Genomic DNA, 1,153,433 nt, shown 5'->3' on the forward strand with positions numbered 1-1,153,433 from the left:
AATTCGGAATTCGAACCATGTATGGCCTGCATATGTACCAGTAATGGACAAATAAAAAGAAAAACATGCAGGTGAAGTATTTTTGAATAAATCAGGAATATACTAAGCTGAATTCCTCTGTTTCATTTATGGTGGAGAGGAGGAGGAAATTAAGGATTTCGATATCTGGGTGTTGCAATAAGTGGCTAACATATTATCTGACTGGTCTGTGGGAGAGAAGGAGGTGGAGAGTGAATAATCCCCATCTACTAAAGAGAGTGCTAATAGACCCACTTTTTAATTGAAGGGGTCCACAGAATCTGATGGGTGTTTTTCACACACGGGAACGGTGTGATAAGCACTAAGAAGGAAGGGCACTACAGCACAAATAACGATCAAGAGAGAAGATTTTTTGTCACATGGACTCTTGAGTCGAATACTGCTGTAGGTGCTCTGTAGCATTTGAATGCAGATTAATTATTGCCTTTATATATTTTCACATTTATTTAAATAGAGCACTAGCAACAAGTTTAACTTGAAAGCACAGGAAATTATTACACAGTTGTGTGGTTCAACATTATTCACATGTGCACATTGTATACTGGTGTATGCTATATATGTTTATTTATGCAGTTTATGTTGGTTTATTGATGTAAGGGGCTGTTGCAAATTTGCTCTTCACCTTTTATTTATCAAATCAATGAAAAATAAACCCCACAAAAAATGAAAGTGTCATCAAATTATAAAAAAGTTAATTAAAAAAGTCCAAATAAATTGCTCCATGCAAAGAAACTTCAGAGATGAAATAATTATAAAAAAGTGACATCAAAAAAAGAAATCATGCTCTTCCTCTCCACCAAAGAGATAACAAAGTGCACTCACCACAGCACTCACTGTTGATCTCTTACACCAAACCATGAAGTTCAGCTCTCTATTCCATCCAGCAGAGAATCCCGTACATATGGATAAATGGATACCAGCATGCTTTTATTGACCCTCCTGCACCTTTTAGAGACTCTCCTTGATCTGTCTTTTGCCTGGTGATTGGAAACACAAGAGACAGATCAAGGAGAGTCTCTTAAAGGTGCAGGAGGGCCAATAAAAGCATGCTGGTATCCATTTATCAATATGTACGGGATTCTCTGCTGGATGCAACAGAGAGCAGAGCTCCACAGTTTGGTGTAAAGAAACTGCCAGTTGGGGACCTATAAAGCATTTTCTGACTTCCTTGGAACAAAAGGGGTCATAGATCATTGGTGAGTGCACTGTGTTAGCTATCTGGTGGAGAGGAGGAGCACGGTTTCTTTTTTTGAAGTCACTGTTTTTATCATTTTATTTATCTTTGGAGTTTCTTTGCACTGAGCACTTTAATTTAACTTTTTTTTGAATGGATCTCTTTAGTTTGAATGTTCATTTATGATATGACATTTTAATTCAGTGGTCATCAACCCTGTCCTCAAGGCCCACTAACAGGCCAGGTTTGCAAGATAACTGAAATACATCACAGGTGATATCATTTGCTGCTCAGTGATTGCAGTATTCTAGTCTGGATCTCCCCAAGGTAATACATAAAACCTGGCCTGTTAGTGGGCCCTGAGGACAGGGTTGATGACCACTGCCTTAATTGTTTGTGGGGTTATGAGAGCGTGGTTTTTTGGTCGATTGATCCATAGACTTTTTTTTAAGCAGCTGCCAACCTATACACATCCTATAGCATTTTTTTATGTGACATTTCACCTTTATATATTAATTTGTGTGGGATATTTTATAAGAAAACATTTTTTTGGGTTTGCGCAGGTGTGGGGGATTTTGTTTAAAGTACCTTTTATTTATTGCTTGTTAAATATCCAGGGGAACATTGTGTGTTCAGCGGCTTGAAGGGTCACAGGTTCTTTTTTCTTTAACATAGGCAAAATACCTTGTTTTTAGTAACAGAAAAGACCTGCTGCTCTTAGTAATTCACACTTGGTCAGTGACACCTACTGTCTTTTCTAACAATCTGTGGGAGAACATTTTTGTCATGGGATGTAATTCAGCTCTGCCAGAAGAGAACACTATGGGGAAGGGGAGCAAGCAGCATTTCTCCTGAGAGTAAAAGGCATTTCCAAGCAAAAGTTATAACATGCCAGCGTACAGTACTATAAAAAGATAAAAAAGTGGGAGTCTTCAATTGGGCTTTAAAGCAGGGGTACTCAACCGGTTGTCCACGGAGCCCTCTGATGTGGCCCACAACCTCCAACCTTTGGGATTGCAGATCAGCAAGCCAAGATCATGGGTTGCTGACCCGTAATCCCAGAGCATCAGAGTAGATAGAGCACGGAGGAAGTAAGCAGCTGCAGAAGGATGATGCTTCCTCTATGGAGCTGGCTCCTGTCCCAGGTGAAGTGTATTTGGTATCACTCTGCCTAGGACAGGAACCTTTCTAAAAGCCAGTGATGTCAGCAGAAACAGAAATATAGTCAGTTTATTAAACATCACAGTTTAGAAATGAGCATATTATTTATTAAACATCATAGCTTTGTAATGGGTATATATGAGCACTTAAACAAAAAAAAACGTTATTAGGCTGCTTGCACAGTGATCCGCAGGTGCAGGGCAATGAAAATGCAGCTTTCCTGCGGGTTAGCTGCACTGAGCCATAGAATTATATTATATCCTGCGGGTTTGGTGCACTTTCAGAAAGTGCACCACACCTGCAAGATATAATAGAAGTTAATGGCAAGGCACATCTAACCCACTGGAAAGCTGCATGTGCACTGTGCTGCACCCACGGTGAGGGTAAATCGCAGCACATCAGTGTGAAAGCAGCCTTAGGCCCCCTTTTACAAAATTGCTCCCATCGGGTGTACCTGTTCATTTTCTTTCTGCTATTGTGATCAAACAGCGGGTAAACATCCAACAGGGATTGGTCCATGGAAAATGATGATCCTGATTGTTGCTTAAAATCTTTACTATGCTATTCAAAATAAAAAAAAATAAATTCTGAACCATTTAATTTCATTGTAGCCCCCGACCAGTTGCCAAATCACTTAAGTGACCGTTGCTCTTCAAAAAGTTAAGCATCCCTGCTTTAGGGCTTACTGAAAGCAATATCAGCCAAGGCAAAAGAGGCTTGTTTTAATAAAAAAGTGATAAAAATTGTGTAATTGATCATCATTTGTTAGACCTCTACTTTATTTTGTTTTTATATGCAGTTATACACCATCGGAAAAAGGATCTGATTTTAGGAAAATTTCACAAATGCCATTCTTTTTCTTCAATCTTTCAAACCCTCACCAAGAAAAAAACATCACTCTTAGGACATCTGAATAGTTATTTATTGAGAAGCCACAGTCCTTACACTTTTACAACTGTAGGCTCTTGTAAGGCAAAAGCAAGATGGATCCACTATTTTACACAGATAAAAAGCTTCTTGAGGGACCCTGTTGACATGCAGTTACTGGTCAAAATGCAATGTACATGGCAGATATAAAAACAATTGTGAAACACAAAATAATGTAAATTAAGGTTACAATCTACGGAAATAAGTATTGTATAGTCTTATAAACACAGTTTATAGTCTAAGTCTGTTATTAAAGTTGTCTTTTTGTCTTTTTTTTGTGTTTTTTTACATACACTTTTATTAAAACCTAAACAAAATGTAACATTTAAAGTGAAGACATAAACATAAAACTGTTTTATATATTTTTTTTTCAACAGTAGCTTGTTCAGTTTTCGGATGTCTCATATCTACGACAAGTAGAACAGTTGTAGTTTTTTTTTTGGAATACTAATCCGCTGATATGTAACCTCTAGTTAACTAACAGGATGTTCAAGTAAAAGAGTATAACTTAGATTTCGGGATGAGCTGAATTCGGAATTGAATGGATTGCCATAGTTAAACCTCGTTGGGTGTAGCCTCTTCTTTGAAAACAAAGCCTTTAGATTTTGTTTTGTTTATGATGAGCAGGTGGCATCCACGCAACAAAAATGACATAACTACTCACTCATAGGCACAACAATTTTACCATCAACATATATACATTACAGGAATGAAGCATTGGATATTTTTGCTTAGAACAGGGACATATTTAGCATGTTTCCTATATAGATCAATTAACAGTATTAAACAATGGTGCTCTATATTGCTCATGAACCTATAGATTTGAAGATAGGAAACCTATGAACCAAATGTAGTGCGTTCAGGTATTTTTTTTAATTACACAGCTAGAATGACAATCGTATTGGTAGAGTTTTTATGGGCAGTTGGAGCGGACAGAAAATTCCCTAATGTGGCTAACAGACATGCACTGGGGACCTGGGGTGGCTACATCCCATTGAGCCTCTATTTTCATATATTTAATCATCCTCTTCATCTTCTTCGTCACTGTCCTTCATTGTAATTCCTTGAAGCCCGCCTCCTTCGCTAACAGAAGCCGTTGCTTCCTCCACTGTTAACCGATTCCTAATGGTATCATACGTCTTGCTGTTTAATGTGGAGTCCAAGACACCTTGCAATCGGAAATCGCGATATGTTTTCTAAACAGCATACAAAAATAGATAAAAAATGTAATTCTGAGATACAACAAAATAACAAAATACTTAGAATGGATATATATATATATATATATATATATATCTTCTTGCAGTATTAAATTGCCATTGACATGAAGATCATTGGGTTGACTCATTGGATTACCTACTTCCTAGCTCGTTTTAAAGCACAATTAGAAGCTAATGATATTGGCTGGGGCTAAATTAGGTGAAAATTAACATGATACATTGATAGTATAGGAGATGTTTTAAAATCCTCTCTTCACACCAATTTCCCTGTAACTGTAAATTTTATTTGCAGCTTTCCACATGGCACCACTATAACCTATTTACGTTCCCGACAGGCATAACTTATTAGTGACTTGTTTAATGAGGTGACAATTCTGTGACATTAACCCTTGAAAGCCTTAAAATACTGGCATCAACTGCTTTGTAAGTTGAGAATTCCAAGGAATTCAAACCATTACAAGAAAGAAAAAAGTCTCTGCATACATGGTATGTCAAGACCTTCATGGTAAGCAAATTTTCAGCACTCTTAGCTATAGGTGGACTACTTTTTTGGGCCAAAAAGATAAAGATTGCATTATTTCTTTATATTTATTAGAAAATGATTACAGAGTCTTTAAGCTATATTATATTTTTGAAATGTACTGACAAAACACGAAATCTTTGTTACCTCATAATAAAAGATAATGAATTTATTACTTTAATAAAAAATAAGGAATACCTTTGAAGATGGCAAAGTCATTACATAAATAGATGTGTTCATTGCTACGTCACTTCAGTAACTGACTTTTTAAATAAGCTCTAAACTACATGCTGGAAACATTATATAAGCCAGCTCCCAGGAGCCTCAAAAAAATACACCGGTATTCACATGGTTAGGCTGAAAAAAGATGTGTATATCGTATTCAACCAAAAAATAAATTAAATTAATTAAAAACCTGCATCCTTAGAACCCTAAACCCATAGTTGATCCAGAGGAAAGCAAACAAAACTATTATAAAATATGGTCCAATTTGCTCCAGTGGGGTTAAAAATTCCTTCCTGATCCCTTGGAATCAGATTTGCTCTGGATCAAGAATCTAAAATGGTATTACCTATACAATAAATAAACTAGCAACTGTAGCTGAGAGCATTGCTTCCCTCCCCCTCCACACCTTACAAATTTCTAGTGTAGTTCTCTAATATAAAGATGAACCAATAGTGAGGCAAACGAGAAGGGTGGGAAAACATACAGACTCTTGACCACAGGAGCTAGATGAAACTTGCATACTAGAATGGCCCAACTGTCAAAAAGATCAGCCAGTTTGTTAAGCTGTGACCTAGCTAGAACATCTACACATGCACGTGTTCATGGTTGTGCAAGTAGAATGGGGTTGTGGCCGTGTGCCTCTGCAAAGGCACATGCATGTTCATGAGCATGTGCAGGGCATGCATATTGCTCAAAGTGGTGCCAAGCCTCCATGCTGAACAGTCTTCAGCAGTATTTCTGTGGCCTCTGATCTTGCATTCTGACTATCTTGATTCCTGTTACTGGCTTGTTCCTTGACCAGTCTGCAACTTCTTCTCCGGTCAACTGTTCCTATACTGATCTTAGTGTGTTCTACCGACTGCAATTCCGGCTGAACTCACTAAAGATGGACCGATAGTGCGGCAAAGGAGAAGGGTGGGGAAACATACATACTCTTGACTACAGGAGCTAGAAGAAACTTGCATACCAGAATATCCCAGCTGTCAGAAAGATCAGCCCGTCTGTTAAGCTGTGACCTAGTTAGAACATCTGCACATGCACGTGTTCATGGTTGTGCAAGTAGAATGGGGTGATGGCTGTGTGCATCTGCACAGCCACATGCATGTTCATGAGCATGTGCAGGGCATGCATATTGCTCACAGTAGTGCCAAGCCTCAGTGTTGAACGGTCTTCAGCAGTACTTCTGTGGCCTCTGATCTTACATTCTGACTAACTTGATTCATGTTACTGGCTTGTTCCTTGACCAGTCTGCAACGTCTTCTCCGGTCAACTGTTCCTATACTGATCCTAGTGTGTTTTACTGCCTACAATTCCTGCTGAACTCACTAGTACTTGAATCAGAAAAGGGCTGGTGACTTGGATGCTCTTGAATAAAAGTCCTTTATTTGGTTACATGGGTACATGGGTACAGGCTAGGCTGACGCGTTTTGGCTAAGAAGCCTTCATAAACTTTAATGAAGGCTTCTTAGCCAAAACGCATCAGCGTAGCCTGTACCCGTGTACCCATATAACCAAATAAAGGACTTTTATTCAAGAGCATCCGAGTCGCCAGCCCTTTTCTGATTCAAGTACTGCATTTTGGGGCCTGAACATCATGGCTAGAGCACCGGTCCACAGTTCATAGATCATCATATTGGCAGTAGAGCTGGGGTATCATTTTGCTTCTCTTGAACTCACTAGTACTTTGTTGTTAGCAAGTTACTTACTAGGCCCATCTCTGACTCTGTGTCTGCCCAATGATTTGGTACTGCACTGCCTGCCTATTGCTGACCTTGCTTGTACGCAAGCAGTACGATAGTCTGCCCTTGTTATCTCATGCACTCCTTCCAGGTACATGAAACCAGCCTTTGGGGTTCCCTGAACAAAAGCTGCACCAATGTTTGGAGGTGCTGGCTATAGCATACCATTGGCCCTGTATTAGCTTTTATTTTACCACATATACACTTCAAAGAAAGCATGTCTTAGGCCCCTTCCACGCGGGGCAGGTCCATATAATACAATATAATTTACAATATAAAAGGGAGACAATACAGTTATAATACAATAAAATACAAGAGGATTAAGAGGGCCCTGCTCAGAAGAGCTTACAATCTAATAGGGTGGGGCAGGTGGTACAAAAGGTTGTAACTGTGGGGAATGAGCTGTTGGAAGTGGTAGAAGATTAGTTGGAGACGTGATAGGCTTTCCTGAAGAGATGAGTTTTCAGGGATCGCCTGAAGGTAGCAAGAGTAGGGGATATCCGGATAGATGGAGGTAGCGAGTTCCAGAGGATGGGAGAGGCTCTGGAGAAATCCTGGAGATGAGCATGGGAGGAGGAAATGAGAGAGCAGGAGGTCTTGAGAAGAGCGGAGAGGTCGATTTGGGTGATATTTGGAGACAAGATTGGTGAAGTAGCTCGGGGCAGAGTTGTGAATGGGTTTGTATGTTGTGGTTAGTATTTTGAATTTCATTTGCTGGGTGATCGGGAGCCAGTGTAGGGATTGGAGGAGAAGGTTGGCAGACACTGAGCGGTTGACAAGGTGAATAAGTCTGGCAGCAGCATTCATGATAGACTGAAGAGGGCATATCCTATGGAGAGGTAAGCCAATGAGAAGGGAGTTGTAATAGTCAAGGCGAGAGATAACGAGGGAGTGAATGAGGAGCTTGGTGGTTTCATTTGTTAAAAAGGGGCGAATTTTAGAGATATTACGGAGGTGAATTCTACAAACTTTTGACAACGATTGGATTTGAGGCTGAAATGACAAGTCAGAGTCTAGGATTACACCGAGTACCCTGGCGTGAGGGGAGGGACTGATGGTTGCATTGTTGATTTTGATGGAAAAGTCATGGAGGGGGGGCGGGGGGGAATATTAATAGCTTAGTTTTAGAGAGATTTAGTTTAAGGAAGTGGTGCGACGTCCATGCTGATATGTCAGTTAGTAAGTTAGTAATGCGAGAGGAGACTGAAGGAGTGAGGTGAGGAGTAGACAGATAGATCTAGGTGTCATCAGCGTATAAGTGGTATTGGAAGCGGTTATCAAGTGACCAAGGGAGGAGGTGTAGATAGAGAAGAGAAGGGGTCCAAGAACAGAGCCTTGGGGGACCCCCACAGAAAGGAGCAATGGAGAGGAGGAGACAGAGTTGTAGGTGACACTGAAGGAGTACTGTGATAAATAGGCAGAGAACCAGGATAGAGCAGAATCTCGGAGGCAAGGGAATGTAGTTTTTTGAGAAGGAGCGGGTGGTCAACAGTATCAAAGGCCACAGAGAGGTCAAGTAGTAGGAGTATGGAGTACTGGCTGTTGGTTTTAGCAGTTAGTAGATCACTAGTGAGTTTTAGTAAGACAGTTTCCGTGGAGTGCTGCGAGCGAAAGCCAGACTGTAAGGGGTCAAGAAGATTATTTTCACTGAGGTAGGAGCTAAGACAGTTGTAGACTAAGCGTTCTAGAAGTTTAGAGGTGAATGGGAGCAATGAGATGGGTCTTAAGTTGTTCAGGTTGGTAGGGTCCAGTGAGGGCTTTTTAAGTATGGGAGTGATCTGCGCATGTTTTAGAGGGGAGGGGAAGATGCCACTAGAGAGGGAGAGATTGAAGATGTGAGTGAGGGAGCATAGGATAGAAGAAGAGGGTGACCGTAGTAGTTGTGAGGGAACAGGATCCAAGGGACAGCTGGTTAGGTGGGCATCTGAGAAAAGTTTTGTAACCTCTTCAGTAGTAGCCAATTCAAAAGAGGAGAGTGTTGAATGTGCTGCAAGGCAAGGTATGTTGGGTAGGTAAGATACGCACAATGGAGGTGTCCTCACGAATTGCATCAATCTTGTCTTTGAAGTGATTGGCAATCTCTTGGGCAGTGAGTTAGTGGGTAGAGGGGGTGGGGGACGAAGCAGAGAGTTAAAGGTTGAGAAGAGCCGACGGGGACTGGATGACAAGGAATAATTAAGAGAGATAAAGTATGCTCGTTTGGCAGCATGGAGGCAGGAATTGTATTTTAGAAGGGCAGATTTATATAGGGTGAAGTCTTGCAGGCATTTGGTTTTACGCCACAGTTGTTCAAGAGCACGGCAATGTCTCTTGAGATTTCTAGTGTTGTCAGTTTGCCAGGGTTGTAACGGTCAGGGCCTGATTCTGCGTGTGGTTAGAGGAGCAAGTGCATCTAGTGATGATGAGAGTGAACTGTTGTGGACAGAGGTGGCCAGGTCAGGACAAGACAGGGGAGAGATTATGTCATATAGGTAGACAGTAGCAGAATAGAGAAGGGTTAAAGTGGCGAAGGTTTCTACAAGTAATTGTTTGCTGCTTGGAGGGATAGGTGGTTGGAGGCAAGGATATAGTGAAAGTAATGAGGTTGTGATCAGAGAGAGGAAAGGGGGTGTTGGTGAGGTTGCCAGGGTTGCAGAGATGGGAGAATACAAGGTATGTGTCCATTGGGTTAGGTCAAAAGATGAGGTTAAGTCGAGAAGTTTAGCTACAGTTGGGCTGTTAACATTGACAGGAATGTTGAAGTCACCAAGAATAATGGTGGCTATTTCAGAGGAGAGAAAGTAGGGTAGCCAGGCAGCAAAGTCATCAAGAAAGCGTGATACCAGTCCTGGAGGCCGATAAATTGCTGCAATCCTCAGAGAAATGGGAGAAAACAGACGAATACAGTGCATCTCGAAAGAAGAGAGGGAGGGACAGGAAGGACTTGGAAGGTGCTTTGTGGGGATAGAAGGAAGCCAACTCCACCTCCTTTCTGTCTGTTGGGTCTGGGGGAGTGAGTCCAATGGAGACCACCATGGGAGAGGGCAGCAGGAGAAGCTGAGTCAAATTTTTGAAGCCAGGTTTCTGTTACGGCGAGTGTGTTAAAGCCATGAGAGATGAAGAGGTCATGTACAGATGTTAGCTTGTTACAGATGGAGCGGCATTCAAAAGGGTGCATGAGATTGGTGGGCTGCTTTGAGGAAGCATGGGGATAGACATTATTCCGCTGACATCTGCCTGCCCATAGGAGTCAATGGATGGCCCTCTCGGATCCCCCTGAAAAACGGACAGGCAGATCCAAGCAGGCTTGTGGTGTGAAAGGGGCCTTATGTAAAACCTGAAGTCTGCCATTGTTGACCTCTTGGTGACAATTGTAATGGCCTAATTGTCATACTGAGCTTCTGACTTCAATAGTGTCTAAGTCAATTTAATAAATACAATAATTTATTGTTGCTATTTTCTGTTACACTTCTATGAAATGTGTTTGTGTGAACGTAATTGATCTTTTGAGAGAGTTTTTGGTTTAAATGTAAACTTTATAAAAGAAAAAGTTATCCTCTATGGTGGATACAAGTGTTTGTCAAAGTATCTATAAGTACTAAACCCATGTAAGCAACAGAGTTGGCTCCATGTGAAGTCAAAAGAGACTGGTAAGCTTATACCTTCTCTTCAAATAATTATAATTCAGTGAAGTAATATGGTAAGAATTTACTAATGAAAGTTTGTATTTCCTAAATTGCTCCCAAGCCAACAATAAAGGCAGTGTTAATTTGCCACACAGGGTCTTGAAATTTTACTACTTACACAGGTATGGCCTGCCCATGTTTGTTGTAGCTGCACATGCTTTAAGAATTTGCATATGAAGAGTGAATACAGATTTAGTAAAGGAGTAGAGAATGCTCACTTTGCAAAGTGAAAATTCACTTACCTAAGTGAATGAGGTGAAGATGCACAGACAAAAATTATCCAATTATGTACAAACAAAAATCATCTTCTTTTTTAAATTATTCTTGCACATGATTAAGTATTCTTTGCAAAGTGAATTTATCTTCTGCTTTACCCCATTCACTAAGCTAAATGAAAATTCACTTTGAAAAGTCAATATATTCTGCTTCTTTAGTAAATCAACCCCAATGACAGAGCAGAATTGTCCTTTCAAAGAGAATTGTCCTTTTAAAGAGAATTTGTCACAAAACAATATACCTCTAAGAAGCCTCTAATGAAAGCATCCCTTCTCTACTCCCATAAAAGAGTAGTGAGAGTAAACAAGCACTTAAATTTCAGGAGTGAAGAAAAGCCAGTCAGAGACATTGCATTCTTTGTTCTATTTACAAGCTTTCAGAAATAATACCAAGCAAAAAGTTTTGTGTTTTATCTGTACGCTTGTAAGTAAAATAAACTGAAGACAAAACTGTCCCCAAAGGATTATCTTTACTTCTAAAGCCAGCTATATATGAATTGAAATTTGGCGGGTTCAGGAGGGACTGGCCAAATTTCCATTCATGTAGTATATGGGGACAGTGGTTAGAATCGGTAGATGGACTTCTGTACAACCGCCCTGTCAGATAAATGCCATTTGATCAGCACCGCTGGCTATAGCTGATCATTGTATTCTAACAGCTGAGAAGTCTCTCGATCATTAATACACAATAGCTCAGCAGGAGCCCATACAACTTGAATATGTGGATGGGGGAATCGGGTCAGTTTTCTTGTTCAACCCACTGGTTGAATAAAAGAAGCTGAATCATTTATGGGCTGCTTAACATTTAGGTGCTTGTTTACTGCTTTAGGCTGCAATTGAACATTATAAAACCCTTTACTGAAAATACAGCTTATCAGTGAAGTTTCTCCCATTAGACTTTTGGATTATTACTATATGCCTATATTTCTGTTTACAATAGAAAGGCCCAGTTCTTCTTCCTCATTTTTTGCACTTCTCCAAATCTCAGGTGGTATTCCATTTTTTAGTTCTAGCTCAAGAGAACCTCTTCTTCTTATGCAGCCCAGAAGCACGAAAATCAAAGACAAGAAGCACCCACCAATAGTTGTGAGTTGCAATATTTTTAAATATGAAATAAAACTAGAATATAGAATATATTCTATATATATATATATATATATATATATATATATATATATATATATATATATATATATATATATATATATATATACATTTGGGAAAGCAGACTTCAACAGCTAGTTTTGGAATGAAATCTTGAAACGCTTTGGTTTGTTTCTTTCGAATAAACGATGATGATGAAATATTTGGACTCTCGACCATTGGTGTGGTTTCTACTCTTCTGAATTTCTTCGATTTCCCAGAGGCCTTAGCCTATTTCTAGTCCCTGTATTCCACTTCCTATATTCTACACTGCAAGAGTACAACCACTTTGGATCCAGAGCCTCTAACACATTCCTACAGAGAAGCTGGAGAGTGTCTACTATCATCGAAAGCCTCTCAGACAGGTAATTTGCATTGTGACAAGAATTTTGACAGAAAAATGTAAAGCATTTGTGCACAGACACATATCTGATTTGTTTGTATGAAGAGAGCTTGTATCACCCACACAAGGCTCCAGTCCTTATGGGTTACAAACAGGACAGAATTTTGGGGTAGGCTCAGTCATTTGGCTTAATGGAAAAAAAATTTATTAATGTCTGTTAATTAAAATAATTCAAAAACTGTATAAAAACTAGCCCTCAAGGACAGAAGACAGACAGAACTGACATATGACAAAAATTTAATAATAACTGCTACAGTAAAAACCCAATAAAACACCCCTACAAAATAATAATTAGTCTGCACCCAACGTATTAATTAATTTGGCATTATTTAGTAACCTAAAGAGGAAAAATAGTTATTTTATATTTTAAAACAAAAACTAAGTTCCAAAAATCCTAGACTTTATTATGGAGAAATAATTTATAGTTTCTAAATGTTTATGCGTAGATGTCATACTTGATAGGATAAACTTTAAAGTAGTCAACCCTTCAAAGGAAAACAAAGTAAGCTGCTGGGCAAAAAACGGTTAAATTGCCTTTCTTTACATGGTAACAATTTCAGTTGTTAAACGGAGCTTGTGTATATGTGACACTTGTCACTACCTATCTAGGTGTTAGTTGTTGTCAGCATATCACCCCAATATGCATGCATCTTTAGACACCTATGGAAGCTGCAAGACACGTGGTTGATGTTTTGCCAAATAAGCAAACGTAAGTCTCCTGACATCTGGATATGTAACTAGATCAAGGTGTGTTTCCTTATTCAAGCCTTTAACTGTTTAACATTTCCATTACGCTGAGTTACAAGAGTGACCCGAGTTAGCACACTGTGGGGCATTCTTTGGCTTGATGAAAATATCTATATTTTATTCAGCGTTCTAATGATTTAGTTTTAAATATTTAATAAGCTATTTCTGGTCAAACAAAATGTTGTTATGGAAGTAAGGAGCCTTTATTTGAATTTATTTTAATTTTAACCACTTCAATTCAGGGCACGTATAGCCTCTTTCTGCCCAGGCCAAATTTCAGCTTTCAGCGCTGTCGCACTTTGAATGACAATTGTGTGGCCATGCAACACTGTAACCAAACAAAATTTTTATCATTGTTTTCGCACAAATGGAGCTTTCTTTTGGTGGTATTTCATTACTACTAGGTTTTTATTTTTTGCTAAATAAATAAATGAAGACCCAAAGTTTAAAAAAATAATTGTTTTTCTTTGTTTCTGTTATAAAAGTTTGCAAATAAATAATCTTTCTTCATGAATTTAGGCCGAAATGTATTCTGCTCCATTTCTTTGATGAAAACAACCCAAATCAGTGTATATTATTTAGTTTGTAGGAAAGTTATAGAGTCCACAAACTATGGTATATATCTGAAAATTGATCAATCCTGATGTACTGACAGCCTATCTCATTTCTTGAGGCCCAAAAATGCCAGGACAGTAGAAATCTACCCCAAAAGACTCCTTTTTGGAAAGTAGACAGTCCAAGGTATTTAGTAAGAGGCTTGGCGAGTTTTTTGAAGTTGTCATTTTTTTGTCATAAGTTTTTGGAAAATGATGAAATTAAAACTTTTTTCTTTTTTACATACTGTACTGCACATACCAGTGCAGTACAGCGTCATCATATAACTGCTGTGGCTGTGAACACTGACTGATGACAGTATTAAAAAAAGTTTCAAAATTTGTTTTTGTTTATTATATATTTTTTTTTTTTTGCACAATTTTTTTTTATTACACTTTGACAAGAGCAATATAATATTACCACAGTAACATTGTACTACTCTGGGGAAGTGATCAGTTTTTTTTTTATACGTTATGTTTGCATATAGCTGTGCATTACATTGCTATATACAAGCATTTTACTGAATGAAATCGATTAATTTGATTTATTTTGTTGTGATTAGCTGTGATTGGTAAGAGCTAATCACATGGTCCAGATGGGCTGTGATTGGCCCTGTCTGTTCCATGTAATCACACTGACCAATCACAGCTAGTAATACAATTGTATACAATGGATGGCTTGAAAAGAACCCATCCATTGTTTACAGCTGTCATGTGACCTGCTGTGATTGGTTACAGCAGTCACATGGTACTGGCAGCGGGCCGGTACAGTGATCAGTCAGCGGGTGTGTCCAGTGGATGCAGCTGGCGTCAGATCACGCCGCCACACGGCCCTGTGCGATCTACGGAGGACGTCTGCCCAGATCAACGAGAGGTCCCGCTGGCCTCAATATGCCATAGGCCGGGCTGAAACTGGTTAATTTCTAGCATTCTTGTCAAAGTCTTTTCAGTTACTTTCCAGCCTCCTCAATATAACCAGAAGGGTTATCCTGCTTCACCCAGAAGTAAAAAAACACTGCTCCATACACCCATTGTGACTAGAAATAGATAGGAAAGCATATCATAATTACTTGTTTTAAACTTTTTAAAATATTTCTTCAGTTCCTTCCTGGTTTTCTTGCCTAGGCAAATTTTGTCATACATTCCAGGAGTCTTCAGGGGGGGAGGAGAGGATGAGGGGTTTTCTAAGCTATGCACACTCTCCTGCATGCGTGGTTAAGATAAGGGCACATTGATTCTAGGAAGTAAATGCTACATGAATCATTTGCCCTTACTCAAGATGGCCACAGCCAGAAATGCTAGAGGGGTGTTTTTCAAAGTGATTTCTCAACAAAATAAAGCATAGAGAAAAGGATGGATGGATGGATGGGGGAGTTTGCATTGAATAATAAAAAATTAATTAGATAGTGTTTTTGGTTTGTTGTGCTCAGATGCAGTGAAGAGCTGTTTAACACTGTGCTATACACTATAAACTGTAACCAAAGTAATAGATCAGACTTTCAAATTCCACTCCCTTCAATGAATAGACACAAGTATACATATGTGCCAGTACATGTAATTTTTAGTGATAGCGCAGTTATATTTTAAGTTCTTTTTGATGACTTCAAGTGGATCTTCATTGCATCTGAGCACCACAAACCAAAAACACTATTTCATTTATTTTTGATATTTAAAGCAAACTCCCCCATCCATCCATATCTCTATGCTTTATTTTGTTGAGAAATCACTTTGAAAAACACCCCATAGCATTTCTGGTCATGTTCATCTTGAGTAAGGGCAAATGATCTGTGTAGAATTCAGTTCCTAGAATTCATCTGCCCTTAGATCAACCATGCATGCAGGAGAGTGTGCTTAGCTGAGAAAACCCTTCCGCCTCTCCTGAATACTCCTTGGATGTATGATATAATTTGGCTAGGCAAGAAACCATAAAGTAACTGAAGAAATGTAAAAAAAAAAAAGTAAAAAGTTTAAAACAAGCAAATATGATATATTTTCCTATCTGTTCACTAATGCTAGCAGCATGAGGATTAAATATAATTGAATGTTGATTGGAAGAGTGAAGTTCCACTTTAAAAACCACTTCAATACCGGGCCTATTCTGGCACTTCTCTCCTTCATGTAAAAATCATAATTTTTTTGCTAGAAAATTACTCAGAACCCCCAAACATTATATATGTTTTTTTTTAGCAGACACCCTAGGGAATAAAATGGCGTTCATTGCAACTTTTTATCTCACATGGTATTTGCGCAATAATTTTTCAAACGCCTTTTAAAAAAAAAAAAAAACGGTTTCATGAATTAAAAAATAACAAAACAGTAAAGTTAGCCCAATTTTTCTGTATAATGTGAAAGATGATGTTACGCCGAGTAAATAGACACCTAACATGTCACACTTTAAAATTGCGCAAGTCATGGAATGTCGCCAAACTTCATTACTTAAAAATCTCCATAGGCGACGCTTTACAATTTTTTACAGATTAACAGTTTAGAGTTACAGAGGAGGTCTAGTGCTAGAATTGTTGCACACGCTCTAACGCATGCGGCGATACCTCACATGTGTGGTTTGAGCGGCGTTTACATATGTGGGAGGGACTTACGTGTGTGTTTGCTTCTGAGCGCGAGCTACCGGGGACAGGGGCGGTTTAAATTTTTTTTTAATTATTTTATTTTTTATTTTACTTAATTTTTTTTATTTCTACACTTTTTAACATTTTTTTAAATTACTTTTATTCCTATTACAAGGAATGTAAACATCCCTTGTAATAGGAATCTATGTGACAGGTCCTCTTTATGGAGAGATGTGGGGTCCCCACATCTCTCCTCCAGGCTGGAAAGCATGAGATCGGGAAAAAAAAAATCACCGATCTCATGCTGACAGCCGCGATCGCGGCTTCGTTTATTTCCGGGTACCTGGGCGTGACGTCATATTGTCGCGCCCAGGCCTCTGACAGTCATAGAGATGACTGGTGACCATCTGGTCACCAGTCATCTCTATCGTCTTCATCCGGCGCTGGCCGATTCTTTCTCTGGGCCCCTGATGGCACGGGAAAGCCCGGAGAAGCACTGGATGGCGGCGGGAGGGGGGGCGACGTCCCCTCCTGTCGCCTATAAGAACGATCAAGCGGTGGAACTGCCGCTATGATCATTCTTATCGTGCACAGAATCGCCGGCTGCAAAGAATGATATCTGAATGATGCATCTAGCTGCAGGCATCATTCAGATATCGCGCCACAAAGTAGAGGACATCATTTGACTATAGCCGGGTATTGAAGTGGTTAAGAGTGACATGTTGTGGAGTATATAAAGAACTGCATGTGTATAGAATAAGGCAGTCTAAAGTATGTCATATCTGGCTAAGTGTATAGAGTTGAAGCAGTTTGGAGTATGTCACAGCACTGTGATTGGAAAGGGGCAATTCAAATCATAACTGGAACAGCACAATGTGATAGGGGTATGGTAATAAATATGTCTTTTACAGCACAGAATATGGAGTTGGGCAGTCCAGAACGTTACCAAAAACAAAAGGTGTTTCATGTACAGCGCAGTGTACCAAGTGGGATGGTTCAGAGAATATAACATATGACAGAGCCAGAGCAGGCATACTTTTGCTAGTATAATAGTAAACAAGGACTAGTAATAATAGTAATAATACTATAATAGTAAACTCATAACCTTCACCACACATCCACTAAACTCAGTCATGTAAGAAAGTGTGGAAGCAGCAATTGCTCACTATTAATTCCTGGGTTTCTTTTTTTTTTTTTTTTTTTAAATCAAACTTTTTTTATTGACATGTAAGAAAAAAAAAGTGCTTGTACATTATAGAGTTGAAAGGCATAGATGTCAACCATCAACACTTGCATTGAACATGAAATATAGGACCAAGTAAAGAGCATCACATTATATGTAATGCTTGTCCAATTTTTGTTTTGTTTTTGAAAACACAAAAACAGTAAAAAAAGAAAAACATAGGGCAAAACAAAACAAAACAGGCCAAGTTTATTGTGGGACGTTTAGTCAGTAGTCTCCTTTGTCTACTATCAGATACGCAATGGAGAAATTCCCATTCCTGGGTTTCTTTTTTATAATTACAACATAATTTTGTCCCAGTAGCCTCTAAAAAAGGCAAATATAATGGGTTACCTTTACTGAACAGAAGGTCTGTTTTCTGATCTACTGCCAGCAGTCTCCTAGCTCTGAGTACATTCTGTGCTGTGTTGTGAATAATTTGCTCAAGTGAGACAGGTTGCTCATTCAGTTCAATGCATAGAAAACCAGCAGCTGGTTTAGGCTGCTAAACCAGCTGCTGACAAGATTTGTGCAGATCCTCACAGCTGTGAAAATACCACCCAAGTTCCAGTTAATTATCAATCCTATATATTGTCTTCTATTCCAAACCTTGATGAAGGGGGTGTTTTTGGACCCCCTGAAACATGTTGGCTACCCTTTTGATTATTTGTCTGAACTTTATTGAATAAAACTATATCTGGACTATTGAGCAGTGGTGTGGCCCTTTAATTCATATTTATACTCTAGTATATTACAAACCAAAGCAACTGTGTGATCCTCTGGGGTGTAGATACTGCTGGCCCAGTAAACAGATCACCTACAACATCATTAAAATACTGTTGGATAGCAACGCCAATAGGATAACCTCATGTCAAAGCCTAATTTAAGCTAAAGGGTGATCTTGAGTCTATTAATGACTAATTCTCACCAAAAAGAGACTCGTCCCCAGTAAACTCTGTGGGCAGCAAGAGGGCTAAGCAGTGAGGAGATTGTCTCCAACTGACAACAATCTGCCTCAAATACTTGAGAGCAACTGTGAAGGCAAAATGTGGGCTCTCTTCACCTTGGAAGCCATGTCTCACTGCTATTGCCAAGAAGGTTTGGATTTAGGACAAAGTCATAAGATGTGGCATAATCACCTTGAGGGGTAGTCCAGTGTTTCCTTGGTTCTCTAAGAATGCCCTTCTTCCAGAGATGACTGGGTATTTAAAAATATTAAACATCCACCAACTTTAGTTATTATTTGTTTAGTGGCGCTGCAACAGGACTTAGGGCCCTTTCACACAGGCTGTCCGATCAGGTCCACCTGTCAGTTTTTCAGGTGGACCTGATCGAACCCTCCAGTCTCTTCTATGGAGCAACGGATGTCAGCGGACACATGTGCACTGACAGCCACCACCATCCGATCCTGTTCGCCAAAAACAGATGGATGGTGGTCTTATCTTCGATCCGTCTGGCAGATCTGATCGGAGGGAAACAGACAAGCAGTCCGTTTCCATACGATTTCCCCATAGAGGAGAGCGGGACTGTGTCATCTGTCAGCAGGGATCAGCAAGGGGCTTTATACCCTAAACTGTGTATTCATCCTAATGTGGTCTACATTACAAATACCCAGTTTGCACATGCTAGTTAAACTCCATAACAGGTTATAGTAAATTGAGTTCAAAAGTAATAGAGTAAATAATACACTGGTGTACATAGACCTTTTAAGGAACCCCTGCATTATTATTATTATTATTATTTCTCAACATGATTCCAGTTATCTTCTGCCAATATTATATTGGGCTGCCTTGACTTTGAAGACACTTTTGGCACACATGTGCTCAGATACTAAATACCTATTTTGGAAAATGGCATTGCACATTTTGGCCAAATTGGGCATGCATGTACAGTACTTCTCACAGTATACTATCCATTATTTGTTTTGAACATCCAGTCTATAAATCGACCTATCTGTGCATGGCAAAAGTCACTGCACTTGAGATAGGGCAGTGTAAATTAGCCAACTCTGCGCATGTAAGGCGAACTTTAGACTTGGTGTAAAATCTGATTAATAATTGTCTAATTACTTGAGGTATTTGATTGAACAGAGTCTTTTTGAAATAAAATGGTTATACTCGTACACCATAAAAACATACATATTTACTTCTGGCAAATGTGAAAGATTTTAATATGAAAATGAATAGTCACCTTTACCAAACTTAATGTATACTAACCTTATAGCCTTAAATACATAGCAAAGTCTGGATAGTTGGAAACCAGTTTAGTAAAAGGTTGGGTATTTTAACCTGGTTCAGTAAGCCTTGATATGCATCTTATAATGTCATTGTAATATTACAATGTATAGGTGGATTCCATACTACATGCTTGTTGCACAGGTTTACAAAGTTAACATAAATCATATTTAAGATGCCAGCTTTCCTTTACAAGCAACAAATATGTATGCCTTCAAAATTTTTTTTAGGGATCTGTAAATATACTGCACAGTAATCAAAATTGCCTTTAACAATACCCAATAGCTTACTTAAATATACATTTAGATTGCAGGCTCTTAAGCTAACATTGCAGAAAACTGTGGATTCTACTAACAATGTGTAATTAAAAAGTAATAAAAACAATGGTAAAATCCTAAATTGAGTAAAATACTAAAAAGGTGACTTTTATGCAGCTCAGCAACACTTCTTTTTGTAGAATCCACTACATTAGGTTAATAATAAAGGCCCAGTGGTATTTTTTTTTTTTTAACTAAGGCCTTATGTTTCATCGAGTAAAAAAAATAATAATCTTTTGCAATCTAAGTTTACTAAACAAGGTGTCTTTATTATTAGTTCATACTGTATGTTTCAAAACCCTTGCATAATAAGATATTTCAATGACTGATTCAAATTGGCTACTCACTTCCAAGCTAAAAAGGTTCCATCTTATTTATTTTAATAAAGTTAAAAATACATAGAATTATAATTGCCTTGAAATGTCTGCTTTAAATTAAACATAAACACAATGCTGCATGTTTTTTTTTGTTTCAAGATAAAAATATTTGTACATGTTAAGTTCTTAAAATAGGTCTGAGAGTAAAAAACACATAAAAAAAAAAAAACAACAACAATGAATTATATTAAATTAACCTAAGCTCCCCTCAATCTTATTTCATGGTAAGCCACTGTGATTTCACACTGAAATAATTATCATTAGTCCAAGACACACATACACAGGAATAAAAATATACTTTCCGGGTATGTGATCTCACCTTAGTGATCTCTTATTGTTCAGTATAAACACCCATTGTAAGAGAAACTACTTCAGTTAATTATGAGAACAATATCAATTTGCATTTTGTTTAATGATCCCAGAATACATTAAAACATGCTGCGAAGATATATTTGCATCACTAAAAGATACGGAAGCATTTTAGATGTGATTGAAAACTGCATCACCAACTATTTAAAACATGCTGCAATAAAATGAAATGCAAAACTTAAGAAATAGCTGATGGAATTCAAATATTGTCATGCAGTATATTAGGACATTTTTGCCATATTTTGCAATGTATTTTTTAAATATTAAATTAATGTACATGAAAAAATTAAAATTTACAAAATATAAACCTTCTATTTTACCATGAAATTTGTTTATCCTTCTTAACACCCATTGTCTTTGATGCTAACCATCACCTTTATATTAACAATTTAAAGGTCTAGTCTAGTAGACATTTGGAAATGAATAAGAAAGCTATTAATACAGAAGCAGGGTACCAAAAAATACACATACCTTGACCATCCTAATGAGGGTTTTCAGCTGATAAATATGAAGCTGTAGATCCATACGGTCAGTCAGCCAGGTGCAAACAACATTCATTGAACTGGTGTACCATTGCTGAAAAACAAGATAAAAATTCTCCAGACATGCACTAAGAGAAGCAACAAGAGCTTGATATTAGAAGTAAAAAGGACAGCTGAACCTACAATTCTTAGATGGATTTTTAAATTGAAGATATAATATATATATATATATATATATATATATATATATATATATATATATATATATAAAATTAAGTAATAGAAAATAAAATAATATAGTAATAAAAAATAAATTGTTTATTAAAAATAATTCAGTGATTGTCCAAGGTAAAATATTCAAACAGTGAAAATGTCATGTGCCATTTGAATTAAGTCCACTTACCTCATTTAAAAATTAATGACATTAAAAGACAATTGCCTAAAAAGAAACCACCAGCCTTTAGTATATCCTAAAAATATATATATATATGTTGAAAGTTAGAAGCTATGTGTTTTCTTATTTTGGTGTGCAAGGTAAAACCTGTGATAGAATAAGTGTGGTTTGCATATCTAATGTGTTATCAATTTGCTTTAAATGACAAGAATATTAACAGAACACATACACATACAAATGAGCTTTGATCAAGCTGTCGAAATATTTTTTTTTTCCTCTAAGAGGGTTAATTTTGCTTCTTGCCTGTGAAAACTGCTTGAAGCTGTGTCATTGCAGACTGCCACCCCTGCAGAGCAAGATGTCTCCAGAGCAATACACTTCTAAAATACTGCTTACAGATTCATATTTTCTTTCCACTTAGCAACATTCACAACAGCCATATAGTTCATCATTATGCATACGTTCATATCTATTACACATTGATAACATACCTCCATTATTTTGGCTGATATAAAAATTCTACCCTTGCTGATAAACACACTGAAGAAAAAGCCCAAGTGAGCATACAAACAATGAATTCATTTCCATTGTGAAAATTATTTAGCTAAATGTTGTAGGTTTAATACACAGCTACATGACAAACTAGATCTTCAGATCATGAGATAAAATTTTTGTAACATAAAAGCTAAAGTTAAAGGTAACTTTGGGATTTTATTCCTTAAGGAGCCCAAGATATTAGTCACCTAATCAAGGCATTCTTGGGCAGATTGCATGAGGATCTCATGATTATGTATACAAGCCAGTCTGTCAAGTTGTCAATCTCAAAGTGAAATGACTAATGGACAGGTTAAAGAGCCTTGTACAGCTGCCCAGGACCAGCAATGTCCTTTCTATGCCTTACCCACCTTTCTCAATTTGTTGGCAGCTGTCAAAAATATATGGACAGCTGTAAAAGTGTAGACAAAATAAATGTATCCATAAAGAAAAAAAATAAACGATTGAATAATAATTTTTATGGTAGTTATTCATGAAATAATACATTTTTCAGTCGATGTCCCTACCATATTCCTATTGATGAGGGAAAGCTAAGTGTACAAGTTCATGAAGCATTTTGTTTCACTCTAAAAATGTTTTAACCTGAGAGTGATTAAATCATGCTTGTGCACCCTACAAAGCCTATGGACATCTTTAAGCTAGACATGATCACTGTAATGCCCTGTACACACGGTCGGATTTTCCAACAGAAAAAGTGTGATCGGATTGTGTTGTCTGAAATTCTGATCGTGTGTGGGCTCCATCGGACTTTTTCCGTCGGAATTTCCGACACACAAAGTTTGAGAGCAGGCTATAAAATTTTCTGACAACAAAATCCGATCGGTTAAATTCCAATCGTGTGTACACAAATCCGACGCACAAAGTGCCACGCATGCTCAGAATAAATTAAGAGACGAAAGCCATTGGCTACTGCCCCGTTTATAGTCCCGACGTACGTATTTTACATCACCGCGTTCAGAACGATTTTCCGATAACTTTGTGCAACCGTGTGTATGCAAGACAAGTTTGAGCCAACATCTGGAAAAAATCCATGGATTTTGTTGTCGGAATGTCCGATCAATGTCTGATCGTGTGTACAGGGCATAAGTTCTTATAAATATGGATTCTTTAATTGGACATACTCTACAAGATATAGATAGTCAGATACTCTGACTTTTAGGGCTTATGAAGCGTTTCCTTAAAGGGGAGCTCCAGGCTTCCCCCAAAAAATTAAAAGTCAGCAGCTACAAATACTGTAGCTGCTTACTTTTACTATAAGCACACTTGCCTGTGCAGGGATCCAGCGATGTCCTCACCCAAGCCAATTCTTCAATCGACTTCAGGTGCAGGTGCTGGCATCTCAAGTAAGGGAAACAGGAAGTGAAGCCTTGCGGTTTCACAGCCGGTTTCCTACTGCCCTACTGTCCCATAGTCTTCTGGGACCTGTGATTTGTCCCAGAAGACTGCGGGGAAAGGAGGGGGGGCAACTTCTAGCTCAGATCACCGTGGCGCATCTGACTTGAAGTGGGAGTGGGTACCTGTCAAAACCAGGTACCCGCTCCCCCTTCCCACCCAAAAAGTGGCAAATTTGGCAGTGGAGGGGGGGGTTAGAGGATGCAAACAAGTGGAACTTTAAGTGCCAAGTGACTAATTATACTTTAATGGTAAAAGGCCTTTTCAATCCATTTAAATCTAAAGTTTAAATTAAAATAATGCCTGATAATCCAGTAAGGAAAGTTCTTGTTTAGCCACTATCTGTTATGAAGTGATAATACCCTGTCCTGTTCTTCCAACTGCTCTCCTGTGATGTCACACTGTGCAAGCATTTCCAGAGAAGATGAAAAGCAGCCATACTGATGGCCACTGTGTAAGTATGTTCACAATCAGGAAGCTTGTCCCGAGTTAACACTTTCAGATGCTGCTGGAGCAAGTGCACATAGACAGGAAGTGTCAGCAGTACTGACATGCAAAAAAGATTAAAAAAAGACTGAAAACAGTACATGGCAATTGTTTGGGATGCACAGTGCTTTAGCAAACTAAATGTCATCTCATTTAGGGTGTGCAGCTTATTTAGGATGCAGAGTATTCTGCACCTTATGGTTGAGGTCATGTTTAAGGTTCTGCAAACAATTATTCCGTAAATATCCAAGCATTCAAGCAGATGCCTATGTTGCCAATATCATTCATTATCATTTTACAGCTACTTTAAGATGCAGAATATTCTATACTTTATTGAAGAGGTCATGTGTAAGGTTCTGAAGACAATTATTCCATATATATGGCGATTTAGGCAAAGTCATGTCTATCCTCTAAGCAGATACCCAAATTGCCAATCTTGCCTTCAGGAAAGAATAGAGAATCCCAGGGACAATTAGTTCTGAAAAAGCAGATTTTGTACTGGGAAAGATGAACAGTCCCCACAAAAATACATTGGGTTCATCAGCTCCTGATCATCCACCAATGACTAAAATATTGGTTCTGGCAAGGCTAACACTTTAAAGTAGAACTTTATTCTCTATATCAACATTACCTATTTATAATCCCTATTTTACTAAACTTTGCAAATAGATAGGAGCCTATACTTTGTTGCTGATGTGAAGCTTTTGTTGACATTTCAAAAGTTACTTCCACCTTCCAAATGATGTCACCCAGTCCATCCTGCAGACTTCTGGGATATCATCATCATATCCCAGGAGTCTTTACTAACATTTTTTTTCTCACAAGACAACTTTACATACTTGAGGAATTGCTTTTTCATTTTCAGTATGCCCTCCAGCCGCACATCTGACCCTTGGCAAAGATATTTTCCAGCCAGTGCAAATTGGAACACCCGGCAGCCACAGGTGGATCACCAAGTACCGGTAAGTTTATCAGCCGGCAGAGGAAACTGGATCATCTGTCTGCCTGCAACCATCACAGTAATAGTGGGTAGATTCAAGGAAGAGAATGCTAGAAGAATCATCGGCCCTTATTCAATTTTGTCATGGGGAGAAACACTCTGGGGTGTTTACAAGAGTAATTTCTGTACATTAAAAAAGCATTCAGTGATCGATGGATTGTTGAGTTGACTTTGCATATTAAAAATGAATTAAATGGTGTTTTAAGTTTGCAATGTTCAGATAGAGTTTATCTTTGCTTTAAGTTTAGCATGTTTGAGAATAAGACATCTGCAAGGTTTCTCTGAGATCAGTTCACTTAAGCCGATGACAGGATCCTTCTATCAAACTGAAGTGTACCCCTTCAGGGCTGAGTTAGTAAGGTGTAAGGGAGGGAATCAGACATTACCACATTCATTTTTTCTTACCAAGTAGTAACTATGAAAAGGGTCATAATATAATCTGACATTTGTTATGTAGTAGTGAAGTATTTCGCCATTAGTCAAAGTTCATCCTCTGTCAATGCTTCTAGACTGGAGCAGGTGTTTAACTACAAGCATAAATCCTCCATTTATATCTTTGGTAATTGCTTCTGGCATCCATTAACAAATTATGTTGATCACAGTAAGACTGTGATAATATAAATTTTATTCTCTTAACATTCTTAATATGCGCTCCTCCCCACCGCTAACTTTGGCCACACCATAAGATGGTGTGAAACATCTTCAATTCTGACTATTCTTAATATTAAATAGATATAAAACTATGTGCACATTACATTATTTCAAGTTGGTGCCCTGATCTTAGCTCCGCATTTGTTTTTTATTATGCATTCCAATTTACTCAAGAAATGCCAAACTGGGGTATTGAATTTTACAAAGTTACATTTTTAACTTCAATTCATATCTACAGTTGTGGGGCTTTGTAGGATTGTCAACACATGTCATGAAAGCAAATACTTTTTTATATTTGAAAAACATTACAAAAACCCTATAATTAGGATATTTTTGCTGAATAAAAAAACATCTATCCATCTAGATCCTTGAATATAACACATTCTGTAAAATGGCATGTGTCATACTCAGTAAAGTGAAAGTACTCTACTCCTGAAATTCCCTTTAATGTCAAACTTCAAGTACATGTGTACTATACAAGTAATGTGTAAGTGTAGCACTTACAGGCATTTATTACCTCTCATAGAGATCACAGTATTCATCATCCCCAACTAATTAATCACCGGAAATTTTTTTTTTTCAAAAGCCCATCATTTTTTGCAAAGTCCCTGATCATGTGACACCAAGGGTCTCAACCATTCCTACTTCCTTATTGCAGATTAGGAAGGTCTTTTTTTAGGTGCCCACTTCGCTGCTTGTGGGACATGGACATTTGCTAATGGCTGTACAGCAGTGTGGTCATCTCAGATTCCAGCAGACTGTGGAACAGATGACATCACAATGAGAGGACCAGTTGGTGCAGGCACAGACTGACACACTGGATCATCAGACTTCACAACCAAATGAGGTACTGGCAAGGGATACAGAGGACAAATTGGGTGAGTAAAAGTCTGCTTTAGAAGTAAGTCCATGAATGGCTGGGGGTTATTGCCCCAGACGTGGGCTTTAAACATCATTCTAATGGGCCTATTTATGGAGTAAAGTATTAAATGTAATAATTCACACATTATCTGACATTGTTTATCCACCAAACTGTTTTTTGTGCTATTTATTTTCAACCTCTGTTCACATTCAAAAGAAGTTAATTTCCAGACATCCATTGCTGCTCATACCCGAAGTGATTTGTAGATTTATGTTTGGTGCTATAATATTTCCACCAGTTATAATCAGGATTTGTCAAGTTTAGAGAATCTAATGTACATTCTCCACCTTTTTCCAGACTACATGTTACTTCCATTGGTTAGTATTTACTGCCATTCATACATGACTTGTCAAGTTCCCATTCGGCATATTTATTAGAATGTTCCTGATGGAAATCAAGGGGGTTGATTTACTAAAGGCAAATAGACTGTGCGCTTTGCAAGTGCAGTTGCACCAGTGCTTAGTACATGAGGTGAAGCTTCACATGCAAGGAAGAAAACCAAAAAACGTTTTGCTTGCATATGATTGGATGATGGAAGTCAGCAGAGCTTTCCTTCATTTACTGAGCTCTACAGCAACTGCACTTGCAAGGTGAACATTCTATTTGCTTTTAGTAAATCAACCCCAATGAACGTTCAGTGGAACTGGACAGATCCATGCAGAAAAGTGTTCCCCGAAGTTGATGATTTTATAAAGAGACACCTATGTTTACTTTTAGGCAAGGTTGTATTTGAAATTAAATATATGAGCTATAAACTTAAGCAAAAAATTTATGACACAGCACCCCACAAATGTATTTCTTCCAGCAATACATCTCTGTTGGGAGTAGGGTAGGCATGTGACCTCTTAAGACTGAAAGATTAAAAAAATATAAGTAACACCTTAAATTAAATAGCAGTTTCCCTGCTGTCCCTAAATATGAAGTCACCTTGTAAGATAAGATTGTTACAACACCAATATATTTCAAATGCAATATGCATTGACAAATTTGTTGTCTGGTTTCATCATACCACAATGCATGTGGTAAATACACAATCATTTAAAAAGACGAATTAAAAACTAACATATCAGAAACAAGTTCATTAAAACAATGCAATGGTTTGCAAATTTTTAACAGGTTACTGTTTGTTCTCTACTAGTGAGCATTTGTTGACAGTTCAAACTACTTTTCGAACAGTTCTGGGACAAGCAATGATTGCAATATGTCTTTGGTATGCTGTGATTGCGGTAGACTGTTAACCTATGTGGAAAAATTAAACATTTTTCATTCATGGGCCAGCTGCTGTTCTCAAGATTGAGCTAGTTCAATAGCTGGACGCAGAATAAAAATACATACTTAGTCAAAATAGGCAAAAAAAAAAAAAAACTCACCATCAACCTCCTACTTTTAACTATGGTCTTCTTAAGTTCAGTTTTAAGGAGAACTTAATTGGCAAAAACTATGACATGGATTACTTCAACGTTTCCCCATACATCTGTTATCTAATATAGCATTAGGAACTACTACATTTTTTCTAGTCATAATCGAGCAGGGGGAAAAACATACTAGAAGAGACCTGGGGGAAATTAAAGTCAAATGAGTGCAGTAAAATACAAGGTCTGCTTATTAGATCCAGGCCCTCTTTCACTGTAAAAATCGCTAATAGCACTTCAAAAATGTACCTGTAAAGAATAAATTTAAATTACTCTACATACTTACCTTACCCCTTTTTTCCTCATTGAAGGCTGTGAGATCACTAGCCTTCTGGTAAGATACCTGGGGAATGGTGAGTACCCCAAATCTTGTACGAATTCAAAAGCAAGATCAACTCGGGGTGAAAGTAGCTTTTGTTTGCTTAACTTCAGCTACTCAAGAACACAAAGTGGGGGGACAACCCCACCGAGTTGGTGCCACCTGACGTGAGAGCAAAAAGAGGTGGAACACCACATTATCACACCAACTGTCCATTAGGCTTTATACTTAACTATGAATTAAAGGTAGGTAGACAAGCAGTAGCCAATGACCAGATAATCCCCCTTCATTAGAGCTTGGGGTAGGTATCTAGGGCTCCATCATAGACTATGATACAATTTCTTGGGGACAGATCTCCATAGAAGAGATAAGCACAGTGGCACAAAGGCTAATTACCAGTGGCATATATATCTTTCAAGAGATTCAGGCTGCTCTGCATTGCCCAGGATCTCGTCAGAAGGAACAAATTGGGGGATGTACTAAAACTGGAGTGTGCAAAATGTGGTACAGCTCTGCAGAGGAACCAATTAGCTTCCAGTTTTTTTTTTTACGTGAAAGCTTAATTAAACATACTGTAGTTAGAAAAATGACTGACTACCATGCACAGCTGCACCAGATGTTGCACTCTCCAGTTTTAGGCCTGGTTCACACTATTGTGAGTGGTTACAGGAGCGGGAAAAGCAGTGATTCCCGCACATGCAGTCAAAATGCGCTGCTTTTTAAAAATGTGTGGGGCTGCCATTCATTCTTAGTGGTGTCCTCATGCATCTCAAACCGCAGCATGTTTGTGGGTGCGGGAACCACAGGGAAATTGCCATGGTGCAAAAGCTGCTGCGTTTCTAAAATTATGCATCAATTGAATGGGCTGCCGTGCCCATGCAAACATGTGCCGCAAACCCGTAATAGTGTGAACCAGGCCTTAGTAAGTCATTTACTAAGGCCTGAAGGGGGTAAGGTCAGTATATAGTCGAATATGTTTTTGTTACAGCTACATTTGTGAAGTACTATGGGACAATTGGGTTGATTTACTAAAGGCAAATAGACAGTGCACTTTGCAAAGTTGCAAGTGCAGTTGCTCCATAGCTTAGTAAATGAGCAGAAACTCTACTGACTTCCATCATCCAATCATGTGCAAGCAAAAATGCTGTTTTTTTTTATTTTCCTTGCACATGAGTGGGTATTATTTGCAAAGTAAAGCTTTACCTAATTTAATAAGCTTTGGAGCCACTGCCCTTTGCAAAGAGCACAGTCTAGTTGCCTTTAGTAAATCAACCACTATGATTTTCACTAGGACTGGACATTAAAACTAGCACTTTGCTGCAAGAGCTGCTTAAATGTAATGTTTCAAAGAAGGAAAGGAATGGGACTACATAACTGATAGCTCTAAATAAATTAAGGGTACGAGTAAGGTTCAGAAAGTCAGTATGTTCCATATAAAGTCAAACTCAAAAACATGGGGATCTGAAACTAGTACAAGTTCAAGAGGAATCTTAGAAAGTATTATTTTACTAAAACAAAGTGGATGCTTACTTGGGATAATCATAAGTTTATTCTCAGTCCAAAAAAAGTTTTTAAAAAAAAAACAGAAACCAAAAGTTCAGATTTGATGGACCACTTTCTTTTATCTGGTATCACTCCATGTTTCTAACACTGGCTAATGCTGGTTTCCCACCATAATGTAAGAGGTTAAATAACTAGAAATTAAAATAAAAAAAAGTACATCTACTGGATTTTTCAGTTTTCAGGTCGCTACCGGATATTCATTACCAGCAGGGGAAGAGCGTGCTATGATACATAACACACATAACATACTTGTCTCTGAATATATAAATTACAAATATTGATATGAATAAATCTTCGAGTAGCATGCTGACTGTGGCACATTTTTGTATTATCCGCACTGAGAACCTCTACTCCTAAGGAGGTGGTGTCATTACACATACCCACATAACATCTGCAAAACCCCCTTCACTTCATTTTGTTAGGTCTCAATCGAAACATGACCTCCTTGCTCTTTGCCATGAACCCGCGGTTCACACTCGTATTTTGCAGGAAGCAGCAGCTTACCCCAGGGGTGCTGCAAACAAAATCGTGCAAACCAGATGCAGCGTTGAGGCTTAATGCACCTGAAGCAGTTGTATTTTTTTCATTCAGGAGCTTATATACTTGTAGATTAAGGTCCCTTCAGCTTTTCTAAAGGGGTGGACAAAACCAGGAATGCTCATAGGGCTGGGTTATCAGCAGGGAAGCAGAGGGATTACAAGAAACCTAGGACTCTGCCTCTTTCTGCCTTTGCTGGTAGTTTTTTTTTTTTTTTTTCGTTTTTTTTTTTTTTTTTTTTTTGTATGTGAACAAGTGCTACACAACAGATTGAAGCTTGTATAAAGGCCTGAGACTGTGCAAGAGCGTCCTGCTGAGCCTCAGCTGTGCTTGCAATTAGCAATAAGCATGAAATCATTATTGTTGTAGGAGCTGATGGCAATCTGAAGTGACAAGTTTTACAAGGGAAGTTCTGATGGGGATGTCTGAGGAAGTATTTTTCTTATTATTCTAAAACCTCCTACACAACGGCGGGGTCCGTGTTAATATATATTTTTTTTCGAAACAAAAGGATACTTTTTTTTTTTTTTTTGATTTAACGATGCGATGTTTGTTTACTTTTAGACTGTTAAATCTCCTACTTTATTTATTCGTGAAAATACACATTGGCCTCAAATTAGCAAACAGCGCCTTGTTAAGGGCAGGAGATTAAGCCTTGAAAATAGCTCAGCAGGTGACTGCAGGGTGGATCTAGGGGTTGAGAAGTCTTTAAAACTGACGACAAGACATTTTATACTTCTGACAAAAGGACAAAGTAATCCTACCTGCTTGCTTTAACCACTCTTGTTTGTCTATTATTATGTGCTTTAATGCTCATGAGAACACAACTATTGGTGACACTACTCAATTTCCATAGTAACTCACACGAGTGACCTCTGCTAGCAGCCTTGGCTTCACTGCTCCAGCCAATCCAAGCATTTCAAATCTATTTAAAACTGAGACAGATAATAGCAGGGAAAACTTCTCATGGCCGGACTCTTTGTAGCTGAGAAATATGGGGTTGTTTTCAAATATTTAAGTGATAAGCTGTAACTTTTCTTTCTTTCTGCCAAAAATGTAAATTAAAAAAAAAAGTCTACATCTACACAATCACCTCCAAAAACTTTGATCACAGTGGCAACAGCCGCGTAATAAGTAACTATTAAAAAAAAAATATATATATATATATATATATATATATATATATATATATATATATATATATATATATATAAAAAATTATCATGTATAAGTGTCTTAAACTTTGTAGTATTTATGGTCAATAAAGCAGAGAATGAAAGATCTTGAAAACGTAACAATATCATATCCCCATTGAAGATCTAAAAGTGTTACTAAACCCAGGACCCTGCATTCATATATCTGGTCTTCCACAGTACACAGAACATGGAAATGCAATTATTTTTAGTAACTATAAACTGCTAAATACCTTTTTTCATCAGCAGTATATAACAGTCTTGTGACTTCTATCATGGTCCGGCCGAGCACTGGTTAAACTTGTAGGATAAGTTTTCATTCTCCTCTGAATGTCCTATGAGGCTGCAGGACCCCTGACCCTCTGTCTGGACAGTGCTGGTTGACTCTGTGCACCCTCTCAAGAAAAAAAAAAAAACTCTCTAGCAATACACACCAAACTGAGCATGTGCAGAGTACCTCCAAGGCTCTGTTCTATCAGGATATGGATTGGGGGCTGTTGTCAGTTTAGTAACACTTTAAGCATTATTTCTGTATAAACACTCTATAAAGTGTATACAGTTTGCAAACTCTGAATGGTATAGGGTTCCATTTTCAAGTTGTGGTAACGTCTGTGGTTTCGGTAATGCATACAAACATATACAACATGCATTGAGGTGCTATGCATCTTGAAAGGCACGTGGACAAACTAAGTCAATGCTCCAAAATGTGGTCATAGTGGCAACAACTGCCTAATAAATAACTATTAAAAATAAAAATATAACATTTTAAATAATAAAGACATTTTTATGTAAAAGTGTCTACTATCAGATAGCAATAAAAGTAATATAATGTGGGTAGGGAGCAAAAATATGAATGTAGGGCTACACTGTAAAAAAAAAATTTAAAGTAGTAAAATATAAAATTTATAAAAAAAACATACCCCAGAAAACTATTTGTCAAAAATTCCTTTTTTTTAACAAAAACACTAAAACATGCTCTTGCACAGAGCAGCCCCGATCCTCTTCTGGGGTCAATCGCTGGCACTCCAGACCCTTGCTCTTTGGCAAGTGTCCTCATGGAAAGTAGCTTTCCATGTGGGCACCCATGCGGGCTCGATCCTGAGCCACCCCCTGCGCCTTCATTATAACATTTGAGCCGAGGCGACCTGCACACGACATCCACGGCGACTTGCAAGACGACTTCTGTATAGAAGTCTATGCAAGTCGCCTCAAGTCGCCCCAAAACAAGTACAGGAACCTTTTTCTAAGTTGGAGCGACTTGCGTCGCTCCTATTAGAACAGTTCCATTGTACAGAACGGGAGGCGACTTGTCAGGCGACTAGGTCACCTGACAAGTCGCCCCTGTGTGAACCGGCACTAAGGCTCCGCTGCTCTTGTGCACATCACTGGATCAGATCGGGCTCAGGTAAGAACTGGGGGGGATCCTGAAGTACAGAAGGTTTTTTTACCTTAATGCATTAAGGTGAAAATCCTAAAGTGTTTGTAACCCTAAAAAAAATTAAAAATATCTCCTTATAGCAGGTTAAATAGCAAAGTGTGTGTGCTGTCTAACCTGCCCCTCTCTAAGCTGTAAAACATGGCTGATCCTGCCACTTCCTGAGTCCCCCTCTGTGTCTTGACCACGATAATCATGGCTGCTGAGCCCTGACTACTGTGGTCAGCTAACATGCCTCCGTCATCCGCAACTCTCCTCTGTCCTCCTCTTCTCCCTCCCTCCCTCCCTCCCTGCCTGTCAACTCCATGTCTGTGTCTCAGCTGCCCCCCCTCCTGCCACTATTTTATCCAGGGACAATGCAGTGTAATGTATATTCAGGGATAATGCACTGTATAAGTGTTTTTTTTATAAACAAAGCCTCTAAATACCTTTTTTGCAGCTACATTCAGGCCGGTCAGGTGACTCCCAGCTGCTCTGCTACTCTGATCAAGGACTACAGCGGGAGGGGCCAAGCAGCCACTTGACCCCCGACTTACGTTAGAGGGAGATCTAGGCCCCTCCTACTGTACCCCGGATCGGAGTAGCAGAGCAGCCGGGAGTCACGTGACCGGCCTTAATGTAGCTGCAAAAAAAGTATTTAGAGGCTTTGTTTATAAAAAAAAAACACTTATACAGTGCATTATCCCTGAATAAAACAGAGGGGCTGCCAGTGAAAGGGGTTTGAAAGGTAACAACCACTTTAAGGCTTTAGAACCACTTTAACCACTTGTCGACCATCTGCCGTCATTATACTGTGGCTGGTCGGCACGATCCCTGTTCTGTGAGGAGAGGATAGGCAGATTGTGAGTTCCTACTAGCTAGGAACAATGATCTTTCATCTCCTCTAGTCAGTTCCATCCCCCTACAGTTAGAACACACCTAGGGAACACAGTTAACCCCTTAATTGCCCCCTAGTGTTAACTCCTTCCCTGCCAGTGACATTTACACAGTAATCAGTGCATTTTTATAGCACTGTTTGCTGTATAATTGTCAATGGTCCCAAAAATGTGTCAAAAGTGTCTGATCTGTCCACTATAATGTCGCAGTCCCGATAAAAATCACTGATCACTGCCATTACTAGTAAAAAAAATAATAATAATAAAAATGCCATAAATCTTTCCTCTATTTTGTAGATGATATAACTTTTGCGCAAACCAATCAACACTTACTGTGATTTTTTTTACCAAAAATATGTAGAAGAATACATATCAGCCTAAACTAAGGCTTTAAAAAAAAATGGGAATATTTATTATAGCAAAAAGTAAAAGATATTGGAGGTTATTTACGAAAGGCAAATCCACTTTGCACTACAAGTGCAAACTACAAGTGCAAAGTGCATTTTGAATAGCACCCAAACACACTAAAGGTAGTGCACCTGTGTTGTAGCGTGCCACAATGCATGTCAACACACAGTGGTGCATTGTGTTAGAAAAAAATGGTCATGTGCAATTACAAGCAAGTGATGTTGGCAGCCCATTTATTATGAATGGACTGCCAGAACGCAACACGTTAATGTGCGTTAACATTACGCATAAACATGTCACAAAGATCCAAATTGGCCCTAAAGACAAAATTTAATTTGGAATTTAAAAGGGTTACAATCTTTGTAAGATTTCAATTTTTTTAATAGTTGTTTAATACATTTAATGGAAAGAAAATGAATATAATTACATGTAGACACAGTAATCAGTACTAGAACAAGGAAGGGTTTACCTACAGAAAATGTATAACAGTGAGTAGAATCCCACAGTAAATTTCTGTAATGTTAATCCTTTATTACTGGAATGCAGATTCTACACCTCATACACGTTTCCTTTTGTATAGGTGTATTTGTAAATCCTTCCTTGTTCTTCCATTTAACAACACACGAGAAAATTCTATTACTTACTACAGTGTCTACACGCCATCCTATTTATTTTCTTTCAATAAGAACTATTGAACAACAATTTAAAAAAACCCTCAAAGAGTCTGTAATTCTTCCACAATCCACACAAATGTTTTGCTTTGGGCCCCATTTACTTCTTTGCTGTGAGTTAACATTAATGCATTTGGTTCCTAGAGCCAGAATTTAGTATGGAAAAAAGTGTGTGAAAGGGTTATAACCTCTGTGAGTTTTAAAAAAAATGGTTTTTTTAAAAGCAAATGAATACAATGGCATAAAGACACAGTAATTAGTAACATAATTTTCACAGTTTGTTTACGTTTGCTGATAAATGGAAGAACAAGGAAGGATTTACTTCTATAACTATACAAAAGTCAAAATGTATAACAGTTAGAAGAGGAATTTCACGGTGTCTTTCTGCAATGTTAATCCGTCCTCACTGGAGTGTAGAATGGGTGAAGCCGTGGATACGGTGATTTTGAGCCATTGAGGTAATGGATGTTATGTGTTCTTTTTCTGAAGATGGTGGAGGCAGGTATAATAAAAAAAGCAGATAAAAACATGCATGGGCCTATTCAAGGTCCATGGATATATCTTCAAGGAAAGGTGAGTGTGGAGAAGTAGCATAAAGCATAAATAGATTAAAACATTTCATATAGAGATGTTTGACCACCAGCATTGGTTAAAACTGAATTCCAGGTATTGGTATTTTTCCCTATTTATATTGGTCCAGCTTGGATCAATGTAAAGCCGCGTACACACGAGCAGAATGTCCGACAGAAAAAGTCAGACGGAAGCTTTTCATCGTCTATTCCGATTGTGTGTAGGCCTCATCGGACTTTTTTTTTTCGAAAATTCTGACGGACCTAGACATGGAACATGTTCTAAATATTTCTGACGGAACCAATTCCTATCGGGAAAACTGATTGTATGCTGTTCCGATGGACCAAAAACTACGGATGCTCTGAAGCAAGTATGAGACTGAAGCTATTGGCTACTGAACTTCCTTTTTCTAGTCCCGTTGTAAGTGTTGTACGTCACCGCGTTCTGGACAGTCGGACTTTGGTTGGACTTTGGGTTGATTCCGTTGGAGTACTGTCGGACAAACCTTCGGAGTTTATTCTGATGGCAAAACCGGTCGTGTGTACGCGGCATAAGTATGCATATTCCACACCTGGCCGATGCCTGTGGAAGCAGCATTGTCATTGTAGTGACCACCACTACTACAGTGATCTTTGCAGACTCCTGGATATCATATCCGGCATGGTTGCCATTCAAAGAATGTCTGGTAATTTTCTCAATGATTACAAGACATTCTTTAACAAGGTGGAGGCTGTGACATCACTGCCCTGCCTTTCCACCTCATCCAATCAGAGAAGGCTTTGCATCCAATAAGGAAAATGCAAAGCAATCTGTGAATGGCACCCATACTCAGTAAGTGACTCCCTGTGGTTACTATGCAGCAGGGCAGATGTTCAGCACGGGACCTGAAAGACATTGAGGATCACTTTAGTAGCAGGGGTTACTACAGGGATAGGCTTCCACAGAAATTGGCCAGGTTTAAAATATTCATACTTAAATTGGTCCAAGCTGGACCAATGTAACTATGCAAAAATTATATACCTTGGAATTCAGATTTAAAGCGACATTAAAGTTTCCCCTCCCCCCTTTTAAATGCCCCATAGAGAGCCCCTTGCCATGGGGGCACTCATGCAAACTTGCTTCTGAGCTGGCACTGTGTGTACATTGACACACAGAGCACGTCTTGGCCCCGGCGACCACTCTCTCCTCACTTGTGATTGACAGCAGCAGGAGACAATGGCTCCCGCTGCTGCATTTTTTTCCAATGAGGGGGAGCTGCATGCAGAAGGTTTTTAACCTTAATGCACAGAATGTAGACATGTGCATTCATTTTCGTCCGAATACATTTTCGTCTGAATTTCAGGGATTTTCGTGTTTGTTTTAACAAACGATAACAAATGCGCAGAATCTGAAATCCGAAAGATCCAAAATAAAAAATGCTTTATTTTCGTATCCATTATATTTTTGTATCGTTGCGACAACAGTTTGATATAGATAGATAGAAGATTCGACATGACAGTGACAATAGCGATCTGTGTCTATCGAACCTGTGGTTAAAGGTGCCTAACCGAACTCTATTAGTCCAAGACTATTCAACATAGAGAGAAAAGATTCAACATTATAGAGACATGAAGATTCGACGAAGCAGCTAAAAACATACGATTGCGTAGAGTGGACATTTATGGTCAAATGCTCCACCCATAGACTATAGAAGAATTCTTATGTTGTTTGACTAGTAATAATAATTATTAATTATATTATTACTAGTCAAACAACATTAGAATTCTACTATAGCTTGTGGGCGGAGCATTCGACTGGAAATGTACGATCGCGGCATCGTACAGTTTAGCTACTTCGTCGAATCTTCTTAGAACATCCGACAGACACCATGATCCTTCAATTGACAGATTCAACCTTAATTAATTTGGATTTTCGGACGAATGCATTTTTTAACGAAATGAAATAAATAAACACGACTTTCTGGAGTAATTAAATAAATGTAACTCCGAAAAACAAAATATTTCAGTGTGCACATGTCTAATAGAATGTATTAAGGTAAAAAAAAAAAAACTTCTGCCTTTAGAACACGTTAGCATGGTGCCGAATATACAGATTTCAGATCACATTTACTGTACTGTCCTACAATTATACAATGAAAAGCACTTCAGCGATTTGGTCTATTGCACTATATGTACCGTGTCAGGGTCTCCAGAAACTAAAGACACTGACACTATTTATAAAGTGGGTAATAGACTATTAGAGGGATGCATCACTACAGTGGCAAAACAATCATAAGAAAATGTAACATACTGTAAGGAAACCATGTCACCAGCTTAAAAAATTCAGGTAAAATCAAATATTTAAAATGCATTTTTCCTTGCCATAAATTATTGTGTATTCACTATAATAAGGCTTACCTGTAGGTAAAATGTATATCCCCTAAACCTGTATGGTTTAGGAGATATTCACCTTGCATGCAGCCACTGATGTCAGTGGTGCATGCGTTCTGAAGGTCTGACAGATGCTGCTGGACCTTGTCGGAAAGAGAACTCCCGCGCGCATGTGTGGGAGTGATGTCATCACGGCTTTGGCCACTCACAGCACCAGCGCCGTGAACACAGAAGAAATGCAAAGGGAAGATGTCAGCTCCCTCAGCGGTGACCGGGAGGTGGTGCGGGCACTTCGTTCTAAGGTAAGTATTTTAGAATTTGCTAGTATGTGGTGCATACTAGCTCATTATTCCATTGTCTTAGGTTTTTTTTCTTTTTTCAGGGCATACAACTGCTTTAAACGTGTTACTACAGAATAGGGGTGAGTTTACCCATGCACCAGTGGCCACTAGGTTAAAATTAACCTTTATTAGGATTTTATTAAAAAATGTTTACACAAAACTGTATGTGTGCTTGTTTTGATGAGGAGGGACTTAACGACTCCAAAATAACAAAGGGGGAAAGGATAATCTATTCCCTCTATCTGGGATAACACTCCCAGATTGGTGGTAGCTTATTATAGTTCACTAGTATTTAGCAGCGCAGCACTCTTTTCTGTTATATATAGCCTATTAAATTGCAATTGTCCAGGACAAATAATATATGCCGCGTTTCCCCGAAAATAAGCCCGGGTCTTATATTAATTTTGGAAACCAAAAACACAGTAGGGCTTATTTTCGGGGTAGGGCTTGCCATGCAATGTGCTATCTTCTCTCCCCCTCTCCCTCCCTGCCTGTCAGGAATCCCCAGTGTGAACACAGACAAGTGACTGCAAAATGCCAGAATCCCCTCCACCACAGGACTACACAATGCAAAAGTGTGTGCCCCTGCAATACAACCAAGCAAATACCCTCTTACAGCACTGCATAGTGCTTCCATGGCCTGCCTGAGCTGTCTTCCACCGCTCCGAGCACTACAGAGGGAGGGGAGCTGAGATCCCCCGCTGACACCCAGGAGAAGAGGAGAGCAGCGGAGATCAGCTGAGTGTCACTCGGCGCTTCCATGGCCCACCGGAGCTGTCTTCCACCGCTCCGAGCACTGCAGAGGGAGGGGGGCCGAGATCCCCCACTGACAGCTGGGAGAAGAGGAGATCAGCTGAGCACCGAGCAGCGCCACACTGAAGGCACCTGATGTAACTATACCACCGAAACACCGCCCCCCACACTACTGCAGGGGAGTGGACTGTGGACTCCACCGTTCCACAATCATCCAAACTAGGTTTTATTATCGGGGTAGGTCATATTTTGGGGGAAACATGGTATATATATATATATATATATATATATATATATATATATATATACACACACACACACACACACACACATAGAAAATGAGATCCCCCAACTGCAGACAACTCAACAACTCAAGAGGAATTCTCAACAATCTGCAGTATAGGATCTTTACAAGAGGATCCAGAAACTTATGTCCTCACACAGCCAGTTTTAGGTGTAAATGTTAGTCATATGTAAGTTCAGTAGTATACAGGAGAAGAGGGTTATCTCAAATCTTAAGAAACCACCTGTATGTCAACTTTACTGCACCAAAAATGACAGAACCAAACCAACAATAACTTTTGATGGAGATATCATAATTATGGTTTCAGTGGTTTTAAGGGGAAACAACTTATAATCCTCCTACACACTGTCCTAACTCCGCCAATCAATCTGGACTGTGCAAAAGGCCACTTTAATACAATCAACAAATGGAGTCACTCAGCCCTCCCCAATAAAAGCCATGAGTGCACCAAAATTAGAAAGTGCTCCCAAAAACACCTAACATGTTTCACCCTAAAAAATGCTTTGTTAGGGGTGCTAAAGAGAATAAATAAAAAAGAAGTGAAGCAACTAAAATAAATGTAAAAGTGCAACCTATCACCACATGGCCAAACATGTTAGAAATTAGATTACACAAGGAAGACTCAATTTCACAGCACAGTTCTTTCCCCATTGCATATCATAGCTCTCTCCTTTTCAGGACGTGTTTTATCACTGTTTTTGCTGGCCCAACTACTCTGCCTGTTGCCTTAATTCCCTACATAACCTTTTATGTAGCTGCTGTTGAAGGAGTGAAGGGAAATATTATAGAACGTGTTTCTCAACCAGGGTGCCATGGAACCCTGGGCTTCCTCCTGAGTTTGCTAGGGATTCCTTGAGCAATGAAGAGTTTCTCCCAGTGACCACTGCTGAATCTTATTAGCTGTTTGTAACGGGGGGTCCTTCTATCATTGACCACCAATGTATGGGACCACTACACCCACTGCCGATAAAAAAAAAAAAGCAATTTCTCACTGACCACCAATGTAAGGGGCACTACAATTTTCATTATTATTTGTTTTATTTTATGATTACTACTGAAATATTTTTGTCTTATAAAACAGAGGAATGTTAAAAAAAACTCTGAATGTCAAATATGCTAGATATACAATTTTTTATGTATTATTATATTTACAACTGACGAAAATGTGCCATGAGCTAGTTGTATTAAAAAGGTTGAGAAAACTTGCTATAGAGTGTCACTTGAGTGACAATTTTGAGTCTGCTGGGGTTGCTGACATCACATTCAACATGGCAGTGCCCAACATTAATCTCAGGTCTTTTGGATGTCTACACAAGAGAGGCTTTTGCAGGTAAATAACATGCAAAAATCTGTTTTTTGCATGCAAAAATTTTTGAGGAAAGGAATGCTCTAGTTATAGGGTTTGTTTAAGGCAATTCCCAGTTATAATCAGTAAAATACTTCTATACATGTGACAATGCCTAGGTACCTTCTGTTCTCCTAGCCTCATTGGAGCCTAATATGAGTTTTACATCATCAGAGGAGTATTCCATTCACTTCAGTAATACATTATTAAACAGGTTCTCTGCTTACTTAAACAAAAAGTCGGAAACCCCTTCAGTTGTGGAGCAAGGAGCATGCCTTGTGCCGTGTCTTTGGGCCACCTGAATTATTTTGTTTGGGAAGGTGCAAGTGAAAACTCTTTCCTTGCGTTTATCCATAGCAGATTTTCTCATTCCCTACTTCACTTTTCCTAGGATTCTAAAGCTCTTTTCAGAACTCAGACAGTACACAAATAACAGCAGGCACTCAGCAATACAAAGTCTTCTTTGCATTCTAGAAAAAGTTCATTGGTTCACCACTGGACCTAAACTTTCCATATCACCCACATGCATCCTAAAGCCAGATACGCTGAATGTCGGGAGACATCGGCTGGTTAAAAAAAAAAAAGCTCCGACATTCGGCCCATGTGTGTGCCACCCTGTCCGACAGAAGCAGGCCAAAAGGCTTCTATGAGTATGCTGGAAAACCAGCAGCCGGCCGACTCCAAATCAGCACTCTCCAATGGCGTAGAGTGTTGATTGAAGTGTTCTGGCCGGGGGGCAGATCACAACACTTCAGCAAGGGAGATCGCTATACTAACTTTGCATAGTTAGTACAGCAGCTCCGACCTAGTCTTTACAGACTGTAGGCTCTGTAAGTCAGTGTTTTTCCTATTATCTGTATGTGTATCTTATTGTTATGCCCTAATATTTACTCACTTGTTGCAAGTGTTCCAATGACAATGCTTTCTGGATAAAAATAATTTTAATAGGCATTATGTCAAAATATTTTTAGCTTTAAATGATATCACCAATATATTGGGTGTATCAGCATTTCAACAGCTATATTATTTATAAAGAAAAATGCTTTATTTTCTAAACAAAATGAGAAGGTGTCAAATGCACTAAGGGCCAGTGTTGACCGGTGTTTGCATCAGAAATTCATCCTGTCCCATACAAATCAATAGGAATGCAAAAACAGCTTGAGAAACGTTGATGCAGCTTAGAGGAGGTAAAATACAGGTCAGAAAGAGGGCAACTCTAGGTCTAATGGACTTGAGAATGAACTGTGAATGAGCTCTGAAGCATCTAAAGCTGCATTTACCTATCAATACTAGCTCTACTTTTTTTGATAGTCAAAATTTTTTTTCTCCATGTTATTCTTAAATAGCCCACATATCTGTTTTAACAGCATATTTGCCTATACAGTAAATGTTAAAACTGAAGTTTAGTTTTATTTCCCTGTGGTGCCCCCTTTATAGCCATTGGATACTGTCCTGAATTGATGACATGAGAGTTGACAGTAACTGCTGCTACTGAGAAAAGTTGTACCGCTTGCCCACTCCCCCTTCCCTCCTCTCCATCATTTATACTGCTTACATTACTTCTTTCACACAATGCACCACATTCTATGAATGGGCGGTGCAGTTCCTGTCATTTAACTGCTCCTCCTTCATTCACAGAATGTGATTCATTGTGTGATAGTATTGAGAGCCATATGAATGTTAAAGAGATCAGAAGGGGCAGTCAAGTGATGCAACTTTTCTCAGTAGCAGCACTGAACAGCTGCTCAGATCAGTATCCGGTTGCTATAAAGGAGGCATTGCAGGGATGATTTTTACCAAGCTGCCTGCAAGTAGTGGGGTACGCACTATTACACAACTAATATGTTTGGTGCTGTGTGCCAAAAAGAAAATAAACTTTAGCTTTAAAGCCTATCTGGAAAGCACAAGTCTTAAAATGATTGTTTGGTTTGTCTTAAGATATTTGGCCTTGTATATTGCAAACTTTTATGCAAGCTTATCATTCTCGTTCACCAGCTTTCCCATACTCTCTAAATATACATTAACAATATAATATTTATATGGTTTGGTCAAGCTGGTCAGCTTAGCAGCCTAGAAAGTCAGATCTCTGACAGTTTTGGTACAATAACAAATTTGTAAGATCTACAAACTTAGCTCTTAAAAGAATGTTGATTTCTTCCAGGACAAAATGGAGAAAATTTAACATTTCTGATAGGTCTTTATTACTGTCTTTGAGTCCAGTAAGAAGACTTTCCCTCACTTCCAATTTTCAAAACCCTCCTTCACTTCACAATTTTTTATCCCTATAGAAGAGATTTCCCATCACTTCCTGCTATGAAGGTAGGAATTTTCCCAACAGAGACACAAACAACAATAAAAGAACCTGACATGTGCTTTCTAACATTCACCTGTTCTATCAGAATCAAAATAAAAGTTTTACTGGATTTGATATTTAGAGGTGACTCTTGGAGACAAAAAATCTTTACCCTTGCAGCAAGTTCCCTTCCCCAGTGCTCATTTTGCTTAGGGAAGTATGAATAAGATGATATACAGTACAGTAAATCCCACCGTCTCCTCATACAGCAACATTGCTATAGAAGCTGACCAGGTGGGAAGAAGATGCAACATAAGGAGCACATTTTCTTATAAGGCAATGCAAAAGTGCTTTAGGAGTGATTTTCCTATTCATTTATTGCGTGCTATGAAATTGACATATTTCATTAAAAAAAATAAAAAAAATTCTTAAGTCAATAATAAGAGATTGTGAACAAATGGTATTCCCTATTTTCATGAACAGATATGGCACCATGATGCTATAGGGCCTGGGTGATATACTCCGACTGAGGGAAGACAATTTGTTGTATACAAAGTACAGCTAGAACTCCACAGTGTTTATGAGTGGAGGGGGCACTTGTGCAGAGACTGGCTCATAACAAAGGTCTTATGCAGAATGTTATGAGAACTCTGCAAATTAGCATTGCCTGGATTCATTTCTATGTAATTAAATCCCATTTAATACCTACTTTTCGCTGAACGAGTCTGCAACACATTGCACTCAGCATCCCCTTCGCATTGAACCATTTAAAAAACTGATGGCAATTTAATTGCCTGTTGCACTACATGGGAAACTGTGGCTCAAAGAGACTTCTAGATGTTTGTTTCTCGAGATGGAATCAGAGGCTGTGCTTCTAAAGAAAAGATTAAGTTCGCCAATTTAGGAGGGTCTGTCTGTAAGCAGCAGGATTGTGATACAGGTTCTCTGTTTGCTAACAGGAGCCACTATTCATTTATGAATGGGAATAAAAAGAAAATATTGGGGACCATTCTGAAAGCTCAACTAGGTTGAATAATGAAGGGGAATGGTTGGAAATGACTAATATCAAACATAAACACGTAAATGTGCTCATAGTGGGGAAGTTACATTATAACATCATTTAAATAATAGAAATAAAAAAGGTAAATGGCCTTTGGTCTTCAAAGGTTATGCTGATCTCCTATAATTGTGTTAAGAATTGACCCTTACCCAAGACCCTTTTCTGCCATGTTCACTAAGAAGCATAAGAGGATGGTTTATAGCAAATAGAAAAAAAAAAAAATAACAAAGCACTTTAAAGTGTAACTGTGGCCATGCCATGAACATTCAGACATTTACATACTCATAACAATCAGTAAATGTATCCTAAAACAAGCCCACAATGACCTCTGTAGCTGCAGACACTGCTGACAAATTAATTCTCACATGTTCACAGCAGAAACTGAGCAGAAATTTGTCCAAGTTGTACTTATAGCAACTCAACTTACACTGCTCCCCTTCCAAATAGTGACTACTCATCTCTTTTAACAGCCTTACAGGATTCTCATCTCTTACATAAATACAACAATAGTACTTTGGGATGGGGAAATAGGATGAACTGAGCCGATGAGAGATTGACTCGAGCAATTTCAGTGATTTTGCTGTGAATTTTGAGGATGTATTTCCCCACAATGCCTGCAGTGTTGCCAGGCTGGCCAAAGCGCTATCATTATTTAAAATTTGTCACTACTCTCCATACAGGTTTGCATTAAATTATTTATGAATAGTATGTGTTATCAGTAAACGGTTGTATGGCTTTTATCATCTTTAGACGTTACACACGCAGCCCTTCCCCCCCACAGTTAGAATCACTCCCTAGGACACACTTAACCCCTACAACGCCACCTAGTGGTTAACCCCTTCACTGCCAGTCACATTTACACAGTAATCAATGCATTTTTAATCACACTGATCACTGTATAAATGTGAATGGTCCCAAAATAGCACCAAAAGTTTCCAATCTGTCCGCCATAATGTCACAGTCACGATAAAAATTGCTGATCGCCGTCATTACTAGTAAAAAAAAATTATTAACAAAAATGGCATAAAACTATCCCCTATTTTGTAGACCTATAACTTTTGCGCAAACCAATAAATAAACGCTTATTGCGATTTTTTTTACCAAAAATATGTAGAAGAATACGTATCAGCCTAAACTGAGGAACATTTTTTTTTTTATATATTTTTTGGGGATATTTATTATAGCAAAAAGTAATTTTTTTTTCAAAATTGTCGCTGTATTTTTATAGTGCAAAAAATAAAAACCGCAGAGGTGATCAAATACCACCAAAAGAAAGCTCTATTTGTGGGAAAAAAGGGACGTCAATTTTGTTTGGGGGCCACGTCGCGTGACCGCGCAATTGTCAGTTAAAGCGACGCAGTGCCGAAGCGCAAAAAGTGCCCTGGTCTTTGGCGAGACAAATGGTCCGGAGCTTAAGTGGTTAATTAGGGAGTTCATTTACTTAGGGACTAGGACTTTTAAGGTGACTTAAATCTGCATATACTGTGCATGGATAAAAAAACAGGACCACTTTAACTGGGATGGGGGCATATAGAACAGCTGCCCAAAATTAAATTTTGAAGGGAGTCCTCAAAAAAGACTGGAATGAAGCAGGTGTATTATTACAGGTGTATTAGTAAGCTGAGTGCAGTTTCAAACAGAAAGGAAATCCCCAAAGGGATGAAGAAAGCATAATTCTGCACTGCGCTGAAATGGAGGAGCTCCTCGTAGGCTGGTTTCTGGAGGTAAACAGGAAAAGCTTTTGTCTATTTGTCCTTGTGGCTAACCCTACCCACACTTACCTGTGTCTATCTGACTCTATGTTTATATCTGTCCCTTGTATCTTCCCTAGAGTCTGCCTGCTCCTCTGTTCCTACTGTTTCCTATATTGTCTACCCTACTTGCCCATTTACCCTTATCTGTCTTCTACAGTCCTTTGTTGTGTCTGTTTATCCTTACAGTATCCCTGCTCCTATCTTCCTTTGTCTGCCTTTCTCTTGCTTTGTCCTTGCCTTATTTTATTTGTCCCTATCTCTGTCTGTATATACATTGTCTGTGTTTTGTGTTGTATCTACTTGTGTTTAAAAAAAACAGAGTGTACCTATCTGTGCCTATCCCAAAGTATGTCCTTTGCTGAGTCTTTCTGAATCAGTCTACTTCATTTTTGTCTTTACCAGTGTGCATGCCCCTCCCTTATCCTTTACATGGGTTCCCGTCACTTCAATTCAACCTGGGTTTTTCTTTATCTATTTATATTACTACTCTATCTACCTGTGGATTTAATCTCACCCTGCATTCTTATCTGTAAAATATCTGTGTTCATCTACCCCATTCTGTATTTTCCAGTATTTCTCTGGTTCTGTTCTAACTCATGTCTGCCCCTAGCATTTGCTAAATTATATTTAAAGAGTTGTGCTCTTTAGACAACATTCCAGTGCTCTATTGCACTTGTGCTCAAGGTGCCCCACATAGATGTACACCACAATAGTTTGACCACCTATTTCTAGTGTGGTCTATTACGCTTTGTGGGGTAATCCCCTGGATAATCACCGGCACTTGCAGGACACCATAATCTCTAATCCTCAGGCAGTGGCTCAGAAAGAGGAATAACAGAGAGAGTGCTCATAGCGTAAAACTGTTACTGTTTATTTAATATTAGAGGATGAAATTACACTCACCTGCAGGTGTGCCAGATTATACCTGGCACCCGGTGTGTACAGCTGCTGATTATCTAGTGGATTACCCCACAAAGCGCAGTAGACCACACTAGAGATAGGTGGTCAAACAATTGTGATGAGTGTACATCTATGTGGGGCACCTTGAGCACGAATGGAATAGAGCACTGGAATTTTGTCTAAAGAGCACAGCACTCGTAAGGAGGATCACTGAGGGATCTGTTATATTTGTTTGACAAATGTTTTGTAGCTATGGACTGGTTTACGATGCACTGTTAAGTTTGCAATATTGTTGATATTAGCAATCTGTTTATTGGTTTGTGTATTGATTTGACACAAATGCACTGAAGCAAGTCGGTTACCTTTATATTTAAAGAGACACTATAATTAGTTGTGCCATTCTCATGTGAACTTGCAACTAATGATGGAGCAGGGATGGGGCTGAAGTCAATTGAGGAGCTAATGGTAAGTATCATACCATTAGCTCTGTGTAACTAATGACAGTGTCTCTTTAAACAACTCTTTTTCATTAGTGATACATTTGGCAATTGGTAATCACATAGTTCATTGTGTCAAAGATAAAATACACCAAATTAAATTATTTAAAATAGAAAAAAAAAGCTACTAAAATACACAGTGAGATTTTCTTTTACCATGTCAGTATTAAACATACTTGAAAAGCTTTTAAACATGATACAAGCATTGGCTGTGTATTAATCCATCGGAGTTTAGTGATACAGAATAATTGCTTAATTAAATTAGAGTTACAGCTTATATGATCTCACAAAACAATTCAATTTTTGACTTAATAGTAAGAAGTGTGTACGAAAAAGGCCCACTCCTATCTATACCTTACCAGTGTCTAAAAACAGCTTCAAGTAACATCAACACAACACTATATATATAATCCAAGATTTGATGGAGACCTGTTGCTCTGACAAATCTCTTAACATTCAATAGACTGAGCAGTTATTTAACAATGAGTTAATATTGTGAGTGTTGATCAGCTAGACTTACAATTAATTCATGAAAAAAACAACTCTTTTATCCGTCAGAGTTAAAAAAAAAAATTAAACACTTGTAGGTTCATTCAAAAGACTGAATAACATTGAATAAGCTGCCTAATACTTGAGATTCTCGGTGGGAGCTTGAATAGAGCAAACCTGTGAGGATGAATGGACGGCCTTTTGGGACCAATTTGTCTCCTTGCATTGCCTATTCTTCCCTTTCTGTTGACAGATGTACTAAGGCGGAACTAGACTGTGAGGCTTATCTACATGCATCCACAGCAGCTGTCACTTTTTGTCAAGCAAGTTAATCAGGCAAATGCCACCATATCTTTTTTCTACAAGGAACAACATGTTATGGGCTGCGCTCTCCATTCAAACAGATGACATTCTAACATGCACAAGGCCGAAATGTTTATTTCTTTCTTAAACGGCGCAAGGCAACACATCGTTTTTTTTTCCTCTCCACCAAAACCGCTAATTATGTCAATATATTTAAAAACATGCAATACTGTACAGAGCTGTCCTCTTTTAATTAGAGAATTTGGATACAGAAAGCAAACAAAACTAGTGATTTTCCATCAACGCCAAATTGACACAGCCCGTTGGAGCCCAAGTGCCATCAGCTGGGAGTGAAACTCAACAAACATCCACTGATATAATATGTTTATGTGCCAGTTTAATGTTTTGTACTCTCAGCCTGGCCATATACATATTATGACAGGCTCGTTATGTGCACAAGGTATGAGTCCTATTTTTTTTTTAAGTAGCAGCGTAAATGTGCATATTCATGTTGTGTTGCCAAGTATATATGGCTTGTCAATACCATGAGTATACTTCCAGAGAGTAATCCCAGAGAGATCATAGCAATTAATCAAAAAGCTAAATCCAGAATGTTAACTTTTCCCAATGTATTCTGGGAAGGATGTGCCTGCAAGAGTTGTATAGTGGCCAAAAATAGAAAGATTGTTGCCAGTCTATATTGACTGGACTGATTCACAATCATCTAGTCTTTCTGGGTAAACAAATGATTGTGTTTGCGTAACTGGCAATGAATGTCCTATAGCAGTGATGGCGAACCTTGGCACCCCAGATGTTTTGGAACTACATTTACCATGATGCTCATGCACTCTTCAGTGTGGTTGAGCATCGTGGGAAATGTAGTTCCAAAACATCTGGGGTGCCAAGGTTCGCCATCACTGTTCTATAGGTTTCTGTTATTAAACAGGGGAAGGTCATCTCTTTTGGCCTTCTTGCAACCAGAACACCATTTAGAGCAAAACTCAGGAGTCTACTCATGTTCTTTCTGTGCAATGTAAATCATTAAATGACCAACACTAAATCTGGCCATACACTGATCAAATTTCTGCCAGTTTAGTAGGGACCAGATGAGTTTCGATCAGTGTGTGGCAGAAGTTGATAGTTTCAGTGACTTAGGCGGCAGCCCCTAATCAGTGTATTCTGACAACAGTGGGATCCACTATCAGAATACATGGACCTGGTGAGGAAGATTCCTCTACGGAAGAGGAATCTGTTAGTTTTCTTGTCTTCGGTGTATGGCCAGATTTAGATTGGAAGGGGGTGTGGCTTTTCAGGAGCCCCCAAGGCTCTGCAACTCCTGAGTTTGCTGTAACGCTGTTAAGTGTTAAACAATGAGTACACATTCAAAAATTGTGCACTATACCTCTACCAATAGTGTCTCCGTACTGTGAGAGATATAAACAAAGCCATGGATATTATAACTGTGCTTAGGAAATTGAGGTACAATGGTAGAAAAGTAGTAAAGTGTGCTTTGACTGCCACAGACATGTACCACGGTCTATCTATATGTTTGTTCATTCACTTATAGTAACATCAAGAAATGGGATGATTAAATAAAAACATTAAAGGTCAGCCTATTCATAAACACAATAACTTTTCCTCGGCTAATTTGCCAGTGCTGTTACAGACAAAAGTACAGCATACAGGAGGCACTTTGGAAAAGGGAGGGGTTAGCATGAGATTTCCAAAATTAGTTCATTTTTTGGGGGTGATTTAAATTAAAGTGATGTTTAAGGCAAATTTTTTTTTTAGTTAACGATATTGCACAGAGAGGCCCATTACCTCTGTTTTGGCGGGCCCCTGCCAGTGCTATCTGCTCCTCCTTCCTCCAGGTGCCCCCTCAGCAATTCATGTACTAAGGGGGCATCTGTGCACATGCTCTGTTGAGCCGGGCTGTGTGCGCCATAGACATATACACACACACACACAGTGTGGCTCACCCATACCCTCCCTTTCTCTTCTCACAGGATTTGACTGATGACAGCAAGAGCCTATGGCTCTTTCTGTTTTTAGTGTCTCCTGTGGCACCAGAAAGAGGTTGCAGCAGTGCTGCAGATGGGATATCGATGGACTGGTGGAGGAGTCAAGTAAGTGTTTAAGGAGGAGGGGCACAACAAGTAGTGAGATGCAGGGAATGCATTAACGTAAAAACAGTTTTGATTTTAGAACCACTTTAAGTGTGATATTTTTGGGCAGACCAATTTTTGATGCAAACAAAATGTGTATCCCTTAAAAGCTTATTATGTTTGAATATGCACAATTTTAAACCTAAAGACGTTCTAAAAAATAAACAAGTTACCTTGCCCTTAAAAAAACTCTTAAACTTGAAATTAGGGTCTAAATGTAACAATTAAACCCAACCTAGACTCTAAACCTAATCAAACCAAACCCTATACCTAACCCCTGACTTACTCTAAACCAGAGGTTACCAAACTTATTTGGCCTACCCCTCCTCCCCCCTTTTAAAGAAAAAAAATACTCAGTGCCTCCCTGGAAATTTACCTTTTTGAAGCAAAGAAACAGAAAGATGCAGTCACAAATGTGTATTCTTTTATGTATCTATATTTCTACGCTCATTCATGTTTTTGATGGAAGGAATTTTACTTACTGGATCCTCCGCTCCTCTCCCTACATGACTGGTCCCTGCAGCTCCTGCACCCCAGCACTCTATCAGTCTTGATGTCATCGAGCCCGGTGCAGCATCCACAATCTGGATGTGAGGAAGTCAGGAACAGTCGACTGCTTTATTTTGGAGGAGCACCGTTTGCAGAGAAAGTGGAAGTTCAGGTAAGTATAAAGGTTTCTTCTCTCCCCTAGACTAAACAAGGTCTTTTTTTTTCTGCCCGAAGTTGGGCTTTAAGATCTATTGACGGACTTGACCACTGATCCTTCATAACTTACATTTTGTGTGTTTATTTGGAAACTAAAGTAATCACTACGACATTTACATACATCAAACATATGGTGTAGTACTTTTACATAAACACTGTACCTATTTACATATACCACCGTGCTTCTTAGAGTGTGACACATTCAATAATAAAGTTTCTATGAAAAGAACTTGATGTGCTTCTTTCTGAAAAACTTCCACCAAATACCATACAATAAAATAAAACTCACATTACAAACTGCATTTAATGTTTAAAAAAATGTAAATATGGGACTTTACAGGTGTTAATAGATAGTGTTTGGCTACATTGATAAACAATTCAAAATTTATTGAAATACATGGTTAAAAAAATTCCATACATAAGAAAACAGATAAACCGATACATGGTCTTGTTGTCCTTATTTATACAGCAGTACAAGGATAAACACTCACAACATGTTTTGCCCAGTGGGCTTCTTCAGGGGAAAAAATAACCACTGATATTTTAAAACTGTATTAAAAAAACGAAACAAAATATAAATAACCGATCTGACAATAACATAACATTATATTAGTCACAATACTACAGATTTCAATATTCACAATGTTAGCTGGTCCATGCTTACCCTATGGTTTATCATTCATCAGTTAGAAAGAACTAAAATTGTTGTCAAAGCAAGAGATTCTAATGTGACCACAGGGGGTGTTACAACAGGACCAGACTGCAATAAATGTATATACACCTAAATTAGGTTTACACTGTATAACGGTAACATTTTCCTTCTTCCAAATCTTCTTATGAAGGGATGCGGTTCTGATGATATATTATCATCTACTCACAATGCTTATTGAACTGCATTGAATGTTAAGGAAAGCATGTTTTCACTTATGCATGAGAATCCCAGTGCTTGTGAGTACCTTAGTAATGTGAGTTTTTTTTTTTGTATGGGAGTGAATAAACAGCACATAAAGGTAAAGCACTATGTAGTGTCTTTATCTTGTTTGTGACTAAGTGGAAAGGAAAAAAAGAGGAGAAAGCCAGAGTTGGGACAGAGTATCTTAAAGGGGAAGTGCCCGAGAAATCAGTGGAGTGTTTTGAAACTTATTTTAACCCACAAAGGAGGTGTCCAACCTGGAAAAGATTGCTAGAGGTTACACAGAACATACAAATAGCCCATTTAAAGAGCACACAAGCCTGATAAGGCCTGACATTTTTATGTAAGTCATAAATCCCATGTGAAAGCACATCTGATGGAAGAAGAAGCGGTGGAAGAGGTGTGGAAAAGTGGTGTTATGCACTGATTTGGTGGAAATTAAAAAAAAAAAAAAGCACAGCAAGTTCTTTTCGGAGAGGCTTTATTATTCTTGAATATGGGACACTCTAATATGCACGGTGGTATATGTAAATAGATACAGTGTTTATGTAAAAGTGCTACACCATATGTTTAATTTATGTTACATTTGAGACACATATGAGAATGTTGGTTGGTGGAAGCAGCTGACAATTTGTTTGGTATTGGATTTGATATTATATTTATTTTTTTGGGGTATATCAATTGATCATAGCAGCTCACAAGTTATATATACATATAATCTCTACAACTTTAACTCTGTTTCACAACAGATGAAATGCTTACAAACAGTTTTTCTAAATTTTCTTCTCTTCTTTTTTTGTTTCCACCACCACATTATTTTTATTTAATCACTCAAGGCTACTACTGCCCACCTGGATCTTTCCACTCCCCACCAGGGGGGACGATATTGCTTACTTTGGGAAGTAAGCCTAAACCTAACCTAGCCTTTTAATTTAAACCTAAGCCTTAATTTTTAACATGAACCTACCCCAAAATCTAACCTTGACAATAAAGTCGAGCTAATCTCTAAACTCTACCCTTACGACCCATTCATATATTTGTATAGCGATAAAATACATAACCTGTGCACTGACGCATACTATTACTGCAGTGGTCAAAGCACCCGCACTTCAGCACACATGCTACATTTAGAAAAAGTGGTCAGATCCATTTTTTTAAGTGTGTTATGGTGTTTTGTCAGCCATCCAAAACCTTAAGGCATGAGAAAACATTGTATTAACATGCATGCATTTAAGCAATGCATAGTGCAAATTGGCCCTAAAAGTCAACTTAACCCCAGAAGCCCTAAAATATCCCTGACAAACAGAATTATAAGAAAAATGCTATTACTGAATGAAATGGAAGGTTTGTAATTTAAAGAGCCAAGCACAGTATTTGCCTCCCTCCCCACAACATCCTGTTAGGGACTACAGTACAGGTGCACTTTAATTCAGTCAGTCAGTAAACTGACACGTTTTATGCTCTCTTTTGCCTCTTTGAAAGCTTAGCCATTCCTCACGCCAGTTCCTGCTGAAGTTTCCATCACTCCCCGCTTGCAGTTAATCTTTTTGCTGTTTAATACCAGCAAGCAGGATGTCAGGCAGATCAGTTTCGTAAAACTGAGGTGACCTTAGCATTTTCAGAGCAATCAATGTGGCTTCTCGGAATGATTAAGAAACAATCTTCTCAGAGAAGGATACAAAACAAATTAACTGTCTTCAGCAAATATCTCTCACTGAATGCAAAGCTGCCTGCAAAACTCCACAGAAATCCTCTAAAGAGCTAAAACTGGGGGCGATATTAAACATTTTGCTATTAGAAGAGTTAAATATGATGCATTGAAATACTGTGCAAATCTCCAGGTTTTAATAGAAAAATGCACAGCCTAGAAAAGGGCTCATGTAAATGTATGTCAATGACATAACAATGAAAGAAGAATGATCCATCATTTGTTTCCAGGACCGAAAAGGTCATTGGAATACATAGCTGGTTTAGGAATACACATTGGTTTAAATCAGTGGTTCTCAACCTCAGTCCTGAAGTACCCCAACAGGCCATGTTTTGGGAATTTCTCTTAGTTAAAATAGCTGTCCAAAATACCAAGCCATTGTTTCTGATTTAAACTACCTGTGCAAGATAAAGGAAAACCTGCAAACATGGCCTGTTGGGGGTACTTGAGGACTGAGGTTGAGAACCACTGGTTTAAATCACTAGAACAAAGTAGTTAAGACGAAGCTCGGCCCAAAAGTTTTGGTCATGTAATCACCTCCTTCTCTCCATGGAAAAGAAAAGGTCGCTTTTCTTTTAAGTTACCTTCTTCTAGATGGTGAGTTCCCCCGTCTTTCCCAAGTGACATCATCAAAGGGGCTGGCAAAGTCTTTGATGTCTGAAGCAAAAATACATCATTCTGCCCTACATCAGGTGCAGAGAGTCCTCTTGGCTTACGCATATGATGCTGACTGGCATCAGGGTGAGAGGGTTATCAGCAGGGACAACATCGATAACCCTATACCTCGAAGTATGTAGAGATGCAGCAATGTACAATTGCCAGGGGGTTACAGTGCTCCAGAGTATTCCCTGCAGTGTTGTCACCCTTCTGAAGGCAAACTGGAGGGCCAGTAGGATCACCAATTTTTTAAAATTAAAGAACAGAATTTGGGAAGTGATATTTTGCACTTATATGTATTAGTTTTCTAGGAATCCATTTTTCAGTTAATGGTATAGTTGTATTTAAAATGTGTATCTTTTTCTTAGCTGTCTCACATGATTCTGTTAAGTTGTTATAACAGCGTTTATGTCTTCATAGCAACAAGAAGACAATCTGGCATGTAGCCAAGATTTATTGGAAAATTATAAAAGGTCATTTCTTTAATTCCCTCTCTTTGTTTTCTCTCTTCTCTTCCATCTCAAGAACACTTTAGAATATAGCACTTGATCCCACCAAAGGATATCCATAGTTTTGTACGCTTATGGCTTTGCTATTGTAATAACTGAGAGACTCCAAAGCAAATACCAACTTTCTGAAACTGGTATTTGTGTAGGACTGGACATGCCCCTTACTGACCACATGTGACAGTTTTAGATGTGACAATTTGCATCTAAGGGAGGCAGGTAGAAGTGTAAAATTCAGTTTATACCCAGAGGAAACATTTTTGTACAGGGCTCACAGGGTGGACGGAAGTGCTGGGTGGTGCTGAAAAAGTTAGAAGACTCTCAGTGCCTTTTGTACTCATATGTTACTCTTGGGGAAGTGTTGAGTGCTCTTCCTCTTCTTCATGTGTCCCCCTAGCAAGCTATTTGCTATGGGAGCACACGGTGGTGCCTGCTCGCTCCCGTGCTGTGTGTCTATGGAGCCGTGCTCCATAGATACACACAGCGGGGCTTAGCCCGGCCCCCAATTCCTCCTCACTGCATTTGATTGACAGAAGCAGGAGCTGCATGAAGAGGAAGAGAGGGGAGAAGAGGTACAGCCATGCACAGCGCTGGATCTCTTCTCCCCTCTCCTCCCCTTCACACAGGGAAAATGTTTTTACCTAAGGTAAAAGATGTCTTTAGCTTTAGTATCACTTTAACCTCATTCATTTTCTAGTTTGCTAAAACTACACCAATGTTATTCTCAATTCACTTTTGAAAATCAGTTGAACATTTTTATAGCGTGCTACCCTTTAAATCAGGAAAAACAGTCACCGCAAAGCAAGAAGTTGTAAAACTGAGCCAGTTTCACACCCAAGAATCTTTGATACAGTACCTTGAAAAAGTATTCATACCCCTTGAAATTTTCCACATTTTGTCATGTTACAACCAAAAGCATAAATGTATTTTATTGGGATTTTATGTGATAGACCAACACAAAGTTAAAATGGTACATAATTGTGAAATGGAATGAAAATGATAAATGGTTTTCAATTTTATTTACAAATAAATATCTGAAAAGTACCAAATGCATTTGGCGTGCATTTGTATTCAGCCCCCTTTACTATGATACCCCTAATTAAAATTTTATGTAACCAATTGCTTTCCGAAGTCAACTGATTAGTAAATAGAGTCCACCTCTGTGTTATTTAAGCTCAGTATAAATACAGTTGTTCTGTGAAGCCCTCAGGGGTTTGTTAGAGAACCTTAGAGCCCTTTCACAATTCCAGCGCCTGGGTAACGGCAGGAAAGTGCCGCTAGTTTTAGCTGCACTTTACCGTCGTTTTTGCGGCACTTTTCCGGCGCTAGCGAGACACTTTTAACCCCCGTTAGCGGCCGAATAAAGGGTTAAAAGTGCCCAAAGGGTTAAATAAAGGGTTAAGAGTGCTTTGCAGATGCTTCGGCGGACCTGCCCATTGATTTCAATGGCCAGGGGCGCTTCAGGAGCAGTGTATACACCACTCCTAACACACCTCAAAGAAGCTGCTTGCAGGACATTTTTTGACGTCCTGCCAGTGCAGCGCCCCAGTGTGAAAGCACTCAGACTTTTACACTGGGATTGCAGATGAGGCTTTTTTCAGGTGCTTTACAGGCACTATTTTTAGCACTAAAACGCCTGAAACGTCTTTCCCCCCTTTCTGCCCAAGCCAATTTTCAGCTTTTAGAACTGTCACTTTTTAAATGACAATTGCGTGGTCATGCTACACTGTACCCAAACAAAATTTTTATCATTTTATTCCCACAAATAGAGCTTTCTTTTGGTGGTATTTGATCACCTGCGGTTTTTATTTTTTGCTAAACAAATAAAAAAACAGTTTTTCTTTGTTTCTGTTATAAAATTTTGTAAATAAGTACATTTTCTCTTTCACTGATGGGCACTGATAAGGTGGCACCAATGGGGTGGCACTGATAGCCGCCACTGGTAAGTGGCACTGATGGGCAATGTTAGGCGGCACTGATGGGCACTCATAGTTGGCACTGGTGGGCACTCATAGGCGACACTGATGGGCACTGAAAGGCTGCACTGATGGGTACTTATGGGTGGCACTGATAGGCGGCACAGATGGGCACTGATAGGCGGCACTGATAGGCTGCACTGATGGGCACTGATGGGTAGCACTAATAGATGGCACTGACAGGCATCACTGATGGCACTGGCAAGCATTGCTGATGGGCACTGATTGGCATCTGCCTGGGCACTGATTGGCATATCCCTGGTGGTCCAGGGGTGACATACCAGGTGGGCATTCTTTGTGGGCATCCTTGGTAGTCCTGAGCAGGCATCCGTGGTGGGGCTGCACTAATAAACAATCAGCACAGACCCCCCTGTCAGGAGAGCCGCCGATCGGCTCTCCTCTACTCACGTCTGTCAGACGCGAGTGAGGAAAAGCCGATAAACGTCTCTTCCTGTTTACACTGTGATCAGCCGTGATTGGACGCGGATGATCATGTGGTAAAGAGCCTCCGTCAGAGGCTCTTTACCGAGATCAGTGTTGTGGTGTATCAGACTGACACATCACACCACCGATTGCCGCGCTGCGTGCCCCCCCAGGCGTACAATCGTGGCTTATCCTGCTGGCTGTCATATGACACCCAGTCAGGATAACTGAACCACCGCCCGGCTGTCATTTTGCTATAGGCCGGGCGGGAAGTGGTTAAAGCAAGGTTAGGTTATAAAAAAATCACAAGCTTTGAACATCTCATGAAGCACTGTTCAATCCATCATCCAAAAATGGAAAGAGTATGGCGCAACTGCAAACTTACCAAGACATGGCCGTCCACCTAAACTGACAGGCCGCTCAAGGTGAGCATTAATCAGAGAAGCAGCCAAGAGGCCCATGGTAAATTCTGGAGGAGCTGCAGAAATCCACAGCTCAGGTGGGAGAATCTGTCCACAGGATAACTATTAGTCATGCACTCCACAAATCTGACCTTTATGGAAGACTTGCAAGCAGGAAGCTATTGTTGAAAGAGAGCCATAAAAAGTCCCGTTTGTAGTTTGGAGAAGCCATGTGGGGGACACAGCAAACATGTAGAAGAAGGTGCTTTGGTCAGATGAGACCAAAATTGAACTTTTTGGCCTAAAAGCAAAACACTATGTGTAGCGGAAAACTTACACTGCACATCACCCTGAACACACCATCCCCACTGTGAAACGTGGTGGCAGCATCATGTTGTGGGGATTCTTTTCTTCAGCAGGGACAGAGAAGCTGGTCAGAGTTGATGGGAAGATGGATGGAGCCAAATACAGGGCAATCTTAGAAGAAAACCTGTTAGAGTCTGTAAAAGACTTGAGACTGGGGTGGAGGTTCACCTTCCAGCAGGACAATGACCCTAAAATTACAGCCAGAACTACAATGGAATGGTTTTGATCAAAGCATATTCATGTGTTAGAATGACCTAGCCAAAGTCCAGACCTGAATCCAATTGAGAATCTGTGGCAAGACTTGAAAATTGCTGTTCTGACAGAGCTTGAGCTTTTTTGTAAAGAAGAATGGGCAAAAATTTCACTCTCTAGATGTGCAAAGCTGGTAGAGACATACCCAAAAAGACTTGCAGCTGTAATTGCAGCAAAAGGTGGTTCTACAAAGTATTGACTCAGGGAGATGAATACAAATGCGCATCACACTTTTCAGATATCTATTTGTTAAAATTTTTGAAATTCGTGTATCATTTCCCTTCCACTTCACAATATTTGTGCCACTTTGTGTTGGTCACATAAAATCTCAATAAAATACATTTGCGTTTTTGGCTGTAACATGACAAAATGTGGAAAATGTTAAGGGGTATGAATACTTTTTCAAGGCATTGTATACATTCCTCTATTTTTTTATTTCATTAAATGAACATATGAAATTCCAGATATCTATAAACAAAGGAAACATGATGACTTTTGGATATAAATACTTGGGACAGACAAATGGTATGTGAGCAACCCTTCAAAAGCAAAGCACCAGTTGCTATACTTCAGCTCATCTTCATCCGGCCCATATCACTACATGATTAAGTTCTTACTAGACTTTGCAGTAAGCACAACCAGTTTGATCTGATAACTGCCAAGGACAAGCCAAATGCTTAGAGGCAATCTATAACTGTTTAATCCCTACCAGACAGATTAAGGGTATAATTGACCTATATAATCCTTGTATCAACTCCAGTCAAATGTTTTTTCTGTCTGATTTGCCTTCACAAGGACTCTGCAAGAAAGCTATCAGATGCATGGCATTATTATTGGAATAGTGTTTTTCATTAAACTTGGAGATGGCTTTTTAATCACTGATCTTGGGGACTGCTAGACTTAAGCAGATGAGCCGTCACTAAGCACATCTGTTGTAATCCTTACATTTTCCTTGGGCTGAATCTTGGAGACAAAATAATAATATTTTTCTTTTATTAAACAGCATCTTCTTGGTTCATATGATATCTTAAATCAGGTATATGAATCAGTTTTCTTCAAAACCAAGTTGTAAAAGCTGAAAAACATAGTTAAAATTAACAATGCTTTGGCAGCCAGAAGTGGGTCAAGATAAACCATGGAGATTGTATTCTACTCTAAAAATCTAGCTTCTTGCAAATCACCCTCCTCGGTTTTTGGATAGATTAAGGTTAAGTAAGGCCAATATTTTGCATGGCACTCTGTCATGATAGAAATAAAAGACCTGCAATTCATGACCTCCTTCTGAAAATGCTAGAAGAAAGGTTGCTATCCTGACCCACTGCCTTTCTTGCTTTCCAAGGCTCTGACCCAGAAAAATTATGTAGTTCAGGATAGTGAGAGAAATCCCTTATCTGCATATATCTTCTGAAACAGCTTTCAAAGTGTTGAAGCAAGGGGGTCAGGATGATAGGCATATATCTAGTAATTTCAGGAGAGCCCAGTTATTGCAACTTTCACATATCTCTCATTATAGGTTTTCTTTAAAAGCGTACTTGTCAAATGGTTTAGTGGAGATGGATACACTGAGGCTCACAGATCTCCATTCCCTCTGTCCTAGAACATCTCCTGAGTGTAAACATGAATGATAATTATGCAATCAGTTTCACCTCTTCACTTCATAACTCTCCACACAAAATTTTTAAAGATAAACCCCAAGTAAATGTAAAAGACACAAATTAATGCAGTATATATAAATATGTCTTTAAAATATTTTTTCCAGTGTGTGTGTGCATATATACAATTAGAAAGCTGCTGTAAAAAATGGGTGTGTTAGATGGTGAACCATATAATTTTACTAAGTTTACTTTCAAAGCAACATATTTAAGAAATCTTTCACCTTGTAAATATGTTTTTTTTTTGGTTGTTTTTTTTAACTGTCAGACATTGTCAGTAAGCTAAAAGAATTAAGATATGTAAATATTCAGCTATAGTTGGAAAATATGTTTTTTTTGTCTGTGAAGGTTTAAAAAAAAGGCCACACAAATAAGCAGCTGGTTTTGTGACCCAGATCATGTTAATCAAACCCTTGAACATAAAATAATTTATAGCAGCGGATTAAATGAACATCTTGAAGATTAACTTGTATTTTTTTCAGCACCTGGGCAAATCTTGAATAAAAAAAAAAAAAAAAAAAAAACTTACATGAAACAAAATAACCCCTAATGTAAAAGAAAAAAGCTAAACCTATTAAAACAAATTAATATTCCATTTCATCTCAGCAGGAGACAAAGGTCACACAGCAGAAAATTTCCAGAGTGCTGTTAAGAACGATATGAAATAATAGTACTGGGTGAATAATTTGATCATGCTAAATATGAGTTGTGGCAAAATGAAATGGAAAAAAATAACATTTTAGATGATTTTAAAAAAATTACCTCAAAAATTCTCAGGCACATGACAGAACAATTATCATCCAGCCTTTTCTAAAAGGGGAAAACAAAAGGGGTAAATAAAAGGGTAACGTAAAACAAAATTTTGGGAAAGATAAAAATAAAAAAAGTAATCACTGAAAAAAAAAAAGAAAACAGGATACAACAAAACATTCTGATATGGGAGGTGCTTAAAAAAGGAAGGAAACAAAAACAGAAAATATGAGGACTATAAACCTACTGTTACCTACTGTTACTAAAGCTATTATTGCACTTTTGTCAGCTATTAATACAGAACGCTCACTTACTATCCTGGAAATTTATATTTAAATTTATATTTATCCAAATAAACATAATTACTGGGCATTAGGGAGCCACCTGAATTCAATGAGATTAGGAATGCCTGAATAAAATAAGGCAACAAAATATTTGTAATTACATTTTGTACATTCAACTTAATGGATAATCTTCACACAATCTGTCAATTTTGAAATTGTCTGAAAAGAACCCTGTGGGAGTTTGGTTGTTTATGTGCTGGGGTATATTGCACATCAAAAAACTGTAAGCCAATAATAAAACGTATTTACAATATAGGTAGTGATATCATTAACCTCCCTGGCGGTATTGCCGAGTCTGGCTCGGGGTGGAATTTCAGAACCAAAAGTTGTAACCCTGAGCCAGACTTGGGATCGCATCGCAGGATCCAGGAAGAGCTTACGTACCTTGACCCCTGGATCCTGCGATGTCTCCCCGCAGTGTGAGCGGCTCGTCCTCCGTTCGATTCATCGCAGTGCCGAGCTCTGTTCCCTGCGAGCGGTGCGACGCACGGGGACGGAGAACGGCGCCAAATTCAAAAAGTGAAACACATACAGTACACTGTAATCTTACAGATTACATTACTGTATGCAATTATTTCACCTTTCTTTTGTCCCTAGTGGTTTCTCCAGTGCCCTGCATGCAGTTTTATATTATAAATACTGTTCTTTCTGCCTGGAAAGTGGAGATTGTCCATAGCAACCAAAACCGTCCCTTTACATCAAAAGTGGTTTTAGACCAGCTAGAAAACAGCAATAATAACTTAGAATCACTCGCAGAATTGAGCGATAGTGATTTGTGGGGAGATCCGTCATCAAACACTGAAAAGTAATGACAGCGACAATTCTGCAACTTAGCAAATTTCAGTGTTTTTGATTTGATTACATTATTGAATAATTTTTATTATTATTATATTATTATTTGGTATAATTATTTATAGTTATTTATTATATTATAATTTATGATTTCGTGTTTCAAACTTTATCATACCCGGGCTGTCTACTAGACTCTTGTTTGGACAAATTTAAGTGTGTTATTCCTAAGAATTACAGGCCTACAATATAAAACGCCAAATTTCCATGCAAAATAATTATACCGCTTTCAGCATCAAAAATCTGAAATAATCATACCGCCAGGGAGGTTAATGCATACACTATTTTTACAATATATGCTTCTACTATATTGAGAAATCCATTTTTAAAATTAAGAAGATTATGATATTAAAATTACATTATTGTAATTCTCAAATGAGATCCAACAAACATGGAAAACTTTTGGATATCCAGTAAATTCCTTCTCTAGTGGGTACTGAAAATATACATATGGAGTGCTCTATATTTTAACAATACAAGCTGTTTCAAGTGCACAATACAGTCTTTGCCTTCACTAATCACTAGAGACAACACAAAGGGGTGCAAAGAAAAAAAAAAGGTGGAGATAAAAGGGGTGAGGCTAGAAAAGGCAGTGTAGCCATCAAAAGAACAACCCACAGACAATTTAGCCATGATAATGCTGTCCCAATTGGCACAACATTTTTTTTTTCTTGTGAGTTAAGTCCTACTTTGATGCCTACTGGATGTGTATAATAAGTTTAGTTCTCAGGCTTCTAGAGTTGTAAATCTCAATGGGCACGCATGCATAGAGCGAGGACTACCACTCCATGTGCTGTATGCATGTAGCAGGCATTCTCAGTGGATGTGGGTCATGCTAGTAGATGTACACAGGAAGATTATTTGACTCTAAATCATGCCACTTGACATAATGTGAAAAAACTGTTGACATGAGAGATAAGTTCCATTTCAATTAGAAGGATGTCAGCGAGAGAGTGAAAAAAATTAAAAAAGGAAACAATCATTTAAGGGGGGAAGGGATATGCAAGAAGGGAAACCAAAGATCACGCAGAAAAGAGTTTTTGATTGGGAAAGAAAAAGTTGGCAGCACAGCGTGAAAGCAAGTAAAAAAGCAGAGTAAGCACACAGTGTATGGCATGAACATAATGGATGCACATGACAAATTTGATAAATAGTCCACAGTTAGAGACACATGCTATGCACAGGACCCAGTTAAAAACAGACATGTTTTGTGGTCCTAGCCTTGGCCGCACATTGTTACAAACAAGAATACAGCATGTGTCATACACTGAAGGCGACAGAAACATTAACACAACTATTCTGACTTCTAACGTTCGACCTAATGAGATATGTCACTTATGGGACTGTTTCTACCACTGTCACCACCAAAGGCAGCAAGGGTAATTCACCCTTGATCAAGCTAAACTTGCCCAACCTTCTCTTTCACTTCCTATTACAAATTGCAAGAAGGAGTTTCCTTTCTACAAACTGTAAATGTAGAAAGTGAGGCAGGGCCAATGGTGGTAAAAGCATGGAGGCAGAAATGTGTTCAGTAGTGAAAGGCCAGGACTTAATCTTGGCCTCCTTAAAAAGGAGCTGGATAACAGTTTCTGCTACACCAAAGTATCAATACTCCTATGGACACCAAGAGGCTGATTTACTAACAGAGGTTGAGAATCTTCACACCATAACTTGTGTGAACATTCACACCAATGTTCCCTTGATGCATAGATTATAACATAGAAGTAAGCAAACTTTGAGTCTTTAAAATCTCACTGGCCCTAATGTACTAAACCTTTTTGCTCTGGGCAAAAAAAACAGCTATTTTGATTAAACTCTTATTGTGACTAGATGTGCAATTTTCTGCTGACTGCATGGCTTAGAAATAGTAAAAAGGTTGGATTATATGGCCAGTATACCAAAGACCCAGATTGCAACATGTATTTTACACCCAAAAATGTTAACAAACTAGTATAAGTTTATGTACTGCAATTTAATTTAAGCACAAATAAAAAAAATATCTGAGTATTTTTTCAAGAAAAGTGAAATTAGCATTTCTTTATAACGAACCCTGTAGGTCAATTGTGTTAAGAAGCACAATTTTAACCTAAATAGTTTTTTTTCATTATACTGTTGTATTGACCTGTATTGTTGTGAGACTATATATTTACATTTCAATATTGTTGTCTAAAAATATATTATCTAAATAAAGTCTTGGGGTTTAACTTAATAACTGTCTGTGAACTATAAATTAGCTACGCAAGCAAGGTCTCCCTTCCCCCACTTGCTCCCTCCAATGCCAAAAGGCTAGCAAAAACTGTAGAGAAAAAAGTATATACATACCTACCTTTCCACCAGCTTCTGTACTGAAAAAGTGAAATCATGATGCTCCTTATTCTGGGGAATGCTGAGTAGACCGAATCTCAAATACAATGCAGAAGTGCGTGTTCTCATGAGATCTGAGCTTTTCAGCATTCCCCAGGATCTTGCCCGAAGAAGCATGATGTCACCCTTGCCTAGGTTCTGTGGGTAGAAGCTGAGGGAAGGGCAAGTATATATAAGACAGTTTTCCTACATTTTTATTTTTTTTTTTCATTTTTTTGCAGCATTTGGCATAGAAGGAAGCACAGTAAAAAAGCAGACCATGCATTTTTGGTGCAAATTTTCCACTATTCAAAATGAAAACTTAATTCAGTCAATATCAAAAGTAAAGAAGATATAATTTTAATGTAAAAAGTCTGCTAATCTGCTTTACATCACAGAACGATAAAGATATCATTCCGTAAGTGGAATAAAGCATCTGCTATGGGTAAATTCCAATTACTATAATGCTCCTTGTTACATTTACAAAACATGATACTTGTTATTTATATATTTAACGTATTATCTATTAGAATATATCAATTTGCCTACAAATTTTACAAAATATGCTACTGTTAAATTATTTTATAATACAATAATATCTAATATATTTAGCAATTTTTGACACGTCCTTTTTGACAAACAATCTGAGGTAGGTAAAGGATTTAACTTAGGTGCACGGTAAACTCAAGGCTGTCATGCTGTAGTAAGCATAGAAAACATAAAAAAGAAAACACAAAGGAGTTGTAGATATTACATACACAACATACAGTAAGCTGCTTCTTATTTTCACAAATGTCCAATCAGAGATTAGTATCAGACGCAGACCAAGACAAAAGTACAAAAGTAGAGATTTAAAGCAGAAAAGAGCAAATCAGAGGGGAAAGAAAGATTTGTGAGAAGATTACTTTTTTTTTTTTTCAAAATGTGACTTATCCCCCTGTCTTTTATTTTGTCACATTTTGGGGCATCTCCACCTTGCTGACCAAGGAGGAGAAGGCATTTACTTACATCAAATAACCTTTCTATATATATCTCCTCATTGACCTTGTCACGAAGGACATCCTGAGAGTGACGCACAAATGTAACATAGGCATCGGCGACGTCCATTCCAGGTTTCTGTGGAGTAAAAATAAAACACAGTTAGAGGAGGCCATAATCATTCCTCTCCCATTATTTCAACTATTATTTAGTTTCTCATTATTAACAAGGCATCAGTATAACAAAGTGACCATGTTGTCAGACCATTTATCTTCATATAAGATTGTATGTGCATTTAAAGTACTTTAATGTTATTGACCTCTACAATCCTGTCCTGTGTAGACATCCACATGCCCTGAGAATGCTGTTGGATGCCACCATCTTGAATGTGATGTCAGCAGCCCCAGCAGATTCAGTGCTGTTACTCAAGTGACAGTCAATAGCATTTCTTTTCGCTCCTCCTTTGCAGCTATGTAAATGTTTATGCAGGAAGTGGACCAGCACAGGCAAAAAATAGATGCTCCCAGAAGAGGAAAGAACTATGATGAGGCAGGAGGGAGGGAGAACTGTGGTTATGCTAGGGAATCTATTCTGTAGATTCTGAAGTGATTGCATTTTCTAGCAATTTCAAAAGGCACATCGCCAAGTTAATTAAAAAAAGTATTTATGGTAAGAATAAAAATGCAGTTATAGTGTCTCAAGGCCACTTGGGAAACAAATTCTCAGAGTTGTTGGGGGTCTGCCCTGGGACCTGCTCACAGTCAATGACCAATATTTAAATGTACCATTTTAAATAGACTTTAAAGTCAGCCATTTTTTCACCATGCCTCAATCTGTTACTAGTCATTATTATACAAGCAAACTTTATTTTATATTTAATTATTTACAGTATATGTAAAAAGGGGTACATTTATTTGATGGGGTAGCCCTTTATAAATCTGGGCCAAATAAATATATTGCATGGAATAGACCCTAGGGCACATCTTTATCCATCTGAACTGATCAAAAACTTTAGTACTAGTCTGTAATACACCTTCATTACTAGGTCATTTTCATTTTTAAGTGATGTGATTGACTGACAATTACTTAGTCATGCGACACTGTACCCAAATTTTTTTTATAATATTTATGAGACAGAAATAGCTTTTTTGGTTGTATTATATAATATCTGTTTTTTTATGATATAAAAATGCCAGGACAGTACAAAAAACATAAATGATCCCTTTTTGGAATATACACATGCCGGTCGAAGGGGTCCTGCATAGCCCCAAAACATTGCACTCTTTTGCTGTAAAAAAGATAAAGTGTTTTGACATTAGTTGAAGATCCTAGTGTACTGGCAATATGTACTTTGATCTATGATGGTACCAGTTTCCAGCTGATAGTTGCTGCATCACCCACCCACTTAGCCTACTGCAGAAACCTGTGTGATGGGAATATTTTATGTTGCTTTTAGGAAAGTAGACACCCAAGGTGATCACATTGTTTGCCATCATTTTTGGAAATGAAAAAACATGTTTGTATTGAAGACTTTAAAATATAGAGTGTGGTAATGGTGCACTAAATACAATACATGTACAGGTCATACATGGAAGGAGGAGGAGATAAAGGGGTTAATTTATAGGTTACATAGAGTGGGAGGATGCAGATGAAGGGGTTAATGTACACATGTGCAAGAAAAGGGAGGTGATTGGGGTTATTATACAGGCCACTGCAAAAACAGGATGGAGCAGAGATTTACAAAAGGAGGGTGTAAAAGGGTTAAAAGCAATCTCACAACCTTGAGATCTGCTGACCTGAAACTAATAAATAATTAGCCTATTCATTTGTTTATTTGTTCTCCCCTTCTTCTGTTGTAAGAGGAAGAGGTGGTCTCTCCAATGTAACCACTACACTGTTTACATGTGCAATTTCTGTGACTGGTTATCACAGTGATCACACGGTAGAGAACAGTTCAGAACAGCTCTGTATACTGTGCCTTCCAAAGGTGGCTCAGTTCACAGCCAATAATGGGTGCACTGATTCCCCAAGTGTCATTTATAAAGGACACTGCAGAAATAAGCATCCACCACTTAAAATGTACGGCAGTGGTTAAATTATTTATTTATTTTTGCTTGCCTGCTTTCTTGACTGATTATGTGTTACCTATCTGTGAAATATTTGATATCGTTGTTTTTAAACATAACCTTCAAATAAACTGTGATGCACAAATTCTGTAATAGCTTTCTATGTGTTACATTTTTTGTCTCCTTTAATTCCTATGGTAAAAAAATACTGAACTATTCATTTCTCTTGGTTTTGTTGTGCGTCATTTTTTATTTGGCTTTTCCTACTCATGCCTAAAATAGTAATGAGGTATTAATTACCCAAAAAGTTTCACATTCTTATTCAAGGTAAACTTTAAGATCTTTGGTAAGACCTTTAAACATTATTCATAACAAGGCATAAAGTAAACCCAACTTACTATGCTGATACTCTTTTGGAATAAGGCTCAACAATATGGGGAAGGAAATATTAGCATATCATTTGTAATGGAACAAGATGGTTTGATCAATATTCCATAGTTTAAACAATGAGATTTTCCCTCTGGCTACTTACCATATGGAGTCTGGCAACCACATATAACAGAGGGATTTGCATTAGAGCCAGTCGACTAATGTTTAATACGCGCACTAAAATTTATTGATTAACATGGTAACTTGGGCAAGCTGAGTATGAGTATGTTTCTTTTGTACTGGATTCCATCATTTCCTGACTTACCCTAAGTAGGGTGGGCTGTTTCTTGAACACTGCATTGGCATGCAATACAGTATTACTATTTATGCTGCTTGCTGTTGTGTGACAAAAGTTGCAAAGTCAGCAGCCTTACTTTTTTATTTAGACACAATTCTGATTTGGGTAAAGACAACATTCGTCAGGTAGGAGATCATATACAACGTATGCATCCTTTACTGTATTCATATACAGCAGAGGTCTCCAAACTGCAGCCCGGGGGCCAGGTGTGGCCCTTTACTTGCCTTTATCTGGCCCTTAAAGAGGATGTCCAGCTCCCAATGAAAAAATTAAAAGCCAGCAGCTACAAATATGTCGGCACTCCAGCCGATGTTTCCATCGGCTCTCGGGTGCTGCTGCTGCCATTGCCTGTAAGGGTTCCCTACTGTGCATGCGCGAAGCACTTTGTGAACGACCCGGCGTCAGGGGAAGGAGGAGGGGGGTCGAACTTCCAGGAGACCTCGTCGCAGCCAGGTCTTCCAGAAGTGGGGACCGGTTCCTGTCAAAACCAGATACCTGTTACCCCCTCCCCCCCAAAAGGTGCCAAATGTGGCACGGGAAGGGGGAGGAAGCAGATAAGCAGAGCTTTTCCTTTTGGGTGGAGCTCTGTTTTAAGGCACTATTCACCCAACTGACACCAATGATACAGCACCATTCATCTTACTAACACCATTCATGGGGTACTATTATTTTCATTGATATCACTAATGGGGGGCTATTCCTCCCATTGAAAACAATGATGGGGCACTGATGCCGGGGCATTTTCTACTTCCACTGGCCACAGTCCGGCCCCCCTAAAGCCTGAAGGACAGTAAATTGGCCCTTTGCTTAGAAAGTTTGGATACCCCAGTATATATTGCATATGTTATACATGATCTACTACCCTTATAAATAGGCTTGATATTGTACCTTGGTCTTTGGTACAACTCTATGCACATGTTGCTTGAACAACTAAAGTGGTTGTACATTACTATATGGAGAAATATAGTTATTGTTAGACTGTAATTATAGTGGCTGCTCTTTATATCCATTCTTTGTAAAACGGTATTGATTTATATCAAGAGATTATTTTCAGTTCTTGACACATTACGGGTATTGATTTATATCAAGAGATTATTTTCAGTCCCTGAATTTAAATACCTTAATTGGCAATCAAAACCACAATGTGTAAGCCCTGGTGGAACTAAAGCAGATGCATGGGTTGCTTGATCTTTGGCCTGCTAGGTTTTAGAAAACTCTTTTCAACAAAGGATATGATGTCCTTTGTGCAATGCACATTATTAGAGACATTATTGAAAAACATTTTAAATAACAGAACACAATCCCTAAACACTGCCTAGGGGGCTGATTTGACTCATAAGCCTAGCAATGCTTGCTTATGCTTTCAGGTCTAGAACCTCAACATCCTTGAGGCACATCTAAGATGGAAACCCATGCAGCAAAGCTATTACCTATATTACATGAAAGTTAAAAAAATATTCTTAACCTTTTGCTACCCATGTAACACATATGCAATGCGGCAGCAAAAGGGGTGGGCTTTATTGCCTATATGCCAGACATATGCATCTAGGATGGCCAAGCTTTTTGTGCCGGGAGTGCACTCATTGCGCGCTCCAAGCATAGTGACCGGTTTGTTAAAGACAGCACTTGGTCTCTAGTTATGATCAGGAGCTGGCAGGATGGGCTCCCAATCATGTGACATTTGTGATAGCCAATCAAACTGGTCACATGATCGGGAAGTTTATCCCACCCCCGGGGCTTAAAGTCACATTTAAGGGGATGCCGGGGCTGGGCAGGAAGGGGTTAAAGTATCAAATACAAAAAAACAATAGCCATGAAATTCATTCTTAAAGGCTTTTTTCCCCACTACCTTAGAAACAATACAATAGCATGCTGTTTTTAAAGATTCTGTATCTGAACTTCGGTATGAGGACCACTGAAGGTGTATATTTTTTCTTTTTTTGTACTACCATACAGTGGTTGAAAATTCCATAAACAGCATCCTTTACAACTCATTATGGAGATAGGAATTCTCTGTATGTAGGATTCCATGCTTTCTAGTGTGGGCCATTTTGTCAGTTAGGAAACTGGGTATGGGTATATGGTGGAAGGAGAGGAGACTAAATATTCACGTCAATTATCCAAACATATAAAAAGCATATGCACATGATTTAGCATTTCAAGTGAACAGGACTTTGCTTTTGACATGACTGGAATGTTGAAGTGAATATTCATACAATTTTTGAGTGAAGATTCTCAACTGCCTTAGTAAATTAGCCTCATCATCTCCAAATATACTGTATCATTCTCTAAATGTCTACATGTAGGAGTGCATGATTTTTTTTAAATCTTTTTTTGCAGCAAAGCACGGGCCTCTCATGCTATTTTGCTAGCACCAAGCTACAGACTGCAAATTGCTCATCGTATATGTCATGAACAACAGCTAGCAACTCAGAGTCCGTGAAGAAAAAACTCTAGTTAAAAGGGCTGCTTTTCAGTAGAAACTCATTAAAATTTCCTGACATTACTCATATAAACTGCGGTAAATACCTTTTCATTCCTGAGGTAAAGTATGTTTGCTGACAACTAATAGATCTCTTCATAACTGTTTTTTTACCTTTGATCTCAAGCCATCAAATTTCTGTAATATGAGTTTGTCAGACCCTGTAAATTGAAGTTAGTTAACACTCTAGTGTAATTTCCAGGGTGAAAATTAAGAGCGTTTGGGGAGCAATAGGACTGTAATTTAACATTTTTTTTTTTTACACAAAGCAAACAATTATCAGGCGAAAGGGGGCAACGTGTGGCCCCTGAGAACGTGGCAGCATCTCCTAAAACTTGCTGAAGAATTGACAAGGTATTAATTTAAAAGAAAAATACAAAAATACAATGCTATTATGATAGAGGTTGTCCTTTGTATTTTTTTGTGTGTCTTTTGTACTCTATTTATATAGGAACACATGTAATAACTTATGTAATGTTTGTAACAATTTGTAATCATTTAGGGAGAAATGTATATCAATATCTCTATCTATCTATATATCTATCTATCTAGATGTCATATAATTATTTAGTGCTCATTGCAATATAAAAATAAAACAAATAGCTCACTGTGATTGTTTACTGCTAACAAGTCTAAGAACTTCAAAATAAAGCCATAACAACTGAATTGAATAGGCCAGAACGTCTCACGGCAGCAGCCACACCACGATTTGTAAATAAAGCTTTGTGTGCCTTTAGAGTTATTGTCTATAATAGTTTCCACCTCAGTTCCCCAGTATTATCCAACTGTTATGTTATACACCTACAAGTGAATTTTTTTTTTCAAGTTAAAAGGCAGCTTCATGCCAGTAATTATTTTGGAACAAACAAGGGTAATTGACAGTTCCCTTTAATAGATAGTCTTTCCCCTTTTTATGTCAGGTTCTCAGAATTTCTAAGATTTCAAGTACTAAATTCTGCAAAACAATAGACTGGTAAATTACAGTGTTTTATATCAGCTTTGCTAATTAAGGAAAATACCTTCGAAATTCAATCTAGGTGACTGTGATTCAGTCTGTCATATATCCTATTCTATTAACTCATTGTTACCCACAAGGTATAAGCTTTGTGGCTCAACTGTAGTGTGGCAGTTCTGTTAACCAGCAAAAACAAAAACAAAAACAAAAAAAAGTAAAGTCTCTAAAAATAATTATGATTGATTGAACTGCTGGTTGCTGCAAAATGGAAAATGAATTATGAAACAAATTAGAAAATTATTATTATTGGGTTTATGGAGAATACACAGTTTATGCAGCAATGCACAACTCTGTAAACAGTTAGACTGTAGTAGCAATTCACTGGGTTTAGCATTGCATTACATATATATATATTTAAAATTCATGTGTTTATCTGATCATTTGTTGGGTCTTTTTTGTAATTCATGGAACTGTAAAAACGAGTTAAAAGTTAATTCCTAAGCCAGTGGTATAAAAAAAAAACAAGCTGAAGTTTAAATTATACAAAATATACATAACTTATCATGCATCTAAAATGATTCTATCATACACAGCAATGTTAAAATTCAGCTGTGATACTATTTTTGAATAAATAGCCATTAAAAACTCAAAATTATATTAGTTGCCAATAGACATTAAAGTAATGCTTAAATACTAAAATTCTGTTTGTGAGAATAGGAAACAAACTGTGCTTTATTTAGTTTTTAAATGAATACTTAAAAATGTTTAATAATTAAACAGGTATGACATGCATTCGCGTAACCATTAATAATAACGTACATTAAATAGAAATGTTTCTACGATATGTAACACGTTAGTAAATACGGTAAATGTCTCTTCTGCACATTGAGGTTACAGGATTCATTATCAGCTACTTAAAATAATTACTGAGCATCGCTGCACTTACAAATAGGTCTGCTGATAAAACTAGCAAGCATGTTTAAATAACCCAATATCTATAGCCATACATATGTTTTATGCACATACAAATGCTGTGGCAATTGTATTGACCAAAAGAGTATTTTTTTTTAAGGTTTTGCAAAATAATACTCTAACATGCTCTAGATAGGAGGATTTAGTAGGATCTTTAGACAAGTGCCTAATTGTTCAAGCTAGAAGTCATTGCAGGAGTACAGCAGTTTAAATAATGAATTTTCTTTAAGTATTGTACTTTTCTGAAAGCTAACCATTAAATTTAAATCTTACAGTCAATATTCATGTGCTTAACCTCAATTTAAATGCAAATTTCTCGCCAAGTTTAAGTGTCTTATTTATAAACTGTGAGAGCCTATTTCATTAATAAGCCATGCAGCACTCATAATACTGGTATAAGCATTTACTTCTGTCAAAATGGATATAATGCAATTTTTTTGTAAAATATTTTTTTTTTTCAATTATTTAATTCATATACCTAGCTGCACTGTTCTCCTATAACAGGAGTCTCTTAAAATATTACATATAGACTGAACGTGTTGCAAATTTCTTCACAGTTATCCAATATGTATTCTAAGAACAGCAGTGAAAAAGCATACTAGAAAAAACATATAGCTGACGTACGGAAATACTGAATTCTACAGCATGTAACACGTAACTTGAAAGGAAAAATGAAAAAAAAACAAAAAAGTGAAATAAATCGAAGGCCCTCCACGGCAGAAAGTATCATTACATGTAAAATATTAACATTAAATTATACTTACTGGAACATCCACATACTTGGAAGCTGCTTTGACCTTAAAGGAATAAAGACATTTTTTTTAAATCCATCTCTAAAAATTAGAGAAAGAGATGCACTAACAAGGCATTATGAATGTACACCTATTGCAACAAAAAGTTACATTTATGAATAGAAAAACAAAAGTCTGCCTTTCACATTCATAGTTTTGCTTCTAAAAGTGAGACCTTTTCAAGTGATGGCTGAATATATGGCTTCCAATGAGTTGCTTTCTATTGATGAAGTTCAAAAACAAATTAGCTATTGTTTCAGGAAAACGTACGAGAGAAACTGTATTTTGTTACACACCATTACCCAAGATTAAATGCTCTACTGTGGACAATACCTACATTTTCTACGACTGAAAATATATGATGTACAGATTTGGACAAAGACATTGTACATTGCATATTAGACAAAAGACATTGGAATCAGTACATTGTAGATTTAAACTTATTTTTAACTTACTTTGATATAATTTGGTTCAAAGCTTTAAATAAAAACCTAGGCAGCACAATATTACTATCCTATGTGCAATATAGCAACAGAAAAACATATTGACTGGATTCACTTACAGTAAATGATAAAAATGAAGAAAATAAGGTTCCTTCATCATATCTGGAAAGTTTGGACAGTACTCCTTCTAAAATAGTCACAAACTAATGGGAACAAAAACATACATGTGTTAACTTGATTACAATTACAGCCATAGTATCCAACAACTGGTTACGCAACATTATGGTTAAAATGATAAGCAAGATTGCTATGCAGCACTGGAGTCCTTGGTTCCCTAACCACCAATGGCAAAAACTGCATGAATTTTACTTTTACCACCTGTGTGTATAGATGTACTTTAAGTATTCTGATTATTTTCACAATCCAAGAACACGCTGATGGCTTAATTGGGCCTAATGTGTTATATAAAGTTTTATGCGCTTGGTGAAGGAGTCACAGCATACACCTAAATATCCTTAGTGTTCCTCATATCAATAGATAATTCTACATTATTGAATATTTACCAACACTGATGTTTTACTGTGGGTCAAGACAGACAGATACATTACATGAAAAGGAGGCCCAAATATAATTAAATATTCAAATTGTGTATTTATGTAATTTTTGTTGCTGTATCGGTTATTCAACATTTATTAGAATTCTTTATGACTACTAGAATATTGTAAAGTGCCCTATTAGTACAGTAGACTAAAGCCATAATCTAATATATAACTGTTGTTGCATAAATCATAAGAATCAGTAGAAAAGGTTGCAAACTTTTAAATAAAACGGGTATAATGTAATTAAAGCCTATTCCTCCTTTTAGGAAACAAAGGGGCACAAGTGCATATACTGTTAACGGTAGTATGACCCTCAATAGCTACATACAGAGACTTATAGTATTACTTATAATGCCTGGAATTTGTGCCTTGATAATCTGAAGTATAAAGGTTTTGTAGGTGTATTCAATCACTTTCCCCCTGAAATTAAAATTTAAAGTCCACTGCAACTTTCTGATTTGCTAGTGGGCTGTACTAAAAAAAAAAGCTTTACCTCTGTTATATCGTAACAGAATACAAAAATTAAACTCCCTTGTAAAGGTATTTTAAGACAAAGACATATATTGTCCTTTTGTGGTATAACAATAACATTTTTGATTCAGATTAAAGATTGTGGCTGATTTACTAAAGGAGTTGCGAATCTTCAATCAATAAATTTAGCGAATATTCACTTTAGTTATCTAATCATGTGACAAGCAAATTCATGTTTAGTTAATTAATCTGCCCGTGATTGGATATTCAAAGTGAACAGAAATTTGCTTATCACATTACTGGATAATTAATGCGAATATTCACTCACGATTCCCAACTCTTTTAGTAAATCTGCCTTACCATTTTTGTCTTTGTAGAACACCTGTTAAAATGATATGTATATATAACCGATTAGAGCAGACCAATTATATGCAATTAAATAATATTTTTTTTCTCTCAAAAACAAATGTTTTTTTTTTTTATTTTCTACTGCTAGGCCAATAGGAAGTACATATAATCATTCAGTGGCTCATGCATACATGTTTAACATAGTTTGTAGTACCTGAAATAAAACTTACCTTTGCAACTAAAAGTGTTATCATTTCTTTAACTGTTTCTTCAATTAGCTCATCAATTTTTGAATGGTACTGGTGCTAAAAAGGGAGACAGTAAAAAGGCAAAATATTAAAACACTGAATAAACAATGACACCGGAATAATCAGTCTTTTTTGGGTCTACAAAATTCCTATCTTACTTTTTAATTTTAAAAGTATCAGCTGTGAAAATAAACTGTTAATTAACCAGACTATGCTTTTTGTAGACCTCATACATAGTAACATTGAATAATAACTCATTCAAAGGAAAAAAAAAAAGGAAGAACATGTTATGAATTTTTATAAGTCTTAAGTCAAGTTTTTTTTGCATTAAAATTTTTCCTTTACACTGTGCACTAAAAAAATACAATATTTAAAGGAAGAAGTAATTAAAATATATCTGAACATTCATTTTCACTTGTTTGCATTAATGTCTGTTTAAAATGCTAATTAAGTCAAAACAAAGCGGATGTTGACAGAAGGGATGAAAAAAACTAAAATAAATGCTAATTATACATTAGGGAGTGAGGGGGTGACATTTCAGTTGAAAATGTTAGACACACTTACCCACTGTTTAGCAAACTTTCGGATGGATGGGAACAGAAATAATGAGAAAGGTGCAGGAGACATGAAACAGAAATCAATGAAGGTAAAACAAAAATGATTGAAGAAATGAAAACATAACAGGAGGGAATAAACAGAAATGCAGATTTGGGTGAGGACATTTTTGAGGCCATAAATCCAGAGAGGATTTTTTTTCATCTGGCCCTCAAAAATGTGTTGGCTTCAGACATGCTATCTGGATTAGGGGAGTCTATTTTTTTTTAAAAAACTTCCTTAAAGCTAATTGGGCATTTCAAAATGTCCCACATTTCTATTAAGTGGTGTAAAAATGTCAGTTTTATTACCATTTTTACAATCCTATGATCTGCCTATCATACTAGAAGGAAATATTTTGTACAGTTGAGTGTGTGAGTAAAAGAACAAGTCAACAGAAATGTCTAGAAAACATTTTGTCATGATTGTACCACAGACGCAAAGGGTGTGGTTTACTAAAGGTAAATAGACAGTTTACTTTGCAGGAGAACTTTCCCTTAGCTTAGTGAATGTGGTGAAAATTTTCTTTGAAAAGAATATCCAAAAATATACAAAGAGAATAAAAACAGTATTTTTGCTTGCTCATGATTGGATGATGGGAGTCAGCAGAGGTTCACAACTTATTACTTAACTAGGGGAAAACTTGTTTGCAAAGTGAAAATTCCCTTGCAAAGTGAACAGCCTATTTTCGTTTAGTAAATGAACCATAAAATATCCGTTTGCATTGTGTTCGGCTTACATTAGCAGAATGCCATAATAAACAATAGTATCATTGTCAAAAAGTTGGTCTGTTGTTTTCAGTTTTTAAAATATATATAAAGCAAAAATTGTTGTTTTTTTATTTTGAATAAAGTTGTGGTGGGGATCCATGTCAACTTTATGTCATCTGTTCATCACTGGGGAGATTGCCCTTTTAATTAAAAGACACTTATCAGCTCAAGAATCCAGCACTGCTCTCAGCCAGGCTGATTCTTCGCTGGTCTTCGGGTCCCCAGCACTGTCATGTTGACTGTTGGAAACCAGCTGTGACTCGGCTTTATAGCCAACTCCCCACTGTACATGTGAGAGCCACGCTGTACTCTATGAATGGTCCCACAGCCTCCTAAAACCTGTGACATGTCCCTTGGCACCCCAGATGTTTTGGAACTACATTTCCCATAATGCTCAAGCACTCTGCAGTGTAGTTTAGCATCATGGGAAATGTAGTCCCAAAACATCTGGGGTGCCAAGGTTCGCCATCACTGACCTAGGCGATCTGAGAAGAAGTGGGAATGGGTACATGTCATATAACTAGATACTCACTCCCGGAAAAAAGAAAAGTTACCATTAATGGCAGAGGAGGGGGAGGAGGAGGAAGAGAGACACTTTCTGTAGTAAGTGAAGTTCCATTTAAATTTCTTGTCCTACAGACACAACAGGAAGTGAGGGAAATTATTTCTTAGACAGTTGTCGACAGAACACCAGAGCAGAACATGTCCCCATTGTAAGATTTTACCTATATTTCTGTCCTCCTGACATCTTCGAATTGTGGGTTTGACCTCAGTTACAATCCTAGTGGCAACTATGACAGAGAAAGTGAATCTTTCAAGGAAGGACACAGGCAGTGATAGACCCTGAGAAAGGTTCTAACCCTTCCCCACTCTATCCAAAATGAAAAAAAATGGCTTTAACCTCCCTGGCGGTAATCTCGAGTGTGGCTTGGGGTTAAATTTCAGTACCATTAGCGGTAACCCCGAGCCACACTCGGGATTGCATCTCAGGATCCTGGTCCAGGTTACTTACCTTGCCCTCAGGATCCTGCAATGTCCCCCCGCTGTGTCTGCGGGCTGTGTCCTCCACCGGATGCTCTGTGTGCCGGGCTTCGTTCCCTGTGAGCGCCATGACGCATGGGGCGGAGCCCGGTGGCAAATTCAAAAAGTACAAAAAATATAACACATACAGTACACTTTAATCTTACAGATTACATTACTGTATCAAATCATTTCACCTCTCTTTTGTCCCTAATGATTTGTCCAGTGCCCTGCATGCAGTTTTCCATTATATATACTGTTCTTTCTGCCTGAAAACTTGAGCTTGTCCATGGCAACAAAAAAGTGTCCCTTTACATCAAAAGCGGTTTTAGACCAGTTAGAAAGCAGCGATAGTAAATTAGAACAATTGCAGAATTGAGCGATAGTGAATCATGGGGAAAATCATTTTATTATTATTTAATCATTATTTTTTATAATTATTTATAGTTAGTTATTATATTGTAATTTATGATTTTGTGTTTTAAACTGTATCATACCCAGGATGTCTACTAGACTCTTGTTTGGACAGATTAAAGTGTGTTATTACTAAAAATTACAGGCCTACAATATAAAACGCCAAATTTCTATGCAAAACAATGTACCGCTTTGAGATGAAAAAATCTGACATAATCATACTGCCAGGAAGGCTACATACAATTTAGGTTTTTGACAATTTAAGTTCCAGCTGTATTTGTAGCACAGTGCCACATTTTTTTGATTTTTATGATATACTGTAGGGCTGCAATTGATCCCAAGCGATAATGGATTAATGTGTATTACAATCAAAACTGATAGGAGGAGATAAAGCTGTGAATTAAACTTACCATCATTGCTGAAACACAGATATCTGCTGTTGTAAAATTCAACTCCTGTCAATATGCATCTATTACTTAAGTATTGTTCAGTGGAGTGCATATTTAATTACCGTATTTATCGGCATATAACACGTACTTTTTTCCCCTGAAAATCAGGGGAAAATCGTGGGTGCGTGTTATAGGCCGATCCCCGCCAATTTTGTGTGATCGGAGCGATCGCGGCGATTGCCGCGATCACCGCCGACATACACAGCCGTGTGTAAATTCAAATATGGCGCCGAGACTGCAGGGACTCATCGGAGCCGAGATACACATACCCGAGAGTCCTCGGCTTTTTTAGGCGCCGCTTACAGTCCCGCCCAGTCCCGCCATTGGACCTGTGTGATGTCCATCATAGGACGGGACTGGGCGGGACTGTAAGCGGCGCCGAGAAAAGCCGAGGACTCTCGGGTATGTATATCTCGGCTCCGACGAGTCCCTGCAGTCTCGGCGCCATATTTGAATTTACACATGGCTGTGTATGTCGGTAGGGATCACGGCGATCCCACAAGGCTGCACTGGGGCAAGGCTGCACTGGGGCAAAGCTGCACTGGGGCAAGGCTGCACTGGGGAAAAGCTGCACTGGGGAAAAGCTGCACTGGGGCAAGGCTGCACTTGGGCAAAGCTGCACTGGGGCAAGGCTGCACTGGGTCAAGGCTGCACTGGGGAAAAGCTGCACTGGGGAAAAGCTGCACTGACATGGCTGCACTGACAAGGCTGCACTGACATGGCTGCACTGACATGGCTGCACTGACAAGGCTGCACTGGAGAAAAGCTGCACTGACAAGGCTGCAATAGACACTGGAGCAAGGCTGCACTGACACTGACAAGGCTGCAGATGGACACTGATAACGCTGCATTGATGGGCATTTTAATGTAAGTTTTTCTTCCGTAAACTTTACTCCTAAAAGTTTTTTCCTTAAAATTCCCTCCTAAACTTGGGGTGCGTGTCATACGCTGGCGCGTGTTATACGTCGATAAATACGGTAGTTGACCCTATGGAAATCAATGGGAATGTTCTGCTGAACAAAGTAGGAGAAAATGCCACTGAAACAAGCTGGGGGCCTAATTGTACAGTATGAGATCTCTGGATGGCAACCACAAAGGTAAGTGTAATTCACAGATTTATACTTATGGATCCAGACATGGAGTTTTTTGTAAAAGAACTTAATATGCCACTGTGATTTGGGCATAACTAGCAAAATTTTAATTTTAGTTTATTTTGGTGTAAAAGATAAAACGTTTGGACCAAAACTGTCCGATTGGTGTATATTAGGCCTCCTTAACAATGCGTAAAAATAATGAGGTTTAGCACTTTGCCACCTATTAGCGATCTATTTGTCCTACATACAAAAAGGCCCATGGGCCCCCTTTATTAGGAAAAGTCAAGAATTTGCCCTGCATGAGCAAAGTGACAGTCTCTATTTAATTTTTTGACCATCATTGAAAATGTTACAATATGACTGAATGCATATGGTTAGCTATATAAATATATCTGAGTTTGCCTTTACACTATTGGTATCACTGATATCTTCTAATGTTTTTCAAAAGAAATAGGTGCACAATTTATTAAACACATAAATGCACTGCTTCCTAATGAATAGATAGGTGCTAAAATGCAAAGCTCATCCAGCTTATTCCGTATCACTTTGAGTCTGTGGGGGAGTCCAGGAAACATTATAATGCTCTAAGAAATATATATTTTATGTATGAATTTCCTCCTAATGCATGTGAGTAAGGGGAATGTTAATGCAACCTTCCTTTAAGAAAGGGGCAAGCAACTCTAGGTTTTTTTGCTTGATGGTTAACACACACACACGAGTGTGACTTTCTTACAACCTTCATGTCTTGGTCTGCTAACAACTTTGGGCCAAAATCTGATTTTCACAGGCCGGACATGTAACACATTTGCCAGATGGCAACTCAAGCATTTTATTGACTCATACTTCATTAACTATTGCAATAGAGAGATTGTAAGAGAAATGTAACAACGGAATACACATTCATATAATAGAGAGAGATAAAACAAAAGAATTCTGTATGGGAGGCAAGTGGCTGACCGACACAAGGCATTAATTAACTAGTAATGCATAATTCTCACTTCCTATGATATGTACATATGAAAAGTTTATTTTTATTTTCCATCAAACAACCTGTCATGGATAATTGTGGTGTAAAAAATGGCAATAATATATTCATGAAAAACACAATAATTAGGAAATTCAGATTTGAAATAATTATAATAATGCAAACAACAGGTGGTATTACAGTGTGTTTGTTAATGGCTGCTTGGACGCCATATGAACCAAGGCAAAAAGAGACGTTTAAAGGGAGTTTAATTCGGCAATGAACAGTCGCAAAATAGACCCTACAGAAAATTCCAAAGCTCCAGGCAGATATTTCAGAACTGTCTACAGTTCTCTACCGTCTAGAACCGCAGGTCTAACAGTGAGCTCGGCTGTTAACTTATAGTTGATAAATTATGGGTTTTAGCAAAATGATAATGACTAGATTTGTGCAAAATAATACAGTGTGAAATGTATTGACAGGCATATCATGCAGATGATTTTCAATTAAAACCTTTCTCCTAGAATTTGTTTGCGTGCTATTAAAAAAAAAAAAAATGCAGCAGACATTTATTTCTGTCTCAAAGGCAATCTGACTTGGCTAGAATTTTAACGTGGTAAGAGGAAATTAATTGATCTTTGCTTGTTTGTGTAATTATGTATCTGTTATTATTGTTATGACCAGAAACGCAAAATGTTCCATCTACACAACAGAGTACAAACAGAAAGCATCAATGGATTTCTTCGGACGGAAAGCATTTGTGATGAGAGCCTGAATCCAACTCAACTGCTTCAAATTGATATAAAAATTACGATGATTAAAATAAATTAAACAACTCATTTTTTTCCAATGGTGTATTTATTTTGAATTATTGTAGAACAGTTGGGTATTTTAGGTTACCTACAGTTCTAACAATAACCTTCATTTAACTAATTATATATATTAGCCAAAGCTTTTCTTACATTGAAATGTAATACAAATTTTTGGAATTTTTATGCGTTATGAAAGAAAAAACATAAAACATTCTAATGTCAATTAACCTATGAATTAACCATATTCAATACCACTTTTATATGCAATGTAAAATTCATTCTTAGATAACACGTGTAAAATAAACTATTTAGACATTGCTAAATTATTTGAAAAGTGTACAAGCTATATACAGTATGTTTATTTGTATGGGCACAGTAAGCAATATGTTACTCTAAGCAGTATACTTCATCAGATAACTCTGAGTTTTGACCATGTGATGTAAAGATTGACCATAAAACAAAATTTATGTTTTGTATACTGATTCTGCATCGGTTAGCTTATAAAGGAGAGTTATGCCTTTCAAATGTGGCAAGAGGGTTGATTAGTGTAAAGCAATCAGAAACAATTTTCTTGAATTATATCTCTCTACTCCTCACCTCATTCCTTCAGTCGCCTCGAGCATCACTAATTTACTAACAGACATATCAGTATGAATGACACACCACTTCCTAAAAATAAATCTTTCTAAACCTAAGCTCATAATATTTCTTCCCTCAATGCCCTCTACCCTGTCTTTTCTGTCAAGCCCAATAATACAACAGTATCCAGGTGTAATCCTGGACTCTGACCTCTCTTTTCAGCCCCAAATCAAATCACTGTCTAAATCTTGCCGCCTTTACCTCCATAACATTTCCAGTTTCTTCTTAACCAATAACACCACCTTACTCTCTCTTGCCTCTACTATTTAAACTCCCTCTCCATTGGCCTGCTTCTAAAACTTCTCAACCTTAGGGACACCAGGGCCCGGTAATTTTATCCAAAACCTTCCATGATGATGGCCATGATTATCGGGTTGATCATGAGTGACCTGTTATAGATACCCCTTCTGAACCTTTCCTACTCTATATATAACAAACAAAAAAAAGTTTGGTCTTTAGATACACTTTAAATCATAAAGTTTTACCATAACAAGTTACAGGGCTGATCCATTACAACTGAAAAGAAAAATAGCAAACAATTGTATTTGTAGCCCACTGAATTCTTGTTTAATGTCCCCCCAGTAAAAAAACAGTAAAATCAGATTGGTTACTATCAGGGCCATCTTTAATATTGAATGGACCCTGGGCAAACATTTTTTGGGCCCCCCCCATGCAAATTTTCTCTCCACCCCAACATTCCAAAAAACAAACACACACGTAAACTTTTGTATTGAATTGTATTGTAATTGTACCGTCTGCCCTCATGTTGTAAAGCACTGCACAAACTGTCGGCACCATATAAATCCTGTACAATAACAATGATGTTTCGGGGAGAGATAGAGGAGTCCAGGATGATGGTGGGGGATAGCAGAGTCCAGGATGATGGGGGGGGATAGGGGAGTCCAGGATGATGGGTGGGGATAGTGGAGTCCAGGATAATGGGGGGGGGGAGATAGGGGGAAGTTCAGAATGATGGGGGGGATAGGGGAGTCCGGGATGGTGGGGGGAAGGGGGAGATACAGGAGTCCAGGATGACACACAGGGATTGGGAGTGTGTACTGTTTGTATCATACAGGGCAAAGGAAAAAATCAGCACAAGGGGCAGTACTTGCATATTCTTCCCCCCTCCCCCAAAGTAACCATCTATTTGTCACCTCTGTACCCACCCTCCATCCACAGGTCACCTCTGTACCGGCCCTCCATCCACAGGTCACCTCTGTACCGGCCCTCCATCCACAGGTCACCTCTGTACCGGCCCTCCATCCACAGTTCACCTCTGTACCCGCCCTCCATCCACAGTACACCTCTGTACCCGCCCTTTATCCACAGTTCACCTCTGTACCCACCCTTCATCTACAGTTCATCTCTGTACCCACCCTCCATCCACAGTTCACCTCTGTACCCTCCCTCCATCCACAGTTCACCTCTGTACCCGCCCTCCATCCACAGTTCACCTCTGTACCCGCCCTCCATCCACATTTCACCTCTGTACCCGCCCTCCATCCACAGTTCCCCTCTGTACCCGCCTCCATCCACAGTTCACCTCTGTACCCCCATCCATCCACAGTTCACCTCTGTACTCGCCTCCATCCACAGTTCACCTCTGTATTCCACGTTCTCGTCTGTACCCCTCCATCCACAGCTCACTTCTGTATCCCCTGTCTACCTCTGTACCACCACAGTCCACCTCTGTTTCCCCCGTCCATGTTCACCTCTGTATCCCCCCCATTCACAGCTCGCCTCTGTACCCATCTATCCACAGCTTACTTCTCTATCCCCTGTCCACCTCTGTACCCCCCATCCACATTCACCTCTGTATCCCCTGTCCACCCCCCCACCTGTCAGGCGGGGGTGGGGGCAGGAGGAACACGGAGCGCTGCTCTGTCATTCCCTGTCACTCCGGTCTGCAGAGAAGAGGGCTCTAGCACATGAAGCCTGCAGCTGTAATGCTCTCTTGTCATATTGTGGCAGCAGGGGGGAATCGGCTGCACCTGCTACTCCAGGAAAACTCCGGGCAGCGCAGGGCTTAAGTGGCAGCTGCTTTGAGCCCCACCGCGATGACAGGGCCCAGGGCAGCTGCCCCTTTTGCCCTGCGTTAAAGACGGCCCTGGTTACTATTAGCTACAACTCCAGTTCTCTGCTTATTCAATTTTTTAATAGAACGTTAAGTCCCAGGAGCAGTGACTTGTCACATGAATGCACACCCCAATCAGAATGGATACAAATATGTAACAATTTCAATCAATTTCAAACTGGGTTTTAATGAAGAGCGATCACTAGGACAATACTGAGCCTGCCAGACAGCAGTGGAAAACATACTACAGCAGCAGATCTGCACTGTTATGGACTTTCATTTGCCCCTGTATCGAGGGCAAAGTTGCAAGGCTCCTTCCAGCCAGCTCTGGCTGCAGCTCTGTAATAGTAGAGCTTGGTGTGCATTGCTTGAACTGTGAGGGACCCAGGACAGCCAGAGCTGGCAAGACAGATTCCTGCATCTCTATTCCCATTCCAGGAGCCAGACAGAACACTCCACAGTCACAGCACAATCTGCTCCAACATTTAATGTCTAGCTGTCAGATTGAGACAGGAAACCAGGGCACAGAAAGGGAAAGGCTGTGGCCTGGTACTGGGCCATGACCCAATGGTTGTGAACCACTATTTCAAATATACTATCCCCTATTCACTTAAAATTGCTGCTGTGAAACTCATCCACCGTACCAACTGCTCAGTATCCACAACCTTTCTCTGAAATCCCTCCACTGACTTACGCTTGCCCTATGAATGATTTTCAAAAACCTAATAACAACTTACAAAGCTATCAACAACTCTGCCCCAAGTAGCATTGCCAACCTAGTTTCGAAATTGCACCCGAACCATCCTCCTCGCTCCACCCAGGACCTCCTGCTCTCCCTCCCTACTCATCTCCTCCCATGCTTGTCCCCAGGACTTTTCCAAAGCCTCTCCCATGCTCTGGAGTCCCGTGGCTACTCTGGTTATCTCTTAATCTGTCCTTCTCTGAAAAAGAATCTTATAAGGGAAGCCTATCTTGTCCCTACCTAGCAACTGAACTTTTACTCCTCCTAACCCTCTTACCTTCAATTGTATAATAACTGTACTCCCTTTATATTCTAAAGTACTTTTCAAACTGTTGGTGCTATGTCAGTCCTGTATAACTATAATACTAAACTGGCATAATAGATAGTGTAAGATTTAGCATACAGAAAAGAAAAATTTAAAACAAATAGCATTTTTTTAAAGCTTAGGCATTTATCCTAACCCATACCAAAACATCAAGTTTATTTTAACGCAAACAGTCTTGTGTCTATTTCCTTGTGCTAATTCTCAGCTGAGTTAAAGGTATCTATACTCATGCAGGGGTAGTGCTAAAAAAAATAAGAGCTGAAGGTTGATGATCAGAGTGGGTAGGTTGCCAAGTCAAAGGTGAAAACCCAGGAATCAGGCAGAGACAGGAATAGGCCTGGAAGCATGAACACATGGATAACAGGTTAGACCTAGCACCTAGCCACATATCCAAGAAAACATCAGGGGTTTTGGTATGTGCTTCTGCATATGGGGTCTGACTTTCTTTTAAGGCTCAGTTTGCTTATAATTTAAGTGTACATTACCCTAAATATTTATTTTTTTCTATGTGTATGTTCACAAAAGTGTATTTTTTAAATCATAGTCTCTATCATTTGTATGTACTTCTTTTTTCTGGAGTACGTAGTTGTTCCTGCTAGTCACCTTTCTTCCTTGTTCTAAACTTACTACACAAAGGACAGATGCTGATCTGTTTATGTGTGGTCAGTTTTCATTCTTTGGCTGGTCATTCAGAGGTACACAACATGACTGTATTAGGTATTCTGTTCAGCCACCACAAATCCTCCCAATCATAGCCTGCCTCTTAAACACATCTGGAACCTCTGGTTGTTGGTCAGGAAAAGAGGGGGATCCAACTCCCTTTCCCTTCCTATGCCCAGGTACTTCTCCCTCCCCCCGATCCCTTTTTCTCTTTTCTGTAACCCCCCCCACACACACATTTTTTTTTCCTTTGCACCCTCCCTTCTTTTCATTCTATAAAAGCATCTGCCTCTACTCTTGTAAAAGCTTAAAAAAATTAAGGGAACTGTTAGCAGTATACTGCACAGAATGGCTTCATAATTCCAGATTTCTACATCTATTGCGATGTACACATGCGATGTGTTCACATCTTTCTCTATGTTAAACACCATTCTATGCACACATTTCTGATTCTGTAATCTCTTGGAGACATGACAATGTTGCTTCCCCTATACAAATAATGAATTAAAAAAAAAATTACTGGCTCTAATAAATTTTGAGGATAGATTACTCCATAGTGTCTACAGCGGAGCCAGAAAGGTCAGTAATGACTTGTTGTAAAGCTATTTTACAACTTGTTATAAATCTATGCAAAGTTTAAAGTCAATAGTCTAGCCACATATTTACTTTAAGGTGTTAATTTACTGAAGAAAGGACATTGAGTTTCCGCCTCATTCAGCTGGCAGGTCATGAAAATGTATCATTCCATAGCTGGCTCATTAGAAAACAATCCCTAAACTGGCTGCTCAATATGTGCATCATTAAAATAGGTATACTTACACTAAGTAGAGCTTAATAATTGAAAGGAACTTAGTTGCTAAAAGCTTTCTATTTTTCATTGAACATCCAGACATTCCAATCATAAGATATAATAAGATGCAAATTATATTCCAACAAATGCAAAATGAATTTTCCGTCTTGTGGGTGGTATTAAACAATCTGTTGTCATCATTTAAATTACAGTACGCTAACAAAAGTAATTTTGTAAGAGTTATATTCACATCTTTTAATTTATACGAATATAACAAATGCTTATGCACTTGATTACTATGATAATTTTATAAAATGTGTCTTTAGTCTAGCTGTGTAAAAACAGAAGCCTTCTTAATAAAGTGGAGCTTCACTCTCTTAATCAACACTAACAGTTTTTGAACCTTATGTTGCTAGCATTAGTAAATAGATAGGAAAATATATCATACTTGCTTGTTTAAACCTTTTTTCACATTTCATCATCTACTTCCTGCTTTCCATGCCTAGGCAAATGATGTCATGCATCACAGGAGTAGGGGTTTTCTCAGCTAAGCACACCCTCCTGCCTGCATGCCTGAACCAAGGGCAGATGAATTCTGGGAAGTAAATGCTACATGAATCATCTGCCCTTATTCAAGATGGCCACAGCCAGAAATGGAATTGATGTGTGAGTTTTTTTTTAATAATAAAAATGTATTAAATAGCATTTTTCGTTTGTGGAGCTCAGATGCAGTGTAGTTCCACTTTAAAGTGATACAATTATAAAAGGGGACTAGTTAAATATGGAAAGCTAAACTAATAGAGAAGTGCTGACAAGTTTTAGTGGCTGTCAAGAATGAAGTATGGAGGCTGCCATTAATGACCTCTTCCTCTCAAAGTGCCAATAGCCCGGTTCCCATGCTGATGAAAAAAAAAATGATACTGGCACACACCATCTCCTCTGCTGAAGTATTATTAAACACACATCTTGGCCAAACATTAGGAGTAGCTTACCTGTTTCAGTCTAAAGGGCCTTAGTCACAGTTCAGGTGCATTCATACTGGCAGTTTTAACCGTGACTGGTTCAACCACTTGGTCTGATTTGTTTGTGTAGCGTGAGTGCTCTGAACTGTGACCGGATATGGTTAAGCATACTGTGCCTGGAACCACAAGACGTAGTTCTGGGCATTGTTCACTTGTGGTCCAGAATGGTTCGCCTCTGTGTCAATGCAAACCGTGCCTGAGGACATAACTCTTCATAGATCTCCAATCACAGAAGAAGGGATCACTGTGAGCTGGATGCCGTTAATGTGCATAGGAAGATTTTATTACACTGTGTCAATGAGGACCAGGAGGGGAGTGGGGGACAATGGATATTGGGCATAGTTCAGTTCAACCATGCCCTTAAAGTGGTTGTATACCCTAATTTATAATCTTTACCTACAGGTAAGCCTTATTATACGGTTTAGGAGATATTTCCTTTGAATGCAGCCGCTGACATCAGCGGCGCATGCGCTCTGAATGCCCGACTGAAGGCCCGGCAGACGTATGCGCGGGAGTGATGTCATCGCATCTCAGTCCACTCACAGCGCCGGAGACATGAACCCAGAAGAAACACCGAGGGTAAGATGTCAGCTCCCTCTGCGTGGACCGGGCTGCAATACGGGGGCTTCCAAATAAGGTAAGTATTTCATTATGAGCTAGTATGCGGTGCATTCTAGCTCATTATGCCTTGGCCTTGCAGGGTTGCAGGGTTTTTTTTTTTTTTTTCTTAGATATGCGGGTATACAACCGATTTAATCTCTCTTTACCAAACAATGTTAAAATATTCCTCCACCATACAATGAGCAAGACAAGGTACAATTAGTACATCATAACAATTAAAACCATTATGGTCTTGCAACAAATAAGGCACACTATAAATGAAAAAAGGGAAAACAAATAACATCATGGGAGAGTAACAAAAAAAAAAAAGGAAAAACAAAAAGATAACACTGTAGGGTTATGAAACTTTATCATTTTAAATATAGATTCACATCTCATCTATAATTCACCCTTGGAGGATCCTGTACTGCAATTTTAATATCCACAGAGCCTCCCTTTCCAAAAGTCTCCTGCACATGTCGCCACTCTAGGGAGAGGTAAAGTCCTCTCAATACTTCAATACTATCAAATGTGCAGTGGTGGAAAATAATTATTTGACCCCCTGCAAATTTTCTACGTTTACCCACTTACAAAGAAATTAAGCATCTATAATTGTTATCATAGGTGAATTTTAAATGATAGAGGCAGAATATCAACCAAAAATCCAGAAAAAACACGATACAAATGTTATAAACTGAGTTGCAGTTCAGTGAGTAAAATAAGTACTTGATCCCATACCAACCATTCTGGCTCCCACAGACTGGCTACAGTATGTGCTCATGTGGTACACAGATTAGTCCTGTCAATTTAAGAAGGCACTCCTAATGACAACTCCTTATGTGTATAAAAGATACCTATCCATGGAATCTCTTTCATCCTCTGAAACCACCATCATGGGCAAAACCAAAGAGCTGTCAAAGAACATCAGGGACAAGATTGTAAACCTGCACAAGGCTAAAATGGGCTACAAGACCATCAGCAAGCAGCTTGGTGAAAAAGAGAAAACTGTTGGAGCGATTATTCGCAAATGGAATAAATACAAAACAACCATCAATCGCTCCTGGTCTGGAGCTCCATGCAAGATTTTGCCTCATTGGGTAAGGATGATCATGAGAAAAGTAAGGGATCAGCCCAGAACTACACAGGAGGAGCTTGTGAATGATCTCAGGGCATTTGGGACCACAGTCACCAAACAAACCATTTGTAACCTAATACGCCACCATGGAATGAAATCCTGAAGCGTCCTTGTGGGACCCTGAACTGCAATTTAAATATCCACAGGTCCCCCTCCTCAAAAAGGCACATGTACAGGCCCATCTGAGGTTTGCCAATGAACATCTAAATGATTCAGAGAAGAATTGTGAGAAAGTGCTGTGGTCAGATGAGACCAAAACTGAGCTCTTTGACATTAAGAAAAATGCTGACTATGACTCTAAGAACACCATCCCTACAGTCAAGCACAGAAGTGGAAACAATGTGCTTTGAGGCTGTTTCCCTGCTAAAGGTACAGGCTGACTTTGCCACATTGAGTGGCCAATGGACGGGGCCATGTATTGTAAAATCTTGGATGAGAACCTACCTTCCCTCAGCCAGAACACTGAAGATGGGTCGTGGATGGGTCTTCGATCACGACAATGACCCAAAACATACCGCCAAGGCAACAAAGGAGTGGCTCAAGAAGAAGCACATTCCTTGTCCTCCAGAATATGAAATGATAGGGAAAAGTTTCACCAGACATTGCCAAACCTACCACCTTAGTTTTGGTGTGATCGTTGCAATACACCACATCTGAAAGACCCCTTAGTAGAAAACCACAGAGAAGGGGACATCAGACAGACATTAAATAAGAATGACATTGTTCCACCCCACATGTCTTCCCATAATTATCCACCATGGTGGATAATTCACAGGATTACAATGGTAAGCTAAAGCAGAAAACAGCACACAGCGCCTCCTCCGCTTATGTTTTATGAAACATACATTCTTGCCAAACAGTAGCTCATGCATTTCAGCCTAAAGACCATAATCATAGCTACTCCATACCTCTTACAGTGACCTAATTCCCATCACATAAGGGCAGCCCTCAGGATTGTTATCTGGCTTACGAACCTTTGGAAAGAGATGGAACACCAAGACAATGGGGGAACGCACTACCAAAAATTCAGCTTGTTTTTACCAATCACCTCCTTATATTCATTCTGCTGCACAAGATCTATCAACAATTTTTGAAATCTAGCAGTAGAATGACTTTTTAGTATATGGTAAGTAGTGAAATCATTATATTTGCCTTAAATTCTCAGCCTTTTAATCCCTGGTATTAAGGATGAGAACAGCACCACCCTTCTCAGCATTTCTAATAATAATTTGTTTATTTTCTCATTATCTGAATGACTCATCTGAAAATGTATTATCTGCCCCTCCACAGGTATGCTCTTACTGCTGCAACCCCAGCCATAATTGCAATATTGAAAACTGCTCTCCTTATTTAACTTTGGTATGTTATTTTTTTTTGCTTAACCACCTGTAGACTATCCACATTGCAATGCTTTATTTTTCTCCCTATGCCTTACCTTAAATTATGGCCTATTCTTATCTTTATTACCTGTTCACTTGTAAGTTTGAATTTTGCTCTGTTTAGCCAACCATCCTTTATTACCTCCTGATTAGTTAATTGGAAAACAGCCACCCCATTCCTAACAGTATATAACTTAATCATCTCTTGGTAATGGAACATTTGCCAAGGGGGGCACATTTGGTGTGGGGGCTCTTTCTTAAAGTGGGGGTATTTCTATAAGTGGGAGTACGTCTGACTCTGTACTTCAGCGAATGCACAAAGCAAATGAACACAGGAAAATACTTTGAAAAACACCACACAGACTTCAGGTGACCTTGTTTACCCCTTCAGCTCTTTCTCCCCTTGTAACATGCACTCCCTAACACTCCTTCTGACAGCTGTGTCCTCTATCCTTAAAATAACTCTCCTTTACCCCTCTTCTCCACCCTACAGCTTATATATATCACCCTCACTTCTGTCTTTTCCCCTATTACTGCACTCACCAACTCCTGCTAATTCTAAATCCACATGCACAAAAAATCTCCAGGACACTAGAGCATGTCCCTTTATATAAATCGCACTCCCACATTACCTCCCTCATCTCTTGTAATAGGAATAAAAGTGACCCAAACATTTTTTTAAAAGGACAGTGTAAAAATAAAAAGTAAAATAAATAAGAAAAAAAAAAAATTTAAAGCTCCTTGTCCCGCCGAGCTCGCGTGCAGAAGCGAAAGCATACCTAAGTCGCGCTTACATATGAAAACGGTGTTCAAACCACACATGTTGTGTATCACCACGATTGTTAGAGCGAGAGCAATAATTCTAGCACTAGACCTCCTCTGTAACTCTAAACATGTAACCTGTAGAAAATTTTTAAGGGTAAAAGTTTGTCGCCATTTCACGAGCGGGCGCAATTTTGAAGAGTGACATATTGGGTATCAATTTACTTGATGTAACATTATCTTTCACAATATAAAAAAAAATTGGCTAACTTTACTGTTGTCTTATTTTTTAAGTAAAAAAAATTTATTTTCTCCAAAAAAAGTGCGCTTGTAAGACCGCTGCGCATATACAGTGTGACATAAAGTATTGCAACAACTACTTTTATTCTCTAGGGTATTAGAAAAATATATATATATAATATCTGGGGGTTCTAAGTAATTTTCTAGCAAAAAATTATTTTTACTTGTAAACATGAGTCTGAAAAATAGGCCCGATGACAGAACAAAGCTCTTAATTCGCTCCCTGGTTATCTCTCGCTTCGACTACTGCAATTCCCTTCTTATTGGCTTACCACTACATAGTCTATACCCCCTTTAATCCATCATGAATGCTGCTGCCAGACTCATCCAGTGTGTTTGCCTGCACCAAATCGCATGGTACCATGCGATTTGGTGTGGTGCAATTTTAAAAAATAGTGCATGCACTACTTTTTGTGCGATCCAGTGTGATTTCAGCTCATTCAAATTAATGGGCTGAAAGTCACACCACACTGAGTTGCACGGGAATGTGTACCACGTTCCTGTGTGATTCAGGTGTGAACTGGCCCTTAAACTGGGATGTACAAAACCTTATCAGCACAGAAATTATCATAGATAAAGCTCTTACACATGAAGCAGTGGTCCCCAAACTCCAGACAACTGCAGGCCTTTGGTTGTCCCAAACTGGCTAATGGGGCAATTATTTCTCATTTTGACACTCATAATAGGGCACCATTCCTCCTATGAACATAAATGATGGGGCACTATTTATCCCACCAATATCAACAACGGGACATTATTACTTTTACTGACACCAACCATGGGGCACTATTTCTTTCACGGACATCAACAATGTGACATATTCTTCCACTAACCACAGGTGCTAGGCCACTTTTTCCTCCCACTGCTTATGAACCCTGGGGCTTACTTCTTCCACTGACCACTGAGCCTGGGAGACTGTTTACTGCTAATGGCTCTTGACATCAAGGCATTTTCTGCTCCCTTCTTCCCTCCACAGCTACCCTTGTCAAGATCCTACCTTGCCCCCCCCCCCTACACTTGTCCCGAGGGACTGATAAGTACTCACTTTTTTATCTTATCGTGAGACTTTTACGATCTATACTACAGAACATCCTCATTGTTAGTGTATTTTATGTGTTGCCCATGACAATTCCTCTTCTTCTAATGTGGCCCAGGAAGGTCAAAAGGTTGGACACCCCCGTGTTTGTATTTCTGTATATGTATTTGTTGGGAAGTTCACCTCACTTCCTGTCCTAGTTACACGTTTGTTGTAGGAAATTTCATCAAGGGGAGCCCAGGCCACAGACAGCAGTGGAAACCCACCACAGCAGAGGTTGTAATCCACACCTATGTTATTCAAAACAAAACAAAAAAAACTTGCTTAAAGACACACGTTAATGAGTACACTGTAGTACATTGCAGTGATATTCACTTTGAAAGCCACCAAAATGCATCTCATGATACAGCTATGCTACAGCTCAAAGAAATGCAGCAGGACTTATCTTTTGTGCGTTTATTTTTAAGTGGATGCCCAAAGCAACTCATCTCAACGCACAAAAATTTGTGTTCTGGTATGAATGGGTTCCTATGCTTATCAAACAAGCCCCCCCACTTCATTCTAGCACATTTACTATAGGTTACACTCATCTGCAATCTCATCATTGTGAGATATTTACTGTGTGGTCTGCCTAATGCCACACAGCCCCTGCCCAAAATCTTAACTTGTACCCATACAAGTGCTCCATACCTCCACTCACTTCAATGTGAACCCCCTCAGGAATATGTATATATGGGTATGCGTGTGTGTATGTGCTATTAGGATTAGTTAAAGTGACCCTAAACTCTGGCTTAAAAAGAAAAAAAGAATCTATCAAGTATGCATTTTTAAAGTGGATCTTCACCTTACTGGGCCCCTCTTTATTTTTTTAACCCTGGCTTACCCTATAGCAGGTTCTCCACAGTTCAGATACTCACCCACCCAACGGATACAGCGTTGTCCTGTGGAGACCCTATTCTCAGCAGCCACCACTCAGGTTCTGCGGCACCATGTTTGTGGTTGTGGTTCTTCCGGGTTTAGCCAGGGAGCATCTCCATGATGCACTACTAGGCCCGCCCCCCCTCTTCTGTGAATGAAACACTAAAGCCTCCTGGGATATGTGACGCGCACACAGTACACAACGTTCACCTAGGCGAATGACGTGTATTGAAGGCAGGACTTAAACCCAAGAGCAAGTGGCGTGGAGGAAGGGTGAACAGGAGGAACTTTTCATTTGAGGGTGAAGATCTGCTTTAACTCAAAAAAGGCCCTTCTATTGCCCTCAGCCTCCTCCAAAGTTCAAAATTCCTTTTTGTTTTTGCTGCTGTGATCTAACTTCCTGCTAGAGGGTGACTATGTTCATTCTCCATGGTCCACTGTATGTAAGAAGGTAGCTACCCCCTCTTGCTCACTTCCAACATGGATGAAAGACTAGGATTTGTAGTGTACGTAGAACAGTGCACATGACCACAACTAACATACACTGCTTGTAACAGAAAGTCTCCCTGTAGCCGCACATCTGAACAATTCCTTCAATTGGTGAAGTGTGGCAACCTCAGTCTGGGCTCCAACCAGACCATGCCCTTGGAGCTTAATCATGGGGATAACAAACACTGCTTGTTCTAAACAAATGGAAGTAAGAGGGAAAAATAGATATTTTCCACAGGTTGTTTGTAAGTTCAGGAGCTCAAGGAGGAAGCTTGAAGGAGGCAAAAAAAAACACAGTAAAGCCTCGTACACACAATCGGATTGTTGGCCAACAAAACCGTGGACTTTTGTCGGAAGGGCATTGGCCCAAACTTGTCTTGCATACAAACGGCAAGGAATTGTCTGCTAACAAGTACGAATGTAGTGACATACTACGTTATTTTTCAGCTCTTTAGCGCCACCCTTTGGGTTCCTTCTGCTAATTTCGTGTTAGTAGAAGTTTGGTGAGTGTTGATTCGCGCTTTTCATTCCACACTTTTCATTTCGCACTTTTCAATAAGTTTCTGAACGGTCGTTCATCAACCAGACATGTTGCGGAATCGTAGGAGATATTTATTATTGGCCTTGGAGTTATTGCTTTGACATTATTTTTCTGTTTGAATAATGATTTGATTTGGTATATTTTCTATATTTTTGGATGCATAGAATGCACTTTTTGGTTAAGTTCTATTGGCAGATAGCATGACTAATTTTCTTTGTTTTCTTTTTTTAATGCACAATAAAAAAATTGTGTAGAATAATACTTGGCTAGGTGTTTTACTTCAAATGACAGTTTGGGAGTAGGCAGTTACATTAAAAAAAATACAATGTAAAATTGACAAGGGACACCAACATAGTTGACGGGATAAACTACGGGATAATGGTGTTGTGGTAACTTGCCCAAAAAAACAAAACAAAAACTAAAAAAAAAATAATAATGTTATTCTTGATATCACTAAAAAAAAGCCTTTGAAAATTTGTTTGCAATAACTGCATCAGTATCACCAGCAAAGCAGCTTCATTATTATCCCATTAAAGAAGAAGAGAATTGTGCGCTGCATTTCATAATTTGCCACGTCACGAATGTTAATTCTCTATTACGAATGCTAGTTTACAAGACCGACCACTTCTGGCCCGTCCTTGCTTCTGAGCATGCGTGTTTGTTGGACGACGGAATTGTGTACACACGGTCAGAAAATCTGACAAAAGACGTTTATCCGCGGAAAATTTTAAAACCTGCTAGCCAACATTTGTCCACGGAAAATCTGACAACAATTGTCTAATGGAGGATTTTCCACCAACAACCTGTCATCTCACATTTCCCATCGGAAAATCCGATCGTGTGTACGGGGCTTAAGAGACAATTTCAAGAGAAATGGATTACACAGTCATTAAGTAGTGGAAAGTGTATGGATTATTTTTGGAGAATAAGAATATTGTTTAGTGCCACTTTAATTTAAGCTCACAATGCAATGCAAATGCTTGCTTTGGTTTAGAGTCAAGGTTTTCCCTAATGTCTCAGTTGGTCAGAACATCAGATTTATTTAAAAAAAAATGGCAACATTCAAAGTTGCTTCAAAACATAGTTCAGTGTGAGGCAGTAACTTATGCACTGATAATTTCCATGTGTTTCATGTGTCTATCAACTAAGTTTTTCTTTAAAAATACCATACCACAGCAACTGTCACTTTCCATAGCACTTATGCTACATTACCTCAGAGCTGCTTCTGATAACACATTCATTAGGCTTATTCCCTGTTAATTTGAGTGACAATTTCTTGAAGTAAGTGTACTCTTTGTAGACTACCGAGATAGAATTGACATATGGGTGACATTGTATTCAAATATTTATCAAACTATTTGGTGGTTTTTAGAATGTGCTATCCAGTTAAACCCAAGAAGAAAAATTAAGTATATTACAGCTTACCAGTCCAAAGATGGGGTGACTGCATTTTTTCAAGGCTAAGTACATCTTCTTCAAGTACAGAAAATATCTGCTGATCTTGCCAGGATTTCTGTCCTTGTAAATTCTGTGCACTGAATTGATATCTCAATAATTTATGCTTTCCAAGCTACTATCTTCTTTGAAGTACTCTTATGTTAGGGAGATGAGGAGAGGAGGAGATGTATGTAGTCCAAGTCAGAGAAACAACGGGGGTAACAATGCTGCAACTCCAAAGATACAGTGAAGTGAGGGCTGTCACTCTACAACAGGAAGTGAGTTAAGCCCCATACATACTATCAGATTTTCTGCTGATTTTTGTCTTCAGATTTACCAAAACCATGTAGTGCAAGGGCCTGCCTGATTGCATACAAATTGAAACTCCTATAGTTTGACCTCATATTATATGGTTTTGGTAAATCTGAAGGAAAAAAATCAGCAGAAAATCTGATATTGTGTATGGGGCTTTAGTGTCCTTAAAACAGTATAGAAAAAAAACTGTTACCCCAGACTGCTCTTCTGAATTAGACTACATAATACCTTCACCTCTCTTCATCACAAAGGAGTAGTTCAAGGAAGGTAGTGCCTGGAAACATTTACAACATTGAGGTATTAATTCAGGGCACATGGACTTACAAGGACAGAAAATTTGGTTATATCAACATGTTTTTTTTTTTTTTTTTTTTTTACTTGCAAAACATTTATTTAGCCTACAAAACGCCATATCTAAGGACTGGCCAGCTGAAATATATATTTTTTTGTTTTATGGTTTAATCTACACCTTGAGGTAAAAGTTTACAAAGTGGTATTTTAACAAGGTGGTGGGACCTTCTAGAGGAAAAAAGAACAATGCCAAAAATTAGGCAATAATATACAGTTCTCAACTAAAATATATCATGCAATGGGACTAATTTACTAAACAATACACCCTTGTGCTAGTGCCTACACACACAGCTTACACACAGTGCCTTGAAAAAGTATTCACACCCCTTGACATTCTTCACATTTTGTCATGTTACAACCAAGAATGTAAATGTATTTTATTGGGATTTTATGTGATAGACCAACACAAAGTGGCACATAATTGTGAGGTGGAAGGAAAATGATAAATGGTTTTCAATTTTTTTTTACAAATAGATATTTGAAAAGTGTGGGGTGCATTTGTATTCAGCTGTCTTTACTCTGATACCCCTAACTAAAATCTAGTGGAACCAATTGCCTTTAGAAGTCACCTAATTAGTAAATAGAGTCCACCTGTGTGTAATTGAATCTCAGTATAAATACAGCTGTGCTGTGAAGCCCTCAGAGGTTTGTTAGAGAACCTTAGTGAACAAACAGCATCATGAAGGCCAAAGAACACGCCAGGTCAAGGATAAAGTGGTGTAGAAGTTTAAAGCAGGGTTAGGTTATAATAAAAATATCCCAAGTTTTGAACATCTCGCGGAGCTCTGTTCAAACCATCATCCGAAAATGGAAAGAGTGTGGCACAACTGCAAACCTACCAAGACATGGCCATCCACCTAAACTGACAGGCTGGGCAAGGAGAGCATTAATCAGAGAAGCAGCCAAGAAGCCCATGGTAACTCTGGAGCAGCTGCAGAGATCCACAGCTCAGGTGGGAGAATCTGTTCACAGGACAACTATTAGTCCTGCACTCCACAAATCTGGCCTTTATGGAAGAGTGGCAAGAAGAAAGTCATTGTTGAAAGAAAGCCATAAGAAGTCCCATTTGCAGTTTGCGAGAAGCCATGTGGGGGACACAGCAAACATAAGGAAGAAGGTGCTCTGGTCAGCTGAGACCAAAATTTTACTTTTTGGCCTAAAAGCAAAACGCTATGTTTGGCGGAAAACTAACACTGCACATCACCCTGAACACACCGTCCCCATTGTGAAACATGGTGGTTGCAGCATCATGTTGTGGGGATGCTTTTCTTCAGCAGGGACAGGGAAGCTGGGAGGAGATGATGGAAAGATGGATGGAGCCAAATACAGGGCAATCTTAGAAGGAAACCTGTTAGAGTCTGCAAAAGACTTGAGACTGGTGCGGAGGTTCACCTTCCAGCAGGACAAATGTACAGCCAGCTTTACAATGGAATGGTTTAGATCAAAGTATATTCATGTGTTAGTATGGCCCAGTCAAAGTCCAGACCTAAATACAATTGAGAATCTGTGGCAAGAGTTGAAATTTGCTGTTCACAGATGCTTTCCATCCAATCTGACAGAGCTTGAGCTATTTTGCAAAGAAGAATGGGCAAAAATGTAACTCTCTGAATGTGCAAAACTGGTAGAGACATCCCCAAAACGACTTGTAGCTGTAACTGCAGGTGGTTCTACAAAGTATTGACTCAGGGGGGCTGAATACAAATGCACGCCACACTTTTCACATATTTATTTGTAAAAAGTTTTGAAAATCATTTATCTTTTTCCTTCCACTTCACAAATGTGCCACTTTGTTTTGATCTATCCCATAAAATCCCCCAAAAAATACATTTACGTTTTTGGTTGTAACATGACAAAATGTGGAAAATTTCAAGGGGTATAAATACTTTGTAAAAGAGACATTATATATTGTATATAGTATAATTTACTAACAAGAGCGGTTTGTTATGGAATGTGCACTCCAGTATCTAAATTTATGCCAGCTAAGTCATGGCGTGCCTAAATTAATATGTTTTATTGTTTTTAGGTCTGTCTATGCTGTTAGAATTTTTAAAAGTGCATACTATATACTGTAGCTGTGGCCTGCCAGATGCGGCCCTTTTCTTACTTTTATTCGGCCCTTGAGGAATTGCTACCCTCACTGTCAGCAACAGTGGGGCATAGTTCCTGCCGTTCTATTCCTCCTACTGACACCAATGATGGGGCACTAGTCCTCTCACTGATATCAACCATGGAGCCCTATTCCTCCCACTGACACCAAAGATGGGCCAATGCTCCTCCCACTGATGCCAATGATAGAACACTATTCCTCCCAATGACACCAAGAATGGGGCACTGTTCCTACCACTGACATCAACGATGGGGCACTTTTCCTCCCACTGATACCAATGATGGGGCACTATTCTTTCCCCTAATACCAAAGATGGGGTACTGTTTACTCCCTTTGACACCAGGACATTTTCTAATCCCACTGGCCCACGTCCAGTCCCCCTGAAGTTTGAGGGACAGTAAACTAGCCCTTTATTTAGAAAGTTTTAAGATCCCTGCTATATAGGAATAAAACTGCATCAACTGCACACAGCTTTTACTATAAAAGACTGTACAGTATTTAATTGAACCATGTGCTAAGAACTGTACATGCAGGTATTCTTGTGCAAATGCACAAATTGCAAGCACAAACCGGTTTACAAGATTCCATACAATTGTGGTTAGAATAGAGGTTCCAGTGATTAATACCTGTACATGTGCTGACTTTTCCCTACAACAGAATAGCGCAAAGGGTTTTTGGCATGCAGTGTAGCTTGATGCATGTGCATTGCTTAGCGTGAGTCAGTCACATTTTAAATATTTTATTTATTGGAAAAATTTTTACGTGCATTTTATAGTGTACCAAACTAGGACTGCACTGTACACATTGAACATCAGTGTACGATCTGCTAACTAGGATAACGGAAACCAATCACTATGTGCATGAATGCAAGCCCATGAAGTAACCATATTGTAATGATTTCTCCCTGCTCTGATTCATTTGCCAAGATTTGCCTGCTTAATGACCAGGCCATTTCATTTTTTTTTTTGCGATATGGCACTGCATTGCATTAACTGACAATTGTGCGGTCCTGCGATGCTGTACTCAAACAAAATTGATGTCTTTTTTTTTCCCACAAATAGAGCTTTCTTTTGGTGGTATTTGATCACCTCTGCGGTTTTTATTTTTTGTGCTATAAACAAAAAATGAGCAACAATTTTGAAAAAACCCCAATATTTTTTACTTTTTGCTGTAATAAATATCCCCAAAAATGTTTTTAAAAATCAAATCAGTTTTGGCCAATATATTTTCTTCTACATACATTTGGTAAAAAAAAAATTGCAATAAGCATATATTGATTGGTTTGCACAAAAGTTATAGCGTCTACAAACTATGGGATAGATTTATGGCATTTTTATTATTATTTTTTACTAGTAATGGTGGTGTTCAGCGGTTTTTAGCGGTACTGCGATATTGCGGCGGACAGATCGGACACTTTTGACACATTTTTGGGACCACTGACATTTAGACAGCGATCAGTGCTATAAAAATGCACTGATTACTGTATAAATGTCACTGGCAGGGAAGGGGTTAACACTAAGGGGCGATCAAGGGGTAAATGTGTTCCCTCGTTTGTGTTTCTAACTGTGGGGGGACGGAACCTAGCAAGTAGGAGCAGATGATCTGTCTCTCCTCTCCTCACAGAACAGGGATGCGTGTACACACACACACACACATCCCTGTTCTGGCTCTCGTGCCCGCGATCATGCTTGGCCGGCGGTCATCGCGACCACTGGCCACGCGCATTGGCTCCCCCGCCATGCAGCGCCTGCTATAGGCATTTAAGGGGCCGACGTACAGCTACGACGGTTCGCGGGATCGTGCCGACCTGCCGCAGTATAATAATGGCAGCTGGTCTGCAAGTGGTTAAAGATAGCTAAAGTAGGTCCTGATTCAATTTCTACATAGATATATGTAAATGTCAGAAGTAGCTCTGCTCAAATAAGGGAGCTCATGTATGACAGTCATACTTTTATTTTTAAACATATGTTGAATTAACAATAAAATAGTACACAAGAAAAACAATAGTGGCCTCTTTCATCTCAGCAGTATACAGCATTAAAAGCTCCATGATGGGTCCAGCAGATCACATCACTAGTGATAATTCAGGGAATAAGCTTATATAGTGGAAGACTAACATTAATCAATATCAACCAGGTGTCAGTTGTCGGAGGAGAGGGTAGTTTCCATGATAACGGAATCATTTTTGAAGCGTAGAAGTAGAGGATGCGCAATAAGCATTTAGCATAGTTGGAGGCAGGTAGGTCTGCAAAGATGATAGGAAGACCAAAAGCTGACGAGAGAAAGTATTGTCTTCCAACCAGAAGGAATGGACAAGGGGACTGGACCACAAGCAGTGTAGAAAGTCAGCTGTACCACAGCCACAAAAACAAGTAGCTGCTGGGCACAGGCCCATTTTATATAACCCAACAGGTGTGAAGTGACTGCGCTGAAACAGCTTCAGTTGCATTACACTGTCTCTGGAAGAAATTATTGAGCTTTTATATGTCTGCTTAAATTCCAGCCACTCTAAATCGGTAAATTGTAAGTCTGGCAGAGACCATTTCTGTTGGAGTTGTCAATGAGCGCAGAATAGTACTGGGAAATAAACTTGGTATCATCTCGCCTCTTCAAGAGCTTTTTAAGGGGAGAGAGAGTTATTGGGTTAGTAAGGGATCCAAAGTGTAACCTAACAGCATGACCAAGTTGGTAATAGTAAAATAAAAACTAGCGAGAAGATCAAATTCCTCAAGCCTTAGTTTTATTTAAATGAATGGGCTGAAAATGCACTGCGTTTGAATCACACAGGAATTCCTGGTGTGAACCAGCTCTTAAACTCTTGCATGACATACAGATGACATAGAAGTGTAATACCACAAGAAGACTATCACTGCATATCTGGAACAGTAAGCAATTTAAGAGGGAGGGGGTGGACCATACAGGGTTGTTCGGTGAAGCCAACCATTGGTCAGGCAAAATACATTTTTGTATACAAAGACATATGGAGAGGAAAGAGTTAGGCAGAGTGGGGCCATGAAAGTGGGGGACCTCATTTCTATAGACAATATTATATAGGAATTCAATAGAGGAAGCTATGGCAGCCTCAGTGGAAGTACATGCATTAGCTGGTGATGGACTGAGCCAGACACAGATATGGACCAGCTGAATTCTAACTAAAATACAGATATGGGAGCTGTCTTCCAAAAAGATTGCAATTCTGTCCAACTAGTTCTGAGATTTACCCAGCTGTATCAAACACAGCCAAGATGATGACCCAACTTTTCTCTGCTGTAGTTAGGGAAGTACAGCTTAGTCACTTCCATGCCTCTAGACTGTAATTGGACAATGAAGGTGTGGCAGCAGTCAACCCTCTTTTTACTCTCTACCAGTCAGCATATTACTTGCGAGTGCATTGTGCATTTTGCACAGCCTGATTGGCTTCTAGTGCTTTCCCTCCCCCACTCCCAGCCTCAGTGCTAATGTGCAGAGCATTACGGTTACTTATTTTTTTTGCAAATATACCTTAAAATTGTTCACTGGTGTTATTTTATTACATTTAACTGTAGGGAATACTTATAAGTGCATGTATTACAATGGTTCTTAGTACTTACTATGTGCAATTATAACATCATGATATAAAAATCACCCACTTTAACTAAATTCTCTTGATTTGTAAGGTCCCTTGTACATTCTTGTGCACTGTGTTTTTGCATTAGGCAGCCCATTCAGTGCACTTTCATGTCAGCTGTGTCCGCTTTGGAGCATTGCAAATAAGCATCCCTTTTTTCTTATAGGGCAGTGCATTAATTTGAATAGGCTGTTCAATGCATCACAACATACCAAGAATGGCTGATGTAGCATATTTGGCACTGCATCACATACAGTAGCATGTGGATTAGTGTGTACACTATTGCAATCCTCCTGAACTGAAAGGGGTGAACGGGCCCGAAAGAGACCAATAGTAATCTACAGGCTGCTGGTACGATTTTAAAGAAATTAAAACTATAGTATCTAGCAGTATTTAAAAAAAATTATCTTCACAGTGTCCTTACAACTATTTCTTTCCTAAATCCTTAAAAGAGAAAAATGATCAATTGGTGTACACATAACACAACATTTTTTTTTTAATTTATCCAAAGTGAGACAAGGGAGATCCAATGTCAGTCAGGACAAGTACAACAATTGTTCTGGAAAAAATATACTACCCCTAATGACAGAATTCATTTTAACTCATTTCTCACCATAAATCCCACTGGCACCTACTACAATAAAAACGTTAGCCAGACTGGAGGAAGGAATTAGAAAGCCAGGAATGTGATATTGTGTGTATTGTACATAATTACAGCCCTTTAGAAAGTGTCATATTACTATACAAATGGATCACACAGCCGTAAACACTAACAATTTTCTGTACAGCAGCGTCAGTGTATAGCAATAATACCGTCTCCAAAAGTCACAAGGTATGACATGTCTGTGAGCCACATAGAAGCCAGACAATCGGGCTTCAGTAATCTAGGAAACTCATTGTCTGTGGAGTCATGGGGATGTAAAGGAGAGACGTTGAGACGCAACTTGTGAAAGACAGAAACAAATGAAATGGACGAAAGTGTGATATATGGGGTGATAATTAAAGATCAATGAGACTAGAAAACTAGGAACCCACCACGTTTCCTTGCCTCAAACAGACAAAAGAAATATTGTCTAATCATGCTATTAAAGGCCAACAACTTTGTTTGACAGGCCAAGATTTTTCTATTTGTTAGTACTCCAGTAAAAAATTTATTAATTTTTATAGCAATAACTAACTCAAAATCACTGTTACATTTATCAAAATGCAAGGTCTGCTCATCTGATGGACTTCTACTGCCTCATGTAAAAAAAAAAAAAAAAAAAGCATAGTGTTTAAAAGAAAAAGAAATTAAAAGAAATAAGATACAGTCACTCACCTTATACACAAGTTAGGATGATATCACTGGACCTTTTACTGGGATCCTGGGAATGATAAGGAAACCAAATTCCACAAGAAAGCTATCTGGCACCATGCGAGAGCACCTATTTTGCGATATTTAGGATCCTCAGTTTGCCCAGGATCCTGGTAAGAAGATCCAGTGATGCAACCGCACTATAAGCCAGGGTGTAAAGCAAGTTTTTTTATATTTTTTTTTCTTCAAAATTTATTGTTCTCTTTTATTTAACTGTACTTTTTCACATGGGTGGTCTACAAGAAAAGCAGCCCCTTGCGAAATGCGAAATCCACTTTTCCATTTAAACTGGTCCACCATTACTTGCTACTTTATAGTCTGAATTAATATGTTTGGTGGAGTTCTTGAGATGTAACTCCTCTAAAATTTTTATTTATATATATATATATATATATATATATATATATACTGTATATACACAGTACTCAGTATAGATGAGTACACCCCTTTTGAAAAGATTTTGATCAATATCCCAATGAACACAAGAACAATTTCCAAAATTTTGATAAAACTGAGTTTTATAGAACATTTGTTTAGCTCATTACATGAAAATAAGGTTAATAATATAACGTATGCCGTGTACACACGGGTGGAGATTTCAGCATCAAACGTCCGACGGTCTTTCCGACGGACTTCTGAACGAACAGACTTGTCCACGCACGAACGGACTAAAGTTCGTCCTAAAGTCCGTCGAAAGTGCGTTAATTTTGAACGTGATGACGTACGACGAGACTAGAAAAGGAAGTCAATCTCGCCGCTTTTATTGGCGAGATTGACACCTTGTGAGTTCCGTTGCGGGAGCCAGCGCCGAGCTGCTCACTCATCGGGAAAGAAAAATGTTTTTTCCTTTCCCACTGAGCGACAAGCATTGCTGACATTAAGGCCGGGTTCACAGGGTGCGGGGATCTGACTTGGAGCCCCGCCAATACCAGGCACTGTGTTTGGTATGAATTGTGAGGGGGAACTCCACGCCAAATTTTAAATAAAAAAAACAGCATGGGTTCCCCTCCAAGAGCATACCAGGCCCTTAGGTCTGGTATGGATTTTAAGGGGAACCCCCTACTCTGAAAAAACGGCGTGGGGGTCCCCCAAAATCCATACCAGACCCCTATCTGAGCATGCAGCCCGGCCGGTCAGGAAAGGGGGTGGGGACGAGCTTGTGCCCCCCCTCCTGAACCGTACCAGGCCGCATGCCCTCAACATGGGGGGTGGGTGCTTTGGGGAAGGGGGGTGCCCTGCGGCCCCCCACCCCAAAGCACTTTGTCCCCATGTTGATGAGGACAAGGGCCCCTTCCCGACAACCCTAGCCGTTGGTTGACGGGGTCTGCGGGCGGGGGGGCTTATCGGAATCTGGGAGCCCCCCAGATTCCGGCCCCCCACCCTATGTGAATGAGTATGGGGTACATCGTACCTCTACCCATTCACCTGGGGGAAAAAAGTGTCAATAAAAAAACACACTAGACAGGTTTTTAAAGTAATTTATTAGGCAACTCCAGGGGTCTCTTCCGACTCCTCCGCTCTCTCCTGCTTCTTCTCCCAGTCTCCGGCCTCTTCTCCCACTCTCCGGCCTCTTCTCCCGGTCTCTGGTTCTTCTCCCGCTCTCTGGTTATTCTGCCGGGCTCCTCCGCTATCTTCTGCTCTTTTGCCACTCTTTTGCTAGCATTGGCCCGGTCTTCTCCATCGTCTTGTTCCCTCTTCTTCCGATGTTGACATGATGCTCTCTCCCGCTGTAATGCCGTGTGAACAACGACTTATATAGGCATGGGGTGTGGTCACCGGGTGATATCACCCTCGCTCGCTCGTCCCCACCCCCTTTCCTGACCGGCCGGGCTGTGTGCTCGGATAAGGGTCTGGTATGGATTTTGGGGGGACCCCCTTGCCGTTTTTTCGGTGTAGGGGGTTCCCCTTAAAATCCATACCAGACCTAAGGGACATTGTCGCTTCCCTCTCGCGCCCGCTGTAATAGGAAAATGTGTTTTTCCTATTGCAGCGAGCATGAGATGTACAGTACCCTGTCGCCGAGAACCAGTGCGATAGGATCGTGCTGGAAACATTCTCATGGGCAGGTGCTGTAGCTGCCCTTGCGTCGTATTTGGTCCGTCGGACCAGCATACAGAATAACAGATTCCCCGATAGGAACTGACTCCGGCGGAGTTCCGGCGGGAAGATCTGAAACATGTTTCAAATCTAAAGTCAGTCTGATTTTCGACCAAAAAGGTCAGTCGGAAGTCCGATGAAGCCTACACCACACGGTCGGATTGTCCGACGGATTCGTTCTAGCGGACAAGTTCGGTCGAAAAGTCCGCCCATGTGTACATAAGATGACAAAATCTTCAGTTTTACTCAAATTAGTTGATGAAAAAATGAATACACCCCACAACAAAAACTACTACATCTAGTATTTTGTATGACCTCCATGATTTGTAAGGACAGCACCAAGTCTTCTAGGAATGGAATAAGAAGTTGGCGACATATTGCAACATCTATCTTTTTCCATTCACCTCTTTTAGAGCCTGGATGATGGATGGAGAGTGAGCTCAGAATTCCCCCATAGGTGTTCGATTGGGTTCAGATCAGGAGACATACAGTACTTGGCCACAGAATCACTTTCACCCTGTTCTTCAGAAATGCAACAGTGGCCTTAGATGTGTGTTTTGGATCATTGCCATGTTGGAAAAGTACACAACAACCAAGTGCACGGAGTGATGATATCATCTTTCCTTTCAATATAGAGCAGTACATCTGTGAATTAATGATACCATCAATGAAATGCAGTTCCCTGACACCAGCAGCACTGATGCAGCCCCACAGAAGGACACTGCCACCGCCATGTTTCACTGTAGGCACTATGCATTTTTCTTTGTACTCCTCACCTTTGCAACACTATTTAGTTTTGAAACCATCAGTTTCAAAAACATTTATCTTGGTCTCATCACTTCAGAGTACAGAGTCCCAGTAGTCCTCAACTTTTTCAGCATGGGCCTTGGCAAATTCTAGGCAGGCTGTTTTGTGCATGGGCTTTAGGAGAGGCTTCTTTCATGGACTACACCTATGCATGCCATTTCTCTGTAGTGTACGCCATATTGTGTCATGGGAAACAATCACCCCAGTTTGGCTTTCTACTTCTATTTTCTTCAACTCTTCTCTTCAGAACACGCTCCTGTTGAGGTGTTAACTTCCGTAGACCGCCTAGACATCTCTGTGAGATGGTCGCAGTTCCAGCTTTGTTACATTTTTGTATCACTTTTGCTACAGTTTTCTGACTGATAAGTAAAGCTTTGCTGGTCTTCTTTTAGCCGACAACCTTTCTTGTGTAAATAAATAATTTTCTTTCTCTGGCCTTGTGACATTTCTCTTCCATGTGATACCATTACGGACAGCATGAAATTGGAAGGGGATTTCTTTGTTATGTAACACCCTTTTTTTTCAATCGAATGTCTGCTGGACACCTGTTTAATGAATAATTAGATTCACCGGTAGTTGAATTCTTGTTAATTAGGATTTTGTCTAAAATTTAGCTTTGCTCCTAAGACTTTCATTGAGGTATATCTATTTTTGCAACATGGTCTTGAATAAATTTGTTAAGAAAATACCTTTTTGTGTGTGCCAATTAACAAATCTTGGTTGCAAGCAATGGCCTGCATTTGTGGGAGTGCTTTTTAGTATAGTGTCCCATAGAAAATTGATTGATTCTGAAAGGAATGTAAAGGTTTTCTGACAAATCTGTTGGGGTGTACTTATTTACAGTATGATGAGCACTGTATTTAAAAATATATATACATATATATGTATATAGATAGTATATGGCTGGGTACCTTTGGATTTCTTTAAGGAAATTCATTCTTATAGTATGGTTTTCTCGATTTTTACCTTCAACTTTTTTTGTATCCCCCTTTAAAGACTTTTTCTTGTCTGAGTTCTGTCTAGCCTTGTACTCTTCAGTATGCATTTATCCGCAGAAAACCAACTCTGGATCCAGAGTCTCACACTTTCAGAAATAAAAACCTAACAGAGGCTCCCCTCTTTACCACTTTGGTTTTGTTGCTGTCTGTGTCCTTCTTAGATAGGTATTCCCTCCCCTCAAGTAAAGGTTGATCTACCCAGAAAGTGCACTGACAGCAACAGAACCTCAACAGAGGTTCTAACCCTTCCCTAATCTTTCCAACCTGAGAAAAAAATGTTGTCTGTCATCCCGTGATCACTCCACAGAGAGCCAGAACAGGGATCTGTGAATGTAAACAAACAGATCCGCGTTCTGACAGGGGAGTAGAGAGAGATTGTCTGTTCCTAGTGATCAGGAACAGCGAACTCTCTATTCCTCCAGTCAGTATACTCCCCCCACAGTTAGAAACACCTCCCAGTGAACACATTTAGCCCCTTAATCACCCCTTGTTAACCCTTTCCCTACCAGTGTCATTTATACAGTAATCAGTGCATTTTTATAGCACTGATCGCTGTATAAATGTCCCTGGTCCCACAAAAGTGTCCAATCTGTCTGCCACATTGTCACAGTCCCAGTAAAAATCGCTGATCATCGCCATTACTAGTAAAAAATAAATATAAATAAATAAATCTATCCCCTATTTTGTAGACGCTATAACTTTTGCGGAAACCAAACAATATACGCTTATTGCGATTTTTTTTACCAATAATATGTAGAAGAATACATATTGGTCTAAACTGAGGAAGACTTTTTTGGGGGGGATATTTATTATAGGGATAAAGTAAAAAAATATTGCTTTTTTTTCAAAATTTCGCTTTTTTTTGTTCATAGCGCAAAAAATTAAAACCACAGAGGTGATCAAATACCACCAAAAGAAAGCTCTATTTGTGGGAAAAAAAGGACATAAATTTTGTTTGGGTACAACGTCGCAGAACCGTGCAATTGTCAGTTAAACCGACGCAGTGTCGTATCGCAAAAAAAGGCCTGGGGGGTAAATCCTTCCGGTCCTTAAGTGGTTAAAGATCAATAATGTAAATAAACAGTAAACTTATCAAACTCTTGGGTTTACAATGAGAGTGCATATGTCGTCATAGGTATACATTCTAATCCCAGTACATTCATTATGTCAGAATTAGCATTTCTGTGAAAAACACACATTTTTGGTTAAGGTAACTTTAGGAAATAAAGCTAATGGATTAGTACATAATCATTAAGTATAAAGTCAAGTTTTACCTCTTGTCCCATCTCCATGCTGCAAAGTTTTGTTGATTGCGCTTTTGCATCAACCATAACATTAAACATGGTACAAATGGACTGCGGCACCCGGAAGTCTGTCGATCGGCTGGTTTTCTGTAACTTTACCTCAAATGCAATTCTAGTCCTGTTCAAAAATGAAAAGATAACAACATAAAAACACTGCCAGAAAACACATTGTAACAAGTTCTACTTTTTATTACATTTAGGCCCCTTTCACACGATCGGACTGTTCAGGTCCGCCTGTCAGTTTTGACGGCAGACCTGAACGGGTGCTCCATGCTAGTCTATGGAGTGACGGATGTCAGCGGTGACATGTCCGCTGACATCCGACCCGGTCCGATCCGCTAAAAGCAGACGGATGCCTCTACGTTCAGATCCGTTGCTGGCGGATCGGATTAGGTGAGATCTGATGAAAATGGACATGCTGTCCGTTTTTGTCCGATCTCTCCATAGAAACCAGTGGCGCTCGACAAACCCCCCTTGCTCAGTGAGCAGAGAGGGACCTGTCATCCGGAGAGATCTTCCGCTGAACCGGCGGACCGAGGCGGAATCCGTGGAAGCGGATCTGCCTCGTGATCAGGCCTATTTTCTGCATGTGAGTGGTCAGGTGGAACAAGTACAGCAGCACATGTTCTGTATTCATTCCAAATACATTCTTAGGCCTCATGCACACTTCAGCACAAAAACACCCATTTTATAGGCATTTGACATTTTCTTTTCGGCCTTCAAACACCCCTTCATATTAGCCTATGTGTGCATGCACATATACAGTAGGAGTTTAAACGTGTTCAGAGGCAGGGGTGCTTAGAGGCAGAAAAAAAAACTCCAAAAACTCTAAATGCGTGTACACACATTTAAACATGCTTAACCCTCCTGGCAGTATTCCCGAGTGTGAATCGGGGTGAAATTTCAGTACCATTAGCAGTAACTCTGAGTCACACTCGGGATTGCATTGCAGGATCCTGGAAGAGGTTACTTGTACCCACGTTCCTGCGATGTACTCCAGCTGTGTCCGGCGGCCAGATCTTCCGCCCAATGCTCTGTGTGTCCTGGCTTCTATTCCCTGCAAGCGTCGTGACGCATGGGGGCGGAACCGGCGGCAATTTAAAAATGTATAACACACACTCAATACATTGTAATCTTATTGAAATACATTGCTGTATCAAATCATTTTATCTTAGTTTGTCCCCAGTGCTCTGTCCAGTGCCCCGACTGCAGTTTTACTGTTCTCTCTGCCTGTAAACTGTAGAACATCCATGGCATTCAAAAAGCGTGCCTCTACATCAAAAGTGGTTTATGGCCTGCTTGAAAACAGTGATAGCGATACAGAATCACTTGCAGAATTGAGTGATAGTGATTCGTGGGGAAATTCGTCATTCGTCGATTCTGCAACTGAGCTCAGTGATGTGCGGACTTGGTGCTCTATTGACTATGGTACAGATCACGCAGCGCCCCCAAGATTCTCATTTACTGGAGCACCTGGTATGAAAGTGGACATTGAAGATGACATCCCTTAGCACACCTACAACTATTTCTAACCGATGAGGTTATTGAAAAAATAGTTACGGAGACAAACCGGTACCAAGAGCAACAAGCTACTACGCATAGGAAGTTTTCAAGAAGTAGAAAGTGGGAATCAGTGACCAAAGATGACATTTGGAAATTTCTGGGCTTAATAATACTTCAGGGAGTGGTGGGAAAACCCCTGCAGAAGTGGTATTGGACAATTAACAAATTACTTGCTACTCCATTCTTTGGCACGGTCATGTCAGAGTACAAATTTTCCCTGATAATGAAATATTTGCACTTCGAAAACAATGAAGAATTGGATAAAACTACTCATCCAGCACCAAAACTCAAGAAAATTTGGGAAGTATATCAAATGATTCTGAAGAATTTCCAACAGAGCTATGTGCCAGATAGAGATATTTGCATAGATGAAAGGCTCGGCTGGATACAAAGAATGGCATCAAAGAGAGCACAATTTGGCGTAAAATCCTTCATGCTATGCAAATCATCAACTGGCTACATTTGGAATTCTGTCCTATACACTGGAAAAGGAACAAAATTCAACCCAAAATACAGCAACTATGGAATGGCAACATCTTCCGTTCTTTCACCGACCGAGCCATTGCTAAATCAGGGCTATTGTGTAACTACTGACAACTTGTACATATCTCCTGAACTCTTTGAGTTTCTTCTGCAGAATAAAATGGATGCCTATGGAACCGTTAGGGCTACCCAGCGTGACATGCCGCCAATGTTTGGCACTTAGAAGCTGAAGACTTGAAAAATGGTTGCCTGGCAGAAAGGCAAAATGATGGCACTGCGATGGTGTGACAAAAAGATCTGTGCCTTATGAGTACAGTGTGAGGTGTTGACAAAGCAATGACATTCTATCCAGCAATGCGGAAACAGCAAAAAAAGTACTACAAGATCTTCAGGCATCTTCTTGAGCAATGCTTGTGGAATGCCTACATTCTACTAAAAAAAAAAAAAGCGACAAGCCTATGATCCATTCTGACTTTATTTGGAAAATTACGAACTGATCTTCGTGAACCACCAAACACCAATGGCTGTGAATAGAGCTGGATGTCATGCTGCTGGCGTTGTCAACCCAGAATTCCTGACTGGTCATCACTTCATGGACCACATCCCACCAACTGAGAAAAAAGTCAGCACCTGCAAGGATGTGTGTGCTTTGTTGCTCAAAGAGAGATGACAGTGGAAAGACAATCCGAAAGGAAACCAGGTTCGTTTGTACTGATTGTGATGTCGGACTTTGTGCAGTCCCATGTTTCAAAATTTTTCATACCCGGGATGTTTACTGAACCAATATGACTAGTAATATTGCACCCTTGTTTGGACAAATTTCAGTGTTTTTGATTCCCAGGTGTTATATATATATATACACTGTATTCAGTTTAGCTAGATCCGTTCCTGTTATTATCTTCCTACTGACAAGCAGGCAGGTGTTGTTACAGTATTTGAAGAAAATTGCTGGTGTTCTTCTGATCCTATTAGTCCTATTAGCTACAGTATTTACAGTTAGTGTAGTGCGACCTTTGCACAGTGTTCAGCTAAAGCTACCTGTAGAAGATTGGTGGTGTTTTTCTGATCCTATCACTACCGCAGGCAGCTACATTATTTTTTAGTGTAGTGCGACCTCTGGACAGTGTTCAGCTAAAGCTACAAGTTAGTGTAGTGAGACCTCTGCACAGTGTTCAGCTAAAGCTACAAGTTAGTGTAGTGAGACCTCTACACAGTGTTCAGCTAAAGCTACAAGTTAGTGTAGTGCGACCTCTGCACAGTGTTCAGCTAAAGCTACAAGTTAGTGTAGTGCGACCTCTGCACAGTGTTCAGCTAAAGCTACAACTTAGTGTAGTGCGACCTCTGCACAGTGTTCAGCTAAAGCTACAAGTTAGTGTAGTACGACCTCTGCACAGTGTTCAGCTAAAGCTACAAGTTAGTGTAGTGCGACCTCTGCACAGTGTTCAGCTAAAGCTACAAGTTACTGTAGTGCGACCGCTGCACAGTGTTCAGCTAAAGCTACCTGTAGAAGGTTGGTGGTGTTTTCCTGATCCTATGACTACCGCAGGCAGCTACATTATTTACACGTTAGTGTAGTGTGACTCTGCACAGTGTTCAGCTAAAGCTACAAGTTAGTGTAGTGCGACCTCTGCACAGTGTTCAGCTAAAGCTACCTGTAGAAGGTTGGTGTTGTTTTCCTGATCCTATCACTACCGCAGGCAGCTACATTATTTACAGGTTAGTGTAGTGCGACCTCTGCACAGTGTTCAGCTAAAGCTACAAGTTAGTGTAGTGCGACCTCTGCACAGTGTTCAGCTAAAGCTACAAGTTAGTGTAGTGCGACCTCTGCACAGTGTTCAGCTAAAGCTACCTGTAGAAGATTGGTGGTGTTCTCATACTAATAATACTAAAAGCAGGCAGTTGATTCTGCTAGCTGCAGTATTAGTATATATATATATATATATATATATATATATATATATATATATATGTATATATATATATCCCAGCTTAGTGCAGCTACATCTCACTGCAGGCCATTAGTATGTCTGGAAAGCCAACAAGGAGAGGCAGAAAGTCACAAGCCAATAAAAGAGGGCAAGCAGGCTCTGTGTCTAGAGGCAACAGTGCTGGTCGTGGACACGGTGCATCCTCATTAGCACGTGGCCGTGGGACACGCTTGGACTTTTTTTTCGGCAGCTGGCCGTGTTGAGCCGCAACATGCGGAAGACTTGGTCGAGTGGATGACCAAGCCGTCCTCATCCTTCTCATCCTCTCTCACTCATGCTCAGGGTACTTTGTCTGGCAAAGCATCTGCCAATGCGGCCTCTTCCCTTGGCTCAATGGCATCAGTGACTCGTTCCCTAGCCCCACCATGTCCTCCTGAGGAGTCCCTCGAACTGTTTGATCACAGTGTTGGGTACATGCTCCAGGAGGATGCCCAGCGTTTAGAAGGCTCTGATGATGATACTGAACTAGATGAAGCCAGTAACGTGAGCATGGACAGAGGGGGTGCCCAAGAAGGACAGCAATCTGGCAGTCATGTTCCCCCTGCTGCAGCATACTGCCAGGTTTGCTCCAGTGATGAGGAGGGAGGGGATGATGAGGTCCCTGACTCAATGTGGGTGCCTGATAGGAGAGAGGAGGAGGAGGCACATCACCAACGAGGCAGGATGCCCTCCAGGGGCCAGCCTAAGGGCAGCACACTGACTGCATCACACCTCAGAGCTCCGCGTGTGCAGGGCGCTGCTGTCTCTGCGCGTTATTCCAAAAGTTCTTTGGTGTGGGCCTTTTTTGAGACAAGTGCATCAGATGGCACTGATGCTATTTGCAACATATGTCTCAAGCGTATCTCGCATGGCCAAAACATCTCCCGCTTGGGCAGCACATGCTTGACCAGACATAAGTTGACCTGCCATGCAGTTCGTTGGCAAGCGTACCTAAAAGACCCACACCAAACTACAAAGAGGACCTCTCCTTACTCCTCATCAGCTGGGATCTCCAACCCCACTATACCTTCAGTCCTCTCTGAGACCTGCACTGAGAGTAATGAAGGTGTAGAATTAGGTGTGTCACAGCCAAGTAATTGCGGGCAATCTGCTATCGGTACACCGACGTCAGATTGTACCAGGCAAATTTCCCTGCCCCAGCTGTTGCACCGCAAAAAGAAGTTCACTCCCAGCCATCCACATGCCCAGTGGTTGAATGCTAGCTTGGCAAAATTGCTAGCACTTCAACTGCTTCCTTTTCAGTTGGTAGACTCTGCCCCCTTCTATGAGTTTGTGGAATGTGCGGTTCCTCAGTGGCAGGTTCCCAAACACCACTTTTTCTCACGGAAGGCGATTCCGGCTCTCTACCGGCATGTGGAAGGCAATGTCTTGGCCTCGCTGGACAGGGCAGTCAGCGGTAAGGTGCATATTACTGCTGACTCATGGTCCAGCAGGCATGGACAGGGACGTTACCTAAGTTTCACGGCGCATTGGGTGATTCTTCTGGCAGCTGGGAAGGATGCAGGACAAGGTGCAGTAGTGTTGGAGGTTATTCCGCCACCACGCCTCCAAAATGCCACTACTAGTGATTCTGACACACCTCTCTCCTCCACCCCCTCCTCTTCTTCTTCCTCCATGGCCTCTTTCTGTGCTTTGTCCTCGGGACCAGCGGTGCTCCGTAGGCGTTCAAGGGGCTACGCAAGTACGCAGGCCAAAAGATGCCATGAGATGCTTGAGCTGGTGTGCTTGGGGGACAGAAGACACACTGGGGCAGGGGTTCTGTCAGCTCTGCAGGGGCAGGTTCAGAGGTGGTTGATGCCACACCAACTTAAGGCAGGAATGGTGGTTTGCGACAATGGCACCAACCTCCTCTCCGCCCTCCGACAGGGACAAATGACCCATGTGCCCTGTTTGGCTCACATCCTTAACTTGGTGGTGCAGCGGTTCTTGGGCAGGTACCCGGACTTACAGGATGTCCTGAGGCAGGCCAGGAAAGTCTGTGTGCATTTCCGCCAGTCATATAATGGCAGTGCTCGGCTGGCAGACCTCCAAAAGGAATTTAACCTGTCCAAGAACCGCCTAATCTGTGACATGCCCACCAGGTGGAACTCAACGTTGGCCATACTGCAGTGGCTGCACATGCAGCAGAGGGCCATCAATGAGTACCTGTGCGACTATGGCACCAGGACAGGGTCAGGGGAGCTTGGTTTTTTCCCCACAGCAGTGGGCCATGATCAGGGATGCATGCACTGTCCTGTCACCATTTGAGGAGGCCACGAGGATGTTGAGCAGTGACAGTGCATGCATCAGTGACACTGTCCCCCTTGTCCACCTGTTGGAGCACACACTGCGTGGAATAATGGACAGGGCACTTGAGGCAGAACAGAGGCAGGAAGAGGACTTCTTTAGCTCTCAAGGCCCCCTTTATCCAGACAGTGTTCCTGTGTGCCCACCGATCACACAGGAAGAGGAGGTGGAGGAGGAGGATTGTGTCAGTATGGAGGTGGAGCCTGGCACTCAGCATCAGCAGCAGTCTTTAAGGGATCATTTACAGTCCCAAGAAACACATGAAGTTGTACGTGGCTGGGAGGAGGTGGCTGCAGATCATGTCGTCCTTAGTGACCCAGAGGACTACGGACTGAATGCCTCAGCAAACCTACGCTGCATGGCCTCCCTGATCCTGCAAAGCCTGCGGAAGGATCCTCGTATTCGTGGTATCAAGGAGAAGGAACAATACTGGCTGGCAACCCTCCTTGATCCACGTTACAAGGGTAAGGTTGCGGACCTTATCTTGCCGTCACAGAGGGAGCAGAGGATGAAACATCTTCGGGAGGCCTTGCAGAAAGGTCTGTGCAATGCGTTCCCAGAGACTGGGAGGTTACAAACTCCTGTTTCTGGACAACGTGTTGCTGAGGCTTCGGTCAGTTAAAGAAGGAATGGTGGAGAAGGTGGCCGTCTGACTGATGCGTTCAGACAGTTTTTTAGTCCGCAGCCCCAACGTATGATCGGTTCCAGCAACCATCGCCAGCGTCTGTTTTACATGATGCAGGAATACCTAGGGGCAAGATCTGACTTGGACACCTTTCCCACCAAAAATCCTCTGGGTTACTGGGTCTTGAGGATGGATCACTGGCCAGAGCTTGCACAGTATGCAATTGAGCTACTGGCCTGTCCTGCATCCAGCGTTCTTTTGGAACGCACATTCAGTGCTGCTGGAGGCTTTGTAACCGATCACAGGGTGCGTCTGTCCACCGACTCGGTCGATCGACTGACCTTCATAAAAATGAATCAGTCTTGGATCACCACCAGCTACCAAGCACCTGATGCTGATGTAACTGAATAATTTTTTTTGAAATGCCAGATCCCTTCAAAGACTGCCTATGCTGATGCTGAGTGACTATCCTCTTATGCTGAGTAATTATCCTCTTCCTCCTCAATGATCATGCTGATAGCTTGTGAGAATATTTTTGGTTCTGGGCGCCGCCACCAGTGCCTAAGGCCCAATTTTTCAGCCCCTGTTTAACAGGGGCGTGTAATTACAATTTTTGATGCAATTCTTTGCAGCAGGGCTAGTTCCTGCACTCCAACTAGAGTATCTGTGAGGGGTTGCAGTGTTTTGGCACCAGCACCAGTGCCTAAGGTCCAATTTCTCAGCCCCTGTTTAATAAGGGCGTATAATTACAATTGTTGATGCAATTCTTTGCAGCAGGGCTAGTTCCTGTGCTCCAACTAGAGTATCTGTGAGAGGTTGCAGTGTTGTGGCACCAGCACCAGTGCCTAAGGCCCAATTTTTCAGCCCCTGTTCAACAGGGACATGTAATTAGAATTCTTGATCTAATATTTCACAGCAGGGCCCGTTTCTGCGCCCACCAAGAGTATCTGTGAGGACTTACAGTGTTGTGGCACCAGCACCACTACCACCACCACTACCACCACCACCAAAGGCCCAATTTTTCTGCCCCTGTTCAACAGGGGCATGTAATTACAATTCTTGATCTAATATTTCACAGCAGGGCCCTGTGAGGGTTTACAGTGTTGTGGCCACAGCAACACCTAAGGCCCAAATTTCTGCTGAGTATATAGGGCAGGCTCCTACTTTCAAACATCCAACTTACAAACGACTCTTACTTGCAAACGGAAGGAGACAACAGGAAGTGAGACGAAATCTACCCCTAGGAAGGGAAATTCTCTCCTGTAAAAGTTAATATGGGAAAAACTTTTCTCCTTTACAATGATGCTTTATCACCAATCCTTGTTTCACTAAAAACCCCAAATTTTCAAAAAACATTTGTCATTGGGACAAAAAGTGAGGTGAAATCTTCTGAAGAGGAGCACAGAAAGCAAAACAAATGTCACAGGGGTGATAACCCTTCCCTATGTTTTCCAAAAAGCTTTAAATAGGTTTTTTTGGCTGGAGCTAAACACGTTAAAAATGTACCAGTTCAAAATTACAAACAGATTCTACTTAACAACAAACCTACAGTGCCTGTCTTGTTTGCACCGCCTGTATACTGCTGTGGAGTATATAGGGCCTGGGGGCCCCACACCTTTCCTTTTTTTAATTTGGGTGTGGGGTTCGCCTTAATATCCATACAAGACCCAAAGGGCCTGGTAATGGACTGGGGGGGTGCCCATGTCGTTTCTCTCACTGATTTTTATCCATATTGCCAGGACCCGACATTACATTAAAGCCGCAAGCAGTTTTAAATTACTTTTATTCCTTTAAAAATGTCATTTTGTGCAGGAACTGTTCTAAGCACAGGAAACACGTGCCACTTTACAGGCATGCTATAGACACCCCCCCAGGTACGATATTTAAAGGAGCATTAAAATCACTGCTCACGAAAAAATGGCAGTTTTTAAAACTTTTTTTTGCATTGATCCATGTCCCCTAGGGCAGGACCCGGGTCCCCAAACCCTTTTTAGGACAATACCATGCAAATTAGCCTTTAAAATGAGAACTTTTGACTTCAAACGTTCGAGTCCCATAGACGTCAATGGGGTTCTAACGTTCGTGCAAATTTTCGGTCCGTTCGCAGGTTCTGGTGCGAACCGAACCAGGGGGTGTTCAGCTCATCCCTAATGCTGGTCTGTGTGGAGCTGCTTGGTTCCTTTGCTATTGGAGAAACACTGTGATCCAATTCAGCAAGCTTCTCAATCCTTTCCAGCTATCCGGAACAGCGGTGGGACCCACAGAGCCATGTGGAATTCCAGGACTGCACTTTACTTTGACGAGCATGCATCTTCTATCATCTTTGTAAGTGTTTTTAATCTTATCCTATTAAAGTCATCATTTTAATACTACACTCAGGTCAGTGCTTCCCCGTCCCTGTTTTTTCCTTGAATACTTTTTCAAGGTACTGTATAGGGCAGCACAGTGGCTTAGTGGATACCATGGATTTTCCATGTTCTCCCTGTGCTTGTATAGATTTCCTATGGGTAATCCAAAGACATGCTGTTAGGTTAATTGGTTCCTGTCTAAATTGCCCCCAGTATGTATCTGTATGCACTTGAGGTAGGTAGCTCCTTGACAGTGGGGACTGATATAAATGTACAATATGTAAATATGCCTAAATAATCAGCATTATATAAATACCTGTAACAAATAAATACATAATAGACAAGACACTGTCACAGTGCCTGTGAAAAGACTCCATCCATGACCCACTGCTATGCACATCTCCAGCCACCCTCTACTTCAGCCAGCACACAATTTCCAGTGCTTTTAGATATGTGACAGTGCATGGGTCTAGTAGCCAACTGCACAACCAATGTCACATGACAGAAGCGGTTACATCGCTGCTCCCTTTATGCTCTGAAAGGAACTAAAAATGGGTATTTTGGTGCTAGCTGTGACTGAGAAAGGAGCGACAGATGATTACTGAAGTGGTGGGCATAAGTGAGTCAAGGGGCTTGTCACAAATACTATTAATTTGCTTTAAATGGCCAAAGTGACTGTGTCTACCCAAGAACATCACTGTATTCCTAAAGCAGAAGATTCAGCTATGCTATGAGGAAAGATTAGAGGAACTGAATGCATACTCTCTTGAGAAGAGGAGATTAAGGGGCATATGATCAACATGTATAAATACATAAGTCAGCCCTCAAAAATTACACTCGTCTGCTCACATTTTGCGAGTGAATTTTGAGGACTGGCGAGGCAGGGCTGCCTGGGAGCGAGAGGGGGCGAGCACTTCCGGCTGGCGGGTTGTATTGGAGTACTTTGCATGGCCGCGCAATTGTCAAGTGGATCATTGTCATGTTAGAATATAGTACGTCTGATGCACAGCTTCCTGGCTGATGAATGCAAATGTTCCTGCAGTATGTTTTGATAACATACTGCATTCACCTTGCCATCAATTTTGACCAAATTTCCTGTGCCTTTGTAGCTCACACATCCCCAAAACATCAGCGATCCACCTTCCTGTTTCACAGTAGGAATGGTGTACCTTTCATCATAGGCCTTGTTGACTCCTCTCCAAATGAAGAGTTTATGGTTGTGACCAGAAAGCTCAATTTTGGTCTCATCACTCCCAATGACTTTGTGCCAGAAGGTTTGAGGCTTGTCTGTGCTGTTTGGCATATTATAAGCAGGATACTTTGTGGCATTTGTGTAGTAATGGTTTTCTTCTGGCGACTCGACCATGCGGCCCATCTTTCTTCAAGTGCCTCCTTATTGTGCATCTTGAAACAGCCACACCACATGTTTTCAGAGAGTCCTGTATTTCACCTGAAGCTATTTGTGGGTTTTTCTTTTGCATCCCAAACAATTATTCTGTGGCTGAAATTTTAGTTGGTCTACCTGATCGTGGTTTGGTTTCAACAGAACCCCTCACTTTCCATTTCTTGATTAGAGTTTGAACACTGCTGATTGGCATTATATATCTTTCTATATCCCTTTCCTGTTTTATACAGTTCAACTACCTTTTCCCGCAGATCCTTTGACAATTCTTTTGCTTTCCCCATAACTCAGAATCCAGAAATGTCAGTGCAGCACTGGATGAAAGATGCAAGGGTCAGTCAGGAGTTCAGAAACTCATTGATCTTTTATACACACACACTAATTACAAGCAAACAGGTCACAGGTGAGGATGGTTACCTTTAATAGCCATTCTAACCCCTTTGTGTCAACTTGTGTGCATGTCATCAGACCAAAATCACCAGGGAATGTAAACTTTTGATCAGGGTCATTTGGGTAGTTTCTGTTGTCATTATGATTTAAAAAGAGTAAACACAGTTGATTGATAATAAATGGCTTCAGCCAAACACTAACCATGTATGAAAGAAACGTTTTTGTGTTATCATTCATATTCTCTGAAAAATGGCCAAAAAATCATAAGTCCTGCCAGGGTATGTAAACTTATGAGCACAACTGTAACTATGTAGGAAGACAATTACATACAGTATTATGACCCAAATGAGGTTTATTCCTCACTGAAGAACAGTGGATGGAGCCATGCAAATTAGTCCAGTATGCCCCCATAGCCAATAGGGGCATCCAGTTGCTGTCAGTTGCACAGATCTGGCCTAAAAATGTCAAATACATGACAAGCAGGATCAAGCTTGGATGTGGTTTGCACCACCAAAGTAGTACAGGAACCTTTCCCAAAAGCATGGCATGCTGAGTTGTATTGATGTGAATGGGCACCATTGATAACAATGGGATTTTCATTATCATGCGATTCTGTGTGACTCAAATCACATCTGAAATCACACTAGTGAGAACGGAGGCTAAGTGTCCAGCAGCAGTGAAAAGCTGCAAATGATCACTCTCTCAAACATTCACCACATTTAAAAAGTGCTCTATGATAGGGAAAGTAAAAAAAAAAAAAAAAAAAAAAAAAAGATTCACGCATGCACCAAGATTTTTTTTTCTCAGCAGAAATATTTTGCCCCTAGGGATGTCAGAATGGAGGGCAGCCAAACAGAGGACGCATTAAATATACAGCAGTCGAGAGAAAACCAACTCCTATTTTTGCAAACTATATACAAACAAAAATAAAAAAGGTGTGTGGGAGTTCCATGTCTTGTCAACCAGGAGCATTATTTCCTTTGAAAAATAAGCTATAAACTAAAAAAGGAAAAGGATACAATAAACTAAATGAGAAAATAAACACTGTATATAAACAGCAACAGGATCTCTTGGATCACTTGGTACTCTTTAAAATGTCCCAAATACAGTAATAATTCAAACATTAAGATGAAAGTATCAACAATAACATTTTAAAGGATTAATCTATTTTCTTATACACTAAAAAAAAAATTAATATATTGTAAAGATAAATTTCCAATGTTCAGCATTTTTAATGTCAATACTTGAAAGTTCCATTCTGTTTAAAACAACTAGATTATCTGGATTTACATGAGTCAATGTCCTAACACCTTACTGGGAAATACTTGGGTAAGCAACATCCACAGAATGCTGGGAGTGTTGGTGTCTCAGTGTGTGCCTCCAGTCTGCTGACAGAGGTGCTACCTAGAAAGTGCTTTACTAATTCTGGGCACACACAAGGCTTGAGAGCAGCTGGTGGTTTTTGCTTCCTGTGGTGCTCTAATTGCCTCAATGAAGGCTCCATCTGCTCCCTGCGACTTCAAAGGAAAGTCAGGGTGCAAATGGAATCGATCAAGTGCAAACTGGGCTTTAAGCTTCCGCATGCGGAGAGGATAGGTGTGCCTGAGACTAAAGCCGCTGTAGGGAAGAGGAGGGGGGTTCCCTCTATGAATATAAAGAAGGGGAGGTAGAGGACCCAGATCTGAGAGATTTCAGTGTCCTTGTATGCAAGAGAACAATATCTTCACAGCACTGACGACCACATCACAGAAGGGATCAATGAAACTCTATATCCCTTGTATGGTAATACACTGTATTATCCTCGTAGACTTTTAGATCAGAACTGCAATTAAGATGATTTTTCTTTTTGTGAGTTGTAGCAGTAACCACCACTTACAGATAACTAAACTTATACCTCCAAACTTTTCAACTTGACAAACAGGAATCATTTTTTAAAGAGCAAAATGTAGCGCATGAGGCACCCAGCACAGATTCTCCCCACAGCCCTAACCATCCTCCCAGCCCCATCTCAGTACAAAACATCCCCCCCCCCACACACACACAGCACAGACTCCCCTTTCTAGCCCCTCCTCAATACAGACTCCTCAGTAAAGACCACCTTCCTCCCTACCAGTAGAGGCTACCTCCCTCCCCACCAGTACAGACCCCCATCCACCCCACCAGTACAGACCTCCTCCCTTCCCACCAATACAGACTCTCCTTCCAGTAAAGACCTACTCCATCTCCACTAGTACAGACCCCTCTCCCTCCCTACCAGTACAGACCCACTCTAGTAGAGACCTCCTCCTTCCTCATCAGTAGAGACCCAATACAGACCTCATTTCTCCGCCAAAAGTACAGATACCCCCTTCAGTACAGAACTGCCTTACAGTACAGACCTCCCCCCCTCCAGTACAGACCTCCCTCCTCCAGTACAGATCTACTCCCTCCAGTATGGAATCTTTCTCTAGTATAGACCCTCCAATACAGAGCTCCCACCTCAACTATAGACCTCCTCCCTTCAGTACCTTAATTCCTTTAAGTTCACTTGGCTGGAGCTTCCCCCAGTTTGACATATGAATGAACTGCAGGAGGATTTGCAAAAGAATGAGCCAGTAAAGCTAATTCATATGCATGGGGATTTGCATATAAATAAGCCATGGCCAGTGTACGGGGCAGAGCCTTTGTGGTACACAAGACAGGGTCAAAATTTGGGACAGTCCCGGATAATCCGGGACTGTTGGGAGGTATGTGAAACTCTACAACAAAATGTGATACATAGCAACTTATCAGTCCTTAGATTAGATGTGGTGGCTGCATTTGTTTTCTTTTTTACATCTTCAGCAGTTACAGAAAATACATGTAAATATTGCCAGAAATGCAGTATCCTTGTCACTTCCTGTAAGCTGAACTAAAATCAAAAATGCTAGATTTTTTTTCTGTAAACGACTTATCTTCCCTTCCATGTAAAAAAAGATGATCAAAGGCCAACATTTTTGTAGTCCACTCTCAGTGACAGTTATGGCTCCCTCCTTAGATACAGTAGTGGAGTGTTATTTACAGATTTTTTCCTCTCTAAGTGAGGAAAAAAGAGGAAAGAAGATGGTCCATGAAATCTGCAACAGGACAATGACAAATCACAGCTTCCTTGGCTCCCCCAATATGGAAAACTAATTTACGGTCCCACACCAATTTTCTTTTTATATTTCTATTTACCACTTTATTTTGTGATGTTTAGTCATCTTAAAATAAACACAACCTGCAATAGAAGAGTGTACACTAATTTGTCTCGCCATATGTTTCTCCAACCTTTGTTCTCTTGAAGAGCTACAGGCTGCAGCAGAATTTTTGTTTCCAACACATAAGTGCTGCCCACTGTGGTTCTGCTCTGCACTGTGGTACCATCCTCCTGTCCCTAGAGAGATGATGGAATGCAGGCAATTGACACATCTGGAAGTGTCGGATTTGAAGATTATGGCTGTAGCTCTGCAAGAATGTGAAGATCAGAGAAATGGATGGTGGTACAGGTGAACATAAACACTTTTTCCATTTCAGTTGTTTTTATTAATGTTTTAAAAGAGTAAAAATAACAAAAGCATTGTGCAGAGCAGCAAACAATACTTGCTGGCTCTGTATAGACAAAGGTACATAAGTGGGAGAAACATAACATCTGAAAATCTTGGCAAATAGGTGGGTATTCGCTAAGCTCACCAGTGAGGATTGGACCACCATTAGAAGCGGACCAGAATAACATATTTTGTGCTATAACGTGGGTAGAAAACTGCAAAACAAATGTGGTTACTAGGAAGTGGTATTCCATATGATCACCCCTTGGATCACCGTGTGGGACAACAAGAACCAAGCTATCGAGGTCCAGACCTTCTTGAATCGTAACCCCTGGAAGCCGGCCCATCATTAACTAAAGCCCACATCCAGCGACCACGGCTCACATAGTATTACTCGTTGCCAAGCATTGTAATGGTTCCACAAAGGGGCTCCAGACCCCCAAATATGCACATCAAGAGATTAATTAAGAAGGAAGAAGGAAAAGCTAAGAGGATGTGATGCCAAGGCTGGCCAAAATGGAGGGAACAAGCAAAGAGAAAAAAGAAAAAGTGGGGAGAGAAGAAAAGAGATGGGTCCGTCCTTGAAATCCAGCATCAACTTATTCATACTATATTATTCAGTCATTCGAAACCTGTAAGTAAGCAAGCCAAGGGGACCATATTTTGTCAAAATTGGATTGTTTGTCTCGTAAGACACTCACAATTTTTTCATTCAACATGATCCTTGTAAGTTTTTGTTTTACTATTGCAACGTCTATGATGGGGCTTTTTCCCATCATAGATCAAGGTCTGAGTATGTTGTGGAACATTTTAAACAGGCTTATTTAGTAGGGCGATGCTCGCATCTTTAGTGATATTGACCATTGTGACTCCTCCTCAAGGGTTATGGACAGATCCTTCTTCCATGCCACCTGGTAAGATAATCTAGCAATGGAGCTAAGCAACTGTTTATATAGCATGGAGATGTCCCCTCGCATAGCAGCATCCTGTATGCATCTGTTTTTGAACATGGTTACATAAACACTTTTCTATACTATTTTTCTCTTTGAGGAAATGAGATTCCTGCCTTCCCATCCTAGTTCTATATGCTGGTGTTGATGGGTAATGTTTACAATCCTTACTATAAGCACCAGGGTTGCCAACTTTCAGTAAATTTATGAACAGTTTGTAAAATCTGTAATTTTTGCATCTGTCCATGAATGTGTTACGGACATGCAATCTGCATGTCGGTGATGGACATTTACGACAGATGCAAAAACTACAGATTTTACTAACTATTCGTAAATTTACTGAAAGCTGGCAACCTTGATGAGCACATACACATATACACTTGGAGGAGGAGAAAGGCTGTGGGCCAAGCCAGGTCGGTTAGATAGGGCTGCTCAAACACTGGATTACACAATCATTTTTAACCCCTTCCTGCCAAGTCCCAGCATGTGATTGGCTGTGATTGACTTTTACAGTGGTCACATGATCGGAAGATGGTAGCACCATCTCCAAATGATTAGTAGAGACCAAAAGCTGTCTTTGACAGCTCAGTCTTTGTGCTGAAAACATACGCTTTAAAGTCCACCCTCTTTGCTGCTGCAAATACGCGTTACGTAGAAAGCAAGAGGTTAAGATGTCCACGTACTATACAATCTTTAGAGCTACCAACAACTATGTAGTGCAGGTCCTGCTTAATTTGGAATTTATTGAATGGACTGTTCAGGTTCATCCTCATTACATCGGTACATAGTTCTGGTACATTGAAAAAAGACTGTACAGAGATTGCACAATCAAATTGTACAGTGTATGTCCAGATTACTACACACTAAGCAACACATTTTACAGGAATGCAAGGAAGACTATGAAAATGGAGGTTGATAGATCAAGGTCTATATGACTGTTTCTGTGACTTCAAAGGCTAAGTTCACTTTTTTCTTTTTTTTTTTTTTAATTTCAGCTCCCCTATGTACCAGTATAGCATTAATGTACTTCTTTTGCAAAAATAAAAAGCTTTCCATTTATTCTAACCACACTTACCACACTCTCTTCATGGATGTATAAAAACACTACTCCATTACTTCTGCCTTACTTACTGAAAAGACTTTAGGTCATGACACAGGAAGGAGTTGACCAGCTGATCTCAATAGCACACACCCTATGTTTCATCAGATTATGCGACCCGTCAGATTTTGAAACGGAAGTGACGTTCCGTTGCCACCATCTTGCTACACCCCACACTCGTCCACAGTAAGGCTACAGTGAGAAGGTGGCAAGGGGACATTTTGTTACACCCACCGGAGTGTGGAAATTCACACTTATTTTTACCACTAAACAGAACTCATATAGTGAAATACAGTATTTGGAAATCTATATGACTGTTTTGATGTAGTATTGTAAAATCAGCGGTGTTCTATCAGATCTGCAAACCTGTGAGATCAACAGGCTTGCTGCTGCTTTTACAATTCAACATCAAAACAGTGAGACAGATTTAAAAACACTGAATGTCACTATATAAGCTCAGCTTAGTGGTTAAAATAAATGTGAAATGCCAGAATCTGGTGGGTGTAACAAGATGTTCGCTTGGCACCTTCTCACTGTATCCTTACTGTGGACGAGTGCGGGGTGCAGCACGAAACTTACGAAACACCCTGCATCATCTACCCTTAGCTGGACAACTCCTTCCTGTGTCATGACCTAAAGTCTTTTCAGGAAGTAAGGCAGAAGTAATGGAGCAGTGTTTTTAAACATCCATGAAGAGAGTGGGGTAAGTGTGGGTAGCATAAATAGGAAGCTGGTTTATTTTTGTAAAAGAAGTACATTATTGCTATATTAGGTGAACAAAGGTGAACTTAGACTTTAACCCTTTCGCCGCCAGGTCCGTATGTCATATAGACCTGACAGCTGGGGGTATTACACACAATCTGGTATTGTGTGTGAAACTGACAGGCAGACTCCTGCCTGTCAGGTGAGAGCATTTGTGCGGTGGTGCTGCCGCCGCATCGCTCTCACACATCCCTGGTACCAGCACCACCCCCGCCATGCTCACCGGGCTTGCTTGCCCATCGGCGGGCTCGGGAGCTTCATGGCGGGTGCCAGCAGCTGGAGGGGAAGGAGAAGAAAGGAAACACGTCCATTCTCCTCCCCTTCTTCTTGTGACCCGGAAAGCAACCCCTCTGACGTCACTTCCGGGTCAAGCTCTTGGTGACCCTGGCTAGCTCAGCCAGGAAATAATGTAATGCAATGCGATATGCATTGCAAAACATTTAGTGGAGCACAGGAGAGACATGCAGGGTCTTTTAGACCCTGTATATCTCAATAAAGAGAACCTGTCACCAAAAAAAAATCACATAGGGGACTTTTTGTCCCTTATGTGATAGAAAAAAAAGTTAAGGAAAAAAAATATTTTTTTTGCAAAAAAATTAAGTTACACCCAAGCACATAAAATCCCCCCCCCAAATTTTTTTTGAGCCCCCCCCCACATATACACACGTACAAGCTTAAACGCATGCGTCAGGGTGCCTACACATGCAACCATCTATTACAATACACATTACATCATCGCGCATGCCAGAGTGAGAGCAATAATTCTAACACAAGACCTCCTCCGTAACACTAAACTGATACCTATAGGGGCCTTTTGAAGTGTCGCCTATAGAAAATATAGGGTACTGAAATGTGACGCCATTTCAAGGGCGCACAAAAATTTAATTTGGCATGTTGGTTATGTATTTACTCGGCGCAACCTCGTCTTTTATATTTTTCCAAAAATGTGGGTAATTTATTGTGTTTGTTTACCCTAAAATTCACGTTAGTGTGTTTTTTACTGAAATTTTGCATTTTCTAGACGTTTGCGGTAATATCGTGTGACATAAAAAATTGGAACTACCACTATTTTATTCTCTAGGGTATCTGCTTTCAGAAAATATATAATGTTTGTGGGTTTTGTGTAATCTTCAGGCCTAAAATGATTTTCTAAACATGTGTGCAAATAACACAAAAACGGCGCTGGCAACAAAAGGGTTAAAGCCAGAAACAACATAATGTTTTGGATATCCATTTAGGAGATCCTCTATCTTGCATGTAGGTTATATTTATAACTGCTAGAAATAACTGCAATAAACCAGAGTTTTTCATTTACTATTGACAGGTTTTCATCAATACACAAATGACAAATTAATTTAGCACGGCTGAGTACATATGGAACTTATACTATGTGTGGCTAGTGTGCAGAAGGGAAAAATAATAGTTTTATAATTATAGTATACCATGAAGTAAAAAATACCTTTTTTTTCTTTTTTACTTTTTAAATAATTATACTAATCTTGTCTATTTCATCCAAAGCTATTAATTATAGCAAGGAGATCACAGACACCATCTGTATACTAAGGTGTAAATTTCCCAACTGTCTGTGATCCATTCACAAATGCTTCTTTACTCTGGCTTAAAAAAAAAACAAAATAATGTGACATCTTTGTGAACACTTTTCTCTTACCTATGTTCCTGACCTAACAGGAGTTGCATACGTTGGAGTATTATATAAGGAAAGCTGGATCGCAATAGGCTAACCAATTTAAAGAAATGATGAAGCAGAGTTTTTTTATTTATTATTTATTTAAATTGATATGAAAGTCTCAGTTTTTTTTTCTTTAAAAATAACAAACATGTTATACTTACTTGCTTTGTGCAATGGTTTTGCACAGAGCAGCTTAGATCCTCTTCTTGGGTCCCTCTTCGCTGCTTCTGGCCCCTCCCTCCTGCCCCTACTGCAAGCAGCTTGCTATGGGGGCAACTGAGCCAAGCCGCTGCTCTTTGTGTCCATTCAGACTTCACTGACTTTGATCGAAAGCAGCGGGAGCCAATGGCACCATGCTGCCATCTCAGTCAATGAGGAGGGAGAATCCCGGGCAGCTGAGACACTCCTGCAACATCACTGGATTGAGATGGGCTCAGGTATGTATTAGGGGGCTGAGGGGGCTGCTGCACACAGAAGGTTTTTCATCTTAATGCATAGAATGCATTAAGATAAAAAAACCTTCTGACTTTACAACTTTACGCTGCCTCTTTTTTTCTGTTTTCTGACCTGCAAAGTAAAGGCATAATGTGCTAGTATGCATCACATACTAGCACACTATGTGACACTTACCTGCAAACAAAGCCCTCGTTGTCACTGCTGGAGGCTGCATCCATCTTCGCCCATCTTCCTTCCGGGTCCACGGACTCCAGCTGTGTGACTGGCCGGAGCCACATGACATCACTCTCGTGCATGCCTGCTGGAGCCGCCGGTCACAGCACAGGGCTCTGAAAAAATGGCATAGGTGGCCATTCCTTCACAGTGCAGGCGCTGATGATGTCATCGACTGCATATACTGTAAATATCTCCTAAACGGTGCACGTTTAGGAGATATTTACAGTACCTATAAGTAAGCCTTATTATAGGCTTACCTATAGGTACAAACAATCGATGGAAGTTTAAACGGAGGAGTCATTACATATTGAGAGTCCATGGAGACTTCCCAGAGATTGTAAAGGATACCTCAGCAGCAGTAGGTAGGTAGGAACCAAGCTAGCTGTCCACCAGAGACCTCACCCCCCTGTCATTCAACAAGGTTTTTTTATATAATGTACGAGAGGACAAACGAAAGGTGAGAGAAGAAGAAAGAAAAAAAAGTAGGGGGTTGCGCCATGAATGAGAGGAAGCCGAAATTAGTTATTGAATCAATAGTTGCAGAGGATATAATTAATATGCTTTCTCCCCAGCAAAGAAAACAAGGTGCTTTATTAACAGGAGTTGGACTTTATTCAATTATTTCGTTTGGGTTGAATTAGCACGTGAGAACCTTTAGTAACCAATCGCAGATTACCTGTTATTACACTAAATACATAAACTGTTGAAAGGTAATATCTAACTGGTTGTTGTACTTTAAAGTGACCCTTTAGCTACAGTAAAAGAAAAAAAAAAGGTAGAAGCAGCCTAAGGTTTTTATATGTACCTTTCCAAAGGGTCATGATTTAAAACTTTATTTTCTTGAACAGCTATGGGCACTGCTTATATCTAACACTTCTAGGGTGCTGTCATTCCTACAGGCAGAAAAGTAACAGCTCTTGGGTGAAGGAATCACAGTGCCTATTGGGGTACTGGAGATATGACAAACCCAGAAGCATGTAACTCCTCAAGACTAATAAAAGCTGTGGATGAACAGGATAAAATAAAACCGCCCACACCTGTCCTTCCACCACTGCGCCCTGAATATTAAACCTGTTGTGAGCTGCCACTTACAAAAAGGAAATATTGAAATCTGAAAACACCCTATAGATGAATAGTGGCGCTACTCCGCTGGTAGTGAGAGTGAAATAACCAATACATACACTCTAATCTTGATGAGTGAGTTGCATGTGCTCAAACTGACCCTAGAAAATCCTAAACACACATGAAAATGTACAAATGAACAATATATATATAAATGGCGCAATCAACCATTCCTGCAAAAATAAATGTGAGATTAATCCCCTGCTGCGATATGACACCGCACCAAGGTAACTGGGTGAGCTTAAACTCTAAATGTTAATATATAAAGTGACAATATTAAATAATACACTACGTGATAATTCAATTGAATTACATTGTGATCAAAATTAAACTGCCTTAATAACTAGGCTGCAAGATATAATGATGATGTAAAGCAGTTCTTAAAGTGAAAAGCCAGATGATGCCAGATGATAGTGAATAGTCCACATATATTGTGCAATCGTGCCAAAAAGGAGAAGACGTTTCCAGAGAATGAGTGTCTCTAATTCACAATGCTGTGCCGAACTGTCCAACACACCTCAGTGACGTGAATCCACTCCCTTACGAATGGCAAACTCACCAGCTGTTGAGGCCCTACACTCTCGTGTTTGGCCGGACAAGGCTTTAACCCACTAACATGGGGGTTACCATGCGAGCATAGATATCCACTGTTCAATGCACCGGACACTGTTCTTGGGGTAGTGGTTCCACATAAAGATTAAAAAAAATGCTCCAAATAGTATATTACCGTATAAAAAATGTAATAACAAACTGAAACCAAAACCAGTGCACTCACATGATCCATAAAAACAATGAGCATGACACTTCACAGCAGTCAGGATAAAATGTAGCAAACGCATGCAGCGAAAAATCAAACACCAAATGGTCACGGCGGACCCAGGGAGTGTGGAGTGTGGATGCCTGACGATCACCTCACCGGTTCACCGCTGGCACTTCCTTTCTGCTCCCCGCTCAGTCAGCCGTCTCTCGTACCTCTGACACTAGTATGGGATTGCCGCGTAGCCACGCCCCGACATGTTTCGTCATACGGACTTAGTCATGGGGTTGCTCATGAACCCCATGACTAAGTCCGTATTACTAATTTTTTTAAGTGGAGGGTATGTCCTCCAGTCCTTTAGTAAATCAACTTCAATCAGTGGTGTGCCTGCCTTTGAGGGGGGAGCACATTGCCCTCATGATGGTCTCCACCTGGGTGCTAGTTCTGTAGTGTTGGAATTCCCTGGTCAGGTGGAAAGTACTATGGAATGACTTATAATCATTCATACAGCATTATGTTAATATCAACTTTACTGGTATTATAGTTGCTCTGAATCTCTAATGCTCCTGAGGAAGTGGAAATAAGAAATCCGGGAAACTCATTGAGCTTCAGCACAACCTATCACCACTGCAATAAAAAGAGATGAGCTATGAAGTATATGAGGTTACCCATTGTGTATTGATTTAAGTGTACCCTTAGCAGGGGATAAAGCTTGCTGTATGGGATCAGGGCCCGCATGTTTTGATTTTAATGCGTTTTTATCTTGGGTTTTGTATAAATAAAGTTTGTTTATGATCTATTACCATTTTATGAAAAATATCTGCTTGTTTGTAGTGCCTCAAAAGTCCTACCACCATCTGTGCAAATCCAATCAGTCCAATCAGTTTAATACATCAGTTTAGAAATAGAAAACTTTGTGAGAAGTGTTTATACTGAACACAATAAATTCCAACAGATAGTGAAAAAATGAATATTTACTCCACCCCTGCACATATGTAAATTGCTATTTATGTTATAGACTATAAATTCAGGCATATCATAATATGTATGTAAGTGTCAAGATCATGTTAAATGATTTCTTAGATTTGGCATCACATTTACATTTGGGTATTTCTTTGCCACTGGCCAGTGATAAACACAGAACATTCTGTGTCAACAGCAAGGACAGCTCCTACATAGCTGAGAAATCTTTTTGACCACTAGATTATAATGCACTGACAGCAAATGTGTTGCCAAAAAAAGATAACAAAAAAGCCAACCTGTATAATACCTACCAGTCTCAACTCTGATGGCTCTAATCTTCACTTACTTGCACAACAACATCAGCAGAAATATCTTCAACATCTGAAACTTTGGATGTGCTGGATGCCTACCTCTCCTGCTGAGCGCTGTGGTTCCACCTGCTTGCCACTAAATCACTAGTATGCCCTTTCAGATCTGTACTAACATAACAGCTGGTTGGTGGAACTGCAGTGCATAGTGGAGGAATCCGGCATCTGTCACACCCAGAAGTGTCAGAAGCTAAAGAATTTTTTTTTCCGGTGTAGCTCTGCAGGGCAGTAAAGACTAGAGTCACTGGTGGTTGGACTGGCTATTATGTTTCCTATTTTTTGTGTGACTTTTTTTTTCTACTTTCTTTAAGCATCCAAGTCACTTTATTATTTTAAAAAGCTGCTTAGATACTACACAGCAGCTCAAATCACCCCTCTAGCATTGTTTCAAGCAATCTGTCGACCCACCTTAATATAGTGGAAAGTACACCGATCCCAATCTGTAACCTTTTGTGACTACTCCCTCAACACAGACCCAAAATGAGACATCCTCCTATTCTTCAATCCCTAAGGCAATGGGATCTTGTACAATTTTCTAGCAAATGAATCTCCTCACACTTTCCCCTCACAGGCATCCTTCTTTTTAACCCCTCTTTTCGTCCCACATATGAAAATCCATGCGCTTTCCAATGGTGTCAAACAAAAGGTGTCAAGCATATATATTCTTTTAGCACTAGATGTTATAAAAATCTGTTTTGTATGTAAAAGAACATTGGAAATGACCTCTAACAGAAATTTTTCAAAATTGCCGCTCTTTGTTTATAGCGCAAAAAATAAAAACTGCAGCGGTGATCAAATACCACCAAAAGAAAGCTCTATTTGTTGGGAAAAAAGGACGTCAATTTTGTTTGGGTACAGTGTTGCACGACTGCACAGTTAAAGCGATGCAGTGCCGTATCACAAAAAATGGTCATTAAGAGGGAAAATTCTTCCGATCTTTCAGTAGTAAAAGACCCCTGATTCAAGGGTTTATGTGGCTTTTTGTGAATCCATCCCTGGGCTTTCTGTGACCCCAGTATATTAACAAATGGGAAGGAGACTTACACACTAGACCAAACAGACTGAAAAAAAAATCTGGAAAGTAACCATAAAATCCTCAACCAACACCTCAGTGAAAGAAAACTTATAAAAGATTATTCCACTGGTACATGGCACTGTAATGTATATTTAGAGTTGTTTCGGGCACGTCACCCTTCTGTTTACTGGGGGGGAGTAAACATGGCACTCTCCCACATATTTGGTAGATCCAAGTGTATAAAATGGCGCAAACTGTTAACACAAAATCCTTGGGAAGCCTTGCTACATAGACCAATACTTCACTTTTCCATGATAGAACAATAGCCATTGGGATTTGTGTTCACTGCGGCGAGGCAAATGTTAGCGAAACCATGGAAAAAGCCAAAAAATACACTTCTCTGAAGTTAAACAGTGACTAGTGGAAGTCATGGCGCATAAGAAACTTACGGCAATACTTTCGGATACCCACTCTAAATTCCATAAGATTTGGACAACCTAGCTGGATTACAAGAGCCACATGAGGGCATTGGAATACATATGCGTCCACAATTCAGCCCCCTTACTCCTCTCTCCACTATCCCACCCTGACCTCCTAACCTATTCTAAACTATTTATTCTCTCTACCTCTCTGTATATCAAACTCCTTCAGATGAATACTCACTCACCTTTTCTTCCATCTTCATTTCATCTTTCTCTTTATCACCGTAATTCGACACTCTGAGACTAACTCAAACCTATGTTCACAAACAGCCCTACATAATCTCTTTTTGCTATACTTTCCATTTCACTTATAGAGCAACCATGCACTATACAGACAGTGAGGGAATCCATAATAACCATAGAATCTCAACAATCAAATGTACTAAATATATTACGGTACATGGATGTCTCAAGAGAAAGTGATTTGTTTTATATATATATATATATATATATATATATATATATATATTTTTGTCTCATGACTGGATTAAGAAATGTTTTTTCTTTTCCCCTTCTTGCCTTATTTGCAAACCCCCACTGAATGTAATCCTTGGCACGTCAATTATAACCTTGATGTTTGTTGAAATGTCAGTAAAAATTGTGATAGAATAAAAAATGCTTTGAGACAAAGTATACATAAATAATCCCCAGCTCTAGCTTGCCAGTTAAACTATAATGAGGACCTGTTGGGACATTAAAATTCCACTGAAAAGTATACAGAAAGTAGTGAGCTAAATATAATCCGAGTTACGCAAATGTAAAGCAAAGTGAATTGAACCTTTATTAGCTTTGAACATTCAATTATGTGAAGAACCTCTTTCCACTGCACATGATTGGATATAAAAAATGAACATCACCACTCCTCTTCCCACTCCAGTAATTTCATTCACCACATATGAGCTCATTTGAACTCACTTCACACTTTATTAAATTCAGTCCAATCTGTCCTAATTTATAAAGCTCAGAAGATGAAAATAAAATCTGTAATCAAGTTTCCTGTATTACATGACATTTTGATCAATTTAAAATGTCATTATTTCTTAATAATGGCAGTTTGTGACATTAAAATGATGAGGTCATAGTATATCTGTTTAAAGTAAAATGCTATATATTTTTCTTAGTATTTTCTAGAGGTGTCTTAAAACCTTTAACAGCATTTTAAATTTCCAAGATGAATTGTATAAACTATTATTTATGACTTAATAATTATCACCACTACTCCTGATGTATACTTGTATTATTATTATTATTACTTAATAATAACTAAACTGAAATTTCATTGGAAAAAAGCCTCATTTTATTTTACGTATCTGTAAAAAAAAAAAAAAACATGCCAATAAATATCATTCTTAATCACTGTTTGTTGTACTATTTTGGTTTTAACATTTTATTACCAATAAAAATGTAACAATTACAATTTAAGCTTCTGCTGCTACATAACTGCCCAACATGATTAAATTCAATTAGGTTCCAAGTGGCTAGATTGCCATCTTGTTCTTAGATGCCAATAATAATCATGTAAGTCTTCAGATACTCTTAACAAATCAAATTCATAATATGCCTCAAGAAACAAATGGAAATTTGTGACGGAGGAAGAAAAGCCCGTAGTGTATGCATACTTTTGCATATTTACAATAAATTAGATAATCGTCTTTTAAAAAGATCTATGAGAATATGGTAAATTCTGTATTTTAATATTCTCTGCCCAAATAAATTATCGTAAAATGTGACAGCACCAAGCAGATCACTTACTTGATGATAGAAAGTACAACATTTTTGTGTTGTTTGTGTACCATAAATATAATTTTAAACTCTCAAGGTCTATTCTTCTGTACTGGAAACTGCCTGTTAGCTATTAAAGGGGCTGTGGCTTTCCCTTAGCCACTTAGTGATAAATGATGGATTAAATATTTCTGCTTTGGGCCATTCAAAATATGGGAACACTAATTACTAAACATTATCTGTAAAAAAAAAAAACATTCAGTGCTGTAAGGGGTGGATTAAACAAATAAATAGCAATCTATCTTAAGAGGTCAAAAAAGCATGATCAGAAACTTTAGAAAAGAAAACACATGAAACTGGCAGTTTACCGCTGGCCTTTTTACGACACTGGTAGTTTGTGCCATTTGAATGCTTAGTGCATTTTAACATCATCATGAATAATAACCATAGTGATAATATTTATAAGAAAAATATCTCCACAAATATGGCTTTATGGTGACTTTTTAGCTTGGATCATAGCTCTCTATGCCCAACCATATATATCTTGATAAAATATGCAAGTTTTTGTTCCAAACCCTCCACTATTATCCTGGGAACCTGACAAGGCTGGCCCTTTTGATTCTAGTCTTAGAGTTCCTTGCTGCTGTGATTCAAATGAACCTTTTAATCCGAGGCCACAAATCTTGAATACACACCATATGATTATGTTATATGCAAACAATATCCTACTCAACGTTACTTCTGCCCACATCACCCTGCCCAACTTATTTAGTACAGGTGGCCATCTCGGAACTCCAGGTCAATAAGGCCAAGTCAAAAGCGCTAAGTATATTCCTCAATCTCCAACCCCTCTAAACAAACTATAATTTCACTTTGCCTACAACACTGCCTTATTGAAGTATTCATATCACTCATTCTTTTGACTCACAATAAAAAACAAACTACCCTTACCTCATCAGGAAACTCTCAACCTCCTGGCATTCTATACACATATTGTGGTTTGGCAGAATATATGCTATCCATATTTCTCAACGTCCAAAACTGCTTATTATTTCAGGGCCCTACCAACTATTTGCACTAATATTAAAAAAGGGCCCAAAATACATCCCTGGGAATTACAGACCAGTTAGCCTAACATCAATAGTATGCAAGCTCTTGGAGAGGATGATAAGGGACTATATACAAGATTTTAGTAACGAGAACGGTATCATTAGCAGTAATCAGCATGGATTCATGAAGAATCGTTCTTGCCAAACCAATCTATTAACCTTCTATGAGGAGGTGAGTTGCCATCTAGATAAAGGAAGGCCCGTAGATGTGGATGTATCTGGATTTTGCAAACGCATTTGACACAGTTCCCCATAAGCGTTTACTGTACAAAATAAGGTCCGTTGGCATGAACTATAGGGTGAGTACATGGATTGAAAACTGGCTACAAGGGCGAGTTCAGAGGGTGGGGAATAAATGGGGAGTACTCAGAATAGTCAGGGGTGGGTAGTTGGGTCCCCCAGGGTTCTGTGCTGGGACCAATCCTATTTATTTTGTTCATAAACAACCTGGAGGATGGGGTAAACATACTAAGCTAAGCAGGGCAATAACTTCTCTGCAGGATGTGGAAACCTTGCAAAAAGATCTGAACAAATTAATGGGGTGGGCAACTACATGGCAAATGAGGCTTAATGTAGAAAAATGTAAAATAATGCATTTGGGTGGCAAAAATATGAATGCAATCTATACACTGGGGGGAGACCCTCTGGGGGAATCTAGGATGAAAAAGGACCTGGGGGTCCTAGTAGATGATATGCTCAGCAATGGCATGCAATGCCAAGCTGCTGCTAACAAAGCAAATAGAATGTTGGCATGCATTAAAAAGGGGATCAACTCCAGAGATAAAACAATAATTCTCCCGCTCTACAAGACTCTGGTCCGGCTGCACCTAGAGTATGCTGTCCAGTTCTGGGCACTAGTCCTCAGGAAGGATGTACTGGAAATGGAGCGAGTACAAAGAAGGGCAACTAAGCTAATAAAGGGTCTGGAGGATATTAGTTATGAGGAAAGGTTGCGAGAACTTATTCTCTCTGGAGAAGAGATGCTTGAGAGGGGATATGATTTCAATTTATAAATACTGTACTGGTGACCCCACAATAGGGATAAAACTTTTTTGCAGAAGGGAGTTTAACAAGACACTTGGCCATTCTTAAAATTAATACAAATAATAATTAATAGTAATAATAGTAATAGTAATAATTAAAATAATTAATTAATTCTTTACTGTAATGCCGCGTACACGCGTTCGGAATTTCCGACAACAAATGTTCGATGTGAGCTTGTTGTCAGAAATTCTGACCATGTGTAGGCTCCATTGGACATTTGCTGTCGGAATTTCCGACAACTAAAATTTGAGAGCTGGATCTCAAATTTTCCGACAACAAAATCCGTTCTCATAAATTCTGAGTGTGTGTACACAATTCTGATGCACACAATTCCCACATGCTCGGAATCAAGCAGAAGAGCTGCACTGGCTATTGAACTTCATTTTTCTCGGCTCGTTGCACGTCTTGTACGTCACCGCGTTCTTGACATTCAGAATTTCTGACAACATTTGTGCGACCGTGTGTATGCAAGACAAGTTTGAGCCAACATCCGTCGGAAAAAAATCCAGGATTTTGATGTTGGAATGTCCGATCGTGTGTACGCAGCATAATAGCGGCAAGGATGTGGAATTCCCCTCCACAGGCGGTGGTCTCAGTGGGGAGCATCGATAGTTTCAAAAAACTATTAGCTAAGCACCTGAGCGACCGCAAGATACAGGGATATACAATGTAATACTGACATATAATCACACACATAGGTTGGACTTGATGGACTTGCGTCTTTTTTCAACCTCACCTACTATGTAACTATGTAATTACCACACACAGCCACATTATGCACACTTAACAGAGGAATGTTCTAAAATTCTTATAGAATTTGTGCAGACTGAGATTAACTGCTCAAGTTCTATATCACCATAAACAGACTGACAGACGTAGTGTCTAAATTTTGAGCAAGTACATGGTGGCCCAGATAGCACCCTAAGTGTCCTTCTAAACAACTCATGAACTGCCTAAATGGTTCTATCTGAATATCATAGACAGTTTGACAATCCACATCTACAATATGATTCATAATCTTCCACCTTCCAGACCTTCCAACTTCCAGACCATCCTATCTCAATTTGCAGCAAATCCGGAAATAATGGGACTCAAATACTCCAGCTTGATTTCAGCCCACCTTTTGCTATCAGATATCCTACATAATCTCCTCTTCCTCCCAGATTATTAGAACCCCTTGATCTTTCGATAGTGGACAATGAATAATATTCAACGTCTTTTATTGAAAGACAATATTAAATCCTTCCAATATCTTAAAAAACACTTGCAGATTCCACAGACAGATCTTTTTCCAACATTTTCAAATTAGTGATTAACTCATTGGATTCAGCTTTTACCTACTCAGCAAACATCTCTAAATGTTCTCTTATGCTTAAATGGGAACGTAACCTGGGTGGATCCCTGGAAATAGTTAAGTGAGACGAAATCTGGAATGCCATAACAAAATGTTCAACCAACATTTTGGCTCAAGGAAATGCATATAAAGTGCTTTTTCATAAAAGATTCCTGACCACATAGACAAATATGCCGCCAGCGCCTCACAATTATGTTTTTGGAGTTGTAGGGAATACAGCGAGCTCATATGTTGGTAGTGTCCAAAGGCACAAAGACTCTGGACATGGGTAAATAACATAAACAGCTTCATCTTGTATCAAAACTTGTCCCACCATCCTTGTGTAAGCTTTATTAAACAAACCAACCTCTGCCTTTACAAGCACAAAGCAAAACTAGTAACTAATATTTTTAGCCACCAGGCAAACTATCACTAAAGACTGGAAGCCGCCAACTCCCCCTGTACAAAACACTGATTGGCCTCATCTTGAATATGCGGTTTAGTTTTGGTCACAAATCCTTTCAGTTCAGTAAAGGGCCAAACATTTTAAAAGGGTGATGCAGGACCTCATTACAGTTGTTAACTCTGGGAATACGATTACAATGTACAAATATATGTGGCTCCAGTAACCATAATAAACTGTTTACTCTAAGGTCCCCAAAGAAGCCATGCAGCCATGTTTTGAGGTAAGAAGAAAGAAAGCTTAACCTTAGACTGTGAAATTGCTGTTAGAGCAGTAAAAATGTTGAACTCGCTCCCCCAGGAAGTGGTACTAGTTAAGAGTGTTGGCAACTTAAAACAATTTAGATGGATTCCTCAGGAAGCAGAATACACAGGGAAATGGGACACGTTAGAGAATAAAAATCACACATACACACACACACACATGTTGAACTGGATGCACCAGTATTTTTTTCAACCTTTATACTATGTAATTATGTAACTGTAATCTTCAGCAGAGAATAATGAGCACTATGACACACAAGAAGCTTAGGGCCATTCTGAGCAACACACATTCTGAATTCCTTAAAACATGGTCTCAATATCTTGCTTTTGCTGTGAGTGAGATGCACTGACAGAGTATAGAATCAGGTGCCCAAGCCATGTCCCACATTCTGCCTTCCCATGCCCTCCACTTTTATGTATCTCACCTGTCCTTCTATCTTAATCTGATCCACTGTCTGTCTACCCACTTATTCTTCTTCTTGGCACTGGGCTGTTGGGGACAATAATTATTTCTTGCATAATCTGCACCATGCTCAGCCTGTAATGAATGTGAGCCTGTAAAGCCTGTAAAGCCCATTCTCAAGCAGCGATGCACTGGTTAACATTACTTAGATTTTCACATAGGATCATATTTCTGACCACAAACTGTACCAAACATCGCTCTCCACTTAAAACACTGCCAAAGATAGCTGCAAATGTGCCCTTAATTGCTTGTATCTTTGTCACTGTTACTGTTCATTCACCTTTAGTAGAGTTGCCTTTTTCCTCTGCAGCCGACCACAATACCTAGCACTTCTGGATTCGTTGGAGCACGTAACGTCTTAACCTTGGGCAGTGTTGAGTCTAGTAGCCAAACACTAGGCCAAAGCACTGTCACATAACCAGGAGAGTGATGTCACTTCTACTTGGCTAGCAGACACCCATACTTTTAAATCTGGCTGGGGAGGTGGAAGGAGCAATGACATCACTAGTCAACTGAGTTTAATTTGCTTAAATTTTGCCTACCTTGGTTCCCCTCCCCTCATCCCTCCTTTTAAATAAATCCTTTTTGTTCTCATTACGTACTTTATTTTAGACCCTGTGATGTCATAACTAGGTCCCTGTGAATCTCTGTGCAATGAATGCAGGCAAGTCATAGATGGTTGGAGGGGCTGGCAGGGTGATGTACATAGCTTGCATGTATGCCTGATGCAAGCAGTGGAAATATTAAAATTCCTTAAAGGATGGATGTCAGTCTGCAGGAGTAGACTAGATTCCTTGATAGGCTGCATTTAAGTAATGCTCACATATGACTCCATGGCTGAAAAAAATTGATTTTTATTCCAATGGAAGAGGCTCAGGAGGAAAGGGCTAAAACATGTAGGATATCCTCCGGCCAGGAAATGAGGTAGTCTTTATCTGATTTGCTGCAGCTTCTAATCCACACCATGAAAGGCTCACAGCGTAGAGTGAAACCAAAGTAAGCAGTTTTAGTACAGGAGAGGAACTTGTACAACTGTGCAAGGTAAACCTGGAGTTCAGCTTTAATAATTAATAGCCTGTATCAGTAGTAAATGTAATAAGTAGTAATTTTTTTCTGCTTTGAAGAACTTAGATTTCAATGTGTAGATTGCACATGTTAATTAGCAAGAAAGAGTTTCTTATTTTTTGTGGTTTGATAGGGTTATAGGCCATAAGAATACACATACTAACCCAAACTGAGGTAGGAACAACAGATTGTACATATCCATGGAATTAACTAATAATAGTACAACTGCATCTGGGGAAGTCTGATTAATAACACTTTCAAGGAAATTAAATTTTTTGGATGATTGCCAGTTCCTTTCTGAACAAAAATCATACAATACTTATGGAAAAATGCAAAGGGATTTTTAGGGTGCCAGACAGTTACAATATACTACATCATACTTTTAAATCCATACCAATTTTATTAAATATATTTCAACATTTTTAAAAAAGTTTTAATATAGATAGATCACATGCGATCTAGGTAAACAGTACAACGGTTTCTGCTCAACATGTTTCACCAAGAGACGGCTTCTTCCGGAGACTTTTGAATTACTGTACAAAGTACTTATACAGTAATTCAAAAGTCTCCTGAAGAAGCCATCTCTTGGTGAAACATGTTGAGAAGAAACCGCCTGTATACCTGAATTGCATGTGATCTATATTAAAACTTTTTTATGACAAATTTTTAAAAATTTTTAAAAATATTTCATTAAATTGGCATGGATTTGAAAGTATGATGTAGTATATTGTAACTGTCTGGCACCCTAAAAATCCCTTTGCATTTTTCCATAAGTATTTTTCTAGTTTGTGGGATGTGGTGCCTGTGCTCCCCAGACCTCTGGCTGAGCTAATTTTCAAAAATCATACAATATTGCACAGGGCTACCAGAACACAAGTACACTGAGGATGGTTTGGGGACCTTATTGTTTTGTTCTGAATATTCAAATATATACACACTGTGAAGGTTAAAGATCAGTGTTTTTTTATATGAAATTGGAAATATTTTGCTACCATGTAAGTATTAAAATATACAAAAATTATTGCAATCAAAGGTATACAGAGATTCAGAGGCTCTAAGAGTCTACGCTATATTTTCAACTCCTCACTATGGAACAGACAGTTAGTAGCCAATTTTTCTTTTTTTATTGTCAAAAATAAACTTTTCTGATTGGCCCACATTTCATGCAAACACCCAGAAAAATTATTCTTACCTTTTGACACATGACTCAATCATGTCACTTGCCATCAGTTTAAGGCGTTGTTCCAAGTGCTTCCCAAACTCTTCCTCAGGCCAGTGGAGGTCACGAATAAAAGTTTGTAGGGCATCAAGTTTCCAAAATAAGTCTTCTGATGTGGCTGATCCATTACTGGCAGGGTAACAGGAGAAAACATTTTTAGATGGATGATTAACACACAGCCCGATGTGGAGAGAATTTTCAGTGGAGTCTGTCCCATTATCCTTTGCTATGGCACTTAAATTAACTGTCATCTCCAACATCGGGGCTGCAATTTTTTTTGTTTCTACTTCTAGTCTAAATTTTATTTGGAGCAAAACACAACAAAATTAGACAAAACTGGATAGTTTGTAAGCAATTCTCATCCTTAATTAATAATCACATCACTGTATGTAGTTATTGAAATTAAGGATACAAACTGGGGAAGACAATCCTTGATTGTTGACCACCACGTTAAAGTAAGCAGTTGTCAACAATCAGGGTTCCATGCACGTCTGTAAGAATACTGTTAAAAAGGATTCAAACTAGGTAAAAGGTTGTGCTAACTAGTGGTGAGCGAGGTCATCATTTTAATTGCAAAAAAAAAAAACACCTTAACCTTTTAAGATGAAAAAATAAATAAAAAAAACATGTATAAAGACATTTTGACTTTGGAATTGCATTAAACCAATTATTAATATTAATATTATTATGGTGTTTTGTAGTTACCTCCTAAGCATACTATTAATAAATACAATGATTTTATGAAAATGTTTTAGCATATGCAGAAACTCATGTTCCTTAGCCTATTTCCAAAATTTTTTTTCTCTGCAATTATACTTTCAAAGAGAATTCCCTCCTCGCATACCACTAGCGCTAACACAGCAATTTATCAGATGTTATACACACCATGCAGTACCACTTGTACTGACATCCTCTATAGAAACAGATTAAAGTAGGCGTTTCTATTATGACAGATGCCAGCTGCATTGAGTTAATGCTGCAGAGCAATACATAGCTAAATGCACATGTAGCTATTGCAGGGTGGAAAAAAAAATCATACTCCCAACATGCCAAGGATCTTGAGGTCCTGCTTCAACAAAAGTTATGATTTAGGAATAAGTCATATTACTACTCAAAGAGGTATCTGATAAATGGATAAAAAAATTGTGCCTTGACAGTGAAGGTAATTTAGGAAAACAGGCGCGTCAAAAGATATTCAACCAGGTAGTCTGGCTCTATGATGGTAAATATTTTGCTATGTAGGTGTCTCAGTTCTACAAGCGCATCCTGGGAACAGTTCTCTTCCAAATGAAGGCTTGGAAAAATGTATATTTTTGAAATCTAAATTGAGTTTTGGAACGATAAAGGTTTATGTTTTAAATCACAGAATACACACAAATGTAATAATTGGTGTCTATTGCTACAACATTTTGACACCCATCTGCCTTCAGAATTATTTCAAATTTCTTGCCGTTTTTTTTCCTCTTCTTCTTTATGTTTTTGTAATGTCACAATTGAAATGATTCCCATGCCTAATTTGGATTTCATTGATTGATTAAAGCCATCATATGCTCAGTTTACTGGTTTATATCTTTTCCAAGAAACAGTGTTACACACCATGCACAGAGAGGGGAAAAAGCCTCAGTTACCGATACCTAATCTACCTTTCTCCAATATAGTAATCATAGCATGAACATGAAATTTATTTCTTTGTCTTGGAATAATCACAATAGAATCAATTAAATATATAAAGATTTTGCCACAAGATGGGATGTGTAGCTGATGCCATGTGCCAATCTGTTTAATAAACATTCATGTGATGCTAGTTAGTTTACAATTATTAAAATAATAATTTTATCACCATCATTAATTGTTTATTATAGTTTAAACCTAGTTATATCATTTTAACATAAAAGCTAAAAATAAAGGCTATTTAAAAATGGTAACTATGTAAACAAATGCACTAATGTTGGCATTTGTAACTATTATGTTTATTTTCTTTTTTTTATTAGGGAGGGGGCAGAATATTTCCTAAAATTATCATTACAGTGAATTTTTTTCCAAACGTTAGCATTCACTCTGAAAATGTGAATTCTTTTTAAACAGCCAATCAGATTAAGTTGGGTCATTTTTAAAGGAATAATTTTTTTTTAATCAAGGTAAAAGCCTATTAAAGGTATAGAGGGTTTCAAATATTCATCGAGTCTATCAAAGCATCAATGAATGTTGTGCTACAGGGCCAGAGACCCTCATCTCAGGGTTCAATAAAGTAAAAAAAAAAAATATTAACAAATAACAAACCATGAAGCAACAATTTGTTGGAGTGACATAAGAAAAATCAAAAATGTATGGCACTCAAAATCTCATCATTGAACTAGTGTTTTCCTTCGGTGTATGTCAATCATTGTAAGGCAAAAGTACAATTGTAAGGAAGCTCCAGGCCAGCAAGCTCAATCGACTATTTGAACCATATCACAATAATTGAGCCTACATTTGCAATAATCTATCTAGGGTGAGCTGCGGAGGGGCTAATCCAGGAACATCAAGCCAACACTGCCATATGGACAGAAAATTCTCAGATGAATTTCTATGTAGATAAGTGTTCTTGTCCCTAATAAAGATGTGATTAACCTGCTCAAACCATTATGTACAGCTTGGAGGAAGAGAGGAGAGCCAGAATCGTTCTATAAGTTTCCTTGTTAAATATAAGAGATGGGTAAGATCTATGTAAGTGGACGGAGTGTATTGTTCGGCCTCCAATGCCCCCAGGAGGCAAATTAGTGGATCCATAGGGAGTTATACATCATATGTCTGATTAATAACAGTAATGACCTCTCCCCAATATTAAACAAGTTTAGGGCATTTCCAGATAATAGGAATAAAAAACCCTAGTATGGGCTTTGCATTTAGGACAAATAGGGGAGTCCCCTCTTCCCCAGGTAAACAACTGTTTCGGCGTATGATAGGTGCCGTGGAGAATGAAGGCAATTCCTGTACAGCTGACACCGACACCAATGCTGTCTCCCAGCTATCTATGGGACCTATATCAGCCTCCCATTTCCCCCTACATGGCAGTGAAGCCTGATTCTGTTTTAAAGGAATAATTTTATGCTGGCCCAAAAAAATGGTATTTGCTTCAGACAAGTGTCTGCAGAGTACTGATAGCAAAACCTTGGCCATGCTGCATAGCCAGGAACGTTACCTCACCTTTCTCTAGTACTGTTAAACAGTAAATCTTGGTATCCTAACTGCCTCCAGCCTGATGATTGGAGCATGAAGGCGCAGCAGGACATTGGAAGGGTCATCCCTCTGCTCTTTCCTCCTGTAAAGAGTTTCCTGTGTTTGACTGACAGCACTAAGCAATGCAGCAGAGCTCTAACCGATACATATATCTGCCCATCCCTGTCTTGAGCTGAGTTCTGGAGTACAGGGAATTATGGGATGGGGTTTGTGGCTGGGAATTTGAAAGAGGCATATTACATTTTCTATGTTTTTCATTCTGCAATGGTTGATTTGCACCTATCAATTTTTTTATGAAATACGCAAATCACATTGTATGACACTATGCTTTATAATTGGAATGTGGTTATAAGGTCTCCTGTCTCTAAAATAAATTGTAATCAAGATCTCAAGAATTTCATGATTTAATCTAGTTCACATACCTCTCCCAAAAAGCATGGTGAAGTGCATATGGCTTATTTTAGGTACTTATACCAACAGTATGCTAGCCTCCCTGGCGGTATGATTATTTCGGATTTTAGGTGCTGAAAACAGTACAATTATTTTGCATGGAAATTTGGCGTTTTATATTGTAGGCCTGTAATTCTTAACAATAATACACTTAAATCTTTCCACCAAGAGTCTAGTAGATATCCCGGGTATGATGAAGTTTGAAACACAAAATCATACATTATAATATAATAAATAAATATAAATAATTAAAAAAAAAAAAAATAAAAAAATAAATTTCCCCACGATTCACTATCGCTCAATTCTGCAAGTGTTCTAATTTACTATCATTGTTTTCTAGCTGGTCTAAAGCCACTTTTGAGGTAAAGGGACACTTTTTGGTTGCTATGGACAATCTGCAGTTTCCAGGCAGAAAGAACAGTATATATCATATAAAACTGCATGCAGGGCATTGAACAAAGCACTGGGGACAAAAGGGATGTGAAATGATTTCATACAGTACTGTAATCTGTAAGATTACAGTACTGTATGTGTTATGATTTTTACATTTTTAATTTGCCGCCAGGCTCCGCCCCGTGCATCGCGACGCTCGCAGGGAACGGAGCCTGGCACAGAGAGGCTTCGGAAGAGGACGGAGCCCGCAGACACAGCAGGGGATACAGCAGCTCGGGGTTACCGCTAATAATGCTGAAATTTAACCCCGAGCCACACTCGGGAATACCACCAGGGAGGCTACCACTGTTAGGTATAAAACTAGATTAAAGTGTGCATTTTAAATGTATGAGGTGTTGAGGTTTAAAAAATACTAGAAATTCAAGTACATATGGTTGGAGGTGTTAAGGAAGTTTTTTTGGAACAGCAAAAAACAAAGGGGTTGGTTTACTAAAGGCAAATAGACTGTACGCATTGGAAAGTGCATTTGCACTCTGCAAGTGCTGTTTCTCTAGAGCGTAGTAAATGAGGCAAAGCTTCACTTTGCAAAGAATACCCAATCACCTGCAAGGAAAATGAAAAAAAAAACAGCATTTTTGCTTGCTCATGATTGGATTATGGAAGCCAGCAGAGCTTTTGCTCATTTACTAAGGTCTGGTACAACTGCACTTGCAGGGTTATTGCCTTTATTAATCAACCCCTAAGTCTTTATCAGTTTGCACACAAGAATATTTTTAAAATATAGTACCTTCCTGCTGATGCCATTGGCTACTCAAAAGAGCCACAGGCTCTTTATTCAGTCAAGCTCTTAGAAAATTACCCTGTAAAGCATTCTTTTGTAAGCTTTACTAAACAAGGCAACTTCCTGCCTAGCTAATTTTTAGCTTTAATTTTCTGTAAAGTTTGTAGACACATTTAAAATTGCACAGTGCTAAAAAATTACCTGTGCCTGTGCATGGCAAGCTTAAAGTAGATTAGAAAGAAAATGGCTAAATACTTAATTGAAATATTTTTTGTTTACTGTTTTACCTGCAAAAGGATCCATAATTCTCTTCAGTCGGTCTTATAATTCACACATCTCTGCAAAGTCTTCACTGGTTCAGCTTACTACATTACCTCCTTGTTATCTGGACAAAAATACTGTAATTGTAATGATCCACTGCCCAGTGTATCAGGGAGAGGTGGAAAGGTGACACAGGAAACTGCATTGTTGAACCGTTAAATATGTATCACCTTCCTAGCAGTGTGGCAAATGTACTAAATCAAGAGGCCAGCCAAACAGAAATATATCCTTTAGCAGACAAAACTGTTTTCCAACAAAAAAACCCTAACACTCCTGACCTGTCGCAGCATGGACGCCACTAGACCTCTAAAAGGTATCCTGTGGTATCTGGCATCAAGCCGTCAGTAGCAGATCCTTTAAGTCCATGCATTAGACTTGTTTTTCCAGCACATCCCACAGATGCCACCTTGAACCCGTTGTTGTGTTCCCCAAATCATTCTTGAACAATATTTGCAGTGTGGCAGTGCACAATATCCTGCTGAAAGAGGTCACTGCCATCAGGGAACAATTTTTCCATGAAGGGGTGTACTTGCTCAGCAACAATGTTTAGGTAGGTGATATGTGAAGTAGCATCCACATGAGTGACAGGGCCAAAGTTTCCCAGCAGAACATTGACCAAAGCATCACATTGCCTATGCCAGCCTGCCTTTTTCCCATAGTTCATCCTGGTAGGTGACACACATGCACTCGACCATCCACATAATGTAAAAGAAAACATGATTCATCAGACCAGGCCATCTTCTTCCATTGCTCCATGGTGCAGTTGTGATGCTCACATGCCAATTGTAGGCACTTTAGGCTGTAGACAAGTCAGCATGGGCATAATGACAGGTCTGCAGTTAAGCAGACAGATACACAACAAACTGTGATGCCCATTTTTTCTGCTTTCCACACATCAACTTCATGGACAACATGTTTACTTGCTGCCTAAAATATCCCATTGATTTTCAGATGCCATTGTAATGAGATAATCAATGTTATTAAATGTACCTGTCAGTGAGCTTAATGTTATGGCTGATTGGTGTATAAACTGTGCATTATTCTGGACCAGTCAGCATTTAGTAATCCCCTTATAAGTTTACCAGAGCCAAATAATATCATTTACTTGATGTCCAATGTCAAACACCCAAGTGTCTATAATATATATTACTAACTTCCCCAAAAAGTAATATTTATAACTAATTCTACAGCCCAGAATACAGCCCTTTCCCTAAAGGTGGCAACACACATTGCTGCATGCTGGGATGCCATTTTGAATGGCCACAAACCTTGCTAGTACACCCCACTGCATGTGCATGGCAGTGCACAACAATGCACAGATGGATGGAAACCATCTGTGCATTGTATTGGAGTTTAAAAAAAAGCTCAGTTTTTTGCACGTTGTGTGCTGGCAGCCCAATCAAAATGAATGGTGTGACCTCACTCAACGCATGTCAACATGTGAAATACCATATGTTAAAATGCATGTAGTAATGTACGGCAATGCACCAAAGCAGTATTAATGGGGCCTCATTTTTAAACTACTTTCACCCTTAAGCGATTCAAAATAGGTGCTCGTACAGGCGTGATAAGACCATACGCAAGGCAAACCCTCAATGGAGCTCAACATAGGGCTCTATAAATGTGAAATCGTGGCCTGGCCACTCTAAGATGTATTTTTTAATAGATGGGGAAGGAGAGGCAGAAGAGTGAGAAGCAGGGGTCTGAAACCAGGTTATTAGAGGGGAGTAGGGATTGGTACATTTTTCCCAACCTGTGCATTTACTAGTTCCTCTGCACAGTGGATTGCAAAGTGAAATAACCAAAATGTCACCAAATGACACCATCACACTTGAGATACCGCAACCTCAAATCTATGGGTACCTAAGGACAACATTGACTTTACTGGTTGATCCTGAATCTTGATTGTGTCTTACATGTATCTGAATTTGATCAATATAGAAGCATGTGTCAATGGTACTTTTACACAAAAATTTACATAGGAGAAATACAAGAACTCAGATTCCTGGCCTCCTTCTAAAAATACTAGGTGCTTGGATGTTGTGCTGACCATCTTCCTTTAACACCATCTGATTACTGATCTAGAAAAAGCATGCAGATCATGAAAATCAGGAATGTTGGAAGCCCTTATCTGCATGCTTGTTTTGGGTCAGTGGCTTTAAATAACACCAGAGGATCTCAAGGTAAAAGGTTGCACTTTTAGAAGTCAAGATCAGTAATGGCATTCTCCGTTTATCTGTCATGAAAGGTTTCCCAATAAAGTGGCTCTTTAATAAAAGAACCATGGGGTTTCCATTGCTGGCACAGGTTTGGAAATGCTTTGCTGTGTCTGGCTTCAATATTTTTCAGTCACAGAACCAGAATGCTGTAAATGATAGATATAATTTATTTTTCTCTATACTACTTCCAGGTTAGAGACTCAGAAAACACTGAAGCCAAAATAACACCATGACTGCCTAAAAATTGATATTCCCAAAGGAGTGGTCAACAATAGCAGCCCCAATACTTTTCTAATCGCAAAGTCACTTTAAGGCCTTTTATTTTACAAAAGTCTGCAAATAATTTAAAAGAACATATTTCATTTTTGATTATGATAAACACTTAACAGATGGTGAAAGTTTACAATAAAGTCTTCTAAATCTTTTCCATCTACATACACAGACATATGTTAAGATTTTGATGGGTAATTCAACACCTTTAGAAATGTACATCTTTAAACAATATTACTTTTTTTCTTTTTATTATATGGTATGTCATTTTGTGCTGGGACATGAATGGGCGTACCCATCTATAGGGTGCATATCTATCATTTTTTATATAAAATGTAATTTTTGGAAATATAGCATTTGAATTTTAAGTTTTCATTTTGTTAAAATGTATTTTCAATTAAGGATGTTATGTGCTTAATTGTATTAACCAAATCATTTTAGGTTGTTTTAATACCATTATTTTTATTGCTATTAACATTTTGAATTGAATCTTTATGATTTAAAAACCGTGTTAAAGATGTATAGAGTTAAAAAAAAACATTGCTACTTTTGAAGTCTTGTTAGAAATAATTAATACACATTCATGCTAAGACTGCTGAACATATAAATGAGGTCTAATGTGAAGTGAATACACACTCAGAATCATAAATTGCAGCCATCCATGACGGTGCAGAAAAGCTAGGCATTTGTGGGAGGTTAACTGGTAGGGCTACAGGTACTTTAGGGAGATTCACATTTGGAAGATTCACATTGGGCAGATTACTTGTTAAACTCCTGTGGAAGAAACAGACAGAAAGAAAAAGATACCATAACATGACAATGCGGATGTAGCAAAAGCACAGAGACACTCAGAAAGAAACACGAAAGAAAGATCAAGTGTGTGAAAAGATAACAAAAAAAATTAGAATGCGACAGTTCAAAAAGAAGCATGAAGAATGGAATAATATCTGCTTTCTAGAATCAAAAATGGCAGTTACTAAACAAACACATACATTGCACAATTCACAAAATAAAAGCCACAAAATGCCACAATTACAAAGTTTCATATGCATCGCAAAAACAAGCTGCAAACCTCATCTGTAAGTAATGAATTAAAATGATCTCAGCGTGACCACAGAGGTGATTTTAGCAAACATCAATTACAAAAAGTGTGGTGGAAAAGTATAAATAAGACATGCTGACAATTTTTGTATGTATACTAGAGAAAATGTTCATAGAGAAGTCTGCAAAGATGAATTTTTTACTACTGTTTACCATTATCTGGCCTGAAAAAAAAAAACATTTTCATACATTTTTCATAATTTACAATTAGTGAAGGCAGCCATTTTGTGTGCTGAACCTTTTTTCTTAAACTTATCACTTAAACTTAAATGAGTGGATGCCTGAATATTTATTAAAATTAACCAAAAATTCTATATATAAGCTTATATGGGAGCCTCCACCACCCAAACAAAGAACAATTAATATAGACTAAAATAAATAAAATATTAGAAGAAGATAGAAAAAAAACTCTCACTTCAGACCTTTACTTTTTTGCTACTTTCCGAAGGCACCAGTGACATTGCTGTGTCTCACTGCTGCTCACTGGAAAAGCTGAGTTAAATCTGTCCCAGAAGGCAGCAGTAAGGCACAGTGATGTCACCAGTGCCTTTAGGAAGTGTCCAGAAGCCCGAGTTATTTTCTCTTCTAATCATTTTTTTAAGCCTTTAATAGGTGCCCTTTATTGGTGGGGACCTGAGATACGTGGACCTTGAAGTTGCATACAGGGTCTCCACAGGTTGACTATTACCCAATAAATCACCCGTAAAAGACGCATAGATATATTTACTTTTTTGGTTTTTGGTAGCCCATGCATTAAAAAGCTGCCACTACTCTGCTCTCAAGCCACTGCAAGTATTCTACACTTCTGGTTGTGTAAAATACTTGCTCCTCCACCGGCCACTGTAGTACTTCCCGCCAGCACATATGTCACTAAAGCATGGAACCATGGCAGGCTGCCGGGGAGAGAAAGTATTCATCAGATGGTGGAATACTTGCAGTGGCTAAAAAGTGAAGATGCAGATGGTTTTTAATACATAGACTGCCAAAAATGATTGTGTAAAAGTGTCCCTTTGGAGACAGGATCATTTAAGGCACAATAGCGACATAATTGAAACATGTGACATTATAAATGGTAATACCCACAAAATGGCTCTCTCCATTATGCATAGAGTACAACTCCTGTTAAGAAACATGTTCAAACTGACATTAAAAAAATCACATTAGTACAGTTTAAAATTCCTGCCCCCCTAAAAGAAAAAAAACATTACTAACATATGTGATAAGTATGTGTTGTATGTTACATTCCCTATACCTGGGAATGTGTGTTTTCAATTGCCATTTTAGAAGACCTGTTTTCAGTCAATGATTTTGTGCATGCATTAGTACATTAAACCCAGGTGGTAATTTAAAGGGAATCAACCCCCAATGATGGAAAAATGACAGGAGACATACCTGTCTCCTGTTGGTTTTCCATCATTGTTCCATGGGGTATATCACCTCAGCTCCTGGGACCGATGACTCCTCCCCGGCCAGCTCTCAGTGCTTTTCACCCAGGCTCATAGTTGAGTGGGTGGTTTATTTTTCTATCCTTGTTCCCCCTTCCTCTTTTCTGGATATACCCATTGTAATCCTATAATTTTTTTATAGACACCTACCCCACATCTGCTTCTGATGAGTGGAAGATATCCATGAAACGAGTCGAGCTATATAGATGCTACTATTATGTGTTTACATCTCAAGAGTGCCACCAATATTTTTATCAATCATGTTTTACTGGCTTGTACCAATTAAGTATGGCTTTGTTATATACTATGTGAACATGGATCCAAGCGTTATTAATATGAACTAACATGCTATTAGGTTATTATGTGTTATTTATACAAAATACATTTTACCCATTTATACTCGTTTGCTTGTATTATGCCATGATCCAATGTGTTTAGAAACAATACACTCACCAGACACCCTTCCGGATGCATGCTTCATATAAAGTCCCAAACCCTCTCCTTATGCAGTGTAGTAATTAGGGATGGAGGCACCTGACTTTCTACGTCCTGTGCCTCATATAAAGTCCCAAAACAAACCCCCCCTTTTTTTCAGCTGTACCCAAATAAAACTGATGTCCTTTTTTTCCCACAAACAGAGCTTTCTTTTGGTGGTATTTGGTTTTAAAATGTTTGCGCTATAAACAAAAAAAAGACCAACAATTTTGAAAAAAAACCCAGTATTTTTTAATTTTTGCTATAATACATATCCAATAAAAAAATGTAAAAAAATTGTATTCATCAGTTTAGGCCAATATGTATTCTTCAACATATTTTGTTAAAAAAAATCGAAATAAGCGTATATTGATTGGTTTGCGCAAAAGTTATAGCGTCTACAAAATAGAGGATAGATTTATGGCAATTTTATTTATTTATTTTTTTACTAGTAATGGCGACGATCAGTGATTTTTGGCAGGACTGCGACATTGCGACGGACAGATCTGACACTTTTGACACTTTTTTGGGATCAGTAACATTATTACAGTGATTAGAGCTAAAAATATCCACTGATCACTGTATAAATGACACTAGTAGGGAAGGAGATAACACTAGGGGGCGATTAAGGGGTTAAGTATGTCCTAGGGAGGTGTTTCCAACTCTGGGGGGAGTGGACTGACTGGGAGTACAGAAAGAGCAGAATCACTAGGAACAGCTGATCTCACTGTACTCTCCTATCAGAATGGGGATCTGCTTCGTTTACATAGGCAGATCCCCATTTTGCCTCTCTGAGGAGCAATTGCAGGTGGCCGGCGGACATCGCAGCTGCCGGAGCCGTGCATCGGCTCCCCTGCTGTGAAGTGCCCGCAGTGTCTCGTGCGCAAAACGACGTATGGGTATGTCGTTTAGCGCAATAGGGCTGCCCTGCCGCAGTGTATATGCGATGGGCGGTCCTTAACTGGTTAAACACAACAAATTATATTATTTTATTTTTTTTTAAATCAAAAGTGTTTTTAATATTTATGTGAAGTTCAGACTTGAAAAGTGGTCAGTGGCCAATTTTTTTTTTGCATTAACACAGTGTTTTATTTGCCAGCAGAGGTAGGAATTTATGCATCAAACTGTTATCCCATTTCTAGTTTGGGCAAAAAAATAAAAAATAGTCCCTAGCAACTTAAAAAAACTGAAAAACAGCTGCAGCTAAGTAACCCAACCAGCCCAGTGTCTGAAGTTGTCCCCCAGAGACACACCAATTCTGCCCCACTCCTGTTCTGAGTTGAGTGATACCCAGCATTATTCAACCTAATTCCTGTTATCCAAGGGTGTCAGGGGGCTGCCCCTACCTTTGGTCCCCAGAAGAATTCTGCAGGGAGTGGTGCCTTGTAATGACATGTTGCCACTCTGGCTGGTTTGTATACAGATATATTAAGGGGTTGTCCACTCCTCTGTCCCTGCAGAGGAGTGGACAAAATCGGGGGGGGTGATGACAGGCAAGTCCTGATCTAGTGATCTAGAAGGGTTATGTTTGGAAAGAATGTGAGAATACTTAGTGTTTTTTAAGATCATTTAACATAACACTAGTCACATATTTTAATGCCCCAATCAATAGCCAAGATGTGACTAGAAGAACTCTATATGGCCACCTTTACAAGCCTCCATGTAACAACTTTCAAAATGCACAAATACTTTCTTTGATGTCAATAGTTACTCCTTTTCTTTTTTTAAATTTTGGAGGGGACACATACGAGTGTGGTTTAGAACAAATAAGCGAACTTGTCATTAAGAGACGCATAAGCTCATGAATACATCCCATATGTCCCCTCATTGTTTGGAGGCTCAAGCCATGTTGTAATAAATATGCTTTATGATCTCCAGAATTTCTAAAACACAATACAGAAAGAGTTAGATTTCCCCTCTATTGTCTTATTAAGTGTTTGCTAAACAAATTAATAAAATAATCCATAAGGACATTTCTAACATCCACTGAAATAATTTCTGAAAAAAATAAAAATAGAAAATGTTAAAGAATTAGCTAAATCTATCTATCTATCTATCTATCTATCTATCTATCTATCTATCTATCTATCTATCTATCTATCTATCTATCTATCTATCTATCTATCTGTCTTTATTTGTGTGGCCAGGTCTTGCAGTGTCATATAAACATATAAAAAACAACAATCCTATATTATTACGTAATTAAAAGACCATTCTATTAATAATAAATCATTTAGGTTTAAGTTCTCATCATGTAGGGCATCAGGCATTATAGTAGATATTTAAATCAGACTTCCCAGATTTCACAATGGCCATTTCAAGAGGGTCTAAATCTACCTATAAACAAAAGAAGATCTTTACCTGAACCAGATAATGGTTAGATTGGCAAATGACCATTCATCTAGAAGTAGTCTATGGCTTCTGCAGGCAACCCTTGGTTGAATAACTTTTCAGAAAACAATCTATTGTATAAATTTTTCTAGCTACGTGTTATTGTCCCTCTTTGGGTAACAAATAGTCCTTTGGTGGTTAAATCTCCATTTTGAATATGTCCCTTCTCCCTGATAGATTGCTATTTATTTTGCCAACAATGTTGGAGTGGGAATGAGGGAGTACAGCTAGGAACTCGCTACTGATGCTCCAGGTGGATAGAAGAAACATTAGTTTATTGGACTACCTTCTTAGCAATGTTTTTGTGGAAGTATGGAGAGCATCGCAGAACATCTTCATGGGTAGGTCAAAATTTCCTTTGCTAAAGGTTACATTTCTCAGGGATATGTATCCTGGTCCTGTTAGATTTCCCCAAACTTTCTGTCCTGGGGATAACATTGTCACTAGCACAAGAAGTAAGGTAAAAATCACCCACATGGGACCACAGACAACTTCTCCCCCTTTACCTTATACAAAAAAATTAAAAAAAATAACTCCTGTTTAGATTTGCATTTTATTTGGTTGTCTGGGCTTGTATTTTTGGTAAAGGTTGGCAACTTTTACTTTTGCATAATCAATTATGGTACTAAATTGCTGCAAGCATTAATAATGTATTTACATTACAAAAAATGCAATACTGCAAAATTGCTGCATCAGTGAAGACCAATTTATAGAGAAAATGTCAGGAGCAATCCATAAAGTTAAGTCTAATCTCCTTTCAAAACTCTTTTTTTATTAGGGATAGAACAGGGAAGGATTAGAACCTCAGTGAGGTTTTTTTGCAGCCTGTGTCCTCTTAGTGACAGAAAGTCAGAGGGGAATGAAGAGATGGCAAGTTTATACAATGGGGACAGAGAAAGCAACAAAAGACATTTTGGTTATAAGTTTGGTCATTTTTTTAATGCTGATTGTTTATTCTTGTATTTGGGGTCACCATTCCCCTCACTTTATTGCCTGGAGTCAATGGGTTGTCAATAGCACTCACAGTGAGGGAAAAACTCTCCAGGAGAGTCACAGACAGAAATCTGATAGGGCTTCCTAACCTTTCCTGCATTTTATTCTGCTATGTGTTAATAGGTGAAAAACTGTTTAAACCCAATGAGATAATCTGCATTTGCTAAAAGGAGGTTAGCCTTAACTATATGGGTTCCTTCTGACATTTTTCCCTATAAATTGGTTTTCACTGATGCAGTCATTTTGCAGTATTGCATTTTTTGTAATGTACATACAAGTTGAAAAAATACTAGTAGGCTTACAGACATTGGCTATAGTGAATATGTGAATGTTATATGCAATACATTTGGAGCTCCTTCAGGAGAAGAGAACATATTGTGTGATTTAAAGAGTTGATTTACTAAACCTGGATAGTGCAACATCTGATGCAGCTGTACAAAGAAACCAATCAGCTTCCAGGTTTTGAACAAGCTGAAGTTAGAAGCTGATTGGCTACCATGCACAGCTGCCAGCTGCACCAGATTTTGCACTCTCCAGTTTTAGTAAATCAACCCCACTGTGTTCTACACCGTGTCTATGATATATATATATATATATATATATATCTATATATATAGATATATCTATATATATAGATATATATATAGATATATCTATATATAAAAAAGGTAGTTGGGGGCGTAGAATGGAGAACATTGTAAAACCTTCTCATTAAAGTAGGTTTTGTTTAACATATTTAAAAGCTTAAAGGTCTGAACATACCTGTAGGTTCTTATAAACTCACCCTGAAACTTAGTTTGCCAATTCTTAAAGTGTACATCTGGGCAAAATAATAATAAAAAAAAAATGTGCCAGACATCTCTGTAATGCATGTCCATTTCGGCATGTCTGGTCTCTTTAAAATTGCTGCAAATATCTGCCAGAAATCCAGTGAGCTCCTAACTTCCTGTTTAGGCTGACAACCCTGCCACTGCTGCACTGAGAACCTAAGTGGTGGTATTAGCCCTGCCAGACTACAAAAACCTCCTGCTGTCCCCATCTGCATAACATGATGGTGGGGTGTATTCTAAAGTACAGCGGGGGAGAACTCAGGCAAGGCTGACTCACCACTTAGGATTTCAATGCAGCAGTGAGGAGTGAGGTGTACACTGAATATCTGGCAAGAATAAAGGGTATTTTTGCACTTGCAGTATTTTTATTTGGACAAAACATAGGGAGATATGCATATACAGTATTTCAGGGATATATTGAATACATTTTTTAATTTTTTCTGAAGTCCTAGTATGATAGAAACTGGTTGTTCATTCTGCAACACCTGACTTTGTTTAAAATGAACTGCCACTGCAACAATAGTCAAATGAAGACTGACATATTTACATTCTAAGCACTATGAAATTGCTTGTATAACATATATTTTTCAGCAGTCTAGAAGAACAAACTAACATGTAGCTCTTCTCATGATCAGGTTTTACAAAACCTCATCATTTATCATTCATTTCAGATGTTATCCCCAATAGATTTACATAAAAATACAGATTAAGCCAAACAACGCTAATTTTTTAGCATTGATTTTGATTAGCACATTAAACGTGGCACAAAAATGCTGGCAGACGATTTAGGTCTGGTGAGAATATAGAATGAATATTTCCATTTGAGTAAGAACCTCCATCCATCTGCTACAAAACTCCGATTGTATCAAAGGGTTCCTTACTTTACTGGCTCCCACGATTCACGCTCAAAGCCCCTGTGAATTGATTGTGCAATTGAGGATTCCATGAGGTCGACATATCTGACAACAAGTGGAGCAAACAGGTCTTGGAGATGTTTGTGGAATTTTCCATTGCATAAATTATCTAGAATTATAAGCATATCAGAATGCTGTTAATTAAAAAGCATGCTTAATTCACAAAACAGCACAGAATATGGGCACTGCACAGAAACGGATTTAGCAAGTTTTTTTTTTAAACATAAAATTACATTCTGGCACATTGTAAATTAGAAAATAACTACAACAAATTCAATCTTCTTTTGCAAAAGCAAACCTGTATTTTGATTCAATGCCAACAGAGGGACTAAATAATTAGAGGGTATACTTTTGCTAAGAAAAAGAAATACGCATTGCCGAGATTTCATCAAACTTGACTTCTGGCAGATATAAAATACACAAATTAGTGCAGCTTTGTAAAAATCACAAAAAGTATTTTTTTTTAAATGCCACTAATGTACTAAGAACTTGAATTTGAATCTATACTAGCCCTCACGATCTCCTATACAGCAGCACTTGGACTGGGAGAGGAAAAAGCAACACTGGGAGCCAATCAGTTATTCTGCACGCAAGTGTGCTGACAACAAATATGTGGATAGGAGAAGAGCAGAATGAACAAAGTAATGACTTTATTGGTCTGCTGCTGTTCATTTACTGTCCAGTAGGCAAGCTGAGAGTGGACAAAGGACACTAGTTCATCCCCTATGCAGTTCATAACAGAGAAAGTGGTATCATCCCCCTTGCTGTACATATTGCAGAACTGAATTGACAGAAATACAAACCTTTGACAGGCAAATAGCTCCCATATATGTATTTCATGTGTGTACCTGTTTACCTAGAGTTCAGTATCATTTGCAGAATTGCACTTTTGGTGAAAATGACAATTTAAATCCAATCACTTTTGACCTTCTGGGTGCTAAGTGGGGGGGGGATCTCCCAGTTACAGTCATATGGTTGTTCCCAGTGTCTTCTTAAGGGAACATTTCTGGGAGGAGACTAAACTAATTGCATAACCAGGAAATAATATTTCTGGGAAGTGGGGGGGGGGGGGGGGTACACAATGCCCCCAATGTTCGCATTGGTGTCAACTGGTTTCATAGTTAATCACATCTGGCTAAAGAATAAAACAGAATGGTCATTTTTAAAGTAGACATATAGCCAAAACGTTTTCATTTTGGATAGAGTAAGGGAGGGTTACAACCCCTGTTGTTGTTTTTTTTATGCCACCTGTATCCCATTGGAGAGATTTACCTTCGCTTCCTGTCCCATAGCCAAAACAGGAAATGAAAGGAAATCCCCTCTATTACTGTTCTAGTGTAAACAGGACAAATAGAGATGTGAATCTCCCTAACAGGGGCAGAGGTAGCAACAGGTGTTCTAATTCATCGCCACTCTGTCCAAAACTAATACAAAAAAAGTTTTGCCTTTAGTTATACTTTAATTTACAAAATAAATGACTGATGGAACAATACACATTGTTGTACATTATTTAATTTATTTCAACATCTTTTATGTTCATACAGTTCAAGATGATCTAAAGCAAAGCAGCCATAATGAAACATTTACACCAAATAATGATACAAGACTTGTTATATGTGTAGTACAACGCTTACATTTGTATAGTTTATATTTCTAATAGTACACTAGGCAGTACGGTGCTTAACCTGTATTACCCATTAATGCTTTGGAGTGTCTAAGGTCCCATAGAAGAAAAACCCACAACAAAATAAGAAATTATTCCTTTCTCCTTTCTGTTGCTTTCTCACAGTTTATGTAAGATGAATTGTGAGGTTGTTTTCTATTATTGTGGTTGACGTCTTGTCAACCACGTAAGGTATATGTGTGGCAGCAAAGAGGGTGGGCTTTAACACTCACATTTCACCCATATGCATCCACAGACATTCAAGGTTTCTGTACTGAGAGTGCACTTACTGTGCACTCCCAGCACAGTGACAGCGACTAAGCTGTCATAGATACCTCCTGGTTTCTAGTAATGATCTAGTGGGACCACTAGCAGAAATGAGCTGGTGGGGTCAATTATATGAAAACCATTTAGAGTACTCACATGGTCAGGCAATCCTTCCCACTCCCCGGGCATAATGACCCGGGTAAAGGGATATTGGGGCTTGGAGGAAAGGGGTTAAATACAGTGAAGGAAAAAAGTATTTGATCCCCTGTAGATTTCGTACGTTTACCCACTGAAAAAAGAAATGATCAGTCTATAATTTTAATGGTAGGTTTATTTTAACAGTGAGAGACAGAATAACAACCAAAAAAATCCAGAAAAACGCATTTCATAAAAGTTATAAAATGTTTTGCATTTTATTGAGTGAAATAAGTATTTGACCCCTTCACAAAACATAACTTAGTACTTGGTGGCAAAACCCTTGTTACCAATCACAGAGGTCAGACATTTCTTGTAGTTGGCCACCAAGTTTGCACACATCTCAGAAGGGATTTTGTCACACTTCTCTTTGCAGATCCTCCCCAAGTTTTTCAAGGCTGACATTTGGTAACTCGAACCTTTAGCTGCCTCCACATATTTTCTATGGGATTAGGTCTGTAAGCTGGCTAGGCCACTCCAGGACCTTAATGTGCTTCTTCTTGAGCCTTTCCTTTGTTGCCTTGGCCGTGTGTTTTGGGTCATTTTCATGCTGGAATACCCATCCATGACCCATTTTCAATGTCCTGGCTGAGGGAAGGAGGTTCTCCCCCAAGATTTGACGGTACAGGGTCCCATCCATTGTCCCTTTCATGCGTTGGAGTTGTCCTGTCCCCCAGAAAAAGCAGAAAAACACCCCAAAGCATAATGTTTCCACCTCCATGTTTGACGGTGTGGATGGTGTTCTTGGAGTAATAGGCAGCATTCCCCCTCCTTCAAACACGGTGACTTGAGTTGATGCCAAATAGCTCGATTTTGATCTCATCTGACCACAACACTTTCACCCAGTTGTCCCCTGAATCCTTCAGATGTTCATTAGCAAACTTCATGTGCTAATTCTTGAGCACATGAAGTTTGCCAATGAACATCTGAATGATGTACATGTGCTTTCTTGAGCAGGGGGAGCTTGCAGGTGCTGTAGGATTTCAGTCCTTCACGCGTAGTGTGTTACCAATTTTTTTCTTGGTGACTATGGTCCCAGCTGCCTTAAGATCATTGACAAGATTCTCCCATGTAGTTCTGGGCTGATTCCTCACCGTTCTCATGATCATTGAAACTCCACGTGGTGAGATCTTGAGGTCATGGAGCCTCAGACCAAGGGAGATTGACAGTTATTTTGTGTTTTTTCCATTTGCAAATAATCACACCAACTGTTGTCACCCTCTCACCAAGCTGCTTGGCGATGGTCTTGTAGCCCATTCCAGCCTTGTGTAGGTCTACAATCTTGTCCCTGACATCCTTAGACAGCTCTTTCATCTTGGCCATGGTGGAGAGATTGGAATCTGATTGATTTATTGCTTCTGTGGACAGGTATCTTTTATACAGGTAACAAGCTAAGATTAGGAGCACACCCTTTAATCTCAGCTTGTTACCTGTGTAGAAGACAACTGGGAGTCAGAAATCCTGCTGATTGATAGGGGGATCAAATACTTATTTCACTCATTAAACTGCAAATCAATTTATAACGTTTTTGAAATGCGCTTTTCTGGATATTTTTGTTGTTATTTTGTTTCTCACTGTTAAAATAAACCTACTATTAAAATTTTAGACTGATCATTTCTTTGTCAGTGGGCAAATGTACAAAATCAGCAGGGGATCAAATACTTTTTTCCCTCACTGTACCATGGGGTTTGGTGAAAAATATATAATGACTCTTTGCTTTGACTTTGGAGACATTAATGAACATGAGGGCACGAGGAGTGACAATCCTGGAAGCATCCTTTTTTATTCAGTATTCAGGGGATCATCTCTACTGGACACAGGGGTGTACAGCAGGAATAATTGCAGGAAAGTTAAAATGTATAGTCTTTATTGGTTGTATTCTAATTAGTAGATTAAAAAAAGGGCAGTGGGTGAGCACAGGCACCATTATAAATGTGCTTTAATATATTAAACATTATAAAAATCATCTTTTTTATATTCCATTTATTAAATATGCAGTATGGGCTTTCTTATCTTTAGGGTCCACTAGAGGATGATTCAAACCTAATTACTAAAATCTTATCAAAACTTTATCATGTTTATATAATTTCAACAGGTGTTATCTAAGCTTATCAAATCTTCCGATTTCATTTAAAGATCATTTGCTATGAAGGTCTTTGTTCAGGAACTTCCTTTTTATGGGATGAAAACTGAAACTGTCTCCCATTGCGTGCTCCTTCTCACTCTGTTACAGGCACCCCCGGTAAGACTACAAGTGGTTGAGTTGACACAGGCATAGTCCACTTGCTAATATCAGTAAACCAATCTGAGCCATGATTTGCAGTCACAGCTGGAGCGAGTGCATGTAGACAGAAAGTAGGCAAAAAAAAAAAAGGCTGGAGGAAATCAGCAGCACTGAGATGGAAAGATGGGTAAAAACAGTGAGTTTAGATCTACTTTAAAAAATGCATTGACTTTGCACTGACTACAACTGAACTACTTTTTGTGGCATTGAAAATGATTGGAGGCTCTGCATTTAGTCTTAGGATTTCTTAGTCTTAGGATTTCTTAGTCTTAGGATTTGATGTGACAATACTTTCTGAATCCCAGAAACCTTAGTTAGGACTGTCCCTTGGCTTTATCTACTAGCAGTGCAGTTTTAAGGTGGATTTTTGAGTATTTATCTGTGACAATAACACAATTACATGCTGTATTTTGTAATGATCTATTTCGTACCTTGACAAACAATTTACATAATAAACAATAAAAGTGAAATGTTAAGTAAATCAGGGTACCAAAAAAACACCCCCCAAAAAAACGCCACAGATGCGTTTTACTGTTAAATCGGTTTTATCTTTCCAGTATGTAATACAAGGCATAATTTAACAAATCATTTAAATTAGACATATTTCAGGGGAAAAAAGCAATGGTTTTGAAAATTGGCTTCTGATACTTTCAAGACAGCAGGCAAAAGGCAGCAAATTATCTTTAGATTAGCAGATGGCTTACTTCTTAGTGCAGCAAATACTACCCTTTCCTTTCAGTCTAGCAGATGGAGTTGCTTAGGAGAGAGGAGGATTCTTTATATCGAATCCAATAATTTGAGGTCGCTGTTAGAGGCCATCGCACACACACGCATAATTGGACAGTTTACAGTTTTCTCTATTTACTGCACAGTTGAAAAAAAAATGATTCAGACTAGTGATATTACCATGTATTTAGAAACTTGAAATGCACTCAAACCAAATTATCTGTAACCTTACTGGCTAAAATGTGAAAAAAATTCTATAGCTAACAAAATATGTTCTCTATTTATCTTGATCTCTCTTTTATGTAATTTAATTGTAATGTAGAACTGTAGAACAGTGAAGTAATAGATTTGATAAACAAGATGAATGGCTTGTACAGCCTAATAAATAACTGTATGACCAAATTCTGGTAATTTCCATGGTATTTATAAATAGTTGTATGCAACTGTATATAATTAAATATGGAATATTGGCTTAAACATATAATTCTGATATTTTTGCAGTTTCCATGCAGCAATAAGTAAAATTCAACCTGTGCATAGTAAATAAAGTCTGAACTAGTACAAAGAATAGCATGTTGCCCTACCACCTGTATAAGTGAGACCTTTTGCACACTTATGCCACGTACACACAATTGGACATTCCGACAACAAAATCCATGGATTTTTTTCAGATGGATGTTGGTTCAAACTTTTCTTGCATACACACGGTCACACAAATGTTGTCGGAAATTCCGAACGTCAAGAACACTCTGACGTACAAGACGTACGACGAGCCGAGAAAAATGAAGTTCAATAGCCAGTGCGGTTCCTTCTGCTTGATTCCGAGCATGTGTGGAATTTTGTGCGTCGGAATTGTGTACACACGCTCGGAATTTCCGACAACAAGTTTTGTTGTCGGAAAATTTGAGAACCAGCTCTCAAACATTTGTGGTTGGCAATTCTGACAGCAAATGTCCGATGGAGCATACACACGGTCAGAACTTTGGACAACAAGCTCACATCGAACATCTGTTGTCGTAAATTCCGACCGTGTGTACGCGGCATTAGGGTTAGCCTACCTCAAACTAATATTTTAGCTATGCTAAGAGGGTTGAATATTACATTACATTTATTACATTTCTTTCAGGGACTAAAATGGGATCTTTGTTTTTGACATTCCTGAATCCTTCTACTGCAGATCTGCTTTGATAATGAAAACGAGGGGAACCGGCAGGATCACCAGGTACAGTGGGTATAGAAAAGAATCACCCCCTTTTAAAATAATCACATTTTGTTGCTTTGCAGCCTGAGGTGAAGACAGACACAGTTTTTGCTTTATCCAGCTGGATTTACTAGTGCAATTAACATCCAAGTGAAAGATATAACACCAACATGTCAGGTCAGACAAAATAAAAAACAGAATCACTGAGTTGGAAAAAGGATCACCCCCCTGATATCAGTATTTTGTTGGACCACATTTTGCTTTAATTACAGCCTTTAGTCTGTTGGGATATGTCTCTACTAACTTTGCACATCTAGACTTTGCAATATTTGCCCACTCTTCTTTGCAGAATTGCTGAACTTCAGTTAAATTTGATGGTGACTGTTTGTGGACCGCAGTCTTCAAGTCATTCCACAGATTTTTAATGGGGTTTAAGTCTGGGCTCTGACTAGGTCATGCAAGCACATTCACCTTTTTCTCCTTTAACCACTGTGTGGTAATGTTTGCTGTGTGCTTTGGGTCATTGTCATGTTGGAAGGTAAACCTTCTTCCCATTGACAACTTTCTGGCAGAGGGTAGCAGATTTTCCTCAAAAATTTGATGGTATTTTGCCCCATCCATTTTTCTTCTAGCCTGACAAGTGTTCCAGTCCCTGCTGCAGAGAAACACCCCGATAATAGAATATTACCACCTCCATGCTTTACTGTAGGAATGGTATTATTTGGATGGTAAGCTGTATTGGATTTCCGCCAGACATATCGTTTGGTTTTGGAGACCAAATAATTCAATTTTAGTCTCAGCTTGCCACCTTAAACTCACCTTGTAGATCCTGAGGCCATGTGAAAAAAGGTGTTTTTGTCAGATGAGACCAAATTTGAATTATTTGGCCTCAACACCAAACTATACGTCTGGTGGAAATCCAATACAGCTCACCATCCAAATAACACCATTCCTACAATAAAGCATGGAGATGGTAATATCCTGTTATGGGTGTGCTTCTCTGCAGCAGGGACTGGAGCACTTGTCAGGATGGAAGAATAAAATGGATAGGGCAAAATTCAGTCAAATTCATTAAGCAAAAGGTGGTTCACCAAAATACTGACATAAGGGGAGTGATCATTTTTTTTCCAACTCCAACTCCAAAACTTGTATTTATTTTTTTGACAAGTTGGTGTTATATTTTTCACTTGGATGTTATAAGTTGCACTAGTAAATGCAGCTGGAGAAAACAAAAACTGTGACTGTCTTCATTTCAGGCTGCAAAGCAACAAAATGTGATTATTTTAAAGGGGGGTGATTCTTTTCTATACCCACTGTATATAGCAACTGATGAGTCAATACATTTTTCACAGGCAATAACCCTACACAACAGAAATCCTAAATTTAGGGGTAACATACGCTTTAATTTCCAAGCTGTATCCTGAATCATTTTTAATGTAAGTGTAGGCAAACTGCTAAATGCTTGACAAAATGTTTGTAATGCCAGATTTCTAGTAAATATACCAATGTTAGAAACTATACAATTTCTTGAACATTTCTGATTGAATAGGGAAGGGAAAAAAGCTCACTGATACGGACATCTTTGCCATTTCTTCTCTAGTCAGCGAGACCCATTATACAGTTCTTCAGAATGGTGCAATAAAGAAATACCTGATTGGCTTACAGTTCTGCCACTTTCTTTCCTAGCGTAAATGCAACTATGCAGAGGGTTACAGTAGACCAGTGCAAAGATAGCTTAAGGAACTATTAAAAACACATTTAGGCAATTTTAATGTACACATAATTTGATTAATAAATAAGATTCATTTATATCTACAAACACTTACATTTTAAATAAATTAAATCCTTAGTGGGGTGAGTAGGAATGTCTTAAAAATTGATTTATTAAGAGGTAGAACATTTTGCTGGGTGATTCAACTAGCATTAGCTGCTGAAGCTTATTTAAATTATATTATCTCCACATGCTTATTCAGTACATTTTAACCTTTTTTGAGTTTGTCACCTTCTCCACTCCAGGCATTTTATAATAAACACAGATGAAGGGGGTCCCCTTTGAGCCCTTGAAACATTAGCTGGTTTTCTGTCTAATATACATTGTGCTAATGAAATAATTAATTTGGACCCTGAACATTTGGTGCGGCACTCTGTTATTCTCCAATGAAGTGATTCAATTTGGCAGCATCAATGCAGAACTAAAATATCAGTTTTGAAAAAAAGATCCTTTAAAAGGTAAGTTCACCTTTGCACACTTTTTTTTTCTAAATTCTAGCTCCCCTATGCACCAATATAGCATCCATGTACTTTTTTTGCAAAAATATCAAAGCTTTCCATTAAATCTACAGTTACTTACTTTTCTTGTCCTACTCCACGTTTTCAGAAGTTTCCATTTGTAATGTCTTCCTGATCAGACTTTAGGTCATGACACAGGAAGGAGTTGACCAGCTGACCTAATTAGCACACACCCTTCATCATCCACCCACCCATTCCCAGGTGAACATTTTTTAAATGAAATGCAATCAATCAGTGATCACCCTTCTCACTAAATACACAATATACAATCAGATTAGTTAGTGTATGGCCATGTTTGTACACCTAAAATTACTAGTTGCGCTTTCAATGCCATTAATTGGTTATAACACACCAAGCAAACACACATTTTGCCATTTGAAAAAACGAGGGGCAAATGCTGAAAAATGCACAGTAAAAAACACACAACCCACAAAATGCCAAAATGTCCCATTAACCACATGTAGTGCAGCCAATTGAAATCAACAGGCTGCCCTATGCGTGTCACATGAAAAAACAAGACACAAAATGTGCGCTCCAACTATGCTAGATGTGAATGGGGCCTGAAAGTGAAATTGGTGCGGTAATTCAAGAACAATGAGGCTCCATTCTCATCTGTGCATTTCCTTGCATGTCAGAAATGCGCTGCACCAAAAATCGTAGTAAAAAACACACCAAGCTCCACTCTAAAAAAAAAAAATTCTGAAGCTTTTTTGGGACGATTGCTGTGTGTATCCACATTCAGGTGGATGAGCTGCCCTATGTGTGATGAGTGAAAATGCTCCAACACGCCTCCCCCTTCACTAAACCCCCCCCAAAAAAACGTATTTGGGAATGCAAGTTCCCGCTATGCAGTCCTGAACAGGGCTTGACAGCTGAGTGCTTCAGTCCACTCCCTCCTATGTTCTTTTTATAAAGATGGCCATACACTTTGCAATCTGACTGTGTATTTAGTGAGAAGGGTGATCACTGATTGATTGCATTTCATTTAAAAAACGTGCACCTGGGAATGGGAGGGTGGATGATGCAGGGTGTGTGCTAAAGAGGTCAGCTGGTCAACTCCTTCCTGTGTCATGACCTAAAGATCAGGAAGAAAACCATTACTAATGGAAATGTCTGGAAATGTGGATTAGAACAAGAAAAGTGTCTGTAGATTTAATGGAAAGCTGTGATTTTTTGCAAAACAAGTACATGAATTGGTGCATAGGGGAGCTGGAATTTAGAAAAAAAAAGTGTACAATGGTGAACTTACCCTTTAGTCATATAACAGTTCTGATTCGGAATCTATAAATACTACACTCTAAACATTTTTTAAAAGCTTATGAATTTAATTCAAATCAATGATAAATTGAAGAAAAAAACACCACAACATCACCTAGCAAGGAAGAGTTAAAAAAGAGAAATAATAGGGTACATACAGTCAGCGCGAAGGAAATCGTTTATTAGCTGGAACAAAGGAAAGCTGTCCCAAGTGTCTGGCGGCTGCACCTCCAACGCTGCATCCATGTCCACCGCAAACAGCGAGAGGAATGTCTCTGCATGTTCTACCATAAGGTCTGACCACCAAGCAAATGCCTTTAGATTTGGTAGAGGGAAAGTGAAGAAGAAAATCAGTGAAACTAAACAAACTTTAAGTAGTTTTTTTTTTTTTCTACCCAGGGCTCTCACAATGCAAAATAATCAGAATTCATAAGAAAATGTCATTGTAAAGAGGACAGTAAGGGAAAACCAGGCTATGGCAGAAAAGTAAAAAAAAAAAGAAAACCTCTTCCCTTTACAATGACACTAGGGTTGCCTGAGGTCATGCTCAGAGTTCAAGGTTCAATCATATCATTCTGTAGTCTAGAAATTTAGGAGTTTAACTTGAGTTTCTTCACTGAATTGCCTTTTTATCCTTTTCTTTCCCTCCACAAATTCTGAAGATGACTAGTAGTCCCTGATTGCGTTAGATGTTTGGAAACCCATTAAAATATTTGGACTAGCTAGTTGAAAACTGTCATTTTAAAATAACATCAGAGATATTTTTGGTTACATTTAAAATGCAAAAACTGAACATTTCATTTTGTAGAAATGAACATACTCCAGTGAAGTAACTCAATATCATGCTCATGGGAAATTCAACTAAAAAAATATAGGTTGTTTGTACCAGAGTGCCATTCACATCATACAGTGCAGAGATGTGAATGTGTTGGAGACGCATGCGTGTTTTGTCATCGTAACTGAGTATGGCATGCAGAATGAGTGATAGATCTTCTTGATTAATAATCATTTGTCTGGCAGCCAGACTTTGTAAAGGTGTTAAGGGATAGCACACCCTTGAAATTCTGATAGGACCAGAAAATTATTCAGCACAGCACTTCATCTTTGGCTCCGCAATAGCAGGCCTGAGCCATAACTTGTGTAGCTCAGTAAACAAAGTAAAAAAAAGAAGAAAAACAGAGAAAAAATACCTAAACTTTTTAACAGGGTGAAGTCTGTCTATACGACATCTTTAAAAATTTTGATATACATTTAAAATAAACATTTATGTTTTTACCTGAATATTGCCAAGAAAAAATTGTTAAAAATTATTACCTATATGTAGCTTGTCATTACTTACCTTATAAAAAATACCTACTATTGTCTATCTATTCATTAATTATATTGCGGAGTAGGTCACAGAAGTTGCAGTAGTCAAAGACAAATATACTACCTACTGGTCTAATGTCGCCCTAAAGTGGACCTGAACTTGAAGAGTGAAGTCTTTTACTTTGAACATCCATATATGCTAAATAGTACCCTGAAAAACATTTGTTTTGAATTTCCTCTTCTTCAAAAAAAAGCAATACACATCTTGTGTGTAGGCACTCCTATGCTTTGAGCTATATATTTGTAATGTGAGATCCTCTAAGCACTTCTACCTCTAACTGCTACTCTTGTGAGATTTAAAGTGAGATTTGGTAATGTTGGTACTGCACCGTTCACAGTTCTCCTTTCTGGAGAGAAAGACTTCATTTTTTCTGCTGTTGCTTGAATACTACCACACCAGTCATCAGCTCACCAAGGGGACAGAACTAACACAAGGAAGCAAAGCCCTGTTTCACTACCAAGATGGCCGCCTACACACAGAGAGACTGTGTGAAACAAGGCATGGTAAGTAATTAATAGGAAAATATTAAGCTATAGAGAGTCTATAGGCTATATTGGTGACTAGTTCTGTGCCCACTACCTGCTTTTATGGACACATCTTCCATATTTCAGGTCCACTTTAGGTGGGCATACCAATATGTGTCTGGATTGCTCCAATATTTTCCCCTGCCTCCAGCATTTACAGACACACTATATTGCCAAAAGTATTGAGTCGCCTGCCTTTACACACACACATGAACTTTAATGGCATCCCAGCCTTAGTCCGTAGCGTTCAATGTTGAGTTGGCCCACCCTTTGCAGCTATAACAGCTTCAACTCTTCTGGGAAGGCTGTCTACAAGGTTTAGGAGTGTGTCTATGGGAATGTTTGACCATTCTTCCAGAAGTGCATTTGTGGGGTCAAGCACTAATGTTGGACGAGAAGGCCTGGCTTGCAGTATCAGCTTTATTTCATCCCAAAGATGTTCTATTGGGTTGAAATCAGGTCTCTGTGCAGGCCAGTCAAGTTCCTCCACCCCAAACTCCCAATACTTTTGGCAATATAGTGTATATTCTTTCCAGCTGTAAAGACATAAATAGGGTTGTGTGTTTCTCCCTCTGATGTCAATTATAGAGGGAGAGGCACAGAGGAAAAGGTACTGGACAGCTCTTACCCTGGAGGAAAGAAGTTACATTATAACAGTTAAACTGTCAAGGTGCTTCGTTTTTATGGTGAGGTGGCTTAAAATATTTATAAGAGAGAAACCTAAGGGAAGCCAAAAGCAACCCTTGAATTAGAGCCCATGAAATAGTGTTGTGCCTCTGCTATTTTATACACATCACTATGTATTCTTACATTTCTCAATTTATTTCTATGCACCTATGTCACCTTCACAATTCTATATCATATCTAATATCTACAAACTAACTATTTTATTCTACATACAGTTAATTCTTAAAGTGTATCTAAAGCCGCAATTTGGTCAGGGAAAAAATATTTTGCCACTGGGTCAGGAATAGAGGAGAAACCTCTCAATGGGGACATATGTTCCATGACAACTAAGAGAGGATTACTTTGGAGAGATCTACACTTACTTCCTGTTGTGTCTTGAGACAGGAAGCAAAACAAAAGAAAAGTAACACAAAAGGTTAAAAAAAATGTAAATGGTTTTAACCATACCCTATTCTATCAAAAAATAAAAAATAAATAAAAGATTTTGACTTCATGCGTACTTTCATTTTATGACTATCCATGTTGAACCTGTTGGAACATATCTATCCATTTTTAATAAAATATTATGAGTAAATGGTTCACAGTTCGCAAACATGTTTTCTCATTATAAGGCATTGATTTCAAACTGGTGGCCCTCCAGCTGTTGCATAACTACAAGTCCCATCATGCTTCTGCCTGTGGGAGTCATGCTTGTAACTCTCACCCTTGAAATGACTCATGGGACTTGTAGTTCTGCAAGAGCTGGAGGGCCGCCAGTTTGACACCTGTGTTTTATGACCTATGTCTAACCAGAGGAAAAGCAGCAAACAGAATGAAAGAGCTAATCATATAGCAATTCATAGCTAAGGACGGATTTTGCATCTGTTTCCTTATTTTATTTTATTTGTACTTAGGATTAAAAAGTAAAGACATAAAATATATTATTTTTATATTTAGTATTAATAGGCAGCAGGTGGAGCTTTAGACATATTTACCATGCTAATATTAACTGTTCGGATTAAAAAAAAAACCTTGTTTACAGAGCTGAATAACCAAAAATCAAACTGCAAACATAGTTGAGTAAGTCACCTCAGGTGACTCAATGAGAAGTGACCAATTTCTTTTCCTCCCTGCTCTGCTCAGCTTCATATAGAGTTTAAGTAATTGAAGTCCACTTTTTAAAGAATAATGCTACTGCTGTTTTGTCTATTTAAAACCCAAAATACCCCAAAAATATCTTCTGGAGACCCTGTTTTAAAAATGTATTTTGTAAGGTAAATATTTCATATACAAGATAAAAAGACAAAATATCAATTTTGACCTACATAATAAAAAAAAACAAATGGCCCAAAACCATTGTATTTTTCTTTTACACTCTTATACATATTTAATGGCGTGTTCTGTTCTAGCTTCTGTTCTAGAAAGCCAAGCTCTTGAGCTGGAGTTTATGACATGTCTGAGTTCTTGCCAGAGCCGCCATCAACCCATACACTTGTAGAGGGCCCGAGCTTCCCGGGGGCATGGCCACCCCAAAGGGAAGAAAGAATGCAGTGATGGGTGCAGTTGCCCCGCGTGGCTGTGCTGGCTTCCTCTATACGCAAAGCATGTGCACTCCTCGTTTGTGAGCTGTCTGTACTGTATTCTGGACGGTGCTTGGATGTGTGTCTCAACGTCTTTGTGTAAAAAAAAGTTGGGACTGGGAAGGCCTCCTTTGCAAGTAGGGGCTGTGAAGTGTGTGTGTACAGGTGTAGGTGAGCTATATGAGAATGTCTCTTTCCTTGATTGGGCTGTCTTTTTGCTATATGAGGGTATCCCTTTGCTATATGGAGATGTCTTTTTGCTATATGGAGATATGTCTTTACTATATGGGGATGTCTCTTTGCTATATGAGATGTCTCTCTTGTTCTATGGAAATGTATTTTTGCTGGATCAGGGTGTATCTTTGCTGAATATATGCAAATGTTTCTGCTGGATTGGGATTGTCTCTTTGCTGGATTGGGATGTCACTTTGCTGGATTGGGATGTCTCTTTGCTGAATTGGGATGTCCCTTTGCTGAATATACTGCATTTGTTTTGGAGTTTGTTTCTTTTCTTAGCTAGGGGAAGATAGATGGGGGGCATTGAAAAGGTTAGTGTTAGTGTAGGGTCCTGCCTAAAAGAATCTACCTTGTTGTGGTGGCAGGCTTCATTTTTTTTGGCCAAAATATAATTCCTGCCTGTAAATTTTAAAACCACTGATTCTTGGAATACACTTTTCATTTTCATATATTAAGTTGTAAGAGTGTTAAAATAAAATTGGGTGCACTGAAGGCCTTGATGCGATGGCCAGTGGGCGGACCTGGCGAATGTTAAAGGTCAGGCCCAGGGGGGCCCAAGCTGTGTAAGGGGCCCTAAAATTTTTCATGGCTGCTTTGGTTCTTGCCATGCTGTTGGTAGCAAAATAGCAACCTGTTAGCATGCTCAACAATGCAGTCCTCTAAAAAATACATAGAAGGCATTTAGAATTATATTTGCCATAAGGGCATGTGTGGGCCAGTGCCTTAGACAGCAGGGTGACAGCACAACACCAAAGCCCTCCAATTTACAATTTACTCAGTTTTGTCCCCTTTGGATTATTGTTGGAAAGCCCAGCAGAATAACTTAAAAAGGGGACTGCTCATAATGACACAACTCTATAGCTTCATATAACATTGTATAAAACATGACTATAATTCAAAATAACTTTGCACCCGACCTATCACCACCAGGTGCATCCTGGCACCATAATGGCCTTAGAACATTGCACTGGCATGCCAAGGGCTAAGTATGCAGAGATGAAATGACCATGTATTCCAATTTTGTATTATTTTGGCTGGAAAGTATAATCCAGATATAGATAGTTGTGCTAATCCAGATATAGATGATAGTGCTATTTTTATAGATCGAGAGACAACATACTCATGACATGAAGCATGGTGTATGTTTAATCACAGTACATACTGTATGTATAATTACTCATGAATTATAATTGGCTGGCATGGCTGTGAGCTATTTTGGTGCACTTATGAAAAGGCAATAGTATAACTATACAATGTCACAACTACAGGTTGAGAGAATTTGTACTATAGTGACATTTAATGATATACAGTCCTTATTATAAAGGGACGAATTGCAGAAGTTAAAAAAAGAAAGATAAATCTTTACTTTAACTTTTTTTTTTATCTTCATTTATACAATTCTTGACAATGAAATAGCACAGGATATCTTCAAAACAAATATTTGAAAAAATGACTCTCATGTTGAAGTTAGTACTCTTCTTAACAAGAATTAAAATCAATGGGCATTTCAATGTCATGGCCACATTGAATAACTGCATTGTTTTTAAATTCACAGACAGCGATACATTTACCTAATGAGAGAATAGGGGGGGAGGTCACATGCTCTCCTATACCTTGAAGGTCTACTCCATTAAACTGACATAGCTAGAGCTTCGATGGAGAAGGGAGGCAGCGAGGGAGTACAGTTTGATAAGTATACCTGGCTGCGGGTGTGGGCTATGACAAGGCACTGTCACTTTTTTCAACTAAATTCTGAAATCTAAAGCAATTCTTCCCTGTACAGCAATGTGCTGGGGATGGGAGCAGAAACAGGTACTGATATAGGTACATACAAAGACACTATATTCCAGCAATGCTAGATCTGAAAGTGACTGTAAAGGATTTTTTTTTTCTATGTTATACTTATCTGCTCTGTGCAATGGAATTGCACACAGTGGCCCGCGAACTTTCTTTTCTCAGGTCCCCTGCTGGTGCTCCTGGCTCCTCCTCTTCTCATTGTGCAAAATGAAGAGATCACTTCCTATAGTGGCACACCTGTGGGTTTTGGCCTTGTCCCCCCCCCCTCACCACAGGATATGACTGACAATAACAGGAGCCAGTGGCAGCAAAGCCTGTGGGAGTGGGGAGAGAGGATGCAGATGGGCACAACTCTGGATTGAGTGAGGTATTAGGGCGGGTGAGATACTGATACCTAAACATTTTTTACCTTAATGCATGCATTAAGGTAAAAAATGTTTAAGCTTTAGAACCACTTTAAAGCTTAAGCAGCTCCATTATTTTGGTGGTGTATTAGACTACACCATTTATTGAATGAACTTTGCAGAATACTCAATTCAGCAAAATGTAGGAAAGAAGTATTGTTATTAAAATGTCCTAATTCCCTGCCTCTGTTTTTCATCCCCTTTCTAACACTGTTCTTGTTAGTGTGCCTACAATAAAATCAATAAACATTAATAACATTATTAAAAAGCATAAAGCCCTTTAAAAAAACTGAACAGAGAAATATGTGGGGTGCCATTGAAAATACTAATTGCCTGGTAGGCTGTCGTTTAAATATTTTCAAAGACATTAAACTTGAACAAGCCCGTAGCAAGTGATGTCAGAGTAAAGTCAAAACTTCTGATCTGCAAATTTATTTTCTAGATCAGTGACTCATGGGTGTTGGTTTACTATAATGAGTTGAGACTGTGAATTTCACAGAATTGAGTAAGTAATGTGAAATTTCAATTACTTTCAATACCAAATTATATACAAGGGAAAAAAAAAGGACATCCGATTGCACTTGATTGGATGATTAAAGTAAACACAAATTAATATTCACTTTTCTAAGTAGACAGCCATTTCTCCAATATATTGATTTTGTAATAATCAGTGTGGCAGCCAGGCGACTGTAACTTTCACGTGAAATTTCGCAGGGAGGTCAGCAATGATATATATTTGCTCTTTGCAAAGGATTCCCTACATTTTGAACTATAGCTGTAAGTACATAAATAACAAAAAAACCTACAACTCTGTAATTGTAAGGGCACTGCTGGTCCTGAATTTATATAGAAATTATTCAATGTATTTTTGCTAAGAGGTAATGATTGGTAAAATATGAACTATACATTTTTACAGCTAAGTATAAGTATTTAATTCTAGAGTTAAAAATAATGACACTTCAAGCTATTTATTTCCCTTTCAGATAGCTGAATTTTTTCTTATTTTTGTAAGATAAAAACATTTCTGAATAAAAAGCGAATTTGCCACTAATGAACAGAATGACATTTCCATTCTCGGGAAATATACTCTGTTTGGTAACATGATTAATTTAGTTCTAATATGTTTTACATTTACTTTTCAGCTATGTCACACATTTGTCATAATATGGCATTGCAAGCACATTGAGCAATATCTGAAAATGATTCTTAATAATCACTTAGTTGCTTTCCTGCGCAAATGATTAAACCGAGCATTGAGATTACCCACTGTTTAACCTTTTTCTCCATACGCAGACATTTTTGAGCATGGTACACTCACCTAATTATGAAATTCTACCTGAAAGGTCAACATAAATGCTCTTGCTGCCCCCCTCCCCCCCTGAAAAAATTCACAATGTAATTAATTGCAAAGTAGTTAAAATACTGAAGGGCTTAAACTCTAAGGAGATACATAAAAAAGGGAAATAACACATATATCCAGAAAGAAAAAATAATGTATACAACAATCCATATTGTCAAATAAACATGTTTTTAGATAATCCATATTTGTTTTCATCTAAAAATATGAATATACTAGTTTCAACATAATACATGTTTCAAGTGTTTCATATTGATAATGGCTTTATTTCCAAAATATGTATGGACGGCTACATACAAATAATACCAGAGTGATTAAAAAATATTAAAAAAATGCCAAAGACTAATTTTATATCTGGACAAAAGAAGTTGCTTTGCTAAAGATGTAAATTATTATGCTGGTTTTACTTTAAACACTAGATCAACGGCAAGAGTTTTCTTTGCAAACTCTTCTACACATGCTTGGAGATTTGAAGCAAAACATTATCATCAGGCCAAAAGAATAAAAAAAAATATTTAAGTAAATCAACATTAAATTAGTAATGAAGAAAAAGAAAAGCACTGTAGTCAAAGTGTACCTTATGAAAATTAATTTTAAAACCATTTTGTAGCCTTTTTATTGCAAGCTTGGCCCAACACATTTGTCCTCTTTGTTACATTATGCATACAAACTAACATGGGTAAAACAGAAGGATTAGGAGGGATTAAGGAAGGTTGGGATGTGCTAGGAAACAGCTGCAATGCTTGTATAATACATCCATTGCTGCATGCACGGACTGGATTACCACTGCACACTTAAGTTGTGTGGGGCAACTAAGTTCCACAGGCAGTCTAAATGATCTGGCTGCTATACTACTTAAATTACAACTACAAAGGAAGCAAAAAAGGATAAAATCCTATCAGAAACATGAAGGACATGCACAAGATATGAGAGCAGGTGACTCAGTTTGTTGAGTTTAACCACATACCTCTTTCCCCTGCCAGGACCATCCAAGATAGAAAGAACAGTGGAAAAACAGGGAGGAAATTTAAATATGCAGATCAAGCATTAGTTGGGTCTTTTTGGACTTTTAGAACTGTGAATTGGCTGATGGCAGTGAATCGTGATTGAAAACACACTGGTTGGCTTCTAACATTATAAATGCTATCCAATTGATCAAAAAATGTCATAACAATTTAACAAAAAGAAATGATATTGAATACATAATGTGTAAACAATACTTTTAGCATTTTAAAAAAACTGAACTTAAAGTTTATGACACATAACTGATTAAAAAAACTGGCAGGTGGTAATGTATATAGTTTTCAAGGAAATAAAAAAGTGCAGAAAAAATAATAATTTTGGGTTGCATTTTTCAGTAAAAGTGCTGATCATTGTCATCACTGTGAATATACCAAAGTAGAACACGTATTAACAATAAAAAAGTGTATTTTCGAATTGGCTACCATTATGGTATATAGATATCATTATAATTAATACAAACTAGCAGAAGCCCTAGGACACTGGACAGTTCCTATACAGCTGCCTAGAAAACTTTTTGTGCATTTCTGTTTTTTTTTGTTTTTTTTTTGTTTTTTTTTTATCTTCAAGGTGGAAAACAAGTAAAACATTTGAATTATTTTTACATTCTAGTACTTTTAATTTTATACATACAAACATTCTGTTGAACACCTTCTCCCCACTATTAATAATTAAAAAATAAAAATCTTTAAAAAAAATACAAGTCTAAATATTCTAGAGGCTGCTCTAGAACATATATGTGGAACAAATTCTAGAACATTTCAATTCTCACCTCTGCATGGTGTTCTTCATTTTGCTGGAGAACTTCGATGACCAATTCTGCAAGTCGTATTGTGTCTTCAAGTTTTTTGGCAGGAGTTACTAACCGACCTACATTTTCTGAAGTAGAAGAAGATGAATTAGAACATGCCTGGATGGGTTCAGCGTAGGTAGAAATTTAAATGGTTAGTTAAAATCCAGGATATTCCAAAACTGTATAAATCCATGCATGTTTTGTTAAAAAAAAAAGCTCAATAATTAATATTTAAAAATAAAAAAATAAAAATCACAATCTTTTGTTGAGCTACAGAAACAGTGCTCCAGCTTTAAATGTAAATGTAAAATATACTCTGATTGGTTTATAATTATTTATCAACATAAATTGATATTTTATGATCAATTATTGCTTCAATTATAGTTGTTCATAGTTTCTGTGATTTCACTAACCTGTACATATTTTTTTGGGATCTAAAACCTAACTAAATAAACATGGCAACCTTTAAGATAATGATAAAAACAGTGTCCATTGTATTATCGGAGCACAAAGAGAGCTATAGAAGACTATTATTTCTCGGGTGAGTGATGAAGGTTACTGAGTAGTTTATTTCACACTGGTACCCACTTTGCTCACAAGAGATTTACAAAAACGTATGTTTGGTACATGCTTTACTTAAAACAAAACTATACAAAAATGAACAACTTAGTTACAGTACCTTGCATAATGTAAGGAAAAGTTAAGAAAAGTGACAATTACATTTTTGTTTTAACAACAGAAATATTGCATTGGTCTGGACCCTGGTCAAGTAACCATTGTCCAGGCAGATAGGGAAGATTTTAAGTGGCTGACATAAGAAGCTTGGTCAGTGGGAGGTGCAGACCTCTAATATTAGTCCCTCAAGATCTGTTCATGTAAGCTCTGCAATAGAAAATTGAGGCACTCAAGAGAATTATAAATACCTTGGCACAGGTCATGTGACCAAGATGGTGGGCCAATGCACAATATCACAGAAAAAAGAAAGCCTCTTTCATGTTTCAGTAACTTTTTCAAACTTGATAGCATAAATGCTAAATTTAGGAGTGCCTGCTATGTAATAGGCAAGGTGAAGAGAACACTTACAGTATTCAAGACTGCATAAAGGGGAGAGCTCAAAGTGGGTTTTATAAATATGTTTTTATACTATCTTACAGTCCAAAGATCAGGAAGGAGGTCAGGCAGTGACAGGGAATTTGTAGAACTGACAGTTCTAAAAAGTGTTGTTATTTTCAGCAAGGATGTATTTTAATTTTTTTTCCTCTTTTTCTTGTCTTTTTCTATACTTAATCATGGCCTTTAATGTTTAATTTTTAATGCACACTTGCAATTCAATTTTAATATTTTTCATGGGAACCTATGTTAATATCCATGAATATATTTCTTAATATATTTAGGGTACCTATGGACTTTACAGTATATTTCCATGTTACTAATTGCGGTTCTTTTTTCTCTTCTGTAAATTTCTATGATGAAAACTTTAATAAAAAATATATTAAACAAAAAAGGATGTAGAAGATGTGTATTACTTTTCAAACTTTATGACAGTTAAAACTGTTCATATACATGATTATTTTGACTATTTAGCTGAACCTGATGTTTAGTGCATGTATATCTTTTTGATTGTCCACTTTTGATTTTCTTTATTTCTATTATTTTAACAAATCTTTGTATATCACAGAGCCCAGAAGATATAACTGAAACTAAAATAAATGATTGACATTAGAAATGTTGGGTTAACAGCTGGAGCACTGACACATAAGAAATAAACAGTATATTGATAAAATAAAAAAACTGTTTAGACATTATTTGAAACTCATAAATATTAACATCATGCAGAATGTTATGTAACAACAATGTTATTTTGTGCTGACATTTATATTGGAAAATGTTGCTAGTGCCGGACAGATCTACACAGCAATGGACATATCGAGAAGAAGTGCTTGAAGGCCGATGTTCAAACTATACTATGTTAACTCCTAGAGTGCTGGGAGTAGCCAGCAATGCATTGATGTGTACTGCAATGCATTGTGGGTCCTTACAGCACTGAAGGGTTAGGGGAGGATGGGAAAGAGACTAGGCTAAACAAATCAAATGAAATAAAGCCGATACAGTACTTGGTATTGGTCTAGGCATGCCTTTCAGCCTTTGATTTAACATGTTAGCTTGGGTTTGAATGGATGGAGGCACAGGTGATGGCTTTGGTTTAGGCCGATGAACTGGGCATGCATGACAGAGAAAAGAGTCAAAAGTAAGGCAGCGTGAGTATATACACAAATATGACAGGACTTAGCAGTTTAAACAAAAAGACAACGAAAATGACAAAAATAATAAAACATTGGATTATGTGATCTCTAGTTGCTGAACATACCAAATTACTATATTGGAACAAACTATAGCTAGTAATACCCAAACAAAACAAGAACATACAGAAGGACATTCATGAAACAAGTGCAAAGGTATCACAGACAGCAGCCAATCAGAATCTAGGGTTTGTTATATTCCATAAAAACAGATAAGGTGAAAGGTATAAGATGTTACAAACCAAGAGCTGTCAGATTTTAACCCCCCTGGTGGTATTCCCGAGTCTGGCTTGGGGTGGATTTTCAATACCAAAAGCGGGATCGCATCGCAGGATCCAGGAAGAGTTTACTTACCTTGTCCCCTGGATCCTGCGATGTCTCCCCGCTGTGATCGGCGAGCTGCTGTGTCTCGCTCGATTCACAGTGCCGAGCTCCGTTCCCTGAGAGCGTTGCGATGCACGGGGACGGAGTTCGGCGCCAAATTCAAACAGTAAAACACACAGTATAGATACAGTATACTGTAATCTTACAGATTACAGTACTGTATCAAATAATTTCACATCCTCTTTGCCCCTAGTGGTCTGTCCAGTGTCCTGCATGCAGTTTTATATTGTAAATACTGTTCTTTTTGCCTGGAAACTGGAGATTGTCCAAAGCAACCAAAACCGTCCCTTTAAATCAAAAGTGGCTTTAGACCAGCTAGAAAACATTAGAATTACTCGCAGAATTGAGCGATAGTGATTTGTGGGGAAATCCGTCACCAAACACTAAAAGTAACGAAAGCAACAATTCTGCAACTGAGCAAATGTCAGTGTTTTTGATTTGATTATATTACTGAATAATTTTTATTATTATTATATTATTATTTGTTATAATTATTTATAGTTATTTATTATATTATAATTTTTATTTCGTTTTTCTTCGACTCTTGTTTGGACATATTTAAGTGAATTATTCCTAAGACTTACAGGCCTACAATATAAAATGCCAAATTTCCATGCAAAATAATTGTACCGCTTTCAGCACCTAAAATCTGAAATAATCATACGGCCAGGGAGGTTAACTTGCATTTTCTAATGCACAATGGATAAAATTGGGTTGCTTATTAGCCGTAACACCTCCACTTTTCAGTTCCTCCACTTTTATAGTAATGTTTCTAAGTTTCTAATCGTCAAATACCTAAGATTTCCAGTCCTTGCCTTTACATTGGAAGTATTTGTTAAAGATATATATATATATATATATATATACACACAATAAACTACTAGTGTGTACTAGGCTTAAGAAAAAACAAGGAATGCAGTCCAGAAACCCAAGAATCTTGACTTTGCTTTAGTTTTTTTTCATTCCCCGTTGCTATCCCCTACAACCCAGCATGGGACTATCAACAAGCAATTGAGAGGAGCTCTAAGGTGTTGGGAGATAACAGGGGAGCGAAGGGTGAGCCACAGCTTTCAGTTATAGGATTCCTGGAAGGGTTTGCCATGGTTTGCCTTGCCTCCAGATGCACAATAAATGTATTTACAATTCAGCTACTACCAGGGAACCTGTTACTTCATTATTGCTTTTGCTGATGCAGGTTCATGTTAACGCGAACTTGATTTTACTTTAATGAACCTACACTATGGAAAGACAAAAATAAAAGTAATCTAAAGAAAATTGCAACTATGTTTACATACTTGAAGAATGCCCTGGAGCCTTGGAAACTTATAAGCAAACCTCAGTTTCTGATATTGTGATTGATGCCACCCTCTCCCACACCTCACTACTGGTTTGTTATCATTGGAGGGGGGGGGGGGGACTCCCTGACCAATGGTAAAAACTGGGCGAGGTGTGGCCAAGAACTTCAGAAGCTATTTGCTTAATAAGGGACATAGGTTTAGGCACCTTCAGTTGTCTGTATTACTTTTGCCTGCAGGCAATGTGTTTTAAGGAAAAAACAGGTTAACTTTATATGCCAGGGGAATGTGTCTGCTACAGGTTTCATGACATGCATACACACTTTTTCTAGTTCCTTATCTAATAAAAACAAAAAGGAAAATTCTGATTGGCTGCTCCAGGTTAATGCAATATGTCTGTGTTTTTACCTGTGAACCTGTTCTTGGTAAATGTCCATCTACATGACCTCTAATGGCATGACACTCAAACTGGACAAGAAGATATAGTTATCAATTGGCATGACACTATATCTATATAAAAATGATATTGTGAATTATGACAATTGTGCCATTCACAATAAACCAATACGTCGCAGACAAACAAGAATTCAGATGGAGTCGTTTACTAAGACATCTGGGACAAAGTCACCAGTAGCAATAGATCTGAAGGACAGAGCAGCGGGTTCACTTAGCACCAGGACTTGGCTGCAGGGGCATTTCTGCTAGCCAGCTTCTGGTTGTTAAACTAGAAACCCTCTTAATGTGACTGTGCTTTCAGAATTCTCACACCAACTCCCACGCCAGGCTTGGCACACGTCACTGAGTTGGGTTTGTGATGTTTCTGTTCATTATCTTGCTGACAAAGCCAGTAACCCATTCCTTGCGATAAGCAGTACATGTTAATGTACTGAACTGAAGAAGAACTCTACAGTGGATAAAAATCACCACTAAATTTTTATAATACTTACATTAGTTTACGTGCACCAGTGGTTTTGTTATGTGGAGTGCGAACTGCAGCAATGCCTGAATGGATGCTGCAAATACAGTGTGCAGAGAAGCAGGCGTACAGAAAACAAGGCACCATAACATGAGCCTGGGTGCCTCTAGTTAAATGTAAAGTGTATACTGTTTTTTTTTTTTTTTTGTTTTAGATACAATTTATTTTATGCAGTCTATATCCCACTGGGGAGGTTTCCTTTCCAGTGGTGCCTGAGATGCAACAGGAAAAGAGAGGAAATCTTTATAAAGTAAGTAAGACTCCTCTCTTAGACAGCTGTCACCTGAACAGGTTTCCTTATAGGAAGATTTACATTTTGCTCTGGTAACAACTATAAAATGTTGGATCACCTATCACTTTCTTCCCAGTGACGATGGTCCCCAGGACAAATAAACAAGGCAAATCTACCTAGAAGGGACATACACCTAAATTTACTTGATCAGTCTGTCAATAATTAGACAACTCTATACATGCCTATGGAAATTATTCTCTAGTGGTCTCCACTGGTCTGAACTTACTATGTTGCTGCTGTTGGAAATTCTGAAATCTTTAGGCTGATTCAATGAAAATTCTGGTAGATGCCTGCTCTCTAAATGATGGTAGAACTCTATATTATACCCGTCAACCATGTTGATTTTTCATAAAACATGCTTAGTGTTTCACTTTTGCTTATCCTAATTATTGGCTCCAATGCTAGATTTCAGTTCCATCCCCTAGATTATCATGGTCGTAAATCTTTGTGGCTACAGTGATTTAAAAATTGTATACATAGAACAATTTCACCCAAAATAAACATAGTTGATTTTACTGAAATAGTTTAAATCACTGAATTTAACAAATGTTGCATTGGTTTTCCTCTAGGACAGACAAGGACTTTTCGACAGCAGACTTAATATACTTAAAAGTGTTAGTTAACCGGAAATGTGGAAAGAGGGAGAAACAAAAATACAATTTATCCTATTTTTACCCTAAAGCTGTCCAACAAATATATATATATTTTTAAAAAGGCTATTAGTTCTTTTGATAGCAAATTAAAATCACATAACTCGATATAACAATCATTTCAAGGAAAAAATATATTTTTCAGAAAGGAATTGCTCTAGCTAGGGATTGTGATCAGAGAGGTATAATCTGCATCAAAAAGTCATTTTCAGTAATGGCACAAAACCCAGTCAAGTTTGACCAAATCAAGGTGTTCCTTTGGTATGTCAAACACTTGTTTTATTCATTTATTATTACATACAGGGCCAGAATTAAAAGACCAATGCAGTTTATTGTTGAAAATAAGATGCAATGCATCCCTTAAATAATTCAATGGAAACCTCTACTTTCTATAAACCCCCCTCCATGCTAGCTAGCTGTAGACAGCCAGCACAGAATTCATACCAGCTCTGCCTTTCTAACATATCTTGAAGGGGCAGTCCCATATGTAGGGAAGGAGGATGGGGAGGTAAAGTTTGCAATAGGATGGTTCATAGTAAGAAATGGCCACTTTTGCATAGACCCCATCCCAGCTTTACCATTATTATTGTATAGGTGCCTACATGTTAGAAAACCAGAGCTAATGCAAAGTTGTGCTGGCTTTTAACATCCTTTGCAGGGCTTATATGTGGATCACATTGGTCTACTACAGCCTTGATTTTTAGCATTAAAATATATCTAAAGCCAAAACATATTACTTTTAGTTTTGGACAAAGTGGGGAATGGATACCACCCCCTTTCTTTTGCCAAATTTGTTTTCAATGTATATTAAGGCTCCATGCACACTACCATTTTTCAAAATCTCAAAAAAAAGCTTGAAAAAAAAAAACGCTGGATGAAAAATGCCAATAATAGCATTTTTGTGCTAGCTTCTCGTAGCATTTTAGTAGCTGTTAGTAGCATTTAGAAGCAGTTAGGAGCATTTAGGAGGATTCAGCATTTTTTTCTGCTGAAAAAAACGCTCCAAAAAACTCAAAACAAAAACAATTTTTTTTCTGCTTCTAGATGCTGAAGCTCAAAAAATGCTTAATGCTTAAAGGAGCTTAAAAAAAACCCACTAGTGTGCCTTCAAATAAATTAATAAACCTTTACTAAAAATGTTTAACTTTTTGTATAATTGGAAAGTCAATTCTTCTTTACCTCATCTATCTATCTATCTATCTATCTATCTATCTATCTATCTATCTATCTATCTATCTATCTATCTATCTATCTATCTATCTATCTATCTATCTATCTATTAAAAAGTATAATATTCTGGTTTCTATTTCAATCCTATACTTAATAGACAATAAAACTATTGATTTGGGTAACGTGTTGTCACACCAACTGAATTTTATGAGCACGTGGAGTAAATATTTTTTTTCCACACAGCTACATCTTATTTTTCAAGACTTTCCATATTGCCGTACAAATTACACGCTAAAACTACAGCAGTTGCTAACGTGACCCGTTAAATTGTCTTATATCCCTTTGTCTAATTTAAACATGTATAACATCTGTCACTATTCAAAATGTGTGCTTTCTAATTGTTTCCTGCTTCTTTAATTATTTTCAATGTGAAATACTAGTGGTTCTCATATTGTGGCTTGAATCAAACAGCATCGAAGCATGCCAGCTTCACCAAATATGTTCTCTGCTCTCCCAAATGTTAGAACGCAGCGATCAGTGTGACCCATCTGTCATACAGTTTGTAATATCAGCAAAGCAAAAAGATTTAGAGATGAAAATAGTATTCTTCATAGAATGTGAACACAAAACAAGCACCCTGATCTGTCAGTCTGAGGGGTGTATGTAATCTTGGTGACTAGCGCAAATACACTTAATGGGGATGTCTGTTTGTTTGTACTTACATCCACAGTATAGGCACAAATTATTGTGACTGTAAGCTCTTATGTGCAGATATTGCTACGTTAAACCTTGTCATTACACTATATTAATCCTTTTTTCTCTTTTTTTGATTTCCTGTAATGTCTGAAATATGCTGAAGCCACATAAAAAAGAGGCTGAAGCCACATAAAAAAGATACTAAAAGTATCAACAATAATAGCAACAATATTAAAGCAACTCTTTTTCATTGAAAAACGCACCACCTGCAAACGAAGAGGCTTGCAGGTGTCCCCTCACCCATTCCTCTCTTTCTTGCAGAAGAATTGCCTGCTTACATCTAATGCACTATTCCCAATGCACACGTTCCTGTAGAAATGGCTGTGCGTATATGTGGGCGCTTAAAAGACCACCGGCTGGAACCGCGTCAAGTCAGAGCAAAAGAATGTCACCAGCACACCAAGAATCTCCAAAATGAGTCCTAGACTTTAATCAGCGATCACATCGTTACAGCAGATTGCAAAGTTTCAGAGCCTCGCAAGATCCCTTCATCAGGCATGTGACCAACCGTCACATGCCTGATGATAAGGGGTCCTGTGTGGCTCCGAAATATTGCAATCTGCTGTAACGATGTGATCGCTGATTAAAGCTTAGGACTCATTTTGGAGATTCTTGGTGTGTTGGTGACATTCTTTTGCTCTGCCTGCTTACATCTGACACATGTCTGAAATGGTTCCTTGTAGCATGTTGTAGTTCCTTCTGCCAGTCCCTACGCCTTACTACAGGACACAGTGACATAGCGTTAAAGTAAGGAACCACAACTTGCAGCAGGAAAGAAAAGCCCCCCAACACTACAAGGAATGTCAAATGAGAGAAAATCAGGTAAAGGGCAGAGGGAAAGTTGAGTTTGAAGCCTCTTCTTTAGCAGATCCTGTTTACTGCCATTTTTGTAAAGCAGCGACAGAGTAATTTCAAAATGAATTTCCAGCCAAAACTTTTAGACTAAAGAGGAAAAAGTATAAAATCCCTTGTCAGGGCTCCATTAAGGAGATTTTTCCTCATTTAAGCAGCCCATACATACTTGACTTGATTCCCCCATCCACACATTTGAGCCGAATGCAGGAATAACTTCCACTGGGCTATTCTATTCTGACAGCGGGAAGACTTCCCTGCTGTCAGAACACACTAATCAGTCCTGCTGACTATAGCCAGCGGCACTGATAGATTGGGAAAAACTCAACAGGCTGGTTGTACAGAAGTTGATCATTGGATCAACTTCTATACAACCAGCCTGTCCATACGTGGATTGAAATTCATTCAGTTCCTGCTGAACTGGCTGAATTTTGATCCTTCTATGGCCCGCTTTACTATCACAACCACAAAGGATTCACAAGACAGAAATAGTGAGAATGTCCAAAAGGGACACAGACAGCAATATTAAGCTGACAAAGGCTATAGCCTAAAACTGTGAGACGACACTACAGATTGGCATCTGTAGTGTCGTCTGCATGCTCAAGGCTTATTTTGCAGCCGGCAGCCTGCTCATCTGTTTAATACTGTAAAAATTAGATACAACTACAGCATACATTTTTTTTTTTAAATGTAAAAAATTTTCTTTACAGTTTTGTGCTTATGTCAGCAGGATTTTATTTAATCCCTTCAAGCCGACCACACACATATATGCGGCCGCTTGCAGTGGGCCATAACACAGAGTGGCTGCATATATGCAGCTTTGTTAAAACAACTTACCCTGCTGAGAGCGTGCTCCCAGCACAGTAGCCGGTGGGTACCGGAAACCTCCCGATGCATACTAGCAATCGGGAGCTTTCCAATCATGTGACCGCTGTGACAGCCAATAACAGTGGTCATGTGATCAAAAACCCCGCCCCACCTGAAACCCGAAGCATCTGAAACTTCTTAAAGGGCTCGGAGGCACTGGCGCAAAGGGGTTAAACACTGTACCAAATAAAAGTCTTAAATGTCCCTAAAATATATATAGGATCGAAGTGGGTATGCAATTCGGTCGTAGACTTTTTATCAGGTCAGCTGATACATGTCAGTGCTGCTAAACTTGGACTGGGCATCTAAGCATCAATGACCTATGGTCTCAAAAAGGTTAAAGAAGGCTTACAGTGTCAGTTGGCATTAATTATAAACTGCGTGTTTACTGCACGTTTTTGCATGTGCAGTGACATGCAGTAGACATGCATTTTTTTTTTACAAGCATTTGCTGTGGATTTTTTCTAAGCTTGCATCTCCTTTAAAGTCATTTCAAACGTCTTTCTTTTTTGGGCTTTTATGTGCACTGCATTGTGTTGCAATGCATTTACATGCATTTGTGTGCATTTCTGTGCAATTGCAGGTCAAAGAAATGCAGCTTGCTTTCATTTTTTTCACTGCACAGCATTAGTGTGAATTAAGCCCATAGGGTATCCTGAATATTGGACTGTCTGCTATGCAGCTGAAGTGCAGTCAAAAAATGCATCCCACTGCAATCTGGTGTAAATGGGCCCTTAGTCTGCAAATACCGTTAGTGAAAACCAAAATCTACTTTTTTTTAAACTTTTGAATATGGCGTGATTCGCAGGTGGAAAACTGGATCACTGATTTTTTTTTCCTCTTTCATTGTAATTTATTTTAAAATCATACACGTTTTTGTAGAGTTAAAAATATTTTTTTCTTCTTTATAATAAAGATTGTTAAAAAAAAAAAAAAGACTTCCCCCCACCAGTAACTTCCTGCTCCTGAAACGTGTACACCAGTAAATGTTATTTAACTATTTTAGGTAACCGAGCTTTCACACAATCAATTTTATTGGTCCTTTTTAATGAATGTTTGTTTTTTCAGTAGAAAATCAAACTGATAAACTCCTCAGCAAATAAACCGACACTTGCTAGGCTAAAGGTTTTGCTTACTTATCATTGTTAAAGAATGCATGTTCAGTTAAGTGCCCTGATTAAAAAACTAAGAAAATAATCCTTTTAAATAAATTAATACATTATGTCCGATTACTGCGATGAAAATGAAATTATAAAAAAAGATCTAGAAATAACATTTTTGTTTGTTGTGCAAGCTTACAGTGTTTTCCAACATCTCAGAAACACTTTATATTAATCAGCTCACACCTATGCCCGTTCTTTTCCACTTGCAATGCTAGAATCACCTAGTTTGCTGCAAACATGCTTGACATGGCATATCAACTGAGCAGATACATTTTCGTATGGAGAGAAACACCGACAACGACGGAAATATTAAATTGCCAGAAAATCTTCTTTTCTTTCCAGGTCACAGCTCCTGCGCATTTCTTTTTCAATAATATTTCTCTCATGATTCTCCCATCACTAATTAGAAATTTGTTTGCTTTTCAAAAAATTTCCAACATGCCCGATCACTCAAATTTGATGGCCGCACGAAAATCAGCCGTTGCTTTGGCCCACTAATGGTTCAGAAGATTTTTTGTTACGATTTTTGAAAGAAAATTATTTCGGAATTTGAACTATGTATGGCCGGCTTAACCGTGCCCAATGTGTATGCAAAATCTGGGTCTATGAGAAGGTGGAGCTTTATACAAAGACGGGAATTAACACAGGCAGTGGTTGTGGCATCTTAGTGATGTCTGGGGTAATTCCATAAGTATTACTGTATGGTCGTATATGGTGTAAATAGCTCACTACCTTAGCCAGAATTTTCAAGTCAATTGAAAGCCTTTTCCCAACAGAGATGCTCAAAAAAGCATTTAATGGTCTCTGCCCAGCCCTGGTGTTTGTTTTATGATTGCTGTAGATCTAGAAGTTACACCAACTAAAGTCATCAACAAAAGTGAAATTGGTATAGTGCATAGATTAATATTCTGTCCTATCTGCTTTCAAATATCGGTATTATACAAAAGTGGTTTAATTATGTAAATCAGTGGTTCTCAACTCCCAGTAGAGTTACACAATAGAAGAATGCAGATGAATGGGCAATTTACTACAGTTACCCAATCACACCCTGAATCTTTAAAAAGAAAAAGAAAAAATCTTTATTACAAACCTTAATAATATTCTCAAGATTTTATTTTGCCACAACCTTATGTTGTATTTCAAACTTGTATTTCAAACTTTACCACCATTGTATTTTGCATTCTTAAAAAAATAAGGATAGCTATTGGAAGGGTGGTGGTCATTAGTACTTCAAACTATCTTTGGCTACACAAAGAGAACCACTTGTTTAAATAATAAAACACCTTTATAAAATGACCAGAAAAAGCACATCACATATTTGTGATAAAGGACTTGATATTCTATTGCACTATGTAGGATGAGAGTTAGAGAGTTTTATATGCTTCTCTGTAAGTTGTCTTTTGACACAAGCGCAAGTCGTTCCTACATGAGTTTCAATAATGCAACTGACAGACTACCTCTACAATATTGCGAATGGCAGCCTGTGAACTGAAGTAGATAATGACAAAGCAGTGCAGAGCAAATGAGCACTGACAAATTCACTCTGGAATATGTTAGGCCGTCTTGAATTAGTGGCACTTGTTTCAAGGGACAACTCAACTGAAACAAGAGAAACCTACAAAAGCCCTTAAAAACAAGCATATCCGCTTTTGACATCACTATATTAGGAATTCTACGAGCCATGCAGTAAGCCATATTTAAAAATATCCTTGAGAACATAAAATAAAATAAATGCAAAATGCCTACGGAAGAAAAAAAAAAGTGACATTTTCCAGGTTACTCTAGGACGGCCATTTGGTGGGATTAAAACAGGGGGAAAAAATTGGAGAAGAATGCATATCTCCAACTGTGAAGAAGTCTTGGTGTGTATTTTCACAGTTAAAGGATGTTTTGTGCTGCAAAGGGCAGGACTGTTAAATAGTTGGAGCCATGTATAACATTTCATTATCTTACAAACATAGAGGACGCAAAACACAAGTTTTTTTTCTGACTGTGCTGTTAGTACACATGTACAGAAAACACAAACAGTTTAAAAGGCTTTAACACAAATATGAGAAGGGAGGTGGAGAGTAATTTTTCATTTTGTTTTTTTCAATATTTTTTATTTTAAATTGTCACATACTAAAATGGCTCTGTTATTGACACAAAGGATTTGCAGTGTTTTTTTTTTTTTTTGAGACAGCACAAATTAACTCCTTAAGTGGCAGTGTGATTCCTGTACAGCCCGCAGGATCACATGACTTAAGGAGCTATAAAAATAAAACAAAGGAAAAAAAAAAAAAGAAAACAGAAAATATTACAATCCTATTATTTTGTAAGGCATATACAGTTGTTCACCTGCATCCTTTTGATTCTCTATTTGTAAGAGAAAGCGAGGAGGAAAGAAGAGAAAGAACATAATATGCACGATTAATGAGCAAGTGGACCAATCCGTTACCCCCATTCACTTCTGTTATATGACATTTGATCAAAAAAAAAAAGTGCTATACACCCAAAATCATTAACATATTCATTATGTTATGTTATGTCATTATCAAACAGGAAGTGGAGGCTGCTCCCGATAAGAGGGAAAAAGAAAAATCTGTGAACTTTATACAAAGCTTTTAGACATGAATTATATTTGTCAATAAGAGATTATTCAAGTGTTCTTTTTGTGTCCGCTGCAAAATTGATAATAAAAAAATAAGATGGGTTAAGACAACTGGTGAGTATTGTACGTTCCTCAACGTTCCTCAATGGTATCATTTAGTACACATGGTCGTTACAAGCGCAACCTCTAGCTCTATCACATGTCCCTTGATGAAGAGGTACCCTTGAAAACTGGTTGCAAGCATTTAACAAATTGGCGATACACAGAAGCAAAAGTAAAAATGCATTCAGGTCACAGACATAAACTTACAGACAGGTGCCAGTTTAAACAGACAAATGGCTTAGTTGTTTTAACCTCTTTTAGGCTGATAAAAAGTGACTGGACTTTCACACTGGGTTTCACAGACAGAAGCAACAGACAGGGAGAATGCTCATAGACTTAAAGCAAGGAAAGTGATTTGGTTTGGATCTGAAGGTTTTCGAGGTAATGGCAACAGAGTGGAGACAGCATGGAGAGGAGGTGGTGGTAAGTACTCACGAATGGTTAAATCCATCACTTGGGAGGCCAAGCAGAAGACAGGGTGTTCATACATTTCTCTCTTTTTCCCTATAAAAGAGGATTTGGGCATGCAAGAGGCTTAGGTCAGAGAGGTAAAGAGGTCAAAGGTTAGAGGAAAATGTTACATCAGGTTAAAAGGAGAAAAGATTTAAAGTATTTTGGGACACACAGAGAAGGGTGTTTTTTGTTTTTTTGTTTTTTTTTTTATTCGAATTTTGCTGGATTAACCATTCAGCATGCCCATATGTCACAGATTGGGACTGTGATGTTGTACAGTTTATTTGTGTTTTTTAGGGATTTTTGTACTCTTTGCAAGACTCAAATGATCCAAACATAAAAGGAAAGAAAACTGACGGAATTTGGCTTAAGATACTAAGCATTCAAGCCTTAAGTATCCAAGGCACGTAAAAGTTTTCCTCACAAGCATAGTCTTTGAAAATGTACCACTACCACCTGAATTTGATACCTTTATTTATATTGGTCAATTTTTTTTTTTTTAATGACTCCGTTGTTGGGAGTTGAGATTTTGAACTTGAATAGTAATGGGCGGTAGCCTTTGAGGTAGAAGTAAAATAACCTTACTATGCTTGTAAGAGAAAACCAGACTCATGCAACTGGTGGATGTTGGGTTGTTAAGAGTTAACAATCCCAGCATGCTCTTTTATTGGCATAGCAACCACTTTCAGAAAAGCAGAGGGAAAATGGCTGTGCCAATAACGAGTAAGGAGGGAAAGAAGCGAAGAGCAGGTAGTGTGGGATGAGGAACTTCTCTAAACAGAGAGCTGGAAAAGAAAAGGATTGTTGCTTCAAAGTATTCCCAGACCTAAAAGTCACAGTGCAGAAAAAAAAGGGCAAAGTATTCACACAACTGAGAAAAACTGCGGCACAAAAGAAGAGCTATAGTGTTCTACGTTGGAAATGAATGCATTTTTACTTACAGATTTTTTTTTAAAGATTTGTTTTGCATTGACTTATCTGAAAGAAGAGAGCAGATCTTACCAACGAGTTAGCACTTACTAAAGGAAGAACAGCTCTGACAAGGCAAAGTTTGTAAAGGAGGAAAATTATCCCGGAAACATACTCCTCCCACGTCCAATCAGCCATGTTTTTATATTTTATATAACAAGGGAATTGATGTCTTTGTTTTGCCAACCAAAGAGCCTTTAATTCATCATCCAAATCCACAACAACAACAAAACCTGCATACTTTTATTTGTATCAGTCATCTCTAGGACAAGATCTATTCAAGAGAAAAATCCCTTTAGTGCCCAGTTCTTAAGTGTTTCTCACTGGGCAAAGTTTAATAACTTCTCTTTCAGCCATTCCTTCAGCATTGTCAGGTGGGCAAAGTTAAGACCCACTTGACCTACAAAGGACTTGGACAAAGAAACCCTTTCAAAGTATAAAGGACTGCAAAAACCAACAACACATTTTACCAAACAATTTATAAGCTATACATACTTGTTAAAATGTACCTTTGCAGAGCTATGCCACAAAGCTAAAGCACTTTATTTTTTAGATCAACAAATTTACCTAGTCTGAAATAAACAAAACAATTCATAGCAACATATGTTCACTGCAAACCAATACTTTCGGGTTGACCAAATGGCAAAACACTAAACTCAAATTTCCAAAAAAAGCAAAGTACAGAAATACACATTGACAGGCAGTATTCCAAGACAAAACATAGACAAATATTAAAACCAAAGTACAATGTCTCAATTGCCAATATTTTATAAAACATGTATAAGACTTTGCACATGAATCAACCAGTCATCTTTCTATGCTTTCTAAGTAAACGTTTGGATCAATCAATGAACCAAGTGAACCAGTGAGCTTCCTGCAAAGTTATAAAATGAGTCTCTTACCTTCAATTTTGGCATATTCTGATAGTCTTGTGTAGTTGACTAAAGCAGCTTGCTCCAGGCATTTCCGGATAACATTTTTCACATCCTCTTGAGGAACTGGAGTAACTATATCTTTCATTAAAACCTTAATAACAGGAGATCAGTAGAACAGGAGGTGAAACGTACAGGTCTTTTTAAAGGCAAAAGGACAAACGTCTAATATTTTTAGGAGTTTAAAAAAAAAAAAATGTTATTTTGCTTTTAGAATGTAAGTATCTATAGTTAGGGACAATAGAAGATGCTTTAGCTCAACTAAGTATTATCCTTGTTTATTTTTCTCTCCTAATAAACAATTACCATGTGCTCCAAACACTTTCATGATCTTCAGAGTGGTTGATCAAAGGGTATGACCATAATAAGTTTATTGGTGCAAGAGGGGGAAGTATTACACCTCTGTAAGGAGAAATGACTGCTTACCCTCTCCAACAAGGATAAAGTTGCTTTTAATGCTCCTTCTGGTCGGCCAAATGGAAAGCAATACCTACAAATAAAGGAATATACAAATTTCCTCTGTGTAAATCCTATTCCCAGGGAGTGAGCTAATTAAGTTACATGTTTTTTTTTTTTCACTTTTTAAGAGATGCTTTACCTAAAATGTGTGATTTGATTTTCCAGCAACAAGCGAAGTCTTTCCTTGATTTCTTCAAATCGCTCTTTTTCTTCAACTGTAACCGTTCCTATGCCATCAGGCCTGGAGGACAAGAGGAGGAAATGAGTGACTTGGTTGGTTCACCTACTGACACAAGAAGCAGCATACAGTGTACAGTCAGAGCTGATGGGACTGTGCAGTAAACCTGTCTGTGTGACTCATGCTACATGACAGAGCATCAAAATGTATAGGAATATATATTTGGACAATTAAAAGGGAAAAACTATGTTTATTACTATACTACAAAATTAATCCTACAAATTTCACTATATGGTACTTAGATCCTGAGTAGTAATTTGTTACAACACCTATCATGTTTAGTATTTAATTATGAATAATATTACTACAAATAAAATTGCATTTATGACTTGCTGTGCAGTTTCTAATGCTTGCTGTAAACTCATTGCTGCCTATACAAAAAAAAGCCAGCATCCTGCCATTCAGAAACCTTGATCCAATATAACCACTCATGGGAATCATTCCCACCAAATAGTACGCAGCAGCAGCCCTGATGAAGGGGGAGTCAATTCCAATGAAACACTTTGGCTTGATATACATATTGCTAATTTTTATTAAAGATATATGGACCATATTTTTCCCTTGTCACCGGGCGCTGCTTTCTTTTTATCTGAGTCTACAAGCTATAAACTGAGAGAAGAGAGAAGATCTTACTAACAAGTGCAAACGTAAAGGAGGTAGTTAACTTAAAGTGCGATGCCGCGTACACTCGAGCCGACTTTACGGCAGACTTAGTCTGGCGGACCGGACTCCGTCAGATAATTCGATCGTGTGTGGGCTCCAGCGGACTTTTTTTCCCCAAAAGTTCAACGGACCTAGAAACGAAACATGTTTCAAATCTTTCCGACGGACTCGATCTGTCTCAAAAAAATGATACAGCGTTGCATGACCACGCAATTGTCATTCAAAGCGCTGAAAGCTGAAAATTGGCCTGGGCAGGAAGGGGGTAAAAGTGTCCAGTAGGAAAGTAGTTACATTTCTCTGGCATATTGACTATTTAAAGTGAATCTAGCTTCATCGTATTCCTTAAAGCGCATCTACATTATCTCAGAAAAGTGAGTACACCCCTCTCATTTTTGTAAATATTTTATTATATCTTTTCATGTGACAACACTGAAAAAATGACACATGGCTACAATGTAAAGTAGTGAGTGTACAGCTTGTATAACAGTGTAAATTCGCTGTCCCCTCAAAATAACTCAACACACAGCCATTAATGTCTAAAACGCTGGCAACAAAAGCGAGTACACCCCTGTTGTCCAAAGTGTCAATATTTTGTGTGGCCACCATTATTTTCCAGCACTGCCTTAACCCTCTTGGGCAGGGAGTTCACCAGAGCTTCACAGGTTGCCACTGGAGTCCTCTTCTACTCCTCCATGACGAAATCACAGAGCTAGTGGATGTTAGAGACCTTGCGCTCCTCTATCTACCGTTTGAGGATGCCCCACAGATGCTAAATAGAGTTTAGGTCTGGAGACATGCTTGGCCAGTTTATTACCTTTACCCTCAGGTTCTTTAGTAAGGCAGTGGTCGTCCTGGAGGTGTGTTTGGGGTCGTTATCATGTTGGAATACTGCCCTGCGACCCAGTCTCCGAAGGGAGGGGATCCTGCTCTGCTTCAGTATGTCACAGTACATGTTGGCATTCCGGGTTCCCTCAATGAACTGTAGCTCCCCAGTGCCGGCAGCACTCATGCAGCCCCAGACCATGACACTCCCACTACCATGCTTGACTGTAGGCAAGACACACTTGTCTTTGTACTCCTCACCTGGTTGCCTCTACGCACCATCGCTTGACACCATCTGAACCAAATAAGTTTATTATCTTGGTCTCATCAGACCACAGGACATGGTTCCAGTATTCCATAACCTTAGTCTGCTTGTCTTCAGCAAACTGCGGGCTTTCTTGTGCATCATCTTTAGAAGAGGCTTCCTTCTGGGACGACAGCCATGCAGACCAATTTGATGCAACATGCGGCGTATGGTCTGAGCACTGACAGGCTGACCCCCCACCTCTTCAACCTCTGCAGCAACTCTGGCAGCACTCATACGTCTATTTCCCAAAGACAACATTTGGATATGACGCTGAGCACGTGCACTCAACTCCTTTGGTCGACCATGGCGAGGCCTGTTCTGAGTGGAACCTGTCCTGTTAAACTGCTATATGGTCTTGGCTACTGTGCTGCAGCTCAGTTTCAGGATCTTGGCAATCTTCTTAGAGCCTAGACCTTATTTATGTAGAACAACAATTCTTTTTTTCAGATTCTCAGAGAGTTCTTTGCCACGAGGTGACATGTTGAACTTCCAGTGACCAGTTTAAGAGAGTCAGAGTGATAACACCAAAATTAACACACCTGCTCCCCATTCACACCTGAGACCTTCTAACACTAACGAGTCACATGACGCCAGGGAGGGAAATGGCTAATTGGGCCCAATTTGGACATTTTCACTTAGGGGTGTACTCACTTTTGTTGCCAACGGTTTAGACATTAATGGCTGTGTGTTGAGTTATTTTGAGGGGACAGTAAATTTACACTGTTATACAAGCTGTACACTCACTACTTTACATTGTAGCAAAGTGGTATTTCTTCGGTGTTGTCACATGAAAAGATATAATAAAATATTTACAAAAATGTGAAGGGTGTACTCACTTGTGTGAGATACTGTATATCTAATCACAAAGATGTAATATATTGCAGCTTTCCAGCAATTAGATGCGGTGGCTGCAGTAATTCTTTTTTTTTTGTTTGGGGCTTTGTTTCCTTAAGTTTTTCCCACTCATCCCTTTCTGTTCTAGGGTGCCAACACTCACTCACCATACTGCATCTATGAATATGCAGTGTTGTCACCCTAGGACAACACACCTTCCCCTCACTCATCTTCATAACATAAGGGTAAAGCCCTGTACATACGGGCCGAATGTCGGGAGACATTGGGTGGCAAAAAGAAAACTGCCGACATTCGGGACGTGTGTATGGCATCCTGTCCGACAGAAGCCGGATGAGCATGCTGGAAATTCATCAACCGTCTGACTCCCAATCAGCACTCTCCGCCAATGGCAGAGTGATTGGAGTGTTCTGGTGGGGTGCCATCCTCCTGTCAGAACACAATAGCTTAGCGGGGAGATCACTGTACTAACTTCAGATAGTACAGCGGCTCCGACAGGAGTTGACAGGTTTTTTTTTTTTGTTCAACCCACTGAAAAAAAAACTTATAACGTGTACCAGGCTTTAGTGTTTGGTAGCCCACCAAGAGAACTTGGAACAGTGCTAACTGATAACAGTCAGCAGAGTCAGAGACCACAGGAACTTATCAAACAGATATAAGAAAATCCTTTTAGTTTTATATAAAACAGACCAAAAGACAGCATATAACAGAGTATCATTCTTTGGACAAATACATTTGAACTCCTTTGAGTGGATCTTGAGTGAACATGATTGGCAGCCTGTCCCGCTAACTCCCAATGTTTATTACAGCTTGGTCACTTTGCTGGGAGCATGCTCTCAGCACAGAAACCTCAGTCATCCATGGATAAATGTGTGTGATGTGTGGGCATTAAAGGCCATTGTCTTCTTTGTATGTATATGTGTTATGTGAGAGGGAAGAGGTTGTGAACATTCTCTATACCCTAAATCAACTCCAACTGAATATAAAGTAGATGGATAGATACAGTAGACTGTTTTCTATATACTGATCAGCCATACCATTATGATCACTGACAGATAAAGTAAAAACCTTGATTATCTTGTTACAATGGCATCTGAAAGTGGGTGGGATATATTAGGCAGCAAGTGAACATGTTGTCCCTGAAGTTGATGTGTTGAAAGCAGAAACAATGGGCAAGTTTAAAAATCATAGCGACTTTGACAAAGGCCATATTGAGATGGCTAGACGACTGCCTCAGAGCAACTCCAGAACTGCAGCTCTTGGGGGATGTTCCTTGTCTACAGTAGTCAGGACCTACCAAAAGTGGTCCAAGGAGGGAAAACTGATGAGCCGTTGACATGGTCATGAGTGGCCAAGACTTGTTGGTTGATCTCAATTGGTTGCGTGTCCTGCAGACAGGTCAGACTGCTCATGCTGACCCATGTCCACAGCCATACGCACCTGCAAATGAGCATGGGAGCATCAGATGTGGACTACAGTACAATGGAAGAAGGTGGCCTGGTCTGATGAATTCTAGAATGGCTTCAAGGAACATAACAATGAGTTTGAGGTGCTGACTTGGCTTTGAAATTCTCTAGATCTCAATTCAAATCAACATCTGTGGGATTTGTTAGAAAAACAAGCCCAATCCATGGGGGCCCCACCTCGCAACTTGTAGGACTTAAGGAAGAATTCTTGGGATTTTTTTTTTTGCATGCAGTGGAGCTATGCCCACACTGCATGGGTTAACTGCTTGTTTTTGGGGAGAGCAGAGTGGAGATATACTACCTAATCCACCTATCCACTAAGCGCAAGACCTGTCCCTGCTGCTCCTGTCCCCCCACCGTTTCTGGATGTAAGGACGGCAGGGACAGTCCACCCCTGGACACGGGGGAGCCCCATTTGTCAGATGGATTGGGTAAGTTTAGCATTTTGGTGTGACCCTAGACAAAATGAGCAGATAACCCATGCAGTGTGGGCATAGCCCCAATGCATGGGAAAAAAATTCCCGGAATTTTCCTTTTCAGGGCTGGAAGGTTTACCCCCCTTTCTGACCAGGCCATTTTTTGCGATACGGCACTGGGTTGTTTTAACTGACAACTGCGAGGTCTTGCAACGCTGTACCCAAAGAAAATGTATGTCCATTTTTTCTCACAAATAGAGATTTCTTTTGGCGGTATTTGATCACCTCTGTGGTTCTTATTTTTTTGTGCTATAAACAAAGAACAAACGACAATTTTGAAAAAAAAAAAACTATATTTTTTACTTTCTGCTCTAAATCACATAAAAAAAATGTAAAAAATCTAATCTCTTCATCAGTTGAGGCCAATATGTATTCTGCTACATATTTTTGGTAAAAAAAATCCCAATAAGCATATAATGATTGGTTTGCGCAAAAGTTACAGTGTCTTCAAACTATGGGATATTTTTACTTATTTATTTATTTTACTAGTTATGGCGACGATCAGCGACTTATAGCGGGACTGCAATATTGTGATAGACAAATCGGACACTAACTGACACTTTTGACACTTTTTTTGGGACCAGCGACACTAATACAGTGATCAGTGCTAAAAATATGCTCACGCCCAAAACCTGGAAGTGCAGAATCACGTATATATACAGAGCGGCCACCCTGTAGCAGTAAATCTGCTATGGAGCGGTTGTGAAGCAGTTAAAGGATCTGCTACTGATGGCTTGGTGCCAGATACCCCAGCAAACCTTCAGAAGTTTAGTGGAGACCATGCCTCAACGGTTATGGTGGGTAAATATGATGGGTAAATATGGTGGGTAAATATGTCCACTGAGAGAAGTGTATAGCATCTATCAAATTAGACAATACAATGTGACTTACAAATATAATATTTATATCGTTTTTTTGTCAGTGTTTTTTACTTTATTGTAAAATTTTTGTATGAACAGAGTCAGAAACCTCTACAAATATAAAACACAGAGCAACTAGCCATAGTCACTTACGGACCGCCCGCTGTCATTATACGGCGGTTGTTTGACCTTGAATACCAGGTTTATGGCAGCAGATAGCTGCCACAACCCCAGCATCTTTTTAAACAGCAGGCGGCCTGCTTTCAGATAAAAGTGGTCTCTGTGGCAGATTCACAGCGAGATCACTTTTATCGGCAGCGGGAGAGGTGCCCCCTCCTCCTGCCGCTCCCCAGTGGTCTCCGCCGCTACCGACGGCTTCTTTCCCCTCTGAGGCATGGAGCTAAGTGAGGGAAACATGGTCCCCACTCGGCTCCATACCATTGGACGATGCCCAGTGGTCTTAAAGGGGACATTTATTTTTATTGAAAAAAAAAAGACATTTATTTATTTATTGCTTTTAAGTGTAAATGTGAGATCTGAGGTCTTTTTTACCCCAGATCTCACATTAAAGAGGTCCTGTCATGCTTTTTTTCTATTATAAGGGATGTTTACATTCCTTGTAATAGGAATAAAAGTGACCCAAAAATCTTTTTTTTAAAAGACAGTGTAAAAATAAAAAATAAAAAGCAAAATAAATAATAAAAATAAAATAAAAATTTAAAGTGCCCTATTCCGCCAAGGTCGCACGCAGAAGCGAATGCATACGTAAGTTGTGCTCGCATATGAAAACGGTGTTCAAACCACACATTTGAGGTATCCCTGTGATCTGTAGAGCAAGAGCAATAATTCTAGCCCAGGACCTTCTCTGTAACTCAAAACTGGTAACCTGTAGAAATTTTTAAATGTTGCCTATGAAGATTTTTAAGGGTCAAAGTTTGTACCCATTCCACGAGCGAGCGCAATTTTGAAGCATGACATATTGGGTACCAATTTACTCGGCGTAACATTATCATCTCACAATATAGAAAAAAATTGGGCTAACGTTACTGTTGTCTTCTTTTTTTATTCAAAAAATGTATTTTTTCCCCCCTAAAAATTGTGCTTTTAAGACAGCTGCGCAAATACGGTGTGACATAAAGTATTGCAACAACCGCCATTTTATTCTCTAGGGTGTCCGAAAAAAAATATATAATGTTTGGGGGGGGGGGGGGGGGTTCTAAGTAGTTTTCTAGCAAAAAAAAAATTGATTTTAACTTGTAAACAAGTTTGAAAAATAGGCCTGGTCCTTAAGTGGTTAAAACAGTGCTCTGTGCAATGTGTATAGCGGAATCCATACAACTAAGAATGAAACAGAATGGAGAAACTGTGAGCTGCTAAACGAAAGGAGTATAAGGTGACAGAGTACAAGTATACACTTCCTCTTGCTTTTATCCCCAGGCGGCTACATATTATAGATAGCTCTTGAATATTTACACCGCACCATAATCCATATGAATGGGACAAGAGACAAGTCTAATCCATTCACTAAAGAAATCAGCAGCCCAGACAACCATCGTTATTACTCGCTATTGTTGTCGCGCAAAGAGCGCGGATCCAATGATTACCTACGTCGTTCTATGTCAGCACAGTCTGTTTCTGGTAATATAAGTCTTGTGAAAACTGCACAAATGTTCGAAGTCGAGGCCTCCTCCAGTGAAGGGACTAAGCTTTGCAAATCCTCAGCACTAGTCTAGTTTAGTTACACAAAAGACTTGGCAAAGGATTACAAACCTTTAATGAACCTCCTGTCAGGGGTTAATTGGTTAGCTTTACTTCCCTTTCTTAAACAAATCAAAAGACCTTAAATTCCAAAAATTGCAATCTGTACTGTAATGTTTGAACGGCCTCTTAACAAGAGAGGCCTTTCACAAGAGAATATGGTTTCTTTGTACCCTCCACCGATCTTGCTACTGATAATGTGTGACTTTTGTGGCTGGCACTTGGGAATACCAAAATATTCACATTTCAAAAAGAAACCAATAATATGCTTGAGCTACAAATCTGTCTTATGATATACAGGAATAATATGGATAACTCATAAAGAAAAAAAAAAAACTCCCAAGTTTCAAAAACAACGTACAGACAAAATAAATTTATAAGGAATTTTCAGTCCTTAGATATGGTGACTGCATTCGTTTTCAAGAACTAAGTGCAGAAATAAATACACATTGATCCTACCAGAAACCCAGTGCACATGTAACTTCCCATGCAATGAACTGAAATAACAAACAATGTTATTATTTTTCCCTGCTCTTTTCTGTAAACTACAAAACGACACCCTTATATCATGATGAGCAGTGCTCTGTAGTCCATATGAAGTGGGGGTGTTCTGTAATCCAAGTCAGGAGAACAGCCTGCAGTAGCGGTGATGTTTTTTTTATAGATACACTGCAGTCAGCGAGTGTGGTCATCCTAAAATAGGAAGTGTGTTGCTGACAGGATTGGTAAGCTACAATATATTACGTTTTCTGGTTTGGGGTTTAGATATACTTTAACCACTTCAATACAGGGAACTTTCCCCCCTTCCTGCCCAGGCCAATTTTCAGCTTTCAGCGCTGTTGCATTTTAAATGACAATTGCGCAGTTGTGCAACACTGCACCCCAACAACATTTTTATAATTTTTTTTCCCCACAAATAGAGCTTTCTTTTGGTGGTATTTGATCACCTCTGGGTTGTTGTTTTTTTTGCGCTACAAATAAACAGATACCGGAAATTTTGAAGAAAAAAAGTTTTTCTTTGTTTCTGTTATAAAACTTTGTAAATAAGTAAGTTTTCTTCTTCACCGATGAGGCTGCACTGATGGGCACTGATGAGGTGGCACTAATGATGAGACACTTATATGCAACACTGATGGGCGCTGATAGGCGGCATTGATAAGCAGCACTGATGGGCACTGATATGCAGCACTGACAGGTGGCACTGATGGGCACTCATAGGTGGCACTGATGGGCACTCATAGGCGGCACTGATGGGCACTCATAGGTGGCACTGATAGGCAGCACTGGTGGGCACTGATAGGCATCACTGGTGGGCACTGATAGGCTGCACTAATGGGCACCAATAGGCAGCACTGATGGGCATTGATGGGTGGCACTGATGGGAGGTACTGATGGGCACTGATAGATGGCATGATAGGCAGCACTGAATAGGAGGCACTGACAGGCAATCACTGATGGGCACAGATTGGCATTTCAATGGGCACTAATTGACATTCCTGTTGGTCTCTAGTGGGCATCCCTGGTGGGATGTAGTGGGCACCCACGATGGGTCTGCACTGATAATCAATGCTCTGATTATCAGTGCAGACCCCCCCCATCAGGAAAACAGCCGATCGGCTCTCCTCTACTCTGTCTTGTCAGTGAGAGTAGAGGAAAAGCCAATCAATGGCACTTCCTAATTACCATGTGATCAGCTGAGATTGGACAAAGCTGAGCACATGGTAAAGAGTTTATGTCATGCTCTTTACAGGGATAGGAGATGCGGTGTGTCAGACTGACACAACACACCACTGATCACTCCGCTGAGCGTGCAAGCGGCTTATCCAGCTGGCTGTCATATGGCACCCAGTCAGGATAATGCAACCACTTTACGGCCATCATTCTGCTATATGGCGGACGGGAAGTGGTTAAAATGATATTAACCACTTGCCTCCCAAGCCTATTCTTGCACTTCTCTCCTACATGAAAAATGCATCATTTTTTTGCTAGAATACTATTTAGAATTCCCAAAAATTCTATATATATATTTTTTTTAAGCAGAGACCCCTCCTTTCTCTAAGCTAACAGGCAGACTGTAGAATGCACTTTCCACTGCTCTTTCCTGTGGAAAGTTCAGGGAAACCCATATTCAGCCGACAGCGGACTGGTAGGCAATTGTGCTACAAGTTTGAAAGTTTGAAAATGACTTGCTAAGCTATTGCTAGACTTGCCAGGCTTCACAAGTTTGTTGCATGATTTCAGCAAGTCTGCATTGCATGACTCAATTTTCTTTGCAAACATTCTGCAAGTCTTCTGCAAGTTCTGGTTCTGTTATGTTGTGCAATAGTCATCCCACCACAGGGGGCACTGTGACTGAATTTTCATGCTGTAAACCAGGGATATGCAATTAGCGGACCTCCAGCTGTTGCAGAACTACAAATCCCATGAGGCATAGCAAGCCTCTGACAGCCACAAGCATGACACCCAGAGGCAGAGGCATGATGGGACTTGTAGTTTTGCAACAGCTGGAGGTCCGCTAATTGCATATCACTGCTGTAGACTTACCACTGCAACTTTTCTCTTGCTAGCGACTTGCCATGCAAATTTGCTACAAATTGGAAAAGTGTCAACTAGAACTTGTGCTTCAAATGCTCTGCAATGTACAACTTGCCAATGAAAATGTGTAGCACGTTAACCGACTTACAATTCCAAACTGACACAAATTTGTGGCACGTTATCCATGCTATCTGGGTGTCAATGAGTTGGTCTGGGCTCTAGACTTTAATGTTGGGATCCACCCAGATGCCTGACCGGCAGCTGGCTTAGCCTCTCAGTGTGGTGCTCAGAGACTGAGCCAGCCAATTCTGCCCCGTCAACAGCCTGGCGCTTAAGTAAGTGCTGGATGGGCAGAACAGAGAGCCAGTGACCAACAGTCTTTGATCACACAGTTCTTGGTGTAGAGGCGGTGGGGGACAGCTGCAGTATTGGATCAATGTTGCATCCACCTAATTGAGTATAAATGTTTGTTTTTTAGGATTCCCACACTTCACTTTTAATCAATACAGCTTGGTCAGTAACCTGCCACAGAATGTTTAGACAATGAAGGAGAAGCAGAACACTAATGAGGTCAACACTCTGCACTTTCCTTCTGCAAGCATGTTCAAATTAAAAAGCATTAAAGGGGTGACTGGATCAGAGTGCTGAACTTGTTTCTTTCTCAGTTTCTCATTTTTTTTTATATTTATATTTATTTTCATTTCTATTTCTACTTTCATTTTTCTCCCTTGCCCCCCCATCCCCCCCACCCCTTATGGTATACTTTTCAGCGTTCACCACCCCTCCCCTCTTTTCATTTCTCATATCCAAGTTGTATCTATAAATGTTAAATAGTTATGAGCTTTATTCCAATGCTTTGTCAGCTTATTTTCCAAGATTGGTGGGTTTAGTCAGTACTCACCCACCAATCTCGGAAGTATATTTATACCATCACCTAATATCATCACCTAATGCCTGAAAAAGGACCACGCATGCTCCGAACGCGTGCACCACCCCGCTCCATCTGACATCTACCTGACACCCGGAAGTGATATCGGCGGCTTCTCTCTGTATGTACCCATGGACTAGGAAGTGCTGGGAGCCACCAGCACCGCCGTGACCATCCGTGACCAGACTGACACCTCCACACCACACAGCACATCCTCCCTCCATAGCGGATGAACCCCGTACAGTGTCTCCACCACGCTGACCTTCTTTTATTTACACTGTGAATGTGTATATATTTTTTGTTGCCATTAAATACTTGACATACTGCACTCAGATGGAGCTGCTCTCTTTCCTTGGTTTGTGTTTCTTTCTCAGTAGAAATACTGTTGTGCAGGGGGTGACTCTGTCCAGATTATTAAAGTGGTTGTAATGGCAGAAGGTTTTTTATCCTAATGCATTCTATACATTAAGATAAAAAGCCTTCTGCATGCAGCAGCTCCCCTCAGCGCCCCTAATACCTTCCTGAGCCTCCTCTCTATCCAGCAATGTTGTAGGAGTGTCTTGGATGCCTGGGACTCCCCTCCTCATTGGCTGAGACAGCATTGAGGCACCATTGGCTCCTGCAGCTGTCAAGTCAGTCAGCCAATGAGGACAGAGAGGGGGCGGGGCCGGGCTGCAGCTCCGTGTCTGAATGGACACACGGAGCTGCAGCTCGGCTTGGGTGACCCCATAGCAAGCTGCTTGCTGTGGGGGGCACTCGTCAGAAGGGAGGAGTCAGGAGAGCTGAAGAGGGACCCGAGAAGAGAAAGATCTGGGCTGCTCTGTGCAAATCCACTGCACAGTGCAGGTAAGTATAACATGTTTGTTATTTTTAACAAAAAAAAAAACAAGACTTTACAATCACTTTAACTTTCTATGAAGTAAAGTATTGATGCAAATTTTATATAAAACTAGATTTACTGTATTGAATTTAATGACTACATAACTGGATTGAAGAGCATGCTGTTTCATATTTGCCAAGAGTTTAGCTGTAAGTTGTAAAACTTATGTTGTTAAGAGTATTTTCACACTGTTGCTCGCATTTACAAGCTACAAGTTAAAAATGTGTGCTCAAGTTTTATAAATAAAATTAAACCTTGCAACAAGGAAACAACCACATCACTGCCTCAGCACCTGGTACCTAGAAAGGCTGAGGAAAATTTACCAAAGGGGTGGAGAAGTGTTTAACGTATTGTAGAGACCCACCAATAAAGTATGGGCTGGTTCTGGATAAAGTAGAGAGGTATTAGAACACCTGTCAGGTTTTCATTGCTGTCTGTACCCCTATCAGGGATACGCACCCTCCTAATTTGTCCTGTTTCTTATTATCACTGAAAAAAAAATCCCAAATGTGGAGATGTCCCCAGAACAGGAATAGACAGGAAGAGGACACTAGTTATGGTGACCCTGGTGGAACAGGAAGTGAAGGGAAAACTCTTGAATGAGACACAGACAGCAAAGTTTAAAAAAAAAGTATCTTTAGTTCTACTTTACCCGCTTCTGGACCGCCCCACACAGATATACTGTATACTGTACCTGTACGTTATTTTTGTGCATGGGGTCTGGGGCGCGTGAGCGCTGCCAGCGACCCCTCCCGCTGTGATTGGACATAGTGGAAGCCAATGCAGCGGGACCGGCAGACGCGATGTCCGTCAGGAACCGCCGATTGTTCTAAGGAAAGGCAGAATGGCGGTCTGCCTATACAAACAAGTCAAAGCACCCCCCCCCCACAGTTAAAAAGCACCCTCTAGGGACACACTTAACCCTTTGATCACCCCTGATGTTAACCCCTTCCCAGCCAGTGTCATTAGTACAGTGACAGTGCAATTTTTTTTAGCACTGATCACTGCATTGGTGTCAATGGTGCCCAAAAAGTGTCAGTTAGGTGTCCAATTTGTCCGCCGCAATGTTGCAGTCCCGCTAAAAAATGCTTATTGCCGCTATTACTAGTAAAAAAGAATAAAATAAAAAATTCCATAAATATATCCCATAGTTTGTAGACGCTATATCTTTTGGGCAAACCAATCAATATAGGCTTATTGGGATTTTTTTTTACCAAAAATATGTAGCAGAATACATATTGGCCTAAATTGATGAAGACATTTAGATTTTTTACATTTTTTTACTGGGTATGTTTTAAAGAAGAAAGTATAAAATATTGTTTGTTTTTTTTTCAAAATTGTCGGGTTTTTTGTCTATAGCGCAAAAAATAAAAAATGCAGAGGTGATCAAATACCACCAGAAAAAAGCTCTATTTGTGGGAAAAAAATGGACATCAATTTTATTTAGGTACAGCGTCGCATGACTGAGTAATTGTCAGTTAAAATAATGCAGTGCTGTATTGCAAAAAATGGCCTGGTCATGAAGGGAGGTAAACCTTCCGGGGCTGAAGTGGTTAAACACTTCCTATATTGACAGTGCGTTTTGAAGGAGAAGAGAAGAGGGATTGGCTAGCCACCATCACCCCTGTGCCACCCCAACCAGACCATGGAAGCTGTTTAAAAATACAATTAGTCCTTTGAGTTAACATAGATTTATCTTCCTCTGTATTACAATAATGTAAAACTTAATTGGGTTCTTTAGATCTTCCAATTGATTACATAATCTAATATCTCCTGCTTTAAGCTATTTTTATTTTGCCATATCATAGTGTACCTGCAACCACAATACACATTTTTAAAAGTTTAAAAAAAGTATGTTTAGCAGCATTTATTCTATACAAAGAAATAAAAAAACAAAGTAAACTTGATAAAAAAGGGGCATTAATATAATTATTATTTCTTATTAACATAATTATAATTAATTATGCAATAAAATAACATAATATATTAAGTAGAATAATAAAAAATATTAAGTAATGAATATATTAAAAAAAAATATTCGAATTAATATATATATTATTATTCTTAATATAATTATATATATATATAGCAAAGTTCCGAGGATGAGGTGCACGGCAGACATGTATGTTTGTGCAATGCAAGCAGGTCTTCCCAAGGGCCATAATATAGAAAAAGGAGAAGGGATTGCTGCATAAAAAGTTATTTAACCACTTGCCGCCCGCCATATAGCAATATGACGTCAGCAAAGTAGTTTCAATATCCTGACCGGACGCCATATGACGTCCAGCAGGATATCAAGCCACTACGCGCCCCCAGGGGTTGCGCATCGCGGCGATCGTTGTTAGGGTGTGTCAGTGTGACACACCGCAACACCAATCTAGGTAAAGAGTCTCTGACGGAGACTCTTTACCACGTGATCAACTGTGTCCAATCACGGCTGATCACAGTGTAAACAGGAAGAGCCGTTGATCGGCTTTTCCTCACTCCTGTCTGTCAGACGCGGGTTGATCGGCTGCTCCTCTGACAGGGGGGTCTGTGCTGAAGATTATTAGCGCAGCTCCCCTGAGGATGCCCACACTGGACCACCAGGGACGCCACTAGGACCACCAGGGATGTCACCACCAGGTATGCCACACTAGACCACCAGGGATGTCAATCAGTGCCCACAATGGATGCCAATCAGTGCCCACAATGGATGCCAATCAGTGCCCACAATGGGCATCACTGATTGGCAGGCATTATTGTTTGGCACCGATTGGCATCCATCCGTACCATCAATAAGTGTACATCAGTATCTCTATCAGTGCCCATCCATGCCCAACCGTGCCACCTATCAGTGCCCACCCGTGCCACCTATCAGTGCCCATCTGTGCCGCCTATCAGTGCCCATCCGTGCCACCTATCAGTGCCCATTCGTGCCGCCTATCAGTGCCCACCCGTACCGCCTTTCAGTGCCCATCAGTGCCACCAATGTGTACCCATCAGTGCTGCATATCAGTGCCACAAATCAGTGACCATCAGTGCCGCCTATCAGTGCCGCATATTAGTGCCCATCATCAGTGCCACCGCATCAGTGCCACCTCATTGGTGCCCATCCGTGCCAACTTATCAGTGCCCATCAGTGCCAACTTATCAGTGCCCATCAGTGAAGGAGAAAACTTACTTATTTACAAAGTTTTGTAACAGAAACAAAAAAAATCTTTTTTTATCAAAATTTTCGGTCTTATTTTATTTGTTTAGCAAAAAATAAAAACCCCAGAGGTGATCAAATACCAAAAGAAAGCTCTATTTGTGGGAACAAAATGATAAAAATTTAGTTTGGATACAGTGTAGCATGACTAAGTAATTGTCATTCAAAGTGTGACAGCGCTGAAAGCTGAAAATTGGTCTGTGCAGGAAGGTGTCTAAGTGCCCAGTATTGAAGTGGTTAATGAAAAAATGTAAAATACATCATGATTACCTGGTATTTCAAAGTTAACAGGTTTGGACTTGAACAGATAACGTCCGTCTTCAAAATCCAAATACCTACAAATGACCACATACATGGCTGGATATAGGGCTCTCTCTCACAATTAAGTAATTAAGCAATCTGGAACCAATTAATGATTACGGGCGTTATCTGTTATCCGAAACTGTTAACCTTGAAATACCATGTAATCTTGATGTATTTTTAATTTGTTCATTAAATAATTTTTTGCGCAGCAATCCCATCTCCTTTATATATATATATATATATATATATATATATATATATATATATATATATATATATATATTCCTTTATATATATATATATATATATATATATATATATATATATTCCTTTATATATATATATATATATATATATATATATATATATATATATATTCCTTTATATATATATATATATATATATAATTATGTTACAGCGCACCTGCATTGCTGCAGGAATTATGTTTGCGCTCATTTAAAATGATCTCTAAAAATATCATATATACATTATCATCATATATGTCGATCTATCCACAGGTCAGCTCCTGCCACATTAAAAAGTTGGAAGTCTCATGGATGTCTCGAAGGGCCTGCCAAGCGAGAGCCATCAAGAGTACAAGGACTTCCTGTCTCAAACAGCTGTGGATTAGATCACATCTGACATGACAAGCATCTCTTGGATCTACCTTTCAAATTTTTGGCAAACCATTTTCTCACTGTCTTTCACAAAGTTGACATTTTCGGCAGCACTATAGGAAAGATGTCATGTTGCCTGCTTTTCAAGTTGTTGTCACAGTGCATAGCACCAGTTCTGTCATCTTTACTCGCCTCACAATCTCCCATCTTGAGCCGTGTCACAAATAATAATGCTTTCAGTGGTTTTGTCAAATTTCAGATACTATCAGCCGGCTACATATCTATCGAGTCTCTAGTTATGATCATGTTTAGCTGCTCAACTACATTTCCTTAATATGAATTCTTTAGCCACTTAATAATCACTTATTCATTCCAGAATTTGATTTAAAAAGATACCACTTCTGGGTTTAAAAAAAAATTTAAAAAAATTTTTTCAAAGAAAAAAATGTTTATTTTTTTAGTATATCTTTACATTACTTAATTAAGAAACCCACAAACTGTTTAAAACTATAAAAAAAAGTGCTTGTAGAATAATAAATCAGAGCAATTCCTTGCTATTATTCTAACTGCTCAGTTTTAATATGTAGAGCAAACACTAATAAAGTCATAATAAATAAAATGTGTTTACTAAGGCAGAAATCCTAAGGCTATTGAAGATGCAGAGATGTGAGATGTGTTACTAAATTAAATATATTGGAGTTGATTTACTAAGGGGTACAGAATGTTCACTTAACAAAATGAATGTGTACTTAGCTTAGTAAATAAAGTGAAGCTGGGTTATGTCAACCATTTAAAAAATGTGACTGGCAAATACCAGTAAATGCCTGGTAATTGCAAGAAAATTCAGGCTGGCAAGTGTGCCTATATTGAATAAGGATAAGTGGTTTACCTGCAGGAGTCAAATTCAAGAACCAGGATGCAGGTGGACTTGGATCAGATAAGGTTTTATTGTGCACAGAGAAATAACAAGCGGGGAGTAAGGTGGTAGATATTTTTGGTAAAGTCAGCTGTGCATATTATATGCTCACATTGTCTTCATGTTTTGTTTTTTTTTATTGGAAATTCTGTTCAGCCTGTCTAGTGATCCAGACAGTGCAAACAGTTCCTGGACCTCTCAGCAGACAAGACACCAGCTAAGCCGGAATATAAAAAAAAAACAAAAAAAAAACCACAGATCCAGAATTTGCCCTTTGCCCCTGTGAAATGACAATGAAACAGCAAGTGCACACAAATGAGGCCATCCATGTGTTCCTGTCTGTGCGGGGGGATAGCCTGATATCAACACAGATTGAGTACTTAGTTCTATGTAAAATATATTTAATAATATTATAATGTACCCAACTGGTTTATATAGAGCAGTGGTCTCCAAACTGTGGCCCGAGGGCCGTATGTGGCCCTTTGTTTGCTTTTGTCGGGCCCGTGAGGCACCATTCCTCCCACTGACACCAATGATGGGGCACTATTCCTCCCACTGACACCAATGATGGGGCACTATTCCTCCCACTGATACCAATGATGGGGCACTATTCATCCCACTGACACCAATGATGGGGCACTATCCCTCCCACTGATACCAACGATGGGGCACTATTCATCCCACTGACACCAATGATGGGGCACTATTCCTCCCACTGACACCAACAATGGGGCACTATTCTTCCCACTGACACCAACAATGGGGCACTATTACTCCCACTGACACCAACAATGGGGCACTATTCCTCCCTCTGAAACCAATGATGGTGCACTATTTTTCCCACTGATACCAATTATGGGACATTATTCCTCCTACTGACACCAACGATGGGGCACTATTCCTCCCACTGACACCAACGATGGGGCACTATTCCTCCCACTGACACCAACAACGGGGCACTATTCATCCCACTGACACCAACAATTGGGGCCATATTCCTCCAACTGATAACAATGATGGGGCACAATTCCTCCCACTGACATCAATGATGGGGCACTATTCCTCCCACTGGCACCAACGATGGGGCACTATTCCTCCCACTGACACCAATGATGGGGCACTATTCCTCCCACTGACACCAATGATGGTACACTATTCCTCCCACTGACACCAACGATGGGGCACTATTCCTCCCACTGACACCAATGATGGGGCACTATTCCTCCCACTGACACCAATGATGGTGCACTATTCCTCCCACTGACACCAATGATGGGGCACTATTTCTCCCACTGACACCAACAATGGGGCACTATTCCTCCCACTGACACCAATGATGGGGCACTATTCCTCCCTCTGACACCAATGATGGTGCACTATTTTTCTCACTGATACCAATTATGGGACATTATTCCTCCTACTGACACCAACGATGGGGCACTATTCCTCCCACTGACACCAATGATGGGGCACTATTCCTCCCACTGACACCAATGATGGGGCACTATTCCTCCCAATGACACCAATGATGGGGCACTATTCCTCCCACTGACACCAACAATGCGGCACGATTCCTCCCACTGACACCAACGATGGGGCACTATTTCTCCCACTGGCACCAATGATGGGGCACTATTCCTCCCACTGACACCAACGATGGGGTACTATTCCTCCCACTGACACCAACGATGGGGCACAATTCCTCCCACTGACACCAACGATGGGGCACTATTTCTCTCACTGATACCAATGATGGGACACTATTCCTCCTACGGACCACATATTTTAAATCACACTGACCACCAAGCCTGAGACATTGTGGACTCCCATCAATGCTGGGGCTTTTTTTAATCTTATTGGCCACAGTCCGGCCCTCCTAAAGTCTGAAAGGCAGAAAACTGGCCCTTTGTTTAGGAAGTTTGGAGAACCCTTGATATAGAGAACCCTTGATATAGAGAACCCTTGATATAGAGAACCCTTGATATAGAGAACCCTTGATATAGAGAACCCTTGATATAATTTCTGCCTGGAAGACAACTTTTAAAGACAATTATAACATGACAATAAAACGATGCACTTCTGGTATAAAATACTGTTGATAAGAAATAAAGAAAATCTATACTATTGCAAAGTTTGCATTGTATCATTTTCAATAAACAAACCTTGACTCAACAGTCCCTGTTATAATGTAGTTTAAAGCGGAGCTCCACCCAAAAGGAGAAACTCCACTTGTTCGCACTCTCCCTCCCTCTACTCCCACATCTGGCACTTTTTTTTTGGGGGGGGGAGCGGGTACGTGGTTTTGACAGCTACCTGCTCCCACTTCTGAGTAGGCTCGCCCTCAGCGATCTACAAAATTTCCGGGCCCCTTCTTCTTCCCCCCGCTGCGTTCTGGGACACACACAGGTCCCAGAAGATGGCGGGACCCTTTGGAAAGTGCAGTGCGACTCACACATGTGCAGTACGAAACCCATCAGTGAAGCCGGAAGGCTTACTTACAATGCTGGCGCCTGCACCCGAAGCCAATTGATGAAATTGGCTTGGTGTGCCAACATCGATGGATCCCTGGACAGGTAAGTGTCCTTATATTAAAAGTCAGCAGCTTCAGTATTTGTAGCTACTGACTTCATTTTTTTTTTTTTTTACAGACTGGAGCTCCTCTTTAACGCAAGGGACAGTCTGGTGAAATAAAAACAAGTCTAATTACATTATGAAATATTGTTCTTGCGTCAGGCTTACATTAACATTCGTTTTCAATGAAGATTTAATCTAGCTTAATGTAAATGGGCTATAGTATTACAAACGACATTTTCAGACAGAGATGTTTAGATCTATAAGCCACACCTTACAACACTGTCCACATCTATTTATACTGTTCCTTTTCCCCTTAAGGCCCTTCATGCTGTTCAAGCAAATATATCAACATCACACCATTTTAAAATGAAATGTAGAAAAATAGCATGAAATAAATAGAAATGGAGGTGCATAGTATGCTCTTTGTCTGTGTTTTTATATGTGGTCTATGTGTGCATTTTTCAGTCACAACATATAACAGATTAAACTACAAAGGCAAAACTTTTTTTTAGTTTTGGATAGAGTGGAGAGGGATTAGAACCCCTGTCAGGTTTTACTGCTGTCTGTTATGGAGATTCACACTGTCTATTTTTCATGTTTTCCTATTTTCATTGAAAGTGAACGTAAAGGAAATCCCATATTTTAGATTGTCTCCAGAAAAGTAATAAAGAGGGGAAATCTTCCCATGGGGACACTAGTTCTGGAGACCAGGGGGTCCCCAAGGGATTCCGTTAATTTTCGGGGATTTTCTCTCACATCCTGTTTGGCTATGGGGCAGGAAGTGAAGGGAAATCTCCAACCTGTCCTTGCTCTATCCAAAATGAAAAAAAAAGTCTGTCTTATAGTTCTACTTTAAGGTAAAGTAGTAATTAAAGTGGATGTAAACCTCTGAAATGAACAAAGCATATACCTCTATATTGTGTACTAGCCTCAATCCATAGTTACATAGTTAGTCTGGTTGAAAAAAGACACAAGTCCATCTAGTTCAACCAATAAAAAGGGGAAAAACAATTTTTTTTTTTAACAATTCTCTATACACAATCCCATACCCACAGTTGATCAAGAGGAAGGCAACCCCCCCCCCCTCCCCCCCTCAGCAAAGCATGATCCAATTTGCTCCGGCAAGGGAAAAAAAATCTTTCTGATCCCCCAAGAGGCAATCGGATATTCCCTGGATCAACTTTACCTATAAATGTTAGTACCCAGTTATATTATGTACATTTAGGAAAGAATCCATGCCTTTTTTAAAGTGGTTGTACCCTTACAGACCACTTTGACCTACAGGTAAGCCTAGATTAAGGCTTACCTATAGGTCCAAGAAATATCTCCTAAACCTACACGGTTTAGGAGATAGTTGCAAAAAGACAGGCACCGCTGTCTACGGCGCATGTGCCGTAAACAGCGGCGTGCAGGCGCACCGAGCATGCAGCTGCTAACGAAGATATGCCGTTAGTGGCGGCTCCTGTGAACATGCACGGCAGTGACGTCATCACGGCTCCGGCCAATCACAGCGCCGGAGCCACGATACCCGGAAAGAAGATGGACGCTCCATAGCAGAGGGGACAGAGGTTACATCGCAGGCTCCTGTGTCAGGTAAGTGACACATAATGGGCTACTATGCGATGCATAGTAGCCCATTATGCTTTACCTTTGCAGGGAAACAAAGAGGAAGTAAACCCCATCAGGGTTTACTTCCTCTTTAAAACAATCTACTGAGCTGGCCAGAACCAGCTCTTGAGGAACTCTATTTCACATTTTCACAGCTCTTATGCAGCGTACACACGGGCGGACTTTCTGACCAGACTGGTCCGACGGACTTTCCGACTGACTTTTGACAGATTTCTGATGGACTTTTTTTACGAACGGACCTGCCTACACACGACCGGACTACGGACGGACTTGCCTACACATGACCGGACTTTCCGGCGGACCTAGTTCCCGATGGAGTTACGGCGGACTTTCCAAATGAACGGACTTGCCCACACACGAACAAGTCTGTTCATTTTGAACGTGACTCGGGTACGATGGGACTAGAAAAGGAAGTCAATTTTGCCGCTTTTATCGGCGAGATTGACGCCTTGCGAGCCCCGTCGCAGGGCATACCAGGCCCTTAGGTCTGGTATGGATTTTAAGGGAAACGCCCTTCGCCGAAAACACGGTGTGGGGGTCCCCCCAAAATCCATACCAGACCCTTATCCAAGCACGCAGCCCAGCAGGTCAGGAAAGGGGGTGGGGACGAGTGAGCGCCCCCCCTCCTGAACCATACCATGCCGCACGCCCTCAACATGGGGGGAAGGGGGGCGCCCTGCCCCCCCGCACCCTGCGCCCCCCCACCCCAAAGCACCTTGTCCCCATGTTGATGAGGACCTCTTCCATGTTGATAAGGGCCTCTTCCCGACAACCCTGGCCTTTGGTTGTTGGGGTCTGCGGGCGGTCCAATCGGAATCCGGCAGCCCCCTTTAATGAGGGGGCCACCACTAGCAACAGAGCGGCAGAAGATAGCGGAGGAGCCGGCAGAAGAACCGGACACCGGGAGAAGAGGTCGAACACTGGGAGAAGAGGCCGGAGAGTGGGAGAAGAACCGGACACCAGGAGAAGAGGCTGGAGACAGCCGCGAAGTCGGAAGAAGACCCCCGACACTTTGACACTTTTTCCCCTAGGTGGATGGGTAGGGGTACGATGTACCCCATACTCATTGACATAGGGTGGGGGGCTGGGATCTGGGGGCCCCCTTATTAAAGGGGGCTCCCAGATTCCGATAAGCCCTCCGCCCGCAGACCCCGACAACCAACTGCCAGGGTTGTCAGGAAGAGGCCCTTGTCCTCATTAACATGGGGACAAGGTGCGTTGGGGTGCGGGGGGGCAGGGCGCCCCCCTTCCCCACGTGTTGAGGGCATGCGGCCTGGTACGGTTCGGGGGGGGGCGCTCGCTCGTCCCCACCCCCTTTCCTGACCGGCCGGGCTGCGTGCTCGGATAGGGGTCAGGTATGGATTTTGGGGGGACCCCACGCCGTTTTTTCAGCATGGGGGTTCCCCTTAAAATCCATACCAGACCTAAGGGACATCGTCGCCTCGCGCTCGCCGCAATAGGAAAATTTGTTTTTCCTATTGCAGCGAGATGCAGTACCCTGCCCTTGCATCGTATCTGGTCCGTCGGACCAGCATACAGACGAACGGCTTTCCATTAGGAACTGAGTCCGGCGGAGTTACGACGTAAAGATTTTAAGCAGGTTTCAAATCTAACGTCTGTCGGATTTCCGACCGAAATGGTCCATCGGAAGTCCGATGCAGACCACACAGCTATGAGTAAGCACTCAAACTAGAGTGTGAAACGCGTCAGCTGTGTCTGTACCATCTGCCTGATTGTCCTGTATTTTTGATGATCCTATTTTTACAAGAAAGAAGAATTTTCAACTTTATCCAGTGTGCGGCATCCAGATTCTCTTGTTTCAAACCTTGCAGACCACACACACGGTCGGATTGTCTGCCGGATTCGGTCCGTCGGATAAGTCCGCCCATGTGTACACGGCATTACTGTGTAGAAACCTTTTTATATTTGGAGATGAAGTCTCCTTTCCTCCAGACGTAAAGAGTGCCCCCTTGTCCTCTGTGATGACCTTAAAGTGAATAACTCAACACCAAGTTCACTATATGGGCCACTTCTGTATTTATACACATTGATCATATTCCTCCTTACTCTCCTCTTCTCAAGAGAGAATAAATTCAGTTCCACTAACCTTTCCTCATAGCTGATCTCCTCCATGCCTCTTATCGGTTTGGTTTCCCTTCTCTGCACTTTCTACATTTCCCCAATGAACTTTTTGTGAACTGGTGCCCAAAACAGAATGTTATTCCGCTTGGTGTCATCTGCAAAGACTGAAATGGTACTTTTGATCCCAGACCCTATATCATTTATAAATATATAAAAAAAATAATTGTCCCAGTACTAAACCTTTGGGTACACCTTAGACAAAACACCCAATGTGGTTTCTGTCTGCTTCACTCTGATATCTGCATGAGTCACGTCTGACAGGTTATGCTGACAACACAGAATCCTGTGGGACGGCACCCCCACTCCTCTAGCACACAGCACATGACTGACAGCCTCAGCTCTGCATGTTTCCCTCTGAGACTGTGTAGGGGGGGGCATGTGCCTTCCCTCCACTCAGGTCACAGCTTACACTCAGTTCCCTGCTCTATGCTGTGCATTGTGTGACATCAGATCCCTGTCCCTTGCCTCCTGAAGCTCAGAAATGCTGTGTAAAATGTGTGCTTTAGGAGGCTTTAGGAAAGAGGGCTTACACAGGTATAACTTACTGTATGTAGGAGGATTTTTTTCATCTCTATATATCACCTGAGGCTAGTCAGTTAGTGGCTATATATAAGGGTCTACAACCATTTTAGAGCCCATCTCTAGGCAAGTCTTTTTTTTTTAATGTTAAGTCTCTATAGAAACTACTTCCACAGCACTTCTATGAAGACATAATCGACCGACTTCAGGACATTTGGCTTCCAGCAGTGCCAGGAGCAGGATTCTGCAAGGCACACATGGCTGCAGAGTCTGTACACACAGTCTAGCACGCCAGTGTGCGGGCAGACGCCCAAGTATGCGGTCTGGCAAATGTTGCTGATTCCCCCTGCCCTCACCTTTCCAGAGTGGGCACAGCATGGTCACCACCCAGGACCGGTATCCACACACTTCCGGCTCGCGGGTGGACGCTGTTTGCGCTTCAGTGAACGCCGGATATGTTCCAGTGTCCAAACAACAGTATGGCTGCCTGAGTTAGAGGAAGATGACATTTTGATTAAGGGTAAGATCTGCTCTATTTTTTTCTTATAACAATATTAGTATATCATATTTATTAATTTTTTTTATATATTATGTTATGCTGTATGAATTTATTGTTTTCGCTTTTTTTTTTTTTGCTTCAGTCACCCCCGCCCTCCCTTTGGGTGGGGTTTCTTAGTGTTTCTCTATTTAAGCACTGGTTCTTTGTTACAGTGGTCAGGGGAAGAGGGTGCGCCCCTGAAACATGTCAGCTTGGCTATAGAGTGGGATACAATTGGAGCATACATACAGTATCTCACAAAATTAAGTACATCCCTCACATTTTTGTAAATCATTTATTATATCTTTTCATGTGACAACACTGAAGAAATAACACTTTGCTACAATGTAAAGTAGTGAGTGTACAGCTTGAATAACAGTGTAAATTTGCTGTCCCCTCAAAATAACTCAACGCACAGCCAATAATGTCTAAACCGCTGGCAACAAAAGTGAGTACACCCCTGAGTGAAAATGTCCAAATTGGGCTCAATTAGCCATTTTCCCTCCCCGGTGTCATGTGACTCGTTAGTGTTACAAGGTCTCAGGTGTGAATGGGGAGCAGGTGTGTTAAAACTGGTGTTATCACTCTCACTCTCTCGTACTGATCACTGGAAGTTCAACATGTCACCTCATGGCAATACCTGCATTATCATGGATTTGTGATTTCTACAGTTGGACTTTTATATCACATTATAAGCAATTTTGTTTAGTGCATCACCTTTTTGTATATGCTGTTATTGTGATTGTATCTCACTTTAGTGGTGCGGCTGGACTATATACACTGTAATGGTTTTGATTGATATCCATTTCTTTGTATGATTTTTTTGCACATGCGCTATATTCTCTTTTTTTTTGTTTACTAAGGACATGGATTACTGGAACCATGTCCTGTGGTCTGATGAGACCAAGATAAATGTATTTGGTTCAGATGGTGTCAACTGTCAATGTGTGGTGGCAACCAGGTGAGGAGTACAAAGACAAGTGTGTCTTGCCTACAGTTAAGCATGGTGGTGGGAGTGTCATGGTCTGGGGCTGCATGAGTGCTGCTGGTACTGGGGTGCTACAGTTCATTGAGGGATCCATGAATGCCAACATGTACTGTGACACAATGAATCAGAGCATGATCCCCTCCCTTCAGAGACTGGGCCGCAGGGCAGTATTCCAACATGATAATGATTAGTATCAGTATCGGTGCGATAGTGAGTATTTGCAGGTGTACTTGTACTCGTGCAAATGCTGCCGATGCCTAGTCCGATACCTGGACACTCAGGAACAATCGGTGTGGCGGCAGGGAAGTTATAATCACCGATCTTCCTGTGTGGCTTTCAAAAAAACAGCTGACAGACGCTTCTCCTTCTCTCCCCTCTGCAGTTTTCAGCTGCTTTATTGCAAGCCACACAGGGAGATCTGTGATTATAACTTCCCCCACTGGCACAACGATTGTTCCTGAGTGTCCCCTGTATTCTCCTCCGGCTCCCCTCTTTGTCCTCCTCTGTGCTCCTCCGTGGGCTCCTCCGCCCCCCCCCCCCATCCTCCTCCATTCCCCCCTGGTGTGCTGCTCCAATCCCCCCCTGTCCTCCTCTGGTCCCCTTCTGTGTGCTCCTCCGATCCCCCCCTGTACAAATCTTTTAGGATGGAGAGCAGAGGAAGGAAGCTTTTTCGAATGCACAGAGTCAGTGATTGTCCATTCATAACTGAGCATCACAAATTATGTTTACGATGCTTCAGTTTATGAATGGAGTGGAGCTGCTGTCTCCTGTCCATTCATCTTCAGTGCAGCTGAGGCTGCTGAGAAAGGGACTGGGGAATCTCTATCCTCAGTCCCTTTCCATGTCTCAAAGGGGAGATGTCAGGGGTCAGGTTAGACCCCCCTACCCCCCAGGAGAATAAATTTGAATAAATAGTAATTGAATAATTGAATAATAAGTTGAATAAAAAAACAAGATGTAAAAAAAGGAACACTGTAATAAATAAATATTCTAAAGTAAAATTGTAAAAATAATAAAAAATAAAATAAACACAGACACTGACTGTCCACTCCCCCCCCCCCCTCAAAAAAAGAAGCATTTTGAAAAAAAAAATAAAAAAAAAAAATATATATATATATATATATATATATATATATATATATATATATATATATTAAAAAATATAAAAATAAAAAATTGTAAAAAATGAAAAGCTACTGACACAGTTCACGCCTCATCAGTGCGCCTCATCAGTGCCCATCAGTGCTGCATATTAGTGCCACTGTCACATGACACAAAAAAAAGTATCAGTAATCAGTATCTGCGAGTACTTGAAAAAAGTATCAGTACTTGTACTTGGTCTTAAAAAAGTGGTATCGGGACAATTCTAATAACGACCCCAAACACACCTCCAAGACGACCACTGCTTTGCTAAAGAAGATGAGGGTAAAGGTGATGGACTGGCCAAGCATGTCCAAAGACCTAAACCCTATTGAGCATCTGTGAGGCATCCTCAAATGGAAGGTGAAGGAGTGTAAGGTCTCTAACATCCACCAGCTCCTGGATGTCATCGTGGAGGAGTGGAAAAGGACTCCAGTGGCAAACTGTGAAGCTCTGGTGAACTCCATGCCCAAGAGGGTTAAGGTAGTACTGGAAAATAATGGTGGCCACACAAAATATTGACACTTTAGGCCCAATTTGGACATTTTCACTTAGGGGTGTACTCACTTTTGTTGCCAGCGGTTTATACATTAATGGCTGTGTTAAGTTATTTTGAGAGGGCAGCAAATTTACACTGTTATACAAGCTGTACACTCAATACTTTACATTGTAGCAAAGTGTAATTTCTTCAGTGCTGTCACATGAAAAGATATAATAAAATATTTACACAAATGTGAGGGGTGTACTCACTTTTGTGAGATACTGTATCTTACACTATATGGCATCATGTGGTCTATGTGTTTTTACCAGTTCCACTTCTGTAAGTATTCAATTTTTATCTATTTTATTTGCGCAAGTAAATTTTTTGCGGTAATGCATAAGGTGCTTTTCTGTCTACTTGTTTTTTAAGGCACTTACAGAACTACAGGGAGGCATTGAGAAGTGCCATGGTCAGGCTGAGGCCACTTATTCAATAAACCATTCCTCTACAGCCCAAGCGAATATAGCTAAAAGCTGCCCATAAACTAGTAGATTTTCCATCCTGCTCCTTTACATTTTCTTGTTGCTACTGTTGAAAACAAATGTCAATTTGACCCCAATAACGTTTAGAAAATTGAAGGAACATTTTTAAAAATAAAACAAAATTGGGGGCCGAGGTAGAACCAGCCTCAAGATCCTGGAGACATCTTATAGCGTATGTATTTACAGCAGCAAAAATCACAATAGCGAGATCATGGAAATCGGCTGTGGTGCCGTTCGACCAGCTCAGACATAAACTCTCCTGGATTATGCTTAATAAACGAATGACTGCAACATTAAAAGATAAAATGCAACAGTTCGAAAAGATCTGGAGCCCCTGGATCCAGTACTTGACGGGAGACCCCAGAGCCATATCGCCATAAAATGGCCGGCGGGGGGCGGGAATCGGGATGCAGGGTCACCTTCTAAATCCCTAACTCTTTTCTCCTTTACTTCTTCCTCTACCTGTCATTCTTTATGTTCAACCATCTCTTCTCTTCAACTCTAACTAAACTCTGACAAAATAATGAGGGTCATATTGCAGAGAGCTAAAAACGTTAACCTTGTCTTGGCATAGACCCCACATGAAAAGTACTAATGTAGCAATAACTATAAAAATTGTATCTCAGGTGGCAAATGTCAGTACCATCTTATAGAAAGTTTACATATATTATAATGTGTGATGCTGCAAATATCACCATGAAACTGTTTGTTCACTTTTTATTTTTATTTACTATGGAAATTGTGAAAACTTGAAATAAAAACCATTGAAACATAAAAATAAAAAAAATTCACAAACGAAAATTTTCATATACAGTGCATGGACAGCTTCACTGGAAAAGTGAAACCTTCTTGTCTGCAATGTGTAGCTGCTGCTTTTTTGTTCCAGTGCCTATTATGTTAGCCCCTGTGTATTGACAAAGCGAATGTCAAGATAAAATCTATCAGCCTGATCACCTAGATACACTATTTGATTTAACATTCCACAAAGGTCACAGCAAGGCCAAGGGTCAGCCAGGACACGGCCCTCTTCTTTGCAAGTGCTGATCGAAGATGCAGTGCCAAGGCTGTGCACAGAACAGCACCCTGGACAGCAGCAATCCAGCCGCCTGCCTATGATGACATGTCATGCTGTCAGTCCTCTCCTTCAGGCTGTCCCACAACATCTGAATCGCATCCTCTCCGCACTTTCTCACTGACTGCAAGCTACTTATGTCTAACTGCCTGACCTTCCACATACACGATCCAAACAGACAACCCACCTCAACTCCACCATCAATGTCTCTTTCAAATAAGAGAGATTGATAGCCATGTGGATTTCTCGTTGTGCTTGACCTTCATTACCGCAGTGGCAGATTCTGACTGACAGCCAGCCTCATTTCACGGAAAACTAAACTACTAGTTCTTTTATGGCCATGTAAAAGTGAATCAGCATCTAGTGTTAAAAACAGAATGAATAGACAGCCATGCATATGGAAATGAAGTCTTGTGAGTAAATTGGCCAACTTCCCGCTGCCTGGAACCATCAGTTTTCAGGACTATCAAACTAATCCACCGGAAACATTGTTTCGGCAGATTAAAAATAAACAGAAGTCCACATGAAATTTAAATCACGTGCCGATTTACATAGAATTAGATATTAATTGTGTGATTAAAGTACTGTATAGTGCACATTATTTACATAGTATAAATCTGTTATCTGCCATTTCAGGTTGAGCACAGTCTGAGGAGACACAGATTAAGCAGTCTTGAAATTACACTAAACAAGATCCTTTTTCTCTAAAAATAATCCATACACATTCACTACTTATAGAAGTTGTAAAGGCTTCTTTTTTTCCCCTTTTTTGTAAAATAACAAACAGATATATACTTACCTACTATGTGCAATAGTATTGCACAGAGCGACCTCAAACCTCCTCTTCTGGAGTCCTCTACTAACTACTGATCTTGGCTTCTCCTCTTCTGCGTGCACCACCATAGCAAGCTGCTTCCTATGGTGGAATATCTGCAGGATCGTTCCTGAGCCAGGCTGCGTGTGTCCCCCACCCCCTCCTTACAGGTTTTGATTGACTCTGTGTTCTGCGGGTAGAGAGAGCCCAGCAGACAGGCACAGCACTGGATCAAGAGAGGGCTCAGGTAAGTGTAAGGGGGTGAGGGGGCCATACAAATACTGGAATATTGTTTTACCTTAATGCAGGGAATACAATAAGGCAGGGGTTTCCAACCTGCATGTGGACCAAGAGTTTTGAGCATGCGGCCTGGGGAACGTTTGGAAGAATGCCGTGCAAGTATAGCAGCCACAGTACCTGGCACGGACAAGCCAGACCCATTCCTGTCTGGAGGGATAGCGGGGATGTGGTGTTTGCAAAAGCAGCCGCGGCAACAGGCACTGACAACAAGCCAGGCACATCTGGAGGGATGCCGGGGCTGCCCTAATAAACAGTTTTAACAAAATGCTTTCAATAGTATATTTAACAGGCCAAAAAGGGAGCAAATAAGAGATGTTCATTCTTAGGGTTTACATACACTTCTTAATTCTTCAATTCTTAAGGGTAGTAACCTATAGAAGCCAATCAAAACCATCTTACTAATAATTATTAAACCATATTATGCATCATTACATTTATACTGTACATAAATAATGCAAAGTGTTCTTTGAATGGGCGAGGTGGAGATTGTGATATCACAGCCTCGCCTTTCCACCTCATCCAATCAAAGAACACCTAATTGACAAAATACAAAGTGTTCTCTAAATGGCACCCGCCCTGAAAAATCAACCTCCTCTATTCAGTAAGTATCAGGCCAGCAGCTCAACACAGGACCCAGAAGCTAGCAGAGACTTCGACCCAATAGAACACCTTTGGGGTGAATTAGAGCAAAGACTGCGAGCCAGGCATTCTCGCCCAACATTCAAAAATGAGCTTCTGGAAGAATGGTCAAACATTCCCATAGACACACTCCTAAACCTTGTGGACAGCCTTCCAAGAAGAGTTGAAGCTGTTATAGCTGCAAAGGATGGGCCAACGCAATACTGAACCCTACAGACTAAGACTGGGATGCCATTAAAATTCATGTGTGTGTAAAGGCAGATGTCACAATACTTTTGGCAATATAGTGTAGTTACACTGGTTCAAGCAGAATTAATTCTAATAGGTTCCGTATTCATGAGTTACCATTTAGGAATCAAGAACATTTTATGGAATAATACATACATAAGGTATGAGGGAGCACCTACAACTAGTAACAAAGATAGGAAGCACATCAAGATATCAAGGATGATAGTTTTAAACTACTGGGTGGATTTGGGGTTGACAGTTTTCCACTATAAACCTTACCTTTTAGGTTCAGGATTCGGCTGAGATTTGGAATCTTTTCGTTTTTTAGAATCCCTTTTAGAATCTCTCTTAATCTCTGGTTCAATCCCAGAAGGACTAGGCACTTTGCCTCCCTCACTCTCAGCATTTTGCTGTGAGCCACCAAGTAATTCTGCCATTAGTGGGCTGTAGTGAATGAGTTGTGTGGAGCATACATGCAATGGAAAAGCGCACATATAAAGTTAATAAAATGAGAGAGATTAGAAAGCATGCAGGTAGAACATAACAATAAAGCATAAAGAAAAATAATATCTAATAAAATAAAAAAATAATTATGACAAAGAAAAGCAAATCAGAATTTAGCAAGACAAGACACAAATAAAAAAAAAACATGAAGCAGTGGAAGAAAAAATATTATCACCATGCAAGACTGACTGAACATTCCTTAAAGGAAAACTAAAAAGTTATTTTTTCAATATAAGAACATTTCCAGCAAATATAGAAAATAGCTATTGATTTTGCCAAAAATCTCAGGTCCTTGTCACTTCCTGTGAGCTACACCAAAGAATGTCTGTCTTCCTAGTTATATCTTGTAATCTGCCAATTGCCCTGCCCATGGAGATGAAGAGGTATGGACACGTTTGTAGTTCATATCAGGAGAACAGCCAAGGGTGACAGGCCATGGCTTTTAGTAATATAAGTGGAGGACTGACTTAGCAACCTATGGCCAAGAAGAGTGCCAGTAGGAGGCAAATCACCCGGTACCGTATTTAAGAGCGGACGCTCGGCTTTTATTACAAGCAGTGGGAAGGGATATCCCCCCCTCCAGCCGCCTTCCGCGGCTCGCCCAGGCTCTCCCATCCCACCGGGAGGCCCGAGTGACCAGCCGGCACGTCCGCTGGAGGACCTGAACAAAGCCGGAATCTGATCGGGTCTCGGATCTGGTAACCCGTAAGCGATGTCATGACATCACTTCCAGTTTACTGAAGACTTAGAGGCGCCAGATTTTAACAAAAATGACAGTATTCAAAACAGCCAAACTTGGCGTTTTGAATGCTTTTAAGTGTAAAGGAGATGATTTGGGGTCTTATAGACCCCAGATCCCTCAATAAAGAGTACCTGTCACTGACAATTACTGTCAGAAGAGATGTTTACATTCTTTGTGACAGTAATAAAAGTAACCAAAATAAAACATTTAAAGGGACAGTGTAAAAAAAAAAAAACATTTAAAGTGCCCCATCCCTCCGTTCTCATGCACAGAAGCAAATGCATACATAAGCAGTGCCCACAAATGTAAACAGTGTTCAAACCACACAACTGGTTAGCGTGAGAGTAATAATTCTAGTGCAAGACCTCCTCTGTAACTCTAAACAGGTAAAGGAAAACAGATGTATAGGCGCTGCAATCTTGCCACATAAAAGCTCCGCCCTTGGCTCAGACCTTGAGGTTGCTGACACCTCCAACGTACCAAAATAAGGAAAGGGATGGTCGGCACTCAGGATGACATCCAAATTGGTATTCCTTTATTAAATACATGTACAAAGCTGTAAAAAATCCTATGCGTTCCGGACGTTAGTCCTTAGTCATGAGCCAAGCACTAACGAAACGCGTAGACTGTTTTACAGCTTTGTACATGTATTTAATACAGAAATACCATTTTGGATGTCATCCTGAGTGCCGACCATCTCTTTCCTAACTCTAAATAGCTAACCTGTAGAAATTTTTAAAGCGTCGCCTATACAGATTTTTAAGTACCATTGTTTGTCGCCATTCCACGAGTGTGCGTAATTTTAAATCATGTCATGTTAGGTATCTAGTTACTCAGCGTAACATCATCTTTCACATTATAGAAAAAAATTGGGCTAACTTTACTATTTTGTTTTTTTTTTGTTTTTTTTTTTAATTCTTGAAAGTGTATTTCTTCCAAAAAAAAATGCATTTAAAAAGACCGCTGCACAAATACAGTGTGACATAAAATATTGCAACGATTGCCATTTTATTGGGTTAGAGGGTTTTTGCTAAAAAAAAAAAATATATATATATATATATATATATATATATATATATATATATATATATATAAAATGTTTGGGGGTTCTAATTCATTTTCTAGCAAAAAAAGTAAAAAAATAATAATGCACTCTGCAAGAGCAGTTGCTCCAGAGGTTAGTAAATGAGCAGAGGCTCTGCTGACTTCCATCATCCAATCAGGTGCAAGCAAAAATGCGGTTTTCTTAATTTTCCTTGCACGTGATTGGATATTCTTTGCAAAGTAAAGCTTTAGCTCACTTCCTAGGCTCTGGAGCAACTGCTCTTGCAGAGTGCAACTGCACAGTCTATTTACCTTTAGTAAATCAACCCCAGTGTGCTCTGGGGAATGATCTTGGAATTGTATTTTTTTATTTTTTATTTTTTTTGTTAAAGGCCCCTCAAATGTATCAACAGCATAGTGCTACACATAGACAGCAATGGCATCTTTCTTATACCTTTGAGGTGTAGATGAGTAATATTACAACCTTCTATTACACTCTAATGGGAACTATGGACAGAGAAGGATCCCTGCTGTTCAAGCAGTTGGGCAAAAGAAAGATTATGTTTAAAATGAAAAACAAAAAAAACCCAGTGGAAGTGAACAACTCCTTGGGCTTTTCCACTAGATTACTTTCATTTACCGGTTTGTAATGTGCCTCCGGCAATTCTGAAGTATTTGCACGCAAGAGTGGTTTGCAAAGTCAGACAAATTTAAAAAGTGATCTAATGAAAGAGCACAAGATTATTATTATTATTTTTTTTATTTTAAAAATGAAGAGCTGCTAAAATTACTACTTATAAATGAACTATTTTACCTGTTTTCTTTGCAATGGAAAGGCAACAAATGTGCCGGCCCAAAAACTGAAATATAAAGTGAAAACCTTTTTATCGTTTTGGATCAAGAGTGGAAAAGTTAAAACCCCTTGTCTGTGTCCCACTAGGGAGATTCACCCTCTTTATTTGTCCTGGTTGCTACTGTCACCAGGACATAATGTGATGGGAAAAGTAACATTTTACAGCTGTTGATGGGACATCGCTGGACCACTGGTCTTTACAATCTGAACATGCAATTGCGAAGGGCACAACAGCAAACTCAGGTAAGTGAAAGGCTGGTTTAGGTATAATTCATTTTTTTTTTGGTCTGTGAATATGTGGAAGGGTTTTTTATTTGTCCACAAATAAATTTCAGTTAACCACTAGACCTCCGGAAGATTTACCCCCTTCATGACCAGGCCTTTTTTTGCGTTACGGCATTGCGTTACTTTTAGTGACAATTGCGCAGTCATACCCAATGACGCTGTACCCAAATAAAATGTATGTCTTTTTTTTTCCCCCCACAAATAGAGTCTTCCTTTAGTGATATTTGACCGCCTCGCATATTTGGCAATTTAGAAAAAAAAAACAATATTTTTTACTTTCTGCTATCAAACATATCCAATAAAAAAATGTAAAAAAAATCAAATTTCTTCATAAATTTAGGTCAATATGTATTCTGCCACATGTTTTTGGTAAAAAAAAAAACTCTCAAAAAGCGTATATTGATTGGCTTGCTCAAAAGTTATAGTATCTGCAAACTATGGGATATTTTTATTTATTTATCTTTTTATACACTTTTTACTAGTAATGGCGGCAATCAGCAACTTCTAGCAAGACTGCTATATTGCGGTGGACAAATCGGACACCTAACACTTTTTTGGGGACCAGTGACACTTATATAGTGATCAGAGCTAAAAATATGCAAACTATGGGATATATTTATATTTTTATTTTTTTTTACCAGTAATGGCGAGGGGCAGAGACCTATAGTCGGGCTGCGATACCGTGGCAGACATTCAGACACTAACTGACACTTTTTGGGGACCAGTGACACTAATACATTAATCAGTGTGCTAAAAAATATGCACTGTCACTGTACTATTGACACTGGCTGGAAAGGGGTTAACATCGGGGTGATCAAAAGGTTTACTATGTGCCTAGCTGGTGTTCTTCTACAGTGGGGGAGGTGCTTTTTCTAGGGGAAGAAATGGATCCTTGTTCAGGCTTTGCAGGAACACAGGATCTATGCCTTTCCTCCTGACAGAAGTGCGATCTGCCTTGTTTACATAGACAGACCCCTGTTCTGCTTCTCTGCTGGATCAACGTTGGACATCGAGTCTGCTGTACCCGCCAATCGGCTCTCGCTGTGTGTGATCACAGTGGGAGAAAGCCAGCAGCTGCGGGCATGCATGCTCCCTACTGGGAAGGGGGGCAGAGGTGCCACCCTGTAGCAGTAAAACTGCTATAGGTTGGCCCTTAAAAGAGCAGTATGGGGTTTGTTTGTTTTTTATTTATTCTTACCTAGGTGGATGGAGCATCGGTCCTATGCTGCATCTGTCCCCCGGCGCCTCTAACACTGAGAACCGAGCTATTGAACACTGCTGATCACTCAGTTCTCACAGCTCCCCGAGCAGAGAGCTGGTGACTTTCAGTTACATCTCTCTGCTCTGCCCCCTCCTCGCTCACTGGAGCACAGGGCTATGGAGGGGGCGGGAGCGGCTGGCTCAGCCTCTCAGCGGCTCGCTGGGAGGCTGAACCGGGTGTCGGTCCAGGGATCTGGGTCCATCTAGACTCTATGGTCGTGATGAAGCTGAGCCTGGACCAGCTCTGTGACATCAACAGAGAGCGGACTTCAGCACCGCTCTCTGCTGAAAATGGGTCACAGGAGTGCAAAACGAACTGCACTCCTGTGATCCATAGGAGAAGTCCAGCCAAACAAGCTTTGGCTGGACTTCTCCTTTAAGTGGTTAAATACATTTCAATTAAAGCCCATATCGGGGCAAACACAAAACTCCTTCCCCCAAGTCCATCTTTGGTGGAGGCATTTTTAGTGTATTTCTCACAGTAAGAATTTTATCATAAAAAATGTGCCAAGCTTATTTTAGCTGGCCATTTTAAATACAAAATAGCGCTTAATGGAATTTTGCTGGTAAAATAATACAAGGTAGAAAGTTATTGGATGTTCATGTTTGTTATGGGGAGAAATAAGATGATTATTCTGTTGTACCAAGTCCTAAAGCCTGACCGCCATTGAAAATCCATTGCCAGCTTAGACCAGGCTAAAGAGATTGCAACTATGTTTGTAGAAGGGTTCTCTTTGTGTTGTGTATTCCAAGTAAGAGGTTCAGCCTGAGTCCTATTGTAGTAACTGAGATGAGGTCTATTTATGGGCTAAGCCCCCAGGCACCAGACATTGGAAGTTCATTGTGCCTGTTAATTAAAGAAAGTAATTTACTTACCTTAAGGGCAAGGAAAGTCTACGTGTGTACATTATGTGAACTGTGTTATTGCTTCAACAACCTTACAAATCTCTAGTTGTGTGCCATAGGGCTCAGTGACTTTACTGCTTCTTAACCCCTTGCAGGAGTTAAAGGGCTTTTGTTAAGCTAGCAGGGAGTATAAAGCAGAGCTGTTGGTTTGTTTTATTAGACTTGTAACTGGCAGTTATAGTACAGTATGTATAGTATATCATAATATAAACAGTGAGAACAACTCTGAACCCATTCCGGAGCATTTAAGGAGGCCCTGTCACCAACATTTGCAGGTAAAAGCACCAAAAAAAAAATCAAGTATATTAAATACATACTTGCAGCATTTTTCCTTCTCATAAACATTTTTTTTTTGATTTGCAATATGCTTCTGAGCTTGTTTGAAAACTGAAGAGTCACTTCCCCGGCAGAGCCCCCTTCCTCCTTGGACATCTTAGCCCTCTCCTCTTCTGGGAGTGTCTAATTACTGTGTGCTGGCCCAGCTACACTTATCCCAACCTTGCTACATAATCTTTATGTATCTGCCAGGGAAGGAGCAAAAGGGAAATACTACAGAGCATCATTAAGTGACACCTTGGAACTTGCTGGGGCTGTTGGCATCACATCCAAGATGGCAGCATGCAGCATCAGTCTCAGAGCTTTTGGAAGTCTACACAAGGAAGGCTTTTACAGGTAAAAAATATAAACAAAATACATTAAATGCTCATATAATCTTACGAGAAGATTGTTGTAGAAATGAATGATCTGATGACAGGGTCTCTTTAAAGTATTAAAAAAGACATACTAACATCCCATTCTAAAGAAAGTGTAACCCGCTTGATACATTTCAGGGAATGACTAATTAAAGACGAATGAAATATAATTTTTGAGTTACTGTGGCTTGCTCAGTTTTCCTTATGGAAAGACTTAGAACTTCTAACAATGTTTCTATTGATGTCAGTGCTTTCCTGTCCTGATGACAGCTGCTCTTTCAATTTCTTTTCGCAGTGACAGGAAGTCAGGGAATATCTCCTCATTGGGACAGATGTAAAAACCAGTAGGAAATTTTAAAGCATATATCCTGCCAAAACTATTTTTCTTTTGGATAGTTTGGATAGTCAGGCAGGATTGGAACCCCTGTCAGATTTTTACTGCTATCTGGGTTTCTGGCCTGGGAAAGATTTTTCCTCACTTCCTGTTCTGTTGATAACATTTAACAAAACAGGAAGTGAGTTGAACTCTCCAACAAACAGAAAAAAATAGCTTTTCTATAGTGGAATAAAAGAAGGCTAGAACTCCTGTGTTTTCCAGTGCTGAGGAGCACCAGATTGCTCAATGGGGTTGATTTACTAAAGGCAAATAGACTGTGCACTTTGCAAAGTACAGTTGCACTATGCAAGTGTAGTTGCTCCAGAGCTTAGTAAATGAGGTAAAACTTCACTTTGCAAAAAATACCCAATCATGTGCGAGGAAAAAAAACAAAACAGTATTTTCCCTTGTACATGATTGGATGATGGAAGTCAGCAGAGCTTCTGCTCATTTACTAAGCTCTGGAGCAACTGCTAAAATACATACAAAACAATAAATATAATTGGTCACGTTTTATATCAATGAATCCATTAAAATATTTAAAAAAAAAACATTTTAATCCTTTTTCTGCCACAGACATATGACAAGCGTCATACAGCAACCACGAGTGTGTGTAAACTCCGCAAGCCTTCAGTAAATCAACCTCAATGTATTTTATATAGCCATGAGTTTTTATATTAACGTATTAATTTAGACTGACAGCTGGATTCCTTCTAGGACTTTTATAGAAAATCCTTAAGTCTTCATATACACATAGCCTACTTTGACCGCCAACTGTGGGAAAACGCAAAACATGGCGAAAATCGCGCAACAAATTTACTGCGATTTTTTGCACGTTTTGAGGCCAGCGGTCAAAACGTTCCTATCCTGAACGCGATTCTTCCGTGTTCAGGAGAAGGAGGTTGAGGGAGGTTGAAGCTCCCCTAACTGCAGCAGATCCTAAACTCTGGTAAAGGTCCATTATGTACATGGACAGATAGGCTTTTATGTTGTTGAGTTTAGGAGTTTTGGCAAAAAAAAACCCACCAAAAGCTCCTAAACTCAAGTTTAGGAGCTGCTAGTGTACATGAAACCTTTAGAAAACAAACATACAAGATGAAACATAAAAGCACCACTGCACTTGTAAATCCAGAAGAAGATTTTAATGTGTTATAATTAAGGGAAAGCCATTGTTTTTTAGGGACTGCAAGGGTCCCCTGTTTTCAGGACCATGGACATATATAATAACAAATATTTTCAGGACAATGGACATAAATAACAACAAATATAATTGGCCAAGTTTTATATCAATGAATCCATTAAAATATTTAAAAATCTATTTAATCCTTTTTCTGCCACCGACATATGACATATGTCATACAGCAGCCACGAGTGTGTGTAAACTCCACAAGCCGACTGTCGACTTTTTGATTAAAGCAATTGGGTGGCTGTACAGCCGTCCAATCGCTTTCATGTGAACTCTGGAACTGTGCTCCCTTACCACCAAAAACAAGCATGCACCCCCTGACATGTTTCCAGGCTCCACTGTCCCACCTGTAGGGCTCAGGACCCGCATGGAGGGTTTTGCTGGGTGGAGAGGAGGGAGCCCAGTGAACATCCATTCGCTAATCTCTCCTAGCTGTAAAGAACCTGGAAGCAACATATATACCATTATTTGCAGTTTCTGGTATCATTTTGAGTGCCATTTGAGCTCTGTTAGCTTCAAAGGAAGGCAGGTGAGACCCACATATATGCACACACAAAGGTAGGCACACATGTTGGAGGGTGCCTACGTATGAAAATGTCACTTGAGCTACATGTTACATATCACTGTGCACATTGAAAAAAATAATTCTAGGGCCATTATCTGTGGTTAACTATAAAGTGATGACCTGTAGGTACTTTTAAAGTGTTCTCTCTGGAAAATATAGGGTACCAAAGTTCATCATTTTGTGGGTGCACACAATTTTAAAGCTTGGCATGTTGGGTATCTATTTGCTCGGCGCAACCCTCACTAATATTTTACCAAAAAAGTGAGGTAATATATTGTGTTTGGTTTAAAATTTTGTCAATTTTTTTTACAAAAGATTGGACATAAAAGCTGTTGAGCAAATATTGGGGATTTTAACTAATCTTTGGGCCTAAAATTCATTTTTAAACATGTGTGCAAAAACAGCACTGGCAGTGAGAGGGTTAATGTATTTAATCCAAATATTTTGTATTCTCATCCATGCATACAATGTTAGAGAGGACATGGATCAGTTGATGGTAATATATAAGATCTTCTATTATCAGGCAGCATGAAAAACTGGACTAATCATTTCTGTAGCCCTGAAGGAGGGGGACTGTGTAACTCCTGAAATGTGTTGGCAATCTTGTGTCGATTACAAACAAAATCTTATTCTGGACTTTTACAAGTGAAGTGTCATTTCTATGCTTGATATTAGATTTTATAACTGTCTGTGTCCCTGATGCAGATTAGTCTCACTTCCTGTCTGGTGAAATAGTTGTCGCTGGGAAAGAAAGCGTGAGTAAAATCTCTATAATGGGTCTCTGTATAGCAGGAAACACAGACAGTGGTTCCATTTGTAGTAAGAGGTTGATTGAAAAATGCTTGAAGAGGTTGCATCCTACATCTGTGCTTCCTGATAGTACTTGGGTGGGTTCTGTTTCGGCAGACTTTCCAGAGAACGGGGTCTGTCTGGTTTCGACCAGATAGACCATAGTAAAGTACCTTTGTCCCCGTCTGGAGCTTAACGCCCCGGGGGATCAGGGAATTGGCACGTCTGTGTACCCGTTGCACTTTTTTGTGACCACTCTTTATGTGTGTGCACATTTTTTTGGCACCGGGTGAAGTTTTTTGGGTGTGTTATGCACGCCATAGGCTTTCAATAAAAAAAAAAAAAAAACTGCGCTTCCTGATTCCATAATTATAATAATTAATAAATAATTTGTTTATTATTATTAGGAACACCAATCCTTCCCCACTCTAAATCTTTAGTTATCTATCTTAAATTAACAAAAAATAGCTGACATTAGGTTTCAAATGCCAGAAGTTTAAAATGCCAACATTTGTCAAAAATACCAATCTAAACGGAATGAATATTTCATTTACCTATTGCCATGTACATGTGATGCACAGAAGGCGAAGCTATAATGGAGTAAAGTTGGGTCAACCATGGCTCCATTTTCTGCTCTCTCCAGTAAATCGCTTAGATAACAAAGGTGTCGATGGCAGCCTCTCACTCCATAGCGCGCACAGTATTCATCGAGGACAAACACCTGACCAGGACTGAACCAACCCTACAACAAAACAGATTAACAAAATTATTATTGATAGGCAAACATAAAAATTGTCTTGTGAATTTACCAATGGTGTTTCATAATGACAACCAAAAACAAACTCTATGATAAGCCTATACTGATGTATACCAATAATGGTTTCGGGATGATGCAAGCGTCCTCCTCAGTGCACAAGATGCCTGTTATACCGTCCTGAGGGGAGGGGTCAGGACGGCACGACAGGCATCTTGTGCACTGGGGAGGACGCTCACATCATCCCGATACCATCATTGGTATACACCAGCATAGGCTTATCATAGAGTGCTGCACTGACGCTCCTAATCTGTGTGGGTACCCCTGAAGGGGACTTTTACTTTATTTAATAAATAGTTCAAACTGTATTTGCACTATCAAATCTTTTCCTGTTTCATATCCCGGTTGGTGTATGCTGAGGAATCCAGGAGCCTAACATTCAGGGGCGTAACTAGAAATCACAGGGCCCCATAGCAAAATGTTGTATGGGGCCCCCCTGCAAACAGCCCCCCTCCCACAGCCGCCCTAGCATCAATGCAGCGTGACCTGTGCCCCATACAGAGTGGCCTGTGCCCCACACAGCGTGACCTGTGCCCCACACAATGTGACCTGTGCCCCACACAGCGTGACCTGTGCACAATGCAGCGTGACCTATGCCCCATAAAGCAAGACCTGTGCCTCACACAGCGTGACCTGTGCCCCATGCAGCGTGACCTGTGCCCCATACAGCCTCACCTGTGCAGAGGAAGAGGCAAGCCGCCTGGATCAGCAGAGAGCAGGATTGCCCGCTGTAATATAGCTGTAATCGAGGCCCATTGTCACATAGCCCCACCTCTTGGCCTGATGCCTTTGATGACGTCACATGTCCCGCATTGGACTGGCGTTCTGTCTATCAAAGGTGCCAGGCCAAGAGGTGGAGCTATGTGACATGACCCCCGGGAACACTGGAAGTTCTAATGAAAGCTATTACAGCGAGCAATCACACTCTCTGCTGATACAGACAGCTCGCCTCTTCCTCTCCTCTCTCTTCCCCTGGCTGCGGTGTGCACAGGTCACGCTGTATGGGGCACAGCGGTGCTGTCATCCTCACCGGGCCCCATAGCGGCTGAGGGCCCCATAGCGTTTGCATGGGTTGCTATGGCGGTAGTTGCGCCACTGCTAACATTATTATAAAGCCCAGAGGTGGTTTGCATGTGTGCTTTGACAGCTTAACTGCAAAGTCGCATGCTCCAAGGTGAGCATTCACTACCTAAGGGGGGGCACTTGAGTGATGACACTTTATCACGGCTTGGATCACATCTTTTGGATTACACAGACTTTTATTATTACTGGATTAGTGACGCAGTTGGTCGCTACTTATATGCACATGAGCACTTTGTCATATGACCTATATCACCTACAGCACCGCTTTTCAGCACGGTCATAATTGACTTATTTGGACACTATGAAAGAACAGAAGCACTTTGATATATTGCTGCTTTATTAATATTTTTTTTTGTTTTAAAATACACAGTTATGCACTAGGCACTTTCATTATATTATCCACTCTATGATATATATAATTCACTGGTTCATTATTTTATTCTATTTGAGATTAATTATTTACTGCACACTTCTTATATATACCTTTTTAGCGCAGCATATATATATATTTATATTATAAACAAGATGAAATGATTCAATTCAACTGCCCCTTCTTAAAAATTAAATTAAAAACAAAAAAACAAAAAATATTTTGGTCTTAAAATGGAGAAAATATTCTAATCTTCAGTGGTTAAGAACACTGACCATTTGGTTGTCTGCATTATCAATGCATTGGTTCAGATATGCTTTACTAAATCAGAACCAATGGGGTTGATTTCCTATAGAAGAAGAAACCATTTACCAATCCAAGTTAATGTTCATTAGGCTTACTAAATACGCTGTCCCAATATGTTGGGATGAGAAATAAAATGAAAATTGTGGATGTAAGTGCCACAACTTGAAAATGAAAACAAAAAAAAACATTAGGGTCTTAAAAAGGAGAAATGATTCTAATTCTTCAGGTTTAAGAACCTATCATAAAAAATGCCCACTGTGAGAATACAATGTGGTTGTTATGAGATCAGTGCATGACACACATAAACGTTAATGTTCATTAAAGTGAACGTTCATTGAGCTTTGTAAATAAGTTGCAATAACTTTGAATAAGTGTAAACTAAATAACGGAAATAAAAAAACAGCAAAAGAAACACAGAACTTTTTACTCACACAATATTGGATGATTAAAGTTAACACACTAAATGTATCAGACTTTCAAACCGCTAAGTGAACAATCTGAACTTATTTAGTAAATCAACCCCAAAGTGTTTTTTCTATAAGACCATAATATATTTTGCTCTTATAGTTAACAATTAGCTTTCACTTTATTTGTCTGTCAGTATATGACTTGACAGATGGCTGCTATGAGAATTCTGGACATTGGCACTCTGCAACAGAGCTTGATTTAATTATATCATTATAGATTTCCATTACAAACTGCAGTTATGGTCTTAACTTACGTTTAACCTACTCATAATTGATAGCTATTGCTCTTAGTATTGATTACAAATGGTCAGTACGCAAAGTATATACCACCAGAGGCAAATTAAAGGGTAGAGTTAAAAAAGGTGTCTTGAATAATAGCCATGCTTACATACCCACCCAACACTGAGCTCTCACTATAATCTCTAGTTATTGTGTGGACAAATCCCCTTAAGAAGGATTTTGTATTTTTCCAAATCCTTCATAGTAAAATGTAGGTTTGTATTTAATTATTCAATAACAGGTCAGGACCTTGGTAAACAGACTGGCATCTTGGGAATTAAAACTGTTGTTATGGGAAAACTTAAAGAAATGACCACTGAGTGTACTTGTAAAAATAAGGAATTCTGTACAGTGAAAGGTTTTATGGAGGAGTAATTTTGATTGCTCTTGTTTAAAGTGTAACTAAACCCTAAACCAAATCTTTATCAAGTTGCAGCTTACCAGTAGTTAGATGTAGTGACTTCATTAGTTTAATTTTTTAGGCTTTTTTCCTCAGGTGGCAACGCTTACTCTTTGAGGGTGTTATCACCCTATGTTGCTCTCCTAATTTAGAGTACAAACACCTACCCCTCTCCTCAACTCCATTACATACAGTGAGGGAAAACAGTATTTGATTCCCTGATGATTTTGTATGTTTCCCCACTGACAAAGAAATGATCAGTCTATATTTTAATGGTAGGTTTATTTTAACAGCGAGACAGAATAACAACAAAAATATCCAGAAAAACATTTCAAAAAAGTTATAAATTGATTTGCATTTTCATGAGTGAAATAAGTATTTGATCCCCTAGCAATCAGCAAGATTTCTGGCTCCGATGTGTCTTCTATACAGGTAACTAGCTGAGATTAGGAGCACTCTCTTAAAGGGAGTGCTCCTAATCTCAGCTTGTTACCTGTATAAAAGACACCTGTCCACAGAAGCAATCAATCAGATTCCAATCTCTCCACCATGGCCAAGACCAATTAGCTGTCCAAGGATGTCAGGGACAACATTGTAGACCTACACAAGGCTGGAATGGGCTACAAGACCATCGCCAAGCAGCTTGGTGAGAGGGTGACAACAGTTGGTGCGATTATTCGCAAATGGAAGAAACAAAAAATAACTGTCAATCTCCCTCGGTCTGGGGCTCCATGCAAGATCTCACCTCGTGGAGTTTAAATGATCATGAGAACAGTGAGGAATCATCCCAGAACTACATGGGAGAATATTGTCAATGTTCTCTAGACAGCTGGGACCATAGTCACCAAGAAAACAATTGGTAACACACTATGCCGTGAAGGACTAAAATCTGAATGATTCAGAGGAGAACTGGGTGAAAGTGTTGTGGCCAGATGAGACCAAAATCAAGCTCTTTGGCATCAACTCAACTCACCGTGTGTGGAGGAGGAGGAATGCTGCCTATGACCGTAAGAACACCATCCCAACCGTCGAACATGGAGGTGGAAACATTATGCTTTGGGGGTGTTTTTCTGCTAAAGGGATAGGACAAATTCACTGCATCAAGGGACGATGGATGGGGCCATGTACTGTCAAATCATGTGTGAGAACCTCCTTCCCACAACCAGGGCATTGAAAATGTGAAGTAGATGGGTATTCCAGCATGACAATGACCCAAACACAAGGCCAAGGCAACAAAGGAGTGCCTCAAGAAGAAGCACATTAAGGCCCTGGAGTGGCCCAGCCAGTCTCCAGACCTTACTCCCATAGAAAATATGTGGAGGGAGCTGAAGGTTTGAGTTACCTAATGTCAGCCTTGACACCTTAATGATTGCCATCAAGGGTTTTGCCACCAAGTACTAAGTCATGTTTTGCGAAGGGGTCAAATACTTATTTCGCTCATTAAAGTGCAAAATAATGTATAACTTTTTTACATGTTTATGGATTTTTTTGTTGTTATTCTGTCTCTCACTGTTAAAATAAACCTATAATTAAAATTATAGACTGATCATTTCTTTTTCAGTGTCCAAATTAAGAAAATCAGCAGGGGATCAAACGTTACTTCCCCTCACTGTATTGTGGAGAGGTTATGTAGCTCATAGCTGATAACAATGCTTGATATTTCAGTTTAGTACAAAGGAAGTTACAAGGGTTTTGAATTTCTATCAGAATCAACAATCTACAAAGCCATCCCCAAATCTGTCCCCAGCTACATCACTAACCTTGTCTCAAAATACCAACCACATTTGTTATCTTCGCTCTTCCCAAGACCTCCAGCTCTCTAGTTCCCTCATAACCACATGCCTTGCTCTCCTTCAAGACTTCTCCAAAGCCTCTGTCATCGTCCAGAACTCCTTACCCCAATCTGTCTGACTGTCTCCTAGTCTATCCACCTTTAGGCGATGCCTGAAAAGCCATATCTTTAGAGAAGCCTATACTGCCTCCACCTAAAAACTAAACAAGTCAGGCCGTCTGATTTCTGGATTGTATTGTAACTGTACTGTGTGCCTTCATTTTTTAAAGTGTGCAAACTGTTGTTGCTATATAAATCCTGTACAATAATAATAATCATAATCAATACATATTCTTCTGTACTTGCAAAAATGTACTATGACTGAAAAAAACAAAACAAATGCATCCATCACACCTAGGGCCTGGTAAGCAGCAATATATTACATTTTGTTTTGGGTTTAGAACACACTTTAACTTTGAAATTCTATTTTTTTTTGCAAGTTATACCAAAATTATTCTTATTTTCACTCTCAGAAATGTGGGATATGGTCATCTTGTCAACAGACAGGAATTCATTATCAAATGCGCTATCCCTGCTGCAGTGCAAATGTGTTTTTGTCTATGTCCTGGTTGCAGAGCTCCCCAATATGCAGACAGTAATAAAAAACCTTATAGACACACTAACCCTCGCCTGCTCTATCGAAAAGAAAACTGGACTTTTGTTACTTTGAGTTCATTGACAGACATGGGCATTCCTAGCTGGTATAAACCCCCTTCCTGCTACAATATAGGCAGCTCAGTTATTCACAAAGCAGTACAAGGGAAAAAAACACAAGAGGAGCGGGTGCTGTGCTTGTTAATGAACTCAGAGAACGGACTTTAATTGCATAAACAGGGCAATACTGGCTCCATGGTGCCACCAGAGCATTTTTCGCATCTGTGTCTATCGCATCCACATGAGGATTTGTTTGCTCTTGCCACAAACCTCAGTACTTCCAGTACTGTTGAGATGGGATGACAGTAGATCCACATCCGGCGTGCCCCACTGCAGACAAAGCTGTCAAAACACTTCTGTCTGACAACTGAGGTAATCCCCCTGCCAGATTTCCACGCTTGAAATGTACACCACGGAGATTGTGGGCACTTGAAGCTCTGCCCATCAAAGGATTCTGGAGGCCTCCGGCACCGCTGCTGCACTTTTCATGCCATCTTGATGGTTAACATAGGCCAGTGTCATGGCTAGGGATGGGCTGAATACCCCCCCCCCCCCCCCCGGTTCAGTTTGCACCAGAACATGCCAACAGGCAAAAAATTTGTGCAAACATGGGAACCCTATTTAGGTCTATGGGACACGAACATGAAAAATCAAAAATGCTAATTTTAAAGGCTTATATGCAAGTTATTGCCATATAGGTGTATAGGGACCCGGGTACTGCCCTAGGGGACATGTATCAATGCACAAAAAAGTTTTCAAAACTACCGTTTTTTTAGGAGCAGTGATTTTAATAATGCTTAAAGTAAAACAATAAAAGTGAAATATTCCTTTAAATATCATGCCTGGGGGGGTCCCCTTAGTCTGCCTGTAAAGTGGCACATCTGTATGATGTGTTTTACAGTGCCGCAGCAAAATTACATTTCTAAAGGAAAAAAAATTGCTTGCAGCTGTAAGGTATTGCCGACTCCCGGCAATACAGATGAAAAAAAAAAAATCAAGGAAAAAATTGGCGTAGGTCCCCCCAGTTCATGGTGTGGATTTTAAGGGGAACTCTACGCCAAAATTAAAAAAAAAAAACAGCGTGGGGTCCCCCCCAAAATCCATACCAGTCCCTTTGGGTCTGGTATGGATTTCAAGGGGAACTTCATGCCAAAAAAAAAGGCGTGGGGTCTCCCCCAAAATCCATACCAGACCCTTATCTGAGCATGCAGTCTGGAGGACAGGATAGGGGGCGAGCGAGCGCCCCCCCGACCTGAACCATACCAGGCCACATGCCCTCAACATGGAAAGGGTGCTTTGGGGTCCCCCAAAGCACCTTGTCCCCATGTTGTTGAGGACAAGGGGCTCGTCCCCACAACCCTGGCCCTGTGGTTGTGGGGGTCTTTAGGCAGGGGGGCTTATCGGAATCTAGAAGCACCCTTTAACAAGGGGACACCCAGATCCCGCCCCCCCATGTGAATGGGTATCGGGAACATTGTACCCCTACCCATTCAAGTGTCAAAAAGTAAAAACCACAAAAGACAGTTTTTGACAATTCCTTTATTAAAAAAGAAAAAGGAAAAAAAAAGTGCCCCGCGATGTACATCCATCATAAATCACGCCACCTGATAGACCTGAAAAATAGAGAAAAAAAAGAAGGGGATCCCAAAGCACCCTCCCCACTTTGAGGGCAAGCGGCTGGGTATGGTTCAGGAGGAGGGGGGGCTCACTCGTTCCCTCCCTTCCTTTCCTGGCCTGCCAGTCTGCTTGCTCTGTTAAGGGTCTGGTATGGATTTATGGGGGGGACAGCTTGTATAACAGTGTAAATTTGCTGTCCCCTCAAAATAACTCAACACACAGCCATTAATGTCTAAGCCACTGACAACAAAAGTGAGTACACCCCTAAGTGAAACTGTCCAAATTGGGCCCAATTAGCCATTTTCCCTCCTCGGTGTCATGTGACTCATTAGTGTTACAAGGTCTCGGGTGTGAATGGGTAGCAGGTGTGTTAAATTTGGTGTTGTCGCTCTCACTCTCACATGCTGGTCACTGGAAGTTCAACATGGCACCTCATGGCAAAGAACTCTCTGAGGATCTCAAAAAAAGAATTGTTGCTCTACATAAAGATGGACTAGACTATAAGAAGGTTGCCAAGACCCTGAAACTGAGCTGCAGCAAGGTGGCCAAGACCATACAGCGGTTTAACAGGACAGGTTCCACTCAGGACAGGCCTCATCATGGTCAACCAAAGAAGTTGAGTGCACGTGCTCAGCGTCATATCCAGAGGTTGTCTTAGGGAAATAGACGTATGAGTGCTGCCAGCATTGCTGCAGAGGCTGAAGGGGTGGGGGGTCAGCCTGTTAGTGCTCAGACCATATGCCACACACTGCATCAAATTTGGTCTGCATGGCTGTCATCCCAGAAGGAAGCCTCTTCTAAAGATGATGCACAAGAAAGGCCGAAAACAGTTTGCTGAAGACAAGCAGACTAAGGACATGGATTACTAGAACCATGTCCTGTGGTCTGATGAGACCAAGATAAACTTATTTGGTTCAGATTGTGTCAAGCACGTGTGGAGGCAACCAGGTGAGGAGTACAAAGACAAGTGTGTCTTGCCTACAGTCAAGCAGGTGGTGGGAGTGTCAGGGTCTGGGGCTGCATGAGTGCTGCTAGCACTGGGGAGCTACAGTTCATTGAGGGAACCATGAATGCCAACATGTATGGTATCATAGTGAAGCAGAGCATGATCCCCTCCCTTCAGAGATTGGGCCGCATAGTAGTATTCCAACATAACGACCCCAAACACACCTCCAAGACGATCACTGCCTTGCTAAAGAAGCTGAGGGTAAAGGTGATGGACTGGCCAAGCATGTCTCCAGACCTAAACCCTATTGAGGATCTGTGGTGCATCCTCCATTGGAAGGTGGAGGTGTGCAAGGTCTCTAAAATCCACCAGCTCTGTGATGTTGTCATGGAGGAGTGGAAGAGGACTCCAGTGGCAACATGTGAAGCTCTGGTGAACTCCATGCCCAAGAGTATTAAGGCAGTGCTGGAAAATAATGGGGGCCACACAAAATATTGACACTTTGGGCCCAATTTGGACATTTTCACTTAGGGGTGTACTCACTTTTGTTGCCAGCGGTTTAGACATTAATGGCTGTGTGTTGAGTTATTTTGAGGGGACAGCAAATTTATACTGTTATACAAGCTGTACACTCACTACTTTACATTGTAGCAAAGTGTCATTTCTTCAGTGTTGTCACATGAAAAAAAAGATACAATAAAATATTTACAAAAATGTGAGGGGTGTACTCACTTTTGTGAGATACTGTAAATGGCTAAATACTAATACTAAGTGGCTAATACTAATACTAAGTACTACAGAATGTATTGGTGCTATATAAACACTAAAACACACAGTCAGATGGGCTCATAATCCTCAGTATGGGGGTTAGGTTCCAGGATTTTTACCAAAAGGTCATAGGAAGCATGTATCCAGACAAAACTAGGTCTTGCTTATTGCCAATGGTATATGCTTTAACCATGAATGCTTTAAAAGATGAGTCTGGCCTGTGAAATGGTCCCAATTTGACTGTTCAAAAAGGCAGAAACAATAGGATTAATTTACTCAAGGAGCAGAGACTGTTCATTTCAGAGTGCTGTATGTTTAGAAAGCCACAGACTGATTTGCTTAAGCTCACACAGAACTTTGGGCTTCTTCCACAGTTCCATATAACAGAGCTGGGTAAATTAGGAGGAATCACATGGGAGAAGCTGAGCAAGTGACATGCTCACCTATACCCGGGAATATTAGGTATTTCACCTGATGGTCAAATAGAGTGGAAGGAGAAGAAACAAGTAAATGTTGTTGGTTGGGGGTGGGAGTTAAGTGACCCTTTTATTTTGACCTGCACAGGCAAAGAAAAAAAGGTCAACTGAACCTTATTTACTATGCATAAAAAAATAAATTCCAATTATATTTACAAAAAAGATACATTGCTACAAAACACTCAAGAGACAGCTTACCAAACAGGAATAGGAGTCACTAAGTCTGTGGTCCAGTGTAAGTCGCTGAAGCATCTCAAACAGGGTGGCGTGGTCAAAGTTGCACGGGTTTGAGGAGATAAATTCGTCCATGCCATGTTTTTGGGCTCTGTCAGCATCTGTTTGTTTCCATGTGTGGAAAAAAATAAAGTTTAGAAAAACAGAAACAATTTCTCTCTATTTTGTTTTTTTTTAATCCAATGAGACCTGATAAAAAAAAATACAAATATATCTATGTATAAAGTACAAAAAATGTGTCTCTAGCTCCTTTAACTAGATTATCTAACATGAAATCATTAGCATCATATAAGGAAACATGTTATTATTTATTTATGAACTTTTTAGGTAAATACGGTAATTATTATTCCTTTTTAATTTACAGTAGAGCACAGAACTATATACTCGTTTTAAGTAAGTTATATTAAAACATTTTTATTTGTTTTAGTTAGAGCAAAGGATTGGAGCCTATGTCAGTTTTTTGTTGCTTTCTGTGTACCTGTTGGAGAGATTTATCTTAATTTCCTGTTGGGAACAGGAAGACAGACAAACAAGAAACACATTTTTGGAAGCAATGAAGGGTTAGAACTTGCTGCTCAAGCATTTTCTGTCCCATTGACAACCGCTCCCCTCATTTCTTCTATGGGTGTCACAAAAACAGGAAGGGGGAGACATACGTTACCCAATGGGCTTACAGACAGGGGGAAAAAACCTCACAACATTTGAACCCCTGCCCCCCCCCACACTTTATCCCAAATCAAACAAATGTGGGCTTTACGATGGCTTTAAGTGGATCTGAAATGAAATGTTCAGTGCTGAACACATGCTAGGATGGTGAAAGATCCACCAATTTGTTGCTGTTTCATTGAAAACAACAGCAAAGAGATATTCTGGCTGGAGACTGCAGCTTCTATTCTAACTGCTGGACTATCATTCCCTCTCTACATAAAATCTAAAATGGAAACAGGACAGTAATAGTCACCACAGAATGGCATTAAAAATAGGGAGAAAGTCATTTTGAAAACATACCTTTGTGCATAAATTCAAATCATTCTCAGAATTGTGCAAACTACTAGTGAATAGGGTTGGGTTCAGGCGTGTTCGGATCCTAGTCCTAACTCACCTGAGCAATCCTGCCAGGAAGCCGTCACTGCATATGGTCAATCATGAGCAGCCTAGTTAGGGCGTGTATATGTGCAGCTGCAGGCCGGGAAATGCCTCACTTCCTATGACTGGCGGTGTGCAGTGACGGCTTCCTGGCGGGATTGCTCAGGTGGGTTGGGACAAGGATCTAAACACACCTGAGCCCCTCCCTAGTGGTGAACATAGTCTGCAAAGGACCCTTTGTAAGAAGATTTTCAAATATAGTATATCTAAAGCCAACACTTTTTTGTTTAAGATATGATTAAAGCTCCTGTCGAGTTTTTTTTCTTCAATTCATCTTTGAAGGCACAACAGGAATTGGGAAAATATCTCTTCAAAGCAAGGGAAGTCCTCTTTTGGTCAGCTGGCACCAGAACAAGGGTCCTCAGTGAAGATTTACAGTCTGTTCCTGTTCCAGTCATAAGTCAAACTTTCAATCCCAGTGACAATCTTAATCAGGACAAATGGAGAGGGTGAATCTCCCCAACAAAGGCACATGCAGCAATAAAACCAGCTGTTCTAACCCTTCAACACTATCCAAAACAAAAAAAAAAAGTTCTGGTTTTAGATACACTTGAAGCGCTGGGTAATTGCATTCTTTAATTGATAATCTCCAAAGAGCTGTGCACTATGATGACATGACATAAACGAACAATAAAGAATTCATGATTAATTCATTCTAATCACATTCTTTCCCTTCCCAATAACCCTTGATTAAACTGATGTTTACTGCCTAATTGGAAATCTTCTATTGCTTGTCATCAATCATAGCTTGGTCGTCTTAGAATGATAACCTTATTATTAATTTGTTTTCCATTTTGTTCTACTGTAAATTTAAATGTAACATAAGCAACGAAAATATTCAGTATACACTGTAGTAGAGTTCCAAATATAATATGCTTGTTTTCTTATGAAAAATATCCATCAATGATCAGAAATGGAAAAAATGGGTCAAGATTTTTTTGGCTTAATGGTTGAGCCAATTCTGACAATAATTCAAGGAGTACCCATTTAAAAGTATATTCCTGATTTGTTTTTTTTTTATGTCTATGTAATGGAAATTTGTACGTTCTGTATATAATTGTATTGTATTTTGTATGTATTGCACACTGCCCTCACTGTGCACGGCACTAATAATGTTTTCAGTAAATGTTTACATTCTTTCGAGTCCTGATTAGAATTAGCCTGCCTATGTAACGCCCCTTGTTACCATAAATGTACAATTGTAATATTAATGTGATACCTACGTAATCATGTGCATAAAAACCTTCAATTGCGTCATAATAAAGCAGAACAGTAATTTGGAAAGATGCTGAGCGTATCTTTTGTGTCTGTTCCCTACTGCAGTAGTTATTATTAATTTGGAACCACTAATCAATATGAGGATAGGAGTTGCCTATCATCAATTTAACCGAGTCATGCATGGCGAGCTTTGCCTTAGGAGGGGATTCCAGGTGACCCTGAGTATCCGAAACGAGGAGCTTGAGACGATCCGGGAATTTCTGATAATCAGCCGGCTGAGGTAAGCCTTTTGCTTACATTTGAGTTATCAGACTTCCTTGATCGGTAAGGCATTTTCGGGACAAAGGGTACCTATTTTACTCCCCTTAATCGAACTGTATTGATTGGTGGTTATATGTTATGTTGTCACTGTCTACTGTCCATCGGAGTGTTATAAATAAGAAAGGGAAGAATAGTACTGTTCACAGGTATATGTAGTACATCTGCTAGATAAAGTAGTTTAGAGGCAAGAGGGTATAGGCACAAGTAGAGAAGAGAGAAGACTGGCCAGTCATTATGGGCATTAAATTAAGTAAGGGAATGAAGGGTAAGAGACCCTCAAAAATGCCCAGCGCAAGAGAAGCGCTACATATGAACCGAAGGTGCGGTTCCGCCTATACTGAGCCCCTATATTAATGGTTAAAGTGGACAGAGATCCACAATAGGTAATTGGGTTACCAAGGTCCACAGGGACTAAGACTAATGCAGAGTAAACAGCTAGAGAAACAGTTATCTATGTGAGCAGGATGGATCAAGGGTGACATTAACACTAGACAGAAAGGGACATTTTCATGTTAAGTTGTGGGATGAATTTGGGGTCAGGCACTACTAGTAAAAGTCAGAAACAGAGAAATGAGAGTTAAAACAGAATACTTTATATGTTGTCAGAGAGGGAAGATGGGATGAGCACTGTGGCTCCCCATCTGATCATAGAATCATAGAAGCTAGATATAAAAGTTATTTAAACAAAATAAGGAAAGCAGAATTTAGGCAGGGAAATATTAAAGAGTTAAAAGAAAGTGAGAGAATGATATGCACATGTTGTGTACAAATGGGAAAAATGTATGTGCGAATGCTGGGACCTTTAGTTCTATTGCTTGTGTGTGCCATGTACGCAGATGTGACCCCCTCCTTTGTGCTCTCCTGAAAGAAATGTGGCTGGGATGAGAGGTTAGTGATAAGCTGGAAAGACACCATGCCAATTTCTGTTTTTTAGACAAAACATTTATAACAAAATGTGCCGGGTTAACGAATCTAATGGTAAACAATGTGATCACAATTATTTTGAATCTGTTTTCCAGACATGGTAAAATGAAGGTTACATTTAACCGTGTATTACACAAATTGAATATCCTTTGATAGTGGAAACAGTGCATTTAAAAAAGGGAAATTAAGTAAAATTAAGTAATAATGAGTATTAATTTCTAATATGAGTTTAACAATTATATAGATATATTGAAACTGGTTTAGACAACCTTTGGTTGGAAATGAAATCCAGGTTATTGGGGAAATTTGTAAAAATGGGATTAGTTTAGATTAAGATAACAATTTTGTAATTTTACATTTATACAATAAGCCCTTATTGAGAGAAAAAAAAGATTAAGATGAGGTTGTTATTTGGAATAAAGCTGCCATAATATTTAACAAAGCCAAGATGGATGGGATACATAAGAAGTTCTTCTACAAAAATGATATTGTAAGGTTTTTGATAATAACTTGATGTGCGGTCCATGATGTAAGAGTAATAATAAATAAAATTTAAATATAACAGTCCCATCACATCAAGTCCACACACCCTGTTAGGATAGATGCCACCTGCAGCCAGTTGTGTTATAGTTTTTGATGCTTTCTGGTCCATCATACAGATTCTTGATCCTTTTGTTTTTATTTATTTTTATTTTTGAAATCCAAAGCAGAATGTGTGGATTGTGAAATGATGTGCCCCTTTTTCTTGTAAAGTGCAGTGGTATAAGCAGAAGAATATTTTGGATTTATGGGCATCTCTCCATGACCGCAGGGTATTGTTATCATTTATTATAATATTGCCAGGAAGAAGTTGTCTTTTGAAACATGAAACTGGAGTTCTTACACAAATAGCATGATAGAAAACAAGCCATTGTAATATATTCATGCAAGCTGGACCCAGTAATGAAGGGTTCATCCTGATATATCAGAGCTGTAGCTTTTATGCAAAGGTGCTATTAGACAAAGTTAGATATTGTTTTGGTCAATGGTCCGACATTCTGCGCAGCAAATATACAGATAACTAAATGTTTGTCTAATGAAAGGTTTAAAATATGAGTTTATTTATGTACAAATCTAACAATGAAAAATGTGGACATTTATTCAAAAGAAAGGAAAAACCACATGTGTTAAATTGATGGTGTAGGAATCAGTTGCTGTGAGCCCAGTGCGGGACACACTCCCTGAAGACCCAGATATTACATTTTTTGTAGATTTGAGTATGCAGTTTATCACCCAGAAAGATACTCTGTATTCAAAGTCATTGGATCCTTTTTCCCCAGCTCAAGAAGCAGAGCTCCATGTTTTAGCAAAGCCTGTGAGCTATAAAAAGAGTGTATATTTATATAGATAGTCGAGATATAGAGAGCTTTTGGTTCCATTTGAAGGGCCAGAAGTTTGTTTTTACTTCGGCAGGTAAACCAACCAAGCATGCCAAGTTAATTTGATTGGCTGTTTTCAGCCTTCCAGCTTCTTGCTGAGGTAGCCATATTAACTTTCACACATGGAAGCAGACCAGGTGACTAAGGATGCTGCATTTACAGCCCCGGACACTTGATGGGTCTGTGCAACTCACAGATTCCACCCTAGTTCTGGCCCAGTATAGCTGGGATTAATAATTCAACTTTAAGGACCCCAGAACGAGAAGAACAAGTGGTCCACAGGGGGCAACTTCTTATGAAACAGGACTTTGGAAAAAGTGATCATTTATGTCTGCCAGCCACTCTTTTCCCTTCAGCTTGACACATGGACCGTGTCATCAGTCACAAGCAGTTATGGCTGCCTTAGTAAATGAGCGTGGGATAGAGCCAGGGTTCTCCACAGTTGTTTTTATAACATACCACTTCTTGTTTTACCTGTTACCAAAGGTGTTACCAAAAGCTGAACATCCCTCCCAGAGATTACAAAAAAGATATATCCAGATGCCCAAGTCAGGATCTTACAAATATGCATTTTGTCTGTATGGACATGTTTTTTGGATGTCCAGTGGCAAATGCTACTGCAAAGGCCACAGTAAAAAGTGTTATCAGAAGTAGTTTGTAAGTACAGAGTGCCAGAAAGTACAGAGAGTAACAGAGGAAATCATTTTTTATAGGAGAGTCCTTACTAGAAGTTTTGCGGTTTTATTTTTACACCCCCTACTGTCTACAATGTAGCGGACAAAGTAGAGTAAGAAACTAGAAAACTTTTGCCTGAATGTTTTCTTATATTTTATGAAGCCCCTAAGGGGGATGTTGGACTCTCTCCCTATGGGATTTGGTTTGGGAGTGTGTTACTCACTTGCTAATATTTTGTCTCAGCAGCTGAAGTCCTCCATTCGGATCTCACAGAGAATGTTGCTGATCTTTTAAGGTTTTTTGACAAACTCATTTATGTGTTTTCTCCCCAATTCCAGATCCTAAAAGTTTGGAAGGATCTAAAACTAAAGCCAGGTGACTTGTGGATTGTTAAGAGACATTTATATATAAGGAAAAGTTTGGAGACTCAATACTGCATCTATTTCATGTACAGTTTTTGCAAAACTTGAAGGAAAAGTCACCTGGATCCACACCAGACACTGCAAAAATGACTAAATTAAAGAAATCTCTGTGTTTGATTTGTTTCCCTCTTGTGATCACAGTCTAGGGTACTTTTTGATTCAATTACTTTAATTGTAAGGGATATATATATTTGAAAAGTAGTTGAAGTCATATTTAGCCATGTTGAAGTCATATTTGTCTTTTGTATGTCTTCCATTATATGTAGAATTGTCTGTGTTTACATATGCTGATAAGTCAGCATGTCCACAATTCAGCTAGAAGGCCATTCTGGCCACAGGAGTGTACAGCCAGTACTCTGTAATTATGTCTTATCAATCATTTGTTTTTCACAATGAAAAGTCATTTTGTAATGAAAAAGTTGCTCAGCTATTATTTTCTCCACAATGGAGTTTTTTGCCTCTTTGGCCAGGACTACCTCCACCTAAGCGTGTGGAGGTTCCAGGTTAAAGGTGATAGCAGGTATGGTTAGTGATCAAAATATTGATCAAAAGAGGGGAGACTGTAATGGAAATTTGTACGTTCTGTATATAATTGTATTGTATTTTGTATGTATTGCACACTGCCCTCACTGTGCACGGCACTAATAATGTTTTCAGTAAATGTTTACATTCTTTCGAGTCCTGATTAGAATTAGCCTGCCTATGTAACGCCCCTTGTTACCATAAATGTACAATTGTAATATTAATGTGATACCTACGTAATCATGTGCATAAAAACCTTCAATTGCGTCATAATAAAGCAGAACAGTAATTTGGAAAGATGCTGAGCGTATCTTTTGTGTCTGTTCCCTACTGCAGTAGTTATTATTAATTTGGAACCACTAATCAATATGAGGATAGGAGTTGCCTATCATCAATTTAACCGAGTCAGTCTACAAATCCACATTGAGCAAGAATTTAGCTGATATATATCAAGTGCATTTTAAATGTTACCCCTTATAAATTAATGTTACAAATACATTAACATTTGTATTAAATTAAGAATGTTGTTGTCTAACTATTTGCTTAACAATAAAACACTAAAAAGAATATTTAAATGTGGCATTCACCAAACATTCACTGCAGGTGAATCTTCCTGCCGTATGTGTTTTAAATTACAGTGATTCACCTGCACTAAATGTTTGATGAGTGTCACATTCACTGCTTTTTTATGCCTTGTAATTTTTTTTAATATATCAAAAAACTATTTTTTTCTTGGATAAAGTATGGAATGGTTAAAACTGTGTCAGGTTCCTCTTGCCCTTTGTGTCCCATTGGGAAGATTTCCCCTCACTTTCTGTTATAAAGACCGAACAGAAAATTAGAAGAAATCTTTCCAAACTGAGCAACATTCCCAAATGTTACCTTACATAGATGTCACTGGAACAAGTGTTCCCATTAGGAAGATTTCCCCTTTAAAGGATACTTTGCACGGCCTCTTTATTCTGTTCTGGTGACCACTAAAAATGTTGGACTTTTCTTCAATTTCATTCCAGGTGACAGCAGTTACCAGGAGGAACAAAGAGAACAAGGCCCCTTTCACACCGGCGTGGCTTTGAAATTGCTCTGCTTCAGCAAGATTTCAAAGCCGCACATCAGTGCGATTTGCACTGCCAATTTATTTTAACAGCAGTCTATGCAAGTTGCAATGAAATCTGTAAAAAATAGTAGTGCAGGATCCTTTTTCATAACCCCTGTGACACGAGTCGTGGCGATATGAACAGTTTCATTGCCTGTGACGCGAGTCGTGGCGATATGAACAGTTTCGTTGCCGGCAATGGGGTGTGACTTGTCATGCAATTTGGAAATGCCAAACACTGGCAAAAAAAATGTTTTGGCTTTAGATACACATTTACAAATAATATAAAGATGCTGGTTTTGGAGGAGAGAAGCAATGCCTTAAAACAAAGTGCATGTCAATTTATATTTATTAAAGCTATTGTTATTTTTACCAATAATGTAAAAATTGATTTTATTGATGCTTCACCAGAAACAAGGTTTATTTAAGAACATTACAATGATTAAGCACAAGTTACTTACATCCTCTAGGACAGCGGTCTCCAAACTGTGGCCCATGGGCCGAATGCGGCCCTTTGCTTGCATTTATCTGGCCCTCAGGGCACCATACCTCCCACTGACACCAACAAGCGGGCACCATACCTCCCACTGACACCAACAAGCGGGCACCATACCTCCCACTGACACCAACAAGCGGGCACCATACCTCCCACTGACACCAACAAGCGGGCAACATTCCTCCCACTGACAATCAACAAGGGACACCATTCCTTCCACTGACACCAACGGTGGAGAACCATTGCTCTTACTGACACCAACAGAGGAGAACCATTCCTCTCACTGGAACCAACAATGGGGCATTTTTTTTCTCCTACTGACACCAGTGATGGGGCACTATTCCTCCCACTGACACCAAAAATGGGACACTATTCCTCCCACTGACACCAGCATTGGGGCACCATTCCTCCCACTTATGCCCTGTACACACGGTCGGACTTTGTTCGGACATTCCGACAACAAAATCCTAGGATTTTTTCCGACGGATGTTGGCTCAAACTTGTCTTGCATACACACGGTCACACAAAGTTGTCGGAAAATCCGATCGCTCTGAACACGGTGACGTAAAACACGTACGTCGGGACTATAAACGGGGCAGTGGCCAATAGCTTTCATCTCTTTATTTATTCTGAGCATGCCTGGCACTCTGTCCGTCGGATTTGTGTACACACGATCGGAATTTCCGACAACGGATTTTGTTGTCGGAACATTTTATCTCCTGCTCTCCAACTTTGTGTGTCGGAAAATCCGATGGAAAATGTCTGATGGAGCCCACACACGGTCGGAATTTCCGACAACACGCTCCGATCGGACATTTTCCATCGGAAAATCCGACCGTGTGTACGGGGCATAATACCAATCATGGGGTACTATTCCTCATTCTATTGACTACAATGTCATTTTTTTTACTCCCACTGACACTGGGGCATGTTCTACTCCCTCTGGCCACCCCAGCCCCCCTAAAGTCTGAAGGACAGGAAACTTGCCCTTTATTTAGAAAGTTTGAAGACCCCTGCTCTAGGACATTGTGATATAAAATATATCCTTATAAAAACAACGTAATCAAAGCATACTGTATGTAAAACTTTTTTAGTTTTGGATAGCGCGGGGAAGGTTTAGAGGCTTTGTTTTATTTATTATCTGTGTCCCCCTCTCTAAAGCTGGATACACACTATACAATTTGCTTTTCCTTTCCTTTTTCCTTCAGATTTACCAAAACCATATAATATGGGGTCAAACCTAAACACTTTCAATTTGTATGAAATCAGGCAGGCCCTTGTACTACATAGTTGAAGGTAAATCTAAAGGAAATCGAAACAACAAAAGTTGTAAAGTGTGTATCCAGCTTTAGTGTCATGGTGATCCACATCACTGAGACAGAAAGTAAGTGGAAATCCTACATTTTAGGATTGCCATGACGAGTGCATGAGGTAGGAGGAAATCTTCCAGTGGGAACAAATGTTCTGTTGTCAACTGTCTAAGATGTCAATTCAACTTACTTTAGGGGGAATTTCCTCTTACTTCCCTTTTGCGTCTCCAAGACGTGAAGAAAAATTCCCCCAGAAGGACACAGACATCACAAAATAGCATGATAGGGTTTCAACATTCTGTACTTCATCCAAAAAAATGACTATGCATACACTTTTAAAACAGAACACAAATGAAGGTCACCTATTAACTAGAGCTGCACGATTCTGGCCAAAATGAGATGCTTTTACTTTTTTTCTCACGATTCTCGCGACGTAAAATCTTTCACATTATACAAAAAAAATGGGCTAACTTTACTGGTTAGGTTTTTTTTTTTCATTAAAGTAGTTTTTTTTCCAAAAAAATTGCATTTGAAAGACCGCTGCGCAAATACAATGTGACATGAAATATTGCAACACCCACCATTTTATTCTCTAGGGTGTCTACTAAAAATATATATATAATGTTTGGGGGTTCTAAGTAATTTTCTAGCAAAAAAAAAAAAAGATTTTATCTTGAAACCAACAAATGTCAGAAAAAGGTTTAGTGTTTAAGTGATTAATCTTTTTTCACTTACACACGAAGTCTATTCCATTGACAAATTGTTACCATGTTTATACTTAAGTTATACTGATAAAGAATGTTTTGATTCTTAGTTTTTCTCCTTCCTTTCTTTTGACGGCTGTGGCTTCAGAAGAGCAGAGAGAATTCTTTGCAAAGAAAGAATCAGGAAACACTTTAGTCAAGATCGCGATAACAATTCTTGCCGATTAATCGTGCAGCTCTACTATTAACTAGCTAAGATGTTGTAGTAAAACTGGACTGCGAGGGGTTGATTTACTAAATCAGTGCATAATCTGGTGCAGCTCTGCATAGAAACCAATCAGCTTCTAACTTCAGCTTGTTCAATTGAGCTTTGACAATATAACCTGGAAGCTGATTGGTTTCTATGCAGAGCTGCACCAGATTTTGCACTCTCCCACATAAGTAGATCAACCCCACGAGTTTGAAATAACTCAAATGTCTTTGCTGACCTTGTTAGCTTATATGACTAAGAAGGAGGAAAAAAGGTCTATTACGGTACATAATATTCGTGAAAAATAGTAAATAATTTCTGTGGTTTAAAAAAGTTGTTACTATCCCGTAAACATAAACTTATATTTATTTAGTAGACTTTATTGGTGAATGCAATGAAGCATGAAGAGAGAACATTGAAATAAAGGGAAGCTGTACTATTGAAAATGCCTGGCTAACTTTGTGAGCAGACATAAAAAAAGACTCCTATTCACCGCTGAGAAACCCTCAATCCCCCACTGTGCCTGCTGTTAGAATTGTATAGCTTGAGTACCTAATCTTTTAACATATTTGAATTTAAATTGCAGTGCTCACATAAAACAAGTGCATATATCAGCAACAATGCCTTACTTACAATCTATAATAATCATTAAAATAAGCCAAAAGCAAAACCTTTGCAAAAGAATAAATGATGATACAGCCACTGCAATTTTACAATTTAAAATGCCTTGGTAAAACGTGTTTTACTGAACTGTGAGTTTACAAAAAAAAATGCAAGTCTTAGCTTGCAACTGTGCAAAAGCAAAAATCTTATCAAAACTTTTAATGAGAAGGATTCAAAAATACGAATTTTGAGAAAAAAACGGTGGTTGCTTTATTTCTTTAAAAAATATGGAAAACAAAAAATATTTAAAAAATACAAAATGGTATCAGCACCCCCAGCCAGAGATGCTACAACAATGTACACAAAGTTGGTAAACATATATAGCTCAAGGGTTCTAAGCATGGCCCCAATGCCAAGCAAGCACCAGACTATATACCCTTCAGCATTGGGTGGGGGGTGTAGTTGTTTTAAGGCATGGCCCAAAATATTAGGATCTCTCGTATTAATCACCAGCCTGATGATGATGGGCGCAGGGCTCTTCTAGGCCTGTGTATTCACAAGAAGAATTGACTATTAAAGGAAAAGATTATGTGCAACCTAACTGGCCTGCATATGGGCCAGCAAATTGCATCTGCAAGCTTCCTAATGAAATAATCGATTAACTGATGGTAGTGTGGGAATTAGACCTTGTGAATCCCCCAAAAACCTAAAATCCAGTTATCATTAATAATTGTGAATAGGAAAAATTCAAAATGCCGTTAACTAAAGACATGAAGAGGTTTTCTCAAGATAATTTACAGATGAGAGGCCTGCATGGAATAGGTGAAGCACTATTTGCACTGTATCGTATTGGATTTTTTAATACGTTGGTTAACAAGGCAAGTGGAATTTTGTGAAAACCATACAGTTCATTCTAGAAAAAATATTCACATTGGGTAGATCTGGGGTAAAATAAAACCTCTTTTACATTTCACTGGGGCATGGGTTGCAGTCTATTGAGTGGGGGAGGGGTGATTACCTAAACATAAATTGCCTCAAGGCCTACACCTCTTCCTGGGTCACTGGGAATGCAGAAGAACCTGATACCTGGCCAGTGCTCATCATTTTTGACACCCTTTTTAAAGCACCGATACAATGCTTAAGGAAAAATGGGATGGTATTGGCCCAATGAGGGACCCACACGCTCACAGCCTTCCAGCTACAGGGGGACCAGTACATAAAATTTGTGCTTTGAGATTGCATCTCAGTGGTAGGAGAACATTTTAAAAAATGCCAAAAAATAAAAATAAAAATATAGGCTCAATGGTTCCTCTAACAATGATAGTTGTGAACTTCATATAGTACCTTTCTGCTGTAAGTTTATAACTTATTACAAGTTTACTACTCAACATAAAAGAACTAACTTTTGGAAAACAAGGTAAACAGCCAAACTGTGATCTGTTAGGGTTAATTTCTTATAGAAGTAGAGACTGTTTACTTTGTGTAGTGAATGTTCACTTTATAAGGTGATTATTCACTCAAGCCGGCCATAGATGGAGCGATTTTCTTTCCTGCAACCAGGGTAACAGGAAAGAAAATTGCTCGATTCCCACATCAACACAGTCAGTGTTAAATGGGGAAATCCCTTCCACAGAGCCACTGTGTTCTCTCGGTGGGGCAGGGGAAGGGGGGATCTGTCCCCGCCGAGAGAACACAGTACTTACTGCTAGTAGCTATAAAGTAAAATCTGACAAGCTGGTTGTTTCCACTTGAGTACATTTAGCCTGTCCATACATGGTTCAAATCTCGGCAGGTCCCTGCTGAAGTGGCCGTGATTTGAACTGTCCATGGCTGGCTTTAGTGTATTAAGGTGGGTTACTGCCCAACTTTATCATTCCAATGTGTGCAAGTAAAATTGTTTTCTTAAGTCAAACACCAGTCGGGCACAAAAAATAAAAGAAAAAGTGCCCATATCCATCTCCCATGACCTCAGAAAGGGAAGCGGCTTTAGGGGACAGGTCCCACTGGATAGAAATCGCACTGGATCATGGATTAAGGTGGCACTCTCTATTAGAGACCTCCTAGACTAAATTTGAATTATATACTGTATAAGTGTCAATATTTATTTTTTGGGCCACTAAGAGTTCCACTTTAAAATCCCTTGCACATGACTGGGTACTCACAGCTTCACTAAGGTAAAGTAAATATTCACTTTACAAAGTTAACATTCACTTTGATAAGCCCATGATCCTCTAGTAAATTAGCTAATTGGGTTGTCTTGTGATGGTCAATTGCAATGTTGATTTTGGAGTCAAATTTTGATTTAGTTTTAGTCATAGTCTTTTGACCAATTTTACTTTCAGTCATATTTTAGTCATCTGAATTGTTTTAGTTTTAGTCGTATTTTAGTCGACTAAAATAGTGTTAATTTAGTAGACGAAAATATTTTCTTCGACAAAATTAATGAGTAAGAGAATGTTTATATAAATATGACACACATGCTGTTTACACTAATGTCATTCTATCCCAAAATTATATAAAATTATCTTAAATTACTTGTTTATTTTTCATACAAAACAGCTGAAAAAATATACAATTAGGGAAAAATATAACATATTGGCCTATTATTTCAAATACATTGACATGAAAAGAAAAAAAAACAGGGAAACAAAGGATCTACACACAAAGACACCAAATAAGTTTGCCAACCTGAAAATTAGGTGAGGTCATGTGATGTTTGCTTTTAATATTTCCTTCAAAGTAACTATAAATTCATTTAAAGAACATCTAAACCACAAAACTTATATATTTCAGTTTACCAGTTCTTAAACAGTGTGTCTGAATTAATTTCCTTTTTTTCAGGGCTTTTTTCCTTTATTTTCACCTGCGTTCCTGCTAGTAACACACTTCCTGTCCTAGGGTGACAAGACTCACTCACCACACCTTCTATAGAGGAACAGCTTTGTCACCCTAGACCGGTGATGGCAAACCTTGGCACCCCAGATGTTTTGGAACTACATTTCCCATGATACTTATGCATTCTGCAGTGTAGTTGAGCATCATGGGAAATGTAGTTCCAAAGCATCTGGAGTGCCAAGGTTCGCCATCATTGCCCTAGAGTCTCTGATTTAGAGTACACATGCTTTTCCCCCTACTCAAATCAATGACATGGGGTGTGGGGGGGGTGATAGCTGGGAAGCTTAGTAGGCAGGATCAAAGGGCATTCTTCTTTGTTTGCAGAAAATGTACTTAGCTTGAAAAAAAACAAAAACGAATGCAGCCACCACAACTAGGGACTGGTAGGCTGCAATATATACATTTTTTTTCTCTTGGGTTTAAATATACTTTAATGTATTTATTGAGAACATATATAATTATTACTAGTTTCTGATAATACATATATTTCATTAGAAATATTACAATAGATTTCAAAAACTAAATGTGCATTGAAGAAATATTCATTTAGTAAGAAACCCTTATGGGTCTAAACTTTTCTGCTAATACAATAAACGTTAACGCTGAAACTATTATGTTTAATACATTTTAACAAAATGTTCATGCAAATATAACATCCAAAGCTATGTTTGAAAATGAGAAGCATTTACGCTAAAAGCACTCATAGATATGAGGTAACCGTTGCCTGATCAACACATTTCAGCTGAATAAGGATTTAATTCTCATATCTATAGCCACCAGCAAATTGTCACAGATATCTTTGGCTAAATGATCAGAAGACGCTGCCATTCAGCCATGTTGGATATTTTTTAGCTGAATTTATTTTTCTATTTCAAAATGCTATCAATGGAAGGCTGACATCAGGTTTCATAATATAATTGTAGCTTATGCTTAAGGCGGAATGTACTAAACTCCACGTTTTACGCCATATTAGCAAATTGATTGCTTGAAACACCAAAACGTGTTAAAGAAAAATTTGTTCTCCAGCCTCTCCACCCTATTTTTTTTAGCCCAGCAGATCCAGCAGTGTCCTGCAGAATCCACTCAGAATTCTGCCCCCACGTACACCCGCGCCAACATTTTCTTACGTGAGGTCATTGAAAGGCCTGACGGCTCTTATGTGTTCAGGCACCGGGCCTCTCGATGATGCGGATCTAGGCCCACCCCCTCCTTCTTTCTCAATGAAGGACTATGGCAGGGGGCAAAGTGGGCATGATGCATGTCATTTGCCTATGCAAGTTTTTTTTTCCCACAAAAGTTAAAAAAGAGCACTCTGTATGAAGAGGAGGGGAGTAGGTGTGGAGAGGAGGCAACTTGTATTTGAGGGTGACGATTGGCTTTAAGTTAATGCCCAACTTCAGTGAAAACTTTTTTGTTATTCTGGAAAAGAATGCTTGGGAGCCATAAACACTCTCAGATTTTTAATTCCATCTCACTGGGGAAATTTATCCCCGTTTCCTGTCCCTGTGACATTCAGAGAAGAAATGGGGGCCAGCACAGAAAGCTCAGACAACAGAGAAAACATTGTCAGAAATTCAATTCTTCCTCACTGTACTAAAAATTTGATTTTGTTCTAATTCCTATCACTTCCTATCCTGGCAGGAACTGAGGACAATCTGCCCAAAGGTTATATAAACCACATTCAAATCTGAAAGACATCCCAAAGCTGCCCTACACCTTTTTCTTAGAATTGCCTATTTAAATTCCTCTTAATTTGATTAGGTCTTTAAACCAAACCCACTGTAACCAAAATGTCCAAATAAATATATATTTCAGCTTAGCTGAAAAAGAATAAAGAGTACAACCTTAAAATAAAATTGATATAATTTTGGAGGTCAAGTATTCTGCATTACAACTTCAGTATGTTCAAATATATATATCACCTTAGCACACACATGTGCACATGCACATGTTTTTTCACAATTTTTTTTTTCAATGTGGTGACAAGCTAAGCCTAGTTACATGTAAGCGTCAGTAATATTATAATGTATTCTACACCTAATAATTTAATAGTCCCTTTTATATCTTTATTAACTTCAATAAATTTATCTTAAACAAATCCTGGTAGAGTTTTTGTTGATCCATCGATGAATAGTTTTCATACAGTCTGATGAAGTATTAGAACTAAACCCTAAAATAGCTAACAATTAAGGCTTATCTATAGTATGAAGAATTGCAGGAAACTGCAAAGTAACACACGTAATATGGGTTAACCTGTATATATTATACAAGATATTTCATGAACGACCGGTAATTCATAAACACAGTTCATAAGAACATATGTAAAAAAATTGCATGCTTTGTTGTGACTTGCGCACACTTTTGTTCATGCTATTAATGTGGAATGTTAAAAATAAGTTTCATGCGTTTTGGCGCTTGAAGGCAAGCCAGTTAGAGGATGGATTATAGCAGGCCTACCAAATGCCGAAAAGCTTGAAACATCAATAGTGGATGTAGCAGATACGAGTTGATCATACAATAAAACATAGCAGTGAACTGAATGGAGTGTTAAAAATTTATGTCAAGCAGAACAAACAATCGTCAAGATCTCACAAGATAGCGAATGGTGCAAGTACTGAGATTTCAATCCAAGAAGTCCATTCATTCGTTCTCTCATTCATCCTTTCCCTTTTAACTTGTGTATATATTTGTAGATATTTTTAATAAAAAAATAGCAAACTCCAGCATGGTATCATATTGCAGCATTGCTTGCTGGAGTCCTATTCAGACACTCAAAAAAAGAATATTGTTTCTGCTTGAAGAAGTGGAGATTAAATTCTGCCTGCTATCCAAGGGGAATGTAAGCAAAATAAAGGAGAGAAAGAAAGAAGGAAGGAAAAGGAGTATTGTATTCATGGTCAGGAGGGAAGACATCACCTGCTCCTTCTCATATTGCATTCAAAATACTCCAAATACATATTTGCCAACTCTCATGGCCAGTAGATTGTATGCCTTCTTAAGTATTTCAAAAGGAAAACTAATATTAAAACAAAAATGTAAATTAAATACATAGTTATAGTTGAATAAACTAAATGCCAACATAGGAACAACGGAACTTTGACATAAAACAAAGACAAAATGCATTTTTTTCAATTCTCTCTTTAAAGGCACCCTTACCTCAATTTTCTTGCTGTAGTTTGGACAGCATAGCAGCTATTATTTTTCATAGGTAACAATGTCTGAACATATCATAGTATATGTCAAATCTGAAAGGAATTATTAATGTAGCTGTCTTTCTTTGAACTTTAATATGTTGGGATCCATATAAATAAAATACAAAATGCTAAAAATAAACTGTTATTTAGATCCCTTAAGTGAAAAATACAGGCAATTTAATTTGCGAAGATTAAAAAAAAAAAAAAAAAAAATGTTATGTTCAACACAAGAATTCTTGATATATATTGAAATTAGAGTGCCTTCAAATTTAGAATTTTCAAAATATAACAATAATACTATAAAAGGTTGCATGCAAAATTAAAACACATAAACTAAAAATTGGCCCACTATATATCCTTATATTATTAGCACTGTTTTCAGACAATGTAGTATATTAATATGCTAGATCAGTGTCACCGTTTCTCTTTTTATTATTTTGAAGCAGCAATATAATATAAAAGTTGGAATAACATTTTTGGAAAACTTTAAGATCTATGACTCTTGGGAAACAATTACAGAAATTGGTATACTGTCGACAACATGGCTTTGGCAATCTCAATATACTTTAAAAATACTTCAAATGACTGAGGAGTTGATTTACAAACTGTTCTAAAACATAACTGGGATGGAGAACATTTTTATTATTGAAAAATATTACACTTTATATACCATGAAGATTATTACTCCTTGTATGCACAAAAGACAAGTTAAGTTTTAAGAACTCTAACATAAAAATATATTATTATTTCCTAGGGAATTATATTTATTTTTTACAATATATTTATTGTATTGTATTTATAATGCTAGTGTTTTCACGTTACTTTTCTTTTCAGGCTACTTGCAGGCTTAAAGGGTGATCAATTAAAGATTATCAGGCTTGGTGCAGTATAGAGTAACCATTCACAGGTGCCCAACATTGCCAGTAAAGCAGAGCATGCAAAAGTAGTGCTGTTTGAAATCAAGGTTGCTCCAGCTCAAATTTGGAAAACACATGAAGGTCAAATAATTTTTTGATATGCAAGATGTATTGGATAAGAAGATATTCTTAATGTCTCTATCCATCTCACATACTAAAAGCGAACATCATGTACCACCAGACAACCCAAGTAGAGTTTTTTCTCAGGTTAATGTTAGGTGAACAATTTTCCTGCAGTGGGGTTGACTTTCTAGGTGTGTCTGCTTGGCAGATGTACCTATCTGCCTCTAAAAATTGTTATTTGGTGGGCAAATTATTCATGCACTTTAGACCACCATGTTATGTCTATAGCCATTATGGAAATTAAAGGCTCATATAAAATGAATGTCTTATCAAAAAATGTATTGTTTTTGAATCAACTACTGCTGATCTTTATATGGCCACAACAAAACTCAGGGTGAAACACTAATGTGATTACATAAGAACTGCCGTTTTCTAACAGGATAAGATTAATTCTGGCAAAGACTCAATTTAAGTGAATTGGGCATGTTTAAAATAAATAAATACCAAACACATAAAATCAGTGAGGTCACACAATCCGTAGGATATAGTAGAGAAGTGTGGAGAAGGAATTAACCACCACCGGCAACCCAGACACACTGCCTCTTACCCTCTGCTTTGGACCCTTGTTAAAGGGGTCAAATAGGCACTGAATGAGAGAAAGATCCTTCAAATGACCACAGTCAATCCAGTGTTAGCAGGTATAGCCAGATATAAGCAGGATGGATGTCAGTCCCCACACTTGATCCTCGTATTTAAAACGATAATGGCACACATAAGGTCAACCCATGTAACAAAGGTGAAAGAGCCTCATGGTGTAGTATTCTTATAAAGGTTGTTTAATTGAAATAATCAACAATAGTACACTCACATGCTCTGAGTAAGAAACAGCCATTGAATACAGGCTCTAACCGTCAACAAGATGGCCACTGCGTCCCGGCATACACTGTTGTCACGTCACATACAAGCTCCTGCCTGCGGGTTTCGTCATATACTAACGTTGTCGTGTGACCACACTTTCTTACTATACCCTATGGACTATATGATCACTATCCACCCCTGATGAACAGAGGGTTTATGAAGTGTTTTTATAGCGCTGCATCTATTTTATATATTGTTTAATTTGTTGTTCATTGATATTGTGCTGGCTGCTTGAATTTATTATTCTCATATGATTTTTAGGTTTATTAAGCACAGCAGACACTTTTTATACATAAAATAAGTGAATCTGACTGTTTTAAAAATGGATACAAAATATATGCCCTGTAGTTATCCACACCTTTAGAGTAGAAAGGTGTCCAGGCTATGGGCATTCAATAGTTAAAATAAACTTAACAACAGCAAATAAGCTATTGCAATCCCTAGCTGCAGGCACTATGGAGCAAGTAATCCTCAATGTTTACAGCATAAAGCTCAATGTGTACAGCATACTCTCAGTTTTATTTCAGCAGCTAAGGGCATTCTACTCCCTCTTTCCAACTGAGAGTTGGAAGCCAGCCAGCATTAATCTCTAATGTAAAGACACAGCAGGTGTGCACAGGTAGAGGGGAAAGCAGAGTGCTGAGACCTGACATGAAAAACTTAAAGTGCCGCCCACTTCATTAAAAGTCATGTCAGCATGTAGCTCTGCATGTTGATATTAAATCATCTTACACTGGTTAGTTAAAGCAATGTTAAACCCAAAAGCAAACACTTACTATTTTGCAGCTTAATAATTCTTATATGTGATGACTGTATTAGTTTACTTTTTTAGGCTCTATTTCTTCTATTTTCATCTGGTGATCCAGAAAGCAAGTCTGTTATTTTCAACAGAAAGCTCTCTTGGAGTTACAGGGATGAGACAGACCATTGAACACAGGGGTGCTTAAAATGATCAGCTTAATGTTACTTATGTTATACTTGGTTAAATGTCCTGTCTTCTAACACTCATCACCTGTAAGCAAATCGCTATTTTGTTCAACTAGGACATCTGTCAGTGACCAGTTTTGATTTACCTACCCCCTGGAACTATGTACCCTTTCTTTCTGGAAAATCAAGTATATTTAAAAAAAAAAAAATTGATTGGCTTATATTTATTTATGTAAAGCCTTTATCGTGAAAGGCAAAAAAAAAAACTGCTGTAACTGATTATAAAGTATTATCTGGAGTTCAGCTTCAATTTGTTAGTGTACTGTATTTAAATCTGCAATTACATCTAACACTCCTCCCCCCACCCAGGCTGACAATGGTGCTGCCCAATTCTGCCCTCTGTAGTCCTTCATCCAGAGTGGTGTCTGAATAACACAGAAGGTGGGTGTGTTACTAGCTAGATCACCAGGGGAAAACGGGGGGGGGGGGGAGCTTAAAAAAAGAAAACTAATGCAGCCACTATATCTATCAATAGGTAAACTGCAACATTTTTCAGTTTTGGGTTTAGCACTGCTTTAAACAAGCATGTTTTGCTTTTACCAACAATTACTGGTTCATTCAATTACTTCCAATTAATTCAATTCAATCACTTCCTCATTTTTTGATGCCGTGGCAATGTAACCCTGGCCCCACATATATTTCAAGAGAATGCTATATCACCAGTGCCTTCCCCTTTAGATGATGTGGTCTGTTACGTGTTCCAAAAGTCAGACCCAGAGTTGCAGGAAATAAAGGGAGATAGATTTATGTGTTCTAAGGCCTGGTTAACACCTATGCATTTTTTGTGCATTTTCAGTTTTGCAGAAACACACTACAGTCCATTTATCATGGTTTCCTATGGGTCACGTTCACATCTGTGCATTTTATGGAAAGGGCCAGGGACTTTTTTCCGGTATTTGGTTCTTCAATGGATCAAAAATGCTGTATTGAAAAATGTACCTGGAATATACAAACTGCAACATGCCTAAGTGAAAATGGGCATTGTAAGGACAATGGGGGGATAATGTATGCAAAGAATAAACAGCCTTCAAATATCTACATACTATATATGAGTATCTGTACATTGCCATTACTAAATATTTGTTGTAGCTGTTAAGAATGAAGTTTCTTTTTAACTGCTTCTCTTTTGAACTTTGAGGAAGAATTGCTCCACAGTGACTGCAACTATACAGGTCAGTCAGAGGTCAATGAGGGCTTGATTTAACATTTGTGAAAAATATGTAAATAATGAAATGTCCATAGCTTTCTAATGTCCATAGCCTGGCCACAATTCTACTTTAAGGCCTCTATTATACAGGTGCTAAGGCCTGTACAGCCATTGGAAAAATAAAATAATAATGCGCCGACTAAAACAGAAAAGAGCTGCCGACACAACAATCAGACTAATTGTGATGGGAATATAGGATAAATAAGTGTGGCGCTAAATAGTTATGTGCGTTATTGGGCAAAGCCTGACAGAATGGAAATCCGTGAGGACAACAGCTCAATAAAGTGTATTTAATGAAACACCAAATAGCTTGTGTAATATACTAGTGAGAGTAATATATAAATGAATTGAAAAATGTGTGAATAGATTGATCAGAAAAGAATCTAGTTTGCATTAGAGGTCAACAATGATGGAATCAACTCGCTATAAATAATGTGAAGAAGTGAGTGGAGAAATTCTTCCCCATAAATCTCAAATCAAAAAGTGATAAATTAAACAAAACTTGTGAGTAGTGTAGTGACACACATGAAAAGTATAGAAACATGAAGCACCATAGCAACATATATTGCTGTCACGACCAAAAGTCCAGCAGAAAATTATAGATAACTAGTATAACTGCAGTCCAATGACAAATAAAAAGTCTGTGGCTGTCAGGAGGAATGGTAAAAGGCCTTAAATCCGGGGATGGCGTCCACAGGATAAGGAGCTCTGCATGTATAGGGACGGGATAGGCAAAAATACTCTTACCAGAAATGGTGGACCCCTCGGCCAGCGGCCTGGGGGTCAAACAGGCTTAGGATAAGGAAGAGGGTTCCACAGCAGTTGGAGATGTTGGGAGGAATCCGCGACACTCACCCACCGACCTCTCTGGTTGTAACGACTCCCGGTCTCCGAGGGGTCAATCAAGAACTGCTCACAGGAAAGCCGCTTCCAAAAACCAGATATAGATCCTCAAAAAATGGGGTTCAAAAAGAAGACCTCCCCATAGTGTAAATCCGCTTATTGAGAAGCATTTATTTGAAGATCAAGAGCTATACAGCACACCATGACCTAAACATCACAGTCAGGTATAAAACAATAAAAAGCGCTATAAAATAAAAGTGGCAAGACAGGCATAATCACCCAGGGTGGTTATGCCTGTCTTGCCACTTTTATTTTATAGCGCTTTTTATTGTTTTATACCTGACTGTGATGTTTAGGTCATGGTGTGCTGTATAGCTCTTGATCTTCAAATAAATGCTTCTCAATAAGCGGATTTACACTATGGGGAGGTCTTCTTTTTGAACCCCATTTTTTGAGGATCTATATCTGGTTTTTGGAAGCGGCTTTCCTGTGAGCAGTTCTTGATTGACCCCTCGGAGACCGGGAGTCGTTACAACCAGAGAGGTCGGTGGGTGAGTGTCGCGGATTCCTCCCAACATCTCCAACTGCTGTGGAACCCTCTTCCTTATCCTAAGCCTGTTTGACCCCCAGGCCGCTGGCCGAGGGGTCCACCATTTCTGGTAAGAGTATTTTTGCCTATCCCGTCCCTATACATGCAGAGCTCCTTATCCTGTGGACGCCATCCCCGGATTTAAGGCCTTTTACCATTCCTCCTGACAGCCACAGACTTTTTATTTGTCATTGGACTGCAGTTATACTAGTTATCTATAATTTTCTGCTGGACTTTTGGTCGTGACAGCAATATATGTTGCTATGGTGCTTCATGTTTCTATACTTTTCATGTGTGTCACTACACTACTCACAAGTTTTGTTTAATTTATCACTTTTTGATTTGAGATTTATGGGGAAGAATTTCTCCACTCACTTCTTCACATTATTTATAGCGAGTTGATTCCATCATTGTTGACCTCTAATGCAAACTAGATTCTTTTCTGATCAATCTATTCACACATTTTTCAATTCATTTATATATTACTCTCACTAGTATATTACACAAGCTATTTGGTGTTTCATTAAATACACTTTATTGAGCTGTTGTCCTCACGGATTTCCATTCTGTCAGGCTTTGCCCAATAACGCACATAACTATTTAGCGCCACACTTATTTATCCTATACTGTACAGCCATTGGTTTATGGTGCTGGAGTGCCAGGAGTTGAATGCATACTGAAGCTTGTCCTAAGTTGACAGGTGTGCAGCCCCAAAGCGGCCCCGAACACAGACATTGTGCGTTTGCATTTGCTCATCAGCCCCTGCACGCTTGTCAAATTAAGACAAGCAGCTGTGTCTGTACAGCCTGCACACAGCTCCAGCCACATCAATAAATGCCTGTTTTACACAGCGCCCATGCTAATGAGGCCTGATAGCTATACCTGTATCCAAATGTTACAATAGGACAACTGGGTCTTCTCTTGATTTGTACACTTAAAAAAACATGATCATAGCTGGTCAAGACTGACGGGAGGGTTTTATGAATTAGAAAAGATTTCTGTGAGGTCAAAATCTGAAACCTTTTAATGTTAATAAACCATAAACTGTGTAGCCAAATAATATTTCTCATCAGTCATTTCTACATTTTTATTGTTCATTTGTTTAACCAAAATATAGGGTTAGTATTATTATGCCTTTAATGTTTTCCAACTTGCTGCTGCAAATTACAGGCTTTTGGGTCAACTCATCCATGCAACATACTAAAACAACCAATGAGTATTACAAAACAAAATAATCAAATGCAAATGCCTGGAGCTGTGCAAGATGATCTGTCTGCAAGCATTACACAATCCATGTGATGTACATTTGTGAATAAAAAAAAAACTGCAAAATGAGGTCTTAACTGATAATAGGTCTTGAAGAACGCAAAATACAAAGAAAAAAAAAAAAAAAGGAATATAAAAACCAAACAAATCTGGATTATGCAGCATCATATGATGCTGAGGTACAAGCCAATGAGAGAAGGCAATTATGCAAACATCACATGCATTTAAAATTCAGTATGGAAACTTACAATTCAAACCTAAATTTAGGAAAACATGAATAGTTTTTACTACAACTCTAAACATGAGATAGATTTAAAAGAGAAAAAAAAAAGCACATTGCATATGTCAGATAATCTGGTCAGATTATCTGAACTGTGCCATCTATAGGGAGCACTTACCCTTCGGTCCAGCTAGAAGTTAGCAGGGTAAGAAGAAACAAACCAGAACAACATAAAGACTTAGGAAAGCAGACAGGGGCCCCAGTTTAGCAAGCTAAAATGTAACTGTCACCTACACGCCAAGGAGGCAGTCACTTTAAGAGCTGATTGAATATTCAGTCAATTCTCCAGGAACTAATGGTATCACCGAAACCTTCAACATTCAGTGCTGTGAGCTCTGGTCATGTCATGTGCTCCTTGAGAAGACATAGGCTGAAGTACTTAAAGCTGCAATGATGACACCTACTTCTGGCAACTGAGAAGCCAAAGTGTCCAAATCTGCAGTGGTCACTGGTTTCCAAGAAACATTATTTTTGATATTCAGCAGGCCCACAAAACAACTGCCTCCACTGCATGAAGATGAAAGAAACACTTTAAATACTAGGCAAAGAATGAAAAAGAAAACTGTCAGAAGTGTTTTTTCTTTTTTTTTTTGTAATTTTTTTTTTTTTCTGTTTTTAAACAACATGAAAATATGTCTATGGTAAAAATGATTTATCTTGTGATAGAAGTGCCTGATCAATAAATATATGTAAAAAAATGGCAGTAAAATTCAAAAGGTTCAAACATAAATGCAGAAAAAAATCAACTTATAGAGCATTTTTTGATTTAACAAAAATAGAAATAGATTGGATTTTTTAATGATATTTCTGGGTAGGTGTTTGATTGAATGTTCTACTGCGACAGACAGGACAGACAAAAGGTGCTTGTGGATAGGTGGTCACTTTTATATAGCTTATGCAATTCAATAGTTTGGTGTGTTTTCTCAATGACAGCCCGTATCATTACAATATATGTATATATATATATATATATATATATATATATATATATATATATATATATATATATATATTTATTTATTTTTTACTCGGTACTGAGAAAGATAAAACACAAGACAAGAAACAAACAAACAAAAAAAAAAAAAAATGAAAAAAACATAGGGAAGGCACTGGACCTTTTCCCAGTTAGCCAAATAAAAGTGATTTGTGGAGTCACACAAATGAATGAATAGCAGGATCTGATTTCAAGTTTTCAACGCAAATAATGGAATCCACCCTTAGTTTCAGAGCTGCGTTACCTTAAAAAATACATTTCTTTGTTTGGATTCAAAGTTAGAATTTTCTAAATGATCTGAAAAAGTTTAATTTTGGTACCAAAAAGTTTTTTTTTTTTTTTAAAGTCGACACGGACAGCTCTGAAAAGAAGAGTGAACTGTTTAGTCTTCTGCAATTTAACACATGTTGAAATGCTTAGGAACTGGATTCTAGGTGGAGTAAGCTCATCTACGGTTTTACATTAGTCTGAACACAAAAATAAAATGCTAAATATGTTAAACAGCAAAAGGACAGGGAAATTTAAGTATCACTAATTTAACAGACAGGAACAACAACACTGCCTTACCTTTTGGAAAAGAAAGAAAGAATTAAAGCTTTTAAAATGCAATACTGGATTATGTACATGGAGCCAGAGGTATATGCCATTTGTAAAAACACTGATACTTGATGAAAACCTTAAAAGGACTCATCTCTAACAATAAACTTCTCTTATTGGGTCCCATTTGGTCTCCTAAATATTTCATTGAAAGTGCTTTGTTTAAAATTTGCAAAAAATACCTGTTGATATTTTCAGAAATCTCGACAGCTGATAAATTCCTGTGCTCTCTGCCCGTGCTGCATTCTTATCATTTTAAATTGTTCCAGTTATCTCTGAAGACTACACGACCCTCTCCAACCATGTTATAAGGGAAGAGAGTACACAAAATTATATAGTTGGAAAGGTGGAATAAGGACACCAGTCCAACCTGAGAGATTGAAAATGGTTGGACTGAGGTTTCTTTAGTCCTGTCCTGTTGTCCTTCAATATATTATTATTATTTTTTTGCTTTAGGTATCCTTTGACGGTAGGACAAGGCACTGAAGGTTTTATATATGCTATAAAAATTGTAGATATCTTTTATTGTTTAACCACTTGCCGACCGCCAACCGCAGATGTACTGGGGCAGGTCGGCTCCATTGCGGGAAATTACGTACCTCTTCAATAGCCACTGGGAGGAGCGCACCGCCGGAGGCGCGACAGCACGCTGATTGGACACAGGGGATGCCAATCAGTGGGTCCGGCGGACCCGATATCCGCCGGCCACCCGCGAACGTTGCCAAGAGAGGCAGAGCGGCGATCTGCCTGTGTAAACAAGGCAGATTGCCGTTCGGAGAAGATGGAGATCTTGTGTTCCTGCTAAGCAACCCAGTCAAAGAAACCCCCACACAGTTAGCAATCACTCTGACACATTTAACCCTTTGATATCCTCTGATGTTAACCCCTTCCCTGCCAGTCTCATTAGTACAATGACAGTGCAAATTTTTAGCACTGTATTAGTGTCACTGGTCCCCAAAAAAGTGTCAGTTATGCATCCGATTTGTCCACTGCAATGTCGCAGTCCCGCTAAAAAATGCTGATTGCTGCCATTACTAGTAAAAAAATAAAGAAATAAAAAAAATATATATATTAAAATATCCCATCGTTTGTAGACACTATATCATTTGCACAAACCAAGCAATATACGCTTATTGGGATTTTTTTTTTTTACCAAAACATGTAAAATTAGACTTTTTCAAATTTTTTATTGGATATGTATTATAGCAGAAAGTAAAAAATATTGTTTTGTTTTTTTCAAAATTGTCGCTCTTTTTTTGTTTATAGCGCAAAAAGTTAAAACTGCAGAGATGATCAAATACCATCAAAAGAAAGCTCTATTTGTGGGGGAAAAAAGGACAGGTACAGCATGGCACAACTGCGCAATTGTCAGTTAAAGTAACGTAGTGCCGTATCGCAAAAAATGACCTGGTCATTAAGTGGGTAAAACTTTCCGGGGCTGAAGTGGTTAAATAAAATATAGAAAGTGGGTGTTTTGTAAGATTTATTAAAAGCAGGATTTATACTAGCAAGGACTATAAGGACTCTAGGGTATACCACTCATACAAGCAATGTTTCTAGACTTGTTTCAATACCTACCGCTAGTTTACTTTTGTCCTCTACAGCCATTCTTTTCATCAGAGCTCTCGTCCTCCCCAGTTTCTGCTTTAGTAAATCAACCTCAGTGTAGCTTCTGAAACTCAAGAAAAATAAATAAAGGGCGCACCGAGATGTGCTCCTGGAGGGGCTGGCACCCGAAGCGAGGATAAAACTGGCAAGAGAAGATGCAGGAGGCTTTTAAGAAGGACTGGCTTTCATATGCTGTCACCTGGAATAAAGTTGCTATTACTTTTCAATATTGACTTGGGATTAGTTAGGAGTGACAATGACATTGGGAAACATCCTTGCTCAGGTACCGCTCTGCTTGGCCACTCAAGGTATGAGAAAATGCCAGCACTTCCAGGTATGGGTGAGCATGTGACTCCTTCTCCCTCCCTCATGTGACAGCACCAGTCCTGATTGGCCTTGAACTGTAACATGGGTGTCACATACATAGTCCTGTGTATGTTCTGATAAGTTGGATTGCTTACACATAACTTTCTTTCTTTGGTTCCAGTGGCCAAACAGATGCGTGCTGTAGTGAGGAAAAGTAAGTATGTATTGCTGAAAAGGGGAAAGTTAAGTGATCCTTTTACATTGCTTAACATGGGAGTTATTTTTTGGTGGAAGTGTTCTTGGTGAATGGACAATTATAGAAAAAAGTGCACATAAATAGCTTTTAAGTAATTTTACTGATAACATTCTTCCTGAATAGAAATTTGCTTTAGTTTAAAATCCCTTTGACTAAGTCTAAAAAAATATTACCTGATCTACACTTTTTAACACCCATAAAACAATGAAGGCTGGGTGTTTATATTAAAAAAAAAAGGAAGCACTGTCACCTAGCATGCCTAATTGGAAGTAAGGTCATAGGAGCAGCCAGTGTTCAGAAAGAAGGGCGTGAGAAGGAGAAGTCTATAGGTTGGTGTGTGGGCCTGCACATCACAGAGCTAAGTTAACTCTCTGTCAGACAAATGTCACTAAGCTAGTACCATTATCAATACTAAACCTGTACCAAACCAGTAATGCTGACCACCAAGAACAGAGTTGAAAGCTTCTAATTAAATAGAAAAAACTATGAAAAATACAATAAAGTGAGACGAGAATTCAAATGGACATTATAAATAGTATTACTCATCAATCATTTATTCAAATATAAATGATAAGTATTTATTATATATATATGTATATATATATATATATATATATATATATATATATATAGATATAGATATAGATCTATATATAGATATAGATATATATCTATATCTATATATAGATCTATATATATAGATATCTATATAGATAGATAGATAGATAGATAGATAGATAGATAGATAGATAGATAGATAGATAGATAGATAGATAGATAGATAGATAGATAGATAGATAGATAGAGATATCTATCTATCTAGATATATATCTATATATATCTATCTATATATATCTATCTATATATATAGATAGATATATATATAGATATATATCTAGATATATGTAAATATATATGTAAATATATATATAGAGATATATATCTATATAAAATATTTTTCAAGCTCTAAAGTAAGTCACCTTTGTAGTGTTTGTAAATGTCTTTAAAACATTGCAAGGGTAGCCACTGCACTAATAATTTATTCTGGTCATTAAAATGAACTAGCGCTCAAGCAGTAAGCACGCCTAGCACTCAGTGGCAGCCAGTTGTTTTTGTTTGGGGGGAGGGACGGCAAACAACCACCCAACCCCCCCGAACGCCACCACCATCCCGCTGTTTGCCGGTCAGTCCGGCACTTACCCCATCATGGCAGGCAGCATGGTGCAGCGGCTCGGCTCCGAGTGTCCTCACCTCCATGGCGGCTTCCAGCTCCTCTCCTCCTAGGAGTCTAATAGGATCGCCTGTCCTTTCAGCCAATCGACAGACCGGTGTCAAAACCCGCTTCCTGATTAGCCGGAGGAGGATCAGTGTTACAACAGCGAATATTACATAGTAGGTGAGGTTGAAAAAAGACACAAGTCCATCAAGTCCAACCTACGAATATTGATTCGCTGTTGTAACACACCCGGGTGGGCTCGGATCGCACTCTCTGCAACCCGAGCCCACCCAATATTGAAGCCTATTAGAGCCTCTGGCTCTAATCGGTGCTTCAAAATACAACCTCTCCACATTGGAATCCATGCCGCGGTGTCCTGAAGGGCCGGATGCATGGATAGGGGAGTCGGCGATGGACGGGGGGGGGGCCCATGCCCTCTTAATGGATGCTGCTAGCACTTAGGTGCGTTTACACACGTTTAGGCACGTCGAGCGTTTTTTTTTCTGACAAAACTCTGCTGCTCTTGGATACAACGGCTGTGGGGGTTTTTTCTGCCTCTAAATGCCCTATGCCTCTAAACACCTCTAAAAGCTTATGTGTGCATACCATAGGCTAAAATGCAGGGGAGTTTAGAGGCAGGAGAAAAAAAAAATGCCAAATGACTCTAGAAGCAGCAAAAAAAACTGTCTAGTGTACATGAGGCCTATAAGTGTAACAATGACCCTGTTGATCTTGCAAGAGCTGTCCTCTGCACACTTTGGGGCTCATTTACTAAAGGCAAATAAACTGTGCACTCTGAAAGTGTAGTTGCCCCAGAGCTTTGTAAATGAGCAGAAGCTCTGCTGACTTCCATCATCCAATCATGTGCAAGCAAAAATTCATTTTTTTTTTGTTTTTTGCTTGCACGTGATTGGGTACTCTTTGTAAAGTAAAGCTTTACCTCATTTACTAAGCTCTGGAGCACTTGCACTTGTAGAGCAAAGTGCACAGTCAATTTGCCTTTAGTAAATCAACCCCTTTGTGTTATCTCAAATATACCTTTAAACTCTCCCATTTTTTTTTAATCTAAAGATTACAAAGTCAATTAGTGGCTAAGCTTTGGAGATGGAGTCAGTGGGAGTGGTTGAGTAGTTTAAGAAAAAAAAAACTAGGCAGGGTTGACTCCACTCAAAAAAGCAGTGTGTTGTCAGCTGACAACAGGACTTAGAAGCTGAGTGCATTTCTGTTAGACCAACAGGTATTTTTTTGTACTTTCAGGGTCTTTAAAAGGATAAATATGCATCTATTGTAGATATGTGATGAATTTTTTTGTGCTGACATATGCTTAGACTTAGTATGACGTAACATTGTGCACACCACCCTTTTTTCGAAACCTTTGGCAGTCTCACACTTTCTCCCCCTCCCACAAATGGATGTCTTCTTAACAAGTAACACATTCAGCTATTTCTGCTTATTTAGAAGTAAACAGAGGTGCGTTTTTCTGCTTTTACCTGCAAAAAAGCAAGAGTTTAAAGCAGCGGGTGTGTGGTAAACTCCACTGTCAGGGGTGCCAGCGTGAAACCGTCTACTTAACATGTCTTCATATTTAAGAACGACTGACTTTTGAACTTGATAACAATGTGCTGTGATAAGGGAGAGACAAACCACCTGGGCTTCACACTTTTTTCTCTCGCTCCTGCGGCACCGTGGCAGTAATCTACTGTGAGAATAACACGGCCCGGCAGTCTGCAGCATGGAACTATCAATGCAGCACGTCATTAGAACAATTGAAAAAAAAAAAATTAGTTTTAATGAAGAGCTTATGGGACCACCTCTGATTATTGTGTAAATCCAGTATTGCACTTTCAGATGAACATCATAATACACCTTCACATATCATTTTACTTTTGCTAGTGTTGAAAGAAAATAAAATCAAATTTTCATATGTTTTTGCCTGGTCATAATTTATAGTCATAAATTCATAATGTTACTTATGCTCATGGTGGGCTGTGTAATAAGTAGCCCTTTACTGTTTAATTGCCAATGGGGGCCTGTGAACACAAGCCTCCTGAATGTACGCGTAGGCATCAGAAAGTGGTGCCAGACACACTTCCGGATATCTGATGTACAAAGACAAACAGCTCAATTTACAAAGGCATTAAAATGAATATGGACTGCAGAGTCTGGAACAGCTAACTCAGTTAAATCATCCTGCCAAGGAAGGCACTGAATTCTGTTACTGAAAGAGATTTTGCATCCAATGCCTTTGTGTACATAGCCCAGCTCCTTTGATTTTGAATAACAGGATCTTACAACCTATATGGAGGTCAGTTATGCATTGCACAGCAATTTGTACTCACAATCAAAAACCCTGAACTTATGTTACCATTTTAATTTCATAAATATGTATGCCTATTGCTTAAAACATGACTTGCTAAGGTACCTTTATATTAAAAAATAAAATCACCTGAAAATTATTAAAAAATGTACCTTCTAGTCATGGATGCATAGCTGACACCTTCATAGGCATAAACTACCATTAGCACTTATGCCTGCAGCTGTGACCCTTACTACAACCCCATCAAACAGCCCTGCGTGTCTGATAATAATGCACACTCGCACACTTCCATTGATCTCCACTATGCAGTGCTTGGCACCTGAGCAGCCAATCACTACACCCATATGCTGCAACATGGGTGACAGAAGGGGTGTGCCTAACAGTATGCAAATACAGATTTCCAGAAAAGTGGGTATAGGTCTTATACACTATATTACCAAAAGTATTGGGAACCCAGCCTTTACATGCACATGAACTTTAATGTCATCCCAGTTTTAGTCCTTAGGGTTCAATATTGAGTTGGCTCGCCCTTTGCAAAAGGCCTGATTCGCAGTCTATGCTCTAATTCATCCCAAAGACTGGCTTGCACAAAGTCCTGACCTCAACCCGAACACCTTTGGGATGAATTAGAGCCTTCTTGTCCACATTAGTGCCTGATCTTGCAAATACACTTCTGGAAGAATGGTCAAACATTCCCATAGACACACTACTAAACCTTGTGGACAGCCTTCCCAGAAAAGCTGATGCTGTTATAGCTGCAAAGGGTGGGACAACTCAATATTGAACCCTATGGACTAAGACTGGGATGCCATTAAAGTTCATGTGTGTGTAAAGGCATGCATGTGTCCCAATACATTTTGTAATATAGTGTATGTTTTTAAACTGTTGTCCTATATCTGTTTTACTTATATTATATATATATATATATACCTACATATACACAGCGATACCCCCGAAGAAGCTGTATAGTTTGTTCAGTCCATTACTCTGCCTCTCAACCCCAAAGAACTACCCCAGCCCCTCTGGCACACCTAGCAAACAGTGTATTTGCAAACACAGTAAAACAGACACATACGTAGTGAACAGGAAGTTTGTTTACTGGGAGACTTTGCACAATCAAACAAACAGTGACCAGGTAACTGAGTAGTCAAAAATGGCAAACTGTGATCCTTATTGGTGTAAATCAAAACAAAATGCAGACTTCAAAATAACACAGTCAAACAACTTAAGTAGATCTAGAGTGGCCCATGCACTCATAAAGGCATAAAGGGGAACAGATCTGGCTTAACAATGGTCAGTCTGTTTCTCTCAAATCCTGAAATCACAGACCCAGGCAATGAACATGTGAGGCAATAGGCCACAAAATGGAAATTATTACTTTAACAATTAACGTGAGAGTTCCCCTTTAAAATGTAGTCACTGGAATCACTGAGTTACTGATACTAAAGGAGTGACAGAAAGGGTTCTCACAATGGAGATTTCCAGGATGTTCGGCTAGCCTGGCGTTGGTGCACTTGGTGTCCTGTTGAGCAGGACAAACAAAGTGTACTTGAAAGTATCCTGGTAATGCAAAGTGGAATGTAGGATGCTAGCAGTATCCTGATAGGCAAAATGGAATGTAGGATGCTAGCAGTATCCTGATAGGCAAAATGGAATGTAGGATGCTAGCAGTATCCTGATAGGCAAAATGGAATATAGGATGCTAGCAGTATCATGGTAGGCAAAGTGGAATGTAGGATGCTAGCAGTATCCTGGTAGGCAAAGTGGAATGTAGTGACTGTTCAGCAAGGTGCAATTGTTCCTACAAATGTGGGCCAACTTCCTCTTCAAGCAATGTTGCCTGACTACCGTGTCTTTAAGTTGGGCAACACCCGCTCACCCGTCCTGCGACCAAAGGATCAAGTGACAGGTTCCCCAAAAGGCCAGACTGGCCACCTTGTAACCTGGGGTTACAGGCATACTGGTCCCTCCTTCTTCCTGCATATCAGCTTCAACTTCCTCTTCAACGAAGGATAGGAAGTCTTCGGGGTCTGCTGTCAGCAGGGAAGATTGAGGGTCTTTTAACTCTTTAGAAGGCAGACTTTGAGGCACAAACTCAGGAGCTTTTGAATGGGAATATCCTGGTGTCAGTGACTTTGAGAAGAGAAGAAGGGAGTGTGGCAGGTCTAGCATTTGAGACAGCCACAGCCAATCCATTCTAATTTCTTCATCCTCACTATTCTCATCCTCTTCAGCAAGGTGCACAGACTCAGATCTAGTCACTGGTCGGGATCTCAGAGAGGCCGTGAGTGTAGACTGTAAATCTGGCTGTGGTGGCAAATGAACTGCTTCTGACAGAGGCAATAGATGTTTGCGGTGCCAAGTCTTAAGCGGGCCTGTGCTCCCTTCTGGCCAGATTTTGATTTGATTTGATATGGGATTTGTATTGCGCCGAATAGGCACACCAAGACCCTAAAATCAAGTGAGATTTCCAAAAGAACGTTAAAAAAAAAAAAAAAAAGGATTTGATACACTGGGAGTCCCGGCAGTTGCTTGCAAATGACATAGGGCTGAGACCTCCAGCGGTCAGCCAACCTGTGCTTTCCAGGGACACCCAGGTTTCTCAACAGTACCTTGTCACCTGGTTGTAAGTCCTGCACTCTGAGTTCAAAATGTATTTTGTTCCTCTGTCCTCTGGCATCCTAGGCAGCTTGGGCCTTGTCATAGGCGGTCTTCAGACTTTTCCATAAGTGGTCCACATACCCTCTGTGGGAGGTTGCTGAGGTATGGTCTAAGGACATGCCAAAGGCCAAATCTACTGGCAGCCAGGCCTCCCATCAGAACATCAGACAATAGGGAGAGTATCCTTAGGGATCATTTGCGGTGCTGTTATAAGCATGCACAATACAGGCTATATGCCTGCTCCAGTGCTGCTTTTATTCTGAAGTCAGATTCCCAAGCTCATCTAGGAGGAAAACAAGTGTATAGGTGCTGTAACCTTCCCACATAAAAGCTCCGCCTGGTGCTCAGACCTTGAGGCTGCTGACACCTCCAATGTACCAGAATAAGGAAAGGGATGATCGGCACTCAGGATGACATCCAAAATAGTATTTCTTTATTGTATTCTATATCTATACCTAGGAGGGTTCGGTTGAACTTTTCTGGCTGAGGATCCCCTTGAGGATGGTATGGGGTGGTTCTGGACTTCTTAATGCCTAACAGGTCTAAAAGTTTCTTGATGAGGCTGCTCTCAAAGTCTCTCCCTTGATCAGAGTGGATACATTTTGGCAGGCCATAGATTACAAAGAACTTCTCCACTAAGATCTTGGCCACCATGGATGCCTGTTGATACTTTGTGGGAAATGCCTGGGCATACCAAGTGAAGTGGTCAGTCAGTACCAGGATATTTCCCTGTCTGCTGAGATCAGTCTCCAAGCACATAAAGTCAGTACACACCAGCTCCATGGGTCCCTGACTCTGAAGATTGCCCATTGGGGCAGCTCGTGAGGCAAAGTCTTTCTTTGGATAGATCTGATGCAGGAGTGGCAATAGCCCTCAACTTCAGCCCGCATGCAGGGCCAGTAGAACCGGTCACTCACCAGGTGAAAAGTCCTCTTGGGACCTAGGTGGCCATGGTTGTCATGTAGGGCAGTTAATACTGTCTCCCTATCTTTTTTGGGTAGAAATAACTGCCATTTTCTTCAGGATCATAAGAGGGGCCCCTTCGGTAGAGCACCCCCTGGTGCAGTTGCAACCGCTCCCATTCCTGGGCCTTCTTGACAAAACATCCGCATCTTTGTTCCTGACCCCAGTTGATACTTCAGGCTGAAAGTAAACCCCGATAGGGCAGCCAACCATCTGTGACTCATAGCGTCCAACTTGGTGGTAGTGAGGATGTAGGTGAGAGGATTATTGTCGGTCATGATCACGAACTTGGCTCCATACAGGTAATCCCCCAACTTATCCACCACTGCCCACTTCAAGGCAAGGAACTCAAGTTTTTGCATGGGGTAGTTGTTAATGGCGGGTGCCAATCTCCGATTCACATCAACAGGCAACAGGCCGTAGATGGCCATCATGCTCTTGATACAGCACACTGCCTAACCCATGTCGACTGGCATCAACATGTAGTTCGAATGGCTTGATTGGATCTGCATAGGCCATGACTGGAGAAGTTGTTAGGCTCCATTTCAGCTGCCTAAAGGCCTCTTCCCATTGGGCAGTACACTGTTCCTGAATGGACTCTCTGGGTTTTCTGGGCCCTCCAGCTGGTCTGACAGGCTTAGTCGGATCTGGGTCATCGCCTTCCTCTTCGCTTTTCAGTAGCTCATTGAGTGGGTGAGCTATTTTAGCAATTCCCTCAACGAATCTTCTGTAATAGGAACAGAATCCCAGAAATTACCTGAGCTGAGTCACATTAGTAGGCCTTGGCCAGGAGGTGATGGCTTCTAACTTCTGGGGGTCAGTGGCCACTCCGTCAGCAGACACAATGTGGCCAAGGTAGTTGACTGAGGGTTACTAAAACTGGCACTTCTCCAGAGACAGCTTCAACCCTTTGTCATGGAGTCTCTGGAGGATCTTCTCCAGACGCTCTTCGTGCTCCTTTAAGGTCTTCCCGAAGACAATGACGTCATCTAGATACACCAACACCTCTATCAGGTTCATGTTACCCACTGTCTTCTCCATGAGAACCCCAAAGAACTGTCCCAGCCCCTCTGGCACACCTAGTAAACAGTGTACTTGCAAACACAGTAAAACTGACACAAATGTAGTGAACAGGAAGTTTGTTTACGGGGAGACTTTCCACAATCAAACAAAGTGATCTGGTAACTCAGTAGTCAAAAATGGCACACTTTGATCTTTAATGGTGTAAATCAAAACCAAATGCAGACTTCAGAATAACACAGTCAAACAACTTAAGTAGATCCAGAGTGGCCCATGCACTCAGGCATAAAGGGGAACAGATCTGGCTTAACAACGGTCAGTCTGTTTCCCTCAAATCCTGAAATCACAGACCCAGGCAATTAACATGTGAGGCAATAGGCCACAAAATGGAAATTATTATTTTAACAATTAACGTGAGATTTCCCCTTTAAAAGGTAGTCACTGGAATCACTGAATTACTGATGCTGAAGGAGTAACAGAAAGGGTCCTCACAATGGAGATATCCAGGATCTTTGGCTAGCCTGGCGTTGGTACACAAAGTGTACTTGAAAGGATCCTGGTAATAAAAAGTGGAATGTAGGATGCTGGCAGTATCCTGGTAGGCAAAGTGGAATGTAGTGACTATTCAGCAAGGTGCAAGTGTTTTCTACAAATGTGGGCACTGTTAAGACAATGTTGCCTGACTACGTGTCTTTAAGATGGGCAACGTCCACTCACCAAAGGATCAAGCGATAAGTTCCCTGAAATGGTCACCTTGTAACCGGATCGGCCCATGCCCTCAGGAACACCTGGAGATGCACCCAGGATCCATCCCGGATGGGATGTCCATTACCGTCCGACTCCTGGAACTGTGGCAGGATCAGCTCACCGACCTCTGGAGCTGTGGCAGTATCAACACACCGACCTCTGGAACTGTGGCTGGATGGATCTCCTCCGTGGGTAACAGCAGCCCCTCAGATAACTTCTGCCTATTTCTCTGCCTCGTGGAGAACTCCCCGGCCTTCCAAAATGGAGACCTTAGCCAGCCCTCTGCTTTTGCAGAGCCCTCTGGGGTTTGTAGTCCCGCCCCTTTAAGAGTCAGTTAGGTTGTTTTGTGCTGAGACTTCATATCCCATTATCCTCTGCTGCTGCCTTGCTGCCTCTCATTGGTTCTCTCTCCCTGCCAATGGGGTCACAGGGGAGAGAGCAGAGCGGGTGGATGCCTGTGTGTGTCAGAGGAGAGGGAGGGGAGAATCCCCCTTGCAGATGCTGACAGGCAGGTTTCTCTCTTTCTGCCTGTGTGAGCCAGCTTGGCAAGGTACCCACTACACACACTTTTATATATATAGTATGTTGATGATATATATAATATCTTTGTTTTAGTAAACATTTAATATATCACAAAAGAATCCCAGAGCTGTATGGGTTAGTTAAAGAGACAGCACAGGAGAACTGCCTGCTTTGAGGCATAATTTGTCTGTCTGAAACTTTGGACTGAGCTGTCTGATATGGCAAGAGTTGCTGATGAGTCACCTACAATAAGCTATGTAAACAGCTGTTTTTTTTCATGAAAGGAGCAAACTGAGAGCCTTTGGTGCATTGAAAAGGGCATATAACTCAACCTGATGGTTTAAAACCAGAAAGCAAAATAATATGCTGCATTGCTTTCTATTTAGTTATTAGGTATATAAAATATGTTTTGTTCTGACAGTTTTGTTTTAACTGACCTACTTCCATAAAAAAACAATGCATTACTGACCTCCAGGGTATATATAATTTCTGCTTTAATTTTTGGATCTCATCAGAAGTTTTTGATCAATGTCAACATGTTTCCAGTGAGATATAATAGGAGCATGCTATATACTTAGGATATATATACATATATATATATATATATATATATATATATACATATATATATATATGGAGCTCACAGGAATACCCCAGTTCCTAGGCCTGTAGAATTACTTACAGAACTGAGATATAGGTGCATCAAGCTGTGGTACATTTCCTCCTTTTGCGTTAAGTTTTTGAACCTGAGTCGGCGGCACAGGTTTGTGTGACTGGCCAGTGGCTCGATACATTGCTTGGACCCACAAAATTCTGTCTTGCTCATCATCACTTGCGAAGATCACTGTATCACCTTCCTTAACTGCATTGAAGAATGAGCGGCCTCCTTCCAAGCCTGTCAAAATATTTGTGAGGTTATTAAAGGGTTTTATACTTTACAAGGCAGATTGTTTTTATAAATCACGTGTGTTACTAAAGTGTGAGCCCACTCAAAGACAATTCAGTTTTTGAAAGATGCTGGACAGCTTTTATCCCTTTATGATCCAGCATCTGTTTTTGGATTACAGGATCTACACAGCTACTGTGACCAGTCAAAAGTTTTAGAACACCTAAAATTTTCCAGTTTATTGAAATTTTTAACAGTTCAAGTCCAATGAATAACCTGACATGGTACAAAGGTAAACAGACTGTGTTAATACACCCTCTCTGAGAGTAAACAGCTTGACAGGTGGCTCCCAAGACAACAGCTTCAACTGTGAAGAGAAGACTTCAAACTGCAGGTTTGACAGGTCGAGTGGCTGTAAGAAAGTCATTGCTAAGATGGCAAAATAAGAAAAAGAGGCTTGCCTGGGCCATGAAGCACTGCCAGTGGACTACTGAAGAATGGAAGAAGGTCTTATGGACAGCTGAATCAAAATTTGAGACCTTCAGTTCATCACAGAGGGTTTTTGTATACCACAGAGAAGGTGAAAGGATGGTTCCTCAATGTGAGACACCAACTGTCAAACATGGAGGAGGAAGCATGATGGTCTGGGGTTGCTTTTGCTGGATCCAGGGTTGGTGACCTGCACAGTGTAAGTGGCACCCCGAATCAAAAACACCGGCCACAACATTTTGCAGCGCCGGGCAAAACCCACTGCACTAGTTGGTCAGGGGTTCATCCTACAGCAAGATAATGACCCAAAATATACCTCCAGGCTGTGTCAGAACTACCTTAGAAGAAAAGATAAAGACGGTAGGCTTCAAATAATGGAATAGCCAGCATGGTCTGCAGACTTAAAGCCAATCTAGTTGGTTTGGGACGATCTGGACTGAAGGGTGAAAGCAAAGCAACCAACAAGTTCAAAACATTTGTTGGAACTTCTGCAACAGTGTTGGGAAGAACTTTCCGAACAATATTTGATTTCCGTTGTAGAAAGAATGCCACAAGTGCATTTGGATGTTATATCAAAATAAACGATTCCATGATTTACTTTTTATGTCCAATTGTTTATTTGTTCTATGCTTTATTTTCAGAGTACATTGAGACAACAAAGGGTGAAAAATTCAATAGAAACTGGAAAAATGGAGGTGTTCCAAAACTTTTTTACTGGTAGTATATGTTATACTATCTAGATTGCAACAGGAAACAGAACATACTGCAAGCAAAAGCATTTGTTCAAGCCAATAGCCTACCCCTCCGGAAGGTGACAACTTATTTTAACCCCATTGTTTAATAAGAAAAAAAGAAGTAACTTTATGACTTTTTAGGCAAACTGTTCAGTGATTAAAGTTGAACTCCCACTTCTACTTATTTTAGCACTAAATGTAATTAAATTGGCTTAGGATCTCGGATAGGTTATTACTGCTTTCTGTGTCTCCATTGGGGAGATTTATTCTTATTTCCTGTCCAACATACACAACAGCTGCTGCTGCGAGCACAGTGATCATTCAGCTGTATGTTGTTGTATGTGTATGTTGGACAGGAAATAAGAATAAATCTCCCCAATGGAGACACAGAAAGCAGTAATAACCTATCCGAGATGCTAAGCCAATTTAATTACATTTAGTGCTAAAATAAGTAGATATCACAAACCCACCATATGGGCTTTTCTCCGCTCACCATTTACAAAGAGTAGTAGCCCTGAAGAAGGGGGAGTCTTTTCTCCTGAAATGCGATGGCTTAACCATGTTCTGAACTTTCATTAAATTATCACAAACTATACTCTCCATGCATTTCATTGAATATTGGGCGCTTCCTCCTCTCCTACCCCCACATACACAGCAGGAAGTGAGCAGAAACCTCTCCAAATTCATAACAAACTCAACCTTTAACCATTGTCATTGAAAAAAAAAGTCACAATGCTTATGATAATAAAACAGAAAGGAAATATGTCATAAACAATAAAAATTCCTCTCATTTACTTACCTGGCTGTGGATCTGTGTAATCCACTGTATAGCCATCAAGTTGTAGAAGTTCCTGTGGTTCTGCTTTTTTTTCTCTGTAACTGCACATAGCGAATGTGTACTGGCTAACCTGAAAATCACAGAGACACATAAACATGATATATACATGTACATAGTACATATACAGACATGCCTATCAATTTTAATCCCCCCACTCCCCTTTCTTAATTCAGTAATATTAAGAACATTTTTAAAATCCAAGTAAAGTCTTCAAATGTGTATACAAAGTTTGTTACCATTTTGTAGTGTTGACAATAAGGTAAGTACATTATTCACACAGTATTAAAGAAAGAGCACATTAAAGCTGTATTTACACATTACTGTGTGTATGTTTTCATGCTTTGTTGTGTGCTTTATTAATGCACTTTGACACACATTTGTAACGTGCATTGACATGTGTTGCCATTGTGATCAATAGACCCTTTAACAGGCATTGATGCATCAAAAAGTGTCTCAAACAACACATGGCACAAAGAACTGGGACCATTCAAGACAATGGCTAACCTGGGTACATGCATTAAAGTGTGTAAAATGCATGTGCAAAGGGCTTAGGTACTTGGGCCTCAAATTTTTGGGAGAACTCTCTGCTTTCCATTCTGAAAAGGCAGGCAGGGGGGGGGGGGGGGGGCTTTTCCAATGAAGCAGATCCACCTGCTAGTAGAAAACTAGACTAGAAAATATTTACAGCCAATATTTTAGACTAAAGCAGAATTAAACGCAATTCCAATTTGGAAAGAGTTGATTTCCCTTTACTTCCAGTCCCACAGCTAAAACAGGAATTGAGAGAAAATCCCTCTAAAGTGAGTTTATCCCTGGTTATCACCAGGGCCACCAGAACTAGAATCCTCATTGGAATATATCCCCACTATTCCTGTTTTGAGGACAACCCAAAAGTTGGGATTTTCTTTTACTTTCTTTTTTGGTGATAATAGTAAATAGAAGTAATAGAGAGGGTGAATCTCCCAAACAGGGACACAGACAAAAAAAAAAAAAAACCTGAGAGATGTTCTAATCTCCAATCTATCCAATACTAAAAGAAGTGTTGCCTTTAGTTATACAATTATTTAACCTTACTAAAAAAAAAAAAAAAAGAGAAGCAAAAAAATGTTTTTTTTTAATAAATAACGTTTTCGTCCTAACCGGAAAAATAAAATAAAATACAGTACAACCAGTGCACATTCTATATAAATGGCAAGTGTAGATGTATAAAGCACTAAGCAGAGCACTTGTCCAGTTAGGATGAGTTTTAAAGGATGACATAGACAAAAGAAAGTTATTTTAAACAAAGTACAAGGTTTTAACTGTAGAAACCCAAGCAAACAGAATTCTGTGATCTCATTTCAATGAACCAGAATCTGATTTGCTCTTGAAGATTACTGCACTCAGCATATCAATACACATTTGTGCCCAGTTCTAATATAAAATTGGCTCCTATATGGCAGTCTAAATAAATACCAAATCCAATTACTGTGTTGCTTGGAATGCACATTCCTTGAATGTGCCAAATCCTCCTTCATTTCATTTGTCTCATATGCTCCCCCTCCCAGACACTGCAGCTCACAGTGGGAGGGTATCGGCAAAAGAGGCAGTCCTGTCAATTTATTAAGCAGTGGGTGGGACCAGTGGGTGTGACCAGGTTCTGATTGGCAAACTTGTAAATCACAATGCTAAGGCTGATACCCCGCCCTTGCAACATTTTTTTTAAACTACTATAGTGCAGGCAGGCACAGCTTTGCTCTGGATACAGGAACAGTGCACAATCGTTGCTATCCTAGCACAGGAGACTGCATTACGATTTTACTGACAGGATCAACATGTATTTGTGGGGCTTTACAGGGGGACCAACAGGAAACTGTAAGTACAGATGCACCTATAAAAGTGGTGCAGCACATATTGTTTTATGGAAGGTCATTGTTGCACTTAAAGCAATATTAAAGCCTTGTTTGTTTTTTTTAAATAACAAACGTGTTTTTGCACAGAGCAGCCCAGATCTCCCTCTGCTTGGGTACCACGCCTACGCTTCTGGCTCCTCCCTCCTGCCGGGTGCCCCCACAGCAAGCAGCTTGCTGTGGGGGCACCCAAGCTGGTGCGCTCCCGAGCCGTGGCTCTGTGTATCCATTCACACACGGAACCATGGCTCGGCCCTGTCCCCTCCATCCCCTGATTGGCCCACTGGCTGTGATTGACAACAGCTGCTGCCAAAAGCCAATCAGGAGTGCGAGTCCCCAGAGAGGCAAGGCTCTCATGGACATCTCTGGATCGAGAGGGGGTTTAGGTATTAGGGGGGCTGCTGCACACAGAAGGTTTTTTTTTTACCTTTATGCATAGAATGCATGCAGGTAAAAAAAAAAACTTGTGCCTTTACATCCACTTTAAAACAAGCCAAATGTGCTTTAAACTGTATGTAAAACCGATACTCAAATTTTTATATTTAAAGAATTAAAGATTAGTTGTCGAAAGCCAATGTCATGCTTTGGTGGCTGTGTTCTTGCTAGGTAATTTCACCCTTTTAGTTCATCCTGTTGATCATTGTCTCAGGGACAGAAAGTGTTGGCAAACCAAAACAATGTTAGTTATCACTAGAAGAAAATGTGAAGGTAAATCTTCCAATGGTGATACCTGTTCAGGTGACAAATGTTAGACAGCCATTCGATTTCGTTGGTAGAAATTTCCTACCACTTAACATTTTAAGCCACTGTGCTGTATTCATACAATCCTCTCTGTTTTATAATGTTAGGTACCCCAGTGCATGTTGTTTATAAAAAAATGCCACTATATACCATATTTCAGAGCGCCCCTCGGCGTTCACGTGACCAACCGCCTCTCCCCTCTCTCGATCTGACAGCTACAATAGGAGGGGCTGAGAATTCCCCACTGACGTCAGTCAGGAGGAGAGGTGGAGAGAGGTGGCACATCACGTGAGCACTGAGCGGTGCTCTGAAATAAAGTATAAAACAGCATTTTTTTTTTATAGAGCACATACACTGGGCACCTATCATTATCAGAGGATTGTATGGAAATTCAACAGTATTCTTAGCAGCAGGAGGGGTGGGGTTGGCACTGTCAATAGCTGACAGGCAGGGAAGGGAGAAGAGGACAAAGGAGGGCTGCGGATGAAGGAGGCACGTAAACTGACCATGGTGTCAGGGCTCAGCAGCCATGATAAACTGTGGCCAGTTTACAGGGGGAGGGCAGAACCCGACAGGATCAGCCAGGTATTTTAGGTGATAGAAAGGGACAAATTACACAGCAAAAGCATTGTGCTGTTATGCATGGTTTAACCACTTCCCGCCCGGCCTATAGCAAAATGACGGCCGGGCGGTAGTTCAGTTATCCTGACTGGGCATCATATGATGTCCAGCAGGATAAGCTGTGATCGCGCGCCCGGGGGGGCGCACAGCGCGGCGATCACTGGTGTGGTGTGTCAGTCTGACACACCGCAATACCAATCTCAGTAAAGAACCTCTAACGGAGACTCTTTACCACGTGATCAGCCATGTCCAATCACGGCTGATCACAGTGTAAACAGGAAGAGCCGTTTATCGGCTTTTCCTCACTCGCGTCTCATAGAACCGAACATTGTTTATCAGCGCAGCCACCCCCCCATGGATATACGCCCAGGACCACCAGGGATGCCGCTAGGACCACAAAGGATGCCCACAAACGACGCCCACCAGGTATACCACCCTGGACCACCAGGGATATGCCAATCAGTGCCCAGGCAGATGCCAATCAGTGCCTATCAGCAATGCCTGCCAGTGTCAGTGTCATCAGTGATGCCTATCTGTGACATCTATCAGTGCCACCCCTTAGTGCCCATCAGTGCCGCCTATCAGTGCCACCCATAAGTGCCCATCATGCAGCCTTTCAGTGCCCATCAGTATCTCCTATCAGTGCTTATGAGTGCCCACCAGTGCCACTTATGAGCGCCCATGAGTGCCGCCTATCAATGCCCATCAGTGCTGCATATCAGTGCCACCTATCAGTGCTGCCTATCAGTGCCCATCGTCAGTGTCCATCAGTGCCACTTCATTGGTGCCACCTCATGGTATTGAAGTGGTTAAAGGAACAGGATCCCTTTTATTTTTTTTTTAGGGTAACATACGCTTTAATGTTTAATGGCTGCAACAGAAAGTGAAGGGACATATCCACAATGGGACACAGACATCAAAAATTAAACTGATTGTGGGGGTTATCTAACCCTTACAGACTCTATCTAAAACAATAAAAAGACAAATGTGTCAATCGATTATTTAAATATCCTTTATCCAGAAAGTTGCAGGTTTCAGAATCTGTTCTACCAGCAAACACAGATCTGTCATAGCAAACTTTCAAAGTCAACTTTTTACTCTCTGTGTCTTGGAACCCCATCAAGACAATTTCTTTCCTTAATGGCAGTCAGAATTAAACTGAAGTGATGAAAAATACTGTGTTTTTTTACTATGCAAAAAACAGGTGCTGCTTTGCAAGTATAAATAAAACTGGTATATTTTTTTTTATTTTGGTTGCATACAGGCTTTTTTCAAAGTGCATGCTCTCTCACCCTAACAGATGCAAGTTTCTTATGTGTTAATACGAATCAGAGTATCTCGCATTGCACAAAAACATATTTTTTATTCATACATGCAAAGTAACACATGGTTTTGCTAAGTAAAGTACCACTGATTTATATTAACACTTAGGTTGCTTGCATCTTTAAATGTAAAATAAAGTTCTATAGGAAATAAAGCGTATACAATAGATCCAAACTAGCAGTTTGACATAATCAAAGATCCATGTGATGAATCTAAACTTCAAGTATTTTAAAGTAGACACGTCATGAAAGGAATACAAGGACTGACTCTCTACATGTTCTTCTAAATTATCGATCCAAATAAAAAAAAGGTGCAGATCAGGAGTTGTGACTTGATTTTATTTTTTTGGTGCTTGAACTGGGTCAGTGACTCTAATGCCGTGTACACACGGTCGGAATTTCGGCCCGCAAAAGACCGATGAGAGTTTTTCGTTGGAAAATGCGACCGTGTGTATGCTCCATCAGTCTTTTGCTGGCGGAATTCCAGCCAGCAAAAGATTGAGAGCATGCTCTCAATTTTTCGGTCGGGAAAAGTTCCTATCCGAAAATGCGATTGTCTGTGGCAATTCCGACGCACAAAATCCCTACGCATGCTCGGAAACAATTTGACGCATGCTCAGAAGCATTGAACGTCATTTTCTCGGCTCGTCGTGGTGTTGTACGTCACCAAGTTCTTGACGATCATAATTTCAGCGAACTTTTGCGTGACCGTGTATGCAAGGTAAAATTGAGCGGAATCCTGTCGGAAAAGCCGTCATATCTTTTTCCGACGAGAAAACCGGCGCGGCATTATACCCCTTTCCCCCTAGAGGCGTTTTTCAGGTGCTACAGCGCTAAAAATAACGCCTGCATAGTGCCTGAAAAAAGAAGGTAAAGTGACGCTAAAAATAGCGCCGCTTTACTGCTGACGCCCAGGGTGGCTCAGTGTGAGAGGGGTCTTAAAGACTTTAAAAGTACTGAAGACACAGACAGTTAGCATTTTGAGAAATTGGCAAGCTTATGCACTTCTTTTCCTAAAATTGACCTAAACTTAAAAATAAAGACTTGTTATGTTATAGGCATCATTCAGAAATTAGATTTATCTAAGCAGCACACTGACAATTTTACATTTTGTCTTGAATTTGCCCTTAAAAAAAGTAGTGTGCTTCCTGTGCCTAGGCACTTCTGTTCTGAGGCAATATAGCTGAACAGTATTTCTGCAGTTTAAGATCACCTAAGGAACTGCTGCCTCTGATTGCTAGTCTCAAATGGTTGTTAATCATCAGGGGAACAGCTCTGATGTAAGGGAGCAAAGCTACAACTCTACACAATGTGGAATACACCATGATAAGTCGGTAAAGATCAGTGATCAATTAGCTGCATCAAGCCTACAGGCAATACTAAAGACTTCTGGTCATAACTTCCCATTCAGGGAAAAGAAACAACTGAAATAACAACCTCCATAGGCCCCTTTCAAACCAGTGGACCAATCGGGTCACCCTGCCTGTTTCTTTAAGACGGACCCGATCAGACCACCCATTGTTCTCTATAGGGCGGTGGAGGTCCGCTGACACCTGCCGGGCATCCATTCCAATAAAATCCATCAAAAACAGACATATGGCGATATGTTCGCCATCCGTCTTGCATGTCCGTTTCCATCCCATCACCCCATAGAGGAGAGCAGGGTGTGTCCGTGTCCACTCTGCATAGTGGAGCTGACATGGACCTGTCATCTGCCTGCTCAGCGGGAATCAGCTGAGAGAACCCCGGCTGAGCAGGCAAATCCACATGGACACTTCCGCTTCGTCTGAAAGAGGCCTTACCCACTGATACGCTCCTTTACTATGATATATATAGATAGATATATATCTACACTGAGCAAAATTATAAACATGACACTTTTGTGTTTGCCCCTATTTATCATGAGCTGAACTCAAAGATCTACAACTTTTTCTATGTACACAAAAGGCCTATTTCTCTCAAATATTTTTCACAAATCTGTCTAAATCTGTGTTAGTGAGCACTTCTCCTTTGCTGAGATAATCCATCCACCTCACAGGTGTGGCATATCCAGATGTTGATTAGACAGCATGATTATGGCATAGGTGTGCCTCAGGCTGGCCACTATAAAAGGCCACTCTAAAATGTGCAGTTTTACAGTATTGGGGGTGGGGGCCGGGGTGTCCGAAAACCAGTCAGTATCTGGTGTAACCACCATTTGCCTCACGTAGTGCAGCACATCTCCTTCACATAGAGTTGATCAGGTTGTTGATTGTGGCCTGCGGAAAGTTGGTCCTTTCTTCTTCAATGGCTGTGCGAAGTTGCTGGATATTGGCAGGAACTGGATCATGCTGTTGTATACGCCGATCCAGAGCATCTCAATCATGCTTAGTTGGTGACATGTCCGGGGAGTATGCTGGCCATGCAAGAACTGGGATGTTTTGAGCTTCCAGGAATTATGTACAGATCCTCGCAACATGGGGCTGTGCGTTATCATGCTGCAACATGAGGTGATGGTCGTGGATGAATGGCACAACAATGGGCCTCAGGATCTCCTCACGGTATCTCTGTGCATTCAAAATGCCATCAGTAAAATGTACCTGTGTTCGTTGTCCATAGCATACGCCTGCCCTTACCATAACCCCACCGTCACCATGGGCCACTCAATTCACAACGTTGACATCCATGCTGTCTGACATCTGCCCTGTACAGTGAAAACCGGGATTAATCCGTGAAGAGAACACCTCTCCAAAGTGCCATACACCATCGAATGTGAGCATTTGCCCACTCAAGTTGGTTACAATGATGAACCGCAGTCAAGTCAAGACCCCGATGAGGACGACAAGCATGCAGATGAGCTTCCCTGGACAGTTTCTGACAGTTTGTGCAGAAATTCTATGGTTATGCAAACCGATTGTTGCAGCAGCTGTCCGGGTGGCTGGTCTCAGACGATCTTGGAGGTGAAGATGCTGGATGTGGAGGTCCTGGGCTGGTGTGGTTACATGTGGTCTGCGGTTGGGAGGCTGGTTGGATGTACTGCCAAATTCTCTGAAACGCCTTTGGAGATGGCTTATGGTAGAGAAATAAACATTCAATTCAAGAGCAACAGCTCTGGTGGACATTCCTGCAGTCAGTATGCCAATTGCACACTCCCTCAAAACTTGCGACATCTGTGGCACAGTGCTGTGTGATAAAACTGCACATTTTTTGAGTGGCCTTTTATTGTGGCCAGCCTAAGACACACCTGTGCAATAATCATGCTGTCTATTGATTGCTGTCAGCATCTTGATACGCCACACCTGTGAGGTGTATGGATTATCTCAGCAAAGGATAAGTGCTCACTAACACAGATTTAGACAGATATGTGAACAATATTTGAGAGAAATAGGCCTTTTGTGTACATAGAAAAAGTTGTAGATCTTTGAGTTCAGCTCATGATAAATTGGGGCACAAAAGTGTTGCGTTTATAATTTTGCTCAGTGTATATATATATATATCTATGTATATATATATATATATATAGATATATATATAAATATATACATCTATATATATATATATATAGATATATATATTTATATATATCTATATATATAAATATATATATATAAACAGGGCTTTTTCTCAGCGGGAACGTGGGGGAACGCAGTTCCAGCACCCCCAGCACCCCCAGCACTAGGGGACTATTGTTGCTGAGGAGGTCTACTGTTTCTGGTTTGGGATCTATTGTTGCTTAGGGGTGTCTTATATTGCTGGGGGGTCAGTTGTTGCTGGGAGAGATCTACTGTTGAAGGAGGGGTCCATTGTTGTTGGCTGTGAGAGATCTGTTGTTGATGTCAAGAGCCTATTGTTGCTTGGGGGGAATTTTGTTGCAGGTGGTCCATTGTTGATGGGGGAATCTATTGTTGCTGGGGGGGGGGGGCTCTATTGTTACTGGCTGCAGGGGATCTATTTTAGTGCTTTTCTTGTTATCATTCCCAAATTCCATAAAAAATCTATACAAATTACAAAATGATACTTGGTTCTGTATTCTCTAAAAAAGGCAGCACTGGGAGATGGGTAGGGGGTGAAACCAAGGAATGGTGCTCATAGGTGGGTAGGGGCGGAGAAAGGTGACTCAGAAAGGGAGAGTTCCTGCACCTATTCTCTAAGAAAAAAAGCCCTGTATGTATATATATATATATATATATATATATATATATATATATATATATATATATATATATATATATATATATATTACGTTGATAAAATATTGGCTTATTTCACAGCATTTTCCATCGGATTTTCCGACACACAAAGTTGGAGAGCAGGAGATAAAATTTTCCGACAACAAAATCAGTTGTCGGAAATTCCGATCGTGTGTACACAAATCCGAAGGACAAAGTGCCACGCATGCTCAGAATAAATAAAGAGATGAAAGCTATTGGCCACTGCCCCGTTTATAGTCCCGACGTACGTGTTTTACGTCACCGCGTTTAGAACGATCGGATTTTCTGACAACTTTGTGTGACCGTGTGTATGCAAGACAAGTTTGAGCCAACATCCATCGGAAAAAATCCTAAGATTTTGTTGTCGGAATGTCCGAACAAAGTCCGACCGTGTGTACGGGGCATTACAGTTGTTGATTAAAAAATAAAGATTATTTCTGAATTTTTACAATCTGTTCTGCAACACTAAACATATACAACTCCATCTCTCTCTCTCTCTCTCTCTCTCTCTCTCTCTCTCTCTCTCTCGCTAACATGTTAATGCAATTTCAAAATACATTTCAATATTTTGAAATCTGCAGCTTCCATTCACATTATTCCTGGTAATCCTACCATGAAGGTTCTTGTTCAGGGACTCCACGTTATAGGGTGACAACATATTGTGCTCCTGCAGTGTCACATTCAAAGGAGACTACTGTCTGAACATCCATTACCTAGGCACAGTGCACAGTTGTCACCATAAGGAAACCAACCCTGAAAAATGTCATTGTGGCATTGCTGGAATGCATGTAGATTGAAAGTAAATGCAAAGAGGCTGCAAGGAATCAGCAGCACTGAGATGCAACAAAAGATAAAAAAAGATGAAAGCAGTATTTTATTAAAAAAGAAAGGCAATTGTTTATAATACGCAGTACTTTAGCAAAATAAAAGTCATTCTGTTAGGGTTTGCCTCTCCTTAAATGTAGAACAAGGCAGCAGCTATTTTCTAAACATCAATATATGTTTTTGCTTCGCCATGTTCAGACAAGAATGATCATCATTCATAGAAGACAAGCACAAGAATGACACCCTGTCACAAACAATGCCAGTTTAACTACTAGGTACCAGTCATATCAAGGCAAATCGGGCTGATCTCCGTCGCTGTTGTCATGGGTGCTGTAAATGGCAGCTTTCACTCCTGTGTGCTGCCATTGGCCTGACACGTTACATTTCATGTCAGGGAGATGACGGCTGCCCTGTCGGCTCCGGGGTGGCTGCGTCAGGCTCAGGAATGGCCTGCAGGGAGGCGGCAGGCCGCATCAAACCCCGGCTTGAATTTAGCATTTTAAAATCTGGAAGGAGACTGTTAGAAAGCAAAGGATTCTCCAGGCTGCAGGCTAGGAACTTACAGGGAAATTTACTGTCAAATGATTTCAAATGACTTTGTTAAGGTTGTGTCACATCTCAGGATCTGTACTGGGCCTTATTGGTTTGGACATTTTTTTGACCTCTGGAAGAAACTTTGCTGTTTGGGTATTTGTGGAAAATACTTAGGCCAATGTGTCTTATGAGGTCTTTTTGGAAATGAAATGCAAATTTGTATCTCAAGAGAAATGAAGGATATAGCCTGAGACATAATGGACAGAATAACACCAGTGCCTGGTAATTAATGAAAGCCGTGATGTGCGTAGGACTTACTATAGATAGCAGGGACTTTGTTGAGCTGGTGGAATGCTCCCCCTAGTGTTATAAGCAGTGCACCACATAGCACCCAAAGTTGCAAGCTGTTCTTAATTTTCTAGGATAATCCCAACGCTGGTCCTGTGTGCTGTCAAATGGAAGAGGGCCAGGATCCTGGTGGGGGCTGGACAAGTAGAGAGACTTACACCTGCTAGGAGAAGGATGCTTTGCCTGATCCCATTGCCAGAGTCTGAATGACCTGTGTCCTGCCGAAACTGGAGCTAAATTCCAGATATAGACTCAGCTAACATTGGGCTTTGCTTGAACAGGTATGCTGGGGCAGCCGCAGGCCTGCGGGTAGGAACTAAGAATGTTAGGGAATGTTTTCTCATTATCCTGGATTGTCAATTTTCATAGTCAATCGTGTTAATTTATTCCTCGGGTGGAAAGTTTGGGACTTTACCTTTGCCTGGTCTGGCATTGCTAGCGGGGTGGGGTGTAGGTGACCAGTACGTATAGTCTGCAGTTTGGGGCACATTGGGATATGAAGACATCAGTATAGGGAGTTCATACAATGTGAAGATATGGTGGTTGCCAAGGGTGATGGGGGATTCTCCGGCGGCCTTTCGTTAGGTGTGTGCATGTGGCAGGTGGGGTGGCCTCTTGCAGTGAGGGAGATGTTGTTAGCACTCCTTTGGCCATGATCTGTCTCCAATGGTGGGGTGGGTGGGTCTGTGCAATAGGGCCCTCTTCCTGTACACAGATATGGAAGAGATATGGAAGAGAAGGAGTTAAGCAAAGTGCAGGCATGGAGTCCTAGGTGCAAGGCAGGACCCCACACCGTTACTAGGAGTGAGGTAGCAGTGATATGCTGGACAGGTGAAGAGGACAAGGGTTCTGCGTGTCCCTTCTAAATGCACAAGTGACTGCGTTGGTGTATATGACATCAAGAGAGTTTACTAGAGTTCATTCATGTTTAGTCATCTGTCCAGGTCCTGAACCTAGTTCAAGTAAAGGTAACCCATGTGTATGGCAGTGACCTTGTACAAAGTGCCTAGTGTAGCCCAGAAGAACCCACTCCGAGGTAGGCCTCTCATATGATCCATGCTTAGTGCCCAAAGAGGAGGGAAACATGGAGGACATGATGACCTCCACATGGCCCCTACCCTACTACAATTTTATAGATCATTTTGCCCCAGCGAGAGGGAAAGAGTTTTACTTACCTGATCCCAGGGGCGTTGCTAGGTCTGCAAAATATCTGGGGCTAGAACCCATAGCAGCGGTCCCCAACCTGGGGGGGGGGGAACACGCCGGTGGTAAGCAATTTTTCGCGGACAAAGGAAGGCTGGTGTTGGCACTTCAATCTTCATGGCACCATGGTTGATATGGTGTCAGGGTGATCGAAGCACATTGTTTCTATTGTTACATTGTAATATATAATGGAGTGGTTCAACTCACCATAATGCAGAATCAGTGGGAGCCCTGGGCGTGTCACTTGCCACCGTCGCCTGTCACCAGATGCAGCTTTTTAACTTGCCACGTCACCTGCCACTAGATGTGGAAAGTCACTTGCCACTTCACCTGCCACCATGTGCAGAATGTCACTTGCCACGTCACCTGCCACCATTTACAGATTGTCACCTGCCAACATTTGCAGATTGTCACTTGCCACGTCACCTGCCACCATTTGCAGATTGTCACTTGCCACCATTTGCAGATTGTCACTTGCCACATCACTTGCCATCATTTGCACATTGTCACTTGCCACCATTTGCAGATTGTCATTTGCAGATTGTCACTTGCCACTTCACTTGCCACCATTTGCAGATTGTCACTTGCCATGTCACCTGCCACCATTTGCAGATTGTCACTTGCCATGTCACCTGCCACCATTTGCAGATTGTCACTCGCCACGTCACCTGCCACGTCACTTTCCACCATTTGCAGATTGTCACTTGCAGATTGTCACTTGCCACCATTTGCAGATTGTCACTTGCCACCATTTGCAGATTGTCATCTGCCAACATTTGCAGATTGTCACTTGCCACATCACCTGCCACCATTTGCAGATTATAACTTGCCACATCACCTGCCACCATTTGCATATTGTTACTTGCCATGTTACTTGCCACCATTTGCAGATTGTCACCTGCCACCATTTGCAGATTGACACTTGCCACGTCACCTGCCACCATTTGCAGGTTGTCACTTGCCACGTCACCTGCCACCATTTGCAGATTGTCACTTGCCACCATTTGCAGATTGTCACTTGCCACATCATTTGCCACAATTTGCAGATTGTCACTTGCCACCATTTGCAGATTGTCACTTGCCACTTCACTTGCCACCTTTTGCAGATTGTCACTTGCCACGTCACCTGCCACCATTTGCAGATTGTCACTTGCCACCATTTGCAGATTGTCACTTGCCAGGTCACCTGCCACCATTTGCAGATTGTCACTTGCCACCATTTGCAGATTGTCACTTTCCACCATTTGCAGATTATCATCTGCCACCATTTGCAGATTGTCACTTGCCACATCACCTGCCACCATTTACAGATTGTCACTTGCCAACATTTGCAGATTGTCACCTGCCACCATTTGCAGACTGTCACTTGCCACTTAACCTGCCACCATTTGCAGATTGTCATTTGCCACCATTTGCAGATTGTCACTTGCCATGTCACCTGCCACCATTTGCAGATTGTCACTTGCCATGTCACCTGCCACCATTTGCAGATTGTCACTTGCCACATCACCTGCCACCATTTGCAGATTGTCATTTGCCACCATTTGCAGATTGTCACTTGCCATGTCACCTGCCACCATTTGCAGATTGTCACTTGCCATGTCACCTGCCACCATTTGCAGATTGTCACTCGACACGTCACCTGCCACGTCACTTGCCACCATTTGCAGATTGTCACTTGCCACGTCACTTGCAGATTGTCACTTGCCACCATTTGCAGATTGTCACTTGCCAGGTCACCTGCCACCATTTGCAGATTGTCACTTTCCACCATTTGCAGATTGTCACTTGCCACGCCACTTGCAGATTGTCACTTGCCACCATTTGCAGATTGTCACTTGCCACGCCACTTGCAGATTGTCACTTGCCACCATTTGCAGATTGTCACTTGCCACCATTTGCAGATTGTCATCTGCCAACATTTGCAGATTGTCACTTGCCACATCACCTGCCACCATTTGCAGATTGTAACTTGCCACATCACCTGCCACCATTTGCATATTGTCACTTGCCACGTTACTTGAAACCATTTGCAGATTGTCACCTGCCACGTCACCTGCCACCATTTGCAGGTTGTCACTTGCCACGTCACCTGTCACCATTTGCAGATTGTCACTTGCCACCATTTGCAGATTGTCACTTGCCACATCATTTGCCACAATTTGCAGATTGTCACTTGCCACCATTTGCAGATTGTCACTTGCCACTTCACTTGCCACCATTTGCAGATTGTCACTTGCCACGTCACCTGCCATCATTTGCAGATTGTCACTTGCCACCATTTGCAGATTGTCACTTGCCACGTCACTTGCAGATTGTCACTTGCCACCATTTGCAGATTGTCACTTGCCAGGTCACCTGCCACCATTTGCAGATTGTCACTTTCCACCATTTGCAGATTGTCACTTGCCACGCCACTTGCAGATTGTCACTTGCCACCATTTGCAGATTGTCACTTTCCACCATTTGCAGATTGTCATCTGCCACCATTTGCAGATTGTCACTTGCCACATCACCTGCCACCATTTACAGATTGTCACTTGCCACCATTTGCAGATTGTCACCTGCCACCATTTGCAGATTGTCACTTGCCACTTAACCTGCCACCATTTGCAGATTGTCATTTGCCACCATTTGCAGATTGTCACTTGCCACGTCACTTGCCACCATTTGCAGATTGTTACGTCACTTGCCACCATTTGCAGATTGTCACTTGCCATGCCAGCCAGTGCCACCAAATGTGCATTGTCGCTGCATTGGTGGCAGGCTGGCAGCACTGGTCCATTTAGTGAGGGCAGGAGAGTGGAGATGCGGGGCGGATAGTGAGAGATGATGTAATCTCCCTGCTCCCTGCCGCACCTCAAATATTTAAAAGGCTCACGCTGTGAGGGTGGAAGATCGCTGATGTGTGGCGGGCAGTGAGAGATGATGTCATCTCTCTGCTCCCCGCCGCACATTGCTCCCATGTTGAAGTGGCCCAGCTGTGAGGGCAGAAGAGTGGTGATGGGCGGGAGGAGAGAGATGATGTCATCTCTGTTTGTCCGCCCGCTCGTCTCTCCTCCACCTCCAATGCCTCCTGCCGCAGCCATGACCCGCTGAGACTCGCGGCTATGGGCTCCACATTCGGGGCTCCAGCCTTGATAGCCACACCCTGGCGACGCCTATGCCTGATTCTCCTCCTTGACAGATGGCCCTGCCCAATGATCCGGTGGTGGACTGTCCCTTGGAGTCCTCACATCCAGGGCAGGGCTATGGACCCTGTACAGCTCCACTGGAAGGGATCATTTTTTATTTGCACAGAGTTGGGCTTTAAGATCTGTCCCTAGAAATGTGCTTGGTCTTTAGTACAGACCAACCTAAAGCTAAATTCCAGGTATGGCAATTTTTACCTAGTTGCTTTGGTCCCACTTGGACTAATGTAAGTATGTAAGTGCCATACCTGTGGGGGAAGCTTGAAATCATTGCAGTAAGCACTGCTACTACAGTGATTTCCACTAGCTTCAGGGTTCCATGCTGAAAAGCTTCCTTGCTGCTTAATGAACACAGAAGGTCGCCCACTCACCACAGGTGCCAATCAGAGAACACTTTGCATTTTCTCAATGAATGCAAAGGGTTCTCTGATTTGACAAGATGGAGATCGTGAAATCACCGGCCTCCTCCCCTACAGTTGGGCTGCATCTGTATTGAAAGGGTTTACTGCTCGTTTATATCTTGGGGGACCAGGTAAAGCACTTTTACTTACCTAAGCGTCTGCTCCTGCAGGCTACGCCATGCTGCTAGACTAATCCCCACAGCCTCTTCTCCCCTTCACTTCAGAGATCTAAGGTCCTTTGATGTAATTAACATAGCTCCCAACTGTCCCTGATTTCGAGGGTCTGTCCCTGATTTGGAGCAATGTCCCTCTGTCCCTCATTCCTCCTCATTTGTCCCTCATTTTGGTCTGACCTATATAGTTGTATATAAAATGCACTTTTATCTATTAAAAAGTGTTTTCCAGTGCTGTATATTTCATCTCATTTCTAAATTGTTACATTTGTAAATACCAACAGCCAATATAAAGGAATAGTAGTGGTAAAAAAAAACACTTGTGCGTTTAACCAATCTTGTTTTATTGTACAATTCTCCTTTAAGGGGGTGTGGCAAGGGGTGTGTCCTATATCTGCATACTTTTGCTGATAGGTGTCCCTCATTCCCATCTCAAAAAGTTGGGAGGTATGAATTAAGACAGATGCAGGGTGCTCCAGAAATCCTTTGTCATGTATTAAAACACAACCCGATCCCAAAGTTTTTATGTGAGATTTTTTGTGGCATTACAACGCTGAGGAACAGTCCCCTGCCAGAGTGTAGGGGAGCAGAGACTCAAGTAAAAGTGCTTTTCCTCTCCCCAAGACAGAAACAAGTATTTATCGCTTGCAGTGTGGGTACAGACTCACTGCAAGGGAAGACTTTCAATGTTCCTGGAGTTGGGCATTAACCCCCTCCCGCCAGGCTTATTGTAAAATGACAGCCAGGTGTGAGCCGTGTTATTCTAAAAGGATATCAAATAACAAACACAGCCGATGACAGATCACTGTACTGGCCCGCTGCCGATCCATGGGATCGCTATGGCCAATCACAGCAGATTACATGACAATTGTACACAATGAAAGACTTTGATTGATGCCTTTCATTGTATACTATTGTGATGAGCTCTGTGATTGGTCACAGCAATCATATGGTAAAGACAGGACCAATCACAGCCTATCTGTACCATCACAGCTAATCACAATAGTAAACACTGAATGAATAGTTTTCATTCAGAAAAAATTGTTGATTATAACTGTAAAATTCACAGTTATAAACAATCATAGTGTGTAAAAAAATCCTGGTGACCTCCCCAGACTAGTACAGTGTTACTATAGTAAATTTTTTTTTTTTACATACTATTACCAGTCAGTGTCCCTGATCACCGCCACACCAGTTATATGATGACGCTGTGCTGCACTGGTGACAGTAAGTAAAAAATGTTTTAAAATTGTGTAAAAAAAAATTTTCCAAAAAATTGTGATAAATAATTAAAAAAACTTGCCATGCCTCTTACTAAGTACCTTGGACTGTCTACTTTGCAAAAAGGGGTCATTTGTGGGATATTTGCAATGTCCTGGTATTTTCGGGTCTTAAGAAATTAGATAGTCTGTCAGTTCATCAGGATTGATCAATTTTCAGATATATACCATAGTTTGTGGACAACTTCTCTACAGACTAAATATACAATGATTTGGGTTATTTTCACCAAAGAAAAGTAGCAGAATAAATTTTGGCCAAAATTTATGAAGAACGATTATTTATTTGCAAAATATTATAACATAACTTTTTTTTTCCAAATTTTTGGTCTTTTTTCATTTATTTAGCAAAAAATAAAAACCCAGCGGTGAAGAAAATTTCATATGGGTACAGTGTTGCATGACCACACAAATGCCATTCAAGGCACTGAAAGCTGAAAATTGGCCTGGGCAGGAAGGAGGTAAAAGTGTCTGATGCCCCGTACACACGGTCGGATTTTCCGATGGAAAATGTGTGATAGGACCTTGTTGTTGGAAATTCTGACCGTGTGTAGGCTCCATCACACATTTTCCATCGGATTTTCCGACACACAAAGTTTGAGAGCAGGCTATAAAATTTCCGACAACAAAATCCGTTGTCGGAAATTCCGATCGTGTGTACACAAATCCGACGGACAAACTGCCACGCATGCTCAGAATAAATAAAGAGATGAAAGCTATTGGCCACTGCCCCGTTTATAGTCCCGACGTACGCGTTTTACGTCACCGCGTTTAGAACGATCGAATTTTCCAACAACTTTGTGTGACCGTGTGTATGCAAGACAAGTTTGAGCCAACATCCGTCGGAAAAAATCCTAGGATTTCGTTGTCGGAATGTCCGAACAAAGTCCGACCGTGTGTACGGGGCATAATACTGAAGTCCTTAAAGTGGTTCTATACCCTGTACAACCACTTTTACCTACAGGTAAGCCCCAAATTAAGGCTTACATGTAGGTGCTTGAAATATCTCCTAAACCTCCACGGTTTAGGAGATATTTACTAAAAAGACCAGCACCGATGACTTTGGCGCATCGTGCCGTTTCTAATAGGGGTCATGCTGTGACTGGCGGCTGACGTCACGTGACTCTGGCCAGTCACAGAGCCAGAGTTTGCGGCCCTGGAAGGAAGAGGGGAGAAGATGAACGCTCCCTGCTCGTGGGGACAACGGAGACATCGCAGGCTTTGGTTTCAGGTAAGTGACACATAATGGGCTACTATGCGTTGCATAGTAGCCCATTATGCTTTACCTTTGCAGGGAAATAAAGAGGAAGTAAAACCCATCAGGGTTTACTTCCTCTTTAAAGGGAAACTATAATGGTTCTGGATCATTTTTATTTTTGATGTTATTTTATTTTTATTTTTTTATGTTTTAGAGTAGATGTTAACCCCAACTGATTATTTGCTGAAGCAATGTGTATCATAAACAATTGTACTTTTAATAAAATACTTTTTACCTTATTAATCGCTTGATACAGCTATTAGCTTAAAGTAATATTAAACTCTATTTACATTAGCTACTGCTTGACTTTTGTTCAAAGTTTTCTTTCCTTTTGCTTAGTCAGTTCTATTTTTGCTGCCCCCTTGTTTTTGTTGTCAGGTGCCCCCTTGCCATAGCAGGGTCCTGTGGTGACACCCATTCGCGCATGCTCCCAATGTACACAGTCAGCCAGGGTGGGCAGAATGGGGCGTGTATGTGCAATAGTCCCATGCTTAGGCAGCCAAGGCGAGCATGCACAGTGGTGCTTGACAACATGGGACATGTTGTCACGAGGAGGAGGGGGACTTTCAAAGAAGTGTTAAGTGCGCAGGAAAATTTGGGAAAGCAGCACACACAAAGCCAGATGCTGCAGAAGTGATCATTTTAATTGTTTTTTGATTTCTGTATAAACATGTGTGTATTGTTCACTGCTCAGCACCAGTGTATTTAGGGCAAAAATATGAGGTCTAAGTGCTATTTTTAGGTATCTTTGCAGTTATGTTTCGATACATGCACTCCAACAATGGCTGCATTGCTTTTTTCAGGTTGGGTTTCCTTATGGTGAAAATAGTAGACCATGCCTGCGTAATTGGTGTTTAAATAACTAGTAAATAGTAAATAAATAGCTTGTCTCCATTGGAAGCCTTTGTAAAAGGGTGACAACACAGAAGAAAAATGAAAAGACAGAGACAGAGCAAAGTCACCCTATAACAGGAAGTGCCTGAACAAGAACCTTCATAGCAGGATTACCAGGTATTATTTTAAGGAAAGTGACAGATTCAAAAATATTAAGAATTGTAGTGGCATATACTTTAAGTTGTCATTTTATATCTTGCCAAGGACGACGTCAGATGTGAGGAAATGCTTGTGACGTCATCACGCACCTCAATTCCAGGAAGCGGCCCGTTTGAGTCCCTGGACCAGTTTTGTTAAGCACTAAAAGTATTGCGGTTTTACACTAGGTGGCTCTTTTGGCTCTCTCTTTGCTTTATGGTCGAGCATTACAAGTTGACTCTTTTCTCTGGTAAAAAGAGCCCATTCACTTTGGTAAGTACATTTTATTGAACATAAGGTGGTGGATCACTGTGGTGTTACTATTTATGAAGAGCTATCTGATGAAGGGTGGATGAAGATTTATTTATCACTTTGGGACTGTCATCTGTTTCTGCACACGCCTATTTTGACTTATGTAGTGCGCAGTCATGTTGGAACAGGAAGGGGCCATCCCCAAACTATTCCCACAAAGTTGAGAGCAAGAAATTGTCCAAAATGTCTTGGTATGCTGACACCTTAAGTGTTCCTTTCACTGGAACTAAGGGACCAAGCCCAACCCCTGAAAAACAACTCCACACCATATCCCCTCTCCACCAAATGATTTGGACCAGTGCAAAAAGCAAGGTCCATGAAGATATGGATGAGTGAGTTTGGGGTGCAGGAACTTGACTGGCCTGCACAGAGACCTGACCTCAACCCAATGAACACCTTTGGGATGAATTACAGCAGAGATTGCGAGCCAGGCCAGGTCCAAATCAGTGCCGGACCTCACAAATGCACTTCTGGAAGAATGGTCAAACATTCCCATAGACACACACCTAAACCTTGTAGACAGCCTTCCCAGAAGAGTTAAAGCTGTTATAACTGCAAAGAGTGGGCCAACTCAATATTGAACCCTACGGACTAAGACTGGGATGTCATTAAAGTTCATGTGCGTGAGGCAGGCGTCACAATACTTTTGGTAATATAGTGTATATATGAGGGCACCTCAAATGTGCAATTTTTCTGTGGTTCTCTATTCCATAATCCCATTCCTAGGGTGAAAAAGCTGTTACTCCATACCTGCACATGAGTGAGCATTTTCACCCTAGGACAATAAGAATGTTACTGGCGGGTGAAAATGAAGGGGATAATCCTAAAAATGAAGAGTAATGTAGTCACCACACCTAAAGACTGGTAAGCTGCAATATACAAGGTTTTTGTTCTTGTATTTAAATAATGATGTTTATACATCAGTCTCATACTAGCTGTTGGAATCATTCTATAATAAATGTACAGTACCTGAGAGGTATGGTAAGACTTGTCTACTGCCAATCAAATCACCAGACCACCCTTCTTTTGTCCAGTTTGGTGGTATGCTGTAAAGACCACAATGGCACAAAAATGGGACTTATGCTACTTGAAAAATGCAAGTGAAACTGTAACATAAAGAACAAATATATACATGCTGCTGTCACCCATTATGCCAATTTCCTTGTTTATTTCATAGATCTCTACAATCTTTGTCAGCATCTCTTCAGACTTTGGTATAGCCTGTCAAATGGTCCTTAGTGATTCTTAAACAGTGCAGAATTTTCCGGGGATCTTGCCCAGTCTTGAATTTGCACTGTTTTGTAATAATACTTGATATTCCAGTCTTTTGTTTTCCTCATTTGATGTTGCACCTTCACATGTGTCAGCTCAGGGTGATGAACTGTTGTCAGGAGATATGTCAACAGAGCCAGTAACACTTGTCACTTTCTGATGATGAAGTTCCACTCTTCTGCTGAGGGAGGGTGTGTGGTGCATCTACTTTGTGCCTTTTCTGCTGAAAAGCAGGTATGTGTGAGATTGGATCATTCTCAGAATGGCATTGAAGCACCGTCTTTCGCGTGGCCCCATTCTTCTCAATATTGTACAGTCTTTGTGGAAGCAGCCAGGTCTTTATTGAAGTCTTTGAGATACCTCCAGGTCCAATTACCTTGGCCTCCTCACTCCTATTTGGCACCAATAAAGCTACAAATTATACAGCCTCTCAATAGTTAAAGCTGAGAACACATTTTGATTATTCCTATGTAAATTTGTATGTTGAGCAAACCTCTCTAAATGTATAATTTATTAACAATTGTACAGTATCTTCAACTTTATGGTATAGCAGGTTCTTGCTGTCAGCATGGGGTCCTTCCTTGCTGCACTCCACTATATATCCTCTTTCTGGGTTCCACTTACTGTGCCCTTCCTCTTGATGGGCATTCCCTTTCTGCGTCTTCAACTCTTGATGGATATCCTATTAGTGCTTACCCCTTTTACCACTACTCTCTTTAATGCCCCCCATACACTTATGGACCACAATGAACTCACAATAAGGGAGATCATTATGGGCAGAGCTGTACAGAGCAGTTACAAAGAAAATGATCCTTCCACATGCACCCCAAAAGCTTGGTCAGGTCAAAAAAGATCACATGACCAGGCACAGAGGATGTACATGGAAGCACCATTGTGCACTGTACCATTTATCAATAGCTTCCTTGTACAATTCTACCAGTGATAATGTTCTCAGAGCAGCTTTCTCAGTCCTTGTATAAGTTCACAGCACAACACTATAGGGGCCGCTGCGTTGTAGGAAATGGCCTGCCCCGTATGGCAGGGTCTTGGTCCCAGTTGTGACTACTGAGACTCTGTCCTCTATGGTACTCAATACTACTCTGAAGAAGTACATGAGGAATAACTGGTGCTGTTTGAGTTTTATATACAGTGGTTTTCATCTGGACTGTTCCATTTACTGTTGGATTTCTTGTGGACCAATGCCTTAAGTGCCTGCATCAGAAACAGTGCTTGAGCTGCCCCGCTATCCTCACTTCTGGTTGTGGTACAAGAGGCTAGGCCATATCTCTTCTTTCAAGACAGCCATAAACTGTCAACAAAGAGTCCTTTACCTCCATCTATTAGTGTGGCGTTAGTATTCGAGCCAATGTGGGCTGGGCTACACTCTGTTCTGCTGATACCAAGGCACTGCAACATCCTGTTGTTTTCTCACCTTCAGCACAACCTTAATGCTTGTCCACAAGTTGTAGCTCGGACTCTTCTGTCTTCCCATTCACACCTTTGCACTGCGCATTAAAAAAAAGTCCTGCAGGCTACATTTTTGAACCTTGCAATAAAATGCATGTTCTATAAAGTTAAATGGTAATGCGCCTAAAACACATCGTACCTAAAACTCACTGCACAGATGAGACCTGGCCCTCCAGTACCCCCAACAAGTCATATTTTGTGAATTTCCCTTAGATAAAATAGCCATCATAAATATTAAGCCATTTACATTGATTTAAAGCACATCTGCAAGGTGAAAGTAATCTTATGCCCTGTACACACGGTCGGATTTTCCGAAGAAAAATGTGTGATAGGACCTTGTTGTCGGAAATTCCGACCGTGTGTAGGCTCCATCACACATTTTCCATCGGATTTTCCGACACACAATGTTTGAGAGCAGGCTATAAAATTTTCCGACAACAAAATCCGTTGTCGGAATTTCCGATCGTGTGTACACAAATCCGACGCACAAAGTGCCACGCATGCTCAGAATAAATAAAGAGATGAAAGCTATTGGCTACTGCCCCGTTTATAGTCCCGACGTACGTGTTTTATGTCACCGTGTTCAGAATGATCGGATTTTCCAACAACTTTGTGTGACCGTGTGTATGCAAGACAAGTTTGAGCCAACATCCGTCGGAAAAAATCCTAGGATTTTGTTGTCGGAATGTCCGATCAATGTCCGACCGTGTGTACGGGGCATTAGAGTATCTGCCATGATTTCAAATCCCTGGCTTTTTCCTAATCTTATTTTCCACTTGGTCCCATTACAATCAAAGTGAACTGTACAATCGATCTCCCCTTCTGCTGGCTTCTGGTAAAGAATTTTCTTCACTAGTTGGTGTCCCTTCTGCAAGTAGGCTTTTCAAGAAAAGAACTACATCATTTATTGTCGTATATTCTTCTGGAAGCAGTAACATGCCTCCCTAAGATTCACCCTTGTGATATTTCACAGCTAGATTAGCAAGAAGACGCTGACATATTTATTAAGCCTAGAGACACATTTTCAAAAGCTTCACCCAATGATAGTATGTCGTATCAGTGGCGGAAATACCGGGGCCGCAAAGGTCGCACTTGTGACGGAGCCCTGGGGGGCACACTGATGTAAGAAGAGAAGCACACTGATGTAAGAAGGAGCACAGGCACATTGATGTAAGGGGGGGGGCACACTTATCTAAGGATGTGCCCTGTGATCAATGGGTTCTAGTTATGCCTCTCAAGTACAAAATCACGTACCTGTATGTGATTCTTCTGATCAGCTCTGGGGTAGCTCTGGGGGCAGCGGGAGAATATCAGTGGGTCCGGCCACCCCTGATCGTTCACAGGAGATTCAGAACGGCGGTCTGCTTATGTAAACCAGGCAGACCACCGTTCTGCCAGAGAGGAAACTAGAGATCTTTTGTTTCTGCTAAGCAGAAACATGGATCTATGTTTTCTTTTAGTCAAAGCACATCCCCCACAGTTAGAAAGCACTCATAGGGAACACATTTAACCTTTGATTGCCCCTGATGTCAACCCCTTCCTTGCCAGTGTCATTTATACAGTGACAGTGCATTTTTTTTAGCACTGAAAATTGTCAGTATTTTTTTGTTTATAGCAAAAAAAATAAAAAACGCAGAGGTGATCAAATACCACCAAAAGAAAGCTCTATTTATGGGGAAAAAAGACATCAATTTTATTTGGGTACAGTGTCGCACGACCGTGCAATTGTTAGTTAAAGTAATGCAGTGCCGTATCGCAAAACATGGCCTGGTCTGGAAGGGGGTAAACCTTCTGGACTTGAAAGGATTAAATTTGCAAAAAGCCCTCTTACAGCAGCTCAGAAGTGTTACTGCATTCTAGGGAAACAAAAAAGTTGGATCTGAAGATAGATGATAAGCAGGCACTGTTTGTGGACGTATATTTAAATCTATACTATATACAGTATATACACCAGGAAACACAGATTTGTTCTAAAACAGAAGTGCAAATATGTAAAAGTTGTCTTTTTACTTTAAATTTTTTTTGTGGCAATAGAGCGTCTACAATGCAATTTTGTGGCTCCTGTAATTCTGAAATGCACATTTTGAGTGCAATTTAAAAGCCTAAGAAAATCCTTTTTTGAAGAAGGACTTTAATAGAAAGGTGTTATTTAGTACAAGTAAAGGATTATGGAAAGAAGGGTTCCAACATATGACAAATATAAACTTGGCTAAACATCAGACAGATCAGCTTCTGCTTAGAAGGGACAACTTCAAAATCCGTGTGTTGCTGCTGTCACCTGCTGGACAAATGTTTTACTACAAAACAATTGGAATTTATAGTAATGTGGCATACACTATGTATACATTACAGTCCATTCTGCGCTCAGATGTCATATTACTGATATGCATTTAGGATTAAACGTGCTAAATTTTCCATGTGTTCCTTTATACATTGATTCTAAAACATGAAGCAATATATAAAGAAACACATGAACACAGTAGGCAACCCACCTAAACATGATGTGTAGACAGGTTACCTACTGTGTTCATTCTAGCCAGACTAGTGTGGCTGCCCAGGCTTAGGGGGAAGGGGTTAATTCTGCTTTGCATCCTCTGCTCACATTCGCTGGCTTTTTTGGGGTCCAGCCTCCTGTCCTGTGACATATATAAGGCAGAGGTTCAGGTCTTAAGAGACCTTGCAGGACTTGCCTAAACTTTTAGTTCGTCTACAGAGCACTGGACTTTCGGTATACATCCAATATGTGAACTTCTCCAATCGAGTCGTACCAGCTATGGACTTTACCTATGCAGGTATACTGGGACAGCCGCTTTTAAAGTTAGTTAGGCAAAGGACGTTTTGCCATGTTATGTTTGCCATGCCGAACTTTCAGTAAAAGTTGTTTAAATGCACTAAGCCTGATCTTAAGTTACTCAAGGGGTGCTTGTGTGGTCCTGGCACTCATAAAAGGGTTTGAGTCTACAGCAGCACACTAAGGCTTTTGGTAACACAACAATAAGAGGTTAAATTCAGAGGTGTAGCTTGAAGCTTGTGGGCCCCGATGCAAAAGTTGACCTGCCCCCCCCCCTCCCCCCACTACTTCCAACATACGTGCAGATACATCCACCGCACGCCAAGATACTCAAAGTGGCTTAAGAGTTTTGGGGACTCTGGACGCTGGAGAATCAGAGGACAGGGACCCCTGGCAGATCACTTGGCAGAGGTCCTTTCCCATCCCAGCACTGTATACAGCCCCCCCCCACACACACACACACACTACACAGGACTGAAATCACATTCCTTTACACACAGTCTGTCAGTCTTCATAGGGTGTATCTGGCTTTTATGTTGCCGTTCTGACCTGTGAAATTCTCTGGTCGGAACAGCAGTGTAGTTGCAGTAGGCAGATACACCCTGTGCAGATCATGGCTGACTGGCTGTGTTGTAAAGGAATGTGATTTCAGCCCTGCGGAGGAGGAACAGTATAGAGTGCTGGAATGGGAAAGGAGCTCAGCAGCCGGGCATAGCATGCAGGGTGGAGGGGGTGGTCATTGATGTGCACGCCTTCGGGCAAGGTGTAACCCCCATGCAATAATAAATGCCCTGTTTGTTGCCTGGCGTAGCCCTGAAGTTCCCACCCCGGGTAGGCCCCCTATGTGACCCGCAGTTGGTGCCCAACGAGTTAATGGGGAACATATGGAGGAAGAGTCATCTGCCTATTGTAACACACTCCCTATCCTTACACATGGAAAAATGAACACATTTAATCAGTAAATAACATGTACTAATGATAATTATGTTCATTCTTCAGGTTATTATTGCAGAACATTTAGAAAAAGTGACTTTAAAAGTATAATTACTATTTGCCATAAATATGAAAGGAAAATGTACATTTAGGCCATTTAGAGAAAAAAAAACACACAGTGCCCTGACATTTCAATACTCCCGGAGGAGCCCTGTAAAATACACAGCAATTCTGGGTAAGCAAGAGAATATGATTCTCTCTCTTTACTCCCAAGTGGTAATTCTGTGACATGGGGAAGGGGGAAGGTCTTTAGCTCTGTGAAAGCTCTGACTCAAACTGAACTGGAAAATGCACAGGGCTCTTTCTGGGTACACTGACCATAAACAGGCAATGGAGGAGTACATTGAAGGTAAACAGCAGCAGTGTAAGGGATGCACTACCAAGGGAACCTGTTGCTCTTTGTACGTTGCTATTACATTAATTTAAACTCATGTTTAATCTGTCTTATTGCTCCTGTGTTCTGCACTGCCTCTGATACTGGTCACATGACTAATGCCTTGGCACAGCCCATGCAGTTTTTTTTCAAAAGATTTGGTGAAGTAATGCAGAGCCAGCTAATGAGCTCAACACTAGACCTTCCTTTAGGCTAAAACTGCGTAATGCAGCTGCATTAAGGAAGCAAAGCAAGTGATCCCTTGCTTTCTACAGTAGGATCCTGTTGTTGACACCATACTGTACAGCAGTCATTCTCAACCAGAACCATAGGGTTCCAGAACCAATTCTCAACCAGAACCATAGGGTTCCAGAACCAATTCTCAACCAGAACCATAGGGTTTCTCCAGAATTTGAAAAGTATTCCTTGAGCCGATGGCCCCTGCACTGTTCCAGGGCCATTACCACTTGGCAGAGTCAGGGACATGAGCTGTCTATAAATGATAATTATGACCACCACTGTAAACTATTTCAAGAGTTCCCCTTTACCCTGGGGTAAAAAAGGTTCAGAAATACTACTGTAGTGGATACATAAAACATAACTCAAATAATTACATACTAGATCCCTCTCTTTATATAGTCCCAAAAATATATATTCAATTCCCTCCAGATGAAGATGATCCAGTCTGTGAAACTATATCTTATTTGCAAAACATTATACATCATTTTTAATTATTATTGCACAGATATAGCAGTTCATACTAGACATGTGCACACTGAAATATTTCATTTCGGAATTTCGTTTTCGTCCGAAAAATAAATATATTTAGTTACTCCCAAAATTCGTTTTTATTTATTTCGTTTTTTGTTAAAAATTGCATTCGTCCGAAAATCCAAATTAAGGTCGAATCTGTCATTGAAGGATTATGGTGTCTGTCGAATGTTCAAAGAAGATTTGACGGAGCCGCTAAACTGTAGGACGCCGTATAGTTTACCTGCTCCGTCGAATCTTCTTAGAACTTTCAACAGACACCATAAGCCAAAGTACGTGTGTACTTAGTTCTAGCTATTTTACTGCTCCTCCTCTTTGGTTACAATCAGCCAATAACATTCATCATCATCATTATTTTTAGTTATCTTTTCTCCCCTACGTTGAATCTTTTCTCCCCTACGTCGAATCTTTTCTCTCTATGTCGAATCTTTTCTCTCTATGTAGAATAATCTTGGACTAATAGAGTTAAGGTTAGGCACATTCGACCACAGGTTTGATGGACACAGATTGTTATTGTCATCATCATGTCGAATTTCCTATCTATATCGAACTGTTGTAGCAACGAAAACGAAAATAAAGCATTTGTTTATGTCGGATCTTTCATTTTTTGGATTCTGCACTTTCGTTATCGTTTGTTAAAACGATAACGAAAATACCTGAAATCTGGACCTAAATGCATTCGGACGAAAACGAATGCACATGTCTAGTTTCTTACAGGCAGGCAGCTCCGCTAGTGCCACAGGTGTGCATTTTTGGTCTCATTGACATCAATGGGAGCCCATGAAAAATGTATAGAAATGCATATGCATTGTGTGAACCCAGCCTAAATAGTGTTGTGGAGTGAAACTGTTGCCTTTAACCACCCTGGCGGTATGATTATGTCAGATTTTTGCGTCTCAAAACGGTACATTGTTTTGCATAGAAATTTGGTATTTTATATTGTCGGCCTGTAATTATTAGCAATAACACACTTAAATCCACCCAAACAAGAGTCTAGTAGATATCCCGGGTATGATAAAGTTTGAAACACAAAATCATAAATTATAATATAATAATTAACTATAAATAATTATAAAAAAATAATAATATAATAATAATAAAATTAATTTGCCCACGATTCACTATCGCTCAATTCTGTGTTCTAATTTATTATCGCTGTTTTCTAGCTGGTCTAAAACCACTTTTGACGCAAAGGGACGGTTTTTAGTTACTATGGACATTCTCAAGTTTCCAGGCAGAAAGAACAGTATATACTATAAAACTGCATGCAGGGCACTGGAGAAACCACTAGGGACAAAAGGGATGTGAAATAATTTGATACAGTAATGTAATCTGTAAGATTACACTGTACTGTATGTGTTATTAATTTTCTATTTTTTGAATTTGCCACCAGGCTCCATCCCCATGCGTCGAGACGCACGCAGGGAACGGAGCCCGGCACACAGAGGCATCGGGTGGAGGACAGAGCTCGCAGACACAGCAGGGGGGACATCGCAGGATCCTGGGGACAAGGTAAATATACTGCACCAGGATCCTGCAATGTAATCCCGAGTGTGGCTCGGGGTTACCGCTAATGGTACTGAAATTTAACCCCAAGCTACACTCGGGAAAACCGCCAGGGAGGTTAAGTTGTTCCACCTCCTTCTCTGAGATGGTAATGATTCGAACCATGGCTTATAAGAGAAGTGCGGAATTCTAAAAAAAATAAAATAAAAACATTCATACACACCTTGCATCTGTCCCCCACCACCTCTACACTGAGAACTAAGCGATCAAAGACCGCTGATCGCTCAGTTCTTGGTCCTCAGTCAGCAGAGAGTCAGTGACTGTCAGTCCCCAGCTCTATGCTCCTCCAGCGCTCACTGGAGCGCTGGTCTGTGGAAGGAGTGGGAGCAGCTGGTTCAGGCTCTCAGAAGCACGCTGAGAGACTTATCCAGCTGCTGTTCAGACATCTGGGTGGATCCCAAGATTGTTGTCGGGATTCCTGCAGAGCCTGGACCAGCTCTGTGACGTCAGCCAACAGTGGGCTTTTTGTCGGCTGAATCTGAGTCACAAGAGATCAAAAGTGCACTCCTGTGATCCATAAATGTATGGCCAAAAGAGCTTTGCCCATACTTCTCTTTTTAAATTTATAACTTGATTGCAAGGCCTTCTTGTCCAGCATCAGTGCCTGACCTCATAAATGCACTTCTGGAAGAGTGGTCAAACATTCCCACAGACACTCCTAAACCTTGTGGACAGCTTTCCCAGAAGAGTTGAAGCGGTTATAGCTACAAAGGATGGGCCAACTCAAGATTGAACCCTACAGACTTATGCCCTGTACACACAGTCGGATTTTCCGATGGAAAAGTGCGATCGGATTGTGTTGTCGGAAATTCCGATCGTGTGTGGGCTCCATTGGACTTTTTCCGTCAGAATTTCCGACACACAAAGTTTGAGAGCAGGCTATAAAATTTTCTGACAACAAAATCCGATCGGTTAAATTTCTGATCGTGTGTACACAAATCCGACGCACAAAGTGCCACGCATGCTCAGAATAAATTAAGAGACGAAAGCTATTGGCTACTGCCCCGTTTATAGTCCCGACGTACGTGTTTTACGTCACCGCGTTCAGATTGATCAGATTTTCCGACAACTTTGTGCTACTGTGTGTATGCAAGACAAGTTTGAGCCAACATCCGTCGGAAAAAATCCATGGATTTTGTTGTCGAAATGTCCGATCAATGTCCGACCGTGTGTACGGGGCATAAGACTGGGATGCCATTAAAGTTCATGTGCATGCAAAGACAGGTGTCCCAATATTTTTGACAATATAGTGTATCTACAGTAGCAAGCCAACTGCACAAGATGGAAGCCAGGGTGAGTATATAAATGCAGCCTCTGAGTCAGTCTGAATGGGAATTGTCATGACTGAATATTTAAATAAAGCCATTTGTCTCTGGGCTTATATAATGCTGCACTGTCACATCTAAGAGAACACTTTTTAAGAGTTGTAACATCAAATAAATGTCCGTTTTCAACACATCGCATACATTTTTTGTATTTTAATGTGCGATGGTGGCCACGTGACCTCGTCATGGACAGAAGCAGAATGCTACGAGGGCCCCTCTAAGAAAGGCCATTACATTACAGATGTATGGATACGCTGGCAGACGGCCGCCAGTGGCAAGTGTCAATGATAGAACTCAGGTGTCTCAAAGTGACCCCCACACCCACAGAAGCGCATAAAAAACAAACAGTTATATTTTTGGCACTAGAAAGCTGACAGCCTCAGCAACAGTGGGCTCTAGGCCCTGCCTGTCATAACAAGGCCTCCTTGTGACAGCGATATGTCAGAAATACTGGCAGATTGAATGATTTATGTTAGCGAGGTCACTGATACAAAAAGAGAAGCGTTATTTTTACTTCATCTGATGTATCTACAGCTGCACAGTTGTGTGGTGGCAGGCATTTCATTCTGATTGAGAACACTTGATTCTGCTCTTTTTTACAGCCATTTCTGTACAGCCACTGGGGGATACAGACTGCCAACAGCCTGTGTACAGGAGAATTAGTCTGGGCCTTCTTTTCTACATCCATGACTGAAGCCTGACACATTTACATGCCCTCTTGCTGAGGGGCTAGCCAATGTTTACATCTCACATACGGTGCAGCCAGCCATTGTGTCATATTTTCAAAGTCTGTGAATAGCAGAGGACTTTGAGAGGGCCACAAAACAAAATTTGTCTAATAAGAAAAAGAGTAATTTTGCTTCTTAAAATGCCAGTTTCCTGGCTATCATGCTGATCTAACCTGCTGATCTGACCTAACGCTGCACCTATTTATTGAACCATGCTGATCGAATGGCTTCAATGATTTCCGAGTCACTGACTCAAAACCGCTATGCATTCACACTTAACTTCTTATGAATAAATAGTATTTGCTCTAGGTCAGTCATCTCCAAACTGCAGCCCTTTGCTTACTTTATCTGGCCCTTGGTGCATTGTTCCTCCCACTAATACTGGGCACTATTCTTTCCACTGACACCAACAATGGAGCATAATTCATGACATTGTAGGACTTAAGCCCAGCTACTTAAACTACTAACCTTTTTCTATACATACCCTCCCTCCAAAAACATCATAGATGACTCAGACTAGTTCTTGGAGTAAAAATGGCCTTCCGGCCTATTTATTAAAAACTTATAAAATAACATAAATATATAAATAACTATAACTTTCTTAAATAACTTCTGAGGGTAAATTTACTGTAAGAACAACAACTATAACCCTGGTCACTGGGGGAAATTCTTTATTTTAAACCTACCAGTCGGAAACCCCTGACTCGGAGGCATGATCACGACCTACCCCAGTGACCTAACCTTCTAAACTCCTCCAGGTTAACCCTTAAGGCCTGAAGGTACCACTTCAATCCCCATCCTTCCATGTATGGGTAACAGCAAAACCCCCCATCATATGGATGGGTACCATCAAACAACCCCCCATCCCCTGGATGGGTAACACATGTTACCACTTGTAACATAACTTTTTCCTATTAAAGGAAACCAAAAACTGCCCATACTCGGGAGGGTGGGTGGGACTCTCGTCCTTCACCGCTCTCCGAATGACATCACTTCCCCCTCACACACATCTCCTGCTCTTCCTGGCCTAACCCCTCCCCTTCTCTAAAAGGGGCAATCTTCCTAATTCTTAAAACGGCAACTGTGCTGTCCAGCACTGTCATGCCGTCCCTACGCCTAGTGTTCCCCTTAGCTCCGTGACTCTCTTGACATTGTAGGACTTAAGCCCAGCTACTTAAACTACTAACCTTTTTCTATACATACCCTCCCTCCAAAAACATCATAGATGACTCAGACTAGTTCTTGGAGTAAAAATGGCCTTCCGGCCTATTTATTAAAAACTTATAAAATAACATAAATATATAAATAACTATAACTTTCTTAAATAACTTCTGAGGGTAAATTTACTGTAAGAACAACAACTATAACCCTGGTCACTGGGGGAAATTCTTTATTTTAAACCTACCAGTCGGAAACCCCTGACTCGGAGGCATGATCACGACCTACCCCAGTGACCTAACCTTCTAAACTCCTCCAGGTTAACCCTTAAGGCCTGAAGGTACCACTTCAATCCCCATCCTTCCATGTATGGGTAACAGCAAAACCCCCCATCATATGGATGGGTACCATCAAACAACCCCCCATCCCCTGGATGGGTAACACATGTTACCACTTGTAACATAACTTTTTCCTATTAAAGGAAACCAAAAACTGCCACCGCACGAAAGGGGTAACCCCTTACCCTTGCGCGCACCTCCACACACTCAGACCTCTCTGTATCCCTTCCTGTAAACCTAACGACCATAAGTCGGTCCCTACCTCATTCAGATGCACACCATCACTGCGGAGATACCGCCAGGTGTCCACCTCTAACTCCCTATGACGAACGGCTAACCCGCCATTTTTGATAAAGAACCTGCTCACCTCTTTTTTAACTTTAATCCTGGCCCTGTCAACTTTTTTATCAGACCAAGCCCAACGCCAGGACAACCTCCCAACCATATCGGACCACACTAAAACCGTCTTAGGATAAGCTGCCCGTAGCCTTAAGAAATCGCACTTAATGTCTCTAATGAGGTCCCTCATTGATCTAGCTCCCATATCGTTACCACCCACATGCAATAACAAGACATCGGGGGGCCTATCCAAGCGAGAGAATCTATACACTTCCCCCAACACCCTATTCCATTGCATCCCCGGGACCCCAATCCACCGGATAAGCGCCTCTTGTCTAGGAATCCTTAGCTGCCTGCCATTCGGCCGAACGTCAGCTCTCTTGGCCCCCCAGAACACATAAGAGTGCCCGAGTATCCATACAAGACCCACTGCTTGACCTGTTAACGAAAGGAACAATGCAAAAACCAAATAAACACACAATACTCAACTCATATACATGCATATCACAAAACCCATACATTACATTTGAACCATGTGAGGGCGGATATATAACTTAAATCTATCCGAGTCCCATCTGCCCAGACGTCTAATTACCTCCTGACTCAGACCTGCCCTGGCAGCCTCTGTGGCCGCCCCAATCCTAAATGAATGTGAAGAAAACCGTAAAGGATCACACCCCACCATAACCACGCATTTTTTAAAAACCGCTACAAACTGGTATTTGGACAGACACGAACCGTCCTCGTGAATCAAAAAAGGGCCCGTGGAAGCTGGTCTAACCTCCATAAAGGCTCCCACCACCCTAACCGGGCATATGCTACTCTCCGCAATCTTCCCAAGGTCCAAATGCCTACCCCTCCCTGTTTGGTCCGTCTTCGATCTACTAATCCTTATACGAACCCTATCCACCCATAGTTCAACTTCACTCTGCATGAGCCCTCCCGGAGCTGCCTTTGAAGGGCTGACCAGCTCACTTACCCTCAGCGCCCCAAAGAAGGCAAGCGCGAACGATGCTTTGAATAGCACACATTCGTAATGTGAACTACAGACCTTTTCCAAGCACAGCATCAATTGCTTCAGCATTTCGAATGAGACAGGGCGCCTCCCATCCCTCTGCTTGTGCGCCTTCTTATATCCCTTGACTGCCTGTCGTAACCAAAATTCCTTAGTATGGTCACGATGCCCCTGCCATTTAAACAGGAAGGCCAAACCCGCCAATTCCCGATTGATGGCCGCCGCTGAGATACCTTTTTCAAAATCCCTAACGATAAAAAACAGAACCGCCTTGTCCACATCCGGATCATCCGATCCCATGCCCAAGTCAATCAAAAAGGCGAACCAATCCTTCCATACCTTAGAGTAGGCATTCCATGTAGCCGTACTCACAGATTGTTGAATCCATTTTGCTGCTGTTCCAAGGCAATGTTCCATATCCAGCCGGGACAGGCAACCCCCTGCTGATCCGCCTCCGGTGCCAACTTCCGGAACCTGTCCCACTGAAAACGAGACAAAGCATCAGCCAAAGTGTTCTCGGTCCCCGGGAGATGCACAGCATATATGAAAGCATTTACCTGTAAGCAGCGAAGTACGAGATGGCGCAAAAGCCTGACCACCGGCACAGATGCCGCGGTCAGCCGATTAACCACTTGCACCACCCCCAGATTGTCACAATTGAATCGGACCTTCAAGTTCTTGAATGCCTCACCCCACAATTCCATGGCAACAACAATGGGGAACAACTCCAAAAGTACCAGGTTCTTTAAGAACCCCGCCTCCTGCCATGCCACAGGCCACCTGGCTGCGCACCATTGCCCCTTAAAAAAGGCACCAAACCCCGTCGAACCCGCCGCATCCGTGAAGAGTTCCAAATCACAGTTGCTGATGGGCCCAGACATCCAAAGAGCCCTTCCATTAAAGGACTCCAGGAATACCTGCCACACACGCAAGTCCTCCCTATGTTCACTCGTAAGACTCACGAAATGTGTAGGTGCTCGGACACCTGCAGTGGCGGCAGCAAGCCGCCTGCAAAATATACGGCCCATAGGTATAATTCGGCAGGCAAAATTTAACTTACCTAGCAGTGATTGGAGTTGGCGAAGCTGCAATTTCCTAACTCCAATAGTCCCGCGAACTTCCTCTTTCAACTTCAACAATTTGTCCATCGGAATCCTGCATTCCATCCTCAACGAATCTATCTCAATTCCGAGAAATGTGATAATCGCTGTTGGACCCTCTGTCTTTTCCGGGGCTAACGGCACCCCGAATCTTTTCGCCAGGTATTGCAATGTCCCCAAAAGCACTGCACAAAGGTTAGAACCCGCAGGACCAACGCATAAGAAGTCATCCAAGTAATGGATAACTGAATTGATACCTGCTACATCCCGAACGGCCCATTCTAAGAACGAGCTGAATGTCTCAAAAAGAGCACAGGATATAGAGCAGCCCATTGGAAGACACCGGTCTACATAGTAGGCCCCTTCCCATTTACAGCCTAACCATCTAAAACTGTCGGGATGTACTGGCAAGAGCCGAAAAGCCGATTCAATATCTGACTTGGCCATTAATGACCCCTGCCCATATTTTTTAACCCATGCTACAGCGGCGTCAAAAGATGTGTACGTGACCGCACAATCTTCCGGCGCAATTGCATCATTCACCGACCCTCCCTTTGGAAAAGAGAGGTGGTGTATGAGTCTGAACTTGTTCGGCTCCCTTTTGGGTACCACCCCCAAAGGAGAGATCACCAACCCCGATAGTGGTACCTCTTCAAAAGGGCCCGCCATGCGTCCCAATGAAACCTCCTTTTCCAATTTGTCAGTAACCACCCTGGAATGCATCAAGGCCGACCGAAGATTCTTGGCCTCAGGCGGCACCACAGCCAGAGAACAAGGAATAACAAAACCATTCTTAAACCCTGCCTCTAAAGTGGCGGCCGCTGCCCGATCCGGGTATCTATTGAGGAAAGGCAGCATCCTTTCCACTTGAACCGGAGTCTTCCCTCTTACCCGCAGTATCTCCGGCACGACCTTTTCCTTTTTTGAAACATTTGGCCAATGCGTGTGATCCCGCGCAGCCGGAGCACAAGTGCTTGAAGCGACAGTTGGATCCAAATCTGCATGTTCCCTCATTGAATTGCCAGCAATAACCCCATCTCTTCTCGGTCGGTTGTCCCGGAGTTGCTGAACCTCCGACCCCTGCCTGAAAAAACTGACTAGGGGCCCTCGCCGCCGTCATCAACCTCATCCACAAGCTGATGTCCTTATGATCCCAGCGTAGATTCGGTCTAACAGCCATCCTCTGACGAAATTGTTCATCATAGCGTAGCCACGCCAAGCCCCCGTATGTCCTGTGGGCTTCACTAATAGCCTCCAGGTATACGAACAGCGCTGAACAATTCTCCGGCGCCTTCTCCCCAACCACACTCGCCAGAATGGCAAACGCCTGTAACCAGTTGGAAAATGTACGCGGAATTAAGCGATACCTTCGCTTCTCCTCGTCCTCCTTTTTTCCTTCGACCGGTTTTAATCTATCCAGATTAAATTTTTCTAAAGGCAGCAACGTGAAAATTTCAACGTAATCGCCCTTCCATATTTTTTCTTTTACCTCTGCTTTCAAATGAGCCCCCAATGGGCCTTCAAAGCAGACATAAACCTCGCTCCTCGCCGCATCTGCCAGTCTAACTGAATCTGCAGTTTTTTCCGTTGTCTTCACCGGATCCCCCGAAGTCGCAACCACTCCTGACGTACTGGGGGACACCCCCACCGCTGCAACCTCAATCTGTACCTCGCCCGCAATTGGTGGGGCGACCTCCTTCTGCGGAGGAGTCATCTCCGATGTCCATGCTTTTGCCGGACAGCTACCTGACCCCGATTCCACCCTTGCCACTAGCTCCTTAAGACCTGTTAACAACTCCTGTAAACCTTCATTTCTCAACTGCGGCACCACCGCAGGCGGTATGGCAGGACCAGTCTCAGCCCCCCCTGACCTGTCAAAACCCCCCGACCTCAAACTACTCCTCTGCTCCTTTTGCCCCAACAAGTTATGCAGTAACATAGTAACAGGATTAGAAGAAGAAGTGCACTCACCGGGCTGCCCTGGACTGGGCCCAACAGCCGCCACTCCTGGAACCACCGTTGCCTGCCGTCCTTGATCGTCGCCTCCGTCAGACCCGGACAGCTCCCCTTCCGACCGATCGTCGCTGTGATCCATTCTGTTGACCTCTTGCTGCACCCCAACTGCAGTCGCAGTGGTTGCCGAGGGCCTGCGGTGCTGCGCACGTCCACCTCTCTCCGGAGTGCCGCCAGACCCGTTGGACGCCCCTGGTGATGGACTCCTACGCCTGCCGTCTTTTGGGGTGCGCGTTGACCGTCCAGTACCTCCTCCCCCACTGGCTCTGATGACTCCGGCTGCCCCTCTCCCGCCTCGCAGAGGATTACTGGCCGTTGCAGATGTCTGCGCAGCTGCATCACTGGTTGCGGTTGCTTCTGGAGTGTCCCGACCTCTCCGCCCTTCTCCTGCAGACCCCTCTGGCTGTTCTATGCATCTCCGCCGTGCCGGGGGGGAAGAGCCGCGTGTATTGCTGGGCCCCCTTCCCCCAGTCACACCGCCCTTGCGCCGAGTCACCTCTCCTCTGCCCTCCTTTTGCTGACCCTGCCTTGTGGGTGCCAGTGTCTCTCCCTCCGGTGCCCTCCGCTGCTCTGATCGTGACGTTCCCAGCCCTGACTCAGGGCTATATCTCTCCGGCGGCCGTGACCGCCGCGCACGAGGTGCTGCCGCCCCCCCCCCCCGCTCACCGCCGTTCCGCCGCCTGCTAACATACTGAGCTGCTGAATAAGCCAGTCCGCGCCGTTCGCGGCCACCGCCGCTCTCATCTGGTCTATAAATCCCTCCATCGCCGCCATATTTAAACTAAAGCCCGGGAAAGTGAAGAGAGGTGAGGCGCGCAACTACTCTCGTCCTTCACCGCTCTCCGAATGACATCACTTCCCCCTCACACACATCTCCTGCTCTTCCTGGCCTAACCCCTCCCCTTCTCTAAAAGGGGCAATCTTCCTAATTCTTAAAACGGCAACTGTGCTGTCCAGCACTGTCATGCCGTCCCTACGCCTAGTGTTCCCCTTAGCTCCGTGACTCTCTTTCCACTGATAAATATACAATTGGGCACTATTCCACCCACTACTACCAATGATGGGACACTGTTCCTCCCACTAATACTGGGCACTATTCCTTCCACTGGCACCAACAGGGGAGGGGGGGCATTATTCTTTTCACTGACACCAACAATGGAGCATAATTCTTTCCACTGATAAATATACAATTGGGCACTATTCCTCCCACTAATAACAACGATCGGGCACAATTCTCCCCACTGACACCAATGATGGGACACTATTCCTCCCACTGACACCAACAATGGGGCACTATTCTTCCCACTGACACCAACAATGGGGCACTATTCTTCCCACTGACACCAACGATAAGACACTATTCCTTCCACTGACACCAACGATGAGACACTATTCCTTCCACTGACACCAATGATGGGGCACTATTCCTTCCACTGACACCAACGATGGGGCACTAATCACCCCACTAATACCAATGTTAGGGCACCTTTCCCCTCTTACAGGACCAATATTTTTATTCCAACTGACCAACTGGGTATTATTCTTTCCACTGACACCAACAATGGAGCATAATTATTTCCACTGATAAATACACAGTTGGGCACTATTCCTCCCACTAATAACAACGATCGGGCACAATTCTCCCCACTGACACCAATGATGGGACACTATTCCTCCCACTGACACCAACAATGGGGCACTATTCTTCCCACTGACACCAACAATGGGGCACTATTCTTCCCACTGACACCAACGATAAGACACTATTCCTTCCACTGACACCAATGATGGGTCACTATTCCTTCCACTGACACCAACGATGGGGCACTATTCTTCCCACTGACACCAACGATGAGACACTATTCCTTCCACTGACACCAATGATGGGGCACTATTCCTTCCACTGACACCAACGATGGGGCACTAATCACCCCACTAATACCAATGTTAGGGCACCTTTCCCCTCTTACAGGACCAATATTTTTATTCCAACTGACCAACTGGGTATTATTCTTTCCACTGACACCAACAATGGAGCATAATTATTTCCACTGATAAATACACAGTTGGGCACTATTCCTCCCACTAATACCAATGATGGGGCACTATTCCTCCCACTGACACCAACAATTTGGCACTCTTCCTCTCACTGACACCAACGATGGGGTACTAATCCCCCCACTAATACCAATGTTAGGGCACCTTTTCGCTCCTACAGGACCAATCTTTGTATTCCAACTGACAAACAAGCCATTTGACATTGTCCACTCCCTCTGATGCTGGGACATTTTCTACTCCCACTGGCCACAGTCTGGCCTCCAAAAAGTCTGAAGGACAGTAAACTGGCCCTTTGTTCAGAGATTCAGAAATTATTGAAGATCGGCATGGCAGCCAGGTAATTACCATTTTTAGAAGGCAGCGGCAGCCTCTATAATTTTTAACCACTTGAGTGCTAGCCTGTATATACCCCTTCATTACCAGGCCATTTTTCACTTTTCTGTACTGTGATAGATTGACTGACAATTACTTGCTCATGCAACGCTGTGCCCAAATTAATTTTTTTCTGGAGTGATGTAAGCCTTTTTTCTTGAGTGATGTTTATAAACGACGTTCAAGAAATAAACATCCACCTTCTTGTCATTTTTGTTTTTTTTAACAAAACGGTGGTAGGAATATGGTTGAAGTGTGTGTTCAGACAAAACTTTTTTTAGTTGTAGACACAGTGTTGAAGAAATAGAACCCCTGTCATTTTTTAATTCTTCAAAAATTAAAGTATAAATGAAGAAAAACGATTTTAAATAGTGTAGAGAAGGATATGCGCACCTGTCTGATTCTATTTGCTGTATATGCCCCCATTAGGGAGATTCACCATCTCTAATGTTTGCCATTATCATCAAGAGTGAAAGTAAAAGAAAATCCCAAATTTTGGGTTGACTCCATAACAGGAAAAGAGGGGATATCTTCCACTGGGAACACTAGTTCTGGTGACCCTGGTGACAACCAGGGATTCCTTCACTTCGGACAGGATTCCTCTGACTTTTTGTTTTGGCTATGGGATAGAAAGCCAAGGGAAATCTTTCCAATGGGACACAGATGACAAAAAAAAAAAAAAAAAAAACTGGCATGGGTTGTAACCCTCTCTTACTCTATCCAAGAGTAAAACAAAGTTTTGCCTTTAGTTCTAAGTTTTTACAGTCAAATAAACACACATAATGGGGTTGATTTACTTAAATTGGAGTGCAAAATCTGGTGCAGTTGTGGATGGTAGCCAATCAGCTTCTAACTTCAGCCTGTTCAATTAAGATTTGACAATAAAACCTAGAAGCTGATTGGTTTCTATGCAGAGCTGCACCAAATTTTGCACTCTCCAGTTTTAGTAAATCAACCCAATGAGTAGTGAGTTACAAAGTGTTTTCTCATAGCCATTTCCAACTCAACCAACACAGTGATCTTGTTTGAAGATTTCTGTGTCCGTACCAATGGAATAAGCATTGATATTCCTCTATAGTTTAGAATTACTTAAAGTGGAGTTCCACCCACTTTTACAACTCTTCAGCATCCCTCACTAAACTGTGCACTGTAAACAAATTGGATATTTTTTATTTTTTTTCTCAGCACCTACTGTATATCTGCTGTATTCATTTTTCACTTCCTCCTCCCTGGCCGCGGCCCATTGCATCATTTCCTGTTTGCAATGCCTTCTGGGAAGGGGCGGCAACTTCCTCTGAAACTGCAGTTGCTATGGAAACCTGACCTGAAACCTATTACACTGCTTGTGCTGCACTGAGCATGTGCGGGATCTGCAAGGATGAGATCCAGGAAGAAATACAGTCTGGCTTCAGATGCCCACACTTAAGATGGACATGGCCTGCTGTAAGTTTATAAAATAACAAACTACTGCTATAAACTAACAAAACAGACCTTAGTTTACAGACTAACTTTACTAGAATACATTAAGCTTGTGCATTATAGGGGTATTTTTATTTAAAAAGTATAATTTCGGCCGGAACACCTCTTTAACCTCCCTGGCGGAGTGTGGCTCGGGGTGAATTTTCAGTAACAAAAGCGGTAACCCCGAGCCGCACTCGCGATTGCATTGCAGGATCCAGGCAAAGTTACTTACCTTGTCCCCAGGAGCCTGCGATGTCTCCCCGCTGTGTCCGCGGGCTCTGTCCTCCACTCGATTTATCACAGTGCCGGGCTCTGTTCCCTGCGAGGGTCGCAACGCACGGGGGAGGAGCCCAGCGCCAAATTCAAAAAGATAAAAAATACACAATACATACAGTACACTGTAATCTTACAGATTACATTACTGTATCAAATTATTTCACATCCCCTTTGTCCCTAGTGGTTTCTCCAGTGCCCTGCATGCCGTTTTATATTATAAATACTGTTCTTTCTGCCTGGAAACTGGAGATTGTCCATAGCAACCAAAACCGTCCCTTTACATCAAAAGCGGTTTTAGACTTGTAGAATTGAGCGATAGTGATTTGTGGGGAAATTCATCATCAAACACTGAAAGTAACGACAGCGACAATTCTGCAACTGAGCAGATTTTAGTGTTTTAGATTTGATTACATAATTGAATACATTTTATTATTATTATATTATTATTTGTTATAATTATTTATAGTTATTTATTATATTATAATTTATGATTTTGTGTTTCAAACTTTATCATACCCGGGATGTCTACTAGACTCTTGTTTGGACAGATTTAAGTGAGTTATTCCTAAGAAATAAAGGCCTACAATATAAAACGCCAAATTTCTATGCAAAACAATTGTACCACTTTGAGCATCAAAAATCTGACATAATCATACCGCCAGGGAGGTTAATCTATATTGCGATTACAATCCTTGAGCACTTTCATGGTATGTAATTGACACCTATGGTATAGGTAATATTGAATCTTTATTTAGGTTTGGTTATTTTTTTATTTTCATTATGGCATTGTTATGATATCCTTACACCAAAGATTTCTTTTTTACATTTATGTGACATAGATCAGCCACACATTATAATAACACATACATTTCAGTAGCTGTAAAAGTATTTTTAAAATATTCAAAATGCATATATTACCTGGACCAAGACAAAAAAGCGTTTTTTCCATCTTTTCCACACATTTTTCCCAATTGCCCATAAATACCTAGGGAACAATTGAGAGATAACACATTAACAAGTGCAAATTAATTGCTGGAAGGTGTCTGATGATTACCTGTAATAAGACCAACAGAGAATTTTTTACAGAGCTTATCAGGAATGAGAAAAAGTCATTAGCTGTTTCCAGGTTCTGTAAAACACAAAACAATAATAATAAAGAGCTGTAGCTGTTCTGGCATTAGCTCGACCCAAAAGGCTGCAAGACCCACTGATTCGGGAACAATTATCAAGGTGGGTTTTATGCCTTCACACCACAGTTTGAGCCCCTCTACCACTTTACTGACTTGAAGAGGACCTGTAGGTGGCCCAAAAAAATTGTAATACTGGTAAGCCAAAAATCCTTTATTCACAGCAAATTTAAACATTGACCTCAGTTACTGGGTGCAGCTAACCTATACACATTGCATTATCTATACTTTTTAATATATATATATATATATATCTATTTTGTTTTCTATTTTCTATTTTGCTCTGGTTTGTCTGGAAATTGTTTGATTGATTTAATAATAGAATTTCCTATGAAGGACATGAGGACAGAGTCTCATCTGTTTAGATACACAATGCCCATTGCTCTTAGAGAGATGCCTACAGACTGGTCCATTTCACGTCTGGTAAATGTTCCTGCAGAGCAAAGAATGAACTGAATGCTGAGCTCAGGGATGAACTTTTCTGCAGGCTCTGCAGTAACTAAAATGGGAATAATGTACAAACTGAGCGGGACACATTTTATATCAAGCAAACCACAGTATGACATAATATTTGACATTATTGAGTGCTGTAATATTAACACCTGGAAGGTTTAAAAAGCTTAGACCAATGTAAGTGTGCATATCCCATACCTGACTGATCCCTGTAGTAGTTGCCGCTACTACAGTGTCAGCAGCAGTCTTCTGGGTCCAGTGCAAAATGGCTGCCCCAATGCATGGTGACCACAGGGGATTGCTTGCTTGGCACTTCCACCATTCAGAGAAAGCCTTGTTTTTTAATGAATACTAGGTCTTCTCCAACTGGATGAGGTGGAGATAATGTCTTCATTGCCTGTCGTTCCAACTCATTCAATCAGAAAAACCCCATGTATTCAATGACAAAAAGGCCTTTTCTTAACGTGGTTGCAACCCTAAAAAACAAAACAAAAAAAAAAGATCCTGTTCCTTTAAGGCATGGTCTATAGCACAATGCTCGTGCCATGCAATTTGTCCCTTTCTATGTTGTAATATACCTGGTTGATCCTGCCGGTTCCTGTGTCACCCTGTGTATACTAAACTGTCATGGTTATGCAGTAGTGTTTGTCTGTCAGCTTACCTCTCCATGTGTTCAGATTAAGAGGCCAGCCACTCTCACCTGGCTGCTTAAATAATCTCTCCTCAAACGATGGCTCCACCCAGCCCCTATCAGTGCACTCTATATTAACCTGTGCACTACAAGCCAGCCCTGCTGATCAACCATTGTGTGTTTAGCTTTTGTGTGCGACTTGCTGTGTCTTCTACGCCTGATTCCAGTTACCAATCTTGGCTTGTTCTTGACTATCCCTGCTTGCTTGTGACCCTGACCTTTTGGCATGTTCCCTGTCTATCCTTGTCTGCTAGTCGCCCTGACCATTTGCTTATCTCCTTACTACCCCTTGTTGTCCTGGGCTGCTGCTTCCTCTCTGTCCTCCCGTAGCCTACCGTGAATGTGAGCTGAGAGACCCTGGGAGCCGTGACCTGGAGTCAGTTGCAGCGCAGTCCATCCTCACCACTAGAGGCTCTGGTGAACACCTGCTGGCTCTTAGACTTCGCGCCCTGGGGAATCTTATGCTCTAGCTCCCACTGGGATCCGTGTTGGTCTGCAGTGAACCTGCCTTCCTGAACCACCCAGCAGTCAGCCGTAGGGTCCACTACCTTAGCGGTGCACTCCTGACTCCAACGGCGTGCATCTGTCACCTGGATTCAGGTGACCTGACATAAACATGGTAATCATGGCTGCTGAGCCATGATATCGTGGTCAGTTTATGTGCCTCCATCATCCCGCTCTCTGCTCTGAGTCTCTCCCCCTCCCCGCCCCTATTCTGCTGCAATATGCACCAAAAATACTTGTATTCCTTCTGGTTTAAACAGTTATTAACTACAATGTTATTCTATGTGTTCATGCACATTAGGATGATTACAGGCATATTTTAAGCTCAACGTTTAGAGGCAGGAAAAAAGTCTAGTTTGCGTTTCTGATTGATGGTTTCTGGCAGAAAAAACGCAAAACTCTCCTAAACTCATCAAACTATGTACAAAAAACGCTCTAGATTAGTATTTTTTTTTCTGCCAAGGCAACTATCATTTTTTTAAGCCCATGCAGTAGAACGATTCTGGCTAAAACGAGAATCACAATTTTTTTGCTTAGAAGAAAGATTGCGATTCTTGTGGCGTAACATCATCTTTCACATTATACAACAAAATACAAAAAAATTGGGCTAACTTTACTGTTTCATTTTTTTTTTAAAGTGTATTTTTTTCAAAAGAATTTGCGTTTAAAAGACCTCTGCGCAAATACAATATAATGTTTGGGGGTTCTAAGTAATTTTCTAGCAAAAAATACTGATTTTAACTTGTAAGCAACAAGTATCAAAAAAAGATTTAGTCTTTAAGTGCTTAAACTGACCTCATTTACAGATAGAAGTTCATTCCTTTGATCTAAAAGAACAGAAGATCAGGGTGGATAAAAATCTATGATTTTTTTTTTTTTAATCTCAAAAATCCGATTTTCCTAATTTCCATTGGATTTTTTTCTAAAGATAGTTTTCTATTTAAGATACATTAATAATTAAGTTTATTCAGCATGAAATGAAGCTTAGTTATGTAGCATGAGGCTGTATATTCTGCAATATTTACATTTTTGGTAAACTCATTCAGTGAATCCAAGCTCTGCAAGCTGAGATAACATGCACTGCATTGATGCATTCACACAATTTCACAGTAACCATGAGATAAAACAAAGTTCAGGAATATTCCTTTATCCCATTGCTTTGCAAATCTATGTACACTACAAACTGTATGATTGAATTGGTTCTGATATTGCGGTTTTACTAACCTGACAGCTTATTATTCTAAATAGGAAACCTTCATTTTGTTTGTAAATATTAAAGATTCTACCAGCAAGAATGTCCTTACATTTAAAGAGCACCTGTCATTTCAGATCCATCATGGCAGCGCCTGTTAGCGGGCATCCACTCACCTGCTGCCGCCACGTCCCTCACCTTGTTGTGTCACTGCCACATCACCAGCTGTCCCATTAAAGAGAATGGGACTGTCGGTGAGTCAACAGCGGGTCAGAGGAGGAGCCCCTGCGGGACAGAGATGACAGTTCCTCTTTAAAAATTATGATTTAAATCGAGTTGATTTAAATCAAGCCTTTTTACTAGTGATTTAAATCAAATCCACCCTGCTAAAGATAAAATGTTTCTCTTTATCTCCGCATAAGCGATGTTGTGAGAAACTTTGCAGGTTGCCTGTTTTTTTTGACAGCTGTCGGCTTGAACAGAGAACTCTTTGCACTGGATCAAGGAAATGCTTTTTTAAGATCAGGAGGTGGGTAGAATCGCGATCTCGATTCTTTCACGATTAATCGTGCAGTTCTAGCATGTAGCCTTAGCCTTGTCATTTTAAGAAAACACACACACTGTAGTTAATAACTGTATAAACCAGAGGGCATACCAGTAAAGTCACAATGTGACTTTACAAACACTTTAATGGTAGAAAGGCAGCGCAAGAGATCCCCTGTGGACTAATATGACTGCAGCTGTAAACAGTAATTGAGGGCTACGGTGATGAGGCTGTAAAAGAGTTCATATCTCAGTGCTCTAGTGCTCTAAGAAGTAAGAAATCTTTGTTTTTTTCCTTTTTGTTGAATGTTCTGTGTGGCTCCAAGAAAAACGCAACTTCCATAATGCTAACTAGTAACATGCATCCCAAATATACCATATGAAAAACCCAGAGGTGTTCAAAGCAGACCTAGCAGGCGCTGGGTTCCCTAGCACCCCCTGGCTGTATTTTGCCCTATTTTTTTTTTTTTTTTTTTATACTCACCTTTTCAAAATGTCCTAGGCCGGAGTTCCATCAGAATCAGCGACCTGTCAGATTAGGTAACGGAAGTGACGTTCTCACTACACCAGTGGTTCTCAACTCCAGTCCTCAGGACCCACCAACAGGCCAGGTTTGCAAGATAGCTGAAATACATCACAAGTGATATCACTTGCTGCTCAGTGATTGCAGTATTCTAGTCTGCAACTCCCCAAATTAATACATAAAACCTGGCCTGTTGGTGGGTCCCGAGGACTGGAGTTGAGAACCACTGCACTACACCGTGACGGTCATCTTGGTACACCCCACACTGCAGTAAGATATCTTGCAAACTGAGGCACTTTACAGGTGTTTTTGCACTAAAAATAGCGCCTGTAAAGCGCCTGTAAAGAGCCTCTTCTGCGGCCCCAGTGTGAAAGCCCGAGTGCTTTCACACTGGAGCGGTGCGCTTGCAGGACAGGAAAAAAAGTCCTGCAAGCAGCATCTTTGGGGCGGTGCGGAAACGGTGTATACACCGCTCCTCTTCTGCCCCTGCCCATTGAAATGAATAGGCGCCGCTTTCAAAGCGCCTTAAAAGCGATGTGAAAGCAGTGCTAAGCAGGCACTTTTAACCCCTTTTTAATCCTTTCTGGGGGTTAACAGCCCGCTAGCTGTACCAAAGCGCCACTATAACAGCGGAAAGTGTCGCAAAAACTAGCGGCGCTTTAACGCTAATGCCTGCACTGCTCTTGTGTGAAAGGATACTAAGCCTGCAGTAAGAAGGCGGCAGCAGACATCTTTTTACACCCACCCAAGTCTTGCATTTCACACTTATTTTTACCAGTAAACTGAGCTTATATAGTGAAATACAGTATTTTGAAATCCGTCAGACTGTTTTGATGTTGAATTTTAAAAGCAGCGGTGTTCTGCCAGATTAGCAAACCTGTGAGATCAGCAGGCTTGCCGCTGCATTTAAAATGCGTTTAAAATTCAACATGGAAATAGTGTCATGGATTTCCAAATACTGTATTTCACTATATAAGCTCAATTTACTGATAAAAATAAGTGTGAAATTCAGTGGCGGCTCGTCCATTAGGGGTGCCTGGGAACCGCCCCCTCTCTCCACGCCACCCCCTATATGCAATGTTTAGATTCATGCATAGCACGAATCTATCCACAAGCGCCACGGCCACCCCCTCCCTGTTCATGCTTCTGGTCCCTTTCAGGGCACCAGGCGCATGAATTACAATGACAAGTTTTTTTTTTAAGCACCTAATTAGAGCCAGAGGCTCTAATAGGCTTCAAAATAGGGTGGGTTCGAGTCGCAGAGAATGCGCTCCGATCCCACCCAGGTGTGTTACAACAGCGAACATTCGCTGTTGAAACACTGATCCTCAATCTGTTCTCCGCTCGGCCGAAAATAGAAGACTCCCGATTGGCCGCCGAGGAGGAGGGAGGAAACAGAAGCCACCGCCACCGTGATGACCCATGGAGAACAAGAGAACGGGAGCCCGCCGCCGAGTAGGGGAAGCCGCCGGTGATTTGGTAAGTGCTACAGACCGACCGGGGGGGCGAGGGTTTGGCATACTGTTTTCCGCCCCCCCCCCCAAAAATTTTGTCCGCCACTGGTGAAATGCAAGACTTGGTTGGGTGTAAAAAGATGTCCACTGCTGTCTTCTGACTGCAGGCTTACTGCGGACAAGTGCAGGGTGTAGTAAATGGTCGTCATGGTGTTGTGACGGAACGTCACTTCCGTTGCTTATTCTGATTGGTCGCCGATTCTGACGGAACACCGGTCATGTAAGGTGGTATAGGGTCCTTTTCAGTTCCTCTCCTGTGATGGGTAGTCCAATGTAATTATGTTAGTACTGTTCTCTGCAACGTAGTATTTCAGTGCAAGGCACTACCTCAAAGGGTGAGTCTATGAAACCCTGCAGGCACAGGTGGTTCTCAGTCTTAGGGGTTCATCTACATGTTCAAATGCATGTTATTACATCTTCTATATAAAACAGACCAACTTCTGTTATCTTTAGCCAAAATTTCTGCTAATGTTCATATCTACCCCATATGACCTTCGCTGTCCAGCAAAATGAGACATTCTTAAGCCTAATACACAAAGGGCCGCATGTCGGGCGGCATCGGCCGGTTCAATAGAAACACACCATCATTCGGCCCGTGTGTAATGCAGTCGGTCCAAAAGAAACTGGCCATTCTGTCCAAAGGGCATGACCGAAAAAAGTCTGCGATTAGCTCCCGATCAGCACTCTCAGCCAATGGCTGAAACCACTGACTGGAGTGTTCTGGCGAGGGTCTGTCCCCCTGTCAGAACACAATAGAATGGCAAGGGAGATCGTTGTACTAATATTGGATAGTCAATACAGCGGCTCCTGCTGAGCTGTCAGGTTATTTTTTCATTCAGCACTGCTGTACTAGGCTTAAGGGCTTATTCACATGTGGCTCAGGATATCTAATTGCTGGTGTTCTAAGAGAGATAACAATGTGATCAGCATTTGATTCCCAGCAGTTGTCCAAGTTCTCAGGAGGCATGACAGAATGGTTATACTCCATAATATTCTAGACCACGGGTGTTCAACCTGCAGCCCAAGACGCCTACGAATGCGGCCCAACACAATTTCATATCGTCTTAAAAAGGTGTTGTTTTTTATCTTTTTTTGGAGGGGAGGGGGGTATTTTTGTAAAAATGGGATTACACTTAGAAAACACATGCAGACGAAGAAAAAATTTACAGTGTATTTATGTTCTCAAAGAAAAAATATTTCACTCTTCACAATCACGCCTTATTCATGTCATCAGTTTTAGGTAGCACCTATATTTGTGAGCAACTATTTTCAAGGGTGAAGCATATGAAGGGCAAAATTAGAAACAAAATATCTGATGAGCACCTTGAGAATTCATTGAGAATTGCTACTACATCCATTAAACCAGATATTGATGCATTCATTTATCAAAAACAGTGTCAAATATCGCACTATGTTGCCGTCTTTTATTTTATACATAAAAATGAAGTTTTATTACTTTGATTAGATCGGTACATTATCTATATCAGTGATCATTAACTTGTGATCTGCCTGTCTTTTTCTGCTCATCAGCTATCCTTGTTGTTGGTGTATTTTTTGTGTGGCCCAAGACAATTCCTCTTCTTGTAATGTGGCCCAGGAAGGTGAAAATGTTGGACACTCCTGTTCTAGACCCAAAGTGCTCAGTCATATGCAGGAAGACACAAAAGTACGGGTAATAACACCAAAACATGAATACTGTAGGAGTTGGTATCATTTAAAAGAGCAGAATAAATAAATTCTTCAAGTAAAGCAGAAAATATTTTTTATAGTCTACTACTGTCTGCATGGAATCAACAACTACAGAGCAGATATTATAGAATCAAGGTAAATGGACATGAGACATGATTTATTGAGTAACTCCTCACAATTTTTTTGAGTACTTACCCACAATGTTTCATGTTTTGTGGTTTATCCATTCGGACTGCTAACTTTATTTTAAGATCATGATCAGGGCAGTTTTTGGACACTGCCATTTTGTGCCACTCTGATTGTTTGGGACTGTTGGGAGTTGGGTGTAGGACGACCTAAAATATATACAGAAACAGAAAAAAACAACAGACAATCCTTTGGAAGAAAGAGCGGGTGAGTCTACAAAAAAGCAATGCATGCCCTTCATGGATGGCACTGTGATTAGCACTCTTGCCTGTGGCACTGAGGTTTAGACTTCAATTAACAATAAGGGCACTGCCTGCATACAACCATCACTCCCTCCTTAACCACACCAAAGTAACCACACAACAACAAGTTGGAGTTAAAAGGTTATAGCAGCCTTATTAAAGGGGTTGTAAAGGCATAAGGTATTTTTTATCTGAATGCATTCTATGCATTCAGATAGTAAGCCTTCTGTGTGCAGCAGCCCCCCTCAGCCCCCCTAATACTTACCAGAGGTCCCTCTCTGTCCAGCGATGTCCACGAGTGTCTCAGCCATCCGAGATTCTCCTTCCCGATTGGCTGAGACACAGCAGTGGTGCTATTGGCTCCCACTGCTGTCAATCAAAGTCAGCTAGCCAATCAGGGGAGAGAGGGGGCGGTATCAGGGCTCCGTGTCTGAATGGACACAGGGAGCTGTGACTCGGCTTGGGTGACCCTATAGCAAGCTGCTTGCTGTGGGGGCACTGAACAGGAGGGATGAGTCAGGATCACAGAAGAGGGATCCGAGAAAAGGAGGATCCAGGCTGCTTCGTGCAAATCCACTGCAACAGAGCAGGTAAGTATAACATCTTTACTATTTTTATAGGAAAAAAAAAACTAGCCTTTACAATCACTTTAACAAACTGGAAAATCCTCCAGCCACAACAACCACTGACTCGGAGACAACAAATGCAGACACAACCATATCAACTACTGCTGTCCCTCGGATGGGTTCCTACACTGTACATTTGTGCCCCATACTAATCTACAAGGGCCTTGTACCCCACTAGTCGCCATGACTCAGCCACACCAACCACAAAATAACTCACGAGAAACAAGACAAGCTAACGGGATCAAAGGATGTGAAGTTCCCCCAACTCAGCTTCCTTTTGACTGAGGATATCCTGGGACCCCCTTACTGACCACCCCTCGCAGCTCCACCCATTTCTACTTCGCCCACCATTTGAGTAAGTCTTTACAGCTATTTTTTCTTTCAGGGCCAGTTCACACCATAGACATGCAGTCCGGATGCATTCCAGATGCTTTTCTGCATGCGCATTTTTGTCAAGCGTTTTTGATGCAGTCCATGCTTTTTTTCTCCCCCTTTTTTTTATAACCTTAAATAAGGACATGTTTGTTCCAGTGTGTTTTTTGATTCATTTACGTGTGTTCCAGTGCATTCCAGTGCGTTTTTGATGCATTTTAAAGCATTCCAGTACAGTCCAGTGCAGGTAAGGTACAACATGTTCTACTTTTTTTTTCTGGAACTGAAACACACTGGAACTGCAAGCACTGGTGTGAACTATGCCACTGAAACCATTTACCTACTTTTCATGTGTTTTTGATACAGAAAAAAAAAACGCACTGGATTGCATGTGGTGTGAACTGGCCCTCAAACTCAAGAAAAACCCCTCCTAGACCCAAGTCCCTTTAACCCGTCTCACGCCCTCCATCCATGTTTTTTCTTTTTCTTACACAAGGCTTAACCTTCTCTGTATGATTGTGTGACTGTAATCCAAGCCCTTCACCTTCCTTTTATAACTCTAAAAGCTACAGGTAAGGTATCTGGCTTCTGACAAATTGGTCCTAGTTGGTTCTCATGTGTTGGCGATTTTGCCCACTCCATTTTTGCAGCCAGTATATAGTAAATAATAATGTGGGTGATGCTGTTTACAATGGTTTTGGATCAAGAAACCAAAAACACATTCTACCACTGATGAGTTGCCTATATTTCCATGGGGAGCTGATAGAAGGAGGAGCTAGGGCGTGTCAAGGGTATGTCATTTTGGCTAAAAATCTTGATGCTAATAACTATTTCCTATCTTAGACATTTGGGTGTAACATTGTTACGTTGATATATTCCTTACCCGTCCAAGTTCCTTATCCTCCAGCGCCAGCACTCCAGTGCTCTCTGTAAAAAGCTTGACCTTGACAGCAGGCAGCGCATGTGTGGTGCTAAAGTCCCCTTGTGTCCCCCAGCTGCAAAACAACAAATAAACAGTAGTCAACATGCAACTGTATGCTATGCAAATCAGACAATGGGTTAAATAAAAAACGACAATATAGCACAAAAATGTGCTACAACTCAGTGACAAGAAATGTGTTAATTGTCTCTCTAGTTAATGTGAGACAGATGTCTGGAATGGTAGTTTGCTGCTAAGATCTTGTAGGTGCAAGATATTGCAGATCAGCAGTAGCACAACTCGTTTTCTTTATTAACCAATTTCTAGTAACTAGTATTTATGGGGGTATTCAAGGCTTCATTTACAGTGGCTGAAAAAACAGAATATAATTTAGGCTGGGGGTCTGAGTGACCATTCCTCAATCATGTGGGAGAAAGGGTGGTAAGTCACATGCCACCCATCATGGGCAAAGCACAAGTTCTCTTTAAACGTTAGGTGCCCTCTAAAAATTTCCAGAGATGGGATTAAAGCAGAATTCCTTAACAAAATCTATTATGGAAACCCTTTTTCCTTGAAACTAGTGTTAACAAAACAAAACTTTGTCTTAAAAAGAAAAAAGCTATCCTGAAGGCTTTTCATTGCAGAAGATACACACTAGGGGTATTCATAAAAATTGTTGAAATTCCATTGCACCTCCACATCAAAATTGTTGGTATTTAAAACAAATTCATGTATCTGTTGGAAACAGGTACATAAAATCTGTCTTAAAAGGTGGCGCCACTGAAACTGGAGTGTGTATACCACTCTGTCCTCAATGCAGCTTAGCTTTACTGAGCTCCTTCCTCTGAAGCACAGGCAGGCACATGGCCAAGGAGTTTTGTAATGTAGTGGGTGAAGTCTGATGGAAAACTAAAAGACCAGTTCCCCATCAGGTCCGCCTTACTTTTAAATGACAGTGCATAGCAAACATTCTGGTTGTGGAGTTGGGTGGGTGGAGTCTGATGGGGGGAGACTAGTTCCCAATCAGGTCCAGTGTTACTTAACATTGGCCAAATATGGGTTACTATATTTGGATAATGAGGTCACCAGTATTCATGGACCCTTTGTTTATATGAATCTTTTGGCTAGGAAATCTCCTGGTCAGCAGCTGAATGGGGCCAGGGATGAATCACTGGTTGCTAGGAAGCCAGCAGTCACCAGTGTCCTGGCAACCATAAGCACTGTGTGGAAACTTGTCACATTAGCGAGGGTGTTCAAAGACATCACATTGCAGGAGGGAAGGCGAGTATAGCAGACTTTCTTTACTACTTTAAGCCCTACTCCAGGCCAAACCTGTTTTTTTTTTTTTTTTGATACAACATAGAACTGTTGAGTTAGAAACTGAACTTTTTTTTTTTTTTGCTGTCTGTGCTCCCATATGGGAGATCTTTCTTCACTTCCTGTCAGGTCTTAAGTTAGGGGAAATCCTACCTATTAGAACAATGGACAACATTTATGTTGATAATGAGGAGGGATTAAAACCAGACAGATATTTTAACCCTTCCCAACTCTATCCAACACCCAAAAAAAAAGATTTTGACTGGAGATGAGCTTTAGGCCTCATGCACACAGGACACTTCTTTCCACCCCTGCATGCCTTTGCTCCTGGCAGTTTAAAAAACGCTCCTAAAGCCAAGTTTTGCAAACGTGTTTAGGCACATCAGTGTTTGGGTGTTCAGTTATGCCCCGTACACACGGTCGGACATTGATCGGACATTCCGACAACAAAATCCATGGATTTTTTCCGACGGATGTTGGCTCAAACTTGTCTTGCATACACACGGTCACACAAAGTTGTCGGAAAATCCGATCATTCTGAATACGGTGACGTAAAACACGTACGTCGGGACTATAAACGGGGCAGTGGCCAATAGCTTTCATCTCTTTATTTATTCTGAGCATGCGTGGCACTTTGTGCTTCAGATTTGTGTACACACGATCGGAAATTCCGACAACAGATTTTGTTGTCGGAAAATTTTATAGCCTGCTCTCAAACTTTGTGTGTCGGAAAATCCGATGGAAAATGTGTGATGGAGCCCACACACGGTCGGAATTTCCGACAACAAGGTCCTATCACACATTTTCCATCGGAAAATCCGACCGTGTGTACAGGGCATAACTCTATTGGGTGGCATTCGTTTATTTTGGCCATAGGAACGAATGAATGCTCAAGTGCTAATTGCGCCGTATTTAGGTGTGTTCAGTGTTTCTTCTGTCCAAAAAGCTCTTCTCTTGAACATGGTGGTGGTGCATTTTGAGGGGTTTTTTTTAGCCTATATGTGCTCCTCTTCTAATATACCTGGGAGACTGTGAGGTATGTTTACAGGCTGAAAAAAAAAGGTCAAATTCCTGTAAAAGTAAACATTTTCACGTCCTGTGTGCATGAGGCCTTAAACTGTCTGTAGAAGTACTACTATGCAATTTAAAAATAGTGTCAACTTCCTGAAATGCAAACTGCTGAATTCTGTAAAATTGGAACAATGGCAGAAGTTTAGAAATGGCGCAAACACTAACCTGGCAGGTAAGTAATGAACCAAAGGATCAGAAGGGGGAAATGATTACCCTACCATTTTTTATATATATATATAGGTTATTATTTTGCTCTTTAACAAAGCATGTTGTAGTCAACAGAGAACAGTCTTCATAACACAAGAAATAGATAAGAGGCATAAACACAGTATAATAGGACTGAAGAAAGCCTCGTTGCCAACATGAACAGGGATCTTCTGTCCATCTCTTAAAAAGCCATACAGCCACTCCATTGCAAGGCTACATTACAATGGAGACCCATATAAAGTCATAGTCATTTCCTTGGTATTCTTATTCAGGTATGTTCTATCCCCACTGATATCCAGACAGACACCAACTACAATGTTCTATCTGACAAAATGTTCTGCATTGTGACAGTTTATAAACAAAATCAAAGCAAAAGTGGATTTTTTCTCCGCATTAAATTTCATTTCTTCAAACTGCATTAAAAAAACATTAGGCTGGAAACTTGCCAGTAATTTTTGATGGCTTTAAAGTAGATGAAAATCCTATATGAATGACATTTAGTTTGTTAAAGTGCTGTATATCATAAACAATCGCCTTTTTTAATACAATACTTTTATTACCATTTTTTTCATCTTTTGTTGCATCTTGGTTCTTCTGGCATCCTGCAAACTTTTATGCCGCGTACACACGGTCGGACTTTTCGTCTACAAAAGTCCAACGGACGCCGACGGACTAAAGCTGGCTGGTAATCCGATCGTGTGTGGGCTTCTCCGGACTTTCAGCAGACTTTTTCAGCCTCAAATCCGACGGACTTTAGATTTGAAACATGCTTCAAATCTTTACGTCGTAACTACGACGGACCCCGAAATCCGCTCGTCTGTGTGCTAGTCCGACGGACAAAAACCCATGCTAGGGCAGCTATTGGCTACTGGCTATGAACTTCCTTATTTTAGTCCGGTGTACGTCATCACGTACGAATCCGTCGAACTTTTGTGTGGTCGTGTGTAGGCAAGTCCGTTCGTTAGAAAGTCTGCTGCAAGTCCGCCGAAAGTCCGCAGGAAGTCTGTCGGACAGGCTGTCGGACTTTTGTAGACGAAAAGTCCGACCGTGTGTACGCGGCATTACTGTATACATGCAAGTCATCAATGGCTGTATAGGATTTCTCAGGCTGGGTTTCATGATTGTGACACCAATCAGCTATATTTGTGTAATGTGTATTGAAACAGTCACTTCTAGTTTCCACTGGAAGTCCATATCATAGGGCGACAATGCAAGGAGCATAACTAGGGGACAGACAGAACATTGTCACCCTATAGCAGAAAGTGCCTGAAAAAGGACCTCCAATGCCACCAGGTAAAAGTTTATAGAATCTTAATTTTAAAATATTGAAAATTACTTCTGAAATATATCAACACATTCAGGGTCCATGCACACTGGGCTTAATGCCAGTTCCCTTGGCAGAAAAAAAGCTCATGTACATATATATATATATATATATATATATATATATATATATACACACCGTATTTATCGGCGTATAACACGCACTTTTTTCCCCTTAAAATCAGGGGAAAATCGTGGGTGCGTGTTATATGCCGATCCCCGCTGATTATGAGCGTAGCGGAGCGATCGCCGCCGACATACACATAGCCGAGTGTACTCGGCTCTTCTCGGCTCCGCTCACAGTCATGCCCAGTCCCGCCATTGGACCTGTGTTATGTCCATCATAGGGCGGGACTCGGCGTGACTGTGAGCGGCGCCAAGAAGAGCCGAGTACACTCGGCTATGTATATGTCAGCTCCGCCCAGTCCCTGTGATCTCGGCAGCGCTTGCTCCGCTCTGCCGAGTCCCTGCAATCTTGGCGGCATATTAAAATCTGTCCAAGCCTGTAATGGACACTGGGGCAAGGCTGCACTGGGGCAAAGCTGCACTGACAAGGCTGCAATGACAAGGCTGCAATGACCACTGGGGCAAAGCTGCACTGACAAAGCTGCAATGGACACTGGGGCAAGGCTGCACTGACACTGAAACGGCTGCAATGACACTGACAAGGCTGCAGATGGACACTGATAAGGCTGCATTGATGGGCATTTAAATGTAAGTTTTTTTTCCTTAAACGTCCCTCCTAAAAGTTTTTTTCCTTAAATTCCCGCCTAAACTTGGGGTGCGTGTTATACGCTGATAAATACAGTATTTTTTTTTTTTTTTTTGCCAGAAAACTGTATGCAAACCAGAAGGGGTTTTTTTCTGCCTCTACATTCCAAGCTTAAAATATGCCTCAAAACGTCCCAATGTGCACAGACACATAGGATAACATTGAGTGGCTTCTACAGGCAAAATGCAAAACCTCTGTAGAAGGAGCATTTTTTAAGCCCAGTGTGCATGGACCCTTAGACCGGGTTCACACTGGTATGACAGGACTGTTGTATGACTGTTATCCTACCGTATTTTTCCATGTATAAGACGCCCCCCACTTTTTCAACCCAAAATTAAGAAATCAATATTTTAAACATAGGTAAAATAGAACACATTACAGTTAATGTTTAAATGCCAGCATATTATGCAGGGGTTGTTCTTCCTGTTTTCTCCACTGTCTGATTATACACTCAGTGGAGGGAGCTACAAACTGTTTATCTGTAGCTCTATTCCCATGCTCTTTTGCATAGCTGGCTACATTTGGTTTGACTTTTGCAGAGTAAGACAATCACTTACTTTTGTATTATTTTCTGACATCTTGGGCTCAGAACACTCCGGTCCCTGTTGCATCTGCGCACTCTCTACTTCCCCCCTCACCTCCAGCTGACGTCAATAACATACGGCTCGTGATTGGAGGAACCCGTTTGACAAGCTATGGGCAGCGACGCACCTGCGCGGCTGTCTCCCAGGCTGACTGACTCTGTATAAGATGCCGCTCGATTTTCAGGCTATTATTTTAGGAACAAATAGCGTCTTATACACAGGAAAAATACGGTACTTTGCCCTGCGACATCAGTCCTACATCGGACCTACTTGAATGAACAGGATACGATTTCTCTCTGACTTTGAGATAGTTTGACTTGTCCTTTTACCAATGAAAACAAATTCCTTTTCCTGCTGCTTTAATCACCATGTCGGATGTCACAAGTAGGATGGTTAGGACGAGGATCCAACTCTGATCCGACTTCAATGATATTGAATGGGCTGAAAACTGACCAAAGTAGTGGCCCTGATCATCGTCTTCTAGGGTCCCCTGGTGGCTCTTGTGGCTCCTCCTCGCATCGGTAAACCCCCTGGGAGAAGCACTCTCCTGGGGGGGGGGTTATTTGCGTCTATAGCCACAGAATGCCGGACTTGGCCCTGACCCCCCAGCGCCTGCATCATTGGATTTGATTGACAGCAGCGGGAGCCAATGGCTGCACTGCTATCAATCTATCCAATCAAGAGCCGAGAACCCCAGGCAGAGAGGCAGAGTGTGTCTCTGCCGAAGGAACGAATGTCTCAGGTGAGTAAAGGGGGGGGCTGGTCAGTGTCGGAAGTTTTTTCAGCCTAATGCATAGGATGCAATAAGGGAGGGGTCTCCAAATGTCCTTCAGGCATTGGTGGGGGGGGGGGACTGTGGTCAGTGGGAGTAAACAATGCCCCATTGTTGATTATCTGTGGGAGGAATAGTGCTCCATTGTTGGCATCAGTGGGAGGAAAAGTGCCTCATTGTTGGCATCAGTGGGAGGAATAGTGCCCCATTGTTGGCATCAGTGGGAGGAATAGTGCCCCATTGTTGGCATTAGGGGGAGGAATAGTGCCTCAAGGGCCATATAAAGGCAAGCAAATCGCCACATCTGGACCCGGCCGTAGTTTGGAGACCACTGCATTAAGCTGAAAAATAATCAGGATTTACAACCCCTTTAAGATGGCTCATAGAGAACCATTGATTTGCACACGTTATTTGTACACGTCATGTGCTCCCAAAGTCGGAGCGTTTGTTGCCCCAGTGTGAACCGGGCTTAGGCTTACATTTGATTTTGGTGTTTGGTTTTACAGCTATTTTAAAGTGTGTGTTGTGTCAAAAATGTTTCAGTTCACTCAATCTGAGCAAGCCAACCTGGGTATATAATTTAATTAAATGGTAAATGAACAGAAATAAACTTTATCTTTAATGATTTTAATAAAACGTTTATTCAAACTGAAAAAAACACACACAGACACCTGTGTGGTCAACTGTAAAAGAGAAAAAATAAATAATGATATTTGAAGCGCTTCACAATGTGCATGAAAATGAATATATAAGAATAAATATAAATAGTCAAATAAATCCAGCGGTGAGTAAAAATTCCTATAAAATCCAGCAATCAAAATAGTGTAAAATTATTAAAAATTAGTGACACCAAATGTGTAAAAAATTCACATAAAAAATCCACATAAAAATAAATATATAGGGATGTATTCAGAAGGTTCAATTATACAGGTGTAGAATCCTGATTGGTATAGAGCTTTTGATCACTAGCAAAGCTGTTTAAAAACACTTGCTTAATTAAGGTGCTCATTGATAGTACCAATGTGTTTTTTGCTTCTATTCACAACCAATGTGGGAATCATAAACAGGCAGATAAGAGAAAAAAACCAATCATTGTGCAATAGTTAGGATACCAAGGTACACAGGCAAACTTCAATCCACTCACGTGTGCCTTATAATGATAAGGCATATGCAGGTTTTACTATAGCAGTCAGCCGCCTTAGACAGGAGCAGATTCACTGTAACTGTAAAAGAGAATTAAGGCTTCAAATACCTATCTTGATTGAAACAATATAAAAGCGAAGCTAAAAAAAAAAAAAATAATAATTTTTCCCATTTGAGCTTTTTTGAACAAGCCAATTAAAGTATATTTATATTTATTCTGTGATTTTTTTTTTTTGGATTTGATTAAAAAAAAAGAAAAAAACACACGCACAAAGACATGTGTAACCAATGGTAAAAGGAATCATGGATCCAAATAGCTGGATAATATTTGGTAAAATAACCTTTTGCATCAATATTAGATCAAAGGGTAAGTCAGAGGGCTTTAGTGGCTACCATTAATATCTGAATGTGGGAGGGGTTCTTGTTTTTCGGGTGTCAGGGGACGCTCTTATTGTTCTGAAAACCTGTAACATCCTCTATCTGTATGAAGGTGCAAAATTATCTGTTCTGTATAGGAAAAGCCCAGTGAGTGTAACCTTTATCTCCTCCTCTTCTATACTCTACTGCCCCGGGACTGGCATGATTGGCAGATCTTATAAATACATGTAACTGAGCATCATTTGGATTGTGAAATTAAGAGCCCAGGATGTAGGGGATTTTGTTCTAGAATCTAGACTGTATCCTTTTGGGAAGGCACAAAGTCTGTTCCACTGGATAGAGTTCAACAGCTGGTGCCTGCCAGCAAATGCATTTCATCAGCAGTAGATCAGTGCAGACAGATGCATTTTGCCCAGGACGACAGCTGTGAACTTTACAACAAACGAGGATGCCCCGAGCACGCAGGTAGTGGCACATTCAGCTTCTTCTGTGTAAAATAAATGCTGAGATTTGTCCAAAGCTGAAAGGTGGGATGTACATGAAATGAAGCCTATATAATGACATAAGATTTCTAGGGCAGGACACATGGAGGAAATACGGAACTAATAAAGCCTAACTCAAATCCTGACCCAAGTCTCATTTTTATTAACGAGGTCTTAAACCCAAAACCAAAACTGCAATATATTGCAGCTTAACAATCATTAGATGTGGTGGCTGCATTTGTTTTGTTATCTCAGGTTTTTTTGCTCTCTGGTTTCACCTGGTGATCTGGCCAGTAACTTGCCTGTTGTATTAGAAAGTCCCCATTCTGGATGAAGGAGCACAGGGGGCACCTTTGGACAACAGCATTATCAGTCGGGGGTGTTAGATATACTAGCAGATTTCAAGATTTAAATCAAACTCCAGCTCACACTTTATAAGAAGTTGTAGGAAGTGTTTTTTTTTGTTTTTTGTTTTACCTTTTGGGATAAAGGTTTTACATAAATAAATAAAAGCTGATCATTGTAAGTACCCCTGCTAGTGTTAAATGGTTTGTCTCATCTCTGTAACTAATACATTCGGCTGGAGAGCTTGTTCTTTTGAAAATCAACAGACTTACTAGCTGGATCATGAATGAGAATAGAAGAAAGAAAGCCTAAAAAAGCAAATGAATGTTGGTGACCATGTTGGCAAGATTGTTCCTTACTTTCTGTGCCTGTAACACAATGCGGAGTAAAGTTGTCATTGGGACAGGGAGATAAAGACAGCAAAAACATTGCCAGAAGCTGTTTTCTTTCAGGGTTCTAATGAAAATGTTTCTTCTGTGTTCCCCTTGGGGAGATTTTCCATTGTTTCCAGTCTTGACACTGTCTTATATTTGTTACAATTTATACACTGTGCTTTAAAGCCTAATTGAATCTTTGTGGTTACGTCACAGTTTGCTTCTCCTACCTGCCAGTGCCTGACAAAGGTCAGACAAGGGAGCAAAACACTGATTGGCCACGGTGGAAGCCTGATTTGGCCACGTGAGCAGCCCAGAATCCCAGTAAAAGAGAGAGAGGGCTGAGCAGCTAGGACCCCCAGAAAGATAGACAAGGAAAATGTCTGGGGGTGTAGAGTGCAGTGAGAACAAAGAATCCTCCTGAGATACAAGTCAGTCAGATGGCCATCCTGATCCTACTAGACACCAGGGAGAGATGAGCAGAACCTCAGAGACACCAATTAGGACAGTGTGTGTGCATGCAGGCAGATATCATAAAAGAGGACCCATGAGGCCACCAAGGATTGGCAGGGTGGAAATTGCAGGCTAGAGCAGGGTTTCTTAACCAGGGTTCCCCCCTGAGGTTACTAGGGTTTCCTTGAGCAATGAGCAATTTATGCCTCTCAGATAAGTTCCCACTGACACCACAGATCCTTTTAGCTTTCTCCAAGGGGATAATTTCTCCCAATGACCACAAGTTTAAGGAGTGTTCTTCCCACTGACCATCACACTATGAGTTGTAGATATAGTCATTTTTAGCAGTTCTCTGAGCATGAGCAAGTTATTTCAAGGGTTCCTCTGTGGTTCCTCTGTGTTGAGAAGGTTGAGCTGGGCTACAGAATGGAAGCCCAGGGCATTGTGGGCTGCCTCCAACCTGCTCCCTTCCCCCATGCTTTTAGAGACATCCCAGCAGCACAGAGGCCACCAGGTACAGTGGGGCCTACAACTCTCACTCACTTCCCTTTATATATCTATCTACCTCTATCCAGCCTATAGGAGTGGCCATCAGGGGACAGACTACTGACTGGAGTCCATCCAATGGTCATCCATGTGCTGAGAGGCCACCTTTGTGTGCATTGAACTTGACTGTTGCCTGTGGAAAGTTGTTGCTGTCACCAGAGCTCTGTTTAGTAGGATTGTATCACTCTTTCAACCTTTGGAGCTTTGGGACACTTTAGACTTTGTACTTGTTACTCCACTGGCCAGTGGCTAGATAGTGCCTAAGAATGGTAGAGCCACTCTGCTCATTGAAATGTGCTCTCCTTTAGGGATGTTTACTGCTGTGGTTGTTTCTTTTCTATTAAAGTAGAACTATAGCCAAAACTTTTTTTTTTCATTTTGGAGCAAGGGAGGGTTAAAACCCCTGTCAGATTTTTTTCCGTCATCTGTGTCCCTTTACAGAGATTTCCCTTCACTTTCGGTCCCATAGCCAAACAGGAAGTGAGAGGAAATCCCTGCAAATTAAGGGAATTCTTTAGGGTCCCCCAGGTCACCAGAACTAGTGTCCCCATTGGAAGATTTCCTTTCTAATACTTTTCCCGAGACAACCCAAAATTTGGGATTTTCTTAAACTTTCACTTTCGATGATAATGGTAAACAGGACAAATAGAGAGGGTAACTCACCTTAAAATGGTAGTAAACTCTGTACTACTACGTGTACCTACAGGTAAGCCTATAATAAGGCTTACCTGTAGATACTGTGAATATCCTCTAAACTTGCACAGTTTAGGAGATATTCAGAGTGCATGCAGCCGATGACATCATGAGTGCATGCGCTCTGAAGGTCCAGCTTACAGTGAGGACATTGCAGCTCGGACAATCACGTAGCCGGAGCTCGCAAAACCGGAAGACAGACAGGGGAACCTGTCAACCCCCTTTAAGGGACTCTACAGTGCTGAAGAGTTTCATTCCAAGGTGGGTATTTAATAATGTGCTAGTATACGATGCATACTGGCACATTATGCCATTGCCTTGTAGGTTTTTTTTTTGTTTTGTTTTGTTTTTCTTTAATCGGCGGTTTACAACCACTTTAACAAGCGTTCGAATCCCCCTCCACTCTATCCAAAACAAAAAGAAGTGTTGCCTTTAGTTATACATTAATGTGTAATTTTTGAAGATCAATAAAATAATGCTACATATGTATTTAATGTGAGATTCTCCTATGACAGAGGAACTACGAGATATATTTATCCCTTCTTCAAATCCAGGAACGTTCACCTATATTAGCACATATTAGATTTCGGCTACCACTGAAGCAAACAATTAGTCAACATGTTGCAACACCTAAAATTCCATGTTCAGAGACCATATTAAGATCTGTTTTCTCATCTCTAATTAATTTTCATCTTTCCTTTTCCCAGGAATGGAAAATGTCAAGGAAGTGATAGATATTCTTTGCAGAGCGTGAAGGAAATGCTCCATGCACTGCATGACAGCATCTGCCTTTGAACCGACACTCCTGTTTACTATTAAAAGCTTGATATTTGCCGAGCATTCTCAGACCATATGTTATCGACAAATGTTGCTAAGGAAAAAACAAACAATCGTTTTCATCGGGTTTTTTCACAGGATGTGGAAATTGTCACACAGGGACTAAACCCTAAACAAGAGAGGCCTGCAATAAAGACCATATTTGTAGATGGCTCTAAGTACTCTTGGAACACTAATTAGATAAGAAGCAGCAAACATTCCGTTAATTTCCTACAACACAATTGGAAAAGAAGAAAGGCTGAGCTGAGATCATAGCAGTCAGGTAGTATTAAATGAACATTCCAGTCAAACCTGAACCGTTTCCATTCAAATTCACTCACAAAAAATACATACCTGCTCATTGCCTTTGAAGAAGAATTCCAGGTATGGACATTTTATACAAATTTACATTCTTTTAGCTTGGACCAATGTAACTACATATACACCATACCTAGCCAATCACAATGGAAGCTGGAAATCACAGAAGTAGACACCGCTACTCATGTCATCTCCACTTACCTCCAGGTCCCGTGCAGAGCGGCTTCCCTGCTTCATTCTGAACATAAGAAATATAGTCAAAGGCACCATTCAGAGAATGCTTTGCATTTTCTGAATAAATGCAAAGCTTTCTTTGATTGGACAAGGTGAAGAGGTGGGGTGGAGTGGTCACATATTCCACCCTGTCCAATTGGAGAACACTTAGCTGGAATTGTTCTTTAAAGTTAAAAGCTAGACCAACAGCGAAATACATTAAACTGCTTATAAGTGAGCTGTGTTACCTGCCAAAGGATTGGTATTACTGTCCATCCAGTCTTGAGATTTACACAGCTCCTCCACACAGTACAGCCCTATCTGACAGGGGAGGAGACCTGGACTTCTGTGCTGTGCAGTTTTCCTTTCACTTACAGGTCTCCTCCATACCCCACCTTGTGGCTGGGTCATGAAAGGAGAAGCAGCAGACTGATGAGACCATCTCTTTGTCACTCTACTCTCTCCATCTATCAGTATGCTCTTTGCACCGTAGAACACCTGACTGGCTACTTGTGCTTCTTCCTACCCCTCTCTGAGCTCTGCCATACAGTAAACTGCAAGAAGTTGATACCAAGTTAAGTTCAGGTTCTTACACTTATTGTATTAAATAATAATTAATTGTTACAAAGCTGTGAAAAACCTCTTGTAGTGCACCAGTCCCCCTTTTACTTACCTGAGCCCAATGGTTCCTGCGCTGGGGACGAGCACACCCACTCCAGCCAGTGTCTCGGTCCTGATTGGATAGATTGATAGCAGCACAGCCATTGTCTCCCGCTGCTGTCAATCAAATCTAATGACGCAGGAGTCGGGGGCGGTGCCGAGTCCTGCTGTCTGTGTCAATGAATGCGCCCACACAGATACCCAGAGGGAGAGCACTTCTCCGACGAGGCATTCGAGAAAAGGAGGAGCCAGGAGCACCCCTGAGGGACCCCAGAAGAGGAGGATCGGGGCCACTCTGTGCAAAACCATCTGCACAGAGGAGGTAAGTATGACATGTTTGTTTAAAAAAAAAGAAAAAAAAAACGAACGTTTATATATCCTTTAAAATAAAATTATCTAAACTTAGGCTTTAAAGTTACCAATTCAGTTGCCCATGCACGGCAAAGTAAAAGGGCTACTTAACTCCACCCTCCCCAACACCATGAATTCACACTTCCTTATTTCTGTGCTACTCTATTGAGCATCTGAAACCAGGGAAAGAAAGCCATGGGGAAGCTCGCAGGAATCCTCATATTTACTGGGATCTGGAATGTTGAGTGAAGTCATCCTTGCCTAGACAAACAAGCCAAAAGTCAGAGTCTATGGTAAATATTACTTCCATTTTTTGGGGTATTTTTGTTTTTAACTCAGGCCTTGTGATTTGGATCAGGGGTGAGATTTTATGGGGTTGATATACTAAAGGCAAATAGACTGTGCACTTTGCAAAGTGCAGTTGCTCTAGATCTTAATAAATGAGCAGAAGCTCCGCTATCTTCTATCATCCAATTAAGTGCAAGCAAAAAAATGCAGTTTTTTTTTTTCTTTGCATTTACTAAGCTCTGGAGCAACTGCACATTGCAAAGTGCACAGTCCCTTTGCCTTTAGTAAATCAACCCCTATATATTGTGGGGCTCAGACATCAATGCCCACTTTAATGACATTGGCTGAGGTTACGTTCTTGGTTTGCCACACTGCACAAGGAATGGTCATTGCTACGCTGCCATTAAGCACTTTACATGCACACAGCATCAGTCACAGGACATGCACTCTGGTAGCTCATTAAATTATTGTGAAGTGATTGCGCTATGAGTGAAAAAAATTGTTTTGTGCTATTCATAAATCTCCTAAGTCAAACCCTCCCCGATGTGAGACAATGATGCCAAACAAGGAGCTGAAGGGAACTGCAATTAATGGGAGGTAATTTGTCTTTCAAGGCAGCAGATCCTAATTGTTCATACATATGGCAGTCCTTTAAGGAACAAATAGCTCTTCCAGATATTATTCCACTATCATTTCTGCTGGGGATATAGGAAATTCTGATATCGGGAATGATATTGTCAAGGATGGTATGTGCTGCAGTTCCAGTGTAGGTTAAAGTACTAATTCACCTCTATAACAATTTATATCTACAGTATAATATAAAGGTTATTTGTTCATCATTTTCTTGGGTATATTAATAGATGAATTTCAGCCAACAACTAAATACATTGCTGGAATATTTTACTCATCAAAGAAATTGCAAATTTGTTCAGCCAATTTTATAATCCAGACACCCCTACCAGACAGTATAGCCAAAGGCTTGGTCCAAGCAGCGAATGATCATTTTCATTTTATGACATGACTGCAGGTTTTACCTTAACCTGATTGTTATTGCCCATAACACCCAGTGGGGTTGATTTACTAAAGGAAAATCCACTTTGCACTACAAGTGCACTTGGAAGTGCAGTCGCTGTAGATCTGAGGGGAAGATCTGAAATGAGGGGAAGCTCTGCTGATTTTATTATCCAATCATGTACAAGCAAAAATGCTGTTTTTTATCTTCCTTGCATGTCCCCCTCAGATCTACACAGGGCTGGTGCAAGTATTTTTGACACCCTAGGCGAAACCTAATTTTGCTGCCCCCCCCCCCTGACTCCACCCTCTTTGCCCTGCCCATGTATACCCCACCTTTTTAATGAGGCGCCCATCAAATGCACCCTCACCAGCACCCATCAATGCAGCCTCTCCAGCACCCATCAAATGCAACCTACCAGCACCCAACAATGCAGCGTACCAACGCCCAACAATGCAGCCTACCAGCACCTATCAATGCAGCCTATCAGCGCCTAACAATACAGCCTACCATAGTTACATAGTTACATAGTTACATAGTAGGCAAGGTTGAAAAAAGACACAAGTCCATCAAGTCCAACCTATGTTGTGTGATTATGCGTCAGTATTACATTATATATCCCTGTATATTGCGGTCATTCAGGTGCTTATCTAATAGTTTCTTGAAGCTATCGATGCTCCCCGCTGAGACCACCGCCTGTGGAAGGGAATTCCACATTCTTGCCGCTCTTACAGTAAAAAACCCTCTAGGTAGTTTAAGGTTAAACCTCTTTTCTTCTAATTTTAATGAGTAGCCACGAGTCTTGTTAAACTCTCTTCTGCCAAAAAGTTTTATCCCTATTGTGGTGTCACCAGTCCGGTATTTGTATATTGAAATCATATCCCCTCTCAAGCGTCTCTTCTCCAGAGAGAATAAGTTCAGTGCTCACAACCTTTCCTCATAACTAAGATCCTCCAGACCCTTTATTAGCTTTGTTGCCCTTCTTTGTACTCGCTCCATTTCCAGTACATCCTTCCTGAGGACTGGTGCCCAGAACTGGACAGCACACTCCAGGTGCGGCCGGACCAGAGTCTTGTAGAGCGGGAGAATTATCGTTTTATCTCTGGAGTTGATCCCCTTTTTAATGCATGCCAATATTCTGTTTGCTTTGTTAGCAGCAGCTTGGATGCCATTGCTGAGCCTATCTTCTACTAGGACCCCCAGGTCCTTTTCCATCCTAGATTCCCCCAGAGGTTCTCCCCCCAGTGTATAGATTGCATTCATATTTTTGCCACCCAAATGCATTATTTTACATTTTTTTACATTGAACCTCATCTGCCATGTAGTTGCCCACCCCATTAATTTGTTCAGATCTTTTTGCAAGGTTTCCACATCCTGCGGAGAAGTTATTGCCGTGCTTAGCTTAGTATCATCTGCAAATACAGAGATTGAACTGTTTATCCCATTCTCCAGGTCGTTTATGAACAAATTAAATAGGATTGGTCCCAGCACAGAACCCTGGGGAACCCCACTACCCACCCCTGACCATTCTGAGTACTCCCCATTTATCATCACCCTCTGAACTCGCCCTTGTAGCCAGTTTTCAATCCATGTACTCACCCTATGGTCCATGCCAACGGACCTTATTTTGTACAGTAATTTTTAATTACTACAGTAGTTTTAATTCTGTCTTCTGTTAACCATGGAGGTGCTTCCTGTGATGTGTCATGAGGATAAACACTGCACTCTTGGTTACTGAAGCCCCCCGAGCTTTGGTTACTGAAGCCCCCGTGACCAGTGACCATCAATGAATGTTTGCTTACTTCCATTCATTCGGGAGCCGGGACACAGACACAGTCCTCCGCTGCCGCTGCGCCTTTGACACTGTGTGCGAATGGAGCAGCGGCTGCCTGATGATGCTGGGTGTTAGTTGCTTGCTGCAGAGAGAAGAGAGTAGGAACACCAGTGGCCGGGTGCCCTAGGCAGCAGTGCGCCCTAGGCGGCTGCCTAGTTTGCCTAGTGGTATCCACCAGCCCTGGATCTACAGCGACTGCATGTCCAAGCGCACTTGCAGTGCAAAGTGGATTTGCATTTAGTAAATGAACCCCAGTATGTATTGCATGGTCTACCACAGTACAAGTCATATACATTTCCAAAGAGAACCTCTCTAACCAAGACTTTTTTCTTTATTTGGATAGAGTGAGAGAAGAAAGTCAGGATTGTATTGCTGTCCTCACTAGACAGTTTCCATCTCATTGTTTTTGCAAAAAGTAATAGGTAACTTAACCACTTCCTGACCACCCAATAGCAGATTTACTGCTACAGGGAGGCCATTCTGTGCAGAATCACACATATATATATATATATATATATATATATATATACACACATGATTCTGCACTTTTGCCTAGGGGGGTGCGCACGCGCTGCCGCCACACTGCTTCTGCAGTGATTAGTCACAGCAGATGCCAATCAGCAGGTGCCGGCCAATGGATGTTCGCAGGCGAACAGAAACACAGGACAGAGCTCTGCTTATGTAAACAAGGCAGAGCTCCGTCTTGTAAGCATGAAATAAAATCAATCAATCCCTTAGTAAAAGCAGCACACATACTACACACAAACGCTGGCTAGGCCCACATTTAACCCTTTGATCGCCCTAGATGTTTAACCCCTTCCCAGCCAGTGTCATTAGTACAGTGACAGTGCATATTTTTACCACCAATCACTGTATTAGTGTCACTAGTTCCCACAAAGTGTCAAACATGTCAGTTAGTGTCTCGACTGTCCGCCTCAATATCGCAGTCCCGCTATAAGCCACTAATCGCTGACAGTACTAGTATAAAGGAAAATATAAATTCCAGTATATATCCCATAGTTTGTAGATGCTATAACTTTTGCACAAACCAATCAATACTGTATAAGCTTATTGGGATTATTTTTTACCAAAAAATATTTAGCGGAATACATATTTTATGAAGAAATTCGATTTTTTTACATTTTTTTTTAATGGATTTGTTTTATAGCAGAAAGTAAAAAATATTGTTTATTTTACAAAATTGTCGCTCTTTTTGTGGGAAAAAATATAGCAAATCTCATTTATGTGCAGTGTTGCATGACTGTGCAATTGTCAGTTAACCACTTCCGGACCGCCCACTGTCATTATACGTCGGCTGTTTGAAGGTGGATATCGTTGTTATGGAAGCAGCTAGCTGCCATAACCCCGGTATCCTCTTCTTCAGTGAGCAGTCCGGTTTACCGGAGCCGTCGGCAGCGGCGGAGGCAATCGGATCCTTCTTGTGGCCTGACATGGAGACGAGTGAGGGGAAGATGGCTCCCACTCGTCTCCACATCAAAACCATAGCTCTTAAAGAGCAATTTTTTTTTTCATTTTTTTAAATGACAACATTTTTTTTTTATTGCATTTTAGTGTAAATATGAGATGTGAGTTTTTTTTTACCCCAGATCTCATATTTAAGAAGTCCTGCCATGCTTTCTTTCTATTACATGGGATGTTTACATTCCTTGTAATAGGAATAAAAGTGACACGATTTTTTTTTTTTAAAAACTGTGTAAAAATAAAAAATAAAAGGTAAAATAAATAAGAATAAAAAAAAAAAATATTTTTTTAAACGTGCCCTGTCCCGCCAAGCTCATGTGCAGAAGCGAACGCATACGTGAGTAGCGCCCGCATATGAAAACGGTGTTCAAACTACACATGTGAGGTATTCCCAGGACTGGTAGAGCGAGAGCAATAATTCTAGCCCTAGACCTCCTCTGTAACTCAAAACATGCAATCTGTAGAATTTATTAAATGTCGCCTATGGAGATTTTTAAGGGTAAAAGTTTGTCGCCATTCCACAAATGGGAGCAATTTTGAAGCGTGACATGTTGGGTATCAATTTACTCGGCGTAACATTATCTTTCACAATATAAAAAAAAATTTGGGCTAACTTTACTGGTGTCTTTTTTTTAATTCAAAAAAGTGTATTTTTTCCAAAAAAAGTGCTCTTGTAAGACCACTGCGCAAATACGGTGTGACAAAAAGTATTGCAACGACCGCCATTTTATTCTCTAGGGTGTTAGAAAAAAAATGTATAATGTTTGGGGGTTCTAAGTAATTTTTTAGCAAAAAAAAACTGTTTTTAACTTGTAAGCAACACATCTAAAAAAGAGGCCTGGTCCTTAAGTGGTTAAAATAACGCAGTGCCGTATCACAAAAAAATGCCTGGTTATGAAGGGGGGTAATTCTTCTGAAGTGGATAATATTTTAAGGTTCAACAAGTCTGCTTTGACTGTCACTAGGGGGTGCACACTGCAAGGTCTGCAAAACAATACATGCAGGTTGGTAAACATATCAATATGATATCCGGGTGTCAGGTTTTCGGCCCCTTGATTGGCCAGTGGTGGAATGACGTCATCCTGCACATGCACACAGGAGTCAGTCATTCCTGCACAATAGAAGACTGCAAGCAGGTGCATGTTTGTTATTGAAGAAGAGACATTGCGTGTCTCTTCTGCAAAAAAAGAGCTGTTCGCTCACAGCTTTGTGTAATAGTTTAAGAGTAACTCTGCTTTTGTTGAGAAAACAACATTCCCTTCTGAGTGATCTATGTACATTTCAGGGATTCTAGCCAACTTTATTGCAGATTGTTACCTGTTTCTGCTGTGAAGAAAAAGCTGTTTGTCTTTTGGATACTGATTCTGAATTGGAGTGCATTTCTGTTGCAGAGGATATTTTATGAAAGTGAATTTACCCTTTAAGTTTGGTTCTACTCTAAAAATAAATAAATAAATGTATATATATATATATATATATATATATATATATATATATATATATATATAGACACAGTATGATGTTTGGTCCACTATACCTAGTGAGCTCTACTCATATGACAATTTCATAACAAATGCTAATTATCTAAACATATCGCTCCCTTTAAGATTCCTACTGATCGTTGAGGCCAACTGTTAAGGACCAATAGAAAGTCTTCGTAAGGAAAGGAGATGAGGCAAGGTCAAGACACCACATGGGAATCGGAGATTAGTATATACCGAATATTTTGATGTGGTTTTCAATGTCCTGCTCATGCAACTATAGGTTCGGTTTGCATTGCACCGGTTTATTGTATAATACAATTTGACAACCTGATTGCTGGGCCCATTGGACAGCAGTAGAACTGACGGGTAGAGCTTTCAGTCTTAAAATACTTACTATACAGTTTAGTGAAAACTCTTGCAAAACGTAATTATCCCCAGGAAGCCATATGGATCAAGAGGACGTAAACCTCTCAGCATGGGCAGACCGTGATCAAGGATGAGATTAAAGCTTTAGAAATCGAATAAAGAAGGAAAGCGTATGGACCTTCGAAGGCATTTTGAAAATGTGAATTTTGAAATAGTTTTTCCTATCGTCCATATGGCCAACGTAACAATGAAAATTCTGCTAAAATATAATTTTTGCTCTCTTTAAGAGCACTTCTCACCATAAAGGAAAACGTATTTTATATGCAGGTATATTGCCCACCACATGCTTATACTACTTTATGTGCATCTAGCCGGTGGTTTTGTTGGCACCCCCCTGTGGTCTAAGCCTGATTTACCCTTGGTTTGAGACTGATTAAAAGGGGTTGTAAAGGTAAAAGTTTTTTCACCTTAATGCATTCTATGCATTAAGGTGAAAAAACATTTGATAATACGGCCCCCACCAGCACCCCTATTTTACTCACCTGACCCCTCGAAAGTCCCGCGCTCGCCCCCGACATCCTCTTCGCTGCTCAGCCTGGCCGTTGATTGGCTAGAGTGGATGGATTGAAAGCAGCGCAGCCATTGACTTGCGCTGCTGTCAATCACATCCAATGACTTGGCGCGCCGGGGGGCGGAGCCGAGTGATACAGTGAGCGGCTATGGCCGCCGGCTGCATCACAGGAGCGCGCCCACAAGCACTCAACACCATGCAAGTGAGCTCGCATGAAGGTGTTGAGTCCTTGCGGGGGGAGCCGTGACAGGCGCCAAGGGACCCCAGAAGACAAGGTTCGGGGCCACTCTGTGCAAAACGAGCTGCACAGTGGAGGTAAGTATAACATGTTTGTTATTAAAAAAAAAAATAGCTTTAGTGATCCTTTAGTCTATGAGGCTCTGGTCATACATTTGTGTCTGGAACTGTAACATGTTGCTTCACATTTTCATGTGTGTCAAGCAGTCACCCCATTTGTGTCAAACCTTTTTATTGCTTTAAAGCTGAATTCCAGGAAATCAGCCACTTTGTAAAAAAGTGAAGGCACACTATAAGTTAGGTCCAAGGAGTTGCATGACATCTCCTGGGCTTATCTTTATTATTTATATCTGACAGGTTTATTGCTCTGCCGGGAAATACACTGCAGATACTGAGAGAGGAGAAAGTCACACAGAGCAGCTATTCCTGTCCCTCCCCTCTGCTGCCCATTCAGAGAAGCCTTTGTATTTTGTGAATGTGTTCACATAACACAAAGGCTTCTATGAATGGACAGGTCGGAGGGATGGGGCAGGCATAGCAGCTGCAGCGACTCTCTTGTTCAAGATGCATAGCTCAGAAGGATCACCATCACTCTTCCAGAACCACAGCGATATCTGTCTTCTGGTACTGCTATAGAGCTGTCAGATATAAATAACAGAACTAAGCCCAAGAGGTTTCATGCACCTCGCTGGACTTAACTCATTGTGTGCCTTATTTTTTTACAAAGGAGCCTGATATGATTTGTGACTGGGTTGTGCTTGGAAATACATTAAAATACTGTTTTCTGCTTTCTGTGCTCACACTGCAGTGCTCTGTACTAGGAGAGCTGAGTAACAAACCACACCTCTCACCATAAGTGTCCTCACACAGACCTGCATTGCAAGAATAGGGGGGGGGGGGTGTCTGACCTGTTCTGTTACAGAGTGCACTAGGTGTAGCTTTGGTACCTACTGGACTACACAGTCATATATACACACCCTGTACAAATGCTGTAACAGGAAAATGGAGGTATATAGTACAGGGTGATTGCATATTTATTTCTGGTTGTATTTATTTCTGTGACTTGACTTGGACTTTCACTGTTGCATGTGTTACCATAGGTAGAACACCGGACAGCATTTCAATTAGCTTTCAATCACAGAAATGTCCAGAAGAATTTAACTTACCACTGATAAGGGTGCATCAGCTTTGAGGAAGGGGATACGCCCCTGAAAGGAGTCAGGTTGCCTATACAGCGGGATACAATTGGAGCACACATATCTTACACTAAACTATGGCATCTTGTGATCCATGTGTTTTTACCAGTTGCACTTTTGTAAGTATCCAATTCCTATCTATTTTATTTGATCAATTAAATATTTTGATGTAATGCACTAGGTGCTTGTTCTTTCCTGTCTCCTTGTTTTTGTAATTCCACTTTGGATTCCCCTATCCATGGAAGGCTGCATCCGCCTAGCATTTTAAATCGTTGCACAGTCCTATTTTACAGTGAAAGACCTCTGTGCGCTGGAAGTGATTGTTTTGCACTGCAAGGGTACATCCCTGTATCTATAGAGACTGTTGGTGGTAGTTGGTTCCAAGTGGTTTGAATTGTCTAAAAATTGTCATGTGTATGGACAGCAAATGAGGCCCAACCTTACTGAAGGATATTTCAACTGTGTACTGATCTCTACACAAATATTGCATCCAGGATCCAGCACCACTACTTCTATGTAGAAGATAGTAGACGGTGAATACAATTCTGTGTCATCCTTCCCTAGGCACTGTCAGCTAATTTTCGGCGATTGATGTGCTTTACAGAAAAAAGGATTACCACTCTGCTGGGTGCCTACTCTCTGCAAGAAATGTAAGTATTTTATCAGTAAGCAGCACATTGGCCTTTCTTAAATAGCTCTTCAGTCTCTGAACAAAGTCTTTAATGTGTAACGTGAGTAGTCTGTGCCAGTCTCCCAAAGGGTGTGTGTAGGTGGGCACATGGAATATGTTTTAAGATGGATTCAGCATCCATTTAATACATATTTGAGATGTTTTTATGTTCCTTCTGACCTGCTTCTGAGCTGCTTTTGCATTCCCACTGATTTGCATGAGGACAAAAGCAGTTCTTACACATGTGTGCTTTCCCAAGCTCTACCATGTGAAGTTTCTATAGCTTATATATCTATGGGTAATCTCTCCAACCTGTACAGTATATGGCAATGGCTCTAAAATGGTTAAAGGTATCTTAAGAGAATACGCTCTACACAACTTGCAATCTAATGCCCCATACACACTGTCGGTTTTTCCGTGTGATAGGACCTTGTTGTCGGAAATTCCGACCGCGTGTGGGCTCCATCACACATTTTCCATCGGATTTTCCGACACACACAGTTTGAGAGCAGGACATAAAATTTTCTGACAACAAAATCCGTTGTCGGAAATTCCGAACGTGTGTACACAAATCCGACGCACAAAGTGTCACGCATGCTCAGAATAAATAAAGAGATGAAAGCTATTGGCCACTGCCCCGTTTATAGTCCGGACGTACGTGTTTTACGTCACCGCGTTCAGAACGATCGGATTTTTGTGTTACCGTGTGTATGCAAGACAAGTTTGAGCCAACATCCATCTGAAAAAATCCTAGGATTTTGTTGTCGAAATGTCCGAACAAAGTCCGACCGTGTGTACAGGGCATTACAGTGTTAATTATCAGTCTGTTTGAAGGGATATAGGCATTCGCTCACCTTTTCTCAAAGAGTTTTATGGTAACTTTAAACCGTAGTACTCAAAGTGAATAAAAAATAGGATTCTGCTTTGACATTTAAAACAAGCATAGTATGTTAGATCCAGGAAAGAAACTACAACATATTAAGCAGGTGGAATAGGTGCCCTTTTACACTACATACAATCTTCCAGTAACACTCCAACCATTGCTTGAGATTGGAAGAATAATAAAGTAGAAGAATAATAAAGTACAATGCTCCATATTTGGTGGACTTGTCATATTCAAGTTCTTCAGCCTATGTAATCAAATTATAGGAATTACCCGGCGTAAATCTCTGGAAATAACCCCCCCCTTTCCATTCTTCCAGGATACCCAGTAAAGGCGAAGAAGGGCCTCTTACAATTTTTCCTCTGTGCACTTATGGCACTAACCCCTAGGCATTGGAGGACATCCACTATTCCACAGGTCAGGAAGTGGGTCAATGAACTGAATAATATCATGAGAATGGAGAAACTCCTTAGCATTGTAGTCTATCCCTAATGGGGCAATCTTTCTGTAATAAAGAAAAGTAAATTAATTTGTATTAGTCAGAATTATCAGAGAATCTATCCAATTCAGAGCTATAGTTGGCCTGGAAGCCAAAGAAACACTTACCAGCTCAACATTTAATGCAACATAGTGCAAGCATAGGTCGCGGGGCAGAAATTCTAACAGAAATCATTGTCCTAATAAGGACATAATATACTTCCATATTTGAGGCTTTCGTCTTTACTAGGGGAGTGATGTCACACACTTAACTTTCCTGTTTACTTTTTGGAAAGGTTGCTCTACTAAACAGTAAACAGGTAAGTGGTCTTCTAAAACACTGTTTACCAGCTAATGATTGCGTTGGCCAATTAAAATATTTACCTGAAAAAATTGAGTCCACCATATTGAATCACTGATGGAGTGGATTTTCCATTATTCACTTACATCTACTAAGTAACATCGGCAGTCCACACTGGGTCCCCCCTAGTATTAGCCAAAAAATGGCAAGAACTGTGCCATGGCTGCTGACAATGGACCAAAATGGAAAGAGAAATCTTCTTCTAACCTGAATCAGATGATGGCATTATGCAATAAAACAAGGAGGAGGCATACTTAGTCCTGGCATGGTTGGGAAAAAACAGCAGTGCATGCTCCATCCACCCACTGAAACCAATAAGAGAATATCCAACACCGAACAATGGGAGATGGACAAGAACTGCTAGGCACGCCAGGGGCGGATCCAGGGGGGGGGCAACGGGGCAATTGCCCCCTCCGAGAAATGCGGGTGAGTGAGCCGGCGGGCGGCTCCGTAATTGAAAGAGCCGCCGAGCGGCTCGGCGGCTCCATAAGTGAAAGAGCCGCCGGGCGGCTCCGTAGAGACAGACAGCGGCAATGGCGTTGTCAGGTGGGTGCGGGGGTGTGCGGTCCGCACCCGGGTGACACCCGCCAGAGGGGTGACACCCGTAGGTAGCGGCACGCACCGCTAACACCGCCTGCTGACCTGATCTGCTTCTCAGGTCTTGCGCTGTGTGTGTGCCTCAGCGCAGCGGACTGAAGCCGCCTCCCCCTCCTCTCTGTTTACATTCACACAGGAGGAGGAGGAGCCCGAGGGACACACACGGCTGTGTGTATCTTCCGGTCCGCGCTGTTCTGAGGTCTGTATTAATGGGGGCTCTGCACTGAGGGGGATTCTGTACCAATGGGGGGCTCTGCACTGAGGGGGATTCTGTACCAATGGGGGGCTCTGCACTGAGGGGGATTCTGTACCAATGGGGGGCTCTGCACTGAGGGGGATTCTGTACCAATGGGGGGCTCTGCACTGAGGGGGATTCTATACTAATGGGGGGCTCTGCACTGAGGGGGATTCTGTACCAATGGGGGGCTCTGCACTGAGGGGGATTCTGTACCAATGGGGGGATTCTGTACCAATGGGGGGCTCTGCACTGAGGGGGATTCTGTACCAATGGGGGGCTCTGCACTGAGGGGGATTCTGTACCAATGGGGGGCTCTGCACCGAGGGGGATTCTGTACCAATTAGGGGCTCTGCACTGAGGGGGATTCTATACCAATGGGGGGCTCTGCACTGAGGGGGATTCTGTACCAGTGGGGGGCTCTGCACTGAGGGGGATTCTATACTAATGGGGGCTCTGCACTGAGGGGGATTCTGTACCAATGGGGGACTCTGCACTGAGGGGGATTCTGTACCAATGGGGGGCTCTGCACTGAGGGGGATTCTGTACCAATGGGGGGCTCTGCACTGAGGGGGATTCTGTACCAATGGGGGGCTCTGCACTGAGGGGGATTCTGTACCAATGGGGGGCTCTGCACTGAGGGGGATTCTATACTAATGGGGGGCTCTGCACTGAGGGGGATTCTGTACCAATGGGGGGCTCTGCACTGAGGGGGATTCTGTACCAATGGGGGGATTCTGTACCAATGGGGGGCTCTGCACTGAGGGGGATTCTGTACCAATGGGGGGCTCTGCACTGAGGGGGATTCTGTACCAATGGGGGGATTCTGTACCAATGGGGGGCTTTGCACTGAGGGGGATTCTGTACCAATGGGGGGCTCTGCACTGAGGGGGATTCTGTACCAATGGGGGGCTCTGCACTGAGGGGGATTCTGTACCAATGGGGGGCTCTGCACTGAGGGGGATTCTGTACCAATTAGGGGCTCTGCACTGAGGGGGATTCTATACCAATGGGGGGCTCTGCACTGAGGGGGATTCTGTACCAGTGGGGGGCTCTGCACTGAGGGGGATTCTATACTAATGGGGGCTCTGCACTGAGGGGGATTCTGTACCAATGGGGGACTCTGCACTGAGGGGGATTCTGTACCAATGGGGGGCTCTGCACTGAGGGGGATTCTGTACCAATTAGGGGCTCTGCACTGAGGGGGATTCTATACCAATGGGGGGCTCTGCACTGAGGGGGATTCTGTACCAGTGGGGGGCTCTGCACTGAGGGGGATTCTGTACCAATGGGGAGCTCTGCACTGAGGGGGATTCTATACTAATGGGGGGCTCTGCACTGAGGGGGATTCTGTACCAATGGGGGGCTCTGCACTGAGGGGGATTCTGTACCAATGGGGGGATTCTGTACCAATGGAGGGCTCTGCACTGAGGGGGATTCTGTACCAATGGGGGGCTCTGCACTGAGGGGGGTTCTGTACCAATGGGGGGCTCTGCACTGAGGGGGATTCTGTACCAATGGGGGGCTCTGCACTGAGGGGGATTCTGTACCAATGGGGGGCTCTGCACTGAGGGGGATTCTGTACCAATGGGGGGCTCTGCACTGAGGGGGATTCTGTACCAATGGGGGGCTCTGCACTGAGGGGGATTCTGTACCAATGGGGGGCTCTGCACTGAGGGGGGTTCTGTACCAATGGGGGGCTCTGCACTGAGGGGGATTCTATACTAATGGGGGCTCTGCACTGAGGGGGATTCTGTACCAATGGGGGGCTCTGCACTGAGGGGGATTCTGTACCAATGGGGGGCTCTGCACTGAGGGGGATTCTGTACCAATGGGGGGCTCTGCACTGAGGGGGATTCTATACTAATGGGGGGCTCTGCACTGAGGGGGATTCTGTACCAATGGGGGGCTCTGCACTGAGGGGGATTCTGTACCAATGGGGGGATTCTGTACCAATGGGGGGCTCTGCACTGAGGGGGATTCTGTACCAATGGGGGGCTCTGCACTGAGGGGGATTCTGTACCAATGGGGGGCTCTGCACTGAGGGGGGTTCTGTACCAATGGGGGGCTCTGCACTGAGGGGGATTCTGTACCAATGGGGGGCTCTGCACTGAGGGGGATTCTGTACCAATGGGGGGGCTCTGCACTGAGGGGGATTCTGTACCAATGGGGGGCTCTGCACTGAGGGGGATTCTATACCAATGGGGGGCTCTGCACTGAGGGGGATTCTATACAAATAGGGGCCCTGCACTGAGGGGGATTCTATATTAATGGGGGTTCTGCACTGAGGGGGATCTATACTAATGGGGGCTCTGCACTGAGGGGGATTCTATACAAATGGGGGGCTCTGCACTGAGGGGGAGCTATACTTAAGGGGGCTCTGCACTGAGGGGGATTCTATACAAATGGGGGGCTCTGCACTGAGGGGGATTCTATATTAATGGGGGTTCTGCACTGAGGGGGATCTATACTAATGGGGGCTCTGCACTGAGGGGGGATTCTATACTAATGGGGGGCTCTGCACTGAGGGGGGATTCTATACTAATGGGGGGCTCTGCACTGAGGGGGGATTCTATACTAATGGGGATTACAACATCTCTCTGCTGCCTGTCTCTGGGACACACGAGACCACCTTAGCAGGTGGCAAGTGACAATCTTCATCTGGTGACAGGCGACGTGGCAAGAGACAATCCGCAACATGTGGCAGGCGACGTGGCAAGTGTCAATCTGCATCTGGTGACAGGTGACGTGGCAAGTGACACACTCGGGGCTCCCACTGATTCTGCATTATGGTGAGTTAAACTATTTAATTTTTTATAACAATGTAATAATAGTAATAATGCGCTTCAAAAATCCTGACACCATAACAACCATGGTGCCGTGATGATTGAAGCGCCAACACCAGCCATTTCCCCGATAGATGTACCCCAAAAAAATATATTTTCTGGCAGTGCCCCTCCCGAGACTAGACTCTGGATCCGCCCCTGAGGCACGCTCCTGTGAACACTAACAGTTTTTGGACTAAACACTACAGAAGTATCTACCGAACTACACCAGATGGCCAAATGTTTGTGAACATCTGACCATCACACTTAAGGTGATTGTAAAGATTCTTTTTTTTTTTAAATTCAAATCATTACCATGTTATAAAAACCATTGCACAGAGCAGTCCCAAACTTCTTCTTCTGGGGTCCCTCACAAGCACTCCTTCTGTTCAGTAAGGGCCCCCATAGAAAGCCACTCATGCAGGCTCACTCCTGAGCCACCCTGTCTGCGTCTAGAGATACAGTGTGGCTCGGCTCACCCCCCGATCCCTTATCACAGAATTTGATTGACAGCAGCAGGTGCCAATGGCCAATGGTGTCCCTAGGGGGGGCAGAGGGGGCCCTGACACCCCCCCAAAATTATGCTGTGCCCCCGCCCAATAACATTTTTTTTTTTTTTTTACAAAAAGGCAATGTCTAAGAGGGAGAGCGTCCCCAGTTAGCTCCTGCGGGTGATTCCTCCCCCCTCCCTCTGTTCGCTGACACTGCATAATGCGAGCGCTCACACAACCACGGCCACCCGATCTGCTCCTTCCCCTGCATCCTCATTGGCAGGGAGAAGAGAGAGTTGCAGGAAGGACTCCACCAGGACTCTCAGTTACTAAAAAAACAGAGTGATTTCTCTTGTCCTTACGACAGGAGAACCAGCCTGTAAATTCCAAGAGATGCCAGACCAGCGCTGTCAATAGCAGGGGCAGGACAGCAAGAGGAGGCTGGGGAACCCCACAGTGGCAGAACACCAGGGCCTGGTGGCAAGACAACCTTTGCAACCCTGATAGTTCTCCCACTGCTTTGGACCCTTATATTTTCTTGGTATGCTGGTGACATACATCTCTTGTTTTCTGCCACCCAGGGGGACCCCAATACAGTAGGAAGGGAGCTCACTGTAGAACATGTGAAAGGGCCATTGGTGGGATTGTAGTAAAGGGCCCCAGGGTATATATATATATATATATATATATATATATATATATATATATATATATATATATATAATTGCATTTTATAGTTCCCCCCTACTTTTGTCCCTGTCCCCCCATGTGCCCGCCCTAAATATGAAAGTTGGAGACGCCACTGCCAATGGCTATCACTCCACCCAGTGAAATAAGAGAGCCATTGCTCTTGTGCACATCACTGGATCACGATCAGGCTCAGGTAAGTATAAGGAGCTGAGGGAGATCCTCTGGCACAGAAGGTTTTTTATCTTAATATGTGGAATTCTTTAAGGTAAAAAGACCTTAGGCTTTAGAACCACAAAGCCAGCTCCATAAAGACATGGTTTGATGAGTTTGGTGTAGAGGAACTTGAATGTCCTACACAGAGCTGACCTCAACCCTACTGAACATCTTGAGGATGTACTGGATTACCAAATGCAAGCCAGGTCTTCTCATCCAACATCAGTACCTGACCTCCCAAGCCTCAAAAATGAGAGACTGCTTTAGCCACAAATGAAGGGGGGGGGGGCTGACTATATATTATTGGTTATATAATTGAAAATCCAACAAGCTCATATAGATGTTATAACCAAGTGTCCACAAACCTTTGGCCCTATAATGTACATTTACATATATATAGTACAATAGTGAGCACAGTATCTTTCTTCTGCTCCACACAAAATCATGTGAAGTCAAGCATAGAGGTTAATAAAGTACGACGATTCTTCCCCTTCATTATCCTACTGGAAGGACATAGTTAACAAAGTTCTGTCTCTATATAAAGCTACATACTTATGCAGGGGTTGCCCCCAAAAGTTCGAAAAGGTATGGCAATGTTGGCTTACAGCCACCGATACCCTTGATTGAATCTTCTCTTTGATGTTATTGTAATGGTTCTGATGTCTTTTTCTCCTTTGTGAACTGAGGCTACTAGCCCTGGCCAAGGGATCCTTACTGATTTCATGTAAGTTAATGCTCTGTTATAACGTTGTGTCCAGCTGAGATGGCCAATTGTCCCTTTTTGTTTTCTTATGAACTTTATGGAGTATTGAACTAACTAGCTAGTTTCTTTGTTAGTTAGGCTCAGAGATTTGGAGCACTATTTATTACCGGGTTGTACCTTGTTCTTACTGTTTGTATTGTTCCTTATGTCAGGAAAAGTCTAATAAAAATCATTTTCCAAAAAAAGTATGAACATTCTTGCACGACAGAATAAAAAAAAAGTAATGTAATGTATTTGTATTGTATCTTCGGACGAAAACTGTACCGAAACAAAAATCGTACGATCTGGCGTCGTACGAGAAAACTTTTCGTGTTTGTCCCTTCGGATAGTTTTGGACGAAAGCTATGTCCTAACGATCAGATTATCGTACGATCGCTTTGAAAGTAGTATTTTTCATTCCAATTTTCTGATCATGTGTATGGTCCTTAAAGAATTCTTTCTTTTCAATTTTAATTAATCAAATGAGTGCTCTCTGCAAATGAGCAATAGGATGAATATACATCCTATGTTGTATAATCCAGCACTTCTGCAACAATGGCTAAAACACCATCTACATAAACATTACACTTACAACCTATTTACAATAACAAAGGAATAAAATTCTTTTAGTTCTATTACCTTTCTGATCACGTAAAGGTCTCAGTGTGAAGGACTATAGCAAAATGCTCCTCTTCAGAATGGAAATTGTTGTTTGGATTACAACGGCACAATAACTTGCCAAGAAATCAGGCAACAAATGTACCTAGACTGCCTAAGGTACTAATTAAACTACATTCTCTGCAATGAAAGTGGTTCATTAGAGTTTATGTTCAGCTATGCAAAGGAAGAAAGGCAATTGTACAATTCTGCCACAAGGTGGCAGCAGAACACCGCAGACATAATAAATAACCAAATTTGCTGGTTTTGGTACCTCTTATAAAAAAGAAGTTAGCGCTGAGAGGTTTGAGGTTGGGGTTTTGATGAGTCTGTAGCACCTGGGTTAGCCCAAATGTTAGCAGAAAGAGTGACTACTACTTTACAGCTTTACGGGAGAGATAATAACGCTATAAAAATCATTAGACTAAAGCTGTATTGGCACTAGGGCTGCCAGCTCATTCCTTAAGAACTGAGAACATATGAATTACACAGGTTCAGTGGCTTGTTAAAATACTAATTAGATTCACTCAGTGCTTTACATGCATTTAATTAGTAACAGAGCCCGTGAAATTTATATGTGTTCATTTTTAAATGAATTGAGTTGACAACCTTGACTGCAGTAAAGAGTTAGGGCTCCATCATACCAATTGCATTGAACTGAATCGATCGGCACAGATCGGGAATGACTCAATGCTAGGGCAGAAAGAAAACAATGGATTTCTATGTGGCCTGTTTAAACCATAGCAGCTGCAGTGCATAGACTTGAATGAAGTGACTCTGAAAGATTAAAAAATAAAAATAAAAAGACAGAAAAATGGAACAATGCATTATGATGTTCCTACGCAACAGACACCAGCCTGCAGTCTTTTGGCGTACAGAAGGGTGTGAATGAGCCCTTAAAGGTGAGCTAGCATCAGGCCTTGTCTATGTGATCTCAAATGCAATGATGTGATTGGCAATTTTCAGCAAAGATTACTAGACAAGTGCAAAGGACTTCAGTTATGTGTTCATCACTGGAGGGGGCTTGCACCAACATTTTCTCCCAAATAAGAAAATTGTATTTATTAGTTGTACTTTAAAAAAAAAAATTGCAGAGCTATTCATCCCATCAAACCGCATGTACATTTATTATGTGCAAATGGGGGGAACATCAAATGTTATTAGGCTGTTTTCTTTCCCAGGTGAAATGTTATTCATTGATACAGAAAAGAAGCAATTAGTAAAATACCAAATTATGGCCATTAGATGGAGCCGATGATCATAGCAAATTTTTTACTAAGATCATCAGCTCCATCTAGTGGCCATAATGTGGTATTTCAATGATTCACTCAATGCGGCATAAATAAATAACATTCAACCCAAAGAGAAAACAGCCTTAATAGCATTTCATTTTACCCCCAGTAACACAAAACAAATGTACATGTCGTTTCACAGGACAAATAGCTTTGAAATATTTTTTATAAATACGCTCTTTGTGTATATTTTTACAGTGTATTTAGTCTTATCTTTACCCATCCCAAGAAATCTGCTTTCTTTTAATATTTGATAAGTGTGATTTAATAATACCGGATCCCAGGCCCTAGAAGAGCTCAGCTCTGACACTCAAATAACCCTAATTTTTAATGCTTATCGCACCATCCTCATATATTTATTGCCTAGAAGAGGCTTTCATGCTCAGTTTTATTATATTCTGGCAAGTAAAGCATCTATGTTTATGATGGGTGTTATTAATAATCAGGATAGCTGCATCTCATTCTCCATGGGGGTTGAGAGGAGACAAGGCACCCCATCACAAGACACACTTTCAACTACAAAAAAAAATGATTCCACAATGTTGTAAAAGAAGGATTGGATGGCTGAACACATCCAATACACAACAAGGATTTATGGTGGCTAAACCAAGCAATAAGATAGGATCTTGCAGAAGATTGGCAAATGGTGATTTTTTTTTTTTTTTACCAGTTATTTGTTACTGCATTACCTGTTTTTTTATGATTTGGTCTTTTAAATAAGTCTTGGTGTCTCTGGGAGCTCTTGAACTTAAGGCGACGCTTTTAAGGTTCAACCTTGCTGTGTTGTCACCTGGTCATTGGTTGTGTTTAGTGTCCATCTCCTTGCCCTGTGTGCCCCCATTGCCCTATGGTCCTTAGTGACCTTTGGCTGGGGGGATTTTTACATAAAAACAGACACCGGTATTAGGAAACAGAATAACCTCTAAATAAGCAAAATTTTTGTATGCCATTTCGAAATTAAGGACCATTTACCTGCCTCGCCTATTTGAGCTCCCAGTATTTATACATTTGTGTAACGCTTTTGTTGGAGGCATTTCTATAAGTTTTTGAACATTAGCTACATCCCTCTCTACGGATGATCTGGCTACGTTTGAAATGGAGTGAGGTCAAGGAGTGCCCACCTGCTTAGGAATACCACCAATTAAATATATTTTCATGCCCCTCAAGCTGTGAAAAAAATTTATGTTTTTATGGTCACTAGATAAAGCGTCCCCTTTTTTCCTGATGAAGCCACACCGGCGAAACATGTCGAATTTTGTGGACGCACTAGTTCTTTGTATGTGACTACAGTTTGTTTCACTGTTAATAATAGGCAAATGTGTATATACCTATGACTGTGACCTATACTGTACTCTCTATTTTTTATCAATTTTCTGTAATAAATGAATTTTTATATAACTTTCTCTGAGTTTTTGGTATACACATCATGTACCTTTAAAGTCCCCTATCCCTTATTTTTTGCTCTTTATATGTTTTGGGATGTTGGTACCATATTAGGTTTAAAGTCTTTTGGAGCTGAACTCTGCCCATATTTTTGTTTCTTTTAAATAAGTCAGTTTATCTATCCATGTATTACTGTGCATATTCATTTTGTTGTATGTAATATTTGTTGTAATAAGTGATGTAAATGTATACATAAATTAATAAAAAAAATGCTTAAAGCACAATTCCAGGCATAGCAAAAAAAACCCCAAAAAGACAACAAAAAAACTTTGCAATGTAGATGTTTGGTGCATCTAAGAGGCTCTATTACTTGCCCTACTCCCTGCTCTGGCTCTCTCCTCCTCTCCCCCAAAGCTCCGGTCTGTGGGTGGAGCTTCAACATCATCACATACAGAGTTGGGCCTTTAACCCTGCATTGTAAGTGGTAAGCAGGAGTGTGACCGCTGCTGGGAGCAGCTTACAGAGAAGGGGTGGCAGATTCCAAATCTCTCAGATGTAAACAGGGCCTGAATGGGCTGACCTATACGCATTTGTCCCGCCAAAGAAGCTCAACTACCAGATTTTAGCATTGAGCCAGGCGCGTTTTTTCGTGCACGTTTTTGCTGTGGTTTTTAAGCATTAAAATTTCCACAAAATCGCATTGTAATTCTTAATGGCATCCAGACATATGTCATGTGTTTACTGTGATTTTAGCATGATCTGGAAATGTGGGAAGAATCGCACCGATTTTGCCCACAATTCCAAATTGTTCAAATTTGAACGGAGCCTAATACTGCTTAGCGCTAAAGCGGCAGGATCAGCCAATGTTTTTTCTTCTTTTTTTTAATAGGATTTAAACCTTTTAACCTGAGTCAATACTTTGTAGAACTACCTTTCGCTGCAATTACAGCTGCAAGTCTTTTTGGGGATGTCTCTACCAGCTTTGCACAACTAGAAAGTGACATTTTTGTCCATTCTTCTTTGCAAAATAGCTCAAGCTCTGTCAGACTGGATGGAGAGCGTCTGTGAACAGCAATTTTCAAGTCTTGTCACAGATTCTCAATTGGATTTAGGTCTGCGCTTTGACTGGGCCATTCTAACACATGAATATGCTTTGATCTAAACCATTCCATTGTAGCTCTGGCTGTATGTTTAGAGTCATTGTCCTGCTGAAAGATGAAACTCCGCATCAGTCTCAAGTCTTTTGCAGACACTAACAGGTCTTCTTCTAAGATTGCCCTGTATTTGGCTCCATCCATCTTCCCATCTACTCTGACCAGCTTCCCTGTCCCTGCTGTAGAAAAGAATCCCCACAACATGATGCTGCCACCACCATGTTTCACGGTGGTGATGGTGTGTTCAGGATGATGTGCAGTGTTATGCCGCGTACACACGGCTGGACTTCCCGACAGAAAAAGTCCGATTGGAGCTTTAGGTCGGACATTCCGACTGTGTGTATGCCCCATCAGACTTTTTATGTCGGCATTTCCGACGGACTCAGATATAGAACATGTTCTGAATCTTTCTGTCAGATATGCCGACTAAGTTTAGCCTGTTGGCAAGTCCGGCCGTGTGTACGCGGCATTAGTTTTCCACGACACATAGCGTTTTGCTTTTAGGCCAAAAAGTTCAATTTTGGTCTCATGTGAGATCTAATCCGAGCGCCTTTTTCCACATGTTTGCTGTGTCTCCCACGTGACTTCTCGCAAACTGCAAACAGGACTTCTTATGGCTTTCTTCTTGCCACTCTTCCATAAAGGACAGATTTGTGGAGTGCACAACTAATAGTTGTCCTGTGGACAGATTCTCCCACCTGAGCTGTGGATTTCTGCAGCTCCTCCAGAGTTACCATGGGCCTCTTGGCTGCTTCTCTGATTAATGCTCAACTTGTCCGGCCTGTCAGTTTAGGTGGACGGCCATGTCTTGGTAGGTTTGCAGTTGTGCCGTAATCTTTCAATTTTCGGATGATGGATTGAACAGTGCTCTGTGAGATGTTCAAAGCTTGGGATATATTTTTATAACTTAACCCTGCTTTAAACTTCTCCATAAGTTTATCCCTGACCTGTCTGGTGTGTTTCTTTGGCCTTCATGATGCTGTTTGTTCAATAAGGTTCTCTAACAAACCTCTGAGGGCTTCACAAAACAGCTGTATTTATACTGAGATTAAATTACACACAGGTAGACTCTACTTACTAATTTGGTGACTTCTGAATGCAATTGGTTCCACTAGACTTTAGTTAGCGGTAATAGATGTTGAAAACTATTTATCATTTTGCTTCCACTTCACAATTATGTTCCACTTTGTGTTGGTCTATCATATAAAATCCCAATAAAATAAAATGTCATGAAAAGGGGTATGAATACTCTTTCAAGGCACTATATATATATATATATATATATATATATATATATATATATATATACACTGAGCAAAATTATAAACGCAACACTTTTGTATTTAGACAGATTTGTGAACAATGTTTGAGAGAAATAGGCCTTTTGTGTACATAGTAAAAGTCATAGATCTTTACGTTCAGCTAAAGGGCAAACACAAAAGTGTTGCGTTTATAATTTTGCTCAATGTATATATGTAGTTAAAATAATAACTACATAAAAAAAAGATAAAAGATATAAAACAAAAAAGAAAACAATAAACAAATGTAGTACATTTAGAAAAAACAAAAAAATAAAAAGGGATCCTAATACCTATACCAACCCTTCATTGCCACAATTTCTGTCACAGCAGCTATTCAAGGGCTTGTTCACACTAGCAGTTTGGGGGGCAGTAAAACTCTATGACTGAGCTGCGGCTTTACCATACCCCCAACCTCTCCCTGTTTTGTTGCAGAGGCAGCAGCCTGGGGATTTACACATGCCATAGGCTGTGATGCTTCACTTCATGGCCACAGCATGAATCCTACCCCCTGTCAGTTTTGGCAACCATTACTGCCTTCCAGTCGCAACCCAATCAAGTGAATGGGGTCGCTCTGCAAATGCCCCTCAACCATAAGAACTGCACATGGTTGTGTTGCTCTAGTAGTGGGCCTGAGGGATTAAAGCAGGCGGTGAGGTGGCGATACGACACGTTCTCACTGCCTGTCAATTGCTCTCTGAAGAGTGATCTGAATACAAATTGTTCTTCAGAGACCAAAGCATATGTGGAACGAGTCCTAAGGGTAAATGTATACAAAAAAGAGACTCATATGCATATACAGTAAACGGTGACCCTGGACACCTATTTGTGTGCATAACAAAAGCAACAATAAACACAGGTGAACATTGCTCTGTATGATCCAACTAAAAATGTCACTTTCATCAAATGTACTTCACAAATGTAAATCAGAAGAAAAACCTAAGGTGGCATTAATGATATCCTTTTTCTCCAAAAATAACCCATACGCATCCTCTATCTATGTAATGGCCCTGATATCTATTATTAATAAAATCGTTTCTTACTATTTTTCTGCCTCCTATTGACATCCTTCATGAGCTCCTGAACCCCTCATTTTCTCCCTTTCAGTTCCGTTTGTTTGAAATGAGCAGAGCATATTAGCTGTGATCATGTATATATGTCTATGCACACTACAAATCCCATAGTCCGTCTTAAGAGAGAGCAACAGAGGGTGGCTACATTCCTACATACAGTGCGATCACAGAGGACGAATATAGTCACCCTCTAAAAGGAAGTTGGATTGCAGCAGCAACAAAGTAAAAATAAATAAAGGAATTTGAAGATTTGAAGGACTTTTAGGAGTTAAGAATACATACTTGAATATCATTTTTTTAAATTAGAGTTTGTTGTCACATTAAATGCCTGTGTGCACCAGCCATATAGAAACAATATGTTCACTTTGAGGTTACACTCAGGGATCCTACATCATCCTTATGAGCTATCTAACTAATAGCCTTATTGAGTGAAGAAGTTTTTTTTTATTATTTCAAAGTGCTAATCCTTAAGTGCAATAACTCATAGCAGTCAATCACAATCCATCTTGCACTGGTCTGACTTTAGCTGATTGCTTTCTAAAGGTTACGGAATTTAATTATAAAAATTGCTGAAAAAGACATTATGTACAGTATACTACACTAAATGTAGCTGCTGACATACACATGGGAACATGTTAAAAAAATGTATACTATGTGCTCATATAATTATTGTCTCCTTCCATATGTTCTTTGTCAGTGACTTTCTCTAGCAGCTATAAATAAACCTCCTTGGATCTCAATGTCATTGTCAATGCCACACAGGATGCAGGTGCTACAGAGAGGTAGAAGGTCATATCTTTAATGGAAGAAATGTATTCTCAATATGCTGAATATATATATCTATATATATATATATATATATATATATATATATATATATATATATATATATATATATCTCACACTTCTATATAATGAACCCATTGTAACCCAGACATTACTTTAATATATATAAATAAATATATATATAAATAGATAAATATATATATATATATCACACATACACACACTCAGTCTATATATATATATATATAGGTTATATTTTTGTTTACTTTTTTATTTGTCTTAATTTATGTATAGTTTATGTGTAGTGACCATTCCATGCTATAGATGCAATATCTTAAACAACCACTAGATGGCGGATGGTTTCCTATTTTTGTTATGCAGAGTATAATCACAAGGGCACAATTATTTATATGTAATACAATTATCATTATACAGGATTTACATAGTGCTAACAGTTTGCACAGCGATTTAGAAAAATAAAGGGAGGGAACACAGTTACAAAACAATTCAAGACAAGAGGGCTAGGAAGGCACTGCTCATGAAAGATTACAATAAGAAGTTGTGCACATAAGTGCTTCAGGTCTGCATTTCAAATGTGTTAACAAGGTGTTCCGAAAAAGATTTAAAGCTAAATTTCAGGTACGGCTTCTTTTTTTTTTTGCATAATTACATTCAGCATGGACCAATGTAAGTACATATGTGCCATACCTATGGGATCTCCGTGGATGCTGAAAATCATCGTAGTAGGTGCCTCTACAACAGGGATCACCACTGTTCCATATACAGAACAATTTGCATTTCTGTTAATAAATGCAAGGCATTCTCTGAAGTTGAAGAGGCAGGAGTGATGATGTCACAGTCACTACTTAGTCCAATTATAGAGTGCCTTGCATTCACTGCAAAAAATACAAGGTGTTTTATGAATGGTGGCCATGCCAAGTGAATGACCCCCTCTGTTCACTATGCAGCAGTGCAGGTGCTCAGCACAGAACCTGGAAGCTAGCAGCAATCACTGTACTAGTGCAAGCTACTACTGTGATGTCCAGTTTCCCCAGGTATGAAATATGTATATTGTATATACAGTATATATGTAAAAAAGCCAAACCTAAAAGGAGAAGTTTGAGTTAGGTATATCAAATATTGGTGTGATGCTGCAGCTGTCTCACTTTGACTCTAAGTGGCGGTTCACACAGGGGCAGCACGACTTGCAGGTCGACTCACCGAGGCGACCTGCACACGACTTCAGTGGCGACTTGCAAAACGCAGGGGGGCGACTTGTCAGGTGACACAGGGGCGACTTGTCAGGCGACTTAGCCACCTGACAAGTCACGTCCTGTTCTGTACTACTGAATCGTTCTTAGAAAAAGGTTCCTGTAGTATTTTTGGGGCGACTTCAGGCGACTTGCATTGACTTTTATACAGAAGTCGTTTTGCAAGTCGCCGCTGAAGTCGTGTGCAGGTCGTCTCGGTGAGTCGACCTGCAAGTCGTGTTGCCCCTGTGTGAACCAGCAGTAAAGCTGTCCATAGACAGTTTGAATCTCGGCCAGTTCAGCAGGAACCAGCTGAGATTCAAACCATGTATGGGCAGGCTGAATGTACCAAGCTGATTGATCGATCAACTTGGGTACAACCAGCATGCCAGATTTTACATGAAATTATTGCTAGCGTCTGTTATGGCCTCTAGTAATAATCACTTCGTTCAATAATCACTTAATGGCTCAGCAGGAGGGATTCCCTTGTCAACACTAACACAGAGAACTGAGCAATCACATGACCGGTGATCGGTCTGCTCAGGGTGGAGAGCAGTGACTGTCAGTCACCACTCTCTGCTCTGATCCTCCAGTGTGTACTGTGGGGTTGGGCTGCAAAGGGGACAAGTACAGCTGGTTTCAGCTGTCAGCCATGCACTGAGAGGCTGAGCCAGCTGTCAATCAGGCAGCTGGGTGTATCCTGACAATATTATCTGGATCCTTCCAGAGACTGGAGCAGCTCTGCCCCATCAACTGGTAGTAGGCAATAACTGACTCTGGGCCCCCAGAGAGCAAAATGTAAGTGCATTCTTGTGACCCACAAGTGAGGTATGACCAAAAAAAGTTTTGGCCATACTTTTCTTTAAATTTTATCTTTAAGTGCAATGGTTAAAATATAATAAGATAAAGGTCAGAGTTTTTTCCATCTATTTTATGATGAATTCTATTGCAATTTTCTTCTGTTCACTTGTGTTCGTTCATCTACTTTGAAGTTTTTGTATTGCTGTCAATAGGAAAACATTGACAAATTCACTTACAGTGTGTCTGATAAGAGGTGGAGGCCCCCCTACCACAATGACCTTGTAAAAAATCTAAATAAAATAAAATGACATTTTTTACTTCACAGAAAATAAATGCCCTTTAAAAGAACAATTCAAAGAGCCGAAATCTTCGAGTTTTCCGGCTGCATGACTTTTACAAACGTCTACCCTTGTCAGCGACTTTGATATGAGAGCCTCTGGTGTTCCTGGCATTTCACATCCCCCATTAAACATCTGCACTGTTCCCAAAGTTCCCATGTTTGATCTGCCGTTACGGGGCACTAGAAATAAAAGTACTTCTCCATTTGCCGTGGCTTCTTATAGGAAACGACTGTAAGAATCTCGGAGAATTAGCCCGAGGCTTTATCAGTTCGATTGCTTCATCAGGGAAAAATGGAGGTTGTGCCTCTTGCTCTGGAGACAGGAGAAAGTCCCTGACTAATCTTTCATTATTAATCCTATGTCTGTCTTTTACCAGAAAGTTTGCATTACAAAGAGATATCTGTGATATAAACCTGCGATTTCTTCTTGCAGTGGGTGGTGAGGACAAAAAACAGGGGGGGTGGATTTAGGGCCTGGACACATTAGGGGGGATTTACTAAAACTGGAGCACTCAGAATCTGGTGCAGCTCTGCATGGTAGACAATTAGCTTCTAACTTCAGTTTGTTCAATTAACCGCTTGCCGACCAGCTGCCGTCATTTTACTGCGGCAGGTCGGCCGCGAGCCGTCGTAGCTATACGTTGGCTCGCGGGATCGGGATAGCAGGCGCGTGCGCGCCGCCAGCACTGCAGGGGTGCCGATGCTCGTGGCCAACGGTCGCGATGACAGCCGGCCACGAGCGATTGCGGGCACAAGAGGCAGAACAAGGACGAGTGTATGTAAACACACAAATCCCCGTTCTGTTCTGTGAGGAGTGACAGATCGTGTGTTCCTAATAGCTAGGAACCACAATCTGTCATTTCCTCTAGGTCAGTCCCCTCCCCCTACAGTTAGAACACACAGGGAACACAATTAACCCCTTGATCGCCCCCTAGTGTTAACCACTTCCCTGCCAGTGACATTTTTACAGTAATCAGTGCATTTTTATAGCACTGATCGCTGTATAAATGCCAATGGTCCCAACAATGTGTCAAAAGTGTCTGATGTGTCCGCCATAATGTCGTAGTCCCGATAAAAATCGCAGATAGCTGTCATTACTAGTAAAAAAAATAATAATAATAAAAATGCCATAAATATATCCCCTATTTTGTAGACGCTATAACTTTTGCGCAAACCAATCTATATACGCTTATTGTGATTTTTTTTACCAAAAATATGTAGAAGAATACATATGGGCTTAAACTGAGAAAAAATTAGCTCTTTTTAAAAAAAAAATGGGGATATTTATTATCGCAAAAAGTACAAAATATTGTGTTTTTTTTTCAAAATTGTCTTTTTTTGTTTATAGTGCAAAAAAAAAACAAACTGCAGAGGCAATCAAATACCACCAAAACAAAGCTCTATTTGTAGGAAAAAAAGGACGTCAATTTTGTTTGGTTACAGCGTCGCATGACCGCACAATTGTCAGTTAAAGCGACGCAGTGCCGAATCACAAAAAATGGCCAGGTCATTCAGCAGCCAAATCTTCCGGGGCTGAAGTGGTTAAGCTTTAACTATAAAACCTGGAGACTGATTGGTTTCTATGTACAGCTGCACCAGATTTTGCACTCTCCAGTTTTAGAAAATGTCCCCCATTGGTTAAGCATGGGGGTTGTCAAAGCTCATGTAGATGCAGGCAGGTGGCAATGGCAGGGGGTACTGGGCACAGATGAGACATAATTGCCTCTTCCTCTTCGGGACCAATGTCCCTTACAGATAAGCCGATGATTGGCTGTTTTTTCTCCTCACGCTGTCAGCGCATGCGCACCCTGCAGGGGGCGCGTGCAAAGGGGAGGCCGTCATATGACGGCCTCCTGGAAATTCAGGTCCTTGCTGTGGCCGTCATTTGGCTATAGTGCGGACGGCAAGTGCTTAATCAGTACAGTTGCTGTCCAAAAATACAATGCAAATACATTACAACACATGACATCACTTCAGATTTTTTATTTTGCCGTACGAGAATTTTCGTGACTTTAGTAAACTCTTCAGGTTCAATATACGACTAGCATGCAAAAAAAAAAAATGGACGATATGTCGTCCGATTTTCGGATCGTGTTTTCAGGGCATAGGGGTCAAAGGAGTGCAAAACGAACTGCACTCCTGTGACCCGTTTTCAGCAGAGAGCGGTCTGAAGTCCGCTCCCTGCTGACGTCACTGGAATCAGCACCACGTCATCCCGACAATAAAGTCTGGATCCACCAGGTGACTGGACCAATGCCTGTCTCAGCCTCTCAGTGAGCCTCTGAGACGGCCGCTCCCTGCCCCTCCACAGCTCAGCGCTCCAGTGAGTGTGGAGGAGCAGAGAGGAGAGCTGCTGATTGACAGTCAGCAGCTCTCCTCTCGGGGAACTGTGAGAACGGCGATGTTCGATCGCTCGATTCTCATTGTAGAGACACCGGGGGACCAATACTGCATCCACCTAGGTTAGTATAAAAGGGGGGAAAATACACATACTTCTCTTTTAAACTTTGGCAATAAAACCTGGAAGCTGATCGGTTTCTGTGCAGCCTTGCACCAGATTTTGCACTTCCCAGTTTTAGTAATCAACCCCAAAGTGACATTCCATAAAAGTTTAGGGGAAAAAAAGGGAAACAGTGCAGCTTTGTAAAAACACAAGGCACCGCTCCCCCTCTGCCAGCACCCACGATCAATACCCACATAGAAAAAAGGAACATTTTTCTCTGCGGGTAGTGTGAACGGAATCCAATGGCCCGTACACACGATCCGAAAATCGGACGAAAAATACTGCTTTCAACACGATCGTACGACAATCAGATCATTAGTACAGAGCTTTCGAGAGCCGATCACGACAGTTCATCCAATATTAACCGATGGGACATGCACGGAATTTTTTCTCGTATAATACCAGATCGTACGATTTTCCTTTAATCAGTATAGTTGTCATCCGAAAACACAATACAGATACATTACAACACATGACATCACTTCCGATTTTTTATTCTGTCGTACGAGAATTTTCATAATTTTAGTAAAAAACAGATGATCTGTCGTCCGATTTTCGGATTGTGTGTGCGGGCCATAAGGGTTCATTCACAAGGCGCCCAGGGGGCAGTAAAAACAGGCAGTTAACCCACGGTTTTACTGCCCCGATTCCCCACCTAAACTAGGGTATGCAGATGCTCAGGGCTTTGAGCAGGCAGCACTGTTATAGAACACGACCCATTCAAGTGAATGAGGTTGTGCTGCCACCGGGCTGCAACTGTGTGTAATGCATGCGGTTGTATTGTGGTTGGTTGGCGTTTTGAGGGTCAAAGCAGGTGACATATCACCTCCTCACCGCCTGTCAAATGCCCTGTGAAAAGCGAGCCACATGTTTAATTGAACGCTATGGGCTTATTCGTAATAAAACCCCACAGCTGGGCTGCAGTATTTTGGGCCCCCCAGCCACTCACCTTTAGATGGGGGAGTACACAGGCTTTTCTTCGAAGCCGCAATGTGAATTCTACCCCCCTGCTGCTTTCAAGTGAAGGGGCCGCTCTGCAACAACCTCAAAACTGCGTGCATTGCTAGTGCAGGGTCCAAGGGGTTAAAACAGGCAGTGAGAGGAGGTGATACAATGCCACCTCATCACCTGCCAAATGTTCATTGAAGAGTGACCTAAATGTAGATCGCTCTTCAGAAACCAAAGCAAGTGGGAACGAGCCCTAAAAAAGTAGTGCACGTGGCAGTTCAGAGGCTGTGTCTGACCTGCTTTGCACTGTGCGGCATTTTCTTAGGGCGCAGCATGTCCTGCCATGGTGTGTTTAAACTGTTATTATTATAGGTATTTATAGAACACTGACAATTTATGCAGCAATTTACATATTGTACATTCATATTAGTCCTTTGCCTCAGCAGCTTGCAGTCCATGGTCCTTATCTCAGAAGGCATACATACAGTACATATACTGAGGTCAATATAGACTAGAAGCCAATCAACCTACCAGCATGTCTTTGGAGGGTGGGAGGAAACCGGAGTACCCGGAGGAAACCCACACAAGGACAAGGAGTCCAGGTTGTGTCCACGTTGGGATTCAAACCGAGGACCCCAGTGCTGCACAACAGGAGTGCTAGCCACTATACCTCTGTGCAGACAAATTAAGTTAAATGCATTCTTTTCTTGTCAAACGCAGTAGCATGCATTCAAATGGGAAACACGTGTTGGTCAAGAACGTCCCTTAACAAGCGTACTAAAAACAGAACACAAAGTAGTAGCAGCATACGGGGTGAATATAGCAGCCTCAATAAGTACAGACAATGAGGGACATTAACCAAACAAATTAGCAGCAACATAAAATGAAAGGAAAGTGTTGTTTCTCAGTTAACAAAGTCTAGGGCTACTATTTTTCTGTGTGTTTGCGACCTCTGCGCCTAGAATCCTGGGCAGCAATCTGAGACCGATCTGCACAATCAGGAAGTGGTCAAGGGCAGCTTTTTTTTTCTATGGCACGCTTTTCAGTTTGTTTCTGAAAGGCCGTTCGTCAACAAGTCATGTTGCAGAATCGGAGGAGATAACATGTTATTTATTATTGGCCTTGGAGTTATTGCTTTGACCCAAGTCCTGTCCAGAAACAGGGGGAGGAGGATTTCTTGGACCAAAAATTGGTTGTTTTATTAATCATGACCAATAATGTCATATGCCTTTGCTGCGGGAGCTCCAGGAGAATAATCCGTATGATTTTAGGAATTATCTCCGGGTGACGGACCCCTGCTTTCACCAACTCTTGGCAATGTTGACCCCTTATAGGACACATGCATGAGGCTTTTATTTTATTTTTTGGTTGAATAATGATTTGATTTGGTATATTTTCTATATTTTTGGATGCATAGAATGTACTTTTTGGTTAAGTTCTATTGGCAGATAGTATGTATAATTTTATTTGTTTTCTTTTTTTAATGCACAATAAAAAAAATTGTGGAGAATAATACTTGGCTATGTGTTTTACTTCAAGTGACAGTTTGGGAGTAGGTAGATACATTTTAAAAAATACAATGTAAAATTAACAAGGGACACCAACATAGTTGTATCTTTGATCTTAAAAAGTAAAGGATAATGGTGTTGTGGTAACTTGTACCAAAAAACAAAAAAAAAAAAAAAAAAAAAAAAGCATAATAATATTATTCTTGATATCACTAGAAAAAAAAAAGCCTTTGAAAATTTGTTTGCAATAACTCCATCAGTATCACCAGCAAAGCAGCTTCATTATTATCCCATTAAAGAAGGAGAGAATTGTGCGCTGTATTTCGAGATTTCATAATTTCACATCACGAATGTTAATTCTCCATTACAAACGCTAGTTTACAAGACCGACCGCTTCTGGCTCGTCCTTGCTTCCGAATATGTGTGTTTGTACTTTGGACTTTTGTCCGACGGACTTGTGTACACAGCTCGGAAAATCCGACATTTATCTGCGGAAAATTTTAAAGCCTGCCATCCAACATTTGTCCGTGGAAAATCCAACAACAATTGTCCGATGGAGCGCACAAACAGTCGGATTTTCCGCCAACAGCCTGTCATCACACAATTCCCGTCGGAAACAATCCAGTCATGTGTACGGGGCCTATTTGGGGGGTCTATTTATAAAAAAAATTGCTATGTGTCCGTCTCAATTATTCTCATGAATAATCTCCATAATTTGCCCAATACCTTTGTTTCATATGATCGTTGGCTCCATCTAGTGACCATAATGCTGTATTTTTGTGAAATAATTCAACTAGGAAAATACTGCATTATGGCCACTAGATGAAGCACAGAATTATGGGAAATAAACTTATTGGGGCAGTTAATGGGGATTATTTGTGAAGGGTGTGCAAATGCTTAAGACATTCACAGAGCAATTTTTTTTATCAACAAACCACTTATAGTAAATCTGTCTCATAATCTGTCTTAGAGCTTCTGTTTAGCAGTACCTTGCTCTGTGACAGAACTGATAGATGTATGCACTGCATTTTTCACATCTACTATCTGCCTCAAGGACTTGTTCATATCATTAATTTGGCAGTACTAACTGCAAAGACAATCAGACCCCATGTGCAAAAAATGACCATGAGCAGGAGCCATACAAGAACCGGAGGAAATAAGAGCCTTTGTTATCCAGCTAAACCAAAGCCCTGACATTTGCTGTGTAAGAGGGTTCTCCAAATTATGGCCCATCCAGCCCACTACAAGATTTTATGTGGCCAGCAGCAACCAGGGCTAGCTGGCAGTGGGTGTCTATGTATCATTAAATGAGGATCAAGACATCAACTGCCATCCAGTCAGCCATGACGTTCCTCCCCAGAGCAGATTTTCCCCCCTCCCTCAGCTGTGGTTGGTAACTAGGACTGCTGGCACCCTGGCAACCAATAAGCTGTTGCCCTGCCCCCAATATTCACAGAAGAACCGGCCTTCCTCCATACATATCTCTGCTTCCCCCCAGCTTCTGCCATGCTGCTCTGCACCCCGAAATTTAAAGGGGAACTCTGCGGGGCACACATGGATGTAAGAAGCAACTCTGATGGGCACTCCTGGAGTAAAATATATGATGTGGCCATTGTACTAAAAGGTTTGGGGACCCATAAATTAGAAAGTTAAATTAAAAAAATTGACTGCCTGCTACTTGAACTATAGGAGTTTCACTTGTTTACAGCGAGGACACCTGGCTGATCAATTTCCTATTTGGGGGGCTATCACTACAAGTTAAAGGGTCAGTCCCTCAATAGGCAATATCCAGAGCAGCCTTTCTCAACCTTTTTACCCCAGAGGAACCCTTAAAATCATTTTCAGGTCTCAGGGAACCCCTGGTAAGATTAGTCTCATTGGGAAAATGCCCCTTACATTGATGGTGGTAAGTGTGAAGAAGCCTTCCCTTACAGGGGTGGGCAGAATAACATCCTTGCAGTCATGTCACTGGCTCTGCCAATTGGCGTTGGACCTTGAACTATGCAGGCACCATTCGATGGGAGGTCAGTTAGCCACAGCTCAAGGAACCCCTAGCTATCCCTGAAGGAACCCTGGGGTTCCACGGAATCCTGGTTAATAATGGCTGTTCTAGAGTGTGGTGGCTTCATATGTCTTTGGGGGTCTCCAGTGGAGAGGTTTCCCTATCATGCCAAATACAGCTGAACCCCTAACTATCCCTGGAGGAACCCTGGTTGAGAATGGCCGTTCTACAGTGTAGTGGTTTCCTATGTCTTGGGGGTTCCAGTTGAGGTTTCCCTGCCATGGCAACAACAGTGATATTCCACTTCTCCTGTTGCATTGTACTGTATATAATTAAAATCCAACAAGAAGAATGGGACTCTGTCCTTATTGCCACAACTGGCCTGGAACACAAACTTAACACAGAGCCCCAAAGAGACAATGAGGAATTGGCAGATGATGGACCTCACTTTTAACCACCAAAAAGTCAAATACCTGCTACAGGTGGAATGACCCTTACTAAAAATAAATGATAACCTACATTCCCATCAATGGTCTTATCGTTGTGTTATTTTCAGCATCTAACTGGATTAGCTGTTGCATTCTAGGTTGTATCTATCTTCAGAGGGTTACGGTGGAAAGCAATAAAATGTGAAGTTATACTGGCAATTATCTTGATTGCAGTAATTATAGCAAAGATAACCTTTGGGAAAAGCAAACATTATGTCACTATTAAAGACACAGCTAATTGTTTTAGCAGGTTTTATTTGCGCAAGTGTGTATTAGAAAATATGGGCTGAAATAGCTTCTGGATTATATTTATTCCAGCGAAATGTCAGATGGAACATTTATATGATAGTGCAGCTGGTTCTGAGTTTGTCACTGGTGGGCGGACAATGCAGGTTAGGTTTTTGCCAGATTTTGATTGATTTCCACAGAGGCTCTTCAGAGAATCCAATTAAGAATTATTTAAGAACAATGTTATTATGTTTAACATACCTTATCGTGTGTATTTATCCAGGTAACTCAAGCAAGTTTGTAAGCATAAGCCTTTACTTTTTTGTTTGCCTCTGCTACCTGAAGAGTTCTCTTCAACTTCTAAATTGTTCTGACACTTTTAATTTCCCTATTGATTGATAAAGCAATTTTCAGAAACTTTTCTACTATATCAGTAAAGTCATACATAGCATTGCTAAACATATGCATGCTTTAAGCTCACATCTAGGCATGAGCAGGATGTATGGAAATTATAACTTTAGAGTTGCAAACTGCTGAACAATGTTCAGCCAGGTCTGGGTATGCTTCCTACTCCTAACAAGTATGTGGGGGGGGGGGGGAGTCATGGGACCTCCTTCCATGGCCCCCTTCTGGTTCTTTGGGCTACGCCAGGTGGTCACAAGGGAAACACCTTGCCTGAAGGCATGCTTATGAATGCCCGGGACCAGGCGGGGGCAACAGTCATGTGAAAAGTCAAAGATTAAGGCAGTCCCCCAACTCAGAGATGAGCCTCTTGTGTATAATGTTGCATGTGGAGTTCCTCTAGAAAATGTTGTCCCCTGTTCTACACACTTGTACTTATGTATGTGTTGTATGAGGAGGGACATGCAGAGCCTATGCCCACTTCACCAGTCAGCGTACCTCTGTTACCTCACTCCTAGTAACAGAATGGAGTCCCGCCGAGCACATAGCGTGGACCTCATGCCTGCTCTCACTTAACTCTTGCCTTTCCGTACCTAGTGGTTAGGCCAAAGATCTCCGTAACCTTAATCCGATCCCGATGACCAGCGGAGACAGACAGCTAGGGAGGGAGCCGTAACACCGAGCCCCCCTCACTACCGGAGGATCTGTCACCTAACCAGGTACCATGCCAAGGACTGGTTGCTGTTCTTTGGTCCAGTTACTCACAGCAATCTCCTTCTCTTCTTAGTCTTACAGGTTAATCTTTTGCGGTAGTGATGTTACATGTTCCCCCACACACACCCCTTGAGTAACTTCAGATCAGGCTTTTGAGCAGTTGAAACAACTTTACTGACCTTTTGGCAAAACATGCATAGCATGTGGTAACGTATTTTCCCTAACTAAACCTAACTATGGCTGCCCCGGAATACCTGCACAGGAGAAGTCTCTTTGAGAAAAGTCCCAACTTGGTGGTGCTGTAGTAGAGTCCATGTTGCAGGTTTGTTCTGATAAATCGTAGTTTCTGAGTGGACCATAGGTCCCAGTGAGTTATTAGCGTAGGTCCCAAGTGTTCCCCGTGGGGCTCTCAGGCCTCCTGGGACACCCGGCACTCCCAGGCCCCCTGGGATCCAGACCTCATGCCTTTTCTATAACACAAGAAAGAATCTGAACGCTAGTGAAAGCCCTCAAACACAGAGGAAAAGGCAGCAAAACAATAACCCTTTCCCCGTGAACTGGGCAGCCAGGTGTTAACTAAACATAGACAGTAGGCAACCTGCCTACAAGCAGCACTACACCATCTCAGCTTTAGATTGAAAATTCTTATGAGCCGGGCCCTCCTAACTTTTATAGGATTGCATTGTAACTCTATCAACTACCTTTATTTTGTGAAGCACTGCACAACCTGTTGGCACTATATAAATCCTGTATAATAATAGTTTGCAATGAAGCATCCTCATCCTCTTGCCACCTCTGAGCCAATCATCATGGTTTGCATCCCAGGTGCCATTATTCCCTTTTCTTGTTGCTTCTTCGCTTATTTTTCTTTTATTCCCTGCCTTGCAATTTTGCATTGTATATCTTCCTCCTAATCACAGATATCTACATTTTCTTAGCTAGAAATATTTTATGCCCATGCAATAATAATTTTTGGTGCAACTAGGTGTAGTATACTAAGGTGTAGTATACTAACAGCTATGTACAGTACCCGTAATAATGAATTCTTATGGTGTTATTCTTTTACACAGAGCAGTATTATTGCGATAAACAGTATGGAACTTACGTTGGTTTAGAAGCTTCTGCCTGGTCAGTCTGCAGCTTTTCACCTCCTTCCACTTCCATTGTACAATACACAATGCGGTTTGGTGCTAGAGACTTCAACCCTTGGACCTCCATTATTACAACCTGTGGGCAAAAAAATCAGAAGGGGTCACTTGAGAAGATGATGAGCATATATATCTCCTTTTAAAATGTTTAGAACATCACATTTTTTAATTAAAACAGTTTAAGTCCAGTGAGATCTTAATCTTCAGACTAATCTTGTGAGATTTGGTGATCTCGCTGTTATATTGCGGCTCACTGTTCTTCTGGCTGGAGAGGAAATGGTACCTGAGGACCTGCAGTACAAGGATTTCCCTGCTTCTACTTCATTCATTCTGTAGATTGGTGCTTTCTACACCTCTCTTGCTGCTTCTTGATCATTACTACTACCACTAGTCATCAGATTACCAGGGGGCAGCTGTGACATAAGGATACAGTTGCCTCCACAGAGAGACAAAAGTGCAGAAAAAGCATGATAAAAAAAGTAATGGGGAAAAGATTAGCTGCAGAGAGCCTATAGGCGATAGTGGTGATGAGTCTTTTGTCCTCCGCTTTCACACTTAAGCCCAGGTTTACACTGAGCTGTGGGAATGAAGCTGTGCAAATTCAGCTGAACTCGCATGATTCCACTCCCACGTGTCAGTCCCGATTTCGGCCGTGATTTCAGAGACATCTGTGGTTTCTGCACAGATGTTAATGTAAATCGCAGCCCGAAATCGCAAAAAGTAGTACAGAAAGTACTTTTTGAAATCGGTGCGGCGCCACAGATGCGGCATCGCACCCATCAGGACAGTGACATTGACGGTAATTGCCAATTTGACATGTCAAATCGCATGTCAAAATGCTCCAGTGTGAACCAGGGCTTAATGTACACCCACCAACCACTTTATTAGGTAAACCTGTTCAATTGCTTGGTAACACACGCTGTTAATCAGCCAATCACATGGCAGCAACTCAATGCATTTAGGCAACTAGATGTAGTGAAGACGACTTGCTGAAGTACAAACCGAGCATCTGAATGGGGAAGAAAGGGGATTTAAGTGACTGTGAATGTAGCATGGTTGTTGGTGCCAGACAGGCTGGTCTGAGTATTTCAAAAACTGCTGAACTAGTGGGATTTTTTTATCAACCATCTTTCAGGTTTATAGAGATTGGTCCAAAAAAAAGAGAAAATATCCAGTGAGCGGCAGTTGTGTGGAGTAAAATGCCTTGTTGATGTCAGAGGAGAATGGGCAGACTGGTTTGAGACGATAGAAAGGCAACAGTAACTCAAATAACCACTCGTTACAATCAGAGTATGCAGAATACCATCTCTGAATGCACAACACTCTGAAGCAGATGGGCTACAGAAGCAGAAGACCATAGCGGGTGCCACTCCTATCAGCTAAGAACAGGAAACTGAGGCTACAATTCGCACAGGCTCACCAAAATTGGACAACAGAAGATTGGAAAAACATTGCCTGGTTTGATGATTCTCGATTTCAGTTGCGACATTCAGATGGTCGGGTCAGAATTTGGCGTAAACAACATGAAAGCGCATGGATCCATCCTGCCTTGTATCAACGGTCCAGGCTGGTGGTGTAATAGTGGGGGGGATATTTTCTCGGCACACTTTGGGCCCCTTAGTACCAATTGAGCATCATTTAACCACTTCAGCTCCGGAAGGTTTTACCCCCTTCCTGACCAGGCCATTTTTTGTGATACGACACTGCGTTGCTTTAACTAACAATTGCGTGGTCATGCGATGTTGTACCCAAATAAAATTGATGTCCTTTTTTTCCACAAATAGAGCTTTCTTTTGGTGGTATTTGATCACCTCTGTGGTTTTTATTTTTTGTGCTACAAACAAAAAAATACAGACAATTTTGAGAAAAAAAAAAAACAATATTTTTTACTTTCTGCTATAAAACATATCCAATAAAAAAAAATGTAAAAAATCTAATTTTTTCATCAATTCAGGCCAATATGTATTCTGCTACATGTTTTTGGTAAACAAAATCCCAATAAGCGTATATTGATTGGTTTGCACAAAGGTTATAGCGTCTACAATCTATGGGATAGATCTATGGACTTTTTATTTTTTTATTGTTTTTACCAGTAATGTCGGCAATCAGCGATTTTTAGCGGGACTGCGACATTGCGGCGGACAAATCTGACACTAAGTGACACTTTTTGGGGACCAGTGACACCAATACAGTGATCAGTGCTAAAAAAAAATGCACGGTTACTGTATAAATTACACTGGCAGGGAAGGGGTTAACACCAGTGCTTGCTAACTGTGGGGGGGAATGCTGACACTGGAGAAAAACAGAGATCCGTGTTTCTGCTTAGCAGAAACATAAGATCTCCATTTTCCTCTCTGGCAGAACAGCGATCTGCCTCGTTTACATAGGCAGACCGCCGTTCTGCCTCTCCTTGGAACAATCGGCGGGACCATTGGCTCCTGCTATGTCCAATCACAGTGGGAGTGGGTCTCTGGCAGCGCGCGTGCACGACCCAGAGCAGGAAGAAACAATGACGTACAGGTACGTGAGTTTACGCTAAAGGGCCGCCCTGCCGCAGTACATGTGGGGCGGTCCTTAAGCAGTTAAACACCATGGCCTACCTGAGTATTGTTGCTGACCATGTCCATCCCTTTATGACTACAGTGTACCCATCTTCTGATGGCTCCTTCCAGCAGGATAATACACCATGTCACAAAGCTCAAATCATCTCACCGCTGGTTTTCTTGAACATGACAATGAGGTCACTGTACTCCAATGGCCTCCACAGTCACCAGATCTCAATCCAACAGAGCACCAGGAGATTTGCATCATGGATGTTCAGCCGACAAATCTGCAGCAACTGCGTGATGCTATCATGTCAATATGGAACAAAATCTCAAAACCTTGTTGAATCTATGCCACGAAGAATTAATGCAGTTCTGAAGGCAAAAGGGGGTCCCACCCGGTACTAGCAAGGTGTACAAAAAAAAGTGTCCGGTGAGTGTATATAGCCATATACAGGCCAGTTTTAGGTTGTGTTAGGCACAGTTTGCAGTAGACTATGCAGTCCACTTAGATATCAATTGAAAAGAACATGGAGAATTGATGGATGGTCACTGTTTGTGAGTACAAGTGGTCACTTTGTGATTTTTCCCTTTGTCCTCCGATGATTGGGATGTCCAAAATGGTTTTTAAAACGTCCAGTTATGTAAAATGAAGCCACAGAGATAGATGGCCATATTCCTCATAAAAGGAGGTCCATCCTCAAGCCTTAGTCAAGTGGCCCTATCTCAATGTGCATGGCTGGCTTTAACCAACCTCTGAATTTGGAATATTTTTTCCTTTTCAAAGAGTTTTGCTATTTACTAAAACATCATATTAGTTTTTACATAAAATAACACAATCTAATGAAACATTATTAGCAGAAATATAATAGAAACAACGAAAGAGCGCATAGCCCCCACCCCCTCCCCTCCTATTTAAATGGAGTCTGTTCAACTGTGCTTAGCTTGATAAACATTTTGATTAAAATTGCGGTATGTATAGAAGTTACAAAAGCTGTCAACAGAACTGAGTGTAACTTGCAGCCAAACGTTCAATATGTGAATTAACATTTCCTGCTGACTGTGCGCTCAGCCAGAAGTCATTTCATTGCACAAAGTAAAAGAGCAAGAACTTTGCCAACTGGATGGTTTGGAAATTAATGGGTATGAGGAATCATTTAATAAACCAAATAGGCCTTATGTAAGGAGTGATTATTTTTACAGCAATTACTCCATCTGCATAGTTTGGAGTCTGCATGGTTGGTGTTTTTAAGTTTCCTCATGTGACCTTCATCTAGCCCTTGGATTTCACATATTCTACTCTACAGAGGTCTTTGAAGAATTCAAGGAAATGGCACACAAGCTAATGCAGAATTGGTAGATTCTCAGTTCTGTCACTGCTCTAGGTACCCCAGGAATGGTGTTAAAGAGAATGTTACCCCAACATTGCCACCCCCATCAAATCATTCTCTGCAGCTATTACCTTTTGTACCACCACTCCCTCCCTTTAGAATGTAAGCTCTACAAGCAGGGCCCTCTTGTACCTTTTGTATTGAACTGTACTGTAATTGTGTTGTCCCCCGTATACATTGTAAAGCGCTGCATAAACTGTTGGCGCTATATAAATTGTGAATAATAATAATAATAATAATAATAATAAACATTTCATATTCATGATATGTGCCTGCTGTACCATGTACTTGTATGAAAAGTATCCTGCTCTGTTTGCGTTACTTCCTTTATGTGAAATCCCTGGTGGCCCTGCCTGTCCCCCTGCTTTTCTATTAAAAACCGACCACACCTAGCAGGAGAACACACTGTGGTCAGTTTTCTAGCTATGCTGGGAACTCAGTCTGTTCTCCTCCAAGGATCAGAAAGAAAAACAAACCCTCCTGCGCACAAGTGAGTTACCAAGTGGACTAAAAGTTCATGCTGGAAAATGCTTCAGACCTTGCTGCCCTCAAGGATAGGGAAATCCTTGTAATCAGAGAAACAAGAAGAAAAAGAGGGCGCACCAGCCTTGTGCATTATCCTTAAACGTCTTTTTTATTAGAAATAAGATAAAAATACTACTCACAAATACGTGGAAAAAAGTTGGCAAATACAAACGATCTCCAGGTGACGACAATTAGTTGACTGACAAACAGACAGGTAACACAGGAGATATCAAGGGCCACTGCTGGTTGACACATTTTGAAGGGATACCTTCTTCCTCGGAGCCTAGGCTCTGATCTGTAGTATTTTTATCTTATTTTTAATAAAAAAGACGTTTAAGGATAATGTACAAGGCTGGTGCTCCCTCTTTTTCTTCTTGTTCCAAGGATCAGACTTGTCCTGACACCCCCCCATGCACAGTCTTTCACTGGGAAGACCAGCGTGCTGCTGTTTCTCCTCTTCATTTGAGAACAGAGGGAATGTGATCACTTATAAAAAAGGGGGAAAAGGTGTATATAATATTTTTTTATATCTATACACAACTGTTTTGCCTTTCATTTCTATTTTAAACTGAATGTGTTTTTTTTTTTTTTTAACAAGGTGAGGGTTTATAATCACTTTAATTTGGGATCAAACTAAATTTGCATTGGCAGAATGTTCACATAATTTCTACAGAGGGCATCCTATTCCAAGTATACTTCATCAAAGGGTAGCACTGGGGTTAGAGTTGGAACTAAGGTTTCTGTTGAAATTAGAGTTAGCGTTTAAATAGGATTGAAGAGTTTGGTATTTGGTCTGGGTTGGAGTCCAAGAGTGTTTACAGACTTGGATAAAAAGGAAGGCACACCCAGTGTCCAGAGAAATGTGACTTCTAGAAGTCACATTTCTCTGGACATTGGGCGCGACTTTCTTTTTATCCAAGTCTGCATGCTGAAACGACCCTAAGGTTGCACAGAAAAGGCAGCAGCCAAATTCCCGAGAGAGCCCATCACTACCATCCATCACTGGGCACTATCCACCAGAAGGCATTCCTTCCTATTTGCCCACACGAATACCCACTAGTGACTAATCCAGTCAGTACAGCGCGTTCTTCAACACAAGCAAGAGAGTTTACAGGGAAATGAAATATTTCGGTACTTTTTTTTTTTTTTAAAAAACTCTTTTCACATCAACAAAGTCTGTATTGATTAAGTTGAAACCTAGAATGAAAATTAGTGTTAGCGTTAATGTCAGTTACTGGGTTAGATTTATAAGGTAGTTAAACTATTTGGTACTTTTTTGTAATTCTGTAAGGTTCAGCACATACAGTGCCTTGAAAAAGTATTCATGGACCTTACAATTTTCCACATTTTTTCATGTTACAATTAACAACGTAAATGTACTTTATTGGGATTTTATGTGACAGACCAACACAAAGTGGCACATTGTGAAGTGGAAGGAAAATGATAAATGGTTTTCAAATTTTTTTACAAATAAATATGTGAAAAGTGTGGTGTGCATTTGTATTCAGCCCCCCTAAGTCAATACTTTGTAGAACCACCTTTCGCTGCAATTACAGCTGCAAGTCTTTTTGGGTATGTCTCTACCAGATTTGCACATCTAGAGAGTGACATTTTTGCCCATTCTTCCTTACAAAATAGCTCAAGCTCTGTCAGATTGGATGGAGAGTGTCTGTGAACAGCAATTTTCATGTCTTGCCACAGATTCTCAATTGGATTTAGGTCTGGGCTTTGACTGGGCCATTCAAACACATGAATATGCTTTGATCTAAACCATTCCATTGTAGCTCTGGCTATATGTTTAATGTCATTGTCCTGCTGGAAGATGACTCTCCATCTTCTCATTAACTCTGACCAGCTTCCCTGTCCCTGCTGAATAAAAGCATTCCTACAACATGATGCTGCCACCACCCTGTTTCACGGTGGGTATTGTGTGTTCAGGGTGATGTGCAGTGTTAGTTTTCTGCCACACATAGCGTTTTGCTTTTAGGCCTAAAAGTTCAATTTTGGTCTCATCTGACCAGAGCACCTTCTTCCACATGTTTGCTGTGTCCCCCACATGGCTTCTCGCAAACTGCAAACAGGACTTCTTATGGCTTTCTTTCAACAATGGCTTTCTTCTTGTCATTCTTCCATAAAGGCCAGATTTCTGGAGTACACGACATATGCCCCGTACACACGGTCGGATTTTCCGATGGAAAATGTCGGAGCGTGTTGTCGGAAATTCCGACCGTGTGTGGGCTCCATCGGACATTTTCCATCGGATTTTCCGACACACAAAGTTGGAGAGCAGGAGATAAAATTTTCCGACAACAAAATCCGTTGTCGGAATTTCCGATCGTGTGTACACAAATCCGACGGACAAAGTGCCACGCATGCTCAGAATAAATAAAGAGATGAAAGCTATTGGCCACTGCCCCGTTTATAGTCCCGACGTACGTGTTTTACGTCACCGCGTTCAGAACGATCTGATTTTCCGACAACTTTGTGTGACCGTGTGTATGCAAGACAAGTTTGAGCCAACATCCGTCGGAAAAAATCGGAAAAAATCCTAGGACAAAGTCCGACCGTGTGTACGGGGCATAATAGTTGTCCTGCAGACAGATTCTCCCACCTGAGCTGTGGATCTCTGCAGCTCTTCCAGTTACCATGGGCTTCTTGTCTGCTTCTCTGATTAATGCTCTCCTTGCCCAGCCTGTCAGTTTAGAGGTGAATGGCCATGTCTTGGTAGGTTTGCAGTTGTGCCATGCTCTTTCATTTTCAGATGATGGAGCTCCATGAGATGTTCAGAGCTTGAGATTTTTTTTTTTATAACTTAACCCTGCTTTAAACTTCTCCACAACTGATTTTCCTGACCTGTCTGGTGTGTTCCTTGGCCTTCATGATGCTGTGTGTTCACTAAGGTTTTCTAAGAAACTTCTGAGGGCTTCACAGAACAGCTCTATTCATACTGAGACTAAATTACACACAGGTGGACTCTATTTACTAATTAGGTGACTTCTGAAGGCAACTGGTTCCAATTTATTTTAGTTAGGGGTATCAGAGTAAAGGGGGCTGAATACAAATGCGCGCCAGATATTAAATACACTTTTCAAATATTTATTTGTATTTATTTGTAAAAATAAAATGAAAACCATTTATCATTTTCCTTCCACTTCACAATTATGTGCCAATAATATACATTTATGTTTTTGGTTGTAAGATGACAAAATTTGGAAAATTTCAAGGGGTATCAATACTTTTTCAAGGCACCGTATGTTCTACAGTAGGGGATTTTGGCACTAAATCTGACAGTTGGCTGGTCCGTACACAAGGCTATGCAGTTTTTGTTGGGCATTTCAGCACAGTAACAAGAACAAGAAATTTTGTCTAGGTGGGTGGCAACCCAAAAGTGACATTTTCTATTCTCAGCATCATGCAGGGCAAAGAATATTTCTCCAAAGTAGTGCCAGAAAATGCTGCTAGGAATGTATTTTGACCTGACCGTTCCCATTTGACTGGGCCAACCCCTCTGAAGAAAATAATTTTAGTGAACGTTTAAGATTATCTCATAGCAGCATCTCAGTAGTGAACATTTAGTTCAAGTTATAGTGCTCTCAAGCTCACTCGTTAGCTACGTCTACATGTTTAGCTATCAATAAATACTTGGATTTGAGCTCCAATCACTGCCTAGATTTATAGACTATGGAGCGTCAATGTAATGGTTGTTTTTGGTACAATGCTCTGCAAGATGCAACTGTGTCTGAGGTGCCACAGTCCTACTTTGTTTTTGGGCTGGATTATATAAAATTATTAATACATTTTTAGGAATATTGCAAAAAAAAAAAAAAAAAAAAAAAGAACAGCTCTGCACCAGAACTATACAAGTCACTGTTTTGAGAACGTCCGCTTGGGAAGATGTTTTTATGCTGCATTGTTGACCTATGCATCTCAATCTGCTGTTATTATTACAACAAGAAGCGGCTCAGTCTGGCAACACACTGATCATTAGTCCGTTTTTTTTCTTTTTAATCATGGTAATGGACTGCGCACACAGGCAGACTTTAGCACTTACCTCTAAGCTGAAAGAGAGGACCACGTCGGACTTGGAGAGCTGGTTTTCATTCTCTTCCCCCATGTCAATGATGGATGTGTTGTGGCTGCGTTTCAGCTTTTGGAGCTTGAATTCAGAGCCACCTTTTGACACTGGCATGCTCTCCAAATTTGCCATTAGCAGATTAACCGAAGATTTAAGCTCCTCGATGTACATGTTTTCCATTTCTTTGGAGACAAATTTGGGAAATTTGCGCTCCTGCAGGCAAAAAAGAGTCATGTAAGGTTACGTGTGATGAGACTAGGATATATTAAATACAACCTTAGAGCAAATATACTCAAGTAAAAGATATACTCAAGACTACATTTATCATCGCGTGGACATATCATTTAAAGGATAATTTCACTTTTATAGACATAAAAATAATAAATGCACATATTTTTGCAGAAAAAAATGTGCATTTAATATTTTTTCCTGCAGAAGCCTGACAACCATTGCACCCGCAATCAGTAAATCACAAGTTCAATGTCAGGCTTCTGCAGAAAAGCCCAGCAGCTTTCAGGCCATACCTCCATTCAGGCTGAAAGTTTGAAAGCTGTAGGGCTTGTGAATATACAACAAGGGCACTCATCTCTGCCCTCAAAGTTCATTCAGAACTACAAGCTGTCTGCCATGGTGGCTGATGCTACCAGTTTCCTGTGAATGAATGAAGCAACTGTGTTGTGCAGAGCCCCCCGCATGGTTATTCTCCCTACGCGCGCTATTTTCAAAAAGTGACAGTGCCCATGGGGAGAAGAACCCCACCCACTGTCTCAGGAACGGGGGGAGAGGCAGAAGGAGCTGGAACATGTTATATGTTCTACCTAAAATACAGGTGGAACATGTAACATGTTCCAAGGTGAACTTATCCTTTAAATGGGTAAAGAGAGTTTAAAAATACCCCATTCAACCCTGTTATGCATTAAGTAAAAATGGTCCTTAAATGTATTTTTTAATAGTACATCAGTCTGCCTTCATATTCGCAGAGCAGGACTCACACAGGAATAGGAAGAGGCAATCTTGTTGGTCAATCAGTCTTTACTCGACAGTGTTGCTTTTTCACTATGCACACCAATCACAGGCTGGAATGTTTTTTTACCAACTTTATTGCTTTCACTGCAGTAGGGAAAAGTATGGCCAGATCCTGGCTTTGCTATCTGGCCGGGACTTCTTGATTAGAAAATCTCTAGATGCTATAAGATGCTAGATGTAGATGCTATAAGAACATATCCATAAAGTATTGGTGCTTAAGCTGAGCCCTTCCACAATCAAGTAAAATACTCCTTTTTTGGAATGGATCTACTGTAGATAGCCATTGTTTGGTTTGCATCTCAAGTGAAGAGAGATGAAGATTGGTAAGACCTCCATGGAAGGTTTCCTGACAATTTACACATTTCTCCATATTTCCCAATGTTGGTGCTACCATCCTTCAGACTAGGACTTCTAAAGGTACATTAATGACAGGTGTTAGCCACCTAAAATAAATCTTTTATCACAGAATGTTAGCAATGATATTGTGCCCAGTTCATTCAACCGTGAAGGCTATATATTAAAAAAAAAAAAAAAAAACCTTACTCTTGCAATTTGATCTGCCATTTGTAGACGACCATCTAATTCACGTCTTATCTGGGCAGCTTGCTCATCTGGATTGTCCAACTGTGGAAAGAAAAAAAAAAAGAATAAGGAATCAAAAACCAGTTTTGAAGTTTAGATCAGTGAGGCATAGATCATAAATGTCTGTAATAAAATTGGTTAAGATTGTTTTGACATAATATAGAACAAATATCCAATATATACTGTATTTGTTCAGTAGGGAAGTCTTTATTTAGTAGGGATGAGCATTTAAAAAAAAAAATTAATCACAGTTTGTGTGTGAATTTCAGTTCATCACAATCCTTGTACTTCTTATTGTGACCCAACATTGATATTTTGGACATAGATACTGTAGATGTGGGTGAGCCAGTGTCCTCCAGTCTAATTTTTATCAATGCACTGCACATGAAACCAAATCAAACACCAAGGGGTGTATATATATATATATATATATATATATATATATATATATATATATATATGCATTGTGGCCACTAGAGAGCATATTATCTAGTGGCCATAATGTGATATTTTCCCAGACCACTCGATTTTTTATGATTGAATAACATTCAACCTGTAGAGGAACTAGAACACTGGTTCTCAACTCCTGTCCTCAGGACCCACTAACAGGCCAGGTTTGCAAGATAACTGAAATACAGCACAGGTGATATCATTTGCTGCTCAGTGATTGCAGTATTCTAGTCTGCATCTCCCCAAGGTAATACTTAAAACCTGGCCTGTTGGTGGGTCCTGAGGACAGGAGTTGAGAACCACTGAACTAGAAGGAAAACATTTACCCCATTCACACAGAACAAAAGTACCAGCAGTTTCAGTCGAATAGAAATGCAAACGTTTTTATGAATACACCCTTGAAAGTAAGACCTTCTTTAGACCCTGAAGACTGATCTAACTGCCAGTCTATATCCAAATCTGAAATATTAATTTCTATTGGGTAGATATTTTAAAATCCACTGCCCCCTTTTTCCAAAATCTCCAAATCAGGCTGATCCACATGTACAGTAATTGGTTTGGTCACCCTGTTGGATTTGTGTCAGTATATATATATACACACACACAAGGGAAGCATTTATGTCACAAAATCAGAGGTGAAATCATTAGAAAATACATTTCTTCAAAGGGAAACTCAACTTTCACAAAAAAAAAAAAAATAAATGAACACAAGGCATTCTGTAATTTATTGTTATTAAAATGTACCTTTCTATTTCAATCTGCAGTTGTTACAATTTTGTAAAGTTGTCAATAAATCCAATACAATATGGCAATCTGGAAGTGTGCTGTACATCAGTGGAAATGTAATTTCCTGCTTGTGTGATTGGCTCATTGGATTTCTCATAAGTATGCACTGAGATACAAGGCAAGCAATTCCTATTTCAGTGACATGATTCCTTTATACTTGTGGCTGGGCGGGTGATGAAAACACACAGCTGACCCACGTTATTTACTGGCCCCCCCTTAAGCTGCAAAGACAACCAGATGGGGTGAGCGACATAGAAAATCCCCCCTTGCGTTTGGCAGGCAGCACTGATGTGATGGCCATATTAGTTTTCTTTTTTAGGCTTTCTTTCTAGCCAGCAAGTCTGTTCTTTTACAAAAGAACAAGCTCTTTTGCAGACGTATCAGTTAGAAAGATGAGACAAACCATTTAACACTGTCAGGGGTACTTACAATGATCAGCATTTAATGATTTATGTAAAAACTTTTTTCCTAAAGGGAAAAAAATGTTGCTATAACTGCTTATAAAGTATTAGCTGGAGTTTGGCTTCAATACCTTAGTGTATTTAAATGTCCTAGTGCATCTAAGACTCCCCTCCCCCAGACTGACAATGTTGCTGTCCCAAGGTGCCCCCTGTGCTCCTTCATCCAGATTGGGGGCACTCTAATAAAGGAGATGTGTTACTGGCCAGATCACAAGGTGAAAACAGAGGGGAAAAAAAAAAGAAAACAAATGCAGCCACCACATCTAATGATTGGTACACTGCAATATCTTATCGCTCATCCCCTCCCATTTCTGACCTGCTGGGCTGCATGCTCAGATAAGGGTCTGGTATAGATTTGGGGGGGGACCCCACATAATTTTTTTCCTGATTTTTTTTTTTACCGCCAATTCTTCTTTTTACAATCCCGCTGACAGCTAATGACTCATCGGTTGTTAAGGATGCAGTGGCTGGCTTCCCAGCCCGCTCCTTAGCAACCAGCTATACACAGTGTGTTAAAGTGAAAAACAAAGAACAAAATGCAAAATGCATCAAAAATGCAACACTTTATGCTGTTTATCACGCTACATGACAACAATAAAGCACCTTTGTTTGTTAAAAAAAAAACAAAAACCCAAAAAACTGCAACACTTGCGTTTTTGGTGCGGCTCTACTGAAGTTTATCACAGGTAAAACACAATCTGTTGTGGGAAAAAGTCCCTGACCCTTTCCAAACACATACTTGCAGAAAAACGCATAGATGTGAATGTGCACCATAGGAAACCATGTTAAATGAACTATAGCACGTTTCTGCAAACTGAAAAACACATAGGTGGTGAACGTAGGGTTAAATTGCATTAAGTGCAGGAAAACTGTGTCCTATTTCTCGTGTTGCTATATGATCACGCCGGTTTTCTTGTTCTTTAATTTTTTTTATATTTTATAAGTAAAGACAGACAACATTTAGTAATTCAGTACTCTGTCCCAAAGATAATAGTAGTATTTACTTGGGATGAAAACAAAGGTCACTGTATTATTATATTTATTATAATTATGACTTGCAAACATTTCTGATTATTTTATTGAAGTGTACTTTCTAGAAGATAAGCACACAGCTACAAGCTGTTCCTGCCATAAAGGACAGTTTATTAAAGTCTGTTTGCAGCCATATTGGCTCTGGATAAATTAATCCTATTTTAATAGAGTAACATTTCGGTCCTGTGGGGTTAGGCCCCCCTTCCAAATCAGAAAAGTATGGAAATCGTTTCATGAGATGTTTAATCCTTATCACGGTTGTCTATCTTAGCCCTCAAGGGTCACTGGCTTGACACTAATTTGGAAATTTCCTAATTAATGGGCAATCAATCAATTAGTACTTTAATGTACATCACTCAGCCAAAGTCCTTGGTGGCATTGCCCTGATCACATGACTACAGCACTCTTCATCATTCATATCAATATTCATAAAACTATATATATATACACGATGGGGACAGAAAGTATTCAGACCCCCTTAAATTTTTCACTCTTTGTTATATTGCAGCTATTTGCTAAAATCATTTAAGTTCATTTTTTTCCTCATTAATGTACACACAGCACCCCATACTGACAGAAAAACACAGAATTGTTTGAATTGAATAATTTTTGCAGATTTATTAAAAAAGAAAAACTGAAATATCACATGGTCCTAAGTATTCAGACCCTTTGCTCAGTATTTAGTAGAAGCACCCTTTTGATCTAATACAGCCATGAGTCTTTTTGGGAAAGATGCAACAAGTTTTTCACACCTGGATTTGGGGATCCTCTGCCATTCCAAGTTTTTCACACCTGGATTTGGAGATCCTCTCCAGTTCTGTCAGGTTGGATGGTAAACGTTGGTGGACAGCCATTTTTAGGTCTCTCCAGAGATGCTCAATTGGGTTTAAGTCTGGGCTCTGGCTGGGCCATTCAAGAACAGTCACGGAGTTGTTGTGAAGCCACTCCTTCATTATTTTAGCTGTGTGCTTAGGGTCATTGTCTTGGTGGAAGGTAAACATTCGCCCCAGTCTGAGGTCCTGAGCACTCTGGAGAAGGTTTTCGTCCAGGATATCCCTGTATTTGGCTGCATTCATCTTTCCCTCGATTGCAACCAGTTGTCCTGTCCTTGCAGCTGAAAAACTCCCCCACAGCATGATGCTGCCACCACCATGCTTCACTGTTGGGACTGTATTGGACAGGTGATGAGCAGTGCCTGGTTTTCTCCACACATACCGCTTAGAATTAAGGCCAAAAACTTCTATCTTGGTCTCATCAGACCAGAGAATCTTATTCCTCACCATCTTGGAGTCCTTCAGGTGTTTTTTAGCAAACTCCATGTGGGCTTTCATGTGTCTTGCACTGAGGAGAGGCTTCCATCGGGCCACTCTGCCATAAAGTCCCGACTGGTGGAGGGCTGCAGTGATGGTTGACTTTCTACAACTTTCTCCCATCTCCCGACTGCATCTCTGAAGCTCAGCCACAGTGATCTTTGGGTTCTTCTTTACCTCTCTCACCAAGGCTCTTCTCCCCGATAGCTCAGTTTGGCCGGACGGCCAGCTCTAGGAAGGGTTCTGGTCATCCCAAATGTCTTCCATTTAAGGATTATGGAGGCCACTGTGCTCTTAGGAACCTTAAGTGCAGCATAAATTTTTTTTGTAACCTTGGCCATATCTGTGCCTTGCCACAATTCTGTCTCTGAGCTCTTCAGGCAGTTCCTTTGACCTCTTGATTCTCATTTGTTCTGACATGCACTGTGAGCTGTAAGGTCTTATATAGACAGGTGTGTGGCTTCCCTAATCAAGTCCAATCAGTATAATCAAACACAGCTGGACTCAAATGAAGGTGTAGAACCATATCAAGGATGATCAGAAGAAATGGACAGCACCTGAGTTAAATATATGAGTGTCACAGCAAAGAGTCTGAATACATAGGACCATGTGATATTTCAGTTTTTCTTTTTCAATAAATCTGCAAAAATGTCAACAATTCTGTGTTTTTCTGTCAATATGGGGTGCTGTGATTTTAGCAAATGGCTGCAATATAACAAATAGTGAAAAATTTAAGGGGGTCTGAATACTTTCCGTCCCCACTGTATATAAATAAAAGTCTTCTGAACCTTACGTAATATGCATTTAGTCCACACCTATTTTATTTATTTTTTTATAAGAAGCATGCTAATATACTTTAAAGTGGAGTTCCACCCACTTTTACAACTCTTCAGCATCCCTCACTAAACTGTGCACTGTAAACAAATTGGATATTTTTAAATTTTTTTTCTCAGCAGCTACTGTATATCTGCTGTATTCATTTTTCACTTCCTCCTCCCTGGCCGCGGCCCATCGCATCATTTCCTGTTTGCAATGCCTTCTGGGAAGGGGTGGCAACTTCCTCTGAAACTGCCATTGCTATGGAAACCTGACCTGAAACCTATTACACTGCTTTTGCTGCACTGAGCATGTGCGAGATCTGCAAGGATGAGATCCAGGAAGAAATACAGTCTGGCTTCAGATGCCCACACTTAAGATGGCCACGGCCTGCTGTACGTTTATAAAATAACAAACTACTGCTATAAACTAACAAAACAGACCTTAGTTTACAGACTAACTTTACTAGAATACATTAAGCTTGTGTATTATAGGGGTATTTTTATTTAAAAAGTATAATTTCGGCCGGAACACCACTTTAAGTATGGGCTTTTATATTTACATATACCTGGAGATGCAACCGGAAATGATAGAAAATCTCTTCAAAGTGAATGAAATTCCAAACTACTGGCACAGAACAGGTGTCCTCTATGGAGGATCTCCCTCAGCTCTTGCTCAGGCGAAAACTCAGAATTTTGGATTTACCTCCCTTCTTGTCTTGGTGGCAATCATCAGAAGGACAAATAAAGAAGTAAACGTGTGCCAAAATCACCTGCTCTATTCACAGTAAATTCACAGTCCTATTATCAGCTGCTGTCACAAGGTGCCTAGATACCCTGAGGAATATTTAGCAAAAACCCAAAGGCAGGGTACAGTGCTAACTATAATAATAATAAATAACCTGCAATATATTCTTGTAAATTCAGGATGCACTTGGCCGAAAACCGAGATCGAAGCGGACAGTGTTTTACATTGCATTGAAGTCAATGGGACGCGATTTTGCACTGAAGTCACTATGGGGGAGTTTTTGTATTGAAATCATTGGGACGTGAGTTTTTGCATTGAGGTCAATAGGGGGCGTTTTTGCATTGAAATCAATGGGATGCGAATCTGCATTGAAGTCATGGCAGCAAAGTGATGTAGTGGTTAGCAATTTTGCCTAGCAGCAAAAGGGTCGTTAGTTTGAATCCCAGCCACGACACCACCTGCCTGGAGTTTGCATGTTCTCCCTGTGCCTGCGTGGGTTTCCTCCCACACTCCAAAGACATGCTGGTAAGTTAATTGGGTCCACTCCAAATTGGCCCTAATATATGTATGTATGAATGTGAGTTAGGGAACCTTAGATTGTAAGCTCCTTGAGGGCAGGGACTGATGTGAATGTACAATGTATATGTAAAGCCCTGTTTAACCACTTCCCGCCCGCCCTATAGCGGATTGACGTCCGGGAAGTGGTTGTGTTATCCTGACTGGACGTCATATGACGTCCAGCAGGATAACATGCCGCAGCGCGCCCCCGGGGGCGCGCATCGCGGCGATCGGTGGAGCGGTGTGTCAGTCCGACACACCGCTACACTGATCTTGGTAAAAAGCCTCACGGCTGATCACGCTGTCAATAGGAAGAGCCGTTGATCGGCTCTTCCTCACTCGCGTCTGACAGACGCAAGTAGAGGAGAGCCGATCGGCGGCTCTCCTGGCAGGGGGGGTCTGCGCTGATTGTTTATCAGCGCAGCCCCCCCTCAGATCACCCCACTGGACTACCAGGGATGCCACTAGGACCACCAGGGAAGGGGCAACGTGGATGGCCAGGTATGTACCCCATGGCCATCCACATGTGCCCAATCTGTGCCAATCAGTGCCCACAAATGGGCACTGATTGGCACTATTATGTCCATGATATGCCCAGATCTGCCCAGCAATGCTCTATCAGTGCCACCTGTCATTGCCCATCTGTGCCACCTGTCATTGCCCATCAGTGCCACCTGTCAGTGCCCATCAGTGCCCATCTGTGCCCATCAGTGCCCACCTATCAGTGCCCATCAGTGCCACACATACGTACCCATCAGTACCACCCATATATACCAATCAATGCCACCTACGAGTGCCCATCAGTGCCGCCTATGTGTGCCCATCGGTGCCACCTATGAGTGCCCATCAGTGCCGCATACCAGTGCCACCTATCAGTGCCCATCAGTGCCACCTATCAGTGCCCATCATCAGTGCCCGTTAGTGCCACCTCATCAGTGCCACCTCATTGGTGCCACCTCATCGGTGCCCATCAGTGCCGCCGTATCAGTGCCCATCTGTGCCGCCGTATCAGTGCCCATTATTGAAGGAGAAAGCGTACTTATTTACAAAAAAATTTAACAGAAACAAAGAAAAACTTGTTTTTTTTCGAAATTTTCGGTCTTTTTTTATTTGTTGCGCAAAAAATAAAAACCGCAGAGGTGATCAAATACCACCAAAAGAAAGCTCTATTTGTGGGAACAAAATGATAAAAAATTTGTTTGGGTACAGTGTAGCATGACCGCGCAATTGTCATTCAAATTGCAACAGCGCTGAAAGGTGAAAATTGGGCTGGGCGGGAAGGTGTCTAAGTGCCTGGTATTGAAGTGGTTAAATTGACGGCGCTTTATAAGTACCTTAAATAAAAATAAAATAAATAAGTCAATTTTGCACTGAAGTCACTAGGGGGAGTTTTTGCATTGAAGTCAATGAGACATGATTTTGCATTGAAGTCACAAGGGTGTGTTTTTGCATTGAAGTCAATGGGCCGTGATTTTGTATTAAAGTCAATGGGATGCAGCACTTTTTTTTTTTATCAGCAAAACGCAGATAACCCCATTTTCGGCTGATAATTTTCAGCGGCCAATAGATCGATGCATCCCTAATAAATACATGAATGACAATATTAAGTGCCATGATCAGGTCTTACAAATCTGTGTGATTAAAAGTCCTATATTTGTGATAGTGCTCTGTGCCACTCCAAACACATCAAAACTAATGCAATATCCGTGATTCATTCATAAAGTGTCTTTTAAGTGCCTTCTCCAACTTCACACACTAGAAAGAATTGACCCTTTGCGTTAACAAGTTTGTCAAAATGCGACAATAAGCCCAAGGTCCGGATGTGACCAATGCTCCAATCAATATTCTATCATGATTGTTTACCTGACTTCAGTTGCTCATATTGCAGATATACATGGCAGCAGGTACAAAGAGAAAAAGAAAAAAGGCCTCTCCTCGTGAAATATTGCTTTATTGGTTAGAGCCCTTTCACACTGCCAGCGCGGGGGCATCGGCGGTAAAGCGCTGCTAGTTTTAGCAGCGCTTTACCATCGTTTTAGAGGCCGCTAGCAGGGAGCTTTTAACCCCCACTAGCAGCCGAATAAATTTTAAAAGTGCTTGCAAAGCACTGTTGCCGAAGCGCTTTGCAGGCACTTTGGCGGCGCTGCCCAATGATTTCCTAAAGCGCCTCAAGGATGCTGCTTGCAGGACTTTTTTTGACGTCCTGACAACACAACGCCCCATTGTGAAAGCATTCAGGCGCTCACACTGAGATTGCAGATGAGGCATTTTTCAGGCGCTTTATAGGCGCTATTTTTAGTGCTGAAGTGCCTGAAAAACACCTCCAGTGTGGAAGGAGTCTTAAATCGGAGTTCCGCCTGGGAAAAAAAAAATATTTAAGTCAGCAGCTACAAATACTGCAGCTGCTGACTTTTAAAATAAGGACACTTACCTATCTAGTGAGTCCACAATATCCTCACCCGAAGCTGACCCATCCCTCGGCTCCAGGTGCAGGCGCCGACATCCTTAATAAGGGAAACAGGAAGTGAAGTCTGTTTCCTACTGCGCATGCACGAGTCATGCTGCGCAATTTGAATGGTCCCTGCTGTCTTCTGGGACCTGTGTGTTTCCCCAAAGATACTGGGGGAGGGTACATTGCTTAGTTCGCTGCACAAAGTGTGGCGATCTATGCCCGGAAGTGGGAGCAAATACCTGGATTTGACAGGTATCTGCTCCCCCCTCCCCCCTGAAAAATGTGGCACTGGGGGGGCAACGGGGGAGGAATCCGATCAGCAGAAGTGCCATTTCTGGGTGGAACTCCGCTTTAAAATTATAAAAAGCCAATGCATTTACATTTAGAATAACAATAACTGCCTTTCAACTAGAAACCGCCTCTCTGTACCCAGCATGCTCTCCAAAGAGTGGGTAGGTATGACTTCACCTGGAAATCCTGCCCAACGCACTTCCTCATCAATATACGTCGTCTTCAGGAGCACATACTTTGACTTCCTCTCCACTCTCAATATACCAAAACCCCGCCTTCTACACCCAATCTGCCATATTGTTACTCTCTAAGTTTCAAACTACTTAAAGCATAACTAAAGGCAAAACTTTTTTTTTGGGTTTGGATAGAGTGGCGAGAGATTAGAACATCTGCCAGTTTGTATTGCTGTCTTTGATCACCCTCTCTATTTGTCCTGTTTACCATTAGAAATCTTACAATGGGGGCACTACTTCTGGTGACCCGAGGGTCCCAGAGGAATTCTCTTAATTTGCAGGGATTTCTTCTCTCTTCCTGTTTGGCTATGGGACAGGAAGTGAAAGGAAATCTCCGCAATGGGATTATCAATCCCATAAAAACATAGTCCCTATTATGGTACAATCTGAAATGACTGGAAATGCTGTGTTTGCAAAGCCTCTTTTTATATTATTTACATGTTCGCCTATACATACCCCTAATTTTCTCATTGTTCTACCCACATACTGGAGCCCACATGGGCATTCCAGAAGGTAGATAATGTGAATTATATGACAGATATGAGATTTTTAATTTTGTATTACTTCCTTGTAGTGTTGGTTCGAAAGTGTGTACTTTTCCGTTCTGTATGATTAACCGTTCTACAGGGGATACACCTACCTGAAGAATCATTTTTGATTCTTTGGGGGATCAGTGTGAATCTCCCCAGCAGGGACACAGAGATCAAGATTGCATGGTCAAGAGTTTTTTTTAAAGTATTTTTTGTTTTAAAGGTTGTGGTATTCGGAGAAACTTCTGCCTGTATTTAATGAAAATGTATTAAATACTGAAACTGTCTTAAAGAGGAACAGTGCCTGTTGGAGGATTTCCCCCTTATTCCCGTTCTGGTAACTATTCCAAATTTGAGATTTTCATTTAGAGCCCTTTCACACTGCCAGCGCCCAAAAAACTAGCGAAGCTTTACCAGTGTTTTTCAAGCGCTTTGAACCCCCGCTAGTGGCCGAATAAAGGGTTAAAAGCGCCACAAAGCGCCGCTGCCAAGGTGCTTTTCAGGCACTTTGCAGGCGCTTCCCATTGATTTCAATGGGAAGGGGCACTTTAGGAGCAGTGTATTCACCGCTCCTAAAGACCCCTTTCACACTGGGGCATTTTTCAGGCGCTTTAGCGTTAAAAAAAAGCGCCTGTAAAGCGCCTGAAAAAAGCCTCATCTGCAATCCCAATGTGAAAGCCCGAGTGCTTTCACACTGAGGGGCTGCACTGGCAGGGCGTCAAAAAAAAGTCCTGCAAGCAGCTTCTTTGCAGCGCTTATACACCGCTCCTAAAGCGCCCCTTCCCACTGAAATCAATGGGAAGCGCCTCCAAAGCGCCTTGGCAGCGGTGCTTTGTGGGCGCTTTCAACCCTTTATTCGGCCACTAGCAGGGGTCAAAAGCTCCCTGCTAGCACTCGAAAAACACTGGTAAAGCACCGCTAGTTTAAGCAGCGCTTTACCAGCGTTTTTCGGGCGCTGGCAGTGTGAAATGGCTCAAAGCGCTGCAAAGAAGCTGCTTGCAGGACTTTTTTTGACGCCCTGCTAGCGCAGCGCCTCAGTGTGAAATCACTTGGGCTTTCACATTGGGATTGCAGATGAGGCTTCTTTCAGGCGCTTTACAGGCGCTTTTTTTAACGCTAAATTGCATGAAAAACGCCCCAGTGTGAAAGGGGTCTAACTTTCATTCTCGATGACTACAGATACAGGATAAATAGAGAGGGTGAATCTCCCTAAAGAAGACACAGACAGAAATAAGAACATGACAGATTTTCTAATTCATCTCCAGTCTACTTAAAACTATATTAAAAAAATATATATACATAAATATATATAAAAAAAATGCCATTAGTTATAGTTTAAAAGTACATTGCATTATGAAACATAAAACAAGCAGTAGCTGTAAAGAAATCTAATTTTATATTCATATATGCACTGGAATTACTAGTGGTACTGTTTGGGTATTTAATGCATTCCTTCTGGAACATTACGTTCTGAATTTGCCAAATTAGAGGAACCTCAGACTACATCAAAATATATCATTTCAGTGTTTTTTTTTTTTTCCTCACAACCTTTTTTAGTCTTTCCTTTAAAATAGAACTTTCCTGAATGTGTTTGTTTCTGCACAGAAACAAACTTCCAAGACATCTTACTATCAGCAGGGAGTTCAGATTCAACTTTAAAAAAAAACTATTTGTATTATCCACCTATAGGGGTTGATTTAGTAAAGGCAAATAGACTTTGCACTGTGCACTTTGCAAAGTGGAAGAAGGGGAGGATCAGAGAAGACCAATCAAACAACCTTTTTACACAATGAGGAGGATTAACCCCTTAGATTCCACAGTGAGTATAACAAGCATGCTTTACTGCATATACCTGATTTTACTGTTGTGAATTGACCCTTTGCGTTAACAAGTTTGTCAAAATGCGACAATAAGCCCAAGGTCCGGATGTGACCAATGCTCCAATCAATATTCTATCATGATTGTTTACCTGACTTCAGTTGCTCATATTGCAGATATACATGGCAGCAGGTACAAAGAGAAAAAGAAAAAAGGCCTCTCCTCGTGAAATATTGCTTTATTAGTTAGTGCCCTTTCATACTGCCAGCGCGGGGGCATCGGCGGTAAAGCGCCGCTAGTTTTAGCAGCGCTTTACCGTCGCTTTAGAGGCTGCTAGTGGGGAGCTTTTAACCCCCACTAGCAGCCGAATAAAGTGTTAAAAGTGCTCGCAAAGCACTGCTGCCGAGGCGCTTTGCAGGCACTTTGGCGGCGCTGGCCAAAGATTTCCTAAAGCGCCTCAAGGATGCTGCTGGCAGGACTTTTTTTGACGTCCTGCCAACACAACGCCCCATTGTGAAAGCACTCAGGCTTTCCTGATTTTACTGTTGTGGGTTTAGTAAAATTTTAATGTCACCCTGCAATATGGCTGTATTGTACTCCAACTTAAAAAGTTTGCTAGCACAAGCAGCCAGGGGAGGACTAGAACACTTTATAAATCAAGGCTGATCTCCATCCAGTCTCGGTGCACAGCTTGCTGTTAGTACCTCTTACAACCATCAAGCTGCAGAGGCAGCTATAAATAGTCACAAGTCAAACACCTAATCTGGAAACAGGGACTTCAGTTCCCCTTTACAGAACATCTGATATAAGGAGAGGAATCAGGCCAAATTGTCGTTCAGCCTGGGTCATTATATATCTCTTTCCAGCTTCCAGGACAACAGAACGCTTTTTATCGGTGATAAACTGTCACTTTTTCATTATAAGCTGCAAACGGTTTTATTTAACTTTTTCGCCCTCTGTTATGTGTGGAAGTCACAGGTGATAACAGTAATTCAGACTGCAATAACAGATGACAAATAAGCAATATCCTGTAATTGTGTTAGAAAATATAACTCTTCATCTATCCAGGTGGGATTTATTTCTTTTTGTATCTTGTTGACGTCATTTTACTGATACACCAGATCCTGTAAACAACTTTATGGTCAAAAACCTTTTTGACAAGCTCCATGGAATATTAATAAGCCCAAATTAAAGTGGAGTTCTACCCAAAAGTGGAACTTCCGCTCATTTGTCTCCTTTCCCCCCTCCGGTGCCACATTTGGTACCTTTGGAGGGGGGGGGGGAGCGGATACCTGTCTTTGACAGGTACCCTGTCCCCACTTCCGGAAGACCGGGCCATGGCGAATTACATCAGCAGCTTGACTCCCTCCTCCTTCCCCCACCGCCGGGCCAGTAGGAGAGCACAGTGGTACCTCGCGCATGCACAGTAGGGATCCGGCGTAATGCTACACTGCCAGGTTCCGTTACCGGCAATGGTGGCGGCAGCACCTGACAGCTGATGGAAACATCAGTTGTGGTGCTGACAACCCTGGATTCCAGGACAGGTAAGTGTCCTATTATTAAAAGTCAGCAGCTGCAGTATGTGTAGCTGCTGGCTTTTAATTTTTGCAGGGGTGGGCGGAACTCCTCTTTAAGCAAAAATGACACTCCAGCATATGCGTATATGTGTGTGTGTGTATATATATATATATATATATATATATATATATATAGGGCTTTTTTTCAGAAGGAACTAGGGGGAACTCAGTTCCACCACCTCTGGCTCAGGTCTTCTGCTCCCTGCTCACCACTATCACTTGGTAACACCTAAAGTCCAGCTTCTGCATTTACAAGTGATAGCTTATCTCCCAGTAGCTCCCACAGGTCAGATCTCCTGCGCAGATCCCACTGAGTGCCGGACAGGGACAAAGGAGAAACAGAACAGGTGCCCAGGGTTCAGTGCAGTCATGGGCAGGAGAGGGTGCGTGGTAGGCTGCACCCTCTGTGGTCTCCATTTTTTTCCCTGGCGACCAGTTGTTGATGCTCCTACTGCATAATCTCCCTTGCAAGTTAATAGTATGTTGGGAGGTACTACAGCCGGATAGGTATTTCAGCTTAATATTGCAACAAACATAAGACATATGACAGATGGTGGAGCTTTTTAAGGAGGGGGGAGAAGATGAGGGCAGTGGAGGGAGGGGTTGTATGCAGAGGGAAGAGCTACTATTTGATGCCATTTGTCAGGTATGTGTGTGTGGCGGACATGGTTGAGTTCCTGCACCTATTCTCTGAGAAAAAAAGCCCTGTATATATATATATATATATATATATATATATATATATATATATATATATATATATATATATATATATATATATATATATATATAGAGTAGGTCCCCTTTTGTCGCCAAGACAGCCCAGATCCATTGAGGTATGGATGCCACTAGATCTCTGAAGGTATGCTCTCATGCCTGGCATTAAGCCATCAATAGCAGATTCTTTAAGCCCTTCAGGTTGTGAGGTGGGGCCTCCATGAATTGGGCTTGTTTTCCCAGCACATTCCGTAGATGCTCAATAAATGGAGATCTAGAGAATTTGCAGGACATGTCAACCCCTACACTAGTTGTTGTATTCCTCAAACCATTCTTGAACCATTTTTGCAGTGTGGCAAGGTGCATTATTCTGCTGAAAGAGGCCACTGCCCTCAGGGAATATTGTTTCCATGAAGGGGTGTACTTGGTCAGCAACAGTGTTTAGGTAGGTGGTACGTGTCAAAACAACGTCCACACAAAGTGCAGGACCCATGATTTTCCAGCAGAACATTGCCCAAAACATCAGACTGCCTCCGCCAGCTTGCCTTCCTCCCATACAGCATGCTTGTGCCATCTCTTCCCCAGGTAAGCAACGCACACATGCTCAGCCATCCACATAATGTAAAAGAAAATGTGTTTCATCAGATCAGGCCACATTCTTCCATTGCTTCATGGTCCAGTTCGGATGATCACGTGCCCATTCTAGGCTTTTTTATTTTTTATATTGCTGAGTTGGACACTTATCACTTGGACTCATTATTTTTGTCAATTACTTGGATTTATTATTTTTGTCAATCACGGTTAATTTCTGGTTGCCATTATCTTTGGTGATAGCAGGGGAATATCTGGGTGGTCTTCCCCATTCTTTCCCCCTTTTTTGCTAACAGGATTATTGAACACATTCTGAATATTACACGGCAAGTGTTATATACACATTGCAACACCAGAATAATTTGATGTATTGCTGGTAATATATTCACCTATATACGGTTATTGTGATACAGTATATATATGTATATTATTCTTTTATCACACCTATACTGTTACTCTATTACCTTAGGTGGTTTAAAGCACGACACACTTAGGTGGTAATTTTAGTCAGTATTTACATAGGGTTCCACCTTCATCAGTTTAGGGAGCGCCATTTACCCCTACCTTCTTCTTTCTATTTCTATTTCACCCTCCTTTAGGGGGTGCAATTAGGGGAGGCTGCATACCTCTTTATCCTAAACGCGGAAATAATTTCATTTTATTTTAATGCTATGGCTGATTGGTGTGTGTATATTAAGCTATATTATTAAGCTCTGGTGCAACTGCACTTTGCAAAGTGCACAGTCTATTTTCTTATAGTAAATCAACCCCATAGAGCGTAATGGCAATCTTTGAGACTATATACTGTATATTAGTAGAGATACAAATAGTAATTATACGAAAATAATAATGTGCCTAAATTAGGAATCGGATTCATGGAAATTAGATTTATGTATTACAGATCACACCACAATTTTTTTTTCAGCTAGATTAATGTTATACTTGAGAGCAGGCCCGGACTGGGACAAAAAATAGGCCCGGGCATTTTAGACTGAGCAGCCAATTTTTCCATGGACCGGGGGGGGGGTGTATCGGTCCTCCACGCTGTAATGTGCAGTAACACTGATATAAATATAAAGGGGACTGCACTGTAATGGTTACCCCCCTTACATCAGAGTCCGCACAGAGGTCCCTTACATCAGATTCCGCACTGAGCCCCCTTACATCAGATTCCGCACTGAGCCCCCTTACATCAGATTCCGCACTGAGCCCCCTTACATCAGAGTCCGCACTGAGCCCCCTTACATCAGATTCCGCACTGAGCCCCCTTACATCAGATTCCGCACTGAGCCCCCTTACATCAGAGTCCGCACTGAGCCCCCTTACATCAGAGTCCGCACTGAGCCCCCTTACATCAGATTCCGCACTGAGCCCCCTTACATCAGATTCCGCACTGAGCCCCCTTACATCAGATTCCGCACTGAGCCCCCTTACATCAGATTCCGCACTGAGCCCCCTTACATCAGAGTCCGCACTGAGCCCCCTTACATCAGATTCCGCACTGAGCCCCCTTACATCAGAGTCCGCACTGAGCCCCATTACATCAGATTCCGCACTGAGCCCCCTTACATCAGATTCCGCACTGAGCCCCATTACATCAGATTCCGCACTGAGCCCCCTTACATCAGAGTCCGCACTGAGCCCCCTTACATCAGAGTCCGCACTGAGCCCCTTTACATCAGATTCCGCACTGAGCCCCTTTACATCAGAGTCCGCACTGAGCCCCTTTACATCAGAGTCCGCACAGAGGTCCCTTACATCAGATTCCGCACTGAGCCCCCTTACATCAGAGTCCGCACTGAGCCCCCTTACATCAGAGTCCGCACAGAGGTCCCTTACATCAGATTCCGCACTGAGCCCCCTTACATCAGAGTCCGCACTGAGCCCCCTTACATCAGATTCCGCACTGAGCCCCCTTACATCAGATTCCGCACTGAGCCCCCTTACATCAGAGTCCGCACTGAGCCCCCTTACATCAGATTCCGCACTGAGCCCCCTTACATCAGAGTCCGCACTGAGCCCCCTTACATCAGATTCCGCACTGAGCCCCATTACATCAGATTCCGCACTGAGCCCCCTTACATCAGAGTCCGCACTGAGCCCCCTTACATCAGAGTCCGCACTGAGCCCCTTTACATCAGATTCCACACTGAGCCCCCTTACATCAGAGTCCGCACTGAGCCCCTTTACATCAGAGTCCGCACTGAGCCCCCTTACATCAGAGTCCGCACTCAGCCCCCTTACATCAGAGTCCACACTGAGCCCCCTTACATCAGAGTCCGCACTCAGCCCCCTTACATCAGAGTCCGCACTGAGCCCCATTACATCAGAGTCCGCACTGAGCCCCCTTACATCAGAGTCCACACTGAGCCCCATTACATCAGAGTCCGCACTGAGCCCCTTTACATCAGAGTCCGCACTGAGCCCCTTTACATCAGAGTCCGCACTGAGCCCCTTTACATCAGAGTCCGCACTGAGCCCCTTTACATCAGAGTCCGCACTGAGCCCCTTTACATCAGAGTCCGCACTGAGCCCCTTTACATCAGAGTCCGCACTGAGCCCCTTTACATCAGAGTCCGCACTGAGCCCCTTTACATCAGAGTCCACACTGAGCCCCCTTACATCAGATTCCACACTGAGCCCCCTTACATCAGAGTCTGCACTCAGCCCCTTTACATCAGAGTCCACACTGAGCCCCTTTACATCAGAGTCCGCACTGAGCCCCCTTACATCAGAGTCCGCACTCAGCCCCCTTACATCAGAGTCCACACTGAGCCCCCTTACATCAGAGTCCGCACTCAGCCCCCTTACATCAGAGTCCGCACTGAGCCCCATTACATCAGAGTCCGCACTGAGCCCCCTTACATCAGAGTCCACACTGAGCCCCATTACATCAGAGTCCGCACTGAGCCCCCTTACATCAGAGTCCGCACTGAGCCCCATTACATCAGATTCCGCACTGAGCCCCCTTACATCAGAGTCCGCACTGAGCCCCATTACATCAGAGTCCGCACTGAGCCCCCTTACATCAGAGTCCACACTGAGCCCCCTTACATCAGAGTCCGCACTGAGCCCCCTTACATCAGAGTCCGCACTGAGCCCCTTTACATCAGAGTCCGCACTCAGCCCCTTTACATCAGAGTCCACACTGAGCCCCCTTACATCAGAGTCCGCACTGAGCCCCCTTACATCAGAGTCCGCACTCAGTCCTTTTACATCAGAGTCCGCACTGAGCCCCCTTACATCAGAGTCCGCACTGAGCCCCCTTACATCAGAGTCCGCACTCAGCCCCTTTACATCAGAGTCCGCACTGAGCCCCTTTACATCAGAGTCCGCACTGAGCCCCCTTACATCAGAGTCCGCACTGAGCCCCCTTACATCAGAGTCCGCACTGAGCCCCCTTACATCAGATTCCGCACTGAGCCCCCTTACATCAGAGTCCGCACTCAGCCCCTTTACATCAGAGTCCGCACTGAGCCCCCTTACATCAGAGTCCGCACTCAGCCCCTTTACATCAGAGTCCGCACTCAGCCCCTTTACATCAGAGTCCGCACTCAGCCCCTTTACATCAGAGTCCGCACTGAGCCCCATTACATCAGATTCCACACTGAGCCCCCTTACATCAGAGTCCGCACTGAGCCCCCACTTACTGTAAGGGGGAGCTCTGTGGACTCTAATGTAAAGGGGAACACTGATTTAAGGGGGTCTCTGCTCACCAAAGTCCCCCTCTTGTATCAGAGTCCACAGAACACCCCTTAAATTAGTTTTCTATACACATTGGAAGGCTGGAGAGAGGGTGAGCTTACTCACCCCAGGATGAGGCTCAGGAGCGGGCTGCCTGCAGCTTTTAAATCTTTTCTTCCTTCACCCCATAGATGTGTGGGCGGGGCAGACGCAGGGGGTGTGGGCGGGGCAGACGCAGGGGGTGTGGGCGGGGCAGACACAGGGGGTATGGGCGGGGCAGACACAGGGGTATGGGCGGAACAGATAGAGTAGAGGGGCGGGAAGAGGAGGAGCAGTGGAACTGTCAGCGTTGGCTGAGCTGTGTGTGAGAGAAACACACAGCTCAGCCGCTCAGCCAATCAGCCGCTATCGTAGTTGGGCCGGAGCCCAGAGATGACACAGGCACGGCCGCATAGCGGTGGGTGAGCGGCGGCCGTGGCCTGTGTTAACCCTGTCCAGGCCGCGGGCGCCGGCTTACCTCCCGCTGTGCGGCCTGATCATCAACAGGCTATGGAGCTGGAGGTCCCAGCCCACCGGGCAAATGCCCGGTCTGCCCTATGGCCAGTCCGGGCCTGCTTGATGGTGCATCTCTTTCTTATGGATAAAGAGAATAATCCTTCAAGAATTGCAGAGACTTTCAGGATCCACAATCTGTGTAAGCATCAACAAACACTTTTGACTATTATTGCTTTCAGGCTAATCCTTCATTGACCAATAATCCCAAACCATACCATTTATGGTGCCCTACAAACAAATGAGGTGATCAGTCATTTTGCTTGGGACAGTCGGGCAATGTAGAGTTTAACACAAAGTTATATTGAGCAGTACAAGTCATTAGATAAGGTTGTTGTGGCTAATACAGTGGGGAAAATAATTATTTGATCCCCTGCATATTCTGTAAGTCTGCCCACTTACAAAGAAATGAAAGGTCTATCATTTTTACTATAGGTGTATTTTAAATGATAGAGACAGAATATCAACCAAAAATTGAAAAAAAAAAACCACATGATACAAATGTTATAACTTGAGATGTAGTTCAGTGAGTAAAATAAGTATTTGATACCCAAGCAAAATATTACTTGGTACTTGGTGGAGAAACCCTTGTTGGCAAGCACAGAGGTAAGACGTTTCTTGTAGTTGGTGACCAGGTTTGCACACATGTTAGGAGGGATTTTGGTCCACTCCTCTTTACAGATGTTCTCTAAATCCTTAAAGTTTCTTGGCTATCGCTTGGCAGCTCGAAGTTTCAGCTCCCTCCATAAATTTTCTATAGGCTTTAGGTCTGGAGACTGGCTAGGCCACTCCATGATCTTAATGTGCTTCTTCTTGAGCCACTCCTTTGTTGCCTTGGTGGTATGTTTTTGGTCATTATCATGCTGGAAGACCGATCCACGACCCATCCTCAGTGTTCTGGCTGAGGGAAGAAGGTTCTCGTCTAAGATTTTGCAATACATGGCCCCATCCATTGGCCCCTCAACGCGGCAAAGTCAGCCTGAACCTTTAGCAGAGAACAGCCCCAAAGCATCATATTTCCACCTCTGTGCTTGACTGTAGGGATGGTGTTCTTAGGGTCATAGTCAGAATTTTTCTTCCTCTAAACACAGCAAGTCGAGTTAATGCCAAAGAGCTCAATTCTGGTCTCATCTGACCACAGCACTTTCTCCCAAGCTTTCTCTGAATCATTTAGATGTTCATCGTCAAACTTCAGACGGGCCTGTACATGTGCCTTCTTGAGGAAGGGGACCTTGCAGGAGCTGCAGGATTTTAATCCATGGTGGCGTATTGTGTTACCAATCGTTTGTTGGTGACTGTGGTCCTAACTGCCTTGAGATCATTCACAAACTCCTTCTGTGTAGTTCTCGGCTGATCCCTCACTTTCCTCATGATCATTTCTTACCCCATGAGGCAAAATCTTGCATGGAGCTCCAGACCGAGGGTGAATGGTTATTTTGTATTTCTTCCATTTGCAAATAATCACTCCAACAGTTGTCTCCACCTCACCAGGCTTCTTGCTGATGGTCTTATATTCCATTCCAGGCTTGTGCAGGTCTACAATCTTGTTCTCGACGTCCTTTGACAGCTCTTTGGTCTTGCCCATGATGGTGAGATTTGAATGGAAGAAAGAGATTCTGTGGACAGGTTTCTTTTATATACATAACAAGCTATCGTTAGGAGAACCTTCTTAAATTGACAGGACAAATCTGTGTACCACATGAGCGCATACTGTAGCCAATCTGGGGTTGCCAGAATTATTGTTGGTTGGTAGGGGATCAAATACTTATTTTACTCACTAAACTGCAACTCAATTTATAACATTTGTATCATGTGTTTTTTCTGGATTTTTGGTTGATTTTATGTCTCTATCCTTTTTAATACACCAATGATAAAAATTATAGATGCTTAATTTCTTTGTAAGTGGGCAAACTTACAAAATCTGCAGAGAATCAAATCATTATTTTCACCACTGTAGTTGGAAGCATTGGGTGGAAAAGCATAGTGGAGGGTCCCGTAGGACGAAATAGTTTAAATTGATAAACACACTGTTTAATTAACATTATCCCTTTTCTTTCTGTATGTGGATGATGACACTGTAATTATTTTAATTTAAAAACTATCCAAGTCCCTTTTTTGCTAAACGATATATAGCTGTCACATGACCCAGCTCTTTCCCAGCCTGTCTGTAGGGAAACAGTGGCAAGAGGAGCTTCTAGGCCTCTACTGCTGGTCACATTTTCAAAACTAAAAAAAAAATACACTAAAAAAAAATAAATAAATAAACAGCCTTTGGGATACCGAGTAAAAATAAATAATAAATCAATAAACTGTTTCAAAATGGTAAACAAATATATATTTGAAATAAAATCTTTAATATTTTTGGCAATAACATGGAGTAGGGGGATTTCTGCCAGTCACAGGCTGTGTCACACCCCTCCAGCTTGTGTCTTAGAATAACAGGGAGGTGAAGCCTGCATCAATCAAGATGTAATATCCCACCCCTATTGTGTTTAGCTGGTTAATAGACGTGGAGGAGGAGGGAGGGAGTGGGCTTTCATTTATCACTATATATACCCCCACATGTATGACTCAATAGTCACATGAGCTGCTCAGATGTGATAGGGAGGAAATGCTCAGGGTAGAATTACACTGAAAACTGAGCATTTGCCAACACTGCTCTACAAAAGCCCCAGCTGCAGTGGGGACATGGACAGAAAGTGGGGATAGAGAGCAGCGGGATCAGCCTACTTTTTTGCAGAATACAGAAAACAAATTCCATGATGATTAAGTGAGTATGAACAGCATGTAATACAGCCTTTCTTAATAGTTTTTAATGATGTGGGTTTAATGACACTTTACCACTTAAAGACTGCCCACCGCATATATACTGTGAAAGGGCGGCTCTATTGCAGGAAACAACATACCTGTACGCTGGTTCCTGCAATAGATACTGCTTCACGGAGGAGGACCCGATGCCGGCCACCCGCGATCGCAGTACAGAGAGGCAGAACATAAACAAGGCAGATTCCCGTTCCGACAGGGGACAACATGGAGATCCGCTGTTCCTAGTAATCAGGAACAGCGATCTCTGTGTTGTTTCTGTCAGCACGTCTCCCACACAGTAAGAAAACTGTGTGGGGGAACACATTTAACCTTTTAATCACCCTGATGTTAACCCCTTCTCTGCCAGTGTCATTTATACATTAATCAGGGCATTTTTTTCAGCACTGATCACTAAATTGGTGTCACTGGTCCCCAAAAAGTGTCACTTAGGGTCAGATTTGTCCGCCGCAATGTCGCAGTCCCGCTAAAGATCACTGCCATTATTAGTAAACTCATAGGTGGCACTGATGGGCACTGATAGGCAACACTGATGGGCACTGAAAGGCTGCACTGATGGGTACTTATGGGTGACACTGATGATCATTGATAGGTAGTACTGATGGGCACTGACGGGCACGGATGGGCATTGATAGGTGGCACTGATGGACACTGATAGATGGTACTGATGGGCATCACTGATATGGAGGCACTGGCAGGCATTGTTGATGGGCACTGATTGGCATCATATGTGGGCACTGAGTGGCATCATACGTGAGCCCTGATTAGCATCCCTGGTGGCCATGGGTGGCATACCTGGTGGACCTGGGTGGGCATCCTCGAGGGGCTGTGCTGATAATCAGCGCAGGACCTACTCTGTCAGGAGAGCTGCTGATTGGCTCTCCTCTACTCGTGTCTGTTAGATACACGGCTTTTCCTGTTTACATCGTGATCAACTGTGATTGGACATGGCTGAACACGTGGCAAAGAGTCTCCGTCAGAGGCTCTTTGCCCAGATCGGAGATGTGGTGTGTCAGACTGACACACAGCACCCCCTGCGGGCACGCGCTGGCTTGTTATCCTGATCACGTCATATGACGTCCGGTCAGGATAACACAACCTTAGCCTCCGCAACATCTCCAGAATTCGACCCTTCCTGACTAATGACACCACAAAGCAATTTATTCACTCCTTATTTGCCGCCTTGACTACTGCAACTCTCACCTTAATGGCCTACCCTTATGCAGGCTATCCCCCCTTCAGTCTATTATGAATGCTTCTGCTAGACTAATACACCTCACTAATCAATCTGTGACTGCTGCCCCTCTCTGCAATCCCTTCACTGGCTTCCCCTACCCCATCGTATAAAATTCAAAATGCTAACCATAACATACAAGGCCATCCACAACATCGCCCCCAGCTACATCACCAACCTCATCTGCAGATATCACCCAAATCGTCCCCTCCGCTCCTCCCAGGACCTCCTGCTCTCTAGCTCCCTTGTTACCTCCTCTCATGCTTGCCTTCAGGACTTCTCCAGAGCCTCTTCCATCCTCTGGAACTCCCTGCCCCGGTATATCCGATCAGCCCCTAACCTGTCCACCTTTAGGAGATCCCTGAAAACTCACTTGTTCAGGGAAGCCTGTAATTGTGCTGTCCCCCCTCTACATTGTAAAGCGCTGTGTAAACTGTAGGCTCTATATAAATCGTGAATAATAATAATATGACGGGCGGGAAGTGGTTAAATAGGCTCTGCCTGACCCAAGATGGTCACTAGAGTCACATGGGGCAGCAACACCCAATTGTACAGCTTCCCCGGTGACCCAGGAAACCACAGAGGAACCATCCTCTACCCCTGCAATGCTGCTGCCCTCGGTTGAGAGCCACCTGCAATGGAGAAAATGACTGCACCTGCCTACAATATCAACACTTTAAAATCTTTGAAACACCAGAACATTCTTCAAGCAGCATGCTTGATCTACCCAAACCATGCCATACTCTCACATTTCTTTTTGCATAGCATGCAAACAAGAGTATGGTAGACCCATGCATAATGAAGCTGTGCTCGCCAAAATCAGGAGGAAGAATGTATCTTCTTGTTTCAACTATTGAAGTCTTTGCTTTTATCTTATACTTCGCAGTAGAATAATGACAGAAAGAATCTGATTGGGTATTGCTTTTTTCACGATTAGCTCAGAGTGTCCTCTCTCTGGTAGGTACCGTAGCAGGTATGTGGGTCTGTATTTTATTTCCAAACGTGTTGAAATAATGCATTCATAGTTGCCACTTTTCTAATGTGATGTCCCTAATTTTTTCACCAAGCATTAATTACTACCACCCACCGACCTTTAGATTAATTATTTATGGTAAGACCTTTATGAATATTTAAATATTGTTGTTGTTGAACAGAACAAAGTCAAACTCCTACTTGCTAAAGGTCTTTTTGAATCCCTGCATCAAAGAAAACGAAGAATATTATTAGACGTAAGCCGGTAGAAACAGCACGTCTCTTATCTTGTAGATGTTGCATATTGTAGTGACTTTGTGAAGATACAATGCAAAGCTCAGGGCTTTTGTGCAGAAAGAGGGACATATATACCTCGGGATTCCTCAAAAACACACCAACCTGAGCTGGAAAACGAAAGTTCAGGTGGACTGGAATTCACCATTGTGAGCACACCAAGGATAAGTTGACATACATTATATTGTCAAAAGTATTGTGACGCACATGAACTTTAATGGCATCCTGATCTTAGTCCGTAGGGTTCAATATTGAGTTGTCCCACCCTGTGCCCGATGTCTACGGCGCATTTCTGCAAATATCTCCTTAACCTTTTAGGTTTGGGAGATATTTCTTGCACCTACAGGTAAACCTTAATCTAGGCTTACCTGTAGGTTAAAGTGGTTGTAATGGGTTTACAACCACTTTAAGTGGATAACCACTTAAGGACCAGCCTCGTTTTGGATTTTAGGTGTTTACATGTTTAAAACAGGTTTTTTTGCTAGAAAATTACTTAGAACCCCCAAACATTATATATTGTTTTTTTTCTAACACCCTAGAGAATAAAATGGCGGTCATTGAAATACCTTTTTTTTGCACCGTATTTAGGCAGCGGTCTTATAAGCGCACTTTTTTTGGAAAAAAATCACTTTTTTGAATAAAAAAATAAGACAACAGTAAACTTAGCCCAATTTTTTTTTATGTTGTGAAATATAATGTTATGCCAAGTAAATTCATACCAGCATGTCACGCTTCAAAATTGCGCCCGCTCGTGGAATGGCGTAAAACTTTTACCCTTAAAAATCTCCATAGGCGACGTTTAAAAAATTCTACAGGTTGCATGTTTTGCACTACAGAGGAGGTCTAGGGCTAGAATTATTGCTCTCGCTCTACCGGTCGTGGCGATACCTCACATGTGTGGTTTGACCACCGTTTTCATATGCGGCGCTACTCACGTATGCGTTCGCTTCTGCGCGCAAGCTCGTCGGGACAGGGCGCTTAAAAAAAATTTTTTTTTTATTATCTTATTCATTTTACTTTATTATATTTATTTTTGCACTGTTTAAAAAAAAAAAAAATTGGATCACTTTTATTCCTATTACAAGGAATGTAAACATCCCTTGTAATAGAAAAAAGCATGACAGGTCCTCTTAAATATGAGATCTGGGGTCAAAAAGTCCTCAGATCTCATATTTGGACTAAAATGCAAAAAAAAAAAAAAAAAAAAATTACAAAAAAAAAAATATGCCTTTAAGACATATGGGCGGAGCTGTCGTCATGACGTCGCTTCCGCCCTCCTATGGTATGGAGACGGGTATGGAGACGGGTGGGGGCCATCTTAGCCTCACTCATCTCCATACCTCAGCAGTGACAGGTCCCGATCTTCTTCGCCGCTACCGTTGGCTCCGGTAAGCAGCGGAGGGCGCGGGAGAGCGGCGGGAGGGGGGGTGGCACCTCTCCCGCTGCCGATAACGGTGATCTTGCGGCAAACCCGCTGCAGAGACCACCATTATCGTACACACCTGCAAAGATGGATACCTCGGTTGTGGCAGCAGCTGCTGCCTTTACCGAGATATCCATCTTCAAAGTGCCGACATTTTTGTACAGGAGCCGGTCGGTAAGTGGAAAAACTGACCGAAGTTTATCCCTTTGATCTGTAAATGAACAGAAAGATACAATACTTCTTTTTATCTCTCTTTCAGCGCTGAGCAATGTTGTTGATAAACATTGCTGGCTGTTTTTTTTTTTTGATAGCTGTAAGCAGAGAATTGCTCTGCACTTGTTACATGAATCGTGTAAATGCTGGATTAAGATCCTGTGGGGGGTTCAATCGAGATCGCGATTTTCTAACGATTAATCGTTCAGCTCTATTTTCTATTAGTAAAACCACCACATATAGTGTACGCATAAATACTGACTAGGCACACATTTAACCCTTTGATCACCCCAAGATGTTTAACCCCTTCCCAGCCAGTGTCATTAGTACAGTGACAGTGCTCATTTTTAGCACTGATCATTGCATTAGTGTTACTGGTTCCAACAAAGTGTGAAAACTGTCCATCCCAATATCGCAGTCCCGCTATAAGTCACTGATCGCCACCATTACTAGTATAAAAAATAAATTAAAATTCCAGGTACCGGTATATATGCCATAGTTTGTAGATGCTATAATTTTTGTGCAAACCAATCATATATTTTGCCAAATAAATTTAGCAAACATATTTGCTAAAAAAACTTGATTTTTAACAATTTTTTACAGGATGTGTTTCTAACAGAAAGTAAAAAATATATATATATTTTTTTTAATTGTTGGTCTTTGCTAGTTTATATCGCTAAAAAATAAAAGAGGTGATCAACTATCAAATTGGGAAAAAATTGCCCGGTCATGAAGGGGGTAAATATTCCAGGGGTCAGGTGGTTAAATTGGGGGATATGTGTTTTATGTAGTTTTTGACCTGCTTTCACATTGCTTTCCCTGCATTCCATATCTGTCATTTGCCATTTTTTGTTACTGTTAGTCTTGGTGTAGATAGATACAAAGCGAAAGAACACAAACACAAAGAACAACTATTTATGGAAAGAAAAATGTTAGTGTCACCATTTCATTAAATATAGGCCAAAAATTAGTCAATTTTTTTAATGCTGCTTTGCAACTGTACATTACACTGCCTGGCTCAGCTGTGTGATCGGGCACATACATAGACATGCTCCTGTATAAATATGTGCAACAAATAGCCTCTGTGTGCAGCGTTTTTCAAGCCTCTGTGAATGAGACTCCAAAAAAAAAAAAAAAAAAAAAGCGGTATAGGCAAATTTAAGATACCAACAAAAATAACCACTAATAAAAATACAATTGAACAAATCTACTCCAATAATAAAAAAAAAATCAAAAATATGAATGAAAAATTAAAAATAATAATCAAAATTTAATGAATAAATAATGCACAAAAAAATGAGACTACAGTGCCTTGAAAAAGTATTCATACCCCTTGAAATTTTCCACATTTTGACATGTTACAACCAAAAACGTAAATGTGTTTTATTGGGATTTTATTTGATAGACCAACACAAAGTGGCACATAATTGTGAAGTGGAAGGAAAATAATAAATAATTTAATTTTTTTTTTACTAATAAATATCTGAAAAGTGCGGCGTGCATTTGTATTCAGCCCCCTTCATTCTGATACCCCTAACTAAAACCAATTGCCTTCAGAAATCACCTAATTAGTAAATACTGTGTGTAATTTAATCTCAGTATTAATACAGCTATTCTATAAAGCCCTTAGAGGTTTGTTAGAGAACCTTAGTAAACAAACAGCATCATGAAGGCCAAGGCACCAGACAGGTCAGTGATAAAGTTGTGGAGAAGTTTAAAGCAGGGTTAGGTTCTAAAAAAAATCCCAAGCTTTGAACATCCCACAGAGCACCAAGCACAATCCATCAGCCGAAAATGGAAAGAGTATGGCACAACTGCAAACCTACCAAGACATGGCCGTCCACCTAAATTGACCGGCCAGGCCAGGAGAGCATTCATCAGAGAAGCAGCCAAGAGGCCCATGGTAAGGAGCTGCAGAGATCCACAGCTCAGGTGGGAGAATCTGTCCACAGGACAACTATTAGTCGTGCACTCCACAATTCTGGACTTTATGGAAGAGTGGCAAGAAGAAAGTCATTGTTGAAAGAAAACCATAAGAAGTCCTGTTTGCAGTTTCCGAGAAGCCATGTGGGGGGACACAGCAAACATGTGAAAGAAGGTGCTCTGGTCTGATGAGACCAAAATTGAACTTTTTGGCCTAAAAGGAAAAATGCTATGTGTGGCAGAAAACTAACACTGCACATCACCCTGAACACACCATCCCCACCGTGAAGCATGGTGGTGGCAGTATCATGTTGTGGGGATGCTTTTCTTCAGCAGGGACAGGGAAGCTGGTCAGAGTTGATGGGAAGATGGATGGAGCAAAATACAGGGCAACCTTAGAAGAAAACCTGTTAGAGTCTGCAAAAGACTTGAGACTGGGGCAGAGGTTCACCTTCCAGCAGGACAACAACCCTAAACATACAGCCAAAGCTACAATGAATTGGTTTAGATCAAAGCATATTCATGTGTTAGAATGGCCCAGTCAAAGTCCACACCTAATAGCAAGACTTGAAAATTGCTGTTCACAGACGCTCTCCATCCAATCTGACAGAACTTGAGCCATTTTGCAAAGAAGAATGGGCAAAAATGTCACTCTCTAGATGTGCAAAGCTGGTAGAGACATCCCCAAAAATACTCACAGCTGTAATTGCAATGAAAGGTGGTTCTACAAAGTATTGACTCGGGGGGGGGGGGGGCTGAATACAAATGCACGCCACACTTTTCACATATTTATTTGTAAAAAAATATTAGAAAACCATTTATCATTTTCATTCCACTTCACAATTTATGTGCCACTTTGTGTTGGTCTATCACATAAAATCCCAATAAGATAAATTTATGTTTTTGGTTGTAACATGACAAAATGTGGAAAATTTCAAGGGGTATGAATACTTTTTTAAGGCACTGTACATCAACCCTCATAAATATTAGATCAGTGAACTGGTAAAAAAGCATGTTAAAGAAGTACTATAGGCAATTTTTTTTTTTCATTTTGGATAGAGCAAGGGAGGGTTATAGCCCGTCAGATTTTTTTCTCGGCATCTGTGTCCCATTGGTCAGATTTCCCTTCACTTCCTGTGCCATAGCCAAACAGAAAGTGAGTGGAAATCCCTGCAAATTAAGGCAATTCCTTGGGGACCCTCAAGTCACCAGAACAAGAGTCCCCAATGGAAGAATCCCTCTCTATTACTTTTCCGGGGACAACCCAAAATGTGGGATTTTATTTTTTTTTTCACTTTCAATGATAATGGTAAACAGAACAAATTGAGAGGGGGAATCTCCTTAATAAAAACTGACAGCTGTTCTAATCCCTCTCTATTCTATCCAAAACTGAAGATATACCGTAAGTGTCTTTAGTTATACTTTAAGGACAAACTTGTGTTTAACTCCTGGTCTAGAAAAAATGAGCTTGGCGTAATTCCTGACATTGCAGTGACACTCAACATATGGCTTGCATTTAATAGTGGATGATCAGCAATGTTTGGCACCAAGAACTATGAATTTCTGTATCACTCCTGTTATCTATATCCTACAATAAATGGTTCAGAGAGGATAGTTTATTGAGGTAGGAGAAAAATTGCACCTATTGCACACAGTGACAAATCAAATTCCCAGAAAATAAAATGTGTATCCTTATTGGCTGTAGGTTGCATCAGTCCCACTTTTGCTCTGGTTTTGACAAATACGTCTTTGACAGTTTTTGCTTCAGGTTCATAAATCAGTCCCATTACTAAGCTGTTTCATCTTCCATTTTTCTATAAATAACTTAGACCCATAGTGAGTATTATACCACAGCAATTACTGATCTAGTCACCGACAATTGCTGGAACATTACACAAGGGGTACATTACCCTATATATCAGCGTTAACACAAATCCTTAGCCAAACGCATCCTCTACGGAGAAAGCAGAACTTATGAATCACACACACATGCATTCTAAGCATGAGCTGCTTTATACTAGACTTAAAATCACGGTCCACCTTTTGGAAAAAAGTAATAAATGCACCTACATTAAGAAAATAAAAAAATTGCATTTGTTAAATCTTTGTATCCAAGCCTGCAGAGCACTGCAGCTGAGACCAGTGCATGACGGGTAGAGTGCACATGCTCTTACATTGTTACCCTGCCCCAAGTCCATACAGAGGTAGAGACCTTCTGTTATGGGGCTTGATGATCTAAACAATCGATTAATATAATACATTTTTGGTTTTAACCACTTGCCTATAAGGCATTTTTACCCCCTTCCTGCCCAGGGCAATTTTCAGCTTTCAGCGCTCTCACACTTTGAATAACAATTGCGCGGTTATGCAATACTATACCCAAACAAAATTTTTATCATTTTTTTTACACAAATAGTGCTTTCTTTTGGTGGTATTTAATCACCACTGGGTTTTTATTATTTGCTAAACAAACAAAAAAAAAAATTGAAAAAACAAAAAATGTTTTTCATAGTTTGTTATAAAAGTTTACAAACAGGTAACTTTTCTCCTTCCCCGATGTTCACTGATGAGGCTGTAATGATGGGCACTGATAGGCTGCACTGATGGGCACTGATAGGCTGCACTGGTGGACACTGATGAGGAAGCACTGATGAGGTTGCACGGATGGGCGGCACTGATGGGCATCGATAGGTGGCAATGATGAGGAGGCACTGATTGGCAGCACTGGTGGGCAATGCATTGATAATCAGGACACTGACAATCAGTGCCCTGATTATCACTGTAGATGTCCCTTTTAGACAAGCCGTCTATCAGCTCTCCTCTCTGCATGCTGAAGGAATGCCAATAACCGGCTTAAGTTTACATCCTGATCAGCTGTCATTGGACACAGCTGACCACGTGGTAAAGAGCTGCTGTGATTGGCCCTTTTCCCCCGATCTGTGATCAGCTGTGTCCGAAGGACGCACCGATCACAGAGTGCGCCGCAGGGGGCAGGTGGGCAGCGTGATCATGGGAGGATGTCCATGGACGCTCTCCCGGCAATGTAAGCTCGCACTGTTGCCATCTTTCGGCTATAGTGTGGGTGGGAACTGGTTAATAGCGCTTTAATTTGACAGTTAAATATAATGTCCAACTAAATCCTTTAGTCCATCTAAGGTCTCATGCACACTGGTTTATTTTAAACGCTGTTTCTCCTGACAGGAGAAATCAGCGTTATAAACTCAAACTCACGCATTTTATCAAACCAGTTTAGACAAGTTTAGCAGTGTTTGGAGTTTGGGTTTGGGCTTTTATTTATTTCACTGGTCAGAATTTTAATTTATTCTGGCCATTGCAAAAAATGCTAATGATATTTTGTTATGTTACAGCCTTATTTCAAAGTGGATTAAATTAATTATCTTCCTCAAAATTCTACAAACAATACCCCATAATGACAATGTGAAAGAAGTTTGAAATCTTTGCAAATATATTAAAAATAAAAAACGAAAAAAAATCACATGTACATAAGTATTCACAGCCTTTGCTCAATACTTGAAGCACCTTTGGCACCAATTAAAGCCTTAAGTCTTTTTGAGTATGATGCTACAAGCTTGGCACACCTATTTTTGGGCAGTTTTTCCCATTCTTCTTTGCAGGACCTCTCAAGCTCCATCAGGTTGGATGGGGAGTATCGGTGCATTGCCATTTTCAGATTTCTCCAAAAATGTTCAATTGGGTTCAAGTCTGGGCTCTGGCTGGGCCACTCAAGGGCATTCACAGAGTTGTCCCGTAACCACTCTTTTGTTATCTTGGCTGTGTGCTTAGGTGCGTTGTCCTGTTGGAAGATGAACCTTTGCCCCAGTCTGAGGTCCAGAGCGCTGGAGCAGGTTTTCATCAAGGATGTCTCTGTTCATTGCTGTAATCATCTTTCCCTCGAACCTGACTAGTCTCCCAGTTCCTGTTGCTGAAAAACATCCCCACAGCATCATGTTGCCACCACCTTGCTTCACTGTTGGGATGGTATTGGCCAGGTGATGAGCAGTGCCTGGTTTCCACCAGACATGAGGCTTGCCATTCAGGCCAAAGCGTTCAATCGTTTCATCAGACCAGAGAATTTTGTTTCTTATGGTCTGAGAGTCCTTCAGGTGCCTTTTTGCAAACTCCAGACGGGCTGTTATGTGCCTTTTACTAAGAAGTGGCTTCTGTCTGGCCACTCTACCATACAGGCATGATTGGTAGAGTGCTGAAGAGATGGTTGTTCTTCTGGAATGTTCTCCTCTCTCCACAGAGAAACACTGGAGCTCTGTCAGAGTGACCATCAGGTTCTTGGTCTCCTCCCTGACTAAGGCCCTTCTCCCCGATCGCTCAATTTGGCCGGGCGGCCCACTCTAAGAAGAGTCCTGGTGGTTCCAAGCTTCTTCCATTTACGGATGATGGAGGCCACTTTGCTCATTGGGACCTTCAATGCTCCAGAAATTTTTCTGTACCCTTCCCCGATCTGTGCCTTGATACAATCCTGTCTCGGAGGTCTACAGACAATTCCTTACACTTCATGGCTTGGTTTGTCCTCCCTGACTAAGGCCCTTCTCCTCCAATCGCTCAGTTTGGCCGGGAGGCCCGCTCTTGGAAGAGTCCTGTTGGTTCCAAACTTCTTCCATTTACGGATGATGGAGGCCACTGTGCTCATTGGGACCTTCAATGCTCCAGAAATTTTTTTGTACACTTCCCAGATCTGACCTTCTCAGACCTTGATACAATCCTGTCTTGGAGGTCTACAGACAATTCCTTGCACTTCATGGTTTGGTTTGTGCTCTGACATGCACTGTTAATTGTTGGACCTTATATACACAGGTGTGTGCCTTTCCAAATCATGTCCATTCAACTGAATTTACCACAGTAGGACTCTAATCAAGTTGTAGAAACATCTCAAGGATAATCAGTAAAAACAGGATGCACCTGAGCTCAATTTTAAGTGTCAAGGCTGTGAATACTTATGTACATGTGATTTTTTTCATTTTTATTTTTAATAAATTTGCAAAGATTTCTAACAAACTTTTTTCCTGTTGTCATTATGGGGTATTGTTTGTAGAATTTTGAGGGAAATAATTAATTTAATCCATTTTGGAATAAGGCTGTAACATAACAGAATGTGGAAAAAGTGAAGCGCTGTAAATACTTTCCAGGTGCACTGTAGATCTGTTTTACTTTGTCTTGTTATTATACTGTATATTATGTAGCTGAAATCAATATATGGTTCCCTTAAATCCCAGGTTTCACAATGAGGAAACATAAGAGGTGATTTCACAACAAGCATACAGTAGATACAAATCATCAACAGTTTAATTGGATTATATTTTATGGTTTATAAAAAATCCTTTTACATGAATCAGGAGATCCCTGGAAGTAATAATCTAGTGATTCATAAAACTGAAAAAACTTGAAACCCATTCTTCAATTATGAAATATAAGTAATATAAGCCAGCCTTCTGTAATTGCACAGAAAATTAAATCTGTCCTATTATAGAGTTTGTACAAGTTCTTTTTAGTAGTAGTAGAGAATTGTACCATGTTAGCTATTGATTACCCTGTAGAAAGTTTAGAATTTAAAGTGGTTGTAAACCTCAGACATGAAATGTGAACAAAGCATATCCCTCTATCTATAGTGTGAATTTGTATCCAGAGCACTAAGTGTCATTTCTGTCTGCTGTACGTTCAGCTAAATGCACTGAATTGCTGAACGCGCTGTGTACGTTCATCTCTAAGAGTAGAGGCCCCCCTCAAGGTTGAGTATTCCCCCATGGCAGCCTCAGCCTTGTCCCAGGGCATTTGTGAAAGCAGCACAGAAGTAAAGGTACCCCGTGTGTTTGTGTGAAGCGACCCTGTAACAAAGTGCCTAACATAGCCCAGCAGAACCTATGCGGGGTAGGCTTCCATGTGACCCAGTACTTGGTGCCAAACGAGTTCATGGGAAAACATGGAGGACATGATCAACAACCACACTATTATCCTGTCAGTCCACATGTAGTAAAGGGATAGCCTATACACTGTAAATTGGGAATCCATTTATAAGTGTTATTGGGGTAACTGGTTCAAAGTTAAGAAACCAGTCACACTTTGTACCCCAAGTGACACTCCTTTTTGAAACGTCCAAACATCGGAGAAGTAAGGAAACACAACCATTAATAAAATGCAGCTATTGTTCTTTACATATGTGAATAGTGATGGTTTTTGTAACTTGTTAAAAATATTTCTATAATTATCTAAGCTGTGTTATTGGACTAATTAACTAGACTATAAGTCCGGGCCTCAGAACTGTCCTTTTGAGTGTCTATACCATTCGATCACAGACTTGGAAAAAGAGAGGCTTTGTTGTCAGAGGTAAAGTTTAGAATTTTTGTATACAGTTACGTTCCCATTCCATCCTTTCTTTCTGTGATTTAAGGTCTCCCATCTGTACCATATTATTTAGATCATTTAGGCTGTGGCATCTGATGCGGAAATGGGTCACTAGAGGAATATGTGTTTTGCTGTTCATTGTGAATCATTGAAGGTTCATTTGGTGGTGGGAGGTTTGACCCGTCCTCTCAACATTGCGTTCCATAGGGCATTTTGCACACAACATCAGGTATACCACATTTGAGGATATGCAGATAAAAGTACCATGTATTCTATGATACCAGCACTGGTATCCTGTGGGTTCTGTGGATGTATATGCATTGAGATGACTCATTTTAGTATTGGGTTATATAGGGAACGTCTCAAAATAAGCATTTTAGATTGGAGGGTTGTTGATAGGCTAGCAGAGGCAGTTCTAGGAATATTTCTCAAAATCTTTTATCTTTATGCAGAAGAGCCTGGAGCACTTTCATGATCTTAGAGCTTCTAGGGCAAGGGTAGCAGGTGACCACCAGTGGGACTTTCTTTTGACTGTTTTTGACTTGTTCTGTGGATGTTAAGTGTTCTTCTGATCTCTATGTTTATTGTCACTAAATTATATCTCTGTTTTATGAAATCACGGAGAGAGATGCTGGACTGTAAATGTATACAAAACTAAAAACTCTGAACCATGGTATGAAAAGGGAGAGAAATGTGCCATTGTGATTTTGATTGAATTTTTAACCTTGAACAATAAAGCTTATCTTCCCCCAAGCCTGAGATTAAAAGGTGTGTGGACATTCAAAAGGACTCATCAGGTGACAAATCTGCCTGGACTTTTTTATTTCTTAGTCAATGAGCCTAACATCACTCTTAACGTGACACTAAACTATACAGTAATACCTTGGATTACGAGCATAATTTGTTCCAGAAGCATGCTTGTAATCCAAAGCACTCATATATCAAAGCGAGTTTCCCCATAAGAAATCATGGAAACTCAAATGATTTGTTCCACAACCTCTGCTGGTGTATGCAGTACTGTATGTGGCCAGAGGTGCGGGGGCGCTGGTGATGCTCGGATACGCTCGGAGACACTCAGGAACTGTTGACACATCCAAATTGGATCAATGAATTGGATCAATGAAGATATCTCAAGAAAAAAAAGGAGGGGTTGGGGGGTAAGAATAATGGGGAGGAATATGGGAGGGTCTCGATCACCTGTAGATCCAAAATCCCGGAGAGGCTATTGCTGAGAGGCTATAGGGGTCTGTTCTTGGTAAATGAAGTATGGGGTCCACATTTTCCAATATTGCTCATCTTGATTTTTTCAGCACTATTGCAAGGTTCTTCATTTCCTGGATCTCAGTTATTCTGGCTAGCCAATGGGATCTGGATCTGGTTGGTGCGGTGGAACTTTCCCATAAAGCCGGAATACATGCATTTGCAGTTGGTCCCTTTTTTTCCCACCTTCCTATCCGCTTTGGGACACCAGCCTCATTTGCTCATTTATGAGCTCCTAACAGGCAAACTTGTCAGCTGAACAGTATCATCTATCACTTTGTCTCCCAAAGGGGTAACATACGACTAGCCTGGCTGAGCAATTACCTTCATTGGTTACCCTCTGGATGATCTGGAATAGTAGTGTCCAACCCCTAGTGCCTTTTGTCTTCCTCAACAGGGAGTTGTGTGTTTATATAGTACCTTTAGTGTATACACTTTAACACGTTGGAAGAATTGAATTCTACACCTTTGTATTTTTCTATACTTTGTACTTGTTATTTCTGTATGCAAAACTCTGAATAAAATAAGACTGAAGTAAACTATGGTTTAAAAAAAAAAACTATTTGAGTATAAAAAATCTTCTATTCACCTCAGACTCCTCCAAATCTCCAATTTCCTTTTTTTGCTGCTGTGCTCCAACTTCCTGTTAGAGGGTGGTTACGTTCATTCTCTGTGGTCCACTGTATGTAGGAATGTAGCCACCCTCTCTTGCTTGCACCAGAGATGGGACCACGGAGTCGGGACTATGGAATTTGTAGTGTGCATAAAGCAGTGCACATCACCGCAACTAATATGCACTGCTTGTTACAAACAAATGGAAATTACGGGGAACAGGAGAAGTTCAGGAGCTCACAGAGGACATTACAAGGAGGAAAAAAACACTATAAAATATAATTAAATGAAAAATAGATTACAGGGTCATTAGGTAGGGGAAGTGTATGGATTATTTTTTGAGAATAAGGTTGTTGTTTAGTGTCATTTTAAGCTTTGATAACGATAGATATATTATAACTATTTACAATACCCATTACTATTTAGGTATGTCAAGCACATCTCTTGCCGGTATAAACCAGAAAATATGTCAGGTTTTCAAGTTGGAACACAGTCCTTACAGTAGGATGACCTTCATTCCTTTCAAGCTGACCTTGAGAAAATAGATGCCGATATCCTAGCTTATTTTTTCTTCTTTTCATCAAGCCTGTAACCTCCAAATCAATGTCATCAGTCCAAAAGGTAAATGACATTTAGGCAGGGCTGCACAGGACATAAGGACAAAACAAGGGTAAAAAACCCTACTTAACAGTAAATACGGCTCTGGTAAAGCATATGCAATTTTTTTCGTCGCCAAATTATAAGAAAATATCTGTGTGCCACTTAAAGTGATATTTAAAAAAAAAAAAAGAACTAACATGTTATACTTACCTGCTCTGTGCAGTGGTTTTGCACAGAGCAGCCCAGATCCTCCTCTTCTTGGGGGCACCGGCCAGCGCTACTGGCCACTCCCTCCTGTTGAGTGCCCCCACAGCAGGCAGCTTGCTTTGGTGGCACCCAAGCAGGCACACTCCTGGGCCGCTGTTCTGCGTGTCCATTCAGATACAGAGCCGTGGCTCGGCCCCATTCTCCCTCCTCATTGGCTGAGACAGCAGCGGGAGCCAATGGCTATCTATCACAGCCAGTGAGTCAATGAGGAGAAAGAAGGGTCTGGTATGGATTTTGGGGGGGGGGCTACACCATTTTTTAAAATTTGGCGCAGGGTTCCCCTTAATATCCATACATGACCTGAAGGGCATGGTATGGATTTTGGAGGGACCCCCACGCATTTTTTTTTTACATTTTTGGCTCGGGGTTCCCCTTAATATTTATACCAGCCCCAAAGGGCCTGGTGATGGACTGGGGGGGACCCCATGCCATTTTTTTCAATGAGTTTTATCCATATTGCCGAGATCCGAAAAATCATTACAGCCGCGATCAGTTTTAAATGACTTTTTTTCCTTTAGAAATGTCATTTTGCTGTGGTATTGTTCTAAACACGGGAAAACTGCACCACTTTACAGGCATACTAAGGACACCCACCAGGCACGATATTTAAATGAATACTTCATTTTTATTTTTTCACTTTAAGCATTATTAAAATCACTGCTCCCGAAAAAACGTCCGTTTTTAAAACTTTTTTTGCATTGATCCATGTCCCCTGGAGCAGGACCCGGGTCCCCAAACACTTTTTATGACAATAACTTGCATATATGTCTTTAACGGGGTTCCGCGGCTTTCGAATTTGCCACGAACATCGCATAATGTTCGTTGTTTGCCGAACGTCCAAACAACCAAAGTTCGACCCGAACTTATGCTCAGGCTGAACCGTTCGCCCATCCCTACTTGTGACAAGGTAACAAAGAAGGACAGAGATAGCGCACTCTCACCCTATAATGCAACGGGCTCAAGGACCTTCATAGTAGGCTCACAAGGTATTATTTTAACGGAGATTAAAAATATTGAAAATAGCTTTTGTGATTGCATTAACATGGTAAAGCTTATATGAAATTGTACTGACTGAATTTAGATCTAAGATCTACTTTAAGGTCCTTTGTACACATGGTCGTCTAGGAGCAATGTGTCCCTACCAGTGTTTTAGTGTTCCCGGGAGGGACAAGTGCAGCATCCAGCCCCAGTGCATGCAGCCTGTCAAACTCTATGGCAGGCTGCAACTGGATGGGCCTCGATGCTGTACCTAGCTGTACCTGTGCTTAGGGCCCTATGCGTTTAGGGAGGAAGGAGCAACTCAATCTAAACAACTAAAAACACAAACAAATATTTCTGGAAAAACTCCTACTCTATCTTTGTTAAAGTGGAACCAGACCTCTAGAATTTTTTTTGTTTTCATGAGGCCCCAGGAGCTATTAGCCATAATGTGGTAGTTTGCAGAGCATAATAGCACATTATGGCAAACTAGCTTGCAAGCAATCCCCACCAGAGCTGCTGTGTCAGATCGGATACGGGTGCTGCCATCTTCTCCCAGCCTTCCTTCCAGGTTTTGAACCTTCAACTGTTGGGTTGGCCAGGCCACAATAATGTCACACTGGTGTATGAGTGCAGAAGTCACTGCATCATGGAAGGGGGCCTTAAATGCACACTGAGCTGGCCTTAAATGTACACTGAGCTGCAACCTATTGGTCTCCATCATTAAAATCCTATTTTTTTTTCCTTTTTTCAGATTTATTTCCACTTGGTTGGAATGGATGAATAGCATAGGAAGAATGACCACAATATTTAAGCCAGTTGGTCTCAAACTTTTTCACATTGAGGAGTCCTTAAAATAACTTTCCAGTCTCATGAAACTCCAGCTAATAATTTCTATATGTGTGTCAAACAGTACATTAGCATGGTGGTCAGATGGAACAACGTTTCGTATATTTGTTTTTATTGGGAAGAATGTTCTCCTTACCCTCAGTATATATACTGCAGATGGGTGGCTGGTACCGGCAACGCAACGTACCTGTACAATGCAACTTTTCTCCGGGTTCAGGGCGCAAGCGGACGCCCCCACCCGCCGGGTGCCAGCTATTGAATACTTGCAGGACTTAGCCAGCAGGTCCTGGTCAATGATTCATGGCAGGGACCTGCTGATCAACTGTGTCCAATCGCAGCCCAGAGCCCTGTGTTGACAAACAACACAGGGCTCTGTACAGAGGGAACATTCTCTGTGTTTCTTTTGCCTACCACCAAAAGAAACCTCTATTTGTGTAAAAAAAAAATTATATAAATTTCATTCGGGTACAGTGTTGCATTACCATGCGATTGCCAGTTCAATCAGCGCAGCGCCCAATAGCAAAAAATGTCCTGGTCATGAGGGGGGTAAAATGTTCTGGAGCTCAAGTGGCTACAGATAGCGTGGCAGAACTTGCACATCACTCAAGAAACTCCAGATTTAAACACTAATATTGAAATTGCTGACCTCTTGCCTTCTCTTAAGGCTACTAGAGAACACCACCGCACTTGTGACACCCTCCTGGAGATCTCCTCTTGACATAAGCCCAGTCAAGTACCTCTCTCCCTTTTCAATTCAGCTTCCATAAGAGAGAACTTCCACTGCAAGACTAATTGAAAAATTCACGAGGTGTGTGAAAGCGCATATGAAGACATTGTTCAGACAAATAAAAATATTCTGAGGGTTTGAAGAAATGCATGAGCAACTAAAGCGTGTTTTCTTCTACTGGATTGGAGTCGTTCTTTAAGACTAGTTCAACTGCTTGCTATGGCAACATAGACACTTTCTGAAACTTTTCAGACACTTGTACAAAATACATATCCCAAAGTGATTCTGATAATCTTGGAAGGACAGCTAGCACAGATCTAAGGGCATGGAGTAACTTCAGTCCTAATTATAATGTCTCTAAAACAAAACCAACCAACTTTGATATTGGAATGGAAATGGCTTCTCTTCTGTCCGGCTGATCTTGTTATTATTGAAGGGGAGCTGGAAAATGATTAAAGCCTTGATTTCCGCCACTGAAAGACATGATGTTCCGTGAGCTCAGATCAGTCGAAGCAAGCAGCTGTTACACAATCAGGTATTTTTAAACCCCGCTGGGTCCCTCTTGGTGCCTGTGTGTAGCTTGTGTTCTCATTCATCAGTGCAAAGTCTCGTTTCAAGGAGATCCTCACCCTTGCTTTGTATGACAAACCACAGGGGACGTTTCAAACATTCTTTTATATGGAACGTCGTTAGAGAAAGCTTGGTCAGCTTTCCCGGCACTTTGGACAAATATGAATCTGGCGGACAGGAAAATATTAACTCCTGACGGGCCTGAAGGAATTGGGCCGCTATTGGGCAAAAATGATAAACAAGTAAAGAAATGAATCAGAAAATAAAATTATAATACCTAAGGCCCATGAGGCAGAAGGGCTGGTTTTAAAATGCCAATACACATGGGCCTGAAATTAAGGGTTCAGTATATTCCTAATAACAGCTGAGAGTTCCCCCACAAGCAAAGCAAAGCAGCCAGGGAATTTGCACCATAGTGAACAGCGTTACAGAGCACCAAGGAAAATGGGACTATACATACTTTGTCCCACTGGGAACTGAAATAACATAAAAAAAGTGATACTGCTTCTTTAAGAACCAAGATGGTGATGTGCTGTGGGGGCACTCAACAGGAGGGAGGGGCCAGTAGTGCCGGCCGGTGCCCCCGAGAAAAGGAGGATGTGGGCTGCTCTGTGCAAAACCACTCCACAGAGCAGGTAAGTATAACATGTTAGTTCTTTTTTTTTTTCATTACCTTTAGTGACAGTTATGGATGATGTCATGGAACACATGGAAAATGAGTCCTATGACATCATCACTCTTACTGTACACTTGATGACATTATAGTTCACAAATTACAAGTATTATTATTTCAGGAGAATAACATCACGGCTTTCAAGATATGGGGACAGAATTTATGGGTTTTATTTCTCAGAGGTCTGTACAAACTTTGCAAATACTGAATACATTTTTCATTTTATTTTCAATCACCCTAACCTACCCACGGGGCTTGAAATGACGAATATATATTTGAAGTCCAATTTGATTTTTCCATTAAGCAGTCATACATCATTGCATTTTTTCCTATTCTCTAGACAGACTGCATGATAACTTACAGTACTTATCCATTAAGAACTAAAACATTATCTATCTATCTATCTATCTATCTATCTATCTATCTATCTATCTATCTATCTATCTATCTATCTATCTATCTATCTATCTATCTATCTATCTATCTATCTACCTATCTAACCTATATCTATGAGACTTATTTTCAGTCTTAATCTTATACACTAAAATCCAAAGCTATTATTTGATTATATGCTGCCACTCAAAAAAACTATCAAAAAACTATTTAAAGTAAACCTGTCAAAATAAAAATCCCCTCTTCACCATTCCGTCTTAGGCAGCCTAAACATACTGCCATTTAGATTCCTGCCTACCACCCCTGTAAACTCACTTCCAATGCCCGGGCTTGCCAGGGATTTCTTTGACAAGCCAGGGTGGTGGATAAAGATTTTAGATTAATTTTTGCTTTGCTTATATAATGCAGGAGGCGTCAGAGACTAAAGGTATAATTTCACAATGCTATAACATGTTATTAGCGTCACTGTTAGAGGGGTACCCCACAAAGGCGGCTGCTCAATGGGAGGCGGGTGTGGGCCCCTTGTCGGGGGAGATGTGGGAAGAAGCTCTGCAGGCGGTTAACACCTGCTCACTAAACGTGGCACAGAGGGTCTCCCAACTGTATATCCTATTGAGAGTACATTATACCCCTGTAAGGTTACATAGAATGGGCAGAGCTCCAGACTCATTGTGTGGCCGATGCAGGGCAGCGTCTGGGGACCTGATTCACCTCCTTTGGCGTTGCCCCAAACTCCATAGGTATTGGACAGAGGTCCTGGCTACACTAAATCAGGTGTTCCAGGCCAATGTCCCCCTAGATCCATTGTGTTGTATACTGGGAGTTCTGGAGGAGGTAATTACGGAGGAGGTGACGAGGGTTGCATTTGCACGTGCGCTGTTCCAGGCTAGGAAGGTAATACTGATGGGATGGAAGTCTGCTACGCCACCTAGTAGCAAAACATGGATACTAAATATGGGAAAAACGCATATAATGGAAAAATATATATACCAGCACAGGGGCAGCCCTGGAAAATTTGACAGATTGTGGGACCCGTGGTTGGATGTGCCTGGAATAAGTCCCATGGAATTGGTACAGATGAGGTTGCTAAGAAGTGTTTAAAGATGTGACAGGCAGATGCCGAGAAAGTATATTGGAGAATGGAGGAGGAAGGTGTGTGGATACTAGAGAATGTATTGCCGGTTTAATCAGATAGGACATATAGTCCGAATGCTGACAGTTCTAAGATGTAAATTATAACACCCAATTGATAGCTGTATATCACTACGTGGAAAAAAAAAAGAAATGCTGAATATGGTTCATGTATAACTGTAATGTGTGTCTTTTCTTATGAGCAATAAAACCTTTTCTGATTTAAAAAAAAATTTGCTTTGCTTAAAGGGTAACTCCACTTTTGTGGGGAAAAAAAATAACAAATAAAGAGAAAATAATATAGCACATATAATTGCGACAATAATCCTATTGTGATTGAATGTTATTAAAAATGTCATTTCCTTTTCAATCTGCAGCCACTGTAATTTTCTGAGAATGCAATGCAATATGGCTACCTGGAGGTGTTCTGTACACAGAGTGTATACTGACCACCCCCCAGAAAGATAATTTCCTGCTTGTGTGATTGGCTCACCAATTTCCCCAGAAGTCTGCCTAAGATACAAGTCAGATTTCAGGCATCCCCTGCAACAAAAATGTAATTTTTGGAGAGATACTTTCAATAGGAGCACGTCTAAAGGGATGTAGGCCCAGCAGATTTTGTCATTAGTGCCCTGCAGCTGCACACCTGACAGTTATTTATTAAACCCCTCCCATTAGACCCAGTCAGTACAGAGGCACAGACAAACACACATGGATTTCTTCAGAATAACAAAGGTAGGAATCTGCAACAAAGGTTGTTATAATCCTTGCAATGTATATAGATCACCCAGAGGGGAATATTTTTTCTCAACAAAAGTGGGGTTACGCTTTAATTTAGTCTAGATATAATGTACAAGAACAAAAAATGTATTATACTATAGCTTACCATTCCCTAGATGTAGTACCTGCATTAGCTTTCTTTGTTCAGGCTAAGTACATTTTTGACAAGTACAGAAAAACACTTGTTGGTCCTGGCAGAAATCAAGTGTTTTTCCTGTGTACTGAACTAAATTCTGCCATTGCCAGTTCTCTTTTTTTGGATTTCAGAACACCACCCAACCAATTCATGGAGATGACAAGAGGGGGAGCTGTTCTATAGTCCTATCACACTTCCTGTTCTAGGATAACAACAATACTCCATCATACAAATAAGATAAAAAATATTAGTGCGCTGCCACTACCACTACCTACAACATATAGTAAATAGAAAAAAATCAATATACAGCTGGTGCTCACACGTTAGTGTATTCCCACACCAAAAAACAAATGAAAAACAATATTAACAGTGAAGCACTGCTGACAAATATGTGCATAAAAAAAAACACATCTCATTAAATAGAAACATATAAATCAATAATCATAATATCTCAATAAAGTCCACACATATTCAATAATCTTCTTAGTGAATGGTGCAATAAAGTTCATCAAAACAAATAGGTGCAAGATGCTTCACACACTCTTCAAGTAGATAAAGTGACTAAAATCCCAGTGCTACAGACACAAATACATTCATTCGTTATCCACCATGGTGTACAGAGTGTAGGGTACTGAGTGTACCCTCGCCTTCAGTATTTGACCTATAGATCAAATATCATGGAAATTTTGCATTTCATTTGGAAATCAAGGTCCCAGAGTCTAGAGGAAGACTGGAGAGGCACAGCATCCAAGTTGTATGAGGTCCAGTGTGAAGTTTCCACAGTCAGTGATGATTTGGGGAGCCATGTCATCAGCTGGTTTTGGTCCACTGTGTTTTATCAAGTCGAAAGTCAGTGTAGCCCTCTACCAGGAAAATCTAGAGCACTTCATGCTTCCCTCTTCTGACCAGCTTTATGGAGATGCTGATTTAATTTTCAAGCAAGACTTGGCACCTGTCCACACTGACAAAAATACCAATACCTGGTTTAATGATCATGGTATCAATGTGCTTGATTGGCCAGCAAACTCGCCTGACCTAAACCCATAGTGAATCTGTGGGATATTGTCAAGAGGAAGATCAGAGACACCAGACCCAATAATGCAGACAAGCTGAAAGCCGCTATCAACGCCGCATTGATACAGTAATTCATGCAAATGGAGCCCTGACCAAGTATTGAGTGCATATTATACTGTACATCAGGGGTCTCAAACTGGTGGCTCTCCAGCTGTTGCAAAACTACAAGTCCCATGAGGCAGTGCAAGGCTGACAGTTATAAGCATGACTCCCACAGACAAAGGCATGATGGGACTTGTAGTTTCGCAACAGCTGAAGGGCCGCCAGTTTGAGACCCCTGCTGTACATGGACATACTTTTCAGTAAGCCAACTTTCTGTATTAAAATAGCTTTGTTTTTTATTGGTCTTATGTAATATTCTAATATTCTGAGATACTGAATCTTGGGTTTTCACTAGCTGTAAGCTATACTCTTTAAAATTAAAAAAAAGAAATGCTTGAAATATATCACTCTGTGTGTAATGCATCTATATAAAATATATGTACAACAAAACAAACGAACCAGCGCTCAATGGGCTGAAGAGTAAACACTGCCTCACAGCAGACAATTGATGAACATGATTACTCCTAGTTTATTCAGTAATGCATGTAAAAGAACAATCCTGTTGTCAGACAGGAAGGGATATGAGGTAGGTAAAAAAGAAATCAACAGCTCACAGTTTCACAGAAGATCCATGGAGCACCAAGGAGCTGACGGCATTGGGGTTTACAAAAATCCTTCTGCAGCATGGGGGGGTGCCAATACCCCTGCTGCACTGCGGCAAAATGTGTGTGTGGGGAAGGGCTGGATGTGCTGGAGGAGAAAGCTAAGATGATTGACAGTGGAGAACCAAAATGTAAGCTGCACGTGGCTGGGATGCCTCGTCCACTGGCGTACTGACAGGTGGAAAGAAGAGAGACTTGTGGACCTGGCGTCCCAGCCATGTGCAGCTTACAGTTCGGGTCTCCACCTTCCCACTGTCAATCATCTTCACTTTCTCCTCCAGAACATCTAGCCCTTCTCCACACGCTGGTTGAGTGTGTTCCACATTCAGCCGCAGTGCAGCAGGGGTATTGGCGCCCCCCCAATGCAGTAAAAGGCTTTTTGTAAACCCCAATGCCGTCAGCTCCTTGGTGCTCCATGGATCTTCTGTGAAACTGTAAGCTGTTGATTTCTTTTTTACCTACCTCATGTCCCTTCCTTTCTGACAACAGGATCGTTCTTTTACATGCATTACTAAATAAACTAGGACTAATCATGTTCAACTGTCTGCTGTGAGACTGTGTTTACTCTTCAACCCATTGAGCGCTGGTCCGTTTGTTGTGTTGTGCACTGTTTATCCATACCCTCCAGCGATGGCTGCCATCCAGATGCACTGGGTTCAGATCCCATGTCATTAACCATGCCCTTTCCTCCCCATCCACAGATGGCCATGTTTTAGCGCTGGTGTTACTTGTATATACAAAATATATGAGTTTCACTTTTTTAATTGAATTACTGAAATAAATTAACTTTTTGATGATATTCTAATTTTATGAGCTGCACCTGTAGGTCTATATGTGCCTTCCCCAACTTATAGTATATATAAGTATATATATAAAGCCCGCGATTTCTCCAACCGCTTTTGCCTCCTTTATTCTGACACATGGTACTGTCCCTTTAAATCTTCGGTATTATCAGAGCAGGTAGTGCAAATACTCAGAACCATGCAAACACCACCGTAGTGTATTATTTAAACAATTCCAGTAATTTCTTTCAAAGTAATGCACTCACAAGATAAAATAAGAATACAGCATGTAGTAAATCACCATCAGCTTGCAGAAAACCAGTCAATCCTCCTTATATCCTGTATCAGTGCCTACGTAACCCCAGCTCCGCCCTAACGTGTTGCACCACGTCTTCATCAGAGGACACTCCACCATAAAAACTGTACAGTGAGTAAGTCACCTTAGAAAAGGAAGTGTGTTTTTGGCCGGATCACCAAGTGAAGATAAAGAAAATAGAAAAAGCCTAAAAAGTTTGACAAAAAAATACGCAGTCACCACATCTAAAGAGAAACAGGAAAAGTAGAAGAAATAAAAACTGAAAAAGAAGCTCTCTACTCCCCGCAATAGCCTCCACACTTTGTCAGACCTTCACAACACCAGCTAATCATTTTCTGTTTTGACTGGAGCTTTCTCAAGGTCAAAGATATAGTGAAAGTATAAGTGCGTACATCACTGTTTTACAATACAAAGAAGGGCAATGTCTGTTCTCTATAAGCCTGTGTTTTACAGACAGCAAAACTTAATGAGCTGTAGTTAAATATCTCCTGTAATTCCTACGGATAAATCGTTAATGACGAGGGCCTAGTCCGGGGCTTGTTCTATTTATATCTTTGCTCTAATGCTGAATTAGTCTTGCAAAAACCTCGTAATGATGTACCATAATTAAATGATGAAAATATTTTAATGGCATGTAAATAGGAAGCCATTCTAAATATTTTCTGAATTATCCACATTACATTAATTTAATAACATTTCCACGGCATTTACATGGATCAGACCATCATTACACTGTGTTCACAAAGTTCCTCCCATCATCTGTGTTGGCACAAACATCTGGATTGTTTTTGCAAATTGCAGGGTCCGTGTATTCATCTGTTACAAGTCAGGAAAAAAAAAAATTAAAAAGAAAGACTTATGTCCTTGCTTCCTCTTATCATCCTGCAGGAAGGTCATTGCTAGAATGCTCCCCGTTACAGTAACCCAGCGAGGACAGACATGTGGAAGCTGCCATTAAGGATTTGGTTTTATAGCAGAACGCCAACTAAAAGAAAATGAAGAGCCCAATAAAAGATTAAATAAAATTTGCAGCAATATTTATATCCATTCTGGATCTGTTCCCAGCAGTGTTTCTCTTCTGCCCCAACATGTTCCCAGGTTGAGTGATGGCCAGCACTGGCCCTTTGCTTGCCTTCATCTGGCTCTTGGGGCACTATTCCACCAATTTACACCAATGATGGGGCATTATTCTCTCTACAGACACCATCAGTGGGGCACTATTCCACCAACTGACATTAATGATGGAGCACCATTCCCTCTACTGACACCATCAATGGGGTACTATTCTTTTCATTGATATCAACAATAGGGTACTAAACCTCCCATTAAAACCAATTATGGGGCACTGATGCCGGGGCATTTTCTACTCTCACTGGCCTGAAAGACAGTAAATCGGCCCTTTGTTTACAATGCTTGGAGACCCCTGCTCTAAGCCAAGTTTTAGAGTTGCTCTTTGGGGTGATATTATCATGCAGCTTGGGATCAGGGTATTACTATTGCTGCACTGTACAGTGCAAATATATTACATTACATAAGTGACGTTTAATGTAGCTGTAAGTTCCACTCCCCACCACCACTGAGATGAAGAACAGGGACTCATGACATTATTGGACTGGACAGAGGATTCTTGCAAAAAAAGTATGCATAAATAACTATAATTATCTTTTTTTTTTAAGGTTTTTAATGTGGGCTCCTGGAAGTGTCAAATGCTGAAAAGACTGATGGAAGCACAAGCACTGGATGAGAAGGAAGGTAGGAGATAGGGGCCACCAGAGCGGTCAGTATTATGCCTCGTATGATGCTAGGCTTCTTTCTTTAGGATAGCCTTTTATCCTGACAGGGTCGCTTTAAACCAAACCTATGCTTAGTGCTTCTAGAATGAAGGAAAGGAGCGTGTATGCTATGGGGTATTTAAGTGAACCTGTTTGTTTTTTCTTCCTTCTTACCATCTCTTTTAATGACAGTAACCACCAGGACCCATAATGAGGGTAGGATGGGCAAACAATGCATCTGGGAGACATATTACACGAGACTGCAAGAAATCACTGCTATTACAATCTCTTTACAATGTTTCCAATTTTGTGTTCCCTACAATTCCACATTTGATATTTATTTTAAGATGAATTTTAACAGATCAGTGGTAAAAATTAAGATTGAAGGCATGGACAGGGATTGAAAGTTTGTAAGAAACAAACCGAACCATTTAACTACTAGAACCCAGTCTAAAGAATATTTTTATTTTGCAGGCCTGAGTAAGCATATAGTTAAGGGAAACAGACTACTTTCTGTCGGGGCTCGAGGGCTACACGTTGGGCACCAGGGCTTGAGGGTATAGATTTTAGAAGATGAAGCAGTCCACAATGCAGACTCCACCTAGGAGAGAGCAACAGTGAAAAGCTACATTTGTCTGCATGTATTGGGGGTGTAGGCCCCCTTTTATGGAAGGTTGTCTTGATAATGTTACTTGCATCCTGACTATTATTTTGGTTTCCCGGAAAGTATTTAAGGCTGCAATGGGAGGGGCTGTGGTTGGTTGTTAGGGAGTGAAGAAGGCCTCATGTTAGGAAGACCTGTTTTGCTGGTTGGGCACTTTAGCTTTTGGGTGAAAGAGTCGGCATTTCCATTGCTGAACGGATTTAGAACTGGACACTTATTTTGTATGTCAGGGGCGATGGATATATTTTGCATACGCCAAGGGTGATTACTAAGGCTCACCTCCTGGTGTCTCTAAATGGCACTGTGACGAGTTCCATGTTTGTGAACAAAGGATATACTGCAATACAGTTACATTGTTAGGGAATATGACTATTTTGCAGGATCTTTAACCAAATATCTGGTCATTCCTGGTATAAAGAACATCTTCCCCATTCAAGAACCTGCGAGAGGTGGAAAATGGTATTATTGTTATGGAGTGGGCTTGGAATGGAGGTGAAAAATGTGTCTGACTTTGTGATGCTGAAGCTCTTCATGTACCTGTAGTGCGAGAGCATGGGCCAGTTATATTAGTGGACACTGTGATGACCTTGATTATTTTAGATATCTTATCTCTGGTGTGGGACACAGAAGGCTCCAGCTAGACTGGCTGTGAGGCCCCTTTAGGTCCTGGAGTTTGAGCTCACCCTCAGGAGCAGAAGCATGGTTAGAACCCTGATTTCAGGGAAATCATTTCAGATAGCTCTGAGCTTATGCATGCAGGTGCACCATGTAATATCTGCTCTGCAGAAGTTGGTTCATGTGAAGGCCACGCTACATGCATCTGAGGTCTATCATTGCATTGGGTGGAATATATCTGCAGCTTCACTTAAACTGCTATGCTTCAATGCAAATAAAGCAAGAAAACGTATTCTAGGAAACTATGCTGTATTACGTTAATCAGGAAAATGGAATGAAAACAGTAGCACAGCTTATCCAGTTGAGTTAAATTCTGTAAGGAAATACATTTCCATCAGCCTTGGCACAGATAGACAAACAATGACAGCAGGATACGACCGTGTCAAAGTGTTTTAATAATTGTTTAGTTCCTGTGGATCTAATTCACTCATCTGGGACAGCTGCCGTACTGAGCGTTTAGTCATATTGCCTACTGCATCAATGACCTTCTGGAGGTTGTGTCAAGGGTACACGTCTGTTAATACATTTTAATAGTAAACACCTTTGAAGTGCCAAGAAGTCTCCACAGTCTTCATTTGTGGAACCTGTGGAAAGCATGGGACCTGTAATTGGGCTCATCCGGTGAAACGGTTCGATGTGTGATATGTTTGATTTGCTGCCGTGTTTGTGAACCATATTAATGTTGCTTATAATAGTACAGAGAATGTGACAAGCTGGAGATTTTATAAGGACAAAAATAACTTCAAAATCTGTGGGCTTAGCATACATAATCCCTTCTATAAAAGCGTATTTTATGTATATTTGATTCATACTAATGCAGTGGTGTAGCTACATAGGTCGCTGTGCAAGCTTTGGACAAGGGCTCCACAGACTGTCAAAACCCTCATTTTAGGCTTCCACTTTACTAAACTGCAGTTTATAAATCCTTAATATGCAGAGTACACAAGTGAAAAGTTGCTGAAATAATTAGATTGTGCACATAGCAGTGATGCTTTCCATGTACCCTCTGAAATTGGTCAAGTGTCACAAAAGATCTACAGAAAGACAATTGGTCCATTTCCATGGCACGTGGCCCTTCCAGATAAGAACAGGTTGCTGTTCATCATGGCTCCTGGATTAGGCTACCTGCTGACCTAAGGTAAGTACAGGGAGACAGAGATAGAGGGGGAGCGTGGTCAATTTGGGTTAATTTTTTATTTTGAAATAACAACTACCCTTTCACTTGTCTGGGGACTACATCACGGAGTGCCACAGTTGCTATCCCTCTTGCTACCCTCCTAGTAGTTTTGGGTGTCTCTGTCCACCTTTGAGCTGTTTCTATTGCTCCTTATTCAATAAATACCATACAATGCAGCAGCCACAGTGGGCACCCTTTCAATGGCTGAGGCAGGTGTACAGACCTAGGAACTACACCAAAGGCCCCAGAAGATAATTTTGTAATTTTTTTAAGTAGGGTGCACTACTTTTAGGAAGAATTTTTTTTTTTTTTAAAGAGAGAGACTAGCAGCAGTAGTCACTATGGGGTTGAGTTAATAAAGGCAAATAGACTGTGCACTTTGCCAGGTCAGCTTCTACAGAGCTTAGTAAAAGAGTAAAAGCTCTGATGACTTCCACCATCCAATCATGTGCAAGCAAAAATGTTGTTTTTATTTTCCTTGCATGTGATTGGGTGTTCTTTACAAAGTGAAGCTTTACCTCATTTACTAAGCTGTTGAGCAATTGCACTTGCAGGGTACACAGTCTATTTGCCTTTAGTAAATCAAACCCTATGTGACACTCTCTCTTTAATTGAATCTCAATATGGCCACGTATGAACAGATCAAAGAAGAACAGGGGGGATGAGGCTTTATCAACAAAGCAGGTAAAGTGAAGCTACTAACCAAGTAAAATGGGACCTACTGTTCTATATGCTAGCATAGTTGCCAACAGTCCCGATTTTCCCGGGACAATCCCGATTTTGGGACCCTCGTCCCGATTGGAGGCTGTCCCGAATCGGGATTTCCATCAGGAAAATCGGGAATGTTGTTATTTTAAATTTTTGGAGCAGTTCGCTCCAGCAAAATGGCCACCGGCGCCGCCGCTTGACCTTACCCCTAGTGTTCAGTGGAGAGAGGAAGGGGCTCGATCCGTGCAGCCAATGAATCGGCTTCTTTAGCTGCACGGATCTACCCCTCCCCTCTCCACTGAACACACGGCGCCACCGTGTCTTGCCGAAAAGTTCCCCAGTTCGGCTATTTCCGCCGGCTTGAACTGCGCAAGCGCTGCGCCTGCGCAGTGCAGGGGGTCCTTGCTTGCCGAGGGGAACTTTCTCGGCAGAACACCGGCCGCTCCTGGACGAGGGGAGGGTCTGCACTGAGGGAGGGTCTGCACTAATGGGGGGGCTGCACTGAGGGGGGGTCTGCACTAATAGAGGTGGGGGCTGCATTAATTGAGGGGGGTCTGCACTGATGGAGGGGGTCTGCACTGATGGAGGGGGATCTGCACTGATGGACGGGGTCTGCACTGATGGAGGGGGTCTGCACTGAGGGGGTCTGCACTGATGGAGGGGGTCTGCACTGAGGGGGTCTGCATTGATGGAGGGGGTCTGCACTGATGGAGGGGGTCTATACTGACTCTGCTGGGGGCACCTGATGCGAGGACAGACTCTGCTGGGGGCACCTGATGCAAGGACGGACTCTGTTGGTGGCAGGCGACGTGGCTAGTGACACGCTCAGGGATCCCACTGATTCGGCATTATGGTGAGTTGAATGATTTAATTTCATATTACAATGTAATAATAGAAATAATGCGCTTCAATCATCCTGACACCATAACAACCCTGGTGCCGGGATGATTGAAGCGTTAACACCAGGTGTTTGGAGTATCTTTATCTGCTGATTGTTAAACTTTATAGAATACACTTTTTTTTTATTGTGTAGGATCTGGGGCTGCTGTCCCATCATTCCCCTCTCCTTCCCTCTCCCCCTTTCCCTTTCCTCATTCATCTCAGACTCTAACCACACCCTATTGAGCCACGCCCATTTAAGCCACGCCCACTATTTCACGTAAACCACGCCCATTTTTCGCCACAGCGCGCTAAGTGCGCCGCACTTGTATATTTTTTTGCTAGGCCACGCCCACAAATGAATGCCCCCCACCCCCCTAATTATTGTACGGCTCCGCCTACAGCCAAAAAAGTGTCCCACATATTTTTTTTGCAATGTTGGCAACTATGTGCTAGCTGGTAATGCTAAATATGAAATATTCATATGTAATAGTTTATACTCACTTGACTAAAAATATAAATTAAAAAAATCCTAACCAAAGCAAAAAAAACCACAGAAAACTACTATATTTTAGCACATCTACATTTGTCTTTGTCACACAACCAGCTATTTATGAAGAATTACAGCCAATGTATGCAAGGTACTTTCATAAGGATTTAGCACATATTCTGCTCCCTGGAAATATATGGTATGCATATGAATCCCATAGCTATCAAAAGACCAACTTGTCTCCAAGCTAAGGTATTCTCAAACAATTTCCGTATTTGCATAAGGAAGGGTAAATGAAAAAAAAAAAAAAGTTATTTTAACGGATTAAGGTCAGGTTGCTTTATTAAGACACCAAACGCTGAGTTGGCGGTTCTGTCCACTGCTTCCTCATAGGCAGAATGGGAACAATGAACTAAATAAGGCATAGAAGAAATATTTTTTCTCCTATGTCTTTATCTATAATTTAGCAGGACAGGGTCTTGATATCTTTTATTAATGCCATGACAGAGACATTTGCTGCTTTACTCAGGTTTCTGAGAAAATACATTAAAATAAGGCCTAGTGAAGACATCTTCAACATGCTTTTAACCCGAAATTGGATAAATAATCCTAGCATGCTAAGTCATGATTTACGGTATCTCAGAAATATGGGGTGGAGGTTTCAAACCGACATTAAGTGCAGTATGGCAGGGTTCAATATTCTCTGGTTCTTTATTGTTGAAGGAAAGATTCCCCAAGCCTCCCAACAGGGCTCTGATATACCCTCAGATATACCCTCTGATATCTGATATGGGTATACCCTCTGATATACCCAAGATAATGTTTTTACTGGCATAAAGCTGAACTGCTAACAGCAGTTTCCATTGCCAAGCATTTCCATTTCTGCATGGACATATTGGATTCCTGTCCATCTGGTCCTGGAATTTTCGCAGCCATGACAGATGGCACAGCCTAATTAATGGCCTGACATTTTCTACTACTGCTAAGCAATGCAGCTTGGTCACCTCCCTGCTCCCAGCCTGTAATTGGACCATTAAAGAGCAGCAGTAGATTGAGGCGCTCATCCCTCCGCTCACTCCCAGCTGTACCTAATTGGCTCTAGCATCACCCCAATCTCTCTTTGTGCCGTATCTGGATCTCTATTCTGGAGATCAGGTTCTATGCCCCACACTTGCTAACTGTTAGCAAACTAATTTTCCAGTAAGAATAAGATCGGGGTTCAACGGATCACCTCCTTTTATTTAGTGGCAACAGCACAGGGTGCTGTAGGATAAGATTCTCACATTGTAGATGGTTTACTAGTAATTAACAGGTACTCAGGTACTACGATTCAAATTCAAAATACTAACAATAACTTACAAAGCCATCCACAACTTGGCCCCCAGCTACATCACTAACCTGGTCTCAAAATATCAACCAAATCGTTCTCTTCATTCCTCCCATAACAAAGAACAACTAACTCTCCTAGGTTAAGGGGGGCCGTGCCACATCCAATAAAGCATAAAGAGCAAAAAAAAAAGGGGTTCCCCTAAGTGGATTTTCCCGGCACTTGCACATAAATTGTATACAGTAGAAGAGTACAAACTCGTATAGAGGATAAAAGAGAATTTTTATTTATTTAAAGAATTTCTAAAAACATTGTGGACATTATACACAACGAAAACATATTACATGATTAACATAATTCGAGTAGGTCAATAACCAGTGATACTCTTTTCAAGCCCGACGCGTTTCGGGGTACATAATATTTCAGTCCTTCTTCAGGGGCATAACAGAAAAGAGGGGTTCATCTGAGAATGTTTCGTTGGTTACTCTGAGGAAGAGATTAAAAACCACATGGAAAAACAAGGCATGCTAGATGGGATGGTAATTGAATATTGCAATTTTGACTAGGTATTGGTTGACAGCAAATCCCCACGGGAAGGTACACAGTTTCACCTACCCTTGTCCCTCCCGGATGCGTGCAGGCCAGAGCGGTATACTGGGGCTAAAAGAGGTGACCCTTAGTTAGATAGTATGTAGATTCAGCCAGCCACGCATCCCAGCATCCGGCAAGTAGAAACCCTTCTCTTCAGAGAATCCTATCCTTCCACCACCTAACAACTATATTTACACTTCATCAGCTCATCCCACAGTTATTGTCTTTTGTATCATTTGACTCACCCTTTTGGACTGTAAGCGCTACTGAACAGGACCCTATGATTCCTCCTGTATTGAATTGTTTTTGTAACTGTACTGTCTGCCCTCATATTGGCGCTATATAAATCCTAAAAATCCTATAAAAATCCTATAAATAATAATAATAATAAAAAAAAATCAGCCACTGGGAAATCTGTTTTAGGCTCCTTTCACACTTGTGCGACTTAGGATCTTTGTGAGACCCAAAGTCACAGGACATGTGAAAGGACACTAGTGAAGTCGTTGAGACTTCAGAAAAGGTTCCTGGCCTACTTTGATCCAACTGACACAACTTAAATGCCACAGAGTGTAAAATTCTTAATAAAAGTGACTTCAAAGTCATGTCACAGTCAGACTCAAAAGTTGCACTGAAAGTCACGCAACTTTGGCATTGGCTAGTGTGAAAGGAGCCTTAAATGGATTTGCTCTTCCATATGAACCAGGTTGTAATGGCAGGGAGATGTTGCGGTTTTTATCTCATAGACGGAATGTCCTCGGAATGATAAGGTCAGGGGGCCCCAACATTAGCACCAGGCAATTCTGCAAGTAATAGGGTATATCCAGATTTGCCTTTCACCAAAGAAAGAAGCAAGTCACCAAAGACAGAATAAAAGCACAAGTCCACCTTTTTGATAAACTTAATACTGTAAACCAAGGCAATAGAAAAATCAACTTCATGAACAGCATTTTCTACTTACTTTTTTTTTTTTATCACAAAACAAACTGTCATATATTCACTAATCCCAATGGGAAACATTTACATTTTCCTTGTTGCCACAGGGGTCTATAGAGACCCAGTATGCTGTTTCTATGTGAACATTCAGTAGACAACTGTAGATAAATCCATACAGACCCAGCATAGCAATGAGCAAAATCTGAACATATCTCATGTAACGCAGTGGATAAGTTCTTACATAGTCGCTCAATCTGCTTCTGCATAAGCAATAATGTTCAAGTACCCTAAAAAAACCTGTCCAAAACTATTCTGAACTTTGGTCTGCATACTAAATATTAAAATTCTTCTTCCATTTCAATCTGTGACTATCCCAGATTTTCATTTTCAATAGTTTTTATTAAAAAGTATTTTACAAGAGAAAGGTATAAATAACATTATAGGATAACATTGGGGTAACGTCAAGCCATACATCTCCAAAAGCTTACAAAAAAAAAGATAAATAACATCACATATGGCAAGGAAATCACAGGACCCACTGCAAAGCGTGGTTGCGGTGAGCCTATCCTCATACACATAGATAACAAAATTCTACCGCCATGGTGCTGGGCAACTTAAACGAGTCTAAGGTCAAGTTAGCCACTTTATCTTGACAGAAAACCGCTGAGGTAAAATGTGACCTTCACAACTAATCGGATTTTCAGACGGGAAATGTGTGACAGACTGTTGGCGGAAATTCCAACCATTTGTACGCTCCTTTGGACAATTATTGTCGGATTTTCCACGAACAAATATTGGATGGCAGGTTTTAAAATTTTCCGCGGACAAATGTCTGTTGCCAGATTTTCCGAGCGTGTGTACACAAGTCCGTCGGACAAAAGTCCAAAGTACAAACACGCATGCTCGGAAGCAAGGACGAGCCAGAAGCGGTCGGTCTTGTAAACTAGCGTTCATAATGGAGAATTAACATTCGTGACGTGGCAAATTATGAAATCTCCAAATGCAGCGCACAATTCTCTTCTTCTTTAATGGGATAATAATGAAGCTGCTTTACTGGTGATACTGATGGAGTTGTTGCAAACTGATTTTCAAAGGCTTTTTTTTCTAGTGATATCAAGAAATATATTATTATGCTTTTTTTTTTTTATTTGGGCAAGTTACCACAACACCATTATCCCGTAGTTTTTGAGATCAAAGATACAACTATTTTGGTGTCCCTTGTCAATTTTACATTGTATTTTTTTAAATGTATCTACCTACTCCCAAACTGTCATTTGAAGTAAAACACATAGCCAAGTATTATTCTCCACAATGTTTTTATTGTGCATTAAAGTGGGGTTCCACCCAAAAAAACAAAAATACCTGAAAAATTCTAAAAAAAAACCCAAAAAAACATTTGGATATTTTTTTTTTTTTTTTTACTTACCTCTAAATGCCTGTTGCTAGGGGGTCCCTCGTAGTCTGCCTCTTCCTTTGCCTGGGCTGGTGACATCAATTCCCCCTCGGCACAGGAAGGGCTCGGCTCGGTCAATCATCTGGGACCCATTACAGGTCCCAGGTGATTGAGCGGCCAATCACGGCACGAGGCGCCGCTCGCGCATGCGCAGTGGGTGCAAGGCTGTGAAGCCACAGCCCGGCGCCCACGGTTGAAATGCCGGCGCCGACGAGCGGAGGGGGGGGGGGACGAGCGGGGCTTCGATCCCCCGCATCGCTGGACCCAGGGACAGGTAAGTATCCAATTAAAAGTCAGCAGCTGCAGTATTTGTAGCTGCTGACTTTTAATTTTTTTTTTTTTTAATGGACCCCCTGGGTGGAACTCCTCTTTAAAAAAAGAAAACAAATAAAATTAGACATGCTATCTGGCAATAGAACTTAACCAAAAAGTGCATTCTATGCATCCAAACATATAGAAAATATACCAAATCAAATCATTATTATTCAACCAAAAAATAAAATAAAAGCCTCATGCATGTGTCCTGCTTCTTAATATAGGGGGTCAACAATGCCAAGAGTTGGGGTCCGACATCCGGAGATAATTCAAAAAATCATCTGGATTATTCTCCTGGAGCTCCCACAGCAAAGGCATATGACATAATTGGTCACGATTAATAAAGCAACCAATTTTTGGTCCAATGACTCCTCCTCCCCCTGTTCCTGGACTGGACTTGAGTCAAAGCAATAAGTCCAAGGCCAATAATAAATAACACGTAATCTCCTCCGATTCCACAAAATGTCTGGTTGACGAACGGCCGTTCAGAAACGAACTAAAAAGCGCAAACTGAAAAGCGCAAACTGAAAAGCATGCAATGAAAAGCGCAAATCAACACTCACCAAACTTCTACTAACACGAAATTAGCAGAAGGAGCCCAAAGGGTGGCGCTAAAGAGCTGGAAAATCATGTAGTACATCAGTAAATTCGTGTTTGTTGGCCGACAATTCCTTGCCGTTTGTATGCAAGACAAAATCCAGGCATACGCCTTCAGGTTTTGTCTGCGGAAAATCCGATTGTGTGTACGAGGCTTAAGTCTCAACAGGAGACATCTATCCCATTAGCCGAATACACACTCCACAGTCCTGTGCACTGGCATAATTTGTGGCTCCTGGCCTCCTCCAATTGGAGGGGATGACTTTGCAACCCAACAAAATAGTCGATATCCCACACAATCAGTCTCGGGACCTCAACTTCCAGAAAGAAGGGGACAGACAAAAAGGACTAGAAAGAATACAAAAAAGAAGGGAAGAAAGAGTGTGTCAATCCCTCTAACCCAGGTCGCTATTTAAACCAAGTGAGCCCCGGTGTCTCCTGATAGATATCTAATCCAGGGAGGTCCAGGTTTTCTAAAACAGCTTGAGTTTATAATTTAGTAATGCAGATAGCTGTTCATTAACCATAATGCAGGACAGTTTAGCCCGTACCACATCTATAGGAATCACTGCCGACTTCCATGACTTATCAGGGCCGACTACCATGACCTGGCTATGGCTATCTTTGCCGCCACAAAAAGAGATCAACCTGCATGCATGTCTCGGGGCATTCCCCACAGGGCCACATAACAATGCCTGTATTGGAGACTTCTTTTGATTTATTTGAGTGGGAGAATAAATGAAGTTATAGATTCTGATCCAGAATGCATTGCCACCATATATGGAAAGCAGGCACCTCCTGATCACTTCCTTGGAAATAGAGCGGAGAGAAGCCCCAGAGACATAAGCAGTGATCCTAGCCAGCACCATCTACTATCACAGGATTTTGTTTGTAGAAGTGTTGATAAGAGACGTAGATGCTGCTTGAATCAGCTTATACCAGTCATATAATTCCAAAACTTCACCTGTATCCTTCTCCCATTGATACATATAAAACTGTTTCACATTAATAGGGGTCAGTATGGAATATTCTTTTGCTATCCCCGATTTTTAATAACCATCAAAAAATTTAAGATTTTCCTCCTTTCATCTATGGAAAACACATTTACTCTTTAATTGGATTCTTCCCTAATTCTCTCCCCTTCCCTGTTCATTGGCTTCCTTATCTTCCCAGGTCTGCACAACACATACATTTATCCTGCATCAATATATATACACTATATTTTCAAAAGAATTGGGACATCTGCCTTTACACGCTCATGAAGTTTAATGGCATCCCAAACTAAGTTCGTAGAGTTCAATATTAGGTTGGCCCACCCTTTGCAGCTATAACAGCTTCAACTCTTTTGGGAAGGCTGTCCACAAGGTTTAGGAGTGCGTCTATGGGAATGTTTGACCATTCTTCCAGAAGAGCATTTTTGAGGTCAGGCGCTGATGTGGATGAGAAGGCCTGGCTCGCAGTCTTCGCTCTAATTCATCCCAAAGGTGTTCTGTCAGGTTGAGGTCAGGACTCTGTGCAGGTCAGTCAAGTTCCTCCACCCCATACTCGCTCATCCACGTCTTTATGGACCTTGCTTTGTGCACTGGTGCACAGTCATGTTGGAACAGGAAGGGGCCATCCCAAAACTGTTCCTAACAAAGTTGGGAACATGAAGTTGTCCAAAATGTCTTGGTATGCTGACACCTTAAGAGTTTTCTTCACTGGAACTAAGCAGCCAAGCCCAACCCCTGTAAAACAATCCCACAACATAACCCCCCTGCCACCAAATCATTTGGACCAGTGCACAAAGCAAGGTCCATAAAGACATGGATGAGCGAGTTTGGGTTGGAGGAACTTGACTGACCTGCATAAAGTCCTGACCTCAACCCGACAGAACACCTTGGGGATGAACTGGAGCAGAGACTGCGAGCCAGGCCTTCTCATGCAACATCAGTGCCTGACCTCAGAAGTGCACTTCTGGAAGAATGGTCAAACATTCCCATAGACACACTCCTAAACCTTGTGGACAGCCTTCCCAGAAGAATTGAAGTTGTTATAGCTGCAAAGGGTGGGCCAACTCAATATTGAACCCTACGAACTAAGAATGGGATCCCATTAAAGTTCATGTGCGTGTGCAGGCAGGCAGGCATCCCAATACTTTTCACAATATACTGTATATGCACAATATATATATATATATATATATATATATACAGGGCTTTTTTTCAGCAGGAACTAGGGGGAACTCAGTTCCACCACCTCTGGCTCAGGTCTTCTGCTCCCTGCTCACCACTATCACTTGGTAACACTGAAGTCCAGCTTCTGTATTTACAAGTGATAGCTTATCTGTCAGTAGCTCCCACAGGTCAGATCTCCTGCGCAGGACAGGGACAAGGGAGATACAGAACAAATAACCAGGGTTCAGTGCAGTCATGGGCAGGAGAGGGTGCGTGGTAGGCTGCACCCTCTGTGGTCTCCATTTTTTCCCTGGTGACCAATTGCTGATGCTCCTACTGCATGATCTCCCTTGTAAGTGACTGTAGTATAGTATAGTATGCTGGGAGGTACTACAGCCGGATAGGTGCTTCAGCTTGATATTGCAACAAAGGTAAGAAATATGACAGATGGTGGTGCTTTTAAGAAGGGGGGAGAAGATGAGGGCAGTGGAGGGAGGGGGTTGTATGCAGAGGGAAGAGCTACTATTTGATGCCATTTGTCAGGTATGTGTGTGTGGCGGGCATGGTTGAGTTCCTGCACCTATTCTCTGAGAAAAAAAGCCCTGTGTATATATATATATATATATATATATATATATATATATATATATTGTACACATATGTCATGTGCCTATGTGCCTGCCGAAATTCTAATTGGATCTTTCAAATACAGGGCAAAAGTGAAAACACACTGTAGTGACGTAGGCAAGAGGTGGCACGTTAAAAATATGCTCCACGCACAGATTTCACAGTTATTAAAAAGACGAAGAATAAAGATCAGGTGACCGGCCAACAAAGATAGGAAAATAAGGTACCATATATACTCGAGTATAAGTCATTCCGAGTATAAGTCGAGGCCCTAATTTACCACACAAAAATGGGAAAAACTTATTGACCCGAGTATAAGACGAGGGTGAGAAATGCACAGCTACTGTAAGTGGAAAAGAGGGTCAACAATGCCCATTTGCAGCCTCACTGTGCCCATTTGCAGCCTCACTGTGCCCATTTGCAGCCATAGGTCCCCCGAACTTCAAACTCGGTAGTTAAGGGTTCCTAGATGCCCCCAAGCTGCAGCCAAAATGACATTGCTGCAGATGGACACAGTTGACCGAATTTGGGTCCCCGTATCTTGGGGCCACTTAGTGCTAAGAACCCCAAATTTGGTGTGCAAACCCAGTGGAACTAGCACCATAAAAATATCCAAAGCTGGGGTTTCTAGCACCAAGTGGCCCCGAGATACAGGGCCACAAAAATCGGTTCAGAAAATGTCAAGCACTTTTCTGTAGCAGAGAATTACATTTTCTGTACCGGATTTGGGGCCCCGTATTTCGGGGCCACTTAGTGCTAGGAACTCCATCTTTGGATATGTTATGGTACCAGTTCTACTGGGTTTGCACACCAAATTTGGGGTTCCTAGCACTAAGTGGCCCTGAGATACGGGGCCCCAAATTTGGTTCAGAAAATGTCAAGCACTTTTCTGCAGCAGAGAATGACATTTTACGAACCGATTTTGGGGCCCCGTATCTCGGGGCCACTTAGTGCTAGGAACTCCATCTTTGGATATGTTGTGGTTCCTAGCACCAAGTGGCCCTGAGATACGGGGCCCCAAAGTCGGTTCAGAAAATGAAATTTTTTGCTGCAGAAAAGTGCTTGACTCGAGTATAAGTCGAGGAGGGCACTTTCAGCACAAAAAAAATGTGCTGGAAAAACTCGACTCGACAAAGCGAGATAAGTATCATCAGTTTAATTATAGCATACACCACATCATGACTATGTCTACATGGGTTTTAATATATACTTCAATGCATCATTGCAAATAGAGGTTAAACCTCTTATTTAGATTCACGATTTTTTATAATAGATTCCAAAACAAATATAATAATTTTTCCTAGATAATAAATATAATGACTTTACAAAGTTAGAGCAAAGTGTAATTAACTCCTTCCAGGTGTCGAAAGCTCCTTTCCTTTAATGGGGTTACTCTATGCGGCAATTTTCAGATAATAAATTATGCTTGGTGGAGTGGAACTATCAGTCTGTTAATCAAACTCATTAGTTTGTTATCCGAAGATGTTCATCAAAAAGATCTTCAATCTGAAGGTAGACTATTTCTGAGACAAGGCTACACGATGGAACCAAATTAGCAGTTTAAAGGCAAATATGGATATAGAGCTGAAAGTCAAAGGAGGTCTTAATGATGCCTGTATCCTCCTAAAACCTCAGGGTAATCTCTTCCTATTGTTCAGCTCAATGCTAACATCTGGAGCCGAATTTCCCGTTCCGTGCAAAAAACAAACAGCAACACAGCAGGGAAGTCTGTTCAGATTATCCGTGCTTGAATGTGCACTGGATATAGCCGCATCAGGTCCTTAATGTAGCATTTATCTGTCTTTTATTGAACTGAGAGGAAAGGAAGGCACAGATAAGGTCCAGCAGATAAACCCCTACAATATACCACCATCACATAGTGCCTATAACTCGATGCAAATTGTATCTGTACATCATAACATGCTGTATACAATTACTAAAGACATTTACTTGGATATCCAATTGTTAAATGTCCCACCTATGATGACAAAAGTCCTCTCCATCGCAACATAAAAACTTTCTCTTTCAACTTGGCCTTTTTTTCTAATCAGTGTCTCAATCCATGGCCATGACCTTTTCTTACTGACATCTGGTAGTTCATGGATAAGCACTTCCATCTGATGTATCACAGACATGAACATTTTTCTTTAGCACAGGTAAAATACTAAACACTGTATCATACAATGGTTGGCCATTTCTGAAAACAAACAGTGAACAACCTGCATTTAGCTTAGCAGGGGTTGCACAGAGCTGTGACTATTCCTGATTTGAAGAGAAGAATCATTAGCAAAGAAAAGGGTGGGCTGCTGAGGATGTTAAAATATGTTGTTAGCTGGTCTGAAGCAAGAAAGTCACTGCAAGTCTATGTACCACTGAGCAGTGCAGCAGAGACTACTACTGGTAGAGAAGCCGGCTCCAGTCCTGGATATCATAGGCATTCTGCTCCAACCTACCTCTGACCCTCCTGCTCTCACCATCTTCACCCCTTACCCTTGTTGCTTTTATACTCTTGGCACCTCTTGCCCCCTTTTCTAACTATTTATCTGCTTGCTACCCAAAGTATGTTCAGCAACATAGTGAGTTCAGGTGTTTCCAGTGAAGGGTGCTATTAATGGATGTCACACCACTTCCTCAAACTCAATCTATCCAAAACCAAACTTATAGTTTTTCCTCCCCCATATGCCCCTTCCCCTGATCTCTCTGTTAAAATCGATGGCACAACTATAAGCCCAACCCCACATGCCAAGGTTCTAGGTGTAGTCCTAGACTCTGAACTTTCCTTCAAGCACCACGTCTAATCACTGTCCAAATCCTGCTGCCTCAACCCCCGCAACATCTCCAAAATACGCCCCTTTCTAACCAATGACACAACAAAGCTCTTAATTCATCACTCGCTGGTCATCTCTTGTCTCGACTACTGCAACTCCCTTCTCATTGGTTTACCTTGACATAGTCTATCACCTACATATACTCCATCGTGAATGCTGCTGCCAGACTCATCCACCTTACCAATCGCTCTGTCTCTGCTACCCCTCTCTGTCAATCCCTCCACTGGCTTCCGGTCAGCCAAAGAATTATATTCAAAATACTAACAACTACGTACGAAGCCATCCACAATTTAGCCCCCAGCTATATCACTAGCCTAGTCTCTAAATACCAACCTACTTGTTCTCTTCGTTCCTCTCAAGACTTTCTGCTCTCTAGCAAACTCATCACCTCCTCCCATGCTCACCTCCAGGACTTTTCCAAAACCTCTCCAATCCTATGGAATGCCTTACCCCAATCTGTCAGCTTATCTCCTACTCTATTAGCTTTTAGACGATCCCTGAAAACCCTTCTCTTCAGAGAAGCCTACCCTACCCACACCTAACAACTGTTTTTTAATTGTCTCCATCAGCTCACCCCCGACAGTTATTACCTTTTGTTTCCACTTGACGCTCCCCTCTAGATTGTAAGCTCTAACGAGCAGGGCCCTCTGATTCCTCCTGTATTGATTTGTATTGTAAGTGTACTGTCTGCCCTAATGTTGTAAAGCGCTGCGGAAACTGTTGGCGCTATATAAACCTGGTTTAATAATAATAATAATAATGTTACACTATACAAAGCCATATTGGACAATTGTACACTTCCAACCTTGTGGCATCAGTTTGGGGAAATACTTTTTCTGTTCCAGTATGACTGTGCCCATAAAAACATTAAAATAAAAGTGAAATATCAAATAGATCTAGACTCATAAGCTTCTGTCTACATTTTTCATGAAGCTTCCGCTTCCTCAGGACATTCAATTAAGCTATTTTCATGCCAGAATTGTAAAAGGACAATATTCCATCTTATAAAAATAATATGATGAAGACAGACACGATCACATATACCAGCAGAAGTGATAATTGTGCTCCCACCAGGCCCCACCCCCCCACCCGGCCTGTAGGAGGTTACACAGGATCAAAAAGGGAGAGCCAGCAGATATCATCAGGGCAAAAAAAAAACTCATTTATTTTTGAATAAGTCAGGATGTGGTCAAATGCTGTGCTCTGAGGAAGGGGGGGACTTACCCCTCGAAACGCGTCAGCTGGCAGTGATTTCTGTGTTTTCCTCCGTGACCTCTGGAGAATTGTTCATGTTCAACTGAATGCTGCTACTTGATGACCATTTACTGTGATTACACTATTAATGTTTTGTAAGTAGGCTTTTATAGCTTCTTAATAAATTTTTATCCAAAGATAATGCACTAGGCTGGTGCGCCCTCTTGTTTCTCTTTTATCTTTGACTATTAGGATTTCCCCATCCTTGAGGGCAGCAAGGCCTATGTCATTACACAATTGTCTGGGTATCCACTTGTGCGCAGGAGTGTTTTTTCTCTTCTATCAAAATTGTGGTCCAATGCTAAAATGCCAAAAACAAAGTCACTGGACACAAGAAACACCCTATAAGGATTAGTCACTGGGGCTACAGTATAAAGTCCTCAAATTATGCTACTACCAATGGAACCATATGCCGCCTGTGATCTGCCATGAGGTCACGCAAAAAAAACCAAAAAACCTCATAGCCACGATGGAGAAGGCCAACATAATAAAGCCCATGTTTTTGGAATGTAATTACCATCAAACCAATATGACTGTGATGGCCAGGTGAGATAGCCAAACATTTGGCCATATACTGTACAGTTGTATTTAGATTGCATCATTGCTAAAAACCTACTCAAATACAAAGAAGTCTGTGAGCTGCAAATTAACACATATCAACCAAATAACAATCATCTTTCTGGGCAGTGTTCTGCCTAGATGACACAGTTTAAAGGTTATATCTTATGGGTTACTATTAATAAATGCCCTGAACACCTCATCTCTACATGCACTGCCATAGTAAGTGAGAGTAAATGGGTTTGCATTGTTGCTTAGAGCTGGATCACACTCTAGGGCATTATTCATGCGGAGGTGATATGTTCTTCTTTTGGTTATGTGGTTTTCCTCTGGGCGGTTCAGTTTCCTCTGGCAATGGGAAAAAACACACTACCTGCAAAATTGGCTTTTAACTAAATGGGCTCTGGTTTGTGTTTCTGTGTGTGTGCCTGGGGCTAGCTAATTAGATTGTAAGCTCCCTTGGGTCAATGGCTAATGTGCCTGAATACAATAATATAAAAAATACAACATTTAGCTATCTTTTTATTTAATCTATCTATCTGCATGGTGAAAAACGACTGTAATGCTGAAATTCAGGCAAACAGCTAAATGCACTATTTTACTTGTCAAATTCACGAAATCTTTTTAGCCATTGTTGTGATTCACAAACCTCCCCACATTGATTTTTTTCTCTTTTTCAGTTAAAGTGTTACTAAACCCACAACAGTAAAACCAGTCTGTATATACAGTAAAGCATGATTGTTATACTCACTGTGGAACCTAAGAGACTAATCCTGCGCATTGTGTAAAAAGGCTGTTTGATCCTGTCTTCTCTGATCCTCCTCTTTTACTGTCCCCAATCCATCTACTGATAGTACAGAGCATTGGGGGGCACTCTGTACATGCTCAGTTTGGTGTGAATTGCTAGAGAGTTTTTTGGGAGGGTGTATGTGATCAGCACAGGGCCAATTAGAACTGTCCAGACAGAGGCTCAGGCGTTATGCAGTCTCATCGGACAGCCAGAGGAGAAAGAAAACTCCTCCCACAAGCTTTAATCAGACACTGATAGAAGTGACAAGACTGCTATATACCGCTTATGAGAAAAGGTATTTAGCATTTTATATTTAGTAAAATAATTGCATTTCCATGTTCTGTGTACTGTGGAAGACCAGATATTGTGAATGCAAGGTCCTGGGTTTAGTAATACTACAGTGGATGTGAACCCGATTCATGAAATCTGACATGGGCACATATACCTGTAGTGTTTACTTTTCTCTCTTCAAAGCTCTTAGTCCCCTGTCTTTCTGCTGTTTCGTTCCTCTGTTATCAGTATGATAACTTCTGACAAGTTATCCGACAACCGAGATAAAACCAGCCTGAAATTTGTGTTGGGCTGGGTGCTATAAATAGTTTAACAGAGAGCTTGTCTTATCACAGTATAGCTCTGCACATTCCTTCGTTCCTCTGCATATCTGGAGAGGGGGGGGGGGGTGGTGCCCTTCCTCCAATCAGCTGTCACACAGTGTATGCCAAGAATCCACTCCTACTGCTGAATGAGGAAGTAAAAATTCAAACACAATGTTAAAACTGTAAAGATTATAGAAAGATAAAGACAGCAGATATAGATGGAAAACTTATGTAGGGATATTTGTTTCACCCTTGTGTATCATCTGAGGCTGTTCACTTCACTGGGTATAGGAGAGAGTTTAAATCCACTTTAAGGAATACAAAGCCCCGGCCCACTGAGTGAGCAGTGAAAGGCCAACAGAACATCGATAATGTCATCCCACTGCTCTCCTCTTCTGCAAGTATATTTAATGTGCTAAACTGCCCATACATGCATCAAAATTCAGCTGGTTCAGCAGGGACCAGGCGTATTTCATGTATGGGTACTGTGTTGAACAGAAGTCGATTTACTTATCAACTTCTGTACAATCACCCTGTTGGAAATTTCCACTCGATCAGCGCTGCAGGCTATAGCCTGCAGCCCTAATCTGTGTATTCTGCAAGTGGGGAAGTCTCCTTGCTGCCAGAATAAAATGATTTAGTGGGGAGAATTCCCCCATCCACTTTCGAATGTGTGGATGAGGGAATCGAGTCCGTTTTTTTTCATTAAAACATGCTGGTTGAATGAAAAAAAAAATGGACTAATCTATGGCCAGCTTTAGACTGATAAGAGTCAGTCTAATGGAGTCTGACTGTCTGACACTGCTGGCCCACCTTCTGTAACATAAAGATATAGTTACATACTTCAACCAGCTACAGTGCTGTGAAAAAATATTTGCCCCTTCCAGATTTTTTTATTTTTTTGCATATTTCTCACACTTAAATGATTCAGATCATCAAACAAATTTTAATATTACACAAAGATAACCCAAGTAAATCCAAGATGCAGTTTGTAAATTATTATTTCATTTATCAAGGGAAAAAAGCTGTTCAAACCTGCCTGGCCCTATGTGAAAAAGTAATTGCCCCCTCCCATGCTGAATCATGAATGAACTGTGATTAACCACAATTTTTTGGAAAGCTGAGTTAAATTTCACTTGCCACACCCAGGCCTGATTACTGCCAGACCTGTTGAATCACAAAATCACATAAATAGAAGCTGTCTGACAAAGTGAAGCATGCTAGCAAAAAGCCACACATCATGCCACAATCTAAAAAAATTCAAGAAGAGATTATAAACAAAGTATTGTACATGTATCGGTCTAGGAAAGGTTTCAAAGCCATTTCTAAGGCTTTGGAACTCCAGTGAACCATGGGGAGAGCCATTATCCACAAATGGAGATAACTTGGAACAGTGGTGAACCTTCCCAGGAGTGGCCAGCCTACAAAAATTATTCCAAGAGCATGACCACAACTCATCCAGGAGGTCATAAAAGAACCCAGAACAACATCTAAAGAACTACAGGCCTCACTTGCCTCAGATAAGATCAGTGTTCATGATTCAACAATAAGAAAGAGACTGGGCAAAAATGGCATCCATGGTTGAGTTAAAAGGCCAAAGACACTGCTGACCAAAAAGAACACAAATGCTCATCTCACATTTACCAAAAAACATCTTGATTACCCCTAAGACTTTTTGGCAAATATTCTGTGCACTGATGAGACAAAAATTTACTTTTTTGGAAGGTATGCGTCCCGTTACATCTAGCATTATGGTCTGGGGCTGCTTTGCAACTTCAGGACCTGGACGACTTCCCATAATTGAAGGAACCATGAATTTTGAACTCTACCAGAAAATCCTAAAGGAGAATGTCTGGCCAACAGTTCATGACCTCAAGTTCAAGTGCACTTGGGTTATGCAGCTCGACAATGATCCGAAACACAACAGCAAGGCCACCTCCAAATGGTTCAAACAAAGCAAAATTTAGGTTTTGGAGTGGCCTAGTCAAAGCCCGGACTTAAATCCAGTTGAGATGCTGTATCATGACCTTACACAGGCCATTCATGCTGGAAAATCCTCCAATGTGGCAGAATTAAAACAATTCTGCAAAGAAGAGTGGGCCAAAATTATTCCACAGCAATGTGAAAGACTCCTTGCCAGTTATCGCAAACGCCTGATTGCAGTTGTTGCCGCCAGGGATGGCACAACCAGTTATTAGGTTAAGGGGCCAATTACTTTTTCACATAAAGCCAGGCAGGTTTGGACAGCTTTTTTGCTTTAATAAATGAAACCATCATTTAAAAAATAAATTTTGTATTTACTCGGGTTATCCTTGTGTAATAATAAAATTTGTTTGATGATCTGAGTCATTTAAGAGTGACAAATATGCAAAAAAAAAAAAATCAGAAAGGGGCAAATCATTTTTCACAGCATTATATATTTAGCAGATATGTATATGGATTAAATTTTGTATTTTGGTGCAGAGTTCAGCCTTAATTTCTTTTTCATATATGCATTATGCAGAGTCACACCATAGTGCACTGAATGTAGAACATGACAAGGTGGAATCATTATGAACGATTGATTACATCACATCTAATCTGTGTCTGCGGGCTCCATGGTACACCAAGCTATTTCTAGAATTCCTAGCATGTCATATCCTGTCATGGAGAGAAAACCGGTGCCCAAGGGCAAGCTGGTGGCTTTATTCACTGACAGCAGGCAAACAACAGTGGCCCAGATATCGGGCCATTGGTAATCCTTGTTTTTATAAATAGCATGAATAAAACATGCAGCGCATGATACATAACCTTAGTATCCGTATGTTTTTCTGCCCTACAGCAGTGGCAGGCGTGAAAACTATTCATAAAATGATGACTGACAGATCGGCTTCCCGAGAAGGGCAAAATTAACTATGCATCCAAACATTCTAGCTTTGGCCTAATGTTTGCCAAAGATCCCAGTAAAACATGAAAACTCCTTTCCTCCCTTTTGGTCAGTTAAATATACCTTAGCAACAGGTATATATTTTGCAAAAAATAAATGTTGATCCTGACAAAAATCAAGTTCTATAATTTTGAAATTATGTGTAAACCTTGCGCTATAGATATAATAAAAATTTGTGATTGATATAAGCTGTTCTCCTCAAAGTGTAGACAATGCTACCTTAAATGATTTTTAACAATGGTAGGGGGCGCTAGAGTGCTAGCAACTGATCAGTGAAATATCACAAACATCAAATTAAAATTTTTCATTTCCAATTTGATATGCATAATAAAGTGCACCATGCTTATTTAGTGTACAGTTAATATAATAAAATGATAAAATAAAATCCTTGAAAAGTCCATAAATTCTGTGATATATTGCCAAATATTAACATCATCATCATAGGCAGTGATCTTTGCAGTTGAACCCGATGTGTGTGGTTGAGATTTCCTACTCACCAGAAAGATATGACCTCTTTAACTAAAAAGAAGGTCTGAATAGGCTTGGTTTGTGGGTCTTCGAACCTACTTGAGTGTCAACTGCAGATGAACTAAGATAGCCTTCAATGCAACAACCTCCTCTCCACCATGTTATCCCATTAAAAATAGAATAAAAAAGGTGTCATAGCGTAAGTTAGACTCTAATTGTTTGGCTCTGAGGAAGAAGGTCTATCCTTCAAAACATGTTAGCATTCGAGATCCCGAGGTCCTCCTGGGCTTTGGAGGCTGCGGAGTTGCATGGACTTTTTAGCTATGGACGAGTAGCTTGATAAGGCTGGTGCACCCTCTGTTGTTTGTGTTTTATAGGGAGTCTTGGTTCAGTTATACTTAGGCTTAGAGTCAGGAGATAGGGGTTAAATATAAATGCTGGTAAGGGTTGATGCTGGTTAAAGTGAACATTTGCCCTATTTAACAAAATTTTCATTAGCGTGTTCTTTTTTTAAGTTTCCTTTTTTAGCTACATACTTTTCTTGTGGAAAACAGGTGTATAGGTGCTGCAACCTTCCCACATAAAAGCTCCACCCGATGCTCAGACCTTGAGGCTGCTAACACCTCCAAGGGACCGGAATAAAGGAAAGGGAGGTCGGCACTCAGGATGACATCCAAAATAGTATTTCTTTTTTAAATGCATGTACAAACCTGTAAAACAGCCTATGCATTTTGGACGTTAAAGCCATGACTAAGAACCAACGTTCGAAACGCGTAGGAAGTTTTACAGGCTTGTACATGCATTTAATAACTAAATATTATTTTGGATGTCATCCTGAGTGCCGACCATTCCTTTTGTTTATACTTTTCATGTGTTCACTTCCTTGCAAGCAATTGTGATGCAAGTTTGAAAATGACTTGCTAAGCTATTTCTAGACTTGCCAGGCTTCACAAGTTTGTTGCACAATTGCAGCAAGCCCGCATTACATGACTCCAGATCAATTTTTTTGCAAAAATTCTGCAAGTCTGCTGCAACTTCTGGTTCAGTTATGTTGTGCAATAGTCATCCCACCACAGGGGTCACTGTGGCTGAATTTTCATGCTATGGACTTGCAGAGCTCTTGCTGTAGGCTCACCACTGCAAGTTTGATCTTGCTAGATACCTGCCACACAACTTTGGTACAAATTGGAAAAGTGTCAACTAGAACTTGTGCTTCAAGTGCTCTGCGAGTGTACAACTTGCCAGTGAAAATCTGTAGCACTTTAACAGACTTACAATTCAAAACTGTCACAGATTTGTGGAATGTTATCCTTGCTATCTGGGTTCCTGGTTTCCCTCAAGGCAGTAATAAGGCAGCCCCAGCCCCACTGATGCCCCATGGGAAGGCAAAGTCATCAGTGCCTTTAGGGAAGTCTTGTACCTAATCTGTGATATCACGTGAGATTTTGTGATATCTCACAGTAATCTTATACTGCGCATGCAAGATTTGAGTGCTTGATACGCAATGGTTAATTCATTTGTTTGAAAAAAAAGTATTCTCCTGAGATGGGGTGAAGGCTTTTAAAAACAAAACAAACAAAAACAGCACTAATTCTCCAACTACACAGGGTTTTCTTTATATTAGAGTGTTCAGATAATTACACTATCTATATTTAAAAATGCAAAGACTAATTTGGAATAAATATATATATCAAAATAAAATTATGTTTTTAATACATTTGGTGTTCAGCTTTAGAATACTCAAATAGTTACAGTCTTCAAACCAACAAGACAGAACAATTCAGTTGAAGTTGCTGTATATGATTAAGACGTGAAATCAATCCTCTTAGAAGAGCTCCATAATTGTACATGAGCTTAACAGGTCATGTGACCCTTATCACAATAAGACCAGAGTGCATAAGCCATGAAGCTGGCACAGAGCATCTCGACCTTTAGACCACCTCTGGCCTCAAATTGTGACGGGAAAATTCAATGACATTATAATCAGAATCCAGACAGCCACAAAGGGGTTGATTTACTAAAACCAGAGAGTACAAAATCTCATGCAGCTCTGCATAGAAACCAATCAGCTTCCAGGTCTTTTGTCAAAGCTTAATTGAACAAGCTGAGGTTAGAATCTGATTGGCATGATGAATGGCAGATAGCCATGAAACGCGTCGAGTTTCCATGGGGTGCTCAGTCAAGCCTGGCTTACTACCTATTCACTGGCCCATATATATCTTTTATACATTTAAAATTCATTGAGTAGTATGTAACCACTCATATGTATGTGCATCTATCTTACAGCAGCTCTGTTGCATATGGGTTACCAATGCCTGTTAATAGGAAATACCTTGTATTATACTCTATTATTACCTACTATCTCTTATCTGCTGCCAAGTTGACACATATATATCTATTACGTTTATGGCATGTGTATGTGCAGATATATGAAAATACTTTTTTATCTTATTTATATTATTGTTACAAATATATAATGTTTACCAACCACTCTACCTCCACAAGTCAATTGCCTCATTTAAAGTCCCACATCCTCCCTTTTTTTGGTAACGTACTCGTACTCGGGATGGAGGTACATATAATGTGCCTTATTTAAAGTCCCAAACTCCCCCCTTTTTGAGAATCTGAATGGCTATCATGCACAGCTGCACCAGATTTTGCACTCTCCAGTTTAGTAATTCAACCTTAACGTATTTTAACATAATTAGTGCTACCATATATTATTTAGGGGTACACACTATATTACCAAAAGTTTTGGGACGCCTGCCTTTACACACACATGAACTTTAATGTTATCCCAGTCTTAGTCCGTAGGGTTCAATATTGAGTTGGTCCATCCTTTGCAGCTATAACAGCTTCAACTCTTCTGGGAAGGCTGTCCACAAGGTTTAGGAGTGTGTCTATGGGAATGTTTGACCATTCTTCCAGAAGTGCATTTGTGGGGTCAGACACTGATGGTGGACGAGAAGGTCTGGCTCGCAGTCTCCGCTCAAATTCATCCCAAAGGTGTTCTATCAGGTGGAGGTCAGGACTCTGTGCAGGCCAGTCAAGTTCCTGCACCCCAAACTCGCTCATCCATGTCTTCATGGACCTTGCTTTGTGCACTGGTGCACAGTCATTTTGGAATAATAAGGGGCCATCCCCAAACTGTTCCAACAAAGTTGGGAGCATAAAATTGTCCAAAATGTATGGTATGCAGATGCCCTTCACTGGAACTAAGGGGCCAAGCCCAACCCCTGAAAAACAACCCCACATCATAACCCCTTTCTCCTTCCACCAAATGATTTGGACTAGTGCACAAAGCATGGTCTATAAAGACATGGATGAACGAGTCTGGGTTGGAGGAACTTGACTGGCCTGCAGAGAGTCCTGACTTCAAATCGATAGAACACCTTTGGGATGAATTAGAGCGGAGACTGTGAGCCAGGCCTTCCCGTCCAACATCAGTGCCTGACCTCACAAATGCGCTACTTGAAGAATGGTCAAACATTCCCATAGACACACTCCTAAACGTTGTGGACAGCCTTCCCAGAAGAAGCTGTTATAGCTGCAAATGGTGGGCCAACTCAATATTGAAATCTACGGGCTAAGACTGGGATGCCATTAATGTTTATGTGCGTATAAAGGCAGGCGTTCAAATCCTTTTGGCAAAATAGAGTATTTATAACTGTTCAATATGATATTTTCTGGATATTCCCCCAACTTTCCCTTCCCCCCTTTCCTTTTCAAAATTCACTGATGACAATCACTTTTTATTTTTGAAGTTCCAGCGTATTTCTTTTATTCGACTTATATACCTGCATACATGAATAAAAGCCAATTCACTAAAAGTGGGGTTAGGTCGAATAGAAGCCCCCTCCAATGGCCAGCACAACCTCCTGGGTTTGTGGATTGTCAAAGATCAAGTGCTTTTAGAAGAGTACCCCAGTTTCTCAAAGCACCCCCCAATGCTGAAGGCATGCAGGTTGGAATTAATATGGCAAAGAGCTGCACACCTGAAATCCCCTTGGCATAAGAAATACTAGATGATAAGCCTGGTGTGCTAGGCTGGTTATGCTGAAAGGGTTGTTATTTGTGAATTTAGTTTATTAAAGAGGAGGTCCGCCCACCCCTGCATCGGGGTAAAGGGGGCAGAACCGAGCTTCACAATCTGCAAAAAAAAATATTTTTTTTTATTTGTTTTTTTCCGTTCTGCCCACCTCTGGACTTTTGTAGCTAACTTCAACAAATGAAGTATAAAAAGAAGGGTATGCAGAGGAGAGGACTTGGAGGAATCTCTACAACTCACAAAACATGAAAGAATCTCTCTTTTCTCTTGTTTCTCAGTCTGTACAGTCAAAAAAGCAGCAGTAAACATAAACCAGACTCAATGGATATAAAGCAGACCCAAAAATCAGATGACACAAGAGGCAGAACTTTTACCAAAGAGTGTCATCATTCAAGTGTACCTAGGTGAACACAATGTCCAACTATGGGCCATGTTCCAAAACCGGGTATTGGATTAAATTGTTTTAATCGTAATCAAGCAGTACAGTTATCAACAAAAATATTTGTCCTTCCAACTATGTAAAAACATTTGTTATTCTTATCAAATTTTAAAAAGAAGAGTGCACTAATCCCAACCCACAATTTATCCAAGTCCTCCAAATTGACTACAACTTCAGACAAGCCCGGTAAAACTGGGACGGTTGGGTATTATGTCCTTTGTCACAATAAAGGTTAATATGGATAGAGTACATTTTGTCTCCATCATCTTTTATCTATCCCAGGCAGAATAACAAACATAACAGTGTAATTATTGACAAAAGCTGTGTGCTAAGCTGCTTAATGTTTTTTTTGGTTCCAAGCATATCTCTGGCTAGGCAAGCCGAGAACGTGCAACCCAGCTGATGGATGCACTGGTCTGCTAGAGTTCTGATCTGACATAAAAGATTTAAGAGACCCAAAGGAACAAAGCAATCTCCATAAATCATACATGGCGTCTTACCTGGCATGCATTGTAGAGCAGCTGATGTTCAAACTTCTTGATCCCCAGAATCTGCTGAAACATTTCGTATAGCTGTTCCTTGCTGAGGATAAGTTCCGATGCGGCGCTGGCGGTCATCCTGGCTTGCTGTTTCCGGGGGTCTTCTTCTCCTCGGTAGATGGCATCAAATTTAGCGATCCAGGAGCTCAAAACAGTCTCCTTGCTGAGGCCATCGATCTCCGGGAGACTCCTTACCCTTTTTTCTATGTGTTTTTTGAAGACCTCACGGGAGTCATTGGCGGAGCAGCCCCCGCTTTGCACCATTCTCGCCACGCGGTCACTCTTCAGAAAAACCTGCAATTTCAGATACAGATGTTACTGGATAAACTGGCTTTTAATAGGACTGTCAATAAATTAAATAGACCCAATGAATGAATGAAATAGACATTTCAATGACTATTTATGGTTTATACTGACAGGTTACTGGTTTTAAGTCTTTTCCTTAAAGTGTTACTAAACCCACAACAGTAAAATCTGTCTGTATATGCAGAAAAGCATGGTTCTTATACTCACTGTGGAACCTAAGGGGTTAATTCTCTCCAGTGTGTAAAAAATCTGTTTGATCCTGTCTTCTCTGGTCCGCCCCTTCTTCCACTGCCCCCAATCCATCTCCTGATAGTACTGAGCCTTGGGGCACTCTGCACATGCTCAGTTTGGTGTGTATTGCTAGGCAGTTTTCTTTTCTTGGGAGAGTGCATGTGATCAGCACCGGGCCAATCAGCACTTTCCAGACAGAGGGTCAGGGGTCCTGCAGCCTCATGGGACAGTCGGAGGAGAATGAAAACTCCTCCTACAAGCTTTAACCAGTGCTCAGCCGGACACTGATTGAAGTCACAAGACTGCTATATACTACTGATGACAAAAGGTATTTAGCAGTTTATATTTACTAAAATAATTGCATTTCCATGTTCCGTGTACTATGGGAGACCAGATATAGTGAATGCGGGGTCCTGGTTTAAGTAACACTTTATATTACACGGGTGTTATTAAAGTGCTAGAAAACCCAAAATCAGTTTTTCAGCACGTTTGGTGGCATACCTCACTGTATACAATTGTGAACCTGCTGCAAAGTTTCTTACCAGGAGATCCTGTCAGTGACCACAATTCCTGCATTGAGGGCATTATGGTAAAAGTGTCCCATATTGCCCCCTCGCCTCCCTTTTTACTTACCTGAGTCCTATCTCGATCCAGCGCTGTGCCCACCTGCAGCAGAGCTGGTCTCTCTCTCCCTCCTCACAGGCTCAAATTCAGCAGTGGGAGCCACTGTCTCCTGCCACTGTCAATGAAATCCTTCAAGGAGGGAGAGGGGGTGGGGGCGAGCTGCGCTATGTGTGTCAATGAATGCACACAGTCAAGCTTGGGGGTGAACCTGCAGGTGTGCCACCATAGGAAGCGACTTACTATGGTGGCACACAGAAAAGATGAGTAGCCAAAAGTGTCTGCAGGGGGACCCCAGAAGAGAACATTCTGAGCTGCTCTGTGCAATAGAGTTTTACAGAGCCAGTAAGTGTACCATATTATTTTAATGTAGCCCCCTTGTCCTAATCAGGGGCTACTATGTCAATTTAGTTTTTGTCAGGGCTGTGGTTCTTCAACTGGTTTTTCTCTAAACTTAAAGAGCAGCTCCAGTCAAATTTGTTTTTAATAAAAGTCAGCAGCTACAAAAACTGTAGCTGCTGACTTTTAATAAGCAGACACTTACCTGTCCCAAGATCCAGCGAGCCGTTCCTTTCCTTGGTCTTCTGTCCCCGGTGCTGGCATTTTAACTGTGGGCAACTGGCTGTGACAGTTTGCAGCTTCACAGCCGGGTGCCCACTGCCCATGTGCAAGCTGTGCTGTGCATTGTGAATGGCCCCACAGTCTTATGGGACCTCTGACGTGTCCCAGAAGAATGCGGGGAGGGAGGGGGAGCAAAGAAGGGGGAGAGGAGCACTTTCGCTGGGATTGCCTAGGTGAAAACCACCCGCTCCCCCTCCTCTAAAAATAGAGCCGTTTAGTGAAGAGGAGGGGTAGGAGGCATTAAAGCAGAACTTCCCCTTTTGGATGGAGCTCTGCTTTAAGTTGACTTGTGATTTCTCACTGTTTCCAGTAGATGTCACTGGTATCACTGGTCATAGAATGAGATTTCACAAACAAAACTAAATTATAATTATTCATATTTTCTTCATCCAATCCAGTAGGGGGTTTAGGCTTGAGGAGGTGCTGCTGGATAGAGCACTGCTATTAGGCCCAATAGCCTATTTTAGGGCCTAATGTGTGCTGAAGTGGTCCTGAAGCTGTCCTGCCTGGTCTGGAGGAAGCTGTGCCCAGGAGGAGACCCAGGGGAGGCCCCTTGCTGGACAGAGCCAGATAGAAGGCTGGTCTCTATGGAGGGCCAGGTGAATCACTTGGAGGGAGCACTGAAATTTGGGAACGTGCTTACAGTGTTGCTGGGTGGGCTTAAATGTTCTGACACTGTTCTAGAAAATCTGTAAGTGATCTCCTATGGTATCTAGGACCCCTAACTCTAAGTTATCTAAAATTAAACTTCAACAAGACAATAGTGTCTAGTGCCCAATATAGTTGCTTGGTCCCCCCGTTTTAGGACTCAGCCAAGGGGTGACATTTACCCCCCCCCCCGGCTTCTGGAGGTGCTATCCTGCCTGTGGGATGTCAAAGGGGTTCTTCATTAATAAAAAAAATGCCCTTTACGACCGCTTTAAGTGCTTTCTCTTGCTTAAAAATCCCTACAGGCTCTCCCTGCTTTGTATTGTTTGGGAGGGGACTGTGGATTAATGTTTAATATAATAATGCATCTCTTCTGTGTTTGCAGTTCTTCATTATTAGCTGTAAACTAGATCTGAACCCTGTCTGTCCTGAAAGGGTTACAGATTTAGAAACTGCCCTCCTGCATTGTATGTGAGGTATAGCTCAATCTGTGTGGAGACAAAGGCACTGTGAGACTATCTAGAAATTCTTACAATCAACCTTATACCTTTTCTTTAGAAACATATAAAGAAAAATTATATATTTTTTATTTTATTTTTTTTTTTAGTACAATGTTTTTTTTTCCCAAATTTGACTGCAAAAGTGGAAAAACACTAAGCTACGTGTAAAATACATTTTTAAAAAATAGGTTCTGGGGGGGTTTAAGAAAGGCAGGGGGTGCGGCTATATAAATGACAGACTTAAAGGGGTTGTAAAGGAAATTGTTTTTTTTTTTCAAAATAACAAACATGTTATACTTACCTCCACTGTGCAGCTCGTTTTGCACAGAGTAGCCCCGAACCTGGTCTTCTGGGGTCCCTCGGCGGCTGTCTCAGCTCCTCCCCGCAAGAACTAAACACCTTCATGCGAGCTCTCTCGCATGGTGGTGAGTTCTTGCGGGCGCGCTATCGTGATACAGCCGGCGGCTATAGCCGCTCACTGTATTACTCGGCCCCACCCCCCAGCATGCCGCATCATTGGATGTGATTGACAGCAGCGCGAGCCAATGGCTGCGGTGCTTTCAATCAATCCACTCTAGCCAATCAATGACCAGGCTGAGCGGCGAAGAGGATATGGGGGGCGAGCGCAGTAGGTTTAGGGGCTCAGGTATGTAAAATGGGGGGGGGGCTGGGGGGGCCGGTATTGTCGGATGTTTTTTTCACCTTAATGCATAGGATGCATTAAGGTGAAAAAACGCAAACCTTTACAACCCCTTTAATTACAGCACTTATTTTAATTCCTATTTTACTAGGATATAGTTTGCAAATCACAATAAATTATATTATAAATGTTTTGCATTAGACGATAACAATATATCCAACAAAGACACAAATTTCAGGCCCTTTTTACTGTATATTTTGCATAATATTAATTTACCCTGTAATCAGAAACCTGCAGTTCCTATTATATGAGAATCTACAGGTCGTCATGCTGCGCTCTAAGCATCCATCGAGCATGTTGGAGAGTATAAAAGTCAGCACAGTAGAGATGAACGGCAGGGGACGCGCAACATAAAACATCTAAGAACAGTTTCCTGGCAGTATCGGGACCATTTACTGTCACTACAGCATGCAGATAACCTTTACAATATCAGATACCCTTATTGGATTATTAATGTATAAGTAGATTACCAAAGCAGATTTAAGATTTATAGTGAATGATAAGGACATCGCGATAGAAGTTTCCTGCAGTTATTGACATCCATTCAAAAGTTTAGTTCTGTAAACATCTGTGCTTTAAAATAATGTATGTACATTATAAGTGAAAAATGAATATAGTATTGATGATGATGTGACCCTATGATCAATACCACAGTGCAATGAACAATAAATGATGAAAAATGTGTATATATAAACTCAAAACCTAAATAAAGCGAATAAACAAATGATTAACACCCCGTGACAAGTGTGAAATTTATAAATCACTGCTGAAAAAATATTTGATGCCTTAAAAAAAGTCCATAAACAGTGTGAACGAAAGTCCAAATAGTGATAAAATCTCCAGTATGAGAAAAAGTGATTCTTGTAATTATCCACCACACCTCAGTGCCGTGATTCCACTCCCCTCAAAAAAACGCACTCACCAGCTGCTTTAGCCTCACACTCTCGTGTTTGGCCAGAATCGCCTCAACCCAATCAAATGGATGTTAAAATCAGATCTCCCATATCCAATGGTGTATATTTCAAGCACTCTCCATTAAGTAATTGCTCCACATGTGAATGAGAAAAAGCGCTCCAATAGTGTGATACCATTCAGAAAATGTATAAAAATTTCAGTAATCCATCACCTATGTACTCACATAAAAACATTTCACAGCAGGCAAAAAGGCAAATCACATCAAGGCAATCCATGCAGTGGTTAGAACATTTATCTACGGTCGCGGCGGACCCAGGGAGTATGAATGCTGGTGATACTCTCACCCTTCAATGTAATTTACATTGACGTACGTGTGACGTAAGACGGTGTGACGAGACATTGGGAAGCGGAGGGTCGGGTCAAGGAGCGGGTGAGAGTATCACCAGCATTCATACCCCCTGGGTCCGCCGCGACCATAGATAATGTTCTAACCACTGCATGGATTGCCTTGATGTGATTTGCCTTTTTGCCTGCTGTGAAATGTTTTTATGTGAGTACAATGGTGATGGATTACTGAAATTTTAATAAATTTTCTGAATGGTATCACACTATTGGAGCGCTTTTTCTCATTCACATGTGGAGCAATTACTTCATGGAGAGTGCTTGAAATATACACCATTGGATATGGGAGATCTGATTTTAACATCCATTTGAGTGGGTTGAGGTGATTCTGGGGAGAGAGAGAAGGTGTCTGAGAGATCAGTGTCTGACTCACTTCCATAAAGCACTATGTGTGTGGATCCCATCTACTGCTATTAGAAAATGGGTGATACTCCAAATTATTAAAGGTGTATTATATATGTATTGTATTGCTGGTATTGCTGGTAAGAGTCCATATTGTTCACACAGTGGTGGAGTACGAATTGAAGCAAGTTTTTGAGCACTTTTCCATTAAGAGACACTGTGGTTGGAGTTTTATAAGACTTTTTCATATTTTTATTTTATTTTAGGATAAGTATATTATTGGGCTTATGTAATAAAAAAAAAAAGACTTCATATACAAAGTGGAGTAATTCAACACAGAAGAATTTTTTTTTTTTTTTTGGAAGCACAAAATATTTTTGGGACCTGCTACTGATTAGTGGATTTCTCTGGACTGAGACTGCTGCATGCAACATGCTTCTGCTGGCCAATCAGAAATGAGCTGCCAGGGATCAGGTATTTGTCACAGGTCGGTTACATTGTCACTGTTGACTTGATAAAGGGGTTCTATAGGGGCTATGAGGAAATGATGCATTTTTTTAATGACAATAATAAAATGTTCTCTTGGAGCTAATAAGGCAAAGGAGATGCTTTTTTTTTTGCATTTGTAAACGATGACACTATCCGTTGACGTGTCACTTCAACACCCACAAAGACCTGGATATGTATATTATATGGAGAGCCCTGAACGGCCTGATTCTCTATTTAAAGTGATTGTAAAGGCGTTATCATACTTACCATTGCAAAATCATTGCACAGACCAGCCTCGATCCTGCTCTTCTCAGGTCCCCTGACAAAACTCCTGGCTCCTGCCCCCCTGCCGAGTGCCCCTATAGCAGGCTGTTTGCTATGAGGGCATTAGAGCATGCTCACTCCCGAGCCAGCTTTGTTTGTCCATAAAACACATAGAGCGTGCCTGGGCCCCCTCCCTCCTCACTGGCTGTGATTGACAGTGGGAGCCAATGACTCCCACTGCTGTGTCTGAGCCAATGGGAAGGAAGAGAGCAGAGAGAGCCATTGCTCTTGCGCACATTGCTGGATCAAATTCAGGCTCAGGTAAGAATAAGGGAGACTGGACGGGGGATGGGGGGGACCTTGCTTGCAGAAGGTTGTTCACCTAAATGCATAGAATGCATTAAATAAAAAAACCTTCTGCCTTTAGAACCATGTCAGATACCAGTATGGAGGCTTTTTGTTGGAAATCTTCCCTATACTTCCTGGATTCCCACCTAAGTGTGAACTTTGTATTCGGCTGCCCACGGTCTCCAGGGATACCTATGTTATGCATCCTGGAAGGCCTTGGGGTCTTCCACAGTGCATGTGCCACAAGGCATCATCAGGAGGCTGATTGTCTCTTCTTAGTTCTTGCAGCAGCCCCCCTGATGACGTGCCAGGGCAAATATGTGTCATCATGGGGTTGGCCGAAAGAACCTGGAGGAGATAGCCAGCTCCCAATGACATCAGAGAATAAGATGGAGGTGAAGGAACGTGTGACAGTGGAGCAGTCAAACCCTACTAGACACCGCTGTATTCACTGGGCATATGAACATATTTTTTGTGGATAACCCAGAAAAACATGTAAGGTGGGGCAACCATAGGGGATAGGGGGGAGTAAAGTTACTTCTTCAAGTGCACAGTATTTCCAGCCAAAACTCTTTCATTAGCCGTGGATAGAGTGGGGCAGAGTTAGAATCCCTTTCAGGTTTTTAGTGCTGTGTTAGAAAGATTTGCCCTCACTTCCTGTGTTTCTGACATTTTACCAGACAGGAAGTGAGGGGATCTCTCCAACAGCAAAACAGTAGAACAGTAGACAAGGCATCCCCTGTCAGATTTTTATGCCTATCTGTGTCCCTGTTTTTTTCCCCGTCTTTTGGAAATGTTGTACAGGGGTACAATGTTTTGCATTCCTATGTCCAAGCACATTTTTTTTAACAGTTGCATTAGAATTGTCATCAAGTTGTATGTGCTCATAGTGTCACATACTCCTAAAGATGTTAGCAAAGGATATGAGTTTGCAGACAGGAGTGAATGTAAATGTATTTCTAAACCCCAGAATTCCAATTAAAGCTGGAGTGAGTCTGTAAAAAACTCCATAACATATCTTGCATGTATACAGTTGCTATGGTAGTCCTACAAACTATCCAAACTAGGTAAGTTGACTGATAAAAAAAATCATCTGGAAAGACACAGGCGTAAAATTTAAATAATGTTCATGTGACCTCTTACCTCATAGTAACTCTGTACTGCATTCATAAAGGCCTCATCAGCCACAATCTGTGTTTCTCCATTGAAGAAGGCTTGGAAACGATCCTTAACAGTCTGTAGTTGCTGCTTACTAATCTATAAGAGAGAAGACATGGAATATTAAGCATGATTCCATGGTGGAGCTACCAGCATCTCCTTACAGGCCATTCAAAGAAAATTAATTATTAAAGTAATAAAGTAATGAATTATTAAAGCCCTACTGAACCCTCCTAATTTATTACTGTAATGCAGCCAGGCTATACCATTTATACAGTAATAAAACGTCTCTTTTTTTCTTTTCTATCAGCTAACTTCACAACCATGTGCTACCAGCACATATGAGAGTCAGAACAAAGCTCTTATGGAAAAGCAATGAATCTGCTCTCCTATTGAGGAACAGGTCCCCACTAAATACTGTTCTAATCAACATCATTTTCACTTCCTGAGTAGAAATGTTGATTAGATCAGCGTTTATGGGGGCATTTAGGATTGCTGGGTTTTAGCTTGTGTGTGAGAGCAGCAGTCCGGCTCTTCTAGTGCTGCCAGCTAAAGGATTTTACCACTTAGCAGAAAAAAGTACAGCTACAGTGCTGAACTAAGAGGGTAAATAATGATTTAAATTTGAACCTCAGGCACAAAAAATGCAATTAAATATTATTTTATATATATATATATATATATATATATATATATATATATGTATATATATATATTTTTTTTTTTTTCTTCTTTAATAGCCACAAAGGATTTTAATCCCATTTGGTGTTCATCAAATGCTATAGCTTGTGAATAGAGCAGGGAACAACCCAACAATTCCTCCTACTACAGGCTGCCTGCCGAAAACTACAGGAGGGAGCAGATACAAGACCAGGGACCCTGTGCAAGAGAGAGAGAGAGCAGCAGTGACTGGTCTTACTACAGCACTACTTGCAGTGCACTTGTAGTGCAAAGTGGATTTGCCTTTAGGAAATAAACCCCAATGTTTTATAATCCTGGAATTCAGCCTTAAGCATGACATAGAACAACACTAAAATGTTGTTTGCAGGACTATTTTACAGCATAATTTTTAGACACAATGTAAAAACAGTATTTTAAATGTACTTTGTCAGTATCCAGTAACCCTTACTTTTTTACCCTTGTTTGGATTTATACTTTAAATGCAGTCAGATATGCCTAAGAATTGATAGTAGAATACGAAGATCACAATATTCAGTAAACACAGGATGGCAATCCCAACTATGCAACTTAGACAATATAAAGGCAAGATTTGTATATAAAATGTATAAGATTTAAAATATTTATACAGCATCTATGTTAAAAAAGTGAAATTTTGCAAAGTGCCATGAATATTTGGTCAATCCACTGAGGAGTTCATAAAATATTCAACCTGATGTTCTGTGCATTGATCCAATATTCATTAGAGAGTTCAGGAAGCACTTTGTAAATATAATGCTTTGTACTCATGATCTTCTATAAATTTCCACACACTTTCGCAGCTGTGTACCTCTCGATCCAGCTGTGAGTGAATTCTGCGCTGCACATTAATCTGAATAAGTGATCATTGATCATGAAAAGTGTTATTAAATATCCAAAAGGCTCAAGTTTATTGGATCAGCGTTCACTTTAGCCTCAAACCAATGACCTGGGACCTTATAAATTAACAGGCACCTTTGCAACACTGATGATACACAGGATTTACACTGATGATACACTGATGATACACAGTATGTATGCCTATAGTACCCTAATTGTTCTGATTCTTTAAACATGGAACTTGAAATGGGCCTGCAAAGCGCCTCAGTGTGAAAGGGGTCTTAGAACTGCTGAGATTTATTGTAACCCCATAAACACAAGTTCCAAATGACGTGCTTGGAACTCTTTTCTGTGATCCATCTAACACATCCTGGGTCTCCGTGTCTGAAACTACAATGTAAAAGGGCTGAATACATTCAAGTACTCAGAGAAGCCTTACAGCTGAGCTTCCACCACCAGTAAATGCAGGTATGTATCCTCTAAAATAAAAAAATATATAAATGCAACTAGGATATTTGAATTTAAATTAGTATCAACCACTTTTCATTCTTGCACAGCAGCACTGGAAAAAGAATGGCCAGCATTAGGGGCCAATTGGGTGTGCTGAAGAGTACATGTGCTAACAAGGCACATGCTAACAGAAAGAGAGAGAGAGATAAATGACCTCATCATTCCACTTCTGCTCCTTCACTGTTCAATCACAGAATGAGGGCAGCGAGGTCACCAGGCTGTACTGAAAATACAGCATAGAAAATCAGATCACCATCCTTACTGTGCTCTTCTTTTGGCAGGTAAATGGATTCCTTATATGGAACTTTACATTGGGTTTGGAATAGCCTTATTTTTCAACGTTATTGTTTGATGATGTTGCATACACGTTTTTTTTATATATATATATATATATATATATATATATATATATATATATATATATATATTTATTGTTTTACAAACATACATTTAATAGACAACAAAGGATTTGCAGAACACTATAGGTTAGCTAAAGAGAACACACCCAAAGCACCCAAAGCAGGTCAACTCAGGTGCCACTGGCCTTACAAGATGCTTTTGACTTTGAAAGGGAATGGAACCAGTCATTTTACTGGGCAGTAATGGCATCATTAAATCATACAGCATAACTCAGTGTCTGATTTACTGTAAGCTTTTTTTTTTTTTTTTTACGCATTTAGATGACAGAATTCTTTACAAAAATGAAGTATTCATAAGCTTCTTTGGTGCTTGCATTCTGGATATTTTGCTTATGTAGATTAACTCTCTTTATTTCCAGCACCTGGCACCTTCTTTTATGCAGCAAGGGATCAGTGACCACACAAAAAGATCTAAAGCAAGCTCTCTGCTGCTGGATTTCACAATTCCATATTACAAGCATAAAAATTCTAGCGAGTCTGCAATCCAACTGTAAATATGCATTTGTTTCCTGCACTTTGGCCGGCATGGGGAGCTTAGGCTGTGTATCTTAAGTGCTCAGGAGATTTCTGTTTACCGAATTACACATTTCAAGTGGAAAAAAGAGAATAAAAAAAAATGTTTTGAAAGGCAGGGTTTTTTTTCCCTTGCCCTACTGTTTTCTGTTAAAAAAAAATTATATATATATATATATATATATATATATATATATATATATATATATATATATATCACACTGAGCAAAATTATAAACGCAACACTTTTGCCCCTATTTATCATGAGCTGAACTCAAAGATCTATGACTTTTTTTATGTACACAAAAGGCCTATTTCTCTCAAATATTGTTCACAAATCTGTCTAAATCTATGTTAGTGAGCACTTCTCCTTTGCCGAGATAATCCATCCACCTCACAGGTGTGGCATATCAAGATGCTGATTAGACAGCATGATTATTGCACAGGTGTGCCTTAGGCTGGCCACAATAAAAGGCCACTATAAAATGGTGCAGTTTTACTGTATTGGGGGGGGGGGGGGGGTCCGAAAACCAGTCAGTATCTGGTGTGACCATCATTTGCCTCACGCAGTGCAGCACATCTCCTTCACATAGAGTTGATCAGGTTGTATATTGTGGCCTGTGGAATGTTGGTCCATTCCTCTTCAATCGCTGTGCGAAGTTGCTGGATATTGGCAGGAACTGAAACATGCTGTCGTATACTCTGATCCAGAGCATCCCAAACATGCTCAATGGGTGACATGTCCAGTGAGTATGTTGGCCATGCAAGAACTGGGAGGTTTTCAGCTTCCAGGAATTGTGTACAGATCCTTGCAACATGGGGCCGTGCATTATCATGCTGCAATATGAGGTGATGGTCGTGGATAAATGGCACAACAATGGGCCTCAGGATCTCATCACGGTATCTCCGTGCATTCAAAATGCCATCAATAAAATGTACCTGTGTTTGTTTTCCATAGCATATGCCTGCCCATACCATAACCCCACCGCCACCATGGGCCACTTGATCCACAACGTTGACATCAGCAAACCGCTCACCCACACAACGCCATACACGCTGTCTGCCATCTGCTATGTACAGTGAAAACCGGGATTCACCCGTAAAGAGTACACCTCTCCAAAGTGCCAGACGCCATCAAATGTGAGCATTTGCCCACTCAAGTTGGTTATGACGACGAAATGCAGTCAGGTCGAAACCCTGATGAGGACGACAAGCATGCAGATGAGCTTCCCTGAGATGGTTTCTGACAGTTTGTGCAGAAATTCTTTGGTTATACATACAGATTGTTGCAGCAGCTGTCTGGGTAGCTGGTCTCAGATGATCTTGGAGGTGAAGATGCTGGATGTGGGGGTCCTGGGTTAATCACAAAAGGTAGCTGAACTGTATAAAACAGGAAAGGGATATAAAAAGATATCCAAGGAATTGAGAATGCCAATCAGCAGTGTTCAAATTCTAATCAAGAAGTGGAAAATGAGTGGTTTTGTTGAAACCAAACCACGGTCAGGTAGACCAACTAAAATTTCAGCCACAACTGCCAGGAAAATTGTTCGGGATGCAAAGAAAAACCCACAGATAACTTCAGGTGAAATACAGGACTCTCTGAAAATATGTAGTGTGGCTGTTTCAAGATGCACAATAAGGAGGCACTTTAAGAAAGATGGACTGCATGATCGAGTCGCCAGAAGAAACCCATTACTACACAGATGCCACAAAGTATCCTGCTTACAATACGCCAAACAGCACAGAGACAAGCCTCAAACCTTCTGGCACAAAGTCATTTGGAGTGATGAGACTAAAATTGAGCTTTTTGGCCACAACTATAAACGCTACATTTGGAGAGGAGTCAACAAGGTCTATGATGAAAGGTACACCATTTCTACTGTGAAATACAGAGGTGGATCGCTGATGTTTTGGGGATGTGTGAGCTACAAAGGCACAGGAAATTTGGTCAAAATTGTTGGCAAGATGAACACAGTATGTTATCAAAAAATACTGGAGGAACATTTGCATTCATCAGCCAAGAAGCTGCGCATGGGACGTACCTGGACATTCCAACATGACAATGATCCAAAACACAAGGCCAAGTTGACCTGTCATTGGCTACAACAAAATAAAGTGAAAGTTCTGGAGTGGCCATCTCAGTCTCCTAACCTCAATATCATTGAGCCACTCTGGGGAGATCTCAAACGTGCAGTTCATGCAAAACAGCCCAAGAATTTACAGGAACTGGAGGCTTTTTGCCAAGAGGAATGGCCAGCTTTACCATCTGAGAAGATAAAGAGCCTCATCCACAAAAACCACAAAAGACTTCAAGCTGTCATTGATGTTAAAGGGGCAAAACACGGTTTTAAGAACTGGGGTATGTAAACTTTTGATCAGGGTCATTTGGGTAGTTTCTGTTGCCATTGTGATTTAAAAAGAGTAAACACAGTTGATTGATAATAAATGGCTTCAGCCAAACACTAACCATGAGTGAAAGAAACGTTTTTGTGTTATCATTCATATTCTCAGAAAAATGGCCAAAAAATCAAAAATTCTGTCAGGGTATGTAAACTTATGAGCACAACTATATATATATATATATATATATATATATATATATATATATATATATACTGTAGAAAAAACATATATTTCATGAACATGCTTCTTAATAATTGTGAGGTCCAAAATTGGCTCCATGTTAAATACAGTGATGGAAGAAAAGGACCAGGGGATTTTTTTTTTTAGTTTGGAGGGCTGGTTGAATTTTTTTTACATTTTTGTTTGAGGATAGACATATTTTTATCCCAAGCATGTTTAAATTTACCTTATGTTTGGCTGACCCACTACTTTAGCTGGAAGTCTGCTTTAAAGCGGAGTGCCACCCATTTAAAAGTCAGCAGCTACAAAAAGTGTAGCTGCTGACTTTTAATAATCGGACACTCACCTGTCCCAAGGTCCAGCGATGTGGGCGAATGAAGCCCCAGTCCTCTCCCCCTCCTCTCTGCGGCACCAGCATTGTAACTGTGGGTGCCCGGCTGTGGCTTCACTGCCCGAGCACGCACTGTGCATGCGCGAGCCACGCTGTGAATGGCCAGGCAATCTTCTGGGACCTGTGACGTGTCCCAGTAGATTGCAGGGAGGGAGGGGGGAGAGGTGAACTTCCTTCCGGTGCCGCGGAGCCCCGGCAGGAAGTGGCAGCTGGAACCGTCTAAAAAGAGGGTATCCGCTCCCCCCCCCCCCCCCCCCAAAAAAATGACATGCCAGAGACTGATGCCCTATCCATTAAGCCTCTGGGCCACATACAAGTAACTTCTGCAAGTTTCCAATCAACTGTTCAATAAGCCAGTTGTTTGACTTTAGAGCTTTTAATTATATATATATATATATATATATATATATATATATATATATATATATATATATATATATATATATATATATATATATATATATATACATATGGGGGCAGTCATATTTGCACATTACCTATGTAGCCTCCTCTTCCTGGAGGTTCCTTGCTGATCCTACTATCCTATGTATCGGTTTAGCAGATAGGGTATGCCCAACTGAAAACTACAGTCTATGCAGTGTCTAGTGATGTGAAATAACCACATTACTCCTGGTAATTGTAGGGTCTCTGACATTATAACAACCTTAAAGACATAACCACAATAACTGACTCATGGGACTCAGAGATCATGTGATCTTTGTCTAGGATTTAGGTTTCATAAGAGAGTTTACGAAAACATGTTCAAAATCAGTTGATAACAAACATTAGCACGAGGGAAAGTACACATGGATGGATGTGGCCAACTGAGGAAGTCCTTTAAAACAGACATAACGTGTATAGTGGGGGAGTCGTGCCTGTCACATCATCCTGAGGCCATATTGTTTTGGGGAATGTGGAGTGGCGAGACAGAAATGGAGCTATATACTTTGTTTATGTGGTTTTAATAGAACTTGGAGTGCTCTAAATATGATTTTAATCCTTTAGTATTAACAAGTGTTATATACAGAGAGTACTGTTGGTCCTATTCTTTGTTTTCACATACCATACATATATCTGAGCAGTGTATGCAGTGGAGATAAACAGTATGCTTGATATGCAGTCCTAATAAATGCCACCAGGGTGGCATAAAGCACATTTTGACCTTATTATATTCCTAGAGGTCAAAAAATGGAGGTGAGCATTTAATCTCAGCACGAAGTGGATGCATACATGGCACAATAGATGTGTGCAAGCATATACATGTTGGTAGCTGGAAACACAGATTTTTTTTTTAATGGACTTTTATCATGCTATGGACATTGGGTGTTTTTTTTAAGTGAATGATATATTTTATGTAAAGTTGCACTACATCATTTAGTATATTTCTTTGATCCAGGGGTGTTGCTTGCTAGATTTCCAATAGACCTGGGGCACTCAGATTAGAATGATGCAGTCCTAATACCATGCCATGGCAATGGGGTGAATCAATATTCTTGCCCCCCCCCCCCCCCTATTAATTTCCCTCCATTTGGACAATTTTCCCTTTCCTACGGAACATTCCTGCTGTTCATTTCCTGGCCCTTAGCCAAGAAGGAACCCATCCCAAAGAACTTGAACTCACAAAAAAGCCCTCCAAATTCCTTACAATGACACTATTTCCACCAAACCTTATCTTGTGTACCATAAGCTGCATAAAAGTAAATTGGTCATATGACTTTCCTTTCATTCAGATGATCAGGAGCATATGCCGTGGATGCCAGGGGGATTCACTGACCTTTTTTGGATTAAAATGTTTTAGAAATTATATTGGGATTGATTTACTAAGACTTGAGAGTGCAAAATCTGGTGCAGCTTGTTCAATTAAAGGGGTTGTAAAGGTAAAAATTTTTTCACCTTAATGCATTCTATGCATTAAGGTGAAAAAACTTTTGACAGTACCGCCGCCCCCAGGCCCCCCGTTTTACTTACCTGACGCCTCGAATCTTCGCTGCTCGTGCTCGTCATCTTCATTGCAGCTCAGCCTGGTCGCTGATTGGCTGCAGTGGATGGATTGAAAGCAGCGCAGCCATTGGATCGCGCTGCTGTCAATCACATCCGATGACGCGGTGCGCCGGGGGGCGGGGCCGAGTGATACAGCGAGCGGCTATAGCCGCCGGCTGTATCACGGGAGCGCGCCCGCAAGCACTCACCACCGTGCGAGGGAGCTCGCATGAAGGTGGTAAATGCTTGCGGGGAGGAGCTGAAACAGCCGCCGAGGGACCCCAGAAGACCAGGTTCGGGGCCACTCTGTGCAGAACGAGCTGCACAGTGAAGGTAAGTATAACATGTTTGTTATTTAAAAAAAAAAAAAAAAAAAACTTTACAACCCCTTTAAGCTTTGATAATAAAACATGGAAGCTGATTGGTTTCGATTCAGAGTTGCACCAGATGTTGTACTCTCTTGCTTTAGTAAATCAACCCCATTGTGTAGCACTGACATGTGTCCAACTCATTCTAGAGTTTTAAAGCCTATCTTTTGGCAAATTTTCTATTCATATTAATAATTCCATTTCTATAAGTGGTGTCATCCACCTGATTGTTATGTGACAAAGCTCTTTAAATCCCAGAATAAGATGGACAGATATGCAATTCCTTTGGCAGGTAAAACAGCTTCATTATATATATTTATTCTTTCTTCTCAGGCTTTTAAAGTCCTAACAATTTATACAGCATTTTAGATATTGTACAGTCACACCACTTACTGCTCGCAAGGAGCTTACAATCTAAGGTTTAACTGTTTGCATGAAATCCAGCATAGAGGAGTTTTCCATTGCTAAAATTGAAAACAATTTCTTGGCTACAACAAGTGATCGCTGCCTATCTCATTGTTATTCAGTCGTTTAGTCGTGTCCGACTCTTCGTGACCCCATGAGCCACTTTTGTGGTCTGACTTTTGTACTTCACATGAATTTGCTCACTTATGTTTTCAATTTTAATTGAAAAAAACTTTGAACCTTTCCAATTTCAGATCAACCAAGCTATTTTTCTACAATTTCATCTCAGATGTTATTTTCTGCAGCCTTATTTTTCATTGCCAAAAATCTTCACCTTCCACTGCGGAATTTTCCTTCTCTCCATAATTTGTCTTGTAGCAGCCATCAGCTTTTCTCATTTCCATTTTACGAACACTTACAATTAAACTCTTATTGCTTTATTTGAAAACTGTTAATCAAATATATTAAATCTAATGAGGTGGTTGTTGAAGGTTCCCTATTTAATTTCCATGTAATAAATGAATGCATTTGCCAAAAGTTTGTTTAGGGAATATGTCAAATAATGGAACACTGAAATATTTTTTTCTCTGGTCTTTTTTCCTGCCTTTTGTAAATAATATTTTTAAATCTTTCTTGAAGTCTCATATTTTTGTCTCTCTATAGATCTGTCTACCAGCATTTTATGATTTATGATTGATTTTGCTAACAAATGCCTTAAAATACCTTTTTTCTGAATTTAGGTCCACCTTAGAATGTAAGTAACAACATTTTTCACGGCTTTGGAGAGTGTCTAGAACCTCTGTTGGGTTTTAATTGCTGTCTCTGTCCCCACTGGGTAAATTCAACCCTACTACTTGAGTCTATTGTCTTTGGTACAATAAGGGATGGGAACTCTAAATGCTGCATACACACGGTCGGATTCTCCGACAGGAAATGTTTGATGTGAGCTTGTTGTCGGAAAGTCCGACCGTGTGTATGCTCCATCGGACATTTGCTGTCGGAATTTCCGTACACAAATGTTTGAGAGCAGGTTCTCAAATTTTCTGACAACAAAACTTGTTGTCGGAAAGTCCAATTGTGTGTACACAAGTCCGTTGCACAAAAGTTCACGCATGCTCGGAATCAAGAAGAAGGAGCCACATGGGCTATTGAAGTTCCTTTTTCTCGGCTCATCGTATGTGTTGTACGTCGCCGCGTTCTCACGTTCGGAATTTTGGGCCAACATTTTTGTGACCGTGTGTATGCAAGACAAGTCTGAGCCAACATCCTTCGGAAAAAAATCAACAATTTTGTTGTCAGAAAATCTGATCGTGTGTACGGGGCATAACAGGTTTGAGCTTTCCAAGAAACAGGAGGTGAGAGGAAATCTAATATTTGGATACCCTGTTCTGGTGACAACTGCACTTGGCGTTTAGCTGCATCTCAAGGGTACAACTCACTGTCCAGTCCCGCTGCCAGTAGCCTGTCAAACTCTATGCGAGTCTGACAGCGGCTGGACAGGGCTGGGAGGTGCACTCAGCAGTACTTACATTTGGAGTAGCATGAACCCAGGGATGAATGCCTGCAACTCAGACTGTTTGCATTCCCGACTTTTGTCCCTGGATGCACACTGCCCTAAACATACATACCGCTAGGTGCAACGCTCAGCCCCATCCAGCCACAGCAGCTGTCAGACTCTCATAGCAGCGGGACTGGAAGGTGCGCCTGTGCCCTCCAGCCACAGTTAAATGCCAGAGCATCATGTGCCAGGGCTAAACGCTCAGTGTGCACGAGGCCTAAGAGGGGAAGCTCCCACACATTGGGGTGATCCCTTCTTACTTGCTAATATGGCTTTGGGGCAGAAAGTGAAGGGCAATCTCCCAGATTGGACACAGGCCGCAAAAAAAAAAAAAAAAACGTACAGGGAAAATAATCATTCACTAGTCTATTCAAAACTTAAAGCTGAAGTTTAGGATTGTATTTTGCATGGTTACATTGGTACAGCTTGGACCAATGGACCAATGTAAGTATGTATGTGCCATACCAGTGGCTCCCCGTGGAAGCTGGAAATCACTGTAGTAGGCTACAGTGATCTTCACTAGCTTCCAGGTCCCCATCTGAGAGGCTGCCCTGCTGCCTTATGAACATAGGGCATGGGTTCTCAACTCCTGTCCTCAGGCCAGACCCACTAACAGGCCAGGTTTGTGAGGTAATTGAAATACATCACAGGTGATATCATTTGCTGCTCAGTGATTGCAGTATTCTAGTCTGCATCTCCCCAAGGTAAAACCTAAAATCTGGCCTGTTAGTGGGTCCTGAGGCCTGGAGTTGAGAACCACTGACATAGGGGGTTGTTCACTTGGCATGGGCACCATTCAGGGAAAGTGTTCTCTGGTTGGAGAAGGTGGAGAAGCGGAATAGTGATGTCATGATCTCCACCTCATCCAATCAGAGAATGCTCTACAAAATGCAAAGTGTTCACTGATGCCTGTGCCGAGGATGCCACTGCTGACCTCTCATTCTGAAAATGTCAGTTGCCTGTCTGTTATATTATTATTATGATATTTCAACACTACAGGGATGATTTACTAAAGGCAAATAGACTATGCACGTTTGAAAGTGCAATTGCACTGTGCAAGTACAGTTGCTCCAGAGTTCTGTAAATGAAGGGGAAGCTCTGCTGACCTCCATCACCCAATCATGTGCAAGCAAAAATGCTGTTTTTTTTATTTTCCTTACATATGATTGGGAATTCTTTGTAAAGTAAGTAAATTTACTAGGCTCTGGAGCAACTGCACTTACAAAAGTATACAGTCTATTTGCCTTTAGACCCCTTTCACACTGAAGAGTTTTTCAGGCTCTTTCAAGCTAAAAAAAAAAAAAAAAAAGGGCCTGAAAAGCTCACGAAAACCAATTTCCATTAAAATCTATGAATGCTTTCACACTGGGGCAGTGCGCTGGCAGGGCGGTGAAAAAACACCCCTCTCCATTGAAATGAATGGAAAGCTCTTCAAAAGTGCCTGAAAAGTTCTTCAAAAGCGCTCAGTGTTTTACTGACAGTTTAGACGCGCCACAGCGTGAAAGAGACCTTAGTAAAGCAACCCCTATATGTTTCTGTCCTGGTACAAGTATGCAAATTAGGAAAAAATCCCCAAAATACTCAGAACTCCTTTTCCGCATACTTGTTCCAAGTCATCTACCCAATGCAGCAAATTAGTAGGTCATTACAGCCAGCCAACCAGCATTTTTATAATGGGAGGTCAGCAATGATTTTTTCCACGTTTTTTTCATGACGGTTTTCCATTAAACAAACCCAATAGTTTTAGCTGGATATGTAATGTTGATATAGACGGCACCTCTACCGCTTTGACCATGACTGTTTCTCTACCACAGCTGGATTCATATTACAGATATGACCAGATATATCCATCTTGTACACAGCTGTTTGATCTTAATAGATCTCATCAGAGCAATATATGAAAGCAGTTTATTCTCTTAGGTCCAGGGAAGGATTATTTTCAGCTCTCTCTGAACTGGCACCCTGGTGCTAGCAGCATTATAGCCAATATATGTTCACCTGTACTTACTGCTAAATCACTATTAGAGAGAAAATAAAGTAAAAAATGAGTTTGTGCATCCTATACTCATAGTAATAGAAGATATTGTTTTTTGAAGCTATATAAAAGACACAAAAACCTGTAAAATTCATTACAATTAATCAATGCTACCAATAACCAGATAATTAGACCTGCAAGAATAAACCATCTTGAACTAGAGCAGGCACAAGAAAAATATCCTTTAGAAATGAGATATACACCGAGTTCCTTTCAGTTTCTGAGAAATTATTGGGTACCGAGATTCTCTAACAAACCTCTGAGGGGTTCACAGAACAGCTGTATTTATACTGAGATTAAATTACACACAGGTGGACTCTATGTACTTGGTTCCACTAGATTTTAGTTAAGGGTATCAGACTAAAGGGGGCTAAATACAAATGCACGCCACACTTTTCAGATATTTATTTGTAAAAAATTTTGAAAACCATTTATCACTTTCCTTCCACTTCACAATTATGAGCCACTTTGTGTTGGTCTATCACATAAAATCCCAATAAAATACATTTACACTTTTGGTTGACAAAATGTGGAACATTTCAAGGGGTATGCAGGCATCCCGACCTGACAAAACTCATTTCAGGGAGGTGGCAAACTAATTTCAGGGAGGTGGTGCGGCACTACGCTCGTGCCGCCCCCCCTCCCCAATTTAACGCATCTAGGGGATGATCGAATGAAATGGAATCTGTATACACAGGTTTACTTCTTCTGAGAGATCTTAAAGGAACACTCTAACCACCATGACCACTTCAGTGATTTGAACGGTGATTTGAAGTGGTCAAGGTGGTAGGAGTCAGTATGTGGGATGGCATGAATACAGGCAGTCCCCGAGTTACGAACCTCCAACTTGCGAACGACTCCTACTTACGAACGGGAGGTGACGTAACGTTCTGCGCATGCGCAGCCACTTTTGGACGGCGGGCACCTCAGAAAACATCGGAAAACGTCATCTGCGCATGCGCGGCTACTTGACAGAACATCGGAAAACATTGGAAAACTACGTCTTTGCCGTTCTTCGCATGCGCTTCCGACTTACAAACATTTCCGACTTAAGAACAAACTGGCAGTCCCTAACCCGTTCGTAACTCGGGGACTGCCTGTATACTAAGGTGGTCTAATGATTGGCTTCTGTCTACACGGAGGGCTACACAGAGATCAAACTGTGGCAGTTCCCTGCTAAACTGAATTTTGATGTGTGTGTACCACTACAGCAGACAAGCCTGACACCGCCCCCACCCTGTACGCTCACTGAGGATCGGCCCTGCCGGGAGATCGCGGGGCACTCGCGGGTGTCCAGGAGACACTCCTGAAATGCAAGAGTCTCCCGCACCTCGCGGGAGACTTGAGATATCTGGGTATGAATACTTTTTCAAGGCACTGTAGACGCTGACCTAGGATGATGCCTGAACAAACGCGGCACTGTCCTTTTGGAGATAAAAGCAAAAGAAGGCATTGTCAGGGGGAGTACTGTGATCTCAGAGGGAGGTCATAAATACATAGAAGTATTAAGCTACGTTTCTACATGCAGCAAAATAGCCATACCTCTGAAAAACAATCCATGTTTGGATCACTTGTTTGGGGTGTTTGACAGGCTGTGAGGAGGCAATATGTTGCTTCCTCCGCACCTGTTTTAACCCCTTAAATGTCACACCACTATGTCGCAAACAAGTACATTGCACACAGTTGCAGGGGAGTGGGGCTCAGCCCTATTTACTTGAATGGGTTGAGCTCAGCAGAAGTGCTGCCTGTCGCATGTGGCGGGGGATCATTTTTGCCATGATCATGAAGCAAAGTATCACAGCCACACCATGTGAACACCAATCTGCTGCCTTTGCAGCTTAAGAGCTGGAAGTTAGGAAGGGAGCGCTAAAAATGCAGCTCAATCGTGACAGGTCCACGTTAAAAACAAAGAACTATTTTTATTTTCATGAAAATAAGGGATATCCCCTCTAATAAGAGATATTTGGCAACCTCAGATAAGCTCCCAATGATAAATAGAACTCCAGTTCCTACATGACAATTTTCCTGTCTGCGCTCCCTCACACAACATATTTGCGAGAACGATTGTGGCAGGCAACGAGTACGAGGAACGTCCTTCACATAATCTCTCCGATAAATGCCTGAAAAACAATTCATTCTTTTCTTGGTAGTTCAGTAATTTAAAAAGTGTTATGTAAGACATTTTATTTATAACTTGAGGACAACAGCTTTGAAGGAAATCTGCATAATTATACAGAAAAACAAACTGCATAACACCAAATCCGATAATAAAAAGGCAGAATTCAATCAAATAACGGCACAGACAGAAAAGGAAAAAACAGGAGAAAGCATTACTGTGATCCCGAGTGCCATTTTGTTCCAGAAAAGGCCTGACTGAAAAATAAGTGCAGTGGAGGACTTGTTGCTCATGTTAACCTCTGCATATTCCCACTAGCTGGAGGCTAGCATATTAAAGTATGTCTAAACTCAGGAACAATATATATTCCAGTTTACCAGTCCTTAGGGCACCTATGAATTTTAACATTAACATGCAGTTTTTTTCTCTGGTTGTTATGGTGCTATGAATGCAGATGAAGATGTTGTGACTAAAAAATAGTTTTTTTCATAAAATGTTCTGAAAGTACAGAAACATACCTATTCATCCGGCCAAAAATTGTGTGCTTCTAAGCTGCTGAGCACTGAACTGAAAACTATATGGAATAGTTTGTAGGAAGCCCTAGTGCACTGAACTGAGAACTATATGGCGTAGTTTACAGTAAGGACCAGTGCACTGAATAGAAAATAAGGCCTAGTTTACAGTAAGGCCTAGTGCACTGAACTAATAACTATAAGGCCTAGTTTACAGTAAGGACCAGTGCACTGAACTGATAACTATAAGGCCTAGTTTACAGTAAGGACCAGTGTACTGAATGGAAAATGAGGCCTAGTTTACAGTAAGGCCTAGTGCACTGAACTGATAACTATAAGGCCTAGTTTACAGTAAGGACCAGTGCACTGAATGGAAAATAAGGCCTAGTTTACAGTAAGGTCTAGTGCACTGAACTGATAACTATAAGGCCTAGTTTACAGTAAGGCCTAGTGCCCTGAATGGAAAATAAGGCCTAGTTTATAGTAAGCGAACAAAATATATTCTAAATATATATACTCGCGCTAGAAGTGAAACAATAGTGAAAAATATTTTTTTACAAAATATATCTTGCAACTGCTGTACACAAAGTACTATTCAATTGACAAGACAAAAACATATAAATTACAGCGCTCGAAATAAACAATAACCTAAATAAACATGTAATAACGATTCATTAGTAAGTGATTGTCCATATATTGGTGAACAATGTGCTCCAATCTATAAAGTGCAAAGTGCTCCAAAAAATTTGAGGTGCGCAACACCCCATCCTGTGTCCCCACTCACCGGATGGAATGGACACCTAGCTTTTCAGTCTAGGGGTCGTTTCAGTCTAGGGGTCACCATTTTAAGCTTGTAATGACCCCTAGACTGAAAAGCTAGGGGTCCATTCCATCCGGTGAGTGGGGACACAGGAGGGGAGGTTGCGCACCTGGAATTTTTTGGAGCACTTTGCACTTTATGGATTGGAGCACATTCAACATCAGAAAAAGTTCCTACGCTACTTTGATGCAACTTTTATACGGCTTCAGTGCCAGAGAGTGTAAAAGTTGTATCAAAGTCACACCAAAGTTGTATAAAAGTCAGATTCCAAAGTCGCACCAACTTTCAGCTAGTGTGAACCAAGCCTTAGATTTACCAATAACTATTTAGTATGAGGACCTGTCTGATTGGATATAAATTGAAAGGTTTGTTTTGGTAGACCCTCCCATTACACAGTTGTTCACATGTGGTACAATATGATTGCACTGCGTGTGGCCTCAAAAAGTTCACAATGTGATTCTCCAAGGCATCATGTTTATACAAATCCCTTCTGGCTCATTAAAAACACTACTACATTTTCTTGGCTTGGTCCCCTAAGGGCAATCTAACTCATATTGGAGAACCGCTGTCTGATGTTTTATAACTGGAGTCCCCTGATTTCCCTGCGGTATATTGTTTATGTCAATCCCCTTTGAAACAATGCAATACAAATATGAGTTTGCATGATTCATCAGCTATAGGTGTTCACTCGCTTGCTCTACTGCTTGCGCGGTGGATTGCTTATCAGAGGGTGTTTGACAAGTGGTGAGGAAGCGGTATGGTGCCTCCGCCTCACTTGCTTTAATTATAAAAATGGCAACTTACCATGCCGCAACTGTGTGCATTGTCTATCACATAAAATCCCAATTAAAGACATTTGCGTTTTTTTGGTTGTAACATGACAAAATGTAGAAAATGTCAAGGGGTATAAATACTTTTTCAAGGCACTGTATACTGTACCATAATTTGTAGACACTCTAATGCCCCGTACACACGGTCGGACATTGATTGGACATTCCGACAACAAAATCCATGGATTTTTTCCGACGGACGTTGGCTCAAACTTGTCTTGCGTACACACGGTCACACAAAGTTGTCGGAAAATCCGATCGTTCTGAACGTGGTGACGTAAAACACGTACGTCGGGACTATAAACGGGTCAGTAGCCAATAGCTTTCGTCTCTTAATTTATTCTGAGTATGCGTGGCACTTTGTGCGTCGGATTACGTGTACACACGGTCGGAATTTCCGACAACGGATTTTGTTGTCGGAAAATTTTATAGCAAGCTGTCAAACTTTGTGTGTCGGAAATTCTGATGGAAAATGTGTGATGGAGCCCACACATGGTCGGAATTTTTCGACAACAAGGTCCTATCACACATTTTCCGTCGGAAAATCTGACCGGGTGTATAGGGCATAACTTTCGCACAAATCAATCAATATACACTTATTGGAATTATTTTAAATGTATTTTTTTACCAAAGACATGTAGCAGAATACATTTTGGCCTAAATTCATGAAGAAAATGTTATTTATTTATTTTTTCTATTGGATATTTTTTACAGCAAAAAGTAAAAAAATATATATATATTTTTTTTTAATCAAAAATTTTCATTCATTTATTTCATTTCTATAATGAAAAAAAAACAGTGCTAAACAAATACCACCAAAAGAAAGCTCTATTTTTGAGAAAAAAAAATTATATAAATTTTGTTTAGGTACAGCGTTGCATGACCGTGCAATTCCCAGTTAAAGTAGCAGTGCTATGAAAACCTTTGGTGTTGGTTTTGATGTAATCCCCGATTTTTTTCTACAAAATAACATGCTAAAGAATATATACATTTCATTACTGCTGAGTGTTGCTATCACTTGTATTATTTCTCCAGTGCTGTAACTTCCAGCGTCTCTTAATGTCTGCGAATGAGACAAAACTTAGCAGGTCTCACATAAGTCACACTGCCGCTTGCAGTAAATATTTCACCCGTTTTCCTTCTTTGTATTCTGAATGAGCAGCGAGTATCAGGAGAGGCTTTGAATACAGATCATCTCATTTATGGTATTCTTCAAGGCTTCCTTTTTTTTTTTTTTTTTTCATTATTTTCAGGAACATAAGAATAGCAAACAGTATAAGAGCCTGCGGTGGCTGTCCTTTTATCGGTGACTCTCTAAGTTGCGTCCGTTGCTCCTCGGCACACAGAATAGTCTTTCAGTTCTGGACCCTTTGTGACATTGTCACGGGTCTGTCTATGGCTCTTTTTCTGCCTGTCATTCTTCTTCTGCCATTGTTCACAGGATGAATAAAATATGGCAGCCTGCTGTCCTCTGTCTTGTACATCACCAATAAAGGCTATACCTTTCCTTAAAGTAGATCTATACACTAACTTTGCCAATGCTCGTTGTATCACACATAACCGCCGTTTTATTTTTTGAAATAAGATATTTGTTTTCACAATTTTTTTTTTTGTTCATACATCTCTCTGCTACTGATCTCCGGCAGGCTCTTTGCAGCCACGTCCTTTCTAAATGTACTTCAGTAATGGCTCGCGTGGCCTTCCACAAGGTGGGTTTTCTGATGGCAACAACACTAAGCAATGCCTGCGTAATGTGACTTGAAATAGCCAGTAGCAGTCTCTAGAGCAGCATAGTAGCTTAGTGGTTAGCCATTCAGTCGTATAGCACCGAGGTCATCGATTGGTCATATTCAGTGTTGCCAACCATCAGTATTTTTACTGGCAGCCAGTAAAAAACGGGCACTTTTCTCCTGCCAGTAAATGCCAGTGACAGGAAAAGGCTGCCAGTGAAAAATATGGCTGTGACGCCCAGCCAAGACCATCCGAGTGCCTGCTACAGTGTGTTTGGGCGGAGGCAGGTCTGACAGAGACGGTGCCTGAGCGCGTTGTGTGACGTCATGGCGCAAGGGAACCTGAGCGGAGCAGCTGGACCCTCGTGTGCAGGTCTGCGGGATGGGAGCAAGAGGAGTGCCCATTCTAATTTCTTTTGCTATATCGAAAATAAAATAATAAATATGTTTTTTTGCCCTAATATCTACCTTAAATCACATTGCTAATTGCATATCGTACTTGTTTGTATAAATACTGAAATTTGCACTTAAAACGTTTATTTTTGTAACTTTTGGAAATGCCAGTAAAAACTTGGCTGTTCCAGTAAATTTTGGGTGTCGTGTCAGTAGATTTCAATCTGGTAGGTTGGCAACACTGGTTTTATTAACCACTTGCCTACTGGGCACTTTCACCCCCTTCCTGCCCAGGCCAATTTTCAGCTTTCAGCGCTCTCACACTTTGAATAACAATTGCGCAGTCATGCAACACTGTACCCAAGCTAAATTTGTATTTGTATTTTGTGAGACTGACAGAGCTTTCTTTTGGTAGTATTTGATCACCATTGGGTTTTTACTTTTTGCTAAACAAACGACCGAAAATGTTGAAAAAAAAAAAAAGTTTTTCTTAGTTTCTGTTATAAACTTTGGAAATAAGTAATTTTTCTCCTTCATTGAAGAGCACTGCTCAGGCTGCACTGATGGGCACTGATAGGTGGCACTGATAAGCACTGATGAGACGGCACTGATGAGGCCGCACTAATGCACTGACGGGCAGCACTGATAGGCATCACTGATGGGCAGCACTGGTGGGCACTATTGGGGCTGCACTGGTAATCAGAACACTGATGATCAGTGATCTGATTATCACTGTAGAAGTTCCCTGTGTGGATTTTGCTGGTTTGCAGCTCTCCTTATGCGCTGTCAGTGTGAGGGGAGGATTGCCGATAAATGGCAAATCCTGTTTACATCCATGATCAGCTGTGATTAGACACAGCTGATCGCATGGTAAAGACTAGAGCTGCCGTTATTGGTTCTTTACCCCGATCTGTGATCAGCTGTGTCCAAAGGACGCAGCGATCATAATTGACTTCTGATGCATACCGCAGGGGGCGCGCAGGCAGCATGAGCACGGGAGGACGTCATATGATGGCCTCCCGGCAAAGTGCGGCCGCATTCGGCTATAGCGCGGTAGCGAAGGGGTTAATTATGTGTGGCATTTGGGGCATGACACGGGTACATTGTGTTCTTTTATACAGTTTTTGCTAAAAGGCGTCTCTTTTTCCCATCTCATAAAGCTGAGGGTATGCATATCATTGTTAAAGGCAAACTGCAAAATAGACCATTGAAATACATATATTTTTAAAGTATTACCTGCCAAACAATTTGTATTTGTTTGTCTATTCCTGATATTGACACAGCCTTGTCAGCCAACACATAGCAACTAATAAGACTACAAATCTCATTGGGGCCCATTCATACCATCGTGCTGCAGTAACGTGTAGGTACCATGCAGTGCTATTCATTCTGATTGGCAACCCAACACATCTTGCCAATGGATGTTGTGGTGCATTGCCCTAAACCTTTATTGGTGAATTTTCGCGCATTAGGTAGCCCATTGGGCTGCCCTAACTCATGGCACATTAAGACGTAGCACAACGGGCATTAATGTACGTAACATCCTTCCAGATAGGTTGTTAGGATGGTTGGCTAAATTTAGTATTTGGTTCATTAATGGAGCAGCTTGTAATTGCTTTGAGCTGTTCTGGACTTTGTTGGTTGCAGGCTTGTTTCCCCCTGCCTTCTAGAGGAGTGGGCTGGAAAGGTAAATCAGAAATCTAAATATGTATGTTGTCTTAGCCAATCCCTGGGGGAGGGTGCCCAGAAGCTGGCTGGGGAGTGCATAAATATTCTGGGGTCTGGAGCTGCCTGGTCTTGTTCAGGAGGAGAGGTTCCCAGCCTGAAGGGCTGTTGCCCTTCTAGGGAGCCCAGTGAAAGTTCATCAAGGTCCCAGCTATTATAGAGCTGGGGGACCCATCTTGCTGAATATTTCTAGAACTAATTAAGGGATTTCACTGAGGATTTGGTCTGAAGAGTTCACAGTAAGATATTGGAGGGAGGCATCCAAGAATCCAGGGACATTGTGAGTACAGACCTGAGTGTAGGATCCCAGTGACTGTTTGCTGCTACTATCTCTTGTGCATCAGTGCCAGTGCTTGCTTGGACTGGGACATTTCTTATGGTGTTTTCATACCCTTATTTGCTACTAGAGGGACTGTATTAAGAAGACTGACAAAATGAAGAGTGTCCTCTGATTACTGTTCAGTGTTTCTGGAGTATCTCACAGCTCCCTGCACTCTATCCACGTTCATTTACCAATAAGGCATCACAAATACACCCCTAGACTGTTTACTGAGCCAGAAAGAGTGACTGTTGCTGTGTGCTTGGCTGCCTCTGCACTGATCTGGGAATAAAAGAACCTGTGACAATCAGCAGTCCCTTAGGGGATTTACGCTATATGTACATGAGGTAACTCATTGCAATAGTGTCAGTGGGCCTTTACTCTAGTCACTGAAACACAAAATGGGCTCTCTTTGGAAAAACGCTCTAACCAGCTATGATTAAGCACCTTCCAATGGTGTGAAACGCGTCAGGGGTTTTGTTCCTATACCCCTGTGATCTATGGTTTGACAGTTTGGATTTTATTGATTCTGAACAATAAATGTGTTGAATCAGAGAGCGGCCGTCCAGCATTTTCTTGATTGCCAACCAGGACAATCGTGTTGCCCACAGCAGCCTGTAAATGTCATGGTTCAATTTCAACTTTCGATCGCACAGATGTATTGCATTAGTTCCAGTTATAAAAACCATCTTGTCTTGGCTTATTCTTATGTTCTTTGCACTGCCTTATTTATTAAGCCCTTCAATGTAAAAGGTTTGCGCCTTAATAAAAATACTGTTAAATAATTTTGCTGCTAACCTGGTAAGGTTTACAGAAGCAGAAAAAAAAAACATGAGCACAATACAGTTAAATATTGAATCATCCCCAAGCACAGGCTATAACAATCTCCTCTTATTGAGGCTGGATAACATATCCAGAAAAAAGGATTTCTAATAACAATCAAGTGTTTGCAATCTGTTTCACTCTGCTCCTCTTTTATTAATTGTTTCTCATCTGAGAGTTTTATAAGCTGCCAATATACTCACTGAGCGCCCGATCAATATGATTCTTTTATAGTTCTTCTGAACTTACGTGCCTGGAAATGAATCTTCTGCAATACATGCTAATGAATCAGCCTGCTCTATGGTCTGGAGTCATGTGTAAGTAAATGAGAGTGCATAGTAGTAAATGTATAATCTTGATTGAATAAGCTCTCTGTTGTAGCAAATACTAAGCAGGGGTTGGGTTTAACTATAAACATGACAACCCATGAGGCAAGTGGGCCACTGATCTGTGTGCTGCACCACCCAAACCAATAAAGCTTTTGAAAGTAAACCTACTGAAATGACATATACCTTATCAAACATTTGCCAAGGTGGCGCTGCCATTTGCAATTGCATTTCTGGCACAATATGGTAGACATACCCCAGAGGCATAACTTAAAACCTTCAGGGCCCCGGTGCAAAACACCATGAGCCCCCCCCCCCCTTCCACTCCAAGCCTGGGGCCCTTTCCACTGATCCCAGGGCCCTTTACTCCCATGACATGTTGCCAACACCCAGATTACTTTTTTTATGGAGTACATTTTTTACTGTTCTCCTACATCAGTGCCCCCTTACATCAATGTCTCCAAAGTGCCTCCTTACATCCTTCAGAGTGCCCCCTTACATCTGTGCCTCCAGAGTGCCCCCCTACATTCTCCAAAGTTCCCCCTTACATCCTCCAGAGTGCCCCCTGAGGTGGCACCGTGAGGATGAAAGGGGGTACTCTGGAGGATCTAAGGGAGCACTCTTGTGGTACTTAGTACCTCCAGAGTGCCCCCTTAGATCCTTCAGTGTGCCCTCTTAGATCCTTCAGAGTGCCCCCTTACATCCTCCAGAATGCTCCTTACATCCTGTGCCAGAGTGCCTACTTAGTACCTCCACAGTTCTAAGGGGGCACTCTGGAGGAGGATGTAAAGGGGTAACCTGGAGAATGCAAAGGGGAACTTTGGATGTGCTAAGGGGGCACTCTGGCAGAGGATGTAAAGGAGCACTCTGGAGGTACTCTGAAGGTACTAAAGGGGGACTCTGGAGGATGCAAAGAAGGCACTCGGGAGGTACTAAGAGATAGTACCTCCAAAGTTTCCCCTACAGAGAGCCCCAAGGAGTGATGGCTGTCATTGATCCCTGCCATATGAACCAGCCTGTTCCCATCATGTCGGTGTTAGGAGGAGCGGAGCACACCACTCACCTCACGGCTGCCCCATAGCCTCTCCCTGTCGCAGCCCCAACATTTGCCTGGTATGTTAAATTTGCCTGTGGATTACTGGCACCTTTTCGGTGTCACTTCCTGCAGCAGGTGTCTGTCTTGCAGTGAAGTGCAGAGAGGAGGAGGAGTCCAGTCTGCACACTAAACATCAGCCCGCGCTCTGGGATCAGACACCACGTCCTCCTCCACTCAGGTCAGCCACCTCTGCCGCTATTTTCCTAGCCGGGGATCAGGGCTTCCACACGGGCACTGCTGTACCTGCTTCCTGCAGCCAGAGTAGTGTGACCTTTGCGACCCTGGTAGTTCCACTACTGGATCAGTGGCACCGGTGGTGGTGGGGGGGTTGAATCAGTGGTGGTGGTGGTGAGGGGGGTGGGATCAGTGGCAGCAGTGGTGGTGAAGGGGGTGGGATCAGTGGCAGCAATGGTGGTGAAGGGGGTGGGATCAGTGGCAGCAGTGGTAGTGAGGGGGGTGGGATTAGTGGCAGCGGTGGTGGTGGTGGTATCAGTGACAGCGGTGGTGATGAGGGGGTGGGATTAGTGGCAGCGGTGGTGGTGAGGGGGGTGTGATTAGTGGCAGCGGTTGTGGTGGGATCAGTGATGGGGAGGGGGGAGAATCAGTTGTACTGGCAATTACTTGCTCACTTATTTTGTCAGTCAATTCCCCCTCAGCATATTTCTCGACGTGCCTCCAGGGATGCCTCTGCTGTCATGGGGTCTCCTCGCAGAGGGGAGAGCTCCCCCTTCATTCTTTTGGTTGTCATCTGACTTTCTGATTCACTGTCCACCTCTCTACATGGCTGCGGGCTGATCAGTGGCAGTGCCCAGGCTCTCCTCAGCGGGGAGCAGAAGGGCCCCTCAGTGCCAGAACGGTGGCAGCATGGGCCCCTCAGTAGCAGAACTGGCAGCAGCAGCAGGCCCCTCAGTAGCAGAACAGGCGGCAGCAGCAGGCCCCTCAGTAGCAGAATGGGCGTCAGTGGAGTGCCCCTCAATGGTAGAATGTGCGGTGGGCCCCCCACAGTGGCGGAACTTTTGGGCCCGGTCGAAAGTGTGACTGCTGTGACCCTGGTAGTTCTGCCACTAACGTACCCCCTAATCTATTAAAGCAGAACTAGATTGCACTTGAGCATCACAAACCAAATATGTCACTTAATTCATTTTTAATATTTAGAGCAAACTTCCCCATCCATCAATGTCTCTAAAACACCCCCTAGCACTTCTGGCCGTGGCCATTTTGATTAAATCCATCTGCCCTTAGCTCAGGCATGCAGACAGGAGGGTGTGCTTAGCAGAGAAAGCCCCTCCTCCCCTCCTGGGATGTATGACATTTGCCAAGCTTGGAAACCAGGAAGCAATGTAAGAAATGTAAAACAAAGAAGGTTTAAAACATATCAAATATGATATACTCAACTATCCATTTACTAATGTTAGCAGCATAAAAGGATTACAAATAGTCAATGTTGACTGCGAGAGTGAAGCACTGCTTTAAGATGAAAAAATAGACACACTTTAGCACAGAGTATTAAGGCAAATGACGTACTGTACCTTTGTCACTGAGCACACTGACCATGGCAAATTAAAGTGCATTAACAATAAGTTCAGCGGGGATACTTTCCGGTATAATACTGTCAAGACTTGCCAATGCACAAAAACTGAAGAACAGTTGAGAAGTTTCGTGCAATATGAAGAATGTTGGCAATTAATAAAAAAATTTAAACCAATCTCTCCGACAGAGCTAAAAGAGGGATAAAGGTGGCACAAAGGGATTTAGTTGCAAAAGAGTGACAGGCCATGATGGTAAATTCTGCTCCCCAACCAGCTGATTGAGCTGTCAGTCAGAGGGCTGAACCTGCAGAGCACCTCTTCACTAGAGAGGATGTGCTGGTCAGTTCCCTGGAGGAAGCTTTAAGGGGTTGATTTACTAAAGTTTGCAGTTGCACTCTGCTAGAGCAGTGGCTCCAAAACTTAGTAAATGAGGTAAAGATTCACTTTGAAAAGAATACCCAATCACATGCAAAGAAAATAAAAAAAAAAGCATTTTTGCTTGCACATGATTGGCTGATGAAAGTCAACAGAGCTTCTGCTTATTTACTAAGCTCTGGAGCAACTGCTCTTGCAGATTGCAACTGCACTTTGCAAAGTGCACAGTTAATTTGCCTTTAGTAAATCAACCCCTAAGTGTTATAGTGTGGTTGATTTACTAAAGGCAAATAGACTGTGCAGTCATATGCAATATACCACTAACGTTTTGCTATTGGCGCATGATTAAAAGTTATGCTCATACCGGTTGGTCTAAAATAAAAAGGGCCTTGCAGTACAATTGTTTGCTTGTATGCTGTCGGGCACCCCTCTGCCTGTTTTTGGGTGCCCCTGAGGCACAGGTGCAGCATACATTCTTCTATCAGCAACACGTCAAAATCAACAACAGGCTGAAATACATGACAGCTGTACACTATTCCAAGAAGTACTCCCATTCACGGCCATATGTGTACAGGAATGTATGCCTTGAACATGGACTTTCTGTGGTCATGTCTCTGTATGCACCGGGGGCGGATCGGGGGGGGGGGAATTGCCCCCCCCCCCTGAAAAATTAGATGTGGGTGAGAGAGAGAGCGGGCGGCTCCGCCGGCAGACGAGAGAGCGGGCGGCTCCGTGGGCGGGTGATAGAGCAGGCGGGCCGGGCAGTTGAGCGGCTTGGCGGGCAGCTGAGAGAGCGGGTAGGCTGGGCGGCTCAGTGGGTGAGAGGGCGGCTGGCCAATCAGCGAGCCGGTGGGCGGGGGAGCAGAGAGATGACATCATCTCTCTGCTGCCTGAGTCTGGGACACAGCAAGAGACTATCCCCACCTTAGCAGCAGGTGACAATCAGGAACTTGTGGTAGGTGGAGTGGCAAGTGACAGTCCGCAACTTGTGGCAGGTGGCGTGGCAAGTGACAATCCGCATCTGGTGGCAGGCGATGGTGGCAAGTGACACACTCAGGGCTCCCACTGATTCTGCATTATGGTGGGTTGAACTATTTCATATAACAATGTAATAATAGAAATAATATGCTTCAATCATCCTGACACAATAACAACCATGGTGCTGGGACGATTGAAGGGTCAACACCAGCCATTTCCCCGATAAATTGCGTGCAAAAAAATATTTTCTGGCAGTGCCCCTCCCGAGACTAGACTCTGGATCCGCCTCTGGTACGCATATGGCACCTTATGAGATTACCACTCACAACAGCATGGAGTTGCATACAGCCTCAGCTTATTGATGGCTTCTTGCAGTGCTGTATGGTGCACCTGTGCTCCCAGGTACCCCAAAACACCCATTTTTTTGTGCTGTACAGGCCAATCTGCCTGTGTGAATAAGGTAACTTTTGGACCTAGGCTTATGCAGGGTGAGGGGCCTAGATAATATAGCAAACCCTGCATTGCACTGCAAGGTTCTCTTTAAATGCTATTGAAAAATTCATTATGAAGTAGTATTAAGGCATCCAATGTTGATCTCATAGCAACCTGCCATTTTTACCGTCCTCGCTTGAGCAGCCCTGACTCGCGGTGTGCTGTTGCCAATGTGAGGCAAAACGAATGATCCGCACACGGGAGGTAATTTTCACTTGTCATTCCACAGGGAGATGTTTTGTAGCACTAACATTCTCGAGGGATGCGAGAGGTCACCTGATGACAGACAGGGGGTGTCCACACCATGATTATGTCTATGTCTGTGGTTTACAAACTGTTCTAGAAAACAGCCCATGAGGTAATGCAGACATTCTCAGTTGCTATGGGAGTCAGGAGGGACGTCCTCGCCTGCCACCTGTATAATGCAGTCCCAGTGGAACCTCTGCGGGAGAGTGCAGAAAACAGGGATACGGCTCCTGTGAGATACTGGCTCCTTAGTAACCTCTATTTGTGTACCCTGGAAGCTCACACTCTGCATCAATTACTTCATTCCAGCAAAACAAGTACAGGCATAGACCATATGTTCTAAAGAAGAACTCCTAACTAATTATAGTATATGTCTGTTCTCTTGTAACCCCCATAAAGTGAATAAAAAATCCATCAATTAGAGGGCCAGCCCCTTATAACCAGGGCCATCTTTAATATCTTTTGGACCCTGGGCAATTTTTGCCCCCTATTCTGATACATACAAAAAAATAGCAGATAGATTCTAAATCAGTTTACTGCAGCAGATCACGCAGCGAATTCAATTGGTTGCCAGAAGTTACAGCACATCATTACCGCTCACTGATTGGTTGCTAGAGGTTACAGCACTTCCTTACCACTTACAAATGTGTTGCTAGAGGTTACTGCACATCATTACTGCTAACTGATTGGTTGCTAGAGATTACAGCAGATCACTACTGTTCACTAATTGGTTGCTACAGGTTACTGCACATCATTACTGCTCACTGAGCAGTGGAGCAATCCCAAATAATTGAGCACATAAATACACATACTGCAGGAGACAGTCAGAGACCGCAAACATACCACAGGAGACAGCCAGAGACATGCTGCAGGTGACGGTCAGAGACTGCGGACATATTGCAGGAGATGGTTAAAGACTGCAGACATGCTGTAGGGGATGGTTGGAGACTGCGGATATACTGCAGGAGACAGCCAGAGACTGTGGACATACTGCAGGAGACTGTCAGAGACTGTGGACATATTGCAGGAGATGGTCACAGACTGCAGACATACTGCAGAAGATAGTCGGAGACTGCGGACATACTGCAGGAGATAGTTGGAGACTGCGGACATACTACAGGAAACAGTCAGAGACTGCGAACATACTACAGAAGACAGTCGGAGACTGCGGACATACTGTAGGAGATGGTCAGAGACTGCAGACATACTACAGAAGAAGACCACAGAACTTTCAGCAATGCACTGCTTTACAGTTGAACAGCAGCTCAGGGTTTAGGATAGCGGTCAGGTAGTCTATGGGGGGGGGGGCATACCTGGCCAGCTGGACTCACTATGTGCTTTCAGAGGTCTGGGGGCAGAGATCCCACTCAGATCTCAGCTCCTACTAGAGTCGCTCCCTCCCAAGCATACAGGCTGCATGGCTTGGGGTCTGAGCATGATTTGAGCTCCCGGGCCCACCCCCTCTATGCTGCCTGTGGAATACAGCGCTGCCTTCCGTGTCCCTGGTGCACTCTGCAGTGCCATCATCGGTGCCCAAGGAGCAGCTGCCTTTGGGCCCCACAACAGCTGCCCAGTTTACCCCAGGTTAAAGACGGCCATGCTTATAATGAAGGCATGGTAGATGTGCAAACCCAAGAATTAAGATTTTGCCAAATGTATTGCTTATTAAATCAAAAACAAATTGATCTCTGCAATACATGCACATTTGCCAATATTCTGTCTCAATAAAAGCACTGCAAGTACAAGAAAAGACCTGTTTATTTGCAAGGAATCCAGTGTATTTTAACTTCCTGTTTGAGCTGACAACACAGTGCATAGCTCCCAACTGTCCCTGATTTCGAGGGACTGTCCCTGATTTGGATCAATGTCCCTCTGTCCCTCTTTCCCTCTCATTTGGGTCTGATCTATATAGTTGTATATAAAATGCACTTTTTATCTTTCAAAAAGTGTTTTCCAGTGCTAAACCTTTCCTACAAATTCTAATATAATGGCTTTTGAAAGCCAGTATAAAGGAATAGTAGTGGTACAAAAAAGAACTTGTTGATTTAATTAACCTTTTTTTTTTGGTTAATTCTCCTTTAAGGGGGTGTGATGGGGGCATGTCATATTCCTGCATACATTTGCTAGTAGGTTTCCCTCATTCCCATCTCAAAATGTTGGGAGGTATGACACTGTCTTTGCTGCACTGAAATCCCCAGCAATCTTGTCATCCCTGTCTGGGTTGTCACCTGCTAGACCAGGGTTTCTCAACTAGAGTTCCTCCAGCAGTTGCTAGTGGTTTCTTGAGCAATGAGCAATTTCTGCTCCTCAGATAAGTTCCCCCTGGCTTTATTGATTGTTTTAGATATCTGTAAGGGGGTAAATCTTCCCAATGACCACAAGTGTAAGGGGCATTCTTCCTACTGACAATCACACTACTGTATCATGAGTTGTAGATATAGTAAATTTTAGCAGGCATTCCTTGGGAATGGAAAGTTATTTCAAGGGTTCCTCTATGTTGAAAAGGTTGGGAAAGGCTGTGCTAGACTATAGAACACCCCTCCTTATGTTATAAAGAAGACGAGAAAGGGATTTGTTCTGTAGACCACAAGGAGAACTGGACAGAGCTGGCAACATTGATTTCAATGCAGCCAAAGCACAATGTTGTCAGCTCAAACAGGAAGTTAGGAGCACAATGGGTTTCAAACAGATCAACAAGTATTTTTTTATACTTGCAGTACTTTAAAGAGACAAAACATGGGAAATGTTCATGTATTGAAGAGATCAATATGTTTTTTTTTTATAGCTTGACAAAATCTTTATTCTTGGGGTTGCACATCTGCCATGGCCACCCTTACAATGGGCTACCAATTGATGGATTTAAATTGAATTCATGAAGATTACAAAAGGAATAGTGGGAACCAATAAGGTGGAATCAAACATCCAAGATCCCAGGGTGGGTGAAAACATGGCCAGGTGGTAAACAGATCTCAAGACTGGGGGTAACCACCTGAAATAGCACTTCAGGGTGGTCTATCAAGTTATCATTTTAATATTTTGCTTTTGTGACATCATATCATAATTAGAAGATAGCGTGGCCAGATTTAGGCAATACCAGGCAGCAATGAAAATGATTCAAATAACTTTCAAGTGCTCCAGTGATTTGATCTTGAAGGACAAACCAAAAGGTTTACTTTCATGCAGACCCAAAAAGCTTCATCTATTCAGCTTCCCTTCATTCTTCACTGCTTCATACAGCTGCCTGAGATCAAAGATAGGAAGGTGCGTGTAAGCTCCAGGTTACGACTTGGAGCTTACACAGAGCTAAGGACTCTCTCTTTGCCCCCACATCATAATGCTTGGTGTCTTAGAAGGCAATTACCAATTATGTGTTCCTCCATATATAAAGTATTCGGCATCGTTGAAGGAAAACAAAGGTGAACATGTACTGCTAGAAGGGTTGCCATGAACCGGTTGCTTTGATCTGCATGACCATAAGTTCGCTTTAAAGGAGGTGCCAGCACTAGTAAAACCTTTATAGGACAGCCTCACTTTAATCACCCATACAGTGTATGAACAATTGGAAATATGGAAATGTCACCAATGGGGCAGAGACAACAAAAAAATGGTGTTCCAATTTAAACTGTGCAAGCTTGAATGAGCCCAGATGCAGGGAAATTATGTTAAATGGCATCAAGCCTGAGCGCAGTAGGCTGAATAGACTCCACATCTGATTATTTTTTTTTGTATTAAGAACAAATTATATTTATTTTTATTATATAAAATATGATTTGAAAGATTATAAAGGATGGCTCTGTTAATAAGGAACAGTTGGTGTGCATGTCTCCTGTACATTGGCTTTGCACCGCAAGACTCCCTTTTCACTCAATTTAACTATATTGATGATGAAGGATATGAAACTTCATATAATAAAGCTGTGTTTACTTGTTGTATGACAGTAATTTCCTGTACTACTCTGTGATCGATGCCAACGTCCGTCCGAGTCTAGGAACAGGTCTGATACTGCCAAACAAGCTAATAAGGAACATGGTTATCTGAAAGCACACTTACATAAAAACGTACAATTCGCTACAAGACACCCGGTGCCATAACTAGGGATGCATTGATATCAGTTTTAAGTATGAGTGCCAATACTTTTTCTCAAGTACTTGCCAATACCAATTACCAATACCTATTTTTAGTGTCATGTGACACATTATTAAATTAGCTAATATATTAACCACTTGCCGCCCGCCATATAGCAGAATGACGGCGGCAAAGTGGTTTCAAAATCCTGACTGGACGCCCCCCGGGGGCGCGCATCGCAGCGATCATTGTTGCGGTGTGTCAGTCTGACACCCCGCAGCACCGATCTAGGTAAAGAGTCTCTGACGGAGATCCACACTGGACCACCAGGTATGCCCCTAGACCACCAGGGAAATGCCACTGTGTGCCCAGACAGCTGCCAATCAGTGCCCACTACAATGCCTACCAGTGCCACCAGGGATGCCCATCAGTGCCTCATATCAGTGCCGCATATCAGTGCCCATCAGTGCCACATATCAGTGCCCATCAGTGCCGCCTATCAGTGCCCATCAGTGCCCAGCAGTGCCGCCTATCAGCGCCACCCTATCAGTGTCCAGCAGTGCCCAGCAGTGCCGCCTTTCATTGCCCATCAGTGTCGCCTATCAGTGCCCATCAGTGCCAACCAGTGCCACCCATCAGTGCCGCCTAGGAGTGCTGCATATGAGTGCCACCCATCAGTGCCGCCTACCAGTGCCCATCAGTGCCGCATATCAGTGCCCATCGTCAGTGCCCGCTCATTGGTGCCACCTCATCGGTGCTGCCGTATCAGTGCCTGTCAGTGCCGCCTTATCAGTGCCCATCAGTGAAAGAGAAAACTTACTTATTTACAAATTTTTTTTAACAGAAACAAAAGCAAAACTTTTATTTTTTTCAAAATTTTCGGTCTTTATTTATTTGTTTAGCAAAAAATAAAAACCGCAGAGGTGATCAAATACCACCAAAAGAAAGCTCTATTTGTGGGAACAAAATGATAAAAATTTTGTTTGGGTACAGTGATGGATGACCGCGCAATTGTCATTCAAAGTGCGACAGCGCTGAAAGCTAAAAATTGGTCTGGGCAGGAAGGTGTCTAAGTGCCCTGTATTGAAGTGGTTAATCTAATATTAAATGCATTTTATATGGCTCTACTTATTTTATTATTAAACTGTTATTATATTATATATTGCGTTTTGAAATGCATCCGTTTCGCATGACATATGAACCAAATCAGTTTTCTATGGAGACAGTTCACAATATGTGTGGGCTGGCCGCAGTGAGATTTTAAAAAGTGTCAGGTAGGATTTTCAGTCCGGTTCAGGTGCCATTTCCAGTGTCATACACTTTAAAAATTTGCACCTGAACCACTGAACAAAATCACACTGAAACCAGCCCCGCACATATGTGAAGCCATTTTAAAGGTGGCGGTTACAGTCTGCAGACGTGAAGGTATCAGTTTTAGTATTGTAGCATTTGCATGAGTACAAGTACTTGTGCAAATGCTCAGTATCGGCACCGATACTGGTATAGGTGCAACACTAGCCATAACATTGCAAGACATGTCTTCAGTCTCACCAGCCATGCCTGCAAAGTGTCACCCCAACCCTCCAAGTGCCACCAACTTAATGGTAGAGGGAGTAAAATTAGGACCAACCTGGGCGAATTGACCAACCTGGACAATGATAAAGGGACTTGTTGCCAGTGTTCTCAAACCTTGATAATCAAACCTTGATAATCTGATATTCATGCGTCCGGTCCTTTTCAGGACACCGGCGCATGGATTCCAATGCAGAGGGGCTGTTTTTATGAAGCACCGATTAGAGCCAGAGGCTCTAATAGGCTTTAATATAGGGTGGGCTCGGGTCGCAGAGAGTGTGCACCGAGCCCACCCATGTATGTTACAACAGCGAATCAATATTTGCTGTTGCAACACTGATCCTCCTCCCGGCCAATCAGGAAGCAGGTTTTGACACCGGTCACCCGATTGGCTGAAAAGACAGGTGATCCTATTGGATGCCTAGGAGGAGGAGAGAAGAGCCGCACGTCGGAAACCACTGTGATGCAGAGAGGACACAGAAGCCGCTGCCCACCGCCCATAGGAGCTTGCCCACCTGCAATCAATGGGGTAAGTGCCGGAGTGGTGGGGGGGGGTTGGGTTGTTTGCAGTCCCCCCCCCCCCAAAAAAAAACACACAAGCTGCCACTGATCTGATAGATGAATGATAGTGCTAGACCAATGTGAGTAAAGATTAGTTCAAGTAAATAAGGAATAAAGTGCATTTTCCTCCGTAAATTTAGCTTGTGGTCATACATTCTTTGAAAATGGCACTCCCAACGCACTGTAGTGGGCAACGCACTGCATCATTGCGCTGTTTAAAAAAAAGTTGCATTTTCATTTATCATACGTTAAGCAATGCATATGTGTTTGCATTAGTTATGAATGCTGACCAATGCACTTGCACACCACATTATGGGTTAGTGAGAAGTTGCTGTGTACTGCAGTGAAACGGAAAACCGTCAGAAGCAATTTTCCTGCATTGAGGTCCATGCAAAATAATAGGCGGTGGTTATGCAGTGCATCTCAGCACACTGTAAAGCAAGTTGTGGCATATGTGTTACTATAGCATGGAATGGTGTTAATGGGAATTTAGGCCTCATTCACACTGGGTATCAAAATACCACTTTTAAGGGCATTTGATTTTTTTTTTTTATTTCTGCCTCTAAACGCCCCTCTGTTTTAGCCTATGTGTCCATGTGCACATAGGCGTTTACAAGCATTTAGAGGCAGGGCTGTTTAGAGGCAGAAAAAGAAATAAACATCACTTGCACATTTATAAGAGGAGCATTTCGGCAGAAAAACCACCCGACACACCTAAACACGTTTAGTGGTTGAGCGTTCATTCATTTCAATGGCCAGAATAAATTAATATTCTGGCCAAAAGAATTAACTAATGCCCAAATGCTTGTTGAGTATATACGCGCTTGCAAAAGGCGGCTTTAATAGCCTTTTTTTATGCTGCTTTTTTCTTGCCAGGAGAAAGGGCAAGAACTGCTGGGAAAAACACCCTATGTGCATGAGACCTTAGTGTAGACCATTCAGGAGGTTTAGTAGGCAAGGCAGTAGACATTACACTTTTCTCAGCAGGAAAACTACCATTTACAAACAACATCAGCACAGCGTATCTGAATGTGTAGAACAAGCGTCCTCTTTTGTTAAAGAAACAAATTGTGGTGCTACAAGCCATATCCAATATATAGAAGGAGAATCAAATGCTCGTGTCAGGACACACGCTATATATACCGTCCAATATCTGTAGAAAGATAAAGGTCCGACACCAAGGAATCTTGAGATAAAATCACATGGCTTTATTATTAATCCATCAAGACATAAAATAATAAATTACTACAGAATAGCTGACACATTTCAGCCACATCATTGGGCCTTAGTCCTCTTTTTTGCCTGATTCAGAAGTTTCATTGACTTACATCTGAGTGCCAGACTATTTAAGGGTGGCACAGTGGTGTAGTGGGTAGCACTCTCGCCTAGCAGTAAAAAGGGTCACTGGTTCAAATCCCAACCACAGACACTACCTGCCTGGAGTTTGCATGTTCTCCCTCTGCTTGCGTGGGTTTCCTCCAACACTCCAAAGACATGTTGGTAGATTAATTGGCTTCTGTCCAAAAATTCACCCTAGTATATGAATGTGAGTTGGGGACCTTGGATTCTTGCCCCATGAGGGTAGGGACTGATGTGAATGTGTGGAGCGCTGCATAAATTGATGGCACTATATGGGTACTTTAAAATAAATAATAATATAATAGACAAGCATCTAAATGAGACGCAATGTACAGGGATAGGGACAGATGTAGACACACACACTTACTCAGGATGGGCTGGTGTCTTTATTCAACCTTACTAACTACCGTATGTATTCAGGGGAAACAACCAAGATTACTATAGTTGCAAGAACATGTCTCAGAACTGGAGGCTCATTCAGTCCTACCTGAAGCAAGCACCACTACAACCTTGGGCCATGCACGTACTAAACAAGGACCATGTTCAGCAACAGTTATTTTTTGCCCCTGTATATACGGATTCACTCTAAACAAACTTCCAGGAATGTTACCAAAGTAAGGGATGGAAGCAGGGATGGAAGCGGGGATGGAAGCAGCAGGGTCCTGCCACATATTTGGAAGAAAGGTAACATCTTTATTTTTGTAATCAGGATATTGCCAGCTGTAGGCTTCCATTACTTGTAAGACTAGGCTCTATTTCTTTCTAAATTCTACCTGGAACATTTGGTAAATACCTGTTAATCTTGCCAGAAGAACCATTACCTAGGAAGGTCAGGTGACAATTCTCTTTTTTCTGTAGACAAATCACTATAGCATTGTCACCCCTGCTGCTTCTGCAGCTACTTATACGATGGCACCAATTAAAACCCTATCAGTGGAAAGCCACGTCTTGTTTTGCCCACAGCCCTTTAGACTGACAGTACATTGCTCAATCTGTAGGAGTTTAGGGCAGCTATGTGTAGGCCCTGCTCAGTTCCTCCCTCCACCTCCAGCACTTTCTATCAGGGTGCAGGAAAAATCCATCTTCCCAGCTGCATTTAACATGAAAAAAGAGGCAAATTACATCTCTTTTCTTGCTTTTAACTTGACAATTTGCATTGAAAGTGCCTGCTTATTACACTAAGAGAAAATAAAACAAGATGCTTTAGATCAGGGGTCTCAAACTGGCGGCCCTCCAGCTGTTGCGAAACTACAAGTCCCATGAGGCATTGCAAGGCTGACAGTTACAAGCATGTCTCCCACAGGCAGAGGCATGATGGGACTTGTAGTTTTGCAACAGCTGGAGGGCCGCCAGTTTGAGACCCCTGCTTTAGATTGACTTATACACAGAATCCTCCTCATTCCTTTCTGTAGAGTGGCCATAAATGTGCTGATGTATAAATGAGAATATTGGGCAGGCAGACAACTTTTTGTCCTTAAAGTGGAATTCCAGGCTCTAACTATCTCATCTTAAATCTGCTCCCACCCAACTTATAGCTCCTATTCTAATTACCCTGTAGAAGGAAGATATTGAAGAGTTGCCACCTCATCCCTTTAAACCCGAACACATATGAATTACACAGGTTCTGAGGCTAATTAAATGCAGATAAGGCACTGAGTGAGTTTAATTACCACCTTAATCAGCCACAGAACCTGTGTAATTATTATGTGTTCGGGTTTGAAGGGATGAGGTGGCAACCATAGACCTCATGCACACTGGACATTTTTACAGCAGCTGTTTTTGGCTTCAGACCTTTTTTTCTACAGTCAATAAACTCCCCATCACGTTATCCTATGTGTCCATGCACACATAGGCTGTTATCAGCAGTTTTTGGCTGGGGCATTTTTTGGCTTTAAAAAAACCCCAAAACTAATGGGTTCTGAGAGAAGTTTTTCAGCTGTTTTCAGCAGTAAAAAGGTTCTAACGTCAAAAAACGCAGATAAGCGCCGATAAGTGCTCAAAAACATGGCTCACCAGCGGTTTTTTTTTTCACAAGAAAACTCACCAGTGTTTTTTAATGTTTTTGATCCATTGAAAGAAAAATATCTATATATTAAAAAAAAAAAAAAAAACCCCACTAATAAACATTAATGTAAAAAAATGCTGAAAAACTCACTGCAAAGCTACTGGCGATTTTATAATGTTATTTTAATGTCCAGTGTGCATGTGGCCTAATGGTCGGGACGGGAAATGTTCGATGGGAGCTTGTTGTCGTAAATTCTGACCGTGTGTGGGCTCCATCGGACATTTTCAGTCGGAATTTCCAACAAACAAAATTTGAGATCTGGATCTCAAATTTTCTAACAACAAAATCCGTTGTCGTAAATTCCGATCATGTGTACACAATTCTGACGCACAAAGTTCCACACATGCTCGGAATCAAGCAAGAGAGCTGCACTGGCTATTGAACTTCATTTTTCTCTGCTCGCCGTACGTGTTGTCCTTGTTCTTGGCGATCGGAATTTCCGTCAAGATTTGTGTGACCGTGTGTATGCAAGACAAGTTTGAGCCAACATCCGTTGGAAAAAAACATGGATTTTGTTGTCGGAATGTGCGATCGTGTGTACGCGGCATTATACTTACCTATACTCAGGGTGCTCTAGTTCAGTCACACGATCAGCTATCAGCGGCGGCTTTAGGGAAGAGGAGGGACAGCTGACAGCAGGTGCCCTATAATAAGCCTATAGGTGATGTCACCATCCAGACATTCCATCAGTTGGCAGCGCTCTCTCCTCTCCCCTGAATCCAGCTGCTGGGATCATGTGATTGGACCGAAGCACCCTGAGAAGAGGCAAGTATAAGCAACTCCCTTCTACAGGGTGAATATATTAGTAGTTAGAAGGGGAGTGTGAGCAGATTTGAGAGTAGATGGAATTCCACTTTGATTGAACTGGTACTGGTGGCTATGTGTTACGCTATCTGGCCAACAGATAGAAGAGGTACGTGTACTACCCTGTTTCCCCGAAAATAAGACCTAGCGTGATTGTCGGTGATGGCTGCAATATAAGCCCTACCTCCCAAATAAGCCCTAGTTAAAGTCCTTGTAGGTCTTATTTTCAGGGTAGGGCTTATTTTCGGGGAAACAGGGTAGGGCTTATTTGGGGGGTAGGGCTTATATTGCAGCCATCACTGACAATCACGCTAGGTCTTAATTTCGGGGAAACAGGGTATGAATTCTTGCCTTACCCTAACTCAAACTTTACTTTTCCAACCAGGGTGTCTTCTGGGTTCTTCAGGGGTGCCTTCCCAAAATGTCTAAAAATGTACCCAAATTGCCAAAAAATTGTCAACAAGCCAGCAGGTGGATCAAACCTACCTTTTTTTGTTATACAAAGAAACAGATTTTAATTGTGCAGCAATACAACCTTGGACACCATGCAGGCTAGCTGTCAGCGTCCTAACATCATAGGGTGATAAAGAAGTCTTTGAGTGTTGGAGGACATTCTTGTTTGCCCCACTCCATCAGCACTGGGGTCATGTTGGCTGCATGAGGGAGAGAAACTGAGGAATAAGAGAATTGCTGGAATACTAAATCAATACCGGTGTGCAAAAGGGTATTTGCTTCGTAAAACTAAACCACCTATAATGTTGGGTGCCCTACATTTGTGGATGCCGCTGCACCATGTAAACCTATTCGTTTTGTCGATTTATATTTTAGATTGTACATAATTATAAAGGGTGCCTTGACTAAAAAAAAGGTTGAGAAACACTGCCCAACTCAATAAAAAGAGGTAAGAATTAACACAGCTATACGGAATTATTCCTAACAAATGGAAAAACCATTGGCAGGGCTCATTATAGCCCCCCAAAGGTTGCCTCAAATGTTTTTATCTTTACCAGAGCACCACACCAATCCATCAAATCAGGGACAGGATTTGGGAATTTATGACCACTGTTTTATCAGAAGCAGATGGGATTTACAACATTCATTAGAACTGTAACTCAGAAGCCAAGAAAACTGTTCTAGGAACAACCCAATATTATGAACGTTTACTCCTGAATGGGGGTCCTTTAAAGACTGCAGAGGAAAATGGGACCCATAAACCTTCTGCTATACATTTATTAGCCTTATTTATTCCTTCTGATCCCTAATGGCAATGTTCCTTGCTTCCTCCTTGAAAAAAAGCACTGACGTCAGTTTGGCTGCAAGGTCTGTCATATATTTTTAGTGGAAAGTTCCGTGATATACTATGTTTATAGGGAAGCTACCCTTGAGTTAAAAGCATTTTTTTCTCAAATTAAATTATTCCCTGTAAATATCACACTCATGCTACTAAAGTAGACCCTTCGTCAAAATGTAAGCCTGGAATTGGTTTTAAAGGAAACCTTAAGGTTTTGAGTAGAAACCAGCAAATGTGCACCCGGTTGGGCAGAGAAGGGTGCACCACAATAAATGCAATCTTCTGCCTGGTAGGTTGGGTAGCAACAAAAGACTGTGGCACAGTATACTATGCACGGGAGTATATACAATGGATTAGCATGGAGTATAGACAGTTTAATGTGCATGGAGAGAAACTGTGTGCAGTATAGAACAGTGTAGCAGTATTCAGTATAACATGTACAGCACAGTGTAATTAGTTAGGTGGTATACAGTACAGAATGTATAGCACAAAGTACCAAGTGGATTGGTATGCAGTATAGAAAGTACAACACAGTGTACAGCGTGGAGTGGTATGCACTATAAAAACTGCAGCAAAGCGTGCAAACTGGAGCATATAGAGTGGCGCAATATGCATTACAGAACGTACCAAGTGGATCAGTAGCCAGTATAGAATTTACAGCACATTGTACCGAAAGAATAGTGTATATTAAAGAAGTGGAGTACTATATACACTATAGAATGTACAGCACAGTGTACATTGTAGAGTGGTATGCAGTATAGAATGTACATCTTAGTGTACAGTATAAAGTGGCACACAGTATAGAATGTACATTGATAAGAAAATTAATACATTCTCCCAACAGGAAGTAGGGGGAGCATTCACACATACACACATTTTTGAGGTTTAATGACACTTAGTGTACAGTATAAAGTGGCACACAGTATAGAATGTCAGCGTACAACATGGAGCAATTAGAAGTAGGCAATCTCAGCGCGCAGTGTAGACCGATATGCTACCACACACACACATATATATATATATATAAAAATATAATTCACAGCATAGTGTGCAAAGTATGATCTAAGGGGCTGAAGGAGGGGGCACCTGTCCCTGTTATGAAGTGGTTAAATGTTAAGTTCAGGACTAAAGAATAAAATTGTAACATTTTTGTTTTAGTCAGGTAATAATCAAATATTACATATTGATGGTTTGTATTCTCATACCAATATTCTAAAAAAAAAAAAAACTCTTGGTACTTAAATGTTGTCCAATTTTTTCTTGCCTTCTGCTAAAAAAGCCTGTTATTTACAGAGCACAATAGCTCAAGAGGACAGCTACACATGTGTGCATAGTAACCAATCAGCTTCTAGGTTTTATTTTCAATCTTAACTGAACAAGCTGAAGTTAGAAGCTGAGGTTACTATGCACCAGATTCTGAGTGTACCAGTTTTAATAAATCTCCCCCAGAGTATCCGAAAGGAGATACTGCTTAGTTCTTACTTTCAAAAACCTCTAGTCTTCTTTGAATCTTTTGTCATGTATTACATGTTTATTTGTATATTTTTTTGATATATACACAGATATTTATATATATATATATATATATACATACACACAGAGTGTATATATATATATATATATATATATATATATATATATATATATATATATATATACACACACATATATACATATACAGTATCTCACAAAAGTGAGTACACCCCTCACATTTTTGTAAATATTTTATTATATCTTTTCATGTGACAACACTGAAGAAATGACACTTTGCTACATTGTAAAGTAGTGAGTGTACAGCTTGTATAACAGTGTAAATTTGCTGTCCCCTCAAATATATATAAATATATTAAAAGCCTAAAAACAAAAAAACAAAAAATACCTAAAACATTTTCTTTTCCCTTTATTGTGGAGTTCGGATGGCTCTGTGATTATTTATTCCATTTCGTTTTTATAAGATATTAGGAAGTATGCACTTTTTGATGAATATTGATCTGCCCACCATTGTGACAGGTAGGGTAAAACCCACCTATGACAATCCTTTCATATATGGACTTTGAACCAATATAATCTTTGTTTCTCCAGGATTCTTACATGTCAAGCCTCCTTTGAAGCCATCCTTTGAAATCTCTTTAATTCATATATTGAGCCCTCCACTGCCCCCCTCCTTTAGCAAACAGCTCCTAAATCGCTCCGGAAAAAAATAGAGGATTGAAAAGAGTGATTAGCATCCTCCCACACAAATCCACTGCATAATGACCTGGCGTTCACGGAGATATGTTTAGACGACAGTCTTACGTGTCTTTTCAAACAGCGAGGATCCAGACTTTTAATAAAATCCCTCTTATGCAAATTGGTGTTTTTGTTTTGCATGTGCAAATGAGCCCCATGCGCACTCATGAAATTAAATGAGCAAAATAGCAATGGGGGCCATATTTCTAATGACTGCCCACTTGGAATGATATTTTTCTCTGTATGCAAACATTAATCAACAAAAGCTTCCACCGCTCATTATGCCTTTAAAGTTAAGTGTCAGGTCGTGTTAAGGTGGAATATATTACATCTTACCAGTCATTAGATGGGGGCTGTAACGATTTTTTAGGCTTTTTTTCACCATGTCTTCACCTGGAGATCTGGCCAGTAACACACCTCCTGTATTAGAGTGCCCCACTGTGGATGAAGGAGCACAGGGGGCACCTCTGGACAGTAGCATTGTCAGTCTGGAGGGAGGGGACTATACTAGCAGATTTAGAAGAATTAACAAAATTGAAGTCAAACTCCAGCAAACACTTTATAAGCAGTTATGACAAAACATTTATTTATTTTTTTTAAATCTTATGGGATAAAGATTTTACATAAATAAATAAAAGCTGAACACTGTAAGCCACTCCTGACAATGGTAAATGATTTGTCTCATTCCTTGTAACTGCAAGAGAACTTGTTCTTTAGAAAAACAACAGACTTATTGGCAGAATCACCAGATAGAAATTAAAGAAAGCAAATATATACCGCATTTATCGGCGTATAACACAAACTTTTTCCCCCTTAAAATCAGGGGAAAATCGTGGGTGCGTGTGATACGCTGATCCCCCGCCGATTGTGAGCCTTTTGGCCGTTCTTGGCGGCTTTCGGCCATTCTCAGGGGCTTTCGCCCGTTCTCGGCTGCTCTCGCAGTGCCGCTGCGTCCGAAAGCCGCCGAGAGCGCCCGAAAGCCACCGAGAACGGCCGAGTGCGTCCGAAAGCAGCCGAGAGCCACAGAGAACGGCCGAGTGCATCTGAAAGCCACCAAGAACGGCCGAGTGCATCCAAAAGCCGCCGAGAACTGCCGAGTGCATCCGAAAGCTGCTGAGAACGGCGGCGCCATTTTTAAATGGTAGCGTACCTACAAGTTTGCAAATGACACAGGGACAAGGCTACAGATGGACACTGATAAGGCTGTATTGATGGGCATTTAAATTTAAGTTTTTTTCCTTAAACTTTCCTCCTAAAAGTTTTTTTCCTTAAAATTCCTTCCTAAACTTGGGGTGCGTGTTATACGCTGGCGCGTGTTATACGCCGATAAATACGGTAAATATAAAATTACATTAGAGCTGCATGATTCTGAAAGAAAGGGGAATCACTATTTTTTTGCTTAGACTAAAGATCAACGATTCTCGGCGTAACATCATCTTTCACATTATACTAAAAATTGGGCTAACTTTATTGCTTAGTTTTTTTTTTTTTTAATTCATTGAAGTGTATTTTTTTCCCCCAAAAAAATTGCTTTTGAAAGACCGCTGCACAAATACAGTGTGACATAAAATATTGCAACAACTGCCATTTTATTCTCTAGGGTCTCTGCTAAAAAATATATATATATATATAATGTTTGGGGGTTCTAAGTAAATTTTTAGCAAAAAATACTGATTTTTAACTTGTAAGAAACAAGTATCAGAAAAAGACTTATGCCTCGTACACACGATCGGACTTTCCGACAACAAAACTGTGGAATGTTGTCCGAAGGGTGTTGGCTAAAACTTGTCTTGCATACACACGGTCACACAAATGTTGGCCAACAATTACGAACGTAGTGACGTACTATGTGATTTTTCGGCTCTTTAGCGCCACCCTTTGGGCTCCTTCTGCTAATTTTGTGTTAGTAGAAGTTTGGTGAGTGTTGGTTAGTGCTTTTCTTTTCGCGTTTTTCATTTAGCGCTTTTCATCTTGTTTCTGAACGGCCGTTCGTCAACCAGCCATGTTGCGGAATCGGAGGAGATAACGTGTTATTTATTATTGGCCTTGGAGTTGTTGTTTTGACATTATTTTTTTGGTTGAATAATGATTTGATTTGGTATATTTTCTATATTGTAAATTGTATATCTATATTCTAAATTGTGGAGAATAATACTTGGCTATGTGTTTTACTTCAAATGACAGTTTGGGAGTAGGCAGTTACATTTTCAAAAATACAATGTAAAATTGACAAGGGACACCAACATAGTTGTATCTTTGATCTTAAAAACGACAGAATAATGATGCTGCGGTAATTTTGTGGCACAAATAAAAAAAAAAAAAAAAAAAAACATAATAATATTATTCTTGATATCACTAGAAAAAAAAAGCCTTTGAAAATTTGTTTGCAATAACTCCATCAGTATCACCAGCAAAGCAGCTTAATTATTATCCCATTAACCTCCCTGGCGGTATGATTCTTTCTGATTTTAGGTGCTGAAAGCGGTACAATTATTTTGCATGGAAATTTGGCGTTTTATATTGTAGGCCTGTAATTCTTAACAATAACACACTTAAATCTGTCCAAACAAGAGTCTAGTAGATATCCCGGGTATGATAAAGTCTGAAACACAAAAACATAAATTATAATATAATAAAAAAAAATAATAATTAAAAAAAATAAAAATAAATAGTAATAAAATACATTTCCACACGATTCACTATCGCTCAATTCTGCAAGTGTTCTAATTTACTATCGCTGTTTTCTAGCTGGTCTAAAGCCATTTTTGACGTAAAGGGACACTTTTTGGTCGCTATGGACAATCTCCAGTTTCCAGGCAGAAAGAACAGTATATATCATATAAAACTGCATGCAGGGCATGGGACAAAGCACTGGGGACAAATGGGATGTGAAATGATTTCATACAGTACTGTAATCTGTAAGATTACAGTACTGTATGTGTTATGCTTTTTACATTTTTTGAATTTGCCGCCAGGCTCCGCCCCGTGCGTCGCGACGCTCGCAGGGAACGGAGCCTGGCACAGAGAGGCTTCAGAACAGGACACAGCCCGCGGACACTGCGGGGGACATCGCAGGATCCCGGGGACAAGGTAAGTAAGGAGGCACCAGGATCCTGCGATGCAATCCCGAGTGTGGCTCGGGGTTACCGCTAATGGTCCTGAATTTTAACCCCGAGCCACACTCGGGAATACCGCCAGGGAGGCTACAGAAGAAGAAAATTGTGCGCTGCATTTGGAGATTTCATAATTTTCCGCGTCACGAATGTTAATTCTCCATTACAAACGCTAGTTTACAAGACCGACCGCTTCTGCTTCCGAACATGCGTGTTTGTACTTGGGACATTTATCCGATGGACTTGTGTCCACACGATCAGAAAATCCGACAACAGACATTTGTTGGTGGAAAATTTGAGAACATGCTAGCCAACATTTTGTTGAAAGTCCGACAACAATTGTCCAATGGAGCGTACACACGGTCGGATTTTCCGCCAAGAGCCTGACATCCAACATTTCCTGTCTTTAGTCTTTAAGTTGTTAAACTGACCTCATTTACAGAGCTTTTTATTTCCCTTTGCTTTGCCAAATGATACAATGCTTCTTTTTATCTCAGCACTGACCAATGTCCTGATAAACTTTGCCAGCTGCCTTTTTTTTGACAGCTGTCAGCTGTGAGCAAAGAATAGCTCTGCACTGAATCATGGAAATGCCGGATTAAGATTGTGAGGGGGGGTTAAATCGAGATCGCAATTTTTTAACGATGAATTGTGCAGCTCTACAGTATATAAATAAAAGCTGAACATTGTAAGAACCCCTGTCAAAAGTAAATGGTTTGTCTCATCCCTGTAACTCCAAGATAGCTTGCTCTTTAGAATAACAACAGACTTACTGGCAGAATCACCAGATAAAAATAAAATAAAAAAAATAAAGATAGCAAATATGTAAAGAAAAATAAATATAAATAAAAACATATAACATAAAAAGCCTAAAAAAGAAAACAAATGCGGCCATCACATCCAAGAATTGGTAAACTGCAATATAAATGTTGAATGTTAAATTATATATACATGTTTGCTTTTGGGTTTAATTTAAGTGATTATCGTATCATTGTACTGCTTTTCTTTTACTATCAATTCACAGGCTGGGGGTGGGTGCATGACAGCCTGGCTTCCAAGGAAGTGGGCTGAATGATGCTGGCTGTCATTCAACCCGGAATAATGGGTACATCTTACTGGTGGGAAAAAAATACTGTGGGGGACATTTCCAGATTGCAAAAGCATTTTTATTGCAATTTTTTTAATTCTGTGTTAAACTAAAATTCTAGGAAAAAATGGCATTCTATGTTTAATTTGAACACCACAGCCTTCGCACAAACAATAAATAGCAGGACCCCTGTCCAGATGTATTTTTCTAGTTGTTGGGATTCCTATTATAGTGTGGGAAATATTAGCTTCAATTACTAATGCTGGGAGTGGTTAAGCCACAGCTAAAAGAACAGGGAAATGAGGAAACAGAAGAGGATACATGGAGAGAGGTGTTGTTAATCAGGGACTAAAGCCTTGTACACACTACTAGTTTTCTTTTTGTTCAACCCAGTAGGTCGAATGAAAACTGTACTAACAATCCAATGTTAGTACAGGGATCTCCCCTGCTGTGCTATGGTGTTTTGACAGGGGGGATGGCCCTGCCAGAACACTCCAGTCAGCGCTCTCAGCCATTGGCTGAGCTGATCGGGAGCTGGTCATCAGGCCATTTTCAGGCAAGACCCTTCGAGAACCCTTCTGTTGGACCGGCTGCCATACACACGGGCCGAATGTCGGCCAGCTTCTATTGAACCGGCTGATGCCACTCGACATTTGGCCGGTGTGTACTAGGCTTTAGTGATACCAGGTTTCACCTTGATGTACAAATGCAAATTTCCTAATAATCCTGGGTGAGGAAAAAGTCAACCAGATTTCCATCTTCTTTGTAGTACCCCTTTAATTTTATCTTAGATATATTTAACATCAGAACAGCAGAGAAGAAGCAAGGTAAGACAACAATAAAGAATTCAGGACTAAATAAGATACACTATTGACCGAATACAGAATGCAGAGGACATGATGTAGGAAAATCTATACTCTATATTGCTTTCTTGGCCTGGACTTGGAATCCTTTACTGTCTCTGTATCACTCAGGGATATAAAAATAACCTTGATCGTATAACTAGTCTACCAGCCAGCTTCAAATAATCATCAATAAAAAGGGAACAATGGTGTACAGTAAGGGAAAGTCAAATAAATTAAATTTCCAAAAATAGATCAGGATATGTAACTTCAATGTCGTTGAATCAAAACAAAATCGGAATAAATCCTTTGAGGTGTCCATGATTTAATATGCTGAAGTTTGGCATCAGCTTGCTTTTAACATCTTGTGTTCTACATGACCTGCAATATGTTCAAGAGTCATGAGTTGAGCTTTTATCTCTAGGGCTGAAACAACTAATTGATTAATCGACAACCAATCGAATATGAAATTAATTGATTACTATTTTAATAATCGATTAATCAGCCAGTAACATAATGTGGTTAAAAAAAAAACTAAAATGAGCCCTTTATAGTACAAAAAGAGCAAATAATCACTACTGTAACTATTTCTTTCACAGTTCTACAGTAAAAAATGAACCCCTTACAGTAGTGATTATTTGCTTTTTTTGTACTATAAAGGGCTCATTTTCGCTTTAACCCCATTATGTTACTAAATGTCTTACACCTGGTTCACATCTATGTGTTTTTTGGTGCTTTTTACAGAAACAGACTACAGTTCATTTACATGGTTTCCTATGGGACACATTCACATCTATGCTTTTTCAGTAGATGCATATTTGGAAAGCGTCAGTGAATTTTTTTTAACGCAAAACGGTGCTTTTTTTAGTTCAACATACTTCAATGAAGAAGCTGCAGAAAAGCATGTAATGCGTTGATGCAGCAATTTGTGTTTTTTAATCTGCCCAACAACAAATTGGCCAAAAATAATGCAAAAACGCAAATCAGAGCAAAATCACGTGCGCAAAAATCAAAACGCACAGCAAAGAGCACTGCAGAAATAGATCAAAAGCAAACTGTATAGGTGTGTACTGAGCCTTATGCTGGCCACACCGATCAATTTTCAGATGAGAATATTCAGACGAAAAATCTTTGTACATTCGATGAATGAAAGAATGTTTGAAATTTTCACTTGTTTTTAACATTTTGTTTTTAAAATAATTGTAATTTCTGAACGAAAACCACATACACTGTCTGATAATTCCTTTCACCAAGAAGTTTTTTATTATTTGCAAATTTTCCCATTACTGTGGTTGATTTGACCCCACTAACGATTAGAAAATCGAACAAACATTCTTATCTCTCCTCTAATAGTATATACAGTATATCTCCTCTTATAGTATATACAGTATATCTCCTCTTATAGTATATACAGTATATCTCCTCTTATAGTATATACAGTATATCTCCTCTTATAGTATATACAGTATATCTCCTCTTATAGTATATACAGTATATCTCCTCTTATAGTATATACAGTATATCTCCTCTTATAGTATATACAGTATATCTCCTCTTATAGTATATACAGTATATCTCTTCTATTATTCTCAGAGTGGATTAGATATTTTGCTCCCTAACCATATAGTTGGCTATTTTTATTTACCACTGCATAGATATATTTAAGAATAAATTGCCTTTTTTTAAAACTTTACATATTAACTAAATTATACACCACACTAACCGATTAATCGAAACAATAATCGGCCAACGAATCGATTATGAAAATAATCATTAGTTGCAGCCCTATTTATCTCTAAGTGTCACTGGTGGTAGACACCAAAGAACAGACTCTGAAAAGCATCCAAGCTCACAACCAGAAGGAACCTTCTGCAGAACTAATATTTGGTGCCATCAGAAGAACACTTGATTTGAAACTAAAAGTGCTAGAGGGCACTGGGTATATACAGGGGGTCCCCGACTTACGAACATCCGACTTACGAACGACCCCTACTTACGAACGGGGCCCGAGTGACGTCACTGCCGGCCGGCGCCATCCCTCTTCTTGCTGGAGTGTGAGCCGTTCCTGTGTTCCTGGCCTGGTTGTGAAGTTAAGGGGCCCCCCTCGTTATCCTGCCTGCCTGTCCACGGTCCGGGGGACTGCCAGTGGCCTGCCAGGCCGCTACAACTGCCCGTCGCGGCCGCGGCCTTGTCCGGCCTAGTGAGGCCTCCAGGATCCCCGGTCTTTCCTAGGAGTGCTGCCCCGCGGAGGTGCACCACGGCCGGCCTGCCTGGACACACCGTCTACCCATCTCCCTGCTGTGCCATCAGGTGAGCAGCCTGTACTGCAGTACTGTAATATGCTTAAGATATACTGTATGTTTAATATGCAGTGTACTGTACCTCTGCTTCCTCCTGTCCCTGCCGCCATGTAAAGAGTGAGAGGGGAGAGCTGTGCTCCTCCCCTCTCAGCTATGAAAGAAAATCTAGCAGTGCTAGGAGGTGACAGGGTCAATAAAGGGAACCTGTCACCTCCAATTGCTATCACACAGGGAATTGTTTTCTCCTGTGTGATAGCAATAAAGTTAAATGAAAAAAAATTGATAAAAAAATAAAAATAAAAAAAAATAAGAAATACAGTATTAATTAAATAAAAAAAAAAATAACAACGTAATTAAAGTAAAGAATAATTAAAATAAAAAAAATTATACAAAAATTTAAAAAAGTAAACGACAAGCTACAAAAAAAAAAAAAAGTGGTAAAAAAAAAAAGAAACAAAACATATTTGAACTAACCATGCCACTCCTGCCATCCAGTTGCCATTTTTGGGGGGGGTGGTTCGGTTGGCGGGGAGGCAAGCTGTAGTTACTATTGGTAATCAATTGCAGTTGGACATCAGTGAAAATGATATCATCGAGTTACTCGACTCCCATGGGCAAGAATTAAGCAATGAAGACCTTATGGAACTAGAGCAGCAGATGGCAGCATTTAGTGAAGAAAACCAGGACCTAGAAACTCCAACATTGAAAAAGTTTTCTACAAAACGGTTATCTGATGCTTTTCATCTTGTTGAAGCAGGAATGGCAAAGTTAGAGGAGCAAGATCCTGATACAGAGAGGTTTACCAAAGTTTATCGTACAGTTACTGACGGCCTGAGATGCTACAGGGCTATTTATGATGAGATAAAGAAAAGCGCTGTGCAAACATCCCTTGATGCCTACTTCAAGAGTCCAGCAGCTGAATCAGATTCTATAATAACAGTCCCATCCTCTTCAACAAGCCCATCATCCTCTACCATAATTGTTTAAGGTTGTACTGTTCTGTACAGTACTGTACAGTGTTTGAAAATGTTTAGGAATTTACATGTATGTATCTGCATCTACATGCACAGGTAAACATAAATAATATGTTAAACCAAACACCTGTCTACGTTGTATTTATTTATTTATAGAGCCACTTAAGTTTTTACTGCTGTCTGTATCCTCATTAGATGGATTTAATCTCACTTCCTGACTCTGAGACTGGATTTGCACTTAAAAAAGGTACCGTTCCGACTTACAAACAAATTCGACTTAAGAACAAACCTACAGTCCCTATCTCGTTCGTAACCCGGGGACCCCCTGTACTGAGTGCTGAGGCAAAGGTTGAAGGATGCCAGTAGAGACAGACAATGTTGATCACAAAGGATGTCTGAATACCAAGAAGATGTTTATGAGAGCCCTTTATACACAACAACAGACATATAGACAATTATTTACTAAAGGAAAATAGGCTGTTTACTTTGCAAAGGAAATTTTCCCTTAGCTTGGTGAGTGTGGTGAAAATGAATTTACAAAGAATACCCAATCACGTGCAAGGAAAGCTAAAGGCTTATCGCATGGCCTGGAACATCTACCGTAGTTTCCTAGCTGCGTGTCCTGGAACCACAGCAGATGACGTCACTCACGTCCTAGTCTTTATATCTTATTGCCACACACAGCTGGCTCTCGCTCATATCACTATCAGGCTGTTTAATATAAAAAGGTAAAATGAAACAACTCACAAGCAGTAGATGGAGGAGGCACAACATATAGTGTACCGACAGCCAGCATGCAGCTTAAGATGAGCGATGCCTTCCAAAAGTCGCGGAGAGACGCACAAACATCACAATCAGCTATCACAATCAGCTTACGCGTTTCGAAGGGAACATCCCCTCTTCATTTTAAAAAAGTTAATGCACAAGGCTGGTGCGCCCTTGTTTTTCTTTTTTTTCGGTTTGCACTAGGATCCCCCATCCCTGAGGGCAGCAAGGCCTGTGTTGACGCATCTTTTATATGGTGATCCACCCGTGCGCAGGAGTCGTTGTGTTTTTTGTTTGCTAATGCACTATCAGGCTGTACCTGGCCACTATTAAGCATTTCATGTCCTTACAGGATTCCGGAAAGCCATCTGACTTCACCGCCCTTACAGTGAATGCTCTGCTGCACGGTATTCAGAAGCAGTAGCCCGCAACCAATGGCAAAAGCTTACCCATCACGAGCGCTTTTTTTAGGGGCATGACCGAAATCCTCACACATTCCCCCTTTGGGGTCTTGCCCAGCCCAGTCATCCAGGTGGCCATCTACCTTGCTTTCTACGGCTTCCTACGGCCTAGCGAGTTCACCTCTGATAGCACCAGCAGTCAGATACTGTACAGACACCTCCTGACCCACTTCCCAAACCACTATGTCCTTCATCTTACGGTCTCCAAAACGCAACAAACCGGACCTGGAGTGGATATCAACTTCTTCCGAACCAGCAACGCCTGGTGCCCAACAATGATCTTTGTCCGTCTGCTCTTTCACCTACCCAGCCAGCCAGTCTCCAGCCCGTTACTGCCTTTTCTGGTCAACCCCCTGAGTGGCAACCCCCCGTGCATGCCTTTGGGAGACGCCATAACACAGGAAGTGTGTTACTGATCAGATATCCAGGTGAAAATTAGAGAAAAAAGCCTAAAAAAGAAAATGAATGCAGCCACCACATTATAGAATTAGTAAGCTGAAATACATTTTTTTTTTTTTTTTTTTAGGGTTTACTATTGCTTTAAGGCATTAGCATCTAGTGTTTCTGTATAATGACATTCACATTTGCGTAAGTGAATATTAACACCTATAAACCAGTTTTGACTATCTATATTGAATCTATCCAATTGCAGTGCAAATTCCACCATGACAGAATATAAATCACAGCTAGGATCCTCTTAGCAAATGTGTCACTTTCCCTCTCCCTGTCTATACACATCAAAGCTTCATAGAAGTAATTGCACTTTATCTTAGTTAAAGGTGTTATGTGGGAGGGAATTTGGAGCGCTTAAAGACAGAGAATGCATCAGGACAAGCTCTCCATCAATAACACATCCTCCTTATCAATTTCCCATTATTGTCATTCACCTTTCTCGTTTGTCCTTAAAAGCTGAGAGATCATAAACAACCGGGCTCTAAAGGACCCTACGTGATCCCATGGCTTTCCAACACGGCTAAACACCAAATGATTTGCAGCAAAGAGCCATGTTTGCTTGAGTTAAAGCGGAGCTTCACTCTCTCAATCAACATTGACAACTGTTTAATCCTTATGCTGCTTTACATTAGTAAATGGATAGGAAAAATGGATAGGAAAGTATATTCATACTTGTTTTAAACTTTTTTTTTTTTTTACATTTATTCAGTTACCTGGTTTCCATGCCTAGGCAAATGATGTCATAGATCACAGGAGCCTTCAGTGGAGGAGGAGGGGCTTTCTCAGCTAAGCACACCCTCTCCTCATTGCATGCCTGAGCTAAGGGCAGGTGGATTCCAAGAAGTAAATGCTTCATGAATCATCTGCCCTTACTCAAGACTGACAAGGACAGACATGCTAGGGTGTTTTTCAAAGTGATTTCTCAACAAAATAAATCATGGAGACAGGGATGGCTGAATTAAGTAGCATTTTTGGTTTGAGGTATTCAGATGAAGTGTAGTTCCACTTTAGCACTGTTCTTATCTTTAAATTATCTAAAGGCATTTTTTTTTTATTTGTGCAGGCATAGCCCACTTTACCTACCCTCACTTTACGTACACTCACAAGTACGGTATTGGCGTCTATGGAAAATCTTTGTCAGCTTGACATGGCACTGCTCCCGGTTTTTAACATTGGCATCTATGGGAAATCTTTGTCAGCTTGACATGGCACTGTTCCCGGTTTATTCGATTTTGGGGTCGGCCAGCTTGCCTAGGTAATCAGTTATGCCTGTAAATGACTATTGCAATGCAGTACATGCATTGAGAAGTGAAAAAAGGTATTGCTTCACTTTAAGTACATTTTCATTTTACATACATGCTCTGGTCCCATTGTGTACTTAAAAGTCAGGTATGCCTGTATTATTAAATTATGGAATTGTAAAAATTAGTGGTGAGCTTAGGTTTGGTCGTCAAAAGGTCGAATCAAGAGGTTAGCTGTCAATGCAGGGTCAATGAGCTACAGGCTAGAGATGCCCTGTCTGTACACAAACAGGCACGAATGCTTGTGACATCATTGACCTTATATGGGCACATGGTCACATAAGTCCTCATTATGTCATAAACCCAATATGGCCAGGAGTCCAAATTAGGTAAGTGATGTCATGAGCACCCCTGCCCCTTTTTGGTCTTTGTCCCATTAGCTCAATTTCCCAGATATAGAACAGGATGTGAGATGAAATCTCTCCAAAATGAAGGGAAATCCTCTCCTAGACAGTTGTCACTAGACCGGGTGTCCCCACAGGTGAATATTCTATCTATTCCTGTTCAAAAGAAATGTAAACCTGTCAGAGGTTTTAACCATTCTCTACCCTATCAAAAACTAAAATATTGTTGTCTTTACATTTTAACCACTTGCACATGACCTCCGGAAGGTTTTACTCCCTTCATGACCAGACCATTTTTTGCTATTTAGCCCTGCGCTGCTTTAACTGGTTATTGCGCCGTCATGTAACACTGTACACAAATTAAATTTATACAATTTATTTCACACAAATAGATCTTTCTTTAGGTGATACTTGATCATCGCTGTTTTTTTGTTTTGTTTTGTTTTTTTTTTTAATTATATATAAAAAAAAAAAAAATATGTGTGCTGATTTTACTCAGACTGGCTGGCTTTTCTCCCCGATTGGTAAATGAGATCAATCAGGGAGAAACAAGTCAAATCTGTGTTCTGTGTTTACAAACACAGTGATCTCTGTGCTGTGGTTGGCCACAGCCACCAGCAGGTTCACAGCCACAATCTTTGGCTGTGAGCCTGCTGAAAAACCCGTGCTGTGTTCAACCACAGCACAAGCAGCAGGGGGGCATGCACATGCACCTGTTGCGGGGCAATAACAGAGCCGCTGGTTAGCAGTTAAACCTAAAATGCTGGTCGGCAAGTAGTTAAAAAGGGACAGCGGTTTCATCTGGCCTCCTTGTATGGTTTTGGCAGGTGTGGCAATGTGTTCAGATTTTCGAGGCGCTTTCTGCATAGTCAAAGCTAGTAGTTGTATTAATGTGCTACAGCTTGACTTTCACCACTTTAAACCAGAGGTCTGAATATTGATATATAACTAGCAGATACAGTTCCTACTATTTTTCTATTTGCTATAGGTGCTTCACGTCTTCCATATTGATCTCTAATAATAGAAATCATAACAAACCAGACCTCTGCTGTTCCTACGACTTTCCACTGTGCCCTGTGGGAGGAGGTAGATACACCCCAGTCTTGCTCACCCTGTGCAGCCACAATGCAGACCAATATAAACAGGGAAATCATGTTGATATGCAAAACAATATACCAGGCATAAGCAATTAGCGGACCTCCAGCTGTTGCAAAACTACAAGTCCCATCATGCCTCTGCCTCTGGGTGTCATGCTTGTGGCTGTCAGTCTTGCTATGCCTCATGGGACTTGTAGTTCTGCAACAGCTGGAGGTCCGCTAATTGCATATCCCTGCAATATACTAAAGAGCACAGCAAAATGATCTTTAAAGCCCAAATTAATTTCAGTTTTAAGCAGCTAAACACATTCCAGTTACAACAAAACTAAAGATCTTAAAGTTTGCGCTCTGCCGCCCAAATACGTACAGGAATGGACCACACATATGAGGTATTGTCATGAACATCAGAACGAGAGCAATAATTCTAGCACCAAACTTCCTGTGCCACTCTAAACTGGTAACCTGTAAAGGCGTTTAAAGAATTGCCTATGGAGACTTTTAAGCACCGTAGTTTGCCGCCATTCCAAGGGCAGACGTAATTTTAAAGTGTGACATGTTAGGTAACTATTTACTCGGCCTAACATCATCTTTTAAATTATACCAAAATTGTATTGTGTTTTGGGTTTTTTTTAATTCATGAAAGTTTTTTTTTTCCCCAAAAAGTTGTGTTTGAAAAACAGCTGCGCAAATACAGTGTGACATAAAAAATTATGCAACACCCAGAAATGGCCCAGATGCGAAGTGGTTAAAAAGCAGCCACAGCCTGAGCAGAATGGCCTGTCCCATGCCAGCATGTTGCAGAGAAAAGAAATGGCCCGGATGCAAAGTGGTTAAAAAGCATCCACAGCCTGAGCAGAATGGCCTGTCCCCTGCCAGCATGTTGCAGAGAAGGACTGCTGCTCTTGGTGTGGAAGCAGGAAAAGTTGTTCGGACACATCCCCTGCTGAGTCAGACCTATAACACTGCAATATGTGAAGCTAACACTCCCAGCTGATAGGAGTGCTCTAGCTCTTACTCAACAAAGGCTGTCTATGAACTCCACAGAGAGACCACCATTATAAAAAAAAAAAAAAACAAAGGGAGCAAGGTATGTCGATTCTTTTCTTCCTTGCTCCATATTTTGCTTTGGATTAAATATAGAGATTTTAAGTTTCACCATTAGAGGGAGCTCTGTATTTGATTCAGGGTCACTCAGACTGCTTAAGAAATGTTGAGATTAACTATCAGCCACACAGAGATTCATTATTATTATTATTATTCAGGATTTATAAAGCGCCAACAGTTTACGCAGCGCTTTACAATATAAGAGAGAGACAATACAGTTATAATACAATAAAATACAAGAGGATTAAGAGGGCCCTTCTCAGAAGAGCTTACAATCTATTGGGGTGGAGCAGGTGGTACAAAAGGTTGTAACTGAGGGGAATGAGCTGTTGGAAGTGGTAGGAGATTAGTTGGAGACGTGATAGGCTTTCCTGAAGAGATGAGTTTTCAGGGATTGCCTGAAGGTAGCAAGAGTAGGAGATAGCCGGACAGGTTGAGGTAGCGAGTTCCAGAGGATGGGAGAGGCTCTGGAGAAATCCTGGAGACGAGCATGGGACGAGGAGACGAGAGAGCTTGAGAGTAGGGCTGGGAGATTTTGTAAAAAAAAAAAATCTTCGATTCCCTTAAAAAAAACTCGATTCATGATTCGAATCTAGTTTTTTATTTTCTTTGGAAACCGCGCCGGTCCCGAGGCGCTGTGGGCATGAGCTTTTAGGCGAGGCCGCGGGTTCGGCCTAGTCCGCGGCGTCCGGCCTCGCCGACTAGGCCGAAGCCGCGGCCTCTCCTAAAAACTCCTTGCCCACAGCTCTTCAGGCCCGGCGCGGTATCAGCGCCGGTCCGGAGGCGCTGCGGGCATGAGTTTTTGGGCGAGGCCGCGGCTTCGGCCTAGTCCACGGCATCCGGCCGTAGCCGCGGACTAGGCCGAAGCCGCGGCCTCGCCTAAAAACTCATGCCCGCAGCGCCTCGGGCATGAAAAAAAAAAAATCTAAAGAAATTGATTTGCTTAAATTTTAAATCGATTTGACCTCTCAACTCGATTCAAGATTTAAATCGATTTTTTCCCCAGCCCTACTTGAGAGTAGGAGGTCTTGAGAAGAGTGGAGAGGACGATTTGGGTGATATTTGGAGACAAGATTGGTGATGTAGCTCGGGGCAGAGTTGTGAATGGCTCTGTATGTTGTGGTTAGTATTTTGAATTGAATTCGCTGGGTGATTGGGAGCCAGTGTAGGGATTGGAGGAGAGGGTTGGCAGACACTGAGCGGTTGGTAGATGCATGGTTTTTAATGAGTTAGCTGATGCAAAGACCTGCATTAAGAGTAGGAGCAGTACACAAATATTGTGTAGCACTGCATATCAGGAAGATCCTGCATTTGAAATGATCAAATAAGGCTGCCTCCACATACATAAAAGCACAAAGTATAGATATTTTTAAAAAATTTAAATATTAACACGCACTGAAAAATTTATTTACATCCAGCAGACCAATTTTATGTGGATGACAAGAGCAGTTTGGTGCTACTTCCTATAATCCATTACTGTTTTTGAATGGTACATACATTGGGCTGCTTACCTATAATTTGCTACTGTATTTGAACTCGACCTGCAATGTGAAACAAAGATAAATTGTGCAGCAAAACAGAAAGCCCTTTGCCAGTTAATTCTAAACTGCAAAACAGATAGCAATTAGGCGATAATTATATTCAGTACAATTATAAAAAGAATGTAACTGATAAGTTATGTGTGTTCTGCATCTCATTACTTGATCGGTAAGTGTCGGTATGCTTCCCTCTGATCATCTTGTCGCCTTCTCTCTCAGGATGAACAACAGAATGTAAATAGAAGTATAAAATGCAATGCAAAAGAAAAGCGGTTGCTAGGTCCCTCGCTGGCAATGCAATGTTTTTAATTTATTCACTGATATATTGCCCAGATTTTCCACCTTTTCAAAGAATCCTAAACAATTTAAAATGAATCCCTGCCCCCAAGGGAGCTAAAAATGCATGTATAGCCAAACCATTTGTTGGTTGTTTTGGATGGAGTACGGAGGTGTTAAAACCCCTGTTGGGTTTTTATTGATGTCTTTTCCCCTGCTGAGGGAGAATAACCCTCTACATTTATCCTGGTGACAATTGTGTCCTGTACAGAAAGTGATGGGAAATACAACATTTTGGAGTTGGAACAGAAGGTGAGGGGAAATTATTCGATGGGAACACCCTTTTCTGGTGACAATGATCTAAGGTCCCATGCACGCTGGGTGTTTAGCTCTGGTGCATGGGACTCTGGCATTTAGCTGCGGGTGGAGGGCACAGGTACACCCTCAAGCCAAGGCATTCTTAAAGGACCGAGCAGTGCTCACATAATGATGCTCCCACCTAGAGTACTGTCAGCCAATCCGGCATGATGGTGTGATATAAGAAGAATGAGTGCCATTCTGCCAAAAAAGATCGAGGAGGAAGCCAGGGACAGCTTTAGAGAGAGGGTAAGTAGAAAGTAATTAGAAAAGTATTTTTTCCTAACAGAGGTGGGAAGAAATGGGAAAACAATAGAGTTACACTTTCAAGATGGGCTCTATCCCCTTACTCGCACATGACAGAGTTGGTGTGTGCTGATTGGCCAATCCGCCACCTAGCACTGTCAGTTGGTGGAAAGAACTTGACTGTGTTCCCTACAGTCCTCTGTACGTTCCACAATGTTTCTTACAGTGCTCTGTAAGCTCCAAAATGTGCATTGAACCTCATTCAGAGCTTTTTATTATTATTCCTGGTGGCCAACAGAGTGGCAGGAAAGTACCGTAAGTATAAACTGCTGCCATGGTCAGCTTTAAAGTGAAGTTTTTTTCCCCCTACAGGTTTAGGTTAAACAACAAATAAATATATATGTGAACAACAATATACATAACCCCTTCTCCGCGCTTCAGATTGTGAAAAAAAAAATCAAAAGTAAAATAAAATGTGAAAAAATCTCCCAAAAAAAAAAATTACTGCTGCTACTTTAACCCCACTTTAAACAAACATCATAAAGTAATTAAACAATATAAGGTTGAAATCACTAGTAGCGCTGTTAAAAATATGTAAACAAACAATATATATATATATATATATATATATATATATATATATATATATATATATAGAGTGAACTTTATTTTTATATATTATATATAGATAGATAGATAGATAGATAGATAGATAGATAGATAGATAGATAGATAGATAGATAGATAGATAGATAGATAGATAGATATATAGATAGATAGATAGATAGATAGATAATAAAGTTCACTGTGGTCAAAGTGAAAAAAAATGTTTTTTAAACAAAGCATAAGAGTCCAGGGCATTCAGTCCTGAGAGTTTCAAGGATTTGTCTGGTCTCATTTTATATGAAATAAAATATATAGTTTGGGATTTTATTACACTATCGGAGGAGAGAGCCCATTATCACACTGAAAGCAAAGTTCAGAAGGAGAGGAGTTTATTGAGGAGAAGCAAAACTGGCCGCGATGCTGTTCTAAAGTGCTTTTGCCATATCTGAAATAGGAGAGACATTGTGATCTGGTGAGTTACACTAGATTGGGGTGATTGGTGGTAGTTACTGAAGGTGCTATTGGTATATATATATATATATATATATATATATATATATATATATATATACAGGGCTTTTTTTCAGGGGGAACTTGGTGGAACTCAGTTCCACCACCTCTGGCTCAGACCCTTTGGTGCCTGCTCACCACAATCACTTGTAAACACATAAGTCTGGTTTCTGTGTTTACAAGTGACAGCTCTACACTCTGTGTGTAATGCAATCCTGATATTTAATGCCCCTTTAAGACCCTCCTACTGTTTTCGTGAAATTTGACTGAACACACCCACTATTTGATGTGATTTGGAGGGTGTGTGTAGGGGGAGGGGTTTTGTGGGGCCCTGGTTAAGTTTAATAGAAGACACAGGACTTGACTTTGTGTTTAGAAAATTACTTTTTTGGGACTGAATGCACTGGACTCTTATGCTTTGTTTACAAAAAAAAAAAAAAAAATGTTTTCATTTTGAGCACAGTGGACTTTATTTTATATAATTTTTCACAAACATATATATTTTTTTGCTTCTTTACATGTTTTCACAGCGCTACTAGTGATTTGAGCACCAAATTGTTCACTTATTTTATGATATTTAAATATATACATTTCATTTTTCATTTTCTAGTAGAAGTACCCGAAATCTGTCTTTTTTATCAGCTTTCCATATTCAATTTCCCTGCCTATTAGGACTCAAAGCTGGGGTCAGCACTCCAAAAACAATTAGGACCCTACAGTATTGCACAATGCTGTCAGTAACACTGGAAACTTACTTAGGGGAGAGCACAGGGATGATCTTATCAGTATGCTTCTGCTCCCTTATTGTCCAATCAGCAGGCTCAGGTTAAGGAAGTGACCAATGAAGCAGAACTTTAACAGGGAAAAGCTGTTAAACTGTGCAAATAACAGAAACCAGCAAGTATAATGATAAAGTAGAGCAAATAGTTGAGTTTCTTTTTCTCTTATTATAAAGGTGATTCAACTAAGAAGCCCATAGCATAAAACACACACACAACAATATCATTTACTAATTGTCATCACTGGGTGTGTTCGGCATAAGAACAGATTAAAGGCTCTTACTTCTTCTTGCGTAAATTTTCCTGGAGAAACCAGAGAAAATCGCTTAGCAAGCTCAGTCTTAATAATGTTCTAACTCCGCATCCCCGAAGGTTTCAAATCACTTTAGGCATCATATGCGCAGACACTTCTTAATGTCTAAAGTGCTTGGATAATTGCATGTCTACTTTAAGCCGTTCCCTACTAAGTACGAAAATCAGTTAATGGATAAATGGATGGCTAGCAGAGGTAAAGCTTAAGTAATCTGTAGAGAGCCAGAATGGGACTGTGACAGCTGAGTACGACTAGCCATAGATGAGCACACATCTCTCTTTAAGCAGACCTAAAGTAAGCAATGCACAATCCCATGGGTTGCTCCACAGCATGCCATGGCTCTATGCCAAAACACAATACACTGCGGAAAAAAAAAAACTTGTGATGATAGGAGATGAATGAACTTCTGAAAAGTTCAATGGCTTGGAAAAACTTTTTAAAAGCTTAAGAGTCCCTAAAATTTAAAATTTTCAAACTGGAAGCCCAACTGAAGTTAACTGGATTCAGAACTAAAATGTTTATTACACACTAGATGTAAAATTGTGCAGAATAGTTTTGGAAGCTCCTGGGAAGCCCTGTCTGATGAGATATCAAGGCCAAAAAATGCAACATCCAAGAACACAGTTGGAGGAAATAAAAAAACCCAGCCTAGAAGCCCTTACATGTTGACCCTTTTGGAAAATAAATGTATTCAAGTAGAACTATACGGAAATGGAGAGTTATAACACCTCACAGATTTTTTTTTTCGCCATCCGTGTCCCATTTTAGAGATTTTGCTCTACCTCCTGTCCCATAGGCACAAAGGAAGTGAGAGAAAATCCCTGCAAATTGATGGAATTTCTTGGGGACCCCCAGTTTACCAGAACTAGTGTCCCCATTCAAAGATTTCCCCTTCATTACTTTTCTGGGGAAACCTAAAAAGTTGGCATTTTCTTTTACTTTCAATGCCAATGGTAAACAGGACAAATAGAGGGTGAGACTCTCCTTAACAGGGACACAGAAATCAATAAAAATGGACAAACATGTTATTACCCAGAATTTGGGCCTGGAAGGTGACACAACCCCTGGGGTGAAAAGGTAACTACAGCAATAGCATACTTACCAACATTATGGACCTGGTTCCTGGGCACACTTCTGGAGTGAAAGTGCACCAATTCACACTGACTTTACAGGTTGGTTCAACCCAGGCCCTGCCTCTACATAGAGGGTGCATCAGCCTTGCGCATTAACTTTCTAAATCATTTTATTGAAGAAATAAAACCAGATGTGTAATTACAAACAGCATATGATATCAAGTTAATCAATATCCACAATGTCCTGCATCACCTGTCCACTGCATAAGTCCCAAAGTGGGGAAGACACTCCAATTGGCTGACAAGTTTCAAGGATAGGTACCCTCTTCTTCACAGCCAAAAGCTGTGAAGAAGAGTGTACCTATTCTCTAAACATGTCAGCATTTGGAGTTTCTTCCACATGTTGGCACAGTTGACAAACGATGCAAGACATTGTGGATATTGATGAGCTCAATATCAATGCTGTTTCTGAGTACACATCTGTTTTACTTCTTCTTCAAAAAACAACATTAATACAAGGAATGTGCACGCTGGTGCGCCCTCTGTTTTTGTTTTCCTAGTGTTCCTTCTGGGCTTCCCCAGTCCTGATTGGGTTGCAAATCCTTGCCTTATTAGGAGATGCTGATGATCAAAGGCTCTTCATTGCTGGAACAATGAGGTTGTTAATTTTATTTGTATACCTGCCACTACTTCTGTGGAGGCAGCCCATCGTGTCTACTTACGAATTGGTCCTGCCCAGACCTCACCTCTAAATAGTTGGGGACCACCTACACATGGCCACATTTCCTGCAAGTAATGCCTCTAAGTAACCATGCATATGCAGTCACACAAATAAGGTTGATACTGTGATGCCAGAACACAGACCGGGACACAGCATTGGCAGGACAAAGAGCAAAGATGCAGGACTGTGACTCGGAGATTTGTTATCTATGAAGTAAGCATAAGTAAGCAAGCAGCATGAGTCACTCATTTCAAAAATTTTACCAGGGATAGCAAGGCTTCCATTGGCCTATTGATAAATCAAACTGCCAAAAATATCACTGACATTCAGATATCTAATATTGATGAATTTTGGCTTCAACTCTACTGAAGATGAATGTTAACAATGTAGATCCTCAACACTTCCTGATCACAGGTTAGCCAGGCCTACTCGATGCATCTTTGGAGGCTGGTGTAACCAGGCACCATCCCATTAATTGGTGCAGCTTTACTAGAGAAAAAGCTGTTCCAAACACTCTAGTGCTGGCCAAATGTCTGAAGGCCTAGGCACCTGGGCACATGATTTCAGCTGAAAGGTAGGATAAGCCAATATAAAATTGTGATCCTCCTCTTCAAATAAAAAAAAAAAACACTTGCCTTCAGAAATATGGCCAATAATCAAGGGAACCTAAAGCAGCACTTACCCCAGGAATAAGTAGTATTTCATCCTAACTAGTGCTCGTTATTTACCCATCCCAGCAAAGCTGTGTGAGCATTGGCGTAAAAGTCCAATCTGACATTCAAAAAAAACAGAATCCCAGACTTTATATGTTACTAGCTCAACAAAAAAAGAGAGCGTAAGTGCCTTCACAAGGTAATAATCATCAACAAACTGGTGAATCAGTGTCTTACTTAACCCTCAAGTTTTCCAGTAATAAAATTAGCTTCATGGAGAAGCGGGAGCCTAGATGCATCTGAACAGCATCATTATTTTTCTACCTTTACAGTGCAATCCCGGGCGGGTAATCAGGCCTTTGGCAGAGGTTAATGCTGTGCCATTCCCTCTAAGAATCTAGCCCGACATGTAGATCTCAGCCCCTATCACCGCAGTGTGTTTATCAGAATTACAGAGAGGGAGAAAAAAAAAGAAGCAAATTGTACAATCTGTTTGGCAGGCACTTTGCAGGATAGCTTTTGAGGTTAATAGATATTGAACCCATCATGATGCCTAATGAAGCAGCAATTTCATTCAGGGGAAAATAAGCTAAATTGGTAACATACATTTTCTAAGAACTGTGGGGAATACTATGTTTGACCCGCGTTATTCTGAGATTGTCTGATTTACATTTGTTCATTTTTATAGACAAGGACGATGTGCGAAGGAAGACGGTAGAGATGAGCCGTGATGTTTATAGGTAGAGAAAATAAGGCAGCAGATGTGTGTCATTCTGACACTGGAGCAATAGGCCATATAAACAATCCATAGGTAAACAAATGGTAATTAGTACAAATGAGCACTAGATGGATCCCATAAATGAAGGCAGCTTTTAAAGTCAGCCCCTGGATGGGAATATTGGCATAGAGTGTTCCTTAGTTTACCCTTCTATAAAAGCCCAATTTTACTATCAAATTGATTAGAACACTGTTTGGGTCCATGTGATGTGTGGAGGGATTGAAGATATCGGGTGTGTACGGGACTTTCCTGTGACATGGTGGTCTGCATACAGTGACTGGGTTCACAGTTCTTCCCTGCCTATTAAAAAGTCTTCTTACTCTGTACATCAGCTGGGGACCATCGAGTGTCCACCAAGCAGATGGACAGCGTTGGGAAAGTTATCCTGTCTGGTGTGGAATCTATCGTTGAAGGAGTGTTTAAAGAGATAAGGCGTGATTTATTTGAGATCTGGTGAGTACATAATTTGAAGGGAGTGGGACTTACGAAGTGTGGTGATGGTAGTTTTGAATTTAGAACACCAGAGCAGGACCCTAAGGACCAGATTAGTCTAGAAACCTTCTATTTCACTCACAACGGTGGACTGCATGTTAACTATCCCTCGCAGAAACATTGACTATACACATACAGTGTTGCTTACACTGGAGGAGTGCTGCTAATGTTTTAAAGATTTTCTTTTGAAACATATGATTTGAAGTGATGGACTGATTTTATAGCAGCAGACATTGTATTTTGAGACTTTTTTTTTAGTTTATTGCTTGTACATGTGCATTTGGCAAGTGGCATTTATCCATTTTTTTTTTAATGGATTTCAAGTTCTATATTAACCTCGCTTTAAAACCCAGTAAATTAGCGCCATACCAGTTTGCACTGTAAAAAGGGCAAGAGAACCCTGAGAGATGCAACATCAGAAAGATCGAATGTGATACAAGAAAAAATCATTGCACTGAAAAATTAATAGACACCTGGAACCAGTTCTCGGCAGATGTAGTAAGAAATCAACAATACATGAATATAAACATGTCCTGGGGCTAGCAATTAATAAATAACATGAACAGGCTAGACATGTTCATCTGTATTGGCTATCAATTATTTCCATCCTTACCTTACAAACTCACCAATAAATGGTAGTGATAACACAGAAGAGAGAGCTTAGGGTAATATTGCCCATATGAAAAAGACTCTTAGACCTTCAAATTACACAAGCTAGAGAAATGGAAATGTTTTCAAGTGCCTGAATTAATTTAAAGTGTACCGAAATCAAAGAACAAAAATGTATTATGACAGCTTAATAAAGGGAATGTCACCTGTCTCCAAGCTATCAGACTGTGTCCCCGCTGAAAAGTAATCACAGTCAGTATAAGAAAAAAAAAGATCTAGGGGTTCATTTACATTGTAGAGCAGTGGTGTCAAACTCAATTTCTTTGTGGGCCCCATCAGCAGTATAGTTGCCCTCAAAGGTGGATGTATCCGAGGAGCGCTCTGTACAGAGTACAGCATTCAGGATTACGCCACGTACAGAGTGCAGACTTCAGGATTACAACACAGACAGAGTTTAGAATTCAGGATTACGCCACGTACAGAGTGCAGCGTTCAGGATTACGCCACGTACAGAGTGCAGCCTTCAAGATTACGCCACGTTACGAGTGCAAAGTTCAAGATTACGCCACGTACAGAGTGCAGAGTTCAGGATTACACCACGAACAGAGTGCAGAATTCAGGATTATGCCACATACAGAGTGCAGAATTCAGGATTACACCACGAACAGAGTGCAGAATTCAGGATTACGCCACGTACAGAGTGCAGAATTCAGGATTACGCCACATACAGAGTGCAGAATTCAGGATTATACCACGAACAGAGTGCAGAATTCAGGATTATGCCACATACAGAGTGCAGAATTCAGGATTACACCACAAACAGAGTGCAGAATTCAGGATTACGCCACGTACAGAGTGCAGAATTCAGGATTACGCCACGTACAGAGTGCAGAATTCAGGATTACACCACAGACAGAGTGCAGAATTCAGGATTACGCCACGTACAGAGTGCAGCGTTCAGGATTACGCCACGTACAGAGTGCAAAGTTCAGGATTACGCCACATACAGAGTGAAGAATTCAGGATTACACCACGAACAGAGTGCAGAGTTCAGGATTACACCACAGACAGAGTGCAGAATTCAGGATTACGCCACGTACAGAGTGCAGCGTTCAGGATTACGCCACGTACAGAGTGCAGCGTTCAGGATTACGCCACGTACAGAGTGCAGCGTTCAGGATTACGCCACGTACAGAGTGCAGCGTTCAGGATTACGCCACATACAGAGTGCAAAGTTCAGGATTACGCCACGTACAGAGTGCAGAATTCAGGATTACACCACGAACAGAGTGCAGAATTCAGGATTACGCCACGTACAGAGTGAAGAATTCAGGATTACACCACGAACAGAGTGCAGAGTTCAGGATTACACCACATACAGAGTGCAGAATTCAGGATTACACCACAGACAGAGTGCAGAATTCAGGATTACACCACAGACAGAGTGCAGAATTCAGGATTACGCCACGTACAGAGTGCAAAGTTCAGGATTACGCCACACACAGAGTGCAGAATTCAGGATTACGCCACGTACAGAGTGCAGAGTTCAGGATTACACCACGTACGGGGTGCAGAGTTCAGGATTACGCCACGTACAAAGTGCAAAGTTCAGGATTACGTCACGTACAGAGTGCAGAGTTCAGGATTACGTCACGTACAGAGTGCAGAGTTCAGGATTACGCTATGTTAGAGCTGCATGATTCTGGATATAATGAGAATCACTATTTTTTTGCTTAGAATAAATTTCACGATTCTCTCATGATTATTGCGGCGTAACATCAGCTTTCACATTTAAAAAAAAAAATGGGCTAACTTTGCTGTTTTTTTTTTTTTTTTTAAATTCATCGAAGTGTATTTTTTCCCAAAAAATTGAATTTGAAAGACCGCTGCGCAAATACAGTGTGACAAAATATTGCAACGCCCACCATTTTATTCTCTAGGGTCTCTGCTAAAAATATATATATATATATATATATATATATATATATATATATATATATATATATATATATATATAATGTTTGGGGGTTCTAAGTAATTTTCTAGGAAAAAATACAGATTTTAACTTGTAAGCAACAAGTGTCAAAAAAGGTTCAGTCTTTAAGTGGTTAAACTGACCAAAGTTCTTACCTTTGATCTCTAAAAGAACTAAAAGATACAACTTTTATCTTTTCTTCTCTGTCACTCAGCGCTGAGGAATGTTGATAAACATTAGTTGGCTTTTTTTTTTTTGACAGCTGCGCCCTGCACTGTTTACATAGAATCGCGGAAATGGCTGATTAGGATGAATGAATTGAATTGAGATCGCAATTTTTTTATGATTAATCGTGCAGCTCTACGCTATGTACAGACTGCAGAGTTCTGGATTACGCTACATACAGAGTGCAGAGTTCAGGATTACACTACATACAGAGTGCAGAGTTCAGGATTACGCTACATACAGAATCCAGAGTTCAGCATTACGCATTACAGTCAGAGTGCAGAGTTCAGGATTGCACTATGTACAGAGTGCAGGGTCCAGGAGTGCATTAGCGAAAGGGTGCAGAGTTCATGACTATGCTACATACAGAGTGAAGAGTTCCGGATTATGCTTTGTGTAGAGTGCAGAGTTCAGGCATGTACTATGTACAGAATGTAGGGTTTAGTGGTGCACTGTGTACAGAATGCTGGGTTTAGGGGTGCACTATGTACAGAATGCAGTGTTTAGTGGTGTGCTATGGAGTGTTAAAGTGGAGGGCCACCCTGAAAAAAAAAAATTGCACCAAAAATCTTAAAAAAATAAAAAAAAAAACATTTGAAAAAAAAAAATGAAACTTACCTGAACCCTTGTTGCTAGGCAGTCTTCCTAATCTGCCTCTTCCTATTCCGCGGCGTGTCCTGTTCCTCGGTTGCCTTCTGGGAACTGTGTGTGTTCCCAGAAAACCACGGGGCCATTCACAGAGCGCCACGCCGCTCGTGCGTATGCCAAGGCTCCACTGCCTGTTTCCCTTAGTTAGGATGGCGGTGCCGGGACCCGAGAGCTGAGGGACGGGACGGCTGACATTGCGGGCACCCAGGACAGGTAAGTGTACTTATTTAAAGTCAGCAGCTACAGTGTTTGTAGCTGCTTACTTTAAAAAAAAAATTTTGCTGGCCAGAATCCCGCTTTAATTTCGTCAACAAAATTAGTATTATTTTAGTCGACCACAATACGCCTAAAACTGAAACAATTCAGATGACTAAAATATGACTAAAATTAAAATGGCATTTTAGTCAAAAGACTAACTAAAAATAAATTGAAATTTGACGGCAAAATTAACACTGGTTATATATCACAATGGCTAAATCTGTGTCTGTAGTGCATGTTCAAATCTTAATACCATAAATAATAACATGTTATTCGATTTTTACACCAGGGGTATATAATGAGTTTGGAAATCCTAGAGAAATGCTTAAATAATGCATTACAATTTAACTAAACCCATTAGATTTTAGTCCACAAAAATATACTGGAGATTTGAATCCACTAAAATATTACTAAAACTAAAACAATTCAGATAACTAAAATACTGATAAACTGAAAATGGTATTTTAGTCAAAAGACTGACTAGATCGAAATTTGAGGTCAAAATTAACACTGACCTTATGTGCAGAGTCCAGGGGTGTGCTGTGTATAGAGTGCAGGGTGTGGAAACCCAAACCCCCTACCCCCAAAGCATCCTCGCATCGATCTCTCCTACCTGGCCCAGCTCTAGTACCTCCCTGTGTAGGAACCTTGCAAGGAGATTGTTCTCTCTCTCTCTCTCTCGCTCTCTGGAGATCTGTCCCTGCCATGAACACGTGCAGGGATCTGTTAGATCTGGGAGCTGATGAACAAAGCTGTCCTTTGTAAATACAGAAGTGTAAAACACAGAATGGCGTTCCGCCACATTTTGGCTGCAAAACTAAGTGCGAGGGCCACATTATAAGGCCCGGCGGGTTGGATTAGAACCCACAGGCCTTGGGTTTAAGATACTTTATATGTTGTAGAGAGTCAATCCCATGGGAATAATAAAGAATAAAAGTCCAACTTTAATAAAACTTTTAAAAGGATCTCTACATGTTTCAGAGTGAACATCACTCCCTCTTCAGAAGTTCCATTATCCAGAAGATGCCTTGACAACAAACATATAAGGGTGGATTTATCTTTACTGATCAGCACTGGAAGAGATTTTTTTTAGAAGCCAATTCACTGTAATTGCACATATGTGTTCTCATGACCACATGAGAAGGTGAGCACTGATCACTCTGGATATTAACATCTTGATTATCCTGATACTCATATGCCATGTACACACGGGCGGACTTTTTGACCGGACTGGTCCGACGGACAATCCGTCGGACAATCAGACTGTCCGACTGTGTGTGGGCTTCATCGGACCTGCAGCGGACTTTTTCGGGCGAAAATCAGACGTGCTTTAGATTTGAAACATGTTTCAAATCTTTCCGATGGACTTGAGTCCGGTCGCAAAATCCGCCCTTCTGCATGCTAGTCCGACAGATGAAAACCGACGCTAGGGCAGCTGTTGGCTATTGGCTATCAACTTCCTTATTTTAGTCTGGTTGTACGTCATCACGTACGAATCCGTCGGACTTTGGTGTGATCGTGTGTAGGCAAGTCCGTTCGCTCGAAAGTCCGTCAGAAGTCTGTCAAAAGTCCGTCGAAAGTCCGTCGGAAAGACCGTCGTACCTTTGATGCCAAAAAGTCCGCCCATGTGTACACGGCATTAGAGGTGCCCCTGTATATTCCTCCAATGTGACCAATGCATCAGCTGCCTTGAAGGCTTACTACTGTAAATTACAGACCTAAGACTGAATTACCATGGGTTATGATTTCATGGCCATTCCTGGCAACCACAAGGAATTAGTTATCTGTGGCAGACAGGTGCGGAAGATGAATGCTAGGATATAGACTAGAACCAGTCAATAGGCTGACTGTGCCCCCTGGTTCAGTCTAGCTGCAAAGAATTTCATGTTTGACTGAAGTCTATCTTTAATGTTAGATCTCATGTTGTTCCTCTAAAGCAAATTAATTGCCATAATCAAAGACTCATGTTCTGAATTTAAACCCCCGGCTGCTATCCTTTAAAGTGTTTGATGTTTCCTGTTCTATTGTCTACAGGTGGTAAAGTCTCAGTTCAAGGAAAGTGAAAAAAACATTAGGGAAATTATAGGTTGTCTTGTTGGACCCACTGTAAAGAAAAGATTTGTAAAGAGGAATTAGTTGTGTTCCAAAACATTAGCTCATGCCTTGTTTCGTCTTTGCCTAATGCGCCAACAGTTCCTATTCACAAAGCTCTTTGTCTTTTCTTTGTGGCTTTCTTTGCTTTCAACAACATTTATAGATGTTTATCTTAAGTAGAGCCTTCATGGTTCCCTTGGTGCCATTCTTTGTCTTATCTGCTGGTGGTAACTGGGGAACACTAGGACTTACTTTTCATGGGACTCAAGAACAGTTGATCAAAGCTCTAATTTCTACATAGGAATACATGGGAAAATCTTCAGAATGGACATGAGAAACTCACTGGCTCATCAACAAAGGCTGTGCATTTAAAGAAATGAGATGGAATGGTGCACAATAAGTGAGGACAGGTGACTGATGAAGGGACACTGGAAAATGTGTATTAAGGATGGAAAATTTCTGCTTTGCTTCTGTAGCTGTAGATTTCAAAGACTCGACTACAACAGCACTTGTAGGACCACAAATAGGGGATAGGACCATGACTTGAGTTCTATTTTACCTGATCATTGTGCTCTAGAATCATCCAAACATCACAGCTTTATTTGAACAAGATTCTAGATAGAACTGCTACTCGATGATTTGATCTTGGAGAAGTTCTGTATACTAGAAAACAAACATGCTGCTTAAACATACCTTGGAGCAGTGGTCTCTAAACTGCTGCCCAGCAGATGAATGAGGCCCTTGCACTATTTCTCCCACTGACACCAATTATGAACACACTAATCCTCCAATTGATACCAATAATGGTGCACTATTCCTCTCATTGACACCACTGATGGGGTACTATTCCTCTCATAGACACCACTGATGGGGCACCATTGCTCCCACTGACACTAATGATAGGGGACTATTCCTCTCATTGACACCAGTGATGGGGCACTATTCTTCCTATTGACACCAATGATTGGGCACTATCCCTCCCACTGACACCAATGATGGGGCACTATTCCTCCCATTGACACCAATGGTGGGGCACTATCCCTCCCACTGATACCAATGATGGGGCACTATTTCTCCCATTGACACCAATGATGGGGCACTATTCCTCCCATTGACACCAATGATGGGGCACTATCCCTCCCACTGACACCAATGATGGGGAACTAATCCTCCCATTGACACCAATAATGAGGCACTATTCCTCCCATTGACACCAATGATGGGGCACTATTCCTCCCATTGACACCAATGATGGGGCACTATTGCTTCCATTGAAACCAATGATGGGGCACTATTCCTCCCATTGACACCAATGATGGGGTGCTATTGCTTCCATTGAAACCAATTATGGGGCACTATTCCTCCCATTAATACCAAGGGTGGGACACTGTTCCTCCCATGGATACCAAGGATGGGGCACTATTACTCCCCTAATACCTATAATGGTGCATTATTTTCTCCCTCTGATGGCAGGACATTTTCTACTCCCACTGGCTACAGTGTGCCCCTCCAACTTTGAAGGACAGTAAACTGACCCTTTGTTTAGAAAGTTTGGAGACCTTACCTTGGAGCATCAGAATCTTGAGCTTGAGCTCTACCAAGGACTCTTATCTGCATAGAATTTGGCCATTCCCCTGTAAAACCAGCTAAATACATTCCAGGCACCAATAAACAAAAGGTGTACATAGCCTTACAGTTGTTTTGAAAGCAGCCACAGCCTGCCTAAAAAAGACCTGTCCCCTGCCAGCACGCTACAGAGAGAGCTCTAGCTGATTTGAGAGCTCTAGCTCGGACTCAGCATGGGACATGCCTAACCTCTGTGGAGAGACCACTGCTTCCACACAGAGAGCAAAGGTCCTTCTCTACAGGCTTTTCTACTCAAACTTTGGTTGCTTTCTAAAGAAAATTAACTGTAATGCCGCGTACACACGGTCGGACTTTTCGGCTACAAAAGTCCGACAGACTTTCAATGGACATTTGGCGGACTTGCGGCAGACTTTCTAACGAACGGACTTGCCTACATACGATCACACAAAAGTCCGACAGATTCGTACGTGATGACGTACACCGGACTAAAATAAGGAAGTTGATAGCCAGTAGCCAATAGCTGCCCTAGCGTGGGTTTTTGTCCGTCGAAGTAGCACACAGACGAGCGGATTTCTGGGTCCGGCGTAGTTACGACGTAAAGATTTGAAGCATGTTCCAAATCTAAAGTCCGTCAGATTTGCGGCTGGAAAAGTCCGCTGAAAGTCCGGGGAAGCCCACGTACGCGGCATAAGACTTTGAAGACCTTCATTTTGATGCATCTAAAATGTTTTTTTTTCATTTGAAATCAGAGTTTGGTCTTTAACTGGATCTAGAGCAATGTTAAACCAGAACTCCAGGATTCTTGTCACTAAATAGTTTGCTTGAGCCAGCTTAGCAGATTGCAGTAGCTTGTGCTACATAAATTAAGCACTGTTGTCTTCCTGCATGGGTACCATGGACTTGCTGCCGGAAAGAGAGAGAGTCGCTTGTAGGGCATCTCAGCAGGTGGGAAGTCCAGTCTGTCCAGGAAGATGACAGCACTTACTATATATATAACACAAGCTACTACAGTCTGTTACAGAATCCCCAGCATTCAGACTGTTCTGCCATGAAAAGAAATAGTTTAAGCCAAGCTGGCCCAACAAACTATTTGGCATTCTGGTTTAATTGTATGCACAAAAAATAATATGTAAGTGTAACACCTAAAGTGTAACTCCACTTTCGTAGCAAAAAAACAAGTAAATAAAAAGAAAATTGATATAGCATAAACAATTGCTACAGAAGTCATATTGTAATTATATTTTTATTAATAATTACCTTTTCTTTTCAATATGCAGCTTTGTAATTTTCTGTATAATGCAATGCAATATGGCAACCTGGAGGAGTTCTGTACAAAGATGTGTACAGAAAATCGCCCAGAAATTTCATTTTCTGCTTGTGTGATTGGCTTTCTGATTCTCCCAGAAGTCTGCACTAAAGCCTCGTTCGGACACGATCGGATTGTTGGCCAACAAAACCGTGGACTTTTGTCCGAAGGGAGTTGGCCCAAACTTGTCTTGCATACAAATGGCAAGGAATTGTTGGCCAACAAATACGAACGTAGTGACGAACTACGTTGTTTTTAAGCTCTTTAGCGCCACCCTTTGGGCTCCTTCTGCTAATTTCATGTTAGTGGAAGTGTGGTGAGTGTTGATTCGCGCTTTTCATTTTGCACTTTTCAGTTCGTTTCTGAACGGCCGTTCGTCAACCAGCCATGTTGCAGAATCGGAGGAGATAATGTGTTATTTATTATTGGCCTTGGAGTTATTGCTTTGACTCAAGTCCAGTCCAGGAACAGGAGGAGGAGGAGTTCTTGGACCAAAAATTGGTTGCTTTATTAATCGTGACCAATTATGTCATATGCCTTTGCTGCGGTAGCTCCAGGAGAATAATCTGGATGTTTTTCGGAATTATCTCCGGATGACGGACCCCCGCTTTCACCAACTCTTGGCATTGCTGACCCCCTATATTAAGAAGCAGGACACATGCACAAGGCTTTTATTTTATTTTTTGGTTGAATAATAATGATTTGATTTGGTATAGTTTTTATATTTTTGGATGCATAGAATGCACTTTTTGGTTAAGTTCTATTGGCAGATAGCATGTCTAATTTTATTTGTTTTCTTTTTTTAATGCACAATAAAAAAATTGTGTAGAATAATACTTGGCTATGTGTTTTACTTCAAATGACAGTTTGGGAGTAGGCAGTTACATTTAAAAAAAATACAATGTAAAATTGACAAGGGACACCAACATAGTTGTATCTTTGATCTTAAAAACTACGGGATAATGGTGTTGTGGTAACTTGCCCAAATAAAAATAAAAAAAAGTATAATAATATTATTCTTGATATCACTAGAAAAGAAAAGCCTTTGAAAATTCATTTGCAATAACTCTATCAGTATCACCAGCAAAGCAGCTTCATTATTATCCCATTAAAGAAGAAGAGAATTGTGCGCTGCATTTGGAGATTTCATAATTTGCCACGTCATGAATGTTAATTCTCCATTACGAACGCTAGTTTACAAGGCTTCCGGTTCCTCCTTGCTTCCGAGCATGCGTGTTTGGACTTTTGTCTGTCGGACTTGTGTACACACGCTCGGAAAATCCGACAACACACATTTGTCCACGGAAAATTTTAAAACCTGCTGTCCAACATTTGTCCGCGGAAAATCCGACAACAATTGTCCGATGGAGTATACAAACGGTCGGATTTTCCGCCAACAGCCTGTCATCACACATTTCCCGTCAGAAAATCTGATTGTGTGTGCGAGGCAATAGACTCAGACCCTGCCACTTTACTCATTAGAGCCCTGCAAGTGCAGCAGCTGATTGATAATTATAAAGCCACTCCCATTTGCTTTCACTTTGCACATGGACAGAGGCAAACGGTTATTTTTTTTAGAATAAAAAAAGTAGGAATCTGCATACAAAGTTGGTAAAATCCTTGTAAAGTACGTAGACCACCCAGATTGCTGGGAAAGAGAGGACTGAAGAAACGCTTCATTCTCCCTGCAGCAGACTGATAACATTATCTCAGCCTAGGCAAAGTCACTGGACTGGAGCTCATGGACTGCTTTTTTCTGATAAAAGGCTTAACTTTTTTTATTGAGAAATGATACTATTGCTGTATATTGCGAATTGTCTACATAAAGACGTAGATAAGCTTTAATTTTATTATTACCTTATTGTTAACAGGTACAATTTTTATCCTTTTTTTTTTTTTTAGCAGATACATTTTTAGCTCTGGGGTATGTACCTTTATGAAGATGAACTAGCAAAGTGTATTTATTGCTATCCTGCCTTTTTAACCTAAATGTGGTCAGCATAGTTTTGTTTTCTGTCTGTTTTCTGTGTCACTGCTCTAAAGGAGATAGACATTAGGGAATTCTCTTCTAAGCTAAGAAAAACGGAGCAATAGGTTACAGGCTAGGTTTCATTTCTTGAAGGCAAGCTTTAGAAAATTGTATATTTTTCCAGTTTAATGCAGTCTATGCAGGACCAATAATTGGTGCAGACTGTGGTTTCCTTTTTTTTTTGGGGGGGGGGGGGGATTAACCACTTGAATTCCAGGTGCTATTTTCCAAAAGTGCTGGGACAGCTGCTACTTGTCCCAACATGAGACGGAAAACTGCTGAGCACTGGGGCTCAGCAGTTTCTGCATGGGCTGTCATGGTGTTAGTGACAGCCAGGGTCCAGTACTCAGCCCAGGAGCTAAATAATAGATTGGCTCTTTGGCATCCCATCCTGCTACACAGGGCCAGTGAGCCAATGAGGAGAGAGCGGGGGGGGGGTCGAGCCGTGGCTCTGTGTGCCTTATGGACGCATAGAACAGGGTTTGGGAGCGAGCACGTACCAGTGCCCCCAAAGCAAGCGGCTTGCTATTGGGGACACTAGCCAAGGGGGAGGATCCAGGAACGCCGGTGGGGGACCAGAGAAGAAGAGGATCGGGTCAGCTTTGTGCAAAACCACTGCAGTGGAGGGAAGTATAACATGTTTGTTATTTAAGAAAAAAAAACTTTAAAAGCAGTTATTTATACCTACAGGTAAGCCTATAATAAGCCTTACCTGTAGGTAAAATTAATATCTCCTAAACGTACACAGTTTAGGAAAAATATGACATCACTGGCGCATGCGCTCTGAATGCTTACTGCGCATGCGCAATGTGTTCCAGCATGGCCGCTATGCTCTCCTTCCGCCAACCCCTCATTACAGTATTTTAAGACGACATTAAAAGCGGTTGTAAACCGCAGATGTTGCAAAAAAATGTTATGAATAAACCTGCAAGGCAATGGCATACTAGCACATTAAGAAATACTCACCTTGGAACTTAGCCCTCCAGCGCTGTAATGTCACTGCTGAGAGGGCTGACATGTTCCCTGTCTTTCTTCTCCAGCTATGTCTTTCTCCACTCTGGCTATGTGATTGGCCGGAGGCGGGATGACGTCCGCTTCCGCATGTGCGCATAGAAGCACTCAGTTCCAGTGTTCCGTCATATTAGGAGACCCGTAAGATCTGGTAGCGGAAGTGACGTTACCAACACAATCTGCTTACTGCGCAATGCATTCCAGCATGGACGCTATGCGTTCCATTAGGTTTCCTATTGTGACAGAAACGAAGGAATTTCACACTTGTTTTAGCAGTAATGTCAAATTATATAGTCGAATACAGTATTGTGTATCTGTGATAGTGTTTTCATGTTAAATTTGAAAAACAGCGGCAAGGCTGCAGTCTGAAAGTGCCGATGGACATCTTGGTACACCCTCCACTGACCGCCCCCCTCAGCGCCAAACTGATAGTCATAAGGGCCCAAGGACATTTTTGGACACCTTCAGTCTGTTGCGTTGATAAAATAAGTGTGATATTCAAGAGTTGCCTGGGTGTAACAAGATATCCACTGCCGCCTTTGTGTTCTGTCACATTAGGAAACCTATTGGAACTCATAGCGGCCATGCTGGAACACTTTGCGCATGCACAGTAAGCAGATTTTGTTGGTAATGTCACATCCATTACCAGATCTGACGGGTCGACTAATCTGATGGAACACCGGAACTGAGGGTTCCTATGCGCATATGTGGAAGTGACATCATCGCGCCTCCGGCCAATCACATAGCCGGAGCGAGGAAAGACATAGTCGGAAAAGAAAGACAGGGGGAATATGTCAGCCCTCTCAGCAGTGACATTACAGCGCTGGAGGGCTTTGTTCCAAGGTGAGTATTTCATAATGCGCCAGTATGCGATGCATACTAGCAAATTATGCCATTGCCTTGCAGGTTGTTGTTTTTTTTTTTGCAACATCTGCGGTTTACAACCTCTTTTAATGCCATTTTAAAATACTGTAATGAGGGGTTGGCAGGGGGAGAGCACTTATGGTGGCCCAGAAGGTTGTTTATCCGATAGACATGTGCACACTGAAATATTTCCTTTCGGAATTTCGTTTTCATCCGAAAAATACATTTATTTTGTTACTGCCGAAATTCCTTTTTATGTATTTCGTTTTTCGTTAAAAATTACATTCGTCCAAAAATCCAAATTAATTAAGGGAATCTGTCATTGAAGGCTTATGGTGTCTGTTGAATGTTCAAAGAAGATTCGACGGAGCAGCGAATCTGTACGTGTACATTTCCGGTCGAATTTTCCGCCTACAAGCTAGCTGTATTAGAATTCTAATGTTGTATGACTAGTAATAATTATATATTTATTTATATTTATTGATTATTTTACTAGTCAACCAACATTAGAATTTTTCTATAGTCTATGGGCAGATGCATTTGAAATGTACGATTGCAGCGTCGTACAGTTTAGCTGCTCCGTAGAATCTTCTTAGAACTTTGGACAGACACCATAAGCCAAAGATTCGACGTTTGTATGTTTTTCGTTGCTTTGTCGAATCTTCGTCGTTCATGTTGAATGGTCTACTCTACCCCAACAGTCAGCCAACTTTCACATTCGTTTCTCAATCTCCAAGTGCAATGGCGGGCGCGGCATTCGACGTTGTGTCAGATATTGATATGGCATTATAATATAGAATCTATAATAATAAATCCCTCCCACAACACGGGCAGCCTCTGAGGCTATCACAACACTAGCAACACGAGTATCACTATCAAGTTCACAACACTAACACAATAGCAACAGATTATTATGAAAAAGTTAAGTTGAACTGTAGCTTGCTTCACTATTGTTCTGCTGCTGTGCTTATGCTTAATTACTAAATAATTCAGGTTCTCCGACAAACAGACCAGCTAAGATTGACTGTCTTCTGAAATGATTCAGTGTGTGTGTCTCTCTCTACTAGCAAATCGTAAGTGAAAGTAAGTTGGCTGTACATGTGTACTTAGTTCTAGCTATTTTACTGCCCCTCCTCTTTGGTTACAATCGGTCAATAACATTCATCATCAACATTATTTTTATTTTACTTCCCCCACCCAATTCCAGCAGCGATCTTTTCTCTCTATGTCAAATCTTTTCTCTCTATGTCGAATCTTTTCTCTCTATGTCGAATCTTTTCTCTCTATGTCGAATAATCTTGGACTAATAGAGTTAAGGTTAGGCACATTCGACCACAGGTTCGATAGACACAGATTGTTATTGTCAGCGTCATGTCAAATCTCCTATCTATATCGAACTGTTGTTGCAACGAAAATGAAAATAAAGCATTTGTTTATGTCGGATCTTTCGGTTTTCGTATTCTGTACTTTCGCTATCGTTTGTTAAAACGGTAACGAAAATACCTGAAATTCGGACGAAAACTGCATTAGGACGAAAACAAATGCACATGTCTATTATCCGACACTCCTGGAAGTGTCAAATTTACATTGTTACAAATACTGTATATCTATGCTATATAGAATGACTTTGGCTGCCACAGACAGGGCGTTTGTAAGTTCTCCTAACACCGATTTCCTGACCGCCTTTAATTTGCTGAGTAGCAGGTAATGACAGGGTCTCTTTAAAAATCCTGAAACATTCAGAAACAGGCTTGTTATATTTACCCAGAAATTCTCCTGATACGATCTAACCTGACATTAGTAAAAACTCAAAGATTTAAGTTGCTCAGTTTTCTGATACCTATATTCTCATTTTCACAATCACGTTTCATTTTCAAGATACAATCACAGTATGCTCTTGCTTTTCTCAAGTAACTTGATACCCCGACATTACAATTTTAACTATATGTGACTGCTAATTTGCATCAACAGGCTACCTTTCTGATATCAAGTTTGCTTCCTGTAACAGCAGGCTCTAGGAGGAACCAGCTGCTTCATTGTGAAAGCAGAATGTGTTATGCTAAGCCATACAATGATGTAGACAGATTGCACTTAAGATAGATCTTGATAAGCGAAGGAAACTATTTCCAGAGCCTGATGTTACACCATTATTAATTTTGTAATCAAAATTGGTATAGCCCAAAAAGAAAAAAAAACAGCACTTACCGCCTCCCCAAGTCCTTTTTTAGTTGATTGACTCCCAGTGTCACCCAACCATTCCTATGAGTCAAGGATGTCCCAGACACACCCAGTTCACGCCACATGATCAGTTCCCCATGTATTCAGAAATAGAACAGTGCCACCTGCAGGCAGTGTACAACAACACTTTTTCCAAAGTGCACACAGCTTGTGGCATGGATATTTCAAAAGTGCTGGCCTTTTGGGGCTCATCATGGACACACCCCTGGGGAGGGGGGTGCATCACCATGCCAAATGGGGCTCACAGTAGCCCTAGACAGCATTGGCCTCATATATCATTATACAAGTCTTGAGTTGTTCGGGTGTAAGGACTGCCCATCGGTGTCAAAGTTACTGGAAAATGTGTGGATGGGGGGTGCTTCAAGAAGGGTGGTGGTTGGGAGGGTTACACCAAAAGTAGCATTGGGCATTAACTTTTGCAAACTGATTGTTAGCTAACAACTCAAATCAAACACCATGGCACCCAATAGTCAGTATAGGTGGAATTTGGTGGTCTGAGTCAACCTTTGACATCTTATATTTCTTGGGGCCTCCAGTAAAGAGTTCTACTTGCCATAATTCCAGGCTCTATTCTCTCCAACCTGGGTATCCTGGGTATTCTTGCCCACCTTTGGGTGTCTTACCCCTCTGCTTGCAATCTCAATTTAAAATGAAAATATTCATCCACCCACCCAGTAATGATTGTCAGTATAGGTGGAATTTGGTGGCCTGAGTCAACCTCCGACATATTATATCTCTTGGGGCCTGCATTCTACCTGCCATAATTCTGGGCTCTATTGTCTACCGCCTGGGAATATTGGGTATTCTTACCCAACTTTGGGCATCTTACTCCTCTGCTTGCATTCTCATAGTTACATAGTAGTGTTTTGAAAAAAAAAGTCCATCCAGTTCCACCAATAAAAAAAAAAATCAAACTCTCAATTTAAAAATGAAAATATCCACTCTAACTTCTATCTATTAAGATTGCTGTTGGTACTGTAAAAGGTAAGTTTTAACATATGCTAAAGCCCAACTCCAGAAAAAAAAGCTTTTTTTTATGGTTTTGGATAGAATGGGGAAGAGTTACACCCCCTGCCAGGTCGCCACAGGAGAGATTTCCCTTTTATTGTCATGGAGAGAATACAGCAAAAGAACTGAAAATAAAGGGAAATCTCTCCAACGGTGACAAAGAAAGCAACAAAAGCACTTTTTCTAGTAGCATGGAGAAGGTTAGAGAAGGTTTTTATGGCAATCTTTGTCTTCCTGTGACACCTGTGCCCATTATTGTTTGTCCTGGTGCCAGGAAATCTCAAAATGCTCTTGCCAGCAAACATAAACATGTGCAGGTTCTAATACTTCTCCGTTCTGTTCAAAACGAAAAAAATCCCTGGAGTTGGGCTTTAAATCACCTAAAGTAGAATGATAGTTAATACTTTATTTATTTATTTATTTTGACTGACCCATGTTAGTCTTTTTTCATCTGTGTCCAATTGAGGAGATTTAGATTCACACAGCCAAAACAGGAAGTGAGAGGAAATCCCTGCAAATTAAGGGAATCCATTGGGCCCCCCCCCCCAGGCCAAAAGATTTTGCCTTTAGTTATACTTTAATACAAAATAAATATTAACCTGAGCATTATCTGAACATTAACCTGTGTACCCCTGTAACTATAGACCTGTATTGTATCACTACTAAGTGTATTGTTTGCTTAAAAGGTTAGTTCACCTTTTCAGAAAAAAATGAAAAAGTAAACCAACCCTCTCCACTCCCCAGTCCTGCTGTACTTACCTCTATGGGTGTTGAGCTATCAGTGCCCATGCAGCCAGTCCAATGGTCTGAAGATTTTAAATCCCCACTGTTCTTCTCCTTTTTTCTGTAGGGCTTCCAGGATGGATCAGAGCTGTTCTTATTGGTCAGTGCCAGATGTGACCCTCTTGACCAATTGGAATTACTCTGATCTCTCTCGGATGGCCTATAGAAAAAGGGGGGCGGGGGAGTTCAAATTATTTCACTGACAGCTCTTTACCCACAAAGGTAAGTACAGCAGGAAACAGTGGGGGGATTGTGTACAGTGCTAGTTCATCTTCTCATTTTTTTTGAAAAGGTGAACAAACACTTTAAAATCCACCTGAACTCCCAATCATTTTTTAGACCAGTTCCCCTAAATGTGTATGATTTGTAATTGATTTTGTGAGAAAACGCTTTAAATGCTAATCTCTTAGTGAAATTGCTGCTTTCTAATGTTAGGGTGCAGCGCTCTGTGCTGGCAGAGCTGAGTAACATCCACACCCCTCAGCACATATGTTCCCTCATGCAGACTTGTATTGCAGAGAAGAAGAGGGGGCGTGTCTGACCAGGTTTATTAAATTGTGGCGGTTGGTCTAACTCTAATATCTCTATTGGACATCCTGTGACAGGAAAGCAGAGGTAAGACTATGAAAATGGAGATTGTTAGTACAAAGTCTACCTGACTCCATATCTATTTCCTTGACTTGAATCAGGCTTTAACATTTGTAGTGCCCATCAGAATTAAGTTGGCCTACTGTTTCACCTTTGTCAGGTTTGTCATCCTTACTTTGTCGTAACATCATTCCCAAGTGTACGCTGCACTTCCTATTACTTGCTGCGATTTAAGAAGTACAGTCACAGCGTTCAATCGAGCGGACAGATTTGCCTATTACTTTATCTGAACATGGAGTTATTGGTTTCCGCCATGCCTGGCTTCCTCTCCTACCACTTGGAGCTCTCTGATTCTAATCAAACTTGATGGATGACTCACTTAATATTTAGCTTCATCTAACTCAACTCTTTCTCATGAATAGCAAATAATAACATTTCACAGAATATCAGATGATTTCTCCAGAACGTTTTACCCCTCTGACAAAGGTTGAAATTTTATTTCCTTAAAAAAAGTGGAATAGTGAACTTTAAGAAATTCTGGTTTAATGATCAATGTGATATTTAGAATAAACTCTAATGGAAAAATTAATAATTAAGGTGTACATCAGGACAAAATTTAAAAAGAAACATATTTGGTATAACTCTACAATACATGCATATTTCTTATACTAAGACATTCAAGAACATAACATAAGGGGATATTCTGTAGTCCAGCAGGTGGAGCTCTGGGCTCAGTTTTACATTATCAACATGATTACCTTTCAGCTGTGCTAAAAGATGTTCATTGTTTACAGAACTTTATCAGATGGCTTATGGAAGGTTTTAATCAGAGGAAGGAAGCTTCAAAGCAAGGTTCTATGTTGTCTATTTTGACAGCACATAATGGTCGGGGAATCTTTAGTCATTTGTTAAAAAACCAAACCCAACCCCCTCCCCCCTTTTCCACAGTCATAACTATTCTTCAGGCTTGCCTATGAAAGATTTGCATAATGCTGTTATTTAATGCTACCTTCCTGGTCTAAAAGTAGATTTAAGGGCTAAAAGTAACAAAGGAAAAGGCCCATTGAAGTGTGTCAGTTGCTACTCCATTAACTTTCTGAACACACACTAGCAGCAAATGGCTCATTATTGGTACTCTTAAGCACACTGAGGAGACAACATGCGTTATCAGCATTAGGTCATGCAATTGTAAAGAAAAGGGGGGCAAATATAAACATTTCAAAGATCAGCCTGCACATTGATAGTAATTTTGGTCTAAATATACAGATCTTTGCATACGCCCAATCATGACCGGTTCACTTTAAAGTGGTTGTAAACCTGAAGTATGAGCAGGGCATATCTTTTTATATAGTATGTACTTGTGTCAGTTAAAAGCACCAAATGTCATTTCTGTCAGCTGCTTCATTCCTCTGCTATCAGCATGAATCACTTCTGACAGGTTTTCCTGACACCAAGAGAAAAAAGGTGATTGACAGCTTCAGCTCCTTTCCTGTGTGCTCTGTGAAGGGGGTGTGTCTCTTTCCTCCAATCAGCTCTCAGTGCTCTCCTCACTGAGCTCTACAGAGTGTAATTTCAGGTCACTGCCCCCTTTTTTCTAACAGGCCAGACAAGCTTTATAAATTCTGGACTTTAAATGAATGTAGAGAAGAGAAAACTGCAGATAGGTACAACTTATGTAGGAGGATCTGTTTCATCTCTGTGTATCACCTGAGGTCTGTCACTTCACTGGGTATATGTAAGGCCCCTTTCACACGTGCGGATCGTATGTCCATATTTCATCCATCCGTTTTCAGATGAAATACGGACATACATGCATCCCTATGGGATAGCGGGTGTCAGCGGATGAACATCCGCTAACACCCGATATCATCCGGCCCCGCTATTGTCCGATTCTGCAGACGGAAAAAATCTTATTTTTCTATCCGTCTGCAGAGCGGATCGGATGAACACGGACAGACGGTCCGTGTTCATCCGATCCCCCATAGGGGAGAGCGGAGATCTGACAGGGCGGTCCTTGTGGGTCCCGCCCTGTCATCCGCCGGCTCAGCTGGGAAAAACCGAGAGATCCCCGCTGAGCAGCGGATGTTCACAGGTCGGATCAACACGGATCCGTCCCGTGTGAGAGGGGCCTTAGGGTTTACAATCACTTAAAGTTAATAGTACTAGTCCTGCAGGAGTTATAACTGAACTTCAGACAGATATACAAGACTCAAAGTAACCCAGATATGTATTTGGTGATCTTATCATTAAATATCTTTTTCCATTCAATCACTAAATTTAACTTGGTATCAGCCTCTTGAAAAACATTATAAAGCTAAGCTCAGACGAAGAGCCTATCAAGTTTGCTACATACCAAGGTGTTCACAATAAACATGCTAATAGCAGGAGAAAGCATAGTGAGCAGAAAGATGTGCTTATCAATCTCCTGCTGCTTTTTCACTGTACAGTCAGAAGGCTGGAGGTGTAGAGAAGACAACACTGTACCCCATAATTATTAGTGGTATGATCCACTTGGTTGTAATGTCTGTGTAAATTTCAGGACTAGATTGACTTAAATCCCTTGAATTTATTTCATCTGCAAAGTTAGCCTGGAGTTCAGCTTTAAAGGATTAGCATTATTTTCTTTTAAAATTTTTGTTTGGAATTTTGTATATCACCATCACAACACTCACGCAGAATTCAGTAGTCCCAAGTCTTGTTAAATTCATGTGGTCAGTGAATAGGATAATATGGCACAAACTACTGTCCTGTGGTGTCACACCGATTTAATGTCATTTGCAATTTTTTACAACTGTGCAGGCCATCTGCCGCAGCTCTCGGAAATGGCAAACGAAGTATCGCCTAGCTTTTTTTTTCTTACCTAAATTGTAAACTGTAACATAACACTGTTATTGGGGTCAATTAGGTCCTGAAAACCACATATTTAATTCTAAATATAAGTCAACTCATAGCTAACCAGTGTTTACACCTTTCATAAATGACTCACTTGTTTTAAATTATACATACAGAGGGTCACTTGCAAGCCATAAATATTGCGGGGGCCGTGCAGTTTATACACACTGTGCTGAATTAATCTACCTCGCTAACAAGCAGGTGCAGGTCCACAGTTTGTTTACTGTCTTCATTTTAATGAGGGCATGTTTATGCCTGTTGATGCAGATTTAAAGTAGTTGTAAAGGCTGAAAGTGTTTTACTTTCATGCATTCTATGCATTAAGGGTAAAAAAACCTTTAGTATGAAGCTCCCCCCTAATACTTACCTGATCCAGTGCTGTGCACGAGAGCAGCTACTGTCCTGGCTCTCTGCCATTGGCTCCCGCTGCTGTCAATCACAGCCAGTGAGGCGGGAGCGGGGCCAAGCCACGCTCTGCATGTCTTATGGAAACACAGAGTTGGGCTTGGAAAGGAGCACGTAGGGCTTCCTATGGGAGTCACTTGGAGGGGGGGGGGGGCAGAAGCACCAGCAGGGGACCCAAGAGGAGGAGGAGCAGGGATGCTTTTGTATTTTAATTTGAGTCTTTAGTATCACTCCAGGTAGGGCTGGGGAAAAAAATTGATTTAAATCTTGAATTGAGCTGTGAGGTCATATCGTTTCAAAATTTAAGCAAATCGATTTTTTTTTCACCGCGCCGGTCCCGAGGAGCTGCGGGCTTTGGACAGCTTTGGTCTAGTCCGTGAGACCGGACACGCTGGCTAGGCCGACGCCGCGGCCTCGCCTGAAAACTCCTGCCTGCAGCTCACCCAGGACCGGCGCTGACACCGCGCCGGTCCTGAGGAGCTGCGGGCAGGAGTCTTCAGGCGAGGCTGCGGCTTCGGCCTAGTCCACGGGGCCGGACGCCGCAGACTAGGCCGAAGCTGCGGCCTAGCCTAAAAACTCCTGCCCGCAGCTCCTTGGGACCAGCGCAGTGTCCACAAAAAAAAAAAATAACTCGATTCAAAAAACGTGAATCGAGTTTTTTTTTTTTAGGAAAATCGCAGATTTTTTTTTTTTTTTTAAGAAAATCTTCCAGCCCTAACTCCAGGTACAAAAGTGTGTAATCCTCAATAGCTGTAAAAAATATAAATGCACTTTGTGTGCACCAAAGTTACAACATCCCTGTGCTGTACACAGCCTAGGCAGAAGGCAGAGATGTGGGAGGGGCCCAACAGGCCCACCCTTTACAGGCTGCCTGGAGAAAACTACAGGAGGGGGTGGAGACAAGACCAGTCACCCTGCACAAGGAGATAGGGCAGCTGTGACTGGTCTTTATTACAGGAAGCTCCTGCACAGAGGTAAAGTTTCACACTGGATTACTGCACAGATCTGGAAGAAATACACAAAGCACACCAAGATTAAAATAAGAACACGTGCCTCTTGTATTTAGACAATATTTGATTATCCTGACATTCAGTCTAATGCCGTGTACACACGAGCGGAGTTTCCTACAGAAAAAGTCAGACGGGAGCTTTTCATCGTATATTTCGATCGTGTGTATGCCCCATCAGTATGTGAAAAAAACAATCTCCACCTACCATCTCTCAATGGTTCACCAGGATGAAAGATATCCAACACATGGAGCACTTGACCGCCCCTATTAGAAACAAACTGGAGGAGCACAACACGTGATGGCTTCACCGCGACTTGTTTTACTATTCAGATGAATACCTATCGCCATCCTAACCTGCAAGCATTTTTCGCATTGGATTCGACTTGAGGTACAGTCGCCCTCCCCGTGGACCCCTGCCTCTCTCATTCGCCCTCTTATTCCGCTTCTTCCTTTCCCTTAGACACCAGAGGGTGTCACTTTCCCAATTTTAAAAAGATATTCTAAAATGCTTTCTGGTGTGCGTTGACATCTTGGATATGACTGCTCACAGGCCTGGTGTACAGGTTCTGAACTTAGTAGTCTGGCATTTTTTTTCACCAGTTGCTTTTTTAAGGCATATGTACATGGGATTTATTTAGGTCTAACACCTTTTATCTCCATGGTAGATTTGATTTGGAAACTTACCTTTATAGTGCTAGTGTTCCAGTTTTACTGCAGTGCAATTTTCTGTACACTCTTTTATGGTTTTCTAAAAATGTGTTGATGATGTATGTTCCTTATGGCCTATTTGTACATATTCATATTGTCTTGTTATGTTGTAATTTTTTGACGCATACCAATAAATAAATAATAATAATTAAAAAAAAAAAGGAACCTGTTGGGATAGAAATATAAAGTGGCCATTGCATATTCCATTCCCAAACCATTGGCATTAATTTGGACTTGCCTTCCCCCCTTTGCAGCTATAACAGCCTCCATTCTTGTGGGAGGGCTTCCCACGAGATTTTGGAGTGTGTCTGTGGCAATTTGTGCCCATTCAGACAAAGATCAGTTGTTAAGACAAGTAGGACTGATGTTGGAGGAGATGATCTGGCTTGCATTCTGCATTCCAATTCATCCCAATGGTGCTCAGTGAGGTTCAGGCTCTATGAAGGCCACTCAAGTTCCCCCATTGTAAACTGGTCAAACCAGGTCTTTATGGAGCTGGCCTTGTTCCTGCTAAAACAGAATGGTGCCTTCCCCAATCTGTTGTAACAAGGTTGGAAATACAGAATTATCTCATTGTGCAGTAGCATGAACTCACTTGAACTCAAAAATTTAAAGGGGTGTTCACATACTTTTGGTCATATAGGAAAATGTGACGGTCAGGTGTCCACAATTCTTTAGCCACACAGTGTATGAGACAGTTCAGAAATACTTGCTTGCCTTTTGATACTAGGTATGTGATGCATATAACGGAAGGTCAGTGTTAAGGTATAGGTCCACTGTCGGCCATATTAACCACTTGCCGACCAAAGACGTACCCATATATTGCTGGACTTCAAGTGGTTGTACTGGAATGATGCCTGCAGCTGCAGACATCATCCTGGTATGTTTTTTTTAGAGCCGACAGTCGGCTCTCTTGTAAAAGCAATCCTAGCACCTAACTAGCCACTGGATTGCTTTTACAAGCAGCTGGAGGGGACGCTGGGGCTCGGCTGTGGTAACCCGGAATTGATGACCTGAAATCACTTCCAGTTTACCCATGTCAACAGCCCCATTTTCAAAAAACAAAAGCATTCGAGCACACCGATCTTGGTGTGATCAAATGCTTTTAAGGGAAGTGGAGGGATTTGGAGTCTTATAGACCCCAGATCTCTCCATAAAGAGAACCTGTTGCATGCCTTTTGTTGTCACAAGGGATATTTACATTCCTCTGACAGCAATAAAAGTGATAAAAAAAAATTAAAGTGAAAGCGTAAAAAAATAAAATGAAAGTGCGCCCGTCCCGCACGCACACAAACTGTGATCGTCCCACACGTGAGGTATCACCGCAAACATCAGATCATGGGCGCTAATTCTAGCACTAGAGCTCCTGTGTAAATCTAAAGTTATAGCCTATAAAGGTTTTTAAAGTGTTGTCTATGGAAAGTAAAATTTACGTTGTTTGTCATGGTTGCACGGGTGTGCACAATTTTAAAGCACGACATGTTTGGTATCTATTTACTCAGTGTAACATTATCTTTTATACCTTACCAAAAATTGGGTTATATATTGTGTTTCTTTGCATTCAAATTCAAAAAAATTGTGTTTGCAAAAGGCAAAGGGAATCTCTCCAATCGGACACAAATGAGAAAAAACGTTTGACAGGGGTTAGCGCTCTCCCTTATTCTACCCAAAAAACAATTTTGCCTATAGTTCTACCACCAATGCAAGCCAGGAGTGTGTGTTAATTTGACAAGCCAACTGTCCGCTGTCAGATGGTATGGTCAGAAGCGATCTGGTAGACCCTGGACCCGAGATCGCTGATCTTCCATTTCTGCTAATGACCCATAAGCGACTTGTAAAACGCCACTTCTAGATCCTGGTGTCAACTTCCCCAGTATGGCTGGGAAAGAAGCTAATGGATTGACATCTTTGAGACCCATTATTTCTCATTATAGAGAACCTGTCAACAAAAAATGCACCACACCCATCTTCTAAATCCCCCCCCCCCAAAAAAAAAAAGTTTCTTCGAGCTTCCCCAACCCCCACATACACACATGTACAAACATAAATGAATGAGTTGGGGACACCTACACTCGAAAAATTTCCATTGCGCTACACGTTACAAATCGATGTGCACGCTGGAGTGACAGGAATTATTCTAGATCCATTGCGCACGGTTAATGCCAAACTGGTAATCTGTAGGGGCTTTTTACCACTTGACATCTGGAAGTCCCACCCCCCCCCCCCTCCCTGCTATACGGCAATGTGTTACTTTAACTAAAAATTGCACGGTCACGCAAAGCTGTATCCAAATAAAATTTATGTCCTTTTTTCCCCCAACAAACAGAGCTTTCTTTTGGTCCTATTTAATCATTACTGCGTTTTTTATTTTTTGCATTATAAACAAAAAAGAAATGACAATTTTGAAAACAACTAATAAATACTGTATTTATCAGCGTATAACACGCGCCAGCATATAACACGCACCCCAAGTTTAGGAGGGAATTTTAAGGAAAAAAACTTTTAGGAGGGAAGTTTAAGGAAAAAAAACTTACATTTAAATGCCCATCAATGCAGCCTCATCAGTGTTCATCTGCAGCCTTGTCCCTTATTGCAGCCTTGCCCCCCATTGCAGCCTTGTCAGCGTCCATCTGTAATCTTGTCCCCCATTGCAGCCTTGTCAGTGTCCATCTGTAACCTTGCCCTTCGTTTGCAGAAATCTGTCGTTTGAAAATGGCGCCGGCCGTTCTTGGCCGCTCTCGGCCGCACTCGGCTTTTGGCGGCTCATGCGGGACTGCGAGAGCCGCCGAAAATGGCCAAAAGCGACCAAAAGCCGCTGAGAGCGGCTGAGAGCCGCCGAGAAAAGCCGCAAGCCGCCAAAAGGCTCACAATCGGCGGGGGATCGGCGTATAACACGCACACACGATTTTCTCCTGATTTTAAGGGGAAAAAAGTGCGTGTTATACGCCGATAAACACGATATATATATATATGTTTTCTTCATATCTAATTTCTAATCTGATTTCTTCATAAATTTACACCAATATGTATTCTGCTACATATTTTTGGTAAAAAAAAAAATCCCATTAGGCGTATAATAATCGGTTTACGCAAAAAATTTTTTATACTTGTAATGGCAGCAATCAGCGACTTATAGAAGGGTTGACACTTTGATGGAACCAGTGACACTAATACAGTGATCAGTGCTAAAAATATGCACTGTCACTGTACTAATTACACCGGCTTGGAAGAGGTTAAACATGTGGGGCGTCCAAAAGGTTAAATGTGTGCCTAGCCAGTGTTTGTGTTTACGATGTGTGCTGCTTTTACTAGGGAAAGAGACAGATTTGAGTCCCTGCTTTTGCAAGAACACAGAATCCATCCCTTACCTTCTGTCAGAAAAGAACTCTGCCTTGTTTACCCTACCCGACGATCGGCGGATGCTGACGGACACTGAGTGCCCAGAACCCGCAGATCGGCTTCTGCTGTGAATAATCAGACATGCACGCGTCCCCTCCAGGTTTATGTAAGTGATCTGGTGCACAGCTGACGCCCTGTAGCAGTAAAACTACTATAGGGTGGTCAGCAAGTGGTTAAAGCATCACCTATGAAAAATATAGGGTGTCCAATTTTTTTGCCGTTTCAAGGGTGCGGGTAATTTTAGGGCATCCACGTACTGGGCACAACCTCATCTTTTACCCAAAATTGGGTAATATATTGTGTTTATGTGCCCTAAAATTAACTTGAGTGTATTGTTCACTGAAATTCTGTATTTCAGAAACTGTTGCGTTTATATCGTCTTTCAGAAAATATATAATGTTTTGGGGGGTTTTACATAATCTTCAGGCCTAAAATATTTTTTTAGACAAGGGGGGGAAAAAATGCAGATGGCTAAAAGGGGCAAAAAGTAATGATATTCATGGCCCCGCCCACTTACCCATAAGCAAAGACTGAGCTCCTTGTTTTTTGGGTTTTGTACTGGAATGGAGGATGTGTAAATACCTTCTGTTATAAGTATGCAATGCTGGATATCATAATGAATAATAGAATACAGGCTTATAGGACTTTTGACTGTATAGAAATAAAACTGAGCTTGCTAAATATGCAAAAAAACATTTCTGCAAGCGCAGAGTATTTAAATATCTGCAGACTTTCAAGGCTCCAAAATCTGATTTGCTTTTAAACGCACACACAATAACATCTGTTGCTCGGTGGTGTACACGCCGCTATAGATGACTAAACGGGGGAGATGACACTTAATCAGTGCTGGCAGCCATTTATAATGCCAGGCTGCCGCGAGAGGCAAAATTAATAAGATTACATTTTTTAAATATCCATTATCTTGTATGACAAAAAAAGAAGAAGAGCATTCGCCTGTCTGGTGGAAAGTGTCTGATAATGCAGGCTGAAGCTTATAATTTGCTTTTGGAATGTTTTAAGAGAACTCTGCAGCATCGGCTACAAATATGAAGCTTAGACCGGCATGTCAAATGGCCCCATACAACCTTGGGGGGTACCAAATGAAAATCCATGGGCTTCAAATGCTTTGATCCTTTACACCTTGAGAGGCTGCTTCCCTTTACTCCCTGCAATATGCACCTTCCAGTTCTGTATAACATCTGGGAAGAAACCTTTTAGTGGAACTAAACCCTCCCCAGTTTTACAGCCAAGGAAGCCGCCATCTTGGCCTCTGTTGGATCTGCAGTTGTCATGCTGCTGCACATGTGATCTGTTAGGACACCAGCCATTTGATGGCTTGACAGTTTGGTTGAGCGCACAAGTAACTGTGACAATTATCATTCCCTGCATGCCTTGAGGGCCAGTTCACACCATATGCAGTCCAATGCATTTTTTTCTGTATTAAAAACGCATGGAAAGTAGGTTATATGGTTTCCAATGGCTTAGTTCACACCAGTGCTTTCAGTCCCAGTGTGTTCCAATTCCAGAAAAAAAAAGTAGAACATGCTGCATTTTTCCTGCACTGGAACGCTGTAAAATGTAGAATCGCAGGGGTTCCAAATCTTGAAATGTGAACAGGGCCTATTTCTTCTTGAGCCATGTAATTGACAAAGAGTGTCCTTTGCCCACATACTTTGAGCTAGAAGGTGTCCCTCTTTCTGATTTCCTTTGGGAAAACTGGGTTTGTGTAAACTGTGGGTTCTCAACCAGGAATCTATGAAACCCTAGAGTTCCTCCAGAGCAGGGTTTCTCAACCAGGGTTCATTCACCTGTCATTATCCTTTTCAAATTGCATGAAGCTTATCACCCAAAAAGGAGCAGGAGCTTCTTTTTGGGGGACAAATGTGCAAAGGGAAGCCCATTCAAATGAATGGGCTTCCCTATGTGATATGCAGAATCACGTGAAAAATCGCATGTCAAAAAAGAAAAAAGGGTACGCTTGTTCCCCTTATGTAATAATGTTAACTGAGCCTTAAAGTGGTTGTAAACCTCAGCCATTAAATATGAACAAAGCGTGTCCCTCTATAGTGTGTGCTACTCTCAATTCAGAGCATTTCTGTCCACTGCCTCGTCTCTGCTAAAAGCATGAGTCACTTTTGACAGGTTTTTCTGACACCAAGAGAAAAATGGTGACAGGGGTGGGACCTCCAAATGATTGACAGCCTCAGCTCTCTTAATGTGTGCTGTGTGAAGGAGGGCGTGTTCCTTTCCATCCAATCAGCTCTCCTCACTGATGTAACTTCAGCCCTCCATCCCCTGCTTTTCAGAGCTGAGAGATCCTGTGTAAATTCTGTACTTTAAATTATTGTAGGGCAGGAATCTTCAAACTATGGCCCTCCAGCTGTTGTGGAACTACACATCCCATGAGGCATTGTAAAACTCTGACATTCACAGACAGGACTAGCCATGATGGGAATTGTAGTTCCTGAACAACTGGAAGGCCGTAGTTTGAAGACCCCTGCTGTAGGGGATAGACAGCTGTAGATAAACAGGTACAACTTATGTAGGAGGATTTGTTTAATCTCTGTGTATTACCTGACTGGGTATATGTAAGGGTTTACAACCACTTTAATGTACAAAGTTCTTTTTTTTTACCACTCTTCAAAATAACCAATGTCATAAACTAGTGTTCGGATAAAAGGTTAAATATAGTATAAAACTTTTACTTATAATTTTTTTTTTATAAAGGTCTAACCTTCAGACCAAAAGTAGGACCAATATGGAAGAAGCTCACTTGTTTTAATTTACTTAGGATCCTACCTCTGTACAATATACATTATCATTAGCTAAAAGTATTTTTATGCTTGAGCTAATGGTTTAATATTCCACATTTTATGTGAAGATAAAAGGATTTGAATATTTTAAACATAAATAAGTAGAATTTCTATTTTTATGATACTGAAGCTTTTTATGGCTACATTACATGATATTTATGAACAGAGTGAATGATATCACACAATCGTTTAACAGCTGTACATTCAATAATTTTGCTACTTACCAAATCCCATTTTCCTACTTTTATTACTATTGAAAAAAAGATTTTATATATATATATATATATATATATATATATATATATATATATATATATATATATATATATACACAGTTGTGCTCATAAGTTTACATACCCTGGCAGAATTTATGATTTCTTGGCCATTTTTCAGAGAACATAATTGATAACACAAAAACCTTTCTTTCACCTTTATTATCAACCTTTATTATCAATCAATTGTGTTTACTTTTTTAAATGATAATGACAACAGAAACTAGCCAAATGACCCTGATCAAAAGTTTACATACCCTGGTGATTTTGGCCTGAAAACATGCACTCAAGTTGACACAAAGGGGTTTGAATGGCTATTAAAGGTAACCATCCTCACCTGTGATCTGTTTGCTTGTAATTAGTGTGTGTGTATAAAAGAGCAATGCATTTCTGGACTCCTGACAGACCCTTGCAACTTCCATCCAGTGCTGCACTGATGTTTCTGGATTCTGAGTCATGGAGAAAGCAAAAGAAATTGTAAAATTGTAAAATCTGCAGGAAAAGGTAGTTGAACTGTATAAAACAGGAAAGGGATATGAAAAGATATCCAAGGAACTGAGAAAGCCAATCAGTAGTGTTCAAACTCTAATCAAGAAGTGGAAAATGAGGGGTAAACACAGTTGATTGATAATAAATGGCTTCAGCCAAACACTAACCATGAGTGAAAGAAACGTTTTTGTGTTATCATTCATATTCTATGAAAAATGGCCAAGAAATCATAAATGATGCCAGGGTATGTAAACTTATGAGCACAACTGTGTATATATATATATATTTATTTATTTATTTATTCTTTTTTTTTTTCTTTTCTGATCGTTTGGGAGAGAAGGAGATGGGAGATGTAATACTTATTGGATCAGGGAAAATGAAATGAGAGTTTTCTCAATGAAATAATTCTGACACTGATAAATCAGGCAGCCTGCAGGTACCTGATCTGAAGGGAAATTGCCTTCCAGTGAAATAACAAATCAGAATCACTTGACAGATCTATATCATGCTGTACTGTGCTTGTGACAATGTTCCAGTGCAAAAAAAAATAATATTAGATCATTCAACCAAGCTTCAAAAATTGAAATTTTTAGGGAATAAGAAAATGAGAAAAGTTCTGAACGAGTCTACATGTAAAGCGCTTAAAAGTCTTGGTTGTATAATCAGTGCTTTCCAACTCCAGAAATCCAGCAAATACAATTAAAGTGATTGTAAAGCTTGTTGTTTTTTTTTTTTTAATTAAAATAAATCTGTCTGCCCCTGGGCTTGATCCTGAGCTGGGCTGTATGCATCTACAGACAAACAGTGCAGCTCAGCCCCGCCCCTGCCCCCCCACTCAGATATGATTGACAGCAGTAGGAGTCAATGGCACCAGCTGCTGCAGAATCTCCTGTAAGAAGAGAGAGAGGGGAAAAGCTGCTGCGGAATGGCACAGCGCTGGTTTGAGATCAGGCTCAGGTAAGTATTTAAGGGGTGGGGCACAGACACATGATTTTTTTTTATCTTAATGCCGAGAATGCATTTAGTTTTGCCTTTAGAACCACTTTAAAATCAGGTCGATGAAAGAGGATCTATATAGAAAAAAATCCCCAGCTTTCTTGAAGCAATAAGAACAACAATAAATGATATAAAAAAGGTCCTGAGGCTGGCAGCCATGTGACCAATTTAAAAGGCATTGGTCACATGATCTCAGCTGGAGGAGCTTAGGCAAATGGCAGAGCAAGCCAATCAGCAGGTTTGCCTGAACTCTGGTCCTCCCCCTTAGCGAAGATCACATGACCAAAGCTTAGAAATGTGAGAGGTTTTCACATTAGACTCCTTTAGTTTATTAAGCTTTTGACGCACAATAAATAAATGTGATTTGGGTGGATTAAAAGGTGGGGCCTTGTGTTTTCTAAGCTTAGAATTGAGAATAAGGATGGGATGAGAAAACTGTCAAATGATAGCATACCTCTCGCCCAATCAGCTTCAGCAGTGGAATTCCCCACCCCTCAGCCGCATGTAACAAAGGGGCAAGGATGCTCGTGACATCACTGACCTAATATGGGCACATGGCCATATTTGGACAATGTAATTGAACAAATTTGGCCAAATTAAAGTGTTTTTAAAGGCCCAGGGTTTTTTACCTTCATGAATTCTATGCATGAAGGTAAAAAAACTTTTTGTATTCAGTGGTCCTCCCTATCCCCCTTAATACTTACCTGAGCTCCCTCTTGATCCAGCAATGTGCAGGAGAGCTGAGCTTCTCCCGGGTTTCTCATTCCTCATTGACTGAGACAGCAGCGGGAGCCATTGGCTCCTGCTACTGTCAATCACAGCCAGTGAAGGGCTGAGCCACAGCTCTGTGTGTCTTATGGACGCATAGAGTGGGGTTCGGGAGCCAGAACGCACCAGTGCCCCCCAGAGCAAGCGGCTTGCTATTGGGGCCACTGGCTGAAAAGGAGGAGCCAGGAGCGCCAGCAGGGGGCCCAAAAAGAGGATGATCAGGGTTGCTCTGTGTCAAACCACTGCACAGAGCAGGTAAGTATAACGTGTTTGTTATTTTATTAAAAATAGTGAACGTTTAATGTGGCTTTAAGTCAATGAAGTCACCAGCATTGGCACCCCTTTGTTACGCATGGCTGCAGGGAGGGAGAATTCTATTGGCAAAGCTAACTGGGTTGGCAGTCTTCTATCCAATGGCAGTTTCCTGAGAGTTATGGACAAACTAAGTTTGGCTTGCACTTTAGCTCATCATTGAGGCCGGGTTCACATATGTGGGCCTGTGGTTTCCAGCTTGGGGTCCGGTGCGTTTCTGTTCACCGGTTCAGTTGCGATTTAGGTCCGAATCAGGTCCGTTTTGCCTGAACCGGACCCAGAAACACACAGAACCCTTTTGGAATACGCACCGCGGAGAGGCGGTCACACTTGCATGTCGTGCAAATTGGATGCGATGAAAACTGCATCCAATTCGCACATATGTGAACCCAGCCTAATTGAGAATAGGCCCAAACCTGAACTAGACTGCTTGCCTTATTGTTTTCCATGACCATCATTATAACTGCGAACTGTAAAACCAAATTTCACCTGCAGGTGGCACTGCAGAGAAACTTGGAATTTTGTACGCCAAAGCCATGGAAGAGGCAAGTACATGTATATATGTGTGTGTAAAGAGAAGGGGGGGGGCGTACTACTTATGTTTACCATAAACAGTGTCCTGTAATCACCTTATGGGGGTAACCAGAAGAACACAGCTTCCCTCTCTACATTATTAATTTCTCTGCAGAATTTCAGGTTGTTAGACCAGCACTGTGACATTACTGTGTGACCTGTTGAGGTCAGAGGCTTGTTAATACTTAGATTCCGGCAGCACATGACAAATTAGCTGTCACTGCTCGTCAGCTACGCCACAAAGACAAATGGACTAAAATATACCAGGAGGAGATGCATGCATATTAATCGGTGTAGGTTTTGGGAAAAACTAACAATGTCATGGCCTTACGCACTGAGATTTATGGTTGACTGAAACATAATAACAAAACAACTGCCTTTGTCTATGAGCAGCAAAACTATTGGTGATAAATCAAAGACAAAGTCAATTTTAACATATTGAAGGGATTAAAGAAGTACTTTGGTAAAATCGAAAAGCGGGGCATTGTTCTCAAGAGCAATTCACGGCAACAAGTAAAGCAATTAGTCAACTGCTAAGGCTACACTGCTCTCCATCCCAGCTTAAAGGGTTAGTTCACTTTTACTGACTTTTGCCAAAAATGTCTCCAAGCATTACAGTGTCCTCTGTACATTATTATATGGTATTCCATTTTGTAAAAGAATGCTTACTTTTTAAGCTGCATATTTCACTGCCCTCCCCTCTGTGTCCTGCAGATGGCAGGATGTACCGAACATTGACTACGCAGCCCTAGATGAGCACTCAGCATTGTTCCCTACCCACGCATGCGTAATCTGCTTTCTTTCACACTTCCAGCACTCACTCTCTCTTCTACTTTTTTCAAGCTGTGTATTCCATTGCCCTCCTCTCTTCATCCTGCGATAGCATGATGTACCGAGCATTGGATCATGAAAAAATGTCAGTAGTTTCAAAAGAACGTCTGTATATGCACTTGCTGACCACAATACGTATATATACATTGCAGCTTGCAATTGGTTTACCATGAGTTATTGCTGAAGCTTTAAGCCATAACCTCTGTATTTTTCTTTACCACTGGCAATTGGCTTTCTTATGAAAGCGGTCAGAGCGGCCAATTAGCAGCTCATAGAGACCAGATTGTCTCTCTGATCTTGGAGGACCATGCTGTCACTTCCGGTCTAGGGCGGAAGTAAACAATTTCTTTTTTTTAAGCAAAAGATCACATTTTGTTTTTGATCTTTGCTTTTAAAGGTAGAGGAGAGATTTGGGGCCTTATTAAGCTGTCTTCCCTTATTTCTATTACAAGAGATATTTACATTCCTTGTAATAGGAATACAAGGGTTTAAAAAGTGAAAAAAAAAAAGAAATAAGGAAAAATTTTTTAAAGCGCCTCCATCCCTCCGCGTTCGCGTGCAGAAGTGAACGCATACATAAGTCACACATGCATATGTAAACGGTGTTCGCACCACACATGTGAGGTTTCGCAACGAATGTTAGAGCAAGAGCATATAAATACTCTGAAGACACCTGGTATCTCAAGGTATTCTCTTGGTCTCCCAACAGCTGTGTCGCCACCTGACCCCTGGATCCTGGAAGACAGTCCTGTAGGAATCCAGAGCCAGGCCTGCAAATGGGCAATGAGTGCCAGGAGCTAGAATGCTCTGCCTTGCAGCCCTTGGCACTGGATCTATGCCAGAAGTGTTAGAACTATGCTGACACCATTAGGCAGGTGCCACCAACATAGATCCAGTAAGAGGAAGCAGCGTATGTAACCAATGAACATCAAGGATGGAACACTCTTCATCTCACTGACATCATTGAAGGAGACATTCTTCATCCTAATGACATCAATGAAGGGGGCACTCTTCATCCCAATGACACCAAAAAAGGGGGCACTCTTCACCCCCAATGACACCAATCAAGGGGGCACGCTTCATCCCAATGACGCCAATAGAGGGGGCACTCTTCACCCCCAATGACACCAATCAAGGTGCTCTCTTCATCCCAATGACACCAATCAAGGGGCACTCTTCATCCCAATGACACCAATCAAGGGGCACTCTTCATCCCAATGACACCAATCAAGGGGCACACTTCATCCCAATGACACCAATCAAGGGGCACTCTTCATCCCAATGACACCAATCAAGGGGCACTCTTCATCCCAATGACACCAATCAAGGGGCACTCTTCATCCCAATGACACCAATCAAGGGGGCACTCTTCATCCCAATGACACCAATCAAGGGGGCACTCTTCATCCCAATGACACCAATCAAGGGGGCACTCTTCATCCCAATGACATCAATAAAGGGGACACTATTCATCCCAATGACACCAATCAAGGGGGCACTCTTCATCCCAATGACACCAATCAAGGGGGCACTCTTCATCCCAATGACATCAATAAAGGGGACTCTCTTCATCCCAATGACATCAATGAAGGGGCACGCTTCATCCCAATGACATCAATGAAGGGGACACTCTTCATCCCAATGACATCAATGAAGGGGAAACTCTTCATCCCAATGACATCAATGAAGGGGCACGCTTCATCCCAATGACACCCATCAAGGGGGCACTCTTCATCCTAATGACATCAATGAAGGGGGCACTCTTCATCACCAATGACATCAAGGGGGCACTCTTCATCCTAATGACAACAATTAAGGGGGCACGCTTCATCCTAATGACATCAATTAAGGGGGCACGCTTCATCCTAATGACATCAATGAAGGGGGCACTCTTCATCCCAATGACATCAATAAAGGGGGCACTCTTCATCCCAATGACATCAATAAAGGGGGCACTCTTCATCTTAATGACATCAATGAAGGAGGCACTCTTCATCCCAATGACATCATTTAAGGGGGCACTCTTCATCCCAATGACACTAATCAAGGGGCACTCTTCATCCCAATGACACCAATCAAGGGGCACTCTTCATCCCAATGACACCAATCAAGAGGGCACTCTTCATCCCAATGACATCAATCAAGGGGGCACTCTTCATCCTAATGACAACAATTAAGGGGGCACGCTTCATCCTAATGACATCAATTAAGGGGGCACGCTTCATCCTAATGACATCAATGAAGGGGGCACTCTTCATCCCAATGACATCAATAAAGGGGGCACTCTTCATCCCAATGACATCAATAAAGGGGGCACTCTTCATCTTAATGACATCAATGAAGGAGGCACTCTTCATCCCAATGACATCATTTAAGGGGGCACTCTTCATCCCAATGACACCAATCAAGGGGGCACTCTTCATCCCAATGACATCAATGAAGGGGCACTCTTCATCCCAATGACACCAATCAAGGGGGCACTCTTCATCCCAATGACACCAATCAAGGGGGCACTCTTCATCCCAATGACATCAATAAAGGGGACACTCTTCATCCCAATGACATCAATGAAGGGGACACTCTTCATCCCAATGACATCAATGAAGGGGCACGCTTCATCCCAATGACACCCATCAAGGGGGCACTCTTCATCCTAATGACATCAATGAAGGGGGCACTCTTCATCACCAATGACATTAATCAAGGGGGCACTCTTCATCCTAATGACAACCATTAAGGGGACACTTTTCATCCCAATGACATCAATAAAGGGGGCACTCTTCATCCCAATGACATCAATAAAGGGGGCACTCTTCATCTTAATGACATCAATGAAGGAGGCACTCTTCATCTCAATGACATCATTTAAGGGGGCACTCTTTATCTTAATGACATCACTGAAGGGGCACTCTTCACCCCAATGACATAACCTAAGGGGGCACTCTTCATCTTAATTACATCAATGATGGGGACACTTTGCTGATGCAAATCATTTGGTAGAAAAACACCTTCCATATATGAATCTCATCAATGTATGTAGCTGTTTGACTGGAGTTTTACTTTAAAGTAGTACTTAAATAAACAAATAAAAATAGAAAAATAAATAGCCTAATTAAAGATAAACTAACAAAACCAGCTTTTTCCCCTGCAATACTTTTTTCTGAAGTAAGATGTCCTCAGTCTGATGACCAGCATTATTCAACCCATTTCCTTTGAGCATAGATTGTCCTGGACAGACCCGCCCCAGTCTGTGACTGGACAGTGAAAGAAGAAACAGCAAAGTGATGATCCCATCTCTCTGTCACTCTGCATGCTCCTTGTCAGCATATGAACTGACTGGCTCCTAGTGCTGCTTCTGCCTCTCACACTCATGCCCTGCTGTACAGGGACTACAAGAGGCTGATGCCAGCACCGATTCAGGTTCTCACCCTGCCTTTATTTAAAAAGACATTTATTGATGTCTTATTGATTACAAAGCTGCATTAATTTGAGTCTTTTTATAGCTGTCTAGAGTCCAATATTTAAATGTTTTTATAATAAAAGACAGGAAGCAAGCAACAAAGAGGCTGCGTGGAGCACTGTCAATGCCGAAATTGCTTTTAGAGCTCCAAAGCACCGCAAGTCTCACCAACCTTGGAGTTTGCCTTCTCCCTAAAGGGAGATAATGTGAAAAAGAATGTAAGTGGAGCAGCCTTTATGACTTCGGTATAATTGCGGTGTGTACTGGATTGCAGATACTGTCCACTAATTGAATTTATTGTTGCCTTGAGTTGTTCTAAAAAAATAATATTACTTCCAGAAACCGAAAAAAAAAAAAAAAAACATTTTGAGTCATAGAGCACAATTAGCAGAGTGTGTTCCCTTCACAATAAGATGTTAATAAGTAAGCTGGCAGACAGCAGAGGCTCAATGTGACAAGCACAGACTATATTTATTCTGGTACGTTTCAGGGGGAGCGCTAATCTGTGTAATCGCCTCAGCGGAGAATCTCCTTCAGTGACGAATAGCAATTACCATTTCATTTGCAACCGGTTCCCTTCATTTACCAGCAATTTTGCGCCCCCCCCCCCCACGGAGGGCAGAGAGCCGTGTGTATCTGCGCACAATGTCAGGAGGAGAATCTCCATTTCTTAGTCCAGGATTCTCAATCTCCTGTTCTAAAGACAAGTCATCTCACTCCGATGTTACGTAATGTCTAATCTCGGATTAGAGGGATTGTAACCTAGAGCCACAGACGCAGAAACATTGCGCATCAACGGTTAATGGACATCACCGCACACCCTCTGACCGGCAATGGCTGTGCTGGTGATTTCTGCATGGGAAGTATTAAAAGCTCCGTGTCAAAGTGTCAACAGATTGCAATGACAGAACTGTTTAGATCACCAACTATAAACCATTAAATCTGAACTTCAAGCAAACAGCTAAATGCACGGTTGATAAACATACAAGGGAACTGCTTTACCTGTAAAAGCATTTGTATTTCTGTCCATCCTGTCCTGATAGTTGCACAGCTCTGCCCCACAATACTGCCCTCTCTGGTTTGGTAGGACACCTGATTGTTCCCCCCTGCAGTTCATTAAGACCCCTTTCACACTGGGGCATTTATCAGGCGCTTTTGGGCTAAAAATAGCGCCTGTAAAGTGCCTGAAAAACGCCTCCCCTGCAGCGCCGGTGTGAGAGCCCGAGTGTTTTCACAACCAGGGCGGTGCGCTTGCAGAACGTTAGAAAAATTCCTGCAAGCAGCATCTTTGGGACGGTGGAGGAGCGGTGTACACACTGCTCCTCCACCGCCTCTGCCCATTGGAATGAATGGGCAGCGCCGCCAAAGCGCCTGCAAAGTGCTTCGGCAGCAGCCCTTTTTGGGGCGCTATTAACCCTTTCTTTGGCTGCTAGTGCCGCTAAAAAAATAGTAAAGCGCCACTAAAACTAGTGGCACTTTACCGCTAACGCGGCCGTTGTCAGTGTGAAAGGGGTCTAAAAGATAAGTTCACTTTTTTTCAGGTAAAAAAATGTGCATTTATTAATTTTTGTTGCAGGAGCCCGTAAAGCATGACACCAGTGATCAGCAGTTCGTTGATGCCATGCCGGTCTCTTGCAGAGCGGTCAGTATATCGGCTTGCTCGTACCTCATACAAGGAAGCTGATACATTCTGACAGGAAGACTCAATGAAGCTCACAGCGCTGTGGTAGTTCATTGAAAACTACTAGCCGACAGCCCCCTCCCCCCAAAGGCTGCTGGGCCTCGTAGTTTTCCATTTACAATGGACTGCGAATAAGTGACGTGGGCAGAGCCCCACGCGACCACGTCTTTTTTTAATTGTGGCAGCACATATGGGGAGAAGACCCCCTGCCACAGTAGGGATGGGCGGGGGGGGGGAGCGGTGCATTCATAACATGGTATGAAAGGTGAACGAATCCTTTAAGCCTAAATTCACACATATGTGGTGTGGGAAACACCGCAATCCTTGCGCATTTCCTGCACCACATTTGTATCACACTGTGTTCGCAATCCGCTGCTGGTGTAAATACAAAGTTAATGACACCCCAAGAGGATCGCAAACGCAGTGTGGTTTGCCTGCACCGGATTGCAAGGTACAGAACCACCATGCAGTTACGGTAGGGTTGCCACCTGTCCGGGATTCACCCGGACAGTTCAGGTTTGGAATCATGCGTCCGGGTTTCAGACTGCCTGAAACACATGATTCAGACTGGCTTATGGCTTCCCAGCAGGGTTGTTGGCTGCAGATGTCTAAGCTGAGAGTGTCTGTTACACTCTCTTTCATGCTGCCCAAAGCTAGCACTAACAATCCCCCCCCACAGACGGGAGAGGAGAGAGGGCTTGATCTGCACCTCTTCCTCTCGGCCCTACCCGTCTGTGTCTGTCCACACTCCCTAGAAAAGGAAAGTGGGGGCTGGAAATTTGAAGTCCAGCAGCCTCAGATACATCTGGATGAGAGGTGCTGACTGCCAAGGGGTGAGTGAGCTCACCATCCATCCCAGCCTGTGACTGAAGTCTCCCCCCTTCTATCTCCTGCCTCTGAGTGAGTACACTAAGGTAAAATAGGGTTCTCAGAGCACCCCTTACTTTAGAGTTCCTCTTTACACCAGAGGCCACAGGTGTTCCTCCTTCAATCAGAGTCCTCTCCGTACATCAGAGTTCTCAGTGTTCCCTCTTAAATCAGGGATCCCAGAGCATCCCTTATGTTAGAGTCTGCAGTGAAAGGGAACTCTGTGAGTTCAGATGTAAAAGGGGAACTCTGTGGACTCTGATGTAAAGGGCGACTCTTGTTATGAACTTCATATGATTAGAAATGTTATTTAATAGCAAAATATATGTATAGTTTATACTACAAAACAAAATTGCTGTGCGCTGCTAAAGTGTTCAAGTTTGATTTGAAGAAAAGGTGGCAACCCTAGGTTACGGTGCTACTCCAAAAAAGGTGCCTGCACTTTTTTGGTGCAAGTTGAGCCCGTTCAAAATGAATGGACTCAAATCACACCACAATGAATCTCATGTTAATTGCACAGATTAGTTCACCTTCACCAAAAAACTGCCTAGGCAAATAAGGGCTGTCTGTAGGTAAAAACAATCTGTGTAGCTCTGACTAAAGCTGAATATTGTCCTGAAGCCTGACTGGAATACTCCCAGTTCATTGAAAGGACATCACAAGGTGAGGCCTAGTCCTTATTTCTCACCCCCACCATCACAGGAGCGAGTTCTCACACACTGAGCTCAAAGCTACTGTGTCGGGGGGGAGAAAAAGCATGGGAGGGGGATTGAATCAAAGAAAAAAGTCACTGTGATGGTGGAGGTGAGCAGTCATGACTAGGCCTCACTTAGCAACCTCGGAGTATTCCAGTCAGGCTTTGGAAGGAATGTAAATGGCCTACATCTATAGCAATGGTATTATTCATCTTTAGTCAGAGCTGCACAGTTTGTTTTTATCTACAGACACCTATTATCTGCATAGGCAGTTTTTTGTTAAGGTGAATGAGCCCTGGCCATACACTGCGATTTGGACAAAAAAAGAAATTCAACAGATACAGTGCAGGAGGAACACATCTGAAGCGGCGGTTCTTGTATTCTTATAGCCAATATGTGAACAGCGACTGTATCTGATTGGATGCAGCTGTTGTTCGGCCAACAATTTTACAGCCAATTTGAAGGGTGCCGGGTGGCAGGGTGCCAACAGGGTCACCCACAAAGGTCCATCAGAAATTAGCCAAAATTCACGCAGAGTATGGCCAGCTTTATACTCTCTTACCTTCTTCTCAAAGCCATGTCAACAAATAAAGAAACTCTCATGCCGTGTACACACGAGCGGACTTTTCGTCGGACTGAACTCAGAAGGACTTTTCAACGGAGTTCCAACGAAACAAACTTGCCTACACACGATCACACCTAAGTGCGATCATTTTGAACACGATGACGTACGACCAGACTAGAATAAGGAACTTCATAGCCAGTAGCCAATAGCTGCCCTTGTGTCCTTTTTTGTCCTTCGGACTAGCATACAGACGAACGGATTTTTCGATCAGACTCGAGTCCATTGGAAAGATTTGAAACATGTTCTATTTCTAAAGTCCGACAGATTTTTCGTCAGAAAAGGTCCGATGAAGCCCACACATGATCGAATTGTCCGGCGGATTCGTTCCGTCTGACCAGTTCGGTCGAAAAGTCCAATCGTGTGTACACGGCATAAGGCTACACACACTAGCACCTCTGTGGGTCACATCCTTGCTTTTTTAGGCGCCCAGGAGGTACGGGTGCAGCATCCTGCACCGCTGTCAGCAGCCTGTAAAAACCTAAAATATGGTGGCTAGATGTCGTAAAGAGTGGTACTTGCGCTTAGGGGTTATATATAGTCAGGGACGTATGCTCAAAATGCAGAATTCTGCAATCCAGGCATACACCCATGAAGACATATGGTCCTAAACGTTAGTACCACCACTGCGTATTTCAGCCTATCATTGATTTTGATAGGTTGCTGGCAGCGGTGCTTGGCACTGCACCGGTGTCTCCCGGCCATCCAGAAAAAGCAAGGATGTGTCACACCAAGGTCTTAGCACTAGTGTGCATGTGACCTAACAGTGTAAGACTTTCTTAAAACGGTTTATTGGACTTGAGAATCCAGATCCACACATAAAACCGCTCCAGCTTTAACCACTTCATTACCCACGTATAGTCATATAACGTCCGCAAGTGGGATCTCCCATCCTGGGCAGGCGGCATATGATGTTCTCGGCTTCCCGGTGGTATAAGGGGGGTGTGCTCACCGCCGGAGGCGCCCGCCGCATCACTTGTGAGCCAATGCGCACGCCCGGCAGCCATGATGTCCGCCGGGCACCCACGATTGCTCGTCACAGAGCTGGAATGTGGATCTATGTGTGTAAACACACAGATCCATGTCCTGTCAGGGGAGAGGAGAGACAGATCGTGTGTACCTAGTATATAGGAGCAGGGATCGTTCTCCTCCCCAAGTCATTCCCATCCACCCAGTTAGAAACACTCCCTAGGTAACACAGTTTACCCCTTGATCGCCCACTAGTGTTAACTCCTTCCCTGCCAGTGTTATTTATACAGTAATCAGTGCATATTTATAGCACTGATCGCTGTATAAATGTCAATGGTCCCAAAATAGTGTCAAAAGTGTCCGATCTGTCCGCCGCAATGTCACAGTCATAATTAAAAATGCAGATCACCACCATTACCAGTAAAAAAAAAATAATAATAAAAATGTCATAAATCTATCCCCTATTTTGTAGACGCTATAACTTTTGCGCAAACCAATCAATATATGCTTATGCGATTTTTTTTTTTTACCAAAAATATGTAGAAGTATACATATTGGCCTAAAAAATATATATTTTTTAATTTTGGTATATTTATTTTTAGCAAAAAGTAAAAAATATAGTGTTTTTCTCAAACTTGTCATTCAAAATGTTACAGCAGAAAATTGGCATGGGCAGGAAGGGGGTGAAAATGCCCTGTATTGAAGTGGTTAAACACATATCCATATCCCCACCCCCGGGGAATTTATCAAGTCAGTTGATGACGATGTGCGTGGGAAGGCGGGGCTACATTGCGCACATGATTTGATTCCTCATTACCAAGAGTGAGTCATCCTGCTTCGGCTAGTGGGATCTGATAATGTATACTCCCTTTAAGCTGGTGCAGTTTTAGTTTGGATGCGGTTTTTAATGTTTAATAATCCATTTTTAAAAGGTTTGACACTATTAGAGTTTCTTTATTTGTTGACAAGGCATAGGAAGGAAGATAAGATCACGTAAGATCGGAGCTGAACAGGAGAACAAACAAGCGCTGTCTGACCTTTTCTATAATAAAGAGGTCAGCATGTTCCACTGAATTCTCTGTTTGCATAGGGTGTGGATATGTTCACATATACAGTATATAATGATCTGAACTGCACCGTAGGGAAGAAGCATATTACTGACAACTGTATACCAATACAAATATACTTAAAATGACACTAAACTCCAGTAAAAAAAAACGTAATTCTATTTAGGTATTTATTATTAACTCAAAAAAGTCCCTTCTATTGCTCTCAGCCCCCTCAAAATCTCACAATTTTTAATTTTTTTTTTGCTGCTGTGATCTGACTTCCTGTTAGAGGGTGGCTACGTTCATTCTACATGGTCCCACTGTATGTAGGAACTTAGCCACCCTCTCTAGGTTGCTCCCCAGCAGTGGCGTAGCATGGGTTGTCAGCGCCCGGGGCAAGGCAAGTAATTTGCGTCCCCTAACTTTTGGACTTTTAGCACTCGAGTCCTGTCCCTTCCCTTCCTACAATAGTACTAACCAACCTGATTCCTATACTGACCACTACACTACACTGTCCACTATACTGTCCACTACACTGACCACTATACTGTCCACTACACTACACTACACTGACCACTATACTGTCCACTACACTACACTGACCACTACACTATACTGTCCACTATACTGTCCACTACACTGACCACTATACTGTCCACTACACTACACTGACCACTATACTGTCCACTGCACTATACTGTCCACTACACTGACCACTATACTGTCCACTACACTACACTGACCACTACACTATACTGTCCACTATACTGACCACTATACTGTCCACTGCACTATACTGTCCACTACACTGACCACTATACTGTCCACTACACTACACTGACCACTACACTATACTGTCCACTACACTGACCACTATACTGTCCACTACACTAATCACTACGCTATACTGTCCACTATACTGACCACTATACTGTCCACTGCACTATACTGTCCACTACACTGACCACTATACTGTCCACTACACTACACTGATCACTACGCTATACTGTCCACTATACTGACCACTATACTGTCCACTACACAGACCACTATACTGACCACTACACTATCCTACCTACAGTATTCCCATGCTGCTCTTCTACTCCCTCCCTCTGGCTGCTTCCTCTCCCCAGACCGTGTCCAAACCAGGCCAGCAACACAACTCTCATGATCACGAGGGAGTCTCACCTTCTCTTCTTTGTTCTCCATCGGTCCCAAGGGGAGGGGGAGGAGGAGGAGGAGAAGACAGTGGCGGCTCACAATCTCAATTTTTTGTGTCCCCCATGCTCCACCATGTTCAGACTCCGGCGCCCTGTGATTGGGCGTATGGGGTCATGTGTGGCGGCGGGGCTGGCCTGTTAACGATCGCGGTTGCTCCTGGAGTCCCGCCTCCGCACATGACCCCATTCGCTCAATTACAGGGTGGTGGAGACTGAATATGTACAGAGGCGGGACTCCAGGATCTACCACGATCGTGGACAGGCCAGCCCCGCTACCACACATGACCCCATACACCCAATCACAGGGCGCCAGAGACTGAACATGGCAGCCAGAGCGTGGGGACACAGGAAAGTAAATTTAGGAGGAGGCAGCCAGAATTTCCCAGAATTACCCAATCACACTGCAATGAAAATGAAAAAGACAGGAATTTTTCTTGCACATGATTGAATGATTGAATTGATCTATCTATCTACACACATACAGTGTATATACAGCAATGTTTAATAAATAGACCCCACGGTTGGGGGTAAACTGTTCTCTACCATGTTAAGCCCTGTACAGTAATCAAGTCGCTGGAGAGTTGTAGCCAGTGACAAGGTCACTAGTGTGACATGGTCCTAACTGGAATGATCTGGTGAAGCTAAGTAAGTTGGTTTATTTGTTTTGGGGTTGCAATCATGATCAGTAAAGAACTGCCAAACCACTTTTCAACACAATGACTCTCTATAGTCTTCCAGTACATGCATGCCTTGGCGAGGCAAAAGCATGATATTTGTGGTAGAAGGATGGTCCCCTTGCCCTCGGGCCCCAGAGTCGCCATTGTAGACATCTGTGGTAATGTTGCCCTCATAGGACAATGCAGATGGCATCTATTCCTGGAGTCACTAACAAACTGGCAGAGCTTCAGCACATCAGTTTCTCTTTCTTTTTCTCTATGGTTTCAGCTGCAGACTTCATGTTAGGCTTGGCACATTATTCGCTATGAAACAGGAGGCCACAAATTATCCAGTGGTAATTTAGCTTGGAAAAGGGCAGATTAGTTAAACTGGGTCCATCTGAAATTAAAATCTACGCCTCAAATTTATGTTTAACGGATGAGCAGCTTTCCTCTCAGTATTTCTGACCAACTGTTAAAATCTGTAATTATCCCAAGCAAGTGATCATGTGTAGCACAATGATTTGTTTCATTACAAGGAGCAATTTATAAAAATTGCTGCTCTTGTGTTTCTTGCCTGTCAAGTCACTTACCTCTACTCTTTAACCGTACATATTAAATTGCAAGAATATGACATACAAAATGCAAAACTCTCTTTCCAGGAAACATTTATCAAAAGGGTACAAAGAAAAAGCATTGTATTGCCCATAGCAAGTGTGCATATGGGGGAACTCACACTAGAAGTTTTAACCATACCCAGGCATGGTTCACTCTTGTTGGGCGCAGGAACGGGCCCTGCGTTGAAATATTATATCAAAAATTTTAATTTCATGCCCCTGTTAAATAGGGGCAGAAAAATTGGGCCTTGGGTGGTGGTGGTGGTGCCCTAAACCAAAAATATTGTTGGAAGCTAGCATCATCAAGATTGAGGAGGAATAGGATAGTCAGCATAGGCAGTCTTCAAAGGATCCCACATCCATAGAAAATTCAGTTGCATCAGCATCAGGTGCTTGATAGCTGCTGATCCAAGACTGATTTATTTTTATGAATGTGAGCCTATCAATGGAGTCTGTGGTCAGGCGCACTCTATGATCCATTACAAACCCTTCAGCAGCACTGAATGTGCGTTCAGAAAGCACACTGGATGCAGGGCAGGCCAGTAGCTCAATTGCATATTGAGCAAGTTCTGGCTAGTGGTCCATCCTCAAGACCTAGTAACCCAGTGGATGCTCTGTTGGAAAGGTCTCCAAGTCTGCTCTTGCCCCTAGACATAAAGTTTAAAACATATTTACTGCTTGTTAAACATATATAAAAAATATATCTATAGCCTGGCCACAGTTCTACTTTAATTCTATGTTAACTACCTCCATGGAATGAAGAAATAAATGGCAACAGCTAAGATAACCTTTTTGGAAAAAATGCTTCTCTAGTTTTCCTTTGACACTGCTCATATAACCAAAAGCTTAGACATGGGATTAAAATTGTGGTTGGCTGATCCCGTCTCCAGCAGGGATCAGATGATCAATGCTCAGGATGGAGTTGGCTGCTTTAGGCTTCCTGACAAATTTAATTTTCAGTTGGAGCCTATGCAAACAGTTATATGCTTCCTTATCCTTATATACTCCAGAACTCTCCATTGTGCCCAAAAGGAAATATACAAGTTTTGCTCACTGCTAAGGGAATACCAGAAGCACAATTAATTCAACTGAAAATAATTATAGTGCTGCCCCCCTTGATAATAAGCAATTGCAGTGGGTCAAAGTTACCCCATACCAACCAATCAGATTTTCCCATTCACTTTAAAACCTTGCTGCACAAACTGGCAGTTGGCACAGGCGAAGATTTATTCTGTGTTAGAATTTAATGTCTTTATTTTGGAGTTCTTCAAAGGAAGCAGACCTCTAACTGCGCTACAGTAAAATGACTCCGCTTTGTGCTGCATGACTTCATTTCTCCCCACGTGGCTCCCTTCAGCCCTAATGCCTGATGTTTCATATCAATAGCATTGTACCGTCAGCACTTTGTTAGTCAGCCGAGCAGACTCTGTCTTCCTGCAGAGACTAAAATATGAAAAAATAATAAAGCTTACTTTTTTCAAAATCCTGCTTTTGAAGAAAATGGATCACAACACCTGCTCTGAGAGCATGGCTAACTCTTCTTCTGCTAAGCAGTTTTTCATCTTATTTCTGATTAATAGCTGGCAAAAATAACTTCTTCTGCGGTCATCAAAATGTGACATTGTGCACAAGAAAAATGACCTTCGTGCTGTAATACAGTCCCTCCTGTTATGTTCTGCAATGCATATGCAGGCTAGGCTTTCATGTGTATCCACTACGGGAGAGATCAATGGCAAATCATTGTTGCTTTATTACCGGCCGACTCTAGCCAAATGCACTGATGAAATATGTTGCATATGTAAACTATTTTATCTGAGATATTTCTAAAAATATACAAATATGGCTGCATCAGTGGTGGGAAAATATCACCAAAAGGCCCCCTGTGCAAAAACAATATTTGGACCCCGTTCAACTACTGCCCTTATTTGATAGATAGATAGATAGATAGATAGATAGATAGATAGATAGATAGATAGATAGATAGATAGATAGATAGATAGATAGATAGATAGATAGATAGATAGATAGATAGATTTAGCCCTTGCATTGATGGATGTTAAAAGTCCAAATGGTCCAATAACAAAAGGTCTATAAAATATAAAAAGGTGGTTTCGGTAAATACCAGCCTAAATGGGCCCTTGTGAAGTTACAAGGTATGCACAAACGATTTAATAGGATTGGCAATGCAGTTCTGCAAGGTACCACACCTCAAGTCAGCCTTTTTGACCACAAGTGAGCATCATTAAACTGGTGGAGCCCACCTTGAGTTGTATCCCAAATATACGCATGTCCACTCAAAGTGGAACTGTAGTGGTCATTTAAACTAATACGGTGGCGCTAAAGCACCAATTCTGAAGAGCCTATACGCTTATATATCTTGAGCCCCTATTACCCTGCTATGCAAACACTAACTTCATCTGGGTCTGGGTGCTTCAACTTCAACCATGTACTAGCAAGGAGATCAATAATAAATGAGACTTGGCTGATGGCTCTTGTCTCCAGCTCCATACACTTGCCCAAGACAAATGCGGTCACTGGAAACATAGGGGGGAGGAGCCGTGTCAGCTAAACACAACAGAGGGGTGGTGGCAACTGAGCATGGTCAAGGCTCAGTAATTTAAGAAGGAAATTTTAGTATAACACCCTGACAGCTCATTGCAGAGGCTAAGGGAGGTTATTTTACATTAAAATGGTTCTAAAGCCTTAAGGTTTTTCACCATAATTCATCCCCACCAAGTGCCCACCATAGTAAGCCACTTGCTATAGGAACACTTATGCGGGCTCACAGGACTTGATTTACTAAAGGTAAAACAGACCGTGCACTTTCCAAAGCGCAGTTGAACTCTATAAGAGCAGTTGCTCCAGAGTTTAGTAAATGAGCAGAAGCTCTCCTGCCTTCCATCATCCAATCATGTGCAAGCAAAAATGCTGTTTTTAAAAAAATGTATAACAGGATAGAGGAGGTAGGGCTATGAAAACACAAGTTTTTAGAATAATGTATATCTGCCCATATATCTATTTTAGTGACTTTAGTTGGACTTTAAGACCTGGTTCACGCCTATGCAGGTTGCAGTTTGCATATTCCAGGTGCATTTTCAATAATAAAAAGAAAAACATAAGTGCACTTATAGTAAAAATGACATTTGAAAAAAGTGATAATAAGAAGTACATATGAAGAGGGGGCAGGTGAAAAGAAAAGTGAATTGAGTTCATACACAGATCGTACAAAACACTGATGGGATGTAAAAAATAAGTCCATACAAAAACAAAAAACTTGATGGAGAGAGACAGGCCCAAGGAGAGAAGTCAGGTGTCCAAAGTTCATCCACCTTCATCTGGAAGGGAAAAGAGGAGGATAGAGGGTGTACAGAGGGTCCCCGGTTGGAGGTGAGTCCCAATTGGTATGTCTATGCCCTTACCAGAGAGGGAGGACCCCCTAAAGAGCAAGGTCTTACTCGCAAGCAGATACAGCCCTCTGCAGGGACAGATGAACCTCCTATGCCTCTGTAGCCTCGAACTTCCGTGATGTTCCAAGACAGGCAGAACCGAAATTCCAATCTGAAAGTAACACTCATTGGTTGGGAAGACTGTGAGTGTAAAGGACGAATAAAACTCCAATGGTGTAGTAAAATGAATAAAAAAGCCTTTATTTTGTGAAAATCACATATAAAATAAGCCAGCAAGTTTAAAAACAAAGCGTACACCTGTGTACCGAAGTAACATGGGGCGTAATAGCATGATGGCGTCAGTGCGTAGCCATGCCCTGCATGTTTCGTCATAGATGACGTCTTCAAGGGGGCACGGGTGACGCACTGAACCATTGCCTTTATACCACCAGACGGCAACCAGACCTTTTTTTCGTCTGGGCGCCGCTACGTGGTTTACAATTACAGAGCACTGCGTAGGAGAACACCAAACCCCGATCTGATGAACATCACACAGATAAAACACTGTGAACACGGAAGGGGAAATCGAACACTGTATAAACAGATAAACTCATTTGGATGTGTATGGGATTGCACTGCCACACACACACATCCGAGTATATGCAAGACTTTTTAGCATTTACTGGTTGTATGCGTAGTCCAGGTCAGCAACTCACTGGTTATTGAAGCCAGCATCACAATGGTGGCCCCAAGCCTGCACCTTTTTTAAACTAAGTCAGCAATGGCAGCAGAAAATGTTTTCCACAACCATCACTCGAGGCAAGCATTATGTGAATAATGTTCCAGCTTAGCAAACAAGGAGTGACACCCCTCTTTATTACACATATGATGTCAAAAAATCACATCCTAAAGTCAGACATGTTTTATGTATGTTCAAAATGAATCACTGCGCTAACACTAGTAAAGCAGCTGACATAAATTGTATGGTAACAATAAAAAGCATAAAAGATGAGTGTATGCAAGGCTAAAGCGAGAGTCCATAGTGTTAAAACAGAATCCTTGTTCAGGGAAAAGGCTGGAACCACCCACGGTGTAGACAGAGACACAATAAAGTGAGCATGAACTTATCCTCCACCAAACATCAACACACCGGGCCTCTTACCAAAGAAAATGGACCACTGAGTTACAGATTGTCAGACAAGCATGATATATCCACAGAGCCACGGAACCACTTCAATTGGATCATAGATTGATGGATCTTGTAGTCTCACCAAATGAATTTATTTCATATAAAACAGCCAGGGTACTCACATTTCCTTAGATAAAAGTAGGCATGTCAGAAGCTACAATCTATCATGGATATCAATTGTTTACAACCACAAAGATGGCCATGGTCGGCATGTTACAGCATCATGAGCTCTGACATCACAACGCTATAACGTGCCGACCGCGGCCATCTTTGTGGTTGGAAACAATTGATATCCATGACAGATTGTAGCTTCTAACATGCCTGCTTTTATCCAAGGAAATGTGAGTACCCTGGCTGTTTTACATGAAATAAATTCACCCTGGTTTTAAATACTACACCATGAGGAGTTGCCTTTTTGTATTCTATACATGTACCTATGAATTTTCATTTGGTGAGACTCTAAGACCCAGCCATCTATGATCCAATTGAAGTGGTTACGTGGTGCTGTGGATATATCATGCTTGTCTGACCACCTGTAACTCAGTGGTCCATTTTCTCTGGTAAGAGGACCGGTGTGTTGATGTTCGGTGGAGGATAATTTCATGCTCACTTTATTGTGTCTCTGTCTACACTGTGGGTAGTTCCAGCCTTTTCCCTGAACAAGGATTCTGTTTTAACTCTATGGACTCTTGCTTTATAATTTTATGTTTTTAGTGCTGCTTACACTCATCTTTTATGTTTTATGTATGATTTGAAGGAAATGTACTGCAATAGCTGAAGGTGACCAAGGCTTCCGAAGATTGATAAGTTGTTCCTTGCATCCTTCATAGATGCTGCTGCACAGAGAGGCAAGTGTAAATAATGCAGGCCAAACAGCCCAGGGACATTTAACAGAAATTCAATTGCTTATGATCTATCTCCCATAATGGCAGAAAGTCATGAATCCAGAAGTCCAAACACAGTGAAGACTGCTGCTGACTTTAAACAATGCATATTCTTCCCTATCCAAGGATTGGTCAATGGAAAGCTATTAATACAAAACCAATGCCTGTCATCCTACAACAAATCTATGAACTATGCTCATTTTACCAACCTAAGTAAGAACACTGACTTCAAAAGGAGGTTCTACCTTTAAATCACTACTTGTCAATCAATTCCATACCCCTAGGCATGCTATTTACTATTATATTGATTGCCTATTGCCTTTATGTTCAGGTTAAAAAAATGCCTGCCTGTGCCGACTGTTCTCAGCTATGCCATGGGGTTGATTTACTAAAGGGAAATAGATTTTGCAAGTTCAGTTGTTCCACAGCTCAGTAAATGAAAGGAAGCTCTGCCGAATTCATCGTCCAAAAATGTGCAAGCAAAAATGCTGTGTTTATTTTATCCTTGCATGTGATTGGTTAGCCTTTGCAAAGTGAAGCTTTACTTCATTTACTAAGCTCTGGCACAACTGCACTTGCAAAGTGCACAGTCTATGGGGTTGATTTACTAAAGGCAAATACACTATGCACTTTGCAAAGTGCAGTTGCACTCTGCAAGTGCAGTTGCACTCTGCAAGTGCAGTTGCTCCAGAGCTTAGTAAATGAGGTAAACCTGAAGAATACCCAATCACGTGCAAGGAAAATAAAAAATAACAGCATTTTTGCTTGCACATGATTGGATGATTCAAGAGCTTCTGCACATCTACTAAGCTCTGGAGCAACTTGGCAAAGTGCACAGTCTATTTGCCTTTAGTAAATCAACAAATCAGCCACATACCTCTTTATGTTATAGAGAATAGGAGAGAGAATGGGTTGGATAGTTCCATCTGGTTTTTGTTATACTGATAATACTGATAATAGAATAGTAAGTGAGCCATGACATGCTAGGACTGAGAGTGTCTTACTGGCAAAATCACGAGGTGAAAATAAAGGGGGAAAAGAGCCTGAAAAAAAAAGAACCACCACATTTAAAAGCCACTACAAGGCTACAATATATTAATTTTTTGTTTTTTGGGTTCAGGTACTTTAAAAGAGAAGTATGGGTTTGGGGGTTTTTCCTCCATCATACTTACCTAGGTGGATGCAGCATCGGATCCCCTGAGCTGTGGAGGGGCGGGAAGCGGCTCGCTGAGAGGCTGAGCCAGGTATCAGGCGGATCCATTGCCGGGATGACGCGGTGCCTGGACTGATTTCTGTGATTTCAGCAGAGAGCGGATTTCAGACCGCTCTCCGCTGAAAACGGGTCACAGAAGTGCAAAATGAATATCACTCCTGTGACCCATAGGTGAAGCCCAGCCAAATGAGCTCAGGCTGGACTTCTCCTTTAACCACTTTCTGACTGACATATGTTTAACCCCTTCGCACCGAGTGTACGCATATATGCGGCCTCGGCTTTCGGGGGTTATACCGGGATGATGCCCACAGCTGCAGGCATCATCCCGGTACCATTCTTTAGAGCAGGCTTTCCAGAGATAACAACCGATGCTGCTAAAAGTCGATCCATTGTTATCCCGGAGGACCGTTAGGGGACATCCCCCCTCCCGCCGCTCTGACCTGGCCTCCCATCCCACGGGGAGACCCGATCCACGATACGGCACTCCTGGCGTCTAGCCACAGACTGGAACGAAGCCGTAAACGGCTTTGTTCCAGTCTCCTGAATGTAAACACGGAAGCAACGTCACGACGTCAATTCCAGTTTACTCAGCTGCCAATGGCGCCGGATTAAAAAAAAATATACAGTATTCAGAATCGCCATTTTCATCGATCTGAATACTTTGAAGTGCAAAGGAGGGATTGGAGGTCTTTTAGACCCCCGATCCCTCCATAAAGAGTACCTGTCACCAACTATTACTGTCACAAGGGATGTTTATATTCCTTGTGACAGCAATAAAAGTGATCAATTTTTTTTTTTAACACAATTTAATAATATAAAAATAAATGAAATAAATAAGAAAAATTTTTTTTTTAAAGTGCCCCCGTCCCCTTGAGCTAGTGCAGCAAAGAAAACGCATACGGAAGTCGCGCCCGCATATGTAAATGGTGTTCAAATCACACATGTGAGGTATCATGGCAATCATCAGAGCGAGAGCAATAATTCTAGCATTAGACCTCCTCTGTAACTCTAAAAAAAATTTAAATCGTCACCTATGGAGATTTTATGTTACCGTAGTTTGTCGCTATTCCACGAGTGCGTGCAATTATAAAGTGTGACATGTTTGGTATCTATTTACTTGGCTAGATACTATCTATCTATCTATCTATCTATCTATCTATCTATCTATCTATCTATCTATCTATCTATCTATCTATCTATCTATCGATCGATAGATAGATATAATGTTTGGGGGTTCTAAGTAATTTTCTAGCAAAAAATATGGATTTTAACTTGTCAAATGTCAGAAATAGGCTAAGGCATGAAAGGGATAAAAACGTCCTGTCAGCAAGTGATTATTACAGGACCATTGCTGCAGCCATGATCTTGGTATTATTTTTTCAGCCAGCGATTGGCTGTTTTATTAACATGACCACTTTTACTTCACTGTGAACGCACAACAAAAAAAAATTTGCTACAGCCATAATTTTTTTTCTCCAGGGGCCTCTGCTTTCAGAAAATATATGCTGTTTTGGGGTTCTAAATAAAGTTCTAGAAAAAAAATGCTGATTTTAAAGTGTGTGACAAGTTAAAAAAAATCCCCAGGCAGCAAGTAATTAATAAGATGAAACAGGACTTTTTTTTTTCTTTTTTGCTTTGCTTTGCTTGTAGGTAAAACTCACATGAGGGGCACACACAAAGAAACAATCATTTTGTACATGGAAAAGAGAACAATTGTTCTTCAGCAAGAGATTTGGAACACTTCTGGTAATCATATGTGCTCATTACCATTTACAAGGGCTCCCCTATGCTATTCTAGCGATGCTCAACCATTTGAAACAAGGGCAGAATCCCAACACATGTGTCTTGGAGACAAGGATTTCAAATATTTGATATACAGGTGCCAAAATGTTCCTCTAATAGATCTGTTATGTCACATTTCATCTTTAGTGTGACACCATCTATTGGTGTGATAGCTAGGATACTATAAATGTTATGTTTGCGGTACAGTTATGGGTTAGATCCATGGTTTAAGTATATGTGAACCTTCACCTTGTAAACCTATTCAGTTCATAATAGAGAAAGGCAAAATGTTTATATATATATATATATATATATATATATATATTGGGCTGAAATTATGTTCTGTGCATTCGATCGCAAGTGTGTCGCGGCTTCTCTGTTCGTGGTCTTCGCTGGCGGTTCCCACTCACTGCTGCATGTAGGATTTGAACCTTTTCGTAACATGTGCAATCTTGCGATTCGTTATGCTTCCTATCCCACATCCCTTTCGTTAAAAAAACCTGCCGCCGAGTTGTTGTCGCTCATGTCCCGACATCATTTGGCTCAGGCGTAGTACGTTCGTAGGTTCTTCTGCCTTGTTTGTCATCCCATCTGCAAACATACGATTTCATTTGTAGATCCAAGCCTCCGAGCCGCTGTCGGTCGTTGTCGAATATCACTCGACATAGGCTATACTGCTTCGGAGAAATTGCACCATATCATTCGTATGTATTCGTACTCATTCGCAGAGATTTGTACCTCATTCGAGCCCAGTCGCGACTCATGGCAGCCCTCTGCTCGGGACCATTCGTATCTAGCTGCCTGGGCGGCATGAACGTTCCGAATACACGTAACTCACTTACACTGCAAGCCACTTCCGAATCAAGTCACATCAGCGGCGTATGTCCCGAAACCTGTGCCCTGACATACCACAACTCCTACTAACCCCACACCTCCTACTAACCCCACACCTCCTACTGACCCCCTACACCTCCTACTAAACACCAAACAGCCACCTACAGCCGTTTCGAGTCTAAGCGCATCATCGGCACACACAATTCGGATCCTCTGCACTACAAACCCCCCATCCACACCTCCTACAAAAACCACACCTCCTACTAACACCACCTTTTCTCACACCTACAGCCGATCGGATTCTTGTCGCATCATCGGCATAACGATTCAGATCTTTGGCACTACAAAACACTGACAGCCCGTTCCGAGTCTAGTAGCATCATCGGCACAAACAAATTGGATCCTCAGAACTACAAACCCCCCTTCCACACCTCCTACAAACACAACACCTCCTACTAACACCCCCGTTACTCTCACCACCAGCCCGATCCGAGTCTAGTTGCATCATCAGCGCAACAATTCAGATCTACGGCACTACAAATCTCACCGTTACTCACACCTACAGCCGATCCAAGTCTTGTCGCATCATGGGCACAACAATTCGGATCCTCAGCACTACAAAACACTGACAGCCAGATCCGAGTCTAGTCGTATCATCGGCGCATCGATTTGGATTCTCGGCACTACAAATCCCTCCGTTACACCAACAGCCGATCCGAGTCTAGTCGCATCATCAGCACATGGATTCGGATCCTCTGCACTACAAATCCCTCCGTTACTCACACCAACAGCTCAATCCGAATCTAGTCTCATCATTGTCACTATGATTCGAAATTCTCAGCGCTACAAACCTCACCATTACTCACACCCCAACCCGGTCCGAATCCAGTCGCATTGATGGCACAAACGCAGTGGCACAACAGTTTGGATTCTCGGCTTTACGTTACTCTTATCAAGCATCAACATATGTATTTCACTTCATCTATTTGTACGTGTTGCGGTCGGTCATTCCTACATACTCAAATTCCGCTATCTTTTGTTTTCGCCTTCCTGATAAGGCTGCTTACTTGCAATTGTTGCAAGCATCTCTGCAAGTGGCTCAAATCGGCCACTCTCCGTCTCCAGTGGCAAATCGGCTGCTTACCTATTCTCTGTCGCTTTCCCCTTTAAGAAAAAAAAAAAGTCATTTGGTACTAGAAAATAAAAAACACAAAAAAAAAAAAACCACACAGTCCGTGGCTGTTCGATACTTTTGCCCAGTCCCTTTCCTGGACCCTGTTGCATCAGGCACGTTGCCAGAAAGTCATCCACTATAGACGTTGACAGCTTAAGTCCATCACCTTCTTGGATGTCATGCTCGACGCATGGTCCATGCAGGCCAGCCTGCTTTTCGTCAAGTTGACCCGCATCAGGTCGGTCATTTACACCTTTACTCTTACTCGAGGGTGTACCAAGAGACAGCTACAATCCTTGCTGGACATGCTCGATTTCGCCATGAGGCTCATCCCTCAAGGGCATTCCTTCATCTCGCGCCTCTTAGTTTCCTAACTGACCACCACCAATGTAAGGGTCATTTTCCCAATGGACTAATATTGGAAGGGGTTCCCCGAGACCTGAACATGATTACAAGGGTTCCTTTGGAGTAAAAAGTTTGAGTAAGGCTGTTCTATGGTGTTCCAGGAGAGCATGGGGCCAATTCCATTAAAAGAACGGACTGCCTGGCTTGGGTAGTTCCATCATTGGCCATTGTCGTTAGCGGCTGAATCACCCATCTGACACCACGCTTAGCTACAGTAAAACTTTGTTCAGGAAACCTTCCTCCTCAGTCTTGTCTCTGATTATTCAAAGATAATTAAGCTAATTAGTGATGCATTTATAAAACAAAAATGATCCGTGGTGAGGTATTTATAGCTGTTCCTTTCCTGATTCTGTTATTTTTTTTCCCCATGGCACCTGGAAAACCGACTTGTCTAAGGATTCCTTTAACTATACTTCTCTAACAGAGAACAGTAAATAATCTGGCAGCCCCTAAACCTTTCAGTCTAGGATCTTATTGAAAAAGCAATGCATTGAAATGAGAATCACATTCTGCTTTTATAGTTTGGTATTTTTCGCTTTGGCACACTGCAGTAAACTTAATCTGAGGACACATTAAGATTCACGACTGCTGAAAGTGCATATAAAATAAAGAGAATATCTAATAAATATTATGAATTTAACAAAATTGTGCTGGATGGAGAAAATCTTATTCCATCACAGCAATCTATTATAAAGATATATGTATTTAAAGGGACACTGTAGCCTTGCCGATCCAGAGTCGGCGACTGCTTTATACCCACATCTTTAGACCTCCCCCACCACTCCTTTGGTGGTCGACACTGCAAAGGCCCCCACTCACGATGCAGTGCTCAAGCCTAGTACCAAATTGCTAGCCCCAAGCACTACATGACTTCATTCGTTGAGGAAAATGGAAAGATAGCTCTCGAACCTGTAGGGTTTTCTTACTGATTAGTTAACTTAGGGTATTCATGTTTCTGTAAATGATCTAATTGTTGGGCAGGTGGCTTCTACACCCCAGAGGATCTCCACGTTCTCTTTGGCTTGCAGTGTAATGTAACGAGAATTGAAACTGAACTGCTACGAGGTTCGGATACAACTTTATTCCATTAAAAGTCAGGGTTACAATCTAAAAAAGTAGCCAAAGTGTTTTGGAAGTCTAAGCGCCCCCTTCATCAGGCTTTTCAAGTGTGAATTACAAGCACAGACCTTCTCAGCAGCTTGTTTGGAATTCATCCCTGATTTTTAGATAGAATAAAATTGTATCTGGACCTCTTAGCAGCTGTGTGGCGCTTCAATTTCAACTCTCGTTGCATGAGTTCATAATCACTAACATTTTTGGTATTTTGACGGCTTCAATAGAGAAGGGAGTGGCATGGAAGCTCTGGAGAGGCGCAACAGGAACCGAGAGAAATTCCCTCAATGAGACAAGGAGAGAGAAAAAACTGGCACAGACTTTAATCTACCCAATCCTAAAAAAAAAAAAAAGTTTGGGTTTTACATATACCATAACCCCCTTTATACCACCATATTGCAAAATAACAGCAGGGATGTGGAAGTGCATTTCTGGAGTGCCATTTATAAATGTCACTTGATAAAACACACTCCAGTGCGCCCATGAATGGTGGTGACCTGAGAAGTCATTGGACAGCTTGAATCACGATCATAATGTACAGAGGCAATCAGAATGTCTCTGTACCTTGTGATCTCTGTGAACCAATCAAAGCCATCACAAGTGTAAAGATTAGAAGAATTTACAGCACTCATTCTCATGCCCATTCACAACAGAGGATGCTCCCCTTCTTCCATTCTTAATGGGTGGATTGTTTGTAAACACAGAACTACCAGCTAGAAACCGGTAACATCATAACCAAGAGTATATATCTCCAGCACACCATGGATATTGAGGAAGTTGTCCAAATGTTTATTCCAGCGATCACATCACAGCAGTAGAGTGCAACGTTTTAGAGCCATGCTGGACCTCTTCACGTGATGATCACATGCCTGATGAAGGAGTAGCTCTGAAACGTTGCACTCTACTCCCAAGATCCATAGTGTGCTAACAATATTTACCCTTACAGGTCTCTTTGGCTGGGTGGACCTCTCCGGAACATCTGTGCATGTGGCAACGCCGGTGGGAGGGATTGGGGGGGTGGGGGGGGGATTTTTGGATTGGAGCCGGTCCAGCATTAACGGGACTGAAGTTCCTATTTAAGAAATAATAAATAAGTCTGTCTGAAGTTCTATTTTAAATCAAGTGGCTTGTATATCAAACGTAAACCCAATTTTTCTTTAACCTAAGCACAGGGTGCTTCAATAGAGGTTGATGTTTGTGCCTAGGAAGCCTTATGTTATTATGTTATTTTACGTTATAGTATATAACATCATATATGGCCATATCTACCGACCGCTCCCGCTGCCAGTGCTGTAATAATCACGCTGTGCTGTGTAACCTTTTACAATGACGCCGTTATTCTGCTCCCTCACTGCGTTCCTGCTTGTCGCTGTGTAGATGAAATATTTTTCCTATCAACAAATACATGCACCTTGTAATCATGAATTATGCAAACCTACATTACTCTCCTTATTATACCAGGCGCCAGCTGCTGAGAGAGCTCAAAGGACCCGACCGGTTACAAAGAGGTGCGGAAAGAGATGTCACAGAGAGCCAGAATGCGTGTGCTCCTCGCTCTGAGGCTTTCTATGGATCTCACAACCCAACTCAACACTCCCAGTCTCTACCCCATATATTGGTATTCAGTAAAACTGACAAATACTTTATTGGAGCACACTTAGGCTAGTCTAGTACTTTAGTTTAGCCAGACTAAGAATAAACCATTTATGATTTCTTTGTTTGCTGCACTTGACTGCATTTTCTACCACTTTTTTAAAAAGAAGAACTCTGGATTATGGAAAAGCAGGCTACTAGCTTAAAGAAGAATTGAAGGTATAAATATTTTATACACAGTTATGCCGCGTACACACGGTCGGAGTTTCCAACGTAAAATGTGTGATCAGAGCTTGTTGTGCCGTGTGTGGGCTCCATCAGACAATTTCTATCGGAATTTTCGTCGCACAAAATTTGAGATCTGGTTCTCAAATTTTCCGACAACAAAATCTGTTCGCATAAATTCTGATCGTGTGTACAAAATAACGATGCACAAAGTGCCACACATGCTCAGAATCAAGCAGAAGAGCTGCACTGGCTATGGAACTTCATTTTTCTCGGCTCATCGTAAGTGTTGTACATCACTGCGTTCTTGCTGTTCGGAATTTCCGACAAGATTTGTGTTACCGTGTGTATGCAAGACAAGTTTGAGCCAACATCCGTCGGAAAAAATCCATGGATTTTGTTGTCGGAATGTCCGATCGTGCTCCCAACTTTATGGGAACATTTTGGGGGTGACCCCTTCCTGTTCCAACATGACTGCACACCAGTGCACAAAGCAAGGTCCATAAAGACATGGATGAGTGCGTTTGGGGTGGAGGAACTTGACTGGCCTGCACAGAGTCCTGACCTCAACCCGATAGAACACCTTTGTGATGAATTAGAGTGGAGACTGCGAGCCAGGCCTTCTTGTCCAACATCAGTGCCTGACCTCACAAATGAGCTTCAGGAAGAATGGTCAAACATTCCCATAGACACACTCCTAAACCTTGTGCACAGCCTTCCCAGAAGAGTTGATATAGCTGTTATAGCTGTAATGGGTGGGCCAACTTAATATTGAACCCTAGCGACTAAGACTGGAATGCCATAAAAGTTCATGTGTGTGTAAAGACAGGTGTCTTATTACTTTTGACAATATAGTGTGTGTCCTTATAGCAGTGGTTCTCAACCTAGGGGACGGGACCCCCTCGGGGGTCGAATGATGATTTGCCAGGGGTCACCGAATCCTGGGCTGTTCCTGAAGCCCACACCGCTCTCCCAGCTTTTTCTCGGCCGCCCAGCTGGGCTGTTCCTGGAGCCCGCGGCTGCCCACTCAGCCTCATTGCAGCCGCCCGTTCAGTTCACGGCATGGCTGGGGGGCAGAGACTAGAGGTCAGCTGACTGGTGAGAAATGTGAAGTGGGAGGCGCTGAAGGAGACCCTATCTCCTAATTTCGGCATAGGTGTCACTGCTAGGAGACACAGTGAAGCCGGAGACACAGTGAGTAACACTACCTGTGATTATAGTTGCCATTAAAAGTCCCCACTACAGTTCTCAGATCAGCAGATGACCTTGATCAAGAGCACCTAAGTTGGCTGATCAGAACTCCCCCCAGCACTGCCACTTATCCCATTCCCCCCCCACCAAGGAGTAATAGAAGGAATAAAAATAGAGAATACTTGGAAGGGAGAGGAAAAGAGGGGGCGAAGAAAAAGGGAGAGAACGAATAAGAGAAAGCACAAAAAAAGATGGCTAGAGAGAGGGATGGGAAAAAAAACAAGCAATTAGGATAGATAAAATAAAAGGGAAAGAAAGGAGAACAAAGAGAGAGTGGTACATCCTAAAATGTACCATAATATTGTACAAGTGAAAGGGACTCGGGGAGAGCTAAATGTCCGTGGGTTAGGGGTGCAAATTACTTGTCTTGCCTTGGGTGCTAACAACCCATGCTACGAAAATAATTTTACTGTTAGGGGTCTCCAGAACTTGGGAAATTTTATCAAGGGTCACAGCCCTAGAAAGGTTGAGAACCACTGCCTTATAGGAACCTCCTGTAGTGCTGTACACAGCACTACTCAATCAGTTAGGCTCTGCTGCAGTGCACATATGCTGACAGTGAATAGGAAAGAAAGAGAGAGCAGAATGTTAACTCATCAGCTTCCTGCTGCCCCTTTTATTGCCAAAATCAGCAGGCAGGAGTGTCAGAGGATTAATACTCCTAGGTCTCCATCATACAGACAATTACATACATACACCAGATGCATACAGGAATAATCAGCAGCTGGGGTGAGGGGTGTATGCGGATAGCGGCGACCGATCAGCCTATGCAAGGTAATGAAAGGCTGACAGCAGCTGTCGCTGTTCTCATGTGTACGTACATCAAGCAGTTACCTGCGGTTAGGAATGGATGAGCGGTCCTGGACCTAATCAGAGAGCGGAGGCCGATCATCATGTACAACGTAATGACAGGCTGACAGCAACTGTCGCTGTTCACATGTATCCACACACCAAATGGCTACCTGCGGTTATGTACGCATGTCCATGACTGGATGCATTTGACTGTGTCCAGGGTCGCTCATCCATCCCTAACCTATGGTAACTGCTTGGTGTGAGGATACATGCGAACAGCAACAGCTGCTGTCAGCCTGTCACTACCTTGTACAGATTGAGCGTTCACCACTATTCGCATACACCCGTCATCCCAGCCATAGGAATCCACTGATTCTTGCCACTGGAATCCGGTGTATGCCTGTAAGCGCATATGTAAAGTAGGCCTTAGCTAGGTTGTTCACAGGGTTCAAGAAACTGGTTCTGCTGTCTGGATCACAAGATTGGCCGCACAGAATTGCAAGTTCTTTGGCAACCAAAGCAAATCCCATCTATGTATACCAACTGTATTTACGGTAACTGCTTGTCCTGCCTCCAAAAGTGGAAACCCCAGAGCCAAATAGCTGACTACATGTACCAGTGTTATTTATATACATCCTAAAACTTAAAACACATAAAAACCCACCTACCTCGCACACAACCATGTGACGGAGCGAACTGACAGCCCCTAGTCCATACTGTGGTTGCCATAGAGACAGGGATTTCATATATCTGCACCTGCTAGACCAGGACATGTAGCGGCAACGTACAGCAAAGGATGCAATTAATTATTCTTTGGAAGCAAAATGCCTGGTGCATTTTTGTTCTCATTTGTAAAACACTTCTAGAGACACTAATTATAAGAAACTATTAATGAGCCGCTCTTTAATTCATTCAGTGCTTATGAGGCTGCGCCCTGCAAGCTCCCAGCAATATGTCACATCTTCTCCCACTGTACAATGCATCGCATTACATATATTGATTTTCACGTGACTTTCATACACTGGTGGAAGGTGATACCACATGCCAAGTCAGCCATATCAATGGGAAACTGGAGAATAACTCAACCGTACCTCTCATGAATTTGACTCTTGGAAAATTGGAGATAAGTGGTTGAACTTACTGAGACAAATGGAAAGTAAACCTGGTTCATTTCACAAAACAGACATTTTTTTTCTTTAACCTTAAAGGGAAACTTCCTCATGACATATTTTAAAAGCATATTCTGTGTTTTGTAAAAAAAAAAAAAAAATGCATCCTCATTGGAAAAAAGTGAATTTATTCATTTGTTGCATTGGAGCCTGCAAAGCACAGCAACTGTGATCAAAGCATTATGGGTGCAATCCAGATTATTCCTCCAGCCTCAGGTCCATACCTCAGTATGGGTCTGGAGGAAGTAATCAGTGGACTACAACTGTCGTCACTTCTCTTGTACCCCACAGATATCTGCAACGGTGGAAGATGGGACCTGTAGTCTTTCATTCACAAATTTAATTAGATTAAAGTAAGCCTGTAGCCTTGGAACTATCCATCTGCTGCCATCTAGGTGTGCCCCACCTATCTTTCAGCGTTAGAAGGTAAACCTTTCCTAAGAGACACATCATGACATACCATGCCAATCTCTTTCTGAGGATGCTAGTTGCATGGCTACTACACTGACCAACTAGGGCCAATGAGGTTTGATTCACTAACCTGGAACAAGAATTCATATCTGAAAAGTCAGACATAATTATAAGCATGTTTGTTACTCGTAAAAGACAAAAAGTATTGAATCAAGATGCCAGCCAGAAAACCAGCATTTGTACATTTTACCGGAACAAGGGCAATCGCCATGTCTTTCGCTGGCCATCTTGTGGTCTCCTGGTGCTCTCCAGGGCTCCCATCCTCATCCATAGGCTCCAGGGACAGCTGAACTTCGTTCGGCTCTCCTACATCTGGATGAAATGGACAATCGGACCCACGTGAGATTGAAGCCCCACATGTTATAAGGCTCTTTACTTCTCTACAGGTACTGCATCCCTCCCAAGGAAGTTGATCTGCAAAGGTCCATCCCTATAAGCCGACCCTAAATGACGTTTCTACGTGTATATGCCTTATGTTACTACATTGTCTTGTAAGTTGCCAATCGCCATGAGTTTTTATACTGCTACACTCAGATGCACCCTCTACAGTCCCTATCTATGACCGTAGAGAGTCTTCAGTCTCTTGAGTGGTGCTGCACTACAGTGTTTTGGACTCATACTACCACCTCACCCAGACCCCCCAAGCCATCTCCCTCCAGTGTGTTGGTCACATACAGTGTACTATGGCTTTTATCTACAGGTCTCTTGCAAGTAGAAAATTCCCTATGGAGGAAAGTCAGCACATTTGCGGTATGTTGTGGTCCTCTTGCTTAGCAAAGAGGGCTGCAGACATACTAGAGCCAGCAAAGGCTATGGTTGGTGCAGTTGGTTGCTGGCTAATCGGAGGTTGATTGCTGGGGGTGTATAAGGGATAAGAAGGTGGGTGGCTGCATGGGAAAAATTAGCCAAAAATTAGATAAAAATACTGTTATCATTAAACAATTACATGCAATAAAATTACTATGAGTGAAATGTAATTAAAGTAATGTCTTAAAGAGGACCTGTACTGTAGAAGCTGTGTCCAAAGAAGAGAAGTAGAGCAGTGGTCATCAACCCTGTCCTCAGGGCCCACTAACAGGCCAGGTTTGCAAGATAACTGAAATACATCACAGGTGATATCATTTGCTGCTTAGTGATTGCAGTATTCTAGTCTGCATCTCCCCAAGGTAATACATAAAACCTGGCCTGTTAGTGGGCCCTGAGGACAGGGTTGATGACCACTGAAGTAGAGGACAAAGAACATCATCAGTATTACCTATGATCTTCCTGCAGCTGAAACTTTCCCCATTATCAGCTTGCCAAGGTTCTACATTGCGTGAAGGCAGCCATTTTGGTAAAGGAACAGGGCTTTGCTTCCTCATGCTCTAAAGACTGCTGATCTGATAACTGGTGGGGAATGTTCAAGAAGCAGCAGAAAAGGTGGACAAAGCACACATTCACAAAATACATGAAGCAAAAGCAGGGCGATCCTTGCACTGCGGGTCCTCCACTACAGCTTTCTCTCTTTTCTCTCGTTTTAAAATCTCACTCTAAAACAGTCAGAAAGAGCAGTGCCTTTAATGATCTCACACCGCCAATATACAGCTATGAGGTTGTAGGTACAAGAGTGTTTAGGCACAGTAAGTGCCTTGCTATTTCCAGGAATTCAAAACAAAGGTTACTTTTTTAAGGTATTGCCTAGGCACAATTAACATTTACACGTTTCCTATGATACATCAAATCGTTACTTTTTTAGTTTGGGTCCACTTCAAGGCCCTGTTCCCATGTTGTGATTTGGATCTGTGCGTGCTTGGGTGCCATTGTCCTTCAATGGCGCCCCAAACATGATCAGATTCTACCGTGATAGTCACACAGGATTGTTCAGCAACCAGGGCAAACCGTGCCTTCAAAAATCATGTGAAGCTTGTCCTCCTTGCTCCTGTGCCTTTTCAGACAAAAAACAGGCATAGTGAATGGGCCACCCTATGTGACACACAGAATCACCTGAAAAACACATGATAAAATCGCGCAGCAGGAATGCTCATTCCCGCTACACGATAATGTGAATGGGGCCTTGGTCTGTAAGATTTTAACGTGAAGTATCAAATGAACATGATAAAAATACATGAGTACTTTAAGTGGCCTCTGAGTATTACAGACATTACCAATCTGAGCAATTATAATCAGTGCCAGTAGTGCAAATCACAAAGGGCTATTATGCAGCACTGCAACAATAGGAAGCTACTTAAGCCCATGAACAGATTTGTCTCTGAGAGTGAATCATAACAACTTAGCATTACTTTCAGGTAGTCAAAATGTAAAACTTAAGGCTCCTGCATGACAGTCTAAATAAGTACCAAATTAAAGTACAATGTAATGCACAAGCCTCATAAAGTAAGCAGAAAAACTAACTTTTCTTTCTTAGCCAAACCGTTCTTTATGTCTCCAATGCACCCCCTTCCAGGCACTGCAGCTCACAGTGGGAGGGTTTCAAGAATATTGCTCTGTCAATCCACAAGTAGTGGTTAGGACTAGGTATGGCCAGGCACTCATTGACATGTACAGTACGATACTAGCTGAAAAACTGAAATTAGGCTTACATTAGGCCTGCTGACAGCAGGGGAGGTACGTACAGTAAGTGACCTTGTTTGATGGAGAGAAATAAAGTTGGTTTCACTAATTTGGTAATACTAAAATCAATAGCTAAATACAACTTGCCAAGGGATATGTATGGCCTTTCAGTCCTAATCTACTGTCACACAGTACAGTCAGGCTGGTGACCTGATTTTTATCTGCTGCAGTTGAGCAGGGCATATAGGTTACCATCCTAGGTTGTGATTGGACAATGAAGTGGTAAGCTCACCCCTCTGTTTACTCTGATCTCTCCTCCTGCAAGATATTCTTTGAATATGGACATGGCAGAGCCTGGTTGGCTCTCTGTGCTAACCCACCTTCCCCTAGTCTGAGTGCTGCTGTACAAAGGAGACTAATACAAAATCTAAATCAGGGACTGACATTGGTTGCCTTTAAATACATTCACTAATTCAATAAATACAAGGCCACCATTTTTATAGCTTCCTGTAGTTCACTTCCAGTAGTCTACAGAACAGCTTTTCTCAACAAGGGTTCTGTGATAGCCTAGGGTTCATCTGGAGGTTCCTAGGGGTTCCTTGAGCAGGTTCTGCCTCTCAGATAAGTATCCACTGAAACTAATGACCCATTCTTCCCATTGACTGTAAGAAGCATACTTCCCACTTACCACCATGCTAATGTACCATGAGTTGAAGATTAATTATTAACAGGGGTTTCCTGAGACCAGAAAGTCATTTCAAGGGTTCTTCCATGTTAAAAAGTTTGAGCAAGGCCGATCTACAGCAGTGGTCTCCAAACTGCAGCCCTTTGTGTGCCTTTATTCGCCACTTGGGGCATTATTCCTCCCTGATACGAAACCCTATTTCTCCCTCTGACCTGAATGATGGGGCACTATTCCTCCCCCTAATACCAAAGATGAGGCACTATTACTCCCTCTGACACCAACAATGGGCACTATTCCCTCCCCCAGTACCAAAGATGGGGCACTATTCCTCACACTGATGCCAAGACAATTTCTACTCCCGCCGGCCACAGTTTGGCCCCCCTAAAGTCTGAAGGGACAAATATAAACTGGCCTTTTGTGTAGAAAGTTTGGGGTCCCCATGATCGATAATGGAGGTGGGCAGAGGCAGAGAATATGCAGAGTGGAAAATGTCATAATTGTGGCTTTTTGTCTTAAGCTTTCACGCTATATAGCATAGTAAGGGCGGGTGGACCACAGAAGTCTATACATTGCTTTTCAAATCTTTTCACAGGTAACAGATGTGTTTGGTAGAAGTTGTCCTCTAAAGCCCCATTCACACCTGAGTGGTTTGTAATTCGAAGCTCCAAAATTCTCAACATCCAAAATCCCATTGTTTTCTAATGGTTCACACGTGAGCAAGTACATAGGCTACTTTTGAGCTACAAGTTCGAAGCTTCACGTGTTTTTGGCCCCAATAGGCTTTAATTGAAGCCATTAAAAACACATGGGGAAAAAAACATGCAGAACCACACATATCATGTATTTCATTGGCAAAAATAATAATAAAAAAATGCTAATGCCTCAGACACCCATAAACACAAGCTCAAGTGTGAATGCAGCATAACACTACTAAATCCATGGTCACCTTGTCCTTGACTTTCACAAGGTTTTCTACGTTTTTCTACAACCATTTTCATAGGTGAAACACTTCTTGGGAAAAAAGATAATGCTAAAATAATTTAGTGTTTGTTTCCTTTTTAATAACTGGAGTTTCGGTAATGCTCTCTTTTCTAATCAGATAAGCTCAGTATTAAATATATTCATGTATTCATGCTTCCTGAGCAAATAGTAGATCACAGATTTCATTCCGTTTACAAGAGGAAAATCAAGCACATAATGAGTTATTTGTTCACCTTTTCTGAGTCTTTAATAATGCAAAATCTACAAATGTTTCTTCTGCAGTATGTAATATTCCTGGTAAAAGAACGTGTCCTGTAAGAAATGTACGTCTTAGTGCGCATGCGCGCGGCGCCGAGGTCAGACATGCACTGACTCCGCTCCGCACACCTCCGGCCAGAATAGCACATCAGAAAGCCACAAGGGACGAGCGGGCCACCACCGAACCAGCATCCAGGTGTCTGGGAGCGTATGATGCAGCGGAGGGAACCGGGGAACAACCGAGACCCCCCACAGCACCAAAGAAATACTCGCGCTTCTAAGGCCCAGCAGCCTCCCTCTCCCAAGATGGCGCCGGGGAAGGGAGACACTGCACGCGGCGGAGCCTCAGCACAGAGGCGAATCCAACAGCCCTCCACCCAACAGGGAGGAGACCGTTCTGAGGGCCACAAAACCCAAGCCCAGAAGCAGAACTGGGAGACCCAGCAGCCGTCACAGCAGCTAACAGCACCTGAGAAGGTTAGTCCCCAGCAGCAACAGCAGCGGCCCCCCCTGCCCAAGATGGCGCCTGACATGGGAGATTACACACATGAGAGAAGCCAGATACAGTTACAGCTGAAGGAACCTAATCGCCCAGTAACTACATTTCTAGCAGAGGTACACAGGGACCCCTTCTCTTCTCAGTCCCAGGAGGGACCTCTCTCCCCACAGAGCGAACACCCACAGATGTCCCCACTATCTGGCTCTCCGGACAGGCCATTACTATTTACAGATTCCCCAGCCTCCTCCACAGATAAACAAATGGCTGAACTAGCTGAAATAGCCATGAGTCAAAACAGCGGACCCCCTTCACAGCAACCTCCCCATGCAACTGGGTACTCGGGAGACACAGTTCTCCTCGCTAGATTCTCAGCACTCCTGCAGCAGGAACTATCTAAAGCATGCAACATCATCACTACGGGTATGAAAGATGACTTCCAAAATATAGGGGAGAGACTGGACACGATCGAATCCAAAATGGATGGGACAGTAAAACGGGTAAACCAAAACTCCAAAATGATCACATCCCTACAAGACCAATTGGACCAAGCAAACGCAAAAATAGAAGATCTGGAAAACAGATCCAGGAGGTATAACTTCCGTGTGCGAGGCCTCCCAGAATCAGAACTAGACCTAGAAGATTCGATCCACGACCTAATGAAACAACTGATACCGGACATCTCTCCCCACCAATTAGAACTAGACAGGGTGCATCGGGCCCTGACAGCCCCAAGACAGGATGGTCTGCCACGTGACGTGATAGTCAAGCCTCACTTTTACCGTATCAAGGAAAGAATCATGCTGGAGGCGAGAAACCAGGGAGAGATAACTATTTCAGGTCATCCGGTCCAGATTTTCGCGGACATAGCCCAGGTAACGATTCAGAAGAGGAGAACCCTAAAACCACTACTCAATCAACTCATCAACCGACAGATCAAATACAGGTGGTCATTTCCATTCCGACTGTCATTCTTCTATAAAGGCAGATCCCATTCATTCACTTCCTTTCAGTCCGGCGAGGCCCTGCTCCAAGATCTGGGCCTTCTACAAATGGAACCACAGAGATCCAATGTCCCGTTCGATGCAGGCCGACCAATTTCCCCCCTGTGGTCTCAACAGGGCAGATCCAGAGCCAGGAAATCTCCGCCAGTCACCTGAATACTTCCTAAGAAGCAGCACATGACTTCGACACCCGTGATCGAGTATCCCAACGCTGGTCCAAGACCTTCTCTTGAAGACCCAGATGCTAGTTTCTGACTGATCCTGTTGACACCGTTCCCGTTGAAGCTGTTCCAGTTTTACAAAGACTTCAAAGTTTACATTTTATTTTCATTTTTCTCTAAGACTACAAGTTATGATACCTCAAGTCCCCTAGAGGGAATTCTGCTTCTACCAGCAGAATTGCCTCCGCTCCCTTCCCCCCCCTCCGCGAAATTCTGCTAGGCCCAAGCTATAAATTTTTCCCAATATAATGGCGGGTGGACCTGACTCACCCCCTCTTAAAGTTAGAAAATAGTGCCGGAGGTGAACCACATGCCACTAAGAGTGAACTTGTCTCTACCGCAAGCGGAGAGACAACCTCACAACAACTACACAGGGGCTTGCGACCCCTGTAACCGCGCTGCAATGCAGTGTGGAGGTGCCCTCCTGGCGCCTTTCCTCTATTTTTTTCTTATCCCCTTTTTTTTCTCTTCGGTAAATCTCCATGCCGTTTTTGATGTAATTAATAGGTTTAACTTAATATTGCACCAGAGGACAGCATGCTTTTTGTGTTTTTATATTTCTAACTCCATCTTCTCTTTTCCCTCCCCCCACCTCTACTCCCTGGATGCGCTCCTGCACTACGTAAGAACCCAAAAGGCCGATCCTGAAATTTTCCGGACGACCCCTTTGAGACATCTAAAACGTGAGTACAGCCTTCTGAACCATCATGACCTCTAGAAATCAACCAACATACACCATACTGACCCACAATACACAAGGCCTTAACTCCCCAACTAAACGGACTAAGGGCTTTCAGCAATATCACAAATTGAGGGCAGATGTCCTGCTCTTACAGGAGACTCACTTTTCGCGAACTTCAGCCCCAAGACACTTAAACGCTAAATACCCGACAGTTTTCTTGTCTAATGGTCCAGATAAAAAGAGAGGGGTGGCCATCTGCATTGCTAAACGGGTCCCCTTCACCCCCTCCAATGTGATAAGAGATAGGGAGGGCCGCTACATTATGGTCGCGGGCAAGATTAATGATAGCATGGTCACCTTTCTTTCTTATTACGCGCCCAACGTAGGACAGATAAACTTTTTCAGTACAATGCTAGAAGCCGTAACACCTCACCTAACCGGACATGTGATGATAGGCGGAGACAGCAACACCTCCCTCGATCAAATTCTAGATAAATCGAACCCCCGAAAGACGCTTCTGAAACACACCCCCAAACAAAGCAGTACTTTAGCACGCCTACTCCATAGTTATGACCTGATAGACCTATGGAGAGACGCCCATCCTACAGAACGAGATTACACATTTTACTCACATGTGCATAAATCATACTCCCGCATTGACCACCTATTCACACTATCTCCATTACTCCCATACATATCATCGACTAAAATAGTACCAATCGCATGGTCGGACCATTCTGCCGTCCTAGTGAATCTATCTGATCTATGGTCAAAGTCAAAACTGCCCTCCTGGCGATTGAACGAATCTCTATTGAGCGATCCAATAATTGCCAAGGAGGTTGAAATAGCCATATTACAATACTTCCAAGAAAATACCCCTCCGATCTCTCCCCCAGAGATAATATGGGCAGCCCATAAGGCTACCCTACGGGGTAAACTTATACAACTAGCTACCAGGGTCAAGAGGGAAAGGACACAAACTATTCAACAACAAGAAGAAGAGTTAAATAGATTAACACATGAACAAAAATCCAACCCACATATGGACCTTAGAAACCATATCGACACAGCAAGAACAGCATTAAACTTGAGTCTCACAACCAAAGCAGAAAAATATGTCAGATGGGCCAAACACCGTTATTACACAATGGGGGACAAACCAAACAGAATACTAGCAAGAAAACTTAATCCTAGGCCTTATAACCCAGCGCTCCCTAAACTGAGACTTCAGACTGGACAAGTGACACAAAATCCCCAACTTATACTTCAGGAATTCTATACATTCTACTCTAAACTCTACAACTCCCCGGCGGACTTCAACGCAAACAAAGTAGAAGAATTTTTGAGGGACTTACCACTCCCAACTCTATCCAAAGACCACACTGAGATGATGGAGTCAGAGTTTACGGTGAACGAAGTAGCGGCGGCTATTAAATCCCTGAACCCGTCGAAATCTCCGGGTCCAGATGGATTCTCAGGCCAATATTACCGCAAATATACGGAAATTCTGTCCCCGCGTCTCTGTGCTTTCTATAATTCACTAAGAAAGGGGTCCTCAATACCACTCCATGAAAACAAGGCCTTTATACATGTTATTCCTAAACCGAACAAAGACCATGGAGACTGTGAGAACTACCGCCCCATATCACTGATTAATGTAGACCTCAAAATATTGACCAAGATATTAACTACCCGCATGAACTCGTTCATATCGAAATATATTCACCCTGACCAGACGGGATTTGTCCCAAATAGACAAGCACCAGACCAAACTAGACGCATTATTGATATAATCTCCGCCTTAAATTCGGGTTGGGACGGAGGGGGCCGGAGGGGAGCACTACTGGTCTCACTAGACCTACACAAAGCGTTTGATTCTCTCTCCTGGGACTACCTCTTTTTCATTTTGGGAAAATACGGATTTGGACCTCACTTCCTAACCACACTTAAAACAATCTACAGCTACCCCACAGCAAATATAGTAGTCAAGGGATATAAATCTCAAAATATAAAGATACTTAGAGGAACTAGACAGGGATGTCCCCTATCCCCCCTATTATTTATTTTAGCCTTGGAACCACTAGCCATCAAAATTCGGGAACATCAGGATATTCTGGGAGTGAGATGTGGCGACCGCGAGCACAAATGTGCAATGTTCGCAGACGACATTTTACTACTTCTCTCCTCTCCGGTCACCTCCCTGCCCAACCTACAGATCGTATTGCGGCATTTCTCAGAATTCTCGGGACTAAAAGTGAATCACTCTAAGACTCAGGCACTTAACGTCTCCCTACAAACACACATAATACATGCCTTACAACAATCCTATCCTTTTAAATGGCAGAAGGAGACAATGCCATATCTGGGCATCTTCCTCACTCCAACACTCACTACATTGTACAAATACAACTACCCCCCACTATTTCGGAAAATATTAGATGACCTCAAAAAATGGTCGAATAATCCTCCATCATGGTTTGGAAGGCTGTGCTCAATTAAAATGACGGTCCTACCGAAGGTGCTATACCTATTTAGAACTCTCCCAATAGCAATAGTAAGGAAAGATCTGCAAACATTCCAGAGAAGATTGTTAGACTATGTGTGGGAACACAGGAGACCTAGAGTGAACAGGCGCACACTATATACACCAAAGCTGAGAGGGGGCTTGGGAATGCCCGATTTACTTAAATACTTCCAAGCAGCACAACTGTCCCAATTAATCAAATTCCATACAAAACAGCCTAGACCACTTTGGATGGCAATAGAATCTTCTCTATACCCCGACAGAGAGATTAGTCACTTAATGTGGCTGAAGGCGAAGGACAGGCCGGTCATCATGAGCCCGAGCTTGTCGTTCTCCCTGAATATGTGGGACAGACTGCTGACAGCTCATGGGTTTAAGTCCCAACACGCCCCATTGGCCCCTCTACTTGGAAATGCTTTGTTCACTCCGGGTCTCCAATCCAAAAATTTTTTGTGGTGGACCAATAAAGGTTTAATGCGCATAGCAGATCTTTGTGATCACAGGGGTGCTTTATCGAAATCTACATTACAGGAGAAATATGACTTTCCTAATTCGGAACTTTTTCGCTTTACCCAGATAAGACACTTTTTGGCGACCTTAAATCGCACCTCTAAGCTCACCACATTCACCCCAATGGAAAATCTCTGTAGAAACTTTGATAGGCACACTGGTCACATATCACAGATCTATAACATCTTGACATCATCTACCCCTAAACTGCACTATATGCACAAATGGGAGCAAGACATGGATATAGAGCTAGATATGGAAGAATGGAGCAAAATAATACAGAATGCATCTAAGTCGCTTGTTAATACCTCCATGATAGAGGCAAACTATAAAGTAATGATGCGATGGTACATGGTCCCAGAGAGGATAGCAGCTTTCGTTCCGGGGGCGCCCCCCCAGTGCTTCAGAGGATGTAACAAAAATGGCTCCATGTTCCACATTTGGTGGACGTGCCCCAAAGTGAGGAGATTTTGGATACGCACGTATAATCTTATATACTCCCTCACACAAGTGAATCTAGTTAAGTCACCTTTGCATGCGCTGCTGGGGCGCCCAGTGGAAGGGACATCAAAGCCAATGCGTAGACTAATCACATTTATATTTGTGGCGGCCAGGATATCAATAGCCAAGTCTTGGAGATCCCACACAATCCCCTTTCACCTACTAAAAACCAAACTGTCATGGATAATGGTAAATGAACGCCTTACGGCAATCTTGAAGGACAAGATTAATGCATTCAATAAAATCTGGGACCCCTGGATAAGGTATCTTACGAATACGTAGGACGCCGGTTGAGTCTGGCGTTCGTGGCGTGCAGGAGCGCATCCACAACCACACCTCCCCTTCCCTTACCTTCTCCCACTGCCTCATTTTTCTCTTTCTCCCCATCTTCCTATTCCTCTCCTTTTTCTTTCTTTCCCCAGGTTCTTTACCAAGACTGTTCTTCTACAACGAATTGATAACTCAGTAGGAACTTAGCCTATTTAGGTGTATAAAATATTATCTGAGCCGGGCAGTACATATGTTATAGTAATATTATAACTTAACAGTTGAGTTTTATACAGTTACAAATGTTTTTATAGATAATAAACAATGCCACCTTCTTCTCCTAGCCTGGTTCGGAGATTTAGACGATAACAGGAACCAAAACGCTACAAGCGCATAAATAAACATAGAATTCCGGGGACTGGACCTCCGCCTAATCACAGTAAGTTCCCAAGGGGGTGACGGGCGGAGGAAACTAGTGCCATCGGTATAAGATACAGCTCCTACGAACCAGGCTGAGACGATGTACTAGTCAGTTAAAGTACTACCCTAGAAGTGGCTATTCTCCCCCTTTGGTCTTACCTGCTTCTACCCTCCCCTCCTTCCCCCCCCTTCTTTTCTCTCCCTCTTATTAAGTTTTTCTTTCCAAGGGGAAGAAGGGGAGGAAGAAGAGAAAAATTTTTTTTTTTTTTTTTTTTTTTCTCTTTTTTCTTTTTTCATTTTTGTTGTTGTCTTGTTTACTACAGTACAAATATCGATAGACGAATGCTAAATGTTGTTCCTGATTTTTATTCTATTTTCTGTAAACCCAAAACTCAATAAATATTATTGTTTAAAAAAAAAGAAATGTACGTCTTAAAGGTAATCAAACACTCTAATTTTATTTTACCAATATTTATATCTGTTTTATTTATAAAGAGAATCTTTCAGATAGGTAAATCATTTAGAAGCAAAAGTTCCACCTAAGACGAGGCATCCCAAGGTGCTTTTTACTACCTACTGTAGGTATATCAATCAGCCTAGACTTTTCCAATCTGCTGTCATTACTAAGCACTGCAGCTCATGTCTCTGCTGTGCACACCTGACCTCCTTGGTGTTCTTTATAATGATACCAGAACTTTGGGTCTGCATAGGAAAACAAGCTCGTACATTTGCTCCCAGTTGTTGGAAGTGCAACAGTATGTACTATGCACTCCCAACTATAGATGGTGCTGTAGTGATATACTAGCTATTGTGTGTTTATATATATGCTTGTATATCCACTTGCTGACCCACAACGGTATATGAGCGGCAGGTGCAGGCACTATAACACACATAAAAAGGAAAACATGGGAAGAGTCACCATCTAAGTGTAGATTAAAAGTGAAAAAACAAGCGAAATATATAAAATTGCACTCACATTTATTAAAAGGATCAAGGCATAAAAAACATCTACATTGGAAGACTGCAGAGTTTGGCAGGGTCGTGGCTGTGATGGCTGTGTTGCGCCATCCCAGCCGCGACCCTGACAAGCTCTGCTGTCTTCCAATGTAGAGGTCTTCCAAACTAGAGAGGCCTGGATACTTTTAATAAATGTGAGTGTAATTTTATATATTTCACTTGTTTTTTTCACTTATAATCTACACTTAGATGGTGGCGCTTCCCATGTTTTCTTTTTTTTTTACAGGCCGAAGGAGAAGGAGAAGCTGCAGCCATGTCTAAGTGATTAATGAATCTAAAATTGTATTGCGCTATGAATATAAAGTGCATAAAGTCATAATAACAATCATTCCATCAAGTAAAAAATCTCTCTCTCTCTCTCTCTCTCTCTCTCTCTCTCTCTCTCTCTATCAAAGAAAACCTGTGCAAATGAAGAGGTAATTAATATATATATACATATATATACATATATATATATATATATATATATATATATATATATATATATATATATAAATAGTTCAATAAATAGTCCAATAAAGTCCAGAAAAAAGAGAGTGCTCTTGTGCAAAAATTTCATATAAACACGTGTATTGTCAGGATCCCATGCTCCAATGTGAGTAAAGAATTCTTCACACCCAAAAGTGCACACCCCACTCACAATTCGCTTACCAGCTACTATGACCCCAAGATGGAAGTCTGGCTGCACCTTATCACAGTATCCCCATGGGATGGATGGATGTCAAGAGCCAGAATTCCAGGATGGATTATTATACAACCAGGATGATCCACAATAAACTTAGTAAGGAGGGGAAACAAAGAAGAAATTAAAGGATCAAGCTTTTAATGAAGGTTAAAACTACTTACAAACAGACAGAAGTAAGTTCACATATAGTACAATCATACACGTGCCACACCCGGGTAGGCATGATGGCATCACCACTGTAGCTCCTGCTGACGCATTTCATTCAAAAGATCATCATCAAAATGGTACCCCTTGATGATGTTCTTTTGAACGAAATGCGTCCTGTGGATACAGCGGATTGCGGATCTCGGTACTCGGGGCCCAGTGATCATGTGATCGCTATGTGATCACATTGTCAACTAAACTGTTATGAATGCGACATAAATCTGGAATACTCACTATTTTATTCTTTTAAAAATATATAATGTTTGGGGGGTTTATTTAATCTTCAAGCCTAAAATGCATTTTAAACATGTGCGCAAAATATGCAAAAAAAAAAGCCTCTGGCAGAGAAATGGTTAGAGAAGAAAAATGGGCAAAAATCAAGAAATTTGTGAGTAGCAGCACTGACACCGGAGGCTATAAACTGGAGATGTAGCCAAGGTCCATAAGTCTAGAGATGCCCACGGAATTTCAAAGTTGCTGATTTGTAGTAGTTCTCCCCAGCTGCACCACCTCATGCATTTCCTTCAGACTGTGTACATTCAGAGGCACTTTCTGGATTTGAGTATTTGTCTAACTCACCAAACCATTATTCCGGTACACAAAGCATTTTCTCCATTTCAAAGAGCTGTAACTCTTGAAATAAGGGAGAGCAAATCACTCTGCCCTTTTCTCTAATTCCATTAAGTTAAAGTGGTTTAAATAATTACTCATGGGTACAAGGTGAGGGAATTATAATGGTGCCATTGATGGGAATTGTAGGGCTCTCATTTTTACAGCTTAGCCGCAGTATGTCAGCAATTGCCTCTTTTCCTGGTATTATTGAACCAGACTCAGGAACTTTGAAACTCTGAGATATATTTAACAAGAGGCACAACTATGATCCATCAAATCTGTTCCTTCAAGAGACTGGAGATTTCTGCAACCCAATACTGGTACAAGGAAACGGAGCAAATAAGAAATTGCTTAAGCATTAGCTCAATTACACATTTATTAATGTACACAACTAAACACATTTAGCATTTTCTTTCTGAATGAATGGCATACAAGAAACTGATTTTCTGTCACTCCTTTAAAAAAGCTAAAGCATATGGTGCCCCCTCAAAATGATTGAATGCATGTGTATTCAGTAAAAGATACTGTAAATGCGATAGCATATAAAAGATATTCTAGACAAATGTGTGCATCCAAGCTTGTGGCAACAGAGCTATAAGCTCAACCCTACTGAACATTAGTGGGTAGCTCCATTAAAACATGATTTGATAAGTCAATAAATAAAAAACAATAAATTGTTCCTTTGCAAGAAGTAACAGAAAGTGACAAAACGTGTCAGGGCGGAGCTTAATGATGTCATCACACCACCAGGAAGGAGCTGCCTGGATACAAGTGTTTGGAGATGCTATAAACTGTTAGACAGGATAATTTGGTTGTTTGCAGGCTGGCTGATGAGTTGAGCTGGGAATTTTCTTTGGTTTTGTTTGACATGAGTCGCCCTTCCATGTACTCCTTGCCAGTTATAGGTGGGGCCAGTGGCCATTGTTTGTACTGTTAGAATACTGGTGAGGGGATGCACTGGACACCTTTGCTGTGATTATGCCATATGCTGGGTGTCCAGTGCGCCCCTGTGCCATTAACGAGGGGTGGGCTCCCTCCATGCTTACCTGCCCACTGCTTATCCATTATGATGCATGTGCTTCCACTGTGGAGTTAGGACTGCAGATAATACAGGGGTGCCTTGTAGTGGCTCTGCAGCTTACACATGTATCTGCAAATGTGTGCAAACATCGGTGTGCGCAGCCTATTGCATTAGGGTTTGCACCCCAGAGCTCAAACACACATGCATGTGTGTATATTGTCGGTAGGGCAGAGGACGGTGTCAGTAGTTTTTTGTTTTTATTATTTTTTACAATTTTATTTATTTATCTTTTACATGGGCACAAGGAAGGCCTCCCATTCCACCTGAAGACCCGAGCACCCGAGCAGTCACGTCACTTCCAGTAAACCTGGCGGCCAATTGCGCCAATTTTTTAAAAACGACAGTATTCAGAATCGCCGTTTTTGGTGATCTGAATACTTTGAAGTGCAAAGGAGGGATTTGGGGTCTTTTAGACGCCCAATCCCTCCATAAACAGTACCTGCGCTGCCTATTACTGTCACAAGGGATGTTTACATTCCTTGTGACAGCAGTAAAAGTGATCTTTTTAAAAGACAGTGTAAAAAAATAAAAGAAATAAGATTTTTTTTTTTTTAATTTTTAAAGTGCCCCCGTCCCCGCGAGCTTGTGCAGCAAAGAAAAAGCATACGTAAGTCGCGCCTGCAAATGTAAACGGTGTTCAAATCACACATGTGAGGTCTCGCCGTGATCATCAGCATGAGAGCAATAATTCTAGCAGAAGACCTTCTCTGTAACTCTAATCTGGAAACCGTTAATTTTTTTTTAAAGCGTCGCCTATAGAGATTTTTAGGTACCGTAGTTTGTCGCTATTTCACGAGTGTGCGCAATTTCAAAGCATGACATGTTACATATCTATTTACTCGGCGTATCATCATCTTTCACATTATACAAAAAAATTGGGCTAACTTAACTGTTTGCTTTCTTGTAAATCATTAAAGTGTCTTTTTTTCCGTTTGAAAGACCGTTGCGGAAATACCGTGTGACATAAAATATTGTAACAGTCACAATTTTAGTCCCTAAGGTCTCTGCTAAAAAAAAATATATATATATAATGTCTGTAATTTTCTAGCAAAAAATATGGATTTTAACTTGTAAACAAGAAATGTCAGAAATGGGCTTAGGTGTGAAAGGATTAATAGGTTTTAGTAAAGATTATTGATATTTTAAAGTGGGAAAACACTATGTACAGTTTATATTCCTTTTGAGCTATATTGATGGTGAAGAGATTTCTTAGATGATTTGATAACACTGGCAATCCTAAAGGAGGAAATTGGAGGGGGGAAGTATTTGAAAACAGTGATAAGCCATAAAGACCCTTTAAAGGGAAATGCGCATGGTGACCTGTACTAGGTCTGGGCATTAAGGCGAGTGCGTAGAATGATTGGTGGCGTTCCCTGAAGAGTGGTCACATTGGTGGACATGGATCATTTCACATATAGCTAATCAAGACTTTGGTGTGGATTTCATAAACTGTGCATCACATTTCCAGAATCACCAAGGTGGCGGAACCCTCTCACCTGCACATTGGACTTTTGAACTCATATTTTGTACCCATATATTGTATATACCCAATTGTGTTTTTATGCTTACATTTTGGTGAAATATTGCAATTTGATTCATTATATTAATAATGATTCATTCATTATATTTATTTGTTTGGTTTTGCCTGGTTTACATAAATGTTGTGGTTTTTGGATTTTTGTTCATCATAACTGGAAAGGTTCAGTAAGTGATCCATATCAAAGATTTTCAGTTGAGAGGCACCGTTCCAGTACACTTGCTGTAATCTTTCAAAGCATGTGCTAGGAGAGCGGTTTGGCTTCTACTATAATTACATGATCAATAAGTCTCTGACATTTCTTCACATTGGCAAGTCTCTCATGTTAGATTAGTTTCTGTCGTAAGGACAAGACCAGGCGTGCCACTTTTACAAGTAGCTCCCTGCCTGTAACTTGACTGCAAGTTCTGTGCACATGAATTCGGGCCTCCCAGGATCATAGAGATGGCCAGGGACCATCCTGTCCTGGGCAGTTCTTTGGTAATCCGGTGGCACTGCCAGACCAGATCCCGTGCTCTATGATCGCACTGGAGAGCCCAAAGAGGCACTGGTGGGTGGCTGCCTGTAAAAGCAATCCAGCAGCGAATCAGCCGCCAGGATGGCTTTTACACTGAAGGGAAAATACCAGGGAAGATACCAAGATGATACCTATAGCTGCAGGCATCATCCTTTTGGTTGAACTTGATGGACTTGTGTCTTTTTTTTAACCCGACTAACTATGTAATATCTCCACTTCAATTCAGGACATCATATGACCAGTGGGAAGTGGTTAAATTGGTTGTAAACCTCTGAAATAAAAAATATAACAAAGCATATTCCTCTGTAGTGTGTACTTACCTCTATCCAAAGCACCTAGAGTGATTTCTGTCTCCTCCATCATTTCTCTGCTATCTGCAGGAGTCAGTGCTCACAGAAAATGTTGTCACAAGACAATCACAGGAGACAGCCCCGCCCCTCCTGCAGCATACAGCAGAAGATTGACAGTCTCAGCTGGGCATGCTTCCCTAGGAGACTGTGAAGGGGGGGGGGGGTTCCATTTCCTCCACTCAGGTCTCAGATTACACTCTGCTCTGAGATCTATGCTGTGCCGTGTGTGACATCAGATCGCTGCCCCCCCACCTGCTGAAACTTGAAAATGCTGTGTAAACTCTGGACCTTGAACAGATGCAGAGATAAGAACGGTGCAGATAAACAGGTGCAACTTACGTAGGAGACTTTGTTTCATCTCTGTTTATCACCTGAGGCCAGTCACTTCACTGGGTATATGTGAGGATGTATAACCATTTTAAGTTTACATATTCACTGTATGTGCTTGCTCTTTTATATTTCATTTCATATACCGATCAATAAATAAGCCATCTAGTGATCATCTATATTCCAGGCAATGTGATTAGCAACCGTGCTTTGTGACTGCTTACATAAGCTTCTTTTGCCTGTTAGAGAGTATATCTTCTCTTATAAACTTGCAATGATAGCGAGGAACAGTGACGTACAGTCACTGCGCAGGAAGCACAGTGTGCATATATAATCAGCAAATACAGCTGTCCCTATCTACATATATATTCACAAACTGTACACGGAAACAAGCAACAAAACAAACTCACATTGATAAGATTATTTGCATCACACTCTGTAGTTTCTGGGAACTCTGGGTAATTCAAGCCTTTGTAAACCCTCACATATACCCAGAAAAGTGACTGGCCTTAGGTGATACACAGAGGTGAAACAAATCTCCCTACATAAGTTGCACCTGTTTATCTGCACCCTCTCTCCTCTACAGTCTCCTAAATCACACATTTTACACAGCATTCCTCAGTTCCAGAAGGCAGGGGGTGGGGATCTGATGTCACATACTGCACAGTATAATGCAGAGAGTCCAGTGTAATCTGAGACATGAGTGGAGGGAATGGACAACCCCCCACCCTACATAGTCTCAAAAGAAGATATGCACAGTCAAGGCTGTCAATCACTTCCTGTGTGCTGGGGGGGTGGGGTGTCAATGTATACTGTCAGAAGTGACTTATGCTGATAACAGAGGAATGACAGAGCAGACAGGGTTCACACTAGGTGCTTTGGATCGAGGCAAGTACAAATTATTTTTCGTTTCAGAGGTTTACAATACAGAAAAAAATACAGAAAAAATGCAGCTCTGTATTATTTTTTAAAGCAAGCAGTGCCAGTGCCTGAATTGGACTTAGTATCAGGTTTTTATTGCAGCATAAAGAGTTAATCAGCTGTGCTGCAGTGCAAGGATCATGTTGATAGGAGGAGAGAGCAGTGTTATACTGTGTTTCCCTGAAAATAAGGTCTATATACTCGAGTATAAGTCAATCCGAGTATAAGTCGAGGCCCTAATTTACCACAATAAAATGGGAAAAACTTATTGCCCCGAGTATAAGACGAGGGTGAGAAATGCAGCATCTACTGTAAGTGGAAAAAGAGGGTCAACAATGCCCATTTGCAGCTGTATATCTCCCTGTGTCCTGTGCATGTGTTATGTGTCCTGTGCATGTGTTATGTGTCCTGTGCATGTGTCATGTGTCCTGTGCATATGTGCATGTGTCATGTGTCCTGTGCATATGTGCATGTGTCCTGTGTATATGTGCATGTGTATATGTGTATATGTGCATGTGTCCTGTGTATATGTGCATGTGTATATGTGCATGTGTCCTGTGTATATGTGCATGTGTCATGTACCTGTGTCCTGCGTATATGTGTATGTGTCATGTGTATATGTGCATGTGTCCTGTACCTGTGTATATGTGCATGTGTCATGTGTATATGTGCATGTGTCCTGTACCTGTGTCCTGTGTATATGTGCATGTGTCATGTGCCTGTGTCCTGTGTATATGTGCATGTGTCATGTGTATATGTGCATGTGTCCTGTACCTGTGTCCTGTGTATATGTGCATGTGTCCTGTGTATATGTGCATGTGTCATGTGTATATGTACCTGTGTTCTGTGTATGTGTGTATGTGTCATGTGTATATGTATCTGTGTCCTGTGTATGTGTCATGTGTATATGTACCTGTGTATGTGTCCTGTGTATGTGTGCATGTGTCTGTGTGCATCCTACCTGTGTCCTGTGCATGCCTTCGTGCGCCGCTCTGCACTGATCAGCGTGTGCTATTACTATTCGGCGGCCATTCACTGTTCAAAAGCCGCGCCCCCTCCTCGTCCATGATAGGTAGAAAACTCCATTTCCCAGCAGTCAGCGGTCAGCCTATCACGGACATTCCCTCATCCTCATAACACGGACGAGGATGAGAGAATGTCCGTGATAGGCTGTACACTGACTGCCTATCACAGACGAGGAATAGGCGCGGCTTTGGAACAGTGAGAGGCTGCCGAGTGGTATGTAGCACACGCTGGCCGCCATCTGCCTGCATGACACGTTGATCATGCAGGCAGATGGCGGTGACTCAAGTATAAGTCGAGGGGGGCACTTTCAGCCCCAAAAAAGGGGCTGAAAATTTCGACTTATACTTGAGTATATACGGTATATTCATTTTGGCTACAAAAACACACTAAGGCTTATTTTTAGGGAATGTCTTATCTATGCCCCCTGTCTTATCTCCTCCTCTCCTGTCAGCTCAGGAGTCATCATTATGACATCTTTGATCCCAAAAATAAACCCTAGTTAGAGTCATTGCAAAATTATTTAATATGTTTTGTAAAAAGATTATATAATGTTCAGTGTGTCTCCTTTTGTAACTTTATAATAAGATTATATAATGTCTAGTGAGTCTCCTTTTGTATCTTTATAAAAAGATTTTATAATGTCTAGTGAGTCTCCTTTTGTATCTTTATAAAAAGATTACGGTATATAATGTCTAGTGAGTCTCCTTTTGTAACTTTATTGCAGAAAATACCTTATTTACAGTGCTGCTGGGCGCTCACGTAATCTGTCGGAGCTCTTCTTTCCCGCTCCCAGCACTGCGGAGGGAAAGGCCAAGAACCCTGCTGACATCAGCCCCACTCCGAGCACTGCAGAGGTAGGGGCTGCTGACGTCAGCCGAGAGGAGAGGAGAAGATCTCCGGTGGGTCACGTGAGCGTCCGTCGGTGCTGTAAATAAGGTATTTTCGACAATAAAGTTACAAAAGGAGACACACTGGACATTATATAATCTTTTTACAAAATGGATTATATATTTTTACAAGGACTTTACTAGGACTTATTTTCGTGGTAGGGCTTATATTGCAGCCTTCCCCAAAAATCAGGCTAGGTCTTATGTTCGGGGTAGGGCTTATTTTTTCCTCTCACTGTCCAGTCACAGGAGGTGGTAGAAGGAGACCTTTAACTGTTTCTTAACTGCAGTAGATAACAATCAGGCCTCCTCCCCTGCCAGCCAGGGCCATATTGTGTGGCAAAGCTGTACAAACCTCAGGACTGGATGGACGAAATACTTTTGGTAGATAAAACAGTTCTCTTTTATGTATTTAGCTGTTTGCCTGGAGTTCAGCCTTAAATGACTGTCAGTCTGGGGGGAGGGGAGTGTTAGACATACCAATGGCACGTGTGTGTGCTGGCTTCATATGAAAGCCAGAGATAGAGCTCAGAGCACCACCCTCCAGAGGAAGTCAGTGTGTGAAGGGAGAGGTGCTGGCTTGCACCATACTGTCCAGTTCAGGACAGACCAAGGCCCGAGCCTGAGAGAGAGCCCAGAAGGAGAGCAGCTAGAGAGCTGAGCGAGGAAGATGCAAAGCTGAGGTACAGCGTCTGTGCACAAACACTGGGATGTGTTTGATGGTCAGGAGGACCAAAGCGGTACTACTCGGAGTAGTAAAGCTGCCACAAGAGAGCCAGGAGGCTCAAATTCTGTTTGTTGTATTGATGGTGAGAACCCCCTGCATGGGAAGACATACCTGTATGAACTTTCATCCATGCTGTAAGAAGGAGTAACAGAGACACCTTTGGGCAGCAGCATTGTCAGTCTGGGGCGAGAGGAGTGTTAGACATACCAACAGATTTAGAAACACTAAAAAAATTGAAGCCAAACTCCAGCTCACACTTTAAAAGCAGTTACAGCAAAAACATTTTTTTTCCTTTTGGGATAAAGATTTGCAGCAGGGTGACCCCGTGCCACTGGGTAAAATGGTGGTTTACGGAAGTGAGCACACTAATGGCACGGGTGTGTGCTGGCTTCATATGAAAGCCATAGATAGAGCTCAGAGCACCACTCTCCTGAGGAAGTCAGTGTGTGAAGAGAGCCGTGAGAGGTGCTAGCTTGCACCATACTGTCCAGTTCAGGACAGAGCAAGGCCCGAGCCTGAGAGAGAGCCCAGAAGGGAGAGAGCAGCTAGGGAGCTGAGGGAGGAAAATGCAAAGCTGAGGTACAGCGTCTGTGCACAAACACTGGGATGTGTTTGATGGTCAGGAGGACCAAAGCGGTACTACTCAGAGCTGTAAAGCTGCCACAAGAGAGCCAGGAAGTTAAAATTCTGTTTGTTGTATTGATGGTGAGAACCCCCTGCATTGGAAGACATACCTGTATGAACTTTCAATGTTTCTTTAAATAAAAGCGGGCAGGAAAGACCTGAAAACTATATCTGGCGTGGAGTAAACTCACTGTTTTGGTGCTACCATTGAGCTAAGAAACCCTGACGTGTCACAGATTTTTAAATAACTCCTGATCCTTGTAAGCACTGTTGTCAGTGGTGAATGGTTTGTCTCAACTTCCTAACTGCTACACCTGCAAGACAGCTTGTTCTCCTGAAAAACAACAGACTAATTGAATGGATCACCAGGTGAAAATATAGAAAAGTTAGAAAGCCTAAAAAAAGGAAACTAACGCAGCCATCACATCTATGAATTGGTATGCTGCAATATAATAAATGTTTGCTTTTGGGTGTAATACCGCTTTAAATCAATACCCTGCTGTTTAATTACACCAGAGTTCTGCAAATCCTCACAATCATCTTGCTTCTTTATATTAAAGACCTCTATTATTGACCCTGCACCCCTGATTCTTTTGTACTGATTACTCTCCCAGTAGCTCTCTGATTTCCCTTTACTAAACGAGTTTTTGCTCTCTCTTGTAACGTTATCTCAATCCATCTGTGCTCTTTAGAGACATCTGTTTCATTTCCTTGTAGCTATAAGGGAACGGTAACATTAAAGAGCAAGGAGTTACAAAAGTGCTTTGGAGTGCAGAACGAATAGCTTACTCGCCAAGCCACGCTGAACGGCAGGGCTGCGATCGCACGCTGTTAAATCCGGAAGCATAAAATGTTTCTTTGGCATTCAGCGCTCGGCCGGCGGTGGTATTATGCTCGACATACAGGTTTCTATAGTGAGCAATCTGGTCACATAGTGGAGAATCTTATAATCATTCCGTCGGCTTGTCTGAAATGAAATAGATCATTATGGATTTCCTCTGAGGAATGATCTGTCTGCAAAGTAGTAGGAATTCATTTTCTCTAAAAAGAATCAATATTCATAATAACGTTTTGCAAATGGCTAATCATTTAACCAGATAGCGAGGGGGGGGGGGGGAATCTGTTCAGAGCAGACCCGAGAAATAGAATCTGCGGCCACGTCTGTTCACTGGGAGGCTGGATGTGCTGGAAGTGCCTTGGTCATTTTGCCACCAAAGAGGGTCGTTTGATGCCCTCTCAAACCATAAAAACCCAACTAGACCTTCAGCTTAAAGCAGCTAAATACATTCTACAGTGCCTTAAAAAAGTATTCATACCCCTTGAAATTTTCCACATTTTGTCATGTTACAAAAACTTAAATGTATTTTCTTGGGATTTTATGTGATTGGCCAACATAAAGTGGCACATAATCATGAAGTTGAAGGAAAATGATAAAAGGTTTTCAATTTTCTTTTACAAATAAATATCTGCAAAGTATGGCATGTGTTTGTATTCAGCCCCCTTTACTCTGATACCCCTAACTAAAATCTAGTGGAACCAATTGCCTTCAGAAGTCCATCTGTGTGTAATTTAATCTCAGTATAAATACAGCTGTTCTGTGAAGCCCTCAGAGGTTTATTAGAGACCCTTCGTGAACAAACAGAATCATGAATGCCAAGAAACACACCAGACAGGTCAGGGATAAAGTTGTGGAGAAGTTTAAAGCAGGGTTAGGTTATAAAAAAAAAATCCCAAGCTTTTAACATCTTACGGAGCACTGTTCAATCTATCATACAAAAATGGCACATCTGCTAACCTACCAAGACATGGCGGTCCACCTAAACTGACAGGCTGGGCAAGGAGAGCATTAATCAGAGAAGCAGCCAAGAGGCCCATATTAACTCTGGAGGAGCCGCAGAGATCCACAGCTCAGGTGGGAAGATCTGTCCACAGGACAACTAGTCATGCACTCCACAAATCTGGCCTTTATGGAAGAGTGGCAAGAAGAAAGCCATTGTTGAAAGAAAGCCATAAGAAGTCCTGTTTGCAGTTTGTGAGAAGCCATGTGGGGGACACAGCAAACATGTGGAAGAAGGTGCTAGATTAATGGTGCTAGAACCCAGAAAGTGTGGCTGAAGAATAGTTTTGTATAGTTATATTGTCCCACCATATGATAGTGTTGTGACTATAGAAAATATTAGGCTAGCAGCTTCTACACACTGAAGGATTTCTACAAACACCTTGAGTTGTGATGGAGAGAGGGACATCCAAAATTGAAGCGCCATACTGTTCTAAATGTATTCCAAACCTAGAGTGTACTGTATATAAAAGCCAACGCGTTTTGGGGGCTAAAGACCCCACTCATCAGGGCTTGTTGAGACAAAGAAATAAAGTATTCAGACTCAAGCAATAGTTTGTGACATTGAGTGGATTAGCACAGCAACAACCAGCAGCTGGTTGAAGCAGCCATGGGCTGCCATAATAAAATGAGTGTTTTCTTCCATAATGATATGCAATAGGGCAATGTGCTGGAGTCCTGCCCGCTTCCCAGTAACCCTTACCCCATTTCTTCAGTGAACCATGGTCAGGGGGGAAAACCACACTTCCACTTCCCAGAGGCCGAAAACAAATTCCTATGTCCTAGAGCAGGGTTATCCAAACTTCTCAGTAGGAGGGACACATTATTTATAGAGGCACAGGCAGAAAAAAATCATTTTTTTAAATACACGAGTCCCCCCCTTACATCAGGGTCCCCGTCAGAGTTCCCTCACACATTATGGTCCCCATCAAAGCCCCCTTAAATCAGGATTCCTATCAAAGTCCCCCCTTACGTTACAGTCCTCCCTTTCATCTGGGCCCCCAATGGAGTCCCCCCTTACATCAGGATCCCCCTTATATCAGGATCCCCATCAAAGTCCCCCCTAACATCACAGTCCCTATCTGAGTCTCCCCTTACATCTGGGCCCCAAATGGAGTCCCCTTTTACATCAGGACCCCCATCAGTGTCCCCCTTATATCAAGATTCCAATCAAAGTCCCCTTACATCAGGTTGAAGCAGAGACCATAGGCATCCTCTGCTGACCTGAATCCTCAATCTGTGCACATTGAGGATATGTTACTGACCCTGGATGCAGGCCAGATAAAATCTTGTTGTGGGCCATATATGGTCCAAGGTCCATAGTTTGGAGACCCCTGTACTAGAGGGAGGAATGAAAGTTCATACATGACCCAGAATGTGATTGGGCTATAATAGCATACAGTACGTCCTACTACATATACCATGTTACAGTCCGATGAATGCTAATGACAGGTCTGCTTTAAATTGCTTTTCACATAAGCCTCTTTATTATTCATCTATTAAAACATGCTAAAATGGAAATGGCACTTACAGAATGCAAAACAGTGTTGCCACAGTGATCTATCACATCTAACTTATCGATAATACCAACCACCAGGGGCGTTGCTAGGGGGTGGCTATTGGGGCTATAGCCCCGAATCTGGGGCCCATAGCCCCGAGTCTCTTTCCGTAGGGTCCCTGCCTAACCAGCGGGTTGCGGCTGCTGCGACAGGCGGGCTGGCTGCATGAGAGAGGTGGAGGAGAGGAAAGAAGCAAGCTATTCACAGCCGGGCCTCTTCAATTTTTGAGCGAGGTGCGGCGAGCAGCAGAGAGAGGACATAATCTCTCACTGTCCTCCACAAATCGGCGCTCTTCTGCCCTCACAGCACGGTCATTGTGGAGCTCCACTTTGCAGCCAGACCCCCTTGCTTCAATGTCGGAGGTGCGGCGGGGAGCAGCGAGATGACATCATCTCTTACTGCCAGCCCAGCATCACCGCTCTCCTGCTCTCACTAAAGTAAGTGACAATCTGCAAATGGAGGCAGGAGACGTCGCAAGTGACAATCCACATCTAGTGGCAGGTGACGGCGGCAAGTAATACGCTGCATCTAGTGGCAGGAGATGTGGCAAGTGACACGCCCAGGGCTCCCACTGATTCTGCAGTATGGTGAGTTGAACCACTTCATTATATATTAGAATGTAACAATAGAAATAATGCACTTCAATCACCCTGACACCATATCAACCATTATGCCATGATGATTGAAGCACCAACACCAGCCATCGCCCATGAAAAATTGCTTACCACTGGTCCCCCCCCACGGGCATGCAAAAAGATTGGTGACCGCTGCTATGGGCTCTAGCCCCAGATCTTTTGCAGACCTAGCAACTCCCCTGCCAACCACCAATATCAGATTGGCCATGGCAGCATGAAAATTAGTACTGTTTTAAATTGTAGATTTTCTGCCTTCTGCAGCTGCCTCGATCGACTGGGTCACCTCTTTTAATTAATAATTATTTGTCACCACAGCACCATGGCCTGTGTCTGGAAATGAACAGGAAATACAGCCATGAAAAGCAGGTGGACAGTTCAGGATTTATACTTTTCTTTCAATGCTCTTCTGCTATCATTCTTATACGTCGGTGTATTGCAAAAGAAGCACATCTTCTGAGTTATAGAAAATGAGTTCCTAGGCTAAATAGCAGTTTTGGGATGTCCAGCTTCAACCATAAGACATTTCCTGGCATGCACCTTTCATATACCTAGATTCACCTGCCAGTAATCTGCTGCACATTCCCATTAGTTATAACCAGGGCTTTTTTTCTCAGAAAATAGGTGCAGAAACTCCTCCCTTCTGGGTCAGTCTTCGTTTCTGCCACCTACACACCTCTGAGCACCGGCCCTTGGTTCCACCCCCTACCCACCTCCCTGTACCACCCCTTTTAGTGAATACAGAACCAAGTATCATTTTGTGCAACTAAGTAATTTGTATAGAATTTGATAGACCCCACCCTAGCAACAATGGATCCCCCCAGCAACAAAGTACTACCCCAGCAACAATAGACCCCCCAGCAGCAACAAAAGATCTCCTAGCAGCCAGTATCAATAGACCCTCCAGAAGCCAGTAGTAATAGACCTCTCCCTCAAAGGCAGATCCCTCCCAGCAACAGTTGACCCCACAGCAACATAAGACCCCCCTGTCAGCAACAATAGACCCCCACACAAAAATACTATAGATCCCTACTAGTGACAATAAATACCCCAGCAATCCTTGCCATAAAATACATTCAGTGCTGGATTTCCCCACGTTCCCATTGAAAAAAAGCCCTGGTTATAACGTAAGTCTTCAGCAGGTAGAATGGCTGAATGAGGCTCTCGGGCTACAACTCTTTTTTGCAGGTTATACATCTTAACCCTCTTGGTGAACTGTCTTCTGCCACTCAATTTCTAATCCAGCCATCTGGCTAGTATCATAATATCACACTGACAGGTCAAGACTTGAAGGCTGAGAAAGGGACAAGCTGAAAGGGGTAGCATGCCCACTTTTCAACAGTACACCTAATGACTAGAAGGCCATGACCTATGTTGGCTATGTAGACATCAAGCCTAGGGGCACTATCAGAGCATTGTTTATTCTTAAAATTGTAAGTTAGCTGCAAACTGAATCATTAGGTAAAAAAAATATCCAACATTAAGGTATTAGTGTATAAAATGTATAAAACTTTTTTTAAAAGTTTTGGATAGAGTGACGTTGTCTGTACCCCCATTAGGGACATTCACCATCTCAATTTGTCCTGTTTAATGTTATTATAGAAAGGGAAAGTAAAATAAAATCCTACATTTTGGGTTGTCCCTAGAAGAGTAAAAGAGATGAGATCTTCCAACAAGGACACTATTTATGGTGACCTGGGGGACCCCAATGGATTCCCTTAATTTGTAGGGATTTCCTCTCACTTCCTGTTTTGTCTAGGGGACAAGAAATGAGGATAAATCTCTCCAATTGGACACAGATAGCAAAAAAAAAAAATATGACAGGGGTTATAACCCTTTCTTTCAACTCTGGACTCTATCCAAAAAGTCAAAGATAGAAATAAAGGCCATAAGGGTCCGTAACCTGAAAAACAATTAATGGAGAATATTTAGCCAGAAGTACTGTAGTAGGTTTTTTGTGGCTAAATATTCTCTATTAATTATTTTCTTACCTTCAATAAGAGTAAGTGCACCATATCCACCTGTTTTTATCCATGTATTTTTATCCATGTACTTTTTATGTACTATTAATTTACTATCCACTTTGTACTACAATTATTATTATTATTATTTTTTTAATGTGTTTGCCCAGAGTCCAATCAAAATTAAAGATGACCCTGGATCAAATCCTTGCTTGGCTAGGGAAGGAGGAATAGGTATACTTATGTTGCTGCTCCTGCATCTACAATACAGGGCTGCTGGATTTGTACTGTGCATGAAGACCTCAGAAAGCTACAAATGGCTGGGTAGAGACATTAAAGGATCCCTAAAGATACTTTTTTTTTTTTTTTTAATAACAAACGTTATACTTACCTCCACTTTGCAGCTCGTTTTGCACAGAGTGGCCCCGAACCTGGTCTTCAGGGGTCCCTCCGCGGCTGTCTCGGCTCCCCCCCGCAAGGACTCAACATTTTCATGCAAGCTCCCTCGCATGGTGTTGAGTGCTTGCGGGCGCGCTCCTGTGATACAGCCGGTGGCCATAGCCACTCACTGTATCACTCGGCCCCGCGCCACGTCATTGGATGTGATTGACAGCAGCGCGAGCCAATGGCTGCGCTGCTTTCAATCCATCCACTGTAACCAATCAACAGCCAGGCTGAGCGGCGAAGAGGATGTCGGGGGCGCGTGTGGGACTTTCGAGGGGTCAGGTAAGTAAAACGCCGTGCAAAGAATGCATTAAGGTAAAAAAACTTTTCTGTGATACAGCCGGCGGCCATAGCCACTCACTGTATCACTCGGCCCCGCCCCCCGGCACGCCGCGTCATTGGATGTGATTGACAGCAGTGCGAGCCAATGGCTGCGCTGCTTTCAATCCATCCACTGTAACCAATCAACAGCCAGGCTGAGCGGCGAAGAGGATGTCGGGGGCGCGTGTGGGACTTTCGAGGGGTCAGGTAAGTAAAACGGCATGCAAAGAATGCATTAGGGTGAAAAAACTTTTACCTTTACAACTCTTTTAAGAGGCTTCGGCGGACCAGTTGCATGAAGGAAGCCTGTCGGAGTGAGGGATAACGTAAGTATTCTTTTCCATCCTAGCTAAACAAGCATTTAACCCATGCAGAAAAGTGACATTCCATTCATCTCTATGCACGGTAGATGAGCAGGGTTGCCCAGACGGCTGCAGAGCAGTGTAGAAAAATGCAGACAGGTTGTTTGTCTCCGCACCTCTCGGCCCCCTGCAGTGTGGAAGTGCGAACAATCATTTGTTTTCTGTGTGCCTTCGTGGAGATCTGTCTGCTTCTTCTACAGAAAAATGAAGCTTTCTGCACTAGTGTGAATCGGCCCTTAGTTTTGCATGGACTTGGAGGGTTGGATCCTCTGTCAAGTGTTTACTGCAGTCTGTGTCCCTATTGGTAGATTCATCCCTATTTCTCCCTGGACTGTCATTTTGTCTAGTGGGGCATAAACAGCAATCGCAAATAAACTGACGGGGCTTCAACCCCTCAATACTCTATCCAAAAGCAATAATAAAAGTTTGGGCTATACATACACTGTAATTAGTTTATATTTCAGTGGGTTTGCACAGGAAAGAAATGTTGTAATATAATAAACAAGCATCATTCAGCTAACCCAAGAAGTTCTCCCCATGGCGTAGGTATGCATGTACTGTAGGTCATTCAAATCCAAGGCTGGATGGACTGCAGTCATTTCCTATGGTACAACAGACAGCTAGCTAGCCATCATTTTATATTGCTCTGTATCAGAAGGAAGTTTAAGGCCACGTAGAATGAGCGGAGAAGCCATAAGTAATGTTCTTATCTGCGATTGTTCCCACACACAACAGACCCTGAAGTGAGAACTGACTGCAGGGAAACATGGATGGGAAATGTGGGTGGAGAAGAGGGCCTCTGTAATAACCATCTGCCACATGTAAAGACATGAACCAGGATATCATCCATAACACTATAGCTAAGTGCTTATAGAAATTTATACATTTATAAAAACAAAAAAAGTGTCACAGTGCTGAAGCTCGGTATATATCTATTTCATTACCGGTGCATAATGAGTCTTCTAAAAGGACAGTCTGATATTTCAGCTACATATGGGCAGAGGTGGGCTTATTACGCAATTGCTTGCTAAAATTTCCAGGTGCAGCAACACGGAGATCTGTTTAGGTTAGGTTCATATCTATGTGTGTCAGGAATGTGCGCAAATGCTGCATTTTTCACACACAGAGACACTCACATTGACACACACAGAGAAGCAAGCTGCACTTTAGCAGATGCGCAGTGGTGCCATTAACCACTTGCTTACTGGGCACCTAAACCCCCCTCCTGCCCAGACCAATTTTCAGCTTTTAGCGCTGTCACTCTTTGAACGACAATTGAGCGGTCATACAACACTGTACCCAAATGAAATTTTTATCATTTTTTTCACACAAATAGAGCTTTCTTTTGGTGGTATTTGATCACCATTGGGTTGTTCTTTTTGTTAAAAAAATAAAAAAGGCAGAGATTAAAAAAAAAAAAAAAAAAATTACAAAACCGTTTTATATTTTATTAATTCATTTTGCAAACAGATAATTTTTCTCCTTCATTGATGTATGCTGATGAGGCTGCACTGATGGGCACCGATAGGCTGCACTGATGGCCACTGATAGGCTGCATTGATGGGCACTGAAAAGGTGGCACTGATGGGCACTAATAGGTGGCACTGGTGGGCACTGATGAGGTGTCACTGGTGGGCACTGATAGGTGGCATTGGTGGGCACTGAGAGGTAGCACTGATGGGAGGCACTGATGGGCGGCACTGAAGGGCACTAATAGGTGGCACTGAAAGCTGGCACTGATGGGCACTAATAGGCGGCACTGGTGGGCACTGATGAGGTGGCACTGGTGGGCACTGATAGGTGGCATTGGTGGGCACTGAGAGGTAGCACTGATGGGTGGCACTGAAGGGCACTAATAGGTGGCACTGAAAGCTGGCACTGATGGGCACTAATAGGCGGCACTGGTGGGCACTGATGAGGTGGCACTGGTGGGCACTGATAGGTGGCATTGGTGGGCACTGAGAGGTAGCACTGATGGGTGGCACTGAAGGGCACTAATAGGTGGCACTGAAAGATGGCACTGATGGGCACTGATAGGTGGCGGTGATGGGCACTGATGGGTGGCAGTGATGGGCACTGATCGGCACTGGTAGGTGACACTGATAGGCAGCACTGCTAGGTGGCACTGATGAGGCACTGATTGGCACCACTGGTAGGCATTGATAGGTGGCACTCTTGGGCATTGATAGGTGGCACTGATTGTTGGCACTGTTATGCACTGGTGTGCACTGATTTGTGACACTCTGGGCACTGGCAGGCGGTACTGGTTGGCACAGATGATGCGGCTTCGCCTCTTCCTCTTCGGGACCGATGTCCCTTGCACAGAAGCCGGTGATCTGCTTTTTTTTTCCTCACCCTGTCACCATGAGGATAAAAAAAAAATTACCAATCTTCTGTTTACATCACATGATCAGCTGTCATTGGCTGACAGCTGATCATGTGGTAAGGGTCAACCCCTTACTCCGATCTGTGATCACCCGAGTCTCATTGACTCGGTGATCACAGCGCGCATGCCCTGCAGGGGGCGCACAGGGAGCGTGCAAAGGGGAGGACGTCTATTGATGTCCCCCTGGCAAAGTAGGTCCACGCTGTAGCCGTCATTCGGCTATAGCGTATATCTGCAAAAGTGTGGATTTTTACACTCGCCAAACCACATGGTGCCACAGTACTATGCTGTTTAGTGCAGCACATTTTTGGAAAAGAGCCATGGACTTCTTTTTCGCACTTCTTGTGCACAGAGCAGCCCACTGAAATGAAAGAGATGTGGGTCCGCTCTAATTCATCCCAAAGGAATTAGCATACCAAGACATTCTGGACAATTTCATGTTTTGTGGGAACAGTTTGGGGATGGCCCTTTCCTGTTCCAACATGACTGCGTACCAGTGCACAAAGCAAGGTCCATAAAGACATGGATGAGCGAGTTTGGGGTGGAGGAACTTGACTGACCTGCACAGAGTCCTGACCTCAACCTGGTAGAACACCTTTGGGATGAATTCGAGCGGAGACTGCGAGCTAGGCCTTCTTGTCCAACATCAATGCCTGACCTCATAAATGCACTTCTGGAAGAATGATCAAACATTCCCATAGACACACTCCTAAACCTTGTGGACAGCCTTCCCAGAAGATTTGAAGTTGTTATAGCTGCAAAGGGTGGGCCAACTCAATATTGAACCCTACGATTGGAATGCCATCAAAGTTCATGTGCGTGTAAAGGCAGGCGTCCCAAAACTTATATACACGGTCAAACAGTGCACCACTGTATGTAGTTTACAGAAGGGTTGACAAATCTCTGCTGCCTACTAAAATGACTGAAGAACTGTTACTTTGAACCATAACAGGCTTAGCTAAGATGGCACTGCAAAAGACCATGACTGCATGCGAGATCCCATAATCCATATCAACCAATCACATTCAAATTTTTAAAAGTGAAAATGAGTTCTGATTGGTTGCTTTGTGTTACTTACTAAGCTATACAGAAAGCCATTATGCACAGCATTCCTTTCTAAACAATCCTGCAAGTGAGAAATATGAGCAGTATACAAGAGAAGGACAAGGGTGACCTTGACAGCTGGTTGAAACATGATCCTATACGTAATTGGAATATTATTAGAGTAAGGAGACATATATTATTGTAGACTGCACTCGTTGGTTGAAAAAAAGAACAATTTTCTATGTGGAATTCTTTCTGTAGCTGAAATAATATCAGTGCTGGAGGTGCAACCATTTCTGCACTTGGCATACCTCAGTGACCAGGTTAATGAGTTGGGGCGTTTGTATGTGAGCCCTGAGCTGGTAGAAACTTCTGATAATTGCCACTAAAAGGATTCAGAATCCTAGACAGAGAGACCAAAGTAGAGTCTTCACATTCTATGAAAATAGTACACACAAACACTTTGCCTGCAGGTACTTTTGGGATTTGTCTAATCTTTTTCTGTGCACTGGTGGAACCCTTGGGCCTGGGCTCATTCTTTCATTCATTCAATTCTCATTCATTGCAGCCTCCTATCCAACTCAATACACACCGCATTGTCTGACAACACAGCAAGCGAGGAGATGGCTGCTTAGACAAACAGCACTTTTCTCCATTTCCAAGCATACTTGCCTGGAACATTTCGTTGAAGAGGTCAGGAACTCACCTTGGTAGATACTTAGCACAGGCCAGGAACTCACCTTGGTAGATACTCAGCACAGGCCAGGAACTCACCTTGGTAGATACTTAGCACAGGCCAGGAACTCACCTTGGTAGATACTCAGCACAGGCCAGGAACTCACCTTGGTAGATACTCAGCAGAGGCAAGGAACTCACCTTGGTAGACACTCAGCATAGGAACTCAATTTAGTAGACACTCAGCACAAACCAGGAAGACACCTTAGTAGACCAGCCTCTCTCAACCTTTTCAACACAGAAGACCCTTGAAATTATTTTCTATACTCAGGAAACCCTTGCTAAAAATGACTATATCTACAACTCATGACACATTAGTGTGATAGTCAGGGGAAGAATGCTCCTTACAGATAGCTAAAAAAGATCAATGGTGTCAGTGGGAACTTATCTGAAAAGCAGAAATTGCTTCTTTGCTCAAGGAACCCCTAGCAACTTCTGGAGGAACCCTGGTTGAGAAACCCTATAGCAGACGCTCAGTTTCAATAAATTTGGTAGACACTCAGCCCAGAGCCAGAACTCACATGGTCAAAAACTCAGCACAGGCTAGGAACTCACACCGGTAGACATTTAGCACTGGCCAAGAACTCAATTTGGTAGACACTCAGCACAGGCCAGGAACTCATATTGTTGGAAACTCAGCACAGGCCAGGAACCCACATTGTCACACACTCAGCACAGATGAGGAACTCACATTGGTGAGCACACTGCACAGGCCAGGAATTCATATTCATAGACACTCAGCACAGGTGAGGAACTCACACTGCTAGACACTCAGCAGAGGACAATAACTCACATTTGCAGACACCCATCACAGGCTTGTTACTCACTTTGGAAACTGTCTGATTCAGCTAAGCATGTTCTGCATTTGGCCATCCTGCTTTATTGCCTTATTACAGCCAGCCTTTCCCATGGTCTACTGCTGCTCCACCTAGGCCTAGATTTAGAACTTAGGGGGCTTGGGGGACTTTAAGTTTGGGGGCCTGTCATACACAGAGTTGGTTTACATTCTCAATGACAGTCATACATTTTTAAAATGTATGACAAAACATCATTCTGGGTCTACATGCAATGTAGACTCCTATGACAAGAGGCTACAGTCCCTCTTATAAGCAAACACCAATGGACTCTAGCTTTAGATCAACATATAAAATTGGGTTAAATGTAATACAGATATTTTCCTATATATCAGTTCCAGAATGGCTATAGCAGCTCGCTGAATGATTTTACATATTGGCTTCTCTTTAAATCATGTCACCCTTATTATATTAGAAGAAATCATTATCTTCCTCTCCTGACAATTTATTTTCATCATTAGAACAATGACATTATTACACTTTGCTTAATATACACTGTAGCTAATTGCAAAGCCTTTCCCTTAAAATTTTAGTTTGCAGGTAAACAGCACACTGAGCAATCATTTTGTTTTTCTGTTTCCAACATGACAATGCCAATAAAACACTGTATTTTATGGTTTTCCTCTTGTAGTAAAGCTTTCCATATGATGAAGTTTGCAATTATATTGCTTCCAGCCTCCCTCAATAAATCTTCCAGTGATTCAGTTTCTTGTGAGTTGCAAACAATGGTTGATTTTTGTATCGCTCCTTGACTAAGCGACTACAAATCTTTAGTCGGCAGACAAACTTCTGATTACTGGATGGAGGACTAACTGTTGTGGTGTTAGAGAACCTCATTTAGGAAAAATACCCTGCCCTACAAATCCTGCTTTTTCATTGCAAGAGCTGGTTTTAAAGGGTCAGTCCTTCTAAAGTAAAACTTTGGATATGGGTAGAGCATGGTGGGCTGATCCAGCAGCTGGTTTCAATATATTGTCTTCTTTCATTGAGGGATAATCCTGCCATAATTCAACACCTGTCCAACTCCAGCCAAAACTTTACATTTAGTTGTGGATACAGTAGGGAAGAGTTAGAGCAACCATTCTCAACCAGGGTTCCTCCAGGTGTTGTTAGGGGTTCCTTAAGCTGTGGCTAACTAGCCTCCTATCTGATGGTGCCTGCAAAGTTCCAGGCCCACCACCACTTGGCAGAGCCAGCTGCATGACTGCAAGGGTGTCATTCTGGCCATCCATGTAAGGGGAGCATTCTTCCCACATACCGCCACCAATGTAAGGACTACCAAACAAGCTGCCGATAAGGCGTGTGCTTGTAATGCACACTGGAAAAAATATAGTTTCCAGGTCCAGTTCACTTCTGGTTTGTTCACATTGTTGCCAGTCAAGCCATGTTGAAGGGGGTGCTTGGACCCCTGAAATGTGGTGGGTACTTTTTTCGGACTGTACTTTTAATGAAATAAAGTTGTATCTGGACCTGTTAGCAGTGGTGTAGCGCTTCAATTTCAATTCTTGTTACCCCTGTAAGGGGGGCATTCTTGCCCCTTACCACCACCAATGTAAGGGCCAACCAATGACCCCTATTGAACTAATCTCACTAAGGATTCACTGAGACCTGAAAATGATTTAAAGGTTTCCTGTGGGTCTCTGCCAGGTTTTAACTGCTATCTGCATACCCTATTCAGGAAGTGATGGGTATTCTTTCCAAAGGGGACTCGGACATTTTTAGTAAAATGAGAAAGGGTTAGAATTCTAATCAACTGAATAGGGCTGCGCTGCAACCATGTGCAATGAATGCAGTTGTAAAGTGGTGCAGGCTTTTTAGGAATTATAACAGCGTGCGACATAACACCTCCTCATCACCTGCCACTTGCCTTTTGAAGTGTGATCCAACATGGATCATTATTTGGTAGGCAACATGGATGTAAACAATTTTAAATATGTTCCTTTCCTTGGTGCTGAACCCCTCATTTCATGTACAGGCATCACAAGGACAGGAAGTGGTCCAAGTTTTACCAACAGGTTCACAGAGTGAGCTAACACCCTACAAAATTGGAACTCTACTGAAATTAAAAAAAACATTTTAGGCTTTAAACTTTAAAGGGAATTATGTAGAATGTTTTATATATAATTTATTATATCGTAAATAAACATACAAAAATGAAACATGGTTTTACATTCTTAGTCAGTTATGAAAAACAGGATATTGATATTCCGTATTTAGAATATGCAGCAGGCAATAGGTGAACTCAATGGGAATTTTCCAACATGAGTGGGGGTGACTGGTGTGGGGAGGCTGGGGGAGGTGGTTAGGAAGAGCATTATCCTCTAGGGTGGTTTTGGCCTTTTGTACTGCATTTTATTATTATACTATATACTGTATGTCCATTGATAACACTTTAGCTTGAGAAGGTCCTAGATCCTTTGAGGTGTTTTTGTTGTGTATGTATTTTTGGGGGCACCTCCCCTAATAATTGGGTAATAGCACCATTTTGATATGCCACTCCCAGGATCTAACAACTTTTGGTGGGCTTTTCTCAAATAGTGGGCTGTGCCCCGCAGAAACATTGACATTGATTAAACTATGTTAGAAAATTCCTACTGCTGTAAGTCCTGTTGAGTGCACCTACTGCATATTCTACATACTTTTTTAATGGATTGCCCCCGGTCAATATCCCTGCAAGCGTGTGCGGTGGCTCATCTCCACGCTACCTGGTATTTCATATTTATTACTTTTTCTGCTGTGGAAGTCTAGTCTGCTTTTTTGTGTTTAAAAGGCTAATCATAACTTGTAGTATACATAACTCAATAGTTAAAGCTAAAATTACACACATAAAATGAGTCATAAATGAGTCATAGGAGTGACTCTACTTCCCAGTCCTGCTCTCTACAGCTCCGTGTAGAGTTAGAGAGAGGCAGCCTGAAAGGAAGCTGTGGATTGATTAGAGGTGACATGTTTTAATTTTTACCGCAAACCTCTCCCCAAGAACTGCTTCTCTCTTCTATGGCAATGCAAAAGCAGTATGGTGCAGCTTAGAAGGAGGTCAATACAGGTTAAGTAACCTTATCAATAATCGAAGTGGTCTCAGGAGAAAACTGTTGACAAATTCAAGCAAGGTGCTCCTGAAAGCAAGCTGCAGTTTCCTATTGACACAAGCCCAAAGGTCCTAAAAAAGTCTGAAAAACTGGTGATACAGGCCCTAAAAAAGTCTGAGAAACTGTCCTTTCGAAGTAGAAAAACACCTTTAAATATGGATTGTTGTCAGGGACATGCTGGCCATGGCGCAGCGGCTGCCCAAAGGCAGATGCAAATGTGCATGCGCGATCCCGCAAGTGTCCATTGAGCCAGATACACAAATGTGCGCCTGCGCATGAATATTCACGCACGCACCAATAATGTTGGCCCAAATGCCATATATAAGTGCAGCAGGTTCACTAGTACTTTGCTGTCTAATCTGCAGCTGTAGCTGTGTTCCTGAAACCTGATCCTGCTGATTCCTGTATTGGACCTGGCTTGCCTCTGACTCTGTTATACCTCTCATTTATCCTAAACCTTGGCCTGTATCTGGACTTTTGCCGTTTGTTTCTTGCTTATCTTCCTGAACTAATGTTGCTGATCTCTGCCTGTACCTTGACCATTCTTTGCCTGCCGTCTATGCCTGCATCTGACCGTCTGTTGCCAACCTGGCTTGGTTGACCATGCATCTGGTGTCTCCTCTGCCCGGCATACTCCTGCCAGTTTCCAGCTACCTGCTGTTGCCAGCCCAGAGTCTGCTAATCTGCCAACATCTGCTGTCTTGCTTTCTGGTCCACCCTGGTGATGTACCCTGCACACGGAAGAAGGTTTAGGCACCCTTATACCACCGTGCTCTCGAGGCCACTGTTACAAAATCGGTGGTCCCTGAGCTGGAGTTGTATGAGAGGCCTTCCTCTGCACTTGGTACGTGACAGGTTTGATCTATCTACATAATAACATTACTATGAGCGCCAATGCTACATTGTAGAGACAGAGCTTATGTCCTCAGACATCGGAGAGCAGCCACCTGCTCAGGATTTTGCATTTGTCTAACTTGTAATGGAAAGTCATTCTACTGAAATATTGACAAATGCAATTTACCTTCATGCTCCACATAAACAAACTCCACTTTTTGGCTGCTGTTGATTTATTAATAACATTTGTGGTGACAGCGCTGTCTGGTCCATGCACTGGAGCTCCAGAATAAATCTGGCTGTACAAACAATCTATGTTGTTATAGAGAATTGGCAGGTATTTACTCCAGAGGCTCATAGCTGCACGCCATGTTTTATATTGCGGTCTTGTTTCACCTCTAGAACTGGAAAATATAAACTCTGACTTTTCTTGCCAAGCTATGGGCAAAAAAAGATTCTCCAAATGCTAAAGCAGAACAAAACTGTATCTGAGCACTACAAAACTGAAAACGTTATTTCATTCATTTTTAATATCCATAGTAGCAAGCTCATGCATCCATCCATGTCTCCACTTTTTATTTTGATAAAATCACTTTGACCCCCCCCCCCCGCGTTTCTAGCTGAGGCCATCTTGAGTGAAGGTTAACAATTCATGTAGCACTTACTTTCTTAAATCCATCTGCCCTTAGCTTAAAGGAGTTGTAAAGGTAGAAGGATTTTTATCTTAATGCATTCTATAAGATAAAAAGCCTTCTGTGTGCAGCAGCCGCCCTCAGCCCCCTAACACTTACCTGAGGTCCCTCTCTGTCCGGCGATGTTCACGAGTGTCTCAGCCATCCGAGATTCTCTCTCCTGATTGGCTGAGACACAGCAGCGGCGTCATTGGCTGCCATTGCTGTCAAAGTCAGCTAGCCAAACAGGGGAGAGAGGGGGGCGGGGCTGGGGCTCCGTGTCTGAATGGACACAGGGAGCTGTGCCTCGTATCGGGTGCCGCTATAGCAAGCTGCTTGCTGTGGGGGCACTGAACAGGAGGGAGGGGCCAGGAGCACAGAGGAGGGACCTGAGAAGAGGAGTATCTGGGCTGCTCTTTGCAAATCCACTGCAACAGAGCAGGTAAGTATAACATGTTTGTTATTTTTATAGGGGAAAAAATTAGACTTTACAATCACTTTAAGCATGATACAAGGGTTGGTCAGAAACTATGGACATGACACAAGAGTTGGTCAGAAACTATGGACATGACACAAGAGTTGGTCAGAAACTATGGACATGACACAAGAGATGGTCAGACACTATGGACACGACACAAGAGTTGGTCAAAAACTATGGGCATGACACAAGAGTTGGTCAGAAACTATGGACATGACAAAAGAGATGGTCAGAAACTATGGACACGACACAAGATATGGTCAGAAACTATGGACATGACACAAGAGATGGCACAGATATGCTGCAGGAGACTGTCAACGGTAATTGTTGGAGACTGGAAATGTGCTTCATGAGAGTCTGAGACTGGAGACACATTACACGTGACTTCTAGAGATCACTGCTATAACTGGGCAATAGGAAAATACAAATTCGTTTTGGGAGGGGTTTTGAGGGCTGTACAAAAAGGGAAGCACCACTGGCCAATGAGTGCATACACTGACAGGGATCTGAGTTTTGTTGGGGTTTTCAATAGAGAAACATGGAAGCTGCATTACCAAACTCTCCTTTTGAAACTGCTGATGTGCGGGGTTTAGAAGGATGGTGCTCACTCCTATACCACTAGTGGGCATTCATACGGCTGGTCCATCCTAGAGAAGAGACCAGGACGAAGCTGTGAAAACTGATAGAAGCATTTGGGGCAGGATTCATTCACTCCATGCACAAATGGCCTACAGATATGGGCGGAGCATAAATGCTGATTTTGAAAATCAGATTAGATTAGAGGCATGAAATTGTGTTTTTGGACTGCCAAGAGTATTTTTTTTTTTACAAAGGTGAACTAACCCTTTAGTCTAACCTTTCTCAACTTTTTTTTTTTTTTACCCCAAAGGAACCCTTTAAATAATTTTCAGGTCTTGAAAAACCTCTGCAGAAATCAATTTATTTGAGGTCAGGGGAAAAAAAGATGCCCCTCTTACATTGGTGGCCAGGAGGAACAATTGCCTAAATGATCTAAAAAGATCACTGGTGTCATGCAGCTGCTCTGCCAAGCATTGTTGGCTCTGGAATTAGGAAATCACTGTCATCTGGAAGGTCATCTGGTCACAGCTCAAGGAACCCCTGGATGAACCATGGTTTAGAATGGATTCTTTAGCCTTTGTCCTAAGGACACATTTACACCTATGAATGTGCGTGGAGGTGCATTATTTTGTCACGTTAGGCAGGTGTGTTGCTATGCATCAATATGCGGTTTCATTGTTCATTTTTTGACATGTGTTGATGCATGTTTACAATACGTTTAGAGGCTTAACAGCCATTGACCCAATGCACTAAAATGTAGAGAAAAACAGACATGTATTTTACAAAATGCACTGTTCTGCAGCGCTGATATGGGAACAGGCATTATTTTTATTGTGGAGAAGTAGGACGCACGTTTTTAGCATGCTGTAACGCATTCATTAAAACGCAAAATTAAGCCTAACCAGAATTAACCCTTAACATACTTAACATAATGTTAAATTAGCTCCTAAATCTATGTAGTTACCTCAATAACATCAAATCAGTCCTGCGTTGAGATCCACCAGCGTTGAAAAAGTGGCACCCAAGATTAATGATCAATATTGAAGACTAGAGGGAGAATGCTAAAAGTACACTAAACTATCAGGTTGAAGTATATTACGTTTTTAATGAGGAACTAAGGAGAATAATATTCAGATATATGTACTAATTACTGCATACATGCACCAATTACTCATTACTTGGATATTGGTGTTCTGCCTCTGTTAAATGAATATGTTATATGCAAATTAACACAGAATTACAAAGAAGATCACAACATGCACAAAAACTGTCTGGAGACTATATAGACATGCCTGGGAAGTGGATGGAAGTCATTAAAAAATACGAAAGAAAAACTCCAATCCAAAGAAGACCTTTTTTTTTTGTTAGAATTCCTAATGCTAAATCCAATTCAAAGCTATTCAAAAGCTATGTCCATAACAGTTTATATTAAAGATGGCTACACATTTTACAAACTGCAAACTACAATTCCTGTTCTATTTTAGAGTTTGTTCACATGTGCGGCAGGGACTGCTGCTCCTCATCGATCCACAGTCCGATTGCTTTTCAGAGATGTTTGACAAGCGGTGAGGAGGCATTGTATTGTCTCCTCGCCACTTGATTTAACCCCTTGGACTCACCATGACATCAGCTGTCATAATACAACAGCTGTCAGAAGACCATTATCAATCTGCTTTTTACATCTTGATAAAACACTCCCAAGTTGTTGATTGAGGCTGGGCACCATTACACCCAGAAGAGGATCAGCGCCAGATCAAAGAAAGGCCAGTCTAGGAGAGAGTTGGTGAGCATAGCAGCAAAAGGTGTTTTTTTTTTTTTCTAAGCGGGGCAATGCATTTTTTAAATTACAAAAATAATATAACTGGACTTTAATGCTAGGGAACCATTTGCCACAGATGTCCCAACTAAAAAAGTTTATTGCTGACCCATATCTACTGGAGTCCAGCAAACATTTATAGAGGCACATGAGCCATCTGTTACCCCCAGAGAAAATGGTAAAAGCTCAGTTTATTACTAGCAAGGGACTTGCATGTGGGAAGAGAAAGAGACACAATAAAAGCATAAAAAACAAAGCCTCCAGCACTGGCTTGATAATCAGAAAAAAGGAACAATTGATAGCCCATACATAACAATTTAGAGCAGCCTTTGTCAACCAGGGTTCCCCTAGATCAGCCTTTGTCAACCAGGGTTCCCCCAGATTATCCTTTGTCAACCATGGTTCCCCTAGTTCAGCCTTTGTCAACCAGGGTTCCTCTAGATCAGCCTTTGTCAACCAGGGTTCCTCCAGATCAGCCTTTGTCAACCAGGGTTCCTCCAGATCAGCCTTTGTCAACCAGGGTTCCTCCAGATCAGCCTTTGTCAGCCAGGGTTCCTCTAGATCAGTCCTTGTCAACCAGGGTTCCTCTAGATCAGCCTTTGTCAACCAGAGTTCCTCCATAAGTTGCCAGGGGTTCCTTGAGCAACAGGCAATTCCTGCCTCTCAGATGAGTAACCACAGACACCAATGATCTTTTTAGCCATCTGTAAGGGGAGCTTTCTTGCCAGTGACTACAAATATAAAGAGCATTCTTCACAGTGACTATCACTCTTTAGGCCTTAAACTATAGATATAGCAATATTAGCAGCAGTTTCCTGAGTCTGGAAAGTGTTTTTAAGGATTCCTCCATGTTATAAAGGGTTGGGAAAGGCCAGTAAAGAGGGCACTTCATTGACCACTAATGTAAGGGGACAATTTTCGACTACAATTTTCACCATCTGCATTTCTTATCTGGCTATTATTGCTATTAGTATGCTTTCTGTACTATTACAGAAAATATTCCTATTACAGAAAATTCTATTACTATTATTACCTTAATTATATTAAGGTAAAAAAACTCTCTCTACCCATTTGCCCCCCCCCCCCCTATAATTATCTGAGTTCTGTATCAATCCAGAGCTTTACCAGTCTGCACCAGCGCTGGACCAGTCTGGTCTCACAGACCAGACTGAAAGCAGCAGGAGGCATTGGCGCCTGCTGCTATCGATCAAACACAGTGAGGAAGTTGAAGGGGGCAGGGCCAGGCCGCGCTGTGTGTGTCTATGAACACATGAAGCCTGGCTTGGAAGCAAGCCCCTGCATCTGCCCCCATGGTATTCAGCTTGGTGTAGGGGCCGACACAGCAGATATCACCAGCAGGGAACCCCAGAAGAGGAGGGGCCGCTCTATGCAATACCAGTGTACAGAGCAGTTAAGTATATACCTTTTTTTTAATTTTAGGTAAAAAAAAAAAAAAAATGAGGCTTTAGAACCACTTTAAATCTCAAGTGCTGAGATCAATAACCATTAGAGCTGCCCACCATTCCCCAAATTTTCCAGAACAAAGCAAACGTTGGAAGGCTACAAGAAGCTGCAGGTGAGTCACTGACAACAGAAGCCAAGTGCATCTTGTTTTTTTGGCATTTGACTAAAAGCATCTTTCGCCTGTTGAGTCACAAGCCTGATCTGATGCTTTTAGATATACTACCGCAGCTACATAAATTGCTTACACAGAAATAATGACACCACCTCCTCAGTCATCCATATCCCAAGAGGACAGCGAGCTTCTGACTTTTATCAAACAGTGCAAATAAGATCCAATCTAGTTCTACTTCCATGAATGAACCCAGTGCAAAATCAGTAAAGTATATGGGACACTATTTTTTTAATAAAGCATAAAAACATATTAAGATTGATGGATTTTTCTTCTTTTTTTTTTTTTTACATACTTTTGCCAAAAAGGTATATTCTTAAGCAAATAAAAATATCAGTCAATCCACACCGAAAACAGACTAATAACGATCTCCTTACACCTTCAAGCACCTATATCAGGCAGACTGAAATACCGAAATACAGTGGGATATCCATCTCAAAATCTTGAATCCTTGAATCTCTCATACATGGATGGTAATAGTGCTCAAAGCTTATATATATATATATATATATATATATATATATATATATATATATTTTTTTTTTTTTTTTATATATTTACCAAAAGTATTGGGACACCTGCCTTTACACGCACATGAACTTTAATGGCATCCCAGTCTTATGCCCCGTACACACGGTCGGATTTTGTGTGATAGGACCTTGTTGTCGGAAATTCTGACCCTGTGTAGGCTCCATCACACATTTTCCATAGGAATTTCCGACACACAAAGTTTGAGAGCAGGCTATAAAATTTTCCGACAACAAAATCCGTTGTCGGAATTTCCGATTGTGTGTACACAAATCCGACGCACAAAGTGCCACGCATGCTCAGAATAAATAAAGAGATGAAAGCTATTGGCTACTGCCCCATTTATAGTCCCGACGTACGTGTTTTACGTCACTGCGTTCAGAACGATCGGATTTTCCGACAACTTTGTGTGACCGTGTGTATGCAAGACAAGTTTGAGCCAACATCCGTCGGAAAAAATCCTAGAATTTTGTTGTCGGAATGTCCGATCAATGTCCGACCGTGTGTACGGGGCATTAGTCTGTAGGGTTTATTATTGAGTTGACCCATCCTTTCCAGCTAGAACAGCTTCAACTCTTCTGGGAAGGCTGTCCACAAGGTTTAGGAGTGTGTCTATGGGAATGTTTGACCATTCTTCCAGAAGCGCAATTGTGAGGTCAGGCACTGATGTTGGATGAGAAGGCCTGGCTCGCAGTCTCCGCTCTAATTCGTCCCAAATGTGTTCTATGGGGTTGAGATCAGGACTCTGTGCAGGCCAGTCTAGTTCCTCCATCCCAAACTCACTCATCCGTGTCTTTATGGATCTTGCTTTGTGCACTGGTGCGCTATCATGTTGGAACAGGAAGAGGCCATCCCCAAACTGTTCCCACAAAGTGGGGAGCATGAAATTGTCCAAAATGTCTTGGTATGCTGACACCTTAAGAGTTCCCTTCACTGGAACTAGGGGACAAAACCCAACCCCTGAAAAACAACCCCACACTATTTTCCCCCCACTCCACCAAATCATTTGGACCAGTGCAGTTACATCAATCCCTGACCTCAAGGAGCTTGCAATCTAAGGCCCCAATCCCACAAGCATACACACACACACATACTAAGGGCCAATTTAGACAGAAAGCAATTAACCTACCAATACGTCCTTGGAGTGTGGGAGGAAACTGGAGTACCCAGAGGAAACCCATGCAAGCACAAGGAGAACATGCAAACTCCATGCAGATAGTGTTGTGATTGGGATTCAAACAGATAGCCCCAATGCTACAAGGTAGAAGTGATAATCACTAACTACTTTCTCATATTTATTGTTTTATGGCAGAAACAAGATTCTGAGAAAAAGAGCTTTATTTGCTTGGGTGATGTGTATATTCTTAAAGTGAATTGTATGTTCCTCCGAAAATGTGCCTCTTATTTTAAGCCAAGCGCATATTGGATCTTTCACAGCATTCGCCACTTACACGTCCGCCAGATCAAGTTACTTTAGCTGCCGTTACCGGCACATCTGAATTTGGAATGAGATCTTCAGCCGTATTTATAATATGTGACAGTTCTATCCGCTGGGCCTGGGCTATTTTGGACAGGATTGCATTGGATTGATCTTATCAACGATCTGCCATTGACTTCTGTGGATAAACTGCCACGCTCAATACCATTTGGTCATTGATGTCCTCCAAATGTACTGAAGAACCTAATGTGCCCAGATTCAGTGTGTATATATATATATATATATATATATATATATATATATATATATATGCACTGCAATGTTTCCTAAGCATTTTAATCACACAGGTTTGAAAATAGAGAACCGCGTTTGGATCACGCCATGCAATTTTCTTGTTGAATACATTTTTATTGAAGCCAGCAATACAAAGGTATAATTTGTGGTGAAAAGTCACTATGCGAAGAATACTCATTCAGGTACAAAGAAAAAAAAAGTTAGGGTTGATTTACTAAAACTGGAGAAGGCAAAATCTGGTGCAGCTGTGCATGGTAGCCAATCGGCTTCTAACTTCAACTTGTTCAATTAGGCTTTGTTAGAAAAATTCTAGATAGAAAAAGATTTTGCACTCCCCAGTTAAAATAAATTAACCCTAAAGTGTTTTTTGCCTGCACACGATTGGGTGATGGAAGTCAGCAGAGCGTCATCTTATTTACTAAGCTAAGAGAACATTCTATCGCAACACGAAAAATTCTCTTATAAAGTGACACGCCTGTTTGCTTTTAGTAAATAAACCCCAGAAAGTCCACTTAGTTTATCTTCATCTGAGCTTTGTGTAATCTACTGCAGCGAGAATCCAGAAGCACCTTAAAGTGTCAGTAGGGGTGTACTTCCTAAATCCTGTGCTCTGTTATGTTCTCTGTGCTTTCTATATTACCAATCACATTCAAACTTCCAAGGTAGGTCAGAATCTGATTGGTGTAGACCAGAGGTCTCCAAACTATGGCCTGCAGGACACATCTGGTCTGCTACAAGATTTTATCATTCCCTCATATAGGGTCAGCTTCAATGTGTACAGATTGAGGATTAAGGTCAGTAGAATCTGCCTATGGTTAATGCTTTAACCCTCCCCCTTCAACCCACACTTGGATCCTGTAAGGGGGACCCTGATGTAATGGGGACAGAAAATCGAATGTAAAGGGGGACTCTGATGTAGGTGCGCACCCTGATGGAGACCCTGACGTAAAGGGGGACCCTATTGGGGATTCTAATGTAAAAGTAACTCTGATGGGAAGCCTGATGTAAGTCCAGACTCTGATGGGGACCCTGACAAATGGGGGGCTCTAATGAAGACCCTAATATAAAGCAGGACTCGGATACGGACTCTGACGTGAGGGGGGACTCTATTGGGGATTCTGATGTAAAGGCAACTCTCATGTTAAGGCAACTCTGTTGGAGACCCTGATGTACAATGCAACTCTGATGGGGACCCTAATGTAAAAGGCAACTCTGATGGGGACCCTGTTGTAAAAGGCTACTCTGATGGGGACCCTAATGTAAAAGGAAACTCTGATGGGACCCTGATGTAAAAGGAAACTCTGATGGGACCCTGATGTAAAAGGAAACTCTGATGGGACCCTGATGTAAAAGGAAACTCTGATGGGACCCTGATGTAAAAGGAAACTCTGATTGGGGCCCTCATGTAAAAGGGAATCTGATGGGGACCCTGATGTAAAAGGGACCCTGGTGCACAAGGGAATCTGATGGGGACCCTGATGTAATAGGCAACTCTGGTGGGAACTCTGATATAAAAAGGGAATCTGATGGGGACCCTGATGTAAGTATAACTCTAATGGGGATTTTTTTCAGCCTGCAAATATTTGTAAAATTTACAATGTGGCCCTTGTACTGAAAAGTTTGGAGTCCTCTGGTGTAGACCATCAATTATGTTTTGCAAAGGGCATCACAAGCTCATTTTTATCCCACCTATATCTGTAATAACACAAACCAGCTACAGAGGAAAACGGCGGTTCCATATTTGTGTAAAAATTGCAATGCGTTGAAAATGTCACTTACATTTCTTTTGATGTGCATATTTCCATATATACCCCAATGTGTTTTAAAAGCATTGCTACGACATCAAACGTTAACTAGAGATTTAAAGAATATTCATATTTTCCTAACTTTCTCAAGTATGACATCCCCTGTCACACTTTCATCATTTTAACCTTAAACACAATACAAGCTGACAAAATGGACAGGTCTTCAGTGTTTCATGCGCAAAAGACGTTTTTCCATACAATTACTGTCTACTACAAGAGCCAATCAAAAATGAACTGGTTTGGCCAACTGCTATAAATAATATTAATATTTTTTACATATTATTATTGAAAATATGCAAAAAAACAAACAAAACATTTACATGAATAAATCTAAAATGCAATTAAAGGAATGTAAATCAGTAAAAAAGACGTCCCGGACGCCGCACACCAGCATGCCTGACAGTCACTTGAGAAAAATCAGCCTCAGCCCAGCTCCATCCAAACTACGCCCCCTGACATGCCACACCCCGCCCATGGGGCTTAGTCACGGCTCATGAATTTATGACTAAGCCCCGTGGGTGGGGCGAAACATGTCTGGATGGAGCTGGACTGAGGCTGCTTTTACACAAGTGACCATCAGACATGCTGTTGGGTGGCGATCAAGACATTTGTTTTGCTGGATTTATTGCACTGAGCTAGGACAGCTCTCCTCAACCAGCACCCACAGTGTGAGTCACCGAACTGGGATGAAGGATCCTGGAGCGGAACCTCTAGTTTGCTGAAGCAAATGTAAATCATTGTAGTTAATAAGCACTTATATTTATACTGATGAATATGTGAGACTTGAAAAAGTAAAACCTATGGACAAAAGATGGATGGAAATTGGTTTCAAATGAGACACAGTTAAGTTGTATGTACTGTATATATACTCTTATTATGATCTACAGCTCTAGGCAACTCAATCTTAAAGCTGGCAATAGATGGATCAAAATTCAACTGGTTCAGCAGCAGGGTCCAACCAAATTTAGATCCATCTATGGCCGTTCCCACTACAGAAAAGTCAAATGATCAGTTTTTCTAGAACAGGAATGTTGAAATATTTTCCTCTGATTATGCTTTGCAGCCAATTGACTGTAGCACTGATCAGTGTATTCAGACAGCAGAGGAGTCCCCGCTGTCAGCATAAAACAGAACAGAGCGGAAGATCCCTCCATCCACCTTGAACGTGTGGATTAGGGAATCCGTATGTTTTTACTTCGATTAGCTGGCGGGCTGATAAAAAAAACAAACAAAAAAAAAAAACGATCCATCTATGACCAGCTTTAGTCTAGTAAAGAATTGACATTGACAAGTCATGCTGGAATATCTATTTCTCTAACTGCTGAAAGACAACACATTATTACCTGTCACATTCTTGGCTGGTACAACCTATAAAATAGGTATAGGTCAGTCTGACCTAGATAGTTTCGTCATAACTGAAATGCTACAAGATATTACTATATTAGCATTCCTTACATAACCCTGGCATCAAACACACAATGAGACATGGGGTAGATTTACTAAAACTGGTGCACTCAAAATCTGGTGCAGCTATGCATGGTAGCCAATCAGCTTCTAACTTCAGCGTTCTATGCAGAGTTGTACCAGATCCTGCACTCTTCAGTTTTTAGTAAATAACCCCATGCAGGCTTAGCTATATTCACATGCATATTTACTTCTCTCAACATCCAGATAGAAAATTACATAGCCCTTAGCAGCCAACCATACTTGATTATACTCAACATTTCTGATACTTAAAATCTGTTTTGATGCTATTCGCTGTTCCATTTTACATTTTAGCACTGCTCTCTGTACTGAGAAGTTTAAGTTTGGCTTTAGGCTTCACATTTTTTACCAGTTGTTACCCCAACACAAGGTAACACGTGATCAGCGGTGCAGTGCTTTGTGGTGCCATTCATTCTAAAGGTCCACTTTAAAAGAAGTTAGCCATTGCTGAATTGCACCAAAAAATGCTGGTTACTCTTTATTGTCTCTTTTTTTCTAGTTGAAACTAGCAAGAATATTAGGCTAATATTAAACATGACGTCCAGGTAGGTAGCAATTTCAGAAGGAGAGCTCAACAATGGCAGCCTACCTTTTTTCAGAACAGGTTTTCCCTTAAAAAACTGATTCAATGCTGCATCTTTTTAACTAATGCATGAAGCAAGGCTGCCCAACACATTATACAATTTTCTTATTCAACTTCCTTTAGATTTATCTTCAACTGTGTAGTGCAAGAGCCTGCCCGATTGCATACCAATTGAAAGTGTTTAGGTTTGACCTCATAATATGTGATTTTGGTAAATCTAAAGGAGAATTGTATGAGAAAACTGTATGATGTATGGCCAGCCTAAGATTATTGAACAAGAAGAGCATCTAAATTTGCTGAGACTATGGCTTAGATGCCATTAATTATATAGGATAATAATGCAAGGAACAAAAACCCCACAGTTAAAGAAGTTGTAAACCCTAATAAACATTTGCCAAAAAAAGTTAAATAATTGTTTCCACCTCTTTTTCATCCTTTGTTTAGAGCGGAACTTCAGTCATTTTTTCATCTTTCCATCTATTAAATCTTCTGCCCTTGTTGTTTTAACGTCGAAAAACAGTTTTTTCTGCCAGTAAATACCTTATACAGCCCACTTCCTGTTTCTTGTCTGGTCATTAGCCTAGGCACAGCTCTCTCTCTAACTCTCATGGGAGTTTGCCAAGAAGGGGGGGGGTGAGTCATAAGAGGGCCAATGAGACCTGCAGAGCTGGAGGTGTGCCTCTGTGTGTCTGTGTAAATCCAATCCATGCGCGTTTTCCTCTGTAGCTGGTTTGTGTTATTACATATATAGGTGGGATAAAAATGAGCTTGTGATTCCCTGGTGTAAACCATAATTTATGGTCTACACCAGAGGACTCCAAACTTTTCAGTACAAGGGCCACATTGTAAATTTTGGCAGTGACAATGCCTGCATAATGTGCGGTAAAACAGTGACAATGCCTGCATAATGTGCGGTAAAACAGTGACAATGCCTGCATAATGTGTGATAAAACAGCATTTGCTGTCTTTTATGGAAGCCCCTAAAAAAGGTAAAAAAAGCAGTAGAACTGTTGGGAGACACGGACTGTTTCTTGTCACCCTAAACCAGCCTTTCACAACCTTTTAGACCCAGAGGAACCCTTGAAATAATTTTCCGATCTCAGGGAAGCCTTCTAAAAACCAATTCATTGGTGCTGAGTGGGAAATATGTCCTTTACATTGGTGGCTAGTGGGAAGAATGTTCCTCTTATGGTGGTCAGAATGCCACCTTCAAAGACAGTTAAAAAGATTGTTGGTGTCATGCAGCTGCAGCTAGCTATGCCCAGTGGCACTGACTCTTCACCTACAGTATGCAGACCACAGCTCAGCTCAACTCCTTGGCGCCAACAGTATATGCAGCCTTTTGCTGGGTGGGCCTTAAGGCAGAGCGGCCGTATATATGTGGCCCTGTGTAAACTACCTGCCTTGCTGAGAGCACGCTTCGTGCACACTCCCAGCATGGTAGCTGGTGGGGGTCAGTAAGCTCCCAATGCATAGTTGCAATTGGGATTTTTCCAATGATGTGACCGCTGTGACAGTCAATCACAGCAGTCACAAGACCCGAATGCCTGCCTCCGCCTCCCGGCATCTGAAACCTCCTAAAGGGCCGGTAGGCGCCAACGCTAATGGGTTAAAGCGGAGTTTCACCCAAAAGTGTAACTTCCACTCTTTTGTCTCCTCCCTCCTCCGGTGCTACATTTGGCACCTTTTCGGGGGAGCGGACACCTGTCTTTGACGGGTATCCTTTCCACACTTTCGGGAGTCTGGGCCGTGGTGAATTACGTCAGAGGCTCGGCTCCCTCCTCCTCCTTCACCCACCACCGGGCCAGTAGGAGATCGCAGCGGGGCCTCGTGCATGCGCAGAAAGGACCCAGCGTGAAGCCATAATGCTACACTGCCGAGTTCCCCTACCCGCAATGGCAGCGGCAGCACCCGACAGCTGATGAAAACATCAGCTGCGGTGCCCACATCGCTGGACTCCAGGATAGATAAGTGTCTTGTTATTAAAAGTTAGCAGCTGCAGTATGTGTAGCTGCTGGCTTTTAATTTTTGCAGGGATGAGGACCCCCTAGCAACCTCTGGAGGAACCCTTGCGTTCAACAGAACCTAGCCACAGCTTGGGGAGCCCATAACAACCTTTGGAGGAACCTCAAGATTCCACGGAAACCCTGGTTGAGAATGGCTGCCTGCAACAGTAAGTTCATGATCAAGAACCTTCATGGCAGGATCACCAGGTATTACTTTTAATGAAAGCTACAGATATAAAAATACTGAAAATTACTTTTAAAATTACTTTAACATGTTAAAGCATCCATATGATCTTAGTGATTGGGTTTACATATAATTCAATGACGAACAACTGATCAGAATATTGTTCAATCCCTTTATTGCCCTCACACCAGGTATGAAGAATAGAAGGATCAATTGTCTGGGAACATTTGTAGCTAAGAAGATACAGACACCACCAGAATCAGATGGAAAGCAATCTCAGGTATCTAACACAAGGGGGGATTTACTAAAACTGTAGAGTGTAAAATCTGGTGCAGCTCTGCATAGAAACCAATCAGCTTACAGGTTTTATTGTCAAAGCTTAATTGAACAAGCTTAGTTTAAAAGCTGATTGGCTACCATGTTTAACTCTTTAACAGTAGGTCAACCCTTATCTCTTCTGAATAATTAGAAAAACAGACTCTGTGGAAGGATCTGCACACATAGCATAGTATAGTATAAAAGTAGACATCATACAACAGGACTCGTTCAGACGCTGTAACAATAACCACATTTTCTTTGCTGGAAAAGCATTGAGGATTATTGAATGAGATGAGGGATAGTGTGTCTTGTACAGTACCCAACAGTAACCAATCAGCAAGTGTTTTACATTATTCTCACAGCTCTAAAAGTACGCAAATTGCCTGGCTGCTCAGTTCACAATTTTCAAAAAGTAAGCCTCAGGAAGCTTTTCCACAAATAGTCGGGTTGGTAAATTATAGCTAAGATGCTAATTAGATTGTGAGAAAATTAGATTATGAACTATTCTTGATTATGAGCCATTCTTATTTAATTTAATAGAAGTACAGTATAATAGGTAACTGTTAAGGCTAAGGTTTTGCATAGTTACATTGTTCCAGCTTGGATGAAGGTAAAGAAATACAGCCAAAGCTAGTTTGGCTGTACTTCTCCTGTAGATCATAGGAGATCAGTTCGTTCTGCATACCTGTGACCTGTTTTCAGCAGACAGTGGGCTGAAATACGCTGTCCGCTGACGTCACAGAGACGGTGTCCAGGCTCTGGCAAAATAACGGGTTGGGATCCTCCCACATGTCTGGACCGACACCCAGCACAGCCTCTCAGCAAGCCGCTAAGAGCCTAAACCAGCTGCTCCAGCCCCCTCCACAGCCCAACACTCCAGTGAGCGTGGGGGGAGCACAGCAGACAGTGGTGACTGACAGCCACCAGCTCTCTGTTTAGGGAGCTTAGTATACGTCATACCTGGCCAATCCCTTTTGAAGCTGGCACCACTACTGCAATGATGGCCGCTAGCTTCCGGGTCCCGTGCCAAGTGACTGCTGTGCTGCTTAATGAACACAGGAGGTTACTTGCTTGGCACAGGCACCATTCAGTGAACACCTTGTATTTTCTTAATGAATGCACAGTGTTCTCCGATTGGCCAGGGTGGAAAGGTGAGGCGGTGATATTGTGATCCTCATCCAAGAGAACAAACCCCTGTGGTAGATGTTCAGAAGGGAAAGCCACCACAGCACCTAGGGGTTCTGAAAAAGAGAGGCTATCCCTCGAAACGCGTTAGCCTTTTCAGACTTACATGGCTCCTTCCTGTGATTGGAGATTTGTGCAGTGGTTCTGGCGTTTCTGTTCCTGGATTTTATTAGTGGGACTGCTTTAGCAGTCCCACTATTGTTATTCGATTTTATTTATTTTTAATTTTATTATTTAATTTTATTCCGTACGTTTTTTGGCTCTGCGTAACTTCTGCATACTTTCAGCTATTAAAACCATTCAACTATTAAAATGTTTGTCTCTTTCAGCTGATGATGGGACTTTTTCAACTTTTTTTCTACTATTTATACTTTTTAAAATATTAAGCTTTTTAACACTTTTTTTTAACATTGAAGTCAATAGGAGCATGCTTCAGATCCTTAAAATCTTCTTCCGCTCCCAAAAGTTTCAGCTCCTTCATACTTTCACCTACCGACGCCAAACAAACTTTAAAATGTTCACAAAATATTCAGCTATCTGGCTATATCTTTTCAGTTTGATATCTTTTACAGTTTTTGTGAAAAAGCTGTTTGTTTAGTGGTCATTTCAGGAAATTTTAGCCATTAATCAGAGTGTACTGTGCTGGTTTTGTTGCCATGGTTATCAAAGCTTCTGTTATACACAAGGGGGGAGGTGGCTGGAGCATCTCAGCTCTGATTACAGAGCCCGGGGGAGGGGACAGACACACCATGTACTGCTTTATAATAGAGGAATATGATGGGGCAGTTTTGATGGGGCAATTCTGATGGGGCAGTTTTGATGGGGCAATTCTGATGGGGCAGTTTTGATGGTGGTAATATGATGGGCCAGTTTTAATGGGGCAATTCTGATGGGGCAGTTTTGATGGGGGGTAATATGATGGGCCAGTTTTGATGGGGCAATTCTGATGGGGCAGTTTTGATGGGGCAATTCTGATGGGGCAGTTTTGATGGTGGCAATATGATGGGGCAGTTTTGATGGGGCAGTTTTGATGGGGACAATTTTGATGGAACAGTTTTGATGGTGGCAATATGATGGGGCAGTTTTGATGGGGGCAGTTTTGATGGGGTAGTTTTGATGGTGGCAATATGATGGGGCCGTTTTGATGGGGCCGTTTTGATGGGGCAGTTTTGATGGCACTATGATGGGGGAAGTTTTGATGGGGGCCTTTTTAGCATCTCGGCTATTCAGCATTCCCACGTATTTTCCCCAGGAAATGCATTTTCTAGTTGATGATGATGTATATATACATTAGTTTGTGACTAGAACACTTGTTCTATTTTACTAATAAATGGTATATAAAGGTAACACGCTAGGTTACCCTCTTTTTTTTTTTGTTCATTGTTTAGTGTTTCTGGATTGCAGGTGAGCAAGAAGTGGCTACAACAAGGTAGCAATACATCAGCAGCACTGAGATGCATGAATAGATATATATATATATAAAAAAAAAAATCTGAAAAATAAGTATTTTAATAAATAATTGCTATAAAATGATAATGTTTTTGATATACAGTGCTTTAGCAAACAAAATGTCATTCAGTTATGGTTCACATGGACTGTAACCACCAAAAGCTGATTCTGATTGGTTGCTAGGGCCAACAATATAATTCTTGTTAGTAAACAAGCTTGTCCTGGTTCAATGGATGCTATGTACCATATGATTCCCAATAACAAACCAAATAAAACAGCAATGGAATGAGATGAAATGACCGCCCCTGTGGTTTAATCCTTGGGTACATCTTTCAGCCACAAGTGAACTCCATGGTTGTCTATCTGCGAGGGGTCTGCTTGGGCTTCCTTTAATGTCAAAGAATCAAAGGCAGCGCCGCAAAGGCTGGGGATGCGCCAATCCCAGGCTGGGGTCTTTGATGTATTGTTAAGTCGTGTACTGAGGCCTGCCAGTTTCCATCATACACAGCCACCTTCACCGGCTCTGAGGCTCTGCCAGAGAAGCTTTTCTGGAGAGCCAGACATGGAGATGTAGGACCACCAAGTTATGGCCACCAAAGAGTCAATGTAATCTATGCTTTGCAAAACAGGCTTCTTTTATTATCAATACACAACAATTTCTCAATGTATATAGGGGTGGATATACTAAAGGCAAACAGACTGTGAACTTTGCAAGTGCAGCTGCTCTAGAGCTTAGTAAATGAGCTTCACTTTGCAAAGAATAGCCAATCACATGCAAGGGAATGAAAAAACATGATTGGAAGATGGTTAAATGGTCAGCAGAGCTTCCCTTCATTTACTAAGCTATGGAGCAACTGCACTTTCAAAGTACACAGTCTATTTGCCTTTAGTAAATCCACCCCAGTGTGTCTTCAAAATTCAGATTTACCATTAGCCCCAGTTCACACTTTGGGGTTTATTTACTAAAGGCAAATAGACTGTGCACTTTCCAAAGTGCAGTTGTCCTCCAGCTTAATAAATGAGCAGAAGCTCTGCTGACTTCCATCATCCAATAATGTGCAAGCAAAAATGCTTGTTTTTAATTTTCCTTGCATGTGATTGGGTATTTTTTGCAAAGTGCAGTTGCTCCAGAGCTTAGTGGATGTGCAGAAGCTCATTTTTTGCGATATAGCACTGCGTTACTTTAACTGAGAATTGCGCGTTCGTGCAACGCTGTACACAAATAAAATCGTTGTCCTTTTTTCCCACAAATAGAGCTTTCTTTTGGTGGTATTTGATCATCTCTGTGGTTTTTATTTTTTGTGCTATAAACAAAAAAATACTGACAATTTAAATAAAAAAAAAAAAAAAAATATATATATATATATATATATATACATATATTTTTTTTTTTACTTTATGCTATCAAACATATCCAATAAAAAATGTTAAAAAAATCTAATTTATTTATAAATTTAGGCCAATATGTATTCTGCTACATTTCTGGTAAAAAAAAAATCCCAATAAGCATATATTGATTGGTTTTCGCAAAAGTTATAGCGTCTACAAAATATGGGATAGATTTATTTATGTGCAGCGGACAGTCGGGACACCTAACTGACACTTTTGATACTTTTTTGGGGACCAGTGACACTAACAGTGATCAGTGCTAAAAATATGCACTGGCACTGTACTAATGACACTGGCAGGGAAGGGGTTAACATCAGGGGCGACCAAAGGGTTAAATGTGTGCCTGAATTGTGATTTACAATCACAAAAGTTATAGCGTCTACAAACTATGGGATAGATTTACAGAATTTTTATTTTTTTTTACTAGTAATGGGGCGATCAGTGATTTTTAGCAGGACATTGCGGTGAACAAATCAAACACCTAACTGACACTTTCTGGGCACCAGTGAGATTATTGCAGTGATCGCTGCTAAAAAAAAAAATGCACTGTCACTGTACTAATGACACTGGCAGGGGAGGGGTTAACATCAGGGGCAATCAAAGGGTTAAATGTGTGCCTAGGGAGTGCTTTTTAATTGTGTGGTGATGTTTTGACTAGGTGCTTCTAAGCTGGCAGTAAAACTCTGAGAGCTTTTGAAGAGCTTTTCAGGTGCTTTTGAAGAGCTTTCCATTCATTTCGATGGAGAGGGGCGTTTTTTCATCGCTTGCCAGCGCACTGCCCCAGTGTGAAAGCATTCATTGATTTTAATGGAAATAGTTTTATGTGAGCTTTTCAGGCGCTTTTTTTAGCGTGAACGCACCTGAAAAGCACCTCAGTGTGAAAGGGGTTTAGGGGGGTGCTGGAGAGGCTGCTGCACACAGAAGGCTTTTTATCTTAATGCATAGAATACATTAAGATAAAAAAACCTTCTGACTTTACAATCTCTTTAAGACCCCTTTCACACACGGCTGCGTTAGCGGTAAAACGGCGCTTTACCGTCGTTTTAGCGGCGCTTTTCGGCCGCTTTTAACCCCCGCTAGCGGCCACATAAAGTGTTCAAAGCACCCGTGTTGCAGCGCTGCCCATTCATTTTAATGGGCAGGGCGTTTTGGGAGCGCCTCATGTACACTACAGCTGCTAATCTGAAATTTAGGAGCAGTTGGGCGTTTTTTCCAGCAGCTCCTGAGCTCTCCTCTATTTTATCTTATGTGTACATGTACACTCAGTTGTTTAGAGCTCTTTCACACTGAGGAGTTTTTCAAGCGCTTTGGTGTTAAAAAAAAAGCACCTGAAAGGCTCACAAAAAATGCTTCCCATTAAAATCAATGAATGTTTTCACACTGGGGCGGTGCGCTGGCAGTGCGGTGAAAAAAATCCCACATGCAGCATCTTTGGAGAGTTAAAAAATGCGCCTCAAAAACACCCCTGTCCACTGAAAAGAATGAGAAAAGCCTGAGAAGAGCTTCAAAGGCGCCTCAAAATGGTTTGTGGAGCCGTTTTGGAGTCATGTGTCCTCTAAAAAGCGCACTGCAAATGCCTCAAAAGCGCCTAAAAAACACCTGAAAAGTGCTGCAAAAGCGATCAGCGTTTTATGGGCAGTTTAGAAGCGCCTCGGTGTGAAAGGGCTCTTATAGTAGTTTAAAGTCAGTTGAGGTTACAGGCATTTTTTGAAAGCAGGAAAATTGCGTTTAGGACTGTCGTTTACTGGCATTTCAAACGCCAAATACTTGTAACCGCCTTTATGCGTGTTTGCGTTTATAAGCTTTTTTAAAGGGAAAAAAAAATTCAGATAATTTTAGAATATAGAAAAATGTTGAAAAAGAACGCAAATTTCGCTACATGCTGTTCCCTGCATCAATAGATGGGCGCAATTTTCTATGTCTTCCAAGCCTCAGCAACATCAGGAGCATTTCCTCACACACACTCATGATGGGATCCATAGTGAAAACACAAAACATAAGACAGCTATCTACAAGCACACTGCTCTCTCTTCTCTCATAGAATGGCTGAAATAGTTAATAATGTATTTGTTTTTCATGCATTGTGGATATTTGGGAGGGTCTCCTGAGATTATCTTTAAAAAAAACGCTTCTAACCACTGCTAAACTCGCATAAAAAAGCTGTAAAACGGACATTTTTTCCACCGTCGGTTTCCAGCTGTCAAGTGTCCAGCGTTCAGAAAAGGTTTTCAAGTGCCCTGTGTACATGAGGCCTTAGGTTTAATGTACACGGGACATTTTTACAACCTCTCCTGAACGATTTAACTTGACAGATAGTAACCCACGTTTAAAAATCCGTTTTGCCGCGTTTACATGCCGCGTTAGCGCCGTTTACGTTTAGAAGGGTCTTTAAAAAAAAAATTTTTCAAAATAGCCAAAAACGAAAAATGCCTGTAAACGAAACGCGGCTAAACACGGGTTACCACATTCAGCCGCGTTTAGAAGCGTTTGGTGCTTGAAATGCCTCTAAACTCAGCGTCTGAACTCATTTTTTTGCTTTCCAAAAAAAGCCTCTAAACGCAACTGCCTAGAAAAGACTATAAACGACCCTGTGTACATGTACTGATAAGATAACATAAAGGAGAGAATTTAGGAGCAGTTGTAAAATATGCCCAACAGCTCTAATGCCGCGTACACACGGTCGGACTTTTCGTCTACAAAAGTCCAACGGACGCTGACGGACTAAAGCTGGCTGGTAATCCGATCGTGTGTGGGCTTCTCCGGACTTTCAACGGACTTTTTTAGCCTCAAATCCGACGGACTTTAGATTTGAAACATGCTTCAAATCTTTACGTCGTAACTACGACGGACCCCGAAATCCGCTCGTCTGTGTGCTAGTCCGACGGACAAAAACCCATGCTAGGGCAGCTATTGGCTACTGGCTATGAACTTCCTTATTTTAGTCCGGTGTACGTCATCACGTACGAATCCGTCGGACTTTTGTGTGGTCGTGTGTAGGCAAGTCCGTTCGTAAGAAAGTCTGCCGCAAGTCCGCCGAAGGTACGTCGGAAGTATGTCGGACAGGCTGTCGGACTTTTGTAGACGAAAAGTCCGACCGTGTGTACGCGGCATAAGGCTTCATGTACACGGGACGTTTTTCAACTTCTCCTGAACGCTGAAACATCACAGCTAGTAATCCACATTTAACCAACTCAATACCGGGCACTTTCACCCCCTTCCTCCCCAGACCAATTTTCAGCTTTCAGCACTCTCGCACTTTCAATGACAATTACGCGGTCATGCTACACTGTACCCAAATTAAATTTTTATCATTTTGCATTTTGTTCACATAAATAGAGCTTTCTTTTGGTGGTGTTTATTCACAACTCTGTTTTTTGTTTTTTGCGATATAAGCAAAAAAAGAGCGGAAATTTAAAAAAAAAAACAAAAAAAAAAAAACAATATTTTCTTCTTTCTATTTTAAAAGAAATCAAATAAAATGGAATTTTGTCATACATTTAAGCCAAAATGTATTCTGCTACATGTTTTTGGTAAAAAAAAATCCAGTTAAGTGTATAATAATTGGTTCATGTGATCACGGACAGATGTACGCAAATGATCATGTACAGATGTGCACAGGTGATCACGGACATATGTGTGCAGATAATCATTGGGAAGTGATTTTACTGGGACATATGTGGGGGGAACAGGTGTTTTTACTGTGTGGGGACATTTGTTTTGGGGACATGTGTTTTGGGGACGTGTTTTGGGGACATGTGTGTTTACTTTGTGTTTTTTTACATGTGTGGGGACACTAGACCGGTGATCAGTGAGTAAAAAGCTGTAAAAAACAGCTCATACTCACTGATCACCAGCCGGCTGCAGCGATCCCCTCTCCTCTCCTCACTGACAACTTCCGTGTGAGGAGAGGAGAGCCGATTGCCTAGCATACGCACGCGATCCCGCTCCTTCTGAGGGACTTTCCTGAACGTCCACTCGGAAGGAGAGAGAGCCAACCCGGCCTTTTATGTGCAGTGGCCTGGTGGGAAGTGGTTTTTAAAGGTGTGTTTAGCAGCATTTACAAGCCATGTTTTATCCACGTTTGTTCGGGAGCATTTACTAAAGATAACCTCAGGAGACCCTCCCAAATGATTAGCAAGCACTAAAAACATGTATTTATTAACCATTTCAGCCATTCTGTGAGAGAACAATGTGAATAGCAGCTGAGAAAGCAGTGTGCTTGTAGCTAGCTGTTATTTTTTTGCTGGTTTGTTAATATGGATCCCATGATGAGCATGTGTGAGGAAATGCTCCTGATGTTGCTTTTGCTGAGGCTCCAAAGACGTAGAAAATTGCGTGAGAGGACCAGAGCTGGTCGCTACCGGACACATCCATTGATTGCTCAATGCATGTCCACAGGATACTTTTACAATATGTATGTTCAGCTGTGTAATTACCCAGAGAAATCTTTTAATTTTACAAGCATGTCAATTGCTACCTTTGACGTTCTCTTGGAAAAGGTTAGACCCCGTCTAGTTCGCATGGACACCAACATGAGGAAAAGCGTGCCACTAGAGGAACGTCTGTTGGTGACTCTCAACTTCAGCCCAAGTAAAGCAAGTTGTGTTATTGTACAGCATAATTGGCTGACGAGGGGAATATTACATGGTATATCAAGCTTGCAGGCAGTGATAATTGAGTTTTTGGTGTGTTTTTAGCATTTTCCAGGCTCAAAAGTAATAAATAAAATGTTTCCCTTTAAAAACGAGTTTCCCTTTAAAAAATACTAGATGAAAACGCACCTAAAAGCGGGTAGCCGCATTTAGCGTTTGAAATGCCTCTAAACACAGCTTCTGAATGAATTTTTTTGGGTTCCAAAAAAAAGCCTCTAAACGCAACTTGCCTAGAAACTACTATAAATGAACCTGTGTACATGTACTGATAAGATAACATAGAGGAGAGTTCAGGAGCAGTTGAAAAAAATGCCCAACAGCTCCTAAACGTCCGTTTACCAGCAGCAGTGTACATGAGGCCTTAGAGGAGCTGGGCAAAAAGCCAGTGTTCATGAGGCCTTGATGTGTGACAAAGTATATTTTATGGTGAATAAATTGTAACAATACACTTTGCACTCACAAAAAAAAAAAAAAATGTCAGTTTTCCTAGACGGTTACAAAGTGGTGGATTTTCCTTCAATAATTATTAGCTACACTTTTTTCTAGCACAAGGCATAGACATCTCAGACTGTCTTGACACATTCGAGTTGGTTATTTAAAGCAGATTAGGAGATTCACTTTGCAATGTGAATTTTCCCTTAGCTTCACCTCATTAGCTAATTCAAGGGAAACTTCACCTGACAAAGTGAAAATTCACTACTAGGAACTTTCTATGTTGTTAGTAAATCACTATCTCAGCATCTCCATATTCTAAGTCATGTCAGGAGCGGGAAAACAGAGACATGTTCTGTATAAAAGAATTAACAAGAAAAGAAAATCCCCCTTTGTTGGGACTTTGTAGACAACAAACCACACATGGGTGAGATTAGAAAATATAGTTTTTATTGTGTATATATAAAATCATTTGATCATGAAAGGACCATATGTTTAAAAAAGACATGTCAGAGAATATACATATTACAAAATCAAAAAAGAAAAGACAAAAAACATGACAGGTTACATGATTTGCGTGTCATGAAAAATAAATTTTACACTCCGGTACAGCGCGATCTCCGGTACCCGGCGCGTTTCTGGTTAAAGCACCTTCCTCAGGGGTATTTGGTAAAAGTATTTTCTATTTTTGTCTTACTACAAAAATAGAAAAAACATATCATAGCAATAAAACATGGAAATTGACAACCATGGTAGGTGTGGCTTACAGTAACTGTCGTCTACTTGTCTCCCATGGTTGCCAATTTCCATGTTTTATTGCTGTAATATGTTTTTTCTATTTTTGTAGTAAGAAAAAACTGTAACTGCATATACTGTTACTAAATACCCCTGACGAAGGTGCTTAAAGCAGAAACGCGTTGTGTACCGGAGCTTACTTTGTACCGGAGAGTAAAATTAATTTTTCATGTCATGCAAATCATGTAACCTGTTGTGTCTTTTGTCTTTTCTTTTTTGATTTTGTAATATGTATATTCTCTGACATGTCTTTTTAAACAAATGATCATTTCATGATAAAACTATTTTATATATACACAATAAAAATATATTTTCTAATCTACCCATGTGTGGTTGTTGCCTACAAAGTCCCAGCGAAGGGGGATTTTCTTTTCTTGTTAGACAATAGGGATGTGGCAACAACACACCTGTCTGACATGATGAAATCCCCTCTTTGCTGTAAAAAAGAATTGATCCTATTGGGGGGGGGGGGGGGGGGGGGAGCATGTTTTACATAGTTACATTGGACTAGCTTGGACCAATGTATCTATGTACATGCCATACCTGACTGATGCCCCTGGAAGCTGGAAATCACTGTAGACAAGTAGATACCACTACTCCAGTGACCTTCATTTGCTTCCTGTCCCGAGCGGCCCGCCAGATGCATTATGAACACAAAAAGGCGGCCACTCCATTCACGGGATGCTTTGCATTTTCTGAATGAATGCAAAGTGTTCTCTGATTGGATGAGGTGAAGAGGTGGGAAGTGATGCTCTCCATCTCATCCAGAGAATTATTGTATTATGTATTTTTTATTAGAGGTATTTATATATCACCAACAATTTACGCAACACTGTACATATTGTATATTCACATCAGTGCCTTCACACAGGAGCTTACACTCTGTGGTCCCTAAATGACATATACCAGGATTCTTCAAAAATTTTCAGCACTTTAACTCTATTAACCTCCCTGACGGTATGATTATGTCAGATTTTTGATGCTGAAAGCGGTACATTGTTTCGCATGGAAATTTGGCTTTTTTATATTGTATTCCTGTAATTCTTAGGAATAAACCTTATCTGTCCAAACAAGAGTCTAGTAGACATCCCGGGTATGATAAAGTTTAAAACACAAAATCATGAATTATAATATAATAAATAACTATAAAAAAATATCAAAAATAATAATATAATAATAAAATGTATTCAATAATGTAATCGACTCAAAACCACTGAAATTTGCTCAGCTGCAGAATTGTCGCTGTCGTCACTTTCAGTATCTGATGACGGCTTTCCCCACAAATCACTATCGCTCAATTCTGCAAGTGTTCTAATTTACTATCGCTGTTTTCTAGCTGGTCTAAACCTGCTTTTGACGTAAAAGGAACACTTTTTGGTTGCCATGGACAATCTCCAGTTTCCAGGCAGAAAGAACAGTATATATAATATAAAACTGCATGCAGAGCACTGGAAAAAGCACTGGGGACAAAAGGGAGGTGGAATAATTTGATACAGTAATGTAAACTGTAACATTACAGTGTACTGTATATGTTCTGTCTTTTGCACTTTCTGAATTTCCTGCCGGGCGCCGTCCCCGTGCATCACCCCACTCGCAGGGAACGGAGCCCGGCATACAGTACATCGGGCAGAAGACACAGCGGGGAGACATCGCAGGATCCTGAGGACAAGGTAAGTAACTTTGCCTGGATCCTGCGATGCGATCCCGAGTGTGGCTCGGGGTTACCGCTCTTGGTAATGAAAATTCACCCCAAGCCAGACTCAGGAATACCCCCAAGAAGGTTAAATATAAAAAAGTGTGTAAACTTTTTGAAGACCCCTTGTACATTCATACACATATTAGAGCCAATTTAGGCAGAGCCAATTAACCTAGCAGCATCTCTGTGGAGTGAGGGAACCAAAGTACATGGGAGAACATGGGGCGGCACAGTGGCTTAGTGGTTAGTACTTCTGTCTTGCAGCATTAGGGTCCCTGGATCTGGTCCTGGACACTATCTGCATGGAGTTTGCATGTTCTCCCTGTGCTTTTTTGGGTTTCCTCTGACATGCTGGTAGGTTAATTGGAATCTGTTAAAATGTAATAATAATATACACATATGGGGTTGACTTGCTAAAGGCATATAGACTGTTCTATTTGCAAGGGATGTTGCACTTTGCAAAGAAATCTGCTCCAAAGCTTAGTAAATGCGGTCAAGTTTCACACTGAAAAGAATATCGGATGACGCGATTTTGCCCATACATGATTGGATCATGTAAGTCAACAGAGCTTCACCTCATTTACTAAGCTCTGGGACAAATTCCCTTGCAAAGTGCAATTTCCTATGCAAAGTGAAGAGCTGGTTTGCCTTTAGAAAAAATAAGCCCATAGGGCCTAGATTGTAAGCTCCTTGAGGGCAATTTATGATGTGAGTGCACATTACGTAAGGCACTATATAAATCCCCATAGTGAATGAACATGCATCCCCCATGCAGGTAGTGTCCTGGTTGGGATACAGACTGAGGTCCCCAGAACTACAAGGCAAAAGTGTCACTAAAACCTGTGACAGTCCAAATGAGTATCTGGTGGCACCATAAAAGCTTCTGCAGCAATGCAGGTAACTGGATGAAATGCATTTGTTTCATCTACAGTAAAATAACAATATGCTACCCACCATTCTGGGCCAGACCATAGTGAGCCCCATTTACTGCTGAGCCCTAGAGCAGCCATGTAGTCTATAATAACTACAGTTATGCCCTTGGTGCTGGTCACCAGAACCCCCAGACAGGCCACCTAAATGCCCTGCTGATTCCATACCCCTAATGCAGGGGAGACAGCCATCTTGGGCACACTCCACTGAGCCAGTGAGCCTACCAGAATGTCCTTGGCATGTGAGAGGACAAGCACAAGGAGTACATACAAACTCCATGCAGATAGTGTCCAGGCTGGGATTCAATCAAAGAACCCCGCTGCTGCATGGCAGAAGTGCTAACCACTAAGCCACAGTGCTGGGATGTTAAAGTGACAATTAACTCTGGATTTAAAAAAAAAGTATGATATTTAAACTCAGAAAAGTCCCTTTTATTGCTTTCAGTCCCCCTCTAAATTTTTTTTTTGGTGCTGTGATTTGACTTCCTGTTAGAGGGTGGCTACATTTGTTCTCTGTGAACCCACTGTATGTAGGACGTAGCCACCCTCTCTTGCTCACTCCCGAGATAGGTGGGGTGGGTCTCCAACCTTTTTAAATAAAGCACCACCCTAGTGTCCTTCAGGCTTGAGGGAGTAGAAATTGTCCTGGTGTTAGAGGTGGTAAACAGTACCCCATCTTTGGTATTGGGGGAGTAATAGAGCCCCATTGTTGGTGTCAATGGCAGGAATAGTGCCCCTGAGGGCCAGATAAGAGCAAGCAAAGGATACAGTTTGGAGACCAATGGACTATGGGATTTGTAGTATGTAGAAAGTAGTGTACATGACCACAACTAATGTGCACTGCTCATTCTACACATATAGAAGCAAGGGGGAAATGGAGATGGCCGAGAGCTGCCATTATAGGGGGGCAGAAAAAGACAGTAAAAGCAGATTACAGGGCCATTAAAGTGACATGATATTTTTTTTTTATTCTCCAAAAATAATCCATATACATCCACAAGAGCCCTGTAATCATTTTTTCATTAAATAGTTTCTTACTGTGTTTCTCTGCCTCCCTATAATGTGAGCTCCCAAAGCTTTCCTTTTCACCTCACTTCCATTTGTTTGGAACTGGAAATGCACATTAGTAGCTGTCAAGTGCAATGCTCTATTGACACTACAAATCCTGTAGCCAACAGTTCAAAGCCAATAGCCAACAGCCCATAGCCACATAGGTACATAGTTACATAGCTAGTCTGGCTGAATCCATCTAGTTCAACCAATAAAAGGGCAAAAAATATAATTTTTACAATCCTTTGCATACAATCCCATACCTACAATTGATCCAGAGGAAGGCAAAAAAAAAAAAAAAACACCAACAAAGCATGATCCAATTTGCTCCAGCAGGAAAAAAAAATCCTTCCTGATCCCCCGAGAGGCAATTGGATATTCCCTGGATCAATTTTACCTATAAATGTTAGTACCCAGTTATATTATGTGGAACGATATATGTTATATTATAGATTAAGGAAAGAATCCAGAATTTTTTTTTTAAATCAATCTACTGAGCTGGCCAGAACCAACTCTTCAGGGACTCTATTCCACATTTTCACAGCTCTTACAGTGAAGAAGCCTTTCCATATTTGGAGATCAAATCTCTTTTCCTCCAAATGTAAAGAGTGCCCCCTTGTTCTCTGTGATGACCTTAAAGTGAATAACTCGACACCAAGTTCACTATATGAACCACTTATGTATTTGTACATGTTGATCAACCCCCCCCCCCCCCCACCCCCTTAATTTTCTCTTCTCAAGAGAAAATAAATTCAGTTCCTTTAACCCATAGTCCATAGCTCATAACCCATAGTCCACAGCCCAAAACCCATAACCCAAAGTCCATAGTCCATAACCTAAAGTCCATAGCCCATAACCCAAAGTCCATAGCCCATAACCCAAAGTCCATAGCCCACAACCCAAAGTCCATAGCCCACAACCCAAAGTCCATAGCCCACAACCCAAAGCCCATAGCCCACAACCCAAAGTCCATAGCCCACGACCCAAAGTCCATAGCTCACGACCCAAAGTCCATAGCCCACAACCCAAAGTCCATAGTCCACGACCCAAAGTCCATAGTCCATAACCTAAAGTCCATAGCCCATAACCCAAAGTCCATAGCCCACGACCCAAAGTCCATAGCCCACGACCCAAAGTCAATAGCCCACAACCCAAAGTCCATAGCTCATAACCCAAACTCCATAGCCTATAGTCCATAACCCATAGTCCATACCCTGAAGTCTATAGTCCATACTCCATAACCCATACTCCATAACCCATAGTCCATAGCCCATATCCCATACCTCATATCCCATAGTCTATAGTCCATGGTCCATATCCCATAGTCTATAGTCCATACCCCATAACCTATAGCCCATACCCCATAACCTATAGTCCATAGCCCAAAGTCTTTAGTCCACATCCCATAGTCCATAGTCTATAGTCTATACCCCATCTCATGCATGAGTAAGCGAGTATGACTACATTCCTACATACAGTGGGACCATGGAGAACAAATAAAGACACCCTGTAACAGGACGTCAGATCACAGGAGCAAAAACAAACAAAATTTAAAGATTTGGAGGAATCTGAGAGCAATAGAAAATACTTTTTTTGAGTTCAGGATATATACTAGAATATTTTTTTTTCTTTTTAAAACCAGAGTTGAGTGTCACTTTCAGTAGTGGATGTGTACGGATGATTTTTTTGGGGAAACAACGATATCGCAAAACCTCAATGACCAACCTGCAGCCTGCTCTCCTCTCTTTGCATGCCTTTGTTTTTTTTTGTCACCCAACCTTACGATATCACCCCCCCAGGGGAAAAAGCCCACCATGATTTACTGATGCTGCAATCATTCCAGCATGCTGCACATAGGTGTATCGATTACCCCTGCCAGCCTTTTGACTGAGCGCACACCGCAGCGGCGGCCTGACTGCGCGGCTCAGAAGAGGGTATTAGCCAAGGTTGGGGGGCTGTTTCTATGAATGGAATTTTTTTTTTTTTTTTTTTTTGCTGGATGGCAGATAAACAAATGATCCTGGAGCAAAGCTGACAGTAAGCCATCCCTCCCCTGTGTGCCGGCTGCGGCCTGTAGGTGTCGCTGTTCCATGGAGCCGGGGGTTGGTGACGCCTATGGAGGAGATGCTGGGTTATGGGAGGGCGCTGCTGTGATTCTGGAGCTCCCATTGATTGACTCTCCTAACCTAAGAGCCCCAAAGAGGGGGCAAAAAAAAAAAAAAAGAGGGTGCAAAATAAAAAATAAATACAAATAGATGATTGCCATGAATTGGTAGTCCAGGTCCCAGGCCCCACTCCTGCTGCCCCCATCTATGAATGTCAGTAGTGATCACCCCCTGTAGGGTACCCACCTTCTGCTGCCTCCTGGCCATGTCGGTAGGTTGCTTGGCATTGAAGGGGTAGGCGATACATCTCATTACAAAGACATAGAGCTGCAGCTTCCTCTTCCTCTCCTCTTCCTCCTTCTGCAGCCTCTCCAGCTCTTCCTTCTCCTTCTCACTGACCACGGACGGGCTGGGACTGGACGGCCGCACACTGCTGCTCCTACTACTGGGCTGCAGCCCCCCGGAGCTCTCACTGGTCCGGCTGGGGGAGAGCCGGGCCCCGGTACTGGGAGCCAGAACCTCCTTGCATTCTTCTTCTACAATCTCATCCGATTCCTCCTCGCTGGAAGACGGGTCCAGCATGGTGTCCTCTCCGGGGTGTACGATGAGGGGGTCCTGCCGGGGGGGAGAGACTACAATCCGAACGAGCGAACGATCGAGGAAGAGGAGGAGGAGGAGGAGGATGGGGAGGAGAGCTCCGGATCAGGCAGGAGGACCTGGCGGTGGTGCAGCCAAGTGCAGACTAGGCATCGGCGGTGCTTACGTGTTTAACTCTCTCCTCCCCTGCACTGTGACTGGAGAAAGGCGAGCGGAGAGAGACAAAATAGTGCCGGGGAGGGAGGAGGGGAGAGCGGGGGGGATCATTGATCAGCTGTGCCTGGAATCTGCCGCGGCAGATGGTGCCTGGCCTCTTTGTCCGCCGGCCAATCAATCCTCAGAGCGCAGGAGGAGGAGGGGGGTGACCTGTCCGGGGGTCACCGGGTGATGACAGGGGGGGCTGGGGGAGAGGAAACTGGAGAGTAGGGGGGCAGAGAAGAGAGAGAGGAGAATGAGGGGGCAAGGGGTGTCAGAGGAGAAAGAGGGGGGAAGAAATATGAGAGAATGGGGTGTAAGAGAATGGGGTGTAGGGGATGTAAGAGAATGGGGTGTAGGAGATGTAAGAGAATGGGGTGTAGGGGATGTAAGAGAATGGGGTGTAGGAGATGTAAGAGAATGGGGTGTATGAGATGTAAGAGAATGGGGTGTATGAGATGTAAGAGAATGGGGTGTATGAGATGTAAGAGAATGGGGTGTATGAGATGTAAGAGAATGGGGTGTAGAGGATGTAAGAGAATGGGGTGTAGGAGATGTAAGAGAATGGGGTGTAGAGGATGTAAGAGAATGGGGTGTATGAGATGTAAGAGAATGGGGTGTAGGAGATGTAAGAGAATGGGGTGTAGGGGATGTAAGAGAATGGGGTGTAGGAGATGTAAGAGAATGGGGTGTAGGGGATGTAAGAGAATGGGGTGTAGAAGATGTAAGAGAATGGGGTGTAGAGGATGTAAGAGAATGGGGTGTAGGGGATGTAAGAGAATGGGGTGTAGGGGATGTAAGAGAATGGGGTGTAGGAGATGTAAGAGAATGGGGTGTATGAGATGTAAGAGAATGGGGTGTATGAGATGTAAGAGAATGGGGTGTATGAGATGTAAGAGAATGGGGTGTATGAGATGTAAGAGAATGGGGTGTATGAGATGTAAGAGAATGGGGTGTAGAGGATGTAAGAGAATGGGGTGTAGGAGATGTAAGAGAATGGGGTGTAGGAGATGTAAGAGAATGGGGTGTAGGGGATGTAAGAGAATGGGGTGTAGGAGATGTAAGAGAATGGGGTGTAGGGGATGTAAGAGAATGGGGTGTAGGAGATGTAAGAGAATGGGGTGTAGGGGATGTAAGAGAATGGGGTGTAGGAGATGTAAGAGAATGGGGTGTATGAGATGTAAGAGAATGGGGTGTATGAGATGTAAGAGAATGGGGTGTATGAGATGTAAGAGAATGGGGTGTAGAGGATGTAAGAGAATGGGGTGTAGGAGATGTAAGAGAATGGGGTGTAGAGGATGTAAGAGAATGGCGTGTATGAGATGTAAGAGAATGGGGTGTAGGAGATGTAAGAGAATGGGGTGTAGGGGATGTAAGAGAATGGGGTGTAGGAGATGTAAGAGAATGGGGTGTAGGGGATGTAAGAGAATGGGGTGTAGGGGATGTAAGAGAATGGGGTGTAGAAGATGTAAGAGAATGGGGTGTAGAGGATGTAAGAGAATGGGGTGTAGGGGATGTAAGAGAATGGGGTGTAGGGGATGTAAGAGAATGGGGTGTAGGAGATGTAAGAGAATGGGGTGTAGGGGATGTAAGAGAATGGGGTGTAGGAGATGTAAGAGAATGGGGTGTAGGGGATGTAAGAGAATGGGGTGTAGGGAATGTAAGAGAATGGGGTGTAGGGGATGTAAGAGAATGGGGTGTAGGGGATGTAAGAGAATGGGGTGTAGGAGATGTAAGAGAATGGGGTGTAGGAGATGTAAGAGAATGGGGTGTAGGGGATGTAAGAGAATGGGGTGTAGGAGATGTAAGAGAATGGGGTGTAGAGGATGTAAGAGAATGGGGTGTAAGAGATGTAAGAGAATGGGGTGTAGGAGATGTAAGAGAATGGGGTGTAGGGGATGTAAGAGAATGGGGTGTAGGGGATGTAAGAGAATGGGGTGTAGAAGATGTAAGAGAATGGGGTGTAGAGGATGTAAGAGAATGGGGTGTAGGGGATGTAAGAGAATGGGGTGTAGGAGATGTAAGAGAATGGGGTGTAGGGGATGTAAGAGAATGGGGTGTAGGAGATGTAAGAGAATGGGGTGTAGGGGATGTAAGAGAATGGGGTGTAGGGGATGTAAGAGAATGGGGTGTAGGGGATGTAAGAGAATGGGGTGTAGGGGATGTAAGAGGATGGGGTGTAGGGGATGTAAGAGAATGGGGTGTAGGGGATGTGAGAGAATGGGGTGTAGAGGATGTAAGAGAATGGGGTGTAGGGGATGTAAGAGAATGGGGTGTAGGAGATGTGAGAGAATGGGGTGTAGGAGATGTGAGAGAATGGGGTGTAGGAGATGTAAGAGAATGGGGTGTAGGGGATGTAAGAGAATGGGGTGTATTAGATGTAAGAGAATGGGGTGTAGGAGATGTAAGAGAATGGGGTGTAGGATATGTAAGAGAATGGGGTGTAGGAGATGTAAGAGAATGGGGTGTAGGGGATGTAAGAGAATGGGGTGTAGGAGATGTAAGAGAATGGGGTGTAGGAGATGTAAGAAAATGGGGTGTAGGGGATGTAAGAGAATGGGGTGTAGGAGATGTAAGAGAATGGGGTGTAGGAGATGTAAGAGAATGGGGTGTAGGGGATGTAAGAGAATGGGGTGTATGGGATGTAAGAGAATGGGGTGTAGGAGATGTAAGAGAATGGGGTGTAGGAGATGTAAGAGAATGGGGTGTAGGAGATGTAAGAGAATGGGGTGCAGGGTTAATCAGAGAATGGGGTGTAGGATATGTCAAAGAAAGGATGCATTGGTTGTCAGAGATGGGGTGTTGGGGATACCACAAAAAGATGTGTAGATGTCAGAGAAGGGGGTGTTGGGGATATCAGAAAAAAGGCAGTAGGGGATGTCAGAGAAGGGAGTTTAGGAGATGTCAGAGAGGGGGGGGGTAGGAGATTTCAGAAAAGGGGGTGCAGGAGTTGTCAGAGAAGAGGGTGTAGGGGATGTCAGAGAAGGGGGTGTAGGGGATGTCAGAGAAGGGGTGTAGGGGATGTCAGAGAAGGGGGTGTAGGAGTTGTTAGTGATGGGGATATAGGAGATGTCAGAGATGGAGGTGTAGGAGATGTCAGAGAAAGGGATGTAGGAGATATCAGAAAAGGGCATGTAGGGGGTGTCAGAGAAGAGGGTGTCAAAGAGAGAAGTGAAGGCAGGGGGTTCTCAGAAAAGAGAGGGGTGTGGGGGTGTCAGAGAAGGGGATCAGAGAAGAGAGTGAGGGCAGGGGGGTTGTCACAGACAGAGGGGGTAAGGTATGTCAGAGAAGGCGGTGCAGGGGGGTGTCAGAGAAGAGAGAGGTGCAGGGTGTGTCAAAGAAGAGAGGCGTGAAGGGAGTGTCAGAGAAGAGAGAGGTGCAGGGGGTGTCAGAGAAGAGAGGGGTGCAGGGGGTGTCAGAGAAGGTGGTGCAGGGGGTGTCAGAGAAGAGAGGGGTGCAGGGAGTGTCAGAGAAGAGAGGGGTGAAGGGGGTGTCAAAGAAGAGAGGGTGCAGTGAGTGTCAGAGAAGAGAGGGGTGCAGGGGGTGTCAGAGAAGAGAGGGGTGCAGGGGGTGTCAGAGAAGAGAGGGGTGAAGGAGGTGTCAGAGAAGAGAGGGGTGCAGGGAGTGTCAGAGAAGAGAGGGGTGCAGGGGGTGTCAGAGAAGAGAGGGGTGAAGGAGGTGTCAGAGGAGAGAGGGGTGTCAGAGAAGAGAGGGGTGAAGGGGGTGTCAGAGAAGAGAGGGGTGCAGGGGGCGTCAGAGAAGGGGATCGGAGAAGAAAGTGAGGACAGGTGGTTGTCACAGACAGAGGGTATAAGGGATGTCAGAGATGGTGGTGCAGGGCTTGTCAAATAAGTAGGTGCAGGGGATGTAGGGAATATCAGAAAAGTTATTAGAGAAGTGGATGTAGGATATAACAGAATGATTTCTTGATGTAGGGGTTGTCATTGAGTGCTGACTGCAGTGTGAGTTGTCTACCCCAGCAAGAAGCATCAGATTGAAGCTGTGTCTGGGATATCAGAGAAGGTCATTGTGGCTGCAGGGCTTGCTGGATTCTGGTGGTGACCATAGAGAGGTACACAGAGCAATCAGCACTGAGCTACAATGACACTACAGTGAAGAGGACCTGTCCAGGAACTGGGCACAGTGCTGAATGCAGAGGGAGCTGTCCAGCAGCTGCAGTGTGTGTCTTCCAGTATGAAGTGCTTTGTGTCAGCCTTGGAGGGGGGGTGGGGGGGGGGGTCAGACAAGTAAGAGCTTGAATGAAAGGAGACAATCAGAGGATCATAAAGGAATCCAAAGAATAACTATCACATACTACCGGAGAGCAGAGGACCTGGACAGGATTGCAGTTAGGACTGGAGCTGTTCAGCAAATAGCTGCAGTGTTCTCAACCCCTGCTGAGATAATCAGGACTGCCCCCTGCTGATCACATCTCAAAAATGCTAGCTGCCTGGCAGCCATGCTCTTCCTCTGAAGTCTATATTGTCAAATTTACTAAGCCTGCACATGCTATGTCACAAATGACCTACACATTCATTCCAGGACTAATGACCCAGAGAATATTGAAGCCACTCGATCACCTTGATAGGGAAGCAACTAGCAGTTCGGTATGGCAGCCTCAATATTTCCCTCAAGGCCGGTTTACTTTAAACACAGCAGAAAAAATATATTGCAGATTACCAGTCCTTAGATGTGGTGGCTGCATGCGTTTTCATTCTTCAGCCTAATAACATTTTCAGTGAGTACAATTAATACCTGTTGATCCTGCCAGAAATGCAGCATCTTTGTCAATTCTCACTTATTAGTTGAACTGGAAGCCAAAACAATGTTATCATTCTTCTGTAAACTACTAACCCCAGCACCCCAGCCTGTGTAATGAAGATGAAGAAAGGCAGACGTGTTCATGGCTCTCTCCATAGATACAGTGAAGGAGTGAGTGTTTCCACTCAGGGACAGGATGAATGTTATTTACAGGATCACCAGGTGAAAATAAAGAAAAAAGAAAACAAAGGCAGCCAACCCATCTAAGTACCGGTAAGCTGCAACATATTACATTTATTTTATTTATTTTTTTTGGTTTATGTCAGAATATTTGTGATGTAAGGCAGCTTTTTGGAGATGATCAGAGATACATACTGTACATACAGGATTACAAAAAAATAAAATAAAAAAGAAGCAGTTGATCAAAGAGTTAAGAGGACCTGTTTAAAACAATAGCTGGGTAAAGTAATGCAGAATCAGTCATTGTCAGAAATAGAGCCACTAGGATCAGATAAATTAAGGACCATAGTGAAGAGGACCTGTCTACTAATCTGTGTGCAGAAATCTAGAAATTATCCTTTTTCATTACCTGTGCTGTATAAAGAATTAAATCGGAGTACAAAAGACTTGCCAAGAGATAGGTCAGCTAACTGCAGGGGTAAGAGGATGGGGTGAAGAGGGCCTGTCCTTGTGTAACAGAGGAAGATATCAAAAAGCCTACACCATGATGAAAGAAGAGGCAGAAATGTAATGTGAGAGGCTGCCTAGCAAAGATCTGCATCTGGTAAAGGTGGCCATACACAAAGCAATCTGATTGCACAGTCTAGTTATACCATCAACTGTGTAATGCAAGGGCCTGCCTGATTGGATACTGATTGAATGGGTTGTCCTGTTGCTTCCTCCTATTACAAATCTAAAGGAGATAGTGAATGGCCAGCTTTACTATTGTACTGGGGCTTGTGTGTGTGTGTGTGTGTGTGGGGGGGGGGTGCATAGTCTTACATCAGAAAAATAAATCACACCGTTGGAACGGTGACCTGAGAAGCTAAATGGTGTCAGGGAATTAATGATTGATACACAGAGTAGCGATCTCTATAAAATTGTACACGTCGGTATTGTCGGGGATTAGGCAGAAGGAAACAGGACCTGTCAAGGAGGCAAGCCGCATATAGTGTATCATCAGATCAATCACCTGCACAGACATCACTGATAGCAATCAGAGATTGTATAGCAGCACACAGGCAGTGATGGCAGTCGGTGATTGTATAGCATTGCACAGTTACTGGGGTTGATTTACTAAAGGCAAATAGATGCACTCGGTTGCTCCAGAGCATAGTAAATGAGGTAGGGGTTAACTTTCCAAAGAATACCCAATCATGTACAAGGAAATTTTAAAAAAAACATAATTTTTGCTTGCACATGATTGGATGATGGAGGTCAGCAGATCTTCTGCTCATTTACTAAGCTTTGGAGCAACTGCTCATGCAGAGTGTAACTGCACTTTAGTAAATCAACTCCACTTATGGCAGAGCGTGGTGCGGTGATATCACAGAAGCAGAGATGGTGATCAGCACTGAGCGGAGCTGTCCAGCACAGGGAATGCATAGAGAAGTACAGGGAGCTGTCCAGCAGTACAAGGACTGCATAGAGAAGTACAGGGAGCTGTCCAGCTGTACAAGGGGAGCATAGAGACAGGTACAGGGAGCTGTCCAGGGTGCTGAACCAGAGCACAGGCTGCAGAAGACATCAGCATCTCTCAGCACACACAAACCTTCGTGTTCATGCGCTATTCATAGAAGGATGAACACGCACAATTATTATTATTATTATTATTATTATTATTCAGGATTTATATAGCGCCAACAGTTTGCGCAGCACTTAACCAAATTAAAGCAGACATTACAGTTACATTACAATTTGGTACAAGAGGAATCAGAGGGCCCTGCTCATTAGAGCTTACAATCTAAAAAGGGAGGATCAATTGATACAAAAGGTAATAGCTGTGGGGGATGAGCTGATGGAGGAAGTAAAACAGTGTATTAGTTAGAAGCAGGATAGGCTTCTTTAAAGAGAAGGGTTTTCAGGGATCGTCTAAAGATGGATAGATTAGGGGGCAGTCGGACCGATTGGGGTAGGGAGTTCGAAAGGATGGGAGAAGCTCTGGAGACAGACTGATAGCTGTGCCATTGATCTTGACAAGGAGTCAGGGAAAGGCACATTGGGAGGAAATATTAAGAGCTCAGTTTTCGATAGATTCAGTTTGAGGAAGTGGTTTTGTACATCCAGGCTGATATGTCTGTTAGTTAATCAGAGATGCGTGAGGAGACTGATGGGGTGTGCTGAGGGGTAAAGAGATAGATTTGGGTGTCATCAGCATATACAGGCATACTCCACCTTTAAGTACGCATTGGGGAATGGTAGTGGAAGCCATGGGAGGCTATCAGCTGACCCAGGGAGGACATGTAGATCGAGAATAGTAGAGGTCCAAGGACAGAACCTTGGGGGGCCCCAACGGTAAGAGGAATTGGAGAGGAGAAAGTGGAGTTGTAAGTGACACTGAAGGTGCGATGAGATAGGTAAGATTCTAACCAACGGAGAGCGCAGCCATGGAGACCAAGCAAATTTATTTTTTTGAGCAGGAGGGGGTGGTCAACTGTACCAAAGGCAGAGGAAAGGTCCAAGAGTAAGAATATGGAATAATGACCGTTGGTTTTGGCTGTTAGTAAGTCGTTTGTGAGTTTTAGGAGGGCAGTTTCCGTGGAGTGCGGTGGGCAAAATCTAAACTGAAGGGGATCAAGAAGGTTATTCTTAATGAGGTGGTTTCTCAGTCGGTTGTAGACTAAACGTTGAGGCAAAAGGGAGTAAAGAGATGGGTCTTAGGTTGTTAAGATTGGTGGGGTCTAGTGAGGCCTTTTTTAGTATGGGAGTGACTAGTGCATATTCTAGAGGGTTGGGGAAGATGCCAGTAGAGAGTGAGAGGTTGAAGATATGAGTTAAAGAGTGTAGGATAGAGCCAGATGGTGACCATAGTATTTGAGAAGGAACAGGGTCCAGAGGGCAGGAGGTTAGGTGGGCGTTAGAAAAAAGTTTAGTGAATTCCTCTATAGTAGCTGGGTTAAAAGAGGGAAGTATTGATTGTGCAGGAGGACAAGGAGTGTAAAGTTAGGGAGATATCTGTAGAGTGGAGATCTCGAGACGAATTGTGTCAATCTTATTTTTGAAGTAATTAGTAATCTCCTGGGCAGTGAGTAAGTTAGTGGGTGGGGGTAATGGAGACCGAAGCAGAGTGGTAAAGGTAGAAAAGAGATGACGGGGACTGCATGAGAGGATGGCAATGAGAGTGATAAAGTAGGTCTGTTTGGCAGTGTGGAGGCAGGAATGGTATTTTTGGAGGGCAGATTTAAATTGGTTGAAATCTTGCTGTGACTTAGTCTCACGCCACAGATGCTCAAGAGCACGGCACTGTTTTTTGAGTCTTCTGGTATTGTTTGTCTACCAGGGTTTGTACAGGTCGGGGCCTGATTCTGTGTGTAGTGAGGGGGGCGAAGATATCCAGGGTGGATGACAGTGAATTGTTGTAGACAGAAGTGGCTAATTTGGGGAAGGACAAGTATGAGATTTTGTCATAGAGATAATCTATAGCAGAAAAAGAAGAGAAGGGTTAAGATGGCGAAGGTTTCTACAGGTAATAGCTTGGTAGTTGGAAGGCAAGAAGGAGGAAGATAAGGAGAGAGTGAAACTAATAAGGTGGTGATCATAGAGAGGAAAAGGAATATTGGAGAGGTTGTGCGGAGTGCATAGGTAGGAGAATATAAGGTCAAGGCAGTTACCAACAGAGTGAGTAGAAGCATGTGTCCATTGTTTTAGTTTAAAAGAGAGGCTCAGCAGCTTAGAAGTAGCGGGAGTGTTACGATTAACAGGGATGTTGAAGTCACCAAGAATGATTGTTGGAATTTCAGAAGAGAGAAAATAGGGTAGCCATGCAGAGAAGTTGATACCGGTCCAGGGAGCCGATAGATCACAGCAATTCTCAACGAAACTGGAGAAAATAGACGAAAACAGTGAGGAGAGGGACAGAGAGGGGGGTGGATGAAAAGTGCTTTGAGGGGATAGGAGGATTCCAACACCACCTCCTTTCCATCCACTAGGTCTAGGAGAGCGAGTCTGTGACTATGCAGAGTGTGTCTATTGCAGAGACAAATCTGGATTTCAAATTTACCAACAAATGTGAGAGAAGCAATGAAAACATTACACTAGTACGCTAGTCACAGGGGTAGGTTTACTAAAAGGAAATAGACTGTTCAATTGCACTTTGCAAGGGAATTATTCCCAGAACTTAGAGAATGGGGAGAGATTTCTTTCTTTTTTTTCAAATCAGGAATAAAGTTTATTAAGCATTTCCAAGCAAACAAAGTAAGTAAATCCAAAAAAGATTTTAGCAGTGTGGTTCCAAGCTGCTCATGAGCTACACAAGGCATAATGCATCCAAATTACATCAAGCATTCCTAAGGCACAGTCCCATAGAAATCAAATACATACATAACTTACAGATGGGATTCATGAGTATTACTATGAAAAATGTACAAAGGCCCCTTAGGAGGGGGTTACCCCAGTTGTCTTCCTAATACCATGTGTCAGGGCTGGGCTCAGCCCTTCCTTCTCAAAGTTGGCTGCTCAGCCGTCGGCTAATTGCCAGCTCCTATCTCTCCACCGTGACTCACCTGTTGATGATATCCTGCTGGTCAGTCCTGCCTACTTAAGCTGTCCAGTCCAGATGATCTCTGCCTTCGCCTTGGTCACATCTCTAGAGATGCTCTCCTGTGTTCCTGTTAAAGACTTGCATGGCTGACATTCCTTCTGGCTCCAGATCCTGCTTGCTGTTCTGCTACGCTCATCTCTGGCTCCTTGACATTTTGGCTTGTCTGCCTATCCATTCCAGTTCCTGAACTCTGGCTATGTTTTGACTTTGTTTACTCTGTTTACCTTTTTTATTATTATTAAACAAGTGTGATTTAACTGTACTTCTGTCTCAGTCTGATTCATGGTTTCTGACACCATGAAAGAATGATCAGCCCAGGATCCTGTCCAAAACCAGATCCATTGGAGCCAGGACAGGTACTGCCAGACAGTCACCCCATATCCTGTAAAATTTTCCTGGGCTTCCTCTATGCTGAATTTTTTTTTTTTAAGTCTAATAGGGCGTACACGCGGCCGGACTTTGTTCGGACATTCCAACAACAAAATCCTAGGATTTTTTCCGACGGATGTTGGCTCAAACTTGTCTTGCATACACACGGTCACACAAAGTTGTCGGAAAATCCGATCATTCTAAACGCGGTGACGTAAAACATGTACGCCGGGACTATAAACGGGGCAGTGGCCAATAGCTTTCATCTCTTTATTTATTCTGAGCATGCGTGGCACTTTGTCCGTCGGATTTGTGTACACACGATCGGAATTTCCGACAACGGATTTTGTTGTCGGAAAATTTTATCTCTTGCTCTCCAACTTTGTGTGTCGGAAAATCCGATGGAAAATGTCCGATGGAGCCTACACACGGTCGGAATTTCCGACAACACGCTCCGATCGGACATTTTCCATCGGAAAATCCGACCGTGTGTATGGGGCATAAGAGTATAGCCCATACTGAGTACCCATTCTCTAAGGGTGGGAGCCTTGTCTGTTTTCCATTGTTGTAGGAGAAGTCTACAGGCCTGGAACAAGGCTCTGTTAACCACTACCTTCTGGAATTCTGTTAGTTGGAGATCATCTAAAATACCTAGAATACACCTGGTGGGCTCAAGAGCGAATGTAATGTGGAAAACAGAATTAATGGTGTTGACCACTGCTACCCAGTAGCGGTGTAGTTTGGGGGCATCTCCATAGTAGATGTATGAGGTCTCCATTCATAGTAACACATTTAGCACAAAGAGGGGTTTGTAAGATACCTATGTGGTGCAATTTTAAAGGGGTGTAATGAACTCTAAGCGCACTATACAGTTGTGAAAGCCTCTGGGCAGTATTGAGGGAGCTGTGCAAAACTGAATCTAGAACACTATCACAAAGTTTGTCTTCTAACAGGCCTACTCCCTGTTCCTATTTTCCTTTGGCATTACAAGGATGGTCTGGTATGCTATGAGGAAGGCTACAGCCGAAACATGTTGTCATTGCTGTAAAGTGCTGGAATAAATACATTTTGCAAAGAAGATGCATTCATGTTTCCTGGCTTTTTGATTCTATGGTTGTGTATTGGACGTGACAGCCTGAGCACCGACACTCAGCCCATTACCTTCACATACTGCCGTAGAGCTTGGGTGAGTTTCTGTGTACATGGATGGTCTTCTGGCTAAGAAGGTAAGAGCATACCGTAGCAATTAGAGATAAAACCAGGGCTTTTTTTTTCAGCGGGAATGTGGGGGAACACACCTCCAGCACTGAATGTATGCAATGGCAAGGGGTTCTGGTGTGTAATGAAGGGCCTATTGTAGCGGGCTGCATGGGTATCTATTGTTGCTGGAGTGGGTCTACTTTTGTGTTGCAATCTATTGCTGCTGGAGGATCTTTTGTCACTGGGGTGGGGGCAATTGTTGCTGGAAGGGATCTACTGTTTATGGAGGGGTCCACTGTTGCTGGTTGTTGGAGAGTCTATTGATGCTGGCTCCTGGGAGATCTGTTGTTGCTGCTGAGGGACTATTGTTGCTGGGGGGGGGGGGGGGGGTTGGGTTCTATTGCTGCTGGACGCGTGGGATCTATTTTATTGTTTTTCTTGTTATCATTACCAAATTCTATACAAATTACTTTTTTTTCTTTTAAACAAAATTTTTATTGAGCATATTGACATGTTACATCACATTCTTTAACCAATAGGTTGTTATACATCACATTAAAGATATCATACTATCTCTACACACAAAACATATCAAGTTTCTCTTTTTAATAGTTCTTCCTGTCAATGGTAGATAACCCATTACTTCATTCAACCTGAATATTTGCTCTCTTTTTTTTTATATTATTATAATATTTTATTAAAGAAACACTCAAAGAAAAGAGCGTCGGCACAGTCGACATGAACCATGGAAACTTAGTTTCAACCAAAAAATACCCCAAGATGCATTCCCTCCCCTCCCTTCCCTCCCCCCTTCATTATTAATCTGCTCATAATATTGTATGCATCCTTTCTTTCAACACACTACTGTTTACCTTCATCCTTGCCTACGTTCTTTCATCTCCATTGCTCCCCTCCTCTTCTGCTGTTAAAGTATTTTTGGACTCAGTCCACCTGTACCACACTTTTCTAAATTTTTTGGGGGCTCCTCTCGCCTCGTATGTCATTTTATATAAAAGTATATCAGCATTTATTATTTTTATTCACATTCCCAAGGTGAGTTGTTCATCATGAATCCATCTTCGAGCTATCAGTTTTCTCATGCCAAAATATAGAAGTCTGAGAAACAGTTTTGTATTCAGATTAATCTCTTCTTGATCAAAAACCCCCAACAGACACCTCATAGGAGAACATATGTTTGGAAGATCAAAGTGGTCAGATATGAACTCGGTCACCTGGGACCACAATGGTCTTATCTTAGGACAATCCCATACCATGTGAAGGAAAGTTCCCTCATTTCCCCTACATTTATGACACTCTGGATTGTCTCTTCTATGCATTTTAAATAATCTGGTTGGAGTGTAGTACATCTGATGTAAATATCAAAGCTGTATCATTCTGTCCGTGGAGGAAATCACTGATACAAGATATGTATCAAGCACCTCCTGCCACAATTCCTCAGTCAGTTCCGGAATAAAAGCCGTCCATCTAGTTCTGGTCCTAACAGTCAGGTCAGGGCCTCCCAATCCAATCTCCTTGTAGTATCTAGATATACGCTTAGTTAGTTCCGGGTCGATCAGGACCCTTTCCAAGGCTGTGTTTTGTACCTTCACCCCCCCCCCCGAACTGGGCTGTCGCTGCATGTTGCAGTTGGGCATATCTGAACTGCCAGGTCCTAGGTACACCAAACTGCTCCCTTAGTTGTGCAAAAGATGTTAGCCTACCCTCCTGGTATATATGATGAAGATATTTTATCCCATATTTGGCCCATCTACGCCAATGCAAAAATGTCATTTGGGACGCGAAAAAATAGGATCTCATATCCGGCATAGCCAACCCCCCTCGAGTTATTGGTAGCTTCAGGATTGCTAGAGATATCCTGGGGGCCTTGGATCCCCACAAGAAATCCACCACAATGGAGTCTATGTGTTTGAACAGTTTCACCGAGACATATACAGGCGAATTTGAGAGAACGTATAGCAGCTTTGGAAGGAAAATCATCTTAAATAGGTTTATGCGACCCATCACTGTCAACGGCATATTCCTCCACCGCCGTACCCTCTCACGAAGAGCCTCCATCACCGGTCTCAGATTGAGGTCCAGATACCCCGAAATGGGAAGTTGAATCACAACTCCCAGATATTGAAATGATTGGGACAGTTGAATGGGAGAATCCGCCGGAACCATCACTGTGTCATCAATAGAAAACAGGGACGATTTGCTCCAATTGATACGCAAACCAGAGTAGTCTCCGAACTCCTGTATCAACCGGAAGGCCGTGGATAATGAAGCACCCGGATCTTGCAGATACAGGAGCATGTCATCCGCATAAAGGGAGACTCGTTCCTCAATCCCCCCCACCCGAAGTCCATTCATGTGAGGTATCCCTTAGTTTTGCCGCCAGAGGCTCTATGGCCAAAGCCAAAAGAAGGGCGGATAACGGGCACCCCTGCCTGGTCCCCCGGAGGACAGAGAAGGGCTCAGATATAATTCCATTAACCCTCACCCTGATCAATGGGTCAGTGTATAACAGCTTCACCCAAGATATAAATGTAGGCCCGAATCCCAATATCTCCAGGAGACCAAACAGATAGCCCCACTCCACCGAATCAAAGGCCTTCTTAGTGTCCAAATTGTCATGCTCAATCTATAGGTTAATAAATAACCTTCTAACGTTCATTTGTGCACAACGCCCTTTTATAAAGCCCGTCTGATCCGGATTAACTAGCTTCAGTATTACCGATTGTAGTCTCCTGGCCAACACTTTCGCTAGAATTTTGGTGTCGACATTCATCAACGAGATGGGTCTATAGGATTCACATTCTTTAGGATCTTTTCCCCCTTTATGTATTAAGACCACCAGGGCCTCTCTCATAGAGGGGGGAAGTCTCCCCTCCCGCCTAGCAGTCAGAAACACTCGGAGTAGTTGGGGCGCCAGTCCACCACTAAAAGTAGTATACCATTCCGAGGGTATACCATCCAGGCCAGGAGATTTCCTAGGGGCAAAAGAGGCTATCGCCCCCTCAACCTCCTCCACAGTTATGTCAGCTTCCAGTTCATCACGATCCACATTCGTTAACCTAGGAAGGTCGATATCATTCAAATAATTTTCTAGAGCGTTACCTCCCGGTGGGATGCATGACTTGTAAAGTTCTTTATAAAACTGGGTAAAGACCTGTAGTATATCCTCGGAATTACTCACCTCCACCCCACTTTGGTCATATATACTCATTATACATATGGGTATGTATTCTGGTCGTGCCAAATATGCTAACAGTCTACTGTTTTTGTCCTCAAATTCAAAAATACGTCTACACTGCGCAAGTCTAAGTTTGGTAGTCTGGTCAGTCAGTATTTCCTTATATGCCCGCGTCTTATCCTGGAGAGTGCGCAATCCCTCCCTAGTCGGTCGCCTAACGTATTCTGCCTCTGCCAGAGATACCTCTCGTTCCCTGTCCAGTATTGTAGAGTCCAGTTGCTTCTTGAAGCCACTCACCTCCACCATAAACACCCCTCGTAAAGTAGCCTTGAATGCCTCCCACTTTATTAGATCAGAACCAGCGTCCCTGTTTTCCTTCCAGAACAACTGAATAGCCTCAGTACATTTAATTTTAACATATTCCTCCTGCAACCAGCTAGCCTCCATCCTCCAATGTCCGATTCCCTGTCTCTGTCCTACTACAATATCTACTAGCATAGGTGAATGATCCGAGTGCACTCTAGGTAAGTACCTCGTCCCAGCCACCATTTGCAGTCCCTCAGGTTCAACCAACACAGTGTCTATCCTGGACAGTGTTTTATGCGTCTCAGAGTAACAAGAATATTCCCTAATCTCTGGGTGTCTCGCCCGCCATGCATCACAGAAGCCATTAACTGACAGCCACTTCGCCAGTGGTGTTGGCGTCTTTGGCAGGGCGTCCAACTTATCCATTGTTGGATCCGCCACCGCGTTCAAGTCTCCCAAAATGAAAATCCTCCCTTCCACTATCTGATATGCCGCTTGAAGCATGTCATTCAAATAAGACAAGGAGAAGGGAGGCGGGACATACAAATTCACAAAGGTCAGAAATCTATTATGGACTTTTATCGCTAGGATAACATATCTACCCTTTATATCCGTTTTAATTGCATGGATACATATGGGTAGAGATTTAGCTACTAGTGTGGACACTCCCCTAGCATATGAGAAATAACTTGCATGGTAGGCCCCAGCAATATGCACCCTTTTTAGAGAGAGAGTCCTGGAGCCCTGCAGATGCATCTCTTGTAACAATATTAAATGTGGTTTATATTTTTTGACATAGTCAAAAACCAGTGATCTTTTAAATTTTGAATTAAGGCCTCTGACGTTCCAAGAGATCACTCTAAGGTTCACAGCCATAGTATATAAAACAAGAAACTTCTCCTTTGTATCCACCACAGATTGAACGTACCGAAATATAGGTTTGGGGGATAAAGACCAGTCAATGGCTATGCCCTGAATGCGGATAGCATGCTGTAGCTGAAGGTATATTTCAGTACGTTCAATCTGTGGTGGATACAAAGGGTTTTATCCAGTGCTTTTTTTGTCAAAGAATATGCAGGAACTCCCCCTTCTAAGTCACTTTGTGTCTCTGCCCCCTACCCACCTCCAAGCACTGACCCTTGATTCCACCCCTACTCACCTCTGAGCACTGACCCTTGGTTCCAAAATTGCATCATGGAAGGGAGGTGGAAAGTAGCCTACAAATCTTCGAATGAACAGTGCACCATTTCGAAAGACCTACCGCAAGTGGGAGTACTCCAACCTTTCCGCAATCCCCCACATGGCAGCTTCATCAATTCCACATACATGGAGTTACGCCAGAGAGGACTGTAGTCTGTAAACCCTGTAATACCCTGTAGAGAGCGTTTCTTCATCCAGATTTTTTTAATCAGGGAGTGAGTGGGATAGAGTCTATTTGAGGAGTTGAAACAAGAGGATTCTTAGCCACTTCCTGTATCTGCATGTGATATATATCGCATAATGGAGTGTGCAGAAGGGGATAGTGACTGAGTGGCATTTGGTCCACTCGAGAAGGCCCCAATAAGATGTTGTATTTGTGATACGAAGTAATATAACCATGGGTTAGGTAAAGCAATCCCGCCCATGTCTTTGGATTGCTGAAGCTGCTTTAATTTAATTCTGGGGGACTTATCCTTCCATAGCAGGGTGCGAAAAATAGTGTTGACTAGTCAAAAGATATGTGGGGAGAAATTTCAATTTTCAAAGAATACCCAATCATATGCAAAGTAAAAACAGCATTTTTGCTTCCACCTCATTCACTAAGCTCTGAGGCAAATTCCTTTGCAAAGTACAACTTCCCTTACAAAGCACACATACTATTTGCCTTATATCAACCTCACAGAACCCAAAGAAGATTTTAATTCAAGTGACACTAAACAATATCCTTATTCTCCAAAAGGTAAGCCATACACATGCATCGCAAGATTAAGCGTTAAGAATCGAGATTGCGATTCTTTCCCCCTCGCAGTCTTAACAAAGCATTTTTCCAATTCTATGCAGCGTTCTCTGCTCAAGCTGACAGCTGTCCGAAATAAATAAAATAAATAAAAACCCAGGCAGTCTGCAAAGTTTCACAACATTCCTCAACCGCTGAGCTAACTATAAACATTGTAACGTTTTGTTCTTTAGATCAAAGGAATGAACTTCGGTCTGTAAATGAGAAAAGGTTAACCACTTAAAGACTAAACCTTTTTCTGGCACTTTTTAGTTTCAAGTTAAAATCATAATTTTTTGCTAGTGAATTACTAAGAACCCCCCAACATTATATATATATTTTTAGCAGAGACCCTAGAGAATAAAATGGGGGTTGTTGCAATATTTTGTGTCACACTGTATTTGCGCAGCGGTCTTCCAAATGCAATTTTTTGGGAAAAAAATACACTTTAATGAATTAAAAAAAACTAAAGAGTAAAGTTAGCCCAAATTTTTTGTATAATGTGAAAGATGATGTTACGCCGCGAGAATCAAGAAAATCGTGATCTATATTCTAAGCAAAAAAATTGTGATTCTCATTTTCCCCAGAATTGTGCAGCTCTAACATGCATTAATACATTTTCCTGTGATTTATTTTTCATTAAATAGTTTCTTACTGTGTTTTTTTGCTTCCTTGTAACCTACTCCTGAACCTCTCCTTTTCCCCCTCACTTCCCTTTGTTTGGAATGTCTCTGTAGAGCTGGAGATCATGCTGGACTGGCTGATTAATTGATTGTGAGTCGATGGTTGGGTTATGGTAGTGATAGAGTGGAAGAGTTCTCATCTGATGCTTGCTGCCCCACTACAGTTTGAAGAAGATGGTGAGCCCTTTTTGAGGGCATGGGTTGCTGCCTATGGGTACGGCCTTAAAGGTCGTTTCCCATGTGAATAGAGGGGGTAGAAGAGGAGGAAGCGCCCAATATTAAATGAAATGCATGGAGAGTATAGTTTGAGATCGGCCCGCCGCTGCGAACACAGCGATCATTGAGCAACTCTGATTGTAATATCACAAACCCACCATATGGGATTTTCTCCACACACCACCTACAAACAGTAGCAGCCCTGAAGAAAGGGAAGTCTTTTCCCCCCGAAACGGATTGGCTTAACCATGTTCTGAACTTTCATTAAACGATGGAATGAGCAGTGCATGTTAGCTGTGGTCATGTGCACTGCTTTATGCACACTAGAAATCCCATAGTCCACACATGATAGTTCATTTTAGGAGCGAGCAACAGAGGGTGGCTACATTCCTACATACTATGTACAATAGAGAAGAAATGTAGACACACTCTAATGGGAAGTCAGATCATAGCAGCAAAAAATAATTTGGAGGAGGCTGGGAGCAATAAGAGGAACTTTTTTGAGCTAAGAATGCATCCCTGAATAGAATATATTTTACATAAACCAGAGCTTATTGTCCCCGTAATTCACATTAGAGTGGTACAAGACAGCTAACGTATTTTGGGGGTCTGAACACCCCCCCCCCCCCATCATCAGGGTGTTAGTTTGTCACCCTTTTTTGAAACTCAGTTTATTTTCTCCAGGTTCCATTAACTCCTTAAGTGTCAGAGCCTCCATCTTCTTAGTTGATAATGGAAGCCTGCTGTGTCATCAGACCATGAGTGAGTTAGGAACTGAACCACCACACAAGTCCTAATATGAGTTTATTGCAATGGTAAATTGTTTATAGAGCCATCATGTTTTTATGGGGGGGGGGGGGGATGTACCTATACCCCCTTCATCAGGGCTTGAACAATTATTTGTTGTTTGTGGACCTGGTCGGCCTATGATTAGGCTTTGTACAGCAGTCTGTCAGCAGCTGCTTCAGGCCATATCCATGTTCTTGTGTATTTACTTAAAGGCTTATACAATAAAGGGTGGGGGATCTTGTCAATTACAAAAAAAATGGCACTATCCCCAATATAGTAACAATTAGAGCATTATATAACCCACCTGTACCCTCAATAATCAAGTGACAGTGAGAATAGCTCTTTTAAAGTAATTGTAAAGTCTTGGGGTTTTTTTCTATTAAAATAACAAACATGTTATACTTACCTGCTCTGTGTAGTGGTTTTGCACAGAGCAGCCCAGATCCTCCTATACCCAGGTCCCTTGCTGGAGCTCCTGACCCATCCCTCCTGTTGAGTGCCCCCACAGCAAGCAGCTTGCTATGGGGGGCACCCGAGCCAAACTGCAGCTCCATGTATCCATTCAGACATGGAGCTGCAGTTCAGGCCCACCCCCTCTCTCTCCTGATTGGCTAACTGAGTTTAATAGACAGGAGGAGGAGCCAATGGCGCTGCTGCTGTGTCTCAGCCAATCAGGAGGGGGAGTCCCGGCAATCGTGGACATCGCTGAATGTAGATGGAGCTCAGGTAAGAGGGGGGGGGCACACAGAAAGTTTTTTTTTTATCTTAAGACATAAAATGCCTTAAAGTGTTTGTTACTTTTGTTACATGCTGCCATCCTCTCTGCAGCATTATACTAATTGTCCCTATGCCTGTGTTCTGTAAAAAAACCTGCAGGATTGTACCTATATGAGCTCCATTCCCGGCGCTCAGCTGATTTCTTTCCTGCCTTGTCTCTCCAACTCACAGCTGCAGTGGGCGGGGCCGAGCCCTCCCGCTGATGTCAGCTGGGGAGGAGGGGGAGAGAGGAGGAGAGCGGAGATACAGAGCTCCGAGCCGCCAACAAACAGCTGAGCAGTGGGAGAGAGGATGGCAGAATGTAATAAGTGAAATGAGAGCAGCAGGGGAGGGGGCACTGGTAGAGCAGAAACATACAGGGGAGCAGGGGGAGAAGGACACAGGAGACAGATAGCAGGCTGCAGCTTACAGAATCACGCAAACAGACCATGATGTCAGGGGCTCAACAAGCAGCCATGATTATCGTGGTCTGTTTGCAGAGGGGAAGGCATAGCTAGGCAGGATCAGCCAAATATTTCAGGTGATACAGGGGTCCAAATGACACAGCACAAGTACTGGATCTTTAATTGTTTTTTGGGGTTAAAAAACGCTTTAAGATAAAAAACCTTTTGTCTTTACAACCACTTTAATGTGCCCAAAATACATGACAAAAAAACACAAATAAATCATAAAAGACCAACTTTATTATTACAGCAAAAAATGTAGTTCCCTCCTAATTAAAAAAACAATGATCAACAGCTGCAAGGATAAATGTACGATTGAATACACCTACGTGAATAAACGATGGATCGATGGGTTTCGTCTGAGGAGGGCTTCCTCAGGATCCACTTTGTCTTTTAAACTTTACTACAATGCAACCAGCCAAAAAGAATTTCATTCCTTTTCAAGAACAATATATGCAAGAACAAACACCCGGGAGTTAGGAAAATTAGGACGGGGGGGTGGTAACATAAAGTCTGCCTATTCCTTCCATAGTGGTGTGGTGACACACAAAAGTATATAGTGGTACAGGGATCTCGACCATCCTTCATTTCCAAACTGCACAATGGTTGAAACATGAAACATGATCACATTCGCCAAGCACCCCTCCCCCCTCCCAAGCCACCCTTAAGCTGGCCATACACTATACAGAAAATCGGCCGAACCCATTTTCGAAAAACGAACGTTCGACCGTGACCGCAAACGATCGTGCCATCATATAATGTCCGATAATCTGTTCAGTGGACATGAATAAATAATTTTGTGTTCGTTTTTTTACATATACCTAGTGCAGGCAGTTCGGACGGGAAACACATTAACCTTGCAATTTATCGTACGTTCGGCAGAAATTTTCCAAACATGCCGTTCGTTTTTTTTCCACAAAAACGTCATAAACGATTATCGATTTGTACCCACTAACTTGCCGAAAAACGAACGAAGTGTCCATACGAACGATTTTTCGGCCGATTTTTCGTATAGTGTATGGCCAGCATTACACTTACCTGAATCATGGGGTGCTTTTCTCTGTAGATATCTGTTTTGTTTTGAATTTAACATGGCTCGGCATCATCTGCGTCCACGTCAGACAGACTCAATGATTGCACCAAAAGCAGGATAGTGACATCACCACATTCGTAGTCTATTGTGTATTTCCCCCAGCCCCAAAATAGAAGGTATGTACCTCTGTACAGACCTGGGGCTGGGCGTTAACAATGCAGAAGCCTATGAATTGCACCCCCAACACTCTGTTTGCAGTTGCAATGCTCTGCAGGATAGATGCAAAAATTTAAAAAATGCACAGTGTTTTATTTATTACTGTGGATGCATTTATTACATTTTTGCAACAGGTGGACTATGCCTTTAAAGTGGTTGTAAACCCCTACATATACACAGTGAGGTAACTAGCCGCCGGAGATGAAACAAATCCTTCTACATTAGTTGTACCTGTCTATCTGCAGTCTTCTCTTCTCTACATCCACTCAAAGTCCAGAATTTATAAAACTTCTCTGAGCTGCCAGAAAAAAGGGGGCGGAGAGCTGAAGTGACACACTGCAGAGCTCAGTGAGGAGAGCACTGAGAGCTGAATGGAGGGAAGGGACACACCCCCCCCTTCACACAGCAAACAGGAACAGAGCTAAGGCTGTCAATCTGCTGGAGGTTCCTCCCCTGTCACCCTTTTTTCTCTTGGTGTCAGGAATACTTGTCAGAAGTGATTCACTCTGATAGCAGAGGAACGAAGCTACACTTAATGCTCTTAAATGAGACAAGGACACACTATAGAGGGATATGCTTTGTTCATATTTCATATGCTTTGTTCATATTTCCAGGTAATGATTAAGCACAATTGTACTGTGTGAAACGTGTCTACAAGACTGTATATTGGTGTCCTTTAATGTCTCTTTGGTGATTCAATAAACGGAAAATTGGACTTTCATCGATGTGCAGACATTTCTTCTTTACTTCATATACCCACGGAGATGGGCTGGGGCTAGTACTTGATTGAAGCTCTTATCAGGCACAGCTTATTCACCTGGAGTGGTCATTTCTTCATTTCTGCAGGTATTCTCACACCTGAAATATATGAATATGTGTAGCAGGCAGGAGAGCAATGAAGTTGTGGCTTTTCAAGGAATGGGCTATAGGAAAGGGTACTATATGCAGCCTCTTTGTGGCAGGTTTATATTACAAATAAGTGATCCTGTGCTGACAAGGCCACATTAAAGTCAAACTAAACTCTGTCAATCATCATTACCTATTTTTATTGTTATGCTGCTATATTATATTTACTTGTTTTAATGGGTTTTTTTTGTCTTTTTTTTTTACATTTCTTCAGTTTCTTCCTGGCTCTAGCCTAGGCCAAAATGATGTCACACATTGCAGGAGTCTTCAGGGGGATTTTCTTCTTTTCTTACAACTAAGCACACCCTCCTACCTGCATGCCCATGCTAAGGGCAGATGGATTCCAGAAAGCAAATGCTACACTAATCATCTGCCCTTACTGAAAATGGCCACGGCCAGAAATGCTAGGGTTTTCTTTTCAAAGTGGCCGCATGAATACTTAAGGGATCTTAAAGGCATTGCACTCCCAAAATGTTACCAATCTGGAAAAATGAAGCATGTATTAATAAAATCCTCCGAACTACCAGCTCCTAGGACAAGAACCACTTCAGCCTCTTACCACAGGGGTCTCCATTGGTGTACTAATTAATGCCTCCAGGGATTTTGGGGATGTAGTGCGTTTAAGATCCCTTAACCACTTCAGCCCCGGACCATTTGGCTGGCCAAAGACCAGAGCACTTTTTGCGATTCGGCACTGCGTCAATTTTACTGACAATTGCGCGGTCATGCGACGTGGCTCCCAAACAAAACTGACGTCCTTTTTTTCCCACAAATAGAGCTTTCTTTTGGTGGTATTTGATCACCTCTGCGGTTTTTATTTTTTGCGCTATAAACAAAAAAAGAGCGTCAATTTTGAAAAAAACGCATTATTTTTTACTTTTTGCTATAATAAATATCCCCAAAAAATATATAGAAAAACATTTTTTCTTCCTCTGTTTAGGCCGATACGTATTCTTCTACATATTTTTGGTAAAAAAAATTGCAATAAGCATATATTGATTGGTTTGCGCAAAAGTTATAGCGTCTACAAAATAGGGGATAGTTTTATGGCATTTTTATTAATAATTTTTTTTTTACTAGTAATGACGACGACCAGCGATTTTTATCATGACTGCGACATTATGGTGGACACATCGGACAATCTTGACACATTTTTGGGACCATTGACATTTATACAGCGATCAGTACGATTAAAAATGCATTGATTACTGTGTAAATGTGACTGTCAGTGAAGGGGTTAACCACTAGTGGCAGTGTAGGGGTTAAGTGTGTCCTAGGGAGTGATTCTAACTGTGGGGGGGGGGGGGCTACGCGTGACACGACACTGATCACCGCTCCCGATTACAGGGAGCAGAGATCAGTGTCAGTGTCACTAGGCAGAACGGGGAAATACTTGTTTACATTAGCATTTCCCTGTTCTTCCTCTCTGTGAGACGATTGCGGGTATCCCCGCGGACATCAAGTCCGCCGGACCCGCGATCCTACTCATGGAGCTTGCGGCGGGTGCGAGTGCGCACCGTGATGGCATGGCGGAAAATTCAAAGGGATGTACAGGTACGCGAATTTGCACAGCCGTGCCATTCTATTGACGTAAATATACAGGCGGCGGTCGGCAAGCAGTTAGGTACTCATGCGGCTATAATAAACATAAATAGAGGGCTCCCATAGTGTAGTAATATTAAAAAGCAGCCAAATTATTAAAAGAATAACACTTATACATTAAAAAAACTCCCTAGAAACCATGCACAAAACTGAATACCGGACTTCCCATCACATCACTTCCAGCCCATGCTGTCTTAAAGGCACGGCACCCCCAAAATCCCTAGAGGCATTGATTAGTCCACCAAGGGAGACCCCCTGTGGACGGAAGTTGAAGTGGTCCTTGTTCTAGGAGCTGGGAGTTCAGAGGCTTTGATTAATACATGCTTCATTTTTACAGATTGAAGGTAAGAGTTCTGGGAGGCTGGAGGGAACACATGGTGTTCTAACACATGAGAGTTATTATCTAATTCACAGTGGAGTGGGTCACATCTGTTAGGGATGGTCACAAGTATTATTATATTGGAAGGCTTATTTTAGAGGACTGTGAGTTGAGTTGTGGACTGTTCTTCTGCACAACATGATTACTTATATGTAAAGTTTTACTAGTTCTAATATTTTTTAGGATATTGTTTGTATTGTGTATCACAGAAACACCTAATACGGATATTTATATATTACGGTTTATTTCCCAGAAGTGCTACATTTTTAAATTATATTTGTGAGAACACAAATTGGTGTACGGTATTAGCAGTGGCTGCCTTCATGCTATTTTGCTTCTTGTGTATTCACCTTCTATTTTTTATTTGGTATGAACATCTTGAACACATTTGTTAGTTTTTTATTATACACTTTTGCTTCACTTTGTTGGTAGCACAGGAGGTTTACACTACCTTTTTTTCTATGTGAGTTAGGGACCTTAGATTGTAAGCTCCCTGAGGGCAAGGACTGACGTAAATGAACAATATACAGTGAGTATAGAAAAGAATCCCCCTCCCCTTAAAATAGTCACATTTTGATGCTTTGCAGCCTGAAATGAAGACACAGTTTCTGTTTTATTCAGCTCTATTTACTAATGCAACTTATAACATCCAAGTGAAAGATATAACACCAACATGTCAGAAAAAATAAAACATTTTTAAAAAAACAGAATCACTGAGTTGGAAAAAGGATTGCCCCCTTATGTCAGTATTTTGTTGGACCACCTTTTGCTTTAATTACAGCCTTTAGTTTGTTGGGATATGTCTCTACTAACTTTGCACATCTAGACTTTACAATATTTTCCCACTCTTCTTTGCAGAACTGCTCAGGTTCAGTTAAATTTGATGGTGACAATTTGTGGACTGCAGTCTTCAAGTGATTCCACAGATTTTCAATGGGATTTAAGTCTGGGCTCTGACTAGGTCATGCAAGGACATTCACCTTTTTTTCCTTCAACCACTGTGTGGTAATTTTTGCTGTGTGCTTTAGGTCATTGTCATGTTGGAAGGTCAATTTTCTTCCCATTGACAACTTTCTGGCAGAGGGAAGCAGATCTTCCTAAGGAATTTGATGGTATTTTGTCCCATCAATTTTTCTTCTATCCTGGCAAGTGCTCCCGTCCCTGCTGCAGAGAAACACCCCCTTAAAAGGATATTACCATCTCCATGCTTTACTGTAGGCATGGTGTTATTTGGATGGTGAGCTGTATTGGATTTCCACCAGACACATTGTTTGGTGTTGAGGCCAAAAAATTCAATTTTAATCTCATCTGACTGTAACACCTTTTTCCATGTGACCTCAGAACCTTCAAGGTGCATTTAAGGTGGTCAGATGAGACTAAAATTGAATAATTTGGCTTATGATCAGCTTAATAATACTTAAAATGCATTTTTTTCCTTGCACATGATTAGGCATTCTTTGTAAAGTGAATCTTTAGCTCATTTACTAAGCTCTGGAGCAACTGCACTTTGCAAAGTACATAATCCATTTGCCTTTAGTAAATCAACCCCACACTGTTTAATGTACATTGTCTCTTCTATTTCTGTATGTGGATGATGGCACTATAATTATTTTATGAAAAAAAAAAAATTGTTTAAGTATCTTTTTGCTAATCGATATACAGCTGTGACAAGAACCAGCTCATTTCCCATGATGCTCAACTACACTGCAGAGCGCATGAGCATCATGGGAAATGTAGTTCCAAAACATCTGGGGTGCCAAGGTTCACCATCACTGCTCTATAGTCACATGGACTGCTCAGATGCGATAGGGAGAAAATACTCAGCAAAGAAACTTAATGAAAACTGAGCATGTGCAAAGTTGCCACCACGTCTGCAAAATCTCTAAGTGAATTGGGGACATGGACAGAAGGTGGAGATAGAGAGCAGCAGGATCAACCAGTTTTTTTGCAGAATACAGAAAATTAATCTCATAGTGAAGTGAGTATGAACGGCATGTAATACATTATTTATTGATAGTTTTTATGATGTGGGATTTAGTGACGCTTCAATAGTAGTTGAGTGCACCAGTCAGGGGAGCTGCTATACCCTGGCACCGAGGGCATTTACCCCAGGTCTTCTATTAAGTACACTGGGTGTACTTTGAGATATGGAGATGATACATTCTATGCAATATACATTTTTGGAATGTTGTATAATTTATCTACTTTTCAATCCATCCATTACTTATTCTCTCATCAAAATGTAAAATTACAGTTTTTGAACCAATTCATTTTTATTTAATTAAAAATATTATATTAGTCTTGTTCCATAATTGTCATCTTGGTACCAGTCCCTCAACGTTTTATTCGATGTGCCCAGAGGTGCCTCATGTCTATTAGAACCCTAGAAACGCCCCCAGTACCAATGAATATTTAGCTTATTCTGGCAAAATGTGAACATTTGGTAAGGTTATGAAGTGCTCAGTCATGTCTAATAACGCCTATGTATTGTAAAATCTGCTAAAAATCAGACTGGCCTCTCTGACAACTTAAAGTGAAACTACACTCCATTCATTAATGATGAGCAGTACCTGTATATCAGACTTCCAGTGTCAAAGAATGAGTCTGCAAGCTTGAAACAGCGCATGCAAAATGGTCACTTTCATGAAATCCTGGAGATCTAGGGAGTCTAAGATGCACAGAAGACGTTGTTTAGGATCTATCGATAGGGTGATATTAAAAACAGCTCATCACCTTCTCAATAAAACACAAAAACCATTTGACTTTCAACTCTGATCAGCTGTGGTCATTCTGATTAGCTCAGCATGAAAAGAGCTTTTCTGGAGCATTTCAGTCCCTGGTAGTGCAACTGAAGCAAACAATCAACTATGGGTGGCAAGGCACTGTCAAAAGATCTCTGGGATAAAGTTGTAAACAGTCAAAAGTCAGGAGATGGGTAAATTTTTTTTAAAGGCTTTATTAATACCTAGAAGAACAGTGAAGTCTGTTATTAAGAAGTGGAAGGTATTTGGTACAACACGTACCCTCCCTTGACCAGGACGTCGCTCCAAACTGGATGAAAGAGCCAGGAGGAAACTGGTCAGAGTGGCTACCAAGAGGCCTACAGCAACTCTGAAGCAGTTGCAGGAATTTAAGATACAGAGTGGCCTTTGTGTGCATGTGACAACAAGATCACAAATTCTTCACAATTGTGGCTTGTATGGGAGGGTTGCAAGAAAAAAGCTACTACTCAAGAAAGGCCACATGCAGTCATGACTGAGCTTTGCGAAAACACACCTTGAAGATTCTGAGGCCACATGGAAAAAGATGTTATGGTCAGATGAGACTAAAATTTTATTTGGCCTCAACACCAAATGATATGTCTGGCAGAAATCTAATACAGCTCACCATCCAAATAACGCCATTCCTACAGTAAAGCATGGAGGTGGTAATATCCTGTTATGGAGGTGTTTCTCTGCAGCAGGGACTGGAGCACTTGTCAGGATAGAAGGAAAAATGGATGGGACAAAATACCGTCAAATTTTTGAGGAAAATCTGCTGCCTTCTGCCAGAAAGTTGTCAATGGAAAGAAAGTTTACCTTCCAACATGACAATGACCTAAAGCACACAGCAAAAATAACCACACAGTGGTTGAAGGAGAAAAAGGTGAATGTCTTTGCATGGGCTAGTCAGAGCCCAGACTAAAACCCCATTGAAAATCTGTGGAATGACTTGAAGACTGCAGTCCACAAACGGTCACCATCAAATTTAACTGAACTTGGGCAACTTGAAAACTTGAACTTCTGCAAAGAAGAGTGGGCAAATATTGTAAAGTCTAGATGTGCAAAGTTAGTAGAGACATATCCCAACAGACTAAAGGCTGTAATTAAAGCAAAAGGTGGTCCAACAAAATACTGACATAAGGGGGGGTGATCCTTTTTCCAACTCAGTGATTCTGTTTTTTAAAAAAATGTTTTATTTTTTTCTGACATGTTGGTGTTATATCTTTCACTTGGATGTTATAAGTTGCATTAGTAAATACAGCTGGATAAAACAAAAACTGTGTCTTCATTTCAGGCTGCAAAGCAACAAAATGTGATTATTTTAAGGGGGGGTGATTCTTTTCTATACCCACTGTATAAAAGGTGGTTCAACAAAATACTGACACAAGGGGAGGGGGGTGATCCTTTTTCCAACTCCGTGATTCTGTTAATCTATTTTTTTCCTGACATGTTGGTGTTATATCTTTCACTTGGATGTTATAAGTTGCACCGAGTAAATACAGCTGGAAAAAGCAAAAACTGTGCCTGTCTTTATTTTGGGGCAACATAGCAACAAAATGTTTAATCATTTTAAAGGAGGGGTGATTCTTTCTATACCTACTGTAAATATGATATACTTTCCTATCTATTTACTAATGCTAGTAGCATAAGAATTAAAAATAATCAATGTTAATTGAGAGAGTGAAGTTCCGCTTTAAATGTTAGAGATGTATAGACCGCCTATGAACACCTATAGACAATGATAATGATATTTATCCTATCTGTTCGTGTCTCACTCTCTATGATTTTATGGGCTGACTGCCCACATTTTTCAATCTTGTAAATAATAGAAAATGGGCCATTTTTGTTCTAGATATAAGATAATTGCCATATGTTTTGTAAGCTCCCGAACCACAACAGATATATTTTAGGGATCTTGAACGTGGCTTAAAGAAACACCCTGTGAAACACATCTTAATGCCCAGTGTGTTTCAAGGTACATTTTCACATTTTATGGGTTTAGTTGTGCTTTCGGACAATATACTTAGATTTCCCTTGGATAAGATGAAAGCTGGAGGTGTCTATTAAATGCATTGGTATGTTTACAGTGTCATTTTTATCTTTCTTTCAAAAGCACGTCCTCCTCCAGACATTAGAGCACAAATGGATTTTACGCCTGAAAAACCATAACTGCATTATCCATTGCATTTACAAGCAGGTACGTTTCTACCTGCCTTAGTAAATGAGAGCGTACATTTTGCTACACTTCATGATGTCCTGTTGGGAAGGTCACAAGTCCTGTGCAGCGACTATACCTTCAAAGTCTTAATAACATTTAAAGTTTTTCTATACAAAAAAAAAAAAAAAATCTGCAGCTAAGATCAGCAGAGGCCTAAATCAGGTTCAGTCTTGATGATTTCTGCCACAGGAGAAAATGCTAATATCCCTCATTTTCTATCTGTCTCCTGGAACCATTTTCACCAAAAACACACAGTCGCCTAGACATCCTGTTATTGCTTTATTATAATTTAAAAGGAAAGAATACTCTTGCAGTGTTCCACCATCTCGGATATGGGTGCAGTTAAAATGAACCAAGTGATGTGTGCGGTTGCCTTATGGCTTTCGTCTTTTGTTTTTGTAAATAGCGTGAATCGCTAAATGGAGTATTTGACCTTAGATATCAATTAATTCTGAAAAGTACAGACAATCCAGTGCTATAGAGAGATTTACAAAACTTTGATTGCAAGCTTTGTAGTAAATGTTCAAATGTATGCTAAATTAAAATGACCATATCATGGAACCAGAATAACAGAACAAGTGCTGAAATTATGTTCTGCATTCAAAATTATTTAACCAGTTCGACTCTAGAGCATTTTTTTTTTTTTTTTGCACACCTGTAAGAATCTTCATTTTTGGAAATAAAATGACCTAAACTCCCAGAACATTATATATTTTCTGAGGCCCTGTAGAACAAAAAAATTATAGTTGCAAATTTTTAAGTAAAAAACAAACAGGAAATGCAATCCATAGTGCAGTTAAACTTTTAATAACCACCTCCTACCTGCCATATTGACAAATAATGGGCAGGCGCAGCGCTTTTGTTCTGGGACGACGTCATATGATGTCGTCCCACTCTCGCCCCTCATGGGCGTGCAGCCCGGCGATCGTCCCTGGGACATGGCACATCATCGATCTTGGTAAAGAACCAATGACGAGACTCTTTACCCATGTGATCATCTGTGTCCAATCACAGCTGATCACATGTAAACAAGAAAATGCCGGTTATCGTCTTTCCTTTCCTCACACTGACAGTGTGTGAGTAGAGGAGAGCCGATCAGCGACATTTCCTCACAGGGGAGATCTGCACAGATAATTAGGGCACCCAACAGTTCGCAGCAGTGATGCCAGTCAGTGCCCATCAGTGATGCCAGTCAGTGCCCATCAGTGATGCTAGTCAGTGCCCATCAGTGATTTCAATCAGTGCCCATCAGTGATGCCAGTCAGCACTGCCTTTTAGAGCCCATCAGTGCCTGCTCATCAGTGCCCATCAGTGCCGCCTATCAGTGCCCATCAGTGCCACCTATCAGTGCCCATAAGTGCTGCATATCAGTGCCACCTATCAGTGCCCATCAGTGCTGCATATTAGTGCCTCCTCATCAGTGCCATCTCATCAGTGCTCTTCAGTGCCATTTCATTAGTGCCCATCAGTGCCGCCTCATCAGTGCCCATCAGTGCAGCCTCATCAGCTCACATTTTTCTCATTTAACTATTTGCCTACTGGGCACTTTTACCCCATTTCCTGCCCAGGCCAATTTTCAGCTTTTAGTCACTTTCAGCTTTCATGCAACGCTGTAACCAAACAAAAATGTTATCATTTTTTTGAGACAGATAGCGCATTCTTTTGGTGGTATTTATTCAAAACTGAGTTTTTAATTTTCTGCTAAAAAAGGCCGACATTTTTTTAAAACATTTTTTTCTTAATTTCTGTTATAAAATGCTGTAAAAAAAGGTAAATTTTTTACAGGGTTACCATTACTAAATGTTTATGTCACATGATATTTGCGCAACGGCTTATTACATGCAAATTTTCAGGAAAAAAGATATCACAATTAATTTTAAAATTAATTTTATTGCAAATGCACACAATATAATACACATTTTTTCGGTAATATATGAAATTGCGTAGAGTAATTAGATACCAGACATGCCAAGTCTTGCAAATTGCATGCACCAGTGATATTGCAAAAAAACTACAGTACCCAAAATTTTTCATAGGTAACACACTTTCAAAGTATTTTCAGCTCATCAATTTAGAGTTAACCAGGAGCTTGTGTGATAGAATATTCTTTCGCTCTGACATTCGCAGCTCATCACGTGTGTGGTGTGACTGCAGTTTGCACACGTGTTTGGGCAATCGGGGTTATGGCACATTTTTTAAATACATTTTATTATAATTCTTTCTTTTTTAACTTTTTCCAATAATTTATTCATTTTTACTTGATTGCTATCACAAATAATTAATAATAATTAAACCCTCATGTGATAGCATTGGGCAGGTGACAGGTACTCTTTTTGGAGACATTAGAGGTTTAATAGACCCCAGTGTCTCCCCTGCCCTTCACACCATCAAACTGAGCATATATATTTTTTTAAAGTGAATTTGTGTTTTGCCTATTCATGACAGAGCAATAGGTCCATATTATTGCAGACCTTCTCAAACTTTCACTTGCTCAGGTAAAAGGTGAAGGAACATTAACTTCTCGAAATCTGAAATTCTGCATATCACCATTCCCACAAAGATGGCTACTGACTTACAGCAAGCTTTCCCATTTAGCTAGGCTAAAACCTCTATTAAGTATCTGGGTATCCAACTTACAAACCAGTATGACACTATATACTCTGCTAATTTCCCTACCTTTTTGAGCTTGGTGCGTAGAGACTTACAAAACTGGGCCAAGCCCTCCTTCACATGGCTAGGTAAACTTAGCATACTTAAGATGAACATCCTCCCTAGAGTGCTCTTTTACTTACAGATGTTGCCCATCCCCCTCCCCAGGAGCTTTTTCACACAGCTTCAGAGCCTAATGATTAACTTCATTTGGCATGGCAAAAAAACAAGACTGGCTGTGTCCCTATTGCAGAGACCCAAAGAGATGGGAGGCTTGGGCCTCCCAGATATACGGCGATACTACAGAGCCATTGCGATCCAACACATCCTCAACTGGCGCCACCATGGGGGTTCAAAAATGTGGGTCTCCTTAGAGAAGAGCTTAGCTGGCCGCGACTCGTGGTACGCCCCCTGGTTACCCCTCGAATACAGGGGACTCTCACAGACGTCTTCCCTGCTGACCACCCACACCCTACGGGTCTGGGACCGCACAAACGCTCTGTACACCCTGGCACCCCGGGCTCCCCACTGGCACCGCTGGGGGGATTCAAGTGGTTTCCTCCTGGGGAGCAGAGGACCTTCTTTGGTACTTGGGTTAACGATGGCAATTATAGTTGTGGCAAATTTATGGATAAGGGCAAGTTGATACCCCTAGACGCTTTACGGAATAGTCATGGCAGATTACCCATGGATTGGTGGAGACACCAACAGCTTCAACATTTCATTGCAACCCAGGGCGCCTTGGTGATGGGGCTGGACACTATCACCACACTAGAAAGACTGTTCATAGAGGAAGAGCTCACTCCCCATCTGATTTCTGAGATATATAGGCTTTTGGGATCAGTGTCCGCCGTCAGCAAGCCGGCTTTTATACGGGAATGGGAGCGGGACCTAGGGGTAGAGTTCACACCGGAACAACGTTTGCACATGTACAGACTAGCACACTCCAGCTCCATAGAGTCTAGAATGCAAGAAACTAACTACAAGCTTCTGACTCGCTGGTATCACGTACCAGCTGTCATATCACGTATTTACCCCTCGGATCGTTGCTGGCGGGGCTGCGGTCAGAAAGGCACCCTCCTTCATATTTGGTGGGAATGCTCAGCAATCAAGTCTTTCTGGATGGAAATACATACTTCTATTAAAAATGCCTTGCAGATCGAAATCTCGTTCTCCCCTATGCACTTCCTCTTGCACCTCCCTGCCCTTCCTTTGAGCCATTACAAAAAAAGCGCCCTTCCTCATTTACTAAATGCCGCTAAACGGCTTATACCTCTCCATTGGAAACATCCGCAGATCCCTACTTTAACAGAATGGCTACAGAAGGTGGGCGAAATTAGAGAGGCGGAGGAGTGGGTGGCGAGGTGCAAAGATAGGAGTGAGCGTTTCAATGGTGTTTGGGCCCAGTGGCGGAAGTATACCTCTGACGCTAACCTTGTGTCATCTAGCCTGGACGTCGTGCTGCTGGAGTTAGCAGAGCCTTCCCTGAAGCTGAGGAGGCCTGTGAATGGTGATGTGCGTACCTGACTACTATGTCTCACTGCCCTACTGGTAGCGCAATGATATACACTCTTCCTTTTCCTTTACGTGGCTTATAAGGTCTACAGCTGAAGGTTAATCTGAGGCGCTATGCACTGCTAGTGGTTAAAGGCATGTTCTTATGTTTTTCTCTTTAGTTATCACCATGTCGTTGCCCGTTTGGATGTATTAGATAGGGGTTCCGCCTGGCGGCCTCTGCACCTTAGTGAAATTAGCGGCCGAATTGGCCTTGTTGGAGGCCCGGGGGGTGCTTCCCTCTTGTTGGAGGTCAGTTGGAGGCTTGTAGCCCCCCTCCCGAGGGACTCACCGAGTCGTGCCCCCCAGTATATAGGTGGGGGGCTGGGAGAAGATAGGTCTGGGCTGAGGCTGCAGGGGCGGGACACTCTTTATAACTCATTATGACTTTTTTAACAGTGTGGAATGATGTAGAGATACCCTTACCCCCTACCCCCTTCCCCCTCTTCCCTTGCCCCTCTGTTTTATATTTTTTTGTCTAAACTCTTAGGTCTACAATGTATAGTATGCACAGCTATGTGGAAAGACCAATTGTACACTATGTGTTTTGTATGTTTTCTATAAAATAAAATAAAGATTACATAAAAAAAAAAGTGAAGGAACGTCCAGTGACATCACTAGAACAGCCTTTCTACTACAGAGGAACCCTTGAAATAATTTTGTGGGCTCAGCGAACCCCTGCTAAACTTGGTTATATCTACAGCTCACAGTGAATAAACTACATCACACTGGTGGTCAGTGGAAGAGGAGCCCCTTTACCCCGCTGGTAAGTGAAAAGAATGTTGTGTAAGGGTGTGATGCCTCGAGCCAGAAGAAAGGGTATCTGAGGAATATTTACCGGAGGCTGGACACGAAGAAATATTGCCCTAGACAATCATGGGTCTCCCTGCAAATATGGCAGGACTGTTATCACCGTTTATTAGTGATATTGCACGTCTCAAGAGAATTTAAGGTAGGAGGCCAGAGGAGGTCTAAATTAGGTTGCATGCCCAAGGACTTGACAGGGTATCTATTGCTTTTGCCCAAGGGTGAGGTAGATGTGAAATAAACCTCCGCAGCTTGGTATTGCTTGCTGTAGCAAAAGGATGTAGTTCAGGAAAGGTCCACTGGCCCACAATCAAACTGCATAACTTCGGTTGTAGGGACCATTTGTTGGGATCCAGGAATCCTTGGGATAGGCTTCTGTGTTTAAGTGGGCTGGAAGGTAGACTACTCTTAGGTCCTTCAGATTCCCCTCTGCCCAAATGCAGATGGGTTCCACTTCCCTTAGTAAGGGACTGTTGTTGGTTGCGCCTTGGTGATGTATGTATGATATTGCAGCTCTATTGTCTATCTGAATCAGAACTATTTTGTCCTTGATCTGAGAGAGCAAATGCTGTCGATGCGAGAAAAGCCGTCTGGATTTCCAGGATATTTGCGATGATGTCTGCCGTATTGAATGCCCATCTCTCTTGAACCAACATCTGGTTGCAATGTGCCTCCTAGCCTATTGCATTGGCATCTGTGGTAACTGTGGTCCAGAAGACATGCCTTAATGGACGTGGCTTTACAGGCATCTCCCTCTTTGTCCACTAGTGCAGACCCCTGTGCATCAAACTTGTATGATTTATGGACTGGGATAGACGGTTTGCTCCATCGCTTTAGGAATTCTAGCTAAAAGGTGCCTGAGGTATCCATGTGTCCATGGGACCATCTGGATACAAAAAGACAAAAATCCCTATTAAGTTGAGTTAGCTTGAGGCTGTTATGTAGGACCATGTCCTCACTCTCCTCACTTTCTCAATGATCACCCTCACTTTCTGAGATGACAGGGACACTGTCCCTTTTGCGGTGTTGATTAAGGCGCCTAAACTGGAGAAAAGATGACCCATTTGATGATTTACCATCCAACTGTATCTTGATAGTGTAGGTCACAGCATCCACTGGTGTTCCACTAGCTGGGCTGGATCTTTTGATAAAAGGAGGATATCGTTTGGTTAGTGATAAGAACTGAGACCCAGTTCTCATAAAGAAGCTTGGATAGTGATCCGAGCCCTTGTGAGGGCTCTGAGGGAAGTGCAGGGTCCAAAGGGGAGACTCTGGAATTGTAGATGGGCCTGGTCGACTGAAAATGTCAGATACTTCTGTAACAGTTGTAGTATGGGTGTGTGCAAGTAAGCATCCCTGAATCCTCGGGTACATCTAATTCTGCAGTTCTGGGGAATCAAGTCTGACTTTCCTCCTGTGACACGGGAAATGGATTTCTGTAATCTTTCTGCAAAAAGTGCTTTACCATCAAAAAAAAGGGTATTTTTACTAATTTTGTTTTGACACAGTATCAGCTGCCCGTAGTTCTGACCACAATCCCCATATGGCTATCACAAGTAGTGACACTGATCTTGCGAAGTAACGCATTTTATCCATCGCTGTCTCACCAGTGAAGTCTGCTGAGAGCCATAATTTTTCCAAAGCCTTGACTATATTTTCCCTAGGAACATTTTGATGAATCACTTTGTCCATGTTTTTGGTCCATGCCCACAGGGCTTTGGATACAGATAAGGCAATTGCTGACTTCTAGGCGTTTACCCGCCATTTTGGTAAGCTCCTTTAAGTCGGAGTCTATAAATCTGTCTAAAGGATCCTCAACTGAGGCTGAATTATCGATTGGTGAGATTAAATTCTTTTTTTATATGAACCACTGCCGTGTCTACCTCCGGCGGACCATCTGGCATTGCAGAATCTTGTTCCGACCGTGGATAAAGTTTTCCTAGGCAATTGCGAGGAAAAGGAGAACGTGCCCTGATCGTGACGTCACCCGCGCTCCGCTCGTCCATCCTCTATGGGACATCCATTCCTTCCATGCTTCCATGCTTTTATCCTCCGCACTGGGGTACAGTGCATTTTATTGTGAGTTCCTTTGCTTTTTTATTAAATTGATTTGATTATCATTCAGAGAGCACTAGATTCCTTCCTTATCTTTTACATGTGATCATTGCCTGTCTGTTGGTTACTGAAAGCTGCTGCTGTTGATGCTTTACGGTGCACTCATCTCCTCCTGATTAATTCCCTGGTGAGGGAACTGCTGTGTTTGACCTGACTGATTAACTCAGGGGTCCATCCATTGAGGTGAGCGGCTAGTATCACTGAAGGTGGAGGTCTACGTTTGTCACCACAGTCACCCTGCAACATTTTACCTTATGTCACTATTATCACTGGAAGAGTCACTGGATTTTGCCTGCATTGTGTTTATACTGGACTTTTATTTTTTGTCTATATATTTAGTTTAATTTATGCGCTGTACTGTTTTTTTCTTTAATTGCGAGGAAAAAACATTTTTTTTTCTTTTTTCCTTTCCTCTTCAACAATGTCTCTGATATCATCCATAAGCCTATGTTTCCACTATTGCGACCTGAAAGTTGCACGATTTTGCCACGATGCGACTTGAAACAATGCCTGTGTATTCTTGAGGTCTATGGACCTCAAGTCGCATCATAGTGGGACCAAAGTAGTGCAGGGACTACTCTGAAGTCGCTGCAACTTGAAATTGCACAGATAAATGGTACTCATTGGAAATCATGGGGTACGACTTGTCATGCGACTTTGCAGTCCCAAGTCGCACTAATGGAAACCGAGCTGAAAGAAGGAAACCTGCTTCTTTAGAAATGGGAAGTACATCTTTTGACTACTCAGATGAAGTGTTGGCTTTCTCCCAGCCAATAGCTGACTTTACAGCCTGGACATGGGGCTGAATTAGGAAAAAGTTTAAGTCTGAGGGCCAAGCTCTTCTGAAGTATCCTCAGAAGGCCCCCCATCATTCAAATGTCTAGGAGGGATACTTGCTGTGTGGATTCTCTCAAGGATGGGCCAGGAAGAGTTAACTTCTCTAGAGGAGATTGAGCTAATTGCTGCAGTGGAACTGCTGTTGCTCGTTCCGCTAAGTATCCCCTGCCCATCTTTTGAATAGGACAGCTTACCTGTTAACCCTCTGACACTCTGTCTGCTGCATAGATTCTAAAACAGCTTTTGCAGACCAATTGGCTGGTAATGGGACGACCCTGCATGCTCGGCATTTAGGGATTTGAGAGTTGGTGAATGTGAAGAACTATGTCTTTTCACAGATGAACCCTCGCCGCTTGCATGGTATCCTGATCTGGTTGGGGCCTTCATAGGTTTGTTTATGTTGCCTTGATGTCCGCTTGGACTTCTTTTGGCATAGAAGGCTGAAATACATAAACGTACCAGCATAAGTACTCTTTTTTTTCTTACTCACCTGGACGATGGTCCCTACCTTAAATGTTGGAGAGGGTCTTGTTCAGGTGGCATACTGCTTATTTTAGGCAACAGACAGAAAAAGCAGCTAGAGAAAGATAAGGGAGTTAGCAACTGGTATTTCAGCTGGAGCAAGGAAATGGTATTCCTGAGTAAAGAAAAAGAAAGAAATTACATTTACTGTTGACAAAAAATAGTGTCCCCTCCAGGGCATGGGCAATCACCTTAAATGACAACAGGCTGCCATGCTGAAAGCCCAAGTAATAAACAATGGAGGGGGGGACATTTTGTGGAAGATACAACCCTCTAAAAAATGATTTTGACAAACAAGGGCAAAAAACTTAAAATTTGCCCCTATTCAAGATGGCTACCACAACCTCAGGCCAGACCGCGCATGCACAGCCGGCGGCACTAGGACCTATGCGGCCCACCCGACTCAGCCGGACCCACCGAGCTGGCTCCTGACGTCCAAGCATGCACAGAGTGGGAAGGAAGACACTGAGGGACTCAGAAAAGCCGGTGCGTGCTGCCCACTATAGTAACCAGGAATTAAGGTACAATATCACAAGGAGGGGAAGGTGGTGGGGAGGAAGAAAGCGAAAAAGAGAGAGAGGAACACAAAGAAAGGAAAGCAAGAGAGAATTGATGACAAGAGGGAGAAATGGAAGGCTAAGTGAAAAATAGATATAGCTGCTTTCTTTGCTGCAGGCTTGAGCAAATGCCACTATATATATACAGATAGGAGCGCTTAGTTTAGAGACAACTGCTGTCCCAAAAGACCTACAGAAGGGACTCCCTATCTTATCAGTGTATTTAGTTGCCAAGAATAGGGATTGCACCTGGCTTGAACCCAGCTGGAAGCTGCCGACTGCAGAGGTAAGGGACGTTCGACCACCATTCACTGACCATGAGGTATGAGGAAAAAAAGGAGACTGCTGGGAGTGCACTAATCCTTTTCTTTTATAACATTCACTGGTCCTGAGGGAGGAGCCAAGGCGGAGCTTGGCACAGGTATGCTGCCATGGAGACGCCAGGAAAAAGTTTTGCCTATAGTTACACTTTAAGTATTTAAAGTTTTATAGTAACACTTTAGTACCCATTGCTGAAGGAGTTGGCAGGGAAATGAAGGAAATTATCTCTAAGACAGGAAGTAAAGGGAAATCTCCCCAGTGATGTTATTAGTGGTTTGAAATTTCTATTTCTTGGAAAGCAGAATGTTTAACTTCTGAATTTTGGCTAAAGTTTTTATGCTGGGAAGATGGTTAAATTATTAGCTTTATACATTTTATTTCTAGTATTTCTATACAATTCTATAACAATTGCAAATTTTTCTTGTTTGCAGCAATCTTTAAAAAAAGGTGAAAGTCAACCTTTTCCTAGGGTATATGATGGGGCTACGTCTTTGTTATCTTTCTGTCAATCTTCCTCTTTGGGTTTAATGCTCAATGTATGTACCTTTCACCTAACACAAAAGAGACAGCCCATTTCTGGAAGATGAATATTCATGAATGTAAAGCCTGTCAATTTACCGGGAACCTGTGATTCACAAACATAAGCCATGTAAATGTTGATGTTGAGCTGTCTTAGCAATGTTGACTCTTAGAGAATGGATAATCATATAGGTTTATCTGTGTGTAGGTAATAGGTACGGTAAAAGATTAAATGACAGCATTTATCACAAATGATGATGAAGTTCCCTTGAGGGAAGATTAATGTGACTGACTCACATCCAGTTGTATTTTATTTAGGAGCTCCAGTAACATCTTAAATAGAGTCCATTAAGTCATTTTATTGGAAACATGTTGCAGTTGTTCAGGGTTACATTTTGAACTTGTAACAGCTTTTAAGGTATCACCTGAGCGGTACTTGAAACTTAAAGATCCTTAACGTTTTTCCAGGAGGAAAACTCAGGACATCTATGAGGTTATTTAAAACAGAACTGTCAACACAAAATAAAATATTCTGTTCCTAGCACTACCTAGACCTCCTGCTGGGTATTCATTTTGTAAACTGCTTTTATTTATCTTTACTTCACATTTCTTCAGAAAATGTAACACTAATGTCACTAGAAGGTGAATGGAAATTTTATACAAAAGGTGAAGTTCTTCTTTTTTTTTCCTCCCTTCCTTACCCCTCATCTCTACTACTCCCACATTTCCTACTCTCTTTTTTACTCTGCCATTTTTTCTTCTTTTTTTCAGTTATCATGTCATCTTTTCTGGTGTCTTCCTATAAACCATTCTATCCTTTCCTCCCCTTTAGTGTCCTTTTCTTTCCTGTACTGTTAGGTCGTTTTTTCTGCTATTATTTCTTCTATAGTCCTTTCTTCTTCTGTCCCCTTTTTGTCTGTTCATCTGTCTTTTCTCTTCTTCTCCACTCCTCTTCTACTGTCCTCTACTATACCATGAACCTTCTAAACTGTCCTTTGTATTTCTTTGCTATAATCTCCTATACAGCCTGCTAACCCCTCTTATAATGCCCTCTCCTCTCTTCTTCTATCCTCTCCTAAATTGTCCCCTGCTCCAATCCTATTCTGTCTCCTCTTATATAGTCCCCTCCATTTCTCTTCTGTCTCCTCTTATAATGTCCCCTCCACTCCTCTTCAGTCTCCTCCTATAATGTCCCCTCTACTTCTCTTCTGTCTACTACTATAATATCTCTTCCATTCCTCTTCTGCCTCCTCCTATAATGTCCCATCAACTCCTATTCTGTCTTCTCCTATAATGTCCCCTCCACTCCGCTTCTGTCCCCTCCTATAATGTTCCCTCCACTCCTCTTCTGTCTCCTCCTATAATGTCCCCTCTACTTCTCTTCTGTCTCTTACTATAATATCTCTTCCACTCCTCTTCTGCCTCCTCCTATAATGTCCCCTCCACTCCTCTTCTGTCCCCTCCTATAATGTTCCCTCCACTCCTCTTCTGTCCCCTCCTATAATGTTCCATCCACTCCTCTTCTGTCCCCTCCTATAATGTTCCCTCCACTCCTCTTCTGTCCCCTCCTATAATGTTCCCTCCACTCCTCTTCTGTCTCCTCCTATAATGTCCCCTCCAGTCCTCTTCTGTCCCCTTCCTATAATGTCCCCTCCACTCCTCTTCTGTCCCCTTCCATAATGTCCCCACGACCCTTTCTCTTCCTCCTCCTATAATGTCCCCTCCACTCCTCTTCTGTCCCCTTATCACGTTCCTGGTCAGAGGCCGAAGTGTTGAGAGGGCTTCCCTTGCGGCTAAGTGCAGAGCACCCCTGGAGATGGTAACATAGAGTGCTTTGCTCAGAGAAGCAGGGGTTGCCAGCTGTGACAGGCTGAGGTGATGAAGAGATGTCTGCTGGATGGCAGCTGACAAGTAGGATGCACTGCTGGCAGAAGTCCCTCAGGAGCTCCAGGTTAGGCTTGACAGCAGGGAGAGCCAGGAGCAGAGTCAGGGGCCAGGCCAGAAGTCAAGCACGGTAGGTCAGCCATGAGTGAAGCAGCAAGCAGAGTCAGGAGTCAGCCGGGGTCATACACTGGTAATCAGGCAGCAGCAGAGTCAGAAAAGCAAGCCAGGGGTCAAACATGGATCCGCGGCAGAAGCGGGATCACTGGAACAAGCCAAAGGTCAAAGCCGGAAATGGAGACAAGACAGATCAAAGGCAAGCCAGGTCAGTAACAGAAAATCCAATGATAACAAGAACAGGAACACAGGAGCACATGGGGGAGCTAAAGATCATCCAGCAGCTAATGCCTCCTACTGCTGGCTTTGCGGCCATTCGTGCCCATGCGCGCATGTGTATTCACATTGGCAAATTTCTATGTCCCATTGGTGAATTTCTATGTGCCAATCTTCAATTTTGCTGGGCATTTGCAGGTGTGCCAATCCTTCTAAGAACCGTTCTCTGAAACCCCTCCTATAATGTCCCCTCTACTCCTCTTCTGTCTCTTCCTATAATGTCCCCTTCACTCCTCCTCTGTCCCCTCCACTTCTCTTCTGTCTCTTCCTATAATGTCCCCTTCACTCCTCCTCTGTCCCCTCCACTTCTCTTCTGTCTCCTCCTATAATGTCCCCTCCACTCCTCTTCTGTCCTCCTCTATAATGTGCCCTCCACTCCTCTTCTGTTCCCTCCTATAATGTCCCCTCCATTCCTCTTCTGTCCCCTCCTCTTCTGTCCCCTCCACTCTTCTTCTGTCTATTTCTATACTGTCCCCTCCACTCCTCTTCTGTCCCCTCCACTCCTCTTCTGTTTTTCTCCTATAATGTCCCCTCCATGCCTCTTATGTCCTCTTCTATAATGTCCCCTCCGCTCCTCTTCTGTCCCCTCTTCTCCTCTTCTGATATTCCATTTCTGTATAAAAGGAAAGAGTGGCAGCAAGTGCCCCTGATGACATCATCTTTCACAAAACTAGTAGGGAAGAGATGTAACACACGCCGCTATGCATATGCAATCCCACCACAGCCATCTTGGGTTCTGGAATATGAGTTGTTTATATGATATGAAGTGCCTGGTAGTCATCTTTTCATTGTAAGTGCATTTAACACATTAAATTGGTGTTTTAATCGGAATTACACTATGGAGAGCGTGTCTTTTTCTTTTTAATGATACTATGGGGGTTATTTATGAAAGGCAAATCCACTTTGCACTACAAGTGCACTGCAAGTGCACTTGAAAGTGCATTGAAAGTGCACTTTCAAGTGCAGTCGCTGTAGATCTGAGGGGGACATGCAAGGAAAATTAAAAAACAGCATTTTAGTTCGCACATGATTGGATGATAAAATCAGCAGAGCTTCCCCTCATTTCAGATCTTCCCCTCTGATCTACAGTGACTGCACTTCCATGTTCTTCCCTTCTCCTAATTCACGTGCCATCCGTCTATTGACAGGACGCCGTGAATGAGATTTTCACTCCCTGCGGTACAGCTATTACAGCTCGCCAGACTCCAGAGTGTTTCCTAGCTTCCTTGTAACGTGTGACGTCACTCAGTAACATGGGGACTAAACCCGGGCAATCATCCTGCATCCTAGAGCGGTGATCAGCAAGCAGCATGGTCAAAAGATTGATAGGCACACATACCCAGAATGGTTAAAAAACTGTAAAACACAATTATGTAATTCATGTGGAGCTCGGTTGCTGTAGTAACCTCAGATTAATAAAGAGGCTTTGCTAATACATAATTGCACATACGCAAGATTGCGGCAAGGGAAACAAGAAAGGGCAAAAGTGATATTCAAAGCGGACGCAGAAAACCATACTGAAGATGGTGCAGCAATGTCATGAAAGACAAAATTTTTTGAAATTAAAAAAAGTAAGTAATAAGGGATTGTGCATGGATTACACTGTGGAATGATTGATAGTAAGTGATTTGAACAAACTAGATAAAAAGCACCATAGTGATTGCTAAGTTTACTACCGCTTTAAGAAGTTTGGTGGCGTTTGGTATCCACATATGCCATTTCCCTTGTAATTTTAGAATCACTGAATTCACAGTTTTTGACTTCACATTTGGATTTCCTTGTTTTATTTTTTCAGTTTTTGGTGACACATAATAATTTGATATACACTATATTATCAGAAGTATTGAGACACCTGCCTTTACACGTATATGAACTTTAATGGCATCCCAGTCTTAGTACGTAGGGTTCAATATTGAGTTGGCCCACCGTTTGCAGCTATAACAGCTTACATTTTTCCGGGAAGGCTGTCCACAAGGTTTAGAAGTGTGACTATGGGAATGTTTGACCATTCTTCAAGAGGTGCATTTGTGAGGTCAGGCTCTGATGGGGACGAGAAGGCCTGGCTCGCAGTTTCCGCTCTAATTCATCCCAAAGGTGTTCTATCAGGTTGAGATCAGGACTCAGGCCAGGCCAGTCAAGTTCCTCCACCCCAAACTCACTCATCCATGTCTTTATGGACCTTGCTTTGTACACTGGTCCAAATCATTTGTTGGAGGGGGGATTCTGGTGGGGGGTTGTTTTTCAGGGGTTGGGCTCGGCCCCTTAGTTCCAGTGAAGGGAACTCTTAAGGCGTCAGCATACCAAGACATTTTGGAGAGTGTCATGCTCCCAACTTTGTGGGAACATTTTGGGGATGGCTTCTTCCTGTTCCAACATAACTGCGCACCAGTGCACAAAGCAAGGTCCATAAAGACATGGATAAGTGAGTTTGGGGTGGAGGAACTTGACTGTCCTGACCTCAACCCGATAGAACACCTTTGGGATGAATAAGAGAGGAGACTGTGAGCCAGGCCTTCTCGTTCACATCAGTGACCTCACAAATGCACTTCTGGAAGAATGGTCAAACATTCCCATAGACACACTCCTAAACCTTGTGGACAACCTTCCCAGAAAAGTTGAAGCTGTTATAGCTGCAAAGGGTGGGCCAACTCAATACTGAACCCTATGGACTAAGACTTGGATGCCATTAAAGTTGATGTGCGTGTAAAGGCAGGCGTCCCAATACTTTTGGTAATTTAGTGTATATGCATCGCACTATTGTATTGCACTTACATTTTAATTTATCTTAGCGCTGCACTATTGTTTTGTGATGTCTATTATGTTATGTATTATGGTATTGTGCTAGCTGCTATGTTTTTAATATCCAATAGAGCCCTAGTGCAGTTTTTTAGTTCTTTTTTATTATATATTTTGTTTAGTCTGCTTTTTTTCTATCTGCTGTTCTCTTTAATACTACCCCTCCTCTATTTTATTTTAATCACCCATTTTCAGTTGTTCTCTTCACGGTCTTCTCTTAGCATATTTAAAACAGATTCTTCAAACTGAACTACTGCACCAAGAATTTCAGAGTAGCTAAGACCCGCCGGATATACTGATTGGTGATCACTTAACTTAACTAAATTGTTACTTTAACAATTTAAAAAAAAGAGGTGTCGTACTTTAGATTTGTATTCAGTAATGGCGAGTTAGATAAATTGGATTATCACCTTTTATTAGAAGATCAGTAAAAGCCCAGTCAGCTCCTTTATCTTATTTTAAGAATGTAGTGCACTAAAATACAGATGAGCCATATACAATAAATAGAAATATCTGGCTCTTAATACTGTACACTGAAAATCACATCAGTGCCTTGTTTCCCATTACCTTAAAATGAAAATAATAATATATTATTGGGAAAATGCTCAGAACAGGCAAAGTAAATCGTTAACTGTGGGAAGAACCCTGTCAATGATGCAGTTTTCAGTCCCTGCTATTCTATCTTTTTTTTTCAGTTTATTGGATTTTATTGTTATCATGCACAGTTGTTGTGTGTGTCTCCATTATCATGGCAGCTACTGAGCAGCATCAAATGATGAGAATACCTAACCTCAAATGTTCTACTCTTATCAGCTTTAAATATTTTGTCAGTCTGTTTATTTCCAGATTTTGAATACATTATTCAATTTACTTTAGATTCACCTTCAGCTATGAAGTGCAGGGGCCTGCCTGATTCCAAACCAATTGAAATTGTTTAGGTTTGACCTCATAATATATGATTTTGGTAAATCTAAAGGTAAATTGTACAAGAAAATTGTATAAATCCATTTGCTGACCAGGCCTGTTCTGGAACTTTTTGTTCACAACTTTAAATAACTATTTTTTGCTAGAAAATTACTTAGAACGCCCAAACATTATATATTATTTTTAGAAATAAGCATGACATGTCCTTTTTTTTTTTAGAGATCTGGGGTCAAAAATCACTTTAAGCCAGAGAGGCAGAAGTGATGTAGGTCCATCCTTAAAAAGGCATAGAGCTGAGTGGGGGATATCTTGCCCTCACTCGGCCTCCTGCCCATGCATCAGAGGGATCAGCTCTGGGTTTACCAACGGCTCTGTAAGCTCGGAGACGACTGGGAAGCTTCATTTACTCTTGAAATACTTTGACCGCGGCCACGGGAAAACGCTGCAACGCTTTGTAAACCAATGGATGAAAGAAAAAAAAAATTCTAGCTCCAAATACCTTTTTGATTCATTGTTCCTCTGCACTTCCTGCTTCCCCGTCATTGGTGATTGATGCCAAAACTCTACTCCTGTTGACTTGACATTTTTGTCAGAAATCCCAGGAGTCTTTAGGGTTTTTTTTTTTGTGAGTGGAGGAGAGCTGGAGGAGGGTGGAGGACAGGCAAAGAATGGATGGAGACAGTGGGGTTGATTTACTAAAGGCAAAGAGACTTTGCACTTGGCACAGAATGGGGTTGCCTTTAGTAAATCAATCCCAATGTGTAGTGTGCAAGTGCAGACCCCAATGTGTACTGCACATGCGCAGACTCGTTGTGCACCACTGAAAAGCGTCATGAGTTCCCTGGAAAACCAAGGACACTGGCTTTAGCTGCTCTCAGTTAAAATGGCCGCAGTGACTTACAGTATATGGTGAGTGTAGTTACAGCCTGATTTTTACACTGAAAAATGGGAGTTTTAGAAAAGTGAAGTGGATAAATCACATCTTCAAGGTTTTTACATGCTGCATGTATTTCTTCTACAATTTCTAAAGTGTGACTGAACTTCCTCTTTAAAGAAGAATTTTATTGTATGATATCCAACTTGAACCAAAGTAACTATTCATATACCATAGCATGGGACCCAGAAGGTAGTGGGGATCACTGTAGTAGTGGTGCCTACTACAGTGAATTCCAACTCCTAGAGGGATCCTACAGGTATGGTACAAGGGTCTTGAAAAAGTATTCATACCCCTTGACATTTTCCACATTTTGTCATGTTACTACCAAAATCGTAAATATATTTTATTGGGATTTTACATGATAGACCAACACAAAGTGGCACATAATTGTGAAGTGGAAGGAAAATGATAAATGGTTTTAAATGTTTTTTACAAATAAATATGTGAAAAGTCTGGTGTGCATTTGTATTCAGCCCCCCTGAGTGAACACTTTGTAGAACCGCCTTTCACTGCAATTACAGCTGCAAGTCTTTTTTGGGGATGTCTCTACTAATTACCCCACTACTATGTCCTAATAAAACATCATACCGACTGTTGAAACTTAAAAAATAGGCTTAATGAATAGGCTAAATCTAAGATACTTATAGACGCTCCAGGAGATATGTGGAACGAAACCTGACTATTGTGCCCTCCCCGTCACAGCAAGACCCCAATAGGGGTGAAGGGTTGATATATTAACACCTAACGCATCTAGGGTTGCAGGACTATGATCTTACCTGGACTTTCTATAACAAAACACTTTGGCTATGTATCACAAGTTCACTGATGTAAAAGCTTTCTATATACTTACATCTCCTAGGCTCAATACTCAATGTTACTGTACAACAATGGAAGTACTATTACTCTGTATAACATCAAACTTTGTTCAATAAAATCTTTTGGAAAAGAAAAAAAAAAAAAAACATTTATCACATTCCTTTAACTTTACAATTATGTGCCACTTTGTGTTGGTCTATCACATAAAATCCCAATAAAATACATTTACGTTTTTGGTTGTAACATGACAAAATGTGGAAAATTTCAAGGGGTATAAATATTTTTTCAATGCACTGTAGTTACATTGGTCCAAGCTGGATGAATGTAACTATGCAAGAATATTCATACCCAGGATTCCTCTTTAACCGCTTGCCGACCAGCCGCCGTCATTTTACTGCGTCAGGTCGACACGATCCTGCGAGCCGTCGTAGCTATACGTCGGCTCGTGGATCGGGAAAGCGTGCATGCATGCGCCCGCTGCACTGCGGGTTTGCCAATACTCGTGGCCGACGGTCGCGATGACCATCGCCCACGAGCGATCGCGGGCACGAGAGGCAGAACACGAAAGTGTGTGTGTAAACACACAAATCCCTGTTCTGTTCTGTGAGGAGTGACAGATCGTGAGTTCCTAATAGCTAGGAACCACGATCTGTCACGATCTGTCATTTCCTCTAGGTCAGTCCCCTCCCCCTACAGTTAGAAACACACGCAGGGAACACAGTTAACCCCTTGATCGCCCCCTAGTGTTAACCCCTTTCCTGTCAGTGACATTTTTACAGTAATCAGTGCATTTTTATAGCACTGATCGCTGTATAAATGCCAATGGTACCAAAAATGTGTCATAAGTGTCCGATGTGTCCGCCATAATGTCGCAGTCCCGATAAAAATCGCAGATCGCCGCCATTACTAATTAAAAAAATAATAATAATAAAAATGCTATAAATCTATCCCCTATTTTGTAGACTCTATAACTTTTGCGCAAACCAATCAATATACGCTTATTGCGATTTTTTTACCAAAAATATGTAGAAGAATACATATTGGCCTAAACTGAGATAAAAATTAGCTTTTTTTTAAAAAAAATGGGTATATTTATTATAGTAAAAAAAATTGTGTTTTTTTTTCAAAATTGTCGCTCTTTTTTTGTTTATAGCTCAAAAAAACCCCAAAAAACGCAGAGGCGATCAAATACCACCAAAAGAAAGCTCTATTTATGGGGAAAAAAGTACAGCAATTTTGTTTGGGTGCAAGGCCGCACAACTGGGCAATTGTCAGTTAAATTGACGCAGTGCCGTATCGCAAAAAATGGCCCAGTCATTCAGCAGCCAAATCTTCAGTGGCTGAAGTGGTTAAAGCTCTCAAATCAAAGAATTGCAGAAAATAAACTCAAAACAATAAAATCTCTGCAGTTTACAATGTTGTAAAACACCTACAGTGCTCCTCGCAGCAAGACGTTATGTGATATAGTCTTTACAGTTACATGAGTCAGAATACAAGAGAACGAAGTGCGGGAAACTCTCTGTTCAAAACCAGGGCTTTTTTTCTCAGACAAAAGGTGCAGGAACTCCCCTTTTCCGAGTCACCCATTTTTGCCATCCCTACCCACCTCCAAGCACCGTGCAGGAACTCCCCTTTTCCGAGTCACCCCTTTTCGATGCCCCTACCCACCTCTGAGCACCGTCTCTTGGTTCCATCCCCTACCCACCTCCCCGCACCGCCCCTTTTAGACAATACAGAACCAAGTATCATTTTGTGGTGCTAAGTAATTTGTGTAGAATTTGGTAAAGCAAAAGAAAAGCAGTAAAATAGATCCCCTTCAGCCAGCAACAATAGATCCCCCTAACAACAATGTACCACCCACAACAAAATTCACCCCCCAGCAACAATAGACTCCTCGAAGCATCAACAGATCTCTGCACAGCCAGCATTAATAGACTCTCTGGCAGCCATCAAGAATAGACCGCTCCCCAACAGTAGATCTCCTTCAGCAACAACTGACCCCCCCAGCAACATAAGACCCACCCCTAGCAACAATAGGTCCCCCACCAGCAAAAATAGACCTCCTCAGCAACAATAGACCCCCCTGCAAAAATAGATCCCCCTCCAGCTAGAATAGATCCCCCAGCAGTGAGCATCAATACCCTGCAGCTCACCCCAGCACCCCTTGCCATTACATACAGTCAGTCCAGGAGGTGCCGGAACTGCGTTACCCCGCGTTCCTGATGAAAAAAAGCCCTGTTCAAAATACACTGGGTGTGTGATCTGCTGCCGGTGTCAATGTATCTCTAACGACACCCCAAATGCAGATTGCAAATATAGTGTGTTTGCCTGCACCAGCTAGCATAGTACCACAATACAGTGTGACCTGATTAAAGCGGAGTTCCACCCACTTTTACAACTCTTCAGCATCCCTCACTAAACTGTGCACTGTAAACAAATTGGATATTTTTTTTTTTTCCTCAGCACCTACTGTATATCTGCTGTATTCATTTTTCACTTCCTCCTCCCTGGCCACGGCCCATCGCATCATTTCCTGTTTGCAATACCTTCTGGGAAGGGGCGGCAACTTCCTCTGAAACTGCCGTTGCTATGGAAACCTGACCTGAAACCTATTACACTGCTTGTGCTGCACTGAGCATGTGCGAGATCTTCAAGGATGAGATCCAGGAAGAAATACAGTCTGGCTTCAGATGCCCACACTTAAGATGGCCACGGCCTGCTGTAAGTTTATAAAATAACAAACTACTGCTATAAACTAACAAAACAGACCTTAGTTTACAGACTAACTTTACTAGAATACAATAAGCTTGTGTATTATAGGAGTATTTTTATTTAAAAAGTATAATTTCGGCCGGAACACCACTTTAAAGTACGTTTTTAAAAGTGGTGCATGCACTGTTTTTGGTGTGATCCAGTGCAATTTTAGCCCAATCAATCAAACGGGCTAAAAATTGCACCGCAATGAATCACACAGGAATCGCACAGGATTGCGGACAGTGATTCAGGTTTGAACCGGCCCTAAATGACGCCATTCGTATCCATGGAAAACAAGAGGTACTTTTTTTTACTCTAAATAATTATGTGATTTGGTAATGCTGACATGTACCCTATTGATTCAAGTAAAGTGTGAATTTTAATGAGAGGTCCACTTAAAGTCACTCTAATCCTGACTGTTTTGAGATAAAAATCAACTCAGAGCAGTGATGGGATTGAACCATGTACAGTATTGAATAGTAAGGGATTTTTACACTGACCAACACTATTCAGAGATAACAAGGCGCTTCCAAGGTCACTGCAACTTTGCATTCATATTGAATTAGAATCTCTGTACACTGTAAAAATGAAATGACAGCAGTTTTTTCCCAGGTTTGACATTGTGTAACAACTCCACAGGACTGCATCAGACACACTGAAAATACAATATGAAGGGAGATCCCAATGAAATTATAAAACCCCATTAACATATTTTTTTTCCATATCAACACTGATGCACTTTTGCTGCGCTTTAGTGGAACTTAAAAACGCAGCAAGAATGCAGTAAAAATATTTCCTTTTAAATGCTATAGATCTCTTCACATCAGGGGGCTGCAGGTGTGGTGTGTTTTGAAAAGGCCTGCATTCTGCATCTTTGCTGTTTAACTGGTTCCCGACCGTCACATGCCGATGTACGTCGGCAGAATGGCACGGCTGGGCAAATGGGCGTACCTGTACGTCCATTTAAATTCCACGCCGTGCCATTGCGTGCGTGCCGCCAGCGGCGCACGTGTGCGCTGGCCGGGAGCTCCGTGAGTCGGGTCGCGGGTCCCGCGGACTCGATCACCGCGGGGATACCCGCGATCGCCTCACAGAGAGGACAAACGGGGAGATGGTGATGTAAACAGCATCTCCCCGTTCTGCCTAGTGACAGTGTCACTGATCACAGCTCCCTGTCATCGGGAGCTGTGATCAGAGTAATGACACTGCTAGACCATCCCCCTACAGTAAGTAATCACTCCCCTAGGACACACTTAACCCCTCCCCGCCCCCTAGTGGTTAACCCCTTCACTGCCAGTGTCATTTACACAGTAATCAGTGCATTTTTGATCGCTGTATAAATGACAATGGTCCCAAAAATGTGTAAAAAATGTCCGCCATAACATCGCAGTCACAATAAAAATCGCTGATCGCCGCCATTACTAGTAAAAAAAAAAATTATTAATAAAAACGCCATGAAACTATCCCCTATTTAGTAAACACTATAACTTTTGCTCAAACCAATCAATAAACACTTATTGCGATTTCTTTTTACCAAAAATATGTAGAAAAATACAATCGGCCTAAACTGAGGAAAACATTTTTTTTAATATATTTTTGGGGGATATTTATTATGGCAAAATGTAAAAAATAATGCGTTTTTTTCAAAATTGTCGCTCTTATTTTGTTTATAGCGCAAAAATAAAAATCGCAGAGGCGATCAAATGCCACCAAAAGAAAGCTCTATTTGTGGGAAAAAAAGGACGTCAATTTTGTTTGGGAGCCACATCGCACGACCGCGCAATTGTCAGTTAAAGCGACACAGTGCCGAATCGCAAAAAACGGTCTGGTCAGGAAGGGGGTAAAATCTTCCGGGGCTGAAGCGGTTAACCACTTCAGCCCCGAAAGATTTGGCTGCTGAATGACCAGGCCATTTTTTGCGATTCGGCACTGCATCGCTTTAACTGACAATTGCGCGGTCGTGCAGCGCTGTATCCAAACAAAATTGATGTCCCTTTTTTCCCACAAGTAGAGCTTTCTTTTGGTGGTATTTGATCATCTCTGCGGTTTTTATTTTTTGCGCTATAAACAAAAAAAGAGCTACAATTTTGAAAAAAAAAACACAATATTTTGTATTTTTTGCTATAATAAATATCCCCATTTTTTTGGTTCCTAGCTATTAGGAACTCACAATCTGTCTCTCCTCACAGAACAGAACAGAGATTTGTGTGTTTACACACACACCTCCCTGTTCTGCCTTTCGTGCCCGCGATCGCTCGTCATCACGACCGTCGGCCACAAGCATCGGCACCCCCGCAGTGCAGTGGGCACATGCGCGCGCCTGCTATCCCACTTAAAGGAGCCGATGTATAGCTATGAGGGCTCGTGGGATTGTGACGACCTGCCGCAGTATAATGACGGCGGCTGGTCGGCAAGTGGTTAAAAAAGCACACCAAAAACGCACCTCCCATTGAAATGAATGGGAAATGCATCAGAAGCACACCGTGGTTTGTTTTTTTGCCTTGACATATGCTTTAAGCAATGCACCTAAGTCATCCTCCTGCTCCCAGCCTATGATTCGACTTATAAGGAGCAGTTGATTAGGTCATCCCCTTTCTCTCTCCTCTCAGCATGTTCCTTGTTGGCACATGTGCTCTACAGCTGATTGGCCCCTAGGGCAGTCTAGGTTAAGATGCTGAGAGTAGGGAAGGAGTAGCACCTCTGTCAGGGGGCTGCATTAATGAAATTTCCCCTCAATTACTGTACCAGGGATGATGGTTTAACCAGACAAAATGGGAGTGAAAGTCTCCAATAGCACCACATTGGCCTTGCACCAATATACAAATCTTGCTGCTTTCACCTCCGTAACATTTCCAAAATGTGCCCTTTCTCAACCAATGCTGCTATTTCACTCTCTTGTTATCTCACTTCTCGGCTATTGCAACCCCCTCTTTGGCCTACCTCTACATTGACTATCTGTTCTTCAGTCACTCATGAATGCTGCTGCCAGACACCACCTTTCCAAATGCTCAGTGTCCTCCAGCCTTCTCAATCACTCCATTGGTCCTGCTCATCCATTGCATAAAATTCAAACTACTAACAACAACATAAAAAGCCATCCACCACTCAGCCCCCAGCTTCATCACCATTCTCATCTCAAAATATTACCCAAGCTGTCCTCTGCGCTATTCCCCCTTATCACTTCCTCCATGGAGGTGAGTATAGAAGGAGAGGAGGTCTCTTGCTCCCATGTCACCTCCTACTATGGTCGCCTCCAGGACTTCACCAGACCCTTTCCCATCCTCTGAAACTCCCTACTCTAATCTGTCCAGCTGTCTCTTACTCAGTCTACCTTTAGGTGATCCCTGAAAACTCATCTCTTCAGGAAAGCCTATCCCACCTCCACCTAACAACAAAACTTAGTTTCTCCATCTACTCAACCCCCCACAATTGTTACCTTTAGCATCACTTGTCTCCTCCCTGTAATGCTCTTGTACTGAATTGTAACGTACCATCTCCCTATACAATGTAAAGAGCTGCAAAAACTGTTGGCACTATGTAAATCTTGTATAATGAGAAGAATATTACTACACAGATATAAATATACTTTTTATTGCAGTCTATTTACATGTTGTAGTTTTTTCCTCACTTTCTGTTTGGTAACAATACATTTCGGTGAAGTCTCCCAAAATGAGCGCAAGACGGCAGTAAACAAGAAAAGTGTTCTAATCCTTTCCCACTCTAATAACTAAAATGTAAAAAAAAAAAAAACGGTCTTACACTTTAAATAACTGGCCTATTTTAAAACAGCGTAATAATATTACTGCAACTGCCAATGGATTAATCCCAAATCCTTCCTGTTGTTCTTGCTCGGCAGTGTGGATGGGGAGCATGCCTGGGGCTCCAATGATTCTGTTTTCCCAAGACAGTTCTGCACTTTGCCTGGGGGCACTTTTACATTAACATGCTTATTTTATTAAACTTTGTAGAACATCTCTTAATACATCAGCTGCTTGGAGCTGCGGCAGACAGGAGACCATGTTCAAAATAAGGAGGCTTTTGATGGACCTTTTATACAATTTACTGATCTCTATCTGTTCATGTAATTTCATTTTGCAGTGTGAACCAGTTTGTCTCACTGACAGTTGATCTTACACAAGTCCTAGCCTTATATCTCAGCTTATACAGCAAGCAGTGTACAGCCAGGGTTTAAGAGGAACCTTCAGACACCATTGCTGACCTCCTTCTAACAATGGTAGTTGTCTGGCTACCTCTATGAGGCCTCTAAGACTGAGCCCCAAAAAGGGTAAAACAAGTCTGAGGAGTTCTCTACAGATGGAGAACAGGGGCTGAAGCCATCTTTTACCCATCTCATTCACATTTATGCAACAGGAATTCGCTTTCTGTGTGCAGAGGGCCGCCATTTTGTTGAAGTCTGCTGGACCCTGACAAGCTGATCCTGTCTGTCTTGCACCATTCTATCCACAGGCTGTGCTGGCTGATATAGGTTTGGGGGCATTCAAGAGGTACTATTTTCATTATTTTGGGTTACATATGTTTTTTACTTCAATTAAAAAATTGCCTTTAAAACCACTTTAACCGCTTGCCCACCATATACTGTAAATATACTGGAGGCAAGGAGGCTCCCGTGGGCAGGATCATGTACCTGTACGTGATCCTGCACTCCCGGGTCTGGGGCGCGCACGTGCACCACTGGTGACCTGTTCTTGCTGATTGGACACAGCAGGAACCAATCAGAGGCGATGTCCGCCGGGACCCACTGATCATTCAGGACACAGTCATAATGGCGGTCTGCCTATGTAAACAAGGCAGATCGCCATTCTGTTAGAAGGGAAGGTTGCGGTCCTGTGTTCCTATAAAGCAGGGACACAGATCTCTGCCATCCCATAGTAAAAGCACCCCCCACACAGTTAGCAAGCAGTGCCTAGGCACACATTTAACTCTTTGATCGCCCTTGACGTTAGCCCCTTCCCTGCCAGTGTCATTGGTACAGCAACAGTGCATATTTTTAGCACTGATCACTGTATTAGTGTCACTGGTCCCCAAAAAGTGTCATACTATAAGTTGCTGATCGCCGCAATTACTAGTAAAAAAAAATAAAAAAAATTACATAAAACTATCCTATAATCTATAACTTTTGAGAAAACCAATCAATATACGCTTATTGGGATTTCTTTTACCAAAAACATGTAGCAGAATACTTATTGGATTTTTCCATTTTTTTTATTGTGTATGTTTTATAGCAGAAGTTAAGAAATATTGTTTTTTACTCATAATTGTCTGTCTTTTTTTGTTTTGTTTTTTGTTTATAGCGCAAAAAATAAAAACTGCAGAGGTGATCAAATACCACCAAAAGAAAACTCAATTTGTGGGGAAAAAAAAGGACATCAATTTTATTTGGGTACAGCATCGCACGACCGCGCAATTGTCAGTTAGACCCCTTTCACACCAAGGCGCTTCAAAAACGCCCTAAAATGCCTTATTACTGTGTTTTTACCGCCTTTTAGGGTCGCTAGCGGTAAAATTAACGCAACGCTGCAGGCGTTTTAACAGCATTTTTCAAGCGTTATTGAAGCATGTGTTATTGATGCTATCTTTCTGCTTGCATGTTTATCCTTTGTGATATCATGTAAAACAAGCAGTGTCTTGTAAAGTAATAAGCAGTGTCTTGTTTTACTTCAAATCTTCATTTTTCTGGGATTCATTCTTTTTTTTGGCACTTTAATTTTTGTTTTGTTTTTTGTGAATGTGTCAAAGAAAGTAAATCTAGAGTTCTTTGACAGATCCCATTTTCTCTAATTTTCTGCAGATTTTCCCACTTACAACTCATTGATCAGTATATTGAGGGCTCAGGAATCAGTCGGCTGTGGTTTTTCCTGGCCCACCCTCCAATCACTTTGGGAGGATGGTCGGTGCCCTGCCTCAACCCCGGTTGAGACGGTTATATCGCACACCCTAACAGATCCCATTGCTGGTAACTCTTCTTGACTTTTGGGCTATTGTGTAAGTAGCTTCTCTATTCAAAGTAGACAATTTGGACATCTCTGATGCAATTTTCTCTGTTGGCCGGAGGTTCCACATGTAGCAATATTTATGATATTCCTTTGTTTTTCTCAGTTAAATTATGCATCTCACCCCTGATGACTGGCAAGAAGCCAAGAAACGCGTCGGGTTCTCAAACTAAGGATGCCCTATCAAGCCTAAATCTATTCCTGACATTTATCAATTTTTTATCGAGTTTTTTCATTTCATGCGATTTTGTGATTTTGATTGGCGATTTTAATTCATGTATTTCTGTTATGAATTGCATATATGTACGTCCATTGATTTGTTTACACTACTGAGTCTTCAATGATTGTTAATGCTAAATATGCTTATATATTAAGTCATGCGACTATGTTTGTATCTATACTATTTTATTGGTACTGTATGCATCAAAATCATGGACTTGACTATAAATTAAATCCAATCATTTTACCTAATCACATGCATTCATTATTATACTTTCAATTGACATGCTTCATTTAAAGTCCCACTTGCCCCTCTCTTTTTCTTTTATATATGGACCCGGGATGGAAGCATGCCATTGATATTTAGTTATGCGACTGGTCACTCTCTTTGTTTATTACTTTAATCTGGCCGTTCACTATTTGTTTCTTTGTTCAGAAATTTACTAAATTCCTCCATCCACAATATCAATGCTGATATGCAAATTCTCTTGCAGGCTATTGTATTCTGAAAGCCAATAACAGCAGCTGTCAGAACACAATCGGCAGTAGGGATTCACTCATGTGTGCTAAAAGCATGGATGGATTAATCACCCAAACAGGTAATTGGATGCAGCCACTGTTTGGCTAACAATTTTCATTTCAGAAAGTCTATGTTCTGGAACCCCAACCTGGTTTCCCGCTGGAGGGAGCTGTAATATCAAGTCTTTCACATCTTAACAGACTTGCTCCCCTCTTGGACCAACCGGAGGAAGAGTTCCCCTGATATTTATGGCCTCCACAAGGGGCAGATCCATGAACATCAGGGAGAGTGCATGCTCACACAATGACTTCCCTCCTGACCAGAAATGACAAAAATCATTGTACACATAGCTCAATATGGAACAGTACAAACAAAGCACATGATCACATGTACCATACTGTAGGCACTCAGCTACATATATTCTCTAACTATTGGTGATCAGGGAACTTCACATGGGTGGCAGAAGACAGACTGCAGTGAATCATGCTCCATTCATCCCTAAAATCCACCACCCCTCAGCTCTGTGCTGATAGATGACCTCTGAGGTTTTCTTTCGGCTTGTGGATTACTGACCACCCTTCTCTAATCTGAATTATATCACTTTACATCCAGGCCATCGCACTTGATATAAAAATAAAGCATAAATGTTAATCATCAGGATTTGGCACTGCAGTAGGGACATTAGAGTATCAGGTCCATCCGTTTTGCAGCCAGGATGATGACCACAGTGCATTTGTGTGCAGGATACTGGGATCCCGGCCAAAGTGCTTACTAACTTTAGTATGTTAAGCAAAATGTAACATAATGGATTGCCACTGACATAAGAAACCAGTTTGGCATGATCGAACGCTGTGTTTTGTCTTATAAACTGATGCACAGAAAACCCAATAAGGTATTAGTTCAAGGACAGATTAAAGGGCAAGGAATGTATTAGTCTTGTTATCAATATTTGACTTCAATAGGCAGAACAGCAAATTAATGCAATGTGACTTATAAAAATATACATATGTAGCAATAACTCTCGGTGGAGCTGCTGGTTTAAGTGGGCTTGTTACCTTCACTCTCGATACCTCTGTGGCACCGGGTCTGGGGTTTTGTTGAGTTTACCTCTGGACGATATAAGCACCAAACACTTGAGTAGGTTTTCCAATGCTTTAATAAACGAACAAGGGAAGTGGCAGGAAAGAGGTAGAAGAAAAGCTGCAGGGAAGATCAAATACTCTACTTAATATTCCTTAGAACATTTCTCTGAGATTAATCACTCGTGGTTGAAAGCGCTCCCCCTGTGGGATTCAGTCTTTGCCCGCCTGGATAGACCCCTCTCACTGGTCTAGCAGCCAGCACGTAGCACGAACTAAAGTCTCTGCCACAGACTTGTTTGGGATAAAAACCCGTACGATCCTCTGCCACAGGATGTATTGGTTTGTGGTGAAAGTCAGATACAGTACTTGAACCTTTAAGCCAACCCGGCAGTACTATACTGTAAGATTACTTCAGGATACGTCCTCCAACCGAGTCACCAGGCCCCTCTCCAGACCAGCACTCTGCATGATCCTTCCATGACGGGTCCTCCCCTGGGATCTTCTCGGTTGTCCAGCTTCTTCACTCAGGATAGACAGCTCAGGACCATTCCTCTGCTGCTGTGGTAGGCCCCAGACAGGCTTCTGGGCCCACCCACACGCCGCAGCGACATGTGCCTCCAGAACAGAGGACCACGAGGTGGTATTCCTAGTGCATACCTGTCGGCCAGGAGGGCCAGCAGGTGGCTGAAAAATGAACCTTAAAATATGGCGTCTGTCCCATAAATACCCTCTCCCAGAATGCAACTCGGAGGACCACCTCCACCGAGTTATCTCCGGGACAGAGGAGCACTCATCCGCTTCAACACGTTGCTTTTCCAACACCAGCCGATGGTGACAATAACACCCACCGACACAATGTGGAAGTACACGCAACGTCAGCCAAGCTGGAACAGAGGCAAATTTAACTTCCTCTCATAAGCGACCCACTAAATTTACCTATCAGCGGTAGATAAAAATCTACCAGCGCTACACATATATATAATTTCTATTTTTAATATGAACTTTAGAACTTACATAACTCAAAATTCAATACTAGTTCCTCACTTCTTATACCCTCCCTGGAGACCCCACCTCACCGCTTGAGGTTTAAAAAAAAATTATTAGCATATACTTATATTCTATGTCTTTTTTTTCTTTAAAAACAAAAAGCTTCTGGCTGGTCACATAACATTTCAGGGTCCTCTTGTCTCTGCATTAGTGATGGACAGTCCTCTTTGCTGCAAGGAATTCTATTTGCATAGTTAAATAAACGTCCCTCTCTGCAGCATTGTCCTATGAGTCTAAGCTGGCCTAATGATGCACTCCCAGGGATGTGTCAACACTGCCCTGGGCTCATAGGTAGTGACTTGAAAGATGCTGGACACAATGCAGTTAGCAAGAGGACTGTTACTGGGCCACAGATGGGGGTACTGGCACATGGAGAAGGTAAGTAGTGCTTTGCAATTTTTTTTATTTGGATGAAGTTGGGATGTACATTATGGTGTACATCTGTGCCTCGGACGACGTCATGAGTGATGAAACGCGTAGGGTGGAGCGATGTGCTGACATCATCGCACATTCCAGGAAGTGGGGGGCGCTTCTGTGCTTCAACCGGCCAGCTGCTTTTACTAATATGAGTAACCTTGTTTAATATGTAAGTGCAATTCTTTTTATTTAATAACGTGATCATTACGATATTACACTATGTGGAGCTTCTTTCCTCATGTTGGTTGTGGTCCCATTGGATCATTATCGGGATAACAAGCACAGTCTAAACTTCTGATCCAAAGTGGTGGGAGAGTCCTGTGATTAACCTGGCCAGGATATTTGACCACAAGCGCAATTGACCTCTCTTTAGTTAGAGGGTCCACAGCTTTTTTGTAAGCTTACATCCATACTGGTGGTGTTACACTTTGGAGATCTGCTGGTAATTGGATATTCATGAATCTTTGTTCAAATATTTATGAAGGGGATATTTAAATTCATATGAACTTTATGAATCTATGTCTGAGAATCATGTCACTATACTGTAATGGATGTGATTATGAAGCTGTGTAAATTTTGAAACTCTGAAGGAGATCCTCTCAACAGCCTCTGCTTTGGGATTAAAAGACTTTCAAACTGTTTGTCTCAGAGAGGCAAGGACATGCCACAGGAGTTTTGGCTCAGGCCCATGATAACAGACTCAGACCCATTGGGTATCACTCCTGTCAACTGGACTCAGTGGCCAGAGGGGACCCTCCTGCCTCAAAGCCATCTTTGCAGCCTAGTGCCCCTCATGACATAAATGCCATACTGAACCAAGTACAGCCCAAACACCTGTCCTCAGCAAGACACCTCAGACCTCAGTGTGCCTTGCTTCTCCCCGATAACATTACCGTCCTCCCATGTGATACCCTTAACCCATCCACTGTGCTTCCTCTTCTCGAGGGGGGAACCTCTTTGGAGAATAATCCTCATCTCACTGCTCATAACTACTTCGAAGTGATGACAGCCCTTAAGAATCCTGACTTGAGCTCCAGGCCCTATCTATGGTATGCAAATTGGACAGAAGGACATTTTGGGATCATCTGGAAAACCAGAGGCCCTACTCCTCCCAGCACAAGTGTCTATACTTAAGGTAAAGACGCACGGCAAGCTGGTTTCCCAAGAAGCACGAGGCAATCACCTGGCAGATACCGCTGCGAAACAAGCTGCAGATTGAACGTGAGAAGTGATCAGCAGAGTGAATGCACCTATCCTGGATGATACTGTAGAAAGCACTATGATTCTACAAAACCATCCTGTAAACAGGACCCACCTCAAGGAGCAACAAGAGACAGCTGACAAAGAAGAAAAAGAAGTGTGGATCAAAAAAGGAGCCACAGAAGTTGAAGGAATCATGGAATTAAACAAGAGACTGTGTCTACCACCTGGGCCGAAAGCCTATCCCGTCACCAACATGACAGCAAAAACCACAGCTAAAAGACTTTTAACAGAAATAGTGTGCAGATATGGTGTCCCAGAGGTCATGGAGAGTGATCAGGGGCCGGCTTTCACGGCCTCAGTAACCAAAGAAATATGGACAGCCTTAGGGGTCACACTAGCTTTCCACACCCCATACCGTCCTCAGAGCAGTGGGAAGGTGGAAAGATTGAATGGCACAATAAAATCTAGAATGCTAAAAGTGTCTCAGGAAACGGGAATGAGTTGGCCAGACAGCCTACCCATTGCCTTTGCCATTGCCTTATTCAGTGTTAGGTACACTCCAAGGGGAAACCATGGTCTGTCATCCTATGGGATGTTGTTTGGTTCAGCCCTCAGTCTAGGTTGTTATTTCGCACAAAAGTTGCAGCTCCAATCTGATGTATTAACTGATTATGTGACTGTTTTATCTCGAGAATTAACCCATATCCATTCGGAAGTGTTTTCTTCCATTCCAGATCCTGAGCTAGATACAGGAACACACAAGCTGGTTCCTGGTGACTGGGTCCTGGTAAAGAAGTTCATGAGGAAACACACCCTCGAACCCAGATATGATGGTCCTTTCCAAGTCCTTCTGACAACTACCACATCAGTAAAAGTGGCCGGAAGGAACTCGTGGATACACGCCTCTCACTGCAAGAAAGTCCCTGTGCCCGAAGAAGAGGCTGAGGAGACCAAGCCATGATCCTGTTTATCCTTTTTATTTTGATTGTTGTTCAAGAAGTAGCCATCAAACAGAAAGATGGCATAACCCAATTCTGGTATAATTAATCCAACACACATGTTGCCACTTTCATATCCCCTTATAGTAAGATACTTCCAGGTACTGATTACAGTGTCCGGTCCAATGAAAGAGCAATAGGTCCCATGACTGTGTATGTATGTGTCACTGACACATATTGAAGTCACTCTTAGATAGGATGAAAATCAACAAACACACAGATCAATATTTCACCAAAGAGTTCAGACTGACCATTGAAAATCCCAGCCCAGGGGACAGTGGGACCTATGTATTGGGCCTATGGTGGGGAAATGGGTATTAAGGTTTTAGAAAACCTTTCCAACTGAAAGATATGTTCAATAACCCAGAATGGACAGTTCCCCAATCTACATCCAACTCTAACCCCCTAAAGCCTCACATACAAACATTAGGGGACATGGTGGCCATAGCAGACCCTACCTTTGAGGACACCATGGCTGCAGAAACCGGTTTCTCAGATGTCAATTTGTGGCTCAAATGGATGAGGTACAATGCAGGGAAGCACAATAAGACCAACTGCTATGTGTGTGGGGGGGCTAAACCACATCTAGGAACAGTGCCCCTTAATGTACTCCCAGAACATGAGACCTGTGTCCTTAGCCTGTTTACCAACACAACCACTAACCACTCATTGTATGGATGCCATAGGGGTCCCAAGGGGGGTCCCAGATGAGTTCAAAGCAAGAGACCAAGTAGCAGCAGGTTTTGAGTCACTGATTCCCATTATCACTGTAAATAAAAATGTAGACTGGATAAATTACATCTACTATAATCAACAAAGATTTGTCAATTACACCAGAGATGCACTCCAAGGTTTAGCCGAAGAGTTGGAAGCAGCTTCACACATGACCTTCCAAAACCGTATGGTCTTAGACATGCTCCTAGCTGAAAAGGGGGGTGTGTGTAAGATGATCCCCGAGACAAGTACATGCTGCACCTACATCCCAGACAACACGGGCCCAAGTGGTAAAGTGACTTTAGCCATCCAGAAACTTGAGGACTTGTCCAAAGAACTAAAACAGAATTCAGGGCTCACCAACCCCTGGGATCAGTATTTTACCTGGATAAAGGGAGGACGGCAGGGATTGTTGACCCAGATAGGAATAGCTATCCTGATAATGGCGGCTATAATCTGCTGCATTCTCGTTCTCCCCTGCATCAGGTGAAAAAGGCTGTTGACCAAACTACCCCCACGTTCATGAACCAAGAGATATCAGATGATGATGACAATGTCTATGTAAGGCTTGATGAAAATTATGATGAAAATTATGTGTTACACTCCGCTACAGTCACCCTCCCCCGTGATGCAACACCGTAGGGCTATAGGGACAGATAGCACCTGGCCGCACTCCTCCAGCTGTGTCGAGGGGGGTAGTGAACTAGTCGCTGCTCTTTCTCTAAATGCGGCTTAAAAGAGTTGCAGAGGGGGATGGGCTGGGTGTAGGACTTTCAGTGCGAGGGACAGTTTGTTGAAATAAGCATTTTAAGGGGGGAACTGTAATGGATGTGATTATGAGTGTTATGGTGAAATGCCTATTTCAAATATAACCATATAGATATAAGTGCTTATCTCTCTCTCTCAGCTATCAGCCTTAACCATATTCAATTAGATGTCTGGCAGCTCCCCCCCCCTTCATGTGGAACAGAACTGCAAGAGTTAAGAACAAGTTAAAGAACATTGCGCCTGTTTTCAAGACTTTGAGACTACATCCAAGAACTGGAAACAAGACCCCCTATTTAGCTATGATAGTTTGCTATTCCCTTATATAGATATAACCCAGCTGAAAGCTTATACTTTGTCACAGTAATGAATATGTATATTTAGTGGTCTATATACGCTTGCCTTTTTGATAACGAAACATCCGGCTCACGGTATATTAGCCGCTCGAGCAGGAAGTAATAAAGGAGAAGTATCAAACTACTGAACTCGTGTATGTCTCAGTAATTTACTTCAAGTGTGCACACTTCTACATTGAAGGTTAATTTGGCCAGGGGGACAGAAACAAAAGTACCGAACGGTTCTGGTTCAGTCCAAAACAATACTAATGTGCTGGTGTATTTGGTTGATGATTTTGTTATATGTGGGCGTTTTAAAATCACGTATAACATATTGACACTTTAAAATGAGTCATATCACAATTGTTGATATTTTTGTCACATATTGATATTGTTTCTAGCACAGATCTTTTTTTTTAAATGTTTTTCCTGGAGAGAAGGAGAAAAAGCAAGTTGTGACCTGGCACACCTATGGCGACATGTTGTCATCCCTAATTTTACATACAAGCAAAAATAGCAAAGGTTCTGGGACTTTAAATTAGGCAATAATAATATCAATAATAATCATACATAAAATACATGTAGTTGCATATTTATTGGGACAGTCATGATTAAACACTCCATGATCATACATGATGGCAATTTCCGATAATATTAAAACACAAATAAAAATAAAAATAGATGTAACACCCTGATGTTTAGGCAGGGTTGCTAGTAAATTTACCTGGCAGGTACAGTTGCCTTGGCCAATTGATAGGAGATCAATTGATTCCTCCCTAATTCTGGAATTGCTGCACTTCTCTCTTCTGTCACTAGATGTCCAGATATCTGGTGGCATTAGATAAGACAAGGGCATTGCAAGGACAGATTAGGAATAGATGGGGTATCTCAGCCAATGGGCAGGGATCTTCTTGGGTCCCTTAGCCTGCTGGGAGAGCCTATTTATTGGGGGGGGGGGTCAGGTGATCGGGGTTCTGTGCCACCCGGATGGCTGTCTGGATGGACGTGTGTTGTACTGCCCTGGGCTGCTAGGCCAGAGCCTGAAGCCTATCCTGGGGACATCTGACTGCTAGGCTGTCTAAGGGCCTATCCAGGAGAGCAACACAGGGTTGGGACTGCAGCTTGCAGTCCAAACAGAAGTGACATTTCTGCTGGCCGGAGAACCTGTCATGGTCGGAGGTAGAGGGGAAGCTGTCGCCACTGAGGGACAATCCACCTTGTTACCAGGGACCACTGTGAGTAGCTGAAGCAAGTATCGGAGCAGTATTGTCACCAACCGGGGATGGTGAAGAACTGGGAAACTTCAGCAGATGTCAAGCCAGGGACCCAGACAGCGGAGGTGATGCTTGCAGAGCAGCCTTTTGTGTCAAGCTAGGGACCGAGCGGGCCAGCGGGGTGACGCTTGAGAAGTATCTTGGATGCCAAGCTAGGGACGCAGCAGGGACACGGGGGTGATGCTTGAGGAAGATACTGAGTGAAAAGGTTGGAAGAGGTCAGGAGATCCAGTGGCAGTGGATCAGCAAGTCTAGTGAGAGAGACTGGGAGCTCAGTTGAGTGAAGATCTTCAATAGGAGATTGTGGAGGAAGTGAAAGAGTTCATTGTAACCTTTGTTAGGAACTGTTCAAGACTGTTGCCATAGGAGACAGCGTGTCTACACATGAAGATGTGGTGTCCGGCTGGGTGCCTTTCACTGCATGGCTGTCTACCTATAGAAGTCTCGGAGTCTACCAATTAACCAATTACAATTTAGGATGGCTAAGATAGAACATGAAAGACACATAGCGGAGGAGAGCAAAAAAAATCCCAAGAAATTCTTTAAGTATGTAAACAGTAAAAAAGGGAGGACAGACCATATTGGCCCCATAAAGAATGAGGAAGGACATCTGGTTACAAAGGATGGGGAGATGGCAAAGGTATTGAATTTATTCTTCTCCTCAGTCTTCACGAGTGAATCGGGGGGCTTCAGTAGCCAAAACTGCAGTGTTTATCCTCATGACACAACACAGGAAGCACCTACATGGTTAACAGAGGACGGAATTAAAATTAGACTTGAGAAACTTAACATTAATAAATCACCGGGACCAGATGGCTTGCATCCGAGGGTACTTAGGGAACTCAGTCAGGTGATTGCCAGACCGTTGTTGTCTATTGACTGGAATGGTACCAGCTGATTGGAGAAAAGCCAATGTAGCACCAATATTTAAAAAGGGCCCAAAAAACATCCCTGGGAATTACAGACCAGTTAGCCTAACATCAATAGTATGTAAACTCTTGGAGGGGATGATAAGGGACTATATACAAGATTTTAGTAATAAGAATGATATCATTAGCAGTAATCAGCATGGATTCATGAAGAATCGTTCTTGCCAAACCAATCTATTAACCTTCTATGAGGAGGTGAGTTGCCATCTAGATAAAGGAAGGCCCGTAGACGTGGTGTATCTGGATTTTGCAAAAGCATTTGACACAGTTCCCCATAAACGTTTACTGTACAAAATAAGGTGCGTTGGCATGGACCATAGGGTGAGTACATGGATTGAAAACTGGCTACAAGGGCGTGTTCAGAGGGTGGTGAAAAATGGGGCGTACTCAGAATGGTCAGGGGTGGGTAGTGGGGTTCCCCAGGGTTCTGTGCTGGGACCAATCCTATTTAATTTGTTCATAAACGACCTGGAGGATGGGATAAACAGTTTAATCTCTGTATTTGCAGACGATACTAAGCTAAGCAGGGCAATAACTTCTCCGCAGGATGTGGAAATCTTGCAAAAAGACCTGAACAAATTAATGGGGTGGGCGACTACATGGCAAATGAGGTTCAATGTAGAAAAATGTAAAATAATGCATTTGGGTGGCAAAAATATGAATGCAATCTATACACTGGGGGGAGAACCTCTGGGGGAATCTAGGATGGAAAAGGACCTGGGGGTCCTAGTGGATGATAGGCTCAGCAATGGCATGCAATGCCAAGCTGCTGCTAATAAAGCAAACAGAATATTGGCATGCATTAAAAGGGGGATCAACTGCAGAGATAAAACGATAATTCTCCCGCTCTACAAGACTCTGATCTGCCCGCACCTGGAGTATGCTGTCCAGTTCTGGGCACCAGTCCTCAGGAGGGACGTACTGGAAATGGAGCGAGTACAAAGAAGGGCAACAAAGCTAATAAAGGGGCTGGAGGATCTTAGTTATGAGGAAAGGTTGCGAGCACTGAACTTATTCTCTCTGGAGAAGAGACGCTTGAGAGGGGATATGATTTCAATTTACAAATACTGTACTGGTGACCCCACAATAGGGATAAAACTTTTTCGCAGAAGAGAGTTTAATAAGACTCGTGGCCACTCATTACAATTAGAAGAAAAGAGGTTTAACCTTAAACTACGTAGAGGGTTCTTTACTGTAAGAGCGGCAAGGATGTGGAATTCCCTTCCACAGGCGGTGGTCTCAGCGGGGAGCATTGATAGCTTCAAGAAACTATTAGATAATCACCTGAATGACAGCAATATACAGGGATATGTAATGTAATACTGACACATAATCACACACATAGGTTGGACTTGATGGACTTGTGTCTTTTTTCAACCTCACCTACTATGTAACTATGTAACTATGTAACATTGCAACTACTAAAGGGTGTCCTGGCCTTAAACCCTCTCTCCCACAGTTCTGTTTAAGAGACAATAAATGTCTTTGCATTCAAGAAGTGTCTGGTGCCCATGAATCTACCTTGCATCACACCCACCATGCCTCATAACCCACTTTACATAGAAGGATGTCAGCTGTCCCTAACTCTGGAGGTTCTCATTAGACTAAAGGGGACCCGGGACTTGGCTACATAGAAAAGAGCCGACAAATAAGAAATTCATAATAAATGGAGTAAATTCATATTATTTTGATAATGGTAGACAAGTTGTAATGAATAAAGTATCTTGGCATGCTAAGGCTTAACGCATTTCATGGATCACAGTCCACTTCATCAGAAGCTTGATTCTAAGTGAGATCTAAAAGTGTAAGTAAGTACAAAAAATTAAGTATAAAAAATGTGATAGTAGATAACTCCCTGTCAGGGGAGGGAAAAAAAACAAGATACTTACAGGTCAGCTCAAGAAAGAAACCCAGCATGTAAATGGGGTGTGCAACAAATGTCTGACCCGGGGTTGAAGCAGGGGAACCCTTCCAGGCCAAAGGAATCAGTCAAAGGGCAGGTCAGGTTTCCAAAGTGTAATTCATGAAATTTAGAAGAAAATTTTGAGGAAATGCATCTAACCCCCATGGATCTAAAAAAAAATGTGTATAAGTTACATGTGTGTATATATGTGTATTTAAATGTCTCCAATATAGATAATATATGACAAATGGAGAGAAGTGGCTTCTTTGCTGCCCTTCTTGAAGCCAGGCCATCCTCGAAAAGTCTTCTGCTCACTATGCCTGCAGATGCCTTCACAACTGTCTGCTGCCATTCCTGTGCAAGCTCTGCACTGGTGGTGTCCTGATCCTGCAGCTGAATCAACTGTAGAAGATGGTCCTGGTGCTTGCTGGAGTTTCTTGGGCGCCCTGAAGCCTTCTTTGCAACAATTGAACCTCTCTCCTTGAAATTCTTGATGATCTGATAAATGGTTGATTTAGGTGCAATCTTAATAGCAGCAATATCCTTGCCTGTGAATCCCTTTTGGTGCAAAACAATAATGACTACATGTGTTTCTTGCAGGTAACCATGGTTAACAGAATAAGAACAATGATTTCAAGCACCACCCTCCTTTTAAAGCTTCCAGTCTGTTATTTAACTCAGTCATTATTACAGAGTGATTTCCAGCCTGGTCCTTGTCAACACTGACACCTGTGTTAACGAGGGAATCACTGACATGATGTCAGCTTGTCCTTTTGTGGCAGGGCTGAAATGCAGTGGAAATGTTTTTTTGGGGGGGGGGTTAAGTTAAGCAATTCATCTGATCAGTCATCATTACATTTTGGAATATATGCAAATTGCCATTGTAAAAACGAAGGCAACAGACTTTGTGAAAATTAATATTTGTGTCATTCTCAAAACTTTTGGCCACGGCTGTATACTCTTTGGCCTGTGTTTGTTGCCTCCCTTTTACTCCTATTTTGGAGACTTCTCTTCTCAGATCCAGCTCAGTTTTTTTTTTTATCAAGTAGGAGAATGGCATTTCCAATGTCCCTTGAAGGTACCAGCTGCCGTGTTTTATATTCCAAGCAGATACACCACACACAGAGGGGATATATATCACAAAGATATTATCTCACATCAGACAATTTAACGACATGATATTTTAATTTGTAGATTATTTGTCGGGTAGTTAGCTATTTTACACTCCATTTTCGTTCATCTCAGCTCGATAACAAGCCATTGCCTGAGTTATTTGGGTTCCGGATTAAATAAATTGTGCTACCCTCTGACAGGAGTAACATTTCAATGGAAAAAAATACCACTTCCACAACATGGCACTCAGTTAGTCTTTTAAATAATAAGGAGGGAATGCTCATTTTGAACTAATCGCATAAAGTGGTTGCATAATCACATTTTCAAGTGCTGGAACCTTTGCAGAAGTAATAGCACCATAGAGAATGTAGTGTTTACTTACAGCCCTGAAAAATGAAAGGAACATCTTTTTTACCTTGTGTGGAAAGGACCCAAGGCCTCGGGCCTAGAAAAGCAAAAGCAAAATGAAATTATTGTTTGATGCGCAATTGTTTCATGTGGCCTCTTTATCATTGCTATTGGGTAAAATGTATTTTTATAGTTAGTGCCACACAGTTTGGTCCTTTATCTTTAACCCTTGTGTGGGCATTGATGCCTAGATGCCCAGACCAAATTTAGCAACGTCAGTATGCGTCTGGTAACAGGACTATAATTCTATGACAAATTTACCTACTTAAATCATTTTTACACTTGTTTTTTAAAGGACAAGATTTACTTAACCCCCTCACTCCGACCGTACGCAAATATGTGGCCTAACTGGACTGGACTTTTTTCCATGGGGCCATATATTTGTGCATCTCCTTTTGTGCTGGGAGCGCGCTGCTGATTGGCTATCACACTGATCACTGTGTAGCCCGCCCCCATGTTTTCTGTCTCTGTGAATGGACAAGAGAGATACATTGGGGTTGATTTACTAAAGGCAAATAGACTGTGCACTTTTCAAAGTGCAATTTCACTCTGTAAGTGCAGTTGCTCCAGAGCTTAGTAAATGAGGTAAAGCTTCACTTTGCAAAGAATACCCAATCACATGCACGGAGAACAAAAAAAAAATGCATTTTTGCTTGCACGTGATTGGATGATGGAAGTCAGCAGAGCTTCTGCTCATTTATTAAGCTCTGGAGCAACTGCACTTGTGGAGTGCAACTGTGCTTTTCAAAGCGCACAGTCTATTGGCCTTTAGTAAATCAACCCCATTGCATCTTTCTCTGTCCTTGCAAAGATAGAAAAACAAAAGTATGTGTAGAAAAAATAATAATAATAATGGTAAATAAGTAAAAAAAAATACCTAGATCAAAGTTTGATCCAGGTCAGTGCCAGGGTTAGTGTTTGGGTCAAGGTCAGGGTCAAAGGTCCAGGTATTTTTTGGACAAAATTTTTATTTTTTTTTAATTAGTATCAGTGTCAGTCAGTGTCATTGTGTTTTGGGTAAGATAAAAAAAAGAAAAAGAAAAGCAAAATGTGCACTATTGTTTCTGGGCTGTGCTATGGGCACAAACAACAATTAACATACACATATGTGGTATCGCTGCGCTCGTCAGGAGAAGGAGAATTTATTTTGGATTGTTCTTTGGTGGTAGGTTATGATAGTAGCAAGAAATATACAGTAAGTGATTTTTTTTTGTACTATTTTTGGAAAGTTTTCTTTTGGAAATAAAAAAAAGTAGTAGATATTGATTACCATCTACCTCCAAATTAAAGCCCAATTTGTCTAAAAAAAAAAATAAGGTATAATCCACCTGGATGCACAAAGTAGTTGTGATGATATGTACCATTTTACTAACAATTTTGATTTCATTTGCAGCTTTGCAGCGCTGGACATGTGATCAGTTATGACACCAGCCATTTAATGGTTTGCTAGTTCAGTTGGAAGCACAAGTAACTGTGACAGTTACCATTCACACCATGCCTTGAATGTAACTGTTTTTGGAAACCCGTGAATCAGTGTTTTATTTCCACCTTAACCGAACACGAATCCATGACCCTAACCCTCCCAAATAAAACTACATAACCCCCCCCTCACCCCACTACTCTAACATACCTCCATTGCATAGCTGGGGCCTGGTCTTATGTTGACATCCCTGGCAATTCCATTTTTTTTTTAATGCTAGCTTTTCCCACTTACTTGAAGTGTGCTGCATACCAAGACTAAAGATTCTCAGTATGCAACCCAGCTTACATCAAAGAGGACTGAACGCACATTTGCAGCCATCATTTAGAAAAGGTTAACTAGGGTGCTAGGGAAATGTGTAGGGATGAGTACAGTTTGGTTTAGGAGGGATGGCAGGGTAGGTTAATATTAGTTTACTTTTTTACAATTTTAATAAATACAACACCCTCATTTTTTTTAAGTTGACAAAGAGACAATAGCAGCTTACAATATTTTAACAACTTCTTTCCTTAACCACTTCCGGACCGCCCACCATCGTTATACATCGTATTTGAAGAGGAGTATCGTTGTTATGGCAGCAGCTAGCTGCCATAACCCCGGTATCCTCTTCTTCGGCGGGCGGTCCGCTTCAAGATAAAAGTGGTCTCTGCAGCGGATTCACCACAAGATCACTTTTATCGGCGGCGGGAAAGGGCTCCCGCCACACTCCGGGGCCCTCTGCCATTTACTGGAGCCGTCGGTAGCGGCGGAGGCGATCGGATCCTCTCCCTAGCCTTATATGGAGATGAGTGAGGGGAAGATGGCCCCCACCTGTCTCCATATCAAAACGTCACTTCCACCCATAGCTCTTAAAGGGCCATTTTTTTTTTTTAATTTTTTTTTTATTGCATTTTAGTGTAAACATGAGATCTGAGGTCTTTTTGACCCCAGATCTCATATTTAAGAGGTCCTGTCATGCTTTTTTTCTATTACAAGGGATGTTTACATCCCTTGTAATAGGAATAAAAGTGACACTTTTTTTTTTTTTTTAAGAGCAGTGTAAAAATAAAAAATAAAAGGTAAAATAAATAAGAAAAAAAAAAAAATTTTTTTTTTAAATGCGCCCCATCCCGCTGAGCTTGCGTGCAGAAGCGAATGCATACACTATAGCCATGTGGTCACTATGATTGACTATGATCGTTCATAGCGATCACATGATCGGGAAGAATTCTGGTTTTGAAGTGCTGTATCTGAGTGGGTAGCTGAAGGCACAGTCACAGCACTAGCTGCTGACATGGGTGCCAGCTGTAACTCCTGCCAAAGTCCTTTTTTTATGTATCCTCAGCATAGGACATTAATAAACAGACTGCAGGCAGAAAACAGTTTTTAGAAATGTTATATTATTCTAAAACAAGTATGAAACCACAACTGTAGCCCACAGGTGACAGATGTCTTGTCCAAAGAAAAATGTTTTGCATGCAATTTCTTTTATTACAACTAGCAGAAGTGGGCCTGTTTAAGAATGGTAAAGATTGGGGTATAACAAACAATGCTAAAGAAGCATCGTAGGGGGCAAAATATGTTGGAAAATATAATAATTTAATAATATAATAATAATATAAACGGAATGAAAGCAGGCAGTATGTGCAGGAGAGGAATGCAGAGGGTATGACAGTGGGCAGTATGTGCAGGAGAGGAATGCAGAGGGTATGACAGTGGGCAGTATGTGCAGGAGAGGAATGCAGAGGCTATGACAGTGGGCAGTATGTGCATGAGAGGAATGCAGAGGGTATGACAGTGGGAAGTATGTGCAGAGAGAAGTATCAAGAGTATGACAGAGGGCAGCAGGCCCGGACTGGCCATAGGGCACAAAGGGTACTTGCCCTGTGAGCTGGAGCTGCTGGGCCGCATGTCCTTGTGGAGCCCAAGGCAGCTCCCCACTGCTCACCTGGCCTCTCCGGCTGCCAGTGCAGTTCAGTCATTGAGCCGGGGGGGGGACAAAACTAGACCAGTGAGCATGAAGCGGTAGAAGCTGGAGGAGATGCTGGACCAGAGAGAAAGTGAGTGTGGATCTCTGCGCGCCCGGATAGTAGGAGCAACGGGGAGGCTGCATATAATCAATCTCTATTTTCCTCCTGCAGCCTCCTAAAGCCTGCTTCTCCTCCCCTCGCTCCTGTAGGCATTCAGAGGCTGCAGGAGGAAAATGGGGAGATTGATTCTTCTATATGCACCCACTCCTCATATCCAGGTTCTTTCTGCTGCCTCCCTGTGCTTTCAGCCCCCTAGTGCTCTCAGGACCCCCCTCCCAGTGTTCTTAGGCTCCCCCCAGTTCTCTCTGGTTCCCAAGCGCTCTCTGACCCACCAGTGCTCTCCAGCCCCCCAAGTGCTCTCCACCCCCCAGTGCTCTCCACCCTCCATGCTCTCTACCCCCCCTGTGTTCCTCCCCCATGCTTTCCGTCCCCATGCTCTCTGCCCTCTGTGCTCTCTGGCCCCCATGCTCTTTCCCAGCCCTCCCGCCTCCATCAGGGTTGAAAGTGAGGAAGGGGACGGTAAAAATGGTGTCAGCGCTTAATGGTATAAAGCTGCTAGCAATTTGTGTAGATATACAAAACACTGTGATAACAATAACAAAGAAAAATTGCAGAGCTCAGCACAATGTCAAAAAATCCAAAACACCTGAAGTGTTAGGATAGTGAGTCCAACATTGAAAATATTCAAAATAATCAAAATAGAATAGTTCTTATGAAGAAGTATCAAGTGATAGGATTCAGGTGATCTCCCTCTTCTACTGCTTCAGCGTCGACCGGTTTCATTGACAAAAAGACTTCTTCCAGAAGAAGTCCTTTTGTCTGCGAAACGGGTCGGCTGAGCTGTATGTTCCTGCAATCACGCATTTTACATGTTTGGATGTTCTGTGGCGGACGCCTTCCTTTTTTACCATGCAAAGCTGTTTTTACTATGGATACGGTATCCCGGTAGGGGTCATCAACAGGGAATGTACAAAGGAACCACGTCAGGAACCACTCCACCCAAATTATGATTGTGTAGTCAGATACAAATAAAACAAAACATGCTGGATAGTGTAAAACCTCTTAGGGTTGCATTTAATATAAAGTATTGCAAAGTGTAAGTTTATATTAAATGCAACCCTTAAGAGGTTTTACACTAACCAGCGTGTTTTGTTTTAATTGGATCTGACTTGGATCTGACTGGGTGGAGTCCCTTGGATGCTCTTGAGCTGTTCCTGACGTGGTTCGTTTGTTCATCCCCTGTTTATAACCCCTACCGGACATATTCATCAAGCCTGTTTGACCCTTCGTAATCAAGGGTCCAGGCTCTTTGATAAGAGTTAACCTATTGTGGTGGTGACGTGTGAAGGGATTGGATAACTTTATCCACAGTTGAATAATGGAGTTTGCCATTTGACCATCATGGCCCATTTGAGAGACTGATTTTTCTGGACTGTTTATTTATGTATAATATTTTCCGTATTTTTAGAATCGATCACTGTAGCGCAACACACCTTTACAGGCATACCCCACTTTTAAGTACACAATAGGTTTATTTACTAAAGCTGGAAAGTGCGAAATCAGGCTTACTTCTGCATAGAAACCAATGAGCTTCCATGTTTCATTACCAAAGCTTAATTGAACAAACTGGGGTTAGAAGCTCATTGGTTTCTATGCAGAAGTGAGCCTGATTTCACACTTTCCAGCTTTAGTAAATAAACCTCATTGCGTACTTAAAAGTGGGGTATGCCTGTATTTTGTTTGTGGCCTGCACAGAGTCCTGATCTCAACCCAATAGAACATTTTTGGGATAAATTAGAGCAAAGACTGCGAGCCAGATCTTCTCATCCACATCAGTGACTGACCTCACAAATGAGCTTCTGGAAGGGTGGTCAAACATTTCCATAGACACACTCCTAAACAGGGCTTTTTTTCTCAAACAATAGGTGCTGGAACTCAACCACGACCCCCCAAAACCCCTCCCCCTACACACACCCTCCAAATCACATCAAATAGTGGGTGTGGTAAGTCAAATTTCACAAACAGTAGGAGGGTCTTAAATGGGCATTAAATACCAGGATTGCATTACATACAGAGTGCAGAGTTCAGGGGGGTTACACACAGAGTGCAGAGCTGTCACTTGTAAACACAGAAACTGGACTTCTGTGTTTACAAGTGATTGTGGTGAGCAGGCCCCCCCCCCCAAGGGTCTGAGCCAGAGGTGGTGGAACTGAGTTCCACAAAGTTCCCCCTGAAAAAAAGCCCTGCTCCTAAACCTTGTGGACAGCCTTCCTAGAAGAGTTGAAACTGTTATAGCTGCAATGGGTGGTCCAACTCAATATTGAACCCTACAGACTAATGCCCCGTACACACGGTCGGATTTTCCGACGGAAAATGTGTGATAGGACCTTGTTGTCGGAAATTCCGACCGTGTGTAGGCTCCATCACACATTTTCCATCGGATTTTCCGACACACAAAGTTTGAGAGCAGGATATAAAATTTTCCGACAACAAAATCCATTGTCGGAAATTCCGATCGTGTGTACACAAATCCGACGGACAAAGTGCCACGCATGCTCAGAATAAATAAAGAGATGAAAGCTTTTGGCTACTGCCCTGTTTATAGTCCCGACGTACGTATTTTACGTCACTGCGTTCAGAATGATCGGATTTTCCGACAACTTTGTGTGACCGTGTGTATGCAAGACAAGTTTGAGCCAACATCCGTCGGAAAAAAACCTAGGATTTTGTTGTCGGAATGTCCGATCAATGTCCGACCGTGTGTACGAGGCATAAGACTGGGATGCCATTAAAGTTCACGAGCATGTAGGGGCAGGCGTCCCAATACTTTTGGTAATATAGTGTATTTTGGAAATGTAAAAAGAGACCTTTCAAGATAAAAGAAAGTCATTGCTTAGCACTGTCTGAAAATGTTTGTTGCCTGGCCCTCAGGGTAATCCATTGGTTTTATTATTTAAATAATTATCTTACCAGAATTCTGCCTTCACTTGACTTCACAATGACTTGAAAAACAGTAACGCTAAAGACAGCTAGGGAACAAGCATTTTCAAAAGGAGAACAGCAATGACAGGCATTAAATATGTATTATTTTTCAATATAGTATTATTGTTTTTATTTATTTATTTATTTTCTTTGAAACCAGAATATAAAAACGCGTTTGAAATTTAAACTAAAGCAATCAATGCACTCCCTCCATAGATACAATGCAGTGAATGAGGGGTGTCACCCTAGAACAGAAAGTGTGTTATTGGCAGAATTACCGGGTAAACATAAAACAAAGAAAGACGGAAAAAAGAAAATGAATGCAGCCACCACATCCAAGAACTGGTAATCTGCAATATATTACATTTTTGTTTTTGGGATTAGATATTCTTTGTGTTTAGATATGTCTGGCTAAAACCAAGGTCACCAGCACATCTGTGAGCTGTACATGGTAAAATCAATTCTTTTCGGATTTAGTTCCCACAATCTATATTTATTTTAGGCCCCGTGTTGTGTTATTGTTGCTTGTAATGTCGTATTATTTATTTTCAAAGAACATCCAGATAGGAATACAACATTTGCTGAAACTTTTAAATAATTCCCCTACCCTGTCCTATCTTACATTTTTCTCACCAGCTGTTTTACGGACAGGCAACAAGTGTGCAAACCGCTTAGCTCAATAAATATTTTTTTGCAAAGCGACCCAATTCTCTGTGATTTCTGGGCTAATTACATGTAAATCTGCCCCATAAATATGTATTACAGAGAGAGATGGAAAGGCAGCATGTCTTCCATTCCCTGAGGCTCAACCATGGTGAGTCCCTAGAATAGCCATTTCCATAGAAACACTGGAAAGCTTCTTTTTTTTCCAAGCACAAATACCTTTTGAATTATGCACCAAATAGTTCACCTTTATCCCCTGTTTAGGAGAAGTTTGCAAATCTTCAGCATATGCAGCCAACCTGCCACATAGAGAATACTTCTAATTGCGTGGAACAATATTTCTGCACCTAAAATGAGAAAGCAATGTAGGGTACTATACATATGATTTGTGACCGGTCAGAGAACAGAAACATTTTCAGAAATAAAAACCTTTCCCCTAGTATCCCATACATTTATAAGATGTGTCTACATATCTGGTTTAATGTTGAACTCCAAGCAGATGGCTAAATACACAATTTATAGAATATTGGAAGAATGGGAGTGCCACAAAGTTTGAAAAAGCCCAGTAAGAAAGTTATCCGCCAAGAGACATAAACAGAGATTCAACGTGTTTTGGGAGCCTAAAACTTCTTTGTCAGAGCTGAGAAATAAAACAACATTTATTTGGGGCATATTTTATTTATTATTTTTTAAAAAATATTGTATATTTTATTAACTTAATTTTTTTTTTTAACATAACCTTTAATATCAATTTTGTATTTATTTTCTGTGGTGATCTCTTCTCATATTATATTACCTATTGAAATTGCACCTACAGTGGTAATCATTGTATAGTAAACTACATACCATTGTTATTGCGCTATTGATCATTGTCTTATATAATCTTCTCATATCATATCATGTTGTCTTATTTTCCAGCCCTGATCAAGTTGGAGTTTTGAGCTCCCAAATGTGATATGCCCTGTACACACGACCGGTTTTGCCGTTGGAATAAACTCCGAAGGTTTCTCCGACGGAATTCCATTCAAGCGATCTTGCCTACACACGGTCAAACCAAAGTCGGACCAAAGTCCGACCGTCCAGAACGAGGTGACGTACAGCACATACGACGGGACTAGAAAAAGGAAGTTCAATAGCCAGTAGCCAATAGCTTCCGTCTCGTACTTGCTTCAGAGTATGCGTCGTTTGTGGTCCGTCGGAACAGCATACAGATGAGCGGTTTTCCCGATAGGAATTGGTTCCGTCAGAGATATTTAGAACATGTTCCATTTCTAGATCAGTCAGAATTTTCAAAAAAAAAAAGTCAGATGAGGCATACACACGATTGGAATAGATGATGAAAAGCTTCCGTCAGACTTTTTCTGTCGGACATTCCGCTTGTGTGTACATGGCTTTAGCTTTCTGTTCATGTGTCTTGATTATTAAAATTCTTACTGGACTTGTTCAAAACTTGTAGCGCTCAATATTTCATTTCAATATTCTACAGACTACTTTTCGAGATTTATTCTTTGTAATATTCTGGCTGAAAGAGACCTGCCTTTAAAAGCTAGACTCTGACCCCTTTTTCTCATCCACTTTAGGGTCTGGTGCTCCATCAGCAAATAAATACACAATTTAAACATATACTTTACAGCTGTTTTATATGCCAGACAATTTGTAATTTTTTCCATCCAGTCCTGAGAATTACCCATCTCTTTCAGACGATACAATCAGATTGTGACCTAACTTTTCTATCAGAAGACAGCCACCTTCATTGAGGCAGGGCTTTGCTTACTTATCTCAGGGCTGCACCCTTGATGTCTGATTTCTGGTGGAGAATTATTCAAGAGGCAGCTAAAGGATGTGGGGTCAGTCTACATGGAGCAGAAGCAGGGCGATCCTTGCATCACAGCTTCCTTTCTAGCAAATAGGAACAGTTAACAGCACAGTGACAGTAGTGACACTACCAAATCTCACTTTAAATCTTCAGAGACTAGCAGGTGCAGCCTATACAGCTTTGAGGCTAAGGGCATAGTAGTGCCTAGATGCACTTGTAGGCAGGTGGTAGTAGCCCTTTTAAGCCTGGTACACATGGCCCCCTGCCAGAACACTCTGGTCAGTGCTCTCAGCCATTGGTTATGAGCGCAGATCGGAATCTGGTTGGCTGCTGGTTTTCCAGCATGCTCGTCTGTTCGGCTGGCTTCTGTCAGAACGGCTGCCATACACACAGGCTGAATGTCGGACTTTTTTTTGAACCGGCTGATGCCACCCAACATTCGGCCTGTGTGTACTACCAAGCTTTAAAGAGACTACTATCTTGATGATATCACTGGGTGCAGTATAGTGCCCTTTATATTCTGGTGTGGGTGGGGCCCTGGGCAGACGGTGGATGGGACTTGGCTACCCCTGACTTACAGCATGTAGGTTTGTAGCCTAGAAGAAAAATAGACATGCTGGGCCTAGGCCAGTGACAGGATTCCATGTGAGGACCCACTGCTGAGATTAAAGAGCATTTGGGAAGATGGCTGGACTTGAGTTGGGTTGGTGGCACTGAAGTGTTCTACTGTGTAATTGTGAAGTTGGGAAGCTGTGTGCTAAGGCATTATCTTGAAGTTCTTCAGTAAATCATTGAAGCAGCACTCTGGACAATTTTTATTTGAGAAAGTGGGCTTGTGCTGAAAAACTGTAAGTACTGTGATGGCATCGGATCTCAGATCCCAAGTAACTGAGACACAGAATAGCGGAGAACATCTCCCAAACAAATATGTGCATACCCACATTGAAGCTGGATGGAGCCTCTGGCCAGCTTGGCAGAAACTGGCAGCAAATCCAGCTTGCCAAAACACTCTTGCTGGGAAGTTCACTGCTGTTTTGTAGAAGCAGTTGAAGGCAAAAAGTAGATATTTTTCAAGGTACTACTTAGGAACAATTAACATTGCTATTATATTCTCATATAACATTTCTAGATATTCTCTATTAGATAACAAATCTTCACTTGCTAAGTTCAGGTCCACTTTAATATCAAACTGACTCTAGGGACAAAAACATCCTCTGCATTATCACCCAATACAAGGATGATTCATAATACTCTTCAGTGCAGACGATAAACTATTGTAAAGGAAAATGAGAAATGCATTAGTAAGTCTAAAGCTTTGTATGCTGCGGGGAGGACAAGAAGGGGAACTAAAACATTCTCATTCTTGGCCCTCCTACGACTAATGTTTCGCACAAAGGAAATGTTTGTTACCTAAATATAGAACAGGAGAAGAATGACTCCAGAAAAGCTCTGTCTTCGTTGACCTATTTTGCATTGACTACAGTTCTTTTTTTCAACTTTGCCACAAGAATGAACACTTTCAAAAGGTTATTTCATGTTCATCTTAACTATCGTTGACTGAGCAATATTAATAACACACTTGTAACTTTCTGGCATTTCCACCTATTATCTTTCTTTATCACTGATGTAGAAATTGGATGAGGTTTTTCACGCCTGACCAGAACTTGGCCTGAAATGAAAAGAAATATTGAAATGCTAAACTGAAGTCTCCAATGATGAAGATATAGTCCATGTCACGAAGAAGTCTTCGGGGACTTTGTTAGCTTCGGCCAGGCAGACAAGCAAAATCTATTCCACAATGCACATTTTTGGACCTTACATGGAATAGTCTATAGACTGACAGATAGTGTCTTGAAAAAATATTCACACCCCTTGAAATTTTCCACATTTTGTTATGTTACAACCAAAATCGTAAATGTGCTTTATTGGGATTTTATGTGATAGACCAACACAAAGTGGCACATAATTGTGAAGTGGAAGGAAAATGATAAATAGTTTTCAAACTTTTTTACACATAAATATGTGAAAAGCATGGGGTGCATCTGTATTCAGCCCCCCTGAGTCAATACTTTGTAGAACCACCTTTCTCTGCAATTACAGCTGCAAGTCTGTTTGGGGATGTCTCTAAAAGGCTTTGCACAACTAGAGAGTGAAGTTTTTGCCCATTCTTCTTTTCAAAATAGCTCAAGCTCTGTCAGATTGGATGGAGAGCATCTGTGAAAAGCAATTTTCAAGTCTTGCCATAGATTCTCAATTGGGTTTAGGTCTGGACCATTCTAACTGGGCCATTCTAACACATAAATATGCTTTGATCTAAACCATTCCATTGTAGCTCTGGCTGTATGTTTAGGGTCATTGTCCTGCTGGAAGGTAAACCTCTGCCTCAGTCTCAAGTCTTTTACAGACTCTAACAGGTTTTCTTCTAGGATTGCCCTGCATTTGGCTCCATCCAACTTCCCATCAACTCTGACCAGCTTCCCTGTCCCTGCTGATGGTATGTTCAGGGTGATGTGCAGTGTTCGTTTTCTGCCACACATAGCATTTTGCTTTTAGGCCAAAAAGTTCAATTTTGGTCTCATCTGACCAGAGCACCTTCTTCCACATGTTTGCTGTGTCCCCCACATGGCTTTTCGCAAACAGGACCTTTTCTGGATCTCTTTCAACAATGGCTTTCTTCTTGTCACTCTTCCATAAAGGCCAGATTTGTGGAGTGCACGACTAATAGTTGTCCTGTGGACAGATTCTCCCACCTGAGCTGTGGATCTCTGTAGCTCCTCTAGAGTTACCATGGGCCTCGTGGCTGCTTCTCTCATTAATGCTCTCCTCTCCTTGCCCATCCTATCAGTTTAGGTGGATGGCCATGTCTTGGTAGGTTTGCAGTTGTGCCATACAGTTAGGTCCATATATATTTGGACATAGGCACAATTTTTATACATTTGGCTCTGTATGCCACCAGAATAAAATTAAAACGAAACAATCCAAATGAATGTGAAGTGCAGACCTGCAGCTTTAATTCAAGGGGTTGATCATAAATATCAAGTACAAATTTTAGGAACTGCAACCATTTTTATACACAGTCCCTCCATTTCCAGGGGCTCAAATGTAATTGGACAAATGAATATAATCATAAATAAAATGCTATTTTTTTATATTTTGTTGAGAATCCTTTACTGGCAATGACTGCCTGAAGTTTGGAACCCATGGACATTACCAAAGACTGGGTTTCCTCCTTTCTGAAGGCTCTAACTACAGCTGTCTTCAGTTGTTCTTTGTTTTTGGGTCATTCTGCCTTTAGTTTTGCCTTCAGCAAGTGAAATACATGCTCAATTGGGTTGGGATCAGGTGATTGACTCGGCCATTGCAGAATATTCCTCTTCTTTTCCTTTAAAAGCTCCTGGGTTGCTTTTGCAGTGTGTTTTGAGATCATTGTCCATCTGTGCTGTGAAGTGCTGTGCCAGTGCTGGGACAAGGCCATTTGGTGCCCAGGGCGAAGATGGCAAACTGTGCCCCCCCGGTTTTAATAAAGAATCAATGTCATTTCAAAACAAGAATATACTTAAAACAATACAAGTTCAATTATGTTTAATGCGATAGAAACAGAGTTCACTCACACATTTTAATATGTATTTTTATTTTTATACCAAATATTGACATAATTAGGAAAAGTGCAAAAATCTAAAAATTTCACAAACTTCTCAACCAACATACATGGCCTTCAGCAAAAAAGAACCCTTAATACAAAATACTAATATATAAAAGTGCAAAATCAAAGGGATTACACTATTTCTCACTGAAACATATAACATTCAACTGTAATCTTTCCTAAAGGTAGTCGGTGCCGAATACAAAATATTCATGTAAATATGAAAAGTGCACAAAAACAACAACAGACAGACAGATTTTAAACAAAATACAGGGCCTTCAGCCAAAAAGAACACCTTAGTACAAAATATTCATTTAAAAAAAGTGCAAAATAGAAATCAAGGCAATAAATGAAAATTTACGTAAACTTGCTGAAGACAGTTGCAAAAATGTCAAGTACAGTGGTGACGGAAATTATTCAGACCCCTTATATTTTTTACTCTTTGTTATATTGCAGCCATTTGCTAAAATCATTTAAGTTAATTTTTTTTCCTCATTAATGTACACACAGCACCCCATATTGTACACACAGCACCCCATATTGTACACACAGCACCCCATATTGACAGAAAAACACAGAATTGTTGACATTTTTGCAGATTTATTAAAAAAGAAAAACTGAAATATCACATGGTCCTAAGTATTCAGACTCTTTGCTGTGACACTCATATATTTAACTCAGGTGCTGTCCATTTCTTCTGATCATCCTTTAGATGGTTCTACACCTTCATTTGAGTCCAGCTGTGTTTGATTATACTGATTGGACTTGATTAGGAAAGCCACACACCTGTCTATATAAGACCTTACAGCTCACAGTGCATGTCAAAGCAAATGAGAATCATGAGGTCAAAGGAACTGGCTGAAGAGCTCAGAGACAGAATTGTGACAAGGCACAGATCTGGCCAAGGTTACAAAAAATTTCTGCTGCACTTAAGGTTCCTAAGAGCACAGTGGCCTCCATAATCCTTAAATGGAAGACGTTTGGGACAACCAGAACCCTTCCTAGAGCTGGCCGTCCGGCCAAACTGAGCTATCGGGGGAGAAGAGCCTTAGTGAGAGAGGTAAAGAAGAACCCAAAGATCACTGTGGCTGAGCTCCAGAGATGGGAGAAAGTTGTAGAAAGTCAACCACCACTGCAGTCCTCCACTAATCGGGGCTTTGTGGCAGAGTGGCCCGATGGAAGCCTCTCCTCAGTGCAAGACACATGAAAGCCCACATAGAGTTTGCTAAAATACACCCGAAGGGCTCCAAGATGGTGAGAAATAAGATTCTCTGGTCTGATGAGAGAAGGAAAGAAAGAAAGAGGGGGACGGAGAAAGAAGGAAGGAAAGAGAAAGAAATAAAGATAAAAAGAATGGAAAGAAAGAGAGATTGAGAAAGAAAGAGAAAGAGAGAGAGAGAGAAAGAAAGAGAAAGAGAGACAGAAAGAAAGAAAGAAAGAAAGAAAGAAAGAAAGAAAGAAAGAAAGAAAGAAAGAAAGAAAGAAAGAAAGAAAGAAAGAAAGAAAGAAAGAAAGAAAGAAAGAAAGAAAGAAAGAGAAATGGGGATGGAGAAAGAAGGAAAGAGAAAGAAAGAAAGAGAAGAAAGAGAGAGAAGAAGGAAGGAGAGAAAGAAAAAAGAATGGTAAGAAGGAAGGAAGGAGAAAAAGAAAGAAAGCGAGGAGGCCTGTAGCTGCACCCATCATTCAGATATCCCTGCACAAAGTCAAGGACGTCGTATGACAACCAGCGGGCAGGAAGTGGTTAAAACGCATTTTTTTTTAAACACAAAGTTGTCAATTTATACAATATTTCTAACACATAACATGTACATACTAAAAATGACACCCCAAAATAGATTCTCCTACTCCTCCTGAGTAAGGCGATACCACATGTGTGAGACTTCCACAGCCTGGCCACATACAGAGGCCGAGTACAGCCGAGCATGGCTGGGTATAACTGAGCATGGCTGGGTATGGCAGAGTATGGCTGGGTATGGCAGAGTATGGCTGGGTATGGCAGAGTATGGCTGGGTAACACCGAGTATTGCAGAGTATGGCTGGGTATCACCGAGTATTGCAGAGTATGGCTGGGTATCACCGAGTATTGCAGAGTATGGCTGGGTATCACCGAGTATTGCAGAGTATGGCTGGGTATCACCGAGTATTACAGGGTATTGCGGGGTATTGCAGAGTATGGCAGGGTATTGCAGAGTATGGCGGGGTATTGCAGAGTATGGCAGGGTATCGCCGAGTATCACAGAGTATGGCTGGGTATTGCACGGTATTGCGGGGTATTGCAGAGTATTGAGGGGTATTGCAGAGTATTGCGGGGTATTGCAGAGTATTGCACAGTATTGTGGGGTATTGCAGAGTATTGCACAGTATTGTGGGGTATTGCAGAGTATTGCACAGTATTGTGGGGTATTGCAGAGTATTGCACAGTGTTGCGGGGTATTGCAGAGTATTGCACAGTACTGTGGAGTATTGCAGAGTATTGCACATTGTTGCGGGGTCTTGCAGAGTATTGCACAGTACTGTGGAGTATTGCAGAGTATTGCACAGTATTGTGGGGTATTCAGCAGTGGTGGTCACTGGTCATTAACCTCGCTTCAGCCTCCTCCCCTCCCCCAATCCAGCCATTTATTAATCTGTTTTTTTAAAGTGTTTACTTACACAAGTTCAGACTCAGAAGTTCTGAGTCTGAACTTGTGTAAGTAAACACTAAAAAACAGATTAATAAATGGCTGGATTGGGAGGGGAGGAGGCTGAAGCGAGGTTAATGACCAGTGACCACCACTGCTGAAGATCTGAGTCAGAACACTGGCACACATGACACTGGCACTGCACTCTTCTACCTTCCAGATTGAATCCAGCCTGAGCCAGCCAGCCAGCCAGGCAGTAGCTCCTCAGCTCGGTTCCGCTTGATAACAGACAGCGCGCCGACACAACACAGCTCACAGCTCCCGCCTCCCTGCGCTCCTCTCTGCGTCCTCCCATCTCGCCTCCGGCCGTGAGTGACGTCACTGCGCTGGCAGAGACTACGGGACTCCTCCGTAGGGGAATAAACAGTGTAGTTGTGTGCTGAGGGAAGGGAAGGGAGGATCATGCAGGAGTGCAGAGCTGCGCCCCCCCCCTCTATACCAAATGGTACTGCCCAGGGCACGTGCCCCCTCCGCCCCTGCCTTGTACCAGCCCTGTGCTGTCCAATCAACTTTTCTGAATTTGGCTAAATCTGGGCTGACAGTACATCTCTAAACACTGCAGAATTCATCTGGCTGCTTCTGTCTACTGTCACATCATCAATAAACACCAATGACCCAGTGCCACTGGAAGCCATGCATGCCCATGCCATCACACTGCCTCCACCATGTTTTAGAGATGACATTGTGTGCTTTGGATCATGAGCTGTTCCAAGCCTCCTCCACACTTTTTTCTTCCTGTCATTCTGGTACAGATTAATCTTAATCTCATTCATCCAAAGAATGTGTTTCCAGAACTAGTCTGGCTTTTTTAGATCTTTCTTGGCAAAGTCTAATCTGGGTTTTCTATTCTTCAGGCTTATGAATGGTTTGCACCTTGTGGTAAACCCTCTGTATTTGCTCTCGTGAAGTCTTCTCTTGGTTGTAGACTTTCACAATGATACGCCCACCTCCTGGAGAGTGTCCTTCACTTGTCTGGATGTTATGAATGGGTTTTTCTTTACCATAGAGAGGATCCTGCAATCATCCATCACCAGTGGTGGTGCATCCATTAGGGGCGCTTGGGCGCTGCCCCCTCTCTCCAGCCATCCCCTCTGTGTACTATAGATAGATTCATGCATTGCATGAATCTATCCACAGCCACTGTAGCCACCTCCATTCAGGCATACGGACCCTTTTCGGGCCCCAGGCACCTAAATTCCAGCAGCGAGGGTGTTTTTGAAGCACCTAATTAGAGCCATAGGCTCTAATAGGCTTCAAAAAAGGTGCACTGTGAGCGCAAACCATTACCCTCACAGTGCACCCACGTGTGTTAGCAAAGCAAATCAATATTTTCTTTGCTATCACAGAACTGCATCTCAGCCAATCAGGAGGCCCGGATGTAATACCGGGCACCTGATTGGCTGAAGGTAGAGGCGATCCCATTGGCCGCCGTGCAGAACAGGAAGAAGACATGCACGGAGGAGTGCTCCATCCATCGCCGCTCTACACGTCCCACAGCTCACCACCTGACCTGCTGCCTGACCCACCACCACGAATGGGTAAGTGCCAGGCAGACAGAGGGCGGGCGGGCCGCGGGGGGCACAGTGGCTGCATATTATGGGCACAAAGGCTGCAATTGATGGAGCACAGTTGGTTGCATTTTTAGGGCACAGTAGCTGCAATTGATGGGGCACAGTTGGCTGCATTTTATGAGCACAGAGGCTGCATATGATGGGCACAGAGGCTGCATATGATGGGCACAGTTGGCTGCATATGATGAGCACAGTTGGCTGCATATGATGGGCACAGTGCCTGCATATGATGGGCACAGTTGGCTGCAAATAGTATGGGCACAGATGGCTTCATATGATGGGCACAGTTGGGTGCATATTATGGGCACAGTTGGCTGCATATGATGGACAGAGTGACTGCATATGATGGGCACAGTGGCTGCATATGATGGGCACAGTGGCTGCAATTTAAGTTTTTGTTTCAGTATTTTTCAGAATTTTTCAGTTTGTTTGCGCCACCCCAAAAAATTTTGAGCACCAGCCGCCACTGTCCACCACTGTTGTCTTCCGTGGACATCCAGGCCTTTTTATGTTGCTGAGCTCACCAGTGTGTTCTTCTTTCCTCAGAATGTAACTGTTGATTTGGCCACTCCTAATGTTGCTGCTATCTCTCTGATGGATTTGTTTCATTTTTTAAGCCTTACAATGGTCTGTTTCACTTGCATGGACAGCTCCTTTGAACACATGATGTAGGTTCACAGCAAAAGACTCCAATTGCAAATACCACACTTTGAATCAACTCCAGACCTTTTACCTGCTTAACCGATGAAGAAAGAATGAATGAGTATGTTGTAAAGCGTAAAGTAAAGTCTCATGTTGTAAAGCACTGCGCAAACTGTTGGCGCAATATAAATCCTGTATTATAATAATAATAATAAGAATAATGAGTAGCCCACACCTGGCCATGGAACAGCTTTTGATTGAATTGTCCAATTACTTTTGGTCCCTTGAAAAAGGGGGATGGCTATTCTTAAGAGCTGTAATTCCAATTTGGATGTACATACCCTCAAAGTAAACCTGAGAGTGTGCACTTTCATATCCATTATAAAACTATAGCTGGAATATGTTTTGGTAAATACCTTAAAAAAAACTAAAAATTGTGCCTGTGTCCAAATATATTTGGACCTAACTGTATTTTTCCATTTCGGATGATGGATTGAACAGTGCCCCGTGAGATGTTCAAAGCTTGGGGTATTTTTTTGTAACCTAAGCCTGCTTTAAACTTCTCCACAACTTTATCTCTGATTTGTCTGCTGTGTTCCTTGGCTTTTATGATACTGTTTGTTCACTAAAGTTCTCTAACAAACCTCTGAAGGCTCCACAGAACACCTGTATTTATACTGAGATTAAATTACACACAGGTGGACTCTATTTACTACTAATTAGGTAACTTCTGAATGCAATTGGTTCCACTAGATTTTAGTTAGGGGTGTCAGAGTAAAGGGGGCTGAATACAAATGCATGGCACACTTTTCAGATATTTATATGTAAAAAAAAATTGAAAACCATTTATTGTTTTCCTTTCACTTCACATTTATGTGCCACTTTGTGTTGGTCTATCACAAAAAATCCAAATAAAATACATTAACATGTTTGGTTGTAACATGACAAAATGTGGACAATTTCAAGGGGTATGAATACTTTTTCAAGGCACTGTAGATGTCCTCTAGTTAATTTCTGCATTTCTACAAACCACTTTCTAGAAATTATATTCTATGGGATTGATTTACTAAAGGCAAAAAGGATACTCACTTTGCAAGGGAATTTTCCCCAGAGCTTAGTGACTGTGGTAATTTTACAAAGAATGCCCAATCACATGCAAGGAACATAAAAACCTGCACACGATTGGATCTTGGAAGTCAATAGGGCTTCACAGCATTCATTAAGTTATGGGAAATATTTCCTTGCAAAGTACAACTTCCCTTGCAAAGTGAACAGGCTATTTGCCTTCAGTAAATCAACTCAAATTTCTCAATAGTTAGTACATTCTAAAAATGAAAGCCTAAAAAATTCTAAAAGATATTGAACTATCTTCTTCAGGCCCGTGTCTCCTACTTTAGGTCTATTTCAGTGATGCAACCTTAAAGTGGAACTAAACCAGGTCTCAAACTGGCGGCCCTCCAGATGTTTTGTAAAACTACTAGTCCCATGAGGCATTGCAAGGTAGCCAGTTACAAGTATGACTCCCACAGGCAGAGGCATGATGGAACTTGTAGTTTCGCAACAGCTGGAGGGATGCCAGTTTGACACCCCTGAACTAAACCCTCCAATCCTTTTCAGCCAATGAAGCTGCCATCTTAGCCTCTGTTTAATCTGCAGTTGCCATAGTGCTGCACATGTGATCAGTTATGACCCCAATCGTTTGATGGCTTGACAGTTTGGTTGAGAGCACAAGCAGCTGTAAAAGTTATCATTCATAGCATGCCTTGAATGTAACTGTTTTGGGAAACAGTTAAAGGAGAAGTATGACCAAAGCTTTTTTGGCTATACTGCTCCTGTGGGTCACAGGAGTGCCGTTAGTTCTGCATTCCTGTTACCCGCTAAAGCCTGCTGTCGGCTGATGTCACAGAGCCAGTCCAGGCTCTGAAAAGATCCCGACCATATGGTCAGGATCCCCCCAGAAGCCTGAACCAACAGCTGGCTTAGCCTCTGAGCGAGCCGCTGAGGGCCTGAGCCAGCTGCTCCCACCACTTCCAAAACCCAGCATTCCAGTGAGCACTGGAGGGACAGATCAGAGAGCCGGTGACTGACAGTCACCAACTCTCTTCAGGCTGAGAACCGAAAGCTGAGCGATCAGCAGTGATTGCTCAGCTCTCAGGCTTAGAGGTTGCATGGGACAGATGCAGCTGGGATCGGTACTGCAGCCATCTAGGTGAGTATGATTTTATTTTTGTGATTTCCAAACTTCTTTTTTAACTAGATGGCTTTAGTTCCAGAACTAAACTCTCCTATTTTCAACCAAGAAAGCTGCTATCTTGACCCCTGTTTGATCTTCAACTGCCATGATTCTGCACATGTGATCAGTTATAACCCCAACCATTTGATGGTTTGACATTTTGGTTGAGAGCACAACCAAAGTTACAAATATATTCCTGGGAATTTAACTGTTTTTGAAACTGTTAAATTGATGGGTTTAGTTCCTCTTTAAGCTGACTATTTGAGAGGAATTTTGTTAGAAAGTTTTAGTTTTAAGAGTGTTTGTTTGATTCTCAATTCATTGTTGGGGTCAAATCAGCATTCGTATTGACAAGTAAATTTGAAGGAACAGGATGGAATTTGTTTTCAAACATTCCAAAATTGGATGTTAAAGGCAAACTAGGCAAGTCATTGAATTTAATGACAATGATTGGGCAAATGTTCATATTGGCCAGCATAAGTCAGACTCTTCAGCATTTGACACATCTGGCAGGACAAGGTGTTGGATATGTTCAGAAGTGCAGGATACTAAAGAGTCTGACTGAGGCTGTAGCTTTTGAATGGAGTAAACCTAGGAGACACAAGCCGCCAGAGAGGTGAGCTTTTCTATTACAGGGACCTGTCATTTCTTTCTAGAAGACTTGTAGGGTCAAGCCAGTTCAGTTAGCTGAGGCTTGCATACATGTTGCTGTGGTGGATACCACATGGGGTCTATCAGCAAAGTATGAGATTTGATAGAAATGGGATTATATACTGTATATTATAACAATGAAGGAAATGCTGGTTCTTTAATTCTCACCAGATCATCTATATAAGAAAGAGGTGTAAGGAAGTAATGTTGTATCAGGCTGGGTACCTCTGATGAGATCCAGATTGAGCATTTTAATTAAAATGGCAAGATGAGTCAGTGTGAAAAGTCAAGATAAGAAGCTGGGATTAGTCACTGTGTGTCCTACACGGGTCAGCCATTTTAATGTTCAATTCTTTAGAAGTTCATGTCTATCTCTGGCAAATTCAATTTGCAATGCCATATTCTCACCTTAGTTAAAGTGTTGGGAGTGTCTAAATTCTCCGTGTACCAGAGGGCTAAAGAGCCCTACACTATACATACCCAAAAAACATAAAAGAATAAAACATTAGTGTGAAAGAAAGGGTCTAGGAATCATTCCTTACACAAAAGTATATGTAAACCTAAGCTATTCTCAGGTTTTTTGTCATTTGTATCTGATTAGTAGACTTTACGTCACTTCCCATCTTGTAGATGCAACAGGAAGTAAAAGGATATCTCTTTAATGTGAGAAAGATTCCTGCTTAGACAGTTGTCACAGGACAAATGTCCCCATTGGAAGATTTCCCCTCTATTCCTGTTTTGATGACAACTGTAAAATTTGAAATTACCTTTACCTTTGTTTCCAGTGATATTGGTGATCAGGACAATTAGACAGTGTGAATCTTCATAATGGGGAGTCAGACAACAACACAAAGCTGACTTTATCCAAATCAGATAAAGCTTTGTATTTAGTTATACTTTAAATGAAGCTTCATCTGTGCAAGAAAGTAAAGGGTCAATCTACCCAAACAATAAGGGCCTTATCAGCCATTTGTCCAGCACCATCTTGAATGTCTTCTACATTCCTATATCTCTATATATCGATCTATATCTCTCTATATCTCTCAGGGATTCTATTGGAGGGATCTTTGTGCTGAGTTCCCAGTTCTGTGCATTTACTGTGCCTATTATAAAGCACTCCCACTTTTTCATTTTTTTTTTTTTTTATATCTATTTTGATATGTTAAGGATGCAATGAAAGTTGCTGAAACATACATAAGAAGAGGTAAACATTCAAAACCTCCAGATGGACAGGAATTAATGGCCAGTAGGTCTTGCTACTTGTCAGGAGACTAGCTGGAGGAGAGCTGCCTGTAGGCCTGGCAGAGTGGCCAATTTCCAACATGGCCGCGCCCACACTAATACGCGCACCAATGCTGCGAATGCTCGTTAGCCATGGCGAACACGTGTGAGTTTGGGCGCACGTAATGCACATCAGATCCTGGTGCCCTCTGACCTTTAAAAGGGTGACTGTGGCACATGGACATTGCTCACTGGTCTTCAGCTTCCTTCTTCCTGCTCCTGTGTTTACTGTTGTTTCTGATCACCTGTTACCGACCCCGGCCTGCCCTTGGATACCTCTTGTCTCGCTCCCATCTCTGACCTTGGATTGCTCACGGATCTTCTCTTGTCTCCTATCCTGTGTATGACCCCCAGCTTACCTAATCACAATTCTGATATCTGATCTGCTGACCACTGGCTTCCTGACCTCTGCTACTATCCCTGACTACGCCTTCTGCTTTGCCCCATCTGCTGTGATCCACCTTGGTGCCTACCTGCTGTACCCAGCCTGCAGTATCTATCTACTGTACTCACCTGCTGCTTCAGCCTGTAGTACTTACCTACTGTTTCCTGCTGTGTGCAGGGTGCACCACCTTCAGCTCTCCTGGATTCTACTGCACACCTCATCTGGTATCCACCTGCAGAGAGATCTCCACACCACCATCCCACATATGTGGCACAGCTGGCAAACCCAGCTTCTTTGGGCTTCCTGTTCCCTGTTATCACCTTCAGGGGCACCGAGCACTCAGCCGCAAGAAGAGCCCTCTCAGCATTTTGACTTCAGGACCAGGTATGTGACAATACTGGAGTTCCCAGGACTCTTTTTCTATCTTTGTTTTACAATTATAATTTGAATATCTTTGTAGTGTGGTCAGGTGACAAGGCTATATTAGGTACCACATCCCTTGATTAATATTCACAGAGCAAGAAGAATTAGATGGGATTATACCGGTTCCATATAGATAATCGATCAACTATTCATAATTTAAAACTTCATTGTTTATTGGTACATAATTAAAATCAAACAGATTAAAATCCAACATATATCTGTTGCATGATCAATGATGTAGTTACGGTACATAGACAGACATGTTGTGGTACATATTCCCAACACGTTTTGCCACCTAGGGCTTCTTCAGGGAATTTGAAGACCACTATTGATACGAATACTATATCAAGAGACAAAATACATCAATCAATAAAACAATAAATTATATATTAAATACAAATGGGTTATTCACTCTGTCCAGCCATTATCTGCTTATCAAATGTAACCACAAATTGTAAACGACCAAGTTGCCCGCACAGTGCAGGTATGTAAGTGTTGTGTGGCCACAGGAGATATACCAAGACCAAGCTATAACAGAAAAGTATTCATTAGATGAATATTGGCACTTATAAGGTATGAAAACCTAATTTCTTCTATATATGCCTACAATCACAACATGCCAAAATACTCATTATTAAATCATACATTATGTGCAATTTTAAATATTTATTCGAGGGTGCCTATTGTCTGGAACAAGGTCCATATCCAGCATACATGAAGCTGAAAAAAGGAACAAACAAACATAATATGTAATTCTATATGAAGAGTTGCTTATAAGTCCAAATATTGGCTATCTGTGATGTATTTAAAAGGGTTCAGAATTAGATGTCTTTTCTTATATACTGTATATGCATACAAAGCAATACCATTTACCATTTAAATTCAATGTAATGTATGATTTATTGTTTTATTGATTGATGAATTTTGTCTCTTGATATAGTATTCGTATCAATAGTGGTCTTCAAATCCCCCGAAGAAGCCCTAGGTGGTGAAACATGGTGGGAATATGTACCCCAAAATTTATGTAACTACATCAATGATCATGCAACAGATATGTGTTGTATTTTAATCTGTTTGATTTTAATCATGTACCAATAAACTGCTCTATAATTTTAATATATGCCAAAGGAATCATAGAGCAGAGTGGGTTAGCTAAAGTGACAGCTTAGCAAAAGCTAACTTTCACAATATTTCTCATTGAAATTTTAGCGTGACCCTATAACAAGAAAGGAGGCAGTCCTTTGACTCACCCATAGGCGTGTGCAAATTTCAGCTTGAGCTTCGGAGGTGTGTAAACACCAAGCTTTTTATATAACTTGGTGAAAAATGAAAAATGACCAAATGAAAAAGTGTGAACAAGAGTCAAAAGTTTCATCTGCTTGCTGGATAAAAGACAACATAATATTGATATGATGAGAAGACACAACAAAGCAACATACTAACAATAATAATAATAACAATACAATATTTTTTCATATCACAGAATGCATTCTGCATACATAATTTTGCATCAAAATTTCTTGTTGACAATGCAAAATTTCTTTTGTTTTCACAAAACAATTTTTTTTGGAACATGGATTTAATCATCGCAAAATTCATTAACATAAACAAAAATAATACAAACAAACCCCACAAACAAACACTATTTGTGGAGTTTGCTTATAAATACATTGTAACAATATAACAATTAGTTCCATCATGTGCCGATCAAAAGAGTTTCATTTCTGCACATAGGCAGTTAAAGCAACCTGGCAAGTAAAAAAAAAAAAATGTTTTTCTTTTTTTTTTTTTTTAATTAAATTTTACCTATTTAACCCTTTGTTAACACGTAGGTATAGGATCCTTAATAAACTTCTTCCTCCCTTCTCCCCATAGCTATTATTTTCCTGCACTTCCTAAGTTTATTTATTTATTTCTACCAGTTATATTTACACTTTTTTAGTTTTAGCCTATTTTGTTTACTCATTTGTGTAGCAGCAAATTAATACCATCCAGTTATTTATTATTATTATTATTTTTTAAAAAAGCTTTTATTTTACTGGTAATGGGTGTTTTGCAAAAGAGAAATACATCTGTACATAAATCTAGTAAATTAATTTAATTATTACCACTCAAATCTTCGACAGAAAGTTGCAGCAGAGGTTTCTCCGGGGGATCACCTGGCTTTCTCTGGAATAGACCCTCACCACCTTTCAGGCATCTCTTCACCGATACAAATGTCTCCTGCATCACAGCTGTGCTCCGTAATTGATCCTGGCACTGCTACAGACAAAGCCATTAGTAGATTCATTTTGAATTATGATGCAGCTGTGTCAATAACCTTGAGACTGGTACTTCCAAAATTCCTATAATGAGGAGCTGATCAGCTGACACAAGCAACATCATCACTGAACTCAAAATAAGAAGGGTGTCTCGTTGCTTGCATTAGCAGGGTGATATGTATACCTCCAGCCAAGGGGCAAGCTTGATGAATGTGCAGGACCGTAGGACATGGTGCCCTGTACATTACCATGGTAGGCCAATCGTATAAAAGTGCATACCCATGCCAACCTACCCCTAACACTCAACCTCCCTCTTCTACCCTTTACCCTAACACTGAAAATGAACACTTAACCATTAAAATGCAATGTTTTAACCATGTCTTAAAGCTGAAATTGAGGCAGATATAAATGCAACATAAATTAGTGCAGTTGTATACACTATGTTGTTAAAAGTATTGGGACACCTGCCTTTACACACATGAACTTTAATGGCATCCCAGTCTTAGTCTGTAGGGTTCAATATTGAGTTGGCCCACCCTCTGCAGTTATAACAGCTTCAACTCTTCTGGGAAGGCTGTTCACAAGGTTTAGGAGTGTGTCTATGGGAATGTTTGACCATTCTTCCAGAAGCGCATTTGTGAGGTCAGGCACTGATGTTGGATGAGAAGACATGGCTTGTAGTCTCCGCTCTAATTCATCCCAAAGGTGTTCTATCTGGTTGAGGTCAGGACTCTGTGCCGGCCAGTCAAGTTCCTCCACCACAAACTCCCTCATCCATGTCTTTATGGACCTTGCTTTGTGCACTGGTGCGCAGTCATGTTGGAACAGGAAGGGGCCATCCCCAAACTGTTCCCACAAAGTTGAGAGCATGAAATTGTCCAAAATATCTTGGTATACTGATGCCTTAAGAGTTCCCTTCACTGGAACTAAGGGGCCAAGCCCAGCACATGAAAAACAACCCCACACCATAATCCCCCCTCCACCAGATGACTTGAAGGGGTGGCCCAATACTTTTGGCAATATAGTGTGGATGAGCGACTTTGGGATGGAGGAACTTGACTGGCCTGCACAGAGTCCTGACCTCAACCAGATAGAACACCTTTGGGGTGAATTAGGGCGGAGACTGCAAGCCAGGCTTTCTCGTCCAACATCAGTGCCTGACCTCACAAATACGCTTCTGGAAGAATTATTAATTAACATTCACACATTCCTAAACCTTGTGGACATCTTTCCCAGAAGAGTTGAAGCTGTTATAGCTGCAAAAGGTGGGCCAACTCAATACTGAACATGATGGATTAAGACTGAGATGCCATTAAAGTTCATGTGCGTGTAAAGACAGGCGTCCCAATAATACTTTTGTCAATATATTGTATTTATTTACAGAACAATTATGTTTTTATTTGATTTTTTATTTGATTTTTTTATTAAATTAGTATAAGCATCTGGATTTGCAGGGAAATCATCATATTCCTGGTACAGCAGAACTCGGGCTGGGAAGGGAGAGGGTGGGGCAGCAGTGGGAACCAATTAGATGTGCTGCATGCAAATGTACTGAGAAGGGGCATGCTGATAGGATAGGAGAGCAGTGTGCTGAGCTCATCAGCCTCCTGCTGCTCCTTCACTGTACATTTACAGGGTGGATGCAGGGAGTTGACCAGCCTTTATTGCTTAACTGCAGTGCTGAAAAGTCAGGCCACTAGTCTGGCTGTTTAGAATTAACTCTTAGCACATAACCTAGCTGTGACACTTAACCCTTAAATTATTTGCCAAACACATAATCTAAACCTTGGGACCAACCATATACAATATATTAGTGAATATTTAAAGTACAGGTGTACCTCTAACAGTGCTAACACTAATGCACCCTTACTAAGGGGGAGAGACACAGGAAGCGCCAACCTGAGTGTAGTATATTAGATACGATTTATTAGCAAAGTAAGTAATGCACTTACAGGAAATAACATAAAATCAGGCTCATTTGTAAATGGTGGTATCTGCAGGTGTAGATCGGCATCCAAAACGAGCGTCCACGGATCTGGCAGATGACAGGGAGAGTCTCAATCCATCCTGTGGCCACCAGGAAGTCGGTCTGGGCCACCGTGGAGCGCAGGGAGATTACGTCACCAGGAAGCAGAGAGACACCAGGGGAGAAACAACTGAATAAAAGAAGCTACGCGCTCGGAGCATCAGCTCCTTCTACAGGCCTCAATGTATAGTATAGTAAAACACCCACCTCTGTTGCTTACTTACCTCTGTAGCATAGCTACTATTCTATTATTCTATACTACTAGTTATTCTTGTATTTACAGCATATCCAGAAGAAATCTGTCCGGGTGCTGGCCATGCCTTTGCAGTGAGTCCTCAGAGACTTCCAAAGGGCCAGATCTCAAACACCTCTAGTATTGGAGTACAGCCCTACAGAAGTCTATGTGTCCCATGGATAAAAGGAATGAAATGAGCTACTGGGCTAAGTTATTTGATTTAGTTAAATTGCTTCCCTGCATTGCAAGGGTTAAATGCTTGTTATGTCTAGGGGGGTACAGTGCTGGCTGTAATTCTTACCTGCTAACCCAGTCCGGCCGACTCCGGTGCTCAACTCCCCTACCAAAGCTCGGGTCTGTGGGCAGAGCCTCATCATTATCATGTACAATACAGAGACATTAACCCTCTATTGTAAGTGGAGGAGGCTGAAGTGCGACCGCCGGTGGTCTCAGATTTCTGAAGCAGCTCTGGAGGACCAGTTGTTGTGCTTGAGGGACCCTGCTGGAACTAGGAATAAGGTAAGTAATGAGCATTTAAAATCCGTTCAGATGTGTACAAGCAAGTTTGTGCATGCATGTTGCTAGTAGGGCAATCCTTTCATTTCAGCGGGCTGTCCTACCTGCAAGGGATGCAAGGAAAGAAGTCCCCGAGCCTGTTTTAAAATTGCTATGGCACCACACGGTTTAGTGCGTACAATATCATGCCATGGCTGCCAATGTGTGGGTGTGCCGTTAAGAATGGCACCCCTATGTGTCTGCTAAAGAGCAGCACTGTGGGTCGGAAACGTCTTCTATTTTGAGCATGTTCCCCACTTGCAGAGATGTGAATTTAGCCTTAGCCCTTGCAGTGTGTGTGTGTGTGTGTGTGTGTGTGTGTGTGTGTGTGTGTGTGTGTGTGTGTGGGGGGGGGGGCACTGTAAGGGTGCATTTTTGGGCTTTAAAGTGAAGCTCCACCCAAAAGGGGAAGCTCTGCTTGTTTGCACCCACATTTGGCACTTTTTTTTTGGGGGGGTGTGAGTGGGTACCTGGTTTTTACAGGTACCTGCTCCCACTTCCGGCTCAGACCGCCGAGACGATCTGAGCCAGAGGTTTGCCCCCCCCTCCTTCCCCGCAGTCTTCTGGGACACATCACAGGTCGGGACACGGGACTCACGCATGCGCACTTCCTGTTTCCCTTACTAGAGATGCCTGCAGCTGCACCCAAAGCTGACTGAAGAGAACATCGTTGGATCCCTGGACAGGTAATGCCGTGTACACACAGGTGGACTTTTCGACCGGACTGGTCCGACGGGACGAATCCGTCGGACAATCTGACGCCGTGTGTGCTTCATCGGACCTAGTCCGTCGAAAATCCGTCTGAAAGACCGTCGGACCTTTGATGCCGAAAAGTCTGCCCATGTGTACACGGCATAAGAGTCCTTATATTAAAAGTCAGCAGCTACAGTATTTGTAGCTGCTGACTTTTAATTTTTTGGAGGGGGAGCCTGGAGCTCCCCTTTAAGTGCACTAGAAAGCTGGGAGACAGTGGGGTTAATTTACTAAAGGAGTAGTGCATGTTCACTTTGCAAAGGAGTTTCCACTTCTGCTGACTTCTATCATCCAATCATGTACCATATTTCATAAGCTAGGTGAAAATACCCTTGCAAAGTGAATAAGCTTTACGCCTTAATTCAATCTCAGCGTGTGAAGACAAACAGTTGACAAAGCTCTCACTGTCAGATTTTATGTAACCTTTGACTCCCCTGCTTGAATATTCCGATTCTGCATAAAAGCCTAAAGGGACTGGTTCTCTTTAAGACCCTGGATCTTTAGATTGAGCCATCATCTGTCACCTCTATTTGCATCTGGCTTTTTAATGATTTTTCTATTGATTAGACATTTCTATTTCACCTAACCCTTTGATAATTAAGGTTTGGTGTCAGCCCGGTGAATCACAGCACGGTGCTCTTTGAGGTCTTTATTTCCACATTTCTCTGATCTATGTATGAGATGAATATATATATCACAAATAAAGTTCAGCAGAAGGAAAAATATTTTCATCCAGTACAAAATGTCCTCTTCGCCTCCCTAACTTCAGCTTGAATTCATGATACTGTCATTCTGCGTAAGGGAGCTATTTCATAATGTGATGGAATGTGAAGGAGGCTGAGATACATGACAGCGAATATACAAGTAACAGAGATGTATAAATGCCGGCAAAATCTCCTGCCATTTACACAGCCAATTTAAGCTGTAAATCTCTGCGGTGGTCGGTGCTAATGACTTGAAGAAATAGGGTACTCGGTTTGGTTGCCAATCAGGACTCTACCTACATGAAGTTTGTTTGATCTGCATTTGTGTGGGCTGCCTTCCTTCCATCTACAGCTCATACCATAGCTAGGGTTGTATTTATTAAAGGATATTGGCACTCATGTACCTTTGACTAGGATAGCTGGTCCATGGTTAGCATATTCGAGGCGCAAGAGGTGAAAATATGGCTGGTGCAATGTTTACAGCAAAATGATGAGGAGCCCAGAAAAAGATACCCCTTACGGGGGTCCTGGTGGTATCTTTTTAAATCTCAAACCTTCTGTATTTATCAAACCTTCTTTATTGCTCCAACAGGCTGCATTTACAGTGATAAATATACACCTCTTTTAGTTTTACTTGCTTTGTGCTGCAACAAGGGTTAAATAATCCTGTGATGGTAACTAGGGATGAGCTTATGTTTGGCCTAACCCCGGAAGTTAGATGCCATTGCTGGAACAATGAGCTTTGGGCAGGAGATTTCCATGCTTAGTAGCTGCACATGCCAAAGGGGCAGGGATGCTTGTGAGATTGTTTACCTCTCGACTACGCCACGTTGTGGGCAGGGCCACTCACCCTGAACGTGGGAGTAACTTTTCGCAGTGAACACGGTCATCAATGCCCTGGAACAGGCAGGGACAGTAGTGATGTGAAAGTCTAACATTAAGACAGTTCCCAGGCTTAGAGATGAGCCCTGACATTGTGTGTAGTAATAAAGTACAGAGTTCCTCTGAAAGTACTCTCCTGTGTCACTACATACTGTTTGCCTGATGTATATTGCATTTAGTAGAGAAACAGCTGATCCTATACCCTCTCCACCAGTCCAGCATACCTCTGTTACAGAATGGGGTCCCGCCGTGCACTGTGCGTGGACCTCATGCGCGCACTCCTTAACTTCTTCCTTCCCATACCACATGACCAGGCTACTGGCCTCTGTAACGTGGGTTCGGTCCCAGTTGCTATGGAAGACTGACTGCTGGGAAAGGAGCCAGAACACCCACCCCCTCGCTACTGGAGGACCCATCACCTGCACCAAGTACCACGCTTCTTGACCGGCTGCGACATACTTTGCACTAGCACTTAGTTACTGATAGCCGTTGCATTATTCCTTTTGCTTAACTTGCCCAGTAGACCTTAGTAACTTTGCTTCATACCCCACATGTGCTTTACTCACACTGGTTCTTTCATTTACCAGAACCATCATGGACCCCTTTCAATAAATTCAGACCAGGCTTAGAACAGTTGATACAACTTTATGTAAAAGTCTTGACCATACAGTTCAACATGAACAATGACATTAAAACCTTCCTATCTCTATTTGGCTGCCAAGGCATACCTCCTAAGGTAGTAGTCCATTATATGCATTCTCCCAGTCCTGTTCTCCAGATCCCTGGTGCCTCCGACAGATTGCAAGGTGCAGCAACCTTCTCCAATGCGCTCACAGTATCAGTGGTTAAGGGCTGCCTCGAACCTCAGTCTAACCCCTTTTTGGGTTGTGGCCTGGTGGTGTTCCAGGCTGAGACTGCTATTCACTATAATACAGCAGGTCCTCCTGACTTGATGTGCGGCTCCCGGAACACCTAGTCACTCTCTACCATTGCCTTAAGCATATGAGAGCTCCCTTCTTTGCCAGCACTCATAGTGGTGGGCATAGGACTTAATTCCCATACAGCCTGAGTGGCTCACACACATACCCTATCTGGAGGCCCCACTGCAAGCTCAATAGGACCCATTTAATAAGCAATCCTCAAGCACACTGCCCATATAATGTCTGCATATTTATACTGTCTTTCTACTGGACTGTAGTACTTTAGAATAACCACTGCATTGTTGCACTGTTTATTATTCAATTCATAAACCAGAAATTCTTAGATGACGTCTCACCTTATCCCTTTAAATCACTGCAACCCAGCTCTGCACACAAGTTTAGTATTACAGGGAAAGCTGCTTTTTCTTATTTTCACAAGTACTAGGCAGCATGTTAAAAAAAAACGCTGACCCGTGTCCACAGCCAAAAGTGCCATCTATGGACACGTGATCATCAGAACTGGACCACTGGGCAATGGAAGAAGTTGGCCTGGTCTGATGAATCATGTTTTCTTTTACATCATATGTATGACCAGGTGAGTGTGCTTACCTGGGAAGAGATGGCACCAGGATGCAGTATGGGAAGAGGGCAAACCGGTGGAGACAGAGCGATGCTTTAGGCAATGTTCTGCTGGGAAACCTTCGTCCTGCTATTCATGTGGATGTTACTTGACATGTACCAAATACAGTACCTTAATATTGTTGCTGACCAAGTACACACCTACACCACTTATTTAGCAGGATAAATCCCCCTGACACACTGCAACAAGCTTGAGATGTTAAAGGGGTTGTAAAGGTAATTATTTTTTTTTTTAAAAATAACAAACATGTTATACTTACCTTCACTGTGCAGCTCGTTCTGCACAGAGTGGCCCCGAACCTGGTCTTCTGGGGTCCCTCGGCGGCTGTTTCAGCTCCTCCCAGCATTAACCACCTTAATGCGAGCTCCCGCATGGTGGTGAGTGCTTGCGGGCACGCTCCCGTGATACAGCCGGCGGCTATAGCCGCTCGCTGTATCACTCGGCCCCGCCCCCCGGCGCGCCGCGTCATCGGATGTGATTGACAGCAGCGCGAGCCAATGGCTGCGCTGCTTTCAATCCATCCACTGCAGCCAATCAGCGACCAGGCTGAGCTGCAATGAAGATGACGAGAACGAGCAGCGAAGATTCGAGGCGTCAGGTAAGTAAAACGGGGGGGCTGGGGGCGGCGGTATTGTCAAAAGTTTTTTCACCTTAATGCATAGAATGCATTAAGGTGAAAAAATTTTTACCTTTACAATCCCTTTAACTTAGCCTCTAGGTTCTACAAATTGAGCATCTGTGGGATGTGCTGAAAAAACAAGTGTAATCCATGGAGACCCCACTTTGTAACTTATAGGGGTTAAAGGATCTGCTACTGATGATTTGGTGCCAAATACCAGGGCATACTATCAGAGGTCTAGTGAAGTCCATGCCTCAATGGGTCAGAGCTGTTTTAGCGGCAAAAGGGGACCCGCTTAATATTAGGTGCGTGGTCAGAAAGTTATGGCTGATGATAGATAGATAGATAGATAGATAGATAGATAGATAGATAGATAGATAGATAGATAGATAGATAGATAGATAGATAGATAGATAGATAGATAGATAGATAGATAGATAGATAGATAGATAGATAGATAGATAGATAGATAGATAGATAGATAGATAGATAGATAGATAAACACAACTAGAATTCTACTTTCATTTTCCTTTGTTCAGTCTTGTGCTACAGAAGCACCTGTCCTGTTGATTCCTAATGAAACATTTTTGGAGCTGCATTCTGTGCAATAGCTGGATGGCTAAGCTTTCGGTCACAGATAGGCGTCAGCTTCTGCTGCAGACTCAAAACTCAATCAAACATCCCAAAAAAAAAAAAGAGAGAGATGCCAACAGCATTTCACTTTCCATATTTATTACTGAGTTTTTTGTCCTGGCTGCAGGATAAACTTTCAGAAAAACAGGCAGTCTGCTATTGCTGACCTTCAAAATGCTAATCTGTAAAATTCAAAATGACTGCTTTGGGGGTGAATATAAAAGCAATCATGAGTCATTTTAAATCTGTATATTTACAATGTAATTGTATGTTTTGTAATGTTTGAAGTAAACATTTGGATAGTGTAATGAAAAGGTTAAAACTCCCTATCAAGTTTGTTTTTTGCTGTCCGTATCTTACAGGGGGGATTTGCCTTCATTTCCTGCATTGGAGATGCAACAAGAAGTTAGAGGAAATCTCTCCAAGGTGAAGGAAATCCTCTTCATTGGAAGATATTCTTTAATTTTTTGCTCTCATGACGACTCTCAAACTTAGGATTTCCCCTTGCTTTATGGTCACCAGGATAGATAGAGTGGTTAATCTCCCAAGCGGGGACACAGACCACAATAAGGGCCCATTTAGATCCATGTGCATGCACAAAACTGTGGTTTCTTGTAGCACTGGGCATGTGCATTGCCAATGTGTCAGTATGCGTTTCCTTTGTATGTTGACATGCATTATTTCAAAAAAATATCTTGCACAAACCTCTAATTTAAAACCTAGCCACAAAGACCAAAAATGAAAAATCACTCTCAAACCAAAAGGTTTGTAAAATATGTCTCACTAAATGACTGTGCAATACAACAAAGTGCATGTAATTGGTCTCTATGTACGGGTATATCTACTATTATTCACATTATATCTAATTAAATATGATAAAACTCCCTCTGCATGTGCAAGCAGAAAAAAATTACTAACCACTATAGTGAATCATAAAGAATAAAAAGTATCCACATAGAAAATATCATCAAACCCAAATAAATTCATATGCAAAGTGACAATAATATTGTGAGTCGAAAAGCAGTAAAGTGGAAATCACAAAAGTTCTAGCAACAACTTCTGTGCAATACACGTTTTCTCATGATCTTGTGAAGTACACGTTTTCGTATGTCAAATCCAGTGTTACCTCCACCATCCCTTTTGAATAGACCTTTGAATCAAAAGGTCATTAACCACTTCAATACCAGGCACTTAGACACTTTCCTGCCCAGACCAATTTTCAGCTTTCAGCGCTGTCGCAGTTTGAATGACAATTGCGCGGTCATGCTACACTGTACCCAAACTAAATTTTTATCATTTCGTTCCCACAAATAGAGCTTTCTTTTGGTGGTATTTGATCACCTCTGCGGTTTTTATTTTTTGCTAAACAAATAAAAAAATACCGAAAATTTTGAAAAAAATAAAAGTTTTGCTTTTGTTTCTGTTAAAAATTTTTGTAAATAAGTAAGTTTTCTCTTTCACTGATGGGCACTGATAAGGCGGCACTGACAGGCACTGATAAGGTGGCACCGATAAGGTGGTACCAATGAGCGGGCACTGACGGGCACTGATGAAGGGCACTGATATGCGGCACTGATGGGCACTGGTAGGCAGCACTGATGGGTGGCACTGATATGCAGCACTGATGGGCATTAATAGGCGGCACTGATGGGCACTCATGGGTGGCACTGGTGGGCACTGATGGGCACTGATAGGCGACACTGATGGACACTGAAAGGCTGCAAAGATGGGTTCTTATGGGTGGCACTGATGGGCACTGATATGCGGCACTGCTGGGCACTGCTGGGCACTGATAGGCGGCACTGATGGGCACTAATACGTGACACTAATGGGCACTGATACGCGGCACTGAAAGGCACCCCTGGTGGCACTGGCAGTGGTAGGTATTGGAGTGGGCACTGATTGGCAGCTGCCTGGGCACTGATTAGTATTTCCCTGGGGGGCTAGGGGGCATACCTGGTGGTCCACTGTGGATGGTTTCCCTGGTGGTCCTGGGCGGCTTCCCTGGTGGTCCTGGGCGGCTTCCTTGGTGGTCCTGGGTAGGATCCGAGGGGGGGCTGTGCTGATAATCAATCAGCACAGACCCCCCCTGTCAGGAGAGCAGCAGATCGGCTCTCCTCTACTCGCGTCTGTCAGTACTGTAGCTGCTGAGTTTTAATATAAGGACACTTACCTGTCCAGGGAGCCTTCAACGTCGGCACCCCAAGCCGATTCATCAGTCTGCTTCGGGTGCAGGCGCCAGCATTATAAGTAAGGGAAAACGACAGTGAAGTCTTCAGGCTTCACAGACGGTTTCCTACTGCGCATGATGGAGTTGTACTGCGCTTTCTGAATAGTCCCGTCGTCTTCTGGGACCTCTGTGTGTCCAGAGGGAAGGAAAAGGGGCCGTAAATGTTGTAGATCACCAATCTTACCCGGAAGTGGAAGCCAAGTCTGTCAAAACCAAGTACCCACTCCCCCCTCCCCCCAAAAAGTGCCAGTTGTGTCAGTGGGTGGAGCTCCTCCTTATCAGCATACAGTGGAACCTTGGATTACGAGCATAATCCGTTCCAGGAGAATGCTTGTAATCCAAAGCACTCGCATATCAAAGCGAGTTTCCCCATAGAAGTCAATGGAAACAAAGATAATTTGTTCCGCATTGACTTCTATTGCATGCAATACCGCATGTGGCCAGAGGTGGGGGGCGCCGGAGAGGCTCAGAAATACACGGGGACAGCTCTGCTGAACTCAGAAAGCCTTGGAAAGGCTCGGAAACACTAGGGAACGGAGTATTTCCGAGTATTTCTGAGTGATTCCAAGTATTTCCGAACTGCTCCGAGCGGCTCAGAACCGTTCCGAGTGTCACCAGCGCCCCCGCACCTCTGGCCAAATGCAGTACTGCACACCCCATTAGCTTGAATTCTGCTTGTTTTGCAAACCGAGTCAGAATTTAAAAAAAAAAGTTGCTCATCTTTCAAAACGCTCGTTAACCACTTCAGCCCCGGACCATTTGGCGACCAAATGACGTGGGGCCACTTTTTGCGATTTGTCATTGCGCCGCTTTAACTGACAATTGCGCGGTCATGCAACGTGGCTCCCCAACAACATTGACGTCCTTTTTTTCCCACAAATAGAGCTTTCTTTTGGTGGTATTTGATCACCTCAGCGGTTTTTATCTTTTGCGCTATAAACAAAAATAGAGCGACAAGCAATATTTTTTACTTTTTGCTATAATAAATACCCCCCAAAAATATATAAAAAAAACCTATTTTTTTCCACAGTTTAGGCCGATACGTATTCTTCTACGTATTTTTGGTAAAAAAAAATCGCAATAAGTGTTTATTGATTGGTTTGCGCAAAAAGTTATAGCGTCTACAAAATATGGGATAGATTTATGGCATTTTTATTAATAATTTTTTTTTTTTTACTAGTAATGTTGGTGATCAGGGATTTTTATCGTGACTGCGACATTATGGAGGACACATCGGACAATTTTGACACATTTTTGGGACCATTAGCATTAATACAGCGATCAATGCTATAAAATTGCATTGATTACTGTAAAAATGTCACCGGCAGTGAAGGGGTTAACCACTAGGGGGCAGGAAAGGGGTTAAGTGTGTCCTAGGGAGTGATTTTAACTGTCTGGGGGATGGGCTAGCAGTGACACGACACTGATCGCTGCTCCCGATGAGAGGGAGCAGCGATCAGTGTCCTGCCACTAGGCAGAACGGGGAGATGCCAGTGCAAACACAGCATCTCCCCGTTCTTCAGCTCCGTGACACGATCGCGGGCATCCGGTGGACATCGAGTCCGCGGGTCCTGTGGGCACGGTCACGGAGCTCGCGGCAGGCGCGCGCTGCCGTCGCGCACGGCGAGAAAGTCAAAGTGACGTACAGGTATGTTACTTTGCCCAGCCGTACCATTCTGCCGACGTATAGCTACAGGAGGCGGTCAGCAAGTGGTTAACCACATTACTCGTTAACCAAGTTTCCACTGTATTCCCTTTAATGCTGGTATAGGGTTGACACCAAAGAAAGATGCAGCTCACTCTCACCACAGATCTTTTACCAGGATGTAGGACTCAAAAGAAAATAAAAGTGCTCTACGTAAAATTATGAACACTTTATTAAAACTTAAAATTACACTCACATGTATTAAACTCACTTCTGCAATAACTGACTGCCAGGAGCATGCGCCATTCAGACTGGTGCTTGTATATCAAAGAACGTATATATTATGTACATATTATATAACTGGGTACTGACATTTATAGGTAAAGTTGATCCAGGGAAAATCAGATTGCCTCTCGGGGGATCAGGAAGGAATTTCTTTCCCTGCTGTAGCAAATTGGATCATGCTTTGCTTGGGGTTTTTTCGCCTTCCTCTGGATCAACTGTGGGTGAAGGATTGTGTATATGGGATTGTATTTTTTCTTTTTTTTTAACTAGATGGACTTGTGTCTTTTTTCAGCCTGATTAACTATGTAACTATGTAACGTCACTGCTCACATGGCCAGGCCACTCTGTCTCCGCTATACAGCAACAGGAAATACCTCCCTCCTGTGTGGTACCCTTACCCCCCCCAACATGTTTTATCATCATTGCCCCCACACTGCAAGAGTTAAATGTTCATTTAGGTCAAGGATAACGGAAAAATAAGTTTTACTCAACTGATTCCCTTCTCCTGCAGACTACCTGGGCCAATAGTTCTACAGTGGATGTGAGGATGCCAAGAGACAGACCAGGTGCATAGAAGAGAGCGCCATCTGCTGGGACAGTGGAGGATCAGGTAAGTAAAACTGCTACTACCAGCCCCTTAGACCTAAAGGAGCATTTAACACTTGCAGTGCGGGGGCAGCCCCACTGCAAGTGAGAGCTTTTACCTTCCCCAGCGATAGGCTTTAAAAAAATATCCTAATAAAGAGCAATTGATTATTAAATTACTTTTGCCATTAAAGTGTTACTAAACCCAGGACCCTGCATTCACTATATCTGGTCTCTCACAGTACACAGAACATGGAAATGCAATAGTTTTAGTCAGGGCTTTTTTCCTCAGAGAATATGTGCTGGAACTCTTACCTTCTGAGTCACTTCTTGTCTCTGCCCCCTACCCACCTCCGAGCAACATCTCTTGGTTCCACCCCCTACCCACCTCCCAGCACCGTCTCATTCAGAGAATACAAAGCCAAGTATGATTATGTCATGCCATGCTAAAGTAATTTGTATGGAAATTGGTAATGATAACAAGAAAAGCAGTACAATAGATCCCCTGCAGCCAGCAGCAATTTACCCCCCCAGCAACAATAGGCCCCCCAGCAACATAGGACCCCTGCAACAAAATATCACCCCGGCAGCAAGACCAGATCTCCCAGCGGCCAGCATCAATAGGCTCTCCAGCAGCCAGAAACAATAGACCCCTCCATCATTAACAGTAGATGATCCCTTCCAGCAGCAGCTGACCCCCCCCAGCAACATAACCTTCCCCAGCAACAATAGATCCCCCACCAGCAACAATAGACCTTCCCAGCAACAATAGGCCACCACACAAAAACAGATCCCCTCCAGCAACAATAGATCCCCCATCAGCCAGCATCAGTAGTCCCTCCAGGACACCCCAGCACCCCTTGCCATTAGATACATTCAGTGCTGGAGGTGCCGGAACTGCGTTCCCCCTCGTGGACTGCGTTCCCCCGCGTTCCCGCTGAAAAAAAGCCCTGGTTTTAGTAAATATAAACTGCTAAATACCTTTTTTTCATCAGCAGTATAGTAGTCTTGTGACTTCTATCAGTGTCTGGTTATAGCTTGTAGGAATAGTTTCATTCTTCTCTGACTGTCCTATGAAGCTGCATGACTCCTGACCCTCTGTCTGGACAGTGCTGATTGACTCTGTGCTGATCACATGCACCCTCCCAAGAAAACAAAAACAAAAAACTCTCCAGCAATACGCACCAAACTGAGCATGTGCAGAGTGTCCCCAAGGCTCTGTTCTATCAGAAGATGGATTGGGGTCTGGGGAAGAAGGGGGGGATCAGAGAAGACAGGATCAAACAGCCTTTTTACACAATGCGCAGGATTAACCCCTTAGGTTCCACAGTAAGTATAACAAGCAAGCTTTACTGCATATACAGACTGATTTTACTGTTGTGGGTTTAGTAACACTTTAAATTAATATAATTGGTCATCAATAAAACAAATCAATAGGACATAGCAAAAAAAAAAGGAGAGGAGCCAAGTTGAGTTGTGAGGGTGAGGAAGGGGTATGACCCCAGAATTTAGTAACCAGCACATTACTAGCAAGAATCTAAAGAAAAGTGGAGGTGGGGATTCTGTTGATACGTATGCTAGCAGGAAGGCATGCCTTCTTCACATCCTAGCCAGAGGATTTATCACTGTGCACTGGCCATATGGAACAAGCTCCATAGGAGGAATCCTGCAGTCATATAAATATACAATATACAGTGCCCAGTCTTCTTCACTTTGAATATGAGAGTTGTCTGAACTGCTGGCTTCAATACTTTCTGAGTCAATGACCCAGATCAAGTACGTATACAGAGGCTATGTTAAAGTCATGCATGTTCTGTACATGTTTGTTCCAAGTCAGTGACTTATAGTATTAAACAGAAATGGTATAAAGAGAAGAATAACCAACACTTTTTTGGCCATGCTTCTCTTGTGGGTCACAAGAGTGCATATACTTTTGCTCTTTTGTGGCCCAGAGTCAGCTGATAGGGGGCTATTGCCTACTCTAGGCTCTGGAAGGATCCCAACAATATTGTCAGTATCCATCTTGCTGCCTTTTTGACAGCTGGCTCCACTTCTCAGAATGTGGATGAGAGCCAGAGCAAGCTGCTCCCGCTCTTTCCGCTCCTTCTCCAATCTGGTTCCCCAGCGAGCACTGGAAGAGCAGAATGGAGAGCAGAGTTCTGAGCAGACTAAGAACTGAGTGATCAGCGGTCATGTGATCGCACAGTTCTTGGGACATCTGCAGCATCACACAATGCTGCAGGATAGAGGAAAGTATGGAGGTTTGATCTTTTTTTCATAACCCCATACTTCTCATTTAACATGACAGCCAAGCAACTAGCATTTACAGTAATGGCAGCCTTCATGTTTCTCTCATGCCATGTTTCCTTTAAATACTTATTCCCTGTTTGTAAATTTACATCATTAGGTGGCAGATTTCGTTCTCTGTAGCTGTAGCCTGTAAAAATCTGGAGTCTTTCCCTCTAACTCATTAGTCGCCCCTCTTCAGATATTGCCCATAAAGAACGATTACTGCTGTAGACTGTACTTGAGGGCTATAAAGAGAATTGCAACATAATTCCAAAGAGAGAACAAAATGATAAAAAGTAGTTTATGGCTGGATATTTCCACTTAGAAATTGTTGGCTATAATCCTCCTCCACTCACATACTGCTGACATTTTAGCTAGAGGTGAGCAAATCGTTAAAAACTTGCAGTAGTTTATACTAAGATACATGGTAAAAATTATTTTGGGAGTTTATCAGAGCTGGAAATCCATGAGATAAATGTTGTAATTGTAGACATATATTTTAATGAACCCACTTGACTGTTTGATATGTTCAGTAGACACTAGTCAGACTCTTGCCAGATAAAAAATGCCTAATAAGATCGGGTAATAGGCTACACAGCTACACAGCAAATGTAAAGGTTTAAAGATAGCAGCTAGACCAATCATTTCAACAGTAATCTTCCCAAAAATTATATGTATATTTAATGTATTTTATGCCTGTAATTTACCTTTAAAAGAGACCCTTACGTAGACACCCAGAAGGCCTGAAACTGCTGCTAGGTGCCACCATCTTGGATATGATGCAGCAGACAGAGCAGACTCAGATCTGTCACTCACATGACACTCTATACTAGCCTTTCTCAATCTTTTTTATACCAGAGGAACTCTAAAAGTAATTTTCAGGTCTTGGAGAACCCTTACTACATTCAAATCATCAGGGATCAAATTGTAAAATGCCCCTTACATTGGTGGTCAGAAAGAAGAATGCAACCCTTACAATGGTGGTCAGAATGCCGTCCTAGACAGCTAAAAATATCAATGGTACCATACTGCTGGCTCTGTCTGGTGGTGTCGACCCTGGAACTTTGCAGGTACCATCAAATTGAAGGTCAATAAGCTACAGCTCAAGGAACCCCTAGCAGCCTCTGGAGGAACCTTAGCATTCCACAACATTTTTTATACCAGATGAACTGTAAAAGTAATTTTCAGGTCTTGGAGAACCCTTACTACATTCAAATCATCAGGGATCAAATTGTAAAATGCCCCTTACATTGGTGGTCAGAAAGAAGATTGCAACCCTTACAATGGTGGTCAGAACGCCGTCCTAGACAGCTAAAAATATCAATGGTACCATACTGCTGGCTCTGTCTGGTGGTGTTGATCCTGGAACTATGCAGGCACCATCAAATAGAAGGTCAATAAGCTACAGCTCAAGGAACTCCTAGCAGCCTCTGGAGGAACCTTAGCATTCCATGAAACCCTAGTTGAGAATGGCTGCTCTATACTATTCAATTTCTTCCCTGACAGCTATATATTAAGTTAAAACAAAAATATGTGTAGCGCTAAAAAACTAAAAAGTTCAATATAGGGACAATGAAGTCCAGCTAATAGTGAAAAAACATCTGAGAAAAAAGGAAAAAGTCCTTAATGTTTATATGACTCATAAGAGTTGATGGTCCATATAAATGTAGTGACTTCGTGTGAAAAACAGTTCAAATGCGTGACATCCAAAGTGAAGACAGGAGAGGCACACCACCACCGAAAATAGGAAGGCTTACCAGATCTCGTGGACCCAGGAGGGCATACGCCCAGATGGGTCGAATCAGGCTTGGGTGGTGGGTGATGATAGATGTTCCGGAGAGATGGTGAAGATGGACATCTAAAAGTAAACCGTGGACTTGTGTGTCCCTTTTGATGAGGAGTAGATGGTGATGATGTAAAGCAAGAAGGAAAAAGGCCACATAGTGTAATTCCATAAAACAAGTATCAAAATTTATTTAAAATAAGAAGTACACTCACATGTAAGTCTTATAAAATCAGCGCTGTAAAAATATGGCGGCAGTGGGGTCCTACCCGACGCGTTTCGTCCTTTTAGACATCGTCTGGGGGGTCCCCCCACTGCAGCCAGCAAGATATATATAGAGGGAGTAATCTTGTTGATGAGGGGCAACTCCATATTGTGTAACGTGCGTTCCACGCCTCACCCTGAAGCCAATTGCTAGCCGGAAGTGAAACCATTGGGGTTAGTAGTGTGCTCATTAAAATGACCTGAAAGTATTCCATATAAGTTTGTGTCAAACTATACTGTGAATAAAGCCAAATATGGTGTTTACATCTAAAGATTCAAATGCACCTTATAGGTGAAAAATGAACCTTGTTGCGGCCGTCAAAGCCGTAAGTACGCCATTCTCGGACGTTAAGTTATGTAAGAAATTGATGGGAGAAACAGAGGAGCTGTGTCAGCACAGTCAGTAGTTAGACATGACCGAAGTGGAGAGGGCTATGACCTGCAAGGAGAGAGGGTGATCTGTGGCTGTGTTAGGAAATTGGCTCTTTCTGGAATGGTCAAATTCCTATGAAAGTTCAAAGACACATTGCAAGTGAGTAAAAAATGTGTTTACTGAAATGAAAAATCCCTGCAAGCAATTTATAATATTTTTTCTGTGCTTTTACCAGCATTTTTGTTAAGTTGGCAACAGGATTTTTTTTATGAAGCTTCAGATTGGCCATAAATGGGCAGATGACTCATCAATAATAAAGAATGAGACATCTGCTCACTGTTGAAACATCCTGGATCCACCATGCTGTAGTTTGTCACTGATGAGTAGAAGTTTTGCCTATATGGGTAAACTCATCCACGGAAAGGCCCTAGTGCATACAGACTTTTAAATAACTTTGAAAGTCTCTAAATATGATTCTCAGTATCTCTGACCATTAGAATTGCCATATCTTTCTAAAGACGCCCCACACAGTCCAATCCTCACCTGATTGTTGCATCGGGTCTTTGAAATGGTGCAGGTACCCAAAGATGACCAAAGCTTGGCTTTATCATTTTCTTCCAGAGCTGAGAGTCATTATGTCTATACAGCAGACCACCCAAGGCACTCGTTATGTAGAGGAACAGCTATGGTTGATTATACTGCTACTACTACAATCTATGCTGCCAGAACATTTGCTCATAGACTAATCAATCCACAGAAGTCTATTCTAGGTGAATCAAAAAGATGTGCAAAGTCTTTCAGTTTGCTTTCTCCATACATATAGGGGTGATTACCGTAAATAAGGCATTTGCAACACAAGCTTTGTGCAAAATTCATGAAACCCGTTTCTATTTTCTCAGTACCAATGCAGGCGACAAATTTAAGCGATTACTATTTATGACACTGTTACTGTGTTCTGCTACAGCTGCTAAAAATTCATAAGGAAAGACCCACCGTATCAGTGAAAAGGAAAGTAGAATATTTATTGATTGTGTCACATGTGTTATTATTCTGTTGCATCTATAAGACAGTTCTGGGGAAAAAATTGTCACACATCTAAAAAATAAATGTAGCATGCTACATCTTACCTGTCCTTAGGTGTGGTGGTTCTTCACCTGGTGATCTGGCCTGTAACACACTTCCTGTCCTAGAGTAGCTACACTTATTCCACCACTGTATCTACTGTGACAATGTGAGGCCCTGCCACTGTGGGAGAAAATGACACAGGATTCACATTACGGCTTAAAGTGGAGTTCCACCCCAAAAAAAAAATGTAATTTATGTCCATAAAAAAAATGAAAAAAAAACATTTGGAGAAAATTGTATTTTTTACTCACCTCTAAATGCCTGTTGCTAGGGGGTCCCTCGTAGTCTGCCTCCTTCAGCACCTGGGCTCATGATGTCACTTCCCTCGGCGCAGGAAGGTAGATCAGCTCTGCCCCCTCCCTCTTGTCAATCATCTGGGACACGTCACAGGTCCCAGATGATTGCGCAGCAAATCACGGCGCGCGGCGGCGCTCGGGCATGTGCAGTGGGTGCCCGGCTGTGAAGCCACAGCCGGGCGCCCACAGTTACAATGCCGGCGCCACCGAGCAGAGGGGGAGACAAGCGGGGCTTCGATCCCCCCGCATCGTTGGACCCTGGGACAGGTAAGTGTCTGATTATTAAAAGTCAGCAGCTGCAGTATTTGTAGCTGCTGACTTTTAATTTTTGTTTGTTAAGCTCTTTAATGCAAAGTTCCAGACTATCATTTCTGAGCGGAGAGAGCTGTGTTTTTGGCTTTCTGTAATCCTGTATTGGGCCTGGAGCTTGAAAGTTCCAAGTTTACAAAGTGTTTTGGGTGGGATAATAATAGTATCAATAATAATAATAAAAAAAGAACTTTATTTTACTGTATACTTTACTGTATCTTTCACAATATTAAAAAAATTGGGCTAACTTTACTGTTGTCTTATTTTTTAATTCAAAAAAGTATATTTTTTCCAAAAAAAGTGCGCTTATAAGACCGCTGCACAAATATGGTGTGACAGAAAGTATTGCAACAACCACCATTTTATTCTCTAGGGTGTTATAAAAAAATGTATAATGTTTGGGGATTCAAAGTCATTTTCTAGCAAAAAAAACCCTGTTTTTAACTTGTAAACAACGCATCTAAAAAAGAGGCTCAGTCCCTAAGTGGTTAAACAGGTAAATCGTTAAACGAGGAGTCTCTGTATAGTGCCTTTAAAGGTAGCTTCTCAAAGCCCTTTGCAAAGAAAACACAAGAAATACACAGAATAAAACAAAGGAAAAAGGGACAATTAAGTGGAAGCTTGTCTAATGCCGTGAACACACGACTGGACTTTTCGACCGAACTTGTCTGACGGAACAAATCCTTCGGACAATCCGACTGTGTGTGGGCTTCATCGGACCTTCAGCGGACCTTTTCTGTCGAAAATCAGACGGACTTTAGATTTGGAACATGTTTCAAATCTTTCCGACAAACTCGAGTCCGGCCGAAAAATCAGTTTGTCTGTATGCTAGTCCGACGGACGAAAACCGACGCTAGGGCAGCTATTGGCTACTGGCTATGAACTTCCTTATTTTAGTCTGGTTGTATATCATCACGTACGAATCCGTCAGACTTTATTGTGATCGTGTGTAGACAAATCCGTTTCGTCGGAACTCCGTCGAAAGTCCGTTGGGAAGTCCTTCGGAGTTCAGTCCGTCGAATGTCCGGTCGTGTGTACACGGCATAAGGGCCAGTTCACACCACATGCAGTCCAGTGAGTTTTTTTTTTCTGCATCAAAAACGCATGGAAAGTAGGTTATATGGTTTCCAATAGCATAGTTCACTCCAGTGCGGTTAGTTCCAGGGCGTTCCAGTTCCAGGAAAAAAAAAAAAGAACATGTTAAATTTTTTTCTGCACTGGACTGTACTGGAACATGGTAAAAAGCATAAAAAACACACCGAAATGCACTGGAACGCATCACAAATGCACCGGACCCCAGTATAGTGGGAAAAAAATGGAAAAAAAGAAGAAGAGAAAAAAAAAAGCACCTGGAATGCATCCAGGAAACACATCAAAAACGCATCAAAAATGCTAATAAAAAAAAACTAAATATTAAAAAGAATTTTCTGTTAATTTAAGTCAGGTATTTATGAAATACTGCATAATAAAGTACAAAGTCTATCTATTTGTGTGATTGCTATTGGGCATTAAATAGTTATCTGTAAAACAAAGATCGTATATGGATAGTAAAAAAAAATCTAAGGAAAGGTTCATATCTAAATCACACGCAGACATCCTGTGTGATTTTAAACCCATTTATTTGATTGCACAAAAAGTAGTGCATGCACGCACACATGGCACCAAATCGCATGGTACTGCAGTACAATACAATCCAGTGAAGGCAAGCACTGCATTTGCAATCTATGTTTGGATGTCATTGGAAATATATTGACACCCGTGGCAGATTGAACACCCAGTGATTGAACGTGGTGCTGGAAACACACATGGAAACTGGGTTTCCTGCACCGCATTCTGGAGTGAACAAGCCCTTAAACAACAACTTAAAGGGGTAACTGCACTTTCGTGGAAAAAAAAAATAGCAAATAAAAAAAAAACAGTGTGGGAGTATAAATGGAGCTGCCCTATCTTATAAATTAATCCAAAGTGGGTATAAATGTCATAAGCTACAATCTGTGTTCAATAAGCTGTAATATATAGGGGCTCCACCACTAAATGACGTAATATGGTCTAAACCAGAATAATGACCATATATGTGAAGAACAAAAAATAATAATAAATAAATTAGTAAATAAGATTTTTTTTCCTCTTGCAGGCGCCATATTGTCACAATACTTTTGAATTTTGGGGTTATTTTTGACTATACCAATTAATTTTTTGTAGTATTAATTTTCTCACATTATTTACCTAATTCCAAACCTGAGAGGCACTTTTAATATTGGGGTGATAGAAGTTTAATTTTGGATGAGTACTTATTTATTTACTAATTTATTTATTATTATTTTTTGTTCTTCACATATATGGTCATTATTCTGGTTTAGACCATATTACGTCATTTAGTGGTGGAGCCCCTATAGATTACAGCTTATTGAACACAGATTGTAGCTTATGACATTTATACCCACTTTGGATTAATTTATAAGATAGGGCAGCGCCATTTGTACTCCCACACTATCTATTATATCTTTGTAATTAGACCCCTTGGGGAACTAATTAGGGATAGGCAGCAGCTCTTACATTGTCCTAAGCGCGGATTCATCTATTTATAAAAAAAAAACAGCGTTTAGAATTGCGAGTCAAGTCATATTGTAATTGAATGCTATGAAAAATTACCTTTCCTTTTCAGTCTGCAGCCGCTGTAATTTTCTGTAAAATGCAATGCAATATGGCTACCTGGAGGCCCCAGAAACGTAATTTCCTGCTAGTGTGATTGGCTCACTGATTTTCCCAGAAGTCTGTCTAAGATACAAGTCAGATTTCAGGCATCCCCTGCAACACAAATGTCATTTTTGGTGAGATACTCCCAATAGGAAATCACATCTATAGGGATGCAGACCCAGCGATTTTTCTCATTAGAGCCCTGCAGGTGCAGCAGCTGGTTGATAATTATGAAATCACTCCCATTAGATTCACTTACCATGGACTCACACAGGGATTTCGTCAGAATAACAAAAGGTAGGAATCTGCCACACAGTTTGTTAAAATCCTTGTAATGTACATAGATCACCCAAAGGGGAATTATTTTTTCTCAACAAAGTCGAGTTATGCTTTAAATACTTAAAAAAAATTAAAGCTGAACATAAAAACACTAAATGTAAATGACATAAAATAATGCAGCTCTGCGTTTGCTAATTTAGTTATTTCAGGTACTTATATAGCGCCATCAGTTTACGCAGCGCTTTTACATATACATTATACATTCACATCAGTCCCTACCCTCAAGGAGCTTACAATCTAAGGTCCCTAACTCACATTCATACATACTAGGGACAATTTAGACAGGATCCGATTAACCTACCAGCATGTCTTTGGAGTATGGGAGGAAACCGGAGTACCCGGAGGAAACCCACGCAGGCACAGGGAGAACATGCAAACTCCAGGCAGGTAGAGTCGTGGCTGGGATTTGAACCAGCGACCCTTCTTACTGCTAGGCGAAAGTGCTATCCACTACACCACTGTGCCGCCCAGATAAATGTATTTTCTTTTATATGAGCAGTGTAGGTACCCAAATTCAACCTAGTATTAGCCTATTGCAGCCCCTTTACAGCAGGGTTGAAGTGTGAGAGGAAGAAGCAGCACAAGAAACCAATCAGTTCATATACCGACAAGAAACATGCTGATAGAAGAAGAGAGCAGAGTGATTAAAAGATTAGCTCATCCCTGTGCTGCTTCTTTCATTGTCTAGTCATACGCTGTTGGGGGTCGAGGATGATCTGGGCCTAGAGGAAGTGATCAAATGAAACTGGCCTTCAAACTGTGGACATCTAGTGGCAGAAAAAAAAGTACTGCTGGAGTATTTTCTGGATCAATAGTAAATGTTGGTTTTGTTATCTTTTAATGGGCTATTCATTTTCCTCTTGATATTTTTGTCTGAATTTCTGCTTTAACAATAGAAATTAAAATGGACCTAACCCATTACTGTTTCCTTTTAATTGAAACCTACTAAAAAAGAAATATGGAGGCTTCCATTGCTCATCTTTTGCTAAAATATACAGTGGGGCAAAAAAGTATTTAGTCAGCCACCAATTGTGCTTGAGAGAGGCCTGTAATTGTCATCATAGGTATACCTCAACTATGAGAGACAAAATGTGGAAACAAATCCAGACAATCACATTGTCTGATTTTTGAAAGAATTTATTTGCAAATTATGGTGGAAAATAAGTATTTGGTCACCTACAAACAAGCAAGATTTCTCGCTCTCACAGACCTGTATCTTCTTCTTTAAGAGGCTCCTCTGTCCTCCACTCATTACCTGTATTAATGGCACCTGTTTGAACTTGTTATCAGTATAAAAGACCTGTCCACAATCTCAAACAGTCACACTCCAAACTCCACTATGGTGAAGACCAAAGAGCTGTCAAAGGACACCAGAAACAAAATTGTAGACCTGCACCAGGCTGGGAAGACTGAATCTGCAATAGGCAAGCAGCTTGGTGTGAAGAAATCAACTGTGGGAGCAATAATTAGAAAATGGAAGACATACAAGACCACTGATAATCTCCCTCGATCTGGGGCTCCACGCAATATCTCACCCCGTGGGGTCAAAATGATCACAAGAACGGTGAGCAAAAATCCCAGAACCACACAGGGGGACAACGACGCCACGCACGCTACGTCACTTCCGGGTACGGACCCTAGCTGGAACGCAGGTGGAGCGCAAACAGCTCTAACCAGCGGCACACACTTTTTGCCGCTACGGGTCTGTTCTCAGGGTCATTCCTGAGTTAGCTAATTTGTTTTTACCTACTGGTTATTTCATTTAGTATATTTATATTAATTTTAATATTATTTTTTGCTCCGCTGTAAGCTGATGGAGTTTTTTGAATAAAAGCTTTTTTATATATACTACACCATGGGAGCTTCCTATTTTTTCTTTGCATGAGGGAGCCCAATGGTAGGAAACTATCTGGATGCTCGGTAGGAAGGTGGGGGAGAGAATCGCAACTCCCCTTGCAACCTGTTCCATCTGAGATTGGAGGAATCTATTGGGGAAATCAACGGCACGGAAACCACCTTGAGGAGCCTGCAAAACTGCCGCGGAGAGGAGATCGTGATTGAGACATCTTATGCTGGTCGCCCCTTTTGGGGCTGTTGGATCTGGTGAGTGGGGACCCGCAAGGGGGTGCACAAAAGTCACAGGAATTACCCGAGAGCACTCAAGTCACGAAATTGTTGAAACATTGGATCTGAACAAGTTTTTTCAAAAATACGTTTTTTCACAAAAGTTTTTTCACTTTAAGGACTATAATTACTGCAAAATTGTTAACCTTGGTTTTCTTTGGACTTATCTGAGTATAATACGTTTATTTGCACTATTTTGATATAATATGTAAAGTCCTTCTACTCATATTTACACATGCTTTTTCTGCACGGGGAGCAGAGGTTTATTTTGATGGTTTGAATTATTTTGGATCAGTAGAGCATATAAGGTTCACGTATATATGGTATAGATATTTTCACCTAGTGGTGGTATATGGTGCAGATTTACCACAGTATTAGGGGCCTCAGGCCAGACCCCTTGAAGACATTACCTATCTATTTATTTATTTATATCTGCTGATACACACGGGTGTATGTGGATATATATGTGTATGTGTGTAGGCACAGACATATATACTCTTACGGCAACTAAGTTTTTTCCCTGGTAGATACCAGGTACCTCTATTGGGATCTACTGAGGGAAACCATCTGGGTAACCACCCCTCCCATCTATTACCCCATAGGAAGCGCCACAACCCTTGTTAATATAATTCTAGTTAGTAGAGAATCCCTAGGGAAGCTCTTTTAAGGGAGGCAGCACACCTAAATTACTGTTCTAAGCGCAGCTCTTTGTATTCAATTCTACCTAGTGAATGACCTGCAGAGAGCTGGGACCAACATAACAAAGGGCTACCATCAGTAACACACTACGCCACCAGGGACTCAGATCCTGCAGTGCCAGACGTGTCCCCCTGCTTAAGCCAGTACATGTCCGGGCCCGTCTGAGGTTTGCTAGAGAGCATTTGGATGATCCAGAAGAGGATTGGGAGAATGTCATATGGTCAGATGAAACCAAAGTAGAACTGTTTGGTAGAAACACAACTCGTCGTGTTTGGAGGAGAGAGAATGCTGAGTTGCAACCAAAGAACACCATACCTACTGTGAAGCATGGGGGTGGCAACATCATGCTTTGGGGCTGTTTCTCTGCAAAAGGAACAGGATGACTAATCCGTGTGTATGAAAGAATGAATGGGGCCATGTATCGTGAGATTTTGAGTGCAAACCTGCTCCCATCAGCAAGGGCATTGAAGATGAAACGTGGCTGGGTTTTCAGCATGACCATGATCCCAAACAAACCGCCCGGGCAATGAAGGAATGGCTTCGTAAGAAGCATTTCAAGGTCCTGGAATGGCCTAGCCAGTCTCCAGATCTCAACCCCATAGAAAACCTTTGGAGGGAGTTGAAAGTCCGTGTTGCCCAGCGACAGCCCCAAAAAACATCACTGCTCTAGAGGAGATCTGCATGGAGGAATGGGCCAACATACAAGCAACAGTGTGTGACAACCTTGTGAAGACTTACAGAAAACCTTTGACCTCTGTCATTGCCAACAAAGGATATATAACAAAGTATTGAGATTAACTTTTGATATTGACAAAATACTTATTTTCCATCATAATATGCAAATAAATTATTTCAAAAATCAGACAATGTAATTTTACATTTTGTCTTTCATAGTTGAGGTATACCTATGATGACAATTACAGGCCTCTCTCATCTTTATAAGTGGGAGAATTTGCACAATTGGTGGCTGACTAAATACTTTTTTGCCCCACTGTATACTGCCTGGCAATTTCTGGCTTTAAAACATTCAGAGTCATTGACCTAATACAAGTACAGTGGGGAAAATAAATATTTGACTCCCTGCAGATTTTGCAGGTTTGCCCACTTACAAATAAATTAAGTGTTTATCATTTTTATCATAGGTGTATTTTAATTATAGAGACAGAATATTAACCACAAATCCAGAAAAAACACGATACAAACATTATAAATTGAGTTGCAGTTCAGTGAGTAAAATAAGTTTTTGATCCCCTACCAACCAACAATAATTCTGACTCCCACAGACGGGCTACAGTATGTGTTCATGTGGTACACAGATTAGTCCTGTCAATTTAGGAAGCTGCTCCTAACGACAACTTGTTATGTGTATAAAAGACACCTGTTCACAGAATCTCTTTCTTCCAATCAAACCTCACCATCATGGGCAAGACCAAATAATTGTCAAAGGACGGCAAGGACAAGATTTGTAGACCTGCACAACACTGGAATGGGCTACAAGACCATCAGCAAGAAGCTTGGTGAGAAGGAGACAACTGTTGGAGCGATTATTCACAAATGGAAGAAATACAAAATAACCATCAATTGCCCTTGGTCTGGAGCTCCATGCAAGTTTTCGCCTCATGGGGTGAGGATGATCATGAAGTAATTGAGTAATCATCCCTGAACTTGAGCGTGTGAATGATCTCAAGGCAGTTGGGACCACAGTCACCAAACAACCAAACAAACCATTGGTAACACAATACGCCACCATGGATGGAAATTCTGCAGTGCCCGCAAGGTCCCCCTCCTCAAAAAGGCACATGTACAGGCCCGTCTGAAGTTTGCCAATGAACATCTAAATGATTCAGAGAAGGATTGGTAGAAAGTGCTGTGGTCATATGAGACCAAAACTGTGCTCTTTGGCATTAACTCAACTAGCTGTGTTTGGAGGAAGAAAAATGCTGACTAGGACCCGAAGAACACCATCCCTACAGACAAGCAACTTTGCCACTTGAAGGGCCAATGGACAGGGCCATGTAATGTAAAATCTTGGATGAGAACCTTCTTCCCCCAGGCGGGACACTGAAGATGGGTCATGGATGGGTTTTCAAGCATGACAATGACCCAAAACATACCGCCAAGGCAACAAAGGAGTGGCTTAAGAAGAAGCACATTAAGGTCATGGAGTGGCCTAGCCAATCTCCAGATCTTATTCCTATAGAATATTTATAGAGAGAGCTGAAACTTCGAGTTGCCAAGCGACAGGCAAGAAACCTTAAGGATTTAGAGAAGATCTGTAAAGAGTGGACCAAAATCCCTCCTGAGAATGTGTGCAAACATGGTCACCAACTACAAGAAACGTCTTACGTGTGTGTTTGCCAGCAAGGGTTTCTCCACCAAGTACTAAGTCATGTTTTGCTTGGGGATCAAATACTTATTTTACTCACTGAACTGCAACTCAATTTATATTAATATATTTGGATCATGTGTTTTTTGTGGATTTTTGGTTGATATTCTGTCTCTATCTTTTAAAATACACCTATGATAAAAATTATAGACCCTTCATTTCTTTGTAAGTGGGCAAACTTACAAAATCAGCAGGGAATGAAATAATTATTTTCCCCACTGTATATAGGTAAAATGTCATACTGGCAGAACTCCCCATCTGCATACCCAACCAAGGTCAGTACCAAAGCAACCAACAGCCAGGCAACTAGCATTTTCAGCAGTGACAGGCCTTGTATTTCTCTCATGACTGGCTTTTCTTTTTGCAGCTCATTAAAATGCAAAAAAAGTGACTTTTCCAGCTGTCCAATCAACAAAATAAATACAGGAGACACATCAGATTAGATTTTGTGTGATACATTACGATCCAGGCAGTTCTAGAACAGTCCAGATTTCTAATTTGCAATTAAATTGCTTCATATCTGGGTCAAATATCATGGGGATTGAATATAAATTAAGAAATGTATGATTGCACTTCAGAAACAAAATATAATTTTTTTTCAGAAAAAAATAGACGCTTGGCTTCAAAATAGACAAGTTGATGGATTTAACTTTTACAGAAAAAGTAATATCATCTTTGCATTTAAAATAAACTAATGAGCAGAGATGAGGAATTGGTTTGCCCGTTCCCCAGCGATGGGACATTCAAGAAGCGGGTCACCAATTCTACACCGGGTGACCCTATCTGATCTGTGAACTGGTAAAGGGGTCCTTTCCCTTTACACGCAACCAATTTTCATTCATCATGGTGGCCCATAGAGGTCAGATTTTCCCATAGCTACAGTTACCCTTTAAATCGATGGCAGGTTTACTTAAAGTGGTATGGAACTCTAATTTGAACCCATTTGCGCCTAAGGGTAAAACAAATCGAAATGCCTAAGCCCAATTTTGCAATCTTGACATGTGTTATGCCGTGTACACACGAGCGGAATGTCCGACAGAAAAAGTCAGACGTGAACTTTTCATTGTATATGCCGATCGTGTGTATGACCCATCTGACTTTTTACGTCGAAAATTCTGACGGACCTAGAAAGAGAACATGTTCTAAATTTTTCTGACGGAACCAATTCTGGGAAAAATCGGGAAAACTGCTCGTCTGTATGCTGTTCCGACATACCAAAACCAACGTATGCTCTGAAGCAAGTACGAGACGGAAGCTACTGGCTATTGAACTTCCGTTTTCTAGTCCCGTCGTACTTGCATGTCACTGCGTTCTGGACGGTCGGAATTTGATGTGACCGTGTGTATGCAAGACAGCTTGAGCGGAATTCCGCCGAAACTCCATCGGAAAAACCTTCAGAGTTTATTCCGACAGGAAAACCGGTTGTGTGTACAGGGCATAAGTAAAACCGTAAATATCATCACAACTACTTTGTGCATCCAGGTGGATTATACCTTTTTTTTTTTTTCAGGACAAATTAGGCTTTTTGGTGGTAAATGGTAATGGATAGCTCCTGTTTTTTTTTTATTATCAAAGGAAAACTGTCCCAAAATAGTAAAAAAAAAAACATTTTTTTAAATATGTAACTGTATGCTTCTTGCTACTACCATAACCTACCACCAAAGAACAACTCAAAATAAATTCTCCTGCTCCTGATGATCACAGTGACATCACATATGTGTACGTTAGTTGTTGTATGTACCCATAGTACAGCCCAGAAACAATAGTGCCCATTTTGTTTTTTTTATCCTGCCTAAAACACACCAACATTGACACTAACTGACGCTGATACAAATTTAAAGAAAAAAAATCCTGTCCAAAAAAAAAGGGGCCCACCCATGGAAAAAAGCCCAGTCCAGTGGGGCCGCATATTTGCGCACAGTCAACATGAAGGGATTAAACTTTGCCCTACAGGTAAGCTTATTATAAGGTACCTAGCAAGTGGTCATACCTATAATTTATTTTTAAAGTTATCCTGTGATTTGGCCCTGTAGCCCAGTCCCCCTCCTGCAAATGTTCACCTTACCTTTGCTTTCCAGCCACTCAGGCACCAGTGATGACACACTGAGGGAGGGGGGAGTAGTCCTTATGCCTAATACACACGATCAGCAAAATCGGATGACAAAAATCGCTTTTAGAGTGATCGCACTTAGTATTTTTTGCTAGAAAATTACTTAGAAACCCCACACATATATTTTTTTTTAGCAGAGACCCTAGAGAATAAAATTGCGATCGTTGCAATATTTTATGTCACACAGTATTTGCACAGCGGTCTTTCAAATGCAATGTTTTTTGAAAAAATACACTTTAAGGAATAAAAAGAAAACACAATAGTTACCCCAATTTTTTTGTATAATGTGAAAGATGATGTTACGCCGAGTAAATAGATACCTAGCATGTCATGCTTTAAAAAGCTTGTATAACGGCAACAAACTATGCTACATAAAAATCTCCATAGGATGGAGACACTTTACATTTTTTCACAGGTTACCTGTTTAGAGTTACAGAGGAGGTCTTGTGCTAGAATTATTGCTCTCGCTCTAATGATCATGGCAATACCTCACATGTGTGGTTTGAACACTGTTTACATATGCGTTCGCTTCTGTGCATGAGATTGGGGTGCTTTAATTTCTTTTTTTTGTTATTTATTTATTTATTTTTTTTAATTCTTTTTATTGCTTTTTCAAGACGAACAATACAAATACAACTTAACGACTAAAAGAGAAAGAAAAATCTGTGGTGCTTATACAGAATCTCCTACACATCGCAAGACAAGATATTATAATTTGTGTTATTTATCTTATGATGAGTTAACCTATGGCTCGCTTCTTCTTGTGTTTATTTAGAGGTCACTTAAGACGTCAAGTCCTCTCTCCAATCGTAACCAATAAATTCTCACTGTTCCCCCCCATCATATTATTTGAAGTCTCAAACAGCTGTTTCCACATCTTCCAACCATGTACGCCAGACTCTATCGTACTTCATCGGGCATCCTCTGTTGAAGTATGTGTCTTTATATAAAGGAAGGTTATTATTGACCAGACTTTTCCATTGTGTCAATGAAGGGGGGGTGGGCTTTTTCCACCGCATGGCAATGTTTTTCCGGGCATAAAATAGCAATAACCCGACCAGTGTACGTTTTGCCACTGTTGGTACAAGTGTTTCAATTAACCCCAATAGACAGATTTCCATGGCATGTGGCAATGTAGTCGATGCGACTCTATTTACCGTGTCAAGTACCTCACTCCAATATCGCTGGATTTTAGGGCAGTGCCAAAAAATATGAGAGAAATCTCCTGGGGAGATTCCACATCTCCAACACTCCGATGGACATGTAGGGTTCATTTGATGGAGTCTATGTGGAGTAAAGTACGCTCTATGCACTATTTTAAATTGGATCAGCCGATCCCGCATAGAAACTAAGGAGCGGAAGGGGAGATCCCAAACATCATCCCAATCATCATTGTCCAGCGAGGGTATATCAAGCTGCCAGCGAGACCAGAGCTTATCTAGAGGTGGGAGAGACACATAGACGAAATGCTCATAAAGCTGTGAGGTAGGTTTCTCTGCACACTTAGTTCTAAGTGTCTTCTCTAGTCCTGACTGGAAAACGATGCAGGAGGCGCGTGGAAACTGCGCAGCAAAAGCATGTGACAATTGGAGATAGCGAAATTGGTAATGATGAGGTATGTTATACATGGACAAAAGGTGTGAAAAGGGAGATAATGACATTTGTGACACTATGTGAGAAATTATTTTTATACCATACTTAGTCCATGCAAAGGGGTCCGGAAGTTTGTAAATGTGTGGCAAAGTAGGGTTCAGCCAGATCGGGGTGTTAGGAGAGATCTCGGTTGATTTGTATTTTTCTATATCTAGACCCGCCCGCCAAGCCCGCAGGGTGGTACGCATAGAGGGTGACAAATGATATGGGGCTCGAGGGCCTCTGAATATCAGGAATTGCAAGGCTTCGAAAGAGCCCACTATCGTGGCCTCCAGGGCTGTGGAAGAATTAGTTTTGTCAGGGTGCAGCCACCAGGCCACTGTCACCAGTTGGGTGGCTAGAAAATATTTGTAGCAATCAGGAAATGCCATACCACCCTGCGTTGTCGGCCGCATCAAAGTCGACAGCCGATACCTGGGCGGCGAGGAGCCCCAGATAAAGGATGAGAACAATTGATTCATTGTATTAAAAAACGATTTAGGTATCCACTGAGGGGAGTGGCGGAACAAATACGTGAATTTGGGGATAATTTTCATTTTGAGGAGATTCACTCGTCCCCAAACTGATAAAGGTAAATTACTCCATGTTTTAAGTTTTGCCTTAGTGTCTACGAGTATAGGGGTAAGGTTAAGTGAGATGAAGTCTGCTGCTTGTGTGGATATATGGACCCCCAGGTACTTAAAAGTTTCCACCCATTTTAGTGAACAGTCTGGGGAGGAAGTAGTTTTGGCCGCCTGGTCTATCGGAAAAAGTATGGATTTGGACCAGTTGACCTTCAGTCCGGTGACTCCTGCAAAGGTGTCTAACACATTCAGAACACCCTGTAAGGACGGGCCAGCATCATTGAGGAACAGTAGCATGTCATCCGCGTACAGGGCCAGCCTCTCCTCCAGCAAGCCAATACGGAGACCTTTAATATGCGGGGACGTACGGAGCGCCTCCGCCACTGGTTCAATAGCTAAGGCAAATAAAGCCGGAGAGAGAGGACAGCCCTGCCGGGTCCCCCTGGTGAGCCTAAAAGGGGCCGATAGTCCACCCCCCAATCTTACCGATGAAGTGGGGCATTTATACAATATCTGGAGCCATTGAATAAACAACAAGGGGAACCCCATTCTACGTAATGTTTCCCAAAGAAAAGGCCACTCTACGGTGTCAAAAGCCTTTTCTATGTCAAGTGAGGCTATAGTTCTCGTACCCGTGTTGTGATGTTGGGCATGTATGTTGGTGTATAACCTTCTGAGGTTGACGTCAGTGGATCTACGGGGCATAAAGCCAGTTTGGTCCGAATCAATGACTGAAGGCAGTAGGGGATATAGTCGTAGAGCAAGTAGTTTGGCCAAAATTTTAAAGTCGTTATTTAACAATGCAATTGGTCGGTACGAGGCGCAGGAGGTTGGGTCTTTAGAGGGTTTGTGTATTAGAGTCAGATATGCAAGATACATTGAGTCGGGCAGTTTGCCATCCTTCAGGCATTTATTATATAGCTGGGCCAACAGGGGTGCCAGAAGGTCTCCATGCGACTTATAAAAGTCAATTGGAAGGCCATCCGGCCCCGGCGCCTTACCCGTGGGGAAGGATTGGATGGCATTTAGAACTTCTAGGGCCGTAAATGGCCTAACTAGTGTCTCACGCTCCTGATCCGACAGCCAGCCCAGCGCCAAGGGGTCTAACAGGTCCCGTAGCCGCCCAGGCTCAAAGTCGGAGGGCAGGGTGGAGGTATACAACTTTTCGTAAAAAGCAGTAAACGTTTGCAAAACCTCAGAGGGTGAAGTCACCATGTCCCCATCAGCAGTCTGCAGAGTGGAGACAAGTGTAAGTGGTTGGTCGTTCTGCGCCAATAGGGCCAGCAGGCGACCATTTTTGTCACCTTGTTCAAAAGTTCTTTGTCTGCCCCTATGAGTTTCAAGTCGTGTAACCTCTGTCAAGTGAAGATTTAGTTCTCTCTGAGCTGCCATAAAATGAGATGGTGTGGGGTCTGAGCTATAAGTAGAGGTGTGATTTGTCACCGACTGTTGCAGTAATTGGGTCTCCTTTAATTGTTTCTTTTTAATATGGGCAATAGAGGAGATATATTGTCCCCTCGTATATGCTTTAAACGCATCCCAAGTGATTTCAGAGGAGGAGGATCCAGTGTTCTGCTCCCAGAAATCAGCTAGCAGGGGGGGTATACTCTCAGTTAAGTCTGGATGGGAGACCCAATGAGCCCCTAGTCTCCACAGTGCAGCACTCCGGGATGCAGGAGAGCGAAGCGTCACCACCAAGGGGCTGTGATCAGACAATCCACTTGGCAAATAAGATGCCTCTAATACATCCGCCAACAATGGGGTGTTAGAAAAGGCCAGGTCTATACGTGATGCAGTTTTGTGGGATGCTGAGAAACATGAATAGGCTCTGGTTGTAGGGTGCTTCCACCTCCAAATCTCCTCTAGGGCTACTGCCTGAGCCCAACCAGAAAGATCTGTGCAATGATGCTTTGGCGGGGCAGGTCTATCTAGATCCGGGGACATGATAGCATTAAAGTCTCCCATAATTAAAATTTTCCCAGGGCAAAAGGGTGCAATCTTTTCCATAACCGCATATAATATTACAGGTGAGAAAGGCGGGGGGATATACATATTAATGACAATGTACCTGTGAGACCATAGTGTAAATACAACAATAACAAATTTACCCTGTGGGTCCGTGCACACCTCTTCAATCACACACGGGAAGTTCTTGTGTATAAGAATCGACACCCCTCTTGCATACGTAGAGTATGTGGCATGTATAGCCCTCTGTATCCACGGTTTTTTCAATGTCAGGATTTTGCTGCCCATTAGATGGGTCTCTTGAAGAAGAATGAGTTGGGGGGATTGGGACTTCAGGTACTGAAAAAGGAGAGCTCGCTTGAATTTTGATCCAAGGCCTCTGACATTCCAGGAAAGGATCGTAAAGGAATCGGCATGGGGATTAGCCATTTACGTTAAAAGGTGGGAAACAACTGGGATGAATGAGAGAGCGGACCATGAACAGCAAAATCCTCGACATAGCACACCATGTGTTAGCAGCTGTTAGATTTATCCAATATCGTGCACCAAAAAGGAAAAAAAGTAAGAAAACCTTTAGAACATTTTTAAACAAACCCAAGCACAATGTGCCTTTCCTACTATGCCCCATCTCTCTTCCGAAACGAGGGAGAAGGATTGGGATAGTTTTACCCCTAAACAAGAAACCTTGTAACTGTAGTGGCAACCTACAACTCAGTGCACTACACTATCATGCCAGTCCAGAAACCCTTGAACTTGACTCGTATGGTCACGTCCTGGACCAGGGTGAGGGGGGTCGCTGTAGCTGGCAAATGTCCTCGTCTGAACCTGAGCGAGGGGGAGGGGGGGTGTCAAGGCAAAACAAACAGGGACGGATCACCGTTTAGGAGTCAATGACAAGAAAGTCTGTATGAAATTTACTGGAGCTCCTCAGACAGGAGGCACTAGTTTCAGTTCCATTCGCAAAAGATGTATAGTAGAGGGTGAGGATGATGACTTGGTGTCTCAGTGCAGAAAGATGTGGTGGCTGAGAATGAGTTGTGCTGGAAGTCCACATGGGGTAGAAGGAGGATCATTGTAGGAATTTGAGGTACTTATCTGAACCCAACAGATCGTGTATTCAACACCGGTTCAATTCCCATTATGACACTAACGGGTGTCTAACCATGCCGCAGCGGCCTCAGGGGTATCAAAGAAACGGGTGTTGTCCCCATCCGTGATCCTCAATCTGCTGGGGTATAAAAGGCCAAAACGTATTCCCTTCTCTCGGAGTCGACGTCTGACATCTGTGAAAGATTTGCGGCGCTGCTGTACCTCTTGAGAGTAATCAGGAAAGAAAGATAACCTGGTATTTTCATATTTGATTTCCGGCATGGTTCGGGCCGCCGCCAGGATACGGTCTCGATCACGGTAGTTCAGTAACCGTAACAGGAAGGGACGTGGAGGGGCCCCCGGTCTCGGAGGAAGTGGCGGGACCCTGTGCGCTCTTTCCACTACAAAGGTGGGCGACAGATCCCCCAGATTAAACAGGGTGGATAATAATTGCTCAGTGAATTCAGCTGGCCTGAGACCCCCCGCTCTCTCAGGCAAGCCAAGGATGCGAATATTGTTGCGCCGAAGGCGGTTCTCTGTGTCTATGGCTCGTTCTTGTAGCGCCTTCACTTGGAGCTGTAGGGCCCTCACCTCTCTGGAATCTGACCGGACCACATCCTCCACCGTGGAGACTCTGTCCTCCACCTCAGCAATACGGGAGCGGAATTTATCCATATCTTGGCGGATAAGGCTGACATCTACAGTTAGGAAGTCTATTTTAGCAGTTAGGGTTTCTTTACATGCCGTAATAGCCGCCAGGATCTCTGCTCCCGTGGGGGACTCCGCAGCCGCTGACTCCACCGCCGCCTTCGCATTCGCCGCCATTTCCGCCGCCGGCAAGCGCCTGGTCACTGACGGAGCGGTAGGAGAAGCCTTGTTTTTTTTTGAATGAGAGTAACGGGTCTTAGGAGGGCCCATCCGCAGCGTGTTCTGCTCTGGATACGGGCTGTGTGGTTGGTGAGAGGCAGCAGACAGGCACCAGAACACAGTGGGCAGGATAGAGGATACACAGGGTCAGGGCTTGCAGGGCACAGGTTCTGCAGGTATAGTGATTTGGGGAAGGCAGCACAGCACTGCTGGGACACGGCACCTGTATATGGGGGATGCTTTAAACACCATAGGCCTGGAAGATGGTAGCAGGCCTCAGCACCTCCGTCTCCTGCGGTCTCCGGGTCCCCACACCGATCGACAGGCTCCCCGGGACCACCTCGGCAGATGTGGATGTAGCGGCCGCCTCCCGCCCCGCCGATCGCGGAAATCGAGGCCGGGGATGCTGGAGGCTCCGTAGGCCTCAAAACGGCGGCCGGCCGCGGTGTCCGGAACGAATCCTCCGGCGGCTATCCGGCCTTCCTCCCACCGCAGACACCTCCCAGGGACCTCCGCTACAGATGTTGATGGAGCAGCTGTCCGCTGCTCCTCCGATTTCGGCACTTTAGCCTGGGGCTGTTGGAGGCCTAGCAGGCCTCAAGATGGCGGCCGGCTGCTGCTGTGTGGAGCCGGTCGCGGCCCCGTACACGCTCGATCGGCCAGCCGAGCTCCACAATTTTCCCCAAGGGCTGGTATATAGAATGTCTGGGGGTAACTGGGTGAGATTTCGAGGCTCCCCAGGCTGTGTGTTATTCAGGATGCTGATGGATTTAGTCAGGATCGCGGAGCTCCTTAGTAACGCGTCCTGCCTTCTCTACATCTGGACACGCCCCCTTTGTTATTTATTTTACTTTTTATTTTTTCACTGTTCCTTTTTTTATGTAATTTTTGATCACTTTTTATTCCTATTACAAGGAATGTAAACATCCCTTGTAATAGAATTAAGGATGATAGGTCCTCTTTACTGAGAGATTGAAAGATTGATTCCAGATCTCTCATTTACCTTTAAGAGCAAAAGGAATTTATTTTTTTGATCTTTTGCTTAAAAAAAAAAAAAAGCTTTCTTTCACCCTGGAGCGGAAGTGACATTATGACGTTGCTCCGGTCTTCCAAGGCCATAGAGGCAATCAAAGACTATCTAGTCTAATAGACCAGCTGGCTGCAAGGTTGAGTAATTACTAGGGTGAGCCTGTGGAGATGGTAAGCCAGAAAAAGCTAGGAGGTGGGGACGTCCCCTCCCACCGCTTTTGAAAGTGTTTCAAAAAGATCTCTCATTTACTTTTAAAAGCAAAAGGAATTTTTTTTGTGAGAACTTTAACTTTAAAAGTTTATTATGGCCCTGAAACTGGAAGTGACGCCAGATGTCGCTTCGGTCCTCCAAGCGCATAGAGATGAGTGGCGGCCATCTTGGCCTAACTTGTCTTCCTGCCCAGCAAACGGCCACATCGAATTGCTCCCGGGCTTTACTGATGGGTCAGGTAAGCCTGGGAACGACCAGGAAGCGCTGCTTCTAAAAGTAATCCCGCAGCAAGTATGCCCGTGGGACCACTTTTATCTTACAGAGAACCGGCCATAGTAATGACGATACCGGGTTATGGCAGCTAGCTGTCATAAACCCGACATTTAACCACTTCACATCCCGCCCATTGTCATATGATGTCTGCAGATGGGATCTCCCATCCTGGGCGGGCGTCATATGATGTCCTCGCCCTCTCGGCGGTCACAGAGGAGCCAATGCGTGTGCCCGGCAACTGCGTTGTCCACCGGCCACCCGCGATCACTCGTGACAGAGCGGGAATGTGGATCTGTGTGTGTAAACAGATGATGTGTTCCTAGTATATAGGAACACCGAGTGGTCTCTTCCCCTAGTCAGTCCCATCCCCCCACAGTTAGAATCACTCCCTAGGTAACACATTTAACCCCTTGATCGCCCCCTAGTGTTAACTCCTTCCCTGCTAGTGCCATAAATCAATCACCTATTTTGTAGGCACTATAAAGTTTGCACAAACCAATCAATATAAGCTTATTGTGATTTTTTTTACCAAAAATATGTAGAAGAATACATATCGGCCTAAACTGAGGAAAAAATTAGTTTTTTGGGTTCATTCTTGCATGGCAATTGTCCTCCAAAATGTTATAGCGCTGAAAATTGGCCTGGGCAAAAGGGGGTGAAAATGCTCTGTATCGAAGTGGTTAACATCAAATTAATGGCGTATATTTACTATGGGCCGGTCGCCAAGTGGTTAATTTGATCGTTAGTACACAGCTTTTGAGAGCCGATCACTACAGTTCATCCAACAACATCCAACATACAAGAGACAAGCTTGAAAATTTTTCTCAGATGATAGCAAAGCGAACAATTTTTGTTTAATCAGTACAGTATTCGTCTGAAAAAAAATGCGGTCTGATCACTGTTGAAGGATTGAGGAGACTGAGAAAACATTTCCATGTACCTCCACTGGACTGATGGCGTCATGTCATCAAACTCAATCAACTGGAGCCCAAGGACAGCTTTTATATCAACTTTTTTGAAAAATAAAATTTTTTTCCCATATATTTTGATTTGTCACATTTGTATTTTTGTGGATTACACAACAGACTAGTTAAAGAAAGGTCCACTTTACCAATATATAACATGGTACAAGGTGGAATTCTCCTTTAAAGGTTGATAGGCTTAACCATTTTCTCGTCTTTGCCTCATTCGTTGAAGGGAATCGATCTTGTCATAAGGAGAGCTACTTTTATCCAGTGGGAAGACTTAGACATTTCCAGCGAGTAGCTTGCAGGGGGGTTGGAAGTTGCCTCTTCTCCGTTGCGGAGTCTGGCTTCTGCTGTACTTAACATTCTCTGTTCATTTGAAACGTCCGTAGGGGGAAATCATCAAGCTGATGGCTTAAAGTCTAGTTCTGCCCCAACACATTATCTGTACTACATTCTTGACACCTGGAAATAAATATGGACCCGCAGGAAAAGACTGCTGAACATATTGACAAAATGCATTTTGAAGATGTCCTTGAAGTGCCCATTAAACATGCACGCAAATCTGCATGTATTTGAGGAAGCAACCCTGGGAGCAGACCGAGTTCCGCTCTTAAAGGAAAAAAGAGAAAGGCTCGTGAAGATTAGAATTAAGATATCAAAAAAGATATAAAAAAACTTACTTTCAAAAATTTGGGCTGCACACCCAACTTAAATTTTTGGACGTAGAAAAATTTGTAAGAGTCAATGAAAATGATGGTGTCTTGTTTAGCAACTACAAAATAGTTTCTTAAATGTTTATCCTGAAGTTTTTTTTTTTATGCAACTGTAGCCATGGTGTTGCAGCGAGTAACAAACAATCTGCCAAATCACCCCACTGCCAGACTTCATACATCACTTCCAGAGACAATGAACAGTCTTTTGCGAGTTTTGTTTTTGTTGTTTTATTGGGAGGTACAACTTGGATAGGGATATGAATATGGGATGCCCATAGGAGAAGTCTTTGCAATCATATTTTTTTTTAGGATTTGAATACATTCTGATCAAGTTAGAGCCATAAGATGTAATGTGCATATTGAATTGAGTATGAATCTCCTCCTGCATCTCCATGCAGACTGATGCTCCTCATCTGCTCAATCTCAGCAGACTATTCCATCTAAGAGTTCTCTTACCACCACCACCGTGTGAAGGACAGAGACATCACTAATGACCGTGTAAAAGCAATGTTCTTAGATCTCTTTTACCTCCTGCCCAAAATGTGTTTCTTCCCGCACAGACTTAGTAACTTGTAGTTACTAGTTGAAGTATGACACATCCTCTTCTATTAGGTAGTATGGGCCCACTTTGAATAAACCTCTATATTGGCTCCAGTTGCTCGCTGCCACTAAGCCTGAGGCCTGCAGAACCTCTCCCCGGAGGCCTTGTAGGTTAAAGTCTATCTTCTAGGAAAATGGACTACTGTTCCCAGCCAGGCCAACTTGCAAATCATGAGCCCGCAGGCTACATCAACTTGACACAGATCCCCACAGTCTCTTTTCTGAATCAGGACTCCCCATCATCCACCGTGTGTTTGATGAAGACTCTGCTAACGACCATGTGATAGCAGAGTTCCCTCACAGACACCTTGGCACCTCCAGCCTTGCACTGTGCTAACACTCACCGACCTTCCAATAGCCCTGAGCCCTTGATGAGGAACTTTGACTGGACCATGCGTTCCGACAGCCTTATCTGCCCTTCTGCTCCAGGAGTTCCCTGCCATCCGACTGTGTGGTGGCAGAGACATTGCCAATGACCGTGTAGAGGCAATGTTCCCTCACAGTTCTCCCCGGGCCTTCTCCTGCGATCGGCGCACCCCCCCCTAGATGGGGATGGCCTCCTGCTGCTGCCTAACATGGCATTCCTCACTTCACTCAGCCGACTTCTTCTCCCAGTGGCATATCACCTCAGCTTATATATGAGGCCCGCCCCCTGCCAATACCGATTGTGGATTGGTCAGGGCTCGCACACAAGATGCCTGCCACTCCAGTTCTAGGCCCAGCTCCTCTTCCAGAATATTCTCCTCAGAAGCAGGGGAAGCGCCTCTTGACTAAAGTGCAGGTGGTCACACCCACTGCTACTCTGACCACTCCTAGCCCCCAGATCAAAACAGACAGGCCCAGCTTGCAGCATAAGCCTGCCTAAATTTACCTGTGCTGGATAACCTAGTAAAATAAACCTTACTAGCACCTACCTATTGGTAGGGGGTGCTACACAACCTTCACATTTTCACATGCATGCTCTACCATATTTCTATGATTGTATCACATGGACATGGTTGTAGATTCTTCCTCTAGTAGCAAACAATATTTGGCTGCTTTCCTGGGCCCATACCACTAAGAAAACAAATCCCAGAAACACAAAGAGGTGTATTTTTTAAAATAACTGCATAGCTGTTTGTCCATCGAAACTGCATGTAATTATGTGTGAATGGTGCAAAATCAAATGTTCTCAGGCTCTATTCTTCGCAGAATCAAATGTTATTCATTAACAAAAAGTGTAAAAGGGAAAAATACTGCACTGTGGCCACTAGACCACACTAAGCAGCATACTTATTTTCTACAACACTCAGCGCCATCTAATGGCTATAATACAATGTACAGTGCCTTGAAAAAGCATTGATACCCCTAGAAATTTTCCACATTTTGTCATGTTAGAACCAAAATTGTAAATGTATCTTATTCGGATTTTATGTGATAGACCAACACAAAGCGGCATCTAATTGTGAAGTGGAAGGAAAACGATAAATGGTTTTCAAAATTTTTTGCAAATATATATCTGAAAAGTGTGGCATGCATTTGTATTCAGCCCCTTTTAGTCTGATACCCCTAACTAAAATACAGTGGAACCAATTGCCTTCAGAAGTCACCTAATTAGTATATAGAGTCCACCTGTGTGTAATTTAATTTCAGCATAAATACAGCTGTTCTGTGTAGTCCTCAGTTGTGCCATACTCTTTCCATTTTCGAATGATAACTTGCACAGATTACACAGCAAACATGTAGAAGAAGGCGCTCTGGTCAGATGAGATCAAAATTAAACTTTTCAGCCTAAAAGCAAAACGCTATGTGTGGCGGAAAACTAACACTGCACATCAGTTCCCCAGACGATGTCAGTTACAGACAAAACGTACGTCGGGAGGGTGACGTTCTGACGTCATTGCTTTTCACTTGGACGGCCGCTCGCCAGCCGGACGGCGATTTCGCTCTCTTTTAACTTCATAATTGTAAGTGTTCTACTTTATTTAAATAAATTTTGTTAGCGAACAAACAGCATCATGAAGGCCAAGGAACACACCAGACAAGTCAGGGATAGAGTTGTGGAGAAGTTTAAAGCAGGGTTAGTTTATAAAGAAATATCCCAAGCTTTGAACACCTCACAGAGTACTGTGCAATCTATCATTCGAAAATGGAAAGAGTATGGCACAACTGCAAACCTACCAAGACATGGCCATCCATCTAAACTGACAGGCCGGGCAAGGAGAGCATTAATCAGAGAAGCAAGCAAGAGGCCCATGGTAACTCTGGAGGAGCTGCAGAGATCCACAGCTGAGATGGAAGAATCTGTCTACAGGACAACTATTAGTCATGCACTCCACAAATCTGGCCTTTATGGAAGAGTGGCAAAAAGAAAGTCATTGTTGAAAGAAAGCCATAAGAAGTCCTGTTTGCAGTTTGCAATAAGCCATGTGAGGGACACAGCAAACATGTAGAAGAAGGTGCTCTGGTCAGATGAGAATAAAATGAAACTTTTCAGCCTAAAAGCAAAACGCTATGTGTGGTGGAAAACTAACACTGCACATCAGTTCCCCAGACGACGTCAGTTACAGACTAAACGTACGTCGGGAGGGTGACGTTCTGACGTCATCGCTTTTCACTTGGACGGCCGCTCGCCAGCCACCCGGCGATTTCGCTCTCTTTTAACTTCATAATTGTAAGTGTTCTACTTTATTTAAATAAATTTGTTATACGGAGTCACACTATGGATACCTCTTCTATGTTTGTGATTCGGGGATTGGTACCTCCCTATACATGCCCGCGGCTACGCCGCCAGAGGGATGCCCTAACGCTGGTTGGATATCCAGACCTTACTTCATACAGCTTGCCTGCCACCTGTCATAAGCGCATAGAGGGACGTTCCAGGTCCATTGTCCATCCGGCTTCTGGTTTATCGAGCATTTCAGGTGGTGGAGGATCACTATGATGGGTGTTTTCTTATTTTCCATCTTTCCACACCGATCCCTATGAACAGCGATCAAGGGTCTCTTCTCATTGCCTAGTAGACTTTCTGTTCATCTGGTTTATGGACTTGATGTTCTCATTATTTCACTTTCATTTTATGTGTTTTGGTATTATTGTTTTACATGCACTTGATAATAGTCAGACACCAGTTTGATCTTTCATAATTTTACTCTTGTATATGAATTCATACATTTGTCATTCATTTTTCACATACATGTTTTGAGGGTATAGCGCAGTTTTTTTCTTTTTATCCTTTCCATATTGCTGTGTATATCGCAGATTTGAACTGCAGCTTATTTTAGAGTTTTTTTGAGCGCAGTGTTTTCCTACTTTCAACACTGCACATCACCCTGAACACACCATCCCCACCGTGAAACATGGTGGTGGTAGCATCATGTTGTGGGGATGCTTTTCTTCAGCAGGGATGGGGGAAGCTGATCAGAGTAGATGGGAAAATTGATGGAGCCAAATACAGGGCAATCTTACAAGAAAACCTGTTAGAGTCTGCAAAAGACTTGAGACCGGGGCAGAGGTTCATCTTTCAGCAGAACAACGATTATAAACATATAGCCAGAGCTACAATGGAATGGTTTAGATTAAAGCATATTGTGTTAGAATAGCCCAGTCAAAGTCCAGACCTAAATCCAATTGAAAATCTGTGGCAAGACTTGAAAATTGCTGTTCACAGACACTCTCTATCCAATCTGACAGAGCTTGAGCTATTTTGCAAAGAAGAATGGGTAAAAATGTCACTCTCTAGTGCAAAGCAGGTAGAGACATCCCCAAAAAAACTTGCAGCTCTAATTGCAGTGAAAGGTGGTTCTAGAAAGTATTGACTCAGGGGGGCTGAATACAAATGCACGCCACACTCTTCATATAATTATTTGTAAAAAAAAATTAAAACCATTTATCATTTTATCATTTTCTTTCCACTTCACAATTATGTTCCAAAAATGTGGAACATTTCAAGGTGTATGAATACCTTTTCAAGGCACTGTAACAATGTAAAAATTACCATACCTGGAATTTAGCTGTTACTAAACCCAGAACCCTTCATTCCCTGTATCTGGTCTACCACAGTACACAGAACATAGAAAGGCGATTGTTTTAGTAAATATAAACTGCTAAATACCTTTTCTCGTCAGCAGTATATAGCAGTCTTGTGACTTCTATCAGTGTCTGGTTAAAGCTTGTAGGAGGAGTTTAACAAGCATGCTTTACTGCATATACAGACTGATTTTCTGTTGTAGCTTTTGGAACATGTTACATGCTCCACCCATATTTAGGGTATGTTTCAGCTCCTGATGCCAGTTCCCCCAATCCCAACTTCAGTGTGACAGCGGGCGGGGGATCTTCTTCCTACACCCTCTGTCACAATTTAACCACTAAGCCTTTTCTGGCACTTTTTGTTTACAAGTTTAAATCAGTATTGTTTGCTAGAAAATTACTTATAACCCCCAAACATTATATATATATATATTTTTAGCAGAGACCCAATAGAATAAAATGGTGATCATTGCAAATTTTTATGTCACGTGGTATTTGCGCAGCGTTTATTCAAACACAATTTTGAAAAAATACATTTAAATACATTTTAATAAATTGTGAATAACTAAACACAATATATACCCCAGTTTTTTGCGATGCTTTAAACAACTTTACAGGTTACCTGTTTAGAGTTATGAAGGAGGTCTAGCGTTAGAATTATTGCTGTAACGATTGCGGTGATACCTCACGGGTGTGGTGCAAACACCGTTTACATATGTGTGCATAACTTATGTATGCGTTCACTTAAGAGCCAGCACAAAGATATGGGATGCTTTTCATTTCTTTTTATTCGTAATTATTTTATTTTTATTTTGTATTTTTACACTGTTCCTTTAATTACTTTTTGATCACTTTTATTCCTTTAAACATCCCTTTAATCCCTTTAATAGAAATAAGGATGACAGGTCCTCTTTGTGAAGAGATCTGGGGTCAAAAGACCCCATATCTTTCCTTTACCTTAAAAAGCAAAAGATCAAAAAATAAATAAAATAATCTTTGCTTTAAAAAAAAAAGTTGCTCTGGTCTTTCAAGGCCATAGAGGTGATCAAAGATGATCTAGTATAGTAGACCAGCCAGCCGCACTGTAGGATTGTCTCGGGCGAGCCGGTGGAAACGGCGAGCGGCAGGAAGGGAGGAGGTCCCCTTTCGCCACTTCTGAAAGAATTCCAGTGGCTCATGAGCCACTCTGAACGCTTTCAATAGAAAGCCAGCCATCGGCTGAAAAAAACAATACTGATATCTTCACCCATAATCCAGGTAAACCACTTGCAAACCACAATGTATATATACACGTATTGCAGTTGGAAAGTACTTTAAAAGCAGCGTGGGCTCCGCCCACATGGTTACGTTATTCATTCACAGTTTCCTGTGAATGAATGAACAACAACTACCGTCAAAAACCTCAGCCGAAGGCTTGTAGTTCTGAATGAACTGAGAGGGCACTGATGAGTGCTCTCATAGTTGACAAGCCCTGCAGCTTTCAAACTGACAGCCCGTATGGAGGTACAGGCTGAAAGCTGCAGGGCTTGTCTGTAGAGGCCTGACATTGCACCCCAGTGCAATGCTTTTCAGGCTCCTGCATGAAAAAAAAAAATATACATTTTTTTCTTGCAAAAATATGTGCATTTACAATTTTTTCTTCAAAGGTAAGCTTATCCTTTAGGCTGGGTTCACACCATCGCCGCATCTGTCTCACAGCAGGGGTCTGGTGCGTCCTGGTTCACCGCTTCAGGTCCAATTTCAGCCCGCATTTTGGGCTGAATTCAGACCTGAAATGGACCAAAAGACGCACAGCAATTTTGTGCAAAACGCACCGGATTTGCTGCGGAGATATGTGGACTGACTCCATAGATAGCTGGTCAAAATTTCCTGCTATTGCAAATTGGATGCGGGCAACACTGAAGAAATGACACTTTGCTACAATGTAAAGTAGTGAGTGCACAGCGTAAATTTGCTGTCCTCTCAAAATAACTCAGCACACAGCCATTAATGTCTAAACCGCTGGCAACAAAAGTGAGTACACCCCTAAATAAAAATGTCCAAATTGGGCCCAATTAGCCATTTTCCCTCCCCGGTGTCATGTGACTCGTTAGTGTTACAAGGTCTCAGGTGTGAATGGGGAGCAGGTGTGTTAAATTTGGTGTTATCGCTCTCATGCCCCGTACACACGGTTGGACTTTGTTCGGACATTCTGACAACAAAATCCTAGGATTTTTTCCGACAGATGTTGGCTCAAACTTGTCTTGCATACACACGGTCACACAAAGTTTTCGGAAAATCCGATCGTTCTAAACGCGGTGACGTAAAACACGTACATCGGGACTATAAACGGGGCAGTGGCCAATAGCTTTCATCTCTTTATTTATTCTGAGCATGCGTGGCACTTTGTCCGTCGGATTTATGTACACATGATCGGAATTTCCGACAACGGATTTTGTTGTCGGAAAATTTTATATCCTGCTCTCAAACTTTGTGTGTCGGAAAATCCAATGGAAAATGTGTGATGGAGCCTACACACGGTCGGAATTTCCGACAACAAGGTCCTATCACACATTTTCCGTCGGAAAATCCGACCGTGTGTACGGGGCATCACTCTCTCATACTGGTCACTGGAAGTTCAACATGGCACCTCATAGCAAAGAACTCTCTGAGGATCTGAAAAAAAGAATTGTTGCTCTACATAAAGATGGCCTAGGCTATAAGAAGATTGCCAAGACCCTGAAACTGAGCTGCAGCACAGTGACCAAGACCATATCGCGGTTTAACAGGACAGGTTCCACTCAGAACAGGCCTCGCCATGGTCAACCAAAGAAGTTGAGTGCACGTGCTCAGCGTCATATCCAGAGGTTGTGTTTGGGAAATAGAAGTATGAGTGCTGCCAGCATTGCTGCAGAGGTTGAAGGGGTGGGGGGGTCAGCCTGTCAGTGCTCAGACCATACGCCGCACACGACATCAAATTGGTCTGCATTGCTGTTGTCCCAGAAGGAAGCCTCTTCTAAAGATGATGCACAAGAAAGCCTGCAAACAGTTTGCTGAAGACAAGCAGACTAAGGACAAGGATTACTGGAACCACGTCCTGTGGTCTGATGAGACCAAGATAAACGTATTTGGTTCAGATGGTGTCAAGTGTGTGTGGCGGCAACCAGGTGAGGAGTACAAAGACAAGTGTGTCTTGCCCACAGTCAAGCATGGTGGTGGGAGTGTCATGGTCTGGGGCTGCATGAGTGCTGCCGACACTGGGGAGCTACAGTTTATTGAGGGAACCATGAATGCCAACATGTACTGTGACATACTGAAGCAGAGCATGATTCCCTTCCTTCGGAACCTGGGCCACAGGGCAGTATTCCAACAAGAGAACGACCCCAAACACATCTCCAAGACGACCACTGCCTTGCTAAAGAAGCTGAGGGTAAGGATGATGGGCTGGCCAAGCATGTCTCCAGACCTAAACCCTATTGAGCATCTGTGGGGCATCCTCAAACGGAAGGTGGAGGAGCGCAAGGTCTCTAACATCCACCAGCTCTGTGATGTCGTCATGGAGGAGTGGAAGAGGACTCCAGTGGCAACCTTTGAAGCTCTGGTGAACTCTCTGGAGGGAGTGCTGGAAAATAATGGTGGCCACACAAAATATTGACACTTTGGGCCCAATTGGGACATTTTTACTTAGGGGTGTACTCACTTTTGTTGCCAGCGGTTTAGACATTAATGGCTGTGTGTTGAGTTATTTTGAAGGGACAACAAATTTACACTGTTATACAAGATGTACACTCACTAATAAAATATTTACAAAAATGTGAAGGGTGTACTAATTTTTGTGAGATACTGTATATAAAATAATATACAAAGTGGTTGGAGGGAAGCCTCAGAATGGCAAAGATGTTTTTATTACAAATTTTGTGAGCAGACTGCAGTTCCTCTTTAAGTACTGTACTGTATTTATCGGCGTATAACACGCACCTTCACTTTAAGAGGGAGGTTTCAGGAAAAAACTAAAATTTTAAATAAAAAACTTTGAAACAGAATAAGGGTCAGTGCCCATCTGCAGCCTCACCATTGCCATTAACCACTTAAGGACAGAAAATTAAAGGCTAGAAAATTACTTAGAACCCCCAAACATTATACTTTTTTTCCCTAACACCCTAGAGAATAAAATGGCGGTCGTTGCAATACTTTCTGTCACACCGTATTTATGCAGCAGTCTTACAAGCGCACGTTTTTTGGAAAAAATACATTTTTTTGAATTAAAAAATAAGACAACAGTAAAGTTAGCCCAATTTTTTTTATATTGTGAAAGATAATGTTACGCCGAGTAAATTGATACTCAACATGTCACGCTTCAAAATTGTGCCCGCTCGTGGAATGGTGACAAACTTTTATCCTTAAAAATCTCCATAGGCGACGTTTAAAAAATTCTACAGGTTGCATGTTTTGAATTACAGAGGAGGTCCAGGGCTAGAATTATTGCTCTTGCTCTACCGATCGCGGCGATACCTCACATGTGTGGTTTGTTCGTTTCTGCACGCAAGTTCAGCAGGACGGGGCGAGTTTAAAAAAAAAAATTTTTCTTATTTATTTTAACTTTTATTTTTTATTTTTAAAGGAATAAAAAAAAAAAAAATGTAAACATCACCTTTTAATAGAAAAAATCATGACAGGACCTCTTAAACATGAGATCTGGGGACAAAAAGACTCATATTTACACTAAAATGCAATAAAAAAAAAAAATGTTGTTATTTAAAAAAAAAAAAAAAATTAAAAAAAAGGCCCTTTAAAAGCTAATGTCGGAAGTGATGTTTTGACGTCGCTTCCGCCCTGAAATGATATGGAGATGGGTGGGGGCCATCTTCTCTTCACTCAGCTCCATACCCAGCAAGCGTGAAGATCCGAACGACTCTGCCGCTGCTGACGGCTCCGGTAAGCAGCGGAGGGCACCGAAGCGCGACAGTAGAGGGGCCCTCACCCGCCGCTGATAAAAGTGATCTTGCGGTGAATCCGTCGCAGAGACCACTCTTATCAGAAAGCGGACCGCCAGCCAAAGAAGAGGATACTAGGGTTATGTCAGCTAGCTGCTGCCATAACAACGATATTCCTCTTCAAAGTAAGGATGTATATCGGCGTGCGGCGGTCCGTGAGGGGTTAATGCAGCCTCGCCATTACCCTCAATGCAGCCTCGCCATTGTCCTCAATGCAGCCTCGGAGGGGACAGGGAGGGTGGCAGGACGAGCGTTGACAGATTACATACAGGAGAATCTCTTGTCTACTCGGGGGCCTCTTTAATACAAAGTTCCGCCTCTTATGATAGACAGAACAGTCATCCAATGGCGGCCCAGGAGACGGGACTTCCTATTACAGAGGCTGCCAAGTAAACAAGAGATTCTCCTGTATGCAATCTGACGGCGCTCGTCCCGCTCACCCCCTGTCCCCTCCAAGGCAGCCAAAATGTAAGTATTGGCGTATAACACGCACGCGCTATTTGCACCGGATTTTCAGGGTGAAAAAGTGCGTGTTATACGCCGATAAATACAGTATGTAGGCAAGTGCAGTCTATACTCCCCACTGCAGGTGGCACGCAATCAAAGCGGCAATGCAGGAGGGGAAAGAGGGTGTGAGGAAATTGGTACCTCTATGACTTCCTGCGGTCACAAGGGAGCAGCTGTCCGATTGGATGCTGGCCCCCATGTGACTGCAGTGGCCATCTTGGGTCAGGCAGAGTCTATTTAAGACTCCGGCCTCCAGGATTGGGGAACTTTATGCGAGTGTCTAGTGTAGGGACAGGTTCCCCATCTGACGGGTACAGTGTTTAGAAAAAGGGAAAGGTTCCAGAGGAGTAGGGACAGTGCAGAGACTACATCAACCTCTCTTCAGTAAGCATCTGCATCTGGGTGTGGACTGGCCAGGCTGCATTCCGCTCCTCGTTGCAGAGGCTTTCGGCATCTTCTAGTCTTAAGATCGCTTTCACAGCTTGTAAGTGGCTCCAGTTGTGTCGAAACTTTCTACAATATACATTTATTGCCTAACTCAGACTCTGTGTTTACTGCCCTCCACACCACGCTTCACCTTACTCACAAGTAAGTGGTGAGCCTGCCATTAATATGAGCCTGTTTCTTGGTCTGCATGGGTAAAGCACATGTTGACTTTAAGCATAGATAGACACAATCTACAATTTTGCTCTGTGCTCAGCTGACCTCATTTGACTCTCTTGGAGGATAGCTTCATGCACATACCAAGCATACATTATTTATTAATTAGGTGAAAAAGCATATAACAGCATGTTACACAGGGATGGCAAATCCTTCAACAAATAATGATCTGAACAATGTGATACAAGAGAACTTGTCATCATCTGCTAAGAGGCTAAAAACTGCTCGTTTACATCTAGCAGGGCTTTTCCAGAACTTGTCAAGGTGAAGCCTCTGATAAAGCTCATAGAAAAGAAAAAGGAAAAATGTCATTTGTCAGCAATTCATATTCTATGTAGTACTATTTTCCAGACCCTTCTCTGCTGTGTGTCATCCCGCTTCCCACAATAATTAAGGGTTGGATTTCCCTCTGTGGAATCTGAACGTACAGAGACTTTGATGCCCAAAGCAATATTTCTCTCCCAGGGTCATCTCTTCTATACATTTATCTTTACTGGTTATACCCTGTGTCATGGAGTACAGTGGCGGCAGCCAACAACAGACAAGATCAATGTTAGAGCAATACAAGCTCTCAGAGGGGCAAAGTAACAGAAAACAACAAGGTACAGTTCCAAATTACAAAAAAAGATGCTGTCAATAATAGTACCACATCCTATGACATCTATAAAAAGAAAAAAAAGGCAGACTTTACTGGTACCAGGAAAGACTACAATAGATAAAATACAAATACTTTATTAATGATATAAAAATCACAAGATAAAAAATACCAAGGGATGACATATCCCTAGTAGGAGGTCACATCTTCCATGAGTACAGTATATGATATGAATTTCTTAACACGTCATTTAATAATATGAAAGTCCAAAAAAAGGTCAACGTGTTTCGCATGAATGCTTCCTCAGGACCTTTTCCATATGTTCATGAGAGGATTACCTAACTTAGAAAGATACATGCTAGATATACATTACATAAATGTATTTACTTACAGTATATGAGCAATAATAATATGCAACAACAGACAAAATTGGTGTTAGAGCAATGCAAGCTCTCAGATGGAGAAAGCAACAGCAGACAACACGGTACAGTACCAAATTACAAAAAGATGATGCCAATAATAGTACCACATCCTATTACATCTACAAAAAAAAAGGCAGACTTTACTGGTACCAGGGAAGACTACAATAGATAAAATACAGATACTTTATTGAATAATATAAAAATCACAAGATAAGAAATACAAAGGTGTGACATATCCCTAGTATGAGGTCACATCTTCCATGATTTCAGTAAATAATACGAATTTCTCAACACATAATTTCATAATATGACAGTCCACAATAAGGTCAACGTGTTTCGCATTAATGATTCCTCAGGACCTTTTCTATATGTTCATGAGAGGATGATCTATCTTAAAAAGATACATGTTAGATATACATCACATAAATGTATATACTTATATGAACAATAATAATATCCAACAACAGACAAAATCGGTGTTAGAGCAATACAGGCTCTCAGAGGGGCAAAGCAACAGCAGACAACAAGATTGCCAAATCAAAAAGAAGAAGAATATTGGTTAGAATATTGGTTAGAAGGCCAGGCTGGCAGTAGACTAAGGCACTAGCTGTCCCAGCCAGTGTTTACATTTTCCATACACATGGTAAAATCAGCATTGTTTGCTAGAAAATTTCTTAGAACCCCCAAACATATATTTCCTGAAAGCAGGCAACCTGGAGAATAAAAGGTGGCTGTTATAATTTTTCTATTTCATACAATATTCACACAGCTGTCTTTTAAACTCACATTCTAAGCAAAAACTACACTAAAATGAATTTCAGTGTGCACAAACACAATATAATACCCATTTTGTGTTAGAATATAATAGATAAGTTGAGTAAATAGATACCAAACATGCCAAGACTCAAAATTTCACATTTCCATGAAATGGCGACAAACTACAGTGCCTAAAATTTTTCATACGTGATCATTGTAGAGCTAACCTTGAATGATGGCCTTAGAATTATTGCTCTTCCTCTGACATTCACAATGATACCTCACATGTGGTGCAATCGCTGTTTACAAGCACACGTGCATTTGCGTTTTCATGTATGCGTGGGGAAAGGGGTGAAGGTGCTTTTATTTTTTTTTTATTATTATTTTTTTGTTTTCTTAACCACTACCCATCCCAGCCATAGTCATATGACATCCGAAGGAGGGATACCCCATCCTAGGCGGGCGTCATATGACGTCCTGGGCTTCCCGGCCGTCTGGTGGGCACGCCCGCGCCCCCCGCCGCGTCACTCAGGAGCTATGTCCGCCGGGCACCCACGTTTGTCCGTTAACAGATCAGGACCGTGGATCTGTGTGTGTATACACACAGATCCATGTCCTGTCAGGTGAGAGGAGACCGATCATGTGTTCCCAGTACAGAGGAACACCGATCGGTCTCCTCCCCTTGTGAGTCCCCTCCCCCTACAGTTAGAATCACTCCCTAGGTAACACAATTAACCCCTCGATCACCCCCTAGTGTTAACACCTTCCCTGCCAGTGCACTGATAGCTGTATAAATGTGAATGGTTCCAAAATAGTATCAAAAGTATCCGATATGTCTGCCGCATTGTCGCAGTCACGATAAAAATTGCAGATCGCCGCCATTACTAGTAAAAAAGAAAATAATAATAAAAATGCCATAAAAATACCCCTTATTTTGTAGACGCTATAACTTTTGCGCAAACCAATCAATATACGCTTATTGCGATTTTTTAAACCAAAAATATGTAGAAGAATACATATCGGCCTAAACTGAGGAAAAAAATTGGTTAAAAAAAAAAAAAAATTGGGATATTTATTATAGCAAAAAGTAAAAAATATTGTGTGTTTTTTTTTTTTAACTCGTCGTTCTTCTTATGTTTATAGCGCAAAAAATAAAAACCGCAGAGGCGATCAAATACCCCCCAAAGAAAGCTCTATTTGTGGGGAAAAAAATGATAAAAATGTAATTTGGGTTCAGTGTTGCATGACCGCGCAATTGTCATTCAAATTGCAACAGCGCTGAAAACTGAAAATTGGCTTGGGCAGGAAGGGGGTGCAAATGCCCTGTATTGAAGTGGTTAAAGTGGATTTTTCTTACACTTTTTTTTCATTTAACTTTAGTGGTATCAGAAGGTGGCTATCAAGCCCCTTAATTGATAGCACGTGACAAGTATTCTTTATGGAGACGTCGGGGGTCCCCCAATTAGATCCCCAATGTCTCCCCTGCCCTCCAATGCAGCTAATTAAGCACAGTTCATGCTTAATTAGCTGCTTCTATAGCTATAGAAGATAGAAAATGACAGCTCTGAAAGCAGAAATGACAAAAATGTTGCTTTTACAGAGGAGTTCGGGGAACGGATGTTGAGCTTGAGCAGCCATGTGCTTGTTATAACCACTTGAATCCAGGATGTGTGTATATGTCCTATGGGCAGCCAGTGCTTAATCCAAAGTACCGGCCAAGGTCAGACTCTAGAAAGGAAATAATACCAAAGTAACCAGGTTGACATAGGTAGACAAAATGAACATGTTGATCAGGCAACATCAGGATCAGGAACTTCAGATTTTCCTATAGAGGTAGTTAAAGCGGAGTTCCACCCAAAAATGGAACTTCCGCTTTAAGTGTAGGTGATCCCCTGACATGCCACATTTGGCATTTCATTTTTTTGGGGGGGGGGGGAGCAGATATCCTCTTTTTAGAGGGATCCAGCTCCCACTTCCTCCCAGAACACCGAGGCGCCGGAAGGAAGTTCACCTCTCCCCCCTCCCTCTCGGCAATCATCTGGGACACGTCACAGGTCCCAGATGATTGCCTGGCCAGTCACAGTGCACAGCAAGACTCGCGCATGCACAGTGCGTGCCTGGCTGTGAAGCCACAGCCGGGCACCCACAGTGACAATGCCGGGCCGCAGAGAGGAGGGGGAGAGCAGCAGGGCTTCATTCGCCCGCATCGCTGGACCGTGGGACAGGTGAGTGTCTGATTAATAAAAGTGAGCAGCTACACTTTTTGTAGCTGCTCACTTTTATATGGGTGGAACTCCGCTTTAATGAAGTTCAGGTGTCAGCAGTAATGCAGTGTTGCTACAGCGCATAGTAGCAACCAAAAATAGCAAAGGTTTAAGACTGGTCATTACACCCTGGCTTAGAATATTGTGCCAAGCTAACTAAGCTGATATGAGTTGTGTGTATTTCTACCCTATACCTGCAGCTATACACCATGGCTATAGCCATAGGCCTACTGTGCCTAATGGTGAATTTGATGTGGCTCATGTGTTACTAATATGAATAATGCAAGAACGACTTGCCTTCTGTTATATTTTATGCAGTTCCTGCTATGGCCTTTGATAGTACTTATTTAATAATGTCTACAAACAAAAAGTCAGTTCTATAGCCCAGTTAGGGCTCAATCACACCTATATGCATGCACTATTCCAAGCCTTTAAAAGCTGCACTCCAGGTACTGTACATGTAAAAGAACACTGTTGAGCCCAGTTATATTTGTAGTAAGGTCCCAGGCCTCCTTCAGTCCAGTTATATTTGTAGCAAGGTCCCAGGCCTCCTTCAGTCTAATGAGAACTTCCAGGGCCAGAGATAACTGACATCCTTCTGTATGTAGTGGGTTGTGAGGCATAGTGGGTGCAAAGATGGTGAAAGTCATTGGGCGCCAGACACTTCTTGGATGTAAAAGAGGTTTTATTTCTCTTAGCAGTCCTTTTTGTATTTTTGGGGGGGGGAGAGGGTTAGGGTCAGGACACCCTTAGATAGTTGCAAGCTCAATTAGCAGACTCAGAGAATAGGAGGACAGCCTCTAGATACCTCTCAAGCTTAACTCACACTACCCCGCTCGATCCCTATCTTGACACACAAGGCTGCTCTGCAAGCGTCACCTCCACTGGCTGGGACCTTGATTCCCACTGAAGTTTACAGATTCTTCACTGTCCCCGTTTTGTGAGAATGCTGTACTGGTACTTGCTTCAGTTACTCACTGTGGTCCCTGGTAATAAGATGGATAGTCCCTTACTGGCCACAGCTTCCCCTCTACCTACGACCACGACAGATTCTCCAACCGGCAGAACTGTCACTTTTGGTTGGACTGCAAGCCACAATCCCAACCCTACGCTGCTCTCTTGGTTCTGGATAGACCCTCAGACAGCCCAGCAGCCAGATGTGCCCGAGATAGGCCCAATCTCCAGCCTAGCATCCCGGGCAATACGACAAACGTCCACCCAGACAACCATCCAGGTGGCACAGAACATAGATCACCTGATTCCACCTGAATATATACAATGTCTCACAAAAGTGATTACACCCCTCACATTTTTGTAAATATTTTATTATATCTTTTCATGTGACAATACTGAAGAAATGACACTTTGCTACGATGTACAGTAGTGAGTGTACAGCTTGTATAACAGTGTAAATTTGCTGTCCCCTCAAAATAACTCAACACACAGCCATTAATGTCTAAATGGCTGGCAACAAAAGTGAGTACACCCCTAAGTGAAAATGTACAATGTACATTGTATCAAAGTGTCATTTCTTCAGTGTTGTCACATGAAAAGATATAATAAAAAAAAAAAATAAATAAATACAAAAATGTGAGGGGTGTACTCACTTTTGTGAGATACTGTAGGTTCTCCTAGCAGGCCAAAGGATTCAAGAAAACCTCTGCCCATTGGCTGAGATACCTCACATACCCATAACCTGACCTTGGGTTGCCCTTCTCATATCTAGTACCGGCAAGTAACCGGCCACCTAGCGGTAGAAGAGAAAAGTGCAACCAGGCCAAACTTAGGGAGAAATCAATAGATCTCTATCAATCAACCAGGATAATTACTCCTGGCAAGTAAATTTGTGAGAAGCTCCCTGCCTAAACTACAGGGTGCTACATCCTCTCCCTGCCCAAAAACTACGTCTCGGAGTTTGCAGAAAAAGTAATTTTTCAGCTCTCAAGCTTGAGAGCGAATGTCCTGGCAAATACTGGGATGGGTGGGGAAAACAGGGAAAGAATAACAAAGTAACAGTACATGTGGCGTATCACATGAAATAAACATAGTATCAGACACATGAAAAATGGTAAGTCACGTATGACACTCAAATATCAAAAATAGTTATGTACAATTTTAAAGGCAAGCAAAGCAACAGTATTGCTTTCTAACTATCTATCTAATATATACAATAATAACAAGATATAGAAAAGGGTTAGGGTTGTTGTCCAGTTAGATCCCTGTCTCTCCTTAGCCAAGTAAGACGTGCCAACTCAGCAACACCTGAAAGAGATTAAAACACCAATGCAAATGCATCCTATCCTATGGTAACATATTTCACATATTGCACATGGTGCAATATATATATACGAATGGTTTTCAATTGTCTTCAGTTGAAGACAGCATAGCAGTGTAAATACACCATATAGAATATTACATTATTTACATCTTTAGAAGCAGGTTCCGTCCTCTGTGAAGAATACCACCTTCTTCCCATTTATCAGCAAACTTACATCTAGCACATAATGTGAATAAAGTTCACTCAGATCAGCGCCGCTCACGTCACCTGATGACCAACACTAGGACAGTCTAAATGCATGGTTCAGTCATCACTATCATAACCTAGTCTAACTGACTAAACACTTGAGAGTCTAAAACAGTTTCCAGTCCATCGATTTCACTCTGGGTGGACTATATTTCCCAGCAGTTTCCCTTCTTCTCCAGGGACAACTCCTGGGACAAAAAGGCACAACTGCATTTCAATCAGCAGACAACCAGGCCTTAGTGCAAGGGACCACACTTCAGGACATCAGTCCCCATGCAAAAACACCCTCAGTCTGTTCACATGACAGCCGGGGACGAAGAAGATTTTCTTCTTAAGAGTAGCAACCTGCTGAAGATCACAAATCACCCTTCAGGGTGGATCACTCCAACAACTTCAAACATTAGCCAACATGGCTTCAGATGGGAACTCCGTGTATCTGCCAGCAACATTCAGTCCAGCGTAGTCCGGGCAGAACAGCTCTCTGGAACGTTCTCCACTAACAACACTTTAGATGTGTGTGTGAAATGGCTGTCAGCATAGTGTCCTTGACACCACACAACACATATTTGTAATCCACAAGGTAATGATACCATTTTGATGAGGTTTCAACAGTAGTGCCCGGAAATCGTCCCCGAAGTCGGAGTGACATGCGAGAATGAAGTTGTGTGAGTTCAGCTGAACTCGCACGATTTCAATCCCGCAGAAGTGTGAACCTAGGCTAAAAATGCTTGCTTATAACAGTGAAATTCACTGCTATAAGCAATCATAGCGTGTAAAAAAAATCCTGATCACCTCCTCAGAGTAGAGCAGTGTTACTATGGTAACACTGTATTGTTCTGGTCACAGTATGTAAAAAAATGTAAAAAACAAAAGAAAGAGGAAAAAATATTCAAAGAATTGAAAAAAAATTATTACAATTCGTATTTAGTTTTTTACATACTCTCACCAGTCAGTATCCCTGATCACTGCCACACCAGTTATATGATGATGCTGTACTGCACTGGTGACAGTATGCAAAAATGTAAAAAAAAAATGTGATTTTTTTTCCAGTTCTTTATTTTCCAAAAAACTGTTACAAAAAAATGACAACGCCATGCCTCTTACTAAATACCTTGGACTGTCTTCTTTCCAAAAATTGATAATTTTGGGGATATTTGTACTGTTCTGGTATTTTCGGGCCTCAAGAAGAGACTACCAATACATCAGGATTGCTCGATTTTCAGATATATACCTCAGTTCGTGGAGTCTATAACTTTCCTACAGACTAAATAATATACACTGATTTGGGGTATTTTCACCAAAGAAATGTAGCAGTATACGTTTTGGCCTAAATTCATCAAGAAAGATTATTTATTTGCAAAATGTTATAACAGAAACAAAAAAAAACTCTTTGGCCTTTTCTGATTTATTTAGCAAAAAATAAAAACCCAGTGCTGATTAAATACCACCAAAAGAAAGCTCTGTTTGTGTGGATAAAATGATAAAAATGTTGTTTGGGTACAGTGTTGCATGACCGCGGACTTGTCATTCAAAATGTGACAGCGCCGAAATCTGAAAAGTGGCCTGGGCTAGAAGGGGTAAAAGTGTCCAGTATTGAACTGGTTAATATTGGGAGATTTTGGACAGGAGGAGAGAGTAGATTGGGCAGATTGAAGACCTTATCAGGCCCCTTTCATTGGCAGAATATTTTTTTCACGTTTAACTCTGGATGACAAAAATAACAGTTGGAAGCTGATTGGTTGCAGCAGGCGCACTTTTAAGACATAAGCCCCTTGTGTGCAGTGATCACTGTTATGTTTAGAATAATCTACACATGGCTAAGATTTAGGCAGATTAGGCGCTAGTGTTACTATCGCTCACGTTCAAGATTAGTTAGGGGATGGGTGAAGCACTTTAAGTATGAGCTAATTACATACAGCAATCTGTCCTCATTAAAACTCTTAACTGAACCACTAAATATAATAATCCTCTTCTACAACCTCCCAGTTACAGGCTAAGGTGTTTTTTGTCTGTGCACAGGACATTGGAAATTTGTGCCCAGTGTTTCTACTAATGGGTGCTGTGTGTACAATCCTATAGAACAAGAGTACAATAATGTCCTTAACCACTTGCCTACTGGGCACTTTTACCCCCTTCCCGTCCAGGCCAATTTTTAGCTTTCAGTGCTGTCGCACTTTGAATGACAATTACTAGATTGATGCCTCCCCAGCACTATGGCCCCTCTACACCCTAGATATCCCCCCAGCACTCTGACCCCTCTACACCCCAGATATCCCCCAAGCACTCTGACCCCTCTACGCCCCAGATATCCACCCAGCACTATGATCCCCTCTACATCCCAGATATCCACCCAGCACTATGATCCCCTCTACATCCCAGATATCCACCCAGCACTCTGACCTCTCTACACCCCAGATATCCCCCAAGCACCCTGACCCCTCTACACCCCAGATATCACCCCAGCACGCTGATCCTTCTACACCACAGATACCCCCCCAGCACTCTGACCCCTCTACACCCCAGATATCCCCCCAGCACGCTGATCCCTCTACACCACAGATACACCTCCAGCACTCTGACGCCTCTACACCCCATAAATCCCCCCAGCACTCTGACCCCTCTACATCCCAGATATCCCCCCAGAACTCTGACCCCTCTACATCCCAGATATCTCCCCAGCACTCTGACCCCTCTTCATCCCAGATATCCCCCCAGAACTCTGACCCCTCTACACCCCAGGCGATCTGCCTATGTAAACAAGGCAGATCGCCATTCTGACAGGAGGGAAGGGATGGAGTTTGTGTTCCTGCAAAGGGAATAAATCTCATCTCTTCCCCTAGTAAAAGCCCCTTCATAAACAATAATACTGCACATATGAAAAAAATATTTTGAAAAGTGAGTGAAAGTGAAAGAAAGCAGCACCACAAATGTGAGATATTTTCACAATAAACAAAAAGAAATGAAATAGTGTTGCGCTAAATAAAAAAAATAAAAAAATGATAGATGTGAAATAGGCCAAAAAATCAGTCTCTCAAAAGAACGCGTTCATCACATTAACAAACTCAGTGGTTCAGCTGTGGATGAAAAAAGATCCAAATCCCTCCTCCAGGTGTATACACCACCACCACAAAAAGTTGGACTTTTACCAGAGAGTCTGGACCCTTTATTATGAAGGGTCAAACAGGCTTGATGTACTAATCCCAGTAGAGACCATTGACAAGCAGTAGGAAAGGAACCGCATCAGGATCAGTTCAAATGTATCCAAAGGACTCTGCCCACACAACGACCATAAACTGAATCCGGAAAAATATATAAACGCTAGATAGTGTAAAAGCTCTTAGGGATAGAATTTATTAAAAGTATTGCACTGACAGATATCCAAGTTAAAACCAGCTTTGTATCATATAAAAAAGCGTTAAAACCAGCTTTGTATCATATAAAAAAGCGCCCGCCACAAAACATCCAGATATTAATGGAAATGCACGATAGCAAGAATAGGCAGCTCTGGCCGACCGGTTTTGTCAGCAAAAGCATTTCTCCCGGGGCATGAGTGTAATTTCCTTCCATCGCACTAAGTATGGAGCCAAGCGATTCAAGCCTCACTTTCATCTCTGCAGCCTGAGTGGAAAAAAGGAGGACAGCAACCAAGCCTCGTTCTCACATTGTAGGAAGAACTTACGTCTCAGTCTAAAACAAACAGATAGAGACATGAGGTGCAAGAAACCCGCCCCAACCACAATAGAGAGTCCTCATGAGGGGAAAAAGAGGCACTTTCACATAAAATGCCAATACCCACATCCCACATCTAATTTAATTTGTAATTTACATATTACCAAATCAAATGGGCTGCAAGTATGAATGTTCAGCTGTATCCTTAGATGGAATATATTAAAAGAGAAGTTGTAAGTTGTAACCAAAGAAAAAACAAACTTATTCTGGCTCTCATTGTTTGCAGGTTTATCAGCCAACAACACATCCCCATCCATATTTCGGACACCATTTATGTGGAATCCAAAGAGGAGGGATCATCACTTCTCCTTGAATCAAAACTTGAGATTGGGCATCAAAATCAACTGTATTAGAACAATTCCGTCTAATGCGGAGAAGCTGTCCCTTGGGGACCCCATTCAACCATGATTGGTGGTGGCAGCTGTCTTTAGAAATGTATGCATTACGATCAGGACTTTTGAAGAAGGTGGATGTATTGAGATTGAAATAAATGCTGTTTATAATCTTTTAATACCGGTATATTCCATCTAAGGATACAGCTGAACCTCCATACTTGCAGTCCATTTGATTTGGTAATATGTAAATTACAAATTAAATTAGGGAGTATTGGCATTTGATGTGAAAGTGCCTCTTCTTCCCCTCACGAGGACTCTCTATTGTGGTTGGGGCAGGTTTGTTGCACTTCACGTCTCTATTTGTTTGTTTTAGACTGAGACTTAAGTTCTTCCTACAATGTGAGAAAGAGGCTTGGTTGCTGTCCTCCTTTTTTCTATTCAGGCTGCAGAGATGAAAGTGAGGCTTGAATCGCTTGGCTCCTTTCTTACTGCGATGGCAGGAAATTACACTTATGCCCTGGGAGAAGTCCTTTTGCTGACGAAACCGGTTGGGCAGACCTGCCTATTCCTGCTATCGCGCATTTCCATTCATATCCGAATGTTTTGTGGTGGATGCCTTTTTAAATGATTAAAATGCTGGTTTTAACTTGGATATCTGTAAGTGCAATACTTTTCATAAATTCTATCACTAAGAGGTTTTACACTATCTAGCATTTATATATTTTTTTTGGCTTTGGCTTATGGTCATTGTATGGGTGGAGCAGGGGCGGATCCAGGGGGGGGGACAACGGGGCAATTGCCCCCTCTGAGAAATGCAGGTGACTGTGAGAGCAGGGTGTGTGAGAGAGCCGCCGGGCGGCTCCGTGAGTGAAAGAGGAGCCGGGCGGCTTCGTGACTGAGAGAGCCGCTGGGCGGCTCGGTGACTGAGGGAGCCGCTGGGCGGCTCGGTGACTGAGGGAGCCGCTGGGCGGCTCGGTGACTGAGGGAGCCGCTGGGCGGCTCCGTAAGTGAGGGAGCTGCCGGGCGGCTCCATAGGCGACAGAGAGCCGCCGCTCAATGTGTTTGTGGGCGGGCTGCTGCCTGCTGGCCAATCAGGGAGCCGGCGGGCGGGGGAGCAGAGAGATGACATCATCTCTCACTGCCCCTGCATCCCTGCAGTTCAAGGCAAGTGACAATCCACAATGTGGCAGGCGACGTGGCAAGTGACAATCTGCATCTGGTGACAGGCGACGTGGCAAGTGATAATCCGCAACGTGGCAGGCGACGTGGCAAGTGACATGGCAAGTGACAACCTGCACAGTGGCAGGCGACGTGGCAAGTGACATGGCAAATGACAATCTGCAACGTGGCAGGCGACGTGGCAAATGACAATCTGCATCTGGTGACAGGCGACGTGGCAAGTGACAATCTGCATCTAGTGACAGGTGACGTGGCAAGTGACAATCTGCATCTAGTGACAGGTGACGTGGCAAGTGACACACTCGGGGCTCCCACTGATTCTGCATTATGGTGAGTTAAACTATTTAATTTTTTATAACAATGTAATTATAATAATAATGCGCTTCAATCATCCTGACACCATAACAACCATGGTGCCGTGATGATTGAAGCGCCAACACCAGCCATTTCCCCGATAAATGTACCCCAAAAAAAATATTTTCTGGCAGTGCCCCTCCCGAGACTAGACTCTGGATCCGCCCCTGGGGTGGAGTCCTATGGAGAAATTTGAACTGATCCCGATGCGGTTCCTTTCCTACCCCTAGTCGGTGGTTTCTACTGGGATTAGTACACCAAGCCTGTTTGACCCTTCATAATAAAGGGTCAAGGCTCTCTGGTAAGAGTCCAATTTTTTGTGGTGGTGGTGTATACACCTGGTGGAGGGATTTGGATCTATTTTCATCTACAGCCGAATCGTGAAGTTCATTAATAAGATAAACACGTTCCTTAGAAAGACTGATTTTTTTGGACTATTTCACATTTATTATTTTTTTTTATTTATTTAGCGCAACACTTTTTTTTATAGTAAAACACACACAGGCACATAGTTAACCCTTTGATCGCCCCCTGATGTTAACCCCTTCCCAGCCAGTGTCATTAGTACAGTGACAGTGCATATTTTTAGCACTGATTACTGTATTAGTGTCACTGGTCCCCAAAAAGTGTCAAAAGAGTCAGTGTCAGAATGGCCGCCGCAATATTGCAGTCCTGCTATAAGTTGTTGATTGCTGCCATTACTAGTTAAAACATTTTTTTTAAATTTAAATCAATAAAACTATCCCATAGTTTGTAGATGCTATAACTTTTGCGAAAACCAATATATATAGTGCGTTTTTTTTTTTTACCAAAAATATGTAGCAGAATACATATTGGCCTAAATTTATGAAGATTTTTTTTTACATTTTTTTATTGGGTATGTTTTATAGCATAAAGTAAAAAATATTGTTTTTTTTTTTCAAAATTGTCAGTCTGTTTTTTATTTATAGCGCATAAAATAAAAACCGCAGAGGTGATCAAATACCACCAAAAGAAAGCTCCATTTGTGGGGAACAAATTACATACATTTTATTTGGGTACAGCACCGCACAACTGCTCAATTGTCAGTTAAAGTAAGCCGTATCGCAAAAAATGGCCTTCTGGAGGTCAAGTAGTTAAGCTAACAAGATACAGAGCAGTAGCTTAGTGGTTAGCACTCCTGCCTAGCAGCACTAGGGTCATCAGTTCAAAACCTGATGCTACCCACATGGATTTATAAAAAACATGTATGACCGCCATTCTACCTTAACTCACCCTCACCCTTTCACTGCCACAACTGTCTCTCCCAGTGTCACTTATTGCATTTTACCAGTGACAGACAATGTTTCCTTCACAGTACTCCACTGCTGCATGGTGTGCAATTAGCATGCAGAATCCATTAAGAACTGTTGCGGATATGTTGTTCTTGCTCTGTGGGCTGGCATATACTGTACATCCCTCTATATATGAACACGGATCACACAGCTGGCACTTCATTTAATTAGGAATGTTTTCTCTTTCATTTACATTTTATTGATAGTAAACAAGAATAAAGTTGTTTCCTTAAAATGCTTATTTTGCTGATTTAATCACGCTGACAGATGTTCCATTTCATACATGAGCCAAATCAATATAGAAGGGAAGAGGCTTTGATTCGTAGAGCGAGAACCCCCGATTCATATTTATAAATGATTTAAGGAAGACAAACTGTGGCCATTATGGTGGTGGCTTCTGCAACATGAAAGCCATCAGAGATGTCACTAGCCTGAAAGTACTGATTTGCCTATTAAAAAATGAATCCTGCTCTTCTGATGAATCCCCTTCAATTTACCAGATATTCACATATAATAATAATTATAATAAAAAAAGATGCACTGACACTTATTAAGGAAATGACATCGTCCCCTGGGTGCCCTAATAAAGTCTATATAACGAAATGTGTAGAAAGCGGAGACAATAAATTTTGCCCAAAAAAAACATGCACTAATGGAAAGTGCGCCAATCCAAAGGATAAAAGAGTCCAAATTAATTTATTATTTTATAATAAAAACATCCAATGCCTTTCGGCGGTCAGAGAAAACTCCATCTTCATCAGAGCTTCAGTTATATAGATTCACACAGAAAAACTCTGTTTTGAGTTCTTATGGTATTTATTTTAAATAAAGCTGTCAGGGAATTCCTGTGAGATATCTGGTTCAGTCAAATGCGCATGGACACGGCATTCTCTGCAGAATGATAAGCAAGCGTGCGTATGCGCACAGTGCATATGCGTGCCAGACAGACTATTTAAAGATGCTCCTGCCTGTGCCCCGATGTTGACTGGTCTTCAGCTGTTCCCCATGTCCTGCGTTCATCCACTGTGTTACTCTTCTTGCTCACCTGGCTTACTCCTGACCTGATCTTGGATTCTGCTCTTGATTTGTCCTCAGTTCCTGACCTGGCTTTCACTCCTGACTTCGGCTCTGTTCATGATTTGGTACCTCACTGCTCGCCTGTTGATGACCCCGGCTAATCCTGTGACCACGCTTCTGTCTCTGATCTTGACTTCCTGACCTGTTTGAGTGCCTACTTGGCTGTCTGCTGTTGAAGCTGTGCTCGCCGCTGAGTGTTCCCGCCTCAAGTCTGCTGAGAGCTCTAACAAGCCACATCTCCTGGGCCTGCAGCACAAGTGGAGTGCCCCTTTAACCTCAGCCATACTTCCGAGCACAGCTTTTTGTCAGGAAAGGTTCCACCTGCTGGTGGCGCTGTTGGACATTTGGCTTGCAGTACTGATGTCCACCAGCGGTGTCTCCTGGCAGCCAGAAACTGTCAGGAAAGGTTTCACCTGCTGGTGACACTATCTGATCCTGGGGCTGCAGTACTGGCATCCACCAGCGGGTGTTTCCCAGCAGTGTGGGGCCGACATTATCTCCTGCGATCAGGCGTCACCTGAGCCTGATTGCAGGAGATGTGTATTAATACCTGGCAAACACACACATGCTTGCCTTGGTATCTGTTCCACTCTGTGGGACCTGGGCTGGAGATACAAGAGAGGCCAACCTTGTAATTTCAGTCTTCTCAAAAATATGTGACAAAGGCCCTGGTGAAGGGGGAGTTTTCTCTTGCCCTTGAAACGTTATGGCTGTTATTAGTATAAACTAATACTAAATAAACTAATATAATGAATTCCCTTTACACAGACTATTAGAACTTTAACCACTTGCTTACTGGGCACCTAAACCCCCCCTCCTGCCCAGACCAACTTTCAGCTTTTAGCACTGTCACTCTTTGAACGACAATTGTGCGGTCATACAACACTGTACCCAAATGAAATTTTTATCATTTTCTTCCCACAAATAGAGCTTTATTTTGGTGGTATTTTATCACCTCTGGGTTTTTTATTTTTTGTTCAAAAAATTAAAAAAGACAGCCATTTAAAAAAAAAAAAAATACAAAACCGTTTTATATTTTGTTAATAAATTTTGCAAACAGGTAATTCTTCTCCTTCATTGATGTACGCTGATGAGGTTGCACTGATTGGCACTGATAGGCTGCATTGATGGGCACCGATAGGCTGCATTGATGGGCACTGATAAGGCGGCACTGATGGGCACTGATAAGGCGGCACTGATGGGCACTAATAGGTGGCATTGGTGGGCACTGATGGGTGGCACTGATGGGTGGCACTTATGGGCGGCACTGATGAGCACTAATAGGTGGCACTGATAGGTGGCACTGATAGCTGGCACTGATCGGCACTGGTGGGTGACACTGATAGGCAGCACTGCTAGGTGGCACTGTTGAGGCACTGATTGGCACCACTGGTGGACATTGATAGGTGGCACTGATTGCTGGCACTTTTATGTACTGAGGGCACTGATTCATGGCACTGTGGGTACTGATTCGTGGCACTGTGGGCACTGGCAGGTGGCACTGGCAGGCGGTACTGGTGGGAACAGATGAGGCGGCTCTGCCTCTTCCTCTTCGTGACCGATGTCCCTTCAACAGAAGCCGGTGATCGGCTTTTTTTTATCCTCACGCTGTCAGCGTGAGAAGAAAAAAAAAAAGATTACCGATCTTCTGTTTACATCATGTGATCAGCTTTTATTGGCATTACTTTATGGATATCTCTCTCCCATGATCTCCTACTCATGCTCATTGTCTCCATTCTCAGAATGTTTTGTATTGCTTGTACTTGCCTTGATTCCAACCTTGTACATTCTATATTATTCCTCATTTGTTTCTACCTTGAACCCTTGTTATATTACAAACAGCATTTCTACTATTCTCTTCTTGAAAAAAACTCCTACATTTTATTTTACTGTAATGCCTCTGTTAAACTCTCAGTAAAAAGGAATAAAATATGCCTATCCTAAAGTTAAACAGCTTTGTTTTTAGAAATAAAATAAATGATGTTTGGTAAAATATACTCCAATGAAGGAAAAAGCATCCAAGAGGTGCTGGGACTTTCATGTGAGATGATACAAAATAGTAAGAGTATAAAACCATTTGGAGAGCTCACTGACATACTGACTCAGGTTAGGCTGCTCACAACAGACAAGGCTACCCTCCAGTAGGCAGGGCCATTGATAAGGCAGTACAGCCAGGCCCTATCAGTTCAAAAGGGGCCTGTTGAGCAGGTACAGTCCAGCTGTACAGTCTTGCAGACAGCATTGCAGACACTGATCCTCTCCTTCCTCCCCCTGCAGCACTGCAGGCTTCTCCCCTTCTCCACCCCCCCCCCCACCCCCCTGCAGGGGGATCTGTTCTACAGTGCCTTGAAAAAGTATTCATACCCCTTGACATTTTCCACATTTTGTCATGTTACAACCAAAAACGTAAATGTTTTTATTGGGATTTTATGTGATAGACCAACACAAAGTGGCACATAATTGTGAAGTGCAAGGAAAATGATAATTGGTTTTCAAAACTTTTTACAAATAAATATCTGAAAAGTGTGGTGCGCATTTATATTCAGCCCCCTTTACTGTGATACCCCTAACTAAAATCTAGTGGAACCAATTGCCTTCAGAAGTCACCTAAATAGTACATACAGTCCACCTGTGTGTGATTTAATCTCAGTATAAATACAGCTGTGAAGCCCACATAGGTTTGTTAGAGAACCTTAGTGAACAAACAGCATCATGAAGGCCAATGAACACACCAGACAGGTCAGGGATAAAGTTGTGGAGAAGTTTAAAGCAGGGTTAGGTTATAAAAAAATATCCCAAGCTTTGAACATCTCACGGAGACTATTCAATCCATCATCCGAAAATGGAAAGAGTGTGACACAACTGCAAACCTACCAAGACATGACCGTCCACCCAAAATGACAAGCAGGGCAAGGAGAGCATTAATCAGAGAAGCAGCCAAGAGGCCCATGGTAATTCTGGAAGAGCTGCAGAGATCCACAGCTGAGGTGGAAGAATCTGTCCACAGGACAACTATTAGTCGTGCAATCTAAAAATCTGGCCTTTATGGAAGAGTGATAAGAAGAAAGCCATTGTTGAAAGAAAGCCATAAGAAGTCCCATTTGCAGTTTCCGAGAAGCCATGTGGGGGACACAGCAGGTGGAAGAAGGTGCTCTGGTCAGATGAGACCAAAATTTAACTTTTTGACCTAAAAGCAAAACACTATGTGTGGCAGAAAACTAACACTGAACATCATCCTAAACACATCATTCCCATTGTGAAACATGGTGGTGGCAGCATCATGCTGTGGGGAAGCTATTCTTCAGCAGGGACAGGGAAGTTGGTCAGAGTTGATGGGAAGATGGATGGAGCCAAATACAGGGAAATCTTAGAAGAAAACATGTTAGAGTCTGCAAAAGACTTGAGACTGGGGCGGAGGTCCACCTTCCAGCAGGACAACGAACCTAAAAATACAGCCAGAGCTACAATGAAATGGTTTACATCAAAGCATATTTATGTGCTAGAATGGCCCAGTCAAAGTCCAGCTCTAAATCAAAATCAGAATCTGTGGCAAGACTTGAAAATTGCTGTTCACAGACGCTCTCCATCCAATCTGACAGAGCTTGAGCTATTTTGCAAAGAAGAATGGGAAAAAATGTCACTCTCTAGATGTGCAAAGCTGGTAGAGACATGCCCAAAAAGACTTGCAGCTGTAATTGCAGTGAAAGGGGGTTCTACAAAGTATTGACTCAGGGGGGCTGAATCTAAATGCATGCCACACTTTTCACATATTTATTTGTAAAATATTTTAAAAACCATTTATCATTTTCCTTCCACTTCACAATTATGTGCCACTTTGTGTTGGTCTATCACATAAAATCCCAATAAAATACATTTACATTTTAGGTTGTAACTTGACAAAATGTGGAAAATTTCAAGGGGCGTGAATACTTTTCAAGGCACTGTATGTGATAGACCAAAACAAAGTTGGTGATATATATCATGAATCTGTGCCCATAAACATTATTTCAATCTAAATAAGTATGTTATAAGCTTGGGTAAATATAGTGAAACTGGCAGGTGTGGCTACTTTAAATCAAAATTCTAAGGCCCCTTTCAGGCAGAGCGTATCCGTTCAAGCGGATCCACTTGCTCAGCGGGGGATCTGTCTGCTGATCCCCACTGAGTAGGCAGATGACAGGTCCGTGTCCACTTTGCTATGCAGAGCTGACATGGATACAGCCCGCTCTCCTCTATTTAATCCTCTAACAGATTGCATGTCCTTTTCCATCCGATTGTCATCCAATCCACTGGGCAGATGGTGAACGTATCCCCATACATCTGTTTTTAGTGGATTTTTTCAGATCAGTTGCCCGGCAGGCTGACATCCGCCTCCCCATAGAGAGCAATGGGTGGTCCAATGGTGTCCGCCTGCAAAATGGACAGGTGGACCCGACCGGTCCACTGGTGTGAAAGGGGCCTAAGGCTGAATTCTAGCTTCCTAACAACCCCACATGAGACATCTCCCAGATTTTTTTTGTAAAGTCTAAATTCACCTTTAGTAACATGTTTTACTCATATTAAGGGCCTAACATGTAACATGTTACTAAAGCAGCAGCCCACACCCCCCTGATCCCCAACTGTGACAATGGGCGGGGGATCCTCACCCGCTGTCACAATTAAAAAACAGAGTTCTGTGAATGAATGAACGGCAGACGGCTTGTAGTTCTCAATGAACTGCGAGGGCACTGGTGAGCATCGAGAGACACACAGCAGAGGAAAGTAAAAGAAAATCCCAAGAAATCTTTTAAATGTATTAACAGTAAAAAAAAGGGTAAGTCAAAGCATGTTGGCCCCATAAGGGATAATAAAGGAAAGTTGGTTACAAATGACAAGGACGGGGCAACTGTACTAATTTCTTCCCTCTCCTCATTTTTTACTCAGCAAAAACCACGACTGTATTGTTAGTAACATGTCACAGGATGTACCCTTGTGACTAGTTAAAGCCAGTGTCCAGAAAAGCTTAGTACAAATAAATCACCAGGACTGTATAGCTTACACCTGAGAGTCCTCAAAGAACTAATTTAGGTTATAGCCAGACCACTATTCCTAATCTTTATGGACAGCATACTGACAGAAATGGTACCAGCTAATTGGGGAAAAGCCCACGTGGTACCAATATTTAAAAAGGCCCAAAATATATACCTGGGAACTACAGACCGGTCAGTCTAACATTGATAGTATGTAAACTATTGGAGGGGATGATAAGGGACTATATTCAAGAACTTGCTGATGAAAACAAAGTAATTAGTAGTAATCAGCATGGGTTTATGAAAAGTCATTCTTGCCAAACCAATATGTTGACATTCTACGAGGATTGAGCTGCCATCTAAATAAGGGAAAGCTGGTGGATGTGGTGTATCTGGATTTTGCAAAAGCATTAGATACAGTCCCCATAGACGCTTAATTTACAAACCGAGATCTGTAGGCATGGACTATAGGGCTTGTTTTTGGATAGAAAACTGGTTACAGGGACGTGTCCAGAGGGTGGTTATAATTAACGTGTACTAAGACCGATCTGGAGTGGTAAGTGGGTACCCCCAAGGCTCTGTCCTGGGACCATTCCTGTTTAATTTGTTCTTAAATTACATAGAGATAGGTATAAATAGCTTGATCTCAGTGTTTGCTGATGACACAAAAATCGGCAGGGTAATAACTTCACAGCAGGATATAGAAACTTATCAAGAAGACCTGAATCAAATAATGGGGTGGCCAACTACATGGCAAATGAGGTTTAATGTTGAAAAATGTAAAGCAATGCACGTGGGGGGCTAAAAATATAAAAGCAAGTTACACACTAGGGGGAGAACCTCTGGAGGAATCCAGGATGGAGAAAGATCAGGAGGTTCTGGTAGAAGACAGACTGAGCAATAGCATACAATGTCAAGCTGCAGCAAGCAAAGGAAGCAGACATCTGTCTCCTCACGCATTACCAACTTACTAGCAGACATATCAGCCTGGATGTCACATCACTTCCTCAGACTCAACCTATCTAAAACCGAGCTCATGATATTTCCTCCCTCAGGTGCCACTTCCCCTGATTTCTCTGTCAATATCAACTTGTCCCCCCACACCAAGGTCCTAGGTGTAATCCTGGACTCTGAACTAACCTTTCGGCCCCACATCCTATTGCTATCCAAAATTTGCCGCCTCAGCCTCCGCAACATCTCCAAGCTACGTCTCTTCCTAACCAATGTCACCACAAAGCTTCTAATCCACTCCCTAGTCATCTCCAGCCTCGACTACTGCAACTCCCTCCTCATTGGCTTACCTCTAAATAGGCTATCCCCACTTCAGTCCATCATAAACGCTGCTGCCAGGCTCATCCACCTCACAAACCGCTCAGCGTCTGCTATACCCCTCTGCCAATACCTCCATTGGCTGCCATTCATCCACCGAATTAAAATCAAGATACTAACTATAACTTACAAAGCCATCCACAACCTGGCCCCCAGCTACATCACTAACCTAGTCTCAAAATACCAACCAAATCATTCTCTTCGCTCCTCCCAAGACCTCCGGCTCTCAAACTCCCTTGTCACCTCATCCCATGCTCGCCTTTAGGACTTCTCCAGAGCCTCTCCCATCCTCTGGAATGCTCTACCCCAATCCGTCCGATTTTCTACATTATCCACTTTCAGATGATCCCTAAAAGCTCATCTCTTCAGAGAAGCCTATCTGGCCCCCACCTAACAACTGTACATTTATCTTCTCAGTCAGCACATCCCCCACAGTTAATACCTCTTATATCTCTTGACTTTCCCTATTAGATTATAAGCTCTAAGGAGCAGGGCCCTCTGATTCCTACTGTATTAAAGTGTATTGTATTTGTACTGTCTACCCTCAAGTTGTAAAGCACTACGTAAACTGTTGGCACTATATAAATCCTGTACAACAATAATAATAATAATAATATTAGCTATAACTAAACATCACATCTGGAGTATTCCGTCCAGGTCTGGTCACCAATCCTCAAGAAGGATGTGCTGGAACTGGAAAGAATCCAGGGAAGGGTAATAAAATTAATAAGGGGACTGGGGGACATTAGTTACGGGGAACGACAACATGCACTAAACTTATTTTCCCTGTAGAAGAGACACTTGAGAGGAGATAGGATAGCGATATACAAATACCTCAATGGTGATCCCAGCGTAGGTAGGAAACTATTCAGTCTCAGCGAGTGTAAAAAGACACAGGGCCACACAATGAAATTGGATGAGATCTTTAAGGTGTGTAGGGGGTTTTTCACTGTCAGGGCGGCAAGTATGTGGAACCTCCTTCCACAATCAGTGGTGCCAGCAGGAAGCTTTGATCTTTTTTTAAAAGACTCTTGGATGTGCATTTTAGTGAACACAATATACAGGGATATGGAAAATGATTCCACAAAGAAATGGATGAACGCATTTGGGGTGGAGGAACTTGACTGGCTTGCACAGAGTCCTGACCTCAACCTGATAGAACACAATGAATTAGAGCAGAGACTGCAAACCAGTCCTTCTTGTCCACATCAGTGCCTGACCTCACAAATGTGCTTCTGGAAGAATGGTCAAACATTCCCATAGACACATTCCTAAAGCTTGTGGACAGCCTTCCCATTAGAGTTGAAGCTGTTATAGCTGCAAAGGGTGGGCCAACGCAATACTGAACCCTACGGACTAAGACTGGGATGCCATTAAAGTTCATGTGTGTGTAAAGGTAGGTGTCACAATACTTTTGGAAATATAGTGTATATGTTGCAATGCTGTATTGCACCCATTCATTGGAGCTGTCCTTTATATCTGAATTTGTATATATAAACTGAGGCATTTGGTGTCCAGAAAAGGAGGTGTGCATGGTTTGAGGAAAACATTCCTGGCGTAGAGCTTTTGCTGTCTTAAATAAAATGTAATATGGATTTTTCTGATGTGATCGAATAGGTTATTAGACATATTGCACCGGTAACTGACCTCCTAATGATGAGATATATGATCCACTTTGATCTTTGCTAAGCTCTGCTTTTTTCCCTTCTCTCTCACTCACCAGCCTGCTTAATACATTATGGCATTCATTAGGTAAATACACATTTTACAGGCAGCCACTGACTGCAGTCTTAGAATAAGCTCTGGGAAAGCTTAACATTAATCTGAGATAAAACTCTGCTTTTAGGGGTCATGCTTATAAGTCGACTGCATAGATTAGTGAGCTTCAATTAAGTTTTCATTTCATAATTATAGGATATCACCTAGAAATATTTCATACAGTGTAAGCCTCTGCTCAACACACATTGAATCAACATGAGCCGGGATATGATTTGTGCATAAAAGAAAACAAAGGAAAACATGAGATAAAGTCAGACTGCCAAAAGTACATTCATTAAAGTGTAACCCACTATTAATAAAAGTTAAATGTGTAAAAAGTACATTAGAGCTGCTCTCCGGCATTAAAAAAAAAAATAGCCTACCTTTAAAGCGGAACTTACATTCCATAACAATTTGATAAAAAACAATGTTCTTTAGCAAGGAACAAACATTCTACATTAATAATAATGCTACCAAAATTAACGTGTACTGTGTTTGTGCAGCATTGTTCCTGTTTCTTCTTGCTGGAGGCTTCCTTTTTGCTAAAGCCTAGAGCCCCTGAACAGTAGTAAATCTTTGGGCTGTCAACAGATTGACCTCTAGTGGCTCTGATTTTCAGCACAATACCAAAAAAAAAAATGTCAAAAATGGAGAGCAACTGAGCATGTGCAGAGCAGGGTAAGACAGTGTGTTACTGGATTTTAAACAGTATACGCACTTATTTTTAACGTTTTCCATAGCTATACCAGCAAAAGGGGATAGCCTGAGGTGATCTAGCAGGATTTTAATTTCTGACTAAAGTTTCACTTTAACTAATATAAAGTTAATTTTTAATCTACCTAAAAGCCCCAGTTTTTACCTGAATTTGCAGCCATATGATGTGTTGGGTCCTGAGTCTTCTTTCTTCTGGACTGCAGAATGATAGAGTCCTTCTTCAGGATCCACAAAGCTCCCTGGTGATGCGAACACTTCTCATTGGCTATCCTTTGGTGGGGTCCTCAGCGAGTCCAGCGGCATGATGATATTATAATAAGGGGAAAAACTAAGACCAGTCAGCCCCAACTGCAGCAGTGGATCACCAGTCTTCTGGTGGCACTGTGGAGAGTCACATGATGGCCATTTCCATAAGTACAAAATAGGTGCTAGGTTTTAGTGTATAAGTTTAGATGGATGGTTTGGTGAGGATTAAGGGGGAGGGGGAGTTGCTTTGCCTGGATATGAGCTTTTACACTAATCATGTAGTTCATGAACTTAACTCAGGCTTTTTGCTCAGTCCTGGTAGGTTCAGCTGGCCAAGGACCAGCAAGAAAGATACAAGTAAGAAGTAAAATGTACCACCCAAAGTGTGGCATAGTTCTGAAATAATTGAAGGTCATGATGAATGATTGGTGTTCCCAATAGACATAATTTATTTCTATCACACCCTTTCATATTTTCCAGCATCAGCTTCCTTTGCAGCTTTAAGCATTTGATCAAATGAGATCTTAGAGCCACAAAGGAAGTTGGTGCTGAAAGATTACCCTCTGCTAGGTGCTCTGGTTGTAGATTTGAATGGGGAGAAGGTAGCCTTACAATGCCCAACATGTGTCATCAGCTACATATTCCAAACAAATTAATGTTTGAATGGTGAATGGTCTGAATGGCCCACTCAGGACCACCACCCTAATCTTATTAGTACTGGCCCATGGGGCAGATACCCCCTTGCCCCCCATGTCAGTCCACCCTTGACTATTGGTGTCTAGGTAAATGCAGCAACATAGGGAAACTATTATCCAGTGTATGAGACCCTCTTTGCATATTGTTCATGCTTTAGGGTCAGGAAGGAAGTACACCAGAAGCTTCATGCAGGACTCAAGATCCCAAATTGCACATAGTGAGACACCCTGCAGTACACAAGAGCTTCCCCTTAGATCTGAGAGAACAAGGAGGATAGAGGGGGAAAAAATAAGCCTGTGATTGATTCAATCTGCCTGCATGCACCCAAGGTTGACTGCATAGACCACTGAAGAGGAAACAGACACCACACAGAATGCACCTGTTCTCTTTATCTAGTAATTAAGAATTGCAGTTAATTGGCTGCAGGCCATCCACTCAAGAAAAAAATAAAATATTCTTTGCTATATTTAGTCCACCTGCAAAAAAAAGCTATTAATGTAACAAATCGATGGTACGTTCAAGCGGCCAGCTCTCCAGAATCAAGGACAAAAGCGAGCAGCTTACACAGCACCAGCCTTTACAAAAGAAACAATCAGACAAAAGGTTGACAATCTACATTTGGAAACCAAGGCTGCAAAATGAATCAGCCAGCCAAAGAAAGAAGGAACAGGTGCAAGTGTGGGTGGGGAACCCAGCAGATTGTCCGTCAAACCCAAATATCAGAATGGTAAACCTGACTTCCTGTAGGGAGAGGCTACATTTACAGGAAAGTTAAGGTACAACCATTTGGCTGACACATTCGGCGGAAGTGTGTTACCAAGAAATTTGCTGAATTTCCTGGCTTTCCTTCATTGATGGAACATTCACTTTAAGGACACTCTGTCAACACAGTATACATTGTAACCCGAGCATAAGCATTAAAAGTAGGCATATTTCACTTTCTGTAGCATTGGTATCAATTTATTTTACAATAATCCCATTCTTAGCGCTTAGTACTGAGTCATAGAATTCTAAACAATCTAATCGTATTAAGTTTGGCCATCACATGAATGAATTATTTCCAGTCCTAACATGCTGTACTGGAGCTGAGAATAGTAGATTGAAGTCTTTGTGCCTTCCTAACAGTTCCTGTGAGGCTTACTGTCATGGAGGGCAAGTGCACGGCCATGGCCAGAGATCTGCATGTGGGCAAATTACAATTCGTGGCCTGCTGCATGGGGTCATGGCTGCATGTACATCTGAGCGTGTTGGTGTATGTGCTAATGCATGTGCTCAAACCCTATTTAAAGCACAGCTAAGGAGAGTTGCTGAGTGGTCGTCAGCTCCTGTGACCCGTAACCTGATGTTCTACTATTTTATGTTTGACCTGATGGCCTCCTGATTCTGCTGCATTCAGCTCTCCCGCTGCTGACCTTGGGTTGTGTTCTGAGCACCAGGTGCCTTCTGCCTGCTGTCTTTCTACCTCTGCTTCCCATCTCTTGACCCTGGCCTTTGACCTTGCTCCTGCTCTTGAATTGGTACCTCTACTGCCCGGCAGTTGCCGATACTGTTTGTCCTGACTACAACTCTTCTCCTTGCACCTGCAAGTTCCTGTGCCCAATCTGTAATTCTAAATTCCTACACAGACCTGTTCTGAGAGTCTCCAGCAATACACCAACTCCCAGACTGTTTTCCGATCTTCTACTGTGTCTGGACCCACTGCGAGCAAGCCTGCCCATCCTCATTTTGCTACACTTCTGCCTCCAACTCCAGTAGACATTGTGCTTAAGGTGTAAGGAAAGATCTCTAGTCAACTCAGCCTCTCCCAGGTATGTGACACTTCCCTTTCAACTGCCAGAGCCACGATTTTAGGGGATTTTTAAGAAGAGCTCTTTGACCTGAGAATTTGCAGTGTGACCTGCTCTGGTTCTCATTTCTGCAACAAGGAAAGCCTGCATCAGCATGCATGGGGAGGGGAGCATGAGAGGCCACCCTTTTCATCTCTCCACAGAGTCTGCAGATAAAAAGTTACTATGTAGTCAGTAGTCGGCGTCTACCAACCTGAGGGAATATGGCACTGTTGGTCGTGTTCTCCCTGGTGGTTTACTAGCTTGCTTCCCATTGAAGTTGAGGTGATGATGGTTAGTTTTTGGCCCTTCCTTTGAAGTAAACTGGTGTCAGAAAATATGCTCCTGTTAGGCCGCCATACATCTGTGCCTTTCAGTATACGCGATTATATTATTCAACAGAAAACAGATATATGGGGCACACTGAGGAAGAACCCCAGGGCATGAGGTAGCCATCTGCCTCTGCTCTTATGGACTGTTAGTGGAAATCATTTGGTGTGTTAGTAAAGATCTTGTTCTGCCCTAGCATACCATGTTGTATCTGAACCTTGAAATTCATATCCATTTTATCAACATGTTTTATATGTATATATGTGCATTTGTTGCCCACCTACTGTCAGGATTTATGGCTTTGTGCCCATGTCTATTGTCCACATATTGTAACAACTGACTGTGTATTGCCACATTTGCCCAGATGTTACTATATTTCAGAACTGTCTTTGTGGGGCTAGGTTTCCATTGCTTGTTTAAGGGACCATGCTACTATAATGTAACTACCTTGTAGGGCCTTTACTATCAAACCAGCTTAAAAACACAAATACTTTGGCTACACCCTACTAAGCAGACCTCGGTGGTACTATCCCTTGCCTGGAGAACCCGGAGTTGGAGAAATTCCAAGGAATTTTCATTGGATAGGTGGATGATTGTTTGATGGAGCCTAGCTAGGAAGTCAGAGGAAGTCAGGCCCCTGTATTAAAGTTAAACTAAATTGGAGAGGGCACAGAATATGCTTTCTGGCAAGTAAATGTAGTATCAGGCATCTTGTAGTAACTGCTGTTAGCCAGGACTCAAAAAAGATGTGCTATGATATAATGAAAATGTAGAGGTGTTAATTGTGCCCAAACAATACTCTGAGAAATATACCTTTTGACTTTATGGGTCTATGTACAGTCTCATAGGTGAGTATCTGCATTGTGAGATCTAAAGCACTGTTGCCTCTGACTGCTAGTCTCAGGAGATTTGGTAATGTCACCTCTGTGCTGCTCATTGTTCACCTTACTGGAGGCTCTGACCTGAAAAGGTGTTGCCTCTACCAAATTGTGGCCTTTATACATTGACATGGTGCAGAACCAGTCTTGTCTATATTCCTATCACACATGTTCCTGGAAAACAAGGCTTATCAATGGTGGGTGCTGCAGCGATTACCAGCTGGATCCTGGAGACATCAAGAAAGTGTACATATTCGGCAGCACACCATGGATATACAATCACCGTCTAAAGGCTTTTTATTGCAATTGGTGCAGAACCAGGCATGTGTAAGTCGATAATGGGGAAAAATCAGCTGCTGGGGAACCACAGGCAATATTGATGACCAGATCCGTGGCCTCTTCTTTTTTTTTCACAATAAAGTTTACCCTCTTCTTGACTTTTTGGCCAAAGCTTCCAGAGCAGAGTGTAGTTCTTCTTTAACCCCTTCACGCCGACCATACGCAAATATGCGGCCCGACTGGGCTGGGCTTTTTCTCATATTTGCGTATTTCCCTTTGTGCTGGGAGTGTGCCGAACAGAGAGCCCTGGGCCCCGTACTAACGATCGGACCCCCATACTAACGATCGGAATCCAGATCTCCCGCTCCAGGTCACCTGATCACTGTGATAACCTCTGATTGGCTATCACAGTGATCAGTCACTGTGAAGCCCCCCCCCCCCCCCGGTGTTTTCTTTCTCTGTGAATGGAGGAGATAGATATTTAGTGTAATTAAATGAGTTTATTAAAAATAATAAAATAACAAAATTTAAAAAAATAACTACATTAAGGTTTGATCTAGGTAAGTTGCAGGGTTAGGGTTTGAGTCAGGGTCAAAGGTCATGGTCAGTATTTTTTTTTTTTTACAGGATTTTTTTTTTTTTTTTAGTATCAGTGTCAGTTAGTGTCGGTGTGCTTTAGGTAGAAGAAAAAATGGGCACTATTGTTTTTGGGCTGTACCATGGGTACAAACATCAACTAACATACACATATGTGCTATTGCTGCAATTGTCAGGAGCAGGAGAATTTAATTTGGGTTGTTCTTTGGTGGAAGGTTATGGTAGTAGCAAGAAATACACAGCTACATTAAAAAACATATATTTCTTTTACTATTTTGGGCCAGTTTTCCTTTAATAATAAAAGGTTAAGGCTATATCTATTACCATTTACCAACAAAACAAGGCCAATTTGTCCTGAGAAAAACGCAGTATAATCCACTTTGATGCACAAAGTAGTTGTGATGATATGTACAGTTTTACTAACACATTTTTTGATTGAAAAATGTATACTTTATTTTGCAAGAAAATATACAAAAAAACAAATACTTTAAACAGGGTACATCCAATCTGTACTGCGACGCAGTCCAAACTTCTGTCGCATCTTTGACAGTCTTTCCTCCCAGGACTTCAGGGCTGCGCCCTCAGCTCCAAACCAGACCCCAAGGATTTTGATGAAGTCCGTCTTGACGCTGAAAGGAATTGGTGCAGAAGAAGGCAGGAACCACTTTCCGAAGAGCATGACCTCTGACTTCCCGCAGTTGACCTTTGCCCCTGAAGCTTGGCCGAAGTCCTCACAGGTCTGGGCGAGTGTGTCGATGGAGCGCCGATCAGCACAGAACACCGTCACGTCGTCCATGTAGAGTGAGCACTTGACCTCCCGTCTGTCCGGTCCTGGTGCGGTGATCCCTCTGATCTCTGGGTTCCGTCTGATGCTTCGGGCGAAGAGCTCTATACAACAAACAAAAAGCAGAGGTGAGAGAGGGCAGCCTTGTCTGACCCCAGACAGAATTGGAAAGGGGTCAGTTTTCCAGCCATTTACCAGCACCAAACTAGAAATGTCAGTGTACATTACATTCACATACGAACAAAACATTTCCCCAAGACCAAACCTGCGCAGAGCTCTGCACATAAACTCGTGGGAGACACGGTCAAAGGCCTTCTCCTGGTCAAGACTGACCAGGGCCGCGTGCACACGGCGGCCGTGAATGTACTGGACCGTGTCCCGGACAAGCGCAAGGCTGTCCGCAATCCTGCGACCAGGAATGCCGCAAGTCTGATCCGGGTGGATGATCTGTCCGATGACAGACTTCAGCCTGTTGGCCAGGACCTTGGCGAGGATTTTGTAGTCCACGTTCAGCAGAGAGATCGGACGCCAATTTTTAAGATCCGATCTCTCCCCCTTCCGCTTATACAAAATCGTGATCATCCCCTCCCTCAGTGACGGAGGCATTCTGCCCTCTACCACCATCTCCTCGTACAGCTCGAGCAGGTCCGGGCCCACGAGATCCCACAGTGCTACATAGAGCTCAACTGGGAGACCATCGCAGCCCGGGGTCTTGCCTCGCCTAAAGGATTTAGTGGCAGAGTGCAGCTCCTCCAGCACCAAGGGGGCGTTGACGGTTGATGAACCTGCAGGATCAATTTGGTTAGTGATACCTGACAGGAACCTGTCGGCCGCCTGTGTGTCCGTTTCTTTCGGGGAGTAGAGGTTGGTGTAGTAGTCGCTGACCACTTTCATCACAGCCTTCTTCCCCTTCTGGAGTGTTCCGGTCTCGTCGCGCAACTCTGACAAGGGTGTGTGTCCTGAGTGGAGTTTCCTGAAAAAGAAAGAATTACACTTCTCACCTTTCTCAAGATTCTCCACCTTGGCACGGAAGACAATGTGCCTGGATTCTTCCTCGAAGTGTCCTTTCAGGCTCCTCTTGGTGTCCTCCAGGTCCTGCCTAACGTCCCAGCCACAGTGCTGAAGGTCCTGCAGGGACTGCAACTGACGCTGCAGTCTCCTGAGTTCCCTCCTCCTGGCACACACACGCTGGCGTCCCCTTGCCTGAAAGAAGCTACGCAGCTTAACCTTCACAAACTCCCACCAGTCACTTACTCTTCCGAAGAATCCCTTTTCCTCCGTCCAGGTGGCATAGGCCTCACGGAGTTCCCCCATCAATTCCTCATTTTCCAGAAGGGTGCTATTCAGCTTCCAGGAACCCGGTCCGCGGGCGATGCCCTCGCCCAGGTCACCCCGAAAGTGGATAGCCCTGTGGTCAGAGAAAAAGCAGGGGGCCATGGAGAACTCACGATGCTTGACTGTTCTTGAAGTGAGCACGAAGTCGATCCTGGAACGCACAGATCCATCGGGTCGGCACCACGAATAGTTCACGGTCCCTTTCCCTATGGATCCCACGGCGTCCTGCAAGGAGGCCTCCGAGATCATCTCCCTGAGCAGCCTAGAAGTAGCATCAAGTTTTGCGTATATGCTGGAGCTGCGCCCATCCTCCTCGATCGGACAGTTAAAGTCACCGCCGATCACTACTGTTCTGGTGGTGACGAGTTGGGTCCGCAGGGTCTGGAAGAGTTCCAGCCGCGCATTCTTGTCTGGGGGGGCGTACACGTTGATGAGCCTAACTGGCTCTTCCACCCACGAGCCGTCTATGACCAAAAGACGGCCACAGACTAGCTCATGGATAGAGTCAACCGTGAAACGCCCACCCCTGACCAGAATGGCTACTCCTGCAGACTTGCAATCGCCACCCCCGGACCAGTAGGAGGGACCAAGGGTCCACTGGGAGGACAGATGGGTGTACCTCCTCAAGGGGGGAAGGGCGCACTCCTGAAGCATGTAGACATCACTCTGCTGACTTGAAAGAAAGGTCAGGACCGCTTGCCTTCTAGATGTATCCTTGATACTCCTCACATTGATGGAAAAGATTGAGATCTCAGCCATAATGAAAAAGGGTATGAGGGTCTAGTTAACAAGGGTCCGAACTTACCTCCCCGGAGGGGGGGGTGGCTCTTCCGTTGCATCTTCTGCCTGTCCTGTGTTCTGGGCCAGGCCCAGCTCCTCAAGGACAGACTCCATCATCTGCTGGCTGATGTGGACGTCGGGGGGGAGGTCCTGCTCGGGGTTGACCACGACCTCCTCCCCTTCCCCCTCCTCGCCTGCAGACTCTAGGTCCTCCACTACTTGCTCGGGTCCATCGCTGTCGCGTTGGACCCCGTTGGGCCGTTTGGTGGAGGTGGCAGGTTCCTCTGCTGATGGGCTCTCTGGCTTACGTTTCCGGCTTCCTCTTGGGCCACTGGTGGGGGTGGAGGGGGGTGGGAGGGTGGGGAAGTCCTCCAGGGAGGACAGGTTGGGGGGGGAAGGGGTGGGGAGGGGCTCCTCCGGCACAGAGGGGGTGGGTGGGGGTGTGCTGGAGGTAGGGGATGGGGCAGGGGGGCAGGGGCAGGGGCAGGTGCAGGTGGGGCGGGAGTGGACTTACCTTTGGCCTTTCGAGGTTCTTTTGGTTTTTCTGGCAGCTTTCTCCCGGATGGCTTACCCTGGCTTACGGCTCCAGCGTAGGTCCGGGTCCTCTGGGGGCAGTGTCTGAAGACATGCTCTGCCAGTCCGCAAAGGTTGCAGGCTTTGGACCTCGGACAGTCCTTGGTCTCGTGGCCTGTCACCCTACAGAACTTGCAAGCAAGTTCTGTACAATCCTTCCCTATGTGTCCCGGCTGCCCACACTTGTTACAGTTGTAGGGTATGCCGGGGTAGAAGAGGATTCCTGCGGAGGATCCCAGGGAGAAGAAAGGCTGCAGGTGCTGGATGTCCCCCGAAGGGTCTTTCCTCAGTTTGCAGAGCACAGACCACTTACCTATCCAGAAGCCGTTGGCATCGAAGATTTGGATCGGGTCCTTCACCACGGTGCAGAACCTCTGGAGGTAGGTGGCTATGTCCTTTCCACTGGTATGGGGGTTCCTCATGGCCACTGTCACCCGCTTTTCGTCCCGTGTTATGGGGCAGTTCGCAGTGAACTTCCGGAAAGGGGATTCAGGGCCACTGGTCTTCACCATCTCCCAGTATCTTCTGCAGACCTGGAACGACACAAAAGTTATAAAGAATATACCTCTTGTGAAGGCCTGCACAGAAAGCGTCTCCGCTTTGCTGAACCCCTGTTCCAGGATCATCTTCTTTCCAAAGATCTCCGGGGTCATGTCGGGGACTCTTCCGTCCACCTCCTTCAGCTGCAGCACGACCGTCTGCTTCATCCATGGCTCCAAAGCTGGGAGCCCGTCTGCAGGCTGGTCTGGCTTGGCTGGTCCCGGTCGGCTGGTGCCGGCCGGGGTAGGGGCGGGGGTTGAGGCAGCGGCATTCCCGGGCTTGGAGGAAGTGGCTGGAACGGGGTTCTTCTTCTCTTTTCCGGTCTTCTTTTCGCTCTTCCCCATCGTCAAGGATTTGGATGTCGCTTCAGATGTTTCTTAGGCGGCTTCCTTCTGGTTCCTCGACGTCTTCGCTCTTTTTCGTAGCCTTTAAAAAGGCTCTAGCATCTACTGCCCGGAGGTAGTAATGCGGAGTGGGGGAGGAGGGAAGACCGCAATCTCGTTCCCTGTGGGGGCTAAGCCTCTAACCCAATAGCAGCAAGTAGGTGAAGCTGAATTTAATCAACGATCCTACCAGGCCGAGCAGAGGGTACCCCACAAGGACCAATTAGCTTGGATAGATACAAGTGGTTCTCAACGTCCTAGCTGTGAAGCAGAGACACCCCTAAGGGCTAAAGTCGATACTACACTTGATCTTAGCCAAAAGGCCGAGAAGTTTTACTAACACATGTCAAAGTTCCAAAATGGTGCTTAGGCATGTAGATTTGTTTTACACTACTAAAGGCGTTAATACCATGAAAATTGACACATCTGTAGATTGTGGTGAACCTGCAGATATGTAGTGGGATGTAAAGGTCCATTACAAGATTGCAAAGTATGTTAAGTCATATATTTCATATGAAATGGATAACACTGTAATTAGATAACCAAGTCTCATTAAAAACGCGAAAAACTTGATTTATCTGCTGTAATAATCTTACCCAAGACCTAGCTGTTTCTTTTCACCTTGTTGTTATTTGCATATTGGTATTCATTATTTAGCCAGCACTAACAAGTATTGACCATAGGCCTCTTGAGGGAATTGTTTTCAAATTGTTATATCACAAGAAACAAACTGAGCACATGGTAAGCCTGGGATCAATATGACTTACAATCACATCATGTGGTTGACACACTGTGTCTACGCACGCCAATTCAGAGGTGTTTTTTTCCCTTGGGAATAACAGCAACTCTACATTCGTGACAATGCAGCCCATGACTTGCCAGGCTGAAATGTGAACAGGAGAAAAATAAGCATGTCGGCCATAGAATTCATTGTTATTTCAGCCATCATTTTGTATTGCACTTTGAAAAACAACATTGCAGTTGATTGGTTGGTTTCCTTTTGTCTTTACTATCATTTTATTACTTGATCAAAGTAATTTGTAATATTGAGATGTGTAAACAATAGAGTGGTGATAACTGCCTGGAAGAGGGTCTTCGTGGTTGGCTGCATTTGGCTTCAAGAGCACAAGTCCTCTCTCCCATCCTGCTAGAACATTGCCCCTTCTGTTGAGGCCGAACCCTCCGCCATCTTTTGCCTCTTTCCATGCCTGAGGCCTCCACATGACATTCCCAGCCATATTGACCTTTACTACCCAAAGGAAGGAATCTCCACACATTAGGTCGTTTTCTGCACTTTACTCTTGAAATTTAAGAAATGGCATAACAGTCACATCACATCGACATATTATCCAGAGTCACTTGACATTACACAAGTGGACAGTCCACAGTAGTCACATGTGAAAACATATGCAGAACCTCAGCAGCCATCTCCCTTACAATCTCTGCTCGACGCGGGGTCATTAGTACTCACAGGACTGTGCTCTCTGTAGTCACCTCCTTGCTAGGTACATCTCTCTGGGGGACCTTCCAGGGAGGCAGCTCACACAGGGATCCGATAGCCTGGCCTAAAATGCCATTTGCATTCCGCCCTAACCCCTATCTTTATAAGGTCAGAAAGGATACAGCCGACTCCTCCTGTCCAGGGCCTACACAGGCTGATTACATTTGCGCTGGTGTGGGTTTTTTTGTCTCCTATTCCCCATCGGCACTAGGGCTCCTCCTAACTTGGTTTATAACTGGGCACTGACTCACCCATGACATCACTGTGGAAGGGCTCTACCTAAAAAGGGTCTAACACCTGATGACCTTACTGTAACCAGACACTATTTTGGTATAGAGTCACCTAGTGGCAAAGAAGCTAACTGCACCTGCCTACCAAAATTTAGTGCAGCTTTCAGAATGTCCCAGAGAGAGCATCAATCTCCCGATTGTCAGCACGTCAAACATGCAGCATGCAGTATTTGGCTAAATTAATATTTTTTTTTCAACTGGATCTTTTAGTATCTTTACATGTATTCAAGAATAACCTTCTTGAATGTCACAATATATATATTAACAATATTTAATAGCTGTACCGTTTACTATTAAGCAGTTGAGCTCCAGTCCAGTGACTTTGCCTAGACTGAGATTACTTCATCAGTCTCCTACTGGCACCTCCTGGTCACCTCCTCTCTAGTGATCACATATCCTGTACATTTTAATTTTGAAGCATGGTGGGAGTCAATAGCAACAAAGTTCTTTGTGTCTTTTGCGATTAGAGCCATGAAGTGCGTAGGTATCATGAGTTATGATTGTACCCACAGACAGCAGAGCCAGAGAAAGAAAGAAACCAAGGAAGGAAGAAAGAAACCAAGGAAGGAAGAAAGAAACCAAGGAAGGAAGAAAGAAACCAAGGAAGGAAGAAGTTTTAGGAAGGAGAGTAAAATGAATAAGGGATGGAGGAAAGTTTGGAGGAGAGAGTAAAGGAGGAAGAACGAAAGGAAAAGGGAGGAAGGAATATAAAATGCATTCCATTAGGACAATCCACAAAGTGTGTATGTGTTTAGTTCTTTTATAGATAGAAATATTCACAGCTGACCCAGAATGCCCATACCGCTATCCATTTTTGTCCACTTCATTAACCGTGCCATACTTCCACTTTCTTATTATTGGGTAGCTGTCAGCTTTGAAAATGTCACATCAAGCCACTAGAATTGAAGAAAACGTAAACGTTCCTGAAAAACAAACATCACTCGCTCACAAAGTGCTGCTGCTCAGTGACCTAGAATTAAAATATTTGCTGCTCTACCTTGTAAGGTGGAGATGCTCAGGCATTGATGAGTCGTTTTAACAGCAGACTGTTTGGCTAATGCATTTAAATTACCTGTAGCCTTTTCAGTAAACGTTAGGACCAGAATAATAATTGATGAGTGAGAAAAGCAACTGATTTAGCATGAAATAGTAAAAAAAAAGTTATTCAAGCATGGTATGTTCAGTAAACAAAAGATTGTGGTTGAGTAAAAAAAAAAAACTTAGGCTGATTTCACAAATAAAGCTTGTTAAAGAAATACCGTATTTATTGGCGTATAACACGCACTTTTTACCCCTTAAAATCAGGGGAAAATCGTGGGTGCGTGTTATACGCCGATCCCCGCTAATTGTGATCTATCGGAGCGATCGCCGCGATCGTAGCCGACATTCACATAGCGTGTAGTTTTAAATATGGCGCCATGGAGTTTGGAGGGACTCGGCGGAGCTGAACGAGCGCTGCCGAAAGCACAGTGACTGGGCGGAGCCGAGATACACATAGTCGAGTGTTCTCGGCTCTTTCCGGCGCTGCTCACAGTCATGCCCAGTCCCCCCATTGGACCTATGTTATGTCCATCATAGGGTGGGACTGGGCAGGACTGTGAGCGGCGCCGGAAAGAGCCGAGTACACTCGACTATGTGTATCTCGGCGGCGCTCGTTCAGCTCCGCCGAGTCCCTCCGAACTCCGCGGCGCCATATTTAAAACTACATGCTATGTGTATGTTGGCGGCGATCTGTCCAAGCATGGACACTGGGGGCAAGGCTGCACTGACCACTGGGGCAAGGCTGCACTGACCACTGGGGCAAGGCTGCACTGACCACTGGGGCAAGGCTGCACTGACCACTGGGGCAAGGCTGCACTGACAAGGCTGCACTGACAAGGCTGCGCTGGGGCAAAGCTGCACTGACAAGGCTGCACTGGGGCAAAGCTGCACTGACAAGGCTACAATGGACACTGGGGCAAGGTTGCACTGACACTGAAAAGGCTGCAATGACACTAACAAGGCTGCAGATGGACACGATAACGCTGCATTGATGGGCATTTTAATGTAAGTTTTTTTTCCTTAAACTTCCCTCCTAAAAGTTTTTTCCTTAAAATTCCCTCCTAAACTTGGGGTGTGTGTTATACGCCGGCGCGTGTTATACGCCGATAAATACGGTAATTCTTTTCTTTCCTAACAAAAACCACACATGCTTGTGTTGCTCCCTTTCTCTGGAACTCCCTTCCACATGCAGTCATACACCCACCAACCGTTCAAGTTTTGAGGGCTGATCTCTAGGTCTACACTGTACCCAAACCCAATCTAGCTGATCATTCAATTAGTTAAAAAAGATTGAGCTCTTCTTGGAAAAGCCCCAGTGATTGACCTAGCTTTAATGAAATGAAAACTTACCTGGATTATGCTCCACGGAAAAATGGTTAGTGTCCTATTGTGAAGGAATGTGATGTAGATAATAATAATAGTAATCTGAAAATGTCTATTTTCTTATGTGCATACATATTTTTCTCCTTACTCATTATATAAGTATACAGGTTTGCTCTGTTCCTATATTTTCTCAAAATGGCGTGTACCCCCTACCTCCCACACACAGAAGAACGCGGAACTGGAGATAAGAACAAAGAGAGCCAAACCTCGTTATGAAAATTATCCATCTTCTTTTCTATCTTGACCAATGAGATGTACCTATTAGACTGACATAGCAATGACGTATTTGTGTGTATAAAACATTAACACCGCCTTGAATAAAAAAAAAAGTGTAACAGTAACGAAACTGAGCGTGTCTCAGTGTGTTTACTTTTATATGCATGCATATCAACACTTTTCAAATTAGAGACAGCAGCAGATAACCTTGAGCTCGATTGGAGCTCTTAATCATTTCCATAACAGCTGGTGCCGAAACCCGGGATCTCAGGCTACGGTCGAAGTTATACCGCGACAAGCATTCGGGCGTTAACTGATTAATGAGAGTGGGGTTTGCGCAGCCCTAACAGTACCGGTGAGTTGATTGATATTCTTACCACTGTACGACTCTCTTATCTTTCGGTTGACGGCTGGATTCTGTCGGTATGCTGAGACTGTTTTAGAGGCAGGTATTTCCTCGCCTGAGGTTGTTTTAACGAACCTGCCAATGGGTTTCTGCTGACTGTATTCTTTGTTCACTGTCTGCCATTCTTTGGGCTACGAAACTCAGCAGTCTAAGGGTGCTACATGTGTGAATGGGTAGTCTCATCTCCAGATGAGCTTTTGGCCTCTGGCATGAGATTGTTTCCCGTGTAGCAAACGTTGTAGACTTGTTACTCTAGGTTCGACGAACCTTTGAGGGGAATTTCAGCTGCTGGCTTTGCAGCCTGAAGTGCTACATGTGTGAATGGGTAGTCTCATCTCCAGATGAGCTTTTGGCCTCTGGGATTAGATTGTTTCCCTTGTGGCAAATGTCTATAAACGTGTTTATTTTGCAGGGTGGTCTGCCCTTGTGGTCATTTTAGCCTGCTGAAATTTTGCAGTTCGAAGAGTGGCAGGTGTAATGTCCTGTCGTGATTGTATTTGTGGTTTATTGTTTGATATACACGAGAGGGGGAGGGGGGCTGCCCGGGGGATCTGTTGGGTCGCGGGCCGTTGCTCCTCACTACCCCTGATGTGTTTGTTCTTGTTCTGAGATTAACTGTACATTAGTCTTATGTGCCCACACCGAAGGAATTTGCTGATAAGAACGCTGAGAAAAATATTAACTCCTTGGTTGTATGTATTCCCCTCTCAAGCCGTTAGCCGAGAAACAGAAAGTGATATTGTAATGAAAGTGATATTGTAAAGAAGGAGAGAAGAAGATGTTGAAATAGTTAACAAAGTTGAAAGAAGTGACGAAAGTTATGTTGCAGAAGAAACAGGGAGAAAAATCCTGTGTGATAAAGAAAATTGGATAAAGGAAGTTAAGAAAGATGGCGATTGTATTATGTATGTTTATCACAAAACTGATAATATGTTGGAACCTGAAACAAAGGAGGGGAGGGACAGCACTGCCCTCCGTCTAACAACCACTCCTTTCTCACTACCCAAGCACAACCCACTGTGACAACTCAGCCCGGCGGCCATCTTAGTGCACCCATGCCTTCACTTTCTACCCAGTCCAGTGCACTTCCTGCCGGCGGCCATCTTGGTACACCCAGTAAGCTTAAACAGCCTGTACCCAGCCCTCGCTGTTTTAAACCAAGATGGTTCATACCACACACCTGTCTTCCCCAATACGGGAGCATCACATTCCCAGGCCGGATATGTTAATGATGAAGAAGCATCTGAGTGGGAAGCCCGACAGCAGGCAGCAAGGCCACCCACTGATTTAACCCCCAATCCGGCTCCAGACTCTCAGTTCCGAGAGGATCTCAAACACATGCTGGCAACCGTAAAGAACAGTGCCTCTTGTCAGCCCCCGCCCCAACAACAGTCTCGGTTACCAGAAGGGGCACCAGTGATGTATGTCGCTTTTACTCTATCACAAGCAGCGGCCTTAGTGACAAGTCTGCCTGACCCAGAGAAGCAGCCAATTCCCTTCTACCACAGGATAGTGCAAATACAAGAAACTTACTCAGCTGCCTGGAGAGACTTGATCAGCCTATGCCAAATCAAAGCAGGATATGTCTTTTGGCCAGTCATGCAGATGGCCTTCAATGATGCCTGCCTGACAAGTGCCACTTCCTACACCTCAGGCGTGGAGTTCTGTGCACAACTCCACGACTGGGCAAAGGAGAAGTTGACGGATCAGAAGACCACAATCCAAGATATTACCCAAGATAAAGGGGAGTCTGTGAAGAAGTATCATGCTAGACTCATAAAGGCACACACACACATGTTATCAACTGCTTTTGTTTCAGGGCTCAGAGAGGATATCAGAAAAGGCCTGATGGTGGCCCGCCCTGAATACTATTCAATGAAAATGTCTGATTTATTGTTGGTGGCCAGAGGTATAGAAAATCAAAAAGGTAAAAAACCAACGCCCCTCATGGTAACCCATGACGAAGATCCCACCTACACTAGTCCACCACCACTGCCCAATACCAGGGAAAGGATCACCTGTTACAACTGTGGGAAACGGGGTCACTTCAAAAAAGAATGCAGAGCCCCAAGATGTCCCAGACGAAAAACCTACCACTTTCCTCATTGACAGGGGTGCAGCCAAAAGTGTGTTGAGAGCGGTGAACCTGCCTAATAATTCTTTCCTTTCCACTTCCTGATTTGCTTGCCAGATTTGTGGTGTCCTCTACATGTCCCTTGAATCTACTAGGAGCTTATGTGTTGTCCAGACTACAGGCCTCAATCAGGACACGCCTGAAGGGGGGTGAAGTTACATACTCCCCTATCTTTAGAAGACTCATCTGCTTTGTGTTCTCTGCCTCTCCTGATGACACTTAATGAAGAAAAAAAAACTTCAAGTTCAATACTGCAGGAAGTACTTGACAGAATCCCTGCGTGCCTATGGTCCACAGGACCGGGAGACAACGGTAACTTAAAGGTGCCACCAGTTTCAGTCAAGCTAAAAGAGGGCGCTTCATTGCCCCGGAAACCACAATAACCCCAAGAAGAGAATCCTAAAAAGAGAACCAGGTACCTACTGTGGATGCCTTTGACTGCAAAATACCTCACAGAGGTGGACCTTACAAACGTTTTCTTCAGTGTCCACCCTCACCCCTTCTGCTGGTACCTTTTCGCATTCATCCACGGAAAGAAACGGCAACATACCTAAACAGTTGTGCCACAAGGGACACAGAACTTTCCAAGCCAGTTTGCAAAAGCTATGGCTATCATCCTTGACACATGACAAAAGGAACACCCGGAAGTGATTCTCTTCCAACATGTTGATGACCTTCTCTTTTGTGCAGCTGACTTACCCCCTCTTGAAGTCACCTCAGAAAGCCTGTTGTGCTATCTTGCCAACCAGGGCTGCAGAGCCTCAAAGCCCAAATTGCAGTGGTGCTCAACACCTGTCATTTTCCTTGGACTAATTTCCTAGTGCAGAGCATGGATTACAGAAGCCTTCCTACTGATGCTCTGCAATCAGACCCTTCCAGATGTCTCCTGAAGAAATATCTAAAGTTTGAAACCCTTGAGTGCGCCACCCCCGGCGCTAGGGCTCCCAGCCTACGACAAAACGCTCAAGCTCTTTGTATCCGAACGTCTGGGACATGCTGCAGGTGTACTCACCCAATCACACGGCATCAGCCTACGCCCCATAGGATATTATTCCTGTCGGCTGGATGCGGTAGCAAGAGGAGGCCTATTGTGTCTGCGAGCTGGATTTGCTACACAAGACTTGCTTGACAAAACTTTGAACTTGGTCCTCGGACACTGCCTCGTTCTGCTTGTTCCCCATGACGTTGTTGCCATATTCAACCAAGATCCAGCCGAAACACTTGTCCACTACCAGACACTTGAGACTCCTGTGTTCCCTCCTACTGGACAGCATTACTCTATTAAGTTGTCAAACACTGAACCCTACCACCCTTCTTCCACTTCTCGAGGGGGGAAAGGAGGAGGAGGAGTAGAGTCTTGACTTGTTACCCCCGTGACCGCACAGGACACGCGGTCACCACTGAAAACACTGTTCTACAAGCTGAAGCCTTAACACCGGTGATGTCTACACAGGAGGCAGAGCTATAAGCACTTACTACAGCACGTAAATGGGCAGAGGGAAAAAGAGCCAACATTCATGGACTCAAGATATGCTTTCAGCATTGCCCATGATTATGGTGTTATCTAGGACAGAGGATTCCTGATGGCTGCAGGAACACCTGTGAAAAATTGATTGATGCCTTGCTTCTCCCAACCCAAGTGACTATTCTGAGTAAAAGCACACGACAAAATGAACTCAAAAGAAGCTTAAGGCAATCATCGAGCCAATACAGCTGCCAAACAGACAGCTGGTGGTCCGCGGGAAGTGGACAACAGGGTGGTAGAAGAAGACCACCCCGTGCTTACCTTACAGACTTTCCCAGTGGACAGAGTTTATCTAAAAGAACTACAGGAAACAGCAAGTCCGGATAAGAAGGAAAGCTGGAAACGGAGAGGAACAACTCTCAGAAATGGACTATTCGAGTGCAACAAGAAGCCTTGTCTACCCAGGAGTATGTACCCAGCCGTGGTGCAATGGGCACATGGAGCTGCCCACTTGACAAAGACTTTTATGAACTCTCTTATCAACAAGTGTTGCACCAAGAGTTACTCCACTGACCGACAGCTTCTGCAGATCATGCATTATCTGCACCAAATGTAACCCAGAATGCACAGAAGAAGCACCTGGCAAAAGCCCTATACCCCATTCCAGAGGATGCAAATTGATCATTCTCAAGTGCCAAGAAGTGGCAGATTCGAATACGCCCTAGTGGAAGTGGTCATGACTGCCAGGACCACAGCTAAGAAATTACTGAGTGAGATAGTATGTAGATTTGGGGTCCCAGAGGTGATATTGAGAGATCAGGGACCAGCCCTAACAACAACCCTTACTGAAGAGATTTGGGCAGCACTGGGGGTTCAGTTGGCACTACACATCCCATACCACCCTCAAAGTAGCGGGAAGGTAGAAAGGATGAATGGGACACTAAAAACAGGATGTTAAAGATGGCCCAAGAGACTAACATGAGTTGGCCAGACAGTTAGCCCATTGCCCTGTTTAGTGTCAGACACACCCCCGGGGGAAACATGCCCTATCCCCTTATGAAATTTTGTTTGGTTCAGCTCCCAGACTTGGTTGTTACTTTCCACAACAGTTACAGTTACAGTCTGATGTGTTGACTAATTATGTAACCACATTATCACGAGAATTAACCTGAATGCATGTCCAGGTGTTTTCTTCCATTCCAGATCCTGAATTAGATACAGGAACACACCAACTACTGTCTGGAGATCCTTGAGCCAAGTTATGATGGTCCATTCCAAGTTTTGCTGACCACAGCCACCTCAGTCAAGTTGGCCAGGAAGAACACCTGAATGCACGCTTATCACTGCAGGAGAGCGTGTTTTCGGGTGCTGCATATCCTTTTTCTGTTTGGTCTAGGGGGGAGGGGCCCAGGAGGTGGCCATCACAAAAATGATAACATAATTACGTTTTGGTGTAACTCTTTAGGTACACATGTGACCACCTTTACCTTAGATTACTGTGACATAGTACCTTGTCCGTTTGACCCTTCATGGTGATGCCATTGGTACAGTGATATCCCTGACGGTAAGGACATATATGTATGCCACACAGACAGTTACTGGGGACAGAGTTGTGGTTTCTGTGGGGGCCAGTGGGTTGGAACACAGGGCCAGAATGGGCGACCACAGAGTGCATTAGACAAAAAAGATGAAAATAGAAAGCCCCCATATCCTAACCAAAGATACCCCTGATACATACACTGACCCAGCACACAGTCAGAGGAGGAAGCGAGCAGCTCTCTCCGGAAGCTTTGATCCTCATGTATACATACATGTCATAGGGGTTACAAGGGGGGTCCCTGATGAGTTTAAAGCCAGGGATCTGGTAAAAGCTGGTTTTGAGTCTTTGATCCCCATAACAACTGTCAGCAAGAATGTAGATTGGATTAACTACATGTCATGGTTATGCAATAGAGTTTGTCGATCAGCATACCTGTCTCCATGTGTTCATCTCTAGAGACCAGCTGACCCTCACCTGACTGCTTTTGTAACCTCCCCTCTAAGCATGACCCCACCCCAGGCCCTATCAGGGAACCCTATATTAACCTGTGCACTGCAAGCCAGCAGTGCTGATCAACCACTGTGTGTTAGCCTCTATGTGTACTTGCTGTGTTTCCTACATCTGATTCCTGTTACCGACTTTGGCCTGTTCCCGACCATCCCTGTTTGCCTGTGACCCTGATGTTCCAGCCAGCTCCCTCCTTCCTCATCTCCTGTAGTCTACCGTGAGCGTGAGCTGTGAGACCCTGGGGACCGCGACCTGGAGCCAGACTGCAGCGCAGTCCATCCTCACCACTAGAGGCTCTGGTGAACACCCGCTGGCTCTTAGACTCCGCGCCCTGGGGAATCTATGCTCTAGCTCCCAGTGGGATCTGTGTCAGTGATCCAGTAGACCTGATTCCTGAACCTCCCAGGGTACAATCCGCAGCAGTCAGCCGTAGGGTCTACTACCTTGCGGTGCACTCCTGATCCCAACGGTGTGCATCTGTCACCCAGCCTCTAGGTGACCTGACACTACACATATTATAACCAACAGAGATTTGTAAATTACACTAAAGATGCCCTCCAGGGAATTTCTGATCAGTTAGCCCCCACTTCCTACATGACATTCCAGGACCGGATGGCCTTAGACATGGTGCTAGTGGGGAAAGGAGGTGTTTTGTAAAATCATAGGAAAAACCGGGAACCTGTTGTACATACATTCCTGATAATACTGGCCCAAATGGTAAGGTTACTTTAGCTATAAAGAAATTAGAAGATCTGTCACTAGAGTTGAAGAAGAACTCAGGTATCACAGACCCATGGGACCAATATTTTAGCTGGATGAGTGGGTGGCAGAAGGTGCTCGCCCAGATACGGGTAACGGTATTAATAATCCTGGATCTTTTAGCCCTGATTATATGCTGTATTCTACCTTTTGTAAAAAGTTAATGAGCAAGGCTGTAGACAATAGCACACCTACATTTCTCCACCAAGAAGAAGAGGACCCCCTTATGATGGAAGATGACAAACCCTTCACTCCACTACAATCACTCCCTGTCCATAATCTCACAATCCTATAGGGTTATAGGGATAGATAGCGCCTGACTGCACCTCTCCAGCTGTATCGAGGAGGGAAGTGAACAGTTGCTGCCCAATTCTATATACAGCCTAAAAGAGTTGCTGAGGAGAAGAGCCAGGCTAAAAAGTAGGACCTTTAGTATTAGGGACAGAAAAGAGAAAATAGTCATTTTAGGGGGGATTGTGAAGGAATGTGATGTAGATAATAATAATAGTAATCTGAAAATGTCTATTTTCTTATGTGCATACATATTTTTCTCCTTACTCATTATATAAGTATACAGGTTTGCTCTGTTCCTATATTTTCTCAAAATGGCGTGTACCCCCTACCTCCCACACACAGAAGAACGCGGAACTGGAGATAAGAACAAAGAGAGCCAAACCTCGTTATGAAAATTATCCATCTTCTTTTCTATCTTGACCAATGAGATGTACCTATTAGACTGACATAGCAATGACGTATTTGTGTGTATAAAACATTAACACCGCCTTGAATAAAAAAAAAAGTGTAACAGTAACGAAACTGAGCGTGTCTCAGTGTGTTTACTTTTATATGCATGCATATCAACACTTTTCAAATTAGAGACAGCAGCAGATAACCTTGAGCTCGATTGGAGCTCTTAATCATTTCCATAACACTATGAGATAAACAACCCCTATTTGAAAAAGTTTGGACCCCCTGGCTTTCTTATCTACAGGTGCTGAACACTCAGGATTAACATTGGATTACTGCTGGATGGACTCTTGGACGGGTGTGGCCTCGCTTCTCTACTCTCATTTCTGACTTTCTTCCTTTTCTTTTCCTAATTTGCTTTTTTCTATCCCTTTACTCAAATGCAATCAAGGTCCTTTAGTTGGATCCTTTGTTTTGACCCTTAGGGTTTCTGTCTAGGCTTTACAAGTGTTAATATATCTTAGAGAATATGCCACTGACATATCTAATTTAAGTCAAGTATATGTTAATCTCAGGTTAAGATTATATGTTTAGTGCTAAATTACTTGGTGGTCATTATGTTTTTTAAAGACTCATTATTATGACCAAAGTTTGCCTTAGTGGTGCGGTGGACAGGTGTAGCTCACCCCTCCCCCACCAAACATATAATGTTAGATGGCAGCAAGGGCTATTGGGTGCTTGGCCTCTCTTTGGAAAACAACCAAACAGGTCTCGCAACACGGGGCTCATCATAGTGGACCACTTCGGTGCAGTCCTTGACATTCCTTGATGGGCTCCCATGGATTCCTGCCTTAACTTTTCACCCTGTAAATATGCTATCATAGATAACTGCTTGTTTACGGTTTATAATGTCTGAATCATATTGCACTTTTTCTTGTATTAAACTGTAATGTTAACACTGTTATTTTGAAAGAGAGAGCTCACCATACAGAGTTTCATCAAAGTATTCCCAATCTTGTGATGAGACACAGAAGGGATAGTGAGGCATTCATGGGATGTTGAATAACCTGGAATAAGGAGTTGCCTATCTCTTTGACGAGTAGGGACAAGCAAGCTGAATGAATATATGGACATAAGTGAATTGATTGGCCATGACACTACAAACGGCGGCCACAACATGTAAGCCCATCATTACAAGTTAAGGGAAACAAATGACACAGGGAATATCACTACATTGGTAAGTGTGCCTGGTCTGCAGTGCTGGATCGCCAGTTTCCACTACCATAAGAGGTGCCATGGAGGGTCACATGACATTAGACACAATTAAAAAGTAAACATTTTCGAGTAGGCAGGCTCTTTAGTGCAGAGAAACTAGTAGTAGTAGTATGGTTGATAAATCAACAATAGTATTTTAATAATTAGTTTAGAATTTTATTTTATAAAACTACAATGCTAAGAATTAGGCTACTTTCACACAGATCCATTTTTTTTCCATTTTTGCGTTAAAAAAGTGGAGAAGAAAAACGGATGACCATTAAATCATCATTCACCATTAATTATCATTAAAAAAAACCCCACCTCCCCATTGAAATGAATGGAAAACGTACTAAAAACACTCCCGTGGTTGCGTTTTTTTTTTGAGTCACGTGTTTTGTTTTTTTTCACAGGTGCACAATGCACAGAAAACATGGCAAAAATGCAGCATATGCGTTTTTATTGCATTTTTGAAAGGGAGCAGTGTAAAAGTAGATTTACACACAGGTTTACCTTCGGCTCCCCCCAAAATAAATAACCAAGCAACTTTGTAAAATGCTGTCACCTAGGACAGCTAATAGCCATACACAGCTTGATAGCAGCCAGCAAAACAATTATCAGATTTTGACCATCACTTGCACTAATTGAGCCCTTTGGGCCCATTGAAAGTTTTCAATTAGAAAACCTATTTATTCCTACACAGCTGATTTATTTTTATGTGTGGCAGAGTAGCACAGGCCACACTTTCTGTCACACACCCTTCTTAAGCAATGCCACTGAAATTAATGATAAATGTCCAAAAAATGTAATATACAACTTTGCACATGGAAAATTGCATTCTGAATGTTTTTTGCTCACTTAGCATAATGATGACGAAAACGTTTAGAATGCATAAAACATGTATAAAACACACAGCAAGTGCAAAAGTGCAGGCAGTAAAAATTGTGCATCACTGCATATGTGTAGTGCTCACCCCTGGGGGGGGGCACTGAGAATATGACCAGATCTCTATTGCTAATACAGAGGCTGCCAGTCACAAGCATAGTTTCATGCACACAGACAATACAGGCTCAGTCTAGGACAGGGATCTCCAAACTGCTGCGGAACTACAGAAGGGGATGTCTTTTTTTAGAATTTATTGCTAAATAACTTGAACAGGAGAGGGGTTCGGGAATCAGGATACGGCAAATGAAAGCAAAAATAACAGGAGGGCAGCTTCTTACAAATTTTTTCCCAGCAGCCTTTCCTGGAGATAACAGGGAATGGTGAGTATATCTAGGACTTTATAGGAGCAGTCCCAGTCCATATAGTATCCTCTGGCACTTAGTTCCCTTCTAGCACTTGCACACCCAGAAGTCCACAGGTAGATCCTCAGTGAGGGAAACAAGAGATCCATCTCATGACCAAGACTTCAGGATGATGCCCTCCAGCATATAATCCTTTATCAATCTTCTTCAGGCCCTCAGCCCAGAACCTGCTGAGGCCCAGACTACAATTTCTTGCCTCAATAGCTATCTCCCATGGCAGCCGCCCCAGGAGAACTGGAACCCTCTGTGAAGAGGAAAGAACTCTCTGGCAACACCTCCCAAACTTTTATCACCTCCCCAGCCACTTTCTGGATGTCTCTTTCCAGGGATTCACTAATGCATTAGTATTATTTATACTGGACATTTGACTCATTCTGCCCTATACTGTGGACGGTTCTTCCAAAAGAAGGTGGGAGAAATCAAACACCCAGCTTAGAAGACCCTGACCAGACAAAAACAGTAGATCACTGCTCCACTGACCACAGTGAAGCCAAAACTAAATTTAACCTAGCAGCCTAACTAGATGATGGCGCTACATGTGTCAGGAAGGGCATACCAGCATGCAGAACGGTGCCTCAAGACTAATTCCTGTGTGTGCAGGGGCAGACCGGCACATAGTTACACAACCATACATAGAGAATGTGCGCGTACGCAGGTGCCACCACGTGCATGTACATGCGCATCTGTCACCAGGCCACTGCTCAGGTCCATTGCTGTCTTGTCTACAGCATTCCCGTGAGACATATGATCTGCTACCTGCATCTGATTACCACTTACTGACTTAAGCTGCCTTGACTACCTTTGTACCTTTGAACTTCACCTGCACTGACCTGGATTGTACTTGGACTTACACTTCTGCCTGTTTCTTCTGTCTTTGATATGCTCATCTGTCACCAGCTTGTGATTTTACTCAATCTGATCGTCTGCTGTCGTCCCAGCTTCACTCTGCTGGTCCACCACCTGCAAACCCATTCAGTCCACTCTTATTGCCCTGCCAGTTCCTGCTTACACCTGTTTGCTGACCGGCCAGAACCTTCCTAATCCCTGTCTGCTGACCAACCAGCCTCCACTGACTATTCATCCTCTGACCTTGTGGGTTACCATTGGTCTCCTACCTACTGTTCAGCCAGTGTCCGCTGATCATCTGCTTGTTGCCCAGCCGGCTTTCTCCTGTCATTGTGTCCTGCCCAGCACGCCTCTGTTAATGCTCATCTCTGCTAGTGGCAAGAACTACCAGGCACTCGTGCCACTCCATGTTCTCACGCCACCTGTTTATTCTACCAGGGGCCCTGAGCCAGAGGTGTAAGAGAGGCTTTCTCAATCACTTCAGGCTCCTCCACCGAGTACGTGAAAATGTGTATAAATGTGAAAAGCCCATTTCTGATCTCCTAGAAGACAGTGCACATGGGCATCTGAGGCTGTATGACCCATACATAAGTATTCATCCTTATACGTGGATCGTTTATGCCCATAATGGCATATATCCACGAATGCCTTCATCCTGTAATTGAATTCTATAGGCAGCTGTATTCAGCAGCTTTGGTTCTCAGGCAGAAAAATACACCCGAATTTTATATTCTACGGCCCTAGACTGTAAAAATAATAACTAGTGACTCCAGCTGTTGAAGGTGCTTGTTTTCGCTATGCCAAAGCATGAAGGTTAAATTGTATGTAATACCAAAAGCCCAAATCTATTCACATGGATCCCTGCTAAGTATGTCATGGGTTATTGTAAGGCCCCTATTTGCAAGTGTAAATTGAGACCTTAGAGTTGTCACAGGAAGAGGAGTTGAGGGGAGATCTACCAATGTGGACACCTGTTCTAATGCCAGCTGTCTAAGTGGGGACTTTCCTTCATTTTGGAGAGATTTCCTCTCACTTCCTGTTGTGTCTTAGGGACAGGAAGTCAAAGGAAATCTCTGCGACAAAAGACAAATAAATAAATAAATAAATAAACTTACCTGAAAATATCAGCATTCCCTACTTTAAGCAAACCTGGCATTTCATTAACTTTAATAAAAAAATAAAAGTAAAAAAAGTATTTTATACAACCTCCTGTTGGGCAAACTGATTGACAATTGCAATCTTACCCATCGTTCATCTTCAGTCCCTTAGAGGAGGGATGTATACGGAGCAAGACACGTGTAATGATATCACCTACTGGACACACGAAAGCAGTAGCTAGCGGCTATGTTGTCGGGAAACCTTACGGCGGCCATGTCAGCTTTGGCTAACAGTTAAACATTGCAGTAGAAATCTGAACCCTCTCCCTCCTCCGTTATTTCCAGGAATTCATAGGTTTATACTTCAAATAGCTGTTATCTCAACATACAGAAAGCAGAGCCAGGCTAGGTCTGAAAAAACAGCTAATGTGGGCCTGGCAGGATGTCCAGGCCTATCGTAAAACTGTCACCCTCTCAATCCAGAGAACCAACAGATACCGGTCGTAAATACCTTAATGCAAATAAAGCTTAAACAGTTGAGATAGTTCTGAAATTTCAGCATGTTTCATAACTTCCAAATTAATAGCACAGCCATAATATGGATGTATTTAGTTTCCTCAGATAATTTGCAACATTTCAAGTTCAGATACCCCTATGTCAGATCATATGGGAAACCACTGGTACCCCTTATTCCTCCTAGGTAAACTAGACTTTGGAGACCTGGCATGTTTATATCTGTTTTGAAGGCAATCTCACACTGAAGTATAATATGGATATTCGCAGTCTGTAAACACTATAGATGCCGAGATATGAATATGTATCACAAAGTGTATCTGGGACATGGTCATGAATGTAGAGACTTCCCAGTAACCAACTCCTAAACAAGATGACCAGACGATTGGTCACTGGTCACTGTCAACACCCCTTTGATCTGACAGAAAAGAGGAGCTGCCGAGACAATAGTCAGTTCTCCTTTTACCATCCAAGCAGGAACATCTGCCAAGTTTGCGAACCAATTACCCAGCTCATCGATCGAACTCTGATCAACCCTCGGACATTAATTCTTCCTCGCCAATTCTACCTTATTTCTTGGTGGCTGTATATTGTCTATATCTCTTTGAGACATCTTTTCTGTAAATATTTTGTTTGCACCAACTTTGACATTTTCATATTAAAACCTTATGTTGAAAAGTGTTAACCTTGTCTCTAAAACTCTTAATGCAAGCTATAAACGAACCTGCCTCTTGAAGAGCACTACTGTTGTAGAGTAAGGCCTCTGAGCAGACCTGTCTGTGGTGGCAGTGTGTGTGGCAGACGCTTATTCTAAAATCATAATTGGTATTGCTAAAATTACGAGTCTCCCCCCGGCTCGGTCTTTTAAAATGGGGGTGGTGGCTGTTAAAGGGTTAATTGCGTAATTAGCCCAGTGACAATCGCTCTCAGGCTGCTGGCACCTAGATTGTGGTCCCGCAAGCTGGAAAATCTTTGTTCTGGGGGCAGCTGAGAGTGGCATTGTTACATAAGTGACAGCGTGGTGTGAGGTTGGCCGGTCCTTCGTCGTGAGTTAGCGAGGAGGGCAGGGATCTGACACCCGCGTTCGTCACAACACGTCCTAGTCATTTTTGCACTGACGCCCACGTCTAACATCACACATTCATGTAACACCGCACATAAGAAGTGACACGGGATCACAAAATAACGGGGGAGCGTGAACCAGCTCGAGGAGGTTTTATATATAGAGCAAAAGGAAATGATTTACATGGGAGACACAGCAGGGAACACTGGGCTTTCAGCCACCAAGCACAATGCAAAATATAGCCTTGACATGGAAACCAGGCCCAAATGTTTCTCACAAATAGATAATCACAATAATTAGAACCATTGCTAAAAATACCAACAAGCCCTCCATTAAATGAACAGAGGAAAAATCTGCAATTTAAGCAAAAGCTGAACTTTTTTCTCCTTGTCAGATGATTTCTATGATTAGTGTTTGTTATTGTGTTACTGTATCATTGAACATCTTCTTTTCCATACTTTTTTTTATTATGACACTATAGTATTTCTTATGTAGATGACGATTAGTGAGCTGTAATCTATGATATCACATGCTAAAGGTGGCAAATTAAACAGCAATATCACATGTGATAATAAATATCTAGATTCATTAAAGAACGACACATTTCTTGAGAGAATTTGTGCATTAAAGGACTCTGTCCTTTCCAAAAAAATTGCCAGAGAGGCTGCCTAAGAAAGAACATTAACGTAGAACCAAAGGCAAGACTTTTTTTCCAAAGGCAAGACATTTTTTCACTTTCGATAGAGTAAGGGAGGGCTGTAATTCCTGTCAGTTTTTACCTGCGATCTGTGTCCCACTAGGGAGATTTACCTTCTCTTACTGTCCCATAACAGGAAGCAGCTAAGAACCAAAACAGAAAGTGAGAGCAAATCACTCCACAGTGAGCAAATTACTGGTTGTCACCAGGGTCACCAGAACTGGTGTCCCCATTGGGAGGTTTCTCCTCTATTCCAATTCTGATGACAACCCAAAATTTGGAGTTTTCTTTAATTTTAATGCTTGGGGATAATGATAAACAGTATAAATAGAGAGGGTAAATATCCTTAATGGTGGCACAGACAGCAATACAAACTACAATTTGGCACAGAGTTCACTTTAATATCCATACCAGACCTGAAGGGCCTGGTATGGATTTTAGGGGGACCCCCACGCAATTTTTAAAAAAAAAATTTGGTTCGGGGTTCCCCTTAATATGAACAAACAAATGGCCCCAGCCCCCACCTATAATTGGCCTTCATAGCAAGGAGCACATGGAAGGGCAATCACATGAAAGACAGAAACAGAACATTTCATAGCTCAACTCACCAACCAGTCTGCCAACTGACCAAATTAACCTGTCCAACAGTCTGCGTTAAAAGCAGGGGTTTAGTTAGCACGCATTTGCAAACATGTGTATAAGCTGCAAGGCCTCTTCATGGCACCCTGTGAATGCTTGCAGTCCTAACACTACTGAATTTATAAGTGTCTCCACAATGGAAGCACATGCAATAAATGGATAGATGAGGGGCAGGTGAGCCTGGAGGCAGCCCAATCCCCCTTAAAGGAACAGGAGCACACTGGACACCCAGCAATAGCACAGTGGCAGCGAAGGTGCCCAGTGTGTCCCTGGACCATATATACATCAGTAACAAACAAATGGCCCCTGCCCCCACCTATAACTGGCCTTCCCCTTAATATTCATACCAGACCCAAAGGGCCTGGTAATGGACTGGGGGGGGAAACATTCCGTTTTTTTTTTCAATTATTTTTATTTATATTGCCGGGATCCGACAATTCATTACAGCCGCAAGCAGTTTTAAAAGACATTTTTCCTTTCGAAATGTCATTTTGCTGTGGTACTGTTCTAAACACGAGAAAGATGCGCTACTTTACAGGCATACTAAGGACACCCCCAGGCACGATATTTAAAGGAATATTTATTTTCTATTGTTTCACTTTAAAGTGATTGTAAACTTTTGTGTTATTTTTTAAAATAACAAACATATCATACTTGCCTCCACTGTGCAGCTCGGAGTGGCCCCGATCATACTCTTCTGGGGTCCCTCGGCAGCTCTCGTGGCTCCACCTCACATCAGATAACCCCCTAGGAGAAGTGTTCTCTCGGGGGGTTACCGTGCGGGCGTGCTCCCGAGTCCAGCATTTGCGTCCATAGACACGAATGTCGGACTCGACCGCGCCCCCCGGCGCCCCGTATCAATGGATTTGATTGACAGCAGCAGGAGCCAATCGATGTGCTGCTATCAATCTATCCAATCAAGAGCTGAGACCCCATGCAGAGAGGGAAAGCGTGTCTCCGCTGAGGGAATTATGGGGCTCAGGTAAGTAAGTAAAATATATATATATATATATTGCTGAAAAGCCCCTTAGCCCCGAACACCTGCGCAAATGCAAATGCGAGCCCAGGGTGTGTAAACTGCACCACACATGTGACATATCACCGCGAACATCAGAGTGAAAACAATAATTCTAGCACAAGAGCTACTAGCTAACTGATGAGCTGTAAAGGCTTTTAAAGGGTCACCTATGGGGATTTTTGTGCACCATTGCATTTGGCGATATTGCGAGCGCACACAATTTTAAAACACAGAATGTTTGGTATCTAATTACTCGATGCAACCTCACCTTTTATGCATTAACCAAAAAATGGGTTTTATATGGTGTTATTTTGCACTAAAATTAATGTTATTATATTTTTTTCCTGAAAATTTGCACCTAATAAACAGTTGCGCAAATGTGAAACAAATATTTGCAAATCACCTTTTTATTCTACGGGGCCTCTGCTTTCAGAAAATATATAATGTTCTGGGGGTTTAGTAAATTTTTTTGCACAAAAAATTTAGATTTTTAGATGAAAAATTTTACAGAAAAAAAAATGATTACTCTGGAGCCGAACTGGATATAGGGCTGTAACAAACCCCTCTCTACCTGTAACAACGGCAGAGTGCCACCTACAGGCTGGAGGAATGCCTGCATCTGCCTACACTCACACAGACATATTCATAGTTAATTTGTACAGATGACCTGTGGCTCCTGGGCATCAAATTTTATTTTATATGCCCCAATATGCCCATGTGCATAAGCCCTAACACAGGCAAGAAGCCAGACTCAATTTTCAGCTTTTATTTTGAACGTCTTGTTCTTAACAAGCCTTCCGTTAATGAGGTCCTATTGTATTCCTCGGTTGCCAGGACTTTATCTAATGTCAATGTTGGCAGCAGTTGTTCTGCAGACATAATGCACGATAACAGATTATCATTCTGCCTCATGTGAAGACCTAAAAATACAGCTTGCAGAATCACACTGCAAAGTTATCTGCGATGATTATTTTGAGGTGTGACTCAGATTCCCATCTTTATCTGTTTGACAATGTTTTTATCAGAGCCATATGGTGTCAGCCATTTTGTTCTACAACTGAAGCAAACTGCAGCAAAATTCAGGCTAAAGAGGTCCTCCGCTCTAAACATTGGAGGAAAGCAGAAAATTAGTTAAGATGATTTTTCTGTCCACTAGGGGGGGCTCCAAGCAATTTTTTTTTTTTTTGCTGGTGCTGGAAGTATAAGTTGGGTAATCAAAGCTCCCATCCTAAATCCTGTGGTATAGTAAAAACAGATATACCATATTAGAAACTGCTTAGTCAAAAAACTAAAAATTGAATATAATATACTACGCAATCACCGTGTAATAATATTGCAGAGTGTAGACCCCTCAGGAGCACCGAAGAGGAAAAAGATGCTGCATGCGTCACGCTGTATAAAAAAGATGGGTTTACTTGCCTATTTTTAATCTGCTCTGGTCCAGTCATGTGCCACTGCTGATCCGGACCTGAGAGCACTCGATAACAGTTGGGAATGCCAGAAGTGGTGACGGCACCCATAGGCTTCCATTGCCCAGCTGTTGTCGGCACTCCCTCCTCTCCCCTGCAGCTGCCACTCACTGACACAGGGGAGAAAGAGCTGTGGGATCATGTGACCAGATCGCAGCAGATTAAAAATAGGCAAGCACACGCATTTTTTTTTAATACAGGTTAGGCAGGATAGGAATAGTTAAAGCAGTATTACACCCAAATCCAAAATATGTGATATACAGTAGTACCTTGGATTACGAGCATAATTAGTTCCAGAAGAATGCTTGTAATCCAAAGCACTCGTATATCAAAGCGAGTTTCCCCATTGGAGTCAATGGAAACTCTGATAATTCATTCTACAGTGACTGCTATTGTATGCAGTACCGCATGTGGCCAGAGGTGGGGGGTGCCGGAGACACTCAGAAACACTCGGAGACCGATCGGAGAAGCCTGGATGCACACAGAGACACTTGGAGAGACTCGGAGACACTCGGGAAAGGAGTGTTTCTGAGTGTCTCAGAGCTGCTCCGACCGGCTCCAAGTGTCACCAGCCCCCCCACACCTCTGGCCAACTGCACACCCCAGAGGCTTGAATCCTGTTCATCTTGCAAAACGCTTGAAAACTGATTCAGGGTTTTTTTTAAATAATGGCTCGTATTGCGAAACGTTCGTAAACCGCTTTACTTGTAATCCGAGGTATTACTTTATTGCAGATTACCATTCATTATATGTGTTGGCTGCATTCGTTTTCTTTTTTTAGGCTTTTTTCCTCCTCAGTTTTCACCTGGTGATCTGTTCAGTAACACACCTCCTGTATTAGAGTGCCTACACTCTGGATGTATGAGCAAAGGGGAATCTTTGGATGGCAGCATTGTTAATTTGGGGGGAGGGGAGTGTTAGATGTACTAATGTTTCTAGATGCACAAACAAATTGAAGCCAAACTCTAGCTCACATTTTTAAGCAGTTATACAGTAGCTTTTTTTTTCTTTTTTGGGATCAAGGTTTCACATAAATAAATACAAGTTGATCATTGTAAACACCCCTGTCAGTGTTAAAACTGACTTACTGGCAGGATCACCAGATGAAAATAAGAATAGAAAAGTCTTAACAAGAAATTAATGCAGCAACCAAATCTAAGAATTGGTAAGCTTGCTTGACTAAGGGACTTGCAGAGTGCCAAGGCTCTGATTATGTATTAATAGATAATACTAGAACCCTCCCCATTACCCAAAATTACCAGAACACAAAATGTATTTGGAGTCGAATGGACATAGCAACCCATTCATTTAACAAAAACAATTAAATACAACATTAAAGAGAACTAAATCAATTGCATAGAATATAGTCAATGCATGACAAATAAAAAAAACATCAGAATTGACCCTGCCAGGTCTAAAGGCCTTTGAAGGCCGATATAATCACAACAAAACCCGGTTATATCTGCCACCCACTAAACAGGCCCCCAGCTGCTATTACACCACCTCTGAGACGAATAACCAGTTATATGCTACCAAATAGAACCTAATTAAACCCTGATGTTACCAACGTATTTCTAGGTAGGGACACCCCAAACCCAAGATGAGCCCAACACATAATTCTCCACAATTTTTTAACCAGCACCACCTTCAAAGACCCAATAAACCCCTTGACAGCTGCTATGACAAGATACAAAAAAAGACCAAAAACAGCAAAACAAGCTTATGCCTAAGCCCAGACAATCCATAAAATATAGTCCAGCACCTCAAAAAAACAGGCGGAAAGCTCCACCAGACCAAAACAAGGGAGGGAGGGTGGGCAAAAGCTCAGACTGAGGTCTGACAAGATCCCCTCCTCTCTACTCACAACAGGACACACCTTATGCCCCAAACCCACCAATCCAGTAAGTACTATACCCCTTTTTAAAAAAATCACCCCACCAAACACCCCAGTAACACTCCGCCTCTACTGCACACCCCTCTGCTAGCCCTCTTAGTGTAATTCAGATCCAGGCCATATACTTTAATAATTTAATACCGCTTCAACAGGACAGGGGCACACATTTCTGCATGTCCCATTTATGTGGTTGTTTGTATGATCTGTTCAATTCCTGCTGGTACGTGTCTCTATGTCATGTAATTGGATGGATGTATTTCCACGAATATCATGATGGTTGGTTGAATTTCAGGCACTATATAATATATAGCAGCTGGTCATATTGATTGGAGGTGCGTTTGCAGGTGACTATCGGGAGATGTTTGCTTCCTCCCCTTTTCTCCCCTCTCCTTGGTTACGGTTCAATGTCCTCCAGACCAGAACAATAGCTCTGACACTACTGATCACTTGCCGGTTGACGGTTTGATTCTTTCAGTCATGCTGCAATCCACAGACAAACTTAGGTAAATTGGTAAACACTTAGTTTAATGACAGTATATTATATAGTGTGAACTAATTGGAATACATTTGAGAAATTGTACATATTATTATTATAACGATGTTTTTTGTAATTTGATTGACAAATTTAGATGCATGTAGAGTCACCCAGAAGAAGCAGTTTATGGCTCTGCAAAACGCGTCGGAATACTCCATGCACCAGCATCTTTAATAACCTTTTAAAGGCTTTAAGTATCGTGATTGGCTTTTGCCACACGTGTTTTGCTATGTTGTCAATTTTATGTTATAGCACCCTGATGTTTAGGCAGGGTTACTATCAAATGTATTTGCCAAGTAATAGTTGCCTTGGCCAATTGATAGGAGGTCAATTGGTTTCACTCTAATGCCCCGTACACACGGTCGGACATTGATCGGACATTCCGACAACAAAATCCTAGGATTTTTTCCTGGCGGATGTTGGCTCAAACTTGTCTTGCATACACACGGTCACACAAAGTTGTCGGAAAATCCGATCATTCTGAACGCGGTGACGTAAAACACATACGTCGGGACTATAAACGGGGAAGTAGCCAATAGCTTTCATCTCTTTATTTATTCTGAGCATGCGTGGCACTTTGTGCGTCGGATTTGTGTACACACGATCGGAAATTCCGGCAACGGATTTTGTTGTCGGAAAATTTTATCGCAAGCTCTCAAACTTTGTGTGTCGGAAAATCCGATGGAAAATGTGTGATGGAGCCCACACACGGTCGGAATTTCCGACAACAAGGTCCTATCACACATTTTCCGTCGGAAAATCCGACCATGTGTACGGGGCATTATTCTGGAATTACTGCACTTCTCTTTTCTGTCAGTAGATGGCTGGGTATCTGGTGGCATTAGACAAGACAAGGGCATTGCAAGGACAGATTATGAATGAATGGGGTGTCTCAGTCAATGGGCAGGGATTTTCTTGGATCCCTTGGCCTGCTGGGGGAGCCTATTTATTTGGGGGGAGTCAGGTGATCGGAGTTCTGTGCCACCTGGACGGCTGTCTGGGTGGACGTGTGTTGTAATGCCCTGGGTTGCTAGGCCATAAGCCTTGGGCTTATCCCGGGGACATCTGGCTGCTAGGCTGTCTAAGGGCCTATCCAGAAGCAAGAGAGCAGCGTAGGGTTGAACTGCGGCTTGCAGTCCAACCAGAAGCAATGGTTCTGCTGGCCGGAGAACCGACTGTGGTCGGAGGTAGAGGGAGATCTGTCGCCACTAAGGGGCCTTCCACCTTGCTACTGGAGACCGCTGTGAGTAGCTGAAGCAAGTACCTGAGCAGTATTCTCACCAGCCGGGGATGGTGAAGAATTGGGAAAACTTCAGCAGGTGCCAAGCCAGGTACCCAGCCAGTGGAGGTGACGCTTGCAGAGCATTATTGTGTGCCAAGCCAGGGACCAAGCAGGCCAGCGGGGTGATGCTTGAGGAGTATCTGTGAGTGCCAAGCTAGGGACCCAGCAGGGACATGTGGGTGATGCTTAAGGAAGATACTGGGTGAGAAGATTGGAAGAGCTCAGGAGATCCAGTGGCGAGTGGATCTGTTAGTCTAGTGAAAGACTGGGAGCTCAGCGGAAGTGAAGTTCTACAATAGGATATTGTAGGAAAAGTGAAGGAATTCATTGCAACCTTTGTTACAAACTGTTAAAAGATTGTTGCCATAGGAGACAGTATTCCTACTCATGCAGACGCGGTATCTAGCTGGATGCCTTTCCCTGCATGGCTGTCTGCCTATAGAAATCTCAGATTCTGACAATTAGCATTGCAGCTACTAAAGGGTGTCCTGGCCCCAACCCTCTCTCCCCCAGTTCTGTTTAAGAGACAAAAAATCTCTTTGCATTCAAGAAGTGTCTGGCGCCCATCAATCTACCTTGCATCATACCCACCATGCCTTGTAACCCACTCTACACAGAAGGATGTCAGCTGTCCCCAACTCTGGAGGTCACCATTGGGCTTTAGGGGCCCCGGGGCTTTGCTACAATGTTATTTACCTACTTCGTAATAAACTGAATTTTTATCATCATACTGTTGTGTGCTTACCTCAGTGACAGTCGCACTTTCCTCAAAAGTCCCATCACTATATAGGAGAGTGGTGATTTTTCACCCCCCCTTCTTTCTTCAAATTCTACTTTAATATGAAAAATGTTTTCTGGTACCAGGTCCCCAAAACATTATAGTTTCCCATTAAATTTACAAAATGATTGACAAGCAATTATGAATGTCATATCATTTAAAAAAAAAACGAATTTCCCTATAAAAATCAGCATTTTTTTTTCTCACAAACTGTGTTTACTTAGAATTACCTAAAAGATATTCTGCATAAAGTAAACAGTACAGAATTCCCTTGCCAAGTACATTCTGTAGATTTTTTTCTCCATCCATTATAGTAAATATGGAGTCTTCACCGGGATCCCTCAACGTGGCATCTTCTGATCTTCCTGCTTTGCTGCCTTCTCGTCAACTAAACACAAATCCCAGAATAATATGACACAGAGACATTTCTGCTGAGCTGACATGTTGCTCGGATGCACATTTGCTCGATAAAATAAAGAAACATTTGGAGAATATTCTGTGTTGGTGATGTGTGAGCACGGGATCAGAAATCTCACTAATTATTCTCATATTTATACAGGGAATAGAAGGTCAGGATTTATACATTTATTTTAGACTATACACATTAATGCCTATTATAATTTGCCTTTTGAGTACCTGACTTGAACATGTTATACCGCAAGAAAAGGCAGATTGAAATAAGCAAGTGACAGTAGCCATTGGATCAGCATGATGGTTCAGCAGATTCCATTTTCCTATAAAGAGATCAACATTGAAAGCCTACATAAAGTAATGTCTTTATGGATTAGCAGCCCAAAGATGATATTCCAGTTTTAAGTTGCAGATAGTGGATTAAATCATCCAACAGTTTTTTTTATATCTTCATGACTTCCATAACTGAATGACCAACGCTACCCACCTTCTGTGGACATTTTTAAGTGGAACCCATGGATTTAACAATTAAAAAAAAACAGTGACATTCCCAGCATGTGCTGGGATTGTAGCTGTCACATTGGTTGTGCTCTCAACCAAACTGTCAAACCATCCAATGGCTGGCGTCATAACTGATCACATGTGCAGCATCATGGCAGGTGAAGATCAAACAGAGGCCAAGATGGCAGCTTCCTTGGCTGGAAAGATATGAGGGTTTAGTTCCACTTTAAGGAAGCCTCATTTTCTCTGTTGGATTTATTAATTTAGTTTGCATTATTCAGAATGCAGTATTAGGTTTGAGACTTTGTGGAGTGGTCTCCAGCAGAGTATAAAAACATTATTTTTACCAGAATGAAGGGACTAGGTGAATGTTAGGAAAATATTTCTCTGTTAAATGGGAACATCTTGTCTGCCCCCCACCCTTTTACAGCACCCTGGAAAAGAACCCTATTGGACTTGGATCTATTGTGGGTAACCTTCCCTGATTTAGAGCTTACTGGACCCATAACTCCAGGTCAGCTACAGGCCCACACAAGTCTCCATCACTAGCTCTGATCATAGGTTCCTTTATGGTCACAAGAGAATGGAGATTCACAAAAGGCATGCAGGTGAATCCAGTTCTTTTACTTGAGTTAACTTAATCACTAATTCAGCTGGAGTGACTCTACTTGGCGCTATGTCATTGGTAGATGGTCTCTTGCTTCTACACCTTATGTCATCCCCCTCTAACCTAACCGCTGGTGCCCTCACTCTTTCTCTTTGTTTTACAACCACCAAACTATCTATGATAGGTGCCTCAGGGCTTTAACAAGGCCCAAGAGTACCTTGCTCTTCTATATGGCTATACTTATATTGTACAATATCTACAGACGAAAGTGAAGTGTTCATAGCTTGGGAACAGTATTGAGAACCCTCTAAAGTAGTATTAAACCCCCCCCCACCAAAAAAAATATACAGTATATATATATATATATATATATATATATATACACACACACACACACACACATTATACAACAGATTTATTTGTTTATTAATCCAACTTACCAATCCTTAAAAAATGGGTTGAGACAAACCCTTGCTACTTAAAAAGTGTTAGTTGGAATTTGGCTTTCTAAATCCTAAATCCATCTAAATCTGTTAGTCCATCTGACCCTACCCTCTCTCCAGACTGATAATGCTGCTTCCAAGGGTGGTTCTATTGTTCCTCTATCCAGGGCGGAGCCACACTAAGACAGGAAGTGGTTACTGGTCAGATCACCAGGGGAAAAGAAAGGAAAATGCCTAAAAAAAGAAAACAAATGCAGCCACTATAAATAAGGGTTAGTGAATTTCAACATACTACATTTTTTTTTTTCGGTTTAATACTGCTTTAATCTCTCTGTCAGCACCTCAAGGTGGTTGCATGCAGCAAATTTCAGGCATATCCACTCAACAATGGTATGCTAAGGACATCTCTGGGATTGGGATTACCTGGAGGCATCAAGTTCAACTGAAAATCTGTGATCCCTTTTAGTACCCCAGTTCAGCCCACCAGTGTCCATATACAAGGGTTCTTCAAAAAGTTTCTACACTTTTTTAAACTTATTTTATTAAGAATTTCAAAACCAAATTACATCACTTTTCTACATAGTCACCTTCCTTTGCAATGCATTTTTCACAATGTTTTCTTAATAATATAAAAGTGCGGACACTTTTGAAGAACCCTCGCATAACCAAAGTTTTAACCTATGGTTGGAATTTCATTTTAATACAGTAGGTCTCTGACATTCATAATAGATTTAGCAGTGCTGCTTTATAAAGGCTACAGAGGAAGAAACTGATCCATTAGCCAATCTGATTATTTTAGTCATCTTGTAACCTTGGCATTTCTAAAAGAACAATAACAGCTCTAATCTGATTGGCTACTTTTCTCCATCTTCTTTTCCTTTGAGTTTGTATAGATCCATTCAATGTCAATTTTCCAGCCAGGGCATTGAAGCCATTTCTTCGATCCTTCTGCACTGTAATAACCTAATTCTCAGCAGTGTCCCAATAAATCAATTGTTTATTGAATACACGAGTAGCGTCAGGGAAAAGGTTGCTTCAATAGCCAAATTAAGGGAGATCTATTATCTGATATTACCCTGATGCTCTGTGTGTTTCCAGTTTGTCATGTTGCTCAGTACAACAAATATAATGAATGGAGCGTGTAACTCTAAGCCCTGTGCGGTCCATCTATGCTTGATGGAAGTATACTATAGCTACGCTTCCAGCCTGCAGGGAAACAAAATCATATTTATTGATCTATATCTTCTGTTAAAGGAAAACTTCACTTTCATTAAAAATTGATATAGCATTACACTTATAATTGCTACACAAACCATTTTGTAATTTAAAACTCTACTCCAGGCAAATAATAAAAAAAAAATAATATTGCAGCTCCATAAAATTCATTTTTTATACAAGCAGTGTAAGTACCTGAATTTGTCCTGATGTCATCATCTCACAGTTCCTGTACTGCAGAGCTTGAGCATGAGAGGAGGAAGCAGTACAAGCAGCCCATCAGTTCATGTACAGACAAGAAAAAGGCTGATAGGAGGCGAGAGCAGAGTGACAGACTTTTGAGCTTGTCAGTGTACTGCTCCTCTTTTCACTGTCCAGTCACAGGTTGGGGTGGATCCAGGACAACCTGGACTCAGTGGAAATGGGTTGAATGATGCTGGCCATTAAGGTTGAATTAGGGTATAATTTTGTTTTGGTCCAAAGCATTCCCCACCCCACAGCTCCACATACATGGGGCTGGTATATTCATGGCAATGTTGACCTAATATTGTCACTCGGTCATATTAGGTCAATGATGTCCCATGCATTTATGCCCCTTTGTGTACCTGCCACTGAGGTATGGTAAATGCCTAGACCACAATGGATTAGCTGGCTCTGACAACTTCCTTCAGATCAAACCCAAGCTCATCCCCACTAGCTTTTAGACTGAAGAGATTAAGCGGCGGAAAAAAAGTACTACGGGGAAAATATCTGAATTTAAGGTAAATATTGTGGAAAAGTGAGTTTTGTCATTTTATATTTTAATAGGCTATCCATTCTTATCCTGCTATGTTTGGCTGGAGTTTTCCTTGAAGATTATTAAAAGTGATATTTCAATTTTTCAATTGCAAATATGGTTTTCTCAAGCTGAAAAAATTCAAAGCTCACTTACTTGCAGCCATGGCAACAGACTTCTGGGAGTGTTCTGTGTAGTATGTGTATAGAATGTCCCCAGTTGTTTAATTTCCTGCTCTTGTGAGTGGCTTGCTATTTTTCTATATGTATAATGTGTCTAATAAAATTGGAATGTTTTTTTTTCCCTCAACAAAATAGAAGTTTCACTTTAGGAAGGAACTTTAAACTGAATGTATAGCCAACACTGTTTTCTTTTTTTTATGTGGATAGAGTAGGAGATGAATTGAAACCCTAAAAGTTTCGTTTTTTTTGCGGTCAATGAAAGGAGAATTCCCTTCACTTTCTATCCCAGAACCACAACGGGAAGTGAGACAAAATCTCAATAAAACTAGGAGAAATCTAATTGTCACCGGAACAGGTGTCCCCATTAAACATTTTACTGTTAATTTGTGTTCTGGTGAAAACCTCTAAATTAGGATTTCGCACCACTTTCTGCCTTTCCACCACTTTTTGGTGACAAAGATCTCCAGGACAAATATAGAGGATGAATCTACCTAGCTACTAGGATACATATAGCAATAAAATCTTGTTTTTGAAGAAAAAAGCTCCACACCAGGCTTAAAGAATTCACATGATATAGTGCATGTTTAGCAAAACGAGAAGAACAAGCCAAAGCATTTTGGGGGCTCCTGGGGTTCCCATTCATCAGGGCTATATACACTAAATGATTTTGGTCTCTAAAATTCTGGAATGCTGCTCGAGAATAATTGTGTGAAGTGCTTCAAATCAAGCAAGTTTCAGCAGCTGATGCTAAAACATCCCTATTGGCCCATAACGATGATAGGCTGCCTAACTCATCAATAGGAAGTGGTAGGCATTGTTTGTGGCAACATAATAAGACTGGCCATTGACTATTGTCACAAGGAAAGATTATTATAGATAATCCAAAATGTTATGGTTGTGGCAACATGGTAAGACTGGCCACTGACCATTGTCACCAGGAAAACTTATGATGGATAATCCAAAACTTAATGTTTGTGGCAATATGGTAAATTTGACCATTGGCCATTGTCACCAAGAAAAATTATGATAGATAATCCAACACTTTATGGTTGTGGCAACATGGTAAGACTGGCCATTGACCATTGTCAGCAGGAAAGATGGTGATAGATAACCCAAAACGTTGTGGTGTTGGCAACATGGTAAGGTTGACCATTGTCATCAGGACAGATTGTGATAGATAATCCAAAACTTTATGATTGTGGCAGCATGGTAAAAAGGGCCATTGTCACCAGGAAAATTTATGATAGACAATCCAAAATTTTATGATTTTGGCAACATGGTAAAATTGATCATTGACCATTGTCACCAGGACAGATTGTGATAGATTATCCAAAACCTTATTGTTGTGGCAATAAGAATAACCATTGTGACCAGGAAAGGTTGTGATAGAAAGTTCAAAACTTTATGGCCCTCATCAGAACAAGAGATGAGGGGAAATCTTCTAATGGGATATCTTTTCTAGTGACAACTGTCTAACAGTGCACTCACACTGGCATTTGTTATGCAGCCTGGGCACAATTCGTCCCCTTGGTCCCAATTTATTTGTTTAGTGTAATGCCCCGTACACACAAGCGGAATTTCCGTCAGAAAAATCTTGGATGGTTTTTCCGACCAAATTCTGCTCAAACTTGGCTTGCATACACACGGTCACACAAAAGTTCTCTGAACTTTCGAACGTCAAGAACGTGGTGACGTACAACACTACGACGAGCCGAGAAAATGAAGTTCAATGCTTCTGAGCATGCGTCAAATTGTTTCCGTGTATGCATAAGAATTTTGCGCTTTGGAATTAGTACAGACGATCGGAATTTCCGATCGGAACTTTTTCCGACCGAAAAATAGAGAACCTGCTCTCAATCTTTTGCTGGCGGGAATTCCGCCAGCAAAAGTCCGATGGAGCATACACACGGTTGGAATTTCTGACCAGAAGCTCACATCGGACTTTTGCTGGCGGAATTTCCGCTCGTGTGTACGGGGCATTACTGCTCCGAAACTGCACCACAGAAGAGTAAAGTGTACCATGCCCTAGACCATTTGGAAGAGGTGGTTCTGGGCACAATTCCCTAGTGGTCCAGTACAGTTTACTTCAGCGGGAGTGCAAACCGTGCCTGAGCACAGAAGTCTTCATAGATAGCTGAGGTCAGAAGTAGTAGTTGCTGTGGTCTGGTTGACAGAGGTGTGTCATATGTGTGCCCTGAAAAACTTGCCTACAGCCTAGTGTGGGGAGCAGGGAGGATGGACAACAGAAATTGGGCATTGTTTAATTCAACCGTGCCCAGTGTAAGGGCACAAGAGGAGATCTCGCTTTGGTATGGAGATTTCCTCTTACTTTCAGTTCTGTTTCTGGAACAGTAAATATAGAGAAATCTCCCCAAAAGAACATTTTGACCAACATATTATCCTATTTTAATGACATAATTTATAACAATTAGATCATATTCATATTCAAAAAATATTCATATAAAAATAGTAACTTTGCAGAACATGCAATAAATCACTTGGATTCTTTAAGCTTGGTGTGGTGCTCTTTTCTTCCCAATATTCAAAAATCATGTCATATTCAAAAAAACATTTAAAATCTTTAGATGGTCATCAGTGGCAAACAATGTTTTTCCACGGCTGTAATGGTATTCCAGTTAGTGTGATAACTTGCAATTCTCCGAGTGATTCAGCAAACGACTTCTATTTTTAATGTAAGTGCATCCTCTGTGAAGGAATAATATGTTTCCTTAATTAGGATTTGAACTGTTGACCTATAAGTGTTTTTTGTTTATATTGTACATCCTGGTAATTGGTCAGTGGACGAGCGCCCATTGTCTGCTTTAATACCACAGATAAATCATGCCAAGCAGTTTCGGATTGCGGCAGCTTAGGATGCAAAACTCTATGCCAACTTGTAGAGGTCGGATGTAACAATTTCACAATTAAATGGGACATACTGCACCCAATATATTAAAGCAGAACTCCAACATACAGTGAAATACACAAGTGACACATGTATATATATATATACAGTGTTTTCTTAAAGGGGTTGTAATCCTTCGTGTTTTTTCACCTTAATGCATCCTATACATTAAGGTGAAAAAACACCTGTCAGTGAACGGCCCCCCAGCCCCCCCCCCATTTTACTTACCTGAGCCCTGGAACTTGACTTGCCGGGGACGCGCTGTCTCTCTGCCTGGGGTTCTTGGCTCTTGATTGGATAGATTGATAGCAGCGCAGCCATTGGCTCCCGCTGCTGTCAATCAAATCCAATGACGCCGGGGGGCGAGTCATACATTCGGTGGCTATGGACGCTGAACGCTGGACTCGGGAGCGTGCCCGCAAGGTAACCCCCTCGGGGAAGCGCTTTCCCTAGTAGGGTTGCCACCTCATCCCTTTAAACCTGAACACATATGAATTACACAGTTTCTGAGACTAATTTAATGCAGATAAGACACCAAGTGAGTTTAATTACCACCTTAATCATCCACAGAACCTGTGTAATTAATATGTGTTCAGTTTTAAAGGGATGAGGTGGCAACTCTATCCCCTAGGGGGTTATCTGATGTGGGGAGGAGCCACGAAAGCTGCCGGGGGACCCCAGAAGAGCAGTGGCAGGCCCACTCTGTGCAAAACGAGCTGCACAGTGGAGGTAAGTATGATACGTTTGTTATTTTAAATTTAAAAAAAACAAACCCATCACTTTAAGTTTGTTTTGGGACCTGGAGCCTTGAGATTTCAAAATGATCTGGGTGGGTTGAAATCTCCGATCCTTGATCCAAGTATTCAGAACAACTAGCATACTGATGGGTCAGGTGTGTGCTGGGCTTTTAGTAATAGCTGACCATGGTTCTGGGCTCCACCCCGGCAGATAGGAAGTCTGAGTACCAGGAGTCAGGAGGGCTCCACGTGGGAGCCAGTGCAGCAAGAGGCTGCTAGCTATATGCACCAATGTGGTCGGTGAATCAGTCTGTACGAGACAGACAAGGGCCTGGAGTGTAAGGCCAGAGCAGCAGTGCTGCAAGTGAGAGCCAACTAGGCTGAATGTCATTTTGTTGATGGAAAAAGGAATGCTGAAAACCCCTGCAAGGAAAACCTATGTTTGTTTGCTGAACTTGCTTTTAATAAAAATGGGCAAACAAAGCCCTTAAAAAGAAGAACCAGCGAGTGGCGGTGTTATTAAAGCTCTACATTTGATACTAGTCCTTTATATGTAGCGGAGAAGTGCTTTGGGCACAATCTGAGATTCCTGCAATCAAGTAAGTTCAACTGTTATGTGAACTGTGTTTTGGTGCATGAGACTGCATAATCTGTGGGTGCAGGTGAGGAGAACCTACAAGAGAAAGGTAACCAGCCTTAAAGAGACAGTGCTCCAATTTTTTGCTGAACTATGCAAAAGTGTTGTGAAGTATCTGAGTATGAGGCGATCAAAGCTCCTAAAAGAAGCACGGATCGCTGAAATGACAGACAGAGCTCTGTGGCTGGAGGGGTTTTTACCACCTGAACGAACCCCATACATGCCTGATCAGAGTTTGCCAAGGAGAAAGAGGGCTGGGGTTGTCCCTAGCAACACTGGTGCAATGAGTGCACGGGTGACTATGAGTATGGAGAGTCCATCAAAGTCTGCATCTGAGTCTGGGAAACCATCACTCAGTGAAAGGAGTGAGCAGATGGGTGTGGTTGCCCGTGACAACAAAGGAGAATTCTGTGCTGCTGACTTCATACAGCCTAATGCCCCGTACACACGAGCGGATTTTCCATCCAAGATTTTTCCGACGGAATTCCTCTCAAGCTTGCCTTGCATACACACGGTCACACAAAAGTTCTCTGAACTTTCAACCGTCAAAAACGCGGTGATGTACAACACTAAGACGAGCCGAGAAAATGAAGTTCAATGCTTCCGAGCATGCGTTAAATTGTTTCCGAGTATGCGTAGGAATTTTGTGCATCGGAATTGCTACAGATGATCGCATTTTCGGATAGGAACTTTTCCCGACTGAAAAATAGAGAACATGCTCTCAATCTTTTGCTGGCTGGAATTCCACCAGCAAAAGACTGATGGAGCATACACACGGTCGCATTTTCTGACAAAAAGCTCTCATCAGAGTTTTGCTGGCGGCATTTCCGATCGTGTGTACGCGGCATATGCCTTCTTACCTGGAGTGTAGGGCCAGAGCAGCAGTGCTGCAAGTGAGAGCCAACTAGGCTGAATGTGATTTTGTTGATGGAAAAAGGAATGCTGAAAACCCCTGCGAGGGGGAACCTATGTTTGCTGAAGTTGCTTTTAATAAAAATGGGTGAACAAAGCCCTTAAGAAGAACTAACAAGTGGCGATGTCCTTAAAGCTCTACATTTGACATTAGTCCTTTACAGTATGTATGTATATTTCTAAAGGTGCTATTGACATGAAATTTTCACCATGTCTGTAACAACCCATGCAATCCATACATACAAAGAAACCAAAACAAATAAGTTCAGAAATTATGTTATGTGTAATAAAATGGAATGACACAGGGAAAAAGTATTAAACACGCTAACTGAAATGTATTTAATACTTCATGCAAAATCCCTTGTTGGTAATGACAGCTTCAAGACGCCTTCTGTATGGAAACTAGTCGCATGCATTGCTCAGCTGTGATTTTGGCCTATTCTTCCACACAAACAGTCTTCAAATCTTGAAGGTTCCATTGGCCTCTTCTATAAACTCTGATCTTTAGTTCTCTCCATATATTTTCTATTGTCTTCAAGTGATTGGCTGGGCCATTCTAGTAGCTTTATTTTTTTTTCTTTGAAACCAATTAGGAGTTTCTATGGCTTTGTGCTTGGGATCATCCTCTTGCTGAAATGTCCACCTTTGTTTCATCTCCATCATCCTAGTAGATGGCACCAGGTTTTTATCAAGTCAATGTCTTGGTACATTTTTCCATTCATCCTTCCTTCAATGATATGAAGTTTGCCAGTATAGTATCCAGAAAAACAGCCAACCTCCAAACTTCACTGCTAGTATGATGTTTTTGGGGTGATGTGCAGTGCCATTTGATCTCCAAACATGGTGTGTATTATGGCATCCAGAGAGTTCAATTTTGGTCTCATCTGACCAGACCATATTCTCCCAGTATTTCAGAGGCTTGTCTAAATGTTGTGCAGCAAACTTTAAACAAGCTTAAAACATGCCTTTTCTTTTAGCAATCAGGTCTTGCATGGTGAGCGTGCATACAGGCCATGGCAGCTGAGTGCATTACTTATTGTTTTCTTTGAAACAATTGTACCTGCTAATCCCAGGTCTTTCTGAAACTCTCCACAAGTGGTTCTTGGCTCTTGGACAACTCTTCTGATAATTCTTTTTACTCCTCTGTCAGCACCTGGTTGTGGCTGGTTTATGGTGAAATTATGTTCTTTCCACTTCTGAATTATGGCTCTAACAGTGCTCACTGGAACACTCAGAAGTTTAGAAATCCTTTTGTAAACAATGCCATCAATATGTTTTGCAAAAATAAGGCTGCAAAGGTCTTGAGATAGCTCTTTGCTTTTACCCATCATGAGATGTTTCTTGTGTGGCACCTTGGTAATGAGACACCTTTTTATACGCCATCAGTTGAGATTGAACCAGCGGATATTAATTTGCACTGACAAGGGGCGGGATTGCTTTTTAATTACTGACAGATTTCAGCCGGTGTCTTGGCTTTCCATGCCTTTTTGCACCTCCTGTTTTTTTTCATGTGTTCAATACTTTTTCCCTGTGTCATTCCATTACACATAAGATCATTTCTAAACGTATTTGTTTTGGCTTCTTGTATGTATAGCTTGCATGGATTGTTACCGACATGTGGTGAACATAATGTCAATAGCATCTTTAGAAATATATTTACCTGGAAAAATGGTGACGGGTTCAATACTGATTTTACCCACTGTATATACAGATGCATCTCAAAAAATAATAATTTTGATGATTATGGCTTACAGCAAGTGAAAACCAAAAATTCAGTATCTCAGAAAAGTAAAATATTACATAAGACCAAAAAAAAAAATAGGATTTTTAATACAGAAATGTTGGCTTGCTGAAAAGTAAGTCTATGTATGGTATAGTATGCACTATACCAATACTTGGGGCTCCTTTTGCATGAATTACTGCATCAATGCAGCGTGGCATGGCATGGCAAGGCAATCAACCTGTGGCACTGCTGAGGTGTTATGGAAGCCCAGGTTGCTTTGATAGCGGCCTTCAACTCGTCTGCATTGTTGGGTCTGGTGTCTCATCTTCCTCTTGACAATACCCCAAAGTTTCCCTGTGGGGTTTAGGTCAGGCGAGTTTGCTGGCCAGTTAGGCACAGTGATACCTTGATCATTAAATCAGGTATTGGTACTTTATGGCAGTTTGGGGAGCGGTACAAGTCCTGACGGAAATGAAATCAGCATCTCCATAAAGTTGGTCAGCAGAGGGAAGCATGAAGTGCTCTAGAATTTCCTGGTAGAGGGCTATGCATTATGGTTATTATTATTATTATTATCTATGCATCAAGGTGAAAAACCTTCTGTGCTGCAGCTGCCCCCCAGATCCCCCCCGTTCTCTTACCTGAATCCGATCCAGCGATAAGCATGAGCGCAGTGGCTCTAGCTGCTGTCTCTCTCCTCATTGGACAGATTGATAGCAGAAGGAGCCATTGGCTCCAGCTGCTGCCAATCAAATCCCGTGACACGGGAGCAGGGGGCGAAGGCGAGTCCCGCTGTCCACCTCAATGGACGCAGCAGCGGGACTCAGGAGCGAGCCCGCACAGGTGCCCCTGGGTAAAGAGGCTTTCCATGGGGGCACCTGATGAAGAGAAGTGGCCTGGAGCGCCGGTGGGGGACCCCAGAAGAAGAGGATCAGAGCTTTGCAAAACCATTGCACAGAGCAGGTAAGTATAGGTATTTTTGTTATTTTTATTTAAAAATAATAAGGGTTTACAACGACTTTAAATCCAGATATACACACAAGGCAGGCTGTATACATTCCACCTCAATTCAATTACCGAATAAAAGGGGTATGATATCCTTATTATGCAATTTTTTTTTCCAGATTTACTACATGCTCTCTCCAGCGGATATCTTTCTTCTTGCAAATCTGCTGCTGGCCTTATCTTCGCTACTGGTCATTACCAACCCTTGGCTTGTTATCAACTATGCTTTCATCTGATCCTATGCAGCTATTACTTGTTGCATTTATTTGGCTTGTTTACTGACTATGCTTCTGCTTGATCCCTACCTTCAATATCTGCTACCTGACCCTGTCTGTATTACCCCCTGGTGGGTGATCCTGAGTGTGGCAACCTGGTACTAGCATGCAGAAAAACCCATTTCCACCATCAGGAGCTCTGGTGATTAATGGTTAGTGCTTAGACCCTACATTACTGATGAGCCCATGTCACCCACTAGGGGTATCTGCTTGCACATTTCCAGTTGACTAGCTGTGAACTTCTCAACTACTACAGCCGCTGGCCACTGAGCCTGACCCCAGATTGTGACAGAATAATCTGTCCCAAAACATGGAGGTCATTGTAGCAGCTGCTGTGGCTCCTCTGCAGCAAATCATTGACATGCGGGTCTTTGATGTTAACAACCAGGAAAGATTTTCTGAATTACAAATTGAGGTGAAAGGACTACAAGAGGATGTCTTTGATCTACATAAACAATTGCGGGACTTATGTTTCCAAGGTACTGCTGCTGTAGATACTAACACACAAATGTCTCTGCTGCTCAAGTTCAATGGTTTGTCATATGTCATATATACTGTACTTTCAGAAGCAACCTGCTGCAATTACTTCTGACAGGAAAAAGGTGCTGTTTATTATAAATTTCCTGACCGAGAAAGCCTTAGCCTGAGCCTCCCCTTATGTAGAGCACGACAATGCTCTACATGAATGATTTTAATTATTTTGTGATTGCTATAGATCAAGGTTTCAATGGTACCAACTGCTGTGCTACTGCATCAAAGTTGCACAACTTACAGCAGGGTAGATGCTCCATTACAGAGTGAACAGAGTTCCCAGAACTGTGTGGAGTTTTTATTTATTTTTATTTTTTTCCCACAGTTTCTCTGTTTCTGGTTTTCCACTTGGAGTGTTTTTTACACTATATGAAGATTATTTCATTGTTAGTTCACAGTTGACTTTTTTTTTTGTATGGACATTTTATTACAGACACACATTCTGGACAATTATTAGGTTTTTTTTGGGCTCTTCTCACTGTGCCGGTGTTCTGCCATATAGTGTCCTTGTATCAGATAGTGTCCGCCTCGTACTGCGCAGGCGCAGCGCCTGCGCAGTACGGAGGAGCAGGAGATGCCGAAAATGCCCGAAGTTGATCAGCTGACCATCAGCTGTACACGGCGCTCGGGCACCTGTTAGCGATGGCAGTGTAAGAGGGCCCCTCGCGGGCTCGCTTCGCTCGCCACGCTTCGGGCACGGCCTCGCTGCGCTCGGCAAATATTTATTCTAACTCTATGTCCACTTGGATAGTAGGGAATGATCCTGGACATAGGGTAAGAATAAATGCGCAGGCGCCGTGTACAGCTGACGATCAGCTGTTGAACTTCGGAGACTTTCGGCGTCTCTTTTGTCCTCCGTACTGCGCCTGCGCAGTACAGGGAGGACACTATATGATAGGGGACTGAATTCGATAAGACACCGGCAAGGATTCTGGACAGCTCCCTGCCTGATTCCTGGGACAATCTTACCTTGTGTCTTGTTTCTCTTGAACCTTGAACCCTTTGCTCCTTCCATGAACTTCCTGAACTTAAACAATGTTTCTGCATTTCCTGTTTGCCAGATCATTTTGCTCTCTCCAGTCAATATCTTGCTCCTTGCAAATCTGCTGTCCTTATCTTCTCTACCACACAGATAGAATTAGTGTGTATTTTTGATAGGTAAATTTAGTTGACACACTGTAGTCAGTGTGGCTGTAATTTGTTTTAGGTTAAAACATAGTTTGCTCACTGTACAGTGCTGCAGTCTGCTAGTCAGGTCTGCTCAGTGTGTTCATCTACTGTTTCTCTGATCTATAGCTTCCTCTGTATCCAGGGAACTTGAAAAGTTTCTGGATGATAGGTGTGGAACTATGCAGATGGCAGCATGAATATTGATACAGCCCTGGCCTATCCCAGAGAGATAGGCTCTGATGGCATGCTGGGAGACAGTACATATTCTGTGAACACACTTTGCTTTGGGTCTTTTCCCAAAGAGGATTAGTCCAGCCTGAAGAGCATGCTGCCCTCCCAGGCAAGGTGGCTGTTATGTCTGCTGTCCTGAGGCCTCAGATGGGCTACCTGAGGGCCGGGATGCTGAGACCTCGGTGCTAAAGAAAGCCGATTAAACTGTGGTTGTCCACAGAAGATCTGGTCTGGTTTTACCAGAGTAAGGTGTTGCTTGGAAATTGGAAGGAGACAACCAGCTGTCCTTGGGCCCTGTGTGAATACAGATGCTTGTGAGATTTTGGAGATTGTTGTGCTTTTGCCACCCTCTGGTGCTAGAAAAAGACAGCTGTGGGTCTATTTAAAGTGGGCAGCGGCTGGTGTCCTGTAGATCTTTGTCCGTATATTCTTCCACTTAAAGGAACTCTGCTCTTGTGGCTCTATGAAAGGAATTTACAGTTTACTACTACTACTACTACTACTACCTTAATGCTGAAGTGTACTTCTTGCTACATGCACAGGCTTTAATATAGCTATGCATATACCTAAGTCCTCAAGTGTACGTAGTTCTTATTTTTTTAGTATCCCACCTACTTCCCTCAACCCCATCCAAGTTCTCCAAAAAAAAAAAAAAAACAACAAAAAACACACCCCTAGGCTGGCCATTGAAGAATGTATGAATGAGGCTGTGTGGCTGGCTGCGGGGTGAAGCCTGTTGGATGGAAGTAGCACTACATACTCAATACTAACCTTTGGCTTGTTTACTGACTATGCCTCTGCTTAATCCCTACCTGCTTTATCTGCTACTGGACCCCAGCTTGCTCACCCCCTGGTGGAGTAAACCTGAGTACTGTGACCTGCTACTAGCACATAGTATAACCCATCTCAACCAGCAGGAGCTTAGGTGAATACTGGTTAGTGCTTAGACCCTGCACCTCAAATGAGCCTGCATCATCTGTTAGGGGGATCTGCTTCACAGAGATAAAAGTTGGCGCTTGCACCAGCCTCAGTGTGGAACCACGGAACTGATAAATACCTGAAACATAGGGGGAACTTTAAAAAGAATGATTTAAAATCAGTGGCTAGGATAAGTCGATATAGTCCATAATGTAGCACCTTGAAGGCAGCCCAGTGAAGAAGCAACTCTTGGATGAAGCAACTCCATCTTGCATCTGGGCGAAATGCTCAATCACACTCCTGTGGGGAGAACTCTCACTTTCCCAAGTTTCCTTGACGATGTCCAACAGCCCTCTTGGGTGTCTTCTATAGAGTAACTCAAAGAGTAAGAAACCCATAGAGGATTGTGGCACCTCAATGATGGCAAACATTAAATAGGGTATTAAACAGTCCCAAATCTTTCCATCTCTATCCACCACCTTCTTTAATATTTGCTTAAGGGTTTTGCTGAACCTTTCATTGAACCCGTCTGTTTGGGGGTGATACACGGATGTCCACAATTGTGTCACTTTGAACAACTTGCATAGCTCTTTCAAAACCCGGGACCTGAAGGGTGAACCTTGGTCCGTAAGCAGTTCCTTACAAATACCCACGTGGCTAAAAACAAGAAATAGCTCTTTGGCTATCGTCTTGGCAGAGGTATTTCAACGAGGAATCGCTTCTGGATAGCGGGAGGCATAGTCCAGTATAACCAAAGTGTACTGATGCCACCTAGCGGACTTCATTATCGGACCTACCAAATCCATTGCGATCCTCCTCAAAAGGGACCTCAATGATGGGAAGAGGTACCAGCGGGTTACGGAAATGTGGCATAGGACCTCAATGATGGGAAGAGGTACCAGCGGGTTACGGAAATGTGGCATAGGTGCCGGATTCTGACACAGGGCAGGAGGAACAATATTTTTCTATTTCCTTCATGACCCCAGACCAATAGAATCTCTGCAATACTCTCTCTCGGGTTTTCTCTGCCCCAAATGACCTCCAAGAATGTTGGCTAACTCCAACACCAAGTTTTGGGCACCACAAGTTGCTCAATGGTTTCTTCTGCCCTTGAGCAACGCGATACAGCAGATCCCTTTCTACAATGAAGTACGGGTAAGTGCAAGACTTATCTGGGTTCACTAGTTCGCCATCTATTTTTACCACATTTTCCCACAGTTTACTATGCTTCAGTGATGAATGCACCCAGGATTGATTGGTACCAGCCTCTTCCTCCACTCTTGAAACATCCCCCTTGTGTGTCTGCAGCAGCTGCCGGCTGGAGAGGAGAGGGAAAGGGGCACACAGGGTGGTCTGGACAGCAGATGAAAGGGGTGCTTGTGTTAGAGTCAATCGCCCTGCAGTGCAGATGGAGGGGGAAAGAAGAGGAGAAGCTGGCAGTCCTGCAAGAGGAGGCAGAAGAAGATTGGTGTCCGCAATAAGACAGTGCAGCCGGACCTCCTGCACAACAGGTGTCCTGGCCCCCCTTTTGAACTTTTGAGCCCAGTACAGGAGAGATCTGAAGAAAATGCGGATGCACTGAAACGCGTCATCTGACACGTGCACATGTCATTTCCACTGCTTAGTCTCCAGTGAGTTGTGCGTTCCACGTTGGTCTGTTTCCGGTTCCGATTTCTGGTGTTTTGAAATGGACGGCGTGTAGCCTTGCTGACACCCAGGTCCTTTTGTACCCTCAAACAGCAACGCTCCCACCGGCACCAGCGAAAGACCACAGACCGCCCTAATGTTTTCCATCACCATCTGGACAGCCTTCCTTAACATCGCTGGGACGCTCCACTGTGAACAGCCGTGGACTTCCATAATGGACACTATACACCTGTCTACATGCCTAATTCTTATTGAGAAATTGTGAGTAGCCATTTGGCCACCTTTTATATATTCCCATTAAAGTTGTTTTGATACTGCACTTAGATTGGCTCCTTTTCCAGGAGGATTGGCTATGTTACCTTATCAGTGGCCCTGCTCACAAGGCATAGTGAATACAAGCCACATAATTCACAGAAGGAAATATGTGGGGATCTTCACAAAATACATTTACAAACTTCAAGATCATTCAGAATAATGGATGTAGGCTAAATAATTGAAATATAATGTAAAAATGTATATTTCAATTTTACATTTAGACCACAAATGCGCTTTAACACAAGATTATTGTTAGAAAAGTTTTAAATGTTTATTGTGTGACTATTAAAAAAACATGAGATTTTAAGATGACTTCTGAGCACATGTTGTATCTTTTGTTTTAACTAACCCCATAGTAAAATATAGAATGATTAGGCATAACCATATATGGTAATAGATTGTACGGGAACGCTGATTAGCAAATAAAGTATGTACCATGATGTATCAGGAGGCTATCAGTGTTTCCTCAGCCAATTGAAGCGTTATAGCTGTATTATTGTAAGTATTAGAAGGGGGGCTGTACATCCCTCTGTGTGATTTCTTCGGCTTGTAAGCATAGCCCGTTTGTGTCCAAACATCTGAAAATAAATTGTCTGCTTTTCAATACATCTGGAGTTTGACTGATCACTGGAGAAGAATAATCCTAACAATTATCTTTTTAAAATGAATATCTGGAATATTAATTATGCAAGATATACATCTTTTTTAATAAAGTAAGTTAATAAATTTATCATGAGGATGTAGCTAATACTTTGTACCCTTGCTTGGAGGTCTCCTCTGAGATCTGTGTGTAGTGAATGAGTTTTTGGTAGGAGTAGAAGACAAAGCAACCTGGGAAATACATGAGTGGTTGGGTTGGGAATACAAGCTGGGACTAAACAACCTGCAAAAATAGTACTGAATAAATTCTGTACAGCAGTAGACTCTCCAACCCACAGTAATAACTTCAAGCTGCCTGCGGTAGGTCAAGATTCTTTGAATTAGCTCGTAATTGTACATTGAAAATACTGACATTGATGAACGACCCTGTGAGGAAAGACTGAGGAGGTTTATTGCTACAGAAAATTAAAAATACATTTTTAAACAGTTTTAATGAAATGGACAAGAGGTGACTTGATACAGAGGGAAATAAAAAAGTGGATTCTCATTTGTTTAATAAAACCAGCCAAAACCTCAGAGAATTAGGTTGTGCACAGGGCACGCCATTAGCAATATCTAGATATATTTGATTAATTATAAGTAATTGATACTGTAGAGAAAAAAAAAAATCCATTAGAAAAAAGACGCTTTTTACATTTTTTTTTCAAATGTTAGCTATTTAGTAAAGAATGCACAGTGCTGCTGAAAACATTAAAACATCTCTCAATGCTTTTCACACACAATCCCGAAGCTCAGAATCAAAGAAATGCCAAGGATTTGCTCCTGTTTATCTCCAAATATTTCTGATTTATGTTGAGGATTTTGTGACTTTCCTAAGAACTATTTTCTGTGCAACAGTTCAAGTACTTTCATTTAGTCTTCACTGACAATACCCGGTATGTGCTGATGTTTTATGATCTTTGTGCTCCGGAACCAGCTTATAGCAAAAAAAAAAAAAAAAAAAAAAAAAAGCACATAATCCAGTATAAATCACATTAGTGATAGAAAGAAGAATACAGAACCAAACAGTAAAAAGGAAATGCACATATTCCTATATGCACACACACACACACACTAGACGTTAGTTATGTAATAGAAGCCATCCAATAAACCAATAATCAGGGAAACTATTTAGTTCAGAAGGTCTAAAGTAGATGGCAACCCAATCAACAAAATCTTATATAAATGTAAATGTTTTAGTGTAATGTCACAAATCATTTTCAACAATGTTAAATTTGCAGCTTTCATTAAAGCGTAACTTTAATTTAACTGCTGGCCATGTAAAAACACTTTACTATATACAGTCAGGTCCATAAATATTGGGACATGGACACAATTCTAATCTTTTTGGCTCTATACACCACCACAATGGATTTGAAATGAAGTGAACAAGATGTGCTTTAACTGCAGACTTTCAGCTTTAATTTGAGTGTATTTACATCCAAATCAGGAGAACGTTGTAGGAATTACAACAGTTTGTATATGTGCCTCCCACTTTTTAAGGGACCAAAAGTAATGGGACAGATTAACAATCATCCATCAAACTTTCACTTTTTAATACTTGGTTGCAAATCCTTTGCAGCCAATTACAGCCTGTAGTCTGGAACGCATAGACATCACCAGACGCTGGGTTTCATCCCTGGTGATACTCTGCCAGGCCTCTACTGCAACTGTCTTCAGTTCCTGCTTGTTCTTGGGGCATTTTCCCTTCAGTTTTGTCTTCAGCGAGTGAAATGCATGCTCAATCGGATTTAGGTCAGGTGATTGACTTGGCCATTGCAGAACATTCTACTTCTTTCCCTTAAAAAACTCTTTGGTTGCTTTTGCAATATGCTTCGAGTCATTCTCCATCTGCACTGTGAAGCGCCGTCCAATGAGTTCTGAAGCATTTTGCCCAGGCTGTGGTCTTACAACAGTCTGCGTTTTTTGCCAGACCACACTAAACCCAGGCCATCACTCTCAAGACTTCCTTGCACACTTCCTTCTAGGCTGTGGCTGTGGTGTTGGAGTTGTGACAGGTGGTGGAGGAGGATTATGGTCCAACTCACATACGTGACTTTTCTTGGTGAGTTCGCCCCTCACCCCCTTATTTAGGACCTGAAATATGAGATCCTCACTTATGAGGCGTTGGCCCACCTCCATTTCCTGCATTTTACTGGCCATCATACACGCAAAGGCCTCCTGGACATTAAGGGTGTTTGTGAGGACTGCAGTAGCCTGCCGAATTAAACCAAGCGCTGACTCCTCCACGTTCCTCCCCTTCCTGGGCCTTTTTGTTGGAAGGTTGAGGGGAGGAACCTGCGATTTGGTCAGGCTACTGGGCACGGCCATCTCCTGGCTGCCACTTTCCACTGCCACCTCCTGGCTGCCACTTTCCCCTGCCACCTCCTGGCTGAGACTTTCCACGGCCTCCTCCTGGCTGAGACTTTCTTGTGTATGAAAATGGGACATAGTTTTAGGTTTTTGGTCATCAATCACACACAATTTAGAGCTCATGACTGTTGCAAATTAAATGTTAACAAATAGAAAAGACTATCCTTCTGACCCCAGCATTTTTCATTCTTGTCCCGATCATTTTTGGCTACTACTGTCTATTGATATGTAAACCACTTTGTTAAATCTGAAATTAGTGATCAATAATAACATCTAGTTAACATCATTAATTTTTGGTCAAGAAATATGTTGAACAATGCTATACTTGGCTCAAGCTGCGCTCCTCCACATCTTCCTGGGTGGAAGGCCCAGGTTGTACGTCGGAAGCCTCATCTGAGATTGAAGGAAGTGTGGAAGGAAGAGTGGAAGTAAGAGTGGAAGGAGGGGTTGAGAGTGATGGCCTGATTTCAGTCTGGTCTGACAAAAACTGCAGTCTGTTGTAGTACCACAGCCTGGGGACATAAACGTCATCTGCTGCTGCTGCTGATCTCATGGAATCCTGGACCTTCTTCTGCTCCCTATTATATGTGCTCCTCAGGCCACCAATTTTGCACTTCAAATAGTTGATGTTTGCCGTGGGAATGACCGGCTTCACCAATTCCAACAGTTGATCAAGCGCTGCCTTCCTCTTTAGTTTGTTATTATAAAATGGGTGTTTCACTTGCCACAGACAGGGAAGCTCCCTGTATTTATCAATGAAGTTGAGGAGGAAGTCATGGTCATTACATTTTTCCATATTCTCTGCAAGACAAACCCTAATGTCAGCCTAAACTCTCCTAATCTTGTCCCAATATAGGCCTCAATCTATAAGCAGTATAGGCCACTGATGCCCCAAGTTAAAATGGTACCTTCGTTTGCATGATCGGCGCTTACGCTACTCCGTCCTCCGCTCACAGATCCTACATACGACGTATGTTATGCTTTATATACACTGTGCATGCGTGAAACTCCACCCCTGATCTTCTTTCTAGTATATTCCCCACCCCTTCTCTTTCGGTGCAGTGGGAGAGCACATGGCGAAGACAGAGCAGGTGCATGCACAGGAGAGCAGCAACAAGGAGGAAAGCCCGGAGCCAGAAATGTCCCAATCCAGGAGCAGATTTAAGTCCTCCGCTCACAGATCCTACATATGACGTATGTTATTCTTTATATACACTGTGCATGCGTGAAACTCCACCCCTGATCTTCTTTCTAGTATATTCCCCACCCCTTCTCTTTCGGTGCAGTGGGAGAGCACATGGAGAAGACAGAGCAGGTGCATGCACAGGAGAGCAGCAACAAGGAGGAAAGCCCGGAGCCAGAAATGTCCCAATCCAGGAGCAGATTTAAGGCGTCAAATATTTCCTTTGTTGAGATGGTGGAGATGGTGGACATCTTGAAGAGGGCTGACTATGACGGGGAAATATGGACCGTACAGAAACCCAAATGTGAGAAAGGCCAAAATCATGACTTGTTGTGAAAAGTCTGCAGAAGAATTTTGGGGTATGACGATCCAAGGAGCAACTGAGGAAACGATGGTCAGACCTTAAATTGAGGGAGCAAGATCAGTACAGAAGGATCAAGAGAGTGCTGCAAAAAAGTAAGTATTTTGTCATGTGATCCTATTTTATTATTACTTGCATGCTGCTCCATGTGCTTTTCTTCACTGTTGTACAGTTTAAAATGGCAAGTTTCCAGTTCGTGGGGACAGTAATCGTTCGTAGTAAACATCGTTTGTTCGCCAACTAATACGATGTTTTTGACAGATGCAGGTTACCTATATTTGTCCAGGCCTATTTACGCAATTCCCCCCCACCCTCCCTCTGACCTCTCTCTCTTTTTTTTTCTTCTCTTTCTTCTTCTCTCTTATCCTTTCCTTCTCTTTGCAGGTTTTCCTGTTCATTGTTGTTATCCTAGTACTTTATGTGAAAGACCAAGGTGTTGCAAAAGGTTTAATGGTCATAAGGCGGGGAGGGGTGCGGTTGGGGCCCTCCCATCCACAGCGAGATTCCAAAGGGGGTGGCTGGTTGGGACCCTTGCCTATCACCTTCTCACCTTCTCTCCTTGCCTATCACCTTCTCTCCAATAAGTATATAAGTGATGCAGACATTATTCTAGGGACAACGAATATATATAGCTAAACAGCTATAACTTCATTTATGACATTCTATATGTTGTTTAAATCTGTATGCGAGTGAAAGTGGGCAGAATTGGAAGAGAACAACCAGACAGCCGAGTTCACTTCATGCAGAGATAGTGGAGTTGATATTTTCTATATGTAAAATTTTCGCAGGCCATGTTGGCCGAGATATGTTTCTACTTCTCCAAACCTGTGGAATGTATATTGTATTTTCTACCTGTTAAATTTAATAAACACTATTGGAAAAGAAGTTTATTACATTGTTGTCTAGATAGGTTTGTAACTAGAATGAAATGCAAACTTGATTCAGTGTAAGGAAAGGACACTCAGCAGCTGTTTACACATCTGGACGCAGGAGCACTAGTGTGGGACACCAGAACAAACTTTTTAGGGTGTTCTACACAGGTGCTCCAGTGGATACTAGGGGTGTCTCCATGTGTGAAACTTGACCAAAAAATGTAAGTATTCCAGCTTTAAGAAAGGGAAAAAATCATGTCTTCAGCTTGGAACTCTGCCAAAACAGACAATTGTACGACACTTCCAAGAAATGTTTCATATTGGGGGGGGAGCAAGCCAGGACGGCCAGCTTCAAGTGCCGTTAAATTACTATTTGGTAATCCGGCCTCAGCTCCAACTAAGGCCACATAGTTTGTAGCATTTTTGCGGAGATAATAATGTAGAATGCAGCAGGTAAGCACAATATGGTCCAGTTTATATCCCACCATGTGGATCGGTGTCAGGAATAGGCAGAACCGGCTGGCCATTATTCCAAAGGCATTCTCCACCACTCTTCTGGCTCTGGCCAGCCGGTAGTTAAAAACCCTCTGGTCCGGGGTGAGGGTCCTCATCGGAAATGGCCTCATGAGATGGTCACCTAGCCCAAACGCTTCATCAGCGACAAACACAAATGGAAGACTTCCGTAGGTGGCAAACCCAAGCCACCATTCTGGAGCCGTCTGTAGAACTCCGATCGGGCGATGACTCCACCATCCAACATCCGGCCATTCTTCCCCATGTCCACATACAAAAACTTGTATGTCGCCGACACCACCGCCAACAACACAATACTATCAAACCCCTTATAATTATAATAGTATGACCCCAAGTTGGGGGGTGGGACGATGTGGACGTATTGCCCCTCCGCAGTTTGGGAAGTCCCACCGCTGAGCAAACTGGGATGCCACAGTGTGCCATTCTTGTGGGTTTGAAGGAAACTGTGGAGTGAAACGAGCAAAAAAAAAAAAAATAGTACTTTTGCACATAACATTGCAAGCAGATTAGACACAAACATTTTTGGCCAACATAAGTATAACATTTATTGAAATGAGTCTTTAAAGACAAAAGTATGAGGTCCACTTATCAGATTCCTCACCCCCTTTGATGGCCCATTATAAAAATTGTATGGTGTGGGGGGGGGGAGATGTTTTGGACAGGTAACCCTCTCCACTTCATTGAGAGCTGAATGCATAAATAATGTGTGTTACTTTGGCTTTGGCCAGCCCCTCCTTATTTACACTATTGGCAGTCCACTGGATAGGTAAGAAGTGTCATAATCCAAAAATATAAATACACAGTGTACAAATTGAAGCACATTTTTACATTCTGCAATTACCAAGATAATAGGAGAACAAAACTTTAAACAGTACCATTTGAAAGTATTCAGGCAGGCCCTTGCACCACATGCTTTGGTGAATTCATCCATAAATCTGACCACAAAAGAGGTGGGTATAATGTGTATGGGTTTGGCAAAGTCAGCAGATAGAGGATTGGTATCAGCTGACTTAGTGGTTGGGGGGGAGGGAGGGTTCCAAATGAGTTTTGCCCCCCCCCCCCCAAAAAAAAAGCCTCTTGCACTCTGCCTAAATTTAAGGACAAAAATAACATTTTAGGGGGTGTTTTGGGTAAGCACTACAATGAAGCAGGCAAAATACATTGTTAAGTGACTAGGCTAGTTGTGTATGGGTCCAGGATAGCAGGCTGGGGTGGTTAGTGAAGGCAAATATGCATGAAGGACAAAAAAGGAGCATTAAAAGCTTCCAGCATGAGGACAAAGAGGACATTCACAGCATATTACAATCATGGTAATTAGGGAATAATGAAATAAATACAATACATTAGCAGACATTAAATACATAGAATGTGATGTTAAAGGATAAAACTTACTTTTATATAGTCCTTCTGCAGGACCTGAATGATGGCAAAACAGGTCTCTGGAATAATGATCTCCAGAGCCTGGGGGGAGATGCCTGTCAAGAACTTGATGTCCTGCAGACTTCTCCCTGTCACCAAGTACCGCAAGGTGGCGACGAGCCTCTGCTCGGGAGTGATGGCTTGCCGCATGCAGGTGTCCTGCTTGGTAATATAAGGGGACAGTAAAGCCAACAGACGGTGAAAAATGGGGTCCGTCATCCAGAGATAATTCCTGAAATCATCAGGATTATTCTCAAGGATCTCCCGCAACAAAAGCATGTGAGAGAATTGGTCACACTGGAGCAACCAATTCTTCGTCCATGAACTCCTCCTCGCCCTGTTCATGGACTGGGCTTGGGTAAAAGCAAGAATCCTAACACCAAGCCCCTGCACAGTGCGAACTCTACGATGAGTACGTACCCGCAACATGGCTAGAAAACAGTCAGCTGGTCAGAACGAGCTAACAGAACGCACTGAAAATCAGAAAGAACCTGAGAAGAACGATCTGAAAATCAGAAATGAGCAGACAAGAACGCACTGAAAAACAGATATAAACTGACAACACGCACTGAAAAACAGATACGAACCCACAAGCACAAACTGAAGAGCAGTAACGAACTGAAAAGCACGAGGCTGAAAAGCACGAATCGTCTCTCACTAAACTTCTACTAACACGAGATTAGCAGAAGGAGCCCAGAGGGTGGCGCACTGGTTATTGAACTTAATTTTTCTAGTGCCATCATACGTGTTGTACGTCAGCATGTTCGTGCTGATCGGAATTTCTGACAACATTTGTGTGACCGTGTGTATGCAAGACAAGTTTAAGCCAACATCTGTCTGAAAAAATCCACGGTTTGGTTGTCGGATTATCCGATCGTGTGTACATGGCATAAGAATGTCATCTGATTCCTCTGAAATGGCCAAAACCCTAATGCCCCGTACAAACTATCGGATTTTCCGACAACAAATGTTGGATGTGAGCTTGTTGGCTGAAAGTCTGACCGTGTGTATGCTCCATCGAACATTTGTTGGCGGACTTTCCGCCAACAAATGTTGGCTAGCAGGTTCTCAAATTTTCCACATGTGCACAAGTCCAAAGCACAAAAGTTCACGCATGCTCGGAATCAAGCAGAAGGAGCCATACTGGCTATTGAACTTCCTTTTTCTGGGCTCGTCGTACGTCTTGTACGTCACCGCATTCCCACGTTCGTAATTGTTGGCCAACATTTATGTGACCATGTGTATGCAAGACAAATCTGAGCCAACATCCTTCGAACAAAAATCCACGGTTTTGTTGGCGGAAAGTCCGATCGTGTGTACGGGGCATAACAGTGTATGTGTGTTTTCCTCAGGGACAGGAAGTGAAGAGAACCCCTAAACCCCCGAAAGGGACAGTGACAGAGGTTTTAATCCTTCCGTACTCTTTCCAAACGCACATTAGGCAGGGAGCTGAGTGTAATCTGAGACCTGAGTGGAGGACACACCCCTCTACGCAGTCTGATTGGCAGCCTCAGTTTTGCCTGTTTTCCTATCAACTGCTGTGTGCTAGAGGGGGGACATGGATATCCCATGGGATCCCTTGGTGTCAGCCTAAACTGTCAGAAGTGATTCATGCAGATAGCAAACAAATCACTGTGTGCGTGTCACCTGAAGCAAAACGCCTGAAAAACGCCCTAAGCTCAAAAAAGAACATGAGCTTCTTTGGGGCAGATTACTTTGAAACGCTCAGGTGTGAATGCAGCCTAAAAGGGGCATATCCAAATTAGCATAGGACATGGAACAATCAAAATACGGAACAACAAGCAAGTGAATTTGAAAACTGAAAGTGACTTTAATGTAAAAGTTACAAAAGTGGCTCCAAATATGTAATTCCTACAAATACGCTATATCTTAAACCTTCCTCTATGTGTAGAAGCTGGCATTTTCTTACAGTGCACTGGGGATTTAGTGTCTTTATGAAGAAATAATTGCCTTTGTGCCTAACGTGTTTACATTTTGAGTTAACATGAAGCCTGAGTATGATAATTAGCATGGCTCCTTGGTGAGGATTTGTTACATAAACACTGCATGATCAGGTACACAAAATTCACAGCCACTCGTGAGCCTGAACGAAGTGTTATTTTATAGCTAATAATAGTCTATGCGCCTGAGTTCATCTGCCTCATCACAATGCAATTCACTGGGATGGTATACTGATATTTCTCAGATCTAGAAAGAACAGAGCTGCATTATGTCTGATTTCTTTAAAGTGGTTGTAAACCCTGTTACACTACTTTTACCTACAGCTAAGCCTATAATAAGACTTACCTGTAGGTACCGTGAATATCTCCTAAACTTGCACAGTCATCGGCACATGCTCACTGAAGAAACTGTCCGCTCGTGACATTTCTTCAGGTGCTGTGCTGTGACTGGCGGCTCCCGCATGCATGCGTGGGAGTGACGTCATCGCGGCTCCAGCCAATCACAGCACCGGAGCCCGCGAATCCCGGAAAGATAACTCCGGGAGACATGTCGCCGGTCACAGCGGTGTGCGGGGACCACTGCAACAGCTTTGATCTAAGGTAAGTATTTCATAATACATACTAGCTCATTATGCCTTTTTGTCTTGCAGTTTTTGTTTTTTTTTTGGAGTTTACAACTCACTCACTTTAAGTGGACCTCTTGGTAACTTTACAAGTCTCAATGATAAAAAAAATGCAATATATATCAACATAATTTTTCAGAAAGGCTTTACGTTTTACCATTAAAGGGCAGCATAAATTTCCCTCTAAATCTGCCATGCACACTCCAGGTGCATCAAAACAAAAGATGTGCAAACTTTCATTTTTTCAAAAGAAGCCACAGCTGCAGCATAGAAAGGCCTCTCCCCTGCCAGAATGCTGTAGATCAGGGGTGTCCAAACCTTTTTCAAAGAGGCCTAGATTTGGTGAAGTGAACACGCGTGAGAGCCGACCATTTTGCCTGACATTCTTTGAACCAAAAATTAAATTAACAATTAACTAAAAGTTAATTAACAAATTAACTAATACACTGCCCAACAAGAATTCTCTTGCCTTTGTGGCTGTGTGTGGTGAAGAGTCTAAGGATGAGCTCGGGTGTTTTATTTGGAGATATGTATATCTTGTGTGGCCCCCAACGAATCCCTGAGCGCTGCTCAGGACTAAAGATGAGCTTGGGCGTGTTATTTGGATATACCGTATTTATCGGCTTATAACACGCACCTTCATGTTAAGAGGGAAGTTTCAGGAAAAACTTAAATTTTAAATAAAGAGCTGTGAAGCAAAATAAGGGTCAGTGCCCATCAATGCAGCCTAATCAGTGCCCATCTGCAGCCTCACCATTGCCATGAATGCAGACTCACAAGTGCCATGAATGTAGCCTCACCATTGCTATCAGTGCAGCCTGATCCATACTCATCTGCAGCCTCGGAGGGGACGGGGAGGGGATGGGGGGGCGGGATGAGCGCCAACAGATTACATACAGGAGCATCTCCTGTTTACTCGGCGGCCTCTTTAATACAAAGTCCTGCCTCCTATGATGGACAGAACAGTCGTCCAATGCCAGCCCAGGAGATGGGACTTCCTATTACAGAGGCCGCCGAGTAAACAGGTATATACCTTTTTGTTGGGGGCCACAAAAGATATATCCAAATTGCCAGTGGGGCCGTATGAAACCGGAACACGGGCCGCAATTGGCTCGTGAGCCGGACTTTGGACATGCCTGCTGTAGAGATGGACCCTTTCTCTCTGTGTGGATGCAGTGATCTCGCTGCAGAGGTCCAACATGCCCCCTGCAAAGTCAAAGCTAGAGCTTAGCAAATTGCCTATCCCTTGCTCATTGGAATGGTGTAGCTTTGCAGAAGACTTGTTGGACTATTGTGGAGAAACCTCTGCTTCCACACAGAAAACAAGGGACCTTCCCTGCAGCATGCTGGCCTAGACAGCCTTTTCTACTCAGGATGTGTCTGCTGTCTACAAAATACAAACTGTGAGGCTGGAGCCCTTGCTGTTGGCTGCTTGGTGCACATGCATTGACAAATGTTATGCTGCGTGTTAACATGCAAGGTTTTAAGACAGTCTATTTATTTGTATGGACTGCCTAATGCACCAAAACATACCAAAAGGGTGCATGTATCCAAATTATTGAAAAGCAAGTGCATTAAGAAGTTGTGGTTAGGATGCTATTCAGCATTACTGCATATTACTGAAGCACAGCAGTATGTACAGGGCGTATGACTTTGCATATCTTTGGTTTTGATGGACCTGGAAAGGTATTTAGCTGATTTTAACTGAAAGTTTAATTGGGCATTAAAAACAGTTCTTGAGCTCCAGCCAAGTGACTTTGCCTAGGCTGAGCGTATATCATCAGTTGGCTGCAGGCAGGCAATTTACCAAAGTCAGGATGGATAAGAGAATGCTTACCAGTCCCTATAGAGCCACTCCCTTACTAGGCAAGTCAACAGGACAATAACTTCACCACAGCATATGCAAAGCTATGAGAAGACCTAGTAGATTAAAAGGGTGAGCAGCAACATAGCAGATAAGGTTTAATATTTAAAAAAGTAAAGTTATACACTTGGGAGCTAAAATTATGCATGCAAGTTACTTGCTAGTGGGAGAACCTATGGGGTAAACAAGGATGGAGAAAGATCTGGAGGTCCTAGTAGGTCCCAGACTCAGCAGGCAATGCCAAGCTGCAGCAAGCCTGGCTAGCAGACTATTAGCATTGAAAAGGGTATTTACTCAGGAGATAAAATGGTAAATCTACCACTTTACATAACTCTGGTTCAGCTGCATCTTGAGTATGCCGTCCAGTTTTGGTCCCCAATTCAATTTCTCAGGAAGCATGTCCATTAATAGGAAAGAGTCCAAAGAAGGGCAACAAAGCTAATAAGGGAGCTGGAAGACCTCATTTATGAGGAAAGACTATAAACATTAAACTTATTCTCCCTGGGGAAGAGATGCTTAAAGTGTAAGTTCACCTTTACAAAAAATCTGGACCCCCTCCTCACCCATCGACAGACATCGGGCTGCCGCTTCACCGGTCTGGGGATTTGAAATCTTTGTGGCTTTCTCCCTTCTTATCCCCCTCTGACAGGACGGGCTAGACGGGTTCTGATTGGTTGGTGCCATCCATGTGACCGCGCCGACCAATTAGAATGCCTCCTATATGTACCTTTACAAGGAACGTTTAGGAGATTAAGCCACTGGGATTTCAAATCCCTGAACCGGTGAAGCGGCGACCTGATGTCTCATAGCGGGTGATCGCCGGACTCAGGTACAACGGGAACGGGGGGAGGGGGACAAGTTTAAGTTCACCTTACAGATTTTCTGTAAAAGTGACCTTCCCCTTTAAGATATGCTCATAATATACACATCTTTAAATGAGGAGACTAGCATTGGGAGGAAACTATTTAATCTAAGGACTTCAAAAATTACATAAGACCACACAATGAAGTTGGATGTTCAATCTCAAACTGCACAAGGGGTTCTTTACTGTTAGAGCAGTAAAGATGTTGCAATGCCTTCCGCAATTGATGGTGTCACCGGGGAGTGTAAATGCATTAAAAAACTGTTAGATGAGTATCTTAGTGAGCGCAATGTATGGGGATCTGGAAAATAGTGGTGACATAAACATACACATGCACATACAGGTTGAACTGGGTAGACTGGTGTCCCTATTCAGCCTTACCAACTATATATGATGTTGCTTCCTTTTCTGCCCTCTTGCTAGTGGAGGGGGGGGGAGAGTTGGCAGCAGCAAGGGAGTGAATGCACAGTGGTAAGTGGAAGGAAGGCTCTCTTGCATGACTTTGCCACTGGTGATGTGTTGCTAGCAGCAGAGTCACCTGTGCAACATCAGCTTTGGAGTTGTAGATCATTAAACTGTAAATATATGTTGTGTGCAAATAGTAGCTGCTGAGAAAATATACTATATAAATATGTATCTTTGTGGGTTCAAAACCAACTCTAGGCTGGTTACTGGCTACATCCTATTTGGGTGGTTAAGTGTTCCAGGTATTGCAAAACAACATAGGAATATTTTCCTAAACCCAAAAACAAAACTTTTAAAGGGTAAATTCACCTCTTCATGAAAAATGTAAAGGAAAGGTGAACTAACTCCAAATATCCTGGCCATGATGTCCTAATGCCTCCGGTGTTGCGGTCCATACATCGTACCCCTCAAAACAGCCCAGGAGTGATTATCTACCATAATGCTCACAATCATATCCATAAAGAGTCATGCTAACAATTAGCAAATATTAGTGCAAAAACATAATAAAAATTATATAACACGTGTTTCAAATGAGTCCAAGTATAGAATCCAAAGGGATGCTGCAAGAGTTAATTATTAAAAGAATAGGTAAAGTCCTTCTCATATGTGACCAAGGTTGTAATACATGCAGTCATCATCAATCAGCATATGCAAAATCCACAGAAGACACCACCTTTAGTCAAGAAAGGTCAATAGCGCTTTTGGCTAAATATCCCACCAGGGCCTCTTAAAGAAGGTCCCCTTGGGCCAAGGTAAAAGTCATCCTATCGCACTCTCCATGGTATCATACCCAAAAATAGAAGATGCTCCATATAATGTAAAAAAGTAATGGTAATTTTTTTTAAATTTTGTAGAATCACTTACATCAATGTAGTAATAAAATGCTAAAAGTCTTGCCGGCCAGTGTAGAGATAACAATTCGCACTTCTGGGAACCGAAGTACGTAATGACGTCAGCATGTTGCTCTTCCCTACGCATTTTGTCACGATGACGTTGATGACGTTGTACAGGGAGTCATGGCTCCTGCTGCTGCATCTCAGCCAATGAGGAGGGAGACACACGGGAGAGCCTTGGCTCTCATGCACATAGCTAGATCGACATTGGGCTTAGGTAAGTATTGGGGGGGCTGAGGGGTGAGCTGCACATTGAAGGTTTTTTACTTTCATGAATAGAATTCATGGAGCTAAAAGAAGGTCAGCCTTTACAACCACTTTAACGTGTGTGCCAGGCTTTAGAATTTCTTCACTCTGGATGGAGGAGCAAAAAGACACCTTTGGACAGCAGCATTGTCAATCTAGGGAGAGGATAGTGTTAGACACATAACAGATATAGATAGACATGGCTAACAAATTAAACTCAAACTCCAGCTAACACGTTATAGCTAGGTACAGCTACAGGTTTTTTGGGACAAAGATTTTACACAAATTAATAAAAGCTGACCATTATAAGCACCTCTGTGAGTGGTAAATGGTATCTCCCAACCCTCTAACCGCCACTTTTGCTGGACAGCTTGGGCTGTTAAAGGAAGCTGAAAAATAATAGACCTACTGCAGGATCACCAATCACCAGGTGAAAATAAAGGTAAAAAAGGTAATAATCCTCTACTGTTCACACTGAATGTAAGTCGGAAAGTAAAGACAAAATGAATTGACCACCTCTAATCCCCTCTTCCTACCCGTCTCAATATTTAACCCCCCCCCCCCTTTTTTTTTTTTTTTAATTATTTTTCCCTTATATTGCTTCCCTCCTAAATCTAGAACCAGATGATACTTGAATTTGACCTTTTACAGATTAATATAGCTTTGATAATACGAATGTTACTTAAAACTTCAACAATATGATATCTGTGTATATCTTGCTATACATTTTGTATTACAAAATTCACTTTTTGAATATATTTAGCACAATTCCTATTAGTTGTTTAATGTTTTATGATAAAGAACCTAAATCTGTTCCAAAGTCAGTTATATATGATGTATGCTATTTTGTTACCCAATTAAATTTGTAAAACAAAAACAAAAAAATAAAAGCTCTCTCCTCCCCGAATGTAGTTGCCACATCTAAGAATCGGTAAGCTACAATATATTAATTTTTTTAATTTTTGGGTTTAATACCGTTTTAAAGGTAGAAGCAAATTACGCCTAAGAAGGGTGCAGGGTGGAATTTTAAGCAAATTTGCATGGGTTTTTTTTGTGAAATTGGTAATTTTACAGCAAAACTAATTTTTAAAAAATCTCTCTGCTCTTCTCTATTAAAAAAATATTAAAAAAGAATTGATTTTTTTTTCCAGATGGCTGAACAGAGCAGTGGGGGAGCAAAAGCAAGCAAAGTATGGGCATCTATACTGGTCGGTAATAATGTGAACTTGTTTCTTTGACCTGCATGGGCACAGTGCGGGTGTGCTTTAAAGAAAGCTGTCCAGCATCAACTCTAAATGCAAAATCATAAGTAATTTGTGATAGTTTTCCATTTTAAGAGGCAGTTCACTCAGTAAGAGAAATGGGACAGCAGGAAGCACACCTTGGCACGCTCATCCTAAATAAATCTGCTGCTGTGCAAGGGAGCTTGTGTCTTATAACAGCCATTGTGACAGACCTACTGTTCTGCCTAAATGAATATTGCCAGCAGCAAGGAATATTGTTTTGTATGGTAAATCCAACGCCAGTAATGTCAAATTTAAAGTGGATGGAAATGTCAGTGAATTAGCCAGCTGAATGGTTTTCTACAGTCGCAAGAATGAATCAATACATATATTGTAGTTTCTTTAAATGAGAAATGGCCATTACATATAGGGGTTTTTGCACTTCAAATTAAAAGTGGACCATTGCTTCAACAATAGGAAGTCCCCTCCCCTGACATTCTCCGGTCTCAGAAAGACCCTCTTCTCGGGTCACAGAATACTATTAAATTGCAATAAAAAGAATACGGAAAAGTATGCTGGTTTTCAAGGACTGTTGCTGCAAAATAAGAGGAGGGTCCCTTCCTTTAACAACAGGATACAGTTTTAGAGATCCACAAAGGTCTTTTTGGAATTTTATGTGTCAATGTTGTCAGCCAAGAGCCAAATACATTAGGTCTCTGCTCATAACTCATATCCTTTTACTGACAGATACTTTTTTGCATAGGCTTAAAAATAGAGGAATCCCCATTTCTCGCCTTAGGCATGGAGGATTCCTCCATTTTTATGTATACTGCATGTGGTGCCATAAAATGTTTGTTCCCTCTCAATCTAATTGTTTTAGGCTTAAAGTGATTGTAAAGGTAGAAGGTTTTTAATCTTAATGCATTCTATAGCCCCCCTCAGCACCCTTAATACTTACCTGAGCCCCATCTAGATCCATCTAGATCCAGCAATGTTGTAGGATTGTCTTGGTGTCCCCTCCTTTGGCCATTTGCCATTGGCTCCCTCTGCTGTCAATCAAAATCAGTTAGCCAATGAGGAGAGAAAGGGAGCGGGGCAGGGTCACGGCTCCATCTCTGAACGGTCTGGTGCCCCCATAGCAAGCTGCTTGCTGTGGGGGCACTCCACAGGAGGGAAGGGCCAGAAGCACCAAAGAGGGACCTGAGACTTGCGTATGCATTCGCTTCTGTGCGTGAGCATGCAGGGACAGGGGCGCTTTAAAAAAAAAAAATTATTGTTTGTTTTACCTTTTTTATTTTTTATTTTTACACTTTTTCTTTTTTTAATTTTTTTTTTCACTTTTATTCCTATTACAAGAAACTTAAACATCCCTTATAATAGGAATAGTGCATGACAGGTCCTCTTTTTGGAGAGATCTGGGGACCGAGCTCAAAAAATAAATAAACTATCTCGGCCTTTCCAGCCACGTCCCCGGCAATGTTTACTTTCTCTGGCCCGGACGGTGATGTCATAACGTTGCTCCCGGGCCTCCGAGAGTCATAGAGATGACTGGGGACCATCTGGCCACCGGAAATCTCTATGATCAATGTCTGGCGGCGGAGCATTCCTTCTCTGGCACAGAATCGCCGGCTGAAAAAGATGATATCTGAATGATGCCTGTAACTGCAGGCATCATTCAGATATCCCCAATTAAATCCAGGACATCATATGACGTCCTTGGGCTGGAAGTGGTTAAATAGATGCCAAACATGTCAAGTCTTAAAATGGCGTGTGCCAGTGAAACAGAGACAACATTTGACACCCTAAATTTCCCCTAGAAATGGCCCTGCATTTAAAGTGATTTTAAACCCATATACCCAGTGAAGTGAACAGCCTCAGGTGACACAGAGATGAAACAAATCCTCTTACGTAGGTTTTACTTGTTTATCTGCATTCTTCTATTCTGTACACCCCTTCAAAAGGGCAGGTCATGTTAAAAATCTTTCTTCATCTGTCAGGAGCACAGAGGAGGGGGCAGAGAGGCTGCAGTTAAAGTGTGTGAGAGCTGATTGGAAGAAAGGCACACACCCCCCTCCACACAGCAGAACTGTGTTCTGAATAGTCAAGTTCCATTCTGAGCTCTCCCCTCCAGATACAAATTTATCTCATGTGTTGGAAAAACTTCTCAGAAGTGACTCATGCTGATAACAGAGGAACAAAGCACTAGAGAGCAACGACACTTAGAGCTTTAGAGAGTGATAAGTAAACACTACAGATATACTGCATGCGTTTTCTCAGATTCCATGACGGAGGTTTACAACCACTTTAATGCTCTCACTCTGGTGTGCATGGCAAAATGTTTTCATATATAGGCACCTCCGACATGTTCGTTTACTTTTGTATGTGGGGAGGGTACAATTTTTGGGGGGGGGCGGGGTTTTAGTGCTTTAGTAATGGAGCGCAGTTTGGCAAAACCCAACTTCATGTTAAAAAAATTTGGGGGGAAATAGTTGAGAAGCAATATGCTAAAAATGGGGCTTGGGCAGCAATACTCACTGTGGATCCAGAGCTGTCCCCCGCAGTAGTTCCTATTTGCCATAAAACATTCTGAGTCTTCTGGGTTGAATGATGCCCAGCATCACTAAGTTCAGAAAACTAAGCACTTTAGGAGGCATCACCAGGGCATCTTTTATTGTAAGTGTGCTGGACAAAAAGTGGTGCCGATGTCAATATGCTCCATGTAACAGTGAGGACCAACCAGCCCAAGGAAGGACAGATGAAGAAGAGGACCCTGTAGTGTCACATGCCGGTCCTGAAAACATTAGAAAAGGTAAGTATAAAAAAGAGCAAGATATGCTACCAGTGAAAGCCACAAAGGGAAGATGATTGGATGGTTTGAAAGAGGAGCTGGGCATTTAACATCTTCCAGAATATGCCAGGAGCTCCTTTTTTTTTGTCTGACTGAAGATTTTTTTATTCCCGTTCAGTCACTTTTGTGATTCCTACACTACAGCCAAGAGTATATGTAAACCCAACAGGCCAAAAAGATCAACTGGACTTTAAGGGTACATCATTATTATGACAAGTTCCATATCTTAAAAGAACTTGCAAATACAAATAAAATTGAACTACTTTTAACACATGAAAGTTGACATATTACTTATGATGTACCCTTAAAGTCCCATTGACAATTTTAGTCTGTTTATTGCATATGTAGGGATGGTGGTACATCCATCCGTGTATGAAACCACAACAAAATTTTTATTTCCTAGATGCACACCCTAAAATTTCTAAAATATAAAATCTTAAAACATATTTGAATATGATTCTAAAAGATGTTTAAAATATTTTTACATTTGGTAGAGCCAGCAGCCTATGCACTAGAGCACTTTCTAAACAGTGGGCTAGTTTACTGTCCTTCAGACCTTCAGAGGGCCAGACTGTGGTCATCGGCAGTAGAAAATGTCCTGGCATCAACGGGAGTAAAAAAATTCCGCATATTTGGAGTGAGTGAGAGGAATTGTGCCCCATCATTGGTGTCATTGGAAGAAATTATTGGTGTCCCTGAGAGGAACTGCACCCCTTTGTTGGTGTCATTGGGAGCAATTATGCCCCATGATTGATGTCAGTGGATGAAATAGTGCCCCAAGGGCAGGATTAAAGCATGAAAAGGTCTGCAGTTTGAATATCACTGTACTAGAGAATCCAGACTTGCTTTGTTCATTTAAGGCTTTACCAAGTACAGTCATTAGAGGACAGGGCTAGGAACCCCTACATTGCAGAACAGCCCGAAGATTGGGTGTTTAGAGGACACAAGCTAACAGCAGAGAGAGCAGCCTATTGTATAAAAACAAAGCCAAAATGGAAAACAGCATCGGACAGGTAGGTGGTGCCCAATATCTGGCTCTGCATAGTAAATTGTAATGTTTGACTGTATTGTACCTTTAAAAATATTGGAAATATGGCTTCAATAAGGACAGCAATTTGCTACATATCAGCTAAATGTGTTCACATTAATTGTGCTCATTAGTCATTGTTCTGCAGGTCTGTTCCTTTTAATAATTTTGGTAAAATCTGCTGATGTTACTTTGCTGCTGCCAGAGAACATCTACGATCTAGTCTAGAAATTCCGGGATTGAGAGGATGGAAACAGATTTTGAACAGTGACTCATCAGCTCGTGTTATGTATCTCATGTCAATTATTGCTTAACTAGAGTGTCCATTATCCAACTGCGGATGATTCATTTCATGTTTTTGGATTCCCTGATGCTTTTATTTGACAAGAGGCACACACGGCCCTCTCAGTCTCCATTAAGAGACAGATCACTATATCAGTCCGTGCTTCATTGTTCTGACATTTTACTCATTGCAACTAGAAAGGTCCTTACCGCTCTGTGCAAGCTGGTTAAGACAAGAACAAACAGAATTTTCCTTTGGAGAAAATATGTTGCCAAGAATCATCGGAAAAAAATTATTGGCGTATTTATCAAACTGTTGAAGAATCCCAAAGAATGTGGTACGGCACACTGAGAAACCACTCGGTCTATAGAGTGCCAGATCAGCTTCAGTTTGTATCCTCCCCAGCCAAGCCCCTCTAATGCATTTCACCCACTCACGGGCTTAGTTTTAGAGGGGGGAGCGACAGTCTGTCTCTTTTATGCATCATCAGCCGCTAGATCGGACCCAGCTGGATAAATTTGGACACAAAGAATTGAGCAAACCACCTCTATTAAGTGCAAAGCACTGCTTCTCAGATACACATACCGTGGTGGAGCTTAATTTTTTTAATAAGAATAATTATTAAATAAGAATAATTAATACATTTTTTTCTAATGTATTTGTGGATTTTTTACTTTTTTTGTTTATGTTGAATTGAGCGCTATTCTTCATAAGTGTATTATGTTGGAGCCTCATGATCTTTCACGTGTGAAATTCTAAATTTTTTTTTTTTTTTGGTTCCGATTCTAAGCTCCAGCACATTATGTGTATCTATGAAGCAGTGCTTTGTATTTAATGTATTGCTCCATTCTTTGTGCCCAAAATGAGTCTGCTCTAGTTCAATGGCTGATGATGCATAACAGACAGGCTGTCACTCCCACCTCTAGGACTAAGCCCACGAGCAGGTGAAATGCGTTAGAGGGGTGTGGCGAGATAGGGGACAAGCTGAAGTCGATCTTTGGTTATAACATTGTATCAGGCAGGACAGGCCCTCTGGAGGCTAGTACCTAGTAGTGTTTCAGAGTACAGATATGCCCTTGGAGTGATGATTTTCTGTTTACATGGCTCACAGTTTTGGAGAATCCCAACACATTTATCAATTCTCTGGACTTTGCTTTACATCAATTAGAGGGTGTGATGAGAGGGGCCCACAAAATGTCTCACTACTTCCAGCTCCATATTTGCCCAGTGAAAGAATAGCTAACTTTTCGAGAGAGAGAGAGAGAGAGAGAGAAAGAGAGAGAGAGAGAGAGAGAGAGAGAGAGAGAGAGAGAACGAGAGATCCCATTGAAGAACTGTTGGTATTCCAGCCCAGAAGCAGGAGTTCTTAACCACTTACTTACTGGGCAGTTAAACCCCCCCATCTGCCCAGACCAATTTTTAGCGTTCAGCGATGTCACATTTTAAATGACAATTGCGCAGTCATACAACACTGTACACAAATGAATTTTTTATCATTTTCTTTCACACAAATAGAGCTTTCTTTTGGTGGTGTTTAATCACCACTTGGGTTTTTATTTTTTGCTAAACAAACAAAAAAAGAAAACATTTTGGAAAAAAAAAAGTTTCATAGTTTGTTATAAAATTTTGCAAACAGGTAATTTTTCTCTTTCATTGATATTCGCTGATGAGGCTGCACTGATGGGCACTGATAGGCTGCACTGATAGGCACAGATAAGGCGACACAGATAAGACGGCATGGATAAGACGGCATGGATAAGACGGTACCGATAAGATGGCACTGATGGATGGCACTGATAAGACAGCACTGATGGGCCCTGGTAGGTGGAACTGATGAGCCCTTGTAGGTGGCACTGATGGGCACCGGTAGGTGGCATTGATAGGAACTGGTAGGTGGCATTGATGGGCAGCACTGGTGATGAGGCACTGATTGGTGACATTTATAGTCGGCACTGATAGGTGGCACTGTGGGCACTGATGGGTGGTACTGTGGGCACTGGTAGGTGGCGCTGTTGTGTACTGGTAGTTGGCACTGGTGGGCACAGATGACTCTGCAGAGGCTCTCCACGATTGCGACTAATGTCCCTCTCACAGCCACCGGTGATCGGATTTTTTTTTCCTCCTTACTGACTCTGTTTACATTAAATGATCAGCTGTCATTGGCTGACAGCTGACCATGTGGTAAGGGGTCGGGATCAACCCATTACTCCGATCTGTGATCAACTGAGTCTCATAGACCCGCTGATCACAGAGCGCGCTGCACGTGCCCTGCAGGGGGTGCGCGGGCCGCTTGAGCACAGGAGGTCTTCTATTGATGCCCTCCCGGCAAAGTAGGTCCGCGCCGTAGCCGTCATTCGACTATATCGCGGACGGGAAGAGGTTAACCATGTTTTCCTATGGTAATTATGTACTATTGCTGCCCAGTGCTACTGGGTGTATATATGCACATATTTAAGGGGTAAGTTCACTTTTGTACAAAGAATAAATAAAATAAATGCAAGTTTTTGGCAGGTTAGAAAATATGCATTTCTTTTTTTTAGAGAGAATCATCAGATAGCGGGTGCAATGTCAGGCTCCTGCAGACTTTCAGTACTCTCTACGACTGTGAGATACAGGTATTCCATTGTTTGTTATCTTACATACTCGTTACCAGATAGTTTGGTTTGTGACATAGTGTAGTGTGCATGTGTAGTGATCATCTAGCTGGATGATAGTACGAAAAACTTATTATTGCAATATAATTTATATGCAGCTCCTGTTAGTCTAGTTAACCTTGTCCTTTATGGTCTGGAAGTCTATAGCTAGTTTTAACTCTATAATTAACATAGGCTAGAGCCATGTTAGGCATCCAACGGTCACTTCTGGCTGTCCGGTTACATGACAGATTAGACGCTACTAGAAAATAAAAGAAGAGTAGATAGGCTGAGTCTAAGTTCCAGTGCCGCACTACAGTTGGTGAATTGCTGTATTCCAGTCTGGTTAGACAATGGCTGGAGGGTCTACTTATCACTGCAGACCTAGTCTCGGGCTGGGTTCACACTAGTGCAAATTGGATGCGGTTTTCCACATCCGAAATGCAATAGAAGGAGATTGTGACTGGCTCTCTACGGAACCGGTTCCCATAGCTCTACTGCGGCTCTGGTGCGAATTTACACCAGGTCCTGGGCGTCTTTTGGTCTCTTTCAGGTCTGAATTCAGCCAACAATTCAGGATGAAATCAGACCTGAAATGGTGAACGGGGACACACTGGACCCCTGCTGTGAGCTGCATGCAGCTTAGATGTGAACCCAGCCTTAAAGTGGTTGTAAACCCGAGCAAAAAAAAAAAAACCTGCAAGACAAAGGCATAATGAGCATACTAGCTCATTATGTATTACTTGACTTCGATCAAAGCCCCCGCAGCGGTCCTCAATCACCATTCCAGCCGGCAACATCTCTCCCAGAGTTACTTCCGGGTATCGCGGGCTCCGGCGCTGGGAGCCACTGGTAATGGCACGGTCTAACTGAAGCAAGGGCACGTACGTCAATTTGCTTCAGTGTGCATGTGCTGATGACGTCGGCACATGCAAATACAGGGGATATCTCCTAAACTGTGCAGGTTTAGGAGATATCCTGGGTAGCTACAGGTAAGCCTAATTATAGGGTTGTCTGTAGCAAAAAGTGTCTTGTAAGCGTTTACAACCACTTTAAAGTCTCTGACACCAAGACAAATGTTGCATTGTGATAAATCTCAGGGGCCTCTGTAACTGGACTTTGCTTGTTATTTTTTGCGCTATAAGCAAAAAAAAACAAAAATTTTGAAATAAAACCAAAACAATATTTTTTACTTTCTGCTGTAATATACATCCAATAAAAAAAATGTAAAAAATCGAATTTCTTTATCAATTTAGGTCAATATGTATTCTGCTACATGTTTTTGGTAAAAAAAAAATCCCAATAAGTGTATATTCATTGGTTTGTGCAAAAGTTATAGCGCCTACAAACTATGGGATATATTTATGGAATTGTTTTTGTTTTTATTAGTCTTGGCAGCGATCAGCGATTTATTTTTATTTTTTTGCGGGACTGCAACATTGTGGCGGACAAATCTGACACTAAGTAACACTTTTTGGGGACCAGTGACACCATTACAAGAATCAGTGCTAAAAAAAATATGTACTGTCACTGTACTAATGACACTGGCAGGGAAAGGGTTAACATCTGGGGCGAGCAAAGGGTTAAATGTGCTCCTAGGGAGTGCTTCCTAACTGTGTGGGGGATGCTTTGACTGGGGGAAAACAGAGATATGTGTTCCTGCTTAGCAGAAACACAAGATCTGCATCTTCCCCTCTCACAGAATGGCGGTCTACCTTGTTTATATAGGCAGACCGCCGTTCTGCCTCTCCTGAGAACGATCGCGAGGTGCCAGCGAACATCTGGTCCACTGGACCCGCTCATTGGCTCTCACTCACAGTGGGAGCGAGTTGCCGGCGGCGCACGTTCTCCCCAGACCCAGTGCACGAAAACATGTACAGGTACGTGATTTTGCGCAGGAGGGGTGCCCTGCCACAGTATATCTGCGTGGGGCGGTCCAGAAGGGGTCAGACCCACATATAGGTATACAGATGCTATCTTAGTGGAAGCTGATTAACTTATGCTTTTAGTCTTTGGGGAAAATATAAAAACTCTATAAAGACAGTGAGGTTGATTTACTAAAGCCAGTGCAGTTACACTATTCTTGGGTTTTCAATCTGACTTTTAGCTCTTTTTTCTTCTTTTCTGACTTTTAGCTCTTTTTTGAGACTCACTGCAGCATAATCGAAGACAGAAGACATAATCCTATGGATGAATTTTTAAAATAAACTTTCTAACACCCAAAAAAACTTGCTTTCAGAAATTAACAGTTAAAATGAATGCTCCACCCGTGTACCATAATGGCTAAAATATCACAATCTACAATATTAGTGTAGCGCTGGTAGATTTACAATCTAATGTAGATTAGGTAATCTACTGTAGATTAGGTAAATTTAGTAAATTGTGTGATACCATTAGTCAGTGTTGGAAGGGCAACGTGTCGAAGTGTATAGATGCTCCTCTGTCTCGGAGGCAAGCTCGGTGAAGGTGGTCCTCCGAGTTGCATTCTGGGAAGGGGGTATTTATGGGACAGACGCCATGTTCTAGGGTCGTTTTGCAGCCACCTGCTGGCCCTCCTGGCCGACAGGTATGCGTTAAGGAGCTACCTCGTGGTCCTCCGATCGGGAGGCCCATGATACTACGGCGCAGGGGTGGGTCCAGAGGCCTGTCTGGGGCCTACCACCGCGGCCGAGGAATGGTCCTGAGCTGTCGGTCCTGTGTGACGAAGCTGGCCTGGACAGCCAAAGAGATCCCAAGGATGGACCCGTCTTGGAGAGATCACGCAGCGTGCCGGTCTATAGAGGGGCCTGGTGACTCGGTTGGAGGACATATCCAAAAGAAGTAATTATACAGCATAGTGTCGCCGGTTCAGCTTAAAGGTTCAGGCACTGTGACTGACTGTTCACTGCAGAAGATCTGATACATCCTGTGGCAGAGGATCGTGCAGATTTACCCCCCCCCCCCCAATAAGTCTGTGGCAGAGACTTTAGATTTGTGCTGCGTACTGGCTGCTAGACCGGTGAGAGAGGCCTATCCAAACGAGCAAAGAGTGCGTCCCATGAGGGGAACGCATTCCATATAATTATCTGAATTCTACCAGGACATTTGTCGCTAAGATTTTGTAAGAAGATATTTGAGTTTCTCCTGAAGGTTTCTTTTTTCGTCTCTTTCCTGCTACTTCCTAAAGTTTGACTGTTCAATAAAGCATTGAAAACTTACTCCAGTGTTGGTGCGTGTGTCGTCCAGAAGTAAACTCAACGGAACCCCTAGACCGGTGCCGGTGAAACAGAGGGAAGCAAAGTGAAGGTAACAGACCCATTTAAACCAGCAGCTCCACAGTGAGTTAGTGCTACAATAGTTCTCAAAATTACCCCATAATAGCTTGCATCAACCTTTGGCCAGATAACAATGCAGCTTGCATGCTGACAAAAACTCCTTAGAAATAGGAGTGAAAGCGCATTTGAAATTAATTACAAAATAAGCTGCAATTACAATATTGCGTTAGTCATTGTGGCTGTCACTGGAATATAAAGATTACTTCAGGTTGGGAAGAGAAAAAAAAAAAGGAAAAACACAGATAATGTTTAGAAAAATATATGTGTGAAGGGTTTAATAGATGTACATTATGAACTGAAATTAGCTTTAGATAGATAGAATACTGTGATCAGTTTAACCACTTAAGTCCCGGACCATTTGGCTGGCCAAAGACCAGAGCACTTTTTGCGATTCTGCACTGCGTCGCTTTAACTGACAATGGCGCGGTTGTGCGCCGTGGCTCCCAAACAAAATTGACGTCCTTTTTTCCCCACAGATAGAGCTTTCTTTTGGTGGTATTTTATCACCTCTGCGTTTTTTATTTTTTGTGCTATAAACAAAAAAATAGCGACAATTTTGAAAAAAAAAACATTATTTTTTACTTTTTGCTATAATAAATATCCCCAAAAAATATATAAAAAAAGATTTTTTTTCCTCAGTTTAGACCGATACGTATTCTTCTACATATAAAAATCGTAATAAGCATTTATTGATTGGTTTGCGCAAAAGTTATAGCGTCTACAAAATAGGGGATAGTTTTATGGCATTTTTATTAATAATTTTTTTTTACTAGTAATGGCGGCGATCAGCGATTTTTATCGGACACTTTTGGCGCTATTTTGGGACCATTCACATTTATAAAGCGATCAGTGAGATTAAAAATGCATTGATTACTGTGTAAATGTGACTGGCAGTGACGGGGTTAACCACTAGGGGGCAGTGAAGGGGTTAAGTGTGTCCTAGGGAGTGATTCTAGCTGTGGAGGGGAGGGGCTATGTGTGACACGACACTGATCACCGCTGCCGATTATAGGGAGCTGTGATCAGTGTCCTGTCCAGGGGCGGACTGACCATTCGGGCTCTCGGGCACTGCCCGAGGGCCCCATGCCACTAAGGGGCCCCATCAGGGTTGCCAGCCTCAATAAAACCAGGGACAGTATGTAAAAATGTGTGTGTATGTGTATTCTGTGTGTGTATACTGTGTGTGTATATTGTGTGTCTGTGTGTGTATACCGTATGTGTGTGTGTACACTGTGTGGCCCCATAATCTATTGCCTGGGGGCCCCATAATCTTCTATTGCCCAGGTGCTCCATAATCTTCTCCTATTGCCCGGGGGCCCCATAATCTCCTATTGCCCGGTGGCCCCATAGGTTGTCAGTCCGCCCCTGGTCCTGTCACTAGGCAGAATGGGGAAATGCTTGTTTACATCAGCATTTCCCTGTTCTTCCTCTCCGTGAGAGGATTGTGGGTATCCCCGCGGACATCGAGTCCGCGGGACCCGCGATCACACTCATGGAGCTTGCGGCGGGCGTGCAACCGCAAACCGCTTCTTTAAGAGCAAGGTACAAGTGCGTTAATATGCCTGTACGTGTCCTTCTGCCGACGTATATCGGCGTGAGCCGGTCAGCAACAGGTAAAAAAAATAGAGAACATCACAGGATGTTACTAAGTGATGCAATTAGTAAGTATTAGTAAGAAATAAAAATCAAAACAGTACTTAAAGAGGAGCTCCAATCTGGGCAAAAAATGTAAAGTCAGCAGTTTCAAATACTGTAGCTGCTGACTTTTAATATAAGGACACTTACCTGTCCAGGGATCCCGCAATGTCAGCCCCCCGAGCCAATTCTTAAATTGGCTTCGGGTGCAGGCACCAGCATCTCCACTAAGGGAAACACGCGAGTTGTGCTGTGCTTTCTGAATGGTCCCTCCGTCTTCTGGGACCTGTATATGTCCTTGAAGGCAGCAGGGGAAGGAGAAGGGGCCAGAAATACTTGGAGATCACTGTGGCGATCTTACACAGAAGTGGGTTTTGACAGGTACCCATCCCCCCCCCAATAAGTGCCAAATGACAGTGGAGGGGGGGGGGGTGTGCGAACAAGCGTAGCGTCCCCTTTTGGGTGGAGTTCTGTTTTAATAAGAAAAAACCTATAGGTTTGTTCTGAGACTCCATTTGCATGGCTCTGAGTTGTACCTACTGTATATGATCTTTCCTATTTCAATTGGGATCAGTTTTAAATCCCTTTATCTTATGTAGGGGATGGCTTATCTCCAGCACACAGAGAGGGCTGACATTACCCCAGAGGGGATTCATGGTCACAGTGGAGATAGTCGGGACAAAGTAGGGTGCAGTCAATCCAGTCCTCTTTCTCAGTTTTATTGCTCCATTCATAGAGATAGAGGATTAAGGTAAAGGTCTCCATCAGTGCCAGAAGGTCACCCAGGTCCCAGGGCGAAGATGCCAAATTGCACCTCTTTGCTTTATGATGTGTGCCCAATTGTCTTACCCACATACCGGGTGCAGAGCAGTCTTCCATATGAAATCACTGGGCCCAGGGCAGCTGCCCCTCCTGCTCCTCCCTTGTCCCAGCTCTGGTCTCCATTAGCAACAGGGCACCAGACTCCGCCAGCCTTGTCCTCTACCCAAGGGGTGCCAGGATCCTCTAAGGGTGAACACCAATTTCCCTCCAGCAGGACTTCCACCCTCTGGCTTATTTACCTTGAAAGCTGTACCCAACTTGAAAAGACAGCTTGAGGAATCTTGAGCTAGGCCTCAACCAGACTCTGGCCTACTCAGCACAAACTGTTGCACATATCCACCCCAAGCTGCATCCAGGCCACTCACTTCCCAAGCTTTTATATGCTCCCCCAGCATGCACCACTAGTTTGAACCCCATGAGAGGTTGCCAGAGGGATTATAAATGCTCAATAGCACAAGATTATCATTGTCCCCATAACTATTGCCCCAAGTGCCAGTGACCCAGTGGCAGCATCAGGGAACTGCAGTAATCCTAAACCTAGGGGAGAAACCAAGTGATAAAAAAAATACAAATTGGCCTAGGCAAATAAACTACCCAGGAAAGATAAAATTTACTAGACACCTCTGGAGACAGGGTGGCTACACTTGCCTTAAGAACACCAGTTTCATAAAAGCAGCCCTGACGAAGGAACTCTGCAATTGCCCTGAAACGCATTGGTAATACAGCTCTATGAACAATAAACACATCCATGATTAACATTGATCTACCTGCTTTGTCATCGAGGTTATTCCCTCTGATGTGAAGTTGATCACTTGCTGAAAATTATTGCAACCAAGCACATCAAAGCTGCAATATATTACATCTTTGTTTTGGGGTTTAGAAACACTTTAAGGTTTTCATTGCCTGTCTGTGACCATTTTCACCAGTACAGAAGGTGATGGGAAGTGTATAAAGATAACCTCTCCTCACTTTGGAGAAAAGTACACTAACTTCCTGTTATGCCTCCACAACAGGAAATAAAGGAAAATCTCCCCAACAGGGTGCAGACCAAAAAAGAAAAAAAATCTAACAGGGGTTCTGTATGTTCCCTATTCTATCTAAAGCTAAAATAAATAATTTTCACTATAAACACTTTAAGGTAAATTCATTTTTTTCAGTCAATTTTATATATTTGAATATTTAAATATTTTATTTTTCTTTTGGATAGGGTGGGGAACAGTTAGAACCTCATCAGGTTTTTTTTATTGCTGTTCCCCCGAAAGGGAAATTCACCCTCTCTATATGTCCCTGTAGCCATTGTCACTGGGACTCAAAGTGTGGAACAATACACAACTATCCTGAGATCCTGTTGTGTCTAGAGGGCAGGGAGCAAAGGAAAATTTCCTCAATAGGATAGACTACAAAAAATAAGTAAATAAATAAAATCCTCATAGAGGTTTTTAACTTCGCCCCACACTATCCAAAGCTAAAAGACATTTTGGTCCTAGATATACATTAACGTTCTGGCATTGCTGCTCACATACCGTCACACTGAGGTTGATTTACTAAAGACAAATAGAATTTGCTTTGTGCAAGTGCAGTTACACTCATTTTCCCCAGAGTGTAGAGAAAGAGGCGAAGCTCTGCTGATTCCCATCATCCAATCACATGCAAGCAAAAATGCTGTTTTTTATTTTCATTGAACCTGATTGGGTATTCTTTACAAAGAGAAGCTTCACCACATTTACTAAGCTCTTAGTATGCATAAAGGTAAAAAACCTTCAGCCTTTACAAACACTTTAAGTATATGCTTCTGTGGAAGTTTGCATTAAAGTGAACCTCTGGCTTTGCTTTGCATGGGCAAAGCACAGGTTCACATACATAGACACACTGAAAGCACTTAACCTCCCTGGTGGTATGATTATGTCAGATTTTTTATGCTGAAAGCAGTACATTGTTTTGCATGGAAATTTGGTGTTTTATATTGTAGGCCTTTCATTCTTAGGAATAACTCACTTAAATCTGTCCAAACAAGAGTCACTAGTTAGTAGACATCCCGGGAAGAATAAAGTTTGAAACACAAAATCATAAATTATAATATAATAAATAACTATAAATAATTATAACAAATAATAATATAATAATAATAAAATGTATTCAATAATGTAATCAAACACTGACATTTTCTCAGTTGCAGAATTGTCGCTGTCGTCACTTTCAGTGTTTGATGACTAATATCCCCACAAATCACTATCGCTCAATTCTGCAAGTGATTCTAATTTATGATTGCCGTTTTCTAGCTGGTGTAAAACCACTTTTGACGTAAAGGGATACTTTTTGGTTGCTATGGGCAATCTCCAGTTTCCAGGCAGAAAGAACAGTATTTATAATATAAAACTGCATGCAGGGCACTGGACAGACCACTAGGGACAAAAGGGATGTGAAATAATTTGATACAGTAATGTAATCTGTAAGAATACAGTGTACTGTATGTATTGTGTGTTTTTCATTTTTTGAATTTGGCGCCGGGCTCCGCCCCCATGCGTTGCGACGCTCGCAGGGAACGGAGCCCGGCACTGTGATAGATCGAGCAGAGTACACAGTCTGCACACACAGCAGGGGGACATCGCAGGATCCTGGGGACAAGGTAAGTAACTTTGCCTGGATCCTGCAACGCAATCCCAAGTGTGGCTCGGGGGTTACCACTTTTGGTAATGAAAATTCACCCCGAGCCACACTCAGGAATACCACTGGGGAGGTTAAAGTGATATTAAAGTCTTGCTTTTTTCCGTAAAAAACAAAACAAACATGTCCTACTTACCTGCTCTGTGCGGTGGATCCTCCTCTTCTCGGGTCCCTCGCCAACGCTCTTGGCCCCTTACTCCTGCCGAATGCCCCCACAACAAGCAGCTTGCTATGAGGCAGCCGAACCGAGCCGCTGCTCTGTGTGCCCATTCAGACGCGGAGCTGGAGCTTGGCCCCGCCCCTCTCTCTCTCCTCATTGGCTCACTGAATTTGATTGACAGCAGTGGGATGGCGCCAGCTGCTGTGTTACCTCCAATCAGGAGGGAGAGTCCTGTACAGCTCTCGTGCAACATTGCTGGATCTAGATGGGGCTCAGGTAAGTATTAGAGGGGCTGAAGGGGGCTGCTGTACACTGAAGGTTTTTTTATCTTAAAGTGTTTCTAAACCCAGGACCCTGCATTCATTATATCTAGTCTCCCACAGTACACAGAACATGGAAATGCAATAGTTTTAGTAAATATAAATTGCTAAATACCTTTTCTCATCAGCAGTTATGGCAGTCTTGTGACTTCTATCAGTGCCTGGTTAAAGCGTATAGAAGGAGTTTTCATGTTGCACTGGCTGTCCTATCAGGACGAAGGACCCCTGACCCTCTGTCTGGACAGTGCTGATTGGCTCTGTGCTGATCACATTCACCCTCCCAAGGATAAAAATACTCTCTAGCAATACACACCAAACTGAGCATGTGCAGGATAAATCTACTAATGGTCTTATCTAAACATGTTTTGGAGACAATGCAAGAAGAGGAGGATCTGTGCAAACAGGATCAAAAAGCCTTTTTACACAATGCAGAGGATTAACCCCTTTGGTTCCACAGTATAACAAACATGCTTTACTGCATATACAGACTGATTTTACTGTTGTGGGCTTAGTAGCACTTTAATGCATAGAATTAAGACTCGTGAGTTTTTGTTGTTCTGAGAGACATAGTATACTTATTCACATCAGGTTGGCCATTTACAATAGAGAATTATTGTTAGTAGGGTTCAGTAAATACTATAGGTTGCTTTATTGCGTTCTAGGTCAATCTTAATAATTGCAACTAGAAGCTCACAGCGCTCATGGTTTGCCCAGGAGCCTGCATGCATTAACTGTCTGACCCATGAAGCAGAGTATATGGACACAGCTGGCGGACTATACCATACACCAGAGCCCTTTAATGTATTTGTGATGCCCCAGATTGGCTGCACAGTTACAGTTTGAACCACGGATCATCCACAAGGTTCCTCTAGGGGCAGCTCGACATGATCACAGCATCTTAATTCCCAGATCTGACCACCTCCTAGGATAATGATGAGAGACCCTAAGTTTTTTTTTTTTTTTGGATTGTTCCTTTATTGTACATTGAGAGGATATGCCAGGAGCACTGAGGCTCTTCCTGCCGCAGCCAAAGGGCTGAGATTGAGATCCCATTTTATGGTAGTACAGAAAAGATTAATCTGGCAGACGGTTTTCTTCACTCCTCGAGTCCTCGAGAGATGAAAGGTGCTAATGGGTGATGGAGTCTACTAACTTTCACCCGCAGCTGACCCTTTTAAAGGAACCTGTATAAATAGGGATATGACATTTGCTATTGCTGACTTGGGCTTTAGAGATACATGCTCTGAGGCTGTCATCTTTACAAAGAACATTATTGACCCAAAACAAGCACACACGATATGAGTTTAGGCATTGCAGTCTCTACTGGCTCCTTGTTTGTGACTCAGTAGCTAGTAGTGAAGGACACCCCGAGGACTTCTAGCTTTATAATCAAGCCAGCCTTGGCAGCTCCAATATTTCTACCCAAACCAATTCACTTAAGTTATATAGTTATTACAATACAGACTGTTCTCTGGCATTTTCTTTTTTTTCAATCTGTGTTCTCTTCTGTATATTTTTATGTGCTCTGCAAACCCAACAGGCTCCATTTCTGCTCCTAATGAATTATGAAGGCCCTTGCAGACATCCATGAGTTATGTTCCTCTGTAGTCCGCTTACAAAATGCTTCATGTTTCTGCTCGCCACTTATGACATTTTTTGCCTTGAAAGGCATTGTTTTTTCATACAGAACCATTTTACAGTATATGTTATTACGGAGAGTGCCCTTGGCTTGGTTTAATTTACAACTAGTAAAAGGAAAAATATCTTGCAAATACTGCTCTCTTCCCTGTTAAGAGACACATTTACATATCACCAACATTTTCTATACTTCTTTACAGAATTAGTTCCTACCCTTTACAACAGTACCTTCCATAACGGCGCCATTATTTTGACATTCTTATCAGAGTAACAGGTTCACTTTGACTTTGTTGATAAATTCATTTTTTTCATTGGGATTGGGCAAACTGCAGCTGCCAGACTGTGGGAAAATTGTATGTCAAAGTATTTCCTGACAGCCAATGTTTTTAAAAAAAAAGGGCAGCATGGGTGAATTAGGCCCCTTTCACACTGGGGCGGTTTGCAGGCGTTATTTCGCTAAAAATACCGCCTGCAAACCGCCCCAAAACAGCCTCCGCTGTTTGTTCAGTGTGAAAGCCCGAGGGCTTTCACACTGAAGCGGTGCGCTGGCAGGAGAAGAAAAAATCTCCTGTCAGCCGCATCTTTGGAGCAGTGAAGGAGCGGTGTATTCACCGCTCCTAAACCGCTCCTGCCCATTGAAATCAATGGGACAGCGCGGCTATACCGCGGCAATACCGCGGCTATAGCCGCGCTATACGAGTGGTTTTAACCCTTTTTCGGCCGCCAGCGGGGGGTTAAAACCGCACCGCTAGCGGCCGAATACCGCGGTAAAACAGCGCTAAAAATAGCGCTGTTTTACCGCCGACGCCCCCTACCGCCCCAGTGTGAAAGGGGCCTTAGTGGTCATACAGGTTCCAGGGTTCAGTTACCACTAGCAGGGCCGTCTTTAAGGCAGGGCAAAAGGGGCAGCTGCCCTGGGCCCTGTCATTGTTGTGGGGCCCAAAGCAGCTGTCTCCTACTTGCCAACTATCCCAGTTTAAATTCCCTTATCCCTTGAGGTTTTAGTCTCATGCTAATATCTTAGTGTGAAGTTCTGTTATTAATGCTGCCCAGCTCTGCCTTGTTGTTGTGTACAGATGACTCACCTGCAGACCCTGTGTTTACATGTAAATACCGGCATTTATATGTAAATATCAGCGGCATTCATATGTAAATAGTGGCAGACCAGCAGCATTCTATGTAAACAGAGGTGGTATTCATAGGTATATCATGCCCCCCTGAGGTCATATCCACCATCACCTATAGTGAGTGCTACCCACTGGGGAGATAAAGGAGCATGCTTGAAAGTCCTGCCTACAACTGTGGTCATTAAGCCTACCATCAGCCTGTTCTGCAAAGGTAAGCAAATTAGTGGGGGGAGGGTAGTATGTGGTGTGCAGAGGTAGGCAGAGAAGGAATTACAGTTTGGGGTGCACAGGTGAGCAAGGTCCAGTCCATGGTGTGCAGGCAATGAGGAGATGATGTGCTGTAACCTGTAGCAACCAATCAGTAAGCAGTAATGATGTGCAGTAACCAATCAATGAGCAGTATTGATGTACAGTAATCTCTAGCAACCAATCAACAAGCAGAAATCATGTGCTGTAATCTCTAGCAACTAATCAGTGAGCTGAAATGTTTGCTGTAACCTCTAGCAACCAGTCAGTGAGCGGTAATGATACACTGCAACCTCTGGCAACCAATCGTAATCACTGTCTGATCTGATTCAGTAAACTGATTATGAGTCTAGCTGCTATTTATTGTATGTCTCAGAGCAGGTAGAGAGCAAAACTGCATGAGGGGAGCCCAAGAAAATTTTTGCCCAGGGTCCAATCAATATTAAAGATGGCCCTGCCCACTAGTGAATCTTTCTGCATGACGTTTGGAAGTTCTCTCTGTGTTTGTGTGAGGTTTCTTTGTGTGCTCAAGTTTTTTCTCACTCTTTTGCAGAATTCTTTTGCAGAAATCAAACAAGAAAATAACAAGTGAAAAATGAATAGCTTATTAAATGGAAAAAAAATATAAAACTAGTTTTTGCTGCAATATTAGCCTTCAATTCAGAGTTCACCCCTGCAGTTGTTTCTATTCCACCCATAGAGGTCCTCAGGCTGATGGCCATTGTCATTAACCAACTTGCTCTGAGCACAGGTTGGCCTGGAACCACCCCAGCCTGTGGTTGGACAATCAAAGGAGAAGTGCAGTGATTAGATAATTTCTCCTAAAAGTCGCACATCACAGCAAAACTCTTTAGAGAAGGTGTGCGACAGCCTCAGCCCGAGCTTCAAACCAGGCCAGGGCCCCACGCGTTTCACCCCGTCCCCCGGAGTGAACCGTGTTGGGGGGCGTGCCTGGTTGAAGCTCGGACTAAAGTTGTCATACACCTCCTCACAGGGTTTTGCCGTGATGTGCAACTTTTAGGATTTTCTTTGCCTACTGGATGTTTTGGGCTGGGATGAGCTCTGCCCTTGTCGGCACTCCTAGCGGTTTGTCATGTAAGAGGACCTGGTGGAGCCTTGATTGGCACCTGTCATTTTTGTTGTAGCCCATTTCACTGTCACTAACATTACATATACTAATAGCATGCTTCTTGTCAGCTTGTACTATTTCTTCCTTCATATTCCAGCCCTGCTGTACAGGGAACGCAAGTAGAGATCAGGTTTGGCTCACAACTACCATGGGTTCAAGAAGAATCCAATTGGTTTGAGATTCACAGTCCTGAAGATTTTATGTGCAGATTTGTCTGGGACAATTTTTTAAATAAATGAGACTTTATTAAATGGCATTTTCACTATGGTCAGCATGCTTAGAGGAGCCAATAAAGGGGCTTTTGGATAACCCAGCCACCTAAAAAGGGTGGGGCAAAGAGCAGGCATAGGGGTGGATTTACTAAAGGCAAAACGACTGTGCACTTTGCAAAGTGCAGTTGCAGTAGCTTAGTAAATGAGCAGAAGCTCTGCTGACTTCCATCATCCAATCATGTGCAAGCAAAAAAAGCATTTTTTTAAAATTTCCCTTGCTCATGATTGGATATTCTTTGCAAAGTGAAGCTTTATCTCATTTACTATGCTCTGGAGCAACTGCTTTTGCAGCGTGCAACTACTCTTTGCAAAGTGCACAGTCTATTTTGCCTTTAGTAAATTAACACCATAGTGTTAGGGAATTGGAAACTACTGTGGGGAAAAGATAAGGAAAGCTGACAAACTGCATAGGGAGAGATTGGGGTCAGTTAAAAAAAAACTGTTCCTTAATTCTGATTGCTAGCTCTTTGGGCAAAATAACGAATTTGCTGCTTTTTTCGCTCTTATTATTGAGGGCTATTTTTGTCCCCATGTTTATTTTGCCATGGATTTTGAGGTCAGTTGTGACTTTTTGCTTTTGTCCCATCAAACTTTTTTTACTGCAAGGTTTCTCTTTAAAAAAAAAAAGTCTTTTGTTTCAAGGGATGGTATTTTTGGGGTCTTCATTTTTTTTTGGGGGGGGCAGTGGGAGGGGGATATATTGTGTTTGAGGGGAGGGGGCGGCGGCAAACCCCTGCCCCCTTTCCCGCTGTCAGCGAATTTTGTTTAGTGAAACGCGTTAATCTCTGTCAAGTCTGCATTGATGTTTTATGATGTCATATGTAGTCGCTTTGATGGATTTTTATCTTCAATAAACTGATCACTATTGCTTCACCCCTGCGAGTGCGGTCAACCTTTTCCTGTTCTATTGACTTCTCATCCAGATCACGGACTTGACTTGCACCCGAAGGTTGGAGAGAAAGATTGTTCTCACCTGGTGCGGCTTACCTTTGTCTCCTCACCATATACGTGTACGTCCATAGACGCACAATGCAGCTTGGCCCCGCCCCCACTCCCTCCACTCAGGATTTATATGACAGCAGTAGGAGCCAATGGCTTCTGCTGCTGGCTCTGTGTACTGTGAGAGCAGGGAGAGAGAGAGAAGAGTCACTATAGATGGGCACAGTACTGGATCAAGTGAGGACTCTGGTAAGTGTTTAGGGAGGTGGGGAAGGGGGGCGGCAAATACAGCTACTGGGACATTTTTTACTTTAATGCAGGGAATGTATTAAGGTCAAACAGGTTTGACTTTAGAACAATTTTAAGGTTTTTATTCTTTAAATTCCTTTCTTTTTTTCAGATACAATATTATTGCCCATTTGCATCTACACTATATTACCAAAAGTATTGGGATGTCTGCCTTTACACGCACATGAACTTTAATGGCATTCCAGTCGTAGTCCGTAGGGTTCAATATTGAGTTAGCCCACCCTTTGCAGCTATAACAGCTTCAACTCTTCTGGGAAGGCTGTCCACAAGGTTTAGGAGTGTGTCTATGGGAATGTGTGATCATTCTTCCAGAAGTGCATTTGTGAGGTCAGGTACTGATGTGGACGAGAAGGCCTGGCTTGCAGTCTCCACTCTAATTCATCCTAAAGGTGTTCTATTAGGTTGAGGTCAGGACTCTGTGCAGGCCAGTCAAGTTCCTCCACCTCAAATTCGCTCATCTATGTCTTTATGGACCTTGCTTTGTGCACTGGTCCAAATCATTTGGTGGAGGGGGGATTATGGTGTGGAGTTGTTTTTCAGGGGTTGGGCTTGGCCTCTTAGTTCCAGTGAAGGGGACTCTTAAGGCATCAGCATACCAAGACATTTTGGAAAATTTCTTGTTTCCAACTTTGTGGGAACATTTTGGGGATGGCCCCTTCCTTTTCCAACATGACTGCCTACCAGTGCACAAAACAAGGTCTGTAAAAACACGGATGAGTGAGTTTGGGGTGGAGGAACTTGACTGGCCTGCACAGAGTCCTGACCTCAACCTGATAGAACACCTTTGGGATGAATTAGAGTGGAAGCCAAGGCCTTTACGTCCAACATCAGTGTCTGACCTCACAAATGCGCTTCTGGAAAACATTCCCATAGACACACTCCTAAACCTTGTGGACAGTCTTCCAAGAAGAGTTGAAGCTGTTATAGCTGCAAAGGGAGGGCCAACTCATTATTGAACCCTACAGACTAAGACTGGGATCTCATTAAAGTTCATGTGTGTGTAAAGGCAGGCGTATGCAATGCACAATAAATGCCTTGACATGCATTAGTGGCCCCTTCAAAATAAATAGCATGCTTTCCAAAAATGCATGTAAAATCCATCTTACCAACATGCATTAATGCACATAGAAACACATGTCAATGTGTATGGTAACAAACATGCATCGGTGTGAATCCAACCTAACCAATGCCAGGAGGGCTTTAGCAGTTTAAGCAACATTTTTTGTTCCTCTGCTATCACTACTGTAAGCTTTTCCCTAACATCAAGAGAAAAACGGTTTAGGAGATCTCCAGTACACAGCCTGTGATTGACAGCAATATCCGTGCATGTTCCTGTTTACTGTGTGTGTGTGTGTATGTGTGTGTGGGGTGATCCTTCCCTCCTATCAGAGCTCTCCTCATTGAGCTCTACACTGTAAGATTTCGGACCCCTGCTGCTAAAGCTGAGAGAAGCTGTGTAAATTGTGTGTTTTGCAAGTGAGGACTGCAGACAAACAGGTACAACTTATTCAGGAGGATTGGTTTCTTTTCTGTGTACCACCTGAGGCTGGTCACAGCACTGGGTATACAACTTAAAGAGGTTCACAACTTTGCAGACTCTTTGGAAACCAAAATCAGTGTACCTTGTACTGTACCTTCTAAATTGGGTCATGCGGGAGAATCTTCGATGATTAGAATACAGTATTTATCTTATGTTATTAAATTAAACAAAACTGAGCTTTTTGCAAAATAAATAAAACAATAAATAAAAGATCATTTACATATCTGTTATATCACATATAGATGTTAAAGAATCATTCTAACTTCATCATTCTCTTCTTTTTCTCAAAAAAGTCCACATTTAGATAAGTAGGTGCAAATAAGGTGCCCATTACTGCCCCCAACTGCTGTAAATACATGATACGCATATTATCTCTAGGCTGATATCTCTTAAAATAGATAGATAGATAGATAGATAGATAGATAGATAGATAGATAGATAGATAGATAGATATAGATCTAGACCTATATCTATTATCTATATATCTATCTATCTATCTATCTATCTATCTATCTATCTATCTATCTATCTATCTATCTATCTATCTATCTATCTATCTATCTATATACAGTATATTATAGATAGATATAGATATATCTATCTAGATATAGATATATCTATATCTATATAGATATGAAAAATGCTGTAAATTAGGAATTCTTTCAGAAATGGAAGTGTTAATAGTTTATTTTTATCAATTATAAATATGGAAAGCAAATGAACAGAAGAGAAATCCAAATTAAATTAATATTTGGTGTGACTACCCTTTGGCTACAAACCAGCCTCAGTTCTTCTAGGTACACAAAGTGCTTGTGTACAAAGTTTTTGAAGGAACTCGGCAGGTAGGTTGTTTCAAACATGGACCAATGTAACTATGTATAAGGAATCTATATTTGGATTTCTGTAAAGATCACATACAATGGGAAGATGGAGATGAGGGGGGTTAATGTGCAGATGTGTAGGATATGTTGGGTGAAGCTTTTAACACATGGTCACTGCAGAAACAAGACGGAGCTCAGATAAACAGGAGAAGAGGGTGGTGCAAGGGTTAATCTAAGGTATACCTTGAATATCTGATGCTGCCTGTGATCTCTGATTAATGAATAAGTCACTCATTTTTTTGGTTCCTCTCCCCCCCCCCCCTTCCTCCAATGTAAACACAAATCTGTTTACATTTCTGATCACTGTGATTGGGCATCACAGCAATCACAAGATACAGAGCTGCTTGGATGAGCTCTGTACACTGTGTCTGTGGCCTGAGTTGTCCAATGTTGACTCCATTCACAGTCAATAAGTCTACCCAAGGGTAATTTAAACAGCACTGCCGAAAAACGCGTCCTTTACGTCCTCTCTTGGTAATTACAGTAGTCCAGAACCATTTCTAGGAAGTCTTAAAATATTTAGGTGTACCTGTCATGAAATAGGTACAAGGATAGTCACTGTTGCCCGCTTTCCTAAAATTTTCAATTTTTTCTCTCTAGCTTTTTTTGGTTTTAATATTAAACCGCAAGAAATGTGGTAAATGAGTGAAACAAGTTCCAAAATGTCTTATTTCTAGTCTTGTTCCAGGGTAGTGTTTAAGCAGATGTTGCAGAGCATCTTCGTGGCAGTCAGGCAATTGGAATTTTCAGAGGGAAGATGACCCCCAGTTGCAGCCTTCATAATTCTCTCATGGGACATGTACTTTAAGTTACTTTCCATAAACAAGCTAGAAATATGACACATGGACAATTGATAGCAATATCCAAGTCAACAAATAAGACAATGGGAGAGAACATAGCCTTCCAATCACAGGTGACCCAGCCATCTACAAAACAAGAAATGGACGGAAACTAACAAAATATGTCCATTTTAAGAACTGGATATGGAAAGCTAAAGGAAAAACTATTTATCCAAAGCAATGAGTCACTGCAAGCAAGCTGCCAACTACATAATCATCTAGAATTGCCACTGACTTGCCATTTCAGTGATGTAAAAATAAGGGAATGACATGTCTGCCATCCATTCATTCTCTGTCCTCCGCACAACTGCTCTGTACCCAATAATTGGCTGCGATGCACTGCAGAATCTTCAGCCATCAGAGTCAAGCGAGGATTCTAAATCGTCACTCATTTATGTGAAGAGCATATACTCAGAAAAAAGAAGAACACTGACTCCCGCTGGCATTTAGCACACTTGTTACAAGTAGCCTTTAAAAGACTAAACTGCCATTTTACCATGTAAGCAGAGAAAAAGGAATCTGTTTATTGCACAAAGTACTAGCTCTCTAAATACTGAGCAAGATGAAACAAGTTCAAAATGAGATGTTCTGTAATCTTTCTTGTTGTTCCAGGAAGGTTAATTTGTTCCTGAAGAGTTATAGTCTGTAAGAAGTGCAAATGTAACTGTATTTTTCTAAAGCTTTTGACCGTCTGGGTGCACCTAATCTATTATTAGTGAAGTCTTGTTCTAAATTATTATTGTAAACTTAAAAAATAAATAAAAAGATAAAATTGTGAGATAACATACCAGGTCTCCAAAGTAAAAAAACAAGTCAGACATCGAACAACGCAGGAGTTCAAATCCATCTTTGCCTCTTGAGCTGGTTGTCATAGCGGGGCGGAGAGCATGTAGGGTGTGTTTTGGGGTTTATTTTTCTTGTTTTTGATTGTTTTGCCTTGTTCTAGGTTAGCTTTGATATGATGTTTAGTTTCTTGGTTGCTTGTTTTGTTTTTGTTTTATTCATTTTTTGTTTGTTTTATTCGATTTTGTGATTTGCATGGCTGTCATGGGATGCTTGAGTGGTCACCTAATTATGAGTATATATTTATGGGTAATTCATCATAGGTATTCATCTGGAGATGATGTGGCTATCTTGTGTGTGCTGGGGTGTTACCTCCAAAAAAGCAGATAAGAAATAAGTTCTCCTTCTATTTTTGCTACTGGTTGGTTTGGATTATCATGTGACCATAAAGCCCTCTTCTGTTGAAGTTCTTCAGTAATAAATACTAAACAGACATCCACTAGACTGAGCCTGAATTGTTGGTGTGCATGGGACTGTGTTTGTGACTGGCAGCCTCTTTACAACCTGGGTTTACTCTCAGCAGCTCTTTCGAGGGGAAGACTAAAGAGCTCTGAAATAAAAGGACAGAATTCTGAAAAAGTATATTTAAGCAGAATATTAATCTCTGAGAATAAAAGTCAGATTTCCAACATAATATAATAGAGCTCCAAAATAAAAAGACAGAATTATGAAAAAATAAGCTTCATAATTAGTCAGAGTTCTGAGATAAAGTCAGGTTTCTGAGACAGGATCTCTACCTCTAAGATTGAAAGTCAGAATTCTGCAATACTATATTAAATCTCTGAAATAAAAAATCAGAAATAAAAAACTTGGAATTCTAAAATATTAGAAATCCACGATAAGTCTAATTTTCATGAAATTAAACTCATAATTCTGACATTGTTCTGGTAATGTTTAAAAGAGCAGTATGGCTTTAAAAAAAAAATCATACTCGCCTAAATGGCTGCAGCACCGATCCCAGCTGAAGCTGTCCCCCACCACCTCTAAGACTGAGAACTGAGTGATCAATCACCGCTGATTGCTCAGCTCTCAATCCTCAGCCTGCAGAGAGCTGGTGACTGCTCTGCCCCTCCAACGCTCACTGGAACGCTGGGCTGTGGAGGGGCGGGGAGTGACTGGATCAGGCTTTCAGCGACTCGCTGAGAGGCTGAGCCAGCTGCTAGTCAAGGCTTCTGGGTGTATCTCAACCTTATGGTCTGGAGCTTTTCAGAGCTTGGACCAGATCTGTGACCAGATCTGTGTCAGCCGACAATGGGCTTTAGCCCGAAAACGGGTCACAGGAGTGCAGAACTAACTGCATTCCTGTGATATAAAGGAGAAGTATAGCCAAAAAAGCTTTGGCTATACGTCTTCTTTAAAGTGGAACTTTAGTCAGAAAATTAAAGTGGGGTTCCACCCCAAAAAAAAAACTACATGAAAAATTAAAAAAAAAATACAAAAAAAAATTTGGATTTTTTTTTTTTTTTACTTACCTCTAAATGCCTGTTGCTAGGTGGTCCCTCGTAGTCTGCCTCTTACAGTGCCTGGCCTGGTGACATCACTTCCCCCTCGGCACAGGAAGGGCTCAGCTCTGCTCCCTCCCTCCTGTCAATCATCTGGGACCCATTACAGGTCCCAGGTGACTGAGCGGCTAATCACGGCGCACGGTGCCGCTCGCGCATGCGCAGTGGGTGCCAGGCTGTGAAGCCACAGCCCGGCGCCCACAGTTGCAATGCCGGCGCCGCTGAATGGAGGGGGAGACGAGGGGGGCTTCGATCCCCCGCATCGCTGGACCCTGGGACAGGTAAGTGTCCAATTAAAAGTCAGCAGCTGCAGTATTTGTAGCTGCTGACTTTTAATTTTTTTTTTTTACTGGACTTAGGGTGGAACTCCTGCTAGATCATTTCAGGCTGGTCATTTTTACAGGTATAGCTATGGAATAGCTTATTATCAGGAGTCAGAGGAATTTCACTGTTACAGGCATTCGCTTTGACGCGCAATAGTAATGGTACTGCTGGGCATTTGCCTCGGTAACAGTGAACACAAAGTGAGTTTTAAAGTTAAAAAAATTCATTTGAAGTCCTTTGATGGCTCTTTCAGAGAAGAAAGAAGAGTAATTGGTTTCTCTGTGTAATGTGCGTTTTGCTTTATTTGATCAATAATTCCCGATAAGTTATCGCTAGCGAACTGTGGCACAACTGACCTTTTATTAATTATGTTAGTGATGACACAGTGAGTATTACAAGGCTGACTTGGTTTGAAGAAAATTGTAAATATACAGTTTGGGGCTATTTCTGCAGCCTTTATCTATTTCCCAAGTTGTATATTTCTGGGGAAAGAAGTTAGAGCTGTGTTTGTGTAGATTTATATTCCAATGAATTAAGAGAGATATAGATCAGGACTTCCATATTTTGTTTGCAAACATTAAAGTGAATGCGGAGGTAAGTTAAAATAGTTGGGGTTAGCTTCTGTCATTGACTACAATAAAAAATCTGTCCAGACAAATAAGTACTAGGATTGCATGCATATATGAAAATCAAATAAAGAAAATGAATGTATGAATTATAGAATTGCAAATTGCATAATGAGATATTTTCACTAGATCTTTCAAACTTGAAATTACTTTAACCCTTTTACTGCCAGAGCTGTTTTTGCGGAGATTGGAAGGGGGGGGGGGGGGGTTGCACACACACATTTACAAAAAAATAATTTAGGCCTGAAGATTAGTTTGACTACTCGCCTACTGGGCACTTTTACCCCCTTCCTGCCCAGGCCAATTTTCAGCTTTCAGCGCTGTTGCACTTTGAATGACAATGCCGCGATCATGCAACGCTATACCCAAACAAAGTGTTATCATTTTTTCAAGACAGATAGAGCTTTCTTTTGGTGGAATTTAATCACCACTGGGGTTTTTTATTATTATTTAAACATGAAAAAAGTGTTTCTTAGTTTCTGTTAAAATGTTTTGAAAATTAGGGATTTTTCTCCTTCACTGATATGCGCTGATGAGGCTGCACTGATGGGCACTGATGAGACAGCATTGAAGGGTACTGATGAGGAGGCACTAATATGGAGCACTGATATACAGCACAGAAGAGCACTGATAGACAGTACTGATGGGAACTGATAGGTGGAATTGATGGGCACTGATTGGCGGCACTGATGAATAGGCACTGATGGCCATTGAAAGGCAGCACTGACTGGCATCACTTGTGGACACTGATTGGCATCACTGCTGGGCACTGTTGGGACTACACTGATAATTGGGGCGCCGATGATCAGTGCCCTAATTATCTGTGCAGATCTCCCCTGTGAGGAAATGCCACTGATCAGCTCTTCTCTCCTCGCATGCTGTCAGTGTGGGGAAAGGAATGCCTTGTTTACATGTGATCGGCTGTGATTGGACACAGCTGATCACATGGGTAAAGAGCCTCGTCATCGGTAATGGGACGGTGTCCAAGAATCAGAGGGCTGTCATCTGCTCATCAATATACGGCAGGCGGGAGATGTTATATGTTGTCTGAAAACAAACACCCTGGAGAATAATATAGTGATAGTTCATATTTTTTATGAAACACCACATTTCAGTAAAAAATACACTAAATTCATTCTGCTGGGTGCAGAGTTCAGGTGGGTGCTAGATACAGGGTGCAGAGTTCAGTTGAGTGCAGGGTGCAGAGTTCAAGTGGGTGCAGGGTAAAGGGTGCAGAGTTCAGGTGGGTTCTAGGAACAAGGTGCAGAGTTCAGGTGGGTGCAGGGTGCAGAGTTCAGGTGGGTGCAGGGTGCAAAATTCAGGTGGGTGCTAGGTACAGGGTGCAGAGTTCAGATGGGTGCTGGCTGCAGCGTACGGGTGGGTGCTGGGTGCAGGGTGCAGAGTTCAGGTGGGTGCAGGGAGCAGAGTTCAGGTGGATGCAGAGTTCAGATGGGTGCTGGGTGCAGAATTTAGGTGGGTGCTGGGTCCAGAGTTCAGATGGGTGCTGGCTGCAGCGTACGGGTGGGTGCTGGGTGCAGGGTGCAGAGTTCAGGTGGGTGCAGGGAGCAGAGTTCAGGTGGATGCAGAGTTCAGATGGGTGCTGGGTGCAGAATTTAGGTGGGTGCTGGGTCCAGAGTTCAGGTGGATGCAGTGTTTAGGTTGGTGCTAGGTGCAGAGTTCAGGTGGGTGCTGGGTGCAGAGTTCAGGCGGGTGCAGGGTGCAGAGTTCAGGTGGGTGCAGAGTTCAGGTGGGTGCAGGGTGCAGAGTCCAGGTGGGTGCTGGGTGCAGAGTTCAGGTGGGTGCAGATTTTAGGTGGGTGCTGGGTGCAGAGTTCAGGTGGGTGCAGAGTTTAGGTGGGTGCTGGATGCAGAGTTCAGGTGGGTGCAGAGTTTAGGTTGGTGCTAGGTGCAGAGTTCAGGTGGGTGCTGGGTGCAGAGTTCAAATGGGTGCAGAGTCCAGGTGGGTGCTGGGTGCAGAGTTCAGGTGGGTGCAGATTTTAGGTGGGTGCTGGGTGCAGAGTTCAGGTGGGTGCACAATTTAGGTGGGTGCTGGGTGCAGAGTTCAGGTGGGTGCAGAGTTTAGGTGGGTACTGGGTGCAGAGTTCAGGTGGGTACCACTTCACAATTATGTGCCACTTTGTGTTGTTCTATCATATGAAATCCCAATAGAATACATTTACGTTTTTAGTTGTAACATGACAAAATGTGGAACATTTGTTGCCTGTTGCTGCATTTTTTTCCATCCTTATATGGATTTATTGTTTAATAAAGTCTATTTAAGCCTCAGGTATGTGGGTGGGCTCTGCCAGGGTGGGTCATCACTGAAGACACCGTTAAAACAACCACCTGTGCTGACATTACAGTTAAAAATATATATTTTACACTGGTACTTAAATCTTTGTTCTAAGGTCAGGGCAAATCAGGCTATATGGTACTGCACAGAGCTATGAATATCACAAATGGAGTTTTCTGACTGCAGTAGAGAGCACAGAGATGGTTTAATCAACGAGCTGCTGCTTCTTTGCTATTCATTCATAGTCTTGACCAAACAGTATTGCTTTGACTACAATGGAGAAAAGGAGATGATTAGGGCTTTCTATATTGTCTGCCAGCGTTTACTGGATTAGAAAACGAAACAGTATTTTAAATTTTTTGCAGGTTTAATATGAATTTTTAATATGTATTTAGCTGTTTGCCTTCAGCCGGCCATATATGGATCGAAACTCAGCAGGTTGAACAGGGACTGGCCGAATTTTCGATCCATGTATGTGTACCTTGGTTAGACAGACATTGTTGATTTACCAGTCAACTTCTGTACAACCAGCCAAGTTCATTGAGCATCCTTAAAGTTCATTTGAGCTTTCTTTTGATTCCAGAAGCAAAGCAGAGTTTGAGCGATGAGCAAGAAATATTGAACAGGAAAATCCTACCGGTAAATAATCAGGAATTTGAGCGTGATCTATGAAGTTCAGATCCTGGATAAAGCTCTATCTCAGCCACAAATCACAAGCTTGTTTTGTCTGAGATCGCAAAACATTGACACAATGTGCCTGGCTGGGAGCACAGTGAAAACCCTTTGGGGATTCTCTTAAGAGATTAGCATTAGTCTTGATTATTCATATCCTGAATTGCTTCCAGCACTTTGTTCTACAAACAAATATGGATTTAAGAGGATGGGAGCGAAGGAGACTATGGGAAGGATTAAAGGCACAACAGCAGCAAAAATACTAGATGTGCTTCCAGCATATGAGTACACTGTATAATGAGTTGGATATAATGATGGAAAAATCAACTTGCAGAATGGTAGGGTGATTTATTGAAGGCAGTTGAATTTGTTGTAATGGTGTAAAGTTCCAGTGAGCAATTATTTGTCTGCGCCAATATGTAGTACCAAGAAACATGATATATATCTCGTGCAGAAAGCAATCACTTTAAGTACTGCAGCTCAAGCCCAGAACATCTAACTAGCACGGGCCTGCTTTCCCATTTGACTGAAATAGCCACATCTTTGGATTCAATTGATTCATTTGTTGATACAGACCACATTGCATTGTAGACAGTGATGCTCGATGGCTTACATATAACAGACCATGCAACTGCTATGGGGCCCAAACACATACACACACATACATACATACACACACACTTGCTCGTCCCCCTCCTTTGCTGGCCTGCCAGGCTGCAAGCTCGGATAAGGGTCTTTTCATTTTGGCATGGGGTTCCCCTTAAAATTCATACTAGACTCAAGGGTATGGATTGGGCGGACTCCCATGCTGTGTTTTTTCAAATGTTTCTATTGCCGGCAATGTTTTTTGCTGATGATTTATCCGTTATTAAGAACGCTGCGGCTGGCTTCCCGGCCCCCTTCTTAACAACCCACTTTTTACAACCGGCAGCTATTCACTGTGCGCTCGGCGGTGCACTCGTGGGCAAACATCCCAAAACAGCCCCTAAAATTCAGGCGTTCGGCAAACACCTTAACGGGCGCTGTTCGGGCTCGAATCGAGGCTTGGCCTGAACAGTTCACCCATCTCTATTGATGAACAAATTTTGGGTCATTTAGGAATATTATATGTGTCCCTATTTCAAAGATCTCCCCAAAGTTCATGCTCCTCGCCGAGTCGCCATGCTCCTGCCAGATTCAAGCTGTATAATCCACAGAAAGCCATACAGATACCATTGCAAATTCTACCAGATGCCCTCCCGATTCTTTTGTGCATGTGCAGAAAAAATTATTTGTTCCTATGGAGAGAATGTCTTTCATTAGGATGCATAATAGACGGCCTCTCCTTAGGAGTTAATGAAATTTTGTTTTTTGTGTCTGTATGAACAAGAAGCAAAGGACTGGTTTGGAGATTGTGAAGTGACACTTATACAACTTCATGTGGGTTGTAAAGATCTACAGTATATAGTATAGATCTGGCTGGAATAAGACAGGTGAGTATAAGACATTTGGGAGGTACTGGGAGAGGGATGGTAACTAAAGGATCATTTTGCTTTAATGTAAAGGAAAGACAATATTGGGGACACAACTAGGGTCAACTATATGCAACAGTGCACCATATCAGAGCCACTAAGAGGCCACTCCTCCTCTTTGATCAGTTCCTCTACTGACACAGAATATTATTCACTTTCTCTGTACAGCATAACAATTCGGGTTTCCTAACTATACTTACACAATCATTTTATCTAAGTGGCTTGACAAAGGTGGCAGAGTCCCTGAAACATGTAGTAGACCTGCCAAATCCCCAACATTACAAGCTGGATCTAACATCTGGCTCCCCATACATCGTGGCTGTACACGCCACCAGCTTTCCCCCCAATCTTTGGCTGTGTTGGACACTCACATTACATACACTGCTGCATGTCCTGCTCGGATTAAGAATTTCTCTTTCTTCTGATGAGTGCTATGGTTACAGCCTATCGTAAGCAGGGGTTAGCAACACTGAGAGATACCCATATTGTGGATGGGGCTAGAGTAGTCCCTTATATTCCAGAGCCAGAAGAGCTTTGAGCAGAGGTTGATGGGAAGAGGCCACCCCTAGTATACTACTATGTAAGTTTTCCATTTTTTTGAAGTGAACCCTTCAGGGTAGGCCTGATTCAAGCTCCGTTGGAGAACCCACCTAAGGGGACTACAATGAGGAACTAGAAATGCTGATTGGCAACTTGATGTTGAAGTTAAACTTGAACTGTACAGTGCTACTGATGTCAGGGGTAAAGAGACCAAGGCAAAGCTGTGTTTTGGCAAAGAACTGTGCATTTTATTCCTGTTGCAGTAAAAGGTAAACGTGTCAACATTCGTTATTTCTGGAGGTGGGCATTGGGCCAGGAAAATGTGGTGGAGTTCCCCCACATTCCTGGTGTACTACCCTAATCCTGTTGGTGGGAGGACCCCCTGGTCAGCATGACCGTAACTGGGAGCAAATCACGGCCCTGCTTACATTCTGACCCCCTATGCCACTAATGAACACAGTAATGACATAGGCATCTGAAGTGGAATGATGCAGCCACCACATGATGTTAGGAGCTACCATGTTATTCAGTTTTGTGAGGCCATAGAAGCCATGTTTCCGAAGCCCCTAGTGAACCACTATTCATGTCATGTGCCTGTAACCCCACAAAACCAGCTACTCTTTCATACAGACGTTGGCTTACAGAACTCGGCTGTTCATATCAAAGCCAGACAGGTGGTATCCCTAAAAGGACCCCTACAAAGGCACTGTTCACTGTTTCTATATCGTGCAACTGCTAGGAATTGGCATTTAGTGGTGGTGGTAGAGGGGGGGGATTGACTCACCCAGACTGTGGGTGACTGTTGTTTCACAGCAGTAGTTTATGTGCATTCAGTTCTGAGACTATACCTAATAAAAATGACATATTGTATGCTGTACATTTTTGTAGCTCTTAAATGACCCCTTATTGGTTCTCTCTTTGTTTTACTTGATTCTAATTCCCTTTTGTTTTCTAAAATCCCAGCACGCACTGTACATATATCATAAAAACACACACCAGTCTAATGTGTTTGTGCAGCCTATTAAACTCCTATTTATGCTTCTGTTCTTCTTAATAAATACAGCATGGAAAAGAACAAGCCATAATCAGGCCACAACAGAGAGATTTAAAACCCCTGGCTGAGAACATGCAGACTGAAACAAGAGTTTGAACGTATCTCTTTGTCGTTGGCTGTGCTTCTGCTTGTGTATTCCTATAACAAGGATGCCATTTTCATGATTCCTTTGATGGAAGCATTCCATTATTATCATGTCTTCGGCAGGATATTTACAGCAGTTCTCTTTGAGTGAGCGCCTTCTGTGACATTTTCATCAGGTTTGGAACCTGACACAAAGGCAGGATAAACAAATACCTTGTAATATCATTATTGCTCTGAAATTTTATTTCAACCAAAATGTTCTTATTTAGTAAAATGTTATTTTATTAAATATAAATAAATAATACAATTTACAGGATAAATGTACTGGAAAGTAATAGAAAATATATTTATTTTTAATAGTGATGGGTGAATCTACCTGGGTTTGATTCCCCAAGGGTTTTTCTAAGTTCTGCAAATCTGACCTTAGAGAATAATCATCAGTGGCGGCTGGTGAAATTTTAGGATGGGGAGTGCCAGACCCTGCCCTTCCTTTTTGACCCCTCCCACTTTTCAGACCCCTCCCCCAGCCCTCATAGAATCCACCCACTCCGTCCACTGTATTCCACTTGTTTCCACCCATATCGTCAGGAGTATACAGCTCAGCATCACAGGACAGAGTATATAGCTCATCCTCACAGATCAGGGTAAATAGCTCAGCCTCACAGATCAGGGTATATACAGTACAGCTCAGCCTCACAGATCCGGGTATATAGCATCACAGATCGGGGAATACAGCTTAGGCTCACAGATCAGGGTAGTTTTGCTGCTCATATTCACACAGACTTCTCACAAACTTATTTCTTTATTATTTAGCGGGATTCCCTCAATATATTTTGATTTGGCACATCTGACCAAATTTATTTTTTGTTGTTTTATTTTTGTTTTGTATTTTTTTCAAGGCTGTTTTTATTTTGTGTTTTTTTGGGTATTACTCCAGAATATTTTTGTGTGTGTTTTGTGTGTCAAGTTACCACAACACCATTGGTATCTTGTATTATTTAATCTCAAGGAGATTGCTTGGTGTTGGTGTCCCTTGTTAATTTCACATTGTATATTTGAAATGTACCTGCCTACTCACCAACAAACTGTCCTTTTTGAAGGAAAACACACATAGGCAAGTATAATTGAAACAAAAAATTCCTTTATTAAGGACTCACAACCAAACAAAGAGGGAGGCAACGCTGGAGAAACAGCAAAAATTGGTGAAGCCTTTGGCCCCCAGGGCACACATCAATTATTTAACATCAAAATTGGTGGCCTGAGGAGTCCATATCTAAGGGAGTGCAGTCTGGTCCAGAAGTCCCAGAGATCCTGAAAGCAGCAGATGAAATCTGTGTCCCCAGGCTGTGGTCATACAAGAGACTGCATCTTTGGCCAGACCAGACTGAACCCAAGGCCATCACTCTCTGGTCTTCCTTCCACGCTTCCTTCCACGCTGTGGCTCTGGTGGTGGAGTTGTGGCAGGAGGAGCAGGAGAAGGAGGAGGATGGTCCAACTCAATCACGTCGGTATTGGGTGTGATTTCGCCACTCACTCCCTTAGTTAGGACTTTATAAAGAAGTTTCTCACACATGAGGCGTTGACCCTCCTGCATGCCCTTCAGTTTGGTGGCAGCCATGCAGGCAAAGGCCTCTTCAGGAGTGGGTAAGGCTCTGAGGGATGCAGAAGCCTCCTGAATGAGCCTGAGCAGAGAATCCTGAACATGACTCCCCTTCCTGGGCCTTTTGTTTGGAAGGCGGAGGGGAGGAACCTGCAATTCGGTCAGGCTTCTACTGGTCCCAGGCTTCTCCTGGCTGCCACTTAGCCCCGCCTCCTCCTGGCTGCCACATTCCACAGCCTCCTCCTGGCTGCCACATTCCACAGCCTCCTCCTGGCTGAGGTCTTCCTGTGTATGAAAAAGGGACATAGTTTTATTTTTTTATTCATCAATCACACACAATTTTCACCTCATGACTGTTGCAAATTGAATGTTAACAAATATAAAAGACTATCATTCTGACCCCAGCATTTTTCATTCTTGTCCCAATTATTTTTTAAAACTACTGTCTATTGATATGTAAAACACTTTATTAAATCAGCAATTAGTGATCAATAATAACATCTAGTAAACATCATTTCTTTATTGACCAGAAATCTGTAGAAGAATGCTATACCTGACTCCATCTGGGCTCCTCCACTTCTTCCTGGCTGGAAGTCCCAGGTTGGACATCGGAAGCCTCAGCTGGGGCAGAAGATAGGGTGGAAGGAAGAGTGGAAGGAAGAGTGGAGAGGGATAAAGTAAAGTAACACATGCAAGAGTTGACACAGCTGCACACCCCAAAAAGCATTGCAAAATTACCATAGTGGAAAAATTTCCCCAGTGGAGAGGGATTCCCTGACTCCAGTCTGGTCTGACAGAAATCGCAGTCTCTCATAGTACCACAGCCTGGGGACATAAATGTCATCTGCTGCAGCTCCAGATCTCTGGGAATCCGTGACCTTCTTGCGCTCCCTAAGATAAGTGCTCCTCAGGCCACCAATTTTGGCTTTTAAATAGGGGATGTTTGCTGTGGGGACCACCGGCTTCACCAACTCCAGCAGTTTCTCCAGCGCTGTCTGCCTCTTTTGTTTATGATTATAATGTGGATGTTTCATGACTACCGCTACAAGATTACATGCTGTTTTTATCTTCTGAAAATGTGAGTTTGTTCTCTCTTTATTTTAAATAAATCCTAGTTCAAACGTTATCACGCTATGTGAGTGTTTTTATCCCTCACATGTTACACAAACTATTTGCTTGGCTCATGGTGCACCCATTGCTGAGGAAGCCGTGCTGATCTCTTCCCCCTATCTGTGTGATGACATCCGACCAGATATTTTACCTAGACCTGTTGGTCATCAAGCCTTTTTTGACCTGTATGGTATACGCCATTTCAGGCCACAACTTCTGGTAAGCCTCCTTGGTTTCTGGTGATGGTCCTGGCACCGATTTCAATCTTCTGTGCACTTCCGGTCTCTCTACGGTTCATTTACCCACCAGGTTGCCGGTTCGGAACCATCCCCCTGCATGCTCAGGAGATACCTGTTTATCATTTTTTTCACTATTATCACAGACTTTTTGCTTGTGTTTGTTCACTTATTTGGACTTTGCATTCAACATTGGTTTGTGTTTTTTTTTTTACACTTGGTTTAATACATGTTTTTGAGTGTTACTATTTCATTCACATTACATACATTCACGCAATATTTTTCTGGTTCATACCGAAATATCTGCTTTGAAGTCACTGTATTTAAAAAAAAAAAAAAAAATTTATTTGAATTATTATTTATTCATTACTCTTTCACGTAATTCATAGCGCCACACTTTTGAATTTTTTTAATGTGGATGTTTCACCTGCCACAGACAGGGCAGCTCCCTGTATTTGTCTATGAACAGGGGGAGGAAGTTGTGGTCATTGAAGCCATCCATTTTATCTGCAAGACACAACACAAGACAAACCCTAATGTCAGGCAAAACTCTCCTAATCTTGTTACAATATAGGCCTCAATCTAGAAGCAGTATAGGCCCAAGTTTAGATCTTACTTTCGTTATCACAATCGGCGCCTCCGATACTCCTTCCTCCGCTCACAGATCGTATGTACTACGCACACATGTTACGCTTTATACACTGCGCATGCGTGTAACTCCGCCCGCCCCTGACGTTCTTTCTAGTCTATTCCCCGCCCCTTTTCGTTCGGCGTAGTGGGGGAAGAGCACATGGCGGAGACACAGCAGGTGCGTGCTAATTACAGCAACGAGGAGGAGGGGGAGGAAAGCCCGGAGCCTGAAACCTCTGGATCCAGAAGGAGACGATTTAAGGCATCGAATATGTCCTTTGGGGAGATGTTGGAGATGGTCGACATCCTGAAGAAGGCCGACTATGACGGGAAGTATGGACCTTACCCCAACCCCAATGTCAGAAAGGTCAAGATCATGGCGAAAGTGGTCAAGAGTCTGCACCGGAATTTCGGGGTACGACGATCAAAAGATCAGCTCAGGAAGCGGTGGTCGGACCTCAAATTAAGAGAGCACGAGCAGTACTGAAAGATCCGGAGAGTGCTGCAAAAAAGTAAGTAGTTGTCCTGTGTTCCTATTCTTTTTATGTTTCTGACGTTCGTGCTGCTCCATGTGCTTTTCTTAACTGTTATCCAGTTTCAAAAGGCAACTTTCATGTTCATGGGCGTATTATTCGTTCGTATAAAACATTGTTCGTTCGGCCTAGAAAACACCATTGTTTTGGCCATATGCATTTTTTAGGGCCTACTTATCTGAAACTAATTTGGTTGTGTAGATGGGTTTATTACTAGAATGAAATGCAAACTAGATTCTGTGTAAGGAGAGGACACTCAGCAGCTGGTTACACATCTGGACGCTGGAGCACTAGTGTGGGACACAAGAACACCCTTTTTATTAGGGGGCCCACACAGGTGTTCCAGTGGATACTATAGGGGTGTCTCCATCTGTGAAGCTTGTACAAAAGAGGTAAAGTATTGAAGCTTGAGAAAGGACACTAAAAATTCTACATCTTGGAACTCTGCCAAAATATAAAATTGTACCCCACTTCCAAACAATGTTTCATATTTATAGTTCTGTCATGAAATATCTGTGTGCTAAGTATACCAATTTTTTTTTACATATGGGAGAAAAGACTCGGAGGACACCCCTCGTCCGAGGAGACCACAGACCCCCCCACCTCTGGAAGAAGGGGAAATCCACCCAAGCAACGCAGAGCAGGAGGAGGAAGACATGGTGGAAATTGGCACCACAACAGGTGAGTATCTGCGACCACAGGCTCAGGTAAGTGATGGATGCCGGCATATTTATAATACATGGTGTTTTTTGGTTTCTATCTTTTTAGGTGATCGTGATGTTGGGGATCCAGATCCTTTCACCTCGGAAAGTGCACAGATCCTGATTGGGGAGATCATGAGGTGTAATAAGGACTTGGAAAACATCAAGAAAAACATCAGTGATGTTCTTCAAAAAATGAAGAACATCATTGATGTTTTAGGGAGAGTTTAAAACCCCTCCAAATCCCTATGTTTTTTTGTGTGCTACAAATTTTTGACATTTTTTGACAAATTGGAGAAAAGCCAAATTTTGAAGAGGCACACAGTGTGTCAACATGTGCTATCTGCCATCACGGGAGATCAATGGACGCATTTTGGGGGTGCAACCCCTTCCTCAATAATAAAGTAGCTGTGAGGAAGGGGTTGCACCCCCAAAACACGTCCTTTGATCCCCCGTGATGGCAGGCTGCACATGTTGACATTCGTAAATTTGTGTGCATCTTCAAAATTTGGCTTTTCCTGGGGTGACTTCACCCCATCTGAACGTAATATCAAACACAGTTTGTAAATACTCATGTCTGATATTGCCTTCAAGTTCTACCAAATGTGAACTTTGTAAGTTCAAGATTTATGTCTTTCTTGTTGGTTTTAAACATGCCTGTTTTATCTTAAATGGACATTTATACTTTTTCTAATGTGACCACAAAAATTGTTATACAACAAACATGTTGGTTTGTTTTAAAAACCTTTTCTAAATGCACATGTGATTGTGCTGGTATTAAAAAGATTGGTAATCAAGAATGTGTGGATTATTGTCTCAACGCTACAACACTTTTGTGGTGCTCTAATTGCTGTTTTCTGTGGCAATGGGGGTTATTTCCTAAGGGCAAATCCACTTTGCACTACAAGTGCAGTTTCAGTGCAGTTTCAAGTACACTTGTAGTGCAAAGTGTCTTTGCCTTTAGTAAATAACACCCACCAATGCTTTGTAAGGTTACACAGGACTCACCACATTTCTGTCAGGGTCAGCTAAAACAAACACAAGCAGTAAATGTCACCAAAGATTGGAGTATTTTTTTTTTTTTTAATTTGAAAAAGGTTTTAGAATTGTCTGGCATATTGATAGCCCCAAAGAATTCAAGGTATCTTAGCTGGACATCACAGGCACTCAGGGGGGGCAAGCCAGGATGGCCACTTTCAAGCGCCGTCAGGGTTGGTTCATTTGGAATTGCAGCCTCAGGCCCAACTGAGCTAGCATAGTTGGCAGAATGTTGCTGTAAAAAGTTGTGTAGAACACAGCACGCCAGGATTATATGATTCAGTTTATACTCCGCCATATGTATGGGTGTAAGAAATAGGCGGAACCGGCTGGCCGTGATTCCAAACGTGTTCTCCACCGCTCTTCTGGCTCTGGCCAGCCGGTAATTAAAAACCCTCTGGTCTGGGGTGAGGGTCCTCATTGGGAATGGCCACATAAGATGGTCCCCCGCGCAAATGCTTCATCTGCAACAAAGACGAACGGGAGTCCTTCCACATTGTCTTCTGGAGGTGGCAAGTCCAAGCTGCCATTCTGGAGATGCCTGTAGAACTCCGTCTGGGCGATGACTCCACCATCGGACATCCGGCCATTTTTCCCCACGTCCACATACAGGAACTCATAAGTAGCCACACCACCGCCAACATCACAATACTATTGAACCCCTTATAATTATAATAGTATGACCCCGAGTTGGGTGGTGGGACGATGTGGACGTGTTTCCCATCAATTGCCCCTCCGCAGTTAGGAAAGTCCCACCGCTGGGCAGTGGGAGGCCACAGTCTGCCATTCCTGTGGCGTGGAAGGAAACTGTGGAGTCAAAACAAAAAAACATTAGTCATTTTGCACATAAACCAGGAAAGCAGATTAGACACAAACATTCTTGGCCAACATCAAGATAACATTTATTTGAGGGAGTTTTTAAAGACCAAAGTATAAGGTACACCTATCATATTCACCCCCCCCCCTCTCATGGGCCATTTCTAACATTATAGGGGGGGGGAGCTCTTGGACAGGTAACCCTCTCCACTTCATTGAGATGAATGCCTAAATAATGAGTATTACTTTGGCCAGCCCCTCCTTAGTTACACTATTGACAGCCCACTGGACAGGTAAGAAGTGTCATAAGACAAAGATATAAATACACACTGTACACATTTGAGCACATTTGGAAATTCTGCTATTACCTATCAAGATAATAATAGGATACAAAAACTTTAAACAGTATCATTTGAAAGTATACAGGCAGGCCCTTGCACTACATGCTTTGGGGAATTCATCCATAAATATGACCACAAAAGAGATGGGTATAGTGTGTATAGGCTTGGCAAAGTCAGCAGATAGATGATTGAGGATAGATAGAGAATTGGTATCAGCTGACTTAGCAGTTGGGGGGAGGGAGGGTTCCAAATGATTTGGGGAACCCAAAAAAAAGCCTCTGGCACTCTGCCTGAATTTAAAGCACAAATCACATTTAAAAAAAATTTAGGGGGTGTTTGGGGTAAAGCACTACTATGGAGCTGATAAAATACATTGTTAAGTGACTACATGAGGTGAATATAGGGCCAGGAGACCATGCTGGGGAGGTAAGTGAAGGCAAATATGTATGAAGGACAAAAAAATAATTACATAAAAATCCATCATGAATGAGGACAAAGGGGACATTTACAGCATATTACAATCATGGTAATTAGGGAATGAGGAAAGAAATACAAAATATTAGCAAACATTATATACAATAAAATGTGATATTAAAGGATATAAATCTTACCTTAATATACTCCTTCTGCAGGACCTGGATGATGGCAGAACAGGTCTCCGGGATAATGATCCCCAGAGCCTGTCGAGAACTTCAGGTCCTGCAGGCTTCTCCCAGTCGCCAAGTACCACAGGGTGGCGACGAGCCTCTGCTCCGGAGTGATGGCTTGCCTCATGCAGGTATCCTGCCTGCTAATATAAGGGGCCAGCAAAGCCAACAAACGGTGAAATACGGGGTCCGTCTTCCGGAGAAAGTTCCTGAAATCATCAGGATTATTTTCACGGATCTCACGGAGCAAAGGCATATAACAGAACTGGTCACGCTGAAGCAACCAATGAACTCCTCCACACCCTGTTCATGGACTGGACTTGTGTCAAGGTTAGAACCCCAACACCAAGCCCCCGCACAGCACGAACTCTACGAGGAGTACGTATACGCAACATGGCTAGAAAACGGTCGGCTGCTCAGAACGAAGTAACAGAATGCACTGAAGAACAGCAAGGCCTGTGAAGAGCGACCTGAAAAACAGCAAGGAACGAACAAGAACACAATGACTGAGTCACGCGTAGCTTGCTGCACGCACTGAAGAGCAGATACAAACCCACAAGCACAAACTGAACAGCAGAAAACGATCTGAAAACCACGAGTCTGAAAAAGCGCGAATCGTCTCTCACCAAACTTTTACTAACACGAGATTAGCAAAAGGAGCCCAAAGGGTGCCGCGCTTGGTTCTGAAATGGCCTTTTCTAGTCTCGTCATGCGAGGTGTACGTCACCGCGTTCTTAGCGAGCGGAAATTCCGACAACTTTGTGCGACCGTGTGTACGCAAAACAAGTTTGAGCCAACATCCGTCAGAAAAAATTCATGGATTTTGTTGTCGGAATGTCCGATCAATGTCCGATCGTGTGCATGGGGCATAAGAGTGACTTCTCTTGTTTGCTCCCTTTTGATTTATTAGTTGTACCTGTGACTGACCCAATCAGGACAGGGGATTTTGAAGAGGACTAGGGGCAAGTCTCCTACCCACTGATTATGGCCCATGGAGAAAGCAAATCATTCTATAATGATGGACAACCACTTAGTGGACGCTGAGAGCATGGTTTGGATGACTTCTCTGGATAAGGACAATAAAGCTTCCCTTCTGGAGTGGATGGAAAGAGGCAATATTAATCTTGTACAGGCTAATGGTCATAGTAAATACGGTGGCCTTCCTGCAGACTGGGTTAGAGAGGCTTCTTTAACCACTTCAATACCAGGCACTTTCGGTCCTTCCTGCCCAGGCCAATTTTCAGCTTTCAGTGCTGTCGCACTTTGAATGACAATTGCGTGGTCATGCAACACTGTACCCAAACTAAATGTTTATAATTTTCTTCCCACAAATAGAGATTTCTTTTGGTGGTATTTGATCACCACTGGGGTTTTTATTTTTTGCTAAACAAACTAAAAAAGACCGAAATTTTTGAAAAAGAAAAAGTTTTTCTTCGTTTTGGTTATAAAATTTTGTTTTCTCCTTCACTGACGGGGACTGATGAGGCAGCACCAATGGGCGCTGATGAGACAGCACTGATGAGTTGGCACTGATAAGGTGGCACTGATGGGCACTGATGAGGAGGCACTGATATGTAGAATTGATGGGCACTGATAGGCGGCACTGATAGGTGGTACTGATTGGCACTGACAGGTGGCACTGAGTGCAGCACTAACAATGATGGGCACTGATGAGGTGGCACTGATGGGCACTGATGAGTTGGCACTGATAAGGTGACACTGATGGGCACTGATGAGGAGGCACTGATATGTAGAATTGATGGGCACTGATAGGCAGCACTGATATGGAGCACTGATAGGCACCAATATGTGGCACTGATATGGAGCACTGATGGGCACCAATAGGCGGCACTGATATGCAGCACTGATGGGCACTGATAGGTGACACTGATGGGCACTGACAAGCGGCTGTGATGGGCACTGACCGGTGGCTGTGATGGGCACTGACAGGCGGCACTGATAGGCGGTACTGATTGGCACTGACAGGTGGCACTGAGTGCAGCACTAACAATGATGAAGTACTGATGAGGTTCTGACAGGTGTTACTGTAGGGCACTGATTGGCAATGTGATGGGCACTGACTGGCACTGTGGTGGGCACTAATTGGCACTGATTGTCACTTTATTGGGCACTGACAGGCGATCCTGAGGAAACACTGACTGGCAGCTGATGGGCACCTTTTTGGCAGCTGTGGTGGCACATCTGATGGGGCTGTGCTGATAATCAATGTGCCGATTATCAGCACAGACCCCACTCTGACAGGGAGAGCCGCCGATCAGCTCTCCCTGTCAGTCCAAACCAAGAAATGCCGTTTACCGGCACATCCTGGTTTACGCGATGATCAGCTGTGATTGGTCACAGCTGATCACGTGATAGCAAGCCTCTGTCAGAGTCTTCTTACCACGATCGGAGATGCTGCTTGTCAGACTGACACGCTGCACTCACAACTCTAGCGGGCTCGCGCTGGCATGTTATCTTGCTGGACGTCATATGACACTTAGTCAGGATAACAGAACCACTTCCCAGCTGTCAATCTGCTATAGGCTGGGAAGTGGTTAAATGGGACAGAAATATTTATCAACAATATCCCTTAAAAAATCTATGAAGATAAATTAATTCCACCTTTTCGGACTGCTGGAACATTGTAGGAGTTTGTCTCATAGAGTGTTGTAGACTTTTTGCTGGATAGTCTGAGGTGGGGTGGGATTTGTTATGTGTTTATTGTTTAAGTAGGTCTTTCCCATTGTTTTATTGTTTCTGTCTGTCTTCCCATCTACAGTGGGGGTGGAAAGTATTCAGACCCCCTTAAATTTTTCACTCTTTGTTATATTGCATCCATTTGCTAAAATCATTTAATTTCATTTTTTTTCCTCATTAATGTACACACAGCACCCCATATTGACAGAAAAACACTGAATTGTTGACATTTTTGCAGATTTATTAAAAAAGAAAAACTGAAATATCACATGATCCTAAGTATTCAGACCCTTTGCTCAGTATTTAGTAGAAGCACCCTTTTGATCTAATACAGCCATAAGTCTTTTTGGGAAAGATGCAAGTTTTTCACACCTGGATTTGGGGATCCTCTGCCATTCCTCCTTGCAGATCCTCTCCAGTTCTGTCAGGCTGGATGGTAAACGTTGGTGGACAGCCATTTTTAGGTCTCTCCAGAGATGCTCAATTGGGTTTAAGTCAGGGCTCTGGCTGGGCCATTCAAGAACAGTCACGGAGTTGTTGTGAAGCCACTCCTTCGTTATTTTAGCTTTGTGCTTAGGGTCATTGTCTTGTTGGAAGGTAAACCTTCAGCCCAGTCTGAGGTCCTGAGCACTTTGGAGAAGGTTTTCGTCCAGGATATCCCTGTACTTGGCCACATTCATCTTTCCCTCGATTGCAGCCAGTCGTCCTGTCCCTGCAGCTGAAAAACACCCCCACAGCATGATGCTGCCACCACCATGCTTCACTGTCGGGACTGTATTGGACAGGTGATGAGCAGTGCCTGGTTTTCTCCACACATACCGCTTAGAATTAAGGGCAAAATGTTCTATCTTGGTCTCATCAGACCAGTGAATCTTATTTCTCACCATTCTGGAGTCCTTCGGGTGTTTTTTAGCAAACTCCATGTGGGCTTTCATGTGTCTTGCACTGAGGAGAGGCTTCCATCCGGCCACTCTGCCATAAAGCCCGACTGGTGGAGGGCTGCAGTGATGGTTAACTTTCTACAACTTTCTCCCATCTCCCGACTGCATCTCTGGAGCTCAGCCACAGTGATCTTTGGGTTCTTCTTTACCTCTCTCACCAAGGCTCTTCTCCCCCGATAGCTCAGTTTGGCCGGACGGCCAGCTCTAGGAAGGTTTCTGGTCGTCCCAAACGTCTTCCATTTAAGGATTATGGAGGCCACTGTGCTCTTAGGAACCTCAGGGGTCCGGGGCTTAGAAATCCCATCAGCTTTCACTCTTCTTTTTCCCTGCTGAGAGGGCGGGCTACTCGGGTTCTGATTGGTCGTGCCACCCATGTGACGGTGCCGAGCAATTAGAATGCTCCTAAACGTCCCTCCTGACGGGGTACGTTTAGGAGATTAAGCGCCGGGGATTTCTAAGCCCTGGAACCATGAGGCGGCTATACCGGGGCTCAGAACAGGAGATCGCCACGCTGCAGGTCAGCGGGACTTGGGGGGGGGGGGGGTGAGGAGGAGGTCCTGTGTAAGTTCACCTTACAGATTTTGTTTTTGTTAACTTTTAATAAAGTAATAAAAAAAGAACGAAACGTTGTAAACAACACATCAAATGCCTCATGCACAATGCACACCAGCTAGTAAGGCACTGCAAGAAGCACAGTGCCAACCAATAAGAATGTTTGTGATGAAGGTTTACTGCCATTAATATTATTGCATTATGTATAAATGCTACAGTAGCTGGTGTCCAAAACACACCAGGATGGCTTTGGCTCCATTTTCTATTGCAAAAAATTAACAAATCTAAAGGTGTATCAAAAACAATTAGAGAGAAGTAAAGAGATTGTTCATATGCATATTCACAACTAAAATGAGTGTAGTGGTTCTTCTTTAAACCGTGCATTTAAATGTTACCTAAAAATTTAGTGAATTCCAGCCGGAGGTGGATAGTAGCTGTGAAGAGCAAGTGCCTAATCATACAAGCAGAATGAATACTCCTTCTGACCTCTCTTGCATTTATTATATCTCCAGGCTGGAACTGTTAAATGAGTCTGAATGCAATCTGAGATGATGCTGGAGGGTCCAGCAGATAACCTATGCATAATGAATACATCTACTGTGGACCGGGAAAGTCAGGCCTACAAGTAATGTTAAAACATCTTCAACTGGCTTCAAAATAATGAACAAGAAGCATAAAGTGATAAAGTGATTTTTACCAGTAATGGTGGTTTTCTCGTCCATCTGTTGCCGTTGAGGAGCACTGGACATAGCGGCATCTCAAGATGCTAATTCTCAAGATGCTAATTAGCGTTTAGCTCAGCAAACCCACAACTTACAGGAGCCATATGCCATGGGTGAACTAGGAGTTCAATCAAAACTCAAAAACATTAATACATCTTTAAAAATTGAATCTTTAACTGGTTTGTAGCATACTAATGCCGCGTACACACGGTCGGACTTTTCGTCTACAAAAGTCCGACAGCCTGTCCGACAGACTTCCGACGTACCTTCGGCGGACTTGCGGCAGACTTTCTTACGAACGGACTTGCCTACACACGACCACACAAAAGTCCGACGGATTCGTACGTGATGACGTACACCGGACTAAAATAAGGAAGTTCATAGCCAGTAGCCAATAGCTGCCCTAGCATGGGTTTTTGTCCGTCGGACTAGCACACAGACGAGCGGATTTCGGGGTCCGTCGTACTTACGACGTAAAGATTTGAAGCATGTTTCAAATCTAAAGTCCGTCGGATTTGAGGCTAAAAAAGTCCGTTGAAAGTCCGGAGAAGCCCACACACGATCGGATTACCAGCCAGCTTTAGTCCGTCAGCGTCCGTTGGACTTTTGTAGACGAAAAGTCCGACCGTGTGTACGCGGCATAAGAGGTTGATAGATTGTGCACTTTGCAAGGGCAGTTGCTCCAGAGTTTGGTAAATGAGGGGAGGCAGCGCTGACTTCCATTATCCAATCATATGCAAGCAAAAATCATTTTTATTAAATTTTCCTTGCATGTGCTTGAGTACTGTATTCTTTGCAAAGTGAAACTTCACATCATTTACTAAGCTAAATGCATGCAACTGCATTTCCAAAGCGCACAGCCTGTTTACCTAGTAAATCAACCCCTAATTATTATCAAAATAACACTGAAAACTTTATATTATGGAAGCTAATAGGCTGATAGGTATGAGCAAAAGTGGCCAATTTTAGTAGTCAACAGGGATAGCAAAATTATCTTATCAATGGGTGTGCAGAGAAAAAAATCCCATTCATTAACATCTGCGAAGGTTAAAGTGGGCCATAAATGGATTGAAATTTGGCCGGTTCAGCAGGGACTGGACAAAATTCGATCCAACTATGGGCAGGCTCGTTGTACAGCAGTCAATCTCTTGAACAATTACTGTACACCAGCCTGTTAGGGGTTTTTTTCTCCATCAGCTATAGCCGGCAACACTGATCATTGCATTCTGATGGCAGACAAATCCGTTGCTGGCAGAATACAATAGCTCCATGGGAGGGATTCCCCTATCAACACCGAGTTGAGGGAATCAAATCACTTTTTTTTTTGGTTCAACCTGCTGGGTCAGCAATTTCACTGCAAAATCATGTTCACTAAAATGTCAAGCTTATCCCTACAATTTGAACTTGGGGCAGAGATATGAACATACAGTTGAAATATGGTTTACAACAACTAAAATCTCTCTATGAATGGAGGGCTTTCATTCATCTGCCCGTCCTCCATCATTTTGCTGTCCTAGGGTAACAAGATTCTATGCCATAGGAATAGTACTGTGAGTGAGCGCTGCCCCTCCTGGGAAGTGTGTCACTGGCAGGGACACTAAGTCAAAATAACTGACAATGTTGCTGTCCAAATGTGCCCCCTGTGCTCCTTCATCCAGAGTGGGGGATCTCTAATACAGGCGGTGTGTTAATGGCCAGGTCACCAGGTAAAAACAGAGGCAAAAGAATAAAAAAAGAAAACAAATACAGCCACAACACCTAAGGAATAGTAAGCTGCAATATACAGTATCTCACAAACGTGAGTACACCCCTCACATTTTTGTAAATATTTTATTATATCTTTTCATGTGACAACACTGAAGAAATGACACTTTGCTACAATGTAAAGTAGTGAGTGTACAGCTTGTATAACAGTGTAAATTTGCTGTCCCCTCAAAATAACTCAACACACAGCCATTAATGTCTAAACCGCTGGCAACAAAAGTGAGTACACCCCTAAGTGAAAATGTCCAAATTGGGCCCAAAGTCTCAATATTTTGTGTGGCCACCATTATTTCCCAGCACTGCCTTAACCCTCTTGGGCATGGAGTCCTCTTCCACTCCTCCATGACGACATCACAGAGCTGGTGGATGTTAGAGATCTTGTGCTCCTCCACCGTCTGTTTGAGGATGCCCCACAGATGCTCAATAGGGTTTTGGTCTGGAGACATGCTTGGCCAGTCCATCACCTTTACCCTCAGCTTCTTTATCAAAGCAGTGGTCATCTTGGAGGTGTGTTTGGGGTCGTTATCATGTTGGAATACGGCCCTGCGGCCCAGTCTCCGAAGGGAGGGGATCATGCTGTGCTTAAGTATGTCACAGTACATGTTGATATTAATGGTTCACTCAATGAACTGTAGCTCCCCAGTGCCGGCAGCGCTCATGCAGCCCCAGACCATGACACTCCCACCACCATGCTTGACTATAGGCAAGACACACTTGTCTTTGTACTGCTCACCCGGTTGCCGCCACACACGCTTGACACTATCTGAACCAGATAAGTTTATCTTGGTCTCATCAGACCACAGGACATGGTTCCAGTAATTCATGACCTTAGTCTGCTTGTCTTCAGCAAACTGTTTGCGGGCTTTCTTGTGCATCATCTTGAGAAGAGGCTTCCTTCTGAGACGACAGCCATGCAGACCAATTTGATGCAGTGTGCGGCGTATGGTCTGAGCACTGACAGGCTGACCCCCCACCCCTTCAACCTCTGCAGCAATGCTGGCAGCACTCATACATCTATTTCCCAAAGACAACCTTTGGATGTGACGCTGAGAACGTGCACTCAATTTCTTTGGTTGACCATGGCGAGGCCTGAGTTCTTTGCCATGAGGTGCCATGTTGAACTTCCAGTGACCAATATGAGAGAGTGAGAGTGATAATACCCAACTTAACACACCTGCTCCCCATTCACACCTAAAACCTTGTAACACTAACAAGTCACATGACACTGGGGAGGTAAAATGTCTAATTGGGCCCGATTTGGACATTTTCACTTAGGGGTGTACGCACTTTTGTTGCCAGCGGTTTAGACACTAATGGCTGTGTGTTGAGTTATTTTGATGGGACAGCAAATTCACATTTATAAACTGTACCATCACTACTTTACATTGTAGCAAAGTGTCATTTCATCAGTGTAGTCACATAAAAAGATATAATAAATATTTACAAAAATGTGAGGGGTGTACTCACTTTTGTTAGATACTGTATTACATTTTTGTTCTTCTACAATCTACATACACTTTAAATTAAATCTGTGTATTTGAAGGAAAATATTACTCCACCCCTACATAGCCTGATTGTCAAAAACAATATTTGAGTAAGTCTTGTTTCCTGATAATATCATGCTAAGTATGGGGAGGATTTGTTTTAAATTCAACTACTGCTAGAATTGCTATTTAATTTCTTAATTTTAAAGAAGCAAATTAACAGCAGCATTGACATGGTCTTGCAAATTAAATTGTGCACGAAAACACCGAGATATTGGGAAAAAACAACTGGGAAAAAAGAACAGTACATTGCAAAGATGTCCATTAAAGTAATTAAAATCAAAGAGCTGAAAATGTTGATTACTTTCCATGATTGCTGCTGGTAATTAAGTTATTTCTGCAAACCCCAAAAAAATCCAGTAAACTGGAAATCCATCATTCTGAGACTTGGAGTCTATTGCGGCATGCTCAGCATGACGGTGATCTTAATAAGGGGTATAGCATTCATTCCAATAAAGAAATGTAAGAGGAGTTTTTTTGAGAATATGACTGGCTTTTTTTCAATGTAGGAGGTGTAGAGTGTGCTCCCTTAGTGGTTGCACACATAGAAGAACACATACATTTATTTCCACCAGCACCTTGGCAGAATTTGAGATCAAATAATTTATTACGTGCTCCACTGAACGGGTTGTCTATCTCCTCCAATGCCCTTGTAAGCTACAATACGTTGGGAGGCACTATCTCGAGGTTCATAATCAATACAGTGCCCCCAAAAAACTCATTTATTTTTTAAAACCACAAAAATATTAATGAAAATAATATTAAAAAAGCCATAATAAAAATAATATTCCAAGAAATGAACAAAAAAAATAAATATTTTTTTGGATATTGCGGTATAGCCACCAAAGATTCAAAGCAAGTTTACAAAAATTAAGAATAAGATATTCATTTACAAAAATTAAGAATAAGATATTAAGAATAAGATATCTAAAAAGGCATTAAGATCTACCTCTACATTAAGCCCAAAGGGAGTGTAGCATTTTAATTTGTATATCCAGGCCATCTCTAGTCTAGAAATCCCACTTATTAGGGAACCCCCCCTCCAATGGGGGGTATATCTGTCAATCCCCAGGAAGATAGTCATCAATGTCATCTCGTCCCGAATGGGTGTCTGCAGGCCGGCCGGCTGTTTTTATCTTCGTTTATGCCTATATTCATGCAGTTTATGTAAGTGTAAACCCCCTTTTTTAATAAATTTGTATCTACCGATTTACACTATGGAGATCCTATTTTTTATTCCTCTGGGTCCCCCTTGCTGATTACCTTTATTCACTGGACGGAGCCTTCCTGCCTTGTCTTCCTCCCCCGGTGAGGTCGGATTGGGACGCCTCCATTGAACGGATATCCTATTTAAACACAAGCTTTCTTGTAGCTTGCCTCTGGTAAGCGTTTATTGCTACAGGTGGTGGATTCTTCACTGGGTGCCATTTGATGAGTTTTAACCTAATCACCATTGGATATCATTTGGTTGTTTGGGACTTTTTTTTCACACATTGCTATTTACTTCAATATTGTTATTATGTCACTTTATCTGACTCCTCAGGATTATATATTTATTTAATTACTGTCAGATATTTGTTGTTTGATATTGGTTGTTATATATATATTTCAAAGTATATTATTTCATTTCTGGTTTAGTTCATTTTTTATTTTTATGATTTGTTTATTTGTGTATGCCTCACAAATTGGGATTGCAGCTTTATAATTTTCTGTGTTTGTGAAGCGCCGTAATTTTTTATATTTTTCTGGTCAATAAAGAAATGTAGTTTGAAGGTTAACCAGGAGAAATTATACATAAACATCTGAAAATAAATCCTATGGAAATTATAATTTTTTTTTGTTTCTATCCTAATCAGAAGTGTGAGTGCGTTTGCAATGAAGAACAAGCAACATTTGGCGTTGTGGTGAATTTTACTAATAATTTTTACTGATGTCCAGTAATTGTTTACTTCAGTAGGCACTGAATACAAACTGGATGTGAACAATGGTGTACCTCCTCTTTTGTCTATATCACCTCATTGCGATAAGTTGAGCAATTTGCAAAAAAAAAAAAAAACACTTTGGCTCTCTTTGCATACACCAGTGGCATGATATGGTAATAGTAAACATGACCATTGTATTACCTATTACCACCTACTGGCTCCTGAACTGCCTCCTGCATCAAACAACAAAGGTCCGAGGGTATGGTTACCACCCATACTTTTAACTACATCCGCAAAAACACACCCTCATTTGTAGCCACATTCACAAAATCACCCCAATATTTTTGACACGCCCTAAAACAATTGGTTACAGACTTTTGAAACAAGGGGCAGACATTCAGGGTATACTGTAAAGACAAAATACCATGAGAAGATGATAGGAAGGATGATTGCAGCGAATTGAGGTTGCGAATGGAGCTTCAAGGGTATGGTGCTTCAAGGTGGAGCTTCAAGGGGTATGGCTAAAAACCTGAGCCTATATTGCCATGAGTCCAGAGAATGTAAAGCATAGAGTGTAGGGGTCAGGAGTAAGCAGTGCATGGAATGCAGGAGTCAGAAGTAAGTAGCACAGAGATTTCTGGAGTCAGGAGTAAGCAATGCACGGAGTTCAGGAGTAAGTAGTGTACAAAGTACAGGGGTCAGGAGTAAGTAGCATAGAGATTTCAGGAGTCAGTAGTAAGCAACACATAGGGTTTAGAAGTCTGGAGTAAGCAGTGTACAGAGATCAGGAGTCAGTAGTCAGTAGTGTACAGAGTACAAGAGTCAGTAGTAAGTAGCACAGAGAGTTCAGAAGTCAGGAGTAAGTAGTGAAAAAATAAAACAAATATACCGCGCTGTCTACATGAGATGGTCTAAAAGCAGCCAGCACAGCAATAGATCATTTGCAAAAATTAGAAAACATATGGGAGGTAAGTGCAGCGCTAATGAATAATCTCAGAATGAACTGAGAAAAAATGTATATAAATCACAGAGTACATATATAAATGTTAATACATATATGTATAAAACACAGTGCACATATGTAACTAACCCTTAAAAGGAAAATGGTGAACCAAATATGATAATAAAAAATGTGCAAATTATACAAAAAAATGTAGCCATGGTGTTAGCACTACTGACAAACAATCCTCCAAATCACCCCACTGCCAGACTTCATACATCCTTTCCAGAGATAATGAACAGTTTTTTGCAAGCTTTGTTTTTGTTGTTTTATTGGGGGTACAACTTGGATAGGGATTGGGATATGGGATGCCCATCAAATCAATTATCGCCATCATATTTACAGATTTCAGTTACTTAACTGATCATAGTTAGAGCCTGAAGATTGAATGTGCATACTTGACTAAGTAGAAACTTTCTCCTGCAGCTCCCTGCAGACTGTTACTCCCTCTGCATCTCCACGCAGATTATTGCTCCCTCTGCATCTCCATGCAGACTACTGTTCCTAAGAGTTTTCCATCTGTTACTGAGTGAGGGACAGAAACATCACTTTTGACCATGTAAAAGTAATGGTCTTAGATCTCTTCACCTTCACTATATTTGAGATATAACACCTCCTCTTCTAATGGGTAAGAAAAACTCACTCTGAATAAGGCCCTCTACTGGCTCTGGTGACTCGCTGCTACTAGGCCTGAGGCCTGCAGAACCTCTCCCCTGAGGCCTAGTAGGTTAAAGTCTATCTTCTAGGAAATGGACTACTGCTCCCAGCCAGTCCAACTTGCAAACCATGTGCCAGCCGGCCACACTGATTTGACACACACATCCCCGCAATCTCTTCTCTGATTCAGGACTCTTCGCCATCCACCGTGTGCATGATAAAGACTCTGCTAGTGACCGTGTAGAAGCAGAGTTCCCTTCCAGATTCCCTGGCACCTCCAGCCATCCACTGTGGTAACACTCACCGACCTTCCAGCCCTGAGTCCTTGATGAGGAACTTGTCCGGACCATGCATTCCGACAGCTTCTCCTGCCGCTTTGCTCCAGGAGTTCCCTGCCACCGACTGTGTGGTGAAAGAGACATTGCCAATTACCGTGTAGAGGCAATGTTCCCTCACAGTTCTCCCCGAGCCTCCTCCTGCGATCGCTACATCCCCCCCCAGATGGGGGTGTGCTCCTGCGTCTGTCTAGCACTCCATTCCTCACGTCACCCAGTCGACTACTCCTCCCCAGCAGCATGTGAACTCAACACATATAGGAGGCCCGCCCCCTGCCAATGCCAGTTAGGGATTGGCCAGGGCTCCCACATGTGCTGCCTGTCACTCCAGCTCTAGGCCCAGCCTCCTCTTCCAGAACATTCTCCCTGGAAGCAGGGGAGGCGCCTCAGACTGGAGCACAGGTGGTCACACCCACTGCTACTCTAACCATTCTCAGCCCCTAGATCAAAACAGACAGGCCTAGCTTGCAGCATAGGCCTGCCTAAATTTGTGCTGGACAAACCTAGTAAAACAACCCTTGCTAGCATCTACCTTCTGGTAGAGGGTGCTACAAAATTATAAGTAATGTTCAAAAATATTGTCCAAAGAAGACAAATCACTAATACTTAAAGCAAACTGTGAAGGTGAACTAAACAGTATAAGGATAAAGATATCCAAAACATGTATTAAAGTGGTTGAAAGGTAAACTGAGCATGTAGTATAGAACAACAGGACGTGCCCGAACTTGCTGATACGTGATCCACCACCAGAGGGTCAAAAGGCTTACCAGAGAGATTGAACCCAAGTAGATATATACCTAGTGGGTCAATCAGGCTTATGGGGCAACACACCCAGGAGAAACTGCCTCAGCAGACACGACCTCCAGCCAGAAGACCAACTCTGACAGTGAACCAGGCTCACCTGCCCTCTGCCTATCCATTATAATGCATGTACTTCCACTGTGGTGGCTCTCAAAATTTAGAGTTAGGACTCTGTAGCTTACGCATGTATTTGCAAATGGGTGCAGACTAAACCCCTGTTTTTAACGCATACTGTTAGACAGGATAATTTGGTTGTTTGCAGGCTGGTTGTTAAATTGAACTGGGAATTACTTCGGTTTTGATTTGCATACGTTGCCCTTTTGTGTGCTTCCCATGTTTGAGCAGCATTCTAAGTCCAGTTTAGGATCCTATCATAAAGAGTGATTCAAACAACAGGTAGAAGTAATCACTGAGCTTCTACTTCTAGCAAATAGACACTACTAGTGTGCTAAAATCAGAATTTCCACTCAGTTAACCTCAAAGGGACACTGCCCACTTTGCCCATTTGTTGTAAAGCTGAGGTAAATGTGAAAAGGTACTCTTGACCCACTGATACTCTCCTTTCCAGTTATTTCCTATGCTTCTTCCTCTGCCTCAACTGGTGCTCCTGGCTATTAGATATGTGCAATTCATTTAGTTCCAAATTAGTTTTTGATGAAATTCGACAAATTTGTTAATTCGGAAATATTCTATTTAACGAAAACCCGTTTAATAAATTTTCTCGAAAATGAAAATTCGGAAATTCAGAAATTTGGAAATAAGGAAATTCGAAAATCTGAAAATTCGAAAATCCGCAAATAAGAGTGAAAATCCAAAAACAAGAATGAAAATTTGAAAATCAGAAATAATAACTAACTAACTAATACTAATAACTATTACTATTAAATTATAGGTATTGGAATTTCCTTTCAAATTTGGCTGTTAGTGAACGTAACGAATACGAATTTATCCGAAGTTACGAATTATCTGAAAATAACGAATGCCGAATCTAAAACGATGAAACGTAACAAATTAATAATAATAATAATAATAATAAAAACATTTTATTATTGTAATTATTATTTATTATTATGAATTTGTTACGTTCCATTCATTTAGATGCGGCATTCGTTATTTCGGTAATTCGTAACTTTAGATACATTCGTATTCGTTATTTTCCTAAACAGATACATTTGAAAGGAAATTCCAATACCTTTAATTTAATAGTTAGTTATTATTAGTTAGTTAAATTTTCGGATTTTCAGATTTCCGACTTTCCGAATTTTCAAAATTTCAAATGTTCAAATTTACAAATTTACGAATTATCAAATTTACGAATTTTCAAATTGACAAATACCGCATTTAAACGAATGGAACATAACGAATTAGAATTTTACCAAAATTACGAATTTATTCAAAATAACAAATTTAGATTATAACGAATGACCCGAAAAACTAAAAAAAAAAATGAATGAAATCAAAACGAATTAATTTCTTTGTAGTGCACATGTCTACTGGGTATAAGGGAATAAATGACCTCCGTGGCGGCTGGTGCTCAATATTTTAGGGGGGGGGGCAGCAAACAAGCCTACCCCCCCTCACTCGCACAATAAACCACCCCCCTCTGCACCACAAGCCCACCCTTTTTTAAGCCAATTAGAGCCTCAGGCTCTATCCATTGCTTCAATCCATGCGCCCAGCACCCTGCATGTCGGTTAGGGGTCGGGCGCATTGAAAAGGGGGGTGACGCCACTGTGTGACCTCCTCCAATGTGACAGTGCTCCAGGCTAGAGGCCAGTCGCTAGGCCCAAGCACTGCCCCATGACAGAGGAATTATGTCACTACTCCTCCTAAGCTCAACAACACCTAAATGGGCAAAGTGACAATGGGCTCCATTCACAGAACCAAATTGCATGCAATATTTAGGTGTTGTCTCAAATACCACATGCGATCCTGAAAATGAAATCAAATGAAAATTTGCCACATAAAGCAAAAACGCTCAGTAATTGCCGCATAAGACTGGAATGTATGGAAGAGCCCTGGGGCCATCATAAAAAAAAACTGAATTCTGACTTTGAAACTCAGAATTCTGAGATTGAAATTCAGAATTGTAAGTTTAAAAAAAAAAAAAAAAATACAGAATTCTGAGATTAAAAGTCAGAATTCTGAGTTTCAAAGTCAGAATTCTGAGATTAAAAGTCAGAATTCTGAGATTTAAAGTCACAATTCTGAGATTAAAAGTCAGAATTCTGAGATTAAAAGTCAGAATTCTGAGTTTCAAAGTCAGAATTCTGAGTTTCAAAGTCAGAATTCTGAGTTTCAAAGTCAGAATTCTGAGTTTATAAATATAGTAGTCTATAGGAAGATTTTAGGACCAATGAGCAATAATGTAGTAACACCCACACACCATCATTCTGCAGACATACATGTCTTCTGCTCTGTATATGAATATGTAAATCTATCTTAGTTACAGCACACAGTATAGGGAAGCAGGCAGTGTTGGATTCTCTGGTTCCTCTGCTGTCTTATCCTTCTCTGTCATCTGCTCCAACATAAAGAGCCATGCTGAAAACATGTGTATTGTGTGTGAGTGGGGGGGGGGCACAGCTTTCATAGATAACAGAACATAATGGCCAGCACAGCTCTGCACCCCAACTTGTAGGAAACATTGCACTTTTGCCCCTACATGAGGGAATTGTGAATTGCTAGAAAGCAGCAGGACAATGTGTGTCTATGGTCATAATGGATTGATCATAACAATTACTTGTCTAGACTAATAGAAATGTTTCACATATAATTAACCTCATTTTAAACATAAAAGCTAACACAACCACTACTGAGAGATAGCATAGTGGTTAGAGGAGCAGACTTATATTGGGGAAGTTGTGGGTTCTAGTCCAGGTCAGGGCCTTTTTTTTATACATATATATTTTAAAATATGAGATAGTGAGGGCTTAAATTGTATTTTATCAATATATCCAAAATTGATTTCAAGGTATATTAACAAAGACACACTGATATATTGAGCACACAAAGTTGTAGTATATACTGCCTACTATAAATTAGAGAGTAGAGATTTTAAAAAAAAACTGTGTATATATTATTAGGATGATCAGATGGGATCATTAGGGTGTCATCTTCAGTTTCCCCTGGGGGGCAGTTCACAATTTCAGGAGACTGGTCATAACAAATCGATCATAATTCACTCACCTGGATTAATACAGTTGTTTCACAGAGAATTAACCTCTTATTAAACATAGAAAGCAACAGCTAACAACCTTTAAGTGATAGTATAGTGGGTAGAGTACCAGGCTTATAGTGTTGAAAATTCTGGTTCTTATCCAATTCAGACCACATTTTTTAATTATATATATATTTTCAATATATTGATTTTATATTAAACTTATTTTAAACTATAAGTTACTGAGAACTTAAATTGTATTTTATTGATTTATCCAAATTGATTTCAAGGCATATTAACAAAGACATATTGATAAAATTGTTGTATAAACTGACTACTATAAATTAGAGAGTAGGGATTTTTTTTACAAATCTGTGTATATATTGGGATGATTTTGGTGACATGGGGCCAGTTCTCAATGTCAGGAGATTGTCCCTGGAAGCTGCATGATAACCATCATATCTCACAACTTAACCACCGATGCAGGGGCATTTTTCCATCCAGTGACACCACCGATGCAGGGTCATTTTGTTTCCATCTAGTGACACCACTGATGCAGGGCCATTTTTTTCCATGCAGTGAAACCACCGATGCAGGGTCACTTTTTCCATGCAATGACACCACCGATGCAGGGTCATTTTTTTCCATCCACTGACACCACCGATGCAGGGTCATTTTTTTCCATGCAGTGAAACCACCGATGCAGGGTCATTTTTTTCCATGCTGTGAAACCACCGATGCAGGGTCATTTTTTTCCATCCAGTGACACCACCGATGCAGGGTCATTTTTTCCATCCAGTGACACCACCGATGCAGGGTCATTTTTTCCATCCAGTGACACCACCGATGCAGGGTCATTTTTTCCATCCAGTGACACCACCGATGCAGGGTCATTTTTTTCCATGCAATGACACCACCGATGCAGGGTCATTTTTTCCATCCAGTGACACCACCGATGCAGGGCCATTTTTTTTCCATGCAGTGAAACCACCGATGCAGGGTCATTTTTTTCCATGCTGTGAAACCACCGATGCAGGGTCATTTTTTTCCATCCAGTGACACCACCGATGCAGGGTCATTTTTTTCATCCAGTGACACCACCGATGCAGGGTCATTTTTTCCATCCAGTGACACCACCGATGCAGGGTCATTTTTTTCCATGCAATGACACCACCGATGCAGGGTCATTTTTTTCCATGCAATGACACCACCAATGCAGGGTCATTTTTTTCCATCCAGTGACACCACCGATGCAGGGTCATTTTTTCCATCCAGTGACACCACCGATGCAGGGTAATTTTTTCCATCCAGTGACACCACCGAGGCAGGGTCATTTTTTCCATCCAGTGACACCACCGATGCAGGGTCATTTTTTTCCATGCAATGACACCACCGATGCAGGGTCATTTTTTCCATCCAGTGACACCACCGATGCAGGGTCATTTTTTTCCATGCAATGACACCACCGATGCAGGGTCATTTTTTTCCATCCAGTGACACCACCGATGCAGGGTCATTTTTTCCATCCAGTGACACCACCGATGCAGGGTCATTTTTTCTATCCAGTGACACCACCGATGCAGGGTCATTTTTTTCCATCCAGTGACACCACCGATGCAGGGTCATTTTTTCCATCCAGTGACACCACCGATGCAGGGTCATTTTTTTCCTTCCAGTGACACCACCAATGCAGGGTCATTTTTTTCCTTCCAGTGACACCACCGATGCAGGGTCATTTTTTCCATCCAGTGACACCACCGATGCAGGGTCATTTTTTCCATCCAGTGACACTACTAAGGGCTTCACATTACTCTACCCAAGGGCTTTCACACCGTAGTGCTGCGCTGGCAGGACAGGAAAAAAGTCCTGCCAGCAGCTTCTTTGGAGCGATGTGTTTACCGCTCCTCCACCGCTGCTCCCCATTGAAATCAATGGGGCAGCGCTGGGATACTGCCGGCAAAACGCCGCTATTGCGGTGCATTGCGGGTGGTTTTAACCCTTTCTCTGCCGCTAGTGGGGGGGGGTAAAAGCGCCCCACTAGTAGCCGAAATGTCATTGGATGGGAAAAATGACCCTGCATCGGTGATGTCATTAGATGGGAAAATGACCCTGCATCGGTGATATCATTACATGGGAAAAATGACCCTGCATCGGTGGTGTCTTTAGATGGGAAAAATGACCCTGCATCGGTGGTGTCACTGGATAGGAAAAATGACCCTGCATCGGAGGTGTCATTGGATGGAAAAAATTTCTGTGTCAATGGTGTAGCTAAGAGGAAAATGGCGCTGCATCTGTGTCAGTGGGGATAAAGTGCAGCCAATCAGTGAAGGGGAGATATGGGCGTGTACATTGTAGTACACAGATTATAGTGCAGAGCCCAGGGCTGAGTTGTGAGATATGATGGTTATCATGCAGCTTCCAAGGACAATCTCCTGAAATTGAGAACTGGCCCCATGTCACCAAAATCATCCCAATATATACACAGATTTGTAAAAAAAATCCCTACTCTCTAATTTATAGTAGTCAGCATATACAACAATTTTATCAATATGTCTTTGTTAATATGCCTTGAAATCAATTTGGATATATAAATAAAATACATATATATAATATATTTTAAAATATGTTTAATATAAAATCAATATATTACTAAAGATTATACCCTGAACTGGATTAGAACCCATAACTTTCAATACTATAAGACTGTTACTCTAGCCACTAGGCTATGACTTAAGGAAACTTTATCAATGCTTTTTATGTTGAATATGAGATAAATTGTGTGTGAAACACTTTATTAGCCCATACAATTAATTGCTATGATTAATCTGTTATGACCATAGACACACATTTTCCTGCTGCCTTCTAGCCATTTACAATTCCCTCATGTAGGGGCAATAGTGCAATGTGTCCTACAAGTTGGGGTGCAGAGCTGTGCTGTGCTGTGCTGTGCTGGCCATTGTGTTCTGTTATCTATGGAAGCTGTGCCCCCCCCCACTCACACACAATACACACGTTTTCAGCATGGCTCTTTATGTTGGAGCAGATGACAGAGAAGAAGGATAAGACAGCAAACCAAGGAACTAATTAATACAGTAGAGGAACCAGAGAACCCAGCACTGCCTGCTTCCCTATACTGTGTGCTGTAACTAAGATAGATTTACATATTCATATACAGAGCAGAAGACATGTATGTCTGCAGAATGATGATCTGTGGGTGTTACTACCTTATTGCTCATTGGTCCTAAAATCTTCCTAATAAAGACTACTATATTTATGAACTCAGAATTCTGACTTTGAAACTCAGAATTCTGACTTTTAATCTCAGAATTCTGACTTTTAATCTCAGAATTCTGACTTTGAAACTCAGAATTCTGACTTTGAAACTCAGAATTCTGACTTTTAATCTCAGAATTCTGACTTTGAAACTCAGAATTCTGACTTTTAATCTCAGAAATCTGACTTTTAATCTCAGAATTCTGACTTTTAATCTCAGAATTCTGACTTTTAATCTCAGAATTCTGACTTTGAAACTCAGAATTTTGACTTTGAAACTCAGAATTCTGACTTTGAATCTCAGAATTCTGACTTTGAAACTCAGAATTCTGACTTTGAAACTCAGAATTCTGACTTTGAATCTCAGAATTCTGACTTTGAAACTCAGAATTCTGACTTTGAAACTCAGAATTCTGACTTTGAAACTCAGAATTCTGACTTTGAATCTCAGAATTCTGACTTTGAATCTCAGAATTCTGTATTTTTTTTTTAAACTTACAATTCTGAATTTCAATCTCAGAATTCTGAGTTTCAAAGTCAGAATTCAGTTTTTTTTTTTTTATGATGGCCCCAGGGCTCTTCCATAGGAATGAAAGTCAATTCACAAAAAAAAAAATTTGCATGCGGTAAATAAATAGTGGTCCCGGCATGCAAAGGTTAACTCCACTTTCGTGGGGAAAAAAATAGCATATAAAAAAAAAATAATATAGCGCATATAATTGCAACACAAGTCATATTGTAATTGTATGTTATTAAAAAATTACCTTTCCTTTTCATTCTGCAGCCACTGTAATTTTCTGTAAATGAAGTGCAATATGGCTACCTGGAGTTGTTCTGTACACAGAGTGTATACTGGCCACCCCCCCGAAACATCATTTCCTGCTTGTGTGATTGGCTCACCAATTTTCCCAGAAGTCTGCCTAAGATATCAGATTTCAGCCATCCCCAGCAACAAAAATGTCCTTTTTGGAGAGAAACTTTCAATAGGAACACGTCTAAAGGAATGCAGGCCCAGCAGATTTCCTCATTAGTGCTCTGAAGCTGCACAGCTGACAGATAATTTTGAAACCACTCCTATTAGACCCACTTAGCACAGAGGCACAGACAGACACACAGGGATTTCTTCAGAATAACAAAATGTAGGAATCTGCAACAAAGGTTGTTATAATCCTTGCAATGTACATAGATCACCCAAGGGGGAATGTTTTTTCTCAACAAAAGTGGAGTTACGCTTTAAGGAACCGCAGCCACCGGCATCTTTAACAACCAGTAGAGAATCTGGTTGTTAAGGAGCGGGTGGCAGCCGCGTCTTTAACAACCGATGACAGCTGATGACTGATCGGTAGTTAAGGATGCGGCGGCCACCCGTTCCTTAACAACCATGTTCTTTAGTGCTAGTTAAGGACATGGGTGGCCACCCGCTCCTTAACAACATCTATTTATTAATGTTAATAAATATGCTGGCTACCGCCAGGCATTACGTTACTGCATGTTTTCACTACTAAAATACTGCATGACTTCATAAAATTACTTATGCTGTATTTTAGTAAAGTATTATAGTAAATCCCCCAAATTTTTTTAAAAACATGCCTACTCTGATGCGGTAAGATACCACTTTGTGAATGGAGCCCAGTGTCTCTCAAAAGTGCAAGTCCAGCCGAAACCTTTTATTTTAGTTTTTGGATAGAGTGGGGAAGAATTTACACTTGTGTCAGGTTTTTACCGCAATCCAGAGTTCCGTTTCAGATTTCTTTTCAATTACTGTCCCGGTAACAATAGTTGCCCAACAAAAAGTGAGGACAAATCTGCAACAGTGACACAGACAACAGTACAAAGCTATATTTGAGTCTGAAAATTGAAGTGCCACACCAAAGTGTTAGAGTCCTAAACGAGATTTTTTTCCAAACATCAAAAAGGTGCTACTGCCAATGCTTTTCGGGGGCCACAAATGGTCCCCTTTATTAGATTAAGATAAAGTGTCCGTTGGTAAGCACTTAAAATTATTTAAACTCTTGGTTCAGAATATCGAGCAGTGTTCAGCACTTTGGTTTGGTGCTTTGATTTTTAGACTCAAATACTACTTCTACAGTCCAAGGTTACTGGTCCAGTTCCCTGGGTCACAAGACTAGTCCACGTATCACCTAGACATCCCATTGGGACACTACCAGTCCCTTTTTGTCAGATATATTCATAGCACCTAAGTATATCTACTATCTACCTAAGGCTCCAGCAGCTTCAGCCTACCTCTTCAAACAATACAAAGCTGGCAGGGGTTCTAGCCTTTCCATACACCACTGAAAGAAAGCAATGATGCTATTGGAGATTCTCCTTTACCTCCTGTCTGGTCAAACCATTCTCAATGGGACAATAAGAAAAGAGAAATCTCTGTAATGAAGTCCTGCAGTAAAAATATAATTGGTAGCTGTGAGAAATTTCTTAGCACTGACAATTTTTTACAACAGATTTTCTGTTTGAGTGATGCAACAAGGAAGGAGTTCCAGCAAGCATGTTCCAGGATTACCAGATTACCACCAAAAGAAATGTGGACTGGAGCACTAACGCAATGCCCAGATAAATAAAAAGTTGTTCTAAGCAGGTAGCCTGTGCTCACTTTAAGCTTTTTAAGTCTCATTTTAAATTTTATCTGGGGTGTAAAGCAAATGAGTAGGGAAAGTAATTAGACACAAATTCATTAGAAGGCAGATGGTCATTACATCTTTCTCTCCCAGCACAATTATATCAGTGCACTTGAGCTGTCAGCAGTAAAGCAGCACATGATTACAGAGATCAATGGAATTGCAGCCAAATATTTTCAAGCTGAAAGATCAAAATTTTAATCTGAAGGTTGTATCCCAAGAATGGCATTGTATGGAGATCAACTGATGTCTATGTTTCTCAATTCTTTAGTGGTTTTCAATACAGGGACATGGCAACACCTCTCTTTTTGGTCTAGTCTCTTTTTCATATGAATGGGAAAAAGAGATTGTGTGTTGATGGATTACCTTGTACAGATATGTACCGAAATCAAGGTCAATGCAAATCATTTTCAAAGAAATCCTTCATTCCCAAAGCACGAGAGATGATACAAGGCCGTTCCTTGAGATTAGAAAAAAAAAAGGAGACTTTCATCGTGAACAAAGAACAACTTCTTTTCAGGTTGATCAAAAAACAGGGTCCTTTGTGAATCAAGAAATAAATTGAGAAGAAATATAAAACAAAATGAAAAATATTACTGTACATCAAGAAGCAAATGGCTGTACTTGACACTATTTGGAAATGGGAAGGCAACCAAAATTTCTTTCCACAAATTGGCATGTTTTAAAAGTTAAAGCAAAAATATATTTATATTTTTTAGAAACATTGCTAGCAGGTATGTTTTTGTAGCAGAAGAGACTTTGTATGTCTCTTCTGCCATACAAACTTCCTGCTAGCATTGTCCTGTCTTTGTACATAGAGAAAGACATTGTACAGTACTGGCATGCAAGTAACTTCTATGCACGTGCAAGGCAACTGAAGACTGCAGGAAGTAAAGGAAAAAGAGAAGGAAAGGAAAGAAAAAAGAGAAGCAAGAGAAAGGAAATGAAAGAAAAGAGAGAAGGAAAAGGAAAGGAAAGGAAAGGAAAGGAAAGGTAAGAAAAGACCCCACAATAGGGATAAAACTTTTTCGCAGAAGGGAGTTTAACAAGACTCGTGGCAACTCATTAAAATTAGAAGAAAAGATGTTTAACCTTAAACTACATAAAGGGTTCTTTACTGTAAGAGTGGCAAGGATGTGGAATTCCCTTCCACAGGCGGTGGTCTCAGCAGGGGGGCACTGATAGTTTCAAGAAACTATTAGATAAGCACCTGAACGACCGCAACATACAGGGATATACAATGTAATACTGACATATAATCAAACACATAGCTTGGACTTGATGGACTTGTGTCTTCTTTCAACCTCACCTACTATGTAACTATGTAACTATATAACTATATAAGAGAGAAGAGAAGCAAAGGAAAGGAGAGGAAAGGGAAAGAAAATGAAAGGAAATGAAGGGAAAGGAAAAGAAAGGGGGAAGGAAAGGACAGGAAAGGAAAGGAAAAAGCACCTTGTGTAATCCAACATTGCAATGGGCTACCAGCTTAAATGGAGCCTGGTAGTGTGTTAATCACTCGGTGACCACAATGTATAGATAACATTCTTAGGCACAGTTCATTTTGCTTAGAAAACAATAGTCAATGATTCACCTGGGAATTAGTAGCATATACAATTTTTCTTCGGAATGACTCAAGATTGTGAAGCATATGCAGAAGGTGGACCCAACAGTATGGACTTTCTCATTGGAATGAGTGGTGACTATGGCACCCATGCATGGAAAGATCCAGACCCCACAATGAATATTAAAATAAAATAATCTATGAGCAGGTACATGGTGAAAATCTCGACAGAGAAGTGACAGCTCAGTATGGCTTCAAAGGCTGTTGGAGAAAGGTTTTGGAACCAAACAAGTTTAAGTGCATACACTTCTATTTTTATGTATTGATCTGCAGTCATACACAGAGCTGGGATTGTATGCCCTAATTTGCAGTGGATGTTTGAATCTAATTGGTTGCTTTTGAAGTGTACAGACATTTTGGATCCATCAATTAAATCCACTGCATGTTTTATTAGGCAAAGTGCTGGTGCACATATGCCTAGGATAACATTATTATTTTTACCTTCAAGAGAGAGCTGATGAAGAGACAATTTAGAAGCCCTACAGTACTCTATTATTCTGCTACCAAATGTTTTTTTGCATCCCACCGACCTTTCCTCCATTCTCCCTGGTGTGCGGAAAGCCGTCTGCTGCGGCCACCTGGTCAGTGTTTTAAATAGCCGCTGCTCTCTGACTTGTGTAAGGAGCTTACCATGCCTGAACTGCTGCTTAGAGAACCGGCAGCCTTTGATCACACAGCTTGTAAAGCAGAAGCTGAATTCTGATATCTTACTCTTTATACACAAGCTATCTATTATATTTTATCACTCAGTCTGTGCTACAACATGCTGTATGTATGTTTTGAAGTCAATGGAGGTAGCTACAATGAATAAAACCAGACATAGAAGAACATTTTACATTTAAATTGGCAGCACATCCATTAGGTTATAGGGTGGTGGGTGTAAAATGGAATCAATAAGTCCTGCTAAAAGGAATAAAATCTGAGGACAGTTTTGCCTTCTTAAAACACAAGCTATTCCCACATTCATTAAAGAGGACCTGTACTATGGAAGCTTTGCCCGGGCATGCAGGGGGCGAAGGACTAGTCATCAGTCTTGCCTGTAGGCTTCCTGTAGCTGATCTTTTAAACATTACTGATTTAGTTTACCTTGTTCTGCCTTGTGTCTCTGTGTGGAGAGACATGGCTTGGTAGAGGCATGGCTTTTATTCCCCATTTCAGGGCTGACCCCCTGATGACTTGTAATCTGGCAAATGGTAGTCTTCCAAACATAGCAGAAGGGGTGGAGGAAGCACAGATCCACAAAATGGATGAAGCAGGGAGATTATTGTACTGCAGCTCCTCAGGTACAGCTTTCACTCCAGCAAGGAAAACAATAAGCAGCACAGCAGAGACGTCACTAAATCTCACTCCAAATCTCCTGAGACTAATGCCGCGTACACACGATCGGACATTCCGACAACAAAATCCTGGATTTATTTCCAACGGATGTTGGCTCAAACTTGTCTTGCATACACACGTTGTCGGAAATTCCAAACGTCAAAAACACGGTGACGTACAACACGTACGACGAGCCAAGAAAAATGAAGTTCAATAGGCAGTGCGGCTTCTGCTTGATTCCGAGCATGTGTGGAATTTTGTGCATCGGAATTGTGTACAAACGATCGGAATTTCCGACCAGCTCTCAAATTTTTGTTGTCGGAAATTCCTACAAAAAATGTCCGCTGGAGCCCACACACGGTCGGAATTTCCGACAACAGGCTCCCATCGAACATTTGTTGTCGATAATTCCGATCGTGTGTACGCAGCATAACAGTCAAACAGAATAAGCAGGGCCTGAGATTTACATTTTAGAATGAATCAGTCCAAGTTTATTAAATTCTTAAAAAAATTCACCAAACTCAAACTTTATTGCAAACAACAACTATGGTCACACTATGGGGCATCATAGTGTGATAGAAGCTTAAGTCCAAAGTTTAGAGACAGGGATGGGTGTGGTCAACTTCCAGGATGTGAGCAACGGCTCTTCAGAGCTCCATCCCGAACTCCATATCCTTCAGTGATCCTACTGTTCTGACAGCTCCTTTTGCCCTGCACACCTGCTACTCCTGTCTGGGGGACATCGAAGGGGCTGCCGACATGGTTAAAATTAGCCAGCCGTGCACACAATACCATACTGACAAGCCCCCTCGTCTTCTCTAGGATGGGATCCAAGATGGCGCCAGCTCACCACATGGCTTCCGCCGAGCCGCCTGCACACACGGTGCCTTTACTTCCTAGGCAGAGCAAGTCCTTGTCAGGAAAGGCGCATTCCTATGCGTAAAAAAACTGGTTCATGGCAAAATCACAGGTGCCCATGCGCGGCTGCACGCATGTGTGTGAACAGGTACGCAGAAGCGCAAACAGGTACGTAAGCATGCACAAGAGCCAGGCAGGCTATTTAAACTGCACTAGGGCTTGGTGTCAGTGCCGTTTGGTCTATTGTGTTCTTGAAGTATCTGAGTATCGGAGTATCTGTTCCTGTATTGCTTATACATTGCCGACCTGATCCTTCTTCTGACTGAACTCTGCCTGCACCGACCCCTGGCTTGCCTCTGGACTCCGCTTCTGCCTCATCCCTTTGCTCGTTTGCCCTGAAGTTACCGATCTTGGCCTGATCCCTGACTATTCTCCTGCCTGTCGCCTGAACCTGATCTTCTCGCTTGTTGCTGACTCGGACTGTCTGACCCTGTCCTGTGTCTGCTCCATACTGCACCTGCTGTCCGTGCTCTTATCTGGCTCCAGCCCTGCCGCCAGTGTGTCAGGTCCTGTGGTCCTGTGTTCCAGTTGCGCACCAGCCAGGAAGAGACTTACCAGGCACTCGTGCCACCTTGTGGTCTGGCGTTCTCTGTTACCTTACCAGGGACTCTGGAACCAGGGCCGTAAGAGAGGCCTGCCTCAACGGTTCAGGCTCCACTACCTGGTACGTTTCAGTCCTCCTCTCCTCCAACATATTCTCCACTGAGTCCTGAATTCTCTGATCCCCCTGAGGATGCTGCTGTACCCTCTCCTGCTGGGATTAACCCTTCAGCTGCTGGTTCAGAGGCCATCTTAGCTCAGGTTATGGAGGCAATCCAGCACTACCAGGCATCCCTTACAGCTCAAATTGACTCAGTTAAGATGTATCAGTGACCTCAATGATACAATGCAGCCGCTTTATCTCCAGGTGATAGAGCTGAAACAACAAAATGCTATGGAGAAACTTAATGATTTGTATAATAACCTACGGCTGCTGGGCTTTCCTGAGGGTTTGGAGGGCATACATCTGGAATCCTTCATAGAAAAATGGCTCACTGATACATTTGGGACGGCAAGCTTTTCACCTTTATTTGCCATTTAACATGCCCACAGGGTGCTGTTGTGTCCGTTGCCTTTGGGTGCGCCTCCTCGACCACTCTTGATCAAGCTGCTGCACTTTCGAGTTAAGGAAGCAATACTGCGTACGGCCAGAGAACAAGGCAATTACATCACTGTCTTTCCTGATTTCTCGGTCGCCACTCAAAAACAATGTGCTGGCTTCCTTAAATCTGAAATAAGCAAATTATAGTATGGTCTATCCGACTAGCCTATGGGTTATCTACCAAGACAAGACGCACTTTTTTGCAGATCCTAAACATGCCATGCACTGCGTGGAAACCTTGAGCCATATGTCTCCACACTGCTTCGATAGACATACTGCACCTTGAATCTACTATTTGCGATACGTATTTGGTTGTTTGCCACTTTTTCTTTTGGTGCTTTAAGGAACTTTGTTCTGTTTGGCACTCCTTATCGTCTTTGTAGCCAGCCTCATGATGTTCTTGCTATTGTTGTTGATTCAGCTGTTTCATGCAGATTTTGTCACTGGATCCTGTCAGTGTGTGTTTATGCCTTTAATATAGTTTTGACTCTCCTACAAATCTCAGTCTGGATACTTTACTCACTGTCAAGACATGGGACATGGTTGCCTCCTATAGTCTTTGGGTTTTTTTGTACGAGATTCTTGCACCCAACGGACTGCTTTATGTTCTCCCCATGTATTGCTTTTGGTTTAGGGGTAAAGCTTTTAAAAGTTGGGTTTGGTTGCCTGGAGGGCTGGGAATGGGATCTTTTGTTATGTTTGCTTATAGGTTTTTTCTTTTACTTTTCCATTTATACTGCTACATATTATTATATCTATGATGTTCTTGCATGACTATCTCCGTGTCAACGTCTCATGTTTCCCCCTAGGGGTTGGAGCCTGTTTGGAGTTCTCCGTTGGCTGATCTGTTGCCTACAAGGAGTTGTCCTCCTGGGCATCATGGGTGTCAGTTTCTGCATTATTCTGTTCCATATTCCATTTTTTAGCTCTCTATTAGAGTCTTACATTTCCTTTCATGGAACGTTAGGGGGCTTAATTCAAAAATTAAGTGCTCTTTGGTTTTTTAATATACTCCATTCGCCTTATGTCATCCTTCTCCAGGGGATGCATTTATATGGTTCTAGGGTCCTGCTCTTTGGTTTTCTAATATACTCCATTCGCCTTATGTCATCCTTCTCCAGGGGATGCATTTATATGGTTCTAGGGTCCTTGCTCTTTAAAGACTGAAAATTGCCTCTGCATACCATTTCACTTACTCTATCTATGGAAGGGGGACTAATATGCAGTCTACAGATGACCACATGGGATCCAGAATTGTCATTACTATAGATACTCATAAAGCATTTGAATTGAATGGCCATATTTACAAGAGGTTTTGGCTTAATTTGAGTTTTGGCCTTCTTTCCTTCCTTGGGTGCAGTTACTGTATTCTAAACCTAGTGCCCGCATGCTCATTAACAAATATATCTCAGCCCCCTTTTCTATCACCCACGGCATGCAGCAGGGTTGCCCCTTGTTACCCCTCCTGTTTGCCCTGGCCATAGAACCACTGGTGGCACTGTTGAGATTGGATTCTAACATTCAGGGCTTGGTTGTTAAAGGCCTAGAGGTGTCCCTTTATGCAGACAATCTACCTTATTATCTATCTGATCTCCAATCCTTCCTTCCCAAGCTCCTTCGATGCTCCGATGCTGTTGCTCATGTTCCCAGCTCTTGCCCGCTTAAGGTCGTTACTAAGTTTAGATATTTAGGCGTACTTATTCAACAGCCTATTCTCAAGTAGATTGAGAATAATTTCCTCCCTCTCATTCATAGATTGAAGACCCCTCTCACAGTTTGGACTAAGATGCCCCTTAATTTGCTAGGCAGAGTTAATATATTCAAGATGATTTTTTTTGCCATGCTTCCTCTCTGTTTTGGGTAATTCTCCAATCTACGTCCCAAAACAGAGGTACCGAACTATTGACTCCTTGATTACGTTATTTATATCGGCAGGCAAGCCAGCTAAAATTGCTAGGGATACATTACAGCTGCCCCTGTCAGATGGTGGATTGGTTATGCCCAGTCTCCAAACATACTATTTTGCTTTCCAGCTGGTTCACAAGCACTGGTGGTTTCACCCCGGGGTTGAATAATGCGGCTACTGCCCTAGGGGCAGCGATTCTCACTTCCTATGACTCCTTGCAAAACCTTATTTATAGGCAATCTACGCAGAGCTGAGAGGGCACCAAAGTCCTTAATATGACACTCCAGGTTTTTAAGGCCTCTCATTTAATATCAAGCGGGAAAGTTGTTACTTTTTCTCTCAATTCTTCCCTGTGGCATAACCCACAACTTCGTAAATTTTATTCCCGAGAGGATGGCTTGTTCTGGGTCAGATACAGTGTTAAAACTGTTGCACAACTGTATGAAGGGAGTTTTTTAAACCCTTCGCAGATTTTCAATGCGATTACTATATACCTGGTGCCTCATATATTTGATACCTACAAATTTGTCATATGGCGGCTGCTCAGTTTGAGCTTGCTAATGTGTCATTTTACATTTCCAGGCTTCAGCAGATGCTTTCTCAATCAGACCATTCCAAACTTATTATAATTCCCTCATACACACCACCATCAAGATTCCTGAGCGAACTGCATCGGATTGGCAATGGGATGTGCCTGATCTCACGGAGGAAATCTTACCCGTACAACCCACTATGGTTATCTCTGCATGAGATAGAGTACTGCAAACAAAATTTCTTCATCTCTCTAACTACAACCCCTGGCAAAAAAACTAATTACAGACATGCCTCAAAACTATTTTCATTGAACATTCCAACCTTCTGGCTTTAAGAAACACTTAAAAAAAATAAAAAAGAAAGAAAACTGTAGTCAATTGCAACTCTTTTGCATCAAGCAGGAAAAAATATGGAATCACTCAATTCTGAGGAAAATATTATGGAATCACCATGTACTTTGCCATTCTAAAACCAACATCTGCATCAGATTACATCTGCTAATTAGTCTGCAGTTAAAAAAGAGCGCTTGCACACCTTGTTGAGTTGTTGCACCAACCTGATTGACATGAATCATCACTCCCACATGAGAGATATCAGTTGAAACAAAGGAGAAGGTTATAAAACATCTTCAAGAAGGTAAATCATCAAAGAATGGTGCAGAAGATGTTAGTTGTTCCCAGTCAGCTGTGTCTAAAATCTGAACCAAATACAAATCAAATAGAAAGACTGTTAAAGGGAAGCAAACTGGTAGACCAACGAAGACATCAAATTGTCAAGACAGAAAACTTGAAGCGATATGCCTTGAAAACAGAAAATGCACAACAAAATAAATGAGGAACGAATGGTCAGAAACTGGAGTCAATGTCTGTGACCGAACTGTAAGACATCGCCTAAAGGAAATAGGATTTACATACAGAAAAGCCAAAAAAAACCATCATTAATACCTAAATAGAAAAAAACAGTGGGCTAAAGAAGAGCAATCATGGACTGTGGATGACTGGATGAAAGTGATATTCAGTGATAACTCATAAATCTGCATTGGGCAGGGTGATGGTGCTGGAGCTTTTGTTTGGTGCTGTTCCAATGAAATGTATGAAGACGACTGCCTGAAGAAAACATGCAAATTTCCGCAATTATTGATGACATGGGGTTGCATTTTAGGTAAAGGTACGGGGGAAAATGACAGTCATTAAAGCGGAGTTCCACCCAAAAGTGGAACTTCTGCTCATCTGATTCCCCCCCCCTCCGGTGCCACAATTGGCACCTTTCAGGGGGGAGGGGGTGCAGATATCTGTATTAGACAGGTATCTGCACCCACTTCTGGGAATAGACTTCTGTGGGAGTCATGCCCCCCCCCCCCGCGGTCTCCTGGGAAACACACAGGTCCCAGGAGATAACGGGGACCACTTAGAACGCGCAGCACGACTCGCGCATGCGCAGTAGGGAACTGGGAAGTAAAGCCGCAACGCTTCACTTCCTGATTCCCTCACAGAGAATGGCAGCGGCAGCAGCCGAGAGCCGAGCGATTGATCGGCCTCGGCTGCCGACATCGCTGGACTCCAGGACAGGTAAGTGACCGTTTATTAAAAGTCAGCAGCTGCAGAGTTTGTAGCTGCTGGCTTTTAATATTTTTTTTTCTAGGTGGACTCCCTCTTTAAATATTCAATAAAAGCAGTTATAGTTTGAAGTTTATATTGAGATTTTAGACACTTTTCTTATTCCATTAATTGAAAGGATGTTTGGTGATGATGACATACTTTTCCAGGATGATAATGGATAAGGCAAAAACAGGGAAAACTTTACTTCAAGAAGACATACTTGCAAATAGGCCAGACCTCAATCCAATTCAAAATCTATGGTGGAAATTAAAGAAAATGGTCCATGACAAGGTTCCAACCTGTAAAGCTGATCTGGCAACTGTAATAAGAGAAAGTTGGAGCTGGATTGATGAAGAATACTGTTTTTCGATAGTTAAATCTTTGCCTCAGAGAATTCAAGCTGTTATAAAAGCCAGAGGTGGTTCAACAAAGTACTAGTGGTGTAATATAATTTTTTTTAATGATTCTATAATATTTTCATCAGAACTGAGCCATTCCATATTTTCTTCCTCCGCTGGATCTGCACAAACAGTTGCAATTGACTACAGTTTGCTTTTTTCAGCATTTCCAGGCTTCAGCAGATGCTGCCATAACCCTGGTATCCTCTTCTTTAGCGGGTGGTCGGCTTTTAGATAAAAGTGATCTCAGAGGCGGATTCACCGCAAGATCACTTTTATCGGGGGCACCTCTCCCGCCGCTCTCCGGTCATCTCCGCTGCTTACCGGAGCCATTGGTAGCGGCGGAGACGATCGCGTCTGCTCCCCTCACAGCCTGGATGCCGAGTGAGGGGAAGACGGCCCCCACTCGGCTCCATAGCATTGGAGGGCAGAAGCCACGTCAAACGTCACTTCCGCCCAATTTCTCTAAAAGGGGAAAAAATAATTTTTTGTAAAAAAAAAAAAAAAATGACATTTAATTTTTTTTAAATTGCATTTTAGGGTAAATATAAGATCTGAGGTCTTTTTGACCCCAGATCTCACATTTAAGAGGTCCTGTCATGCTTTTTTTCTTTTACAAGGGATGTTTACATTCCTTGTAATAAGAATAAAAGTGACACAATTTTTTTAAAAAGACAGTGTAAAAATAAAAAATAAAAAGTAAAATAAGAAAAAAACAAATTTAAACTGCCTGTCCCACCGAGCTTGTGCGCAAAAGCAAACACATACGTAAGTCGCACCCGCATATGAAAACAATGTTCAAACTACACATGTGTGATATCGCCGCGATCGTTAGAGCGAGAGCAATAATTCTAGCACTAGACATCCTCTGTAACTCAAAACTAGTAACCTGTGGACATTTTTAAACGTCGCCTTCAGAGATTTTTAAGGGTCAAAGTTTGTCGCCATACTCGGCGTAACATTATCTTTCACAATATAAGACCGCTGCGCAAATACGGTGTGACATAAACTATTGCAACAATGTCATTTTATTCTCTAGGGTGTCTGATAAAAATATATAATGCTTGGGGGTTCTAAGTAATTTTCTAGCAAAAAAAATGATTTTAACTTGTAAACACCAAATCTCAAAACAATTTTGATCTGTACTTAAGTGGTTAAAGCCAGAAGGTTGGAATGTTCAATAAAAAAAAAATTTGAGGCATGTCTGTGATTAATTTTTTTTCTACACAATTAAACAATTGAATGAACATTTTCCAAAAGTGGTGATTCCATACTTTTTGCCAGGGCTTTTATACCCCCTATATTCTCTTTTGGATGAGCAGGTTTTCTTCTCCCAACTGCACAAAATGTACTGGGAATGAAGGCCTATTTTACCATATGGTTTGGGAATGCCCTTCTAATGAAGCTTATTGGTTTGAGTTCACTAACTTTACTGGCATATTTCTTCAAATCCCTAATATTTGTAATCTTTTGTGCTGTTTACTGGGGTACGTTGAGGAGGCTACTTTTCCTACAGAGATGAAAATGCTTTTACGTTTATTGTTTTTTAAAGTAAAGCTTCACTTCAAGGGAGCAAATGCCCTTGCAGAGTACGACTGCACTTGCAAAGTGCACAGTCTATTTGTCTTTAGTAAATAAAGCCCTATAGATCATCTCAGACCCTTTGATAATAGTAAATGACTGGTTATCCTGCTCCTATATCTGTAAGGTTGCTGCCCAGAGTCAAGGGCTGTGCAGATCATTATGTATGAGAGCTCATATTCTCCGACCATGAGTTGTGTGACAGCCCATCATAGCCTCTTGAATTGTGCAAAAAGCGGAGCCTAACATTACCCATTCATAGTGCAAAAATCTATATAAACTAATAAAAGAGCACTGCAAATGTTTCTTACCTTGCTCCAAGATATAGTTTGCTACAGATACATAGGCTGCATTTTAAGTGCACAAACATCACACTGGAAAATTTCCATCATTCCATGTGAAGCTCATCAGCCAGAGGAGTTTTAGAAAAGTCTGAGCTAAGATCTTGTTTCTAGGCTTGTGATAAACAGGTAAATAGAGCAGTGTGGCATGCTGTAGTCCCTAGCTGCCTCACATGCTATTATTCCATTAGACATAGCCATCAATCACAGGCTCTGCTCAGCCCCAGGACTGCTGACTGAGAAGTCTCAGTATGTCCAACTAATATTTTCTGTCCTGCCTGCTGCCTCTAGGATAAGCTGACAGACTTGCAAGCCCTTCTATGCCAGTCTGTCCTGTTTATCTTCCCTACAGCCAAGATTCGGAGCTCGAAGTAACTGAAAAAAGCTTTTAATACATAGAGAAGACAGCTGCAGTTTAGCATTGATCCTGTTCCTTTGACTATTTTATTATTTGGATTTATTTTAATGTTTTCTCTGTGTATTTAATTTGTACTTTATACCCCCAATCCACAATGGATTTTACGGTCTTGGAATCCAGGACATCTGTGTGTGGTCCCAGGACTTGTAAATCTCCCACAAATATCACTATAAAAAGAGTTTGTATCTTGCCAGAAAGTCAGCAAGAGACCATGATGCACTGCAGGAGCAGCTATTAGCCAGGCAAAATAAGTGACTTATATTAAGATGTATGATTGCTTGTCTTTTGCAAGTGTTTCCGTTCTAAAAATGTATTTGCCCAGAATAATCTGATATTGTTTGTTTAGGAATGATAAAAGGAGGAAAGAAAGATGTTGTGGGCTGAATGGTAGTCAATAGATCTCTAGCATTAAAGCGGACCTAAATTCAAGCAACCATATCCTTCAGCAGTGGAAGAAAAGTCAGTTGTCAATGCCTGTGAAGGTATTTATCCAGGCCATGGTAGCTAGTAGCAGTTAATCACATTCAACTGGTCCTGTTCTGTAATGTTGAAGATATTTTATTGCTTATTCAAGCCTTCCATTCCAATGAATTCAGGAACATACCGAAGCATTTATATTCATACAGGTAGTACAGACACCCTAATCCAATCTCCATGCAATGTGTCAAGGCAGAACAAGACGAAAGGTGAGAAAGTTGTGTGACCACCCTGCTCTAGTTACATAATCCCATCCTTGACTGTCAAATCAACAGAGTAGAGATGTTAAAACTTGTATAAAACTCAAATAACCAAGTTATTGAATCAGGTATGTGGATGACATGTGGGTCAAGATTAGAAAATTGCATAAGTGCCCCCTAGTGGAAGGTTGCTGAGCCAGTTCCAGCACTGGGGCTTACAGTAATTTAGGTGATGGAAGGTCTTAAACCCTAGCCCCATCGCTCTGGCTTCACTCTTTTCAGCCTATTGGCCAATCAGGAACCACACACTCACTTGTTTACGAGGGGCCCTTCAGATTTCAGTGGTTACAGGCCTGGTCTGTTAACAGTCATGCTGAACACGTGGACCCAAAAATTACCAGGGCTGCAGGTTACAAGGCACCAATCTTGTAAGCGACTTGGATTCATTACAGCTTCCCGTCATACTAACCAAGGCATCCACTTCATGTCATCTTCTGATAAGGTACGCACATACTTGTCTTTAGGAGAAACTCTGCATTATTTTGTCACACATGCTCCAAGGCTTAGGCCCACCATGTTGAATAGAGAATGTCTATACAGCATGCCTTTCCAACGGTTTACTGTAAAGTAACAGGATAACCGTCTGTACAGCCATTTTGTCAAAGTCACAGTTTAGACCACTAGTACAGTTCAACTCAGTGCTGAGAAAGTTCAACCAATTCTCTAATGGCTCCACTGCAAGTCCCTCTATTGTTGGTCTTCACAGCCTCTTGTCAGTCCAGCCCAGAAGGGCTCACTTTCCTGCCCAGGTCACAAACCTACATAATGTAAGTCAGGGGTTGCCTGTTCCCATACTCCTATCTGACTAGGGCTCCACCCAGTACAGTTTATAAAAGGGGTGCCGACTTCACCCACCAACCATTCAGCCGAGGGGCTTTACTAAAAGGGAAACTAACCACTACTTACAATCTCACCATCTCCAGATCAGCCATAATGTCTTCAACAAGCCACCACCTGTTTCTCAACCAAGCCACTCTATGTCTTTTCTCTGCGGGTATAGGCTTACCCACTGTCCCATAGGAATAAATTGTCCAAATCCTCCTTTTTCTCTTGGCTCTTGGACAACTCTTCTGATAATTTTTTTCACTCCTCTGTCAGAAATCTTGAGAGGAGCACCTGGTTATGGCCAGTTTATGGTTCCGGATTATGGCCCCAACAGTGTGCACTGGAAGATTCAAAAGTTTAGAAATCCTTTTGTAACCAATACCATCAGTATGTTTTGCAACAATAAGGTTGTAAAGGTCTTGAGAGAGCTTATTGCTTTTAGCCACCATGAGGGGACACCTTGGTAATGAGACACCTTTTTATAGGCCCACAGTTGAGACTGAACCAGCTGATATTAATTTGCACTGACAAGGGGCAGGATTGCTCTAGTTACTGATAGATTTCAGCTGGTGTCTTGGCTTTCCATGCCTTTCTGCAACTCCCTTTCTTCATGTGTTCAATACTTTTTCCCTGTGTTATTCCATTTTATTACATATAATTTACTTTCTGAACTTAATTGTTTTGGTTTCTTTGTATGTATTTTTATGTCAATAGCCCTTAGAAATATATTTACCTAGAAAAATGGTGATGTGTTCAATACTCATTTTACCCGCTGTATATGCAATATGTTTATATATTTTTATACATTTCAAATACCTATTTTTGTACAGCTATTTATTATTGCCCATGTGGTATGCCACATGATATACATATATTACGCTGTTACCGTGTTAATTCCCTTTTACCCTCCTCTTTTCATGGGATGCCCTTGCTCCTGGGCTCAAGAGCCTTTTTTTTCCTAACGGCCCATGAGGACAGGGCCTATTTTTTTTAGGGGGGAGGCGAATGTAGAAAAAAAGAAATTTAATGCCAAAGATTGGAGAATTCTCTACAGGTACCACCTCCCCTAAACATAATAAGAAAATGCAAAGAAACAAGATTGGGAGTTTTGAGGTACCAAAAAATCAAATCAAATTGATAATATAAACTTCCTGATTTTATTTAAACAAACATGCTTAAAAAATCAATACAGTTTTAAAACCAAAACATGAAGCATGAGCTTTTGTAGGACCTTTATACAATGTTGCCCAAATGTGATCAAGGTTCCAAAGTACCCACAGGGCCCGCTAGGATGTCCAATGAGGTATCAGTGTGCCATAAAGGGGGGGACAACAGCCCTAAATTCACACCCTGTTGTGATAAAAAGACCTTCAAATAGAGGGGAGAAGCAGCACACATGGAGTAAATTAGACATCTCGTAACTGGAGTATCAGGAGCTGGAGTGTCAGAAAAACCCATATCTTTAGCAAACTTCACATCCCTGTGGCTTTCAAGTCCAGCAATACACTGGGTAAAAGGCTTGTACATCCAAAGGAAACAACACCCAAGCACTAGAAAAGTAATTTGGTATAGTCAGTGAAGTGTATTGAGGAATGCAAAGACCTGTACATTGAGGATACAAAACAATCTCTCAACAAACTAATAATCTAACATAGGAGGGCAAATTTTACAGGTCAAGGCTCTCCGGCGCCTCAAACTCCTGATTGGCTTTTGGCAGCAGCCAAAGGCATGACAGGGGCCATCTACGTCAAACTGCAACAACCAGCTTTAAACCGAGGTCTTCAACACTGTTTGCCCTCCCCATATAATGCTGTTTTAACAACTTACCCTGGTGATTTGATAACAGTTCACACCTTCAGCCATGTGAATTGAAGGATTAACAACTATGCAGACTTCATGGCACCAAGGATGAAATATTGTACCTAGAACAGGGTGGTTCCATGACTTCCACACCTTCAGTCTTGTTCTTGGACAATCAACTTCTTCCTTGCCACATCCCATGGTGATTGGTTTAAGGTGTCTGTGCTACAAGTGTGGATATAAATACTGGGGTATGTTCCTGACACTCATAAGAACTGAAAAAGTGGTTTTGATAAGATAACATCGTCATTGTGAATGTTTAGGCATTGACACCTGCCATTCTTCGGCCAGTCTTTTGCCCTAATCCACCTATAAACGGAGGTGCTAGCTATATTTGTGGAGCTCTGCCTCTGCCTAGACCACATCAGTGTAATTCAGCAAATAGGTGACAGTAATGGGCCAAGTATGCCTAATAAACTCATAATAGGCTTCTGTGAGGCTAGAAGAACCAAGGGTGCCTTGGCTTCTTCTAATGTAGAATTATATGCTAAATCAGGATTTGTGCACTTACTGTAAAATCCCTTTTCATTAAGCTCACAAAGGGACACTGAAATACTAAATTCAGAATCAACTGGGCTATAATGAGAGCTACAAGATGAACTGAACATTGACAAACAAAAAAGCCATTGGCCCACCAGATATAACCCCTCCCACTCCCAGCAGCTTCACAGATAGGTAGGACCTGGGGCCTTTAATGAACCCCTAGAAATTTTTTTTATAAGTGCAAAAATCTGCTTTCTTTCTTGTTCATGAAGAGACACAGCATTATGATATTCAAAGACAACTGGGACATCCAAATTCAGTCCAACTGAGGGGTGTGCGACAGCAACAAAACACTTATACTTCGTACACACGGTCGGATTTTCCGATGGAAAATGTCCGATCGGAGCGTGTTGTCAGAAATTCCGACCATGTGTGGGCTCCATCGGACATTTTCCATCGGATTTTCCGACACACAAAGTTGGAGAGCAGGAGATAAAATTTTCCGACAACAAAATCCGTTGTCGGAAATTCCGATCGTGTGTACACAAATCCAACGGACAAAGTGCCACGCATGCTCAGAATAAATAAAGAGATGAAAGTTATTGGCCACTGCCCCGTTTATAGTCCCGACGTACATGTTTTACATCACCGCGTTTAGAACGATCGGATTTTCCGCCAACTTTGTGTGACCGTGTGTATGCAAGACAAGTTTGAGCCAACATCCGTCGGAAAAAATCCTAGGATTTTGTTGTCGGAATGTCCGAACAAAGTCCGACCGTGTGTACGCCCTATAAGAAAACACTAAGAAACCCATATATCAAAAAACTATAAAACTGGAGTAGCCTGCAGCTCAAAGATTCCTGAAGGACGTTATGCACAAAGCTGAACATCCACCTGGTCAAACGTAAGCAAGCAACAAAGTGTCAGCCTGCAAAACTGGGAAACAGTTGTCTGATGCCAAAATGTTCAAGAAGCACTCACAGACCTAGCCGAATGAAATTTGACAGAAAAGGGTGCTTAAAATGATTGTAAAGGTAAAATTCTTTTTTTTAAAAAAAATAACAAACATGTCTATACTTACCTGCTCTGTGCAAAGGAACTGCACAGAGCGGACGTGAACCTCCTCTTTTCAGGTCCCCCGCCTGTGCTCCTGGCCCCTCCCCTCTGTCCAGTGCCATCATAAGAAGCCGCTTCCCATCAGGGCATTGAGCCCTGCTGCTGCATCCATTGGCACAGACAGCGGGATTCGGCCCACCCCAGCTCCCTTGTCACTGGCTTTGATTGACAGCACTGGGAGCCAATGGCACCCCAGCAAAGCCAGCGAGACCCGGAAGTGAGGGGAGAGAAGAGCTGCAGATGTGCACTGCGCTGGATCGAATGGAGGCTCAGGTAAGTAAAAAGGGGGGGATGAGGGGGGATGCTGACACCTAAACATTTTTTACCATAATGCAAGGAATGCATTAAGGTAAAAAATATTTAGGCTTTACAACCACTTTAATGCCCCGTACACACGGTCGGATTTTCCGATGGAAAATGTCCGATCAGAGCGTGTTGTCGGAAATTCCGACCGTGTGTGGGCTCCATCCACATTTTCCATCGGATTTTCCGACACACAAAGTTGGAGAGCAGGAGATAAAATTTTCCGACAACAAAATCCGTTGTCGGAAATTCCGATCGTGTGTACACAAATCCGACGGACAAAGTGCCACGCATGCTCAGAATAAATAAAGAGATGAAAGCTATTGGCCACTGCCCCGTTTATAGTCCCGACGTACGTGTTTTACGTCACCGCGTTCAGAACGATCGGATTTTCCGACAACTTTGTGTGACCGTGTGTATGCAAGACAAGTTTGAGCCAACATCTGTCGGAAAAAATCCTAGGATTTTGTTGTCGGAATGTCCGAACAAAGTCCGACCGTGTGTACGGGGCATAAGACCATTAATTTGAACAATGATTCACATGAGTCACAAGAAATAGTGCAGGAATTAGAAAGAGAGTCAGTCTTTCTAATGGTATCAGTGGCTGAGAGGTAAACCTGCAGGGCATGAACTACATCCAGGTAGTGATGGGAAATCACCTTCTGATAAATTGAATCCAGACAGAGAGTTGAAAGAAGGATGCCCGGTTTGAGGTAAAAAAAACCTGTACACAGGTTGCCTATTTCATCCTAGTTAGGTACTGCCCCAGCCAGGAGGGTTAGAGTTACTTATGTTTACTGTTTTTTCTTGGTAGGCTTCTTGGGTCTCACTTACTGGTCCTGTGTGATTATAAAAGGGACAGGGGTCTGGATCTCAGGGCTCATCGCCGTTGCTGTCTTCACTGCTGATGCCGTTGCCAGCCTGCTGTATCATGCCGAGTCTGGAGTGCCTGCTAATGAACATCTGGCTTTAGGAGTTTGCCAAAGATGAACTCTTGGGACGTGGCCGGCATGGCAGACTGAGCGGACGTGTTCTTACTGAGCTCCTGGAGTATAACTGATTTCTTCATCCGTATACTGACATAGTGCTCCCTGGTAAGTCTACCCTGGTTCTGGATGCCTTCCAGAACACCCGGCATCCAAAGGTGGGGCAAGGGATTAAAATTTCCCCCGAACATTCCTCAAGACAGTAGCCCGCTCTCCTGCTCAGCGGTCCCTCTTGCGCGACATTCCAACATGGCGTCGCAAACAGAACATGAGGCGGACCTCCTTGCAGCTACAACGGGGCTACCTGAACTTATGGCTGCCATTACCTCTTGCCAAGCAGCAGTTACCACTTGCCAATCTGCCTTGGCTTCCAAAATAGAAGAAGTGCAACTAGATGTCGGCTTACTGAGACAGGACTTTGACAAAATTAGATCCAGAGTGTCGGAGGCTGAGCAGCGTGTGGGGACGGTGGAGGACACGGTGGCAGACCATGCTGCCTCTATCTGCACGCTACAAACAAAGGTCAGAGCCCTTGAATATAGAGCTGAAGATGCGGAGAACCGCAGTAGAAGGAACAACCTGTGGATTGTGGGTTTGCCTGAGGGAGCGGAGGGGAAATCACCAGCTCTATTTACTGAGGACCTTCTACGCTCGCTCCTGCCCTCTGCACAGCTCTCCCCATATTTTGCTGTGGAGAGAGCGCACCGTGTTCCTTCAAGACCTGGTCCGGAGGGGTCCCCCCCCCGCACCTTCATCCTACGGCTGCTGAACTTTAGGGATAGGGACGGGCTCTTAAGGGCCTCTTGTGCTGCAGGAGAACTCCCCTACCACAATGTCAAGCTTCTCTTATTTCCGGACTACACCATGGAGACTCAGCGGCAGCGCCACTCTTTTGATGCAGTCAAGGTCGATCTGAGGAAGAGAGGAGTTAAGTACAGTATATTGTTTCCCGCAAAACTCCGTGTGGTGGATGGGGAGACGATTCGTTTCTTCACCAACCCTAAGGATGCAGCTGCCTGGCTTGAGACCCTACCCCCGTAAGATGCCGGGAAGACTCACCGCTTATGTTGGCATTTGGTTGCTGCAGTTGGCAGAGCTTCCTATTGTACTGAGATTGGTGTTACCCAGCGTCTACTGATCCTCTTTTCATGCCCTAAGTTTGGCTAATGTATAAAGTTTTTCAAAGACAGTATGCAGGATGAATATAATCTACCTCTTTTTATGCTGGAATTATTTCTATATACCCCAAGAGGAGAAGAGGTTTGATTTCCCATGTGTATATACCGAGAGTTATTGTGCAGAGACTGTGTTCACAAAAGGGTAATTTTTCCTATTATTGACTGGCTCTTAGTGATAACTGTGCCATAAGTATGTGCCCCTGCCTGTGCATGTGAACGTTAGCTTCCTGAACAGTCCTCCCTTATTGAACAAATGGGTAATTTCTTTCTCTCTATTCATATCTGGAACTAAGCTGCAACAGCGTCATAAGTATGTGCCCCTGCCTAGGCAGGTGAATGTTAGTTTTCTTTTTCCTTTTTTACCTTTTGATGTGATAATTTTTCAGTTGTGTCACTCCAGGCTCAGGGAATTTTTTCCAGCTATACCTAAACCTGATTGTATAGTCATTGGTAATGTACAGGTATTGCCTTCGGTCGTGCGACCCTAACTAGATTGTCATAGTCGGTTGACTATGGAGGGTTTTTGGGATTCAGGCGCTCCTCACAGTTCCGAGGTGCGCGGGGAGGGGGGTGGGGGGAGTTAGCGTCTGCTAACCAGTGTTGGGTGCTTTGTTCATACAAATGTTATTCAAGTATTGTTGGTCTTTTGCAAAAAATGTTGGTTATTTACCACACCTTTTATTATATAAAAAGGAAGGAAAGTGTGACTTTATATGAAGGATGCACCCCTGGAGAAATCACGATATATATGAAATGGATGGTACTCGGTATCCCAGTTCATAATATAAAACATTGTATAGAACAAAGTACATTGGGATAAATTTAATATAATATAACACTGATGATGACAAAAACAATAGTAGCATAATGAGTTCATATCATGCACATTATAGAGAACCATTTTCATATAAGCGTGTCTCCCTGATAAAAAGCTGTATCTCTAATTTATTGGTACGATCCAATTGGTGAGTCTGGTAAGTACTGATGTAGTACAGTAAGAGTAGAAAGGCATCTATTGGCTCTACACGTTTCGTGGCGACTGCCACTCTTCAGGAGCAAGTATGAGGTAGATGTCTATATGTATTGAAACACATAATTAGTTTATAGTAAAAATAAATAAAATAAATAAGTCATTGATGTAAATGGGAAGAGGAGAGGGGAGATATCCCCAATTCACCATAACTACTTACAGAAATGTCAATGAAGCTAGATGTAAGCGTGAAGGGCCGGAGGATCGACCGGAAACAAACATCAGTCCCGGGAGCTGAGGTGGACAGACCCGGGCGTGGATGGATCGCCAGAGTGAGACATTATTCCACAGGGAACGAGCCCCATGGATGAAAGGGGAGAGGAAATGTGTTCCACGGAAATGTGACTATCTGTGGAGAAAGATATATAGGATAGAGTATGTAGGGGTATGACTGTGAATTAGTACAAATAGTGACCGGTAATGACAAAAATAATGGTAGAACAAGTAAAGCTATGGTGCAGGAACCATAAAGTGATATAAAGATGTCATCAGAAGTCCCTATGGTGCAGGATATGGGGGTGAAATGCAACCCACCATTGGAAAGACAAAAGTACCTAAAAGGGGTGAAAAATACTAGTTAGCCCCACGGCTGGGGTGATAGTACCAAAAATAAAAAAAGAATTGGAACAGAGCTGTGGTGATATGAGGTAAGAAGGGTCTCCAAAAGTGTACCTGGAATGCAGTAAAATAGTGGAATCCAGAATGTGCCGTGACCAATGGGGGTGGCAACCCTGAAGGGAGCATGAATCGACTACGAGGAGTATATATACTCCAATATAGTAGGGGGTGTCCACCAACGTCACGCTAGGCGGCCAATAGGAGGAGAGGGCGCCAAAACGGCGAGCGGCAAACGCCACCCCCGTCCGGCGTCAATCACCTCGTGGAGGACGTAAGATGTTATCACAGCGTCGCCGCGTCAACGTCACTAGTGTGCGACGCTGCGCAGGCGGCATCGGAGGCGTGACGCCGATGCGCAATTGGGCGTCCGCCCAGTCCCCGAACGACCAGGGAAAGGAAGAAAGGGGAGAGGGAGGGCCCCAGGAGCGCATCGCAGCTCCCGGAACTGTGCAAAGCCCGGCCTAAAAGATCCAGCCTGGATCACAGCTCAACCCAGTGATCATCTAACATGCCAAGTAGCCATAACACTATGGTAAATAACATATAACTAAGCTCCTCAAATCCAAAAATACTAAGTGTCTCTCAATGACCAATAAAAACTGAGTGTTTGAATACAAAAGACCAAAATAAATATGACAATGAAAAGTACCAACGTGTAAATATAGTATAAGGGTAAGGGTGCATGCTTCCATCCCTGTTATGTATAAGCAAGACAAAGAGCAACTATTTGGGACTTTATATGAGAACGCAGGGCTACCACCGCCAAGCGCCTCCATCCCTGTTAATTAGAGAAAAAGGAAGGAAAGTGGGACTTTATATGAAGGATGCACCCCTGGAGAAATCACGATATATATGAAATGGATGGTACTCGGTATCCCAGAACTATAAACATCTAATGACAGCATTGCAGAACAAAAATTAGCAGTCAAAGATTTATTTGTAAAAGTAATGATAATAATAATACCATAGTAAAATAGTAACACAGTCAGTTCATAATATAAAACATTGTATAGAACAAAGTACATTGGGATAAATTTAATATAATATAACACTGATGATGACAAAAACAATAGTAGCATAATGAGTTCATATCATGCACATTATAGAGAACCATTTTCATATAAGCGTGTCTCCCTGATAAAAAGCTGTCATAATGAGTTCATATCATGCACATTATAGAGAACCATTTTCATATAAGCGTGTCTCCCTGATAAAAAGCTGTCCTCCTATTGGCCGCCTAGCGTGACGTTGGTGGACACCCCCTACTATATTGGAGTATATATACTCCTCATAGTCGATTCATGCTCCCTTCAGGGTTGCCACCCCCATTGGTCACGGCACATTCTGGATTCCACTATTTTACTGCATTCCAGGTACACTTTTGGAGACCCTTCTTACCTCATATCACCACAGCTCTGTTCCAATTCTTTTTTTATTTTTGGTACTATCACCCCAGCCTTGGGGCTAACTAGTATTTTTCACCCCTTTTAGGTACTTTTGTCTTTCCAATGGTGGGTTGCATTTCACCCCCATATCCTGCACCATAGGGACTTCTGATGACATCTTTATATCACTTTATGGTTCCTGCACCATAGCTTTACTTGTTCTACCATTATTTTTGTCATTACCGGTCACTATTTGTACTAATTCACAGTCATACCCCTACATACTCTATCCTATATATCTTTCTCCACAGATAGTCACATTTCCGTGGAACACATTTCCTCTCCCCTTTCATCCATGGGGGCCGTTCCCTGGGGAATAATGTCTCACTCTGGCGATCCATCCACGCCCGGGTTTGTCCACCTCAGCTCCCGGGACTGATGTTTGTTTCCGGTCGATCCTCCGGCCCTTCACGCTTACATCTAGCTTCATTGACATTTCTGTAAGTACGGTAGTTATGGTGAATTGGGGATATCTCCCCTCTCCTCTTCCCATTTACATCAATGACTTATTTATTTTATTTATTTTTACTATAAACTAATTATGTGTTTCAATACATATAGACATCTACCTCATACTTGCTCCTGAAGAGTGGCAGTCGCCACGAAACGCGTAGAGCCAATAGATGCCTTTCTACTCTTACTGTACTACATCAGTACTTACCAGACTCACCAATTGGATGGTACCAATAAATTAGAGATACAGCTTTTTATCAGGGAGACACGCTTATATGAAAATGGTTCTCTATAATGTGCATGATATGAACTCATTATGCTACTATTGTTTTTGTCATCATCAGTGTTATATTATATTAAATTTATCCCAATGTACTTTGTTCTATACAATGTTTTATATTATGAACTGACTGTGTTACTATTTTACTATGGTATTATTATTATCATTACTTTTACAAATAAATCTTTGACTGCTAAATTTTGTTCTGCAATGCTGTCATTAGATGTTTATAGTTCTGGGATACCGAGTACCATCCATTTCATATATATCGTGATTTCTCCAGGGGTGCATCCTTCATATAAAGTCCCACTTTCCTTCCTTTTTATCTAATTAACAGGGATGGAGGCGCTTGGCGGTGGTAGCCCTGCGTTCTCATATAAAGTCCCAAATAGTTGCTCTTTGTCTTGCTTATACATAACAGGGATGGAAGCATACACCCTTACCCTTATACTATATTTACACGTTGGTACTTTTCATTGTCATATTTATTTTGGTCTTTTGTATTCAAACACTCAGTTTTTATTGGTCATTGAGAGACACTTAGTATTTTTGGATTTGAGGAGCTTAGTTATATGTTATTTACCATAGTGTTATGGCTACTTGGCATGTTAGATGATCACCGGGTTGAGCTGTGATCCAGGCTGGATCTTTTAGGCCGGGCTTTGCACAGTTCCGGGAGCTGCGATGCGCTCCTGGGGCCCTCCCTCTCCCCTTTCTTCCTTTCCCTGGTCGTTCGGGGACTGGGCGGACGCCCAATTGCGCATCGGCGTCACGCCTCCGACGCCGCCTGCGCAGCGTCGCACACTAGTGACGTTGACATGGCGACGCTGTGATAACATCTTACGTCCTCCACGAGGTGATTGACGCCGGACGGGGGTGGCGTTTGCCGCTCGCCATTTTGGCGCCCTCTCCTCCGCCTAGCGTGACGTTGGTGGACACCCCCTACTATATTGGAGTATATATACTCCTCGTAGTCGATTCATGCTCCCTTCAGGGTTGCCACCCCCATTGGTCACGGCACATTCTGGATTCCACTATTTTACTGCATTCCAGGTACACTTTTGGAGACCCTTCTTACCTCATATCACCACAACTCTGTTCCAATTCTTTTTTTATTTTTGGTACTATCACCCCAGCCTTGGGGCTAACTAGTATTTTTCACCCCTTTTAGGTACTTTTGTCTTTCCAATGGTGGGTTGCATTTCACCCCCATTACCTGCACCATAGGGACTTCGGATGACATCTTTATATCACTTTATGGTTCCTGCACCATAGCTTTACTTGTTCTACCATTATTTTTGTCATTACCGGTCACTATTTGTACTAATTCACAGTCATACCCCTACATACTCTATCCTATATATCTTTCTCCACAGATAGTCACATTTCCGTGGAACACATTTCCTCTCCCCTTTCATCCATGGGGGCCGTTCCCTGGGGAATAATGTCTCACTCTGGCGATCCATCCACGCTCGGGTCTGTCCACCTCAGCTCCTGGGACTGATGTTTGTTTCCGGTCGATCCTCCGGCCCTTCACGCTTACATCTAGCTTCATTGACATTTCTGTAAGTAGTTATGGTGAATTGGGGATATCTCCCCTCTCCTCTTCCCATTTACATCAATGACTTATTTATTTTATTTATTTTTACTATAAACTAATTATGTGTTTCAATACATATAGACATCTACCTCATACTTGCTCCTGAAGAGTGGCAGTCGCCACGAAACGCGTAGAGCCAATAGATGCCTTTCTACTCTTACTGTACTACATCAGTACTTACCAGACTCACCAATTGGATGGTACCAATAAATTAGAGATACAGCTTTTTATCAGGGAGACACGCTTATATGAAAATGGTTCTCTATAATGTGCATGATATGAACTCATTATGCTACTATTGTTTTTGTCATCATCAGTGTTATATTATATTAAATTTATCCCAATGTACTTTGTTCTATACAATGTTTTATATTATGAACTGACTGTGTTACTATTTTACTATGGTATTATTATTATCATTACTTTTACAAATAAATCTTTGACTGCTAATTTTTGTTCTGCAATGCTGTCATTAGATGTTTATAGTTCTGGGATACCGAGTACCATCCATTTCATATATATCGTGATTTCTCCAGGGGTGCATCCTTCATATAAAGTCCCACTTTCCTTCCTTTTTATCTAATTAACAGGGATGGAGGCGCTTGGCGGTGGTAGCCCTGCGTTCTCATATAAAGTCTCAAATAGTTGCTCTTTGTCTTGCTCACCTTTTATTATGGTGCAGCTCGTATGGGTGCATGTTAGCGGGTTTGGGACCGGGTGGAGGTCACGGCCTGTCGCCAATAGCTTATACGGCGCGGGGCGCCACCGGTCACAAACCTGCTGCGGACATTTACTTGTTTTCCCTCATGGCTGATTGCCTAGTGGTGACATGGAATGTGCGGGGCTTAAATTCTGCTATAAAGCGATCACTAGTACATAATTATTTGAAGAAGATACGCCCACAGGTGTGTATTCTTTTGGAGACGCATCTGGTGGGTTCCCGGGTCATGAGCTTAAAACGGGCCTGGGTGGGAGCTCACTACCATGCTACCTATTCCAGCTATGCCAGGGGAGTCAGTGTTTTAGTACACAGATCCCTGCCTTTTCAGCTTCTGGATGTTAAGATCGACCCGGGTGGAAGGTATGTGCTCTTACACGCACAAATTTCAGAGGTACCTATTGTAGTTGCGGGCATCTACCTTCCACCCCCAGCTGATATAGATGTACTTCATATGCTAATGCAACAGGTTATACTCTATAACGTAGAGAACGTTTTATTTGTGGGAGACTTTAATATGGCGCTGTCCCCAGGCTTGGACAGACTACATGCTTCGGCTTCACAACCGTTGAGTCTGTCTCACTGGGCCTCAACCTTCCATATGACTGACGTTTGGCGTCACTTTCACCCCTCTGATAGAGAATTTACTTGCCTTTCTACCACATACCGGACCATGTCCCGTATCGACTTGGCCTTTGCCTCGTCGGGATTTCTGCGTAGAGTGGTCTCGTCTGAGATTCTGTCGCGCGGAATATCGGATCACGCTCCGGTGTCTGTTTCATTAAGGCTCTCAGAGGTGGTGGGTGTGCGTGTATGGAGGCTGTCCAAGTTCTGGATTATGGACCCAGATATTCAAGAGGAGATGCCAGAGGCACTGTGTAGCTTTTGGATGGCAAATGAGGGTTCTGCTGGACCTTTGATAGTATGGGATACCCTTAAGTCCTGGATTAGGGGCATAAACATAACTCGCATAGCTGCGAAAAAAAGACAATCTGTGCAGTCCCTGAGGCAGTTGGAGGAACAGGCTAGAGTGAAAGAGGCTGAATATGTGCGTTCTCCCAGTCAGGGGTCTTATGTGTCATGGCAGGACACCTTGAGGGAATTATCTCTATTTAGAATTGAACTTACCAAGAAGGCTATGCACGATAGTGCCCAGAGGGTTTTTGAATATGGGGACAAAAACGGGAGACTGCTGGCCTGGCTGGCAAAGGGCCAATGTGCAGTGACTCATATTGGCAGGGTGAGGAGTTTGGACGGACGTTTGCTGACAGCCCCGGACGATATCAGTGCTAGATTCCTAGACTTTTACCAGACTCTATACTCCTCGAGAGCTGACTTTCAGCCCCCTGACCTTATGCAATATCTGGACCAGATTCCACTCCCTGTTTTGACAAGAGAGAAGAGGGAAGACTTGGATAGAGAGATCTCCCTTGAGGAGGTTCAGGAGGCACTAGGAACTATGCAGTCGGGCAAATCTCCGGGACCTGATGGAATTCCAATGGAATTTTATTCAGTTTATCAAGAATTTCTAGCCCCACGATTTACTTCACTGTTGCGCTAGTCCTCTGACTTGGACTCTTTTCCGGACTCTTGGTCCGAGGCGATAGTGGTATTGGTGCCCAAGCCCGGTAAGGATCCAGAAGAGTGTGCCTCCTACAGGCCCATTTCCCTGATTAATGCCGATGCAAAATTGCTGGCAAAAATGTTGGCCCGTAGGCTTAGCGGGGTGATGGAGGACCTAGTACACATAGATCAGACTGGTTTCATGCCGGGTAAGGGCACGGATATTAATATCCGGCGCCTGTTTCTAAATTTAGCCATCTCCCATCGGAATGCGGGCTCCAGAGTCATAGCCTCTCTGGACGCGGAGAAGGCTTTTGACTCTGTTGAGTGGGAATACTTGTGGGAGGTATTACGTAGATTTGGTGTTGGGTCTAAGTTTCTGCATTGGCTGGGCTTGCTGTACAGATCTCCTAAAGCAAGGATCCAAATTAACAACACTCTTTCAGACTTTTTTCTCCTCCAGAGGGGAACCCGACAGGGCTGCCCGTTATCGCCCAGCCTATTTGCGTTAGCCCTGGAGCCCTTGGCGGTTCTAGTTAGGGAATCCAGGAATATTAAAGGACTTAGGGTGGGTCCTCTGGAGGAGAAAATTTCACTATATGTGGATGATACGCTGTTATATCTGCAAGATGCTGGCCCTTCCCTACAGGCGGCATTGACTGCCTTTGATGAGTTTGGTAGGTTCTCGGGCATACGGATCAATTGGGGAAAGTCCATCTTGTTCCCTCTTGATGCGCAGACTCCACAGTCATCGTTTCCATCTGCATTGCGTTGGGTGGAAGAATTTGTATACCTGGGCATTAAAATCACTCGAGATTTCCAGTCCTTCCGGAGACTTAATCTCCAGCCTCTGGTTTCGCGCCTTAAGGACCACTGCTCCAGATGGGCTAATTTACCCCTTAACTTATTAGGAAGAATAAACATTATAAAAATGATCTATCTCCCTAAATTCATATATCTCTTTCGGAATTGCCCTGTTTTGTTGACCCGATCCTTCTTTAGGGAGATAGATAGCTGCATTGGCTCCTTCTTGTGGCAGGGCTCCCTCCCTCGCCTGGCTAGAACGACCTTGCAGTTGCCGGTGGAGTGTGGTGGACTGGCTTTACCCAGTCTGTTAATTTACTATAGGGCGGCCATTTTGGTAACGGTTAGGTGGTGGTTGGAACAATATATAGCAAATGCAGCTGTTTGCCTTGAGGCAACTGTGGTGGGGTCCATCAGGGAACTTGGTAACCTCATATACCGAGGTGCTTCGCCATACCCCTTGCTGCCGACCCCTACTAGGACGACTCTGGGGGTGTGGAGTGTGGCCAGGAAACGGTTTGCCCACTGTGGGGTAACCCCTCATTCCCACACTTTAGGTCAATTCCTGACCCGCGACTCTGGGCCAGGTACAATATTACACTATTGAAGGATGTTGTGACAGCAGGGTCGCTGTGTTCCTTTAGGGAACTGGCTAGTAGGCATGGCCTTCCTGGCTGGATGATATTCCGCTATTATCAGTTACGACATGCATTCAGGGCGCAGTTCCCGACTCCACCTGTACTTGAATTGGATGTGGTGGAGGATTTGCTGGCCCAAGAGTCGTTAGTCAAGCCTCTATCTACAATATACCTAGCTCTGATTAAGAAAGACTCCCCAAGGATGGACACCCTTTGGGCTAGATGGGAGGCCGACATCCCGACACTTGACAGACAAACATGGGAAGACAGTTTTGAGGACAGCTTTAGACTACTGATATCTTCCAGGGATAAATTGATACAGTCAAACTTCTTCCACAGGGTATACCTCACACCTCAGAGGCTGCACAGAATCTACCCGGGGAGACCGCCGGAATGCCCACGTTGCCAATCTCCTGATAGCTCATATATACACATGTTTTGGACCTGCACTAAACTAGTACCATATTGGTCGGCTGTCATGGAGGGAATTAATGCTCGTGTACAACTTGACATACCCTTGACACCTGAACTAGCCCTGCTGGGCATACACGATGATGACCAGAGACCCAGGTATACCAAGTTACTGGTTTCGTTGCTGCTCTTCTATGCTAAAAAAGAGATTATATTGAAGTGGATATCTAGCAGACCACCAACGGTGGAGACATGGGAAAAGTCTGTCAATGCTGTTCTTCCTATGTATAAATTAACATATATAAGTAGGGGTTGCCCTCAGAAGTTCAGAAGGGTTTGGCAGCCTTGGATTGAACCCGGAATCGGTATTCATTAAATATAACCTGGCACTTTCCTGTTATCTGTATGTTGCTCTCCTGCATTGTGCTGTTGCCCCCCTCCTCCCTTTCCATGGCCACTTTTCCCTCCCCCTCTTCTCCCCCCCCCCCCCTTCCTTTCTATCCTCCCATCCTCCTGGTGAAGCTGCTATGTTTGCATTAATATTACTGTAGGTATTGTAACAGCTCTGTAAAAATACATGCACAGATATATATGTAGCCATTGTATTGTTTTTTCTTCTGTATTATGCACCTTGATTTTTTTTTAATAAAGACCAACCTTGTTGTTAAAAAAAAAAAAGATGAACTCTTACCTGTGCAGGTACGCTGGGGACACCACAGGTCTTAGTTAGGGATTAATTTAGTGAAAGACTGTTGCCTTTGTTTGACTCTGATGCTTAAGTTATTTAAGTTATTTAAGTAAAGTTATTTAAAGGGATAGCCTTTTGCAGGGAGGGAGATGTTGTCGGCACTCTCTCCATAAACAGACTGTATCCCATAGCAATGAGAGCAGATCAGCGTCACAGAGGTCCTCAGCCTGAGCACAGGCACAGAAGAGGAAGAGTTAAGTGGGTGTGTGCATGGAGTCCACACTAGGTGTACGGCGGGGCACCATTCCATTACTGGGAGTGAGGTAGTGGAGATGCACTGGACAGGTGGAGAGGGAATCGGCTCTGCATGTTTTTCCAAATTGCAACAAGTGACAGTAGTGGTGTATATTAACATGAGGAGAGTCAACTAGAGTTCAGTCGTCTGTTTAAGTAAAAGGTACCCCATGTGAAAGGCAGTGTCCCATTCTAGGTGCTTAGCGTAGCACAGAAGAACTTAACACAGGGTAGGCCTCTCATGTGGCCCACACTTGGCACCCAACGAGCAAGAGAACATGGAAGAGGTACCACCCGCTTAACCCTACAGGCTGAAACCACCTTAGAAAGGAAGGAGGCTGAAAGACTCAGTACCATCTTATCCTATTGTAAGACCAGATAGGTTCTTGACAGAACAAGGCTGCTATTTCAGGCACATGTCTCACAGAGGTGATACCAACAAGGAAAGCAACTATATGAGTGAGAGTTGGGAAATATCTATAATTGTTTGAAAAGGCGGTCTTTGAAGTGCTAAAAGGCGTCTCTGAATACTGTAAGCCTGTATCCCTTAACAAACGGGATCGCTAAGAGGCCGAGCTGAGTCCAGGGTTCTGGGTGGATCTTGACCATATGGTCACGATCTTTCCCCAGCCTGGATCGGCTCTGTCTTCAGCTCACTGTCTGCTGAAAATGGGTCACAGGAGTGCAGAACTAACTGCACTCCTGTGATCCACAGGAGAAATACAGCCAAACGAGCTTTGGCTGTACTTCTCCTTTAAGCACCGGTTTACAATGGTTCATAGAATTATAAAATGATCCTGTAGCAGATTGTTCATCACCCTTCATCCTTCCCACTAGTTTCTCCCACAAAGACAGGAGATTCAGAGTAGGAACAATAAATAACTGGTTGTGTCATCTGTCACTGCCTCCTACCACCAGACTAAACTGAAAGGTTGCTTTAGTATGCTGAAAATAAAAAATAAATAAAAAAACAACAGAAAACAACAAAAATGCCACCAAAGAAAAAAATAAGCTTTCACTGCCCCCCTCTAATTAGTGCATACTGTGATTACAATCCATAAGGTTTCAGAGCATTTAGGTTGCTTCACATTGCTTGGACTTTGATCCTGCTTGCAATGTTTGGCAGGCATTGGAAAATTGTGATGCTTGCCAAATGCCTAAATGCAATCAAAAATAGAAGGGCAAAAAACAGACCATATTGGTAACATGGGGGTACTACTTTTCACTAAAAAAAGTTATATCTGAAAAGTATTTTACTTTGAAAACCCAAAAAAAAACAAAAAAAAAACCATTAACACTCAAGTGTTGAACATAACTGCTGAATACAAGATAGAGTCCACGCCCTTGCAGCTCCACTTAGATTGGGAAAAACTTGAACAGCACTAAAAGAGAGCACACCTGCTTCAAGTAAAATCCTTATTTTTTATTTTTTTTTTCAAAAATATCTTATCTTGTACTCACTGTCTGAGGAAGAGGGTATGCCATTGAAATGTACCATGCACACTTGCGTTCAATTTTAAAGCAGCCTAAAAGCATATTAACGCACCTATAGTGTTGATAAGCATTTAGGATGTGTTCTACAGCGCTCATGATGCATCAGGCAATACTTCTCAAATGCCCTGTGTGTTGTTTTTTTTTTTGTTTTTTACGGGCCTGTGAAACAACAGGCGTTGAAAGCAGGTGGTTGGGTCGTGTTTTTAACGCTTACCGAATGCCTATCAATGCCACCCAAAATTGTTACAATAGGGAGCGAATGGAGGTGTTCACACTGCAGCGTTAGCGTTGCTTTGAGGCAAAAATAACGCTGCCTGCAGAGTTTAGCAAGCGTTGATGCTTGGTAACTGCCTCCACCCACTGCGCGCTTTTTTTTTACGCTTGTCAACCGCACCGTAAATGCACTGTAAATGCCGTAGGCGCATTTACAGTGCGTTTAAGGTGCGGTTGTGGTGCATTTCAATAGAAGTGAATGGAGGCAGTTGAAAAGTGTCAATGCACCACTTATTTTCAATGCCTGTGTGAAAGAGCCCCTAAGGTAGCGTTCTACTGTACGGGTTCGACAGTCAGATATCTGTGCCTGTTGGCTCAAGAAAGTCTCAACAGGTTTTTTTTTTTTTTTTTAAATATTTTTATTTATTTTTGAAAATAATCCAAACATATAAGGCACTGCACAAAGTGTGCCATGGTACAAAACAGAGAATTGGCTTTACAGGAGAATAAGGCAGATTCAATATTCATAATATGGTCCTGAGTTCTCCATTGTTACGCTCAAGCCTGGTTAGCATTGATTGATGTGAAATGTTGTGAATTCAAGATAGAGTTCACGGCCATGCAGCTCACCTAGACTGGGAAAACCTTGAACGGCACATCAAGTAAAATCCTCAAAATTTTTTTTTTCAAAAATATATTGTCTTGTACTCACTGTCTGAGAAAGAGTGTATGTCCTTGAAATGCATCACGCACATTTAAGGTAAGTGCTCATACCAAGTGCCTTAGTGAGTATATGATCATACATTTTTTATAGAAATTTATTGAAAGTATTTCATGATATCAATGCACTTTATATTATATTTTAAGTTATCAAACAGATAAAAAACACACTCAATGGTATTTTTCACAAACCAGAAGGAACAAAATAAGATAAGGTAATTGTTAGGGTTTGCAGAAAGGAGGGAGAGATGAGGGTGCTCTGGTGAGGCTGGGTATCCGGTCCTTAGTGGATAGATGGCACTGAAGGCAGCACTTTGTAAGGAAGAAGCAGCTCTGGAGGGTCATAAAGGAAAGAGAAAGGCACCTCTAAGTGCAGTGCTTAAAAGATTTATTACAGGCAAAATGTGATTAAAAACACTTACAAGATAGTAAGAGGTCATAGGCATATAATGATTTGTCCTCATGCGGATCGCTATAATCCTCATCTGTCTGGGGTAGAGAGAGAGTAGTCCTGCAGCTGTCTGATCTGACGAAGGAGCTGTGCATGCTCTGAAACATGTTAATGCACACCACCTTCACCTGATATCACATCGGCCGCCTGCGTTTCCGCTTGGTTCCAGAACCCAGGCCGCATCATCGCATCTTCACCTTCTCGCCAATCCACGTCACCAGGGACTCTGACAGCTGCAGGACAGCTCTCTTTCTCCCCCAGACAGACAAGGATTACAGTGCTCCGCATGAGGACAAATCATTATTTGCCTTTGAACTCTTACTATCTTGTAAGTTTTTTTAATCCCATTGTGCCTGTAATGAATCTTTTAACCACTGCACTTAGAGGCACTTTTTTCTTTCCTTTAATTGTTAGGGTTTACATACCCCTTTAATGTTTGTGTGAACTTTACCTAACTGCCCTTGGAGATGCTGTTACCTTTCTATAGTGAAGTGCTTGGTTTGTCCTGTGCTTGGTATGTCCTGTGCTTGTACGTGCTGATGTTAGCTACCAAGAAGCTATGGCATATTTAGGAAGCCAGGCTCAATAATGAAATTGGTTTTGAAAGTAGACCAACTCACGATCTGCATTATAGCCGCCGAACAGTTCCCTAGGAAAGGAAAGTTGCCAGATCTTAACAACACTCTCTGTAAGTTGCAGCAATTGAGTCTTTAAATGCAAAACGGATATTATTTCTTTGCTTTATTCTCAACACTTGAGAGCTTGAGACATTATACTAAAAAGAGAAAAAAGAAAAAACTTGATGTGTTTTCTACTTGTAATTGTGAGACATTGGAACAATTCTATTGTATACCAAGCTGTTCAGCCAGTGTTTTAATGCACTCTCTGCTATAATGCACTAAAGTGGAGAGTAACTTTATGTGGCAGGGTGATTGAAACCTCCATGCAGGTTTATGCTAATTGGACTATTTCGGAATGTAGTAAAAAGAGATAAAAACTGCATTTTCTCCACTACTGCTGCGCAGATCCAATAAGTTACTTGTTCTGGCTGAATATCTGCCTTAAATGAAAAAGAAATGTAAGTTTCGTTTTTTTTTCCCAGCAAAAGGCCTCAAAACACAGTTGAATTCTGGAAACTGTAGCCTTCGATTGATGAAAACCAGAAGAAGATTAAGTAAAAGTCATTGAAAGCTTCTATGTTCACCACGTGGACCATCACCAGTAGTTAGATGGACTCTTACCAGAATCTATAGACTCTATTACGGAGTCAGATAGGCCTGCAAACAATATCCCAGTATTCGGTTCTGAGACCCAGATAGTTACATCGGATCCTCATGATACTGTATATATGGCCACGATGATGGCACAAGATTCCTCATAGAATCAAAACAGATATGCCGACATCAGGGTAAATCCATAAAACACATTTATTAAAAGTAAAGTGCAAGGGTACTCACATGAGCATCATAAAAACAGCACTGTGTATACAAAACATTTGTATGCATTCCATGCTTTAACTTCTAGTAACCAGTTAGTGAGCAGCAAAAATGTATGCTGCAACCTCTGGCAACCAATCGCAATCGCTGCCTAATCTGCTGCAGTAAGCTGATTTTGAGTCTAGCTGCCATCCAATGTATGTCTCAGAATTGGGGGGGCAAGAAAATAATTGCCCAAGGTCCAATCAATATTAAAGACGGCCCTACACAGTGTTCCTGCTGGGTTCTGCAAGCATGTGTATGCTGGAGGAAAAGGAGGAGCTGTATATAAAGACTCTAAATAGGAAGAGTTGTCCCTGAAGTTGTTGTTGAAGTCAAATGGGCATCCCATAACCTCCCATCCCTATCCAAGTTATTACCCGCAGTAAAAAAAAAAATAAAAGTCATGGACTGCTCTCTGACTCAAGAGTGCCAATAAAAATTTGGTGTGCCTGGCTGTGCAGGATTGGGGATCCCAGTATACTTGTGGCTCCTTAGACCACCTACAGTAGGTTAAGTTGGGACTAATGGAAAAATAAAGGTAGAATTCTCAGTCTATATCAGCCATTCTCAACCAGGGTTTTGTGGAACACTAGTGTTCCTTCAGAAGTTACTAGTGGTTCCTTGAGTGGTTCTATGATTGACATCCCATCTGATGGTGCCTGCATAGTTCCAGGGCCAACATTACTTGGCAGAACCAGAGGCATGATATCGATCTTTTTAGCTGTCTGTAAGGGTAGCATTCTGACCACCATTGAAAGGGAGGCATTCTTCATACTTACTACCAATGTAAGTAGTATTTTTTCCCATAGATCCCCTATAAATTTGTTTTAGCAGGGGTTTCCTGAGACCTGCTATTTCAAGGGTTCCTGTCAGGGACGTGCTGGCCATAGTGCAGCCAAAGCTCCTAGGCAGAGGCAAATACGCTTGCGCAGATGTGCATTTGGGCCAGGTAAACGCATATGCACATGCACTAAAATACGTTTGCACGTTAGCAAATTAATGCTGGCACCAAATGGCCTATATAAAGACAGCAGCTGCATTAGTGAAGTGCTTTCTGATCTGCAGCTTTTCCTGAGTCTGATCCTTTATCTGCATCTGATTACCTATGTTTCACCTGGCTTCCTTGACTTATTGCTTATCTCCAGTCCTGACCCCGGCTTGCCTTAACCTTGTTATACCTGCTATTATGATATCCTGCTGTCAACCTCTGCCTGTCTACTAACCAATCTCTGCTTACCGTTTATGCCATATCTGATTATCTGTGATTGACCCGGCTTGTCTGACCCTGCTCCAGTCTTGCTCCATCCTGCTCCATCTACTACCCGATGATGATGGCCTGCATCTGCTGTGCTTCCGCACCTGCTGATTCTGCTGCCACCTGCTGCTCACAACCCATTCTGGTCTGGCGACCCATATCAGCTGCACATCTCTACCTTCAACAAGAGATTTCGCAGGCACTTCTACCTCGCTACCCTCTTGCGGCCACTGTCACAAATCCAGTGGTCCCTGAGCCAGGGCTGTAAGAGAGGTCTCCTTCCACACGTCAGGGTCTATTCCAAGGTACGTGACAATTCCTCTTGGTTAGAAGGTTGAAAAAGGCTGCTCCATATAATAAAGCAAGCTCTACTACATTGGATGGAGATGATGTTCAATCAAAGGCAAGTTTCATAGAAAAATTGTACACTCTTTAATTGAAGTTTTATTTTTTGAGTGATATGCCTCTTTAATGTTCAAGGACTTAATATAAATTTTGTTTAGAGGACCTCGTTTCAGAAAATTATCAATCTCTTGACAGGTTGTGTCTTCATTTGTGAAAGATCTCAGGGGAAGTTTGTTTTGAATGTTCACATCTGTGCTTGTTTTAGTAATCAAGGTGGCCCCTTTCACACTTGTGCTACTCCAAAGTCGCGCGATTTCGCAGCGATTTTGACAACACAGTCATACGACTGTGGATCCGACTTTGCCCCACGACTTGAAGTACGACTTTAATGAGCAGGGACGCGACTTTGATTACCAAATAATTAGGGGGAACTCCACGCCAATTTAAAAAAAAAAAAAAATGGCATGGGTTCCCCCTAATGGGCACACCAGGCCCTTCGGTCTGGTATGGATTTTAAGGGGACCCCCAAAATCCATACCAGACCCTTATCCAAGCACCAGCCTGGCCGGTCAGGAAACTGGGTGGGGACGAGCAAGCGCCCCCCTCCTGAGCCATACCAGGCCGCATGCCCTCAACATGGGGGGGTGGGTGCTTTGGGCCCCCCACCCCAAAGCACCTTGCCCCCATGTTGATGAGGACAAGGGCCCCTTCCCGACAACCCTGGCCGTTGATTGTCAGGGTCTGCGGGCGGGGGGCTTATTGGAGTCTGGGAGCCCCCTTTAATAAGGGGCCCCCAGATCCCAGCCCCCCCACCCTATGTGAATGAGTATGGGGTACATCGTACCCCTACCCATTCATCTGGGGGGAAAAAAGTGTCAATAAAAAAAAAACACACTAGACAGGTTTTTAAAGTAATTTATTAGGTAGCTCAGGGGTCTTCTTCCAACTTCGGGGGTCTCTTCTGACTTCTCCGCTCTCTTCTTTCACTCTCGGGAAGGGGCCCTTGTCCTCATCAACATGGAGGCAAGGTGCTTTGTGGTGGGGGGGCGCAGGGCCCCCCTGCCCCAAAGCACCCACCCCCCCATGTTGAGGGCATGCGGCCTGGTATGGCTCAGGAGGGGGGGCGCTCGCTCGTCCCCACCCCCTTTCCTGACCGGTCAGGCTGGTGCTCGGATAAGGGTCCATACCAGACAGAAGGGCCCAGTATGCTCATGAAGAGGGAACCCATACCGTTTTTTTCTTAAAAAAAAAAAATGGTGTTGAGTTCCCCTTTATGCACAAGCTGCATGCCAAAGTCGGATCAGTTAATACGGAACCCTACTTTGATCCAACTTCAGAAAAAAAGTAGTGCAGGAACTACTTTGAAGTCGTGCCAATATGAATGGTAGTCATTCAAAATCATGGAGAATGACTTGTCATGTGATTTTGCAGTCCAAAATCGTGGGACAAGTCGTATAAGTGTGAATGGGGTCTAAGGCTGGGTTTACACTGATACAACACGACTGTTGTATGACTATCATCCTACTTTGTCTGCTACATCTGTCCTACATCGGTCCTACTTCGGTCCTACTTCCATCCGACTTGAATGAAGAAGATAAGATTTTGCTCCGACTTTGAGATAGTACGACTTGTTCTTTGACCAATCAAAACAATCCCAGAGTGACATAAATTCCTTTATGGCCCCTTTCACACTTATACGACTTCCAAGTCGCGCGACTTTACCGTAATTTCGCAGCCGCTATTTTGCCGCGATTTTACAGCGATTTTGCCGCGATTTGGGAGCAGTACTACTTTGTATGACTTTGCCACAACTTTGACATTAACCATTCTCAGCTTGTGCTTACAAAGTAGTGCTGAAATCGTGTCTATATTATTCAGGTACGATTTGCATGCTACTTGAGGGTTTAACATTGAGGTCTATGCAGTACAAATCGTATGGAAGTTGGACCAAAGTAGTGCAGGGACTACTTTGAAGTCGGCACAACTTAAAGTCATGTCAATATGAATGGTAGTCATTGAAAATCATGAAGAATAACTTGTCATACGATTTTGCAGTACAAAATCGTGGGACAAGTCGTATAAGTGTGAAAGGGGCCTTACTGCTGCTGTAATCACCATTTCGGATTTCACAAGTCGGATGGTTAGGACAAGGATCCTACTTTGATCCGACTTCAATGATATTCAATGGACTGAAATAGGACCAAAGTCAGACCAAAGTAGTGCAGGGAGCATTTTCAAAGTCGGACTGACTTGTGTCGGACCAGTTAAGGCCCCTTTCACGCTACCGCAACTTCAAAGTCGCGCGATTTTGAGACAATTTTACCACGATTTTTGCAGCGATTTCAGGGAATGCCTGTGTAACTCAAAGTCAGACCAAAGTAGTGCAAGGACTACTTTGAAGTAGGCACGACTTGAAGTCAAACTAATATGAATGGTTGTCATTGGAAATCATGGGGAACGACTTGTCATGCGATTTTGCAGTCCCAAATCATAGGACAAGTCGTACAAGTGTGAAAGGGGCCTAAGACGGCTCTCATAGGGAAAGACTGATTTTCACACATTATGTGACATGAGCTCCCAATGTCGGAGCATTTGTCGTACTAGTGTGAACCCAGCCTTACAGCAAGGTATAAAATACTAGCAGAAAATGTTTTTTTTTGTAAACATATCAGATTTGTACATAATTTATCTCATAAATAAAGGGAGTTCTACCATACAATGAATATATTTTGTTCTAAATAATGTAATAATATCAGCTGGCGGTGATCTTCCTATTTTATTGCCCCCTGTTGATGCCGTTTGTAGATTTCCTTAACACTTTTGTTATGGTCATTCTGGGTCTCATAAATGTAAATGGCAATTGTTTTGTTTACAGTAGCCAATCAAATGCAAGCTTTCACTGTTCAATGGAGCCAGATTGGTTGCAATGAGAAACACAGAGCATCTCATTGCCTGCATTTTTTTTTTTACATGAAACCTCTTATTTTACAGTCTAATAATAGCTTAAGGCCATTTGATGAGCCTTTGTTAATTGCCTGAATTAATAAGTAGTCATTTCAAACTATTCAGTGATTCTGAAGACCTTGCTGTGGTATTATAGAAATGCCTTTAACATGTACCACTGATTACTGATTGGCTCTAAGCAGTCACGCACAGTTTGAATCCACCTATGGTATTTTATACTCATTCTTTGTTTGGCCTATTTTAAGATGTTTTGCTTTTACAGATTGAAGATGGCCTTCTATATCTTAGTGTTTGTAAAATATATAGTGGTGCCTGTTGCAGGCAACAAATCTGATTTTTCTGTGCATTCTAAACTGTAGATAAAACCAAAACCTGTGCAAAAAAATACTTTTATTTAACCAATTCAAGACCAAGTCTATTTCTGACACTTGTTGTTTACAAATTAAAATCAGTATTTTTTGGTAGAAAATTATTTAGAACCTCCGAATATTATATATAATTTTTTAGCAAAGACCCTAGAGAATAAAATGGCGGTCCTTGCAATATTTTTTGTCACATGGTAGATACCTAACATGTTACGCTTTAAAATTGCACACACTCATAGAATGGCGACAAACTACAGTACTTAAAAATCTCCATAGGCGACGCTTTAAAAATTTAAAAATTTTTAACTGTTACCAGTTTAGAGTTACAGAGGAGGGCTTTTTCTAGAATTATTGCTCTCGCTCTAACGATCGCGATGCAAGATACCTCACATGTGTGATTTGAACACTGTTTACATTTGTGGGCATGATTAATGTATGCATTTTCTTTAGTGCACAAGCACACGAGGAGTAGGTTAAAAAAACTGTTTTATCATTCTTATTTATTTAATTTTTTTATTATTTTTACACTGTTCCTTTAAAAAAAAAAAAGTATGATCATTTTTATTGCTGTCACAAGGAATGTAAACATCCCTTGTGACAGCAATAGGCAGTGACAGGCAGGGCCGGTGCTACCACTAGGTAAACTAGGCAGCCGCCTAGGGCACACACTGCTGCCTAGAGCGGCGGCCACTGGTGTTCCTACTCTCTTTTCACTGGAGCAAGCAACTAAGTCTCAGCATGAGCAGGCAGCCGTTGCTCCGTTCGTACATAGTGTCAGAGGCGCAGCAGAGGACTGTGTCTGCGTCCCAACTCCCGAATGAATGGAAGCAAGCAAACATTCATTGATGGGCACTGGTAGGCTGCATTGATGGGCCCTGGTAGGCTGCATTAATGGGCGCTGGTGAGGCTGCATTTGATGGGCGCTGGTGGGGCTGCATTGATGGGTGCTGGTGAGGCTGCATTGATGGGCGCTGGTAGGCTGCATTTATTGGCACGTGAGGCTGCATTGATGGGCCCTGGTAGGCTGCATTGATTGGCACTGGCGAGGCTGCATTTGATGGGCGCTGATGGGCTGCATCTGATGGGCACTTCATTAAAAAAGTGGGGTATACAGGGGCAGGGCAAAGGGGGTGGAGTCAGGGGTGGGCCAATGGGGGGCAGAAAAATTAGGTTTCGCCTAGGGTGTCAAAAATCCTTGCACAAGCCCTGGTGACAGGTACTCTTTATAGAGGGATCTGGGGTCTTCAAAGTTTCCAAAACGCCAAAATCTGCATTTTTGTATACCTCAGATTTTTTTTAAATCAGCACCATTGGCTGCCGAGTAAACTGGAAATGACGTTGTGACGTCGCTTCCGGGTTACTACATCAGAGACCCAATCAAAGCCTATTCTGGCTTTGTTCGGGACTTCGGACAGCTGGCGGATGTGGGGGCTGGTCGCTTGGGTTTCCTGGTTGGACGGAAGACCGGGGGGAGTGGCAGAAGGCAGCGGGAGTGGGGGGACATCCTTGTGATAACGGCCGAGCAGCTACTTAGCCACATCGGTTGTTATTACATGAAAGCCGACCGTTCGCTGGGTGATGGTACCAGGCATCACCCCGATATAACCACAGGTACGTGATTTTGCGGGAAGTAGTTAAATATATTCCCTGTACACACAAATTATATCAATCAACTATGTGTACATCAAATGCCTTTGCAGACCCAGTTACTGTGGCTTGAAAAAGTATTCATACTCCTTGAAATTTTCCACATTTTGTCACGTTACATCCAAAAGCGCAAATTTATTTTATTGGGATATTATGTACAAAGTGGTACATAATTGTGAAGTGGAAGGAAAATGATAAATGGTTTTTGAGATTTTTTACAAATAAATATGTGAAAAGTGTGGCGTGCATTTGTATTCAGCCTCCCTGAGTCAATACTTTGTGGAACCACCTTTCACTGCAATTACAGCTGCAAGTCTTTTTGGGGATGTCTCTACCAGCTTTGCACATGTAGAGATTGACATTTTTGCCGGCATGGGTTCCCCTCCAAGGGCATACCAGGCCCTTAGGTCTGGTATGGATTTTAAGGGGAACCCCTATGCCAAAAAAAACGCGTGGGGTCCCCCCCCAAATCCATACCAGACCCTTATCCGAGCACGCAGCCCAGGCAGTCAGGAAAGGGGGGTGGGGACGAGCGAGCGCCCCCCCCCTCCTGAGCCGTACCAGGCCGCATGCCCTCAACATGGGGGGTGGGTGCTTTGGGGGAGGGGGCCCCCCAAAGCACCTTGTCCCCATGTTGATGAGGACAAGGGCCTCTTCCCAACAACCCTAGCCGTTGGTTGTTGGGGTCTGCGGGAGGGGGGCTTATCGGAATCCGGGAGCCCCCCACCCTATGTGAATGAGTAAGGGGTACATCGTACCCCTACCCATTTACCTAGGGAAAAAAGTGTCAATAAAAAAAACACACTACACAGGTTTTTAAAGTAATTTATTAGGCAGTTCCGGGGGTCTTCTTCCGACTTCGGGGGTCTCTCCGGCCTCTTCTCCCGATGTTCGGTTCTTCTCCCGGTGTTCAGCCTCTTCTCCCATTCTCCGGTTCTTCTGCCTGGCTCCTCCGCTATCTTCTGCTCTTTTGCTAGCGGTGGCCCGGACTTCTGCGTTGCCTTCTTCCCTCTTCTCTTCTTCCGATGTTGACACGATGCTATCTCCCGCTGTAATGCTATCTGGGCGCTCCGCTATGACTTATATAGGCAGTGACCCCACCCCCCTATGACATCACAGTCCCGAGGCATGCTGGGACTGTGAGGTCATAAGGGGGGCGTTGTCATAGGATGACATGATGGAACTAAAGTGAGTGGTGCCCAGCACTCCAGGAAGAGCTAAATGCTGAAAAGTCTGGCAGACCCTGCAACACCTGAATGAAGCAAAGGTAGGAGACACAGGCCAATAGAAATGCAAGTATTGGGTGCCTAAATTGTTAGCACCTCCACCTAACAGCACTACCATTGGTGCAAATCCCAACCATGACACTACCTGCCTGGAGTTTGCATGTTCCCCCTGTGCCTGTGGGGGTTTCCTCCCACACTCCAAAGACATGCTGGTAGGTTATTTGGCTCCTGCCCAAATTGGCCCTAGTATGTGCATGTATAAATGTGAGTTAGGACCTTAGATTGTAAATGTGACTATATATGTAAATAGTTGGTGCTATATAAGTACCTGTAATATATAAAGTATACTACCATCTTTGTAGCATGGAATTTCTAGCGAGATATTTTTGGGCGACTGACAGTGTTACTTTAATATGATGTTGTGTGTCATTGACAAGTTCACTTTAAAGTACCAACGTCAATTTGGTATAAATATATAAAGATACCTGCAGTTGCATTATGTCTAAAGCAATCATTTCACTTGTCCACTAATTAGAAAACGGAGGAGAAATAAATGACTATTACCCAAGATAAAATTGTACCTTAAATATCGATTAATACAGACCAATCTATAGCTTTTGAAAATGAATTAACTGCCTAGGCTATATCAGAATCTTTTCCGAATTAAATATTTTATATCAAGAAGAGACATCCATCCATAAAAAAAATTATGTATAAGATAGAGCAAACAGCACTGCAATTCTATCGCTGCGGTTGGAATATCTGTATAACATTTGCTTTGCTGTGGCTGATTGTTGCATAAACATTGTTATTTATTCTGCATTCACATGCACGTTGCATGGGTGCAAATAGTTCGCTGTGTTCAGATGCAACAATCTGTGCAATGGCTGCATACAAACTGGCCGATTAGCTGCAGCCAGTTTGTGTGTGGCCAAAAGTTTGTCCCATCCCCAGGTGTTTAGATCTAGTTAAAGGAATGCTGGGGCTGGGTGGGAAAGGGTTAAACTCATAGAAGGAAAAATAAAATGGTAAAATACCTAGGCCTCATTTACAAGGACATTGACAAACCTACATTTATCGGATATTTCTAAATGCAAATAAATGCGTGAATAATTTTAAATGGTATACGGCCTCAGGGAGGTGGGTGCATAAGGCCACAGGGCCACTGATAGGGCAGTGCAACCGACCTTGTTGTATCGGGCCCGGCCCCATTAGCTACACAGCAGGGCTCAGGCAGAATTACAGTTCAGTCTCAGGTAAACAAGCCATTACTGGCTTGAACAAGCGTCTGATCAAACCGATCTTGGTTTGTTTAGATGCTTTGGAAGCCAGAGGACAGATACTGGGTCTAAAAGACCCCAGATCTCTCCATAAAGATGACCTGTCATGACCCATGCTATCACAAGGGAAGTTGTTCAAAGCAAAAAAGAAAGAGAAAACATTTAAAGATACAATGTAACATTTATTTTATATTAAATAAATACAATTTAAAAGATATGTAAATTGCCCCTTTATGATTATGTGGAATTGCGAACGCACACTATGGCCTCGCACGCATATGTAAATGGCAACAAACGTATTTTGCTTCGAGCCGGAGGCAAGGGCAGGGCTAGGGGTGGGGCCAAGGGCGTGGTTGAAGGGGACCTCATCAGGTCGGCTGTATAAGGCCCATAATTTCTAACAGCGGCCCTGTAAGGCCATACCACTTATAATGTGGGCCTATTTCCATGCATGGGTGGCACAGGTCCAGTGTACAGAAATAGTAATAGTAAATAGTAAGGAATGGCTGTATACTAGCTGCACATGGGTATGGATTGTGCTTGTGTAAACACATGTGCGGGCATAAATATCTGGACACACGCAAGCCACGTTCAGGGATTTCCTCCCATGTGTGTGTTTATGTAAGCGCAGCATATACCCATATACAGTTAGCATACAGCCATTCATTACTGTGGGCAGCCGGAGCTGTATATCCTCATAGCTCCCAACTGTCCCTGATTTTGAGGGACTGTCCCTGATTTGGAGCAATGTCCCTCTGTCCCTCATTCCTCCTGATTTGTCCCTCATTTGGGTCTGATCTATATAGGTGTATATAAAATGCACTTTTTATCTTTCAAAAAGTGTTTCCCAGTGCTAAACCTTTCATCCAATTTCTAAATTGCTGCATTTTTACATTTTAAAAGCCAATATAAAGGAATAGTAGTGGTAAAAAAAACACTTGTGGATTTAATTAACTTTTTTTTGGGGTTATTCTCCTTTAAGGGGGTGTGGCAGGGGGCGTATCCTATACCTTCATACGTTTGTTAGTAGGTGTCCCTCATTCCTATCTGGAAATGTTGGGCGGTATGTATCCTCATATGCATGAGACCTAATTCCTACTGCGGGGTCTATTTATGAAAAAAATTGCATTTGTGCGAATGTTGCAAGAAATGCAGGTAATGTTTGTAATATGTGTAAAATGTCATTGTATTGTGCAGCCTGTCAGAAGCTACATACAGAGCAGCCAGTTTAAATACAGTACAGGTTGGCACACTCTGTTTGCAGCAGACTGAGAGGATGAGCTCACAGTGCCTCTCCTCACTTCTTGTTAGAGGCACTGAGCTTAATGGACAGCTAAGTCATATATTATGATGCTATATTTTATAACATAATATATTATTATTTATCTATTTACTGTGAAAATACTGGATTGAAGTTATAACTTCAAACTTCAGTAATTTGTCCGTTAAGCCACCTGCTTGAGTACAGATTTAGAAAATATAGTGAATTACCTTAAAAACAATATATAATAATAATTATTTGTATATTACTTATGGTAATCAACCCCTTGCCACCCAGACCAATTCTGACACTTCTCTCCTACATGTAAAAATCATAATTTTTTTGCTAGAAAATTAGATTTGCGCAGCAATTTTTCAAATGCTTTTTTTTGGAAAGAAACTATTTCATGAATAAAAAAAATTAAAAAAAACACTAAAGTTAGCAAAATTTTTTTGTATACTATGAAAGATGATGTTATGCCGAGTAAATAGATGCCAAACATGTCACGCTTTAAAATTGTGCACACCTGTGGAATGGTGCCAGACTTCAGTACTTAAAAATCTCCATAGGCTTTAAAATCTTTTACAGGTTACATGTTTAGTGTTATAAACAAGGTCTAGTGCTAGAATTTTTGCTCCCGCTCTAACGATCGCTGCGTATGTAACCTGTATGTATCTGGCTCTGATACTAGCCAGTGCCTCACCAGCCACTGACCTCACCGCACGTTCCTGAATCACACCTAGATTTGGGGCTATGAAAAGACATATACAGGCCCCATTTGTACTTCCACAGTAATCCTGGAAGAAAAATCTAATTATTCTGTTCAAACCGCTCTAAGGAATAAATCATGATCCAATGTTAGGGTAGTGTTACAGGACATCAATCATCTGAACAGCAGAAATAAAAGTCCTCCTATAATAATAGCATTGCCTTGAAGGTTTTGGAACTCTTCTATTAGCACAATGAAAACATATAAGATATTTGCCAAACTAGTGCAATAATACTGCAGCTGTGCAATAAACACAAAGACATTCACAAGTGCCAGAGGAAGGTAAGCCTATTAACTTACCAATAGGTGCATAGCTGCTAATAGGCTTACCAACCAGAGATGCTTGTGGGTACAATTCCTGACATGTTTTTTTTTTTTTAATTTATATTTTAATTCATTGATACTAAATTACTGAACTTTGCACAAAAATGTAATAGGTAATGTGGTAAAATAATCAGCAGCCATCTATTCTTGACCATGCTTGCTATGTCTAGTATCCAACGCAGCCTTTTTACCCTGGAGGAACCCTTAAAATATTTATCAGGTCTCGGGGAACCCCTTGCTATAATTATTATACCTACAGTTTGCAGTGCATTAGCACGATCAGTATGTTATGGAACTTTGAAATATAAGAACAAATAATATGGAGCATCTAGCTTTTTTGATACCGAGGGTAGATCATTTTACACCACCCCGTTGTATACAATAAAAGTTTCAGTAATAATCTTGAAAATAAAATTATTAACATTATTATTAACAGGAAAAAAGTGCAGACAGTAAAATTTGAATCACCCCTAAAATTAGCAGTCAGTTAAGTGCCCCTTGCATTGGTGGTTGGTGTGGATGGGAGAACAAATTTGCCATTGCTCAAAGAGCTCCTAGCAACCTCAGCAAGAAGCTTAGGTTCCATTGAGCCACTAATTTAACCAGTTAAAAAAATGTAGGTTCCCTTTCATTTTTTTTGCTTTTCATTAATGGCTGCATTGGCCAAGTTGGCTGGCCATTCCGCCATCGGTTTGTGCTTTCCTATATATTATTTAGATTCCACAAACACCTTCTTTTCCTCTTCTTTCTCTTCTCTTTCAGCACAGTAATGTCCTGACACATCATGTGTCTCAGGGATGGAACAATGCTGAATAAAATGTTGTTCACTTAAAATCAGTTTTCGGACTTGTCAGCGGAACATGTTTTATTAGAGCAGGAGTCTAGAACTCCAGGTCATGTGGCTCTGGGATAGTTATATAACGAGCCGCCAGCAATGTGCACTGGAGAAGAAATAGACTGAAGTCCGTTATCAGACCTGTCACATTGCACAACACTTGCAGGAGATAGCTGAAGAGATCAATGTAACGTGCGTTGTCATGATGGATCTGCAGGTCTGTGCTGAGCCCCACTATCATTTGTGAATATTCTAATCTTATAGAAGAAACCTGAACTGAAAAAACATAATAAAGATGAACTTTAGTTTTCATTAGTAGTGAAACCACATAAAAGAAAATAAAAGTGTAACTAAAGGCATTTTTTTTTAGTTTTGGATAGTGGTGAGGGGTTACAACCTTTGTTAGATCCCTGTTCGAGAGATTCACTTTCTCCAATCAACAATGACTCCAGGAATAAGGGCTCTTTTACATGGGTGAACCAGTCAGGTCTGCCTGTCAGTCAGGACCTTATTGTACCTTATTGTACCATCCATTGCCCTCTATGTGTGTCCGCCGACATCCAATGTGCCAAAAACAGATGTATGGGGGATCTGGTCCACATCTGTCTGGTGGAATCGGATTAGATGTCAGTCGGATGTAAATAGAAAAGCGGTCTGTGTCTGGAGCGGAAAGGACCTCTCATCTACCTGCTTAGTGGTTATCAGCAGACAGATCCCCGCTGAGCAAGTGGTTCTGCTGGCGGAGTCCGCCCATCTGAAAGAGCCCAAAAAGTGAAGGAAAATCCAAAATTTTGAGTTGTCATCAGAACAGTAATGGAGGAAAAATCACCCAATTTGAACACTTGTTCCTGTGACAACTAAGAGGGTATTTCCCTTACATGTGAATCATAGCCCCTCATGTCCTGTTGAGTCTACAGAACAGAAGTGAAGGGAAATCTCCCCAATGAGACACAGATGGCAAAATAGAATTGACAGCAGTTTTAATTTTCCTTTACTCTATCCAAAAATGAATTCAAAAGTTTTGGGTTTAGAGTATATGTTGTTGAAAATCTGGCACTTTGCCTATTTGTGACAAAGTGACAGGGTCTCTTGTTTGATACCCCCCTCCTACACGTACTTACCTCTTCCTTGCCCAGTACCTTCAGGTATTCCTCCCATGATTGAGAGCTTGACAACTCACCAGGTCTTTGAGCTATGGTCAAAGGGATTCTTGACTCATGGAAGCATGGTATATGGTCAGAAGGTGCTTAATGGCCCATGCTAAGTGAGTTGACAAGGGAAAACAGTACTTACCTCTTCCTTGCCCAGTACCTTCAGGTATTCCTCCCATGATTGAGAGCTTGACAACTCACCAGGTCTTTGAGCTATGGTCAAAGGGATTCTTGACTCATGGAAGCATGGTATATGGTCAGAAGGTGCTTAATGGCCCATGCTAAGTGAGTTGACAAGGGAAAACGGTATTACTGGCCAGCTTAAAAAAAAGTGGTGAGGCAGAAAGGACTAGTTGAAAGACAGCTTAACCTTTACTACCAGTTTTACTAAATCTACCCACACCACCTCCCCTAAACTAAATTACGCCAACCCACCCCCATCTGCTTACTTATCATAGTTCCAGAGCCATGGAATTCTGCGTGTTGGACCAAAATCTCTTGTCAATGGTAGAGGCAGACATCATTGAAGAGATTTTTGTCTGACAAGATGAAACAACCAGAGGTGGCCACAGTACTGAAACTAAGGTAAGCAAGCAGCTGGGTAAGGAAAGGATTACCACAGTGTCAGGGCTGGGCTCAGCCCTTCCTTCTCTGAGCTGGCCGTTCAGCTGTCGGCTAATTGCCATCTCCTTTCTCTCCACAGTGACTCAGCTGTTCATGATCTGCTCGTCAGCCCCGGCTACTTAAAGCCATCCAGCTCACTTCAACTCTGCCTTAGCCTTTGGTCACATCTCAGAGACTTTCTCCTGCGTTCCTGTTGAAGACTTGCTCGGCTGATGTCCCTTCTGGCTCCTGATCCTGCTTGTTGTACTACTACGTTGATCTCTGGCTCTCTGATATTGGCATTGGCTGACTACCCGATCTGGTTACTGAACTCTGGCTATGTATTGACTACTCTTACTCTGTTTACCTTTTTATTATTATTAAACAAGTGTGATTGATTAAGTGTACTTCTTTCTCGGTCTGATTCATGGTTTCTGACACACAGTTTATCTTACGGAAGGTGGGGGGAAGTTTTAGTAAAGGTACATTTATATTTTGGTGGATTCAAAGGAAGATCACACTGATCTGAAGTTTTCTTCTAGCTGCTTGACCAATGCCCACCCTACCTGTTATTGTCACAGCTTTATTGGTGGTTTATCCCTACCAGCTGTCAAATGCTCACTGATTGCTGTCCACAACGGGTTTTAGTTAGTCATTTGTTATGTCTTGATTTATACTAAGGATAGAATTTTAATCTGTTATGCTGGTTGGGTGTACACAGTCTACCTGTGGGTGGCATAGTTTAGTTGTCTACTATATACTACCAGTTTGCTGCTGTTCTGTAAAATCAATAAAGATACAGATGCAGTGACTATACTGACACACCCACACATCCTTCACAGGCATGAAGGGGCGAATGCAGCCATCCTTGAATACATGTGAAATATGGATCTTTGAAACGTGTCCGCATGGTTGCTATGTCTCTATACACTGTACACCATCAGTGGCTGTGTGCTAGGGCCTAACTTACCGTCTTTAAATACCTCTGTCCCTCTTTTCACCTCAGTTGTCCCCCTTTTTATCTGATGAGTAGACATTAAGTCTAGGCATAGAGATATATGGTGCAATACTTACTGTTTCCTCACTCCACCAGGCTTCTTGTGCTCTTGGTTGTGTGTAGACCCATGTACAATGTAGGATTATTGGTATTACATTGGACTGTATGTGATGACCTCAGAGTGCAATCACTGACCAGAGCGCTGAAGAGAACAATGCAACCACAGGCCAGAGGGGAATGTGTTAAGTATCACAGCTTATTCCTCTACCTCTAGACTTAACGAGGGAGAGGCCTACTGTAAGGGGTTGTTTTTTTTTTTTTTTTCTGGTGCCCCGAGTGGGGCTTTGATTGCCAAAATTGTTATACTTCACTAAAACCTTTTAACTAACTACTAAATTATCATATGTAACTGGGGCTATGCCAGCAGTGCTTCATTTGTCTACATACTTTAGGAAAGTTGGGAAGTTTGCTCAGGAGGTATTACTGTGTATATATATATATATATATATATATATATATATATATATATATATATATACACAGTTAGGTCCATACACTGTATATTTGGACACAGGCTCAATTTTCATACTTTTGGCTCTGTATGCCACCAGAATAAAATGTAAATGAAACAATCCAAATAAATTTGAAATGCAGACTTTCAGCTTTAATTCAAGGGGTTGAACATAAATATCAAGTACAAGTTGTAACCATTTTTATACATAGTCCCCCCCCCCATTTTCAGGGGCTCAAATGTAATTGCACAAATTAATATAATCATAATAAAAATTTTCATTTTTTTATATTTTGTTGAGAATCCTTTTTTTGGCAATGACTGCCTGAATTCTGGAACCCATGGATATTACCAAAGACTGGATTTCCTCCTTTCTGATGCTTTGCCAGGCTCTAACTACAGCCGTCTTCAGTTGTTCTTTGTTTGTGGGTCTTTCTGCCTTTAGTTTTGCCTTCAGCAAGTGAAATGCATGCTCAATTGGGTTGAGATAAGGTGATTGACTCGGCCATTGCAGAATATTCCACTTCTTTTCCTTCAAAAGCTCCTGGGTTGCTTTTGCAGTGTGTTTTGGATCATTGTCCATCTGTACTGTGAAGCGCTGTCCAATCAACTTTGCTGCATTTGGCTGAATCTGGGCTGACAGTACATCTCTAAACACTGCAGAATTCATCCCGCTGCTTCTGTCACATCTTCAATAAACACCAATGACCCAGTGCCACTGGAAGCCATGCATGCCCATGACATCACATTGCCTCCACCATGTTTTACAGATGACATTGTGTACTTTGGATCATGAGCTGTTCTAAGCCTTCTCCACACTTGTTTCTTCCCTTCATTCTGGTACAGATTAATCTTAGTTTCATCCGTTCAAAGAATGCTTTTCGAGAACTGGTCTGGCTTTTTTAGATGTTTTTTTGGCAAAGTCTAATCTGGCTTTTCTAATATAGGAAAAAAAAAACATATAAGAGATGTAGGCGCTGCGCACCCCGAAGCAATATATTGGCAAAAAAGGACAGTTTCCCCAATGGGGCTTTGGATAGCAATATCTTATGGTCAAGAATTATCTAGAATGAATAACCAATAGATGCATTTATTTAAACAATAGGCAAATATCATATTGTGATTCAATTAAAATTATAACATATACGAGGACTGGCCAAATAGTACAATACATATTCCACAATAAAGGATTAGCAAATTTACATGAAAATGTATACATTGTTAAATATCCGGACTGTAGAAGGTATAAAATACCAGACGCGTTTCGATCTATGGACGATCATCATCAGGGGGATAATTGGTTCTATAAAACACATTAAACAACTTCAAAATTTAAGAACATATCATCCTGACTCCCATTATAGGACTAAAATGGTGATATATTTACCTCTAAAGAGTGGAGGGAATGGTCCCATGGCCAGAACTGTTAGAAGCCGCTGATTGATCCGGAGGGCCTCATAATCGCCCGTGCCTCCCCAGAGCGCATGGATTCAACCCGAGGACACCTGTACTCACTCACCTAATTGCCTACTTTAGGCATATATCCATGACTGGCTGCCTGTGAGTCTAACCATGACTCAACGCAGACCAGAATGGATGGCACTGCATATATTCTCCTTGGTTCCAAGTCTTGACCTCTCATGCCTTATTGCAGATTGGTTTATATAAGTACAACTTCCCTTACCATACCAGTCACATTGCGGTACAAGGTAATTTATAATACTAGATTTATGTTCTTACACTCTTAAATTTGGTTTCGGTCCCTCACACACTTTTTTGATTGTTTGATGGTCTCTTTTTTTATTTGCTTTAACTTTCGTTCCAACATCCGTTGGCTGACACCATATACATATTTTTCCACTATGGTATGGCACTCCAGCCAGCACTCAGCTGGCCATTTATTTTTTTTTACTTCATCACTGTAGGGTTTCTTTATTCCCAGCACATCATACCACTTTTTCCCTACTCACTCACTATATATTTCAAACAACCCCACAACCATATTATAATTTTTTTTTATTCCATTACGGTTTAGTCACAATATATATCGAATCAATTAACTTTATGAGACTTTAGAAAACCTGATGAACACATACTGATCAGTATGATTGCAGTTAGCCCATACACCCTATGTTTTTAACCCAATCGATACTCTTGCCAATGTGCTGAGAGTCAATCTACCCAATTTCTTGTATTTAATTCATTATGACTGATTGGGTGTTTGATGCAGGTGCGGACTCGCCCCTTCCCCTGGATGGCGTTAGCAATGTGGCTCCTTGTAAGCCCCTCAGGCTGGATCCATGCGCTCTGGGGAGGCAGGGGTGATTATGGGGCCCTCTGGATCATTCAACGGCTTCTAACAGTTCTGGCCATGGGACCATCCCCTCCACTCTTTAGCAGTAAATATATCGCTGTTTTAGTCCTACAATGGGAGTCATGATGATATGTTCTTAAATTTTGAAGTTGTTTATTGTGTTTTATAGAACCAATTATCCCCCTGATGATGGGCGCCCATAGGTTGAAACGCATTGGGTATTTTATACCTTCTACAGTTCTAATTCCTAAACCCTTCCTCCTATTTGGATGTACATATCCTCAAATTAAACCTGAGAGTGTGCATTTTCAACCCATGTCCATTATATAACTATAGCTTGAATATGTTTTGGTAAATACCTGAAAAAAACTAAAATTGTGCCTGTGTCCAAATATATATGGACCTAACGGTATATGTATATATATGTATATATATATATATATATATATATATATATATATATATATAGTACCTCCTACAATAAAATTGGGAGTTGTATTTTTGCTAAATTCCTTTTTGAATGTATGCAAAATTTGTAGTCATCAGTAGGCTGTAATCAACCTAACTGCTTCTCAACAGAAGTGATTCTCTAACCATAGAGTGTATTTTCTCAGCCACATGTTGTTTGGGCTTGCTCCAGCAGGGTGTGCTAGACATATGATGCTGTGTTATGAATAATTGATAGCCTGGCCAATCAGTTCACCTGGGGAATCTGCTGAGATAATCTGTTAGAACTATTAAGCTGGGTTCACATATGTTGTGGCCGCGGCTCACAGCAGGGGGTCCGGTGCGTCCCTGTTCACCAATTCAGGTGCGAATCAGGCCTGAATTTTTGCCTGAATTTGCACCTGAATCAGAACCAAAGACGCACAGGACCCTTTTTAAATGCGGACCGTGGCCACCCTGGAGCTGTGTGAACCGGCTTCATTGAGAGCCAGTCACACTCTCCTGTCATGAGAATTGGATGCGGTGAAAGCCGCATCCAATTCGCATATGTGTGAACCCAGCCTAAAATATCTGAATCATTTCCTGACCCTGCTCTGCCTCTTTCTACCTGGGCTTTTTCCCTGTAAGGATGCTAATTTAGTTTCTCCTAGACCTTAGGCCTAGGCGCATGGACAATGCAGGTATCAATCCTCCTGGGAGGAACCCCTGAAGGTGTTGGTTGCTGAAGAAATAAGCATAAGGCCCTTTCAGAGGCAAAGCTGCAACTGCTGCCACATGTGGACACATGGTGAGGTATAGTTGAGTGGGAACTTATCCACTGGAACCTTTCCATGCTATCTTGCTTTGGAAGTAAATATTGAGATACCACTTAAACCTCAATTTTTATGGAGCCAGAGCTCTGCTGGAATCCAGTAGGCATCTCTGTCATCTAGTAAGTAACTAAGAGAGACATTGAGAGAGATCTAGAAGAGAATCAGGTTTGATGTTGATAGAAGCAGTGTATTTGGGGACATCCTGATCCAGACCTCACCATCCTTCCCATATTGCATATAATAACTTATTTTTTTCAATTTTAAAAACTACTAAAGTGACCAGTGACAGTTATTTCTGAATATCCAAAGAAAAGAAACACATCTGCATGTGTAACTTTAGTGTAAAAGAATGGACTTTTCATAATCATGAGGCTGTAAACCTCTGAAATGAAAAATTAACAAAGCATATGCGTCTATAGCGTGTACTAGCCTCAATACAACACATACTGCAATATCTAGTCTCTTCCCTCTGCTATCTGCATGAGTCACTTCTGACAGGTTATACTGATGCCACAGAATCCCAGGGGATGGCCCCACTCCCTCCTCCAGCAAACAAGATGTGACGATTAGACTGTGTAGAGGGGAGTGTGACCATTTCCTCCACTCAGGTCTCAGATTACACTCAGCTCCCTGTTCTATGCTGTGCAGTGTGTGTGGCATCAGATCCTGCCCCCTGCCTTCTGGATCTGAGAAAAAGCCTTTGGTCTATGTACTTTGAAAGGCTGTAGAGAAAAGAGGGCTGCAGATAAACAGGTGCAACTTTATAAGAGGATTTGTTTCACCTCTGTGTGCCACATGAGGCTAGTCACTTCATTGAGTATGTGAAAAGGTTTACAACTGCTTTAATGAAGATCATTACAAATAGCACTATATAACAAAACATCTGAGCACAAACATTTTCTGGGGTTGAAGTGAAGAAGCATTTTGTGCTCAAATCAATATACACAAGTGTGGATGAGCAGCCTCTGCTGAAATGCAGTGGTAAGAGGTAAAGCTTTGTCCATTAGGGTAACAGCAGATACACCCATATGATAGGTAATAGTTTCTACTACTTATAACTACATCATTGCCTTACATAGTATTCTGCATGTATGCTGTAGTCCTACCAGGTAAAACAAATGATAAAATTAGAAGCATGACTGTTAAGAAGAACTCAGAGAGACTGAAAAACTCAACAAAAAAGGTCTGTAAAGCTTTGAGCATACAAATTACTTTTGTCAGTAATAATCTGTAGTATGTATATGAAAAAAAAAAAAAAAGTCAAAGCTTCAGTCTGTTAAGATTGGTATGGCTATTTGGTAGATCTTGGGGCGCCCCCTACTGATGACATTTAGAACTTAACACAGTGGCAGTGACAGAAAGGTGACACAATGCAAGATATAGACTAACAGCGCCAGACACAGAAATAGAATGTATAAGACGGTGATTTGCATGAAAAGCATGAAGGAAATGGAATACCTAATTAAAAATGTGGTCATTTTCCAGCACAGTCACACATATTCATTAACGTTGCTTGAAATAAAGCTGTCATGGGTCTACTAAAGCATATTAACTGCATAGATGCTGCTTCTCCGCAATTAAAATAAAAAAAAAAGTTTCAACCAGCAGATGGGAAAATGTCAGTCATAGATTTCAGTTAGAAGATGCAAGTTTCATAGCCTGAGATGTCTGCAGGTTTTGAAACTTGCCTCATGTTGTCCTATGGCAGTAATAAATCCAAAGCCAAAAATTGAATATATTGCAGCTTAAAGATCCATAGATGTCTTGGCTGCATTCACTTTCTTTTTTAGGCTTTTTTTTCCTCTGTGTTTTCACCTGGTGATCTGGCCAGTAACACAAGTTACAGAGAGATCTAAGGACAGCAGCATTGTTAATCTGGGGGGAGGAGAGAGTTAAATCTGCTAGATACACTAACAAACTGAAGCCAAACTCCAGCTAACACTTTATAATCAGTTACAGCAAACAGTTTTATTTCCTTTTGGGATAAAGGTTTTGCATAAATAAAGTAACGCTGATCATTGCAAGCATTTCATCACTGTGCTCCTTTAGCCTCGTACACACAATTGGATTTTCCGCAGACAAAACCTCTGACTTTTGTCTGAAGGCGTGTGCCTGGATTTTGTCTTGTATACAAACAGCAAGGAATTTCCGGCCAACAAACATGAACATAGTGTGGTACTACGCGGTTTTTCAGCTCTTTAGCGTCACCCTTTGGGCTCCTTCTGCTAATTGCGTGTTAGTAGAAGTTTGGTGAGTGTTGATTCGCAGTTTTCATTTTGCGCTTTTCATTTAGAGTTTTTCAGTTTGTGCTTTTAAGGTTGCGCTTTTCAGTTAGTTTCTGATCGGCTGTTCATCAACCAGACATGTTGCGGAATCGGAGGAGATAACATGTTATTTATTATTGGCCTTGGAGTTATTGCTTTGACCCAAGTCCAGTCCAGTCCAGTTTTTTTTGGTTGAATAATAATGATTTTCTATATTTTCTATATTTTTGGATGCATAGAATGCACTTTTTGGTTAAGTTCTATTGGCAGATAGCATGTCTAATTTTATTTGTTTTCTTTTTTTAATGCACAATAAAAAAATTGTGTAGAATAATACTTGGCTATGTGTTTTACTTCAAATGGCAGTTTGGGAGTAGGCAGTTACATTTAAACAAATACAATGTAAAATTGACAAGGGACACCAACATAGTTGTATTTTTGATCTTAAAAACTACGGGATAATGGTGTTGTGGTAACTTGCCCAAATAAAAAAAAAAAAAAAGCATAATAATATTATTCTTGATATCACTAGAAAAAAAAAGCCTTTGATAATTAGTTTGCAAAAACTCCATCAGTATCACCAGCAAAGCAGCTTCATTATTATCCCATTAAAGAAGAAGAGAATTGTGCGCTGCATTTGGAGATTTCATAATTTGCCACGTCACGAATGTTAATTCTCCATTACGAACGCTAGTTTACAAGACCGACTGCTTCTGGCTCGTCCTTGCTTCTGAGCATGCGTGTTTGTACTTTGGACTTTTGTCTGACGGACTTGTGTACAAACGCTCGGAAAATCCGACAACACACATTTGTTGGTGGAAAATTTTAAAACCTACTATCCAACATTTGTCCGCGGAAAATCCGGCAACAATTGTCCGATGGAGTATACAAATGGTCAGATTTTCCGCCAACAGCCTGTCATCACACATTTCCCGTCAGAAAATCTGATCGTGTGTATGAGGCTTTTCACTGTCCATTCTAAGGTGTGGTAAGTCCACAGCATTCTGGGCTCAGAGGAAGTGGGTTGAATGATGCTGACTGTTAAACTGAGAACATTTAGCAGTGGAAAAGAAGTACTGCTTGGGAAAGGGGGATAGCTCTGGATTAAAAGAGGATATTGCAGCAAAAGCTGTCTATTTATATTCATTTTTAATGGGCTAATGACTTTTATCTTGATATTTGTGGCTGTAGTTCTGCTTTAAAGCAGAATTCAGGGCTCAATTAAAAATGTAAAAAATAATCACTGAAAAAAAAAAGCAGAAAGTCCACTTGTCCACTTGATGGTGATCTTCTCCCCAGTAGAATGATGGCAAGCATAATTCATCCTGCTTCCTGTAAGCCCAGGCTGTCATGTACGTACCCCTTTGTGGTGCGTAATCAAAATCACCTGGAATTAAAGCGGAGTTCCGCCTGCAAAAAAAAAAAAATTAAAAGTCAGCAGCTGCAAATACTGCAGCTGTTGACTTTTCAAATAAAAACACTTATCTGTCCAGGGTGACCGCGATATCTGCACCTGAAGGTCAACCTGTCCCTCGGCTCCGGGTGGAGGCGCCGGCATCTTAAGTAAGGCAATCAGGAAGTGAAGCCTTGCGGTTTCACAGCCTGTTTCCCTACTGCGCATGCGCGAGTTGTGCTGCACATTCTGACTGGTCCCTGCTGTTTTCTGGGACCTTTGTGTCTCCCAGAAGACAGCGGGGGAGGGGGGGGCGGAGGAGGGGCTGGACATGGCGTATATCGCTGCAGATACTGTGGCGATCTTTTGCCGGAAGTGGGAGCAAATACAGGACCGGATAAGTGGAAGTTCCATTTCTGGGTGAAACTCCGCTTTAAAGTATGTATTTAGGATTTAAAAAAAAATATGTTTGAGGGTGGGTGGGGGGCTTTAGTGAGGGGGTTGAAGGACAGGGTGTGAGAGGGAATGATGGAGATGGGCTTGTGCTTAGAGATATACAAAAAAAATCAATTGCTGAATTTTTTCTTAAAATGCTAGTTGCCTTGTACATTTATGCAACAAAAATGATCACCCATAAATTATTCCCTTAGGCAATAAACATCAAATATATGTCAAAGAAAAATTTCTAAAACATTAGCAGCGCTAGTGCAAAAATAGCAAGTATTTAAAAATACCAATGAAATTGCTTAAGAGTCCACTTAAACAAAGTATCAAATGGTGATCCACTCAGTGAAAGTCCATTAAGAAAAGGCAGGTGAGTATAAACTAGACGATCGTGGAAGAAAATATTAGCAGCGATCCCAAGTCTCCATCACCACACCACTTGTGCCACAGCCCTGTAGGTAATTCGCTTACCAGACCCTGCTGATTAACACGCTTATCAATCAAAGGCATAATGTTTTAGAAATTTTTATTTGACATATATTTGATGCATCTCATTTTAGTATAGCAGCTGCTGACTATTGTTTTATCAATATTTTCTCTGTGTGCGCTGCGGGAGGGATACTGAACATAGTTTTTTTATCTCTCATTCTTTGATATAGGTAATAAACATATTGGGTAAAACTCGAGAGTGCAAAACCAGGTCTGCATAGAAACCAATCAGCTTTCAGGTTTTTTTGTCAAAGCTTAAGGCCCCTTTAACACTGGGGCGGTTTGCCGGCGCTATTGCGCCAGAAAACCGACCCGAAACAGCCGCTGCTGTCCCCCTGAGGGCTTTCACACTGGAGCGGTGCGCTGGCAGGACAGGAAAAAAAGTCCTGCTAGCAGCATCTTCGGAGCGGTGAAGGAGCGGAGTGTATACCGATCCTTCACTGCTCCTGCCCATTGAAATCAATGGGACATTGCGGCTATACCGCCGGCAAAGCACCTCTACAGAGGCACTTTGCGGTGGCTTTTAACCCTTTCTCGGCCACTAAAACAATAGCGACGCTTTACCGCCGACGCCGCCCCCGTCCCAGTGTGAAAGGGGCCTAATTGAACAAGCTGAAGTTAGAAGCTACCGCGCACAGCTGCACCAGATTTTGCAAGTTTCAGTAAATCAATCCGATTATATCTAACCATGATAGCAGTTGAAAAGGGCTGTAAATCCTAGGTTGGCAATAGGTTGATGGTGATCTAGAGATGTAAGATTGGTAGATCCAGGGCCGCTGATAAGGCATTACAGCCAGCCCTCCTGTACTGGGCCTAGGCCCCATCAGTTGAAAAGGGGGGCCCGGGCACCTGCTGAGCTATGTTGCAGGGAGATCAGTTCTAGCATCTGCACCCCTCTTCCCTGCAACAATATCGGGTTCCCTCCTCTCCTCTCCCACCAGCAGCTGCTGCGGGCACACAAGAGGATGTTTCAGGATGGAGAGCGGGGAAAGGAGCCAGTAAATATGTCATATAATAACGATTTTAGTGTATTTTTAGTGAAAATATTTAGTATATTATGGGAGGTGTGGGGGGGGGGGGGGAGCAGCGCCCTGTCAGGTAAGCAGTATGGGGCCCCATGATTTCTAACAGCAGCCTTAGGTGGATTGAAACTCCGCCATGCAGTCTGATTGCAATATGTGTTTATGGGTGCTGTGACTTGGCGGTGCGATGCAAATCAGGATCCATGATGCGGTGTCACTAAACGTCCTCAAGGAGTATGTGTAAAGTCCTGCGTAAATGGACTGCGCTATATAAGTACCAGTAATAAATAAATAAATATGTGCTCTAACTCAAAAATTATAGAGTTAGGCCTGAAGTGCAAAGAGGAACCTTGACTTAGGCACTGTGGCTTCCATATATATTTGTAAATGTGTGCAACCAAAACCTCTGTTTTTATATTTCCGTGAATTGTTAGACAAAGTCAATTTGTTTTGTTTTTTTGCAGGCTAGCTGGTAACTGTTCTAGGAAATTTTTGTCTGTTTCTGTTAATTGTTAATTGGGGCAAGAAATTTGGAACAAGACCGCTAGCTTGACAGATTGCAGGATGGATTCCTCCTAGCAACCAATGGCATCATTTACCCCATATCCTTATGGTGGCCATACACTCTTCAATAAATGATCAGTTTCTTTTAAAATCTATCTCTTCTAATAGAAATAATCAATCTACAGTTGGCAAACCAAACCAGTGATATACCACACACGGAGAAGCGGATTGCAATTGATAGTTAAGATTTGATTGAAACTTAAAGAGGTGTCTCAGCCTGGGGAAAAAAAATAAATAAAAGTAAGCAGCTACAAATACTGTAGCTGCTGACTTTTAATATATGGACACTTACCTGTCCAGGGAGCCCGCAATGTTGGCACCCCAGCCGATCTTCGGATCGGCTGTCGGGTGCTGCCGCCACCATCTCCACTAAGGGGAACCAGCAGTGAAGCCTTTAGGCTTCACAGAAGGTTCCCTACTGCGCATGCGCTAAGTGCGCTGCGCTTTCTAATTGGCCCGGCTGTGGAGGAAGGAGGAGGGGGTGCCGAACCTCCCAGGGACGGCGCCCCGGTGCCGTCTCCCAGAAGTGGGGACATGGACCTGTAAAAAACAGGTACCCGTTCCCCCCTCCCCCCTGAAAGGTGCCAAATGTGGCACCGGGGGGGGGGGGGGAGCAAATAAGCAGTAGTTTCACACTTGGGTGGAACTCTGCTTTAAGTCAATTATCCCTTACATCTCTGTTTCCACCATGTACAGTGCCCCCCCCCCCCCCCCTTGGCTTTTTACCTATTCTGTTACATTACAGCCTTTAGTTCAATGTTTTTTTTAATCTGAATTATATATGATGGATTAGAACACAATAGTCTAAGTTGGTGAAGTAAAATTAGAAGAATATATACAAAAAACTATTTTTCAGAAATAAAAAAATGATAATTGGCAAGCACATATGTGTTCACCACCTTTGTTACGAAGCCCATAAAAAGCTCTGGTGCAACCAATTACCTTCAGAAGTCACATAATTAGTGAAATGATGACCACCTGTGTGCAATCTAAGTGTCACATGAGCTGTCATTACATAGACACACATTTTTGAAAGGCCCCAGAGGCTGCAACACCTAAGCAAGAGGCACCACTAACCAAACACTGCCATGAAGACCAAGGAACTCTCCAAACAAGTAAGGTACAATCTTGTTGAGAAGTACAAGTCAGGGTTAGGTTATAAAAAAACATACAAATCATTGATGATCCCTAGGAGCACCATCAAATCTATCATAACCAAATGGAAAGAACATGGCACTACAGCAAACCTGCCAAGAGACGGCCGCACACCAAAACTCATGGACCGGCAAGGAGGCCATTAATCAGAGAGGCAGCACAGAGCCCTAAGGTAACCCTGGAGGAGCTGCAGAGTTCCACAGCAGAGACTGGAGTATCTGTACATAGGATGACAATAAGCCGTACGCTCCATAGAGTTGGGCTTTATGGCAGAGTGGCCAGAAGAAAGCCATTATATTCTGCAAAAAACAAAATGGCATGTTTTGAGTTTGCGAAAAGGCATGTGGGAAACTCCCAAAATATACGGAGGAAGGTTCTCTGGTCTGAGGAGACTAAAATGGAACTTTTTGGCCATCAAAGATAACGCTGTCTGGTGCAAACCCAACACATCACATCAAAGAACACTATCCCCACGGTGAAACATGGTGGTGGCAGAATCATGCTGTGTGGATGTTTTTCAGCAGTCGGGGCTGGGAAACTGGTCAGAGTTGAGGGAAAGATGGATGGTGCTAAATACAGGGATATTCTTGAGAAAAACCTGTACCACTCTGTGTGTGATGTGAGGGTAGGACGGAGGTTCACCTTCCAGCAGGACAATGACCCCAAACACACTGCTAAAGTAACACTTGAGTGGTTTAAGGGGAAGCGTGTAACTGTGTTGGAATGGCCTAGTCAAAGCCCAGACCTCAATCCAATAGAAAATCTGTGGTCAGACTTAAAGATTGCTGTTCACAAGCGCAAACCATCCAACTTGAAGGAGCTGGAGCAATTTTGCAAGAAGGAATGGGCAAAAATCCCAGTGGTAAGATGTGGCAAGCTCATAGAGAATTATCCAAAGCGACTTGGAGCTGTGATAGCTGTAAAAGGTGGCTCTACCAAGTATTGACTTTAGGGGGGTGAATAGTTATGCACATTGGCTATTTCTGTTATTTAGTCCTATTTGTTGTTTGCTTCACAATAAAAAAAAAAAAAACATCTTCAAAGTTGTGGGCATGTTCTATAAATTAAATGATGCAAATCCTCAAACACTTCATGTTAATTCCAGGTTGTGAGGCAACAAAATGCCAAGGGGGGTGAATACTTTTGCAAGGCACTGTAAGCTCATAATCTGATCAATCGAAATACAATCATATTCAAGAACAAAGTATCATCTGATCTACATAGTTTGATGATATCTAAATTGAGTCTAAATCAATGTAAAGGGAAGTAATGGCTATTCAATAGTTTGCAGATTTGATCATTTTGATTGAATCGCACATCAATCAGATGAAAATTTGGAGCATGTATGTTAGCCATTAGTTTTTGGCTGTAGACCGGGAAAAGAGAAGGAAGGAGAGCATAGATGAAACGCACTTATATTTTTACAGTATCATTCATTATATTATATTCAGTCTCTTCCATGTTGTTCAGGTAGATTGACGCCTCTCCAGGGTTTCCTACCCCTGCTGTAAATAAGTAGCAATTGATCATCTCTGGCCAATATTTGCATTTCATTAAAAGCAACTCGGTGTGAGCAAAGTAAGCCTCAAAGTCATATTCCATAAAATGTCTGCATTCCGACAGAAAATGCTGCCAACAGTTTCTTGGCCTAAATATTGTGCATGCCTGCCGTTGTAGAGCACTCGAGTTGACATCCAAGGCTGCACACCAGAAATGATTGTTAGCAATACACATACAGACAACAGTTACAAACCAGAGAGGCATTTTTCCTTCTGTGAACTATGAAGGAGTTGCAGGGTCAGCTTGTAACTTCAATAAATCAGGCTAAGAGCCATTCAACGGACCAGACCATCAAGATAAATAGTGAGAAGGACTGATATCCTTTATCCTAAGAAAAGTCATCTTTCTCTTTATTATATCAGCTTGGATGATATCTCCATGGTGGAATACAAAGCAATTGCTCCATTTGAACTATTGCAATGTTAATTTAATCCTGCAAGGCATGGAAGTGCAGAACACTCTAGGTTTCTATAAGTGGATTTTTATGTGTATTTCACCATCCCTGCATGTGATTAATCATTTATAGCTTAGCAACTGAATCTCTGAAATAATTACACTTCCAGATATCCTTCAGAACAAAATGGCCCCTGCATGGAATCACAATACATGAGGCTCAGTTAATGGAACCCAGGGGACATTGGACATGACCCCATTACTCATAGCACTCATAAATCTCTCACATTTCCAATGCCTTAATTTTTCCTTGTCAAGTTACCCCTTTTGCTTGGCTCTCTTTCCTGAGAGAATGCTGGGGTCAACGTCAAACCTATATACAGTACTTTTCATGTCATGTACCTTGAAGAGAAAATATAGAAATTTCTACTCCTGGAAACAAAACTATCCTCCAAGTTTCTGCTGAACGAGCTTTAGGTTCTCACTGTTGTCAAGGCCTCAAGGTTGAAGGCCTCCTGTAGAACACCTACAGTAGAGTAGAACGTATTGTTTGGATAGAGACCTATACAGTAACAGTACTCCTCATGTCTTGAACCTTGAAGAGAAAATGAAAATTTCTACTCCTGGAAACAAAACAGTCCTCTAATATTCTGATGAACCTGCCTCCCGGAGGTAGGGTGTATTGTTTGGATAGAGAACCCATCTCCATCTTTCTAGAAATCATCAAGTTAAAGCTGGCCATACACTGATAGAAAGTGGCTGGTTCAGCAGGGACGGGGCGAATTCCCACTAGTGTGTGTGGCTGTCACCGCTCGACAGAAGTTGATCATTTAATTCCGTTGAAGGGACATGGGGGAGATTTTTTCTTAATCAATGGCTGCAGTTGCCTGCCAGAATCCACTGTCCTGGCTTCCATGTATATTTGCAAATGTGTGCAACTAAACCCTCTGTTTGTCCATGCAGGGGCGGATCCAGAGTCTAGTCTTGGGAGGGGCACTGCCAGAAAATATGTTTTGCCACATCACCTGCCACAAGTTGCGAATTGTCACTTGCCTGCCACCAGATGGATTGTCACTTACCACGTCGCCTGCCACCAGATGCAGATGGGCTTTCGCCACGTCACCTGCCACACGTTAACTGGTTCAGAACCGCGCTATAGCTGAATGACGGCTACAGCTTGGACCTGCTTTGCCGGGAGTACATCTATTGATGTCCTCCCGTGCCCAAGCGGCCTGCACGCCTCCTGCAGGGCAGGCATGGCGCTCTCTGTGATCAGCGAGTCTATGAGACTCGCTGGATCACAGATCGGAGTAAGGGGTCGATCCTGACCCCTTACCACGTGATCAGCTGTCAGCCAATGACAGCTTATCATGTGATGTAAACAGAGCTGGTAATCGGCTATTTTTTCTCCTCACGCTGGCAGTGTGAGGAGAAAAAAAAAGCCGATCACCGGCAGCTGTGAGAGGGACATCAGTCCCAATCACGGAGAGCTGCCGCCAGCGCCTCAGTGCCCATCTGTGCCACCTGCCAGTGCCACCTAGCAGTAAACAACAGTGCCGCCTACCAGTGCCCACCAGCACCACCCATCAGTGCCCACAGTGCCACCCATCAGTGCCCACAGTGCCACCTTTCAGTGCCCACAATCAGTGCCTCATCAACAGTGCTGAACATCAGTGCCACCTATCAGTGCCCATCCATGTCACCTACCAATGCCCATCAGTGCCACCCATCAGTGCCCATCAATGCCACCTATCAGTGCCACCTACCAGTGCCATCTATCAAAGCCCATCAGTGCCATCTATCAGTGGTACCTATCAGTGCCCATTAGTGCCACCCATCAGTGCCACCCATCAGTGCCATCTTATCAGTGGTCATCAGTGCTGCCTTATCTGTGCCCATCAGTACCGCCTTATCTGTCCCCATCAGTGCCACCTTATCTGTGCCTATCAGTGCAGCCTATCAGTGCCCACCAGTGTAGCCTATCAGTACCACCAGTGCCAGTCTCATCAGCACATATCAATGAAGGAGAAAAATTACTTGTTTGCTAAATTTTATAACAAACTACAAAACTTTTTTTTTTTTCAAAATTTTAAATCTTTTTTTGTTTGTCTAGCAAAAAATAAAAATCCCAGCTGTGATTAAATACCACCAAAAGAAAGCTCTATTTGTGTGAAAAAAAATGATAACAATTTCATTTGGATACAGTGTTGTATGACTGCGTAATTGTCATTCAAAGTGCGTCAGCGCTAAAAATTGGTCTGGGCAGGAGGGAGGTTTAAGTGCCCAGTAAGCAAGTGGTTAAGGATTGTCACATGCCACCAGATGCGTATTGTCACTTGCCACATCACCTGCCACACGTTGTGGATTGTCACTTGCTGTGTCACTTGCCTGCTTCAAGGTGTGGATTGTCACTTGCTTTGTCCCAGAGTGAAGGCAGGCAGCAGAGAGATGATGTAATCTTTTTTTGTTTGCAGCCCGCGGCTGCACAGTGAGGGTGGAACTGCGGTGATGCAGCGCGGGTGGTGAGAGACGATGACATCTCTCTGCTCCCCCTCCCACAGGCCCGCTGACTGGCCTACCTGCAATTGCCCCGTTGCCCCCCCCCCGATCTGCCCCTGTGTCCATCCCTCCCCACTTGACAGAAGTCAATCATTTGATTCTGTAAAGGGGCATATTGGAAATTTTTTCTTAATCAGCGGCTGCAGTCAATCAGCTGCAGTCGCTGTAGTTGCCTCTGTCAGAATACAATGTCCCGGCAGGGGAGGGGATTCCTTCATCTACCTCATTTGTGTGAAGAGAGGAATCTATTGTTTTTTTAATTCAGCCCATGGATTGTTGTTCAAAGGGCACCCCAACTTTAGGCAAACCTCAACAATGCATGGCCAGCTCTTAAGTCCAACGGTAACATTTCAATTACCTACAGCACGACTTCAGCTTCATTGGGCCTAGAGAAATAAGGGTCTGTTCACATTCTGGTGCATCTAAATTCATCTGAATTGGCTGCTAATGTACACAAATGAACAAAAAAAGTACCAGTACTATATTTAGAAAAACAGCACACAATCACGCGTGGTTGTGTGCCATCGTGTTTTCAGTGCGCTGAAATGCAGTTGCATTGTAGGAGGTGCGTTATGTGCCATAAAAAATGAATGACAATGCACCAAAACACAACTTAATGGGAATGGTCACTTTGCAAGGATTACAGGCTGTCCTTTCTTAAAGCTGAACTCCAGCCTTACCTTCAATATTGCACAGTTGTACAGGCTCCTCCCCTGGACTGAAATTGCTTCTCTAATTTCACTGCACACTGTGAGCTTCTCATATACTGTATTGTTTAATGTTTTCACATATGAACATTAACAATTTCATGTGTAACACTGTGCAATGTTACTGATATGCATAGCTATTTTTGGTCTCAAGATGGCAGAGTTCTGCAGCTTAGTTATCACACAACTCATATAGAAATGCCGGTTACTCAAGGACCTATATGTTGTAAACAGGATTCTTTCATCCAAATTAGCTGAAGCTTAACTTCACCACCCAAGAGGACTGGCAAAGGGATGGGAGCATTTAAAAAGGGAAAAGCCCAGGAACACGGGGGAGATGGGAGAGACTGTGTTGGAGGCCTGGACTAGAGAGAGCAGAGTAGATCCATGTGGGCCCTCACCAGATTGGGCAGAGTCGGGAGGTTGCAGAGCTGCCAGAGAGGAGCTGATCATTCTGAGGAGGCAGGTCAGAGGAACCTGTGGGCAGGTGGACCATACAGTACAGGCCTATATCTTTTCTAGTACAATAATTTTTATTGTAAAAAGAATAACATCTTGAAAAACATTCACCCGCACAGGGGTATAGTGCAGTAAGTAAAACAAACAAGTAACTATTAGTGGTATTAGCTATCCACTGGGCAACCGCAGGGGATAACCCAAGGGTCCATTTAAATTCCTGAGCATGAGGGCCAACTTACTGGGGTAGGTGCAGGTGCACAGAGTATCAGGGAGTTGCGTGTACTGGTCTCTTGGACACTCCCGGAACAGGTTGGGGTGAACATTCAGTAGAGGGATACAGAAAATTTGCGATGAAGTGGCATTGGCCGCTTGTCAACTGAAGGTAGCCCTAAATCCAGGGATCCAGGGTCACCTTAAGGCAAGTACAGGCCTATATCTCTAGGTACAAATGCTATAATCCATCTAGTGCCGCAGTCTAATCTCCTTACTGCCCTTATCAACACTGCCCACAAGATACCTAGATTCCTGCTAGGCAGGAATTGCACACACACCCCACTTCAGACTTGCGCTATCCGCAAGTAAGAAATTTGCTTTTTATGTGCTGGTTTCCATTTAAAGGGACATACTTCAGCCAAAATCTGTTTTCCCCTTTTCCTTCTAAAGCAATCTCTGTTACCATCTGACATTCATAAAGCGAATCCTCACTCTACCAGTGTTTATTAAAGAGGAATTCCGTTAGCTACTTTACCATACCTTGGACAACTGTGTTTACCTCAAAGAGACTACATTTCAGTGTGCACCAACATCAGGGTCCCAACTAGCTGGCAGAAGAGTTAATGTGCTTGGGGTATCTGGTGAAAATTTACTTGCCTAAATTCCAAAGTTAAACCCTGACTTTTCTCACTGAGAGCCCACAAATCTTTTCTTCTCAACTCATTCACTCACTTGGGGAAAATTTCTTGGTTTGGGAGCTCGTTTAATTCCTACAGAGCCCTACAGAACGGGTGGCAGTGGCTTAAAGTGGCACTGTATTATGTTACATTGACCTTTCTTGTTGGTGGTTTTCCATTTGGAAGACTCAGCCAATTGTTTTCTTTTGCCTGTTTTGCCATTTCTGTGACATAAATACAAGTTAAACATTTATCTCATCAGTGTATATGGGTTTATTCTTTGTGTAACAGCCTGGGAGTCACCTGGCCAAGGTATTTCAGTGGTGTCAGCAGGGGCAACACTCTGCTCAGGGCTCAGTAGTGAACAGTGTACCCAGAATACTCACTGGATCCTGAGAGGGTAGCGCTACACATGTATGGCCTTTATTTTATATGCTTTTGACCTCACTAAATTACCTAGTAATCCTGTCAGCAGCCTTATCTTCTTGGATTGTCACAACTGGATTCCAGTTTACTTGTTGATTTTCCAAAGTTGTGCTATCCAGAGCAGAAGTGTACAGGACACCATACCAACATATGACGTCCTGTACATTCCGGTAGTCTGCCTTTAATTACATAGGTCGCCAAGCCTCCTAGATTTCCTCTAGATGTTACCATGGAGCAAAAGATGTCCTAGGACAGTGATGGCGAACCTTGGCACCCCAGATGTTTTGGAACTACATTACCCATGATGCTCATGCACTCTGCAGTGTAGATGAGCATCAAATGTAGTTACAAAACATCTGTGGTGTCAAGGTTCGCCATCACTGTCCTAGGACATATGATGCAAGGTGCTAAGTGCCAATTTGAAAATCCTGCCATTTTTACTTTTATGTACTGGATGTGTTTAGGCAATGGGGAGATATACTGTTAGTGCAGAGTGTCATGCTCCTCAGGAAGTAGGTCCATGAAACCCACCCAGCACTCACAACCTTTCCTTAGTCTTCTGGGTTAAGTGACGCTTAGCATCATTCGACACAGAAAACTGAGGACACCTTGTGGCAAATAGGGGGTACTGCAGGAGAGGAGGCAGCAGTAGATTAAAGGTAGGTAATTATTGCAGCCATGTTTAAAAACTCAGAATACTGTACATAACAAAAAATTAGCCCAGTGTTCGGCTGTAATATTTACAATCAGCTTCCATAGGGCTGCCAAATAGGAGGTACTGCAAAGAAAATCTTATTATTAATCCAGTAATTCCATGTTTAAAAATAGAGCATGTCCCATCATCCCTGGCAAACTACCTGCATGTATGATGACCCATTTGTCTAATGCAGGGCATGAAGACATCCCCTCATTGTTCGTATAGAAAAAAGATATCAATTCGGCATTCAATTTTTTTTTATTATTAAGCCAACAATTTTGTTTTTGAACATTGAACTACATGTCCCATCATCCTTTAGAGCTCTTAGGTTGTCAAATGCAAGTTGATGACCCTGCATGATGATTATGTAGGTGTCCACAAAACCTACTCTCCTCTTATAAGTTTGCAGTACAGAGCTTGTCAGCCAAGGAAGCAAACTACCTACATGTATGATAACCCATTTTATAGCCCAGGCGGTGGAGACATACACTATATTGTCAAAAGTATTGTGACGCTTGCCCTTACACACACATGAACTTTAATGGCATCCCATTCTTCGTCCGTAGGGTTCAATATTGAGTTGGCCCACCCTTTTCAGCTATAACAGCTTCAACTCTTCTGTTATAGCTGCAAAGGATGGGCCAAATCAATATTGAACCCTACGGACTAAGACCGGGATGCCATTAAAGTTCATGTGCGAGTAAAGGCAGGCGTTCCAATACTCTTAACAATATAGTGTGGTTTGACTGGAAAATAGATATCAGTATGGCATAGGAAATCCAGTAATCCCGTCTTTGAGCATACAACTATAGGTTCTATCATCCTTTAGAGATTTAAGGCTGTCAGGTTCAATTTGATTGATCCCTCAATAATAATCATGCGGGAATCTATGTAGTCAACTCTCCTCTTACAGGTTGCAGTGCAGAGCTTGTCAACCAAGGAGGCAAACCACCTACATGTAAGATGACTCATCTGTCTAAAGCAGGTCGTGGAGACATCACCCCACTGTTTGACTGGCAAAAAGATATCAATATGGCAACTAAAAGCTATTGAAATCTACTACTACATAAGATTTATAGAGAAATACAGAGACAGCCCATGAGATATGAAAATGCAGCCAGCATATTTAGCCATTTATTCATATTGCAATTGCAAAACTATGTTTTTTTTTTATTACCAAAAATGGTGGGAATCCACATTAGATTTCAATTTTCACCTGAGTAGTTTTCGCAGACAAAGGAAGTGTACCCAGCCCGTGTGACGTGCTGCATTAATCTGCAGGAATGGAGACTGCGCTATGCGGGAGATTTCCACCAGAACTATATTCATGATGAGATGAGATGACAAGACGATAATTTAAACCTTCAGTTAAAATGAATGAGTGCCTCAACCTCTTTGTACATTAAGGAGCCGGAGATCTTCTGATACACTGTGCTTTTTAGTGTCCCTGACAATCTTTCTTTATTATCTTCTCATGCATTAACTTAAGCTGCTTCCTGTTGCAATTATCCATATTTCAAACTCTTCTCTGTATAAATGACTTTCATTCTGGTTGTTTTTCTTGAATGCAGAATGTGTAATGTGCATTTGTAATCTTTGATACAACCTGTAATCTCTACGACCAGCACTGACCAATCCATTCGTTTTCAACCAAATTTTACTGATTAAATACAAATGAATAAAAGATGAAATCAATGTAAAAAACAAGTTTAAACAAATGTGTAGTAATGAGAGCTTTTTGTCTCTATGCATAGGTACAGCCACTCTCTCCCCGCCCATGGCTCACCCTTGTCTCCACCCCCTACCCACTTCTCAGCACTGCCCTTGTCTTGGCTCCCTACCCACTTCTGTCACCCTCTAGTGTGTGCTACTATAAGTGAGAGTAGGCAAACTATAGTCTAGCCCAGGGATAAACCTGAGCCACTGAATGTGAGTCAGGGTTATTAGAGGCCAGGGCCAGGACACTAGTTCTGATGGCCTGGGGGTCCCAAATGGATTCCCTTAATTTGCTGGGATTTCCTTTCACTTCCTGTTTTGGCTCTGGGACAGGAAGTGAAGGTAAATCTACCCAATAGGGCAGAGATGGTAAAAAATAAACCAACAGGGATCATAACCCTCCCTTACTCTATCCAAAATGGAATAAAAAAAGATTTGCCTATAGTTCTACATTAAAGATGAACTGCAGTCTGCTCACGTAATTTGAAATAAAAATATGTTTGCCATTCTGAAGCTTCCCTTGCATATTATTTTATATATACTGTGATTCTGTACTTGCCAAATATGCTGCAGAAATCTCCCTCCACTAAGTCTGGATGTAACCATTTTAACTGTGGGCAGCTAAGCTGCTGCCTGCCCACTTCCTGGATTTACACAGACACACCTCCAGCTCTGCAGCTCTCATTGGCCTACTTATGACTCATATAGTCATATGAGGGCCTATATGGCTCTTATGACCCATATAGTTTTGTGTGTTACTGCCAGTTTAAGGCCATATAGTTTTGTGTGCGTTACTGTTAGTTTAATGCCATATAGTTCTGTGTGCTTTACTGACAGTTTAATGCCATATAGTTTTGTGCGTTACTGCCAGTTTAAGGCCATTTACTTCTGTGTGCGTTACTGTCAGTTTAACGCCATATAGTTTTGTGTGCGTTACTGCCAGTTTAACGCCATCTGTGTTGCCAGTTTAACTCCATATAGTTTTGTGCGTTACTGCCAGTTTAACACCATTTACTTCTGTGTGCGTTACTGCCAGTTTAACGCCATATAGTTCTGTGTGCACTACTGCCAGTTTAACGCCATATAGTTCTGTGTGCGCTACTGCCAGTTTAACGCCATATCGTTTTGTGCGTTACTGCCAGTTTAACGCCATTTACTTTAGTGCACGTTACTGCCAGTTTAACACCATATAGTTCTGTGCGTCACTGTATGTTTGACGCATTATATTGAAGTATATTATAGTGTGTCTGTGTGTCTGTGTAGTGTGAGTAAAAATTAAAGTGCACCAAACACCTCTTTACATTGATTAAAATGCATCTACGTACAGATTTCAACCTCTTTCAACCTTTTTTACATTTGCTTATAAGCACCGCCCCCTCCCTCCCAAAAATGTCTGGGAGAACAACAAGGAGAGGCAGATGTTCCCTTGGCACTGCAAGGGGGCCAGCAACAAATGTGTCCACAGGCAAAGGTTGACGTGGTGGTCAGTCCTCGGGCAGGGCATAATTTCCTCTGTTTAGTGAGTTTGACTGTGCTATCCAGCCACAGCATGGTGGACTGGCTTACTAAACCTTCCTCATCCTCCTCATCCTCTGTCACGCAAGCAGAGACAAGTGTGCAGTCCCCTGCAGTTGCCAGAGTGGATAAACCTGCCTCCTTGTCCACATCTATTCCTGCCATAGCCCCAACATTAGCCATTAAGGAGTCAGCTGAATTATTTGACTACAGCATCAGCCACTTGCCCCTTGATGATGCTCAGCTATTACTGGATTCAGATGTTGGTTCTGAGGTTGAGGATGACAGGAACAGGAGCCTAGAGATAGGGAGGAACACTGGTAGACAAATTGGCATTCATGTTCCCCAAACCGCAGCGTATGACCAAGTTGTCTCCAGTGGTAATGATGAAGATGGAGGAGATGAAGATGATGGTGATGATGATGAGGTCACTGATGCGACTTGGTTGCCAGATAGAGCAGAGGAGGAAACTGAAGGTGAGTCGGTACAACCCCAAGAAGGCCGACATCAAGAAAGAGTAGAGAGCAGCCACCCTATTCCATCACATTCTGCAGCTATCCAATCCCCAAAGCTCAGCTGTCTGGGCCTTTTTCAGCACATCTGCAGCAGATTGCACTGTTGTTATCTGCAAACTGTGTCTCAGGCACATCAAACGTGGCAAGAACACCAACCATATGCATATCATTGCAATTTTTTTTGCCTTCATCAAGAGCACCTCTATAGGGTTACGGTGGGAAGGTGCCCCCAACACCCAAATAGTAATTTTTCTGCACCTGTTTGACAGGTGCATATCATTGCAATTTTTGACAGCAAGGCCAATTCTCACTTTAATCAAGATGACCTCTATAGGGTTACGGTGGGAAGGCGCCACCGACACCCAAAGACCAATTTTTACGCACCCGTTACTTCTATCCAAAGTCAAAGAGACACCAGAATGTATCCAAAAAATCTCTAATCTTGCTCCCAGTGCACTACATTGTGGCCTCATCATACACACTGGCTCTCCAGCTGTTGCTGAGCAAAACAAAGGCAGCTTGCAGGGAAAATGTCTTTTTTTGGGCTTCATAAATGCAATTATTGCTGCAGCAGATTCTGGACATGGTACAGATCTGCCAATTTACAGGTAGACTAAGGGGACACCCCAGGCACTATATTGGAAGGAATTTTTCATTTTTATGCTTTCACTTTAAAAATAAAAAAAATCACTGCGCATTTAAAAATGACGTTTTTCACAACTTTTTTTATTGATAGTTGTCCCCAGGGCAGGACCCGGACCCCATAACCATTGTATGCCCAATTACTTACATATAAGCCTTCAAAATGGGCACTTTTGATTTTTGACGTTCGGGTCCCATAGACTTTAATGGGGGTTCCTTATTTGGGTCCGAACTATTGCGGTGTTCGAAAGTTCTGGTGCGAACTGAACAGGGGTCCGTTCGACCCATCCCTACCCTTTACATCAGGAGCCCCCCTTTCACCTCTGCATCCTTCTTTACGTGAAGGTTCTCAGTCCCCCTTTTCAACTTCAAAGTTATTTGTTGTAAACAAGAGCTGCTTTTACCCTACCCAATAAATACTATTAAAATCTAAACCCACACCATTATTAATTACCATATATCCAAATTTGTCAATAAAGTGCAATCAGTAACAAATAAAGTGCATATGAAAACATTAAAGTGCATAAAGCCCAACAAAAATGACTATGAAGCTATTAGATTCTTGTGAAAATGGCTTTAAACAAAAGTGCTCTGTGCATCCAAAACTGTTCCACACCAATCCACCGTCTGTGCCCCCTCCAGGGTATGCACTCACCCACCAAATATTGACCCCCTCAGTGTTCAATGAGGTAGGTCAAACAGGCTTTAGACCACTGCTGTATCACCATCCAGGAACTATGAATCCATGTATCCACAGGAACCCAGGAAAGAAAGACCATGGAAAACATCATAGCATAACTATAATTAATAAAACCCATAAAAGAATAAAAAATGTACCCAGCGACAAATCTAGTGCTTGTCCCGGCACCTGGAATAATCTGCCATTGCACAGAGGAAGCGCTGCTGCTACATTCCTCCTCAGAGCCAGCGTGCGCTCCACTAGAAGGAAGTGACATGGTAACTGGAAGTCTAGGCGTTTCATCACATCCAGGACGTCATCAGGAGGCATGGCCATATGTGTTTACTCTGCCATTTTATACATTACACTTGCCCAATAGAATGATTCTTACCAATATGGGCCAGATATAAACAGATAACAATACTATGATTTTTAACCCATCAGCAGATGATTCTTACAATTTAAGATACTGTACCAATAATAAATGACTGCAATAAATAAATAAATTAAAACATCATTTGTCTCAACAATTGAAACAAAAACAATTGAAATAAAAATACATGTTCAACCCATGAGGGGTCAGGGTGTCTAACTCAAAGATCCAACGTGTTTGATTTTGTGAAATCTATTTTTTGATGTTAGAACCTCGCCAGTGTTTATGACTTTTGTTTATTTCAAAGAAGGTAAGTAAAGTGGGATCCTTGTTATGGAATCTGTGGAAATGTCTAACTACAGTATGTTTGGGGTACAAAGGAGATAGTCAGAGTGTCAGGGCTGGGCTCAGCCCTTCCTTCTCTGAGCTGGCTGCCCAGTTGTCGGCTAATTGCCAGCTCCTATTTTTCCATAGTGACCCACCTGTTGATGATACCCTGCTCATCAGTCCTGCCTACTTAAGCCATCCAGCCAAGATGATCTCTGCCTTTGCCTTGGTCAACATCATAGAGACTGCACTCCTGCATTCCTGTTAAAGACTTGCTTGGCTGATATTCCTTCTGGCTCCAGATCCTGCTTGCTGTTCCACTACGCTGTTCCCTAGCTTCCTGACTTTCTGGCTTGTCTGACTATGCGTTCCGGTTACCGAACTTTGGCTATGTTTTGACTATGTTTGATCTATTTACTTTTATTATTAAACAAGTGTGATTTAACTGTACCTCTGTCTCGGTCTGATTCAAGGTTTTTGACACAGAGACTGTGAAGACATGGTATAGGAGATGTCAGAGAGGGTGGGGACATGATGCAGGAGATGTCAGAGAGGGTGCGGACATGATAAAGGAAATGGTCAGAGACTGTGCGGATATGATACAAGGAAAGGTCAGAGACTGTTCGGACATGATACAGGAAATAGTCAGTGACTGTGCAGACATGAATCTCCCATTGTGCTTATACTCACCTTTCCTTCATGTGGGGGTAAGTAGAGAGTTCTTTGCCCTGCAGAAACTCTTAACATGAGCTGGAGCTTGCACATTTTTTTTTCATCACTGTGGCAAGTAAATGGTGTGGTGGGGGCCCCAAGCTGTACATAACTGACTCTTCATGCCCACATAGCTAATAAATGGGAGAGCAGTAGTTTGAAGTGCCCACCCCTTATCCACAGATTCAGTCTGCCCCTGCACACTCTATATAGCGCCCATTTACAATGCTGTACAGAGTCACTATGATAATAAGCTGCAATGACAAAGCATACCTGTGTCCAGTCCTAAGCACACCTCCCCTGTCATCTCTGGTATCCCCCTCCTCATGGCATTTCCATGCTCCTCCGAGCACTCGCTGCACACACACACACAGTAAGGAGAGCCAGGCACACGTGGTGGGTGAGGAGGGAGATGTCAGCAGTGCCCTCATTGGATACAGGGAACAGGGCTGCAGAGTCCTGTTGTGATGTAACCTCCAATTGGCAGAGTGTGTGGTGGGCGGGGCAGTGTGTTTAAGCAGCCGAGCAGTACACCGTGAGTGAAAGGGGAGCCTGTAGGAAGGCAGCTCTTGCCAGGACATTTGGCCCCATGCCCCCATCGTGCCCTACAGCCAGTCCGACCCAGGGACACCAACCACGGGACATTCCCTCCCACACACACACGGTAGGAAAATTAGGCGGTCGTGAGGCCCCTGTAAGCGTGAGGCCTTAAGCAACGCCCAATTTGCCTAATTAGAGAGCCACCTCTGAGCCCTTGCTGACCTAGCTAATTCCCCAAGCATCAGTACATTTACACCCTTGAACTGGGCCAGGGGTGCCAGAACAGCATACCAGCATGCTCTGGCTGAGAAAAAACCCTGGTAGTAGTATATTTCAGCATTAAAAGCTTTCAACATAAATCTTTAGTTGAAAGCATTCTGGGAACCTGAAACTTGGAGTGCTCGTCAAGCAACCAAACAAAGTTTGGTTTACAGGAAATTCCATGAACCTAGCAGTAAGTCTGCAAACCCAGAATATATTGTCAATTCTTTTTGAAATCTATGAAACTCAAATTTTGCCTTTTTTTGGCCTTTTTCAAGACTCATTTGTACGCTCTGTTAAAAAAAAGTGTATGGGTAACCCTGAGTCGTACCGCCCCATATCTTTACTCCAAGTAGATGTCAAAATATTAGCCAACGTACTCTCCAAACGTCTAAACCAAGTAATACTATCCCTTATACATGTGGATCAGTCAGGGTTTATGCCTGGCCGTAACACTTCCTTTAATTTAAGGAAGTTATTTATCAATCTCCAGGCCAGGCTTGATAATGTGGGCACAAGAGTGATAGTAACATTAGACACAGCCAAGGCATTTGATTCGGTTGAATGGAGATATCTCTGGAGATGCATGGAGAGATATGGATTTGGGCCCAAATTTATCAGATGGGTGCAACTGTTATATCAGCAACCAACTGCCCGAGTGGTGGCCAATGGATGCCCCTCCCGGGAATTTGGCCTAAACAGAGGTACGAGTCAGGGATGCCCGCTCTCACCTTTGCTGTATGCTTTGGCATCGGAACCCCTTGCCGTGTCCATCCGTACTAACCAGGAGAAAATTAGCCTTTATGCAGATGACACTCTCCTCTACCTGGCAGACCCTGGCCACTCTCTACACACAGCTCTTAACGTAATTGAACAATTTGGGAAATTCTTGGGCTTGAGGATTAATTGGGGTAAGTCACAGATATTACCAATTGATAGTTTTCCACCTACAGAATCACAGTCTAATTTACCCCTTCAACGGGTGGATATAATAAAATACCTTGGCGTTAAAATATCCAAGAACCCAGTAGACTATATTTCCTTGAATATTGAATCATTATTCTCCCTAATTAAATCTAAGATCCAGGTCTGGTCCCCCCTTCCTTTAGGAATATGGGGCCGAGTCAATTTAATAAAGATGGTACTACTGCCTAAGGTGCTGTACGTCTTATGGCATATTCCAGTATATCTACCCCTCAAGTATTTTAAACTATTAGAAGCACTACTTAAACCATTTATATGGGGGAAATCAAGACACAAACTCTCCTGGCAAACACTTAAAAATTCAACGGACATGGGTGGAACAGCACTACCTGATTTTAACCATTATTATATTGCGTCACAGCTATCCCAACTATTTCACATTGACAAAACTGACAAGGAACGCTTTTTCACTCTGCTGAGCCCCCGTTGGGTCCAGCATACTGGGGACCCAATAAATGGGATAGCGGTGGGTGTAGGGAATACACAATCAAAAGATTATAGACAATCTTTGCTATATCATTATAGACGCATATGGGAATTGGCTTCTTCTAAACTATAGACACCATCATTCAATGACTATACACCACTTTGGCATAATAACAAGCTGCAGGAACTTAATGGAATTCAGAACTCAGACTTATGGGCAGCCAAGGACATATACTATTTGCACCATCTGTTCACAAATGGAACTTTTAAAACGTTTGAGGCACTTAAGATGGAGTTCCAGATTCCGAATCAAATGTTTTTTTGTTATCTCCAGATCCGTCATGCGATCCAAATGCAGTTTTCACAGGGTCTGCCACAGCCCACCCCTAACTCTATTATAGCCATAGTCAAGGATACAGATTCAAAAAAACTCATTTCCTGTTTTTACAACATGTTATCCGCCCCTACCTCTGCAAAATTAGCTTACGCGTTGAAACCAAGATGGGAGAGGGAGGTTGGGAGGATGGAGGATGAAGAGTGGGAGGAGGCCTTAGAAACATGCAAGTTGGTTTCACCCAAACTTTCAGACAGACTGTCCCAGATATTTATACTTCATCCTGCATACCTCACTCCTCTTAGGGTAGCTAGATATAAAAGAAGTCAATCCACCACATGTCCAATGTGTGGAACTGAAACAGGCACATTCTTTCACCTTATATGGTCTTGTCATAAGATACAAGACTACTGGAAACAAATAGTTACATTCTTGCATGACGACATGGGGTCCCCATTAACTCTTGACCCAAAGCAATGCCTACTGGGGATTTTTCCAGATGTACTAGATAAATTCACACTAATATTCCTACATGAAACTTTATTTTCAGCTAGGAAAATTATTGCCAGACAATGGATGAGATCCGAACCCCCTCAATTGGTGGACTGGAAAAGAGACATTAACACAACCCTTCCATATAAAAAATTCCTTTATATAAACAGAGGTTGTCCAAATAAATATAACAGAATATGGGATAGATGGTTACAAGAGTCTACAACATGCACATAAATGGTGCTTATCCTGATACTTACTAAGTATGAGTGTGGAAGTGTACGGATTATATCAGAACCTAAAGAACTAACCATATGATAGAAATATATGTGTATCATGTTCTTTGTGTACGGAATATCTTCTGTATGATGTTAAACATGTGTACCAATGCTTTCCATGTATTATGTACAATCTTGCAAACAAAAAGTTTGTTTTAATGTAAAAAAAAAAAAAAGTGTATGGGTAGCTGGACAAAATTTAAACAAAAAATACATTTCAGCAGGGAGAACATATTTTAAGGTGACTTAAAGAGCAAGATTGAAGATGCACAAATTCTATAAAATGATATGGACGGCATCAACGTATGACGAAATGCGTATGCGGGAGCTATGCTCTGACGTCACCATTACTCTTGAGTCCAGGAAAGATGGGTTTTGTGTATGTGTGCCAGCATACGCATACAAATTAAGGTGCTTTCTTTGCATCTACATTTATATTTATGTACAATACATTTTGAGATTTTACACTATGTGGAGCCTTTTTTGTTTTGGGGAACTCCAATGATAATCGTGTTGGGAGGATCCCAACTTGTGCCAACTTGGAAGACCCTCTGAAGTATAAAAGGCCCTGACTGGGTCCTTAGCCACAAGTGTTTGTGACCTTTTGTAATGAGAGGTCCACATAATTTGGTAAGCGAGCCTTTCAGCCTTAGGTGGTGGTGTTGATGCACAGGATCACACTTTGGTGGATGGTGCTGGAATACTAGAATACGTCATTCGTGGACTTTTTATGTTCTTTGTTTTTTATGTTTATTTATCTAGCGCAACTTTATAAAGTTATACTGTATTGGATCTGTGTTAATATGTCACAGAAAAGTTGCTGCTTATTGGTTGTTTTTTGTTTGTGCACTTGCTATACAAAGCATGTTTTTTTTTTTGCTTTCTTTTCATATGCTTGGGTGATGCCTTTAAAGCTTCATATGATGTTACAAAACAGTGGGAATTAACCCTTTAAAAGTGACATAAAAAAACTACCGCTACTAAATGACAGATCTCCAACCAGGTTATGTCTGTAAACAAACCTGTTCAGTGAGATAATACGGTTATAGGAAACTTCAGGCATCCTCCACCACCCATCAAAAAAACAAAAAGAAGAAGAAATCAAGAAAAATACTTTATCACAATTACCGAAATTCGAGCCATAAACCAAAAGATTTTAACCAAAGTATTACAATGCTTTATTTAAATGACTGTATCCTTATACCCTAGCCCCATGGTTAAAACCTTTAAAACCCATTAACATGTAAACTGCCATATTCACTAGGAGGAACGAATAGAAAGTGTTGTAACTGCTATAACACTAAGTGGTCAATCAAATTCAATAAAGCTCATTAAGTGAGTTCATGACTCCAATATAATCAGTCTAAGGAGTTAAAATCATAGGGTCTCAAGACCCAGTAAATCAATACCTATCTATGTAGGGACAAATGAAAATGAGCTCATAGCTTATCAACACTTGTTATTGGTTCCTTCAGATTGATCTGAAAGGCCAGACCAGCTGAGACACTGGAGGCAGCGCAGTACAGACCACAATGATTGCATCTGCATCCCCTCTACTTCCCGCTGCTGAATAGTTTGAAGCATTCTGTGGAGAGACTGAGGACCCCACCCCCTTTCTACAGCGAGAGTTCAGAGCCACACAACAGGGACTGGTGAGAGGACACTATCCATTATCCACAGTACTAGCAGGGACTGATGTCCTGGAGGCAGAACATTCAGTATAACACACCTTTACTGCCCCTGTACTAAATTCTGGTCTATAAAACTGTCATTAAGTGCACCAGCACTTTTAAAAGAGCCCCAACGATAGCCGGCAGAAGAACAGTAAAGAACCGCCCCTCTTGCAAGTCCCCTTTGTTCCATTCTTCTATTTCCTTCATTTCCATGGACAGTGAACAGTGACACTAGCATAGACGCATGAATGCACTTTGGCAGTAAGGTTTCTGTATTCAAGCTTTATTACTGCCCACTGCTGCACTTTAGGTGACCTTGCTACTGTTTATACTGATCTAGAGGCCAAGCATCATCTTATGCATAGCCCTTATTAATAATCACCCTGTAAATTGCTAAATTGTGTTATTACCATTGGCAATCCATTTCTTGTATGCTTACTTCAGTATTACTTTCCGTGATTTTCTGAGATATTGCATGCTTTTTACACTCAACCTAGTGTGTCAGAGGGGCTGAAGTTCTTAAAGAGTTTGAAGCAAAGAACAGAGGACCATCACAACCAGCGGCTCCTACGGGGGTAGCGTTACACCTGATTTTGCTTACTGCAGTAAGGGCTCGTTTAAACTAGCGATGTCCTCTGAAGAGCAATCCGTGTTGGATCGCTCTACAGAGGGCATTTGACAAGGCATTATGTCAACTCCTTACTGCCTTCTCCACCTATTTAACCCCTTAAACTTTGCACCACTGCTCCGTAACTATTTGCGGTTGTGAAGCGGCCCCAGTCAGCTGGATAGGCCATGTTCAGTTGGCAGTACTGCATGCCAAACTTGACAACAGGGATTATTTTTACCACACCATGATATGTGTACTCCCATCTTCTTAAGAGGAAGCGGTTGGGGGCAGTAAAAATGCCCCACCCCACAATCATAAATGTAAAAGAAGCCTTACACTAAAGCCGGCCATAGATGGTGCGATTTTTTTTCCTCCGGATATACCTATTGAATTAACTGTCACAAGCATATTTGTCAATCTAAAGAAGTGGCATGTTATCGCGAAATGCATAAATGAACCCTTGCACTGCACAGATTTTCTTCTTTTTTTTGTATGGTTTCATATGTGGATCCAATTATATGTTTTTAAGTTTTTTAATGGCTGTACAATAAAAGTTATGTATTTATATATATATGGTTTTTTCTGTGTGTAATTGGACAATCAAGTAAATACTATATTTTTATATATAAGGTTTTTTCTGTGTGTAATTGGACAATTACGTAAATACTAGCAGGCCACCCTTATGCCGCATACTCACGAGCTGAATTTCCATCAGAAAAAAACTTGCCTTGCATATACACGGTCACACAAAAGTTCTCGGAACTTTCGACCGTCAAGAACGCGGTGACATACAACACTACAACGAGCCGAGAAAATTAAGTTCAATGCTTCCGAGCATGCGTCGAATTGTTTCCGAGCATGCGTGATTTATCACGCGTCCGAATTGCATGCAGACTAACGCATTTTCGTATAGGAACTTTTTCCCACTGAAAAATAGAGAACCTGCACTCAATCTTTTGCTGGCTGGAATTCCGCCAGCAAAAATCTGATGGAGCATACACACGGTCGCATTTTCCGACCAAAAGCTCACATCACAGTCTTTTGCTGGCGGCATTTCCGATCGTGTGTACGCGGCATCAGAACACCCGCTTTATTTCTCTTCATATTACTTTTCGCTATTTACTTGGGTTGGTGACCTTCTGGTATATTATCTTCATGACTGCTAGTGTGTGCTAAGGCACCCCCACAATTTACTTAATATATCTTCTTGGGTGCCTAGATATAGCTAGCGGCAATAATTGCATGAGAAATCGGACAGGCTGGTTGTACCCAAGTTAATCAACTTGGGTACAATCACCTTGTCCATACATGGTTTGAATCTCAGCTGGTCCCTGCTGGCCAGCTTAAAAGCTCTCCTCCCCTTCTACAGGCTGTGACTGGACAGCAGGAAAAAAAGAAGCAGTAGACTGGTGAACTATTCTCTCTGCTTTCTCCTCCTTTCAGCATGTTGAGTATTACGGTAGTGCATGAGCATCACAGCACAAGCAATTGGCTACCTGTGCTGCTTCCCCCTCTCGAAGTCTGAGATTTGCTGTACGAAGGGATTTCAGGAGGCTGATTCAGGGTCAAAGACAGAGATTTTACCAGTGGCGGTTTGTGCTCAATTTTCCTGGGAGAGCCACCCCCTGTCAGCCAGCCAGCCAGCCAGCCAGCCAGCCAACCAACCACATAACACAAAACCCCCCAGGCGCTTGATCAACTGCAGCTCCCCAACCCCACCCCATAGCTCGATTGCTTATCTGTCGCCCACCAGGCCACCCACCAGGCCCCCTGCCAGCCCCGCACTTACCCTATCCAGGTCATGGCTTTGGCAGCCCCCCCCCCGCGTCTCCTCCCGAGTTCCGGCGGTTGCTTCTCCTCCCAGCCCATCAAGAGGGTCTTAGGACTCCCAGCCAATCGGGTCCCAGGACCCGCTTCCTGATTGGCCGGAAGGAGAAACAGGAAGATGTTAGCAAATATTAATTTGCTAATGTCACACAACTGGGTGGGCTCCGGGCGCAGTGTTCTGTACCTTTTTGAAGCTAATTAGAGCTTCCCATTGAAAATCCATTGGAAACCTATTGGAATCCATGCGCCCGGCACCCTGCATGTAGCTTAGGGGCCGGGTGCATGGATTAGGGGGGCGGCGCCCCTGCGCCCTGAGGAGTGGCCTCCACTGGATTTTACTGTTGCATTTAATAATACATTTAATGATGTATCATTTAATACCAGGCTTCATTTATTTGTGCCTTTTATGTTTGACAGGAGCTCAACTTTATAGAGAACAATGCCTGCTTAATCCTATTTAGTTTGTTTTCTGTTATCTGGAACTTATCCCTTGAACACAAGTATGATAAACTACCCTGGTTGCCTATGTCCTATACAAATCTTTTCTCCCAGGCTGTCATGGCTGCCATCAAGTAACATATTTTTAGGTCTCTGAAGCTCTTCTGTCGTGTTCAAGATCACCTCCAACTGAATAAAAAAATATTGAACGTGCTGAGAAAATATCGTCCTAACCATAATTACTTACAGTCCGCCTACATTCCATAATGGTCATTAATGCTTTTTATTCTTATTCAATAATTTCCGTAATGCTCGGCAGGAAAAGCATTTCTTTTTAGCCTTCCCATTTTATTTGTGTTGAATTCAAGCAAATGATTTTCGCAGATTTATCGATGTAGCAGACACCTTTGGTTTGGCTGATAATTTGTTACTCCACCATAGACCCTGAGAAACAGATCAGTGATCACAGGATGAGATATTTCAGCAAGACGGATGTTTGTGCTATAGAACAATGGGAAGCAGTAACCTCACAGAGGAGAAGTTCAGCCCATCTCCCGCTATCCTCCTAGCTGGAGTCTAATGGAAATTGCGCACTACTGCCGCTGCCCTTGAGACTTTCCCTTATATTGTGTTATTTTGTGATTCCTCCACTCTCAGCTATTTTGAATCGGCTGCAGACAAAGGCACTGGGATGAATTCCGATGAGCCGTTTTATTAAAAATCGTGCCCTCCAAGTTTCGGCTGTTCTGCAAAGTTTTGCTTTAAAAAATCTGGTGAGGAAAAGCATTGATTGGAAAATAAAGTGTGCACTTTTCTTATTCTGCAATTCTGTATTTTCATAGGTTTAAAGCCCAACTCCAGAAAAAAAAGAACATTCTCCTTTGCAGTAGTGCTGTGCTTGCATTGACAGGGGTTAACTGCACTTTGGGGTCTAGGGGAGAGTAACGTGTTTTTACTTACCTGATCCTCTGGTCCCCCAGAAGATGGTGTGCCTTCATGCTGCAGCGGTAAACGTCCCTCTGTATACTCTCGCTCAATGCAGGATCTTGATGATGTCAGGACCTTAGAGAACTGGAGCATGGGGGAAAAGATGCTGCAGGGACCGGTCTAGCAGTGTGGAGGAGCAGAGGATCGGGTAAGTAAATCTACTTTTCTATGCCCCCCAGGAGCAATTCCCTAAAATTAGGCTTTAGTATACTTAAAGCCAAAACTTTTTTTAATTTTAGATTGAATGCTAGGCAAATTTAGACGTCAACCTATGATGAAACGCGTAGGGTGAGTGACATGCTGACGTCACTGCAATTGTGTGTTGCTGTGTATGTGCTGGCTGGCTGTCAGGAAAGGTTCCCTCCGCTGGTAATATCTATCATTTGGCGTGCACTACTGAGGTCCACCAGCAGGTGTCTCCTGGCAGTCTGGAACTGTCAGGAGAGCCTTTCCCTGCTGGTATTATGTGATCTTTGGGCCACAATACTAGCGTCCACCAGCGTGTGGTTCCAGGCAGTGTGGGGCCGACATTACCTCTTGCAATCAGCCATCACCTGAGTCTGATTGAGATGTGTATAAATACCCGGCAAGTGCACGCACACCTTGCTCTGGTATTGTCCTTGTGCCCTGACCTGCAGCCTGTTTATCTGTTATCCTGATCCTGATCCTGAACCCTGATTCCTGATTCTTGTATCCTGTATCCTGTATCCTGAACCTATTTGTATCTGTTCCTGTATCCCTGGATTTTTCCCCTGTAGCCTGATTCCTTCCATCTTGTTCCCTGTCTGTTTACTCCTGGCCCCCCATCTGCTGATCTCCTGTTTATAACCCTGGCCTGGCTTGACTACAATTCTGGTACTCCCTTTTGCTATATATGCTGGTTGGTTTATTATCACTGTTGGGTTGGTCAGTTTGTTCACTCTGTTTGTATTGGTGGTGTGTTCACATTTATATGTATTTACTTTAATAAACTTACTTTCACCTATTTATGTCTGGTTCACTCTGTCGCAGTCACACAGTTCTGGTCACATCTGGTTTATGACACTGACCCTTTTGTTTTTAAGGCAATTCATATTCTGACACAATGTAAGTGTAACCTTTAATGACTTTTATAATAAAGTTATAACGTTTGGTGGCGTGGTGGCGGTGTCACTGAGGATCATATTTTTACAGTAGCGGATGGTGATGATTTTCAATCAATTATTATTATTATTTTATCACATGTGGACTTTAATGTATTTTATTTTTGCTTTGTTTATTTCATTTTTTGATAATTATTTGATTAATCATGGGCAATAATCATTGTTAGCGCAACTTAGTAATGATTATTAAATTTCGTTTTTGGCTCATTGGAGCAGTGATTAATTGCTCTGGTCTGTTCAGGGTTTCACAGGCTGGGAGTTTGACTTCTTCCCCCTGCCTCTGCAGGAAGTTTCCAGAATATGGGTTTGGGAGAGTCAAATGACCAGATTGAATGTTTATCATGCCTTAACCAATCCCTGGAGGGGAGTGTCCAGAAGGTGGCTGGGGGGTGATAAATGATCTGGAGTCCTGGAGAGATTGTTCTTTCCTCATAAGGGCTATATTGCCTCTGGGGCTGCTGCCCTCTGAGGCAGCCTGTGGACTGAGTTAGATATGTGCAATTCATTTCGGTCCGAATACAAATTCGGACAAATTTTTGGTTATTCTGAGATTTAGATGTATCTGAATCTCTGAATGAAATAGTAACCAATTTTATTGAAAATGTGTTTCATTTATTAGTTTTCTAACTGATTCCAAATTTTCACCATCCTCTTATGTATGGGTATGTGCATCCGATGTATATACATTTACATTATGCTATGTTAATATATATATTTTTAATCTTTCAACGAATTTTTTACTTTGTTCATGTTTTACAGGAGCACTATGGGGATGTGTGCTACACACTTCCCAGTGTGGCTTCTGTAGTTCTCTCCTTTTTGTTGAGATGTGTCATTTCCAGTTGTCCTTGAGCGGGCTGTGCCGGTGCTTCTGCGCAGACGGTAGCAGCTTGTGTGCGGCCTCCGGGTGTCTCCATGCTGTCATATACCCGGATATGGTGTCTGTGAACACCAGGGGTTCAGTTTCCAGCTTTCTCCTGCTGATTGCTGAATATGACCCTGTCAAGTGACATTTGCGGGCCACAAGGCCGATGTTTGGCATGCACAGCGCAGCGATTTTTCCGGGAATATGGCTGGCGTGCGCACCAAAGGCCAGAGGAATTGATGGCTTGGTGTATATATGTCAGAGCCCTTCCATCTGACAGTCATCTGCACTGGGGCATCATATACACCTTATATCCACGTCCATCCTATTATAACAAAGTGAGTGTTCTCACTTTGTTATAATACTCAGATTCTACCCCCCCCCCCCCCCCCCCTTTTTCAGATCTGTTATGATCAGATACACAGCGCGCAGTGCTTAGAGATATAGAGCAGTAAGTTTGATTTTGGATATGAACTTGACACTGCAACTTTTATTTTTGTAAACTTACACACAAAGATTTATATGTATGTGGAAAAGTTTAAGTACATGCATACTATGTCTGGTGATATATGTCCCTAATGGGGAATGATGTATGTTTGTATGTAACCAACTGCATTAGCCCTTCCATAGGAGGGAGGGTCCTAAATCACATTTGCCAATTCTTTGATAATAGTCATCCTATAAAGACTGTCTACCTACATTTCAAACTCAGCTCTGAAAAAGAGGGGACACCTCTCAAAACGGATCAGCTTTTTTTTGGACTCTACATCCCACCATTGTTAGTGGCCAGCAGATCCTGCTGGATGATGCAAATGATGGACTTTATACAAATAGCTTAATTTTATCACTCATTTGTGAGTATGCATTTTTAACCTTTACAATATTAATGTGTCGCAAAAGGTAATGCATGAGGCTGGTGCGCCCTCAGTTCCTTTTTCTCTTTATAGTATGTAATGGACAGCATAGCCTAAAGTGTGTAATACGTAGCAAAGCTTACAGACAACACCAGTCAGGAGTATGTAATGTACATCAGAGCTTATAGAATGAAGGGGTCAGAAGTATGTAATATACAGCACAGCTTATAGAGTGCAGCGGTCAAGTATTTTTATTGGCATAGACCAGATTAGAATGTACAGGAGTATGTAATACACAGCACACATTACAGATAATAGCAGACAGGAGTATGTAATGTACAACAAAAGCTATAGCATGCAGGGCTCAGAAGTATGTAATATACAGCACAGCATAAAGCATACAGCTGTCAGGAGTATGTAATAGACATGTGCAATTCGTTTCTTTACTAATTTGTTTTCGGATGAAATTCGGCATATTTCTTCAATCGGGTGCTTCCAAATGAATGAAAGACTCTTTTGACGAATGCATACGGGAAATGAAATGTCAGAAGAAAAATCAGAAAATACAAAAATCCAAAAGTACGAAAAACCATTCAACCTACGAGTTTAACGAATCGATCACATACTTTTAATTTTCTATTATAATTAAATTATTAGCTATTATTATACCTTAATTTAATTAATATTATTTATTGTTATAAACTATTAAATTATAGGGAAAATTGTAGACATGTGCACAGCCAAAAAATGTGTTCATTTTCGTTTTCGTTTCATTAGTTTATTATGATCGCGATTCGTAAATTCGTTCATTCGTAAATTCGTAAATGCGTTCGTTCGTACGTTCGTACATTCTATACATTCGAAGATTCGTTCATTTGTACATTCGTTCATTCGTACATTCGTACATTTTTACATTTGTTCATTTGTAAATTCGCACTTTCGTAAATTCATAAAATCGTACATTTGTAAATTAGAAAATTCGGAAATTTGTAAATTCGAAGTTTGAAAATCCAAAAACCCGAAAATTAAAAAATCTGAAATAGTAACTAACTATTAAATTATAGGTATTGTAATTTCCTTTCAAATTTGACTGTCAGTGAACGTAACAAATACAAATTTATCCGAAGTTACGAATTATCCAAAACGAATGCTGCATCTAAACAAATGGAACGGAACAAATTAATAATAAATAATAATAATAAAACGTTGTTATTATTATTATTGTTATTTATTATTATTAATTCATTACGTTCCATTCCATTTTTTCGGATCATTCATAACTTCAGATAAATTTGTATGTGTTACGTTCACTAACAGACAAATTTTAAAGGAAATTACAATACCTATAATTTAAAAGTTACTAGTAATTACTAATAGTTAAGTTATTATTAGTTAACTATTATTTCAGATTTCTGAATTTTCAAATTTACAAATTTACGAATTCACTAATTTGCTAATGTACGAATGTACGAATATAATGTACATTCGTAAATTGCGAATGTACGAATGCCCGAATTTACGAATGTCCAATTTTATCGAATTTACGAATATTCGGAAAAAATTCGTTAAAAAAGTTTTCATTAATTCGGATATTCCCGAATTAACGAATTTGTCGAAAATTAGTTAAAAAACTAATTCGGAAAGAAACGAATTGCACATGCCTAGAAAATTGTTGTAATTCTTCTATTCAGGTCTCTGCGCCATAGCAGTGCCATATTTGTGATAGATTCGATTTACATTTTTATTGGAATTTCCTTTCAAATTTGGCTAAAGTAACTGTTATGCCCTGTACACACGATCGGACATTGATTGGACATTCCGACAACAAAATCCATCTGATTTTTTCTGACGGATTTTGGGCCAAACTTGTCTTGCATACACACGGTCGCACAAAGTTGTTGGAAAATCTGATCGTTCTGAACGCGGTGACGTAAAACACGTACATCAGGACTATAAACGGGGCAGTAGCCAATAGCTTTCGTCTCTTAATTTATTCTGAGCATGCGTGGCACTTTGTGCATCGGATTTGTGTACACACGATCGGAATTTAAACGATTGGATTTTGTTGTCTGAAAATGTTATATCCTGCTCTCAAACTTTGTGTGTCGGAAATTCTGATGGAAAAAGTCTGATGGAGCCCACACACGATCGGAATTTCCAACAAAACAATCCGATCGCACTTTTTCCATCAGAAAATCCGACCGCGTGTACAGGGCATTAGTGAACGTAACAAATACAAATGCATTCAAAGTTATGAATTATCCGAAGTAATGAATGCCGCATCTAAACGAATGGAAGGAATACGAATGCATTTGAAGTTACGAATGACCTGAAGTAACGAATGACGATCATAACGAATGATCTAAAAAACTGAAAAACCCCCAGAATGAAGCAAAAACAAAACTAAATGAATTTTTTCAGTAGTGCACATGTCTAGTATGTAATACACAGCACAAGTTACAGACTACAGCAGGCAGGAGTCTGTAATGTACAGCACACACTATAGACTGCAGGGGTCAGAAATATGTAGTTTACACATACCTCCCAACATTTTAAGATGGAAACAAGCGACACCTATTAGCAAAAGTATGTAGGCATAAGACACCTTCCTTGCCACGCTCCCTTAAAGGAGAATTATACAAAAAAAAAAAAAGATTAGTTAAACCCACAAGTACTTTTTACCACTGCTATTCCTTTATATTGGCTTTTAAAATTTACAAATTCAGCAATTTAGAAATTGGATGAAAGGTTTAGCACTGGAAAACAACTTTATAGATCAGACCAAAATGAGGGACAATTGAGAAGGAAAGAGGGACAGAGAGACTTTGTTCCAAATCAGAACAAAATATTACAGCGCACACATGCAAAAAAGACATTTACCTCCTGCAAGGCTATTTAAAACACCTAGACATTTTCAAAAAACATTATCAAAAAATATGGGGATTTGGTCACACCATATTGCTATATGGTGCTTAAGCCTACTTACTGCGACAAAGTACCCCATGGTTAGTGGGTCCTACACTATCCATAGACTGGGAGATCCTGCTTCTCTGAACCATGAGAGCAATACACTCCTCTATATGGGAGAACTAAAAGGTCTCCACCTATGACACAGGTGTACGCTAATGAGAGGCACTGATGAGGGAGTGGGGTGCTCCTGTTCTGTTGTATGGTCTTATGGCTGCACCATTTTTAATGCATCTTTTAGGGTGTTCCCCCCAAATATCTTGTTTGTATATTGCATGGATTCTGACCAAATCCTTTTGGGCAGGAGCACCTTTACTCCCTCATCAGTGCCTCTCATTAGCGTCCACCTGTGTCATAGGTGGAGACCTTTCAGTTTTCCCATATAGAGGAGTGTATGGCTCCCATGGTTCAGAGAAGCAGGATCTCCCAGTCTGTGGATAGCGTAGGACCCACTAACCATGGGGTACTTTGTCGCAGTAAGTTGGCTTAAGCACCATATAGCAATATGGTGTAACCAAATCCCCATATTTTTTGATAATGTTTTTTGAAAATGTCTAGGTGTTTTAAATAGCCTTGCAGGAGGTAAATGTCTTTTTTGCATGTGTGCGCAGTAATATTTTGTTCTGTTGTATGGTCTTATGGCTGCACCATCTTTAATGCATCTTTTAGGGTGTGCCCCCCAAATATCTTGTTTGTTTGTTCCAAATCAGGGACAGCCCCTCGAAATCGGGGACAGTTGAGTGCCGTGGTCAGGAGTATGAGTAAGCATGCCTGCAGTAATAGGTGTGTGCAGCCTATTGCATTAGGGTGTGCACCCCAAAGCTCAAATAAACCTGTGTATGTGTGTGTGTGTACTGTGTGTATATATATATATATATATATATATATATATATATATATATACTGTATATCATTTTAGCACACACTCCCTTTGACTCCTTCTGCTCAGTGCACACGTGACACACCACCAAAAGAAGGCGGGCCGATCGTGATCTCTGAGACCGGGCACATCCCCATCCTGCCCACTCAAACTTAATTTCAGTACTAGAAGAAAGCAAGGAGGAGGCAGGGTCCATCTTAGGGATGTTCCTGCAGTCCTCCTGAGAGCCAGGAGAGCCTGAAACTGCTGGAAGAGGAGGTAGGGGGAGGAGATTCATCCCGATAATGTGCATGTCATTCAAGACAGTTGACATTATTCCAAACAAATCCTGGAGGGGAACTCAGTTTAAATGAATACATAGAGCCTACTACCTGTACTCATCGAAACACCCCTCCTCCACGGGAACTGCCTGCCCCTGGTGTTCACTCCAAAAACCGTCCCTAATCCACCGTCTCTTGCTCTGCCCACGGATCATCATCTACAATCCTTACAGTCATCCAGGTCGTGACTAATTGCCAACTCAAGAAAGACCCAATGCTTCTTCTATTCGGGTACCCAAACCCAAAAAACTTTTCAGTTACCTCTTCCATTCTACCCCAAGAAAATTTTCAATGGATCCTCCTCACGCTTCTCATAGCTTGCAGGAACATTTTCAGACATTGGATTTCCACTACACCTCCTACCTTATCCGAAACAAAAAGGAATCTCAAAACCTTGCACTGTCAAGAAAAACTGGATGCCACGCTTCAACACACATGGGTCAATAGCAAGTTCAAAAAAAGATGGTCTTCCTTTATCGAAAAATGACTGACATCTACCGAACGATCCTCTTTAAGCTACTCTTCCTTTTCGTTTAACGAAGGTAACTACATGTCAAGCCCACAACCCCTCCATGGATAACCACACCTATACATTTTCCTCAAGCCTTTCTGGTAGAACTCTCTTTCTGGTATCATACAGTTGTATCCACTTTATTTAAGACCGCTAAATGTGTTGATCGATATGGCTCAAAGATCTTCGTGTGGATCATTGTCATTTACCTTGTCTCTTCTGAAGCTACCAGGGGGGCTGTCCGCCAAATGTCCCTGCTCGGTTTCCCTTCTCTCCCTCTCAAACCCTCCTGAATCCTTCTCTCTTCTCCATATTTCGCTCCTCCTTCTATACTACGGTCTCCTCTTCTCTTCTGCTCTCTTGTTTATTATTACCTGTAATGTACGTTTATCCCAATTACGTATGTACTCTATTCCTTGTTAAAATTAATAAAAAAAAAAATATATATATATATATATATATATATATATATATATATATAAAAAAAGACAGTTGGCAACTATGGGTGATTAGGGTGTGCCTAGGCACACCTGACACACCCTGTGCGCACACCTATGCATGCAGCCTTATCGCCCATCCAGAACAACATAGGGGCATGAGAATTCATGTTTTGCTGATCTGACTGGTAAAATTCTACCGAGCTTTCCACATTATCATTGCTCAAATATTCATGTACTGAAGGAAGGGGATTAATAACAGGTGGCATACAATACATTACAAGGTCATATCAGATGTCTTCAAAACACGAATACAGCACCCAATACCTGATTCCATTCTCGCTACAATTACACTGAGGGCCATGAGTATTGGTAAAACATACCAGGCTCTGCTTAATTAACATTATTAGTGGCAGAGACAGAAAACAGAACATGAATGATTATTTTAATCAGAAACAATGGTCTGATATACTTCACCCTTTTCCAGACACACATCTTCATTTTGTGGAAATACAGTAAAATAATGTGTCTGCATCATGATCCCCCAATGTGTGGCACCCAGGGAAGACTGCGATTTTGCCGCAATTTTGACACGAGTTTTTGCGGCGATTTTTTACAGGTCAAAAGGTCACCAATGTAGAAGGCTGAAAAACGCCCAAATCTGCCTAAAAAAAAGTTCCAGAACTTGTTTGAGCTTCAGGCATTTTGGAGCTTCTGGCTTCATGCATTTTGGAGTGGAGATGTGAATCATCTCCATAGAGAATAATAGATTTTTTTTCCCCTCCAGCGTTTTATAGCTTCAGGCTTCAAGCTACAAAATGCTCAGGTGTGAATGGGGCCTACATCTGTACACGGCCCACTGCTCCCCGCTCTTCTGGTCAGTCCCGGGTGATACCATGTCCCAGGGGGGTGGATGGGAGAAGGAGTGGCCGGCGCCAGACTGCATGTATTGCAGAGCCTCTCAATGCGCCCCCCTGTCCAGTGTCCCATGGCTTAGTCCACCCCTGGGGCAGACTCACCGGAAACCTCCATGCTGACAGGCCTGCCAGATAAACCGGAGCTGTGAGGGAGAAAGTGCCCTGGAAACCGCATCTGTGCGGCGAGGAGAGCGGCTCCCCCTCTTTTTAGGCAAATCTTATTTGCCACCGTATTTTTTTTCCCCACAAAGCTTACATTGCCTTATATGACCACATGGCTCGTGTTGGTAAACACTGCAGTCACGTGATTGGTTGAGGGGTGTGCTCTGTGACGTCACAGTAGGAAGTAGCAGTCATAAGGTGCTATAGGGAGCTCCAGCCATTGGTAGCTGTCATTTGTCACAGGACTTTGCAGAGAGCAGGTGTTTTTTTCTTTGGCTATTCATCATAATATTGCTTATAGCCTTATATTAATCTAATCTGATGAGGAAAAACTCCACCCAAGACTAAAAGAAGAGATTCTAAGTGAAGTTTTATTTTAAAATCTAGATGTTTTGCTTACAATTGCAAAAATTGAATTTACAAGAATGGAAAACAGAGAATGCATGGAGTGTGTGGGGGAGGAGATAGTACAGCAAATCAGAGAGCAGCAATGTAGGAGAGGAGGATGCTGCCCTCCTCAATTATCTGGGGGTCCTGGCAGAAGAGGATGAGAGGGACAGGCAGAGGAAGGAGCAATGTAGGAGTGAGGAGAATGCTGCCCACCTCAATTATTTGAGGGGCCTGGCAGCAGAGGGGGAGAGGGACGGGCAGAGGAAGGGGCAATATAGGAGAGAGGAGAATGCTGCCCGCCTCAATTATCTGAGAGGCCTGGCAGCAGAGGGGGAGATGGACGGGCAGAGGAAGGAGAAATGTAGCAGAGAGAAGAATGCTGCCCTCCTCAATTATTTGAGGGGCCTGGCAGCAGAGGGGGAGAGGGACAGGCAGAGGAGGGAGTAATGTAGGAGAGAGGAGAATACTGCCCACCTCAATAATTTGAGGGGCCTGGCAGCAGAGGGGGAGAGGGACAGGCAGAGGAAGGGGCAATGTAGGAGAGAGGAGAGTGCTGCCTACCTCATACATTTAAAGGAGATGGCAGCAGAGGAGGAGAGGAAAAGAGAAAAGAACAGAAAGATGAAGGAGCAATGTAGGAGAGATGAGAATGCTGCCCACCTCAATTATCTGAGGGGCCTGGCAGCAGAGGAGGAGAGGGACAGGTAGAGGAAGGAGCAATGTAGGAGAGAGGGGAATGCTGCCCACCTCAATTATTTGAGGGGCCTGGCAGCAGAGGGGGAGAGGGACAGGCAGAGGAAGGGGCAATGTAGGAGAGAGGGGAATGCTGCCCACCTCAATTATTTGAGGGGCCTGGCAGCAGAGGGGGAGAGGGACAGGCAGAGGAAGGGGCAATGTAGGAGAGAGGAGAATGCTGCCCACCTCAATTTTTTGAGGGGCCTGGCAGCAGAGGGGGAGATAGACGGGCAGATCCTGGCAGTAAAGGTGGAGAAGGGCAGGCAGAAGAAGGGGCAATGTCGGAGAGAGGAGAGTGCTGCATACCTCCTACATTTAAAGGAAATGGCAGCAGAGGAGGAGAGAAACAGAGAAAAGGACAGAAACATGAAGGAGCAATGTAGGAGAGAGGAGAATGCTGCCCACCTCAATTATATGAAGGGCCTGGCAGCAGAGGAGGAAAGGGACAGGCAGAGGAAGGAGCAATGTAGGAGAGAGGGAATGCGGCCCACCTCAATTATTTGAGGGGCCTGTCAGCAGAGGGGGACAGGGACGGGGAGAGGAGGGAGCAATGTTGGAGAGAGGAGAATGCTTCCCGCCTCAATTATCTGAGGGGCCTGGCAGCAGAGGGGGAGATAGACGGGCAGAGGAAGGAGCAATGTAGCAGAGAGAAGAATGCTGCCCTCATGAATGGTCTGAGGATCCTGGCAGTAAAGGTGGAGAAAGGGCAGGCAGAAGAACGGGCAATGTATGAGAGAGGAGAGGGCTGCCTACCTCATACATTTAAAGGAGATGGCAGCAGAGGAGGAGAGGAAAAGAGAAAAGGACAGAAAAATGAAGGGGCAATGTAGGAGAGAGGAGAAAACTGCCCACATCATTCATCTGAGGGGCCTGGCAGCAGAGGAATAGAGGGACAGGCAGAGGAAGGCGCAATGTAGGAGAGAGGAGAATGCTGTCTACCTCATACATTTAAAGGAGATGATAGCGGAGGAGGATAGGAAAAGAGAAAAGAACAGAAAGAGGAAAGAGCAGAGGAGAAAAGAAGAGCAGATTGCACAAAGAGAAGAAAGTAGAAAGGGAAGGAAGGAGAGGGGAAGAAAGGATTTCTAGACAAATTACGGCGATAAGAGCAGATTGGAAGAGGAGAAGAGAGGAGAAAAGGACTGAAAAGGATCAGAGGAAGAGAGAGGACCAGGGTAGGGGTAAGGTAAGTGAGGACGGGTGGGAGGGGGGGATAGGGGTAAGTGAGGGCAGAGTAGTCGGAGGGATAGGGGTTGAGGGTTGGGGTGGTTGGGATGCCTCTTCTCATGCAGGTGGATCCTGTGAAGCTGGGAACATGGGACCGAATGAGGATATGGGGGGACCGAAGGAGGAGCCGGAGACCCAGGAGGGACACAGGGGGACCCGGAGGAGGACATGGGGGGACAAAAGAAAACTCTACAAACCAAAATGAATTCTGCAGTTCCAAATCAGCTTCTCTTACTAGTTTTAAAAATGACTTAATGAGTGTCTATAATTGTTCTAATTTGTTACAATAAGCTCCAGGCTAGACTATTACACTTGAGGACCTTATAACAATAATACTAATGGATCTCTACTAATGACGGGATGTTGTCAGAGAACATAAAATTCTTTTATGTATTATTATCGGTAATACTTTATTCCACGTTCCCATCAACCTCGACATTTAAAGTGGAACAATACTATATAACGTTACAGCCTGTTCTGCAAAGGTAAGCAAATTGGAGGTGGAACCCTTCTTCAAAATAACATGGTGCCACAGCACCCTCAATTTTGGTGCCTGTGAATACGCACATCTCAGCTAATGCATGAGGGTGTCATTAACAATTAATGGCACTGCTGTGTATCTGCTAAAGGGCAGCACTTTTCTGTGGTGTCATGATTAGAGACTCTGCTTACACAGTGCTGTGTTAGGGAATCAAATAAATCGCTTCCCTAACACTGACCCGCCTCTCAGCCAATCAGGTGCACCAGGTCTGGTTACCTATCACCTGATTGGCTGAAGCGACAGGCACTGTGATTGGATGCCTATCGGGCGTCCAATCATAGCAGAAGAGGACGGGAGAAGACATCGAGCATTCGGAGGGAGCGTGGAGGAATGCGCTGACCCGAGACAGGTAAGTGCTGGGCAGGGGGGAAACTGGCAGTATTTGATGAGGCAAACTGGCAGCATTTGATGGGGCAAACTGGTGGCAATTGATGGGGCAAACTGGCGGCAAATTGATGGTTACAGTGGCTGCGCTTGATGGCACAGTGGCTGCGTTTGATGGGCACATTGCCTGCGTTTAATGGGCACAGTGGTGGCAATTTATGGGTACAGTGGCTGCGTTTGATGGTACAGTGGCTGCGTTTGATAGCACAGTGGCTGCGTTTGATGGGCACAGTGGCTGCATTTAATGGGCACAGTGGCAGAAATTGATGGGCACAGTAGTTGCGTTTGATGGGCACAGTGAGGCTGCAATTGATGTTTTTTTTTCAGTTTGCGCCCCCTCAAAAAAAATTTGAGCACCAGCTGCCACTGATAGAAAGTGCATTTTATATACAACTATATAGATCAGACTAAAATGAGGGACAAATGACTAGGAAAGAGGGACAGAGGGACTTTGTTCCAAATCAGGGGCAGTCCCTCGAAATCAGGGACAGTTGGGAGCTATGCCATATCAGGTACGAGAAAGCCTGGGAACTTGGGGATCTGATCTAGAATTCTAATTGGCAACCTTCAGCAGAGATCATGTGAGTGCCGAGGTCTTCCGTCATGTGGACAGCACTGAAGGGAGTATAAAGCAACATTTTCTCCAGGAAAGATAAGTACTTCAGCCTTTCTATTATTCTGTATTTATTCATTTTGGCAAGCTTTTTGACATAGCTTTATGTAGTACAGGTTCACCTCAAGGATCTTTGGATAAAGACGAGTCTATTTAAAAATAGTTTCTCCTTTTTTGCACTGAATTGGCTTCCCACCATTACAATAGCAGTGCATGTCTAGATATGATGGAAACCATTGATCTGGTTTTGAACTGCAGCCTAGAGCAGACAGTCTATTCAGTGGCTACACCGGGAGAGATAAAGATTACTCCCTGAAGACTGATTCTGTCAGCAGGTTTGTAGCATATGACCTCGGTCACCTTGACCTAGAATATAGTACTGCTTCCCTCACACAAATAAGAATCCTTATCTCTAATAAATGTTAATTTACATCGCTCACAAAAAACATTCAGCGGCAGTAAACAGGAACACGGACAAACAGATGAATGATCTTGTATCAAGTCTGGATTTAATTAGGTTACGGCCTTAGTTAATTTTAGTAAATAACGAGTCCTAATTGTACACAGAAAATATCCAGAAGCATATGCAGAAGATAGCAGCCAACCAATAGAATGGATTTAAAGGATTTTTTTTTACTGAGACATATGTTAATGTAACCAGTATAAAAGAAACAAAAGTGTGGCGCTATATATCACATCCACAGCCGTGTGTATTACAATGAAGACATATAGAAATAGTGAATACTACCAAAAAATGTATGATCATAAAATGGATAGTGTCAAATAATTAATCAGTGTTGATCACATATAAAGTAAATACACAATAATGCTTAATCATCAGATGTACCAGTGATTAGTAGAAACCTGTGCTGGTTCCATGAGCCAGACACCAAACGTAAAAAATATAAAACTTTAAAAGTCCATAAAAAAATGTGTAGAAAAATAGTGAAGAAAACATCAACAGAGTTCAAAGGGGGTGATGCATGGCCAGATGGTATTCACAGAATTTTAGTCGCACCAAATCTGCGCCACACTTTTGTTTCTTTTGTTTTTTTCTGCCTTGAGTCTATAGGTGTGTTGGCTGCTTTTTCACTTTCTTTCTAAAAGTAGTGCTGTACTTAATTTTTATTTTTGCTTTCAATGTAACCAGTATAGAATTTAAAAAGTCATGTAGCACCCTGGGGTTTAGTCAGGGAGCTCCTCACAAATTTACTTGTCAGGAGTAGTTACCCTGGTAAATTGCTAGAGATCCATTGATTTCTCCCTTAGTTTGACCTTGTTGCACTTTTCTCTTCTACCGCTAGGTGGCCGGGTACTTGGTACTAGATACGAGAAGGGCAACCCAGGGTCAGGTTATGGGTATATGGGGTATCTCAGCCAATGGGCAGGGATTTTCTTGAATGGCTTGAATGGCTTGAGAAGTATCTGGAGTGCCAAGCTAGGGACCCAGCAGGGAAGCGTAGGTGACGCTTGAGGAAGATACCACCGCAAAGCTTTGAGGAGCTCCAGGGATTCAGAGTCAGTGAATCAGAAGGTCGAGTGAGAGACCAGGACCTAAAGAGGCTGAAGAGCTACAAGTAGAAGTTGTAGTGAAGCAAAGGGAACCTTGCCGACAGGTACGGGTAACCCGCTGAACCCCGTAACCCGCTGAACTTGTGTTAGGAACTGTTAAAGATTGTTGCCATAGGAGACAGCAATCTTGCACGTGCAGATGTGGTGCCTTGCTGGGGCCTTTCCCTGTATGACTGTCTTCCTATTGAAGTCTCGGAGTCTGCCCACTGAAATTGCAACTGCTTAAGGGTGTCCTGGCCCTAACCCTCTTTCCCCCTCAAAATATAAAAAGAACTGTTAAGAGAAATAAAACCTCTTTTACATCCAAAAAGTGTTTGGCGCCCAATAACTTTATCCATCTTGCACCCACTATGCCTCACAACCCACCACATACAGAAGGATTTCAGCTATCTTTGGCCTTGAAGGTTCTCATTAGGCTGGAGAAGGCTTGAGACCTTGGTACAGTCACATATTCATGTTTTTATTTATTGTTATACTTAGCCACTTGACCTCTGGAAGGTTTTACCCCCTTCATGACCAGGCCATTTTTTGCTTTTCAGCACTGCTCTACTTTAATTGGCAATTGCTCGGTCATGCAATACTGTACACAAAATTAAATTTTTGTCATTTTTTTCACGCAAATAAAGCTTTCTTGTTGGTATTTTATCACCACTGGGTTTTTTATTTTTCATTATATAAATAAAATAAGACCGACATTTTTTAAAAAACAAAACAATATTTTCTACTTTCTGTTATAAAACATGTACAATATAAACAAATTTCTTCATAAATTTAGGCCAAAATGTATTCTGTCACACGCTGCAAGTGCTGGCAGTGATCGAGGCTGCTTTTTTGGGGACACTAGTATAGTTCTGATGGTGATCAAGATACTGATCCCTGTAGACACTATACTAGTAATGGCGGTGATCAGTTACTTATAGTGTGGCGGGCATTGTGGCGCTAACGGACATTGACTGGGAGGGACACTAACTGACTAATGCCCTGTACATACAAGCGGACTTTTCGACTGGACTGGTCCGACGGACCGAATCCGTCGGACAATCCAACCATGTGTGGGCTTCATCGGACTTCAGACGGATCTTTTCGTTTGAAAAGCCGACAGACTTTAGATTTGAAACATGTTTCAAATCTTCCCGCTGGAACTCCGCCGGACCCAGTTCCTATCAGGAAGCCAGTTCATCTGTATGCTGGTCTGACAGACCAAATACGACGCAAGGGCAGCTACAGCACTTGCCCGCGAGAATGTTTCCAGCGCGATAGGATTTCGACGACAGGGTACTATACATCTCGCGCTCGCTGCAATAGGAAAAACACAATTTCCTATTGCAGCAAGCGTGAGAAAGAGGCGACAATGTCCCTTAGGTCTGGTATGGGTTTTAAGGGGAACCCCTACGCCGAAAAACCGGCATGGGGGTCCCCCCAAAATCCATACCAGACCCTTATCCGAGCACGCAGCCCGGCCGGTCAGGAAAGGGGGTGGGGACGAGCGAGCGCCCCCCCCTCCTGAACCGTACCAGGCCGCATGCCCTCAACATAGGGGGGTGGGTGCTTTGGGGAAGGGGGGACGCCCTGCGGTGCCCCCCACCCCAAAGCACCTTGTCCCCATGTTGATGAGGACAAAGACCTCTTCCCGACAACCCTAGCCGTTGGTTGTCGGGGTCTGTGGGCGGGGGGGCTTATCAGAATCCAGGAGCCCCCTTTAATAAGGGGGTCCCCAGATCCCGGCCCCCCCGCCCTATATGAATGAGTATGGGGTACATCGTACCCCTACCCATTCACCTGGGGGAAAAAGTGTCAATAAAAAGTAATTTATTAGGCAGCTCCGGGGGGTCTTCTTCTGACTTCGGGGGTCTCTTTCGACTTCTCCGCTCTCTCCGGCCTCTTCTCCCGGTGTCCAGTTCTTTTCCCGCTCTCCGGCCTCTTCTCCTGGTGTCTGGTTCTTCTCCCGCTCTCCGGTTCTACTGCCGGGCTCCTCCGCTATCTTCTGCTCTTTTGCCGCTCTCTTGCTAGCGGTGGCCCGGTCTATTCCATCGTCTTCTTCCCTCTTCTCTTCTTCCGATGTTGACACGACGCTTTCTCCCGCTGTAATGCTGTGTTTACGGTGCGCAACGACTTATATAGGCATGGGGCGGGGTCACCGGGTGATGTCACCCGGTGACCCCGCTCCTTATGATGTCACAGTCCCGGGGCATGCTGGGACTGTTCCGTCATAAGGGGAGGTTTTCACCACCCGGTGACCACGCTCCATGCCTATATAAGTCGTTGCGAACCGTGAACACAGCATTATAGTGGGGGAGAGCGTCGTGTCAACATCGGAAGAAGAAAAGAGGGAAGAAGATGATGGAGAAGACCGGGCCACCGCTAGCAAGAGAGCGGTAAGAGAGCAGAAGATAGCAGAGGAGTCCGGCAGAAGAATCGGAGAGCGGAGAAGAGGCCGGAGAGCGGGAGAAGAACCGACCACACCGGGAGAAGAGGCCGGAGAGCGGGAGAAGAACCGGACATCGGGAGAAGAGGCCGGAGAGAGCGGAGAAGTCGGAAGAGACCCCCGAAGTCAGAAGAAGACCTCCAGAGCTGCCTAATAAATTACTTTAAAAACCTGTCTAGTGTCATCCAGAGGGGGGGCGTGACCGGATGCAGGTGTGAGCAGTGTGTGAGAGCTCTCTCCCAGCCCTGATGCTGCACTAGCGCTGCTGTCCGAATGGGTCTGCCCAGCCGTGTGAAAGCCTTGTGAGCTCCGGGTCCCTGCCTTTGACTCTTAGAGGCTCCCATTGACTGAATACTGTGGGATGGCATGCTGATTGGCTGGGGAGGCAAGAGAGAAGGTTGAGAGAAGGCTGGGGAAGATCAGCTGTTATTTCTCCCTGCCGTGCGGCTGAGTTAAGCGGAGTTCGGGATCCGTGTTTGTGGCGTCGCCGGGTTGCTTAGCGACGCCACGCCGTAGCTGCGGGAGGCTTGGTACATCGATCAGCGGCAAGAGAGGAGGCTGGGAAGATCAGCTGAGCGGAGCAGAGACTTGGGAACGAACGCCGCCGCTGTACTTGTGGCACTTTGCCGACACAGCGGGAGGCTGAGGAAGTAGAAACAACGACAAATAGCCCTCAGAAGCCCTGCTGAAGCCCTGCAGACTCCCCAGACGCTAAAGGGAGAGAGGTAAAGATTCTGATTATATAAGTATATATTACAGAGACTGTGTAGTAAAGCAGCAGGCCTGGGACCTATCCTTTGTTATATAAATAGCGGTCTGCTAAAGTGAGGAAGGACTGATTGGAGGATTCGTTAGACTGGTGGGCTATAGGGTGCTTAAAGTATCTTAGCTGGCTATGACCAAGAGGAAGGGGGAAGATCAGCTACAGCAGCCCCAAGAAAATATGCCTGTTCAAGCTACCCGGGCAGCTAAAGAAAAGGAAAAGGGGTCTCAAAATGCATCTGCATTAACAGTTGCTGCGAAGCTGGAAAAATTTGCACATAGCGCTACGCAGTCTCCAGCCAAAAATAATCAGCCGACCGCGGGAAAATCCTTAGCTGGGGGCCTGGGGGATAGAAGGAGTCTGGGGAAAGGGCCGGATAACCAAACAGCCAGTACTAGAGTAACGAATAAAAAAAGTCCGGAGAGGGAGCAGCCCGGAAGAGCAGGAGATAGCAGCCCCACCGCAGCCGTAGCCTGTGATCAAGAACCCACCTTAAAAGTGGTACTATGTGCCGTAAATGCATGCAGGAGCTCGATAAGTGGGATGTGGGAAGAGCTGAAAGCTTTGAGTGAGGAGTTTTGCAGTATTAAACAAGAGCTTCAGAAAACAGTGCAGAGAGTTAAAACGGTGGAGGAAAGGGTTAGCCAAGTAGAAGATATCGTAACCCCAATGAGGCATGAGCTTAAAAAAATGCAAGCACAGCTAGACGCTAACAGCCTTAAAATGGACGAATGGGAGAACAGGTCCCGAAGACAAAACGTAAGAGTGATGGGTCTCCCTGAGAAAAGTGAGGGTTCCCGCCCTGAAGAATTTATGGAAAAGTGGCTTAAAGAGGTGTTTGGGGCTGAGGCGTTTTCACAGTTTTTTTCTATTGAGCGAGCCCACAGAGTGCCGTCTAGATCAGCATACTCAGGAGATCGCCCGAGACCAATGATTCTGAGATTTTTTTGTTATAAAGATAAGCTGAATTTAATGCAAAGGTCTAGAGAGAAAGGAGACATTTTTTTTAATGGAGCTAAAATAGCGATATACCCAGATTATTCCCCAGATCTACAAAGAAGAAGAGCAGGTTTTTTGGATATCAAGCGCACATTACGGAACCATAACATTCCATATGCATTATTGTATCCTGCACGGCTGCGCATAGAGACCCTAGGATCTATCCGTTTTTTTGAAACTGTTAAAGGAGTCACGGACTGGTTTGAAGAGAATAAAAAGAACTTATAAAGTTGAAGTCGCATATGGACAACTGACGGTGTTTTTTTGTTTTTTTTTGTTTTTTGTTTTTTGTTTTTTTTGTTTTTTTTTTGCAGCAGCAGGGGTCGGGAGAGGGAGGGATGGGTGGACGATTTGTGGGTTGAGAGTATTGTTTAGAATGGTGATGGGGTTTTTTGTAAACCTTGGGTCAATGGGTTTATTGGGGGGGAGGGGGGAGGAGGGGGGAGTATGGGGAGAGGGGGGGTGGATGAGGTGGGATGAGGGGAGAAGAATGGTCACAAGGAAGGCTCCTAGGGCACGCCGAGTGAGGCAAGGGAGGGGGCAGAAGGGATTATTTAAATTAGGAGATAGCACAGTTGTTTTAATTACGTTTAAAATATACAGCACATGGTTAAAAAATTTTGTTTATAACTATTTAAATGTTAAGAGATTTAATATAATGAGAAACTCACTTTAGGATGGGAGGGGTGGGGGGTGTGGGGGTAATTTTCCTCTGGACCCACCTGGGCCCCTCCCCATAATAATAGCACTGAGTGTGGTAAGAGGGGGTATTACTGATTTGAAACAGAAGGCCAAAAGGCCAGGGGGAATAAGGGCACATGTGGTGAATTGGTATTATCAGTTTGGATGCTGGAGATTTCTTCTTTGTAACCCTTTTCAAAAAAGTGCCGGGTTAAAACAGTATATGCGTATGGCTTTGACTTATCAACTTTATTAGTATTTTATTATTATTATTATTATTCAGGATTTATATAGCGCCAACAGTTTACGCAGCGCTTTACAATATAAAAGGGAGACAATACAGTTATAATATAATACAATACAATACAATAGGATTAAGAGGGCCCTGCTCAGAAGAGCTTACAATCTAATAGGATGGGGCAGGTGGTACAAAAGGTTGTAACTGTGGGGAATGAGCTGGTGGAAGTGGTAGGAGATTAGTTGGAGACGTGATAGGCTTTCCTGAAGAGATGAGTTTTCAGGGATTGCCTGAAGGTAGCAAGAGTAGGGGATAGCCGGATAGATGGAGGTAGCGAGTTCCAGAGGATGGGAGAGGCTCTGGAGAAATCCTGGAGACGAGCATGGGAGGAGGAGATGAGAGAGCTTGAAAGCAGGAGGTCTTGAGAAGAGCGGAGAGGACGATTTGGGTGTCGATATTTGGAGACAAGATTAGTGATGTAGCTTGGGGCAGAGTTGTGAATGGCTTTGTATGTTGTGGTTAGAATTTTGAATTTAATTCGCTGGGTGATTGGGAGCCAGTGTAGGGATTGAAGTAGAGGGTTGGCAGACACTGAGCGGTTGGTAAGGTGGATAAGTCTGGCAGCAGCATTCATGATAGACTGAAGAGGGGATAGCCTATGGAGCGGTAGGCCAATGAGAAGGGAGTTGCAATAGTCAAGGCGAGAGATAACAAGGGAGTGAATGAGGAGCTTGGTGGTTTCATTTGTTAAAAAAGGGCGAATTTTAGAGATGTTACGGAGGTGAATTCTACAAACTTTTGACAATGATTGGATTTGAGGCTGAAATGACAAGTCGGAGTCTAGGATTACACCTAGTACCCTGGCGTGAGGGGAGGGACTGATGGTTGCATTGTTGATTTTGATGGAAAAGTCATGGAGGGGGGCACGGGCGGGGGGGAATATTAATAGCTCAGTTTTAGAGAGATTTAGTTGAAGGAAGTGGTGCGACATCCATGCTGATATGTCAGTTAGTAAGTTAGTAATGCGAGAGGAGACTGAAGGAGTGAGGTGAGGAGTAGACAGATAGATTTGGGTGTCATCAGCGTATAAGTGGTATTGGAAGCCGTGGGCAGTTATTAGGTGACCAAGGGAGGTGGTGTAGATAGAGAAGAGAAGGGGTCCAAGAACCGAGCCTTGGGGGACCCCCACAGAAAGGGGCAATGGAGAGGAGGAGACAGAGTTGTAGGTGACACTGAAGGAGCGCTGTGATAAATAGCCAGAGAACCAGGATAGAGCAGAATCTCGGAGGCCAAGGGAATGTAGTTTATTGAGAAGGAGCGGGTGGTCAACAGTATCAAAGGCCGCAGAGAGGTCAAGCAGTAGGAGTATGGAGTACTGGCTGTTGGTTTTAGCAGTTAGTAAATCGTTAGTGAGTTTTAGTAAGGTAGTTTCCGTGGAGTGCTGCGAGCGAAAGCCAGACTGTAAGGGGTCAAGAAGGTTATTTTCATTGAGGTAGGAGCTAAGACGGTTGTAGACTAAGCGTTCTAGAAGTTTAGAGGTGAATGGGAGTAATGAGATGGGTCTTAAGTTGTTCAGGTCGGTAGGGTCCAGTGAGGGCTTTTTAAGAATGGGAGTGATCTGTGCATGTTTTAGAGGGGAGGGGAAAATGCCACTAGAAAGGGAGAGATTGAAGATGTGGGTGAGGGAGCATAGGATAGAAGAAGAGGGTGACCGTAGTAGTTGTGAGGGAACAGGATCCAAGGGACAATTGGTTAGGTGGGCATTCGAGAAAATTTTTGTAACCTCTTCCGTAGTAGCCAATTCAAAAGAGGAGAGGGTTGAATGTGCTGCTGGGCAAGGTATGATGGGTGGGGAAGATGTACGCACAGTGGAGATGTCCTCACGAATTGCATTGATCTTGTCTTTGAAGTGATTGGCAATCTCTTGGGCAGTGAGTAGAAGGATGGATTTACCCCGGTACTTGCATAATTGGTATAGCTCTTTGTTGAAGTATATTTTGAATGCAACCTAGATCATTTGGGATAAGTTCTTGGAACATCAGAGGTATGAGCGAGCCTATGAAAAAAGCTACTGTGTTCCAGGAACTAGAATCGTGTGCTACTGAGGTGATATGCCTGCAGGAAAGCCATCTAACTGACGAGACTAAGTTATTAATTAGAAATAAAACATTTCAGTTACAATATCACTCAGTGTACTCCTCCTACTCAAGGGGAGTGAGTATTCTGATTAGAAAGGGTCTGATGTTTTCCTGCAGGGATGTCAGTATTGATAAATTGGGATGTTTTATTTTTCTGTATTGTTCAATTGAGGGAAGGCCTTTTGTTATAGTAAATGTGTACATTCCCCCACCTTTTAAAATGGAGGTCTTGTTCTTGTTATTAGGGTTCCTGGAGGATAAGAGAGAGGTCCCAGTGGTGATAGTTGGGGATTTTAATACCGTTCTTGATAGTAGGATCGACAGATTCCCGCCAGGGGTTAGTCGAAGTAGAGGGTCGGAGGGAAGGCTGGCACAGTTCCTTGAGGAGGTAGGGTGGTGTGATATTTGGAGGGCTCGTAATCCCACTAGTCAGCAATACTCTTGCTTCTCAGGGACCCACCGAACGCTCTCCCGTATTGATATGGCCATAGGTAATAAAGAAATCCAACCCCTAATCCACAGAATTGAATATCGCCCAAGGGGAGTGTCCGACCATTCGCCACTGATATTGACAATAACCATGCGGGATAATGGTGGCCCAAGAATGTGGTCATTAAATCCAACATGGCTGGAATTGATAGGGAATAGGGACGAAATTAATGTAAGACTGAGAGAATTTATTGACTTTAATACAGGTACTGTATCGGGGGGTGTGATGTGGGACTCTTTGAAAGCGTTCCTCAGAGGCCTTTTGATCCAACAGATATCTAAGTTAAAGAAGCAAACAAGGGCAAGGGGAGAGAGTATTAGGGAAGAGGTTCGGGAATCAGAAAGAAAGTATGTGCTAGACCCGACTATGGAAAACCGGGACCTATGGGTATTGAAGCAACAAGAATATAAAAATGAAGAAATTAGAAGAGCAGAGAATAGGAAGGTTTTTCAGAGGCAAAGGAATTTTGACGAGGGGGAAAGAGTGGGTCGGACGCTGGCTATGCTGGCCAAAACCAACTCTCCCTCTTCAATAATTCCCATGATTAAAACAAAGAAGGGGGATATCTCATCAGATCCGGGGATAATTACCGATACATTTGTAGAATTCTATAGTGATCTATATAAGAAACGCCACTCTCCTGAGCAAGTAGAGATGGAGGAATTCTTGGGAGGTACTGTCTTGCCGGTGCTCTCGGACGCAGATATGAACAGTCTGGAAGTACCGATAACACTGGAAGAAATTGTGCAAGCAATAAAGAATATGCAGAGCCAAAAGTCCCCAGGTCCCGATGGACTGCCAGTTGAGGTTTACAAACAATTTGGGGAGGTGTTGGCCCCGGAACTTCTGAAGGCATATAATTGGTCAGCTGCAGCTGAGAGTTTACCTTTATCAATGTCTGAGGCTACTATAGTATTGATCCAGAAAGAGGGGAAAAATCAATTAGAAACATCATCATATAGACCGATCTCGTTGTTGGGCACGAATGCCAAGATCCTGGCAAAGGTCTTGGCTACCAGGCTCAATAAATGTATAGCTGGTCTGATACACCCGGACCAGTCTGGGTTTATGCAGAATAGGTCCACCAGTAAAAACATAAGAAGAACCTTTCTGAATCTCCAGACGCCGGTAGAGAATGCTGGCTCCAGGGTTGTCTTGTCCTTGGATATCGCCAGGGCATTTGACTCCCTGGAGTGGGGTTATTTATGGTGGGTACTGGGAAAATTTGGGTTTGGCCCTCGGTTCATAAAGTGGCTTAAGATACTATATCACCACCCCAGTGCTAGATTAAAAATAAATAATACATATTCAGAGCGGATCTCCCTTGAGAGGGGGACTAGGCAGGGGTGTCCTTTGTCGCCCCTGTTGTTCGCCCTGGCAATGGAGCCGTTCGCGGAGGTAATAAGAAGTTCCCCAGGCCTGCAGGGTTATAAAAGAGAGGGGGGTGAGGAGAGAATTGCACTTTATGCTGACGATGTGCTATTGTTTCTGGGGGATATGGGGCCGTCATTAGTTAGGGCAATGCAGTTGGTGGAGGGGTTTGGAATGATCTCGGGGTTAATAGTCAACTGGGAGAAATCTACAATTCTCCCGCTTGACTCGACTACTGGTTCCCTTCCGCAGGAAATACCTCGTCTTAGGGTGGTGGAGAACTTCAAATATTTGGGTATAGTAATAACTAATACCCCAATTAATACCAGACAATCTAGTTCCGCTGTTGGAAAAGTTTAAAAGGAAAAAAGATATCTGGTGCCGGCTCCCTCTATCTATGGCAGGGCGCGTAAACTTGATTAAGATGATCTGGATGCCACAATTAATGTATATTTTACATAACTCACCGGTTTGGATTGGGAGGGAATGGTTTATAAAAATAAATTCCATCTTTCGTGAGTTACTTTGGAAGAAGGGTCAGGCTAGGATCAGTCTTCAGACCTTGCAGCGTCCTAACAGGGAGGGGGGATTGGCGGTGCCCCACCCATATAGGTACTTTCTGGCGGCCCAGCTGCAGCATCTGGGGGGGTGTGAGTGCGGGGGAGAGGTGAATACCTGCGCAAAAATTATGCTATCAGGGAATCCGCATAACTCCCTGATAGGGGCACTGGAAGCCGGAACATTAGGAAGTGCACTTCCAACATATAAATTGGTTACAAAAGTTTGGCGGTCAGTGAAGATCGAAATGGGCTATAGGGGGCCTACGGAGTTTTCACCTATTTGGCAGAATAGGCAGCTACAAGAACTGAATACTATAGGAGTAAACAGGATCTGGGAAAGGGCGGGCATAAATAGGCTGAAGCAAATATTTGATGGCAATATATTAAAATCTTTTGCGGACCTGAGACGGGAGTTTGGAATTCCTAAAGAAACATTCTATTTCTACCTCCAGATTAGACATGCACTAGAGAAGCAATTTAAGTTCAAAGCACTGGATTGGTGTAGTGCACCTCTGCTTAGTAAGGTGGTGAGGGTACCTAGTCTTAAAGGGTTAATATCAGGGATTTACGACCAGCTAACGGTAAGGGCAATTAGCTCGGCACCACTCTCGCGTGCAAGGGAGGGGTGGGGGGCCGATGTGGGGGAGCTGAGCGATGATCAGTGGGAGAGAATATTGGAGCTCGGTCCACTGGTGTCCCTTTCCCCGTCGCAGCGGGCGTCGCACCTCTTGCTGGTACACAGAGCCTACTATACCCCCAAGAAGCTGCATAGATTTGGTCGAAGACCAGACGACAAATGCCCCAGGTGTTTGGAGACGGGCGACCTTATACATTTAATGTGGAGATGTCTGAAATTAGCTAGGTATTGGACTGAGATCCTAAACATTATAGAAGCTAGATTTGGGATAAGAGTGGAATACAAGGCTAAGGCGTGTGTGCTGGGTCTAATTAGCAAGAATACGGGGGAAGACCACATAGGTATAGCAATTGTGCGGGGTCTATACCAGGCGAGGAAATTGATCGCGAAAGCATGGTTATCAGCAGTGCCCCCTACTCCTGAAGAATGGGTTAGCACAATGAACTCACTGGTCAGAACAGAGAGGACAATTTACATTAGAAGGGGAAGTTATAGGAAATTCTCAAAGATTTGGGGTTTGTTGTGCCAGGGTAGGAATATATAAATTTTTAGTGCTGGCAGGACCATTAGTAGCTAGGAATAGAGTCTTGAGGGAAATTGTATTAAGTAGTATGTACATGGTTAGGTAACAAGTTTTGTTAAATTTAAGATATTACTATTTATTGGAAAGCAACTGTGGGGGAGGGGGGTGGGTTTTGAGGGTGTTTGGGAGAGGGGTGGGAGGGGGGTGGTTAAAAGGGGGTTGTGTAAGGGTTTGATATTTTCACTCTTTTTCTATTGTAATATGGGATAATATACGTATTAACGGCTTGTTCATGTTTGTATAATGTTTATAACGAATACTGTATAATTTGAAAAATCAATAAAAAAGATTTGATAGAAAAAACCTGTCTAGTGTGTTTTTTTTATTGACACTTTTTTCCCTAGGTGAATGGGTAGGGGTACGATGTACCCCATACTCATTCACATAGGGCGGGGGGCCAGGATCGGGGGCCCCCTTATTAAAGGGGGCTCCTGGATTCCGATAAGCCCCCCACCCGCAGACCCCAACAACCAACGGCCAGGATTGTCGGGAAGAGGCCCTTGTCCTCATCAACATGGGGACAAGGTGCTGTGGGGTGGGGGGCCACAGGGTACGCCCTGTCCCCAAAGCACCCACCCCCCATGTTGAGGGCATGCGGCCTGGTATGGTTCAGAAGGGGGGGGCGCTCGCTCGTCCCCACTCCCTTTCCTGACCGGCCGGGCTGCATGCTCGGATAAGGGTCTGGTATGGATTTTGGGGGGACCCTCACGCCGTTTTTCCGGCGTAGGGGGTTCCCCTTAAAATCCATACCAGACCCGAGGGCCTGGCATACTCTACGACGGGGCTCGCAAGGTGTTAATCTCACCGATAAAAGTGGCGAGATTGACTTCCTTTTCTAGTCCTGTCATACCTCATCACGTTCAAAATGAATGGACTTTAGTCCGTGTGTTGGGCAAGCCCGTTCATTCGGAAGTCCGCCGTAACTCCATCGGGAAGACTCTCGGACTTATTCTGCTGGAAAGTCTGGTCGTGTGTGCGCGAGTCTGTTCGTTTGGAAAGTCCGTCGGAAGTTTGCCGATAGTCCGTCGGGAAGACTGTCGGACCTAGTCTGCTGGAAAGTCCGGTCGTGTGTACAGGGCATAACTGACTCTGATTTCGCTACTGACACTAATACCGTGATCACTGCTAATACCATTCACTGACACTGCACTAATTGCACAGGCTGGGTGACAGGTGCATGGCAGTCAAGGGGTTAACTGTGTGCCTTACAAGTGTATGCAAGTGTATGTGTACTGCTTTTAGGCTTGGTTCACATATGTGCGAATTTCGCATGACATGTGAATGTGACCGGCTCTCAATGGAGCCGGTTCACACAGGTCTGGGACGGCCGCAGTGCGGTTTCCAAATAGGTCCTGTGAATTTTTGGGTCCGGTTCAGGTGCGAATTCAGGAAAAATTCAGACCCAAATCACACCTGAACCGGGGAACACAAACGCACCGGACCCCAGCCTGGAAACCGCAGCCACACATATGTGAACCCGGCCAGACTCACATTTCTGATTCTTTCCTTGCTTTCAGTTTTAAACAGCAGGGAGAAATCCAACCAGAGCCTGTGTTTACAAACACATAGATCTGTGCTGTGATTGGCCACAACCGATCAGCAGGAATACAGTTAAAATGATTGGCTGTAACCTGCTAATAAACGTGTGTCCAATCACAGCGCAAGTCAGCAGGGGGCGCGCACATGTGCGTCTCTAAACCAGTACGTCAAGGTGCCTGGCTGTGCCACCCACTAGCAGCAAATATATTGTTAGCAGGCAGCAGGTGATTAACAGTGTATGTAAAAGACACAGCTAGGGATGGGCTGACTGTTCGAGTGGAACATGAGTTCCACTCGAACATCGGCTGTTCGATCGTTCGCCGAAGATCGAACATTATGGGCCGTTCGCGCCAAATTCGAGCGGCGCATCACGGCTCATAATGCACTGCGTCATCCCAGTGGTTTGCCGGCTGATGATTGGCCAAGCATGCACTATTACCTGCAGGCTTTAGCCAATCACAGCGCCGTAAGCAAACAGAGCCACAATTGGCCAAAGGCAGGGTGCCTTTGGCCGATTATGGCTCAGGGGGTTAAGTACACACCCCACACTATATAAGGCCGCCCGCACATCGGCCCTGTGTAGTGTGTTGCTGGTGTTATAGAGAGATAGATAGAGAGAGAGTGTGTCATTTCATTTACTTTGAGCAGGCAGTTTATCCAGTTATATAGATCTCACTGCAGACCGTTCCTGCTGTACTATTTCTAATCTACGTCAGGAAGGCAGTTGATCCAGTTTAGCTAGATCTCACTGCAGACCGTTCCTGCTGTACTATTTCTAATCTACTTCAGGCAGGCAGTTGATTCAGTTAGCTGCAGTGTATTTCATATATATATATATATATATACAGTGGGGACAGAAAGTAGTCAGACCCCCTTACATTTTTCACTCTTTGTTATATTGCAGCCATCTGCTAAAATCATTTAAGTTCATTTTTTTTCCTCATTAATGTACACACAGCACCCCATATTGACAGAAAAACACAGAATTGTTGACATTTTTGCAGATTTATTAAAAAAGAATAACTGAAATATCACATGGTCCTAAGTATTCAGACCCTTTGCTAAGTATTTAGTAGAAGCACCCTTTTGATCTAAAACAACCATGAGTCTTTTTGGGAAAGATGCAACAAGTTTTTCACACCTGGATTTGGGGATCCTCTGCCATTCCTCCTTGCAGATCCTCTCCAGTTCTGTCAGGTTGGATGGTAAACGTTGGTGGACAGCCATTTTTAGGTCTCTCCAGAGATGCCCAATTGGGTTTAAGTCAGGGCTCTGGCTGGGCCATTCACGAACAGTCACTGAGTTGTTGTGAAGCCACTCCTTCATTATTTTAGCTGTGTGCTTAAGGTCATTGTCTTGTTGGAAGGTAAACCTTCGGCCCAGTCTGAGTTCCTGAGCACTCTGGAGAAGGTTTTTGTCCAGGATATTCATGTACTTGGCCACTTTCATGTTTCCCTCGATTGCAACCAGTCGTCCTGTCCTTGCAGCTCAAAAACACCCCACAACATGATGCTGCCACTACCATGCTTCACTGTTGGGACTGTATTGGACAGGTGATAAGCAGTGCCTGGTTTTCTCCACACATACCGCTTAGAATTAAGGCCAAAAAGTTCTATCTTGGTCTCATCAGACCAAAGAATCTTATTTCTCACCATCTTGGAGTCCTTCAGGTGTTTTTTAGCAAACTCCATGCCGGCTTTCATATGTCTTGCGCTGAGGAGAGGCTTCCATCTGGCCACTCTGCCATAAAGCCCCGACTGGTGGAGATCTGCAGTAATGGTTGACTTTCTACAACTTTCTCCCATCTCCCGACTGCATCTCTTGAGCTCAGCTACAGTGATCTTTGGGTTCTTCTTTACCTCTCTCACCAAGGCTCTCCTCCCCCGATAGCTCAGTTTGGAAGGACGGCCAGCTCTACGAAGGGTTCTGGTTGTCCCAAACGTCTTCCATTTAAGGATTATGGAGGCCACTGTGCTCTTAGGAAGCTTAAGTGCAGCAGAAATTTTTTTGTAACCTTGGCCAGATCTGTGCCTTGCCACAATTCTGTCTCTGAGCTCTTCAGGTAGTTCCTTTGACCTCATGATTCTCATTTGCTCTGACATGCACTGTGAGCTGTAAGGTCTTATATAGATGGGCGTGTGGCTTTCCTAATCAAGTCCAATCAGTATAATCAAACACAGCTGGACTCAAATGAAGGTGTAGAACCATCCCAAGGATGATCAGAATAAATGGACAACACCTGAGTTAAATATATGAGTGTCACAGCAAAGGGTCTGAATACTTAGGACCATGTGAAATTTCAGTTATTCTTTTTTAATAAAACTGCAAAAATGTCAACAATTCTGTGTTTTTCTGTCAATATTGGGTGCTGTGTGTACATTAATGAGGAAAAAATGAACTTAAATGATTTTAGCAAATGGCTGCAATAAAACAAAGAGTGACAAATAAGGGGGTCTGAATACTTTCCGTCCCCACTGTATATAGTCAGACTGCTATATATATAATATATATATATCTATATATATATATATATATATATATATATATATATATATATATATATATAGATATATATATATATATATATATATATATATATATAGATATATATAGATATATATATATCTATGTATATATCCAGTTTAGCTAGATCTCACTGCAGACCGTTCCCGCTGTACTATTTCTAATCTACTTCAGGCAGCAAGTTGATTCAGTTAGCTGCAGTGTATTTCATATATATATATATATATATATATATATATATACAGGCTTGTATGTGTATATATATATATATATATATATATATATATATATATATATATATAGTCTAGCCATCAGCCCACCTGTCTGCCACCTCCAATATTTGGTTACCAACACCAGATTATCCCCCTAACGTATCCACTCCCGCCACTCTCCACTATTGCGTTGCACAAACTACACATTCCCACCCTACCGCCATGACACTGGTTCTACATAGGCACAATACATGCTGTGTAGGGGTGGTCTCCACATGTGTGTGTATGCATGTGGACATGTATATGTGTGCATGTATATATATATATAGGTGTGCATATGTGTGTATGTGTATATATATGTGTACAGATTTATGTGAATATATACATATATTTATTTTGTGCATATTGTTTCTTTATCTATGTATATATATGCATATGCGTTTTAGATTTTTATGTACATTTGATATATGCATTTTTGTATATATTTTTGTGGATTTCCATTTGAATGAACACATTTCTGTTTTTGCACAAACCACATGGCCATCTTTGTGCCCCCATTTGTGCTTTCAGTGAACAGGGGCATACCCCCACATATCTGTTCCAGCATAGCGTTTTACGTGCTGGCAGAGTTTTTACACGCATGCGCATGTCCTTTGGACAAAAGCACAACCGGTTTTACCATGCGGAGAGACAATATCTCTCAATGTGTCTCAGTGCACTTTTTACTTCATTTACCATCGCCCCCCTCCCCCCCCCCTCATATGCATATAGGTTTTTTTTTTGGTTTTTTTTTGTTTTTTTTTATGCATTTACATGCGTTTGTATTATGCACGTGTATGTATATGCATGTAAGTGTACACGAGTATGTGTGTGTACACTTATGTATGCGTAGATTTTTTCATTTGTATGTATTTAGACTACAATCTCATGTTCTGTGCTTCAAAATCCCACTACCTATCATTAATTTTTTGTACTGATATGGTAATTTTTATTTCTAATATATTTATATTATATACTTTTTTCATTTTATGAATGCATTTTTTAATGTAAACTTATCTTACGTCTCCAGTCTGTAGTGTACGGTATATATTGTTCTTATTTATACCCCATCTAGAACACCTGGGTATGGAACTTGGAATAATCAATTGTCCATCACAGGACACATCCTCCTACTAGCAACACCACCTCTCCCCATGTACACATGTCGGCCTACCGGCCCATACAGACTGTGCTCCAGTTCTCCTGGCTCTGATGAAGAGGTTTTCCTCGAAACGCGTCAGCCTTTCTTAAATACCTGCCTCAATATGGGCACACCCCAATTTTAACTTCCTAGTACTTATTTTGTTACCTGTTTTTCCTTTTTTTTATATAATATTATGTAGTATTTGTATGATTTTATATCTATATGACTATATGTCTGTATTCTTTTACATAAATAAACCATACATTTCCTGATGTAAGCGTCTGATCACGCGCCTTCCACCCATTCCTACTAATATAGTCTAGCCAAGCCTATACCTGACTGTAGGTCATTCCTGGAGTACGTGTTCAAAGACACTTTCAGGCAGGTGACTCAGTGAGGTGCAGTTCATAAAATATATATCCGCTGCATTGTAGTCCAGCCAAGCCTATACCTGACAGTAGGCCATTCCTGGAGTATGTGTTCAAAGACACTTTCAGGCAGGTAACTCATTGAGCTGCAGTTCATTTAATATACTGTATATACAGGCTTGTATATATATATATATATATAGTCTAGTCAAGCCTATACCTGACTGTAGGCCTTTCCTGGCGTACTGTTTTTAGTAAACTTCAGGCGTTGTTTTGCTAATCTAATTGTACAGTATGTTTGGAAGGCCACCAAGGAGAGGCAGATGCTCACAGGCCTCTAAAAGAGAGCAAGCAGGCTCTGTGTCTACAGCCAACAGTGCTGGTCGTGGACACGGTGCATCTTCAGCACGTGGCCGTGGGGCACGCTTGTCCTTTTTTTCAGCAGCTGGCCGTGTTGAGCCACAACATGCAGAAGAGTTGGTAGAGTGGATGACCAAGCCGTCCTCATCCTCCTCATCCTCTGTCACCCAGGCGCAGGGTACTTTGTCTGCCAATGCAGCTGCCAAAGCGGCCTCTTCCATCGGCTCAATGTCATCAGTCACTCCTTCCCTAGCCCCACCATCTTGCCCTGAGGAGTCCCCCGAACTGTTCGACCAAGGTGTGGGGAACATGCTGCTGGAGGATGCGCAGCATTTTGAAGGCTCTGATGATGGTACCCAGGTTGAGGATGAAGGCAGTAACATGAGCCCAGAGAGAGGGGGTGCCCAAGAAGGACAAGAAACTGGCAGTCCTGTTCCCCCAGCTGCAGCATACTGCCAGGTTTGCTCCAGTGGCGAGGAGGGAGGGGATGATGGGGTCACTGACTCCACGTTAGTGCCAGATAAAAGAGAGGAGGAGACACATCTCCAACGAGGCAGGATGCCCTCCAGGGGCCAGCTTAAGGGCAGGCAACCGACTGCATCACACCGCAGAGCTCCGCATGCAAAGGGCGCTGCTGACTCTGCACGTTTTTCCCAAAGTTCTTTGATGTGGGCCTTTTTTGAGACATGTGCAGCAGATCGCACCGTTTCTATTTGCAACATATGTCTGAAGCGTATCAAATGTGGCCAAAACAGTAGCCGCTTGGGCACCACATGCTTGACCAGACATATGTCGTGTCCCGTGCAGTCCATTGGCAACAGTACTTAAAAGACCCACACCAAAGAACAAGGCGGACCTCTCCTTGCTCCTCATCAGCTGGGATCTCCAATCCCACTATAACTTCAGTCCTCTCAGAGACCTGCACTGAGAGGAATGAAGGTGTAGAATTAGGTGTCCCAAGCACTTGAGGGCAATCTGCTAGTGGTACACCAACATCCAATTGTAGCAGGCAAATTTCCCTACCCCAGTTGCTAAACCGGGGAAAGAAATTCGGTCCCAGCCATCCACATGCTCAGCGGCTGAATGCTAGTTTGGCTAAATTGCTAGCACTCCAACTGCTACCTTTTCAGCTGGTAGACTCTGCCGCCTTTCGAGAATTTGTGGAATGTGCGGTACCTCAGTGGCAGGTTCCCAAAAACCAATTTTTTTCTCAGAAGGCCATTCTGGCTCTCTACCGACATGCGGAAGGCAATGTCTTGGCCTCGTTGGACAGGGCGGTCAGTAATAAGGTGCATATTACCGTTGACTCATGGTCCAGCAGGCATGGACAGGGACGTTACCTTTCTTTCATGGCGCACTGGGTAACCCTGCTGGTATCTGGGAAGGATGCAGGACAGGGTGCAGTATTGTTGGAGCTTGTTCCGCCACACCTCTCTCCTCCACCCCCTCCTTTTCTTCTTCCTCTATGGCCTCTTCCTGTTCAGATTTGTCCTCGGAACTAGCGGTGTTCCATAGGCGTTCTAGGGGCTACGCAAGTACTCAGGCAAAAAGATGCCATGTGGTGCTTGAGTTGGTCTGCTTAGGGGACAGGAGCCACACTGGGGCAGAGATTCTGGCAGCTTTGCAGGGGCAGGCTCAGAGGTGGTTGACGCCATGCCAGCTTCAGCCAGGAATGGTGGTTTGCGACAATGGCACCAACCTCCTCTCCGCCCTCCGCCCTTAATTTGGTGGTGCAGCGGTTCTTGGGCAGGTACCTGGGCTTACAGGATCTCCTGAGGCAGGCCAGGAAAGTCTGTGGGCATATAATGCAAGTGCTCGACTGGCTGACCTCCAAAAGGATTGCAACTTGCCCAAGAACCGCCTCATCTGTGACATGCCCACCAGGTGGAACTCAACGTTGGCAATCCTGCAGCGGCTGCACACGCAGCAAAGGGCCATCAATGACTGCCTGTGTGAGTATGGCACCAGGACAGGGTCAGAGGAGCGTGGCTTTTTTTCGCCACGCCAGTGGCTCATGATCAAGGATGCATGCACTGTCCTGTCACCATTTGAGGAGGCCATGAGGATGGTGAGCAGTGACAGTACATGCATCAGTGATACTGTCCCTCTTGTCTACCTGTTGGAGCACACGCTGCATGGAATAATGGACAGGGCACTTGAGGCAGAACAGAGGAAGGAAGAGGGGGACTTCCTTACCTCTCAAGGCCCCCTTTATCCAGACAGTATTCCTGCAAGCCTGCCTATCACACAGGAAGAGGAGGAGGAGGAGGAGGATTGTGTCAGCATGGAGGTGGAGCCTGGCACTCAGCATCAGCAGCAGTCTTCAAGGGATCGTTTTTAGGCCCCAGAAACCCATGGACTTGTACGTGGCTGGCAGGAGGTGGCTGCGGATCAGGTCGTCCTTAGTGACCCAGAGGACTCTGGACTGAATGCCTCAGCAAACCTACGCTGCATGGCCTTCCTGATCCTGCAAAGCCTGCGAAAGGACCCTCGATTCGTGGTATCAAGGAGAGGGATCAGTACTGGCTGGCAACCCTTCTTGATCCACGTTACAAGGGTAAGGTGGCGGAACTTATCCAGCCATCGCAAGGGGGAGCAGAAGATGAAACATCTTTGGGAGGCCTTGTAGAAAGTTTCCAGAACTTGGGAGGTTACAATTTCCTGGTCCTCCTCGTGTTGGTGAGGCTTCAGTCAGTCACAGAAGGAGCGGTGGAGAAGGTGGCCGTCTGACCGATGCGTTCAGACAATTTTTTAGTCCACAGTCCCAAGGTCTGATCGGTTCCTGCAACCATTGCCAGCGTCTGTTGTACATTGTGCAGGAATACCTAGGGGCAAGATCAGACTTGGAGACCTTTCCAACCGAAAATCCACTGGGTTACTGGGTCTTGAGGATGGATCACTGGCCAGAGCTTGCACAGTATGCAATTGAGCTACTGGCCTGTCCTGCATCCAGCGGTCTTTCGGAACGCACATTCAGTGTCGCTGGAGGCTTTGTAACTGATCACAGAGTGCGCCTGTCCACCGACTCGGTTGATCGGCTCACCTTCATAAAAATGAATCAGTCTTGGATCACCAGCTACCAAGCACCTGATGCTGATGTAACTGACTAATTTTTTTATGAATGTGAGATCCCTTGAAGACTGCCTATGCTGATGCTGAGTGACTATCCTGTTATGCTGAGTGACTCTCCTATTCCTCCTCAATGTTCATGTTGATAGCTTCTAAGAACATTTTTGGTTCTGGGTACCACCACCAGTGGCAAAGGCCCAATTTTTCTGCCCCTGTTTAACAGGGGCATGTAATTACAATTTTGCTGTAATATTTTACAGCAGGGCTCGTTCCTGCGCTCAACAAGAGTATCAGTGAGGGGTTGCAGTGTTGTGGCACCACCACCACTGCCTAAGGCACAATTTTTCTGCCCGTATTTAACAGGGGCGTGTAATTACAATTTTTGCTGTAATATTTTGCAGCAGGGCTCATTTCTGCACTCAACAAGAGTATCTGTGAGGGGTTGAAGTGTCGTGGCACCACCACCAGTGGCTAAGGCCCAATTTTTCTTCCCCTGTTTAACAGGGGCATGTAATTACAATTTTTGCTGTAATATTTTGCAGCAGGGCTCGTTCCTGCGCTCAACAAGAGTATCTGTGAGGGGTCCACCACCACTGCCTAAGGCCCAGTTTTTCTGCCCCTGTTTAACAGGGGCGTGTAATTACAATTTTTGCTGTAATATTTTGCAGTAGGGCTCATTCCTGCGCTCAACAAGAGTATCTGTGAGGGGTCCACCACCACTGCCTAAGACCCAATTTTTCTGCCCCTGTTTAACAGGGGCGTGTTATTACAATTTTTGATCTACTATTTCACAGCAGGGCCCGTTCCTGTGCCCACCAAGAGTAACTGTGAGGGCTTACAGTGTTGTGGCACCACCACCACACCACCACCAAAGGCCCAATTTTTCTGCCCCTGTTCAACAGGGGCATTAGGGTTGCCACCTGTACGGGATTCACCCGGACAGTCCGGGTTCTGAATCATCTGTCCGGTTTTCAGACTGCCTGAAACCCGGACAGACTATTCTGGCAGAGGGGGAGCTTCATTAGCACACTTGCCACTGTTGAGACAGTCACAGTGGCAGTGTCATTTCTTCTCGCTAAATACACACACTGTTCTGATGTGTGTGTTGGGAATCTGAAGCTCCCTTCTGTCTCCCCCCTCCAGGCTCCTGCAGTCTCTGTTATCTCTGATCCCCCCTCTCCAATCACTAGTGCCGTGTTCTGAGAGAAGAGGGGGGCGGAGCTGAGGAGATCACTGGAGCTGCTGTCGGGCTGGTCGCTGCTCCCTAGGAGGTGAGCTGACGTTTTTTGTTTAGTAAGGAAAGTTTCCTAGGGTGCAAAGTTCCAGGAGGATTTCTTTTGCATTGAAGATATAAAAAGATACTGAGAATCTGAAGAGACAGTGAGTGAGTGTGTGGGGGGGAGGGGAGTCTGCAGCCCGATGATCACAGCCCAAGCAACTCACAGTATCTCCCAAGCAGCAAACTTATCTATGTATACAAACTTCCCCCATCCTCTGTCCAGATTATGTGATGTCATTTAGTCACTTAACCCTGTGTGTATGTGGTGAGTCTACACCTCTGATTGTCCAGACTCAGAGTCTGGGTAATACGAGGTTATATGAATGGTCATCAATTACCTTTTCATCATCTGGACATGCAGAGTGCTAGGGGGGAGCATCTTATAACAGATTGTTTTCATTGAGTATTATTGTTGTATATTTTAGTAGATGACCACAATAGCTATTTTTATTATATACATTACTATCTGACCACTTCTCAGCCTCCAACTCCCCCCAGATTGTATCACCCCCAGATCACTTTATACAGACATCACTCCGAGCTGCTTCTTACAAACCCAGCTGAGGGACATCATTCCCTGGTCACCCCACAGACACTGCAAGTAATCCCTCCCCATACTGCCCCTGTCATACCCTCCGCACTCCTCTCCTGTACATACTGCCCCTGTCATACCCTCCGCACTCCTCTCCTGTACATACTGCCCCTGTCATACCCTCCGCACTCCTCTCCTGTACATACTGCCCCTGTCATACCCTCCGCACTCCTCTCCTGTACATACTGCCCCTGTCATACCCTCCGCACTCCTCTCCTGTACATACTGCCCCCGTCATACCCTCCGCACTCCTCTCCTGTACATACTGCCCCTGTCATACCCTCCGCACTCCTCTCCTCTACATACTGCCCCTGTCATACCCTCCGCACTCCTCTCCTGTACATACTGCCCCTGTCATACCCTCCGCACTCCTCTCCTGTACATACTGCACCTGTCATACCCTCCGCACTCCTCTCCTGTACATACTGCCTTTGCCATACCCTCCGCACTCCTCTCCTGTACATACTGCCCCCGTCATACCCTCCGCACTCCTCTCCTGTACATACTGCCCCTGTCATACCCTCCGCACTCCTCTCCTGTACATACTGCCCCTGTCATACCCTCCGCACACCTCTCCTGTACATACTGCCCCCGTCATACCCTCCGCACTCCTCTCCTGTACATACTGCCCCATCATCCCCTCCGCACTCCTCTCCCATACATACTGCCCCATCATCCCCTCCGCACTCCTCTCCTGTACATTGTTAGAGAAATTATACTTTAAATGTTAGTTATGAAAGACGCCATTTTGTTTATCATGGCCTAGAAATAAGCTATAGTGATAATATGGAGTCAGCAATATATATATACTCAGCAATATAATATGCTTAGATGTGCAGTTTTGAATATATCCTGTATTTTTGTGTTGACTTGGGGAGTTTTCAAGTCAGTATCCTGTAACCATTGTTATATGAAGATAACAGTCTGTAACAGACACTTCCACCTTTCCTGTTGTGTCCAGAATAAAGTTGAAAATACATGAGACTGGGCATGTTTTAAGACAGGAAAGGGGGTGTCCAGGGCTTATAAAAGACATGTACCACAGTATTTTCCTTAGAAATGATGATGGCTGCATGAACGTGTAATTCATTTCTCTTGCATATGCAATAAATATTACCTTGATGCCCGAGGACGGTCTGAGACGGTGAATTATTTCCCTAACAATTTGGTCTTTCGAGCCGGGAGTCCAATTCCCCGAGACGCACTGGCCAACAGTGACCGATGACCGTACGGCAAAACTGTAAGTCCTCCATCTCAAATTAGATGTTAAAAAGAGGCCGGTCCGCTGAACTAGTGCCTCCCGGGCAGCGACTTACCGGATCAGCACAAGAGACCGCTCTCGGGACAAGGTAAGATTTTTATTTTTATTTTATTATTAACCTTTTGTGTTAGACTTGATTAGGAATTTGATGAATAAGGGATTTGAATATATACATACAATATAGAGATTGATTGAATGTTTATCTGTTTCTGTCCTATCTGCTTTACTCTTGTTGAGGGGAAATAAGTGGTCCCGTATTCCCCGTATAGATCCGTCTGTGGCCATCCTGGATGGGCAGACCTAGTGACTAGCCCGCGTTTTGGGAAGACGCGCTCAGGGCGACCTGGCGGCAGTCGAGCACTGCGGGTGTTCTCTCTTGTGTGTTTTGATCGAATGTTTATCTGTTTCTGTCCTATCTGCTTACTCTTGTTGAGGGGAAATAAGTGGTCACGTATTCCCCGTATAGATCCGTCTGTGGCCATCCTGGATGGGCAGACCTAGTGACTAGCCCGCGTTTTGGGAAGACGCGCTCAGGGCGACCTGGCGGCAGTCGAGCACTGCGGGTGTTCTCTCTTGTGTGTTTTGATCGAATGTTTATCTGTTTCTGTCCTATCTGCTTACTCTTGTTGAGGGGAAATAAGTAGTCACGTATTCCCCGTATAGATCCGTCTGTGGCCATCCTGGATGGGCAGACCTAGTGACTAGCCCGCGTTTTGGGAAGACGCGCTCAGGGCGACCTGGCGGCAGTCGAGCACTGCGGGTGTTCTCTCTTGTGTGTTCTTGTTTGATTCTTCTAGTTAATAGTCATTTGATATAGGGGTATGGTCCCATACTAATATCCGGGTGCAGATAAAGGAAATTTGTCGATTGGATCTTAGATCCAGACAGCCTTGTAAACTGCAGAAAATCCCTTGGGGACACATAAATACTCCTAGATCAAAACCTAAAGAACCCCCTGTTGATACAAGGGTGTGGCCTGATAGATTTCTAGGCATATAAATACCCTTGGATCAAAAATACTTCCAGATAAAGAACCCCCCCCCTCCGTTGATACAAGGGTGTGGCCTGATAGATTTCCAGGTAACAAACAGAGGACATTTGGCGGACCGCAGTGTTCATGCCAGCCTCATATGTTGTATTAATCCTGAGCAGGCACATAAATACCCTTGGATCAAGGACTGAAATATTAAATGTTTTAATAGGATGAAAGAACAGTCGGGAGAATTCAGTCTCCTCGTAATTCTGTAATTCTCTAGGACACCAGTTTTTTAGCAATACACAAGATCAGTAATCTAGAAGTGATATGTCACGACTAGAAAGTCTGTGAGTGACTGCAAGGGATAAGATACTGTGTGCGTGTGTTGTGTCATTGTGAGAAGACATTAACAAAAAAAGAGCTCCGTGTGCACGATAAACAAAATGGGTATGATCCATGGAAAATCTGTTGGTATGAATGAGGATGCTAAGTATATGTGTAGTCTAGACAAAGAGAATGTGAAATTTCTTAAAATGTGGAAAACAAAGTATGATTTTGATGCATCTTTAAATAAGGATTGTTGTGTAAAACTGTGTAGAAAGCTTAAAAATGATGCCGGCACGAAAATAAGGAAACAGAAGAAATTAGGCCTTCCCCAGGCAAAGAAATGGCTTGAGGAGGCTAACCGTAGGTTAAATTCAGAAAACCATAAAAAGACTATGTTTTTGGACAAAGAGGAGGACAATAATATGACCATCCTCCGAAGTTTAGTTCAGCAAGTATTGACTGAACAAAACGTAACAAACCAAATGCACCCGACAGCCCCCGCACATACTTTGGAGACCTCTCCAACCTCACTGACAGTTGCTGCTCCCCCTCTGACTTCAATACCCGCTCCCAATTCCCTATATCCTATTGCAGACCTGCAGTCCCCACCACCATATGGGACAGAGGCATGCAATAAGTCACCCCCATTGACCTCCCGACTATCGACAAATAACCCTTTTACCATGCAACCTGACTCTCCACTGTTTGTTGTTCCTCCGTGGTCACCTGGGTCACCCGCAGATGCAACCAATTCTCCTATGGCTGTAGCTAAACCCCCTCTCAAGATGACCCTTGCTGTCCAGAGGAGTCCACAAGGGACGCCCCTTACAGCAACGGTTACAAAATTTCTTGGGGACCTGGTGAACAAATTGATAACCCCCACAGCAGGGGAACAAACAGAATGTGGAGAGGAAGAATTTCCACTAATTGAAGTTCCCAACCCTAGGGCAGGACAAAATGTAGGAGGTATAGTAGTCCCCAACACTATGATGGTCTATCGTCCCTGGACCCCTGAGGATGTTAAAAAAGCTACTGAAGGGATACCACATCCCAAGGTCAACATAGCTCAATTCAGAGATGGTATCATGGGAATGATTGCTAGCTATCATCTCAATGGGAGGGAAATAGAGCAGGTCATCAGACAGATCCTGGGTCCCGACTGGCATCATGTAGTGGGAGATTGGAGTGGATTAAACAATCAGGGAGTTGTGTTGCCTCATGATGATGCAGCACTGGAAAACAGGAGAAATGCTCTTATAGCAAGGATAGAGAATAGATGGATACGTCGAGCCGACTGGTCCATTATAAATCAGTGTGTGCAGGGAGAAGAGGAAACAGTGGACAATTTAATTGTTAGGATGAGGGAGATTTTCAATAATCACTCTGGAATAGAAGTCCCAGTAAATAAAGTAAACGATAGCCCATATGAACAACAGTTAAAGAATGCAATCTTGAAGGGGCTGCTTCCCCCTATATCAAGTTTTGTTACCAAACACATGATCAACCATAGGATCTGCAGACTTCAGGAGCTGATTGAGTATGCGAGGCATGCTGAGCGGCACTTCCAATCAAAAAAGAGAGTAAAGAAAGGGAAAGTGCTTATGGTAGATGAAGGTAATAATGTGTATGTCATTGAGAAGGAGAACAGAAGGATGGGAAACACTTGAACAAGGCCCCGCATTCAAGATTATGAGGGGAAAAAGAAGAGAGGGGAGTGTTTCCTGTGTGGTAAAAGAGGTCACTTGGCAAAAGAATGTAGGTCAAACAGAGAGGAAGAAGCATCACTAGATGTTGGTATGTCTGCAGAGAGAGATACAGAAGAAAATGATGAGAAAGAATCTGAAATTTTGGATGTATGCGCTGTTGAAACTTGTTTGCATGCTGAAGTCAAACCAGAAATAACCTTGGTTGTGAAGGGTAGACGGGTAACATTTCTTTGTGACACTGGGGCTTGTAGGACCCTAATACACCCACTGGATATGCCCCCAGGGGTAAAGAAAAAAGGTGTAGTATATGTGAAATCTGCAAATGGGTTGATGCACCAGGAGACCGTGTCCGAAGGCCTTACTGTGGAAGATCCACAGACAGGTAAAAAGGCTCAGTGTAAAATTGTAATTTCAACTAAATGTCCTGTTAATTTGTTGGGTAGAGACATGTTGCACGCTCTTGATATTTCTGTCGTACCAGTGGAGGGAGGTCTCAAAGCCCATCGGCTGTGTGAAAAACAAATCACAGCCGTGGATAATGAGCCCCGATACTGGTACAGCCTGGATTTGCAAACTGAGGGCTTAAATATACCCAAAACCCTGACAGAAATAATTGAAGAAGAGCCTGAGAGGAAAAGGTATAAGGTCCAGACAAACCTCTATTGCACCATGTATTACAAAAAGACCTCTGGGCCCGATAAGTCCTATGAGAAACAGTTAATGAGTCTCACTAACACTGAAGTTCTCTTAAAATACTTGTACTGTGATAAGGAAGGAAATAGCGTGGCTACTTGTCTCCTACCACAGCCTATTCTGCAAATATACAGGCAGGATACTGTACCTCATGTTTCGGTCACCCGGAACCCCAAGGTATCATGGCATGAGCTAGGAGAACTTATCACGGACTGGGTCCAATTGACAGACGAGGAACTAAAATCTAGAGGGATTTGGAGGTACAAATTGACGTGGTTTGTTAAGTGTATACCCAGAACTCACATGATTAAAATTTGTGACAAAAGACAGTGACTGACACTTTTGACCCAAGAGAAGGAGAATGCCCTAAAAGACGTCCCCGATATCTTGTGGTCAAGAGGAAAGACGGACGTGGGCCTAATTAAAACAGCCAGTGAAGTCCAAATAACCCCTAAGAGTACAATGAGGCCTCACCAAAAACAATATCCACTGAGGAAAGACGCTGAAGAGGGTGTAGATCCCTTGATAAAGGAATTATTAGCAAAAGGTGTCATCATTGAATGCCCAGATTCACCATGCAATACGCCCTTGTTCCCAGTTAGGAAGCAGAAGGGAGGGGAAGATGGGTGGAGACTCGTGCAGGATTTACAGGCGGTCAATAGGGCCGTATTACCGAGGGCCCCGGTGGTCCCAGACCCGCATGTCCTCCTGAAGACCTCCACCCAGAGAATAAGGTATTTTCTGTCATCGATATCAGTAATGCTTTCTTTTCCATTCCCTTACACAAAGATAGTCAGTTCTGGTTTGCATTTACGTACAAAAAAAAAAATACACATACACCAGGTTACCCCAGGGATATTGTGAAAGTCCAACTATATTCTCACAAGAAATGTCCAATAATTTGTCTCGGTTTGTACCTCCCAGTGGGAACCAAATTCTCTTGTATGTGGATGACATTCTGGTAGCGGCTCCTACAGAGCAACAATGTAAAATTGACACCTTGGCTCTCATGCATTTCCTCGCAGACCAAGGTCACAAGGTCAGCAAAGACAAATTGCAACTGTGGAAAGAAAAGGTGAAATACCTGGGTTATATTTTATCTCAAGAAGGTAGACATTTTAATGAGATCCGAAAAGAGGCCATCCTTCAAGCCCCCAAACCACATACCAAAAAAGAAATGATGTCATTTCTTGGCATGGCAAATTTCTGTAGAGCATGGATAGCAAATTATGCTACGGAGGTGACGCCTCTTTCTGATCTCATCTATGGTTCACTAATGGCTGCAAAAGATTCCATTCAGTGGAATGTGCAAGCAGAGGATGCATTTACAAAGATAAAGCACCTCATTGTAGGTTCCGCTGTACTTAGCCTTCCGAATTACAGTAAAACCTTTTTTCAGACTGTAGATTGTAAGGAAGGGTACATGACTTCTGTTCTTAAACAAGTTTATGGGGACAAGCACAAACCAATTGCATTCTATTCCACTAAATTAGATCCAGTAGCCCGGAGTTTGCCCCACTGTGTACAAGCTGTAGTAGCAGCCTCATTGGCCATACAGTCCTCTGCACTGATAGTACTGTTCCACCCCCTGGTACTTAAAGTCCCACATGCCATTTCAGTAATCTTACTGCAAGACAAAATCTCCTATTTATCTCCTGCCAGGCATCTATCATGTATGACTACTCTTTTGGGACAGCCTCACATTACAATCGAGAAGTGTAAAACATTGAACCCAGCCACACTGTTACCAACACCTAGTGATGGGGATCCACATGATTGTATAGCACAAATTGATGAACGGGTACTCCCTAGGAAGGATCTCACTGATATTCCCTTTCTCGATGCTGACATTACCTTTTTTGTTGATGGGTCTTGTAAAAAGGAAGATAAAGGGGTAAATCAAACGGCATACGCTGTAGTAACACATGACCAGGTCATTGAAGCCAGACCCCTTCCCAGTTCATACTCCGCACAACAAGCTGAAATTATTGCCCTATCCAGGGCCTGTAGTCTAGGGGAAGGGAAGAAAATAAATATTTATACAGACAGTTAATACGCTTTTTCTACTATACACATATTTGCCCAGCAATGGAAAAATAGGGGTATGATTACGTCCACAGGTAAACCAATGTCACATAGAGATCTTATCCTTGCCCTTCTAGAAAATGTACAGAAACCAACACAAGTGGCTATTTGTAAATGTACAGCACACAGAAAGGGAACAGATCCAATTACTCTAGGGAATGCACTAGCAGACAAGACCACAAGGGAAGCTGCTACAGGACCGCAAAAAACACACATATACTATACAGGTCCCCAAGAAAATGATGGGGTACGGAAAGCTATTGATAAAACATGGTTATCAGAAATGCAGAAAACATCACCGGCAGGTGAAAAACAAAAGTGGTTATCTAAAGGGGCAACGCTGGTCAATGGTATATACACAAGTACAGAAGGTAAACCCATCTTACCTACATCACTTTTTAGATATGCTGCATTATTGAGTCATGGGCAAGCCCATATCTCAAAAGGAGGGATGGTGCAGGTGATCAACAAGGGTTTACGAACTATTCTTGAAATTTTTGCCTCACATGTCCGCTTTGTAACAGATACCATGCTCAAGGTGCTCTAAGACCCTTAAGGGGCCATTTCCCACAACCCCCTTATCCATTTCACACGATATGCATGGATTTTATTGAATTGAACAAATGTGAGAATAAAAAGTTCTGTCTGATTATTGTTGACATGTTTACGAAATGGGTGGAAGCTTTTCCTATGACACACCCAGATGGGCAGTCAGTGGCCAAAGTACTAATCAAAGAGGTGATTCCACGTCAAGGAATCCCCTCTGTGATTTACAGTGACAACGGCTCCGATTTTGTAAACCGAACGATACAACAAATTGGTAAATGGTACAATATTGACCTAAAGAACCACTGTGTCTACCACCCACAATCTGCGGGCACAGTGGAGAGACACAATGGTACCTTAAAGAGTAAACTAAGAAAATTGATAAAGGAGACAGGAAAAAATTGGGTTCAGTGTTTGCCAATGGCATTGTTGAGTACAAGAATTACCCCTACTGCTAAAGGACTAACACCGTATGAAATGCTGTATGGTAAACCTTATTATATTCCACAACTTAGAGCATTTACTCGAGATGACGAGGAAATGGACTATGAACTGGCAAATTATATGAGGAAGTTGCTAACAACTAAAGAACTCCTATGCCCAAATTCTCTTACAGGTCAAGAGACTAAATCAGAGCAGGAAGATCTTGTACAACCTGGAGATTGGATCTGGATAAAAATAATAAAGAGAAAGACTTGGTCTGACCCCAGGTGGGAAGGACCCTATCAAGTATTGTTGTCTACCCCTACTGCAGTAAAAATCGTGGAACGGATACCTTGGATACATCTCACCCACTGCAAGAAGACACACTATTTGAGTAAAAAACTGATTGAGAATTAACTACCACACAACAGAGGAAGAACATGGTGCAATATGGACTCATAGGGGTGGAGGGAAGACCCAGAGAGAGACTTTTGTTCGAGCCAGGGTATTTTACCAAGACATGGAGGGGGAGAATACTTTTTGCCATATTGATAATAGTGGGCATAGTTGTGGGAATTTATGTGCTTCTTGACCTTATCCCGATGTTGAGCATAATGGGTCAAAGGGGGGAAAGACAGATGACGAAGGGACCAGACGGTGCCACCATAACTGTTACACAGGGTAAGACCACCACCATACGATTTGATCTCAGTCAGGTCATAGACATTGGGCATCAAAGGTATGTCTTTGATGGCAAATATCTATGCTCTACTCCAGAATGCAGTACATGGGCTGATGTATGGTGGTCATCCGATGATGACGGATGGCTTGCTAGTTCTGCCGTGATCCCTGAACAGAGGAAGGATCAGGTAGAACGTATATAAATATATAGCCGCCGGGGGTGGACTGGGAGCTGCCAGTACCGTACTATACGTGGGAAGTGTAATCCCATTTCAATAACAATAAAAAACCCACAGGTATCAGATGCTGGAGTTTATGGACTAGGAGTATATAGGGCAAGTCAGGGTGATCTACTAGGGAGAATTACTATTAAGGTTGTAACCCCTGGTCAGATCACCCCAGCCCCAGAACCAACACAGTTTAAACTTAATCCCTCTTTGGTCAAAACAGATTTTATCTATAAAGAACAATTAAGTATAGAAACAGGATTTGGAGACAAAAATGAGTGGATAGAGTGGGTCAGATACACAACCCAATCTAAAGGGTTAGGTGATTGTATTTCTTGTGCAAATCCAAGACCACAATTAGCCACCATTCCTCTCCCTGAAGAGGAAACTGACTTGACTTGTATAATAAGAATGTTTTCAGAAAATATTACTGGGTCGGAATGTGCAAATGAGAAAAAGAGTTACCCTAAGACTAAAATGCAAAGTATACCCCCATCAGTACAAGCATTACCAGGAAATTTTACTTGTTTTTCTAACAATGACAGTAATGGTACAAATGTTGGCACCCTATCCCCTGAATACTGTGCAACTACAATCCTTACTACAGACATTAAGTACCAACTAAAATGGTTTCAGGAACAGAAACGGCAATTGGCTGATGTTTGGTGGCTGTGTGGAGATAAGAGACTAAGGCCCAGACTGCCACCCAGATGGGGGGGGTAGTTGTGCCCTTACCCGATTGCTGCTTCCCTTTTATATAGTTTATATAGTGATAAATCAATGAAATTACCAGGTAAATACTTTTTTAAACGAATTAAGAGAGAAACACCACAAGGCTCATTTGACAACCGAGTGTATATAGACGAAATAGGTGTTCCACGAGGAGTTCCAGATGAATTTAAAGCGCAGAATCAAATAACAGCAGGACTCACCTCACTCTTCATATGGGTCCAGCCCAACAAGAACGTCGACTGGATAAACTACATCTACTACAACCAGCAGAGGTTTGTGAATTACACCAGAGATGCTATCAAAGGTATAGCAGCACAATTGGACGCCACCTCTTTGACAGCGTGGCAGAATCGTATAGCGTTGGATATGTTGCTGGCAGAAAGGGGCGGGGTATGCAAAATGTTCGGCACCTTCTGCTGCACTTTTATTCCAAACAATACGGCACCTGATGGAAGTATCACCAAAGCCTTACAAGGCCTACAAATGCTATCTGAAGAATTGGCTGAGAACTCTGGTGTAGAGAACCCCCTGACAGGACTTTTCGAAAAATGGTTTGGTAAATGGGGTGATCTTGCAAAAAGTTTGCTTATCTCTATTGTCATGGCAGCCGCAGTTCTTACATTATGTGGATGTTGCTGCATTCCCTGTATTAGGGGAATTCTTCAAAGACTGATTGACACATCTTTAACAAAAACTATGCTCCTCCAGAGCGACACGGAACTATACTCGGAACCTGATGATGAATTTACAACTCTCGCTAAGGACTCATCTGTCTAAATGATAATACCTGGTAAAATAAAATAACCTGGATATTTGAAGTATTGACATTATGAGTATAAAAGGGGGGAGATGTTAGAGAAATTATACTTTAAATGTCAGTTATGAAAGACACCATTTTGTTTATCATGGCCTAGAAATAAGCTATAGTGATAATATGGAGTCAGCAATATATATATACTCAGCAATATAATATGCTTAGATGTGCAGTTTTGAATATATCCTGTATTTTTGTGTTGACTTGGGGAGTTTTCAAGTCAGTATCCTGTAACCATTGTTATATGAAGATAACAGTCTGTAACAGACACTTCCACCTTTCCTGTTGTGTCCAGAATAAAGTTGAAAATACATGAGACTGGGCATGTTTTAAGACAGGAAAGGGGGGTGTCCAGGGCTTATAAAAGACATGTACCACAGTATTTTCCTTAGAAATGATGATGGCTGCATGAACGTGTAATTCATTTCTCTTGCATATGCAATAAATATTGCCTTGATGCCCGAGGACGGCCTGAGACGGTGAATTATTTCCCTAACATACATACTGCCCCATCATCCCCTCCGCACTCCTCTCCTGTACATACTGCCCCATCATCCCCTCCGCACTCCTCTCCTGTACATACTGCCCCATCATCCCCCCGCACTCCTCTCCCATACATACTGCCCCATCATACCTTCCTCACTCCTCTCCTGTACATACTGCCCCCATCATACCCATCGCACTCCTCTCCTGTACATACTACCCCCATCATACCCTCCAGAAATGTTATTTAATCACAAAACTATATGTATACAACATAAAAAAATGCCGTTCATTACATTGTACAGAGGTAATGAATTTAATGTACTACAAAAAATTTTTTTTTTACCATGTGCTGCTAAAGTGTTCGGGTTTGGTAACCCTAAAAGGTGGCAACCCTAAGGGGCATGCAATTACAAATTTTGATATAATATTTCACAGCAGGGCCCGTTCCAGCACCCAGCAAGAGTAACTGTGAGGGCTTACAGTGTTCTGGTACCACCAACACCTAAGGCCCAATTTTCCACAGAGTGTATAGTTGTATAGTGTACAAAATGTACCTGTTCCAAATTACAAACAGATTCTACATAAGAACAAACCTACAGTCCCTGTCTTGTTTTCACCACCTGTATACTGCTGTTGAGTATATAGGGCCTGGGGGCCCAACGCCTTTTCTTTTTTAATTTGGGTAATGGACTGGGGGGGTGGGGGTACCCATGCCGTTTCTCTCACTGATTTTCATCCATATTGCTGGGACCGATATTACATTAAAGCCTCAAGCAGTTTTAAATTACTTTTTTTCCTTTAGAAATGTCATTTTGTGCAGGGACTGTTCTAAGCACGGGAAACACGCGCCACTTTACAGTCATACTATAGACACCCCCCAGGTACGATATTTAAAGGAATATTTCACTTTTATTTTTTCACTTTAAGCATCATTAAAATCACTGCTCCCGAAAAAACGTCAGTTTTTAAAACTTTCTTTTCCATTTATGCATGTCCCCTGGGGCAGGACCCAGGTCCCCAAACCCTTTTTAGGACAATAACTTGCACATTAGCCTTTAAAATTCGCACTTTTGATTTCTCACATTCGAGTCCCATTGACTTTAACTGTGTTCGAATGTTCGCGCAAACTTTTGGTCCGTTCGCATGTTCTGGATGCGAACCGAACGGGGGGGTGTTCAGCCCATCCCTAGACACAGCTATGTAATTCTTTACATTTATTTTTCATGAAAGTAGTGTAAAAATCTGAATTTGACCTGATATCAACCTCTTGTAGTCCCTGTACAGCAAGACTGGAGTGTGAGAGGAAGATGAAGCTCAAGGAGCCAATCAGTTCATGTGCTGGCAGGAAGCATGCTAATTGGAGGAGGAGAAGGATAGAAAGATGAGCTCATCACTGTTCTTTTCCTTTTCCGTCACAAGCTGGGGCAGGGGCTGGTCCAGTATGACTTGGACTCGTAGGATGTAGGTTGAATCATGCATATCATCAGGCTGAGGACATCTAGAAGCAGAAAAAATTTACCACGGGGCAAATCTCTGGATTAAAGCTGTATATTGCAACAAAAACTGGTATTGTTAAAAATAGAAATTTTGCTTGCACATGATTGTATGATCAGCAGAGCTTCTGCTCATTTGCTAAGCTCTGGAGCAACTGCAAAGTGCACAGTCTTTTTGCCTTTAGTAAATCAACCCGTCAGTTAGTAATGGGGAGAAGATCAGCTGCAGTACTATAGCAGGCAATACTAGTGACTAGTCTTTTAACTTCAGCCTGTCTTTTTTGAGCATATATACCACAGTACAGGTTCCCTTCAAATTCTAAATGCAGCTAGCTGACTGAAAAATCAGCACAAGGGACATAACTTACAGTCAGTAGGATGTGTCCCATGTGCTGATGCCTCCTCTGTTAGTTTAAATGTTGAAAATGTAAAATAATGCATTTGGGTGGCAAAAATATGAATGCAATCTATACACTGGGGGGAGAACCTCTGGGGGAATCTAGGATGGAAAAGGACCTGGGGGTCCTAGTAGATGACAGGCTCAACAATGGCATGCAATGCCAAGCTGCTGCTAACAAAGCAAACAGAATATTGGCATGCATTAAAAAGGGGATCAACTCCAGAGATAAAACGATAATTCTCCCGCTCTACAAGACTCTGGTCCGGCCGCACCTAGAGTATGCTATCCAGTTCTGGGCACTGGTATTCAGGAGGGATGTACTGGAAATGGAGCGAGTGCAAAGAAGGGCAACAAAGCTAATAAAGGGTCTGGAGGATATTAGTTATGAGGAAAGGTTGCGAACACTGAACTTATTCTCTCTGGAGAAGAGACGCTTGAGAGGGGATATGATTTCAATATACAAATACTGTACTCGTGACCCCACAATAGGGATAAAACTTTTTCGCAGAAGAGAGTTTAACAAGACTCATGGCCACTCAATAAAATTAGAAGAAAAAAGGTTTAGCCTTAAACTACGTAGAGGGTTCTTTACTGTAAGAGCGGCAATGATGTGGATGTGGAATTCCCTTTCACAGGCGGTGGTCTCAGTGGGGAGCATTGATAGTTTCAAGAAACTGTTAGATAAGCACCTGAACAACCGCAACATACAGGGATATACAATGTAATACTGACGTATAATCACACATATAGGTTGGACTTGATGGACTTGTGTCTTTTTTCAACCTCACCTACAATGTAACTATGAAATCCTCCTCCATCCATTCCCCCCACCCCTGCCCATACTCTTCCTGTGGTTAATAAAACAGGCTGCCACAGACTCTCATCAAAAGAACCCGACTACGCCTGCCCATTCTGCCCAACTGCACCATTCATAATATTACAGAATCTATGAATGAAACAGGATCTAAGAATGGAGGATGATTGATGATTGAAAGGTCCACCTCCTCCATTCAGAGATCACGTTTCATTAATAGAAGCTGTACAGTAGTACGGCTTCTATAAATGGAACATTTGGGCAAAAAGGGTTGCACTTGCGATCAGGCCCTAGCATTCCGCCACTGTCGGGAGGGCCCCAGCCGGGTTGTTAGTCGCACGGCTGAGCTGAGAGCATCTGTCATACAGCTCAGAGCCGGTGTTCTATCGCATACTGCCTCCCATCCTCCCTTCTCCCTCCGTCCTCTTGCACAGGATGGGAGAGGAGACAGCCGGTCTGCTCATTCTCCCCCCCGCCGCTCCCCTCTGTTTACCGCGGGAAGTGTGAGCTTGTTAGCTTCACGCTTGACTTCCTGCAGAGCACACACAGGAGGAGAGAGTCAGGGGGAGAATGAGCAGACCGGCTGTCTCCTCTCCCATCCCGTGCAAGAGAGGATGGAAGGAGGAGGGAGGACGGGAGGCAGTATGCGATAGAACACCGGCTCTGAGCTGTATGAGAGAGACGCTCTCAGTTTAGAGCTGTGCTGAGGAGACATGATTCATGAACACTGGTAGGTGGGATTGATGAGCACTAATAGGTGGCACTGATGGGCATTTAGCTCTAATAGGCAGTATTGATGTCCACTGATGAGGAGACGCTGATAAACAGCACTGATAAGCTGCACTGGTAGGCAGCAATGATAGGTGGCACTAATAGGCAGCATTGATGAGCACTGATAGGTGGCACTGAAAGGTGCCATTGATGAGCACTGATAGGCGGCACTGATGGGCATTGAGCGCTGATAGGCAGCATTGATGGACACTGATGATAAGCACTGATAGGTGGCACTGATGGGCACTAATAGGCAGCACTGATAAGCTGCACAGGTAGGTGGCATTGAGCAATGATAGGTGGCACTGATAGGTGGCATTGATGAGCACTAATAGGTGGCACTGATAAGCTGCACTGGTAGGTGGCATTGATGAGCACTGATAGGCAGCACTCATAGGCTGCACTGATTGGCACTGATAGGCGGCATTGATGAGCACTGATAGGTGACAATGGTTGGCACTGATAGGTGGCATTGATGAGCACTTATAGGCGGCACTGATAGGCTGCACTAGTAGACGGCATTGAAGAGCACTGATAGGCAGCATTCATAGGCTGCACTGATGGGCACTGATAGGCGGCATTGATGAGCACTGATAGGTGACAATGATGGGCACTGATAGGTGGCATTGATGAGCACTGATAGGCGGCATTGATGAGCACTGATAGTTGTCAATGATGGGCACTGATAGGCAGCATTGATGAGCGATAATAGGTGGCACTGATAGGCGGAACCCATCATGGTTTCTTGCACCGGGGCCCTGAGGGTTCTAGTTACGCCTCTGGTAAGCAGTTGGGTTCTTAATGAGAGCCTATGACAGCCTGTTAGTTCTATTAACCTCCACCACACCGGAAGTTTATGGTAGCGGGGGGGTGGGAGTATCTGAGGAAGACGATTTAAACTAATGGAGGAGGCATCAGCACAATGGACACATCCTGCTAACTGTAAGTTATGTCCATTGTGTTGATTTTTTCATTTTTTTTTATTTTGGTTGCACTTAGGCTTTAAAGTTAGCCTAGTACCATGCTACCCTAGAGCTTCATCTACTGTCTGCAAATAATACATATGAAATATCTACCTGCAATCTCTCATTTCTTGCTGGGCATTCTATAGACCACATTTGGATTTCCATCCACATCCATTGGGATTACAAGACAAATTTGGAAGCTTCTGCAAGCATTACTGTGAACCACAATATGGACACCAATCCCCCCCCCCCCAGGGCCGGACTTACCATTGGGCGTGACTGGGCACATGCCCATGGGCCCCGCCCAATAGGGGGCTCCGCGGGTCCCACCCGTTTATGTTTTAAATATCTTCATATATCTTCAGCTAGATCAGATGAAACAGCGGTGACTCACACTGGTCCTCACTTGGCTGCAGCGCTGCTCTACCCAAGTCTCTCTCTCTGTCTCATCAGCGGCGCAGAGAGAGAGACTCTAATGTGTAATTACGCAGGACGGACCAAGAGGAGCCTGGAGGTGGGTGGAGCTGCGCCATTGGCTTGGCAACCCTGCACTCGTTGCTAGCGCCTGGGCCGCCTGGCGTCTAGCAATGAGTGACGTCATTGAGTCAGTCACGTCGGACTCAGAGCCGACGTAACCGTGACAGGAGCTGCCTGGAGCGGAGGAGCCTGCCTAAGTGTATCTGTCTTTCCCGGGCTGATAGGCAGTTGTTTCTGCAGTCTGGCACTGTGTGGCAGAGGACAGCAATCTTCCTCCTCCACGCCGCCCATGAGTGTATTGGCCCCTCCCACCGGCAGCACCTCCTCCATCTTGTCCATACAGTCACTCACACTGACTGCAGGACTCTGCCCCTGCCGAGTGTTGGCTCCACCCACCTCCTCCCTCCATCTTGTCCACCTTGCAGTCTGCAGAGCGGCGTTGATACAAGAAGTAGAATGCTGCGGACACTAACAGTGAAATTACTGGACCCAACCAACTGGACTCCATTGCTCCTGCATGGGAGCCCCTCCCCCTACCAGAGCACCAAATTAAGTGACTAAAAGTGAGTAAAAAAAAAAAAGAATTCATGTGTCAAGTCAAAAAGCAAAATACATGTGTGCCATTATGTATGAAAAAAAATGCCCCTTTAGTTTTGACTTCAATCCTAACCCCTTCAGCTCCTGAACCTTTTACCCCCCTTATGACCAGGCCATTTTTTGTGATACTGCGCTGCATTGCTTTAACTGACTGACAATTGTGCGGTCATGCGACGTTGTAACCCAAGTAAAATTGATGTCCCTTCGTATTCTTATAAGGTTATTCTTAACCTTCTTCGACTTAGCATCATAGCGACCATAGCACCTGAGGAAGTGGAACTCCATCCACAAAACTCGTCAAGCTTTTAAAATGCCGTTTTTTACACAATCATGCATTTATATCCAGATCATATATATGAACTTTATGGAATTTTGTGCAATCATGAATCTACAAATTGATGTCAATAATATGTATGCTATGTATAATATACTCCTAACATGATTGTAAAGGTTTGTTTTTTAATTTTAAATAACAAACATGTCATATTTACCTGCTCTGTGCAAGGGTTTTGCACAGAGCAGCCCTGATCCTTCTTTTCTGGTGTGCCCTGGTGGCGTTCCTGGCTCCTCCTCTTCATGGGGTGCCCCCACGGAGAGCCGCTTTCCATGGGGGTACCCACGCGGGTGTGCTCTCAAGTCCCGCTGCAGCGTCCATTGACACAGACAGCAAGACTCGGCCCCGCCCCCGGCTCAGTCTATCCAATGAGGACCCGAGACAGCGGCTGGAGTCGCTGGGCTCGTGCTCGTCGCTGGAACGATTGGGTTTGGGTAAGAATAAAAAGGGGGGTGTCTGGGGTGGCAGCTGAAGCACAGAAGGTTTTATACCTTAATGCATAGAATACATTAAGGTGAAAAACCATGAGGCTTTACAATATCTTTAATACTCTTCATATCTTCAATGTTCTATGTTTTCTTATGTGCGCCTTCTTGAATAAACCTGCGTGCCATTGTGCCTTAATTTTACCATCTGTGGGTTACACGTCTCATTTAAAGTCCCAATTTCTCTCCTTTCTATTCACCTGTAATAGTTCATGTAAGTCAATTTAAAATCAAACTTTTTGATGACCACATCCTCCATGTGAAATCTCCAATCTAATGCAGCGTACACACGATCGGAAATGCTGCCAGCAAAACTCCGATGAGAGCTTATGGTCGGAAAATGCGACCGTGTGTATGCTCCATCGGTCTTTTGCTGGCGGAATTCCAGCCAGCAAAAGATTAAGAGCATGTTCTCAATTTTTCGGTCAGAAAAAGTTCCGATTTGAAATTCCGATCGTCTGCAATTCCGACGCACAAAATTCCTACGCATGCTCATAAACAATTCGATGCATGCTCGGAAGCATTGAACTTCATTTTCTCGGCTCGGCTCGTGTTGTACGTCACCGCATTCTTGACGGTCGAAAGTTCAGAGAACCTTTGTGTGACCGTGTGTATGCAGGGCAAGCTTGAGCGGAATTCCGTCGGAAAAACCATCCAAGATTTTTCCGACGAAAATTCTGCTCTTGTGTACACGGTATAAAAATTGTAATCAGTTCTTAGGAAACAAGTATTTGTATTTTCATCCCTTGACGTTTTGGGTCACTGAACTGGAACACATATAAGGGTTTGACTTTCTGGTGCCTTCACTAGCTGGGTACTTACCGCAGGTCAGTCACTCAGAAACTATTCATAGGTGACAGAACAATCTAAGTTTAAACTGCAAACCACACGTCCACAGGATTTGTCAGATTTCTTCTTAACTTATAGCAACATTCTCACATTTGGTTCTTCAGTGACCTGAACTTAACAGTACCGAGTGATCCATCTTATTATACACTATTCCAATAACTGACCTCAGGTCATGGTGCAATGAAAGTAGATGACACTAGATGACTTTGTATATTGCCTTGGGATTAGGGAGAACTCAGATCCTTTTACTTTATATCTTTAAGGGTAGAATTTCAGCTATTCCCTGCAGAAAAAGCATGTTATATTTGAATTCTGTCATGTAAGCAAAAAAACACTAAGAGACAAACCGTCCAATACTAAAGGGCAACTAACCATTAAATTAATATATACAGAGATCAACCATAACTTTATGACCACCCACCTAATAATGAGTAGGTTCCCCTTTTGCCACCAAAACAGCCCTGACCCTTCGAGGCATGGATTCCCCTAGAACTCTGAAGGTAAACTGTGGTATCTGGCATCAATCCGTCAGTAGCAGATCCTTTAAGACCTTTAAGCTGTTTTACCAGCACATCCCACAGATGCTCAATTCTATTGAGATCTGGAGAATTTGAAGTCAACACCTCAGACTTGTTGCTGTGTTCCTCAAACTATTCTTGAACCATTTTTGCAGTGTGGCAGGGCACATTGTCCTGCTGAAAGGGGCCACGGCCCTCAGGGAATAAAGCTTCTATGAAGGGATGTACTTGGTCAGCAACAATGTGTAGGTAGGTGGTACATGTCAAAGAAACATCCATATGAATGGCAGGACATAAGGTTTCCCAGCAGAACATTGGCCAAAGCATCACACTGCCTCCGCCATCTTGCCTTCTTCCCATAGTATATCCTGGTGCCATTTCTTCCCCAGGTAAGTGTAGGTGGGGAGAAAAAAAAAAAATGGCAAAAAGTGGGTGTGGTTTAAACTGACTATTGGGCGTGGCTTAAAGGGGTGTGGTTAGACTCCGATATGAAAGAGGGATGGAGGGAGAAGGTAGAGAGGGATGGAAGGAGAAAGAAAGGGAGAAAGAGAGGGAGAGAGAAAGAAATAGATAGGGAGGGAAGGAGAGAGAAAGGGAGAAACAGAGAGGGAGAGAGAGATAGGGAGAGAACGAGACAGAGGAGTAAGGCGAGAAAGGTCAGCAGGTTTTAGGGCAGTGTATGGAGGTCAGCAGGTTGCAGGGCAGTGTATGGAAGTCAGCAGTTTGCAGGGCAGTGTACGGAGGTCAGCAGTTTGCAGGGCAGTGTATGGAGGTCAGCAGGTTTTAGGGCAGTGTATGGAGGTCAGCAGTTTGCAGGGCAGTGTACGGAGGTCAGCAGTTTGCAGGGCAGTGTACGAAGGTCAGCAGGTTTTAGGGCAGTGTATGGAGGTCAGCAGTTTGCAAGGCAGTGTACGGAGGTCAGCAGTTTGCAGGGCAGTGTACGGAGGTCAGCAGGTTGCAGGGCAGTGTATGGAGGTCAGCAATTTGCAGGGCAGTGTACGGAGGTCATCAGTTTGCAGGGCAGTGTACGGAGGTTGGCAGTTTGCAGGGCAGTGTACGGAGGTCAGCAGGTTGCAGGGCAGTGTATGGAGGTCAGAAGTTTGCAGGACAGTGTACAGAGGTCAGCAGGTTGCAGGGCAGTGTATGGAGGTCAGCAGGTTGCAAAGCAGTGTACGGAGGTCAGCAGTTTGCAGGGCAGTGTATGGAGGTAAGCAGGTTTTAGGGCAGTGTACGGAGGTCAGCAGTTTGCAGGGCAGTGTATGGAGGTCAGCAGTTTGCAGGGCAGTGTATGGAGGTAAGCAGGTTTTAGGGCAGTGTACGGAGGTCAGCAGTTTGCAGGGCAGTGTACGGAGGTCAGCAGTTTGCAGGGCAGTGTACGGAGGTCAGCAGGTTTTAGGGCAGTGTTTGGAGGTCAGCAGTTTGCAGGGCAGTGTATGGAGGTCAGCAGTTTGCAGGGCAGTGTATGGAGTTCAGCAGTTTGCAGGGCAGTGTATGGAGGTCAGCAGGTTGTAGGGCAGTGTACATCAGCAGTGTTGACATGTATGCAAGTGCCACTGTGATCCTTTGCTCTCTATTTATAGAGCAACACCACAGCCAGGTCAGGGTTTAGGAACAGTCTATGGGGAGAAGGCAGCACATACCTGGACCTGCTAGCCAGCCGAGTTCCACTCACCATCCGCGGGCTGTAAAAACAGCCTTTTACCGCTCCCAGCAGCTCCTACCCCAATGGCGTCTCCAACATACATGCAGCATGGCAAAGGGCAGGATTAGAGCAGCAGTGGTGCTCACGCCCCACCCGTCGCCCGCTCCTTTCTCGCTGGAGAATAGATATACACAGCACAGTGGTCCGCTGCCTGTCTCCCTGAGTCCTGTCCCACGGCGGTGGCTTTTTCCATGTGTAGGTCATGACTGCGGCGCTATGCTAATGGGTGCATCATCTCAGCTGGCCATGCCCCCCACTGACCAATCCGCAGTACTTCCAGGAGGAGGTGGGGGGGTGACAGAGCGGACCGGAGCCAATTTTTGGGACTTCTGCCAGGACAATAAAAAAGCGGGACATGGGTCGGATTTTCAGGACTGTCCCGGCAAATTAGGAACTGTTTGTAAGTATGCTGGCCATCCACATGATGTAAAAGAAAGCATGATTGATCAGACCAGGCCACCTTCTTCCATTGCTCTATGGTCCAGTTCTGATGCTCACGTGGCCATTGTAGGCTCATTTGGCTGTGGACACGGGTCAGCATGAGCACCCTAACCGGTCTGCGGATACGCAGCCCTATACACACCAAACTGCGATTCCCAATTTTTTTGCTTTCAACAAGTCAGCTTCAGGGACAACACGTTTACTTGTTGGCTAATATATCCCACTGACTTTCAAGTGCCATTGTAACAATAAAATCAATGTTATTTATATACACTCACCGGCCACTTTATTAGGAGTTATTCATTTACAAGTATTTCTTAGTACTATTAAAGCTGCACTTAGTTTGGTGCCCCCGGTGTGTTCTCTTGGTCCTGCAGTGTATCCATCAACCCAATACTCCTATTGGTCTGAGGTTCCCTGTTGTTGTGAGGCTGCCCATCCAAAGCCCTTACATTGTGATGAGCCTGATTTTAACTGTCACAATGTGGGTTGCCATTTGTCTTTTCACCACAATAAATCTTTTAAAATACTACACTAACAGCTGCTGGGGAGATCTTCTCATTACATGGTCCCTGCAGAGGGCAAAAATCTGCATGCCTGATAGACCCTGCCAAGGAGGGGGTCCAACACGGAGGGTAAGAGTCCACCTTTATCACTTTCTTACTTATTGGAGTCACCGCCAGTGGATTTGCACCATCCTGCACATCTCTCTCCCTTGTCAATCCACTCATAGGGGGATTAGTTGCTGCTGAGCTGTATAGTGGATGGAAGCTTTTTTTCACTGATGAACTTTTTATATTTGAACCCATGGACTGAGTTTGTTTGATTTTCAGATTTTCATGCTATTAATATCATTGTATTTCACATGTACACATTTTTTGTTTCTTCTTTTTATTTGAGTTTTTATGTTTTGCACTTATATATTTTTACCACTCATGGAGTCATTTACTTGCTCTCAGTAGATTGTGGTTTTTACTACTACCTACATGTATTCACATCTATGTGTGTATTTTCATATAATTAGCGCACTTTATTTTTTATTTTTCATGGTATACATAGATATTCGTGTATTTTGTGTGCAGCTTTTACCTTTGACCTTTTTTGCTCTGCAGCGCAGTTTTTCTTTTTAATTTTAAAATACTACACTCAGATTGCGCACTGCTGTTCTTCTTATCTATAAATTTAGCTACAGAGTTCCATTGTTTTGCATTTCATGTTTTTTTTTTCTTTTTTTTTTCTTCATGAAGTTGAAAAAGAAAAAAATTTAAAATATATACCTTCTCCTTTTTTTATCAAGTAAATGTGAAATATGCCATATATATAGTTTATATTTACCACTTGCAGCTGGAAGGTGGTGTGTTTTCTGCTACAGTAGGTTCTCTATGGCAGTCTCTTTTTACAGCTGCTGTGCTATTATCCTTCTGCAGAATAGTTATGGGAGATATAGGGGCTTCCATATAATGGAAACAACAGTGGTAGCAGCATGCTGATTACACAAATGTGCAGTACGTGGAATGTCAATAAGGATGGAGGGGCAAAGTGAGCATATACAGGCATACCCCACTTTTAAGTACACAATGAGGTTTATTTACTAAAGCTAGAAAGTGCAAAATCAGGCTCACCTCTGCATAGAAACCAATGAGCTTCCAGGTTTTATTACCAGAGATTAATTGAACAAGCTGGGGTTAGAAGCTCATTGGTTTCTATGCCGTAGTGAGCCTGATTTTGCACTTTCTAGCTTTAGTAAATAAACACCATTGCGTACTTAAAAGTGGGGTATGCCTGTAGTTACCTACCCACACTACCTGTGCTCTACATCCCCCCTCCCCAGGCCCTTTCCTAATGCCCCTCAGGAGGTACGTCTATGACACCCTGTACTCACAGTATATCCTCAGTTTTCCATGTTGAGTGATTGTGGGCTGGTACTGAGGACATCTAGTGGCCAAATGGAATTGCTGCATAGGATAGCATTTGAATATTGCAGAGACAAGTGCCTTTTTATTCTCCACTACTGCTAAGGAACTGTTTTTAAATGCCTGGACTGGGAAATTAAGATTTAGGGGCAAATTTACTAAAGACAAATTAAATGTTCACTTTGCAATCGACTTTGCACTTTGCAAGAAAATTATCCCCAGAGCTTAGTGAATGAGGTGATGCTCTGCTGACTTCTATTATCCATTAGCATATAAGCACAAATGCTCTTTTTTCCTTTGCATGTGATTGGGTATTATTTACATAGTGACATTTCACCACATTCACTAAGGAAAATTACCTTGCAAAATGAAAATTTCCTTGCAAAGTGAACAGCCTGTTTGCCTTTAGTAAATCAACCCCTAAGTGCCACTGCCACTGTCCATAGTCATGAAGATCATTGCTCAACTGGTTGAATTTTTAAAATGGTATTATTCTTTATGTGGATTTAAAAGGTTGGAAGGACCCTGGAATGCCATTACCATCAATATAAACAGCGTGTGCGCGCGCGCATGTGTGTGTGGGTATATGTGTATTATATATATATATATATATATATATATATATATATATCAATCATTTATTTAACCCTATCAACACCTTGACACCAGCTATCCTTGTACACATATACACTAAATGGTAGCAGGTGAACTGACACTTCTCGCTGCTATAGGGTTATATAATGGAATAAAACCTGGGAAAATTATTTATTCAAGTCAGCAGAAATGTCGGTGTCTTTCCACTGCTTTCTACTGAATTGTAACAAATCACATATTTACTCAACCTACATGACCCCAATTCACAGCTTCTGGTGTGCGAGAGAACCAGACGTTCGTTGCCTTTACCGCCACATATGGATGTCATTACTAAGAATCACCACACAGCGGAAGGACGAGGAAAAAAATGTGAATTAAACTGTAGGGCAAATCATCTAACCTTTGTATATGTCATGCATGCAAACATTAAATATGTCTTCAACACAGGCCATTTACAGATTTCCAGAAATGTCATCTCTGCACGCCTTCACAGATGAGAGAAAACGCACACTGCGATATTTGTAAAGTGCTAATACAATAAAATAAATGAGTTTAAAGGGGGCTGTTGTTTTTTTTAAATGTAATGTATAGTATCTAATTCTTTTTTCAGATCAACATATAAATGAGATCAGCCAGGTGTAAACTACCTACCTTTAATAAGTGTATTTATAAAAATAAAATTGCATAGCAATTCGCCCAGTGAAAGTGCATGTACATTTGTTCTGTGCAAAAGGGGTAAAAAAACTAATTTTATTATGCTATTTCTTCTGCTGGTCGAATGTTTTTTTTTTTTTGTTTTTTTGTTTTTTTTTTTGATTAAAAAGGAAAATAGTGCATTTGGCCACTAGATGGTGCTAAGCATCATAGGAATTTTCCATGATACTTATCGATATCAAATGGACCCACTATAAAGAGGCCTCAAACTACTTGTTGGATTTTTTATTTATTGCATTAGAAGTAATTGAAAGATGCAAAGATGGATGGGAACACTGAAAACTACCAGGTAGACAGAGCAGAATTGGCTATTATGGCTGAGAGATCTTGCGACTGGAGTATCCAAGAGATATTAGAAGCCAGGGGCTGATTCAGTCCACCAGACTCTACCTATAACTAAAATATATTTTTTGTGTTCACTGACCTTTTTTTGTAATACATTGGCAGCAGTGTGGGGGGTTTTACACATAGTGTGTATAAATATGATAAACTGACTGTTGTCTGTCAGGTGGGAGCGATCTGGTGGCTGTACGGCTGCCAGATCACTTCCACATCTCCCAACTGGGGCAATACCCTTCCATGTTCTCCGCTGTCCCACCTGTTGGCCTGAGACCCGCATGGCGGTTGTAACTGGGTTAAGGGGAGGGAGGCTCACAAACACCCATTAACTAATCTCCCTTAGCTAGAATGAACAGAGAAGCAATGAGCTGTCACTTTTACTGGCCTCTGTGGCTGGGGAAGAAGCTAATGGAGAGCAAACTCAGCTCCATTAGCATCAGTGGAAGGCAGGTGATACATCAGGGATCTACATATGAAAACGTTGATTGCACTACACGTTACTTATCATAGCACCCACCTGATTGGTAGCGATAATTCTAGGGTCATTACCCATGATTAGATTTAAACTGATGACCTGCAAGGGCTTTTAAAGCATTGCTTATAGACAATCTTGGGAACCGCATTTTTATTTTATTTCTCATTTCAAGAGCGCAAACAATTTTGAGGATTGACATGTTTGATATATTTTTTCTTGGCTCATCCTCATCTTTTATATTTTACAATAACAATTGGGTATTATATTACATTTGTGTGCCCTAAAATTAACTTTAGTGTATTTTTTAATTAAACATTTTGATAGACCGTGCTAATATCCTATCCTTGAAACTACCAATATTTTATTCTCCAGGGTCTTTTCTTTTAGATATAGATATAAATATATATATATATACAGGGCTTTTTTTCAGCGGGAACGCGGGGGAATGCAGTTCCGGCACCTCTAGCACTAGGGGTCTATTGTTGCTGAGGAGGTCTACTGTTTCTGGTGAGGGATCTATTGTTGCTTAGGGGGGTCTTATATTGCTGGGGGTCAATTGTTGCTGGGAGAGATCTACTGTTGAGGGAGGGGTCTATTGTTGTTGGCTGTGAGAGATCTGTTGTTGATGCCAAGAGCCTATTGTTGCTTGGGGGAAATTTTGTTGCAGGTGGTCCATTGTTGATAGGGGAATCTATTGTTGCTGGGGGGGGGGTCTCTATTGTTACTGGCTGCAGGGGATCTATTTTAGTGCTTTTCTTGTTATCATTCCCAAATTCCATAACAATTCCATACAAATTACAAAATGATACTTGGTTCTGTATTCTCTAAAAAAAGGCAGTACTGGGAGATGGGTAGGGGGTGAAACCAAGGAATGGTGCTCATAGGTGGGTAGGGGCGGAGAAAGGTGACTCAGAAAGGGAGAGTTCCTGCACCTATTCTCTAAGAAAAAAAGCCCTGTATATATGTGTGTATGTATATGTATATGTATATGTATATATATATATATATATATATATATATATATATACACAGTATCTCACAAAAGTGAGTACACCCCTCACATTTTGCTGTCCCCTCAAAATAACTCAACAGCCATTAATGTCTAAACCGCTGGCAACAAATGTGAGAACACCCCTAAGTGAAAATGTCCTAATTGGGCACAAAATTTCAATATTTTGTGCGGCCACCATTATTTTCCAGCACTGCCTTAACCCTCAACCCTGGGCATGGAGTCCACCAGAGCTTTACAGGTTGCCACTGGAGTCCTCTTCCACTCCTCCATGACAACATCATAGAGCTGGTGGATGTTAGAGACCTTGCGCTCCTCCACCTTCCGTTTGAGGATGCCCCACAGATGCTCAATAGGGTTTAGGTCTGGAGACATGCTTGATCAGTGCATCATCTTTACCCTCAGCTTTTTGAGCAAGGCAGTGGTCGTCTTGGAGGTGTGTTTGGGGTCATTCACATGTTGGAATACTGCCCTGTGGCCCAGTCTCCGAAGGGAGGGGATCATGCTCTGCTTCAGTATGTCAGAGTACATGTTGGCATTCATGGTTCCCTCAATAAACTGTAGCTCCCCAGTTCATTGCACTCATGCAGCCCCAAACCATGACACTCCCACCACCATGCTTGACTGTAGGCAAGACACATTTGTCTTTGTACGCCTCACCTGGTTGCCACCGCACATGCTTGACACCATCTGAACCAAATAAGTTTATCTTGGCCTCATCAGACCACAGGACATGGTTCCAGTAAGCCCGGAGCAAAAAGCAGAGAAATAGGCAGAGGGCGGGCATGACAGGGTTAATAGGGGAACTTGTTGGAAGAGTTAGATATGTAAGAGAGGGTGTGATTGGGTATAGGTGGTGTTGGGGTGGAGCAAAAGTTAACTTAGCTGAGGGAAGATCCCGCCCCAGCTCAGTTTATGGAGAGGAACAAGCGTGTGCAGCATGGCAGCAGTGGAGGACCTATTTGCCCGTTTGAAGGCCGAGGCGGCGTCCAGGGGCCCTGGATGGCTGGAGGGTCGGTTAGCTGCGGCGCTGGGTGAGTCAGCCTCAGCGGCCCCTTCAGTACTGAGCGCACCAGCGAGCGGTAGGCGATCCAGGCCGCCTACTCGCTATTCACCAGACGCCCCTGGCCCCTTACCTGTGAGGTCTCAGAGGCAGAGGGGTAGTGCGGGACGGCTGGTTTCTGGGCCTCCCGCAAAGCGTTTGGCGACGCGGAACGGGGGGGGGTGGCAGCACAGAGGATCCCCCTTCCACTAGGTCTCCCAGGACAGAGGATCAGCGGGACAAGGCGGGTCAGGCAGTCGCAGGGCCGCCCGTGAAGAGTGCGGCGGCGCTGCCTCACAGGGTAATAGCCAGCGTCTCCCATTCCCCACGAGCGAATACTTATGGACAGCAGGGCAGGGCGGGTCGGCCGGTTGCAAGGCCGCCCGTGAAGCGCACAGTGGTGCAGGAGTTGGGGAGGGGGGGGCATAAGCAGGGGGCCGGCCAGGGAAGTGACAAGGACACGGCAGAGAGGAGAGCCAGCAGTCCTAGTTCGGATGCTGGGGAAGACATAGCAGGACAAGAAAGCCAGGCCCTGGGCCGAACCACGGCAGGGGCGGGGCTTCAGCGGAGGAGGAACTATGCTGCGGCAGCCGGGCACTCGGGTGCAGTGGTCGGTGGCCCCACGAGGAGAGACAGGCGGGAGAAGGACACTGGCAGTGGCTGTGGGCGGCATTGCAGGGAGGAGGTCGGCAGGCCAAAAAAGGCTGGCCAAAAATCGGGGGGCGGATCCAGAGCGCGGAGGAGGAGTGGAGTACATTGCAGATCCTCGGCATCCAGTGATGAAGCTGCTGGAGGGCCATCGATGATCGGTGAGGAGAGGGGTGCGGACAGATCCGAAGGAGAGCTGTCGCAGTCGGACAGCGATGGGCAGCAAGGAGAGTCGGTGGCGGTGGAGACGGGACCTTCGGCTGGTGGAATCCCTCCCAGGCATCAGGGTAAGAAGACCTGTAATGCTGCATGTAATGTGGGGTATGATGGTGGGGCGGGGGGTAGTGGGGGGGGGCAGGTTTCAGCGGGGCGGTCAGGCACGACCGTGCCTGTCAATCCGGCCGCGCAGGTTTCTGACCGCGCATCGGCGGATGCGGGGCTTCAAGGTTTTGTAAGGGGTTTGAAGGACTTATTAAAAAGGTTCGAGCCAGGGCCAAGCGGGAGTCAGTCTCCGGCGGCGGCATGGGTTGACCCTGGGGAAGGACAGGGGATGAGGGAGGGCTTGGTCACAGACACGGGGAGTTCTACTGGGCTTAGTGCTGAGCGAGCGGCGCCGGCGACAGAAGTCGTGGAGGTGGCTACGCAGGCGGAGGTTCCTAAGACGACGGAAGGGGCTACAGGGGAGGGGTCAAAGAAACAAGATTTAGTACGGTTAGCAGATGCTGCAAAATGTGAGGTGTATGTGTGCTTTGAGGGGCCGCTCGGAGCACACTTGAAGCCGGAAGTGAGGGAAAAAATTTGGAAAGGGGAGTACGTGGAAATTTTTGCGCTTTTACCCCTGGAAAAGTTTAATTTGGATAGAGTTAAGCCGGAGGATAATAAGAAAGAGGATGAGGAGAAAAGACGGTATAGGCTCATACCCAGGACATTTACGAATTGGCTGCAGGCTTTTGCTATAATGGCAAGTGTGATAGGGGAGAAGAATCCGGAGCACTGCTCGGCATTGTTTTGCTACCTGGACGCCGTGGGAGAAGCGTATAGAGTCTACGGGGGCACGGCATGGCTGCGGTATGATGAGCAATTCCGACAGCGGAGGGCCATCCGCCCATCATTGAGGTGGGACCATAAGGACATTAGCCTGTGGATGCGCCTCATGACTTCGGCTAGGCCGACGGGTTCGTTTTTTCAGGGAGGGGCCGGTGGATCAGCCAACTCCGGACAATCGGCCACAAGAAAAAAGGGGGTTTGTTGGCAATTTAATGAGGGGTCCTGTAGATTTGGGGGGTCGTGCAAATACAAGCATGAATGCTCTGGTTGTGGGGGGGGACACCCGGTGTCGCAATGTTTTAAACAAGGAAAGGGCCGTGCCGGCGAGTCTGTTAGTAAAGGGGACAACTCCGGTGAAAGTGGGAAGGATGGAGCCCTTCCTCGATAGGTACCCAGACAGGGCGGCGGCGGGGTTGTTGGCTCGGGGGTTTTCGGAGGGTTTTAGAATCCCGTCTCGTTTGGTTGACACACCCCCGATGGCTCGCAATTTGAAGTCAGCGTTGCTACATGGGAGTGTGGTTAGTGAGAAGTTGCAGAAGGAAGTTAGTTTGGGCCGCATGAGTGGTCCCTTTGCAGAGTTACCAATTCCGGATTTGGTGGTGTCCCCGTTAGGTGTGGTGCCAAAGAAGGAGCCTAATAAGTTTAGGCTGATACATCACTTGTCATACCCGAAAGGGGGGTCGGTGAACGATGCCATTAACCCGGAGGAGTGTGCGGTATCGTACACGTCCTTTGACGCGGCAGTATTTTGGGTTCGGAAGTATGGGCAAGGGGCGCTGTTGGCAAAAGCGGACATAGAGTCGGCTTTCCGTTTATTGCCGGTACATCCAGAGAGTTTTCGTTTCTTGGGTTGTTATTGGCAGGACGAATACTACGTTGATCGTTGTTTGCCTATGGGGTGTTCGATATCCTGCGCGCTGTTTGAAAAGTTTAGTTCGTTCATTGAATGGGTGGTGCGGGACGTCGCGGGATTGAACTCCATCATCCACTACTTGGATGATTTTCTCTGCGTGGGCCCCCCGGGATCGGAAATCTGTTCGGTCTTGTTGGCGACGTTGGAGCATATGGCAGAGAAGTTTGGCATCCCTCTAGCTCCCGAGAAGACGGAGGGTCCAACAACGGAGTTGAGCTTCTTGGGTATCATTCTGGACACCACGGCAATGGAGTGTAGGCTACCTGAGGATAAGTTGACAGCGTTGCAGGCGGAAATTCGGGTGATCAGCGGGCGGCGGAAAGTTCAATTACGGGAGTTGCAATCATTATTAGGTAAGTTGAACTTTGCGTGTCGAATTTTGCCTATGGGGAGAGTATTTTGCAGACGGCTGTCTGCAAGTACGTCGGGGGTGGATTCGCCAAGGCACTATATTCGTTTGTTGAAAGCTCACAGGGATGACCTGAAGGTTTGGCACACGTTCCTGGCTAAGTTCAACGGCAGGGCGCTGTGGATGTCAGGGCCAGTGAGCAACTTTGATCTGGAGTTGTTTACAGATGCGGCGGGTGCAGCAGGTTTCGGAGCCTTTTTTCGGGGCAAGTGGAGCGCGGGGCCATGGCCACAGTCGTGGAGGGAGGCAGGTCTGCTGAAGAACATGCTCCTGTTGGAACTGTTCCCGGTGGTGTTAGCAGTAGAGTTATGGGGTGAGTTGTTTAGGAATTTAAAAGTTAGGTTTCATGGTGACAACTTGGGAGTGGTGCAGGTGATTAATAAGGTATCGGCAGCGTCACCGCCGGTGATTAGGTTACTTAGACACCTGGTTTTGAGATGCCTACAGCTAAATGTGTTTATATATGCTGTGCACCTCCCGGTAGTGGAAAATGTAGTGGCTGACGCATTGTCTCGCTTTCAGTGGGACAGATTCCGGGAGTTGGCGCCGGGGGCAGAGCGAGAAGGGGTCCCGTGTCCGGACTGGCTGTGGAGGATTGCCTTGGAGGACTAGCAGAATGGATAAAACGGTCGGTGAGCGATACAACGTGGGCTGCATACAACAGAGTATGGCAGGAATGGGTGTCTCTGCTGAGACAGGTGCAGGAGGAACATGAAGACCGGGATCTCAGGTTGTTAGTTTTATATTTCGTTTCCAGGAATTTAGAGGATGGGGTGTTGGTGTCTGGGATAGAGAAGAAGTTGGCAGGTCTGGCGTTTTGGTTAAAGTTTCAAGGTTTACCGGACCTGACAAAAGATTTTTGGGTGAGGCAGGCTCTGAAGGGTTACAGACGGGCTAAGCCGGGGAGGGACTCCAGGCGGCCTGTTTCGTTCCAGTTGTTGGGGCAGATTGTCGGATGTTTGGACGCGCTTTGCTCAACAGGGTACGAGGTGTTGTTGTTCAAGGCGGCATTCACATTAGCGTTTTTTGGGGCATTTAGGATCAGTGAGTTGGTTAGTCCCTCCAAAAAAGAAAAAGGGGGGTTGGGAGAGGCTGACGTTCAATGTGGGGTTGACAGGTTGTCCATATTAGTTAGAAGGTCAAAAACCGATCAGCGGGGCAGGGGAAAGACTGTGCAAGTTTTTTCGTTGCCAGGTTCTCCCCTGTGCCCAGTACAAGTGGTAAGGGAGTTTTTAGCAATTCGCCCGGGGGGTGAGGCGCCATTGTTGATACACCAGGATGGGTCGTTTTTATCACGATTTCAATTTATTGCAATTTTCAAAAAATGTTTGGGGGCATTAGGTTTAGAGGGTGAAAGGTTTTCATCCCATTCATTTAGGATAGGGGCCGCTACGGAAGCAGTTCGGTGGGGTCTGGATGAGGCAGCGGTAAAGAGGATTGGAAGATGGGAATCTAGGCGATTTAGGTCATATGTTCGCCCGCATTTACTGTCTGTTTAAAAAAAAAAAAAAAAAAAACTGAATAAATGGAATGCAAATAATGTTAATCTGGTAAGATTTAATGCGGGCATGTTGAGATGTGTGTTGCTTGTTGATTATTCGTTGGGAGTTATTGATGTATCTGGGGGCTTTTTTTTGTTTGTGTTTTTTTCTTGCAGGTCGACAGCAATGCCTTGTGTGGATAGTGGGCCACTCGTATGTTTGTTGGGGGGCCAGGAGAGGAGATGCAAGAAGGGATGGGAGACAGCTGGGGTTTTCCAGGCAGGAAGTGTGTCTCAGGTGGTTTGGTGTGCCGGGCATGCTGTGGGGAAGGACAGTGTCAGAAGTGAACAAATTTGCACGCCTGGACAGAGCGCCGGATGTGTTATTGTTGCACGTAGGGGGTAACGATCTGGGGTTAAGGTCAATGTTGGATTTGGTGAGAGACATCAAGTTCGATTTTTGGCAGCTCAGGATGTCTTTTCCACACATGATTATTGTGTGGTCGGATATCGTGGCGCGTACCACGTGGAGACTGGCCAGGTCGGTCGATAAGATCAACCGGGCTAGGAAGAAGGTTAATAAAGAGATTAGCGGTTTTGTAGTGAGAAATGGAGGTATAGCCATTCGGCATCTGGAATTGGAGGTTGATACCTGGAGATATTTAAGGAGAGATGGGGTACACCTGAATGATGTGGGGATAGATTTAGGGGCTTTGGGTCTGCAGGATGGGATCCAGCGAGCCTTGAGGGTGTGGCAGGGCACACAAGGGTAAGGTGTTACCCTGGTGTGTGCTGTGGCGTGATGTTGGTCTTTGCGGGTGAGGGATTAAACCCCAGATATGGAAGAGATCGGGACCCATCGCTAGTATGAGGCCCGTTGGTGAGATTTCAGCTAACAAGGGTTTTAGCTTGAATATGTTATTGGTGCACTGCGGGCTATTGGTTGTTTGTCTCCGAGCTAGCTTGTCAGCTGGAGGCCTAATTTTAGTATAGTACCGCAGTGCCTGAGTGTGTTTTGAGTGTTAAGTTTGGTGGGTTTTTCCCTGCAAAGACCAACGGGAGTTATAGAAAAAGGATATTTCAGGTGTTTATAAGATTATGTTATGTTGAGTTAAATTATTATTATTATTGGTTTATGTTTTAATAAAGATTATTGGCTGCTACGGCCAATATTTTACTCCAGATGGTTGTGGTCTCAATTCTTGGGGTAGAAGGTTGGGGTATGCAGCAAAGGGGTGGTTGGAGAAAGGTGGTAAGCAAGGAACCTCTGTTATACAGTAGTCAAGTAAGCCCGGAGCAAAAAGCAGAGAAATAGGCAGAGGGCGGGCATGACAGGGTTAATAGGGGAACTTGTTGGAAGAGTTAGATATGTAAGAGAGGGTGTGATTGGGTATAGGTGGTGTTGGGGTGGAGCAAAAGTTAACTTAGCTGAGGGAAGATCCCGCCCCAGCTCAGTTTGTGGAGAGGAACAAGCGTCCCACCCTCCCTCCCTCAACAGGTGGTATGTGGGTAATTCAAAGGTTTAAGTTGTTTTTATCGTATGGGATAGATATAGTCGTGGCAGTGGCGTGATGTTGGTCTTTGCGGGTGAGGGATTAAACCCCAGATATGGAAGAGATCGGGACCCATCGCTAGTATGAGGCCCGTTGGTGAGATTTCAGCTAACAAGGGTTTTAGCTTGAATATGTTATTGGTGCACTGCGGGCTATTGGTTGTTTGTCTCCGAGCTAGCTTGTCAGCTGGAGGCCTAATTTTAGTATAGTACTGCAGTGCCTGAGTGTGTTTTGAGTGTTAAGTTTGGTGGGTTTTTCCCTGCAAAGACCAACGGGAGTTGTAGAAAAAGGATATTTCAGGTGTTTATAAGATTATGTTATGTTGAGTTAAATTATTATTATTATTGGTTTATGTTTTAATAAAGATTATTGGCTGCTACGGCCAATATTTTACTCCAGATGGTTGTGGTCTCAATTCTTGGGGTAGAAGGTTGGGGTATGCAGCAAAGGGGTGGTTGGAGAAAGGTGGTAAGCAAGGAACCTCTGTTATACAGTAGTCAAGTAATCCATGACCTTAGTCTGCTTGTCTTGAGCAAACTGTTTGTGGGCTTTCTTGTGCATCATCTTTAGAAGAGGCTTCCTTCTGGGACGGCAGCCATGCAGACCAATTTGATGCAGTGTGCGGTGTATGGTCTCAGCACTGACATGCTGACCCCCCCACCCCTTCAACCTCTGCAGCAATGCTGGCAGCACTCATACGTCTATTTCCCAAAGATAACCACTGGATATGACGCTAAGCACGTGCACTCAACTACTTTGGTAGACCATGGCGATGCCTTTTCTGAGTAGAACCTGTCCTGTTAAACTGCTGTATGGTCTTGGCCACCGTGCTGCAGCTCAGTTTCAGGGTCTTGGTAATCTTCTTATAGCCTAGGCCATCTTTATGTAGAGCAACAATTCTTTTTTTCAGATCCTCAGAGAGTTCTTTGCCATGAGGTGCCATGTTGAACTTCCAGTGACCAGCAGGGATGGACTGGCCATCGGGATTACCGGGAGTTTCCCAGTGGGCCGATGGCTCAGTGGGCAGGTTTCAGCAGCCTCCTATTGCCTCGGAGGTCCAGGGTGATCTACCCGTCAATCACCGACAGCTGGCGCCTGACAGGTAGATCGAGAGCCAGAATGCAGAGTAGCGCAGGAAGCGTCTGTCTGTAGTAAGTTCATGTCATGCAGCTCTGCTCGCTCGCCGGCGGCCCCTCCTCTCTTCTCGTCTATCCCATATGATGTCACAAGCCAATGGGGATAGACGAGAAGAGAGGAGGGGCCGCCGGGGAGCGAGCATCGCTGCATGACATGAGAGAGAGAACTTACTACAGACAGACGCTTCCTGAATGCTGGCCAGGCTAGTAAACGATCCCATAATGTGCCCCATAATGTGCCCCCTGATGTGCCCTGATGTGCCCTGTGCCCTGATGTGCCCTGATGTGCCCCTATGTGCCCTGATGTGCTATGTGCCCTGATGTGCTATGTGCCCTGATGTGCCCTGATGTGCTATGTGCCCTGATGTGCCATGTGCCCCATGCCCTGATGTGCCCCGTGCGCTGATGTTCTATGTGCCCTGATGTGCTATGTGCCCTGATGTGCCCTGATGTGCTATGTGCCCTGATGTGCCCTGATGTGCCCTGATGTGCCCGATGTGCCCTGATGTGCTATGTGCCCTGATGTGCTATGTGCCCTGATGTGCCCTGATGTGCCCTGATGTGCCCGATGTGCCCGATGTGCCCTGATGTGCTATGTGCCCTGATGTGCTATGTGCCCTGATATGCCATGTGCCCTGATGTGCCCCATGCGCTGATGTGCTATGTGCCCTGATGTGCCCTGATGTGCTATGTGCCCTGATGTGCCCCATGCGCTGATGTGCTATGTGCCCTGATGTGTCCTGTTCCCTGATGTGCTATGTGCCCTGATGTGCTATGTGCCCTGATGTGCCCCGTGAGCTGATGTGCTATGTGCCCTGATGTGCTATGTGCCCTGATGTGCCCTGTGCCCTGATGTGCCCCGTTCCCTAATGTGCCCTGCGCCCTGATGTGCCCCGTTCCCTGATGTGCCCCGTTCCCTGATGTGCTATTTGCCCTGATTTATCCCGTTCCCTGATGTGCTATGTGCTCTGATGTGCTATGTGCCCTGATGTGCCCCGATGTGCTATGTGCCCCGATGTGCCCTGATGTGCCCTGATGTGCCCCGATGTGGCCTGATGTGCTATGTGGCCTGATGTGCTATGTGGCCTGATGTGCTATGTGCCCTGATGTGCTATGTGCCCTCATGTGCCCCGTGCCCTGATGTGCTATGTGCCCTCATGTGCTATGTGCCTCGATGTGCCCTGATGTCCTATGCCCTGATGTGCCCTGATGTGCTGTGCCCCGATGTCCTGTACCCTCATGTCCTGTGCCTCAATGTCTTGTGCCCTGATGTGCTGTGCCCTGATGTACTGTGACCTGTGCCCTGATGCCCTGTACCCTGATGTGCTATGTCCTGATGTGCTATACCCTGATGTGCTGTGTCCTGTACCCTGATGTACTGTGCCCTGATATGCCCCTGTACCCCGATGTCCTGTACCCTGATGTACTGTGCCCTGATGTGCTTGGCTCTGTACCCTGATGTCCTGTACCCTGATGTGCTATGTCCTGATGTGCTATACCCCGATGTGCTGTGCCCTGATGTGCTGGGCTCTGTACCGTGCCCTGATGTGCACTGTACCCTGATGTGTTGTGCCCTGGGCCAGTCTGGATGAAGTCCAGGGCCACATTTTTGTCCCAGTCCAGCCCTGGTGACCACTATGAGAGAGTGAGAGCGATAACACCAAATTTAACACACCTGCTCCCTATTCACACCTGAGACCTTGTAACACTAACGAGTCACATGACCCCGGGGAGGGAAAATGGCTAATTGGGCCCAATTTGGACATTTTCACTTAGGGGTGTACTCACTTTTGTTGAGTTATTTTGAGGGGACAGCAAATTTACACTGTTATACAAGCTGTACACTCACTACTTTACATTGTAGAACATTTCTTCAGTGTTGTCACATGAAAAGATATAATAAAATATTTACAAAAATGTGAGGGGTGTACTCACGTTTGTGAGATACTGTGTATATATATATATATATATATATATATATATATATATATATATATATACTCACCGGCAACTTTATTAGGTACACCTGTTCAATTGCTTGGTAAGACAAATTACTAATCAGCCAATAACATGGCATCAGAATGGGGAAGAAAGGGGATTTAAGTGACTTTGAATGTGGCATGGTTGTTGGTGCCAGACCGGCTGGTCTGAATATTTCAAAAACTGCTGATCTACTGGGGTATTCACGCACAACCATCTCTAGGGATTACAGAGAATGGTCAAAAAAGAGAAAATATCCAGTAAGCAGCAGGTGTGTGGACGAAAATGGCTTGTGTATGTCAGAGGTCAGAGGACAATGAGCAGACCGGTTCAACATGATAGAAAGGCAACAGTAACTCAAATAACCACTCGTTACAACCAACATACGCAGAATACCATCTTTGAATGCACAATACATCAAACCTTAAAGCAGATGGGCTACAGCAGCAGAAGACCACAACGGGTGCCACTCATGTCAGCTAAGAACAGGAAACTGAGGTTAAAATTTGCACAGGCTCACCAAAATTGGACAATAGAATTGCCTGGTCTGATGAGTCTTCATTTCAGCTGCCACATTCAGATGGTAGGGTCAGAATTTGGTGTAAACACCATGAAAGCATGGATCCATCCTGACTTGTTTCAGCAGTTCAGGCTGGTGGTGTAATGGTGTGGGGCAGTGGCGGCCCACTCATTAGGAGCTCAGGGGTGCCGCCCCCCCTAATCCATGCCACCGGACGCATGGATTTCAATTTCTAATTGGCTTCAAAAAAGAGTGGGCTCGGGACGCAGGGCACTGCACCCCGATACCCACCCACTTGTGTGACATTAGCGAATTAATATTTGCTAATGTCTTCCTGCTTCTCCTCCCGGCCAATCAGGAAGTGGATCCTGAGACCTGATTGGCCAGGGAGTCTTAGGACTCCCGGCTAATCGGTTCTCAGGACCCGCTTCCTGTTTGGCCTGGGAGGAGAAGCAAGGGCCTTGGCAACACCTCATCATTATCCTCCTCCCCACACCTCTACCGCACCATAAGGTTGAGTGCCGAGGGGATAGTTCAAAAGGAGGTAGGTAGTTCACCTTTCCGATTGATGGAGCGCCGGGGGGTAGTGAGAGTGGATTACCGCCTTCCCGATCGATCAAATGAGTGCCGGGGGGGGGGGGTAGTGGGGTAGAGGGTAGAGTGTGGGGGCCAGGTTTGGGGCAACCTATTTGTATCATATATACTGTAATACTGTTATGCTTGTGCAATAGGTTTAGGCCAACAGTGTACCGATCCAGTAGAGGGTATATGCAATCTATACATTTATTCGGTGGGCATGTTTTGCCCTGATTTTTATGTATTGTTCACATTTTAATTGGATTGTAATAAAACATTAATTTTATTTATGTTGGTCCCATGATGTGCCAATAAAGTTCTTATATAGGGGCCCGGTGGGGGATTCTTCCCTTGTCCGTATCTCACATTTCTCTTTTGGCTTTAAAAATATTTGGATGTGGCATTTATATAGAGTATATACAGAGTGTGTGTGTGTGTGTGTGTGTGTGTGTGTGTGTGTATGTATGTGTATATATATATATATATATATATATATATATATATATATATATATATGGGGGGGATTAACTAATCTTCAGGCCCAAAATTATTTTTTGAATATGTGCAGTGGCATAGAGGGGCTTGACTGTATCCAATAGTTAAAACAACGATATGTGCTTGTGAACACAATCGTTTTCACCATCGGTTGTCTTTTCTGGTAGTATAATGCCGCATACACACGATCAGACTTTCCGACGGGAAATGTTGGAGGTGAGCTTGTTGGCTGAAAGTCCAACCATGTGTATGCTCCACCGAACATTTGTTGTTGGACTTTCCGCCAACAAATGTTGGCTAGCAGGTTCTTAAATTTTCCGCCAGCAAAACTTTGTTGTCGAACTTTCCGATCGTGTGTACACAAGGCCATCGCACAAAAGTTCATGCTCGGAATCAAGTACGAGCTGGAAGCGCTCGGTCTTGTAAAACTAGCGTTCATAATGGAGATATCACATGACTATTGAACTTCCTTTTTATCGGCTCGCCGTACGTCTTGTGCGTTCCCACGTTCATAATTGTTGGCCAACATTTGTGTGACCGTGTGTATGCAAGACAAGTTGGAGCCAACAACCTTTGAACAAAACTCCACGATTTTGTTGTCGGAAAGTCCGATTGTGTGTACGGGGCATTAGATTAGGCCGGGTGCACACTATCACGTTGCGGTAACACTCATGGTAACTCATGTTTTGTATGCCAATGCACCAAGACAATGCTCCTGTGTTGCAGTATAGTCTTGTGTTGCACTCCCAAAAAGGGTCAGGTGTGGTTTTAACTGCATCAGGTTGCTTTGGTTGCCTATTCAGAATAAATAGGCTGCCTTAATTCAACACACATTTAGCCCCCAATCACCTATGAGCCTTTTGTTGCACAATTCAATAAGCACAACAACACTTAAAATGAAGAATTCCATTATTCTCAATGGGCCATGTGAGTGTTGTGTCTTTGGGACCAAAAACAAAGTATTCTGCTCCTGTACTACAATTCGGGTGTAAGACCGCATGTACAAATACGCAAAAAAGAGCCTCTAAATAGCTTGTATATGCTCATGCTGAGTGTGAATGGGGGCCACTGCAACGCAACAAGCACTATCCTGCATGTGTTAACTCATTGGACAAATGTGAACCTTGCCTACATGCGCTAGGAACGCAAGTATCTGCAAATTTGACATTTCCAGCAGGACTTTGTATACTACCAGCATCACAAACAATCATTTAAATGTTTGATTGTCTTGTGTGTCTTTCTCTTTAAATAAACTATACTTTACATACAATTATGCCTCCTCTTTACTTTGAAGTTAAACCAACCGTGGAACAATTTTAAGGAGCAGATTAGATCCGATGACCAGAATGGATGATTCAAGTCATCACACTGATGAATGTTTTTATTCTTGAAGAGGAAAATGCGTCCCTAGCCTCTTGATTGATGGGGTTTATACATTGCATAATACATCACATAAATAAATCACCTTCATGCAATGTATTATACACTGGGGCTGAACCAATCTGTATTCTGGATTATATAATAATATCAGTACAATGAGCAATGGAAAGTGCAGTAACCCAAAGGAAAAATAAAGTAAAAATCAGCTTTCAGTCTACTGGAGTCATATCCTCGAAACGGTGATTTCTGATTGGTTCCTCTGGGTTGTTCTTCATATGTAAAGTCTTTGCCCCGTTTGCAAAGTTGGATGGAAATTCTAAACTTTTTCTCAGTTTTCACCATCTTCTAATGAGGACGTCTGTTTCAGTGGTAACACAATTGAGATTTCCCACAATTATGGGGAGGTTGCCTCTCATTTCATGTTCTGTCTGCAAGACAGGAAGTGACAGTAAATCTCCATAATCGGGACATAGACACTAGGTATCCTAATTGACAGCATTGACAACTGCAGATTGAACAGAGGCTAATGGGGCGTACACACGGTCTGACTTTTCGGCTACAAAAGTCTGACGGACGCCGACGGACCAAATCCGGCGGACAATCCGATCGTGTGTGGGCTTCCCTGGACTTTCAGCTGACTTTTCCAGTCGCAAATCTGACGGACTTTAGATTTGGAACTTGCTTCAAATCTTTACGTCGCAACTCCGCTGGACCCAGAAATCCGCTCGTCTGTATGCTAGTCCGACAGACAAAAACTGACGCTGGGGCAGCTATTGGCTATCAACTTCCTTATTTTAGTCCGGTGTACGTCATCATGTACGAATCCGTCTGACTTTTGTGTGATCGTATGTAGGCAAGTCCGTTCGTTAGAAAGTCCGCCGCAAGTCCGCCAAAAGTCCGTTGAAAGATTATCGGACGGGCTGTCGGACTTTTGCAGCCGAAAAGTCCGACCGTGTGTACGCCCCATAAGAACATCTCCCTTGGTTGTAAGGGATAGGAGGGTTTAGTTCCACTTTAAATCAGCTAAATACCCTCCAGGAGCATCAAAACAAAAGGTGTTCAAAATCTTACAGGTTATTTTGTTTTCTAAAGCAGCCACATCCTTAGTAGGAAACCCTGTTCCCTGCCAGCATGCAGACTGGAACCCCTGCTCTTTATATGGAAGCATAAGTCTCTCTGCAGTGGTCCAACACACTCCCTGCAAGGGTCAGGGCAGGCAGCAGACAAGTGAATCGAAACACAGAGCCAAGCTCGAATGAAACGAAAGAATAGGCAGGAAACAAGCACATGGGAAAGAAGCTCTAAGGGAAGGGGAAGAATTGCAACTCGTGGATGCAACTCCTTTAAAGTGGTAGTAAGCCACCGACAATTTTTTTTTTTTTTTAAACCTGCAAAGTAAAGCCGTAATGTGAAACTTACCTTAAATCTAAGCCCTTCCAGTGGCGAGCTGTCACCACCCACATGGCTTCCATCTTCACCCGTCTTCCTTCTGGACTGTGTGACTGGCCGGAGCCGCAATCACATCACTCCCGCGCATGTGGGAGCTGATTAGCGGGTGCCGGTAGACATCGAGTCCACAGTACCCACAGATCAGATCAGCTCCCGCTGTGTATAGTCGATGCAGGAGCGGGTTGCTGGTGGCGAGCATGCATGCCCTAGGCCCGGAAGTGGAGGATCACGTACTAGGTGCAGTGCCTTGAAAAAGTATTCATACCCCTTGAAATTTTCCACATTTTGTCATGCTACAAAACAAAAAAAAAAAGTAAATGTATTTTTTGGGGATTTTATGTTACATAGTTACATAGTAGGTGAGGTTGAAAAAAGACACAAGTCCATCAAGTCCAACCTATGTGTGTGATTATGTGTCAGTATTACATTACATATCCCTGTATGTTGCGGTCAATCAGGTGATTATCTAATAGTTTCTTGAAGCTATCAATGCTCCCTGCTGAGACCACCGCCTGTGGAAGGGAATTCCACATCCTTGCCGCTCTTACAGTAAAGAACCCTCTACGTAGTTTAAGGTTAAACCTCTTTTCTTCTAATTGTAATGAGTGGCCACGAGTCTTATTAAACACTCTTCTGCGAAAAAGTTTTATCCCTATTGTGGGGTCACCAGTACAGTATTTGTAAATTGAAATCATATCCCCTCTCAAGCGTCTCTTCTCCAGAGAGAAGAAGTTCAGCGCTCGCAACCTTTCCTCATAACTAAAATCCTCCAGACCCTTTATTAGCTTTGTTGCCCTTCTTTGTACTCGCTCCATTTCCAGTACATCCTTCCTGAGGACTGGTGCCCAGAACTGGACAGCATACTCCAGGTGCGGCCGGACCAGAGTCTTGTAGAGCGGGAGAATTATCGTTTTATCTCTGGAGTTGATCCCCCTTTTAATGCATGCCAATATTCTGTTTGCTTTATTAGCAGCAGCTTGGCATTGCATGCCATTGCTGAGCCTATCATCCACTAGGACCCCCAGGTCCTTTTCCATCCTAGATTCCCCCAGAGGTTCTCCCCCCCAGTGTATAGATTGCATTCATATTTTTGCCACCCAAATGCATTATTTTACATTTTTCTACATTGAACCTCATTTGCCATGTAGTCGCCCACCCCATTAATTTGTTCAGGTCTTTTTGCAAGGTTTCCACATCCTGCGGAGAAGTTATTGCCCTGCTTAGCTTAGTATCGTCTGCAAATACAGAGATTGAACTGTTTATCCCATCCTCCAGGTCGTTTATAAACAAATTAAATAGGATTGGTCCCAGCACAGAACCCTGGGGAACCCCACTACCCACCCCTGACCATTCTGAGTACTCCCCATTTATCACCACCCTCTGAACTCGCCCTTGTAGCCAGTTTTCAATCCATGTACTCACCCTATGGTCCATGCCAACGGACCTTATTTTGTACAGTAAACGTTTATGGGGAACTGTGTCAAATGCTTTTGCAAAATCCAGATACACCACGTCTACGGGCCTTCCTTTATCTAGATGGCAACTCACCTCCTCATAGAAGGTTAATAGATTGGTTTGGCAAGAACGATTCTTCATGAATCCATGCTGATTACTGCTAATGATATCGTTCTTATTACTAAAATCTTGTATATAGTCCCTTATCATCCCCTCCAAGAGTTTACATACTATTGATGTTAGGCTAACTGGTCTGTAATTCCCAGGGATGTTTTTTGGGCCCTTTTTAAATATTGGTGCTACATTGGCTTTTCTCCAATCAGCTGGTACCATTCCAGTCAATAGACTGTCTATAAAAATTAGGAACAATGGTCTGGCAGTCACCTGACTGAGTTCCCTAAGTACCCTCGGATGCAAGCCATCTGGTCCCGGTGATTTATTAATGTTAAGTTTCTCAAGTCTAATTTTAATTCTGTCCTCTGTTAACCATGGAGGTGCTTCCTGTGTTGTGTCATGAGGATAAACACTGCAGTTTTGGTTACTGAAGCCCCCCGATTCACTCGTGAATACTGAGGAGAAGAATAAATTCAATACCTTTGCCATCTCCCCATCCTTTGTAACCAGATGTCCTTCCTCATTCTTTATGGGGCCAATATGGTCTGTCCTCCCTTTTTTACTGTTTACATACTTAAAGAATTTCTTGGGATTTTTTTTGCTCTCCTCCGCTATGTGTCTTTCATGTTCTATCTTAGTGATAGACCAACACAAAGTGGCACATAATTGTGAAGTGGAAGGAAAATGTTAAATGGTTTTCATTTTTTTTTTACAAATAAATATGTAAAAAAAATGTGTGGTGTGCATTTGTTTTCAGCGCTCTTTACTCTGATACCCCTAACCAAAATCTAGTGGAACCAATTGCCTTCAGAAGTCACCTAATTAGTAAATTTAGTTTAATCTCAGTATAAATACAGCTGTTCTGTGAAGCCCTCAGAGATTGGTTAGAGAACCTTAGTGAACAAACAGCATCATGAAGGCCAGACAGGTCAGGGATAAAGTTGTGGAGAAGTTTAAAGCAGGGTTAGGTTACAAAAAAAATATCCTAAGCTTTGAACATCTCACGGAGCACTGTTCAATCCATCATCTGAAAAATGAAAGAGTATGGCACAACTGCAAACCTACCAAGACATGGCCGTCCACCTAAACTGACTGGCCGGGCAAGGAGAGCATTAATCAGAGAAGCAGCCAAGAGGCCCATGGTAACTCTGGAGGAGCTGCAGAGATCCACAGCTCAGGTGGGAGAATCTGTCCACAGGACAACTATTAGTCGTGCACTCCACAAATCTGGCCTTTATGGAAGAGTGGCAAGAAGAAAGCCATTGTTGAAAGAAAGCCATAAGAAGTCCTGTTTGCAGTTTGCGGGAAGCCATGTGGGGGACACAGCAAACATGTAGAAGAAGGTGCTCTGGTCAGATGAGACCAAAATTCAACTTTTTGGGCTAAAAGCAAAACTCTGTGTGTGGCGGAAAACTAACACTGCACATCACCCTGAAAACACCATCCCCACCGTGAAAAACATGGTGGTGGCAGCATCATAATGTGGAGATGCGTTTCTTCAGTGGGGACAGGGAAGCTGGTCAAAGTTGATGGGAAGATGGATGGAGCCAAATACAGGGCAATCTTATGCCGGGTACACACAAGCGGATTTTACGGCAAACTTTGGCTGACTTTTCGACGGACTTTCCCAATGAACGGACTTGCCTACACACGATCAACCAAAGTCCGACGGATTCGTACGTGATGACGTATGACCGGACTAAAACAAGGAAGTTCATAGCCAGTAGCCAATAGCTGCCCTAGCGTCGTTTTTTGTCCATCGGACAGATTTAAAACATGTTTCAAACTTAAGTCCGTCAAACTTTTGAGAAAACAAAGTCCGCTGGAGCCCACACACGATCGAATTGTCCGACGAAATCCGGTACGCCGGACCAAGTATGCCGTAAAGTCCGATCGTGTGTACGCGGCATTAGAGGAAAACCTGTTAGTGTCTGCAAAAGCCTTGAGACTGGTGTGGAGGTTCACCTTCCAGCAGGACAACAACCCTAAACATTCAGTCAGAGCTACAATGGAGTGGTTTAGATCAAAGCATATTTATGTGTTAGAATGGCCCAGTCAAAGTCCAGACCAAAATCCAATTGTGAATCTGTGGCAAGACTTACAAATTGCTGTTCACAGGCTCTCTCCATCCAATCTGACAGAGCTTGAACTATTTTGCAAAGAAGAATGGCCAAAAATGTCACTCTCTAGATGTGCAAAGCTGGTAGAGACATCCCCAAAAAGACTTGCAGCTGTAATTGCAGTGAAAGGTGGTTCTACAAAGTATTGACTCAGGGGGGCTGAATACAAATGCACACCACACTTTTCACATATTTATTTGTAAACAATTTTAAACATCATTTATCATTTTCCTTCCACTTCACAATTATGTGCCACTTTGTGTTGGTCTATCACATAAAATCCCAATATAATACATTTACATTTTTGGTTGTAACATGACAAAATGTGGAAAATTTCAAGGGGCAGGAATACTTTTTCAAGGCACTGTACATGATCCTGCACAGCAGAGTTGACTTGCTGCCGTATATATAAGTTTTACAGTCAGCAGAAGGTTAATGGTAGCGTTGCAGAGGGTTTGTCCTATGCCTAAATCAGATATCCCAACCTGCAAAAACTCATTTCAGGGAGGTGGGCGTGGCTTAAACCGTGCTACATATTGGGTGTGGCTTAAATGGGGTGTGGTTCCCCCCCACATCCCCTCTTACCCCTGCCCAGTTCTCCACATTTCCCCTTCCATCTCCTCCTTCTCTCTGATGGAGAACCGGGGACGAAATAATAACACCCAGGAGGGGACCTCCCGACCCCTCTTTGCTTCGGTTTTCATGTGAGTGATTTTGTGGCTACCCCACCTGTATCAGCGTATGTAGTTCTCATAGGTCCCTTGGTTACGAGATAGGAGGTTACATTCAGAACCAACCACCCATATAAAGAAACGAAAGTATATTATTGGGAAACTCTGTATCTGTAATTATTAATATTCCTATGTATGACTCCTTCTAAATTTGTACTGTCTTATTGTTTAATAAAACTTTTTTCTGTTAAAAAAAAAATGGGGTGTGGTTTCATAGAGTCTGAGATGACTTACATACAGAATGTAGTAATGTTAAATAGAGAATATACAGTGTGGAGTGTATGTAGGTGAGTAGTATGTGCAGGATGGTGTCAGTAGTTCTATATTTGTATTATTATTATTATTTATTTACAATTTTATTTTTTTAATTATTTTTTACAATTCATTTTTTTATTTTTTGTTTTTCACAATGATTGGGGGTGGGGGTAGTGGACAGTGTCAGTAGAGCAGTGTGTCAGTAGTTTTTTTGTTTTTATTATTTTCTCTATTTTTTTTTTTTTTACAGTTTTGTTGTTTATTATTTTCTTTAAATAATTTTTTACATTTTTTTTTTCACAGTGCTTCTGGGGAAGGGGTGGGGAGTATGTGGCGGTGATAGTGTCAGTAGTTTTCAGTAGTTTTTATTTTTACATATTGTTTTTTTTTACAATTATATATATATATATATATATATATATATATATATATATATATATATATATATATATATATATATATATATATATATATATATTTTTTTTTTTTTTTTTAATGCTTTTTGGGAGGAAGGGGTTGGGGCAGTGGACAGTGTTGGTAGGGCAGGGGGGGTGGTGTCAGTAGTTTATTTTATATATTTTTTTAGAATTAAATTTTTTATAATATTTGTTTACAATTTCACTTTTTAATATTTTTTGCATTTTTTTTTAATCAACCCTGTACGGTGCAGCAGGAGGGACAGCTGTAATCACCGATCTCCCTCTATAGCTTTTTAGCCGACAGCCGCGGGAGGGAGAGAAGGAGAAGTGGATGTCGGCTATACAGGGAGATCGGTGTTCACAGCTGTCCCTCCTGCTGCACCGACCATCCCCGATGTGAACTAGGGGACCATCCAAGATCAGCCCGCAGCCGGTATATCGGGCAGCACTTGCGGGTGTCCGGGAGCCGAAATGCGGGAGGCTCCTGCACCTCTCGGGAGACTTGGGATGTCTGCTACATACTTTTCTAACTGGTGTTCCTCATTCCCAGTTGGGAGGTATGGCGACACCTTTAAGAAACATGCCACTATGACGTAATCAGAGACACAGCCCAGAAGCACCAACAGCAGAGACAAAGAGGGAGCCTGGTAGTGCGGGATTGCGAAAGGTAAGTGACAACTTCTAGTCTGAGATCTGCTGTACAGGGACTGCAAGAGGCTGATATCAGGTCAAATTCAGGTACTTACAGTGCTTGTATTTGAAAAATACATCTAATGATGTATTAATGAATACAGAGCTGCATTAATGTGTATCTGAAGTACAGCTTTAATGATAAGCACAGTGATCACATTGTTTTTACAATGCTGACAGGATGCAAAGTATCAGCTTGGTGTAGAAGACGAGATCTATAAGGTCTTATGGCACCTAGGAGGAATGCTGCATTATGCAGTGCTATGGTTTGTTCCATGGCCCTGTCAAATGGACCGGATGTATACTTATTCATTTCATTTGTCAGGGCCGTATAGCTCACACTTGCAACATACTGATTAAAAATTTCAACTGTGTGATTTGGTAATTATCAGAAAGTGCTCCTCTGACATCTCCCTTACCGGAATTCTCCAAAGCGTCAGTGGCTACTTAACATCCCATTAATGGATTGCAAACTTTTTAAAATGATTCTGATAGAGTTTAATGGAAACGTTGCATAATTAGACCCATTAAAACAAATGCTTATTTTGCCAACTCTCATCTGTTAAAGCTGTATTAAATCCAAAAGCAAACATGTATTATATTGCAGCTTACCAATTCTTAGATGTGGTGGCTTTATGAGTTTTCTTTTTAAAGAGTTTGTTACCCCAACATTTCATATTCCTGATATGTGCCTGCTGTACCATGTACTTGTATGAGAATGTACTCTATTCTCTTTGTATTGCTTCTTTTGTGTGAAATCTCTGGTGATCCTGCCAATCCCGCTGCTTTCCTATGTAGCACACCCCACATAGGAGCTGCAGATGACAGGGATCTCCCACTCCCACATAGCCAGGCACACCGAATCTTCACAGTCAGCCAGAGTCAGAGAATAGTACATAGCTTTGTTTTTGTTGTTCATTTAGGAGATTAATAATTTGGATAGGGATGGAAGGCAGTGGCGGCTGGTGCTCAATATTTTGGGGGGGCTGCAAACTAACGCCACCCCCTCCCGCGACACCCCCTGCGCGACAGATGGACAGGAGGGGGCGATCCCACCCCACGCCATACAGGAGACAGATGGGAGGCCGCTATCAGAGGCCTTACCTTAGGAGACAGAAGGAAGAGCCGGGGCCGTTGCTTCTCCTCCAGGCTGAACAGGAAGTGGGTCCTGAGACCCGATTGACTCCCTGGCCAATTGGGTCTCACAACACGCTTCTTGATTGGCCAGGAGGAGAATCAGGCAGACAATAGCGAATAATTATCCCCTTTGTCGCACAACTGGATGTGCTTAGGGTGCAGTGCCCTGCGCCCTGAGCCCACCCTTTTTTGAAGCCAATTAGAGCCTCAGGCTCTAATCATGTGCTTAAAAGAAAACCCCATTGAAATCCATGCGTACGGTGCCCTGCTGGTGGATTAGGGGCCAGGCGCATGGATTAGGGGGACGGTGCCCCTTATGGACGGGCCGGCACTGATGGGAGGTTATGGGATGCCCACTTGACTTGAACAAGATCTTCAAGGACAACTTCCTATTTACAGTCCCTTATATACAGCTTCCTATATACAGCTTCTTTAGCTTTCCACCTGTACACACTTTGTTAATCTCTTCCTCTGTACAGCTCTTGCTGGTTCACTCTTAGTGGAACTGACAGGCCCCTTGTCAGTTCAGTAGCAGCCCATAACAGGCAGGAACTCAAAGTCCCTTAAAAGTAGCACAATTAAAGTGAAACAGCTTCCCTTGAGGCCACTGATCCCAGCGCCACTCCTTCAGGCTCTGCCAGCCCTCCTGGTTGCATCTGCCCCTTTCACAGCCCTCCTGGCTGCCTCTCTACACCAGTCTGCTTGACTGACTCTTCCTCAGTCGCCCGACTGACTCTTCCTCAGCCTATCTGGGCCCTAGCTGACTCTCTTGAGATCTCCCAGGGAGAGGGCTGAAGACTTAAGCACACCGCTGTCTTCGAGGGAGACTGGCTACATGTGGCAGTCTCCCCCCTATGTTAGTCCCCAACAGTGTAGTACTGCTCACTCTGTCCTCTCTTGCTCCCGTGCCTCCAGAAAGACCTCCCCCTGTGTGTTTTACTAGGATTCTTCCAGCACCCGAGTCCTGGCCCAAGACAGGACACCCCCCCCAGACTAGGGGGTACCCCTGAGGGCCACCGACAGCCTCCTCAACATTGTATCTCCATTTTCCACCCCACTGCCCTGCTGGCATGGCCCATGTCTATTTATGAGGTAAGCTCTGCCCCCTTCCAGTCCACTACTGTTGATTTGCCAAGGCCTTATAAATATGCAAGGCAGCTACTCCTAACCCCTCTAATTCTAGAAGGTTCTGCAGCCTTCCAGACCAGGGGGAGGCACCAGAGGGCTGCCAGGATGAGTCATCCAGCCCTAAAATTCAAGAAACCCTGACCCAATTAAGACTCAGCTTAACTGTGGCTCAGAGAGAGTTAGATGGAACACCTCCCCCTAGAGGAAAGGCCCTCCCAGCAAACTGTAGAAAATACAGAGTCAATCCTAAGCAGAGGGACAGCCGTCCATAAATAGATACCTGCAAACAGAAATAGAGAAATAACATCCTAAAGCTAATTTCCTATCTATCTGTATTTTCTGCTAGCAGGAAGTTACTATCCTGCTGGCGGGAGAAAAACTTTGTACACATGCAAGAAAAGAGTCTCTTGAAGGAGGAGCCCCTCCATATTAGCAAAGCAACAAAGTAAGTAATTCCGCGCTACTCTAGTAATCCAGCAGCTAACATACCAAATTGGATAAATGGCAACAAAAAACATATAAATAAAGTGTAGCGCTATATATGAATGAGTGAAAAACCTGAAGCAAAAATAAACTTGACAAAACATAAAGAAATAAAAAAAAAATATATAAAAAGAAAAAAAAAGAAAGAAAAGAAAAGCAAAGCAGCAGGATACTAGGCCTCATCCAAAGTTCTTCTTCTGGAACAGGACATCCCATGTGGAGATGGATCAGGGTGTTGGGCCGGCCTAGTCCATGAAGAAGAAAAAAACGAACAGAGGCAGTAGTCCTCTACATGCTGTCCATCTCTGCAGTTTCCAGGCTGAACAATTTACTTCAATCTCTTCATAAATACAAATTAGGATTTGGGAGTCTCCTAAGACTGCCATCAGCTCCCTTGGCACTTGACAACAGCAGAGTGTCTTCTGGTTGGCTGTCCGGCCCTAACAATTACCACTCGGTCTTGGTATATGGCTCTTCCCAGACGCCATTCAAGATCAATATCCTGGAACGGGGCCCTAGCCTCCTCATTATGAGGTCCCTGCAGGGGTTTGGGCACATGCATGAAGTCCTAGACCATTTATTCCTCCCATTTGGCCCGGGAATCTTCAATAATGTCCATGACATCCTGGGGGACTTACAGGCAGTCAAACCCCCACTCGAGTGCTGTTCTCCGCTGCACCTGTGTACTACCAATGTAGGGAAGAACTAACAGTCTCATTGCTCATGGGAGAGGATCAGCCTGGTCTTTTGACCCTTCCCGACAGCAATGTGAGGGTTAACATAGACTCTAAAACAGACTCCATGAAGAAGATGGGTGCCACAGTTCCCATAGAACCGCTGCACCAATCCGTTGGCAGGGGGAGGAGTTCCCGCTCTGCAGAGGTGAATAAGGAAGTGCTGCCGCGTGTGTCTGATTGTGGGTTGGAGAGAAAGGTGGTTCGTAGGAGATATAGCAGATTGTAAAATGTACGCTCCGGGTGTTTGTTTCGGTCCGAGCAATGCAAAACCTGTCCTGACTGACACCGGAGTGCGGCATACACTGAAGGGTAAGCTTGCCCTGTATACAGCTGGAGGCTATGAGGCCTTGGGACTGGTCTGCGAGAGATGTTTCAGCCTGACCACGCAGTTGAGGCCTTGGATCGTCTGTGGAAACTGCGGATAACACCTGTTTGAGGTTATCTTCTCAACTCAGGAAGCTGCTACCCCTGCATCGGTGACCATTCCAAAACCCGGTGCACCAGTTGCTCCTAGAGGCCATGGTCGGGCCCAGCTGCTCGCCTTGATGTCCGAGCCACCCAGGAGCAAAGTACCGGAACTGGGTAGTCCAGCAAGGAGTGAGAGTAGTGTGCCTGTAGGGGAGGTGATGACAGTGGCCGTTAAGAGGGATGCTAAACTTGTGCCAGTTAAAACGAGTGCCAGGCGCAATATCCCGGCCGAAGAGTGCTCTACTATTACCGATTCAGACATTCCGTTTGACGGTCTATCTGAACTCTTTTCTGATACGTTGTCTTGCACCAGGAGGTGGAGTGATAGCGATGAGGAGCAAATGAGTGATGTGCAAGAGAGGGAAGTTCCCCCTGTTGTCGCTGCTAATGTAGAGATCAAGCTGTCTGCTAATGCAACCCCGTTGATCAGCATTTCCAGATCTTTTGAGAAAGATCCTTGGGCTCAATGGTTTCCCAAAGTCCGCCCAATCACGTCCATGCCTAGGATCAAGTCTGACCATAAGCCAGATGTGGTCGCCGGATGCTCAGTTCAGCGTACTCCAGACGCCCGGGTCCTACCAGGATATGGGGATCCCAAAACCCTGCCTCGGCTGTCAAAGATAATAATAAAGAAAGTGGCAGAAGAATACGGATACTTATACCCATACATACCCACTCATCTGGAAGAGGAAATCTCAGAGAAGGAAATTCAATGGGTGGATGAAGCCATGCGTGGGTTTCTCCGGATCCCTTTAGGCACAGACTTCCTGAAGTTGTTGCCCAGGATGGCTGGAAAGTACCTATCAGTGTGTAACACCTGGATTCACCTAGATGATGTAAGTCATCTGCCGACCAAACAAAAAGGACATCAATCACTTTGTCACCACGGTGAATGCAAAGGGAGAGTCTGTAATTCTACCCGACCCCAGGCACTACTGGTAAATGTCATAAAGATGCTGCTATTACCCTTACCATAGATTACAAATGTGTGTTGTGTGATGTCAAGGACGCTATGCTGAGAGCCACTTCACACTCACATATAAGTTGCTGCTAGTGGAGGAAATTCCAGAGAGCTGTACTGCCCGGACTGTGCTTGGCTGAATGCTGCCAACAGATACAGGGAGTGCCCATCTGAGCCAAGTTGGCTAAAAGTTGAAGTTGCTGGGGTATTCCACCCTGAAGAACGACCGGTGGCCTTCAGTAGGTTGCTGTTCTTAAATGACAATGAGAATGTTCTTTGTCCCCGGCTGTCATGTGGACAGACTGAGGACATCCTTGCAAGGGGACCTGTGTTTTGAAGTGGGGTCCTTTGCACCATGGCCTGGCTGCTTGTCCCCTGAAATGCAGCTGTGCCTTCCTTGTCCCCGGAGTTGTCCCCGAAGAAGGGAAACTGCTGGGAAGTATTGTCCCCTGAGTGAAATTGATGGACTGTGACACGTCATGGACACTGGGTGTGTAGTTAGGTAGGATGAGCTGTGACAAAAGGGCAAATTCTTACCACTCATGTAAATAATCGACTAACCCACTCGGTAGAACTGTTCCTATTGGTCACCAGGTGGCGTGAACAGCGCTAACCTGAGTGAACTCTATTCACATTATGAGCATTTGATAGAATGTGCTAAGTTAAAAATGTTTATTAGATTAAAGGAAAGGAGGTGGCATTCTCTGTTGAGAATGGGGACTGCTTTCACTATTGTAAATAATGCAGATATTTTATAGGGTGTATTTACACTGCTATGCTGTATTCAGCTGAGGACAATTAAAAACCATTTAATCACGTATGTATATACTGCACCATGTTGTCATAGGATAGGATGCATTTGCATTGCCATTTATTCTCTTTTAGTTGTTGCTGTGTTGGTGCTTCTTCCTTGGCTAAGGAGAGACAGGGGATCCAGCCTGACGACAACACAAACCTTCTTTTATATTCCTTATCATTGTATATATTAGATAGATAGTTAGGAAGCAATACCATTGCTTTTGCTTGCCTTTCAAACTGTATATAAATATTTTTGATATTCCAATGTCATATGTGATTTACCACTTCTCATGTGTCTGATACTTATATTATTTAATGTGGTACGCTACATATACTACTGTTTTTGTTATTCTTTCCCTGTTTCCCTACCCATCCCAGTTTTTTGCCAGGGCATTCGCTCTCAGGCTTGAGAGCTTAAAACTATATTTTTCTGCAAACTCTGAGATGTAGTTTTGTAGGCAGGGGGAGGATGTAGCACCCTGGTGTTTAGGCAGGGTTGCTCCTAAATTTACCTGCCAGGTATAGCTACCTTATTATTATTGAGGATCAATTGATTTCACTCTAAGTCTGTAATTGCTGCACTTCTCTCTTTTGCCACTAGGTGGCCGGGTACCCGGTGGCATTAGATATGAGAAGAGCGCTGCAAGGTCAGATTATGGGTATATGGGGTATCCCAGCCAATGGGCGGTTTTCTTAAATGTTTGGGAGAGCCTATATATTTGGGTGGAGTGACTGTTCTGTGCCACCTGGAAGGCTGTCTGGGTGGACATGTGTTGTTTTGCCCGGTCTGCTAGGCTGGAGATTGGGCCTTTCCTGGGTCCATCTGGCTGCTAGGCTGTCTGAGGGCCTATCCAGAAGCAAGAGAGCAGCGCAGGGTTGGAATTGTGGCTTGCAGTCCAAACAGAAGTGACGGTTCTGCTGGCCGGAGAACCTGTCGTGGTCAGAGGTAGAAGGGAAAGCTGTCGCCACTAAGGGTCTATCCACCTTATTACCAGGGACCACAGTGAGTAGCTGAAGCAAGTACTCTCACCAATCGGGGACGATGAAGAATTGTGAAACTTCAGTGGGTATCAAGCCACTGACCAAGCAGGCCAGTGGGGTGAAGTTTGAGAGGTATCTTGAGTGCCAAGCCAGGGACCCAGCAGAGAGGTGAGGGTGACACTTGAGGAAGATACCACCGTGAAGATTGGAGGAGCTCAAGGGATTCAGTGGCAGTGAATCATCTAGTCTAGTGAGAGACTGGGAGCTCAGCGGGCTGAAGAACTACAAGAAGTGATTGTAGTGGAAGTGAAGGAACTGTTACACTTTGTGTTAGGAACTGTTAAAGACTGTTGCCATAGGAGACAACATTCATACACGTGCAGAAGTGGTGTCTTGCTGGATGCCTTTCCCTGCGTGGCTGTCCTTTTCTTGAAGTCTCGGAGTCTGCCAATTGATCTTGCAACTACCTAAGGGTGTCCTGGTCCTAACCCTCTCTCCCAAAAGTTCTGTTAAGAGAAATAAAATCTCTTTTGCATTCAAGAAGTGTCTGGTGCCCAATGACTTTAACTATCTTGGACCCACTATGCCTCACAACCCACCATATTCAGAAGGATGTCAACTATCTCTGGCCCTGAAGGTTCTCATTAGACCGAAGGAGGCCTGGGACATTTCTATATCTGCAAGGCAGCTCCTTCTAACCCCTCTAATTCTAGAAGGTTCTCCAACCTTCCAGACCAGGGGAGGCACCAGAGAGCTGCCAAGGTAAGTCATCCAGCTCTAAACTCTAATAAACCCTGACCCAATCGGGACACACCAGCTTAACTGTGAGTCAGAGTATGGTTTGCCTACACTCACTTCTAGCACATACTAGAGGGTGCTACACTTATTAAAAAAACTGATCACACTAAGCAGGAGAACACACCATGGTCAGTTCTCTAGTTATTCTGGGAACTCAGCCTGCCCTCCTCCAATGATCAGACTTGTCCTGACATGCTCCCTCTGCATAGCCCCTCACTGGAAAGCTCAGCGTACTGTTGCTTCTCCTCCCCCCAGCTCTTATGCAACTATAGACAATAGACTTTAGATTTACCAAAACCATGTAATATAAGGATCTACCCAATCTATCCAATCAATGTGTATCCAGTTAGGGAGGCCCTAGCACTACACAATTGTTGTTAAATATAAAGAAGATTGTACAGATTGTAGCGTACAGCAGTGGTGGCTGGTGCTCGATAATTTGGGGGTGGGTGGCGGCAAACCAACGCCACCCCCCCTTCCCTTGGCCCCCTTATCTTAGGAGGCAGATGTCCTGCCCGGGATGACTCCGATCTCCCCTTATCCTCCCTCCCCTGTCTGAGCCAGGGAGTGCTGGATGGCTGAGCCAGATGCTAGATGGTGAACCATCCCTGGAGTCTGACTGTGGTGACTGGTGGGTCGGTCAGTCTTCCCCTGCTTCTTCTCCAAGCATGAGTCTCCTCCCCCTAGGCCAATCAGATTGCTTCTCCTTTGGGCCAATCGGGAAACGGGTCTCACAACCTGCTTCCTGATTGGCTGGGAGGAGAATCAGTGTGAGAATAGTGAATATTCATTCACTATTCTCACACAACTGGGTGGGCTGGGAGCGCAGTGCTCTGTGCCCCGAGTCCACCCTTTTTTAAACCCTATTAGAGCCTCTGGCTCTAATCACATGCTTAAAAAAAACACACACCCCAATTGGAATCCATGCATCCGCCACCCTGTATGTAGCTTAGGGGGCCAGACACATGGATGGGGGGTCAGCACCCCTATTGGACAGGCCGCCACTGGCATACAGTATGTGGTAAACATAAAGCAGAATGAAACCCTCCTATTCTTTTCAGCCAAGGAGGCTGTCGTCTTAGTCACTGTTTGATGTGTAACTGCCATGATGCTGCACATGTGATCAGTTATGACTCCAGTCATTTGATAGTTTGACATTTTGCTTCAGAGCACAAGCAACTGTGACAGTTTGCAGTCCTGGCATGCCATAAACCAATGGATTTAGTTCTGTCTTAACACCTGTTTTTTATTTATTTTGTAATCAGCATCCAATTCTGCAAGTACACATAACAAATTTCAAGCAACCACTTTCAACCAGATTTCAGTTGTAAAAACAATTCAGGATTGGGATATCTAAACCAAAGAACAAAAATTTTATATTTTGCAGCTTACTTGTCCTGTGGTGGCTGCATTTGTCTTCCTTTATCATGCTTTTCCCCCCTTTATTATCATCTTTTGTTCATCCTCCTCGCCTCCATTCATAGATCCTGTTTCACTGACAGAAGCTGTAGTACTGGCTTTTATGAATAGAGGAGGGGGTGGAAGTGGTGGAAGTGTGGGCATAGTCACAATAGTTGCCCCTAAACATTCAACATAAAATGTAGTGAATAAAGCCCATAAAGTGAAGCAGTTCATGCTATTCTCCATAATGACAAACTGTCAGAAACCATGAACCAGACTGAGACAGAAGTACAGTAATAAAATCACACTTGTTTATTAATAAAAATAAAAAGGTAAATAGAGTATGCGTAGTCAAAGCATAGCCACCGGATCGGGTAGTCAGCCAAGCCAGAGTTCAGTAACCAGATCGGATAATCAGCCAAGCCAGATTTCAGTAACCCGATTGGGTAATCAGCCAGGCCAGAAGTCAGGGATCCAAGTAGAGGAACAGCAAGCAGGATAAGGAGCCAGAAGGGATGTCAGCAAAGCCAGTCTTTAAACAGGATCACAGGAGATGGTTTTTTGTGATGTGACCAAGGTGAAGGCAGGAATGAAGTGAGCTGGAGATCTTTAAGTAGTTAACAGCTGGTTAACTGTGGAGAGAGATGAGAGCAGGCAATTAGCCGACAGCTGGGCAGCCAGCTCAGAGAAGGAAGGGCTGAGCCAGCCCTGACAGTACCCCCCTCCTCAACGACTCCTCCCCCTCGAAGGACCACCGAGCTTGAAGGGAAAACATCTATGGAAATCACGGAGGAGGGCAGGAGCATGTACGTTCGAGGATGAGACCCAGGAGCATTCCTCCAGACCGTAACCCTTCCAATGCACCAGTACTGTATGCTCCCACGGACAATGGATTGTACCTCATACTTCTCATGGTTCTCAACCTGTATAGTGTGAGGACGTGGCACCGAGGTGGTAAAGCGGTTGCAGACCAACAGTTTCAATAAGGAGACATGAAACACATTTGAGATGCGCATACTAGGAGGAAGGTCCGATGCGTAAGCCACTGGGTTAATTCTGCGAAGGATATGGAAAGGCCCAATAAACCGAGGTGCGAACTTTAGTGAGGGAACATGAATTTGGAGGTTGCGAGATGACAGCCAGATCCTGTCGCCAACCTGGTAGGAAAGCGCAGGCAAGCGTCTGCGGTCAGCATGGAGTCTGTACCTATCATTAGCCTGACGCAAAGCCTCCTGGACTTGTGCCCAAGTAGAACGAAGACCACGGAGATGCTCCTCTAGCGCAGGAATACTCTGCGGAACAAACGAGTCAGGCAACATGGAAGGTTGGAAACCATAATTCGCATAAACGGAGACAATCGGGAAGCAGAATTCAAGACTGGTCTGACCAGTTTTTGTGATGGTCAGAAATATAGCAATGAAGGAATTTCTCCTAGGACTGATTGGCTCGTTCTGCGGCCCCATTAGACTGCGGGTGATATGCAGAGGAGAAAACAAGCTGAATTCCCAGCTGTGCACAAGGCTCGCCAGAACACAAAACTGAATACCCCTGTCTGAGACAATCACCTTGGGTAGCCCATGTAAGCGAAAGATCTCCCAAGCAAAAATGGAAGCCAGTTCCTTAGAAGTGGGCAACTTCTTAAGTGGAATACAATGACACATCTTTCAGAACCGGTCAACCACCATAAGGAAAACTGTGTTGCCTTGGGAGTTGGGCAACTAAACAATGAAATCCATAGACAGGTGGGTCCAGGGCCTCTCTCCATTGAGTATGGGTTGTAGGAGGCCCACTGGAAGGTGTTGTGGAGTCTTACTCTGAGCACACACAGAACAGGCAGCTACGAAGGCAGTTACATCAGCACATAGACTAGGCCACCATAATTTTTGGGAAATGGCCCAAACAAGTTGATTCTTACCAGGGTGGGCAGCTGCCTTGGGAGAATGGAAGCCTGGAGCACGGCAGTACGGAGACACTCTGGGACAAAGCAGCGATCACAAGGTTTCTCAGGAGGAGCATCAACCTGAGCAGCAAGAATTTCGTCACTCAAAGGAGAAGACTGGTGCGAACCGTAGCCAGAATACGATCAGGAGGAATCATAGGAACCGTAAACCGACTCCAACTTGGAAGTGGAGGAAAATTGTCGTGACAAGGCGTCAGCCCTTACATTCTTAGTACCAGGTAAGAATGAAACAATGTAATTGAAACTTGACAAGAAAAGAGCCCATCGTGCCCTTCTGGGAGAGAGGCGTTTAGCCTCAGACAAGAATTTGAGATTCTTATGGTCTGTAAGAATGAGAACCGGCACAGTGGTACCTTCGAGGAGATGTCTCCATTCTTTGAGGACTAAAATGATAGCTAACAGCTCTCTGTCACCAATCTCGTAAATTGCACTCGGCAGGTGACAATTTCTTGGAAAAGTAGCCACAAGGATGCATAGCACTCTCAGAGGTAGGCCATTGAGACAGAAGGGCGCCAACACCAGTCTCAGAAGCATCAACTCCAAGGATAAAAGGTAACGTAGGACCAGGATGTGCCAACACAGGAGCAGAAAAAAAGGCAGTCTTGAGACTTTCAAAGGCCTTAATGGACTCCGGAGACCAACTCTGTGGGTTACCGTTATTTCTGGTCATATCAGTCAGGGGCTTGACCAGAGACGAGAAGTTACGAATAAACTTCGGATAATAGTTGGTAAAACCCAGGAAATGCTGCAGAGGACGTAACCCCACGGGTCGAGGCCACTGTAGGACTGCCAAAAGTTTCTCTGGGTCTATCAAAAAACCAGCAGTGGAAATTACATAGCCCAGGAATTTAATCTGTTCCCGATGGAACTCACACTTCTCCAGTTCACAATAGAGATTGTTCTCTCTTCATTTCTGAAGCACATGACAGACATTTGTGTGGTGGCTCTCCAGGGACTTGGAAAATATGAGGATATCATCGAGATAAACCACCACACATAACTGCAAATCTCGGAGGACATTGTTAATACATTCCTGGAAAACTGCCGGGGCATTAAAAAGGCCAAAAGGCATTACGAGATACTCAAAATGGCCTGTTCTGGTATTAAATGCAGTTTTCCACTTGTCGCCCTCCTTAATCCTCACAAGATTGTAAGACCCTCTCAGATCAAGCTTAGTGAAAACCGTTGCTCCCTTGAGGCGGTTAAATAACTCTGTAATCAATGGGATTGGGTAGGCCTTCTTAATCGTGAAACGATGGAGACCCTTATAATCAATACAAGGTCTCAGTTCACTCAGTTCTTCTTCTTCACAAAGAAGAAACCAGCACCAGTAGGAGATGAGGATTTGCGGATGAAACCCCGAGAAAGTGCGTCTGCAACATACTCCTCCATGGCTTTATCCTCCAAGACCAACAAAGGGTAAACCCGGCCACGAGGGGGGAGTGGCACCAGGTTGAAGGTCAATTGCGCAACCATACGGCTGGTGTGGAGGCAAACTACCTGCTTGACCTTTATCAAAGACATTGCTAAAATCACGGTACTCCTCTGGCAGGGAGGAGAGTGAAGAGGTGCACAGGACCTTGGCTACCTTCCGGAAGCATGTTTCACTGCATTGTGGTGACCAGGGGAGAACCTCAGCATGGAGCCAATCAAAAGAGGGGTTGTGCCTCTGTTAGGGATGAGCCGAACACCCCCCTGTTCGGTTCGCACCAGAACATGCGAACAGGAAAAAAGTTCGTTCGAACATGCGAACATCGTTAAAGTCTATGGGACACGAACATGAATAATCAAAAGTGCTAATTTTCAAGGCTTATATGCAAGTTATTGTCATAAAAAGTGTTTGGGGACCTGGGTCCTGCCCCAGGGGACATGGATCAATGCAAAAAAAAGTTTTAAAAACGGCCGTTTTTTCAGGAGCAGTGATTTTAATAATGCTTAAAGTCAAACAATAAAAGTGTAATATCCCTTTAAATTTCGTACCTGGGGGGTGTCTATAGTGTGCCTGTAAAGGGGCGCATGTTTCCTGTGTTTAGAACAGTCTGACAGCAAAATGACATTTTGAAGGAAAAAACTCATTTAAAACTACCCGCGGCTATTGCATTGCCGACAATACACATAGAAGTTCATTGATAAAAACGGCATGGGAATTCCCCAAAGGGGAACCCCGAACCAAAATTAAAAAAAAAAAATGACGTGGGGGTCCCCCTAAATTCCATACCAGGCCCTTCAGGTCTGGTATGGATATTAAGGGGAACCCCGGCCAAAATTTAAAAAAAAATGACGTGGGGTTCCCCCTAAATTCCATACCAGACCCTTCAGGTCTGGTATGGATTTTAAGGGGAACCCCGCGCCAAAAAAAAAAAAAAAAACGGCGTGGGGTCCCCCCAAAAATCCATACCAGACCCTTATCCGAGCACGCAACCTGGCAGGCCGCAAGAAAAGAGGGGGGGACGAGAGTGCGGCCCCCCCTCCCTCCTGAACCGTACCAGGCCACATGCCCTCAACATTGGGAGGGTGCTTTGGGGTAGCCCCCCAAAACACCTTGTCCCCATGTTGATGAGGACAAGGGCCTCATCCCCACAACCCTGGCCGGTGGTTGTGGGGGTCTGCGGGCGGGGGGCTTATCGGAATCTGGAAGCCCCCTTTAACAAGGTGACCCCCAGATCCCGGCCCCCCCCGTGTGAAATGGTAAGGGGGTACATAAGTACCCCTACCATTTCACGAAAAAAGTGTCAAAAATGTTAAAAATGACAAGAGACAGTTTTTGACAATTCCTTTATTTAAATGCTTCTTCTTTCTTCTATCTTGCTTCATCTTCTGGTTCTTCTGGCTCTTCTGGTTCTTCTGGTTCTTCCTCCGGCGTTCTCGTCCAGCATCTCCTCCGCGGCGTCTTCTGTCTTCTTCTCCTCGGGCCGCTCCGCACCCATGGCATGGGGGGGAGGCTCCCGCTCTTCTCTTCTTCTCTTCTTCTTTTCTTCTTTTCTTCTTTTCTTCTCTTCTTCTCTTCTTCTTCATTTTCTTCTCCGGGCAGCTCCGCAATCCATGCTGGCATGGAGGGAGGCTCCCGCTGTGTGACGGCGCTCCTCGTCTGACAGTTCTTAAATAACGGAGGGGGGCGGGGCCACCCGGTGACCCCGCCCCCCTCTGACGCACGGTGACTTGACGGGACTTCCCTGTGACGTCACGGGGAATGCCACAGGGAAGTCCCGTCAAGTCAAGTCACCGTGCGTCAGAGGGGGGCGGGGTCACCGGGTGGCCCCGCCCCCCGTTATTTAAGAACTGTCAGACGAGGAGCGCCGTCACACAGCGGGAGCCTCCCTCCATGCCAGCATGGATTGCGGAGCGGCCCGGAGAAGAAAATGAAGAAGAAGAGAAGAAAAGAAGAAAAGAAGAAAAGAAGAAAAGAAGAAGAGAAGAAGAGAAGAGCGGGAGCCTCCCCCCCATGCCATGGGTGCGGAGCGGCCCGAGGAGAAGAAGACAGAAGACGCCGCGGAGGAGATGCTGGACGAGAACGCCGGAGGAAGAACCAGAAGAACCAGAAGAGCCAGAAGAACCAGAAGATGAAGCAAGATAGAAGAAAGAAGAAGCATTTAAATAAAGGAATTGTCAAAAACTGTCTCTTGTCATTTTTAACATTTTTGACACTTTTTTCGTGAAATGGTAGGGGTACTTATGTACCCCCTTACCATTTCACACAGGGGGGGGGCCGGGATCTGGGGGTCACCTTGTTAAAGGGGGCTTCCAGATTCCGATAAGCCCCCCGCCCGCAGACCCCCACAACCACTGGCCAGGGTTGTGGGGATGAGGCCCTTGTCCTCATCAACATGGGGACAAGGTGTTTTGGGGGGCTACCCCAAAGCACCCTCCCAATGTTGAGGGCATGTGGCCTGGTACGGTTCAGGAGGGAGGGGGGGCCGCACTCTTGTCCCCCCCTCTTTTCCTGCGGCCTGCCAGGTTGCGTGCTCAGATAAGGGTCTGGTATGGATTTTTGGGGGGACCCCACGCCGTTTTTTTTTTTTTTTTTGGCGTGGGGTTCCCCTTAAAATCCATACCAGACCTGAAGGGTCTGGTATGGAATTTAGGGGGAACCCCACGTCATTTTTTTTTTTTAATTTTGGCCGGGGTTCCCCTTAATATCCATACCAGACCTGAAGGGCCTGGTATGGAATTTAGGGGGACCCCCACGTCATTTTTTTTTTTTAATTTTGGTTCGGGGTTCCCCTTTGGGGAATTCCCATGCCGTTTTTATCAATGAACTTCTATGTGTATTGTCGGCAATGCAATAGCCGCGGGTAGTTTTAAATGAGTTTTTTCCTTCAAAATGTCATTTTGCTGTCAGACTGTTCTAAACACAGGAAACATGCGCCCCTTTACAGGCACACTATAGACACCCCCCAGGTACGAAATTTAAAGGGATATTACACTTTTATTGATTGACTTTAAGTATTATTAAAATCACTGCTCCTGAAAAAACGGCCGTTTTTAAAACTTTTTTTTGCATTGATCCATGTCCCCTGGGGCAGGACCCAGGTCCCCAAACACTTTTTATGACAATAACTTGCATATTAGCCTTTAAAATTAGCACTTTTGATTTCTCCCATAGACTTTTAAAGGGTGTTCCGCGGCATTCGAATTTGCCGCGAACACCCCAAATTGTTCGCTGTTCGGTGAACTTGCGAACAGCCAATGTTCGAGTCGAACATGAGTTCGACTCGAACTCGAAGCTCATCCCTAGCCTCTGTAACCAAGGATAACCAATAACCAGTGGAAACTTAGGAGAGGAAATCAACTTGGAATTGGATTATCTCATGGTGAAGTGCCCCTATACGGCCATGGACAACAAGACCGTCTCATGAGTCACATGGGCAGGCTGTAGAGGTCTCCCGTCAAGAGCCTCAATGGCAAGTGGAGTGTCACGCAGCTGCAGTGGAATCGAGTGCTTTGATACAAAGGCAGCATCAATAAACAGGCCTGCAGCCCCAGAGTCAATTAGAGCCTGTATCTCGATAGACGACTTAGCCCAAGAAATGGTGACCGAAACCAGGGGCTTATCCTTCTGGATAACTGGGAACGACACAACACCACCTAAGGTCTGTCCATGACAGGACCTCAAGATTCGGGTGTTCCCAGGACGGGTAGGACAAGACTTCAAAAAGTGACCTGCCTGGCCACAATAAAGGCACAATCTCTCCCTCCTCCTAAAGGCTCTCTCATCCGCAGAGAGACGCGTGAAGCCCAAGTGCATGGGTTCATCTTCACTGACCGACTCGGTACCAGGAGGTATGGGGGGTGAGGGAGGCATGGGTGAGACTGCAAAGCTCGGAGGCAAACGTACAGGAGGCGTCTGCAAACGCTCCTTAAAAGAAAGTCTTTCTCTGAGTTTGAAGTCAATGAGGATGGAAAACGAGAACAAGCTCTCCAGCTCGGTGGGTATATCTTGGGCTGCTATCTTATCCTTAATGGAATCTGAGAGACCATGAGAAAAAGCAGTCATGAGGGCCTCATTGTTCCAAGCAACCTCTGCTGCCAGAGTACAGAACTCAATGGCGTAGTTGGCAACTGTTCTCATACTCTGTTTGATGGACATGAGGCACTTGGCAGCAGAAGCGGAGCGTGCGGGAACGTCAAATACCCTTTTAAAGGAGGTCACAAACTCAGGGTAACTCAAGGCAACAGGTTTTTGCGTCTCCCATAGAGGGTTAGCCCAGGCCAAGGCTCTCTCAGAAAGCAAAGATATCATGAACCCTACTTTGCTTCTGTCCGTGGGAAACGCCTGGGGCAGCATCTCAAAGTATATCTCAACTTGGTTGAGAAACCCTCTACATTGAACTGGATCACCCCCAAATCGCTGGGGAAGCGGGGCAGAACCAGACATACCTCTTATAGAGGTAATACTCGAGGCGGGTGTCTGCACAGAGACTGGCGCAGCAGCATATATGTCCAAATAACTGTGACTGTATGGCTCATTCATACCACACAGTGTGCGTTATTGTGCATATAACGCGTATGAGCTTGAGTAGTGTAAACGCACAGCAATGTGTTCATAAAACACTTTGCAGTGATTTCTTCTTTTCCCTTTTTAACGCTTACATATATCTGTGAGCTGCAGCACGCTGTAACAAATTAACACATGCTGTATTGCGTGTTTGTACACCACGTCTACATTTTCCCAAGTGTACAACAACATTGCTCTGAATTTATAGACAATAGCGATAGCATTGGCTTGCATTGAGCCTGTGTTGATTAACACAGGTTTGAACAAGCTGAACCTGACTTTTCCAATACTTTTGTTTATGCTACAAATTTGTTTCTACTCATCCGGGTAGAATTATATATTTCCTGGTACAGTACATTGTAAATGTGAAATGAGAACATGAAGGACATAAAAACTGAGAAAATTCATTTCAGTCTGCACAAGCAATCATTTTTCAAGTTAAAGAGATTGAGCACCCTCTTGTGACAGAATTCATGAATTACAATTAGCTGTTTTCTAAATTATTAGCCTGGTACAAGCCTGCAAATTAGAAAGTTAGAAGGAAGTCAGGCTCATCTGAATTGCACATCATTCCAGGTAAGCAATTCTAGAAAATACTGAAGCAATTGGATCAGCATAACAGCCAGGGAACCAGTATTTTAACCTTGTCCCACTGATGTAAAAAAAATCCTGACTCGGTTTGCGAGTGTTGTCATGCAAAACGAGCGGAATTCAAGCTAATGGGGTGTGCAGTACCGCATTTCTCCAGAGGTGTGGGGGCGCCGGTGACAGTCAGAAAGGTTCAGAGCCTTTCGGAAATACTCAGAATCACTCGGAAATACTCCATTCCCGAAGGTTTCTGAGTTCAGCCGAGCTGTCCGAGTATTTACGAGGCTCCCCCACCTCTGGCCACATGCGGTATTGCATGCAATAGAAGTCAATGCAGAACAATTTATCTTTGTTTCCATTGACTTCTATGGGGGAACTCGCTTTGATATGCGAGTGCTTTGGATTATAAGCATTCTCCTGGAACGGATTATGCTTGTAATCCAAAGTTCCACTGTATATGCATTGGCACTGACAGTATGTGTTTAAGGGGGTCCAAGGTTGTGTGCGCTCACTATGCACTCCCAGCACACTGACTGAGCCAACAGCTTTTAGAGCCAGCTGGGAGATTTCCTAATCATGTGACCAGTGTTTGATCCAATCACGGTGACCCATGTGATATTGCACAGCACGTATGAACTTTCTCAACCCCCCGATTAGTAGGGTGTCGGTCCTCGGGCCTGCCCTGAAAGTCTCGGGGAGGAGGGCACGTGGCCTTCTAGTCAGGTTCTCCCCCTCCCATAGGGTCTCCCATCGGGGGAGTCCCACCTAGAACTTGGTTTGTTTTAACAGACCTTCCAGAGAACGGGGTCCACCTGGTTTCAGCTAAGTGGGTCAGTGAGTGCCCCAATCCCTGTTTGGAGTCTTGCACCCGGGGGGATCAGGGCAAGGGTCCTTTATCTTTGGAGGAGGACCATGTGTACACCCTGTGCACTTTTTTGCGTTCTCACTTTTTGCGTGCACACTTTTTTTTTTTTTGCACCGGGTGTTAAAGTGTAAAGGTTTTTTTTTTTTTAAATAACAAACATGTCTTACTTACCTGCTCTGTGCAAGGGTTTTGCACAGATCCTCCTTTCCTGGGGTCCCTTGGCAGCGCTCCTCCCCTTCATCAGGTGCCCTCCACGGAGAGTCGATTTTCATGGAGCGGGCGAGCTCCCGAGGCCTGCTGATGCATCCATTGACACAGATAGCAGGACTCGGCCCCGCCCTCTGGCTCCCATGTCACTGGGTTTGATACACAGCAGCGGAAGCCAATGGCTCCTGCTGCTATCAGTCTATCCAATGAGGACGCGAGAAAGTGGCTGAAGCTGCTGGGCTTGTGCTCGTCGCTGGAGCGATCGGGTTCAGGTAAGAAAAAGGGGGACTCTGGGGGGGGGCAGCTGCAGCACAGAAGGTTTTTCGCCTTAATGCATAGAATTCATTGGGGTGAAAACCCTTGAGACTTTACAACACCTATAAGTAGTTGAGTGTGTTTCATGACACCACGGGACATTAAACAAAACAAAAAAAAATGTGATAGGGACACCAAGTATAACTAAAGTAAAAACTTTATTTTTCAGTTTTGGATAGAGTTAAGATGGATTAGAACCCCAGCCAGGCTTTTAGTGCTGTCTGTGCCCCCCCTCGGTAGGGAGATTCAACCTCTCTATTTGTCCGGATTACTTTTATTACTGGGAGGTAGACATGTGCACACCGCAAATTTCATTTCATTTAATTTCGGATGTATTTGTTAATTGAAGAATTTTGTTTCGGATGGATTCCTTAATTGAACCAATGTGTTTTCGTAATTAATTTTGTATCTTCGTCATTTGTTACATTTCATTTGGAAAAGCTGGTTGTTAAGGAGCAGGCGGCCGCTGAGTCCAAAACAACAATGATGATAAAAGGCAGTACAGCGCTAAAACATATGTACATAAGTAAAACAAATAAAATATAGTTCATAAAGTTCATAGGCAGCAGAACACACGAGCACCAAGAGAGAGTGCCCAAAAAGTGCTTCTACAGTATAAATGATCATAAAGTTGAATCT

At 42.1% G+C, this 1,153,433-nt stretch overlaps 2 protein-coding genes across 14 annotated transcripts; both read right to left on the minus strand.

The window, feature by feature from the left end:
* Positions 1 to 3,278: 3,278 nt before the first annotated feature.
* CADPS (calcium dependent secretion activator) lies at positions 3,279 to 670,090 on the minus strand. Of its 13 annotated transcripts, XM_073592156.1 has the most exons (33): positions 669,493 to 670,090; positions 477,317 to 477,430; positions 469,748 to 470,080; positions 395,224 to 395,304; positions 393,631 to 393,867; positions 385,078 to 385,199; positions 335,638 to 335,749; positions 333,524 to 333,663; positions 325,951 to 326,017; positions 284,261 to 284,369; positions 282,035 to 282,247; positions 243,846 to 243,982; positions 234,191 to 234,378; positions 194,157 to 194,258; positions 193,985 to 194,048; positions 193,529 to 193,652; positions 191,640 to 191,708; positions 190,850 to 190,867; positions 179,922 to 180,023; positions 177,787 to 177,893; positions 168,219 to 168,375; positions 158,146 to 158,287; positions 150,667 to 150,804; positions 142,351 to 142,506; positions 109,157 to 109,304; positions 75,845 to 75,859; positions 75,263 to 75,337; positions 73,734 to 73,817; positions 73,145 to 73,177; positions 65,209 to 65,316; positions 60,677 to 60,724; positions 21,389 to 21,493; positions 3,279 to 4,497 (listed from the first exon to the last, which is right to left on the minus strand). In XM_073592156.1, the coding sequence occupies exons 1-33, from the start codon at positions 669,826 to 669,828 to the stop codon at positions 4,318 to 4,320; spliced, it is 4,164 nt and encodes a 1,387-aa protein (XP_073448257.1). In that variant the 5' UTR covers positions 669,829 to 670,090; the 3' UTR covers positions 3,279 to 4,317. The 13 variants fall into 13 exon arrangements, with proteins under 13 accessions (XP_073448257.1, XP_073448258.1, XP_073448261.1 ...); XM_073592157.1 differs by lacking the exons at positions 75,845 to 75,859; positions 179,922 to 180,023 and having other exon boundaries at positions 669,493 to 670,086; XM_073592160.1 differs by lacking the exons at positions 75,845 to 75,859; positions 179,922 to 180,023; positions 191,640 to 191,708 and having other exon boundaries at positions 669,493 to 670,084.
* A 170,861-nt stretch (positions 670,091 to 840,951) lies between these two features.
* Positions 840,952 to 842,562, minus strand: LOC141102870 (uncharacterized). The gene is made up of 2 exons (XM_073591900.1): positions 842,061 to 842,562; positions 840,952 to 841,352 (listed from the first exon to the last, which is right to left on the minus strand). The coding sequence occupies exons 1-2, from the start codon at positions 842,560 to 842,562 to the stop codon at positions 840,952 to 840,954; spliced, it is 903 nt and encodes a 300-aa protein (XP_073448001.1).
* Between the last annotated feature and the right edge of the window lie 310,871 nt (positions 842,563 to 1,153,433).

Source organism: Aquarana catesbeiana, linkage group LG07, assembly GCF_042186555.1.
Source record: "Aquarana catesbeiana isolate 2022-GZ linkage group LG07, ASM4218655v1, whole genome shotgun sequence".
Classification (NCBI taxonomy): Eukaryota; Metazoa; Chordata; class Amphibia; order Anura; family Ranidae; genus Aquarana; species Aquarana catesbeiana.

Bases quoted from the DNA above. Each gene is read 5' to 3' on its own strand.
- LOC141102870 (XM_073591900.1), bottom strand. From the start codon at position 842,562: ATGGGGGAACTCCGTGAGGCCTATGCCACCTGGACGGAGGAAAAGGGA. The intron at 841,353-842,060 runs GTATCACTAACC...TTTGTTGTATAG, and splicing joins GGCCGACAGGTTCCTGTCAG to AGCTCTTCGCCCGAAGCATC.
- CADPS (XM_073592156.1), bottom strand. From the start codon at position 669,828: ATGCTGGACCCGTCTTCCAGCGAGGAGGAATCGGATGAGATTGTAGAA. The intron at 385,200-393,630 runs GTAAGTGCTAAA...TTTTGCCCACAG, and splicing joins TCCTCTCTTTCAGCTTAGAG to GTTGTAATAATGGAGGTCCA. The intron at 234,379-243,845 runs GTAAGCTGTCTC...GTTTTGTTGTAG, and splicing joins GTGACTCCTATTCCTGTTTG to GGTTGGTTCAGTCCTGGTCA.